The sequence below is a fragment of the Lissotriton vulgaris genome, chromosome 9 (assembly GCF_964263255.1).
Source record: "Lissotriton vulgaris chromosome 9, aLisVul1.2, whole genome shotgun sequence".
NCBI classification, from domain to species: Eukaryota; Metazoa; Chordata; class Amphibia; order Caudata; family Salamandridae; genus Lissotriton; species Lissotriton vulgaris.
In genome coordinates, this window is record NC_141697.1 from 551,604,793 (window position 1) to 552,758,225 (window position 1,153,433).

The 1,153,433-nt window shown below is 44.9% G+C and overlaps 1 protein-coding gene and 1 pseudogene across 1 annotated transcript; one reads left to right on the plus strand and one right to left on the minus strand.

Moving 5' to 3' along the window:
* The first annotated feature begins 336,910 nt into the window (after nt 1–336,910).
* Nucleotides 336,911–894,214, plus strand: LOC147691769 (solute carrier family 22 member 6-A-like). Its single transcript, XM_086938063.1, has 10 exons — nt 336,911–337,649; nt 384,164–384,267; nt 530,066–530,220; nt 565,747–565,915; nt 566,746–566,869; nt 613,175–613,290; nt 765,383–765,597; nt 766,706–766,814; nt 883,386–883,586; nt 892,737–894,214. The coding sequence occupies exons 1-10, from the start codon at nt 337,248–337,250 to the stop codon at nt 892,819–892,821; spliced, it is 1,680 nt and encodes a 559-aa protein (XP_086794189.1). The 5' UTR covers nt 336,911–337,247; the 3' UTR covers nt 892,822–894,214.
* LOC147691770 (uncharacterized) lies at nt 536,160–537,755 on the minus strand (annotated as a pseudogene).
* Nucleotides 894,215–1,153,433: the final 259,219 nt, after the last annotated feature.

Sequence of the window (1,153,433 nt, forward strand, 5' to 3'; positions counted from 1 at the left end):
ACCTTCTGTAAAAGCACAGGGCATTGACTATGCCAATCTCCTTCCTCCTACCAATACGCACACTGATCCTGACCCAGGGTTGTTGTTGACAGCTGCCTGGTATGTGGGAGTTTTCGAGAAGGATCTCCCCGTCCTCTGGTGTTACCCCAAAATGCCTGCTGCAACAACACCTTCATCTTTAAATCCATATTTTTTTGTCAGTTTTATCCTTCTCCTCCTAATCCCAATGTTCATAATATTGGGCCATATTCAAGATAACAGAGGGAGAAGACGTAGACCAAGTACTTTCAGACGCCTGAAAACGAATCATTATTTCAGGAAGAAGATTAGTAACAAATCTATCAACAAACAAACTGAGTCACCCCTCAGTGGACATATCCTGCCCACTATAATCCCAAAATGTGTCCTCAAACCTAGTAAAGAAATCAGAAACACTCTCATCCTTATTCTGTCAACAGGCCGTTAATCTGTCCCAACTTACCTTCTTAGGTGGAATAAGTGTGTGCATGTATGTAATAATACGACCAGGCAAAGCAAGTATGTCAGTACGGGATTCGTCTCCTGGCTTTGTTTCCTGACCCCATCCCTTAATCACATCCCATGTCCCACCCAACTCTGCGACATGATCTTGAGTATGCACGTGCCGTCAAATATCAACCGAAACAAGAAGACTACAAAGCATTTCAATATCAGCAAGAGTCATTACCGTAGAAGTGGCAGCCTCTGTTAATTCATTATAATAGGCAGTGGGATTTCTCCTAGGATCCGGCAGCATACTTTAAGGACCAAAACCTCACTTATTTTCCATGGTGTATAAAGTTAAACCCATTGCTCCTGGAAGTGAGCAGCCACGGCCGGTCTAGTGACCGCTCCGTTTCGATCCGTCAACTCAGGTATTTCTGGATGATAAATTGGATGGACTTCACACATATGGAACTGAGAATTTGTAGTAGGACTCTTATCATACAATCAACCTCTATAAGAGACTATAGTGGCAAGATTTGCGAGCACCTGTCCTGGAGCTAAATCAGCTACATAGACACGATCTTTAATATCAAATAGCACTTGTGGGGCCTCCATTTTGATGTGCATGTGCCAAAGGTGTATTAATGTAGCAGACGTGTTCAAGAACGTGCTGCTGTAGAAAAGGCTCAAATTCACGCACATCTTGCCAAATATCCTCAGTGCTATAAACCACATTACTAGCCCACTTCATAGCCTGTCTTGCTAATACCTTCTTCTCATCCTCACCCACTCTACAGCTCACCAACGGACCCACTTATGCCCTAAATCTCACCCAAACCATGTCTTTAAAGCCTCGTACAGACGTTTCAACATCCAATTATATCGGAGGAAGAATAACCATAGGAGGAGGAGGAGTAATAGAAGTAGTGGGTAGAACTGTAGTCAATTTTTGCACCAGAGGAGAAAAAAACAAAGGACACAGGAGGCAGAACACTAGACGTTCCAGAGATCACAGTTATCAAAGATGGCGAGGATAAAGAAAGAACAGGGGCGCAGTAGCCAGAGTTGTTGAAATAACAGCCGTAGACAAGGGACTACCGGAGCAGATAAAATAGGCTGCTGTAACTGCAAAGGAACAGTGAGTTATATCCTCTGCGGGGCATAAGGAGGCAGAGGTCGAGTGTCTAAGAACTCCTCTACAAAAGTGTAATTTTCCTCTTTGGCCAGATAAGACTTATCAATATGCAACTAAAACCTCCTATCCTCATATTCAATTCCTCTCTCCTGTTTATCTCTATCATATGCTACAGCTTTCTGCGTCAATGTTTGCATTTTCCCTTTCCGTGCCCCTTTCTTCATTTTTAACCCCCTTTGCTTAGCCTCCTCTGCCAAGTTCAAAGAGAATCAAACATCAGCTGTCTACTTCTTCTCTTAAGCAGCTGTTCCTATAAAAACCCAATCTTCTGTTCATCAAAGGTGCCCGTCAAATGCACTGCAACTCGGCATTGTATCTCGTATATTTGTGCCAATGTGCACTAAAAATGATAGGGCCAAGGCCATATTTCACATACATATCAAAATTGGGGCTGCCTTCAATAGGCACCGGCTGAGCTACTTCCAATTGGGCATCTGTGGAACAACAACAACAACACAAATTACAAAATTTGCTAAGACCAGTCATAAAGAAAGAAAGCAAAATCGTTATTTCACCTGGCAAAGTAGTTGCAAACACTTTTTTCCAAAACAGTCCGTAGACTTTATCAGAGTCAAACCAAATGGTACCATATCCACACAGAACCAAAACAAACTCACCTGATATCAGTAGTACAAACAAACCAATTCTCCACTGCCCACTCTTCAGACCAACCAGTCAGATCAAGGGTTTCACCATTTTGGGCTCCAGTCAGGATGGCCACTGGGCGAAGCACCGTCCAGCAGGACAGAAGGAGCAGCTGCGAGTAACAGACACTCTTTGTGCAGGGATCACTGAACCGTCAGTCAGACCCGACAACGTCCTCGACCTCCCCGTCTGCGGAAATGGGATGGATCAATCACCATGAAGGAGTCCCTATTTGGGTGCCAACTGTGGAAGTAGCCTGTTTAGGGTCTATCGGGTCACTAATGACCACCTCTGAGCCTTCGGTGCCAAAATGAAGAGTCAGTCAGACAGTAGAGAATACAAACCAATAACTGTTCATTCATATGCACTCAGAGTGGAGCCCCATCCGTACAGTCGCTAGGAGTGATACACAGGAAACTGAAATCAACAAGCATAGAGATACATTATGTATGTTTCCTAGCCAGGCAAACACACGCCCATAGTGTAATTTTCCAAGAAGATACAGCAGGACAGTGAAATGCAAACAATAAGTTTTCAGTGCTCATTTCTTAGACAAACTAGTATAGTCCAAGGTCTTTCCATTCTGGGCCCACCAGCAGACAAGTGGGAGAGGGCCTATAGTAAGAGAGCTATGCACTGACATAAACAGTGTACTCATTACTGAAACTAAAGTTCCAGAAACAAAACTCAGAGCGAGAGCATTTCTCGGAATTGAAAAAGATCAGTTTCAAAAATGCTAAAATGGCGCTGGAAAAGAAAATGGTGGAGCGAATGCTAACTTACCTAGGGCACTGCACGAGCGCAAACAGGTCCATTCTAACAAACTACAGATGAAGTACATGCTGCAGGAATGTCTACATAAACAAACACAAAGGTCTTTGTCAAGGAAATGCATTCCCATACTGTTGCAGCAAAAGTAACTGGCAACTTTGAGGAATGGGCAGAGTGGAGATGCAAGTGCTCAGGGGACCGTTAATAAACAAACTAAGCCTCATCATCTACTAAATGGTCACTTAAAAACGTGAAATACTGGGGGGCTGATGTGCAAACAAGACAGACCAGACACCTACAGCTGCTCAAGAACTGTATGTGTGTGTGGAAAAGCTGTCCCAGCCTGGGATGACACACACTACGGAGCAGAAGCACATAGAGCCCTATGGGTGTTAAGATCCTATGTAAAAATGTTAAGCATACCTTGTTTTGGCCCTGATGGCTATTGCACATTTATCATGGGCTGGTGCACTAGGGTCAACTGTGGGCCACGGTTTTGGGGGCTTTTGTATACCACACCAATAGACTAACTCATATACACAATCCCTACAAGGCCACTGCAATGTGGTGTTATAACAATGGGGCAACCCTAAAGCCACTGGGCCAGGGCAGATAGTAGTACAATAGGAATATGTCCCAGTGGAGATCAAATGAAACAGATAAATCAGTAAAGCCTTTTAGTCAATAGTACCTAATCGAAGTCAGACACCACCATATATTCTTTCCAACAATGGATATGCTTTAATTGCATCATAGTATTGGCATTAATTCAATTATAAAGTACGTAGCAAATCCGAAGTAGATATATTCTTTAAAGAACAGGTGCACAGAGGAGTGAGGTGATAGGTGTATGGGAAGGATTTTGGAAAAGGACAGCTGTGGGTAATACATCAATACAAAAATTACAAACTATCCTGACATTGTTATTGTCCAATCATTACATGTCAAGTCATAACACAATTACAGATAAACATTCCCTGTCGTATAAGTTTGATAAAAAAACAGGTGTCGACGTTTTGGCCCCTTAACGGAACAGCCAATTTCACACATTGTGGGCGGGGTCTTCATCAGGACAATGGTGAGGGTGTTGGGGGTTGCACCTACGGACAACAGCATAAGATTATACCAGTGGTGTGTACAAATAAAAGAATGTATATGAGAAAAAAGTAATGGGGATTTACCAGAAAGACCAGCTCAATTACTTTGGGCTGTATTTAGGAAAGGCTGGGCTCGTAGGCTCCTGTGGAAAAAGAGAGGAGACACGGACACTAAGATTGCTGTGTACACCCTGCCCAAAGTCCATAAAAACACGGAGAACGCCCCTGGCCAAACTATTGTTTCAGGCTGCGGTTCGTTCCTCGAACCACTATACAAATAAGTGGATTTTCTTCCCAAACCACTGTCAGAAAAGACTGTATCCTACCTCCGTGACACCATGCATGTGATCAATTTGGTCGATTGGAATGCCTTTCGAGCCTGAATCCCAAATTTTGGTCACAATGGACATCGTATCTCTGTATATGAGCATCCCCCAATAACATGTCCTCGAGGTTATGGAAAGAGCCCTGAATAAAAGCCCTCTACCTGCCTTTGTGCCCACCCCATTCATCCTGCCACTGATGGAGATAGCAATGACTCAAAATGTATTTTATTTCTAAGGGGACCACTATGTGAAGACCCTGGGAGTTGCAATGGGGACAAGTTTTGCCCTAGATTTGGCAATTCTCTATATGGATGACTATGAAGACCAGTTCATCTACAATGATTGTAACCCTTACAAACATCAGGTTACCTACTAGAAGCAATATATAGACGACGTGTTCCTGATATGGACCAGAGCCGAATCAGACCTACAGCTGTTCTTTGTTTGGCTGAGCGAATGGTCTGCTGACATTAAGTTTACTATTCATATGGACAGAGGGGGCATTGATTTCCTGGACATATTGATAAAAGCTGCAAACAATTGTCCATACACTACATTATACAGCAAACCAGCAGAGAGGATCACATTACTACGCTACAGTAGCCACCACCCAAGGGGATTACATTATAATTTGCCTTTTGGGCAATTCCTCAGGATCAGGAGGAATTGTACACTGAAGGAAGACTTTTTCTTGGAATCGGACGATCTCATAAAACGGCTGGTGGAACGTGGGTATCCTAAACGGATGGTGAAGCGTATCAGAAAATTTGCGTGGCACAATCAGAGAAAGTCACTCAACACTGAAAGCCCGCTCAAAAGCAACGTTGGACAGGCTGATCTGCGTAACGATGTTCAACACAAGAAGCAACGAAATCAGGCACATCATTAACAAGCATTGGCCACTAGTGGCAGACGATCTGCAAATGATACACCCCAATGCATTCCTTCAGAAAGGGTAAAAATATCAAGGATCAGGTGCTTGGGTATTCTTGGAACTTCCTTCTCCACCCACCATTCAATCTTTGTGGCAACTACCTTCGATAGTTGGTCACTACAAATGTGGGAGCGGCAAGGCTTGTTGTTTAACTACCAAAACTAAACAGTTTAACTACAAGGACCGTTCAATCACTCTCAAAACTCATACCAATTGCAACACCCCTAATGTGATCCATGCAGTACTCTACCCCATGTGACAAGATGTATATAGGTCAAACGACGCAGAATGTTAAGACCTGCATACTGCAACACTGCAGCAGGATACGGTGCAAGACACCATGAGCTCCACTTATTGAACATTTTCAAACCTTTGAACACCGTCCTAAATCTCTAAAATGGCTGGTTATTGAGGAAATCAAACTTGGGGTTAGAGGTGGTGACCTGAGCTCCATTCTGAACATCCGTGAATGTAAATGGATCAACTGTTTTAATGCAGTTCATGATGGCTTGAACTAAATGGATGCAACTTATGCCCAATTGTCCACTTTTTTAGGTTTAATAAGCTTTATTGAGACACAAGTTGATACAGTATTACATATGCCTACAAGCATATTAATATAAAGGATAACAAAGAAGCAAAATATAATAGGCAATACATCATAGTAGAAAGCTGTTTACATTTTAAGGATATTATGGGAAAAATTAAAGAAGGGGGGAAAGTAAAAGAAAAGAAGGGGTTGAATTTTTTTTTACAAGTCCTAATTAAGAAGGACTATGATACAATGCTCCATAAACTATAATATATGATAAACAAGTCAAACTGTTGGAATAAATAATAGCCAAAATTAAAGAAGGAGGAAAGAGTAAAGAGGAAAGAATTCAAGCTGGTTGGAAGTTTTCAGAACGATGACGAGAAACATCATTGATTGAAACTTTGTTTAAATATATAGTTAATGGTAACCTAAAAACATCTCTACTAACATGTGTGTTACATTGGGATGCATAAGCAACATCTAACCTATGGTATTGGCAAACAGTATTCCACCATGACATAGTTTAAAGTTTTGATAAACATTTCCAATATAATGCAATTTGTTGAAATGCTAAAGCTAACATGAGATCAAATATCCCTTTTTTACCAGATGGCAGAGTGATGGATTCTGATAAACGTCGAATAAAGAGAAGAAGGTAGGGTATGGGAGTATGGAAATAAAAAATGGTGGATAAACGAGACCAAATTTGTGACCAAAAAGCGACTACATTGGGGCATGAGAAAAGGAGATGAAAAAGGTCTGCCTAGGGGAACTCACAAGACCAGCATTTCTTGTTATCTGAGTGTGTAAATTAGCTATAGAGTTGGGTGTGAGATACAATCTATGGTATAGAAAAAACATATTTTAAGTAGTAGATGCAGATCTAGAGATCCTCAATGACTGAGCCCATTACTTATTCCACACATCAGTAGAACATCGAAAATCTATTTCCAATTCCCAAGCAAGTTCCACATTGATTTTAATACGATCAGAAGACGTCGAGTAGAAAACTGTGTATATTAAGGAAGCTTTGGGACATGCTGCCAACATTTTTAGAAGTGGATCTTGTGTATTTGAAGAGTCATCATTAGGGGGGTAATAGAAGACATTCAAAATTGATTGCATAAGAGTAGAGAATGTATATAAAAATGAACTAGGACATTTGAATGTTTCCTTAGAAATAGGGAGAGAAGAAGGAGAAGTTCCATCAAACAAGTCTTTGACCCAGATAATCCCCCTTGCACTCCAAGAGGACCAATATATAGATCTATTAATAATGGCAATAATACAATTATGCCATAGAGGAGAGTGTATAAAATTATTTCTGGTAATAGTTTTAGGATGAAAGTAAAGCTTTAGCAATGAGCATGTATGTTTAAAAAGAGGAAGGGAAGTAAAGTAATTCTTGGCAGTAAAGGAAAGAACTTCAGTAATCGAGAAGGGAGTGAATAAACAACGTTCAATTTTAACCCACAGGGGTGTAAGTAGAGAAGGTTCCAAGAGGAGCCAATGAGAAGCTTGTTTTAAACAAAAAGCTTTGCGATATAACCGAAAATCTGGAAAGTTTACTCCACCTACAAGTCTCGGGTTCCTTAGGTAAAAGAAAGAGATTCTAGACTTTTTGTTTTTCCACAAAAACTTGGAAAGAAGAAAATCAATTTTTTCAAAAAAGGTAACAGGAATGAGGACTGGAATCATAGAAAAATAGTATCATAGGATTGGAGTAACCATCATCTTGAAACAAACAAGACGACCCCACCAAGAAAGAAAAAGGGGATTCCCAGAAGACAAAAGCTTGGAAATACGATCAAGAGCAACAGTCATTTTTAATTTAACAGAATTTGTAATAGAATTAGAGAACCAAGGGCTAGATGTAGGTAATTTAAATTTACCAATTCGAAAATACCGAATTTTACTGATTCGGTATTTTCGAATCGGTAAATGCTATGTAGATAATTGTTCGGTAATAAATACTGAATCGTTAAGATTCGGTATTTACCGAATCTGTAAAATTGGGAAAAAGTCAAGGGTGGCAGGGTGTCACTTTGACATCCTGTTGCAACCCTGATTAGTGCTTGTGTGCACATGTAGCACACATACATGCCCTAAGGGCATGTATGTCTGTCACATGGCACAGGTGTAAATGCACACATTTGCATTTACATAGGAATTCGTTATTCACCCCCAACTAATAGTTGGTGGTAAATAACGAATCCTTTAAACCCAGAAGCACTGTTTGAAGTGCTTCATACATTTCATTTACCGATATGGCCCCTACATAGGAAAAGTCTATTACCGGTCGGTAACGGCTGATTTCGGCCGTTACCGACCGGTAATAGGCCACCTACATCTGGCCCCAAATACCAAGATATTTGATTTTAGTACTGTTCCAGTGAAAGCCTGTAGACTCAAATTGTTGTTTAAAACAAAATGTATTCATTGGTAAAACTTCGGTTTTATCGGAATTAATTTCATAACCTGAGACTGCGGAGAAATCAGAGATTTCTTGCAGTAATGACGGGATGGAAGAGTCTGAATTAGAAATGAAGAGTAAAATATCATCAGCATAAGCAGATAATGTCAAATGACGATCACCATATGGGAAACCAGAAATAGAGGAGTTGTGGTGAATACAAGAGAGGAAAGGTTCAACAGAAAGAGCAAATAAAAGGGGATATAGTGGACAACCCTGTCTGCCACCACGATGAAGTGGAAAGTATGGGGAAATTTGGCCATTAACAATGGTGGAAGCATAGGGAGTAGGATATAAAAGAGAAATAAAGTTAGCACCAAATCAATGCCAACAAGAGATTTAAATAGGAAGGACCAGTCTACTCTATCAAAGGCTTTTTCTGCGTCAATTGAGATAGCCGCAAGAGGAAAAGGTAAAGTAGAAGCTTTGCTTGAAACATTAAAGAATAAACGAGAATTGTCAGAAGTTAGACTACCATTGATAAATTCACATTGTTCTGGACCTATCAAATGAGGAAGAAGAGATTCAAGACGTAATGCTAACAATTTGGCGAATATCTTATAGTCAACATTTATCAAGGAGATTGGTAGATAATTCTTGCAAATTTCTGGTTGAGGAGCACTGCGAGATCCCACGTTGTGGATGTGTTGCTCAGTAGCGATCCATAAGTGCTGTTGTCAGGATCGCCCCCACTGGTCTCTCTGATACCTTTAGATATGCTAATCCACATGATGTTTCGGGAATGGTAATGGTCCTTTCCAGCCTGCAGCGACATGGTTTTGGGCAAACCAATCCAACCCTTGCCAAGCGCTGGTCCCAACTGGTGCATAGGAATCTTTTACAATGTATTTGCAGGGATCCCAAGATGGCCGCTGATGTTACCAAATCGGTTGCCGGTCTAGTTGTTTGCCAGTAAATCACCGCAGCTGTTGTCGTGCGCTTACTGATGGTAAACTGCGCACTTCAACTGTTCATTTTCACGAAGCGGCTGCTCTTGTTCCTGTGGCGCTTCCGTTTTCGGATTTGTGGCAGTTCGTGAGTAGAAATCCACTCGCATTCATATTCCAGCTTACCGCTTCAGTGGTGAGTTATCCAGTATACTCCTTTTGGTGGATATTTGTATAATTTTTCTTCGTCAAGGAAAGTGACAGTTCATCACAAGCCTACTGGTTTAAGAACTCAATTTCTAGTGACTATATAACTTAGAGATATCCGAAGGCCAGTTCTAAAAAGACTAATTCCAGAAATTATAAAGATACTTACCACCTTTAGAGAAGACTCCTCCATTTCTTCAAACTTCTTGTATTTGATTTATATGGTTCCAGAGTAAAGACTGTGAGACTAAGGTAAAGGTAACCATATTCAGAAAGCCCATAGGTTTTGGTCTACAGTAAAATCGAGTGGATAATAATCAGGTGTCTTATGTTTTGAGTTCAACACAGCATAAAGTGAGACCAAACCAGTACAAGAACTCAGTAGAGAACCACTAGCCACCCTGAAGGTTAAGGTAACATAGATAGAAAAGGTTTAGAGATAACCATAGGAAGAAATAGAGAATGCATATTATTATATGTATGTACATGGTTGCATAATACCTCTTTTGACAGGAAGAAGAAAACTGTAGAAGCAGAATTCCCTTCAGGCAGAAGACGTGGCGTGTTTCTCTCTCTCATTCCACTTCCCCTTTCCCCCCTCCTTGCTGTCAGAATCTATATGATTTTGGTATCAAGGTGTGGGAGTTAGAGGATTAGCATCGGCTCCTGCGGAAACCATCGTTGGAACTCAGGTACTTGACAGATTGAAGTGCCGAGACCAATTTCCGCTTGAGGAGGATGGCTGAAGGAATTGACCTAAAGTCATTAGCCACAGTTTTAGATGGTATTCAAGCGCAATTGAGTGACACCATGTTAGAGAATCAAGTTCTTAAGGAAGAGATAAAGAGGTCAAATCAGGAAACTCAGTTTTTGCGAAAAAGAGTAGATGAATTATCGTCAGCTTCCGTAGTGGGTAATAAGGGAAGTAGACCTCAAACTTTTGCTCCAGCCCCATCAGCGACAGAGTTAACCAGTCAGGTAATCCATGCAATGTCCCCTACCATACCTTTGGCTGCTCCAGAGAGGTTCAATGGGGATCCTCATAAGGCCCAGATTTTTCTTACACAGTGCTCTTTGCATTTTCTTTGTAAACCATTCATATTTAAGGAAGACCAGTCGAAGGTGGCTTTCATGTTCATGTTGTCCTACCTGAGTGGTGATGCGCGGCCTGGTCAATGCCACTAGTAAATAAGGATGATCCAATTCTTTCTAATTTTGATAACTTTAAGAAGGAATTTTTGAGAATTTTTGATCGTCGGTCAGTATCGCAAACCACTGACAAAGAGTTGTTGGATCTCAAACAGCGAAATAGAGATTTGGTCGCCTACCTGGCACAATACAATTAGCTTATTGTGGAGACTAATTGGCCGGAGGACAAGCGAGCCTCCATTTTCAGATGAACTGAAGGACTGTTTGGCTCAAATTCCCAGTAGACCTACGGAGGTTTCAGAGTTGATCGACTTGGTTTTGCAGATTGACCAGCGACAGGGTGAACGTAAAGGAGAAAGACGGAAAGAAGGCAAAACCTTTACCCCTTGTTTTGATCGGAGCAAGTTCGAAGGTTCAAGGACCAAGGAAGTCCAGTCAGAGGAAGAGCCTTTGCAGATTAGTTCAGTTCGCGGACCACTTTCTAAAGAAGAAAGAGAAAGAAGGCGGGCTGGAAAGTTATGTTTATATTGTGGGGATTTGGGTCATTTCTTGAAAGATTGTCAGAAGAAACCCAAGAGTCATATGCTGGTAAAAGACAGGCTCTATCAGTAAAAGGGGATGCCCTGGTGGAAGCGAACGAAGAGTCAACTCCAGAGATACAATCGGCAGCGAACACATTGCAATCGGCAGCTCCCCATTTAATTGTGCTGAGCAAAACTGAGTATGGGGAAAAAGGTCAGGAAGGCATTTCCGTGATGATATATTCCGGAGCTACGGGAAATTTCTGTGATATTGGTTTTGCAAAAGAATTGGGAATTCAATTCATCAAGAAAGAGAGACCTGAACCTGTTTGAGCAATCGAAGTTTGTCCTCGGGACCAATTGCTTATCATACAGAGGAGATTCGTTTATTTGGCCCAGGAAAATATGTGAGTGTTTTGAATTTCAGTCTCATTGACGCTCCTCAATTTCAGTTTATTCTGGGCCTACCATGGTTAACAGAGCACAATCCGAAGATTGACTGGGCAAAGAGAACTATCCAAATGAATTCTGAATATTGTATTAAGAATTGCGAGCATGTGAAGACTGAGGAGGTTACACTGTCCTCATGTTGCTTGCTAGCCAGTTCGGCTTCTTCCATTTGGTCTGTTTCAACTCAAGAAATACCAGTTAAATACACCGACTTTTCAGCTGTTTTTGATGAAGTAGAAGCTAACAAGTTGCCACCTCATCGTGACTATGATTGTAAAATTGAGCTTGAACCAGGAGCTTCATTACCTTGTAGTCGTATCTACGTACTTACTGAATGAGAAAATCAACATTTAAAAGAGTATATCGATCAGTACCTGGCCAACAGGTTTATCAGACCCTCCACATCTCCGGTTTCATCTCCAATATTTTTCATTCCAAAAAAGGATGTTAATTTAAGAACTTGCATCGATTATCGAGCACTGAATGCAGCAACCAAAAAGAACCGGTATCCATTGCCTTAGCTACTAGATCAAGTAAAAGGGGCCAAATATTACACTAAATTAGATCTGCGTGGTGCTTACCATCTGGTCCGTGTCGCAGAAGGAGATGAATGGAAGACTGTATTCCGCACCCGACTGAGGCTTTTCGAATATCAGGTCATGCCTTTTGGACTCTGTAACGCTCCCGCAGCCTTTCAGCATTTCGTGAATGATGTGTTGCGGGAGTGTCTGGATCGCTTTGCGGTCGTTTATATTGACAACATTCTTATTTTCTGCGAGAATCTTCAGGATCATATTGAACATGTTTGTTGGATATTGAGGAAATTATTGGAACACCAATTATTTGTCAAATTGGAGAAGTGTGTGTTCAATGTTCAAAAAGTGGAATTCTTGGGGTTCGTACTCTCTCCTGATGGCATCGCCATGGATGAATCTAAGGTGAAGGCGGTGGAGAATTGGCTGTCCCCTCTCTCGGTGAAACAGGTGCAGAGTTTTATTGGCTTTGCTAATTTTTACCGTCGTTTCATTGAAGGATTTTCGGAGAAGGTTGCCCCTTTGACGAAGTTGTTGAAGAAAGGAGCAAAATATGTTTGGACTGAGGAAGCCGAGAATGCCTTTAAGAATTTAAAGGGAATGTTTATCTCAGCTCCGATACTACAATACCCCAACCCTGCAGACCCTTTTTTTGTGGAAGCCGATGCTTCAAATTCTGCTCTAGGAGGAATCCTTTCTCAACGAGACAAGACAACTGGACAGCTTCATCCCGTGGCCTTTCGCTCTCGCAAGTTGACTCCTGCAGACTTAAATTATTCAATTGCAGACAAGGAACTGTTGGCAGTTAAAGATGTGTTCCGTGAGTGGAGAAATTATCTATTGGGAGCCAGGCATGAGGTAACCGTATATACGGATCATCGAAATCTTCAGTTTTTGAAGTCGGCTCGAACCTTGACGCCAAGACAGTTGCGATGGTCACTTTTCTTTGCTGACTATAATTTCATTCTCACTTATAAGCCTGGCTCTAGCAACGGTAAGGCGGATGCCTTGTTGCGTCTGGATATCAAGGAAGATGCGCCTGTGTTACAGACAGAGTTAATCATTCCCAGAGAAAAGATCATTGGTTTGGTTCAATTTGCGGATCTTGAAGAGCGTCTGCATCGAGAATATGCCTCTCTAAATCTTGCAGAATGGGTACAGCAGAGTGATAACCATGAGATAAAGGAAGGTCGACCATTTGTACAAGGAAAACATTTTGTTCCAACTGAAGAATTACAGACCTTGATTATTCAACATTTTCATGATGAACTGTTGTCTGGTCATAAAGGAACCAAAAAGACTTTGGAATTGATTCAACGAGATTTTTGGTGGCCATCAAGGAAGCTCAGGTGGGACAATATGTGGCCTCTTGCAAACAATGTTTTAAGGGAAAAACTACACGGCAGGCTCCTCAGGGAATATTGATGCCTTTGCCATCTGCCCCATATCCTTGGCACACAGTATCCATGGATTTTATCATAGAACTTCCCTCTAGTCATGGTTATTCGGTCATCTGGGTGGTGGTAGATCATTTCACCAAAATGAGTCATTTTGTGCCTTTGCATTCCCTTCCAAATGCCCCTCAATTAGCTGTACTTTTCACACAACACATTGTGAGAGCGCATGGTATTCCTAGAGTGGTTATATCTGACAGGGAACCCTAATTTGTATCTCGATTTTGGAGATCCTTCTTGAAAAAACTGAACATTGATTCTCGTTTGTCTTCCAGTTTCCATCCGGAGACTGATGGTCAAACGGAACGGGTGAATCAGGAATTGGAGCAGTATTTGCACTTGTTTCTGATGGACCATGAAACCGAGTGGCCAGATATCCTTTGGGCGGCTGAATTCGCATATAACAATGCGGTTCATGCCAGTACCGGATTTTCCCCTTTTTACCTAAATTCAGGTAGGCCTCCAAACACCATGATAGGAAGACAAGACAGTGATGTTCCTGCAGTTGAGGAAGTGATACAAAATTTACAACAAGTGTATAAACAAGCCACAGGTAATCTAGATAAGACCAAGGCTTCCTATAAAAAATATGCTGATAAGAAAAGACGCCTGCGTCCTAGTTATGAACCTGGAGATCAGGTTTGGGTTTCTACACGAAATCTGAGATTAAAGGGGAACAGGAAGTTTCAGCCAAGGTTCATAGGCCCCTTCTCGGTAGAACAAGTCATAAATACAGTCAGTGTGAAATTACAGCTTCCACCTAAATTTAAGATTCATTCAGTTTTCCATGTTTCCTTGTTAAGGAAAAGCCCTCCCAATTTGAGACAGAAAGCCCCACAAGGTCCAGTGCAGATTCAGTCCGAAGAAGAATATGAGGTTAAACAGATCCTAGACTCCAAGATTAGGAAAGATAAGTTGTTTTACCTAGTGGATTGGAAAGGTTTTGGTCCAGAAGAGAGAACATGGGAACCAGTGGACAATATTCATTCGCCCAGATTGCTAAAGGAATTTCATAAAAGACACCCACTGAAACCCAAGAAGGTTGAGGGAGGAGTTTTGGTGGGGGGTACTGTCAGGATCGCCCCCACTGGTCTCTCTGATACCTTTAGATATGCTAATCCACATGATGTTTCGGGAATGGTAATGGTCCTTTCCAGCCTGCAGCGACATGGTTTTGGGCAAACCATTCCAACCCTTGCCAAGCTCTGGTCCCAACTGGTGCATAGGAATCTTTTACGATGTATTTGCAGGGATCCCAAGATGGCCTCTGATGTTACCAAATCGGTTGCCGGTCTAGTTGTTTGCCAGTAAATCACCGCAGCTGTTGTCGCACGCTTACTGATGGTAAACTGCGCACTTCAACTGTTCGTTTTCACGAAGCGGCTGCTCTTGTTCCTGTGGCGCTTCAGTTTTCGGATTTGTGGCAGTTTGTGAGTAGAAATCCACTCGCATTCATATTCCAGCTTACCGCTTCAGTGGTGAGTTATCCAGTATACTCCTTTTGGTGGATATTTGTATAATTTTTCTTCATCAAGGAAAGTGACAGTTCGTCACAAGCCTACTTGTTTAAGAACTCAGGGCCAGATGTAGGTGTCAAAATACCGGTTGGAATCGGGCGAAAATACCGATTTTCGGCCGTTTCCGACCGGTATTTTGACATTGGTATGTAGGGGCACTGAAAACATACAGATTCTGTAAATTTACCGATCGGTAAAATTACCGAATCTGTATTTTCCTATGTAGGTAGCACTTCTAACAGTGCTACAGGGGCTTTAGAATTCGTTATTTACCATGTAATACAATTGCATGGTAAATAACAAATTCTTGTGTACATGCACATCTGTGCATGTACACCTGTGCCATGTGGCACATGTGGCACACAGACATGCCCTAAGGGCATGTATGTTTGCCACATAGCGCACAAGCCAGTTACAGGGGTGCAACAGGGTGTTAAAGTGACACCCTGTCCCCCTTTGCAATTTGGTATTTTTACTGATTCGGTAAATATCGAATCGGTATTTGCTATTGAATCCTATGGGCTTCAAGGCCCATAGGATTCAATAGCAAATACCGATTCGGTATTTTCCGAATCGGTAAATACCGAATCTTACTGATTCGGTATTTTTACCAAATTTTTTACCTACATAGCAATTACCGAATAGTAAATACCGAATCGGTAAAATTCTGTATTTACCATTCTGTAATTTACTATTACCTACATACCTACATCTAAGCCTCAATTTCTAGTGACTATATAACTTAGAGATATCCAAAGGCCAGTTCTAAAAAGGCTAATTCCAGAAATTCCTGAACTGCGTATTATCTTTAAAGACTAAAGTAAAGACTTCTTACTCAAGTGTGAGTCAGCATATTGGAGAAGGTACCAGACAACTATAGAGTTATCTTCAAGCAGGTGTGCATTATATATATATATATATATATATATATATATATATATATATATATATATATATATATATATATATATATATATATATATATATATATATATATATATATATATATATATATATATATATATATATATATATATATATATATATATATATATATATATATAAAGATACTTTAGAAAGAAGACTCCTCCATTTCTTCAAACTTCTTGTATTGGATTTATAAGGTTCAAGAGTAAAGACTGTGAGACTAAGGGTAAGGTAACCAGATTCAGAAAGCCCATAGGTTTTGGTCTACAGTAAAATCGAGTGGAGAATAATCAGGTGTCTTATGTTTTAGGTTCAACACAGCAGTAAGTGAGACCAAACCAGTACAAGAACTCAGTAGAGAACCGCTAGCCACCCTGAAGGATAGGGTAACATAGATAGAAAAGGTTTAGAGATAACCATAGGAAGAAATAGAGAATGCATATTATTATATGTATGTACATGGTTGCATAATACCTCTTTTGACAGGAAGAAGAAAACTGCTGAAGCAGAATCCCCTTCAGGCAGAAGATGTGGCGTGTTTCTCTCTCTCATTCGACTTCCCCTTTCCCCCCTCCTTGCTGTCAGAATCAATATGATTTTGGTATCGAGGTGTGGGAGTTAGAGGATTAGCATCGGCTCCTGCGGAAACCATCGTTGGAACTCAGGTACTTGACAGCTGTTGTCTCTGATATACGGTTCTGCATTGAGGATGTATTGTGCAGTGGCAATTCCAGGGAGTTGCGTGGCTGTGATGCCAGTTTCTGCATTGAGAATGCATCAAGCAGTGGCACATTCATGGAACTGCAAGGCTACGATGCAAAGTCCTGCATTGAGGATGCATTGTGCAGTGACAGTTCTGAAGAGTTGCGGGTTGCTGTTGCAATGTGAAGCTGTGAGTAGATGCATCATGCTGTGTTGGTTTTGCCCAAAAGACCACAGCAGAGCACATTCAGGACGATTTCCAAGGGTCCAGGACTGGGGGCACACCAGGGGTACAAGACGCACAGCAGGTAGAGTCTAAGAGCAGGGTCAAGGTGGAGGCAGCCTTTTCTGTCCCTGAAGCTCTGATCAGCCAACTAACCCTTGGAGTCCCCATGGTAGTCCTCAGTTCATGATGCAGGTTCAGTCCTCCTCAGTGAGTCAGCAGAACAGCAAAGCAGCAGGGCAGCGGGGCAGCAGTCCTTCTTCTGAGTCTTCTACAAGTTCCAGATATGTACTGAAGACAGAGTTGGATCTGAGGGTCCACTATTTATCTTTGAAGCTAGCTTTGAAGTATGAGACGTTTCTAAAGGGTTCCACCCCAGAGGTGTGAAGAATTTCCTTACTCCCTGCCCTGGCCATATCTTGTCTGGGGGCACAAAGTAATAATGTGAAACACTTTGTGAGTGTGCTGAGGCAGAGCCTTTGTGATGTGCATATGTGGTAGATGATAGCTCCACTCTCTATTAAGCCAGAAATGTGCCATCCGGCCAACACCTATTGGCAACCATTCCCCCTTTTATCTCACTGTCTGGGAGCAATAACAAAGATCAGATGCAAGCTAGACCTAGTCATGTGACCCACGATAGAGGTTGCAGGCACCAAATAGTTGGGACAAGAAAATGCAAACTTTCTAAAAGTGGAATTTTCAGATGTGTGACTTCAAATCCAACTTTACTGTAAAAGGTTTTTAAAATACACATCTCTAGATATCAAACTTGACAGTCCTACCTCCTCCAAATTGAAAGTTATTCACTTATTAAATGTAATACAGTATCCCAATTTATCATATAGGAGAGACAGGCCTTGCAGGAGTGAAAAACACATTTAGGAGTTTTTCTCTACCAGGGCATATAAAAGTTAAAAGTGTATGTGCCAACATTTTTAAATACACTGCACCTTGACCTATAGGCTGTTTAGGGGTGACAAATGAAAGTTTAAGCTTGGCAAAAAGTGTATTTGTCCAGTTCAAAATGGCAGTTTAAACTGCACACAAAGGCTGCAATGGCAGACCTGAGGCATGTTTAGAAAGGCTGCTTAAGTGGGTGGCACAACAGGCACTGCAGTCCCACTAGTAGCATTTAATGTACAGACCTTGGGTACACATTGTAAAACTTTACTAAGATCTTCCAGCAAATTAAATGTGCCAATTGGGGATAAGCCCATTTGATTAACTACAAAAACAATCTGGCGGTCAAGAGAAAGAAAGAAAAAGAGAGAAAACTGAGCACAATAACTGGTTAAATACCCCACTACCACTGTGTAGCATCCTAAACCAAAGGAAGCTCATTATAAACGACTAACAACTGAGGCAGAGACTCTATACGAAACAGTCTGATTTCCATCAACTACCAAGAGTGGCCAGTGTCATCATTTGGATAGCATTACTCACTGCCACTTGACCTCTTAAACAAAAAAAGAGATTGTGTGATTCTAGTTTCGTCATAGTCATTGTAACCTCCCAAGAACCACCTAGGAGTGATGACTATTTAAGTCAACACTCTCCACAGTATAGGCACTAGATATCCATAGTGATGGAAAAAGATATATTTGAGTGCAGTGCAAGTGAGTGAAGTATAAAAAGGATATGGTAGGAAAAAACGTTTTATTATAATATTCCTACCAAACCTAATAAATAAGTGCAGATGCGGTGTATAAGAAATTGCCGCTGATCACAAAATGGTTAACTAGTTTCAGCCAAACAGGCTACTTGCCCAGGCTTTCTTCAGGACCTATGCTTTAAAAAGCTACTGCATCCGTGAAAAACATACAATTGTACATAATCATATTACCTCAGTTTAGGCAAAGTGATTTTCACACCTGGAAAAGATAATAACAACACAAACAAAAAACATTGTTGGAAGAAATTGTACCTGTCAGAACATGCTCATCTTACTTGCCCTTTTCTATGCCCAACTCAGTGGCATCATGCATATAACAAGAACAAGTCCACTCACCTGTCCTATACGAGGTCTTGGCCTCACCTCACCCAGTAATGACTCAGGTAAATGAGACCCCGCACTGTAAACAAATGTTGTAGAAAAACTTAAAAATGGGGCGTTTAATTACAAATAGCCATTCTTGGGTGGACTGTTGTCTGAAAGACAGCACACCATTGCAAAAAATTTCATTGCGGAAGAACACATAAGGCTCAAGAACCTAACTGTCCTGTGCAGATTCCTATCAATAAACTATATATATAGAACATCTTTCATCCATTAATTCTGTGCTCATAAAACTGTAATAGGAACTTATAGGCAGATTGGCTCCATCCACAAGATTACAACTCCAACTGTCCCTGTATTAAGAATGATCTCCCAGTTGGCATATACTATTAGCTTAATGGGTTCATGTTCAGTAGGGACCTGGCGACTTGGTAAGTCGGCTGTTAAAGACTGCTGGAGTATTGCTTCACATTCTCAACAAATCTATTTGGAAACACTCTATTGTGACCTATGCTGATATCGTGTATGCCCGCACTGTACTCATTACCAGGAACCCTGCATGCATATTAATGTTTGCCTGCTTAAGCGTGCTTGCAAGACCAAACAGAAAGTCTTTCCCTAATGCGCGGCTACCGCGGGAGGTCTAATAGTGTGCTCCTCTAACGCAACAATCTGCCCGCTAAAACTCACCTCACCTTTCCACAGGTGCCCCAGGCCGTACCCAAGTTCGTGGGAAGTCCCGAGGCACTGTTCATAATACACATTAACATTTAACCGCAGTTGATGGGAAATCAGACTGTTTCGTAAAGAGTTTCAGCCTCAGTCGTTAGTCGCTTTTAATAAGATTCCTTTTGTTTAGGATGCTACACAGTGGTAGTGGGGTATTTAACCAGTTATTGTGCTCAGTTTTCTCTCTTTTTCTTTCTTTCGCTTGACCGTCAGATTGTTTTTGTATTTAATCTTAGTGGAATTTGGGGATTGAATCTGGTTATTGGTCACTAAACGATCCCTTAGACCCGTGTCCCTCTGTGGATGTGTATGTAGTATTTCTGTGCAGCTGACGGCTGCAGGTCTGTTCTTTTAGTTGCCAATGGCCTATACCAATTGGGTAGTCCATTAAGCCTGTATTGCTCCAGTGTGAGCAATTTTTAAGTATTGACTAAACCTTTTTTTTTCATTGGCAGAAGAACACATTTGGTTGGTGTCCTCTCACTATGGCTGAGTTTAGCGGCTTAGCATATGATGATGCCACTTATCAAAGTATCTTAGATAACACACCAAGTATATTAGATAACGTCGCCAGTTCTACAGGTTCGAATGTAGATGATTGGAATTTAGTCACAGTTCTAAAGAAGTCACATTCACGGACAGTGATACACATTGCCATCATGGCAAAGTACCTGTGAGGTAACCGTGCACCTCCAGGCCTGATAGTTACTAATGCCCCGCGCTTGTTCCTACAAGACAAGGCCTTCCTTAAAGATTGGTCGCTGATAGCTTGGCGCTGCACACGCGATTGGTTACTCCTGATTATCTGCACAGCCAAACGTTTGGCTGATGCGATTCTGATAGAAATACAGGTGATGGAAGCTCTGATCAAAACAACCATCTCTAGTATTCTCTTTAAAAAGAATCAGGATGAATCAAATTAGGTGAACAAAGAACTTAAAGACTCTATTTTCCTCTCAAAAATAGAGAAATTTAAAAAGGATTTTGCCAAATTCAAACATGAGGTGGTCTATCCATACACTAGTGACGACTACACCGCTCCCGAGTTTAACACCAGAGGTAAACGTTATGGCTCTACATATTCAGGTAGTAGCTCGGACGACAACTTGAGCGACTGAATTTTCTGGAACCAATAGACAACCATTCAGAGGGAGGGGTAGAAGGGCCACTTGGAGAGGGTATGTGGCACCACCTTTCCAACAATGGTGGCCACCCGCAGCAACAGTTTCAACCACCAACACCATTTCAGCCATATCAACAAGACTATAATAATCAGTCTTTTTTAGGGTGAGGCCAGGGCAGATCTGGAGGCAGGCGAAGAAATCAACAAGCACATGTACATTGGCATCAGTCTCTCTCAAAGCCCCAGAAAATGGGTACTCGCAGCAGAACAAAACTGAACCAGAACCAGCAGCATACAATGAAGAACCCAGACGGGAATTGATTGTCAATCTTAGCTAAAAGATACTGACAATTAAAGAAGAAATGGTCCCCAACAGGGGCTTGGGTTTTGTGATCACGTCAGATGGTGATGATTTCACTGTCCAGCGAGACCTAGCGCATTTCTTCTGGAAGGTTCGCCTTCATCATTTATTTAAAGAGAAAGATCAATCAGAATTTCAGACCGATATTAACAACACTGGGCTCAGAAATCGCTCGACTTTCAATCCCCCGTTGCAGAGTGTACTACCGCAAGTGCTAGCTTTTGAAAGAGCTGTACAAGAGGAGATTAATACTCTGTGTACAAACAAAAAGAGAAACTACAATAGTCTTCCCAAGAAGGAACAAATTGCTCTTCGAGCATTGACTGAAGACCACACTATTACTATCAAGTCCGCGGAAAAAGGCGGTGCGATTGTTATTCTTGACACGGAAGTCTAGCGCTCAGAGTGTCTTCAACAATTGAACGACAGAAGGTGCTATTGCCCCTTAAAAGAAGACCCTACTGAGAGAATGATCAGTTATTACAGAAGTAGTGGAAGAAGCCTACACTGAAGGATGGATAACATCTCAAGAATCTGCATTTCTTCAAATAGCACACCTGTTTGTTCGCATTTTTGAGCAACAACATGTATTGACCAACGATAATCCCTTCCATAAGTCTATTAGACTATGGAAGCGATATATCGATGACATCCTTGTAGTCTTGCGTAAAGATGTCGAGTCTGTCACATAATTTCACACTTGGTTCAACACTCGAAATTCATTCTTAAGGTTAACCCTAGAGGTGAACAGAAATAGGATATATTTTCTCGACTTATCAATCTATGGGACACCAACAGGTCTTGAAAATGAGCTCTTCCGGAAACAGATGGCATGTAATTCTCTTCTACTAGAAGGATAGCCAAACAATTGGCGCTTTTTAAATACAGCAAGGATAAGATACCGATGCCCCTCTTTGCATTCAAACGAGGTCAGAATCTACATGACAGTCTGGTTCGCACACGCCCAAGACAGCAAAACCGAAAGCAGTGGGGACACTATGGGAGCTTCCTCCTGTTTGAGGCCACTTCCCTTGTGGAGCATGCGCTGTTTGCCCACAAACTCAACAGTCTAAAACTATAGACATTGGCACATGGAGACCGGGGACACAAAGCAGCTTTACAAACTGCAATAGTGAGAATTTGGTCTATCTGATCAAATGCCTCTGTGGGTATCCTTATGTTGGTATTGCAACTCGGAAGGTGAGACTTCGGATGCTTGAGCATAAGAGCACCTTCTGTTGCAAAAAACTAACACAAAACTCACTAGGCATTTCACTGAATTCAGTCATGCTCCAGACACCTTTTCATGGACAGTGTTAAAAAAACCTTTTATACCACCTCATGTGAGTGATAAAGCAAAATTCCGTTTTAATAAAGAACAGAAATGGGTGTTCAGACGACAAAGGGATACCAAGGGGCTTAATGATACAATACAGTGGATCTTATTGTGGTAGCCCTAGGTCTCGATATGTCTTGATCATTGGGCACCCTGATCTGATATGATAAATTATATGATATAATAAATGGAATTTGTAGAGCGCATGTTCACCTGCGGTTTCTTGGTGCTGAAGTGGGAGGGCTGAGCGGTGCAAAGCAGGGTGAAACTAGTTGTGAGCCAACGAGAAGAGCCAAGTTTTAAGTGACTTTCTAAAGAGGGTGTAAGAGGGGATAAGGTGGAGTGCAGGGGGAAAAGAATTCCCGATAAGGGGAGCCTGGGTGGAAAATCTCAGGCCTCCATGTTTCTTACATCTGAAGGAGCAGGGAGTAAGAAGATTGGAATCGAAGGAGCGAAGAGCACGTTGAGGAACATATCGGTGTAGAAGAGAGGAAATGAAAGAGGGTCCTTGAGAGGAACGGGCTTGATGGATTAGGCGGCCAAGTTTGAAGAGGCTGGGCTGGGCAACTGGGAGCCAATGAAGGTTCTTAAGGAGAGATTTGGTGTGGCTAAATTTTGGCAGACCGTAGATCAACCTAGCTGCCTGATTCTGAATGAGTTGGAGATGTTGTAGTTGGTATGCTGGTATGCCCACATATAGGGAATTCGCATAATCGATGCGAGATCTAACTAGTCCCAGGGTGACCTGCACAAGGGCTTCTTGGGAGAGAAGTCTGCAGATTTTGCGGATGCGGCACAGATGGTAGAAGCAGACGGATGTTACTGAGTTGATTTGGGCCCTCATCGAAAGTTCATGCAGATGGTGACGCCTAAACTCTTGACAGAGTCAACCGGGGGAGGCCCGAGTGCGGGTGGCCAGAAAGAGGAGTTCCAGGAATTGTCATGGGGGCCTGTGAGAACCAACTCAGTCTTAGCGGGATTGAGTTTGAGCTGATTCCGGTTCATCCAGGAGCTGATGAAGTTCATGACCGAGTGGACATTATGAATGGAGGATGGGGAGGAGTCAATGTTGAAAATAAGCTGCAAGTCATCAGCGTAGTTGAAGATGGTCACAGATTTTTGTTGAAGCTCCTATATGAGGGGACGGATGTAGAGATTCAAAAGAAGTGGAGAAAGTGAGGAGCCCTGTGGGACTCCACAAGCGAGGCACTTTGCTGCTGAGGAAAAAGCTGTGAGGGAAACAGCCTGAACGCGATCTTGGAGAAAGGAGGAAACCCAATTTAGTGGTTGCCCCCGGATGCTGGTGTGCTCGACACGTTTGAGTAAGATGGAGTGGTCAACGGTGTCGAACGCCACCGACAAATCCAGGAGTACCAAAGCCTGAGAGATGTTCTGCTCCGCCCCCTTTCTTAGCTCCTCATGAACAGCCAGGGCGATGGTTTCGGTGGAATGCTGGGGCCTAAACCCAGCTTGGTGGGGGTCAAGAAAGTGGGTGGATTCGATGAAGGTGCTTAGACAATTGAGCACGAAGGCTTCCAGAACTTTACCCAGATACGGCAGAAGGGAAATTGGGCGGAAATTGGAAAGAATACCAGAGTCTGCTCCTGGTTTTTTTTAAGAATGAATGAGACCACAGCTGTTTTAAAGGAGAGGGGAACCACCCCTGAAGAGAGAGAGTTGTTTAAGAGAGAAAGAGGGGGCGTGGGGATGTTAAGGTAAATCTCACGACTGATGTGAGGAGGACAGCTGTCCTGGGGAGAACCAGACTTTCTTCAATAAGTGTGGGGAACTTGATGTAGTGAGCGGAGTTGGGGGGGGGGGGCAGTTATGGGGTGCAGTGAAGTAGCGGCAGAGGGGATGCTGGCTTTAATCGTAGAGATCTTTTCAATGAAATAGCTATTGAGGGAGTCGCAAAGCAATTGTGATGGGGGGATTTAGCGGTGACACGATCAGGTTTGGCCAGTTCATTCACGATGGAAAAGATGTTTTTTGATTTACAGCTAGACTGAGTATTTTCTTGGAGAAGTATGTAGATTTGGCTGCAACGATGGCTGCTTTGTAATCCTGGAAGGCCAGTAAGAACAGAGTTTTTTTGAGGGGGCAGTAATGGAGCCTCCACTTGCGCTCCAATTGGCGCAAAGCGAGCTTCATGTTCCTAAGATTTTCTGTAAACCAAAGTTGGGCATCATGAGGTCTTTTCATTTTGAGGGCCTTCAGAGGGGCAACGTGGTCCCTTGCCTGGGCGAGCCAGGAGGCAAGGGATGCAGCTTCCCCATGAGGTGAGCATAGAGGGTCCGTGAGGTCGGGAAAAGTGGAAAGAGTGGCAGTGAGGCCAGTGCAGAGGGAGGGAATGTCAACCTGTTTACAAGTTCTTACCATGGTGGGAGCATCTGCATGCGTTGTAGTGGCGATCGGCAGGCTGATGGAGAAGGAGACAAAGTAGTGGTCGGACCAGGCACAAGGGGAGACTTGGGGATCAGTAATATCAAGATTGAGACTCCAGACCTGGTCCAAAGTGTGCCCTTTGATGTGGTTGGCCACTTTGATGTGTTCGATGAAATTAAGCCCGGTGAGTAAATCCGTGAAATGTTTGTAGCAGGGGTTCTCAAGTGGGTCATGTGGCCAGTAGTTGAAGTCTCCAAAGAAGAGGAGTTTAGCGTGGGTGACCACAAGCTCTGGGGCCAAGTTACTAATGAACTGGATGAAGTTCGGCGAAGGATTAGGTGGCCGGTAGCAGAGTACACATGTGAGGGGAAAACATTTGGAATGCAATGTGACTGCTAAGATCTCGGCCAGAGAAGTGCTATGAATAGATAGGGATGTGAAGGTGTGCGGGTGAGAGATGATACCGGCAACTCCTCCCCCCGATCTTCCCATCTGGCCGGTTTGCCTGAAGAATATAATATTTATCAGGGAGAGCAGCCAGGATATGTGGCATAGATTCAGACGAGAGCCATGTTTCAGAAAGGAACAGAATGTCAGGTCTGATGGTATCGAGCAGATGAAAAATCTCTATCTGATGCCTGGCCAGCGAGCGGGTGTTTAGGTACCAGACGGAGAGTTCGGTGTGAGTGAGTTTAGGGCGAGTGAGGGGGGTAGGAGCCAGAGGGACAATAGGATATACCAAGGGAGAGGGAGGGGAAGGATCAGCCGGGGGTGCGGGCGGAACAACAGAGGGCGGGGAATAGATCCCAGTGTAGCGTAGCCTGTTACGGAGTGCAGTACTAATGGGCCAATACAATGTTGTATTCTAGCATTCAGGTGTGTTCACAATGGTTATGGAAAGAATACAGTGTAATGCTCTTCAGGTACTTAATGGCCATGAAATAATGAAGCGACTTCCATATATAATTCTGTACTTTAACATCCAGGTGGGCTCATACCGGAAATGGAAATTTTAAACTGTACAAAATGGAATATCGTGTAAGGCTCCACAGTTTACTGTGGGTCTAGTAAATTGAAAAAAATAAGAATTAACAAGAATTGCCTCCATGTATAAGAGCAGAGATGGTGTTTTCACGCTTGAGACCGAAGTACTGCTTTGTGTACAGTTTGAAAACTGCATTATGCAGCAACGGGTTACTGTTGACTTTGCCACAGAGCCTCTTTGGTGTACGCAGTACCTCACGTCTTCCTTTTTATTTCAATAAACTTTTTTATTTCAATAAACTTTTTTTATTTCAATAAACTTTTTTTATTTCAATAAACTTTTTTATTTCAATAGACTTTATTGATTTAAAACAATGAACAGAAAAGATAAAAATCTAATGATGCACTATTTTCAGTAAGTGGTACTAAGGGAATAAGTCTATACACCAGTCGATATAATGGGACAGCTTTGGACCGATATGATTGCCAGATCACACATTGTAATTGAGAGCTTTGAATTTGAAAATGGCAGTAAAATCGCCAACAAGAAAACTACAAATTTGCCATTTGAGGTCATTCTGTAGTTCAATGACCCCGCGTAGTACATATGGCGACATCGCACGGCGTGCTTACGTCATCAATGTAGCAACGTGCCTGCGCAGCTGATGTGGCTACAAGTGTATTACGCACGGCGCCTTGGGACCTCCCACAAACTTGGGTACGGCCCGGGGCACCAACGGAAAGGTGAGGCGAGTTTTTGCGGGCAGATTGTTGGATGGATTAGAGGAGCACACTATTAGACCTCCCGCGGTAGCCGCGCAATAGAGAGAGACTTTCTGTTTGGTCTTGCAAAGCATGCTTAAGTAGGCAAACATAAACATAAACATAAACATGCATGCAGGGTTCCTGGTAATGAGTACAGTGCGGGAATGCACAATGTCAGCATAGCTCACAATAGAGTTGTTGATTAACTTTAGATTAGGTGTTGTTCACTTATTTATTTATTTATTGAATTTAAATGGACAATGCAAGACAGGAGACAAGGGCTAACGGGAGGAAAGGAGTTTTACTGATTACCAAGCCAGGTTTTCAAGTGAGTTCGAAATTTGAGGTACTGCTTTACAAGGCATAAATGAATAGGAAAGGAGTTCCACAGGTAGGGAGCCAAGAAGGCAAAAGAGCGTCCTCCCATTCTGGCTTGTTTGATTCTAGGCACCTGCATTTTTAATTGATTCGAGGATCGAATTAAGCGTGAAGGGCGATAATGTTGCACCAAGGCACTTAGATAGTGGGGAGCAGAGCCCATGTTTATTCTATACATGTAGCAGAGAGCTTTAAATTTGGCGTGATTATCAATTCTCAACCAGTGAAGTTCACGAAGTACGCTAGAGGTGGGAGCCGTTCTAGGAAGTTGACAAAATAGTCTTGCAGCGGGGTTTTGAACAACTTGAAGCTTGCAGGGCACTTCCTTACCAGCACCCATGTAGAGTATGTTGCCGTAATCCAATCTGGATACCACTATGGCCTGGATGACAGTTTTTTGAGTGGCCAAAGGAAGCATCCAGAGGATTTTCCTAAGTCAATTTAAAATGGCGAAGCAAGTTGAAGCAACTTTAATCACTTGCTGCTTCATCGACAGTTGGTCGTCAATTTTGACGCCAAGGTTGCGTGCCGATTGTGATGGGAGGGGAAGATCACCCATCCCCGGAGGCCAATGTTGGGGGTCCTAGAGGGTTTTATTGTTGCCGAAGATGAGGAATTCTGTTTTTCCACCATTAATCTTGAGTTTATTTGCGTGCATCCAGTCGGCTATCTTTATTAACCCTTGTTGGAGAGAGGGTGACTTTGAAGTTGCCGTAGAGGGAAGCGAGAAGATAAGTTGGGTGTGATCAGCATAGGAGTAAATAGTTAAACCTGCTTTCTCTGCTATCGTGGCCAGAGGGCTGATATAGATGTTGAAGAGCAATGGACTTAGAATGGAGCCCTGGGGGACTCCATAAGGAGACACCTGAGTCAGGGAATGAGCAGGAGGGGAAAATACCTGAAAGGTCCTATTAGATAGAAAACTGGACAACCACTTGAGTGCTTTACCGCCAATGCATGGAGAATTTTTAGGAGCGAGGGGTGGAAAACTTTTAAGACAGTTTTAATCATATGGATAACGAATGGCTGAGTTTTATTCCTGCCCATGAAATTAACGGTTTTCAGTCCAATTGGCACTTTATTATTTGGTGCAACTCATATAGGGAGCCTTAGATCTGCTGTTTGATCCCTCCGATTAAAAAATTAAAATCCGAACAGTGAAAGCCAGCCATATTTATTTACATATTCTTCACTGAAAGGATTTTTGTGAAGCCATGTTTGATGTACAACAGAAGGTCATTAAAATAAGGAAAACTATGATTATGTAAGAATGAATCAGATCATTTTTGCATGTTTATTCCATTTTTAGTCCATTGCTTTTTTAATAATCTGTTTTGCTGTTTTATCCGGAATTGTACGTCTTTAGTGAATGTAACAGCCAATATGTTGACTAATAAATATTTTTTTTCTCTTTTTAAATCACAGTAACGAGAATGTATTGAATTGATTTATATTTGACTATAAATTACAATGTGTGAAGTAAAGCTTTATCAAAGTGTTTTATTTCCTGTGTCTTTTATGGTTGTGCTTTTATTATCCAAATAAAAATAGATTGATTATTTGATTGATTTAGCAATGTAAACACTTGATTGAAATATAGAATGTTATCAGGGAACGTGCCAAATATATTGGCCATATCCATGTCTAAGCTTATGCAGCAAAAGCACTTTGATGTACCTCTAAGGCACCATTTGTGCAACCTTTGCGGTGGCAATATAGATCCTTTAAGTGAAGTGATGAGCTCTTAGGCAAGAAGCAGTTATGGTTGTGTAAACCCATTTGTTTACTTAGAGGCTGATTACAATGCCTGTCAGACTAGCTTCCGTGGTCCTGTCAGAGGTGGTCGGAAGCGATCGGTACGACCATCAGATTATGATGCATGCGTAGACAAAGAAGTCCGACTGCGTTACGTTGCTTGTGTATTAACAGAAGCTCAACTGCAGGGATCCTTCATCTTTGCCAGGAAATTCAGACTGTGGTGGCATTGGAAAGGAACAATGAGGCTAGTCAGAGAGTAGACCACCTTACGAACCACCGGCTCAATTTCTAGGGAGGTGCAGAAGGCCAACATTCACCTGTACACAGATCCTCAAGTCTCAAACCTACCCATGTACATAGAATCCTCAGCAAACCGATACTCCACCATGGAAAAGAAGGGGTGTAGTTTGTTCAGTGTGAGTGGAGGTGCATGAGAAACCTGTTTCCAAATAATGACACTGGGGCATCTTGCAAATACACATTTTATGAGAAGCAGGACATGAGGGGGCCTGAAGGAGCAGCTGAAAGAGTGAGTAGTGCGAGTTGTGTATCAGGGCTTGAACTGGCATGGGGCGTGCGGTGCTTAGCAGGTAGTGAGACAAGTCCCATCCGAGTGTCAACTTTTGCCCTCACCTTCAGGGTGAGAAATAAATTAAACACTGCAGCAGATGTAACTGCAAAGAGCTTTGTAATAGTCCATTCACAGTCTCACCATGTCAGAACTGAAGCATTATCATAATCCAATGCAATGAAGCCACAGTTGTTGCTGCAATATCTAATGCAACTAACAACCATTGGCAAATCTAATAGTTCTGGCTTGCTGTAGGTGCAATGTAATTCATTGTATCAGAGACCTGGATGTTTTGCAATGACAGAAGTAGTACCCATTCAGTGGATGAGCACAGATGGCATGCCGTGCACACACGTGGACCTCTCTCTGCACCAGGGCTCTGACCACCAAGGATCGCCTAAACAACTACATGTCAGACTTCAAGCCCGAGATGCCAGACACCAGAACATCAGCAGCATCCAAGCCACCCCCAAGATCACCAAAGGCCCTTTTTCCTGTCAGAACTGCCGCTTCATCTGCATGTTTAGGAAATGAACTAATGCCATGCCCATCAGCCACACCACACCCCTCACACCCAGCAGCAAGGCCGGCACCAACACCTCCGGAGAGGTCAACTACCTGCTGATCAAGGCACTCTCACTTGGAAAACCCACCACGGAAATCTGGGACACCATCACCACCCACACCCCTGATGGCTTCTTCATCACAAAGACCTGACTTAACCGCGTATTAGCACCAGACATTGACACACCCACACCCGCTGAATACAAGACCGTGGACTGAGGCTGCACCAATGGAAACGCCGGCATAATGGCCATAATCTACAAAGAGACCCTCAAATGTGCTACCACCACAGACAACACCAACCCCTTCTTGGAGCACCTCAACTTCCAACTTCAAACAAATGAAAAAAGCACAATTTGGGGCATTCTCATTTACAGGGCACCAGGACCCACCCTCCCTTCTGCAAGGGCATTTCTGACTTCATCAACCCTATTTACATTGATTTGAATCTGTACATCTTCAGAGAAAACCTCAAACTTTTACCTCCAGAATACTGATGACATCAACACGACTGACCTCCTCAAAAGTATGACCAATCTGAGACTCAAGCAACTTGTCACCGATCCCACCCACATTACAAGACACACGCTCAACCCTATTGGTGCAGCCAGCAACAGAGTAAAATACACCCACATTTAAGAACTGACTTGAGCTGATCACCACTGCATCTACTTGTTCATCTCTGAACCCTTCAACACCTCCACCCCCACCGCCAGTGAAACACGGCACGGGCGGTCTAAGGTATCAGAACAATATTGAACCAATGCACTCATCCCCCCCTATCCACCACTACCGAGGACACAGGACCAACAGTGGACAAATTCACAAGCTGGATCACAGCAAGTGGTGACAAAGGCCCTCGAAAAAACCTACCAACTCCAAGAAACGCACATGACACCCCAAATAGTTCACAGAAGAATTAAAAACGGAGAAAAGCAACTGCAGACAGACTGAAAGAAGATGGCTTGACATAAAGAGTCTTGAGGATCGAGTACGCTTCAAAGCCACCCTTAATTGCTACCACCACCTCCGGAAAAACCCCAAGAAGACCACCCTAGTCACCAGCATCAATGACTGCTGCAACAACTGCAAGGAAATTTTCAACAGAGTCAAGAAATTCACCACCCCTTCAGAAACAGAAACCAACATCACACACTCGCAAGATCTCTGAAACTTCCTGGCAGACTTTTTCTACAGCAAAAGTAATCCCATCTATCAAAATTTCATACCCCAACCTCGTGCGGCAGGCAGCATTGACTTCCTCATGCTGACTGATGCCCACCTATACCAGCTCACCTCATGGAACCCCCTCACCTAGAAGATTAGGGTGACCATCACGAGATCAATCCACTCTGGCGCCCCTGCAGACTCCTGCACCTACCATGCTTCCAATGTTGGCAATCAACTCATCAGGAAGAACTCACCAAGGTCCTCAAATCCTCGATCACCACAGCCTACTTCCCCAGAGATGGGAACATGCCGACGTGGAGCCTTTGCTGAAGAAGACATACCTACACCCAGGAGAACTGAAGAACTACAGTCCCATCTCTCTGCTCCCCTTCCCAGCCAAGGCCATAGAGCAGGCAATCTACATCTAGCACACTAGACATCTGGAGAACCATGACCTCATGGACCCCTCCCAAGATCTGGATTCAGAACAAGCCACAGCACTGAGACAACTCGAATTGCAGCCACAGATGACATCCAAATGCTGATAGAACAGAGAGCAACAGTGGCCCTCATCCACCTTGACCTCTCAGCAGTTTTGACAACATATCCCACCATACACTGATCAACAGACTCCACCAGATCAGAATCCAAGAAGCATCCATAAAGTGGATTGCATCATACCTCACAGGAAGAATGCAGAAAATCATCATGCCCCCCTACTCCTCACACCCTAAGAACATTATCTACTCATCCCTCAGCCCAACCCTCTTAAACACATACATGACCAATGGCCAACATCGTCAACAGCCTCGTACTCAACATTATCTCCTAGACCAACAACACCCAAATCATCCTCATTGTTAGTCAGAGTAGCAATCCAAGACTCATCAAAACCAAAGTTCTAAAGATGCATGAAAGTTGTTGCCGACTGGATGAGCAATAACTGTGTGCATTGTGCAGCATACATGGAAACAGCAAAACTCCATTGCTCGTTTATGTGCAGGGAAGGTGTCCCTTCTTGCACATAAACAATCATTAAAAAAATTATGTTTTGCAACTTCTATGTGTGCTGCAAAGCGGGTGTGGCTATGACAATGTCTGGTTCTGATGTGGGGTTCAGCACACATAGAAGTTACAAACCGACATTTAAAGATTGTTTATGTGCAGGAAGGGACACCTTTCTGCACATAAACAATCTTCCCCTGCACTGCAGACACAAGTGTGCCTTCTTTAGCACTAGGCGGCTAAATTTGGCACCAGCACAGGGGGAAATGCAGGGCTGAACTGTATTGTTGTAAATATGGTGCAGCCCTGCGTTTCAGAAGTGGCGTAGTACGGCGTTAAGCCAAGAAGGCTAATGCCATGCTCCATCACTTCCATTGTAAAAATGCCCCTTTGTATTAGTGATGTAAGGTCATATCAGCTGGAAGTGTGTTACTAATTGTTGCACATATGTGTGTCTTCCATCTAGAAGACTCAATGCTAATGGTGAATCCTCCGCTAAGGTAGAGGAGCATCGTCCCACTGCTGCAAAGCAGTCGAAGAAAAAACTAATAAAATGATAATAACTCAAGGTTATTATCATTGCATTTGTTCCTGCTTTTGAGCTTTGCCGGGCAGACTAGTGTTCCCTGCTCTCAGAGCAGGGCAGTATTTGTTTGCCCACTCCTAAGTGCATATGACTGTTTGACCGGCCCTCTCAATTTGTATGATGTCAATGTGCCTTTCATATCTAATACAAAGAATGTTAAAAAAATTAAAAAATGGGGATGAAGCAAACAAAAGAATATACAGTCAGTCACGGTGAATGAAACCATAATCATTGAGCCAAAAGGATTTATAGTCCAATGTACAAAATATACATGTCCTCAGAAAGATTTATGTGACCAGAAATAGTCCACAGCATGAATTGTAGTCACACACTGGATACATTTAGGATCATCGTTTCTTGCTGGTGGCGGGGGTCTTCTATCCTCACTTAGTGGCCCAAATGTACATGTCTGCCTGCTAGTGGTTGGTGGATAAACCGTTGCAGGGACTGAGGTGGCTGCAGGTTTTGCTTCTGGTAACAGGGCCTCCTTTTCTGTGGTTGAGGTTGATCCCATAGGGCCAGATGGAGCTGTCCCACAGAAAGGGGAAGATGGTGAAGGAAAAGCCTCAAACAGATGGATATATATGTCCTGCAGCAACCCAGTCAGGGAGCCTGCATTGGAGTTCAGAATCTGCATCTCTACATTGTGATCCCTCCGTAACTTCATCCTCTCCTGCACCCCGGACTTGACCTGGTAATGAACCTTTTGCATAGGGGTTCATAAAAATCACAGAAAAAGATAAAATGTAGAGTAACCTGCTCCGACAAATTGTCACAGGGGCAGGGATTTAGTGCCCCAGGTTTCATGTAGCCTTTGGGAAAGGCTAATATCCAGGGTACCAGATTCAATCGGAATCCGGTCAACACAAAGCAATGGTATGCTTTAGTGACAAGAAACAAGTATGGCTGTACCTCTGGGTTCAGACTCAGTGTAACAAACCTTCAAACAGTGGGCTTAGCTAGCTCATTACCTTCCCTATGCCCCTGCCTTTTGGCAAGACACTGATGTTTGATGTCTCTAAGGCCACCAGGCCTAGGGGCGTAGGATTAACATACAAGTTGGGGCAGCCTAACCATTTATTTTGCTCCATAATATACTTTAGCCAGGGGATACATATGGCCCCCTCGTGTGCAATGCAGTCCGTGATGACAAGTTGATTTAAAGGGGGGAGGCAAGAGTCTTAGCCAGCGCAACAGCGGGGCAATGGCAATCAGGTCTGAGATATACCCCACACCCAGTTCCTCATGTAGAATGTACGCCAGAAGAGTGGGGGGGAACGACAAGAAGTCTGTGCATGAATTTATTTTCTCACCCCTGGATGTCCCTCACGTCTTTTTACCCCAAACGTCCGACTCAACCGTAGCCAAAGGAGTGCATTTTTCACTGTACACCTTAAGCAAGGAGGGGATTGGCTTAAACCACAGCCTTTTTGCAAAATACAGGGAAGCCCCTGCTGCTCTAGCCAGGATATTCTTTTTGTGTATTCTTTGCGCAGACCACGTCCCTTGCTCACCGAACAGCACCCCCAAATACGGAAAGGTTGACACGTTTGTTAGTTCTGGCCCCTTACACAAAAACCTAATCCTGGCAGCCTTGCGAGAGGCTATCAACATGGTATGGAATTTTAAGAAACTAGTGGCTAGATCAAGTGAATCCATAAAATCTATAAAATCATTTAAGAGTTTTTGAAGAACAACAGCAGTTCTGGCAAACAGGACCGTGCCATCTGCGTACAAGAGGGCGTGGATTATCTTGGATCCAACTCTCTGGCTGTCTTTACAGCTGAATGATAGTATGTCCCCTAACTTATTGATATACATCCTGAGCAGCAGAGGGGTCCGAAATGCACTCCTGCCAAACCCATCTCTCGACTGCCCAGGAGTCTGTCACGCTGCCATCCTCATTAAATCTCACAGCCGCTGTGGTTTTACTATGGGCGGAATGTAAGAAGGCCACTAGTTCTGTGCCCAGGCCCAGATCCTGAAGAGTCAGCCACAGCTTGGATCTATTTACACAGTCAAACCTGAACATCAGGTCCATAAAAGCCATATGTAAAATTACTTTCTTGGCACTTGTATATACCCAACCACCAAGTGCAGGTTGAGACATTGATCAAGCATCCCTTTGCCTTGCCTAAAGCCGTACTGTAGGTCACAGTTAACGTGAAAATGGTCTAGCCACAATGTTAAACGATTGAGTATCACTTTCCCGATGATTTTGGCAGCCAAGTCCAGAAGCGGGATAGGTCAATAACATGCAGGGTCATACTTTGAGCCCTTTTTGAAAATGGGGATAACAATAGCCTTGGCCCAGGAGGGAGGTATACATACAGGCTGCATTGAAAACCTGTGCTAAAATCTTTGCTCAAACCACAGGATCTGAGGGGACTCCATCCGGACCAGGTGCTTTCTCACCAGATGTTAATCTAATAGCTTTGTGAACATTATCTGTGCTAAAATGAAGTAAAATGATAGCTAAGCCGGGGTCCCCGTTTGCCTCAGGTTCTTCTAAATTGTCACCACTATACATGCCTTACAAGTGCTGAACCCAGTGCTCAGCAGATATGGTACAGTCTGTTCTGTAGTATCAGAAAAGAAGGAACTATTGACTACCGCCCAAAACTTTGAGCTATCTCACAGAACACTAACTTGTCCGAGAGCCTCCCAGGCCTGTTCCCTGATAAACATCTTCCTTTGATGGACTACAGACATGTACGACTTCCTACAGCTCCAAAAAAATGGCTGCATCCCTCAGGGCTTGTTTAAGTGCCAGCAATAAATTCCTATGGGCCGTGGTGCAAGTACCATCAAACCACCTCTTGTCCTTGTGGGACTTTAGTCCTGCTCTTGGTAGTTAGACTAGAGACGATCTGCTTAATTAGTTTGTCAAAGGCATCTAGGACAGCTCTATACTGTGTTTTGGTGTCCATATAAACTGAAATCTCAGAGGGACATGCAGCATACAAATTATCCAGGAATCTTTCCGGTATCACCTTCCTTCTCCCACTTCAGCCTACGTGCTTGGCCTATGGTACCAATGTACTCATTTGGGATACTCCTGCCCTCTGGTCCTAGTAGAGCAGATGGGTAACCCATCTCAAGCATAAGGGGATTGTGGTCACTGTGGCTACTCCAGGAACCACTCAGTTTCTCCCCTGCCTAAGCTTGAGGTGCAGAGAGCATTATATAATGATTATTACTGGTGCAACCCCTGCCTGAATAAGTGGGAACCGGCATGTTCACCTCTGTGGGCTCTAAGCAGTGGAGATTGTTAGCTGAGAGGAGCCCATTATGTGAGTGTCTGATGTTGAATGCTGAAAATGTGTGACCAAAGGTGAGAAATCCCCCTGATCCATTGTGACAGAACAATTAAGGTGACATTGATGAGTGTAAAAGTCACCCAGGGTTATTATCTCATAATAGGAGTATTTCCCCTCCTCCTTAATGTTCAAGCAGCTCCTCCAGGGCTACTAAATGTTCTATCTCCAGGCTTCTAGTAAAGGAATTATACAAATTCACGTCTAACAGGGTGGGATGATTCTTAAATGCTAGCTCCACTACTAACAGATGACTTGATTGATATTCTACCAATCTACTTTTATAGGTTAATTCAAGTGAGACCAAGAAAAGAAGACCCCCCCCCTTGCTTTTCCCGCTGTTGAAGAAATTGCACACTTAAAGAAGGAGATAAAACTATCTATTGTGGTGTCCCACGTTTCCTGTAGGGCAATTATATGGTACGATATGAGGAGACTCTGCCATATACTGTCATCTCTTTTTTGGTCCTGCGCTTGTTATGTTCCACAAGAGTATCTTCATACAGGGTGGGCCAGGGGTATCAGATGCAAAAGCTAGCTTAGGTAAGGGGGTAGGCACTGGCTTAGGAGGTAAAACAAATAAAACTGGGATGTTAAAGATCGGAGTCATGGGTTCGACTGACAGACTGCACCCAGAGTCCAGTCCATGTTTTGCTGCTAGCTGCTAGCTGCTGCCGGTGGCCAGTTGAGCTGAGCCGAGCCGAGCGAGGAGCAGCTCCGTTAAACCTCTCCACCATTGTTCCTTGTTTCCTGTAGTCCCGCGGTTTAAGGCAAGCTGCAAGCGGCAGGCGGCAGGCGGCAGGCGGCTCCATCGATTTGTTGTCACAATCGCTCTCGCCACCACGGCGAGAAGAAGAAAATGTAGATTAGCGCGATCTCTCCAAACGGACTACATGTCCCAGAAGGCAAAGCGGCTCTAGAAAGCAGGAAAGAAGGCTGAGCCTATATAAGATCCTCGCCTGTAGCAGGTCGGTGCTTGACAATTGTTATAGTGGTTTAGGTATTGGCGGATGGTGTTGTCCCCGCCGGATGTATACCCTCGAAACCCAGCGCAGACGAAGAGCCTGCGAGGTCAGAGAACATTCAAGCCCACGCCGAGGAAAAGCCTGCGAGGTCAACGGATTCAAGTCGACGCCGAGGAAAAGCCTGCGAGGTCATACACTCAAGTCTATGCCGAGGAAAAGCCTGCGAGGTCAGAGGAGTGAAGAAAACCTCCGACAAGTCGCAAGTATACCAAAAGAAGAACGGGCTCGTTCTTCTTTCCAAGTCTTTTTCTTTCTTTCAAGTATCCCGCGTATTACGCGTTCTGATTTCATTTGTTCCCCAGAAGTTCCCAAGTTCAGTAAGACAGAGTTCTTACTGGAGTTCATTGTTATTGAACCCTTTGACAACCAGTTTGTTCCCAAGAGTTATTGAGAACGAAGAGTCTACAAAGACAAAATACTTTTCTGTATCCGAGGGTAGAAGAGCCTCATTGGGGAATACGCCATTGGAGAAAGTGACGATAACTTTCTCTTCACCTATCCGGTTATCTCGGATTGAGGAACTGCCTGTTTTCGTTTTACGACGAGAGAGAGCTTTATCTCTGGTAAGTGTCATTACTCGGGGCAGGGGAGGGAAGTAACCTTAAAGAGACAAGGCACTCAAACCTGTCCTTTGTCTCTCCACGCTGCAGTACGTCCCTCAACCGAGTTCTCGTGGATCACCGAGACCCAGAAGGCAGCATCCCAAACTCCGGCTCTCCTACACCTTCTCACCTCCCGGCTTTTCGCAATACTCACTCAGAAGGTGATTCACAAATCACCACTGGGTGTTGTGTTTCAACAAGTCGAGGGGACTATCATCCCATCGTTCCTGCTGTCCAGATTCATAAGGTTAGTGGCGCGCGACTGTTCTTGTGCCGCTTACAATCCCGACAGATTGTCAAGCCCAAGAATATTAACCAGCCCGGACGATGGAAGTCGATGCTACTCTCGCTTTCCTGTTGGAAAGTTTTTCAGAACTCCGACAGGAGGTCCTTACCTCTCGTGCCGAGAACCAATCTTTATACCAGGAAGTTACACAGATGCGTAAAGAGTTGTCGGACTTGGCACTTAAGGAACCAGTGGTGAGACCCATACTCAAACCAGCCACGTTACCCCCACCTGCGTCATCCCGGACCGGGGGTTATTTTTTGCCTTTATCTACTCCCGCTGCAACCACGGATACCTTACCGACTGTTCAAATAATCCAGAACAGGGGAAACCTCTTGCTCCACCGGAGAGGTTTTACGGGGATCCTCAAAAGTTCGAGACATTTTTAAATCAGTGCCGGCTTCATTTCTTGTGGAAGCCCGCAGTCTTTCAGGAGGAAGCGGCTAAAACGGCCTTTATGATGTCCTACATGGGAGGGAATGCGTCAAGTTGGACCATACCCTTGTTGGAACGTAACGACCCTGTGTTACATAACTTTCCTAATTTTTGTCTCGAGTTGAGAAAACTATTCGACAGAAAATCTCACATGCTAACCCTTGACCGGTAAATAATGACACTGAGACAGGGTTCACAAGATCTGTTGTCATATATTACCACCTTCAATCGCCTCTTAGTGGAAACAGATTGGCCGGTGGAAAAACGGATTCCCCTCTTTTATCAGGGTTTAAGAGGCGAATTAAAAGATGTGTTAGCCCAAGTGGTGCAACTACCGACAACGGTATCAGAACTTATTGATCTGACCGTCCAGTTAGATCACCGTCTGCTAGAGCGAAAAGGAGAAAGACCCAGAGGAGACAATCGATTCTACTATCCTCTTACCCGACCAAGAACAGGAGGAGAGGAGAAAACCAAGGTATCAGAAGAGTCTGAACCCATGCAGATCGGAGGGATCAGAGGCCCCCTTTCACCCGAAGAAAAGGATAAAAGAAGACGTCTTAAACTTTGTCTTTATTGTGGGAAAGGAGGACATTTTATTAAGGAATGTTGAGCCCGGAATTACATTCCTGGACGCTCTACCCTTCCCCGAGTCCAAGCTACTATGAAGAACGCAGAACCGTCGGAAAACTGAAGATCTCAATTCAGACGGAGGTCTCTGACTTGAGATGCCAGCTTTCCATGATCTCCCCCGTTCTTGCTAACACCCTTCATCCTGCAGTGGCCCACATGAATGTAAGTGTGTCTCTCTGGATTTCCTCTCAAAACAAATTACAGATTGATGCCCTCCTTGACTCTGGGGCCACCGGTAATTACATCGACCAAGATTTTGCGTTACGAATGGGCATCCCTTGCGAAAAGAAGCCTCAACCCGAAACAGTAAAAGCAGTGGACGGCACCATCCTTTCATCAGGTCCGGTGGTTTTTAATACCCTTTCACTATTGATGGAGTTTGGGGAGGACCATCAAGAACATATCCAATTTGACCTGATTGATGCCCCGCAGTTTCGTCTCATCTTGGGTATGCCATGGCTTACACTGCACGATCCTTTTGTGAGTTGGTCATCCCGTACGGTCAATATGACCTCTCCCTATTGTAAAGAACATTGTACGAATCATGAGCTTCTGCCTTCACTCACGGCACCCTCACCTGCCACCTATTTGGCGAATGCATGCACTTTTGGGAAATTCTGTTGTGCCACGGTGCCTCCCGTTGAATACCAGGAGTATAAGGCCTTGTTTGACAAACAACAGGCAGCCCAGTTACCACCCCATCGGGTCTATGACTGTCGTGTTGACCTGGTACTGGGGGCGGATATCCCCTGCAGCAGGGTATATGCTTTGACGGAAAAAGAAACCCAATACTTGAAAACGTATATTGAGGGTAACTTAGCAACCGGGTTTATCAGACACTCAACCTCCCCTGCGTCATCGCCGATGTTTTTTATTGCCAAGAAGGACTGTGATGAGCTAAGACCCTGCATAGATTACCGTGCTATTAACAAGGTAACGATAAAAAAACGCTATCCCCTTCCCCTGATTCCGGTCTTGATGGACCAATTGAAGGGAGCACGATATTTCACAAAGCTCGATCTTCAGGGAGCCTACCACCTTGTGCGAGTGCAAAAAGGGGACGAGTGGAAGACAGCTTTCAGGACCAAATTCGGATTATTCGAATACCGGGTAATGCCCTTTGGTCTCTGCAACGCCCCCGCAGCCTTCCAATTCTTCATGGACGAGGTGCTGAGAGGATGTCTGGAATCATACTGTGTGGTCTACATCGACGATATTTTGATTTATTCAACAACAATGTCCGAGCATATTGTCCATGTAAAGACAGTCTTGCGGAAGCTGCAACAAAATTCGTTGTACGCTAAGTTGGAGAAGTGCCTTTTCCATGTTCAGGAAGTAGCCTTCTTGGGGTACATTATAGACGCCCAAGGGTTCCGGATGGATATGAGCAAAGTTGAGGTGATCCTTAACATGGAAGACTCCACAGAATGTTAAGGCTGTGCAAAGTTTTCTTGGCTTTGCCAACTATTATCGGCGCTTTATTCGGGACTTTTCAAAAACCATCCACCCCATCACATCCCTCCTACGAAAGAACGTACCGTTTGTATAGGGAACAGAAGCAGAACGGTCCTTTCAACTTCTTAAAGACAGGTTCACCCAGGCCCCGATTCTGAGACATCCGGATCCTCAACTGCCGTATATCCTAGAGACTGACGCCTCCCAATACGCCCTCGGAGGAATCTTTTCCCAAAGACATCCCAACACGGGGCAGTTGCACCCAGTGGCCTACTATTCAAGGAAACTTACACCCTGTGAGATAAACTACACCATCACGGATAAAGAACTCCTTGCCATAAAAAGGGCTTGTGAAGAGTGGCGACATTATCTCCTAGGTGCCTCACACACTGTTGAGATCATCACGGATCATCGAAACCTGTTGTTCCTCAAAACGGCTAAAGCTTTGACTCCGAGACAGCTGAGATGGACTTTGGTTTTTTCCGACTATGATTTCATAATCAAATGCAGGCCTGGGTCACGCAATGGAAAAGCGGACGCCTTATCCCGTCTAGGAGAAGAAGAAAAGGTGGAACCAGAGGAACCCCCCTATATCTTCAAGAAGCAGACTGTTCCATAAACTCACTTGCCCTGGTCACGTCCGAGGACTTCCTGGAAGATGTAAAAGTGGCCCTCGCCGATCTTGATATTGCCTCTTGGATACAAGAGGAGCCAGAACACCGGCATATGGAAAACGGCCTAGCATACCATTTCCATGCGTTGTATATACCCCAGATGACGTTGCAACAACAGGTGTTGAAATGGGCGCATGATTCCGTATTAAGCGGACATATGGGCATCTACAAGACCACAGCCAACATGGAACGTTCCTTTTGGTGGAAGGATGTTCGAGCTGATGTAAAAGAATATGTAAAGACCTGTGCGATTTGTGCCCAGGGCAAATCTGTCCATACTAAACCATCAGGCTTACTCCATCCTTTGCCCATTCCACCTAAACCCTGGCATACCTTATCCGTGGATTTTATTGTAGAGATTCCTCCCTGTGTCAATCAGACTGTTATCCTGGTGGTAGTCGACCATCTCACAAAAATGGGTCACTTTATTTCTTTGCCGGGTCTACCTACGTCTGTGGAGTTGGCTAAGGTATTCCTCCAACACATTGTGCGGGCGCATGGATTGCCTAGTGTGTTGATAACTGATCGCGACACGCAATTTACGTCGCATTTTTGGAAGGCTCTCTGTGCCATCTTGCAAATTGATGCAAGATTATCATCTAGCTACCATCCCAGACAGATGGTAAAACTGAACGTCTAAATCAAACACTGGAGCAGTACCTCCGCTGTTTTACCATGCAGAATGCCACGGATTGGACCACACTTTTGTGGTTGGCGGAGTTTGCATATAACAATGCTGTTCATACCACCTTGGGGTGTTCTCCCTTCTTCTGCCTTTACAGTTTCCATCCGAACATGCTTCTGTTCGACTGGCCTGCGGAATCTTTGGTTCCCACCATACATGAACATCATGCTCATTTGAGGGCCATCCTCATCGATGCTCTGAACTGTTTGGAGACGGCACAAGCGGCTCATAAACTGTTTGCTGACCGGAGGAGGTCCGAGGAGCCAGCGTATAAGGTGGGGGACAAGGTGTGGCTTTCCACACGTAACATACATCTGAAAGGGGTAAATAAACTTAAGCCTAAGTTTGTCGGACCGTATGGTATCTGTGAGGTTGTGAATCCTGTGGCCATGAAACTATCCCTGCCTGTTTCTTGGTCTATCCATCCGGTGTTTCATCTGTCCCTCCTCCGGCCCTGTCCATTGAGTATGCGATTGCCGGAGCGTCCCCCAGCTCTGGAGGTGGAAGGCCAGGAGGAATATGAGGTTCAACGGGTTCTGGACTCTCGTATGGTACGTGGCAGGGTCCAGTATCTGGTTGATTGGAAAGGGTACGGGCCCGAAGACAGGACATGGGAGCCTGTGGACCATCTACATTGCCCGGATCTGGTTGCTGAATTTCACAAGCGTTTCCCTGGTAAGCCGGGCCGACCGCCGGGACGGCTGTCCTCGAGAGGGGGTTCTGTCACAATCGCTCTCGCCACCACGGCGAGAAGAAGAAAATGTAGATTAGTGCGATCTCTCCAAACGGACTACATGTCCCGGAAGGCAAAGCGGCTCTGGAAAGCAGGAAAGAAGGCTGAGCCTATATAAGCTCCTCCCCTGTAGCAGGTCGGTGCTTGACAATTGTTATAGTGGTTTAGGTATTGGCGGATGGTGTTGTCCCCGCCGGATGTATACCCACGAAACCCAGCGCAGACGAAAAGCCTGCGAGGTCAGAGAACATTCAAGCCCACGCAGAGGAAAAGCCTGCGAGGTCAACGGATTCAAGTCAACGCTGAGGAAAAGCCTGCGAGGTCATACACTCAAGTCTACGCCGAGGAAAAGCCTGCGAGGTCAGAGGAGTGAAGAAAACCTCCGACAAGTCGCAAGTATACCAAAAGAAGAACGGGCTCGTTCTTCTTTCCAAGTCTTTTTCTTTCTTTCAAGTATCCCGCGTATTACGCGTTCTGATTTCATTTGTTCCCCAGAAGTTCCCAAGTTCAGTAAGACAGAGTTCTTACTGGAGTTCATTGTTATTGAACCATTTGACAACCAGTTTGTTCCCAAGAGTTATTGAGAACCAAGAGTCTACAAAGACAAAATACTTTTCTGTATCCGAGGATAGAAGAGCCTCATTGGGGAATACGCCATTGGAGAAAGTGACGATAACTTTCTCTTCACCTATCTGGTTATCTCGGATTGAGGAACTGCCTGTTTTCGTTTTACGACGAGAGAGAGCTTTATCTCTGGTAAGTGTCATCACTCGAGGCCAGGGGAGGGAAGTGACCTTAAAGAGACAAGGCACTCATACCTGTCCTTTGTCTCTCCACGCTGCAGTACGTCCCTCAACCAAGTTCTCGTGGATCACCCAGACCCAGAAGGCAGCATCCCAAACTCCGGCTCTCCTACACCTTCTCACCTCCCGGCTTTTTGCAATACTCACTCAGAAGGTGATTCACACATCACCACTGGGTGTTGTGTTTCAACAAGTCGCGGGGACTATCATCCCATCGTTCCTGCTGGCCAGATTCATAAGGTTAGTGGCGCGCAACTGTTCTTGTGCCACTTACAATCCCGACATTTGTGCTCTCTGAGCGATACCGCTCCCGCTTCACCGCTCCCGCTTCACCGCCTTCCCGCCTTGATGCGACCGCGACTGAAAACTACAAGAGCTACGAACAGAGCGGCGTGCTGAGAAGAAGAGAGCCTGATGCCCCCTCCCCACTGTCCCTGCCATCACTGCCGGGACATCGTAATAGGAAAGCCAATTCGGCTGAAAGAGGAAAGAGGAAAGAGGGAAGAGGGAGCTGTTAGCACCCTGCGTACCATTGAAATTTGGCAAGAGTATAAGCAGAAGCCAAAGCATTAAGGAAAAGATTCGACCCAGCCACAGGAGCGGGAGTGGCACCGGAATTTGTGAGAGTTACCGTTTCCGACATGAGGGTTGCTATGGTACGGTAACCAGTTCTTTCAACCTCCGATTTCATCTGCCTCCTTTCGTATCCCTCTGGCTGGGAGCTGTAAACTGAAGAAGTTTAGATTGGCTGCTCTCAACAACTTTCATTTAAGCCTGCGTCTTGATCAAACCAAACCAACCACAAGACAAGATAATTGCGGGTAGAAAATGCGCTCTGGCAAAGAAAGATCATTGGGCTCCCCTAAGAAACGAGCCAGAACCCAAAAAAATCAAGCATCCAATTTACAAAAAAGGTCTGTGTAAAAGCGCGAAGAAAGGGGGCAACTCAGTCACTAATCTCTCCTGTTTCTAGGATGTTCGAAAAATCGACAAAAATCCCTCAGAAATTTGAATTCATGAAAGACCCAATAACTGAACTTATGACTATGCCTATGCCTATGCAAACTGAGCAAGATATTGAATCCTTACAGTCCCCACTTAAACCTACAAATGGAACAAAAGCAAGGAATGTGATCCGGGACTCAATCGTCCAAGTTGGAATTAATTCCCCCGTTAAGCTGCAAGACAATCCAGAGGGAATAGACCCTTATATAGGCTTAGGAAATGACCATCTATTCTGTAATCTATTTGCGCAAGAACCAAAAAACTGCCCAGGGGAAACAGTGGAATCCTTAGAGCCCTTTAATCAATCTAACGTCATGCAGGGAGCTTGTCATGAATCTGTTCCGATACTGCCAGAAGCCAATACAGTCGCAAATCTTAACAAACTTTGTACTCCCTTTGATCTATTATTGGCACCTAAACCAGTTATTAAGAATGTATTAAAAGGAGCAAAACTCTTTCATGTACTAGAAAACCACTCTACCGAAGAAAACAACGTGTTGTCAATGCTAAAATGTGATCCGCAGGAATCGTTAGAGCAGGCAAAGAATGGTCACTTACAGAGCCCAGAATGTTCTATCAACGAAATTGGAAGTATGCAACAACAACCAACCGCAAATGGTATTGTATTAGCATTGGCAAATGGATCCGCAAATAAAAACCAATCAAATTTAATAAATGGATCATTATTTACAAAAGAAAACACTCCTTGCCAACAAAGTGGAGTATCTCCAAAGCATGCATCATCAATCATTCACAAAGACTTTTCACGAAACGGTAATGAAGGATCTCGATAATAACAGTTCCTTAAATAATAATGAATTAAATTCTGACTCAAATCCAAAACAATTAGGAAAAATGGATGTCGGAACAATTTGGGACATTCATTATCAAACCTCTGTACTAACCCTGGAAGCTTTAGCCTCTCAGTCACAAAAAATGGACATTCAAATTGATATTCTGGGCCTTATGGCAAATGCAGTTGCAGGAATTGAGAATAAATTAGCCGACCTAAACAACCTAATAATAAAAGTTCAAGAGAAAAAGGCTCCAACCTGCATTGAATGCACATGTGCTCCAATAATAACCAAATTAGAATTAATTCCAGATGTTGTAAGCACAATACTGGATGATGTCAAACATGTTATTTACAAACAGACTGTAGAAGATAGGAAGGAGTTGGGAAGCCAACCTAGGAAAAATTCAATATCAGAAAAGAAACAGTAGCAACCGACCGATCGGTCCATCAAAAATAGTGATAAGTCTAATTTGATTATTCAATCAAAATCAAGTGATGACTCATTATATACCAAGGATAACAATAGACCCAGAGTTTCGTCGAGTATCCAAAAAACCGGAGACGAGGTTACAGTGGGTTTTGATCTAACAAAGACAAAAAAATAAATGAAGGAAAGCAAGAAATAGGGTAAACAAGGAAAATAGGCTATCGATTGATACAGATATAGCTGAAACGAACAAAGGAAGAACTAGAACTCCTGATTCCACAATTAGTAGACCTACAACTACTCCAAACAAAAAAAATGACAAGAAAATACCAGGTAATGGAGGAGAAATTAGGACGCTAGAAACCAAAGTAACAACAACCAATGAGGAAGAGAACACAATGATTATTAACCAAAAAAAGGACGATCAAAAAACTTCAATTAGAGGAGATACTAGGACACCACAAGCTAAAATCTCAAATAACACAGTTGGAGCGATCGCATATTATGATATTTTCGCAAAACCATTCGCTTCTAGATTAAAACAAAGACTGTACGAAGATAAAACAACTAGTGCAATTGTAACCTCTGATCCATTCTCCAGAGTATATGAGGTTAAACATAAACAATTTCAGGAGGATCAAACAACAATAAATAAAATTAATTCAAATTTTCGGAATTGAACTTGATCAAACCCAGAGTATGATTAAAGATAATAAGGTCAATCCCACAAGAGTCTTAGGAACTTTAGTCCCCAAGGAGAATGACGTGCATAGCTACACGAGTCAACTAGACCAAATTCAGAGCGAATGCAAAGAAAACAACCCATCCAATCTATTGAGAACCTGTAAAAAAAATTATGCTTTGCCAGTAGATAACGAAATGGGAAATAAAGGTCTAATGATAAACCGCACCAAACGAGATGAAACGCTGAATGAATTGAATTATATTAAATTACAAGAAAACTTAGTTATTGTAAAAAGAGGGAAGAGCAGGCAGATCACCTGCATGGACAGTAGCAGAATAAGGGAAAATATTGGGATAACAAATACAAATAAAAAAGGACCACACAAATAACCCTCAAACCAGTATATGAATCCAGAGGTCCCCATGATATCCTAAATCGAGGAAATATCCTCCGGCTAATGAAAAACTTACCAACTTTAAGTAATATATCAACAGAAGATATCGAAACAGTAGGCTTCCAACCAAATTCTGAAGGTACATCACCACTAACACTGATAACAGTACCCATAGGCCCAATAGCAGACTCCATATTGAAGGAGCATGGTTGTTTCCATGATTGGGGCATAATAATAAGTCAAGTCTTGCCAAAGGTTTACCCAACACCCCTTTTACATACGGAAAGTAATTTAAAAAAATCTCAGTCCGTTGAATCTAAAGCGGTGTTCTCCATATAAAAAATCCCCAGGGGACAATAAACCTTGAAGTTGAATCTTGTTCAATTCCAATAGAGAAAGCAGACAGAAACGAGGTAAATGTCCTTTGGATTAAGGCATCTCTTTATGGCTCCAAGGACCTCTGACCAAACTTACCGCAAATCCAATCCCAAGAAAATTACGGGGTATCGTCTAAATTGAAGTTATGCTCATTGAATATTAATGGTATCTCTGGTTAGTAGAAAGAAGCTAAAATTCAAAGTTTTTCATCAGAAATCCACATAATATTATTGCAGGAAACATGGGCAATTGACCCATTTTATGGTAAAACATCATACGGGTTACTTTGAACCAGCTGTAAAACATCAGAAATTTGGCCGGCCCTGTGGAGGTTTAGCAATCTTCGTATCAAATGACCTTAAAGCGAAACATGAGCTAGTTCACACAAACAATTGTAACCTTCTCGCATTAAAAATCTATTATAAACCTGGTAAAAATAAACCATATAAAATCTTGACTCTAGTAAACGTATATTTACCTCCGAACAGGTTGATAAAGAATGAGCTGATCAATGCCTTAAATAATCTATTACTGGGGCAGATATTGGATGAGCCTCTAGCTGACTATATTGTTACAGGGGATTTTAACGCCAATTTGTTAATGCCCCTAGTACGGAGTGTATTTGTGCAATCTCAAAATCAACAATGGGCAATCCCTGACCCAATAACGGATCCTAAATACATTAGTCGATCAAATAAAATCGGGGTAAAACTTGTGAATGATATGGGAGCGTTAGGTGTGAGAATATTGAACGGCAGATTTCTTATTGACTCTCCACCGGCTTGCTCATTTCACTCAAAAAATTGTTCTTCACAAATTGATTACACCTTGACGTCTTTATCTCTATATCTCTATTCCTACTCCTTGAACAAAGTGACGGAAAGTGACCACAGCCAGCTAATTATTGATATCAATATATTATGTCCAAAATCCAAATCCTTCCAGACAATGCCTGGTGAAATCTGTACTGTTAATTATACGAAACTAATATGGAAACCTGAAAACAAGGATGAGAGCACGGCTAGGGCAAAAAAGCTGGTGACAGAATTTATGGTCGAAAAAAGCTTAAATCCCATTGAACGATGGGAAAACATTACACACAAAGTAGTCACTGATAATATAACATCCACAATCGCCCATGGAAGGAAAAGTCTATATTGCAAAAAAGGGGAAGGTGCAGTAAATATTATCTTTCTACTATATGCTATAAGGAAACTTAGAAGTCAATAAAAAAGGCTGAGAAGACACCTAATGAGGTCTCTGTTTAACAAAGATATAGCAACCTCATTGACGAATAACAATCGTAAACTAAGGAAAGTGATATGGAAGGAAAAGAATAAAGCAAGACACGACCTATGGTCAAAAATATTTCATGCAAGTTCAATGGCAAATTCAAGGGAGTTCTGGAGACTTATTAATGGCTTATCTAGACCAAAGAATCTGGGAATTGGATCAAGTTTATCTGCAGAAAAATGGGTAATATTTTTACAAACTCATCTCATCCCAAACCAACTGTCTCTGACACAACCTAATGTCGAAAGTTCTGTAACAAAGATTTGCAAAGAAGGAGAGACAGATGTTACTATAACTACCAGCCAAGTGGCAAGACTGATAAAAAAACAAAAAGATGGTGCCCCTGGGCCGAATGGCATTCCCTTTGCTTTATTTAAAGAATCACCCGACTTCTGGTCAGATCATCTTACAGATGTTTTCAATGATGTGGTTGAGAGAGGAGAAATACCGAACTCATGGAAAGGCTCGCTTATAGTTCCAATGTTTAAAAAAGGCAACTTGCAACAGCCAGAAAATTTCTGTCTAATTACCTTGCAGGACTCAGATGCAAAGTGGTTTGCCAGTATTCTTTTAATGAACTTAACAGAGTGGGCAAAAGAAGTGCAGGTAATACCCCCAAACTAAACAGGCTTTGCCAAAAGCCTTGGTACAACAACAAATCTTTTAATTTTAGCAATATTAATTGAAAAGGCAATACGAGCAAAATTACCCTTATATTTGTGTTTTGTAGATTTTAAATCTGCTTTTGACTGTGTTGATCGTGAGCTTCTTTGGGCCAAGCTTGTAAAACAAGAAATTCCAGTCAAGCTATTAAAAATGATTAAACTCTTGCATTCTGATACTTGGGTTAGAGTGAGGATGGGTAATGGCTCAACGGTAACTAAAATAATTCCAACATCGAATGGGCTCAAACAGGGCTGTGTGTTAGCTCCCCTACTTTTTAATTTATTTTTATCCGATCTCACTTCTGACCTAAACGACATCATTGCCCACCCACCAAGGTTGGCTCAAACTCTGATATCAAACTTGCTATATGCGGACGATGTTGTTCTAATGAGCTATACAAAGGTGGGGATGCAACGAGTGATCGATGGGATATCTAAATACTCCAAGGAAAACAGTATGCACATAAATGATGCCAAGACTAAAATTATGTTAATCACCAACATTTTACGATTAAAGCAGCGCATACTTGAATTTTGGAAGGCAAAAAATTGGAACAGGTAAATGATTATAAGTACTTGGGAGTAACTTACAGCGATAATGGCAAGTTCGTATATCACAAACGTGAAATTACAAGGAAAGCAAACTCCATTATCGCTGCATTTAGATCTATCCAGAAATCCATTGGAGATTTGTCTTACCGCCCTTTATTAAAATCAATAGCAGCTAAGCTACTGCCTTCTCTAACATATGGGAGTGAGGTGCTCAACAGGAGTGAAGCAGAGTTTATAAACACCTCGGTAGTAAAAACCTATCGTCATTTATTTTCACTCCCTAAGAATGCCTCACAAGCCCAAGTGAGGTTGGCTTTTGGTCTGAACAACCAATCTTGTGCAAGAAAAGGAAATATATTGAAAGTTTGGAATAGAATAAAAAAGTATTATGACAACGAAATGTCTCGTCTTCTTTGGCAAGAAGTAAGCAATAACCGTTCCTTAACTATTGCCTCCTATTTAAACCTGGCAATTAAGGACTATGGTTTAGCTCCTATTTGGAACAACACGGTCAAGCAGGAGAGTTTCAAGAAGACAGTAAACAAAGTGACTGACTATCTCTCTTTGATAAAGGACAACGATAATTTCATTAAAAGACAGCATGCGTGGTCAATAGTAAATGGTTTTAAGAAAAAGAAGATCCAAACCTATTTGGAAACATCATGGACAAAAAAAAATAAACAAATCTTTATGAATGCTAGGTTCGGTATCTTTCCAGACTCATGTCATTTGGCACCATGGAAAAGAACTGATGAAATTGGGACGTGTACGCTTTGTAAATCTGGTCAAGGAAACATCATACACCTAATGTGCCTCTGCCCGAACCAGGAAGAGGAAAGAAAAGGTGTACTTAAGAAACTATTTAATGAACGAGGTATAAGGACTTGTAGGTCGGCTCTTATGGCAACCTTAGATCCAGAAGACTTAGCAATTAATTCAGCATTTGTGAAATTTCCCATATTGGCCAAAAAAAAGTTGGACGCTTGTGTTTGAATAGTCTGTAACTACTGACAAGATGATTAATGGAATAATTTTAAGGATCAGATTACTGTTTAATTGTTTTATGAGAAGTATTTGAATATATGGACTGTATTTGCATTTTTGATTTGTATAAGTCTCATCTGTTTTGTAAGAATTTAATTAATCAAACAAATTAAAACAAACTGAAACTGAGTCATGGGCCTAAAGCCCTATGGTCCAGCGGTAATTTCACGGTAATTTCTCAATGCAAAACACATTTACCTCGATTTTAACGCTGGAAAGGTACCACTGTGTATCACCTTTAGGAGACTTTACATAAACATGACAAATCAAAATACAATTAACATTTAAGTCAATAAAGAGAGTTGGTGAGTATTTTAAAGGATTTTATTTTCTTAGTTAAAAGTTCAGTTTCTCTGACCCTTTATTCATTAGTCAAATATCAATCAGGTTATAGAATTTGGAAAACAGGAAAAATAGAATTAATACAGAACATAATATAGGTTGCATACAAAGTATTCCATTAAGGAAGGGAATGAGGTATCAAATGTCAGTCAGAATTATTTAAAGAGTTCAGGAAAATATAATTCAAGAGTGAGTTTTGCAACGCTAATCAATAATTATTAATTGGCAAAAATCTCTGATAAAGAGAAATAAATGCATAAGACAAATACCTAGGGGGTCATTAGGATGGCGGACGGACCTGCGTCTGGGCGCCAGCCCGAGGTAGAGGGACCATACTCATGGGCAGCGGCGGTCCCTCCATGCAAATTAGGATGTGACCGCCACCCTGGCGGTCACATCCTGTATCCTTAACATTGCGGCGGGTGCTGCTTCAAGCGGCACCCGCCGCAATGTTAAAAATGAATGCATTGCATTTGCATGCACAAAGCGACAGGGCCCGCGCGGTGCCTGCCGCTTTGTGCATTCAAATGCAGGGGGGTACCATAGGTACCCTCCATGTGCACCTCCACCCCCGCTTCACCCTGGAGGCCCGCAAAGGCCCCCCAGAAGCAAAGGTCCACATGCTTTTCCACGGTGGAAAAACCGCTGCTGAAAAGCATGTCTACACATACTTCCTAATTTGGCTGACAGTGTCTTGCAAACACCACCACCAAATAGCCCTCAAAAACCCGTGGATCAGCGACGGATGGACCTGCAGTCCGCCGCTGGTCCCACCGCAATCCCACCACCATCCTAATCTGGCGGTGGGTGTTTTATGTGGCCACAGCGGTGAATCCGCATCCTCCAGGCTGGGCCGGAGGATGCAGATTCACCGCATCCTAATACGGCCCTTAGTTAGTTAGTCAAACCATACACTTGGAGTTTTAGCATCTACATCTAAATCTGTTCCCATAAGCTGCATTCTCTGCCCTGGTCTGTTCCTCTGAGAGAGGCTGCCCGCCCTTCACAAGACAATAGAGGAATGTGATCTGCCTTGCCAAAAATTGACGTGCAAAGACACTCTGAAAAAATATGAGCAAGAACCCTCATCTCCCTCTATCCTGTCTCTCCTCGGAAGCAATCTCCTCTCAGGCTGCACCTCGACGTTCATGTGCTTAACCCATATAATGTCTGGTCTGATCTTCTTCTTCTCCTCTCCTCCCTATCAGACTAAGGCTCTAAGGCACTAAGGCTCTAGAAGCAAACAAGCCCCCTATGGGGTCATTTTTATACTCTAATTCTTGACTTACTATACTAATAATGTTGCAGTTTTCAGTAGAAACTCGCAATGTGATTGGTTAGCATAGATGACATGAGGGTCTCACCATCCACGTGTAGTGTTGGTGCATGGTTCATTAATACACATTATAAGAAGATCTGTTATGAACTGAATATGCATTGTCTAAATATGCAACAAAGCCACAGCCTCTTAAGACAGGAATAGGGAGTGTAGATTACAAGGAAAAGGAACTGGGAAGAGAGAACACATTCTATCATTATCATTAAAGCTAAAGAGGCCACTAAAATCACGAGTGTTCCTCTACACTGCAAAAGCACATGTTAATTCAGCAGAAGCATTTCAGACCGAAAGCCTTTACTAAGCCTCATTTCATGTCTTTCACTTTGAATGCACCAAAAGTTACACTTTTGAAATGAATTTGTCTAGGCCTCATTTCATATTTCATTTGACATGTGTTTTTCACTTGCACCAAAATCTGCATGTCATTTTAGATGTCTGTAACACAGAAATAAAGCAATGCCTGAATCCAGATGAAATCCGAGCTACATCACCTGCGGCTTTGCCTGGGCTGATGCTAGTCAATCATTTTCATCAAGTTCCTCTGCACTTGACAAATCTAGACCTATATTTCTACTCTGGGAAAATGTAGCTGGTCTGGGAGGGAGCTGTCAGGAATGATTCAAGGAAGGCTGGTCAGAAGGATAGAGGGTGCTGAAGGGCAACAATCCTGATTGATGTTTCAGAGCCACACCTCAGATGGCAGCCAGCAAGCATTGTACAGTATGTTTAAATTTAACTATGACACAGTCCCCCTCCATATTTTTCTGGATCCTACGGACTACCCAGCCCACTCTTCTGGCCATATTAATATCGGGAGATATGTTTCAACCATTAACCACGTTATTGTTACACAAATGAGTAACTTTACTAAAACATATTTCTGTGAAGTGAGAAGAAATGCAAGGCAAGATTATGTTAATAACATCTTAGAAGTTGCTGGTAAGAAACGAGGTGAGGGAAACTTTCTTTAAGGTAAATTAACACTGCACCAAACTTACAGAACCATGGCCACCGCCAGCTTCTTGAGTGCTACTCATTAGCCATGCTTTAAACCAAACGTACAAGAGTTAATAACAACTAAAAATGGGCTTATCTACGGAGTAAGTGGGCTCGGATCTTCACTGATTCTGTCTGCGTACGGCGAGAAAGGGCTGAGGTACACCTCTCCCTAAGTGGGCAGGACCACATCGCAGCTGCCCAATGAGAGCTGAGGTTCATCTTTTCTCGAGTAGGCAGAGATAGGGTGCAAGTGCCCAAGCTATTGATAAAGGCAGAGTTCGAGAGATAGTTATGGAATAGGGACTGTCTTTTATAGTAGGGATAGTAAATATTACAAAACACCTGTCTGTGACTGAATCACCTCAGGTGCACCTTCAACTAAAGGCAGAGCCCACTCCACAATGAAAGGTACCACAGTCTGTTGTAGGAAGGCTCTGAGAGAGCTACGTGTGAAGTCTACAGCCAATGAGCACTTGGGAACTCCACTCAAGTCAAAATAAGCTTCATTCGAAATCGCAAAGTGAATCATAAAAGCTACAAACATACATTCATGGCAACGTTTAAAAACCAGAATACAACTTTAAAACAAAGTACAAAAAGTTATTCTATATAAAAACATGTATATAAAAACAGTCGTCGACTGCATGATAACGCCATTTCTATTTACAGCTGCTTCCTGTAATTAATAACGCCCAGCAGAAATCCTGACATTACTACACATGTATATTAGTTCGGTAGCCTTTGCAGATAAATAAAAGCTGGGTGACATTGTGTAAATTCCAGCTGTAATAACAAAGGATTTTTTTTATTACATCTTTTTATTTAATCCATGATAGATCCAATACATTACAATTCTTTAAGCCAAAAATCGTTCAATGGTTTAAGAAATAGAAAAAAACAGTAAATAAATTTAAAAAGCAATTTTCTATACATATATTCACATTGCGAAAACTAATACATGTGAGCTCCCTAAAGTGCAAGTGCATAGAACCATAAAGATGTATCCCCAACCTAAAATGTTATTCATTCATATAGGACACCACCGGCCCCCAAATCTCCATGCCTAATTTATTTTTCCGACAACCTTTCAATGTATATAAACTATTTTCAATGTTAAACATAGATAAAAATCTAGCCCTCCATAATCCAAAAGTTGGTAAATTCTTCTGGAGCCACTTTGAGGCTATCCATAACCTGGCCATGGTTGTAGCTATAAAAATCAAAAACCGATATTTATAAACCAATTGATCATCTCCCTCTCTCTTCGCTACCCCCAACAATACATGTGCCGCTGACAGTCTGACCGGACCCACCAAGATTTCTGCAAAAAATTTCTCTATATGGCCAAAAAAATTAATTAAGTGACTACATGTAAAAAAGATGTGTACAATATCGGCGTCCTCTGTTCCACAACGAAAACATTTTCCATCATTTGACCCACCCCATTTAGACAGTTTGGCTGTGGTATAATACAAATTAAACACGGTCTTGTAGTGTTGTGCCCGGAGGTTAGCAGATATATTAACAGTCTCCCTGCCAATTCAATGGAGGCTTCTACCCGGGTGCCGAGGCAGCCTAGCCTATTGTCCCATTTTGTATTGTGCATCTCTAGATCACCACCCTTGGTGTCTAACAATAGACTGTATAGTGTGCCTATAAGTGCATTTTTCCTCACAGCTTCAATAACAGGATTCAATTCAATATTCCATTGACGTTTACATAGGTAATCAGGAACTTTCAAATACTAAAAAAATTCTAACCTTGAGAGGTGATATTTCTCAGTTAACATTTCAAAGGACATCTACCCCCATGGCATATAAATCACCAATATATTGAATCCCTTTAGTCCGCCATCTATCTATGATCCTGTCCCAAAATACTGGTGTTGTGGCTGTCAGTAGAGTGTACTGAGATACCCTCTCAAATCTATAAAACTTTTGCACAACTTTCCACACTTTATAGGCGGTATTTACCACCTTAAACCTGGTTTTGTTGTAGTAGCTTGGCTCCAAATGAACAAACAGACGATTCTTATCATCACTGCCCAACAGCATTTGATATATTTATGGGGCTTCAGTAGTGCTGATTGGTTCTGCCCCTGTTAACAATATATTCATGTGGCATAAAATACAAAGTGATTTAGGGTAAAATCTGGCACAGCCCACCCTCATTTCTCCCAAGGGAGGGTCATATAGCGAGTGGCTCTGCGGGGCTTGCCACGAGCCCGCATAAATCTAGCATATGTTGACTGTAGTGCTACGAGTTGGGCACGAGGGACTTCCAATGGTACAGATCTAAAAAAATATCACATTTTAGGCAGTATCATCATTTTGAGAACATTGCCTCGTCCCAAAAGTGAAAGATGTAGACAATCACACCCGCCCAGTTGTTGCCGTACATCATTTAAAATATTACGCCAATTAACCTCCACCAGTGATTTTAAACATGTCCTCAATGTGACCCCCAAATATGTTACCTCACTCAGAACCCACTGGTCGTCAAAAGTAACTATGTTCGCACATAAAATTGTGTCTTTGCCACATTTAGTTTGTACCTGAAGGGGCACCACACTCTAATGCCAATTGCGCTATTTCTGGCATAGCTGTAGTGGGATTTCATTGCAAGACCGGAGGCTAACATTATGCATATAACTTTTAATGCAAATCCAAACAGCCGCATATGTCACAAAGCAATAGTTCCAAATAGAACATTCTTAACAAAACAATTCCAGTAAGCACTAGGCAATCAGCCTCTTTTAAATGCGGCTCCAAGCAGATAAATCCTGTTTTCTTTATCCTCCTTGATTTGATATGATTAGTGTTCTTCTTTGATAATTTGCTAACCGTTGCCTTTATTTATTATTATTAGCCTATCTACTTATAGCCTATGTTTTTATCTTTGATTTTTCATATCTCTAATATAGATATAGATTAACGTGCCTTTTACTCAATCTTTTCCTCATGCCTCTCTTGGAACGTTTTGTTCCCTTCCCCTTGTTTGTTTCGAGTGTCCAACCTCTAATTTATGGAGGTTGGCTCCCTCTTACTGCCTGTGTTTGTCCGATTTCCCTTCTATGTTAATTGCGCATTTTCCTTTGCGCCGAGTATCTCTTTTGGCTTACCTTCTCGGGCTTATTTGTTGTTTGAAGCGTTTTCCGCTGCGATGCGCCTTCCCTTGTCCTGTGTCTCTTTTAGGCTTCCCCCCTCTTTAGCACTCGCGTCTCGAGGGGCCTGCACTGACTCGAGGAGAGACTCGAGGAAAGGCCCTTAGCAACACATGCGCTGCATGTTATTATTGCCTGCTTACTTTACTCAGTCTGCACACTCACAATGAGCATCTCTGGGCAACCGGCTGATCGCGATCAGGGGAACTGTCAGTTTTCCGACGCGATCAGCTGATTTACACGGAGATATCGTTCCAGCGTTACTTTCTTCGCATTTAAACCCAAATTGACCGATTACAAGCCTAAAACGAGCTACAATCCCACCCTCTACCCCCCCCAAAAAAAGAAAGGGGAATTATATTTCAATTGATTTGTATTTATATTATAAAAAAAATAAAAAAATAAAAAACGAGGAGAACAAGAGAAAGAATTACTTATTTATTATTATACCTTTCTTTTCCCATCTTTATCATGTCTGACTCAGATTCAGACCAAGATAATCTTTCTCCTACCAACATTGACAATGAGGCATTTAAATCCCTAATAAATAAAGAAATGAGGTCTTGTATGTTTTCTACACTTTCTAAAGTCATGGCATCTAAGAGATCCTTTTCTCCTGAAGAGGGGGATGAATTTCAACATGGATTTGATAATGATAATGACCTCACTGAAATAAGGGGTAAAAAGACTAAAAAAACTAAACATATTGATTCTACCCCTAAGAGCACTATTTCAGGTCCTAGTACCTCGGGTGTCCCTAGCGGCACAACATCTAAAGGTGTTCCCCGCGGCACAAATTATAAAGGTGTCCTCAGTGGCACAACCTATCCAAGTGCTCAGAGTAATTAATTCATCCGCCATGATGATTTTAACAACTATGACCATGATAATTATAATGACACTGCCTCAGATTTCCCTGACGAATACATCCTTGACTTGGATGAAGATAACCAGGATTTTGAATCCATTGACGATAATTTACCTTCCTCCTCAAAGGATAGCATTCTAGACCCTCTAGGCGAAGAGATGTTTTCACCTCCTAACATTAGACATCCTAGGAGCTCTGATTGGGTTCCTCTGGACCATGTTAGCAAATTTATTGCCAAATGGATCAGGAATCCTCTTGAGAGAGACACTCGCAATCTCTTACGAGCAGAATGCTCAAGACCCTCTATTGAAGGTTAAGTCTGCCAAACACCTAATCTTGATCCCGAGCTGATAAAATATCTCTTCAAGCTCGGTAGGGATCCCAGGAAGGATATGGAGAGATCCCTTAAAATTTGTCAAGACCGAGTTCTTGATATCTTAGGTCCCCTTACTAAAATTATTGATACTGCTGAAGATAGTCATATCAACGGCTCCTCCTTGGACACTGATCTAATCCGTGGATGGAGTCAAAGGGCACTAGTTCTTTTAGGAAACGCAAATGCCGGTCTCAACTCTGAAAGAAGAAGAGTCGTTCTCACTAAAATTAGCCCAAAGTTGAGCGACTTAGCCGATAAAGAACCTTCTCTCAATCCTAAAGGCCTACTTTTTGGCAAAGACCTAATCAAAACATTAGGTAAATATGTGTCCACCTTTACAGCCCTGGATGAAGCACATCAGAATATGAAAAAAGTCTTCAACTTCAACAATAATAACCTTTTTGGTAGGGCCGGAAGAAGGGGCCAATCTTTCGGCCGATTTAATTGTAGGCCCTACGATAGATCCAGAGGCTTTAACACAAGAGGCAGCTACCAATCCTCCTACCAATCCCAATTTTACCCTCCAAGAGGAAGAGGCTTCGGTTCAAGAGGTTCCAGACCAAGAGGAGGATCTAACAACGCCAACCCACAAAGTAAGTGCTTTGATTCCTTTTTCTCCTCCCACAAAAGTGGAAGGCAGACTAAAATTCTTTCTCCAGAACTGGAAACTTATCACGCAAGATCCATGGGTTCTGAACACTGTTACCGGTTTTACAATAGACTTCATAGATACCCCGATTCAGGTTTCTTCCCCAAGAGTAATGTCTCTCTCTCCGGATCAAGAGAAGATTATAGAAGAGGAGATCTCTTCAATGCTCCAGAAAGGCGCAATCATAGAAGTCCCTATGGAATTTCTGAGGTTAATAAGTACTCTCTTTCTCTAGAAAAAAAAGGACAAAGGTTGGAGACCCGTCATAAACCTCAGGGAACTGAACAAGTACCTTGTTTACAGACATTTCAAGATGGGAGGTATCCATCTTCTGAGAGATCTCTTGTTAGAAGGAGACTGGTTGGTCAAACTAGATCTCAAAGACGCCTTATTTTACCATTCCTATAGCCAAGGAAGATCAACCCTTCCTACAATTTATTTGGAAGAACCTACTTTATCAATTCCAAGCTCTCCCCTTCGGTCTCTCATCAGCCCCTTGGTCTTTCGCCAAAATAATGAGAGCACTCGCATCATCTCTAAGAGAGAAGGGTATTTGTATGATTATTTACCTAGACGATATCCTTATTATGTCTCAAGATTATACTCAAATTCTTCAAGATCTCAAAACTGTTATGGATCTTTTAGAAAACCTAGGATTTATAGTAAACAAAGAGAAGTCAATACTGTCCCCCTCAAAGTCCATGGAATTCCTAGGTTTCACTGTAGACACCACCAATTGCCTTCTCCTTCTTCCTCCGAAGAAGATTTCCACAATCAAAAAAGAAAAAAGACATGTCCTCAAACATCAAAATCTTTCCTTAAGAGAACTAGCCAGACTCCTCAGTCTTCTCTCATCCTCCATTGAAGCTATCTTTCCAGGCCCTCTAAATTATCGAGCCCTTCAAAGGATAAAAGGAAAAGCTTTGAGATCAGGTCTCTGGTACGGAGACCGTGTTTCCCTGAACCAAGAATCCATTTCAGAACTAACTTGGTGGTTAGAGAATTTGGATGCTTGGAATGGCAGAGCGATATTTGGTTCAACACCAGATTTTATTTTGGAATCAGATGCGAGCCTTCATGGCTGGGGTGCCTGTCTCCTAGATCAAAATACTGGTGGAATCTGGCCTCAAGAGGAGTCTTCTCACCATATAAACTACCTAGAACTGACTGCAGGCCTTTATGCTCTAATGAGCTTCAAAAACTCTCTTCAAGGCAGATCAGTTATTCTAAAAATGGACAATATGTCCGCTGTTGCCTACATAAACCGCCTGGGTGGAACAAAGTCGGAGGACTTGTCAAATTTAACCAAAAAGTTTGGATCTTTTGTCTGGAACACAAAATATCTCTAAGAGCAGAATACCTTCCAGGGGATTCCAACCTTTCTGCAGATTGGAATTCGAGATTCCTCTTAGATCATTCCGATTGGAAACTCAACACCTTAGTGTTCAGATCCCTCAACTACTTCTGGGGTCCCTTTCAAATAGATCTTTTTATGAGCAGGTTGACTTTTCAACTAGATCCTTATTACAGCTGGATGCCCGACCCGGGCGCTCTAGCAGTCCACACTTTTCTTCAATCATGGGTGGGAGTCAACGCTTATGCCTTCCCTCCCTTTGCCATGATCCAGAGGGTCCTCCAGAAAGTGAGACATCAACTTGCCTCCATTGTCCTGATAACTCCTTTTTGGACTTCCCAAGCCTGGTTCCCGACTACTCTAGAGATGTCTTACGATCTTCCTTTCCTAATTCCTTCTCTCAACAACCTTCTCACCAACGTAGATGGTCAAAGTCACCCTTTTGTTCAAATAGGGAAGTTGAACATTCTTGCTTGGAGAGTGTCAGGAGATCCAATGATCTCGCAAGGCTTTCGTCAACAGCTTCAACTCTCCTTGGGGAATCTTGGGCCCCGGGACCACACTACCGGTATAACAACATTTGGAAAGTTTGGTTACGTTGGTGCTTGGAAAGGGACTTGGATCCCGTGGAAGCACCTATCGTTGATATAGTCAATTTTCTCGGAGAACAATTTGACAGAGGTCTAAGTTATAGATCTATCAATTGCTATAGATCGGCTATTTCTGCTGGTCATTCCTTGGTCAACAGTAAGACGGTAGGTAAAAATCCTATCATTTGTAGAATCCTTAAAAGTATCAGACTTAGAAGACCTCCAAAACCTAGGTATCAATCGTTGTGGTATGTTAAATTAAATCTTGACCTTTTCAGTAGTTGGCCAGATAACTCACTTTTGAACAGAAAAAACCTTTCTATCAAATTGGCTACCCTTACTTGTTTAATCTCATGTCGTAGAGTTTCTCATGTTAGAGCTCTAGATATTTCCTATAGGTCTTATGATATGTTTGGCGTCAAATTTGAACTCCACAGACGGACAAAGACTATGTCTAATTCTATTTTCTATCCTCGTTTTGATATTTGTAAAAAACTATGTGTTGTTGATTGTATGAAACTAAACGTTTTCAGAATGCATGCTCTTCGCCCTTGTGGTGTTAATCAGTTGCTTATTTCCTTTGTTAAACCTCTTAAGGGCACTTCCTCTGCCTCTATTGCAAGATGGGTCAAAATTGTTATGAATTTTGCTGGTGTTGATCTAAATATCTTCAAACCACATTCTATCAGAGGTGCTATGGCCAGGTAAGTCCTTTTGGTCAGGAGGTAAGTTGGATAATATTCTTAAAGCTGCTGATTGGTCGAATTCTAGAACTTTTGCTCATCATTATTGTAAACCAATCACTCATATGTCTGATGTTGTTTTACATGGCTCCCAACATGCATAATGGTAGCCTCCGGTCTTGTAATGAAATTGCGATTCTCCTATTAACATGACTGGAGAATCTGGATTTCATTAAAGACACGGAGGCTAACACTATCCCTCCCAAACTTCCCTGGGTGGTTGATGGTTGATCTTTTGCTTATTGTTTATTTCTTGTAATATGTTTGTAAATGCAATGGTGAACTTCCCTTGACAATAAACATATTTTAATTAATGGAATGTTTTATTTGAATTCTTAAAGTTCCTTGTCAGGATTAATCTTTGTTTATATTTCTGGATTTATTTACGCTTCTTTTCTTTTCAGATAACCTCTCGTGAACTCATGTTCCTGATTCCTTCTCTTCGGATCTTGGAGATTTCGTTTGTCTTTCATCTACCTTGATTTTGTGAAGTCTCATTGTTGAAGTTTTTATTGGGACATTTCCTTTCTCTCCTTTACTCCTTATTTAAAAGAGGCTGATTGCCTAGTGCTTACTGGAATTGTTTTGTTAAGAATATACTATTTCGAACTATTGCTTTGTGACATATGCAGCTGTTTGGAGTTGCATTAAAAGGTATATGCATAATGTTAGCCTCCGTGTCTTTAATGAAATCCGAATTCTCTTGTCATGTTAATAGGAGAATCGCAATTCGGCATTTCCACTGCCACATCGTCTGCATATGCAAACACACGATAGTGCTCTTCCCTCCAAATTACTGACTCCATCCCTGCACTTTGTTCTAACATTTTTAAAACTGGATCTATATACAATGCGAACAGCAAGGGAGAGCAGGAACATCCCTGCCGTGTTCCTCGTATGATAAATACTGGGGTAGATTCAAGGCCCATAATGCAGATTGTAGCTATTGGGTGATGATATAAAACTTGTTTGGCAGTAATAAAGCTTTGTTTGAAAGCTATGTAGCATAGTAGAGCCCATAGCAATTCCCAAGCGACCGGTGGAACGCCTTTTCGGCATCTAATAAAATCACACTGAGTTCCCTCCCCGTGGTACAAGCTATGTCCAACAAAGTTACAACCCTATTAATATGATTAGTTTTCCCCCTCTTGGAAATGAACCCTTGCTGCCGGATTGATACCAGCAGGGTAATTACTTCAGCCAACCAGGTCACTAGATTTTTGGCATAGATTTTACCATCTGCATTTAAAAGCGGTATTAACCAGATTGCTCAGCGGGTTTATCTTTTTTTTTTAAAAACAATAATACTGGCCTCATCCCTTGTTAGGGGGGCAGCTCCTTCCTGGGCCTGTTGAAAGGTGGCAAGCATATCGATTTTTAATACTCCAAAAATGGTTTGTATACTTCTAGTGGAAGTTTATCGGGCCCTGCTGCTTTTACCGAGATCTAAGCTATTGATAGCTCTTTCGAACTCCTCGCTAGTAATAGGGGCCTCTAACACTTCTGCATCTAGCGTATCCAAGTTTTTACCATTTAGATTCTGTAGCAGGGATTCACCAGCCTGTGAGTCATAGCCTTCCCCCGTATATAATGCCTCATTAAAATCGTGAAACACATGCAAAAACCCAGTGTCAGTTTCTATAAGATTGCCCCTGGAGTCTACTATTGCACTGATCCTCTGAGTCGCCTCTTGGATCTCAGCCTCTGCGCCAAACATCGCCCAGTTGCCTTCCCATATTCATAGTTTAATTTCCTACTGATAGAGTGTTTCTTGGCTATCTCTGTACTCCAGTGGAGATTTATTTTGGCCTTAACCCGGGCTACTTCCGTTTGCAGAGCAGTAATTTCCTGACCTGCATGTATACCTTGCATACGTTTTTCTTCTACTACAGTAAGACTAGTTTATAATCCTTGTAGTGCTGCTTGTATTTGTTTTTGTTTATGTAAACCAAAGCTAAGGGTCTCCCCCCTAAAATCCACTTTAAAAGCATCCCATACACACCCAGTCCCTGTGATATTCCGATTTATGAGGAGAAACTGCTCAGCCCATATCTCCATATGAGCCACGTAACTTTCATCTGGTAATAACTTCCTAACAATTTAAAATGATTGTGGTTTAAATCCCGTCCTAAGCATACTAAGGTTTAAAACTAAGGGTCCATGGTCTGAGGAAACCCGTGGGTATACCTGTAGGTTAGCTCCAGACAGCAAGAGCCCCGATAAAAAGAAATATTCAATTCTTACGAACTTCTGATGCGGACAGGAATAAAAGGTATACCCTGGATCCGCCCCTCTCAATGTAGCCCACGTATCCACCAATCCTTGTTCGGCCAGTAAAGACTACAGCGCCTTAAATACCCTTGGTTTCCTCCCTTTATAAGGTTTACTATCATCTTGTAGAGCAGTAGGCTCAAGATGTATATTTAGGTCACCGCACACAATCAGTGGAGTGGGTCATAATGCCAGTTCTACATTTAGCCCTTCAATTATTGGGGCCTCATCAAAATTTGAGCCATATATGGAGCATATCATGTACTTCTGGCTACCAATCTTACATTTCACCTTAGCCCACCTCCCCTGTTTGTCTGCCAATGCTCTACCTGTCCCTTGTACATGATTCGTAGCCAGAATCGCTACACCCCGTTTAGTGGTTGATTGCTCAGTGCAAATTAATACTGTCAGACCTAGTTCCGCCAATAATATTGTTTTGACCCATGAAATATGAGTTTCCTGTCAGCATACCAGGTCAGTCTGGAGTACCTGTAACTCATTCGAGACCTGTTGCCTTTTCATGTAATCATTCAAACCACTTACATTCAGGGAGCAACATCTAATACCTCCAGGTACACCACTATCCCCCATTGGTTTTCCCTGTATCTTTGTACCTATAAACTGTGTGCCTAAAGCCATTAAATTTCCTGTTTCTCTTCACTATTCCATCATGGATTATTTTTATTAGTGCCCCCCTCACGCCCCAGCCCCTCTCCCACCAACTTCCCCCAACCCCTTCTCCTCTCCCATACACGGCTCTAGCCGAAGCCATGTCCCACCTCCACCCAACCCCAAACTAGAGGCTTGGAGACACAGAGTCTCCGAGATGGATCGAGCTTTCCCTGCCCCAGACACCCCTGCCCCACCCAAGGTTTAAACTAAAAAAATATATATATTCCCTGCCCACCACAATGTTACAAACCCATGAGAAAGAAGAAGAAAATATTGCAATACAATCCATGCATATATAGAACAGGGAATTCACATAATATCAAATAATATCCTTCCACCCCCTCTAGTTCCCCCCAGCCTTTATAGGGATTGTAAGTACTCTTTAGCTGCTGATTTCGCTGTAAAGAACTGCACATGTTCATTGTGGGTAATTTTGAGCTTAGCTGGGTTCAGCAAAAAGACTTGTGCCCCCTTGTCCTGAAATGGTGTGATGAGTTGGCGTAATTGCCATCTTTTTTCCACAGTCATAGGGCAGTAATCAGGAACACAAAAACTCTGTCCCCTTCCCGGTTTTCTTTCTATCTGGATGTGCCAAATGGTATACTGCTTCTCTTGCCAGAAAGTTATTGACTGATATCAAAATCGCCCTTAGTCTGGGGGAGGTCTATTGCATTGAACGAATGGGAATCTATGCGCCCTCTGAATCTCCCGACTCCAATCCCATTGGGTTAGCCCAGGAAAGGCTTCAGAGAAAAGTTTGATGATGAACTTTCATGCATTTTGCCCCTCGGCCCCCTCGAGAATGTCCAGCACGCAAAGATTATTGTGCCAGAGGCGGCTTTCCAAATCGGTGATTTTCCAAAAGGTATCATCCTTAACAGAGCGTTGGGCCTCTGTTGTTACCTTCTGCGCCACAAGCTCATCCTCCAGATTTGATATGCGAGTCTTGGCCTCATTGAACCGGTCAGCAAACTCAGAGCAAGATTTCATAATCCTCAGTACTGAGTTCTGGAGTTTTTGACAAGCCCCTTGCATGCGCAGGCTCTCTGTGTGGGTCTCCTCCCTATAGGCCATGATGGTCTGATAGATAACCACAAGGGAGATATCTTCAGGTTTCTCAACAGCTTCAACATTAGGTTGGATCCTGCTGGCCATTTCAGTCTCTGCCATAAACGAATAGTCCCATTGGAAGGAGTCTGTGCGCTCAGCCGAATGATAGCCTGCGCCATGCCCTGCATCCCCCTGCTTACGCACAGTTTTTGGGTAGTCGGTCACTTATGCTTGTCCGGGTCAGAATCATCCCCAGAAGCATCCAAGGGGTCAGACATTAAGTAAAAGGGAGGATCACCAAAATCGTTCTCTTTCCTTAAATCCTGCTCAACCGTTTTCTTTCTAGTTGCCATGTCCCCTTTTCCCAAGGCAGACTCTATGCTACTTTATCTCTTCTGCGCCTTCTTGGCTGACCCTCGAAAAATGCCCCCTGCTGCATCCTTCTCTGATTTTTTCCCACCATTCTGCCCGTCTTTTACTGAGCCTTGGGGATGCCACCAGTAGCCCCATCTTAATTAACCACAGAGTTCAAAGAGTAATATCCCCCTGTAAGTCTTTACCTAAATTTAATGCAGGTTCAATATCAGCATGTATGGCAGGCACATTTTTCTTTATTTTCCCAGTCAAAAACATTGCGGGACAGACTTCTTACCGCCGTCTACATGAGCCGCTTTTTTGCCCTCCGTAATGTCCGGTGTGCCCATACTGTTTCACACTCTGCCGTGACCAGCCTTCGGGGACATTACAGTGCCATTCGCTTCAGCTTCAGCATGCAGTTGAGCATTGAGCCTTCCCTGCGCTGGCACCATCCACTCTCGTCCCGGGCAGCGTGCGCACACCTGGGAGTCCACTGAGCCACTAGCAGAGGCCAGCAAACAGCAAAATGGGGAGCATAGCAGATGCTCCAAAACATAACCGCTCCACCTGTGATTCTCTTTCAGGCCAGCTCCGTACACAGAAGCCCGGTCATCGATGCACCAAAGCGTGGTGAGTGAGGCAGAGGGAGAAAGCTCCGGGAGCTCTAGCTCCCACAACTGTGGTCACGGCTGCCATCCTGCCTCTCAGTAATAACAAAGGTTTGATGAATTCAAAATTTGCAAACATACGTGACAAGAATTTTCAATTCTATTAAGGACAAGGAGGCAAGGATTATGCTTTCTCATTTCTTTATTAGAAATGCTCAGCAGCCAATAAAAAATCTGTAAAAAACTACAGTACCCATGAACACCAGGGTATCACGTGAACAACCATAGAGACCATAGTATAAAAGGTCATGTAGATAGTATCTCATCCTCTTTCTTTGGTGAGGAAAAAACAGTTCAAATCAAAACAGTAAGTTCATAAACGTGGAACATCAGGAAAGAAGTTATCGACTGCAGCAGAAGTCCAAGCTGAGCGTGGATGCGGGCAACTGTAGATCACCGGAACCAGAAGTCCATCGAAAAGGCTAGAGAAGCCAGGTGTAAGAGAAAACCTCTACTTAGAGTCAGAACCTGAAAAGAGACATATAGCCGTAATACACATCCAGTATATATGCTAAAATCAGAAATAGGGGGGGTAGAAAAAACAAGGAATTTCAATAAATAAAATCCATTTGCAAATATCAGAATTTTTTCAATGTAGCAACAAATGCAGAAAACAATAACAACGGGTGGGATAATCCTCGCCTCCTTGTCCTTAATAGAATTGAACATTCTTGTCACGTATGTTCGCAAATTTTGAATTCTATATCAGGACAGGAGGCTCCGATTATGCTTGTTTAAAGCTGATCCACCACTACAGAAGCAATATGATCAATTGGTTTGTAATAAAAGGTTTTGAACACTGTATCAGAAGACCAATCTGCGGCCTTCATAATGTCAATTAAAGTGACACCCATCGAGAATGCTTTAGATGCCATCGCCCCACGTGCCGAATGTGCACCAAAAATTGAAACATTACTGCCAGCCTCTGACATGAGCCATCTAACCCAGCGAGCTAATGTAGCTGGGGTAACAGGGCAAAAAAGTTTCTGCAAAGCAATCAACAATTGTCCTTGCATATCTGAATGTAAGGGAGCAGTACTTACTTCATAATCCTTGACACATTGAACAAAGCAAAGGTTGGGATGATTAGGAAAGGAAGGATAGGTAATCGAAGTAGTATTCGTTTTGGTACACCTGGAAAGAAGAAATGTGACACCTTCAGGTTTAAAACTGCGACCTGCCAGGTCCAAAACACGGACATCAGACAGCCGTTTGCAGGAAACAAGGCATAATAACATAGTCAGTTTGGCTGACAGCTGTTTACGGGATAGCAATGAATTGGGAGGCCAGGGCTCTAAAAATCTCAAAACAATGGAAACATCCCACAAAGAGACGTACTTAGGACATGGAGGTTTCGCCAGACGAATACCCTTAAGTAACTTGGCAATCAGAGGATGTTCACCCGCAGGTTTACCAGCAATATGCAGATGGCCCGCCGAAATGGCGGAACGGAAATTGTTGACAGTCCGATAAGCCAAACCGGAGGAAGCAAGAGAGGCCAAAAATTAATGATCGTGGAGACATACACTGAAGTGGGATCAACCTCCTGTTGAACACACCAGTCACACCATCGCTTCCAGGACCCCCTGTAGCGTTTATGAGTATTGGGTGACCAGGCCTCACTGATAAACTTGGAACATCTCGAGAAAGGCCTGGGACCGTCCAGCGATCCCCGAAATTCACCATGCCAGCAGAAGGAGATTGCTTCAGGGGATGCGGATTGTCGAGAGGATCCAGCAAGAGATTCCACTTCTGGGGAAGAAGGAGCAGCACTGCACAGCAAATCTCCAGGAGGACCGGGAACCACGCTTGAGCCCTCCACAGAGGAGCAATCAGAATCAATTCTGACCGATAACACTTCGTGCAAGCCAAGACCCTGGGAATCACCATGAGCGGGGGAAAGGCCTAGAACAGACCCGACGGCCAAGTCTGCAGAAAGGCATCCGTGGCCAGGGCTTCCAGATCCGCCTTCCAGCTGAAGAACAGAGGGAACTGAGTGTTGAGGTGAGAGGCGAACATGCCGATCTGACACTGGCCCCAGATCCGGAGGAGAGAGCGGGAAACTCGAGGATGAAGCCTCCAATCGCTGAAGTCCCGAAGGTGACGCGAATCCCAGTCCGCAATCTGATTGCTGCAGCCGGGAAGATACTCTGCAATAACAGTGATCTTTTGTTGCAGATAAAAATGCCAAAAATCTTTGGCTATCTCCGCCAATATCTTGGATTTCGTTCCGCCCAACTTGTTGACATAGCGAACTGCCGAAATGTTGTCCTTGTGGAGAAGTATGCAGCAATTGGACCAAAGAGGAGTGAAACAACGGATCGCAAAGGACCCTGCCAGGAGTTCCAGGTAATTGATGTGGAGAGACAACTCTTGGGAAGACCACCGACCCCCCGTCGAGATGGGACCGCACCGGGCTCTCCAACCCAACCTGCTGGCATCGGACTCTATCACTAGTTCCAGAGATGAACCGAACAGGGCTCGTCCATTCCAGGCATCCATGTGGTCCAACCACAATTGCATCTCCCACCTCGCTTTCTCTGAAAGTGGAATTAGAACGGAATAGCGAAGGCTTTGCTGGAGATGACGGATCTTCAAACGCTGAAGTGCTCTGTAATGCAGAGGGCCCGGGAAGATCGCCTGAATGGAGGATGCCAACAGACCTACAACTCGTGCTAACAATCTCAATGATACAGTCTGTCTGGAAATAACCAAAGTCAATTCCGTCTTGATTTACCGAACCTTTTGATTGGGTAAGAGAAGTTGGCACAAAAGTGAATTGACCTGGAAGCTTAGAAATTCTATCACCTGCGTTGGAGTCAAGACTGATTTCTGAATGTTCACCAGAAACCCCAGAGATTGTAAGAGGTTGATAGACCACTCCAAATGAGTCAGGAGTTTGAGAGGACAGTCTGCCATAATCAGAATGTCGTCCAGGTAAATAATCAGGCGAACACCCCGAGCGCGCAAGCATTCCACGACGGGCTTCAGAAGTTTCGTGAAGCACCAAGGTGCTGACGAGAGGCCGAACGGGAGAATCTTGTACTCGTACCAAGTCCCCTGCCAATGGAATTGAAGGAACCAACGATGAGGACCGAAGATTGGAATCGACAAGTACACATCTTTGAGATCGAGACGAACCATCCAGTCCCCCTCTCGAAGAAGATCTCGCAACAGATGGATTCCCTCCATCTTGAAATGCCTGTAAACGACCCCTCCGTTGAATTCCTTCAGATTGAGAACTAGGCAGGACCCGCCCCCTTTCTTCTCGACCAGAAACAACGTGCTGCCTAACCCATTGGGATGACCGACAGTCTGAATTATCGCCCCCTTTTCGAGGAGGGAGTTTATTTCTGCGTAAATGAATACTTGATCTTGAAGGGAAAAACACAGGTTTTCTGATGCTGGGGCTGATAAAACTCTATTCTGTAACCTTGAACAGTTTCCAGCACCCAAGCATCGCTGGAGATTAGACGCCAATTGTGCAGAAAAAATTGTATCCAGCCTCCCAGAACCACATCGCAAGCAGGAATCAGGCTCACCTGAAGTGTTGGAATCCTGGTAGCCACCTTGGTTTCCTCCGAAACGTCCTTTTCTATATTGCCCTCTTCCTTTGCGAGAGGGATAGAAGTTTGACTGGGTATTGTAGTCGGTATCCTGACCACCGCCTCTTTGGGACTGGACCCCCTCTGGGAAGGTTGGTGAGAGCCACGGCTGAACGAGCATCCCTGTGTCGTCAGCACTGGCAAAAACGGGACAAAATGCTCGCCGCAGTGAAGCCTGAGCCTTATCCAGGCCACTGAAGGTAGCCACATACTTAGTGAGTTCCTTTAAGAAGGGCTGGCCAAATAGCAGACCTTGAGCCGCAGGACCAGACTCAGATGAGGAGAGCTCTGCCAATTTTGGATCCAGCTTAAGAAGAATAGAGAGGCGTCTTTCACACGAAATTGCACAGTTGGCATTACCCAACTGGCAAATAGCCCTTTGCGCCCACTAAATAAGTTCATCTGGGTCAACAGGGGCCGAAGACTCTTTGGCCAGAAAACCAAGATCCATCAATTTTGTGATAGGATCAATAAGTCAAGCACCTTGTCCTGACAGGAACGCCAAGATCTGTCTAGACCCTTCTTCGGATCTTTGGCGTACTTCTTGAGATAGGTGACTATCGTGGGATAAACCTCTGAAGTTTCAGCCAAATGGCCTGCGAGATCCGGCCAAAGGCATTCGGACCGAAGTCGAGCCCTGAAATTTTTCTCAAAAGGTTGTCGGATGTGAGTCTGGAAATACTCTGCCACAGCAGGGGAAGCAAGCCAGGAAGTTGAGTGTGGATAAACAATATCCGAAGTATCAAAAGTCAGCACAGGAGGATGTGTGGGAGCATCCACGTAATGTTCTTTACACACCTTCTTTCTAGGGGGAGGATCATCGTGATCAGAGGAAGTAGAAAAATGCGTGTTGTCGGTACCAGTAAGAGGGTTGGCAGACGACGAAGCACCTACGGAGGTCTTAGATTTATCAGAGGCCAGACTCTTGGCCAACTTCTGAAAATCTGATTTGTGAGAATTTACAGGGGATTTAGAGGACTTACGTGAGGCAGGCAACCAGCCCTGCTGTTGTGCATATTGAGTTAAATGGCGTTTTAAAGGATTAATGGCACGCACAAGCGCTTTATTTACGGAGTGTTGCACACCCTGGTCTAAAGCCTCAACTAAATCATGCTCTAAAGAGCCAGAGGCATCCTCTTCATAGTAATAGTCATCTTCCTCATAATATTCTTCCATGGTCACACAACGTGTAACAGTAATGCCCACCAGATGACTCAATGTAATAGTGCCAAAGGCACAATGCAGCGGGAGTGACAAAAAACCCCACAGTTAGCCAGCAGCACAGGCAAAAACCTGCACACTGTAAATATTTAAATGTGGAGGGAGGGCTTGCTGCCAAAACAAAAATATCACTCTAGGCAAAGCCTATGAATTGTTGTACAGCCCAATGCAATTCTGTAGACAAAAGGCGTAATTCGGGGCTAAATTCCACAGGCAGTGGGCAATGGCGTGTAAGAAACGTCCTTCGAATTCCCAGATCCGTGTAAACACGGAAATAAAGCAGGAAAATGGCCACTGCGCATGCGCGGTAATGGCCGCCTCGGAATGAAGTCAGAGGAGCTCGCGCACACAGCGCGCGAGCCCTCAAGCCTCCCACTCCACAGAGGAATAGACGCGGGCACAAAGCGCCCGGTCAAAGGGAGGTGCACACACGCCCTCAGCTGAAGCGCACACAAAACAGCAATGAAAAAAGGGGATATGGCAACTACAACGAGTCGAGAAAGACACACAGCGCGTGAAAGGCGCAAATAGAAGCGTGAGTGAGAGCGCCAAACAGGCATAAACATGTAAGTATCATTGAAATACATAAAGAGCAAGCAGTAGACAATAAGCAAAATGCACTTAACTGGCTGCGGAGCAGCAAAGAAAGAGGATGAGATACTATCTAAATAACCTTTTATACTATGGTCTCTATGGTTGTTCACGTGATACCCTGGTGTTCCTGGGTACTGTAGTTTTACTTTTACTGTTTATTTATTGGCTGCTGAGCATTTCTAATAAAGAAATGAGAAAGCATAATCGGAGCCTCCTGTCCTGACATAGAATTTCTTTCTCAGCCCTGAAAAATGTTTACTGAAAAGCACTGTATGCATCGTGTTGTGTGGTGAGGTATCATCACATGGGAAATTCCCCAGGTCAGGTGACCAGTTGTTAATAGTAGGAAAACTAATTAAACAGGATTTTTTTTTGGTGCACTAGCATTGGTGGAGAATCCATAAGACCCTCCCACTCAGAGTCAGCTCTAAGAAATATGTTCAGCAATGAGATCACTTGTGATGTTGCAGGAACGTGCTAGAATTAGGATAAAACAGCTTACAGTGGTAACAAAAAAAAACACAAAATGTCTGCGATTGCCATTTTTTAATACAGTTTGTTGGTGGATAAATTAAAATGCTGATAGTTAGTCTTCACATGCTTTTTCTGTGCAACCCCAAAAAAACTATGGTGACCTCCGGCCCCAGTTGGGGGGACATATCAACAATCCCCCTTCGTAAACATACAGCGCATTCAAATGAAAGTAGTACGATGACTTCTATGAAATCCCAGTAGCTTACACTGGATTTTCTGAGCTAGTATTCCAAGCCTGTACGACTGCACCTGCAATGGCAAGACTTTACCTAGAATCAGCAGCAAATGGTATCTGCTAGACATGCAAAAGGGCAGCTGCTGTAACAAAAGCTTAGCATTTGCAAAATAGGCAGGGAGTTCGGGCAGAGATGTTGACGCCGTCCAGTTTGCCTGAAGCATGACTCGCTTCCCTTTAACAACACAGACGAGGATGTACCATGTTACAACGCATACCGTTACAACTACCTACCATTACAACGCGACAATTACAACGCATACCATTACAACGCATAGCGCTTTGAGGTGCTGGATAGTGGTAAGTATAATTTACTATTCTAACTCCAGTCCCCGTGGACACTAGGGAAGGTGTTGGATAGTAAATTAAACGTATTCCCTATCCTAGAGCGCCCCCCAGCGCAATGCGTTGTAATGGTATGCGTTGTAAAAGTCACGTTGTAATGGTAGTGCGTTGTAACAAATGCGTTGTAACAGGTGTATACCTACGGACGATAGAGGGGAGCGGAAGGGAGCACACGCCTAAATGTTGCCTCCTCTGTTGTTATGCCTCCTTGAGGTACGGATGTTCTTCAAGGTGTGGAAGGGAGAGGGCAATTTTCAACTTCACCAGCATAAGGAGGGAAGGGAGGGGCGAAGTGCAACACGGACAACACATGAACTGAAAGAGGGACGTGGTGCATGAAGCTAAGAGCACAGGGGCGTAACAAACACCCCCGCAGCCCCCGCAGTACGGGGGGGCCCCACTCTCTTCAGTAAATGAAGGGGGCCCCGGCCCCTCAGCACTTCAGAGAGCTGTGAGAGAGGCTTGCGCTGAAGCAAGCCTCTCTCCCTCTAAAGCAGGTGCAGGCTGTCTGCCGCCTGCTCCGAGCCCCTCGCCCCTTCCCACTGACTGAAGAGAAACAAAGTAACAAGTTGCAATGTTTCTCTTCAGTCAGAGCGAGCAGGCCCGGAAAGAGGATGGTGTGGGTGGGGGCCCGAGCAGGAGGCAGCACAGAGCAATTAGGACACAGAACAAGTCATGAGGTCAGGACTACCTAGTTGTGAGAGGGGAAATGGAGATGATGTTCTTCCAACAGGTTTTGAAGGCACACACCACACTCATGACAAGAGTATGGATGCAAATATGCCCGTTAATCATGAACTGGTTGCCATTTCCTAAGGAAGAATGGGCAGACGGGTAACACGTTGTCCCACACACACTTGCAAGACTATGTTTTGAATTAATGGTTTCAAGATCCTATTTTCTCAATGTTGTCAAATATTGTAGTACTATTTCACAACTCTGGTTGTCATGTAACACCGCACCTTTAGCTGCAGCTCTCCACTGTGAAGTATTTTAAACAATAGCTTGATTCCTTTAGGAAATCTTTGGGTTGGATATTTTCGAGCTTTTTGATGAGGGTGGTGTGGAAAGTTTGTATTCTTTAGTGAATTTGCCTCTGTAACATCAGTCTATTGTTTCTCTGAATTTAAACTGTGAGAAAGGTGGAGTATGTCTTGAGTCGGTATCCCCTTTGGGAGTGGGGGCCCTCAGAGTTAGACTGTCAGCATTCTCCAGGGCAAAGCGCATATGAGAAGGGATGAGGCAACAAAATGGTGCCCTCAGGTAAGTATTCTTGTTAGAACGCACCATGGGGGCGTCCCCAGGGGAATTCGTAAGGGGGGGCCGAGAAGGGTGAAAGGCAGAGGGGAGAAGGGTGCAAGGTAGAGAGGAGAGGAGTGCAAGGCAGAGAGAAGAAGGGTGCAAGGCAGAGGGGATAAGGGTGCAAGGTAGAGAGGAGAGGCGTGCAAGGCAGAGAGGAGAAGGGTGCAAGGCAGAGAGGAGATGGGTTCAAGGTCTTGTGAGAAGGGTGCAAGGGGGAGGGGAGAAGGGTGCAAGGTAGAGAGGAGAAGGGTGCAAGGCGGAGGGGAGAAGGGTGCAAGGTAGAGGGGAGAAGGGTGCAAGGTAGAGAGGAGAAGGGTGCAAGGCAGAAAGGAGATAGGTGCAAGGCAGAGGGGAGAAGGGTGCAAGGTGGAGGGGAGAAGGGTGCAAAGTGGAGGGGAGAAGGGTGCAAGGTGGAGGGGAGAAGGGTGCAAGGCAGAGGGGATAAGGGTGCAAGGTAGAGAGGAGAGGCGTGCAAGGCAGAGAGGAGAAGGGTGCAAGGCAGAGAGGAGATGGGTTCCAGGTCTTGTGAGAAGGGTGCAAGGGTGAGGGGAGAAGGGTGCAAGGTAGAGAGGAGAGGAGTGCAAGGCAGAGAGGAGAAGGGTGCAAGGCAGAGAGGAGATGGGTTCCAGGTCTTGTGAGAAGGGTCCAAGGGGGAGGGGAGAAGGGTGCAAGGTAGAGAGGAGAGGAGAGGAGTGCAAGGCAGAGAGAAGAAGGGTGCAAGGCAGAGGGGCTAAGGGTGCAAGGTAGAGAGGAGAGGCGTGCAAGGCAGAGAGGAGAAGGGTGCAAGGCAGAGAGGAGATGGGTTCCAGGTCTTGTGAGAAGGGTGCAAGGGGGAGGGGAGAAGGGTGCAAGGTAGAGAGGAGATGGGTGCAAGGCGGAGGGGAGAAGGGTGCAAGGTAGGGGGGAGAAGGGTGCAAGGTAGAGAGGAGAAGGGTGCAAGGCAGAAAGGAGATAGGTGCAAGGCGGAGGGGAGAAGGGTGCAAGGTGGAGGGGAGAAGGGTGCAAAGTGGAGGGGAGAAGGGTGCAAGGTGGAGGGGAGAAGGGTGCAAGGCGGAGGAGATAAGGGTGCAAGGTAGAGGGGAGATGAGTGCAAGGCAGAGAGGAGATGGGTTCCAGGTCTTGTGAGAAGGGTGCAAGGGGGAGGGGAGAAGGGTGCAAGGTAGAGACGAGAAGGGTGCAAGGCAGAGAGGAGATGGGTGCAAGGTGGAGGGGAGAAGGGTGCAAGGCGGAGGGGAGAAGTGTGCAAGGCGGAGGAGAGAAGGGTGCAAGGCGGAGGGGAGAAGGGTGAAAGGCGGAGGAGATAAGGGTGCAAGATAGAGAGGAGATGAGTGCAAGGCAGAGAGGAGATGGGTTCCAGGTCTTGTGAGAAGGGTGCAAGGGAGAGGGAAGAAGGGTGCAAGGTAGAGAGGAGAAGGGTGCAAGGCAGAGAGGAGATAAGTGCAAGGCGGATGGGAGAAGGGTCCAAGGCGGAGGGGAGAAGGGGGCAAGGTAGAGAGGAGAAGGGTGCAAGGCAGAGAGAAGAAGGGTGCAAGCAGAGGGGATAAGGGTGCAAGGTAGAGAGGAGAGGCGTGCAAGGCAGAGAGGAGATGGGTTCCAGGTCTTGTGAGAAGGGTGCAAGGGGGAGGGGAGAAGGGTGCAAGGGGGAGGGGAGAAGGGTGCAAGGTAGAGAGCAGAAGGGTGCAAGGCAGAGAGGAGATGGGTGCAAGGCAGAGGGGAGAAGGGTGCAAGGCGGAGGGGAGAAGGGTGCAAGGCGGAGGGGAGAAGGGTGCAGGGTAGAGAGGAGAAAGGTGCAAGGCAGAGAGGAGATGGGTGCAAGGCGGAGGGGAGAAGGGTGCAAGGGGGAGGGGAGATGGGTGCAAGGTAGAGAGGAGAAGGATGCAAGGCAGAGGGGAGAAGGGTGCAAGTCAGAGAGGAGAAGGGTGCAAGGTGGAGGGGAGAAGGGTGCAAGGCAGAGGGGACAAGGGTGCAATGCAGAGGGGAGATGGGTGCAATGTAGTGGGGAGATGGGTGCAAGGCAGAGGGGAGAAGGGTGCAAGGCAGAGAGAAGGGTGCAAAGCGGAGGGGAGAAGGGGAGATGGGTGCAAGGAGGAAGGGAGAAGGGTGCAAGGCAGAGGGTAGAAAGGTGCAAGGCAGAGAGGAGAAGGGTGCAAGGCAGAGGGGAGAACGGTGCAAGGCAGAGGGGAGAACGGTGCAAGGCAGAGGGGAGATGGGTGCAAGGTAGAGAGAAGATGGGTGCAAGGCAGAGGGGAGAAGGGTGTAAGGCAGAGAGGAGAAGGGTTCAAAGCGGAGGGGAGAAGGGTGCAAGGCGGAGGGCAGAAGGGGAGCAGGGTGCAAGGTGGAGGGGAGAAGGAGGCAAGGTGAAGAGGAGAAGAATGCAAGGCAGAGAGGAGATGTGTGCAAGGCGGAGGGGAGAAGGGTGCAAGGGGGAGGGGAGAAGGGTGCAAGGTAGAGAGGAGAAGGGTGCAAGGCAGAGAGGAGAAGGGTGCAAGGAGGAGGGGAGAAGGGTGCAAGGCGGAGGGGAGAAGGGTGCAAGGCAGAGGGGAGAAAGGTGCAAGGTGGAGGGGAGATGAGTGCAAGGCAGAGAGGAGATGGGTTCCAGGTCTTGTGAGAAGGGTGCAAGGGGGAGGGGAGAAGGGTGCAAGGTAGAGAGGAGAAGGGTGCAAGGCAGAGAGGAGAAGGGTGCAAGGCGGAGGGGAGAAGGGTGCAAGGTAGAGGGGAGAAGGGTGCAAGGTAGAGAGGAGAAGGGTGCAAGGCAGAAAGGAGATAGGTGCAAGGCGGAGGGGAGAAGGGTGCAAGGTGGAGGGGAGAAGGGTGCAAAGTGGAGGGGAGAAGGGTGCAAGGTGGAGGGGAGAAGGGTGCAAGGCAGAGGGGATAAGGGTGCAAGGTAGAGAGGAGAGGCGTGCAAGGCAGAGAGGAGAAGGGTGCAAGGCAGAGAGGAGATGGGTTCCAGGTCTTGTGAGAAGGGTGCAAGGGGGAGGGGAGAAGAGTGCAAGGTAGAGAGGAGAGGAGTGCAAGGCAGAGAGGAGAAGGGTGCAAGGCAGAGAGGAGATGGGTTCCAGGTCTTGTGAGAAGGGTGCAAGGGGGAGGGGAGAAGGGTGCAAGGTAGAGAGGAGAGGAGTGCAAGGCAGAGAGAAGAAGGGTGCAAGGCAGAGGGGATAAGGGTGCAAGGTAGAGAGGAGAGGCGTGCAAGGCAGAGAGGAGAAGGGTGCAAGGCAGAGAGGAGATGGGTTCCAGGTCTTGTGAGAAGGGTGCAAGGGGGAGGGGAGAAGGGTGCAAGGTAGAGAGGAGATGGGTGCAAGGCGGAGGGGAGAAGGGTGCAAGGTAGAGGGGAGAAGGGTGCAAGGTAGAGAGGAGAAGGGTGCAAGGCAGAAAGGAGATAGGTGCAAGGCGGAGGGGAGAAGGGTGCAAGGTGGAGGGGAGAAGGGTGCAAAGTGGAGGGGAGAAGGGTGCAAGGTGGAGGGGAGAAGGGTGCAAGGCGGAGGAGATAAGGGTGCAAGGTAGAGAGGAGATGAGTGCAAGGCAGAGAGGTGATGGGTTCCAGGTCTTGTGAGAAGGGTGCAAGGGGGAGGGGAGAAGGGTGCAAGGTAGAGACGAGAAGGGTGCAAGGCAGAGAGGAGATGGGTGCAAGGTGGAGGGGAGAAGGGTGCAAGGCGGAGGGGAGAAGGGTGCAAGGCGGAGGGGAGAAGGGTGCAAGGCGGAGGGGAGAAGGGTGAAAGGCGGAGGAGATAAGGGTGCAAGATAGAGAGGAGATGAGTGCAAGGCAGAGAGGAGATGGGTTCCAGGTCTTGTGAGAAGGGTGCAAGGGAGAGGGAAGAAGGGTGCAAGGTAGAGAGGAGAAGGGTGCAAGGCAGAGAGGAGATAAGTGCAAGGCGGATGGGAGAAGGGTGCAAGGCGGAGGGGAGAAGGGGGCAAGGTAGAGAGGAGAAGGGTGCAAGGCCGAGAGAAGAAGGGTGCAAGCAGAGGGGATAAGGGTGCAAGGTAGAGAGGAGAGGCGTGCAAGGCAGAGAGGAGATGGGTTCCAGGTCTTGTGAGAAGGGTGCAAGGGGGAGGGGAGAAGGGTGCAAGGGGGAGGGGAGAACGGTGCAAGGTAGAGAGCAGAAGGGTGCAAGGCAGAGAGGAGATGGGTGCAAGGCGGAGGGGAGAAGGGTGCAAGGCGGAGGGGAGAAGGGTGCAAGGCGGAGGGGAGAAGGGTGCAAGTTAGAGAGGAGAAAGGTGCAAGGCAGAGAGGAGATGGGTGCAAGGCGGAGGGGAGAAGGGTGCAAGGGGGAGGGGAGATGGGTGCAAGGTAGAGAGGAGAAGGGTGCAAGGCAGAGGGGAGAAGGGTGCAAGGCAGAGAGGAGAAGGGTGCAAGGTGGAGGGGAGAAGGGTGCAAGGCAGAGGGGACAAGGGTGCATTGCAGAGGGGAGATGGGTGCAATGTAGTGGGGAGATGGGTGCAAGGCAGAGGGGAGAAGGGTGCAAGGCAGAGAGAAGGGTGCAAAGCGGAGGGGAGAAGGGGAGAAGGGTGCAAGGAGGAAGGGAGAAGGGTGCAAGGCAGAGGGTAGAAAGGTGCAAGGCAGAGAGGAGAAGGGTGCAAGCCAGAGGGGAGAACGGTGCAAGGCAGAGGGGAGAACGGTGCAAGGCAGAGGGGAGATGGGTGCAAGGTAGAGAGAAGATGGGTGCAAGGCAGAGGGGAGAAGGGTGTAAGGTAGGCGTGGGCGGAAAATCCGTTCCGCTCGCGGATTTTGCGGATTTTCGGGAAATCCGCAATCCGCGAGATTTGCGAATTTCCCGCCAAATCCGCGAGCAGCGGATTTTGCTCGCACTGCTCGCACTGTTCGCGTGAGTTCGCGCCCCGCGAATAAGTGCAAAATTGCAGAAATACGATCTTAGCAAAACTGAAAGTAACTACTTACCAGGTTCAAAAGTTCAGGCTCATCATTAGTAGCCATTTCCTGGAGTGCTTCCTGAGGGGCCCCTCCAGAGTTCAGTTGCCAGTTGAAACTATTATGTGACCCTGCTCTGAACCTCAGAATAGTTACACATATGCCACAAAGGTCCTGAATTACAGCTAAGGGAGACAAGCAGGAGCCAGGCTGGAAGTTAAAATCCATTAATCAGCCCCTAATTCATTATTGTCAGTTGGGGCAGGGCAGGTGTTGTAACTAATTTTGCAACAATGAAAGCACTTAGCAAGTGCAAAAGATCACTAATCAGGGCGCACTAAGGAAGCAGGTGCCAGCTAAAAAAATATTCTGTGACACATGAATCAGCCCCAAATTAATTCAGGTCACTTGAGGCAGGGAAGGTGTGCTTTGCTTTGCCGAAAATAATGTACACTGGACAACCAGAGGGTGTGGTGATGAAACAGAGGGTGGCATGGGTGGGCCAGAGGGTGGCATGAGTAGTCAGAGAGTGGCAGTGGTGACAGAGAGTGGCAGTGATGAAGAAGAGTGTCCCAAACAGGCTGGACACGTAGAAACAACAAGTTCGCGAAACTTGCGACCCGACAGGTAAGTTCGCAATTTGCGAAAGTGTACAAAACCCTCGCGAACTGGCAGAAACACGGGCGAACACAAAAAAAAAAAAAATCCGCAAATTCGCGGGAATTCGCGGATTTTGCGGATTGCGAATCCGCAAATCCGCAAAATTCGCGAACGCGAGATCCGCAAAATTCGCTCATGCTTAGTGTAAGGCAGAGAGGAGAAGGGTTCAAAGCGGAGGGGAGAAGGGTGCAAGGCGAAGGGCAGAAGGGGAGCAGGGTGCCAGGTGGAGGGGAGAAGGAGGCAAGGTAGAGAGGAGAAGGATGCAAGGCAGAGAGGAGATGTGTGCAAGGCGGAGGGGAGAAGGGTGCAAGGGGGAGGGGAGAAGGGTGCAAGGTAGAGAGGAGAAGGGTGCAAGGCAGAGAGGAGAAGGGTGCAAGGAGGAGGGGAGAAGGGTGCAAGACGGAGGGGAGAAGGGTGCAAGGCAGAGGGGAGAAGGGTGCAAGGTGGAGGGGAGATGAGAGCAAGGCAGAGAGGAGATGGGTTCCAGGTCTTGTGAGAAAGATGCAAGGGGGTGGGGAGAAGGGTGCAAGGTAGAGAGGAGAAGGGTGTAAGGCAGAGAGGAGATGGGTGCAAGGCGGAGGGGAGAAGGGTGCAAGGCGTAGGGGAGAAGGGTGCAAGGTGGAGGGGAGAAGGGTGCAAGGTAGAGAGGAGAAGGGTGCAAGGCAGAGAGGAGATGGGTGCAAGGCGGAGGGGAGAAGGGTGCAAGGCAGAGGGGAGAAGGGTGCATGGCAGAGGGGAGAATTGTGCAAGGCAGAGGGGAGAATGGTGCAAGGTAGAATAGGGTTGAAGGCGGACGGGGAGAAGGGTGCAAGGGGAAGGGGGAGAAGGGTGCAAGTCAGAGGGGAGAAGGGTGCAAGGTGGATGGTGATGAAGTTAAAAATGTGCACCCGCCCTCGGAAATATTTCTGCGTACACTCATGGCAGCACACACTACTTTGTGAGAGAGAGTGGAGTGAGATAGAGAGTTGAGAGAGAGTGGAGAGAGATAGAGTGTAGAGAGAGTGGAGAGAGACAGTGGAGAGAGAGGGTAGAGAAAGAGGGTGGAGAGAGACAGTGGAGAGAGAGACAGTGGAGAGAGAGACAGTGGAGAGAGAGTGGAGAGAGAGTGGAGAGAGAGAGTGTAGGGAGACAGTGGAGAGAGAGTGGAGAGAGTGGAGAGGGAGAGAGTAGAGAGAGAGTAGAGAAAGAGACAGTGGAGAGAGAGTGGCGAGAGAGTAGAAAGAGAGTGGAGGGAGAGAGTGTGGAGAGAGTAGAGAGAGACAGTGGAGAGAGAGAGTGGAGGGAGAGAGAGTGAATAGAGAGTGGATAGAGAGTGGAGAGAGAGTGGAGGGAGACAGTGGAGAGAGAGAATAGAGAGTGGAGAGAGAGTGGAGGGAGACAGTGGAGAGAGAGTGGAGAGAGAGAAAGAGGGAGAGTGAGAGAGTGGAGAGAGAATAGAGAGAGAGAAAGTGGAGAGAGAGACAGTGGAGAGAGAGAGAGTAGAGATAGAGTTGACAGAGTTGAGAGAGAGAATGGAGAGAGAGAGAGTGGAGAGAGAGTAGAGACTGACTGACTCAGAGACTGAAGACTGACTGACTGAGAGACTGACTAGCTGAGAAACTGACAGAGAGAGAGAGAGAGAGAGAGAGAGAGAGACTGACTGACTGACTGAGAGAGAGAGAGACTGACTGACTGACAGACTGACAGAAAGAAAGAGAGACTGGCAGACTGACTGACTGACAGACTGACTGACTGAGAGAGACTGACTGACTGAGAGACTGAATGACAGAGAGAGAGAGAGAGAGAGAGAGAGAGACTGACTGACTGAGAGAGAGAGACTGACTCACTGAGAGAGAGAGACTGACTCACTGAGAGAGAGACTGTGATGGAATTGGGGTCACGGTGTGTATGAATCTATGCAATGCCTCTTAAGATTGCTATTGTCTACTAATAAAAATGTATTATCAAAATTTGTTCTTTGCAGTTACATCTGCTTTTGAAATACTGCATTGTTGCATTGTCTAATGTTTTAAAACGGAAATGAAAAGGAGTAGTGGATGCACTTTTGTCAAAACTGAACGATGAGTGGGCCCGATGTTGTATATCATGACAGGAGTCTGCATCAGGAAACCCACCTAGAATTGGGCAAACTTCCCCGGCGTACTGATGGCAGGGACCCTGTAATGAATGAACCACCACCTATGATAGCCTGCTGGCAGACTAAGCCCAACCTTTGACTCCACCATCCAGTGTTACTTATAACGGCTGGATTAGTTACAGTGGTGTAACAATAGCCCCGCATCCCCCGCAGTATGGCTGGTCGCTGGCCTGAGAGCTCTAGACTGGCACGGAGGATGGGAGGGGGGCCCCCTCCATGTAGTTTGCAGGGGGGCCCCCTCAAGTTTCGTTACGCCACTGTAAGAGCAGGGAACATGAGCAGGAAATTTAAAAGAACAAGTAGTGCAGGACAATAAAGTATATGGCACTCTCTGAAGTATTCCATGTAACGACGGCTAAAACAGCAAAAGGAGGGACAAATGTAAGCGATTCACCAATTAGAACAAAGGAATTTGGATTAGGACATGAAGGAACCAATCATACGCCCTAGGTGTGCATCATAACATCTTGCTACAGAGGCTGAGAGAAGTAGGGGTTGGGGGGCAAGCGCTCAATTGGCTGCGTTCCTTTCTAACGGAAAGGACCTTCACGGTCTTTGAGGACAACGTTTCTTCACCCCAAATGCGTCTCCAGTGTGGTGTTCCCCAGGGCTCTTCCCTCAGCCCTACACTATTTAATATCTATATGAGGCCTTTGGCTGAGGTGATTCTGCCCTGGGGAGTACAGCTGGTGACGTATGCAGATGATACGCAATTGATCATCTCACTAGCGTCTCAGAATGCCCCCTATAAAAATCTCTCCTCCTGTCTAACGGATATCCACGCATGGATGGATACATCCTTTCTTAAATTGAACGGTGTGAAAACAGAGGTAATGTTACTGGGACAGAAGCCTCTATCCACCATTGACAACTGGTTGCCACTTTGCCTTGGACAGCCCCCCCCCACCAAAAAGCCAAATTAAGAGCCTGGGGGCTGGCTCGACCCTTCCCTTAATCTTGGAGTACAGGTGCGCAAGGTAGCAGCGATCTGTTATGCCTTACTGAGACAACTGAGGAAAACCATTAAACTCCTCCCGTTCAGTTCCAGGAGAATACTGGTACAATCCCTGATATTATCGCGCCTTGACTACTCCAAAGCACTCTATCTGGGAGCTCCACAAGGCGCTATTAAAATCCTCCAGACGGTCCAAAACTGTGCCGCACGTCTGTTACTGGACATCCCACGACGGACCTCTGCCAGATCTGGTTTGCGCCAGTTACACTGGCTCCCAGTGCAAAGGAGAGTGGAGTTTAAGTCCTTGACCACGGTACATAAAGCCTTCTATAAGACTGGCCCCGTACTAATTCAAGCCATGTTCTCCCCCTATTGCCCTCAACGGACCCTCAGATCTAATAATAAGAATCTGTTAGTGGTCCCTAAAACAAAAAGAACACGTACAGGCGGGAGACGCTTTTCGCTACAGGCAACCAAACTAAGGAATAGTCTCCTGACTCCATTAGAGTGGAACCCAATCATCAAAAATTCAGGAGGCTAGTTAAAACTCACCTGTTTGCCTAACTCTGTGAATGAATGAGCAAAGGGCTCCGGGATGCCTACGGGTAGCTGTGCGCGTAACGAATGTGTAATTCATTCATTTATTCATTCATTCATTGTCCTTACAGTAGATACAGCAGAGTCTTGCAATGCAGCGTATGCGTGCTGACTCTAGGCTCACCCTAAAAAAGGTGGGAGGGGTAAAAAAAAGTGTCTTTCCCATGTTAATTTCCATAGGAGATTTGAACACTACTACAGTCTGAACCGCTGGACGAAATTACACCAAAATTGGCAAAAAGCTTGATTTTGTTCTTTGGTGTAAATATGTTTAGTATTTATTGTGAAATTTACGAGAATAAAGTTAGTGATATCTGTGGCGGTGCCGACTTTGTGTATAATAGCGAGCTTGTGATGGGATAGGCAGAGCTCAGATTGACTGCCAACACTTTGACCAGGAAGTATTGGCAGCCATATTAAGCCTCATCTGAGTCCCCAAAAAAAGTTTCATAAATAAAGGGGAGCAATGCAGGAATACCATGACCTCCAAGAATTGGTCTTGGGCTCCCCCTATGATCCCGCCAAAGCTTAAAAGCATTTTTTAACAAAATCAGTGAATTTGTGATATTTGTGAATGTGCGGTAGAAATTAAAAGAACATGTGTTGGCTCCCAGGCTTTCTATTAAATAGGTCCCGGGGCATACCATAAAAATAGGAGGGGGGATCATGGGGCCCTCCTCCTAGGGCTTATGAAAGGTCATAAACTGCCTCCTCCCAGGGGTAATTCATTCAAATTAAGGGGGGGAAGCCCCAGAGACCACCACCTCCCTGGATCTAAGTACTGCAATGGAGGGGGGTACATGGCCCCCTTGTGGTGCCATGAATAGCCCTGGGGACCACCAGGCCAGCTCCTGCTATGTCCCGGGGTGCCCACTCTGGACATAGCTGTTTGCTGTGGCAGGAACTTTATTCACTCCCACCAAGTCACAGCACACACTCTGCTTTCAGCAAGCAAGATCTGTAAATATGATCCCCCTTGAAAGAAGAGGCCTTGGCCTGCCCTCAGCCCAAGGGGCTGCCACCTCCCTGGGGCATATGTCTGTTTTCCTGCCTGCTGTCAAGTGAGCAAGGAAACAGACACATTGCTTTCACACACAGGCAAGAGCTTTTTCAGCAGCTTGCTGTGTTTGAGAGCAATGCAAGATCCCGCAAGAGGAGGGGAGCCAGAAGGAACTGTGTGAGCCTTCAGGCTCCCCCAGGATCCCATTGCACACTGGGTGCCCTAGGGTATCTCACTAGTGGTCCCCATCCCAGGCTGGCCCCCACCCCAGGCTGATTTTGGCCCCAGGGACACCATCTAACAGGGTCCGGCCATTAAGAGATGGGGAGAGGGTTTGCATGACCCCCCTCCATGGGCCGGATTTGGTCCTAGAGACTCCATCAACCCTGGGCCTGGCCTCCTTCATTGTCCCACCTTGGGCACCCAGTCACTTTCGTTGAGGACCACAGGAGGAGGCTGAAAGCCCTCACATTGCATGCCAGCTCTCCACCACCTGCAGGAGCCAGCCTTACTTTGGGAGACAGGGAGCTGCTGAAAGGCAGTACCCTGTCTGTCAAAGCAATACTTTCATCTGTTTCTCTGCACTCATATTTTTGTGCATAGAAACAGATGAAAACTCAGCTTTATGCAAGCTGGAGCTATTTGACAGCTCCGGCTTGCAGAAGGCGGAGTAATGTTTGTTTTTGCTTGGTGGGAGCTGCCAGTTCCCTCCAAGCAAAACCAAACATGTACCTCCCAAGGGTGGGTACCTCAGGAGGTAGCAGGAGCCTGCCTGGGGAGTGGCGATCCCCTGGGTCATCTGTGGCTCCTCCAGGGGGGCCTTGAGGCCCTCCTGAAGCTTTTGTTTTCACCCGAGGAGGTGGCGGTTCTCTGGCCGGGGATCCACAATGGACCCACTTCATTATTTGATTGTAACCCAGTTGAGGTGGCAGTCCCAGGGGCACGGGTGGGGTGCACTCCATGCAATTTAACGATTGCCTCAGGAAGATGGCAGTCCCTGTGGATGCAGGGGCACGTGGGTCTCTCTGGATTTTTTTACATATGACCCAGGGAGGTGATGTCCCTGGGGCTGAGGGTAGGCCCATTGGGCCCTCCCACATACATAATAAGAAGAGCCAGGGAGATTGGTACTCCTGGGGCTTTAATAAGCCCTAGGAGGGGGCCCCATGAGCCCCCTCCTATTTTTATGATATGCCCCGGGAACTGGATCATCGGGGTGATTTAAAATCAAGTATGGAAGCCCACGCTTGCTTTTTTTTTTACAAAATTGCCATAAATTCATAACTTTTGTGGTTTTGCAGCAATTTTGCTTTAAAAAATGCCTTTTTGGCCTCTAGGACCCCTGGATCAACTTTATCGGGTGTAGGTATTCCTACCCTTCCCCCTTTTCTTTTTTTTAAAATATTTTATTTGTGGGTCTCACCTCTAGCCGAGTCCCAAGATGGCTACTAACACTTCCTGGTTGAAGTGTTGGCAGCCAATCAGAGCTCCGCATTTCCCTGCACAACCTTGTATTTGTTGTGAAATATCCTTGAACACAGAATTACACCAAATAACAAAAAGCACAATCTGCATAACCAAATTTACCTTTCTACCAAATTTGGTGTAATTCTATCCAGCAGTCCGGGCTGTAGTCATGTTGACAGGTCCTATGGGAATTGCAAACACACCATTTTTTCAACCCCATTTTGTCTCAGCCCCCGCTTCATGTATCACCTGAAAACCTTTTGTGTGTAACAAAAATCACTGGGCCATTTATTTTGGAAAATTTCAGGAAGATTTGTTAGACTCTATTAATGTTATATGTAAGTCAAAAATCTCTGTCCGATGGAAACATGGACCTAACTATAACTACTTTTTGTTTTTTATTGTCTTTATTAAGTTTCATAATCATTAGAGAATCAAACCAAGAACAATGAAGGAACAAATGACATTCAAATAATCAATGATACATCATCAAAAATAATACATTACAAAACAAACGATCTCCTGTAAATAAAAACGAACTGAAATTCAAATAAATGATAACTATTTGTAGGGAGGTACAGATCATAAATCCACAAATGAGACTATTCGGAGGAAAATAGGCAAAAGGAAAGAGTGTGGTATATGTTATATGCAGACTTTCAGACATTTAGGTAGAGCACAATATACAGGTCTCACTTCAGGCCTTCTATGTAGGTGTTATATAAACTCCCGACGTTTTTAAGCAGACTTCTAGGGGAAAGTAAGTTACTTTACACTACAGTTTGCGTGTTACAAAACATCACATTCCTGGACCATTGGGCCATTGGGCCAGGGATGGGGGGGGCCCCGCACCCTGTGCATTGCCACCACTCTCTTAACCACCAGGAGGCCCATGTCAATCAGTCGTCTGAGACCTTTTTTGAGCTTCTAAGAGTAACCCAGTGGGGCTAATAGTGGGTCTGGGACCACTGTTTCTCACACAATCTCGCTTAGTTTAGTAAATATCTGTATCCAGAAATTAGCAACCGAAGGACACAACCGTGCCAAATGCAGAAAGCCCGCCCCCTCCCCCTGCATCTTTCACTCTAGTCAGTTTCGCTTAGTCCAAATTTGTGTGGCCAGACGGGAGTGTGGTAATTTCTATTAAGGAATTTTAATTGTATGAGACGGTGTCTGCCATTAAGCGAAATCTGTTTCGTAGCCTCACAACAGTATTTCCATGTGTCGTCATCTAGTGTGAGTTCCAGGTCCAATTGCCATTCCAGTCTAACCTTAACATATTTTTTATGATGCAGCTCTTGTGTTTTGTTGTATATGTGCAAACCCATGTTACTTGGGGAGTCCGTGCGCAACATAGTGGTAAGAGGTATCACTTCTGGTGGTTCCAGTAAATCCTCCCCAAGCAGTTCAACGCGCTTCTGTCTCTAAAATAGTGGAAAAGAGTTAGGGAGGACTATAGGAATGTTTTCTGTCAGCTCTTCCCACTCACGTCCTGTCCCACCTTTAAAGAAGTCTCCAATGGTGTCTATCCCTAAATCGTGCATAGCCCCGAATATTTCAGGTATAGTGAGGGCAGGAAGCCAGGTGCTCCATGCTATGGGCGTAAGGGGGGCGTAGAGGACAGAAACTGCCTGGCGGTTCATTAGGTTCTACCAGATGTGCATAGTGGAATTAAGTGAGTCCAAAATCACTGCACCACGCTTCGTCGGGTGGAACAGTGCCTGCTAAAGGTGTGTGGGGGCCATTGCCACCTTTTCTATGTGGAGATGGGGGGGCAGTAGGTTTAGCCAATAATAAGCATTAGAGCATTGAGATGCTCAGTAGTAGAGATCTAAATCTGGGGCCCCCAACCTTCCCATCGAATACGGGAGACTGAGCACATCCCATTTAGATCTCCGCTGTTTACCTGCCCAAGCTAGTTTAATCTGCAGCGACTTGAGTTGTTTGATGAAGTGTGCTGGTAGGGTAATTGGGATGTTAGTGAATAGGAAAAGGAACCTGGGGAGCACCACCATTTTCATAATTGAGATTCTACCTTCGAGTGAGAGGGGAAGGCGGATCCACCTATTCATGTCCTTTTCCAGTTTGGTTATGGCCTTGCCATAGTTCTCCTGTATTACCACCTCCAAGTTCGTGTGTACGTGGATTCCAAGGTAGCGCACCGAGTCCGCGGACCAAACCAATGGGAAATCCAGCTCTACTGGGAGCATCGCCGGGGTAAGAGGAAAAATTATAGACTTTGCCCAATTTATTTTGAGCCCTGAGAATTCTCCAAATCGTACCACTTCTCGCAGTACTGGGGAAAGATTGGTGGTCAGGTCTCGAATGTATAAAAGCGTATCATCGGCGTAGGCAGAGATATTAAGATTGTATGCAGGGAAACGGATACCCCTATGTCAGTGGTATTCTCACAGAGCACAGGCCAGCGGTTCCGTCACTAGGGCGTAGAGTAGAGAAGACAGTGGGCACCCTTGGCGAGTAGCCCTAGAGATGTCCAGCTGGCAGTGACTATATTGCCCACCCGCACCCTGGTTGTCAGAGCGGTGTATAGGACTTTCACCAGGTATAAAAATGGACTACCTACCGAGCCCCATACGTTCGAGTACCAACAACATGAAATTCCACACTACAGAATCTAAAGCTTTTTCAGCATCAAGGAAGACCGCAGCTACTTTGGTGTTTTTGGTTGGTGTGTTGGATAGCTCCAAAGACCTGCATAGATTGTGCGTTATCTTGCATCCTGGGACAAAACCCGCCTGTTCTGGGCCCACTAGCGTCGATATGAGTGGGGCAGGTTGATTTGCAAGTATTTTAGCAAAGATTTTAGTGTCGACGTTTAAAAGGGACAAAGTCCGATAGGAGGCACAATTGAGGGGAGACTTCCCAGGTTTCAGAATAGCTACCAGGAGAGCCTCAAGCATCGCGGGGGGCATAGATCCACTCTCAGCCAGTTATTCAAAAGTGTCATTAGGTGAGGAGTAAGCTCCTCCTTGAACTCCTTATAGAATGCTACTGTGAGTCCGTCTTGGACCGGGGCGCTGCCGAAGCATATTGATTTCAAGGCCTCATGGATCATCCATGTCTCAAACAGCCTCATCAAATACTCTCTGTGCTCATTAGATAACCAGGGAAACTCGATGTGTTCTAGGTGGGAGAGCATGTCGACGTCTGAGCCATGTGCTTTGGAATGGTATAAGTTGGCATAATATGTTCAAAATTGTTTAGCAATAGTATCAGGGTCACCAGACTTTTCACCAGAATCTAAGGTAAGTTCAACAGTTAGAAGAAGCCCAACGCCCTTTCATGAGGCCTGCCAGCGAAGCACCAGGGCACTCCCTATGCTCTTATGTTCTGGCTATTGCATTTTTGCCCATTAACTTTACCTCTCTGTCGGCTTCTGAGTGGCATTCTTCGAGGGTGACCTACGACCCTGCTCCAGGGCCAGGTCGCTCCTCTGCCGCCTCAGCACCTCCTGTGTGTGCTCTCCCCCACTGCTGCCGCCCTGACTGGGGTTTGAGCCTCCGGTGCCCAGATCAGCCTGCGGTCTGTTTTGCTTTTTCTTAACTGTTGTTGTTGTGACTGCTGCATTTTATAGTGTTAGTATTGTATTCCCCTCGACCCCTCGACCTCTGTTTCTCCCTCGTTGCAACTTGCACCCCTACTCCCTCCCCACCCCCCCTCTCCTGCCTTCTGTGCCCGCTGTTACCGCCGCTTCCCCCGCCGCCACGCCCCCTTGCGGCTCCGCTCCCGCCTCCCAGCTGATCCTCCCTCCCTCCTCGCCTCATATGGCAACCACCGCCCGGACGCGCAGCTGACGCACGCAGCGGGCGCGCTGATGGCATGCCAAAGGCAAGCCCGTCTGCACCCGTCTGCGCCTGTCCGTGCCTGGACAGCGCCCAGCGCCAGGACCCCTGGACCCCGTGCACTCCACAACACCAGACCCCGATACGACGCCAACACCCTCCACGCTCTCAACACTGGCCGAGAGCACCGCTGCTTCCTGGCTGCCCCGAAAGGCACCCACGGGCCCTTCTCCTGCCACTCCTGCAACTTCACCTGAGACAAATCAACCAAGCCTCCAAGGACCTGACCCAACCACCTTCGATGCATACTCCTAAATACCCGCTTCACACACAAACACGCCATCGAGCTCTGGGACTTGCTCGACACCTATGCCCCAGTCGTCGCCTTCCTGACCGAGACCTGGTGGAACGACTCCTCGGCACCTGACATCGCCATAGCCATCCCAGACGGCTACAAGATCTCCTGCAGAGACCGCACCAACAGATTCGGAGGAGGAATAGCCATCGTCCACAAGTCCACACTCCAAGTCCACACCCTCACAGACGGCTCCCTCAACTTCGCCGAACACCTCCACTTCCAGATCCACACTGACCCCAACACCACCCTCAGAGGAACATTCATCTGCAGACCTCCTGGTCCCCGGGCCCTCTTCAGTGTCTCCATTGCCGACCTCGCCAGCACCCACGCACTCGCCTACATGGACTACATACTCCTCGGGGACCTGAACTTCCACCTCGAGAACAACAAAGATGCCAACTCCCCCACCCTGATAGACAACCTCGCCGACCTCGGCCTCAGACAGCTCGTCACCAAACCCACCCACGTCGCCGGCCACACGCTCGACCCCATCTTTTCCACAAGCACCCACGTCGCCTTCAACAACACCACCCTGAACTCCACTGGACCGACCACCGCTGCATCCACTTCACCTTCAAGAAAACAGCCACGTACCACTGCACCCAACAGTTGCCCTGCCGCTGCTGAAGCAAAGTCACCGAAGACCAACTGACTTCCACCCTCTCCCAGAACCCACCCACCGACCCAGATGCTGCCGCCCGTAACCTCAGACAGTGGATCAACGACAGTGCCAACACCCTCGCCCGCTCAAGAAACCCTTCATCAACCACCTCAGCAAAAAAGCTGCCTGGTTCACCGAAGATCTCCAGACCTCCAAACAGACATGCCTAAAGTTGGAGAAGAAATAGCTTCACGACCGCACACCAGACAGCCACGCAGCCAACAAGGACGCCATCCGCAGACATTACCACCTCATTAGAACAGCCAAGAGATCCTCCTTCATTACTCACCTGGATAACAATGCACACAACAGCAAAGAGCTCTTCAACATAGTAAAGGAACTCTCCAACCCAAGCGCCAACACCAACGACATCCCACCTTCTCAAGACCTGTGCAACTCACTGGACACCTTCTTCCATTGCAAGATCGCCGTCATCCACGACAGTTTAACACCCCGTCCGCTCCGACCATGACAGCCCCCACCCCGAACACCACCTGCACCAACCTGCTGACCTCCTGGGTCCACACCAATGACGACAAGACACGCAAGGTCATGAACTCCATCCACTCAGGATCTCCGTCTTTCCCCTGCCCGCACCATGTCTTCAACAAAGCAGATGCAACCATCGCCCCCATCTACGGAGGATCATCAACATCTCCTTCAACTCAGCAACATTCCCGGAAAGCTGGAAGCACGCTGAAATCAACGCCCTCCTCAAGAAGCCCAAGGCGGACGCAAAGGACCTCAAGAACTTTTGGCCCATCTCCCTGCTCCCCTTCCCGGCAAAGGTCATCGAGAAAATCGCCTACATACAGCTGACCCCCCACCTCGAAGACAACAACATCTTAGACCCATCCCAGTCCGGATTCAGATGAAACCACAGCACCGAGACAGCCCTCATCGCTGCCACAGACGACATCAGACGCCAACTTGACAACGGCGAAACCTCAGCCCTCATCCTCCTGGACCTGTCAGCCGCCTTCGACACGGTCTGCCACTGCACACTAAGAAGACACCTTCAAGGAGCCGGAATCCAGGAAAAGGCCCTGGATTGTTCCATGTCCTTCCCCTCCAACAGAACACAGAGAATCCTCCTCCCACCCTTTCAATCCAAAGCCACCGACATCATCTGCGGCGTTCCCCAGGGCTCATCCCTCAGCCCAATGCTGTTCAACGTCTACATGGTCCCCCTCGCACAAGTGGCCCGCCAGCATGACCTGAACATTATCTCCTACGCCGACGACACCCAGTTCATCCTCTCCCTCACCAAGGACACGCACACCACCAAAACCAACCTCCACGAGGGAATGAAGGCCGTCGCCGAGTGGAGAGGGAGCAGCCGCCTAAAACTGAACTCGGACAAAACAGAAGTCCTCATCCTCGGCCCCACCCCCACCGCCTGGGACAACTCCTGGTGACCGACCATACTGGGAACAGCATCCGACACCCACGGATTGGACAGGATCTACAAGTGGATCCAGAGCGAAACCAGAAGAAAGGTGACCCAGGCCCTCGTCAGCAGCAGACTGGACTACGGCAACGCACTCTATGCAGGAATCCCGACCAAACACCTACAACGGCTGCAGTGCATCCAGAACGCCTCCGCCCACCTGATCTTCAACATCCCTCGACGCAGCCACACCACCTCCCCCCTAAGAGACCTACACTGGCTCCCAGTCAACAAGAGGATCACCTTCAACCTCCTCACCCACGCACACAAAGCACTTCACAACACCGGACCAGCCTACCTGAACAACAGACTCAACTTCTACACGCCGCCCCGCCAACTCTGCTCCACCAACCTCGCCCTCGCCGCCGTTCCGCGCATCCAACTAACAACCTCCAGCGGCAGATACTTCTCCTTCTTAGCCCCCAAGACCTGGAAAACCCTCCCCACCCAACTGCAGCAGGCCCAGGACCTGCTCACCTTCAGGAAGCTCCACAAGACATGGCTCTTCGAACAGTAGCAGCACCCTCCCCCCCCCCCCAGCGCCTTGAGACCCTCATGGGTAAGTAGTGCGCTTTACAAATTCACTGATTGATTGATTGATTGATTGATTGATTGACTTAAGTGCATCTTGTGCTTGGGCATCAACTGTGCCCAGTACATCACGCTCTAAATTGTCTGGTTGCCTTTCTAGGTGAGTCAGATGCTCCCTAATAGACCTCAACACCCCGGAGAGCTTAGAGATGGCTATGCCCCGGATACAGACCTTAAAAGTCTCCCAAATGTTGGCAAACTGTGGGACTGAACCAATATTTGTAGTGAAGAAGGTGCCCAAGTAAACAGGGGGGGTTGTTAGGGGATGCTGAAGTGAGCAGCATTGGTGAATGGTCTGAGTATGAGCGTTGGAGCACTAAACGGCCATGAATAGTGTGTATCAGTGTACCAGCCAGGAACCAGTAGTCTATTCTGGTGTGTAGGTAATGTGGGGCAGAGTAATGCGTAAATCCTCCTGCTACACTTGAACAAGATCGCCACACGTCCAACAGCCCTAACTCAGCCAGTGTGGCCATGAAATCTTTGGCTGCAATCGATGGGCGTCTATATGTCCTCCTAAGCGGTCCATATCAGGATTTAGCACGCAATTAAAATCACCTTCCCATATCGGAGAGAGATTTAGTAAGTGGCGGGCTAGGGCCAGTAAGTCTAGATAAAATTCTGACAAGTCGTAGTTGGGGCCATAGAGATTCATTAGAAGGCATTCCATACCTTTCCCTGTGCAATCAGATATAGTGTATTTGCCTTCTGGGTCCGTGTGTAGTTCCATCAGTGAGAGGCGAGCTCTAGGGTTAACCCAGATAAGTACTCCACGGGCATGTGAAGTAAATCCGTTAGCGTGGAATGTGTCACAAATGCGCCCACGAGCAAGTGGAAGGGTGGCTGAACGGAGATGGGTTTCCTGCAACAACGCTATGTCAACGTTACGTCTTGTCAAATATGCCATCACCTTTCTGGTTTTAAGTTGGTCATTAAGACCTCTAATGTTCTATGTCAATAACCGCACCTTATCCTATAGTCTCCGGGAGAAAGGAATTAGATGTCTAATAGGGATATTGAGGCCTCTTGCTAGTAGTGAATATATATCTAGTATTTCTCCGTCCACATCAGATATGTTGCGTTCAGTGTTGTGACTAGTCATGATAATGAAAAACAAATACATACAAACAAAAAGAAAAACCAAACCACATCCCTCCCCACTACCCACGCCATGCAATCCCCAACTGAGCATACCCATTCGCCCCCCACCTCCCTCATCCCCTTAGAAACTAGAAAAGGCAACTGGCCATGAAGTGTATAACACATGTAGCTAGATGTTACGAGAGCACCACTGGTGGCCATTTGGCATTAATCTACGCAATAATAAACAAGTTTAAGTATTCAATCAACCCATGATACTTATGACACTTCTTTTGTGCCAGCCTATGGCGCTAGGGCAATCACAGCCAGGAGGGAATTTCGCACATGCATGCAGGCAGCCAAAGATAACATTATGAAACCAAGTGAAGACTCACTGTAAGGCAAACCATATAAACTGCTATCATGCTTGCGAAAGTTCTAATATGGAGTCTTCTGAGTGATGAAGTCTGTATGGAGGCCGGGAGTGCAAAGGACGCCACTTCACTCAATCTTGTGGCTCAGTTAATTCGGGGTCCCATCATCCGCACACAACAGTGCACATATTAAGAGTTCTTCAGAAGTTCACAGTCATTTCATACCTACTCGTAAGAAGTAAGAAGGGATTAGTTTCTGAAAACCGCATAAACATGACAACTTTGTTTCACAAGAATAAGAAATGTATCTCTAGAGTCGCGGAAACAATAGATAGTTATTTCACTCAGTCAATCGTGCATGTTTCGTTTCACCAGAGGTGCAGAGAAATAGAGAGACGGGCGTTTTCAATAAAAAAAGTATTTATTGAACAATCTTCTTTCTCATGCAGAGGAAATGAACTGCTACAATCGTAATACTGGTTTCAAAGTACAATGCGTACAGTATGAAGAGTATTATAAAATAATACTGTAAAAGTATTATATGGTTTCTAAGCCATAAAAGACATAAAATACATACATTTATAAATAAAGACTAAAAGTACGCAACTGGTGCTTCTAAAATACGCCTACCCCGGTGTACCTTACCTAGGTATAGTACAAGGGAAGAAGTAAGTGAGGTGTTGCTTAGTTTTAGTATTCTTTTGCCAAGAATCTATCCAAGAACTCTCTATGGGTCTAATCAGCACCGTACCTTGGTTTAAAATGAAGGTGGTCTGGTATTGCTCTGTCAGGACTCGATTTCCCAGCAACCCGCAAGGGTAGCCTGGAAACACTGGAGCTGGATTTCTCAGCAGGAGAAAAGACAGCGTCTCTCTCAGTGCGTCAGCTGGAGGGTCGGCTTCGTTCGGCACTTGCTTTAGCGAGATGCGTCGGGCAAGTAGATAGTTGAACTGCTCCAAACTACTGTGTGTTTGCCTGGGCAAGTGTGGGCATATTTATACCTTGAAGGTGCCTAGTTTGACATAAGGTTGGACATAATTACATCATCAAAGACTCATTTCTTTGAAAACTCCATGAGTTCTTGGCTAAATCAATATTCAAGCAAGGGGAAGCCTCTGACTGCTGAAGGCGGGTTTTTCCAAGAAATCATTGTTGATTTTCGGAACTAGTGGAAGTAGCAATGCCGTATTTGGATTGCATAGGCTAAGTCTAAATATGGTTATGATTATGATTTCTTTGCCTATATAAGGATAGGGTGATTTATACCTATTATTGGCATAAATCGAGAAAATTAAACTAGGGTCCTACATTAATATACAACAAGCTATCATGGGTTGTGGCAGAGCCCCAGGTGGAGGACCCAAACCCAGTGACCGGTGGACTCGCTCCACCACAAAGATGTCAGTGAAGGTACCGCGACCCAATGGAGTGATAAGGCGTTTTTCTGTAAAGAGTTCTGCATTACCAATTGATGTCGACTCCGGAATGCCTGTAATGCAAATGTTGCTCCTCCGGGAACGGGCCTCCATGTCCTCCGCCTTGTCCTGCAGCATTGTGAGCGTTGTGAGTGCCTTGGCCAATTTCTTCTGTATGGAGTCCGTTTCCGATTGCGCTTCCTCTACCTCCCTGACTTGGCGCTCTGTCATATCGATTCGATCCGCGTGTTTATCCAGGCGCTCCGACATTCTATCCATGGGGAAGACTAGCATATTGATTTTCCCATCTATCATAAGCAAGCTCTTTTGGACAGCTGCAAATATTTGTTTCACCTCCCACACATAGTCCTCTGGGGGGTCCAGACCATCGTCTGTAGAGCGGTCGGCGCCAGTGTCTCTGGGCTTAGCTTGTTTGGAGTCAAAAGGCAGCTTAGTTTGAGTCTTGTCGACCTCCCCCATGTTATCAGCTCTCTGGGCGCAGTCATACTCAGGTCCGTGAATTACAGGTTATGGCTACTGGAAATGGCCACCGCCCCAGGGCCTGGTAGTGGGCTCTGATGGTGTTCGAGCACCAGGGCCAAGTCGGAGCAGGATGTTCTCATCAGCACCGCCGCCCAGGGACAACCCAGTGCGCAGTTTTGTAAGTCCTGCAATCCAAGGGAGGTCTAGAGGCATCCTTCACCTCTCTCTGCAGAGGGGGTTGGGGGCAGTCCCCGTAGGGAGCAGAAGCAGTGTAATCCGCCGCAATCTTTGTCCCCCGGGTGAGGTGGTGCAGTGGGTATCAACCACACAGCTTGCCCAAGCATCTCCAATATGGGAAACACCTCCGTCTTGGCAGGGTCAGGTAAATGTGCTGATCAGCAATTGTAGGCGCTGACGAAGACAGTGTATGGCGCAGCAGTGATTTGTCCAGCCTGAAATTTAGGCCTTGGGACACCTCAAGAGTTACTGGCGACCTCCCACAGAGTAATCAGCAAAGGAGCCCTCACGCATAGACCCCGCAGGTCCACTGTGTCGTCTTCACTCCTGCCGCAGGCTAAAAAGGTGCCTCACATCCAGGTGAGGGAGTAGATAGTGGGACTAAGGCACAAGGACTGTCACAGATTCTCAGACCGCCCTCGGTTGGTATGCCCCAGGCAGGGATCACAGCTCTCCCGCAGTCCAAAGTTCCAAGTCAAGGCGTGTAGGGATCTTTTTTCCTCATAGGATTGCTAGTGTTGAATGTCAGGATAATTTATGCGTAAGGCCGATGGCGCGCTGAGCTCTTCTCTCACGCGGCCATCTTGTTCTACGGGAAGCGCCACCCCCCCAACTATGACTACTTACTGGCAAGCTTGTGTAAATCCGTTCAGTAGTTTTTCGAAATATTAAGTGAAAAAATAAATTTGTATATTCAGGGACATGAATCCTCCGAGGATCTGACAGTCCCCATGTCCAAATCTGATTGACTACCAGCACTTCAACCAGGAAGTGTTGGATGCCATCTTGGGACTCGACTTAAGCCGAGTCCCACAAAAAAAGCCACAAATATAAGTAAAGACCATGGTGCAGGGGTTCCTCAGATACCCCACCAGAGCTAAAAAACATTTTTTTAAACAAATCTCAGAAAAATCCATACAGGACTGATTTTCCTGAGAATTGAAAAAAATTAAATGTGGTGTCCTTTGCAGTTCTTTTACTTTTTCCCTGGTTGAGGCAGGCCCTGGGGCATTGGGGGGTGAAAAAAAGGAGGTACATGGGGGCCCCCTCCATGGGCTAATGGCAGCCCCGGAGACTACTGACCATGCCTACTGACCATGTCATGAGTGATGTAATATGTGAGGTCTTAAGCAATGCATTTTGGGAGTGTGAGTTATAGTTAGCTAGGGTAACTATAACTGCTAAATTCCTCAGGTTTTGTATGAGTGAATTCTGAGTCTAACTATAATACCCCTGTAACCTTTGCTTTTTCTGTGAATTTCTAAGGTTTTTAAAATTCTATTTCCTAACTATAATGTCTCTGTAAGATTTGTTTTCAAAGTGAATATAGGTATATATATATATATATATATATATATATATATATATATATATATATATATACCTTTTCACTGAAAAAACCATAGGTTTCACACCAGTTATAGTTAGCTGGAAATTTTACTGACATAAAACCATTGAAATGCCCACGTTATAGTTAGTTGGACTCACTATAACTTGCGCGTGTAATGCACTGCTGATGACATCACATATTACATCACTCATGACATGGTCAGTGACATCACTCATGACATCACTGATGACACCATCCAGTGAATGTGTGTCTTTCAGATAAATAAATATGTTTTATATATGTATGTTAAGGTCGATGGAAGAATATTTGTTTAAATTTTTGTCTTAATGGATGTTTTTTTTAAAATAAATGATTGGATAACTGCCTTATTAAGTGTATCTTAGTGAATACATATATTAGCGAGTAATGTGTAAATATTTAAATATATGTATCAGTGTTTCACTTTGTGTATAAGTGGCTGCATGGGTTGGTGAGTAGCTACATGTATAATTGTCTGTTTGATTTGGTGGGGGTGTTACTTAGCACAAAGATGCATTAATGACTGACTCACTGTTTGTATGTGTTTTGAAAACAGCATATGTGTAGGATTGTAAGGGTGAATGAGTGTGTATATGTATGTGTTAATAAGTGAATGACTGTCTCACTAGTGTCTTTATCAGTAACTACATATGTTTTATTGTAGTATATGTGAGTATTGGTGTATATAATTCAGTATATGTGAGAGTGAGAGTTTGAAAGTGTTCTTGTTTTAATAAGTATGTGTTTCTATAAGTGATTGTTTAAGATAGTAAGTATGTGTAAGTTTCCTTAGAAGTAAGGTTGTAGTGTATATATAGCTGTATATGCAAATAAATGGATGTTCAATAGTTTATTTGCATGAGGGAGTATGCGTGTGAGCAACTTTTTGAAGACTGTCAGTGTGTTAACGGATGTATAGGTGTCTCACTACATATGATGAGTGAGTATATGTATCAGTGACTATATAGAAGTGTTGGTGAGCAAGTGTATGTGTATATAAATGGTGGAATTACTGAATTGGTTGTTGTATCTGGTATAGGTATGTCCACTTTTTTATAAATGTTATTTTTTATTTTTCAAAATGTGTTTTAAGACTTACTTTACAGTGAAAGTAGGTCAGTCTCTCTGTCACAAGGATGGTGTCATCAGTGATGTCATGAGTGATGTCACTGACCATGTCATGAGTGATGTAATATGTGATGTCATCAGCAGTGCATTACACGTGCAAGTTATAGTGAGTCCAACTAACTATAATTGGGAATTTCAATGGTTTTATGTCAGTAAAATTTCCAGCTAACTATAACTGGTGTGAAACCTATGGTTTTTTCAGTGAATTTCATAGGTTTTTTAAATGCTAATTCCTTTCTATATCGAGTTTGTAACCTTTTTTTTTTTTTACAATTTGCTGTTTTTTTGTAAGTATTCATTTTTTTTTTTATATATAATTTTTTTCTTTTGCGCTCTGGGTGCGCACTCCGGGAAGCTTTCAGCTAAGCTCTCCGGTAAGCTTTCCGGTAAGCTAACCGGTGAGCTCACCTGAAAGCGCACCCAGAACGCTACTGACGTTCGTGAAAAAAAATATGAATGAAAAGTTAATAATAATGCAAAACATTTCGTACCATACAAATAAAATCAGTTTTTTTTATAAGGAAAATGATTATGCATTTCTGTAAAAGTGTGATGACGTCACTTCGGCGCGCAACGTAAGTGCCCTCGGAAGCGCCTACGTTCGCGCCGCATAAACGCACCCAGAAGCGCCTACGTTCGCGCCACGTTTGCACCCCGGAAGCGCCTACGATCGCGCTGCGTAAACGCACCCGGAAGCGCTCCGGAGCGCGCAGCGTAAACGCGTCAGGTCATGTGACCCTAAAATAACACTTTTCATTGGTTGCTAACAGTTTTTTTTACAAAGAATGAAATCCCCACCCATTTCCTTCACTTCTTCTTACACTTTTGTGACTGAAAGACCTGTTTTTTGCTCCTGGATCTTTCTTGATTTACCATGGCTGCCAGAGAATCCAGCAGTGAGGATGAACCTGATTTCATCAATGAAGAGCCTCCTACCCCAAAGGTGAAGGAACATTTTATTTGGAAATTTTTTAAGATTCCAGCTGACCAGAAGAAGGTGAATGCTCCAAAAGTGGAGTGCAGGATCTGCAAACAGGTCCTGTCACGGGGTGACCCCCCAAAAAAATACTCATTTAGGAACTTCACGATGATCCGGCATGTGGAGAGGAGGCACCCCCAGAATTATGCCCGGGAAAGTGTCAGGGCTCTGGCACAAGAGGTTCCCAGTGATGGGGCCTCTACATCAACCGGAGGAGCAACTTCTTCTGGGAGGGGGCAATCACACCAAAGCATCACTTTTTGTGACACAACATTCCAATAAAAAATGCACCTTATTTATTCATATTTACAAAGTGGCGTTTCTTGGTAAATTCATCACTTTGTAAACCCCTGTGCCACATTATTCCTACGTCAGGTGTAATGTATGCAAAAGGGACGTATTGACCCAAGAAAGGGTCGTAGAGGTGACACAGTGAATAAACTGGAGGCCTCATTTCTGAAAAGTGACGCATCGCTACGTGAAAACAGCGATGCGTCACTTATCTGGGCGCACTCCTTATGACATTCCAGATATGTCATATTTAATTTATGACTAATCATGTCGCAACGAGTTACAGATATGTCAGTATTTCTGACGTATCTGTAAACACAAAAGTAACGCATTGCTGGAGTGCGTCACAAAAGTGACGCAACTCCAGTAATGTGTACTTTCACATGGAAAAAGCACCATGTGAAAGGTCTTGCGTCAGTCTTACACCTGCTGTGAAGCAGGCGCAAGATTTTGACGCAACAGCATCCTAAAAGTGACGCAGTGAAATCTCATAGATTTCACTGCGTCGCTATTATAAAGCTTTTTGCGGGGGAACACCCCCTCTGCATACATTATACCTGACGCAGATATAATGTGGCGCAGGATTTTAAAAAGTGACCCATCTACCTAGATGCGTCACTTTTTAAATATAGCGCAACGAGGCGCATTTTTTTACACCGCTGGTGCGATGCGTCACTTTTCTGTGCGCACTCCTTATGCCATTCCAGATATGTCATATTTAATTTATGACTAATCATGTCGCAACGAGTTACAGATATGTCAGTATTTCTGACGTATCTGTAAACACAAAAGTAACGCATTGCTGGAGTGCGTCACAAAAGTGACGCAACTCCAGTAATGTGTCCTTTCACATGGAAAAAGCACCATGTGAAGGGTCTTGCATCAGTCTTACACCTGCTGTGAAGCAGGCGCAAGATTTTGAAGCAACAGCATCCTAAAAGTGACGCAGTGAAATCTCATAGAATGCACTGCGTCGCTATTATAAAGCTTTTTGTGGGGGAACACCCCCTCTGCATACATTATACCTGACGCAGATATAATGTGGCGCAGGATTTTAAAAAGTGACCCATCTACCTAGATGCGTCACTTTTTAAATGTAGCGCAACGAAGTGCATGTTTTTTACACCGCTGGTGCGATGCGTCACTTTTCTGTGCGCACTCCTTACGACATTCCAGATGTGTCATATTTAATGTATGAGGAATCATGTCGCAACGAGTTACAGATACGTCAGTATTTCTGACGTATCTGTAAACACAAAGGTGACGCATTGCTGGAGTGCGTCACAAAAGTGACGCAACTCCAGTAATGCGTCCTTTCACATGGGGAAAGCACCATGTGAAAGGTCTTGCGTCAGTCTTACACCTGCTGTGAGGCAAGCGCAAAATTTTGACGCAACAGCATCCTAAAAGTGACGCAGTGAAATCTCATAGATTTCACTGCGTCGCTATTACGAAGCTTTTTGCGGAGGAAGGCCCCCCCTGCATACATTATACCTGACGCAGATATAATGTGGCGCAGGGTTTTAAAAAGTGACCTATCTACCTAGATATGTCACTTTTTAAATATAGCGCAACGAGGCGCATTTTTTTACACCACTGGTGCGATGGTGCTTTCCCCTTGTGAAAGGACGCATTACTGGAGTTGCGTCACTTTTGTGACGCACTCCAGCAATGCGTCACTTTTATGTTTACTTTTATGACAGAAATACTGACGTATCTGTAACTCCTTGCGACATGATTCGTCATACACTAAATATGTCACATCTCGAATGTCGTAAGGAGTGCGCACAGAAAAGTGACGCATCGCACCAGCGGTGTAAAAAAATGCACCTCGTTGCGCTATTTTTAAAAAGTGACGCATCTAGGTACATGGGTCACTTTTTAAAACTCTGCGCCACATTATATCTGCGTCAGGTAAAATGTATGCAGAGGGGGCATTCCCCCGCAAAAAGCTTGGTAATAACGACGTACTGAAATCTATGAGATTTCACTGCGTCACTTTTAGGATGCTGTTGCATCAAAATCTTGCGCCTGCCTCGCGTCACTTTTATGTTTACAGATATGTCAGAAATACTGATGTATCTGTAACTCCTTGCAACATGATTCGTCATACATTAAATATGACACATCTGGAATGTCATAAGGAGTGCGCACAGAAAAGTGACGCATCGCACCAGCAGTGTAAAAAAATGCACCTCGTTGCGCTATATTTAAAAAGTGACGCATCTACATAGATGCATCACTTTTTAAATATAGCGTAACAAGGCACATTTTTTTACACTGCTGGTGCGTCACAAAAAGTGACGCACAGGCAGAGCAAAACAGACAGCGCAAGGCCTTCATAAATATGGTCCTGGATTTTCCCCGTGCTTCGCTCCCTGGTGCGCTTCCCGGAGCGCGTACCAGGCGCTTCCCCCACGCAAATCGAAAAAAAAAAAAATGTAATGCCCCGCAGGACCCTATTTTAGCCCCCACATCAAACCTAGGGGGTCAGAGGGGGTCTACTCTGCCCCCTTATGGTCATTTGCCCCTTTTTTTTCAAACCCCTTGTGTCTCGATTTTACCGAGACACAAGATGGCGGCCGCTCCACACTGTTTAGAATGTTTACAGACACCCAGGAGCCAATCAGCTTTCTGCGCGCAAGTCGCGTGTCGCGCCTGGAGCGCTCTCCGGTGCGCGCACCGGAGAGCGCCTATAGATATATATATATTTTTTTAACCTAAATTACTCAAAATCCACTGGAGCACATATCTTGAGACATAGCAAAGGCACATCGGGCTACCAGTCCCTACAATTTTGCCAAGTTTGGTGTAAATCCATTCAGCCGTTCGAGCTAAAAGTGAAATCGACCGCCCTATGAAAATTAACATGGGGAAAACGCGTTTTGGGACCCCCTTTTATCTCGGCCCCTGCTTGACGAATCCCCCCCACACTTTCAGGGAAGGACCGGGGCGCCGCGAGGCCATTTTGAGGAAATTTTGAGGCAGATTCGTCAACCGAAGCCAAAGTTATTCCGAATAGAATTTTGAGAATTAACATTGAAAAAAATCCTAACTATAACTACCTACTGGCGACCGCCAGTAGGTAGTATATATATATATATTACCTACTGGCGTTCGCCAGTAGGTATATATAGTTAGGATAAATTCCCTATGAGACTTTTGAAAATTCTATGTCTAATAACTTTGGCGTTTGTGGATGGAATCGGCTGAAATTTTCAGGAAAATGGCACATTTTGTTTCTGAGCAGCTCCTGAAAATTTGGTGGGGTTTCGTCAAGGGGGGGCTGAGAAAAAAGGGGGGTCCCAAAACGCGTTTTTTGCATTGAGTTTTCCATAGGGCGGTTGGACTCACTTTTAGCTCGAACGGCTGAATGGATTTGCACGAAACTTGGCAAAATTGTAGGGACTGTTAGCCCGATGTGCCTTTGCTAGGTCTCAATATATGTGCTCCAGTAGTTTTTGAGAAATTAACGTTTAAATCAAGATATATATCTGTAACAGCGCTCTGGGCAGCGATCCGGTCCGCTTACTTTTCGCTTATCGGAACTTTGCGCGCAGAAAGCTGATTGGCTCTCCGGTGTCTGTCAACATTCTAAACAGTCCGGAGCGGCCGCCATCTTGTCTCTCGGTAGGATCGAGAGAGAAGAAGAGGTGAAAAACGAAGGGTGAATTTAATGAAAGGGGGCAAGGTATCCCCCTTTTGACCCCCTAGGAATGCTGTTGGGGTTATTAAAGGGACCCGTGGGGAAAAGAAAAAAAAAATGATTTTTCACGGTAGAAGCGCTTCACGGGCCGCGAACTGGGCCGCAAACTGGTAGCGAAACGGGAATTCGCCATTTTGTGCTTCGTAAATTAAATTACTAGTTATAAGTGGGTACGGGAGACGTATCCTAATCCCCTATGTTTCCTGAGGGTGGGTGAGGAGGCTGATATATGTTGATACATCTCTTCCAGCGGCTGTGCGTGAGCTTTTTTTTTTTTTTTGCTGCGTGACAGTCCGGAGCGGCCGCCATCTTGTCTCTCGGTAGGATCGAGAGAGAAGAAAAGGTGAAAAACTAAGGGGGAATTTAATGAAAGGGGGCAAGGTATCCCTCTCTTGACCCCCTAGGAATGTTGTTGGGGTTATTAAAGGGTCCCGTGGGGAAAATAAAAAAAAAATGATTTTTCACGGTAGAAGCGCTTCACGGGCCGCGAACTGGGCCGCAAACTGGTAGCGAAACGGGAATTCGCCATTTTGTGCTTCGTTAATTAAAGTACTAGGTATAAGGGGGTGCGGGAGACATATCCTAATCCCCTATGTTTCCTGAGGGTGGCTGAGGAGGCTGATATATGTTGATATATCTCTTCCAGCGGCTGCTCCATCTTGCCTTTTTTCGAATGCCACAATTTTGTCGTGCACGGCAGCCATTTTAGATGCCAGGCTGGTCCCAGGCTATCACCTACCCCTGCGGATGTAGTTTATGGCCCCAGCTGTAGAGAATTCAGACATGCCAACCCTCCCGATTCAGGCGTGTGAGTACTGATTTCAGTGCTAGTCTCCCGCCTCCCGATTTCTGCAAGCAAAAACCCGGGGGCATATTACTAACAACTAGCGATAATTTTTGTCTATAACTTGTTTAGAGACAAAAATTATCGCCGCACATCGGCGATTTTTATCGCAGATAAACCTTGCTATTATCGCAGAAAAGTCAGCGATATTCATGTATTATCGACCTAATGCTCTTAGCCATGTTATCCACCTCCCATTGGATAACATGGCTAAGAACTGCTCAGGGCAGGTGTTAGATGTTGGAGATATTCGCGCTTAGCGCGAATATCTCCAAAAGTTGGTAATAGAAGGTAGCGATGTTAGGGACTGTTTCCAGTCGCTAACATCTTGGCACGCCACTTTGCATGTCATTAGTGATAAGTATCACTGACATGCAAAGCCGGGCCCAAGATGGTCGCTATCTCCTTTTAGGTGTCACTAACTGGTGTTAGCGACAGCTTGATAATAGGGAAATAATTTTATCTCCGCTTTCATGGTTTTTAAAGCCAAAAAAGCGGAGATAAACCCCCTTGATAATATGCCCCACGATTCCTTGGGGGTTTCAGCTGACAGGGCTTGGTATTGTGTTACATGGTAATTTTTCCATGAAACGTCAGAGGGTCGATGTAGGGGTTCTAGAAGAGGTGATAAACCATTTAAGCCTCATGAACAAGCGCATGGTCTTTTAAAGATTTGTGAAGTACTCGGGGCGGCGGTGTGTGTGTGCCCTCTTTCAGGAGCGGGCGGGGGGGCACTGCCAGCAACTTGCCAGGTCAGGTAGTGTTCAACACGTGCATCACTCTTTCTCTGCCTGCTATTGCGCTCCATGCTTCGGAAAGGTAAGAAAAAGAACGTGCATTTGAGTTTGAAATGTCCGATCCTGCAGCAGCACACTCCCAAAGCCCACACATGACAATAACCCGATTCAAGGCCCCATTCACCCGTTTTTCAAAAAATAGATAACACTCCAACAAATTAAGGTTATAAAACTTTATTAACTTTTAACGATAATGAACAGAACAAAAACTAAAAACATTTAAACATTTATTAACACAAAAAGCAACAATGGTTAGAAGCTGTCTTTTGTGCGAATAGTCCCAAGGCAGCACAACGTGCAGAGTTCTGGACGGCACCCAGGTGATGTCGCCTGGGTGCCGCACTGGTTTAGGGATCCTACAATGCTGCTCCGAAAATTGGCGTGGGGCGTCCCGGGTGGGGCGGGGGGAGGCCTCGTCAGTAGCGGTCTGTTGTGCGAATAGTCCCAAGGCAGCACAACGTGCAGAGTTCTGGACGGCACCCAGGTGATGTCGCCTGGGTGCCGCACTGGTTTAGGGATCCTACAATGCAGCACAGAAAAACAGCGTGGGGCGTCCCGGGTGGTGCGGGGGGAGGCCTCGTCAGTAGCGGTCTGTGTCCAGTGTCACATGGCTGACACAACATGTACGACAGGCACCCAGGTGATGTCCAGTAAACTGCCGCACTGGTTTTGGTATCCTACAATGCTGCTCCGAAAATTGGCGTGCGGCGGCCCGGGGGGGGGGGGGGGGGGGGGAGGCGGCGTGAACGGGTCTCCCCAGGTGGCGGCCATCTAGCTGAGTTGCGCTCGCTCTTGCGGCCACAGCGTCTCGCTCACCATGTTGTGGAGTTGCTCCCACTCTTGCAGTGCAGCGATAGGCGGCTGCCACATGGCTGTCAAAATGGCGGACGGCTCTTCGGTTTTGGGCCTGGTCCACTGAAATGGCCCTGGGACACCTTGGAAGTCGGACGCTTGCCTGCTAGGGCTTGGGCTCCATTCTCGAAAAGCGTCCCCTCAGCCGTGAAGATTGTATAAAAGTCTTGGGGGCCCCCGACTCCCGCAGGCTTCCGGTGGGGAGCGGCTGCCATGATTGCTCGCGGAATGACCACGACGGAGCCACGAGATGGTGGTGCTCTCATGCTGACGCCAGCTTCAGTCTGAATGATCCAGAAACAAGGTGGGGCTTTCATCGTTTGGGAAAAAAAAATGTTCTAAACCAATGAAAAGTGTTATTTTTAGGTCATATGACCAAGCCTTCCATCTTTAGGAAACCAAAAGTAAAATGAACCAATGAAAAGTTTTATAAACAAGTCACATGACCTGTTATGCGACATAGGGCTACAAAAAGCGTAGAAAATCCGTTGGCACGTGAGGCGGCGTCAGTAGCGGACCGATGTGCGAATAGGCCGAAGGCAGCACAACGCGCCGAGATCCGGATGGCACCGAGGTGGTGTCCAGCAAATTGCCGCACTGGTGTGGCCATCCTACAATGCTGCGCCGAAAGACGGCGTGTCCAGCTGAATTGCGGTCACTGTTGCGGTACAGTGACTCGAACGCGCCGAGATCCGGATGGCGCTGAGGTGGTGTCCAGCAAATTGCCGTACTGGTGTGGCCATCCTACAATGCTGCGCCGAAAGACGGCGTGTTCAGCTGAGTTCCGGTTACTCTTCCGGCACAGTGACTCGAACGCGCTGAGATCCGGATGGCACCGAGGTGGTGTCCAGCAAGTGGCTGCACTGGTGTGGCCATCCTACAATGCTGCGCCGGAAGTCGGCGTGGGGTGCCCCGTTGGCTTATGAGGTGATGTCAGTAGTGGACTGATGTGTCAATAGGTCGGAACCAGCACAAGGCGCCAAGATCCGAATGGCAAGTCCTGGATGTTGAGTGCCTCAGTTGAGATTTCTGAGAAGTGCTTGTAGAACTGTCTGAAGCTTATTTGCACCTGCTGCAGCTTCACTAGGTCCGGCGGAACTTGTTGCCTTTTCCCTTGTGCTTCTTTTCCTACAATGCGTTTCTTCTGAAGACACGACCAGGTCCCTGAATGTGTGCAGGGGGACGCTATTGAATGAATGAACGCGCCGAGATCTGGATGGCACCGAGGTGGTGTCCAGCAAATTGCCGCACTGGTGTGGCCATCCTACAATGCTGCGCCGAAAGTCGGCGTGGGGTGCCCCGTTGGTTTATGAGGTGATGTCAGTAGCGGACCGATGTGTGAATAGGTCGGAACCAGCACAAGGCGCCCTGCACTGTTGAGCCTTTTTCAATGTCTGTTTTTTGTTCTTTCCCCTCCATCAAAAACAAAACAAAAATACAAGGCGCCAAGATCCGAATGGCAAGTCCTGGATGTTGAGTGCCTCAGTTGAGAGTTCTGAGCAGTGCTTGTAAGACTGTCTGAAGCTTATTTGCACCTGCTGCAGCTTCACTAGGTCCGGCGGAACTTTTTTCCTTTTCCTTTCTGCTTCTTTTCCTACAATGCGTTTCATCTGAAGACACGACCAGGTCCCTGAATGTGTGCAGGGGGACGCTATTGATTGAATGAAAATGGCGGCTTGACACAAAGCTGACTCAAGCGTTACTGTTGGTGCTATACAGACAAAAATTGGTTTTCAGTTTGTACATTCTTCAGGTTTTTTTTTCCATCCAAGTCTGATTGAGAGTTTGTAGAAAAATGGCTTCAGATTTTCCACATACTACTCTTCAACATTCTTCCTAAATGTAACAATGTGAAACTCACTAGGAGAACGGCTGTTTCTGTTTCCTTTCAAAATGCTGCCACCAATATTTTCTGAATAGAAGACACCATCTTGTAACATAAAGGGCCGAAAGGGGTTCTGGTCTGGCCGATGGTTGGTGGAGACATTTTGACTATATCTTGGACCTGCCCGGCCTCGCCCAAAATGGCGCCGGTATAAATGGGACTCGTAACTCTTTGCCCGCAAATGTATATCTAGAAAATGTTATTGTAAGTGGCCCTGTCGTATTTTAATTACAAAATGTACGTCCACCGATTCCGCAACTGTTAGACACCTTTGTTCTTGTCACCTAATGGCCCGCTCGTTACGTTCTTCTACAGTGTAAATGTCTCCTCATCATATACGATTTGAGTTTGCTCCGTGGCCGGCCCACGTGGTTATAGGCCCGTATTTGTATACTGACATTTTCACAATAAAGGTTTTTAAAACAAAACACGGTAGTAGTATTTTCATTTGTAAAGTTTTTACTTTTAGTGACTGTTTTCGAATCAGTAAAAGGCAAGTGAAATAAAGCAGTCCAATTACATGACGGATAAAAGGTATAATATGTAGGAACGCAGTAAAGATAAATGGTCAAGGGCAGTTGTGTTTTTCATGTCTGCAACATAAAGTGATCGATAAGAATCTGATAATCAGGCGTATCGGCGACTAAGACAGCAGGCCGAATCTCTTTTACTCAACGGCTCCGTCATGGAAGGAAGAAACGCCCTTTTTCTCGAAAAAGGAATATATTTTACTTGCAAGACAGTTGTAAATTTTCCGGGAAAGTACATTAGCCTGGAATATTATAACATATGTTTGAAAAAAAAATATTGTTCGAAAATAATAAAAAGCGTAATTTTTAGGTCATAAGACCAAGCTTTTCATCATTAAATTAACAAAAGTAAAATGAACCAATGAAAAGTTTTATTAACAAGTCACATGACCTGTTATGCTTACGTTACGCGCTGCGCGCCGCGCCTCGGATCACTTCCGGGTGCGCTAACGCGGCGTGTCATAAAACGCATTACGCGACAACGTAGGTCAAGAATATAGTCTAAATGTCTCCACCAACCAGCGTTCAGAACACAACCCCTTTCAGCAGTCCAAAAAGTTCTGTTAAATGACAACAGAGGGGACAGGCAACAAGAACCATCAGTCAAAGAGGGGAGGGCAAGTTCTTCTCTTCCGGGTCATGTTGGGGCGCTACCGGAACTGATCGAATTGGTAGTCTACAGTGTTTCTGGATGTTTCAGACTAAAGCTGGCGTCAGCATGAGACCACTACCATCTCGTAGCTCCGTCGTGGCCATTCCACGAGCAATCATGGCAGCCGCTCCCCACCAGAAGCCTGCGGGAGTCGGAGGCCCCCAAGACTTTTGTAGAATCTTCATGGCTGAGGGGACGCTTTTCGAGAATGGGACCCAAGCCCTAGCAGACAAGCGTCCGAGTTCCAAGGTGTCCCAGGGCCATTTTAGTGGACCAGGCCCAAAACCGAAGAGCCGGCCGCCATTTTGAGAGTCCTGTGGCAGCCGCCTATCGCTGCACCGCAAGAGCGGGCGCATCTCAACTACATGGTGAGCGAGACGCTGTAGTCGCAAGAGCGGGCGGAAAACAGCTGAATGGCGGAAGAGGCACAGTGTAGCAAAAGCGGGCGGAATGGCAACTAAAACGATAAAGGGGCGCCCCACTACAGCTTGTCTTCAGGTCAAACGGATTGTGGGACAAGGTCCAGAATTGAAGAGTCATCAAAAGGCAAAAAGTACCGCCGGACCCCGGGAGCCGGCCGCCTATGTCGGGGGCGATCTCAGGCTACACCAGTGCTATAAGACTTGGGGAGGGTGTCGGAGCCAAGCGTCTTCTCCGAGTCCATGGCCATCACAGCGTCCCTCAGGGGCCTCCGTCAAGCTGTTTAGGAAGGTAACATATCACATTGTTTTCTAATGCAGTCAGGTCCACAAACGACACTCACTTACTTTGAGAATAGTGAAGCTGCAGTAGGTGGAAATAAGCTTCAGACAGTGTTACAAGCGCTGCTCAGAACTCTTAACTATGGCACCCAACATCTAGAACTTATGCTATTTGAGAATGGTAGTGACATCGAAGCATCTCAGGGACCAAAACCATTAACGTACTTTCACGTATGAAAATCTTACTTGGGGAGGGGGCAGGAGCGAAGCGCCCCCTCCCAGTCAGCGCCACCACACCGTATGTTGAAAATCTGAAGCCATCGTTCTACAAAGTCAACCAAACTTGGATTGAAAAATCTAGAAAAATGTACAAACTGAAAACCAGTTTTGGTCTGCATAGCATCAGTAGCAACGCTTGAGTCAGCTTTGTGTCAAGCCGCCATTTTGATTCAACAAAGCACAGGCATTGAAAAAGGCTGAAATTCAGAACTCTAAACTATGGCACCCAACATCCAGGAGCTTGGTATCCAGATCTTGGAGCCTTGTGCTGTTTTCGATCTATTCACACATCGGTCCACTACTGACATCATCTTATAAACCAACGTTATGTAAATAGTTTTTTAATAAAATGTTTTACCCTGTTTCTTTGCTGGTGTGTTGTCTATATTTTTAATATTTGCATAGGGTTTGTCATTATTTTGTGCGGGATGGGTGATGGAGCCGAGCTGTCTTGCAGCCCTCATGGTGTGGAGCTCAGTTCATCTCACTATTTTCGTATTTCTCAAGAAGGGTTGTTCCTAATATTTCTATTTTAGCGAGGTCAAAAAGAGATCCAATTAGTGGCCTACTGATTTTGCTCGATTACTTTTATTTTTTTACACGATTTTTCACTATCTGCAAAGACTAAACAGAGTATTGCGACTTTGTGCTTGTTTGTAAATAGAGAATGATCCAAAGAGAACCAATTCTAAAACAGTAAATGCTTGGACAACAATCAATCAAATGGAGAGACAAGGAGGTACGACGGATTACAACGGAGGGGAGGGGGGGGGCAGCGTTCAAAGCACATCAGCGTGCATAAATACGAAAATGTTTTTATCTATCACGTACTTGACATTTTAAAGCTTTTCATATTTGCTATTAAAAAACCAATGAAATTCACAGAAAAAACCATAGGTTATAGTGGATATATAGTTAGGAATTTGCATTTACAAAACCTTGAAAATTCAATGAAAAAACCATAGGTTATAGGCCATATATAGTTAGGAATTAGCATTTACAAAACCTTATTTTACTCGCATAAAACCATTGAAATTCCATATATAGTTAGCTAACTATAAGCGCTAACTATATATCGCGCACCCGCAATCCACTGCTGATGATGTCACATATTACATCATTCATGACATGGTCAGTGACATCACTGATGACGTCACTGATGACATCTCAAATGACATCACTGATGACAACTCAAATGATATCAATGATGACATCTCAAATGACATCACTGATGACAACTCAAATGACATCACTGATGACATCTCATTTGTCATCACTGATCACATCACTCATGTGATAATACAATGAACCTCTTCAGACTCTAATATAACCTTACATACACTCAGTATAAACAGACACTCACAGACTGTCACTCATCCATGGAGTTACTCACACACCTAGTCAGTCATGCAAAGAATCAATCACACCTCCATTTCCTCAACTATACAGTTATACACATCTTACTTATTCAAACATATAATAACACATATTTACTCTCTTATATAATCCCTGATACAAGCTCACAGTGATCGATACAGCCACTCACACATTCACTGGCTCTTATGTTCAGTTATTTATATATCTCAACTCTCACATGTATTGTGTTTTACATACGTACTTACTTGCACATGTAGCAATGAGAAATCCATTCACTCACCAACACACCCATGCACAGTCAACCACCCATATAGCTGTTTCCACATGCACTCTTGAACTCATACTCCTAGTGAATCAACTGCTTACACATCTATGCACAGAGTCACGCACCTCTCAGCCACCCACACACACACTCAGCCTCCCATTCAAATATTTGGGCAACCAATCAATAACCCATATGGCCACTCTTATAGCTACTGATCAACACATGCAGCAGCTTACACAACATCAAACATACTGATGCACGAATTAAGACAGTTTAGTCACTAACCCATGTACTCAGTGAGACACATTTAATCACTCACTCATACAGTCAGTCATGCACCTACTAAATTCTTCATCCAGACACTTATACATCCACTCATTCTTCAATATGTGAAACATATTTAAACTTTACTGACACATACAATCACTGGATGTTGTGATCAGTGATGTCATCAGTGATGTCACTGACCATGTCATGAATGATGTAATATGTGACATCATCAGCAGTGGATTGCGGGTGCGCGATATATAGTTAGCGCTTATAGTTAGCTAACTATATATGGAATTTCAATGGTTTTATGCGAGTAAAATAAGGTTTTGTAAATGCTAATTCCTAACTATATATGGCCTATAACCTATGGTTTTTTCATTGAATATATATATATATATATATATATATATATATATATATATATATATATATATATATATATATATATATATTCACTGAAAAAACCATAGGTTTCACACCAGTTATAGTTAGGAATTAGCATTTAAAAAACCTATTAAATTCACTAAAAAAACCATAGGTTTCACATCAGTTATAGTTAGCTGGAAATTTTACTGACATAACTTGCGCGTGTAATGCACTGCTGATGACGTCACATATTACATCACTCATGACATGGTCAGTGACATCACTCATGACATCACTGATGACACCATCCAGTGAATGTGTGCCTTTCTGAAAAATAAATATGTTTTATATTTGTATATGTAAAGGTCGATGGAAGAATAAATGTTTAAATAAGTGTGTAAATGGATGTTTTTAAAAAAAAATGATTGGTTAACTGGCTTCTCAAGTGTATCTTAGTGAATACATATATTAACGAGTAATGTTTAAATATTTAAATATATGTATCAGTGTTTCACCTTGTGTATAAATGGCTGCATGGGTTGGTGAGTAGCTACATGTGTGTGTATATTGGTTATTAGATTTTTTTAGTATCAGTATGAGTATCTGTATGGTTTGGTGGGAGTATTACTTAGCACATAGATGCATCAATGACTGACTCACTGTTTGTATGTGTTTTGAAGACGGCATATGTGCAGGACTGTATGGGTGGATGAGTGTGTATATGCGTGTGTTAGTGAGTGAATGACTGTCTCATTAGTGTCTTTATCAGTAACTACATATGTTTTAATCTAGTATATGTGAGTATTGATGTATATGAGTGAGTATATGTGAGAGTGAGAGATTGAAAGAGTTCTTGTTTAAATAAGTATGTGTTTCTATAAGTGATTGTTTAAGAGAGTAAGTATGTGTAGGTTTCCTTAGACGTAAGGTGGTAGTGTGTGTATAGTTGTATATGCAAATAAATGGATGTTCAATAGTTTATTTGCATGTGTGAGTATGTGTGTGAGTAACTTTTGGATGACTGTCGGTGTGTAACAGGATGTATAGGTGTATCACTACATATGATGAGTGTATATATGTATGAGTGACTATATAGAACTGTTGGTGAATGAGTGAATGTGTATATAGATGGTGGAATTATTGAATTGGTTGTTGTAACTGGTATGAGTATCTCCATTAAAAAAAAAAATTAATTTATATTTTTCAATATGTGTTTCATGGGTTACATTACAGTGAAAGGAGGTTTGTCACTGTGTCACAAGGATGATGTCATGAGTGATGTCATGAGTGATGTCACTGACCATGTCATGAGTGATGTAATATGTGACGTCATCAGCAGTGCATTACACGCGCAAGTTATAGTGAGTCCAACTAACTATAACGTGAAATTTCAATGGTTTTATGTCAGTAAAATTTCCAGCTAACTATAACTGATGTGAAACCTATGGTTTTTTTAGTGAATTTAATAGGTTTTTTAAATGCTAATTCCTAACTATAACTGGTGTGAAACCTATGGTTTTTTCAGTGAATTTCATAGGTTTTTTAAATGCTAATTCCTAACTATAACTGGTCTGAAACCTTGGTTTTTTCAGTGAATTTCATAGGTTTTTTTAATGCTAATTCTTAACTATAGGTCTCACTTTATAAGTAAGACTGTTAGCGCTCTAGTTGTTTAGAACACTCTGGTACATTCTGTCATTGGGCTACAGTTGGGCTATATTTAAGCTATATTTTTTTTGTCTCTGGTGGCCATCTTTGGGCTATATTGGGCTACATTGGGCTACATTTGGCCTACATTTTGGCTCTAACATATATATATAGCCCAATGTAGCACAATACATATTTTTTCAAAGTTAATTTTCGTAAAAAACACTTAAGAATAGGGCTACTAGTCCCTACAATTTTTCCCATTTTTTGTTTTTTTTTTGGAGCGCTCCCGGTGCGCGCCCCGGGGAGCGCCCCGAAAAGCGTACTTCTATAAAGCGCCCCGGGGTGCGCTCCGGGGAGCGTCCTGTGAGCGCCAATATCGCGAACGAAAACATGATCGTGACGTATCGCGTAGCCGCGTCCGCGTGATACGCACGGCGTAAGTGCACCCGGAAGTACTCGAGCGAATACGATCGCTCAACGTAAACATCCGACCCGCTTACGCGACGCGACCCGGGGCGCGCCCCTAGGCGCGCCCGGGGGCGGGGGCGGGTCATATGACCTGAAAATAACACTTTTTATTGGTTCATAACAGTTTTTTGGTTTCATAATGATGAAGCCCCTGGTCTTGTGACCTGAAAATAACACTTCTCATTGGTTCAGGACAGGTTTTTTTTCCAAATAATGAAAGACCCCACCTTTTTTCCTTATTCTGACTTCGTCCTTTGACTTAGGAAGACCTGTTTGTACCTCTCTGTACCTTTTTGATCTTTATAATGGCTTCAGTAGCAGCAGCAGCTGATGCATCTGCCCCACCACCACCACCACAACAACCAAGAGGACCAGCTCAAGATTACATTGGTGGTCAACAAGAGGAGGAGGAGGAAGAGGAAGAGGAGGATGGTGGAAGATGGCTGCCTGAACAAAATACCCCATACAAGCCCAAGTCACACATTGTATGGGAGCTTTTTTCACTCCCAGAGGGCAAGAAGAAAGTGAAGGTAACTTGCCTAATCTGTATGGAAGAACTCTCAAGGGGCAACCCAAACAAAAAATATTCCTTTGGTAACAATACCATGATTCGACATATGACCCGTAAGCACCCTAACAACTATTCTCGTGCAGAGCTCAGGGAACTGGCCAGTAACCTCCCCCAGTCTTCAAGGACCACCTCCCAAAGAAACGAACCCACTTCATCGGGACCAGAAACATCAGAGATGATGCCTTGTATTCAGCCACGATTTGCTGATTTTAAAATCACTTGTACTGCATGTGGCAAGCTTATCGCCTTTGGTGAAAAGAGCGTAAAGCTCATCGTCCTTGCAGGTGACAATCACAAGTGCCCCAAAAAAAAGGATTTTTTTTTTTTTTTGCTCCAGTTGAGCCAGTTTCAATTCCCTTTTTTTTTGTTTCTCCCCCTAAAAAAATCCAAAAAATATAAAACTGTTTTGAAAAGCCAAAAAAAGTACAAAATGTTCAAAAAACACAAAAAATATAAAACATCAAAAAGAAGAAAAAAAAGTTCTTTTTAGAACTACCTCCAATTTCTAAAAAAAGGCATAATTTTTTTAAAACTCTGTCATTCTTTTTTCCCCATAGTACGCTCACCGGTCCGCTCCCCGGTGCGCGTACCGGGCGCTCCCCCAGCGCAAAACGAAAAAAAAAAAAATATTTTAAATGCCCCGCGGGGCCCTTTTATAGCCCCCAAATCAAACCTAGGGGGCAGAGGGGGTCTATCCCTGACGCCTTATGGTCATTTCCGCCTTTGTTTTAGCCATCTCTTGTGTCTCGATTTTACCGAGACACAAGATGGCGGCCGCTCCGGACTGTTTCGAAAGTTTACAGACACCCGAGAGCCAATCAGCTTTCCGTGCGCACCTCGCGTGGCGCACCCGGAGCGCTCCCCGGGGCGCGTACCGGGGCACTGCCATAGATATATATATTTTTTTTAACCTAAATTACTCAAAATCTACTAGAGTACATATCTTGAGACATAGCAAAGGCACATCGGGCTACCAGTCCCTACAATTTTGCCAAATTTGGTGGAAATCCATTCAGCCGCTCGGGCTAAAAGTGATATCGACCGCGCTATGGAAATTAACATGGGGAAAATGCATTTTGGGACCCCCCTTTTATCTCGGCCCCCGCTTTACGAATCCCCCCCAAACTTTCAGGGAAGGACCGGAACGCCGCAAGGCCATTGTGAGGCAATTTTCAGTCAGATTCGTCAACCGACGCCAAAGTTATTCTAAATAGAATTTTGAGATTTAACATTGAAAAAAATCCTAACTATAACTACCTACTGGCGACCGCCAGTAGGTAATATATATGTATATATATATATATATATATGTATATATATATATATATGTATATATATAACCTGCTGGCGGTCGCCAGTAGGTAGTTATAGTTAGGATTATTTTCAATAGGGAAATTGCAACATTCTATTGGGAAAATCTTTGGCGCCGGTTGAGGAATCTGCCTGAAAATTTCCTCAAATTTGCCTCGTGGCGCTCCGGTCCTTGCCTGAAAGTTTGGGGGGGATTCGTCAACCGGGGGCCGAGAAAAAAGGTGGGTCCCAAAACGTGTTTTCCCCATGTTAATTTCCATAGGGCGGTCGACCTCACTTTTAGCCCGAACGGCTGAATGGATTTCCACGAAACTTGGCGAAATTGTAGGGACTGGTAGCCCGATGTGCCTTTGCTATGTCTCAAGATATGTGCTCCAGTGGATTTTGAGTAATTTAGGTTCAAAAAAATATATATATCTATAAGCGCGCCACGGTACGCGCACCGGGGAGCGAACCAGCGCGCTACATGAGTTCGCGTGCGGAAAGCTGATTGGCTCTCGGTGTCTGTAAACATTCCAAACAGTCCGGAGCGGCCGCCATCTTGTGTCTCGGTAGGATCGAGACACAAGAGGTGGCAAAAACAAAGGGGGAAATGACCAAAAGGGGGCATAGTAGACCCCCACTGACCCCCTAGGTTTGATGTGGGGGCTATAAAAGGGTCCCGCGGGGCAAAAAAAATATTTTTTTTTTTCGATTTGCGCGGGGGGAGCGCCGGGTACGCGCACCGGGGAGCGTACCGGGGCGCGTACCATGGGGGAAAAAGAATGACAGAGTTTTTTTTTTAAAAATTGCCTTTTTTTATAAATTGGAGGTAGTTCTGAAAAGAACTGGTTTTTTTCTTCTTTTTGTTGTTTTATATTTTTTTACTGTTTTTTTAAACATTTTGTACGTTTTTTGGCTTTTATGAACTATTTTATATGTTTTTTTGTTATTTTTATTGGGAGAAACAAAAAACAAGAAATTGAAAACGGCTCAACTGGAGCAAAAAAAAAAACAGGAAAAAATTATGGATTTTTGGGGCATTTGTGGTTGTCACCAGCACGGTTGATGAGCTTTATGCTTTGCTCACCATAGGTGATGGTTTTCCCACAAAATATACAAGTGATCTTGTATTTCCCAAACTGGGGTTGAATGTTTGGGACCATCTCCCTTGTCTCTGCTCCCGATGGAATGGGTTGCTTTCTTTTTGAGGTGCTGGGTGAAGATTGGGGAGGGTTACTGGCCAGTTCTCTCACCTCTGCCGCAGCATAGTTGTTGGGATGCCTGCCCTGCATGTGGCGAATCATGGTGTTATTGCCAAATGAGTATTTTTTGTTAGGGTTCCCCCTTGAAAGTTCCATGTTACAGGTTAGGCAAGTCACTTTTGGCGCATTCACCTTTTTTTGGCCACTTGGGATGGAAAAAAACTCCCATACAATGTCTGGCTTTGGCCTATATGGGGTATTGTCTTCTAGCAGGAATGTCCTCCTCCCCTCCTCTTCCTCCTCCTCCTCTTCCTCTTCTTCATCTCCACCAGTGTGGTGTTGTGGTGGTCCTCTTGGTGGTGGTGGTGGTGGTGGTGGCTGAGATGCTCCTGCTGCTGCTGCTACTGAAGCCATTTTTCAGTCCAAAAAAGTACAGAGAGGTCTTTCAACAGGTCTTCTTCACTCAAAGTACAAAGTGAGAATGAGGAAAAAAGGTGGGGGCTTTTCATCATTAGGAAAAAAAACTGTCCTGAACCAATGAAAAGTGTTAATTTCAGGTCACATGACCAGGGCTTTCATCATTTGGAAACCAAAACTGTCCTGCACCAATAAAAAGTGTTATTTTTAGGTCACATGACCTGACGCGCTTACGCTACGCGCCCCCGGGCCACCCAGGGGCGCGTCGTGTAAGCGCGTCGGATGCTTACGTTGCGCGATCGTGTGCTCTCAAGTGCTTCCGGGTGCGTTTATGCCCTGCGTATCACGCAGACGCGGCTACGCGATACGTCACGATGATGTTTTCGTTCGCGGCAAAAGCGCTAATGGGACGCTCACCAGTACGAGCCCTGGGGCGCGCCGCAAGACTGCGCTTTCCGGTGCGCTCACCGGGACGCGCACCGAGAGCGCTCCAGGGCAAAAAAAACACAAAAAAAAAAACATGAACAATATACATAAAAAAAATAGTATTACATAAATATACATTATAGGATTCATTATAAACAATATTACATTTCATAGCTATAAAAATTTGCTATTAAAAAACCTTTGAAATTCACTGAAAAAACCAAAGGTTTCACACCAGTTATAGTTAGGAATTAGCATTTAAAAAACCTATGAAATTCACTGAAAAAACCATAGGTTTCACATCAGTTATAGTTAGGAATTAGCGTTTAAAAAACCTTTGAAATTCACTGAAAAAACCATAGGTTTCACACCAGTTATAGTTAGGAATTCGCATTTAAAAAACCTATTAAATTCACTGAAAAAACCATAGGTTTCACACCAGTTATAGTTAGCTGGAAATTTTACTGACATAAAACCATTGAAATTCCCACGTTATAGTTAGCTGGACTCACTATAACTTGCGGGCCTGCAATGCACTGCTGATGACGTCACATATTACATCACTCATGACATGGTCAGTGACATTACTTATGACGTCACTGATGACACCATCCTTGTGACAGAGTGACAGACCTTTCAGGGTAATCTAACCCTTGAAACACATATTCAGAAATAAAAACTAACATTTTAAAAAAAATGGAGATACCCATACCAGTTACAACAACCAATTCAGTAATACCACCATCTATATACACATGCACTCATTCAGCAACAGTTCTATATAGTCACTCATACATATATTCACTCATCATATGTAGTGATACACATATACATCCTGTTACACACCGACAGTCTTCCAAAAGTTACTCACACACATACTCACACATGCAAATAAACTATTGAACATCCATTTATTAGCATATACAACTATACACACACTACCACCTTACTTCTAAGGAAACTTACACATACTTACTCTCTTAAACAATCACTTATAGAAACACATACTTATTTAAACAGGAACTCTTACAATCTCTCACTCTCACATATACTCACTTATATACATCAATACTCACATATACTACATTAAAACATATGTTGTTACTGATGAAGACACCAGTGAAACAGTAATTCACACATTAACACATACATATACACACTCATTCACCCATACAGTCCTGCACATATGCTGTCTTCAAAACACATGCAAACAGTGAGTCAGTCATTGATGCATCTATGTGCTAAGTAATACCCCCACCAAACCATACAAACACTCATACTGATACTAAAAAAATCTAACAGCCCATATACAAACACATGTAGCTACTCACCAACCCATGCAGCCACTTATACACAAAGTGAAACACTGATACATATATTTAAATATTTAAACATTACTCGCTAATATATGTATTCACTAAGATACACTTAATAAGCCAGTTAACCAATCAATTTTTTTTTAAAACATCCACTTAGACACTTATTTAAACATTTATTCTTCCATCGACCTTTACATATACATATATAAAACTTATTCCTTTTTCAGAAAGACACACATTTACTGGATGGTGTCATCAGTGATGTCATGAGTGATGTCACTGTCCATGTCATGAGTGATGTAATATGTGACGTCATCAGCAGTGCATTGCAGGCGCACAAGTTATAGTGAGTCCAACTAACTATAACATGGGAATTTCAATGGTTTTATGTCAGTAAAATTTCCAGCTAACTATAACTGGTGTGAAACCTATGGTTTTTTCAGTGAATATATATATATATATATATATATATATATATATATATATATATATATATATATATATATATATATATATATTACCTACTGGCGGTCGCCAGTAGGTAGTTATAGTTAGGATTTTTTTCAATGTTAAATCTCAAAATTCTATTTGGAATAACTTTGGCACCGGTTGACGAATCTGCCTGAAAATTTCAGGAAAATGGCCTCGTCGAGCTCCGGTCCTTCCCTGAAAGTTTGGCGGGGATACAATAAGCGGGGGCCGAGATAAAAGGGGGGTCCCAAAACGCGTTTTCCCCATGTTAATTTCCATAGGGCGGTCGATTTCACTTTTAGCCCGAACGGCTGAATGGATTTACACCAAACTTGGCAAAATTGTAGGGACTGGTAGCCCGATGTGCCTTTGCTATGTCTCAAGATATGTGCTCCAGTGGATTTTGAGTAATTTAGGTCCAAAAAAATATATATATCTATAGCAGCGCACAGGTGCGCGCACCGGAGTGCGCTCCAGGCGCGACACGCGAGGTGCGCATGGAAAGCTGATTGGCTCTCGGGTGTCTGTAAACATTCCAAACAGTCCAGAGCGGTCGCCATCTTGTGTCTCGGTAAAATCGAGACATAAGAGGTGGCTAAAACAAAGTGGGAACTGACCATAAGGCGTCAGGGATAGACCCCTTTGACCCCCTAGGTTTGATGTGGGGGCTATAAAAGGGCCCCGCGGGGCATTTAAAATATTTTTTTTTTTTTCGTTTTGCGCGGGGGAAGCGCTCGGTGCGCGCACCAGGTAGCGCACCGGGGAGCGTAAAATGAGGGAAAAAGATGACAGAGTTTTAAAAAAATGAAGTTTTCATTTAGAAATTGGAGGTAGTTCTTAAAATAACTTTTTTTTTTCTTCTTTTTGTTGTTTTATATTTTTTTTGTGTTTTTGGAACTTTTTAAACTTTTTTTGGCTTTTCAAAACAGTTTTATATTTTTTTTGTATTTTTTAGGGGGAGAAACAAAAAAAGGGAATTGAAACTGGCTCAACTGGAGCAAAAAAACAAAAAACCCAAAAAATTATTTCTTTTTGGGGCACTTGTGATTATCACCTGCAAGGACGATGAGCTTAATACTTTGTTCCCCATAGGAGATAAGCTTGCCACAAGCAGTGCAAGTAATTTTAAAATCAGCAAATCTTGGCTGAATGCAAGGCATCACCTCAGATGTTTCTGGTTGCGAGGAAGAGGGTTGTTTTCTTTGGGAGGGGGTCCTTGATGACTGGGGGAGGTTACTGGCCAGTTCCCGGAACTCTGCGCGAGAGTAGTTGTTTGGATGCTTTCTTGTCATGTGCCGAATCATGGTATAGTTACCAAAAGAATATTTCTTATTTGGGTTGCCCCGTGAAAGTTCATCATTGCAGATGAGGCAAGTGACTTTGGGCGCATTCACCTTTTTTTGCCCCTCTGGGATTGAAAAAAACTGCCAAATGAAGTGTGGTTTGGGTTTATAAGGTGTGTTTTCTTCAGGCAGCCATCTTCTTCTCCCCTCCTCCTCTTCCTCTTCCTCCTCCTCCTGTTCTTGACCACCAATATAATTTGGAGCTGGTCCTCTTGGTGGTGGTGGTGGTGGTGGTGGCTGAGATGCACCTGCTGCTGCTGCTACTGAAGCCATTTTAAAGTACAAAAAGGTACAGAGAGTTCCAAACAGATCTTCCTCAGTCAAAGGACAAAGTCAGAATAAGGAAAAAAGGTGGGGGCTTTCATCATTTGGAAAACAAAACTGTCCTGAACCAATGAGAAGTGTTATTTTCAGGTCACAAGACCAGGGGCTTCATCATTATGAAACTAAAACTGTTATGAACCAATGAAAAGTGTTATTTTCTGCTCACATGACCCGACGCGCTTACGCTACGCGCACGGGGGCGCGCAGCGTAAGCGCGTCGGAAGTTTACGTTTTGCGATCGTATTCGTTCGAGTACTTCCGGGTGCGCTTACGCCGTGCGTATCACGCGGTCGCGGCTACGCGATACGTCACGATCATGTTTTCGTTTGCGATATTGGCGCTCACGAGACGCTCCCCGGAGCGCGCCCGGGGGCGCTTTTCAGAAATACGCTTTTCGGGGCGCACTCCGGGGCGCGCTCTGGGAGCGCTCCCCCCAAAAATTAAAAAAAAAAAAATGGGATAATTGTAGAGACAGGTAGCCCTATTCTGAAGTGGTTTGTAAAAAAATTAACTTTATAAAAATATGTATTGTGCTACATTGGGCTTAATATATGTTAGAGCCAAAATGTAGCTCAAATGTAGCCCAAAGTAGCCCAATGAAGCCCAAAGATGGCCACCAGAGATCAAAAATTGTAAATGTAGCCCAAAATTCAACTAGATGTAGCACAACTGTAGCCCAATGACAGAATGTACCAGAGTGTTAAAAAGAACAACTAGAGTGCTAACAGTCTTATTTATAAAGTGAAACTTATAGTAAGGAATTAGCATTTAAAAAACCTATGAAATTCACTGAAAAAAACCATAGGTTTCACACCAGTTATAGTTAGGAATTAGCATTTAAAAAACCTATTAAATTCACTGAAAAAAACATAGGTTTCACACCAGTTATAGTTAGCTGGAAATTTTACTGATATAAAACCATTGAAATTCCCACGTTATAGTTAGTCGGACTCACTATAACTTGCGCGTGCAATGCACTGCTGATGACATCACATATTACATCACTCATGACATGGTCAGTGACATCACTCATGACATCACTGATGACACCATCCTTGTGACACAGTGACAGACCTCCTTTCAGTGTAATGTAACCCATGAAACACATATTCAAAAATAGAAACTAATATTTTCAAAAAAGTGGATATACCCATACCAGTTACAACAACCAATTCAGTAATACCACCATCTAATACACATCCACTCATGTGTATGTATATGGGTTATTAGATATTTTTATTAGTATCAGTATAAGTGTCTATATGGTTTGGTGGGGGTATTACTTAGCACATAGATGCATGAGTGACTGACTCTTTGTTTGTATGTGTTTTGAAGACAACATATGTACAGGACTGTATGGGTGGATGAGTGTCTATATGTGTTTGTTAGTGAGTGAATGACTGTCTCACTAGTGTCTTTATCAGTAACTACATATGTTTTAATCTAGTATATATGAATATTGATGTATATAAGTGAGTATATGTGAGAGTAAGAGATTGTAAGAGTTCCTGTTTAAATAAGTATGTGTTTCTATAAGTGATTGTTTAAGAGAATAAATATGTGTAATTTTAAATAGAAGTAAGGTGGAAGTGTGTGTATAACTCTATATTCAAATAAATGGATGTCCAATAGTTTATTTGCACGTGTGAATATGTGTGTGAGTAACTTTTGGATGAATGTCGGTGTGTAACAGGATGTATAGGTGTATCACTTCATATGATGAGTGAGTATATGTATGAGTGACTATATAGAACTGTTGGTGAATGAGTGGATGTGTATATAGATAGTGGAATTACTGAATTGCTTGTTGTAACTGATATAGGTATCTCCATTTTTTTAAAAATTTCAGTTTCTATTTTTGAATATGAGTCTCAAGGGTTACATTATAGTGAAAGGAGGTCTGTCACTATGTCACAAGGATGGTGTCATGAGTGATGTCACTGACCATGTCATGAGTGATGTAATATGTGATGTCATCAGCAGTGCATTGCACGCGCAAGTTATAGTGAGTCCGACTAACTATAACGTGGGAATTTCAATGGTTTTATATCAGTAAAATTTCCAGCTAACTATAACTGGTGTGAAACCTATGTTTTTTTCAGTGAATTTAATAGGTTTTTTAAATGCTAATTCCTAACTATAACTGGTGTGAAACCTATGGTTTTTTTCAGTGAATATATATATATATATATATATATATATATATATATATATATATATATATATATATATATATATATATATATATACATACACATATATATCCCGTCCACCTGTGCCACCACAGAGAGTGTGGGTGGCACTGCCTGCTTCTCCCATGATTGGGAGGGAGGAATGAAGTGAAGAGGAGTTGTTGGACTTGGCCCAATTTGGCAGGTTCATCCCTGAACTTTTTGCCTTAAGCTCTGACTTAGTGGCAGTGATTTTAGGCCTCTGGGCACTTTAGCACTGTGGCCCATTTTAAAGTATGTGCGCTCTCTGAGTGCATGTGGTGAGATTGGCCTGCCCTCCAATAGGAATTCATTGGGAATATGTGTGTCTGTTGTAATTCCTTGTATGAGGGGAGTGCAGGGGCGAGTTTAATATGTATGAACTCATGAGGATAAATGCTGCGTGACTGGTGAAGAAATGCCACTTTCAGAAGTTGGCATTTCTGTGTACTGTGTGTCTGCCTGCCTGATGTGAATTGCATTCTGGCTTGTGATTGACTGGAGCTGAGAGGTGTGGGTGGGTCCAGGAGACAGGGGGAGTCAGCCCAGTGGTGATAGAGAGATCTGCATCTAGATGGGAAGGAGGAGTTGCACCTGGGACCTGAATAGGACTGTGCCTTTCCTCCACAATTCTGGCTCTGCCCCCTGTGGTGCGTCTGATCCCTGAGCCCCCACCTGACAAAGGAGAGAGGAGCTGAGCAAAACAAAGTGCTCCAAATCTCCTCTAACCCAGTCCTAACTGGTATTCCAAAGCCCTGTGCTGTTACACAAAGGAAAAGGGCATATAAATATAGAGGCTGTGACCCCAATGAGGGTGTTCTGTTCCTGATCCTGGTGGAGGGAGGCTTGCTGCTGCTGGGGCCCAGGAGGGACTGCCATGGGGGTTGCCTCTCTACTGGAGGGCCCTGTGTGCTGGCTCCTGGGCCCAGCCCTGCCTCAAAAATTCGCCTGGACTTTTTGCTGTGGAGCTGTGGCTCCTAAACCTGAAGTGCGCTTTTATTTGAATTTCCCCTAGGAAGAAGGGGCGCTTCTTCTTTCCGCTGCAGCGCTGAGCTGAAGCTTGTTGGGAGGGAAGCCCACGTGGGGATCCCCCCCACTATCGATGCTGAGCTTTGCGGTTGCCCACACCGCTTATTTCTTTATTTAAAAGGCAGGTGCCCACCTTGCATTCTTGTGGAGGTTTTTTGCGGGTGCCCACCCCGCTATATCATTATTTTACAGAGCAGGAGCTCCCCCGGGTTTCACCCGCCACGGCCCGAGTGAGTAATGTCCGCCGACACGGAAGCCAGTCAAAGTTTGCCTGCTTCTGGGCGGGGCCGGCAGCAGGACCAGAAGTCATGCCTGTGTCAATGTGGGAATCCCATGAGTCTATGGGAGCCCCAGTGTGCCAAGGGGGAGGGCAGGAGCCTACCCCACCTCCCCGAGTACAGATGACGTGCCTCGGGTCCCAGGAGGGGGCCCAGGTGAAGAACAGTGATGCCGCGACCCCAGGTGGGACTCCCGAAGTAAAGAGGGAGTCCCGCAGGCAGCCACAGCGCGACCGGGAGAGTCGGCCCCAGAAGAGAGGCGAGCCTCCACAAAGCCCCGCTGGCGCAGAGAGCAGCAGAGCTCATCAGGAGGACGGCCTGCAGCCTGGTGAGTGAAGAGGACTGGGGGGAAGAAGGGACCAAGGCACAAGTACCAGTGCTACCCCCTGAGCAGCCCCACATGGCAGAGGGCCCCTCCATTGGGAGCATGTTGGTTTTAAAGTGCCAGTGCGCTCCATTGGGGCAGATGTGTTTAGGAGAGCCTATGTGCTCCACTGTGGGGGCCAATTTTTCTTTAATAGCCCTAGGGAGACCCTGAAGGCCCAGATGTGCCAGGGCCCCTTGCTTCTTTTCCAGATGCCCTGCGAGAGCGCAGGCAGCTGCAATGTTTTGCATAACTATTTGTCCAGAAGGCACAGTGGTGCCAGGCTTCTTTTTAATATTCCTAGCTGCCCAGCAAGTAGTGGGCAGCTGCATCGTTTAGGCCTCAGTGCTTTGTGGGCGCATGTCTTTTTGAAGTTAGGAGTGAGATGCACTCCTTTGCCCCATATCTTCACAGCTGCGCAGCACTTGTGCCACCTGCAACGTTTAGGCCTGCGCAGAGTGCGCACCCTTGACATCCGCTTCATTGGCAGCGTGCCCTGACTTATGAACATAGGGCATTTGAGCCGCTTTTGAGTTGGCCCGGGGGAATGAGATTGATAGGGCGCTAGGCCCTAATGTGATTATGTGGTGTTAGGAAATGTTATTTGTTAGATCTGGGGGTCTCTAGTTGGCAGAAGAAGGTACCAATGTCCAAATAGGGACCCTTGCTTCTAGTCAGGGCAAGGGGATACACACTTTAGATAACCCCTGCTCATACCCTTGGTAGCTTTGCACGAGCAGACAGGCTTATCAAAGGCAATGTGTAAATTATTGATGGAGCAAGGATTCGCACGTAACGCGACTTGCTTGTAATCAGTCCTCTCGACATAACGTTAATATACTAATCAACGTGTTTGTTTTATTAATATCGCATTACACAACATCTGAGGGAAGCTTACATATGTGCTTTTACTAATGATAATCCGCTTGCAAATAATTAAGTATGGGTGAAATGCGCGAATTCGCGATCTGCAAAATCTGCGAATTCGTGCGAATTTGTGGATTTTTTTTGCGAGTTCGCTGGACTTTTTGCGTGTTCGCTGGACGCTTGCAGCGCATCGACCGTGAAGTTACCCATGCAGTCGTACATGGGCGCGGCTATCTAGTTCGCATTGCGTATTTCCGTTTCCGGGCGCTAGTTGCATGCTCGCATTGAGCGCGGGGTGCGATTACGTGTTTGCATGCGTTTTGGCATGCCTGCGGGGGAAATATCACGCAAACTTACCCACACGGTCCTCAATGGGCACAGCCATCTTGTTTTTCAGTCATTGCTATGGTTTTGGGCATGCTTTTTCAATCCTACCCTAATCTTTGCAATCCTTTGTTTCTTTGAACTTTTGTTGGATCTTTTTTACTCATTATCTATCCCTCTCTTTTTCTACATCTATATTTTGTGTTTTTTCTACTTTTGGTTACTTTAAAGCTACTTTTTTTAAATCTTTTCTTTTCTTTACTTTTTCCCTATTCTTTCCTATTTTTTTTTTCAGCTGTCCAGGACCATGGCAAAGGGAGCCGGGAAGTGCAAAGGGAAGGGTCCCGTACCCGGCTCCCTTGCGGGCGATTGAGGGGGAAGGATGTGGTGGCCAGGGAGGTTTTCAGCATGGTGGAGGTGGCCGTACTTATATTTTATGTTCAGCGCCACCTCCCAAAGACCGTGGCAGCAGGGGGCAGGTCCGGTCAAGGGTATGGCCTCCGGGAGCGTCGCTAGCTGTGGGATAAGGTGTGCCGGGGCATGCGTAGGGAGTTGGGGGTCCGGTGCACCTACCAACAAGCGACGCACCCGTGGGCAGACGTCCTTGACCGGGAGCAGGACCTGGTCCACCGGCTAGGTGTGGAGATCCCTGGCCTTGGTGAGTAGCTGTTTAATAACTACTTTGTTTTCTTCTGCTCTGTGTTATATTGCTAATATGTGTTTTTCCCGAAGAGCAAGAATGCTGCCGATTCGATTACATTGCAGGTAAAATAATGTTTAAATAGCTTCTGTGATTGCAGGTGCTCGCCTCCTCAGTGGCGTTGCTACTATGCTTACTTGTTTGCAACTTTGTGCTCATTTGGCCTGAATATGTATGAGTGTTGCACTTTACAGAACTGCGTAATGCTAGAGAGACTAGAGTCTCAAGTCTAGTCCTTCCTTTGAACTCCTGCTACCACTAAGAAGAAGAGATAGTAGTGGATTGATAGGTTGAGTATATTATGACGTGTTATTAGTAGTAGGACATTTTTTAGTGGTCTGCAATCATGTAATGGACTGTGTCTGTCACGTTGTGTGCTGCTGAGTGCTGGCAGTCGCAGTAGAACCTTTTTGTTGTTGGTTTAGTTAGTGATTTACATAACTTTCTAAGTAGACGGTCTGCGAATCCAGCCATACTGTATTAGTATCCTCCTAGTTGACCAGATCAGATAGGTCAATACATGTAGTGCAATTGTTGGTAATTTGTTTCCCCGAGATAATTTTAGATTGTGGTCAAAGAAATCAAATATTTCACAAAAACAATCATCCATGTTTGTGTTTATTTCATGTTCACATTCAGTACCTCCCAGGGGCAAGAAGACTACACCCCAGACTCCTGCGGAAGAAAGTGGGCAGGAACGGTCCTCTGCAGGCTCTTCTGCTGGCCCCAGTAAGTTGTCTGATGAGAATATAATTAAACTTTCCTAACGTTTACAGCTCCTATTCATTCCAAACTGTTTCCTAATTCTATTTTTTACAAAATAGTCTTTGATGTTCTTGTAGACTGTTTCTGCATTCTTATCCTGCCGCTCTACCATCACTCTCTGTGCTACTACTATTTACTATTATTATGAGTCGGTCTGTGTAGGTAGCTAATCTTGCCCAGTCAGCAAATGGTGTTAACCCCTTCCCTGCTGGCCCGTTTCCGCCCCTGTGCGGTAAACAAATGAACAGGGGCGGGCCATGACGAACCCCAGCCGTCATCAGCACACGAGCACTGTAGTGCATGACGGCTGGGGTTCGTCATCAGAATGGAAGGGGTTAAACAAAACTCTGATCCAGCAATAGCTCTAGAGGCACCGAGTGCAGTCCTCTGGGTTGCCCTTGCTGTGTATTCCAGTCTTGTTAATGTTAGTGCTTTGACAATATTCTCTACAACAAAATGTTAATGTCAACCAAGAATAAGCTAGTAGTTGGCTTTTTGATTTGATAGTAGCACATACCATACCGCTAGTGTTTCAGGGACTATTCTGCACATACAGAAGTATGGACAAGAGAAATAGGACATCGTTGATGATAGGTGCAGTTCAACTTTCTACATACCTCAGTCAGAAGTAACTGTGCGGGACTCGGGAGCCCTCACCTTGTTGGAACTTCAAGTCCTTCTGGTGGTGATGAGGAGTAGTTGGTTCTGTCTGTAATTAGAAAAATATTGCACGTTAAAAAGCAAGCATTCATCAGTTGTGCTAAAATGTGTTGCATGTTATGGCTAAGCATATCATTTAACACCCTCCCCAAAACTGTGACTTTTCTTCAGTCTCAATAATTAAAAATTGTATATGAATTAACATTTTCTCTTCCATTACGAGACGAGATAGGGGGTGGTGTATGGCATCTAAAAATATGACATGTTTTTCTAGGCTTCACAACATTGGATTCGGCACTTCCCACCACCAGTGCCGGGGCCAGCAGCGCAGAGGGGTCCACTCCAGGGGCGGATAAGACGGCACCACAAGTGCCACCAGGAGGAGCTGAGGGGGATGGCTCAGCAGCGGCAGATGGTGGTAAGTTATTATACTCCTTACTTATTGACATTTTAGAGTAGGCTTGCAAAGGAGTGTATGATGTATTGTACAGTAGACAATACACTACTACAAGTACACTGTACTGTTAAAAACAATTACTAATTTAGAACTACATTTTTGCCAATCACGGAGAAGACAGTCACCCTTGACTTAGCAATAGCATTAGCGGCAGTAGTTCTCGAGTAAGCAATGGCCCCCTCTATTTGATTTCAACTCAGCTGGGAAACTTTTATCGTGAAGCCAAGTCATATCAGATGAACTTGAGGGATGTGATGAACGAAAAGGGAAAGAACTTAGGGTGAATGGAAGGACAAGCGAGTCGTTACATTTATGACTGTAAAGAATGATACGTGTTTTTGAATGCAGGCAGAGGTGGCTGATAGGAAGGAATCAGATGCATGGCTGCTTGAAGCAAGGATGGTTGGAGGAGAAAGAAAAGATGACTGCCTGTGTGGGTGAATCAGAAAATTCATGTGTGGTGTGCATTGCAATATATCATTTGGGTGAAACTCAAATGCAAGTCAAGACGGTGGTTTACCAAATAAAATGAAAAGGGTGCTATTTGGTTGTTGAGAAAAAGTAAAGTTGGTACAGTTGAGACATTAAGAAGAATGATAGACGTTTACTTTGGAAGCCTGGATGGTATCTTCTTCCTCATAGATAGCAGAGGTGTATGTGTAGAGCAGATGCTCAGTGCATGAATAGTGTTACTTTGTTTGAACAGCATGTCTGGGCCAGAGTAGCAAAGCAGAGGAAATCCAAATACTAGAAGCTGTGATTGTTCAGAAACTCTCCCTTGCCTAAATTAACAGTACAGTAGTTTACTTTGCAAGCACAGCATATATTGTGTATGTATTGTATAGTTGACAATTATATGAAGTCAAGTCCCTTCCTCCGGCAATTATGGTTACCACACTCATTCCCTATGTTCATAATTTTCTTTCTGCTGTGTCAATCATAGGTGGACTATCCCTGTTATTCACACAATCTATCACAACAAAGCACTTAAAGTCATCCATCATATAAGGAAAGAGGTCATGTGATTGGCTGGATACATGATCAGAAATGAATAATCTTCATTTTCCTTTTGTAGTACTGAAGGCCCGGGGGGCAGTGCGAAATATAAATTACATTGAGCAGTAGCCCTTGATGTAACCGAGTATGGCCAGTGCCACCCCTATAGAAAAGTAAGAGCTTCCCTATCCCCACCTGCATGTACTGCTTAAAGTAATGCGAGTCTGCATCATCATGGCTTGTGTCTGTTTTTCTTGGGTTCAAGCTGACTGAGCTGGCATTATGCTGGCTACCACAAGTTCACGTACAAGTAATTTCTTTCGTAAAACTAGAGAAAAAAAAGAAGAATATTGGTGTACTCTCTGACTCTCTGACTATGTATTGAGTCCATAGTGCTGCCTGCTAGTAGAATTCCTGAAACTCCCACTAATGTTACAGGCTTACAAAGACGGTGGAAAGATACATGCCAAAATGTTATACTGTGCTTGCAAATTGCTAGTGTTACTGTGAGACAACTTTCTGTTGAAATATTTTGTGTTATTGTTAAAGAGTATTGGTTACAGTATTTTTCTTTCTATCTTCATATAGATGCTCCAAAAAAGCTCACCCGACAGGAGATGGCTGTCCGGGCCAGGGCCCGGAAGTTGGAGGCCATTTGTGTGGAATATCTCTGGCTGTGGGCTCGGGAACAGGAGGAGGAGGCGGCAACAGCTGCTTCCTTCTCCAGTGCCCCCAGGTCCGCAAGGCAGCAGCCTCCAGCACGGCGCCTTGGTCGGACAGCCTCCCGCCGCAGCCGCTCAGCTGCAACAACACCAGCAGCTGCCCCCCCAGAGCCTGGATGGCACGCCTGCGCCACCTGCGCCGCCTACGCCTCAGAGTGGACTACCTGGAGCGCAAGGTGGAGAAGCAGGAGCAACAGATCCGGGACCTCCGCAAAGAGCGGCGGACCGCCTGTCCACACACCGCCGAAAGTGACTGTGTCCCTTGCCCCTTTTTTTAAAGACTGTTGGGGAGAGGGAATCGGGAGTTGGGGTTTCTTTGGGACTTTTATCAGAACATTTGAATTGGACAATTGTTTGCGTTAGGGAGGCGGGTGGTTTGGGTCTTTGGGACTAGTTTATTTTTTGTTAGGGTAATATATAATTAGGGCTCCCAGTTTTGTGGTATTTATTTTTTTGCCATTTCCGTCTGTATTTATCCATATTTATTTTTGGGGCATTTTTCCTGTATTTATCCACATTTATTTTTGTCATAAGCAAAAGATAACGCTATAGCTAGCATTTTTCCGCATTTATTTAAATTGACAATGCACACATGCGCTTTGATTGTTATTGGTCAACACTACATTCATCTGAAGACTTTGCCATTTGCAGAATGTCCCAAATATGCTTAAAAGTGCTATGGCAAGCCATTTGTCTCAGAGCCTTGCAGTTTCTGTCTTCTGCAGGGTGCTACATCCTCTTCCCCACTGAACCCCATATTGCCCCATGGAGAGAAACTCACACTGCCTTCAGCTACAGCCCATTTGTGCTCCACTTTAAACACCTGGAAGCATTTCAATTCAAATTATGCTCTATACTACAGTAATATGCTGCCTGAAAAAAAGTAACAACATACTGGAAAAAAGCAAACACTCATTGGGAATACAACTTAACGCTTTTACACTAATTATTCAGAAATCAATGAGTGTTTTTGCTTGAAAAGCAAACGACATGAAAAGAAAAGTAGCGCTTCACTGACACACTCCGTAAGGTGGCGCTAATGTGTTGAGTGTAAATAAAACCAATCTGGCCACTTTGTAACCACTCTGTTTTGCTTTATTTAGTTATGTATTTATTGGTTGTATTTTCAGGGTGGAAAACATTTCTGGGGGGGCTAGTTCTTTAACAAACTGGCATGTTTTTTCCCCTGTCTGCTCGGGACACTTGTCTCTTAGTTCCGCTCAGCATACCAGGCTCATTATTGCACACAGGAAAGTTTTGGGAGGGTGTTTATTTTAAAGTTCTTGAAAGTTTGCAGTCCTTATGGAAATTCGAACTCTCACTGGAACTAAATTATTAATCCTGTTCCCGATCTCTTTGCTTCGACTTCTTGCCACCAGTGTCTGGCGGAGATGGTTTTATTTATTTTTATTTATTGTATGCGTTTTTATATAGCGCGGACTTTACCCGAAGGTGTCAGAGTGCTTCACAATAAAACAGTAATGATACATGAGGAGAAAATTACAAGTGAGCATGTTACAAAAGCACACGTTATGTTACATGTGGCAATAGTGACAATGGTTTATGTGTTCCTGCTTTGCAATGATGCTCTGCTAAGACATACATAACGACTGTATCAGCCTCTGTATTGCATTAGGTTGTGTACCAGCTCTCAATGAATAACAAACACCAGAAAAGCGTGGTACCAATTAGCTACAGCACCGAAGCAATTCAAACATTCCAGGTTTTCCCATATATTCTTGTGTGCCGCTAATTGGAAAGCTAACTACGAGTTCCAAAATGCAAAATAGAAAAGAGCTACTCAAGCCTGCCACGGCACAGCTCGACTTGTAATACTGTCTTTTAATAGATTGGAAAAGAAAGGCCTTTTATTTGGATAGCAGAAAAAGGCAGTTCATCTGGTGACCTCTGAACCCGTCTCTCGACTGCTATAAATCAAATTGTGCAGGTACGCCATCAAAGTGTTGTCACCTCATCTCATGCATTTAAACAATTTTTTTGGGTTTAATATTTATCAATTTTTGTTCTCATAATCAAATAAAAGTTGAAGTGGCTGGACAAGAAAAATCAATTACTCCGAAATATATGACAGCAACTTTAATTACATGATGGAAAAGCTGGCTGGCCGTAGTAATGAAAGCAGCACTCAGTCTCCTACTTATTGTCTATCTTTCTCTTTTATAGGTAATCTTTGGTGTCTTTCTGCCTCTTAATTTCCTTTCGATCATTGTGCTCAAAGGCAATCAGCAGAGTGAAGAGGGAGGCAGGGGCTCTGAGAAGGGGCGTAAGAACAACAAAGCCTTATTAACAAGTAATTGGTCCTTCAAAGACCTGTGAAGTACTAGGGTGCACCCGGGAAGCACTCAGCCCGGGCTGACACCTCTTAACCCTCTAAGGAGGGGGAGACACCAGATGGTTGGGGGTGTGATTTTACTGACGTCAATAAAGACCTCACTCAAGTGTTGTTACTGAAGGCTGGTCTGCTGGAGCACGATGTACTAGTATTTTCCTGTTTTTACATATAAATACAGATAAAGGAAAACTTGTTTTCCATCTGTATTTATATGTGAAAATCCGTTTAAACGGAAAACTGGGAGCCCTATATATAATTATTTATTTTACATACTTCAACATAGTGTACGCTTTCATATTATTTTGTGGGGTGGTGGGCGTGGGTTACTGCACATTTGGTTTCTTCAAACTTACAAGCATGAATTATGTAAAACGTCCAAAAATGTTCAAAAGTGCCACTAACAGAGTTACTGAATTCAATTGGCCTACTAGTACTTTACTAGTACCACTGTCAGTCACTCCTCCGAGTCCTAGGCCATTATTCTACCTCCCCAAAATGATTATCTTACCTGTGATTCGTGTTTATGGCGATTACGGTTGCCCATGAAATCCATCCAGGACCGAAATTCCGTTGTTGTGGTGTGAGTAGGAGTCGTACCACACTAGCAGTAGCAGCATATGAAAAACAAAGTAAAACAAATGAGACATTGAGTGGCCTGAGAGGAGTATTAGAAGGAACAGTAAATTTGTAGCCTAAGCAATGCTGAAGATAAGTATGGGAAAAAAAATTGCATGGATGATTATGGCTATAACAAGAACAGTGACACAGCAGCGTAACAAGTCTTCTTGACATGCAGGAGGATGATGTTGACGATGGATCCAATCAATGGTGGGCGTGAAATTCAGAATTTATTTTAAAATACTCATTGTTGTTTTTTAACCAGAATTACAATATCCTAGGATTCATCTAGCTGCCTTAAAATTTGAGGAGGTTGCTTGCACCTTATCCTCCCCAGCAAGTGTGTGGAATTAATGTTGTCATTTAGTCACACCTCAATTAAAAAACACACACCCCGGAAGAAGAGGGTTAGGGTTTGAAAACTGGATGGGAATGGGGTTTGTGGGGAAAGTTTTGTGGAGAGAGGAAAAAAAAACACAGCATGGACAAACAAATGAAGATAAACAAATCTTTGGATACGAAGCTATCCATAAATCTTTTAAGGGACATAAAGGAAGTGCATGCACTACTGCATGCATGAAGTTGTTTGCTAAATGGATAGGTTACTGAAAAGTAAGTAGTACTTTCTACAATAAACTAACTATGAAGAAACAATGTGACTGTACAGGGCTGCAGTAATTATGCAATTTCACTTGCCTATCTGCCCTCAGAGAGAAGAACCACTTAGTACATTAAAATAGTTTAAAAAATAGCAAAGAAAAATGTATACAATGGCTGGAGGGATGAATTGAAGCAGAGAGCAAACAAATGCACAGTCACACTCATAGAAATTTACAGCAATAGCATTACTTAAAAGATAGGTAGAAATAAAGATGGATATTGTAACTGTATGTTGTAGTTGTCCTGTTGAATTTAGGAAGTTGCATGCATCCAGCCATTCCTCTTATTCGCGGTACTCCTCCATTCCATCTGACGCTCCGTCGATCAATGTTGGTGACCAGAAGACGCCTTGTCCACTGCCTGCCTGGCAGATGCGAAATTGCGGACCGCTAATGGTAAGCCTGAGTTCATCGTTTTTCCCATTGTACAGGGTATAAGCCAGCCTGTAATTGTTGATGGAAAAACAGGAAGTGATATTAAAACACCACGGAGAAAAAAATATATGGGACGCTGTGTAGTGCAAAAATAACACTTTCAGTTTCAGAGTCAACAGTATTACATACAAGCATCATTTCAAAAGTGCGTACTCTGAGTCTCCTTTTCAAGGATAGTAAATAGTAAGTATGGGTGAATTTTGCGGATCTTTCCCCTCAAGCTAGGTGCAAACTGCTATTTTAGAACAAAATTAGACCTTCCCAGCAGTGCTCCCACACCCCTAAACCCACTCCCAAAAATCGAGAACACCCCACAGTACCCTCCCAAAAACATGCAATACTGCTACCTGGCATGAGCCCTAACTTAAAATCGTGCCAAAACGCACCCTTAAACTAGGCCCAAAACACCCCTTTTCCACCATGGATTTTCTTCAAACCACTGGCAATCAAAATTAGACCTACCCAGCAGTGCTCCCAGACCCCTCAAGTAACCCCCAAAGTCTAGAACACCCCCAAGCAGCCCCCCAAAAAGATGCAATACTACTAGGCCTAGGTTTCAATCGTGCCAAAACGCTCTCTGCAACTAGGCCCAAACCCCCCTTTTCCACCATGGATTTTCTTCAAACCACTTGCAATCAAAATTAGACCTTCCCAGCAGACCCCTCAACCCACCCCCAAATATCTAGAACACCCCCAAACAGCCCCCCAAAAACATGCAATACTGCTATCCCCAAAACATGGCAAATCGAGCCTTGACAAAAAATTGCTGTTTTCAGCACTACCACTACTTCGATCCTCTTCAAACTGACCAGGACACTTGTAAAAGTGATTCCCAAGAATCTCAACAAGGCAGAACAAAATCGATCCACTGAAAGGTGTACGACTAGTTTTCACCCAAATACACGCGCCCGCAAAACAGCAAAAAAAGGCCAAAATTCAGTCAATTCTGGACCAAAAAACGCCAAACCCCCCTATAACCTTGCCAACATCCTTATGAATGAGCCTGCATTGGGCCCTGAGCCCTAGACTTCGGGAACCCTACCAAATTAAACCCAAAAACCCTAGTAAACCGCACTGAACCCCAAACCCTAGGTATGCTTTGTTTGTCTGTGTCAAAGAGCCTATGTATGCTACCTCAGGTTGCTTCACTCAGTGGTGCCTGCCTTAACCATCTGCATGGCCCTGTCGCAAGCATGGGTCAAAAATCCGTCACGCTCAAGAATTTGCGAATTTTACCGCATCAATACACTTTGGGATCTAACGAGTTTTGTTCCAAATCTGCAACTACGGCAGAACGGTACCTGATCTCGGCGGGACAGGAGTGGTGTTGAAATGATACTACCGGATCAAGAGTTTCCCCACTAAGTTAGACCGGAAAAGGAGTCAAGTATTAGAAAACGGCTGGTTGGAATCACGAGCAGCAGTTCATGATGAATGATTAAAAGGATTAATTTTTGGCTGACCAGGAGGCATACGTTGTGTAGCCTTGCACCTTTGGGGTCATCTTTAACCCTCGGTTGCCCCACTATTGATTGTCCTGATGAAGACTCACATGATCCAGGTTTAACTCACCGGATGACCTTAAGTTGAGTCGAAACATCGACGATACTAACTTTACCTTGGACCCATTTCTGCTATATATGAAAAAGTGCACGCATCTGACATGACTGTCTGTATTTAGTTGATCCAGATATTAGGTGTTATTAACTTTTATGTGGGCCAGGTTGTTTTGTTACGGAAAATTGTAAGACTGTAATTACTGCAAATCAATAGTGAATATTTTGTTTATTTTCTTTGAATTTCCTTTCCTTCTTGATTCACTGCATACATCTTTGATCACTTCCTTTTTTGCATGCTCCTCTGGGCAACCGTTTTACTCTAAAAATATTAAAAACCTTGTGGAATATCAACCCTGTGATAAGAGACAAGGAATTAAACATTGTTTTCTCCCCCTTTTTGATATATTGTTGTTGTAGTGATATTCTTTTTGTTCTGAGTAACTCAGCTACTTTATGGTTTGGAGCGTATTTGTGAGGAACGCTCATGAACATATAAATGTCTCAATATGCACTGATTGAATCAGTTTATTAAGAAATAGGTTCTGGACCATTGTTCATTCTTAATGCAGATGGTCAAGGCAGGCACCACTGAGTGAAGCAACCTGATGTAGCGTACCTAGGCTCTTTGTCAGAGACAGACAAAGGCAATCTAATTGTATGCAGCAAGCCAAATAGACCCAATTTGACATGAACTGCTATCTGGACTCTGCCTGGCATAACAACAACACTACACTGCCTCGACCACTTCAAATCATGACTAGAAAGACATGTAGTTCTGCTGTAGTAGTTGTTGTAGACTGGTTTACCTGTTTGCCACTCACAAATTGGCCATAGTTCTTCCGTAAACCGACGTGATGATCCATCCATCCCAGTGAGTGACTGTAAAGAAAAAATGTATATTATTTAATTAATCATCATGGTATATTGGCAAACAGTAAGTCCAAGGACATTTTGCATATTGGAAAATGCAACGTAGTGGCCCCTGCAGTTGAAGTACAATTTGAATTAAACAAGGTTAAAAAAAGCAGAGTGAACTTGAGTTACATTTAGTGTGTAAAAGATTAAACAATAACAGAAGACATATGATTCATTTCATGCACAACAAACAAACAGCAATTGCTTTAATCAAAACCAGACAGCCATTGCTGTCCACTGCATGCAATCTTCTTATTATTCATTACCTTTTTGTCCGCATCTTTTTCAGAAAGTGAGGGCCCACAGGGCAGCCTCTCCTTTCAATTTCAGAAGTAACTGTAAGCAATCAGCAAGCATGTAGTCTGTAATTCCAGTCCCACTTGAGGGGGCTCGTCTACGAAGACAAAGTTTCTTTATTCTGCCTAATACAGCCATCTGCCTTGAGGGAAATGGATAGGGGAAGTCTGGAGGAGGAGGATAGAGGAGCATGATTGAGTTGTGAACCTCTGAACCTCAGGAATGCAGACTGCGGCACCTTCAAATCAATAAGGAAATAAGATGAAGACAGTGCTGCTGATGGACTTGTTGTGAGTAGGTGATTATTTATTTATTTATTTTTGCAATTTATTGAGCGCACAAATACCCTTAGGTGTCTCGGTGCTATTGAGGAGAGATCCGTGCTGAGCGAAAGGTAGCCTAAGCTTGATCAAAAAGCCAAGTCTTCAAATGCTTACGAAATGTCAACAGTGAAGGGCTCTTTTTTATGTGGAAAGGAAGTGTGTTCCACAGTCTAGAGACCGCGACAATGAAACGCCTGTCTCCCCAATTTACCTTTTTCGTACGGGGGACTGGCAGTAGATGAGCTGAAGAAGAACGTAGAGTTCTAGTTGGCATGTATGTGCATAAGGCTTTTTTCAGGTAATGCGGCCCTATATTATTCATAGCCTTATATGTGATGCACAAGGCCTTGAATTTTGTACGGATGGAAGCCAGTGTAGTTGTCGAACAATAGGGGAGATTGATACAAATCTAGGTGTCCGTGTCAGAATTCTAGCAGCAGCGTTTTGGATTAACTGCATTTTGCTCATGACTCGCTCCTGAGCATTTAGCAATAGTCCGTTGCAGTAGTCCATTTTAGATAGTACTAACGTGCACATAAGGGTCTTGCCTGCATACAGCGGGAGAAACTGCAGGAGTTTCCTGATCATTCGGAGGGTATAGAATGATGACGAGACCACTGCGTTTGCGTGACTCATGAACGACAGCTTCTCATCAAATAAAACCCCTAGATTTCTAACCTTTTTAACTGGAGTTGGGGGAGAACCCAGATCTGTCGGCCACCAAGTGGGAGACCAAGATGGAGTCAACCGGCCGAATTTCAGGACCTCGGTCTTTTCTGAATTCAGCTTTAAACAGTTATGGTCCATCCACATACTGATTGTCATCATTCCATCTTGAAAATTTGCTGCTACTGCTTCTCCGTTGTTATGGAGGGCTAATATCAACTGCGTGTCATCAGCGTACGATGTAATATCAACTGCGTGTCATCAGCGTACGATGTTAACCCCATTCCATAGGACTTAATTACCCTCGCCAAGTCCGAGATGTTAAATAGTGTCGGACTCAGCGAGGAGCCCTGGGGAACACCGCAAGGTAGTGAGAAGTCAGGAGAGTAGAAGTCACCCAGTTTAACAATTTGGGAGCGGTCTGACAGAAAAGAAGCCAGAAGAGATTTGGCTTTGTCTATGATGCCCAGTTTGCCTACACGGTTGATCAAGATGTTGTGATCAACCGTGTCGAAGGCAGCAGATAAGTCCAGCAGGATGAGCACTGCTGCACCTCCCTGGTCCATAATCTCTCTGACTTCATCTGCCGCTTTTATTAATACTGTCTCCGTCCCATGGCCTTTTCTAAAGCCAAATTGTGTGTCATCGAGAAGATTATTCTGGTCGATGTAATTAGTTAATTGGCTGTTCATAATCTTTTCGATTATTTTAGTAGGGAAAGGGAGCGCTGCAATTGGTCAGTAACTTTTCGGCTCAGCCGGGTCCTGGTTGGGTTTTTTTATAAGGGGTTTGATTATGGCCTTCTTCCAGATTGAGGGGTAGTGTCCCGAAGAAAACATATTGTTGCAAATTTCTGTTAGCACAGGTGCTATTAAAGTAGAAACTGACTTAAGTATCTGAGGAGGACATGGGTCTAATGGTGAACCTGATTTAGTTATTGTGATAAGATTTGTTATTTGATTGAGAGATGTTGAACAGAAATGTTCAAGGGTGGTAGCGATAGAGGTGGAATCCTCATTGGAGCTAACAGAATCTCGGTTGACTTGGGCTGAGAAGTTTGAGAAGATGTCATTAACTTTATGCTCTAAAAATGCCGCTAAACTATTGCACACATTTTGGGATGGTTCAGCAGTAGAACAGACTGGTGGGGTGGATAATTTTGAGACTACCTGATAAAGCTGTTTGGTTGAATTTTTGGCTGACTCTATTTGCTCAAGATAGAATCTTTGTTTTTCTACAGCTAGCAATTTTCTGTAAGCAGCCAGTGCTTGTTTATATGATTCTTTAGAATTGTTATCGTAGTTTTTGCGCCACCTCCTTTCTAGGTTTCTGCAACGCTGCCTTTCGAGTCTTCCCAATTCAGAGAACCAAGGGCCGGACGGTTTATTTCGATTGGGCATCATCCTTTTAGGGGGAACTAGTTGAGTAAAGGCATTGTTAAGCCATGTATTGTAGTTTTCAGCAGTCATGTAAGGGTAGGTTGTATTATCTGATTGGGTGGCACTTAAAACTGTTTATAGGTTGGTCACATTCAAGTTCTTCCAATCTCGAAAGTGGACCTGCGAGCGGTGTACAGTATGTGGATTTTTATCCTTTATAGTTTTAATGGTAAATAATACTACAGCATGATCGGTCCACATTAATGGTTCTACTTGTGGTGGCAATATTTGGGTCATTGGAAAATATGCCATCAAGGGAATGGCCTGCTTGATGGGTGGGGACTTTGCTCAATAGATTCAGCCCAGCCGATGACATTAGGACAGAGGTATCCTTATTGGTAGTGTCTTCTAGGTGAAAATTAAAATCACCTAAGATGGTATAATTCGAGTTTGTTGCTACTGGCTCTAACAAGAGATTAAGGGCTGTTAAAAAAGTGGTTCGAGAGGTGGGTGGGCGATAAAGAAATGCACCATTAAAGGATTGTGTCGGGGAAAGCGCAAAGGAAAAGGTTAGTGCTTCAGCGGCTCCGATATTTAGAGGTTCTGTCCTAAGAGTAAAATGTTGTCTATAAATGACAGCTATTCCACCTCCTTTTTTATCTAGGGTCTGTCCTGTCTACTACCAAATATCCTTCAGGAATGGCAGAGCGGAAATCTGGGCCGGACGCTTGATCTGCCCAGGTTTCTGTGACAAAGAGGATGTCTATATTTTTGCTGGTTAGTAGTTCGTAGATGTCATCTTTATGTTTGGATAGGGATCTCGCATTGATAAGTGCGCATAGAATATTGTTCTTTCTTTGAGCTTTGACCGGATTATATGATATATGTTGTGCAATGGACGAAGTAAACTTATAAGCACATGTAGCACATTGTAATGAATTAGGATTAATAAAAGTATCAAGCTCAAAACATGGACATCGTGCATATTTTAAGGTGGTCCCGATGTCCCTTAGCTGATGACGAGTATAGGTTATTACCTTATAATCATGATGGTGTCTATGGGGACATGGGGTAATAGCGCTTCGCGTGAACCCAGCACGGACTGGCGCAGACTGGCACCCCTTTGGCGCCGCTTCGGCGCGATGACGGCGCTCCCGCTGCGCTTCCGTGTAGCTATTTTTAAGGTCTAAGCCCCGCCCCAGCTATGACACTAATTCGGTTCTGGTCCGGGAGCCGGCCCTGAGGCACAATGAAGCTCTACCCTGCCCTCCACACAAACGGCACGGAGCCGCGGTGGAACGGGGCTAGGGGTGCAGAGAAGCCACAACAATGCTAGTTGGCTAAAATTGATTTAAAAAAACAATTATTAAGTCAATTGTAATAATTATTAAAACGGTGCTAATTTACATATACAAAGTCCGATATCCAGCGTATTTTAACTGGGCTTTAATCAGCATGCAGAGGAGGATCCCCTCGCAATCTGCACGGACTCTCCAGCACAACACACAAGGAGCTGCCACCACCTTGCTAGTAGTTCGAGCCCCCAGTCCTACCTCTTCTTAAGGTCTAAGCCCCGCCCCCAGCTATGACGCTAATTCGGTTCTGGACGGGGAGCGGGCCCTGAGGCACAATGAAGCTCTACCCTGCCCTCCACACAAACGGCACGGAGCCGCGGTGGAACGGGGCTAGGGATGCAGAGAAGCCACAACAATGCTAGTTGGCTAAAATTGATTTCAAAAAACAATTATTAAGTCAATTGTAATAATTATTAAAATGGTGCTAATTTACATATACAAAGTCCGATATCCAGCGTATTTTAACTCGGCTTTAATCAGCATGCAGAGGAGGATCCCCTCGCAATCTGCACGAACTCTCCAGCACAACACACAAGGAGCTGCGACCACCTTGCTAATTAGAGATTTGTTGTGGTAAAAGTTGAAAAACAAAGAAAGACACACAGGAATAAAAGTGAATAAGGATGAAAAAATGGAAGTCATTTTCAGGCCTCGGTGTCAGGGAAGTAGAGCTCGTCCTCAAACTCTATGAATTGAGACGGGAGTAGGTCAGCTAACAGAGAAGAACTTCCGTCACCTAAGTCGGTGTCCTCTTCTTCCTGTGTGCATTCACGTATTTTGTAATCTGGTGGTATGAAGTGCTGATTCATCTTGACCAGTGTTAGCCTCTCCACAATTTTGGGCGAGAGGCGGGTCCTTTTTGAAGTTACAATGGCACCAGGAGCACTGAAAACACGTTCAGAAGACTCACTTGCGAGTGGGCAAGACAAATAATTTAGAGCCAGGTAGGTGATCAGTCGCCATAGAGGCCTTTTCCGATAGCAATACAGCAATGGGTTCTGATTAACAAAGACCTCTGTTGGGTCATTCAGATAGGCCTGCACCATCGACTCAAGGTTCTCCAGGGTTGATCCACTTTGCGTACCATCTGTGGCCTTTGCATCACTGGAACGAGCAAACCCTTGATGAGTTAGCCAATCCGCTTCCGACAATATTATGGCTGGGCCTGGTGCAGGTGAGGATGATGTTACGGTTAATGGTGTCGTTAAAGGCTGTGAGGGAAAGTGACTCCCTTTGGCCACAGATTCAGAAATGGAACTTGACGCCAGATGGCCTGCTGATTCAGTAGTACTTCTGCCGGCTCCTTCAATTTTCTGCCGCTCTTTTTTGTACCGAGTGGATGACAGAGCTAGCCAATGTTTGTACTTTGAAACATCTGCTTCATTAAAAGGAATTAATGCTTTGCTGGCCACTGCCTTTTTGTACCGTGGATCCAGAATAGTGGCACAAATGTAATGTTGTTCTGTATGTATTTTTTTAAGCCTTTCATTGTCAAGTAGGCGACTTAATAACCTCTCCGCCAACTGATATGTGTCTTGCTTTTCATCATAATCTCGGAAAGTTGAAGACACCGCCTTCAGTTGGTGCTCTAGCATGCGCAACAATGGGAAGCTTTGCCCAAAGAACTGTCCTCCCTGCTGACTTCACGCGTGAAGACTTCAAAAGGACGAAGCATGTCTGTCAGGCTTGCAACTAGCTTCTATTCCTCCAACTCTAGCCTCATGTCTTTCATAGTAGAACCCAGTTCATAGACATACTCATTGATTACCCCCCACTGCTCAGACAGACGGTCAAGCATGTAAAACGTTGAGTTCCAACGTGTTGCCACCTCCTGGATGAGTCCTTTGAAAGAAAGTCTACGTTTATGTTGCATGCTCCTCAGCCTCTTCCGGGCCTTAAAAGAATGTGTGAAATGTGTGCAGATTCTTTGGCAGGTGGTCGGTAACTTGCTGACTGTGGTTTCTTTTTTGAAGAAATCTTGCACAACAATGTTAATACTGTGCGCCAATCACAGCACAATGAAATAGTCACCTTGCTGCATGGCCTTAACTATATTACTGCCATTATCCGTGGAAACATAACCAATCATGCGATTTCTTGGATGCAGCCATTCATAGACCTTCCTATCAAACTCTTCCAAAAGGTTAGGTGCAGTATGAGATTTCTCCATGGCAAACATGGTTACTGTTGCATGTTTCCGAGTAGCTTGAAAAACTGTGTCTGTGTCAACACCTGCTTCTAACTTGTCTTTAACCCCTGCAAAAGAGACCCAGTGTGCAGTGATGCACATGTAATCAAGGGTTTGGCAACTGGTCCACATGTCTGTTGTCAGGTGTATAGTGTGAACAGCACTCTTCTGAATAACTGCACCAATCACCTCCAGCACATCTTGATGTAGTGCTGGAACAGCAACTCTGGCAAAATAGGACCGGCTAGGAACCTTCCATTTAGGGCAGACTGTTGCCACAAATTCTAATAAACCCACCCCTTACACAAAAAAAGGGAGAAGGTCCAGCGCTAGCATTTTAGCCAGCTTTGCGTTATACAGACGTGCCGTTGGGTGGTTGCGTTCAAATGGCGCCTCCGACCAAAACATCCTTCTAATGGTGGTCTGGACCGTTTTACGTGATAATGATGATGATGATGATGATGCAGACTTCAAACTAGTTAGGCTCATTGATGTACTTTTTCGCATTGGTGTCTCTCCCAGACTCCTAGTGCGCCTCATACATGTTGCAGGGGTAGAGGGTGTGGGCGCTACCACTGCAGTGCTGCTGCAAGGGGTACTGGGTGTACCAGAAAAAATGTCTGTCACTTCTTCACTTCCCCCCTGCACGATCAGCCCCTCGTCATCATCAGATGCAATATGAATGGATACATTTGGGTTTGTTTTTCTATTGTCTTCCTGGATCTTACTTAGGTGCGCCTCCCACTGGATAGTGTGGTGTTTTTTGAGATGACCTCTCTGGCCTCCGGTACCATAGTTGGTACCAAGCTTACCCCGACTAACTGATATTTTACAAATCGAACAAACTACCATGTTTTACGCCTTTTTGCTAACAGTAAAGAAGTCCCAGACTGGGGACTGAAGATGTCTGCTGGTGGTGGAGGTGCTAATTTCAGTTTCAATGCCAGATGAAGTGGAGAATGGGCGTGGCTGAATTCGACTCTGTTGTGCACTTACTGCACCACTACTTGAGGTAACGGAGGTCGAGCTGGATGGATGTCCCTGCCGGCCCTTCTGATGAGAAAATATGTAAGCTGTAGGTCGTGTTGGTGTTGTAGTTAAATGCGTTGGTGGTGGTACCAGTGCCACGCCGCCCACATCCCGCTCAGCAGCCATTCGGGATAGGGTCAAAATGTCTGTCTGCTGCATGCCCACTGGGGCTGAAGTGACGACTGTGATGACTGGGTTGTCGTCAGACTGTTCATCAGCAGCAGAATACACCACTTCTTGTTCGTCGTCATCACCCATAACTGAAAGCCTTGCGGGAACCTTCCTTTCAGGCTTAGCTACCTTTGTCCGCTCATGGCATGCCTCCCCCTCAGACTGCATTGGTGGGTTCCAATCAAGATCAAGATCATCAGAAGGAAGGGTGCTTGAAGAAGAACTTGTAGTAGCCCTCCTTGACCTTTTTCTTGCTGGGGATCTGGAAGACAATGGATCATCCTCAGGAGGAGTGGCTTCCTCGGGTGATACCTCTGCTTGAATCTTGATTTCCTGATGTGCCCCTACTTCTGGAGGAACAAGCATTGTGCGCAGTTGTGTCGCTCCATGAGCCTCTAGTAGCGCCCCTCCATGCGCCTCTCCATGCGCCTGTCCTTGCGCCTCTACTTGCGCCTCTCCTTGCGCCTCTACTTGCGTCTCTACTTGCGCCTCTACTTGCGCCTCTCCTTGCACATGTACTTGCGCCTCTCCTTGCGCATGTACTTGCGCCTCTCCTTGCCCATGTACTTGCGCTTGTACTAGTTGCACCTGTGGTTGTCGTTGCTGCTGTGGTTGTTCAACACTCGTCAGCTGAGTTACACCATGCGTTGATTGGGTGCTACTTTCTTGAGATGACCAACAGCACTGGTCGATGGTGATTGAGCAATGACAGTGGCTGCCTCTGCAGCACTCATGGGCTTGGACCTAACCTTGAGTGGTAGCACTGAGCCTAATGAAGCGGAGGTGCTGCTGCCAGCTTGGTCCCCGACGGACCCCGCTGCTGCAGGCGTTGTTTTTTTTCTCCCGAAAAAAGTGTCTGTGGGCACACCAGTCTCCTTGGTAAGTGGCACCACTTGCTTTTTCTGCTCCTTCTTACTGGCAGTGGCACTGGCAACTTTCTTTGGAGAGAAGCTACGGCCACCTTTCTTTGGGCCCATCTTCTTCAGATGTCAGAACAGCAGGCCGCAGTTGCACGAGTTGCAGAGTTGTCTGTGGCCACACGTGACGTCACGTGACATTGTAGTCCACACACCGCTGCAGGACTTCTTCCTGGCACTGGTGGTTCTCTTGTGCACCTAATCGCAAAGGAAGCCAGAGGAACATCAGTTAAACACCCCAAAAAGTCAAAAACACACAAAAATCACCAAAATCCAATGCCATCCATGTCCTCAAAGATGTTTAAATTTAAAAGGCCCAACACAAAGCCTTGGTCCATGCACCACTCACTACCCCTGGGCATAATGGGTGAAAGCAGGACAGGCTTGGTGCAGGACTATGGCTCAAAGCACACTGCCTGGCTCCAAAATGGCTCCATGTCTCCCAGCCACATGGTCAGGCCCTGCCTGGACCAGGCCTCAAAATGGCCCCCACCCACATGGACAGGCCCCAACAACACCCCCAAAAGTAAAAAAAACACACAAAAATCACCACAATCCAATGCCATCCATGCCCTCAATGATGTTTAAATTCAAGAGGCCCCACACAAAGCCTTGGTCCATGCACCACTCACTACCCCTGAGTATAATGGGTGAAAGCAGGGCAGGCTGGGTGCAGGCCTATGGCTCAAAGCACACTGCCTGGCTTCAAAATGGCCCCTTGTCCCCCAGCCAGATGGCCAGGCCCTGCTGGGACCAGGCCTCTAAATGTCCCCCACCCACATGGCCAGGCCCCAACAACACCCCAAAAAGTCAAAAAGTACACAAAAATCACCACAATCCAATGCTATCCATGCCCTCAATGATGCTTAAAATCCAGAGGCCCAACACAAAGCTTGTTCCATGCACCACTCACTACCCCTGGGCCTACTGGGCCAGTGTGGATTTACATGCACTACGCAATTAAACCAAAATTCCACATATAACAGTGAGCTATTAAATTCAATACAATGACATAATGAGATTTAAGTTCAACAAAACTCACAGAAACAGTTGTATCATGCACCCATGACTAACTCTGGGCCTTGTGGCTACCCACAATATATTTTTAATAAAAGTTGTGGAAAAGTTTAAAAATTGTAGTTGCAGCAACTGCAATGCCCGAAACAAACAACACCAACTTTCGTGTGACATCTCAAATCCAAAAGTGATCCAAAGTCCAAAAAGTCCTCAAATACAAATATCCAGCAGCAGCCACAAAAAGTAATCTTTCCAGCTCCAGATCCAAATGAAAAGTAACCAGGCCATGGACAAAGCACTGGGAGGAGCCTGCTTGACAGGAACAGGAAGTTGGAGACTCTGGGCCTCTTCCTTCCTCGCACCCCCCCAAAAATGGACTCCTTGCACAAAAAAAGTGCAGCCAAATGTCAATCTGAGGAGTTATTCTGATCAAAATCATCATATTCAGAGGGTTTATGCTGCCTGCAGTGCATTTCTTGTGCAGAATTGCAATTTTAGCAAGTTCGGCAATGCGAGCTGTTCAAATCGCCCGCCAGAAGTCAGCTGCGCGCCGCATCTATGTGTGCGCAATTGTTTACTCCCGCGATACGTGATCGAGGGCCCTTATGACGTACTCGCGTTGTCAAACTCTCGCTGTGCAAGATGGTGGGCCGCGATGACTTACTCGTGGTCGAAAAACTCTCGCGCGATCACGCAGCAAGATCCAAAATGGCGCAGCACACACAAAACGGGATGAAAAACAACTTAGCGAACTCAGAATCAAGGTAATTCAACGCCGCACGAGCGATATTGTATTTTTCAAGCGCTACCAAGCAAAAAAATGCGCTGGATTGCGAATTACGGATTTCTTGGCAAATTCGCGAGATTCGCGGACCGTGAAATTGCCAATAATCGGCAAATTCCGCGAACGGAACGGATTTTGCACCCATGCTTACAAATAATATGGCTGCTGCTACGCCGGATTTCTTACTGCGCATGCGTCTGTCACACTCACGTGAAATGACGTATCTATCGCTTGGAGGGAAACTTTTGCTTCCGCGCATTAAAACTAAAATGGCTGCTCTGTGTTACCGCATGCATGAAGCTTGCACTGCTGCTTTTGCTAAGCTGTTCGTTCTGCTTAACACTAACGCAATAGTTAAATATAAAGTAATGGGAATAGAGTGGAGATAAGTGGTATACAGTGCATTCATTTATTCTGTGTTCTCAAATTGTTTCTTTTCGATTCTTACATGTAAAACAATTTGGGCCTGACGCTTACCGCTGAACTCCATCTTGGAGTAAATGCGATTGCGCACGAATCACAAAGTCCATGAAGCACAATGACCTTTGAAACGCTGCCAAAGAGCCAACTTGCTAGAATATGATTGTGGGAACCTTACTTCTTGACCCTATGTAGGAAGTTAAAGTTCTCAAATGGACTAAAATGTAACCAATATTGGAACATTCATTGTCAGGTGGAATAAAATATACTTGGGAAAATAAAATTTGATGGGCGGGAATATTATTATAATATTCATTGGCAAAAGTTTCATTTTCGTATGGTGTAATATCCTCTCCTCATTCTTTGTCCAATCAAAATTGGGGATCCTTACACTTGCAACATTGGGGGGGGTGGTACACTGATCTGGAAAATGGTATAACCAGGGTAAGCTGAGCTAGTTAATTTGTCCGACTTGTCCGAAGAGCTGACCTGTCACTGACCCAATGTACTCAATAGGTATTCAGGAGCAGAAGTGCTGGCGGAGCACTCTGTCAGAAGGTTCGAAACCCATATCGGGGTTTGAAAGCCGAAGTGCTGGCGAAGCACTTTGTTGGAGGAATCAATAACTCTTACCGGGGTCTGGCTGATAGCTGCAGAGAGGGAGTAATACAGGCGTTGCAACTTTAACTGCGGGTGCCCGTCTTAGCCTGTGGTGGTCCTGTTCTCATCCCATTTGGCTTTACCTGTCCTGATTCTGATCTGCACCTGCCTGCCTTTATGGTGACTGCACTTTCGGTGTTCTAACTGACCCGTGGCCGGGGTTAGTTCTTCACACCATTCTAGGTAAATATACTATGTGGGTATGTCACTGTTATGATTCCTTCTCTCTCCCCACCCTTTTGTCAGATGCGTAAAGACTGCTTTTTAAGAAGTCTGCACATTTTTATTCTAATCATTATTTTCCTAATTGAGAATTTACCATTATTCAATGCTTGGATTATGACAATTTAAAAGATTTAGATAAAAAGTTTAAACCTTTCCCGAGTTTGTGGTTACTATATGAGTGCAAATGTTATTTTCCTAATATTCTAACACCCTTGATCACTTAGGACTTTAGGTACCGACTACAAGTATTGGCAAGTCAATGGTATAGGTCCTAAATGAAATTTATGAATCACTGATTATAGGAAAGTGCACAGGTTACCTGGTTAGACCCACTCTACAAGTTTATGTTTTGTTTTATGGGCCCAGGTGAGTATGGTAAACCAAGTCAGGTGACCTGCGCGCTCTATCAGTATTTCGACCAACACTCACAGTAACACAGTGAAAACACCACAAAGAGACTCCACACCAGTTTAGAAAAGTAAAGTATCTTTATCTAAACTACACAAGACCAAAACGACAAAAATCCAACATACACAGTTCAATAATATGATTTCAAAAGAGTTCTAGGATTTGCGTCAAAATAATGCACAGTTGCGTCACTTTTAGCCCAAAGTACCTGTAGATGCGACAAAAGTTCCTAGCGGCAACTGCAGCATCAGAAAACAAGCAATGTGTCACTCCTAAGACCCTGGGGAGGCGATGCGACAACCCCACTGCACGCAGCGGGTGTGTTGCGACGAATCCGGCCTGTATGGGGAGCAGTGCGATACCTTGTATGGATTCCGGGGCGCAGGTTTCTCCTGTAGAAGCATCTCGCAAAGGCATGATGCGACGATCCTTGGTGCGCCGTCGATGGTCGGTGCTGTGGCAATTCGCGGTGCAGCGTTGATCCCCTTCTCTCGCAGCCCCTCAGTGCGTTGACTCTGCAACTATGTTCGCAGCGACGGGATGAGGTCCAAAAACAAGCAGTGCGATGGTTTCTCACCGCAACGACAAGTTCAGCGATGATACTCACAGCAACAGGAACATTCCCGTGCGGGGCGATGTGCTCCACAAGCGAACGATGCGTCAGTTCTTGCAGCGGCAACAGGCGCTGCAACAATCTTCGCGGCAATGGGAATTTTCTCGCACTGTTGACGATGCGATCCGCAAACGAGCGATGCGTGCAAATTGTAGGTCTTCTTCTTTTCTTCTTGTCCAGCTCCCCAAACAGCAGGAAACAACCTCCAGAGGCCCCACAAATGGATCAAGCACCCTTGGCAGGTCAGAACTCACACATCAGAGTTTAGAGAGGAAGTTGGCGGTGAAGTCCTTTTCTTCCTGGGACTTCTTAACAGGAGGCCAGCTCTTCTCAGGCCCTTGGAGATCTCTTCAAGCAAGGGGACTCAGCAACAGCAAAGTCCTTCCCCTCTCCTTGGCAGAAAAGCAACTGCAGGTCAGCCTTACAGCAGGTCAGTCCTTCTTCTTCAGTCTTCCGGCTTTCTCCTTGGCAGAGGTTCCTTCTTGATTTCAGGATGATCTAATTTTCTGAAGTCAGGGTAGCCCTTTTTATACCAATATTCTCTGTGTTCTCTGAGGGCAGAGAGGCCTTGGCCTAGTCCCAACAAGTTGCACTTTGTTTACTTGACTTCTTCCTTCCTATGAGAAAGAGGGGCAGGGTCGTCATCCGCCCAGCAGAAGGTGGAGCCAGCATTGTAGAAGGCAGGCACAGCCCTATTCAGGCCCCAGGTGCTATCCCCTCCCACCACTCAAGATGCAGATAAAGCTATTCGCCTATGGCTGACTCATTCAGCCTCTGGGAGCCACCCCAGTCCCTGTCACTCACAAACCAGACAGTCAATTCACAAACAGGCTAATGTGCATCAAAAGGTTAGACAAGAAAACAGCCACTTTCTAAAGGTGCTGTTTTCAAACACAGGATTTGAAAGCCCTCCTTCCTAAAAGATAGGCTAATAAATTCTCAGTTCAGGGATACTAGACTTTAATTTTCTATCTTGCTCCTATGGGAAGATATGCAGGTAAACATTACACAAAGCATTCCCCATTATAGCCTATGGGCAAGATAGCTTTTCAATAGCGAAAAACGAAATTGGCAGTATTTCACTATCAGGGCATGTCACCTACATTAGTACATGCTCTACCTTTCACATACACTGCACCCTCCCCAGGGAGGTACCTTGGGCCTTCCATAGGGGTCTCAAATGTGCACAGAAAGGGAAGGGTTAGGCCTGGCCAGTGGGGACACTGGTCAGGTCAGCATGGCAGTTAGCAACTGCACACAGGCACTGGGGTGGCAGGCCTGAGACACAATTTTTGGGTACTCATGTGGGTGGCACAATCAGTGCTGCTAGCCCACTAGTAGCATTTAAATCACCAGCCCTGGCACACTCAGTGAACTTAACTATGGACCTACTGGTAAAACAAGTATGCCAATCATGGAGAACCAATCACAGTAGTAATTTATACAGAGAGCATATGCACTTTAGCACTGATCAGTGGTAAAGTGCCCAGAGTCCTATTGCCAACAACCACAGGTCAGGAAAAAGAAGGGAGGAAGAAGCAAAAGTTTGGGGATAACCCTTCCAAAAGGGACATTTCCAACATGATTCATGTAGTATGATTTACGCACCCTGTTTTGTACCTCTAAATCTGGTTTTTATGATTATGAGGTTGTTTTGCATATGATGGTTTATGCTAGTGAGAATATATTCCCCTGAGATTATTCCCTAACGTGAGTTAGGCTTAGGAGGTTAGGGTATAATGCTTTTAGACTTCTGAGAGAATTGCATAATGTGTTTATGCTGGTGAGATTGGCGCAGAATGTAATTCGCACCTAATGTGATACTGTGCATAATGTAATTTATGTTACAGACTGATGCTAAGTACAGTGATTACTGGTTGTACGTTCATGATATGTTTTACTTATGCTAAATTCACTCTGTGATGGTTCTGACAGTGGGCCCTGTAAGGTGTATATAATCCCCTGTAAATGTGACCTAGTGCCAGGTGGCACATGTATATTATGTGTTTACTATTCTAATATGTTATGAGAATACAAAGGCTATTTTTGATATAACCTTGTGTGGAGTTCCTTTTGTAGTGTGCTTGGGATGTTGTTGCTGTGTGCGAGCGCAAATGCTTTACACATTGCCTCCGGCATAAGCCTGACTGCTCGTGCCAAGCTACCAAGGGGGAGAGCAGGGGTTATCTTTTGCGTGTAACTCCCTCGCCCTAACTAGAGTGGTGGTCTCTGCCTGGCTTTGGCGCAATCCTTAGCCAACCAGAGATCCCATTTCTAAAAGCAGTCGGATGGGACGAAGTCTGACTGAGATGGGAAGAAAACAGCAGGATAGGTGAGGAATGGAAAAGCAAAAACCAAGTACAAAAAAGTCCCGAAAACACAGACCGAAATGTAAAATACACACAGGGAAAGTCAGACAGTAACACAATCAAGTAAACAAAAGTTGGGATTGGGAACTTGGAGTTGTGTTGTATTAAATTAAGAGTTGAACAGACAGCCAGAAGGGAGAAACAGGAGCAGGTAAAACAAAATGGCCATGCCCTTGTGCACTGCATGGTGCTTTTTACGCTGATTTTTCATCACGGGACACACTAGTGGTGTGGAATAAGCATAGTGAAACACTGCGAGTTCCGTCCAGGCCTAATTTTAAACCCAACAGAGGTGTGGACCTGATCTGAGTCTGCTTACTGAATTAGAACAAGTTCACAATCCAGATCCAGGGTCCTGAAGAATACAGTGGTACGGCAGCGGGGTTGCTGCACTACTCCCCGGGGTCCTCTCGGCTGCCTTTGACACAGTTGGCCATGACGCTCTGAAACAAAGACTCTATGAAGCTGGCATCGAGGGAACTGCTCTAGACTGGATGGCGTCCTACCTTCAAAACAGAACTAATGTCATCTATACCCCACCTTTCTCGTCCAAACCATACTCCACAAAATCAGGGGTCCCTCAAGGTTCTATCATCTCACCATTGCTTTTCAACATCTACATGAAGTCATTACCGGTACTGATAAATCAATTTCACCTCATGTGCTATACCTATGCGGATGATATGGGTGGGCGGCAAACGTTCCAATCGCGGAACTTGTGAAATTTCAACATTTTTGCATTCCGCGCGGAATGTGAAAATTTCAAAACGTCCGCGATCCGGGGGGCATGATGTATTAATTAAACCTCACCAGAAGCACTTGCAGGAGCCTGAGTAGAAGCTCAAATTCAGTAACGCATTATTCAGCCCCAAAAATCGTGAGCTAGATCGAGGCTGGGCAGGTGTGCTTTCTCCACATATCTACCATCGAAAATTAGCTGCAAGCCTTGATGGAGGTCTTTGCATCCATTAATTTCTCGAGCGCAATCCCCGTGTAGTTCCTGCCACCAGTGTGCTTCGAACCGGTTGAGACTAGGGGGAATTTAGTGATATACGATGCGCCTCTTTGAGTTTATTTTGCCATTGATCATGATTTTTTGCGTATGTGCAGCGAATGCAAACAAAACCCTAAGCAACATTTAAAGTTTGGGGAGAAAATTAAGTCTGGTAGAGATGTAGAAGAGGCTGTCCCCTCTGCAGCCCGTGCCTCGGTTTAAGCAACCCCAGTGCAATCCACTACTCTATATTCAGGTAAGATACCTGTGAAGCATACGTAGCCTCACCCTCGGGTTTTTCATCTGCGCATTCTTAGAACCCCATAGGTGGCGCCGTCAACTGCATCCCCGCTTTTAAGAAGAACGAGGTGACTGAGCTTCCTAATACGTCCTAAGCTACATATCACAAAGCAATAAATCCCCCAACATCTTTAATGGGCCAAGGTGTAAAACTCGAGGGCAGCCTTTGTTTTAAACCTAAGAGTGCTACACAAATGTGGCAATCAATAGCCAGCTATCTCCATGGTGTGAGCACGCTCGAGGAAAAATGCTGATGCCAACACCACTAATAAAGTTAAAGATCCCTTGGAATCATCAGAGGCGAGTTCAAGGGTTGTTCCACATCAAGATCAAACAGTCACATGTGCTTTGCTGGGCATGATGGATGCCCCATTGGAAGCCATTCAAGGTCGGCAAACTGGTGGATGGATCTGAGCCAATATTTACCCTGATGAGTGCAGAGTTCATTCTGTTGTTCATTCTGAATCAAATCCATTCCCAAGTAAACCTGAACCCTTCCTGTGTGCGGATGTGAACAGTGTTAAGACCTGTTTAGAGGTTCTTTGCTTTGCATCCTATCTCCCGACCCCTGTAAGGATGGGAAACATCAAAGGGCCTTCCTATAAACCGGAGATGTTGATTTTAGAAAGGAAGGAACACTTTGTATTAGGTGGATTATGGCAGCTGGAGGGTACTTACTGTGTGTCTTGGATAATATGCAGGGCAGGAATAATTCTGGCACTATGCTCCTGTCAAAAAAATTCAACTTCAACAGGAAGCACTTACAGATATAAGTAAAGCAGGTGCCCGAGTTGAAGCTCAAACTCAGTAACGCATTAACCAGCCCAAAGAAATCGTGAGCTCGGTCGAGGATGGGCAGGTGTACTTTCTCCACATATCTACTGTCGAAAATTAGCCTCAAGCTTTGATGGAGGTCTTTGTATCCATGAGTTTCTCAAGCACAATCCCCGTGTAATTCCTGGGACCAGGAGGCTGCTTTCTCCTCATTTGCTGCTCAGCCTCTGACCCTTTATAAACAAGAGGCATGTGAACTCGCATTGAAGCCCCATCCGTTTGAAAACGCCCCACACACTATAGCGGTTTGGTATGCAACGTCTTTCCGGCATTTCCCCACTATGATGGACAGCTCAATCAAGGGACCTCGGCGCCATTCAGTGTGGTGACAAAGTTACAGACACATGGTCGCTGGAGACAACTCTTCTATCCATTTACGCAGCTGAAAAAAGCACTATACATTTACCCAACAAGGGAGAGGAATTGCACAAAATGGTGGCATCTTCTTTGATAAATATGCAGGCCAGGATTCATCCTAGCACGATGCTCGTCTGCCCCTGATTCCCTAAGAGTGACCCTGCATAGATAGCAACGGCCGCAGCAAAATCTCTGAGAGCACGCGAAATTCCACGTGTTCGCTGAGATTTTGTGCCGTTTCACGGAATTTTGCGGAAGGCTATTCCGCCCACCCCTAGCAGACGACACACAAATACTCCTTCAACTGGAATGCCCCAACGACATTGAAAAATCCACAATTTTCAGTTGTCTCAGAGCTGTGGATCAGTGGATGACTTGGAGCCATCTCAAAATGAACGTTTCAAAAACGGAAATACTCATGTGTGGCGATTGGAAACATTACGACCCGATGAACTGGGATCACAACCTAAAGTATTGAAGGAAATAAGAATCCTTGGAATGACTATGGACTCCAAGCTGTCGATAAATGCCCAAGTGGACAAACTAGCAAGATCAAGCTTCCTAACTATAAATACGCTGCGACAAATTTTCCCTCATTTGGGATTTCCGCACAAGGTCCAAGCTACCATCTCCCTTGTTCTGTCCAAACTCAATCATGACAATAGCCTCTATCACGGATCACCTTTAACAAGCATGAAAAGACTACAACGGATTAAGAACTCGGCTGCCAGACTACCCTTGCGTATCAAGCCGCAAGACCACATCTCACCTGCCTTGAAAGCCCTGCATTGGTGACCGGTTGCCAGAAGATCCACTTGCAAGCTGTTTTTTATCACCCACAAAGCAATACATGGAATGGGACCACTCTTCATCAGGAATAAAATCACCAAACACAATCAACAAAGTAACCTACGCTCTAAAGGGGCATCTCTCCTCAAAATCCAAAGATACAAGTGAAAACTATGGGTGGCACATCCTTCTCTGCTCAAGCAGCCAAACTATGAAACTCTTTACACCCCAACATAAGATCCACTGACAACCACCTTATCTTCAGAAAACTACTCAAGAATTAGCTCTTCCCCACATAAGCACCATAAGCAAACATAAATTTACAGCATATTCCTCTGTATATAAGCATTTATTTTTGCTATAGATATGCACCTATCTTTTTGTTTTGTTAGTATAAACATGTAAAGAATGATGTTGTTGTAAATAAATGAATAAATAAAAATCATCTTTGGTCTACATGCACTTACATCCATTGTGCATCTATGTTCCTTCCATGTACTTGGGTATGTGTGTCTGTTACCTTTCTCCTAAAAAAGAATATTCAATGCACTACCCTATTTCTCATCCTGTACCTCTACCAATGTCTTTAATCAACATATACTTACCTCCTCTATACATCTATATACTTTCAATGTACTTATGGATCTATATATTTATCACTTTCTTCTAATTTAGCATTTCAAATGCACTACCCTATTTCTCAGCCTATACATCTCTCAATATATCCTCTGGCCCAACCTTCTGACTCATCTCAAACTTCTTTCTACTACTCTTTCCAATGCACTATCCTATCTCTCACCGTATACATCTATCAAGGAGGAAGACGGTTCGCGGTTCATGCGGCCCGTCTTTGGAACTCCCTCCCACGAGATCTTCGTCTGGAACCCCACTACCTCCGTTTCAGGAAACGATTAAAAACACATCTTTTCCCCTAGCCCTTATGCTCCTCCCGTTAACTCAGTCCTCAGTCATGTCTCTTAGGTTCCTCAGCGCTGGGATACTTCCGGGTGACTATGCGCTTTATAAAAATAAATAATAATAATAATAATAATAATAATATATCCTCTACATCCACTCTCTTATTTATCCCAAACCCCATACCACTATTATGATCCCCAAAATAACCCTTTCTAGACTCTCTCCTACTCTACCCCTCCTTGCATCATCTGAGACCTCTTTTTACTACACTGATCCCCCAAAGAAACCTTTATAAACTCTTCCCTCTGACTCTTTCCTTCAAAAATCCTTGTTGACATATCTAAAATCCTCCTCCTACTGCTATGATCTAAAAAAATATCTCACTCTTCTGTCCCTCCACCATCCTTTTTAATCAAAAAAACAGACTAACATGTTCACTTCTCAATTTCCATATTTCATTATACCAATTCACCACTAAACCTTTATGGGTTCCAGTGTAGCGTCATACTCACCAATGAAGCACCTCAAAACCTCATCAAGGGGTAGCAAACGCTATATAAATGCAAACTTCTTTCCCTCTTCTATCCCGCAACCTACCCTTCTCAATCCAAATAACTCAATAACATATCCATCACTCAGAGGATGGCTTTCAATAGATCGCAGCGAGGTAGCTGCTCTGCTACTTACAAAACCCTGACCCAGAATCAGGTTGTCTACAAATGATTCTGCATTTTTCCACCACTCAAATTACTTCATACTTCACTATACTAATTTTCAACACTAATCCTTTATGGGTTCCAGAGTAGTGTCCTACGCGCCAGAAAAGCAATGCAACACCCATAAGGGGTAACAGGTGCTACAGGAATGCAACCCCTTTCTTCCCTTTTATCCCTCCGCTACCCTTCTCACTCAAAATAACTGACTAATATCCACCACTCAAATAACTTTCATATTTCACCATACTAGTTCAGCACTAATCCTTTATGGGTTTACGGGGTAGCGTACTTCAACACCCCATCAGGGGTAACAAGCGCTATATAAATACAAACCTTTTTTTTCCTCTTCTATCCTTCTGCTATCTTTCCGAATCCAAATAACTGACTAACCTATCCACCAGTTGAAATGTACTTGCATGTTTCACTATTCTAATTCAACACTAATCCTCTATGGGTCCCGGAGTAGCGTGCTACTCGCCCGAAAAGCGAGTTGACGTCTCGTCAGGGGTAGTAAGCACTCTATAAATGCAATTACATTACAATACAATACAATCAAGTTTAATATCCATTCCTATGGCCGCCATGTCAAAATCAGGCTTAAAAGCTATGGTGCTGAAAGAAGACCTGGCTTTGACAAAATCACCAGTAAAAATTACAGTAATGTATTTAATGGAATCAGATTTATCTATGCCTGTCTTTTTTCCAAGACCGAAAGTGCACTAGAACAGTGACTGTTGGCTCAGAACATAAAGATGAAGTGACTTGGGCAGCTCTCACTCAGGCAAGGTAGAAACGCAGTCCCTCTACCACTTTCAGATTCATCATGTGTGTGTCTTTTGCTTCAAATACAAAAAGGCTCACAAGCTTTGTAAAAGTCAGCTCTTAGCTGCCTTTGTGCAAGCTTGTGCAGGCTTTCAAATAAAGACAAAATCCCATAGTAATGGTTCAACAAATCAAAGTAAATATTATTCAGGAGTTGAAATACACAGGCAAACAACCCAAGGCATCATGCACAGCAACAGAGTTTGCTGTCACCAAAGACCATGTAACTAGCAGTCTGCATAGTAAATCTTTAGCAGCCATCTCCCCTATGACGTTGTAGAGGACAAATATGCAGAAATACCACATTTACAAACACATTTCTTGGTATCTTGAATCAAACAGCAGGGACGTCTTACACTAGTTAGCTATAACAGCTCACCAAGCATGCCACAGTATATTAAACTCATGTCCCAAATAGAACATCTTCAATACTTCCATCACTGTCATTTGTCAGAAGAGCAGGGCAGCATGAAAGTGTGTTAATGTTCATCACTTACCTTTTATCTGATGCAATCAAATCGAAATGTGTGCAAAAATAACCCCAGCTATGTACATTCTGAACATATTGTAGAACTGGACTACCAGAAAGAGAAGTGTGAGTGCTGGAACATGAGACAGGCAGGAAGGTGAGGGAACTATTCAAAAGTTACTTTAATGGACCAATTATAGAAAAAAAGATACCGATAAGAGGAACAGGAGCAACAAAGAATGAAGGGAGAAATAATAATAGAAAAGAACTAGGGACGGAAGAAAATAAAGTCTAATTCTTTATAAGCACCAGAATAAAAAATCTCCATGATTTTTTGCAGAGCTAAAAAATAGTAAACACCGTTAACAACTGTTGTTTATAGTTTTTGAAAACATTAAAAAAACACCAGAAATCACCGCAAATAGAAATGGAAAACAGAAATCCCTAAGCCTTATGGGCCTCATTTATGAAAAGTGACACATCGCTGCGTGAAAACAGCGATGCGTCACTTTTTATTGCGTCCTCCTTGTGACACCAATGATGCGTCACATTTACAGTATGACGCATCATTGCGCAAGGAGTTACAGATACGTCAGTATTTCTGACGAATCTGTATGGCGCAAAAGTGATGCATTGCTGGAGTGTGTCTCAAAAGTGACGCAACTCCAGCAAAGCGTCCTTTCACATGGGGCAAGCCCCATGTGAAAGGGCCTGCGTCAGTCATATGCCTGCTGTGAGGCAGGCGTAAGATATTGACGCATTTGCATCCTAGAAGTGGCGCAGTGAAATCTTATAGATTTCACTGCGTCACTTCTAGGACCCTTTATTGCGTTAATACGCCCCCATTGCATACATTATACCTGGCGCAGGTATAATGTGGCGCAGGGGTCTACAAAGTGGCGCATCAACCTAGATGCGTCACTTTGTAAATATGGCGCAACAAGGCGGATTTTTTACGCCACTGGTGCGTCACAAAAAGTGACGCACCAGCAGCGTAAAAGTGACGCACAGCCTCATAAATGGTGCCCTATATTTTCTAACAAGATTCTGCACCTGGGCATGAAATGCCATAACCCATGTAGGTGGGTCATACGCTACTAATAAAGAACCCTCCAACTTCTTTGTACAAATCTGAAGGGAACAATAAGGGCTGCACTTCAGCACTAGCAATAGTGTTTAAAACTTCGAGGCCACATTTAGTCAAGACTCGGAATAACAGTACGGGGGGGGGCTAAAGCTCTCTTTAATAATCTACCCTACAATCTATCAAGATTGGGGAGAACGCAGTATAGTTGCTAGTAAACCATCCAACACAGTAAGAACTATTTTCAACTCATAAATACCTAAGATGGGTAGTATAGATAATGCTCATATCGGCTATCATCAGCGTCAATGCAGTACTATTCATATCGTCCCTGATGACTCCAAGTTAACAAACTTCTAAAAGTCACTCCTAGATATTTATACAAGATCACAGAGGTCTATTTGTTACTGCTGAAGATTCGAGCCTAGTTCTACAATTTCCCAAAGAACAATGATTACGTTTTGAATATGTTATCTGTTAGTGTACAATAGATGTTCAGGCAGTCGAATGGCATTTTAATCCAACTTTGGTCCTATCAAGACCTACAAGATTATATATAACAACATCCACAGGCAGAGTACCTACTCACATGGGATTTTAAAAGCCCAAGGAACATTATGAAGCAACAAGAGGAAAAGCGTAGGCACCAAATCCCTTCTATAATCCATTACCAAAGGCCATCCAGGAACACAAAATGCCCTGGCTGTTTCACTTGGATCTGGGCACGAGTAAAGTTAGATAATTGGCTAAATACATATAGTAAGTACATGGGCATCTGCAGGGGGGGCAAGGAGGGGTGCTTGCCCCCCTCCCCCAGGAGTGCCCCTCCTTGCCACCCCTGTGCACGCCCATGTACACAAATGCACCCCGGAGGGAGGCCTGGCGCTGGGGCTCGTCCTCAGGCAGGACTTCACGGAGACCCCTCCAGGTGCTGGTGGTTTGGGGTAGGGAGGAGGGGGACGGTAGTCCTCAGCGTTCAAATGGAAGCAGGGGGCTACCAATGACAGAGGCGACAAGTGCAGGCGCCCTGCAAATCACTCATCACCATCACATGAAGGAAGAGGTGACTGCTGTCGGCTGGGAAAAGAACCCAATCAGCTTGTCGACCCAACTTCCAGAAAAAAACCTTCAGACTCCCTGGAAAGGCAGCAGCATTTGCTGTTTACGTGTCTGTCTAAGCAGATTTCGGGGGGAGGGGGGAGGCGGGCGGGGGGTTGCTAACAATTTGGGGGGGGGGCTAGTTCATCCAGCCAAAGCCTTTTGCAGAGTGGAGATGCAGGGGCTCTAAGTAGGGGTGAAAACACAACAAAGCCTGATTACCAAGTAAATGGTTTTTTAAAGACCTGTGTGAAGTGCTGGCTGTGTGTGTATGCCCAGGAAGCTGTCTCAGCCAGGCACACACATTATTATAACATTTACAGCCCTCAGAATGACCAATCAACACTACCAGCTGCCTCGTCATGGGGTGGGAGTGGGAAGATCAGGGGGAAAGGGATGGACAGTGCAGTTGAAGCTTTTCTTTTGTATAGGAATTTGTGCCGGCATCATAGCCCAGGGTTTGCTGTCTGTGCACTTGTACAGATGTGTATTCCATACAAGTGCACAGACATCAAACCCTGGGCTATGACGCCAGCAGGAATTACTTTACAAAGGAAAAGTGTCACCTGCACTGCCATCCCTTTCCCCCTGCTGTCTGTGCACTTGTATGGAATACACATCCACGGTGGTACTCACCAGAAGAATGGTGAACAGTGCCATGGACCTGTCTCTTTTTGCATCCAAGGGCACGGACGAAGAAGCAGAAGAGGCCCAGGCAAGAAGAAATCAGGAGACATTTGACCCACATCTATGTACACAGTGAGACCTTCAGGAGGGGCTGGATGCCAGGACTACAGTGCTGTTGATCAGCCCAACTCCACAGAATAGTATTAGAAGAGCAGGCATCAGTTTCTAAGTAAGTTCCAGTAACTTTAATGCATTCTACAGCATCAGCATTACCTACCATATCTAGGTTACTCTAGGTGAACGTAGTTCTCGACTTACATACATGGAAACGTCAAGGAGGACAGTCCCCTCCAAATATGCAAATGTAGTGTAAGATTGTAGGGGTAGATTTACAAACCCCTTAGGACACTTTTGCTTCACTTTTCCCATGTTAAAAGTAACGCAAGAGTGGCGCAAGGGGCTTGTAAATCTGCCCATAGCATTCAGCTTTTGGGGTGCCAGTGGGGTCATTTTAGGGTTCACAGTGGGTATGGGTTTTGGGGTGGCAGGGATAATTTTAGGGTTCAGGGTGGGTATGGGTTTTGGAGTTCCAGGGGTAATTTTATGGTTCAGGGTGGGTATGGGTCTTGGGGTACCAGAGGAAATGTTCGGGTTCAGGGTGGATATGGGTTTTGGGGTGCCAGGGATCATTTTAGGGTTTCGGGTGGATATGGGTTTTATGGTGATGGGTAGTTTTAGGGTTTAGGGTGAGTATGGGGTTTGGGGAGCCAGGGGGCTAATTTTAGGGATCAGGGTGGGTATGGGTTTTGGGGTGCCAGGGAGGTAGTTTTAGGGTTCAGGGTGGTAATGAGTTTTGGTGTGCCAGGGGTAATTTTAGGGTTCGGGCGGGTATGGGTTTTGGGGGGCCAGGGGTAATTTTAGGGTTCAGAGTGGATATGGGTTTTGGGGTGCCAGGGGTAATTTTAGGGTTCAGGGTGGATATGGGTTTTGGGGTGCCAGGGGGTAATTTTTGGGTTCAGGTAATGTATGGGTTTTAAGGGGCTACGGGGTAATTTTAGGGTTCAGGGTATGTGTGGGTATTGGAGTGGCAGGGGGTAATTTTAGGGATCAGGGTGGGTATGGGTATTGGGGTGCCAAGGGGTGATTTTAGGGTTCCGGGTGGTAATGGGTTTGGCGTGCCAGGATGTAATTTTAGGGTTCAGGATGGGTATGGGTTTTGGTGTGCCAGGGGTAATTTTAGGGTTCATGTTGGGTATGAGTTTTACGATGCCGGTGGTAATTTTAGGGTTCAGCGCTGGTATGGTTAATGGGGTGCCAGGGGGCTAATTTTAGGGATCAGGGTGGGCATGGTTTTTGGGGTGCCAGGGGTCATTTTAGGTTTTTATTTTATTTATTTAGTGCATTTGTAGAGAGCGAACCTGTCACCCAAAGGGCATCCTGGCGCTTTGATCAGGAACCATAACCTTAACAGCTCAGCCTTTTATGGAAATAGGTGGGTTTTTAACGCTTTCCTAAAAGGTAAGTAGTCCTTGTGGCTTCTCAGAGAGAGTGGCAGGGAGTTCCAAAGTTTGGCCGCTGCGACACTAAAGGAGCGGCCACCCATCCTCACTCTGTGAAACCTCGGGAATACAAGAAGATGCGCCGAAGAAGAGCGGAGGGGTCGCGATGCAGAGTACCAAGCAAACATCTTTTGCAGAGGGACGGGGCCTAGTTGGTGAACCGCTTTAAACACAAGGCACGCAGCTTTGTATTGTACCCGCAGATGAACCGGGAGCCAGTGTAGGTCTCTTAAGGCAAGAGTGGAGGAACTGGACCTAGGGCGGGAAAGAGCCAGCTTGGCGGCCATGTTTTGCACCCGCTGTAGCTTACCGGTCAGATTTTTGGGGGCCTCCAAAAGAAGGCCATTGCAGTAGTCGAGGCGACTTAATATGGTCCCACGAACTACTTCCGGCCTTGCCTGAGCGGGGAGAAGGGGCAAGACCTTGCGCAACATGCGCAGCAGCATCATACACGTAGAGGTGGTTTTGTTGACGTGTATGTCAAGCTGTAGGTTAGGGCCAAAAATCACCCCCAGATTACGGGCTGATTCCGACGCCAGTACTGGCTCAAGAAAGGTACTAGGCCAAAAGTTGTCTGGGAGTGCCAGCGGAATCCTGTCGATAGAACAGTGGAGTACCTCCGTCTTGGAGCTATTGAATTGTAGAGACTTAGCTCGTAACCAGTCTGCTGTGGCTGCCATGCAGCGATGAAAAGTATCCAGCGAGACCGCGTTATTCCCTTCCAATGAAAAGACCAGCTGGGTATGATCAGCATAATTAAATGCCGAGATACCAAAGGATTTTATTAGCTGGACTAAGGGGCGGAGGTACAAATTAAAAAGTATAGGGCTGATGGCCGAGCCCTGTGGAACCCCCTGTCCTACACTCCTTGGTTCAGAGGTGAATGGTGGAAGTGAAACCAGCTGTTGCCTGCCGTCAAGATAAGATGTCAGCCAGTCTCTTGCCCCCTCAGTGACCCCGCACTCCTCAAGTCTCCTGACAAGGGTCCGGTGGCAGACCGTGTCGAACGCGGCCGACATGTCCAGAAGCACTAAAAAGGCTGCCCGACCACTGTCGACACGCGAACGAAGATTGTCCAACACGGTCACCAGCGCGGACTCCGTCCCGTGACCGGGGCGGAAGCCAAACTGGTCCTCATCGAACCAGCCGATGTTTTCCAGGAAACCTGAGAGTGAACGAGTCACCCATTTTTCCAGAATCTTGATAGGAAAAGGGAGCAAGGATATGGGCCTATAGTTGGAAAGACAGGCAGGATCCAAAGTGGGTTTTTTAAGCAGAGGTGACACTACTGCTAATTTCCAACATTCTGGCACCGATGACGACTCCAAAGATTGGTGACAGATCGAGAACAAAGGCAGGAAAAGGTCTGCAGCGGGTCAAGCGGGGACTCCGAGGACACCGTTTGTCCCACCCTACAAAATTCCTCGAAAGAGGGAGAAGGAAAAGACCTCAGTTGGGGTCGACTGGGGGGGGGTAACCGGAGCTCCCAAACAGAGGTCAGGGGCCTTGGTTTCAGGGCAGGTATGAGTTTTGGGGGGGCAGGGGTAATTTTAGGGTTCAGGGTTGGTATGGGTTTTGGAGTGCTAGAGGGTAATTTTAGGGTTCAGGGTGGGTATGGGCTTTTGGGGTGCCAGGAGGTAATTTCATGGTTCAGGCTGGGTATGAGTTTTGAAGGGGCAGGGGTAATTTTAGGGTTCAGGGTGGATATGGCTTTTGAATTACCAGGAGGTAATTTTAGGGTTCAGGGTGGGTATGGGTTTTGGGGTGCAAGGGGGGCATTTTGGGGTTCAGGGCAAGTATGGGTTTTAGGGTACCAGGGGGACAATTTTAGGGGTCAGGGCGGGTATGGGTCATGGGTTTTGGAGTGCTGGGGGCTAATTTTAGGGATCAGGGAATGTATGAGTTTTAAGGGGCCAGTGGGGTAATTTTAGGGTTCATGGATGGTGTAATTGTTGTCCAGTTTCACATGCAGAATTCACCACTTTTTTTTCTCAGCTTGGCCTGAGTATTACCCGATCCTGATTGTCTGCCATTTTAGTCCTGCTCCTATTTCATTAACATTAGCAACGCTCCTTCATTTGCCAGGTTAGCCCCCCTTGGAAAAATGTCTGCGGACGCCCTTGAGTAAGCGCTGTGTGATCCCTAATATTTGTAATTTGCTCAATATTAGGTTTTAGGCCCCTGTATCAAATACTGCATGGTAGCAAGGAGGCAACCAGGAAGCTTGACCCTGTCGGCATCATAGACTTCCAGGATAGGTGTCGGGCTCCTCGGTACGCGCTGAATTCAGTGGCGCCTGTTCCCGCATTCGAGCATGGAGAGCAGCGAGTCCCGTCTGCCGTTCCCTGTCAGTGAGCGAGGGCGGTGACTAAGTGGTCTTTCAACACGGGATCCACGCTGGCAACGTGCTTCGCGTTCCAGCACAGATCCCGCCAGGCCTTCCACGGCTTGTTTCCCCTGACTTCCCGGCATCCACTTTGCGGCAGTTTTCTCCTCAGTCTCTCGCTCGCATTGTTGGGCTTCTGATGTGTTGTTCGTCTTCATGAATCTGCTTATGTTCTTCCAGGGCTTGTAGTCACACTGCTCCTTCCTGGATGGTTACATTGTAGCAAGGGAGCTCCTGTTTCTTTAACCCTTTGCTTAAAAATAAGCAAGGGTTTTAAAGAATCATAGTATCTTTGTTTTCTGCTGTATACAGAACTGTCTGTGTGAAAATAGCAAAGGCACTTATCTGATGACCCTGCGCTCTTGACGGGCATTCTTGAGGTTCTCGTAACATCTGGTAAACACCTTTTTGGCTGTAAAAATTGAGAAATAAAAACTCTATTGCAATAATCCAATACCCCACTATAGCGTTCTGCTTATTTTTGGAACCCTGCTCTTCTTGCCTTTTTTGTCCCGTGCTTCCTCCTGACTAGGGAAATTAGTTTTTTGGTTTTTCCCTAATAGCAGGAGCAACGGGTACATCATTGTTTTCTTGACGAAGGGTCCTATCCACTCCTAAGGTGTCCTTAACCTAGGTTTGTATTTTGAAGTTCCTTTCTTGTTTTGAATGCAAACTTCCGCAGTCCTATTACATATAGAATTTTGTCTTTCCTTGTATATACAGTGGGAGTATTTTATTGTCCTTTGGAGTCGCTTCCTTCGCATACACTTGGCATATTCCCTCCAAGGTATCTCATTAGAATTAGGGGAGGGGTAATATATAGCCAGCTCTTTCACCCAAGTGTAGTACTCACCTTGAGTTTTCTCCTTCAGGGTTTAGATGACTACCCCAACGAAGATCCAGTGGATGTCTACCCCTTCTTCCTACCCTTGTTTTGTTTCCCTCCTTCCCCACCTTCCCTATTTTGCTTTGACTAAGTTGGGCAAAGGACGTAGGTGAGGGAAGTTGGGATTTAGCTTCACTTTCATCCATGTCGTCCCTGCAGTGAAAGCAGGGGAGCCTTTACAATCGGTACCAAAGGGCAAACACATGGTTAAAAGTGATTTTCCCTTTTCTAAAAGCCTCTTGTCTTCAGGCATTTAATTATTGTCAGTAGCACACTTCTCAAGGTAACCAGAAATAATATACTTAATAAGACACTGAATATTCGTGGGTCATTTTGTTTTTATACTCCTGCTTATTTACTCAATTGGCTTGGAAAAGGTATTGCTTGAACTTCTGACGTCAATACTGTGTTGGTCGTGCTTTAATATTTAACACTCATTTTGTTTGGAAATGCCTTCTGCTTTAAGTCATAGCTACCGGGGGTTAAGGTCAGGTTTTCTTATTGGAGTTGTGTTTTGACCCAGTATGTTTAGGTTGGTGGTCCCTTATCCAAACCAAATGAGACAAATTCACCTTCTCTCACTCCTTCTTTCCCTGTTCCTCTTTTTTTCGTCTTGGTCTGTTCTCTGCCATCTTCTTCTCTCTCTTCTCGATCTTTGTTCCTTTCCCTTTTTTTAATTCTCTCAAAGTCCCATTTATTTCTCTATAACTCTGTTTAACATGTCTTTCTGTCTTTTTCCTTCTCTCTCGTTCAGTTTCTATATATCCTTCCATGTGTACTCTCTTTTTTCACTCCCATGCGTCACTATGTACACAAGTCACTATTTTACACAAATGTGGACAGCTTTAAGAACCTGGAAGGAAGTGATGTGTCCAATAATAGGCACGATTTGTAATGCTTCACTACCACTTTTAAGCAGAATTATAAAACCATTAGAAATGGTATCATATGATGTTTGCCTCTGTGATCATCTCACAAGAAAGCACATCATATGACAGGGGACTCTGATTATGGAAAACTACTTTGTGACTTCTGACCAACATGACATAACAGAAAATAAATAACATGGCAGACATGGGTGACCTTTGAGCGCTCTAGCTAACCATGTCCTCATTAAAACATTTCGCCGAAAGCAACATCACTCCGAAAGCATGTTGTCATTGATTAACTGGTCAACTGCTAGGAGGCCCTCATTACTGATAACTGTGTAACGTACAGGGACTTTTGCCTAATCATCGTGTTTCTAGGCATTGACCCCTTCACAGGTAAAATCTGCAGACGGCACCCTAAAAGGATAAAGCAGGTCTTTAAAAAGAGACACGTCAAAACATCTCTCTGCTGAGTTTGGGTTTAAGCAGCATAGGATTAGCGAATTACAGGTGAAAATATTAATGATAGCACTATATAATTGTTGTAGACCATGGAAGTCACTGCGAGTTAGAAGAGATACAAAATCACACCCAAGTAACTCTTTTTAATCCTCAAAAGCATTGTACAGGTTTCCTTTGCTAATTGGCTCCTGAGGCGGAAAGCCGGGAGCAGGGACATTTTAAAAATTGTATTGTGTGCATTTACTTAACGTGATTTTAAAACTGCTATCCACCCTCACCTGAATCTTGGCAGCTCAGAACAGCGCCTCGCGCTGCAACGAACTCTTCCCTCAGTCGCCATTCACGAGGGCGAGGCGAGACACGCCCCCTCGGCTGGCCACGCCCCCCCGCCGCGAATACAAATAGCGCGCGCCAGCTCAGGCGCTGCATTGCTAATTGGCTCCTGAGGCGGAAAGCCGGGAGCAGGGACATTTTAAAAATTGTATTGTGTGCATTTACTTAACGTGATTTTAAAACTGCTATCCACCCTCACCTGAATCTTGGCAGCTCAGAACAGCGCCTCGCGCTGCAACGAACTCTTCCCTCAGTCGCCATTCACGAGGGCGAGGCGAGACACGCCCCCTCGGCTGGCCACGCCCCCCCGCCGCGAATACAAATAGCGCGCGCCAGCTCAGGCGCTGCATTGCTAATTGGCTCCTGAGGCGGAAAGCCGGGAGCAGGGACATTTTAAAAATTGTATTGTGTGCATTTACTTAACGTGATTTTAAAACTGCTATCCACCCTCACCTGAATCTTGGCAGCTCAGAACAGCGCCTCGCGCTGCAACGAACTCTTCCCTCAGTCGCCATTCACGAGGGCGAGGCGAGACACGCCCCCTCGGCTGGCCACGCCCCCCCGCCGCGAATACAAATAGCGCGCGCCAGCTCAGGCGCTGCATTGCTAATTGGCTCCTGAGGCGGAAAGCCGGGAGCAGGGACATTTTAAAAATTGTATTGTGTGCATTTACTTAACGTGATTTTAAAACTGCTATCCACCCTCACCTGAATCTTGGCAGCTCAGAACAGCGCCTCGCGCTGCAACGAACTCTTCCCTCAGTCGCCATTCACGAGGGCGAGGCGAGACACGCCCCCTCGGCTGGCCACGCCCCCCCGCCGCGAATACAAATAGCGCGCGCCAGCTCAGGCGCTGCATTGCTAATTGGCTCCTGAGGCGGAAAGCCGGGAGCAGGGACATTTTAAAAATTGTACTGTGTGCATTTACTTAACGTGATTTTAAAACTGCTATCCACCCTCACCTGAATCTTGGCAGCTCAGAACAGCGCCTCGCGCTGCAACGAACTCTTCCCTCAGTCGCCATTCACGAGGGCGAGGCGAGACACGCCCCCTCGGCTGGCCACACCCCCCCCAACCTCCTCGCCCACTGGTATAAAGTATGTGTCTTGGGAGGAAGCGCAGCGGACGAGCGCAGCGGGCGCGACTTTTGCGCGCCGAAGGCGCGCCTAAGGCAAGCCCGTCTGCGCCCGTCCGCGACCGACCGGGACCAGGGGCCATACCCCCTGCCAGCCCCAGCACACCCGAGGTAACCATCATTCGCTATAACCGCACCGACCTACTAGCCCTACGTAAACCTATTGAAACATCAAATTGTATTCTAACCGGCCCAGGTCTATCCTACGGTCCCATCTCATGCCGTTCCTGTCATTGGACCAGCTTGGGTCAATCTCCAACGGATCTTCATATGACCCCCACCAACCCTCAGCATGAACTACAATGTTTATATTTCAATGCTAGATCACTACCCAAGCATGCACTTGACATATGGGATATCCTAACCTCTAAAACGCCAGATCTGGTTTTCGTCACCGAAACGTGGCTATCAGATGCCAGTGCCCCGGATCTAGCTAATGCTCTCCCCCCCAATTATAAAATAATAACACAAAACAGACAAAATAATAAAAAAGGAGGTGGAGTAGCCGTAATCTTTAGGGACCACCTAACTTGCCTAACGGATACAACTAATGCGGAGCCTGAGCATGAGCTATTACCATTTAGAATCCTCGCCGAGAATCATGTCATGCTAGCGGGTGCAGTCATCTATAATCCACCTGGACAACAAACTAACCTCAGTGCGAAACTATTGAACCAAGTACTCCCTTTGTGCCTAAAACACAAACACTACATGATCATCGGAGATTTTAACGTCCACTACGAAAATTCCAATGCCCCTGGAGTCGCTCAGCTTAAATACGACATGGAAATCCTCCAACTGAAACAACTGATCGACAACCCTACTCATACAGCAGGGCACACCCTGGATCTCCTCTTTACAAACATCGAGCGGACCACTCTCAAGGAAATTCTCCCCCTGTCATGGTCTGATCACTTTATGCTTTCATTTCTACTTGAACTTCCTGGCAAACCCGTAAAAATCAAATACTCCCCCCTCACCTCCAACAGAGTCTGGAAACTAATCAAAGACTCCAATTTCCAAAATCATTTTCACGTGACAGATGTCTCCCTTCCAGATAACGAACCTACTGGTAATAACGCCATCCGGCTAGAAACCAGCATCCGCCAAACATTAGACAAAATTGCACCCCTGCGAGACGTCAGAAAAAAAACAACCATCAACGAAAAATGGTACACCCCCTCCCTTAAGAGCCTTAAAAGGGAATGCCAAAAGATGGAACACCAATGGAGACAAGCGAAAAACCCCACAACCAGAGTCAACTACACTGCCAAAAGGAAACAATACATCCTTGCCATCCGAGAGGCAAAAAAGGCATTTTTCGTGCAACGAATCAACGAAAACCACAACTCGGCAAAAGAGTTGTTTAAAATTGTGAAGGAGCTTAGCAATCCATCCTGCACCTCGCAAAACCTTACCCCCTCGACAGAAGCATGCGAACGGATAAGCTGCTTCTTTTCTGAAAAAATCAATAAAATTTACTCAACTTTTACTCTCCCCCAAACCGTCCCTCCTCATGATAATTCTGACGTACGACCACCTACATCCGACAATGACAATGACCGCACAGACCTGGGCAACTCCCCTCGCTTATCCAACTTCCAACCGCTCTCTGAAGAGGAAGTACTAACAGTCCTTAGAGCAATAAAATCTGGCTCCCCCACAGACCCCTGTCCACACTTTGTATTCTCGGAAATTGCACCAACCTTATGCCCAATCATCACCAAACTTTTTAATCAATCCCTCACCTCTGCGTCTTTTCCAGACTGCTGGAAACACGCATCTGTAACCCCCCTCCTGAAAAAAGCTGGAGCCGATATTCTCAACCCAGAGAACTATAGGCCAATTTCACAACTCCCCTACCTCTCCAAAGCATTGGAGAAGATGGTTAACTCACAGTTATCCAAATATCTGGAGGACAACTTGCTTCTGGACCCTACCCAAACCGGCTTCAGATCCAACAATAGCACCGAGGCCACGCTGCTGGCAGTGTCGGACAACGTCAGATGCATCACTGACCAAGGGGGTTCGGTGGCTCTGATACTGTTAGACCTGTCGGCAGCGTTCGACACTGTTTCACACAAATGCCTACTGAACATCCTCCGGTGCAAAGGTATACAAGGCACAGCGTTGCAATGGATCGAATCCTTCCTGTGCAACCGCACCCAGGCAGTGCACATGGGCCAATTCCATTCTGAACCCCGCCCCATCAGTTGCGGAGTCCCACAAGGGGCTTCCCTAAGCCCCACTCTCTTCAATGCCTATGTATCATCTCTGGCCGACATCGGGAGAAAGTGGGGCATCGGCATTTGCTCATATGCCGACGACACGCAGCTGATGGTGACCTTGGATGAAAGATCGGAGAAATCAGAAACAACTAAAAATAAACTCCACAGCTGCCTCTCCGAAATGGCCGACTGGATGCGTAATCACTGTCTTAAGCTCAACGCCGGAAAATCCGAAATTCTACTGTTCGGAGGAGCTAAACTATCATGGAATGACTCTTGGTGGCCACCGGCTCTGGGGACAGCCCCCGCCCCGAAACAACACGCCAGGAATCTGGGTGTCATGATGGATGACGCACTATCCATGAAGGACCACGTACGCACACTTTGGGGTAAGGGATTTGCAATCCTGAAACTCCTCGCTAAAATCTTCAAATGGATCCCACTGGACTGTCGTCGCACAATCACACAGGCCTTGCTAGTTAGCCGCCTGGATTACGGCAATGCTCTATTCGAAGGAATGAACGAGCAGTTGTTCTCTCGCCTCCAGGTCCTGCAAAACCAGGCTGCCAAGCTGGTATGTAACAAAGGCAAAAGGGACTCAGCATCGGCATGCTTAAAACAACTCCACTGGCTGCCGATGCGCCAGCGCGCCACATTCAAACTACTCTGTCATGCGCACAAAACCCTCCATAAAACAGGCCCTACTATCCTGCAAGGGAAAATTGAATTTTACATTCCAAACCGAAACTTAAGATCCACTAATTCAGCCCTAGCAAAACCCAGGCGTATCTACAAAACAAGAACAGGAGGACGAGCCTTCTCGCATTTGGCGGCCAAACGCTGGAATGAACTACCGGCGGATCTGAGACACACCACGAACCTCCTTGTATTCAGGCAAAAACTCAAAACTCATCTCTTCCCCAAATAATAAACCCCCGGTCCAAACCTCAGCAGCCCTTTCTCATTAAGCGCCTTGATATCCCTTGGGATGAATGCTGCGCTCTACAAATACCTCAAATAAAAATAAATAAATAAATGAGCACTTTGTTGTGTTTTTTAGTATCATGGTTCCTGTTCATAAAACATACGCGCGCGAACAAGGCCTAGCAAAAACCATCACAATACAGTGAATGATAACTATCATTAGGAAAGCACGCTTTAATTAACTAAGCCAATGCTTTTAAAAAGTTTCTCCTCAGCATAACTTCAGAGCCTAAGTGGGAAATTCCGTGGAACCTGTACAGTCTGACATTTCTTTAACCCAGTCTCAGCTATTTCTACTTCAAAATGTTCTTACATTTCCCTCAATAGCCAACCCACGTTTCACTCTAATTTTACTCACGGGTTTAAAGAATCTCCCTGCGCCACAACATTTCTGTCTCTTTGTGCACTCTGCCATCTTTTGTTACTCTCTACACGATCTAGCATCCCCCTTACTTGCTGTGCAATCAGCATCTCCTTTCCCTTGCATTTCCAATTACTTCACAATTTGCCAGTCTCTGCGTGCACGCTAGAATTCATTTGAATCTGTAGGCCTTGCAACGTTTCTCTTCTCTAAATGCCCCAAGACTTTCAACAAAACTATAGTTAAGAACACATGGCTACGTTATTGCTAGTGGGAAACGTCCTTTAGGAAGAAGACGGAATCAGGCTATGCCTTCACAGTGCAAGCAATAAAACGAATGCATTTTAGCGTGTATTCGTATAGCCTGCAAGTCGCAAAAGGGGCTGGTGAATAAGTCCCTTGGTTCGTTCTTGATCAGTTATACAAGGAGCACAGAGGTTAGTGTCTTGATTATTAGATGTAACTTCAGGTAATTTGGGCATCATTTAGAGGTCACTAGGGGCACAGCTGGGGCCTCTGGCTTGCCCCTAGTTCTGCTTTTACGACCCGCTGGCCTCAGAAGTGGCAAAAGCAGTAACAAGCACAGAAGCTAAACAGTGTTCTGATGAACACTGTGTAGCTTCTGCAGATTCGACATGGAGATGACACTTAATGGTAAATAAATTCAGAAGTCCAAGATTATAATACAAAATAAAATTAAACAAATTAAAAAATACACCGTTTGAAAACTATTGTCATGGTCCAATACTGTGAATATTTAAAGAAATATGTTTTTGAAGAGCACCATCATCTCTTTGTTCCATATATGTGATAGTTGCTTATAAGCATTATAAATAAAAACAATAAAAAGTATGAAATCAAATATAGTTCATATACAATATATAGTCCCTACCAATTAGCGCTAGTGTGCCTAATTTTTATAGTTTTTTTAAATCTCTTTTTTTGTGCATCTTCCTGTGATTTAGCAATACTTTCTACCTTTGAAGTATAAATTAGGCTTTAGTGATATAAATTATTATGATAGCATCAGCATTAAGGTGGCGTCATTTCCGAGGATTCAGGGACAAAGGTCATATGATGTCACATCCTGTGACGTAATTGAGGTGTGAGGTCACTTCTGCTACCCCTAGCTTTTTAGTGATCGATGTTTATACTGGGTCAGAGGCTTAGATGAAGACGCAGTGAGTTGGAAGATCAAGTGCTGCATAGGAAAATACTGGTGGATTGCAAAACAACTCAATTAATATATTTTCTCTGACAAGCTGTAGCCATAGAACAGGTCATGGAAACCACAAGGCAGAAGCATTTTTTCAATGCTGAGTTTTGTAATGCACAGACCTGCTACCCAACTCAGTGGTACTTACTTTATCTACAACATAAGACAAAAAGCACCAGTCAGTCTTGCAGGGTATCGAAGCTAATGACCTACAGATTGATTTTTGCAACAAATGCACTGCTTTTCTTGTGTTTCTGTAATATTATTGAAAGGTAGCACTAGTTCTGCTATCCAAGGTCTCTGTGGTTTAACGGAATGGTTCATGGCTGCAGGGAAAACAGGGACGAGTGCAAAAGAGTGGGCGAGAGCCATCTTGCATTTGACTAGGAATAATATGGGCCGGGATGCCCGCCACCCCTCCCAACACCAATTCCCCATGGGAGGAGACAGACACAGGTTTGAACTTTTGGAAGGCAGGGGGGAGTTACCCCCCGGCCGTATTTATTAAAATATGAAACAAAATTTAAAACTTTAAATTAAAACGTTTCATGAATCATGTACAATTTTATCTTCCATTTCTTGGCTAACCTTAACAAATCGCTAATACAAAGGTTTCCTAGCCGAGTCTAGCATCCTGAAAATGCATAACATTCTAAAATAAAATTGTACAACATTAAGGGCCAACGGCAAGGTCTTAACCGGTGTCAGATCCCTACTACCAAATTCCCGCCCTCACGGTGTGAGTGGTGCATGCGCAGAGGACTTTACCCTCGTAGCCAACTGTAACTTCCCTTGTCGTAGGGGCCCCCTTTCACTCGACACCATCTTAAGGTCGTCCGAGTTCTCGTGCGAGGTATTCGTAAGAAGGACAGCGTGGACTCCCCCCCTTCCCCACACTCTCTTCCGCCGGAGCGGATATCCGGCCCCCGGGAAATTCGTAGCAGGGGCATATAGCCGTCTCCCCCTGGGAGGGGCCTATGGCCGTCTCCCCCTAGGCGACCCATCCGTAGTGGGTGCCGCCCCCCCGTGGGAGGGGCCAATGGCCGCCTCCCCCCGGGCGCTCCCATCCATACTGGGTGGCTCCCCCCCCTAGGGACCTTGAAATCACTGCTCACCGATCATGACCTTACCGCCCGACCAAAATAAATACGACAGTTGTTTTACCTACTAAAGGAAAGAAAATACGCCTGATCTGTACCAGCTTGACAATTCACCAATTTTAACAATACTACAAAGGGAAAAAGTCCTAAAGCACAAGACAAGTTTTATTATTTAATCCATTCCTCTACGTTTCTACAAAGGAGAAAAAGGCCTACAAGCATTTATTCAATCAAAGGCATACATCCATGATGCAAAAATTGACTGTAACTTTTTATTACATTCGAATAATCGCCAACAATTACTTTACTCCACAAACATTGCAAACAGGGGCTGGTGGGTGGGTCAAAAATTGCAGCTTGTTCCCTAGAGGGCTCACGAGCGATGAGTGGTGCAGCCTTCAGAGCACTGGAACAAGAGGAAGCTTCGTTGGAGTCCCGCTCTATTTATCCATCTACGGGAGGGCGGGGGCCCGCCTCAGGTACGCCCATCCGTGCGCGGACTTCCGGGCGGGTGTTTTAGGACAACCCCTTCTGGGCGGGAAGGGCGTGCTCCGGCTACGCCGCTTTGGGCATACCAGCCGGGACACGCCCCCCGCCCACAATGGTTTCCCGGGGGATCGGGGCACCCATCCATACGTTCGGGGGGACCGAGTGGTCTTCCCTTTCCATATGGGCCGGGATGCCCGCCACCCCTCCCAACACCAATTCCCCATGGGAGGAGACAGACACAGGTTTAAACTTTTGGAAGGCGGGGGGGGAGTTACCCCCCCCCGGCCGTATTTATTAAAATATGAAACTAAATTTAAAACTTTAAATTAAAACGTTTCATGAATCATGTACAATTTTATCTTCCATTACATTTTGATGAAGACAAGTTCTTGGCTAACCTTAACAAATCGCTAATACAAAGGTTTCCTAGCCGAGTCTAGCATCCTGAAAATGCATAACATTCTAAAATAAAATTGTACAACCTAGCATTAAGGGCCAACGGCAAGGTCTTAACCGGTGTCAGATCCCTACTACCAAATTACCGCCCTCACGGTGTGAGTGGCGCATGCGCAGAGGACTTTACCCACGTAGCCAACTGTAACTTCCCTTGTCGTAGGGGCCCCCTTTCACTCGATGCCATCTTAAGGTCATCCGAGTTCTCGTGCGAGGTATCCGTAAGAAGGACAGCGTGGACTCCTCCCCTTTCCCACACTCTCTTCCGCCGGAGCGGATATCCGGCCCCCAGGAAATTCGTAGGAGGGGCATATAGCCATCTCCCCCTGGGAGGGGCCTAGGACCGTCTCCCCCTAGGCGACCCATCCGTAGTGGGTGCCGCCCCCCCTAGGGACCTTGAAATCACTGCTCACCGATCATGACCTTACCGCCACAGGCCGGATAGTTGACCGACTATCCGGCCCCCCCCACACCTCCTAAAGGTCATGTCTCCTCAATGCCCTTAGCCATGCTACGAAGTCTCCTATGAGTAAGTCATTCCCAGCCCCGGACAGGTGCACCCCATCACTCAAATAATAGTGATCACCCCGAATACACCCATGAGGAATGCTTTGTAAATGAGTAGAGCGAAACAGTTTCTCAATCTTGTTGTTGACCCTCTTTACCGAGTGGTTCAACACCGATACAGACAGACCCCCCACCAAACTCTTCTGGGAATCATGTGGGACCAGGCAATTGTACACCCCGGAAGCCTCTTGGCCAACCAACTGACTGCTGATAATGTGTGCTCCACCAACACCCGTCTTCCCAGCCTTACCAAGTCATTGCCTCCCAGATGCACTATGATTATAGATGGTGGTGACCTTTGTCGCCCTAAGAGTTCCTCCACAAAGCTCTGAAACTGGTCAAAACAGAGGCCTCCTTTCCTATGGAAGGACACTCTGAACCCATATTCCTCAGATGCGTGGATCGCGTCACCTGCTTTGAATATGTCCCCGGCAGGCCTCAGGTATGAGTGGCCCACGACCCATACCACTTGATCCCCAGTCGGTGATCCTTTCTCACTGGTCCTCTGGTGTTGGGCCGGTCCCAATTTTCGCCCCGCGTTACAGGCTTGCGAAACTGTAATCCAAACAAAAGACAACAAGCGTGAGTGCATTTCATCAGTCTTTTACAACATGTGCAGTCGCACATACCTCTTGAAACAGTTCGAGGACCAAGGGCCTAACTGTTTCACTTCCTCTGTACCCAGACTCCCGAGCCGTAGCCTCTGTAGCGGCCCCTATTCTGAATGAGTGGGTCCCAAAATCACACGGGTTCAAGCCCGCCGCAGCAATTGTAATTGCCAGCACCCTCCGAAACTGAAATCTTGTCAACGGGGTGCCGTCCTCGTGTCTAAGCAGGGTCCCCCCCCCATGTTGTCAACCTCTGTGCCATGTAGTCCTCCAAATACCTTACTGGACAACTGGGGCTCCCTCGGGCGCGCTGCAGCACCACACTACTCCCGAAAGCCTCCTGGTCTGTCTTTGACCTGGCTATCGAAATCAGCAGAGAATCGCCCCTTAATTGAACGTGATCCCTGCATAGACCTCCCTCAACATCCTTCTTATTCCTTGCTACGAGTTCACTTACCCGCATGGCCCCATGGAATGCCAATGCGAAAGCCGCTCGGAAAAGATTGACCTCGCTGGTCGAGGAGCATGTCTCATCCATTTTCGCTAGTAGCAAGGACAATCTGTCTAACCCAATCGGGTGCCTTTTATCTTGTCTGCGACCCTCCAGGCGCTGCCAACCGCGGAGCGCCTTCCTGACTAAGAAGGAACCCGTCGGGTCCTGTATCCCATGGAGCTGTGCCATGAATGATATGGCAGCCCTATATCTGTTGGCGGTTGCCGCCGATCGGCCTTCCTTATGAAGTGCCACCAAAAACCGGAGGAAGGACTCTTCCCGCCCCCAGCTATGACCCCCTACCGGCCCTAAAAAGGCGCAGTATGAACGAAACGCTCCTTCACAAGCTTTTCTCGTCCTGGGCGCTAAACTGGCTGCCACGAGGTCTTGTATTCCGGGGCACCGATCTGCCATAGTGCTTCGGGGAACGGTGCCGCCACTAGTTCCGCGGTAGGTAGATAACCCCTGAAAGCCTGCATGTGTGAACGAGAGAGTGCATCAGCTGCATTATTCAGTACACCTGGCACATGTCTTGCCCTGAATTGTACATTCAATCTCATGCATCGCAATACAATTTCTTTCAACAGTCTCAAGATCCACTTGCAGCGTGCAGCCTGGTGATTAATGCACTCGACCACTGTCATGTTGTCTGACCAAAACACCACAGATCGGTTTCTAAAGTCTTCCGGCCATGCCATCAGAGCCACCCAAATGGGGAATAGCTCCAAGAATCCAATGTTACCCGTTAGGCCACTTGAGTGCCACCACGCCGGCCATGTTTGCGCCGACCATCGGTTTCCAAAGATCGCGTCAAATCCCACACTCCCCGCCGAGTCGGTTCACAATCCCAGTTCGTCCGATGAGGCTGGGGGTTTGTTCCACACCACTCGACCGTTGAAATCCGCCAGGAATGCTAACCAAATGCGCATGTCCTGGCGAACCTCTGTCGACAGTCTAGTGCGGTGGTTTCCTTCCTTAAGGCCCACCATAGCTTGTGCTATGGAACGTGAGAAAGGGCGAGCCATCGGCATCACTCTTAAGGCAAAATTAAGCTGACCCACTGTCTGTTGCAACTGATGCAGGGTCACCTTATCTTTACGGAGACATTGTACCAAGGAAGCCCTGAACTTGGCCACCTTCTCAATTGGCAGACGGAAACACCCCTCCACTGAGTCCAGCTCAATCCCCAGAAACTCCAGTGAGGTAGATGGCCCCACCGTCTTACCTGGCGCCAATGGGACCCCAAACTCCCACATGAGTGTGCAGAAGTCCTGCAGCGCTTGTGCACATTCCCGAGTGCCCACCGGACCTAGGAAAAGGAAATCATCCAAATAGTGCATCACCTGTCTATGCCCTGTGTCCTCGGTGAACGCCCATTCCAAAAAGGAGCTAAACATTTCAAAATAGGCACATGAAATTGAACAACCCATGGGCATACATTTATCCATGTAATATTTCCCTTGAAACGTGAATCCCAGCAGGCGCTGGTCCTGAGGGTGTACCGGGAGTAACCTGAATGCCGATTCAATGTCTGATTTTGCTAACAATGCACCGGGGCCCAGGCGATTCAACAGAACGACTGCGTCATCGAACGATGCATATCTAACCGAGCACACTTCGGGGTCAATAGCCTCATTTACCGAGGCCCCCTTATGCCGATAGATTGTGGATGAGTCTATACTCCCCTGGGTCTTTCTTCGGAACCACTCCTAGAGGAGAACACACAAATTCCGCAACTGGCGGGCAGACAAATGGCCCACTACCCGCCCCAAGCTGACTTCTTTTGCTATCTTTGTGGCGGCCACCGCCGGGTTGTGCTGTATAGACAGTTGGTTTTTACAAAAGGGCTCCCCCGAAAAGTTCCCGCCGGGATCTTGAAGCCATACAGAAAGCCATTCCTCAAAGTCCCGGCGGACACATGATCTGGGTATCGGTTCAGCCAGGGGGTCAAAGCCAAGATATCAATGTGCGAAGATGTTTGCTTCCAAGGCACCACATCAATCCTGCTTGGATCCCCCCTTTCCTCCCGCACCATTGGTCTTGGATCGACAACTAGCTTCCGGGTGTGAGGAATTCCCACAGCCCGAACAAGCATGCCGGAACCTACACGTTCCTTGAGGCCTGGTACAGGTTCCTTTGTTGAATCCCCAACAAACCCCCCGCTTGCCTCCATTCCCGCCGGACCTGGGATGCGGATCCCCTCCGGCGTTCACCCGAAAGGGCCGTGCCGGCTTCTGATGGAATGTCCCAGAGACGCTCGTGCTTGGTACCGACGTACCCGCCGGTCCCGGCAAGAGCTGAGCATGCCACGACACCGTGTCCAGACAATCCCATGTCAAAGCCTCGTTAAACTCCTTCGCTTTTCTAAAGGTAACATCGTAACCCTTCCATTCATTTCCCCCGTACATTGCATGGAAATTCATGATCCTGTTCTGATGACATGCTAAGTCAGTCAACACTTCTGGTTTACGCTCACCAATAATTGCCGTAAAAATAGAAAAGGCCCTGACCCAGTTCACCATGGTCTCATCGACTCTGAATTCCGCCATCTTGGCTCGCCATACGCTGGGGTGCCACAAATCTTTCTGGGTCTTTGCATATTCTAACTCACGATGGTCAGTCAAAAGTGAAAACATGTTGATGTATTTATCTCCCCATACCATCTCTTTCGTAGCCATGGGAATCTGCTGCGATAAACTTTCCCGCCTTGAAGGTACTGGACCCTCCCCCACCAATGGCAACGCTCTCTTACCGGGTTCAGCCGTCTTCCGAGCCGTGTCCGTTGTCTTCGCCCGACCGTCCGTCGTGACCCCCGTCGCTACCTGCGGGGTAATAGAAGGTACATTCGCCGTCCCGGCATCCCTTGACTGCCGCAACTGCTCAATAATTAATCTGGCTTCTTCAGCCGGGTCGCCCACAGCCACTGATCCCTCTGCTCCTTTCTTTAGCCATGGTAATACTGCCGCTAACTGAAGTGCCAGCTCAGGGGGCATTTGGTCATCCCCAATAGGCGTGATCACTACGGGGATTGGTAAACCCCCATCCGGACCTGGTACCGGACTATCTACCGGCGCGACTGGGTTGTCTGCGCCCGGGCTCGATGGAGTTACTCCTGGGACTGGGACCTCATTGGAACCTGCTCTCCCCTTATTCCCTTACCCTTACCCCCTGGGGCGACATTCGGGAAGGCCGGTCCTATGACTTTTTTAGGCCACCCGGAGGGGCATTCTGGGCCGCCATCTGCTTCTTGATGGCCGCTAAGCCACGACCGAGCTCATCCACTTTACCCATCTTTCGGTCCATCACCGCTACTCGGTTCACCAAGGTGCGTAGCATCCTCTCCATCTCGGAGCTCTTTCCCGCTTTCTTGCCAGACATGACTTCGGTTACTCCATTCGGCTTGATCTGCAAGGGTGACCCGATCATCCACACGCCTGACACTGAAAGAGAAATAACAAAGATTACAAGTTCTCAAAAATTGCAGCTTGTTCCCTAGAGGGCTCACGAGCGACGAGTGGTGCAGCCTTCAGAGCACTGGAACAAGAGGAAGCTCTATTTATCCATCTGCGGGAGGGCGGGGGCCCGCCTCAGGTACGCCCATCCGTGTGCAGACTTCCGGGCGGGTGTTTTAGGACAACCCCTTCTGGGTGGGAAGGGCGTGCTCCGGCTACGCCGCTTTGGGCATACCAGCCGGGACACGCCCCCCGGCCACAATGGTTTCCCGGGGGATCGGGGCACCCATCCATACGTTCGGGGGGACCGAGTGGTCTTCCCTTTCCAGTATTGGGATCACATAAAAGCTCAATGCAGAGTCAAGGGTCTGACTAAACCACACATTGCACCTGCAGATTGTTCCCATTACACAGTCTTCCACCAGCGCCTAGAGAGTATTTAATTGGGGAATACTTCAGTATACACACAGTGGTATATCCCTCATGAACAGGCAGTGTCAACTGGGCCTATTTAACACAATGTTTCAGCAATATAGGCCCACATTTATCAAACTTTGAAATTGCGATTACCAAGTAGTGACAATTAACGAATTGCTACTTAGTAATCGCAAAATCATATGTATGGAGAAAATCACAATAATTTGGCGATTTGTTAAAAATCGCATTCACAAATAGAGATTACATAAATGCGATTCTCAAATAGCGAATCTAACATTTTGATGCAGCATGATGACCTCACAACCAGGAAGTGAGTCATTACCCATGCACTGAGTGAGAGGAGGAATCAGTTTCAGGAGCACAGCACTAGGAAGCCTGTTTGGATTGCTGAACCTGTGCAAGAAAAGCAACTTTGCCTAAAAAAAAACCTGCGAAATAGCCAGCGGTGCTCAAAAGAAAGGTAAACTTTAGCGAGAAAGAGTTGGAAGACCTAATAGAAGAAGTGGTGAAGAGCGACAAGAAATTGTTTGGAAAACTGCCACTCCATGTCCCAGAGTGTGAAAAGAGAAAAGTATGGCTGGGTATCCAAAGCAAAATAAGCGCAGTTGGGTTCACACAGAGGTCCACTGTGGATCTATGTAAGCGATGGTATGATCTGCTGAGCAGGGCAAAGAAAAAAGTTGCTGCAAGGCTTGCAGTGGTGAAGACTGGAGGAGGCCCATCCACACAAACTGCGTCAACTCCCTTATAGGACATTTACTTGCTACACATAAATGCATTATGGGATTAGTAGTCAGAAACTGCAATAGGAAAGGCAAGGAGGAAAATTAAAACAGCATAGGTGCATTCAAGTTTGACAAGGAAGTGAAATGTATACACACACCGTGTGTTGCTAAATAGCTCTTTTTATACAAAACAATGCACTATGTGATATACATTTCAAAATCAAAAACTGAAATAGTACTTTTTAACATCACAGATACACTTACGCAGGTGTCAGACGAAAGCTTATCCCATGACCCATCTGGATACTCAGGCACAGGAAGGAGATGACAACACAGTGGCCCCATTACCCAGAACACCTGCACCCACAAGATGCAGGACCATAGTGGCAGCACTACCTGTGTTTGAAATGGAAGAGAAGAGCCAACCTTATCTTCCCACAACACAGGCTGAGCATAACCCACCCCAAGAACCCAAGTCCACATGCGATGATGAGATATCAGGAGGCGCAGTGCAAGGCACAATGACAAGCTGGTGAAGGCCATGGGTCATCTGTCTGTGGTGGGCTGGAGAATGTAATTTTGAAGCAGCAGCACCTGCAATGCAAACACATGTACATGCACAGCTTGTTTCCATAAAAAAAATATGATTGATATGAAGGACAGCATCAGACAGCTCACTACAGCAGTGGTGGAAGGACAGAGGGAAATAATAGATAACTTCAGTCACCTGACACAAGCCATCAAGGAACAGGGCACACAGGCAAGGCACAGGAGTGCATGGCCACACAAAATTGTGTGATATGGAGCCCATGGAATGCCATTAGGTGTAGAAACCAGTGGCATTCATTTGTCAGGGCTGACGTTCAACTACTATGGCAATGTTATCTAGTTTTATTATTTCTTTGACAGTGCACAGACTTTATATATCTGTGCATTTACACTACCTGAGTTTTGGTTTAAATATTCATAATAGCAATGAAAACATGTAGTGTATTGTCTCATCATTACCCACCTTTAAAATAATTTGGCGTTATTTCTGCACGTCTCTGTCTTCCTTATGCTGCCCTTGAAATGGTTGCTGCTTGTTGATGTTGACCTGGTTCATCGTCTTCTTCAGATTCACTATACGTAAGGTTTAAGGGTATGCCTCTTGAAGTTGCAATGCTGTGCAACATGGCACAAGTGGGCATAACTTTGCAACATGTATCTGGTCTGTACTGCAGTGCACCTCTACTTTTATGTAGGCAGCAGAACCTGCTCTTTAGTGAACCAAAGGCCATCTCTATCATATTGCATGTCGATATGCGTGCTGCATTGTATTGCTGTTCACTTGGTGTAGTCAGATTCAGGGATTGTGTCAGTGTGAATGAGTGCACAGCATATGCGCTGCCACCTACAGGGTAGAAGCAAATATAATACTCACTGCAATGTTTCACCATGACCAGAGTCAGTAAAATAGTGTTACATGCATTTACAGAGCAGGTATCCTTCGCCAATTTCACCCCCAGGGAGACGTGTTTGTATGCCACTGTGTCTGAAGATATAGGAATCATGCATACCACCTGGGAATCTTGCCACTATGTCTGTGATTATATTTTTGGCACTGCATATGACTTGGATATTCAGTGAATGATGTAATTTCCTGTTCCTGTAAACGTACTCATTCACTGAGGGGGGCCATATAGCTACATGCTTCCCATCAATGTACCCAATTACATGGGGAAAATGGGCTAGTTGATAAAAGTCTAATTTAGTTTGCTGCAATTCCTGTGGTATTGTAGGAAATCTTATGTAGTGGTGTATCCTCTGCAACATAGCGTACATGAACAAATTGAAAGAGAGCGATAGTGTACTTTGGGAGAACCCTCCTGGTGCAGCTATTACCCCCTCGGGTGCAGTGAACATAGGACATGCATATGTGTGGATATGGCATGTGTCCAGCGAGTCTGTCCAGCGAGTCTGACGCTGCAGTAGTGGGTCTGGTTCAGCTATCAGATCATAGATCATATCTGAATCCAACCTATATTTATCATAGATCTCTTCCTCTGTCTGCCCCAACAATGCTATGCGCACTCTGAAAATGCTCTCCTGTCTCTTCCTTCTTCTCGGCGTTGCTGCTGCTTGTATCCTCAGCCTCCTTGCCATGACATGCAGCGCGGCCATTGTGAAACATTCTGAGGCCTTCTAGGGCTGTTTAAATAGTTTGAACCTGCTTACCACTTGACTGGGCTTGGTGCTAATTTGCATGTGCTAAATAGCAAATTTGTCTTATTGGCAAATTACGAATGAATCATACATATATTTGCGAATTTCAAATTGCGCATTCGCTAGTACAGATTTGCTCTTTGGTATCCACTCAATAGAGAATCACAAATTTTACAATTTTTGGGGGTAATTCTGTAAGTTCTTTTCATCCATTGCTTCCATCCATATCACATTCGCTAATGGCCGCTTTTACGATTCGTACCCTTTGCGAACGCAAAAAAGCTTGATACATGTGCCCCATTGTTCTGTGGGATATTTGTCCTTGGCCAGGGCATTGTGAGCAGCGTGCCTACAGATTATGAGCTACATTCTAAAATGACTGAGTGTCCCTCTCAAACTTTTCAGGTCCCCAATGTGCTCTTTAAAATGAACAAGCAATGGCAAAGCCAAAAGTTCTGCCATTGACGGTCAGCCTTTTGGATCTGGTAATGCCCATTTTGTTTTGTTATAGTTTTTGTAAAAGTTCATTTTGAGTGAGCTTCTGGGACTTTGCCAATATTAAAGAAAGAAACATTGGCTCAGAGCAAAAATATTTACTTGGTCTCAAAAAGCACATATTGCCATAGTAGTCCCTGGCACCGAAGGAAATTACTTGGTTTGTGAATAGGCTTTTATGAAAGAGCATATTTCTAACATTTACAGGGAAGTTAGTGAATGGCTTAATTAGGCTGTCCAATTCCCCCATTCTATATGCTGCTGAATGACTCAACAGATCAATAGATGAAAAGACCTCCTGAAAACCCCTATATTTTAATTATAATTAAAGTAAAATCAAATGACCTTTGCTAACAACAGACCTAATAAGCACTGACAAAAACAATAGGACTGGCCTGGGCTAACAGCCTTTAAGTGTTGATAATACTTGTTTTGGTGTCGTCATGGCTTTTGTACAACTTTCATGTTGATTGATCTTCCAATTTTTTTTAAAGTTCCCAAAGTGAAATCTTTTTTGTCTCAAAAGGCACACGTTGCTGTAGTAGCGTCTTGCACTAAAAGGAATTACTTTGGTTATGTATGTGTTTATTGTGGATGATCAGAATGCCAATAATCACAGTGAAATTAGCCAATGTCTGAAGGAGGCTGACCACATACCTCATGCTGTATTTTGCAGTGGGTGGGAGAGAAGCTTGAATAACACAATAGCAGAGCAGTGGATGAAGAATGCTGGCTGGAAGCCCATATATAAGTATTATCTCTAATGTTAGTAAAGTCAAAAAAGTTTTGGCAAAAGTCATACCTAAAAATGTGGGACTCTGGGACTTATGTTTTCACAAATTAAGCACTGCTTATTTTAATGCCATTTTGCATCTAATTTCGAAAGAACTGGCATCTTCCTTTAGCAAATAATGGTAGAAATTGAAAACAAGATAGCCCCTTAATTTTTTTTCTTCGTTTTATAAAGCGAAACTTGACACAAAAGTGTTGGGTATCAGAGCACTTTACATGAGCACCAGTCGCGTTGCACAAGGACACATTAATTTTTTTGGATAGGTACGGGGAGATTAAGGAATTTGCCCAGAATCCCAGCCTGCTGAGCATCATTGCCGAGACACGAACCCGGTTCCACTGATGTGAGATAGACCGCACTAGCCACAAGGCTACACCTTCCCCTCTAGAGAGTAGAGCCTCAAAAGACATTAGAAATATACTCCAACTGGAGGATGTGGCAAAGACTCAGGCCATCTGCACTGCCAAAGTGATGAAATAGAAAAATACTGTGAAATATGCATGAGAAATGCTAAGTGTAACTAGAACTGAGCATTAAACCAGCGAAACAGATACATTCTAAATGGAAAGACGGATTGCCACAACTAAAAGCCATGTGGTTCAATCGATTTAAGAGAAGTAATCAGGTATTTCTCTACTTTGTAATGTCTCTGTAAGAGTACCTCCAGGGGGATATCTGAAAAGAATGGCAGATGCGCAGTTTCCTTTGTGCTAGGTATGTTATTACTTGCTTACAAATAATAACATAGCAAAATGTCTTTGTTGTGAATGTATCTAGGACCCTAATTAAATATTCCTGATTCATGCCCTTATGTGGTTATGATAAATCATGTCCTAATGAAGGCGTACAAATCTTACCCATATTCAGCCATAGCCCACGCAGCCCAATTACGGCAAGGCTACTTCCTTAGATTCCTAGAGAGCACAACGAGTTCTTTTGACACACCAAACCTTCAGCAACCTGGGAATTCCCCATGTCTTTGTTTTGATTTGTCATTGAACTCCTGCGAGCACTAAAGGAACAGTCAGTTCTTAGTGACATCTTTTATTGACATCTTATGTCCAACCTTACGTCAAACACAGCACCTTCCAGGTATAAATATAGCAACACTTGGCTTAAGCAACCACACAGTGGTGTGGAGCAGAGCGGCTATCTATTTATCCGAAGCCCAGATGATGCGAGAGCTGAAGGAAGCCGCCCCTCCCCTTTGACACACTGGAGAAGCTGCCTTTTCTCACGCCGAGAAATCCAGCTCCGGTGTTTTCCAGTCACCCTTGCGGGTTACTGGGAGATCGAGTCCTGAGAAACGAGATACAAGACCTCCTTCATTCTATAACCAAGGTACGGAGCTGATTCAAACCTTAAAGAGAATTCTTGATTCAGATTCTTGGCAAAAACCCAACTTAACTTAAAACTGCAACTTACTTACTCTTTCCCACGTATTAGGCTTCGGTCAGGTACACCGGGGTAGGCGTATCTTAGAAGCACCAGTTGAGTTCGTTAGTCAATGTTTTTATGTATGTAAATATTTTATCCGTTTTAAAGTATCATATGGCTAAGAAACCATATCAATGCTTTTACAGTATTATTTTATAATACTCCTTTTACTGTACGCACTTTACTTCATGATAAGTATTGCAATTGTGGCAATTAATTTCTCTTGCATGAGAAAGAAGACTGCTCAATAAAATAACACCTTTTATTGAAAACGTCCGTCTTTCTATTTCTCTGCACCCTGGTGAAATTAAGCATGCAGGATTGACTGAGTGAAATAGCTGTCTATTGTTTTCACACGACTCTGGAGATACACTCCTTATTCTGGGGGAGCAAAGTTGTCATGTTATATGGTTGTCAGAAGCTAATCCCTTCTTGTCTAAATCAGGGAAGTTAACCCCTCCCTATTCATTCAAGAAAGTTTCTAGTGACCTCTGAGCTAGCTGGCAAAACTAATTAAGTCTAACATAGTCAGTAGAGACCTAGATGACCTCAGTGCTACGTCTACACTGCTGTTTATGTGATTCCAATGCGCAGAGCCTATTGGGAATATAGGGACTACACTACATGGCGCCCAGCGTTTGGTAAGGCGATAATCTAACGCAAGATACTAGAGTAACTCAGTTGTGCTTTTCACACAGACCCCTTTCTCCCGTAAAAACTCTAATAGATGTCTAGAGTGGGTGAAAGGTTAATATCCACCGAAACTTAGTAGGATGAGAATCCTATGTATTAGTTTACGGTATAGTCAATGTTGAAGGATACAGTGTTCCAAAATATTGTGCAACTAATCTTTGTTTCCTTGAAACTTGATCTGCAACAAAAGATTTTCTGTCAGTGAAAATGTTAGACAGTGAAGATGAAAGGGAAAGAGTCAGACTAGCAGCTCAACCCTTAGCAGAGGACACAGTCGTCCAAAATGCAGACCCTGATGCAAAACTCATCCCGGTCAATATAAGAAAAACCATAACTATAAAACTTATAGAAAATGGGGTATCACCAAGAGGTGGTACAGTTGTATTTGTGGTAGGGGCACATGAGTATCGGCAGACAGAGGTATTCTATTCCTGGATAACTTTTCCAGCAGCACGTGAGTTCCACTATTAAAAAATAGCGGAATCTCCAGAGGAATACTCTCCTTTCGAGGAAATTGAAATTCCACTAACATACCAAGAGCACCTGCTCCTAATTAATGGCGCCCTAAAACATCAAAATCACATTACCAGGCTCGGTCCACCAGGTAGACCAGGAGCCACGTGGCCGGTTCTAGGCAGCTACACACCACACCCAGACATTGAAACAATGTCAAACGAAGAACTCTTAGTTCAAATAAAAGAATTAACAAACGCATATAGAGATTTAGTTCAAATTACACTTGACAGTACAAACTACCAATTAGAACAACTAATTGAAAATCCTGAAAAAAGCTTTATTAAAAACAATCTCAATTCTCAAAAGAATAAATGGGAGGGTAATAAACAAACTACTCCCAGAGAAAAAAATTTCAGTCCAGAGGAAGGTCTCCCCAACAGAGAAATAAGTCTCCAGGAGGAGGGGACAAGTCTCCCCAAAGGGAGCCCTCTGAAAAAAGATATAACCTTAGAGATAGGGATACATTAAGAAAACCTGTCAGATATCAAGATATTGATACATGTCCCTCTCGATCTTTTCAGACTTCCTAACAGAAATCGGAAAGAAGAGCACGGTCAGAACACAAGGAAGAGCACGTCGAGTCCAAAGACAAAGAACCTGCTCATCAAAGTAAAAAATCACAATTTCCCAGAAAGAAGGTAGCAAGTATTAAAATTAAACATGCCGAGAATCCTGAGGACAAAACTGAAAAATGGAGAGTGGGCCCAGACAATGTTAGACAGCGCAGCAGAAGTGACCATAGCTTGCAAGATCCTGATGAATCTTCTGGATACAGTGGACCCGAATGAATACATTCAGGTGGAAACTGCAGACACGCGAGTTAGCGTGCCCCATAAACTATATGAAATAACATTACATATAGAGGGAGATGAGACTAGGAAAATAAAAGGTCTCTTTTGGGAGACTCTTTCTAAAGGCTATGACATCCTGTTAGCTGAAAAAGACTGGCCACCAGAGTTTGTCAGGGAGTGCCCTCATGGCAAAGAAATGATTATGCCTGCCTTCTCAAATCATGTCCCAATTCATAAAAAATACACATTTGCAAGAAAATGGGCAGTGGCCCAAGCTCCTGCTTTATACAAAAATCATGGAGGATGCAATGAGGATTCTCCTCCCCACAAAATCAAGTTAAAAAATCAACCTACTACACAAAGGCAGAACCCAGTTAAACAAAAAGCTAAAAAGCAAGTCAGGGAGCTCTTAGATCAACTTGAATATCAAGGGGTGATTGAAACATGCACCTCACAAATGAACAATCCTTTGTTTCCTGTCTCCAAGCCAGACGATTCATATCGTCTAGTTTTGGACTGCAGACATTTAAACTCCTGCTGTAAAACTTTTGCAGTCCAAAACTCTCACAGTGCAGCACTAATGAATAACATCGTGCGCAAAAAATATAAAACAACATTAGATATCTCTATTGGATTCTTCTGTCAAAACATTGCACCTGAAAGCAGGAATTTGACCGCTTTCTCAATAATGGGGTCGCAAAAACAATTTTGCCGACTCCCACAGGGATTCAAGAATAGCCCAGGATTATTCTCAGCAAGGGTAACAGAATTGCTACAAATATATGATGATGAGGCATTATCCTATGTCGATGACATCTATCTTACAGACGATGACCTGGAGACTCACTTGAAAAGAGTGAACACCATAATACTTGGGTTCGCATCCGAAGGTTACAAATTCAACTTTAAAAAGTCAAAAATAGCCCATCTAACTGTCCTATTTTTAGGATATGAATTACCAAGTGAAGGCAAAAGCCTAGCAGACAATTTCTTAGAGAAATATGCAGTACTCCAAGCACCTAAAACGCTGAAGAATTTACAATCAATACTAGGTTTCCTGAATTTCGGAAGAACATACATTCTAAATTATGCAGAGAGGGTTAAACCTTTCTACGAATTAATAAAAGCTGATTTTAAACCAAATAATTGGACTCAAAAACACACAGAAATTTTGAGATCATTACAGACAGACATGTTAACTAAAACAAAACTGCAAACACGCGCAAACGAACGCAATCTAGTAATCCGAGTCATCCCAGGAAGATGCGGATTCACATACCTGACCTCTAATGAGGCAGAAAGGGTACCAATAGCTTACAAATCACATTTGTACACACAAGCTGACAAATTCTGACAGTGGTTCAAACTGCTGTAGCAAGAGAAAGAGCCCTAGCCCAAGGCAAGAGGATAACTGTTTTTACAGCAGAATCAGCCATTGAGGCATTGAGAAGCCCACGCAATCTAAATGCTGTGGCATTAGATCCAAAATGGATACAATGGTAAAATTCTCTTGCTGCAGAAGACGTGAAACACTATTTTGATCCGAATATGAAAAAGCTAGAAAATCTGGAATACGAATATGAATATCCTCTGCCGACCGAAATCCTGCCTCTAGAACAATACACCTGTTTAATCTACACAGACAGATTTGCACAACATTTTGTTGTGGAAAACAAATTTACCACAACGCGTGCACGATTGTCAAAGGTCGTTGGCGCTTAGGTAAATTCAGAACAATGGTCACTAGAACAGAATCATTCAGAAACTGTACAGCTCAGCGAGCTGAAATAAGATCCCTAAAGATGGCACTTGAAAATGCTGATCGCGAATGCCCCACACTAATAGTGTGCGATTCACATTACTGCGTCCAATCTTATAATAAGAACATGCAGACTTGGATTCAAAACAGTTACAGATGACACAAGTGCCACAATAAAGCATAAAAAAACTTTCGGAACAAGTAGTTCTTTTGCAGAAAGAACTACAAAAGACTCACGTGATACATACACTGAGTCATCGACGTGATGGCGTTCACGTTGCAGGGAATTCATTGGCTGATTGAGCCACAGCGGCGGCTGGTCAACCGGCTTCCATAGCCACTAAAAAGCGTTCAGAAAAACAAATAGATGGAGAAACCATGCTGGCAGTAAAAGCCTCATTAAAAGGCGACTATGTGGCATTACCTCTCAACTATCCACTCAATAACACATACATAATTGATGCGAACTCCGTTCCGTTTGCTAGAATCCCTGGAGTGGGGGATAGGTAATTCTAAACACGAACCGGAGAATCTTCTTGATACAAGAAGCACACATGGGATTGGGTCTGAGAGGCACCAAGAGATCCTGAAATCTCTGATAGAATTACAATCACAAAACTGGTGGCCGGGAAAGAGCGTAGAAAGTTAAAATTTTGCAATAAATTGTGAGGACTGCAACAGAGATCGCAGTTTTGAATCGGACCAGGCACCAGCCCAGACACCACTATTAGACAGCATCAGGCTATCTATGCGCAGACGTCCGACCGGACAAATGTGGCCCCATAATTATTAAGACTAGATTCACTAAAGATGTGGCCCCAGCGCTCGGCTGATGCCAGAACTGTTATAAAAGATTTGCGAGTCTTTATCGGCACATACGCAATTGGCATGCTACATTCTGATCAGGGTCCTGAGTTTAGCTCTCGAGCTTACAAAGAGGCCATGAACAGCATGGGCATTGCATTGCGGTACTCTCCTCCCTTCCATTCTGAGGGAAATGCGGTTGTGGAATGAAAAAACCGTGACATAAAGCAATCTATAACAGTGAGGGTATTAGGTTCGGGTGATGGGTGGGTCAAACATCTAACAAGTGTCCAACGTAGTCTTAACAATCTGCCAAGAAATTCTCTGAAGGTTTCACTCCATACGAACTATTGTTTGGCACTAGAATGATAATCCAGGACTTAGACTGTCATACTTCAGTGGTAGAAGAAAAAACCTTTGATATCAAAGATCGTCTGGCTGTTTTACAGGACTTGAATGAAACAAGAAAAAGTCTAAGTAACATAAAGTCTAAGCCAACAACCACTGAAGAACCACCTGTCCCAGCAAGACCTGTCTGGTTTCCAAAGATTGGGGATCTGGTCAGAGAAAAGATCACGGTGAAGAAGGAATTTGGGCCTTCTTACAGAAAGCAGTACCTGTCTTAGCTGTCATTGGAACACGATCAGTAGTACTACCGCCACTTGCTGGTAAAAAGGAAAACAGAGTTGTTTCCATCGACCTGGTGAAACCACAATCATGTGGCCAATAATAAGTAGTAGGCCCAGTGGACTCCCAAGAAGTAGCAGAAGACCAAATCTTGCTACAATCCAAGAGGTTCAAACTGAAAGACAAATCACTTTTGATAAACCATCGGTAAATAAAAAAGAACTATGCAACAAAGCCATGGAACTTGTGCCTCTTGAAACCCAAATTGCAACAGTTCAAGAAATACCAGTCTACAACGATGTAGCCTCGGACTATACAAATGTAACAAAAGAAAATGCAAAGATCATTGGAAATCCGGAAGCAATCCCAGCAATTGACAGAACTGCATCTGGCTACTTTATCAACTTTGATGACTTTTCCGATGATCCTAGTGAACATGGAGACAAGCCAGCAAAAAAAAACTTTCAAAATGAAAATTACAGAACTTTTTCATCAACTCAAACAAACATATTTGATTTCCCCTTGGAATGAACAATGGATTGTGTTAGGTGTACTTATCCTTCTACTTTGGTTGATCTTAGTTCTCATTTTGGGTACATTTATCGATGGGAAATATAGTACAATGGACACAGCAAGTCAGAACATCAACTTGGTCCTGAAACCACACAGATCCTCCAGCATAGAGAAAAGAGAACTATCATCAGTGAGCATCACAGCAAAGCCTATACCTGGCGGTATAGCATGGGACAGAACTGACTATGAAATCTATGGCCCGGTAGAGATCTTGAAGTATCCACATCAATTCATGATTTCATTAAGTGACTTTGTAACACCAAGTTCTTTTTCTTATTATTGGGACTTTAAAAACATTATTAATATGATGTCAGATTTAGAAATGTCAGCAAAATTTACAGAACATGATTATTTACAGGGCTCATCGAATTATGAAGAGATGTACTGTTATAACCACTATGGTCATCATTATCTGCATAAGTCTGCGAATCCTAGAAATATTTTTACTTATAATCAGTGGGAACAATGTCCAACTCCGCCAATAGGTAGTTCGAAAGCGTTTTATGAAAAATCCCCATACTTTTCAGGGTTTAATCACACTGATCCAGAAATGTTTTATTTCAAGATGTTAAATAAGACAGGAATGAAAAACATCCTGACAAATACTAAATTGATTTATTCAGAAAAATTTTATGACAAAATGTCAACATTTGGTTTTGAGTTTTGGAAAAACAACATTGAAACAAAAACCATCGAACGAAAGAATGGCAGGTACAAGGTCTAGAAGCATTATTCAGAGCCATCATGATCCCAGAACAAATAATGTTCCTGAATGATACAATTCAGCAAACACCCTGTCTTGGCTTAGCTAAGATAAAAGATTTAAATAACCCGTCTATACCAAAATCTATGCCTGACAGAAACACCACTACAGATGAGGGGTTAGACGTGTCCTATATTTTAAAACAAAACAGAACAAATCCTGATTGGAAAAAATGGTTGATCTGGCCCATAGACATAAATACCTGTCAAAATAGATTCCTGAACAAAATACAGGGGTTCAAACAGAACAGGCCAGACCCTAGATATTCCCAGAGACAACATCCAGGGATAGTTACAACATACAGTGTAGGGAAACTATGCCTTGAATGGCTACAAACATCCACACTGGCTGAAATTAAGCAACACTTGACTTTACTTAAAGACGGTGCTGACTTTCTTAATGGCACCACGCAAACAGCGTAAAAAACGTTTCATAGCGGCCGGTATATACGCTGCGTACAACGAAGCTTTGAAAGTAATTCAAATTGAGACAGCAGAGAAAATACGAGAAATTGATCGTATTAATTTGGAAAAATCCCTTTCTGTTGTGGACAATGGGTTAATGACTCTGTCCTCCAGAATATATTCACTGGACAGTATTGTATCATCTGCTATCGATATAATAGATCAGGACTTACTAATGTTACAACACGGTCAGTCCCAATTACGTTCTATTGTACAGCTAGGCTGGACGTTGCAAAATCTGCGTTCAGGATACGTGCCATGGCGTTTGATAAACGCAACGTCATTATTCTCTATCTTTAACCTTACTGATAAACAAATCAGTTTGGCACAAAAAGGAGCAGACTATACGATTCTGAGCGTTGAAAAACTTAGTGGTAATGATTGTAAAAAATCACTAAGCAGTACACTCCTGTGTCAAGGTATTAACTTGCATGGGGCCTGTGAAGGTTCTTCGAACAACCTTTCATATCATCTTCAGGGCACCCCTACTACACAGATAGAGCCATTTTTCAGACAGCTTTCCAACGGTAGCAACGTTTTAATAAGTGATCCCAGCTGCTGTGGCATGGTGCCAGGAAAAGCCTATCTCGTAACTGTGACGGCCAGGGTCATTTGCTGAATGCAAGTATTGTATCCAAACAGCAATCCAGACATGGAGGAGGCAATATGGCCTTATGTGAATATCTCTTCTATTCGAATTGATACTTTAAACAGAATGAAGTCTATTCTTTTACAGACAACTGTGCCTTTAACCTCGTCCAAAGAGACATATGACCTGCAAGTTGCAGGTCATACATATCCTATTATCGACAAATTGCCCGGTGCATTTCGTAGAAATCTTAAGTCAAATCTTTAACATACCAGATACCAGTGGCATCGCACATGTATTTAAGACAATTTTTTCGGGACTGCTAACACACTTCGAAGCAGTTCTTGGCATCTTCCCGAATTTTGTGCAATCGCTCTTCGGTGGCCTGCCTCTTATTTTGGAACTCGTAGCAGGAATGTATTTTTGTTCCTCCTGCTCCGATATGGCAAGCCAAAACAAAGAAAAACCTCTGGCAACGATGGAAGAAATGATCCTAGCAATACGATATTGAGACCATATCACTAAGGTCCTTGGATTGGTCTGGCTAAGAGATCTGAATACTACCTGGTTTCTTTCATTCAGACCAATTTGGCAAAATTGCTTCTTACCTGTGCTTTGATGTCTGCTATGCGGAGAAGAATGTGTGTTGGACGTTTGTCTTACACTACCATCAGCAGTACCAATGGATATCGACGCTTTCCTTTGTCCTGTAACGACTCATGCAACGTGTTGTCCCCAGCGGCTACCTATTCTGATGACGGCATTCATTGAGACTTCACCATTATGATTAAGTGGCGGTGAGGTACGAGATGAAAGCAGCACCACATAGGTACAACCTTCTGTGAACATTGCTGATCCTGACATCGATGATGGCAATGCATTGCACATATGCACTATTTCCACCATTTTGGAGTTGGCCCAACTTTCACCTACTGTTGTAGACAATTTTTTTACCGGCCTATCAGAAGAAATGTTCTCCCCTAACAACGAGAATAATATTTGAAAAACGAGCTCACAGCGTTCCCTGAACTCTGAATTCCGCCTTCAGTTTTTGATAAACAGAACTCCAAAAAGACAGTGACACTATTTTTTTCTCCCTTCCCGAGAACAAAAGTATTTTCCCCTAAATTTCCAAAATATTTACAATTTTTTGGCACATAGTACTCTGCTTAAAAAAGAACTATTCTTAGGGAATAGAGCTTCTATTTTTAGAGACTCTAGAGACAATATTTTGAATCAGCCTCTAGCATATGTACAATGTTATATAACTTTGTGATGGAATGGTCTCAACTTTTTTTTCTGTGTTCAGAGCCATTTCATAGATGTAATTTTCGCAATTCATTCAGCCAATATTCATATTTACATTTCCTGAATGATAACTCTGCTTGAAAGCGTACAGTATAATACTCATTTCGTGTATCTATACCATTTCAAATGCATTTCATTGTATTTTGGGGTGGGTTGGAAAACACATGCATACCTATATGTTTATATATATTGCTTAGTATTTTAGTAATGATGGACATTATACGTGGAGTGGGTGTTGTGAATGTATCTAGGACCCGAATTAAATATTCCTGATTCATGCCCTAATGCGGTTATGATAAATCATGTACTAATGAAGGCATACGAATCTTACCCATATTCAGCCATAGCCCACGCAGCCCAAATACGGCAAGGCTACTTCCTTAGATTCCTAGAGAGCACAACGAGTTCTTTCGACACACCAAACCTTCAGCAACCTGGGAATTCCCCATGTCTTTGTTTTGATTTGTCATTGAACTCCTGCGAGCACTAAAGGAACAGTCAGTTCTTAGTGACATCTTTTTTTGACGTCTTATGTCCAACCTTACGTCAAACACGGCACCTTCCAGGTATAAATATACCAACACTTGTCTTAAGCAAACACACGGTGGTGTGGAGCACAGCGGCTATCTACGTATCCGAAGCCCAGCTGATGCGAGAGCCGAAGGAAGCCGCCCCTCCCCTTTGACACACTGGAGAAGCTGCCTTTTCTCACGCCGAGAAATCCAGCTCCGGTGTTTTCCAGTCACCCTTGCGGGTTACTGGGAGATCGAGTCCTGAGAAACGAGATGCAAGACCTCCTTCATTCTATAACCAAGGTACGGAGCTGATTCAATCCTTAAAGAGAATTCTTGATTCAGATTCTTGGCAAAAACCCAACTTAACTGAAAACTGCAACTTTCTTACTCTTTCCCATATATTAGTCTTAGGTCAGGTACACCGGGGTAGGCGTATCTTGGAAGCACCAGTTGTGTTCGTTAGTCAATATTTTTATGTATGTAAATATTGTATCCGTTTTAAAGTATCATATGGCTAAGAAACCATCATGGTCAGCGACGGCTACCGCCCCCCTCCCTGTATGCCCACAACAACCCAGAACACAACGAAACGGAACATGATTTGTCTTTGGAAGGCGGGGGGTTGCAAAACACCGGGCCGTATTTATTAAGATACAAAATAATAAAATTGTTAAACAAAATATACAATTTTTATGCAAAATTATTCAGAACATTTAGATACATTTATATCGACAATTGTGATCAGCTAGCCTTAACAAGATTCTAATACAGCGTGTTTCCTAACCGAATCTAACATCCTAATCTGAAAATTTTGCATACTAACATTGATGGCGATATGGCAAGGTCGCTAACCGGTGTCAGGTCTTACAAGCTGCGCCCTTACGCAGGTGCGCATGCGCAGCCGGGCCCGTTAATTATCCGGTCTTCCCCTGTAGCCGAGCCCATTAATTACTCAGTCCACCCTTGCAGCCGAGCCCGTTAATTACTCGGTCCACCCATGCAGCCGAGCCCGTTACTTACTCGGTCCACCCATGCAGCCGAGCCCGTTAATTACTCGGTCCACCCGTGAACTCCATTTAACCAGTGAAGGAGGGCCCTAACTTGCGTTACCAGCTGTCCCTGAAGTTCTAGGAGGGGCCAGTGACCCCTCCTCCCCCTGGGCAGACACCTCCAAAGGATGATGCCGTCCCCTAAGACCTTAAAAGAGCTGCTCACCGGTCATGACCTTACTGCATGACCAATACCCTAATAAATACGACGACCTGTGGAAAAAGGAACTAAAGGACAGCTACACTATCTACAACACATGTATGACATACAATCATCAAGCGACTATGTGAGGGGCCTAAACAACAGAAAACATTTAACAATTACATTTTACATTTCTCCATGACACGAGAAGCAAATACTCAATACATGACATGTATACACAACTCCTGTCTACACAAACAGTCTACTGACATTTCTGTTTCAATTCCACATCCTAAGGGAAAAATAACTTACTTAAGAACAAAACAGGTATACATAATGCACAACACAGCTTTGTTCCAGGGATGGTGGGTGGGGAGCGTCAGGCGACAAGAAGGGCCAACTGAGCGCTCCCCCCTCCTTTTTTCCCAGGGACGCGGGGGAGGGCGGGCCGCCCCCTCCCCTCCCCCCTCGATGCCCACCCCTCTGACCTGGAAGACTGCACCACGCATCCGGATCAGGGATTGGGCGTCGGCCGCCGGTGGTGTGGCGCACACCTCCCGCGTACCATTGGGCGCCGGGAGATCACACCCCCACACCACCGGCAGGCATGGGAAGAGGGGATCGCTGCGCTGCCACGCGGGCAGGGGGGCCAAGGGCCCCCCCTTTTCAATCAATGCTTTTACAGTATTATTTTATGATACTCCTTTTACTGTGCACACTTTACTTCATGATAAGTATTGCAATTGTGCAAATTCATTTCTCTTGCATGGGAAAGAAGACTGCTCAATAAAATAACACCTTTTATTGAAAACGCCCGTCTTTCTATTTCTCTGCACCCTGGTGAAGTTAAGCATGCACAATTGGCTGAGTGAAATAGCTGTCTATTGTTTTCACACAACTCTGGAGATACACTCCTTATTCTGGTGGAGCAAAGTTGTCATGTTATATGGTTGTCAGAAGCTAATCCCTTCTTGTGTAAATCAGGGAAGTTAACCCCTCCCTATTCATTCGAGAAAGTTTCTAGTGACCTCTGAGCTAGCTCGCAAAACTAATTAAGTCTAACATAGTCAGTAGAGACCTAGATGACCTCAGTCCTACGTCTACACTGCTGTTTATGTTATTCCAATGCGCAGAGCCTATTGGGAATATAGGAACTACACTACATCTTATGATAACAGCAATTAAATAAAAAGTATATTTAATCAATAAGGAACAGTGTTGCTGTGTCTAAGTGTTCAATAATTTGCAATGAACAAAATTACAATTTATAGATAATATATATTACAACCAACAGACATACTCATACTCATACTCATACTCATACATACATACATACATTCCTCATCCTTCTGTATATGTAATCAGAAAACAGACTATTTGATCATTTAAAATACAAAATTGAGCCAAATGTTTTAATGTATTAGTGATAGTAGATGGTGTACATTTTAGTGGTCAAAAGAACAAAGTTAAGGAAGGCAATGCCATTCTTAAGTTATACAGGACAATGATATCATTGCCCTGTATAACTTAAGAATATCATGTATCATGATCAAATAGTCTGTTCTCTGATATCATAACTGGAAGTATGAGGAATGTATGTATGTATGTATGTATGTATGAGTATGTCTGTTGGTTGTAATGTACGTTATTTATTATTTACACTTATTTTCATTGTTAAATATTGAACTCTTATGTTTCATATTTACTTGTCCAAGATATTTTGGGAAATTTAGTGAGGGGAAGTTATATAGTATAATTTATTTGGCATGTGCTGGAATGAATGTGGTAAACTATATTCAAATTATATGACACACTTTAAAATAAATAGGACGATTGCTTAAAAAAATGACGATCCATATTCAATGAATATGATCTGCAAATACATGTATTGTGTTTTTATCTAGGAACCTGAATCAATATTGCTATTTTATGCCCTTGTACGGCTATAATCAATAATATCCCTGTAATGGCATAAGAATCAGATCCATATTTAAGTAAATAGCCCTTGCAGTCCAAAGCACGGCAGAAGCTACTTCCTTGGATTCCTAGAAAGCACAACGAGTTCTTTCGACACACCAAACCTCCGGCAACCTGGAAAATCTCCATTTGCTTTTGTTTTGATTTGTCATAGAACTCCTGAGAGCACTGTAAGAATAGCCAGTTCTTAGTGACATCTTTATTGACGTCTTATGTCCAACCTTACGTCAAACCCGGCACCTTTCAGTTATAAATATACCAACGTTGCCTTAAGCAAACACACAGTGGTGTTGGAGCAGAGCAGCTATCTACTTGCCCGAGCGCCCAGCTAATGCGAGAGCCCACGGACGCTGCCCCTCCTCTTTGACGCGCTGAGAAAGACGCTGTCTTTTTCTCCAACCGAGAAAATCCAACTCCGGCGTTTCCAGCCTACCCTTGTGGGTTGCTGGAATAGGGAGTCCTGAGAAAAGAGATACCAGACCTCCCACATTCTATTACCAAGGTACGGAGCTGACTAAACCCTTAAAGAGAATTCTTGACTCAGATGCTTGGCAAAACCAACTTAACTTAAACTGCTACTTACTTACTCCTTCCCATGTATTAGGCTTAGGTCAGGTACACTGGGGTAGACGTATTTAGAAGCACCAGTTGAGTATGTTAGCCAATATATATATGTATGTATATATTTTATCCATTTTAAGTATCTTATGGCTAAGAAACCATATCAATGCTTTTACACTATTATTACATAATACTCCTTTTACTGTACGCACTTTACTTTGCATTAAGTGTTGCAATTGTGGCAATTCATTTCTCTTGCATGAGAAGGAAGACTGCTCAATAAATTATACCTTTTATTGAAAACGCCTGTCTCTCTCTTCTCTGCACTCTGGTGAAACTAAGTACGCACATTGGACTGAGTGAAATAGCTGTCTATTGTTTTCACACAACTCTAGAGATATACTCTTATTCTAAGGGAGCAAAGTTGTCATGTTATTTGGTTGTCGGAAGCTAATCCCTTCTTGTCTATCCAGGGAGGTTAAACTCCTCCTCGTTTATTCGAGAAAGTTTCTAGTGACCTCTGAGCTAGCTGGCAAACCTTAAGTCTAATATAGTCAGTAGAGACCTAAACGACCTCAGTCCTACGTCTACACTGCTGAATATATTATTCCAATGCGCAGAGCCTATTGGGAATATATGAACTACACTACATGGCGCCCAACATTTAATAAGGCGATAAAACTAACGTAAGACGTTAAAGTAACTCAGTCGTGCTTTTTCACACAGACCCTTTTTCCGGTAAATACTCCAATAGACGTCTGGAGTGTGTGAGAGGTTAAAATCCGCAGGAACTTAGTAGGAAGAGATTCCTATGTATAGTTTTTGGTTTAGTCAACGTTGAAGGATACAGTGTTCCAAAATATTGTGCACCTAATCTTTGTTTCCTTGAAACTTGATCTGCAAAAAAAACTGTTCTGCCAGTAAAATGGTGGGCAGTGAAGACGAGAGGGCGGCAGCTAGAATAGCAGCTGGACTTCTAGAGGAGGACACGAGTCTCCTACAGACTGACCCAAATGCTATACTCATTCCGGTCAACATAAGTAAAACTATAACTCTTAAACTTATAGAAAACGGACTGACATCACGAGGTGGTAAAGTCATATTCGTGGTAGAGGCCCATGAATATCGGCAGACAGAGGTATTCTATTCATGGATAAACTTTGCAGCAGCAAACGCTGTAACACACGAATTCCACTATTACAAAATAGAGGAACCTCCGGATGAATACAATCCTTTCGAGGACGTTGAAATCCCACTAAATTACCAAGAGCACCTGCTCTGGTTTAAAGGCGCCCTAAAACATAATAATCACATCACCAGGCTCGGTCCACTAGGTAGACCAGGAGCAACGTGGACGGTTCCAGCCAGCTACACACCACATCCAGACATCGAAAAAATGTCAGACCGGGAACTTTTAGCCCAGCTAAAAGTACTAATCAAAATACATAGACAATTAGTCCAATATGTAATGCGGACTTCAACGGTCCAACCAACTATTAAAATTCCACAGCTGACCCCTCACCAGGGGAACACAAACAAAATTACACCGCAGAACATACAATCATGTCTTGGTAAAACACCCGCAAAACGGGAACAAATTCCATTCTGGCTAGCACAAAAAATAACTCAAATAGAGGCAGTGTTTCCGGATACTACTCCTACTGAGAAACACAGAATTCTGACTGTCTGTCTCCCAATGGGGATCGCACCACATGTGGAAGACTGTGACACTTGGGGCACAGTCTTTGCTTCCATTTACACAAAAACACACAGTGTTCCGTCCATGGCGGTAATACCAGATGTACTAAGACAGATTCAAAATGAATACGGTCCAGAACCTGCTTTAACTCTGGGTATGAAATTACTGAAGGACTTCAACCAGGTCTCGGCTATACTATTAGCCAACATAAAAGGAGAAGCAGCAACTGTGGCGATCCACCAGAAATTGAAAGAAACAGATATAGCAGACCAACAATTGAACTTGCCAGAATCATAAAAAAATCCTATGAAGAACTAGGTAGAGATAGTTTGGGTGGGAAACCAGTAAAACCCCAACTAACTGAAAATCCTGAAAAGATATTTATTAAAAATAATCTAAACACTCCAAAAAAGAACTGGGATGGAAATAAACAATCCACTCCCAAAGAAAAAAGATTCCAGTCCAGAGGAAGGTCTCCTCGGCGGAGAGATAGATCTCCAGATCAAGGACACAAGTCTCCCCATAGGGAGCCCTCTGAGAAAAGATACAACCTTAGAAATAGGGATAATTTGAAAAAACCTGATAGATATCAAGATATTGATGCACGTCCTTCTCGATCTTTTCAGACTTCCTCGCAGAAATCGGAAAGAAGAGGACGGTCAGAACAAGGGGAAGAGCACTTCAAGTCCAAAGACAAGGAGCCTGCTCAAAGTAAAAAATTACAATTTCCAAAAAAGAAGGTAGCGATTATTAAAATAATCAAACATGCCGAGGATACTGAGGACACAGCTGAAAAACGGAGAGTGGGCAAAGACGATGCTAGACAGCGCAGCAGAAGTGACCATAGCTTGCAAGATCCTGATGAATCATCTGGAGACAGTGGACACGAATGAATACATTCAGGTGGAAACTGCAGATACCAGAGTTAGCAAACCTCATAAAATATATGAAATAACATTGCGTATAGAGGGAGATAAGACTAGGAAATTAAGGGGTCTGTTTTGGGATAACCTTTCAAAAGGCTATGACATCCTTCTAGCTGAGAAAGACTGGCCACCAGAGTTTGTCAGGGAGTGCCCTCATGGAGAAGAAATGATTATGCCTGCCTTCTCTAATCATATTCCAATTCATAGAAAATACACATATGCAAGAAAATGGGCAGTAGCTCAAGCACCTACAATATATAAAAATCATGTAGGATGGGATGAGGACTCTCCACCTCACAAAATCCAGTTAAAATGTCAACCAACTGCACAAAGGCAGTACCCAATTAAGCAAGAAGCTAAAAAACAAGTCAGGGAGATCTTAGATCAACTTGAATACCAAGGGGTGATTGAAACATGCACCTCTCAAATGAACAATCCTTTGTTTCCTGTCTCCAAACCAGACGATTCATATAGTCTATTCTTGGACTACAGACACCTTAATTCATGTTGCAAGACATTTGCGGTAAAAAATTCGCACAGTGCGGCACTAATGAATAACATCGTTGCAAAAAATACAAAACAACATTAGACATCTCTAATGGATTCTTTTGTCAAAACATTGCACCTAAAAGCAGGTATTTAAACGCTTTCTCAATAATGGGGTCACAGAAAAAATTTCTGTCGACTCCCACAGGGATTCAAGAATAGCCCAGGATTATTCTCAGCAAGGGTAACAGAGTTACTACAAATATATGATGATGAGGCATTATCTTATGTCGATGACATCTATCTCACAGATGATGACCTGGATACTCACTTGAAAAGAGTGAACACCATAATTCTTGGGTTCGCAGCAGAGGGTTACAAATTCAACTTTAAAAAGTCACGAATTGCCCATCTAACTGTCCTGTTTTTAGGATATGAAATATCAAGTGAAGGCAAAAGCCTAGCAGACAACTTCTTAGAGAAGTGCGCTGTACTCCAAGCACCAAAAATGCTAAAGAACTTACAATCAATACTAGGTTTCCTGAATTTCAGAAGAACTTACATTCTAAATTAGGCAGAGAGGGTTAAACCTCTCTACGAATTAATAAAACCAGATTTTAAACCAATCAATTGGACTCGGAAACACACAGAAATTTTGAGATCATTGCAAACAGACATGTTATCTAAAACAAAATTACAAACTCGCGACAACACACACAACCTTGTAATCCAAATCATCCCAGGAAGATGCGGATTCACGTACCTGATCTCTAATGAGGGAGAAACGGTACCAATAGCTTACAAATCACATTTGTACACACAAGCTGAAAAAACATTCAGTCTTACAGAAAATACTGTAAATGCGGTTCAGACTGCTGTAGCAAAAGAAAGAGCCCAAGCCCAAGGCAAAAGAATAACTGTTTATACAGCAGAATCAGCCTTTGAGGCATTATTCAGCCCAGGTAATCTAAAAACGGTGGCACTAGATCCAAAATGGATACAGTGGGAAAATTCTCTTGCTGCAGAAGACGTGAAATACTATTTTGACCCGAACATGAAAAAACGGAAAGATCTGAAATATGAAGAAGAATATCCTCTGCCAATCGAAATTCTGCCTCTCCAACAGTACTCTTGTATAATCTATACAGACAGATTTGTACAACATTACGATATGGATAATAAATCCTACAATGCAGCGTGCGCGATTGTTAAAGGTCGCTGGCTCTGTGGTAAATTCAGACCAAAAATAACAAAAACTGAATCACTGAGAAACTGTTCAGCTTAGCGAGCTAAAATCAGATCTTTAAAGATGGCGCTTGAAAATGACGATTGTGAATTCCCGACACTAATAGTGTGCGATTCGCATTTTTGTGTAAAATCTTACAATAATGACTTGCAGAACTGGGTTCAAAATGATTACAAAGATGACACAGGTGCCACAATCAAGCATAAAACGCTTTGGGAACAGGTAGTTCTTTTGCAGAAAGAACTACGAAAGACTCACGTGATACATACACTGAGTCATCGACGTGATGGCGTTCACGCTGCAGGGAATTCATTGGCTAATACAGCCACAGCGGAAGCAACTCAACCGGCTTCCGTAGCCACAAAAAAGCGTTCAGAAAGATACATAGTCTTAATAACCTGCCAGAAAATTCTCTAAAAGGTTTCGGCCCGTACGAACAATTGTTCGGAACTAGAATGTATATTCAGGACTTAGATAGTCAAACTTCAGTGGTAGAAAAGAAATGCTTTCATATCAAAGATCGTTTGGCTGTGTTACAGGACTTAAATGAAACAAGAAAAGACCTGAGCAACATAAAGTTAAAACAGCAGCCAATAGCCACTGAAAATAAACCACCTGTCCCAGCAAGGCCTGTCTGGATTCCAAAGATTGGGGATCTGGTCAGAGAGAAGATTGCGGTGAAGAAGGAATTTGGGCCTTCTTACAGAAAAGCAGTACCTGTCTTAGCTATCAGGGGAACAAGATCAGTTGTACTACCGCCCCATGCTGGTAAAAAGGAGAACCGAGTTGTATCCATCGACCTGGTAAAACCACAATCATGTGGCCAATAATAAGTAGTAGGCCCAGTGGACTCCCGAGAAATAGCGGAATACCAAAATTTGCTACAATCCAAGAGGTTCAAACTGAGAGACTAATCACATTTGATAAACCTGCAGTGAATAAAAAAAGGACTATGCAACAATGCCATGCAACTTGTGCCTCTTGAAACCCAAATTGAAACAGTTCGTCAAGAAACACCTGTCTACAACGATGTAGTCTCAGACTATGCTAATGAAAGAAAAAATGAAAAAGCAAAGGAAAATTCTGAAGCAATTCCAACAATTGACAGAACTGCATCTGGCTACTTCATCAATTTCAATAACTTTTCTGAAGATCCAAGCGAACCTGAAGAAACGCCAGCAACAAAAACCTTCAAAGACAAATTAACTGAACTCTTTCATCAACTCAAAGAAACATATCTGATTTCTCCATGGATTGAATTTTGGATTGTGTTAGCTGTACTTTTCCTCCTGCTTTGGCTCATCATGGTACTTTGTTTTGGGAAAATTCATTGAGGGAAAATACAGTACAATGGACACAGCAAGCCAGAACATCAACTTGGTCCTAAAGCCACACCATTCACCTCACATAGAGAAAAGAGAACTATCATCAGTGAATGCCACAGCCATTCCAATACCCGGTGGGGTAGCTTGGGACAAAACGGATTACGAAATCTATGGCCTGGTCGAACTCTTGAAATATTCACATCAGTTCAAGGTTTCTTTAAGTGACTTTGCAAAACCAAGTACATTCTCTGATGATTGGGACTTTGAAAGCATAAATAAGATGATGTTAGATTTAGTAATGTCAGCAAAATTTACAGAACATGATTACTTGCAGGGTTCGTCGAATTATGAACAAATGTATTGCTATAACCACTTTGCACATCACTATTTACACAAATCTGCTCAACCTAGAAATGTTTTAAAGTATAATCAATGGGAACATTATGCAACTCTGCCAAAAGGCAGTTCGAAAACATTCTATGAGAAATTCCCATACTTCTCAGGGTTTAACACAAGTGATGCAGAAACGTTTTATTTTAAACTGTTAAATAAGACAGGGATAATAACAATGTTGACAAATACTAAATTGATTTATTCTGAAACATTTTATGAAAAAATGATTACATTTGGTTTTGATTTCTGGAAAAATAACATTGAAACGAAAACCATCTGGGGTACAAAAAATTGGCAAGTCCAAGGTTTAGAAGCATTATTTAGAGCCTGCATGATCCCAGAACAATTATTCTTGAATGACACCATTAAACAGACTACTTGTCTTGGCCTAGCTAAGATTAAGGACTTAAACAAACCGTCTATTCCAAAGCCATTACCTGATAGTAATACCACTACAGATGTTGAGATAGACGTACACCATATTTTACACCAAAACAGAACACATCCTGATTGGAAAAAATGGTTGATCTGGCCAATTGACACAAATAACTGTCAAGATCGATTCCTGAACAAAATACAGGGGTTCAAAATGACCAGACCAGACCCTAGATACTCCCAGAGACAACATCCAGGGATAGTTACAACATACAGTGTAGGGAAACTATGCCTTGAATGGCTACAAACATCCACACTGGCTGAAATTAAGCAACACTTGACTTTACTTAAAGACGGTGCTGAATTGCGTGATTTCTTAATGGGACCACACAAACAGCGTCAAAAACGTTTCATAGCGGCCGGTATATACGCTGCGTACAACGAAGCTTGGAAAGTAATTCAAATTGAGACAGCAGAGAAAATACGAGAAATTGATCGTATTAATTTGGAAAAATCCCTTTCTGTTGTGGACAATGGGTTAATGACTCTGTCCTCCAGAATATATTCACTGGACAGTATTGTATCATCTGCTATCGATATAATAGATCAGGACTTACTAATGTTACAACACAGTCAGTCCCAATTACGCTCTATTGTACAGCTAGGCTGGACGTTGCAAAATCTGCGTTCACGATACGTGCCATGGCGTTTGATAAACACAACGTCATTATTCTCTATCTTTAACCTTACTGATAAACAAATCAGTTTGGCACAAAAAGGAGCAGACTATACAATTCTGAGCATTGAAAAACTTGAGAGATTACCGTTGACAATGTCAGAAAGACCTGTTATTGAATGGATAATACACGGAATAATCACAATTCCGATAACAACTTTCCAATTTAAAAATTGCCAAGAGTATATACCAGCAGGCCAGTATGAAAGGTTGGGTAAAGGGTACATTAAGTCATCATGGAAATTACCTTACACACACACATGTTATAGTGACAAGAAACAGAATGTATTTCTTAGTGGTAACAATTGTAAACGATCACTAAGCGGTATACTTCTGTGCCAAGGTATTAATTTGCATGGGGCCTGTGAGGGGACTTCAAATAACCTTTCATGCCACCAGCACGGCACACCTGCAACACAGATAGAGCCATTATTTAGACAACTTTCTAACAGGAGTTACGTTCTAATAACGGACCACAGCTGTTGTGGCATGGTGCCAGAGAAAGCCTATCTCGTAAGCGTTAGGTCCAAGGTCACTTGCTGTATGCAAGTATTGTATCCAAACGGTTCTCCAGATATGGAGGCGACGATTTGGCCTTCTTTGAAAATCTCTTCTATACAAATTGATACTTTAAGCAGAATGAAGTCTGTTCTTTTACAGACAACCGTGCCTTTAGCGTCATCAAAAGAAACGTATGATCTTCAAGTTGCAAGGACAACAGCAGAGATACATACACTTTTATCAACTAATTGCCCCGTGCATTTCATAGAAATGCTAAGCCAAATTCTAAATATGTCAGATACCAGTGACATCGCACATGTATTTAAGACAACTTTTTCAGGACTGTTAACACCCTTCGAAGCAGTTCTGGGCATTTTTCCCAATTTTGTCTATTCTGTCTTTGGCGGCCTACCACTACTTTTGGGACTCGTAGCAGGAATTTTATTTTTGATCCTTCTGCTGCGATATGGCAAGCCAAATCCCAGACAAGACTCCAGCAACGATGGAAGAAACGTTCCTAGCTATACGCTATCGGGACCGCATAACTAAAGTCCATGGATTAGCCCGGCTAAGAGATCTGAATATGACCTGGTGTCTTTCATTCAGACCAATCTGGCAAAATTGCATCTTACCTGTGCTTCGATGTATGCTATGCGGAGAAGAATGCGTGTTGGACACCTGTCTTACACTACAATCAGCAGTACCGATGGATGTCGATACTTTGCTAAGTCCTGTAACGGCTCATGCATCGTGTTGTCCCCAGCGGGTACCAATCCTGATGACGGCATTCATTGAGACTTCACCACTACGATTAGGTGACAGTGAAGTAGAAGATGAGAGCAACATCACCCAGGTACGACCTTCTGTGAGCATTGCTGATCCTGACATCAATGATAGCAATCATTCTCACGACTGCACTGTTGCGGCATTTTCAAACTTAGTCGAACTTTCACCTGCAGCTGTAGACTGCTTTTTTGCATATCTGTCTGAAATGATGTTCTCCCCTGAACAGAAAGAATAACTTTTTAAGCAACGAGCACACAGCGTTACCCTGAACTCTGAATTCGGCCTTCAGCTTTGATAAACAAAAGCTACTGAAAACATTTGGAACTATCCCCTGAAAACATAATTATTTTTTTTCAACTTCCAAAATATTTACCTTTTTTCTGGCACATGTACTCTGCTTAAAGTAGAACTATTCTTAAAGAACAGAGTTTCTATATTTAGTAAATCTAGAGAGAACATATGACCTCAGCCTCTAGCACATTTACAGCAACTGTATTTATATGTGATGGATTAGTCTCAACCTCCTTTTCTGTATTAAGAGACATTTCATGTGTAATTTTCGCAAATCGTTCAGCTAATATATATGCATCCTTTTTAACTGAATTATTACACTGCTTGATAAGCGTACAGTTCCAATAATCTTTCGTGTATTTCGCATACACCATTTCAAATGCAAAAAATGTATTTTGGGGTGGGTTGGAATACACATTTTTTTTTTTGTAAAACCGTTTTTATTGCAGAGTCATATCACATATACATCTTACATTTACGAGCGTCTTGCATGGCCATGTGGCATTGCTTGGTTCCCCCCTGGGTAATTCGTTTACACAGCCTGTAAGCCCACAACCCGGGGGTCGGGCGGCATCCTCCACTCAGACTCCCCTGGTAGCAATTCTTGTGCGCCCTCAATAACCCTTGCAAGACTTCCTTCGATCTGCTTTTATATTTTTTTCCTCCCTTCTTCTCCCCCCGAACTCCCCCCTCCCCCCCACCCCCTAAACTACCCAGACATCCCTCCTCCCCCAACTCCCTGTGCCTGCTACTACGACTGGACTCTCTGTTAGTGTGTGTGTTTGAACTCTGTCAGGAGTGATCCGGGATATTCAAAGAAAGTGTTCCTGGTGTGTTTGTGGGTTCATCAATATCTAAGTTGGAATGCCCTTCCTCCTCCCCGAGCGTACTATCCTGCAATGCCTGCACTAGTGCTTCCCATGCCGCTGCCGCTTCCAGCGCTCTATCGTCAGCCTTGCTTCCGGCCAGCTGGTATCTTAAAGTGCTTTCGCTCGTCGCCCATTTAAGGCATTCGTTGAGCCATCTTTTGTGCATAGGCCCCTTTTTGGATTTCCAGTTTCTGGTTATTTCTCTCTTAGCCACTATCAGTCCCATATCGATTAACTTGCTCGTTATCCTATTCTTAGGTGTGTGCGGAAACCAATGCAGCACCCCAACTGCTTTGGTGTATTGTAGTTCCCTGTCCGTTACGTTATTCAAGGTCTCGCCAATCTCCTGCCAATAGTCCCTTAAGTGTGGGCAGTCCCACAACATATGTCCTAAATCCGCCCCTGCAGTGCTACATCTGGGGCAGGCCACATTCTCAATCCCAAAATACTTGCCGAGTTTTCCTGGTGTAAGGTAGGCTCAATCGAGAATGTAAAAATGTATCAATAGGAAGCGTGCGTTCCTTGTACTCTTCCTTGCCCGCCTTATTAATTGCCCCCATGTTGTGTCAGGAATCTCCGTCTGAAGGTCCTGTTCCCATTTGGCCTTCAGCGTTGTCAGTGGTTGTAGAGGTTCTCGCAACATTCTAGAATAAAGGCATGTCACTGCTTTGTATGTACCAGCTGCCATCATGGTGTATTGGCATGCCATGGACGTGGTGTGCTCTAGCAGCCCCTCCCCCCAGTACGCCCGTATAGCCCTGTCCACAGCAACATGCATCAGGTAGCGCCCTCTCTGGAGATCGAAGTGGTCCTGCAAGACCTGGAATGGAAGTAAGGTCCCGTCCTCATACAGATCCCCTATCATTTGCAGCCCCGCGTCTTCCCACTTCAATGCTCAGATGCAGCGTCCCACATTGCCCTTTAGCATATCGGTTGCTGTGTGGTACACATACACTCCTAGATATTTCAGACAAGTAGGCTCCCAGGTGAGTGATGGGCAATCAGCAGGTCGCTCCTCTCCCTGCCTTAAAGGGAATAAACAGGACTTAGACCAGTTTACCTTTAGGCCTGATAGTTTCCCAAATAAATCAAGAAGCCTCTCAGCTCCTTCCAATGCCCCAGTGGCATCTTCCAGGAATAATAAGAGGTCGTCTGCATACAACGGAACTCCTCAGTAGACTAAACCCTTGTAGTAACGTCTGATACGTGCTTCCGCGCAAATGGCTCCATCGCCAAAGCAAATAGCAGAGGGGATAGCGAACACCCTTGCCTAGTACCACGGCATACCTGGTACTGGTGCGATATTAGAGAACCTAACCGGACTCGTGCCGTCGCGGATGTGTACAATACTTTGGTCCAACCGATATAATTATCGCCAAGGCCAAAGTGCCTTATGACCTTATAAAGGTAACCCCATTCCAAACTGTCAAACGCCTTTTCAATATCTACTGATAATACCAAGGGCACTGGCGCCTCAGGCAGCGGGTCACCCACTAGTCGTATCAGTCGGCGTATATTAATGGTAGTATTCCGTGTGGGGATGAAGCCGGATTGGTCGCTGTGAATCAGCTCCATCATGTGGCTCAGCAGTCTATTGGCTAGTATGGTGCTCAGGATTTTATAGTCCGTTGTCAGCATGGACAGCGGACGATAAGAGCCTGGTTTGGTCTCCTCTCTCCCCGGCTTCAATAATGGAATCATCAGCGCTTCCCTCATGGATTGTGGCAGCTGTCCCCTAGATTTAGCCTCATTGTAAACTACCTGAAGCCGCGGAGCTAATTGTGCCAAATATTTGCTGTAAAATTCTATGGGCAAGCCGTCCAAGCCCGGTGTTTTGTTTCGAGCCATCTGCTTCACCGCGCTTCCGATCTCCCCCAGTGTAACATCCTTGCCCAGGTCATCTGACTGTTCCTGGTCTAACTGCGGCAATTGCAACCCCTCTAAGAAGGCGTCGATCTCAGAGTCGCGGCCTTCCAATCCGCTTTCATAAAGCGTTTCGTAGTATGACCTAAACGTGTCTAAGATCTCCGTCTGGGTATTACTTATGTGGCCCCCTTCTCCCTCAATGGCCAAGATCGGGTGGCTTCGCCTAGTTGGGTTAGCCAGCCAAGCAAGCATCGTCCCCGCCTTGTCCCCCTCTGCTTGCGTCCTCATCAGGCAGTTTTTATGGTCGAAGCTTCGGAGCCGCTCCATCTCCACCGCTACTGCTTCCCTTGCCTCACTAACAGTCTCTTGGAGCTCGGGATGATTAGGACGTGCCAACTCAGCGTTCCGCAATGTCTTCTCTGCCTTTTCCAAGTCGTCCAAGAGTGTTTTGCGGGCACCTGCCTATTTCCCAATACAGTGGCCCCTAACAACAACCTTGAAGGCATTTCACTCCTTCCCTCTGGTGGTTGTGGTGCCTTCGTTTACCTCGAAGTATTGTGTGATTCTCTCCCCTAGCGCTTCTACGAACAAAGGGTCATCCAGGGTGTCCTGGCGTAGTTGCCATGTCGGGACCTGCGTGGTCTCAGTCACCCAGTCTAGTGTTAATAGAAGCAGATTATGGTCGGACATCGTGCGAGTTAAGTACTCAGCTTGTGCCACAGTGGAGATCACAAGCGGGGAACATAAGAATGTGTCTAATCGGACATGGAGGTCATGCAGTGCAGAGTAATACGAGTAGTCATGCAGAGTAGGGTTTCGCACTCTCCATGCATCCACCAACTCCCAGCTCTTCTGCCATTCAAGTCTACGCTTCGCTAATCTATGCTCTGGCGACGCTCCCAGCGGCGGGTGAGATCTATCCAGAGTAGTGTCAGCCACTGAGTTGAAGTCTCCTCCCACAAATATAGGGCCTGCCAAATAACTCGCTAGCGCCCCAGAGAGTTTTGTAAAGAAGGCCGATTGGTCAACATTGGGTGCGTACACGCTGCAAAGTACTATATCCCTGCCTCTGAGTTTCCCCTCAATGACCACATATCTGCCCTCTGAGTCTACAATCTGTCTAGTCACCTGGAGTGGAACCCCCGCACGGATCCAAATCAACGCCCCCCTTGCGAATGCAGAGTATGTGGTGTGGAATAGTTGTCCCCTCCATCTTCGCTGTAGCGCAATGCCCTCTTGTTTTGTTAGGTGCGTTTCCTGCAACAGCGCAATCTGAACTCCTCTACGAACTAAATAAGCATGCACTTTGTGTCTTCTAGCCATGGTATGTAATCCCCGCACATTCCAGGTCACACATTTCGTTACTCCAGAGTTAGCCATCGTCCCACAACAATCTGCATTTGATGATATCAGTCGTCTTCCAGGTATTCGCAGTGGCACCTCCCCACCCCAAACCCCATTGCAAAACAAGTTTTTTACCCCCTCCCACAATTTTGGTCGTGAGCCACCTCAACTACTCTCGACTCCCTCTCCCCCAGAACAGGACCCAGCTTCAAAAAAGTAGCTCCCATCCAAACTGTAAACAGCGTCTAATTAAGCCCTCGCTACCACCCAACTAAACCGCAGTCTGCACTACGGTGACCTTATGGGCCAGTGGGGCGCTACTCGACCCCCAAGGGCAGCTACTACAGTCCCATCCCCCGCCCCACAATACCCCAGAATCACTCACATGTACCTCAACTGTTCTGGCACCGGCGGTTGCGTCAGGCACTTCTGGTGTCCCCAGAAGCCATCCATGGGAAGAGTGTTTGGCTCGCTCATTAGGCCTCTATAATCACACCCGAGGTCTGCTGTGTCACCACCAGGCCCTTTGCCCCATCGAGTTCCGATAAATCTGTTTCAGACCCTGTGCGATGATCTTCCGATTCCGATCCTCTGCATGAGCGGGTGCTTGCCGTTCCCGACAGGTCCACCACCGCTTGCAACGCCGCCCTCCTCTCCTCTTCGGTCTGCGATTCTGTCAGTTTCCTTGATCTCTGCCGGCGCTTCCGAATCCTATGCGATTTCCGCACCGGCTGCTGCTGCTCCGCCTCTTCAGCTCGATATTTCGCACTGTCCGTTCCAACTTTGTAAGTGTCCCACCACGCCCAGGCATATGCTGATGTCATAAAGAAGAGCGCCTTACCGTCCACTTCAACTCTAAGTTTAGCCGGGAAAAGAAGTGAGTATTTTATTCCTTCTACTCGTAGTTCACGCTTAAGTGATAGGAAGGAGGCTCGCAGTTTTTGAGTTTCATACGTAAAATCAGGGAACAGTGTCACATTGCTATTATCCACTTGAAATGGGCCTACATCTCTGAACCTTTGCAGCAGCCAGTCCCTGTCTTTATAATGCAGCAGTTTTATCACCACCTGTCGGGGTGGCTGCCCGGCCTGGGAGGCCTAGCTGGGACTCGGTGAGCTCTTTCCAGAGTGAAGAAGGGTGAAAGGTCCTCCGGCGCCACCTCCATTCGCAACCAACGGTCGAGGTATCCACCATATCGTCCCCTTCCATTTTCTCCGGCAGGCCCACCAAGTGCACATTGTTGCATCTACTGCGATTTTCTGCATCTTCCGCCCTCCGTTCCAATGCTTGTATCCGGTCAAGTGCATCCACCAATCGCCCCTCCTTGGATTTATGCTCCGGCAGCATTTCTTGCAGGGTGCCCTCCGCGCTTTTGACTCTGTCCTTCAGTTTGTCATGGTCTGCACAGAGGAGCCCCGGTCCCGACGCCACCTGGGCTATATCTTGTCGCAAAGCATCTTTCGTAGCCGTAATGGCGTCTAGGATACGGGTTTGCAATTGTTGTAGATCCATCTGGCTCTGCGTTGCTCCTTCTGGGACATCTGAGCCGGTCGCACCTTCAACTCGCCCTTTAGGTTTCCCCATCTCGTGCCGTCTCCGAGCCCGCAGCGCCCCTCTGGCAGCGCTCGTAGGTCTCCGGGAGAATCACAAAGTGCCCTCTCGATCCGCACTCTTCTCAGTAGAGGCTCTCTCCTCGCGCTCAACTTTGGGTTCCACTGGTGGCGGGCCTGGCGCTGTTCCGACAGCGCTCCGTGGCCCAGAACTTCCCTGCCGCTGTTGCACGAGAGGGCAGCCAGTTCAGAGGGGTCACTCCCGTCTAGGCTGCGTTACGTTCCTTGCCCGGCAGTATCCGACGCCAACGATCTGTGCCACCGTCCTGTGGTACTGCCCCACTGAACGTCTGCTCCACCGCTCTGTTCTTAATGTAGTGCGTGGCTGTAATCCGCTACTATGCCCTAGTTCACAGTCCCTCGTGGGGTCTTTAGCTCAGATTATTATTGGCTTCCCAGCCCCTTTGCAGCATGGGATGGTGTTATTTATCATTTGTGGCCGGCATTATGACGCTCTGTAGTACTGCCGCATTTAATGCGTTTCCCAGGTCTGCCTGGTCAGAGCGGAGACACGTATGGAGCACTTCGGTAAACTGACACGTCTATGTGTCTCCCACAGTGCCGTGGTCGCTGGTCAGCCGCCCCTTCCTTTGCCGGTGTTACAGCGCTACTCCGGGATCCAGTTGCCGTGCATTGCTGGTCGCATATCCAATCGCCCTTATTCGGCAGAGTCACCGACCCCAGCGCCGCATCAATATCGCTCGCTGCCCTCCACTGCGGTGCCGTCGGGTGTGCTCAGCTCCCTGTCTCCGGGGGTTTGATGATCGGTGCCTCGGTGGGGCACCCGCGATGTCTCCTCTGCTGGCGAGTTCTCAAGGCAACGCCTCCAGCCTGCTCCGGTCACCGGAGGTTGCGCCCGTCACCAGGAGCCGCAGGTCCTTTGTTGCGGAGATTAAGGACGGCCGCCATTTTGGTGATCTTCTTCCGACCGTTCACCAGGCGTGGGATCTGGTGTCACTCGCCGGCGGCAGATTATACCCCAGCTGCTGTCAGGGAGCCCAATTGACGGGGCACCGATGCCCCTCTGCTCATATGTTGCTCCCAAAGAGTGCCGCTGCTCCCCTTCCGAATCTCCCGGCTCATCTCCGAGCCCCGTCCGCCATTTTGGGCTGCGTCAGCACGTCAGCCTCCGATCCCGGTTTCCAGGCTTAGAGCCCTCAGAGCAGCGATCCGCTCCGCTCCCGGGGTTCCCGTGGCCCTCCAATGACTGGTGTTGGTAGGGGTTCACCAGACACAGCGGGTTCCGTGTCGTTATGCAGGATTTTGTTGGGGATCGGGCGCGGAGCTCCGGGCTCACGCAGCCATTCCCTTCGGCGTCCAAGCCACGCCCCCGGGTTGGAATACACATGCACTTTTAAATGTTTACTATTGCTTAGTTTTAGTAATGATGGATATTAGATCGTGGAGTGGGTATCTGTAAAGAAGTTCAAACGTGGATTATAGGTGAAATAAGTATTTATTGTAGAATAGGATCCCATCCACAGGATAAAGAGTCACCAGTAGCAAGGTCCAAGCTCAACTGCCTAGCTAGTCTAAACATCACAACTACAGAATCTGTACAGAGCATTCTAATGCATGTGGCAACCTGGCAACAGGCTGCATAACCAAGATGCTCAAGATGCCACACATCTCCCTCCTTATAACAGATAGAAATAAGCAGAAAACATTATCTTACAAAGTCATTAAAATGAGTAGGCATACGTGTAATCCTTGAAGATTTCCTTGTGATGACAGGACCAGCCATAGCCTGATGAGATGAGGTAGTTGTCGAAGAACCCATCACAGGGCGCTGAGATGAGACACCTGTAGGTGAAGAACTTGATACAGGAGGTTTGGAATTGTCAACAAAATCTTTCTTGATCACCACAACTCTGTTCAAATTCCAAATGCGATGATCAGTTGTTTTGATGGCATTGCCTAAAACCTTGATGACCTGAATGGGCTTCAAAAATGAAGCAGATAACATCTTGTTCTTCTTACATGGATTTCTTATAAGAACCCAATCACCCACATGCACCACCGTGTGTTTTACAGAATGTTTTAAATCATGAATTCTTTTCCTAGCATGTAACTTTTTCTCCTGACCTACCTTCCAATCCCCACTTTCATTAGAAACCTTGAGATGCAAATCATTTACCCAAGGCGGGGAAACCAAAGTATTTGGACATCTACCTCTGAAGAGCTCAAAGGGTGTTTTGCCCGTAGTGGCATGTGGTGATAACCTGTAAAGTTTAACCTTTTCAAAAACATCAGATCTCCAATCTGAACCTGCAGATTTAGACATTCTAATTGTCTCCTTGAGCACACGGTTAAATCTCTCCACGGTGCCATTTGTCTCTGGGTGATAGAGAGAAGATTTTTTATGTTTAATACCATGTTTGGACAAGAATAATTCCATCTCCCTAGAGACAAATTGACTTCCATTGTCCGTCAAAATGATGTTGGGAATGCCTTCCCTAGCAAAAAGTTTTTCCAAAAAAATATAACATGTTTGGACTCTATGCCACGAGTAATAGCAATCTCTGGCCACCTTGAAAAGAAGTCTATTAAAACTAAGACATACCATTCAGACCCCGCTGAGTATATAGGCCCAAGGATATCCAGGCCAACTTCTTCCCAAGGGCTATTCGGAAGTGTTCTGATAATCATGGGCTGAATCTTGGGCTTCGCCACCTTCTCACTCAAAGCACATTCCATGCAGTCCCTAACTTTCCTCTCAATTTCCAAATCCATGTTGGGCCACCAGTACGACATCCTCAAATTCCCTTTAGTCTTTGAAATGCCCATATGTCCACTATGAGCTAATGAAATGAGCTCACTTCTAATAGATATCGGGGGAACCAGTCTAGTACCTCTGACAAGTAGTCCATCATGTTCAGATAACTGATCTTTAACATGCCAAAATGTCTCCAGTAAGTCTCCATCTTTTGGCTTGACCTTCCATCCAACCTTGATCAATTTCAAAATCTCCATAAGAGTCAAATCTTCCTGCGAGGCCTCCAACCATTTACACTTATCAATGACACCCTCATCAACTGAACAAACCATTTCATCCTCACCTTCCAAATCCTCCTCCAGATCTAAATCTTCCTGAGAGACAAGACGAGATAAAGCATCTGCTACCTTATTTTCAACACCTGGTAAATACTTAACCTCAAAATTATAATCTTGTAACCCTACAACCCATCTTGTAATCCTACTGGAAACAGCATCAATCCCTTTTGTTTTTAAGATTTCACATAATGGTTTGTGATCAGTTCTTACTGCAAAAGTGCTTCCCCACAAGAAGTTTTTCAATTTCTTTACGGCCCAATATACAGCTAGCGCTTCACGTTCTACCACAGAATATCTTAGCTCTGGACCCCTCAAGCTTCTTGACAAAAACAAAATAACAACCTCACTCCCTTCACTCTTCTGTGTTAAAACTGCCCCTAATCCTTTCAAACTTGCATCTGTTATCAGAATAGATTTCTTCTCTGGATCAAAACTATTCAATTTGGGGGCATTGTTCAACTTACCCTTCAGGACAATGAATTCTTTTTCACATTCATCACTCCATACAAACTCAGTGCCTTTTTTAAGCAATGATCTCATGCAAACACACAAAGAAGCAAAACCACAAATAAACTTGTTATAGTACTCCGCCATTCCTAGAAAGCTAATCAATTCTTCTTTGTTCTTGGTAGAGGACATTTTCATCATGGTGTTAATCAGACCAGCTTTCGGTGAAATACCATCTCCCGAGATTGTGTGCCCAAGATAATCAATGGAGTTTTTCCTAAATTTACATTTTTCCAATTTAACTGTTAGACCAGACTCACACAAACGTTGTAACACACCAACCAATCTTACATCATGCTCCTCATCATAACTCCCAAAAATCAGAATATCATCTTGGTACACTCTCACGCCTTCCAAATCTTTTAAGACACCTTCCAAAGCTCTTTGAAAAACTGAGGCAGCTGACACTAGCCCAAATGGAAGCCTCACAAAGCGAAAGGTGCCAAAAGGTGTTACAAAAGCGGTCAGATCCTTTGAGTCTTCATCAAGTCTTATCTGATGGTAAGCGGATCTTAAATCAACTGTGCTAAAAACTTTTGCCCCTTTTAACAACATCAACATGTCTGTAATTTTAGGTAAAGGGTAGTGATCTACCACCACGCTCTTATTCAACTCCCTAAGGTCTATGCATAGACGGAGAGAGCCATCCGATTTCTTTGCGGCTACAATCGGAGCGACCCATTGGGTTGCTTCAACTTCCTCTATGATACCCTCCTTGACCAATTTCTCTAATTCTGCTTTAACTTGATCTCTAACAGTAATGGGAACACTACGTACTTTACAACAAACCGGTACAGCATCTTTCTTTAGTTTAATGTGATGATCATAGTTCCTCAAACAACCTAACTTCTCAGTAAAGACAGTTGGGAAATTCTTTTTCAGGTCATCTGAGAAGGGCTCATCACCATCCTGGTTTATATTGACAGAATTAGTGTTAACAAAGGGTAAATCCTTTAAGATGATGGGAGGAGAGGAATTTGGATCTAACATCACACCCAAATCTTTTTGAACAAACAAACACAAAATATTATCCCCTTTTTGTGAGATATAGATTTTTGAGTCAGCAAGCCTCTTTTTGTAATTAATGTTTCCTCTGAAGTATCCTAAAATTTCTATGGGTTTTCTACCATATGCAAGTGGTCTTATATCCGGACGAAACATCTTAATTTTACCTTGTAAATATTTAAGATAAAATTCCTTCGCCACAATGGTGATTTTCGCCCCTGAATCGAACAATACTTTAATAGGATGGCCATTGACTAAAATTTCATCAATAGGACAATTTTTTTGCTGAGGACCGAAAACTACTTGAACTAAAACTTGACCACACTCAACATTCCCATCATAATCATTTTCATCATCAAAATCATAATAAATCTCATTAACCTTGCCTTTGTATTCCTTCCCCTTGCAAACACTAGTAAAATGTCCCTTCCTTTTGCATTTGCCACAGGTAGCTTTCCATCCCGGACATTGTCTATCATTTGCAAAATGTCCCATTTTGCCACATCTAAAACATTTTACTTGTGTAAAATCAAATTTCTTATCTGATTTAGCATAGAGAGGTTTGTTATTAGTCATATCTCTCACACCACCTCTCTGGTTAGCACTTTCTTTAGTAACATTTGGGGTTTTTACAAGATTAACAGTACTATTGGTTTTACTTTCACCATTCTTTTTTATGACATCTACACACTTAATAGAATGTTCAATCCTTTTTGCTATGGTAATCACATCATCTAAATCAGGTTCATCTTTTTGCCATAATTCCTCTCTAACACGCTCAATGCTACAACCTAGCATGAACTGATCCCTTATTCTTTCATCAGAAGAGGCAGCAAACTTACAGGATGACGCCAATTTTCTTAGTGCGGTTATATAATTTTCTATGCTTTCCTCTTCATGTTGTAATCTACGGCCAAAATGATACCTTTCTAAGATAGTAGAGACTTTCGGAAGATAGTGTTTGTCTAACATAGCAATACAAATTTCATATTCATTAAGATTCCTATCTTGTATCTCTGGTAGATGATCAAATACCTCCTGGCCCTCTGTTCCTAAACAGTGTAATAACAAAGCTGTTTTCCTTTCCGCACTTAAGTTGGCCCCACAAACTTTTGCATATCTCTCGAATACTTTACACCACTTTTTCCATTTAATGGGAGGATCTCCAGGAGTTTGTAAGAAGAATGGAGGAGCTGTGACGTTCTGCATTATGTGTACTTGACCAAAATTACCCCAAATAAAAGAAAGTAAAACTTTTCAGAAATAATAACAACAAATTGCTACAGCACTTTTAAAAAAGAACTGAAATAAATTTCCGTTAGGAATACAGTTAGAAGATTGAAAATCAACTTGAGAGTCTTTGTTCCCCTTTTTAAAAAAAAATTACAGTCTCAGTGTCTCATTTCCTTATTTTTTTTAAAAAAAAAAATAATGAAAGGTTCAGTTTAATACCTGTTGTTGCGCGATTTTTCGATGAGGAAAACCATTTGTAATGTTTCAAAATGAGAAAGTTAAAATCGCGATGAATCTGCTGCTGTACAAATTAAACTTATGCCATTTACGATGAATCGGTGGTTCTTAACAAAAGGATGGCTGCTACGTGATGGGAAGCGCGTTGTCATGGGAAACGCTGCTTCGTCATGACGCTCCTTCGTGATGGCGCTCCTTCGTGATGCAGCTGACGTTAGTGGAGCTGCGCTGGAGAGCGTTAATGGAGCCGCGCTGGAACAGAAGAGAGCGAACGCCGTCCTCGAGCAGCGCAGCCCTCGAGCAGCAAACAGCACGGTAAGCTTTTGAAAAAGCGACGTGCGTGTAAAAACACAGAATGTCACTACGCTTCACAGGCAGATCAGAAGGATATACGCACAGATCAGCACATACGCACAGGCAGATGAGGAGCACTGAGGGGTAAATACACACAGCAAACGAGCGCTATGCCGAAAATCGGCAGATTAAAGGTATCAGAATGAGCGCTGCGTGTGTCAGGGGAAAAAAAAATCAAACAGCGCTGTGCACAGTTGAAAGTGCGAGTAGAGAAGCAGTCTTTTAGTTAAAAACTAACAAATAGCGTTGTGTAGACTGTAAAATGACAAAGTAGGTTTGTTAAAAATTGTCAAAAGAAGCGCTTTTTCACACAATCAAAATAAAAGTGCTTTCCATAAAAGGTCTTTCCAGGAAGTTGGTTTAATGGCATGAAGGTTGAAGGTTTCAAGTAGAATTGAAATTAACAGTACCTTTGACAAACTTCAAAATGAGATAACAGAAGATATCTTTGTATCCTTGTTGAGATCCTTTCTTCTTTTCTTCAGAAATCCCGTCCCGTCGCCAATGTAAAGAAGTTCAAACGTGGATTATAGGTGAAATAAGTATTTATTGTAGAATAGGATCCCATCCACAGGATAAAGAGTCACCAGTAGCAAGGTCCAAGCTCAACTGCCTAGCTAGTCTAAACATCACAACTACAGAATCTGTACAGAGCATTCTAATGCATGTGGCAACCTGGCAACAGGCTGCATAACCAAGATGCTCAAGATGCCACAGTATCGTGTTTTTATCTAGGAACCTGATTCAATATTGCTATTTTATGCCCTTGTACGGCTATAATCAATAATATCCCTATAATGGCATAAGAATCAGATCCATATTTAAGTAAATACCCTTGCAGTACAAAGCACGGCAGAAGCTACTTCCTTGGATTCCTAGAAAGCACAATGAGTTCTTTCGACACACCAAACCTCCAGCAACCTGGGAAATACCCATTTGCTTTTGTTTTGATTTGTCATAGAACTCCTGCGAGCACTGTAAGAATGGCCAGTTCTTAGTGACATCTTTATTGATGTCTTATGTCCAACCTTACGTTAAACCCGGCACCTTTCAGGTATAAATATACCAACGTTGCCTTAAGCAAACACACGGTGGTGTTGGAGCAGAGCAGCTATCTACTTGCCCTAGAGCCCAGCTGATGCGAGAGACCACGGACGCTGCCCCTCCTCTTTGACGCGCTGAGAAAGACGCTGTCTTTTTCTCCAGCTGAGAAAATCCAGCTCCGGCGTTTCCAGCCTACCCTTGCGGGTTGCTGGAATGTCGAGTAAGGAGGAAAGAGATACCAGACCTCCCACATTCTATTACCAAGGTACGGAGCTGACTAAACCCTTAAAGAGAATTCTTGAGTCAGATTCTTGGCAAAACCAACTTAACTTAAACTGCTACTTACTTACTCCTTCCCACGTATTAGGTTTAGGTCAGGTACACTGGTGTAGGCATATTTAGAAGCACCAGTTGAGTATGTTAGCCAATGTATATATGTATGTAAATATTTTATCCATTTTAAGTATCTTATGGCTAAGAAACCATATCAATGCTTTTACAGTATTATTTCACAATACTCCTTTTACTGTACGCACTTTACTTTACATTAAGTATTGCAATTGTGGCAATTCATTTCTCTGGTATGAGGAGGAAGACTGCTCAATAAATTATACCTTTTATTGAAAACGCCCGTTTCTCTCTTCTCTGCACTCTGGTGAAACTAAGTACGCAGATTGGACTGAGTGAAATAGCTGTCTATTGTTTTCACACGACTCTAGAGATATACTCTTATTCTGAGGGAGCAAAGTTGTCATGTTATATGGTTGTCGGAAGCTAATCCCTTCTTGTCTATCCAGGGAGGTTAAACTCCTCCTCGTTTATTCGAGAAAGTTTCTAGTGACCTCTGAGCTAGCTGGCAAACCTTAAGTCTAATATAGTCAGTAGAGACCTAGTCGACCTCAGTCCTACGTCTACACTGCTGAATGTATTATTCCAATGCGCAGAGCCTATTGGGAATATAGGAACTACACTACACATGAAAATAATCCACGTTGAAAAAAGCATAATATACATTACTATGATTATGATTGGTGTTGAAATGAATATTACCCAGGTTAAAGAAATATGCCATGCACTAAAAATAATATGGCCAATGCTGATATGAATATAAAGTGGCTTATTACCAGTTCGACTTCACCTGTAACAGAAGTAAAACAATTGGACACATCACAAGGGTAGATTAGTGGCACCAAACACTGTGGCCATGGATGTGTACATGAGGCAGAGGCGATTGCGAATATAGCATGCTACAACGCATGCAATCACATCGCATTCCTTAACAACACATTGGTTACAACGACCGCGTTGTTAGGAGCGCGATACCATTACAACGCAAGTCTTTACATTGACTTGCAGTAGATGGCGCCCTAACATTAGGAATAGTATAATTTACCATTCCAACTCCAGCCTACGCAACTTTAGGGAAGGTGTTGCAATAGTAAATTATACTATTCCTTATGTTAGAGCACCATCTACTGCAAGTCGATGTAATGACTTGGGTAGTAATGGCATTGCGTTGTAAAGGTATCGCGGTCTAATGACTGCGTTGTAAAGGTTGCTTCTCGGCGATTGCACCAGTGAAAGATGCACAAATTTTGCTGGTTGGAAGAGATGCCACCACATACAACAGGGTGTTGCTGCTGTTACTTTTCTGCTAATAAAGGTTTCAGAATCCAAGTGACACTCACCATCCTGTACAGGTGCCCCTCCAACTTTAGGTGATGTACCTCAGCTTCTTTATAAAAGCCTTTCTCAATTACATGAGCTAGGCATGGTTTACCACAAGGTACCATTATGCTGGTGAACACTAACAATTATTATTAGATGGTCATACATACTAAACCAATATCAGAGCCTTTTTACTTTCTTGTTGACCCATACAATGGCTTCTTTGAAATTTGCAGTTATTGTGCATTGGTGCACACATGAATCTTGCAATTCCAGGATATGTACCACTGCTTAACCAAGTTCTTGCATCACATGCCAAAATGTGTGTGCAAGTCATGCATGTACATTGCAAAGAGACGTATAATTTAGCCATGAACCCTGTGCTACAATCAAGAGCATTGTGCCAGGTAAAGCTGCGGGCACTAATGGAGTCTCAGGGGATCTTTTTATTTAACATTGAGAGTTGGGCTATTTAAATTAACAAACTCACTAATGCAATATTAGAGGAAGCTTAGATTACCATTTACTGGAAAGCTGCAGAGATTGTACCTATTTACAAAAAGGGCTATAAGGATCTACCATTGAATTACAGACCCATTAGCATAATAGATGAAACCAAGAAACTATTTGGCAGACAGATTTTGACCGTGGTTGACACATAGATAGATGATGAGATTAAAAACAACAAACTGGTAAACGGAGGGTCCCAGGGAATATTTAATGACCACACAGTTATAGCCTCCTAACCAAAAGCACAAATAAACAACAAAATAACTGTGGGTCAACAGAAGTGTGTCTTTTATGAAGTGTGTCTGGGTGACTAAGTGCGTGTTGATCAAGTTGTTAGAACAGCACACAACAAAGTATCGCACTATGTGGAAAGATATCCATCAGTTAGTCGCCCTTTGCCGCCCTGTCATCATTTGAAACCTTTCCCAAAGCGTGGAAGCTCAGTGGTTGCCACTTCAACAAGGGAAGGATGGTATGCGGTAAAGGGGATGTTGTTTGGTAACTGAGGAGCAGTGCAAAAGAGAGTTTGTGAAAATCAAAAGAGGAAGGAGAAAAGGTGCTCTATACTAAAATTGGATAATGAGCGCTGAGGGACTTTATTCTGGTGCCGTTCATTTCCAAGGTTAAAAAACAAATCAGTGCAAAACAGCCAGTGAGTAACCCTAATAGTCACTGGCTTATCGTAATGGTCGACATGTTTGTGCGGTTTATAGATCGCTAAGTATCCTCCGCTTCATCAGGACCTATGGTATTTGCTACTGCTCAAGGTGCGATAAAAAGAGTATTTGATGCAGATATCTCCGGATCAAACCTGGTGATCCTCCTATAGGGTAAGAGGAACGTGCCACTCCTCGCCTGGCTACAGCTCAGGAAGATAGGGCACCGCTCTGCCCGTCGGTACACTCGGCAGCCGTCTGAAGCAGCACAGACGGCTGCCGAGTGTACCGAAGGGCAGAGAGGTGCACTATCTTCCTGAGCTGTAGCCAGGCGAGGAGTGGCACGTTCCTCTTACCCTATAGGAGGATCACCAGGTTTGATCAGGTGATATCTCTCCCACACAGAGGCACAAACAAGGCAGTAAAAAAACACAGACAAAGGATTTCACTCTCATAAAATGAGAATTTCTCTCTCATAAAAAGAGTGTTCTCAGAATAAGGCATGGGGTTAATTTAGTGGAACACTCTCTAACAAAAATGCTTTCCCAGGTGTCAAATGAACAACATTCGAATGCATATATACATATACATACATACATATATATATATATATATATATATATATATATATATATATATATATATATATATATATATATATATATATATATATGTATATATGTATATATGAAAATTCTATGTCTAATAACTTTGGCGTTTGTGGACGGAATTGGCTGAAATTTTCAGGAAAATGGCACATTTTGTTTCTGACCAGCCCCTGAAAATTTGGGGGGGGGGGGTTCGTCAAGGGGGGCCGAGAAAAAAGGGTGGTCCCAAAACACATTTTTCCCATTCATTTTTCCATAGGGCGGTTGGACTCACTTTTAGCTCGAACGGCTGAATGGATTTACATGAAACTTGGCAAAATTGTAGATATGGTTTGCCCGACGTGCCTTTGCTATGTCTCAATATATGTGCTCCAGTGGATTTTGAGAAATTAACGTTTTCAAAAATATATATATCTGTGACAGCGCTCCGGTTAGCGCCCCGGTTCGCGTACCGGACGCGTCACGGAACTTCGCGAAGCGAAGCTGATTGGCTCTCCGGTGTCTGTCAACATTCTAAACAGTCCGGAGCGGCCGCCTTCTTGTCTCTCGGTAGGATCGAGAGGGAAGATGTAGTGAAAAACGAAGGGGGAAATGAAGGAAAGGGGGCAAGGTAGACCCCTCCTGACCCACTAGGATTGATGAGGGGGATATTAAAGTGCCCCGCGGGGCAAAAAATTAAAAAAATAATAATTTTTTGCGATTTTTCGCTGTAGAGCGCTTCCCGGTACGCGAACCGGGCAGCTCACCGGGCAGCTAACCGGGCAGCTAACCGGCAGCGTAACGGGAGTCTGAGGAGAAGCTGATTGGCTGTAAACATTGTAAACAGTCCGGAGCGGCCGCCATCTTGTCTCTCGGTAGGTTCGAGAGACAAGATGTGGTGAAAAACAAAGGGGGAAATGAAGGAAAGGGGGTTAAGGTAAACCCCTCCTGACCCCCTAGGATTGATGAGGGGGATATTAAAGTCCCCCGCGGGGCAAATAAAACTTGGCAAAATTGTAGATATGGTTTGCCCGACGTGCCTTTGCTATGTCTCAATATATGTGCTCCAGTGGATTTTGAGAAATTAACGTTTAAAAAAATATATATATCTGTGACGGTGCTCTGGTTAGCGCCCCGGTTCGCGTATCAGACGCGTCACGGAACTTTGCGAAGCGAAGCTGATTGGCTCTCCGGTGTCTGTCAACATTCTAAACAGTCCGGAGCGGCCGCCATCTTGTCTCTCAGTAGGATTGAGAGACAAGATGTGGTGAAAAACGAAGGGGGAAATGAAGGAAAGGGGGCAAGGTAGACCCCTCCTGACCCCCTAGGATTGATGAGGGGGATATTAAAGTGCCCCGCGGGGCAAAAAAAAAAAAAAAATGTTTTTGCGATTTGTCGCAGTAGAGGCGCGTCCCGGTACGCGAACCGGGCAGCTCACCGGGCAGCTAACCGGCAGCGTAACGGGAGTCTAAGGAGAAGCTGATTGACTGTAAACATTGTAAACAGTCCGGAGCGGCCGCCATCTTGTCTCTTGGTAGGTTCGAGAGACAAGATGTGGTGAAAAACGAAGGGGGAAATGAAGGAAAGGGGGTTAAGGTAAACCCCTCCTGACCCCCTAGGATTGATGAGGGGGATATTAAAGTCCCCCGCGGGGCAAAAAATAAAAAAAAAATGCAATTTTTCGCGGTAGAGGCGCTTCCCGGTACGCGAACCGGGCAGCTAACCGGCAGCGTAACGGAAGTCCGCCATCTTGTGTTTTTGGAGCGTCCGGTTCGCGTACCGGGTAGCGTCCCGGTAAGCATAACAAGGGGAAAACCAAGAGAAACAGTAAAAAACAAAATTAAGGGAATAGATTTCCAGCAAACTTGGCAAAATTGTAGGGACTGTTTGTTTGATGTGCCTTTGCAAGGCCTCAAGATATGTGCACGTGTGGATTTTGTCTAATTAAGGTTAAAAAAATATATATCTGTAAGCGTGCTCCGGCGCGCTTACATTACGGGTTTTGTTTGCGCTGCAGAGCCGATATGTCACGGTTATGTGACACGTCATGAGGCGTCTCACGTGGCTACGTGATACGTCACGTAATAAAGAATATATTTTACAGCTATAGATATTAGCTTTTAAAAAACCAATAAAATTCACTGAAAAAACCATAGGTTATAGACCATATATAGTTAGGAATTTGCATTTACAAAACCTTGAAAATTCACTGAAAAAACCATAGGTTACAGACCATATATAGTTAGCTGGACATTTTATTGACATAAAACCAATGAAATTCCATATATAGTTAGTTGCACTAACTATATATCGCACACCCGCAATCCACTGCTGATGATGTCACATATTACATCATTCATGACATGGTCAGTGACATCACTGATGACATCACTGATGACATCTCAAATGACATCACTGATGACATCACTGATGACATCTCATTTGACATCAATGATCACACCACTGATGATATACTTCATGTGATAATACAATGCACCTCCTTACACTCTAATATAACCTCTGTTACACCTAGTGTAAAATACAGAGTATCATTTATGAAACCATTGACACACCAATACCAGTTACTACATACGCACTCACTGATTCCTACGTCTACACACACATTCACTCATTCACCCATACAATCACTCATACATACAGTCAATCATTATTACAACAATATCATATGCACTCATACACCTATGCAAACACTCACACACTGCCACGCATCCATGGAGTTACTCACACACCTAGTCAGTCCTGTAAAGAATCAATCCCACTTCCATTTCCTCATCTATACAGTTAAACACAGAACACCTTACTTTTTCACACATATACTAACACCTACTTACTCCCTTATACAATCACTGATACAAGTACACATTGATCTGCACAGAGTCAAACACCTACCAGCCAGCCACACTCACACTCAGTCTTCAATACAAATACTTGGCAAGCCAATCAATAAACCAAATAGCCACTCATATAGCTACTGATCAACACATGCAGCAGCTTGCACAACAACAGACATATTGATGCACACTTTCAGACAGTTTAGTCACTAACCCATACATTCAGTAAGACACATTTATTCACTCACTCAGTCAGTCACGCACCTACTAAATCCTTCATCCAGACACTTATACATCCACTCATTCTTCAATATGTAAAACATATTTAAACTTTACAGAAACACACAGTCACTGGATGATGCCATCAGTGATGTCATCAGTGATGTCATTTGAGATGTCATCAGTGATGTCATCAGTGATGTCACTGACCATGTCATGAATGATGTAATATGTGACATCATCAGCAGTGGATTGTGGGTGCGCGATATATACTTAGTGCAACTAACTATATATGGAATTTCATTGGTTTTATGTTGATAAAATGTCCAGCTAACTATATATGGTCTGTAACCTATGGTTTTTTCAGTGAATTTTCAAGGTTTTGTAAATGCAAATTCCTAACTATATATGAGTTTACCAAATAATGTCGGCCATCTTGTAATGGTGTTGTAAACATAACAATGACGTGACTAATTCATCAAAGTAACATTCATAAGATGAGCTTCACAACCATCAATAATTATACAATCAAAGTTACGTGATTGGTACGGCAAAAGGTCTCGGTCTAGCGGTGAGTCTCGGGGAAGAGTACTCGCGCTAGAAACAGGTGAAACATTCTCATACTTTCAATATACTGTTCATTGACAAGTGTCCAGAAAAGTAAGATAAAACACCTATTGTGATCAGATGTAAACATTCTGATACACCTACTCAGTAATGTTTTCAATCATAAAAAAGGCGTTAGCAACAATAAACGGAAAGTAAGCAGCATAATGAGACACAGTTTACTAGAAAGTGCTAACTGCATACCTCCTATACAATAACTAGAAGGCAAAACTGAAAAATACACTGGCCTCTTAAAGTAAGTAAGAGCAATCAAAATATTCAATATGTCCACGACATAAACAAAGCCCATCTTAATGCAATTTGCTGCAGTAGTCTCTCATCTTTTCTAAGATACGTGCTGGGTACGAAAGATCTGTACTCAGAAATATTATTGACAAGTGTCCATGCGAACAAATGAGGGACAATGTATCTATACATCACAATTGGTGTGTTAAAAACGATGCTCAACCATCAGAAGTGTCTTCATTCATACCCGTACCAAAAAGACATAGTCCTACTTGGAAAAGTGACTTCAGTGATGTCGAACAGGTGCAAACAAAGTGGGGTGACTGACTGTGAATTGGTGCCTAGAAATTGAAATGGTGAAACCGGAACAAGTGCCAGAGACAGAGGTGCCCATTTGAAGAATCCATTCATACTGGGTGACCCTGCCTGTACACCTGTAAATAAAATACATAAAAAAGAAAATATGTTAAAATATATACCAGCACACATGAAAAACATGTATAAAGATGCAAGTAGACCAAATAAAATCACTTAGAAGATCAACAAAAGTTGATAGTTCAACAGATACGATCAATCAATTGCAAGGGGCATAGTCAATACAATCCCCTAGAAGGACTCAAATAGATCCCTACGAGTCCTCCCTGAGGTGTACTTCCAGTTCTTCGTCCCAGTTAAGGCCCCCAGGATGTTTGCTTTGAAAATTGATGATGTGTTTCGATTCATGTTGTCTAAGGGATAGTAATCTATCTCCACCCCTGGGACTAAGATGAACTTGTTTTATGAGCATATAACTGAACAGATTGGCATCAGAGTAGTGTTTCTCCCTGTAGTGACGTGCTACAGGATATTTCGGGTCTTGGTTGGTTATAGCCCTTCGATGTTCCAGTATTCTTTTCTTTGCACTGAACTTGGTACTCCCTATATACCACAGGTGACAGGGGCATTCAATCACGCACACAACATAACTGGTACTACAAGTGAGAAATTGAGTTATTTTTTCCTGACTCCATTGTACACCAACTCATTTTTAAAAACACTATTGCTGCAGGCTTTGCAGTGGCTGCAAGGGTAGAAACCCTGTAGGCCATGTTCAGTAGTGTCTTTGTATTGAGTAACGTCATTTCTAGTTAACAGATCCCTGATATTCAGATTGCGCCTGTAAGTTATGCTCGGTTGTTCCTTGACCACACTACCTATGATGTTATCATGTCTCAAAATGTCCCAGTGTTTGGCTATCACCCTCTTGACACCTTCGGATTTAGCATTGTAAGTGAGTATCAATCTGGTGGTGACATCAGTTTCTTCCAGTACAGGCTCAACATTGTCTAAGGTTACTTTTCTGTCTACCTTTTCAGCTCTAACAATGGCTCGCTTGATGACCCAATTGGGGTAGCCCCTTTCTCTGAACCTTTCTGCAATGATATCTCGTTCCCTTTCAAAAGCCTCCACCGTATTACAATTTCTTTTTGCCCTCACCAGTTCCCCATAAGGTATGCTCCATTTGAGCACCTCTGGATGGCTGCTGAGGGCATGCAATACACTATTGCCTGCTGTATCCTCGCGAAATAGGGAAGTGCAGATACGGTTGTTTTTGATTTCTAGTCTGACATCAAGGTACTCGACAGTGGTGTTGCTAATGGTTCCTGACAGCTTGATGTTGTATCTGTTAATGTTGAGGTTGTCAACAAAGGTTTCAGCCTGATCTTTGCTCCCTCTATAGACAATAAATAGGTTGTCTATATAGCGGAGCCATACCACTACTCTAAGGAAATCTTCCTTTAAGGTAGTACTGCCATGGATTTCCTGCTCCCAGTATCCCATGAACAAATTCGCGAAACTGGGAGCAAAGCAAGAACCCATGGCAGTACCGTTGATCTGCCTGTAGAGGGCGCCATCAAATGAGAAAATATTGTTCTTCAGGCAAAAGTCAATCATGGCCATGATCATGATATTGTGTTCAAAGAACTTGATCGATCTGTTGCGCAAGTAGAGTTCACAAACCTCAAGTCCCTGTTGGTGGTCAATAATGGCGTATAACGAATGAACGTCAAGCACCATAAAGATCCAATCGCTTTCCCACTTCAGAGTGTCAATTTTACTAAGGAAATCTTTGGTGTACCTAAGATAGCTTGGCAGTGTGACCACATAATCTCTACGAAAGTGATCTAAATATTTGGAAATATGCTCACCAACGCTGCCTATGGAGGAAACTATGGGACGCCCTGGCGGTTGTGTTTTATGCTTATGGAGTTTGGGCAACAGATACATTATCGGAAGAATAGGATGGTCTTTTTTAAGATAACAGTATTCTTCCCAGGTGAGTAACCCCTGGTCCTTTCACATAACAAGTTTTTCCCAGATCTCAGTGATGCTATTACTATAGGCAGGTCTCATGATCTGTATATAGAACTTGCCATCACCAAGTTGGCGCATGGCTTCAGCGATATAATCGCTTCTGTTAAGTACCACAATGTTGCCCCCCTTGTCAGCAGGACGTATGACAATGGACGAGTCTTCTTGCAAAGATTTCAAAACATCTCTCTGTTTGGGAGTCAAATTATTGGGTGTATTATTTTTACGGTTATTTTTATCTCCATGTTTCGATCTTAATTTTAATAGATCCTTCACAGCACATTCGTGGAAAGTATCTATATTGTCATGGGGAAGAGTAGGCATGAAAGTGGATCTTGTTTTAAAGTTTGTGTTAGCAGCCGCTCCAACCTCAAAACCAGCTTCTCTGAGTGTGTCAACTGATGTAGTTAGCTCATTACCATTGCCCGCTGACATATCTAATTGGGCAATGGCAAGGAGACTATCTACATCTCCCACATTAAAGTCATTATTGTGAATACTGTCTGAGAGGTCTGTGTTGGGTCCACGCCCAAGTCTTTTTAGTTTGTACCACTTTTTCAATTTGATTTTGCGTACAAATCTGAATAAGTCTATGCGAGTCTCCGTAAAATTATATATACTGGCGATATTATATATCGGCAGTAGGTATATATAGTTAGGATTTTTTTCCTATGGGACTTTTGAAAATTCTATGTCTAATAACTTTGGCGTTTGTGGATGGAATTGGCTGAAATTTTCAGGAAAATGGCACATTTTGTTTCTGAGCAGCCCCTAAAAATTTGGGTTGGTTTCCTCAAGGGGGGGCCGAGAAAAAAAGGGGGGTCCCAAAACGCGTTTTTAACATTGAGTTTTCCATAGGGCCGTTGGCCTCACTTTTAGCTCGAACGGCTGAATGGATTTACACGAAACTTGGCAAAATTGTAGGGACTGTTAGCCCGATGTGCCTTTGCTAGGTCTCAATATATGTGCTCCAGTGGATTTTGAGAAATTAACGTTTTAAAAAACAGATATATCCGTGACAGCGTCCCGGTTAGCGCTCCGGTTTGCGTATTTTTCGCGTAACGGAACTTTACGAAGCGAAGCTGATTGGCTCTCCGGTGTCTGTCAACATTCTAAACAGTCCGGAACGGCCGCCATCTTGTCTCTCGGTAGGATCGAGAGACAAGAGGATGAGAAAAACGAAGGGGGAATTTAATGAAAGGGGGCAAGGTAGACCCCTCTTGACCCCCTAGGAATGATGTTGGGGTTATTAAAGGGTCCCGTGGGGCAAATAAAAAAAATTAGATTTTTCGCAGTAGAAGCGCTTCCCGGTACGCGAACCGGGTCGCAAACCTGTAGCGTAACGGGAATTCGCCATTTTGTGTTTCGTTTCAATTAAATCACAAGATGGAGGAAAAAAAATGTGGGAAATGGGTATAAGGGGGCACGGGAGACGTATCCTGACCCCCTATGTTTTCTGAGGGTGGCTGAGGATGCTCATATATGTTGATACATGTCTTCCAGAGGCTGCGCGTGAGTGGATTTTTTTTTTTTGCTGCGTGACGTCTGTTAACGTTCGATTGGAAGGAAATCAGGAAGTGTTGACCGCCGTTTTGTCACTGCAAGTAAATATATTGTTCATTTCAAAGCATTGGAACATGGAAAAGGGAGAAGGTAGAGATTGTCTTGCTGAGTAGTTTTTCTGAGGGTGTGCAGTTAGGCCCCGGTTGTGCTTATACTCACAGTGGGGTCTTTGAACACTTTAGCAAATGATGATCCAAGCTGAGGCAAAGGAGGGTGTCAGTGGGGGGGGGAGCAATGGTGCAGTTTTCACTTTCATGTCTAAGTGTTAAAATCTGGTTTGCGATGTCAACATATTCGGCGCCACCTTGTCCCCACTCAGGCACGTACGCTCTAGCAAGCAGCAGCCATTTTGAAAGCGCTATGGCCCCTCAGCCCCTCGCCGGTCCCCAGCGCGTCTCCCTGGCGCTACGAACACCCCCCCTCTCTGACCTCCCCCGTTCTCTCTGTGGAAAATTAATCCGTATTGATAAACATTGTCTGCGCCATCTTGCCTTTTTTCCAATTCCAAACTTTTTCCGTGCACGGCAGCCATTTTAGATGCCTTGACCATACCCACTCTCTGCACGCCGTCGATCCTCAGCACGGCTCCCCACCCTCGCAAGCATCTCCCCCACGCACTGGTCACCCCCGCTCTCTCTCTCATGCATGGGCCATAAACCTCCCCCCATCTGCGCTGCTCTTCCCTGAGAATCACACCCCATGCCTGCCCTTTCACCCTATTCACTACCGCACCCTCTGACACTCCTCTTCCTCTGTGTCCGATTGTCCAGGCCGGTCCCAGGCTATCACCTAGCCCTGCGGATGTAGTTTATGGTCCCAACTGTAAAGAATCACCTCTCTTCAAAGGAGTTACAGTAGATCAAGGCCCCCACTCCATGAGATCCGTCACACCACACGCGTTCCTACTATCTGATAACGATCCTGTATTGTGATTGGGGAGGGGATTCTCACTGTAAGGGTGTGTGGGACCGAGCCTGAAGGGATGCCTTTCTGTACATCTGAGATGCATTCCCTTGTGTTTCAGCAATGGTAGTCTGTTCATTACATAGATCGCCCGAGGGCGGTAGTACAGACCGCGCGTAGGAAAGGGTCAAAAGCCAGGGGTATAGGAGTATGTAACAAGCGAGCCATTTAATTGAAAAAACTAAACGTGACAAACGGTTGCAGGATCAGTGAAGGTTGATTTTTTAATTGAAAGTATAACAGGATCAGTTACAATAAAATCGTCCATACGCACACCATGGGCGAGTATCATGGGTAACATTACTTCGAAGCTTTATTCATACAATAAACAATAATGAAAAATCGACATCAATAGGGTTGTCCGTATTCCCAGTCAGTACCCTTTCCAGCCCCGCCATGTGCACAAAGACCGCATACATCCCCCATAACGTCAAGGCTAAGTAAATAGAACGTCATAAGGAGTTGCAAGTCGCTCCCATACTGCTGCCATTTTGGTCGAGGCCAGGCAGGTCCAGAGTATAGTTCAATGTCTCCAATAAGTAGCGGCAGGACCAGAATCCCTTTCGGCAGTTCTGGCTTTGTCATTACGAGCACTAGAAAACAAGACATTCTGGGCAATACCACCCTTGACGCAGCCCTTTATTCTACAAGATAGTGTCTTTCAAAAGCCAGGGGTATAGGAGTATATAACAAGCGAGCCATTTAATTGAAAAAACTAAACGTGACAAACGGTTGCAGGATCAGTGAAGGTTGATTTTTTAATTGAAAGTATAATAGGATCAGTTACAATAAAATCGTCTATACGCACACCATGGGCGAGTATCATGGGTAACATTATTTCGAAGCTTTATTAATACAAAAATCAATAATGAAAAATCGACATCAATAGGGTTGTCCGTATTCCCAGTCAGTACCCTTCCCCGCCCGCCGTGTGCACAAAGACCGCATACATCCCCCATAACATCAAGGCTAAGTAACTAGAACGTCATGAGGAGTTGTAAGTAGCTCCCATACTGGCGCCATTTTGGTTGAGGCCAGGCAGGTCCAGAGTATAGTTCAATGTCTCAAACAAGTAGCGGCAGGACCAGAATCCCTTTCGGCAGTTCTGGCTTCGTCATTACAAGCACTAGAAAACAAGACATTCTGGGCAATACCACCCTTGACGCAGCTCTTTATGCTACAAGATGGTGTCTTCCATTCAGAAAATATTGTTGGTAGCATTTTGAAAGGAAAGATAAACGGACGTTCTCCTAGTGAGTCTCACATTGTTACATTTATGAAGAATGTTGAAGAGTAGTATGTTGAAAATCTGAAGCCATTGTTCTACAAGCTCTCAACCAGCCTTGGATGGAAAAATCCTGAAGAATGTACAAACTGAAAATCAGTTTTTGTCTGCATAGCATCAGCAGCAACACTTGAGTCAGCTTTGTGTGAAGCCGCCATCTTGATTCAATCAATACCGTCCCCCTGCACACATTCAGGGACCTGATCGTGTCTTGAGGTCAAACGGATTGTGGGACAAGGTGCAGAAAGGAAGAGGAAAAAAGTTCCGTCGGACCCCGGGAGCCGGCCGCCTATGTCGGGGGCGATCTTACGCCACACCAGGGCAACAAGACTTGGGGAGGGGACAGGAGCCAAGCGCACCCTCCCAGTCCGCGCCACCACACCGTATGTTGAAAATCTGAAGCCATCGTTCTACAAACTCTCAACCAGCCTTGCATGGAAAAATCCTAAAGAATGTACAAACTGAAAACCAGTTTTTGTCTGCATAGCATCAGCAGCAACACTTGAGTTGGCTTTGTGTGAAGCCGCCATCTTGATTCAATCAATACCGTCCCCTTGCACACATTCAGGGACCTAGTCGTGTCTTCAGGTCAAACGGATTGTGGGACAAGATGCAGAAAGGAAGAGGAAAAAAGTTCTGCCGGACCCCGGGAGCCGGCCGCCTATGTCGGGGGCGATCTTAGGCCACACCAGGGCAACAAGACTTGGGGAGGGGGCAGGAGCCAAGCGCCCCCCTCCCAGTCCGCACCACCACACCGCCCCTCGGGGGCCTCCGTCATGTGGTTCAGGGAGGCACCGCAGGCAGCGGTTCTTCAGATCAGTGGCTCTCACCGGCAAGGCTCCCCTCCGTCAGCAGCAATCGTTGGCGCTGTGGTTGCGGCCGGAGGCCCCGCCTAGTCAACGCCCCGGCCTCTCCATGTCGTAGGCCGCAAGAGTGGGCGCAATTCAGTTGGCCGAGCGAGACTTGGGGAGGGGGCAGGAACAAATCGCCCCCTCCCAGTCCGCGCCACCACACCGCTCCTCGGGGGCCTCCGTCAAGCTCTTCAGGGAAGCACCGCAGGCAGCGGTTCTTCAGATCAGTGTCTCTCACCGGCAAGGCTCCCCTCCGTCAGCAGCAATCGTTGGTGCTGGGGTTGCGGCCGGAGGCCCCGCCTAGTCAACGCCCCGGCCTCTCCATGTCGTAGGCCGCAAGAGTGGGCGCAACTCAGCTGTCCGGGCAAGACTTGGGGAAGGGGCAGGAGCCAAGTGCACCCTCCCAGTCCGCGCCACCACACCGCCCCTCGGGGGCCTCCGTCAAGCGGCTCAGGGAGGCACCGCAGGCAGCGGTTCTTCAGATCACAACAGAGTCTCATGCTCAATCGATTGAGCTGGCCGAATCAGGCAACAAGAAGGTGTGGGGGGGCACCTCTTGCTCAACCACTACCTGAGGAGGTGGTACTCTCTTCCTAGGAGGTGGTGGTGGTGGTGGGGATGCACCAGCTGAAGCTACAACACTTGCTATTGCTAAGTGATGACAAAAGGTCTTCCTCTCACAAAGATGAAAGTCAGAGTGTGGAAACAAGGAGGGGTTTTCATCATTTGGGACAAATAATAGTTCTAAACCAATGAAAAGTGTTATTTTTAGGTCACATGACCTAGCCTTACATCATTAGGAACCCAAAAGTGAAATGAACAAATGAAAAGTTTTATTAACAAGTCACATGACCTGTTATGCTTACGTTACGCGCTCCGCGCCGCGCCTCGGATCGCTTCCGGGAAGCTGCGCTTCGCGCCTCGTGCACCGGAGCACTTCCGGGTGCGCTAACGCGGCGCGTCATATGACGCATTACGCAACAACGCGATACGTCATTGGGGCTCCACCGGAACTGATCTAATTGGTAGTCTACAGTGTTTCTGGATGTTTCAGACTGAAGCTGGCGTCAGCATGAGAGCACCCCGTGGCTACGTCGTGGCCATTCCTCGAGCAATCATGGCAGTCGCTCCCCACCGGAAGTCTGCAGGAGTCGGGGGCCCCGGTAACTTTTGTAGAATCTTCAAGGCTGAGGGGACGCTTTTGGGCATGGGGCCCATGCCCTAGCAGTCAAGCGTCCGAGTTCCAGGGTTGCCCAGAGCCATCCTTGCAGGCCAGGCCCAAGTCTGTGGAGCCGACCGCCATTTCCTGAGCTCCGTGGCAGCCTCCTGTCGCTGTACCGCAAGAGTGGGTGTAATTCAGCCGGATGGCGGGTGAGACAATGTAATAGCACGAGCAGGCGTGATTCAGCTGGCCGAGCAAGGCACTGTGCTGCAGGAGCGGGCGCAACTCAGCTTGTCGAGTGAAGTGCTGGGGTGTAGCTGAGAAACCTCCACCAGGGGAGGTGGGGGAGGCTCGTTCGCGCCGCCTCTCCCTTCTAGTGCACCCCACGCCGTCTCCTGGCGCAGGTATATGTGATGGTTGGACCAGGGCACCGAAGGGCGCGTCTTCAGGTCAAACGGATTGTGGGACAAGGTCCAGAATGGAAGAAGCATCAAAAGGCAACAAGTTCCGCCTGACCCCGGGAGCCGGCCGCCTATGTCGCGGGCGATCTTAGGCCACAGCAGGGCAACAAGACTTGGGGAGGGGGCAGGAGCCAAGCGCCCCCTCCCAGTCCGCGCCACCACACCGCCCCTCGGGGGCCTCCGTCAAGCGGCTCAGGGAGGCACCGCAGGCAGCTGTTCTTCAGATCAGTTGCTCTCACCGGCAAGGCTCCCCTCCGTCAGCAGCGATCGTTGGCGCTGTGGTTGCGGCCGGAGGCCCCGCCTAGTCAACGCCCCGGCCTCTCCATCTCGTAGGCCGCAGAGTAGTCGGGGAGAAATCCCGGGAACGGCGGCATGCATTTGGATCGATGTTGCAGCAGGCTGCCATGTAAATAGTTATTTAATAAAACGTTTTACCCTGTTACTTTGCTGGTGTGTTGTATATATTTATAATATTTGCATAGGGTTAGTCGCTCCCCACCGGAAGTCTGCGGGAGTCGGGGGCCCCGGTGACTTTTGTAGAATCTTCAAGGCTGAGGGGACGCTTTTGGGAATGGGGCCCATGCCCTAGCAGTCAAGCGTCCGAGTTCCAGGGTTGCCCAGAGCCATCCTTGCAGGCCAGGCCCAAGTCTGTGGAGCCGACCGCCATTTCCTGAGCTCCGTGGCAGCCTCCTGTCGCTGTACCGCAAGAGTGGGTGTAATTCAGCCGGATGGCGGGTGAGACGATGTAATAGCAAGAGCAGGCGTGATTCAGCTGGCCGAGCAAGGCACTGTGCTGCAGGAGCGGGCGCAACTCAGCTTGTCGAGTGAAGTGCTGGGGTGTAGCTGAGAAACCTCCACCTGGGGAGGTGGGGGAGGCTCGTTCGCGCCGCCTCTCCCTTCTAGTGCACCCCACGCCGTCTCCTGGCGCAGGTATATGTGATGGTTGGACCAGGGCACCGCAGGGCGCATCTTCAGGTCAAACGGATTGTGGGACAAGGTCCAGAATGGAAGAAGCATCAAAAGGCAACAAGTTCCGCCTGACCCTGGGAGCCGGCCGCCTATGTCGCGGGCGATCTTAGGCCACAGCAGGGCAACAAGACTTGGGGAGGGGGCAGGAGCCAAGCGCCCCCTCCCAGTCCGCGCCACCACACCGCCCCTCGGGGGCCTCCGTCAAGCGGCTCAGGGAGGCACCGCAGGCAGCTGTTCTTCAGATCAGTTGCTCTCACCGGCAAGGCTCCCCTCCGTCAGCAGCGATCGTTGGCGCTGTGGTTGCGGCCGGAGGCCCCGCCTAGTCAACGCCCCGGCCTCTCCATCTCGTAGGCCGCAGAGTAGTCGGGGAGAAATCCCGGGAACAGCGGCATACATTTGGATCGATGTTGCAGCAGGCTGCCATGTAAATAGTTATTTAATAAAACGTTTTACCCTGTTACTTTGCTGGTGTGTTGTATATATTTATAATATTTGCATAGGGTTTGTCGTTATTTTGGGCAGGGTGGACGGCGGAGCCGAGCTGTCTTGCAGCCATCATGGTGTCGAGCTCAGTTCCTCTCAGTAGTTTCGTATTTCTCATGAGGGGTTGTTCCTAATGTTTCTACTTTAGCGAGGTCAAAAAGAGATCCCATTAGTGGCCTACTGATTTTGCTTGATTCCTTTTTTTTTTTTTAACGATTTTTCACTATTTGCAAAGACTAAACTGAGTATTGCGACTCTGTGCTTGTTTGTAAATAGAGAATGAACCAAAGAGAACCAATTCTAAAACAGTAAATGCTTGGATAACAATCAATCAAATGGACAGGGAAGCAGGCACGACGCATTACAACGGGGGCAAAGGCCTGCGTTCCCTACCCTTCACTATCTGCAAAGAGAGAATACTCCTAAAAGAAAAGGGGGTGGCAGTGTTCAAAGCACATCAGCGTGAATAAACACAAAAATGTTTTTACCTACCACGTACTTCACATTTTAAAGCATTTGATATTTGCTATTAAAAAACCATTGAAATTCACTGAAAAAACATTATAGACCATATATAGTTAGGAATTAGCATTTACAAAACCATTGAAATTCACTGAAAAAACCATAGGTTATAGACCATATATAGTTAGGAATTAGCATTTACAAAACCTTGAAAATTCACTGAAAAAACCACGGGTTATAGACCATATATAGTTAGGAATTAGCATTTACAAAACCTTATTTTACTCACACAAAACCATTGAAATTTCATATATAGTTAGTTGCACTAACTATATATCGCGCACCCGCAATCCACTGCTGATGATGTCACATATTACATCATTCATGACATGGTCAGTGACATCACTGATGACATCACTGATGACATCTCAAATGACATCACTGATGACATCTCAAATGACATCACTGATGACATCTCAAATGACATCACTGATGACATCACTGATGACATCACAAATGACATGTGGAGAAGCGTGGCTCAGTGGTTAGAGGCGGCAGACCCGGAAGCTGAGATCGGCCGTGGACCAGGGTTCGATTCCCCGCCTCGGCAGGTCTCGGGCTCAAAATTCCACGGAGTCGACAATTCTCGCTCCGGTGCCTACTCGACTCACGGGGTCACACTCTGTGACTCTGGGCAATAGCTTGCTTAATCTCCACTACGGCCCCTCGCGGCGGGATGCCTGGCTTTCACCTTGTGGATACCCGGCCGGGGTATCTCACAGGGGAATACCAGGACGGGTTCCCTAAGCAAGCGCCTTGAGACCCCTGGGTTAAAGTGTTGTGCTATATAAATCGAAACACATTTATATTTACATCACTGATGACATCTCATTTGATATCAATGGTCACATCACTGATGATATCATTCATGTGACAATACAATGCATCTCATCACACTTTAATATAACCTCTGCTACATCCAGTGTAAAATACAGAATATAATTTTTTAAACCATTGACACACCAATACTAGTTACTACATATGCACTCACTGATTCCTATGTCTACACACACATTCACTCATTCACCCATACAATCATTCATACATACAATCACTCATCTTTACAACACTATCATATGCACTCATACACCTATACAGACACTCACACTCTGCCACTCATCCATGGAGTTACTCACACACCTAGTCAGTCCTGTAAAGAATCAATCACACTTTCATTTTCTAATCAATACAGTTAAACATAGAGTACCTTACATTTTCAAACATATACTAACACATACTTACTCTCTTATACAATCATTGATACAAGAACACATTGATCTGCACAGAGTCACACATCTCCCAGCCAGCCACACACACTTAAGTCTCCCTTACAAATACTTGGACAATCAATCAATAACCCATATAGTTACTCATATAGCTACTGATCAACACATGCAGCAGTTTACAGAACAACAGACATAATGATGCACAAATTAAGACAGTTTAGTCACTAACCCATGCACTCAGTGAGACACATTTAATCACTCACTCACTCATACAGTCAGTAATGCACCTACTAAATCCTTCATCCAGACACTTATACATCCACTCATTCTTCAATATGAAAAACATATTTAAACTTTACAGAAACAGACAGTCACTGGATGATGTCATCAGTGATGTCATCAGTGATGTCACTGACCATGTCATGAATGATGTAATATGTGACATCATCAGCAGTGGATTGCGGGTGCGCGATATATAGTTAGTGCAACTAACTATATATGAAATTTCAATGGTTTTGTGTGAGTAAAATAAGGTTTTGTAAATGCTAATTCCTAACTATATATGGTCTATAACCCATGGTTTTTTCAGTGAATTTTCAAGGTTTTGTAAATGCTAATTCCTAACTATATATGGTCTATAACCTATGGTTTTTTCAGTGAATTTCAATGGTTTTGTAAATGCTAATTCCTAACTATATATGGTCTATAACCTATGGTTTTTTCAGTGAATTTCAATGGTTTTGTAAATATATATATATATATATATATATATATATATATATATATATATATATATATATATATATATATATATATATGTGTGTGTATATATATATATATATATATATATATATATATATATAATATATATATATATATATATATATATATATATATATATATATATATATAACCTACCGGCAGTCGCCAGTAGGTAGTTATAGTTAGGATTTTTAGGATTTTTTTCAATGCACAATCTCAAAATTCTATTGTGAATAACTTTGGCGTCGGTTGACGAATCTGCCTGAAAATTTTCTCAAATTTGCCTCGCGGAGCTCCAGTCCTTCCCTCAAAGTTTGGGGGGGATTCTTCAAGCGGGGACCAAGATAAAAGGGGGGTCCCAAAACGTGTTTTCCCCATGTTAATTTCTATAGGGCGGTCGAACTCACTTTTAGCCCGAACGGCTGAATGGATTTTCACCAAACTTGGCAAAATTGTAGGGACTGGTAGCCCGATGTGCCTTTGCTATGTCTCAAGATATGTGCTCCAGTGGTTTTTACGAAAATTAACTTTGAAAAAAATATATATTGGGCTACATTGGGCTATATATATGTTAGAGCCCAAATGTAGCCCAATGTAGCCCAGTGTAGCCCAATGTAGCCCAAATATCAGCCAGATGTAGCCCAACTATAGCCCAATGACAGAATGTCCCAGAGTGTTCTAATGTATATATGTTTGACCGATAAAACTTCTAAATAATTATAGTCTTTTCTCTGTTTCCTTTAATCTAACCTGTGATTTTGTAGGGGTGAGAACTATTAGTCCGCCTTCAGTGTTTTGTATTTAAATTTCCCATATGGCTTTGCAAACATATCATGTGATCAAGGCAGTGGATACTGCCGAAACGCGTAATGGCGGACATGCTGAGCAACAACAAGCTTAAATAAATTCACTTGTTTGGCACCATGAAAGGGTTCCTCTTTCGTCTTTCCAGTTTGGTGAAACGTGGCGGGACTGGGATTGCTTGGCGATATTTTCTCCTATTACTTGTACCAGAAGGCTTTCGTTGGTGCGAGAGGAAACCCCTCCCCCTTGAGAGGCTCGGCGGCAGGAAGCGGAGAGCTCTATTCACGGAGCTACCCATTGCAAGACTTCGGCGTGAAGTTAACCGCCAGGAGCCCCCGGAGGGAATCGCTGCCTTTCGTTTCGGAGGAGCGGGCGGCGTATGCGGTAGTCCCAGGAGGTAGGAGTTACGAGATTGTCTGGCGGGGAGTGTGCCGGAACTGTAGTCACGACTTAGCAAGACGCAATCTTGCATACTGTGGGCACGAGTTCGGAACAGAGTGAAGTGCTTATTGCATTGCTACAACACAGCCAGTCCGCAGATGTGTTGCGGAGTAGAGAAGAGGCGGCCGGCCTCGTATTTGTACAACCCCCGGCTGGGGGAGCTGACACAACACAGCAAACAACCATTGGCAATACTAACCCGACAGTGAGAGACTTATATAGGAAATTGGAAAAACTCAAACTCAAGGAGCAATCGAAGTGGTGGGAGAACAAATCCCTAAATATGTATTTGCAGGAGGGGAGGGTACCTAGAGGACTACGCATTAGTCTTGCTCCAAGTTATGAAACACCTGACCCAGATATGCTCACGGAGTGGGCTGAGGCAAATCTGGCATCGTCAGCTAAATTGATGACCATCTTGGTGAAGTACGCTGAGTCGGACCGATGTAAGCGTCAAGCCCAAATTGAAGAATTAGAGGAACAATTAAGCGGTATGGGTGCGAGTGAGGCTATTGATAAAATGCGAGCTGAAATGACATTCAGGTTAAATAAAGAGGAAGACATTATAAAAAAACGTAAGGCATTTAAATTCGAGCGGGACCGCTTGGATTACTTGCATGGTTAAATCTTTACTTACGCAAAGCGATATGAGAACGTTCAAGCTAGAGCCAGGAAAACACGCATCATTCCACCTGGCAGCACCCCTACTATTCCATCCTCGTCAGATGCTAGCTCAGTAGGAAGTGAATCCGAAAATGAGGGAGCTAAAAGCATGCCGTTGGGGTTTACCGCACTGTCCCTTGCTCAAGAAGTGAGCTGTATGTGCCAGGACCGTCGGGACACACTGAGACCCAGGGCACAAACTAGCGGTCAAAACACCAAAGGGCCAATTGGAAACGAGGCGAAAGGAGAAAATGCTGTGCCAGGAAAATCAAACAACAGCCAAAAGCCTATGAAGGGTCGCTGTAACAAAAAGGCAGCGAAAACACAGGCGGCAGTCCCCACACAGTAATGAATCTCACATCGCTAGTCCTCTCTGATAAAGAACAAGGGATCCTCAGTTTGGGTTTGACGTATTGCCCTCCCTGCAATTTTAACTATGCTGATGTAAGGATGGATGCCTTTCGCTTTGTTAGGAAGCTTAAGCTTAAGAAATATTTTAGGATTCAACCTACTAAGAAGAAAAAGCTTGGGGAAAATGCAAGTAGCCCATTTGTCCTTGAAGCTGGAGACCGGTCGGACTTTGATGACATATGGGCTCTACAGGAGGAGACACACCCTTCAACATCAGTCCCTTTAGTTAGATCAAGAGTAGATCAAGCGGCTTGTGTCACTCCATTCAAACCAAAATCTGCATTCCTCCCAATTATGTCTCACGATAAAATTGACGTTTATCAGGATCTGGTCACAAAAAACTTAAAGAAATTGTACATCACAACCAACAAGAGACATATGGTGATTAGCAATTCAAATCGGAGCTACAACATCTTAATAAAGAAGCTAGAATCTAATAACGACATTGTGATCCGCCAAGCGGATTCAGGTGGCAATGTTGTTTTGTGGCCCAGACAAATGTATATACAGGAAGCAGAAGCACAGCTTCACGACCAGTCCTGCTATAGAAAAAGCAACTTGGGAGCGATAAAATTAGCATAGCAAGATCAAAATGCTAAACTTGTCGCATGGAAAAGTAGCAATTTGATTTCTAAAGAAGAATTTGGGCTTCTTAAAAAAGACTTTCCAGTTATCCCCTAATTTTATTTGCTTCCCAAAATACATAAGCGTTTGGAAAATCCCCCCAGAAGACCTATAATTTCGGCGATTAATAGCTCCACTGAAAATATGTCAACGTACATTGACTACTTTCTTCAGGACAGTGTAAAGAGCTTGGGTTCTTATGTACAGGACTCTTCTGATTTTGTAAGGAAACGAAGTAATTTTGCATGGAACTCAAATTTTGTACTCATGACATTGGATGTTGTATCACTGTATACATCAATACGCCACAGTGATGGCATTATAGCTGTTAACTATTACCTGAACAGACGTGCAATCAATTTTTCTGCACATAACTCCATGCTGATTGCTATGATTAAAATCTGTTTAGAACAATTTTTTTTTTTGTTCAACAATCAGGTATACCAAAAAAACAGAGGGGTAACTATGGGGGCCTGTTTTTCTCCCAGCCTAGCGTGCTTGCACATGGGCTGGTGGGAGGAACAGGTCCTCATGGTACAGCATCAGGCCATTATGGAGAGCTATATCCTGTTGTACTTGAGGTACATAGATGACCTCTTTCTTATAAGGCAGGGTACAATACAAGAGGCCACAAATTTGTGGATCAGCTCAATAGACAACAATTTAAATCTGAAATTCACGTCCACAATGAGTACATTAAATGTATGTCTCTTGGATATGGAGGTATATATTGAATCAGGAGTACTAGCAACTAGGCTTTACAGAAAACCGACTGCGGGTTACACCGTCCTGCATGCGGCCAGCCAGCACCCCCATCACTTGATACAGAGCATCCCCTTTGGGGAGATGCTTCGCATCAAGAGAATTTGCAGTAATGAAATTGAGTGTTCCAGGGCCCAGGAGGCTAGTAAATTGCGCTTTCTGGCGTGTGGATACTCAGAGGTGGTTGTGCTCAAGGCGATGGCGCGCTCTAACACAATCTCGAGAGCATTAGCCTTAGCTCCCAAAATTAAGACAATAACATCTCAGCAAGACTCCTCCAGACTTATTGTTACCTATAATCAACAACATAAGGAGATCCGGAAAATGTTCAGTCGCAATTGGAACCTGATAACAGGGGATCCTGTTATCGGTGGTCTGGTAGGCAGAAGACCGGAATTTTCCTTTAGAAAATCTACCTCTATGTCTGACCGACTTGTAAAAAATCACTTAGAACAGCCCATCTCAAAGACATTTATGGCATTGAGAAAGGGCTTCATCAAATGTTCAAGTTGTAAAGCCTGCAGAAATGGTTGTAGAAAACACAATATTCTACACCATTCAAAGATGAACCTGTGCAAATCACAAAACAGCTCTCCTGCAAAACTGAGTTTGCAGTCTATGTGCTGCAGTGTCCTTGTGACCTCCGATATGTAGGAAGCACCCGACTACCGGTTCACAAGAGGATACTGCAGCACATAAGAGCTATTACTAACAAGGACCAATCCTATCCTGTGGCACGCCATTTTCAAAGCACCCATGAGAGCGACCCCAAATACCTCTCTTATTATGCTATTGACTGCATTTTGCCTCTCAAAAGAGGTGGCAATAGAGATGCACTTTTGAGGGTCCTGGAAACTCCCTACATTCTGGAAGTAGACAGCCGTACTCCCGGGGGGCTGAATGCTAGCGAGGATCTGTATACCTGTTTGTAAATCATTAACAAAATTCTCTCTAACATCTGGTAGCATTTTACCCTAGGTAACAGATCGATTTATATTTATTTTTAGTCTGGATAGCCACATATGATTCTTGAACAGTCTGTTTACTTTCAATTGCCATAGTTTTAGCTGGTTTGGAACATCAGTCAGATGGTCAATTTGGTAGGGAGGGGCTCCTCCCTACATTTTGAGAAAGAGTAGGTTTTTAAAAAAAAAATTTGAAATGACATTCGTAATTGATTATTTCACCTATTGCACTTTGCACTTTATTAATTCATTTTGCACTTAGCTGTGACAATTGCTCCCTGCCATGATATGGGATGAAATATCACTTTGCTGATGTTTACAGAGGTTATTGTTTACATTCGCACAGAACACTTTAATGCAGTTTCCTACTTGGGATTCATTTTGCACAGGTTTTTTTTAATTAGGAAACTTGGTCTCCTGTGTAATGACATTATACATTGTTTTTAGGACAATTTTATATATTTATATATTTATTTGTTTATTTACATATGTATTTATCCTAAATTGCGTGATGTTGCACATTTGTATTAGATTAGATACTATGTGTGGTAGGTAACTCAAATCCACTTTGGGTTATATGTTTGACCGATAAGACTTCTAAATATTTATAGTCTTTTCTCTGTTTCCTTTATTCTAACCTGTGATTGTGTAGGGGTGAGAACTATTAGTCCGCCCTCAGTGTTTTGTATTTAAATTTCCCATATGGCTTTGCAAACATATCATGTGATCAAGGCAGTGGATACTGCCGAAACGCGTAATGGCGGACATGCTGAGCAACAACAAGCTTAAATAAATTCACTTGTTTGGCACCAAGACATATATATATATATAACCTACTGGCGGTCGCCAGTAGGTAGTTATAGTTAGGATTATTTTCAATGCAAAATCTCAACATTCTATTGTGAATAACTTTGGCGTCGGTTGAGGAATCTGCCTGAACATTCCCTCAAATTTGCCTCGCGGAGCTTCGGTCCTTCCCTGACAGTTTGGGGGGAATTCGTCAAGCGGGGGCCGAGATAAAAGGGGGGTCCCAAAACGTGTTTTCCCCATGTTAATTTCCATAGGGCGGTCAAACTCACTTTTAGCCAGAACGGCTGAATGGATTGGCACCAAACTTGGAAAAATTGTAGGGACTGGTAGCCCGATGTGCCTTTGCTATGTCTCAAGATATGTGCTCCAGTGGTTTTTACGAAAATTAACTTTGAAAAAAATATATATTGGGCTGTATTGGGCTATATATATGTTAGAGCCCAAATGTAGCCCAATGTAGCCCAATGTAGCCCAAAGATGGCCACCAGAGACAAAAAAAAACAAATGTAGCCCAAATATCAGCCAGATTTAGCCCAACTATAGCCCAATGACAGAATGTCCCAGAGTGTTCTAAAGAACAACTAGAGCGCTAACAGTCTTACTTATGACAAAAGTATGGCACACCTGAATTCATCTTGATTGGAATAAAGTGTTAACACTTAAAACATTTAATTTGCAAAGGAACAACATGAGGGGGTTCATTTTGCCATAGAAATTATGCTTAGTGCTGAAGAAAGAAAAATTAGGGCACATTTTGAGTGACTTCTCAAATCCTCTTATATTTCATTAAAAAAAATTCTGATATGCAGTCTCCCAAGATGGCCACCAGAGAAGAAAGAGCCCAAATGTAGCCCAAATATCAGCCAGATGTAGCCCATCTATAGCCCAATGACAGAATGTCCCAGAGTGTTCTAAAGAACAACTAGAACGCTAACAGTCTTACTTATGACAAAAGTATGGCACACCTGAAGTCATCTTGATTGGAATAAAGTGGTAACACTTAATACATTTGAAAAGGAACAAAATGAGGGGTTTCATTTTGCCATAGAAATATTACATATATATATATATATATATATATATATATATATATATATATATATATATATTCACTGAAAAAAACATATAGTTAGGAATTAGCATTTAAAAAAACCTATTAAATTCACTGAAAAAACCATAGGTTTCACACCAGTTATAGTTAGTTGGAAATTTTACTCGCATAAAACCATTGAAATTCCCCTGTTATAGTTAGTCGGACTCACTATAACTTGCTCGTGCAATGCACTGCTGATGACGTCACATATTACATCACTCATGACATGGTCAGTGACATCACTCATGACATCACTGATGACATCTCAAATGACATCACTGATGACAACATCCTTGTGACAAAGTGGCAGACCTCCTATCAGCATAAAATAACCTTTGACACACACATTCAAAAATAGAAACTAACATTTTCTTAAAAAAGGAGAAACCAATACCAATTACAACAACTTATTAGGTAATTCCAACATCTACATACACATCCACTCATTCACCAACAGTTCTATATAGTCACTCATGCATGTACAACAGGGGTGCCCGCTTTCCCCCCTACTATTCGCGTCGTATTTGGAACCGTTAGCGCAACGTATAAGACAGTACAGCCTCATTGAAGGTGTCCCGTTCGGCAGCGACACACATAAAGTTAGTCTATACGCGGACAACATCCTACTCTCCCTGATGAAGCCGATGCAATCCCTTTGAGCGCTCTTTGTGGAGCTTCATACCTTTGCACTGGCCTCGGGCTTCAAGGTCAACGTGGGAAAGTCAGAGGCCCTGAACATATCCTCGTCACCAGACGTACTAGCGGAAGCCAAGGCTGAATTCGACTTACAATGGTCTGACTCTCCCATCCCCTACCTGGGGGTCCTGTTGGCGCCGACTGTGCGAGCCACGGCCTACGCCAATTACACGAGGCTCAGCTCGCGTCTCAACGAGGAACTTAGGAGATGGAAACACCTCACACTCTCCTGGTTGGGCCGCATTGCGGCTACCAAAATGACCTTGCTGTAGCAGATTCTCTATGTCTTCCAAACTCTTCCCCTGCGCCCACCGGCGGGATGGCTTCAAAAGATGCAGTCAGACTTAGCTCGTTATATCTGGAATGGCCGCCGCCCGCGCTTTAAACACTCGATTGCTACACTCCCTCCTGCACATGGCGGAGTGGGAAAACCTGACCTCACTCTATACTTTCAGGCCGCCCAGCTGCGCACGCTCGTTGAATGGCACCAACTGGAGTCTAGTAAACACTTGCTCTTTCAGTACCAGGCGGTGGCAGGTCGGCAGCTTCAGGCTGTCCCGTTCTTACCGCGCCGCCATAGGCCACCCGATCTCTATGCGTCGCGGATCACGAGCACGGTCCTGATAGCATGGGACAATACAGCAGTACGCCGGGTCTCACTTCATTTCCTGGTTGGGCCGCATTGCGGCTACCAAAATGACCTTGCTGTAGCAGATTCTCTATGTCTTCCAAACTCTTCCCCTGCGCCCACCGGCGGGATGGCTTCAAAATATGCAGTCAGACTTAGCTCGCTATATCTGGAATGGCCACCGCCCGCGCTTTAAACACTCGATTGCTACACTCCCTCCTGCACATGGCGGAGTGGGAAAACCTGACCTCACTCTATACTTTCAGGCCGCCCAGCTGCGCACGCTCGTTGAATGGCACCAACTGGAGTCTAGTAAACACTTGCTCTTTCAGTACCAGGCGGTGGCAGGTCGGCAGCTTCAGGCTGTCCCGTTCTTACCGCGCCGCCATAGGCCACCCAATCTCTATGCGTCGCGGATCACGAGCACGGTCCTGATAGCATGGGACAATACAGCAGTACAGCGGGGTCTCACTTCATTTCCCTCCCCGATGACACCAATTTTCGGCAATCCAGACTTTACCCCTGGCCTCGACCCTCAAGCATTCGTGGTTTGAAGGACGACGCCCTGCAGAGACGTGGGACACATCTTTGACCTTAACCGTATCCTCCCCTTCCAGAAGGTGAAGGAGGATTATGGCATACCGGAGGCGGACCGCTTGCCCTACCTGCGAGTCCCTCACTGGGTCCTACACCCGTCAAGAAACCCGGCGCACAGCGACCCCTCACGCCGTATGAAAAATGGCTGTTGACGCGTACTTCCGACAAAAAGCTGCTCTCTGACCTGTATCAACACCTACTTCTCACCAACATCCACTCATACAATGCAGGGAGGGCCAGGTGGGAGAGAGATCTGGGGAGAGAGCTTACACGCAAGGAGTGGGAAGGCATATACCACAGGGCCAGACACTCAGCTTACCACATGGGCCTTGCTGAAACACTGACCAAAGTGGTCACTTATTGGTATCATACACCTGAACACCTACACCGCTGGGACCCTCGAGTTAGCGATCGTTGCTGGAGAGAGTGTGGGGAGCTCGGCACACTAGAACACTTACTGTGGAGCTGTGAACGTTTACAACCTTACTGGACCTCAATCCTAGACTTAATAGACATGCACCTAGACACACAACTTCCCCAATTCCCTGCCTATGTGCTGCTTGGCCTCCCTAACTCGTTGATGTACCCCCTGAAGTCCATGAGGGGGAGACCTATAGCGATTGCACTGGGGGCAGCGATACAGAATATTGTGGTACACTGGAGGGACACTCAACCCCCTCTGCAACTTGCGTGGCTACATAGGCTCTGGATGGTACTAGGTATGGAGAAATTATCGTTGGCAAGAGTGGAGAAAGTTGCAGAGTTTGCAGAACTCTGGCGGCCGTTCTTGACCCTACTCACAGAGGAGTTCAGGGAGCTGAGCTGCCCACGCTACCTGCGACTGTTGCGCCTCGCAGATACCCCACTCGCGGATCCTAAAAAACAGTCACATAGGTCGAAAGCCCGGAGGTGAGATACCTCCCAGGAAACCCTTTAATGTGATGTCAGTCTCCTGCTGTTTTCTTACTCGATGGACAAGGAGGGGGTTGGTGCGGGTGGTGCTGGGAGGGGGACTTGTTGGGGTTGTTTTTCTCCTGTTTTATGACGTAATGCAACCAAAGATGGCCCCTGAACCTTTACAACGCGGCCGGCCCAGTTGGGTTGTAGGCAGTTTGCTGTGTATAACGCAAAATGAATGGAGCTCATTACAGTCCTGTCTACATGCCTGTATTATCATTGGTGGGCCCTTGCCACTTCAAACACGAGCCGCTGTACTTCTTGCGATGCCTTTTCTCTTAATAAAAAGATTTAATACTAAAAAGAAGTGCTAGTGTAAATAAGCTGTGATAAAGTGCAAATTTGTGCAAAGTGCAAAGTATCTAATAACTTGGAAATATAAATGGCTGTTTCACCTCATAATACCAAGTTTAAAATTTATATCCATATAATTGGGAAAACATTGGGAGAAAACACGTTCAGAACCACTATAATGATGATCCACATGTTATAATCCATAGGGAATACCTATACGAAATACGGATAAATGAGATTTAACCATCACATGACAGCATAATTGAATATATATATATATTACCTACTGTCGCCAGTAGGTAGTTATAGTTAGGACCTAGTTTCCATAAGAAATCCGCAACATTCTATTGGGAATAACTTTGGTGCCAGTGGACGAATCTTTGCGAATTTCTCAAAGAAGATGGCCCGCTCTGCTCCGCTCCTTCCCTGAAAGTTTGGGGGGGATTCGTCAAATGGGGGCTGAGATAAAAGGGGGGTCCCAAAACGTGTTTTCCCCATGTTATTTTCCATAGGACGATTAGACACGGCTACAGCCCGAACGGCTGAATGGAATTATAAGAAATTTGGCAAAAAGGTAGAGTCCAGTTCGCAGATTACGCTTTTCTTTAAATGGTGTAAATCCCTCCAGTAGTTGCTGAGAAAATTAAAGTTGAAATCAATCATATATCTATATGTGGGCACCCATGCGCGCACCCCTGTGCGCGAGCGGAATTCTGATTTGCTGTTTGACGTCTGTCAACATTCAATTCGGAGGAAATCAGGAAGTGTTGTACGCCCTTTTGTCTGTGCGAGTCAACATATTGTAGAGAACAAAGGGGCAGAACGTGGAAAGGGGGCAGGGTGGAGACTCTCTGCCCCCATAGGTTTTCAGGGGGTCCAATAAGGACCCCCAAGGCCAAAAAAAACATTTTTTTTCTAAAGAGTTGCGAGGTGCGCGCACCCTGTCGCGCACCTCGATTTACAAGAGTGTGAAAAACTATAGTGGAGATCGTTGAAAGGGGACAAGGTAGAGACTCCCTGACCCCCTTGGATTTCTAAGGGGGTCCCTGAAGGACTTCAAAGGGCAAAAAATATATTTTCAGTCTTTCTGTCACTATCAGTACTCTTTCTTCACCCTCACTCACCTTGTCCAACTACCTCTTTCTCTCTCTGTCCCTTACTTCTCTTTCCTATCTTCCTCTATTACTACCTTTGTCTTGTTCTATCCCTCAGTATCTTCTCACTCCCCCTTACTCTCTTTCCATGACATCATCCCTCAGTCACCTTCACTCACTCAACTTATTTCACTTCCTCACTCTCTTTTGCTCACTTCCCTTCGTTTATTACCTCCCTCACTCTCCTTTCCTCCATCCATCTCTAACAGCCAGATTTATCATTGTAAAATCGGCTCGCAAAGGGCCAGATTCTGAGAATTTGGCTCTTTGCTAGCGCAATTTTTGCATTTGGGATTCATCATCCCAAATGCAAAAATCGCAAATTGCGAAATCGCTAAATTGTGAGGAATTGCATTTAAGGAATCTCTATTTGAGATTCCTTAAATGCAATTCATGAACCATTTTTGAATTGCAAAATCGCTATTTTTGGCCGCTATTTACCGAGAAGTCTGTCTTCGTGGTAAATAGCGAAAACTTTGAAAAATGCACTTTAGTGCATTTTTCAAAGTTGTATGTTACACACACACGTGTCCTTTGGACATGTGTGTGCGCAACATCAGTCTACATTTTACATTTCAGGGGTGCTACAGGGTGTCCTTTGGACACCCCTGGCACCCTTGAAATCGCATCCTTATTTGCGATTAGCAAATTGCTAATCGCAAATAAGGAATGACTCCCCATTCATTCCATGTTCTTATGCCCCAGAAATGGCGGTCCTCTTTATGGCCCTGTATGAGGAGCGCTTCGTGTACCAAAACAACCCTTACCAACAGCAAATACCAACATGGTATCGGTACATTGACGATATCTGGTGTCAGTGGAAGGGTTCGGAAGAAATGCTCATCCGCTTCCACGAGTGGTGTAATACCCGACATCCGGATATAAAATTCACTTTAACCTACAGTCCAATGCGTTTAACATTTCTGGACGTAGAAGTTTTCCCACAAGAACAAAAACTGACCACCACGGTATTTCGTAAAACAACTGACAAAAACAAAATACTCCACTACAAAAGTTACCACCCTCGAAGTCTAACAGCTAATCTCCCCTATAGCCAAATGTTACGGATTAGGAGGAATTGTTATAGAAGGAAAGACTTTCTGGCACATTCTGAGATCTTATTTAACCAGCTGAGAGCAAGGAGCTACCCGAACAAAATGTTGAAACATTCTATCAAACGAGCATGGTTCACACGGAGAGAAGAATTACTAAAGAAAAAAGAAAAAGAACCCTTAGCAAGACTAGTGTGTGTGACAACATACGGGCCACACACGAACAAATTTAAAGTCATAATTCTTAAAAACTGGCACTTTTTAATTTCCAATCTCGAAGTCCCAATGGAAAAACCCTTATTTGCTCTCAAGAAAAATAAAAGCATAGGCCAACAAATTGTTTGAGCAGACCTAGGTATCATTCAAGCCAAAACAGAGTTACGCACACTTTGGAAGATGAAACCAGTTGTAGGTCACCACAAATGTGGAACTTGTGTTTCTTGTATCAATACAATTGAAGGGGCCAGGTTTGAATTCAATTCCACGAAATGGTCCCATAAAGAATTCACTAATTGCAAAAGCCGCAATGTAGTTTATGCAATTATCTGCCCTTGCCCAAAACTATACATTGGGAAAACCAACCAGCAGATAAATCAAAGGCTGGCACAACATAAGTCTAGAATTAAACAGAAAGTGCTGACCGCCCCAATGGTCCAGCATTTTTTAGAGAAGAATCACACAGAGAAAGATTTCAAGTGGACAATATTGTCAAGTATCAAAACTCCACCCTGTGGGGGCGACTTAGATACCATGCTGTTAAGAAAAGAAGCATATTTAATACTGAAGTTCAACTGCGTGTTGGAGGGAATAATTGAAATGTCTGAACTACAAAGAACTATCCACTAAACCCACTGCACTGACCCCCGGCATCATTAAAATATTCAAGAAATCCACACCCAACATCGAGCCCGCAATGCCCTTACCTGAAAACAATTGAAATAAATAGATTTTTCGCTGCACTAATACTCACACAACTGTAACCCACTTTTCCCAAAAACTTTTACATGAAAAAATGTAAAATAATCGGTAGGTGTTAAGAATTATTGGATTCACTACAACTCCCATAATCCTAAGCAAACATGTGACCCGGCAGCATACTTCCGGTAACTCGCGAACGTCATTACAAGAACATTAGCCTTCAGAATGCTAGTGTAAGAGACTGAAGCAGAAAGATGGAGCCGTAGATGCTTAAAAGAATGATGAAAAACTAAAGGTGAGAGCAAAAACCTGTATCAAAGCACCAATAGAAAAGCCCAAGAAAACAATCAGCGTATAAGTTACAACCTGTTTGTTTAAATATTACAGATATATAAACGCTCGCGGAACTACTGCCGAGACGTACCCGTGCAGCAAGCACGACAACCATGGAATCGAAGAAAATCTTCACACTGAGTGCAAGTAAGCCCCAAGCCATATTCTACTTGCCAATAATGCTTACAACTCGAGAAACAATAATCTAAAATCCACATTTAACGATCTTTCACAGATATTAGAACAAGCACCCATGAAGTGAATGAGCTATTTAGGAAACAGCGTGCGGAAACACGATTACACAACTTCCCCATCAGTAAGTGCATTGCTTGATATTAATATGTCTAACTCTAATAGAAGTTCCACTAAAACAATGAGACAACTGACAGTCCCCTTGTCTCTTCCCCCCATGCAGAACTAAGGGTTCCACACAGAAAAAAAAAGTACAGCCGAAAGAGTCGCTTTGGAATTGTTTAAGGTAACCTTACCGCTGCAGAGCGGAACTTAAAATGATTAATAAAAACAGGAGAAGACACTAAATAGATTATTTTTATTTATTGGTAGGTACCCAGTATTGCCCTGAAGAAAAACCCGAAAACACATAACGGTTTGGAAACGCGTCTGCATTTTTATGGAATTAATCCCATATACTCACCAAAGGAAAATAACTTAGCACTGGCAATCTTGATTAGACATGGTCGAATTAGGATAACAACAAGCATAGTGTGGGAATGGTCCTACAAACTTGAAAACGAACTACAGATAGGACTATTTATGTCTAAAAATCCTGGTGTACCAATGTAATCTTGCCAATGATTTATAATTTGTCTGATGTATGTCTCAGTATCAAATGTCTACAATTTATTGTTCATGATTTGATTTTGTTTTGAAATTTGCATTTTGGTGTTTTGAAATTTGACATGCTTAAATGATGTAACTCTTCAAAAGTAAAAAGGAAGTAGTTATATGAGCAATTACATAAGTGCCTCAGAATTAATTAATCGAGGTGCGCAGTCTGCTACGGAATAAAAAGCAACTTACTAAATAGTAGCAGTTTCAGAATGTAAAATCTACAGTCTCTGAGAGCAAAAAAAAACAGAAGAGAGGAAAAGTAGGAGCCAGAGGTCACTGTTACACCACAGGTAAAAAGTCACCAAGGCAGTTATGTAATTAACACCCCTTGAGAGCAAACAATGTCGTTTATGAGATCTAACTGGTACGAGGTGGCTAGTACTTCCTGCAGTCAACAGACTATTGCCAGAGAGGGCAATTAAGAATCTAAGGGATACATGATCTGAAGGTGATATCAGCTCAAGACTATCCAGAAAACGAGAAAACCATAAGACGAGAAATGTGCTGATAACGTACCAGACCAACTTACAAAAAAGAAAAAAGCCAACAAGGTCTAATATAAATGCATCATTGCTAGAGAAACATTGGGGCGCGCTGGAGTTGGCAGAGGGAAAGGTATTCATAAACCGTGAAAAATAAGCAGTAGAAAAGCATAAACATTCTGCAGGCGGCAGAATAATTGTAGCATAACTCACTCTAATCAAAATCATCCGGTTAAGGGGACATCCCTGAGCGGGATGCGTGGAATATTCTATGCGGTGTGATTGACTGTGCAGCATCTGGGTTGACAGCATTCAAATAAACCCAGGGCTAGAAGGCAAGGACCGGTGACTGCCAGTTGCAGTAAAATGTTAGGTTCACGGTGACGACCCGATCGGCTCAGTTCAGGTGTTGTAGGAGTGGCAAGAGTCTAGTGGCCACAGTATTAGGAAATGTAAAAGTGCAATCACTGCAGTGGAGATTATTAATGTATGCTGAGGAACAATGGCCCACATGCATCAAGGGTTTTTGCATTCTCAAACAGTGCGAATCGCAAAATTCGGCCGTTTGCGAATGCAAATCCCGTTTTTGGGATGCATGAAGCATTTTGCTATTTTCGCAATTTAAGAAATCGCAATTTTTTTGCAATTTCTCAAATTGCGATTGCATTTAAGAAATCAGAATTTTGCGATTTCTTAAATGCAATGCATGATTACTTTGAAATTGTGAATTCGCAATTTTGAAGGGGTAAATTAGCATGAAGTTGAACTTCATGCTAATTTACCGAAAACTTCCAAACATGCACTATTTGCATATTTGAAAGTTTGAATTGGACACACACATGTCCTTGGGTCATGTGTGTGTGTAAATTGCACTTAAAGTTAAATTTCAGGGGTGCAGGGAGGGGTTCTTTGGACCCCCCCTGCACCCTTGAAATTGCATTCACATTTTGCGATTCGCAAAATGAAATTCGCAAAATGTGAATGCCTTCCCATTCATTCCTATGGGCCTTTTGGGCCATAGAAATCAATGGGAAGGGTTTTCCTTAATTGCGATTCGCAAATTGTGAATCGCAATTAAGGAAAAATACAGAATCGCAAAACAATTTGCGAGTTTTTGATGCATAGCATTTTGCGATTTCTTAATTGCGATTCCTTAATTTTCGCAATTAAGAAATCGCAAAATGTTACAATGATGCATCTAGGCCATAATGAGTGATTACATATACTGAACATCGAAAAAATAGTCAAAAAGTCTGCCACTGATGAAACAAATGTGTTTCAGGAGGCATACAAGGATGACAAATTCTACTATAGAGAAGAATAACAGTGAACTATAAGTAAAAGCTGGAAAATAGGAAAAGGGAAACCTAATATGAGAAGATGCATGACACCAAGTGCCGTGTATAAGTAGTAATTATAGAGAGCTACCAAAGGTATCTAGGCGGGCAAGAGGGCAACGTGTGCCAGGGATGTTACTCATGTATAATGTAACAAAGGTCAAATTCATGTATTGAAGTCACAGGAGATGGTATTAGCGGATGAGGGTAAACGAAGATGAGGATGGATTTTTGTATAATGTCTAAGGGTGGGCAGAGCAGGCATAGTGCCTCTACGCGAAGTTCCACGAAGTTGGAAAACAACTCTGTAGAACTTTTCTCCGCTCTGCTTCACACCCTCTTAAATTAATAATAATGTTTAAAACAAGGCACTTACTTGCTGTGGATGTCTCCTCCTCGACATGGCTGTTTTCCTTCCTCACCGTCCTTCTTCTTAGATCATTCCTAAATTGTGCGTCTTGCGATTGTGCATGCACACACGCAAGACTTACAACCATGCATACATTGTTTTTCTCAGAGTGCAACACAACAATAATGCGCTGATTACAACTCTCCTTGCACAGGGAGTGCTTAAACACTAAAAGGTTCACAATGGTTCATCACATGTTCCAGTATACGATGTTCTATCCTCTACTGAGTGAAACAATAGTACGTAGCGTCGCCAAGATTTACAGGTTCAGCAGTGTAAGGCTACTGAGAGCCTCAGTGAAATGCATTAATGTTCAGTGGGAACTCTGACTCTGACATGGCGACAACAAGATGCTGTGCCGGGAGATACTTTTGTTGAAGTCTTCTCTGGCTTTCTTTCAGGACTTGACAAGGGAGGTACATGCTGATGACGAGGACAAGATGTTTTGCAGCCAATGGAAGCAAGAGAGCTGTGGTGTTGCCATGGAAATAAGACGCTAAAGCTGGGCTGAAGATTGTCGCAGGAGACAAACCGGACCGGAGTTCAGATAAGCCAGATACTGACGAGGCCAAGAGCATGAGGCTGGTTTGGGTGCTCTAAATAGACCGGTTGCAAGCGTCAACCCATGGGGTGTGTGGCTTCTCATCTGTCGACCATTTTGAAATATGCAGCCATTTGTGTTGACACGTGTAACCCACGAGGTTGCATCGGTCATAAGAATTACAAATGTCTTGGCTACTATTTACTTCTTTTTACACAATACAATAAATTTAATGCATTATGGTTAATCATTATTTCTACTACTGCCACCAGAGATTGCTTATAATAAATTTACAAGTAAACAGCACATAACATAAACAATAGTTCTACATAATCAGTGAGGGGTGCCACCTTTATGAGTGCAGACATGAATGTATAGTAGGTCCTAGCGGCAGGGTCATGACAGGAGCCCCCCTCCTGGAGCCAATAATATTCCTCGGGGCTGCCATTCCCCAGGGACGGCTCACTATCTCCTGGGGCACCCACCCTCTAGAGATAGAATTTTGCTTTTGCTTGGTGGGAGCTTTGACAGCTCCCACCAAGCAAAACAAGCAAATTACATACACACAAGGTCACTGGAGACATTTCCTCATGGTCCATTACGCAGCTCCAGTATAGAATATACATTAGTTATTACACAAAAAGGAAGCACTCACTAATTAAGCAGTAGAAAGGACTCAAGTTGGGTAGATATTTTGGGTAAAACTGTAGAATCTTGTTGGATAAAGGGGCAGGTATTTTTCCGTTATGAGCCAGTCATCCACACAGCTACTGACACACACATAAGACACTCAGATACCTACTTAAACACCCATTCAACCACTCTCAAATATAAACAAAAACCCACACAGCCACTCACACATGCAGTTACACACTCATACATTCACTCACACACCTATAAGAACCACTTACATACCTACTCACAGACTAATATAGCCACTCACACAGCCATTCACACACCCAAAAAGCCACTGACACATTTATTCACAGACCCATACACCACTCACACACCAACTCACAGGTCCATCATACACTCACACAACTATTCACTTATGTATACAGCCACCCACACACCCCCTCAACGGCCCATTCACTACTAACACACCCACTCACACACTCATAAAACCACCCACACACTCACTCACACACCTATACACCCAATAACACACACTCACTCACTGACCTATACCACCATTCACAAACTCTGTCTAAAAGGTTACTGGTTACAGTTAGGAAAGACATTTAAAAAAACTTAGAATAGCTCTAAAAAACCAAAGGTTACAAGGAAGTTACATTTAGGAAATAACATTAAAGACACGTAGCAATTCACTGATAAAACTAAGGCTACAGTGATAATATAGTTAGTCTCAGATTTCACTTGTACAAAACCAGTGAAATTCAGCAGTTATAGTTACCTGAGCTAACTCTAACTATCGCACCCTGCAATGCATTGCTTATGACCTCACATATTACATCACTTATGACATGGTCAGTGACATCACTGATGACATCACTGATAACATCTCAAATCATCATCCACAGAGCCACTCACACACACACATACAACCACTCATATATCCACTAACACACCCACATGAACACTTACACTCCCACGCACAGATCCATACAGTTACTCACACACCCATAAAATCACTCAAACACTGACTTACAGAACCATAAATCTACTCACACCTGCTCACATACCCACTCACACACCCATATCATCTCACAGATCCATACAACCCCTCACACAATAACTTACATACACACGCACAAACCCATTTGAACACTCACATACCCACTTATAGACCCACACAGCTACTCACATATTCACACAACCACTCACACACCCACAAAACCACCCAAGACCAACTCATAGACCCATACAAGCACTCATACACCCACATGCATACCCAAACAGCACACCCACTCACTTATCCAAACTACGCAGTCCCCCTCACACAACCCAAAAGCTACTCACATACCCACACAGCTACCCAGACACCTATTAACAAACCAATAAAATCACTCAAATACCCACTGGCACACCTGTATGACCACTCACAAACCCACACAACTACTCACACATCTACTCACACACTTGTACAACCACTCACACACATCCTGAAACACCATCACAAACCAATTTATGGACACATACAGCCACTCACATTTCCACTGCAGACCTATACAGCCATGTACACACCCACTGGCAAATACATACAACTACTCTCACACCAACTTACACTCTCTCATACCCATTTACACAACCACTCACACACCCACTCACAAGCCCTATACACCCATCCAATTACTCACACCCCTACTCAAACACCCATACAACTACTCACATACCCACATTATTAGATCCATACAACCACTCACAAACCGACTTATATACTCACAAAATCACTCACTGACCCATACAAGCACTCACACACCCACTTGCAGACCTAAACAATCATTCACACACCCACACAACCACTCAAACTCCCATACAACCACTCACACACCCATACAACCACTCACACACCCATACAACCACTCACACACTCACTCCCACACCCTCTCAGTTACTCAAACGCCTATACAGCCTCTCATACACCCATACAAGCACTCATCAACCCCTTTATAGGCCCATACCGCCATTCACATATCCACTGACAGCTGCTTGCACATCCACTGGCAGATCCTTACACCCACTCAGATGCCCATACAGCCACTCAGATACCCACTTACACACATATACAGGCAGTCATAAAGTCACTCATCTGACATATGTTAGAAACAGCATGGACCATGATGCAAAGCAGCTAAATTTTCTGGGATGTGATTTAGTGTCTGGCCACACCATCTTCCCCACCCAAAAAGATTTCCATGACCTCCTCTTCCATTTACCTCACATTTCCAATGTCCCTTTTTGTAGACATTGCATTCCAGCCCATAGATTGCACTTCACCCGGCCTGATCCAGAGAGTATGGCTTGAGCCAGAGATTCCGGACTGTCTGCGGACATAAAATGCGACTCATAAATGACTTCTGAGAAAACCAAAAGTTGTAAACTTAGACTTTTTTCTCAGATTGCCTTTGTGAATCGGTCTCAAAGTGTTTGAGATGTACTAGTGCACACTGTGCCTGATGAATCTGCCTGCTACTTTGACTTTGGATGTAACATCTCTTTGTGAAGTTTAGTTATAAAGTTTTATAAAGCACAAACATGATCCCGAGTAAGCATGGGCGAATTTTGCAGATCTCGCGTTCGCGAATTTTGCGGATTTTCGAACTCGCAATCCGCAAAATCCGCGAATTTGCGGATTTTTTTTTTTGTGTTCGCCCGTGTTTCTGCCAGTTCGCGAGGGTTTTTACAATTTCGCAATTTGCGAACTTACCTGTTGGGTCGCAAGTTTTGCGAACTTGTTGTTTCTACGTGTCCAGCCTGTTTGGGACACTCTTCTTCATCACTGCCACTCTCTGTCACCACTGCCACTCTCTGACTACTCATGCCACCCTCTGGCCCACCCATGCCACCCTCTGTTTCATCACCACACCCTCTGGTTGTCCAGTGTACATTATTTTCGGCAAAGCAAAGCACACCTTCCCTGCCTCAAGTGACCTGAATTAATTTGGGGCTGATTAATGTGTCACAGAATATTTTTTTAGCTGGCACCTGCTTCCTTAGTGCGCCCTGATTAGTGATCTTTTGCACTTGCTAAGTGCTTTCATTGTTGCAAAATTAGTTACAACACCTGCCCTGCCCCAACTGACAATAATGAATTAGGGGCTGATTAATGGATTTTAACTTCCAGCCTGGCTCCTGCTTGTCTCCCTTAGCTGTAATTCAGGACCTTTGTGGCATATGTGTAACTATTCTGAGGTTCAGAGCAGGGTCACATAATAGTTGCAACTGGCAACTGAACTCTGGAGGGGCCCCTCAGGAAGCACTACAGGAAATGGCTACTAATGATGGCCTGAACTTTTGAACCTGGCAAGTAGTTTCAGTTTTGCTAAGATCGTATTTCTGCAATTTAGCACTTATTCGCGGGGCGCGAAATTGTACTGGGAAGCCGCGAACTCACGCGAACAGTGCGAGCAGTGCGAGCAAAATCCGCTGCTCGCGGATTTGCGGATTTTGCGGGAGATTCACGAATCTCGCGGATTGCGGATTTCCCGAAAATCCGCAAAATCCGCGAGCGGAACGGATTTTCCGCCCATACCTAATCCCGAGGGATATCAGAGTGCTTTACAATTGCGGGGAAAGGAAGGTAACAGTTGCAGAACAAGTGTCAAATAGGAATACAGACAGAAACACATATCAAAATAGAACTCAAAGGAAAAGAACGATTACAAGTACACGGGGTCAGCAAACCCCCTCCGGATAGTTCTAGCTTTTGCGCTAGATAACTGGGGGTTTTGATATGGAGGGCTTTGTATGATAGGCAAGCACTCTTTAGCTGTATTCTTGCTTCGTAGGGCAGCCAATTTAGGGATTTCAAGACTGTGTAGATGTGCGCATTTCTTTTGGTACTCGTAACCAGTCTGGCCGTCGCATTCAATGAGGCCCTTAATGGGGTCAAGGTATATTTGGGGAGACCACCGAGCGTAGAACTGAAATAGTCTAGTCTTGGCAAAACAAAAACTGAAAGCTTAATTTTCAACAGATAACTGAAATGTGAGATATGCTGTAGATATGCCATAAACCATGGTATTTTGTGCTTTAAAAAGGAAAAGTGATTGTTTTTACTTTTATTGACTTAGTCATGCATGCACAGGCTCTTGTTGGAAGCAGTACATATGCTACAATACTCATTTAGCAGGTGTAATAGATGTTTCTAAACCATGTATGGTCACTCTGACCCGCTGATAGACCAACAGATGGAGTTATACATTCGCTAATTTTACTTAGAAAATAGTTATATATCTAATAGTCGGCAAATAAGTGATTCACATGGCTGTATACATTTGCAGTTCTCAATACAGACAGTGAGATATTCATTGACATATCTATGTACAAATTGAACTCGCTATTGAGGATTCAAAACAGAGATTCACATGCTGGTACATTTGCTTACACATCGAATGAGAGTTGTACCTTGCCCCTAGGGAGAGTGCGATGCGTTTTAAAGGTAACATATGTATTCTAAAGATTGAGTGAGCTAAATGTACTCCTTGAGACCCATGTGCCATTGTACATTTACTCTGCCACCCAGGGTTCAATCTCACAATCCTAAGTAGAAAAGCAGACAGACAGTAAAAAACCCAACAAGTTACTAAGTGAAGCATGCAAACATTATCCCTGACAGACAGAGAGAGCTCATATGGATCTTGGCTATTGGAGGCAAATAACACATAGACAAATATCCCAATCCTCCTTAATATACCCATAAGCAAAAGAAGCAATTGATGGACGGAATGCTGGACAAAAGAAATGGATTTAGGCCCAGATCTCTGTACTGGGGTGAATGTATGACATTGTTCTGCATTCTGTCCATCAATTGTTCTTTTTGCATTTGTCACCCCGAATGGGACGGGTATGCCCAGATGCGGGCCCCGTGCTCTCCATGCCACTGGAGTCGAACTATCCTGGCTGAAGAGGGGTGAAACCCCTAAACCGGTCCTAAGATGCTTATTTCCAGTCCGGGGAGGACCGGCCCTGGCAGTTCGGGCTGGACTGCTCCCATTGGGTGCAGGTTCAAGACTGATTTGCATATGACTGGGTCCAAGTTGTAATGGCACGGCAGGGTGAAATCTATGAACCAGAAAAATTCCAAAGGGATAAGCCTAATCAGTGAGTACAAGCAGTCAAGTAGATGAATATCCACCATCATAATGAAAAATTGCAATATCCTCATGATGGATCAATTAATGAACAATCTGGTAGGGAAACGACCAAACATAACTTTCAAGTGTTCAAGATCACTGAAGGACTAACGAGTACAAAGCCATTTAAACACAGCTAGAGAAACAAATTGGTTCTAAACAATGCAAGGATTTAGAAAATGTAAGGGATGTACAAATAGTTAAACAGGGAAACAATATGAATTTCCATTCCAAAAACACAAAATATAAGTAAAAATACAATTAAATTCTATGCTGTATATGTAATTGAGATATGTGAGTAAAAAAAGTGCTTGGGGTAAAGGAGAGAATATTGCAATGAAAAACAATGACTCTCTCTATCCAGTGTTTAGGTATTTTGCAACTCAAATTTAGTATAATGCTGATTTACTTACATTTTGTGGTATAGAGGCAGTACATTATAACAGTAGGGAAGGAAACAGAACTGTACAGTTAAGGCACCTAATCAAGATATAGAATATCAATAGAAACAAAACATGCAAAACTATGAAACAGTGAATAAGTAATTAGTTTCCTCAAAACATGAAGGTGAGCGAACACAGAGGATGAAACGAGGAGTTACCACTATGGATAACAGTAAATGTTCAGAAAGACAATGTGAGGAAGAGAAGAAGAGGATACAGAGAAAAAAACACAAAATGAATGGAGGGACACTGAATTGTACTGTATACACAAAATAAAATAAAGTCCTTTCATAAATTTAGCGAAGGCACGAGGAAGAGTTATCTTAGGGTGAGAGAGATAACTATAACCAGTGAATTTCTCTGGGGTTTTTTCAGTTTAAAAGGTTTTCACCCAAATATAACATTACTTTATCAAGGCATAGTGAGGCGGAAACGTGTGGGTTGGATCTTTTGGCAGATCTTCTGAAATAAATTACGCATTTTTCCAACAAAGTGACTTTTGAGTTAGAGTTAGAGTTAGTTTACACTCCGGAGCGAGTGTCTTCCGATAGTTGACGACAATTGGAAGAGTATTTCTGTAGAAATTGGTTACCTCACCCTAACACGCACCACTGCCGAAAGGGTCCCAGCTGTGAGGACTGGTGAGGATGTTATATATATATATAACTGTCTGGTTTTGGAGTGACCGGGACTGGGTATGTGCATTCACTATAGATAGCTACTGGTGGGTTGAGGTGTGTCCTGCCTTTCCTGGATGAGTCAGGGTCGGGCTGAATAGACCTGGACTGCGTTTAGAGTAGGGGGAGGAGATTTCCTTTCACCTAAATGGGCCTGGTCTTCCTTACACAATGCTGTCTCAACCTCCTGCCGAGTAGCTGGACCAGAGAGGACAGAGCTGGTTTTGACTAAGCACAGGGCTTCCTTGCCAACAGAAAACAAAGAAAATAGCTGTATAAATATTGGGGACCAGACTCCAGAACATTAGATTACATCTGAACTCAAGAGGACCCTCTGACAAGGAGAAGAGCTGGGAAAGCTGAAGGAGAAGTACTTCCCCTATGCAATGTGCTGTCTGAGGTTGGCCTATATTAGCTGTTTCTGCCAAGGAGAGGAACTGTGTGTGTATCCTGCCTGAAAAGTATCTCCAAGTGCTTGAAGTAGAGCTTGTTCCCTGTTCAAGAAGTCTCAGGAACAGCAAAAACCTCACCATCCCTCTGACCACCTCTAGAACCACTGGTTTCAGTTGCCACAGAGGAGAAGAGCAGCCAACCTTATCACTAAGTCCGTCACTGATTCCACGCCCTGAAGGCACTACAGAAAGCACTGAGCCACTTCTCATCACAACCATGGTCTCACTGACGCTGTTGGATGACTGTCTCTGAGCTGCTGCTTGCACAACTCAGAGACACGCACTCCGCACCGCCTCGCTTCATTCTGCCGCCTGGATCTCACAAACTACGGCGCTGCCCGCAGAAACATCGACCGGCTCTGTTTCCTGCACGATGACCTGCCTGGACTGCATAGAGCACCACCTAACTCCGAATTGCAGCCTTGGTCTCACCGACACCACTGGACGATCGCCACCGAGCCTCTGCCTGCACCTCGCCTTGAGGGCACCACACACTGCACCATTTCACTTCACAATGCATCCATGATGGTTGCCCTGACCGTCTCGTACCAATGTGAATGGACGCAACAAAAAGATACTGATTACGTGCCTGTCGATGCTACAGTTGACCCGTAAAGATGTGGTCGGCTGGAACTGTCAGAATCTGTCATTTTCCCCTGACGCAGCTACTGACGTGGAGGAACTGTGTTTTTTTAGATATTTCTGCAATTTGAAAGTTATCTTGCAAACTGCATATTTTTCAGCACTGTTTTTTGGATTTTTGTTGTTTTTGGTCTTGTTTGGTTTAGATAAAGATTTTCTATTTTTCTAAACTGGAATGGTGTCCATGTGTAGTGTTTTCACTCTGTTACTGTATGCAAAAAGGCAAAAGCATCATAACACTTGCCTTACCGGACAGCAGCAGCCAGGCACCCATGATAGAGAGACAATCCAAGAAGAATGCAGATGCACCTCCCAATTTGGCAATACAGTATAATTTGGCTTTTAAGAATAATTTTATAGAACTCTGTGTGTTGTTCACTTCACACCTACATAATTTGTATTTACTATTTTTCAAACCTAAGTAATTTTGATATATGATAATATAACTTGGGTCTCTCTGGGGATGACAGACTGTTGGGTTTGAATTCCATTAAGGTAACTGTGTCCTAGTCATTCCTTTGTTTCCTTTTCCTCCCACAACAGATTGATAATGGTTGGTCGCTCATTGCCCAAATGAATAGGTTTTTTCTGTAGTGTTTGTCTTTGTCGCACCTTTTCCAAAACCCCTTTCCCATCCATTCATCAAACCCCTAACCCTCCTCCCCTAGCTGTGTAATTTACACCATTATTTGATCACACACTTGGTGGGACGGATGTGGAGACTGCAGCATCAACTTATTGCGGGATCTTCAGTTCTACTTCTATTGCCAAAACAATAGCCCACCAAGGTGAACTCCAGCTGTAGGATTTTAGTCGGAAGGATTATTCATCGCAGGCAACTAAATTGAAATAAAATCTGAGTTAGTCAGATATATATTATTATATCATAGCTTTACAAAATTATAATTAATTGAGACCAGACTACATCACAACACAGAATACTTTAGAGTGAAACTATAACAAGCCATACTAAATAATTCAGAGCAATGGAAAGCTAGTATTTTCAATTAAAACAAAAGTCTCAAAGCCCGAAGTAGACATGTTTATTGGTTAAGTGGTTATGTAACACAACATACAATACCTAGATGATTTTACGCGTTTGATAGGTTTGTGGCCACAATGATTATATATAATCCCAGGGTGATAAAATCCCAAATTCTGGATTTAATGTATTGTATACAGCAAGTTGAATGCTATATTATCTGCATTATTTTTATGCAAATGAAAGCAAAGACAGCCGACACGTGTTTTGACCAAAGGACAGTCGGCCAGGGATTTTTCAGGGTTGATTCAATTTGAACACACATACATTGTAATGAGGGATGGTGTGTGCAAAAAGGATAGACACAAGGTCATATATGGTCAGGTGTCAGGTTGAGGCCCAGAGAGGAAGTGGTATTGTGTGGGCAAGAACAGGAAGATGTAAGGAGAAAGAAAAAAGTAGAAAAGAAAGGGGTATAGGAAACGCAGGGGTGTATGATTTAGGTAAGTGTGTTACAAGTGGGAGTGAAAGATGATGTAGTGTGAATATGAGTACCGAATAAGTTCCCAGCAAAAAAGGGTGGCTAAAGAGACATGCTTCAGGGATAACAGATTAGATACAGGTCCGAGTAAAGATATCAAGGGGAGAAATACATAAGTCAAAGAATTAATGATCATAAATAACAACATCCATAGAATTGAAGATATACATTAGTATAGGGCAGGATAGTCAGGATATTGTCACATTAATGATATTATAAATACATATTTGTATTGGAGCAGGGGTATTGTACATTCACATTGAAATAATATAATATTAATAATCCACATTTGTAAAGCGCACAATCACCCTTAAGGGTCCCTAGGCGCTGGGGGCTGTAGGGAAGATTAGGAAAGCTATTGCCCAGAGTCACATGGTGCTAGGCTAATCTGCCGCTGGTGCCTGGGATCCAACCGTGATCCTTAGATTCCAGAGTCAGTCGCCCTAGCTGCGGCGCCTCTTCATACATTTAAAGAGAAATGAGCAACATATGACAACTTTCCTGAGTGTATCAATACAAGCATACTTATTGAGTCGGTGGGACATTAAAAAAAAAGTCGTAGAATACATGCTAAAGACAAATAGGGTGCCACTTGTCAAAATGTAACAGTTTCAGAATGTAAAATCTACAGTGTGTGAGAGCAAAAAAAGACAGAAGAGAGGAAAAGTAAGAGCCAGAGGTCACTGTTACACCACAGGTAAAAAGTCACCAAGACAGTTATATAGTTAACACCCCTTGAGAGAAAACAATGTCTTATATGAGATCTAACTGGTACGAGGTAGCTAGTACTTCCTGCAGTCAACAGACTATTGGCAGAGAGGGCGATTAACAATCTAAGGGACACATGAGCTGAAGGTGATATCGGTTCACGAACGCTAGCAAAGTGAGTGTGCGATATCCAGGAAGCGCGAAACCGATAAGACGAGAAATGTGATGATAACGTACCAGACCAACTTACAAAAAAGAGAAAAGCCAAATAGGTCTAATATAAATGCATCATAGATAGAAAAACATTGGGGCGCGCTGGAGGTGGCAGAGTGAAAGGTATTCATAAACCGTGAAAAATAAGCAGTAGATAAGCATAAACATTCTGCAGGCGGCAGAATTATTGTAACCTAACTCACTGTAATCAAAATCATCCGGTTAGGGGACATCCCTGAGCAGGATGCATGGAATATTCTATGCGGTCTGATTGAGTGTGCAGCATCTGGGTTTTATTTTTATTTTAAATATTTTTATTTGCATCAAGGGGAACAAAAAGAAAAAAACATAATAAACAATATTTGTCTACATACAGTTTAGCAAGAACGATAAATTAACATTTGCAGTACAAAAAAAATACATAAATCATAAGCAAAGTAGAGGTCACCCAGAAAAAAGAAGGAAGAAAAATATACTGTTATTGAGACATGATTAACCCCCAGATTCTGTCAACTTTTCGTTTAGCCTGCAAGCCCCGTGTAGCAGCAAGAGCAAACTCCATATTATATGTTTCCTTAACAAGGCTCCACCACTCCATAACCGTTGGTGTTTTTTTTTTTTAATCCAAGCCCTAGCAATAACGAGCCTTGCACAAGTAACTAAAATATTCAACTAATCACAAAATACTCTAGTACCCCCGAATATACCCACCAACACATCCATTGATGAAAATGTAATAGGATGAGCAAGTCTATCAGAAACCACCTTAGTTATTCCATCCCATAATTCACTAACATGGGGGCAAGAAAAAAACATGTGAACAATATCAGCACCACTTGGATCACATTTTGGGCATTTCGTACGCTCGCTGAAATTAGTATTTGTTACCTATTTAAGAATTCTCTCGGGGGTATACAGTTGACATACAATTTTAAACAAGCTGTAATTTAAGACTGGAAGATTGAACTGACACATTTAGGCTTTTAAGAGATAAAGTAATCAAATCTGATGGTACATTCATCGCCAGTTTTCTACTCCATTTCTCGGTTAATTTTGTGATGTCATTAGTATTGAAGCCAGAAAAGATCTTATACCCAATACGAATCATGGCTTTATCTACTTCTCTATGAATGCAATTCCAGACCTCAGAATCTAATACTGTAGTAAGCTCTAATTTCCTCACTAGATAATCTTTGATCTGATAGCATTTAAACCGAGCCACTTCCGGTAAATTGTAGCACATCTTCAGTCGTTCATATGCCATGAATCCCTTGTGATCATATAAATCACCCAAAAATTTAATACGGGAATCTAACAGTAAGCGACAAGCTGAGTCATGAAAAATTGCAGGTAGACCCGGATTACCCCACAAAGGTGTTTTATAATGTAAAAGAGAAACCTTACTCTTAACCAAAATGGAGCGCCAAATATTAACTGTATCTCGTACCGTCTTGAATTTTACCCGTTTAAAGTAATTAGGGTCGTTTAGCCTATAAAGGACCATATTAGCATCCTGTCCTAGTAGAAATCTATGGAAATACAATACCTAGTGTGCTAGTAGTCTGTGTGTAGGGAGAGACTATTTTGTCCTGGAGGCAGTGGCCTCTCCTTCGAAGAAAGGGCATGCAAAAGGGGGAATTGCATGCCTCTTGTCCAATAGATTAAAGTGGAACTTCACCCATTATGTTGATCCAAGCAACCTCTTTCAGGCGGTGACTCTGTTGTTTAACCAATATGGGAAATGCTAACTCTCTGGTAATAATAAACACTTATATTCCTCCCGATGAATGTTTTAATATCTTATTGAAGCAAGTCTTTTCATACATTAAACAGATTAAAGAGTTAGAACCTCCCCCCTATATATTGTTAGTAGGTGATTTTAATTGTAAAGTCTCTAATTCTAGCTTAGAGCTATTTAGAAACAAATCTAAAGAAGCAGCCTTTCTTATTCCTCAATCCCTCTTCCCCAATAAGATTAAAACTAATAAGAGAGGGAAGCTGTTGCTGGAAGAACTCTCAGCAACGGAAGGGCTAATAGTGAACAGTAGGCTTCCCTCCGATGTCCCCGCAAAATATACCCATAGATCCTCTCAAAGTGAATCCATTCTGGACTATGTAATCACCGACTATAGTATTTCCTCCCTAGTGAAGGATCTGGTGGTCACTCAGACATTATTTAGCGACCACAATATGATTACTATAAGCCTCTCATTACAACCTCCTAATTCCGATCCATGGTCCTTTAACAGTGATGTAGTAAACTTTCATAAGGACTCTGGAAGATGCTTTTGAAATTTTAAAGCCAAGAAGGGCCTGGAGTGTATTCCAGGTAAAACAGTACTAGAGTTGAGTGATTGGCAGGGTTCCGAAGTAATTCACTTTGAGAATTTTATGAAGGAGGTTATCTCTGTTGCCAAAAGGTCTAGCTCCTTAGTAAAAAAGATTTATGTTTCTAATTCGATTACCCTCTTAAATAAGGAAATAAATAAATTAGTGCGGGAGCAATGTTTGCATAGATTTATTTTAATAAATAATAAAATATCCCTGTTAAAAAGAAGGAGAAGTAGGATCAGGATGAAACTTAAAAAAGAAAAAGAAGACTCACTTTGGATAAGTCTACGGGAGGCCGCAGTTCATGGTAAAATTAGACAATTCTGGTCACTCATTGGTGAGGGTTGTGGGGCAAGAGTTAGCCCCCTTCCCATTCCCATTGCTGAATCATCATGGGTCAATTTTATCTCTGACCTATACGCCGGGAATGGTGTAAGGGTAGAACGTAAGGGGACTACTAAAGAAGATGAGCTTCCCATTGATTCCCCATCGGAGAAAACCATTGAAATGGCCATTAAGGACATGCGTTCCTCGGGAGCAATGGTCCCTGATGAACTTCCTATATCGGTATTAAAGCAGGACCCTGTTTCTTGGAGCAAGATCCTCTTTCCATTATTTAGATATTGCTTCATTAGTAAAATTGGTCCCTCTTCTTGGAAGGGGAGCATATTGGTTCCAATATTCAAGAAGGGCGAGAGGGATAAGCCAATGAATTATCGCCAGATAGCCCTCCTGGATGCCATTGGAAAAGTCTTTTCTAAATGTCTCCTATCACTAATTACTAATTGGGTTGATGAGAATCAGATATTACCCCTTGAACAAACTGGTTTCCGTAAGGGGCATGGTACATTGGATAACCTCACAGCCCTTCAGGTTATTTCGGACAAATGCATAAGAGTCCGGGGGGGAGGAGTGTATGCGGCCTTTATTGATTTCTCCACAGCATTCGATAAAGTTGACCGTCCCTTGCTGTGGAGAAAGCTATCTGTTTTGGGTATGCCTTCTCTCCTATTACATTTAGTGCGATCTTTACACACGGACACTTGGTGCCGAGTGTTACAAGGTGGAGAAAGGGGTTTATCGCGGGTCATTACCTCCATTAATGGATTAAAACAGGGTTGCCTTCTGGCCCCAATACCTTTCTCCCTGTATATTGCCGATCTTCCAGCTACGCTCTCAGCTTGTGTTGGCATAGCCCCGGTAGTGGGGGGATCTTCTATTTCCTGCTTGCTATATGCAGACAAAATCCTTATCCTAGATTTACCTCCTAAGGGTCTGGCCAATCGTCTGCAGGCTTTACATCTTTTTGCAGGAACCCACCACATGAGGATAAATGCCACAAAAAGCAAAATGATGTGTCTTACAGGGAAGAAAAAATCTAAATCAGAGAATTATGGTTGGTCAGTCGGTGGTCAGAAATTGGAGGTGGTTAAGACATATACCTTTCTAGGAAAAATAATTTCTGCTAAACAGAGTGAGAAGCCTCACATCGATAATAATTCCTGTAAAGCCCTATCCCAAGGCAAAAGTCTGAGCGCCCTTTACTCCGCCACAGGGAGAAGACATTTTGCTTGTCTACTGGAGGTTTTTAGGGCAAAAATCCCATCAACCCTCCTGTATGGAATGGAATTGGTTGATTTAAAGCATTGGGGTTTTTTACAGACGGTAGAAGGAAAATTGTTGAGGTCCATAACTTCTCTCAATCCCGCCTGTTCTGTGCCTTCCTGTAGACTTGAATTCGGTCTCCGCAGTAGTTGGGCGCAGGGCCTGTCAGCTCTTGTTCGATGGGTTGCTAGCCTGGCTAGTGGAGAAATGGGGTCTTTGAGATACCTTCTTAAGGGGGGATTGTTGGGTAGTTTAAAGGAGTACTCCCAAAATGTTAAGAACTTTAGAAAGGCTGTGGCATTTCTTGAATTGGATGAGAATACCCTTTTTACCATCTCTCCTACCCAGCTAAAATCCCTTTTGAAACAGGCTTCATGGGATCTTTGCTTCACGTTGGACAAGAAGTCCATGCAAGAAAAAAGGGGAGGTGATCTCCTTGTTAATACATACTCAATGAAGCTTGCTCAACCCTATGTCGCCTGGAATTTACCACATGGTGTTCGGAGATTTTGGTTCCTCCTAAGGCAGGACTTGCTGCCCCTAAATATCCTCCTGGTAAAATGGTATGGATCCTCTCCCGTATGCAACTTCTGCAATATGTCTGCTCAGGATCTCTCTCATGTATTGTTTGTATGTCCTGCATTGCGTCCACTTCGGTTGAATGGTTAAGACCAATATGCTTGCAATTGGGTATTCTGAATGTGAATTCTTTTTTACAGGCTTTGTACTCTCCTCTAAATGAAATGTTTTGCTTCAACATTTTTAACTTTTTTAAAGGTTTTTTAGCCATTTATTGATCAAATGTAGAGATATGTGTCGCTGACTATTTTGTTTAATGGAAAATGTTGTAGTTGTCAATTTCACTTAGAGAAATGTGTATGTGCATTCGTGTATTTTGTTTTATGTGGACCTCTTTGGAGTGCCAAACTCATAATAAAATACATTGATAAATTGAATGGAAATACAAGCATTTATCGGGGATCAGTAGGCTCCGAAAACGAGTCAAAAAGGCCGACCAATAATAAAGTTTAAAATCCGGGAGAGCAAGTCCTCCTTGATTAAAAGGAAGTTTAAGTGAGGAGACAGCCAGCCGGGCTTTCCTATATCCCCATATAAAACTACTTATAATTCCCTCTAATCTGAGTTAATAAGAATTGTTTACCAGTAAGGGAATTGCTCGAAATAGATATAAGTACTTTGGTAATATTTTCATCTGGACCAGATATATTCGGCCAATATTACTAAGTGGCAATTTATGTCATTTCTTAAATTGCATAGCAGTCTCTTTTAATAATGATTCATAGTTTAATGCCACAATTAAATCAATATCCGAGGATATTTTAACCCCCAAATAAGTTGCTACACAGCAAATTCCTAGAACCGGGGCTGGCGGTTGATGGTTCATTATGATTTGAGTTTTAGTGGTGTTGAGTCGATAGCCTGAGACTGAGCCATATTTTCCTGCTTCTACTATAATACCCTTCAAGGCTTGAGGCACATTGGAAGAAAAAACTGCAACATCATCTGCATACACAGTGATATCAAGTGCATTTGAACCGTTAAGAAAAGGACATATTAAAGCCTGACGTTGAAGTGCAATTAAAAAAGGTTCCATACCCAAAGCAAATAGCAGGGGTGACAAAGGACACCCCTGCCTTGTCCCTCTCCTAATTGGGAAAATAGAAGAGCATTTTCCCATATAGCATACCTTGCGCATAGGATTATCATACAGCGATTGGATCAATCTCAAGAGTTGGTCTTTAATGCCAAATGCCTGCAATACAGCCCATAAAAAGCCCCACCCCACTCGGTCAAATACCTTCTCTGCATCTAATAAAATCATACCGAGTGGGGTAGACTGGGTCCGAGCAGCATCAAAAGCAGAAATAGAAATATTAATATGTGCTGTAGTGTCTCGTTTTGGGATAAATCCATGTTGCTGGGAGGAAACAAGCTGAGACATTACTGGCGCCAGCCTAGAAGCCAATATTTTTGCAAAAATGTTTGCATCTCTATTAATGAGCGAAATTGGTCTATACGAGCCTCTCTCTTGAGGTGTTTTACCCTTTTAAAAAAAAAAATAATTTGGGTTAGGTTCCAAGACTTTGGTGCTTGCTCCCCATTACCAATAGCATGGATCACATCAATTAATAGTGGTATCAATTCCTCCAAACAGCATTTAAATAATTCCAAAGGAATAGAATCCTCACCTACAGCTTTGCCCGTTGCTAAGGAATTGATAGCAGGTCTAATTTCTGTCGCTGTAATATCTGCCGCCAGTTGATCAGATTGTTGAGGCTCCAGACTTTTAACCTTGTTTATCTCTATATAATTTTTAATATTTTCATCCAAAACTACAGTTTCTGGTGTATAGAGATTTTGATAAAACGATGCAAACTGTTGCAAAATTGATTTGGGATCTAAGAATAATTGATTGTTATACCCTTTAATTTCTTTAACAATATTCTGAGATCGATCTTCAGCCACTTTATAAGCTAAAACTTTACCAATCCTATCGCCATTTTCATATTGGTCAAGTTGATATTTCTTTAATTTACTAATACTCTTAGCCCTAAAAAGATATTTTAATGCAGCTTTAAGTTCAATTAATTTAAAGCTTAGTACATCTAAATTCTTTACCCCAATTGCTTAAGCTTCAGATATTTGATGTTCAATATCGAGTATTTCTGCAAGCATTTTCTCATTTTGACATTGACGCTCTTTATTTTGCCGCCGTATAAACTGTAGTGTGAATCTGCGTATGCTTGCTTTGCTAGCATCCCAAACTATCAGAGATTGAGTAGAATGTATATTTATATCGATAAATTCCTTTATATTTTCTTTACGTTGGTTCACAAACTCAAGATCAGTAAATAAATATCTTGGAAATGAGAAAAGGCGAGGAGAAGACTCCACAGTTGTAACCTCAAAGGTTAAAGAAATCGGGTTATGGTCCGAAGTTACCCTTGGACATATAGCCATAGAGCTAGTTCCAAGAATAAGATCTGAAATCCAAACCATATCTATGCGAGACCATAGTTTATGTGCTGCAGAATATTATGTATAGCCAGCCAAATAGGGGTATAAGCATCTCCAAGCATCTTTAAGAAGGTGAATTGCTGCCAGATCTAGAATTGCAGCCCTAGTTTTCCTCATTCTCTTTTCTAGTGGTGTCTAGATTATAATTCATAATGCAATTAAAGTCACCCAACACAATGTATTCCCCATCCCATGCAAGCAATTCCATATTAATCTGGTCAATAATTATTGGCTCATCTTGGTTTGACGCATAGACCTCACATATTGTATATTTGCGACCTTCCAATATTATCTGTACAATTGCCCATCTGCCCGCCTTATCAGTTAATGTCTTAAGTATTTCAACCTTTAGATATTTATGTTTTAGGATCGCCGCCCGCCGAATTGAAGCATTAAATTCAGTGCAAACCATAATGTCATATCCCAGTTGTTTGAGCAATTTTTTATCCTTATATGCTATATGGGTTTCAGTGATGACCACAATTTGAGGATTGTACATCTTAAGTTCCTCATATACAAGACGCCTCTTAGTCCTGTTATTTAAGCCCGCTACATTCCATACTGTAAAGCCTCTACAGTAAATCAAATCAGCCTTGTAATTCCTCACATTTATATAGATTTTTCGCCCCTGATGCATTTTTTACCCCAAAAGATATCTCACTCTTCCCCACCCCACATACTATCCCTCCCCCACCCTACCCAATAGCTACCTGCAGGTCCCCCCTTTAGACCGGCTGCCGCTATAATGGCAGCCAACGAGCGGAATCAGCCGCTTGGAGGATCTGGGCATTCAAATAAAATTATCAAATACACAAGACCGTGCTTAGCAATCACTATTATTTTATGTTTCATACTGCCACCTGGCCCAAAAATCAAACTAGAAATAGAAATATATATATAGCAATAAATCCTTGAATAAACACCCAACATTTTTCACCCCAATTTTTCACGCTTATATTCTGTGCACAATCTCTTGTTAAAGCAGTATTGGAGGAAACAAAACAAGGGAGAGATTGAAGTGTTTAAAACAAAACATTAATCAATGTCTGTTTTTTTTCCAGTCTCCAAGTAGCCAAGGCTAATTCCACCTCATTCTCTTCCAAAAAATAGTAAGAGCAACCATTTTTAATTACTTTCAGCTTAGCTGGCTCTTGTAAGAAAGCTTGGCCACCCAGTTCCTTAATCGGGTCAATAAATTGTTTCAATTTCCAGCGTCGTTCCAAAGAAAGTTTACTCAAACCAGATCTAACAAAAAAGGTAACTAGATCAGTGGTAACTGGAGTATTTGGTCGCGCTTTTATTGAAATAGCTTGGCAGAGCAGATAGTTACCTATATATATCAGGATTGGGCGGGGATATTTACCACCCTTATTTCTTTGAAATAATGGGAGCCGATGGGCACTTTGTATCTGCGAATCCCAATCTGATAAATCAGGAAAAGCTTTTTGGAATAATTGAACAATAAATGCCCTAGGGTCAGCTCCTTTGGCCCCGTCCGCAATACCAAATATGCGTAAATTCTGTCTGCGTTGCCTATTTTCTAAGTCTTCAAGTTTAACTTGCATTTGAGATAGCTGAGCGACATGTTTATTCACAGCTATTTCAGAGCGAAGTGACTTTTCCTCGGTTAGAACCACTCTTTGCTGTAGTTCTTCCATATCCTTGGAGACAGCAGCAAGTTTACACGACATTTCTTGCAAAGAAGATTTAGTCTTACTACTATCTTCCCACATCTGCTGATAATGAATCTTGGCTTCTTGTTTTTGTTCATTTAGTAATAGTAGTATCGTCTGAAATGATGCAGACACCTCCCCTTGAAGGGTCCAATCCACCGGGAAGAAAGAAGAGTGCTCTAGCCCATCTGAAGCAATTTCTTTTGTTAGCCCTGCACTCAAAGCCATCTCGATACCTGCCTCTACTAAATTTTCTATATTCCCTGCACTCTGTAAGGCAGTGGTAGTAATAGAAGAGAGTGTAGGGGAGTTTTCCACAGATGCTGTTGGTGCAAGAATTATCGCCGGCTGAAGAGTTGATAAGAAGAAGAGGAGGTTTCCAAGGAAACTTCCATAACAGGACCCGGTAGATCTTGTCCGTCCATTGAAACCAAAGTAATTTCTGGATTCTGAGTTACAATAAGTACTTCAGCTACCTGCTTGTTAGACCCCAGTGAGCCAAGTATGTCCATCACATCATTAAGTAGGGCTATTTCCTGAGAGTCTCATAGCCATTGATTTAACGCCTCCTTTAGCTTGTACCCATTGTCTGATAGGGCTATTTTCTGCTATCGCCTTCATAGTACTAGACTTAGGTTTATTTATAACCTTCTTAGCCTTATTCTTAGTTTTGCTTTTGAGCTTCTTGATACTGATAGCTTTATCTTTGTCTTTAATTGACACTGATGGTGTATTGTTACCCAAATCATGAAGGTCACAGTACTCCTCATCCGTCTCAGCACCATCAGCATTCTCCAGCCCCTCAGCCCCTAGCGTTCCCACTTCAACTAGGACCTCGTCTGAAGTGATAGAAAAAGTTTGAGTAGATGGTGTATTTTCCACAGAGTGTATCTCAGATTGAATTGGGGTTATACTGATATTTATTGCAGGAGATGCAACTTGAGTAATCGAGGCAAGAGAGCGTGTAATTGATCCAGTTTGAGGGTTAATAGCAGTTTCATTCAAAGGGACACAGCCTTTTAGTGTATTCTCAGCATTAGCATTAGCATTAATCACTTTAGCTCCCGTAGCAACATTGATACTCTGACTCTCCCCTTTATCTACAATGTTGCTCCCTATCTTAGGCAACACTGAATTAGCTTCCATAGTTTGTAACAAAGTATCGTCAGATGCTGAGTTAGTCTTAGAGCCCCCCACTCTCTCCCCCAGTTTCTCTTGCCTACCCGTAAGTTGCTTGTTTGTATCCGTAACCGGCTCAGATGTATCAGTTTGAGAGCCCAATAGAGCTGACATGCTGGCAGCATTTCCCACAGGAACCGGGTCAATAGAAATGGTAGTCATCGTCATCGTCGGCGCTTGCTTCGCAGCTGTAGTTGTTGTCCGGGTGCTTCGCGCTTGAGGCTTCGGCACCATTCCGACGTAGTCTGCTGCAACCGTTGATGAGAAAGAGTGCCGATAGACCTTCAGGCCAAACCAGCTAACCACCGACCAGCCCCTCGAAGCCTCAGAGGCCAGACGCGGCAATCGAACGAAACGGAGCAAGCTCCGCACTCGGCTCTCAATCAGCCGAAACTGCAGCATCCGCCTGAACTCTGGCCCTGCACCAAGCCGCACGGATCCGAAATGTGCTCTCCTGCACCAAGCCGCAACCAAGAGTCAGCAGCGTGCCAGCAGTATCAGGTAATCAATCTTTTCTTCTCCCGCTATTGCAAATACTTCACCAGGCAGAAATCCGAGTAATTCCCGCTTTCATTAGCAGAAAGGTGCAATATCACGGCCAAACCCAGGAGAAAGCACGGTCTAACATGCTCACAGCCCGGACCTCAGCCAGCGTTCCTCCGCACTGGTGGTGTCAGTCCGCCATCTTGGACTCCTCGTGTGCAGCATCTGGGTTGACAGAATTTAAATAAAAGCAGAGCTAGTTGGCAAGGACCTGTTGCCATACAATGACAGGTTCACGGTGACGACCCGATCGGCTCCGTTCAGCTGTTGTAGGAGTGGCAGGAGTCAAGTGGCCACAGTAATAGGAAATGTAAAAGTGCAATCACTGTAGTGGAGCTTATTAAGGTATGCCGAGGGACATAATGAGTGATTACATATACTGAACATCAAAAGAATAGTCAAAAAGTCCGGCACAGATTAAACAAATATATTTCGGGAGGCATACAAGGATGACAAATTCTACTATAGAGAAGAATAACAGTGAACTATAAATAAAAGCTGGAAAATTAGAAAAGGGAAACCTAATTTTAGAAGATGCATGACGCCAAGTGCGGTGTATAAGTAGTAATTACACAGAGCTACCAAACGTATCTAGGCGGGCAAGAGGGCAACGCTTGCCAGGGATGTTACTCATGTGTAACGAAACAAAGGTCAAAGGGCAAATTCATGTATTGAAGTCACAGGAGATGGCATTAGCGGATGAGGGTAAACGAAGATGAGGATGGATTTATGTATAATGTCTAAGGGTGGGCAGAGCAGGCATAGTACCTCTATGCGAAGTGCCACGAAGTTGGAAAAGAACTCTGTAGAACTTTTCTCCGCTCCACTTCACACCCTCCCAAATTAATATTAATGTTTAAAACAAGGCACTTACCTGCTGTGTCTGCCTCCAATTCGCCATGGCTGCTCTCCTTCCTCACCGTTCTTCTTAGATAACCCCTACTTTGTACATCTTGCGGGTGCGCATGCACACATGCAAGATTAACAACCATGCATACAGTGTTTTTCCCAGAGTGCAACACAACATTAATGCACAGATTACAACTCTCCTTGCACAGGGAGTGCTTAAACACCAAAAGGTTCACAATGGTTCATCACATGTTCCAGTATATGATGTTCTATCCACTACTGAGTGAAACAATAGTACGTAGCTTCGCCAAGATTTAAAGGTTCAGCAGTGTAAGGCTACTGAGAGAGCCTCAGTGAAATGCAGTAATGTTCAGTGGGACCTTCCCCAAACGCTCCAGCAACCATCTTACTATGGTGTATGTGAGGTGCTAAAGATGCATGTCCGAAAGTCCAGTGTGCCGTAGCCTGGAGAGCAACACTGCCCCAGATGCGCTGACTCTGACACGGCGACAATGAGATACTGTGACGGGAAACACTTTTGTTGAAGTCTGCTCTGGCTTTATTTCAGGGCTTGGCGAGGGAGGTACATGCTGATGACGAGGACAAGATGTACTGCAGGCAATGGAAGCAAGAGAGCTGTGGTGTTGCCATGGAAATAAGACGCTAAAGCTGGGATAAAAATTGTCGCAGGAGACAAACCGAAGCGGAGTTCAGATACGCCAGATACTGACGAGGCCAAGAGCATGAGGCAGGTTGGGGTGCTTTAAATAGAACGGTTGCAAGCGTCAACCCATGGGGTGTGTGGCTTCTCATCTCTCGACCATTTCGAAATGTGCAGCCATTTGTTTTGACATGTGTAACCCACGTGGTTGCAACGGTCATAAGAATTACCAGTGTCTTGGCTTACTATTTACTACTTTTTACACAGTACAAATAAATGTAATGCAGCACGTAATACTTGCATTATGGTTAATCATTATTCCTACCACTGTCACCAGAGAATTGTTTATGATAAATGTAATTGTAAACAGAACATAACATAAACAATTGTACTACATAATCAGGGAGAGGTGCCACCTTTATGAGTGTAGACATGAATGTGTAGTAGCTCCTAGAAGTAGGGTCATGACAGTAGCCCCCCCTCCTGGAGCCAATATTTTTCCTGGGGGCTGCCATTCCCCAGGCCCGGCTCACTATCTCCTGAGGCACCCATCCCCTGGTGATAGCAGTTTGCTTTGCTTTGTGGGAGTATCAAAAGAATTGGGTTTTAAGTTTACGGGATTTGTTGGCGATCAAGCACTATAGACGCAATAATAAGTATTCACTGATAACAACAGTTGTGGCGCTAGCAGGGAGGGGAAACCCTAAGAACCCCTCAATTTTGTGTGAAGCAAGTCACACAAACACAAGTACAACACAAAGTCCTGCGCACTCAATACAAATATAAACAACAATGTGTAAGGTGAGCGAAAAGACACAGAAATACGTCCCACGCCGGTTCTTGGAGTTAGTGTTCTCCCTTTAATAGGTCATCAATTACGACATAAATTACACAGCCAGCCGACACGTGTTTCGTTGTAGACGAAACAGATTTCTACAACTCTTGAGGGCTCAATGGCTGAATCCACAGTCGGAAAGTCCCAATTCCGGTGATAATTCCAACCCGTAAGAGTAACCCAGTTTAATTCCAAAGAAAGATAAAAGAATGAAGCCAACAGTCTCAAGTTCAACTAAATATCAGGTTGCGTGTTTATCTAGGTTCCTGATCGATACTGCGGCCTTATGCCCCTATTCGGCTATATATCCGTTTATTCCCTATATTGGCATAACCGTTCAAGTGCGATATTCAGAAAGTCATCTCTGGCCTCACACGAACAGAGCCACATTCCAGCATAGTTCTCTGCTACTTCCTTTGCAACCAATTAGTGCAATGACAGAGCAGAAGTCACTATCTGATATTCCTAGATTAACACTCCGAGTTCTTCAACAAGATAAAAACTCAGCAAACCTGGAAATCCCCGCTTGCTGTGTTTTGATTAGTAATGGAACTCTAATGAGCAACTGATAACTATCACTTCCTAGTGACATCTTTAATTGATGTCTTATGTCCAGCAAACTTGCGACAAACCTGGCACCTGTCAGGTATAAATATTACCAACGTTGCCTTAAGCAATGAGCTGTCGTGCTGTTGTATGCTGCCGTGCACCCTGTTGTGCATCCCATTGCTGCTGCAGGCAGTACGCTGCTGCTGCTGTCCCTTGGTGGTGAAGCTACTGATACCGTTATCGCTGCTAAAGCGCGAACGATGGTGCAGTACGCTTAGGAGCTGAACAGCCGTCCCTCTGCGAAGAAGCCCAGCAGATTCCAGCTGCCGCGGACGCTGTCCCCCCTCCTCCTCCCGACGCGCTGAAGAAGAGCCGCTGCCTTTCTCCTGCAGAGAAATCCAGCTCCAGCGTTTCCGGTCTGCCCTCGCGGGTGACTGGGATATCGAGTGCCCCCTGAAGGAAATACCAGACTTCCATCATTCTATTCAGAGGTATGGTGTTGTCTAAACCCTTAGATGAGAATTCTTGAATCAAACCTTGGCAAAACCAACTTAACTTAAAGCTACTTACTTACTCCCTTCCACGTGTTAGGCTTAGGTCAGACACACCGGGGTAGGCTTAGTTAGAAGCACCAGTTGAGTATTTTAGCCTAATGTATATCTGACTGTATATATGTTTTATTACTTTTAAACCATTGTATGGCTAAGAAACCATATCAATGCTTTTACAGTATTATTTCGCAATCCTTATCTTACTGTACGTACTTTTTATAATAACAAGTCTTGCAATTGTGGCAATACATTTCTCTTGTACGAGAAGAAAGGCTGTTCAATAAATGTTAACCCTTTATTGACAAACGCCCGTCTCTCTGTTCTCTACATCTCGTGAAAGTAAACTGCACTAAACTGACTGAGTGAAATACCTGTCTATTGTTTCACACGACCCTAGAGATTGACTCTTGATCTGAGGAGCAAAGTTGTCATGTTGCACAGTTGTTGGAAAGCTGAATCCCTTCTTGTCTGTGCCAGGGAAGCTGATCACTTCCCATGCAGAGAAGAAAGTTTCCAGTGACCTCTGAGCTAGTTGGTAACACACCCAATTAAGTTTAGCATAGTCAGTGGAGGCCTGGAATATACGCAGTTCCACGTCGATACTACTGTTTATGTTATTCCAATGCGCAGGGCCTAGTGGGAAACTAGGAACTACACTACATGGCGCCCAACGTTTGGTAAGGCGATAAACTAACGCAAGACGTTAGAGTAACTCAGTCGTGCATATTTCACACAGACCCCTTTCTCCCGTAAATACTCCAATAGACGTCTGGAGTGGGTGAAAGGTTAAAATCCGCACGACCTTAGTAGGAAGAGATTCCTATGTAAAGCTCTGGTTCATTCAATGTTGAAGGATACAGTGTTCCAAAATATTGTGCACCTAATATTTGTCTCCTTGGAGACCTACTCTGCAAACATTGCATTTTTAACAATGCCAGGAGAAAATAACGGAACCACTGGGGCCGCAGTAAATGCAACTCAGCAGGATTCCGACGATATGGTACCGGGTGCAGTAATCATCCCGGCACATTTAAGAAGATCTATAACATTAAAACTTATAGATAACGGACTGACACCTCAAGGTGGTACAGTAATTTTCGTGATAGAGGCTCACGAATATCGGCAGACAGAGGTATTCTATTCATGGATAAATTTTCCAGCGGTAAACGCTATAACAAAAGAGTTTCACTATTACAAAATAGAGAAACCCCCGTAAGAGTACGCTCCGTTCGAGGAGATTGAAATTCCACTTAAATTTCAAGAGCACCTGCTCTGGTTTAATGGCGCCCTAAAACATAATGATCACATTACCAGGCTCGGTCCACTAGGTAGACCAGGAGCAACGTGGCCGGTTCTAGCCAGCTACACACCACATCCGGACATTGTAAAAATGTCTAAAGAAGAGCTGTTAGTACAGCTAAAAACATTAATAAAAATACATAGGCAATTAGTCCAATATGTAATGCGGACTGCAACAGTCCAACCAGCTGTTAATGTACCACAGCTGACCCCTCATCAGGGGAACACTAATAAAATTACACCACAGAACATACAGTCATGTCTTGGTAAAACACCCATAAAACGGGAACAAATTCCTTTCTGGTTAGCACAGAAAATCACTGAAATAGAGGCAGTGTTTCCTGATACTACCCCTATTGAGAAACACAGAATCTTGACTATCTGCCTTCCTATGGGAATCGCACCACACGTGGAGGACTGCAACACTTGGGGTACAGTCTTTGCTTCCATTTACACAAAAACACACGGTGTTCCGTCTATGGCGGTAATACCAGAAGTGCTAAAACAGATTCAAAATGAATACGGTCCAGAGCCCGCTTTAAATCTAGGTATGAAATTACTGAAAGACTTCAAGCAGGTCTCGGCTATATTATTAGCCAATATAAGAGGAGAAGCAGCATCTGTGGCGATTCGCCAGAAGTTGAAGGAAACAGTTATAGAAGATCCTGTTGAGCTTGCAAAAATCATAGAAAAATGCTATGAAGAATTAGGTAGAGACAGCTTGGGTGGGAAACCAGTAAAGCCCCAACTGCTCGAAAATCCTGAAAAATTATTTATTAAAAATAATTTAAACACTCCTAAAAAGAGCTGGGATGGAAATAAACAATCCACTCCCAAGGAAAACGTTTTCCAGTCCAGAGGAAGGTCTCCTCGACGGAGGGAAAGAACTCCGACTCGAGAACGCCAGTCTCCCCAGAGGGAGCCCTCTGAGAAAAGATATAACCTTAGAAATAGGGATAATCTGAAAAAACCTGATAGATATCAAAGTATCGATACACGTCCCTCTCGATCTTTTCCACAGAATTCGGAAAGAAGAGGACGGTCAGACCCAGGAGAGCACACCAAGTCCAAAGACAAGGAACCTGCTCAAAATAAGAAATCTCAATTTCAGAAAAAGAAGGTAGCCAGTATTAGAGTAATCAACCATCCCGAGAATACTGAGGACACAGTTGAAAAACGGGGAGTGGGCATTGACAATGTTGGACAGTGCAGCAGTAATCAGTATAGCGCGCAAGATCTTGATGAGTCATCTGGAGACAGTGGACACGAATGAATACATTCAGGTTGAAACTGCCGATACCAGACTTAGCGAGCCCCATAAAATATACGAAATAACATTGCATATAGAGGGTGATAAGACTAGGAAAATAAGGGGACTATTTTGGGATAAGCTCTCAAAAGGCTATGATATTCTGTTAGCTGAAAAAGATTGGCCCCCGGAGTTTGTCAGGGAGTGCCCTCGTGGCGAAGAAGTGATTATGCCTGCCTTCTCGAATCACATTCCGATTCACAAAAAATATACATATGCAAGGAAATGGGCAGTGGCCCAGGCACCTGCATTATATAAAAATCATGTAGGATGGGATGAGGACTCAACTCCTCACAAAATCCAATTAAAAAATTAACCAACTGCCCAACGGCAGTATCCCATTAAGCAAGAAGCTAAAAAACAAGTCAGGGAGATCTTAGATCAACTTGAATACCAGGGGGTGATTGAAACATGCACCTCTCAAATGAACAATCCATTGTTTCCTGTCTCCAAACCAGACAATTCATATCGTCTAGTTTTGGACTACAGACACCTTAATACATGTTGCAAAACTTTTGCAGTACAAAACTCGCATAGTGCAGCCCTAATGAATAACATAGTTAGGAAAAAATATAAAACGACATTAGACATATCTAATGGCTTCTTTTGTCAAAACATTGCACCAGAAAGCAGATATTTGACCGCTTTCTCTGCATTTGGGTCGCAGAAAAATTCTGTCGACTCCCACAGGGGTTCAAGAACAGCCCAGGACTATTCTCAGCTAGGGTAACAGAGTTACTACAAATATATGATGATGAGGCATTTTCTTACGTAGATGATATCTATCTCACAGACGACGACTTGGATACTCACTTGAAAAGAGTGAACACCATTATACTTGGGTTCGCAGCAGAGGGTTACAAATTCAACCTTAAAAAGTCCCGAATTGCCCATCTGACAGTACTATTTTTAGGGTACGAATTATCAAGTGAAGGGAAAAGCCTAGCGGACAACTTCTTAGAGAAGTGCGCTGTACTCCAAGCTCCAAAAACGCTGAAGAATTTACAATCCATACTAGGTTTTCTGAATTTCGGGAGAAAATACATTCTAAATTACGCAGAGAGGGTTAAACCTCTCTACGAACTAATTAAACCTGATTTTAAACAAATCAATTGGACTCAAAAACACACAGAAATTTTGAGATCACTGCAAACAGACATGTTAGCAAAAACAAAATTAGATACACGTGACAACACACGTGATCTTGTAATCCGAGTCATCCCAGGAAGATGCGGATTCACGTACCTGACCTCTAATGAGGGAGAAAAGGTACCAATAGCTTACAAATCACATTTGTACACAAAGGCTGAAATAAAATTCAGTTCAACGGAGAAAATTCTAACTGCGGTTCAGACTGCTGTAGCGAAAGAAAGGCCCCTAGCACAAGGTAAACGAATAATAATCGTAACACCTATACCGGTTTTAGAAGCGGTAACTAAAGCAAGCATTCCTAATGCTAAAGCTTTGCATCCGAGATGGATCCAGTGGGTTAATTCTCTTGCTGCAACAGACGTAGTTTACGAATTTGATCCTAATTTAAAAACACAGGAATTTTTACAATATGAATATGAATGTCCTCTGCCAATTGAAATCCTGCCTCTCGAAGATTACGGAAGTATTATATATACTGACGGATCAGCACAACCCCCAGTTGGGGGTAAGCAAGCTTACAGTGCTGCGTGCGCGATTGTTAAAGGTCGCTGGCACAAAGGTAAATTTAGACCAATGGTCACCAAAACACAATCTCTAGGAGATTGCTCGGCTCAACGAGCTGAATTAGTAGCATTTAAGATGGCGCTAGAAAATACCGATCGCGAATTCCCCACACTAATAGTATGCGATTCTTTTTATTGCGTACAATCTTATAATGAATACTTGCAGAATTGGGTGGAAAACGGTTTCAAAGATGCAAAAGGTGGCACAATAAAGCATAAAATGCTTTGGGAACAGGTAGTTCTTTTGCAAAAAGAACTACTAAAGACTCACGTGATACACACTCTGAGTCATCAACGTGATGGCGTTCACGTTGCAGGGAATTCATTGGCTGATGAAGCCGCGAAAGCAGCTGTGCAAACGGCTTCCGTAGCTGCGATAACTCGGTCACAAACAAAAATAGACAGCGATATTCTACAAGCTGTCAGTGCGTCAGTAAAAAATGATAAGAAAACACTCCCAAAAGGCTTTCCTGAAAAGTACTTGTACTTAACAGATACGAATAATGTTCCTTTTGCTCGAATCCCTGGAGTGGGGGATAGAGTAATTCCAAACAGGGAACACAGGTTAGGACTAATCAAAGCGGCACACGAAGGGCTTGCATCTGCACACGCTGGCGTTTCCGCAACAATATCACTATTAAAACAGAGATATTGGTGGCCTCGCTTGGGAATACAAACTAAAACGTATGTATTAGAATGCGACATATGCCAAAGGATAAAAGTATCAACAGTAAAACGACCAGCGCAGACACCCCTTCTTATCTCGGATAAACCATTTGCATGTGTTTACCTGGACCACTGTGGTCCCCTACAAAGGGACGGCAACTATAGATATATCATGGTAGCAGTGGATTCCTGTACGAGGTTCATATGGATGTGGCCCCAGCGCTCGGCTGACGCTAGAACGGTTATAAAAGATTTGCGAGTCTTTATCGGCACATACGCAATTACCACGTTCCATTCTGACCAGGGTCCTGCCTTTAGCTCTCGAGCTTATAGGGAGGCCATGGCCAGCATGGGAATTGGGTTGCGGTATTCTTGTCCGTCGCACCCCGAAGGGAACAGTGTGGTAGAAAGAAAAAACCGGGACATAAAGCAATCTATAACAGCGAAGGTATTAGGTTCAGGCGCTGGGTGGGTCAAACATTTAATAAGTGTCCAGACTAGTCTTAACAACATGCCAAGAAATTCTCTAAAAGGTTTCAGCCCATACGAACTATTGTTCAGAATTAGAATGCGTATTCAGGACCTCGATAGTCAGATGTCAGTGGTACAAGAAAAAACAACAAACTTTGACATCAAAGATCGTTTGGCTGTTTTACAGGAACTGAATGAAACAAGAAAATCCTTAAGCAACATAAAGATAAAGCAACAGCCAAGTACCACTGATGAGGCGCCACCAGCAACAGCCCCAGCAAGGCCTGTCTGGATTCCAAAGATTGGGGATCTGGTCAGAGAAAAGATCGCTGTTAAGAAGGAATTTGGGCCTTCTTACAGAAAAGCAGTACCTGTCTTGGCAGTCACCGGAACAAGATCAGTTGTGCTACCGCCTCTTGCTGGTAAAAAGGAGAACAGAGTCGTGTCCATCGACCTGGTAAAACCACAAGCATGTGGCCTATAATCAACAGTAGGCCCAGTGGACTCCCAAGAAACAACAGAATACCCAAACTTGCAACAATCCAAGAGGTTCAAACTGAAAGACTAATCACATTTGATCAGCCTGCAGTGCACAGAGAAGGACTATGCAATAATGCCATGGAACTCGTGCCTCTTGAGACACAGATTGAAACAGTTTGTCAAGAAACAACACCAGTCTACACTGATGTGGCATCAGAAAATGCTACCGAAAGACAGATTGAAAGAACAATCCCATCAATTGACAGAACTGCCTCTGGTTATTTCATCAACTTCGACAACTTCTCTGAAGATCAAAACGACCCCGAAGTGATGCCAGAAACAAAAAAGTATTCTAAAGAAAATACAACAGGACTCCTTCAACAAATAAAAGAACTATATCTGGATTCACCGTTGATTGAGCATTGGATTATTTCAGGGGTATTCATACTCCTACTATGCCTAATTTTAGTTTTAATTTTAGGAAAGTTTATTACAATTGAATGGACACAGCAAGTCAGAACATCAACCTAGTCCTGAAACCTAAGCATGGGCGAATTTTGCGAATCTCGCGTTCACGAATTTTGCGGATTTGCGAACTCGCAATCCGCAAAATCCGCGAATTCCCGCGAATTTGCGGATTTTTTTTTTTTTGTGTTCGCGCGTGTTTCTGCCAGTTCGCGAGGGTTTTTACAATTTCGCAATTTGCGAACTTACCTGTCGGGTCGCAAGTTTTGCGAACTTGTTGTTTCTACGTGTCCAGCCTGTTTGGGACACTCTTCTTCATCACTGCCACTCTCTGTCACCACTGCCACTCTCTGACTACTCATGCCACCCTCTTGCCCACCCATGCCACCCTCTGTTTCATCACCACACCCTCTGGTTGTCCAGTGTACATTATTTTCGGCAAAGCAAAGAACACCTTCCCTGCCTCAAGTGACCTGAATTAATTTGGGGCTGATTAATGTGTCACAGAATATTTTTTTAGCTGGCACCTGCTTCCTTAGTGCTTCCTGATTAGTGATCTTTTGCACTTGCTAAGTGCTTTCATTGTTGCAAAATTAGTTACAACACCTGCCCTGCCCCAACTGACAATAATGAATTAGGGGCTGATTAATGGATTTTAACTTCCAGCCTGGCTCCTGCTTGTCTCCCTTAGCTGTAATTCAGGACCTTTGTGGCATATGTGTAACTATTCTGAGGTTCAGAGCAGGGTCACATAATAGTTGCAACTGGCAACTGAACTCTGGAGGGGCCCCTCAGGAAGCACTACAGGAAATGGCTACTAATGATGAGCCTGAACTTTTGAACCTGGTAAGTAGTTTCAGTTTTGCTAAGATCGTATTTCTGCAATTTAGCACTTACTCGCGGGGTGCGAAGTTGTACTGGCAAGCCGCGAACTCACGCGAACAGTGAGAGCAAGCCATAAAATCCGCTGCTCGCGGATTTGCGGATTTTGCGGGAGATTCGCGGATCTCGCGGATTGCGAATTTACCGAAAATCCGCAAAATCCGCAAGCGAAACGGATTTTCCGCCCATGCTTACTGAAACCACACAGATCATCCCACGTGAAGAAAAGAGAACTGTCAACAGTAAATGTCACAGCAATTCCAATACCTGGTGGGGTAGTATGGGAGAAAACAGACTATGAGATATATGGTCCGGTCGAAATCCTGAAGTATCGTCATCAACTAAAGGTTTCATTAAGTGACTTTGTAACACCTAGTACATTCTCTGATGATTGGGACTTTAGCAGTATTAATGACATGATGTCTGATTTAGTAATGTCAGCTAGATTCACAGATCATGATTATTTACAAGGTTCATCTAGTTATGAGCAGTTATTCTGTTACACACACTATGGTGATCACTACTTGCATAAATCTGCACAGCCTAGAAATGTTTTTATGTATAATCAATGGGAACATTGTGCTACACCACCTAAAAGCAGTTCTAAAGCATTTTTGGAGAAATTCAAATACTTCTCAGGGTTTAACACCAGTAATGCAAAAACGTTTTATTACAAACTGTTAGATAAAACAGGAATGAAAACAATGCTGACAAATTCTAAATTGATATATTCAGAAGCATTTTATGACAAAATGATGACATTTGGTTTTGATTATTGGAAAACTAATATTGAAACGAAAACAATTTGGGGTACAAAAGATTGGCAGGTACAGGGCATTGAAGCACTATTTAGGACCTGCATGATACCAGAACAAATGTTGTTTTTAAATGACACAATACACCAAACATCCTGTCTTGGCCTAGCTAAGATCAAAGACCTTAAAACACAGTCTATACCAAAGCCAATACCAGAAAATATAACTGCAGATATTGAGTTAGACGTGTCACAAATTTTACATTTGAACAGAACACATCCTTATTGGAAAAAGTGGTTAATCTGGCCTACAGACACAAACAGCTGTCAAGATAGATTCCTGAATAAAACACAGGGGTTGAAAATGACCAGATTAGACTTGAGATATTCCCAGAGACAACATCCAGGGATAATAACAACATACAGTGTAGGGAAACTCTGCCTTGAATGGCTAACAACATCCACACTGGCTGAAATTAAGCAACACTTGTCTTTACTAAAAGATGGTGCTGATTTGCGCGATTTCATTCTTGGACCACGCAAACAGCGTCAAAAGCGTTTCATAGCGACCAGTATCTATGCTGCTTACAATGAGGCTTGGAAAGTCAAACAAATTGAAACAGCTGAGAAAATACGAGAAATTGATCGTATTAATTTGGAGAAATCACTTTCTGTGGTAGACAATTGGTTAATGACTCTGTCTTCCAGAATATATTCGTTGGGCAATATTGTATCCTCTGCCTTTGATGTGATAGACAGAGAGAGACTTGCTAATGTTACAACATGGCCAGTCTCAATTACGCTCTATTATAGAATTAGGCTGGACGCTGCAAAATCTTCGTTCGGGCTATGTGCCTTGGCGTTTAATCAACACAACGTCATTATTTTCCATTTTTAACCTTACTGATAAACAGATCAGTTTGGCACAGAAAGGAGCAGACTATACAATCCTGAGCATCGGGATTATCACAATTCCGATAACAACTTTCCGATTTAAAAAATGCCTTGAGTACATACCTGCTGGCCAGTATGAACAATTGGGTAAAGGATATGTAAAATCTGAATACAAAATTACCATACACACATTCTTGCTACAGTGACAGCTACAAAAATGTATTTCTTAGTGGTGAGAACTGTAAACATTCACTAAGCGGTATACTTTTGTGTCAAGGTATTAATTTACACGGAGCATGTGATGGAAATTCAAACAACCTTTCATGCCACCAGCTAGTCACACCTGCAACTCAGATAGAGCCCTTCTTTACGGGAGTTACATTCTTAGAACGGATCACAGATGTTGTGGCCTTGTGCCAGGGAAAAGTTATCTAGTAAGAGTAACATCCATGGTCAAATGCTGTATGCAAGCATTGTTCCCGAGTGGGCCTGCAGACACAGTGACTCCCATCTGGCCTCGTCTGAATCTCTATTCTATACGAATTGATACATTAAGCAAAATGAAATCTGTACTTTTACAGACAACAGTGCCTATAACATCATCAAAAGAGACGTATGATCTTCTAGTTGCAAGGACAGCTACTGAAGTTCATGAACTTTTATCAACAAATTGCCCCGTGCATTTCGTAGAAATGTTGAGCCAACTCCTTAACATGTCTAGTGCAACAAGCATCCCAGGCATATTTAAGACAGTCTTTACGGGACTGCTAACACCTTTTCAAGCAATTCTGGGAATCGTTCCTAATTTTGTCCACTCTGTTTTTGGCGGAATACCATTATTTTTGGGACTTGTAGCAGGGATTTTATTTTTGACCCTCCTGCTTCGTTATGGCAAACCGAAAATCAGACATAGCTCCCATGGGAATGGAAGAGACAATCCTAGCGATGCGCTACCGGGACAGGATAACTAACGTCCTTGGATTGGCCAGGCTGAGAGATCTAAACATGACCTGGTTCCTTTCGTTCAGACCTATATGGCAAAATTGCATCTTACCTGTGCTACGGTGTATGCTTTGCGGTGATGAATGCGTGTTGGACATCTGTCTTTCACTTCCATCAGCAGTACCAATGGACGTCGATACTTTGCTCAGTCCAATAACGGCTCACGCATTGTGTTGTCCCCAGCGGCTACCAATCCTGATGACGGCATTCGTGGAGACTCCTGTGCTACAACCAAGTGGTAACAGTGGAGCGAGTGACAAAAGCAACATCATCCAGGTACAACGATCTGAGAGCATTGCTGCTCCTGACTATGATGACAGCAATCATTCTCACGCCTGCCAAGTTACAACGCTATCTAATTTGGTTGAATTGTCACCTGAATTTGTAGACCAATTCTTTGAGAGCCTGTCTGATACGATGTTCTCACCCGTACAGAAACAATAACTTTGGAGAAGCTTTCCGAAACACAGCGTTCCCATGAACTCTGAATTCGGCCTTCAGTTTTGATCAACAAAAACTGCCAAAAGCTTTGGAACTCTATTTTTCCCCGTTCAAGCAATAATTCTTTTGAATTGGACATTTTTAATATTCACCTTTTTTTGGCACGAACAATTCTTTGCTTAACGTAAAAACTATTCTTAGAGAACAGAAGCTTCAAACTTCTATTTCTAAAATCACATCTAGAGACATAACAACATTACATCAGCCTCTAGCACGTTATTACAATGCATTTATATGTGATGATTTATCTCGTCCTTCTTCTGTCAGAGATACTTCATGTGTAATTCTTTCTGCATAATCGTTCATTGATTTCATATGCAATAATTTTTGAATGATTTCTATGCTTCTAAAACGTACAGTACCTAAATTTCACGTATTACAATATACGCCTATTTCGAATGCATTTATGTATTTTGGGGTGGGCAATGTTACACATTCATCTAATTGCTCTAGTTTTAGTAATTTGATGGACATGAAAACGTGGAGTGGGTGTTGCGTGTTTATCTAGGTTCCTGATCGATACTGCGACCTTATGCCCCTATTCGGCTATAAATCCGTTTATTCCCTATATTGGCATAACCGTTCAAGTGCGATATTCAGAAAGTCATCTCTGGCCTCACACGAACAGAGCCACATTTCAGCATAGTTCTCTGCCACTTCCTTTGCAACCAATTAGTGCAATGACAGAGCAGAAGTCACTATCTGATATTCCTAGATTAACACTCCGAGTTCTTCAACAAGATAAAAACTCAGCAAACCTGGAAATCCCCGCTTGCTGTGTTTTGATTAGTAATGGAACTCTAATGAGCAACTGATAACTAGCACTTCCTAGTGACATCTTTAATTGACGTCTTATGTCCAGCAAACTTGCGTCAAACCCGGCACCTGTCAGGTATAAATATTACCAACGTTGCCTTAAGCAATGAGCTGTCGTGCTGTTGTATGCTGCCGTGCACCCTGTTGTGCATCCCATTGCTGCTGCAGGCAGTACGCTGCTGCTGCTGTCCCTTGGTGGTGAAGCTACTGATACCGTTATCGCTGCTAAAGCGCGAACGATGGTGCAGTACGCTTAGGAGCTGAACAGCCGTCCCTCTGCGAAGAAGCCCAGCAGATTCCAGCTGCCGCGGACGCTGTCCCCCCTCCTCCTCCTGACGCGCTGAAGAAGAGCCGCTGCCTTTCTCCTGCAGAGAAATCCAGCTCCAGCGTTTCCGGTCTGCCCTCGCGGGTGACTGGGATATCGAGTGCCCCCTGAAGGAAATACCAGACTTCCATCATTCTATTCAGAGGTATGGTGTTGACTAAACCCTTAGATGAGAATTCTTGAAGCAAACCTTGGCAAAACCAACTTAACTTAAAGCTACTTACTTACTTCCCTTCCACGTGTTAGGCTTAGGTCAGGCACACCGGGGTAGGCTTAGTTAGAAGCACCAGTTGAGTATTTTAGCCTAATGTATATCTGACTGTATATATGTTTTATTACTTTTAAACCATTGTATGGCTAAGAAACCATATCAATGCTTTTACAGTATTATTTCGCAATCCTTATCTTACTGTAAGTACTTTTTATAATAACAAGTCTTGCAATTGTGGCAATACATTTCTCTTGTACGAGAAGAAAGACTGTTCAATAAATGTTAACCCTTTATTGACAAACGCCCGTCTCTCTGTTCTCTACATCTCGTGAAAGTAAACTGCACTAAACTGACTGAGTGAAATACCTGTCTATTGTTTCACATGACCCTAGAGATTGACTCTTGATCTGAGGAGCAAAGTTGTCATGTTGCACGGTTGTTGGAAAGCTGAATCCCTTCTTGTCTGTGCCAGGGAAGCTGATCACTTCCCATGCAGAGAAGAAAGTTTCCAGTGACCTCTGAGCTAGTTGGTAACACACCCAATTAAGTTTAGCATAGTCAGTGGAGGCCTGGAATATACGCAGTTCCACGTCGATACTACTGTTTATGTTATTCCAATGCTCAGGGCCTAGTGGGAAACTAGGAACTACACTACAGTTATATTCAAACATGGAAACGCCAGATAATATGAACCTTCAAAAGGCGACAGAAACCTGCCTTAAGAATTGCCCACGCTTTTCTGGTTCGAGGATGCCAGAGAAGCGTGGGCGATTCTGCCGATCAATTATTATCACACGTACCTGTGTTGATTCCGGACACCATACAAATGTTACCCTTTTGACTCCTTAAGCGAGGTTTCTGCCGCTCGCTGCCGTTCAGTGGTGAACACTGTTTTCTGACCGTAAGAGGAGCAACCATTAAGGAGCCTGAGAGGATCTTGGCCAGGCATTTGTTACTGGGGAGAGATTGACTTTGTGTTTCGCTGTCCTGAGGGTGCAGGACTGCGAGATCCAGAGGGCTGAGCGCAAAGACCTGCAGGCGCACCTGCGACTCTTCCCGCCCCTCTCCTCCTCTGCAGCTTATAACGGCTCGCGGCCCCCGCTTTGCGGGAGCCGCTCGCAGCCGTTTGGTGGTGAACACTGTTTTCTGACCGTAAGAGGAGCAACCCTTGAGGAGCCTGAGAGGATCTTGGCCAGGCATTTATTACTAGGGAGAGATTGACTTTGTGTTTTGCTGTCCTAAGGGTGCGGGACTGCGAGTTCCAGCGGGCTGAGCGCAAAGACCAGCAGGCACACCAGTGACTCTTCCCGCCCCCCTCCTCCCCTGCCGCCGTCTGCTAACCAATGCGCATGCGCGGGCAGCCGCGCATGCGCATTGGTTAGCAGACGGCAGCGTGAACGAGCAGATTTATTTTGATGTGCCCATTTAATGAAATTAGGGATGTAGGGGAGGGGGGCATTTGGTGCGTAGTAGTTTCTCGCCCACTTTGCATAGCTTCGCGTAGCCCCACTATGCACACTACGCCCAGGGTTAATAGTTACCTGAGCTAACTTTAACTAACGCACCCTGCAATGCATTACTTATGACCCCACATATTACATCACTTATGACATGGTCAGTGACATCATTGATGACATCTCAAATGATCATCCATAGAGCCACTCACACACACACACATACAACCACTCGCACATCCACTAACACACCCACATGACCACTTACACTCCCACGCACAGATCCATAAAATTACTCACACACCCAGTCACAGACACATACAACCACTCAAAGACTGGCGTACAGACCCATAAATCTACTTACATCTGCTCACATTCCCACTCACACACCCACTCACAGATCCGTACAACCCCTCACACAATAACTTACATACACACGCTGTTAGACCTGGCACCATTGGCGTGAGTCTCCCTTCCATTTTCTCTGTTGCCTCATGTGTTTTTGCTGATGTAGCTTATCAGAGCACTGTGCCACTGCCAATCAGTGCCACCTTGCAAGTGCTCCCTATGTGTAAAATTACTATGTGATTGGATTCCATGTTTTGCTTATTTGGTTTACTGTCAGTCCCTAGTACAGTGCACCAGGAGTCTCCAGGGCTTGTAAATACAAATGCCGCCTGTGGGCCTGCAGCACTGGTTGTGCCACCCACAGAAGCGGCCTGGTAAAACGTGTCTAAGGTCTGCCATTGCAGAACGTGCATGCAGTCTGGTACTGTCATGCTGACTGGGCAAGTGCACCCACTTGCCAGTCCCTAAACCTTCCCTTAACTTCATATTAGTCACCTCTATGGAAGGGCCAAGGGCAGGGTGCATTGTAAGCATAAGGTAGGACAAGCCCTGATGTGTGTGCATGTCCTAATAGTGAATTACAGCCATTTTCATTTTTAACTATTGTAAGGCTACCTGTTCTCCATAGGCCAGAATGGGCTGCTGGAATTATTACACCCTATAATCCTAATAGACTCAGAGAACATGGTTGAAATTCAAGTTTAGTATGCCGGAACTCAGAATAATAAAATACATCTTATAGTAAAGTTTACTTAAATATCCTGTGTTTTCAAATACTACTTTTAGAAAGTTATTATTTGCTTCCGTAACTATTTCAGCCCGCCTCTGCTAGGATGTGTATCTGCTGCCTGGTTTCTGTGTGTGACAGGGCTGGGGAATTCCAGGAGACAGGCTGGAGCTGCCAGGTGGTGAATAGAGAGATTACACCTAGATAGGTGGGAGGAGTGCCACATGACTTTGAATAGGGCTGTGTTCTGCCACCACAATGCTGGCTCCACCTCCTGTGGAGCGTCTGATGTCTCTGCCCTGCATACTGAAAGAAGAAGCCTGAGTCTCCAAAACAAAGTGCTCCAAAACTGGGTGAAACTAGGCTCAGGCCCCCTGGCCTGCAAGAAAAAAAGAAATGTAGTATAAATATAGGAACCCTGCTCCTAAGAAATTAGATCCTGTTTGAGCCAAGAAGAACCTCTGCCGGACGAGAAGGACCTGGAAAAGCTGGAGGAGGAGTACTGTCTCTGACCTGGGAGACTGGCCTGCAGTGTGTGCCTTGCTGTGAGAGAAGGGGAAAAGATTGAAGGAACTTTTGTCTACTTGTGCATTTCTCAACAGTCTCCAAGGGCTTGTGTGTGAGCTTGCTCCCTGAACGGAGTCCCAGGACTATTGGACTTCTCCTGCCTTAAAGCCGAGCCACTGGAAGTTGCCGATCTCCCCCTGCTGCTGGAGCCGCCAGCCAAGTGTGCCCCGTACCCCTGGACAGCCGTGAAGCCTTACTTGTGACCGCCTGCACCGTGCGAGCCCGCTCTGCCTACGAGCCGCACTCCCACCATCCCGAAGGGCCGTCCACACCCGCTTCACCTTCCCCCGAGAACCGCACTGCTCGCTGCGTCTCAGCTGTGGGAATCCCTGTAGCTGAAGCGCATCGCAAGGAGAGTTCGGCCCGTACGCACGAAGCGTACCGGCCCCCTTGCACCACACCTCAGAGAACTAACAGCAGTCCTGGACTGAAGAGGACGAATTGTACGCCGAAGCGTACCAGCCCCTGGACATCACACTGCTGAGGGAAAGGAAAGGTATTCCTGCTCGAAGGCACGACACGGACGAACGCAGCACACGCCGAAGGCTCTATGCCTAGGACCACCCGCCTCACCCCCGAGGCAGCCCTCTCGTACGTTTCGGACCGAGACGCCTGCACAAGCCAGACACGTATCGGGGGGGAAGGGCGCCAGATTACTCCTAGGATGCCTCGCCTACACATGCCTCATCCGTGTCCACAACTCCACACTTCAAAAAGGTACTGTACCGACTCGCACCCCCAGTGGTGTACGCCTCGAACCAGAGAGTCAGCAACGTCGTTGTAGGCGTTAAGACTCTGTCCCAACACAGTATGAGTTCCACAGGGTGCATGAAGGGCACCAAAGCCTAGCAATATGCATTTTAAGAACTCTTGAATCCTGAAAAGTTTTGTGGCCTATTTTTAAACGCTATTGGGTCTTGTGTTAAGCCTTATATAAAAATACCTATTTTTTTATACAAAGCTAGACTGGTGTCCATTTGTGATGTGGCAAGTAATTACTGTATGTGGTCATAAATGCTTAACCCTTAACGCTCTGAAGCTTAACCTTGTCTGCTCGCGTCACGCCGCCTAGAGGGTGAGCAGGGGTTATTTTTAAGAGTAAGTCCCTTGCCCTGACTAGAGGAGAGGGTCCCTGCTTGTCACAAGTACTCACCTGTGCCAACCAGAGACCCCCAATTCTAACACATGCACACACCCATTTACACACTCACATACCCACTTATAGACCCACACAGCTACTCACATATACACACAACCACTCACACACCCACAAAACCACCCAAAACCAACTCATAGACCCATACAAGCACCCAAACACCCACTTACATACCCAAACAACAGCAAACCCACTCACTTATCCAAACAATGACTCAATCCCCCTCACACAATCCAAAAGCTACTCACATACCCACACAGCTACCCAGACACTTACTCACGCACCCATAAAATCACTCAAATACCCACTGGCACACCCATATGACCACTTACATACCCACACAACTACTCACACACTTATACAACCACTCACACACACCCAGAAACACCACCACAAACCAATTTATGGACCCATACAGCCACTCACATTTCCACTGCAGACCTACACAGCCATGCACACACCCACAGGCAAATACATACAACTACTCTCACACCAACTTACACTCTCTCATACCCATTTACACAACCACTCACACACCCACTCACAAGCCCCATAGACCCATCCAATTACTCACACCCCTACTCAAACACCCATACAACTACTCACATACCCAAATTAATAGATCCATACAACCACTCACAAACCCACTTATATACCCACAAAGCCACTCACTGGCCAACAAAAGCACTCACACACCCACTTGCAGACCAAAACAATCACTCACACACCGACCCAACCACTCAAACTCCCATACAACCATTCACACACCCATACAACCACTCACACACTCACTCCCACACCCTCTCAGATATTCACACACCCATACATCCTCTCATAAACCCCTTTATAGGTCCATTCCGCCATTTACATATCCACTGACAGCCACTTGCACAAATGTGTAAACGTGTTGTATTTGTATAGCGCGAACAGTAACCCGCAAGCATTCCCGCGCTTGTACTCCTACCACAAGGGAACCCCTCCTGGCTTTTCCTTGTGAGGTGTCCACTTCTGGGCATCCCATGGTGAAACCTGGCATCCCTTGTGTATCGGGGGCCGTTGTGGAGACTAAGCAAGCTATTGCCCAATCAATCAATCAATCAATCAATCAATCAATCAAAGCATTTATATAGTGCACTACTCACCCGGAGGGTCTTAAGGTGCTAGGGGAGGGGGATCCGCTACTGCTCGAACAGCCAGGTCTTGAGCTGCTTCCTGAAGGCGAGGTGGTCATGGGTCAGGCGGAGGTGGGTCGGGAGGGAGTTCCATGTCTTGGCCGCGAGGCAGGAAAAGGACCGTCCCCCTGTGGTGGTTCTTCGGATTCGGGGGACGGCGGCGAGGGCGTGGCCGGTCGATCGAAGCTGGCGTTTGGGAGAGTAGAAGTTGAGGCGGCTGTTGAGGTATCCTGGTCCTTGGTTGTGTAGGGCTTTGTGAGCGTGGGTGAGGAGACGGAAGGTGATTCTCTTGTTGACCGGGAGCCAGTGCAGGTCTCTCAGGTGTTCGGAGATGTGGCTGCGACGGGGGATGTCCAGGATGAGTCGTGCAGAGGTATTCTGGATCCGCTGAAGTCTCTTCTGGAGTTTGGCGGTGGTTCCTGCGTAGAGGGAGTTGCCGTAGTCCAGACAGCTGGTGATGAGGGCCTGGGTGACCGTCTTCCTGGTCTCGGTGGGGATCCATCGGAAGATCTTACGTAGCATGCGCAGGATGTTGAAACACGACGAGGAGACGGTGTTGACCCAGAGTTGCAGCGTGGGGCCCATGCTTAGATTTGGCACTGAGGCGAGAATATCCGGGAATCGAACCCTGGTCCCTGGCCAGCGCTCTGCATCAAGGTCTGCAGCTCTAACCATTGAGCCACACTTCTCCACACCCACTGGCAGATCCATACACCCAATCAGATGCCCATACAGCCACTCAGACACCCACTTACACTTTTATACAGACAGTCATAAAGTCACTCATATGACATATGTTAGAAACAGCATGTACCATGATGTAAAGCAGCAAACTTTTCTGGGTTGTGATGTAATGTCTGGCCACACCATTTTCCCCACCCAAACTAATTTTCTTGACCTCCTCTAGCTATAATCTCACATTCCTAATGTTTCTTTTTGTAGAAAATTGCATTCCAGCCCATAGATTGCACTTACTTCATCCGGCCCGAGCCAGTGAGTATGGCTTGAGCCAGAGATTCCGGACTGTCTGCGGACGTAAAGATGCGATTGATAAATGACCTCTGAGAAAACCAAAAGTTGTAAACTTAGACTTTTGTCTCAGATTGACTTTGTGATTCAGTCTCAAAGTGTTTGAGAATACCTCAGATTTACTAGTGCACACTGTGCCTGGGGAATCTGCCAGCTACTTTGACTTTGGATGTAACATCTCTTTGTGAAGTTTAGGTATAAAGTTTTATAAAGCGCGAACATGATCCTGAGGGATATCAGAGTGCTTTACAATTGTGGGGAAAGGAAGGTAACAGTTGCAGAACAAGTGTCAAATACGAATACAGACAGAAAACACATATCAAAATAGAACTCACAGGAAAAGAACAATTACAAGTACACAGGGTCAGCAAAATAATAAGGAAATAACTGGTACTTATCGAGATGGAATAGAATCCATCTCAGGGTTTAGAGGTGTAAGTCCAATGCATTAGAGCAGACGATGCAACAACCTATTAAGGTAAGAACTTATTCATAAGGAATCTTTTTACTTCCAATTTAAAGGTAACCTTGAAGGAGATTCTATGTATTTCCTGTGTGAGAGAGTTCCAGATCTTCGGAGCTGAGCCAGAGAAAGCTTGGTGGCATGTTCTATTCTTGCGAAAGATCTAAGGTTTCAGGATGAGAGAGTTGGCACTCCTAGCAGGTCTACTCCCCTACTCCCTCCGGATAGTTCTAGCTTTTGCGCTAGATAACTGGGGGGTGTTAAATGGAGGGCTTTGTGCGATAGGCAAGCAATCTTTATCTGTATTCGTGCTTCGTAGGGCAGCCAATTTAGGGATTTCAAGACAGGGTAGATGTGCGCATTTCTTATGGTACTCGTAACCAGTCTGGCCGTCCCGTTCATGAGGCCCTTAATGGGGCCGGGGTATATTTGGGGAGACCACAAAGCGTAGAACTGAAATAGCCAAGTCTTGGCAAAACAAGCTCTGAAAGCTTAATTTTCAAAGATAACTGAAATGTGAGATATGCGGTAGATATGCCATAAACCATGGTGTTTTATTGCTTTAAAAAGTAAAAGTGATTGTTTTGACTTTTATTGACTTAGTCATGCATGGACAGGCTCTTGTTGGAAGCAGTAAGTATGCTACAGTACCCATTAAGCAGGTGTAATAGATGTTTCTAAACCATATATGGTCACTCTGACCCGCTGGTAGACCAACAAATGGAGTTATACATTCACTAACATTACTTAGAAACTAGATATATATCTAATAGTCGGCAAGGCAGTTCTACAGATGGCTGTATACCTTTGCAGTTCCCAATGCAGACAGTGAGATATTCATTGACATATCTATGTACAAATTGAACTCGATATTGAGGATTCAAAACAGAGATTTACGTACTGGCACATTTACTTACACATCTAATGATAGTTGTACCTTGCCCCTAGGGAGGGTGCTATGCATTTTAAAGGAAACATATGTATTCTAAAGATTGAGTGAGCTAAATGCACTCCTTGAGACCAATGTGCCATTGTACATTTACTCTGCTACCCAGAGTTCACTCTCACAGACCTAAGTAGAAAAGCAGACAGACAGTAAAAAACCCAGTGAGTTACTAAGTGAAGCATGTAACCATTCTGCCAGATAGACAGAGAGAGCTCATATGAATCTCGGCTAATGGAGGCAAATGCACACATAGACAAATATCCTAATGCTCCTTAATACACTCATATGCAAAAGAACAATTGATGGATGGAATGCTGGACAAAAAAACGATGAATTTAGGCCCAGATCGCTGTACTGGGATGAATGTATGACATTGTTCTGCATTCTGTCCATCAACTGTTCTTTTTCTATTTGTCACCCCGAGTGGGACGGGTATGCCCAGACGTGGGCCCCGTGCTCTCCATGCCACTGGAGTCAAGTTATCCTGGCGGAAGGGGGGTGAAACCCCAAAACCAGTCCTAGGATGCTTGGTTCCAGTCCAGGGAGGACCTGGCCTGGCAGTTCAGGCTGGACTGTTCCCATTGGGCACAGGGTCAAGACTGATTTGCATATGGCAGGGTCCAAACTGGAATGGCACGGTGAGCAAAAAAATAATGGATATGGCCCAGATCTCTGTACTCGGGTGAATGTATGACATTGTTCTGCATTCTGTTCATCAATTGTTCTTTTTGCATTTGTCACCCCGGGTGGGACGGGTATGACCAGACGTGGGTCCCGTGCTCTCCAAGCCACTGTAGTCGAGCTATCCTGGCAGAAAACCGGTCCTAGGTTGCTTGTTTCCAGTACAGGGAGGACCTGGCCTGGCAGGGGGGATTGACTGTTCCCATTGGGTGGAGGGTCAAGACTGATTTACATATGGCTGGGTCCAAACTTTAATGGCATGGTGAGCGGAAAAATGATGGATGCAGAGAAGTAATGGTTGGATTATGTCTTGTGCCTGCCATACCTGTGTCCATGCATTTAGTTTTACTGCTATGCCAACCTTCACATTTAATAGTCCGATAGGACGTATAAACTGCTCTTGTACCATACGAATTAACCACTAAGGTAGCCTGTAGCTAGGTTATAAGGCAGGGGGCTATGTGCTTAAAAGGTAACATGTAGTCTGAAGTTTCAATGAGCTTAATGCACATTTACAGGCCCATATGCTGAATTATACATCCACTCTGTCAATCAGACTTTAATTTGACATACCTATGTAGAAAACCAGATGGACACAAACATCCATACAGACTGTGAAAGAAGCATCCAAACATTCTCTCACACAGACAAGCAGAACTCATATGTACCTAGTGCTAATGGAGGCAGTTTCACACACACTCAAATAAGTCAATATTCAGTAATACACAAAGGAGGCAATCTATGTTGCCCTTATAGAGACATTTACAGAAACATACATACCACAAAGAAAGTCAGTCAGTTACTAACAAACCTATATACATTTGAAATCACAGCCCCACATAGGGGCTGAGATACTCATTCAGATATCTATTGAACAACTTAAAGTTTCAAGTCTATCAAGCAGAGAAGTAGTGCTTGGATTATGCCTCGGGCCTGCTATACTTAAGCCTGTCATGCAGTTTTACTGCTGGGCCAAGCATCACCTTTAATAGTCCTACAAAGGGCATCAACTGCTCTTCTACGGTTATGGTTCATATAGGTACCCTAATATAGTCCCGGGTAACATCATACCCCTTCACCTACATTACCTCCCCTCCACTATAATGAGCCTTTTAGGATTGAACCTTTACCTAGTTCTAGTCCTGGGTGCAGAAGGAGGGTTTCTCCTAAACAATAGAGTCGTATAACTATATCAATAGACTTACATAGTATTAATGAATATTCATAAGGGTTCTTTGAAACCAGGCTGGGGCTACCCCACCTTCTTTCCCATATCTATGTACACGTTCATCCCATACTTCATCCGCAAATCCAACAATGGCTAATACAAGCAACAAGGGACAAAGGAGCCCTAGATACTTTCTGTATAACTATAGCACCTCTTGCTAGTGTTAGAGGGAACCAAGACTTCCAAGCCGACACAGTGACCAGAGGCGCTGAGGCTCCTGCATGCAGACGCTCCAGCTGACAGTGGTCTGAACATCCCTCGTGGGGTGTCCAACTCGAGACCGAGAAGGGGTTCTACAGTCTCACACTTCAGGTAATGGGGTTCGACTAAATCCTAGCGGGATTCTTGGCTTTACACCTACTCACATGCTAAGTACACTTAGGTACATCTAGATAGGCATGGTAGGAGTACCCACACTTTTATCATGCATTTTATATTCATGAATTTATTCATGCTTTTTGCAAGATGGTAGAACTGTACTATCCTTTTATATTCACTGTACTACTAATCATATGTCTCTGCTACAGTCTAATGGTATTACAACTCATATATTTTACAAGACAATAACAACTGTTCAATAAACCCTTATTGAAATGCCCAGACTGTTCATCCTGTGTATCTCTGAGATAAACTAAAATGAGCACGAGTGACTGAGGGAAAAGTAGGACGTTGTTTCCACTATCTTGAGGGATCAGGGTTGTCATGTTCCAGGTTGCCAGAAACTAATCTCTCCCCGATAGGAGGAGACACTAGTGGCACTGTGAGCTAGCTAAATGCAAATAGGCTAACATTTCTAGGTGGGGGTATATGGAAATAGTCTGCCACCAATCCCGCAGTTTATATCATCCAAACACACAGGTCCTGCATGGGTAGTACACGAACTACACAACATGGCACCACCAACGTTGGCTAGGCACTTACTTAACAGTTGAATCTGAGTAGTTGTGCTAATTCTCACATACCCCTACTCACAAAACACCAGAGATGTCTGGAGTGGGTGGACGCAAACTATGCCACAGCTGAGTGGGTGAAATATCCCATTTATTGGCTGCTGGTTAATCAAGCTTGAAGGACATAAGAGTTCCTAAATTGTGCATAACACCTTATCTTAGTTCCCTTGAACAAAATTCTTCATTTCAAAATGATTGAGGGCAAAAATAAAACAATATTGGAGCGACGCCTCTCAGAAAAGATGAAGAATTGGATGGAATTCTCATTCCACCTACATTCAGACGCACTTTCACCCTAAAACTACTAGACCATGGTTTATCAGCAAGGGATGGCTTAGTAGCCTTTGCTATTGAGGCACACACATCAACAAAACAGAAGTATTCTATTCATGGGTTACATTTCCAGAAGCAGATGCTAGAACACACACATTTCACTCTTACACAGAGGGAGATGCACCAGCGGAATATGGCCCTTGCGAGTACATAGAAGTTCTAATCACGTACCAGGGAAATTTTTACTGATTTAAAGGTGCCCTACCCCACTTAAGACACACAGTAAGATTAGGCCCGCAGTGAGGAGGAGACGGGGCAACATGGCCAATGTTAGCGGCCTACACACCTCATCCTTCCTGACATTGAATCAATGCCACAATCTGACTTACTCATACAACACAAAGATTTTATTAGAATCTACAGAAACCTGACACAATTCATCATGCTGACTTTCACAGTCCAACCAACAACAGTTGCAACAAATGGAACTCAATCTCATGGTACAACAACTGAATTAACTCCACAAACATTACACGTGGTAATGGGCAAAATGCCCATGAAACGTGAACAAATACCATTCTGGGTAGCTCAGAAAATAACTCAGCTCGAGGTGGTATTCCCAAATACTACCACATTTGAAAAACACAGAATGTTAACAATCTGTTTGCCCATGGGGATAACACCACAATTAGAGGATTGCACCTCTTGGAGAACAGTCTTTGCTTATATCCCACACCGTTAGAGGAGGGTCCTAGGGAATATTTAAAGACCTTGCATGGAAACAGCCCCCAAATTCCAACTATACTACACAAAAATGTCCATGGGTCTAGAGCAAAACAACAAGTCTACCTCAATGATACATCAATCAAAGACCTAAAAAATGTGTATGTATGAAAAACAATTCCTAAGGGTTCAGAGGAACTGCTCTACTAAAGAAGGATTTAAAGAGAATGCCACTTCACTTCCATTACAATTGCGTGCAAGGAAGTATCCAAAACAGCTGGTACGCCGGTCTTTAAAGAGTGCAGTGAATAAAAACCGGGAAGCTCTTTTGGACCCTCTGACGCCAAAGGAAGATCTGCCAAGGCTCACTTGTCTCAATACATTCAGTACAATGTCGAATGACATTCAGAAGATCGTTAGGAAACACTGGTCCATATTGAATACGGGTTAAGACTACATACCGACCCCCTTTTTTTCATATAAAAGAGGTCCATATTTGAGGGATCAGTTGGTACACACAAGACCTAAAAGCAAGATGTTGCACTCAGTAGGCACCATTTGGTATATCAAAATGTTACTGTGCACACCAGAGTTTTCCTTATTTAATCAAACCTGCTCCTTCTTAACATTGCTATGCATGGAGCTCGAGTACGTGATATGCCCTGGTTCACGCTTAGAATGACAACTGAAGAGTATAGGACCGTGTTTGCGTCCCTTGCACGAGCGCACAGCGATTTCTTTAATTTCATACTGATTTCAAATTTCAAAAAATGAATTCATCCACGTACTCAAAAGTATTGTGATGACTTCATTTATTCTCAGATGGTTAGTCCCACGTGCGACTAACCATCTGAGAATAAAGTCATCACAATACTTTTGAGTACATGGATTAATTAATTTTTTTTAATTTGAAATCAGTATGAAAAGAATGAAATCGCTGTGCGCTCGTGGAAGGAACGCAAACACGGTCATATACTCTTCTGTTACCATATGGGAAATGCCTGCAGCACAAGGCCATCATCCATGTGGCACATGCCCAGCATGCCCTCAGACACAAAAATCATTGACGATTGACATTGGTACTAGTCGCCCTTGGCAACAAAAGAAGTTCACTAACTGTAACAGCGACGGAATGATATATATGAACACTTCTCCATTTAAGTTGAAATATGTGGGCATGACGACCCAGAAAGTACATTTGAGAATCTCAGAACATAACAGCACCGTGAGATGTAGAAAACAAGCAACAAGAATGACAAGCCACTTTTTAGCGGCCAATCATGGCCCAACTGAATCCAATGGACAGTATTAGAACAACCCTTCGTCTCGGGCCATGTCACTGACATTTCAAAATCTTTGTTGATTAAGGAGCAGAAATGGGTTTTCAAACTGAGATGTGACAAAATTGGTCTGAACGATGAAATTCCTTGGGTGGCACTGTAGTGATTGACTGTAGCAACTATCCACACGTCTGATGAATTATGATACATGAACATCAGAACAAGATGACCATAATGTCCCTCTGATGACAAGGGCTTGGTCTTGTTATAACAAGAGTTGCTAATAAAACCCACCTTCCAAAATCTAGACATCGTTGTTGATAAAGTTGTGTAGAAAAGCCTGCTTTCGAAAACCTAGTTATCCTTGTTGAGGTATGGACTGAGAGACATCAAAATTTGGCCATGTAGTATTAGAGAACTTACATTTGGCCTGATCCTATCTCCAAGGAATGTAAGATTCTTGACAAGGCTGCCTAAAATAACGGGCGATCACGGGACCACGAATACCTGACAGCAGGACTATTCCTCTCGTTCTGGCCCAAATAGACATGGAGGAGACAATAAATGACTCCCCATAGACTTGATAAAATATCTTTAAAAATATGTCAATCGGGGGGGGCAGGGCTTCCAGACCTTCGTCTCTTCTATAAGGCAGCTCAATTGCGCATCCTGGTTGAATGGGCACAGATGGAGTCGGAAAAACACTGGCTCCATATGGACCGCAGCGTAGCGGGCAGAACAATCTGGGATCTGATATGGCGCGCTAAGAAAGACAGGCCCCTCAATGCGTACATCAGCACCCCAACACGCACTACCCTAAAAGTGTGGGACACTGTGGCTGAAAGGGAGGGCTGGATGTCCTTCCCATCGCCGCTCACCCCGATCCATTTCACCTCTTCCTTTCCTCCGGCACTCCGAGAGGGGCCTTTCGATGCCTGGAGGACAGGGGGCTGTCTCGCACTCACGCATCTGTTCCACAACTACAACCCACTTACCTTTCGACAACTGCAAGAGGGATTATGGGGTGGGGGACAGGGAGCGGTATCACCATGCACAACTCCTTCACTGGGCCCTGAGTCCGCAGGTTAGGGATGGTGCCACCAGACCTCTTACCTCACTCGAGTTATTCCTGCTCAAGGCCAAGTCCATGAAGGGGGCAATCTCAGCATTGTATAAGCTCCTACTCTCTACCGAGACTGCACCACGGCCACGCTATATGTCGTGGTGGGAGGGTTTGGCGCAGCAGGACATTGGGGAGGAGGATTGGAAGCACCTATGGGCAGATATCTTTCGCTTTAATCGCTCCACGAAACTGAGGGAGGCACACATAAAGGTAATGGCAGACTGGTACCTGTACCCGACTAGACTGGCTAAGATCTTCCCAGGGACATCTGATAGGTGTTGGAGGGGGTGCCGACTACTGGGCGACTTCCAACACATATGGTGGGACTGCCCCTCCATTAGGCCGTTCTAGGAGGAGATCCTTGCTCAGGTAAAATCCATTTTAGGGTATCCGGTCCCCACCACGATGACAGAAGCACTTCTGGGCCTTCGGGACCCCCTGTTAGAGCACCAAACCAGGGCAGATAAAAGGATTATGTGGTTATGCTTGGGGGCTGCTAAGCTAGCCATTGCAAAAGCCTGGAAACAGAAGGAGGCACCAGCGATGTCACTGTGGCACTCCTGCCTGTGGCAACTGCTCAGCCTGGAACGCATGTCCGACATTTCCCCTGAGGACTTCAAGAACTTCGAGTATCGCTGGGGCCCACTGGTTTCGTTCCTCTCTAAGGGCCTCCCATCTGCGGTATGCCCCTCTACAATCAGGGCCTTACACTTGTTCCAGTTTTAGAAACAGTACACAGGCCTCGAGGGATGACGCGACACTGTGGGGCACTTTCACCACTGGGGGGCTGGTAGAGGGCGTTTGGGGGAGGGGGGGATGGTTGTTGTGGGTTCTGGAGTTCATGTGCTGCGGGTAAAATGTCCACCTTTAGCGGTCCTGGCGCTCTGGCAACGCGAGAAGGGCAAAGGCTCTCACTGGTATGGCTGGAGCGTTGTGGTTGGGAGGGCCTGTCCTACACAGGAGCATTGTGATGCGTCATGGCACTGGGGGACTCTTCCTTCTGGACTTTGCTGAGACTCGACCCTGGCAGCCCGAGCGATGACTGTTATAGACTTACTGTGCATGGACCAGGGGTGTCTTGAATCGTGGTTAATTATCGACCCCTTAACCTGGCTAAGCTTTGAATGCAATGCTCCTTGTCTTATGGGCCCCTGCGTGGGCATGTTGGCGGTTTGTGCCCTGCATATTTTTTTTAATGTGGACAACAATAAAATCTGTTTACAAAAAAAAAATGTCAATCACAACGATATGACATTTTTAATAAGTCCTTCAACAGTGCCATAAAATGAACACTGACTCAATATCCCTCTGTTTGATAATCAGAATCATCTATAAAAGCGAGTTGTTTTGGTGTTTTGACATAATCTGTAGGTTTTCACAATATCCGATATATGAAAACGGGTCCGTTTTCTAATAACTTTGGAAGCAAACAGGGTTTATGAACTACATTACCCAGAGTTCTTTTGATCACGCCATGCGATCACGTGCTGAGTGTTGGGCGAGAGAGAGAGTTGTTTGGCAATAAAACATGGTGGGTAAACGTTTGCGATACCTCCCAGAGATGGGTTGGAAGACCGCCAGGAGTACCGACGGGCAGGTGAGGGCTACACGCCACTGCTTTGTACTTTTTGCTTTGTTTTTGCATAAGTTCAAGGCGGGTATGCCCAATTTCTACTATCTGTATTTCAAAGCTCTTGAGGACTCATTTGATAGCGTAATGTTTGTTGAGTGCAAGCGCCCTTCTAGTAACATATGAAAGGGTCTCTTAAGACAACAGCCAGCATGTCTTCTTGTAGTGAGAGTGTCCTAGAAGGAAAGAGCGGCGTTGGTGCTATGCCTTTTGGCGCCGTAACCTTTTATGTAGTATGTGGAATGAGGAACAGAGTAGGATTTCTACACTGTAGTGGTCATAGCGAATAATGATAACAAGTTTGCGATGACTGTAAAGGATGATCTTTGTAACATTTGGCAAAGTGTTTTTACATCCAAACAGATATAGATACATCGGAGAAAACAGGGCTTTCTTAACTATGGTTCTGCGTGTGTTTTCTCTGATTTTTTATAGAGCGGTGCTTCGTCTCCGTGAGCCGCAGCCAGGTGAGATGAGGTTCAATCCTCCTGCTGACTAGGTAAGCTGGGAGAAACAATACATCACTGAATATAGTTATACATGATGTTAAGACTCATAAGTGCCAAAATAGATGACTATCAAGCCATATCAGGATGCTGAAAGTTATGGACACCTGATAGTTTCTACCTTATAGATATGAAACCATTAAGTCTGAATAATGGTATTTTGTTTTTTGTTACAGTGGCCAATCAGCCCACATGCAGAGGATTTTAATGTATACCTAGGATTCCAGGTGACATGGTTGTTTTATTTTATATACACTTTTCATTTCTTTATTATTTGTTGTGCACATTGCAGTAGCAATTCATTTGAGGTCCTGAGGAAGGCAGAGGATATATTTTTTCCTCATTTATTGCTGAAACATGACGACCCCATAATCATTCTGGCAGCTATTTGTTGAAAACTGCCCTTTTTTGCACTGTTTTTAGTCTTGGGCACTGAGCGATACTAATAAACATAATGTTTCCCTCATTTACCCAATTTTAATTCACCTTTGACAGTGGAGTTCTGGGAGGTGTTCGGTGAGGTACACAGACAAAATATCGAGTTTTAAATTTCGATATACAATTATATCGAAGTTTAAATATCGATGGGACAAAATATCGAAGGTAAGTAATATCGACAGTCTTAATATCGATATTAGTATGATATCAGTAATATCGAAGTTTTAAATATCGATGTAAATAATATCAAAATAAATAACTTTGATGTTACTAATATCAATTTTTAAATACATTTAGTGTATATTATATTGTATTTATTATGTTTTATTATTTATTTTTAATATAATTTAATTAAATATTGTCTATTACTACTGTAGCGGGTTGTGGGTTTATAGGGGAATAGGGTGGGAAGTAATTTAATTATGTTAAATTAATTATTAATAAGTAGGAATTATTAATTAATTAATTGAGAATTAATTTTTAATTAGTTTTAATTAATTGATTAATTGATAAATATGTTCTGTAGCGGGTTATGGGTTTATAGGGGAATAGGGTGGGAAGTAATTTAATAATAATTAATTAATTAATATATGTTTGTAAATATTTTAATTAATAATTAATTGGTAATTAATTTATATTAATTAGTTAATTAATTAATATATTTTTTTACATATTTTTAATTATTAATTAGTTGGTAATTAATTAATATTAATTAGTTAATTACATTAATTAGAGTAATTTTTTTATATATAATTTTTTGTTATTCTTAATTAATTAATTGGGAAAAATAATATTAATTATTACATTAAATTAATTACAGCTAATGTGCTAATATATTTACTTTATTGTTATTGTTAATTAATAATGAATTGGTAATTAAATAATATTAATTCATTTTGGGTAAAGGAGTATTTTTAGGGTTCAGGGTCAGTTTTCAGTTTTTGGGTAAAGGGGTATTTTTAGTGTTCAGGGTCAGTTTTCAGTTCTTGGGTAAAGGGGTATTTTTAGGGTTTAGGGTCAGTTTTCAGTTTTTGGGTAAAGGGGTATTTTTAGGGTTCAGGGTCAGTTTTCAGTTTTTGGGTAAAGGGGTATTTTTAGGGTTCTGGGTCAGTTTTCAGTTCTTGGGTAAAGGGGTATTTTTAGGGTTCAGGGTCAGTTTTCAGTTTTTGGGTAAAGGGGTATTTTTAGGGTTCAGGGTCAGTTTTCAGTTTTTGGGTAAAGGGGTATTTTTAGGGTTCAGGGTCAGTTTTCAGTTCTTGGGTAAAGGGGTATTTTTAGGGTTCAGGGTCAGTTTTCAGTTTTTGGGTAAGGGGGTATTTTTAGGGTTCAGGGTCAGTTTTCAGTTTTTAGGTAAAGGGGTATTTTTAGGGTTCAGGGTCAGTTTTGGGTTTTTGGGGTACAGGGATATTTCTAGGGTTCAGGGTCAGTTTTGGGTTTTTGGGGTACAGGGATATTTTTAGGGTTCAGGGTCAGTTTTGGGGTTTTGGGGTACAGGCGTACAGGGTAAAAATATATTTTTTTACATTAAATCAATTAAATGAAATTAAAAAAAAGAAAATTACATTAAATTATTAAGTGTTTTATTTATTTTAAATGTATATGTATTAGTTTTAATTTTGTTTTAATATTTTTATTTAATATTTGTAAAATTATATGTATTTTAAAATTATTTTTACATTATTATTAATTCATTTAAAAAAACAATATTTTTAGTTTCGATATTTTTGTACTACGATATTATTTTTTCGATATTTTTGTGCTTACCTTTATGAAGATATGACTCCGATATTTTTGATGTCGATATTTTTGTGCCGATATTTTTGTATTTTGATATTCTGTCTGTCGATATTATGTCAGACATTTGTTCGGTGATATGGCTGTGGTGGGGAATGTTGTGGACCAGTCTGGCTGCAGCATTTTGGACATTCAGTAGTTTCCTGAGGAGTTTCTGGGTGATGCCGGCGTAGAGTGTGTTGCCGTACTCGAGATTACTGCTGATGAGTGCATGGGTGACTGTTTTTTTGGGATTCGGTTGGGATCCATCTGAATATCTTTCAAAGCAGGTGAAGCATGTGGAAGCATGATGAGGAGACGGCATTGATCTGTCGGTTTCTGTTGAGCGAGGAATCCAGTATGATGCCAAGGTTTCGTACATGGTCCGTGGGAGTGGGTGGGGTTCCCAATGCGGAAGGCCACCAGGAGTCATCTCAAACTAAGGGAGCGGATCCCAGGACGAGGACTTCGATCTTGTCCGAGTTAATTTTGAGGCAATTGTTTTTCATCCAGGTGGCAACGGCCTTTATCCTGCTTTGGAAATTGTTTCTGGCGGTTGTGGGTTTGTTGGTGAGAGAGGATCAGTTGGGTGTCATCGGAGTAAGAGACGATGTTGAGTCCCTAGTTCCAACGGTGGCCGCAAGAGGAATGTTGGGGGACTACGGAGCTTATCTCCTTGGGTTCAGATAGGAACAGAAGTAGTCTGACTCACTTTGTTCAACCGGTGGGGAAGGAGTGGATTCAGTCTAGGGCTTAGTGGAGACAGGTAGTTAGGGTGCGGTGGGAGTCGGTGTTGAGCTAAGAGGTCCAGAAGGATGAGGGCTGCAGTTTTGGCCTGGTTGAGGAGGGAGCAGATGTTGTCAGTGGCTGCAAGAAGTGCAGTCTCTGTGCTGTGGTTGCTTCTGAAGCTGTATTGGGAGATGTCCAAGATGTGGTTTGCTTTGGTGAAATCAGAGAGTTGGGCATTGATGGCCTTCTCGATTGCCTTGGCTGGGAAGGGGAGCATGGAGATGAGTTTGAAGTTCTTGAGGTCTGTCTGGCCCATGGATAGTTTCTTTAGCAGAGGGTTTATCTTGATGTGTTTTCAGTCATCTGGGAAGGTGGCGATCTTGATGGAGCAGTTGATAGAGCAGCAGAGCTTGGGGTGATGGCGGTGGCTACTCTACAAAAGATGTGGTGCTGGCATGGGTCCGAGGGGCTCTGGAGTGGATGCTCTTCATGGTCTTGAGAGTGTTCGTCTGTGGTGAGCAGGGTCCAGTTGAGCAGGATCTGTTGGAGTGTGGCATGGTCGGTTGTGGTGGTATCAGAGATGGTGGGAGGGCCTTGGGTGTCTAAGCTGTCCTAGATCTGCCTGATCTTGAGGTAGAAGAAGGTGCCAAGTTTGTCACAGAGGTCTCAATAGGGTGGAACATCCATGGTCTCGTTGTTGGGCAAGGCAAACTCCTTAACAGTGGTGAATAGTTCTTGACTGGTTAGTCCAGGAGCAGAGAAGTAACTCTCTACCAATAAACAACTAGGGATTAGGGGGTAAAATCAGTAAAGGCAGATGAAAGCAGGGAGAAAGGCTGAAAGAAAAACAGAAGAAAGGAGACAGAGGGCAGTCAAGCAGCAGGGCAGTGATGCTCTACCACTAGACAACCAGGGTAGAGGTTCAGGCAGGTACTTGCGGGTGAAGGATTGCCTAAATCCACTGACCCTAGGGTCAGTAGATCAGTATCAGGGAGATCGGGGGCAGCAGCTACAGGCAGAGCAACAAAGGGAGCAATACACTAAAGGTCTGTGGACTGCCCTTAAGAAGTCTATATGCTCCTCATTTAAGCCATTACCCTGTTTATGAGAAACTGTTAATCTTTCCAAAGCTGAAGATTACTAACAGTGTATGGATGCTCCAAAAATGAAAGTACACAAGTAGAATCCAGAAGGATCACAGAAGAGAAAACTGGGAAATGATGGAGTTAAAAAACATCCATGGAACTCCACTCTGCCCCAGTCCCACCTACAATTTATAAAAAGCTAAAAAAGCACTTAGCTGCTCACTGGTGGTGTCTGCGGGCCATCTTCTATTTCACCGTGGTGTCTCTTCTCCTTGCCGCCATCCGCCTTATCACTGCCGCTTGGAAACCCTAAATTTGATGTCTTGCGTGAAAATATAGGGGTTTGCAGCTGCAGCAACGAGGAGGTGGAGAGACACCACGGCGAAGTGGAAGACCGCGATGTGGAGGATAATCCGCAGACACCACCAGAAATCAGCTAAGTGAGTTTTTTGTCTTTTTTTTGGTGCAGGGGCCGAGAAGCGTACTCCACTCCGCCACGGAGTCATAGTTTTGTATCACGTCCACGTTCCCTGGGGAGTGCGGAGTTGGTAAAACTCAGCAAACTCCACTGGCGGAGCAGAGTATCCCGCCCGGGCTTACAAAAAAGAGATAATAAAATCTGTTCTGCACTTTATAATTTGCTCCAACATTTACTGCGCGACAGAAGTGTAATAGTTTCTGTTTCAGGTATCCGAGATCTTATAGATATACGTACCAAATCAGTGGTGTTTTCTCTAAATATTCAGCAAGACAAACAAGAATTTATAATGGTAATACTAGAAGTGTTAGAGCAAGAAAAAGTAAATATTAATGAGTTATTTGGATTGAGGTACAAATGGAATCATGACCTTGAAGATTGTGGATCCACTGTCACCAGTGTAATTAATTCTGAATGATTCCTCTACTTGGAGTTACCAGATACTAAAAACATGACTTTCTCTATCTCTTCCTTTTTCTCTCTCTCACTTTCTCTGTCTCTTCCTCTCTGCCCGATTCTTTCTCTTTCTCTCTGTCTTCCTCTCTGTCTCACTCTTTCTCTCTCTCTCTTCCTCTCTCTCACACTGCTTCTTCCTTTCTCTCTCTCTTAATTGTATCTCACTGTTTCTCTCTTTCTTCCTCTCTCTCTCTAACACTTTCTCTCTTTCTCTGTCTTCTGCTCTCTCTCTCTCTCTCTCTCTCTCACTCTTTCTTTTTTTCTTTCTCTTTCTGGGCAGTGGTAGTGGATGGGGTACAGCAGCCTGGGTACGCAGAGGTGGGCAGATACCTCTGGGCGGAGGGAGTCGAAGGGGTGCAGCAGCCTGGGTGCGCAGGAGCAAAACAGAGAATTAGACGTTTGCAGTTCTATGTACTCTGCAATTACTGATTCTATACTATGTTTCAGATGACTAAACTTGAGGGCTGAACTATGTCCCGGCACATGGTTGGAGACACGCTAGTGGCAGAAAGGTGAGCTGTGAGGATTTTCTTCAGTGTCAACACTCACTCGCCCTCTCCATTTCTTCCTTTCTGTCACTCAAACTCTTTCACTCTCTCTGTCTCACTCTCTATCTCTTCCTTTCTCTCTCAAACTCTTTCTCCCTCATTCTTTCTCTTTCTCTGTCTCACTCTTTCAATATCTCTCTTCCTCTCTCTCACACTGTTTCTCTCTTTCTCTCTCTCTTCCTTGTATCTCACTTTCTCTCTTTCTCTCTTCCTTGCTCTCTTAGTCTTCCTCTCACTCTCATTCTTTCTTTCTTTCTTTCTTTCTTTCTTTCTTTCTTTCTTTCTTTCTTTCTTTCTTCTTTTCTCTATCTCTTCCTCTCTCCCACTCTTTCTTTGATGTACGCCTGGCCCACAATCTTGTTTTGCTTTTTGTCTTGCAGGGTCCACGGATGACACGCCATGGCTGTACATAATTTTATTTGTTGTTGTTTTGTTTAAATAAAATGTTTTATATGTAAATCCATAAATGATTGTGATTCTTATTTGTCCAACCTCACATGCATATTCCTAATTATAATTGTGTGACATCAGCCAATTTGTTACGTTCCATATTTCCTAAGGTTGCTGTCACATTTGTTTGTGCGGCGGATGAGGGGGGAATGGCGGACAAGGGGCTGTTGGCGGGGGATGTCAGAGCGATGTTGGGTGTCCGAGCTGCATGATCGTTGGCTCCATTGCATCTGTTGTCGTTTAGGTGGGGCTCTGGGCTGGGTTCCTTTTCATGTTGCAAGTTGAAGTCCGACTTTACACCAGCTAAGAGCAGGTGTAAACTTCCTGCTACTAACGCACTATCACCTGTTTTGTACTGTCTTCGCCGATCTTGCTGGTGGTTGAGAAACTTGCGAAGTGATCACTGGTTTTTGCGCCGGAACGCCTACTCCACATCTCATTAGCAATATTTGTCGGGGTCATCCGTGGCTTATTAAATGTAATAAAGTACAGTGGGGTGAATATATGACATTGTTCTGCATTCTGTCCATCAACTGTTGTTTTTGCATTTGTCACTCCGAGTGTGGAATGGTATACTCAGACTTGAGTCCCGTGCTCTCCATGCCACTGGAATCAATCTATCCTGGCTGATGAGGGCTGGGAGACCTACAAGGCATGAGTCTGATATTTGAAAGCAAATGGGGCAAATATACCATTACACATTTAATACAGTGTTAATCATAATACATGAACCAAACACAAATAAATTCTTCTGTCCTACAATATTTTAAATAGTGCTGAAACATACTCTATTTCAATCCTAATTGCTATATATTTTCTAGGTCCTACAGGGGTCAGAGTACTGGTCAAAAACTCTATGTCTGTGCTTATCTAATCAAGCCCAAACATTACAAACATATGTGTATTGATTCATTTTAGGTTACTCTTGGCCTTAATGTAAAACTGCCAATGCATTTCAACCTTAAAACAGGGACCAAAATAAAAGTTTTAGGTGAAGGTCTTCATCGTGGCTAAGAAGAGTTCATGTAAGACGCTGCAAGGTTCCGGATGTTGCCGTCTTAATGGAGCAATAAAGGCATGAGCCATGTGGTGTGGTCAACCCACCTTCATCAAATGAATATATTCTTTGCACTTTGAGTAGCCTCAAGGGTCGTGATGTCTTGATGCTGGTGGGAATGTCTTCATTTTGTTAGTCCCGATGTATCCTCTGGGGCGTGGAGTGGCTCAGTGTTCAGCTGGTTCCCATGGCCACTTCTTCTAAATAATGGTGCAGTCTTCTGTAATCCCAGCAGTGCGAGCAGTGTGCAAATCAATTTAATATTATTAATATTTATTTTATTGTCCATTGTGGTCGCATGTCGAAATCCCCCCCCCCTCCTCCCCTCCCCCCCACCCCGGCCCCACCACCCCACCGGTTTTACCTGCATGGATCGCAGCTGGTTGGGGAGTCGAAATGTATGGCTGGATTCTAGGGCGATGTAGCATTTGAGCAAACGTACGCCCTGATCTTTCGTACTCTCCATACCTCCTCCCTAATGAGTTTTTACCCCAGGAAGCCTTTTTCTCGGTCTGCTGCTTTGTGATATTCTGTCATTCATGCAGCCAGCTGCTGTAGGTACGACGGCTGAGGGTGTGGTGCTTGATCTAGTTCTAATAACTGTTTCTCTAATTGAGATAGCGTGCATTGCAGGTCTGTCAGTATACCAGTATGTTTGGATATGCAGATCCCGCTTATGTAGACCTTGAAGGCTTGAGAGACGTGAGTCCCGTGCTCTCCATGCCACTGGAATCAAGCTAAACTGGCTGATGAGGGCTGAAAGCCTGAAACTGGTCCTCGGATGCTTGTTTCCAGTCCAGGGAGGACCTTGCTTGGCAGTTCGGGCTGGACTGTTCCCATGAGGCACAGGGTCAAGACTGATTTGCAAATGGCTAGCTTCAAACTTGAAAGGCATGGTGAGCACAAAAACAATGGATTTAGGCACAGATCTCTGTACTAGGGTGAATGTATGACATTGTTCTTCATTCTGTCCATCAACTGTTGTTTTTGCATTTGTCACCCAGAGTGGGACGGTTATGCTCAGACTTGAGTCCCGTGCTCTCCATGCCATTGGAATCAAGCTATCCTGGCTGATGAGGGTTGAAAGCCCGAAATCGGTCCTAGGTTGCTTGTTTCCAGTCCAGGGAGGACCTGGCTTGGCAGTTCGGACTGGACTGTTCCCATGGGGCACAGGGTCAAGACTGATTTGCATCATATGGCTAGGTTCAAATTGGAATGGCATGGTGAGCAAAAAAACGATGGATTTAGGCCCAGATCTCTATACTGGGGTGAATGTATGACATTGTTCTGCATTCTGTCCATCAACTGTTGTTTTTGCATTTGTCACCCAAAGTGGGACGGTTATGCTCAGACTTGAGTCCCGTGATCTCCATGACATTGGAATCAAGCTATCCTGGCTGATGAGGGTTGAAAGCCCGAAATCGGTCCTAGGTTGCTTGTTTCCAGTCCAGGGAGGACCTCGCTTGGCAGTTCGGACTGGACTGTTCCCATGGGGCACAGGGTCAAGACTGATTTGCAAATGGCTAGCTTCAAACTTGAAAGGCATGGTGAGCACAAAAACAATGGATTTAGGCACAGATCTCTGTACTGGGGTGAATGTATGACATTGTTCTTCATTCTGTCCATCAACTGTTGTTTTTGCATTTGTCACCCAGAGTGGAACGGTTATGCTCAGGCTTGAGTCCCGTGCTCTCCATGCCATTGGAATCAAGCTATCCTGGCTGATGAGGGTTGAAAGCCCGAAATCGGTCCTAGGTTGCTTGTTTCCAGTCCAGGGAGGACCTGGCTTGGCAGTTCGGACTGGACTGTTCCCATGGGGCACAGGGTCAAGACTGATTTGCATCATATGGCTAGGTTCAAATTGGAATGGCATGGTGAGCAAAAAAACGATGGATTTAGGCCCGGATCTCTATACTGGGGTGAATGTATGACATTGTTCTGCATTCTGTCCTTCAACTGTTGTTTTTGCATTTATCACCCCAAGTGGGACATGTATGCTCAAATGTGAGTCCCATGCTCTCCATGCCACTGTAATCAAGTTATCCTGGCTGATGAGAGCTGAAATGCCGAAACCGGTCCTAGGATGCTTACACCTGGATCTAGGTTTTATGTCAGGTGTGTTTGCCGTGCTATCTTGTTCGGGTCGAGCAAAATGTTCGAATCACTCCCAATGCACACATGTGTTACCTCTATGTGGTCAATTTGGGTTAAAAGGTCCAGGTAAAATTCGGAATTGTCAGTGTTTGGTGCGCATACATTAACTAACAATATGAGGTTTCCTAGTATGTACCCCGTTAGTAGCAGGTAACACCCCTCTGTGTCCACTCGCACAGCCTTCAGGCAGAACAGAATGTGTTTCTGAATCAACATAGAGACTCCCCTTGTGCATCGGCTAAAGCTCGTTAAGTAGGATTAGATCCCCAGCCCATGGCAAAAGTAGGCAGTGTGCTCTGTGATAAATCTGTCTCCTGTATAAAGGCGATATCTACTTGGTGTCGCTATAAATAGTAAATGACCTCTTTGCCTTTACGTTTGTTATGTAGCCCCCGTATATTCCAGGATGCTAACATGACGTTGGTAAAAGGGCAAAACCCTGTCCTTATTACTCAATCTTGTAATAAAAAGTTAGAGAGCAATCCTGTACTTGCTGCTATACAGCATTAGTAATTTTATTGGAAAGAAGTATTTGTGGTACCTTTTGAACGTTTCCTACCATACCCTCACCCTCCCATCTCTGTACCACGCCAAGGGGAAAAACCCAAGCTTTACTTTAATCAAACCTGATAGCTTCCCAGAATGTGTAACAATTTAGTGTGAATACATTTGCGAGGTGGTGATACCATGCCGGGTAACCCAAGACTGCATAGTATGCTATATGATAGTCTGCATGTCATGCATAATATGTTTTGAAGTCAGTTGCTCAGTGCAATAGGCCTCTCCCTAGTGACCTGAAGCAGTCTTACTAGCGTCTTTGCTATGGGCCAGGTGTAGCTTAGCTGGAGGAAAAAGGGTCCGTGCTGGCCCAAGCTGAAATCTGGTGGCGATCTTGCAGGGGAGAGGTGTGGCGACGCGGCTAGGGCGACTGACTCCGGAATCTGGAGATCACAGTTCGATCCCTGGCATCGGCGGCAGATTAGCCCAGCACCATTTGACTGTGGGCAATAGCTTGCTTAATCTTCCCGACAGCCCCCAGCGCCTAGAGACCCTTACGGGTGATTGTGCGCTTTACAAATGTGAATTATTATTATTATATGACTTGCATCTTTGGCCTTAGACAGAGTCGAACAAAAGTCTTGCTGGTGTGTCAAAGTTCCGCAATCTGCCGCTCACATCTACTCTCATGAATGCAGGGTACAGCATCCCATATTTCAGACCGAGGTTCCATAACATAACATACACAGCATACTTTGGCGGGCATCCTAGACCATTAATGAGGAGTCTGGGTAAAGGGACACCGACGAGCCCTGCCAGCTTAGGGGGCCTTTTTCCCTCACCAAATGCAACACTGTACGTATCCCTATCCCGGAGGTTGCGCAGACAGGCAATTATCGAGCAGGGTGGAAACTCAGGGTCTGCGTTAGGCCCCAGAGTATGGTGAACTCTTTCCACTAAAAATGCAAGAAAGAAGGACTCACAGCCAAACAGATCAGTGAATAGTTGTTCGACAAATCCATCAAGGCGCCCAGTGTTGGTGAACTCCGGTATTCTTAGTATGCAAGCATTTTTACGTCTACTTCTAGCTTCAAGGTCTTCATTCTTCATGGCCACTGTTTTAGGAGCTTTTCCATGCATTCCAGTCTTTTTGTTATTTGAGATGCTCCATCTTCCATGTCAGAGATCCTTCCTACCGCTGTGTCGAGCCGTCCCACATGTTCATCTAGGCGCATCTCCATCGTATCCAAGCATTTATCCAGTGCATCAAACCGGGTGTCCAGGGCCTTGAATCCTACCCTAAGCTCCAGCATGATTGTGCACTGATCCTGGATGCAGAGGCGTGTTCGTTTCTTGTGCACCTTCACCCTCCGCCATATCTGGGCCAGTCGTTTCCCCAGTACCTTTGTTCTTGTCAACGTTTAATATGCATTGCTTCGGGTCGCAATGGACCATGACGCTTCTATCAAACAGGGCAACATGCATGGCCCGCCGCAGGTGCAGAGTGAGCGACAGAGGGAGTGTCTTCCGCGAGTCTCACCTGCAGACCAGCGCTAGTGATGCCCTAGTAAAGCAAGGCCAAGGGGCATCTCGTTGCATGCCCATGGGTGCTCTTGGACAGGATTGTTGTGGCTAACGCTTTCCCTGATCTCCTTCCTCTACTTCCTGAACCAACCTGGCGATAGGAACCAGCAGTCCAGGTGAGGTGAGCCAGCAGAGAGCTCAAGGCCCAGCGCTTCAGTTACAGCCCTCGGGCAGCTGCAGGCCGCTCTTATTGCTTCTGTGTGGGTGGGAGGTTTGCTGTGTCCACCCAGTCCGGCCTCAGATTCAGCGGAGCCAAAGGCAGGAAAGCAACCTGAAGGAGGCACCGCAGGCGGCCCTGCGCATCCCGGCTGCTGGCCCCCAGGCTCACCTGTGAACCCTGTCACCATGGGGCCTCCAGGGGCAAAGTGGGAACAGCCTTACCTTATTCCTGTGGCGGTGGGGCAGGCTACCTTCGGCACCTCCAAAGGCTGCGTTCACCACGTTAGCCACATGCACCAGACCTTGCCGGACCGTTCTCCGGGGTCGGACTGCTGCATTTCCAGCGTCTCTCCTCCACACTGTTCTGGCAGCCAGTTAGTGTACGGTGGGGCGGTGCAACCTCTTGCGGTCTGCAATCACCATACGCCTCGGGGTGAAAACGTCCCTCAAGTGCAGCTGCACACCTCACCACGAGGTCCTAGCTGCCGGCAGATTTTTCAATTCCTGCTGTATTTCTGTTCACTGCTGCACCTTCCGCGGCTTAGAAATAAAATTGTGAATGACTTGCATGAGTGTTTATCGAGGGGAATTTTGCAGGGCTCCAAGACTATGCAGCCATTTTGGTCAGGAGCTTGGCCATGCCCCCCTTATCAGAGTCTTACTTTGATGGTCTAAACTTCTTAAGAAGCCATGGAGATATTTTTCAAGTTGCATATATTAAAAACGTTTCTTCTACAAATTCTGAAAATCACTGCACCAAGGGAAGTAAGAGTCTTCATTGTGAACTCTGTTTTAGTGTCTCAATAATTAACAGGCCCAAAAACTGGTATTTTTTTCTACTCTGATGAAATTACACACCTTCTCGCTTGGAAATTGTATTTAAAATGTTAGTACTTGCCTTTCTGCACCAGAGTTCTTTGTAACAAATGGTCAAATATACAATCTGTCAGCGGTAAGTGTCCAGCTTGCAGAGGGTCCTCGGAGTCCTTGTCACAGGTTTTATTCTTCTCGCCAGCATATGGTTACCAGAGAACCAAATGGATACTGCCCCTGTGCAGGGTTTTTGGATACTAGGAGGCATCTGGAGGATTTTGGAATCCTCAGCTCTAGGTTGGTGTTATATTCCTTTGCAAGATATCTCATGTCTGCCTGGATTTGGCGTTCTAAAAGTATCCAAGATAGTGAATAGGAAATGTCACAAATGTTGTATCTCTATGGGGCACATGCATCAATGAAAATTTCATATGCAAAGGGTGCGAATCGCAAAATTTGGCCGTTTGCGAATGCAATTTCATTATTTGGGATGCATCACAATTTTTGTATTGTTCGCAATTTAAGAAATCACAAAATTGCGATTTCTTAAATTGCGATTGCGTTTAAGGAATCTCAAATTGAGATTCCTTAAATGCAATGCATGAAGCTTTAAAAAATAGCGAATTCGCACTTAGGGGGAGCATATTACCATGAGGTTGCATTTTTCAAAGTTTCATGTTGTGCACACACATGCCCTTAGGGCATGTTGTGCACACACATGCCCTTAGGGCATGTGTGTGCACAACATATGTGTACAGATTGATTTCAGGGGTGCAACAGGGTGTCCTTTGGACACCCCTGCACCCTTGAAATCGCATTCTCAATTTGCGATTCGCAAATTGCTAATCGCAAATTGAGAATGGCTTACCATTCATTCCTATGGGCCTCTAGGCCCATAGGAATGAAAGGGGAGCTATTCCTTAATTGCGATTCGCAATTAAGGAATATTAAGAAATCGCAATTTATTTAGCAATTTCTTGATGCATAGCCATTTGCGATTCCTTATTAGAGATTCCTTATTTTTCGCTAATAAGGAATCGCAAATGGCCATTTTGATGCATGTGGGCCTATGTGGCAGTGCTGGGATGACGTGCCATTTTTAGCCTATCGGACGTGTTTGTAAAAAAGCACTTGTGCACATCATCTTTAATGCATTACAGTTTTGACTTTTCATGAATGCATTTTAATTCATGTTTTTATAAACATTTTAGGACATGATGTATTTTATGCTAAATGGCTTTTCAATTGTATGGTCTAGTAAAACATTACCTTCACAATAGGAAATAGCTCATGCATCAATTAATTAGCCAGCACCTTTGGACCATCCCGAATGACGTTCTATGGTGATTTTAATTTGTGGTCGGTTTTATGTATTTTTTTATGTATTGTCACATTTGTCCCTGGAAAGTGAGATCCCACATTTATGATTATTTTGTTTTAACATGTATGGTGTTACTTTTTGTAAATGATTCGGGTTGTATGGTTTACAAATTGAGTTTTGTTGATTTTATGGTTGTACTTTTATGAACTTTTGACCGAAATAAAGTTCTTATGGTGATGATGATTAGTTTCAGTGATTTCTCAGGAGAAAGTAATGGAATGTGGTGATATTAACTATAGGAGACATGCTGCCTCAAAGTCCTGGAGGAAATTTCGGGGTATGAGCTTGATGTATCTGAGTAAGACAATGTAACTACACCCCTCAAAGATAAAGAATGTGATGTTCTCCTTCTTCATTCATGTGTAGAAGGTACTACTGGTTCACTGGAGGGCTGCTGTTCAGGTATAATAATAACAGCTAGTAGAATGACAGCTTTTGAAGTAGTATCAACTTTTGCTGGTGTTTAATCAGATATTATAATTAGCACCCTAATGTCCGAGAATGGACCTAGAAGCTGTAAAGGAAGTTTGTACCAGACTCTCCACAGGGGTTACAATGACTGTCTGATGGCCATGTACTGGAGATTATGATGATGAAGCAGAGAAGAGCCTATCCTTCTGGCTGTTGCAGATTTCCTCTTCGATTTTGAAAAATTGTGTGTCCAAGTCAAGTTCCCAGACTGGATGTCGTGATGTTTTTGAATGTCTCAATGTGAAGTGATGTTAATGGGCCATGTCTAAATGTTGATGGGGTCCTTAGCGCATTCATAACAGCAATATCATGGTCTGCTTCAAGATTGATGTGGAGTATGAGGTTGATCTGATCCTCAACATCAAGCCTGTTGGGAGCTCAATGGTCTTTGATGTCAGCATGAGCTGTAAAACAGTGGAACTCTCCAGGAACTGCCAGAATAGGGCATAGTTAGAAATGGAACGGCTGCTGGATTCCTAAAAGAACTGTGTCTCTTATAAACCCTGGTAGACAGACTGAAGAGTATCTAACTGCATTGTAATTCATGTCAGCTATGTTTTTCCGTATAGCTCAGGGGCAGCAGGTTAAGAATATGTTGTTGTCAAAAATTAAATATTAGTTGGGGAGAATGTGAGTCCTTCCCTAGTAACAGTCTAACATCCTGTCAGGTCCAACATACAAGTTCAAAAAATAAACCTGGGGTCAACCACTGGTACCTATAGCTCAGAGCAGACAGGCTTAACGTAAGGAAAAGTGTAAGTATTTAGCATAACCTTATGGAGGCAAAAGCTCCTCTAAGGCACCATAGACACCTTATCCCAATTAAGCTCTAGGATCCACTCTAACAATGGGGATCTTGTCCAATTATAATACAGACTGCAATGCTCAACAATTAACAAGGAGTCAACTTCTTACAGTGGGCTCTTCAGGTTCTCACCAGTTCATGCTGCAGGGACAAGATCCACTGAGTTGTCTTGCATTAACATCAACTGTCCATATTCCTCTGCATTAAATATAGTGTTGAAACCAGGTGCTATGCATCTGCAATCTCTGTGCGGAAACAGGTGCAGCCCCCTTCCTCAGCTTCAACACCCAGGCCAGGATGTGCCTCCTCTCACACACACTAAAGTCCACTAGTCTGATAGATTTAGAGGAAACCTTGAGCATATTTTCAGATGTTGCATCTCTATCCCAAGCACCAACCGCCCAGCCGCCTCCTCACAAAATGTCTGCCCACCTGTCTGTTGCCTCAGCTCCCAGAGCAGTATACTAGGACTGACCACTTGACGAGCAGCAAGACGCCCTCTGCACCTCTGCTCTGTAGAGGAAGGGGTGATGGAGACCATTTCAGAGCCTCTTGGCTGACTTGACACCAGAACACAGATAACTCCTCGGGTTCAGAGGCTACCTTGTTTGTAATTGGGCCTCTGAGGCTACATTTTCATAACCAGCAGCGATATGTGGGCCACCCTTGACCAGCAGCCCATGCACTAAATGCTCCAGCTCAGAAAGGGCTCTACTAATACAACAGATACACAGTAAGGCCCAGCCTTAAGTCAATAAAAGTAGCTGGAAAATAAAGAAAAAACATGCTATTTATGCCATGAGTGCACAGTGAACTCTGCTTTATACAACTATCTTTGTCGGCCCTTAGCAAACGTCCTCTATTTCTAATGTTTATGACATTCAGTGAACATAATGTGATGCACAAGCATGAGACTGCAATTACACACAAATTACTATGAATTAGGAGTTTTTAGATAACAAAACAGGTCTTTACAAATAGGGAGTAAAAAAGGATATACTAAAACACTGAAGTTCCTTACACTTTCCAGCACTGAGATATGACCATAAATGATGGTGCTAGGACAGATATACAAAGTTCTTTTCTATGAGGAAGGGAACCACCATAATGTGCAAGAAATGATTTACCCTGGGGGGGGCGGGGCTGGATGCCACAGAAGACGACCATAGCTTCGTAGATCTCTGTGCGGCTTCTGCACTTGGGGGTGGAGTTACGAGGTCCTGGCTTCATTTACTCGTCTTTGAAGGAGGCAGGGGGTGGTTTCTACAAAAGAGCTCAGGGGCACTGCCCCTCTGAAATTCCTACAGATTTTCATAAAAACATATTAAACAGATCGATTTTTTAGATATACGATCATATCTCTAAATAAATTGATGTATTTAAGTCTGGGCTGGGCTGTCTGTTTCAGGTTGCCTGCCCTGCCTCTCTTTGAAGCAGGAGACCAGAGCCAGGCAGTAAATTAACTTTCGGAACTGTGAACTGTGATGCAGGAAACAGGGATTTATGTTTTAAAGCCCTTTGTTGACATTGTGGTCTATGGCTGTATGCACTCTATAGGCAAGTGATCCAATCAGCATCATAAGGAATCACAAATGGCAAGTGATCCAATCAGCATCACAGTTTTAGGCGTTATTTCAGACGTCCATTATTCAATAGCATAGATCCCACCCTTTCATCATACGTGAGATTGGATCCAAGCACGTCTGATCTGATGCCTTGTTATAGGTAATGTCAAGTGTTTGCAAGTAAATGTTGTGTTATGTATATTGTGCAGAGACCCCTCAACATGCTTACCTCCCCCACTGTGACACCCCAGACTCTCGCTGCAGATTTCTGGCTCCATTAGAAGTGAAGCTGCTGTATTTGTTTCCCCGCAAAATGGATCCAAATAATGAGCAGGGTTCTTGTTCCCTTGCGAAGTTGATCCAAATATCCAGGTCAAGCAAGGTGAGACATATCTGTTTACAGTGGACAGTTCTCTGATGTATGACATTAAAACTGGCTGTGTCTTCATACCCCTAAGCTAATACTGATGCCAAAAACATGGATTGACTTGCATACAATGAATGTTAAAAAGGGTAAGGGAATGTATTTCAGCTATGTAGTTCCTCTCTTATTTCACATGCTTTACTTAATATTGCACCCCCCAAGAGTTATCTATTTTATAGTTTTGTTGTTTATCTGTATTTTCTTCTGTGCCTACTTTGAGGTTTCAGCTTTATATTGGGCTTTGTTTAAGTGTGCAGTTACTAAAGCTGTAGCCAAACAAAGTCAGTGTGTCAGTGGTTCGGCCTCTCTGCATAGCACACAGAACAAATGTTTTATATTGCATTTGTAACTGAAATTCTGTGAATATGTGTTTGAAGGGAGTACAATGAAGTCAAAATATTTGCATGGCAAAAGTAAGAGAAAATAAAGTGCTTACATTTGAGGGAATGCAGTTCATGCTTGGAGGTGGTGAAGTGACAGAGATGTGAGGATGTGCATTCAGGGAAAAGTGAAAAGAGGATGCTGAAGAGGAAAGAGAGATGGTTGAAGATGTGCAGACAAACAACATATGCAGAAAAAAAGAAGATAGATATCTAACATAAAGCAAACATAACTGAAGGCCAAAACTCATTGCAGAGGCCTCAATGCTATTTAATTCACAGACTCAAGATTTTAAATTTAAAACATTATCAAAGTTAATCATGTATAACATATTGTTGTTACTCGTTTATCTTAAACAGCTAACACCTATTGACAAAGCCAATCGTACTGACAGGCATGAGGTGTATGTCAGTTGTTGTGTAATTTTTTTAACCACAATTACTTATCAGAGAGAAACCAAAATACCGGTCAGGTGGCACACTATGGGAATCACAGAAATGTATTTGACATGTTCCTTTATAGAGAGCCCCCACTTTTTTCATCCCACTTAAACACCTGCCTGTACCTCTATCTAAATGACTGTTTGCAGCCAGCAGCTGTGGGTGGTTCTCGAAGTCGGGTTAGAACATATTTTTCCAAAGTTAATGCTGCTTGCAGTGAAAGACACCAGGCAAGCATACATTTTAAAGGGCTAAAGTTGTTGTGCTGTAAAATTTGCACATTGGAGTAACTGTTTAACACATTAATGCAGGAAGATATGGAGCAGTTTTTAATGTTTTTAATATTACAAAACTATACATTCCCACCGCTTTATAAGCCTTTCTTTATCACTACATTCAATTTGCTTTAAAATGCACCATTTGCCAATCTTTTTTTCATTTTTTTCATAGGAGAGGGGCTCACCCCTGACTCCAGGTTTGTCCAATGAGCTTGTTCACACTGCTCGCTGTATAAAAGTCATGCCCAACGTTTACACCCCCTACCACTTTCAAATGTCACCAGCCGCCACTGGAAGGAGTCTTGGCATTTCAAAACACTGTGGCGTTCGGAATGTGCCACCGTTTGGCTTTTTCCAGTCACAGAGCTGCAATTGTGAATAAAACATCCAACACTTCCTCAGTCAAAAGTCTAAAAAAAGACCTTGACCCTCCCCCAAAAGTACCTTTGCATCTGGCACTGCATAATGTCACGGAGGAGCTATGAGCACTAAAACCAAATATGATGGATACCAGTGCTTCATTGCAACATGTTGAGGAGAATTGGTATGTGCATGAACAAAGAGTTAGCACCTTAGAAGATTTCCCTCCTTCTAATCCACAAATCTTTCCATATGTAGTACAACTTAAAAACTTATTTAGAAACAAATCGCCCTTACAAAGAATGCAATTCACATATCACATATTGTCAAAGATAATAAACCTAAATAAAGCTATTAATCGCACATGGGAAAGTGAAAGATCCCAGTTATGGGTTACTGATGGATTTTGCTCAAGGGGGACACAAAATGCAGTCTCTGGACTCAATGTAAAAAAGGAAGGAACCCACACTTCGATATGTTTCACACCATTCAATTTTGGATGAAAAGATAAACAAAACTTAATATGTTTATCAAGGCGATTATTTCCGCCGTTTTATTCATCAATTTTTTGAAAAAAACTTTTTTGGGTACTGTTCATGTACAGAGAAATACCACTGCCATTTACGTACTGGCCAACAAAGTCGTAATGCCTAATCTCTACAACACAAAGCATGAATTCACAAGCATAAACAATATGAAAGCATATAACTGGTGAGAATAATTTGCAACAAAGTGATAATATTTCAAAAAGGAGGGAAAGATGTCAAAATATTTTTACAGTAACATCAATATATGCATTTAAGCAAACATATATTTCATCACAAAAGCAATATTTGCCCAAACAGCAGCCTTTCAATGAATCTGCATGAAAACAAGTGACCTCTCGGAAAAAATGTTTTTAGGCTATAGATTCCTAAGTATTCTATCCGTAGTTCCAAACTTAGGACGTAATCCTGTTCGCCTACGCGTTTCGAGTTTGAAGGGTTTCTTCACAAACTCTCTTCAGGGCCAAATGAATTCTTTCCCCTGTTCCTTAAACCTAATAGTGAAAACACAAACAATTGTGGACACTCATTATAGGTTGCTCGCCTTGACCTACTCTTACCTTCTCATATGTACAATTTTTAAAAAAATGAAACATACCTCAGGGGACTTGAGGTAAGTTCAGTTCATCCAAAATGCCAAAAAGAATTTGTCGAGTCTGTGCGCTTTCTAAAAAAACGAGATTTTGTGTCAGGTGCTGCTCTGTTTAAGAATGTTTACCAGCTCAAAGTGAACAAAGGCCAATTATTTCATACCTGGATGTGTAATCGGGAGGGAATCAGGTGATCGCTGAAATTATTTCTGGATTAAGGGTTTCTGGTGTTGTACCACTCGTGTTTCACATACAGTTACTGCAAATAAAATAATTGGATTACTTGCTGGTAGGTGCTGGGTTTGGTGTATACTACGGGTGTTGTATGCTTGAACACCCCGTCACTTACTGGGAATGTGACCGCCTTTCTAAGTTGTGAAGATGGGCAGTTAACCGTCGCTTCCAAATCGTCTTGATTCCTGGAAGGTCCCGGAGTGGGCCGGTTCCCCTTTCAATCTTTCATAAGAATCCGTGAGTGAATCTAAAGGAAAAAAAAGGAAAAAAACGAGCGCCAATTGTTTAAAGACGCGCTCGTTAGCTGCGGCCTGTGGGTTGCGCGACTTGTTGGTAGCCGGGCGCTTGCATCAGATTGGATCAATGTGTCTAAAACCAGCGCGCGCGTTATTTGCTTTGGTGCTTTGCCGGTTTGTTTATTTAAGAACAGTGCGGCAGCGTTTTTAAGATTTAAAAAGCGGGGAGCTATAGTTATCTAGTTAATGGGTAACTCGCAGCCTGATTCCCTCGTTTTGCAGTCTAGTAACAGCACGTACCTACTGGTGTGTCAGCGTGTTCCACTTCCTCATTCCATCACATGGAGTGAATGGCATTCAGTTCCATCAGTCTCTCTGAGAGGCTCACTGTTATATGACCAATCACTGATGGGATGTTTTGGAAACCAACACCGGTGCATTGTGGGACATGGAGTCCAAATGGCTGTAAGTCAATTTCAAAGCCTTGAAATCTCACTAATTGAATTGAGGCCCGTGTTGATCGTATCAAAGCGGAGTATCAGATACGCCTCTTTGCGCAAAAGGGCCTGCTCTACATTAGGCGATCTATGTTGTGGATCCATTCCAGCCAGGACTGTCCATTTGAAATCTGTTTCTCTGTGGTTGGCAGCCAGAAAATGCTCCACCATTGGGGCATTCTGCACTTTTTTCTTTAGTCTCGAACGATGCTGTGTTATCCTGACATTTACCTGTTGACATGTCTTGCCTATGTACAATCTATTGCACGCGCACAGGATTCCATAGATGACATTTTTACTCTTACAGTTTGTATGCAAACTGTGTCTCCATTTGATGCCATTATGGCAAAATTCATCTCCCTCTACAACATTATTGCAGGCCACACAAGTGACACATTTATGGTGGCCTGTAATGGGTTTGAGGTTCCATTTGGTTATAAGATCACTCTTTGGTTTCTGTATGTAGCTGTCAGCTCTAATGATCTGTTGACCGACGCTCGGATTTTTCCTCATTGCAAAAATCGGCTTTTGCAAAGGGAATTCCATTCCCTCCAGCAAGTGCCAATTGCGCAGAATGATTTGGCGAAATTTGTTAGTGTGAACCCCATAGGTAGTCACACAAACCAGTTTCTCCAATTCCTTTTTGTTTTTTATTTTCAGCAAATCTTCTCTGGGAGTGAAGCGTGCTCTTTTCTTGGAGTGCTTCAGGAGTTTCTGGGGATAGCCCCTTTTGTTTAATTCTTGACAGAAGATGTCTGCGTGTGCATTGAACTCTTCGAGTTCAGAGCAATTGCGCCTGATTCTTAATAGTTGGCCATAAGGGAGGTTCTGTTTTAAACACTGCGGATGGGCACTCTTATAGTGTAAGATTGTGTTTTTGTCTATTGCCTTCTTAAACAGAGTGGTGGTAAACTTATTTCCCTGGGTGCAGACTGCCACATCAAGAAATGTCATTTTTTGATTACTGAAGTTGATAGAAAATTTGATGTCAGGGTGTCTCTGGACTCAAGACACTGCTATTTAGAGCTGACATTTTTAACCGAAAGAACAGTAAACGTGACATTGCTTATCTGTCAGAGGCAAGCTCAGAACGTATAGCTTATCTCCATGAAGAGCCTGATAGTCCTGCATTGCTAATATTTTTCAGTTTCAGACTGCTTTTCTTCTCTCCTCTCTCAGGCAGTACACCTCCAATCGCCCTAATGGAGTAAAGCAGTAGGGTATAACCGCTTCTATGTGGCCTCTGCTTAGTCCCAGCTTTGGAGGTGGGATAAGGCTGGGACAGCAACTCTAGTGTCCTATTATAGCCTTATAGCCGCTGCCGAGGGCTATAACGATGGAGAGGGCATTCAACAACTGGTATAGCCGAGGCAGAAGGCCTTTAAGGCTATTAGAATAATCCACCTACCAAGAGTAGAATGTTCTAAATTAAAAAGGGAGAAACATGAAGACAAATATTAGAATGTTGAAGCTCGAGGCTTATACCAGCCATTCTAAGCCTGGAGCTACCCCACTGTCTTCAATGGTATTTGCACAAGGCTTCAGGGAGGTGCATTTTGAAAGTGACGGGCTAGGTACTACAAGCAGGGTTAGCTTGATATTCAGCAGATGTGGCGGCAGAGGTGATCAGGCAATCAAACCAGAAGAAAGTTGTTTATTTTGAAGCCACGTTCTGGGTTGACATGATAAAAATGCAGGTTCCCTATCCTTTGTAAGGCGGACTTCAGGGCTTGTGAGATGGAATCTTCATCAGGGGTGTCACATTCACGAAGGCCAAAAGGCGGAGAAATTCCATTGTGTCTTACAGCATCCTTGTCCTCCCTCTACACAGTACATGGGAACAGTTTCACTTTGAAAAATAGATAGCACCCCCCTCAGGGTGTTGATATCCATTTTTTGTTTCCACAACTATAGTAGTAAAATATGAATTAACTCGATTGGGATTCGGAAAGAGCAGGGGACACCTAGTTTACTCCTTTTCCTACAGAATCGTAACAGTTGGAATATGTACACTATGAGTCTGAAAGCCATTTCTGCTTTCCTACTCGCAATGTACTCTTACCATATTGCAATATGCCTTTTTGCTGTCACAAAGCTTGTGATTTTGTACATCGCAGGCTTTGCAACCACATAAGAGGCATGAAAGAAGCAGACCTCTATGTCAGATTGTTTTAACACCTTCCCTGCGGTGCAGATTTACCGCCAGTGCTGGGCCCCAATGTAAATGGGTGTGGTCATGACGGAACGGTTCCGTCATGAGCACAGCCCAACCGATGCTCATGATGGAACCGTTCCGTCATGAGCATCGAAGGGGTTAAGCCATGCAAGTCCACTTTGCATGGCTCTGAGTGGCTTCAAAAATCTGGAGTAACGCACCGCAGCGCAAATTACTACGTTGCCTTACTCTGCCCTGGGTATTCCTTGCATGGGCATTGTGTGGGTGTTCCCATGCAGCTCCCATAGATTTTAATGCTTCCCCAGATTTACAAAAACTTGTAAACCTAGGGATGCACCAAAATCTTACATCTTCCAAGGGGAGGCGTAAAGAGGAGAAATATCTCTACATCTCCTCGTTTTCTTCTGTTTCTATGTGTGCTGCATTCCGTAATGCACATAGAAAGAGGAATACACCTCCCAGGATTGCTTTTGTGCAGGAAGGTGCCCCTTCAAGCATTAAAAGGATCCTGCATGCAGCATAGAGACCCTTGAACGTGGTGCAAGGGTGCCTGCATTGGTGCTAAACTGCCAAAAGGGTGCCAGCTCAAGGAAAAGGACAGGAATGCACCGTATTGACTTAAATAGGGCGCATTCCTGCCCTCTCCCTGTCTCGCAGCGCAGCAAGGTGACTTGCTGCGCTGCACTGTGTCACAAGCTCATAAATGGCCCCATAAAGCTCCAACCGTGAGCGCAACTACCCACTGAGCTCGTCAATTACTTTTTTATTCTCCATTGTTCTTTTCAGGTGCGCAAAAAGCACGAACACAGTTTGACATTTCCGCCAAGTGAACCAACTAGTGAGGAAAGATGAATTCCCATGCGGTAAGAAGGTAAAGGGAAACCACTGTAGGCTAGAGGGCAGTGTGCTGCACTCAAGGGTGGATGTGCTGTGGGATCCTGAACCCATCCAACCCTAGGAGCAGCCCTGATACATGCATTGCTGCTGCAGGGATATACCCCCAGATTCATCAAAGTCATGTTTTGCGAGTCCTTAACTCCATGGCTGCTAAGGCAATTTCCCTCCTGTGCTGGAAATTGCAATTTGCATTGTTTCATGACGAGCTGGGCTCGTCATCAGCGTGCGAGGAGGCTACACCATGACGAGCCCAGCTCGTCATGAGCGTGGAAGGGGTTAATAGCAAATTTTAAGGAATCGCTGTTAAAGACTCGCAAAACGGGGTGCATATAGAAATCCCAATATTTTTAGCGATTTCTACTGCTTCCTTATTTGCGATTCGATAAATGCTAATCGCAAATAAGGAATGGCTTTCCCATTCATTCCTATAGGCCTAAAGGCCCATAGGAATGAATGGGGAGTTATTCCTTATTTGCGATTCGCAATTAGCGAATCGCAAATAAGGAAGCAATTACAAGGGTGCCAGGGTGTCCAAAGGACACCCTGTTGCACCCCTGAAATGGTAATGTACACTGGTGTTGCGCACACACATGTCCCAAGGACTTGTGTGTGTGTGTAACATACAACTTAGGAAAATGCACTAAAGTGCATTTTTCTTAGTTTTTGCTATTTACCACGTAGTTAGACTTCGCGGTAAATAGCGGCCACAGATTGCGAATTCGCAATTTTGAAATGATTCATGCATTGCATTTAAGGAATCTCAAATTGAGATTCCTTAAATGCAAATAATCGCAATGTAGCGATTTCTAAAATTGCGATTTTTGAATTTGGGATGGTGCATCCCAAATGAAAAAATACCGCTCGCAAAGGGCCAGATTCTCAGAATCTGGCCCTTTGCGAGCGGTTTTTGGTTTGATGAATCTGGCTGATAGACTTTATGAGTACTATGCCAGCCCCTAGATTATTGGGGCTTTTCATAGGTTATTCTGCAGATCCTTAGCATCTTAGCCAATACATTTGGAAAAGTCAGTCAAAAAGTGGCCTGTTTTTTAAACAACTTTTATGAGCAGAGGACTCTTCCAAACCCTCCTGCTTTCGAGGTCATTCGCTCAGTTCACTATGGGGCTGCTGTGCAATATGATCAGAGCTGCTTTTGCATCACAGTCCAGCCTTGATGGATGACAGTCACTTGACTAAGTATAACTCTCTGAACCTTCAATGTTCTTTCACTTGTTTCAGTTAGGTGTGTGTGTGCGAGCGTGTGTGGGTGTGTGTGTGTGTGTGTGTGAGCGTGTGTGTGATGGAACGAAAAAGGAAGGAAGATAACTGTCAAGGTCCAACTTACTTGTCAATCAGAATTCGACCTCTGAGCATCTCCATTATATCAAGGTTCGTAGTGGTCTATAGGCAATCAGGCAGTGCCAGATGGCTGATTTGGCAGATCAGAGTGCAGGCCACTTTTTTGGCTGTTTTTGGACATGTTTAATGTCTGGTGGGTCGCCTTTTAATGTTGATTTCCAAAATATTACCACAAACATTGCCTGAAGCAAACACATATGTATACAATCCATCAGTACAGCTCTTTTTTCAAAGTTCCAAACTGCCTCGATTTGCAAATATGGGCCACCGTTTTAGCAATTTGATTGGCTATTGGAGGGCCGTTTTATTTTGGTGCCCAAGCTTATTTTATTTCCTAGCCCGACTCTGAGGTTGTCACATCAAAGGTGCTGCGCGTGTTGAACTTGCTTTACGGTGGCAATCGTAAATCCCTTTAAACCCATTGCCTGGTAACGGTACTTGCAAAATCCCTCTGCTAACACAGCCAAGGCACACTTTTATCTTGTGCACGCACTTTACCCCATATGAACGAAATACCCTCTGTTACTTGTTCCTTCTGTCGCAGTTAATCCTACTTAATAAAAGTAAAACTTTAACTTGGCAAGGCAGCGAAATCTTATATAATCTAGGAAAGAATCATTCCGACAACCTGCCGCAACTTGGGAGTGGAAACCGCTGCCTCCCTCTTTCTCAACCGAACATCTCTCCAGTCCGGAGAGTAAGCGCGGGCCATTCCTCCCTAGAAGGCCCAGACACGAGCACCGCTGGCTTGGTCCGCGCTGGGCATCGGAAGGCAGAAGCAGGGCACATTCCAGCCATTCCAAGCCAACTCGGGGAGCAAGGTTGAATCAACGGACCAGCCTGTCTGGAACTAGGAGCAACTCTAGCCTTCAACAGACTTGAGACAAGTACCGCCTGCTAGTAATAAAGACACTCCTGGTTTCTGTATATCTGTACTTCTGTATATTAATGGCATACATAAGTATTCTGTTATCCCCTACAAGTTGATTTGGGAGGAGCATCATTTCCCAAACCTACCTCAGATTAAACTAGCTTGCTGTGTTCCTGCGTGGGCCACCATGTCGTTTGGAGATATCCTAGACCAGGTCGGCGGCATGGGCCGCTTTCAGTATATTCAGGTTACTTTGCTAGCCATCCCGATCCTGATGATGGCCAGCCACAACCTGCTCCAGAACTTCACGGCCGCCTTCCCAGAATATCACTGCCAGATCCATGCCACAGAAAACGACACCACCTGGGCCAACGTGACAGAGAAGTTGGGCTCTACAGAGGCCCTGAGAGCTTTCATCCCATTGGATGAGAATCAGAGACCTGAGAAGTGTCTCCGGTTCACCAAAGCCCAGTGGAGGTTTGTGAACCCCAACATCACACGTGACAACACTACAAGAGCAGACATGGAGCCCTGCTTGGATGGATGGATTTATGACCGGAGTGAATTTGCTTCCACAATCATCACGGAGGTAAGAGATCAAAGCAATTGCACTCCTGAGACAACAGCATGTAAGGAGTTTGCACATGAACTCTGTTTTGAAGATTTTTTCTACTTATGTTATCTTTTGCCCACACCAGGGCAAAAGTAACAGCACATTGCTTTCAAGAGGAGCCCTCATCTTTCTTCTAGGTACAATAATGTATTCATATTCAAGCCCCCCCCCCTACCTTGATATTTACATAAGGCCCCCTGGCCAATAGGAGCACTGGGCTGCTGTTTACTAAACTCAGCACTCACAATTAAAAGATGTTAAATAGGCTGCCATTTATTTCAAGGTTAATTAGCGTTACAGAAAGAAAGTTACTAGAGAGTCCTGGGCTTAACTTCAGAAACACCTTCATTTTTAAAGACATCTTGCAGCTTTAAAATATGACAGTGTCTTCAAAATTCAAAACGTGCATTTAATTAAAATGCAAAACCTTTCACCTTAATTTGATTGATTATATATCAGTACATTGAGAAGTAAAAGTGATCATTTTCAAACATGAACTGAGAAACATTCATTCTTCCCCCTACCCTGACAACAATTCGAATTGTGAACTAACGAGGCAAGTCAGTTGTTATGTGCACTCTTTGGGTGGCTTTGGTTCCTATTATACAGGAACAACATTAGGGTTTTTTAACACAGGAGCAAGTTTTGTACAGAGCACACACGGAAATAATGTATTTCAAGGTCCTTTTGTATGTGATTATGAAGATAAAGTAGGGAAAGTGAAATTAAACAATTGCCTAGGATCACAGAATTTGGTAAAGCGTGGAAGCCGGGATTAATGCCAGGTTTTCTGGTTTCACATTGTTCAATTCAGACACTAGGGGCCTGATTAGGTCGCCCAATACCGGTCGGTAACGGCCGAAATAATAGAATTTCGTCTGTTACCGACCGGTATTCGACTACTGAGATGTAGGTGGCCTAAATTCCAAATTCGGTAATTTACCGATTCGGTATTTTAAGAAATCGGTAAATTACCAATTCCTTAAAATACAGAATCAGTAAATTACCGAATTTGCAATGTAGGGAGCACTCAAATCAGTGCTTTTCCCATTTTAGGATTCGTTATTTACCACCAACTATAAGTTAGTGGTAAATAACGAATACCTTTGAAAATGCAAATCTGTGCATTTTCAACTGTGCCATGTTACAGACATACATGCCCTTAGGGCATGTATGTGTGCCACATCTGCACACAAGCACGATTCAGGGGTGCAACAGGGTGTCAAAGTGCCACCCTGGCACCCTTGATTGTTTCACCCATTTTACCAAATCGGTATTTACCGATTCGGTAATTGCCATTCATTCCTACGGGCCTGGTAATTGCCATTCATTCCTATGGGCCTCCAGGCCCATAGGAATGAATGGCAATTACCGAATCGGTAAATACCGATTCGGTAAATACCAAATCTTACCGATTCAGTAATGTTTACCAATTATTTTGCTACATAGCATTTACCGATTCTAAAATATCGAATCGGTAAAATTCGGTATTTTAGAATCGGTAAATGTACTTTACCTACATCTGGCCCTAGATGTATATTGCTCCCTTTGCATACACCCACCTTACCTTCAAACTTCCCAACCCCCTCGCCTTCCCACTACCCTGTTGGCATCAATGGCCCCAAGGACACATCACAGACCAAACTTTTTTGTGCCTGGGGAAATGTTTGCAAGTACCCAAACAATAACCAGTAGTTGCTGAATCCCACTAAGTCAATTGCTACTTCTTGGGTCAATGAAGAACCCTTTGACTTTTAATGAAGTTTGTACACGTTGGCAGGGAGTGAAGTCGTCATTGCTAGCAACCTCGATATGTCATAATCTAGCGTCTAAAGATGCTTTAGCCAACATTGTGGGACAAAGGAAATTATGTTCTGTTCCTTGCTTTATCTCTGTCCCCTATGACTGCACGGGATGTTGGCAGAAAAAAGGTGAAATTACAGATTGCACGTTTGTGTGCATACAGTCGTGCATCATTTACGAATTTTCTAGATTACTGCGGCCTACTTTGAACTGACATTTGTACATTCACCTTTGCACAAAATCGACGATTTTACGATTGATTAGTGTAGGAACTGCATTTTGTAAACTCACCCGATCCCACTGTTCGCGCAAATTTGTACAGGCAGCAGTACCATTAAAGTGTTTTTGTGTTGTTGCCCATGTGAATCAATGCAATTATTCTAAACCCTCTGGTGTTGGTACTATCATAATATAAAACATTAAATGGCTAAACAAATGGACAATAAATACATGAATGATAATAACAGAGATACATTTGAGTCTTGTTTTGAATGTGTGAATGTGCATTCTCTGTGATTAACTTACTTCACCAAAAGCATCAGTCTGACGTATGCTTCTGAAGACAACATATTTCATGAGTTGTACCTTCCCTCAGTTGTCACAGGCCCCTATTTTTGCTACGGGACAATTAATGCCAAAATTGCAACCATTTTGACATGAAAGAACCACGTGACATGAGAAGGCTAAAGATCTGGGGTAGCCAAGCTCTAAAATGCAACACCACAGACGTCCACGTGACAGAAACAACGCAAAGATCAGGCTGTTGCTATGATATGTATTTAAAACGCGTTTTCCAGATTTCTATCCATCTCAGTGGTTTGCTAAAAGTTTTACAAAGTGTGACAAATTAATGTTGTAATTGCAAGAAAGCAAATGCTGCAAAATGCATGGCAGTTCAACAATGTTCTGCCTCACCACATTTTCAGTAGGACAGAGTTTCTGTCCTCAGTCATGAGGACATTGTAAATGCAGAAGCATGTTCAAACATATCTACATTTCTCTGGTGTCATAGGAAACACATTTGGACCGTAAACCGCCTGGGATAAAATAAATGAATTATACCAGCCCACATTCTAATATTACACTAAATGAGCGACCTTGCCCTTACCAGAGGTGTTCAGGATGTTCCTCTTTCCACATGAATACCTTTAGAAAACAAGCATTGCAAGGTTAGTGGCTGTTGTCTTGTTGACCTACTGGGTTTGCCAATGGTTTCTGCCAATGTTCTGCCAATGCTCTGCAGCATCTGTCAAAAAAGAAACAAAGTGCGATGATATATGTACCCTCATATCTCTCCCTCATGCGCGCACCGGTGGAATGACACAGGCGCATTTTTTTTTTTTACAATTTTCCAAACCAGGATAGCAAACACCACATGAATTAGAAAATATAAAAATACATTTTTTTCGTGGAAAAGGGTGTTTTTTGTATTTCAGTGTGATCTGGCAGCAAATGGCAGTTGCCAAGTCTAACAATAAAACAATATATTTAATGGACTGCGAGGATGGGGGATCAATGGAGGAGCAGGTGAGAAGCAACCGGAATTGGACGGGGGCAAAGAGCAACATAAATGTGAAAAACACCACACCATGGAGCAGCCTGACAGTAAATAGCAAAAAGAACATGTGATGAAAAGAATGTTGAACAATGTCAAACATTAACCCCAGTACAGAGATCTGAGCCTGCATCAATCGTTGTTTTGCTCCCCAATCCATTCCAGCTTAAATGCATCCATATGCAATTCAGTTTTGACACTGTTCCCCATGGGAACAGTCTGGCCGAAGTGCCAGGCCAGGTTTTCCCTGGACTGGAAAACAAACATCCTAGGTGTGGTTTCTCAGGGTTTCAGCCCTCATCAGCCAGGCTGGCTTGACTCCAGCGGCATAGAGTGCACATGACCCATATCTGGGAACCTGTCCCCCTAGAGGTGACAAATGCAAAAAGAACGTGTCATGGTCAGAATGTTGAACAATATCAAACATTCACCCCAGTACAAACATCTGAGCCTAAATCCATTGTTTGTTTGCTCCCCATGCCATTCCAGTTTACACCCAGCCATATGTAAATCAGTCTTTACCCTATGCCTCATGGGAACAGTCCAGCCCGAACTGCCAGGCCAGGTCCTCCCTGGACTGAAAACAAGCATCCAAGGAACGGTTTTGAGGTTTTATCCCTCATCAGCAGACTTGCTTGACTCAATTGGCATAGAGAGCACGGGACCAACGTCTGCACATACCCCTCCCTCTCGGAGTGACAAAAATAACAAAAGAACATGCGAGGGACAGAATGATGAACAATGTAAAACATTCACCCAAGTATAGAGATCTGGGCTAAAATCCATCATTTTTTTGCTCCCCTTGCCCTTCCAGTTTAAACCCAGCCATATGCAAGTCAGTCTTGATCCTTTTCTCCATAGGAACAGTCCGGCCCGAACTGCCAGGACATAATTTCCCTGGACTGGAAAACGAGTATCCTAGGACCAGTTTCGGGGTTTCACCCCTCATCAGCCAGGTTAGCTTGACTCCAGTGGCTTGGAGAGCAGCTGTCAGACCTGCAAAAAAACAAAAACATTTGCCTTGACTGTGAGGAGTAGGCGAGCAACCTTTTTTTTTTAAAAACACATTTTATTGGAGTTTATATTGACTATTGACTTACAATATACTACAATTATCACATCATCCATTCTCATTAAACATGTCCCCAATTTAATGCTAATTCCCCCTTAAGCCCTCCCTAGTAGGGGAGCAACCTAAGAGAGAATAGGGAGGATGAAGGAGAAGCAATGGAGGTATTTGAGGGAAAAGCAGCGCATGAGATAGAGCAAGAACACACAATCACATTAATTTAGCATTTAATGAAAAATAAAATAGTAGTTAATAAAATGTAAGCAGTGAAATTATACAACTCAGTCAATCAAAAGTATGTTATGTTGTGGCATGTTATGTTAAGTCAATGTGTAGAGCACAACATATCACCTATAAGGGTGCACAGGGGCTGGAGCAGGAGTGTAGGCCGAGTAGAGCTCCTAGAAAACAGCCAGGTCTTCAGTTTTTTGCAGAAGTCGAGAAGAGAGAGGGAGGTCTGGATGTGTTGGGCAAGGCTATTCCAGGTCTTGGAGGCAATGTAGAATAGGATTGGCCTTCTCTTTTGCTTTTGTCAATGAAAGGGATGCATGTGAGTGAGAGAGGTTGAGTATAGTTGTCTGATGGATGATAGATGTAAAGGCAGTGGTTGAAATAGGCAGGTTCAGCTATTTCAAGGGCTTTGTAGACGTGGATGAGTATCCTGAATGTGCAGCTTTTGCAGTGTAGTTCTCTGAGGTGGGAAGTGATGTGTGTGGGATCTCTAGAATGAGTCTGGTGGCAGCGTTTTGTAGGGCCTGGAGTCTTTTGGTGAGTTGGTTAGAGATACCGACATAGAGTGCATTGCTGTAGTCCAATCTGCTGGTCATGAGAGCCTGGGTGACTGTGCATCTCATGTTGGCTCTTGAAGATCTTGCATAGCATTCTTAGTAGGAGGAAGCAGAAAGGGGTAACTGTGTTCACCTGTTAGGTCATCATATGTGTTTTGTCCAGGATGAATCAGAGTTTTCTGGTGTGGTCTGTAGAGTTGGGCGTGGGTCACAATTTGCCTGGCCACCAAGAGGAGTCCCATGGAGAGCTCTTGTACCCAAAGTTCAGGACTTCTGTTTTCTCCATGTGAGTTTTAGGCAGCTCTCTTTCATCCAGTTTGCCATATTGGTCATGCAAGTTGAGAAGCTGGTCCTAGTGGTGTTGTTATCATCTGTGAGGGAAAGAATGAGCTGCGTATCATCAGCAATCGAGACAATGTTGAATCTATGAGCACTTATGACCAGGATGAGAGGCATATGTATATGTTAAAACGGGTTGAGCTGAGGAAAGATCCTTCTGGGACTCCACAGACAAGGTTTTTGGGTTCAGCAGTGTAAGGTGGGGACTCTGACTTGCAGGGTTCTAATGGAGAGGAAGGAGGTGGTCTGTCTCTGGGCAGCTTCCTGTATCCCAGGGTTGTGGACTCATAAGATGATGGTGCTGTGGGATATGGTATCAAAAGCTGTGGAGAGGTTGAGGAGGATGAGAGCTGCAGTAGGTGAGTTTGTTGCAGGGGTACTGTGATGGGGTGATGGTGGTGATGGCTGCTGAGTTGTTGGAGAATTCTCTAATGATGAATTTGAAGATTTCTATGCAGTTATTGGAGCTGGTTCCCACTCCTGGCTGCTCTGATCTTGGCGTGGTATCTTTTAGGTGTGGATTTGTTGGTGTTCCTTTCGTTGGCATCTCAGCAGCTTCTCCAACTTCTCTCCAGCTGTTTGCAGAAATATTTAAAGTCTCTCAGGTCTTTTGTGCACCTGTAGACTTGAGTGTTGGTTCTTGTTTGTCTGGCTTCCTTCAAGAGGGTGGGGGGTAGTGTGTTAGAGCAGCCTGTGATCAAGTTGCTGAAAATCCTTATGTTGTTCTGCCAGTTACCAGTGAGGTCAGGTTGATTTAATCTGAAGGTGTGAGTCAAATTCACTTCCGCTTCTTGCTCCACTAGCAGCTGAAGTTGCTGTCTGGCCTTGGTGTTATGGAGTAGGGTGCATTGTTGTGGAAGTGTAAAGTGGAGTTGTCCGTCCAGGTGAGCGGGGTGAGGTGGCTATAGGTAACTTTTTGAACAGCTGTGAAGGTAGGGTCGAGGGTGTATCCTGCGTTGTGTGTCAGGCCTTAGATGGTAATGAGGCTATGCTCCAAACGAGGGATGCACACAAGAAGAGAAAGGCAACCCATCAAATAAGAAGCAAGCAAATGACAACTAAGCCAATGAATGGTAGGCAATGGGCGGTCTCTAATTCAACTGTAAGTGGTATAGTCCATAGTAGGTCGTTCACAAACAACATAGGTAAGAGCTGTCTTTAGGGAAGACCTTAAAAATGGCACCAAATAATGTATTTAAGGCATAATATTTCATATACATTGGCCTAAAACACTGTAGGGTCATACCACATAAAGTGGGCACTGAAAGTGCTAATTCAAGGACTTGCCTCTGCCAATGTTTTGATCTGAAAGTTGTCTTGAATTAGTAGAGGAGCTTCAGCAGCATTTTACCACAATAGACAGGGATATATGGTTGTCTGGCACCAGAACTTTAAAAGAATATAATTGTTTGGGCTGTAGATGTAACAGTATTTGTTGACATCTTTAAAGTAATTACAGAGCACAGCAGAACACATCATATTAAAACACAAAGCAGAATTGCACCTCAACAAACACAAAGCAGTACACAACACAACAAAATAACCATAGCAAAATGCAACATGACAAATATGTACAAGAATTTTTCTTACACATTAGATTTTGAAAGTTCTAGTTTTCTGGAACCCTATAAATTATTACTGTTTTTCTGGATAGGAAACTATACTATCACTTCAGTGTGGCTACATTTACTCATTAAATTATAGATTGTTGTGCCCTGTTTGCAATGCTACTGTTGAATAACTGGCCCATGGTTTATATATGATAAATCACGAAGAAGATGGTTCAAGCCGATTTGTAAGAATCTGGGCACACGTTGCTGTATGGCTCTTAGAATTCTGAGATCTGACCCTTGCCCATTATATTCTAGCTCTATTACCACATTTTTGGTCTATATGTGGAAAATCAAAACAAGGGCTGATAATTCTGAGAATTGATTGGGGTGTGGGTTGATTGTTTGCCAACCCTATTATACAAGACTTATCGGGAACCAGTTACCTACCCTGTATAAATATAGAGGCATATTATCAAGAAATTGCAATATATATCGCAAAGCGCGCTCAGCGCTGTTTTACTTATTGCCGGCTATCGCTGGATTCCATCGCGCGATATCATCAACTCTTATCTCCCAGGCGATAAAAAATCCAGCGATAGTGGCAAAATGTGTGAATATCACTGTAAATCCAGCGATTAAACCTCAGCGAAAGGGAAATCTTTGATAATACACCATGGTGGACTTAGCTTGACAATTCACCTCCCATTGACGAGATGGCTAAATCAGATTTTTTTGAGGGGTTAAAATCTGGCGAAAACTGTGGTTAGCAAGACTTTTTTCATCGCTACGAGGTTGCGGAGCCGCGTTGTAAATACTGCAATGTTACCAACTTTCTCATGTTGTTTCAGGATGGCACGCCTACTTTGCATCTCATTAGCGATGTATATTGCTAAGATGCGTAGCGTTAGAAATTCGGCTGCTAACATGCGCTAATGCATGCTACCGCCGCCTTGTTAAAAGGCCGATGAAAACATCCCCGCTGTAGCGGCAAAAAGTGCCACTAAATCAGCGATACTGCCCTTGATAATATGCTCCATAGTATTGTATTGTGTGCCTCCTTCAGGATTTTGATTTTTTAGGATGTTTTTGAATGAGTTTAATTGCATGTCTATCATGTTTATGAATTGCCTCTTTCTTGCATCTATCATGTAATTTTAATATTTTATTATTTTAACATGACTGTTTTATTGTAGCATTGTATCTGCTTTTCTGGCGCTGGTTGCCGGAAAAAAAGTTTATTGATTGATTTATTGTAACACATTACCACCACCACAACTCTGTTTTCATAATTATCCGGTAATAAATAGATGTGTGTTCCAGGCACTGCCTTAGTTACCACCAACTATAATCAACAACATCTAGCAAAAATGTTTCGATCTGGCCCATAACCTTTAACAAAGGATCCGAAATAGAACTTGTAAAATGTTCCAGATCGTTTCCATAACTTCACAGTCTGTCATAGTGCCCAGTATTTTTCAAAAGAGTCTATTGATGTACGAGAATAGGTGGAAATGGCATGGCTAGTAGTACAAAACACATCCGAAGCACATTTGCCAAGTGTGCCCCACAAAAAAATGTCTACAAGAAAATCTAACGTTAACCGAGTGTTAAATATTGCGTCACGACTAAATGCCCACCACTGATCATGTGCCAGTTAATAACCCAAACAAATACATGCACCAGAATCTAAAATACCACCAGGCGAGATGCCATCATGTGAGTGCCGCTATCTACTGCCTGAGTACTCCCTCTATATATGTGAATATTGATCAAATAAGATGTAGACATTTATACTGTAGTACTACTCTAGTATTGTAATGTGTTGCCTGTAATGTTATGCTAATTTGTCAGCCGGTCTGGGATGCCTCTCGAATATGCCACAGCACTGCTCAATATGCCAGCCAGACAAGGGTGACTACTGGGGCACAAATAGGTCAGGGCGGCCCACTGTGTGAGTGAGCTGCTTACCAGGGCACAGATTGTTCCACGGTGTCAATGAGCTCTTCACGGCGCCAGGGCCGCAGCTCGATGTGCTAGGAACGGTCATGTTACTTATTACCTCTAGAATAAGGACACTACAGGCTCAGTTCCAAAGCAGTAGACGTCCATTAAATTACATTTATCGCCATGATGTCAGAGACTACACTGTCCTGCAACACAAAGCAAAATTGTTCAGTCATACAAAGTACATATTGATGTACCAGTTTTTACACAATTCCGCAGTAAAAATGAAAGCACTATGGACAAGCCAGCATCCACACTGCCCCCAGTATGTTAAGCAACACTGCCTAGTCAGTTTGGAAAATACACACAGTATGGAGGGCTCGTGGAACCAGGGGTGGATGGATGGATGGATGGGTGGGTGGATGGATGGATGGATGAATGGATGGATGGATGGATGGATGGATGGATGGATGGATGGATGGATGGATGGATGGATGGATGAATGAATGGATGGATGGATGGATAATGTTTCAAATCAGTGCTGGGAACCTACAAAAGGATTATAATTACTGCTCCAAGGACTACATGTCCCAACATGCTTTGCAATATCAACACGAACCATGCGAGGCCCACGAGGGGCCAACAACCAATAATAAAAAACAGGCCTGATAATTTGCATATGTAATGGGAAGTCCGCAGCACCACTTGACTGCTTTAATGCCTCTGAAGAAATGGTGTGAGCCGTGGAAACGCATCAGGCATCAAGAAATTTTAGTGGGAAGACCACGACGAGCTGATAATTAAGAAGGCGAACTGTGTGTGCTGCCCTAAAGCTCACGTGCATTTGGTTTATATATATATATATATATATATATATATATATATGCGCCGAATGTCTCCACACACGCTACTTCCTATCCCCAGGATCGGCGAAGCACGAAGAGAAAAACGGACCACAGGATCTGACATCAGGTTAATTGTTTAGTGTGCAGGTGAGGCAACAAACAGCATGACGCGTTTCGGGCCCGTGGGCCCTTGGTCACATGTAAAGATATATATATGTGTGTGTGTGTGTTTGAATTATCCTTCTCACATTTAGCACAGCAATACTATAACAGAGCCTTGCCTTATAATTCGGCTTGGAATAAGTTACGACTGAAATTGTGCTGGTCTCTTCTAGCACCTCTCACAGAATGGAGGAGTGAGCATCGGAGGTGGCAGCAGATTGACTTCTTCTCTGGCAGTGCATGCAGTGCTGTTGAAGCTGCTGTGGCTAAAGTAGTAACCTCAAGGCTATAATCTGCCTGTTTAACTTTAAAACCAGCCGCTAGAGGGCGTCCCTCTGGTGTTCCAGCTGCACAACCCATCCTTGCACGTGGGAGCATCTGTGGAGAAAAAAAAAGGCATTTCTTGGTGGGTCCAGTGCAGTGCCAGCAAACGATAGTGCTGAGGTCTGTGGATTGCACACAAGCTGATTCAGCTACGTCAACCTGCATGACATGCAACACTATCTATCCAAGTCATATTTGTTTACCTTTTGGAGGCACTGGCCTGTTGATAGTTATACGATTTCCTTGTGGACCAGTCATCCTTCGATACCAGGATTAACATTTTATTTCCAAGTCTGGACACTTGTGGCCTAGTTTACAAGAAACTGATGCATCGCTGGGTTGAAAGTGGATGTAGAATGTACATATGTAGTTTGGTGTTTCCCTAGGGGCGATTTGACTTTTACTGAATCATAAAATAACACAATGGCACACTTGAACAACAAAACAGAAAAAAACACAACACAATAAAACAAAAGCTTGACACCAGAATCACAATATAATATTACACTAATGTAGGAAAGCGGATTATTACCTGGGCTGCATGGTGGTGCACTACAACTAATAATGTCATTATTTCTGGGGAAACAGCCATAACATTGCATGTGTTACATCGCAAGCTTTTACAACGCGGTTGTTACAATGACCGCGTTGTCACAACGCGAGCCGTTACATCGCAAGTTGTTTTAACGACTTGCTGTAGGGGACTCACTGGTGTTAGTTTTACAGTCCAACACCTTCCCTGCTGTTGCACAAACTGGAGTAGGAGTAGTAAATTATACTATTCCTAAACCCAGCCCGCCCCCTACAGAAAGTCTTGCGATGTAATAGTTTGCATTGTAACAACGCCATCGTTGTAACGACTGCCTTGTAAAGGCATGCAATGTAATACATGTGATGCAAAGCTATATATTCCTGTTCCTGTTGCATTTAGTAAATTTTTCAGTAACTTAAAACTGAGCTCAACAACTGGTAGTTGTGAAACAGAGCAGAAAGGCTTAACTTGAGAAAATAGGTAAAGCATTAAGAAGTACCAAAACACAAAAAAGCAAAAAACACAACATGATAAAAATCACACTCCAATTTGCAAAAATAGAGACTATATTAATTGCAAAATGACACCAAAATGACAAATGTCCAATGCTGGGGAACCAGAGATTTTAATATTTAAACTTTTCAATAAAAATAGCACTAAAAATTACAAAGTGCCAACTGGGGGCAACTAGTCGCCCCTATCCGAGATACAGTCAAAAGTTAAGGGCAATTGCGATGGATTGCCAGTAGAATACAGGCACCTGGTTCATTTTGGTGGACAGTTTGCCTTCTGACCCTGAGAAATTTGATAAGAAATAATTGTCGTCAACAAGTCATAGGCAAGGGAAGCTGCAAGCTGGATCTGAAGCAGGGTTCCACAATGACAGGTTGCTGAAGGACGGGGTCCTGGTGTGTCATTGATGAAGACTGGAAAGCTCTGAGTGAGTCCAAAGTGTGCGCGCCGGAAGACCTCAATGCCAATCGGATGCTGCTCAGTGTTGGTCCCGGTGAAGCCCTCAATGTTCAAAATTAGAACGGTCTAATCTCCTCCAGTGGGACATGCTGCCAAGTTGAAGGTTTCGCCTTGTCATTTGATGGGTGCGGCTTTGAAGGCACCCCTGGTCTTCGTTGGTTGTCCAGGCAGAAAGCTGGCAAAATATGTTTAAGTTCCACTTCTTGCAGTTTGAGGACGGGCGAGTACACTATAACAGCCGTCAATAGTCCAAGACATTGGGAGACACCACATGGGGGTTAGGAATACAGAAACCACCAGCAGGGTCAAGGGCAGGTCCAGTACAAACTGGTCAGCAGGGCTCTTCCAGGAAAAACTCACTCTGAAATCCTTTTCTTTGTCGTGGGTACAAATGGAAGCAGCCCTTGTGGTTATCACATGTCTCAACAGCAGGTGCAGTCCTTCTTCTGTCTCTCAACAGTCCATGGGCCTTCTAAAGAGGGTTCCCAGGCATTCCATATTTGTGCCTGTCACTACCCTATAGGTGGAGGCGACTCCTGGCCCTGCCTTAACCGAGAGGGCAGAGCTCATGTGTCCACACTAGAGGTGTGGTCAAGGAAATGAGCAACCACAACTTTGTGGTCACTCAAAATGGGTTCCTGGGTGCAGCTCCTCTCCCACCAGGATCGGAGCTTGGCTGACTACTAAGACAAAAGGGAGGCAGCCTCCAGCCTGGGATACATCTAGCAGTAACAGGGCATGCATGCATTGAAGAAGTTAATTGTGTTCCTAGGCACAGGGCAGAGGATCATCTTGTCAGAGGAGCAAGACAGCTCTCTACACCCAAAGCCCCTGTCTCAGCTCTGGAAGCCACTTCACACTACGTCAAGGAGCTATTGGGCTACTGGGGGACAGTTGGAAGCTCATGCCAAAGGACATCAAGAAAATGTAGGAGATGTTTTTTTTGCAGTTATTTAAACCATAAATTCAACCTCAAGTTATTGGGGAACTTTACATGTGCGCTAGTTACATTACACAAGGGCACGTTCATTTTTTTAGACACATAGAGATTAAGCAATTTGCCTTGAATCACAGAATGATGAGTCAATGCTGAGACTAAAACCTAGCTTTCATGTTTCAAACTCTGTAGCTCTGGCAGTAACGCCACATCCTCAGGTTAAAGAAGATTTTTTTAAAGTACCTTTGGCAAAACATTTGCTACAAATACAACTTTACCAATGATTTGGATTTGTAATAAATATTTTAAAAAGCCAAGAATTAACTTTTTTGATCTGGTCCCTAGGTGGAGGTTATTTAGGTTTAATATTAACTAACAATGTTATTCATTGGAACAGCTAAACCTGATACAGTGAAAATAGCAATTGGGGCCTTGTAAGGACATGTTGTAGATTAACTTTACACATCTTGCTTTTAAATGCCATGCACCTTATCTTACATGGGCACTAAGGCCCACTAAAGGGTAACATATTAATATTTAAAAGGAGAGTTTAGGCTTGTCAAAAAAGGTTAATTTGACAAGTCGAATTTTCAATTTAAATCTGCACAAGGGTGCTGGTGTAAACCCTGCGGTCACACTTTGAATTGCCACTTCAATGGTGGAACAATATGTGCTGCAGTCCACTAGTGACATTTAACTTACAGGTTCCCCAGTGGATAGGGCAGGTCAAGGGGCATCTGCACAACGCATTAACCTTTTTTACACACAGGAGCATCGCCTTGTGTGTGAATCCACCGGGCACTGTTGAAGCCTGAGGACCATCTGAATTGAGTAGTTCCAGGTTGTAAAAAGGTAATTGAGACTAACTTAGACTGCCTTTATGCACGCTGCCCACACTAGATGTAGATAACATATTTCTAAGTCCTGAAGAATCGCTAGTTGAATTAACAGGTTAGCGAGAAACATGTTGACCAAGACACTCTAACAAGGACAACACAAGTCATTATCCTCGGGCAATCGCTTTGTACACTGTTTTTAACTAGGATAGGAGACCCCAAAATAAAGTTTATCCTTCTAGGTACTCCCAATCTTATTTTAATCACTTCATCACATCTATACAGTTCTGGCCCCACACCCGCACTTCACCAAACGGCAGTTGGATAGAAGATCTCCTTGAAAGTGCCCCTCTTTGAGGTGAGCCCGTTGGGTATTGTACCGCCGACACAATGAGGAGCAGCCCAAATGATGAAGCATTACACCTGAAAGGGTGTGTGAGGGCATTAAGATCCAACATATGGATCCCCAACTATATCCTTCTTGGATATAGTGGGACCAAGTCACCTGTGACTCCAGCAGCTGTGACTTCAGCAGCTAATTGATACTGAGGAACAGCACAGCCCCCTTTTTGCTTGTTTATGTCAGAGAGGGACACAACAACCATATACAACAAGACTATGCTGAGTGTAAGTCACCTATATAAATGCGTTTTTTTTAAATTGATTAACACAAGTGCATGGTGTCCCAAGTGAACATAGAACCTACAAACACATAGGTGACAATTGTGACATACAAATAGGTTTCAAATATTTACAAAGCGACCAAAAACAGGGATATTCAATAATTGGTAGCAGCCTTCTAGTCCAATGGTAGTGGCTGACAAATGGTTTGCTTTTGAATTTTGCCGACACTGTTTTGACCCCTTCGTCATAGGGGGTCTCTTGAGGACCAAACATAAAGGGACACCTGAAAGATGATAATCAATAGATAAGTAAAAGGCCAAGGGAGAGAGCACAGCAAGGTGGCTGTGTGGGCTGGTAGCGGTACTTGGGTTAAAAAATTCACTGTCAAGGTATGGGGTGTGCACCACAGGGACATGTAAATAAAGAAGAGGTACTCACACAGGGCCCAGCCGGGCACTTGTTTGGGAAGGACAAATTAAAGTGAGCTACATTCTGGTCCTGCGAGGAGCAGTGATATCGTTTTGATACTATAAAAGACTTACCCCAGTGAGGGGAGAGCTGACAGTGTATTGGCATACTCATGGTTAAATCACAGTATCCTTTGAGTAAGAACAGGGAAATCCGTGTTGATTAGAGGTAACTCTAGGATAAAAACAGTTCAACATCTACGTGGCCCCCCTCGCACAAGTGGCCCGCCATCACAACCTCAACATCATCTCCTACGCCGACGACACCCAGCTCATCCTCTCTCTTACCCAGGACCCACACACCGCCAAAACCAACCTTCACGAGGGAATGAAGGCCGTCGCTGACTGGATTAGGAGCAGCCGTCTGAAGCTGAACTCAGACAAGATGGAAGTCCTCATCCTCGGACCACCCCCTCAGCCTGGGATGACTCCTGGTGGCCCACCACACTGGGAACAACACCAACACCCACTGACCATGCACGCAACCTAGGATTCATCCTGGACTCCTCCCTCTCCATGTCTAAGCAGGTCAACATCATCTCCTCCTCCTGCTACAACACCCTCCGCATGCTCCGCAGGATCTACAAGTGGATCCCGACCGAAACAAGAAGAACGGTGATACAGGCCCTCGTCAGCACAAGACTGGACTACGGCAACGCACTCTACGCAGGAATCCCAGTCAAACATCTATGACGACTACAACGCATCCAAAACGCCTCCGCCCGACTGATCATCAACGTCCCAGCCGCAGCCACATTGCCCCCCACCTGAGAGACTTACACTGGCTCCCCGTCGACAAGAGGATCACCTTCAAGCTCCTCACCCATGCACACAAAGCACTCCACAATGCCGGACCAGCCTACCTGAACAGCAGACTCAGCTTCTACACCCCCACCCACCAGCTCCGCTCCGCCAGCCTCGCCCTCGCTGCTGCCCCCTGCATCCAACGAACGACCTCCGGTGGCAGATCCTTCTCCTACCTCACCGCCAAGACCTGGAACACCCTCCCTACCCACATACGGCAGACCCAAGACCTACTCGCCTTCAGAAGACTCCTCAAGACCTGGCTGTTCGAGCAGTAACAGAACCCCCCCTCCCCATAGCGCTTCGAGACCCTCACAGGTAAGTAGCGCGCCTTTACAAGTACTCTGATTGATTGATTGATTGATTTGGATATACAATTGAGCAGCCAGAAAAAAATACAAGGAAAAACAGCTGATTGTTTAGATAGCTTGTGCTGGTTTACCCGATCTTTGTGAATAATAGCATGCGTGAGGCCGCCATAGTCGACCTCGCATCTGATCTTCAGTAAGAGGATTGAAAGCGAGAAGCACCGTAGTCTGTCTCAGCTGGAAATCACATGGCATGTGTAGCCGCGGTGTACTTATGGTGAGAATACACACCCTAGTGGCCACAAGTTCTCTTATGAGGCAGACATGGCTTCCTGATCATGGACCCCGGCACAGGATTGTGTTCATTTACTCATTTACTCATATACTCACAAGATGCAAAACACGTTCATAAAGAATGTGGATTACTCAACGCAAATTGTACAATATGGCTGTGAAAAAAAAGACTTACATTCAGCAGTGGCTTGTTGTATATGGTTGTTGTGTGTGTCCCTCTCTGACATCTCTTTTCCCATGTGTGTTGCCATTGTGCTATAGAATACTAATTATTATTTACATTGTCCACAGGAACCACTGTTCCTTGCTACACTTTCATAAAGTTGGCATTTTCTTGTCCTAAACATTTGGTGCCTGCAGCCTGTTCCTGATTCAAAAGACTAAGGGGCAGATGTATCATTCTTTCACACAACTCAGTAAGCCACCTTGCTGCACTGCAAGAAAGGGCAGGAATGCACCATATTTACCTTCATACAGCATAGTCCTGCCCTCTCCTTGGGCTGGCACACTTTTGGCTGCGTAGCGCCAACGCAGGCACCAGTGCTCCATAGGGATAGGGTGACTGCGTTGTAGGCAGGGTTGTTTTTATGAAGGGAAGGACTCTTTCTTGAATAATAACAATCCTGAGATGTTCTTCTTTTTATGAGTGCTGCAAAATGCAGCACACGTAGAAAGAGAGAAAAAAACTAGGAAAATTAAGATATGTCTCCATATCACGCCTCTCCTGGGGAGGCCCAGCATTTTTAAGCATTCCCATCTCTACTACTAATGGTACAATCCATGGGTGGATGCGTGGGAACACCCACGCTCCACCCATGGAATGCCTTCTTGCTGCAGAGTAAGGCAAGGCAGCGATTTGCACTGTCTTGTGTTGCCCTGCTACCTGGGGAAGAAGGACTGAACCTGCACCTTGGACCCAGGGCAAAGAGAGAGACTCCAAGGGCTAGTTGGCTGGCCTCCTGTTCTGAGCTACAGGGACGTAAGAAGCTCAAACACCACTTAACACTGCACCTGGACTCTACGTGCTGTGAGTCCTAAACCATTAAAATTGCATAATACTGGCTCTACTAATTGGATTTGTATTGTTATGATTTCAAATAATTTATCAAAGTTTATTTAATTTTTCTAAATTGGTGTGGAATCTTTCTTCTGTTGTGTTTTCACGTTATTACTGTTTCTGTGCTGGATAAATCAGTTACAAATTCCTTCTAAGTTACGCCTGACTGCTTTTTTGCCAAACTACCAGATGGTTAAACACAGGTTAAATTAGTTACTTTTTGTGGTTCACTCTGGCAAGCATTGTGGCTGTGGCTTTAGTAGGGTTTGGCCCTCCTCAACCAACAATACAATCCCTCACAGTCCGAAAGTAGACGTCTGACCCCTAGGAGCTTGTGCAGTTGTGCCAATGGTATGCAACTGGAGCTAGATCTTCCCTGAGCAGGAACTTTCCGCATAAACAATCAGCTTCACTGAGCCATTTTTCACTCGCTAACTGACATTGCAGAGCCCATCACAGATATAGCATGTGGCATTGGCCAACTGTAGGGAGGAGGAGCCAAGACGGCGGCCAAAATGGCCGCATAGACGCCCAGCTCCGCCGCTCGCCCTCGCCTCCAGTAACATCCTGCCCATGATCCTGCACCCCAGCCGTGGTCCCGTGAAGCGGAACTGCGGTGGAGCCCGACTGCGTGACTTCGGTCAACGCACCGCCCCGGACGACCGAGAATCGTCGTCCTGAAGTTTCTGGCCTTCGCTCTGGTGTGAGCCAGGACCTTGGGTTGCGTCACAGCCGCCTCGCAATGGATAAACAACGGCCTCGATCGGCCATGATGGTCCGGTGGCCCGAGTGGGAAACCAAAACTACTTTTTGCCGCAGCCCTTGAACGAGTCGCGGCACCGGACCACTGATCTCCACAACACATGTTTCCGGCCGGTACCTGTGGCTTTGGGAAGGGTACTCCGTGAGGCAGAATTGTTTGCCCGGACCGGATTTTGGCCGAAATGCCGTGAGTGGCGTGTGACGCTGTGTTTACGTGAGGGCTTGAGTGTGACTCTTTGCAACTCCTTCACAAACAGCGCATTGTTTGTTGGAGCCGGACCGCCGCTGAGACGGATTTTCTTTGTTCTGTGAGATCCGAGGTCCTGGTACACTGGCAGAGAGGAAATGGCGCTTACGGTTAAAGATCTTTGGCTGGCTCTTCATGACTTGCGCATTGACCTGCAGGGAATGTGGATAGATGTGCATACCTCGCAGTTAACTGCCTCTCTTGCTATGGAACATTTGGGCGCAGCTGTATGCACTGAGGAATGTGAGCCCGATTTGTCCCTGGTTGTTGCAGCTGAGGACTCCCAGGCGTGTGTGATGCTGGAAGATGGGACCAGGGAGCATAACGATCGAGACTGTGCCTTTGTTACTCTTCTTGCTCTCCTACCGGCTGATCTGTTTCCTGACTGCCATCGCCCTGCCTTACCGCGGAGGATTGTTACATCCCGGAGGAACGCTCCTGAGTTGTCACTATGGTCTTTGTTATGGACCTGTGTGGCCCCTTCTGATACTGTCGATTTATTACTACTACCTGCGCACGCTTTGGGAGGATTGCTGATTTTTTCTCAGACTGGTCAGGGCTGACCACTGCCTGTGTACGACACTTCTTGTGTGACCTCGGTGCCGAAGCGGAACATTGTTTGCACTGGAGACCTTGGGTGGCTGGGATGACCGTACATTAATGCCCAGGTTATTTCTTAGTGGGCTTACGCTTTTTGGAGGTGGGGGGTGTGCATGGGGCTGGAGCTACGGCCCTCCTCCGTTATTTCCCTCTTTTGGGGTCTTCTTGGGGCGACAGGCATGCCTATGGGGGGGGGGGGGGGGCCGTGGCCTTCCGCTGGTATGCAGGGTGGGGGTTTGGGGGATGGGATGTGTTTTATGTTCTTCTGTGTCTCTATGGCCCTCTTTCTTTTCTTTTCCTTATCACGTCTCTTTTCTGTCTCTATATATCTTTTTACTTCATTGGGGATCAGGGTTCAGTACCGTTGGGGAGTTTTATGCAATGTGTCTTCATGCGACTTAGCTGTGGCTCTTAGCCTCCTGAGAGTGGGACACTGTGATTCGATAAGTGATTATTGTTCGTTATGCTTCCCAATTTGTGCTCCTTCATTGATGACTACTCTCCTGTTCTGAGATTTGCTCATTTTTTGATTTTGTGAAATTGCAAGCTACAAGATCCTCATACCTTACTGGAAAATGGAATCCTCCCATCTCCTGGAACATTGTGGACACGTCGACTCATTGATCCTTCCCATAGGCCTCCGTTGCCCTTACAGTATGGTCACCCCTTGCTGTGAGAGGCTCTATATCCTTTATGTCGATGCTCGGTGATTATTGGCCTGTGCCTGCTATTTCCTGTAATGCTATATTTGAGGTTTCCAATAAAAAAATTCAAAAAAAAAAAAAAAAAGTTCCTTGTATATTTAGCAGTTTTGGAGCAACAATAAAAGTGTCAAGATAAAGCCAGTTATTAATGTACCTGCTGGAGAGAGATGAGAGTTTTGTCCAGGGGCAACTTTAACTTATCTAATGTAGCACCAAGGGTTAACATGCCAACTGCAAAGAACGTGTACCATGCATATAAAAAAAACAGTATTTTATGTGCATAGGTCAGTGGGTTACTGCTTTTGTCACAGAGATTCTTTCCTTACTGTTCATAAGTGACAATCGTAATCTAGCACATTGACTTATAAACTGTCATCAAAGAGCTGCTTGCAAACAGCATGGTACAATTTAGTAACTTATGGTTTTTCCCAGTCTTTCATTATCCTGATGCTTCTAAAAATGTTCATTAGGGTAGAAATACATTGTCATTGTTAAAGTCATTGCTAACAAATGTGTTATGTTTTGAATCCTGAGTTTGTGCTTCTCTAGACCAAGCACTCTTTAAAAATGCCCACCAACATGAATGACATGTGAATCCTACACTTTGTGGGTCCCTTTGCCTTATGCAATATTTTCTATACACTGATTCACATGCATGATTCATTGTCTCTATATGTGTGTGGGATCACTGAAATAATATCGAGCCCATTAATATCGACTTGCAAAAATATTGATGAGAAAATATCGAGGGACAAAATATCGAGTTTCTATCTTTATACAGGTAAGTACAAAAATATCGACTCTAAAATATCGACTGTAAATAATATAGACTGTCAAAATATCGTTTTTTTTATATGTCTTTAAATTAAGTTAAAACTAATATAATAATAAATATATTTTATATAAACTTAGTTAAAATGATTAAATAAATGTAATATTAATAAATAATTAATGTAAATTACAAAAAAATATAACATAAATAATAAATATATATATTTATATATATATATATATAAATACATATTATTAACTAAACATGTATAATATTTTTACCGTAGCATAGCAAAATGGTTAAAATTAATTGTAACAACTATAGTGAATTCAACAGTAGAAAAACGCTGGATAGCGTAGGGGTAAAAATTACTATTCCCACTCCAGTGGGTGCAACAGTAGAGAAAACGTTGGATAGCGTAGGGGGGGAAATTACTATTCCCACTCCAGTGGGTACAACAGTAGGGAAAGCGCTAGATAGCGTAGGGGTAAAAATTACTATTCCCACTCCAGTGGGTGCAACAGTAGGGAAAGCGTTGGATAGCGTAGGGGTTAAAATTACTATTCCCACTCCAGTGGGTGCAACAGTAGAGAAAGCGCTGGATAGCGTAGGGGTAAAAATTACTATTCCCACTCCAGTGAGTGTAACAGTAGGGAAAGCGCTGGATAGCGTAGAGGTAAAAATTACTATTCCCACTCCAAAGAGTGCAACAGTAGGGAAAACATTGGATAGCGGAGGGGTTAAAATTACTATTCCCACTCCAGTGAGTGTAACAGTAGGGAAAGCGCTGGATAGCGTAGAGGTAAAAATTACTATTCCCACTCCAAAGAGTACAACAGTAGGGAAAACATTGGATAGCGGAGGGATTAAAATTACTATTCCCACTCCAGTGGGTGCAACAGTAGGGAAAGCATTGGATAGCGTAGGGGTAAAAATTACTATTCCCACTCCAGTGGGTGCAACAGTAGGGAAAGCGTTGGATAGCGTAGGGGTTAAAATTACTATTCCCACTCCAGTGAGTGTAACAGTAGGGAAAGCGTTGGATAGCGTAGGGGTTAAAATTACTATTCCCACTCCAGTGGGTGCAACAGTAGAGAAAGCGCTGGATAGCGTAGGGGCAAAAATTACTATTCCCACTCCAGTGAGTGTAACAGTAGGGAAAGCGCTGGATAGCGTAGAGGTAAAAATTACTATTCCCTCTCCAAAGAGTGCAACAGTAGGGAAAACATTGGATAGCGGAGGGGTTAAAATTACTATTCCCACTCCAATGAGTGTAACAGTAGGGAAAGCGCTGGATAGCGTAGAGGTAAAAATTACTATTCCCACTCCAAAGAGTGCAACAGTAGGAAAACATTGGATAGCGGAGGGATTAAAATTACTATTCCCACTCCAGTGGGTGCAACAGTAGGGAAAGCGTTGGATAGCGTAGGGGTAAAAATTACTATTCCCATTCCAGTGGGTGCAACAGTAGGGAAAGCGTTGGATAGCGTAGGGGTTAAAATTACTATTAATTAGCAATTAACTATTTTAATTAATTTACATAATTAATTAATTATTATTAAATTACTTCCCACCCTATCCCCCTATAAACTCACAACCCACTACAGAAAATAATTTACTAAATATTAATTATTTATCAATGAAATATTTATAATTAATTACCAATTATATTTTAATTAATTACCAATTAATAAATATTTAACAATTATTATTAATTAACATAATTAATTAATTATTATTAAATTACTTCCCACCCTATCCCCCTATAAACCAACAACCCGCTACAGAAAATAATTTACTAAATATTAATTATTTATCAATTAAATATTTATAATTAATTACCAATTATATTTAAATGAATTACCTATTAATAATGAATTAACAATTATTATTAATTTACATAATTGTTAATTATAATAAAATTACTTCCCACCCTATTCCCCTATAAACCCACAACCTGCTACAGTAAATAATTTACTAAAAATGAATTATTAATTATTTATTATTTTTAACCAATTATATTTTAATTATTTACCAATTAATAATTAATTAACAATTATTATTATTAATCATAATTAATTAATTATGATTAAATTCGTTTCCACCCTTTTCCCCTATAAACCCACAACCCGCTACAGATTTATATTATACAATTATTAAAAATTATTAATAACTACCTTATTTTCGATTTTTTTTGTCTATATTCTATCTAGTCGATATTATGTCTAGTCTATATTTTTGATTCGATATTTTGGCGATTAATATCGATATTACTCAATATTTTTGTAGTCTATATTATGTCTGGTCGATATTTTGGCTAGTCTATATATTTTACTCGATATTTTGTCCAAACGATATTTTGGAATCGATATTATGTCTGTTTACCATGTGTGTGATGTAAAGTGCTCTGACTTGCTACAATGGCATGAGAGATGCTATAAAATAAATGAAATACATGTTACAGAAGGGCTATGGAGAAATGAGAGGCACTGTTGGAGGGTGATAATAAGGGAATCATTGAAGAATCCTAAAGAAGATTGTCATATCCTGGTGCATAGTAAGGTCTTCATTTACTATCCTTTATAAGCTAATACAATTCAATATATAATGATAGATGAGTTGTAAACTGCATCACTGTTTCCTAAATTTTTTTGGGGGAGAACCGCCCAAAGCCCCCATCTGTAGTGGTTAGGCTCACTCACTGCTCTTGGTGTGCATCGTATGGGTACTGTTCTGAAAACATTTGCCAGGGGTGCTTTGGGTTTGGCAGGAGCAGGAGCCTCATACTGCGGAATAAAACCAACCATTTTAAAGTTAGTCACGGGGATGCAGCATCAACCTTCCCATTAAAATTTTAAGTTTTTTGCAAACTCTTTCAATATAAAATACTAAGGGGGATATTTACAACAGAAGTGGTGGGTGTGTTGTTAGCCTTCTTGGTTTAACAACACAATCTGCCACTGCAGAACCGCAGAGCTGCACCATGTTTACAAGACTATGGTGCAGTCCTGTGTTTTCACCTGCGCTGGGGCTACATTTAGCAGTGTAGCGCCAACGCAGGCACTATCGCACCATAGTGCAAGGGTGTCTGCGTAAAGGGGAAGATTGTTTATGTACAGGAAAGTCCCCCTTCCTGCGCATACAAAATCTTGAAATGCTGTTTTGTCACTTCTTTGTGTGCTGCTTAATGCAGCACACATGGAAGTTACAAAATGTCATTTTTTTTAAAGATTATGTGCAGGAAGGGTCACCTTCCTGAACATAAATAATCCAAGGAGTTTTGCTTTTTCCATGTGTGCTACACAAGGCAGCACACATGGAAAAGCAAAATGGAGGTGAAATAAAGCCTTTCTCCTGGTTTTGTCAAGGTAAAACCAGGTTTTCCCTGGTCTTAATTTTTGTTCTGCCTCCTTTTTACACTGCCCTTGTATATAGTGGGCTGTGTCAAAATCAATGGGTGCTGCAGTGGAACCCCCTCAGCAACACCCACTGCCCACCCCTTTCACACTAAGCATTGCGTGATAGGGGGCCTTATTTACAAGGCAGCATTGAGCCACGCTAAGTGGCTTAACTCTGCCTTGTAAATAAGGCAAAGCCCCTATGGCCACAGGGACATCACAAAAAGTGACGTTCCCATTGCTATAAGGCTTCTTAATATGCCCCTAAAATCCTTAGTAATTCAAGTATTTGTTTTGTGTGCACATGTGTGTTTATTCTTTTTCGAATTGCTGTTTTAATGTTTGAAATTGAAACCCTACAAATTGCTTGGGGGTCCCCGGCTTCCAGTAGTGACTCAATGGGGTTCCTCAGGAGTCAAAAGTTTGGAACCACTGAACTACACTGTCTACAGATTAGAAATAGAGAACCTTGCTACGGGGGACAAGTTCAGAACATGTTTACCTCTGGAAAAACTCTAAAGCTGGGTGAAGTTAGCTACACTGCAGATTTTGTACCAGTCTTACTTACATTTGCAGAAGCCCCTGCTATTTCAGTTCTCAAGGAGAGTTAAAGCCAGTCCTGATGACATCATTGCAAGATAAACAATTCTGTTTCCATACCCAGAGAATAGGGAGTTCTCAAGACAGATTAGAGTGTCTCCTCCATGTCTAATAGTAGGGGTGGGCATACAACTCTGTTCTGCCCACGAAATAGGTGGAAATTTGCCCCTACCGCCTTCCGCGATCTAGGCGGAGAAATAAGGCAAATTTTCTCACACTCAGGTGGAACGGCGAAGGCCTCTCGCCTGCAGTATTAACACCATGGCTGCTTGACATAATCTTCTGCTGTGCTGGACCATAATGGAAATGGGTGTCGTCATGACGAGCTCAGCTCGTCATGAACACACGAGCATCATGCCCCATGACGAGCTGAGCTCGTCATGAGCACGGAAGGGGTTATTTAAAACTTTCCAAAACATGATAATACCCATTTAAATCACCTTACTTTATCGGGGGCGTCCCCGGGATTACCTCTGTCTCCATCGCGACTTCTTCTGGGAAACTGCGAATGCGTGGGCGCAGTTTCCCAGAAGTTGTTATTTGTAATGTTTTGGACAGTTTTATTACGGGTGGGCGGGAGGTGAGCGGGAGGCGGGCGGCGCGTAACAGACCTATGCGGAGAGTGCGGAGATTGGTTCCGTCTCCCCGCCTCTCCACGTAGACCCCTACGCGACTTACGCCCACCCTTATCTAATAGTTCGGCTTTACAACTACAAATCCATAGCTAAAAGTAGCCCAATGTCTAACATTGTGAGATGTGTGGCTGCACTCTAGCTGCAAAAAAAATAAACACAGAGAGAATTCAAGAGTCTACCTCTTCCTTGCTGGAGTGTGGCACAGTTTCATTAACACAGCGAACATTTGAACATTTTCAATTGTGCAAGGCTTATTAAGGTTGATGAATCTTATCGTACTATGCATAGGCCAACCTCTTGTTTATCCGCAATGAACTTAAGCTGCTCAATGTTGCTTTATTACAGTTTGAGCTGGAGCTTTAGATAGCACAATGCCTCACTGCATGGTGCAGGATGTGACATCTTTAGAGGTGACCAGGCCCGCAAATTCATAGGGTAGAGTCATAAGAGCCAAGGCATGAATCAAACCATTGAAATATTTGGCATGTAAACCATGAAAATTAGGACACTGACTCTTTAAAATAAAAAAAAGGTTAGTTCATCACTATAACACAATAGATTAGATCACTAGTGTGACGTTAATTGAAAATAATAGTTCCTAAGCATAAAGTTAAACACCTTAGCGAATATCTTTATGCCATGACAATCTTGTCATGAGTCAACCAACAAAGTATTGTTTTGTCATGTACCCTATGTATGTGCCAAATGTTCTTATCTGTGAAACAACATTATTGCCTAATAAACCAGAAAGGAGACACATTTGATATTTTCTGAACTATATTTCTTTATAATGCTCTCAAATTGGTCACAGAGGGAAAGTGCGGCACTGTAAAGTATTGGAATGTCCTCCATGGTGAACTAGCTGCCCTTGCCCAGCTCTCAGTTCTCTGTAGGTGTGCCCCTGCCCACTCCTTTCTGACCTCCATGGTCCTTTGTGCGTCCCCCTGACTATGACACCGGATCTTCATATTTAGCTTGCTAACCCTCCCTCCCTCCTGTCTGCCCTCTGTTGTCCATTTGTGTGTCTCTGACCTTTCCCGCATACTCTCTGTAGTTATCTTGCTGCCCCTTCCTGTGCCTGCTTCCCCTCCATGGTTAGCATGCTGCCACTACCACCCCTCTCACTGCCCTAGATAATCGATGTGTGCGATCCAGCCCCTCCCATCTTCCCTCCATTGTCCGTTATGCTGCCAATGCCCTTCCACATTTACCCTGACTATTCGGTTGGCCTGCTACTCCTGCCACCCCCCTTCTACCTGATAATGCCGTCCTGCTCTTTGAGGTCAGCTCCCTTCCCCTGACCCCTGCCACCTGCCGTCCATTCTCTATCTGTGTGCCTCTAACCCCTCCTGCCAGCCTTTCCTTGGTAAGCTTGCTGCCCTTGCCGGGGCCAGCCTGCTCTCGATGGTTGCCTTACTGCCCCCCCTCACCTGCCCTCTGTTTGCCATCTATATGCCAAATGCCAGCCCTTCACGTTAACTAGCTTCCCCTGCTGGTCTGCTCTCCGTAGTCACCTCGCTGCCCCTGACCTATCCCCTGCACTCCATTTTCTGTGTGCATGCCCCTACTCTCTCCCTCCGGTCCTTTGTAGGTCCATTGTAGTGGCATTGCCCACCCGGCCTGCCCTCTGTGGTCAGCTTGCTGCCCCTGCCCCTGCACTCTGTTCTCTCTGGCTGCTCCTCCCTGCTCTTTGTGGTCAGCTTGCTGCCCCTACCTAATCCAACCTTCCGGCGGTGGTCAGCTTGCTCCCCCGTCCCTGCCCTCTTCCCTTGCTCTCCATTCTACTTTAGTGGAGGGAAATCATCAGCCCCCCTGAAGGGACTCTCTCTTACTGTGCGATCTCTTCCCAAACACGTGGCTGAAATTTGGGAGCTATTGGATGACACCAATCCGGACATATGTCTATTTACGGAAATTTGGCTAAATAATGAGGCTACTCCCACGATAGCAATGGCATTTCCGGCAAACTATTCTGTTGTGCGTTTAGACAAAGTAGGTAAGAGAGGTGGAGGTCTGGCTATTGCAATACGCCCTCCATACCACCCTGCGATCTTGTACACAGTCTCTACCCCCAATCTAGAGCTAATGATTTTCAGAGTGCAGCAAGCAAATAGTACTGAATTGACATCGGCGCTAGTCTACCATCCTCCGAGAGGTAATAAAAGAGAATTCTGCATATCTCTTTTAGAAAGGTTGGCCCCTTTCATACTGCAGGCAACTACATTTTTATTAGTAGGGCAGTTTAACCATCATTTGAAGGCTGTTACAAACAATGAATTGGCAAGTTTGCATGCAGCCATGGAATTTTGGAGATTTTCTCCAGAGTGACCAGCCCAATCAACCAGGCAGGCCATGTATTGGATACTATCTTTTCTAAAATGTCACACGTAAGAGTAGACCCCCCATTAGAGGTAGATTGGACAGACCACTTAGCACTATGTTTCTATTGGACTCTGCTGAAGTCATCTGTGCATCTGCAACCTTGCACAGAATTACGTAGAGCCTGGAAAGAGGTAACAGCGTTCAGTAGGCTCTATATCCTTCCTGAAATGCTGAGCAAGAGCGTCTGTAAATTGGCCTTAGAGTTATTTGAGGCCTCGATCACAGATGCTCTTGATGTGATGGCAGTGGCACCTGTGAAGATGGTAAGAATGCAGGCCAGAGTAGCCCCTGCCCCAAGGTACACAGTCACACTAAAAAAGAGAAGGCCTTATGTAGATCACTAGAAAGAAGATGGAGAAATTCCAAATCTGTAGCAGATGAACTTCGTTGTCGTGAAACCCATAGAACTTATCTAAACAGCTGCAATGTAGCCAGGAGAGCTCATTTAGGCAACTGGATTATGGAGGCCAAAGACTCATCATGGGAGCTTTTTACAATTCTAAGAGAGTTTACAAGCCTGTGGACCAATAACCCGCTCCCGCCAGCAACGCAGGAGTTCTGTGATCATCTAGATTCCCATTTTACCAATAGGATTGACACCATATATTGCTCCTTTGGGGCAGTAGAGGATTCAAATGAGAGTCGGACTCTTAAGGCAATCGCCGAGCCGAGCCTAGAAGAATTTCCCATCATCACGGGAGAACAGGTGGGTACCTTATTGGCCAAGGCTAAATCAGGATCGATTTTAGACTCTTTACCACCAAGGGCCATGAGTGAGCTTGTCCCCATCCTGGCAGATACTCTGGCAGACATATGCAACATCTCCCTAACTACAGCCACTTTTCTACGTAACTGGAAAGTAGCACATATTAAACCTCTGTTGAAAAAAGCACTAGCAGACCTGACGGATGCACAAAATTATAGACCCCTCTCTCTTCTCCTGTGCTGGTCCAAAATCATGGAAACAATAATAAATCAACACCTCTCAAACTACTTAGAACAGATTAAAAATCTAAACCACTCTCAGTCAAGCTTTCGGGCATCTTATAGCACGGATGCTGCCTTGTTTGAAGTTACGGATACGCTAAGGATGTGGCTCGACCGGGATGCTCCAGTCATGCTAGTGCTGCTGGACCTGTCGGCAGCTTTCAACACCATCTCCCACCACATTCTGTTAAGCAGGCTGCGAGAGATTGGTGTCGGAGGCTTAGTCTTTAAATGGATTCAGAGTTATCTCTCTGATACAACCCAATCTTTTCAGCTCGATGCCTATGTGTCATCTACAGCTGCAGTGGACATGCGGGTACCGCAGGGCTCTATATTCAGTCCTACGTTATTCAATTTATATGTTGCCCCCTTGGTCTCAATCATCAGAAACTTTGGGTTTGAAACCATATCCTACGCTGATGGTATGCAGCTGATTGTACAGAAGGATCCTGCCTAAACGAAAGCTAAGCTTTTAAGGTGCATGATCAACATAGCAGACTGGATGAAGAGGAACTTTTTACAACTAAAGTCCTCAAAAACAGAGATTTTCCTGTTTGGCAAGGCTGTTGACCTGTGGTCCTCCGACTAGTGGCCATCAGAATTGGGAGAGGCTCCCTCCCTGAGAAGTTGGACGAAGAATCTTGGGATAAAGATTGATAATCAGCTTTTGATGGAAGAGCAGCTGAAGACGCTTGCAGGCTCCTGCTTCGGAACCATGCGATGTTGAGAAAGATCTTCCCATGGATCCCGCTCAGCGCCAGGAAGACTCTTATTCAGGTGCTATTAATTAGTCGCCTTGACTACTGTAATTCCTTGCTGGTAGGAATTAGGGAGGACCTATTATCCAAACTACAGGTCGTGCAAAATACAGCTGCCCGCCTTGCCCTTGATAAACCAGCCCAAACCCCTTCTTTGCCTCTCCTACGCCAATTACATTGGCTTCCAGTCAAGAAACGGGCCACCTTTAAGATGGTGTGCCTGGTCTTTAGGTCCTTTCATGGATTGGGACCGGCGTGCCTGACTAATAAACTTAAATGGTATCATCCTGCACGTCAGCTCAGATCCAGTAATCGTAAGCTGCTGTGCTGCTATAGAATTAGGAAGGTAAAAATGGGAGGTCGTGCCTTCTCCTATTTGGCACCTAAACTCTCGAACGACCTCCCTGAACAAGTTCGGGAATGCCCAAATCTGTTCCAATTAAAAAAATTGCTGAAAACCTGGCTCTTTTAATTCGCTCCTCACAGACTGCCTGTTTTTGTCAGGCGCCGAGACATCCCCTTGGGGATGTGTGCGATATAAATGACCAAAATAAATAAACTAAACAGCTGTGATTCCATTGAGACGGTTACAGTTATGCCACACAATTGTCATAAATAAAAAACTGTTGCTCTCTACTTCTTAATTAGAGCACTGTGGTGTCAATTGATTTACTGCTGCTGTTGTTTAAAGTACAATATTTCAGTCTGTGTGTAGAATCTTTCACTAACATGGATTATAAATACATTAGAGAACTCATAGAAAATTAGTCCTCATATTAGCTTACTATAGCATTAACCATAAATTCCCTGACAAAATAAACCCCCTCATTTTGTTCATTTATAAACAAAAATGTTACAAGTTTTACATCTTTGTTTCCATTGAGTTAGGGGCAGGTGTACCACAATTTTGTCATGAATATAAATATAAGCGCTCTATTTGTTTATTAGACCAATGCGGAAGGCTGCAAAACACTGGGGAATCAACTGAAAGGCTGCTGTTTCTGTTGGAAGAGTGTTTTACTCTGAATATCAAAGTCACATGGGTGTGGAAGATAGTGTGAATTTATAGAGAATGTGCTCTCTTTTTATCCCTCTCCTAGAGCACCGTCCAATACCTCTATGAGAAAATCATGAGACAACACTGTTTTCTCTAAAACTTGGCTAGTCAAATCTCTGTAGAGAATTAGCATTTTCACCACAGTTACGAAAATTTATATTAGCGACTAAAATCTGCTACCACCCCTTTATGTGCCCATTCTTGTGACCCTCAAAACCCGCTATTACCTACCATGCATTTCATTGGGGACCATGACCAGAGTCCTGTAATAGCTGCTACTATACGTTGTCCATGTGCAGCCAGTCAATCAAGGGAGGTCCCTTTGGGATGCCCCCAAAATACCCCTAGGCTTCAGGGAATGTTCAATCTGTCCCCTTTTATATTTTGTAATTCATTTTCAGGATGCCATTTTTCCTGAATCACTTTCTAAAATTGCTTAGGAGAATTAACATCAGAAATCAATGTTTTGGGACCTCACCCTTTTTGCTTGAATCCCACTTGAAGGATCACCCTAGAAAACATTCCAGGAATTCGCTTATGTGGATTATTATAATATTTTTTTTAAAGTTTCATGAAGATTATTAAAGATTCATCAAACAGAGCAAAAGGCATTAGCCGAACAAGAAACGCTCTTCTATGAAAACTCCGACCTATCTATAACTACAAAAGTGAGACCAAAACTGTGTAGTATATGCATCAGTGTTTTATGCTACTATCACTGCTTTTCCTGGACTTAAGAACAACAGCTGTCACCCAACAGATCAATTATAACATTTTGATAACAAATGTTCCTTTTCCAAGGCCGGTAGTCCAGTTTTCAAAATATGCAGTATGGTTTATAAGTATATTGCCACCTGTTCTGCAGATGAACTTCGATAACTCTTTAATTAGTTGTGATGTTTTAAGTAACCCTGGGCGAAGCACTACGCTATGCTCACGTAGTTTGCGAAGTTTGCGCAACTTCGCACTACGCGAACTGCATGTAGCACAGTGCAAACACGCTTGCTCGCGGTCCTCAACGTCAAGTTGGCGGCCGCGAGCAAGCAAAATGACATCCTCGCGAGACATTTTCCTTGTTCGCGATCAGCAAGCATGGAAAATAAACCTCGCGGCGAGATTCTCAACGTGGGGAGATCAGGTTTCTCATTGTGAGTGGTTGCGCATGCTCGCAACCGCTCATGATGAGAAACTACCAGTCCGTGTTGAGAAAGCTGCAGCTCGAGTAAAAATCCACAACTTTTTCTCCATGCTGGATGTGTAGATGGTTCAAAGGTGGAAATTGGTTGGATGCATGTGTCAGGAGACGAGTGTGTCTCTCTCAAGAAAAACAAAAGAGTTATTTTGACAACAGGAAAAGAGTCAAGGAATTTAGGTTGCTTGCTGGTGATAGGAGTGACCTCTGACCTGCCTTTGTTCAGGAGCTCGCTCCCCCACTACCGCAGCACCACCTAGCTGTGCGAGTGTCCTTGACCCCTGCCCTCGCTGCTGTTTCCGTGATCGAGGCCCTCCTCCACCCTAAGGCATCCGCCTGCACCTCATCCCTGGTGTCTAGTGGGCTTCTGGTAAGCGTTGCTAGACTTGTGCATTGTGCCTTATTGTGACTGTTTTTTTGTGCATTGTTTTATTGTGCCTTGATTTATTGTGCCGTTTTTCATTTGTTTCCTTTGTGCCTTTCTGGTTTTCTGCCTGTTTTTGCCCCTTGTGCGCTCCCCTTTGCCGGCTCTCTCTGAGCCGCTTCCCTGCCTCTGCCTCCCTGCGGCCCTGCCCCCCTCGCACCCCCATTCGACCCTCCCTCCGGCCTCCCAGCTGCTCCTCCCTCCCACCACCCTTCTAAATGGCGGTCGCTGCGCGTCGAGGGTGAGTGACCTCTGATCTCCCTTTAGTCAGGAGCTCGCTCCCCCACAACCACAGCACCACCTAGCTGTGCCTGTGTCCTTGACCCCAGCCCACACTGCTGTTCGCGTGTTTGAGGCCCTCCTCCACCAGCAGGCATCCGCCTGCGCCTCATCCCTGGTGTCTAGTGGGCTTCTGGTAAGCGTCGCTAGACTTATGCATTGTGCCTTATTGTAACTGTTTTATTGTGCCTTGTTTTATTGTGCCTTGATTTATTGTGCCGTTTTTTATTCGTTTCCTTTGTGCCTTTCTGGTTTTCTGCCTGTTTTTGCCCCTTGTGCACTCCCCTTTGCCGGCTCTCTCTGAGCCTCTTCCCCGCCGCTGCATCCCTGCGGCCCGCCACCTCGTGCCCCCATTCACCGCTCCCTCCCACCTCCCAGCTGCTCCTACTTCCCTCCTCCCTTCCTAATGGCGGTCGTGCGCAGCTGGCATGCTGGCGGCGCTCCAGAGGCAAGCCCGTCTGCGCCCGTCCGCGCCTGGACCCTGCGCCAACCCCCTGGCCCGCATGGCCTCCGCACCTCCACACACCGCTACACGGCCGACCAGCTCAACGCCCTCAATCCCGGCCACATCACAGCATGCTTCCAGTCCTCACTGAGGAACAAAAACGGACACGTCTCCTGCCGCGCCTGCAACTTCAACTGCGACAGACCGAGGAAACCTGTAAAGACCGGAACAAAACACCTCCACTGCATACTCCTCAACACCCGCTCCGCAGGCAAAAACGCCGTCGAGGTCTGGGACCTGCTCGACACCACCGCCCCAGACATAGCCTTCCTGACCGAAACCTGGTGCAATGACTCCTCGGTACCCGACATCGCAATATCCATTCCGGGCGGCTACAAGATCATCCGAAAGGATCGCACCAACGGAATCGGAGGAGGAATAACCATCGCCCACGAATCCATCCTCAAAGTCTACACCCACATGGATGACACCCTCAAGACCGCCAAACACCTACACTTCCGTATCCACACCGACCCCAACACCACTTCCAGAGGAATACTCAATCAATCAATCAATCAACAATCAACAAGATTTGTAAAGCGTGCTACTCACCCTTAAGGGTCTCGAGGCGCTGAGGGGGAGGGATCGCTACTGCCCGAACAGCCAGGTCTTGAGTTGTTTCCTGAAGGAGAGATTGTCCAGGGTCAGCCGAAGGTGAGTGGGGAGGGAGTTCCATGTCTTGGCCGCCAGGTAGGAGAAGGATCTTCCTCCGATGGTGGATTTGCGAATGCGTGGGACGGAGGCGAGGGCGAGGCTGGCAGAACGGAGCTGGCTGGTGGGTGTGTAGAATGTGAGGTGGCTGTTGAGGTAATTCGGGCCCGTGTTGTGGAGGGCTTTGTTTGTGTGGGTGAGGAGTCTCAACATGATCCTCTTGTTGACGGGGAGCCAGTGCAGGTCTTTCAGGTGGGCGGAGATGTAGTTGTGGCGAGGGATGTCCAGGATGAGTCGTGCTGAGGCGTTCTGAATGCGCTGCAGTCTTTTCTGGAGTTTGGCTGTGGTTCCAGCGTAGAGTGTGTACCCGTAGTCCAGGCAGCTGGTGACGAGGGCCTGGGTGACTGACTTCCTGGTTTCGGTGGGAATCCATCGGAATTTCTTTCGGAGCATGCGCAGGGTGTTGAAAGAGGATGATGAGACGGCGTTGACTTGCTTGGTCATTGTGAGGGAGGAGTCCAGGATGAAGCCCAGGTTGCGTGCGTGGTCCGTTGGCTTGGGGGCGGTGCCCAGGGCAAGGGGCCACCAGGAGTCGTCCCAGTGGGAGGGGGATGGTCCCAGGATGAGGACTTCCGTCTTGTCTGAGTTCAGTTTCAGATGGCTGGTCTTCATCCATTCTGCAACGTCTTTCATTCCTTCCTGGAGGTTAGCTCTGGCGGTGGCGGGGTTGTTGGTGAGGGAGAGGATCAGCTGGGTGTCGTCGGCGTAGGAGATGATGTTGAGGTTGTGTTGGCGAGCGATGGCTGCGAGAGGGCTCATGTAGACATTGAAGAGGGTGGGGCTGAGTGAGGATCCTTGCGGAACGCCGTAGATGACTTCAGAGGTCGCGGATCGGAAAGGGGGAGGCGGACTCTCTGGGTTCTACCGGTGAGGAACGAGATGATCCATTCCAGGGCCGCTCCTTGGATTCCGGAATTGCTGAGGCGCTGTATCAGGGTGCGGTGGCATACGGTGTCGAAGGCTGCCGAGAGGTCTAGGAGGATGAGGGCACCATTTTCCCCGTTGTCAAGCAGGGACCTGATGTCGTCGGTGGCTGCAAAGAGGGCGATCTCGGTGCTGTGGTTTGCTCGGAAACTGGACTGTGAGTGGTCAAGGGATCCGTCGGTCTCGAGGAAGGCGGAGAGTTGTCTTTGACTTTGGCTGGAAAGGGGAGGAGCGAGATGGGGCGGAAGTTCTTGAGGTCTGTGGGGTCCGTGGTGGTTTTCTTCAGGAGGGTGCTCAGCTCGGCATGTTTTCAGCTCTCCGGGAAGGTGGCGGATGTGAAGGAGCTGTTGATGATGTCCCGGAGCTGGGGTGCGATGATGGAGTCAGCTTTGTTGAAGATGTGATGTGGGCAGGGGTCGGTAGGGGACCCGGAGTGGATGGTGTTCATCAGGTGGGTGGTGTCTTCGGTGCTGACAGGGGTCCAGGTGCAGAGGGTGTTGGTGGGAGGCTCTGGTTCGGTGGTTGGGTGCATGGTCTGTGCGTCGAAGCTGATGTGTCTGTCGGCAATCTTGCGATGGAAGTACAAGGCGAGTAAGTCGCAGAGTTCTTGCGCGGGCGTGATGTCGTTGTTGCAGGCACTGGGGTTGGAGAGCTCTTCGACGATGTTGAAGAGTTCCTTGTTGTTGTGGGTGTTGTTGTCTAGTTGTTCTTTGTAAGTTGTCTTCTTGGTGGTGCGGATCAGTTGGTGGGGTTTGCGGGTGGCGTTCTTGAAGGCTGTCATGTTCTCTGCTATCTGGTCATGGCGCCAGGCTTTCTCGAGGATGCGGCAGGTTTTCTTGCAGATTCTTAGGTCGTTGGTAAACCAGGAGGCTTTCCTGTTGCCGGGTCTGTTGGGGGGATTCTTCATTGGTGCAATTTCATTGGCGCAGTTGGTGAGCAACTGTGTGAGGTTTCGGGCTGCTTGGTTGGGGTCCGTCGAGTTGGTGGGCGGGTTTTGGCTGAGGGCGTTGGTGAGCTGGTCGGCGGTGATCTTGCTCCAGCTTCTGCGAGGAACCTGTTGCGGGTGGCGGTGGGTCGTGGTTCTCCTGCAGTTGAAGTGGACGCAGCTGTGATCTGATCTGTCCAGTGTAGTCCGGTGGAGTGGCTGAAGGAGATGTGCTTGCTGGAGGAGAAGATGGGATCAAGCGTGTGTCTAGCGTAGTGGGTGGGGGTGATCACCAGTTGCTTGAGTCTGAGGTTGGCGAGGTTATCCAGCAGGGCGGCAGTGTTGCAGTCCTTGTTGTTCTTCAGGGGGAAGTTGAGGTCCCCAAGGAGGATGTAGTCTGTGGAGATGAGGGTGTGCGGTCTGACGAAGTCTGCGATGGCTTCGCTGAAAAGTGTGCGTGGTCCCGGGGGTCTGTAGATGAGGGTGCCTCTGAGGGAGGTCTTGGGGTCGGTGTGAATCTGGAAATGAAGGTGCTCGGCGGCGGTCAGGGGGTATACACCTGTTACAACGCAACTTTTACAACTACCTACTATTACAACGCAACTTTTACAACGCATACCATTACAACGCATTGCGCTGGGGGGTGCTCTAGGACAGGGAATAAGTATAATTTACTATCCAACACCTTCCCTAGTGTCCACTTGGACTGGAGTTAGAATAGTAAATTATACTTACCACTATCCAGCACCTCAAAGCGCTATGCGTTGTAATGGTATGCGTTGTAATGGTCGCGTTGTAATAGTAGGTAGTTGTAATGGTATGCGTTGTAACATGGTACATCCCGGTCAGGGTGTCGTTGGAGTTGGTCGTGATGCGGATGGTGTTTTTGTGGACGATGGCGATGCCTGCTCCGGTTTGGTGCTGTGATCTCCTCCAGTATGTTCCAACTGCGTAAAATCCGCAAAATAGCCCATCTACTACCACATGCGGCATTGGTCCAGGTTGTGATCTCCTTGGTACTATTCTGCCTTGACTTCTCGCGCTCCCTATACTATGGACTCCCTCAGTCATTGTTTCGTCGTCTCCAAATTGTACAAAACCAGGCTGCCAGACTTATCCATAAAATTCCAAAGTGGGAATCAGCGAAACCACTATTGCACAAACTACACTGGTTGCCAGTCGAGCAAAGGGCGGCCTTCAAGATTGGCTGCCTGACTTTTAAGGCTCTTCACTGCACTACTCCTGATTTCCTCAAAACATTATGCAGCACCGTCTGGTGCGCAACCTCCGTTTGGCTCATCTTCACCTGTTGGTCGCCCCCACAGTAAAACTTAAAAAGTTTGGCGGCCGCATGTTTGCTTACCTGCCCCCTAAACTATGGAACCCTTTTCCCCTGTCAGTCAAGTCAAGTTGCTCCCTGTTGAACTTTAGGAAACTTCTGAAAACTCGGCTTTTCACCTTAACTGGTTAGTCTGCCCCCCGCAATCTCCGCACTCTTTCCTTCAGTGCCAGGAATCCTATGGTGTCAGTGCGCTCTATAAATTTCACTTAAGATAACATAAGATAACAGCACTCCAGGCACACGGCTGTAGCGAGGCAGCAGCGGAGGGGTCAGGGGTCCTGGCACTCACGGGGGGAGCCGCGTGGTGTGTGGAGTGACCGGCCCTGCAAGCAGGGACAAAGGTCACAGCTCACCACCGTGCGGCGACCTCCATAAATGGCCAAGTGGGAGGGAGGAGCAGCTGGGAGGCGGGAGCGGGGTGTCCAATGGGCGGGATACAAAAGAGAAAAGTGGGCGGGCCGCAGGGGAGCAGCGGCGGGGAGCGGGGAGACCCCCTGGACCACGAGCACCATTCAGCGAATCCATCGCCCACCTCGCCAGCACCCACGCACTCATCTCAACGGACTACATCCTCCTCGGGGACCTAAATTTATACCTAGAGAACAACAGCGACACCAACTCCACAACTCTGATTGACAACCTCACCAACCTAGGCCTCAGACAGCTCGTCAACACACTCACCCACATTGCCGGCCACACGCTTGATACCATCTTCTCCTCAAGCGCCCACGTCACCTTCAACCACACCACCGAACTCCACTGGACCAACCACCACTTTATCCACTTCACTTTCAAGAAACATACCGAGCACCACTGCACCCAACAACCACCACGCCGATGCTGGAGCAAAGATCAGCTTACCAACACCCTCGCCCAGAACTCACCCTCCGACCCCACCAACCCAGACACCGCCGCCCACATCCTCAGACTGTGGATCAACGATTGTGCCAACACCCTCGCGCCACTCAAGAAACCCACCGACAACCAAGCCAGAAAAAAAGCCACCTGTTTCACCGACGAGCTCCATACCTCCAAGCGGGACTGCCGGAAACTAAAAAAGAAATGGCTCCTCGAACGCACACCTGACAGCCTCACAGCCCACAAGGACGCCACCCGCAGGCATCACCAACTCATCAGACAAGCCAAACGATCCCACTTCAAAGACCGCCTGGACAACAATGCACAAGAGAGCAAAGAGCTCTTCAGCATTGTGAAAGAACTCTCCAACCCCATCGCCAACGTCAACGACATCCCACCATCCCAAGTGCTCTGCGACACGCTGTCCACCTTTTTCCATCGGAAAATCAACGACATAGACAACAGCTTCAATGCCACTCCTATGCCAGACCCCACCCCCGAAAGCTCCACCTGTGCAAACCGCCTGACCTCCTGGACCAACGTCAACGACACAGAGACACGCAAAAACAATTAACTCCATCCACTCAGGATCTCCGTCAGACCCTAGTCCCCACCACGTATACAACAAAGCCGACTCTACCATCGCCCCCCAACTACGGAAGGTCATCAACATCTCCTTTGAAACAGCGACATTCCCAGAAAGTTGGAAGCAAGCCGAAAACCGCGCCCTCCTCAGGAAGCCCAAAGCAGACTCAAACGACCTCAAGAATTTCCGACCGATCTCCCTACTCCCCTTCCCAGCGAAGGTCATTGAAAAAATCGTCAATGCACAACTAACTCGCCACCTCGAAGACAACGACATCCTGGACCCCTCCCAGTCTGGCTTCATACAAAACCACAGCATTGAGACCGCCCTTCTCACCGCCACAGACGACATCAGATGCCAAATGGACAATGACGAAACATCAGCCCTCATCCTCCTGGACCTATCTGCCGCCTTTGACACAGTCTGCCACCGCACCCTGAAAACACGCCTCCACGAAACCGGAATTCAAGGAAAAGCCCTCGACTGGATCATCTCATTCCTCTACGGCAGAACCCAGAGAGTCCGCCTCCCCCACTTCCGTTCCAAAGCCATCAACATCATCTGCGGCGTCCCCCAAGGCTCATCCCTCAGCCCAACGCTGTTCAACATCTACATGGCTCCCCTCGCACAAGTGGCCCAACAACACAACCTCAACATTCTCTCTTACACTGACAACACCCAGCTCATCCTCTCCCTCACCAAGGACCCGCGCACCGCCAAAAACAAACCTCCACAAGGGAATGAAATTCATCGCCGAATGGATGAGAAGCAGCCGTCTGAAACTGAACTCGGACAAGACGGAGGTCCTCATCCTTGGACCCACCCCCTCCACCTGGGACGACTCCTGGTGGCCTACCTAACTAGGAACCCCACCGACACCGACCGACCATGCACACAACCTGGACTTCGTCCTCGACTCCTCCCTCGCCATGTCTCAACAGGTCAACGCAGTTTCTGCCTCCTGCTCCAACACACTTTGCATTCTCCGTAGGATCTACAAATGGATCCTGACAGAAACAAGAAGAACGGTGACACAGGCCCTCGTCAGCAGCAGGCTAGACTACGGCAACGCACTCTACACAGGCATCCCAGCAAAAGACCTACGATGCCTCCAACGCATCCAAAACGCCTCTGCCAGGCTGATCCTCAACGTACCAAGCCGCAGCCACATCTCCCACCACCTGAGAAACCTTCACTGGCTCCCCGTGGACTAGAGGATCACTTTCAAGCTTCTTACCCATGCTCATAAGGCACTCCACGACACCGGACCAGCCTACCTGAACAATAGACTCAGCTTCTACACCCCCACCCATCAGCTCCGCTCCGCAAACCTCAACCTCGCCGTCATTCCCCGCATCCAACGAAAGACCTCTGGCGGCAGATCCTTCTAATACCTCACCGCCAAGACCTGGAACACCCTCCCTACCATCCTGCGACAGACCCAAGACCTACTCACCTTCAGAAGACTCCTCAAGTCCTGGCTCTTCGATCAGTAACAGCAGCACCCCCCCGGCCCCCCAGCGCCTTGAAACCCTCACGGGTACGTAGAGCGCTTTATAAATTCTATGATTGATTGACTGATTGATTGATAGTGTGTGTGTTAAAAAACCTGTTCATTATTAATGAGAAATTCCTTCCAGCTGACTATTCAAGCCACTTGGACAGATAGCCGTGGCAGATATGTTGGAATCTCTGGGTTGTGGGAGGGAAGAACGGTGACCTTATTGTCTGTATATGTTCCACCAGCCCTCCAGACTGAAACCTTCCACGATCTGGCTAGAATTTTCCTATCCCTGCCCCTTGGAATATTGATTGTGGGGGGTGATTTTAATGCTGTGATGAATGGTGAAGTGGACAGATTCCCTCCCCGAATTTTGCCGTCATCTAGCCGATGGTTGATAGATTTTGTGGAGACCACTGGTTTGATAGATGGGTGGAGGCTGTAAAAACCTGTTAAACACATATTACACTCACTCCTCTGCCGCTCATGGTTCCCTTTCTAGAAATGACTATTTACTGGTGCCAGTGTCACAGATAGCCGGAATCCGAGATTTGCGACACCTGGGCAGAGGGATTTTGAATCACGCGCCAGTCTGGTTACGCATAGACGTGGGACGTAGGGATGTCAGTAGAGTTGTCCCCATAAGCGCAGGGCACTTAAAAGATCCCACTATTGAGAAGGAGGTCAGTCGGGCCACAGATAGCTACTTCCACAATAATGTGGGTACAGTGGAGTCAAAGAATACACTTTGGGAGGCATATAAAACAGTGATTCGAGGAGAGGCACTACCACTGATCTCCGGAAAAAAGAAAAAAGGCTGCGCAGAATTGGATAGAGTAGAGGCGATGTTGGCGACACTGGAAGTGGAGGAGTCGAAGACTAAGACACCAGAGGGCGGACACCGACTGAAACTCCTCTGGGATGAGTATAAGAGCTTGGCAAGGGAGAGGGCTGAGGCGCAGTGTGCAGACACCCAGAGTAGGATTTATGAGCATGGTGATAAGGCTGGGAAGTTGATTGCGTGGCTAGAGAGAGGGGAGAGGGCGACGCGTCTGGTGCCGGAGTTGCACTCGATAGACTTAGGTAAAATTACAGATCCGCAGGAAATAGTGGTGGAGTTCTCGTCCTACTATAGACCAGTTTACACATCAGCAAATACATACACAGAGACTGAGAATGCAGACATGTTGCGGGATATCCGTATGCCGTCCTTATCAGAGGAGGACCGGCAATTTTTAGATTCTCCCCTCACTAAGGACGAGGTGGCACAGGCGATCAGGGGGGAGAAGTCCGGGAGGGCCACTGGCCCAAACTGGATCCCCGGAGATCTCTATAAACCGAATGCCAATAAACTGGCTCCTTTTCTGCGAGAGATGTTCCTTGAAAGCAGGGAAGAAGGTCGACTTCCTTCTGACCAGCGTATTGCCAACACAGTGGTCATTCATAAAGAGTGGGAATGTTCCTCCTACCAACTAAGATAACTGCTTGATGCAGAGCCCAAAATACTGGCAAAATTGTTGGCTACCAGACTGGTTAAGGTCATTACGACCCTGATAAACCCGGACCAATCGGGATTCATGCCCTGCCGTAACACGGCGCTAAACATACAGAGACTGCACGGGATTTTGGCTAGTGCATCAAACATACATGAGCCAGCTGTTCTTTTGTCGTTAGACGCCACAATTGCCTTTGATAGGGTCGAGTGGCCTTACTTGTTTGCTGCTTTGAGTAAAATGGGCTTTGGTCCGGAATTCATTGGGTGGGTCCACCTCTTGTATTCATGCCCCCTTGCTAGACTTGTGGTGAATAATCACAGATCTGCGGATTTGCCTTTGGGACGTGGCACGAGGCAGGAATGCCCTCTCTCCCCGTTATTGTTTGCACTGTCGCTTGAGCCACTGGCGACGTGGGTGCGATGGGACCGGTCGGTCAGAGGATTAAGATGGACGCCAGACTGGGAGGACAAAATATCGTTATACGCAGATGATATCCTGCTATACCTTACCACTCCCTGGGCATCACTGATTAATTTCTTAGACATCCTTGCCATATTCGGTAGATATTCGGGCTTTGCCATCAACTGGATGAAATCGGTCCTCTTTGTCCTTAGCGATGACCCGCCCGGCGTCCCCAGTTCCTGTCGCCTCCGGGTAAGCTGAGATACGACAATAATCTGGGGCCCCCATTGGCTCGACTCCGCTGAGATGTGGAAAGATGGAGGGAGTTGCCGCTCTCCCTACTGGGACGTGCCACTCTGTTAAAAATGATGGCACTCCCCCGCTTCTTGTACGCGCTTCAGAATACTGTGGATCCGATGCCTCCCTCTTATTTCAAGGATATAGAGTCACTTCAGAGGCCCTTCCTCTGGGAGGGAAGACCACGTATCGCATTTTCCAAACTCACATTGACCTGGTATGATGGGGGAATTGGCTTGCCTGATCTCCGTAAATATTACTGGGCCTCCCAACTGGCCTCGATTAATCATGCGAATTATGGATCACCCCTTGACCCTGGATATGCAATGGACTGGGGCCAGATTCCTGGACATGACTATATGAGAGCCCTCTACTCCAAACCAGGTAAAATCTCCCTCATTGGACCGACTGCACACGCGGTTCGGATGTGGCACGTGGCCAACCGACATCTCAAGTGGGATGGGAAGATCACACAGGCCACTCCTTTGTGGATCTCTGAGGACTTAGGTAACTTGTGGAGAACAAAGGGCTTTGACCGGTGGGACCTCATCGGGATTTCAGGGGTCAAAGATGTGTGGGGGAGAGATGGGATCCTTACATTTGAGGCCCTGCAAAACAGCTATCAGCGAAGTGAGAGCGAGAGATATAGGTACCTTCAGTTGAGGCATGCCCTATTGACAAACATTCCTCTGGGCACTACGCCTTTTGAGGCTTCCCCACTGGAAGATCGAGAACTAGACGGTCACCTCCCCACTAAAATCATATCACTGATTTACAGAAAACTGATTAATCACATGTAGGATCGGCTAGCAGTACTTAGAGAGCAATGGTGTGCAGACGGCTTAGTTATTGATGATGAGGATTGGAGAGAGGCTGTGTCTTCCCCTAAAATAGTAGCTATCCATATGAGGTTGCGACTTGTGCAATTGAAGATCCTACACAGATCCTATGTGACGGGCCTAGATTGGTACAAATGTGCTTGGCTGAACATGGGAGGTGTAGGAAAGGATGTGGAGAGACTGGAACGTTTATGCATGTACTGTGGCATTGTTCAAGATACAGCTCTATTGGGCCAAGATCCACGAAAAGTTCCGGGAGGTACTGGGGGTGGAGGGGCAGATGGAGACTCGACGTTGTATTTTGAATGTCTGGGAGCCCTCGTACCTCACAACACATGGGAAACAATGGGTGACACTGGCATGTATGATCGCCAAACGCAACATCGTGCAACTATGAGGTGCTGCTCAGGCGCCTCAACTTGGTAAATGGATGGAAGAGCTTGACTGGAATATGTTCAGGGAAAGGTCGGTGTATGTGGCTAGGGGTCGCCCTAAGAAGTGGGGAAAATCTGGGGTGCCTGGAATTGTTATAGAGGTAACATTTGTGTCCCTTCAACTGTGCAAATTGATGCTGTAGCACTGGAGTCTCCATGATCGTCAAGAAAATTCCTTATACACATTGTGACGGTTGGTAATGTATAAGTGATTATTGCAATGGATATGTATGGTCACCTGATGCTTGTTTTCTAACCTTTGTTTGACAAAAAAAAGATTTTAAAAAAAAACTGTTCATGTGTGGAAAGGTGGACCCAAATTTGGTCTTCCTTTCACTATTACTCAGGTGAACGGAAATTCAGTTAAATTGGAGAATGGACAGTGGTGGAATAAGTGTTTCTTGGTAAAGTCATTAATTGCTGATGTTTTATTTGGTGGGCCAGATTCTTGTGAGCATAGTAAGTCAACTCAAGTTGTTGTGAAGCGTAGTTCTAGGTCTAGGAACATTCCTGCATGTTATAGAACTTAGTTTGTTTTTGTTTTGAATTTTCCTTCCACAGGATCTTGTTCTCCATTGACTGTTAGTAGTAATTTATGTTAACTTTTCTTTTTACAGGTTTTGAACTTGTATGCTTTACTTATGTATTTATTCATTCCGTATTACGATTTTTCTTTTGCACGTATCTCTTGTAGGTTACTTCATGCTTATTGTGTTTTCTTCTTTTCATCTTTCTTCTTCACTCTTCCTTAGCTCTTGTTTTTTTCTCTTCTTTTGCATTTTGGGGAAGACCCATGTAGTGTCTCATGCTTTTAGTGGGCTTGTGCAGTCCTGGTTTACAACCATTGTCGGTGTAGAACTTTGCCTGTGTTTGAGTTCTGCACCTATCGTTTAGGCAAGAAACAGTTTGCCAGGAGGCTGCGCTCCTACCACTCTACCTGATGGCCCAGATTAAATAATCTAAATTCTTCTGCAACTTGCCTCCTGTCGTCGGATCACCACAAATTGTCCTGACTTGTTGTAGATGTAATGTTACTTGTTGTATCATATATCTGGATGCAATGACAGAAACAGCAAAATACAAGTCGGTTGGCACAATAAGCTAACCACAGATTTTTAGCTTACGTGTTTCTAAGCCACGCCCTAAATAAATTGGGCACACACCTTTGAGAGACCCCCCAGTTTGTTCATCCCACTTAAAGCCCTGGGAGTGGTCATTAGCAAATTTTTTAAACAAGAATCTAAGCATACAATGAAAGGATACACTTCATCCAATCAGGAGACCAAAATGCTCCTGGTTGGGACAAACACTTTAAGTCTGTTTTTGAAAACCTTAGATCTTGTCAACGCACAGCTAAATCTGTCCATAGTGGATACCTACATTTGATAGTGAAATAGTGGAAATGTGTAAAAAATTGTGGCATCGCAAAAGATCCTAGAAATATGTTTCAGTGAATTTAATCTTCACTGCTACCATCTGCTGTGCTATGCTTTGTTACAAGTGCCCTAGTAATCCTGAATGGAGGCGCAACAGAGGTTACTTGCAGGATCAGAATCACAAGATTCCCATTAAAAGTGCAAGTCACGAACATACGGGAGCCATTGTGAAAGCACCTCCTCCTCCTTCTTACACGTTATTCGCCCAAAACATGTAATCAGGAGTATTTCTATGCCCCAGAATTACTGATGCCAATTCCATTCGTAACTCTATATGGACAGAGTATCAGGCGGTTTTACGGCCCACTTGTAATGGGCCCGCCATGGTTTTATCGCACATCACTTTGTTTTCTTGCACTTGTTTTACCTTTTCTCCACACTAATGCATGACAACAAATAATAGTTTTCAAGCCACTGGTGGGCAACTTATGGCTTCCGTATTCCTCCATACCATTTAACAGCTAAATCACATCCTTAGTACACAGTCTTGGATACCTTGGTCTCAGATTGGACTCAGATTTTGATGGTGCCTAAATTTAGCTCAAGGTTGATGCCTCTATTAAGCATTTTATTGACTTCTTCAATTGACTTAACACTATTAAAACATCGATCAGAGGATGCGGGTTAAAGTTCTACAACCAACTGCCTGCAGCCTTACTATTAGCGCCCAGACATCTCCTCACCCTGTAGCACACTAAGCTTCCCCTCTTTAACCACTCTCCTACCCTGGTTAACTATACCAAAATCCAGAGGAGGCATCAAGACACTGGCTCTATCATCCATTAGCAAGGCAGATCCAACACCAAAGCAGACAGCTTTCACCTCTTGCAGAATCCTAAATACAAACAGCTTCCACTGAGCAGTGGTGTGCACCCTAAGAGGCTCCCAAAGTAGGCACTGCTTCAACCCCCATGTGGAGCTCTTCAACTGACTAGATATCGAAATGGCCAAAACGAGTCTGTACCACAGCCTCAAAAACAGAAATTTCTACACTGCTCTCCTTCCAAATGATACTTTGGAATTCCAACAAAGCATGAACAAACATGATAGTTCTTTGTCTAGCCTGCAAATACTTTGCAAGCACTGTATTGCTCTCAAATGCACCAGTACACCAATCCTACATATGTGTTGCTGATATGAGTTGTTACTAGGGCTGGGCGTGGTTTGCGAAGTAGTACAACGCGAAGCTACGCAAAGTGCACTTCGCACTGCGCGAGCTACGCATAGCACTACGCGAAATGCGTAGTACCCTGTTTGCACTGTGCAAGATGCCGTTTTCAAGGATTGCACAGTGCGGACAAGAATCCGGCACTGTGCAATCATTGAAAATGGCATCTTGCATAGTGCGAGATATAGTTTTCTACCTCTCAAGTAGATTTTTACCTGATCAGCAGCTTTCTCAACGCGAACTGGTAGTTTCTCATTGCGAGCAGTCGCGAGCATACGCGACCTCTCACAATGAGAAACCTGACCTCCCTGTGTTGAGAATCTCTCCGGGAGGTTTATTTTAAACGCTCGCGATCGGCAACTCGATGTTGCAGATCGCGAACGAGGAAAAAGTCTCGCCGGGATGTAATTTTGCTTGCTCGAAGTCACCAACTTGAAGTTGAGGACTGCGAGCAAGCAAAAAATAACTGCTGCACTACGCTATGCAACGCTACGTGTATTTGCACTGTGCTACCTGCAGTTCGCGTACTGCGAAGTAGCGCAAACTTCGCTAACTACGCGAGCGTAGCATAGTGCTTTGCCCAGGTTTAGTTGTTACATGCGAAATTGCTAACATGTCAAAGCTGCTATTATTGAACCAGTTTACTGTTATTTTCCACAAATACTGGTCTATTTTCTGGTCATATTTCAACGTCCTTGTAGTTGGATATGTGCCTGGAACTACCAGGCTACTTACAGTGCTATTGGGGGCAAAAGCAGGGGTGTTCAGCCAAAATCGTGACTTCTAGCCCTTTCTTAATAGGGCCCCAAGAGGGTATACACATTTCAACCTGGCATTAAGACAATAACATACATACCAAGATGCTAAGGGTTTCCCAAAAAAGCTAAATAAACTACAAGAAAGTAAACAAAGGTAAACATCTAGTAACCACTTGGCACAGCTTTAGATGACTGTCTCAAAACCAGGAAGCAAAATCCCTTGGTGTCTGTGCTGCTTGATCATGTCCCTGTATGCTGATGTTGACTCTCTTAACCACTCTGCTCTCTCTTCCCACAGTGGAACTTGGTATGTGATTCCCGCCGGATGCAACAGATGGCACAATCGATATATATGGCGGGAGTGCTGTTGGGAGCAGTGGTGTTTGGAGGATTGTCAGACAAGTAAATTTCATTTCACTACAATGCATAAAAAAATCTAAGTAATTGTCCTTTCATTGTTTGATCGTAGCCAGAAAGGCTCTTCACCACACTGTCATAATCAAGTGTCAACTGATATAGGCAACTATCAGTTAAAATAGAAACTAGTCTTGTGTTTCCGCCACAGTGCATTACTCATTCTTGTAAGAGCAATTATGAAGTACTACTTTGAGTGGAATGAAAAAGGAGGCAGGAGGATCATTAAAAGGGGTGTGGCCAGGGTAACCAGGAATTATTTACAAGAGGTGGGTCCTATACAATTATGGGTGTGGCAAAAACATGAACATTAGGATCCTGTCCCCATTTCGCATGCCACAACTCAAAACAAAAGGAACAAATGGTGGATGGAATGGTGAACCAGTCGCAAATATCTTGGTTTTATCCATCATGGTTTTGCTCTCCACGCCACCCCAGTTTGGACTCAGCCATATGCAAATCAGACTCAACCCTTTTCTACATGGTGACAGTCCAGCCCGAACTGCCAAGACAGTTCCTCACTGGTCCGGAAACACGCACCCTGGGACCGGTTTCAGGGCATAACCCATCATAAGCCCGAACTGCCAAGACGCTGGCCTGGCAGTTCGGGTTGGACTGTTCCAATGGAGAACAGGATCAATACTGATTTGCATATGGCTGGGTCTAAACTGGAATGGCGTGGCCTACACAAATGATGGATTTAACCCAGATCTGTGAATGGGGGTGAATGTTTGGTTAATTCAGCATTCCGTCCATCATTTGTTCTTTTAGTATTTGTCACCCTAAGTGGAAAGGGTATGCTCAGACGTGGGTCCTGTGCTTGATACACAACCAGATTTAAGTGAGTCTGGCTGGTGAGGGGTATCACACTGAAACTGGTCTCAGGATGCTTGTTTCTGGTCCACGGATTACCTGGCTATGTATTTCGGGCTGGACTGTTCCCATGGAGAACAGTGTCAAGTCTGATTTGCATATGGCTGGGTCTAAACTGGAATGGCGTGGCATGCAAAACACTATGCATTTAACCCAGGTCCTAAAAATATCCAGCAAGTCTTGTGAAAACAAAAACTGGATAGACCACTTAACGCCTATCTGAGTATACCAACCAGGACCACCCTCACAATATGCGATGCGGTAAACCATTTGGAGGGATGAGTGATGTTTCCCTGGCCTTACATCCCTATACACTATAACTCAGCCTTCTCACCTGCACTTCAGCCTTGCCTTTTCGCCTTTGGCGGGGGGCTGTCTTATTGTATCACGGCTGGGAAATCCTCTCCTTTGAAAACTTTCAAAGAGACTTTTCCTTACCAGATATTGAGCTATATCAATACACCCAGCTAAAACATTGGGTACTACAGCTTGAAATGTGGTTAGCAACTACCAGAGACCCCTCTCCCATTGAATAGTTTGTTAGAGATTCCGATAGGCCAAAGGGAGGTATCTCCTTTCTATACTCGCTACTACTTGCCACTATCTGTGTGACTAGACCCCTTCACATCGATTTTTGGGAGTGTACCCTGGGACTACATCTCATAGAGGTGTAGTGGCATAAGGATCTGGAGAGATATACGCCGGTTTAATCATTCCGTAGATATTGGGGAGGCATGCTACAAAGTGCAGTTTGATTGATATCTCTACCCTACAGAGCTGAAGAAGATTTGCCTTACTACATCAGACTTGTGCTGAAGGGGTTGTGGGCTCATTGGAGACTTTAAACATATCCAGTGGGCTTGTCCTATGATTCAACCCTTCCGGGGCAAAATATTAGCCCCAATAAAAGATATTTTGTGATATACAATACACCTGAGTTCACCCTTCTGGTATTACACACCAAACCCTCAGAGGCCATTCTATCCTATGGCTATGTTTGGGGGATGCCAAGAGAGCTCTGGCGGCCTCTTTGAAGAAACCTGGGGTCCCTCAAATGTCCCATTGGTATTCACAACGCAGGCAAGCTATAACCATGGAATGGATGGCTGACATTCTCTAGAGAATTATAAGAACTTTGAGTTCACCTGGGGCCCCCTAGTAAAGTACCTCTCCATGGCCCTTCCACTCTGTGCCTGCCGTGCACATACTAGAGCACTGAATCATTTCCAGTTCTAGCCCGGGGGTGAGCAGTGAGAACCTTCCAGTGATGTGACTCTCGGTTCTTGCTCTTAATCCTGCTATCATGAACCTACATTCTTCACATGTCATTCAATTTATCTATGCCTTAGCTCATGTTAGTTAGTTTTTTGGGTTGAAAAAGGGGGGGGAGGGGTAGAACAGGAATTTTATTGATTTAGAGTTACCACTGTGCATTAATAGTAAAGGTATAGTGAATTAGATTGCATGTTCTTCTGTGGCCATGGTCTTTCTGAAACACTCTATTTCATTAGCACTCTTTTTGCATCAAGGTAATCGCCACCAACTAAGCCATTGTCATTGCACTGATGTAGGCTTCATAAAAATCAATAAAGAAAATATGAGAAAAAAAATGTCCTGCAGTCGGCTTACTAAAAAGCTACAGAATAGCCTTTCAGGGCCAGGAACACTGGCAGAATTTGAACAATCCCATCATGGAGAAGAGTTGTTTAGACTCATCTATAGAGTTTTGCTTTTCTGGTACCTGATGATTTCCTTTGACCCATCTGGAAATTGATAACCTCATTCCTGCAGTTCAGCAAAGTCCTTCAAACCTACCTCTTCACAATCTTCGTAACATCCTACACTATATCCTATCCCTCTCCCAACAGTCCAAATGCTATATTACTGATCCGCTTTGTATTTTGGCACCTTTTGCCCTCTATTCACATTGTGAACCTAACAGCTTGCCACTGTATCCTGAAATGTTGACCACATAGCTCTTGCTTCATGCAATGCTTCACTGCTGTACCAGTTTCATCTATTAATACCTGCAATAAAATAATGGAAACTTTTTTCTCAACTTTATCACAGGCTTTAGGTTACTTTCACTATTATTGTCCCCTTTTTAGGTCCTGCCTACAAACAGCTTTATCTATGTGTTGAGGAAGACATATTGTCTCTAATACATTAAAATATATAATCTTGCCGGCTTCAAGTTAACCCTATGCTCTTGATTCAATGCCTACTGTTGTCTGTCTCACGTCCCTGCTTCTTATTCCGTGGATTTCTTCCCTATTCATTCTTTGTCCCTCCTCTGGTGCATTTCTTCTAAGTTTTCTAATTGGATGAACTGTGTCCTTCCCCCCTTGCATTTAAGAAACTATGTTCTTTTCTAGCACTCCATGGGAGTACTTGCATTTTCGTTTCCTCTTTCTCTTGTTTTGCTTTGCCCCTCTAATACTTTCCACTCCCTATGTTGGTACCAATACCCCAACAGCTATTTAATTCCTTTTCCTTCTTTTCTTAGTACAAAATATTTACACTCTCACTCCTCTGCTGTTCCTCCACATTCCTCCGGTCAAACCACTCTCCTTAATCCTCATCTGCTCCTGTGCTGCTACCCCACTTCTGTCTGTCACATATTGTTTTCATACATATTTCATATATATATTTTGTGAAAAAAACGAAGGTTATCGGGACGTTATAGTTAGGCTAACATTTCAGTCATACAAAACCAGAGAAATTATAACTCACGCCCGCAATGCACTGCTTATGACCTCACATATTATATCACTCATGACATGGTCAGTGACATCACTCATGACATCACTCACGACATCTCAAATGACATCACTGATGACATCATCGAGTGACTGTGAGTGATTTAATTTTTTTAATGAGTTTTAAATATTTATAAAAATATGTATTTATGAATCAGTGGCTATATGAGTGTTATGTTATGTTAGGAGTATTTGTATAGCGCGTGGCTACCCGAGGGCATCCCAGCGTTAGGAGAGGCACCAGAAAGATCACAGCAGCTTAGTAGGTGGGGTTTCAAAAGAACCATGTTTTCAAAAGTTTACGGAAGGACAGGAGGTTGGGTTCTCAACGTAGATGGAGGGAGAGAACGTTCCACAGCTTGGCTGCAGTATAATGGAAAGACCGGCCACCACTTCTCATTCTTTTAATTTTAGGGACAGAGGCTAAATAGAGGTTGGTTGATTGGAAGTACTGTTAGGACGATAGGGGGAGATGATGAAGTGGATGATGGGAGGGCCTTTCTTTCAGAAGGACTTCATAAGGACTTGAATTTTATTCTTTCCATAATCAGGAGCCAGTGCAAGGTCTTCAGGGCAGGTCTGCAGAGTGGCTATTGGGAATCTTAAGGAGCATACGTGCAGCGCAGTTCTGAATAACTTACAATTTGTTTGTGGTGGACCCTGGGGCTCCTAGATACAGAGTATTTCCATAGTCAAGGCGGGAGAGCATCAAGGCCTGGACTATGAGTCTCCTTGCTGAGGAGGGAAGGAGCGGTAGGACTTTGCTGAGCATCTGTAGAATGCCATAGCAGGAAGCTGCCAGTTTCGTCGCCTGATGATCAAATGTGAGTGACTGATCTAACCATATCACCAGACTTTTGATCTGGTTTTTGGGTGTGGGCAGGGAGCCAAGACAGCTTGGCCATGCTGATCCAATGTCAAAAATGGATAAATTACCCAGAAGCATCAACTCCATCTTGTCTCCATTCAATGTAAGAAAGGAGGAATCCATCCATTTAGCAACTCTTTCCAGGCAGGGGCCTAGGCAGGGTGAGGTGTGTTCAGGGTGATTTAAGGCCACCACTAATAGGGTGTCATCAGCGTAGGTGACAATTTCAATCCTGAAAGGGAAGACATTCTGTGCGAGTGGGCTCATATAAACATTAAACAGCGTTGGGCTCAGGGACGAGCCCTAAGGGAGGCCGCAGCTAAGTGGGATACATTTTTTAATTTTGTCTGCTTTAAAGACTTAGAAGGTCCTATCCTCAAAGAAGAACTGCAGTCAAGTGATGACACCTCCCGATAATCCAACATTCCTCAGCCTGTGGATCAAGATGGCATAGTTGACAGTGTTGAAGGTGGCACTGAGGTCCCATAGGATGATAGCTGTCGATCCGCCTTGGTTGATAATCTTTTTGGACTTTTTTTACCACTGCCAATAAAGCAGTTTTGGTCCCATGTTGGGGGTGGAATCCAATTGAATATAATGTGAGATTTGAGGAAGGTAGAAATAACTGAATTTACATGCTTTTCTAGCATTTTACTGATCCCAGGGAGAAGGGAGATGGGGCAGTAGCTTCCAAGAATGTCAGGATTAAGGCAGGGATTCTTCAATAGCGCCCTCACGATGGCATGTTTCCACAGTGGTGATACTAGTCCTATCTAGATAGAGGAGTTAATCAACTTCAATACCACCAGGAAGACTACTTCCCCCCCCCAGCCTGTCAGAAATCATTCAGTCAGTTCCCTATACAACACAGGACATTTCCGCTCCAAGAAGACATCCAGGGTTGTGGTGAAACCTAGGATGGTGAGTTTCTGGGTAAATGTGAATTAGTTTGGGAATTCAAGATGGTCGCGCTATGGCCGTGGTGACATATCGGCGACGTTCTAGTCTCCAGTAATCTTGAAGAGCGAGAGCGCAGAGAACTGCGCACTTCAAAATAGACTTTACCATGAGTGGCCGTCATTCAAGGCGCTCACAGGAATTTCGAGTTTCAGTGTTTTCTGTGAGAATATTTCATAGTCCCATTCCCGAATATCTTAGTTCAGAGTCGAATGTGGATGTAAAGCATTGTGAACCAAGACTGTGAAAGGTTCTCATCTTTCGACGTTCCAGTGAAGAAAAGACCGTCGGAAGCAGGTTGCGCTTTGACAGCGATTCTAGCAAAGAGTCTGAGGAGTTCTTGCTTGAGAAAGACTTTCTGGACTTTTCCTGAGGAGAATTATCCTCAACTTGGCAGTTCCGTCTCTTCGGAGTTATACAAGGCTGCGAACATCGGTGACAGCAAGCCGGTATCCACCGGAGGACAAAGTAAGACTTTTCCAATCTTCTTGGAAGACATTCTAGTTTCCCCCAGAGCTCCCCCATTGCGCTGCCCCTTTTCTTCCCTTCCTCTTTCTCCTTCCCGGTTCCTTTTTGCGCGTAATTTCCAAGTGTTCCAGACTGTCTCCATGAACTGCATGACCAATTACAAGTACCTGTGAACAGACTCCCACTTTGAAAGCAACGTATCATTGAAGAAGGTAGGTGAGGGAATACTGTGTTTAGTGTCAGGGAACATTTCCTCAATTCAGTCACTAACTGGGTGTTCTCCTTTTTTCAGTATTGTCCACTCCTTCATGGTAACCACTCGCAACCACATACAGAGAGGGGCAAGGCTCTAAAGACAACTGGTAGGATAAATTGGATTTGAGTATTATATGTCCTGGAAGCGTAGTTGGAGTTTCTGCATTGTCTTTCTCTCTTTCCTCTGTGCATTAGGAACCCAAGTGCAGTCCTGACAACCAGTAGAACATAGAAGGACTAGTGGGTGCCAGTTGTCGTTGGAGTGTCTCTCTTTTCTGTCCACTTCCCCTTTCCCTGTCTCTGGTGCCGTTGCTCTTGAAGCGGTATGTGTAAAGAGGGTCCCCGTAAGGAGTAGTGTTATGTGCACCATACACTCTAAACAAAAGTAAGTATTATTTTACAGACAATAATCAAAACTTCTGAGAAAAAGTATTGAAGTTTATTCGTCAATACCCATCGTGAAACACTTATCAGTACATACATAAAACATTGTTAGAGGCCCCAAAGGGGGGGAGGAGAGGAGGGTTGTGAGGGGAGAAAGGTGCTCAAAGCAAGATGAGGTCAAAAAGAATTAAAGATAAATCACAATGAACGCAATCAAAATTGATGAATACATGAATCAAAATCAATTTGATACCATTGCCTAAGAAACTTATGGCTTTCAATCTAAATGAGATACACAAGAGACCTTCAACGGTCACGCAGTCTATTAGAAATATTGAAGGGACAAGTGCCGGAGGTCTATGTTGGAAGGAGAAGCCGTCGACGTTTCGACCCCTGGCCGTAGGCTAAGTTAGGTCCTTAAACGGGGTCTTCATCAGGACAAGGAAGGGTAGGGTTGAAGGGGCAGTCTTATCTGTCAAATTAAAAGTAAAATTGATCAATTTATTATTCTGAGACTATCGACCATTTGGACAGAGTAATTAGCAACAATTAATTTACCATGGACTTAGGGCTCAATAGGCCTCTAAGTATTGGGGAATTTTTAGTTTGACCAGCCATAAGTCTGGTTCACAAACAAGTGCTATAAATACACAACTACACAGAGGAGGCGCTAACGAATTAAATCTAAAAAGAACGAGAGTTAAAGAACTCACTTCATTTGTCTACCAATCAGCCGATTGGTGAATTTATACTACGCCCACACGGGGCATTTCGAAGAGCAGGCAGTGTTCTTAAGCTGCAATCAAAAAGATGGTAAGGGGTAAATACATATTACATATGAGATGCCTAAAGGATGCCTATTCCGACATACACACTTACTTAAAAATAGAATGAAGTCAGCCTTGGTGTAACCGTAGGTCTGTGCCTAGGGGGCTTGCTTCTTAGTCAAGTATAGAAGGCGCAAGTTGTAGCTGGGGAGGGAGAATTAATCCAGAATGTTAAGAGCTACATCATCGCAATGAAAGTTTTTTGAGGATTTGCGCAAAACAGAACGCCTATTTTACATACCACTAAGGTAATCTGTCGCTCCCACGACATCAAAAGTTCATCCTGGGTCCAAATAGATCAATCTGCACAATTGGAACCTGTACGCAAAAATGCAATACTGTTCATTAGAACCCGCTGTTGATAGTAAAGCATTTCTCATTGGAATTAAAAATAAAACAAACCCAAACTTACACGCGATGGTGCTCGTCTGTTTGAGATCGTCTCTAGTCGCTTAAATTACTGCCGTGATAGGCTTCAATTGTTTTTCAAAATATTTCGCGGGAAAAATCAATCCTGAGAGAAAACAAATAATCGGGTTTCAAGATTATGCCCGTATTTTTACAAACTCAATTGAAGTATGGTCAGGCGACTACTAAAAGTTGGAAGGACGTTTGTTACCTGAGCCGGCGATTATTGCCGCAGTCTACGTGCATCAAGGTGAACCTGCGAGTCCGCTATGCGAGGTTAGAGGCGGAGTCAACAGGTAGAGAGGCTCGGTAAACATAGAAAAGTTGCTCAGAGCCTTGCGCAATCGTGAATTGTAGTTTTTGATAACTTCGAGAGCTGTGGTTTATTGGAGGAAAGACTTCTACGCGGAGTGGAGGCGAAAGTCTAAGTGGCAGACATAAATTCCTAACTGAGTTTAAAATACTCCCGACGTTGTTTATAAACAGTTATGAAGATCTTTTTCATCTGAAGCCCCAACATGAGGAAATCGAAGTTACTCGCGCACCTCTTCATCACAAGGGTGTAAGCGAGTGAAACCACGCACAAAAAGTTGTGAGACATTCTGATGTTTACACAGAAAGAACATTTCTTATGGCAGATAAGCTCATATGGGCATAAGTTTCAACAGAGGTAAAACATTATATTATTCATTGAGGGCACAACATGAATTGGACGCGCACCTCTCCAACATGAGGGTGTAGGCGTGCAAGCTTTCATACACATGCAGACATTAAGGCTCTATTAAATGACAGGTAATGTTGTGAGACATTCTGATGTTTACACAGAAAGAACATTTCTTATGGCAGATAAGCTCATATGGGCATAAGTTTCAACAGAGGTAAAACATTATATTATTCATTGAGGGCACAACATGAATTGGACGCGCACCTCTCCAACATGAGGGTGTAGGCGTGCAAGCTTTCATACACATGCAGACATTAAGGCTCTATTAAATGACAGGTAATGTGCAACATTTTCATGATGACTTAAAGCACTATGTCGTGTACTACTGCCACACTGATTACACGGGCGACTGTATGTGTCAGCTAATAGGTTACCCAAGTGCTGCTAATTGTGCCAGGCTACTATCATGTTCGTTCAGACCATTTTTGATAGAATCCAGGAGGGACATCCATTTAGATTCCCTTGTGTTGAGGGCTACCTGAAGGTTACCTCCTCTGGTGCCCAAAGATACTTTTTCGACCACCCACCATTTAAGGTCGGGTACCAAATGTCCTTCCTTCTGCCAATGGTCTACTAACGGGGCACCCAATACCTTGCATCGCAACCTACTGCAGTGGGATGAGATGCGAGCTTTTATTTTTTGCTGGGTTTGCCCTACATATATGTGTTCACATGGGCATTTAATGATGTAGATCACGCTACATGAATTACAGTTCGTATGATGTCTCAATGTGTAAGTCCGTCCACCATGGGTGAATGACTTGATCTGAACAGTAGTGTCGCATGCAGTACAATTTCCGCATCGAAAGTGCCCTATCAGCGGGGGTATGTTCCATAGTGTTGTAATCGTAGGAGGCCTCTCTGGTTCTAGATAGGAATGGACCACCATGTCACGAATGCTTTTTGCCCTCTTGAAAGAATGGAGAGGAAGATTTTTTTGACTTATTTCCTCTGCCACCAGATGCCAGTTCTTATTGATGACTTGTTTGACCTCATTGCTCCTAGTAGAAAAAGTGGTGACACAAATCAAACGTTCACTCTCCGTTTGGGTGGAGGGTGCGGGATTTAATAGACTTTCTCGTGGATTGTACCAGGCTCTTTTTCTAGCACGTCTGACCATTCTGGTAGGGTATCCCCTTGCAATGAGACGGTTGTTAAGGATTTCTGATTCCTGTATGTAGTTCAATCTAGTGGAGCAATTCCTCCTGATTCTTAGGAATTGTCCCACCGGTAAGTTGTCTTTGAGACCTCTCGGGTGGTGACTCCCATACTGTAACAGGGAGTTACGCTCAGTCGGTTTTCTATAGAGCGTCGTCAGACGACGCTCTATAGAAAACCGACTGAGCGTAACTCCCTGTTACAGTATGGGAGTCACCACCCGAGAGGTCTCAAAGACAACTTACCGGTGGGACAATTCCTAAGAATCAGGAGGAATTGCTCCACTAGATTGAACTACATACAGGAATCAGAAATCCTTAACAACCGTCTCATTGCAAGGGGATACCCTACCAGAATGGTCAGACGTGCTAGAAAAAGAGCCTGGTACAATCCACGAGAAAGTCTATTAAATCCCGCACCCTCCACCCAAACGGAGAGTGAACGTCTGATTTGTGTCACCACTTTTTCTACTAGGAGCAATGAGGTCAAACAAGTCATCAATAAGAACTGGCATCTGGTGGCAGAGGAAATAAGTCAAAAAAATCTTCCTCTCCATTCTTTCAAGAGGGCAAAAAGCATTCGTGACATGGTGGTCCATTCCTATCTAGAACCAGAGAGGCCTCCTACGATTACAACACTATGGAACATACCCCCGCTGATAGGGCACTTTCGATGCGGAAATTGTACTGCATGCGACACTACTGTTCAGATCAAGTCATTCACCCATGGTGGACGGACTTACACATTGAGACATCATACGAACTGTAATTCATGTAGCGTGATCTACATCATTAAATGCCCATGTGAACACATATATGTAGGGCAAACCCAGCAAAAAATAAAAGCTCGCATCTCATCCCACTGCAGTAGGTTGCGATGCAAGGTATTGGGTGCCCCGTTAGTAGACCATTGGCAGAAGGAAGGACATTTGGTACCCGACCTTAAATGGTGGGTGGTCGAAAAAGTATCTTTGGGCACCAGAGGAGGTAACCTTCAGGTAGCCCTCAACACAAGGGAATCTAAATGGATGTCCCTCCTGGATTCTATCAAAAATGGTCTGAACGAACATGATAGTAGCCTGGCACAATTAGCAGCACTTGGGTAACCTATTAGCTGACACATACAGTCGCCCGTGTAATCAGTGTGGCAGTAGTACACGACATAGTGCTTTAAGTCATCATGAAAATGTTGCACATTACCTGTCATTTAATAGAGCCTTAATGTCTGCATGTGTATGAAAGCTTGCACGCCTACACCCTCATGTTGGAGAGGTGCGCGTCCAATTCATGTTGTGCCCTCAATGAATAATATAATGTTTTACCTCTGTTGAAACTTATGCCCATATGAGCTTATCTGCCATAAGAAATGTTCTTTCTGTGTAAACATCAGAATGTCTCACAACATTACCTGTCATTTAATAGAGCCTTAATGTCTGCATGTGTATGAAAGCTTGCACGCCTACACCCTCATGTTGGAGAGGTGCGCGTCCAATTCATGTTGTGCCCTCAATGAATAATATAATGTTTTACCTCTGTTGAAACTTATGCCCATATGAGCTTATCTGCCATAAGAAATGTTCTTTCTGTGTAAACATCAGAATGTCTCACAACTTTTTGTGCGTGGTTTCACTCGCTTACACCCTTGTGATGAAGAGGTGCGCGAGTAACTTCGATTTCCTCATGTTGGGGCTTCAGATGAAAAAGATCTTCATAACTGTTTATAAACAACGTCGGGAGTATTTTAAACTCAGTTAGGAATTTATGTCTGCCACTTAGACTTTCGCCTCCACTCCGCGTAGAAGTCTTTCCTCCAATAAACCACAGCTCTCGAAGTTATCAAAAACTACAATTCACGATTGCGCAAGGCTCTGAGCAACTTTTCTATGTTTACCGAGCCTCTCTACCTGTTGACTCCGCCTCTAACCTCGCATAGCGGACTCGCAGGTTCACCTTGATGCACGTAGACTGCGGCAATAATCGCCGGCTCAGGTAACAAACGTCCTTCCAACTTTTAGTAGTCGCCTGACCATACTTCAATTGAGTTTGTAAAAATACGGGCATAATCTTGAAACCCGATTATTTGTTTTCTCTCAGGATTGATTTTTCCCGCGAAATATTTTGAAAAACAATTGAAGCCTATCACGGCAGTAATTTAAGCGACTAGAGACGATCTCAAACAGACGAGCACCATCGCGTGTAAGTTTGGGTTTGTTTTATTTTTAATTCCAATGAGAAATGCTTTACTATCAACAGCGGGTTCTAATGGACAGTATTGCATTTTTGCGTACAGGTTCCAATTGTGCAGATTGATCTATTTGGACCCAGGATGAACTTTTGATGTCGTGGGAGCGACAGATTACCTTAGTGGTATGTAAAATAGGCGTTCTGTTTTGCGCAAATCCTCAAAAAACTTTCATTGCGATGATGTAGCTCTTAACATTCTGGATTAATTCTCCCTCCCCAGCTACAACTTGCGCCTTCTATACTTGACTAAGAAGCAAGCCCCCTAGGCACAGACCTACGGTTACACCAAGGCTGACTTCATTCTATTTTTAAGTAAGTGTGTATGTCGGAATAGGCATCCTTTAGGCATCTCATATGTAATATGTATTTACCCCTTACCATCTTTTTTATTGCAGCTTAAGAACACTGCCTGCTCTTCGAAATGCCCCGTGTGGGCGTAGTATAAATTCACCAATCGGCTGATTGGTAGACAAATGAAGTGAGTTCTTTAACTCTCGTTCTTTTTAGATTTAATTCGTTAGCGCCTCCTCTGTGTAGTTGTGTATTTATAGCACTTGTTTGTGAACCAGACTTATGGCTGGTCAAACTAAAAATTCCCCAATACTTAGAGGCCTATTGAGCCCTAAGTCCATGGTAAATTAATTGTTGCTAATTACTCTGTCCAAATGGTCGATAGTCTCAGAATAATAAATTGATCAATTTTACTTTTAATTTGACAGATAAGACTGCCCCTTCAACCCTACCCTTCCTTGTCCTGATGAAGACCCCGTTTAAGGACCTAACTTAGCCTACGGCCAGGGGTCGAAACGTCGACGGCTTCTCCTTCCAACATAGACCTCCGGCACTTGTCCCTTCAATATTTCTAATAGACTGCGTGACCGTTGAAGGTCTCTTGTGTATCTCATTTAGATTGAAAGCCATAAGTTTCTTAGGCAATGGTATCAAATTGATTTTGATTCATGTATTCATCAATTTTGATTGCGTTCATTGTGATTTATCTTTAATTCTTTTTGACCTCATCTTGCTTTGAGCACCTTTCTCCCCTCACAACCCTCCTCTCCTCCCCCCCTTTGGGGCCTCTAACAATGTTTTATGTATGTACTGATAAGTGTTTCACGATGGGTATTGACGAATAAACTTCAATACTTTTTCTCAGAAGTTTTGATTATTGTCTGTAAAATAATACTTACTTTTGTTTAGAGTGTATGGTGCACATAACACTACTCCTTACGGGGACCCTCTTTACACATACCACATAACGCCCAGGTCCCCGTGACTGCTTGGGTTCAACCCCCCTTACATGTAACGTTGCTCTTGAAGCGGCGTCACTGGGGATAGGGCATTGGGAGCCAGCATCAGTTCTGCCTCTGCGAAGAATCTGGGACCTGACACAGCCTTACTTAGAAATTGAGGGGATGCCTGGTCACTGGGAGAGCCAGATTTTGCCAAGGCAGAGATGTTTACTAGAGTGTCCATATCCATCAAGGGAATTTCCTTGAGCGAGTGCTCACTGGTACGGGGTCTTCCATAAATGGCAGATTATCAGGGGAGGCAGGGGGGGAAGAATTGTAGATATTCTGAATTTAATTAGAAAAGAACATCGCACCGTGCAGGAGAACTCTCATGGGGGCATCCATGGCCAGCAGTTTTAAAAGATGCTTCACAATTTTGAAGCTTTCGTGGGGGGAATTTGATACTGAATTCTTCGGAGGGGAAGCGACCTTTGACCCTACCAGGTAGGTCACTCCCCCTCCGCACAGTACCGCCTGTGTCTTCCTGCCCCAGCTGCCGCTGCTGAGGAAGTTCGAGGCCCTCCACCACCCGCAGACTACCACCTGCACCTCATCCCTATTGGCCAGTGGTAGGCCGTTGGTAGGTTTGTTCATCCTTCGCTTTATTGCTTCTATTGTAGTCCCTGTATTTTCATTGTTGTGTCTGTGACTGCTGTTGTCTCTCTTCCCCCGCTGCCTGTACATGGCCCGTGCCCCTTTTTCTTCCCTCTGTTCCCCTCGCTGTCCCTGTGCTCTCTCTGCCCGGTCTTTCCTTCTGTACCCCTCACTGCACCTGTGTCCCTGCCTGGTTTTCCCTTCAATTCCCCTCACTGCCCCGTGCCTCTCTGCCCATTCTGCCTTCTGTTCCAGGCTGCCCCTGTATTTCTTTTCTGTATTTTGCCTCTGTGCCACTCATTTTCTGGTATTTCTGTGCCCTTTTTGCCTTCTGTGCCACTCGTTTTTCCCCTTTTCGTTTTTGTTCCCCTTTTACCATCACTCATTTTTTGAGCCCGTCTGCCTTCTGTGCCAATCATTTTTCCCTCGTTTTTGTGCCTCTTTTGCCTTCTGTTCCACTCGTTTTTTGTGTCCTTCTGCCCTCTGTTCCACTCATTTTTTGCACCCTTCTGCCCTCTGTGTCACATGTTGTTCCCTTGTATTTGTGCCCCTTTTGCCTTCTGTTCCACTTATTTTTTGTGCCCTTCTGCCCTCTGTCCCACTCATTTTTCCCTTCTTTTTGTGCCCCTTTTGCCTTTGGTTCCACTTGTTTTTTGTGCCCGTCTGCCCTCTGCTCCACTTGTTTTTTGTGCCCGTCTGCCTTCTGTGCCACTCGTTTTTATCTCGTTTTTGTGCCTCTTTTGCCTTCTGTTCCACTCATTTTTTGTGCTCTTCTGCCCTCTGTGCCACTCGTTTCCCCCTTGTTTTTGTGCCCCTTTTGCCTTCTGTTCCACTTGTTTTTGTGCCCTTCTGCCCTCTGTGCCAGTCCTTTTTCCCTTGTTTTTGTGCCCCTTTTGCCTTCTGTTCCACTCATTTTTTGTGCCCTTCTTCCCTCTGTTCCACTCGTTTTTTGTGCCCTTCTGCCTTCTGTGCCACTCGTTTTTCCCTCATTTTTTGTGCCCTTCTGCTTTCTGTTCCACTAGTTTTTGTGCCCTTCTGCACTCTGTTTCACTTGTTTTGCCTTGTTTGTTGTGCCCTTTTGCCTTCTGTTCCCTTGATCCTCCCTCACCGCCCCACCACTGCGTCCCTTGCGGCCCCACCCCCCTGACCGCCCAGTCGCCTTCCAGCTGCTCCTACATCCCACCTCCCCATATATGCCGGCCACTGCGCAGCTGCGCCGCTGGCGTGCCGAAGGTGCGCCTAAGGCAAGCCCATCTGCGCCCGTCCGCGCCTGGACCTGCCTAGCGCCAGAACCCCTGACCCCAGCACCCGCCACGACGACCGCTGCCACTACGACGCCAGCACTCTGCATGCTCTCAACTCCGGACAGAGCCACACCTGCTTTAAGGCCGCCCCTAAATGCACACACCGCCCCTTCACCTGCCGGAACTGCAGCTACACCAGCCTCAGAGCCGAGGAACCCCCTGCCAAGAATGACCCCAACCACCTCCAATGCATACTACTGAACACCCGCTCCACACGCAAGCATTCCGTCAAGCTCTGGGACCTGCTCGACACAACATCCCTGGACGTCACCTTCCTGACAGACACCTGGTTTAACGACTCCTCCACACCCAACATCGCTACAGCCATCCCAGACAGCTACAAGATCACCTCCAGAGACCGCACCAATGGAGTCGGAGTCGGAATCGCCATTGTCCACAAGAACAGCACCAGGGTCTCGACTAGCACCGATGACACGCTCAGCACCGCTGAACACATGCATTTCCAGATCCACACAGACTCTAACTCCACCCTCAGAGGCACCCTCGTCTACCGATCCCCAGTTCAGCGACTCCATCGCCGACTTGATCAGCATGCATGTCCTGACCTCCACCGACTGCATCCTCCTCGGAGACCTGAACTTTCACCTTGGAAACAACAACGACAACAACTCCACAACCCTGATCAATAACCTCGCCAACCTCGGACTGAATCGTCTTTTCACAACGCCCATCCACTCCGCCGGCCACCCGCTCGACCCCGTCTTCTCCTCAAGCCTGCACGTCTTGGTCAGCCAAACCACCGAACTCCTCTGGACCCACCACCGCTGCATCCACTTCGCCTTCCAGAAACCCACCACACACCACCGCACCCAACAGATCCCCCGCCGCGGCTGGAGCAAAATCACCGAAGACCAATTACCCGCAAACCTCGCTCCCAGCCCACCCACCGAACTCTCCAATACCGACGACGGTGCCCACAGCCTCAAACGCTGGATCGAGGACTGCGCCAACACCTTCGCCCCGCTGAAGAAACTCCCCCCACAGAGACCCCAGGAAGAGGGCCAGCTGGTTCACCCCAGAACTCCTAGCCTCCAAGCAAACCTGCCAGAAACTAGAGAAGAAATGGCACAGTGAACAAACTCCGGGCAGCCACGCAGCACACAAGGACGCCATCTGCAACCACCACCACCTCATCAGGGCAGCCAAGAGGACCTCCTTAAAAGACTGCCTCGACAACAACGCACACAATAGCACGGAGCTCTTCAACATCGTGAAGGAACTCTCCAACTCCAGCTCCAACCCCAACGACATTCCGCCGTCACAAGTACTGTTTGACTCCCTCGCCAGCTTCTTCCACCGCAGGATAGCAGACATCCCTGACAGCTTCAACACCCAGACAGCCCCAACAGACAGCAACACAACAGACCCTCTGCACACCATCTACCACAACCCCCTGCTAGCCTGTGCCAGCTTGAGCATCGATGAAACCATCAAGACCATGCGCACAATCCACTCTGGCTCTCCATGAGACCCATTCCCACACCACGTCTTCAACAGAGCAAGCAACTCCATCACACCCCACCTGTGCAACGTCATCAATCTCTCCCTCGAGACCGTGACCTTCCCAGATATCTGGAAACACGCCGAGATCAATGCCCTACTCAAAAAACCTAAGGCAGACCCAGGAGACCTCAAGAACGTCTGGCCCATTTATCTTCTCCTCTTCCCGGCCAAGGTCATCGAGAAAACCATCAACAGACAGCTAACCCGATACCTCAAAGAAAACAGAATCCTGGACCCTTCCCAGTCAGTGTTCCGCAGCAACCATAGCACTGAGACTGCCCTCATCGCCGTCACCGACGACATCAGGACCCTGCTGGACAACAGCAAGACCGCAGCACTCATCCTCCTGGACCTCTCTGCCGCCTTTGACACCGTCTGCCACCACACACTACGCACACGCCTCCACGCCGCAGGGATCTGAGACAAGGCTCTGGATTGGACCCCCTCCTTCATCTCCGGCAGAACCCAGAGCGTCCACCTCCCCCCATTCCATTCCAAAGCCTCCGAGATCATCTGCGGTGTACCCCAGGGATCCTCCCGCAACCCGACGCTGTTCAACATTTACATGGCCCCTCGCGCACACTTAGCCCGACAGCATGACCTCAACATAATCTCCTATGCCAACGACACTCAGCTGATCCACTCCCTTACCAAGGACCCCATCACCGCCAAAGCTAACCTCCACAAAGGAATGAAGGCCGTCGCTGACTGGGACGACTCCTGGTGGCCGACGGCACTGGGGGCAGCCCGACACCCACCGACCACACACGCAACCTGGGAATCAATGACCAAGCAAGTCAACGCCATCTCTTCCTCCTGCTTCAACACCCTCCGCATGCTCCACAAGATCTGCAGATGGATCCAGACAGATACAAGAAAGACAGTCACCCAGGCCCTCGTCAGCCGCAGACTCAACTACGGAAACACCCTCTACGCTGGAGCCCTGACCAAGCTCATCAAACGACTGCAACGCATCCAAAACGCCGCTGTACGGCTGATCCTCGACGTACCGCCACACCCACATCAACCCCACCTGAGAAACCTGCACTGGCTACCCGTCAACAAGAGGATATCCTTCAAGCTCCTCACCCACGCGCACAAGGCACTTCACAAGACCGGCCCAGCCTACCTCAACAGATGGCTCTCCTTCTACATCCCCAACTGCCAGCTACACTCTGCCGTATATACTAGGGGGTCCCAGTGAACCATTATTCGTTTCTTCAAATTAGTCAACAAAAACAATCAAAAAAAATCATCAAATTATCACTTAGAGCACACTGGTATTTAATCACAATGAGCTAGCTTCACTGTACATTGAAGGCAATATTAATAACAATATCTTAGCAAAAGGGCCCCAGGGAGAGCAAGGAGATAGTGATGTGATAAAGTGAGGGAGTATTTGGGATGTGCAGCGTGAATAAAATACAGTCACAATATATATTGGTAATTTACAATACAGAAATCATTGGCTTCAGAGCCCTAACGAATAATGGTTCACTGGGACCCCCTAGTATATACCACATAGCACCCAGGTCCCTAGTGACTCGTTGGGTAAAACCCCCCTTATACTTACCTAGCTACACTCTGCCGACCTCTCACTCATCACCATCCCGCGCATCCGAAGAACAACCACCGGTGGGAGATCCTTCTCCCACCTCGCCGCCAAGACACGGAACACCCTCCCACTGAGCCTACAACAGACCCAAGACCTGCTGAAATTAAATGAAATGAAAAGATTCTCATAATGCGCGACTTTGCCCGAAGGCGTCAAGGCGCCTAACAAAAGAATATATAGACACATAAAGAGTATCTACGGGTACGCCTTTGCGAACAACCAGGTTTTTAATGCTTTATGAAAAGCGGGGACAGAAGCCTGCGATTTGATGTCACAAGGAAGAGCATTCCATAGCTTAGGGGCAACTAAAGAGAAAGCCCTCCCGCCCCATCGACTCTTTCGAAAACGGGGGACCACCAGCAGGTTCTTAGAGGAGGAACGTAACGATCTGCTTGAAGCATAAGGCCGCAACAGTTTCCTGACCCCACCGGAACCCTTTCCAGATAGGGCACTGTGGGTTAGGCAGAGAGTCTTGAAAGTGATCCTAGCCTCAATCGGGAGCCAGTGTAAAGTTTTCCTGGCTGCCGTTGATGAGGCCAATCCGGGGGCGTCAAGGACGAATTTGGCTGCCGCATTTTGAGCAGTCTGAAGACGTTGGATTAAGCTCTTGTTCATGCCGATGTAAAGGGCGTTACAATAATCAAGACGCGAAGCGACAAGTGCTACTACCACCTGCTTCCGTGCCTGGCGGGACAAGTAATGTTTTATTTTGCGGAGAATTTGAATGATTCCCCGACAGGTGGCAACTGTTCTATTTACCTGCAGGGTCATGGAAAGAGAAGGTTCAATCATTACCCCTAGGTTCCGTGCTGATCCAGAGGGAGGGGGACTGGGCCCCAACTCAGGCGGCCACCATTCAGGTGACCAGATGTTAATGTTGGAGCCAAACACCAAGATCTCAGTCTTTTCCCCGTTCAACTTTAGCAAATTGTAAATCATCCACTGGGACACTGCCTGCATGCAGTTCCTAAAGTTGAGCGGGGACGGGTCCCCAAGATGGGAGAGGGACACCAAGATCTGTGTGTCGTCCGCGTAGGAGACTACCTCCATCCCGTAAGATCTAATTAACCTGGCAAGCGGCGTCATGTAGATGTTAAACAGGGTCGGACTTAATGCCGACCCCTGAGGGACGTCACATTGCACAGGAAGGGATGGAGATAGGAACTCTCCCAGCTTGACCCTCTGAACCCTCTGGTCTAAGAAGGAGGACAGCAGACTCAAAGCCGCCCCTTCCACCCCTATCTCCCTCAGCCGAGATGTTAAGACTGAGGGGGATAGGGTATTGAAGGCTGCTGTGAGATCCAAAAGGACCAGGACGGTGGAATGTCCCTGGTCTACCTCCATACGGATGTTGTTCAGTACGACCGTGAGGGCTGACTCGGTGCTATGGTATCTCCTAAAGCCATGCTGGGATTGGTCTAGGAGACCAGCGGAGTCGAGAAAGGCCGCCAGATGTTGGTTCAGATGCGTCTCCAGCATCTTTGCCAGCGCAGGAAGCCAGGAAATAGGGCGGTAATTCTTGAACACCTCGGGATCTAGAGTGGACTTTTTTAAAAGGGGCTTGACCAACGCACTCTTCCATTGAGATGGAAAATGCCCTCTCTCATAGCCCTATTCATGATATCCAACAGGGGAGGAAGGAGGGGGTCTCTGCACTCCTTCAGAACTTTGAGGGGGCAAGGGTCAAGTGGAGATCCAGACCTAGTCTTGTTTAAGAGCAGGTCGAGTTCCTGATGGGACAACGGCGGAAACTCTGATAGAGTTTTTAGAGTTTTGGAAGAGATCTCTTCCGTAACAGGAAAGGAAGGGACAGGCAAAGAGGAAGAGTAACGGTTCTTTGTGATTCAAGATCCCTATATATGTCCGCGATCTTGGAATGAAAGAATCCTGCGATCTGTTCGCAGAATTCCTGGGTACTTACTACAGGGTCTTGCGTCTTTAGCGTACAGAGTCCACAATTTTAAAGAGATCCCTGGGAGAGGAAAGAGCCGTTGTAAGGTTGGCAAAGTGCTCTTGCTTAGCTCTGATTATCTCAAGCTTATAGTCCTTTAGGAGCTGTTTATGTTTTTCCCTCTCATCAAGGTTCCACCTCGTCCGCCATAGCCTTTCTTGCTTCCTACATTTTTGTCTCATAAGCCTGAGAGGTTCTGAGAACCAAGGTGAGGAAGGTTTCTTTCTTGCAGAATAGCAAGAGGAGAGAGGAGCCAGTACATCAACTGCTGTACTAATAGCTTTAGAGAATTCTGAAGCAGCTGAGTTGATGTCATCAAAAAGGGCTGTATTAAAGTTTTCCATGAGAGGGGCTAGAGAGGTACTAGTAAGATTCTTCAAATTCCTCCTAAGAATAGTATGAGTGGAAATGGCCTTCTTAGTAGGGACAGGAGCAATCAAAAGTTCAAGAGGGACATCGAAGTGGTCAGACCAGGACAATGGAATGGGAACATCTGTTTGAAGCCTCACATCATTGGAGAAGACTGCATCCAAAATGTGACCGGCTTGATGGGTGGGATGTTTAACCAATTGTACAAGATCACATGCAGATAGTGCGTCCAAAAGGTTTGAGGAGACTTTCGAGTCCATGTTATCTAGGCGAAAAATAAAATCACCAAGAACTGTCAGATTAGGGGCTCCGAAATATGGTTCTAACAAATTGAGTGGAGACTGACTAAATTCTGTCCTAGATCCAGGCGGTCTATAGACCAGTATGCCCACAAAAGGCTCGGCGTCAGGGGATTTTATAAGAAAGTGTAGGGCTTGAAAAAGGTCGGAGGGCCTGGAAAGTTGAGTGGTGTGACATTTATGAGAAATTTTATGCAAAATTCCAAGGCCTCCTCCTCGGCGCCCCACTCTATCCAATCTGGCCACAGAATATCCGTCTGGGATGGCCTCGATCAAATAAGGTCCCGAGTTCTCAGTGGCCCAAGTTTCAGTGAGAAACACCCATGTGGGCTTTCTAGCAGTGATAAAATCGCAAAAAGCAAGATTATTTTTCACTAGGGCTCTAGTGTTAATTAGGAAGCCCGAATCCTTCTGGATAGGCGGCCTAGGGGAGATAGCAGACAAAGAGGGGGGCCTATGAAGACAAGGTGCTGAAGACATACCGCATGTGCTACGACAAGAACAATACAAAGCTTCTTGTAGAGAATCCGGCAGGCAAGTAAAATGGCAAGGACACCATGCCGGTCGCAACCGAGCGAAGTCCTGATAGGTGTATAAAGGCAAATACCGGGGAGGCATAACTAAAGCCCTCGGGACCAGAGTCTCCCGCCTTTAGCCCGGTCTTAGCGCGGATGGGCGCAGACGGGCTGGACTCTGGCATGACTCCGGCGTCACTACGGCGAAACGCTGCACGTTAAACGCTGCGCGTACAATGGCTGCTTTATGCATGCTGATCTTTAGGAGGATACTCAAGACCTGGCTGTTCGATCAGTAGAGACCCCGCAGCGCCTTGAGACCATATCGGGTATGTAGTGCGCTTTACAAATGAACAATTGATTGATTGATTGATTGATTGATTGATTGATTGATTGAATTCTTTCCTCATAGTAGGATGCCTGTGTAGCTTTCACTTTGGATTGATAAATTGTTTATGGAGTCCCTATATTTCTGTTTACTTATTACATCATGGTCTCTTCTGCATTTCCTCTCAAGTCTCTTATACAGTGCCTGTATGGATGATTCAGTCGATGCATGATTAACTGCATAAGTGAGTGATTAGGTCTCTCAGTGAATGTATGGGTGAGTGACTAGGTTTTCAGAATGTCAGTCTGTCAGATGGTGTCTAAGTGGCTGTTTGGGTTGGTGAGCGGCTACCTAAGTGGCTGTATGGGTGAATTATTGCGTGTCTGAGTACCTGTATGGGTGTATGAGTGTCTGTGTGGCTGGGTGAGAAAGTGTGTGACTGCCTGCATTGATGAGTGAATGGTTGAGTCAGTGGTTGTATGGGTTATTGAATGTGTAAGTGAGGGGCTGTATAGATGACTGAGGGTGTATATGTGTATGTTGGTGAGTGAAGTAATGTGTTAGTGGTATATGGGTGAGTAACTGGATATGTGAAAGGCAGTATAGGTGAGTGTTGGAGTATATGTGTGACTGTATGTGTGAGTGACGTATTGTGATAGTGGCTATATGGGTGAATGTGTGCTTGTGTCAGTAAGTAAGTGAGTGAGGAGTATGTGTTAGTATCTGTGTGAATTAGTGAGTGAGTGTGTATAACTGTAAAGATGTGTAAATGGCTGTGTGATTGACTCTCTAGGTGAGTGAGTAGATGTGTGAGTAGCTCTATGAGTGACTGACAATGTATGAGTGGCTGTATGGGTGTATGAGTGGATGTGTGTGTAGACCTACAAATTAGAGAGTGGGTGTGTATTAGTCCCGGTATGGGTGTGTCAATGGTTTTGAGAATTGTAGTGTGGAAGTTGGAGTGGGTGTATGAAAGGTTATTTGGGGGTGTGAGTGGGTGCATCAGAGATTCTGTGTTTGATGCCATCAGTGATATCATCAGTGATGTCATTTGAGATGTCATCAGTGATGTCACTGACCATGTCTTTAGTTATGTAATATGTGAGGTCATAAGCAGCTCATTACGGTTGTGCGAGTTATTGTAAACTCAGCTAACTAAAACTGCTGAATTTCTCTGGTTTTGTACAAGTGAAATGTCAGCCTAACTATAATAATGTCCCTGTAACTTTGGGCTTTTTCACTGAATTTCTAAGGTGTTTTTAATTCTATTTCCTAACGTTAAAGGTCCCGGTAACGTTTGTTTTTTCCAGTGACTTTCTAAGGTTTGCAAATGCGAATTCCTAACTATAACGTCCCTTTTACCTTTGTTTTTTTCAGTAAATTTCTAAGGTTTTTCAAATTCTATTTCCCAACTATAACGTCCATGTAACCTATGATTTTGTAATTGAATTGTGAAGATTTTTAAATTGTATTTTCTCTCTAAAATGGCTCTAAAAGGGGTATTTATTTATATCTTTTATTTTCTTCAGTGGATTATTACGTGTTATTTTTTTTCCCTTTACATTCTTTTGTATTTGTGACGATGTCAACAGGGTGTTTCTAAGTAACCTGAAACTCTGCATCCGGTCTTATGTGTAGCAACCATATGCACACACAAGCAACACTACTGCTCTTGTTAGAGCCACCCTAGAACCCAAAATATTGTGAGTATTTTTCTAAAGGGTTTTTTTTCTTTAGCTTTCTGGAATCTTCGTGAGGACATCACAATACCCACAGACACATCAGAAAACAGAATACATAAGCAGACATTCAATGACCACCAGCACATCCAAAAATAATATGTAAAAGAATCCATTCTGAATATTACCTTACACATATTAGTATATACGTACTTCTTTAAAAACATATTTAAAGTCATATTTTTGTACTAAGTTTCTTTAAAATTCATCTTAAAGACCGATTTTCCGTTTTTTAGGTACGTGACGTTGCAATGACGTAGTTAAACGTGACGATCGTGCCTTTTCCATAAAGTCTAAAACACATACTACAGCATTTTACACACTAAGGGTGTCTTACAGTATTCTCTAAAATCATATTTTTCTAAAGAGTTTCTATAAAAATACTCTTTAAATCCTGTTTTATCTTTTTGTGGATACTCCAAAGACTGCAATGACGTCAGTATTCCCGATCTCCACTGACACGTCGCGAAAACACAAAACAAAAGCAGATATTCTATAACCACCAATACATCCAACAATAATACATAAGAAAAATCCATTGTGAACATTGCACTACACATATTATATACATACTTCTTTCAAAGCAAGTTTAAACTATATTTTTGAACTTAGATTCTTTAAAACCATCTATCAGACCTATTTTACGTGTTCTCAGTTATTTAATATGTCGCAATGTCACCATTAACCACACCGGTCATGCCTTTTCCATAAAGTGAAAACACATATATGTATATGTTGAACTTGGCCCTTTTGGCAGGTTCACCCCTAAACCTTTTGCATTTTAATGTGACCTGACACTAGTATTTTTGGCTTCTGCGCACTAGCACAGTTTTCACGTGGTGGTGCATTCCCGACGGCTGGACCGCCGCCAAATATACCTGCTCAAGGGTTTGTCACACACGCAGGAATCACTCGAACATCAGTGAAGTTTCAACCCCAAAACCTTTATTAAATGGTATGGACAGCATGCAGCATGTCGGAAGGTTGAAGCAGTCACTTTGTGCACCGTACGCGTTTCGAGTGGTCTCTTCCTCAGCAGCATAGACGAAATGGCGTGTGCTCCCACGGCTGCAAATTATATTATACCATGCCCCTCTATGGGCTGCCCGGATGGGACTGTGTGCAATGCAGTCTGGGAGTTTGAGTCCAACAATCCTATATGTGTGTGTGACTAACCCTTGAGTAGGTATATTTGGCGGAGGTACAGCCGTCGGGAATGCCCCACCACGTGAAAACTGTGGGCCAAGAGGGAAGTAATCCACTCACCTCACTTTGGAGCATCAGTGCTGGATAAGGACGGAGGCACAAGCGGGGGCGTATACAGAACCTTAGAGGTCGAGCAGCTAAGAAAGTGTATCCATATAGAATTGATGGACTCGAACTCCCAGACTGCATTGCACACAGTCCCCTCCGGGCAGCCCATTGAGGGGCGTGGAATAATATAATTTGCAGCCACGGGAGCACACGCCATTTCTTCAATGCCGCTGAGGAAGAGAACACTCAAAGCACGTACGGCGCACAAAGTGACTGTTTTAACCTTCCGACATGCTGCATGCCATTCATACCATTTATTAAAGGTTTTTGGGTTGAACCTTCACTGATGTTCGAGTGATTCCTGCGTATGTGACAAACCCTTGAGCAGGTATATTTGGCGGCGATCCAGCCGTTGGGAATGCACCACCACGTGAAAACTGTGGGCCAAGCGGAAAGTAATCCACTCACCTCACTTTGGAGCATCAGTGCTGGATAAGGACGGAGGCACATGCGGGGGCGCATACAGAACCTTACAGGTCGAGCAGCTAAGAAAGTGTATCCATATAGGATTGATGGACTCGAACTCCCAGACTGCATTGCACACAGTCCCATCCAGGCAGCCCATTAACGGGCGTGGTATAATATAATTTGCAGCCGTGGGAGCACACGCCATTTCGTCTATGCCGCTGAGGAAGAGAACACTCGAATGCGTACAGCGCACAAAGTGACTGCTTCAACCTTCCGACATGCTGCCTGCCGTTCATACCATTTATTAAAGGTTTTTGGGTTGAACCTTCACTGATGTTTGAGTGATTCCTGCATGTGTGACAAACCCTTGAGCAGGTATATATATATATATATATATATATATATATATATATATATATATATATATATATATATATATATATATATATATATATAACTTCAGCAAAATAAAGATCACTGGGCACTGTGGTAGGTGTGTACATTTTCCTTTTATTTTTCTCATGATGCAGCCAGTTCCATGGTCCCTTAGAGTAAAGTGGACTTTATCCCCAACCAGTAGTGCACCACAAGCCGTATTTGCAGATTGGTGGCGAAAGGGGGCATGGCCTCCAAAGACCTCTAAGCAATCGCACTGTGTGGGACTTATTGGAGATAATAGGATGGGTAGTTAGCCCCCAAAGACATTCTTGGGGGCCAACTACCCCTCCTATTACCTTCAGTAAGTCCCACAGAGCAGGATTGCTGAGACCTGAGAGGAGTACACACACACTTTTTCCACTACTCTGCAAAGCCACCTCCTGGCCCACTACTAGTTAGGGGATAAAGTTCCCTTGGCTATTGAGGGTCCTTGAGGGCCAGCTACCTCTCCTATTACCTCCAGAAAACCCCACATAGTGGGTTTGCTGAGAGGGTTTTGTGGTCACGGCCCCTTTCTCCACTATTCTTCAAATGATCCTCCTGGGGCATTACTAGTTGGGGGATTAAATCCCCTTTCTTCTTGAGGGTCCTTGGGGGCCAACTAACCCTCCTATTACCTCCAACAAGATCTACATAGCTGGATTGCTGAGAGGTCATCAGAAGCCACACACCCCTTCTCCACCATTATGCAAACATGCCTTCTGGCATACTGCCACATGGGAGATGAAGTCCACTTTAGTCCTGAGGCTCTCAGGATGCAAGGGGACCTCATCTCTAGGCTGGGTGCCCTGGTCCCAACCCAGAGCACCCACTGCCAATGTTGGGGAAAGCTGGGGGAGCCTGAAGGTCTCTTGGCTCCGCCGGCACCCCGCCTCCTGCCGGAGCCAGCAGTGCTTTGGTACCCAGGGAGCTGAAAACACAGCTCACTGGATCCCAAAGGAATGTCTGTTTCCTTGCTCGCTTCCCAGTGAGCAGGGAAACAGACATGCTCTGCTTTCAGCAAGCGAGAGCATTTTTGTTCTTGCTTGTTGAAAGCAAAGAGTCTGCTTTGGCATGGTAGGAGCAATCTGCCATGCCATAGCAAACTGCAATGTTCTGGGGTGGGCATCCGGGACATTTTTGGAGCTGCCCTTGGGGGTGGCGGTCCATAGGGCCATCTAGGGCTCCAGGGTAAGGGCCACGTGGCCCCCTCCTTTGTTAAATAAGCCTAGGGAAGGTGGTGGTCCGGGGGATAGGGGTCCATAATGGACTGTCTTCATTATTTTATTTGTGCCCAGGGAGTTGGCAGTCGAGGGGCTCCGTAAGGAGGCCAGTGCCCCGCATTCATTGTTATTTATTTTAGCCCCAGGGAGGTGGTGGTCCCCAAATAAAAAAAAAAAATGAATGCATATGCCTTGGGGAGGTCGTGGTTCCCGGGGCAGTGGGTGGGACGAGCAGGCCTCCCGCATGTGCATAGAACAATGGCAGTCCTGGCTCCCCTGCATAAAATTAAGTTAACGCCCCGGGGAGGTGGCAGTCCATGGAGCAGCAGGCGGGGCCACAGGGCATCCCCACATTATTTTTATACTACATTTGTGTCCGGGAAGGTGGCAGTTCCCGGGGCTTTGGGAGAGCCACAATGCTCCCTGCATATATTATTGTTACTGCCCCAGGGAGTTGGCTGTCCCTGGGCCTAGCAGGAGGGCTCTGTGAGCCTCTCCTATATTCATTATATACCACCGGGACCTGGTCCATCCAGGGGTTATTTAAAAGCAAGTGTGGGAGTCCGCGCTTGCTTTTTTATAAAAGAAATTGCTGGGAATATCATGATTTTATGTCAATTTGTTTGTAATTTTAAATGCTATTATGCCATGATGTGGGACCCCAACACCATGGCTTGGGGGTCAGGGTTTTCCTACTTTGTCCCCTTTTCTTTATTTTCCCTTTTCTTTTGAGACTCGGTGAAGCCGAGTCCCAAGATGGCTGCCAACACTTCCTAGTTGAAGTGTTTGGCAGCCAATCAAAGTTGTGCATTTCCATGCACAAGCTTGTCATTTTTCACGAAGGCTTTTCGACCATAGATATCACTACATTTTCAACTTTAATTTCTGAAATCAAATAACTAAAAGCCATTCAAGTTTTTTCAAGTTTAATTTCATTTGCATAGTTAATTAAAACCGTTGGAATACAAAAAAATATAGGGCCCGATGTAGGTAGCCCTTTACCGATCGGAATCGGTCGAAAATACCGATTTTCGGACGTTTCCGATCGGTAAAGGGCTATCGAGATGTAGGGGCACATTTTCCATAATTTTACCGAATCGTTATCATTACCGAATCGGTAAATTTACCGATTCGGTAATATTTACCGATTCGGTAATGATAACGATTCGGTAAAATTACCGAAAATGCAATGTAGGTAGCCAATGTTCCATCAGCACATGGCTTACAGAATCGGTATTTTACCATGGAATACAAATCCATGGTAAAATACCGATTCCTGTGTACATGCACATCTGCGCATGTACACATGTGCCATGTGACAGACAGACGTGCCCTTAGGGCATGTCTGTGTGCCACATTGCACACATGCCTGTTTTGGGGGTGCTGGAGGGTGTCAAAGTGACACCCCCTGCACCCTTGTGAATTCTTTAATTACCGATTCGGTAAATACCGAATCGGTAATGCCTAATCATTCCTAAGGGCTTCAAAGCCCATAGGAATGAATGGGCATTACCGATTCGGTATTTACCGAATCGGTAATTAAAGAATTGTTAAGGATTCGGTTACGAATTCAGATGTTGGGACCTACATCCCATTTACCGATTTTGAAATACCGAATCGGTAAAATTCGGTATTTCAAAATCGGTAAATGGGATTTACCTACATCGGGCCCATATTCATTTAAAAACTATCACGTACATAAATAAAACTCTTGTATCTAAAAAATCGTGCTAAAAAATACTTGCTGATTTTGTGCAGATATGATAGTATACATAACTTGTCAGTTTTCCCAAATTATATGCTCGAAGTGTCCTCAGACCCATTGCACTTTTGCATGTGCTATTTCTGGCTAGGTTCCTATTGTCGGTATTGCTGGCATTTTGCTGATGCACAGTCTCAGATATTTCACTGTTCTGCAGTTCAATTGTGGATCGCTAGGTGCAAAACATGCCAGCAGAGCTTGCCTCCTGGTGCGAATCCCTCTTTGATTGAAAGGTTGTTTCAGAATTTTTTTTGTGCTGTTGTAAGTTCTCTACAGGAGCATAATAGGTGCAGCATGTCTTCCTGAGCCGATCCACATAGGCGGCATGCAGAGCCATCTTTAATCCGAAGCCAGGGAGGGAGATACTGGGCGCAGGGGAGCAGTCCAAGTCTATATTTCATAAAAGCAATTTTATGTTTTTGTCATATCCCAAGTTGACGTAGGCTTGGGCGCCCGGCTTCGTGTATGTATTTAGGGTCGTGTATGTATTCAGAGTCATCCAACCGTGGGCTCTCTTTGAGAGTACATCCTTGTCCTCCAGCCATGAGAGGATTTTCACTGTCATCCACACTAAGTTTTTGAAAGTAGTGGTGGTTGTCGGTGTTTCCCAAATTTGGTTTAGCCCCAAATTATGTAGACTGCAATTGTAACTCCTTCCACATCTGTTCGTTTAGCGCACCCCATTCGGCTCTTCGCACTTTGTCCCAAGTAATGATGAAGGCCCCTTGTCTAGCAAGTGATTGTTTCAGAACGCCAAATTCAAGTCTGATTTGTGCAGGTGAAGTGTATTTCGGCAGCCCAAAGATGACCCTATATGCTGTTGTTACTGTGGCATCAAGTGTTTTCGCGTGTTTGCCTTTCTGTGCCTCGCTACCGTCGGTGATTGTTGGCAGAAGTTTTGCCCGAACCACCTCGACGAGCGGCAGGATCGATGGGCCAGTTAATTTAGAGTTTAATGTTTTTAGGGAGATTGCTAGTACTAGACCTTTGTGCCTTATGCTGTTCTTCTGTGCCACAAAGCGGCCGCCTGTATCCAGCTTCACACCTAGATAGTTGTATTCTGTTGTGTCCTCTATTCTGGTCTCTCCCTAGATCAAGGCAAAGCAGTTTGATGCCTTTTTTCCCTGGCTGTCATTGTTCTCGTTTTGCTAAAGTTAATCATCAGATCATTAGCTTGGGAGAAGTCCCGCATTGTGTTTAAGAGATGTTGTAGCCCTACTTTTGTTTTACTGATCAGGACTATGTCATCTGCGTAGAGGAGACAGGGTTATGAGATATCTCCTAATTTCGGGGCATGTGAATTGCAGCTGGTTAGCAGCGGGACTAAATCGGCAATATACAGATTAAAAAGGATAGGTGCTAAAACACAGCCTGTTTCAACCCTTTTTCCATAGGTATGCGGCTCGACAGATGCGTTTCATTTCCCAGCTTCACCTGTAGCCACGTTTTCGTATGCAGATTCATTATTAATTTGAGTAAGGTCTGTGTAGTCTGATGCGGTTAATGTTATCAAAGGCGGCTTTGTAATCAATGAAGCATAGATGTAAAGACGTCCGTGTAGCCTCAGGCTTATCCATGAGCATAGCCATGCTTAGTATGTTAGTCATTGTCCCGAACAAATTTGTGAAGCCAGTCTGTTGTATGGTAATTACGGATTTTTCTTCTGCCCATGCCTGGAGATTCTCCAATAACAAGCCAGCAAAAAATTTAGCTTCGTTGTCTAATAGTGCCACTAATCTGTAATGTTGTGGTTCCGACTTCTCACCAGATTTATGGATTGGGTAGATGATTGAACCTCTCCATGAACTAGGTAGGATGTTCAACGTTCTAATTTCTCCAAAGAGTGGTCCAGAGCTTCTGCCCAGAAGTTTGCCTCCTGTTTATATAGTACTGGTGGTAATCCATTTGGGCCAGGAGCGCCTTCCCTTCTCCTTTTCCTATCTGCCGTTTGATGGCTCCTACATAGTTTGGAGGTCCTCAGTTGGTAGGTCTGACCGTGAGTTCCCAGAGTCGACGAGGTAGTTTTTGATCCAGGACTTAGGTGTCGTTTGGCACTCTGCTTCATTTTGGTGTACTTTACCCTGCTCTCTGCGGTCGATGCCTTGGTGGAAATGGAACCTGAGGTAATTTGCCCAGACTTCCTCTGAGATGTTGGAAGAGATACCATCGTGGTTGTTATGAATAAATCGATTTATAGTCCTCCAAAATCTGGAGCTGTTGTTGTATTTGACGTCGGCATGTAATTTGGCCCAGAGATCTTCCTCCATAGCTCTGTTCACATCCCTTTTCAGTTTTTTGAGGACTGCCCTTTGATTCTGTAATGCTTTCAGTTGTGTTTTGTCGTTGGGTCTTTCCCCAAGGTGTCTCGGAAGTTGATAGATCCTTTTTTTGCATGCTTGATTTCTTGTTTTGCAATGTATGAAATGGGCTTCGTGCCACTAAATCTTTGCTGGTTTGGTGGTTTGACCTTAGTTGCGTATGATTCCATCACTGATAGGAAATTTTTCCATTTCTCAACTTCGCCATCTCCGACTCACGCAGCAAAATGTTATCTTGTGGTTTCCAGCATCTCGCTGCCTGTGGCTAATTTGAATTTAATTTGTCTTAGGTTGGTAGTGGCGGTTAGTTCGAATGTTGAGGTGACTGCTCTCAGTGCTATTTCTTGGGGCCAATGATCGCTGTCACCTTTATTGCCCAGCTGAAAAGATGCAATTTGCTGGAAAAGGCCTAGGGAAACAAAGGTGTAGTCCAGAATTGAGCTTGTTTTTTTGGAGCTGTATGTGGTTACAGGAGGATTATCTTCTGGCAATCTGCCATTTAGAGCCCTCAGGTTGAGATGTTCCAAGCCCTCCAAGATAGTTTGTCCGATCTTGGTTTGTTTGCACGTTTCGGGTTTTCCTTGCAGCGGGATATTCCAATTTGCGTTATACAAAAGCACCTCTTCACCCGACGAGGAGCCCATTAGGTAATGGTTTAAGTCCCCGGTTAAAATGAGATCAGTTGTAGGTCCCTCTCTTAAACATGTTTCCACGAAATTGCACATTTCCTTTATTAGTTTAGTTTTGAATTTCGGTTGAATATACACGTTTATTATCATGATGCTGGTGTCCCTTTGTTTGTCGATGTTGACGAGAAGGATGCAATAACTGCTAGTGATGATTGCGTTGTAGGGCCGAAGATGCGAACAGTACGAGCAATTGTGTTTGCCACATATGTGACCAGTCCTCCTTGCAGATGGCCATATTTTGCCCCCCCTGATGGCATTTGTATGGAAGCGCAAGAATCCTTGCAGATGGGGAGGATCTAATACCCATGTTTCTTGTAATACCACAATGTCGAAGGCCCTGACATAGGTGACAAAGTCCAAATCAGCTACTTTGTTGGCGAGGCCATTTACATTCCAAGAACAGATCCGTACTGTCTCCTTTTTTTCTGTGTATAGCGGGCAAGGATCGCGTCAATCTTTTGTGTTGTTAATGGTTCCTGCGATCCATCGTGTATCTTTTTCCAAAGCTTGCGTGTAAAGGGGTGGTTACAGCCCCTTAATTTTTCTGCTTGATGCCTCATATCCGTATTACAGTGACCTGTGGCGCCTCTCAGCACGGATGTATGACGTTACAACGCATACATTTACAACGACCTACCATTACAACGGAACTTTTACAACGCAAAAACTTTTACAACGCATGTATTTACAACGCATTTTTTTACAACGCAGGTACCTTTACAACGCATACCATTACAACGTAAGTATTGGTAAGTATATAATAATTTTATAATCGTAAATTAATTGAAAAAAATATAATTTAATGTAATTTAATTTAATTTAATTTCATTTAATTAATTTCATTTAAATTTATTTTAATTTATTTTTACCCTGTACCCCAAAAACCCAAAACTGAGCCTGAACCCCAAAAATACCCCTTTACCCAAAAACTAAAAACTGACCCTGAACCCTAAAAATACCCCTTTACCCAAAAACTAAAAACTGACCCTGAACCCCAAAAATACCCCTTTACCCAAAAACTAAAAACTGACCCTGAACCCTAAAAATACCCCTTTACTCAAAAACTAAAAACTGACCCGGAACCCTAAAAATACCCCTTTACCCAAAAACTAAAAACTGACCCTGAACCCTAAAAATACCCCTTTACCCAAAAACTAAAAACTGACCCTGAACCCCAAAAATACCCCTTTACCCAAAAACTAAAAACTGACCCTGAACCCCAAAAATACCCCTTTACCCAAAAACTAAAAACTGACCCTGAACCCATAAAAATACCCCTTTACTCAAAAACTAAAACCTGACCCTGAACCCTAAAAATACCCCTTTACCCCAAACATATAACATTTAAAATATAATTATATACTTACCAATACTTACGTTGTAATGGTATGCGTTGTAAAGGTACCAGCGTTATAAAAAAATGCGTTGTAAATACATGCGTTGTAAAAGTTTTTGCGTTGTAAAAGTTCTGTTGTAATGGTAGGTCGTTGTAAAAGTTGCGTTGTAAGGGTTGTACACCCTCAGCACTGATGTGGTTGTGTAACAACATCTACCTTTCTGCCAAATTTGGTGGAATTCCATCCAGCGGTATAGGCTGCAGGTGTGGCTTCACGTTCCTAAGGGAATTAACATTACAATTACACCCTTATTTCGTACCCCTATTTCTCATTCCCTACTGCACACATCAACCCAAAACTTTCAATAGGACACAGTACCTATCTTTTTGGAACATTTTTTGCAGACTAGTTAAACAAAGCCGAAGTTATAGGCAAGTAAAAAAATGCTATAGGATATATATATATATATATATATATATATCTCGCATGGGGAAATCGGCTGTCCAGGAGCAACAGAATTACAACAAAGAGGATATGTACAGTGTAACTCTACACCAGCCCACTTGGGTTTTAATTTTTGCTTTAATTGACTGTGTTTATGATGAACTCACTTGAGACTACCATTTGTGCACTACAAGACCCAAAAGGCCGCTTTCTGCGCCCACGCCCACGGAGGCAGGTTCTTTTAAATCTCGTGCACTTCGCATCATCATGTCTCTCAGATGCCATTGAAGAAGGGACAGGAATCCCGAAACCGGTTTGGCTGCCTATTGCCTACCTGCATCCCATGTTTGCTGTTGCTTCCCAGAGAAATGGAAGCAAAAAATTCCGATTATGTGGTTTTCTTCCATCGGAGCTAAAACTCTTGGTTGTGATATATCAAAGAGGAAAGAATATGTACCATCCTCTTCTGCAAAACAACAGCATGCAACAGCATTTTATCAGCGAACAGCGCACACCCTAGAGCCCCAAAATGGAGCATTCCGTAGCAAGAATTCCTGCGAGCTCGCAGCAACTGCTCCGAGGATGATGAGTACGAAAGGCAAATTGAACTAATGTATGACAGATTTCGAAGAAGAGGATATACCATAATTGTTCTGGATGATGCATGCAGAAGGGCTACTAAATAAAAAAGAGACAATCTTTTGCTTACTAAAAAAAATTATTACACCTACAGACTCAACTGCAGAAACAAGCAGATTCATTATCGACTTTAATAGTTCAAACAAACTCATCAAATAAGCAATCACCAAACATTGGAATGTTTTAAAGAAAGACCATGAACTGAAACAGCATAATCCAGAACATGTAAACATTACATACATGTAAACATTACATACAGATAAGTTAAAGAATTTGCTAACCCAGAGTTATTTTTCCAACAAAAGCTCACACATAAGGGTTTTGTAAAATGCCCTAAATGCAAAGCATGCAACTATGGCTGCAACAAGGTGAATGTAACAACTTTACAGGGTATCGAGAAATCCATCAAAGAAAGGATAACCTATGAAATCACCCATGTAGTCTATCTTCTAGAATGCGGCTGTGGCAAACGATATGTGGGCAGTACTGTCAATAAATTATAATTACGCATTCTTCAACACCTGAGGGCTGTAATTAACAAGGATTTCAAATATGTAGTGGCCAAAAATATTTGGAAAGAACATGAAGGTATTGTGGAAATAATTTATTTTACTCTGGTATTCAGCACATCCCAATGAAGATCAGGGGAGGAGACCGAGAACTGGCATTGAGGTGTGCTGAATCTAGATGAATTCAGCTGCGTCCCGTGGAGGGAGTTGCGGGGGGTGAAAGGCGGGGCAGGGGAGGGGCTGGGTGGGGGATGCTAAAATCCAGAGTATGGATAATTGGAGGTAAGTAAACAATTTAATTAATCAAAATGAAATTAGAAGCGCGGGCTGCATCGCATTTTACGATGCAGTGCGCACTACGAAATCCGTTTTTATTAATTACCTCCTCTTTGCTCTTCGGAGAAGGTGCCTCACATATCACTTTAACATTTGTATGTTTGGGGGTGACGCCTTGATCACTAATCTCTTGTCCCAAGTAGGTAACTGACGACATTCCGAAACGGCACTTTCCCCGTTCAGCTGTGAGCCCATTCCTGTCCAATACTTGTAACACTACCGCCAGCTTCCTGTCGTGGTCTGCTTGATCTTTGCCCATCACCAAGATGTCATCCTGGAAGTATTGTACTCAATCTACTTCTTTGAACAGTTTGTGCATTAATTTTCAGAATACAGCCGCTGCTGACGCCAGACCAAACTGCATTCTGTGGAACTGGTAGCATCCAAAGGCGTTATGAAGGATGTTAGCTTGCGGCTCGTGTGATGTAGTGCAATCTGATGTTAGGCCGAGGAGAGATCAATTGTGGAAAACCATTTTATCCCCTTTGTTTCGCCAGCATTTCTTCTAACCTTGGTAGTGGGAACTTCTCCACTATTATGTTTTTGTTAAGCTCTCCCAGGTCCACGCACAAACGGACTTTGCCATTGGGTTTCATCGCCACTATCAGCGGAGCCAGCCACTCAGAACTATTTATCGGCTCGATGATGTTGTTGTCTTCCAATCTCTGTAGTTTCTGTTGCACTGTCTCTCTGATTGCTAGCGGCACATTTCTAACCATGTGGGACACTGGTTTGGCACCCTCTTTGAGTTCGATTCTGTGTGTGAACTTTGTTAGTTTCCCTATCTTGCCTCCAAACACTGTGGGGAATTTTTCCTTCACTCCGGTGATATCCGGCTGTTGTTCAGTGCTGGTCATTAAGACCTGGGTGGCGCCTCCTGGATTCAGTTGTATTCCTAAGTCGCCTTGGTCCATCCATCCCAAAACTGAAGGGTCTTTCTCAGCTACATATAGTTTGCATTTCGCACTCCGGTCTTTGAACTCGAATTTCAGAACTCAGTACCCGACCATTGGTATGGGTTCACCAGTAAATGTGACACGGCATATATCTGGAGGTTCCAAGTGTGATCCCAGGCAATGTTTAAAGTTTCCATTCCACACACTTCTTTGTATTATTGTGTACTGGGATCCTGAGTCTGCCACTATCTTGATCAGTACACCTCCCACTACTAGGTCGCTTTGCGGTTTATTGGAGCGCTTGCCATCTATTCCCAGTATGCATTCCTCTATACATAACACATTGTCTTCTTCTTCATCTTCTACTCTTGCTTCTTGTGCCACATACTTGACGCTCGGTTTCTTCGCCTTGCGGCAACATACTTTTTCAAAGTGCCCAACGATTCCGCAGAACATGCACTTGGCACGAAAGGCTGGGCAACGTTTGTGGTATGCTGCGTGGGATGGGCTGCCACACCTGTAGCATGCATTCAGGCCTTCCTTGTTGGATTTCTTTGTCTGCGTTGGTCGGGGTGTCCATTTGGTTTGCAAATTTTCTTCAGCCGCTGTTGTTTTACCTCTTTCTGGTGGATCCGCTTCCGTGACTCTGTTAACCATGGGCCTCGCAATCGCTTCTCTCTTCGCTGCTTCTGCACACCTTTTTGATAGCTCCTCCTTCTTTACCATGGCTATGACTTACTTCAAAGTAGCGTCTCCATTCACCCACAGTTTGTCTTGGATCACCGTGTTTGTAGTATGCATGACTATTTGGTCTTTTATAAATTCATCGTGCAGGACGCCGAATTTACACATGATCGCTAACTTCTTTAACGACGACGTGCACACCACAGGTCTGTAGTGACTGTTCAGGTCTTCTATCGCATGTCGGAACACGTCGTCGTCTACTGCCTGTCGTGGTGTGGGGACTAGATTCTGGAAGACCCTGATGCCTTCTGGGCCCAAGTTGTGGAGTAGAATCCTCTTCCACCTCTTGCTGGGAAATGCTTCCCCACTCTCATCTTCTAGATCTTCTAGGTATTTCATAGAATACTCTCTCCAATCCTCTCATTTCATCATGGGGTCACCCGTTTTGGGTAGGAATGGGATCGGCGTTGTGAGTGAGGATGCTTGCGCACACATTTCTGCACATCTTGCAGGTGTTGCTTCTCCCCCATGGGACTGCCCAGTGCACTTTGGCTGCTCTGATGTGCTATGTCTAGCTGAGGCTCCTTCTCGCCCCCTTCGCTGTGCTGCGTGTGTTCCATCAGGGCCTCTACCAGATAGGCTGGGTGCTTCTAGCCCGGTATTGTCACCTCTGCCAAGAGGTTTGCCTACTATGCTCTTCCCCTTATTGCCTTGTGGATTTGCTACTCACATCGGCTCCAATTGTCTTCCTCCGCATGCTTCCCTATTTGCAGTTGTGCGTGTGCCCTCCATGCATTGGGCTCTGTCTCTTCCCTCTCTGTGATGTTGGCGTGTCCCTCTTTCAGGCTGTCTCTGTCCCACTGGTCCGTCTGCTTTATGCAGAGGTCAGCCTTCCAGCCACTGCACTGTCCGCTGCCGGGCTCCCCTGTGGTGTGGTCTGCTGCATGCTGTTGCCCCTCGAGGTCTCTCTGGTGATGTTCTCAAGTGGGTTCTCCCTGGTGGGCTTCCGGAGGTCTTGTGCTCCACTCTGTTTTATTTACTGTTTTATTTTTTTTGTGGTCAGTCCCAGTCTCGTCGCCACTGTAGAGATCCTGAGTTTCCCCCCAATAAAGCTATGTACGCCGGTAGCAGGTATCACCTTTAACTTTTATTTAATAATGGGGAGCGCCGGGAATACGTCCGATCAACTTTCGGACTCGGCGCTCTGTCACCTAAGATGGCCGCTACGCTCTACGTCATTACGCGTTATCGTAATGACTAGAGCGCAACACTACTGTGTGAATCACAGAACTGTGTACAGAGGCTTCGAAGGTATATAGTTTGTGAAGTGGTTTGGGGACCCGGGGAAACCCTAGACTGCAGCAGGATATTGGCATTAACAGCACCAGCAAACAGTCCAGCATCCAGCGTGCCCACTATGGCGTGAGAATACCCCCCGCATCACTTACCTGAAAAGCCTACAGCATTCTGGGACTAGTAGTTCGCTACACATTCGTGAGCTACTAACAGTGAGCAGACACACCTGTGTTGGGGGCGGAGCTGCCGTTGTCCAATCACAACTAAATGGGACTTTTAAATAATTGGGACTGAGATGCTTCCTGAAATACCGCATGGCACTAAGGAAGGCAGTCAGGCCGAAATGCATTTCCCTTTAATAAAGTGGTCTCCCGGTATTCCCCTGCGTGGCCTCTGCTCTGTCCGAGAGGAAAGAGTTCTGTGTGATGTTTTTCGCGTTTGCCAGAAAACGCGCTACAGAGGCCCCACGTTACAAGTTGGCCCCAACTGTTTCTGGCTGCTGCCTCGGCAGCTGTGTGGCGTTTTTCAAGGGATTGATAAGTTGTTGGCCCACCTCTGCGCATCGGATGGAGAGAAGGCGGTTGTGAGTTGACTCCACTTCGCACTGGGTGGGATGCATGGCCATACCTGCCCCCTCCAGATGGATTCCGGGGAATGGAGAATGATGTGGTTTGGGGACCCGGGGAAACCCTAGATTGGAGCAGGATATTGGCATTAACAGCACCAGCAAACAGTCCAGCATGCAGCGTGATCACTATGACGTTAGAATACCCCCCTGCATCACTTACCTGAAAAGCCTACAGCACTCTGGGACTAGTAGTTCACTACACATTCGTGAGCTACTAACAGTGAGCAGACACACCTGTGTTGGGTGTCCAATCACAACGAAATGGGACTTTTAAATAATTGGGACTGAGATGCTTCCTGAAATACTGCTTGGCACTGAGGAAGGCAGTCAGGCCGAAATGCATTTTCCTTTAATAAAGTGGTCTCCCGGTATTCCCCTGCGTGGCCTCTGCTCTGTCCGAGAGGAAAGAGTTCTGTGTGATGTTTTTCGCGTTTGCCAGAAAACGCGCTACAGAGGCCCCCACGTTACAAGTTGGCCCCAACTGTTTCTGGCTGCTGCCTCGGCAACTGTGTGGCGTTTTTCAAGGGATTGATAAGTTGTTGGCCCACCTCTGCGCATCGGATGGAGAGAAGGCGGTTGTGAGTTGACTCCACTTTGCACTGGGTGGGATGCATGGCCATACCTGCCCCCGCCAGATGGATTCCGGGGAATGGAGAATGATGTGGTTTGGGGACCCGGGGAAACCCTATATTGCAGCAGGATATTGGCATTAACAGCACCAGCAAACAGTCCAGCATGCAGCGTGACCACTATGACGTTAGAATACCCCCCTGCATCACTTACCTGAAAAGCCTACAGCACTCTGGGACTAGTAGTTCACTACACATTCGTGAGCTACTAACAGTGAGCAGACACACCTGTGTTGGGTGTACAATCACAATGAAATGGGACTTTTAAATAATTGGGACTGAGATGCTTCCTGAAATACTGCTTGACACTGAGGAAGGCTGTCACGCTGAACTGCATTTGCCTTTAATAAAGTGGTCTCCCGGTATTCCCCTGCGTGTCCGCTGCTCTGTCCGAGAGGAAGGAGTTCTGTGTGATATTTATATATATATATATCACAGACTTGTTGCTCCTTCTGGAACTGTGGGACCCGTGAGAACTGGCGCATTTGCTAATTCAAAAGTTCAGTAAGCGCGCTCTCAGGATGTAGCACAAACAAACCCAGGAAACTGTTTAATCACACAATGCGTTTTGGCTACCCAGCAGCTTTGGTCCCATGTGATCACACCACCACTTGGGTGTACTTAAAAATGCATGATGAACATAAATTAGGGACAAAAGAGAATCTAACATGTCAGCCATACTGGAATGGTGAACTTCTTGGTCAGAGAAAAGTGTAAGAGCCATAACGTGGTGCAAATATAATCTTCATAAGGATCATGTCAAAAGAAATCCAAACATAATTGCTGCATATGTACACACAATAACATATTAGCACCATAGTTCTATAATGCATGTGGCATCCAAACATAGCTTGAGGTCATACACTTGAAGGCAGTACTGGCATGGTGCCAAAATCTGGACCAAATACCACTCTACCAATGGCAGGCCAATAGGTGTGAAGGCATAAGAAGTGGAGAAGTGTGGCTCAGGGGTGGAGAAGTGTGGCTCAGGGGTTAGAGGCGGCAGACCTGGAGCTTGAGTTCGGCCCGGGACCAGGGTTCAATTACCCGCCTCGGCGGGTCTTGGGCTCAAAAATTCCACGGACTCGTTAATTCTCGCTCTGGTGCCTTCTCGACTCACGGGTTCACACTCTGCGACTCTGGGCAATAGCTTGCTTAATCTCCACAACGGCCCCTCGCGGTGGGATGCCTGGCTTTCACCTTGTGGATACCCTTCCAGGGTATCTCACAGGGGAATACCAGGACGGGTTCCCTAAGCAAGCGCTGAGATGCCCCAGGGTAAGTCGTGCGCTATATAAGTCTCATTCATTTCATTTCATCATCATTTCATAATGCCTCTACATAACCCTGTAGCTGGATCACACCCCACCAGTTTCGAGTCAGTCCAGGCCAGAATGACTACTGCCTGACAAAAAATACTACTCAAAATACCTGCACCATTATTTTGGGCCAGGGGCCCAGGCTTAATCTGAGTAAGGTATGCATAGTGCAAAAAAATCCACAAATGCGGATCAAAAATCAAGCATGATATATCTTATCTGGATCACTGAAATAATATCTACTACCAAAATATCGAGTTCCCAAAATATCGATGACAAAATATCGAGGGACATAATATCGACTTTCTATCTTCACTAAGGTAAGTACAAAAATATCGACTTTAAAATATCGAGTGTTAAAAATATAGACTGTCAAAATATCGATTTTTCATGTCTTTAAAATAAGTTAAAACTATTATAATATTACATATATTTAATATAAACATTGTTAAAATTATTAAATAAATGTAACATTATTACATAATTAATGTAAATTTAAAAATTAATAATAATAATACATATATATATAAATACTTGTTATTAATAAAACATATAGAATATATTGACCGTGGCATAGTAAAAGGTTTAAATTTAATGTAACCACTCCAGTGGGTGCTACATTACAGAGATCGTTGGATAGCGTAGGGCTAAAAATTACTATTCCCACTCCAGTGGGTGCTACAGTAGAGCAAGCGTACGCCTGTACCCCAAAAACCCAAAACTGACCCTGAACCCTAAAAATATCCCTGTACCCCAAAAACCCAAAACTGACCCGGAACCCTAAAAATACCCCTTTACCAAAAAACCCAAAACTGACCCTGAACCCTAAAAATACCCCTTTACCCAAAAACACAAAACTGACCCTGAACCCTAAAAATACCCCTTTACCCAAAAACTGAAAACTGACCCTGAACCCTAAAAATACCCCTTTACCCAAAAACTGAAAACTGTCCCTGAACCCTAAAAATACCCCTTTACCCAAAAACTGAAAACTGACCCTGTACCCTAAAAATACCCCTTTACCCAAAAACTGAAAACTGACCCTGAACCCTAAAAATACCCCTTTACCCAAGAACTGAAAACTGACCCTGCCTGAACCCTAAATATACCCCTTTACCCAAAAACTGAAAACTGACCCTGAACCCTATAAACACACAACCCGCTACAGAAAATAAATTAAAAAAATTAATTATTTATCAATTATTTATTTTAAATTAATTACCAATTATATTTTAATTATTTACCAATTATTATTTAATTCACAATTAGATTAAATTTACATAATGAATTAATTATAATTAAATTACTTCCCACCCTATTCCCCTATAAACACACAACCCGCTACAGAAAATAAATTACTAACAATTAATTATTTATCAATTAATCATTTTTAATTAATTAACTATTATGTTTTAATTAATTACCAATTATTATTTAAGTAACAATTACATTAAATTGACATAATTAATTATTTATAATTAAATTACTTCCCACCCTATTCCCCTATAAACCCACAACCCGCTACAGATTTATATTACTCAAATATTATTAAATATTAATAACTTACCTTATTTTCGATATTTTTGTTGTCTATATTTTTTCAGTCTATATTATGTCTAGTCTATATTTTTGATTCGATATTTTGGCCATTCTAGTCGATATTAGTCGATATTTTTGTTGTCTATATTTTGTCTAGTCTATATTTTGTCCGGCCTATATTTTGGACTCGATAATATGTCTGTTTACCATCTTATCTATGATGACATCCCGGAAGTGACGACAGAGAAAAGGGTAGGGAACCCGTACTTGTGAGTGACTTGGTGGTGGGTCCCTTCTTTTCTTCCTGTAAAGAAGAAACACAAAAGTAAAATATCAGCATCAAGAAAATGAAACCTAAAAACAAATTAAGAATGTCATAGCACGCGATATGAACAGTTTGGTTTCCCATGCATATGAAGGAATAGTAGAAGTAGACGCAAAAGGTATCATTCCTCCTTAAGGTAAACAGCAAGTTCCTGATTCAACCCACCCCGGATTCTGGTCTGGATGTCAATGATGTACTTTGACTCCCTCTTCCTGTGCTTAAGAACTCTATCTCCACCCCTAAGATAATTTGTGATCTGTTCGATGGCCCCATATTTATCCATGGGGAGGCATCCTTCTCGGCCAGGCTGCTGAGTTTACATAAATGCCCCCATGGATAAATATGGGGCCAAGAGGTCACTGAAAATCGGATCTTGTGGCGCACTGGAGGAGAATGAAAGAGAGCTGGCAGTTTCATTCCAGTCCACTTGGATTTTATCTTTAAAGAAAAAGACACTGTCTCGAACTGCACCCACTTGGGGAAAACGTTTTTGCATTCATTAAACTACAGGTTCCAGCATGCTGAAATACAGACCCACCTGTGAATGTGATGTGGGTAATCACATGGACTAAATACAGCATCCAGGTAATGGCGCCTGTGCGAACTTGTCAGGCAGAAGCAGTGCCATCCTCTTATGAAGGAGCCTTCCCGGCTCTGAAACGCGTAAGAAACTTTGCTTTGGGAATGCATTTGCCGGTTCTGAAAACAAAAGCCTTTTTTTGAAAGCACTTCACTGCGAGGGCATTCTTGCTTCAGGGCAACTTTGGGATTTATATATATATATATATATATATATATATATATATATATATATATATATATATATATATCGCACCACTCCTCCTAAAGAAGAAGAAGAAACCACAGCGGGGAATTTTGGAGGCCTTTATTTTGTGGGGTAGAACCAAGGCAAATGCATTTCGGCTTATCTCGTCAGCCTTCTTCAGTGCTGGAGGTATTTACAGGCAGCTGGCGTCTATTGCGGATTTAAATATCACGCCTTAACCTGTAGCTGGTAGTTAGCCCCGCCTCCCAGGTGAGTATGTGTCTGCGGCTTGTTGTAATCGGCCTGCAAATCCCAGAATGCAATATTCAGGCTTCGGATGTTGTCGCTAGGGAGGATTGGCTCCACACATAACAAACCCTCATTGATAGTTCTGAGCCCCTGAAAGTCAAGGTCTCCTTGGGTCCCCAAGACCACATCATTCCCAATCCAACGGGATCCTTTACGGCGGGGGGCTCGGCAGGACTCCCCCTAGCCCGACGTGCAGCTCAATGGCAGCAACTCCGCCACAACTTTCTCCCACGACCAGGGGGGACCTCGGAAATCCAGTACCCTGGAAACAACAACAATCCGCCAAAACGGTGAGCCAGCAGTTCCGTGACCAACTTGTGATGTGGGAGTCTCTTGAGCGTGATACTAGCAATCACACAAAAATATCGCACCGCTCCTCCCAAAGAAGGCTTCAATAAATTGCACTGAATTTAAAAACCTTTTGTGGTGGTCCGTTCCTGGTGAAGGAGTTCAATCCAGGATTTGGTTTCCATATGGCTTAGGTACACCTCCAGCAAGCGCGCCATTGCCTGCCCGCCAGGGAACCCTTTTTGTTTTACCGCGGAAGCAAATAACGGCCCACAGGTGGCGCCAAAGACTGTCTTTGGCATGGACCTCGGTAAGCCTCGAAAATGGGCTAACCTGGGGCACAACGGACTTTACATTTTCAAATTAAAGCGGAAAACAATTTTTAAATATCACCCAATGAAGGGTAAAAAGAAAGGAAACAGTAGTGAACCACAAGCACCATAAGGCACTGCAAACTCACTGTGGGCGTTCCACCAGGGGGCGAACATTTGAAACAGAGTGCATTTCCTGTTGGTTCACTATCACTTAAGCAGATGTCAACTGGGCACCTTTGAAAGAGTTCGAAGCAGAACGAAACATGTCAGGACTGCCGACTGCTTCACTAAATACAGAATGTAAGCTTCATTGTGGTGTGCGGCTAATCTTCCCCTGTAAGGAGGATGTCTGGGAAATATATATATATATATATATATTCCCCAGACATCCTCCTGACAAATGGTTTTTTCAGTGAATTTCAAAGGTTTTTTAAATGTTAATTTCATATTTTAATGTTTATAAAACCTATATTTAAAAAAAATATATTTTGGAACTCTAATATACTTCTTTTTTTTAACTTTAAAAATTATGTAATGTTTTATATCTTCCCCAAAAAATATGTATATCATACCGGTAGTGTACCAAGCTCCATCACCACGCAAATCCAACTGCCATATTGCTTAACTCATAAATGATGCGCGTTTCGTATTCAACGGATTCAAGGCACCGTGTCCCGCGTTACATCATATACGTATGAGGCCGTGCCAGCTGCTAGTTTGGTATGCAACGGTTACGCAGTACCAATCCGCGCATTACATCATGTACGTATGGGGTCGCACCCACTGTGCATTGCATATGTGACAAGTGAACGCTGCCAGGCCCCATGTTAGGTCGTAGACGTATGTTGCCACGCCAGGTACGCCATTTCCTCATTTAAAAAAGAAAAATGTAAATAACTTTACATGTAATAGTATATGTATATAACTTTAAACTGTATATGAGAGCAAGCGATAATCTAAAATATTTTAAACATTTATATATTTTTAACTGTAATAAATTTGTGTTATAGTAAATATATTGTCTCAAAATCGTGTCGGGTGCGGACTCCTTGTGCGCTGAGTGCGCAATTGCCATGGGACCTTAAAAAAAGCATTTAATTAGTTCATAACATTTCCCAGTGTAGCAGTTGCAAAACGTCACACATTTTAGTCATTCTCTCTACAGCATTTGATGAGACACATTTCTTCTGCTTAGAGAGTTTTTTTTAAAGTTTTTGCTATATACACATATCTTACACTACACACAACATACAACCACCATCTTCATCAATATTCATCGTCTGTAAAGTAACCTTCCACCTGTGAGAGTCATACACCTAAAAGTTACATAACCAAAGTTTTCCCCACTGGCAGAGGTAACATGGTTGCATACGCTGTCCACAGCACAATGTAATGTAGTACGGCTCAGGGGCAGTATCATGCATAGATAATGAACACACTGACACAGATAGATAGTGGAAATGGGTACGAGCATGTGCGCTTGACACCTTTTTATTACTAGAGTCACATATCCAGTGAAGTCTGTGGTGGATGCATGTGGAGTGTGTGTAAGCCAACCCTCAGGGAATGGTTGCTGCTATCATCCATACAGACATTCAATAATGAAAGAATCAAAACCTGCTCTCCTGTACCTCCAATTATTGGATTCTGCGCTGGCCATGTTTAGCGTGGCCAATTACCTTGTTGCTGCGGTTAGGATCAGGAGGAAAAGACTTAAAAATGCAAATATTAGTGCTTTGTGAAGAAGATTGAAATGGATGTTGTTCACATTTTAAATGTCTATTTTATCGAGTACTTACTCTTTTTATGATGTATTTTTATAATGTATATTAATTAATTATTGCTGTCGTTTCCTCATATCATGTATTTTTTATGTATATGTAAATACTACTGATTGATGCTTTTTGTATTTGCTTATGAATTTGTATTGCCCTTCCTGTGATGTGATTGTAGAATGCTTTTATGATTTTTAACTAAATCGAATAAAGTGGTTTTGACTTGACTTGACTTGTTCTACAGTAAGATAGGGACAGTAGATGTGAAATAAGACAGAAAAATATCCTATCGTAAAAGAACTACAACTTGTGGTATACTGAGACACAATCAATAGATCTGAAATAATACACAAAATTTTTTTTTCAGAAAGGGTCCAACAGTTCTAGTGTACTCAGATAACCACATCAAAAGCTTTCAGCATGTGCACAGCGGTGATGATGCGTGCTACGGGAGTGCCGTACTAGGAGTTATATCTGTTGCCATCAACACAGCATTATCTGCAATAGCGACTTGATCTGAATTGTGAACACTGGTGTCTGCAGTGTAGGACAGAAAGAGCGATCAGCAAGAGCCCACAGCTACATAAAGTGGACTTGAGCTGCCCAGTTTGTCATACAGAAACCAAGAAAAAGCGTGTGTGTAGCCTGCGATGATGGGTATGGGTGATGCAGACACAGAGTACTGCAGCAATTTCTTATCCTATAGGACTACCTCATCTGCAATACTGACTCAATCTGTATTGTGAGCACTGCTGTCAGCAGTGTTAATTGAAGGCAGTACTCACACAAACATCCATGAATATTTTTATTCACTTCCTCTTCAAAAAATACAACAACATAAATTACAAAAAACTCTGCAATAAATAAATCAAAACAATTCGAATTGCGATTTGTGCTGTCCACAGTGTAGACTATTCAGTGATCCATTAGACTTGCAAGATAAATTTGGTCATTGTAGTAAACCTAAACGTCATCTAAAAACATTTCTTCAACCAAGTATACCAAAAGGATATTGTGTATATTTCAATAGACGTTCTAGTTACTTGACTACTGGATTCTGTAATTAAACAATCCAAAATCGATCTAAATTGTGAGCCCTGCTGACCGCAGTGTAGGACAAAGCCACTATTCATTAACCCCTCATAGCCATGTACTGTTGAATTCAAAAGCATGGAGATGGTTGCACCAGATCAGAGGGGGTACACAGAAATAATCACAGACTTGAACTTCTGACATCCTCAATCATAGAATCAAGACCCTGTTTCCCTGTTCGGACCTGCTGTACTGCAGTGTACTCCACCGACTGGTTTCAACCAAGCACAATAATCATGTGCAACATTTAGCTACGCAAGCACAGTGGCTGATGTACCTCAATGGATGGAGTTCTATGAAAACCAAGCAACAAGTAATATCGGACACCTTCCATTGTGGGATCAAGACCCCGTTCCATTGTTGTGACCTAGAGTGGGTTGCACCTTGTCGAAGGGAGTACCTTCATCTCCACTCTCAGATGAAGTTCTAACATCGTCCAAGACACTGTTCCACTGTTGAGACCTAGAGATTTTGCATCTGATCAGCGGTTGTACACAGAAATAATGACAGACTTTAACTTCTGACATTCTCAATCATAGAATCAAGACCCCGTTTCACTGTTAAGACCTGCTGTACCACGGTGTACTCCATCCACTGGTGTCAACAAAGCACAATAATCATGTGCAACAGTTAGCTACGGCAGCTGAGAGTCTGATGCACCTCAACAGAGAGAGTTTTATGAACACAAAGCAACAGGTAATATCAGATATCTTCCATTGTGGGATCAAGACACCGTTCCACTGTTGGGACTTAGAGTTGGTTGCACCTAGTCGAAGGTGGTAAACAGAAATAATCACAGACTTTAACTTCTGACATCCTCAATCTTAGAATCAAGACCCTGTTTCAATGTTCGGACCTACTGTACCGCGGTGTAGTCCATCGACTACACTCAACTAAGCCCAATAATCATGTACAGCAGTTAGCTATGGAAGCACAGAGTGTCATGCACCTCAACAGAGGGAGTTCTATGAAAACCAAGCAACATGTAATTCGGACATCTTCCATTGTGGGATCAAGACACCGTTCCACTGTTGGGACCACCTAGTCGGAGGTCGTACACAGAAATAATCACAGACTTTAACTTCTGACATCCTCAATCATAAGATCAAGCCCCCATTTCAGTATTCGGACATGCTGTACCACGGTTTATTCCACCGACTACAGTCAATCAAGCCCAATAATCCTGTACAGCAGTTAGCTACGTAAGCACAGACTGTGATGCACCTCAACAGAGGAAGTTCTGTGAAAAGCAAGCAGTAGGTAATATCAGACATCATCCATTGTGGGATCAAGACACCGTTCCACTGTTGGGACCTAGAGTAGGTTGCACCTGGTCAAAGGGAGTACCTTCATCTTCACTCTCAAATGCAGTTCTAACATCGTCCATTGTGGGATCAAGACACCGTTCCACTGTTGGGACCTACAGTTCTTTGCACCTGGTCAGAGGGGGGTACACAGAAATGATTACTGACTTTACCTTCCGACATCCTCAACCATAAAATCAAGACCCCGTTTCACTGTTCAGACCTTGTGTACCGCGCTGTAGTCCAGCAACTACAGTCAATCAAGCCCAATAATCATGTGCAGCAGTTACCTACGGAAGCACAAAGTCTGATGCACCTCAATGGAGGGAGTTCTATGAAAAGCAAGCAGCAGGTAATTTCGGACATCGTCCATTATGGGACCAAGACTCCGTTCCACTATTGGAACCTAGAGTTGATTGCACCCGGTCAAAGGGAGTACCTTTATCTCCACTCTCAGATTTAGTTCTAACATCGTCTATTGTGGGATCAAGACGCCATTCTACTGTTGGGACCTGAAGTTGATTGCACCTGGTCAGAGGGGTACACAGAAATTATCACAGACTTTAACTTCTGACATCCTCAATCATAGAATCCGTATTTCAATTTCAACTTCATGCATAGCAATCACTGCTTCATTTTTCGGTATTGGTTGTCCAAGAGGATATTCACTATTTACATTTGATGCATCTCTCTTTTTTCTGATTTTGTTATGTACGATGTAACTTAACTTGCAACAGCAATTGAGTTATCTGCAACCTACTGAATGTCCATGTTCACATTCCACATTTTTAAAATGACTGGATTGTAATCATTGATATACTTTGACACTTCTGTTCTTTTTAAGTTGTAGGTATTCTTTGGAGATTTTCGAATTATTGTGTACCTTACAGAAGAAAAAAACAAATGTACTCTTCCTTTACAAATGACTGCACGGGGAAAACCAAACCGACATTTGGTGTAAAATTCTCTTTTAGACTTGTAGTTTCTTCTTCAATACTTTCCACAACGGTGACTTTGGAAACGAAAAACTTGCTGTCTCAAGCTTCTATCTCCTTCTTCTCTTGCAATCTCACATGTTACATACTGTTCAATGAAAGAACAATACTGTTTCATCAGAATCATTTCCAAATTTAAGTGCATCCTTAGTAGTATATGTATATGAAGTGCACCTCTCCAAAAGAAATCGGTAACTTCTCCAAGAGGTGCATTCCTTATTGCACATAAAAGACATCATAGCTTGAAACCTATCATTAAAATATCTGCACTCATTTACAGGATCCAAGGAGCACAGTTCACCAGGAGTCTTTATTCCAAAAAATGTTATATTGGAATTCGCTTCTCTAAAAACCTCAAGCAAATCTTCACATGCATACTCTGCACAGCTAAGTGTGCCAAACAATGTTGGTGTACCTAAGCTCCATAACATACACTTGAGTTCTCCATGACGATGATACCAATACTCATTTGTTCCACGTTGACATGCCATCAAACTGATTAACTGTGCTTCTAAATTTTCATCTGTTTCTTGAACTTTCTCCACAAATTCTTTCACAGAAAGAAGAGTTTGATGAACTCCAGCTTTAAGTATGTGATTCACTGCATATGACAGCGAAGACATATCACTTGCAAACAAAAGGTGAAATATGTATGGAATGCACTGTCAAAATCTAGGATCTTCAGAATATAATTTTATTGACCAATATTCTGAAGCTACAATCTATACAGGTCGATCATCATACCGTCCACCTTCTCCAGTAGGAAACAGCTGTGGAAAACAATGACCTTCCAAGCTTTTCTCTCATACACTCATTGGAGTTCCCTGTGTTTTTTTCATTTCAAATAAGTCAATGCTGCTTCCTATTACTTCTTTTGAATGCAAAGGACTTATTGTGTAATGTTCATAAATCTCCTCAGTCCTTGACTAATCCACTTTCTCTATTTGACCACTTGAAATTTCAGATTCACAGCACTCTCTCTGCAACCCACCGCAGACAACTTTATAGATAGTATTTAAAAAAATTGTAATATATGTATATAGGATGATATTATCAACGGCACACACAAAAATTACCATTATTTGCCTAACAATTTTATCTACAACTTCACAAACATAACACTACACCCAGGGCTTTAATTGTGGGGGTGTAGGGGGGGCTCTCTGTGGGGGTCTGAGCACCAGCACTTTTTGGGGCCTTGAATCAGGTCTTTATCAGGCTCTATTTCCGGGCCTCGCAAAGGTAGTCAGTTTTTTTTTATTGCACTGCAGTGAGACTGTAAGAGCATGCACATTGCTCGCTTGCTTAATCTCCACAACACCCAAACAGCGCTGGGATGCCTGGCTTCACCTTGGGGGTGCCCAGGAGTGGACATTTCACAGGGAAAAGCCCAGTAGGGTTCCACAGCGGTATGCGTTCAGTGCCAGGAAACCGCGATTGGGGGATAAGTGTGCTTTACAAGTACAAATTCAGTTCATTTACTGAGAAGTGCAGACATTATGCCAGGTGAGTCGCATTGTAGGAGAAGGGAAATCCTTTAAAGGGAGCCATTTTCTCTCAGGATTTCCCTTCTCTTTTTGCAATGCAAGAGCAACATTATCGTAGGGTGATTAGCAGACAGATCACCAGGCACGCAACGCCCATTGCCCTGGACTCTCTGAGAAAGCTTCCCGGGCGCACACACAGAGCCGCACCCGAGTACTTCACAAATCTTCAAAAGACAATTTTTTTGTAAATGAGACTCTGTTCTTTTTCACCCCTTTTTACAGCCCATACATCCCCAATCTGCTTATTGCTGAAAGAATTAGGCTCCCCCGAAATTTCGCTCTGGTTGCGCCTCTGCAAACGACCACAAGCAGGCAACTCCAGCCCGACTCTACTCTAACCTTACATACTGTCTCGTTTTAGTGCTACAAAAACACACGCTTTGCCTGACTCACTTAGTTCTCACACACCCTCTTCAATATGAAAATAAAAGCTTTGCAATTCCTTTTATATTCCTATCCTGTGATTCACATGGAAATATAGAACTGCAGGTTTTCACTACCCCAAATTAGCTCTCTGGCATACTCTCTCAAATGTAAGAAGTACAGATATTCATTATGGTGCACAGACAAAATATCGACTCCAAAATATCGAATGAACAAAATATCGAGTTAAAAATATCGATAATAATAAAATATCGATAACAAAAATATCGTTGGTCAAAATATCGATTAAAATAATTAAAAAAAAATATTGAGTACAAAAATATCGACAAAATATATATAAATAGTCAAAGTAAAAAATTTCAATAATATGTAGAAAAAAGGTTAAAAAAATAAAAAAAAATGTATTAATAGTAATATAAATTGTAGTTAATGTTTAGGAGCGGGATGTTGGGTTAATAGGGGATAAGGGTGGGGAGTAATTTAATAATAATTAATTAATTAATATATGTTTGTAAATATTTTTAATTAATAATTAATTGGTAATTAATTAATATTAATTAGTTAATTAATTAATATAATTTTTGACATATTTATAATTAGTAATTAATTGGTAATTAAATAATATTAATTAGTTAATTACATTAATTAGAGTAATTTATTTATATATATAATTTTTTGTTATTGTTAATTAATTATTTGGGGAAAATAATATTAATTATTACATTAAATTAATTACCGCTAATGTGCTAATATATTTACTTTATTGTTATTGTTAATTAATAATTAATTGGTAATTAAATAATATTAATTAATTTTGGGTAAAGGAGTATTTTTAGGGTTCAAGGTCAGTTTTCAGTTTTTGGGTGAAGGGGTATTTTTAGAGTTCAGGGTCAGTTTTCAGTTTTTGGGTAAAGTGGTATTTTTAGGGTTCAGGGTCAGTTTTCAGTTTTTGGGTAAAGGGGTATTTTTAGGGTTCAGGGTCAGTTTTCAGTTTTTGGGTAAAGGGGTATTTTTAGGGTTCAGGGTCAGTTTTCAGTTTTTGGGTAAAGGGGTAATTTTAGGGTTCAGGGTCAGTTTTCAGTTTTTGGGTAAAGGGGTATTTTTAGGGTTCAGGGTCAGTTTTCAGTTTTTGGGTAAAGGGGTATTTTTAGGCTTCAGGGTCAGTTTTGGGTTTTTGGGTAAAAGGGGTATTTTTAGGGTTCAGGGTCAGTTTCGAGTATCTTATTTAATTATAGTATGTTACTATATATATATGTTTTAACAAATAAGATTGTAAAAATTTTTTTTATTATTTTCATTTATTATTTAATTATTATAAGTTAATGTAAGTATTTTTAAGTATATTTTAGTAATTAAATTTTAATATTAATTTAATTTAACACTGTTTTTAATAAAGTCGATATTTTTTACAACTATATTATTGTAAACAATATTTTGTACTCAATATTTTTGTACTTACCTGTTTGTAGATACAAAGTCAATATTTTGACAGTCGATATTTTGTCCACGATATTTTTGCAAGTCGATATTTTGTCCCTCGATATTATTTCAGTGATCCATTCATTATCTTTGAGTCACTGCCACTTTAAAGCAGTGTTCCTATATACAACTGGACAAAACGTTATGTTTATAAATTAACGTCTAACACTAAAAAGCTCCTTTACATTTATTTCGCTAGATGAACCTTTGTTTAAAAGACCACCAGAGAAGGGTGGTGAACTATGCTCCACAAAGAGCAACTCAAAGCTTTGTTGTTCTTTATATGAAACATCTGCCTGTCAATGCTTATCGTTAGCCTTTTTGACCCCTTAAGAGGCTGGGTGGATGAGTTTAACGCGCCGTATTTAGGATCCGGCGGAGGCTGCACGGAAATAAGAATGTATAGTTGAATAAGGAGCGAATGGATGCATGGCCAGATGGATGAATGGATATGTAAATGGATGGATGTATCAATGTATGGATGGACGGATAAATGAACGCATGTACCAGTACTTAGGATAGCGGGTGGGCTGATAGATGCTTAGGATTGGTTTTGGAACAGATGTATCTATGGATATATAGGCGTATGGCTGCATGGATGGCAGAGTGCTTACCATAGGCGGGTGAGTCCATAGATGCTTAAGATAAGTGCAGAAACAGATGTATGTATATAAGTAGGAATGTATGCATCAATTAAACTATGGCTGGATAGCGCAGTGCTTAGGATGGATGGATGCTGGGCTTTAATTTGGCCGGGTCTGAGGACCGACACTTATATTTAGGGAGACACCAAACCGGTCTCTATCAGGCTCTATTTTCAGCCCTAACAAAGATAATCCATTTTTTTATGACACAGCAGTGAGAGCATGCACATCGATGTACGCATGCTCATTTGGCTCACTACTGCGAACTAGAGACATCATGCTAAGTAAGCCACGTTGTAGAAGGAAGGGAAATCATTTAAAGAATGTTTTTTCCGAACATTGGATAATTGGAGGGGATTTTCTAAAGCACACAATTCTACTTATCTTGATTTAGGCAACACCCCTACTTGCATACCCCACACCCCTTTAAGAGGTTTGCCCCCCCTTTTAAAGCACCCCCACTTTTTTCCCACTTATAACCCTGACTACACCATAGTAACAAAGAAATAGTCTAAGCTTCCATTGAAATCTACAATGGCACCAAGATTCATAATTTGCCATCAGCGCTGGTAGCCTTCTGCTACAGTGCAAGAGTGTCTATTAGCACCAAGATTTGTTATCCACAGAAATGTTGTGTAATTTGTGTAGCTGTCTGCTGGAACACTCATCACCAAAAGGTATGAAAACATAGGAATGTGCCAGAAAAACATATACCATTCCATAAAGCGAGTCATAAATGGGTACACTGCCACTACACCACCCTCTTCCCCATCCTTCCTTAACCTTACCAAATCAAAGAAAGAGCCCCAGCAAACCTAGTAGAGCCACTATAGCAATACAGGAACTTAATTTCAACAACTGTCTGCCGGAACTCTCATCAGCAAAGCGTATTAAAACATGCACATTTGAAGGGTAAAACCGACACCATGCCACAGGGCGCCTAGTGGTACTACCTCACATTTAGTAGCTGGACATCTGCACGTTACTAAATTCTGTGTTTTAATGACCAACATACCCACGTCCCCCATACCCACCCCTGCACTTGCTTAACCGTACGAAATCAAACAGAAACCCCCACAATTCCTAGTAGCACCACTATACTCATAAACAGGGTTAATTGTAACAGGTGTGTGCAGGAACACTTATCAACAAAAAGCATTCAAACATGCAAATTGGCAGGTAAAACATAAACCATCCCATAAAACAGTTTATAAACGGGCCCAGTGGCTCTAGATTACCTGTACAACCTACACATGTCCAGGTTACAAATATCTGTGTTATAATCAGAAACATACCAACCCCCCACCCCATGCCCTTGCTTAACTGTGCGAAATCAAACAACGAGCCCGAGCACGCCCGTTAGCGCCACTATAGCCATACATAGACTTAATGTGAACAGGTGTCTGCTGGAATGCTCATCAGCAAAAGCTATTGAAACCTGCAATTTTGCAACTAAACATACACCATACAATGACACGGTTTATAAATAGTCGCAGTAACACTACACCACCTCCACACCCGCCCTTGCTTAACTTTACACAATAAAAGAAAGAGCCCCAGCAAACGTAGAAGCGCCTCTATAGCCATACAGAGGCCTAATTTCAACAGATGTCTCCCGAAACGCTCATCACCAAAACGTATTAGAACATGCAAATTTGCAGGTAAAACACATACCATAGGGCGCTTTATAAGTGCTCACCCTGGTACTACATCACCTTTAGTAGCTCGACATCTGCATGTTACTAAATTCTGTGTTTTAATCACCAACATACCCACCTCCTCCACACCCACCCTTGCTTAACCGTACGAAATCAAACAAAAACCCACCCATTACTAGTAGCGCCACTATACCCATACACAGGGTTAATTTTATCAGGTGTCTGCGGGAACACTTATCAGCAAAAAGTATTCAAACATACAAATTGGTGGATAAAACATAAACCATCCCAAGGCATAGTTTATAAATGGGCCCAGTGGAACTACATTACCTTTACTTGCTACACATGTCCACGTTACAAATGTCAGTGTTATAATCAGCAACATACTCACCTCCCCCAACCCCGCCGATGCCCTTGCTTAACCCTACGAAATCAAACAAAGAGCCCCAGCACTCCAGTTACCGCCACTAAAGCCATATATAGACTTAATGTCAACAGGTGTCTGTCGGAACGCTCATCAGCAAAAGCTATTAAAACCTGAAATTTTGCAACTAAAACATATACCATACCATAAGACGGTTTATAAATAGTCGCAGTACCACTACCCCACCTCCACACCCGCCCTTCCTTAACTTTACGCAATAAAAGAAAGAGCCCCAGCAAAAGTAGAAGCGCCACTATAGCCAAACAGAGGCTTAATATCAACAGATGTCTCCCGAAACGCTCATCAGCAAAACATATTAAAACATGAAAATGTGCGGGTAAAACATATACCATGCCATAGGAAGCTTTACAAGTGCTTCCAGTGGTACTACATCACCTTTAGTAGCTCAACATCTGCACGTTACTAAATTCTGTGTTTTAATCTCCAACATACCCATCTCCCCACACCCACCCCGCCCTTGTTTATTTAACCGTACGAAATCAACCAGAAACCCCCACCATTCCCAGTAGCGCCACTCTACCCATATACAACGTTAATTTTAAAAGGTGTCTGCCAGAACTGAACCCTTATCGGCAAAAAGTAATCAAACATACAAATTGGCGGGTAAAACATAAACCATTCCCATAGCACAGGTTATAAATGGGCCCAGTGGAACTGCACCACCTTTACTAGCTAGACATCTATATGTTACTAAAGTCGTTAAAACACTCTGTATAGTGTATAGCAGGGGATGGGGAGAGTGTCTCAAAGGGGATAGTAAAGCTGAGCAACGGTAAAACCCAGACCACTTCAACACCTACGTATAGCTACCACAGGGACACAGCCTAACAAATAGTATCACTTATAAGCACATGTACAGCCTGATTCATGAAGTGAAATTGCGCCCGCAATCGCTGCGAAAACGCAAATGCGGGCGCAATTTCCGTAATCGGCATTCAACAACAAAATAGCGAATTCGCTAGCACATATTTGCGAATTCGCTAATATAATCGCAGAATCCCTGCCGCTGAGCATTAGCGAATCGGAAATAGCGACACACCACGGAATCTGCGAAAATAATAGCGAATTCGCAATAGAAAATCGCAATCGGCATTCAAGAAAAATCGCAATTAGCGAAAAACCCAAAAATCGCTATTTGCACGGCGCAAAATAAGGACAACTCAAAGCAGGTGGTAACCATGAAAGGCAATGTAAAAATTTTTCAAAAAACCGTTGTCCTATCACCAACAGGGCCAGGCCTGACCAATCACACATAAGGACATTCAGCAGCAGCATTAGGCTTTCCACAATGCCTGGGATGTACATGGTGGTGAGGCGGCGAAGGCTACAGCGAGCAGCACGGAGGAGACGCATGAGGCAGGCAAGGATTTACCGGCTGCGGGTCACCTTGCTGGGCCAAACCAGAGAACAGATTTATGCTAAATACAGGCTGAATGGGGAAATGATCACCTGGCTGATACAAGAACTCGACCCCATCATGCAGCACCCAACAAGGCGAAACAATTCTGTGCCCACACATGTGCAGGTATTGTGCAGCCTGCACCTCCTGGCCTCCGGCAGTTTCCAGGGCATAGTAGCCGCTGCTGGGGGGATATCCCAGCCCACCATGTCACGCTGCCTCCACACTTTTGTTGACGCCATGCTCAGCCAGCTCCACCGGTACATCACATTTCCCACGAGCCAATAGGAATTGGACCTCACTAAACTACAATTTTATAATGTTGCCCATTTTCCCCATGTCCTCGGCTGCATAGACTGTACCCACGTCGCCATCTGCCCACCAGCTGGCACGGAGTATATGTACCGCAACAGAAAGTGCTACCACTCCCTCAACATACAGATGGTCTGCAATGCCAAGAGCATCATCACTGACATTGTGGCCCAGTACCCAGGGAGTACCCATGACTCCTTCATCTTCAGGCACAGCGGACTCCACACACGACTGATCAGGGGAGAGTTTGGGGAAGGACACCTACTTGATAAGTACACTTTGTCGACAATGTCACATTGCTATGAAGTAACTGCGCTGCACAGGCAATCAACATCTGCTCCTCTCATTCAGGTGACAGTGGCTACGCCCTACGGGAATACCTCCTGACCCCTTACCTCAACCCTGCCACACCTCAGCAACGGCGCTACAATGTTGCGCACATCCGGACAAGGAACTGTATTGAAAGGACATTTGGCCTGCTCAAGAGCAGGTTCCGTATACTGCACAAGACAGGTGGGGCCATGTATTACAGTCCTGCAGCGTGCTGCCGCATTGTGGCTGTTTGTGCAATGCTTCATAACATTGCAACCAAGCGCCGGATACCAGTTGACATCTCAGGCAGTGAATCTGAGGGGGACGACCGGCCACCAGCACATGCGCACCATGCACGCGGGGAGAACCCAGCTGAAGGCCACAGACGTCGCAACCACATCACAGATAACAATTTCTAGCCCACCCCCTTCCCCCACCCCACATATCACAATTGCATGCTAAATGTAATGATAACACAAGGCGAATGTATGCTTCAAAATAAATGTATTTGTTTGATTCACAACAGAAAAGGGTCATGGAAAGAACTATTTACAAAAAAAATACAGTATTCCAGCATACTGCATGTTATTGTGCATGGCAGGCTTATCTTCAGCCTGCGCCTGTGTCCCTGACACACAATGTCATTGGTGCTTCCTGCGCACATTTCCCAGGCGCCTTTGAGGCTCCTCATCCTCATCCTGGGCAGATGGACCAGGCGTAGCCCTGGTGCTGCGCCTAGGTGGGGGGGCCTGCGTGGCAGAGTTGCTGCTCACGCTGGAGGCAGCCTCACTCCCATCATCTCCCCCTACGACGGCCGGTAGCCCAGGTTGGAGCAGTGGGACCACGGCGGTGGTCAAGTGCTCCAGCACTCGGGTAATCTCCTCGCAGCACTGGACCAGCTGGTGCTGCTGGGTCATAGAGCGCCGGGACAGCTGGGTGGTGGCATTTGCTGCCACATAATTGGAGCGACTATAGGTCGCCATCTGGCTCAGCAGCTGGTGGTGGCGCCTGCGTGCAACACTGCGCTGCTTCCCCAGCGCAGCAGTATTGGCCTCCATTGCCGCCGTCATGCGCTCAATGGCTGCCGTCATGCGGTCCACCCGCTGGCCGACTCCCGCAACATTGCGGCCGATCTTCTGCAGCTGGAGCTGGATGGCTCCTTGCTGCTGGGACTGCCTCTGGTGCAGACGGAGCATTCGCCGCTCCACGCTCATGCAAGCATGGAGATGCCCTTTGCCCCTCCTGCTGTTCTGCCGCTGTGTTGCGGATGTGACTGGCCCAGATCTTGGAGGACGAGCTGCAGGTGTTGTAGCAGCTGGCGTCGCAGGTGCGGCAGGCACTGGAGGCACATTGGTGGTGGGCCTGGCCTTGGCAGGCGGTGGTCCTGCAGATTTTGCTGCAGGTAAGGTGGTGGGCCTGGCTGCTGGTGTTGGCGCAGCGGCAGGGGATGGTGGCTGGGTGGCGGGTAGGGATACCTCCTCCTGGGCCTCCTCGACGATCACCAGCCTCTCACTGTGACTGTCAGACGTGCAGATGTTACATGCATGCTGGGTGACATTCCCTGGATGGCTGTGGATTTGTGCGCTTAGGAACCTTTCAGGCCGCATTGTGGTACTACTACATTGTGGACATACTACCTCTCCCACAATTCCTCAGGGCATTTCCTGATGCACAACATAGGCATGATTAAGGGCCAATGAGTGAGCCTATTTGGGCAGGGACGGTCATAGGGGACAGGGTCGCAGTCGCATGTCACTTACCTTGGGTGTTGTGGGTTGGGCGGGAGGAGTCCAGGGTGGTCACGCCAACACACGCCTCCCTCTCCAGGGTGTCCTCTACCTGGTCCTCCAGGGGGGTGTTGGGTGGGACAGTCGGTCCACCACCTCCGGTGCCTGATGACTCTCCGAGACGCGCAGCCACCCTCTCCTTGGCATGCCCTCGGAGGCCGTACCAGCGCTTCTTGATCTCTTCCACCGACCTTGCCGCAACGCCAACAGAGTTCACGCTGGAGGCAATCCCCACCCAGATCCTCCTCTTCTCCTGTTCGGGGACCCTCCTTGAGTTGGCACCAAACAGCTGGGCGTGTTGGGCCACCACCCCTTCTATGAGGTTCTCCAACTCCGACTCGGAGAATTTCAGCTTGCGCTTTTGGCTAGCGCTGTTGCTGGGGCCGGGCAGTGGTTCTTCAGACATGGCGGGCGCAATTTCTGCCGGGTCGGGAGTCGCTATCGGCGGTTTGGCGGCAGCTTTCCGTCGTGTAGAGTCGGATGATTGCGTCACTGTGGTGTTTGGGGGTGGGATTTGGCTGCTTCCTGGTTGTGATGTCATCACGGTGCTCGGAATGCGACACGCAATCCCGATCGCACGGGATTGCGAGTCGCAATCCCGTGCGATCGGGATTGCGTGTCGCAATCCCGATCGCTGGTGGCCGGAAATAGCGATTTTTCTGCGTTTTTTGTAGGTCGCTAACGGCTTTTGCGCCCGCGTGCGAGTCGCTATTTTTTCCCTGAAAAATACATGAATGCCGTTTTGCGTTTTCTCAATAGCGAGTCGCTATTATTCGCTATTAGGGACACGCAAAACGGCATGTACATGAATCAGCCTGGTAGTTCTCTAATGTCAACAAAGTCATACAGAAAATATACCTCACATTTTCATTTCTTTTTTATCTCTCACACATTTGTAAAATATCTACTCTAAAGAAGCACTCCCCAAACACTTCTATTCCATAAGAACAGACACTCATTAATAAGTTTACTACCATATATTTTAGTATATCTACCTTTTTATTTTTTACTAGTCAGAAACTACGAAAACTATTAACTATACCCAAATGCAAACCAAAAACCATGTTCATATTATATCACAACTTATCATCAAATGATTCAAACTACGTACATATAAAAGGAACGTATCACTTTCACTATCTCCATATCCTCTCCATATAATCTCCAAACACTCTAGACAGCCTCACAGTACAACAACCTACCTCAACTTACATTAGAATCTACCTCTCAGTGTCACAAATGAGAGCAGAACCTGCTCACATAACATTTCTGGGTTTCATTTTATCGCTTTTAACTTAATAACACATACATCTCCTACCACCACCCCCACCCCACTATTTTCACAAAAAGTATAATTTGCAAACGTGCAACATTTCGTTCGTCTCGCCCGAATACATTACAAGCCCAAATTAAGGCTGTACCTCATTTTCTAAACCACACATTCCTTTAAAGATGACAAACTACACTTCTTCTTTGTAAAAAATTCCTAAACATATATAAAGTACTTATTTAACAACAGGTCAAACTTTATGCATATTTATAACCAATATCAAACACCACACTTTACTAACACTATATTATTTTTAAATAAAAAATACTTTCAAACTTAAAAACATCACCTCAAATCCTTAATCAGTACTACAGAACACAAAACCCACCTTGTTCATTTCTAACTCACCTTTGTAGTTGGTATGCAGATTTCAAATGTCACACACGTATACAATTCTTTCTTTGTCACATAGTACACGTAAAGCACCTATTTCATCAAGAACGGAACCAGTAACGGCACAATTTCTCTGTAACTCCTCACATAAATACATGTAAAGAACAAATCAGAATACTTCTTTCCTTCAACGACATTCCAAAACTTATCTCCATTGATTAATTTGGAATTTTCCATACGAAAAGCTACTTAATATTCCGCCCCACATACAGGTCACTAGTACAACCTATTTTATCACCACACTTTCTGGAACATTCTACGACACCTACAGGTTAAAAGTTCATCATTTTTTTAACCTAACGATATCGTTTTGCAACATTTTATTGAATATTTAACGGCACATGCAGGTTAAAAGTTCACAATAGGGGTCAGTAGTTCATCAGCTTTAACTTACGCCCCCAGCGTCATCAGATCCATAGGAGTCAGTGCTTTTCACTTTAGAAATACCGAATTCCTTTGATACATGCAAATTTACCTTCGCACTCCGTATAAAACACCCCCTAAGCACCGTACACAAGTTACACTGTTCAAAACAAATGTTCCTCTGAGTAGGTAAAACTACATGCTGACACTACTTGGACAGATGCGGCACAGCGGAAAGAGCACATGACTTCATAGCATATGACACATAAATTGGGTCACGCTTTCATCCCCGAGTCCGGCAGAACCTCACCTTAGCAGCATGAGACTCTAGACAGTACAATAGTTGCAGTGACTCTTCGCCGTTTACCCAATCGCACAGCTTGAAGCCAAAATCATTCACAAATTTTTGCGTAGTTCCAATATATTTTTATTCTTCGCTTTTAACAATTCATCCTGGTTTAACTTGCTTTTCTGACAATATGACTGTCCAAAATTACCCATTGCTTCACATGAGGTGATTGTGCCCATCCAGATCTCGTACCACTTCACGTAGTGACATTAAATTCATGTATCACAGCAGAAATTGATAATCCTAATGCATTTCGGGACCTCATTATTGGCCCTTCTTCAGGGGAAGCTGTTCAGATTTAAAAATGACATAAAACCTATATTAGTCTAACATTATACGAAAATGTAATGTTTTTTAACCAATGCACAATCTAAGAAAATCTAATCCAAGCTCTCACGCAGTGACCACCCCCACTCCATCCTCGATATAAAACCTGCCAATATACTAGCGTTGTTTAGTAAACAATCAACCTTTCCTCGTGTTGCCTGTATAACCCAAATGCTAAACAAATAAACTTTGCAGAATAGATTAAAATCCTGTGCACTAACCTAACAAAATCACACTACCAAAGATAATGTGCCCCATTCACCTGCTGAAATATCTGTACCATTTTCATCCGATCTGCGCCCTTCTCTCTTCGTAGCTGCCATTTCAATTAGGTGCTGAGAGCTATCGCGCTTCACTGAAAGCTCTATTTAAACTGTTTTTTCTGGCGCCAAAACCCTCAGTCTCAGATGTTAACTATCTTCTAATTAGAAACTACAAGCCCATTTGCCCTCATGTACCGTTCCCAACTCATCCTCCATTCCCTTTACTGACTTCAAATACCATAAGCCCCCGTGACGGAACAAACCTAATTGATAAAACTGTAACAAACAAAATATGCTCCCCTCAACTTGATTGTATGTGAAAAACTATCCGATGCCAATTGAACATTGATTAGTATATTACACAGAAACTACGGAATATGCACTTTAAAGTCCAATATTTAGACATTGATAAAGGAAAACTGTCCGTAAATCTTTTCTGTTTCATCATGAATAGAGACAGTCATTATCGTAGAGATGTTGAATGAAAAATGTGTTTTTGTCGATGCTCATGCGGGTGCAAAATGCCAGTTGGGCGTAAATTCATTCAATATTAATGCATATATGGATGGCATATGCACACCTTGTTTTACTAATTTCGTTCATTTTTGAAGTTTCTCTTGTTTTTCCATGTTGATCCACTGTGCGTGCTGACTGGGACTGTGCCTGCGCTTGGCACATTAAAGATAAAGACAATTGTTGCAGCGACTCTTCGCCGTTTACCCAATTGCACAGCTTGAAAGCAAAATCATTCACAATTTTTTGCGTAGTTCCAATATATTTTTATTCTTCGCTTTCAACAACTCATCCTGGTTTAACTTGCTTTTTTGACAATATGACTGTCCGAAATTACCCATTGCTTCACATGAGGTGATTGTGCCCATCCAGATCTCGTACCACTTCACGTAGGGAGATTAAATTCATGTATCACAGCAGAAATTCACAATCCCAATGCATTTCGGGCCCTCATTATTGGCCCTTCTTCAGGGAAAGCTGTTCAGATTTAAAAATGACATAAAATCTGGATGTATGGATGTAATAATAAAATATATTTGTATTACGTATGTGAGAGGCCTTGCACCAAATGCCAAGGCAGTGTTATAGGATTCTCACTAAGTCTTCTGTGTCAGCAAGGTTGGTGTTTCTGCAAAACCAATCTAAGCATCACAAATGCAAAATGTGTGTCAAAGGTTAATGTGCCAAAGAGAGGGCACCTTTAGTAAGAAGGATTTGTGTAAATGCAAGAATTATACTAATTGCTACAGGGCCTAACTCGGGCACATGACACCCACTCTTCCTACATACAACGTCGGTGAAAGCTATTAAAAGCGAGAGAATCACCCGTTAGTCTAAACAAAGTTGCTAACAACTGAACATTGTAAAATTGCTTCAAATCATATTTAAAAATAAGCACTTATGCTATTTGGAGGCCCAAAGCACAAAGAAAGCCAAACATATATATATATAAAAATATAAAAGCACTAAAAACAAAGACAATTTGAAAACAAATTTGGAAGTAAAACAGGCCGAATAAAAAGTTTCCACCACATGGGAAGTCAAATTTTTACATGTTCCACGTGGTAGACAAAACATAGCTGTTCCCAGTGTCCACAAATGATGTTCCCAGAGGCAAATCTCGGAGCAAATCAATAGAGTAAATATGTTCCTATCCAGCCCCCACAGCAGCCGCTGAGGGAGGAAAAACAGCTACTTGATGTTCCATTGAAACTGAGCTCAGATCCAAACCACTAGGTGTGGAGGCAACCCAGGGAAGCTCATAAAATGTGGCAAGAAGCAGAAGTATTCTCAGGGGACAGCTGTACAGATGGGCCTTCAGCAGATCCACCAGAATGTGTATTTTCCAAGGTTTATCTAACTGCGATCCCAAGCACAGGTCTAGGACACACTCGTGAGTGCACAAGAGGCAGCGAAACACAGGCTGTAAACAATTAAGCCATACAGGTTGGAAAGACAGAAACCAATGCTCATCCAGTTCTTGAAGCAGAGGTATGCCAACGAAATGCAATATGCATTCCCAGCACAACAGGATGTGAGGCAGTGTCAGCTACAGTTGTTCCCGAACTGGGACATCGATTGAAGAGAAAAAAGAATAAAACCAGCATCCCTGCAACTAGGATCAGGACCAGCAGAAGACTCCCAAAGATGCTTCCCAAGACGGAGTGGATGAAGGATGGAAAAATTCCTTCTGGAAGGTGCTGACCAACCCAGAAGCTATGCTCTTGAAAACCCCTACAATTCCAGTTGTATAAGACATATAAAAAATATGATGGACCAGCTCCCCAAAATGTAGTGGGAAGTTAGTACGGAGAAGCGACTGTATCTCCGAAGAGGAACATGCCACCTAAAGATCAAACGTCTCCTTGGCTGAAGTTAATGCCACATTTTTACGAAACAATAAGGCTTTCAGTTTGCTCAGGAATTCAAAGTGCATGGTGGTAAGATTAATTGAAGGCCACAGCGCGTCCTCCCTAACTACACAGGTAGGAGGAAACAGGCCTTGTGTGAGACATGGTTCAATAGAAGATGTGGTCACCACATTGGCATCCCCTGGCTTCATTCCACAGCAACCCTGATTGTTCAAAATCAGGTAACTCCCATTCGAGGACAGTCTAAAAGTTGGACATACCACGGCTGTCGGGGAATCTTTTAAGTAACACGAGAAGTGTGGCTCAGGGGTTAGAGGCGGCAGACCCGGAAGCTGAGATCGGTTCTGGACCAGGGTTCAATTCCCCGCCTAGGTGGATCTTGGGCTCAAAAATTCCATGGACTCAATAATTCTTGTTCCGGTGCCTACTCGACTCACGGGTTCACACTCTGCAACTCTGGGCAATAGCTTGCTTAATCTCCACTACGGCCCCTCGCGGCGGGATGCCTGGCTTTCACCTTGTGGAAACCCTGCTGGGGTTATCTCACAGGGGAATACCAGGATGGGTTCCCAAGGCAAGCGCCATGATGCCTTCGGGTGATACGTGCGCTATATAAATCGCAATACATTTACATACATTTACGAAAGATTCACCACAGATTCATTGCATGCCCTGTGCAACAAATTGTCCTTGCACATGAGGGACCTACTTAAAGTAATCTTGCAGTCCAACCGCTGAGAAAAACTTCAGTGTCCTTATTCCTACACCAGAAAGTGAAATATTGTTCCAATTGTTCTTGCTTGAACCCTTCACCTAATGCTTCATACATGCTCATTTTATGGTGTTGTAGACAGTACTGAAAGTGAAAAGTGGAGATCGGCAGTGTAATGTACTCATGGATTATACTATCAGAGAATGCTACCTCTGCAACAGTAAAAGATAATCTGTATAGCTTTTCAATGTGTAACACTGTGTATTTAGCATCCTTCCGTGCCTTAGTTATTTGTTGTTCTGAAAGATGGTAAGGTGAAAGGTTTGTGACGTTAACGTGTCACCATGGCATGTGGCCAGAACATAATATTTGCAATGCCCATCTCAACAATAGAATCGACCTAAGTAAGGACTGCTCATGCTGTAATGCAGATAAGTCTTGCTGAAGCAAATCTATTGTCGATGAAACAATGTTACCCAGGAAATAAATTCCCAAATGATAATGTAGTCATGCCGTTGTACATGATCGCAAGGGATTGTTCTAAATTAACCCTGTCACTCTCACATAGCCTTACTGCAGCTTCTTGTCTGCGATATTTTCCATATCTTGCTATAGACAGCGTGAAGGAAGCTTTTTTCACATGGTTTACATGGACACACTTAAAAAGTCTCAAAAAAGCAGGTCATCAAATAAAAGGGATAAGTACTGCTTTATCTAGGACAATGTGAAGGATTTTAGCCAATCAATGCAGAACGTCCCAACCCTATAAGTAGTCACCACACCTGAATTTTCACTCAGCACATATAATGTCAGGCCTATATGCTATATATCCTTGATGTTTCCTAGGAATCTGTCTTGACATTTGTCAATGTCTAATAGCCTTAGTAACAATCACTTCCAATTGGGATTTGATGAGTTATGTCAGCTTTTACGCAGCATAGTATCAATAGTGTGTTCATTGTTTGGTGTTATTTGCTACCAGTTGTCGAATCGTGTATTAGTGGGATCCCGTGGTGTGTACACACCGGAGTTCCCACTCTTACACGCTTCAACAACTGGTAGCAATCCATCACTTTTGCAGCTTCATCAGCCAATGAATATCCCTGCAACGTGCACACCAACACGTTGATGACTCAATGTTTGGATAACATGACATAACAAACATGAGCACTTGATTCTATCAAAAGAGAGAAAAAGACAAAAGAGGCTGACTATATAAAGGGTGTCCCTTTAAAGGACAGTTTCCCTCACCCACCAGAGGTGGCATGCTTCATTTATTTTTTTACTTATTTAGTTTTCTATAGCACGAACCAGACCCAAGAGAAGGGTAACAGAGCACTTTACAAAGTGAGCATGAAAACACACCAATCGAAATAAACGCAAATCAAGTAACACGTACATAAAAATAAATGCGAAATAAGTGACAAGTACATAATACGGTAAGCTGGGAGATTGCCGAAATAGAGAACAACAATACAATAGGGAGTCAAATCGTGATTGAAGAAGCGTTATCTTTGAGATGAGGTTTGATGCTGGCTTGGTAAGAGTGGGGAGTTTATGGTAGGAATTTGCTCATCAGAAATGATTTAGCTTCCTTTTTGAAGAGGTATGTTGAGGTGATTTTTCTGATGATTGGCGGAAGCGAGTTCCAGATTCTCAGTTGGAGGTTTTGGTCTTTATGAACCTTGCGGGTTTCAGGAGTAGGTTATCAGTGCTCCTGGAATGTCTGTTTCCTCCAGATAAAGTAAGTTTTTGGGCTAGGAACTGCAGGGTATTGTGGTGTAACGCCTTATGGGTAATACATGCAATCTTTAAGTGAATATGGGCTTCATAAGGGAGCCAGTTGAGTGCCTTCAGGTGTGGCGAAATGTGATCGAATTTCCTTGATCCAGGGATGAGTCTAGCTGCTGCGTTGAGACAGGCTTTTAACAGTGCGGTAGAGGTTTTTGGAAGGCCAGCGAGGGTGGAACAGCCATACTCCAGCCTTGAGATGACTAAGGCCTGAACTGCCGTTTTGAGGTCAGGGATTTCGATAATAGGCTTCATTTTTCTTACATAGTTGAGGTGAAAGCAGGCATTTTTTGCCATCAAGTGGATGTGAGCTTGCATGTTAAGATTTTTATCCAGAGTGACCCCAAGTGATAGTGTGGAGTCCACCAACGTTTGAGTGCAATTCAAGGCAGTGATCAATTTGGTCCATTCCTTAATTTCTTGTGAATATTTTTTTGGGGGGAATTTAAGAGAAATTCCTTTTTTTGTGCATTTAACTTGAGGAAGTTGGTCGTTAGCCAGTGTACGTTTTTTTCCAGAGCTAGATTCATTAGCTTTATCTCTTCAATGGAGGTGATTTTGACGTAAAGTTGTGTGTCGTCTGCGTACATGTGGTATGAGATGCTTGCCTGCTGTAGTAGTTCCGTGAGTGGTTCAACATATAAATTGAATATAGTGGGAGACAAGGTGGAGCCTTGTGGAACTCCTAGTAGGTTAGGCGAGGATGGGGAAAGAATCTTGTTGGTCAAGAATGATTGTGTTCTATTTTCCACAAAGGATTTGAACCATAGAAGTACTTTGCCAGAGAAGTCCATCCTGTCTTCTAGTCTTCTTAGTAGTTTGTCGTGGTTGACCGTATCTAAGGCTGAAAAGAGGTCAAGCAAGATTATTAAACATGTTTTATTGCGGTCAAGAGATGAGAGGGCATTGTCTACTATATGTAGGATGGCTGTTTCAGTGCTATGGCCAGGTCTGAAGCCAGATTGGTGTATGTTCAGTAAGTTGAAATTTGTGATGTGAGAGTTCAGTTGCTGTTGAACACATTTTTCCAGGACCTTGGCAAGCATAGGGATGTTGATTATTGGTCGGAAGTTGTTGGGGTCGGAGTTGCTAGCTGTCGGTTATTTTAGGATAGGAGTAACTTGACCAAATTTTAGGCAGTCAGGGATGTGACCTTGTGAGAGCGAGGCATTTATGATTTTGGTCCATAGAGGTGCTATGCTACGATAGACGTGGGGTAAGCAGGGACAGGGTTGTTGAAGTGGTTGTTGAGTTTAGTAGTTGTCAGAATTTTGATGATATCATCGACATCATAAGATTTGAAATTGGACCAGTTAGAGTTGTTTTTGGGTAGAGATCGCTTGTTTAGTACCAAGTTGTTAGTATGATTGATCATAGGGGTGGGTAGGTTGGTCGCAGCCATTTTGAGTTCAAGTTGGAGGGAATTTGTTTTTGCCGTGAAGAATGAGGAAAATTCATCACTACTTAACTGTAAGGTTGATGTTAAGAGTGAAGTTTTGGCTAGTTTGTTCGATTGTTGCTTCAGAATTTCGAAGAGCTTTTTAGGCCTATTTTTAGCATTATCTAGTTCTGATTTGAAGAAGTCTTTTTTTGATCTTAGAATATTTTTATTGTAAGATGTTCTTGCTTTTGGAAGTAGTTTCAACTGGGGGGAGGGGTGAAGCCTCCATTTCCATTCCGTTGATCTGAGTTTGCATCTCTCCTCGTTCAAGGTTTCACTAAACCATGGGTTTTTATCCTTGTGAGGTATTTTTTTTAGTTTTGGCGGTGCGGCTTGGTCGAAGATTTTGGTCATCGTGGAGTTATAATGATCCGTGAGGGCAATGACATCACCTACGTTGTTGGAGGGATAAGAGCCTGCTCACATTGTGAGGCTAGCTTGATCCAGTTGATATTCTTAGTGTCTCTTATCCATTGTTTAGGTTTAATTTGTTGAGGGAGGATTTTCTTGTTCCAAGAGGGGATTTGGAATGTGATAATGTGATGGTCTGACCAGTCACAGGGGGTAATCGAGATCGATTCGATAGTATTTGGTTTGGAGATGAGCCAGTCTAGTGTGGCACCTTTTAAGTGAGATAGCTTGAACCATGGAGTGGTCGGCAAGGAAGGTTTTAAGGGCATTGACCTGCTTTTCCAGTTTGTTCTCTCAGTGGAGATTGAAGTCGCCCAGGAAGATGTCATTCGAGTGGGGGGACGAGTTCGCCGTGATGATTTCCATAAGTTGTTCCATGAAATTTATGTTTTGCCCAGGAGGATGGTAAAATATATGTAATTTGAGGGGGTGGTTACTGGGTGAGTTCACAGAGATCCTGAGGTATTCACAGAAGTCTAGGGGTTCAGCGTGAGATTTTGAGACGGTGAGGCTAGAGCAATGAATGCAGGCTAAGCCTCCACCTATTTTGTGAGGTCTGTCTAGTCTAATGATGTTGAAGTCAGGGGGACCAGAAGGTCAAGGCATGGAGAGGATGATTCCTTGAGCCATTTTTCTGTGAGGATAATTATGTCCATGTTCGAGTTAAGGATGAGGTCAGCAATGTCAAAGGCGTGTTTAGGGGCTGAGCGGCAATTTATTAGGAGACAGGAAAACTAGTTTGTGGGATTCTTTGGACTAGGCTCCTGGTTATCTCGGATAGGGGTTATAAAGTGAAGATTATTCCGATTTATTCCTCTCTGTATAGGCTGTGAGGTGCTGCTAGGGTTGATGGAAATAGGGTGGATAGCGAATTCTTCTCTATCTGGGATATGGTCGGGAGGAAATTCATATAGTTGTAACAGAGAATGCAGTTCCTGGTCCGTAATAGAGTTAGTAATGTCTCTATCTTCAAGTCTGGGTGAGGGGGGTGGGTTATGATCTTCAGTGAAGGAGGGGGTGGGGGGTTAGTGAGGCCCCGAGAAGAAGAGAATGTATTGAGGGTGTGTGTTTATAATGTGACAAAGTATTTGTCAAAAAGTTCTAGGTCCTTATTAGCTGCTTGAATGAGGACGGTGCCATTTTTGTAGGATGTTATATTCAGAGGCTCTGATGTTCTGCGTGGGAATCGTGGGAATCTTGGTTCCGTAGGGGATATTTTTATGTTCTTGGATGGATAGTAACTGGTGAAAGGCCGATAGCCATTTGGCAATCTTTCTAGTGAAAAATAAGAGGTTATTGATTAGGATTCCTTTTTTGGCGTTGTAGGAGTGATCCAGGATTAGGGTATCCGGGTTTTTTCTGAGGAGGTTGTGTTTGAAGGTTTCAGTGGCATTTTTTGATAGCTTAGGGGGGTATTGAATAGAGTAGGCGCTATTGCCTTCAGGTATCATACAAGGGTCTGTCATAATGAGAGATACCTTTGGCCGTAAGGAGCGCCACCACCATGAAGCCTAGTCATGGTGCGGGATACAACCCCCTTGCTGTGAGGGAGAAGCTTAGGGATGTTTTTTTGTATGCGAAAGGCAGCAGCGTCACTAGGGGGGTGCGGGGGGTGCAGACCGCACAAGGTGACACCATCACATGGGGTGACACCAATCAGGTTACGCTGTGTAACACAGCTCTGCAGCCTTGCCTCTGCTCTGCTTAATAATCAGGAGGAACCCGACTGCTGCTGTTCAGAAAAATTGACTTTTTACTGAATGTTCGTTCATGTTTTTGTGTCGATGCTCCTGCACGCACACATGGTATAATCATAATAACTATGCATTATATAAAGCATACACCGCACTCGGACTTCCAAGGGCTGCCAATAACATGTAATTACCAAAGCCACCTGTACTTTTATTTGCCCACAGAAGGATGAAAGGCTGAGAGTCAGCCCTGCCAGGACTCCACACTGTGACTCGCAAACTACACAGTTGAGTCTCATTACTGGTTCCTCTGGGCTCTGGCGAGGTTCTGTACCTGGCTGGAAAATCCTTCCAGAACCGGTATTGTCTCAGCAAGAAAAGCTGCGACACATGCCCGCCCGCCGAAAGTATTGTTTTATCGACACACCCACTTCCTCGCTGAAGCGCGGAAGAGGGCTGAGGGGAAGGCTGCCTCCTGCTGAGGTGAGGGCGGGCGCAGGCTTCGAGGCCTGCTCCTCCGGTGGGGTGATAGCACCTTTCTGGGTCCATATAGCTTGAGGAGCTCCCAGCAGGGCCGCAGATGTAGGGGTGAGGAAGCAGAGGCCTAAGCGTGCGAGGGAGCAGTCTATCGGGGACTACATTGGAGGTTTAATGCGCTTCATACAGCGCTAGGGACCATGCCTCGTGTTTTGGTGCTGCCCGTGCATAGAGGAGCACCACAGCAAGGCGGATCCTGGAGTTTGCTGCCCCTTGTCGGATATGATCCTCCCTAAGGGTCTCCTGAAGATGTCCCTCAGGCTGCCCGGGACTGAGATTTCCACCTCAAGGTCGACGCCGCGAAGATGTGTAAGTTGTAACGTTTCGTGATCTGCTTGAACTCGTTTGTAAATGGCATTCCTGGACTAGCAAATGGCCACAGACTACATCCTACGCAGGTTTAGACTGAGGTCAGTTCGCAAGTGGGTGATTTTGTAGCTCAGTGGCCCGGTCTGCCTGCTGCAAGGTTCTTTGTGAAAGCTCAGAGTTGAAATCCCACCCACCAGTGCCGGCTCGGCCTTTCATCAGGTTGGATAAAACGAGCCCCACTGGGTCATAGTAACAGACTACTATTTCCAAAGGCACATTTTCGTTTGTTTGCAAGGGATTAGGGTTCTCCCCTCCAGCAGGTACAGAGAGGCCCTCTTGAAATTACTAATGCTTTAATTTTTCATCCATAAGTAGTAGTGCCCTCAGCGTCAGTAAATCCATGTTGCGGAATAACCCTCGCACCCCGTTCCAAGTTGATGAGTCAAAATAGGAAATAGGAAATCTAAGTTAATGCACTGATATCCAAGCGTCATTTCTGAAACATGGTCTTTTTTGTGGGGGCTGTTCTGCCAAATGTCACCTGTTTTAAGTACGTCCCTGGAGTCATCCACAGTAACAACGCGTGCAATGATGCCAGATTCAACATTGCTGCATGTTAAGTGATACTAATTTTGTCGCATCTCCTCTTTCCGCCAAAATCAGTATTATGAAGCTGCTTGTAGTGCAGACCAGAACGCGCAAAAGGACAGAGGTTTCTTTCTTGATATCTGCAAAGCCAGTCCGCCCACCAGCAAATATCTTTCTGCGAGTCCTGCAGAAACGATATTCTTCGCATTCTTGTTAAGTTTTAAAAGGAGGGCAAGGGCCATCTTTGCGTGACTTCAAAAAAGCAAACATTTGGTAATATTGAAGAGTGATGTATGTATATTCTAGCAGATGTGTTTGGTGTTTAGCTTTCAGGGCGAGCCAGGTTGTTCTTGATGCAACTCTCGCAGACTTGAAGCACATTTTATTGCTATGTGAAACTAGAAAAGGGTTAAGAGCAATATTTTTTCAAACACTTTTGAAACTGACATCGTCATCGTTTATGTTTCTTGTTTATCTATTTTCTACTTATTAACTAATCTGTAAAGCACTCTGATACCCTTTAGGGTCAAGTTCGCGCTATATAAAACTTTATAAATAAAATAAAAAATAAAGCCAAAGGAATAGGGCACCCATTCCCTGGCTTGGTATAGTAAAATATGTAATTGGGGTGTAGTGAGCTCCCCAGTCCCCCGATCCCCGGTGTCACTACACCTGATGCACTATCAGTCGCTACGGACTAACAGTTTGGATTGCAATAGCCTAGTGATGTACTGTCCCAAAGAACAAAGTGCGCTCATCAGGATCTAGGCCATGTGACCCTTAGCCTCCATCCCTTGTGTGCGTCTTTCTGCCCCTAGTCAGGGGCGTAGATTCCAGATTCCATTGGTGCAGCAGGTGCAGTGACACCGGAGCCCAGAGGCCTGAGGAACCAACTGAACCCCAAATATCACTGTATTTCACAGTTCAGTCAGCGGCCAGAGGGCCAATCGCCTTCCTTGCCCTAGGGCCCAGGCCATACTGGCTTCCACTGTCCCTCGTCTGTGCTGCCATGTCTTGACAACATAGGTTCCCAAGGGTTTGTGTATGTAGTGTGATATGATAAAGGATGCGCAGTATTCAGACATAGTTTAGCTCAGAGAAAAACAATGCAATGGAGAGTCAACATGGCTTCATTTCCAATTCTAGAGAAGACCTTGAAGTCTGTATCGAAGTGTTTCCTAAAGGCCAGTGTGCTAAAATTAGATAATAATATAGGTGCAACAGGAAAACTGGCGTACAAAGTCTCAGGTAGAAAGCCTAGGGCTACTGCTGTTGTTGCACTGGTCTACAAGAGTCAAATGGAGAAAATAACCAGTCAACACTTTCACTAGTGCCTATAAGCAGGGCCACTGGAATTGTGCAATCCCATGACTGCTGGGAGTTGCCTCACTTGCTGGCTAAATCACCATATATATATTGCACAATTCCCCACCCCTCGCTCTCTCTTTGCCCTCCGTGATGTGTGTGTTTTTTTCTGCACGCAAATACACTTAGAGAGGGCACCCATTCTCTTGCAGTTTTTGCAGCACGCCGTGCGATTAGACTATTAGCAGTATGATTAGAAAAGAAACAGTTTTAGATGGATATTGGTTTCCACAAACAGCGGTTGCCAAGTGTGTGTTACGCCCACAGGAAGAGCTGCGCTTTGAAACTTGGGACTTTTTTGCAATGGCTATTTACTGTTTTTTTTGTTGCTTTCCTTGGGGCACTATGGGCCCTAGTGCAAGCAGGAGGAAATGTGACCACCACCTCCATGTGCAAGAGAAAAAATAGTGACAATTGATGTGAGATTGGGCACTTTACACCCCAGAGCCCCGGTGCCACTGCACCCGCTGTACTAAGAACAGCTACATACCTACTTGCTTTGTCAGTCTCGAGGTACTCTATTAGGAGCTTTCTCAATATTTTAACGTGGCAGTTAGTTTCGCCCAGAGTGTGCAGTGTTGTCAAGCCAGACTGTGTCATCATATTGTCAAGTGTGTTGCTGCCGTGTTGTTCAGTGCAGTGTCTTTCAGTCTAGTCTCGCGCCTGCCTTTGCAGTGTGGTGCTGTTTGACTAGTGCCAAATAACATGGGATGCAGTCTAGTGTTATGGTTTTTTGAGGGTTCTTGAGGCCTTCTGTGGTCCGTATTACTTAGTTTTGTACCACACTGTTTAGTCTGGTGCCATATTGACCAGTGTTGCGCCATCGGGGTATGCAGAATGGTGCAATTTTGTCTAGTGTAGTGTCATGTTGCTAAGCTGGTGTCATATCATCCATTGCTGGGCCTTGCGTTTTGTGTGATGACGTTTTGTCTATTGTGGTGTCCTTCTCTCTAGTGTGATGCTGTGATGTTCATTGTAATGTCATGTTAACCAAAGTTGTGCCATGTTGTTTAATATGGTGCCATCACATTTTCCACTGAGGCTTCATACTTTCTAGTGTAATGTCCATGTTGTGTTGTGCATTGTAGCTCCATGTTTTAAGTTGTCTAAAGCAATGCTATAATGTGGATCTCTGGCGTTGAATTTGGTGGTATGCTGCCATGTTGTCTAGTGATGTGTTGTCCTGTGGTCCCGTTATTTGCCAACTGTGTCCACTGGCGGACTCGGAGCGGAGGAGGTCCATGCGGTAAGTCGTGAGGGGGTGACACCATGAGTTACCCGCACCGGGTGACACCAACCCTAGTGACGCCACTGGAGAAAGGGGTTATTACTAAAACCAATGCGAGCTAACAAAGTGTAGGGAGGGGTGCAGTGTTAGTGGTGAAGTGGATTAACTAACTACAAGGTTTACCACATACCTTTTACTCTGGCTACCTTGTGCTAGGATTAAAAACAGAAGGTACGACAGGAGACATTAGATCCAATCCTACTTAGCTTAGACTGACAAGTTTCAGCAAGTGACCTAGAGAGTGTTGTGGCTTTCTTCAGGGTCTTAAGTGAGCTACTGCTGTGAAAGTGATGTCTAAAATACATGAATACATTGTTTATAACAAGGCAAATAAGCCGGTATACTGAATTTGATACAGAACCAGTGACCTAAGGGTAGCAAGATGGTGGATTCACTGATGATACTTTCACGTTGATGGTCGTAATTCGCAGTTTAGTCTCCGCTTTTTAATTGCAATTTTAACTTACATTTTGGTGAGGCTATAGGATCGAACATAGGATGCTTTTCCTACATTGCTCTATTATCATACATGTAACACTGTATTTTTGCACCATACGCACTTGCACCTTTATGTAATCCTATAGGGGTCGCAATCTTTGAGCACTCTTTTGCTACTTCAGTCTCCGCATCTTACTTGCAAATGTAATTATCTATATTAAGCTGGTGCTTCTTGATCTCTTAGTTATCTTTGTTTCTATAATGAACTACTGCAAAGTTTGCATTATAGAACTCTTTGTACTGTATACATTGCTCTTTGATGGTCGTAATGATGAATAAAGTTTCTGACTGAGAGGATTCACCGGTAAGGGGACAAAAAACAACATTCAGAGCACTTTATGGATTGGTAACAGCTTAAGACAAGCCAGTCAATTTGTCACTTTCAGAAATCACAATATCTGTCAAGAATTTTTGTTTCATGAATATGTGATGAAAAGTCAAGGGAATCCCAGCAATACCCACCAAATTGCCACTCACAACTGGTGTTGCGCAGTTTCTAATAGCTCATAAGACACCATGAGACAATCTCTAAAAATAGGAAGCACTTACCTGTAGAAATCTAGCAGAGTGCCCCAGCTGTCCTTAGCATAAGTGCCTAAGGTGCATACGCGACTCCAACCTGTTTGATAAAGGTTGCGATGTTAATGTCATTTCTAGACTCAGAGGTTTGTGGCAACAAGCTTGATAAAAAGCAGAGACAAAGTCAACTCAATGTGTACTAAGAAAATCTCAGATGAAAGAAGGCAACCCTCCCTTTGTATTTGTGTTATCCCAAGTAAAGAGAGTATGTCTAAGTGTGTCTATTGCCAAAAAATGCAAGTATACTACAATTATTATGATAATCACTATGTGCCCTCCTTCCCAAAGCGGTGCGGCTAACATACTTACAAAGCACCCCGTAGAGGCGCGAGTATATTGCTAGGTCAGGAGGCTATATAAACTGCGGTTCTAGTCTGATTACAAAAGATATAGTTGTGGTGTACTGCCTGCAGGTGCAGACATTAAATAGCATATATTACATGCTGTGAAGTGCATATGCTAATACCACAGCAGAACACATGGGACCCATCTGAAAAAGAGGGCGGGGTAAAGGGTTTTAATTGGCAAAATAGGAAAGTTTCAGTATGTACGTAATAGTATACACTCGGTATACAACTGAATCTGCAATGTGATCCAGTTTCTTGTGCCGCTAAACTCATGATGTTCCCATGAGTCAGGACGAAGGGATTTAACTCCCGCCATGAATAGAATCATAAACAGTTCAATTGTAATGATCATTGCCGGGACACTCCACTATGTGAATTTACAAAAAATGTACAAAAAACTGGAGTGGGAATGGCTCGCTGGGATTAGTAAGGATTACAGTTTACGTTGAGGCGACCAATCATGGATGTAGCTTGGGTAATAGTGCCAGGGACTGCCGGAGGACCCCCACCCTTCAGTTAACCAGCATAACATTATTAACAGGACGTGAGAGGGCTTTCTTTGGAAGGCGGGGGATCTTTCGACCCCCCGGACATATTTACTAAAACATACAAAATAAATAAAAAATTGAAATAAACAATATTTACACAATTACGCAGAAAATGTTACAATTGATATATACAAGTATTCAGATGGCTAACCTTAACATACTTCCAGTACAAGGAATTTCCTATCCAAAAATTAACATATCAATCACATTATACATTATTTATTTTCTGCGTACCTATTTAGGCCTACGGCAAGGTCAATAACTGGTGTCAGATCCTTATCACTAACCACGCCCTCCAGAAGGACTGCGCATGCGCAGGAGGGCCCTTTGTTACCCCCGAAAGCCCGAGTTGACCACGCCCTCCCGTAGAGGTGCATGTGCGCCGGAAGGCCCGTTTACCGTGGGTGCACTTCCCCTCTCCGGTTACCCCCGAACGCCCTATTTAACCACGCCCTCCCGTAGAGGTGCGCGTGCGCAGGAGGGCCCTTTTACCGTGGGGGCACATCCCCTCCCCTGTTACCCCCATGTACCCTATTAAACCACGCCTTTTCTGTCGAAGTGCGCATGCGCAGAGGGCCGCTTACCGTGAGGGTACTTTGGTCCCCCGGTTACCCCGTACGCTCCATTAACTCTATAAAAAGGGGGCCCTTGCATCTCTGCGCCGTTTACTTGCATCATTGTGCATGTGCGGGGTGGCCAAAGAGCCTACAGAAAGCGTGACTGTCTCCCCCGCACCCATGTACCCAACAAGCTGTACCTGCCCTTGAGTTCTATGAGAGACCACTTGTCTCTCCCTTTGGACGACCCCATTCGAGAATGCCGCCGCCCCCTAAAGACCTTAAATTAACTGCTCACCAATCATGACCTTAGCGCCTGACCAAGGCATAGCAATAAATACGACAATTGATGACCTGCAAACGAGAGAAAGTTCTATGGAACAAAACATATTAAGCAGACACCTTTGTCATATATAAACACTTGCAGGTATAGCAATAAATCCAACGATTGATGACCTGCAAACGGGAAAAAGTTCTAAGGAACAAAACGTATTAAGCAGACACTTTTGTCATACATAAACACTTGCAACAAATTGTCAAACCTTCATAACACCCAATAACAATCATATGCTTTAGGGGATGGTGGGTGGGAACATTCATTACAGCCTCCTGGAGGCGGGAAAAGGCAAGCCGTGGTGCGCAGGAGTCAAAGAGGTCGACTCCCGCACTGCACGGCCTTTTTAACCCCCCCCCAGCAGGCCTGGCCGGATCTAACCGGCCTAGCCTTTGTTCCCTTGGTGACCCGGAAGTAACTCAATCCCTTCCGGGTCACCAAGGGACCCGGGGGGAGTGGGGGCCGGTGCGCCCCGCCATAAGTGCGGCAGGGCCGATCGGCCCGCCTTTCCATATGGCCAGGGACTGCAGGAGGACCCCCACCCTTCAGTTAACCAGCATAACATTATTAACAGGACGTGAGAGGGCTTTCTTTGGAAGGCGGGGGATCTGGGTATAACTGAAGACCTGGAGCTGAGGCAGGATGGCTGCCGACAGTCCGTAGGGGGTAGCTGCACCCAGCCACTCTCCTGCAACTACGGCTGCTTTATATCAAATACATACTGGTATGGCTCAGTATTGATTCTGTATCGCTAATCTTATCGATTACTGAGATGTTGGAGGACAACCTGGATGGCTTATATACCTTGGAATATACATCTGCTTGGTTGGTTGTGGCAGAGGAGGCAGAGACACTGACATGGAATAGCTGGAAGCTAGAGCGGAGCATATCAAGCACATCAAGCACATCAAACGCACCGAGAGGCATTTGGCAGACTGTGCTGTCTTAAGCACTGTCTAAAGCGCTATCAGACGTCAAGGAGAGGTTATCATCGTGCCAAGCGATTTGGACTTTCAAACGTGTCATGGCCCCTAAGGTGCTGAAGATTATCAAGAATAAACAAATGGATTCTATCAATGTGAAGTGACAAAAAATATAATATTAATTTCTGTGAATTGTGGGAAGATTCACTCTCTCTTAAGGTGGTAAAGATGAGAGCACAATGTGCTTGTTAAAATACCCCTCACACACTAAAAAAATCCAATAGTGTCATGCTTCATCATTGGGGTCTTCCCGTCCCTCTACGGGGCGGGGCGTGCTACGACCTGGCGAACTACGCGGGAGCACTGATAATGTGACAAGGCTATGTGATGGTGCAAGGTGAGGTGTGTCAGTGAAGTGTAGGGACCTAATAATGTGTGGGAAAAACAAAAAGTTAAAAATCCTCTGGCTAGTGGAAAAAAACAATTTATTCACTTCCCTAGCTGGGGACGTTAAGAAGGGGGTTTTGGGGTAGAGCAAATAGCCACTACCTGGTCTACATGTTTCGTAAGCAGTCCCCTACTGCTTACTCATCAGGACCTTCTAGTGGCCCCTACTAAAAAATAGCTCAGTTGCTAAATATAGTAAGCCTGTCGTCCTAAAAACTAACAGTAAAAATAAACTGATAGTTTTATGCTTCAGGGCATGAGCTGGCCCAGGGAAGCTAAGATTCTCAAAAATAACCTAAATAGGTCTCTGTAAGGAAAAGAGGAGGAAACAAAAAGGACAAATCTTTACCAATTGTCATTCAATTCGAGACACAACGTATATGTAGCGCCACAATGCCCACGGGTCATTCAAGTTATGCCCAACTCATAAAGGTTATAATTAAAGCTTTATGGACAGAGTGATGATGCAATCTGCCATCCCCTGTGAGTCCGTTTGCTTAACGAACATATTTTGCCCCACATAATTGAGGGCGGATTCATATTATCACACACATTCATTCATAACTCGATGCCCACATAGGCTCACACACAAGGTTAAAAAGAGGAATTCGTTTTTCAATTAGTCACCCGGCAAAATTATCTACCATGCTGATATCATGACCAATGTTCGTTTAAAAACCATGACACACACACAAGATGTCATTACGGAAATTCATACATACTGCTGAGGCGGAATGAATGTGCCTCATGAGCTGGCAGTCGATAGGTGTTTCAATGCGGTAATCTGTAAGGAAAAAGAGCCGCGCCCATAGTGTCAGAGCATGCATCCTTACTGCAATGTTGCCGTTTTTTAAGACCAGGGTTTAACGACGTCTGGTAGCGTCTTTTACTTACAGTAGCCGTGCAAGGTTAATACCTTACTTCTATCCGTCCTGCCGCTCTGGAGAGTGCTCGCGTTAGAAGCCCAGTGCTGCTTATGACTTCCCTGAGCGCCGGACACGTGTGGAAAGACTAGAACGCTCACCTAAGATGGCCGCCCCTGGTGGAACGCGGGGGGTGCAAATTAGGTAGTCTCTTCACTATGTCTATTCCGTTTTGTATCTGCAGTGGCATTATTAAATAATTCACAATTTTTTACAATCTTAAGCCCGAAGGTCGCGCTTCATGTTAAAAAAAGTACACCCATAATCTTTGATGGAACGAGGGTGATTGTGAGTGCGATGGTTATCTGATTCATCAGTCCTTCAGGGTGGATACAAAATGATAGTTGGTCCCATGTTGGCACTGCTGTAAGACGATAAAGTGGTTATAGTAGTCTACAGCTGGGCCCACGGAATGTCATCGTTGAGCCCATATTTGTTTGACTGGACACGGAAAACCCATCTTTGTTCCTTCTCCAGTAGATATTTCTCGTGGTCGATCTCCTCAATCACTGTCCACATTATATCTTCAGGTTTATGCCCGCTTTCAAGAAAGTGGTTGGTCAGTTTCGTGCTTGACTTCTTGCACTTGATAGTGCTCTTATGTTCGCCTATTCTTATTTTCACCGCCCTGCTCGTCATGCCGATGTACTCGAGATTGCAGGGGCAGGTGATCATATAGACGACATTTGAACTGTTACAGTTACTGAAGCTTCTCTGCTCCCATGTAGTTCCATTCTTGAAAGTCAGTTTCTTACTTTTCTTGGTGAGACAGCATACCTTGCATCCACCGCAGGGGTAGTGTCCTTGTGCCAAGCTGGACTTGCCAGAGATCTTGGCCTCTTTTGGTCTGGTATGTACCAGGATGTCTCTGACACTTTGAGCCCTTTTGTGAGAGAACATGGGTTTTGGAATATCGAGGTCACCACTGTTCAGAATTTTCCAATTCTTATTGATTATTTTGGTGACTTGATCAGAATTTGTGTTATATGTTGTGATACATATTGGTCTCTGTATGTCCGCCTTCTTTACTTTGTCCTCGAGTAGGCTCTCCCTACAATTGTTCCTGGCTCTTTTGTACGCTTGACTGATGATCCTTTGTGGATAGTTCCTTTTTTGTAACTTTATCCTTAGGTCGTCGGATTGAGATTTGAAGTTGTCAATTTCGGTGCAGTTCCTGCGGAGGCGCAGGAACTGCCCATAGGGAAGATTGTCCCTCAGATGTCTTGGGTGGAAACTTTGATACATTAAGAGGCAGTTCTTTGAGGTGCTCTTAAAATGTGTGGTAGTCATGAGTCTGCCATTCTTTGGGAAAATATTCAAGTCCAGGAATACCAAGTTGGTGTTAGAGGTGACACTGGTGAATTTGAGGAACTCGTCCTGATAATTCAACCACGTGAGGAACTGCTGGGCAGTTCTCTCATCTCCATCCCAGATGATGAGGATGTCGTCAATATACCTCTTCCAAGTTAAGATCTTCGGTCGGAAGGGATTGGAGGCATTCAGGATTCTTGTCTCCTCAAGATGGTGGACATAGAGACCAGCTATACTGGGAGCAAATGTGCTTCCCATGCTGGTCCCATGCTTTTGAAGATATAGGGTGCCATTGTGTTCAAAAAAGTTGTCTTTTAGTGCTAAAGAACAACACTCCATCACCACGTTCCGTGGGGTGTGGTACTCCCAGTCATCTGTGAAGAGAACATCTTCTATGATTGCCAGCGTTTCATTGTGGGGCAAGCTGGTATATAGACTTTCTACATCACAGCTGATTAACAGTTGTGAGTTAGGATCAAAAGACACTTCCTCAAGTAGATTCAGCACATCCTTGGTATCTCTCAGGTACGTTGATGTTTTTTGTACCATGGGTCTTAGAAATGCGTCCGCAAATCTAGAGACTGGTTCAAGGACCGACCCGATCCCCGATACGATAGGTCTTCCTGGGGGATTCACCAGATCCTTGTGGATCTTCGGTAGGATATATAGATAGGGGGTTCTTGGATTCTTTTGACATAAAAACTCCCCTTCTTTGTTGGTAATCCAATTATGGGACAGTGCTTCTTCAACCATGGTTTTGATTTTAGTAGCTATTCTCTCCGTGGGATTAGTTTGTAGGATCTCGTAGTTCCTTTCATCTTGGAGTAGCCTGGCGCATTCTCTGTCATATTGTTCTTTTTTCAACAGAACAGTCGCCCCGCCCTTGTCCGCTGGTTTTATGATCACTTCTTTTTTATTACTCAGTTCACGAAGTGCTTGTCGTTCATCTTTTGAAACATTCTGAAAGATTCTTTTCTGCGTGGGGTCAAGGGATTCAAGATCCTTCATGACCGCCTTTTCGAAAGTCAGAAGTTCGATGGGAAGAGTATTGTTCATGGGAGTGAAGGTGGATCGTGGCCTTAACCCTGTGTCACCCTGTTCATAGTTGTCTTGTTTGTCTTTGAAAAAGACCTGTAATTTGATTCTTCTTATGAATTCCTGGACTTCTTTGCACAAGTGGAACTTGTCCATGTTGGCTGTAGGAACATATCCTAGACCTTTTTCTAGAACACTTTGCTGTGAGGCCGATAGTTCTGAGCCTGTCAAGTTTACAACTAAATTCATTTCCGGTTCCTCGATGCCCCTGTCATACTCCTGGTTGACACTCTCGGGGTTTCTTCCTCTTCGGTTTCCCAGTGTACGGAGTTGCCTCTCCGGTTCCTCCCTTTGTTTTGTCCTCGGCGTGACCCTAAAAAAGGAGCCGGATTTTCAAAGTACCCATAGTCTTGTTGGTATCCCCATGGTGGAAAGGGGGCATTAGGGTGTTGGAAAGGCGGTGGGCCATATTGTTGGGGAGGATACATCATTTGTTGGGGGTAGCTGTTCCATCCCCGCATGCCACGTTGATTGGGTCGTCGAAAGTTCCTTCGTGTGCCCTGGTACCTTGGGCTTTTGTTGCCACTTGAATTGGAGCTACTTGATCCTGCTTCTGAGGAATCATCATTAGAAACATTATCACCCGATGGTTTATAGTTATCTTTAATATAGCGACTGATCTGAAAGTGGAAATACAGGCCATCGAAGTACGTCTCAAAAGCTACGAATCCCCAGCAAATCTAAAAAAATATCTGGAAGAGCTGAATAAAACATTGAATGATTTTGAAATAAACCTCAAAGACAGCAAATATGAGAAACTTAAAAAAGACACCAGCAGGTGGAGTAAGGAGAAGATCTACCCCTATATTAAAGATAACTATAAACCATCGGGTGATAATGTTTCTAATGATGATTCCTCAGAAGCAGGATCAAGTAGCTCCAATTCAAGTGGCAACAAAAGCCCAAGGTACCAGGGCACACGAAGGAACTTTCGACGACCCAATCAACGTGGCATGCGGGGATGGAACAGCTACCCCCAACAAATGATGTATCCTCCCCAACAATATGGCCCACCGCCTTTCCAACACCCTAATGCCCCCTTTCCACCATGGGGATACCAACAAGACTATGGGTACTTTGAAAATCCGGCTCCTTTTTTAGGGTCACGCCGAGGACAAAACAAAGGGAGGAACCGGAGAGGCAACTCCGTACACTGGGAAACCGAAGAGGAAGAAACCCCGAGAGTGTCAACCAGGAGTATGACAGGGGCATCGAGGAACCGGAAATGAATTTAGTTGTAAACTTGACAGGCTCAGAACTATCGGCCTCACAGCAAAGTGTTCTAGAAAAAGGTCTAGGATATGTTCCTACAGCCAACATGGACAAGTTCCACTTGTGCAAAGAAGTCCAGGAATTCATAAGAAGAATCAAATTACAGGTCTTTTTCAAAGACAAACAAGACAACTATGAACAGGGTGACACAGGGTTAAGGCCACGATCCACCTTCACTCCCATGAACAATACTCTTCCCATCGAACTTCTGACTTTCGAAAAGGCGGTCATGAAGGATCTTGAATCCCTTGACCCCACGCAGAAAAGAATCTTTCAGAATGTTTCAAAAGATGAACGACAAGCACTTCGTGAACTGAGTAATAAAAAAGAAGTGATCATAAAACCAGCGGACAAGGGCGGGGCGACTGTTCTGTTGAAAAAAGAACAATATGACAGAGAATGCGCCAGGCTACTCCAAGATGAAAGGAACTACGAGATCCTACAAACTAATCCCACGGAGAGAATAGCTACTAAAATCAAAACCATGGTTGAAGAAGCACTGTCCCATAATTGGATTACCAACAAAGAAGGGGAGTTTTTATGTCAAAAGAATCCAAGAACCCCCCATCTATATATCCTACCGAAGATCCACAAGGATCTGGTGAATCCCCCAGGAAGACCTATCGTATCGGGGATCGGGTCGGTCCTTGAACCAGTCTCTAGATTTGCGGACGCATTTCTAAGACCCATGGTACAAAAAACATCAACGTACCTGAGAGATACCAAGGATGTGCTGAATCTACTTGAGGAAGTGTCTTTTGATCCTAACTCACAACTGTTAATCAGCTGTGATGTAGAAAGTCTATATACCAGCTTGCCCCACAATGAAACGCTGGCAATCATAGAAGATGTTCTCTTCACAGATGACTGGGAGTACCACACCCCACGGAACGTGGTGATGGAGTGTTGTTCTTTAGCACTAAAAGACAACTTTTTTGAACACAATGGCACCCTATATCTTCAAAAGCATGGGACCAGCATGGGAAGCACATTTGCTCCCAGTATAGCTGGTCTCTATGTCCACCATCTTGAGGAGACAAGAATCCTGAATGCCTCCAATCCCTTCCGACCGAAGATCTTAACTTGGAAGAGGTATATTGACGACATCCTCATCATCTGGGATGGAGATGAGAGAACTGCCCAGCAGTTCCTCACGTGGTTGAATTATCAGGACGAGTTCCTCAAATTCACCAGTGTCACCTCTAACACCAGCTTGGTATTCCTGGACTTGAATATTTTCCCAAAGAATGGCAGACTCATGACTACCACACATTTTAAGAGCACCTCAAAGAACTGCCTCTTAATGTATCAAAGTTTCCACCCAAGACATCTGAGGGACAATCTTCCCTATGGGCAGTTCCTGCGCCTCCGCAGGAACTGCACCGAAATTGACAACTTCAAATCTCAATCCGACGACCTAAGGATAAAGTTACAAAAAAGGAACTATCCACAAAGGATCATCAGTCAAGCGTACAAAAGAGCCAGGAACAATTGTAGGGAGAGCCTACTCGAGGACAAAGTAAAGAAGGCGGACATACAGAGACCAATATGTATCACAACATATAACACGGATTCTGATCAAGTCACCAAAATAATCAATAAGAATTGAAAAATTCTGAACAGTGGTGACCTCGTTATTCCAAAACCCATGTTCTCTCACAAAAGGGCTCAAAGTGTCAGAGACATCCTGGTACATACCAGACCAAAAGAGGCCAAGATCTCTGGCAAGTCCAGCTTGGCACAAGGACACTACCCCTGCGGTGGATGCAAGGTATGCTGTCTCACCAAGAAAAGTAAGAAACTGACTTTCAAGAATGGAACTACATGGGAGCAGAGAAGCTTCAGTGACTGTAACAGTTCAAATGTCGTCTATATGATCACCTGCCCCTGCAATCTCGAGTACATCGGCATGACGAGCAGGGCGGTGAAAATAAGAATAGGCGAACATAAGAGCACTATCAAGTGCAAGAAGTCAAGCACGAAACTGACCAACCACTTTCTTGAAAGCGGGCATAAACCTGAAGATATAATGTGGACAGTGATTGAGCAGATCGACCACGAGAAATATCTACTGGAGAAGGAACAAAGATGGGTTTTCCGTGTCCAGTCAAACAAATATGGGCTCAACGATGACATTCCGTGGGCCCAGCTGTAGACTACTATAACCACTTTATCGTCTTACAGCAGTGCCAACATGGGACCAACTATCATTTTGTATCCACCCTGAAGGACTGATGAATCTGATAACCATCGCACTCACAATCACCCTCGTTCCATCAAAGATTATGGGTGTACTTTTTTTAACATGAAGCGCGACCTTCGGGCTTAAGATTGTAAATAATTGTGAATTATTTAATAATGCCACTGCAGATACAAAACGGAATAGACATAGTGAAGAGACTACCTAATTTGCACCCCCCGCGTTCCACCAGGGGCGGCCATCTTAGGTGAGCGTTCTAGTCTTTCCACACGTGTCCGGCGCTCAGGGAAGTCATAAGCAGCACTGGGCTTCTAACGCGAGCACTCTCCAGAGCGGCAGGACGGATAGAAGTAAGGTATTAACCTTGCGCGGCTACTGTAAGTAAAAGACGCTACCAGACGTCGTTAAACCCTGGTCTTAAAAAACGGCAACATTGCAGTAAGGATGCATGCTCTGACACTATGGGCGCGGCTCTTTTTCCTTACAGATTACCGCATTGAAACACCTATCGACTGCCAGCTCATGAGGCACATTCATTCCGCCTCAGCAGTATGTATGAATTTCCGTAATGACATCTTGTGTGTGTGTGTCATGGTTTTTAAACGAACATTGGTCATGATATCAGCATGGCAGATAATTTTGCCGGGTGACAAATTGAAAAACGAATTCCTCTTTTTAACCTTGTGTGTGAGCCTATGTGGGCATCGAGTTATGAATGAATGTGTGTGATAATATGAATCCGCCCTCAATTATGTGGGGCAAAATATGTTCGTTAAGCAAACGGACTCACAGGGGATGGCAGATTGCATCATCACTCTGTCCATAAAGCTTTAATTATAACCTTTATGAGTTGGGCATAACTTGAATGACCCGTGGGCATTGTGGCGCTACATATACGTCGTGTCTCGAATTGAATGACAATTGGTAAAGATTTGTCCTTTTTGTTTCCTCCTCTTTTCCTTACAGAGACCTATTTAGGTTCTTTTTGAGAATCTTAGCTTCCCTGGGCCAGCTCATGCCCTGAAGCATAAAACTATCAGTTTATTTTTACTGTTAGTTTTTAGGACGACAGGCTTACTATATTTAGCAACTGAGCTATTTTTTTGTAGGGGCCACTAGAAGGTCCTGATGAGTAAGCAGTAGGGGACTGCTTACAAAACATGTAGACCAGGTAGTGGCTATTTGCTCTACCCCAAAACCCCCTTCTTAACGTCCCCAGCTAGGGAAGTGAATAAATTGTTTTTTTCCACTAGCCAGAGGATTTTTAACTTTTTGTTTTTCCCACACATTATTAGGTCCCTACACTTCACTGACACACCTCACCTTGCACCATCACATAGCCTTGTCACATTATCAGTGCTCCCGCGTAGTTCGCCAGGTCGTAGCACGCCCCGCCCCGTAGAGGGACGGGAAGACCCCAATGATGAAGCATGACACTATTGGATTTTTTTAGTGTGTGAGGGGTATTTTAACAAGCACATTGTGCTCTCATCTTTACCACCTTAAGAGAGAGTGAATCTTCCCACAATTCACAGAAATTAATATTATATTTTTTGTCACTTCACATTGATAGAATCCATTTGTTTATGCATATCTAATTGGAGGGTGATTCTATCAGTACCTCTTTACTTCCTCTTGTGTTTTGGGATTATCAAGAATACCCAGAGGCAAGAAGAGTTGGAGACACTTAGCGACCCCGACACACCAGCAGCGAAGCTGAGAACAAAGGCACAGCAAAGGGCACAGACTCGGAGAGAAGCAGCTAAAAAACGCGAAGAGGAGCGTCTGTTGGCTAGTCAGAAGAGGAGAGAAGAGCGACGCAAGGACTTACCTGCACTGGACCTCGCCACGGAAGCAATTCTGCGTCAGCCTCTGATCTTTGAGTCATTCCAGGCACGGGGGTCGTCACCTTCTTCATTATCGTCGACGGCGGCAGCAAGAGGTCTGCAGAGTGCTAAAATGGAGTCAGCTGTATCGAGCGGTGAGATAGGAGCGGAAGCGGGTTTAGCGCAGAGGGTGCAAGGATGCAGCTCTGCCATAGCAGATGGCGTAGGGGCTGGCCCACTGTCCCAGCAATTGTTGGAAGCCGGAGCAACAGCGGCGATTACTGAGCCTGCAAGACGTGCAACAGCGGCGGAGTCGGAAGCGGAGCTAGAATACGCAAGGGATATACTGAGTGAAACAAGCGAAACAGCCCAAGAGTCTGGAGCTGCGGCCACAGAGGCAGAAGATATGGCTGTGCGTCCTATTCTGACGGAGGTTACAGAGCGCCTGCTTCAAGAGGCTTTAGTAGGCGGAGAGCCTTGTGGGGGCGGGGTTAAACGTATGAAGGCGAAGAATGTGGATGCGAGCCCTCGTGAGGGAGAAGGAGGAGGAGTTGGAGGCACAGGCACAGGCACAGCGAGAAGTGCAACACCAGGTACTGGGGGAGAGGGGCAACAGCGCGTACATAGCGCATATAGTGCTTGCAACGGGATGGAACCAAAAAGGAGCGATGTCGATATTACTATAGTGGATGCCAGTGGCAGCGAAAGAAATGTAGAAAAAATGGATATACAAACAGCAACGAGTAAGGATATTCATGAGATAGGCACGCTCCCTAAAGTAACGGTCATGGAAACGAATGTGAGCCTGGGAGTGGGCACTCTACAGGGGGAAAAGTTATCCTTAAATACGGGGCATGATCAGTGGAGTCTGCAACACGATCTCATAAAGGAGATAGAAATATCCACGCAAATAGGAGCTTTGGCTGATGGTTTATGTAAAAATCTAAAAGAATCTATAATGGTGCCCGAAGCTGCAAAAGGTGGAGATGCATGCGCAGTTGCTGAGACTACCATCAGTTTCGAAGAAGGACTGAACAGTGTCAATACAGTTAACCCACAAGCCACAATAGTAGCTGCAGAATCTAGAACTAAGAAAGCACCATTACCCAATCAAGGAGCAATCCCTAAGAATAAGGATAAGGACAGAAGCAAGAGTGAAATTAAACCTGTATCCTTTTCCAAAAGCCCACTGTACAGCGAGGATAGTGATTATAATGAGTTGTTGGAGGAGGAGGAGGAGGAGGAGGAGGAGGAGGATGAGGAGGGAGAGGGGTCGGATTCACCACTCACTTCTTCTGTAGAGCTGGAGAATTCTTCACTGAGTGATTCCCAAGAGTCTGAGGCTGATTCCCTACGCTCAGAGAAGACGAAAGAAGAAAGTAACCTGAAACCTAAAATCAAAGGTAAAACTCATAAGGCAAGGGGAAAATTTCGAGGAAGATCTCGAGTAAGCAATAGTAAGAGCAAGAGTAAGAGCAAGAGCAAGAGAGGAACGATGCCGCAAAAAGAAATAGCTAACATGCCGGAGGGGGCAGAAGTTGACCCGTACAAGGATAAATTCGACCTTTTACTCGCTACAATGAAACAAATACAAGGAGAAGCCCGGTTGGAAAGCCAAAGAGCCAAGGGGGCTAATAAAAAATACAGAAATTTCTCCACAAATTACAGGACATGTACTCTGAAGTAACAGGCAGACTGACAGAGGTAGAACAGAGAACTGGCAAAATAGAGGATGAGATGGTAGAGATCCAGGAATTTAGGCAGACCCAGGGAAAAACTGAATCTGACATACTATGGAAGCTGGAAGATTTTGAAAATCGCCAGAGGAGAAATAACATAAGACTGCTAGGAGTGGAAGAAGGCAAAGAAGGGGGAGATACAAGAGCCTTTGTCGTAGATTTGCTAAAAGGTGCGTTCCCAGAGATGGGTGTATGGGATTGGGATAAGGAAGTGCAACGAGCGCACCGTTTCCCCCTCGTACAGAAAAAAGGCAATGCGGGCGCAAGATCGAGGGCAATTCTTGTCTATGTGGGAAACTACTTGCTAAGGGAGGAAGTGATAATGAAAGCTAAACCTACGAAGAAACGCACATATAAAGATATCACTTTCTTTGCCCGTCCAGACTTCTGTCATACAACAGTGGAGAGAAGATGGCGGATGCGGCAACTTATAGTACCATTTCAGAACTTAGGTTGCGAAGTCTACTTGTTGTTTCCTTCCCGCCTCAAAGTAGGCTTTAATGGGCAGTTCAGAATCTTCTTTTCTGAAATCGTTGCACAAGAATACTTGACTTATCTTCGAGAAGAGAGAATACATAGGGACCGAAATGGACAATTGGATCATACAGAGAGTCTAAAACAAGTAGCTTTTATCACAAAGAGATAACTGAGCCTTTTTTCATCTTTTTTGAGTAAACGGGATTATATTTTCAAAATGATGTAACATGGGGAGTGGCTGGGGGAAACTCCCCTGGGAAGGCGCGGCTGTCACATATAGGTCAGGATTGTCCTATTTGCCAGTAAGGGAAAGGGGGGGGAGGGAGGGGAAAGAGAAGGGGGTGCGGGGTGGGAAGTACAGGGGGAACAGGGCACGGCACGACAAATAATGGAGAGATGGAGCTTAAAAAAGACATCTTCTAGTCAAAGGGAACAGGTGGGGTTGAGAAAAAGTAAAGGACGCAATGCAAGGAACAACGTTAACCTAGTGATAATGAAATCTTGGATTACTAAATGGATAGTTTACAGAAGAGAGTGTAGGAGGGAAAGGAGATTTGAGACTGAGGATGACGGGGGTTAGAGTTGTAACTTGGAATGTTTGTGGGCTAAACGATCCCCAAAAGAGAGCAAAAATAGCATTAATGCTGAAACAAATGAATCTGGACTTTGCATACATTCAGGAAACTCATATTATGATAGCACAAGCTTACGTCCTGTCTCAGTTAGGATTTCATGTGCTAGTGCACTCAAGCCAAGGGGTTAAAAAAAGAGGGGTAGCTATTCTAGCTAGGAATAATAATATCCTAACCAGAAAGAAAGCACAAGATAAATGGGGAAGATGGGCTATGGTTGAGTGTTTTATTGATGGAGAGTGGATAACATTGGTAAATGTATATGGCTCAACAGAGGACGACCCTGATATCTTCCAATTTTTAGATGTTGAGTTAGCAACATGGGCACCAAAAATTATACTGGGAGGCGACTTCAATATTAATGGAGCAGATGGATTAGGGCTGGGTTATTTTGGAAAGTATAACGGCAGGAAAAAAAAAGTTAACCAGGCACTACATAGTCTGGTGTTAAATAATGCTCTCTCAGATGTGTGGGGGAAAAAGAGAATGGATAATAAAGGTTTTACATATTATTCTGCTCCGCATCGAACATGTGCAAGATTAGATTATTTTTTTATTTCAAGTACTAATATCTCTAATTCAAAGATTGAAAGGCTGCCACGGATCCTTAGTGATCACAACCCTCTAGTACTTACTATAACAACAAAAACAAGTACTAGACAACATACAAACTGGACCTTTGAAAGAGAGTTATTGAAAGATGAAAAGTATGTAGAACACATGAATAAATGGATTATTGATTTTTTTACCTTTAACAGAGATACAGCAGAAATGGGAGTGGTTTGGGACACCTTTAAAGCTGGAATACGAGGGGAAACAAAGAGTTATAATTCTTATAAAAGGAAACGAATCCAGCTGAGGAACTCAGAACTAGCTCTGAAGGTTCTGAAGGCAGAGGAAAATTTAGAAAATAGCGTGTTGTCGGGGCGGGATTTGGAAAAGGCTTGGTTAGAGCTAGTGAAAGCTAAAGGTGAGGCAGAGGGTGAAATTGCTAGTAAAGCAGCGAAAATTTATAATACTAAAAGAGAGAAGTGTTATGAGTTAAGCAAGTCAGTAGGCAGGATATTGGCTACTCGAACAAGGCAACAAGAAGCCGCAGGTATAGTGAGAGAAATCAGGGATACATCCGGCACGGTTCATTCAGAGTCGAACAAAATAAGAGAAGTTTTTAGGATATTTTACGAGAAGCTATACGACATTGAACTACAGGGTCGTGATTCTCAAAAAAATAAGGAAGAAATGATGGAGTATCTTCGAGAGATTCCTATAGACCTAATCGAGGAAGAGGAAGCAGATGGGTTAGAGGGAGAGCTGCAGTTAGAAGAAATTAAGGAGGCAATATGGAATCTACCTTCTGGCAAAGCAGCAGGCCCTGACCAAATTCCTATAGAATTTTACAAAGTATTTTGGGATTGTTTGAGAGAAGAAATGATAAAGGTGATGCAAGGGGCACAGCTGGACAAAACATCACCTAAGTCATGGGGGGGGCGCTGAGGTGGTCGTAATATTAAAAAAAGGGAAAAATCCGGAAGAGCCAGGTTCGTATAGGCCTATAACTTTACTCAATGCGGACGTAAAAGTCTTTTCTAAAGCATTGGCATCAAGGCTGGTAAAAGTTATAGATAAAATTGTCAGTAGTTGCCAACATGGTTTTATACCAGGGAGAGGAACCACCCATCATATACGGAAAGCAATAACGTTACTTGATGTATCGTCAGTCACAGGAGACCCGATTGCAGTGATGTTACTTGATGCAGAAAAAGCATTCGATCGGGTCTCCTGGGGCTACCTCTGGTATGCTTTAGCTAGAACAGGCATTAAACAAGGCTTTATTAAAGCCTTACAAACTCTCTACTTAGAACCGGTAGCGACTCTACGAGTGAATGGCGGAAACACTGGTCAATTTCATATAAAAAGAGGGACTAGACAGGGGTGCCCTTGCTCACCTTTATTGTTTGCTATATATATGGACCCACTTATACGTAGAATAGAGGCATCTGAGATGATAACTCCGGTAACAACAGTCATTGGGCAGTGTAAAATCTTAGCTTACGCAGATGACATTGCTGTAATCTCTCCAAATCCATCTGAAACCATAGAACATCTTGAACTTGAGGCGCTGAAATTTGGAAAGATCTCGGGATATAAACTAAACACATCAAAAACACAGATAATAAAAAATTCATATACCCCATGTTTAGACAATCGAGTGGTGCAAGAAGGCATGTATCTAGGGGTTATCATAATGTCAGATTTGGATATCTTAGTAGAGAGGAATATTAACCCTTTAATCAAGAAAGTGGAGAAAGACCTGGATAGATGGGATAAGCTGCACCTGTCAATAGTGGGAAGGTCTAATATAGTAAAAATGATCATTCTTCCAAAATTTTTATATTTATTTAGAGCAATACCGCTATTTTTTGATGGTAAAATATTTAAAAAACTTGAGAGTATACTAAATAGATTCATTTGGGCAAAGGGGAAAACGAGAAGGGCCCTCAGATTTATGATATTGCCGAGAGAAAGGGGAGGCTGGGGAGTTCCAGATTTAAAATCTTATTATTGGGCGGCGGCTTTACAGAATATGACTGGTTTAATGGGAGGGGAAGGATCAGAGGAGTGGAGCAAATCTGGATCATTGGCAATCTATGGACTAACTCTGGGAATGGAAGCGAAGGATGTTCTCCTGAAATTCACAGAGGCTAGTTATTATAAGAGGACAAAGTTTAAGACGATAATAGCAGCATATGAAATTTGGAAAAGTTTTGCTAAAAAAATTGGCGTAGGAAAATATAATTCATATACAAGACTCTTACACAACCCAACCCTCCCACAAGATATCTTCTCGGGACCTATAATCGCAGAGTGGGAAAACAGGGGAATTAGAACTATTGGGGATATAAAGGGGGACCAGGGTGTTCTCCAATTTAAAGATTTACAAGATAGATTCAACCTAGAAACTAGGCAATTCTTTAAATATCTCCAAATTAGGAGCTTCCTCCTAAATAAAAAAGGTGGCGTTCTGGGATTTAGGCGTAACGCAATTATGGAGATTATTCAAGGGGGGCAAGATTGCACAATCAAAAGATTATATGCTGAACTGATTAAAGTAAAACAAGATGATCACCAAAAATGGAGCGAAAAATGGAAGGACAATCTTAAAATCAGCTCTGAAAGTTTTGGTATCTCCTTAGAAAAGGGTAATTCATTGCTATGTTCAGCACCATTACAGGCTCAACATTACAAAACACTTTATCATTTGTATTATACACCCGCTAAAATAGCACAATGGGGAGGTTCAGTGGGCATTACGTGCTATAGGTGTGGAAGTTTGGATGCTGATTTACAACATGTATTTGCTCTATGCCCCCATCTAGATTTATTAAAAAAAGAAATCAAATGTTTTATAAACAAAATTCTAGGAACCGAAATTGTATTAACCCCTGGAACCATTTTACTAGGAGTCAATGTCGAGGATGTACGGCCTTTTTGTGGGAGGGAATTTTTGTTTGTTGCAATGTCTGTTATGAGATTATGTATAGCCTCTGCATGGATAGACCCTGTACCACCTACTTTTCACAAATGGTTGGCTAAGTTATTAATAACATACAAAGTGGAGAAAGAGATATATGCAAGGAAGGGAAAAAGGGGAAGGAAGCTAGGTAAGATAATATGGGATCCCATAACACGATGGAATGATGAATAACTATATAAAATGGAGGCTTGTCTAAAGATTAGGAAACGATAACTCGGTGCAACTATATTATGGATGTCACATAATATGGAAGAATACTTTGCCTCAATTTATTCTATTTTTGTGTTCTAAACTGTTTGTTGTGATATCTACCTCGCCTGTTGATGGCTTATTGATTGTTTTTACTTTCTTTTTTGAATGCTTGGCATTTACTTTTTCCTTCGCTCTTTCTGTATTAATGATGCCGTGCCTTGTATATAACTGCAAAATACTTTAATAAAAAAATATCAAAAAAAAAAAAAAAAAGGAAGGCGGGGGATCTTTCGACCCCCCGGCCAAATTTATTAAAACATACAAAATAAATCAAAATTGAAATAAACAATATTTACACACTTACGCAGAAAATGTTACAATTGATATATACAAGTATTCAGATGGCTAACCTTAACATACTTCTAGTACAAGGTATTTCCTATCCAAAAACTAACATATCAATCACATTATACATTATTTATTTTTTGCGTACCTATTTGGGCCTACAGCAAGGTCAATAACTGGTGTCAGATCCTTATCACTAACCACGCCCTCCAGAAGGAGTGCACATTTGCTGGAGGGCCCTTTGTTACCCCTGAACGCCCGAGTTGACCATGCCCGAGTTGACCACGCCCTCCCGTAGAGGTGCGTGTGCGCAGGAGGGCCCGTTTACCGTGGGGGCACTTCACCTCCCTGGTTACCCCTGAACGCCCTATTTAACCACGCCCTCCCGTAGAGGTGTGCGTGCACAGGAGGGCCCGTTCACCGTGGGGGCACATACCCTCCCCGGTTACCCCCAAACGCCCTATTTAACCACGCCCTCCCGTAGAGGTGCGCGTTCGCAGGAGGGCCCGTTTACCGTGGGGGCACATCCCCTCCCCGGTTACCCCCGTATGCCTTATTAAACCACGCCCTTCTGTCGAAATGCGCATGCGCAGAGGGCCCGCTTACCGTGAGGGTACTTTGGTCCCCCGGTTACCCCGTACGCTCCATTAACTCCATTAAAAGGGGGCCCTTGCATCTATGCGCCGTTTACTTGCGTCATTGTGCACATGCTGGGTGGCGAAAGAGCCTAGAGAAAGCGTGACTGTCTCCCCCGCACCCATGTACCCAACAGGCTGCACCTGCCCCTGGAATTCTATGAGAGACCACTTGTCTCTCCCTTTGGGTGACCCCATTCGAGAATGGCGCCGCCCCCCTAAGGACCTTAAATTAACTGCTCACCAATCATGACCTTACCGACACAGGCCAGCGTAGTTAACCGACTATCTGGCCTCCCCCTACCCTCCTACACTGAAAGGTCATGCCCTAACCTTAAATCCTCACACCTAGCCCTCCTATGTCTAACCCCACTACCGGACCCTCCAACCTGTTGCAAGATCATATCTTCTCCCTATACTCCCTTTCGTGGGCAAGAAATTCTCTGTAGTGGTTTCAACCCCAGACATGTACACACGGATGCCGTCTGTCAAGAACAGGACTCCCCACAGGTGCACCCCTGCGCTACTGTCTACAATTAGCAAGCCTCACTACTGTTGTTACTAGGTATTTGCTTCCATTGAGCACAAAATGGCCCCGCAGACTTGTTTCCCCACGTCGGGAGATCTGGAATGTCCGCACCAGGGTGTACCCTGAGTACGGACATGTTGACCCACCTTCTACCCAGGCGTCCTCAAAATGTGTGCTAATTATGCTAGGGCTGACTGAATATCCGTGCATCTGAAAAGGGGTATTCATCATTGCACTTTTCCCCCATTACTATGGAGATCCTAAAATGTGCTGTGTCTACTAAATTGGCAACTGGGAGCTCGGGCCCCCGTAAAGGCAGAGTCCAGCTTCCTGACAAGGGGTCCTAAGGTGTTGCTTAGGCCTATTACTCCCGAGTTTGGCCTGGCAGGATAGGCCCACCCCTGTGCACCGCCACCTGACTAATGTTGTCCCTACACATCTGTGACCTAAGCATTTCCTACAACGATCATGGTTGCCCCGCGAGCACAGGTGCTGTCACTGTAGAATTACAGCTTCCTGATAAGGAACATACTGCCATCATATGTGAAGTAACATCCCACAACATTACAGCGGCCAGCCAAATTAAGGGTTAACACCCATAAACAATCGCCCTGTGTTGGCACCTCCTGAGTCCTTGATCGATCGCCCCCACACATGAAGTCGTTGCTTGCCATTCCTGTACCGGACATTCGCGTCCCTTTGGCTGTCCATCTGTCGTGGTTGTTGCGATGTGGAGCACTTCCCAGAAATCAGCCGTGGATGCGGCCATACATAAATCGAAAAGACAAAAACAAGCGATTAGTGTTTCTGGCTTCCTGACGAAGCTGCAGCACACATGCTTTTATTACATTGCCATCACACGCTACCTTGCTAAGATTAGCACCCGACGCGGTCCCATAAAGCCTGCAACTGCAAGTGTTTAGCCCCGCATCAGTCTGTGTCATATGCAAGTGCACCCCTGGTTTAAAATAGTTCAGAAATATAGTGCTGCATAATATACCATAAAAGCAAAGCAAACGACTTCGGGTAATTCTGAAGTTTAAGTGGAAAGCAGCTCCTGTATAGAGCACTCTCAGCATCAGTATCCCACTGCGTTTTGGAACTCCCCCTAATATTACATGAGACAAGAATCTTTTACCCACTACTGCTTTCCCCAATTGAATACTTTACTAGGCCCACCAGGGTATTACTTGCCTTCAGATTGACTGTTTGAGTCCCTTGTTTGTGGTAAAGGGGGGGGGGGACAGAGGTCAAATGTGGATCATAAGCAAATTGAATACGTAGTCTAGCCAAGGATACACCGCTCAAAGGCGTGGCACTAAAATACCTCCACATGTATCCCCTTATGTATTTTACTCTGTTAAAATAGTGCATGTTGGGGCAAGTAGCATGTGACACATAGTACCTCCCTGAGGCTTTCATGTTGGGTCTGACAAAAACTGGGTCTAGCCTAGGTGCGGCACACTTGAAGTCTTTCTGTCGTTTCCCCCCAGCTACATATTACAAATATCATACCTATCCTCAGGACTCTTGGCTTTGTCAATGGCTGACTAAGATAAATCAGCAGCAACCATGACTTGCATATAATATTGCAAAGCCTACACCTGAAGCCCTGGGGGCACCACGACAATATTGCTGCTACTAGTACCGTACCTATAAGTCCTGACTATTGGTTTTGTCTGTGGCTGTTTGCTGCCTATCATAAGTGAGCAGCAACCATGGGTCTTTTTTAAAATGCTGACAAACGACAAACATATTAAACCCTGGGGACACCCCAACAATATTGCTGCTACAAGTATCATACCAAAAAAGTCCTGATAATTGGCTTTGTCAATGGCTGATTGCAGTATTGAAAAAAGGGGTATCAAACTGACGCCCAGGGTACCCCACGATAATATTGCCACTCTTAAGTCTTCGAAAATACAAGCTGTAACAATGGAACCAGTTACCTAGTTTTAGTAAATTGCGCAGCAAGATAATTATTCCCCTATTAATTTGAACTGTGCCTAGATTAGTGTGCCACATATTTCATAGCTTTACTTCTATCCTTACATCAAGCTATATATCCCTAGTATCACACTTATCCGGCATAATTATTGGCTTTGTCACTGGCTGTTTTTATGCAGACGATAAATTAAGCAGCAACCGTGGATTGTATATAATCCTGAAAAAGGCTACCACTCTTATGCCCAGGGCCCGTCCCTTTCCAAACAAGAGATTGCGTACTGCCCCAAACACTAGAAAACAAAACGGTACAACAGAAGCACCAGCTTTTGGTAACTGTAAACAATTTGTCAGTGCTGGCTACTTTCAAGAAGTGTCCTCCGAAAGAAGAGGATACATAATACATCTGCAAACAAGCATTGGAAATGCAATAGGTCTCGCATTAGGAAAGTTTGAGCAATTGGTATTGTAAATGACACTTTTTTTTATTTATGTGTTGGTTTTGAAAATAGCAAAAGTAATAGCTTTGTCAGTTACAATGTCAATAGTTGTAACTTTCGCAAATGTGACACCTATAGCATTTGTAATGCAATGTGTGTTGTCTTTAATGCACTGCCCTGGGTGCAATGCAAGTTCACGGCTGCCCTGGGGGGCAGCGCATTCATTCTAATACACTGCACTTTCCTTGTTTGCACAGGTCGCACCTTTTGAAAGGTGCACTGTGGCGCAAACAAGAAAAGTGTACCGTATTTGTAAAACGTCCCCGGGACTGCAAACGTACTGTCATGAAAACAAATCTAGTGCACAGGAAGCTGAAAAACTGGTTGTGCTACAAATTTACCAGAAATGAATAAACTAAGTCAGCAAGTAAAGTAATGAAAAGAAACAGGAGCCCTGTAAAGCTGGAAATATGGCGTTGACTTCCATAACCCGGACGGATGTAGCAAAGACACTCACTAACGCAAAGTACGGAAGCGAAGTTCCTACCGCAACACAAAACCTACAGAAGGCATGTGTGAAATCTTAACACCCTTGAGAAGGTAGGGAGGGTGACCACTCTACGTCCTTCGATTCATGTACCGCTGTTGCTTACAGGTAGCACTCAGTTGTTGTGGTGCCACTGCCACGTGTAAAGAGCCCATCAGGGAAAAGGATTGGGAGAGCTAGTCAAACGGAGATCCCCACCCCTTACTTCCCCTTCGAAATCTCCTCTTGTCCCACCACACACATGTTCACCGACTTGCCATACAAACACAGCCATCGAAACTCATTTAGTCAAACCATCCACTTATTTGGCCCTAAAGGATGCCATATTGGAATAACCAAATAATTGAAGGTTAAAGGTAAGAGATGCTTAATTGTGAGCCACTTCTCACAGAACATCTAACACATAACATCACGAATCTGACCCTTTGCTTAAACACTGTACGAAAACTTTATTTTACAGCTTTAGTGGAAAGAGTATCACTGTAGGCTCAGTTTTGATTTTCCCATGGCGCCTGCAGTACCGCACCCTGTACTGGGGAGACAACTCTTAAGTACGTAAATGGACTTAAAGGGGGAAGTTGCAGACAAATAATAGCCGAAGTAAAACAGAGGAACCTGCGTCTCTCTGAAATAAAGAAGTCCACACTCTTACCGAAGGCGAGACACCGCCAAACACAGTAGCGATCTTCAGCACGTACCCCCAGAGGAATGAAACGTAAAGAAACTCTAACTTACCCCTTTAGATTTACCTACAGCTGAGAACAGAGATTTAAAAAAAAGCAATTACAGAACAGCCGTCGAACCAGAGTTAACAAAACAAATAGAGGGTTGAGGAGAAATGCGACACGGCGGGCAGGGGAGGGGGCGGAGCGGGGAGAGGTGCGACACGGCAGGCAGGGGAGGAGAGTAGGAGGAGGAGGGGGGAGGAGAGTAGGAGGAGGAGGGGGGAGGAGAGTAGGGGAGGCACGGCCTAGCGGCCGTGCAATCAAGAAGTGAGGGGGCGGAGCTGGGGGAGGCTGTGACACAGAGAGTAGGCAAGGCAGGCGGCTGGGGGCATGTGCACGCGCTTTTAAGCTCAATGCGCATGCGCATTGAGCTTAAATTTCTCGTGCACTGCAAGGAATCGCCACGATTCCTTGCAAGTTGGTTCAAGAGTGGATAAGCCCCCACAGTCTCGCAAGCTCGATGCGCATGCGCATTGACAGGCGAGACCTAAAAAGGGGGATGTGATTACAAAACTCCTTCCAACATTGTGACAATGACCACTAGATGGCAGCACAGGCAGCTAGATCCAGTCCCCTGCATACTAAAAGGATCCCCCACAACATGCTACCGATGGCTATGGTATGCCTTCAGCAAATTATCTCCAACTGCGCTGGGCTTCAGATTAGATTTATGAGGCACTGTATAAAGGCTGTTGTAAAAAGGAAAGCCTATCACGCTGGTATTTCCTCCCCACTCAATTGCATGCCTTTATGGCCTCCTTATCATCAACACGGAAGCAACTTCTCGTGATGTTTAGCTCTCAGTGCATCGCATTACATGCATTGCATAGGTCTTGCCAGTCTAAATAAACATTGTGTACATGTCGCATATATCGCATCACTTGTAGTTTTACATAAACTGCGCTTAAGAACGTTACCAGATTGAATAGCACAGCAGTTGCCAATTTGCAAAATGATGTTTTCTATGCGACCGCTTCTGGCTTACGAAGTGCCCTTTCCCGGCCCCCTTTGACTGGAGTCCTAATCCAATGCTCACACATAATTATGCACAACAACAAATAGAGCAACGAAATCACTGTAATTACACAAACAGTCATATGCAAACTAAGACAGACACCCCAGTGCTACCCTTTAAGATACAACTAATAAGGTTTATTTTCACTGGTCAGTGCGTCACAGTTTTTCCGGGCAGGGCACAGCCCTCTCTAGGGCACTGCTTTCTCTTTGCTCTGGACACTGGGGCCCTGCGCGGAGAAGGGAGGGTGAGGGGGGGGGGTCGTGTTGTTATAGCAGCAATCAGCATAAGGAACACAGGACACCAGATGAGGTTGGTCACTCTCTTTATTACTATTGGTGGTGCGAGCGTGTCACAGCACGTCTGTCCTCTTCGTCCTCCTCCGTCGCCTGTCCACTTCCTGTCCCTACAGGATGTGGTGTCCAGTGACCTGTTCACTGCCCTATGACCTGCAGGGTCCTAGTGCCCTACGTCTGTTGTCACCCTACAGTCATGGCTGCTACATCTCCCCCTTTGTCACAAACAAAAGTTCTTTGTCACATGCACGAAGTCTTGGTACATCATAGAGGTAGTGATGGAGAGAGAGAGTGAGAGAGAGATAGAGGGAGAGAGAGCGATAGAGAGAGAAGAGAGAGAGAGAGAGAGAGAGAGAGAGAGAGAGAGAGAGAGAGAGAGAGAGAGAGAGATTTTCTCTACATTTCTTCAATTAGTCTTTTTGGCTTTCTGCACATTCTGCTTGGTCTTGTCTCTCTGTTTTCCACGTTCGGTGATGTTGCCACTGGTTCTTCCTCTTCTACTTTGAGCTCCTTGAAGTGGGAACTGTTTCTTGTTATTCGTTGATGGTCGGATGCTGCCGTCACCATTGAACCTTTTATGTTGGTCACTACTAGCGGATCCTTTGAGAATGGACTGTCCGACTTCCGTTGTTGTCTCTGTCTCACCACCACCAGGTCTCCTTCATTTAGCTGATGTTCTGATGCGTTTTGCTTCTTGTCAGCATATTCCTTCATTTTCCTCTTGGCGTCATGATCTCTTTCCACTATGTCACCTTGATCAGTGCTTGCCTTTGTAACTATTTGAGGCAGTCTTGTTTTGCTTGATCGTCCCAACACCAGTTCTGCTGCACATCGACCTGTGGAGCTGTGAGGGGTGTTTCTGTAGTCTCTCAGCACTTGACATAGTGCTTGCACAATCGATATTTGTGTCAATTTTGCGCGCTGGATGGCTTTCTTTATAGTTCCCATAAATCATTCTGCCATTCCGTTGGCTTGTGGCCACAGGGGTGTTATCTTCTGATGCTTAATCCCTAAATATTCCATGAATCGACGGAATTCTTCTCCAGAAAACGGAGGGCCATTGTCTGTTTTTAATGTTTGTGGGGAACGCCAAGCAGCAAATATGTCGTCTAACGCTGGTAATGTGGCATTTGCTGATGTCGACAATACTTCTCTCACAATTGGGAAACTTGAAAACTCATCAATGACCACTAACAGGTATTTTCCAGTCTCTAGTGGTCCGTAAAAGTCTGCTGCCAGCTCAGTCCATACTGCCGGTGGTAGTTCTGACATTTGCAACGGTGTTGGCTTGGAGGGTGGTCCCGTTACTTGACAGACATGACAGTGTGCTACTTCTTCTTCTACCATGTTGTCCAGTCCTGGGAACCACACTTTCTCTCTCAACATCTTTTTTGTCGCTATAATGCCTCGCTGTGATTCGTGAGCTAGTTCAATTGTTCTTTTTCTTAGTCGGTACGGTATCACAATTCTTGACCCTCTCATCAGAATTCCGTTCTCAGTTTCAGACAGTTCTTCACTTATCTTTTTGAAAGCCAGCAGTTCTTCTTTTATGACCCCTTCTCCTGCCGGGCTGTCATTGTTAACGTGTCTCCATCTCTGTTGCCGCACTACGTTCCCGATTGCCTGCATTGTCGGGTCTCTTTTGGTTTCTCGCTCTAGTTCTGCAATTGTTATTGATGCCGGAGTGTTCTGTTTTAAGATGAAATTTAGGTACTCTTCTGCCATGGTGGTGCCATTTTCTCAATGGGGAAGTGGGTGTTGTGACATGTAATCGGCTGGGTGGTGGTCTTTTCCAGGCTTGTGGACAATCTTGAAGTTGTAGTCCATCAGTCTGATCCCCCATCGTTCAATTCTTGGTGGTATTTTGGCGTTCGGATTTCCATAGATGGTGACTAATGCTTGGTGGTCCATTACGATCGTGAATGGCTTCCCATAGATGAACATGTGGTAGTGCTCACATGCCCATACTACCGCCAGACTCTCTTTCTCTGGTTGAGAGTATGCTCTCTCAATGTCCGACAGGCTCTTGCTTCCATAGGCTACGATCCGTCGTGGCGAGTCCTTTCCATGTTTATGCTGTGCCAGTATTGCGCCAAGACCTACTGGGCTGGGCTCTACTGTCAATTCAGTGCATAAGTTCGGGTCAAAGTATGCCAGGTGATCTACTGCCGTGACTGACGCCCTTTTCTCTTCAAATGCCTTACTGCATTCTGTGGTCCATTCGAATGTTTGGCCCTGCTTCGTGAGTTCTCGCAGTGGGGTGCTCACAGTTGCCAAATCCTTGATGTATCACACATAATAGCTGGCAAGGCCGAGGAATGAGCGTACATCAGCTACATCTTTTGGTTCTTTTGCCTTCTCGAGGGTGTCCACTTTACTGCGATCTGGTCTCATTCCTTTCTTCGAGAAGATGTGTCCGAAGAATACCAGTTCTTCTCTTCCCAATTCACATTTCTTTGGATTTACTGTTAGGCCCACTTCCTCGAGCTGCGAGCATACTTTCCTCAGTGTTTTGTCATGTTCTTCATCCGATTTTCCAAATACCAGGATGTCGTCACTGTAGTTCAAACTGTTTTTGATTGGTCTAATGATCTGTCTGATCGTTTCCTGGATAATCTCAGCTGCTGATGATATTCCAAAACTTAACCGCTTGTAGCAAAACAGACCTAGGTGTGTTGAGAGGGTTGTTATGTATTTGGACTGTTGGTCCAGTTCCAGTTGGTAATACCCCTTACATAGGTCTAGCTTGGAAAATCTTCTCATATCCGTCAGGCAGCTAATCATGTCATCTAGATGTGGTCCTGGATGTCATTCTTGTTCAATGGCTGTGTTGGGGATTCTCATGTCCACACATATTCTGATTTGTGCAGTGTCCTATTTTGGTACAGCAACTATTGGGGACACCCATGGCGTTGGCCCTTCAGCTGGTTCGATGATGTCTTGTTCAAACAGTGCTTTTATTTCCTCTTCTACCTGCGGTTGTAGATGGATGGGTACCCTTCGGTGGTGCTGGGCGACAGGTCTGACTGATTCGTTGTTATGCAGTGTGATCTGTCGTCCTTTCTGCTTTCTGAGTCCTTTCGTTAACTTCGGGTACTCTTGTAAGATGCTCCCTTTGTCCGATATGTGATATGTCATCTGTAACAGGCCCATGACTTTCGCTGTGACATTGCTTAGTAAGCATGGTGCGGGAATGTCTCCTCGTAGCACATGAATTTCTTCAGTGATGGTCTTGCCTTTGTGCATCATGGTGTCCGTGAACTTTCCCATATTTGTTACTGGATTTTGTGCACCCCAGGTAAATACTCGTACACTTGATGGTTGCAGGTGTGGTTTCCTCTTCATTTTTTTGTATTCAGTGGCGCACATAATGTTGCACGTGGCCCCACTGTCTAGCACAAATTCTGTTTGGTGTGGCCCTACATCTATGGTCACCCAGTCTGTCTTCTTTATTGACTGCTTATCCACCAGCCTGATGTGTTCTTCTTCATGCCCTTCATCTGTGGACATGAGGTATAGGCGCTCCACCTTCACTGTTGTTTCTTCTTCTTCATCTCCCGACTCCAGCGACGAGCTCCTGGTGGTCGCTTCCATGTGTCGCACATGTCTGTTTGTTGTTGTTCTCGGTCTCCCTGGCCTTCCCCGTTCATTCTTGAAGTGCATTCCTTGGCACATGGTGGCAAAATGGTTGCTTCTGTTGCACTTTCGGCATATTTGACCAAATGCTGGGCATGCTCCTTGATGTGGAAACTGGGACCCTTGTTTTCTTGTCGCCTGTTCCTTCGACCCTTTCTTCCAATTTCCAGTTCTACTCATGTCTGTCATTCTGTGGACTAGCTCCTCTCTTCGGTCCATCTGTCTTGCATGCGCCATTGCCCTTGCTTCTGCTCTCGCTAGATCTAGAATTCTTTCTAGAGTGGTTGGCTCCTTTAGTATTCTCGTGCGAAAGTCTGTGTCACGACAGCCTTCTATCAGTCTTAGGCGGATGGCCTGCTCATTGTCGTATTTTTCAAATTCGCAATGCGCTACTAGTTTCCTTAACCTTGTTGCAAAATCGTCCATCGATTCCTCTGGCTGCTGAAAAGCTATGTTGAAGCTATATCTTTCAAAGTCGATGTTTCTTTGGGGATCAAATTTATTTGTTAGACATTTTATTAGTCCTTTATATGTGCTTGTCTCGCTCTTTGGGAGTGTTATCAGAAGGTCATCCACTTCATCCCCCACCAGATTCAGGAATAGTCCTAGTTTCTTTTCTTCTACTACATCTGTTGCTTCCATGTATCGCTCTAACTTCACAATCCACTTCTCCCATCTTATTCCCACTTGTGGCTCTGATACACTGAATGGCATTGGTCTGCGATACTGTGCGCTTTGTTTTGTTTCGGGCATCTATGCTTCCTTTTATTTTGTTGCCTCTTTCCTTCTTTTATTTCTGTGATGTTTTTATAGTGCTCTTGTCACTTTCTCCTTTTATGTTTCACTTTGTTATCTGTTGTTCCTTGATGTGGGGATCCTTCTATGTCCCTTTCCTTGTTCTCTTATATATTTCACTTTATTTCTCGTTTTTTTTTCGTTTAGCCTGCCCCTAAGATGGCTGCCCTGTATTTTTCACAGTTTTTTCTTTGTGTCCCACACAAAATGGCTGCTCGTGTTCACGCGAGACTTCGCGATCGAAGTCTCGTGTTGCCTGTCTTTAAAATTGCCGCCGCGTTTTTCCTGTGTCCTGATTGGCTTTCCTCGTTTGTCCTCAAGATGGCCGCCGATATTTGCCTTTCTCGCGAGACCTCGCGCTTTGATTTCCGAGCGCGAGGACCTCGCGCTTCTCGTTTCAGGCGCTAGCGCTTTTCTCTGCACTTTGCTTACCGCGCTTCGATGTGTTTCGTTGGACGCTGTCAGGGTGGGCTCCCGTGTAGCTCCTAGCATCTTTGGTGCTGCCACTGTTGTTATTCCTTTCGGACACACGGCGGGATCCTCACGCTTGTGGTTTCGTCACCACCCTCGTCGCCAAATGTCATGTTGTTATTGCAGCAATCAGCATAAGGAACACAGGACGCCAGATGAGGTTGGTCACTCTCTTTATTACTATTGGTGGTGCGAGCGTGTCACAGCACGTCTGTCCTCTTTTTCGTCCTCCGTCGTCTGTCCACTTCCTGTCCCTACAGGATGTGGTGTCCAGTGACCTGGTCACTGCCCTATGACCCACAGGGTCCTAGTGCCCTACGTCTGTTGTCACCCTACAGTCATGGCTGCTACAGGGGGGGGTAGCGTTAACCCTTAAAACCCCTGTCTGTTCTCATAATCAAAGTAATTTACCACACACAGCGTGGAGCGCACCAAGCATTGCACATAAAATGAAATCCCTACTTCATGTTACAAACATATTAAACTGCAAGTGCAGGTCTGCTCTGCCCCGTCATCCTTAAGGTCACGTTTACATCGCCATAATCTAGAGTGCCAGCTGCTGCCAAGAACCTGTGGGCCTCTTATGTCCCTTATTAGTGCTGCAGCACACAGTACACAGCACACAACCTGCTCAGACGCACTGCCGCGCATCACCTCGAAACGTACGGGCTAAAGCGTCCGCCAATGCACAAAAGGGGGGCTCCCGGTGAGGGAGAGCGGCCGGTCAAATCTAGCATTCGAGCGCCTCGCACAACTGCTATGTGGGGTTAGAGCACCACAAGACTTCACTGCCATGTTCGGGCATGTGACTCCCGCTACCCCGTCTGTACCACCCTTGATCGGCAATGGCCCCAGCCGTCCCCCTAAGAGCGCTCTAATATAATGACTGGACACTAAGGCGGCGAACATCAGCTATTTATGAATCTTTGAAATATATGTAAGTTTCCATTTTTCCCTTCCACGCACAGCATCAAGGATTTTGCAAATTAACAGTGCACTCGGATGGCAGCGAGGGCACTCCCCACACACACGACTGCCAGCGGTTTCAATCTGAGAACCAAAGAACAGCAACATGTGCAGCGTGCAGAATGGAACCCCGGGAATTCATTTACGAGGTGTGAGAAAAATTGATAGAGATGAAATTGAAAAGGGGGATGCAGGTGTCGGTGCATCTGTGAAAGAACATTCCTGCGAGTCTCAGAGGAGCCTTATCGGCTTCATTCAAAACTGTGATTACCGAGGATGCACCATAACCCCCGCACAGGGCCCACTCCAGAAACAGACGTTACCAAAATCACAGCCAACACGAGTTGAAGTTTTTGTGGTCGTTGTTGGCCGCAGTTTTTATAATCATTGTATACCAACACATTTTGTCCCCTGGGCATCCCTTTTATGGCCAGGGTCATAAATCATTATCATGGCATATCATCAATCATGCGTCCTAAATCATCTGCATGTCATAATCCATTTAGTGTTATAATAACTTGGACGTCATAAATGATTAGCGTTGCCTGTCATAAATCATTTGTCATAAATCATACTGTTGGTCATAAATCATTCTATCGGTCATAAATCATTATCTGTTATCACTTATTTGCATATCACAGGGTCATAAATTCATTTGTGTGATGGACCGCCATAACTTGGAGGCGTATCTCCTTTCTCTGCACTTTTATGATCCAACTTGTTCTGTTTGGTTTCTATGCTCCTTTGCGTGTGGGGGGTAGCCTCTCCCCAGAGTTAGGCCCCAACTCTCTACCTTGCTAGTCTATTTTTGTGCCCTGCCGTCCGGCCGGGTCTGGGCTGCGAGCGCCATCTCTGTCTGCTACCCCCTTTTGTCCGGCCTACTCACCCTGCCGTTCGGCATCCCAGTGTGAGTGGCCATCCTTCTACACACCACCCTGTCGGTGTGCCTCCATAACCATCTGCTGTACCTCTCTTATCCGCCACTCCGCCAGGGAGGCTTTACGTCTTCCAGCGGCTCCCCCCTTCATGTGACGCTCTTATTTTGGCCTCTGTTGCTCTTTATATGCCGCCTGCTGTCAATGGCGTGCTCAGCTCCATCCTTGTTATTATATATTTGTACGCTGGTTCGCCGTTCGGCTTAATTCGCTTCGTCTCAGCTCTCCATGGGCCATACATGGAAATAAAATTGGGAGACAGTCAGCTGCAGCATATGGTGGCCTGATACAGCACCCAACCTCAAATAACCTTGCTTATCACAATTGCACCTTTGAAATACACCTTTTTAATGTGAGGTACGGTGAATAAATGGGTTCAACCCTCTTATTAATTCTCCCCTCCCGAGTAGCTCTGAAACAAGGCTGTAGGAACCCTTGAAAGGTGCATGGCAAGAGAAGCACCTCCGTTGCCCCATTTTTTAGACATATCCTCGCAAGAAACAAATGTGTGTGTTTTTTTTTTAAGAAGCCCGCTTAAGAATTGGACAGACTGTATAAATTACCTGAATCAGAGAGTTAATAAACCCCTCGCTACCTGTATATGCCAAGTAGGTCAGCTATCTCATTTCTACAGGTAAGAACCATCTTGTGTTTTGACCGCCGCAGTGATAACGTCCTCGTTATGCAAATAGTGGGCCAATACTAAAGATGTTTTTTTTTGGGGGGCGGGGGTGTAGAATATTTCTGAGTAGGTTTAACCTAACTTTTATTCTCCACTTTACACTCTCCGTGAAAGTGCTTCACAATTATGCAAAGAAGTAAATTTATTGATAACCACGCCCCTGTTTCCTTTGCCTATTTGTAACTGTCTCAGGAAATGTGTGCCACGAAATTACTGCTAAATTGTGCTAGTGGCAGGTGTCAGCGCAGCACGTAGACTGGTGTTTTCCACGTCTCACCTGCCTGAATGCATGTGTAATTGAATAAGAATAATTGAATAACTGAACACAAAGCACTGGTCCTAAATGGTGCTAAATGGAAGAAAGAATGCTGTACTCTTGTAGTCTCAAAGTGCTCAACATGCAGCCCTGGACTCAGATCCCAGCTTCCCCACTTGAAGAAATTGTCTGATCTAAGGCCCATTGTTTACTTCACAGTGTATCGTTTTCCATAACTGTTCAGCCTGAGAACCAAGACAACTAGGCCTTTGGTAAAATGTAAAGTATGCTGGTGTAATTGTGAGATTTTTGCGTTTGCCTGTTATATGAAATTCCTGAATAACACCACTATGCTGCTTTGCGTAAATGTGTGCCATTCAAACTATCATTTTACGCAAAAGCCCCCATTCGTGGTAAGAATGTGAGCAGCTGATGTGCTTTTGTTAAATGCATCGTCACGCCAACAATTGCTCTGAAATTTCCCCTAATTGCATGAAAGAAAATTGCACGAGATTTGCACAACCTCATTGGGAACATAATCTGTTCTCTAAAAACGTCAAATATATGGCTAGCATAGAATGACCTTGCTTCACGTTTAATAACTATACAGGATGTTTAAAAGATAAAACAGAAAGTTGGCACCTTGTAAGTTAACTTGTGACAATATATTCAAGGCATACCGGTATTCTTGAATGTTTCATGTTTAGAAAAATTATCTATTTCAATAAATACCACGCAAATCAGTAATGTATTTGTAAGCCTTTGCTTAGTACACTAGGAAAATTCGGAAAATAAATGTTTTCATTGTAAATGTATCATATTTGTTATTGCATTTGTTAGCTGATATGCATCTTTGGTGGTTTGTTTTCTGGGGCGGTTCCTACCTAATGGTAGAGTCACCCCACTTTTAAAAGTCAGTCGGCAAACGTAAAACGATCAACAAGATGCTCATTTTATTTTAGCGGAATTACTAACCCTCTGTCGGTGTAGGGCCGGTCCCGACCATGGCAGGGGGGGAGTGATGGGCATTGTAAAGTGCGCATGTTGGTTTGGCCGGGGTTCCGGTTGTTCATATTCATTCGCCTAACATATGTATTTTAAACGCGTGTTCACCTTGGTGCTGAATAACAGATGTTTCTTGTTACTCAACTCGTACTCATTTTCCCGACCCCAGTTGAATGGAAGGCTGAGTGGATCCGCCGGGATTTGATCCTGTGACCATGAGGTCTAACACAGGCCCCGGCAATGAATGCACTAGTCCACTGAGCCACCGGACGCTGCCTCCTCAATGGGACGCCTGGAAACAGAGGGCAAGGAAAGTATTTCGATACTGCACCCACCGCGTGGTCTCCAGCTGTTTTTTACGGCCGCTGGACTCAAAGGATCTTTGAAATGCTATAATTTACAGTTAGCGTTTAGACTCCTTATCTCTCCTGAGGGGTAAGGGGGGGTAGTGGGGGCCGTTCTAGGCGCCCATCACACTTCCTCGTACAAAACTACTCCCTTCCGATCTTGAAATGCTGGCCCTTTTATTATCATCTTCTGGCACTATGGCCGGTGTCTGCCGGACTTCTGTTTCTCCCCAAACAAACTCTTCCACATAGTATATAATGAGGACAAATGCGCGTGTCTGCCTATAAACCTACCTTCCACTGCAAACGTTTGCAAGTCTCTGTCCCTCATCATAGGGGATGACCACATTTCAAACACCAGGACATTTCCTAAACCTGGAAAGGCTACAAATGTACATCACCCAGGAGCACAGTATGACTTCAGCTGCTTCAGTTTTTCGATCGCCTGCAGTGCATTTTTTTTTTTTTTGCTGCACATCTGGATGCAGGGCTTTCTTTTGGGGGATGCCTTTGAAGGGTCACTATTTTTTGGGCTTACCAAATGTCATAAAAAGTTTACTCGAAATAATGATGGTGATTTCCTCCTCAAGTGGGTGGCCGTTGTACTCAATGTGTAACTTACCCAGGAGGGTAGCGAAGGAACTCGGGAACAGAGATATCCCCCTAGCTTACTATGTTGGAATTTGCTATTGCTTGGAAGGTGAAATATAGCCGGTCAAACTGTAGGGCAGAATACTGCACACGCCGGTCAGGCAAATACTGCAAAAGCCACAATGTGCAAATTTAAGCCACACTTGCAACACAAACGGGCCTGGCTGTGTACTGTGTTTTTTAATTGCCTCAAAGCGCGGGGTGACCAGGTCCACGGGTGCATTTGGCAGTAAAATGAACGACCCGGTCAGGCTCTCCGATACCTACAGCCACCTGGTACCACTATTAGTGCCGCCTTTTTCACGCCCAACCTAACTGATTATCTTCACGAGGCTGAAGTTAGCTTCTTATTCGGCCAGCTTCTTATTCGCAGGCTGAAGTTAGCTTCTTATTCAGCTAGCATCTTATTCGCTGATTGAAGCTAGCATCTCATTCAGTCAGCATCTTATTCAGCCAGCATTTTATTTGCAGGCAACATTTTATATAAAATGCAATCATAAATAATTCAATTAACTCCATTTTATAGGACTCTGCATTGCCATACAGTGAATATGTTGTTTTTGAAATACAAAGCATAACACTATGACATCTATTAGTATTAAGTCTGACACTAGCAACCTTTCCACCAAAACATGGGACAACTTTGGCACGATCACAATTTAAGCAATGGACCACTCCTTTACAGAACCTGTTTGTAACTTGTCTGATCTGATCATAATTTGTGGCACCATATGGGTTGCCTTGACCTCAAGCCATCCCGGGCAGTTATATTCTAATAAGTAATCCTACTTTCCCTATAAGAAATTCACATTCGATCACAATCATTTTAAAAATAATCCATCCTCCTACAAGCTCCATAATGACTTACATTGAGCCAAGCAATGTTAACACCTGTGCCCACTGTGCCACCCTCAAGCCAATGCATTCATAAGGAGTTATTGATGAATAATTAACCTACATTTCTCCCATCAAGATCAACTTGGCTCACTAATTTTCATATTGATCCTAACAAAGGAAGTCCCCCTCTATTCTTCTGATATTTAAATTGCCTGAGCCAAGCTAAATTTGTCACCACAGGTGGCACCAAACTGGTTGCCCTCACCTCAATGCATTCCTATACAGTTGCATGCAAATAAGTAATTGTGGTTGTCTTATAGGAAAAACACATTGGCTCACAAATATGTATTTTGTTATTCAAACATACCACATCTGCCTACAAGCTCCATATGTATTTAGACTGAGCCATGCCACGGTTCCACTTGTGCCCACTGTGCCACTTTCCAGGCAATGCTTTTCTAGGGAGTTTTAAACGAATAAGTAACCATCCTTTCTCCCATGAAGATCAACTTGGCTCACTAATTTTCATATTGATCCTAACAAAGGAAGGCCCCCTCTATACTTCTGATATGTAAATTGCCTGAGCCAAGCTAAATTTGTCTCCACAGGTGGCACCAAACTGGTTGCCCTCACCTCGATGCATTCCTATATAATTGCATACAAATAAGTAATTATGGTTGTCTTAAAGGAAATACACATTGGCTCACAAATATGTGTTTTGTTTTTCAAACATACCACATCCCCATCCAATCTTCATAAGGATTTAGCCTGAGCCAAGCAACGGTCCCACTTGTGCCCACTTTGCCACTTTCAAGCCAATGCGTTCCTATGGAGGTTTATTCGAATAAGTAACCATCCTTTCTCCCATGAAGATCAACTTGGCTCATTAATTTTCATATTGATCCTAATAAAGGAAGGCCCCCTCCATACTTCTGATATTTAAATTGCCTGAGCCAAGCTTAATTTGTCACCACAGGTGGCATCAAACTGGTTGCCCTCACCTCAATGCATTCCTATACAGTTGCATGCAAATAAGTAATTGTGGTTGTCTTATTCGTTTATAACTCCATAGGAAAGCATAGGCTCGATAGTGGCATAGTGGGCACAAGTGAAACAGTGGCTTGGCTCAGGCTAAATTCTTATGGAGCTTGTAGGGGGATGTGGTATTTTTGAAAAACAAAATACATATTTTGAGCCAATGTGTTTTTCCCATAAGAGAACCACAATTACTTATTTGCATGCAACTGTATAGGAATGCATTGAGGTGAGGGCAACCAGTTTTGTGCCACCTGTGGTGACAAATGTAGCTTGGCTCATGCAATTTACATATCAGAAGAATAGAGGGGGCCTTCCTTTGTTAGGATCAATATGAAAATTAGTGAGCCAAGTTGATCTTCATGGGAGAAAGGATGGTTACCTATTCGTTTATAACTCCATAGAAAAGCATTGGATTGAAAGTGGCACAGTAGGCACAAGTGGAACCGTGGCATGGCTCAGGCTAAATGCATATGGGGCTTGTAGGGGGATGTGGTATGTTTGAAAAACAAAATACATATTTGTGAGCCAATGTGTTTTTCCTATAAGACAACCACAATTACTTATTTGCATGCAACTGTATAGGAATGCATTGAGGTGAGGGCAACCAGTTTGGTGCCACCTGTGGTGACAAATTTAGCTTGGCTCAGGCAATTTACATATCAGAAGAATAGAGGGGGCCTTCCTTTGTTAGGATCAATATGAAAATTAGCGAGCCAAGTTGATCTTCTTGAGAGAAAGGATGGTTACTTATTCGTTTATAACTCCACAGGAAAGCATTGGCTAGAAAGTGGCACAGTGGGCACGAGTGGAACAGTGGCATGGCTCAGGCTAAATCCTTATGGAGCTTGTAGGGGGATGTGGTAGGTTTGAAAAACAAAATACATATTTGTGAGCCAATGTGTTTTTCCTATAAAACAACCATAATTACTTATTTGCATGCAACTGTATAGGAATGCATTGAGGTGAGGGCAACCAGTTTGGTGCCACCTGTGGTGACAAATTTAGCTTGGCTCAGGCAATTTACATATCAGAAGTATAGAGGGGGCCTTCCTTTATTAGGATCAATATGAAAATTGATGAGCCAAGTTTCTCTTCATGGGAGAAAGGATAGTTACTTATTCTTTTGTAACTCGATAGGAAAGCATAGGCTCGATAGTGGCACAGTGGGCACAAGTGGAACCGTGGCATGGCTCAGTCTGAATGCATATGGGGCTTGTACGGGGATGTGGTATGTTTGAAAAACAAAATACATATTTGTAAGCCAATGTGTTTTTCCTATAAGACAACCACAATTACTTATTTGCATGCAACTGTATAGGATTCCATTGAGGTGAGGGCAACCAGTTTGGTGCCACATGTGGTGACAAATTTAGCTTGGCTCAGGCAATTTACATGTCAGAAATATAGAGGGGGACTTCCTTTGTTAGGATAAATATGAAAATTAGTGAGCCAAGTTGATCTTGATGGGAGAAATGTAGGTTAATTATTCATCAATAACTCCATATGAATGCATTCGCTTGAGGGTGGCACAGTGGGCACAGGTGTTAATATTGCTTGGCTCAGTGTTAGTCCTTCTGGAGTTTGAGGATGGATTGTTTTTAAAATGATTGTGATCAAATGTGAATTTCTTATAGGGAAAGTAGGATTACTTATTAGAATATAACTGCCGGGAGGGTTTGAGGTCAAGGCAACCCATATGGTGCCACAAATTATGATCAGATCAGGCAAGTTACAAACAGGTTCTGTAAAGGAGTGGTCCATTGCTTAAATTGTGATGGCGGCAAAGTTGTCCCATGTTTTGGTGGAAAGGTTGCTAGTGTCAGACTTAATACTAATAGATGTCATAGTGTTATGCTTTGTATTTCAAAAACAACATATTCACTGTATGGCAATGCAGAGTCCCATAAAATGGAGTTAATTGAATTATTTACGATTGCATTTTATATAAAATGTTGCCTGCAAATAAAATGCTGGCTGAATAAGATGCTGACTGAATGAGATGCTAGCTTCAATCAGCGAATAAGATGCTAGCCGAATAAGAAGCTAACTTCAGCCTGCGAATAAGAAGCTGGCCGAATAAGAAGCTAACTTTGTCCTTTCTTGCGGCTGTCTTCTACTTTCTCTTTCCCTCTGTCTCTCTTTCCATATATTTCCTTCCTCCAAGTGTTCATTCTCTTTCTCTTCCCCCTCTTCCAATCCTTTCCTCTCTCTCTGCACGCTCGCTCTATTTCTCCCTCTTCAGTTTCTCGTGTCGCTCTCTCACCCCTCGAGCATACTCCCCTCACCCCTTAATTAGTACTCAGGTGGCACCAAATCTACTTGTACAAAAGACACAGCACTCTTGTTACATAAACTGAAAACCCAGCACTCTCTCACCACTGACTGAATACTGCACGGTGCCGTTGCTACGCCGATTAGTTTGTCTTCGCTATACCTTGGCTGGGTACGAGCCAGACCCCCACACCCACCTCCCGTTGAAAACTGATTACCTTTCCTCCTAAGAACGAATATTTACCCAACTTTCAGTCAGTACTGAACATTTTCTGTGCGCTTCCTGCCTGAACAGAATCCTGAGCGCTACTTTGACCTGCCGTGGGGTGATGGGCTGCGCCTGCCTTGGACAAATACTAGAATGCACAGCACTTTTACCTCTTGATTATTATACAGAGGAACAAAAGGGGTTTGCTGAAGTGCCACATATTGGCTGGATTTTACATTTGGGCAAAATGGTGCAAAACGAACAAGCGCTTTGCTCTCAGCTTACATAATTATATTGAGGCAAACCGGTATTTTGTCAGACACAATGTTTGTTGCACCTCTCTCCCTCCTGTTCTCACCTCTCCCTGCATCTCTTGTATCCCGCATTTCCTACCGTCTCATTGCTGCCCTCCTCCCTGTTTCTGTGCCAGGGTGTCCTTCTCCCACCTCCTCTCTCCCTACAAATCTCCTTCATACCCTCCTGCATCTCTGTGCTCCCCCTCACACCGGCCTCTGGGCAGGCCCCCTGCCTTCTCTCGCTCTCTCCAGGCTCTCTTCTCTTCGTATATCTCGACCCTTGAGGTTTACTCCTCTGTGTGACCATCTACCCCCTAAAACCCCCTTGCCCCACCCTCCTTCTTCCTTCGACCACTACTGCCCCTGTTTTCATTCTCACGCCCCGTCCCTGATCTCGTCTCATAACGAGTTCTCCTTTCCACTTCCTGCATCCTCATGTGTCTCTCTCTCTTAATCACTCTCTCTAAATCTCTCTCTAGCTAAATCTCACACTCTCTCTCTCTCTCTAATCTCTCTCTCTCTCTCTCTCTCTCTCTCTCTCTCTCTCTCTCTCTCTCTCTCTCCCTTTCTCTAAATCTCTCTCTATCTCACTCTGGTCGGTTGACATGCTAGCTGTCTATTTGGCAGTAGGACGTAGCTGATACTCAACAGTTTCTATGTAAACAAGCATTCGCATAGCCAATAGGTCTTGCTTTTGGGACCTTATAAGCATTTAGGCAGCACAATATCCTTGGTGCAACAACATCAACCGTTGCATGGCTAAACACTTATAAGGTCCCCAAGGCAAGACCTATTGGCTATGCCAATGCCTGTTTTAAACTGGGTGCTGTAGGTGACTAATTGGGTTTATCCAAGACTGTCCACCTCAGATCCTCGGCATTGTGGTTCTTCTCCAAGAAGTGTTGTGTACATTTGGTTGCTTGATTTTTGCATGTGATGGTGCTTTTGTGTTCCAGTATTCGGATTTTAACTTTATGCGTCATCATGCCCACATACCTTAGACTGCAAGGGCAAGTAATCAGATATATGAGTTTCTCGCTGTTACAGTTTGAAAGCTGTTTTAGTACCCAAGGCTTGCCTGTACCCATGTCATTGGTCTTAGTGACAGAAGTCTGTTTGCATACCCCACATGAGCCACACAGATTGTACTACACTTGATTAGTTTATACAGTATTTCAGCCAACGAGCTCACAACAAAGGTAACAAATGACCATATTTGTCCTAGGACAGAAGGCCTTCTCTCCAGCAGTTATTGAATGTCCGCCATCGAGGAGGAAGCATAGTATTTGGGAGACCCCAACACATTGCTGCACATATTGGCCTCCATTTAGTTGCAAAGTCCAATGGCATGGCAACCCTTGTTCCATGGCCAGGATCGTCCATAGCCTGTGATACCACTGTAACAATGATGGGTATCCCTTTTTTCAAATGAAAGGCTATTGTTAGCATAGCTGCTCCCAAGCACAGAAAAACCATAAAGCATTCAGATGTAGACATCCCTTCCAAAGTGGGCGCTTCAAATCAACTTGTAGAATATCCGGCATGAAAGGCAGTGGGTGTCCCTGGACCTCTGCTAGCAAAGCTGCTACTCTTCCGAAAAGGGGTGTACCAGATGACAAGCCCACTAAATGTGCAGAGCATCGCCATCAGCTCTACAGCCCCTCCAACAGTTATGGTTGGAATTTGGAAACATTCTGTGCACATGGGAAGGGGTATAATGTCACAGATTTGGAGGACAATTAGATATCCCTGCCCATCATTTCCAACGGTTTTGGTGATACCTGAAGATTTAGGACTCATTCACAATCTTTATTATGGAGATGTCTCTGGGGAGTCTCTCGAGCAAGCCCTGCAACATCTAGGAGTCTCCCGAAAAGCACAACCAAGCTCACCAGCAAACCATTAAAGTATGGACCACCAATTACCCAAATGAGAGGCGTAACAATCCGACCATCTTCAGACCACCTCCAGACGGTTGGAAGCACTCTCCAGAAACATCCAATGAGGTCTGCACCAGAAAATGCTGTTTAGATGAAGGGCCTGAACACATGGAGCCAGTGTGGGATGCCCCAAGAGTAGGAGACCATGGTTCTCAGCACAGGCTGCCAGGCACCGCTCAGCACTGCTTCAGGCACTGCCATGCTCTGTGGCAGTCATGCCCTATGGCAGACACTGCTTTTCTCCACCGAGGCAGTTCTCAGTGCCTACCACCTCAGTGCATTGCTGCTGCGGAACATCCGACCAGAACGAAGGTGGGCCTCTCCACATCTAACCTTTCGTTGACTGAGCACAGCATCTAGGGCATAATTGAAGGCTATGTCCCGACTCACATAGTGGGACACTAGCGGAGAACGGTACCAGCTCAGCTGGTCATCCTCCTGATCTGACCTAGTGGAAGGTATACAATGGGCATTGTATGGACAATCACGAAAGGGGCTTGTGTGTGCCATGCCCCCACCATCTCTGAAAAAGGGCGTGTTCCTGCAGAACTGTCTGCTTATCGCTCACGCAAAATCCACAATGACAAATCATGACAGTGACTGCACTACTTTGGGTCATCTTTGTTTGGGATGCAGAAACATGGGTCGAACTGGGTGGGTGGTAATTCGCACATCCAACAGAAGCCTGGTATAAGCGGCAAGCTCCCCGTTGCCAGCAGAGCCAGTTCACGATGGCGACGGCACTGGTAGGAGTCGGATCGCGTCCTGGCGAGCTATGGTATCATGATACTGCCAATTAGTAATTGAAATGGGCACCGTGGAAGGACGAACTGACAATACAAAATGTTCCCACATATGCAACAAAAATGTTAGATTGTATTAAGGACATGGAGGAGAGGATTATGCTTCTCAATGTTTACTACTCATTTTACAGAAGCCAATGAAAAACCACTAAAACATCAAAACACTACAAATCCCATGAGGCTTTGAGCCACGCCTCCTTCAATCACCAATCAGAACAGTCCAATGTCTACAAAACAGCGAGGCACCATCTTTCTGCCTCTTTCTTTGCAACAAGCAGTCTTTTCCTTAGTGCATGTCAAAACAGGATACAGTTCCCGCTCTCAACGGAGAGTAACTGCAAATAACTGGTCTCGGAAGAGACAACTTTATCCATAAACAGTGCAGAGTCTGTAGCCAGAAGATATTCCATATTCAGCTTTGTTCAGAATCCGTTCCTGGAATCAGAAATAAATTTGAAACCCATAAAAGTATTGAACTTTGACAGTCAAGGGAGGGAAGAATAACCTTGTCAAAATACATCATATGACTTCATGATAGTTGAGATACAACTCTTACCTGTCCCAATGGGTGGGATAATCTTCCCCTCCGTGTTCCCAATAGAATCTAAAATTCTTGTTGCATATGCTGGAAAATTCTATATTCTATGGCAGGACCAGAGGCTCAGATTATGCTGGTTCAAAGCTGACCAACAGCCACAGAAGAAGCATGTACAATCGATTTGTAATAGAAATCTTAAACATTGAATCAGATGACCAATCTGATGCCTTAAGAATATCCTTTAGTCTGGATCCCAAAAGAAAGGCCTTGGACACCATAGCGCCTCTAGCAGAATGACCACCATACACAGATACGTCTATATAAGCTTCAGCCATAACCCATCGAACCCAACGAGCTAAAGTAGCCGTCTATACCGGGCAGAAAGTTTTCTGAATTGAGAAAAACAAAGGCCCTGAGGGTTCTGTTCTGGGAGATAAAGTACGTTCTTCGTAGCTTTTTAAACATTCAACCAAACATAGTTTATCATTGTGAGGGAAAGCAAGATAATCAACAGAACGTATCATCATTTTAGTTCTTCTAGATATAATGAACGACACACCATGTGGAGAAAATAACCTACCTGCTATATCAAGTGCATGTACACAGACACTCATCGACAAGAAATAAGACATAACAACATGGTAAGTTTAGATGAAAGTTGCTTTAGTGATAAATCTTTACTCTCTGGCCAAGATTCCAATAGTGATAAAACATTTTACACATCCCATAAAGTGTTGTATCTGGGCCTAGGTGGACGAGCGACCCTTATCCCTTTCGATAACTTACATAGCACCGGGTGGACCCCAACCGGTTTCCATCTATGTGATCATGTCCAGCAGACAAAGCAGATCTAAAGTTGTTTACTGACCTATAGCATAGTCCTGATTCCGCACATTCTGACAGAAAGTTTAGGACTTCTTTCAAGTCAGATCATACGGGATCCACCTTCCGTTGAAGGCATCAACCCACCCAGCGTTTCCATGCAGCAGAATATCGCTTACGGGTGGAAGGGCCAAGCCTGTTGTATAAACTCGACAGCCGCCACATGAAAGGCCTTCAATTCGTTTGTGTCTCCTGAGAGCGTCCAAACCATGAGTGTCAGCTGGTCCTGTAAGATCAGAGGATGAGGAGATCCAACTGGGTCCAGGAGTTATTGCTGAAATACAGGAAGTTGAATAGGTAGATCTACTGACAACTCCAAGAGAGTCGGAAACCACGATTGTGTCTTCCACAGAGGTGTGACTAACACTAATGATGCTGATTGACGACGGACCTGGGCCGCCACTCTCGGGATCAGTGTGAAGGGAGGGAAAGTGTAGTTCCTCCGCAGGCTCCAGGGATAAAGGAAAAGCATCCATTCCGATCACCATTGGACCGGTCTCCAGCTGTAGAAATGGGGAAGTTGGGAATTCAGACAAGAGGCAATCAGGTCCATCCAACATGGGCCTCGAATAGTCATAATCTCTTGAAACAAAGCCGGATGGAGTTTCCAGTCAATGAAGTCTGTCAGGAATCTGGAATTCCCGGCCGCCACTATGTTGTCTGTGCCGGGGATGTTTCCGCCAGTACTGTGATCTTCTGAGCTAGGCAGAAGTGCCACAACTCTTGAGCAATGTTGGCTAACAGACAAGATCTCGTACCTCCTAGGCAATTTATGTATATCACCGCTGTCACATTGTCCATCCAGAGGAGGATGCAACAATTGCTCTTTTTTAGGTAGATCGACTTGATGGCAAACAAGCCTGCCAACAGCTCCAGACATTTGATGCGTAATTTCAGTTCTTCTGCTGACCAGCAGCCGCCAATAACTAAGTCTCTGCATCTTGCCTCCCAACCCAAGCGACTGGCTTCTAATTCAACACCAACATCGGGAGACGCTCCGGAAATGGCCTTGCCATTCCAGTCTTCCATATGTGTTAACCACCATAGAAATTCCTCCTGTGTTTCGGATCACAGAGCAATCATGTGATTGTAGCATAACATTTGTTGAAGATAGTGAATCTTGAGGCCTTGCAGCGCTCTGTAGTGGAGAGGAGCGGGAAATATTGCTGGATGCCAGAAGGCCAACAATCCTCACTAGGGACCTCAAAGAAACCATCTGTTTTAGCAATGTCGATTTGATTTCCCTCTTGATGGATTTGATTTTGGATGGATGGAGGAGCAATTGAGCTATTACTGAGTTGATCTGAAATCCCAGAAAGTCCACTTGTTGAGAGGGAATCTTTATGGACTTTTTGGGATTTATTACAAAACCCAAATTCTGTAGAAGAGACACGGTCCACTGAAGATATGTGATCAGTTGAGTCTAATCTTGTGCCAACAGAAGCATGGCCTCTAAGTAGATGATCATGTGAACTTCCATCTCTTGCCGGTGAGTCACCACCGGTTTCAATAACTTGGTGAATACCAAAGGAGCTGAGGAAAGGCAGAACGGGAGGGATTGGTATCAAAACAACTGTCCTTTCCATTGAAATTGGAGATATCGTTGATGCGGGTAAAAATTGAAATTGTCAGATAGGCATCTTTTAGGTCTAATCGGACCATCCAATCATTTTCTAACAACAGATCCCTTAATAGATGGATACCTTCCATCTTAAAATGTCAGTAAATCACACAAGGGTTGAACTCTCTGAGATTTAATACTAATCTCTGGACTCCTCCCTTCCTCTGTACCAAGAAGACATTACTGCAAAAACCCTCCGGCATGAGGGTTCCTGCAGCAATAGCCTGCTTTGTCAAACGTTCTAGCAGTTCGGAGGCTATAAAAGTCTTTTCTTGTAAGGAAAAATGGAGAGGGGGTGGGCCTGCTGGAAAGGAAGACACACCAATTCTATTTGATATCCCTGAACACTATTCAGGATCCATGCATCTGAAGTACTCTTTGCCCTATTTTGTAAAAGAAATGCATCAATCTGCCCCCCAAGGGAATTGAAGAGAGAAAGAGAGGAATTGTTACCTGAGGATTTGGCGTAATTTGTTTCTGGAAGCCTCGATTGTTCCCACTGTTGTAAAGTTCATAGAAACCACGTGATCTAGTGGGATAGAATCCGGCCTGGTCCAGCTCCTGAGTATATCCTCTTTGTCTGGGAGCAAAGCTACGTTGAGGACCTTGTTGGTTGCAATGGCCGGTCAAACGTCCTCTGTCACGACTGCCCCTACCAGAGAGGGGATGTAACACCCTTTTGAGGAAGGACTGAAATTTGTCCAGGGCTGTGAAGGTATTTACAAATTTGGCAATGTCTTTGGCAAAACGCTCACCAAAGAGTTGACCTTCAGCTAATAGGCCCCGCGGAGGCCAATTCCGCCAGTTGCAGATCAATCATCAATGGAACTGATTTACGTCTCTCGGAGGAAAGGGTACAGTTCACATTGCCGAGGAGGCAAATTGCTTTCTGAGTCTATCCAGCTAGGACATCCGGGTGAATAGCTGCCCCCGTTTCGTGAGCCCGAAGGTCCAATTCCAGTATCTTTGCCAGTGAGCCAGAGACATCAAAGAGATTATCTCGTCAGGCTCTAAGAGTTCTATCTGTGCCTTTCTGGGGGTCTTTTTGGTATTTTTTGAGAAATGTTTGCATAGAGGTATCTATTTCTGGAGTAAGTGCTGTTTTCTTTGGGTGATCAGAACGGGGGCATTCTGATCTGTGTCAGGACCTGAATTCTTTATCAGAGCTTTTACGAAGATTGTTCTGGATATATTCTGCCACCACAGGGGACCATGCAGAGAATTAAGGGTGGATTATACTAGAAGGGCCAATGGTGAAGGGAGATGGATTAAATGGGGACAAAGAATGTTTGCCTTTCTTAGTGCATTTGCGAGGGCACGACTCCTGGAAGAGTCCGCATCAGTGTCTCTGTAGGTGTGAGGGGGGTTGGAGGGGAAAGGCGATGGGACCAGTGGATCCACATTGTAATCATGATCTTTGTTTTTTGTGTAACCTTGGAGTAAATCTTAACTTGGGGCCAAGAAGGGGCCTGAGGTTCAAAGGGGGAGAGGGGGGGGGGGGGGGGGGAGGGGAGAGGGCACTACCTACCAATTGGTCAAAGCATTGAGATATATGCAGGAGGGCCGAGGACAGAGCCTTATCCAATTAGTTATCTAACGTTTTAACAATGAAGGTCTCCATATTATCATCATAGTAATAGTCTTCATCTTCTGAAGGACCAAATACAGCTAGCTCCTGTTCATAGACTACACTGTCCAACATATTTAAGGAATATGAATATTCTTAGCAAAATTCCACAGTGGGAAGCTAATTATACAACCCTGACCATCTTTGGAAGCAGGGTGTCAGAAGGGAGCAAAAAGCTAGAGCAGTTAGGCCAACAGGTACCAAAACACTATGACTGCAGGACTTATGGGGAGCGGAAAGTCCCTGTTGCCTAAGATCACCATGAAGAGTTTCCAATAATGGAAGCTATATATAGCAATAATATGTTAAATAGGCTCTTGACTATGGAGAAACAACTGCCCAGAAAATAATATCAAGCGAAGGCCAGGTACTGGCACACCACTGCCAGGCTGTAATCCCTCCGTTGTGCAAGCCCGGTGAAAAGCGTCAACCAGCGTTTGTCGAGAGTCTGCTCCAAGTGCACTAATGCGTACAGGCTCCTGGGAGGATACGCGCTATCACCCTAATAGGGCTCTCTAGAGGTAGCGCGAGGAGCGTGCACCGCGGCGGCACGGTGGCACGGTGTCTCGGGCAGTAGAAGGCAACAAGCCTAATTATGAGCAGGAACACAGGGGCGAAACTTCGCACCACGCGTTGAAAAGATCGGGGAGGAAAGTTTCCTTTGAACGAAAAAGGGAGAATTGCATGTCGCAGCCACAGTATCTTTACAATATCATCATTAAAACATAATTTTGAGTAATAACTCCATAAGCACATATAACCAGCAAGAACACGTTTCTAAAATAACAAGGCAATTATCTTGACTGCAGAGCAGCAAAGAAAGAGGCAGTAAGATGGTGCCTCTCTATTTTGTAGTCATGGGACTGTTCTGATTGGTGATTGAAGGATGTGTGGTTTAAAGCCTCATGGGATTTGTAGTGTTTTAATATTTTACTGTTTTTTTTATTGGCTGCTGTAAAATGAGTAGGAAAGATTGAGAAGCATAATCTGAGCCTCCGGTTCTGCCATAGAATCGCCTATTAAAGTGCGACAGACTCACTGAGTCTCGCACACTGTCTCCGTAGTAGCCATTGGGCACTCATAGTGAGTGACTCCCAGTGACGTTAGACACTGTGTGGTGTTGGGTGTGCACAGCCTCAAGCCTGCCTGTAGCAGAGCACACTACGCCCTGCCACTGCAACTTTCAGTATTCAGACAACACAGTACAGCAGCTTTCAGCTTGACAGCTGAGTGGTGCTATAATGCGTGATTTTGCATTTCAGTGCAGTGATGCAGGCCACCACGCTGAAAGGCATTACTCTAACGCCTAGTGCTTGGCAGTGTTTCAGGGACTCGGACTCACATGTAGAGCATCAGGGCAGAACTAAATTGCCACTTAATCATTACCTGTGCAGATCTTCCATCACAGGAACTGGCCAACCATCACCGGCAAGAGGCCACGGGTACATCAGGGCAAACTCAGAAAGAAGAGGCAAAGTCCTGAGCTGAGACAAACAGCATCCAGCAAGTCTGCCATATTGGCAACGACACCACACATTGCTTATTTATGACCATTCTAAAATTGTGCTGAAGATATTAATCGGTATAGCAAGGATTAGGTGTTGCTGCTTCCAGGACACTCCAAGGTAACTCTCGCTAGGCATGCCATTAGGCTGAGGCCCTGCATAACACACAGTACAGGTAAGTGTGCTACTTTGTGCAGCACATGAATTATGTTTATTTAATAATGTTTTTTAACACAATACCATTTAATATTATTAGAGCTTGGTGGTTTGTATATGAGATGGGCAAAATAGGATGCAGGGTCTCGAGGCTTTTTGGCCCACCGCCTTCTCGTACTGGGGACATTTTGCTATGCAGTCAATATTTCATGTTAAATCTGAACAGTTGGCCAGTTATTCTCTCACATAAATGCATTTACGCGTTACATTACACAATACAAATATATAAATTCACTGTCTTTACCTTGATTTTTTGACAAATTTTAGCAAAGAAGGCATACAGCTTTTGAGACATTTATATGGCTAATACACAGCAGGTCTCTGGACGCCCACACAGTATGAGACACCAAGGGCCTCATTTATGAGGCTGTGCGTCACTTTTACGCCGCCGGTGTGTCACTTTTTGTGACGCACCAGCAGCGAAAAAATGTGCCTTGTTGCACCAAATTTACAAAGTGACGCATCTAGGTAGATGTGTCACTTTGTAAACCCCTGCGCTACATTATACCTGCGCCAGGCATAATGTATGTAGGGGGGGCGTTCTGATGCAAGAAAAGGTCATAGAAGTGATGCAGTGAAATCTATAAGATTTCACTGCGCCACTTCTAGGACGCAAATGCGTCAATCTCTTACGCCTGCCTCACAGCAGGCGTAAGACTGACACAGTACCTTTCACATGGGGCTTGCCCCATTTGAAAGGACACATTGCTGGAGTTGTGTCACTTTTGTGACACACTCCAGCAATGCGTCACTTTTGCGCCATACAGATACGTCAGAAATACTGACGTATCTGTAACTCCTTGCGCAAGATGCGTCATACTGTTAATATGACGCATCATTGGTGTCGAAAGGAGGGCACAATGAAAAGTGACGCATCGCTGTTTTCATGCAGCAATGCATCACATTTCGTAAATGAGGCCCCAAATTTGGAGCATATTGGGCATGTTGTGTGATGGATCTGCCGAAGGATAGGAAGCACATATGCACTTTGACAGGTTGTCCAAATTTTACACAGGGGCTACTATTACAGTCTATAATGAGTTTGCTCTCATATAACAACCTGCATACGTTTTTCTAAGTTCCGTCAAAGCCTAGTTGGAATCTTTATATATAGTGAGCTACGTTACTTGACATTTTACACACTGATCTTGGGTCTATTTTGCTACAGTGCATTGTTGCATGGCCTACAAATTTGGGATATGAAATACCTTGGCCTTAAGACATGACAAGCGGATTGCACTTTTGATACTAATATTGCACCAAGGTTAAACCTTCAACACTGTTACAGTTTCTTTAAAGACAAAAATATGCTACACACATATTTGTCTTACTATATCCTTAGCACATTATGATCCTTATACCAATTAAGTACAGTTGAGTTGAACACTGGTGATGAAGAGATACTGAAGAACTCTTCTTTAAGAAACTAGAAGACTCCAACACAATGTTTTCATGATCGTGGCTCTGGTGATGAACATTAAGGTGGGGTCAAATTCTTCTGAGACAACAAGCTGAGGAAAAGGGTCTAGCTGAAGATGTGGACTCAATAAAAAATCAATGTCTTCAATTCACTTGAGGTAATTCAACACCATGGTTGGCCCAATAAACTGATCAAGAACAGGGCATTTGTAGAAATATAAATAGCATAACATTTGACTGTGGATTCATCTCAAAATATCATTTAAACACATACAGATTTATAAACCATCTGGAAATGATGATCAAAAATTATAGCATTTTAAATCCACCAACCAAATAGTTGAGTTATTAAATGTATTCACTTTATATAATGCAGTGTAGCTGAAAATGTGAGTGCGCTGAACAGTGATCACATGGTTCAACAAAATTCGAGTTTATGTCTTTTCAGAAATTCGATGGAGTTTTGACCTCTATAGTTAGTAGGAGGAATGATTCTACTTTGCCTCAATCTGGGGTATGCCATCTTTTATTGGTCATCACAAATGTGGAGACTATGTGGCCAGTAAATTCATCTCCATTACCAATGTGTTCTATTGCCAAAATAAGACATGATCTCCAGTTTTTTCAATAACTGCAACTATAAAAATATTCTGTACTGCATTAGGGGCTCATGCTACCTGCTGTATATTGGACAGGCATCACTGAAAGTCAAAGCACGCAGAAGCCAACATGGGGTAGGATTACATGTAGAGTTCAGAATACTCCCTTGTAGAACATTAAACCTCTTCAATCGCAGTGAAACTATATCCATTGGCAAGTGATTGACACTATAAAAAAAACTAAATAGGGAGGTGTTGGACTTGGCCCTCTCTGCAAGGTCACCCCCAAACTTTTTGCCTTCACTCCTCCAGTATTCCGAACCTGTTTTTCTTGGCTTTTAGGACTCTATACACTTTACCCCTGCTAACCAGTACAAAACTGCTTGTGCTCTCTCCTGGTAAAATTATCTTACACCAATTGGCACAATTAACCCCTTTGCCGCGTCCGCGATTTCGTGGCAATACGGCACTTCCGCAAAATGGGCGGGGCCACGTCGGCCGCTGGCTGATGGCAGCACTAGCGAGGTAGTGCTGCAGTCAGCCGTCGGCAGCACGCAAATGGTTAATTTACTTAAATATCCCTTGTAAAGTGGTACTACATGTACCTAGGGCTTGTAATATAAATGCTACTAGTGGGACTGCAATAAGTATTGTCCCACTCAGTTAAGTAGCCTTTTAAAACATATTTCAAGCCTCCCATTGCAGCCTGAGTGCAGTTTTAAACTGCCAATTTAACGTGGCAAAATAAACCTTTTGCCTGGCATAAACATTTATTTTTAATACCTATCGCTCAGCCCTAGGGTGGACCCTAAACAGCCCATAGGGCAGGGTGCATTGTATTTAAAAAGTTGGGTGTGTACTTTTAAGATTTACTTGTCCTAGTAGTGAAAAACTCTTACATGAGTGTTTTCAATACTGAAAGCCCTACCTCTTCTATAGGATACCATTGGGTTACCTTATCACATTTAATAAGTGGGAATGTTTTTTTGGGAACAGGTACAAATATCATGTTTGATCGCTAATGAGCTATAATTTAAACCTTCTTTAATGGTAAAGCTGTTTAAGTTACAATTCTGAAAATGCCACTTTTAGAAAGTTAGCATTTGTTTTCTCTAATCATTAGGCACCTGCATCCTGTACTCTGGGTCACATGACTAGATGTAGTTGGCAGCTGACCTTTGTGTATTCCTCCCAGACAGTATCACAAAGGAGGACTAGACGTTTGTAGGATGCGCAATCCTGACCTGATGGGAGGAGCAGAACTGTCACCTACAACACTTGCACATTAAATAAGCTGCCTTAGCACACACACAAAGAACTTCACACTGGCCTTTTGTGACCCCAGGCACCCTGGAACTCGGGCAGCTGAAAAAAGGAAATTCCAAAATCAGATGTGGGTGAAAGTCTAGAAGCTTCCCCCACTTTAAAACTGCCCCCTGATACAAGTATTGGACTCTCAGACCAAATATTTAGTACACTCCTGGACCTACGGAAGACTACAGAAGCACTGCCTTAAAATACGAAGGTCTGCCCTGCTGCTTCAGGTCTGCCTTTTTTTTCAGAAGACTGTCCTGCTGCTTGAGGTCTGTATTGTTCCTCAGAGGACTGCCCTGCTGCTTGAGGCATGCCTTGTGCCTCAGAGGACTGCCTGGCTGCTACCAGAGGACTACTCTGCTACTTGAGGCCTACCATGTTCTTCAGAGGACTACCCTGCTGCTTAAGGCCTGCGCTGTACCACAGAACTCTGCCCTGCTGCTTGAGGCCTTCCTTGCTGCTTTAGGAAGTTAGGACCATCTCCTTGAACATAGGCCAACCACAGTGACTCTAAGGGCCAGTAGGTGGCCTCCAATTCTGAGCTACATGGTCACAACAAGTTCCAGATGCATTCCTGAAACTGTCCAGTTGGCCTGTTGTAACAGACCCAGCCTGGACCTCCAACTGAACCTGACTGGGCCTGCAACTGGACTTACCAGAGCCCAGTTGGCCTTTGCTAGAGTGAGTGTCTGAGCCCCAGTTTATACAATTTTACAATTATGCATTTTTACATATGTACCCTTGCGGGTGAATAGTGCGCTATACAAGTATCAATTTACCTATCGTATAAATCCTTTTTAGGTCTCGGCCTGATCCAGCTCATGCGCTGGTCTCGGCCGAGACATTTTGATGCTCTGAGAAATGCTACTTTGCGGCGATCAGCTTGCTAGAAGGTGCACAAGAGCGCACACGTGCATGCGCATTATAGCAAGCTGATCGCCGGCAACTAGCTTATCGTAATTGCACTGTCAGACCTCTCGGCACTGTCTTGCTCGCCCCGTGCGCTGCCGGTGTTCGCTACTCCTGATGTGATCGCCGCTGGGGTTGCCCACCAGTGCGCTGCTACAGCAGATATTTCCCCGTTCTCGCCAGGGCTTGCCGTGTTGCACTGTGGGCATCCAGATACCCCCTGCGACTTTAGGAGGTGTGTGTGACAGAGCCCCGCTGCTCCCTTTTAATTTCTTGCTAGCTGCAGCTACCACCTACCAGCGCATTTAGAGAGCTCCGCTGCCTCTGCTCTCATCCCGCCAGTCCCCCTGCACCCCATCCCCACTCCCCTCCTGTTTTGCGCCCGCACCATTATCCTGCACCTTTCCCCTGTTTCACGGCAGCCCTAGTGTTTCTCTCTCGTTGCTCCTACACTGCTTGTGTTTTACTCTACGGGTGCATGTACCCCCCAGTAGGTCCCCTGCTGCTGAGGCGCCTGTGGCGCCCTTGTTGACATTGACCCTTACAAAGAAAATATTTTAACAGTTTGAAAAAACGTACTGTGTGTTGAATTCCCAAAGACATATAACAATGTTCTGAGTTATGATGCAGCTAGGTGTCAACAATGTATTGTAATTTCACGTCTCCAAACTTTCAAAATAGTGCCACCGTAGCATACTTCCTATGTTCCGGCAGTTGACTACACCTCTCAGTGCCCTACTGTGCGCACCACTCCCGAGCTCATTTGCAGCGTTTCCCTTCCTCAGACGCTAATGTCCTGGCTGGAGATGCCTCTTCCAGTACCATTTGTGATTGTTCAAAGCGGCAACCCTTGTGTAGTTTACAGTGGCACGCATGGTATTGCAGGCTTTACACGGCAGCTCACCTCCTGCAATTCAACCTAAATGTGTAGGCATCATGGCAATATGCGGCACAGCGGAGGCACGGGCAAAACTGAATTATTTGCCATTCCGTACTAGTCATATGAGATAACAAACAAGAATACGGACGGAGCGCTGAGCTTAACAGACACTCACCCGAGCACTCGTGGGCCCCCTAGTGTCTGCCCAGGGCATTGCGGTTTGGACAGAGAGCCAGGCAGATGCACTGAAATATTTTGCCACCAGTGCGAGCTCGCCCCCGTTTTCAGCAATGTCACATCTGCCGCTGCCGAGGGGAAAGCTCCATGTCTGCGGCTCAGCATCTGATCCACAGTTTAAGGCAGGCAGTGAGCTTTGCCCTTAAGGAGCATCAAAAGAGTGATTACCTCATTTAGCAAGGAGAATGCTAGTTTAAAGTAATGACCCAGTGTTGCTTGCATACTTCTGTTTCACTTAGTGTGCATGCAGTGCCTTAGACTTTTTTACTGGGCCGGGCGGGCCCGTATATGCCCTGTCTCTTCTCTGCCTCTCTCCATGTTCCAGTCTCTGGCGCTCCCATTGTCTTTCATTTATGGGCTTGGCGCAGACAGCCACAACAAAAGCAAATGTAGACACATTTCAAGCAGTTGAACAGCATTCACAAGCAACAAACAACTTCACGTCGGACAAACCAACGCACGCTGGGTTTAGTACCATGAAAAACGAGAGGAATGTCCACATATCAAAACTAGGGGCTATTTATATTTCATGTTAAATTTAGCTGCATATGTTCTGTTTTTTTTTTACACAACCCTGTGCTGCTTTCTTTCCCTGGTGTCTCGCTGCCTCCACCGTGAGCGTCTCCACTGCCTACTGCTGCTCTTTCCCTCCTGCCCCCACCAAACCTCAGCTCCATTCCATCCACTCCCTTTGTTTATATTTGCAGTTTTATATGGTTGGAATGTGACCCGAGTGATTTTACATGAGCACCAATGATATAACACAAGGTCAGATTCGTTCTGTTTACCTATGGGGATGTTAATAAATTTGCTTTACATATGCTTAATTGTCCATACACCTACATGTACCAGTACTTATGCACAACGGAACTATGGAATAAAAACTTGCCATATCAATCTTTCAAACAAGTGGTAAACAAAATTTCTAAAACCCATTCATCGCTTCTGGATAAAAACCTTTTTAGACAAAGATCGCATGCCTGGATGGTGATGAACCACTATAAGTCCCTTGCACCGGCGGCATACTTGAACGAAACATTTTCATTCAACTTAAAAAAGCAACTTATGACATTACGCTTTGGATCCTTACCATCCTTGGCCGACCAACCCTCTTGGCTGTACACAAGCCCTATATCATGTCGGCTGTGCAATAATCAAAAAGAAGATTTCATCCATGTAATCTGCACTTGTAAAAAACTGAAGGCGGAACGAGTAATCCTTCTAAAAACATGCTTCAATGAAAGAGGTATTCAATCCTGTAGAGCTGCAATAATGGCGTGCCTAAACCCCTCAGATCCTTCATTGAATGACAGGCTGATTAAATTTCTTAAAGCATTCACAAAGTTGTGCTAAAAGGGTCGGAAGCACAAAAAACGGTGAACTAATTTAATGCACTGAACCTTTTCTAACACTGATCTTGTTTGTTTTTAGAATCCTCCGAAGATATAAAATGACAGTATGTTTGAGTCTTTCCTTTTAACCTTTTGTTACAATATTGTTCTTATTTGCTTTTGCTACCTGTTCTAAATTGTTATGGTTTTAATTAACTAAACAATAAATATTACTTACTTACTCTACAGTACTTAATTTGTAAGTGCCAGGTCCTTTGCCAGGAGTCCTCCACAGCTTGCACCACCTATGGCCACTGCCAGCGCTGCCAATGACAGTACCTAGACAACTAATAACCAGCACACTGCTACAAGTGTGACTATTCACACTATTCCAGGCCCCTATAGCTATAAAAATGGTGTGGGAGGCAGGCATTATAGCGCCCTCACTCTATCGCCCTCACCTATCTATCTATCTATCTATCTATCTATCTATCTATCTATCTATCTATCTATCTATCTATCTATCTATCTCCCTCACTCTATCACCCTCACTCTATCTATCTATCACCCTCCCTCTATCTATCGCCTTCCCTCTATCTATCGCCCTCCCTCTCTCTATCTATCGCCCTCCCTCTATCTATCTATCGCCCTCACTCTATCTATCCATCACACTCACTCTATCTATCACATCACCACAGCATCACTCAGCACCACCACAGCATCACGCAGGGACACCACAACATCACTATGCACTACCACAGCATCACTGAATGCCACAGCATCACTTGTCGCCACCACAACATCACTCAGCGCAACCACAGCATCAATCTGTGCAACCATTCAACAACAACTGGTGCAAATATGTTCGCTCAATGTTTCAAGCGTTATTACAAATGTCACAAAATGATGTTAATATTTCACTTCTGTTGTTGGATTTTCGTCACAATAAAATACACTGAACATAATGTTCACAAAAGTTATTTAAAAAAGTTTAAGCTATTGCCATTACAAATGACAATAATTTTTATTAAAAAAACTAAAAGCCATTGTTATTTGTAATATCAATACATCTAAGTCATGTATATACAACACATATTGCATTGCAAATGCTATAGGTGTCACATTTGCAAAAGTTAAAACTATTGGCATTGTAAATGACAAAGCTATTAATTTCGCTATTTTCAAAACCAACACATCAATAAAAAAATTGCCATTTACAATACCAATAGCTCAAACTTTCCTAATGCGAGACATATTGCATTGCAAATGCTTGTTGGTATTATTTTCACACACTTCAACCCCGCCTGCGGCAACTCCTGCAGAAACTATTAGGATTTTTCAAAAATTATTGTCCACCTTTGGAGCATACATCAAGTTTCAGCTATTACAAGATAATTTCAGTGCTTATTGACTCTACTATCGGTCTCACTAGGATTATGTAATTGTACATCAATGTTGCTCTGAATCATGATATATAACTGTTTATTGTGCAACCAGAAATCATGAAGGGGCTATTACATGAAATGTTCTGCCACTATTCCAAAATAAGAATTTTCAATCCTTTGGGGCAGATTTATGTTAACTGGCGCATCCCCAGGGATGTGCCAGTTAACGTGCGCCACAGTGCGCCACAGCTCCGCCAGCCATGGTGCGCCGCATTTATAATGCGGCGCACCATGGTGCAAAAACGGCACAGATGCGTGACGCATCTGTGCCGGAAATGTGGCGCATTGCTGGAGTTGCGTCGCATTTGTTTTCTCTAATCATTAGGCACCTGCATCCTGTACTCTGGGTCACATGACTAGATGTAGTTGGCAGCTGACCTTTGTGTATTCCTCCCAGACAGTATCACAAAGGAGGACTAGACGTTGGTAGGATGCGCAATCCTGACCTGATGGGAGGAGCAGAACTGTCACCTACAACACTTGCACATTAAATAAGCTGCCTTAGCACACACACAAAGAACTTCACACTGGCCTTTTGTGACCCCAGGCACCCTGGAACTCGGGCAGCTGAAAAAAGGAAATTCCAGAATCAGATGTGGGTGAAAGTCTAGAAGCTTCCCCCACTTTAAAACTGCCCCCTGATACAAGTATTGGACTCTCAGACCAAATATTTAGTACACTCCTGGACCTACGGAAGACTACAGAAGCACTGCCTTAAAATACGAAGGTCTGCCCTGCTGCTTCAGGTCTGCCTTTTTTTTCAGAAGACTGTCCTGCTGCTTGAGGTCTGTATTGTTCCTCAGAGGACTGCCCTGCTGCTTGAGGCATGCCTTGTGCCTCAGAGGACTGCCTGGCTGCTACCAGAGGACTACTCTGCTACTTGAGGCCTACCATGTTCTTCAGAGGACTACCCTGCTGCGTAAGGCCTGCGCTGTACCACAGAACTCTGCCCTGCTGCTTGAGGCCTTCCTTGCTGCTTTAGGAAGTTAGGACCATCTCCTTGAACATAGGCCAACCACAGTGACTCTAAGGGCCAGTAGGTGGCCTCCAATTCTGAGCTACATGGTCACAACAAGTTCCAGATGCATTCCTGAAACTGTCCAGTTGGCCTGTTGTAACAGACCCAGCCTGGACCTCCAACTGAACCTGACTGGGCCTGCAACTGGACTTACCAGAGCCCAGTTGGCCTTTGCTAGAGTGAGTGTCTGAGCCCCAGTTTATACAATTTTACAATTATGCATTTTTACATATGTACCCTTGCGGGTGAATAGTGCGCTATACAAGTATCAATTTACCTATCGTATAAATCCTTTTTAGGTCTCGGCCTGATCCAGCTCATGCGCTGGTCTCGGCCGAGACATTTTGATGCTCTGAGAAATGCTACTTTGCGGCGATCAGCTTGCTAGAAGGTGCACAAGAGCGCACACGTGCATGCGCATTATAGCAAGCTGATCGCCGGCAACTAGCTTATCGTAAGTGCACTGTCAGACATCTCGGCACTGTCTTGCTCGCCCCGTGCGCTGCCGGTGTTCGCTACTCCTGATGTGATCGCCGCTGGGGTTGCCCACCAGTGCGCTGCTACAGCAGATATTTCCCCGTTCTCGCCAGGGCTTGCCGTGTTGCACTGTGGGCATCCAGATACCCCCTGCGACTTTAGGAGGTGTGTGTGACAGAGCCCCGCTGCTCCCTTTTAATTTCTTGCTAGCTGCAGCTACCACCTACCAGCGCATTTAGAGAGCTCCGCTGCCTCTGCTCTCATCCCGCCAGTCCCCCTGCACCCCATCCCCACTCCCCTCCTGTTTTGCGCCCGCACCATTATCCTGCACCTTTCCCCTGTTTCACGGCAGCCCTAGTGTTTCTCTCTCTCGTTGCTCCTACACTGCTTGTGTTTTACTCTACGGGTGCATGTACCCCCCAGTAGGTCCCCTGCTGCTGAGGCGCCTGTGACGCCCTTGTTGACATTGACCCTTACAAAGAAAATATTTTAACAGTTTGAAAAAACGTACTGTGTGTTGAATTCCCAAAGACATATAACAATGTTCTGAGTTATGATGCAGCTAGGCGTCAACAATGTATTGTAATTTCACGTCTCCAAACTTTCAAAATAGTGCCACCGTAGCATACTTCCTATGTTCCGGCAGTTGACTACACCTCTCAGTGCCCTACTGTGCGCACCACTCCCGAGCTCATTTGCAGCGTTTCCCTTCCTCAGACGCTAATGTCCTGGCTGGAGATGCCTCTTCCAGTACCATTTGTGATTGTTCAAAGTGGCAACCCTTGTGTAGTTTACAGTGGCACGCATGGTATTGCAGGCTTTACACGGCAGCTCACCTCCTGCAATTCAACCTAAATGTGTAGGCATCATGGCAATATGCGGCACAGCGGAGGCACGGGCAAAACTGAATTATTTGCCATTCCGTACTAGTCATATGAGATAACAAACAAGAATACGGACGGAGCGCTGAGCTTAACAGACACTCACCCGAGCACTCGTGGGCCCCCTAGTGTCTGCCCAGGGCATTGCGGTTTGGACAGAGAGCCAGGCAGATGCACTGAAATATTTTGCCACCAGTGCGAGCTCGCCCCCGTTTTCAGCAATGTCACATCTGCCGCTGCCGAGGGGAAAGCTCCATGTCTGCGGCTCAGCATCTGATCCACAGTTTAAGGAAGGCAGTGAGCTTTGCCCTTAAGGAGCATCAAAAGAGTGATTACCTCATTTAGCAAGGAGAATGCTAATTTAAAGTAATGACCCAGTGTTGCTTGCATACTTCTGTTTCACTTAGTGTGCATGCAGTGCCTTAGACTTTTTTACTGGGCCGGGCGGGCCCGTATATGCCCTGTCTCTTCTCTGCCTCTCTCCATGTTCCAGTCTCTGGCGCTCCCATTGTCTTTCATTTATGGGCTTGGCGCAGACAGCCACAACAAAAGCAAATGTAGACACATTTCAAGCAGTTGAACAGCATTCACAAGCAACAAACAACTTCACGTCGGACAAACCAACGCACGCTGGGTTTAGTACCATGAAAAACGAGAGGAATGTCCACATATCAAAACTAGGGGCTATTTATATTTCATGTTAAATTTAGCTGCATATGTTCTGTTTTTTTTTTTACACAACCCTGTGCTGCTTTCTTTCCCTGGTGTCTCGCTGCCTCCACCGTGAGCGTCTCCACTGCCTACAGCTGCTCTTTCCCTCCTGCCCCCACCAAACCTCAGCTCCATTCCATCCACTCCCTTTGTTTATATTTGCAGTTTTATATGGTTGGAATGTGACCCGAGTGATTTTACATGAGCACCAATGATATAACACAAGGTCACATTCGTTCTGTTTACCTATGGGGATGTTAATAAATTTGCTTTACATATGCTTAATTGTCCATACACCTACATGTACCAGTACTTATGCACAACGGAACTATGGAATAAAAACTTGCCATATCAATCTTTCAAACAAGTGGTAAACAAAATTTCTAAAACCCATTCATCGCTTCTGGATAAAAACCTTTTTAGACAAAGATCGCATGCCTGGATGGTGATGAACCACTATAAGTCCCTTGCACCGGCGGCATACTTGAACGAAACATTTTCATTCAACTTAAAAAAGCAACTTATGACATTACGCTTTGGATCCTTACCATCCTTGGCCGACCAACCCTCTTGGCTGTACACAAGCCCTATATCATGTCGGCTGTGCAATAATCAAAAAGAAGATTTCATCCATGTAATCTGCACTTGTAAAAAACTGAAGGCGGAACGAGTAATCCTTCTAAAAACATGCTTCAATGAAAGAGGTATTCGATCCTGTAGAGCTGCAATAATGGCGTGCCTAAACCCCTCAGATCCTTCATTGAATGACAGGCTGATTAAATTTCTTAAAGCATTCACAAAGTTGTGCTAAAAGGGTCGGAAGCACAAAAAACGGTGAACTAATTTAATGCACTGAACCTTTTCTAACACTGATCTTGTTTGTTTTTAGAATCCTCCGAAGATATAAAATGACAGTATGTTTGAGTCTTTCCTTTTAACCTTTTGTTACAATATTGTTCTTATTTGCTTTTGCTACCTGTTCTAAATTGTTATGGTTTTAATTAACTAAACAATAAATATTACTTACTTACTCTACAGTACTTAATTTGTAAGTGCCAGGTCCTTTGCCAGGAGTCCTCCACAGCTTGCACCACCTATGGCCACTGCCAGCGCTGCCAATGACAGTACCTAGACAACTAATAACCAGCACACTACTACAAGTGTGACTATTCACACTATTCCAGGCCCCTATAGCTATAAAAATGGTGTGGGAGGCAGGCATTATATCGCCCTCACTCTATCGCCCTCACCTATCTATCTATCTATCTATCTCCCTCACTCTATCACCCTCACTCTATCTATCTATCACCCTCCCTCTATCTATCGCCTTCCCTCTATCTATCGCCCTCCCTCTCTCTATCTATCGCCCTCCCTCTATCTATCTATCGCCCTCACTCTATCTATCCATCACACTCACTCTATCTATCACATCACCACAGCATCACTCAGCACCACCACAGCATCACGCAGGGACACCACAACATCACTATGCACTACCACAGCATCACTGAATGCCACAGCATCACTTGTCGCCACCACAACATCACTCAGCGCAACCACAGCATCAATCTGTGCAACCATTCAACAACAACTGGTGCAAATATGTTCGCTCAATGTTTCAAGCGTTATTACAAATGTCACAAAATGATGTTAATATTTCACTTCTGTTGTTGGATTTTCGTCACAATAAAATACACTGAACATAATGTTCACAAAAGTTATTTAAAAAAGTTTAAGCTATTGCCATTACAAATGACAATAATTTTTATTAAAAAAATTAAAAGCCATTGTTATTTGTAATATCAATACATCTAAGTCATGTATATACAACACATATTGCATTGCAAATGCTATAGGTGTCACATTTGCAAAAGTTAAAACTATTGGCATTGTAAATGACAAAGCTATTAATTTCGCTATTTTCAAAACCAACACATCAATAAAAAAATTGCCATTTACAATACCAATAGCTCAAACTTTCCTAATGCGAGACATATTGCATTGCAAATGCTTGTTGGTATTATTTTCACACACTTCAACCCCGCCTGCGGCAACTCCTGCAGAAACTATTAGGATTTTTCAAAAATTATTGTCCACCTTTGGAGCATACATCAAGTTTCAGCTATTACAAGATAATTTCAGTGCTTATTGACTCTACTATCGGTCTCACTAGGATTATGTAATTGTACATCAATGTTGCTCTGAATCATGATATATAACTGTTTATTGTGCAACCAGAAATCATGAAGGGGCTATTACATGAAATGTTCTGCCACTATTCCAAAATAAGAATTTTCAATCCTTTGGGGCAGATTTATGTTAACTGGCGCATCCCCAGGGATGTGCCAGTTAACGTGCGCCACAGTGCGCCACAGCTACGCCAGCCATGGTGCGCCGCATTTATAATGCGGCGCACCATGGTGCAAAAACGGCACAGATGCGTGACGCATCTGTGCCGGAAATGTGGCGCATTGCTGGAGTTGCGTCGCAAGCGCGACGCAGCTCCAGCAAGGCTCGGGGGTGCCCCATTTTAACAATGCTGCGTCAAGACCTACGCCTGCTTCAAGCAGGCGCAGGCTTTTGACGCAGCATTGGCTTAAAAGTGACTGAGTGAAATCTCATAGATTTCACTCAGCCACTTTTGCGAGGCGCACCTGCCCCGGAACGCCCACCCTGCGCCGGAACGCCCACAAGCGGCGCAGGGCTTTACAACGTGACGCATCTGCCTAGATGCGTCACGTTGTAAACCGTTCGTAGGGATGCGCCATGTTTACGCCGCCTTGCGTGACGCAACAGCGGCGTAAACGTGGCGCAAGGGCCTCATAAATCTGCCCCTTTGTTTTTAACATGATGTATAATTATTTATTGCACAGGTAAGTCATGTCGGAGGTATTAAACAGTAGTAACTGCCCCCACTGTTGCTATTATATTGATTGAAATTATTTTACACAACATAAATTGGAACAAACCTAATGTTGTTTTTTTTTTATTTTAAACCGTTTGGTATTCTGTGAATCAGACCGGGTAGAGTTATTCCTTTAATTTTGGACACTTACACTGCACAGCCAGTACACGCCATAACTTTTTCGTACTACTTGACACAGTCTGGCAGACCCATACTGCTGCTATCTATGCATTCAAATGTGGCTGGTTAACAAAAAGTTAACACAGGCTCAGTTGCGCACAACTCTAGTGAATTCTATTGATCACACCTTTTTTGAACGTTTCAGCACATATTTTTATTCATATGTTTTTTGCTATTCAGTCAAACTTTTTCAACACAACATTCTGTATTTATACATTAACACATGAATTTCCATTTGCTAAACAAAAACAAACAGATATATACATTGAAAAAACATTAAATTTTCTTGTATGCATCGTAGTCCGCCCAATGCATTTCGGGACAAAAACAGGGTCCCTTCGTCAGGGGCAATGCTGCAAAATAACATATACAGGCACATCAGTCTCTATATATATATTATACATGGTTCATTACATTTCTAAGTATTTCCACCACCAAAGAAAAACACAAAAAATGAGAACACACCCATAGTGCATTAACTAACAAATACACCTTAACCCTAAAGAGCATATGTAGACTACTCACATACACACACAAGTAACTGTATTTCTTGTGAGCTTCGTTTCTTCTGGGTCCAAAAACAACTACAAAAGCAATGTAGACACAAATCAAGCTACCGCCAAATAAACTACGAGTAAAGACTCTGACCACAGTCAATTCAAACGTTCTTTAAATGCATACCTGCATATACTTCAGTTATACGCGCGCCGCTCACCAAACAATCCGCAAGGTAATCTTCCAACACTCGGAGTCTCCCTGCATTACCAGCACCATAAAGTTTTTTGAATTCGATGCGACTGATGGTTTAAAGTTCCGCGTGTTGTCGAGTCGGTGGTGCATCATGATATGGAACGTGTCTCTCATTTTGCTTGTATATAGATCTTTTCGGGTATTTAACCTAATAGTTTAACATCTTGATTGCAACCAGTCATCGGTATTTTCGCTCGAAGCTGGTAGTGAGCTTAGGTTGGTAAATACGTTGGTTTTAGAGTCCGGTCGCCGTGACAACGCGTGACGTAGATGATAAAGATTGGTATCTTGTATCTGATTGGTGGAGAATATCTTCGGTTTAACCAATAGGGAGGAAGGTTAGAGCAATTTAATCAGGAAATGGTGCTGGTAATGCAAACGCGGGAGACTCCGAGTGTTGGAAGATTACCTTGCGGATTGTTTGGTGAGCGGCGTACTCTAATATAAATGGTAAGGATCTTTAGAGCGCGATGCATTTAGTTTTGGTTGAAGATATATGCGGAAACAAACAGCATATTTAGTGTTCTATCCTTTTGTGTTGCAGACAGGTATCGAATAAGGATCACGTTCTAAATGAGAAAGGGTTTTCGGCACGCGTATAACTGAAGTATATGCAGGTATGCATTTAAAGAACGTTTGAATTGACTGTGGTCAGAGTCTTTACTCGTAGTTTATTTGGCGGTAGCTTGATTTGTGTCTACATTGCTTTTGTAGTTGTTTTTGGACCCAGAAGAAACGAAGCTCACAAGAAATACAGTTACTTGTGTGTGTATGTGAGTAGTCTACATATGCTCTTTAGGGTTAAGGTGTATTTGTTGGTTAATGCACTATGGGTGTGTTCTCATTTTTTGTGTTTTTCTTTGGTGGTGGAAATACTAAGAAATGTAATGAACCATGTGTAATATATACATAGAGACTGATGTGCCTGTATATGTTATTTTGCAGCATTGCCCCTGACGAAGGGACCCTGTTTTTGTCCCGAAATGCATTGGGCGGACTACGATGCATACAAGAAAATTTAATGTTTTTTCAATGTATATATCTGTTTGTTTTTGTTTAGCAAATGGAAATTCATGTGTTAATGTATAAATACAGAATGTTGTGTTGAAAAAGTTTGACTGAATAGCAAAAAACATATGAATAAAAATATGTGCTGAAACGTTCAAAAAAGGTGTGATCAATAGAATTCACTAGAGTTGTGCGCAACTGAGCCTGTGTTAACTTTTTGTTAACCAGCCACATTTGCATGTTACTTTGTAGAGTATTTGGGTATACTCAATCAGTTGCAGCACACAGATCATAACATCAGGTTCAGATTTAGTTAAAACTCTGAATTAAATAGGAGTGCTCGGTGCACAACTGTTCATTGCTATCTATGCATTGCCACATGATCTCGCAATGTGTCACAAATGATTATGTCACTCCCCCTTTGTACATGGTCCCTGACACTGCTATTTTGGGAGTCTGCGCAACCTTGGTGAAGTCAGCTTCTTGTAAGTTATTCCAGTTTTTACATTTATTGGAACACTCATATATATCCTTCAAACTATTTTTTGAGTTCCTGATTGAGTAGAAATCTTTGCAACCTAGCAACATATTGGATTCTGGCCACGATAGTTAGACTCCATACTCGGATCTTGTAGATTTCACTCATCTTGTAGATTTCACTCAGGCACTTTTCTGAGGCTTTCCTACGACAGAATGCTCCCCCTGCGCCGGAATGCCCTCATGAAACCTGATGCAGGTTTCATGTGGCACAGGGCTTTACAACGAGACGCACCACCCTAGATGGGCCACGTTGTAAATAGGGTGCAATGTGGCGCATGGTTTACACCGCTGCTGCAGAAGTGACGCAATGGCGGCACAAATGAGGCGCAAGGGGCTTTGTAAATCTGCCCCTGAGTTTTTACATAATTGCATGTGCCACAAGGCTGTATAAGAATCGAGGGATGCACCAGTAAAGATGTGTGACGCAAGTTTACAATTGCGCCACCACAAATGTGCAACATTTATAATGTGGCACATCATGGAGCAAGGATAAACAGATGCGTGTCGCATCTGCCGGCGTAAGGTTGGCGCAGTGCTGGAGTTGTGTCGCGGGTGCAGAGCTCCCGGGAACAATGTGCAGGTTTAGGGCAGGGTACTACTAAGACCACATATTCTGGACCTCCAAGTTGGCAAAGGATAAACAGTGGCCACAAGGTGCTAGTAATTCAGTCCCTCCGCCATGTCCCTGAGTGGTCCAAATCATTTTTTGAACTGGATACTAATTGTATCTACATATAGTTCGAAACAAGCACAGACAAAGCTAACAGGCCTGACTTGCATTTTGAGTAAAAACTAAAAGTCAGACACATTTCCTTTGCAATTGCTTGTTAGTAGCGACCCTGTATCAGGATCTGTTGGATACACTTAACAGTAGCAGAAGCGCGCTCTAAAACTGCTGCATAAGCTAATGGGTGCACTGAAAGACGGCAGTGGCCATGCTGGAGGTCGGATGGCCTGATCTCATGAAGTACTTACGAAGTGTTGCAAGATTACGCATTTTGTTGAGGATCTTGGAACACTTCAGCCATCCTCAAGTCAGGCCATCTCAATATGACTCAATATAAACAAACACATGCCAGTGGGGCAGCCATTTTGAATTCAGGCTAATATTTAAGTGCTGGCTAAAGGGTGAGAAAAATGGTTGTAAAAGTCAAGAAAACTGAAAACAATTGTTTGATGTATAAAATGCATGTGTGAAATACATTTCTGACTGATGAAAAGTGTGATGAATGAGTGTACTTTCGACAAGTAAAATAGTGTTTCATACACTAGAACAGAAGCACTGGAAGATGAAGAATACATCCTAATATCAAGCAGCAAGATGTTGAAACTAAAATACTCTTCTGTACTGAGCAAACATGAAAAACAATGTGTCAAACGAATGGCTAAGGTGCTGATGCAAGCAAACCAAGAATTTAAAGGAGACCAAAGCCCAGCCCTGCTTCATTGATTTCAATAGGCCTGCCAATGGCTTTGCCAGACCTAAATATGATGGTGAATTGTATGTCAAGAGGCTACATATCTTTCCAATCCTTTACTTGTGACCTGCTTTTGTTACAGTACCTGTTAAGTATTCACAAAAACGTAGCCATTTGTGAGCATTATGTCAAACTACAAACCCCCTACAGCGCTGCATTGGTTAAGATCTAAGCCTCACAAACGTAGGGTGATAACAGATATTGTATAGTGTTTAGGTACAGACACTTATTTCATTACTGTACAATGTCTAACATGAGCTTTAACTCCTAGTTAGTATCCACATGAAATTGCTGTTCTCTTAAAGATATCACAGGCTCATTCCATTTTTATTGTGTTTATGGTGTATCGTGTGTTGTGTTGTGAGTTGTGCTTTCCATTAGTTTGATTACTATTTGTGCTGTAAATATGCCGTGTCCTTATGAAATAATATTAAAGCACAATTTAATAACAGTATGACACTGTTCCTAGCTTTGCCATTGCCCTGTGAGTTAAGCCTTGCAGTGGTCAGCTGCACTCACCCAGAAAGTCAAGGTGGCTTAGGTGAGGCCAATTTCTGCTTTGGACGTGGACCCGGATTTACAAAAGGCTTGCTTTGCCCTTGCGTCACTTAAGACCAGGGGCATATTATCAAGGGGGTTTATCTCCGCTTCTTTGGCTTTAAAAGCCAAGAAAGCGGAGATAAAATTATCTCCCTATTACCTAGCTGTTGCTAACACCAGTTAGCGACAGCTAGTAGGAGATAGCGACCATCTTGGGCCCCACTTTGCATGTCAGTGATATTTATCACTAATGACATGCAAAGTGGGCGTGCCAAGATGTTAGCGACTGGAAACAGTCGCTAACATCGCTATCTCCTATTACCAACTTTTGGAGATATTCGCGCTAAGCGCGAATATCTCCAAAAGCTAACACCTGCCCTGAGCAGTTCTTAGCCATGTTATCCAATGGGAGGTGTATAACATGGCTAAGAGCATTAGCTCGGTAATGCATGAATATCGCTGACTTTTCAGCGATATACATGCATTGCGGCCGATTTTTATCGCATTTTCGATAAACCTTGGTAATACCAAGATTTATTTGCGATAAAAATCGCCGCAGCTCAGCGGTAAATTTTTGTCTCTAACCAAGCAATAGCGATTATTATCGCTATTGCTTGGTAATATGCCCCCAGATTTACTAAGCCACGCAAAGCCACCTTGTAAGGCTCTGTGTGGCTTAATAAATCTTGAGTGACGCCACGCAGCTTAAATCACTGCCTTGCGTTACTCTGCGTTGGAAAAGGTGCTCCATGGGTGGAGTATGGCTGTTCTCATGCATCCACCTAGACACAAAAAATCCCCTTGACCAAATTACAACATACTGACACATATATCATGAGAAGAACAACTAAATATAAAAAAAACATCCGTTTTATTAAATATAGGATATAGTTCGAATGTCAAAATTAAAAACACAGTAAAAATTAACAATATCATAAAACGGTTCACTAAAATAGTGCAAGAAAAATGCAATTCAAATACATACACCATAGATTATGACCTGCATAATCATATAAAAGGACAGAAACATGTCAGACATTAAAATTGTGCAATACAGTTTGTACATTCTATATTCTAATTACACCCTTAGTACAACACAATACTGAATCTGTGCTTATACTAACCTTATGGAGTCTTGAGTTGTACACGAAAAATGTGTGGCTTAATAAATCTTGAGTAGAGCAACGCAGCTTAAATCACTGCCTTGCGTTACTCTGCGTTGGAAAAGATGCTCCTTGGGTGGAGTATGGCTGTTCTCATGCATCCACCCGGGGGCTTTGGCAAATTCCCATATATACTGAGAATAGTAAACCTGTGAATGAGCCAACATTCTAGGCCATCGCGACAGAGGTGTAATCAAGAGAAATATGTTTATTTCTCCTTGTTATTTCCTCTTTCTACATTCTGCAGCACACATAGAGGAAAATGCCTCTGGAGATTGTTTTTCTGCAGGAAGGCGTCCCTTTTATTCACAAATACAGGGACCCTTGCAACATGGCACAAGTGTACATGAACTGGCACGAAGCAGCACTCAGCGCACCAGTGCACAGAGAGAGCAGGAAGACGCCATATCTTAGTCGGTATGGAGCATTCCTGCTCTCCATTTGAAGCAGTGCAGCGTTGCGCCAAATGGTGGTAAATCTGGGAGATTGGTATCTTGAGCGATGGCTGGTAGGGTCCCTGAACTTTCTCTCTTTGAATAAGTGCAGTGACCCTTGCAAATGCCAGCTCTAGAGTACTCAACCTGATAGAGCCACAACAACATTGCGTGAGATTTAACCCGTTTAGCGCGTCAAACATTCCGCCCCAGTGCGGACGTTCGATCGCGCTAACGGGATTCGGACGTCCAACGGTCGTGCGCAGCACCAGCGAGGTAGTGCACGCAACGACTGTTGGACGTTCGCAGCACGGAAAGGGTTAATACATGATCATGTGTCATATTTATGTTTTGCCTTGCTGAAACTGTGCCCTTGTAAAAAAAGGTTCAGAGTATACCACTCAGATATCTACTTATGTGGGTCACTGAGGCAGTGTAAGACTCGCACATAGGGGCAGATTTATGTTGCAAATCAGCAGAGATGCGCCAGGAAAGATATGGCACGCAAGTTTATCCTTGCGCCACCCATGATGCGCCGCATTTACAATGCGGCGCACCATGGTGCAGGAATAAACAGATGCGTGTTGCATCTAGGGCGTGAAGTTGGCGCAGTGCTGAAGTTGTGTTGCGTGCGGCACGCAACTCCAGCACTTGTCCAACTTTGCCCTATCTTTAACGTGGTGCGTCAAGCCTTCCGCCTGCTACAAGCAGGCGCAGGGTTTTGACGCATCAGCGTTGGAAAGTGACGCAGGGAAATCTTGTAGATTTCACTGAGTCACTTTTCAGGGGCGTTCGTGCAACGGAACTCCCCCCTGCGTGGAAACGCCCACATGAAACCTGACGCAGGTTTCATGTGGCGGAGGGACTTACACCGTGACGTATCTCCATAGATGCGTCACGATGTAAGTAGGTCGTAACATGGCGCAGGGTTTATGCTGCCGCAGCGTCACAGAAGTGATGCAACGGCGGCGCAAAAGTACCGCAAGTCCGACATAAATCTGCCTCTAAGTGTTCCCAGGTCCTTGGTGACAAGAATAGAGGCCCCATGTTTCTTTAGGTATGATGATAAAATATGGCCCTGAAGTACATGTTGCACTTCCTAGACATGTAACTCAGTCCTTTGCTGATCAATGCCAATATAGACAGAGACACCGGGAAGGGCATTTATTGCACGTGTAGGGAAAGCAAGGCCATATAATTTACCTCAATGCAAATGTATAGTGGAATTGCACATTTCCAGTTTTTGTATAGCACTTAATGCTTGCTTGTTGCTTCTTATTTTAACAATTGTGGTACACCTAGATAAAAAGAATTCTCATGCCCACTCAATGTTGTAAAGCAGAGAAGCTGGGATGAGAATACAGGGTTTCTAGGTCCATGTTCAACAAAGTAGCCTATAGACCACATCTCCACCTACAGAGAGGCAATAACTGAATGTGGTGCACTGGACGATTATAGAAGGTCGCTGCAGAAGTTGATAATCACGCAAGCACCCATATCTAAACCAGAAGAGCACTGATTGTACCTATAAATACGGCATGATCTCAGACATGCCTAGCATGCTCCACAGTCCACAAACCCTGATTTCTGTGTGTGTTCCTTGCCTCAACAGATATGGGCGGCGTGCTCTTCTCATCTGGTCCTACTTGCAAATGGCGGTGGCCGGGTCAGCTGCTGCTTTCTCACCAAATTACATCTCCTATTGCATCTTCCGCTTTTTAACCGGATTGGCATTGTCTGGGATAGTTCTGAACTGCGTAAGTCTGAGTAAGTAACAGTGATGTGCTGGAGTAAAATGAATTAAAGGTAAGGAGCTAAACGGGAGAGGTTTGTACCCACCAACATCTTCCACATTAGGATTCCATTGATTTAACGTCGTCGGTAACACACATTTTGTTAAATCGTAGGTTTATAGTCACAAGTACAATATGATTGATAATGTAACTGTGGTAGAAGAGGACAAATGTAAAACAAATGTACCACTTTTGTATACATTCTGGGGATATTGAGGGATTTCCTTTGGGATGTGGGATGGAGGAATGTTTTCTTGGTTAGTCAACAGCTGCTCTATGTGGTTAAAGAGAAGAATTTTCCATATTCTTTGTGAAGAAACATTGGAATACTTTTTAGAAAATTGTCTGCATTACACAGGGCTCCAGTTAGACTGATGTAAGGTGAATTACGGCTTGTGTGGCCTGCCCTATCCAATTCTGAACTGGGTCACTGTGTTAACAGTCTAATCCCCCAAGGTGGCTCTCACCCCATTGGCAAAAGTGTTTTAGACAAAAGAAAACAGGTGACGTTGTGTCCACCAAGCCAGGTCTGGTGGCGCAGTGGAATAGTGCATCCACTGTAGGGCCCTGTGTTGACCTCATGGTCACAGGTTTTAATCCCAGCGGGTCCACTCAGGCTTTCATCCGTCTGAGGTCGATAAAATGAGTACCATTGAGTTGGGTAACAATATACATCTGTTATTCAGCGCCTTGAGACCTTCGGGTGATACGTGCGCTTTACAAAATGTACATGTTATCTTATGGTGGACCTATTCGTACAGACAGACCCTCAAAGGAGGGATCTGTGAGTTGGGAGAAAAAATTATATTTATGTCCCATAAGAGCTTCTTCCCTAGAGCACGGTATACATTTGTGCAATTTTCTGTAGAGGCTGCACATTTTTCATAGTGAAACCAGACAGGAAATGTACCAGTGGGAATGGCGTTATAATGGCGCCCCCTAAACTGAGCAGCGCTTCCTACACCATGTACACCTATGGATGCATTGTCAAAAAAACCTTTCACGATAATTAAGATGTAAGTGGCTCCACCACTCAAAAAAATCATATTTTTCCCACTTTTATTAGAAGTGGGGAAATCTAGAGGTTGGCAGTTAGGAAATATTATGTTTTTGCCGAACTTCACAATACTTACAGTTCACCTCTGATTGAGGCCCTAGTTTGACTCCATTCACTGTGGAATTTCCTGTCTGGTACTGGCCACATCAAGCTGATCTCAGGTGGAAAGCTGCTAGCAATCTCTAGTGGTACAGTGTGTGCTCGTTGAGGTGGATCTCTGTCAGCTCAAACCTACCTCAGAGCTGCCCACTCCTTTGTTCCAGATGTGCTTTATTCAGTTGTTCCAGCCAAGAGGTCTCCACAGAGCAAAAACTAACAGTGTGTAAAAACCTACAGGTCCACTCTTGTTCAAGGAGGCTGAACCCCATAACCTCATCATACAGTTCATGCCATCATTAACCGCACTACGGTAAATATTGTCACGCCCCAAGTGCTCCCCTACAAGACAGACAGTGTTTTCTTTACAATTTCCTGAATGCATGGTGCAGATTATCATGTGTGCTGTTTTCCCAGTGTATAACAAAACACGTTGTGCCTATTAACGCTCTGAATTCCAGCACAAAGATATAGTTTGCTTGATATGATCGTATCCTTTGCAACTGCACTCCAAAGTGATTGGTTTCTTTACTCTAATAAATTAAGCGGGCTTCCAAGATTATCAAAGGAAATGCTGTTGATGCAAGCAGAAGAGAGTGAACCAGAGGTACATACTTGAAGGTGGCAGTGCTACGTATAAGGGGCCTTATTTATGAAGGCCTTGCGCCGCCGGTGCCTCACTTTTAACATGGGAAAAAGTGACGCACCGGTGGCGCAAGGCCTTCATAAATAAGGCCCCAGGTGCCTTACTTGTGCATGCTAAAGTGCAAGGAAATGGAACGACTTCACGATCCGCAGTTAATGTGAACCTAGGTACAAATTAGAAGTTATGAGTTCCAATTTTAAAAGTTGGAAGCTATGTTATGGTGTGTTGTGTTGTGTTATGTTAATTTTTACACCACACTGATCCCGATCTCCCAGCTTCCTGCTGCTGAACAGAGAAATATAAGGGTGAAATAGAAGTGAAGCAGTTGGACAGAGATCTTAGCTGTAAAGGGGGGTATTTACAAGTGGGTTTGCCTGTCTGAATCAAAACACCTACAGGATGCTCTGGACTGTTGATAAAGAGGAGGTTCTAAGAAGAGCAAGAAGCTACAACTCAGTGGCTAGCATGATAGTGGGGGGCGTGGGGACAACGGGGCATCAGGCCTCAACATTTTCCAGCACTCCTTCAGCGATGGTGCACTGCGTATGCCCCCCTGCTGACTCCACTGCAATATATTTAAATGTAATCCCTACCAGCACCGAATTCTTGCACGCAATCTCCTGCAGCACAGGTAGTTTCGGGTGAAATCTCACACAGATAGATAGTGCATCTCTGCCTGACCCTAACATGGCGACTAAAAGACATCGAACTCGCTACTAAGTTAACCGCCAGTACTGGGGCTTTTAAGCCTTTGACGCCTTGCAATTAATTAATTAATATTGCTTGAGTATTCCCACAGACTGACCTGAATTATGTTGAGGTCAGACGGCTTCCTTCAGACAAAACGTTCTGTTTGCCAGTATCTTCCCTTCTGAAATTCACTGCAATAGAAATAAGACTTCATTCTGCCAGTAAACAGCGGCCAGCTTGAATTCAAAATTTGCGAACATACGTGACAAGAATTTTCAATTCTATTAAGGACACGGAGGCGAGGATTATGCTTTCTCATTTCTTTATTAGAAATGCTCAGCAGCCAATTAGAAAACAGTAAGAAAAAACAATACTACAATACCCATGAATAATTAGGGTATCACATGACAAACCATGGAGTAACTACTATAAAATGCCCTACAGAGAATACCATATCCTCTTTCTTTGGCGACTTAAAACAGTTCAAATGAAAAAATGGACAGTCCAACATGAAGATCCTGGAAGAAGGAAAAAACCAGCGGCAAACAGTAGTCCACTGCGATGAAAGGTCGGATGCTTGCATTCGTAGAGAAAACCGGAATCTGTAGATGACCGTCAGGCAGGTCAAACCGGGCTGGACAGAAGACTTCATTTAGGATCAGAACCTGAAAACAGACATAGAATCGTAATACACACTTCCTCCATTTAAGAAATATATCGTCAAAAAAGGGGGGGAAAGCAGGTAACAGAAAGAAACAAAGCACAATATGCAGTCTGCAATAAGTATTAACAATGTGAACACATGCGAAATGCAGAAATATGGGTGGGATAATCCTTGCTTCCGTGTCCTTAATAGAATTGAAAATTCTTGTCACGTATGTTCGCAAATTTTGAATTCTATCTCAGGACCGGAGGCTCCAATTATGCTTGTTTAAAGCTGATCCACCACAACAGAAGCAATATTTGTAATTGGCTTATAATAAAAAGTTTTGAACATAGAATCAGATGACCAATTAGCGGCCCTCATAATGTTAATTAAAGTCACCCCCCATAGAAAAAGCTTTGGAGGCCATAGACCCACGTGCAGAATGTGCACCAAATTTGGAAACATCAATACCAGCCTCTCTCATGAGCCATCTCACCCAACTGGCCAACGCAGCTGGGGTCACAGGACAAAAAGGTTTCTGCAGAGCAATCAACGATTGACCCTGCAAATCTTGACGAAAAGGAGCAGTACTCACCTCACAATCCTTAACACATTGAACTACACAAAGCTTCGGATTATTGGGAAAAGATGGATAGGTAACCGAAGACGTATTACACTTAGTGCGTCTGGAGATAACAAAAGTAACACCTTCAGGTGAGAAACTACGACCTGCAAGGTCCAGAGCACGAACATCAGAAATACGTTTGCATGAAACAAGGCACAATGACATAGTCAGTTTTGCTGAAAGTAGCTTGCGGGATAAAGAAGAATTGGACGGCCAAGCCTCCAAGAATCGCAATACAATGGAAACATCCCATAAGCCAACATACTTTGGACAAGGCGGTTTTACCAGCCGAATACCTTTAAGCAACTTAGAAATTAAAGGATGTTCTCCAGCAGGTTTGCCATCAATAGTGATATGACCTGCAGAGATGGCAGAACGGAAATTATTAACCGTCCTATAAGCAAGACCTGATGAGGTGATAGAAGCCAGAAAATTCATGATCAGAGAGACATCCGCTGAAGCGGGATCCACTTCCCATTGAGCACACCAACCACACCATCGTTTCCAAGCCGCTGCATAATGTTTGTGTGTGTTGGGAGACCAAGCCTCGCTGATAAATCTGGTAGCATCTCGCGAAAGGCCAGGGATTTGCCAGCGATCCCCTAAACCCGTCATGGAACTAGGAGAAGATGACCTGACTCGATCAGGGGATGCGGATTGTTGAGAGGGTCCAGCAAGAGATTCTACCGCTGGGGAAGAAGGAGCGGCACTGCACAACTCATTTCCAGAAGAACTGGGAACCAAGCTTGAGCCCTCCACAGAGGAGTGATCAGAATCAGCTCCGACTGATAATGCTTTGTGCAAGCCAAGACCCTGGGAATCATAATAAATGAGGGAAAGGCGTAACACAGGAGAGACGGACAGGATTGCAGAAATGCGTCCATGGCCAGGGCCTCCGGATCCGGACGCCAGCTGAAAAACAGGGGAAGCTGAGTGTTGAGACGAGATGCAAACAGATCGATCAGGCACTGACCCCAAACTCGGGAGAGAGAGCAGAACACTCGAGGATAAAGCCTCCAATCTCTGAAATCCTGAAGGTGGCGAGAGTTCCAGTCTGCAATCAGATTGTTGCAACCTGGGAGATACTCTGCAATAACTGTGATCTTCCTCTGAAGACAAAAGTGCCAAAAATCCTTGGCGATTTCCGCCAAGATCTTGGACTTCGTTCCCCCCAACTTGTTGACATTCCGAACCACTGAAACATTGTCCATGCGGAGGAGTATGCAACAGTTGGTCCTGCGCGGAGATAGACAACGGATCACAAAAGATCCCGCCAGAAGTTCCAAGCAATTTATATGGAGAGACAATTCCTCCTGAGACCACCGGCCTCCCGTCCACATTTGACTGCAATGGGCTCCCCATCCCCACAGGCTGGCGTCGGACTCTATGACCACCTCCGGGGTCGCTCTGAACAGGGCTCGTCCATTCCAAGACTCCATGTGCTCCAACCACCATAGCATCTCCCACCTCGCTTCCTCTGAAAGAGGAACCAGATCTGAGCAGCGAAGGCCTTTCTGGAGATGACGGATTTTTAAACGTTGAAGTGCCCGGTAATGAAGAGTACCCAGGAAAATTGCCTGAATCGAGGAAGGAACAGACCGACAATCCGAGCTATAGACCGCAACGATACACTCTGTTTGGATAAAACTAAACACAACTCCCTCTTGATGGATCTGATCTTCTGATTGGGCAAGAGGAGTTAGCAAGAGAGGTAATTGACTTGGAAACCCAGAAATTCTATCGATTGAGAGGGGAGGGAAAACAGATTACCGAGGGTTCACTAGAAAACCCAGAGATTGTAAAAGAGTGATGGACCATCCCAAGTGGGTCATCAACAGTTGAGGGCAATGCGCTATGATGAGAATGTCGTCCAGATAGATGATTAGACGAACACCCCTGGCTCGCAGAGACTATACAACAGGCCTCAGAAGTTTTGTGAAGCACCAAGGTGCCAACGAGAGGCCGAACAGGAGAACTTTGTACTCGAACCAACTCCCCTGCCACTGAAACTGCAGGAACCGATGATGAGGACCATAAATGAGAATCGACAAATACGCTTCCTTCTGATCGAGCCGGACCATCCAGTCCCCTTCCCAAAGAATATCTCTCAGAAGATGGATGCCTTCCATCTTGAAGTGGCGATAGTCCACCCCTCAGTTGAAATCCCTGAGATTGAGAACTAACCGGGACCCGCCCCCTTTTTTCTGGACCAGAAAAACGTTGCTTGCGAAACCCTGAGGATGGCGAGAAGTCCGAAGAATGGCCCCTTTTTGCAGAAGAGAATCGATTTCTGCTGAAATGAACTCTTGATCTTGAAGGATAAAAACCAGGGGCGTAGGAGGATGGGATTGATGCTGGGAACTGTAGAGCTCTATCTTGTAACCCAGGACAGTCTCTAATACCCATTCATTGCTGGAGATCAGATGCCAATTTGGAAGAAAAAATGTAATCCTGCCCCCTAAGATAACCTCCGAAGCAGGGATCAATCTCACCTGAAGTCGAGGAATCGTGATGTCCTCCTTGGTTACCACCGTAGCGTCCTTTTTTGAACTGACCTCTCCCTTTGCGAGAGGGATAGAAGGAAGACCTGTCATTGTTGTAACCGGAATCCTGACCTCCTCCTTGCTGGGACTGATATCCACGTTGGGAATTCTGGTTAGACCCACGGCTGAACGATCGTCTCCTATATCGTCCGCCCTTCCAAAAGCCAGGCGAAATGCCCTCCGAAGAGACGATTGAGCCTTATCCAGCCCACTTAAGGTAGCTACAAATTTGGTTAACTCCTTCAGGAATGGCTGACCAAACAACAAGCCCTGAGCTAACGGGCCTGATTCAGACGAGGACAATTCAGCCAATTTGGGATCCAATTTTAGTAGAATGGAGCGACGACGCTCACAGGACATTGCAAAATTGGCATTCCCTAGCTGACAAATAGCCCTCTGGGACCATTCAATCAACTCATCCGGATCCACAACAGAGGACGATTCCTTGGCCCGAAAACCCAAATCTAAAATCTTCGTAAGAGGGCCCAGCAAATCCAATAACTTATCTTGACAGGAGCACCATGCTCTGTCAATACCCTTTTTCAGGTCCTTAGCATATTTTTAAAGATATGTCACCATTGTAGGGTCTACCTCCGGCGTGTTAGCCAACTTGTCTGCCAAGTCAGGACGCGGACATTCCGACCGAAGGTGGGCCCTTACATCCTTTTCAAAGGGCTGGCGAATATGCGCCTGAACATACTCTGTCACTTCTGGGGACGGAAGCCAAGAGGAGGAGTTGGGGTGACCAATATCAGTAGGCTCGAATGTGAGAAGCTGAGGATGCGATGGCGCATCATCAAAATGTTCCTTACGAGCTTTCTTAGAAGGCGGAGCACCATCTCGATCCGAAGATGAGGTAGAGGACGTGTCATCATCATCCGTCTGATGAACTTGAGAGGCCAAAGCCTCCTTGGAGTATTTAACGCCAGAACGCTCACTGGATAATACCTTAGCCAGTTTAAGAAAGTCAGACTTATGAGGATTGTGGGGAGACTTTGAAGAAGAAGCACGCCCTGAAGCTGAAGGCAACTAGCTTTGTTGCAAGGCATAATTAGACAGATTGCGCTTCAAGGGCTAAATTGCGCGAACTAGTGCTTTATTTACAGAATGTTGAACGCCCTGGTCCAAAGCCTCAACTAAATCCTGATCCATGGAACCAGAAGCATCCTCATCATAATAGTCATCTTCCTCATAATACTCTTCCATAATTACACCAAGTGTAAAATTAATGCCCACAAGAGGAAGGAATAATGGAATGCCGAAGGCAAAAATCTGGGGCAGTGGCTATGAACCCCTAAAGCAAGCCAATAATAAACAGGTGTGAACCTGACATGAACAAATAAAGTAAAAAGTGGAGGGAGGGCTTGCCGCAAACTGCCACTCTAGGCAAAGCCTATGCCAATTATACAACCCAAAAGAATAATTTTGTGCAATTTGGGCGTAAATGGGGACGAAAAAGCAGGCTTGTGGGCAAAAAGCTCGAAATTGCGTTGCTTCGACGCTAAACTCCGTGTGGAAACGGAGATAAACAAACAAAATGGCCACCGTGCATGCGTGGAATAGCCACCTGCCGAAAACAGAAAGAAAGGACTACGCAATGCAAGCGCGTAGCCTCTCACTGTCCCCCAAACTCCCACTCCACAGAGACACAGGCGCGGGCGCAAAGCGCCCAAACAGGGGAGGCGAGCGCACGCTCCCCGCAACGAGCCGAAAACGAGGAGCGCCGAGGATGCGCAAAAAAGGTGAAAAACACCCCGCAGGTCTCCGTCGTGTTCAGCACGAGCACAGCTGCTAAACAACTACCAAGAGACAGCGCGAAAAGAGCGCAAATACAGGCAGCAAACACAATGAGTCACTATGTAAATTCGGGCTGTACAATATATCAAACTAGCAGAAACAAGTACAATGCAAGAAAGGGTCAAAAGCACTTAACTGGCTGCGGAGCAGCAAAGAAAGAGGATATGGTATTCTCTGTAGGGCATTTTATAGTAGTTACTCTATGGTTTGTCATGTGATACCCTAAGTATTTATGGGTATTGTAGTATTGTTTTTTCTTACTGTTTTCTAATTGGCTGCTGAGCATTTCTATTAAATAAATGAGAAAGCATAATCGGAGCCTCCGGTCCTGACATAGAATTAGATTTGATCTCATCCTCTGAACATTTACAAACTACAGGAACCATACGGACATGTTTGTCCTTTAATCATCAGTCCCTCTGACCCAACATAACCACCCCAGCCAAATTCCAAATATATGTACAATCCCTTCTGATCAACCTACAGATGACATTGAGATTTTGTCCCTCTAACTCCAAGAACATAGTGTGCTTCACAAGGATGCCGAGCACAGAGCACTGCACCCTTCTTCACCCTCCTATCTAAGAGAGAAACTGAAAATCTCTGGAGCAAATAGGAGGTCCAGAAATGCCTAATGTCTGGTCCTGAAACCCCCACCTTCAGTCAAGAATGGTACACAACGAGCCAGTCGTTCTCTTTTAGATTCTGGAACTACTTACCGCCCTAACCTTCACCTGACAACCTGCATAGCCACCTTCAAAAAGGACTCTTCCTGTTTCATAGACAACTGGGTTAATCACCGTTGACCATACCCAAGTGGGATATGCCAATTATTAACTCCTCAAAGTAAATGGACATACGGATCTGCTAATCTGCTTCACATAACACTCAGAATACTTGAAAAGAACTTTAAAGAATATGCATCCGTAAACTCTCTCCTGTGTTAAACATTCAAAATGATACTGGGACTGCATGAGGAGATGCTCTTAAAGGATGATGAGCTGTATCACTAGTCTTCTACAGGCCTCCCCTGTGAAGTGTTTTTTAGATACGTGATTGTTCATACTGACTGCTGAGACATGGTTAGATAAGTCCTTGCTGGCCTAAGATTTCTCCAAAATAAATGCAGGTTTGATCTGCTTTATTACATCAAAAGCCTTCTTTGTTGTCTCTTAGGGCTCAGTGCACTTTACCACCGCTAACCAGTGCTAAAGTGCATGCGCTCTTTCCTTTAAACATGGTAAAACTGGCAAATGTAATTTACTTGTTAGTCTCTAAAAATGTGGCTCTACATGTATCCAGGGACTGTAAATTAAATGCTGCTAGTTGGCCTGCAACACTTATTGTGCCACCCACGTAAGTAGCCTATTTAAACATGTGTCAAGGCCAGGCCCTGTTATTGCAGTCTGCCTGTGCAGTTGTAAAACTGCCATTTTGACCTGGCAATTGGAACCTTTTGCCAGGCCTAAAAATATTCCCTTTTACTACATATGTCACCAGGATGTCACCACTAGCGCCAGCCCTAGTAGTGGTTGCAAACTGTTGCGCTTGCTCGCTACACACCATGTGGGGGCTGGTCTCACTTTTACTTTGTTCCCTCTGATTCACTACTTGTGTCTATTTTTGGTGCTCTCTGAAAGAATGTCTATGGGTACATATGACTGGGTGGGTAACCTGGTGCTCTTTAAGGTCATCATCTACTTTTTACTGTGCTTTGAAAGTTGATATAATTGAATATGTAATGAGAAATGTGCTGTAAAATTCACCATTTTGGTCTGTCTTTTTCCAAAATTTTCGTGGGGGGAGAACCCCCCAAACTCCCCTAGTAGCGGTTCGGGCTCGCTATGCTCGCTCGCTACGTGCCAGGCGGGGGCTGGTTTGGCTAAATTTGCCAGGGCTGCTTCAGTTCCCCTGACCATAACATTCAACTGGGGCATAAATGTTTACAAAATCATTCCCCCTTTTTCACACCAACTCACTCTCACCCCATGTTCCTTTAAACCCAATTTCTTCCCATGTTGACGCAAACTTGCTTGCCTCTCCACCCAACTGACGAAGGAGTGTCCCGCAATCCCTACAGTCAAACCCTCAGCTGCCAGCCCATGAATGGAACCTATGATGAAACAATAGCACAATTAGTCATTATATGCTGTGCTTCCCCCTGCTTCTAACATACCTCTTGTAACACTCTGGCGACCATCTCCCCAATTGCTTTATCCTGTCCTTGTCCCGCTCCAATCTACCACCCTCAGTGGCAGACCCTATTCAAAATGAATGTTTTGGTACTCCTTCGCCGGCAAGACTAATCTGCCAAGTTCTGTGCAGCACCACCAGCAACTGAAAAGCTGTCACTTTGGAGCCATCTTTGTGCCAAAAGACCTCCCCATTTCCCCCGGCTCCACCATTCCTTGCACAATATACTGGGCAAATCTGGTTGCCGGGGGTATGCTCCCAACAGCACCACACAATCCTTCCCCCTTTGATCTGTCTTAGAGTTACTGCTATATATGTCCAAACCTGCCCTATTCACATCCATTTTACACCAGAGCACCCCCACCTTCTGTCTCACTAATTTGGATGCTCAAAAAAGCCTAAACAACATGCAACACATTAAGAAAGAAAACAATAGATATTCCGCTATGACATGTCACACCTTTGGCAAAGTATCCAAATAACTGACCACCTCATTGGCTTTCTCTTCCTCCAAACCACTGCTTTGTTTCCTTCTAACAATAGCGTCCCTAACTCACCTGCCAGTGGGTGCGTAACCTCACAACAACCAGCCTACAAATGCCACACCTGAAATCTTTTCAGAAATCGCCACCCTGGGTCATCCACGTTTAATCATTGTCATACCCTAATGAAATGAACCATGATCTTTCTTCTCATCCACTCTTCTTCTCTATAGTTTCTCCTCTTTACCCCAACACCAAAATCTCTTGCTAATCCTACCTGTATGCCCTCGTTGTCAACTGAGCCAGTGACCCTGCTGCATCCTCAGCTGCCGATCCGCTGAAATTCCTTTGGCATCTGTGTCTTGCCCTTGTCTGCTACCAAAGCTAGACCACTGAACCGTGACCACTGGGAATGAGACAACGCGTCTGCTATGTCGTTATTGATTCCAGTTACTTGGCATGCTTTGAAGACAATGTTCCATCTCAGACATGCCAACACAAACAACAACTTCAAGACTTGCACATTACTGGCCAACTGTTTGTTCACAATATGCACTGCTGCCATGTTATCCACATGGAATGACACTCTTGTGGTAGTGAATTCAGCACTCCGAATGGTATTGCAACTACCAATGGAAAAAACTCCAAGAATGTAATGCTCCTCCCTCCATGTTGCCACTCCTCCGGTCACCACTCTGCACACCATTGTCCCTACCAGTAGAGTCCAACCGCCATACCTCCTGCTGCATTAAAGTAAATTTGAACATTCCACTCCAGTTCCTCCCCAGTCCTAACAAAGATATACCATTGAACTTCTCCATGAAACTCCTGCCAATTCTCAAGTCCTCCTCCACCATACCATGTGGTGAGGCAGAGTCAGGCAGAACAAAGCCAGGACCAGGCACCTGCAAAACGTCCTTGCTGCCCGCACCAAGTGACATGCAAAGTTCAAATGCCACAACAACACTTGCATCTCACACTGTGAATTTGTTATTTTCCAACATCATGTCAATGAACTCAATCATAGCCCTTTTATTCTCTATGGAAAATGTGCCTCCATTTTCTGTGCATCAATTTCAGTCCCCAAAAATGTAACTGTAATTGAACCTACTGTCTTCTTGTGCGTCAATTGAACCCCTATCACCCATGAGCTCCTGCAAAATGTTCAGCATCCTTTGGCAATCCGCAGAGCCATTTTGTCCCACAAAGAAGTTGTCTAGGTACTGTATCATTGTCAAACAATCTGTCACAAAGGTGAACAGCCCTTGTAAAAAATAACAGATTTTTCAAAAAAGGGAGCATGAAATGGAACAACGTATGGGCAAGGCTTTGTCAACATACCAACTACCCTCAAACTGGATCCCCAAGAACTCAAAATCCACGGGATGGGCCAACGGCAGGCGAAATGATGACTTTATGTCACTCTTTGCTATGCACCCCCTCCTGGCCACCTTGTTGACCAGGTCAATGGACACATCCACCAAGGAGTAGGACACTGCTGCCAAATCATGTGATATGAAACGTTCACTGACTGTCCTTCCTGCCATGACAAATGCTGTATAAGGCAAAACTGCTCTTTCTCTTTGCTTGGGACCACCAGATCGGTGACATGATCAGTTTGTCCAATGGCCAATCCCTAAATGGGCCTGCCATCCTTGCTCCTGCGCCTCTTTATCCAACTTCTCCTTCACGACATGGAGATATTCCTTTGCTGATTTTAGATTCTCCACCCACTTTCGATGTCGCAATCCCTGGTAGCCCACACAAAAGCTTCTGTAAATACATCTAGTAGCGACTGGCTGTCATGTTTCTCCCCATACCATTGTCACCATTGAGCCAAGCGGTATACCTTAGCTGGCGTAAGAGCCTTTTCCCATTGCTCCCTTCGGGCCTCTTCTCCCACCCCTTGGCTGCTTCCACTGTACCTCTGAAAACCGCTGTGTACCCCTGACCTGTCCCCCGCACTGGGTAAGCCGATCCCTTCCAATACATTGCAAGCATTCAGGTCAAAATTTACAATATTCTCTTTTGCAGAACCCCCTGTTGAAGGCCCAGCACATACCTCTGACTGACCTCTACCCACAGATCTATCTCTCCTTGGGTGGAGCGTCCATAAATGAGCCAAGATATCAGTGGCAAGCTGGTTTCCGTGAATAGTGTTGGGGCTTGTTGTGCTGGTCCCATCATGTGTAACCATAGGTCACTGTCTAGTTCCCCCAACTTTCCTTCTGCATCTTCAGCCAACTTTGCTTAAAATTCTTCATAATAGCGCACCCAAGCACACCAGCCAAAATTAATGAAAGCTTTTCTGATAACGTCCATATATTTGAACAAAGCTACACAACTCTCACAGTAAACACTGGCATATATAAGAAAAGCAGACGTCCAGTTTTCAATAGTAAAAGGCACCCTTGACCACTTTGCCAATTTGCATTCCTCCTTTGATCCTTTCTTAGCCTTTACTTCTCTATGCAGCAGTTTAAAGACCTCCATGTATTCCCCATTCCAAATTCTCACTTTTGTTGAAGCTATCAAGTGCGTCCCCAATGGTTTTGATATTCTCATATAAGGCAGCTTCTTTATCCTGAGCTCTTTGCTTTTCTTTTTATCATCATCTCTTTCTCTTCCTGTCCTACCTTGTCATTGTCTCCCTGTTTGTCTTTGTCTTGACTGTCCTTCCCCAGTTGATCCTGATCACTTTTCTCCATGTTAGATGTAGGCTGCCCTTCCGTCTTTTTTCCATGGTCTCCTTATTGTCATCTGCCCCCACATCTCAGTCCACCCCATACATCCCTAGCTGTAGTTGAAGCCCACCCCCAAGTACTTCCCGCACCCTGTATTCACATCCCTAGACACCCTGATGGGCCGCACCACCTCTGTGACCTGCTTACTTGGCTTCAGGATTGGCACCTGCACCAAAGCTTGCTGTTCCACCTGCCTGCCATGCTCCACAATCTCCTTCTGTGTGGCCTTCGGTGCTTTCATCTCTCGTTGTCATGCAAAAAACGAACTGAGAAATGTTTAAACCTGCACCTGCCCCATGTCTTTCTCACTATCTCTTCCTCCATCCACCAATTTACTTTCTTCAACCTCCTGTTACTCATAATCTGAAACCAAGCTCTAATCACCCACTTTCACAATAGCGTGTCAGCCACTCGTACTCTGCATTTTGCCATTCAAGTAAGGTAAGTCCCACCACTCCTGCAGCGGTCACTGTTCCATCATCTACTTGAAAACCACACCGGATCTTCCCCCACTGCTGATGAGAAGGCCACTTAGATCTTCCCATTAACGTCATGCTGCTGTTGTCCCTTGCTGTCATCAGGCCAGCCACACTAGACCATACCCTCACTTCCTCCCGTGGTGGTGGAGCCACACTAGATGCTGCCGGATCTATTGTCAACCTGTAACCTACAATAAAATGATCAGCAAGGCCCAGTGTGCTGGAAGCGGCCCCCCCCCTTCATCCTGGTCCAGCTCTCCTCCCAGCCACTACGCTAATCCACCTATCGTCCTTCCATTTATTGTTCTTACCTGCTGCCACGCAGGAGGCTGCAACCACCTGCTTCACTCGTCCTCATCCTTCCCACTACCCCATCACCCCCCAGACTGTCCCTTTGATCACTCATGTTGTCTGCACCCCATCCCACTGAACCATTCATGTCCAAACCCCTGTGGAAATGTGCCTCCTCTTGGCCACCACTGTACCCCTGCCTCTCCTGGTGTACATTTATAATGGTTAGACCCTCAGGTCTCTGGGGGAAAACGATCCCTCAAATATATCAGCCCCCTGCTATGCTCCCTCACCTCCCCTTCGGGCTCTGCCTCGTCACTCCAGTCCAAAATGGCTTGGACTAATGCAGGTGCGCCCCCTGGCATCGCTGAAGCTCCTGACTGAGGCATAGCCCCTGCCCCCCTGCCACGTGCTTTTTGTCCTGAGCTGAAAAAAGGCAGCCTTGTCTACCCCTCACCTCAAATGTCACCCACAATGCCTTAGCCCCACCCAACCCCTAATGCCTGGCATATCCTCAGGAACCTCCACCCTGCGCTCCAATGCCCAAGTTGCCTTCCAGCTGATGAGCACTGCACCTACCGAAGTGTCCTTAGCTACCTCCCCTCTCCCTGGATTTAGGATCCCCTGCTGCCCCATAAGCCACCGCTTTAGGGAAGTGGGTTATTGAGAGGGCTAAGTATGCACCTACCACTAGTAATAAGATCACAAACATGGTATAGGGTCCAGTAAAGGTCCTTGCTCAACCCTTGGTTGCTGACAATGAGCAGTCAGGCCTAACGTAGGAGACAGGAGTCCAAAGCATTTAAAAACACCAGTATATCAAATAAGTATGACACAGCACACAATAAAAATCCCACACCAATTTATAAAAACAGGAAATATTTTAGACACCAAAATGGCAAAAATGTAATGTAGTGAACTGGAGAAATGAATATTTAAAGATTAAACACTTTATAGTGCTTAAAAACATATAGCACCACTCTGGGACAGTTTGTCGCCCTTGACTGGGACAAATTAAAAGTTTCAGGCCAACCGCGATGGGCACCTTGTTGGATACACTAATTGGAATGCCCCAGTCAAAAATGTACCTTTACACTTAGAAACTTTTCTGGAGCTTCTTCTTCCATCGGCACTCCACTTTCCACAGCAGGCTGGATTCGTCGGCTTAACTTTCCATGAGACGCAGGTCAAATATCCGGAGCCGGAAACTGAAATCCTGGCTGGGTCGTGGTGGAAGGTAGTTGTGTTGACTTTGGGGGTCTGGTAGGGTACCTTATCGAGCTTTTTCTAAAAGTTCTTCAAAGTTCTCCAAACTTCAGGAGGTGATACCTGAAGGTCTCCTCATAGGTTCAAAGTGTTACAATCACCAAATAAAAGGTCTGGCATCTCCTAGATGGTCTCTTGGATGTCTGGACCACAATTCCCACAATGCACCTGACCAAATCCTTAAAAGTCCACTTTTGGTGGAGATGATGCAGGTGGGCTCTGTTAACCTGTAGCTTGCAGGGAGTCCACTTCTTAATCCTTCTTGAAGCAAGGCACTGTCCCCAGGCTGTGGTATCAGATTGTGCTGCGAGAACGCTCATTAAGAGAGCAGGCCTTTAGGTGCAAATCCAGATTCCAGATTCCAGCAGGGCAGTCCTTCTTTTCCTTGTAGTTTCAGGCAGCAGATCTGAGAGACTATGCAGCTCTCAGATATTTATTCAGTGTTCTCTGGTGACAAGCAGCGGGGCACCTCTGTCCAATGAGATGATGGGTGCCACCCAAAAACATGACAACTTCCTTTAAAGTGTGGCATCTCCTTGTCCCACAAAGCACTGCACTTCCAAAATCCAACATGGATGAATTTTCTCCAGAGGAGTAAGAGCTAGATAAACCGACCCAAAGTGTGGCTCATTGCCTCATTTCCATTAGCTCTCCTCCCCTTGAACTCCGCTCTTTCCTGTCCTAAATGTATCCTCTGGCTGGGGCACAGGATGTGGGGGTAGGTATGCCTGGCAGTCCATACTGATCTGCTCTCTCTTTGAGCTTAGTTTGATTTACCCAGCCCCTTTTCAGAACCCATCCTCTTCAGCTTCAGAGATCTCTCCGTCAGATAGCCTCTGCTCTGGCCAGGCCACTTATCACCTAATTAAAGCAGCCTGGCTAAGCCTGTTAAGGCTGACCAGTTAGCAGAGACCACTAGAAAGCTAAATTTTGCCTTACAGAATAGTAATTTCCTTGACTTCTCTTCTGTACTAGTTATATTAACTTCAACAGTGGCAAGTTGTTGCATTTATCAACACCAATCTTTTAAGTCCTTGAGTTATATTTTTTACTCCTTTCCTAGCATAATTTATAACTAAATAAAATTTTGTAATGTTAGCCTATGGAGCTAAGTATCTGCAATGGGGAAAAATGAAATTGACAGTTTTTCCCTTACCTGGGCATATGAAACATCTTCTATAAGGCCCCTGGTTATACTTACATGAACCCCCACCCCTGGGACACCCAGAGGAGACCCTGTTGGTAAAGGATATCTATACTAATATAATAAAGAGAGAGCCCAAACCTTTGAGGTGGGTAATCTCAGGAACCACAGCACCAATCACAACACCCAATACAGCGTTGGAAAGGGCAGTTGCAGCAGAAGGACATAGGCATACAGACGCCCACCATATACATATAAAAGGTAAAAGAACCGTGCCAGCAAAGTAGTCCCATGTGGGCGTGCCTGCGTTGTTCTGTGGGCGTGTGCTGGGGGCGTGACAAACGCTGGGGGCGTGTGGTACGTTCCGCCCTTCATGCCATGTCTCATATTTTGTGCTAATCCCACCCTGCTCCCTTTAAATACCCCTGCACCCCATAATCATAACCCACCCTTACTCCTTAAAATACCCCAACACCCTTAAACACCAACCCATCTTAACCCTATAAATATACCCATGTACCCTAAAACCCAAACCTAGTCCTGAACCCTATAAATACCCGTGTACCTCATAACCCAAACCTGCTCCTGAACCCTAAAAATACCCCTGTACCCCAAAACCCAAACCTAGCCCTGAACCCTACAAATAATACTGTACCCCAAAACCCAAACCTACCCCTGAACCATAAAATACCCCTGTACCCCAAAACCCAAACCTAGTCCTGAACCCTTAAAATACCCCTGTACCCCAAAACCTAAACCTACCCCTTATCCCTAAAAATATCCCTGTACCCCAAAACCCAAACCTAGCCCTGAACCCTAAAATTAACCCTGTACCCCAAAACCCAAACCTACCCCTGAACCCTAAAAATACCCCTGTACCCCAAAACCCAAACCTACCCCTGAACCCTAAAAATACCCCTATACCCCAAAACCCAAACCTAGCCCTGAACCCTAAAAATACCCCTGTACCCCAAAACCCATACCTATCCCTAAACCCTAAAACTACCCCTGTACCCCATAACCCAAAACTATATCTGAACCCTTAAAATACCCAAACACCCCAAAACATATACCTCAGTACCCCAAAACATATACCCCTATACCCATAGTTACCTTATCCAAACATTTTAAAAAAACATGCTTTTACCATTCATGCATTTACAAAGAATTTCGTTGTAAATTTATGAGTGGTAAAAGCATATAAAATGTAATGCCATGCGTTATAATGGCATTGCGGAGTCATGGTACTTTCGTAATGAAAGTATGTGGAGTGATGGTATGCGGAAAGAAAGTTGTGGAATAATGGGTGTTTACCCTTCCCCGGTAAGTAAATTGGTGGCACGGCGGCCCACATCTCCAGCAACATACTCATATTTTTTCACCACCCATTTGAAAAATGCACAGGTCTCTCTCATTGATGGCCAGCACCGACATACACTTTTAGACACACCTCCCGCCACAAGTTCTAGAATTGCGAACTTTAGAGCTGGGGAGTTACGTTCGAATCTCGGCATCAACTCAACATCCTGTGATTCCAGGCAAATCGCGTTGTCTCCCCGTGCCTACCACAAATGAATGTGTTCTTCTGTAATGTAAATTGTGCTCATGCTATGTTGTCGAGTTTGCGCTATATAATATTGCAAGGAAAAATAAAGTAGGGAAACTCGAGTTCACACACTACTGAACGCGCACTCTTAAGTGCATCAGCCGTGCACTGTGAATCGGAGTGTTTCCCAGGCCTGTCACAGATAAGAAATGCTATCAAAACAAAATCCTACAAAACAATATACTACTGGCCGGCAGCAAATCATACCCGGACAACGTCGGGACGGGCTGCTAGTATACATATAAGATAAATTACTACTTTTCAAGTGCCCAAACAACCAAATTCGAGATTGCGCACAATTAACTTTTAAAGACAGTCTGCAAGGCCAGTCTGCAAGGCCAGGCTGCCTTTAAAATGGCAGCAGACCCTCAGCAGTGCACACACGCAAGTGCAGAAAATCTGGTGTCCTCTAAACTTCCCTGCCCTATTACATATTAGGGACATTTGATAGTTTGAACTTCCAGCCCTATTATTTACTAGGGACTTAGAAGCTCTGTCAATACCAATAGTGGGAATTTACTTTTAAAGACAGGGCGCAAGGCAGGGCGGCCTTTAAAAGGACAGCAGGCACACAGCAGCACCTACATGCAAGTGCAGAAAATCTGTTGGGCCTCTAAACCTCCATGTCCCATTGTATACTAGGGACTTATATGTAGAATGCAACCCCTTGCCCTATTATTTACAGGGAACTTATAGGTTCTGTCATTGTCAATTGTAAGTTTACCCTATTACAGGTACTTTTTTACACATAACACTGGCCCTGGGCCAGGCTAGCAGAGCCCAGGGTACAGTCAGTTAACATCAGTATCATTCTGCAAAAAATGGGGGTGAAAGGGGAAAAAGGATGGTTTTCTAACAGTCAACCATTGGGATGCTGACTCGTCAGCCTGCTGAAGGGCTGTATTATCCCCTGCACTGCTCCTATCCCCACACACTCACCGATCCGTGATATTTTTTGTGCAGGGAGACAAGCAGTCAAGCACTGTCAAGTCCTCTAAGGCCTTTTGTGCTGCCATACCTCTCCTGCATATGCAAGGCCAGCCCCCACCCTGACTGCCAACAAATCTTTTTGCCAAGCTGCTTTCAGCAGCATAAGCACTCCCTAAAGTATAAAGGGGCTCAATAAAGAGGTAATTGTGGACACATTTTCTCAGCCCTACATTGTGGATATGACGACAACGTTGTCTGGCCAATGTATTCCTTGACGAATGATATAGAGTCAGCTCATCTTCAGATCCATCCACATCCTGAATCACAAGAAATTACATAATTTGTGCCACTAAAGGGAGCGTTCAAATTCTTAGGAATCCTGTTTGGCTAGTATTAGCTACCTTAGTTTTTCAGAGGAGGAGTTTGGTGCCAGGTGAAAAGGGATATTTAAAGAACATAATCTATGAGTACCTTAAGTATTGTTGAGAATGTGGGTCAAGAGAATGACCCTGAATGGGGATGAATGTGTTTTTGGAAAAGAGGAGATATTGTACTTAAGACACAGTGTCCAGTGAAGGGGTGAAGCCGAAGAGTGAATTAGTGGAGTTTGCATTTGCAATTTAAAGATGCTAGAATCCAAGAAGGAGATTGTCTCTTTTCCTGGGATGGTGGAATTTTACAGTGGGTTAATCTTTATTCTGGCCGATAAAACCAAAGGTCTTAGTGGTTTATGTAGAAGTGGTGTGACATTTCTCTGAAGTGATGCATGCAGTGCGGAATTTGAACTTGTAAAATCTGAACTTTAAGGTGATTCTGATTTGAAGACATTGGTCCTGTGAGGGAGACAATCATGTTGACCGAGGCTAGTAGGAAGGGGCTTGGAGCTGTTTTGCTCCAAGTTGTGGATAGAGTGGAAAAGAACAATGCTTGTAGTACCAGGTACTGAAATGGATTAAAATGAACTGTGCTATAAAGATGTTTAGAAATATATTAGGGGCTAGTATTTTCACTGTGGGAGATCAAATCGCAAGCCTTTGTAGGAAAATGTTCTCAGAACATGTTTTGACATGGTGTCAGCTAGAGTAAGGACATGGGTCATGCAGTTGAAAGAGTATACTTTCCATGTCTAATACATTCCCAGTATCCAGGCTTATTGAAGTGGATTGTGAAGGTGATGAGTACCCAGATAACAATGTCTGGATGAAAGAAAGTGTTTGTGTTGGTACTGGTGGCACTGTCTCTGAGAAAGAGTAGAAGAATGACATTGAAGGAGAAAAGAATCACAAATTGTGATCCCAGTACATCGGGGAAGACTGGCCTGATCGGCAGCTGATTTAAGAATACATATCTGCACAGGAGGGCTTGAATTTAGGGGAATTAGGTTAATGGCACTGAGAGGTCTTAGGGATGATGCCTTGATGCTGGCATCAATTGACATCAAGAACTCTCAAAGGGAGTTCTGGACAACCTCAAAGCCTTTGGGTGGCTATAATTAGAGGGCAGCCATCTCCAGAATACATTACAATATCCTGTAGGAATCTTCCCTGGGCATCCCTCATAACACAAACCCCCATAAAGACCCAGTTTGGTCAGGAGACTTGCCCATAGCAGACCCAATTTATCACTGAAAACGGGCAAGACCAAAACCACCCAATCAGAATATGTCAACTGCATCTCTTGTGGCAAGCGTCTCATCAAGCTGCTAAACGAGCACTTCTAACTGTGGTGAAATTGCAATCCCAAAAGGTTGCACTAATAATTAACTAATTAGAAAGAAACTCTTAGATCAAATCTCAGTTTGATTGCCGTGAAATTTCTAGAATGACGTTTTGATAGATGTTACGGACAAACCAGTTTGAAGGAAATTAGCGCACTGCACTCCCTGGAGCACGACATCTAGCCTTTAGGGAGAAGGTAAACAGAAGGCTTATAGGTCACAGGGCTCAACTAACCAGGATTCGTGCAAGAAAATCACCACAAATTACAGGAGAAATCGGAACCAATAAATATAACACACCTTGTCCTTCAAATTAGCGATATTCAAAGTGAAGGTTCTAAAGATGGAAGGATCAGACCGTGACTTTAATTACACTGTGAGTAGTTACTTATACAACTGACAAACCCCACTATTTTGAAATCTATGGGTAGTGGTACCAGACCACCAGCCAGAAGTTAGTCATTGTTTTTTGAGGGATGAAACTGCCTCAAACTCAGAGAATTGAAGCCATGAATTTCTTGTCCCCTATCCCTCACACATGTGAAACACCTACTGACTAAAAAGTTTGGGGCAGATTTACAATTACTGGTGCATCACTGCATATCGGCAGGGATGCACCAGTAATTGTGCGCCGCAGCTCCGCCACCCTTGATGCGCCGCGTTTACAATGCGGCGCACCATGGGCCAAAAACGGCACAGATGCATCTGTGCCGTAAAAGCGGCGCATTGCTGGAGTTGCGTCGCAAGCGCGACACAGCTCCAGCAATGATCAGGGGGGCCCATTGTGCACAATGCTGCGTCAATCTTTATGCTTGCTTCAAGCAGGCGCAGGGTTTTGACGCAGCATGGGCCCAAAAGTGACTGAGTGAAATCTTGTAGATTTCACTCAGCCACTTTTGGGAGGCGTTCCTGCGCGGGAACGCCTCCCCCTGCGATGGTACACCTCTTCTGGCACAGGGCTTTACAACATGACGCATCTGAGAGATGCGTCATGTTGTAAATACCCCGCACCATGGTGCATCTTTTGCGCCGCCGCTGCGTCACAAAAGTGACGCAACAATGGCGTAAAAGCGGCGCAAGGGGCTTGTAAATCTGCCCCTTGCTGCTTAGGAGTTTAGTCAGGCAGGATAAAATCAGAGTCCAGACTTCCGATCGGTGAGGTCTTATGCTGTCCACATGCAATGTGGTCAAATCATGATGCGCAAGACTATCAAACATGGGCTAAAACAACCTTAGACGAGGATTATAAAAAAAGGCCCAAAGGAACTACTCTTTTGTAGCTTCTTGCCGGGCTATTGTCTACCTGTTCTAAACATTTACCCACTAACACTGGCGTTCAGAGAGTGATGACAACATCGTCTCCAGTGAACAGCTTAAGTGCAGAACCTCCACAAGCAACATATGCATCGTCTTATGTCCCTCACATTGATGCCCTTGGCATATGTCACAGACAAAGCACTGTTGTATCTTTTTTTTCTAAGAGTTGGGCATAGCACACCTGTGAGGACAGCAGCAAACAGAGTAGCTTGGAGTATAACCAATAGATCATTACTTTTTGAATCTGGAAAAACTTCTTTCCCATCTCTGAGCCCCCGCCACTAAGTTTGAATTTCTAAATCGGTGGTGTTTGTACCTGTAAAGTAAATTGCAAATAATATTAAGAAGCACTAGAGGTATTGATGTATTATTATTAATTTTTTTTTAAGTTTGATTTATTGAAGAATGCGGGAAAGGGGAGGGGATAGAGAAGAGTTACAATAAGCAGGTGGAGGAAGTAATCATTCGAAAATAAAAAATTCCATAAAAGCAAGCATTACAAGCATGAAAATATGAACATATCATAAAAAATAGAATGCAATAAGCAAAATACAATATATAAAAAACACAATAATAGTAGTAATCAAATATGTGAAGAAATAAACAAAAAGTAAGGGAATCACGGGGGCTTACGAACTTCAACTGTATCCGGAGCAGGAGAGGGATGAACAGGAGCTGATGAGGAGAGATAAGTTACCAAAGGGAGCCAAAGCAGGTCACGCTTAATAGCTAGGGAAATGGGAGATACATAATTGGTGTCTAAACGATGATTAAAACAAATTGCATTCCACCAGGATTAATCCAATTAGAAGTGATAACATGCAAAGCTATGGCAAGGAAAAGGTCAAGTAAAGGGTAATGACTGGAGGAATAAGGGAGATCCGACGAGAGGGAACCAAGGAAAACTAGTGAGAGCGAGAAGGGGACCTGAAATTGAAAAATCTTTTGAATTTGCTTCCAGACCGATTGCCAGAACTGGGAGATAGGTGGCCAGTCGAACAACATGTGTTTGAGATCAGCAGAGGGGCATGGACAGGACCAACAGGAAGAGGGAGTGTCTGTTGAAAAACGGGATAAGGCAAGTGGGGTAAAAAAAATTCTGTGATAAATGAAAAATAAAGTCTGGGTAGCGTTAGCAGCTCTGGAGGTCTTATGAAGTTTAGTCCAAATTTTATCCCAAAAAAGGACCGGCCAGGTCTGAGAAAAATCCCGCTCCCATGCAAGTTTAGTACGAGATTTTAATCTATCATTGGTAAGACGGAAAGAATTATATAAAATGGATGCAGAGGGAGAAGTTTCCAATAGGAGGGAAGTGTTTCCGTGATCTACAGGAGTCTCGTTGGAAGATGGAAGATTTTGAAGATATGAGAGCAAGACTGGGTAAAGGGTGTTGTATTGTGATCGGGCAGAAGCGGGCAAAGAAAAAAGAGATTGAAGATTCTGAAATGAGAGAGGTATATCCTGAGTTAATAATTGAGAAATCCAGGATAGTCCTCGAGAATGCCAAGATTTCCAATATATGGTGCGATTATTGATTTTGAGAAGGGAATTATTCCAAATCGGTTGGTCGTGAAGAGAGAGAAGAGACGGATAGGAAGAATTTAAGTAGGGAAAAAGAAGTTTACGAGAGTGGGAAAGAATAGGAGAGCCGAGACGGGTTAAGGAAGATGTAAAAGATGAGAATTCACGGAAGGTAAAAGGGGAAATGAAGGAAGATTCCATGTTTAGCCAAACAGGGGGGTGATGTGGTAAATTAGATGAAAACCAGCGAGACAATTGTTTCAGGGAAAAAGCACGGTGATATTGTTTGAAATCGGGAAAGCGTACTCCAGATTGAGATTTGTCTTTACGCAAAGAAGCGAGAGCTATTCGAGGTCGTTTACCGTTCCACAGGAACTTCAGTAACAAAGAACCAATCTTCTTAAAGAAAGAGTGGGGAATGTGTAAAGGAAGCATAGAAATAGTATAAAGAAGCAGGGGAGAAAGCATCATCTTTATAGAGTTGAGTCTACCCCACCAGGATAAAAAGAGCGGATGCCAACGAGTGATAGCTGTATCCATTTTTTTATGTACATAATCAAAATTTAGTTTGAGAGTATCGGATAGCAAGGCAGCAAACCACACCCCTAGGTATTTGATTTTGGATGGTTGCCATGAAAAACCTGTAGAAGAAAAAAGATGTTTCTGACAGAGAGGGTTTAAAGGTAGAATTTCACACTTGTCAGCGTTCAAGCGATACTCGGAAACTGCAGAAAAAGAAGAAACTTGTTGAAGAAAAGAAGGAATGGAAGTGGCAGGGTCGGAGCAATAGAAAAGAATATCATCGGCATAAACCGAAAGTTTGACTTGTTGGGAACCAAAATGAAAACCGGAAATAGTGTCAGCTAAACAAATTTTAGTAAGGAAGGGTTCTAAGGCTAGAATAAAAAGTAAGGGAGACAGTGGGCAACCTTGCCTAACTCCTCTATGGAGAGAAAAGTAATCCGAGAACATTCCATTAACAAAAATAGAAGCTTGGGGGTTAGAGTAAAGTAGAGATATAGTAGAAATAAATTTAGGAGGAATACCAATCCAACGTAAAGCCTGAAACATAAAGACCCACCCAATCCGATCGAAAGCCTTCTCTGCATCTACGGAGATAGCTGCGAAGGGAAGAGTGAGAGAAGAAGATTTGCCAAGTATGTTAAAAAAAACTCGGGAATTATCTGATGATAGACGCCCCTTGACAAAACCAGATTGTTCTGGTCCGATGATATCCAGTAAAAGAGGGTCCATACGTAAGGCTAAACTTTTTGCTAGAATTTTGTAATCAGTGTTGACCAAAGATATTGGTCTATAATTTTTGCATAGGGAGTGATCCTTATCTTCTTTTGGAATTAAACATATTAAGGCTTGTTGAAAGGAGCCGCTAGAGGAACCGGTGTCAGAAAAAGATTGAAACAAAAATAGGAGTTTAGGAATAAGAAGAGAAGCAAAATGGCTATAGAATTCAATTGTAAAACCATCCGGGCCTGGAGATTTGCCATGGCGAAGTTTAGAAACAGCATGGGAGATTTCAGAAAGAGAAATGTCTTGTTCCAAAGTGTGAAAATCAACATGAGAGAGCGGGGGAGAAGGGATAGAATGAAAATAAGCAAGAAGATCAGTTGTAGGAGTCTGTTCTGGAGTATAAAGCGTGTCATAGAATTTAGCAAATTCTGCAAGAATTTCCTTATCTTTAAAAGTGGATTCACCAGAAGAGGTTTCAGTAGATTGGATTTTTGTGCGTTCTTTACGAATCTTTAAGTAGTTAGCCAAGAGCTTCCCCTTTTTATTTTTACCTCCATAGTATCTAGAATTACATTTAAGTAGAGTATTAGAAGCGGCATCTGTTGTAAATTTATTAAAAGAGATTTTTGCATCTATAAGAGCCTTAAGGGATGAATCAGATTTAGAGAGGTAATAAGCATGTTCTTAAGCCTTGATATCAGCTAATATTTTCTCCGATTTGTCAGTTTGTAATTTTTTCCGCCGTGACACAAAATTAATAATAAAACCCCTAGAGGCTGCTTTAAATGAATCCCAGACCATAACAAAGGGAGAATCAGGGGTTTGATTTAAAAGAAAAAAATCCTTGGCAAAAGCAGTAAATTCAGTAACAAAAGTGGGGTCTAAAAGTAAAGCATTGTTAAAACGCCATCTGCCAGATTGTGGAGAGAATGGGAGTAGATCTAGATCTACAAAAACTGGGGCATGGTCTGAAAGTAAAATGGAGCCAATCTGGACAATAATAAAATAATAAAGGTGAGATACTGGAAGGGGAGTTACGACCTACGTATCTCAATATGTGTTCATAGTGTATTGCACTATGAACACATATTGAGATACGTAGGTCGGAACTCCCCTTCCAGTATCTCACCTTTATTATTTTATTATTATTTTATTATTGTCCAGTTACTTTTCAATAAAATTCATTTTCTACAAAGTTAAACCAGGACAATTTTTAACACGTTTTTTTGCACCCACATCCCACATCCTGCTCCACTGTAATACAGGTGTCGAAGCACACCCTGGTGACGCTAGGCCACCAGGGTGGACCCCGATGATGAAGCATGTCACCACTAGGTGGTGAGTGAGGGGTTTTTAGAAAAGGAATAAATATTCCGATTTGGAAAACCTTCAGCCCACACATCGGGAGATACTCCTTCATTTGTTTTACAAATATCTGAGTCCAGGGGAACAGGAATATTCCTCGTCCATTACAAGCGGACACAATCCCTTACTCTCTCTTGTGTTTTCTCGGTAATCCTTCACAAGACAGCTCGTGTATGGCAGCAAGAGTTATCGTGCAGCTGTTATCCTCAATGGTCACCGGAGCTCATTCTGGTGGCCTGCCTCTTTCCCTTCATGTCAACATTTTATGACTCCTTTGCTTCGGAGAAAACACATCAGACATTAGTTCCAGCTATCATGATGGGGAATACTTTTCCTCTAGTCCATGGTTCTGGAGCAAGATCCTTAGGTCCACAAAGGGAGAGAGAGCACAGGCCCTCTGTCTTCACTATGACTGTCAATGGAGTGGATTGTCACTTATGAAATTGGAGTAGGACATATTTTTTTGTTGTTGTCCTAATTTTGTGCACTCAATAGTCTAAAAGGAAGAGAACCAGGGGGATACTATTCCTACCTCCAACCGGTGAAAAAGGTCATGTAGTAAAACCCCAATCTTCCTATTCCTTCAGGGCCAACCCGGAGAAAAGGGCTAGAAAAACCAGTCCTCAACCTGGGAGCCCGGGTGTTATTGCCAGATTGCTTAATCATCTGACTTCTGAACCAGTTTTAATGGAATTAAAACACCAGTGTAAAAATATCAAAACAAAAAATGTTGATCTCAGATGTCCCAGAAGTCCAGTTTCCTAATACCCTTCCTATTGAGTCCAACCACTCCCTCGTTAAGGGAGGGTGTTGCAATACCCACTTATACAAATTTTACACCTTGCTAACAGTATCAGCACAAACAATAGATTCCTCCATTTGCTGCCCAGAATTACCCTTGTCTCTTCCTCTAACACAACCCCAAACATAATTAAACTCATGCTTACCTCCAGGCTCATGCCCAATGCTATTAAAAGGGCTTCACTTACATCGTGCCAATACACCTGGAGGCTCGAGCAATGACAGAACATATGGAGGTTGTCCGCTTCTTTTTCTCCACACTTAGGACAACACTTGACCAACTGCTTATTCATCCTTGTTAGCCTTTTTGGTGACCAATAGGCCCTGTGTAGTGTCAATAAATGATTTCTCCTGAGTGAAGCAGCACAAACAACATACCACAGAGTAGACATAGATACTTTCCAAGCACTTTGTATGTCCCCCGACAGAAGATGCTTCCCCCAGATCTTAATAGGAAGAGTGAAATCCTCTTCTCCAGCTAGTACAAACACCCAGTACCAGTCTGATACCTAGCTTTTTTGGTGGAAAACTTCTTAAAAACTTCTCTTCCAATATACTACTACCCACTGCTTCCTTCGCCAATGATTTTGCCCAACAGGCCAACTGATAGTATTTAAATCTGGAGATACCCCTTTTCGTCATTAGTGATAACTGCTCCCAGTCTATCAGAGTCTTCCCGTCGAATAACTGGTCCCATCTCGTTATTCCAGTGTCTACTAATATGCCTGAAAGGCTATCCTTCAAACACTCAGGAGTCCCTGGAGATGCCCATATTGGGGCACAATTACTGTAATAAGGAATTCCTACAACTCTTCTGATCTGACACCAAAGTTTACATGCTGATAGGGGTATCTTGAATTTTACTTTTTTGAAAAACTTCGGATGGACAAATTTATATAAAAAGTGGTCTCCTTCTAACTGAGTCATCGCCTGTAAATACAGCGGATACTTTGGATATTTTTGAAGTAGAATTCTAAATGCTTTAAACTGAAATGCTCTACAATATTGGGACACATCTAGGCTAGCGATTCCTCCCTGTTATTTCCCCCTACAGAGTTTTATCCATGCAATTCTGGTTGATTTAGAAGCCCAAATAATACTAGACAGTGTACCCTGCAGTTTGTCAAACCAAACTTTCTTAAACTCCAAAGGGATTGAGTCAAACAGAAAAGTGAATTTTGGTAGTATCGCCATCTTCAAGAGACTCGATCGTCCCCAAAAAGAGAGTGGAAGCCCTGCCCAAGGTTTTATTAACTTTTTGGACTCATTTGCTACCCTCTCAAAATTCACCCGTGCAGTGTCTTCCAAACTCTTTGTCACCGTAATACCCAAATACCTAATTGATTCCTTCACCAGAGGATTGTTACTCTGCAAGTCCCACTTCATCACGTCAGTTTTTTGCCAGTTTATATGGTACCCGGAAACCTCCCTGAATTTGTCTCAAAGGGGCGAAATTTATTGGAGTGAAAATGACAAATCCCTTGTAAATATCATCAGATCATCTGCGTATTAAGCTACCCTCTTCTCCCAGTCCCTAAACTCAAATGGCAAAATCCGTTGACTGGCCCTGATTTTGATAGCCATGGGTTCAATCTAAATATTGAAAAGAAGAGAGGAGAGAGGGCAGCCCGCCTTGTACCGCTTGAGATGAATATTTTTTGGGTGAGGTTCCCGTTTACCAGTATCCTAGCAGATGGGCTTCTATAGATCATCTTCAAAGCCCTACCAAAAGCCTCTCCCAACCCATATGACTCTGCGACTCTATGCAGGAAGGGCCAGTTTACCCCATCAAAAGCCTTTGGTGCGTCAAAGGTAATTATTGAAAGAGGGAGCCCTCCTTGAGTTGCTATGTCTATTGCCCCTAATAACTCTTGTGTCAGCTCGTGAATATGGCTACCTTTATTAAACCCTTTCTGGTCTTGATGTATCAGATTGCCCACTACCCCTCCCAGTCTCCCAGGCAGAATCTGCGTAAAGATCTTATAGTCGCTATTCAGCAATGAGATAGGTCTATAGGATTTACATCACTTCGGGTCCTTCCCTGCTTTTAACCCCTTCAATGCTCATGACGGAACGGTTCCGTCATGAGCGTCGGTTGACCTGTGCTCATGACGGAACCGTTCCGTCATGGTTCCATAAGCCCAATGGAACGTTCAGCACAGCGCACAAATTTGTGCTGCGCTGATGAGGTTAACAAGAGGTAGCTAGTAGCCTCCTTCCAGGACTCTGGGATAGCAGACCCTCCGAGGAAAACAAAGTTAAATAGCTTTGTTAGAAAAGGGGCAATCTCATCTTTAAGGGACAGATAAATTCTCATTTGGGAGGGCATTGGGACCTGCCGCCTTCCCCTTCTTCGGTCTCGCTATTGCCCCTACTACCTCTTCAATCATTATTTCAGCGTTCAATAACCCCCTTTGCTCATCTGACAAGTAAGGCAATTTCAAATCATTCAAATATCCCCTAACCTGCTCCTCCGTAGCTCCCACATCATCTGTATAGAGGGTTTGAAAAAAATCTATGGAAGCACTGTCTATCTCTTTGTCCCCACAACTGGGTGAGCTCTGCCCCTCTATCTTAATGGCTGATGTCCTGTTTTGGTTCTGATCCATTTTTAATTTCCAAGCCAGGAGCTTACTGCATCCTTTCCCAAATTCATGGTGCGCGTACTTGCTCGCCTCCCACTTTCTCCTGTCTATTCCCTCCAAAATAAAAGGTAATTCTTCATTCCTTTCTCCTATTTCCAACTCCATAGAGCTCACATCCTGTGTATCCTGTGTTCGTTCTCCCACTCACCTTTTCTTACAGCTGTTTCAATCTATTTTCTATAGAGCTTATTTTGCCCTTTCTGACCTTATTTTTATATGCAGCAATCCCAACCAGCCTCCCCCTAATGACAGCTTTGTAAGATTCCCAGGTAACTAGAGGTGACGTGTCCGTGCCATTTGTACAAAAATAATCTACAGTTTTGTCCTTCAACTTTGATCTCACTTGTGAGTCTGACAATAGAGTTCTATCCAGAGTCCACCTTGAGGGTGGGGATTTTTTGCCCACCTTCAGGCTCAGGCAAACGGATGAATGATCCAACAAATGGGCATGTAAATGTTCCACTGTTCTAACCTTCCTGCCTTACCCTCTCTCAACTAGGAAATAGTCGATCCTAGAGGTATGACCATGTCTCCTATTCTGGAAAGTAAATCATTGTTCCCCCACCCCTTTCTTCCTCCGTACATCCAACAACCCAAAATTCTGCATACTACGTTTCAAGTATGCTCTCATTTTGGGTAGGTTTGGTTTTAGGGGCGTTTTTACATTTGGCCACCTGTCCGTCTTGGGGTTAAGTAATAAATTGAAATTGCCCCCCCTAAATAATGGGGGCAGAGAACTCAAATAATTTATTATACAGAGATTGTAAAGGTAAGGGGTCATCCAAATTAGGGCCGTAAAAGCCTGCAATAACATAAGAATTTCCCAGAATCTTAACTTTTACCACCACCCATCTCCCCTTAGGATACGAGTGGGTCTCCAGTATTACTGCCTTGGCTGCCTTCTTAAAAAGAATAGTGAACCCCTTAACACAACAACTCTGGTTCATACACACTGAGGTGTCCACCCATTTTAGCTTCTTTATAACCTCCTCCCATTCCGATTTTAACAGATGCGTCTCCTGAAGAATAATGATCTCGATCTCTACCATTCTCAGATATTCCAACATTTTCTGCCTCCTTCTCCTGACCCTCAACGGAGAACATGGCAGTCGGCTAATGGGTCTGGTCAATTAGCGACCAGTTTTTATGTGTGAGCTGGGCTCTTTAATAATAGATTGGTTTGCAAAATTCAGATTCAGACTGTGTCGCACTTCAACCTACTTAATTAATATTAATTAAGTAGGTTTCAAATTGTGACTCAATTTTATTGTCCACAATCATAGGGATATGGGACGTCAAGGCTCAACAAACCTCCATGTCTGTAATAGTTTAAAAAAATTTTTTTTTTCAAAAGCAGCTTATTTTGTTTTAAGGAAACAAAACTGTTTTAAGAAAAAATAATAGCTTTTTAAAAGAGGTTCTCTCAGAGTTTGTCATTGGCCATGGACACTGCATAGAACCCTAGAATTTTTGTTTTCACAATTGCCGAAAGGGGAAAAGATCCAAAGGTTCCTGCTCTTGTGTCTGTGCCCATTGTTGATCTAGCATGTAGGCCAAGGGCCCACAACTTTACAGACACTACCAAACGACATGTCCATGTGCTTTGACTTACCTGCTCATGATGTTGAGTATGACCTGATCACACAGTGAATGTGCTAGAGCGAGACAACACGTACCAAATGGGAGTGTGATAACACGTACTGCTCCGGTGATCAGTTCTGGTGAAGCCATCAAGCATTTTAGTGCAGCATAGCATCGCGTCTACTTCCTCTAGGTCCCTCCTCCTCATCTCAGTCATCACGATTGAGGTTTTACCTTTCAAGCCTCCTAAATCAAAAAAACGGAAATGCTAACTAACCCCATCCACCTTAGCTGGGAGCTATAAGACCTAACATTCCATGAGCACTTCTGTTTTTTGTTCCCTGTCAATGATACATGCATGCCAATAAGCCTAATTCATGTCGGAGGCTTCCAATTTGTCCCTTGTTTCGAGGGCATATGTTGGAGGCTTGTGCTGATCAGGTGAGGGGAGGGTTGCTTGTCGTTCCTACCTCTTACTGCTGCTAATGGATGTAATTTTGTTCAGTGTCTTTACTGGGAAGCACAGTTCATTATGGTGGTACAGGCTGTTTGTGGACTGATTCATGATGGTGCTCAGCACATGCGAATTACTGTCTCAGTTTGGTTTTGGGTGAGTGGTCTAGTTGTTTCATGTACATCGCGTACCCGGAAGCGGGGTAGAACTCATGAATGATGCACATTATCCAAGCTTTTCATTTTAAAAAGGAAAACTATGCAGGTAAATGGAGTTGTGTGTTGTAATTTTCATTTGAGATTCAAGCCTGAGACAGTGAGTTGTTTGCAGCTTTCTGAAATTGTTGTCTCTCTTTTGCTGCACTTTGGGGAAACATTCATCAAAGTAAAGGCACTCTTCCTCGTCTTCCTCCTCCTCTTTGCCTAGAGCTTACAGGTCTCATTCTCCTTCATCTAAGAGACCTAACAGGGAGGATTAGAAGAAGAGAACATAAAGAGGCTAATTTTCTGAAATGTTGGCTTCTTTGTGGTACAAAAAAGGACAAGGAAAAGGACCTAGCAGAGTCTGCTGTATATTCAGATGTTTCTGATGATTCAGATGACTCTGCGTTGACTGTACTAGACTAAAACTTGAAAGTATATCCTAAGAGACATGTTACCATAAGTGATAAATTATGTTAAGGAAAATATGGGGTTTCCTTTGGATGAAGTATCTAGTACATATAAAGAGGCAGTTTTGAGGCAATTCAAGAAACTAGCGTGTGTTTGGATGCCCATTCATGATCATGTAATGGAATTGATCTTTATGAATTGAAAGATACAGATAGGATTAATTTTCAGGAATTAACGGCACAGATATCCCTTGGATGAAATGGAAGATGCTCTACCAGTCTCAATACATCCGATTCAGAAGTCACAAGTCTTGTTTGCAGATCCTCCATTGCAGAAGAGAATATCCTAAAAAATCCTAGAAAAAAAAGGTAAATGGAGTTCCCAAAAAAGGTATATTCAGGAGCACAATTGGCCTTAAGAGAAGGGATTTATAGTGCATGGATTTCCCAATCTATAATAAAAGACTTTAAAACTCTTTTTAAAGCTGTTCAAGAAAACGATGATGGGTCAGTATAGCAGGAGGAAATTGAGAACCAGGTGTAGCTACTTTCAGGCATCTCCTTTGATTTTATGAGAGGCTCCTCATTCCTCATTGTTTGATCTTTCCTAGACTTTAAGTTGTGATGGCCAATACTCCTGAGCCTTTGGAAATATTAGAGTAAACATATTATTAGCTGATTCTGACAGTAAACCAGTGCCTGATTGGAGGACAGCTCCCTCTTGTTTTCAGCAGCATTTGTATGTTTAAGGTGAGTTTGTGGAAGCAGTGAATAGAATGGAAAAATACTGAATATACAAGTATAACAGTGGAGAGTCACAGATTTCTTTACTCCACTGCAACATTAACATGAGTCGATTGATGTGTTCTCAGCGCGATTTAAAAAATCCCTTATTCCAGGTGTGAGTTTAACAAGACACTGGATAATTACTTAAGGGATCAGATTGTAGTTAAGTCTTTAATGGAACAACAGCATCCAAAAATTGAACATTCACTTCTTTTACTCTTTTTAAATGACCATATCTCTGTTTGTTTCTAGTTTGCGTTTCCTTCACTCTTCGGCATACATCATTCACGACAGGAATCCTATAACAAACACTTCTCCTCCAAGACCCCATTTTGCAATAACTTGTTGGACGAGTGCCAATAACACGAAAGGAGCCACTCTTATGGTGCAATGAGGAATGTTATGATAACTCCACAATGTGTCGGAGCCCACATCAGTGACATTTGAACCAGATGGTAGTCCCAATTGAATGGTTTCCTTTAACATGCAATCACCCTCTACACTGTTCCATTCCCTTGAAGTATGTACAAGGACACACAACAATGATTAATGCCAGAAGAAGACAAAAAGGTCTCCATGGACTGTGACTTTTTCTGTCACTAAAAATGTCAAGACTGCTTCCCTCTGAAATAGTTATTTGAACAAACAAATGACAACACTGGTGTTGTATTCTCTCATAAAACGTACATTCAACCCACTTGGAATGGTACTTAACTATAATTAGACCATACCTCTCATTTTCTCTCAATTTATCAACCAGAGACGAGGAGGTATTTAAAGTGAGTAAATATTTATTATCCTCCCCTCATTATATACACCCATCCATAAATAACTCCACATTTGTGTCCATACCAGTTCGCCAATGGTTCATGAGGAGCTTTCTGTCAAACCAACTTGCCCAATGTGTGCAAATTTTCTCCACTAGGGAAATCAGCAAATTACCTCTAAAACAGATCCTCCTTTAATGGTTAGTTCACGTCTGACCTTGGCATACAACTTCACTTCTCTCTCCAAACTATTTTCCCTGAGACAAACTGGAGCAATCAATTTCTTTAGCAACATTTGACACGGACATCAGAGCCCCATCTATCAACCCTACTACGCAGCTCATGTCTTTCATAGCATGATTTTCTGAAACTATTTCCAAGCTAATACATCAGGAGCTGGGTACTTCATCCCCCGCTTTGAAATTCTCTGGTAATCCCTTGATTTCACCAGAGGTCATCTCATGGTATGCCTCAATAAAACATACCTGGGTTGCCAACGCCTTGCACCACGTAAATGTAAATGTAAATGTAGTTGAGCTTATATAGCGCACAGCTACCCGCAGTGGGTGTCCCGGCGCTTGCTTAGGGAACCCGTCCTGATATTCCCCTGTGTGATAGCCCCAGCGGGTATCCACAAGGTGAAAGTCAGGCATCCCGCCGCGAGGGGCCGTTGTGGAGATTAAGCAAGCTATTGCCCAGAGTCGCAGAGTGTGAACCCGTGAGTCGAGAAGGCACCGGAGGAAGAATTATCGAGTCCGTGGAATTTTTAGCCCAAGACCCGCCGAGGCGGGGAATTGAACCCTGGTCCAGGACCGATCTCAGCTTCCGGGTCTGCCGCCTCTAACCCCTGAGCCACACTTCTCCTAGTCAGCTACAGCACTACATCCAGGGGGCATCTGCAATAACATAACTATAATGTGCACTTACTACTGCCAAGTACCCTCAAACCCATGTTAGCTAATGTTGATAGAAGGTGTTCAACTGCCAATTCATCCTCAAGCTGTACTGGAAAAGGAAAAAGAAAACAAACAGACTGAGAAGTGTTTGAAGCTGGAGGGGATGAGGAGGAGGGCTTAGGTATTAAAACAAAAGAAAGTCTAATTTGAGCAGTTTGCTAAGTCTGTCATTGTGTGAGGTTTACCACTGAAAGGTGTTTATTGATTCCGTTTTATTATGCCTTCTCAATTTTATTTTTGTATCTCATATACCTTTCATTGATTGAGTGTATTACATTCTGTATTCTATGCTATGTTTTGGTTTTAAAAAACTTGAACTTAAAAAAAGGTAAGTACTGTGAGGAGCAAGTCAGGTGAGATGGTAATGAAGCACTTCAAGGCAAAAAGGTCATACCATTTGGGAAACGTTTTGACCAATTTAGTGTCTGAGATGCCTAATTAAAGGGGATTTGCTAATTTAGCCTTCATCGTTTTCTTTTCTTGGGTGACTACCTCAGCTCTGGAATGGATCCCCACTAATGTCCGCACCATCACCGGAACCATGAACGGGTACTGCTACTCTGTTGGACAGCTGATCCTCGTGGCTGTGGCCTATGTAATCAGAGACTGGCGCTGGCTGCAACTTGCTGTCTCACTGCCTTTTTTTATATTCTTCCTCTACTCCTGGTACGTTTCCATGGCTTTAACTACAAAAACAATAGTTTATTACTCTCCAGCTCGTATATTGCCCCTTAAGCATTGCTATTGCATCACAGTCAGTAGATCTGTCCTTAAGTGTCTCAAAGTTATTATATTTGGCAGTGGGATAATCACCTGTCACATGAAAGGCATGTCTGTCATTGAACAATCTCACTGTCACACAATATAGCCTTATAGCCCGCCGTAGAGGGCTATACCGGCTATTAAAGGCCCTCTCCAGCGTTAAAGGCCCCGAGCTGAAGGCGAGGGCCTTTAACAAGGGAGAGGGACTTTAATAGCGGTATAGCCCATCTACGAAGGGCTATAAGGCTATTAGAACATTCTGTCACTAGAGGGCAGAATGTTGTAACAAAAAAAACAAAGCCTTTTGGGAGCTGAGGGGATTGGAATCCCCTCAGGTTCCCTGAAGCCTTTCTTCACAGCCAGAGCTGTGAACAAAGAAGCATTGGAATGTTGGAGCTCCAGGCTTATACCAGCCATTATAAGCCCAGAGCACTCCATTGTTTTCAATGGAGCTCCCAACATTCCAATGTTCTAATAGGTATTTCTGACTTTGGGGTACTCACCCTGTCACACAGTCAACACATCTACAACTGGGTTGCTCTCCCTGCCATATGGTGAATAATATATCTTAAATTCAATCATTCTCACTGTATTAACATAAGTAACTCTCATGCTGGAGTACCATCACACCAAGAATATATCAAAAACTGAGGTCCTCTGATAATCAGTCAGAAGGTGAAACTAATGTATGGCTTGGATACTCTTTGAGATGCTGTTTGCTTGTGCTATTGCAGGTGGTTTGCAGAGTCAGCCCGCTGGCAGATTCTTGCAGGAAAACAAGAAGCCGCTGTCCAGGCACTGAAGCGAGTGGCAAAAATAAATGGCAAAAAGGAAGAAGCAGAAAAGATTACATTGGAGGTATGGAGGGGCAAGAGGTATAGGCAACAATATGATGTTCCTCCTGTTTCAAAATGAGCAATTTATTTCAAACTACAGTTCAGCTCCATCATCTATACCTCAATTTGTTTTATGAATCTGAGAAGCTGGTGGTCTCTGAATACAGCGAAGAAGCCAGGCTTTTCAAGGATCTCAAATAGTACATGTTGAAGCCTGTTCTTCAAATACTTTGAATAAAATGAGATAGCTTTTAAAGGCAGATGAGCATCCCTATTTAAACAGCCAAGACAGCTGGTTTCTAGTGTAGCGCTATAGTCAAGTCCTATTGCACCTGGCATTTGTGATAGCTGTATGAGTGTTTTTCAATCAGTTGTGCCCATCTATCTTCTATAAATAGTTTGTCATTCTTCTTTCTTCCTCTTACATTCCCTTTCCTCCATTTCCTACATTTTTCTATCATTCTTCCCTATTTATTGCATCTTCTACATCTCCTTTTCTCTCTTTCCTCAACTCCATTCATGTCCCATGTTCCTGTACTCTCTCTTCTTTCCTCCACTTTTTCATTCTCTAGACATTTAATTGAGGCAAGTGGTGTATAATATTGTGTGGTTGTGGGATCTCACTGTGTTGCACACTCATGATACCAACTTGAGTTCCGTCAGGCTTGTTTTATATACCTTAGCTCATCCCTGGATGGCTGTGGCTTCGAGCAGTCAGGCTTAAACAAAGGAACAAGTGTAAAACATTTAGAAGTACCAAACATATGAAATAAGAAATTCACACAACACAAAATAAATCTGACAACAATTTATAGAAATAGATATTATTTTTATAACTTTTAGGCACCTAAATGAACAAAATGACTGGCAGGCTCCAACAATATAGATTTTTAAGTAGATCGAAAACACTGTAAACTTTTAAAGCATTGTGGGCCTCATTTAGGAAAACTGTTGCAAAGCTGTATGAAAACAGTGATGCATCAGCTTTAACTGTGGCCTCTTGCAACACAATGGATGTGCAATGTTTAATGTACAACACTCCATGTCGCAAGGAGCAGATTCATCAGTATTTCTGACGTGTCTGTAGGCGCAGTAATGACGCATTACTGGAGTGTGTTGCAAAAGGGACACAACTACAGCAATATGTCATTACACATGGGCAAGTCCCATGTTAAATGTGCCTGCAGCAGTCTTAGGCCTGCTGTGAGGCAGGTGCAAGATTTTGACAAAGTGGCATCCTATAAGTAGCGCAGTGAAATCTGATAGATTTCACTGCGCCACTTCTACGAGGCTTTCTACGGGGGAAACCCAACCCCTGCAGATATTCTACCTGACGCACATTGAATGTAGCGCAAGGCTTCACAAAGTGATGCATCTGCTTAGATGCATCACTTTGTAGATAGGGCACAACATGGTCCATTTTTTAACCGCTAGTTCATCAAAAAAAGTGACCCAAGTGTGGCGCAAAAATGTTGTAAGGCCTCATAAATAAGGCTGTGTTTGCTTACTCCGGACCACTTTGGGTGACCAACTCCATCAGGAGGGAAGGGCAAGATGGTCAGAGAGGAGTTATAGGACTGTTACCTTGTCGCCAAAGCCGTCCGCAGTCCAGTTCCAGGTTCTATGGATGAACTGCTATAGACTTTTAACAAGAGTAGTCCTGATGTAGGGGATACAGGATACTGAAGATGTTTAGGATGCATTGTGGTCGACATGGGTCTTCCTGAAGCTACTCCTTGATCGTCAGTGGAAGGTGGGGTGAATTTGGCCACAAGGGATGATGTCTGTCTAAGTCCTCTTTGGTCTGGCAAAAGTCCACTTGGCACTGAACTACTGATCTCCAGTCACAGCAAAGCCAGTGGTTCCCTTTAATAAAGGCTAGTGTCCGTCTTGTGCTGTAAAATTGCACTCAAACAACTCTCTCAGGTCTGGCAGACTTGAGTGCAACTTTTAAAAGATGGGACTGTGTGTCGGTGGTTAGTGGTCATCAGGCGAATGTGGCTTCCAACTAGCCAGGACGGGCTTCTTTAGCTTTTGTGACCTTGATACTGTAACAGGAAGTCAGCCAACTAACTTTTCTGGTACACCGCTTTTGCCCAAGGCTCAGGACTGATTTTTTCACAAGGCAGGTACCATAGACACAGTCTTCCCTTAGCTAGCTCAAGGATCTGCAGGTGCAGTCCAGTGCTTGGTGCAGGCATTCTTGCCAAGTCCAGGGAACAGGAGGAAAGTCTTTCTTTGGTCCTTTTTCGACTCCAGGTGTGGTCTGAGGTTAGTGTTTCATGGATGCAACATTAATACCCAGAAAGAGCCCTTGGGGGATTAGGTAGTTACTAGCCAATGGGCTGCTAGGACCCTCCCAACCTGATGACGACTTCCTGCAATGTGTGGCACCTACCTATCTCAGTGTGCACTATTCTTCCCACTCCAAAGACGGTAGACCCCTCTCTTGGTGTATGGAGCTTGAGCCCACCCTAGCGGTGTGGCTACCTGGGGTTACATGCCCGCGAAAAAACTTGTTTGGCAACTGGTTTCCCCTCTCTGTCCCAGACGCCAACCAGTCTACCTCAGGAAAGAGCAGCCCCTTTTGTATGTGTCCACCATTTTCCCTTCAAAGGCGACTTCCCCTTTATAGCTCACTTTTTCGGCTCACAACCAGTGTAGCTTCCTGCCAGCGAGAGATGATACTGCTGCCAATGGCAGGCCTCTATTGTTCCCGCTCCTGGGAGTCATGCACACTTATCCTCAGGAGGGCATAAGGCTGTCTTCTTTCCAGCATCTGTAATTGACCACTGGATAACTTGGGCAACACATCTGCAACTTTCTAAAAGTTGCATTCCTTAACAAATTGCAATACATTCAACTTGGGCATCAAGTCACTTTAAATGTAACAAATATTTTTATACCTTGACGTAGCAACTTTAGGGGTCCCATTCAGAAGTTAACACAGCTGGATTATCATCATGTAACCCCATACTCGTCAATGGGGATACAAACGTTTCTGCAGTAAAAATGACAATTTGGGGGTTTTACTGTTAGGACTTATAAAAAATGCATGTCATACTTTTTTATTATACTGCACCATGTCTTAGGACTTGATAGGCATGCTGTAGAGAGGACATATATATTAAAAAGGGAGGTTTGGGCTTTGCCATTAGTTTGAATGTCAGAGTTGAAATAGCAGTTTAAAACTGCTGAGCCCATCTGCAGTTGCAGGCTGGAATGCATGTTTTCACATTGTCACATCCAGGGTACCACAATAAGTGCTGGGAGACTTTAACTTACAGGCCTTGGGTACCACCGGTACCATATACTAGGTACTTATAAGTAAGCTAAGTTATACCAATTGGGTAAGTCTCAATCAAACATCTGTTTAGGCACCTATACACATGTGCAGGGATGGGCACTACTCCATCCTTGGTCTATTGTAGAGAGAAGTGGCTTCCCTCTGAGCCATCTATTGCATTGCGGCAGCACCCATTGCTGCCACTTTTCTTCCATCTTCGGGCACAGGTCTCCACAGCTCAGGGTAAAATGAGAAGACATAACAGGTCCCTAGAGCTCGTCTCCTAATGCACCCTTTTTCATTACATCACAGGATGGGGTGGAATTAACAAAACTGAAGAACCGTACCAAACCAGTGACAAGATTGGGAAGTGTAAAATGGGGTGAAAAAGCAAGTGTGAATGGGTGCTTGAAGTGTAGCAAATGTGAGTGAAATTTTGTGATGTAGGATGAATATTTGTTGGTGATGTGAGGATGATGAATATATGTAAAAGGTTTTAATGAGATACATTGTGTTATTTGAAATTACTTTTGTCTATGGTTTAAAATAAAATTTTGATTAACTCAGATAGAATTTGATTTTCTGTGGTGACATTGTTGCTTTCAAGTTCCGGTTTTGAATAGTGAACAACCGATCAGTATTGGCATTTGTTTGTTTATTGAAGATTGGGAAGTGGGCATGATTAGAAAAGGAATTAATGTAGTCCTCCCTTCCTGTTCATTACACTTAATTTCCATTTCAAAGTAACACACATGCCTATTAACGGGGAATTTATATGAGCTGTAAGTTGCCAGATTGGGCTATTTCCAGCACAAAAGGAAGAGATTTGTCCCATTTGTGTGGGGAAAAAACACCCCTGGCGAGTTGTGTAAATTGGGCACCATTTGCCCCTGTGTGCACAATATTTGGAGATTCTGCAGTGCCGTCAGATGCTCTGCAGTTTCCAGGCAGGATCCATAGGCTCTGTGCAGCCCACTGTTTTAAAACAGGGACGCCAATCATTCATAGCGCTACCTATGACGGCCCTGCTTTATGTTTCTGGCCTACCCCCAGACTGAATGGACCAATGATGCTGTTGCTACAAGGGACAGGCATGTCATCATTTTTATTTATTTTGAATCACCATTGCATTGCACGGTGTGCAGTGCTGCAGACTTTGAGGGTGAAGGAGTAGAGGAGAGTCATGAGAAGGACTGGTTGGCTGCTTCTGTTGCACATGTGAGAACCCCTGTGTGACCAGCAGTTTTAGTAACAGTACGATAAGATGTATTATCTGTCATAAAGAACCTTCTTTTGTGTGCTCAAAAAACATGAAATGTAGTCTATCTTTTGTGAAGTGCTTGCTCTTATGGCTTTGTGTTATGTAAGACTGCCAAGGTCAAATATTGCCCCTTGAAACGATATTACAGTAGATCAGATTTTACTGGTTATCTGCTCTCTAATCTCATCCTCCTAAAGCAATTTGTTAAGGTTTGATGCTGAGAAGAGATACCCATCTTGTGGCCATATTCCATAATATGAAACTGTAAAATCTGGAATCAATCCCACATGGAAATCAAATCATCAAAATGCTAGGGGTAGCGTAAGTCACATCACATGTCATTGGTCTACCCAGATGACGTCACAGGACGTGATGTCATGTAAACTTTTGCGTGAACTAACAAAGGGTTTGGCTTATCTGCAGTAAGGCCAAGCCTTAGAATTATGAAACTACAACCAGATGCCAGTACTGCAAACTATTTCTCTCACAACTTTGTACTGAAGAGCAGAGTTAAACTAGTTCTTCAGAAAACCGTTCATTTGAATCAATCCATTTATTTCAAGTAATAAATCAACACCACATGGTTTTATATAAACATCACAGTTTTCTTTCTATCAAAAAATCTCACATTGAATATACAGGAGAGAGAAAGAAATGGGGGGGAAATAAAAGTACCCTACCTAAAAAAGTTTATATTTTCTTGAGTAACACATTCTTGCACTCATTCGTTCGTTTGTCCGCATTCACACTCATATATACAATTTTTAAGCATCATGGATGTAGTGTTTGGGAAAGGAAAAAGAAAAAGAAAGAAAGGGGAGAAAATCTCAACAAGTCGGTAGCTCGATTCTGCAAGCTAATATTAGACAAATAATATCAATAGAATCATATTAACAAAAAACATTTACAATTTAAATTAATATCCACACCCACTCCCGGCGGGAGCAATGATCTCTTACCTCAGCTAATTCTCATATATGTGATAGCTTCCATAGTGACATTCATTCCCTAGAAAATAATCTAAGAGAATAAAATAAACAGCATAAGAATCTTATCTTAATGTCCGCACTGTCACAATGCTCTCTGCTGGGTCGCAATGGAGGTTTCAGTTGTCCCATGGGTTAGGCTTGGGCAAAGCCTGTAACAACAAATAAAATGTCTTTTTTACGATTTATTCCTATTGCTGTCGTGGCATCAGGGCATATCCGGTTTTGATTTGCATACCTTGGAAGTCGCTCTTCATCAAGCGTTGTGCCGAACATCTCGTTGATTGTTGGAGTTAATCTGCAAAAGTGAGCAGAAAGCGGGGGTTCAATTGAAAGTGTGCAATGATCGGCGGGAAGTTTACACAAGCTAAATGTAATCTCAGGCAAGTTGGAAGTTATAGTCTAATCTGTGCTTCCTAAGCGGTATTTAAAGCAAAACCGATGTGGTGGCGAAAGCTTGTGACACGCTCTAAGTTTGCTTCGTGACCTTTGGAAGACGCCATTATTACGATTACTCAGCCTCCCTCGCTGCTAATGTTACCAGTGTGTATGCGTGATTTACCTCAATCGCAGTTCCTTTTCACATCTCTCTCAGGCTGGCATTTTCTCAACCCGTCTGTGTTCTCGATTGCGGTAGATCTCGTTCTATTATGCCGCAAGACGTTTCTTTGGGCTTCTGGGGCTTGTAGTTTTGCTGAGGACAATCGTGAGTATTTTTTGGGCGTTGTCAATAAAGTTCTTCACAGTTTGTCCTGAAGATATTCAGCTACATACATTCCTATTGACACTTTCCAAAGTACACTGAACCTTTCAACTGACTTATGCCTTCTTGGCAAGATTGCTAATTGGATTGATTTCTTTTATAATACTTTCAAACAGATTAGGTTTGGTATACGGTATGGCTGGTTCTGATTTATCTTAAAGTGCTGTGTATTTCAGTGCAGTAATTAAAACGTTGTTTAATGATGAAGGATGCAACTTGGGCAGTTCTTATGCTTGCATCCTGGGCGCTGTTCGTAACTCCATGTTTCTCAGTTCACATTCGCATTATAGATGATTGTTGAGACAACTTGAGTGATTTGTGCGGACAAATATTAGAGATTGAAGATCTCTGATAATTCATTTAGTCCTTCTGTGGCTGTGTTAAATTTGATGATTAGCATTGCTTCTTGTTTCGATAGCTTGGCCTCCAGGTCACCTCCTCTAGCATCTTGTTCTACTTTGGAAATTACGGTCCATTGTAGTTGTTGTTCTGTGTGAGAATTTGTATACCAATGATTTACAAGTGGGGCAGTTTGTACATTTCTCCTGATTCTGGATTTATGTTGGGATATCCGATGACGTATCTCCTGCGATGTTTTCCCGATGTATATTTTTTCACAGGGGCATTGAATTGCATAGATGACCTATTTGGATTTACCATTTGTAAAGCTTTTGTGTTTCCAGAACACCCCTTTGTGACTGAACAGATCTCCTTCTATTGTAGAATTACAACACACTCAAGTATCACATTTATGGTGTCCTTTCACAGGGGGTAAATTGACAAAATCCCGCATTGTTGGAATTCGTTCCTTTGGCATTGCTGCTCGGACAATCTGGTTTGCTATACTTTTGTCCTTCTTAAAGGCAAACAGAGGAATTTCCTTCAATTTTTCATCTAGCCCTTGGACTAGATGCCAGTTGTTTCTAATCTGTTTTTTAAGCCAATTCGATGTTGGACAATAAGTGGACACACAAACTATCCGATCTAGTAGTTTTTTTTGGCTTGATTGTAATAATGCATCCAGAAGGGTCCACCAAGCTCTTTTTATTGCTCTTTTTAACAATTTTTGGGGGTATCCCCTTGCTAGTAAGTTATCTTTCAACTTACTTGCATGAAAGAAGAATCCATCCTTGTAGGCGCAATTGCGCCTGATTCGCAAAAATTGACCCACTGGTAGGTTGTCTTTCAAACTGCGCGGGTGGTTGCTGGAGTAGTGAAGGGACTTATTTTTGTCAGACTTTTTCTTGTAGAGGGTGGTTTTTAGTCTGCCTTCAGAAGGATAAATTTCAACGTCAAGGAATGGCAATTTTTGGCGTGATGGTTTAAACTGAATTTGATGTCCTCTGTTTGATTATTCAGCCATTCGTGAAATTTAAGTAGCTGATCCTCGGGACCTTTCCATGTCAGAAAAATATCATCAGTTGGTAGTTTCTCTTGCCCCTGGGGGACCTTCCCTGAAAAGTGCTCTTCAATCAGCCCATGTCCCTAACAGGAGCTTACAATCTTCTAATGTAGGTCTCCTGAGGCTGCTGTGTGTTCACATGGGGTGGCAAATCAGTCTCCTATCTGTCCCCCAAATTATGGAATTCTGTGCCAAGGGAATCTAGAACGGAACCTAATGAGACTAAGTTTAGAAAAAGTATCAAAACATGTCTTTATCCTCATCGATTTGTTCATATAAATTTTAAACCCAGAGGCCTGCGCAAAGTTATGCAGTTCAATAAAAAGGGCTCGTAGTGCTTGGACAGGGTCGGTGAGAGAAAGTAGAATGTCGTCTGCGTAGAGGCTGAACTTGTGTGTGCCTCTGTCAAATTTGATCCCGGTGATAAGGGGATGGTGTCTGACTCTCAATGCAAGTGGCTCCATATACAGCGCGAACAGGAGGGGAGAGAGGGGGCATCCCTATCGAGTGCCCCTGCTGATGGGGAATCGGGAGGATGTTTGGCCATTAGCCCAGGCTGTGACTTGGGGCGAACAATAGCAGTTAAGGATGCAAGTGTGCATCTTTTCTCAGAAGCCTAATCTCTGTAGGACTTGCTGTAGATAGGGCCAATGGACCCTGTCAAAGACCTTCTCTGCATCAATGGCCAATAGCATGCATTCCCCTTGCGTGCTGGAAGCTTTTTCAATAAGGTATAGCACTCTCTTCCTGTTGTTACTGGTTTGCCTTTGGGGTATGAAGCCCGCTTGGTCCGGCTCCACCAGTTGGGGCATATAGGGGCCTAGGCGTGTCTCAAGGATGCTCGTATATAATTTAATGTCGACGTTTAAGAGGGAGATCGGCCTATATGCGCTGCAAAGAGTTGAGTCTTTCCCGGGCTTCAGGATAACTACAATCGATGCATCCAGCATTTCCTCAGGAATGGCTCCATCGTGGGCAAATGTGTTAAAGAGGTCCCGCAGCAAGGGGGCAACTTGATTGCAAAAAGTTTTATAAAAGGCCACCGAGTAACCATCTGGGGCCGACGATTTACCAATGCGGGGTTAAGGGCTGCGCGGATTCTAGATATTCGAAGCTGCAGAGTGTGTCAAGGGAGTCGCCAGAATAAAGTTTGGCATAGAAGTCCCGAAAAGCTTCCGCAATGGCTACACATCTTGGCCACGCCCCCTGCCCAACCTTTTTAACACCCTCTGGCTTCATGCCTGCCTTGAACGCGGCTGTGGCAGCCCCTATTCTGAAGGAGTTGCTGGCGTGTTTTTTATCTTGCTCGGCAAGGTCTGCTCACGTTAAGCTAGAGCTCATCAAGCGTTCCATCTGGTACTTAGTCAAGGGGCATTGCTCAGCATAAATCAATAGATAGCCGGGGGCGTTGGGGCAAAGCACCAAGTACTCCTTGGCCTTGGCGACAGGGCAGTATCTGTGGTCCCCAAGCGGCCTTAGCACCACATCGACCTGCCGCCCTGCCTGATCCGTTTTGGACCTCCTTAGGTGGATGGGCAGGGTGTCAACAAGGACGACATCCTGGATGCTTAAGGCATCACCCGACCTGTCCGTCTTGGACTTCGCCACCAATTCACTGATACGAAACATGCCAAAGAATGCCAGGCAGAAGGCTGCCGCAAAACGTGGAGCCTCAAAATGTGAGTAGGTGACACTTTCTATCACTTCCAGCATGCCCTTGAGAGTGTCAAAATCGATGGGGACCCTGTTGTTTGGGACCATGGGCTCCTCTCTGGCCCAACGCTTGAGAGCTGCCCTGATGATGAAGGACTTGGTTGGGTCGTGCCCCCCCATCAGTTTGGCGTTGTGGAGCACTGCCTCCAAGTGGCCACAAACACAGGAATGGCTGCTCCCCTGTTCCTTAGCCCATACTACAAATGTCTGCACTCTGCCCTCAACAGGTAGCGAGGAAAGTCCCAGGGTTTGTGACACTTTCTTGAAGGTGGCCAGGTGTGCCCTATGTCGTTTCCTGGTACCTTGGTCCAGCGAGCATTCTCCCAGTGCTCTCAGTCATTGTTCACTGCAAGATTCTCCAGAGGTGTGCTGGGTAGGGGGTCATCTCTGCTCTCGCTTGCGGCCAGGCCTCCTGGAAATGGAGCCACTAAAAACGAGAAAGAGCATCATCTGACACATTCTTGGCCCCCTCAGTATGCCTCGCCCTGAATTCAATATTGCAGCGCAGGCATGCCCTAACTAACTCCCTGAGCAAGCAGAGCACCAACAGGCACTTGGCTGTCTGCCCATTGACGGCCTGCACTACCGCCATGTTATCAGACCAGAATCGGACCTTTCTGTCCGATAGCATCTCAGGACAAAGATGTAATGCAATGACAATTGGGAACAACTCCAGGACAGTGATGTTTGCTGTGATGTTACGCCTGCGCAAGGCATTGGGCCACTCCGGGGCACACCATTCGGCACCCAAAATTGTCCCAAAGCCCTCTCTACCTGATGCGTCAGTGAAGAGGCAGAGCTCAGGAATGTCTGCTTACGGTGCGCTCGAAATCACCGTCCCTTTAAACTGCTCAAGGAACTCGCACCACATAACAAGGTCTTTCTTCAAGCCTTTTGCCAGCCAGACCAGGTGGTGTTTTTTCATGACCTTTGCTGTTGCCCTAGCTAACCTTCTGGCTGCGATCACCTTAGCTGCAAAGTTGAGCTTTCCCAAGAGGCGTTGGATGGCATCCAGGGGGGCTTTGTCCTTCCCTAGCAATGCCTGAATGTCCTGACGCAGCGTCTGTACCTTGTCAGCAGGGAGTCTGGACGCGCCCTTAATCGTGTCCAGTTCAATGCCTAAAAAAGTCAGAACTTGCGCTAGACCCTCAGTCTTATCAGGAGCTAATGGAACCCCTAGATGCATGGCCATGTCTTGAAACCTTCAAGCCTCTGCTGCACTCCAGCGTACCAGCACCCCCGATAAACAGAAAGTCGTCGAGGTAGTGACTTACACCCTCCACGTTAAACGTGTTTGAGAGCACCGACTGCAGGAAAGAGCTGAAAGCCTCAAAGTAGGCACAAGACACAGTGCACCCCACGGGCATGCAAATGTGAAATAAGAATTCACCCTCCCACTTGAAACCCAGGAGATGCTGGCTATCTGGGTGGACTGGCAGCAGGTGGAATGCAGACTCAATGTCTGCCTTTGCCAACCATGCTCCCTTGGCCCGCCCCCCTTTGACCATATCCACTGCTGTGTCCAGGGGGCAGTAAGAAACCGAGCAGGTCCCCTCCTCTAACCAATAATTTACTGAGTTGCCTTCTGGGTAGGACAGGTGCTGAATCATCCTAAAGACCCCTGGCTATTTCTTGGGTACCAACCCAAGTGGGGAGATAACAAAGTTCTTAAGTGGGGGCTGCTAGAAGGGTTCAGCCACCCTCACTAGGGCCGCTTCCTTGGTAATCTTCCCCAATACCACTTGGGGTAGCTCCCTAGCTCATTTGAGGTTCTCAGCGTCCCTGCAAACTAGGGGGCCCCTGTAAGGTATTTTGAATCCTTCCACGAACCCCTCAGCTAGGAGCAGTCTGTCCATGGGGTTCGGATACTATCGAATCAGGGGGAGGAGGTTGGAGATGATAATGGGGGCGGACTTTTGCCATGGGCATCGTGAATGGCCCGCCCCGGGAGGGTAAGCCGCGGCTGTCAATGCTGGGTGGAATTGGGGGTGACTGGGGGGTTTTAGGGGTCTGAACAGTATGACTGGTCTATTTATCTTGTCATCCAGGCAGCGTTGAGGGACCTTCTAGCTTGTTATTACAGGAGGTGGCTGGATTTGTGGACCCACATTTGCTGCAGGTATGGGAGAACCTGCAGGTTTTACCCCAGAAGCAGGACCCAGCTTTGTACAACCTGCAGGTCCCATTGTAAACTGTCCTTGTTCCCTGCTTCTAACCCTTCCTCTCCTGCTTCCGACCCATTTTTGTTGGTGCTTATCTTGTCCTTCCCTTCAGCCGTGCGCTTCCCCATATGCTGCACGCAGAGCCTCACCGCCATTTGGCCCCCCTCAAGTTCTGGACACATGGCCATCTTTTTTCTGAATTCACAATCATAGTGGTACCATCCCATCCCCCCGTTTGTCTCTGCCTCATTGGTTATAATGCTGGCATACTGAAACAACCCAGGCCCCTGTTCAGGGTATTTTTCTATTACCACTGCGGCCAGGATGGCGAAAGCTTGCCCCCATGTTGCAATATGTTTCTCCGGCCAGGCTTAGAACTGCACCTTCTTGTCCTATTCCTTACCCCCCTCAGCCCCATGCATGAGCAGGGTAAATATGTCGATAAACTCTCACCTCCAAATCCCCTCCTTGGCTGTGAAAGGCACCTTCCACACCAAGGAACACCGTCCCAAAGCCATAGGTGCCAATGTGATGAGTGGCTTGGATGCCACGGCTGCTTTGGGCAATTCCGCAGAACGTGTGAGAGTGCTGACTATTTGTGGTGCAATGAGTGAAATACCAGCCTGGGGTGTAATAGGGGGTGGGGACACTTACTGGAGATGGAGTAGCCACCACCACCTGCTGCTGCCCCCCCAGCTCTTGGGGCCACCAATTGACACTTCGCCACCCTGGGGGAGAGCTGCCGTTCTAACCCCACCCAGAATCTGCTTGGGCCCCTGGTTCCCTGCGTTGGTGGCTCCCTTGGGAGCTTCCTGCCTGCTTGAAGTGCTGATGTCCCCTCCTCAGATCTGTGTAATCGAAGCGGCCCCAAGCGCACCACCAGCAGGAGCTGCCGCAGCCCCTCCATCCCCAGTGTTAACACTGCTGCCTTTGGCGAGGGTGCTGTCCCCAGCAAAGCCTGATCTTATTTCTGCCATGAAGCTCCTCAAAGTGTCTTTGAGCTTACCCAAGCCCTTTAATGTTGTGTAGCCACCTGGGAGTGTGCTGCTGGCCAGGGGTGTTGCTGGTCCTGGTGCCGGGGATGGGGAAACGAACAAAGGTGTGGCAGCAATACGGGGCTTGGCCATGGCCTGACTCTTAGTTGGCAGCGGGTCTGCCCTGAAGTCCTTGACTGTAGGCCTGCACGTCCTCTTGGACCTTGTGGGGCCTGCTTCTTCACTGGGCTCCTGCTCTGTGGTCGGGCTGCACCGGCGAATCTGGAATCATCTGGATTATTGGCCTTCAGGAGATCCGTGGCCCAAGCCAATCCCTTAGACTTAGACATCTCGATGAAGGCTGCAATCTGGGCGTCTTGGGAGGTGCCTGGCTGCGTTTCCTCCACTTGGGACCTCTGTGAGAATAGAGGGGGAGATCCCTGACTATCCATCCTGCCTCCTGCATTTGGCGACTCAATCTGAAAGAAAATCAAAATTGTAAGCCCCTACGACCTGGCAATGTTGCCAGGCATGCCTTACTTCTGTCCAGGTGCACTACCGCTGCATCCTACCCCTAACTCTGTACGTACTTTGGGGCTATGAAGCTTAAGCTGGCGATGCTCTGAGGGTGCTTTGATGAATTCTGCATGTGGAGATGAAGAGAGAGGGTTAAGTAGCTCTCCCCATACCTCCCCTTGTACCCTGCAATCAGGGCCCATGCACCCAACCGGGCTCCAAGGAGTGGGCAAAACATGCCCCATATGTTCTGAGCACTCCCCCTGCCAAATGTTCTACCACTCTTCAAAAAGGGACAGGACTGCTCCCTCTCCCTGCCAGTTTGGCTTAGCTTACGCTGCGGCTTGTGCCTCCAGGTCACACCTCCGCACCCATACCTGTTGAGGGATCGTGGCCCGAGGCCCTCCGTCGATAACTGTGCTGAACGTCCAATCCTGGCCTGCTTGTGGAAACAAAACAAAAACAAGGAACGTTCTGGTTCACTACTGTCCTTCCAACACTGTTCGCTGGACAGTGCCAACTCCCTGGCATTGGGGGCTGGAGATTCCCATCCCCTCCACTCCTTCCCATTGTGGCTTCGCTCGCCAGAGGGCCACCTAGTATTTGTGCACCCGTTCTTTACTACCTTTAAATACACGTCTCCTGCTGTGCGTGCCTGCGCTTATACCTTAATGACACAAGGGGGAGGGGTTATCAGCTGAAAAACAAAGACAGCACGGGGTGAGCATGGCAAAGCGTGCCACAATACAATGCCAGGAGCCCTGTGGTGCTCAAGTTCCAAGGCCCTGCCAGCGTTCTGGGCATGGAGAAGCCCCAACCTTGGGCTTCTCATCCCGCACTAGTGGCTGCAATGGTGCCTCTCGCACCCTTTCTTCTCAAATCACTGACCCCCTTGAATTAAAGAAACCCTCCTAAGGGGGCTCGAGCTCTGTTTGCAGCTCTGTGCTTTCCTGAAACACAAAAGTCAGCACAATTCACAGCGTTATATGACCCATTTGCAGACGTCTGTTCATATCTAAATTTTATCTGTCATCTGTATTTTGGCGCGTTATGTCACCAATGTCACACCTAAAGATATTGCTGTAGGAGAAGCTGACACTTCAACCGCTATGTCTGTAATAATAACATTATTTGTTGTGGTAAATGAGCAGCAAACTGAACTGGATTCATGACATAGTGCACTTACTTTAGCAATGCTGTGACTGTTTAACACCCTTTTCCAATTAATGTTAAAGTGGTACTTCGTTTGTCACGTATACGATATAGACATTTTTCATCAGTGAAAATGCATTGCCCTGCGTAATGCAACCCGCAGCGGTGACAGGGACACCAAGCATGTTTACATGTGTAGTGCAACCTGCTCTCAAGGAACACTACCGTACCGTCGGGTCCAGTTTGCGCTATAGAAAACTGAGCACATTGAGGAAAATTAACAGTAAGTAAACCCTCCCCGTGCCTCCCACCACAAATTGGTCCTTCCTTTGCTTTCCCCTTCAGTAGGATGGCAGTGTCTCGGAGATCCCAGAATGGGACCTGATAGCGCCATGTAAAGGATTTAAACCACAACGTACCATGCACGTTGAATTCGCACTCGCCCACCCCCCTAGCACAGCAGAATGCGGATGCTCTCCCTAGCGCCATGTAAAAAATGTAAACCACAACAAACCATGCACACTGAAAGCGGCAGGATCCCAACCCCCCTGCACAGACGAACGCTGGATACTCGCCCTAGTCAGCCACCGCCCCAAAGGCCGAATACGTGCCCACGCCATGGCGTGTCGCGTGCTGCATCAGAGCCGCGGCGCTCCAGCTGATAGCTGTGTACGGTGCAGGGGAGCTCCGGGTTAAGAGAGGACCCTGCCCACTGCACGCAAAAGAGATCGGCCAACAGCCTCACACACCACAACACCGGAAAAGCTTTACGGGTGGCGGCGTGCTCCATCAACTAGGAGAAGCTTGGGGGGGCAGAGGGGGCTGGGAGCGATGGACGTTGCAACAATGGAGGGTGTGCAATGCAATATCAAGCTAATAGTGGGCTCCCCAGCCAGGGACAGAAACCAGACACAGGCGTTAGCCATGGCCCGTGTGTGCCAGGACAGCCGATACTGGAGCGATGTAGCAGGAAGCGGCACAAACCCCTGCCTTGGAAGCAAGGGAAACACCTGTGCGACTGGGACAGGTCGAGGCTACATGCCACTGGGCCAAGTGCCATCCCACTGTGCTTCCAGTATGCACTGAAAAGAAGGGCGGGGGGGACCCCACGGTTAAGCCCCTATACGCCCCTCTTCAACCTGTCAGTCTTGGGGGGATTAGCCCGCTTTCTCCTGCAACGTGCCACTCCCCTTGATCACCATTCCGGCTCTAACCTATTTTCCTCAACAAGGCAAGGTGTGCTAAGTGGGCACCCCCTAGTGGGCACCCGCTGGCACCCTGTAAAACAAACATGGAGCCTGCCGCCTCTAAACGCTCATAACCACACTGGAGTGCGGGGGTCATACCGAAGCCCAAGGTGTTGGAGGAAACCCCGGGCATTGAAACTCGGGGCAGGCCTGAACCGGTCACCCCCAGCTTACCGCACCCTCCCCCTCCCCCCCCACACAGCCCATGCTGCAGCCAGCACGACCTCACAGGCCTCCGCTAGGCCCAGACAATACACAAACGCATCCCTACGAACTCAACAAGCTCGACCGCAGCAGGCAGTGCTTAAAGTAAGAGAGGTGGAGGGGACAACCTCACAACACCACTCTGGACCAGCACAATACGATCCCACGTAGCCGACCCTCTGCACAGGAAATACCACTATGACGGAGTGTCGGGTGCGCGAAAGAGGACGACAAGTCTGCGTCTTGTCTTCTCCTGTCAGATTCATTCTGACAGTGGTGGGTTTTTGGATACCGAGGCAGTTGCCTCATTACTCCATATTCATTTAGAATTTTTTAGTCGCTGTTTAGGTTGCCTTATTGATGTGTGACCCTTTGTCACAGTTGAGGTTGTATCACATGGCCAGCTCAGTGATGGGCCGCGGGTAGTGGTCAGTTGAGTTTGCAAAATTGTCAGCATGTTTCCTCAGAGAGTATCGTCTTTGTCTATCAAGTACCTTCGGATAGTTTTGATTTTCAGGTGCCTGCCGCGGCGATTATGCCATCTGACAGTGAGAGGGTTTTGTTTGTCTGCTGCGGCGATTATGCCATCTAGCAGTGATCGGTTTTGGTTGCTTGCCGAGGCGATTATGCCATCAGGGCAGCAGTGAGGTTTTGCATATCTGCTGGCGTTTGCCTTCAGGCAGTGATGAGTTTTTGGATGCTGCGTTGCCGTTTCAGTTTCGCAAGGTTAGCGCTTCAACGGGACGCGGATAGCTGTCAAATGGGTTTGTAGAGATATCTGCAAGTTTCCGGATCAGTGGGTTTTCTTTTTGATCCAGTCCTTTGTAGAATGTCCTGTTGAGTTTGAGGAGATGGTCGTCCAACATCTCGATGCCTAGGTCTCTGTGGAGGTCCGCTGTTCGGGTGAACATGGGAGCACCTGCTGCAATCCGTAAGGCCTTGCTCTGTAGTATTTGTAGGTCCTTCCGAAGCTGTGGGCGGCAGCCACTCCAAACTGGTGAAGCGTATGTCATAGTTGGTTGAATTATTGCGGTGATTACTCGCACCTTGCTCTGAATGGGCATCAACTTAGTCTTCAGGAGTGGGTATAATGCAGCCAGTTTGGATGCTGCTTTCTGGCAGGTCTTCTCTATGTGGTTTCTCCAGCTGAGTTTAGAGTCCAGAGTCACCCCCAGGTAGGAGCTGCTGTTTTCCCATTTGACCTCATCCCCATTGGAGGACGACAAGATGGAGGGGGAGGCCTATATACCCCTCTCCCTGTCCTCGCCCCCAGGAAGTGACGCCCGCCTAGCGCACCACGCCAAAGCTGGGGGACTCCTCCCTGAGTCCCTGCCCCTCAGGGGGTGTGGGGGTGCTCCGATGATACTAGAGGGCTGGCCTCTTTAGTGGCCCCCCATGGGGGCCTCATACAGCCCCCATTTCACCTTTGCATATTCATGCTCCCCCCCCCCCCACATCAGAGCCCTCTCTCCTAGAAAACGCGGCTTGTTAATTTGAAGTTCGAGTCTGTTCAGTGATAGATTTTAATATTATAAGGGGATACAGGGCAAGGATCAGAGATCTAAAGCTGCCACAGGTTTGCTCCAGATATCCCCTCCTCCACACACATCTGCTGCCCAGCTACTACCAGTGAACTAAGTTACATACTGTTAATTACCTCCCTCATAAATCAGCTTTCTGGAAGATAAATAGAACGTGAGAGCTATGAGGCAGAATAACCATTCCAGCCAGATCTGTATTCTGCATAGACTCAATGAAAGGCATATCAATGTAACCAAATTTCAACAGTCCGAATTTTTCATGGGCTGTTGTTCAGTACTCTTGCAGTTGCACAAAGAATGTTATAGTGCTGTTGACTTCAAACGAGACACTTGTCTTTTTGTCTGAGTGTTAAAAAGCCTTGTTTTTATTGCAGCTCTTTCTCTTCGCTCCCCTCCTCGCAGTTATTTGAAGCTGTAATATTGTATTGACTATTAATTAATGATGGTGCTGTTGTGTTTAAGTTGATTTATAGATATGGGTATTTAGTTATTTTGTCTGCCAACATGTTGCACTTTATCATCTTCAGAGGGTTTGAGACAGTGTAAGCAGACAGAATCGCTTGAGAACTGTGCACCCTCTCAGCCTCAGCACAGCACCACCTTCACATCAGTGCACCACAACCAATGCAGCCCCACCTCAGGATAAGGGCAGCCCCATCTCAGCAGCAACTTAGCACCAATGCAGCCCCACATCAACATTCGACATTCCGGCCTTTCTCCAATTGTTAACCTCGACTTGTCCCTCACTCGATCTGGACATAGAGAAATCAGAAGTAGTCTTCTCCGACTGGCTACTTCAGGCAGCTGAAGTTCACGCCCCCTGCGTTAACTTTTTCCGCTCTCGCCCCAACGATGCTCACAGGTGGTTTACACCTCACCTAAAAGCCCTTAAACTTAAAACTCGTCAAATGGAGCGCAAATGGCGCGCAGCCTACTTAGAGCATGACAGAGCCAACTTCCGTAAGGCCCGCAGGGAATACCAAAATCTCATCCTCAAATGCAAAACTGACTATTTCTCGGATAAAATTCTCAAGGCCCAAAATAAGTCAAAAGAGTTGTTCAACATCGTGGAAAATCTCAGCTCTAGCGACAGAACTTCCCTTCCTATGGTTCCTACCCAAGAGCTCTGCAACACACTCAACTCTTTTTTCTATGATAAAATTTGCATGATCAAGCAAAGCATTTCCACTACTCAGTCCCCTTTATTGTTTGCTGACACCTGTTACAACCCTGCCACTCTAGACTCTTTCCCCCTCATAGACGATATCAAGCTACTCAAATTATTAACCAAAGTTAAAACTGGCTCTCCTGATGACATTTGCCCCCCTCACATCTTGAAAGAGGTGGGCACCAATCTCCCTGAGTGCTTACTTTCTTTACTGAATGGGTCACTTGTACAGGGCAAAGTTCCACGCAAACTGAAAAAAGCTCTTCTCGTTCCCCTCATAAAAAAGGCAGGAGCCAACCCGCTAGATCCCATCAATTACAGACCTATATCGCTGTTGCCATACTGTGCCAAGCTGCTGGAGTCACATGTGTGCGAAACTATCTCCAGCTTCTTGGAAAAGTCTGAATACCTGGCACCGAATCAAGCAGGGTTCCGCCCTTGCCACTCCACCGAGGCGGTCATCCTCTCGGTGTTAAACACTCTGAGGCGGAATGCAGATGCAGGAATCCATCAGGCGCTTGTGCTACTGGACCTCTCTGCTGCGTTCGACACGGTCGACCACACCATCTTGGTCGACCGTGTCGAGCAGGCAGGTCTCAGGGGCCCCGCATTTAGCTGGATCCGCTCTTTCATCTCGGACCGCACACAATCGGTTAGACTCGGCTCCTTCTCCGCTCCCATTATACCTACCACCTGCGGGGTACCACAAGGTTCCTCGTTATCTCCCCTTCTTTTTAATGTTTACTTACGCCCTCTTTTGCACTCCTTGCGTCATGCTAATGTAACCATCTTCAATTATGCGGATGATTTGCAGCTCATCTTCCCTCTTAACAACATTGACTCAGTGGACGTATTCCAAAGAACTATGTCCCACATATTGAGTTGGATGAGCTGCAATCATCTGAAGCTCAACCCGGGCAAGACCGAGCTGGTCCTGCCCGGACAGAGCCCACTAAGCTGGAACCCTAACTTCTGGCCCACTAACATGGGAGCCCCCCCCACTAAATCTTCCGTGGTTAAAAGCCTAGGCATTTTTATCAGCGAGGATCTCTCGCTAAAAAGACAGGTTGGAGCGGTGGTATCTTCCAGCATTTTTCAACTGAAGAAAATAAGAAAAATTGCTCGCTTTTTCTCTTCAGCAGCCCTTACACAGATTGTCCTCTCCTTGGTTCTGTCCAGGCTGGATTTCTCTAACAGTCTTTACCTCGGCCTCCAAATTGGTGAGCTTAAACGCCTCCAGCTTGTTCAGAACCAAGCTGCCAGGCTACTGCTGAATATATCCAGGAGGCAATCCATCAGACCTGGCCTTAAGCAACTACACTGGTTGCCAGTTGAGCAACGTGTGGCCTTTAAGGCTGGGTGTATTCTGTTCCGTTCTCTGAACGACTCTGGCCCTTCTTTTATCAGAGATCTTTTAAAAAAATATTGCCCCTCCCGTCACCTTCGATCCACCTACAAATCACTTTTGATTGTTCCTCCATTCAAAAGGAAACGCCTCGGAGGCAGCTGCTTCGACCATCAAGCTGCTGTACTCTGGAATTCTCTTCCTCTCCATATAAAGCAGAATGATAACATCCTCAGCTTTAGGCAATCTCTGAAGACCTGGTTGTTTTCTCAAGCTTACTACTGATAGCACTGCTTATCCTTTGACTGCCTTGTTTGGCTCCTTCTACAGCGCCATGAAGCCTCCGGGCGTACGAGCGCTTAACAAATCCCAACTAACATTAACATTAACATTAACATCAGCACAGCACCACCTCAGCATCGGTGCAGCATCACATCAGCACAGCAGCAATACAGCATCACTCAACACCACCTGAGCACCAGCTCAGCACTACTTATGCACCAGCACAACACAACCACCTCAGCATGACTCAGCACCACTTCAGCATCACTTCATCACTTAGCAACAGCACATCGCCACTTTAGCACCACAGCAGCATCAGCACAGCACCACATCAGCATCAGTACAGCACTATCACAGCACCACTACAACACCACCTCAGCATTACTCAGCCCCAGCAAAGCACAGCTTCAGCACCAGTACAGCACCACCTCAGCACCAGAAAACCACCACCTCAGCCCCAGTGCAACACCATCTCACTACCAGTGGAGCACTACCTCAGCATCAGTACTGCATTACCACCTTAGCATCAGAGCAGCACCACCACAGCATCACTCCCTGTCATCACAGCATCACTCAGCACCACCTCATCTCGATCAGTATCACTAAACACCACCACAGCACCACCTCAGTTTTAGCACAGCACCTCCTCATCAATGCACCACCACCAGTGCAGCACCAACTCAGCATCAATGCAGCACCAGCACAGCCCCACCTCAACTTCAGCACAGCACCATCTCAGCATCAGCACAGCACCACCTCCACATCAGTGCACCAACACCAGCGCAGACCCAGCTTAGCAGCAATTCAGCACTGCCACAGCCCAATTGTAGTATCAGCACAGCATCACTGCAGCACAGCACCAACTCATTGTCACTCTGCACTAGATCAGCACTCCCTGAGCACCAGCGCAGTACCACCACCTTAGTACTACTCAGAACCACTCAGCATCACTCAGCAGCTCCCCAGTATCACTCATCATCACCTGAGCATCACCTACAGACCAGCAAACCACCACCTCAACATCACCTCAGTCTGCCTCAGAATATGGCATCCGTTGAATCTCCCCTAGTGTCCGTCCACTGCTTGTGTTGTAATTCAGGTACTATTTCCCAAACTCCACTCTACAGTTGTTGAGGTCCTCCCATAACAAAAAAACCTATAACAAACAAGTGTTGGAACATCAGGAAGACGTTGCAAGCATTGCAAGGACAGGAAAACTAGAAGACATTGTATATGTTAATTCATTTTTAGGTCTCGCATAGCGTTGCAGCGCGACGGGCTGCTCGCTTTTTGAGGCATGCAGTATACACCATAGCTGGGAGAAGCTCCGTCCACATCCCATCCATAATTTTCATTGGCTTCAATCATAAATTCAGCATTGTGATTGGTGTTTTGCTTCTTAGTCCCGCCTCCTGATGGTCATGTCATCAGCTTTGTTCTTCCGAGGCTATCAGCCCCTTTACTTTAAAAAACATTTTGTTCCCCTGCTTCTCCCCGTTCTCTCCTGCAGCCCGTAATTTTTTTACCACAACAACACCCCCCCACACCTTTCCTTTCGTGCATTCTTTATTGACCGCAATTCTTTTTAAAATGCAATAGGGCTCACATAAATACAAGTTCTATTGTTTGTTTTATGATTGGTGGCTGAATTTGAACTCTTTGTCTTGGATGCGCGTGATGCCTTACATCGTACGCATGTGTGACAAAACAGTGGCGTTTTTCCAATTCACTGTCACTGTGGGAGGCAGAGACAGCACAAGCAGCGAAGCGGCGGCCGGCCTTGCCAGTCACCGGTTGGAGCTCCTTGTTTGTGTTTGAAACTATTTTTTGTTGCTCACCTGGTCGCAGTCGTGGTGGAATCTCCTTTTAAATCAAAGGCTGATTGTCCACTAGATTCTGTCCATGGAGAGGGACAGTGTAAAGGAGAAGGGGCGCAGAGGTGGTGTCACAACACTTCTCAGTTTTAAAGGGTCTTCCTCCATCTCAGTGTCTTGTCGGCAGCAGGAGGTGACATCTTCCAGAGACATACTCTCCTGTCATGTAGCAAAGCTCACCGGTAATTGTGAGAGGGTGCCGTGGCTCTGGCAGGAGGCACTTAGGCTGTGTACTTTGCTGTGGAATCTACCTGCTGCGTTTTAGGAGCTTTGACGATGTTTATGGACAGGAGGCCCACTAACTTCCCATGCACCTCTTAGGAGTTCTTTACTACATGCACTATTAGGCAGTATAAGTTTGGCACCTTATCTCTCACCAGCTCAGAACTTGTAAACCATCCACGTACCACTCAAACGGGCGCACTCCCGCAAACAAGCACAAGCATTGGCAAAATTGATTGTGACATTTTACGCACTGTGGTGCACAGGGCGAGGCACATGTTTTAGTATTTAATCCCGTCTTGTCTCAGAGGTAAGTACATATTTATGCGCACATTTATTCTTTTTGCTCAGTACTCATGCTTGTAGTAGCCACTCAACCTTAAACACAAACCTGCAGAAAAGGTGACCAAGCCTGTACATCCCTCCTTGGTTAGGAGTCTATATTTGGTTTCACATAGAGCTGAGAAAGGGTTAACTTATCTTTACAAACCTGACAAGTGAAATTGAAATATAGCAAAACCACGCCCCCACATTTACCCAGATGACCCATCTCTTAGAGTCAATCAGAGAGTCCTGTGCATTTTCTTTTACTGATTTGTAATCAAAAGCAAGCATGGCAGTCTGTCTTTCCCTTGTGTTGCTTATTACGTTAAGTTGGATGAAAAATAACTTGGGGAAGTCTATAGAGCAGTGGTCTTCAAACTTTTTAATGACCCCCCCCCCGAAGAAAAATAATTGGACATTCCTCAGATTTTTTCACAATTATTTTATTACAATGACAATGTTTAAAAATGTTTAGACTTATTTGAACATTACAGTGAAGTTCAGTTACCATTTTGAAAATGCATTTTAAAACATGATTGCTAAACATACTATTCTGGTCAGGCAGGCCTTACTCATTTTTTTAAGTATCCATGATGTGATTAATAGAAATGGGGGTGGGGGTTTTGAAGAATATTTGGAGTCCCTTCCCTTTTGACACCTTCTCCCAACCAGGATAAAAATGACAAAAGATGTTACTTTGGCATGTTACAGAGCAACTGTCTAACCCTCATTTTTTTCTGCTTAAAACAAATCACTGTTATCTGCATAATGCTTTCTTTAGCCAGAGCCTTGCGCCTCTCCCACACCCCCGGAACAATTGAGGCCCCCTTAGCGGGGCCCGCCCCCTAGTTTGAAGACCCCTGCTCTAGAAGGAGCATGGCCAAAGAAGTGTGCCCAGAAAATCTACCAATGGGCATGAACAATTCAATTAAGGGAGGAGCTTTAAATAAGTACACTAAAATCCTATGCTTCACACAGCTACAGCAGTTAGCTTTGCCAATGCTTGTTAGCTGTATAAGATACATAAACAATGATTTTGTTGTGAAGGATTAGAATTGGAATTGTTTAAATTCTGAAAATACAAGCCCCAGTCTTAAAAATATACTAAGCTGTATGGAAACTGGTGTGACCTACAGAGTGTTTCAACCTCTCAAGTTGTCCACTTTGTTAAACAGTCTTTCACTCTGCTACGCTTAGGCCCTTTTTCTTCTCACATTTTTCACAACTAGCACTTGTTGGACATTGGCTTTGCGTGCTATGCTGAGAGGCCTAGCACTGGATGTACATGGAGTTGGAACACTTTTATGAGCCACTTATAGGCAGTGCGAGAAACTCACAGTAGCATGTCTAGCTCAGCTGAAACTCTGCTTTACTGACATCTTGCTTGCTCGGCAGTTCAATGAAATCCAGTAATGCAAAAGAAAAGCATAGACAAGCTGACTCTCATGCTTAGGAGATTCTGCCTGCCTCGTCACAGAGGATTACAATTGAGTGTGTACAGTTAATGATGCAACCTGCTTCCCAAGGTGATCCAGAAAGTAATGGCAGATTAGATTCTGTTAGTGATTCCCTTTTCGGCCGGGAAAAATTTATGCCCTTTTCTGTTTCAATTGTCAGTTGCACACATGCCATTTGCGGCATCCTCTGGAACCGTTACCTCTGTTAGCACTGAACCCCGACAGACCATCTTTGAAGAGACTTCATCTGACGATTTGAAGCTTAAGAGGTTGCAGCTTCATGCTTTAAGTGTTTGGAGGATGTGGCTGTTGCAATTTAAGATTCCAGGCACATGGTAATCTTAAAGGTTTCTGCTAGCCATTGGAGATCATTCTCTATATGCTATTTCTTCTCACCTAAGAATTATGACCCGATAAAGATTCTTAAATTCATAATAGATGGTCTTGCAAACAAAACTGCATAGCCAATGGGCAGCCATGAGAGCCTTTAGTAAACCAGAAGCTGAGAAATTAGATCATTGGATTTCCACGCTATTCAGAGTGTATTTTATTAAGCGCCCAGTGATTGATTGTCCTCTTCCTACTTAGAAACTTCCAGAACTTTCAATTGGCTCCTTTTGAGTGAATAAAATCAGTGGAACTCCAGTTTCTTTCTTGTAAGGTTCTTTCCTGGTGGCTTTCCTTACAGACAAGGTTACCCTGAAACCAAAGCGTTCCTTTCTGCCTAAGGTTTCAATGGACTTTTATGTATCTCAAGACCTATTTCTTCCAGTTTATTCTCCTAACCCATCCACACCTGAGAGAGTGAACTTAAATACTCTTGATTTGCAGAGAGCATTATCAGTTCATGTTACAAGGACATCATTTTGGCTCATTTGGTTTGTCTTGCCACGGGTTGCAAGCTTCTTTAGCAATGCTTGGTAGATGGTTGAAACAAATTGTTATCCTTGCATTTAAAATCTCTGACATGGCATTGCCAGGCCCAGTTCAAGAAAGGTTTTCAAGAGGCATGGAGGGTTTTTGGGCTATGGTAAAGTGAGCTTCGGTAAAAGATATTTGCAAGACAGTTCATTTTTAGGTCGGGCATTCGAGACCTGTTGTATATACTTCATTAGAATGTTGGAATGTTGGGAGCTCCATTGAAGACAATGGAGTTTTCCCTGCTTCTACGGGCCGGTAAAGGCCTGCAGAGCAACATTCCAATGTTTTACAAAGGCCTCTTGGAGATTGAGGGGATTTAAATCCCCTCGAGCTTCGAGAGGCCTTTGTTTAATTTGTTGGAACATTCTGCCCTCTAGTGGCAGAATGTTCTAATAGCCTTATAGCTCTTCTTCGCAGGGCTTTTCTGGCTATTAATGTCCTGTTCCCTTGTTAAAGTCCCTCCCCTTTGGCTCGGGGCTTTAATGCAGGAGTATAGTATATACTTATATGTGTATGTACCTTGTGGGCTCTGGAGATCAGTCTGTTTCCACATTTGGACTTGTTTTTCTATTCAACTGCCTCTAACTGTCTTGATAGAAAACAACCAGAAGAGGTTGGTAAAATACCAGAATTTCTTTCTGCTGAGGAACTTTCTTTTTAAAAAAATTCTGGCAACTGCCTCTATTTAACTTTCTTGATTGAAAAAGGCCAGCAGAGGTCAGTAAAATACTAGAATCACTGGAATTCCCTATATTCCAGTCCATAGAATTTGTCTTCCACAAGCACCAGTATACAATAATATTTTTTTCAAATCTTGTGTTTTCAGTGATATGACCTACGAAGGCCCCGATTTTATATTAAAAACAGAGCTTTGGACTACACCTTTTTCTGCTGAAAGGCAATATTTCTCTCTATGTGTTCCCATACCTGGCGTGTCACACAGTTTGGTGCTTACTTTCCATCCATGTTAAAGAAAGGTAGATGTTTCAGCACCCAGGCTAATGTACGGCAAAGCTAATTACATATAAGGTCCCAAAGGTGAGACTGTTTGCATTGCAAATGCTTGTTCAATAGGGTCGTTCATTTGGACATAATGTCTACTTGGTTATATATAAGATTAAAAAAATGCTTTTTAACTCTTTATTATAACTTTTCAACATGCTGCACAGCAGCTACACTGCGCTACAACATAGCTTAAATACATAGGCAAAGCCATTAGCTCTGTCTGAACACTTATGAGGGACCAAAGGTGAGACCTATTGGCTATGCCAATGCTTGTTAGCTTATTTGACCAGGTGCGAGCTATGTCCACATTCGTATCAACCATATATTATAAAAACGAAGCATATCGTTTTTTTATACTCATACTGCTTGGCCCTCAACCCAAAATGTGCATCAGTGGAATATTTTCAACATGTATGTCAGTGTTGTTAACCATCAGTAAGAATCTCTGTTCTCCAAATACTTAAACACAGATCTATTGGCAAAGCAAATTTGGCATGGATATATATTCAAAGTGCTCAGAGCCCCACCCTTAAACAACTGGCCCAAGCTAGTAAGGGTATATCTTGCCCGGATACTGCCACATCTGTCATAAAATATATGGCGTGTGATATCTTATGACCAAGCGGCATATATCAATGAATTTTAGAAACTTTAAATATCTTGCGCCAAGCCAACCCCATATGTACTCCAGTGTTAACTGCTTGGAGAGCTGGTGCCATCAGTTACTCTGTTCAAAATACAATTACAATCTCTAAACAGCATGTAAGGCTCATCCCAGTTGCATTCTACTGCTAATGAGTTGATCATTTTTTAATCATTTCTGCTGGAGCCATATACCGAACTTATAATAAAATTATCTAAATTATATTTTATTCGAGCAATCGAACATTGCCATCGGGTGTCCGCTATTGTAAGAGCTACTTGTATGACCCTATAACTCACTTAGATTGCAACTACTGTTAAAGCACTGGTTTGTTCTGTACATAGAGGTATTTTCATCGTAGGCTGTATCAGCTTACTGTAATATTATTGTTCTAAACATTTTATACTTTCTGAGTTATTTCCCGAAACCCTGGTGCTCCCCCCGAGCCTCCCTTCCATAGGACGCCCTTCTGAGTTAAGTTATACCCTACCCCTTGCCGATCAGCAGTGAAAGGTTTGCTCCCTTCTTGCTGGATATGCTGTTATGCATACAACAGGTACAACGCTCCTAAAGGTCAGAGAGATCACTGTGTCGTTAAATGCTGCACATCAATTAGAATTTTTACAAGTGGACTAATGTATCTCATCTGGTGCCATCTTTCATTGATTGCATAAATGCCTGTGCCTCCTCGACCCCGTGCATTATTTTAAATTCTCCTTTCCTTAAGACTCCCAGATTGGTTTGCTGGGCGATTTGTGCCTGTCCGTCAAGGGTTGTCACCTCTACACATATGTCAGGAAATTCTAAAAGAGAATCCAGAAATTGATTTGAATACCTGTTTGCTTCCTGACTTAGCCATACATCCAATCATTCACGTTCAATTACAAAATAAGTAATGTTTGTGGCTCTGGACTCAATTTGGCTTTAAGATATATAGCATGAGTGACATACTAACTAAACAGGGCACATTTCTGAGTGGTAAATGTTTTTAACAAATCACTCAGTGCCTGACCCAGGTATTTTTGGCCTTCAAAATCTTCAGAAAGACCCACAAATCTTAAGCTGGCTTTTCCTGAGCAAATCTTTGCTCTTTTGTTTCAATTACATTTAAGCATTTTCATGCCCAAATTTACAAGTGCAATCTAATCCAATGCAAAAGAATTTGTAAAGCGCGCTGCAGCTTCCGAAGAAGCGTCCCGACGTTAGTCGAATGAGTGTGAAACGAACAAGAACGAACAGAACCCAAATACAGAAAAAACACGCATCACAAGAAGTCTTCAATCGGTTATGAAGAACAGTGTCAGGAGGAGCAAAACGCAGGGCAGTCGGCAGGGAGTTCCAGAGTCTGGCAATCAGAGCTGAGAAGGAACGGCCACCTCTTCTTGCCTTGCAAAACATGGGAACGCGCAGGAGCGTTAGAGCATTGGATTGCAGTGATCTGTCCCGGTGATAGGCTGGCAGGCTTCTTCTTAAATAGTAAGGGTCTTTTTGTTCAAAGGCTCTTCAGACAAAGATTAATGCCTTGAATTTAATGCGGTTGGCAATGGTTTGCCAAAGTGGCCTGCATAAGGAGTCTCACACAGATTAAAGAACTGGGATCTTTAAAATGAGATGTGCTGCTGCATTTGGAATGATCTGCAAATGGTGTAGCAAGTAAGTCAGTGGACCTAGGTACAAGCTATTTGTTTGTTTAACTTGTAAATAACTAAGGCAACGATGAGGGTCTTACGATTATCCTTAGGAACCAGATGGAGCATCTTCCTGAGAGATTGTCAAGTAAGAAAGCACATAGCCGAAACAGCTCTGACCTGCGGTTCGAAAAACATATTAGAGCAGAGGTCTTCAAACTTTTGGATGCCGAGACCCCCTGTCAACATTTTGAGGCGTAAGGACCCCCCCTGACAAAAAATTCTAATCCTGTAGGCAGGGCTACTAGAATTATGAGGCAATTGAGGACCGAATTACGCGACAAGCTTGACTAAATTGTGTGGGAAGAAAATGTAAGTGGTGTTATGTGATGACGCGTATTTTGAGATAGCATTGCTTTATTATTTTGTCATTTTTTACACACAGTAACACTGAGGAAAGATTTCACCCCATCACTACCTGTTTATAACCAAAATATAGCAATTAACATCAGAAAGATTTCTAGTCAACCTTTGAGAAGGGCCTTAAACTCCGCAGGAATATGTGCTGCCACTTTAGAAGCTCACCTGGCCCTGGCCAGGAGAGGCAGGCGTCCCTTAAAAACCTGGCGGTTTTGTGCAGAGTTAAGCAGTTTACCCATGCAGCTTTCCTCTCACCCCCTCCCTTCCATCCATCTCTTCTCTCCTAACCCTGGATCCTTCTCTCACTTTGCAGGCCATTTTCTTTCACCCCTTTTTACAACATCTGAACTCTCCCCATTCAACCTCTCACTTTAATAATGCACCTCATCTCTCGATAGCACCTTTCTGAGAAACATTTCATTTTTTTATAGCGCTACTCATAGTTTATTCAAACTCAGTTCTGTGATCTGCATGGTGCGCGTTCTTTGTAGCAGGCACATTAACCCTCTGCACACTGTGTGGGTGACAAGAGTGCCCGTGTGAGTGCACGGTGAGCGATGCAACAGTGCGAGAGTAGGGTAAGAGGAGTGACTGCAGGGTGAGTGAGGTGGCGTATGAATTTATGAATTTGGGTGCGGGTGAAAGTTCAGAATGGGACGAATGAATGTATGATTACTGATGGGCTTGTTTGAGTGACTTGCTTATTGAGCAGTGAGGGGGTCAGGTGAGTGAAGTGTCACATGAGTGCAGGATGAGTAGTGTACTTGTGTGACTGCAGGGTGAGGTATAGGGTGAACAGCGCAAGTGCATTGTGAGTGCAGAGTGATCACTGTGAGTGCAGGGTGAGCGGGTGAATGGTGTGAGTGCATGGAGATCAATGTGAGTGCAGAGAGATCACTGTGAGTGCAGGTTGAGCTGGTCAATTCTGTGAGTGCATGGGGATCAATATGAGGGCATTGTGATTACTGTGAGTGCAGGGTGAATGGTGTGAGTGCAGGGTGATCAGTGTGAGTGCACGGTGAGCGGGAAAGTGAAGGGCGAGAATGAGGAGCGAGTTGTCTGAATGCAGGGTGCATTTCCATACACTTGAAGTAATTCAGCGTGTTCTTGACGGCGGCGTAACATTTAAGATCTAAGTTAAACTATTGCGGCATTAATCGGGGATCAAGGGTGGAGGAAATAAATAATGTGCTGATCCTGCAACAAACTTACAGTCCTATGGTTAGGGTTGCCAGCAGATTATTTTGATGGCACAGTCGGTACAAAAATAAGCAGACACCTAAAGCTGTATTTTAAGCACTTATCTGTGCATACTTCGAACAACACATATAAATGGAAAGCACTTTTAATTGTGTTCTAGGGCTGCCTCAATGATACCTGACTGACAAAGAGAAAAAAGACAGAAAAGTCACATAACTAATGCATAAATACTTTTGTATTTAAAAGTCTATTTAGTGTCAAGAGGAGATCTTTGCAGGCTCTTTAAACAAAACAACAGGCATTTCTCTTTTGGCAAACCCTACTTTATATTCCTTTCCATTAAATACATTTTCACACTACAGCATAAATTGTAAAATACAAATGTAAGGAACAGGCACAGTGGGGGCCCAGGGGGTACGGAAACCAGGAAAAAAGACTAAGCCTCTGTAATCAGTTAACAAAGGCATGTAAATATGCAAATGGTCTTTAAAGACCTGTGAAAAACTCGGGCCTGCTGGAGATGACTCCAGACACTGCCCAGCCAAGCCCCCAGCTCGAGTTACACTGCAGCAGCAGCCAGGCTGAGAGACACCACGAGGGAGGAGGGGGGCTGAACTGAAGCCCTTCGGCCTGGGAAGAAATATGACTGTGAAGGCGCGACCCCCTTTGCATCGCTCCACGGCCCCCCTGGGGGTCGCGCCCCACAGTTTGAAGACCCCTGTATTAGAGTAAATTTTCACAGACAACCTTCAGACAGTCCTTGAATACATCCAAGGCATCCACATCTATCTCCTGAAAGGTAAGCATCAACTGGGTGTCATCGGTATACAAAATCATCTCATACTCCATGCATCAAAAAGACTAGCCAAGGGAGCCAGATAGACATTGAAAAGGGTCAAACTCATAGCATAGCCCTGAGAGAGCCCACAATAAAGTGGTTAGGCGGATGACTTGGACGGGGGAGAAATACCATTTGTGATCTGTCTTTCCGATAGAATTTAAGCCAGGCCTGCCCATGGACACTCACGCTTCACAACCTTTTCAGCAGAATAGAGTGGAAGACCATGTCTAAAGACACCGACAGATCTAAAAGGACAAGCATAGCTGCTGCGTTTTGATCAAGATTGCCCTTAATGAATTCAAACACCTCCAAGAGAACTGAAGGGCAGAACTTGTGGAGTTGTACTCCATGGAATTCCACGGAGTAACATAAAAACTCAGCAAAATTCTGCAGAATTCCGCCCAGATCTGCAGCAGCATGAGCTTCATACAAGGAACCAGAAAGTACTGGTTGCATCCCCCACACAAAAAACAGGCACAGAATGAAAATAGCTTGTAGAAACTATGACAAGAATTTACTGGGATCTGGACTGAGGTAACCTCATTTATTAATCAGCACAAAGGAGTCATCAAATGCCCATGCCTGAAAGGGCTTTGGGTTGACCTCATGAGTCACATTGACACCACAAAATGAACGTCACAACCTTTTTGTGTAGGGTTTCACTCATTTTTCCAAACACTCTCCAGTACTACCTCGAGTGACTTAACTCAGAATTTGCTGTGTCAGAAAGAATGGGCACAATTTATAGATAGTTGCAAAAAGCACTGGGCCTCTGTCTTCCCTACATACAGCATTGCAGGGTCAACCACAATAATCTGAGAAGGATAAATGATAATAACTATGGGTCCAATTCACAAAAGTATTCTTAGACAAAATTCCAACTTTATGACTTTGGGTATTTACGAAAGGGATTTAGGAGTAGTAAAGTTAGGATTCCTAACTTTACTACTCCTAAACTGAGACAAACAGCCTGATTCATGAAAACCGGAATCTGCGATTCTCAAATTGCGATTAACTGCGAATCGCAATTCAGAAATCGCAGATCGGTATTCATGAATTATTGCGAGAAAAAAATGCGATTCTCACGCGGCCGCAAAAAGTGTTTGCGTTTATCGAAAATCACAGAATAATCGCTTTTTTTCGGCAACATCCGTGTTGGATTTGCGATATCGCAAATAGCGATATCGCTAATTGCAAGATCGCAAAATGCAAGATCGCAAAATCGCGAGATCGGGAAAACGGGAAGTCGCATTTCGAGCACAGTGGTGACATCACAACCAGGAAGCAGCCAGTTCCCACCCCCATTCACCACAGTAAGGCAGTCCTCGAGGCAGCAACAGAGTCAGCTCCTGCAAGGACACCTGCTAACTTTTAATACCACTTCCAATTCCACTGCAGCTATGGCAGAGGAGGCTGTACCTGGGCCCAGCAACACCGGACGCAAGAGAAAACTGAAGTTCTCCGAACAGGAGTTGGAGCACCTCATCGAAGGGGTGGTGGAGAACCACTCCAAACTGTTTGGGAGAGAGTCAAGGAGGGTGCCCGAGCAGGAGAAGCGCAGGATCTGGGTCGGGATAGCGGCCACTGTGAACTCCGTGGGCGTGGCCGACAGGTCACTTGAAGAACTAAAGAAGAGGTGGTACGACCTCCGAGGTTGTGGCAAGGAGAAGGTTGCCGAGAGGCTGGGAGAGTCCCTGGCCACTGGAGGGGGAGGACCTACAGTCCCTCCAAACACCCCCATGGAGGATCGCGTCGAAGACACGTTGGAGGCGGAGGCATGCATTGGAGTCACCAGATTGGACTCATCCCGCCCACCCAAGAGAGCCAAGGTAAGTGGAATGCGACTGCGACCCCGTCCCCTATGAATGGCCATGACCCTATAGCCTCCCATAATGTTCCAAAGTCATGCCATCGGTACACATTAGGTAATGCCGTAAAGCATTGTGGGACATGTAGTGTGGCCACAATGTACAAGTACCCCAATGCAGCCAGACAGGTTCCTAAGTACGCAATGCCACTGCCAGTCAGGGAATGTCATCCAGCATGCATGTAGCAACTGCACGTGTGACAGATACATGCAACTAATGAACGTCCACTTCCCCTCACAGGTGGCGCAGACAGCAGCGACAGCGACAGGCTGCTCATCGATGAGCAAGCACTGGATGTCGAGGAAGTGCCGTTACCAACACAGCCTCCACCGTCTGGCGCAGCACCAACCCCTGCAGCCAGGCCCACGACATCTGTGCCTTCACCGTCTGGCGCAGAACCAACCCCTGCAGCCAGGCCCACGACATCTGTGCCTCCACCGTCTGGCGCAGCACAAACCCCTGCAGCCAGGCCCACGACATCTGTGCCTCCACCGTCTGGCGCACCATCTACGCCTAGCTCAACTTCACCAGCAGCTTGGCCATCAACATCCGGTCCAGCGACAGCGGTGACACAGCGGCCAACCACTGTGGCCAGCCAGCAGAGCAGGCGTGGCAGGGCTCGCCTGCAAAACAATGCACCCAGCGCCAGGAGGGGGATGGAAGGGCGCCTGCCGAGCATGAGTATCGAGCGTAGAATGCTATGCATTCACCAGCTGCAGGCACGCCGGCAAGGGGCCATACAGCTGCAGCTGTATAACATTGGCCGCAATGTGGCAGGTGTGGGGGAGACGAAGGACCGCATGACGGCAGCCATGGCAGGTGTGGGGGAGGGGATGAACCGCATGACGGCAGCCATGGAGGCCAACACAGCTGCTCTGTTATCCCAGTGCAACACGGCCCGCCGCCGCCACCGGCAGCTACTGACGCAGCTGACGGCTTACACACGATCGAACTACGTGATCGGGAATGCCACGTCGCAGCTATTGCGCAGGTCCCTGGCGCAGCAACAGCAGCAGCTAATTCAATGCTGCGAGGATGTGGCCAGGGTACTAGAGCACCTCACCACTGCCGTTATGGCACTTCATCCTGCTCCACCTGCCATTGTCGGGGGGGAGGATGCCAGCGAGGGCACCTCAAGTGTGAGCAGCCAGTCTGCCTCACAGGTAGGGGTGTTGAGACGCAGCACCAGGCCCACTGCAGGGTCACGTGCGGTGGCTGAGGAGGAGCCGGAGAGGCGCTTGGGTGCTTCGCGCCGGAGGCGTACCTGACTGACATGTACTTTTACAGGCACAGGCTGAAAACTATAAGCCTGCCCTGTGTTTTGGACGCAGCAGTATGGGGCAATACTGTTTGCATAGGAAGGATGGCAACTTGCAATATTATTGTGAATCAAACAATAATATTTATTATAGCATCACACATTGGCGTTCTGTCATTATTTCTATTTGCATGCAATTGTGATTTGTTGGGTGAGGGGAGAGGGTGCACTAGAAACTGTTCATTGTGATGTGGTTGCGGCGTCTGTGGCCTTCAGCTGGGTTCTCCCCGCGTGAATGGCGCACATATGCAGGTAGCCGGTCGTCCCCTTCCGATTCACTGCCAGAGATGTCTACAGGTATCCGGCGCTTGGTAGCAATGTTGTGTAGTATTGCACACACAGCCACAGTGCGGCAGCACACTTCAGGACTGTAGTACATGGCCCCACCTGTCTTGTGAAGTATGCAGAATCTGCTCTTCAGTAGTCCAAAAGTCCTCTCAATGCAATTCCTTGTGCGTATGTGTGATACGTTGTAACGCCGTTGCTGTGGTGTAGCAGGGTTGAGGTATGGGGTGAGGAGGTATTCACGCAGGGCGTAGCCACTGTCACCTGAATGAGAGGAGCAGAGGGTGGATGCCTGTGCAGCGCAGCTACTTCATCGCAGTGTGACATTGTGGGCAAAGTGTACTTACCAAGTAGGTGTCCTTCCCCGAAGTCTCCCCTGGCCAGTCGTGTGTGGAGGCCGCTGTGCCGGAATATGAATGAGTCATGTGTACTCCCCGGGTACTGTGCCACTATGTCCGTGATGTATGTCTTAGCATAGCAGACCATCTGGATGTTGAGGGAGTGGTAGGACTTGCGATTACAATACATGTACTCCGTTGCAGCTGGTGGGCAGATGTGGATGTGGGTACAGTCAATGCATCCTATCACATGTGGGAAATGGGCGACATTGTAGAATTGAAGCTTGGTCTCATCCAATTCCTGTTGTCTTGTTGGAAATTTGATGTGGTGGTGTAGCTGGGTCAGCATTGCGTCAAGGAAACTCCCTAGGCAGCGGGACATGGTGGGCTGGGATATCCCCCCAGCAGCCGCAACTATCCCCTGGAAGCTCCCGGAGGCCAGGAGGTGCAGGCTACACAATACCTGGACATGTGTTGGCACGGCATTGGTCCGCCTTGTTGAGTGCTGCATCAGGGGGTCAAGGTCCTGTATTAGCTTGATGATCATTGCCCCATTCAGGCGGTACTTTGCGTATATTTGCTCTCCGGTTTGGCCCAGCAGGGTGACCCGCTGACGGAATATCCTGGCCTGGATTCTGCGTCTCCTACGTGCTGCTCGCTGTAGCCTTCGCCGCCTGACCACCATGTACATTCCTGGCATTGTAACACTCCTTATGCTGATGCTGCTTCTCCTTAAGTGTGTTTGGTCAGGCCAGCACCAGTTGCTGATTGGCCAACGGTTTTTCAAAAAATGTTTTACTATGGGTTTGATGGTTACCACCTGCTTTGGGTTTTCCTTAAATTGCGCCTCGCAAAATGCGATTTTGTGGTTTTTTGCTAATTGCGATTTTTCATGAATCCCGATTGTGAGGAATTAGCGATTTCGCAAGTTTTTTCGCTGAATCCGTGATTTCTCGCTATTTCCGAATCACAACTGGTCTACTGCCAGGATTCTGCGAATCTTTTAGCGATTTCGCAATTCTTTCGTGGTGAATACTGATTAGGGAAATTGCGCCCGTGATAGCATTTTCGCCGCTATTGCGAGCGCAATTTAGCTTCATGAATCAGGCTGAAAATCCTAAATTTATTACTTTCAGTATTCACAAAAAGCATTTAGGAGTAGTAATTTACCACTTCTAAATGCCTTTTGTAAATACCAAAAGTCATAAAGTTAGGATGTTGTCTCAGTTTAGGAGTAGTAAAGTTAGGAATCCTAACTTTACTACTCCTACATGCATTTTGTGAATACCGAAAGTCGTAAAGTTAGGATTTTGTCTCAGATTACTTTTGTGAATCGGGACCTTTGTGTATCAGTCAAACTGGCCATGAAGCATAACAAGCTTTTAAAACTATCACAGTCTTTCGGACTCCTGGCTGAGCCCAACGTGGACAAGTGTACTCTCCGAGAGCTCATTAAAGCAGCAAATGTCCTTGTCTTCTGCCTGAGACACAGGACGCGGTTGACCCCCAGAAGCAGCGAGAGACATAGAGTATGGGGAAAACAAAGCCCTGATCAGCCTTACAGTCGGGAGCACAAACAGAAGGGGTTCACTTTACTATAAACTAAGATGCAAAAATTTGCACGGTACCTTATCCTTCTTTAACCATTCGCTGTAAATGAGGTCAATATGTCTGGATCATAAACAGTGTATGCCTATTCTAAGAATCCAATGAGGTGGAAAATTATTGTGAAGCCAGCACTGTAGGCATACCTCGGTGGAGATATATCTGCACATGTAAATACAGGCAAAAAGCATAGACGGTGCAATAAAATACAGACTAGCCTTTGTATCCCCCCCCCCACTCTTGAATATCTGCATTTGTAAAGTGTTGTGCTTCTTCAATGCACCTTCTCACCTCCTACTGCCACCTTTTGTGTGATATATGGTGTGTTGATATTAATTGTGCCCTTTACTTTTCATAGATCAATTTCATTTTATTTTTTAAAAGTCTGAAAGCTCTGCGCACAAATTGGCGAATAGAGTCAAGTAATATTGCAAAGCACTGGGAGACCAAAAAAAGTTCACAACCCTGTGGTATCCTGGGCGCTAGGCCCACATACTAGCTAAATGACTGCACAGACACACTGAGTAGGGTACTGTAACCGGCCAAGGCACGTGCGCCCGGACCCCTTTTATTGACAGGGTCACCTGACTCGTGACGTCTGTGGTGGGTGGGTGTCTAGTGTGGGTTACATCAGCATTGAAACACTAGCCTGTATCCAGCCGGATACTACAAACCCTGACAAGTTTATGGCGTTTATGAGTATAGAAAGTCTTTTCAAGTTTTTTCTCTGTCTCAGCAAGTTTCGGTTAGATCTCATCTGTCCATTTTGTCATCTACGTCTTTCAATCTTGTTCATTTATGACTCACTTCTTTCCCTACTCACAGATGACACTGATTAGATGCTTTGATTGAGTTAAGTATCTGGTGTGGAGTTGCTGCTAAACCTGATCGTTTTTCAGAGGGCACTTCAGATATAATATTTGATTCGTTTTTTAATATCTGGATCAAGACGAGATATTTATTTTCTGTCCTTTTTTGGACTGATCACACTCAAAGCTAATATTATCTTCAAAATCAATAACATAGGACCTGATTTAGGGATTGGCAGATGAATCTCTGTCCATTAGGGTGGTGGAGGCATTACTGCTGCAATCCTGATGGATTACCACCTACAAATTTAGCGATAACTACTGGCCCAGTGATCATCTCTGTATATACAAAGGAACTGCAGCCACAGCAGTTTCTTTCAATTTACAAACAGTTTGGTGGATGGCTACGGTCGGTTTTGAAGACCATCCCCCAACTTTTCACATTTTATTATTTTTCAGATACAAACTCATAAAGGAGGAGATTTTTTCTGAAAAACAAAACATATTAGTTGTAGATTCTTTACCTTAGAAATTTCAACAGGTGTCAGTCTTGATCCGGATAATTTTCAACAGCATTAGCCCTGCTTGTCAGTAGGTGGCATCGGTCCGCTCCGTATCCGTGGTCGGGGTCGTGGAGTCGTTGAGAGACCTATATAAATGCAGCCTATGCACACTGATGTCAATTCTTAACACAACTACCACATCAGAAGTACAGAGCCATGAAAGATACTACCACTGGTGTGTCAAAACTAGGGCCTTTTAGAAGAGTCCCTATCCCTAGAAATGAGTTCGCAGATGGGTTTGGTGGGGCGGTAGGAAATCTGCAGCTAATATATGTCTCTAGGGTATACATCATTACAGAAGGTAAGCAAAGTGTTCATCTTATAGAGATTATTAATGATAGATTCCTTTCTTTAGAATAGATACCCCAGCAACACCAACCACGGAGGAGGGTCTGCAAACCAAGATTGCTCCAGCAAGTCCTGGAGGACCGAATGGGCAAAGTACCCATTCCTCCTGAATTTGCTGTCCAGGCAGTGGCGTCTGGAAAACGTCTACATGGATGCCCATGTTGCTGCCTGACAGATAAAGCAGTTGTTGTAGCTGTTGCTCTACTGGAGGGAGCATGCAACCCCACAGGAGGCTCCTTCTTCGCCAATACATTACATATTTTAATGCAGAGGACAACACATTGAGAGAAGGTCAGTTTTTGCGCAGCCTGAACTTTTGGGTGTCCGCATAGCCAATGAAGAGTTGATCATCAACCTGGAAGTCTTTATTATGATCTTGATAAAAAGACAACCCACGTTTTGGGTCCAGACAGTGAAGTTTCCCCTCGTTCTTGGAGGGATGCGAGGGAGGGTAAAAGGAGGGCAGAGTGATGGAGTGTCCCACATGAAAGGCTGTGACCACATTAGGGAGGAACGAAGCCTTTGTTCTTAGCACCCCTTTATCAGGATGGAGAGAAAAAAAAGAGGCTGGGAGACAGAGCCTGAAGCTCTGCGAGCAGAAGTTATGGCAACAAGGAGACATTTTTATGAGTAAGAAACCCGATAGGGCAATTATGAAGAGGCTCAAAGTGAGCACAGATAAGAAAGGTCAAAAACAAATTTAAATCCCATTGGGGCATTATAAAAGGAGATGGGGAAACAAATGAGTAAGGCCCCTAAAGAACCTATTTACAATGAGAGACTTCAACAAGGAAGGCTGATCTGGAAGTCCCAAAAAGACAGAGATAGCTGCAAGATAGCATTTAAGGGTGCCCAATGCAGAGCCCTCATAGGCAAAGAAAGTGGGTACAAGAGAACCTCTGAAAGAGAAGTGGAAAGGGGATCAACAGGCTTTGCTGTGCACCATGCCACAAACGTATTCCATCTACAGGTGTATACCGATTTTGTGGAGGGACGTCTGGCTGCCAAGATGACTTTACAGATGTCCGGTGGCAGGTTGAAAGCGGCCTTCTGCCACAGCTCAATCTCCACGTAAGGAGCTGGAGTCTGGATGAGTTTGGGTGAAGAACATTCCCCTGCTGCGGTGACAAAAGATCCTCCCGAAGGGGCAGTCTGATCGAGGAACGATGGACATGCTCAGAAGGTTGAAAATGGAATACCAGACTCTTCGTGCCCAATCTGAAGCCATAAGAATTACTTAAGCCCGATCATGTTTGATCTTTTTAAGCACTCTGGGCAGAAGTGGTATAAGTGGAAAGGTGTAGAGGGGGATGTAGCTCCACTTGCGACGGAAAGCATCTCCGAGTGAGCACCACCTTGGTAATTCCAACACAGAATATTGCTGACATTGCGTATTCCCTTCAGAGGCAAACAGATGAAACCAAGGCTCTCTCCATCACTGAAAGAGACCTTGCACCACCTCCAGATGGAGACACTATTCATGATCGATCAGGCACTTCGGTGTTCAGTGAACCTGCCAGGTGTTGAACTACCAGGGTAATGCCACTATATATTCCAGCCATGCTCAGAGAGAGTGAGCCTCCTGACAACAGGTCCATGACCCCACCCCGCCCTGTGTTGTTGTAGTACCACATAGTGGTGGTGTTGTCCGTGAACACCTGCCCCACTTTCCCTTTGAGAATGGGTAGGAATGTCTTCAGTGCCTGTCGAATCACCTGGAGCTCCAGAAGGTTGATATGGAGACCAGACTCTGCCGGAAGCCAGTCACCTTGCCCAGGTGGCCGCCCCATCCCAGGAGCGATGCATCTGTCACCACTGTTTGATGTGCTTGGGGAAAGAAGAGAGATTTACCTCTGACCCAATCTTGGTTCATTAGCCACCACTGCAGTTGTTGCCCAGTTCCCTCCAGGATCTGGATGTAGTCAGAAAGATTCCCCATATGCTGCACACACTGGAACTTCAGGTCCCACTGCAAAGCCTGACACAGGAAGCCATGAGACCCAGCAGCCTCAGAGTCATTATCACCGAAATCCGAGGCAGAGCCTGACACATCAGTAGCATAACCTGGATATCCCAGACTTGCTGCTCGGGAGGATAGGCCCAAAACTGCACTGTGTCCAGAACAGCGCAATGAATGAAGCTTCTGAGTCCAGAACAGCCCAATGAATGAGAGGGAGTTAGATGTGACTTTTGCATGCTGATAGTGAACACCAGTGAGTGTAGGAGGTTTACCATAGTCTAGAGGTGGGAGACGACAGCCTGGGGCTAACTCACCTTCAACATCCAGTTGTTGAGATAGGGGGAGACTGGTGCCTCTGATCTGCACAGAGCTGCGACCTCCGCCATCCCCTTCGTGTACACCCGAGGGCCACTGGTATGGCCAAAGTGGATCACTGTAAACATAAAGTGCTCATGAACTGCAAGTAACATCTGTGGGCAGGCTAGACAGGGATATGGAAATACACATCCTGCAAGTCCAACGCTACCATCCAGTCTCCTGGGTCGAGGGCAGAACGGACCTGGGCCAAAGTGAGGATCTTGAACTTCTCCTTTCGGAAGAAGAAGCTGAGGGTTCGGAGGTCTAAGATAGGAGGTAGGCCTTTGTCCTTTTTGGGCACCAGAAAGTAGCAGGAATAACAACCACGGCCAACTTCTGGCACAGGGACCCTCTCTATATCCCTCTTGGCTAAGAGAGATGCACCTTCCTTGCGAAGAAGCACCAAATAATCCTCTGACATTCAGTTGCTGGAGGGTGGCATGGCAGGAGGGGGTCTCAAAGAGGAGAGAGTAGCCCCTTCAGATGATCTGCAACACCCACCTGTTCGACATGGTGGATTGCCAGTAGTGGAGGTGATGGAGAATCCTGCCTCCCACTGTCTGTTGATGGGCCTGAAACATCAGACCACGAAGGCTTGGAGGTGGTGTCAGGGGGGAAAGGGTGGACTGGCCAGCCCGTTGGCTCCCTGAGCCACAAGAACACTTGGTCCCACATCCATGGCCAAGCAGAGGCTGGACAGCTTGCATGACTCAATGGCTGGGCTGGACTGGACAGGACGTGGCTGGATGGCCCTTCCGTAGCCACAAAAGGGACGAAAGGCAGACTGAGGTTGACAAAGGCAGCGGTTAGGCGCAAAGATCTGGCCGTAGCTCTAGAATCCTTGAAACACTCAAGCGCTGAGTCTGCCTTGTTGCCAAAAAGGTGAGTGCCATCAAAGGGCATGTCATTCAAAGTAGATGAGACAATCCCCCGAGAAGCCAGAAATCCTCAACCAGGCGTCTGAGTGCTACAGACGAGGCAACCATTCTTCCCAGTGTATTGGTGGTGTACAGTTCACAATGTATGGTGAATTTAGTTGCATTTCTCCCATCCGCCACTGCCTGGGGGAGAACAGCCAGGGCTTCCTCTGGTCACTGAGGCAGCACCTGAGTAACCATATCCCAGATGCTATGGGAGGCATGTGGTATTCTCCAACTTCAGTATCAAGCTTGCAGAAGAAAACATATCTTCCCAAGATGGTCCAGCTTCTTGGATTCCTATCTAAGGGTGCAGAAAGGGATGTGCCCCTTTAATATGAGACTTGGACAGCCAAGCTGTCAGGGAAGAGATGTTGCCTGAAGAACATTGGGTCACTTGGAGCAGGTTGGTGGCGGCAGGTGATTTTCCAATCCTTATAAACACCTGTGCTGGGCTTGGACCAAATGCCCAGAAGGACATCGATGAGGGCTGCATTGACGGGCAAGAGAGTATCTGAAGATGCAGCTGCAGGCTGAATCACCTCTGTCAGAAGATCAGTCCTGATTGCCATTGAAGGGAGCTCAAGGTGAAGCACCTCAGCCGCCCTTCTCACCACCACAGTGTAGGAAGTTTTCTCCCCTGTAGCCACGGTAGGGGAAGAAAGTAAGCCAGTGTCAGGTGAGGTTTCCAAACAACTCGCCTCAAGCAAGTTCGTTCACCAGTCCATAGATTCTTCAAGCTGGTCAGTTAAAGGTGCCAGCTGCCCCTCCCACTCCTCTCCCCAACCTCTTGGCACAAAATCCAGACCAGGAATGAACACAGGGACAAAAGTCTCTTCCAGCATCGGAATTGACGCTGAACGAAATTGGTCTGTCTCCATGTCCACGTCGGGGATACAAATGGATCAACACTGACCAGGGGCGCAGTCAATGTTGGGAGCATTGTCGCCGGGGCCGACACCGGGGAAGGTTGAGTAAGATCAACCAGAGTTGGTCCGGATACCAGAACAGATCCACGGCAGGCCTCCGGAGTTGGGGCTGATGCCGCCGGCATCGAATGCCTAGGGCCCCCAACCAACCCCACAGGTCCGAAGACACACCTGTGGAGCCAGGGCTGACCAAAAATGAGGTAGAGGGCCTCATAGCACTTTTAAATTTGGGCATTAAAAAAGCGGGAGGCACAGAGTCATCTCAGAAGGAGGCTCCGGGGATGGAGCTTTCAAGTGATGACACTTAGATTACCGAGTCATGTCAGCTGACCAATGGGGTGAAGCTGAACACTGCCTGTGCTTCTTTGACTTCTGCTTGTGCTCACCTGACCTCCCCAATGACTTGGACTGTGACGAGGAGTGTGGGCTCTGCAACCGTTCTTGAGACCTTCCTCTCAAACGAGAACGGGAACGACTTGGAATCAAACGCCAGACCTCAAATAACTTTTCAGGACTGCTCCTACAAAGCCTTTGTATTCATGGCCCAGCACTCGGTGCACAACTTTGGTTTGTGTTCCCGCTCCAGGCACCAGAGGCACACAAGTTGTGGATCCGATACAGAGATCATCCTGTGGCAGGAGTCGCAAGGCTTAAAGTCGTTCCTATGCTGGGACATACTCGACGCCCCAGGAGTCCAAGACTCAAAAAAGAAGTTGACCAAAAGTTGAAAAAATCTAGCTGAAAAAAGGGTTTCTCTCTCCGGATTGGCATGTAGGTTGGTGCAGTAAAAGAAGGAACTGACGTTAGAGCCCATCAGTGGCATGTATATAGGTCCTGCGACATCATCCGGTTGCCTACAATGCCGATGACAGACTTGGAGCTGACCGATGACACATACTGATGTGCAAGGGTATTGCTTTTGAAAATTTTCCCGATCCAAACTGACACCTGGGTGAAATTCTAAGGTAAGAAATCTACAACTAATAGTCTCTGTCAGATCCTCAAGACTAACTATTTCCTGACACAATGGTTAGCTGTTCTAAGAGTGTATAAAAGATATTCAGTTCAACTTCAGGAGCAATGATAAATTGCCCTGATTTTCATTGCCTTAGATTATTTCATTAGACATTCTTGCTGCAAGTGGCAGAGTTGTGGAAAGTAAGGTGTCTGAATGTCCCTCAGCCTTTCTTTTATTTGCTTGCTCTGGTAACTGAAGAAATGAAACATTTCTTAGTGGCTGTTGGACCTGGCCCTCTCTGCAGGGTCACTCCACAAACATTTTGACTGTTTTCCTTCAGCTTTTGCTGAATTCATTCTTTTTAACGTTAGGACTCAAGCACTGGTTGGCAGTGGTAAAGTGCACAAAGTGATTGTGCTCACTCCCCAAAACATGGTCTGATTGGCATGTACCTCACTGGTGTATTTAGTTTACTTGTAAGGGTCCTGTAGAGTGGTATTCCATATACCCAGGGCCTGTAACTTAAATGCCAGAAGTGGGCCTGAAGCACTCATTGTGGCATCCTAAGTAGCCATCAAATTCTTGTCTGAGGCCTGTCATTGCAGCCTGAATGCAGTGTCACACTGCCATGCCGACTTGACATTTAAATTCCTCTTGACAAGCTTTAAACTCCCATTGTATTACATATAAGTCACCCCTAAGTTATGCCCAAGGTAGCCCACAGGACAGGACGCTGTGTAATCAAAATGTAGGACATGTACATGCTCTGGTAGTGAAAATCTTCCAAATTTGTTTTTCACTACTGTGAGGCCAACCACCGCCATAGTACAACATTGAGTACTCCTTATTACATTAAATGTGATGTAATTCCTGGTTGAGAGGAGGTGATATATCATTTTTGATACCTATAGAATTGTTATGATAAAATTTCTTTCATGGTGAAATTGATTTTTTCATTACAATTCTGAAAATGCCACTTTTAGAAAGTTGGCATTTTACTGCCCTTTGTGCCAGTATCTGTTGTGACATGACAGCGTGTAGCTGACAGTTAGGCTTTGTGAATTCCTCCTAGACAATTGCACAATAGTGGGATTTGGTGGGCCTCAATGAGGCATCAACTGGCAGGATGGGCGGCAGAGCAAGCACAGCTCCAATGCAGCTGAATAGGCTGTAGCCTGTCTCCTCACACTAGGATTAACAACTCTGTATTGTCACCGCAGCCTGCTTGGAACCCGGATGGGGGAGGTCAGGGAATTCCATTCACTTAAAACAGCCTTTCTATAAAGTGCTCTCACATTCAAGAAGAAGGGCACCAGGGTATATAAATATGACCTTCAGACCCACTCTTCAGGTCGCTACTGGACCTGTGGAAGGACTCTCAGAAGACTGCCTGCCGCTGTGACCTGCTGCGCACTCTGCTAGACTGCTGCTGCTGTACCAGGAAAGTCTGCTTTGCTATCTGGAGTCTGCTTTGAACACTCAAGGGCCTTCTGAGCCCTGCACCAAGGTCTACCAGAAGTGACCCAAAGAGCTAGTTTGCTGGCCTCCTGTTCAGAGCCACAGGGACACCACATCATAAACCCTCACCTGGACCATGCCTGAGTGACTCATGAACTCCCAAGAGGTCTCCATCCACTCCTGGACCCTTGGCTGTGGTGCTAAAAGTGCCCAGATGACCAATTTTCAAAACTGATGACAGAAATGTTGGCCAAACTGTGCTTTGACAACCAGGTGGAGACTGGGACAAACCTGCTCACCTATCTGCCCGAGGTGCATCGCCGGTCAGATTGATTTCACGGCTTCTCTCGCTACATTCTTTGACGCAGCAGCAAATCAGTCTCAGCTGTCCTTCGCTAAAGGGGTATCCTACCTTGTGGAACTGTCTTCGGCTACAGCCCTCTACTTCGTACCATTAAAGATTTTGGAATTCCATTTAGGTGGCTGAGTTTAAAGGTAAAAATCTTCAGCACTGCTTCGCTTCAAAGCCATCTGACCGATATGCTTCCTCCTCAGACATGCCTGCAGCCTTTCCCTGCTGAACTTCTACCTTTTTAGTGAAATGTTTAAGTTCAAAGGTAAGTGGTGATCGGGCCCAATCTACTTCTGTACCCAAATCATGCACCATCACGGTCAGCTTAACTTTTGACTTTGAACTGGTCTTGCGCAATTAGAGCTATGAGCGTTCAGACTCTAGCTTTCACTCAAAACTTTAAAAACTCATGACTCTAGTTCCACTGATTGGATTTTTGTTGTTTTGGTATCTACTCTATTTTGCTAAATTGGTTTGGGATTTTTCTTGTGTTGTGTTTTCACATTATTACTGTTTGTGTGCTGCATAAATACTTTACACTTTGCCTCTAATTTAAGCCTGACTACTTTTTGAGCTAAGATACCCATGGTAAAGCACAGGTAAATTTGGTGACTTTTGCTGTTTACTCTGCAAGGGCTAGTGGCTGTTGCTTGCCCAGGGCTCACACCCCAGTCAACCAACAACCCAAATTCTCACAGCGGCATAAGGGGCAAAATAGTTCAATGGTTCTTTCCCTGAGGACCCACTTCCAATTGGGTGCCTTATGGATTTAATACATTCCACTTGTGCGTAATCCTGTCTGCAGCCATTTTAACGTGGCAGTTTGTTTTTCTGTTGGCATAGTTTTGAGAGAAAATCATCTTCTCTTAGGGGTACATTTAAAAATGATGTAGATGATTCACTCTCTTTGCATGTCGCTTCTAATTTTTCATTAGGTTAACTGCTTTTCTCCTGGTCTCCGTCACTTGCTTTTTGTAAATTATCACCTAAGCAGGGGGCGTGTGAGCTGGTTGTATTAACTTGTGATTGCAATGGGGAGCTTTGCAGTTATTTTCTCAGTAAGATGACAGGTTGCAAGAATGGCATCATGCATAAGTTAATTATCATGGCATTCTCTTTAAGGTTTTTGTATTTTATCTACATCTGCACAGCCCTATCAGCAACATGGGTTTGGTGTTTGCTTAATCTGCCTACCTCCCTTTTCACTCAAGCAGACCTCCTCCATCCATTTGTCAATTTGATGTTAACCCCACCCATTTTGCAGTTTTTACTCCTCATGTTCCCACCACTTCACTAGTCACTACAACATTCACTACAAAAACGTATACCTATGTGGGAAGGCATCTCTGCCCCCATGGTGGAGATCTTCGAACAGAAAAGAAAGGAGAGAAGGAGGTAGAGATGTCCACCAGTAGGTTTATGAATTGCATTTTGCAGCAAGAAAATAGTACTAATCAAGCACTACTTTACATGGAAGAATTGGCCCCCAATTTTCCAGTTCTGTCTTTTTTTATCATTGACAGACCTATCAGTCAAATAGGTTCAATGAAAACAACCCATGACTGCGATGCACAGAAAAACAATTAGGTTGTCAAATGAAAACACAGAACCTAAAACATTATGTGCTGTTAAAATGGGGCTTAATATGGGCTGGTGCCATTCCTTCATCTCTGTTGTAGAATGGGTGCTCACAGTGATGTATTTTGCTATTTGCCTCCAATTTAGATCATAAGCTGCAGCATGCAGAGGGATGCGACTTCTACCAAAACTACATTCACGGCTACCGATCTAGTCCGCACGCCCACGATCCGCAGAATCACGGTCTGTCTCGCCATGGTTTGGTAAGAATTTAAACTACATCAATCTAGGTAGTTGTGGGGTGGGCAGAAAGAGTGAAGCTGGATAGCCAGACCATCAAGAAGAACCTTTGCACTAGTACCATTGTTGGGACGTAGGAGCTACCCAGGGCAATGTAGAGGGTCTAATATCAATTGCCTGTCTAGAGTTGAGAAATATTGTTTGTGCAGGGGCCATATACTTAGATTCTATTTCTTCCTGGAGTCTCATTAATCTTTGCCTGGTATGGCTTCAGGAGAGGTGAGGAATAAGCTACTTCTCCTGAATTAAGGGAGGAGAGGAAGGAATAGGGAAGATGATGTAGACACAATGAACATTTTTACTTCAGGGTTTCATGCAATATTGGAATGTCACTTGGCTTCTGAAATAACAAGTTGTGGTGTTAAATAAGTTCATAAGCATAAATAAAGGCTGGTGGACACCTATATGGCTACAATTGAAAGATATCTCTTATGAGAGCATAAGCACCAACATTTTAGTGTGAGGTAACTTGTAAAAGAGATGAAAGAATATACATTAATGCGAATATGCCAAAACAACCAAAGATGATGGGCGTCTCGGATGTCTGAGAGCTTCACTGTGCTACCATCCTTGACTGAGGTTATAACTGCTTTTAATGTGAAGATAGGAATGCTGTCAGCCTTCATGAAGGCCTTTCAAGCAAATATATGTGAAAGAAAAGCTCTTTAAAGAGTTATATTGAAGCTGCTGCCCTTCTCGCCCATTTCTGGGTGTGTGGGCAGTTGTTCTATAACACTTCATGCATCCCTCCCTTTTTTTGATGGAGCGTGTCACGTGGGGTTTGTTTTTGTCTAGACCACACTTTGCATGGGAATCTTGCTGTGCAAACTCCTCCCTCATAATGCAGCTTTGCGAACTGAAGGATGGGTATCAGTCTTCCGCGGTGTGGATGGGGCAGTCATTTGAGTTGCTACTTCACTTCATCTTTGGTATAGCTTGCCACTTCCCTCCTTCTGCCTATCTCTAGTCCTGCACCATTCTGTTAAGCATCGACTTCTTGTCTTTGATTGTGTGTTCCTCTGTATTGATTTGGATGACAGTTGTTTCCTTCAGAGAGGGAGGGTCAGCCTCCCTTCTCTGCAAAGTGGTGTGGGAGGGTTATCTCTGTAAGTTCTTGGCCTCTGCACTCAATGTTCTCTGCCCGTCACTGCCTGAAACAATGAGTCAAAGGACACCTGTATAGTTTCTGGAGGCCCTTGGAAGTGTAGATTCGTTCTTGTTGTTGCCTGGCTGAATGTGTGCAGGACTCCCACGTGCGGGTGGTTTACAGGGGACCCTTTTTTGACAGATGGTCTTTCCTCAATAGATCATTATGTTTGCTCCACGATATATGGGTAGAGGAGAATGGCGTCTCTAATGCCGTGCTGTAGCCAGATTTTATACGAGTGGCTTAGTGTGGCAAGTCTCACCTCCAACATCTTTTTATACTTCAGTGCAGCTGTTTGCTTCTCGCATTTCAACCTTCCATCTACCTTCTACAGTTTAATTAAAGTTGAATAGCCATGAGACCATATGGGGCTTGTTTTGCTTTCTTGCCATACAGCACTGATGAACTCTTGACTTGGTTCTATGCTGCATGTCGGGTCGTGTTTTTTGTGGCAGCTGTTGGTTGACCACCTGCTGGTTTTTATAGAGGTGGTGTCTGTTTCTATTCCTGCTATAGCTGGCCTTCTGAAAGTTCAGAGTTTACAGCCTTGATCATAATTCCAATTGGATTTCCTAGGGATGTGTTGCTCATTTGTCTGTTGATTTTGATTCGTTCTTCCTCTTACTGACTCCTCAGAATCTTGCTCTCAGTCATGGTCTCTAGCCCGTGGTGCTCTACTATTTCTGGTGTGACCTTCTGGTTACGACCCTGCAGGACATTGCAGGTTTGTTTTCACAGTCTCCAGAGTAATGCTTCGGCTTGTGGCTCTGTTCACTCTTCCTCCAGCTTGTACAAGACTTGATGACTTCATTCCATCTGGTTATTGGTTGTTATGCAGCTGCTTCTGATTCTTATCTTCGTGTCTCTGTTGCTTCTAGAGCACCATTGTTGTTAGGGGGGTGTAGACGTTTTGGAGTTTCAGCCATCCACTTCCATGTCTTGTATGCTGATTGCCTTGCTAACCTAACCCTCTTTTTCTGCTTTATTGCCAGCCAGGCTGTATTACCTTTCTTAGTTTGTGACTGATTGCTGTCATGTTGGTATGTGATAGAGCCCCTCGCTACGACCATGAACATCGGATCTGACATTGGCAATATGGGATCTTCATACTTGAGTTATTTGGCACAGTACGTGTTTTTTTGGGATTCGTTGCATTGATTTGTTTTTTACCTGGGTCACTTTCTTCCTTTCAGCGTTGTGCTCCAGACAGGCTACTGTTTTTCCTTGTGTCCGCCTCTCTGTGGTTGTGGTCTCTTACCTCCTTTGAGTCTTGTAGTGTAATGGTTTTAACATTGGATTCCCATCTTTTCCTAATCCAAACTCCATTTGTACCTCATTTATTTTGTTCAGTTTTTTGGCATGAACTCCTGCTCTTCATCGGCTCACATTTCTCCCTTTTCACACTGCTGGAGCTGACCTAGGCATACCTGTGGTCCACTCCTTGGTTTTGTGCTTCAGGTCTTCTCTCTGCCTTGGTCAGCAGTTCTAGCTCATCACTGTGTTGTGCTCATCGCTCCTCGTGCTGATGTCATGTACCATTGGGAGGGAGCTTGGTTTTTGGCCTTTGGTCTCAGATTTTGGAGGTTGGGTACTTCTGAAGGTTGGTTATCTGCCATCTTCCAGGATGTGCCTGAGTTAGTGTGCTCTTTTGAAGATCCATTTTCTTGGTGTTGGGGGCCAATACTGTCCCCTTTCTCTGTATGCTCCCTTTCCTCCTTCACTATCTTTCAATACATTTTCACACCGTTCCTGCTTCCTTCTGTTAGTTGTTTCCTTTTTCTTTCCTGTTGGTGGCCTAGCTGGAATAGGACTCGGTCTCTCCAACTATTGTTTGCGGTCCTTTAAATTAGCTTTTTCTGCGTCGGGTGACATATTCTTGGTATGGGTGGTCTAGGTTTCTGCTTCTCTGCCCACTGAAATATTATACTGAACATACCTGTTACTAGTAAACCTTGTGCGTAATGTCCCTAAACAAGCATTGGCAATGCCAGCAGATCGTGCTTTTGATGGTCGTTCAAACATCTATTGGCTTTGCCAAAGCTTGTGCACCTTCAGGCAGCAATATGGTAAAAAAAATAAATTGGGAAAAAATAATTGGCTGATAGCAGTGCATGCATGTATATGCACTGATGGCCATAATAACATGTTGTTTTGCTATATTTGATAACTGCTTATTATTGTCAGATGGCCGGAGACCAATTTGAGATGTTAAAGTAATAATAGAGTATGGGAAAAATGATATTAAAATGGCAGCTCACAGTTGAAGGGCAGTAAGGGAAGAGAGCTGCATGGTAGTAAGGGGGGGGGGGGAGACTCCAGGGCCATAACAAAAAAAGAGAATAGGAAATTTGTAGGCTATACAATAAAAACACCGAAAAATTAAGGAGCTAAAAGGAAAAATTAGCCAAAGTGATGGCACTATAGTGCACAGTATTTTGAAGGCAGAAGTGCACATGGCCACCAGAAAAATGCTATCACGTAGACTTCATGGTAGAAGAACATATATTGTAATTGTATTTATATAAAGCTTACTCTGCCTGTTGAGGTGTTTAAGCGATTTTTGGTAAGTAGCATGCAATTCCAGAACACAAGGTTAGAGGTATTTATTTAGTAGATTAGTATTTTTTTTCTCCTTCTTGAGGATTAGTTGTGGAAATTTCGTTGAGCAATTGCTTGAGATTTCGTACCTTAAGTGTATAGTTTTGAAGGGATAGTTTGGTTTAGGTGGATTATTTAATAAGATAAAAGAGGAATAAAAGAAGGAAGAGTTTGGAAAGGGATTTGGAAGTCCAATCTGGTGGGAGTGGTTTGGGGTGAGTCAGAGAGTCAAGGTAGGAGCATGATTTGAAAGTAATTTAAGATGAGTTAGAGAGTACAACTATGGGCAGAGTAAATGTTTTTTTGGGTTGTTTTTCCTCTGCAGTTGATGGAAAATATCTAAATATATAGATACACACCCACACAAAGATTGTGTACATACTGAGATATGTTATACATTATTTTGCATATGTGTAATATGATAAGTATAAACTTGTTTACTATCTAAAGGCCAATATGTACATGCATGCACACATATTTAAAAACTCGCACATTCCAATGTTATAGTAGATAAATAAAGTTTACCATGACCCCCAATATTTCAATAGTTAAGCACAAATAGATAGATTTCCTATAATCATGTTTGCACATTGTGACAGATAGGTTTTATCATTAGGAAATAAAAGCAAAAGTATACACTGATCAACGTATATGTTATCTATATATCGACCTACTTATATATAGGCTTTCCTGTTTTCAGTTTCTATTTTTGGTAAATTCAGGTGGAGTTTTTTCAGTGTTTTCCAGTGATTTCAATATCTTTAAAAACAGTGGTTATCAATGGTTACATATTTTCGTGCCATTAAGAAACAAAAGAAACTGTGTTTTTCCTGTGCTTATGGAACTTTTTGCTTGTATTATTGCTTGCTTTCATCACTGATAGTGCATGGTATAAAGACAGTGTACATACTGTGTATATGTGGTCCAAATACATTTTTACAAATCAAACTTATTGTAGCACACCATGCAATACTTCTTTAGTGAGTGTTTGGTCATGAGCGCTTGCTCTTTCCTTACCATGTAAACTTTTATCTGTGAAAAGGCCCTCTTCACACGAAAACAGCCAGTACACAAATTAAAGTAATAGTCAGCTCTTGTTTTTATTTGATGCTTTTCTCGGAAGACGGAAAGACGAGGTAGACGCGCGCAGTATCGGGAACTCAGAACATATCCAGTTCATGGGCACGAGAGGAAAAAAAAGCTATACCTCGATGTTAACAGTTTTAACAGAACCAAGAAATAAATTCACCTAGATCTAGACAGTGCAGGAAAGAAACTCAAATAAGAAAATCTGACCAATACATGAAAAGCACTAACACAAGGAGGAACATATCCTGTCGTAGAGAAATGTGAATCAGGAGTCTCTTCGCTGTTTTGAAAAGAAAACAAGTGATGTTCTGAAATCAGGTAGCTCCACCTAATACATCACTACAGGGGATACAGACTAAAATAAAGGATATACCTTCCTAACAAAAAAAAGATACATAAAGTTGATGAACCCCACGTATACAGAAGTCCTGATGAAGGTGTAGACACATCTGTTATGAACACCGAAACGCGTCGACGCACTATAAAATAGAACCCAGCCAGATCCCAAACAGAGAGCAGATATACCTGGATTGTGGTTACTGTGATCTCTACTACCATCTGTATATTTGTATATTATATCTACAAGAGGATACTGGGTCATGCAAAAACAAGAATAGGAAATAAGTTCTACCTAGGGAGGGGAAAGGGTTTGTTCTGTGTAAACTAGTAGTATGTATTAGATGTAATCCTTATGATCATTGTTTGCCTTTTCTTCTGACATTATTGCACTTTTCCGTCTTTTTAAAATTTGCACATGTATATATTCATATGTATTAGAACTGATAAAATTGCATAACAAATTGATTTTATGTTTTGCAGACATAGGTCTGTTTTTAATCCTGGATACAAATATTTTAATAAAAGTATAAAGACTGTAAACGTCATATTTTCGTGTTGGTGTGATAATGTATGAAAAAGGTTGGTTTGACTGACGTGTATGTTTGAAGACAGAAGATACGGAGTAACTAGTATATAGTCCAGGGATTTCCCTTTGGCTTTGCTTTTCTCCTTTCATACAGTTTAGATCTTGAACCCTTTTATCTCTTTGTGGCTGGGCCATTGCAGTGCTCAGTATCTCGGTCTTACAGATTGTTCCCTTCATTCTCTTTAGCTGGTCCAAAGCTCTGGGGCCAGAATGGTGTTAGGCCCATCCAGACAAGACCATGCAACTCATGACTTCACTCCACTGGCTCACTGTTAAATAATTATTATTTTTCAAACTCTCATTTTTGGTACACGAAAACTTAAATGTTATGTTGCATGCTCCCCTCCGATTGTGAGTAACCAGGTACCACCACCCTTGAGGTCTCAAGTCATTAAAATCAATATATCCTTTAAATCTTAAAGGTGAGGATAGAATTGCTAGGTGACTGGGCCATCTCAGTGATGGCAACTTCCCACTGGTGTAAGACCACGTTTCAGAACTTCCCTAAAGCACAAAAGACCTTGCTGTATCTTGTTAAGAGTAGCAAATATTTTGAGCTCCTAGGACCATGATTCCTTCTGGCAATAAGGCTCTTGACAAATATGTAAACACAAATACCTATTCGAGACTCTTATAGGAGTCTTAGAAAACAGTAAATAGAATTACTTCTAAACTAATTTGAATTAATACAATTGATGGCAATAGTATTATGAAAGCAAAGTTAAATCTCAGGGCCTCTGTGAAGTAGAGGTTGAAAATTTGCTGCCAAGGAGGGACTAGGTGCCTACTATCTACTGCCACGTTTCATGTTTCTAGTGGTAATACATTTTCATAGAGGGCTGGGCTGACAGGGATTGATGCATAACTTATTCTAGAAATATTTAGGCTTCACGTTCTTTTATTATTTAATGGATGACGGAGAACAAAATTTGAAGAGCAAGGAATAGTGTGGAAGTAAGACTGATGCTTTGTCTCTCAACTCCATGATATAATATTTAATTATTCTTGCCCATACAACCCTTGCTCTCTTTTGAATGATCATCCCCTGGTAACAATGAAAAGCACCCTGCCCTGCCCATTCCATTATTGGCTTCTTTCAGTGTTGTGCATACTGAATGCCGATGCCATCTTTCAATTATTTGCTGCAATAATAGACATGTAGCACTAGCATTCACAACCTGCATCATTTTGGCACGAACATATTTCACATCAAAGGTATTGAGATAGTTCCTTGTTCACGAAACATTTATCCATTCCTGGAATTTCCGTTTTTGTAAACCACGTTTATTAAGTGTATTATTATGGTGCAGTCACAAGGAGCAAACCAAGTCTGCAGCTTTGATTCCAGTTTTGAGGTACTAATGGTTGTAATACCATTTCCAAACCATAGCAGATCAGTGTTGGCACCCCAGTTCTTCTACAGTGACAAATGTGAATAACGTATTAAAATAGTCTTTTCGCCTCTCTACAATTTCCTAGTGGTAAGACCTAGTGTGAAAAGCGTGTGCAAAAGTGATCAATCAGGGAAAGCTATTTTAATTCATCGTATGAAGTGCACTGTTGGAGATGGCCCTTTTTGCAGGGTTATCCCTAAACTTTTTGCTTCTTCCTGACCTGCTGTTGTTGGTTTTAGGACTCTGGGCACTTAACCACTGCTATTCGGTGCTAAAGTTCAGAGGTTCTCTGTGACATTTGTATTATGGATTGGTGTTGACATGATTGGCATATTTGATTTAGTAGTCAGTTCCTAGTACAGTGCACTGTGTGTACCCAGGGCCTGTAAATCAAATGCTATTAGTGGGCCTGCAGCACTGATTGTGCCACCCACATTAGTAGCTCTGAAAAGGTAAATCAGAAATGCCACTGTAGAGTCGGCGAGCATTTTGTAACTGCCATGTAGACCTGCAAGTGCACCCACTTGCCAGGCACTAATCTTCCCTTTTCTTACATATTAGTCACCCCTAATGTAGACCCAACGTACACCTGTGGGCAGTGTGCGGTATATGGGAAAGGTAGGACATGCCCTGATGTGTGTGGCATTTCCTGATAGTGAAAAACTGCTGATTTCGTTTTTCACCATTACAAGGCTTTCTGGTCCATAGAAAAGCATGGGAGTTAATTTATAACTTCTTATAAATATTACTTCTCATTCATACCAGATAGGAAAATAAAGTTTAGTATGCCTGAGCTCAGAATATTTAAATGTATCTTTAAGTAAAGGTGATTTTTACATTCTGAGTTTGAAATTACCACTTTTAGAAAGTGGGTATTTTCATGCTTAGCCATCCTGTGTGCCTAGGATGTGCATTGACTGTCTTGGTTTAAAGTGACAGGAGCTTGGGATGTGCAGTGGCTACAGAGAGTCTGGATGAGTCAGGGCTGGGCTGAAAAGTCCTGGGCTGCATGCAGAGTAGTAGGAGGTGTTTTCACTAGGGCCTGAATAGGCCAGACCTGTATTTAGAGTGGTGGGAGGAGATTTCTCTTGCACCTCAATAGGCCCTGTCTGCCTTGGACAATGCTATCTCTGCCTCCTGCTGGGAAGTAGGCCCAGAGAGGACTAAACTGGTTTGGACTAAGCACAGACACTCTCTGCTTGAGAGGACAAGGGAATTTGGAGAAAAAATATTGAAGCCCAGACTCCCGAACTTTAAAACTCTTTTGGACCAAGAAGACTGCCAAAAAAGAAGTGCTGGAGAAGCTGTGAGGAGAAACTACCACTTTGCTGAGTGCTTTGCTCTGTTGGCCTGCAGTTGACTGCTACTGTCTTGGGCAGTGAAAGGACTGGACTGAACTTTATGCAGCTTCTTTATTGAGTATCTCCATGGCCCTGAAATTGAGCTTGCCTCCTGTTCTGAAGACTCATGGACTGCAAAGACTGCGCCAACCTCTGGGTACTGCTTCTGGAACCACTGTTTCAGCTGCCATAGAGTAGGGAAACGCATTGACTCCACCACTGGGTCTGTCGCTGGCTCTGTGTCCTGATGGCACCGCAGACCGAACCATCCCCTTCTCGAACTGCAACCCTGGTCTCATTGTCGACGACAACTGAAAACACCACCACCGAGTGGCTGCTTGCACCATGACCTCTGGGCACCGCACTCTTCACCGCCTCACTTCACTTCGCCATCCTGGTCTCAACTACTCCGTCGCTGCTGCTGACTTTAACACCCGTGACCGCATCATGGCTGGGGGCACCGCTCGTAAGTTTCACAATGCACCGCCTTGTCCCACACAGCGGTCTGGGCAACTGACGCCAGCTCCCACTAACAGGCTCTGTCACCGGCAGCGCAACCTGCCAGCACCACATCGAGCACTGCCTCACCCTGCACAGTAAGCCTTGGTCTCACCGATGCCATCTGGACGATCGCCACCTAGCCGCTGCCTGCACTACATCGATAGGACATCACACCGAGCACCGTTTCAATTTTGCAACGCAACTGCATTGGTTGCCATTACCGGCTTGCATCACCGTGTCATCTGCAAAGAGAAAGGTACTGTTACCGAGTCTGTTCAAATTTTCACTGGACCATACCGACGCGGTTTGCTGGAACTGATAGACTCTGTTGTTTTCAGCATCGCAGTAGCCCCGGACGGAGCTACTGACTGGTACAAACTGTTTTTTTTCAATTATTTTTGCAAAGTATATCTTTTTGGGTACGGTATGGTGGATTTTTATCATTTTGGTCTTGTTTTAAGTATATAAAGTATTGGATATATTTCTAAAACTGGTGTTGTGTCCTTTTGTAGTGTTTTCACTTTTTTACTGTTGGTTATGTGAAAATGTTTTACACACTGCCTCTAAGATAAGCCTGACTGCTCGTGCCAAGCTACCAAGTGGGTGAGCAGGGATTATTTTGGGAGTGTAACTCCCTTATCCTGACTAGAAGGTAGGATCCCTTCTTGGACAAAGGTGAAAACCCTTGCCAACTAGAGACCCCCATTTCTAACACGCACAAAATGAAAAGATAGGTGCAGAAATTCACTCAGAAGTATTTTTTCACTTTTGGACCCAGGGCTGGCTTTTGGCATGGCATGGGTGAGCTGGGCCGCGGCACCAGCCTTCAGAGGGGTGAAAAAAACTACAAACTACAACGCCCAGTACCCTTGATGAAATATCAGTGAACTAGTCAAAAGGACAAGGTAGGAGAGTGTGTTGTTTCACTATTTGAGACACCTTCTTTGGACTCTCGGGGAAACAGGGCTCTGAGGCCTCAGCCCCCACCAACCCTGCATGCTGGGAGGTGGAGCCACTACTACAGCGCTGGCTGAGCGCCATAAAACACATTGCATTAGCCCGGGGCAAACGTTGTGGATTCTCAGAATGTTTTGTACTGCTTTGCTCCCTCAAGTGGCCAAGCAGTGCAACAAATGTGAAAAATCAGTGACACTCACTTTAAACTGGGTCTGCTGATTTTCATCCGGTAGGGTACTGTTGGGGACAACCGGGTTACCTGATTTCTGGACGCCTACTTATATATGATAAGGATAAATTATAAATATATACAAATAATAATAATTGATTTTCCTCCAGTATGTAAAAAAGATTTAAGTATATAGACACGTACCTGGCATTAAAATATATAGATATAATGTATGCATAGTTACCATATTATACTTATGTAATTTGTATGTACTATTGGAGACAATCGTACTTTATATACATGCATATGTAAAAGTTGAGGCATTCACATTTTAGCTGGGTATCAAATATAATTTATTTTTGTGTTAAGTGTAATGATAGTTAAACATTTGCGCATACCTTCTTTATAATCATATTTATAACATACAGTCAAATACTTATATGTTATGTGTTTTATTATGTTTGCAATGACCTATATACATGTTACTCAGAAAATCGTAAGGGGCGACCATATTTTCCTAAAAACCTGAGCAGCTAAAATATCAGACATTATGGTTCCTCCGGAGGAGGCAAAACAAACCTTGGCTTCCAAGCAAATATCATTTGATAACAGTACAGATTCTTTCTCTCATGGTTTTAATACAGTAATTCATAAACATGTAATACAGTGATCAGGATGAACTTTGTCATTCTATTGATGGTGCTCCAGTGAACGGTGCAGTGAATTATGGAACAAGTGAAGACAAGTGCACAATACGTGGTAGGAAGTAAATATAAAATAAGGAATAAACATGTTTAAGGGCCTGCACTTAGTTAAGTCCAATAGCCGACTCAATTTTGGAGTCCACTACAAAAGTGGATATTGATGTATGTGTCTACATGTTAAAGTGTCGACACCCTTGGGTGAGGTCATTTCCACTGCACCGCCAAACCCCTGGTCGGGCCGCCCACCAGATTAAGAGTATAACTCGTGTCTGGCAGGTTTTTCTTTTTATGTTCCCACAGAAGTGCCTCTGAAAATGGGCACCTCAATGGGAACGCCAAAAAGAGTTCCTGCGCGGCAGACTGTAAATTCCATGTCATGCAGGACCCGTGGTGCATGCACACAGGGGGGCACATGTTGTGCCCCTATGTGTGCGATACATGGCCTGAATCACAAGGGCTTGATTCCTCTATGCCATGGTTTTCATGGAGGAGGAACCACCATGGAAACCATGGCAGAGAGGACATTCATGATATGCTTATTGGGACCGCCATATTGTGGCCTCAGGACCTCCAGGGAATGATGGTAACCTGGCAGCTGCTGCAGGGCAAAGGAGGTCAGACCGCCCTTTTCGCAATGGGGTGGTGAGAAGACTGCCACCACTGCACCCCGCAAGTCTGTGGTTCGTGAACTGCCAGACTCGTAACCAGGCCCTCTCTGACAACATAAGTCAATTGGTGAGGCTGAAGTAACACCAGCACAGAGCAACACCATGCCATTGCATACAACTGCGGCATGACATGAGGTCTGCTCACAGAGATTTGGCTGGTCTTACTGAAGAGAAATATAAAAATGAAGGAGGCCCCCTTAACTGTCAGTTCCGGGACAGGGGAGAATGGGTCAACAAACAAAGAGGTCCCACAATTGACCCTGATTGGGTAATACGTTCTTATAGGTGCCCAACGTTGTGTCTTTGCAAATACCAATCACACATTGTTGTACTTGAAGCTTAAGGCTCTATAAGTCTATAAGTTGGCAAACACTTAGATATAGACAGTAATTATCTGTAGGTTTTGTCAGGATTTAGAGAAGGACAAGACATTCAGGTTTTAGGAAAATATAACAATGTATATTTATTTCAGAGTAAAAAAGTCATTCGCAGAACACAGGTAAATAAAAACAATTGATACAGTAGCTAGTTTAAAAACATGGTTAAAAACATTTTGTAAAACACTTTTTGATAAACCTGTTGTGTTTATAAATCTAATGTATGAACCATTTGTTTGCTGCTGATATCACTGAATGTTTTTAACCATGTTTTTAAACTAGCTACTGTATCAATTGTTTTTATTTACCTGTGTTCTGCGAATGACTTTTTTACTCTGAAATAAATATACATTGTTATATTTTCCTAAAACCTGAATGTCTTGTCCTTCTCTAAATCCTGACAAAACCTACAGATAATTACTGTCTATATCTAAGTGTTTGCCAACTTATAGACTTATATAGCCTTAAGCTTCAAGTACAACAATGTGAGATTGGTATTTGCAAAGACACAACATTGGGCACCTATAAGAACGTATTACCCAATCAGGGTCAATTGTGGGACCTCTTTGTTTGTTGACCCTTACTGAAGAGAAGCTAGCTGAGGTACCATTAGATGCATGACACATTATGTGCATGAATTCACATACATGGTTGCTGATGCACATGTGGACATGTCGCGATCACCTGATACACATACCTGGGACTTTAAAATGAACAGGTATATGTGCTCCATTGACAAGCAGTTATTCATCTCAACCCTTCACATCTTCAACAGATTCACACCAGATCTTGCTAACCAGCCCTCGCACAAGGTCTGTCCATATGGCAAACAGTGATAAACTACAGAGAACACCAGCAAAAAATAAGGAGCCATACATATCTCTAAAACATGTTCTCTCATCATTTATAAGGGGCGTGGTTGCTAATGACATATTTAGCAAATCTTTGTGACTGTTAAGGTCCCATTACAGTGACTCTTTTCCACCTACATTATTCAACACACATTGATGCCTCTAATAAACCTTAACTTTGATAAGTCCTTAACACCCTCTATACACACTAGAACAAAGACATTTGACAGCTGGAATGACCAAAAGCAACAATGTATATTGTTGGACTTGACCCTTTCTGTAGGGTCAGCCCTATAATTTTTGTATTCTCCCCTCCTGTTTTGTTGAATTCGTTTTTGTTGGCTTTAGGACTCTATCCCAGTAATAGAGCCTTACCAAAGAAATGTGACAGCTGGAATGGCCAAAAACAGCAATCTTTATTGTTGGACTTAAACAGCAATCTTTATTGTTGAACTTGACCTTTTCTGCAGGGTTAGCCCTAAAATTTTTGCATTCTCACCTTCTCATTTGCTGAATTTGTTTTCTGTTGGCTTTAGGACTCTATCCCAGTAATAGAGCCTTAGCAAAGAAATGTGACAGCTGGAATGACCAAAAACAGCAATCTTTATTGTTGAACTTGACCATTTCTGCAGGGTTAGCCCTAAAATATTTTCATTCTCCACTCCTGTTTTTCTGAATTTGTTTTTGTTGGGCCTAGGACTGCACTTTACCACTGCTAACCAGTGCAAAAGTGTTTTGCTCGCATCCTAAAACACGGTGAAATTGGCTTACCTGATTGGCATATTCAATTTACTTTTAAGTCTCTAGTAAAGTGGTATACCCATATACCCAGGCTGATAAATGTAATGCTACTAGTGGGCGTGTAGCACTTTTTTTGCCACCCACTTAAGTAGCTCCATGCAGCATGTCTCAGGTCTACCATTGCAACCTGTATGCAGTTTTAAAATGCCAATTCCACTTCACAAATTAAATCCCTTGCCAGGCCTAAAACTTGTTTTCCAGTACATATGACGCCCCTAAGATAGGCCCTAGATGACCGTAGGGCAGGGTGCATTGCATGCGGGTGCTTTTAAGCATTATATGTCCTAGGAGTGAAAAACGCACAAACTTGTTTTTCACTACTGTGAGGCCTACTTCTGCCCTAAGGTAATATCTGGTTGCATTGTCACATTTAATAAGTGGTAACTTTTGTTTGGTAACATGTGGACCTGTCATGTTTGGTGTATAAGGAATTGTAATTTAAAATCCTCTCTAATTGTAAAGTCGGATTTTGAGACACAATTCTGAAAATGCCACTTTTAGAATATTAGAAAAGGGGGTGGTGATGAATAGAGTGTCTGAATTAAGCAGACCACTCTTACCCAGTCCAAAGATCAGGGCTTGATCCCTCACCGTTATTTATCTCACTGCACCATCCCAGCTCAGAACCTGGCTATATGCAAATCAGTCTGTCCCTGGCCCAGTGCATCATGGGAACAGGGCAGACTAAACTACCAAGCCAATTCTTCACCAGAAAGGAGACAAGCTACCAGGGACCGGTTTCTGGCATTTCAGCCTTCGTCGGCCCGGCTTGCTTGAATCCTGATGGTGCAGTGAGAAAAGGACTCATGTCTGAGTATACCCTGCCACACCTATAGTGGCCAAAAACGATTCAGAAAAGGGGGTGGTGATGAACAGAGTGTCTGAATTAAGCAGATCACTCTTACCCAGTTCAAAGATCAGGGCTTGATCCATCACCATTATTTATCTCACAGCACCATCCCAGCTCAGAACCTGGCTATATGCAAATCAGTCTGTCCCTGGCCCAGTGCATCATGGGAACAGGGCAGACTAAACTACCAAGCCAATTCTTCACCAGAAAGGAGACAAGCTACCAGGGACCGTTTCTGGCATTTCAGCCTTCTTCGGCCCGGCTTGCATATAGCCAAGTTCTGAGCTGGGATGGTGCAGTGAGCATTATATGGGTGGAAGGCTAAAGGAACTTTTGCTTGCTATAATTTAGATGAAGAAAATAAAAAATTGTTTCACACATTTTCTGAAGGTGAAATTTTAATCATTATACAAATATGTATATGTCTCCTAAAAACATAATTGTTTTATAAAACACTAAAAATATACACATTTTATGTTGTGTCCCCACTATATGTCTAATGTTTGGTTGCTTTTGCCAGGTGATATTGTCTTTTAGACAGTGATTTTCACATCCTCTGATCAGAAGATACATTTAGGTGGTAATTCCTCAAGTATAAAGGAATACCACTCAATCCAAACAGCAGTTTAAAATGTACGCAGGTGATTTTATCACCCGTAAAATCTGAGTAGGTTTCCGCTTGTGAATATTTAACATGAAATTTTACTAATCAGTGTTTTCATGTATGACTTATCTGCATTTGGAAAAGACTTCAAAATCTGAGGGCGTGAAGAAATTGACACATACAACCATGAAGTATTTTCACCCGGACGGTATCATAATTTGAGATATAGGGCCAGATGTTTCAAGGCTTTTGCGACTCGCAAACGGCCGAAATTCGCAGAATTTCGGACTTTGCGACTCGTAAACGGCCGTTTTGCGATTTTTGATATGTATCAAAAAATCGCAATTTAAGGAATCGCAATTATTTGCGATTCCTTGTTTTGCCATAGCATTTAAGAAATCGCAAATTTTGCGATTCCTTAAATGATATGTATGACACATTTTTGGTTTGCGAATTTGTGTTAAGAAATCGCAATTTACCACCGACTTGTAGTTGGTGGTAATTTGCGATTTCTTTTAAAAATGCCCTAATGGGCATTTGTAAGGGTGGCATGTGACACTCATACATGGCCATAGGGCATGTATGTGTGCCACATGCACACACATGTAGATTTGAGGGGTGCAGCAGGGTGTCTTTGAGACACCCCTGCACCCTTAAAATAATTCTCAAATTGCGATGAGCAAATTGCGAATTCGCAATTTGAGAATTATTGCACTATCATTCCTATGGGCCTCCTGGCCCATAGGAATGCATTGGATATTATTCTTTATTTGCGAATTCGCAAAATGCGAATTCTCAAATAAAGAATATTAAGGAATTTGCGATTTTGTACATACATACCGTTTTGCGAATTCTAATAGCGATTCGCAAAAAATCGCTATTTAGGATTCGCCAAACGGTATCTTGATACATCTGGCCCTTAGTGTAGTAAATGGTACTGTCTGCACATATTCCATATTCTGGCTGTTAATGCCTCCTCGTTGTGTGAGGAGAAACCAGTGCAGTGTGAACAGATTTCATGCTCTAGAATGCCTCCTTATAGTGTGAGGAGAAAGCACAAATGATCTCCTCTGCAGATGCCCTCTCTAGCATAACTAAAAACAGTACAATGTGCAAACATTCTCTTTACGACATATAGTTTTCTTTTTTTTTGTATTTCTTTTTATTGAGAAAACAAGCAAGGCATATACAAAACATAGGAAAGCAAAGGCTTTACGAGGGTAGAGCATCATATCTTCAAGTGTTACAATAAACAGCATAGTGAGGGGGGGGTGGAGGAGAGGCCACAGAGGAACATCAAAAGTAATCAATAAAAATTAAGGGGTCAGGGGGAAAGTTGAACATCAAGGACAGCGGCAGCTGGTGGCACACATATATCCCCTCTATATCTATTCCAAGGGCCCTAAATCTTGCTCCATTTCCGGTGACGCCCCCGAGCTAAGTACACTGTTTTCTCTTGGAAAATACACCAATCCATGTTTTGTACCCACACGTCAAGCGTAGGAGGCTTCTGGGACCCCCACAACTGTGCAATGTTCCGTTTAGCAATCATGGCCCCTAGAGTTACCTACTGGGTTTGCGCCACATTATGATCTGTAGACTCCCAAACATTCAGGAAACAGCGTCTGGCCTCTGGTAAGAGAGCTACACCCGTGACCTCCTGCATTGCCGCATGTACTCTGCTCCAAAAGTCCGACACTTCCCAACATTCCCAGATGATATGGAGGAATGTCCCCAGTTGACCACAACCCCTCCGACACAGACCTTTCTCAGATAGCCCAATCCGAACCAAACAGGGACCCGTGACGTATACTCTATGCAATATTTTTAGCTGAACCAATCTCAGTCGTGCTGAAATCGCGACCTCCTTCGGAGAGGAGATCGCCGACTGCCAATCCTCGTCATCCAGCTCAAGGCCGTCAGAGGTCCACTGATCCCGCAGCTGCAACAAAAGGTCAGCTCCATGATTAATCAATTTCTTGTACACTAGGGATATAGTGCTGTCAGGCATATGACCATCCAAGATTCGATCCTCTAATGGGGTAGATTCCGGAATCTCTTCCCCTTTCGAGAAAACGGAAATCAGTGCATGTCTAATCTGAGCATAACGAAAGTATTCTATCCCTCCTAATTCATACTCGGTCTGCAAGGCCGCAAATGATTTTACCTGTCCCTTCACCCATATGTCTCCAACCTTGGAGATACCTATAAGATCCCACTTGTCGAACCCTTTAGTGTTCCACAGTTTGCCAAACTGGTCTGAGCCGAAAACTGGGGTAGCAAGAGTTAAACGGTCCTACCACCCTAATGAACTGGTAGCATCACGCCAGACCCGCACAGCAGTCCTGGTCGGTTCGTCAAAGCCTTTATCACCGACTTGGAATACAGGGCTCTATAATAATTGCCACCAGGTATTAACCACCTATCCATTTGCGAAAGCAGGATTCAACACAGGGCCATACATACCGTGGTTAATGGCTGCCAACTGCGACGCCCAATAATATCTCTTAATATCAGGGAGGGCGATGCCCCCATCGTACCATGGGAGCGTTAATTTAGCTAGTGCAATACACGGTCTGCCTTCCCATAATAACTTCCTCTGCAAATCCTCCACCAAACGAAAGTAACTAGCCGGAACAATATCCAGCGTGTTCTGAAGAGCGTACAGAAAACGAGGGAGCGACATCATTTTAAAAAGAGCCGCTCGCCCAAGCATAGATAATGGGATTTTTCGCCAGCCCTCAACATCTCGCCTTAATCGAGTCAAGGGAGGGAGAAGGTTCCTCTCGTATCGAATCATAGGGTCAATGGGAATATAAATTCCAAGGTATTTGAATCCCGCTTGTGCTATTTGGATAGGATAATTACGGGGCAAGATCGGTGTCTCACCGCTGAGAGCGTAAAAATAGGATTTCGCCATTGGTTCTTTACAACTCCTTGTTGATCCTACCGGACCAATCATGGGACCCTTTTATTGATTGCACTTCTTCCAATATGAATTTGAATCACTGCATGTTGTATTCACACCTGCACTGTCTTTTGAGGCTTTCAAATATACTTCACAGTGATGTGTGAAAGTTAAAATATAAAAAATATAGAAAACGAACAAATTAATGATAAAAACTGCATAATATATCCTAAAACATGTTAATACCAAAAAAGAACATGGATTAGGAAACATTATGCACTTATTTGAATTGTTGAGTTGTTATAATAATCAGTTACAAATGGGGATATAATTTGAAAATCACTTATATATGGGAATGAACAGTCTAGCTGCTCTAGAGCTGTAAAAAATTAAGAGGAATCTAGCACTTGTGCACTTTAAGAGGCACTCTAGACGGTGGGACTCTCTCTCTATATATATATATATATATGTGCACACACACACACACACACCCACACACACTCACACACACACATATATACACACAGATCATGTTTTTGTTATTTGGTGCACATCCATTCAGTAGTTGTCGAGAAATTAAAATAATTTCAAATCTATTAACGTGAAGCCTTTGTGAATAATGACAAGCTGGTGCAGAGATCTGCAGGGCTCTGTTTGGCTTCCAACATGTCAACCAGGAAGTGTTGGCAGTCATTTAGGGACTGTGCTTCAGCCAAGTACCCCCAGAAAAGCACAAAAAGTAAAGGGGGCATGCTGCGAATACAGCAACCCTCTAGCCTTGGTCTAGGGGTCCCCAAAGGACCTAACAAGGGCAAAAACCTTTTTTTTAAAATCACAGCACTTTTTGTGAATATTCATGAATATTGCTGTGAGTTAAAAAAAATTAAGAGCAGTCACCCATGTTTGTTATAATTGTAGACCGGGGGAGGGGGCAGGTCTGGGGAATTGAAGAGTTTGTCTTAAAAAATGGAGGGAGGCCCATGGGGCCACCCTTCAAAGACTTAATAAGACCCTTGGAAACACCACCTCTCTGGGGCTACTCTCAAATTATGCTGAGGGGACTGAGCAGACAACCCTGGGGCCCGAGAACTACCCTTAATAAGACCCTTGGGAACACCACCTCCCTGGGGCTACTCTCAAATTAAGCTGAAGGGACAGAGCAGACAACCCGGGGGCACGGGAGCTACCACCTTCCCTTGGCTCTAAATAAAAAAATTATATAGGGGAGCTGCACGGACCTCCCAGGCCCTGGGGTACACCGCCTCCCCTGGGTTAAAATAAGCATAAGAGAGTGGGTCTGCATGAATCCTCAGCCCGGGGACCAGCACCTCACCGGGGTCTATTACTTTTTTTAAAGGAGAGAGAGGCGCGACCCCCTCCTGGCTATTTATGGCTCCAGGGACCACCACCTCCCCAGGACTAGCCCATATAGAACAAAGGAGGGGTGCTGGCGGCCCCCTCGTGGAGCCATATATGGTCCTGGAGATCTCTATCCCCCCAAAGACGGGCTTGTGCTATCTCCCAAGTTGCCCACCGTCAGGAGATTTGCAAAGCAAAAGCGAACACTCGAAGGTCAAAATATTCTTTATTCAGCATTTAAATAACACCATAAAAGCACAGATTAAAAAAAGACAACATTGACAGCTAAAAAATCACCTCATAGGGGACACAGTACTGTTAGTTACTTATATTATTTATGAGACAAACCTACTATCCACTAAGTGCTTGTGCAAATTTAGTTCATATTTAATCAACAAATATGTCTAGTATCTCTTAGTTTAATTGCTGCTCTTAAAAAATTAATCACACAAAAGAGAGTCAGGGGATCTCTGGCCATTTTTAAAAATTCAAGAGCTTCCTTCACGTGTCTGAGATTGGCCTTTTTGAACAAACCAATTAAAAAAACATGTCTGGCATAAGATAAAATGGGCATATCAATACAAAATGAGGGGTATCCTGTGGAGATCGATGATGGCAGCCGCAAGGCCCCTTTGACTCAACTGTGTTGGTGAAACCCACCGGTTCAGCTAAAAGGTGGTGTAAAAAATTGAGTCTAAAACGTGTAAATAAAAACCTATCCTGGGCGTTGTGTATGAGAGCGAGATAAGGCTCCAGACCTCTACAGGACCTTACTATAGCGTGTGCCTGGACAGAGTGTTTGTTTCTTTCCTTTACTTCTGAACTCTGTCTCTGTGTTTGAGAAGCATCTCTTTTACTCTGACCTGGTCCCATTTTATTATGCGGGACGGCGTTAGAAAAAGGTCCTCGCATCCTATACTTTCCAAGCCTCCCTTCACATATTTAAGCCAGGGGATGGACAGTCCCTTTTCCCTGCCCACACAGTCACTTATTAACTGTTTGGTCAGGCAGGCTTCTGGATTAACCCAGATCTTTAACCAGGCGATGAGAGGCCTGCACCCCACCCTGTCCTCTAAGTGCTCACATCCTAATTCTTTTTTTTTTGGAAAACCTTTATTTACCAAAGCAAAGTACACCGCTATTCAGCCGTACATCCCGGAGGCCAGGCAGCATTATAACTCAAGTCGTAAATATGTACAAAAACAAGAGTACAGGAGCAGTCAGGTTTAATTTTATAATGTAAAGAAGTCTAAAATAACGAGAGAAGTCAATAGAGCCAAGAAGGAAAAGATAGGGAGAGAAAAGAAAAAAGAAGAGAAAGGAGAGAGAGAGAGAGAAAAGTCACAAGGCTAAGGAACACAGAGAATGTAAGGCACATATCACGGGGAGAGGCGGGGTTGACACATCATACCCGTACCAGGATGTAAGGTAAGCACGTGGACGGGGAGTAGAAATCAGGATTAGTTTCAGTTTCATCAACTTTTATTCGATTATTAAATTGAATAATCATAAAAAGTACATTTGAAAAGGTTTAACACACAAAGAAAATTTAAAAGTAATAGAGTCACATGAAAAGTTATATCACTGTACAGCGGAGCATTTTGAAATAGTGGAATCAATTTTACAGGTTTATAAAAAAACTGGTTTAACTAGAAATGTTACGGCGTGCTATTATAACTGTTTTAAGAAAAGTCGCTATAAGTTTGGCTTCATAAGGGGATTTTGGAGATTGTAAGTAGGAGAGTGCTGGGTGAGATTGACTGAGTCCACTGGATCGGAGAATGGGGATGATCCATGTTTTCCTTGCTAGTTTGTAGTATTTGCAAAAGAGGACAACATGAATCGTGGATTGTAAGGAGACTCCGTCACAGGGGCATCTCATCAGGTTGCTAGACCAGTTCTGTATTTCCGGGAATGAAACCAAGCGATAGAAAACATCGAAGCGTAGTCTTGTGAGTAAGAACTTTTCGTGGTTTGATAAAAAATATGTCAGGTAGGGCTGGATAACTTTTCCTGGCTGCAATAAACAGATTTTTTCGTTTTGTGGTTTGATAATCTCGGCCTGATTCCGGAGGTCTCTCAGATGGCCCATGGACATTTGCTTAAGTTGTTTCCTTGAAATGTCTTCAACTGACGGTGGTTCAAGAAAATAATGTTCACAGTCCAGATCTTTAAAGAAGTTGTGTACGTAATTAAGCCACGGGATTTTCTGCCATTTTGTCAAGCCTAGACAGTCAGTAATGAGGGAGCGGGTAAGATGACTTTCAGGATTACACCATATGCGATGCCACAATAAGATTGGCTGGCATCGGATGGTATCGATGATGTATTCCATACCAAGCTCCGGTGCGAGGCTAACATCGGGGAACCTTGGGGAAGGGCAAGAATGTATTTGATAAAGGCATTTTCGGTGACCTGAAGCTGGTCAATGCGACCATGTCCCCAGATTCCAGCTCCATAAGTGGCCACACTGTGGCATTTTGCGTAGTATATGGCTAACAATTCGGATGGGGCTGGTTTACCCAATTTCCTCGAAAAAGATGTTAATGCTGAGGTTGCTCGACGGAAATGGAGGTTTCTAGCTTCCACTGCCTTATGCCAGTTCATCTTGTCATCCACTAGGATACCCAGATACGGATAGACCGGGGTTTTTTCTAGACTGTTGTTATTGATAGAAATGGGTTTGGAAACTTTTGTCCTGGGGCCAATATTCATTGTGAATGTTTTCTTGATGTTAATTTTTAGGCCAAGAGAGTCCATGAATGTTGCGTATTTGTTGAGCTGCCGCTGGAGTTAGTTTAGGGTCCGTGCTAGGATTACTGAGTCATCAGCATACAAGAGGGTGGGTATCGGGCGGTGGTTTATCTGAGGCAGGTCCTGGCTCCCCTCCAGCATCGCCTGTTCAAGCCCATTTGTGTAGAGGTTGAACAGGAAGGGAGCCAGTACACAACCCTGTCTTACTCCTCTCGTTATTTGGAAGGGTCGTGACAGTTCGCCGCTGGTACCAAAACGTACTCGACCTTCTGCATTGGTGTAGAGTTCTCTTTAAAAAGTTAGTATCGGGGGATCCACACCAAGGTCGGCTAGTGTTTGCCAGAGCTTCGCATGCTGGACACAGTCAAAAGCCGCGCTTAGGTCTACGTAAACAAGGAAGATGTTACCTCCTTTTGCACGGACATATTTTCCAACCAGGAGGGCAAGGTTGAGGGCCTGTTCCACGGTCCCAAGTCCCTTCTGGAAACCGCATTGCAGGTCGGTTATGATGTTATTCTCCCGGGCCCAAGATTGTAGTCGGTCCAGGAGTAATCGACCTGCAATCTTGCCCATGGAGTCCAGAAGGGAGATAGGCCTGTAGCAAGTGGGATCGTTGCGGTCACCTTTTTTGAAGATAGGTAGTAGTGTTGAGGTTGACCATGAGTTGAAGAGGCCTGTTAAGACTACTGCTGACATGACCCGAGTAATTATTTTTGACCAGTAGTCTACGTCATATAGGAACAGGTCCATTGGAATCCCGTCGGGGCCAGGGGCTTTGCCAGGTTTTGAAGCCTTAATTGCCTTTGTGATTTCGTTAAGGGAGAACCGTAAATTAATGGGGTAGATGTTGTTTTTCTCCAGTTCGGCTTCTTGTGTATGTTTGTTTGGTGTGGCATCTATCGGTGTTCCAAAAATTTTTGAAAAATGGGAAACCCAGTCCTGCTCGGTTATTGCCACGTCAAGGTGATCAGGATCGTTGCTGTTGGCCAAAAAGGGTGATCTTACGGTCTGCCAAAATGCGGTGCTATCTTTCCTTTGAGCACTGTCATGTAGACGTAGCCAGAGGTCTCGTTTGATCTGTTTTTTGCGGTCTTGCCGAGCAGTGTTGCAGTTTTTCCTCAGTTGGTAAACTTCCTTGGAGTCTCTCGGCTGCTTGCGTAGAGCTTCTTTTAGGGATGTAAGAGCCTTCCGGCAGGAGGCATCAAACCATCTCACAGTGGGGAGCTTGGGCTTGTTTTTTGTACTTACAAATAGCTCGTCCCTTACTGCTTCCTGTATTCTTTGGAAGGAGGCAACAATTATTTCAGGTGGTGTCTCCAGGGACATACATTTGGATCGCCAATGGTGTGTTTTTTCGAGGATCCTCTGTATCGTCTCTTCTGGGTCAATCTTTGCCCATTTGATTGAGTACCCATTCAGTTTGTTCATGGTGATCGAGAGAGCTAGACTTTGCGAGGTGTGTCCCTGCTTGTTTCGTGTGGATTACCACGCTGAGCGGATAGTGATCACTTATTGGGTTTGATCCAATCTCATAGTTAGTTAGTTGCCCTTTGAGGGAGTTTGAGGCTATTATGTGGTCAATAGTTGTGGTACAGCCTCGCCCATGGAAAGTTGGTAAATAGTCTTGCTGCGGATCGACTAGTTCGTTGACAAAATCCAGGTCTAGTGAAAAAAGGATTTCGTTTAGTTTATTGCCGCATGGCGAATGAGCAAAGTGAGGTATCGGATTCCCAAGTTCATTTTGGAGCCCACAGTTCCCATTTTTGTGTTTTGGGCACAGTGTAAGATTGAAGTCACCACCCCAAATAGGATAAGTTGGGGTTTTGTTATTGCCATTATGAAGTGAAGTAAGAAATGCAGCTATTTCTTCAAGGTATGAGCAGCATTCCAGAATGCCTGAGTTATTGTAATAGTTGATGAATATGTGATTGTTTCCTTTAGATGCTGTTGGCTGCGTGATTTGTATGATTTGAAAGGTGGGTGACTCCTTTAGTAGTTTCACTTTAAGAGGGAGGGTATTGGCGATATAGGTCGTAAGCCCCCCCTTTGGTCTACCCATGTTTCCTGGTATTGCTTGGGTGAAAAGAGTTTTGTAACCCACCAGATGCAGTGGGGTTGTGCACCAAGTTTCTTGTAGGCACAGAATTTGGTGTTGCTTTGCTGTATCGAGCCACGAAGAGGATGTTATTTTTGTGGTTAGGCCTGCAATGTTCCAGTATGCAATGGAGACACTCAAGTTTGCAGATTCCATCGAGGCATGTAGTGTATTTGGCTGGTTATTAACAACGTTGACTACTGATTGTTGTCATGGTCTGACCCGCGGGGGTCCGACAGGAGCTTTAGAGGCTACGGTTGGTTGGTGACGCAAGCCAGAGGTAGTGTGTTTGTCAGAAGGGGGCTCTGGGAGTGCTAGGTGTTGTGTAGAATTAGCTGGTTGCAGTGTAGTGACAGGTTTTACGTGTCTAGGTTCATCCCTGAATGGTCAGTCGACCATCTCTAGACAGTCAAAACGGTTTTGCATTGGGAGGCCCTGCCAGCCTTCGTAGGTTTGACAGGGTCTTTCTTGCCAGTAGTGCCTCGGCCGTTCTCTCGGCCGTTCTCTCGGCCCATTCCTGACTGCGTGGTCATATATATACTCCGTTTGGTTCCATGGCTCTTGGTTCCATGGTTCTTTGGGGAACTGATGCCAGGACCAAGGGGGGTTATTGCGGTGCTGTCTCACTGGAGGATAAAAAAAGGAGAGATGCCGAGCATCGATCCCCCCCTTCTTTTCCAGCGAGGGCCAGGCGCAGATGTAGTCCACTGCAGAGGGGTCTTTACAAGTTACTACAATACAGTCTCCACGGATTGATTTTGTTGTTTTGCCTACCCAGGCTACCCTACGGACTGTGGTGATCCCTCCAGATAGGTGGGAATCGAGAGGTCTGTTGATGCTTAGCCACTGCATGACCTTGTTTTTAAGTGACCATGCAGTTTCAGGTGTGTCGTCGGTTAATTCTGGTACGCCTGTGAGGACTATCGTATAGGGAGTGGCTTCCGGGGGCAAATGGGCAGGACGCCTTGTCACTGGTGTTTTTTTTGAAGGTGTTCTTGGGAGACGGCTGGGAGGCCTCTGGTTTCAATGGGGGGGATACTGGCTTTTTTTCCGGGTCTACTCTGCTGTTATCTTTATTCATCACTGGGCCCGGGGTTTCTACGATGACAGAGACAGTGTTTTCAAGTTGTTGATTAGATACAGCAGAGGTTTTGTTCCGCTGTGTTTGTGGCGTTTTGGATGGTGGATTTTGATTTATATTGTTTTGTTTATGACTTTTTTGAACTAGGGTTGTTGAATTGGAAGGTTTAACTGCTTTATTTGATTGTGCTTGGCATTGTTTTTTGGATGGCTGCGGTGGATTCCGTTGACCCTTTGTTTCAATGCGCGTGTTGGTGTCGAGGAGGGTGGCAGAAATTATAGTTAGCTGAGCTTCTAAGTTTCTGATGCTAAGTTGGATGGGTTTCAGATATTGAAATAAAAGATCTTTTGTTGTAGTGAGTACTTGCGAAGTGACTTTGCAAGTTCTGCATATGTTGTCGGAAGTCTCGTTTGAAATTGCCAAATGAGGTAGATTGGTTGCAGAAGGGAGTAGTATACTTTGCTGTGTTATGGAGTTCGAATGTGTTGTAACATGCTCTGGACTCGGAGCCGTAGTTGCTGCTTAATCGGCAGTTGGTGGGTTTCGTTTTGGGATAGCTCCTTCCCTTTCTCCTTGTTGGAACAGGTTAGTGTTTGTCTGGGCGTCCTCCAGGGTATGACGAATCGCCAGGTCAGGGGTTGCTTCCAAGTCGTCCAAAGTTATTGAGAGGTCAGACTCGGACTGTGTTACAGACAGGTTTACTATGGATGGTACTGTATTTATGTCTGGTGCTGACAGAGTCACGGGAAGGGAACAGTTTTGAGAGTTGAGGTGTATGGGAGAAGTGGCGTTTGCTATAGCGCCTAGAGAGGAACGTTTAGCTTTCGCGTTCATGAGATCTGGTGACACTCTCTTTTCCATCAGAGCAATACTCTGATTTATTACCTCATGGGTCCGTGAGATGAATAGGTCGATGGGACCCATTATTTGAGCTACCTCCTGTGCATGTTTGGATTTAGTCTTTGTGATACTCCTGGTTTTTGGTGGCATGATGTTAATTTGCTGCTGGTTCAGTGATGAAAGGGAGGTGGCCCGGTCCGGTCTCTATCGGGCACTAACGGGCAACAACGGGCCCGCACTTGGCCTGGGCTTCGCCCGGGCTGTGTCCCGCGCGCGTCCCGCGTTGCGTAAGGCGGTCTTTCTTTTATAGCTGTGAGGTAGACGGGGGGCGTGGCACTGGGAGGGGGCGCGGCTCCCTCGGGAAGAGGACCAGCTGTTGATGTTGCTTGCTGGTCCTCGCAGTCCCGCGGCCGCACCTCTCACCTCCTCTGCTGCCTCGCTCTCGTGCTGCTCCTCGCGTCGGTGGTGTGTCCTGGAAAGCGGCAGGTATGGAATTAGGCTGCTCCTGCAGCGAGTAACAGAGTTCTGGGCACCAGGAAGCTAGAAACCTCTTTGCGAGCGGCTCCTGCGAAGCGGGGGCCGCGAGAGGTTATGGACGCGGCAAGGGGCGTGGCACTGGGAGGGGGCGCTGCTCCCTCGGGAAGAGGACCAGCTGTTGATGTTGCTTGCTGGTCCTCGCAGTCCCGGGGCCGCACCTCTCACCTCCTCTGCGGCCTCGCTCTCGCGCTGCTCCTCGCGTCTTTGGTGTGTCCTGGAAAGCGGCAGGTATGGAATTAGGCTGCTCCTGCAGCGAGTAACAGAGTTCTGGGCACCAGGAAGCTAGAAACCTCTTTGCGAGCGGCTCCCGCGAAGCGGGGGCCGCGAGAGGTTATGGACGCGGCAGGGGGCGTGGCACTCGGAGGGGGCGCGTCTCCCTCGGGAAGAGGACCAGCTGTTGATGTTGCTTGCTGGTCCTCGCAGTCCCGGGGCCGCACCTCTCACCTCCTCTGCGGCCTCGCTCTCGCGCTGCTCCTCGCGTCGGTGGTGTGTCCTGGAAAGCGGCAGGTATGGAATAAGCTGCTCCTGCAGCGAGTAACAGAGTTCTGGGCACCAGGAAGCTAGAAACCTCTTTGCGAGCGGCTCCCGCGAAGCGGGGGCCGCGAGAGGTTATGGACGCGGCAGGGGGCGTGGCACTGGGAGGGGGCGCGTCTCCCTCGGGAAGAGGACCAGCTGTTGATGTTGCTTGCTGGTCCTCGCAGTCCCGGGGCCGCACCTCTCACCTCCTCTGCGGCCTCGCTCTCGCGCTGCTCCTCGCGTCGGTGGTGTGTCCTGGAAAGCGGCAGGTATGGAATTAGGCTGCTCCTGCAGCGAGTAACAGAGTTCTGGGCACCAGGAAGCTAGAAACCTCTTTGCGAGCGGCTCCCGCGAAGCGGGGGCAGCGAGAGGTTATGGACGCGGCAGGGGGCGTGGCACTGGGAGGGGGCGCGGCTCCCTCGGGAAGAGGACCAGCTGTTGATATTGCTTGCTGGTCCTCGCAGTCCCGGGGGCGCACCTCTCACCTCCTCTGCGGCCTCGCTCTCGCGCTGCTCCTCGCGTCGGTGGTGTGTCCTGGAAAGCGGCAGGTATGGAATTAGGCTGCTCCTGCAGCGAGTAACAGAGTTCTGGGCACCAGGAAGCTAGAAACCTCTTTGCGAGCGGCTCCCGCGAAGCGGGGGCCGCGAGAGGTTATGGACGCGGCAGGGGGCGTGGCACTGGGAGGGGGCGCGGCTCCCTCCGGAAGAGGACCAGCTGTTGATGTTGCTTGCTGGTCCTCGCAGTCCCGGGGCCGCACCTCTCACCTCCTCTGCGGCCTCGCTCTCGCGCTGCTCCTCGCGTCGGTGGTGTGTCCTGGAATGCGGCAGGTATGGAATTAGGCTGCTCCTGCAGCGAGTAACAGAGTTCTGGGCACCAGGAAGCTAGAAACCACTTTGCGAGCGGCTCCCGCGAAGCGGGGGCCGCGAGAGGTTATGGACGCGGCAGGGGGCGTGGCACTGGGAGGGGGCGCGGCTCCCTCGGGAAGAGGACCAGCTGTTGATGTTGCTTGCTGGTCCTCGCAGTCCCGGGGCCGCACCTCTCACCTCCTCTGCGGCCTCGCTCTCGCGCTGCTCCTCGCGTCGGTGGTGTGTCCTGGAAAGCGGCAGGTATGGAATTAGGCTGCTCCTGCAGCGAGTAACAGAGTTCTGGGCACCAGGAAGCTAGAAACCTCTTTGCGAGCGGCTCCCGCGAAGTGGGGGCCGCGAGAGGTTATGGACGCGGCAGGGGGCGTGGCACTGGGAGGGGGCACGGCTCCCTCGGGAAGAGGACCAGCTGTTGATGTTGCTTGCTGGTCCTCGCAGTCCCGGGGCCGCACCTCTCACCTCCTCTGCGGCCTCGCTCTCGCGCTGCTCCTCGCGTCGGTGGTGTGTCCTGGAAAGCGGCAGGTATGGAATTAGGGTGCTCCTGCAGCGAGTAACAGAGTTTGGGCACCAGGAAGCTAGAAACCTCTTTGCGAGCGGCTAAATCAGGATTAACCAAGTGGAACCTAGGGAAGGGGGAGCTATGGAGATAGGCGGACCTCAGGCTGAACCGTCTCCGGGGGTGCACAAATGTCTCCCCTATACGAATTCCAGGCACTCCAGACCAACCCCCACATCCTGGGTTTACCCCGGGCCATGTAAACAGTCTTCTCTCGGAGCATGCACCAATCCATATTGGTTTTCCACAGGCCAACAGTGGGAGGGGTCGAAGCACCCCATTTCTGGGCGATGTCTCTTTTAGCTATCATATTGCCCAGGGTGACCCAGCGGGTCTGAGCCACATTGTAATCGGTCGGACCCCACACGTTCAGTAGACAGCGCCGAGCCTCCGCATGCAGGGTCACACCAGTAACTACTCTCATGATCGCATGCACCTGCTCCCTTTATGAGGCAATGACCTGACACTCCCAGAGTATGTGCATAAAGGTGGCTGTTGCGCCACATCCCCTCCTGCAAAGGCCGTCCTGGGAGAGTCCCATGCGAATCAGTCTGGGGCCCGTAATATAAATCCTGTGGAGCACCTTCAACTGGACCAGCCGCAGCCTGGCTGAGATGGCCACCTCCTTAGGAGAGGAGACCGCAGACTGCCATTCTTCATCATCCATCTCAACCCCGTCATTCACCCAGAGGTCTCTCAGTTTCACCAGTAGGTCCATACGTACATTAATCAATTTTTTATAGGTCAGGGAAATGGCGCTATCCGGCATATGGCCGTCCAGCACCCTATCTTCCAGCGGTGACGATTCAGGAACCTTCTCCCCCACGGGCATAGAAGACATGAGTGCGTGCCGTAGCTGTGCATACCTAAAGTATTCCGTAGCTTCCAGTTGGAACTCGGCCTGTAAAGCAGTAAACGACTTGATTTCCCCCCTCGACAGCATGTCAGCGACCTTGGAAATGCCAATGAGGTCCCACCGGTCAAACCCCTTGGAGTGCCACAGATTCCCCAGTAGGTCAGAGTCGTATAGGGGAGTAGCCATGGTGAGCCTACCCTGCCAGCCCAAAGTTTTGGTCACCGCCCTCCACAGGTGCACCGCCGTCTTGGTGGGTCCAGTCAGTTTCCGGTCCAGAGATCTAGAGTACAGCGCCCTATAGTACATCCCGTCATTCATAAGCAAGCGATCCATGGCGTATCCCGGGTTGACTGCCGGTCCGTAAAAACCGTGATTAAGAGCCGTGAGCTGAGACGCCCAGTAGTAGCGACGTATGTCTGGCAAGGCAATGCCCCCATCATACCACGGTATAGTCAATTTAGCAATAGAGATCCGCGGTCTGCCTTCCCACAATAAAGTACGCTGCAGGCTCTCAACCTCTCCAAAGTACTTGGACGGCACTGGGTCTTGCGTGTTCTGGAGCGCGTAAAGAAACCTCGGTAGGGACATCATTTTAAACAAAGCCGCACGGCCCAACAGGGACAGCGGCAATCTCTTCCAACCCTCCACATCTCGCCGTAAACGTGCCAGAGGGGGGAGTAAGTTGTTTGTGTAACGCGTACGGGCATCCATTGAGATGTAGATGCCCAAGTACTTGAATCACTGTTGCGAGATCTGTATGGCACAGCCTCTGGGGAGGCGCGGAGTGTCTCCACACAGCACATAGAGGTAGGACTTGGACCAATTAATGACCAGGCCCGAGTACCCACCAAAAGTACCCAGTACGTCAAACGCCATAATCAAGGACCGACAAGGAGAGGTAAGATAGAGAAGGATGTCGTCTGCATAAAGCGAGACGCAATCCTCAAAGCCCGGCGACCATTTGATACCGGCAATATCGGGATGCGCACGGATCCATGCAGCCAACGGCTCAAGTGCTAAAGCAAAGAGGAGCGGTGACAGCGGACAACCCTGTCTAGTACCTCTACGCAAGGCAAATGAGGTCGACAAACGGCCGTTCACCGTCACGTTGGCCATCGGGGACGAGTAGAGGAGCCGAACCCAACTAATGAAGTCAGGCCCCAACCCAAATTTAGCAAGCACAGCCCAGAGGTAGTTCCACTCGAGCGAGTCGAATGCCATCGTCGCGTCAAGCGAAGCAAGCACAGTCGGTTCTGTGAGCATGTGAGCTCGCGCCATAACCGCATGAAGCCTGCGGAGATTAAGGGCCGTGTTCCGATGTGGGATGAAACCAGATTGGTCCGGGTGAACCAGGTCAGCGATCACACCCACAAGCTGATTGGCTAACAGCTTCGCCAGGATTTTAGGTTCGGCGTTTAACAGGGAAATAGGACGGTATGACCGACATAGGTCTCGAGGCTTCCCCTCTTTGTGAATGACCACGATAGTAGCCAAACGTTGGTCAAGCGGGAGCTCGCCGGCCTCACGGGCTACCAGGAACATATCCCTCAGGAAGCAGCAACAGTGTCCGCTTTAAGCTTGTACAGCTCCACTGGGATACCGTTGGGTCCCGGAGCCTTACCAGAGCGCAGCGACCTTATCGCCAGAGCCACCTCGTCTACCGTAATGCCGCGGTCCATGTCTTCACGCTCAATATCAGACAAGCAAGGGAGCTCGATCTCCTCCAAAAAGGAGGCCGAGTCCAGCTCAGATAGAGCGGAGACAGACGTGTAGACCGTCTCAAAATAGTCGGCAAATGCCCCGGCAATGGCTGTAGGGTCAGTGACGACCAGGCCCTCGTCGCCCAGAATTTCCGGCACAACTCGGGATGCCAGTTCCTTCTTGTCCAACCAGGCAAGTAATTTACCCGCCTTATCGCCGGCGTCATATATCCTACCCTGCTGTTCCCTGCCCATCGCCTTGGCCGCGTCAGTAGCAGTGGCGCCATACTCCGACTGTTTCAGGGCGAGTGCATGGAGCAGGTCCGGAGTCGGTCCCAGGGCCAACTGGGAATTTAGGTCAGCAATATCCGACTCCAGCCGTACCAGGTCCTCGTCCCGTCTTCTGCGCATCTCGGCTATCAAGGAGAAGGCCTCTCCCCTGAGAACAGTCTTGAAAGCCTCCCAAAGAGAGACGGCCGAAGTCACTGACCCCGCATTTTCAGCAAAATACAGTTCAATGGACTTGGCAAGGAGATCACGGGTCTTGGGGTTGCGAAAATACCATGGGTTGATAGGCGCAACCCTAGCCGCCGCCCTTATCCCGAAGTCGAAAGACACCCAGACCGGAGAATGGTCCGAGATGCCCCTAGCCATAAGACGAGCACTAGTAACCGATTGCGCTTGAGCCGCGGGGGTCAAGACATAATCAATACGGGAGAGACTACCATGAGCCCCTGAATGGAAGGTATATTGTCGCTGGGCGGGATGCAAGAGTCGCCAGCAGTCAACCATGCCCATGGTGTTTATGAAATCCGGGAGCCACAACTGTACACTACGAAGATCTCTGGACGGGAAACGATCCAGGTCACCCGAAACTACAGAATGGAAGTCCCCACCCAGTAACAGCAACCCCTCCGGGAGACCCAAAATGGCACCACCAAGGTCCTGGAAGGTGGCTGTCTGCAGCCCCGGGGGAACATAAACCGAAACCAATTCTAGGGTACGCCCCTCCCACCTGCACACCACAGCCACATAGCGGCCTCTCTCATCCACCATAGTAGACTCCACCTCAAGGGGAAGGGACATGCGCACCATGATGCCCACCCCGCGAGACCCCATAGAGAACCCGGAGTGAGCCACCATTTTAAACCCCCGCCTATTCAGAGCTTTACAAGAGTTGCCAACAAGATGAGTTTCCTGTAACAGAACAACATCTGGAGCACAGCGTTTAAGCAGTTGTATAACAACACCACGTTTAATTCAGTCCCCCAACCCATTTACGTTCCAACTCAACACATTCAAAGATTTACCCCCCATCATCAAAGACGTCCCACCCCAGCAACCCCCCCCGGAATGCAGCCGACAAACCGATAGTAGCAAAACAGTAATACCCCAGCCATGAAGAGAACAGAAAGAGAGAAACAAATACAGAACACACGTCCCAACTACCCCCCACCCTGCACCCCTGCATTAGACTAAAAGCCACCCCAACTAGCAGTGTGCCTGTCGCCCCCAAAACTAACCTACAAGAAGCCCCCAGAGGAGAAAGGAGACATCCTATCCCCCCCCGTTACCCTCCAGTCAAGAAGTGCAGAAGTAGTAAAAAAAGGAAGCAATGTTCAAGTCCGGTGCCAATCGCAGCTGCCCCCTCAGATAGAAAGGCGATGGCAAAAAGTTTATTCCTGGGATCCCGGGCCTCCTTCTGCACCTTCCGTCTGGTCCTCCGTCTCGGTCCGACGTTGGGGCAAAGTGTCCAACCAGTCCCCTGCCGCTTCTGGGATATCGAAGAACACAGTCCGGTTGCCATGTTCGATTCTAAGTTTCGCAGGATAAAGCATGGAGTACCGCATCCCCATCTCTCGAAGTCGCCGCTTCACACCAGTAAAACTTTGAACGGCCTGTGTGAAGTCAGGGAAAAAGTTAATATCAGCGTTCTGGAATCGTAGCGGGCCACCGGTCCTCGACGCCTGCAAAATGGCGTCCCGGTCCAGATAGTTAAAGAGTCTTGCGATGATGGGGCGAGGGGATGCACCCGACTTAGGCGGACCACCCGGCAGCCTATGTGCCCGCTCAACTGAAAAGAATTTACTCAATCCGCCTGGTGCCAAGTTCTTAACCACCAATTCTTCCACGAACAAGTCCACTGATCCCTCTTCGGCTCCCTCCGGCACACCTGTAATGCGGACATTCTGCCGCCGGGCCCGTCCCTCAAAATCATCAAGCCGGCGAGCAAGCGCCCCATTAGCCACCTTCAGGCCCCGCACCTCGGTCTGCACATCTGACATGTCGTTAGTCAAGCTGGACGTCTTGATATCGAGCGACTTCACTCTGTCGTTCGTCTTGCCGAGGTCGGCCCTAATGAGATTGAGTTCGATCTTAAGGGTATCCACTTTGCTGGACAGCGCCTCGTGTAGGCTATGCATCTCAGCCTTCACTCCAGCAATGGCTCCCATCACGTCCCGGAGTGTGAATTCAGGATCCTCAGGGGACATATCTCGGTGCGAGTCTTTATTGTGGCCCGCCGTGCTCGGCGAACCCTTTGAGTGGGAAAAACGCTCCGGTATAGTTGATTGGGATTGGGTCGGTTTCCTGCTGACCCTCGGAGGCTTCCCTTTGTCCGGATCCCCTCTGCCCACCATGTTGAGTAATGGGAACAGGATCGTCCAAAGAGGGGGGCAGGCCACCAATAGCCCCCCCAGTCGATGCGAGACACACAGTACAAAGCACCTCCAAGACCACCAGAGGGAGGTTAGAGAGGAGACCGTCCGGGCCAGTTGCTCCAACAAGTGTCAGGTCTGCGCGGGGCACCCCGAGGCAGGCCTCTCCTCGGTCACAACCAGAGCAGACAAAGACGTTGGTAGCGCCCGCTAACTTCACGACGACGTGACTCGGTCCAGGAAGCTCGGATCTCCAATCTGAGAACGGGCGCCGCTTCAGCACCGACTGCGCGGTTGATTCCCACCGTCGTGGGACAGGATAGCTGGCAGGATCAGTGCGGAGGATCGGAGGGTCTTCGGAGCTCCGAGCTTACGCGGCCATCTTGGTTGCCCGCGAAGCTCCTCCAACCACATCCTAATTCTTCAGTTATAATCTGGGCAGGGACATACTGGGGTACTTTAAGGAGCCGTCTAAAGTGTTTCTTTTTCTCCACTTGCAATTTAAGTGCCTCCACCATCCCCCATAGTTCTGCCCCATATGCCACCTTGGCATAGCAAATGGAGTGGTATAGAGTCAGCATCTGCTCAGGAGACCATCGCCCCAATCTGCAACCAAAATTCATGATTGCTCCTGTGCCTGATGCTAGCTTGTTACAATGTTCCTCGATCAGTGATCTAAAATTAAGGCCCTAATCAAATAAAATTCCCAGATAAGAGAAAGTCTGTTCCTTTGCTATATTCTCTGTCCCTATTTTGTAATTAAAATTTTGCCGCAGGTTTTTTGGCCCCACCTCCATGACGTATGATTTAGACAGGCTAGCCGCTAAGTCTAGGCTACTCATAAAATCTATAAACTCGTCTATCAATCGTTGTAACCCGACTGGGGTGCTAGCCAGCAAAACTGTGTCATCTGCATTAAGCAAGACGGCAATTTGCCTGTTTCCTATTCTGGGTGAGTCCACTTTTAGTTTCAGTAAAAACTGTTTAAGACCATTAATGTATATGGAGAACAGGAAGGGGGCCAGAATACACACCTGCCTGACCCCGCTGGTACACCTGAAGGGCTCGGTCGTCTCTTCCTCCAGGTTGTACCTCACTTTGGCAGAGGTATTGTGATTGAGGTCTCTCAAAATCCTAATGAGGCCACCCTCTACCCCTAAGTTGGCCAAAATAGTCCGCAGCTTCTCCCTATTTACACAATCAAAGGCTGGAGCTAGATCCATAAAAGCTAAATATACCTTTTCCTTACTGGCTTCTGTATATTTAGTCACCAATAAGTAAAGATTTAAACACTGGTCGGTTGTGGATCTACTTGCCCGAAAACCATACTGAACATCAGTGAGAATATGGTGTTCCTCTTCCCAACTCATCAGACGGTTCAAAATGGCCCTACCTAGTACTTTGGCTGTTACATCTATCAGAGATATCGGGCGGTAACACTGGAAGAAATCCCTACTCCCTTTTTTAAAAATAGGCACTACTGTGGCCGTTGACCATGAACAGGGTAGCCCTGACAATATAGCAGCATTTATTACTCTAGTTAGGACCGAGCCCCACAATTCCACATTGCTCAAAAAGAGGTCCGGCGGGATCCTGTCAGGGCCTGGGGCCTTGTTTCTTGTCAGGCCCTTAATACCCCCCCACAATTTCCTCTATGGAACACCCTCTTTCAAACCATTTGGGCTCGTTTCCCTTCCTAATGTTCCCCTTCACATGTAGTAGGCTATCTACTAACCGCCCTATCTCTTCAAACGCAACAACAATCATGGATCCGTTAACCTCTGGGTTTAGACATGCCTCTATTTGCTGTTTCCCCTCTCCTAGCAGTGATTTATAGAAGTTTTGCCAATTGATCTTGGACCATTTTAGGCGCCGCCCTCGATCCGTAGCCCTCACCCAGATATCATACACCACCCTCCATGATACCTTTCTAACACATGATCCTGCCACAGTCACTGTTAGTGGGTTATAGTCACTAAAACCACTACACTCGATGGTGAAGCCCAAAATTATCTGTTTCAACAACTTGGAAACAAGTATGAAATCAATAAATGAGCCAATTCCTCCTCCTTTGAAGGTGGGGCTAACCTGCTTTTTGGGTGTAATAGATAACAGATCCATTGTGTGTTCCAGATTATGACTATTCATGGCCTTGCTCAGTTCCCTTCCTTCGGCAGTGTGATCAAAATAGGCTCCCTCTTCTACGTTACAGGATGCCCATGTATTCATGAATGGTATCAGGTTTGAACACAAATGACAGTTAAAATCCCCTGCTATTAAAATCAATGGGGCCATGCCGCCCTTATCCCGCTCTCTCTGTGACCCTAATCTTTCCTCCAGCTCTCCGACTCTGCAGCCTCCAGCGTTATAGAAATTAACTAGGATTAGATTAAGGTCTTTACATTTATACTGTACAGAAATCATACCGTCAGAGTTTCATTTTAGGTCCTTCCAGCTACCATCCATGGTCAGATGCACCCATATAAGTAAGCCACCCTGTAATGGATCTAACTGCTGGGGTACGAAAGGATTTGAACCCAACCAGATTCAACTTGGACGGTTCCACTTCCCACGTTTCCTGTAAACAGATTACCTTGAAACTATTAATATATTCCAACCACTCTGTATTTTGGAATTTGGCGGAAAAACCCACTACGTTCCAAGACATTCATTCAAATGTACTCCCATGACCACTCTTAGGGAGTCCGGCGATTGGGGCTGGCTCAGTCTGTATAACCCTTGGGCTCGCTTGGTGTGCATTACCTTTTGCCAGATTACTCGTATTTGGGTATACCCCATTAAGGGCCTCCTCTACTTGTTTTCTAGTTTTTGGTTCCCTTACCTTGCCTGTTTTCCCTTTGGGTAGTCAATCTATATCGCTAAGAAGTCTACCCTCCCCCAACGGCGTGTAGTTTTTGAGCAACGGGAGCACAAACCTATCCCTCAAACGGGTGGCGTGATTTTCATGTGTGTATGCCCCCTCGTCGGCAATTGCCCAGCCCTTCCGCATCTCACTTTGACTCATTTTCCACCCTCTGTGTGGCCGCTCCCTCCACCCTCTGTTCTCCTCCCGATGCCCTCCCAAGTGCCCATTTTTTTCAGGTTTATAAAAGTGGCTTAAATCATATGCCTCTATATTCGATTGCCTGCATGTTTGGGGTTCCTGGGTGACATGCCTTGCTACTTTGGGTCCTTAAAAGTCACTACAATACAATCCCCCACTATGTTTTTCTGCCTATTTCCAACCCAACTAACTCTTCTTACGAAGAGGATCTTACAATGGGAATCTCGGTGCAAGGGTCTGTTTTGGTTCAACCAGTGAATTGTCTTATTTTTAAGTCGGTGGTATAATTCCTCTCCTTCTGCTTTCAACCCAGGGACACTCGTCAGGACCGCAACATAGGGTGCACAGTCTGGTGGTAAATCTAAATGAGGCTGCAAAATCTTTACAATAATCCTTTCCTTCTCTTCATTGATAATGTCTGTGACCCTGATATTTCTTCCCGATGGATAGTTGTCTCGTCAATATTCCCTAGTTTTTCTGGCGTGCTTTTATTCTGAATGGGCCCTAATGATGATCTTTTTTGAAATACAGGGTCCATCGAAAGCCGGCGTTCCGTTAACACTATTTTGTGTTCCAGGACTGAGGTGGCCCTAATAATGAATTGGTCAAGTGCCCTGCGACCCGCCCTCCCGTGCCAGTACGCAGTGACATATCACGAACAGTACTAATAGCCAACCTTCAGATTGCAACAAGCATTAGCGTTGCCTTTTCTGAGGTCAGTTGCTTTAGAGGGGGGGCCCAGCCCAGCCTCTACCGGTTTCGAACGGGCTCAAACGGGCCCGCCCTTGGCCCGGGCTTGGCCCGGCGCGCGCCTGTGCGTGTTCCGCGGAGCGGGGCCGTGCTCAGTAATGAGGACGCTGGGGGCTGTGGGCGGAAACTGGTGGGCTGTTGCTGCTGCCGTCCGCTGGGTCCAAATGCCCCATGAACAAGAGTCTGCTCCTTCGAGCGGCACCCTGTAACTACAGGCAGGGGCGAGACAGCATGTGGGAATCCATCGTACTGGAAGACGCTAGTGACCACTCCTCTACCAGCAAGCCCAAGCTGTCAAAATGCTCCTCTTGCTGTAAGCAGGGGTTTCATCTCTTTTCTCGCCTGCAGACATGTGGGCAGGGAAAGAGATGAAAGTATTGCATCCGCATGCAGGGACCTGGATTTTAAGCAGCTCCCTGTGTGTGGAGCAATGCTGGCTCCTGGATGACTTGAAGCTCTCCCCACAACCCCCAACATATAACCTGGGTGCTCTGCGTATGGCTAGGGCACATAGGGAGACATATCCAGGCCCTGGGGTCTTTGGGCTAAAATAAGCCTGGAGAGGGGCCACGCGGTCCCCCCTCCTTCTTATAATTGGCCAAGCCTCCCAATTCACCTTTGTAGAATGCATAGGTCTTCCTGCCGTTTGACAGAATGATGGACAGCTTACCAAAAGGCCCCAGCACAATTCCTGGATATTCTGGTGATGAGTTCTTCAAGCCAAGGCTAAACTAAACAAAGATGCACGTACTTGCCATTGCTAAGAGGAAGTACCCTTGTTTGAAGGAGATATACCTCTTTTTAATCTTGTTGAATAATTCATGTTATCGCAGATTTCTGTATAAAGACACTCAAGAAACAATCACTTTGCCAAAATGCACACAAGATCACTGGAGGCATTTCCTTGTGGTCCATTACACAGATGTAGTGTAGAATACGCACTGGACATTTACCCAGCAAGGTAACAGTTGCTAATTAACCAGAAGAAAGTACTCCACTTAAGTAAATATTTAGTGAAAAACGGTTGATTTTCGTAGGATAAAGGGACAGGTGCATTTCTGTTGTGGTCAGTCATTCAACCAGCTACTGATACAGCAACACAGACACAGCGACTCACTCAAACACTCAGGCACTTGTATGCCCACTGATAGACACACTGAGACACTGATATCCCACTCATGCACTCACACAACCAGTCACAGATACACTCACACACCCACTCACAGACCTACTCAAACATATACTCATAGACCCACTCAGACACTCATGCACCCACTTACAAACCCACTCAAGCACCCACGCACCCACTCACAGACCCACTCAGACACTCTCACAGGCACTCACAGACCCATTCAGACACTTATACACCTACTCACAGACCCACTCAGACATGTACACTCATTCCGAGACCCACTCATTCTAGCACCCACTTACAGAACCAATCATACTTTCTCACACCCATTCACAGACCTACGCAGAGATTCATGCACCAACTCACACACCCACTCAGACACTCGCAAACCCAATCACAAACCCATACAGCCACTTACACACCCACTTACAGACCCATAGAGCCACTTACATCCACAAAACTACTCATACATCCATTCAGAGACCCATATATTTAGTCGGTGACCTATACAGCCACTCAAACACACACTCTCAACGGTTACGGGTTACAGTTCGGAAATAAAATATAAAAAACCTTCTAAATTCACCAAAGAAAAACAAAGGTTACAGGGATTTTTTAGTTTGGCTCAGATTTCACTTGAACAAAACGACAAATTCAGCAGTTCTGTTTACCTGAGCTAACTATAATTTATGCCCCCGCAATGCACTCCTTATGTTCTCACCTGGCGTGGAAATTCACTAATACTATCTGTGTAACCTCAGTTACAGAAAAAAGAGATTGTTCTGGTTGTATAGTGAAGTGTGTGTAGATGGATGGATGAGTAATGTATGTATGGTGATAAGTGTGTGGGTATCAGGGTGTTCTTCTTCCTTTTTATATAAAAAACCTTTTTTGTATATTTGATCTGTAAAATATGTATATGATGAGTTAAATTTTAATGTTTATATGACTAAAAAGAATAATGGATTGAAGAGTAAAAATACATAGAAGAAAAGTAATTTTGAGATACATACAAAAACAAAATATCAAATATATTTTGAAAAAACAAGTTTATCTGTGGTGATCTGAAGGAATTTTTTCTAAAGTATATGAACAATGTCATTTGAGAAAGATGTTGAGGCCATGAGGGAATTTATTGTATTATTGTTGTTGCTGTCCTCTCTTTTCCCTGGCCATAAAGTTTAGAAGAGGGGTCCCAAATGTATGCTGTATGATCTCAATTAATACATCACGTATGACAAGTTCAGTGACATCACTGAATATATCATCCACAGAACCACTCACAATCCCTGACAGTCTCTCAGACTCACTCACACACCCAAAGAACCATTCACATACCTATTCACAGATCCATACAACTAGTGACCCATCCACTCACTCATCTATGAAGTCACTCACATACCCACTCACTCACTCACCCATACGACTACTCACACAACCACTCACTCATACAGCTATTCCTTCAACCAGGTACCCATACAATAACTTATACAGCCATGCAATCACCCATTGAGCTGCTCACATTCACACTTAACCAATAATGTCATTGCTCAGACAGTCAGTCACTCTCCCATACAGTATATCAATAGACATATTGACACACCCATACAACTAAAATTTGATTGGCTGCCCACACTTCAACCAGGAAGTGCTGGCAGCCGTCTTGAGACTCGGCTTGAAGCCGGGTCCCACAGGAAAAGTAGAAAATAAAGAAAAGGAGCAGGGTAGGAATACACTGACCCTCAGATATGGTGAAGTGTCCCACAGGGACCCCGCTAGGGTTTAAAAGCATTAAAAAAAAGTGATACCCATCGATTGGCCAAATCCCGGGGGCATGTGGCACCCCGTGCCTCAGGTACCACCACTTCCCAGGGGCAAACAAGTAAGCTGATGCAGGGGGCCCACATGGTCCCCTGCATGCCCAGGGACCACCACCTCCCTAAGGCTCTATGTTTCATTAATTGGGGGCCACGCAAAGCCCATCCAGCCTTGAAGACTACCACCTCTCTGGGTTAATTATCATAGAAATGAAGAGGGGCCCCCTTGACCCCTCACAGCTCCGGGGACGGCACCCTCCCAGGGCTCAAATGATATAATTGAGGGGGTCTGTTGCGTACCCTGGCCCCAGAGACCACCACCTACCAAGGGCTAAATGAAACAAAGAAGGGGGGCCGCAGACAAAATGCTCTTACTTAATTGAAGCAGAGCATAATTGCCTTTGGACAGAGGGAGATGCATGTTCAGCAGCTCCCTCTGTGCAAAAGAAATGTTAGTTCCCACAGTACCTGGAGAGCCAGCAGAGACCGCTGGTGCCTATAGGCTCCCCCCGTGGTCCCCAACAAAGTGTCTTGGTGCCGGCACCCAGACTAGAGGAAAAAAAGGGCAGGCCCGGGGGGATGCCCAGCCCCCTCCCTCCAAATGATAAAAGAAAAAGAAAAGACCAGGCCCGGGGATGGGTCCTTGGGTCTGAAATCTGCACAGGAGGGAGGCCGCTGCCCACCTCCCTTAAAAGAATTAAACAAAAAAAAACTACCAAGTTCCTGGAGGTCATGCCCACTTCACCACCAGCGCACTGCCAGTTGGGGGATTAAGTCCCCTTGGGTCCAGAGGAGCCTTAGGGGCCAACAAGCTATCTTGTTACCTCCAGTAAGTCTCACAGAGCCTGATTGCTGGTAGGACTTAGGAGGCCGCGTCCCCTTTCTTCACCATTCTGTAAACACACCTCCTGGTACACTGTTGATTGGGAGATGAAGTCCTCTTGGTTCCAGTGGGGCCTTGGGGACTAACAAGCCCTCTTGCTACTTCCAGTAAGTCCCACAGCGCATGATTGCTGTAAGGACTTCTGAGGCCGTACCCCCTAGCTTCACCACTCTGCAAATGCTCCTCCTGGTGCACTGCTGCTTGGTGGATGAAGTCCTCTTGGCTGTTGAAGGACCTTGGGGGCAAGAAGCCCTCCTGTTACCTCCAGTAAGTCCCTTTCTGTAGGATTAATGAGAGCTGGTTGGAAGTCCTGCCCCTTTCTCCTCCACTCTGCAAACACAACTACTAGTTGAACAACCATAGAAATTTGTTGGAAAAAAAACAAAGGTTACAGAGACGTTATAGTTAGGAAATTGAATTAAAAAACCTTAGAAATTCACTGAAAAAAACAAACGTCATAGGGACGTTATAGTTAGGCTGAGGATTTGCTTGTTCAAAACCAACAAAATTTAGCAGTTAACCCCTTCACTGCTAGGCCTTTTCCCCTCCTGTGCTGAGCCCTTTTTTGGCAATTTGGGGTAGTGCGCGCTTAGGCCCCTGTAACTTTTTGACCACATAAGGTATCCACGCCAAATTTGCGTCCTTTTCTTCCAACATCATGTGGATTCCAAAGGCGCCCAGGGTTTCTGGATTCCCTTGGAGGGGTCCCAGAAAGTAACCAAAATATAGTGATTTTTTGGGTATTTTCAGAAAAATTGGAAAAACGGGCTGCAAATGAAAGCCTCTGGGTTTTTCCCTAAAAAAGTTATCAAAAAAGGGTTTGTGGGGCTGAAATCTCCATTTTCATAGCTTTTAGGGAATGACAGTCTTTTGTCAGAGAACCGACATTTTTTACACAGTATTGGCATTTTTCTGTGACATAGCCTATTTTTGCTATTTTTAGAGCTTTCCACCTCCTTCCAGTTAATGGTAGAAAAGAGTTTGAAAGCAATAATGGATCCTGAAATGCTGTACATTTTCGAAAAGTACACAAAATTCTGAATTCAGAAAGGGGTCATTTGCCTAAATCCATGAAGGTTTCTTTATAGAAACTAACAGTTAAATATCGAAATAATTGAAAATTTGTTAAAAAAACAGCCTTTTGTCTCAACGTTTTCACCTATAACTTTCTCTTATTTTGAGAGCTCTTGGAAAGCAATATACCGTTACATCCGGTAGACCTTCCTGGTTTTGGTAATTTATAGGACTTGTAGTGTCACCAAGAACCAGACGAATCCAGATCCAAAAACTGAGCAGCAACTTGCAATGGTATTTTTTCATTTACCGGGTATAGAGCACTTTGTTTTGGAAAATGTATACATGGAAAAATCTGTATGAAAGACACCTATGTATTTCTGAATTGGGTACAAATTATAGAGTTCAGAAACAGTATATAATTGCTAATTTTCAAAATTGGGAATACTCATACTAGCATGAGAATTATTGGTCATTTTTCAAAAATATTTTTTTTTAAACACAATGTGTTTCATTGAAAGGGAGAAATGCATGAAAGCTCCATTGGTAATAACAGTTAATTTACAAATCTGAATTACCCCAATTCTCCCGATAAAAACGGTACCTCACTTGTGTGGGTTGGCCTTGTGCCTGCGACAGGAAACGGCGCAAAATGCAACGTGCTCACACCTAAATTTTGCAGTTACAAATTGACCCTTTTTTGGCAAAGTGCCTACCTGTAGTTTTTGCACCCTAGCTCTGCCGGCACCTAGGGAAACCTTGCAAACCTATACATTTTTGAAAAGTAGACACCCAGGAGAAATCAGGATGGGGTGACTCGACTGCCTATCCGCAGGTTTTGTTACCCAGAATCCCTTGCAAAGCTAAGAATTTGACAAAAAAAACACATTTTCCTCACATTTCTGTGGAGGAAAGTTCTGGAATCTGCGTGGATCAACAAAGTTCCACCCACCCAGTGTTTCCCAAGGTCTCCCCAAAGAAATGGTACCTCACTTGCGTGTGTAGGCATAGTGGCTGTGACACGAAACAGCGCAAAACGCAACATGGTCGCACCTCAATTTCCCAGTGAAATCTTGCGCTCTTTGGACAAAGAGACTACCTTTTGTTTTTGAGCCCTAGCTCTGCTAGCACCTAGGGAAACCTTGAAAACCTATACATTTTTTAAAACTAGACACCCAGGGAAATTCAGGATGGGGTGACTCGACTGCCTACCACCAGGTTTTAATACCCAGAATCCCTTGCAAAGCTAAGCTTTTGACAAAAAAAACACATTTTCGTCACATTTCTGTGGGGTAAAGTTCCGGAATCTGCGTGGATCAACAATTTTCCACCCATCCAGCGTTCCCCCAGGTCTCCCAAAAAAAATGATACCTCACTTGCGTTGTTAGGCATAGTGGGTGCGACATGAAACAGCGCAAAACGCAACGTGGTCGCACCTCAATTTCCCTGCGAAATTTTGCACCTTTTGGACAAAGGGACTACCTTTTGTTGTTGCGCCCTAGCTCTGCCAGCACCTAGGGAAACCTAGCAAACCTATCCATTTTTGAAAAGTAGACACCCAGGGGAATTCAGGATGGGCTGACTCGTCTCCCTACCCCCAGGTTTTGTTACCCAGAATCCCTTGCAAACCTAAAAATTTGACAAAAAAACACATTTTCCTCACATTTCTGTGGAGGAAAGTTCTGGAATCTGCGTGGATCAACAAAGTTCCATCCACCCACCCAGCGTTCCCCCAGATCTCCTGAAAAAAATGGTACCTCACTTGCGTGGGTAGGCATAGTGGCTGTGACATGAAACAGCGCAAAACGCAACATGGTCGCACCTCAATTTTCCAGTGAAATTTTGAGCTTTTTGGACAAAAAGACTACCTTTAGTTTTTGCGCCCTAGCTCTGCCAGCATCTAGGGAAACCTAGCAAACCTACACATTTTTGAAAAGAAGACTCCCAGGGAAATTAAGCAAGGGGTGACTCCTCTGCCTACCCCCAGGTTTTGTTACCCAGAATCCCTTGCAAAGGTAAGATTTTGACAAAAAAAACACATTTTCCTGACATTTTTGTGGTGGAAAGTTCTGGAATCTGTGTGGATCAACAAATTTCCACCCATCCAGCGTTCCCCCATGTCTCCCGGAAAAAATGGTACCTGACTTGCGTGGGTATGCTTAGTGGCTGCGACATGAAACAGCGCAACACGCAACATGGTCGCACCTCAATTTTCCAGTGAAATTTTGAGCTTTTTGGACAAAAAGACTACCTTTAGTTTTTGCGCCCTAGCTCTGCCAGCATCTAGGGAAACCTAGCAAACCTACACATTTTTTAAAAGGAGACACCCAGGGGAATTCAGAAAGGGGTGACTCCTCTGCCTACCCCCAAGTTTTGCTACCCAGAATCCCTTGCAAAGGTAAGATTCTGACAAAAAAAACACATTTTCCTGACATTTCTGTGGTGGAAAGTTCTGGAATCTGTGTGGATCAACAAATTTCCACCCATCCAGCGTTCCCCCATGTCTCCCGGAAAAAATGGTACCTCACTTGCGTGGGTATGCTTAGTGGCTGCGACATGAAACAGCGCAAAACGCAATATGGTCGCACCTCAATTTTCCAGTGAAATTTTGAGCTTTTTGGACAAAAAGACTACCTTTAGTTTTTGCGCCCTAGCTCTGCCAGCATCTAGGGAAACCTAGCAAACCTACACATTTTTTAAAAGTAGACACCCAGGGGAATTCAGAAAGGGGTGACTCCTCTGCCTACCCCCAAGTTTTGCTACCCAGAATCCCTTGCAAAGCTAAGATTTTGACAAAAAAACACATTTTCCTGACATTTCTGTGGTGGAAAGTTCTGGAATCTGTGTGGATCAACAAATTTCCACCCACCCAGCGTTCCCCTATGTCTCCCGGAAAAAATGGTACCTCACTTGCGTGGGTAGGCATAGTGGCTGCAACAGGAAACAGCGCAAAACGCAACATGGTTGCACCTCAATTTTCCAGTGAAATTTTGAGCTTTTTGGACAAAAAGACTACCTTTAGTTTTTGCACCCTAGCTCTGCCAGCACTTAGGGAAACCTAGCAAACCTACACATTTTTGAAAAGTAGACACCCAGGGGAAGCCAGGATGGGGTGACTCCTCTGCCTACCCCCAGGTTTTGTTACCCAGAATCCCTTGCAAATCTAAGATTTTGACAAAAAAACACATTTTCCTGACATTTCTGTGGTGGAAAGTTCTGGAATCTGCGTGGATCAACAAATTTCCACCCACCCAGCGTTCCCCCATGTCTCCGGGAAAAAATGGTACCTCACTTGCGTGGGTAGGCATAGTGGCTGCGACATGAAACAGCGCAAAACGCAACATGGTCGCACCTCAATTTTCCATTGAAATTTTGAGCTTTTTGGACAAAAAGACTACCTTTAGTTTTTGCGCCCTGGCTCTGCCAGCACCTAGGGAAACCTAGAAAACCTAGACATTTTTGAAAAGTAGACACCCAGGGGAATTCAAGATGGGGTGACTCCTCTGCATACCCCAGGTTTTGGTACCCATAATCCCTTGCAAAGCTAAGATTTTGACAAAAAACACATTTTCCTGATATTTCTGTGGTGGAAAGTTCTGGAATCTGCGTGGATCAACAAATGTCCACCCACCCAGCGTTCCCCCATGTCTCCTGGAAAAAAAGGTACCTCACTTGCGTGGGTAGGCATAGTGGCTGCTACAGGAAACAGCGCAAAACGCAACATGGTCGCACCTCAATTTTCCAGTGAAATTTTGAGCTTTTTGGACAAAAAGACTACCTTTAGTTTTTGCGCCCTAGCTCTGCCAGCACCTCGGGAAACCTTGCAAACCTATACATTTTTGAAAAGTAGACACCCAGGGGAATTCAGGATAGGGTGACGCGACTGCCTACCACCAGATTTTGTTACCCAGAATCCCTTGCAAAGCTAAGATTTTGACAAAAAAACACATTTTCCTGACATTTCTGTGGTGGAAAGTTCTGGAATCTGCGTGAATCAACAAATTTCTACCCACCCAGCGTTCCCCCATGTCTCCCGGAAACAATGGTACCTCACTTGCGTGGGTAGGCATAGTGGCTGCAACAGGAAACAGCGCAAAACGCAACATGGTCGCACCTCAATTTTCCAGTGAAAGTTTGAGCTTTTTGGACAAAAAGACTACCTTTAGTTTTTGCGCTCTAGCTCTGCCAGCACCTAGGGAAACCTAGCAAACCTATACATTTCTGAAAAGTAGACACCCAGGGGAATTCAGCATGGGGTGACTCCTCTGCCTACCCCCAGGTTTTGTTACCCAGAATCCCTTGCAAAGCTAAGATTTTTACAAAAAAACACATTTTCCTGACATTTCTGTGGTGGAAAGTTCTGGAATCTGCATGGATCAACAAATTTCCACCCACCCAGCGTTCCCCCATGTCTCCCGAAAAAAATGGTACCTCACTTGCGTGGGTAGGCATAGTGGCTGCAACATGAAACGGTTCAAATCGTACGGTGGTGAATTTACAATAACCAATAGCAACATTACCTCTTTTTTGGGGGGGGGACTGAGTTTTTGGACCGGGGCTCGGCGGGCATCTTTGGAAAGTACCAAACCCAAACCGTTCTGAGAACTAGACACCCGGGGGAGTCCAGGGAGGTATGGCATGCGTGGGTCCCCCAATGTTTTCCTACCCAGAAATCCCTGCAAACCATAAATTTAGGTTAAAAAACAGTTTTCCAAACATTTTTGGGTGGGATCTCCGTGTCGGCACAAATGTCCTACCACCCAGCGTTCCCCTTGTTCTCCCAAGCAAAATGATACCTCACTTGTGTGGGTGGGCCCAAGGCCTGTGTCTAAGGCAGGGGGGCTTAATTTGTAAAACTTAAATACTACTTTTTCAAAAGTCATTTTCGGACTGTTCTGCTTTGGGGCACCCACACAAGTGAGGTATCCTTTTACTCGGGAGAACAAGGTGAACGCTGGGTGGTCGGAAATTTTTGCGGACACGGAGATCCCACGCATAAAAGTTTGGAAAAGTGATATTTTTACCTAATTTTAAGGTTTGCAAGGAGTTCTGGGTAGGAAAACATTGGGGGACCTATGCATGCTATACCTCCCTGGACTCCCCCGGGTGTCTAGTCTTCAGAACTGTTTGGGTTTGGTACTTTCCAAAGAATACCACCGAGCCCCGGGCCAAAAACGCAGGTGCCCCCCCCCAAAATCAAGGTTGTTTTGCAATTGGCTATTGTAAATTCACCACCGTACGATTTGAACCGTTTCCTGTTGCAGCCACTATGCCTACCCACGCAAGTGAGGTACCATTTTTATCGGGAGAACTTGGGGAACGCTGGGTGCGTGGAAATTTGTGTGAGCCCAGTGACGCCACGCTTTCCCACACAAATTTTTTTTTTAAAACTGCTTTTTTCAACATAAATTGAGGTTTGCAAGGGATTCTGGGTAAAGGAACGTTGGAGGATCCACGCAAGCCATACCTCCTTGGAAGCCCCCGGGTGTCTACTTTTCAGAAATGTGTGGGTTTGGTAGGTTTCCCTAGATGGCCATCTAGCACGGGGCCAAAAACCCAGGTGACCCCTCTTGCAAAAGCTGGTGGCAGACAGCGCCATTCAAGGGCCCATCGCATTCACACGCCCACATTCCAGACACAGCAAATAAGGAAATTGATGGACTGGGTGGAGTGGCACTCATCTAGCACTGTGTGTAGTGACCATCAGAAAGTAAATACTCACACACCGCCAGCCAAGCGCAAGTCCACCAACACCACCAACCAAGCACTTGTCCACACACACCGCCAGCCAAGCACCTAACCTTGCACACAAACACCAAAGCACCATTCATTCACACCGCCAGCCGAGCACCAATCCTTGCAAACAACCAGCCAAACACCATCCACTCACACCGCCAGACAAGCACCTAACCATGCACTCCGCCAGCCAAGCAAAAATCCACGCACCCCCCAAGCACAACTCCAATCCATGCACTATGCCAGCCAAGCACCAGTTCACACACACCACCAGCCAAGCGCCATCCACTCACACCACCAGCCAAGCACCTAACCATGCACTCCGCCAGCCAAGCAAAAATCCACGCACCCCCCCAACACAACTCCAATCCATGCACTATGCCAGACAAGCACCAGAACACGCACACCACCAGCCAAGCACCATCCACTCACACCACCAGCCAAGCACCTAACCATGCACTCCGTCAGCCAAGCAAAATCCACTCACCCCCCCCAAGCACAACTCCAATCCATGCACTATGCAAGCCAAGCACCAGACTATGCACACCACCAGCCAAACGCCAGTCCACGCACACCGACAATCCATTGACAATGCTGCACACACCACCATCGAAATTTAGACTTTTTTTAAGATATACCACAAATCAAATGAAGAAACCTACAAATCTGCTAACACAAATTCAAAAACTAAATGCTGTGCACTAATGCACACCTTGAAGCAGACTAAAAAATATTACAGAATACAGACCAGACAGTACACTTACAAGCTCAATGAAACTCCCAAAACTTCTTTTGTGTGTGGTACGATTTAAAACAAGCTGGCACACACAATCCAGGTTTTGAAGGACAGTCAGGGCAGTACAAACAAGACTCCCTCCGCACTTCTCTTTGCCAACAGACTCTACATCTTTTAGTGGGATTGTCTTTTGCAGTTGTGGGAGGAATGTATTCTGGAAAGTGGCGATCTTTCAGTCTAGCCACTTCCTCCACCACTCCAAATCTTGGGACACTTGCCTGTTCCACTAGTACAAGGCTGCCTATTATAGTCTCCTGAAATTTAACAAAAGGCATCTTTAACTCAGGACAAGATTTCTGGAACACAACGAAAGCATTAAAGGATGCCAAGTGGAAAAGATGAATAGCCAACTTCTTGTACCAAATGTAAGACTTTCGAAGAGAAGCATAAGGTTCCAACTTCTGATCTACTCTGTCAACACCACCCATGTACTTATTGTACTGTAAAATGCACACAGGTTTACGCACTTCAGCACGCTCACCCCGAACAGGCAGAGCTTCAGTGCTTTCATCATGGATTGTAGTCAGCATGTACACATCTCTCCTGTCTGAAAACTTCACAGCTAGAAGCTTTCCACATCGCAATGCAGTAGACTGTCCCCACACAAGCCTTTTGCAAACAAGTTCTATTGGGAAACCTTTCCGGTTACTGCGCATCGTGCCACAAGCAACAGTGCCCACTTTGGCCAATTCCTTGAACAAACGCACACTAGTGTAGAAGTTATCTACATATAAATGGTGGCCTTTGGTAAATAATCGTCTACCTAGTTCCCACACAATTTTCTCAGTCACTCCAAAAGTGGACGGACAAGCAGAAGTGTTAATGCTGGAATCCATATACAGTTTGATTCCATAGCGTGCCCTCTTACTAGGAATGTTTTGCCTAAAAACCAAGCTGCCCTTGAACAATACCAAAGACTCATCCACAGCTATTTGTTTTCCAGGAGCAAAGATCTCAGAAAAACGATCAACAAAGTGATCAAGGACAGGCCGAATCTTAAAAAGACGGTCACAATCAGGGTGATCGCGTGGCAACGCTAAATCATTATCAACAAAATGCAACATGCGAAGAAGAAGCATATACCGATCACGAGTCATAACTGCTGAAAATAAGGATGTTGCCATCAAGGGACTAGTGGACCAATAAGAAGACATTGATGGCTTCCTTAGCAAGCCCGTCAAAAAAATGTATCCCAAAAACTTCTTGATCTCTTCAACATATGTGGGAGACCAATGGGTAGCTCTAGAATGGGGCTTAAGGCTGGCACTGTGGTCCCTCAAATACTGCTCTGCATACAAATTAGTTTGCTCCACAATCTCTTGCAAAAAACTCGTCGTAAAAAAACAACTGAAAAAATTGAATTAGCAGAAAATTGTCAGTATTCACTCTACACCCTGGAACACCAGTGAAGTCTGACAATTCCGGCTGCACCATGCCAGGGGAAACCCAGACGTCATCACTAACATCGGAAGAAGAAGGAGCCACCCTAGCCTGCAGCCCAGATGCCTCTTGCTGCACTTCATCAACGGGAACACTTGCATCCCCAGCTGCTTCTTGCATCTCAACATCAACAGAAGAACTCGCCTCCCCAGATGCCACTTGCTGCTCAACAACAACAGAAAGACTAGCAGCACCAGATGCCTCATGCTGCTCTACAACAGGAAGACTAGCAGCACCAGATAACCCTTGGTGAACCACAGCAATGTAAAGCCTTTTGGGCGCACCCTTTCCCACACTTGCCTCTTCCCGACGAGAAAAAAAGGGAAACCTTGAGAACCTAGGCTGCCGCTCAGATGGCTCTTGCCTCTTTACCGGCACATCAATGTCCCTCTCTACCACAAGCACTTCATCAGCACTAGAAGAATCATCATCCGATGATGATGATACCATGCGAAGAGAAAACTCACTGCCTGAATCTTCTGCAAATTCCTCATGCTCCGAATCGGAGTCAGTGTCTGGACCATGCTCAGAGGAAGTCTCAAAAAGCAAACTAACAACGTGCTGAGCAGTCATTCTGCGAGCAGCCATTATCCTTACAAAGCAAGAAGACTACACACACAAGTGAACAACAAGCTACACTGTGCAAAGTAAGAAGTAAACAAGGTAGAGTCTTCACACAAAGATCAATACACTTTAAAAACAATTCAAATCTAACCAAATATAAGAACACTCACCAGCACCTACTCTGCTGAAACACAGCAAAAAGAAAGGAAATCCCACTAGAAAAAAAAAGTATAGATTAGACAAAGTACACATCAAGCAGCAATACAAAAAAAAGTTAACAATCAAGAACCACAAAGCCACACAAACAGCAATAACAAGACTTTTCATAAAAACACATTCATCTAGGGAAAGTAGTACAAAAAACATTTACTTACCAAGCACATGCAACTACACAAGCTGCAAAACCAGCAGTAACTGAACCACAACCTACACCAATACAAACTGCAAAAGCCTGGATCAAAAACAAAGAGGAAATAAAAAAATTAATACTACATTTCACAAACAACATAACAAATGAACAAACAACACAAATTTACCCACAAAATCACATCCACACAGATGGGCCATCAAAAAGGGCAAAACGGACAAAAGTACGGGTTGATTTGCCCACCGGGGGGCAGAAAATCTAAGTTAAAAATCCAACCCACCAGGAAGCGACCCTTGCAAAAGGGGTCACTTCCTATAATCTAAAATAAAATCCCTGGTGCTAGTGGGGGCATTTCCACCGCACAAACGCAATGCTGTACGCAACCGTGAGGCTGGAAAGAGACATCAGGAGAGAGGAAAATCACTTGCCTCTCCCCTGATGCCTCTTTGCGGCCCCACAACCCCCAAGACTCTCAAAAATAAAGTAACACCTCCAGGCGCAGGAAGCAAATGGCTTCCCGACCGCCTGGGAATCCCTGAAGATGTTGACGCGTGCTGTGCGCGCTGACGTCATCAGGGATTCTCATGGGGAGGGGGGCAACAGAATTACTGTGGATAACTGTGATGTTGGACAGAGGCACTTGCATCCTTCACTTTCACAAGCTAAATCCAAAAACAGTTCCTATCACCAGGAGCTTCTTTCACCCCATCTGCTGCTCTCATTAGTCTGTGACCATTCATACACATAAGAGGCATGTGAACACGCACAGAAGACCCCCGTTTGGCCCCGCCCACCAACTAGCGGAGTGCACCATCTTTCCTAAATTTACCCACTATGATGGACAGCTCACTCAAGAAACCTGTGCACACATCGGTGCGATGGCATAGTAACACACACGGTCACTGGAGACAAAGCAAGCGCTCGAGTTGCAGCACAAATTCAGGAAAACATTCATCAGCCCAAAAACATGTGTGACCTTCCCACTATGATGGACAGCTCACACAAGGGACCCCTGCGCACATCTGTGTGATTGCATAGTAACGCACACATGGACACTGGAGACAAAGATGGCGCTCGAGTTGCAGCACAAACTCAGGAAAACAATCATCAGCCCAAAAACATTTGTGAATTTCCCACTATGATGGACAGCTCACTCAAGGGACCCCTTCGCACATCGCAGCGATGGCATAGTAATACACACATGGTCACTGGAGACAAAGCATGTGTTCAAATTGCAGCACAAATACAAATAAACATTCATCAGCCCAAAAACACTAGTGAGCTTTGCCTAGGCAGGACAGGTGTGTTATTTAGCCACTTCTGATAAACACATAAGTATAACTAATGAAGCACAGAGGCACTTGCATCCTTCATTAAAATGAGCACTGTAATTGTAATTTAAAAATGACCCCCATCAGCATTTTTTCAACAAAAAACGGCCATTTCCAAACATGAGATGCTCGAAAAGACTTCAAAATTAATGTTCCCCCAAAAAGGGGAGTGACCCTTCCCCAAGGGGCCGCTCCCCGAACAACGAAATTGAACAATAAAAAAAAAAATTAAATACCTTGCATTCCAGTTGCACGATCGCACGATCGTGCAGCAGGAATGCTCTAAAGTGGCATCGAGGGAAAGGAAAAGCCTTTCCTTTCCCTCGATGCAAGTTTCAGCACAATCCCCCCCGCCCCAGCCGCAAAACAAACCTGTTTACCAAACGACGCGCAGGAAGCAAATGGCTTCCCTGCGCGTCAGTAAACAAAAGGAACCTCCGGTGACGTCAGCGCGCCTCGTGCGCTGACTTCATTGATGACGCGGGTGGGGAGGGCGGGGGGAGGCAGGGGAAGGTCTTCCCCTGCCATCCCTGCAGAAACGAACAAAATCGGGCTCGTCATCAGCGTGCGAGCGCCCTACTCCATGACGAGCCCAGCTCGTCATCAGCCCCGAAGGGGTTAAAGTTACCTGAGCTAACTATAACTTGTGCCCCTACAATGCACTGCTTATGATCTCACATATTACCTTACTAATGATATGGTCAGTAACATCACTGATGACACTGATCTCAAATGACATCACTAATGACATCATCCACAGAACCACTTACACACCCACTCATACCCTGATAGAACATCTTGTTCGCCAACTGACACACCCACACAACCACTCACATACCCATTCACAGACCCACACTAGTATTCGTATACCTACTCACTCCTTCATAGAGACAGTTACATACCCACAAACTCATACAGCCACTCATACAACCATTCTCTCACACATACAGCCACTCATAAAACCAGTCACTCATCCATACAGCCACTCACATAGCCACACACTAATTCATACAGCTACTGACAAACCTACTTATTCACCTATACAGCCTATACAGTTACTCACACAGCCACTCACTAACCTATATAGCCTCTCAACACAGCTACTCACTCACCCATGCAAACACACACACATACCCATGCAAACATCCATAAAAGTACTCACAGATCTGCTCACTCACCCATACAGCCATCCAAACGCACTCCAATACGGAGGTATTGCAGCATCACTTTCTGGGTGTGGTTGCTGCAGGGACACATGATGCAAATAAAAACCGAAGAAACAATCTCTGCAGGCTTCAATGGTGTTCATGAGCTGCCCAGGAAGAAGGGGCCACAGTGCCTTGAAATGCGTTGACAAGTCTTAAACAGAGGGAAAATATTGGCGAGATGCATCATATTGCTGGATGGCAGTAGAGAGGTCGAGTTTCTCTTTAAATGCTTGGGGCATTTGTTTTTGAATATCTTACAACACGGCCGGTGCCTGCCGTGGAAGAGGCACCATCTCCGGAAACTAAAGGAGAGGCTGGGAGCGGAACTGTTCAACTCTGACAGCACCTTTCTCCAAATGCGAATGAAACTCGCCAGTGAAGACCCCCCCATCCTACTTAAGGACATTAATGTGCTCAAATCGGTAAACAGACATTGAATTTACTAAAAAATAGTTTTGCCTGTAATGCGGTGCATACATGTCCCAGGAGGTATTGCGGCATCACTTTCTGGGTGTTGTTGCTGCAGGGACACGTGATGCAAATAAAAACCGAAGAAACAATCTCTGCAGGCTTCAATGGTGTTCATGAGCTGCCCAGGAAGAAGGGGCCACAGTGCCTTGAAACGCGTTGGCAAGTCTTAAACAGAGGGAAAATATTGGCGAGATGCATCATATTGCTGGATGGCAGGAGAGAGGTCGAGTTGCTCTTTAAATGCTTGGGGCATTTGTTTTTGCATATATGTATATCTATATAATTGAAAAAACTGAAATTAAAGTGACGCTATAGAGTTACGTGACAATATCAGTTGAGAAGTAACTTGTGTCCCAGCCAAGCACTGCTTATGACCTCACATATTACATCACTCATAACATGTTTAAATGAAATCATTGATGACAACTCAAACTACATCATTGATGACATCAACCTATGAATATGACAGTTTTCAAATACATTTATCATTCTTTAAGGTTTTTAGCGAACTACATATTGATCACATTTCCTAAAGCCTTTGTGCTGCTAATGACTATAAGCTTTTACAACATGCTTGGCCACATAATGGGTCTTGAGTCCCTGTAGGGAGTGAGTTCTCTATAAATAGCTGTGTACTGGTGAACACTGTGGTGCAGCAGAAAGTTGCCAACCTGTTTCTTATTGATTTCCACAAGAGGTTTGTTACCTCTGCTGTGTAGTTGGGGCTTGGCTGAGTATTGGGGTTTAGGTGTCTTGAGTGAGTGAGCTCTCCAATAAGGGCTGTACACAGGATGAACAATGTGCACAGCTGCTACTAGCCCACCTGTGTGGTTGGTTGGTCACAAGAGGTTGAATGCTTGCAGAGAATTTGGTATAAGGTGAAAGTTGAGTGTAGCAGGGGCTTGTTAAACTAATGGGGCTTGTGTGTCTGCAGGGAGTGGGGTCTCTGTGAAGAGCTGTACAAAGGCCGAAAGATGTACATAGTATGGGCTATGCCACCAAGTAGCATGCTTGTGTGTCTGGATGGAGTGGCTCATTGTGAAGAGTTGTACATCGAGTGAAGGCTTTGCATAGTAGTGGCTTGGCCACATAATAGGGTTGGCTCTCTAGAGGGAGAGAGGTCTCCATGGAAAGTTGTGTACACTGTGAAGGCTGTATGTAGTCGGGGTTTGGATATGTAGAGGGAGTGACAGAATATAATATTTTAGATATGAATTTTTATATGCGCTCATGTGTTTATACTTTACATGGTTCTGTGTGATTTATTACTTATTTACTTATTTGAAAGGCTACATTTGTTGGGAGGTGGATGATGTCATCAGTTATGTCATCAATTATGTAATTTGAGATACCATCAGTGAAGTCATCTAGTTGTCATTGAACATGTCTTTCTTGAGCGATGTAATATATGAGGTCATAAGCAGTGCATGGTGAGGGTGCATTTCAATTCATTATAGCTGTTGAATCTCAGAGTTTTTTAGTTTTAAATCTTACTTTTCAACTGTTATTTTCACCTGACCATAACATCATTTTAACCTTTGTTTTCTTTCAGTGAATTTCTGGGGATTTTGTTGTGTAAAGTAAGATATTTTTACCAGACATAACTATATTGTCACTTTAACCTTTGTTTTCTCAGTGAATTCCCAGTTTTTTTATGTTAAGTAACATTCTCCTACCACACAACTATAACATCAATCATCAATTTAACATTTAGTTTTTCAGTGAATTTCCATGTTTTTTTAGCATAAAGGAAGATATTCTTACCAGATCTAACTTTAAAGTCACTTTAACCTTTGTTTTCTTTGGGAAAATTTCATTTTGTTTTTGTTTTATTTTAACAAAAAGTAAGATCCGATACCTTACCTAAGTATAACGTGACATTAAACTTTGATTTTTCATTGAGTTTCTTTTTCTTTAAAGTAGGTATTAAATTATTACCACCTTTAACTATAACGTCACTCTAACTTTTGGTTTAAGTGAATTTCAAGTATTTGTCTTCTCATAAAATACAATACCTGTACCATAGGTGTGGAGCTCTCCCTTAGATCGGTATTTCCTAGGCTATGTAAGCCAATTTTAGTATATCTCAAGAGTGGGCTTTTTGAGCTATGTTAAGAGGTCAGACTTTGTGTAGTAATGGCTCGCCCACCCACTTGATTCTCATTGTCTGGAGGGAGTTGATTTTGGGGCCAATTCCGATCTGGGTCGGAAAGCACTCTGATCGAGCTAGATCTGGGGTGTTTTCCGACCGATCCGGACTCCTGCAGTCCGACCGAGCGAGTACGATGCGACTGTAGGCTGTCGGACTCGGTTCGGTTGGACTCCCATATAAGTCAATGGGAGCAGGTCGTACGATGCTTACATGGGCTCCCATTGACTGAATAGGTACATAGCGGACAAGTGTGCCCCCTACAGTGGGTACGTGTCGGTGCCATCTGCACCGTACATGCCTGTGTTGGGGAGACCCATGGGTCTCCCCCTGTGTCCGAGTCGTAAGGCTGCGGGTAACAGGGGGACCGATGCGGACCCCCGAAGTCCAGCTCCGGGAGCTATTGCGTGCCGGACGCTCCGACTCGAACCGGCTGCCAGAATTGAGCATCGTACTAGCTCGGTCGTGAAATGTCTCCATTGCGCGCCATGGTTTGCTTGTGACTGAGCCGTACGGAGCGGTTTGGACCCGGAAACGATTCGGACGAAGATTTAGCGCTTGTTCGCGTCGTACTTCGACGTCCGGACCCGTGTACGACTCGGACGGAAATTCAGCCTCCGAATCGGATCCGCTAATGCCCAACCCGATCCGGTGCCCTTCCGACCGAGATCGGAATCGGCCCCTTAGTCTCAAGTTATCGGTGGAGGGTGTTCGATTCCTGGCTCCACATTCAGAGGTGATCATGGGCTGTGGGGTTAGACTCAGCCCTATTCTAATGGGATTATGGTCCTATTGGCTCATGGTAATGACTTCAGCTTCCATTAAGTGGTCGGCAAGGTAGGGGGATATAAAAAGTAAATCTATGGTAGAGGAACACCCCCTTCTCCTAAATGTTGGCACAGGGTGATTATTTGCGTGGTTTGCTCCAACAATGTCTATGATATTGGTAAATTTATGCATGCTCAAAAACATGGCCAACTTACAGCCCCTACGACAGGTAGAGCTAGAGTTATAAGAACCTGTTCTGTTTAGCCTATCCATTAATTTCGCATTGAAATCACCCCCAAAAGAATATCAGTGATTTTTGCTGATTCTTGCTGGGAATCGAGATGGGAGATGAAATCAAAGAGCTTAATTAAAAATTCCTATTGGGATAGAGTTAAAATCATTGTTATAAAAATTAACCAAATAAAAAGAGACTCTTCTTTTATGTAATAAAACTTGGAAGTTATGACTGTTAGTAGGCAGAACCTTGATGCTGCCTCCAACAGCAATATTGATCCTAACAAATAAGCCCCCTGAGGGGCGACCAAATTTGGAACTGGGGGTTAAAATATTGTGACAATGACACCGATTAATGTGTAGATTTTGGGTCGCCTAGGTCTCCTAAAACATGACTATGTCCTGATCCTCAATCAGGCATAGCCAGTCCGGGTCACCAAGCCTCTGTTGAAGGCCGGCAACATTCCAGCTCAAAATACTTAAGTATGTATCGGCCTTAGCTTTAAGTGTGGGAGGCTGATCATCTGGAATATCAGTAGTGGGAGGAAGCAAGATCATGCAGATTTTCCAGGGGACAAGGGCGGTATTCCACCGGGGATATTTGTCAATCCTGTGTGTTCAAATCTGACAAGGCCTGGAATCTATTGGATACAGAAGTTACGTTAAACACATGATCTGTGGGCCTAAATCGTGATTTGTAAATATTACCCACATTCTCAAAGGTTGACTGAATGTTTGTTCACAAAAACTTCAAATACAACAAACCAAATGAGGCCTGCGAAAGTTAATCAAAATACATCCCCATCGATGTTTATGGGAGATTGACCAATCCACTCTACTCGGCGGACCATAAGGATCTCGTTCATGCAGGATGGGTGGAACCTTTTGTGGTTAGTTAGCCAATCCACAGTCTTGTTACGGAGATCAGCCCAAGATTCCCTCTGACCCTCTAATAGAACCGGTACACTAGCTAGAACCAATACGTAAGGGCAGGTGGCTGGAGGTAAGTTTAAAAAATCTGCATCGGATCTTGGGCATTTGCTCCTCACGCTGTCTGTTACATCCCGACTTAAGACAGGTAGTGTGGATGGTTTGTTGCCAGAAGCTAAACGTTCAGGCTGACTGCTACATAGGCCTGAGGTTCTTGTAGTAGGCTCCCCATGTAGGTCCTGTGAGTTTCCATGCTCAAGGATAGATTTTGGCGCAAGGGGTACTTTGAGTTTATGGCAGACGGTACGAGGATTGGCAGATGAGAATGCTTCATGCATATTGGAACTTGAGGCTGGCAGATTCAGTCTTGAGTTGTCATCTAGCAGCGTTGAAAAATCCACCCCGCGTTATCAACAGGTTTCGGGCTCTCATTACTACCTAACTATTTAAAGTGTCCATGGCAGTGACCAGATGTTCTACCTTTTCCTGGAGGGGGGTTAGATTCCTATCCAGCAGATCTTTGAAGTGGGCTAGTGCTTTTCCCAATGCTTTTTCCAGAATGCTCTCTATAACAGTGGAAATTACAACATCCCCAATAGTATCTTCTGTTGTTGCTGGTAAAACAGCATTGGTCTGTGTACTAACAGAGTTTGTTGATGTTGTGACATGGCTTGGTGCATGGGTTGCAGGGTTGCCAGATCTAGGGCCTTTTGTGCTTTTGGATTTTTGGGTGGCGACACCGTACTTCCTTTTAACTGGTGGTGCTCTCGCCTTAGTCTCATCACAGGGTTTTGCGACCCGTCCTCTAGTGATTATGCTAGGGCCGTTAGGGGTTTCCGTTGGTGATACATCTGGGCTTGCCAGAGGGGATACTGAAGCAGAGATGGGGGCGTGGAAGGAAAGAGCAATTGGGGGCTGCCAACCGAGTTGGGAATGCCTGGGGAAAAATGACTATGTAATATGCTGGGGTCTAGATAGAGTAGTCTTTCATTCATTTTTATTTTGTGGGTTAAAAGTGATTCAGCTCCCACAATAAATGCATCTAGGGTCCCCACTACTCCTTCGCGCTTGCTCATGACGGCGGTTGTGTATGGGCAGGACCAAGTTCAACACAAATACAGTCTAATAGCTGGAATAGAAATATGCACAACAGTACCTGAGGGTTGGGTGAGATGCTCTTGTGCTGGTGACCGGGTGTCAGATGTCAGAGGGGGGCCCAGCCCAGTCTCTTCCGGGCTCCGATGGGCGTGGATAGACCCGCCCTTGGCCCTGGTGAAGCCCGGGCACGCCCGCGTGCGTCCCATGCTGCAAGAGGCAGCCGCCAACTTTAACGCACCTCCGGGCGCAAAACAGGAACGTTGCTGCCGCTCCGTGTGCCGCTGGGAAAGTTAATTCCTGGCCGTTCCCCTCACGTCAGAGTGTCTTGGGCTTCTTGCACTGCAGGAGCCTACTGCCCACTTTAACGCGCCCCTGGGCGCAAAACAGGATAGCATCTACCTGCCTGTGTGCTGCTGGGACAGGTAGTTTGTTGCCCTCATGGCAGAGTGTCTTGGGCTTCCCGCGCTGCAGGAACCCATTACCAACTTTAACACGCCTCCGGGCGTGAAACAGGAGCATCGCTGCTGCCCCATGTGCTGCTGGTACAGTTAGTTCCTGGCTGTTCCCCTCACGCCAGAGTGTCTCTGGCTTATATATATATATATATATATATATATATATATATATATATATATATATATATATATATATATATATATATATATATATATATATATATATATATATATATATATATATATATATATATATATATATATATATATATATATATATATATATATATATATATATATATATATATATATATATATATATATATATATATATATATATATATATATATATATATATATATATATATATATATATATATATATATATATATATATCACCTACTGGCTATCGCCAGTAGGTATATATAGTTAGGATTAATTCTCAATGGAACTTTTGAAAATTCTATGTCTAATAACTTTGGCGTTTGTGGACGGAATCGGCTGAAATTTTCAGGAAAATGGCACATTTTGTTTTTGAGCAGCCCTTGAAAATTTGGGGGGGTTTTGTCGAGGGGGGGCCGAGAAAAAAGGGGGGTCCCAAAACGCGTTTTTCCCATGTTAATTTCCATAGGGCGGTTGGACTCACTTTTAGCTCGAACGGCTGAATGGATTTGCACGAAACTTGGCAAAATTGTAGGGACTGTTAGCCCGATGTGCCTTTGCTAGGTCTCAATATATGTGCTCCAGTAGTTTTTGAGAAATTAACGTTCAAAACAAGATATATATCTGTAACAGCGCTCCGGGCTGCGCTCCGGTTCGCTTACTTTTCGCGAAACGGAACTTTGCGCGCAGAAAGCTGATTGGCTCTCCGGTGTCTGTCAACATTCTAAACAGTCCGGAGCGGCCGCCATCTTATCTCTCGGTAGGATCGAGAGAGAAGAAGAGGTGAAAAACGAAGGGGGAATTTAATGAAAGGGGGCAAGGTATACCTCTCTTGACCCCCTAGGAATGATGTTGGGGTTATTAAAGGGTCTCGTGGGGAAAATAAAAAAAAAAATATTTTTCACGGTAGAAGCGCTTCCCGGGCCGCGAACTGGGCCGCAAACTGGTAGCGAAATGGGAATTCGCCATTTTGTGTTTCGTTTTAATTAAATTACTAGGTATAAGGGGGTGCGGGAGACGTATCCTGACCCCTTATGTTTTCTGAGGGTGGCTGAGGAGGCTCATATATGTTGATACATGTCTTCCAGCGGCTGTGCGTGAGCTTTTTTTTTTTTTTTGCTGCGTGACGTCTGTTAACGTTCGATTCGATGGAAATCAGGAAGTGTTGACCACCATTTTGTCACTGCGAGTAAATATTTTGTTATAAATGAATCCTTATTGATAAACATTGTCTGCGCCATCTTGCCTTTTTGTCCAATGCCACAATTTTGTCGTGCACGGCAGCCATTTTAGATGCCTTGACCAGACCCACTCTCTGCACGCCGTCGATTCTCAGCACGGCTCCCCACCCTCGCAAGCATCTCCCCCACGCACTGGTCACCCCCGCTCTCTCTCTCATGCATCGGCCATATACTTCCCCCCATCTGCGCTGCTCTTCCCTGAGAATCACACTCTGTGCCCGCCCGACACCTCCCTTTCACCCTATTCACTACCGCACCCTCTGACACTCCTCTTCCTCTGTGTCCGATTGTCCAGGCCGGACCCAGGCTATCACCTAGCCCTGCGGATGTAGTTTATGGCCCCAGCTGTAGAGAATCCAGACATGCCAACCCTCCCGATTGAGGCGTGAGACTACTGATTTCAGTGCTAGTCTTCCGCCTCCCGATTCCTGCAAGGAAAAATCCAGGGGCCTATTACCAACAACTAGCGATAATTTTTGTCTCTAACTTGTTTAGAGACAAAAATTATCGCCGCACATCGGCGAATTTTATCGCAGATAAACCTTGCTATTAGCAAGGTTTATCGCAAATGCGATAAAAAACGGCCGCAATGCATGAATATCGCTGAAAAGTCAGCGATATTCATGCATTATCCAGCAAATGCTCTTAGCCATGTTATCCACCTTCCATTGGATAACATGGCTAAAAACTGCTCAGGGCAGGTGTTAGCTTTTGGAGATATTCGCGCTTAGCGCGAATATCTCCAAAAGTTGGTAATAGGAGATAGCGATGGTTAGGGACTGTTCCCAGTCGCTAACATCTTGGCACGCCCACTTTGCATGTCATTAGTGATAAATATCACTGACATGCAAAGCGGGGCCCAAGATGGTCGCTATCTCCTTTTAGCTGTCACTAACTGGTGTTAGCGACAGCTTGGTAATAGGGAGATAATTTTATCTCCTTTTTTTTGGCTTTTAAAGCCAAAAAAGCGGAAATAAACCCCCTTGATAATATGCCCCACGATTACTCGGGGGTTTCAGCTGACAGGGCTTGGTATTGTGTTACGTGCTAATTCTTCCAGGAAACGTCAGAGGGTCGATGCAGGGGTTCTAGAAGGGGTGATAAACCATTTAAGCCTCATGAACAAGCGCATGGTCTTTTAAAGATTTGTGAAGTACTCGGGGCGGCGGTGTGTGTGTGCCCTCTTTCAGGAGCGGGCGGGGGGGCACTGCCAGCAACTTGCTAGGCCAGGTAGTGTTCAACACGTGCATCACCCTTTCTCTGCCTGCTATTGCGCTCCATGCTTCGGAAAGGTAAGAAAAAGAACGTGCATTTGAGTTTGAAATGTCCGATCCTGTAGCAGTACACTTGCAAAGCCCACACATGACAATAACCCGATTCAAGGCCCCATTCACCCGATTTTTTAAAAATATATAGCACTCCAACAAAGTAGGATTATAAAACTTTATTAACTTTTAAATATAACGAACGCAACAAAAACTGTAAATATATTTAAACATTTTTTTAAATTAACCAGAACTATAACGATAACAACAACAACAACAATAATATAACTTTTATGCCTAAATTACGCAAACATTTAGCTAATCTGCTAAAGGGGGGAGTCGCCATTTCTTTACAATAATCAATAATGAAAAATCAACATCAATAGGGTTGTCCGTATTCCCGATGCAGCACTATAGTGCAACATACACAGCACCTGGGGTGTCAAGAGTGAACAGGTCCTAGCTGCTTAACCAATGACTGACAAATGCTATATTAAACACTTACTATGTATAATACTTGCGTTCACAATAGTTTTACTTTACAAAACAGAACAAAAGATGTCCCCTGTAAGTAAACCCATATTAGCTGTTTCAGTTATTGAACATCCTAAGGTTTTATGACATGGGGAACAGTGGTGATATCCTTGGCGGGTGATGGAACTGGGATTGTTAATGGAAAAACATCTACAAAGAAAACTATTGGTGAATTATACTTCTCCGGAAACTATAACGATAACAACAACAACAACAATAATATAACTTTTATGCCCAAATTACGCAAAGATTTAGCTAATCTGCTAAAGGGGGGAGTAGCCATTTCTTTTGATAATTTATTTATCCATCCGTAGCCTCTCTAATCTCCATTACAATATGTTTCTTGCTGTCGCTAGCTGATGAAAAAACTAAAGTGATAACTTCCTCATCCTTATTTTGTCTTTCTTTGTTCCTTAAGATGTTATCTGTGTCAACCTCTTCCGAGAATGCTGATGCGTTAGGGATTTCCTTGTGTTTCTTAATAGCATTGGTGTCTGCACACTTCTTTGTCAATTCTGTGAACATGATAACTGCTTCATAGACAGACGATATCTTTGTTAAGTCATTAGTGTTAAGTGTGTCTGAAACTACAGTGCCCTTCTGTTTTTCTTTCTTCAGGCTCTACAGAGTTTTGTGTGTTGTTCTTTTGAGCGACAATTATTCCAGAGGTTTCAGGTTCACTTGTTTTGTCTTGCAGTGAGTTAACAGCTTTAGAGACTTCATGTTTATTTGCTATGTCCTTCTGTTCGTCAACTGCTTCAGAGACGTCAGCCTCATTTGTTATGTTTGACTAGATCCTGGACCTGCCCGGCCGCGCCCAAAATGGCGCCGGTGTAAATGGGACTCGTAACTGCTTGTTGTGTACTGGTTGCCCAACCTTGATATCACGAGATACGTATGCAGTTTTGAAGCACATGGCGGAGGCTCGTCTGCTGTAGTGGGGCGCCCCTTATCGTTTCAGTCGCCATTCCGCCCGCTTTTGCTACACTGTGCCTTTTCCGCCATTCAGCTGTTTACCGCCCGCTCTTACGGCTACAGCGTCTCGCTCACCATGTAGTTGAGTTGCTCCCACTCTTGCGGTGCAGCGATAGCCGGCTGCCACAGGACTCTTAAAATGGCGGCCGGCTCTTCGGATTTGGGCCTGGTCCAGTAAAATGGCCCTGGGACACCTTGGAACTCGGACGCTTGTCTGCCAGGGCTTGGGTTCCATTCTCGAAAGCGTCCCCTCAGCCTTGAAGATTGTACAAAAGTCTTGGGGGCCCTCGACTCCCGCAGGCTTCCGGTGGGGAGCGGCTGCCATGATTGCTTGCGGAATGGCCACGACGGAGCTACGAGATGGTGGTGCTCTCATGGTGACCCCAGCTTCAGTCTGAAACATCCAGAAACAAGGTGGGGCTTTCATCGTTTGGGAAAAAAAATGTTTTAATCCAATGAAAAGTGTTATTTTTAGGTCACATGACCTAGTCTTACATCATTAGGAAAACAAAAGTAAAATGAACCAATGAAAAGTTTTATTAACAAGTCACATGACCTGTTATGCTTACGTTACGCGCTGCGCGGCGCGCTCTGGATCGTTTCCGGGAAGCTGCGCCTTGCGCACCGGAGCACTTCCGGGTGCGCTAACGCGGCGCGTCATATGACGCATTACGCGACAACGCAGGTCCAGAATATAGTCAAAATGTCTCCACCAACCAGCGGTCGGAATACAACCGCTTTCAGCAGTCCAAAAAGTTTGGTTAAATCTTAAGAGCGGGAGCAACTCAACTACATGGTGAGCGAGACGCTGTAGTCGCAAGAGCGGGCGGTAAACAGCTGAATGGCGGAAGAGGCACAGAGTACCAAAAACGGGCAGAATGGCAACTAAAACAGTAAAGGGGCGCCCCACTACAGCGTGTCTTCAGGTCAAACGGATTGTGGGACAAGGTCCAGAATGGAAGAGTCATCAAAAGGGAAAAAATTCCGCCGGACCCCGGGAGCCGGCCGCCTATGTCGGGGGCGATCTCAGGCCACATCAGGGCAACACGACTTGGGGAGGGGGCAGGAGCCAAGCGCCCCCTCTCAGTCCGCGCCATCTCACCGCCCCTCGGGGGCCTCCGTCAAGCGGTTTAGGGAGACACCGTATCACATTGTTTTCCAATGCAGTCAGGTCCACAAACGGACCCTACTTACTTTGAATAGTGAAGCTGCAGCAGGTGCAAATAAGGTTTAAACAGTGTTACAAGCGCTGCTTAGAACTCTGAAGTATGGCACTCAACATCCAGGACTTATGCCATTTTTGTAAGGCAGTGACATCGAAGCAACTCAGGGACAAAAAGCATGAACGAACATTCACGTATGAAAATCTTATTTGGGGAAGGGGCAGGATCCAAACGCCCCCTCCCAGTTCGCGCCACTACACCGTATGTGGAAAATCTGAAGCCATCGTTCTACAAACTCTCAACGCTTGCTATCAGTGCATGAGTTTCATGCTCGATCGATTGAGCTAGCCGGATCGGGCAATAAAAAGTATAAAATAGTTATGTAAATAGTTATTTAATAAAATGTTTTACCCTGTTTCTTTGCTGGTGTGTTGTCTATATTTATAATATTTGCATAGGGTTTGTCGTTATTTTGGGCGGGGTGGGTGGCGGAGTCGAGCTGTCTTGCAGCCCTCATGGTGTGGAGCTCAGTTCATTTCACTATTTTCGTATTTCTCATGAAGGGTTGTTCCTAATGTTTGTATGTTACCGAGGTCAAAAAAAGATCGAATTAGTGGTCTACTGATTTTGCTCGTCTACTTTTAGTTTTTTACACGATTTTTCACTATCTGCAAAGACTAAACAGAGTATTGCGACTTTGTGCTTGTTTGTAAATAGAGAATGATCCAAAGAGAACCATTTCTAAAACAGTAAATGCTTGGATAACAATCAATCAAATGGAGAGAAAAGCAGGTACGACGGATTACAACGGGGGTAAAGGTCTGCGTTAACTACCGTTCACTATCTGCAAAGAGAGAGTACTACTAAGAGAAAAGAGGGGAGGGGGGGGGGGCAGCGTTCAAAGCACATCAGCGTGCATAAACACGAAAACGTTTTTACCTATCACGTACTTGACATTTGACAGCTTTTGATATTTGCTATTAAAAAACCATTGAAATTCACAGAAAAAACCATAGGTTATAGTCCATATATAGTTAGGAATTTGCATTTACAAAACCTTGAAAATTCAATGAAAAAACCATTGGTTATAGAACATATATAGTTAGGAATTTGCATTTACAAAACCTTATTTTACTCGCATAAAACCATTGAAATTCCATATATAGTTAGATGCGCTAACTATATATCGCGCACCCGCAATCCACTGCTGATGATGTCACATATTACATCATTCATGACATGGTCAGTGACATCACTGATGACATCACTGATCACAACATCCAGTGACTGTATGTTTCTGTAAAGTTAAAATATGTCTTACATATTGAAGAATGAGTGGATGTATAAATGTCTGGATGAAGGATTTAGTAGGTGCATGACTGATTGTATGAGGGAGTGATTAAATGTGTCTCACTGAGTGCATGGGTTAGTGATTAAACTGTATTAATTTGTGCATCATTATATCTGTTGTTCTGTAAACTGCTGCATGTGTTGATCAGTAGCTATATGAATAACTATATGGGTTATTGATTGGTTGCTCAAGTATTTGTATGGGAGACTGAGTATATGTGTGAGTGGCTGGGAGGTGTGTGACTCTGTGCATAGATGTGTGAGCAGTTGATTCACTAGATGTATGGTTTCAAAAGTGCATGTGGAAACAGCTGTATGGGCGGTTGACTGTGTGCATGAGTGTATTGGTGAGTGAATGGATATCTCAGTGCTACATGTCAAAGTAAGTACATATGTAAAACACAGTACATGTGAGAGTTAACATATATAAATAACTGTGCATTAGAGCCAGTGAATGTGTGAGTGGCTGTATGGATCATTGTGAACTTTTATTAGGGATTATATAAGAGAGTAAATATGTGTTAGAATATGTTTCAATAAGTAAGGTGTGTATAACTGTATAGTTGAGGAATTGGAGGTGTGATTGATTCTTTGCATGACTGTCTAGGTGTATGAGTAACTCCATGGATGAGTGACAATCTGTGAGTGTCTGTTTTCACTGAGTGTATCTAAGGATATATCAGAGTCTGTAGAGGTTCATCGTATTAACACATGAATGATGTCATCTGTGATGTTGTCAGTGATGTCATTTGAGTTGTCATCAGTGATGTCATCAGTGATGTCATTTGAGATGTCATCAGTGATGTCATTTGAGTTGTTATCAGTGATGTCATCAGCGATGTCACTGACCATGTCATGAATGATGTAATATGTGACATCATCAGCAGTGGATTGCGGGTGCGCGATATATAGTTAGCGCATCTAACTATATATGGAATTTCAATGGTTTTATGCGAGTAAAATAAGGTTTTGTAAATGCAAATTCCTAACTATATATGTTCGTCTATAACCAATGGTTTTTTCATTGAATTTTCAAGGTTTTGTAAATGCAAATTCCTAACTATATATGGACTATAACCTATGTTTTTTTCTGTGAATATATATATATATATATATATATATACACACATACATATATATATATATATATGTATGTATGTATGTATATATATATATATATATATATATATATATATATATATATATATATATATATATATATATATATATATATATATATATAAAACCCGTAGGTTTCATGAGTGTTATAGTTAGCTGGACATTTCACTCATACAAAACCATAGAAATTCCTTTGTTATAGTTAGTTGTGCTAACTATAACTCGAGCGCCCGCAATGCACTGCTGATGATGTCACATATTACATCATTCATGACATGGTCAGCGACATCACTGATGACATCGCAAATGACATCACTGATGACATCACTGATGATATCATCCAATGAATGTGGTTTTGTTTGAAATTTAAATATCTATTATATATATACCAATCTGTATTAAAGATTGAGTGGATATATAACTGTCTGGATGGAGGATTTAGTAGCTGTCTGTTTGTTTAAGTGAGTAATTAACGCCTTCGATGCGGCCGCGATTCCCCTGCTGTGCTGTAAACAGCACGAACAGGGGCGGGCCGTGACGAACCCCAGCCGTCATCAGCACACGAGCACCGTAGTGCATGACGGCTGGGGTTCGTCATGAGCATGGAAGGGGTTAAATGTGTTTCACTAAATGTATGGGTTAGTAACCAAACTATATGAATGTGTGTATCACTGTCTCTATTGTTAAATAACCTGCTGCATCAATTGGTCACTAACTACATGAGTGTCTATACTAGTTATTGATTAGTTGACTGAGTATTTGTAAGGGAGACTGAGTGTATCCGTGCTTGGGTGGGGGAGTTGTAACTCTATGCATAGATGTGTGAGTTGTTGATTGTCTAGGCATATGGGTTTAGAAGTGTTTATGGAAACAGTTGTTCATAGACGTAAAAAAGCAGTACATATCAATTTCGCTTAGGATTTAAAAAGTGCAAAATACAAAATACATACAAGGCAGGATACAAATATACCGTAATATGAATATAAATTCTGAGAGAAGATATTTCTTTCAAAGTGCAATGTGCAATGTGCAATATATTAAATATTAATGAAAACAGATTTTACAATAAGCCATCTGTAAACGAGCCAGCCTAGTGTAACCAAGATCCGATCCGTAGAAAGTAAAAAAAAAAAAAAAATAAGGACCCACAGTGACTAGCATTCAAGCACACTCAAATATTTATCATATTTTCTGAATTCCCCTGACCTCAGTGCATTTTTTTTAACCTTCCCCGAATCTTAGATATTTTAGCTTTCAATGCGTTAAAAGTCGGTACTTTGTCGGTTTTCCAAGTTGCAGAATAAGTGATTTCGCTACGAGGGATGCTATAAATAGGGACTCATCATGGGGAGTGGAGGTAGAGGAGCAATCAAGGACCAAAATAGATTTATTGAGTGAGATTTGGGTATCTATTGTATTTCTAAGATATTTTTCAATATCCTTCCAAAATGCCTGTATTTTGGTGCATTCCCATATAATATGTTTCCAATTGCCCTTTTCTTCACAGCGAAAACACTTATCCTCCAATTGAGGATATATATTGTGGAAAAACAAAGGTGTTCTATAAATTAACTATTTAGTGAAGAATTGCATCCGGTTAAAATTAGCACCTCGGAATATGGATTTATTACGTTTATTGACTTTATCCCAGGTGAATCTATTAATCTCAATATCTTCTCTCTTTCTCCACCTGTCTCTCGCCTTACCATATGGAGTGATTAATTTATCTTCATTGACATTTTTTATCCAAGTGCTAATCTTCCTCTGCGTCGGACTGTTTAGTGCTTCACTTATATATATTTTATAAAATAGGTTATCTATATATAACTCTCTCAAAGAGGCGTGGACGCTGATAAAGGACCATTTTAAAATTGTATTTGAATGCTGGATCTCTCTTTCTACTTCCTCCCAGATTTTCCAACTATTCCCTAGGATAAAATCCTATATTTTCTCAAAACCATATGGCTGAGATACCCGCCACCCCCTCTCAACACAATCCCCAAGGATGGGAAACCGGAAACAGTTCTGACGTTTTGGAAGGCGGGAGGGAGTTACCCTCCCGGCCGTATTTATTAAAATATGAAACAAAATCAAAACATTAAAATGACGGTTTCATATCATGTACAATTTCATTTCCACATTACGATGTTTTGGCTAACCTTAACATATTTCTAATACAAAAGGTTCTCCTAGCCGAAACTAACATCCTACCAATACATTTTTTACTTGAAATTGTACATCCTAACGTTAAGGGCCAACGGCAAGGTCGTAACCGGTGTCAGATCCCTAAACCAGAAATACCCCCTCACTTGCGAGGGGCGACCGCACAGAGGGCTGTACCTCATGTGCACATACCAATTTCCCTTGTCTTGACGGGGGCCCCAATTAACTCGACGCCATTTTATGGTCGTCCGAGGACTCGTGTGAGGTGTCTAGAAGGTAGCGTAGACCCCCCTCCCCACCCCACACAACTTACCACATCTGCCGTCGCAGATGTCCTGGCCCCGGGAAATTCCCAGGAGGGGCCCGTAGCCCCTCCTATCCTGGGAGGGGCCTTGACCGCCTTCCCTTTCCTTTCGGCGTCCCATCCTTAGAAGGGACCGCCTCCCCGTTGAAGGGCCAATGGCCACCTCCCCCCGGGCGCTCCCATCCGTAATGGGTGACGCCCCCCCCAAAGGGATCTTCCAATTACTGCTCACCGATCATGACCTTACCGCCCGACCGAAATAAATACGACATTAAACTAGAAATACTAAAACTAAAAGACAACAGATGCTCAAAGTATGATCACTGATCAATACTGGTGCAAATACTTTATTTGATAAAATATACTGTAAGGAATTATCCACTTTATTGCATACTGAAACACTACTTTAATCACAACAACCTGTAAGAAAATAGAGTTAGCACATCAAAACTTTATTTCAAAACCGCTTGCTGTCTCCAGGGGCTGGTGGGTGGGTCAAAAATGGCTCTTCGTTCCGTCTCGAGCTCACGTGCAGCGGGGAGGTGCAGCTTCAGAGCACAGGAACAAGAGGATGCTTCTTCGGCTTGTTGCTCCTTTTATCCTTCTTCGGGCGGGCGTAAACCCGCCTCCGCCCGCCTCCGGGGGCGTGGTTGGCGGCATCAGTGTCTAGGACAACCCACTCTAGGGCGGGAAAAAGCGCGCCCCGGCTACGCCGCTTCGGGCATACCAGCCGAGACTTGCCTCCCGCCCAAGATGGCTTCCCGGGGGATCGGGGTACTCCACCATACGTTCGGGGGGACCGAATGGTTGCCCCTTTCCATATGGCTGAGATACCCGCCACCCCCTCTCAACACAATCCCCAAGGATGGGAAACCGGAAACAGTTCTGAACTTTTGGAAGGCGGGAGGGAGTTACCCTCCCGGCCGTATTTATTAAAATATGAAACAAAATCAAAACATTAAAATGACGGTTTCATATCATGTACAATTTCATTTCCACATTACGATGTTTTGGCTAACCTTAACATATTTCTAATACAAAGGTTCTCCTAGCCGAAACTAACATCCTACCAATACATTTTTAACTTGAAACTGTACATCCTAACGTTAAGGGCTAACGGCAAGGTCGTAACCGGTGTCAGATCCCTAAACCAGAAATACCCCCTCACTTGCGAGGGGCGACCGCACAGAGGGCTGTACCTCATGTGCACATACCAATTTCCCTTGTCTTGACGGTGGCCCCAATTAACTCGATGCCATTTTATGGTCGTCCGAGGACTCGTGTGAGGTGTCTAGAAGGTAGCGTAGACCCCCCTCCCCACCCCACACAACTTACCACATCTGCCGTCGCAGATGTCCTGGCCCCGGGAAATTCCCAGGAGGGGCCCGTAGCCCCTCCTATCCAGGGAGGGGCCTTGACCGCCTTCCCTTTCCTTTCGGCGTCCCATCCTTAGAAGGGACCGCCTCCCCGTTGAGGGGCCAATGGCCACCTCCCCCCGGGCGCTCCCATCCATAATGGGTGACGCCCCCCCCATAGGGATCTTCCAATTACTGCTCACCGATCATGACCTTACCGCCACAGGCCGGATAGTTGACCGGCTATCCGGACCCCCCACAAAAACTCCTACCTAAAGGTCATGCTGTAAACACTTAACCAGGCTACGAGGTCTCCTATGAGTAACGCATTCCCCACCCGGGACAAATGGGCCCCATCCTCTAAATACATACTGTCCCCCTTGATACAACCATGAGGAATAGAATGCAATGCACTTGAACGGAACAGTCTACCCAATTTGTTATTCACTTTCTTCACCGAATGATTTATAGCAGACACCGAATTCGCCCCCGCCACACCTTACGTGGAATCATATGGGACCATGCAATTGTGCACCCTGGAACCCTTCTCGCTAACCAACTTACTGTTGATAGTATCGCCTCGAGAAGAAGTCATCTACCAGTGGTCACTAAATCATTGCCCCCAAGATGCACTATGATTATAGATGGCGGTGACCTTGTCCGCCCTAACAAACCCTCGAAAAAAGATTGAAACTGGTCAATACAGAGCCCGCCCCTTCCGTAGAAGGTCACCCTGTACCCGTATTCCCCAGCTGTGTGAATCATGTCACCTGCTTTGATTACGTCCGCGGCACGCCTCACGTATGAGTGGCCCACGACCCACACCACTTTTTCCGCAGCCGGTGATCTTTGACCGCTGGTTCCCAGGTGTCGGGTCGACTGCACAGTCTGCCCCGCCTCGTAAGCTTGCGAAACTGTAAACCAAACCAAAACAAGAAGCGTGAGTACATGATATCAGCTTCACAACATGTGCAACCGCACATACCTTTTATAACAATTCGAGGACCAACGCCCCAATTGTTTCACTTTTTCCACACTCAGACCCCTGGCTGTAGCCTCTGTAGCAGCCCCTATCCGAAAGGAATGGGTCCCAAACTCGCCGGGGTTCAAGCCCGCGGCCGAAATTGCCATTGCAAGCACCCGCTGGAACTGAAACCTCGTCAGTGGGGTGGCATCAGCGTGTCTCAACAAGGTCCCCCCCCATGATGCCGCCCTCTGCGCTAAAGAATCCTCTACGCAAACAACGGGGCACATGGGAGATCTGGGAATCCAATGTATGACTATGCAGTCCCCGATCGCACCCTGATCAGTTTTGGACCTGAGAAACGAGACACTCATCGTCTCCCCCTTTACCTGAATGTGCTCTCGGCACAGTCCCCCCACCGTATCCTGCTTGTTCTTTGCCACCAGTTCGCTTACTCGCATCGCCCCATGGAATGCTAATGCAAAAGCGGCCCGGAATAACACTGTTTCATACTGGGATGAACATGTCGCAGGGAGTACGGAAAATAACAGGGCCAACCTTTCCAGACCTATCGGGTGCCTTTCATCTACTCTGCGACCCTCAAGGCGTTGCCACCCACGTAGCGCTTTCTGCACAACGAAAGACGCTGTCGGGTCCTGGATCCCATGAGCACTTGCCATAAAGGAAATGGCGGCCCGATGCCTCTGGGCCGTAGCTACTGATTTGCCTGTCTGATGTAAAGACAGCAAAAATTTTACGACATACTCCTCTTGACCCCAAAGCTCCCCCCTAGAAGAACCCAAAAAGGACCAATAGGAACGGAAAGCCCCTTCATATGCCTTCCTTGTCCTGGGTGCTAAACTCTCTCCCACGAGGTTTTGTAGTTCGGGGCACCGAGAGACCAGAGAGCTTCGGGAAAGGGTGCCGCCACCGGGTCCGCTGTGGGCAGAAAACCCCAGAAGGCCTGCATACGGAAATGAGAAAGCGCATCAGCCGCCTGGTTCAGTACCCCCGGTACATGTCTTGCCCTAAAGAGCACGTTCAATTGCATACACAATAACACAATTTCCTTGAGCAATCTCAGAATCCATTTGCAACGTGCTGCCTGACTATTGATACACTCAACCACGGTCATGTTATCGGACCATAACACCACAGAGTGATCCCGAAACCCCTCAGGCCATGTTTTTAGGGCCACCAGAATAGGGAAAAGTTCGAGAAAAGCAATGTTACTCGTCAGCCCACACTCGTGCCACCATGACGGCCACTTTTGAGCCGACCATTGATTACCGAATATGGCGCCAAAACCTATACTCCCCGCCGAATCCGTCCACAGCCCCAGCTCCTCGGAGGACACCGCCGGCTTGTTCCAGACAATCCGACCATTGAAATCCGCCAGGAATGCCAACCAAATGCGCATGTCCTGGCGAATCTCTGCCGAGAGCCTCGTGCGGTGGTGTCCCTCTTTAAGACCGACCATGGCTTGTGCAATCGAGCGGGAAAAGGGGCGGGCCATTGGCATTACTCTAAGGGCAAAATTCAACTGACCCACAGTTTGCTGCAATTGATGCAAGTTCACCTTAGTCTCCCGAATACATGCTTCAAGGGAGGCCCTGAATTTCACCACCTTTTCTTTGGGTAACCGGAAGCAACCTTCTTCAGAATCGAGCTCTATTCCAAGAAACTCGAGCGAAGTTGATGGCCCGACAGTCTTACCTGGCGCCAATGGCACACCAAAATGACTCATCAGACCACAAAATTCCTTTAAAGCCTGTGCACATTCTGGGTCCCCGGCTGCCCCCAGGAACAGAAAATCATCGAGATAATGCATAACATGCTGAAACCCAGTCTTTCTCGTGAATACCCATTGCAGAAAACAACTGAATTTTTCAAAATAAGCACAAGATATGGAGCATCCCATCGGCATACATTTGTCCATGTAATAGCGACCCTGAAACATAAAACCAAGGAGACGCTGATCGTCTGGGTGTACCGGGAGCAACCGGAACGCTGACTCGATGTCTGATTTGGCCATCAGCGCTCCGGGCCCCAGGCGATTCAACATGGCGACGGCCTCATCGAAAGATGCGTACCGCACCGAACACACCCCCGGGTCTATCGCATCATTCACAGAAAGCCTTCGCGGGGCTGACAAGTTATGTATTAATCTAAACTCACCCGGGTCCTTCTTGTGGACCACTCCCAATGGGGAACAAACAAAGTTAACAACTGGTGGTATGTCGAATGGTCCGGCAACCCGCCCCCGAGTCACCTCTTTCTCAATCTTAACCTGTACCACCGCCGTATTTTGCAGGACCGACAATTGGTTCCTACAATGCGTCTTACCCTGAAAATTCCCCACTGGGATGCGGAAACCATACGAAAACCCGTCTCGCAACACCCCAGCGGAGACATGATCCGGGTATTCATTGAGCCAAGGAATCATTGCCATGGTATCAACCGGAGTAGGTAAAGGCGCCCCTCTGACTATTTTAGACCTGTTTGGCGCTTCCCCTACCTCCGTTATCACCCGTTTTGGCTCTGCACATGGTCTCAGGATGCGAGGACTGTCCACACCCCCCACAGTCGTGCCTAAACTTGCATGACCCCTGGGGCCTTGTACATTTTCCCCTATTAAAATTCCAACAGATTCCCTTTCTACCTGCGTTGCCACTCGACTTCGAGTGATGCTCGTTCCCTGCACCCATCCGAAAGGGCGTCCCAGATGAATGGCGGGAAAACTCACCCCGTTACCCCCCGACAATGGTGCCTTTAACATGCCTGAATTCTCCATCTTTTGCCAAGAAATGGAGTCGTAACAATCCCAGGTCAATGCTGGGTCGTGCTCCTTGGCCTTCCGAAAAACATTATCATAGCAAAACCACTGATTGCCCTCATACGATTGAGAATACTCCATAATACGTGACTGATATATAGGCAACTCGGTCAACATCTCAGGCCTTCGTTCCCCCATAATTGAAGTGAACATGCCAAACGCTCTGCCCCAGTTACCTATGTTCTCATCGACCTTAAAGGCGGCCATCTTGGCGCGCCAAACACTCGGATGGAGAAACTCTTTTTGACCCTTCACATGCTCGATCTCGTAGTGATCAGTTAGCAAAGAAAACATGTTTACATACTTATCAGCCCAAATCTTTTCTTTGACTTCAATTGGAATATGCTGAGCCACTTTCTCCTTTCGTGGGGGTACAGACCCCTCCCCCGCAATCGGCAGTAGCCGCTTACCTAAATTAGAAGCTGTAGTCGCTGCCGAACTCGTGCCCGCTGCGGTTTCACCCACCGGAGCCTGTGGGGGAACAGAAGAACATGGTGCCTTCGCAGCCTCTCTAGATTCTCGCAATTGCCTCATTACTGCCCTGGCATCGTCTGCCGTGGTGCCCTCACTATCTTTTCCCAACCACGCTGCCAGCTGTGCAGCCAACTCGGGAGGCATATCCCCCCCGTTCATCGGGGTGACTACGACGGGGATTGGTTGCCCCCCCTTTGGAACCGGGATTGGCTCCTCAGTCGGTGTATCGGGAACCGGGGCCTCTCCCCCAGATGCCCCCCCTTAGACCTCTTGCCTCTCCCGCTGGGGACTACTCCCGGCAATGCTGGTCCGACGACTCGCTTAGGGCCTCCTACACCGTTCATTGCAGCCATCTGCTTCTTCATCTCGGCCATGTCTTTTACGAGCATGCAGAGCATCTGATCGGTACCGACCCGCTTTCCGACCTTCTTGCCCGGCATTCTCCAACAAAGATCTCTGAAAGAACAAAGACAAAATTACAACGCTCAAAAATGGCTCTTCGTTCCGTCTCGAGCTCACGTGCAGCGGGGAGGTGCAGCTTCAGAGCACAGGAACAAGAGGATGCTTCTTCGGCTTGTTGCTCCTTTTATCCTTCTTCGGGCGGGCGTAAACCCGCCTCCGCCCGCCTCCGGGGGCGTGGTTGGCGGCATCAGTGTCTAGGACAACCCACTCTAGGGCGGGAAAAAGCGCGCCCCGGCTACGCCGCTTCGGGCATACCAGCCGAGACTCGCCTCCCGCCCAAGATGGCTTCCCGGGGGGATCGGGGTACTCCACCATACGTTCGGGGGGACCGAATGGTCGCCCCTTTCCATTTTCCTTCCAAAGTCTTAAAATGTTTTTATCTAAAGTACCCCTCTCTCCTATACTTAAATTCATTAAGCTGGTTGAGCTGTTTGTTATATCAGAGTATTTCAGAAGCTGGGTCTTTTGTTTAAGTAGCCATTGTATAGACTTATAACGTGCCTTCTTTGGATATTTGGTCACTCTTACTGGGTCGTTAATCTTAAGTTCAATTAGAATCTTTCTTATAAAAAAATGATCTGCCTCGTGGTCATCTAAAAAGAAAAACCTGAAACTATGATGTGCAAAAGTAGCGTAATAATAGTCTCTAATATTTGGGAGAGACAGTCCACCCTCTGCGCTCGGACAGTTCAAAGTGCTAAGTGCCAACCTCGGAGTCTTATTTGCCCATAAAAAAGAAGAAAACATACCATCCGCTTCCTTAAAAAAAGAAGTCTGAATTGCACAAGGAGCTGCATTAAATAGGAAGTTAAAAAGTGCTAAAATAGACATGCGAATTAAGGCAGCACGACCCATTATTGATAATGGGAGTTGATTCCAGCGAGCTAATTGGTAGCTAATCCTTTTTAATAGTGGCATATAATGGATAGAGATCTTCCAACTTTTCTGTTATATATATATTCCTAAATATCTCTTTGGAAGGCTATTGTATATTTGCCTGAATTCTGTTAATAAAGTGTCTGCAGTGCAATTACATAAAATGATTTCCGTTTTATTTGTATTTATCTTATAGCCTCCCAATTTTTGGAAATTTGATAAGATTTTTAACATTTCCAACTGACTGGTAGGCTTTTAATTTGAAAATAGCACGATATCGTCGGCGTAGAGTTTTATATTCGTCATTACAGATATTGGTACTGTATGGGCCATTTTCCCCCTAATTGCAATAGCCAAAGGTTCGATAAATAGAGCAAATAAAATTGGAGATAGTATGGGTGGAAAATCCGTTTCGCTCGCGGATTTTGCGGATTTTCGGGAAATTCGCAATCCGCGAGATTTGCGAATCTCCCGCAAAATCCGCAAATCCGCGAGCAGCGGATTTTGCTCGCACTGTTCGCACTGTTCGCGTGAGTTCGCGCCCCGCGAATAAGTGCAAAATTGCAGAAATACGATCTTAGCAAAACTGAAACTACTTACCAGGTTCAAAAGTTCAGGCTCATCATTAGTAGCCATTTCCTGTAGTGCTTCCTGAGGGGCCCCTCCAGAGTTCAGTTGCCAGTTGCAACTATTATGTGACCCTGCTCTGAACCTCAGAATAGTTACACATATGCCACAAAGGTCCTGAATTACAGCTAAGGGAGACAAGCAGGAGCCAGGCTGGAAGTTAAAATCCATTAATCAGCCCCTAATTCATTATTGTCAGTTGGGGCAGGGCAGGTGTTGTAACTAATTTTGCAACAATGAAAGCACTTAGCAAGTGCAAAAGATCACTAATCAGGGCGCACTAAGGAAGCAGGTGCCAGCTAAAAAAATATTCTGTGACACATTAATCAGCCCCAAATTAATTCAGGTCACTTGAGGCAGGGAAGGTGTGCTTTGCTTTGCCGAAAATAATGTACACTGGACAACCAGAGGGTGTGGTGATGAAACAGAGGGTGGCATGGGTGGGCCAGAGGGTGGCATGAGTAGTCAGAGAGTGGCAGTGGTGACAGAGAGTGGCAGTGATGAAGAAGAGTGTCCCAAACAGGCTGGACACGTAGAAACAACAAGTTCGCAAAACTTGCGACCCGACAGGTAAGTTCGCAAATTGCGAAATTGTAAAAACCCTCGCGAACTGGCAGAAACACGGGCGAACACACAAAAAAAAAAATCCGCAAATTCGCGGGAATTCGCGGATTTTGCGGATTGCGAGTTCGCAAATCCGCAAAATTCGCGAACGCGAGATTCGCAAAATTCGCCCATGCTTAGATAGAGGGCAGCCTTGCCGAGTGCCTCTGCTTATTTGGCATGTCCCTACGTTTACATTATTAATTATAATCTGTGCCATAGAATGCTCATATAGTTGTTTCAAAAGAGATATAAATTCAATCGGGAAATCAAAACTGTGCAAAATCGCAAAGAGGCAGTCCCATGAAACAAGGTCGAAAGCCTTTTCGGGGTCTAAAAACCAAATCTGTGCTTCCACTTTATTAACAATAAAAAAGTCCAAAGCCTCCAATAAAAATGTTGTATTAGTATGGAGATGTCTCCCTGATATAAAAACCGCACTGATCTGGTTCAATAAGTAGTCCTACCATTTTATTAAGCAGATTCGCCAAGAGTTTGGTAAACATTTTGTAGTCTGTATTTAATAGGCTTATTGGCCTATATGAATTCATATTTTCTTTATCTTTTCCTTTCTTCAAAATACTGACTGCAACTGCAGTGCGGAAGGATTCTGGCAGTGGCCCTCCTTGTAATAGATGATTAGCTAATATTAAAACCTTGTTATGTATGATTCCAGAGAATATTTTAAAAATTGCCCGGGAATGCCATCCTCCCCGGTAGCTTTACCACTGAGCAGGGAGCTTATTACCTCATCCAATTCTACCTTTGTGAACTTCTCAGATAGCAATTTTTTATACCCATTTCCTAATTTGGGAATTTGTAATTCCCCTAAGAAATCGTGAACTGTTTCGCTTGCAACCTGTTCGCTGGTCTGATAGACTCCCTCATAGTGTTTTAAAAACATCTCACCTATAGATGCAGTGATTTTTGCATGCGTTTTTGTAACTGGGTCATAAAGGTGGTCAATTCTATTACGAACTTGATTTTCTTTGGCTTGCTAAGCTAGGAGTCTCCCTGTATATTCGCTCTTTTTATAAAGCTTCTGAGCGTATAGACTGCTAGCTGCATCACCTAGGTTGTAATAGAATTCCCACTTTTTTTTTTTTGCTTCTGATACCTTTTGCCCAGTAACTACGGATCTAATTCTGTAATGCTCTTGGTTTGCATGTATGAGATTCATCTGTAAAGTGACTTTCTCCTCTCTTTTGGCCTTCTGTTTCGGTATTTCTTTGGAGGTAATTATGCCTCTCAGTGTGGCCTTGAATGCATCCCATATCACATTAATTGGAACAGAGCCTCTATTCAAATTGAAAAATGCCTCTATCTCCTCCTCAATGTCTGTGCACCATTGTGGTTCTGCAAGGTTTAATTTGTTAAAATACCTTCTTTTAGGTCCCTCTTTTTCCTGATTTCCTATATTTATTTCCATTTTAAGTAATGCGTGGTCTGAAAATGCGTTTGGGAGGTGTTCATTGGTGATGATTTCAAGACCATGGGATATTAAATAGAAATCCAGCCTAGATGCTGAGTTGTATTTTGCAGAGTGGCAGGAGTATTTGTGTTTAGATTAATTTTGAAAACGCAAACAATCAACAATATCCAGATCTATTTTACAACTTTGTAGGGCAATGGTAAGTGAATATATGTGTCAGTGGTACATCTCCAATAAAGTAGAAAAATAAAAGGCATTGTATATAAGAGTTGGTGTATATAAATAAGTATACATAAGAGTCAGTGATTGTGAAAGTAACTGTATGAATGAGTGTATAATTGTAATAGTGATTTTTTTTGACATAGTAACTATGATTTACTATGTGTATGTATACATCAGGTGTTGTGTGTATAACTGTGCAGGGGAGTAAATGTAAGTGTGATTGATTTTTTTCATGAGTGAGTAGCATCACTGCATAACAGACTAGGATGACTGCTGATGTGTCAATGTCTATATAGGTGTATGAGTACATTTGATAGTGTTACCATTGGTCAGTGACTGCATGTATAAGTGATTCTGTGGGTGAATGGACAGTTGTGTGTGTAGACTTAGGAATCAGTGAGTGCGTATGTAGTAACTGGTATGTGTTTGTCAATGCTTTCAAATATGGTACTCTGTATTTTACAGTGAGTTATCAAAGGTTATACTAGTGTGTGATGAAGTGTATCAGATTGTCACATGGATGATGTCATCAGTGATGTCATCACTGATATCATTTGAGATGTCATAAGTGATGTCACTGATCATGTCATGAATGATGTAATATGTGACTTCATCAGCAGTGCATTGCGGGTGCGCGAGTTACAGTTAGCATAACTAACTATAAAGGAGGAATTTCTATGGTTTTGTATGAGTAAATTGTCCAACTATAACACTCATGAAACCTATGGTTGTATCAGTGAATTTCAAAGGTTTTTAAAATGCTAATTCCCTACTATAACGTCTCTGAAACTTATGTTTTTTTCAGTCAATTTCAAAGGTTTTTTAAATGCTAATTTTTAAGTGCCTATTTTTTTGTACTGAATTTCTACAGTTTTTTAACTGTTTAAATATATCATTTTAATTATTAAACATTATATATTTTTGTGAAAATTGTACACCCAAAAATTAAAAATACATTTAAAACTTTCTTTTTAAAAAAATTGTAAACATTTTATGGGGGAGTTGCGCACCCAAAGCGTACCTACCACAGCGGGTCTGCGTATTCTAGCTGCCATTTTGGAAAAGTCATGAAGGATCTGCGTATGGTAAGCGATGAGTGCGTGTTTTTTATCAGTTACGTCATATATGTACAATGTTACGTGGTGTGCTCGACCGGTATGCGACCGGTCCGCGACTCCTGCTCCCGCGCATTCGCAACACATGCGTTTTACGGTATGTGACGCTTGCGCAGTGGCGGGCCGCACGTGACATCATATATGTGCTGGGGCGCGCTGGGTGCGCGACTCAGGCAACATTTTTTATGTTCTAAAATTATATGTACATGTCTTTAATGTACATATTAGGGCAAACTATTATCTAAGGTATTCATAAAAATAAAAGATTTATACTTGCAATAAACTTATATTATTATTAAATATATTTTTGCGAAGTCGCATTGGGTGCGTGCTTCATAAACGCACGGTGCGCGGATCCCATGTGACCTCAAAAAAAAGATTTGACTGGTTTATAACATTTCCCACTGTGATTATTGAAGGACCCCACCCATTTTAAATATTTTGTTTGGAGCAGTTGATGAGAGACATCTCTTTTGGTGTTTTCAAAAAATTGCATTGGAGAAATGGCATCTGGTTCGCAAGCTACTCATCATTCTTCAGATTAAGATATCTTGGAGGAAGATCCACCCAAGCAGAGGCCTGAATCAGTGGTATGGAAATTTGTCACCTTTCCTGCCGGAGAAAAAAAGTTCAAAGCAACAAAAGTCACATGCCTGCTGTGTGACAGGGTCCTGTCGCGAGGCAGTGACAAGAAATACTCCTGTGAAACAGCGAGTATGTATAAACATCTGCGGACCATTCACCCGAAGAATCTGGCACAAGAAGAAATGAGGCGCGCAGCAAAAAATCCACCACCAGGCATTGCTAGCACCTCCGGAGCGTCCACTTCAGCACCACCAGTAGACATTCGCCCAGGATTTGCTTTTCTGCAGCAGCAATGTACTAAGTGCAAAACCATCATCTTTTATGGTGAACTGTCAGTAGACGCTATTTGTGCAGCTCAACGGAACCACAAATGCAAATTTTTTTTTTTTTGGAATGATGTTGAATTCCGAAAGCTAACTGTTTACTTAGTTTCTTTTTTAGTTCAATTTTTAAAAAAAACACCAAATAAGTACAACATTGTTAAAAAACTACAAAAAAAATAGAAAACAAAAAACAGAAGAAAAAAAACTACCTAATCTGGTTAAAAAAAAGAACCATAATTGCATGGTAAAATGTCTGAAAGTTTGGTTGAATGTATGTGAAGAGCATGATTGACTGAAAAAATGCATTAGTACTGTATGGTGAATTTATAGGGACAGATCTATGAGGAAGTGCTGCAGCCTGACACTGCAAACTCTTTAGCTGCACCGCGCTGCCGCATTTCTGAAGCACAGGGATGTGACATATTTACATGAATATGTCGCAATTCTGTGCTCCCTCTCCACTAGCACACAAACTGCAGCCATGCAGTGACACGGGCACCCTTGCACCATGGTGCAAGGATATCTGGGTCTTGGGGAGATTGTTTTTGTGCAAGAAGGGACTACTTCCTGCACAAAAACAATCACTAAAGGCATTTTCCTCCTTCAAGGTGTGCTGTGGAATGCAGCATGCATTGCTAGAGGAAAAAACGAGAAGAAATGAAAACATTTCTCCTTGTTGTGCCTCGCTACACCACCTATAGGGTGGCGCACCATTCACACCTATCTACAGATTTACACTTTCTCGTAAATCTTGAGATGTGTTATTCCATGGGGGTTGTGTGGGAACAACACCCATGGAACGCCCCTTCAACGCAAAGTGCTGCGTTTTAATGGGTCGTATTTTCAAGGAGAGTAAAAGCCATGCAGGGTGGCTTTTCCACTCCTTATAAATATGGAGGAGTCCCCAGCGCCATCACTAGGTTATAAAAAGGGACATACTGATGGCGCAGGGGGCTTGTAAATCTGCCCCATAAGTGCTTAGGTATTGGCAGAGTGATACAATAAGAACATAGTGCTGGATGGGTGATTAACAAACTACATGCGACTGACAGGAGGTATCCTAGGCTGCATGATTACTACTTCAGTATTTAGTAGAGTGTACCAATAGTATGTATCTGCTTAGAGGTTTGTAGGGATTGTGCACAGAATATTGTACATGTACTTGTGTTGGTACCTAGGTCATTCTATTAGAACATCACTAGTAACTAGAATGATGACAGTGCTGCAAACAGAGTGCTCAGTTAATTTATAAGTGCTTGGGTATTGTCTCAATGCCTGAGTCATTCTGCAAGTGAATAGACAGTGACTATGTTCCTGGAGTGCTAGTAGACAGCAGGATACTTTTATACGAGCTTATGTTTCAGCAGAGTGATTAGATAAGGACATGCTTCTACACAGCAAGAATGATGGCAGTGGATACTCAATAACAGCCAGCACCTCTGTTTTGTTTGTACTTCAGTCAGGTAAATGCAAATGTATTTCAGGCGTGCTCCATGCCTCTACACCGTGCCACCCACAGTGCTGGTAATCATATACAGATTCATCTATATATAAACAGAAATCCAAGAACAATGACAGAGCACAACCAAGATAAGTATATGCTTGACTATATGCAGTCAAGGAAATTATTTAATATACAAAATGAAGGAACATATAGCACTTTGTTCAGCATGTAAATCTTCACCACTTTTGCCTAGTTGTTACAGCATTGGTACAGCCGACACGTGTTTATTCGCAATTTGCAACTTTTTCAAGGCTTCAATGTCTGTATGAAGGCATACACTCTCTCAACTACTCACTCTCTACTACTCACTCTCTACTACTCGCACTCTACTTCTCTCTACTACTCACTCTCCACTATTCACTCTCTACTACTTACTCTCTGCTACTCCCTACTACTCACTCTCTACTACTCTACTACTCTCTACTACTCTCCCTACTACTCACTCTCTACAACTCACTATCTGCTACTCTACTACTCTCTACTACTCTCCTTACTACTCACTTTCTACTACTCACTCTACTACTCTCTACCACTCACTCTCTACTACGCTACTACTCTCTCTCTACTACTCACTCAACTACTCTCTTCTATGCACTCTACTACTCTCTCTCTACTACTTACTCTCTACTACTCACTCTACTACTCTCTACTACTCACTCTACTACTCTCTATTACTCTCTTTCCACTACTCACTCTCAACTACTCACTGTACTACTCTCGCTCTACTACTCACTCTCTACTATACTATACTACTCACTCTCTACTACTCGCTCTCTACTACTCTCTACTACTCACACTCCACTACTCTCTCCGCTACTCGCTCTTTACTACTCCCTATCTACTACTCTCTACTACTCACTCTGTACTACTGTACTACTCTCTACTACTCTCTCTACTATTCACTCTTTACTACTCTCTCTACTTCTCACTCTCTACTACTCTCTCCTACTCACTCTCTACTACACACTCTCTACTACTTTCTCTCTACTACTTGCTCTCTACTACTCTCTACTACTCACTCTCTACTGCTCCACTACTCTCTACTACTCACTCTTTACTACTCACTCTTCACTACTCTACTACTCTCTACTACTCACTCTACTACTCACTCTGCTACTCGTTCTCTACTACTATCTACTACTCTCTCTCTGCTTCTCACTCTCTACTACTCACTCTCTACTACTAATTCTCTTCTACTCTCTCTACTACTCACTCTACTACCCTCTACTACTTACTCTCTACTACTCCCTCTCTACTACTCACTGTCTACTATTCACTCTCAACTACTCACTCTCTAGTACTCACTCTTTACTACTCGCTCTCTACTACCCTCTAATACTCACTCTCCACTATTCACTCTCTACTACTCACTTTCTACTACTCCACTACTCTCTACTACTCTCTCTACTACTCACTCTCTACTACTCTCTCTGTGCTACTCTCTACTACTCTCCTTACTACTCACTCTCTACCACTCACTCTCCTACTCTCTACCACTCACTCTCTACAACTCTACTACTCACTCTCTACTACTCTCTCTCTACTACTCACACTACTACTCTCTTCTATGCACTCTACTACTCTCTACTACTCTCTCTATACTACTCAATCTCTACTACTCACTCTACTACTTTTTACTACTCACTCTACTACTCTATTTCTACTACTCACTTTCTACTAATCACTCTACTACTCTTCCTCTTTTACTCGCTCGCTACTACTCTACTACTCACTCTCTACTACTCGCTCTCTACTACTCTCTACTACTCACTCTCCACTACTCGCTCTCTACTACTCACTATCTACTACGCTCTACTACTCTCTCTACTACTCACTCTCTACTACTCTACTACTCTCTCTACTACTCACTCTTTATTACTCTCTCTACTACTCACTCTCTACTACTCACTCTCTACTACACACTCTCTCCTACTTTCTCTCTACTATTCACTATCTACTACTCTCTTTACTACTCACTCTCTACTACTCTACTACTCTCTCTACTACTCACCCTTTATTACTCTCTCTACTACTCACTCTCTACTACTCTCTACTACTCACTCTCTACTACACACTCTCTACTACTTTCTCTCTACTACTCGCTCTCTACTACTCACTCTACTACTCACTCTCTACTACTCACTCTCTACTTCTCTACTACTCTCTCTCTACTACTCACTCTCTACTACTCAATGTCTACTACTCTCTACTACTCACTCTCTACTACTCGCTCTCTACTGCTCACTCTACTACTCATTCTCTACTACTCTCTACTGCTCACTCTCCACTACTCTCTCCACTACTCACTCACTACTACTCACTATCTACTACTCTCTACTGCTCTCTCTACTACTCACTCTCTACTACTCTCTACTACTCACTCTCTACTACTCTCTACTACTCACTCTCCACTACTCTCTCCACTACTCACTCTCTACTACTCACTATCTACTACTCTCTACTGCTCTCTCTACTACTCACTCTCTACTACTCTACTACTCTCTACTACTCTCTACTGCGCACTCCTTACTACTCTCTACTACTCACTCTCTACTACTCTCTACTAGTCACTCTCTACTTCTTTCTCTCTACTACTCTCTACTACTCACCCTCTACTACTCTCTACGCTCTACTACTCACTCTACTACTCACTCTCTACTACTCTCTACTACTCACTCTCTACTACTCCACTACTCTCTACTACTCACTCTCTACTACTCACTCTCTACTACTCTCTCTCTACTACTCACTCTCTACTACTCACTCTCTACTACTTACTCTCTACTACTCTCTACTATTCACTCTCTACTACTCGCTCTCTACTACTCACTTCACTAGTCCTTCTCTACTACTCTCTACTACTCTCTCTGCTTCTCACTCACTACTACTCACTCTCTACTACTTTCTACAGCTCACTCTCTACTACTCACTCTCTACTACTCACTCTCTACTACTCTACTACTCACTCTCTACTACTTACTCTCTACTACTCTCTACTACTCATTCTACTACTCACTCTCTACTACTCTCTACTACTCTCTACTACTCATGCTCTACTACTCTCTACTACTTACTCTCTACTACTCACTCTCTACTACTCACTCTCTACTACTCTCTCTCCACTCCCCATCGACTCCCTCCAATGCGCACCCAGGCCTCATTGTTCACCTTTTCGTGGACAGGACACCTTTAACATCATGCAGTCCCACTCTGCCACCAAGAAGTCTGACATATGGTGCCGAGTCTTGATATCGGTATTGGAAAGGACATACTTGTGCACCTATCTTCATCGCAGCTTCCTCACCCGCTCAGTCCTTGCGGTACCACCAACTCAGTGACCAAAGAGGCCACACACGTAGTGGTGGGCCCTTGTACTCGGTGGCTCAGGCCTACATGAGGCGTCCGAACCACTAGAACGGGCCATCACAGCGCTTGTGATGGGAGCAACTCTAAAATGGCGTAGAGCATGTGCGCCCCGTCTTTTTTATCGGTAGGGTCACGTGTGTAGTGACGCATGTGCTGGATGGGTGTGGTGTGGGTGTATACCTGCCATGAAGGAGTGTGTGTGTGTGTCGTTCTGACAACTAGAGCTGGAAGTAAGAAATCAGTACAATGGAAATCTGGGCAACGTTGCGTTTTTGGTTTTTCCTGGAAGCGTAAGCGGGTAGGCTGGCCTGACGTATGCCAGTGGTGCGCAAAGCTCTGAACCCTGATTCTGGAGCTATGGGCGTGGTTCCGTCATAAACTATATGAAAAATTAAGTGATTCGGGTGTCCGTCTTGTAGTGCTGACGTCCCCCGGGTCTTAAACGCAAACGTGTCATTATATCTGTAAAGTTCCACAACATGGCCAACATGGAAGGTAAGGGGTATCACTGACTCTATAGTCATTCATAATTGCATGCATAAAAGATGGTGGAGATTACGCATTTCTGTGATTAAGAATGTTTGTTGTACATTCAGTGGAGTGTTGTAGCTGTGGTAATACAGGGCTGTTAAAGGTTTAAGTTGCAGTTTTTGGCACATGAAAGGCAGATAATATATATACGTATGTGGTCATTCAGGTATACTGTTGAACTTGGTGCTGGAAATCAATGTTCGAGGCTCGGAGTTGCGTCCACATCCTGTTATTGTAGAGTAATGACGTAATCAACGCCTGTCTGAAAATGTATTGTAAATATGGTGCTCATGTAAATTGCTGATATAGTTTTGGGTTGATGTTGCCCTTTATAAATATGCTAAAAAAAAAAAAAAGGAGAAATAGCTCACACTTACTCTCAGAGGTAAGATGGTTGTACACGCTATTTATATCACAATAAAATTTGGTAGGTCACAGGAGCAGCATTTTATAAACATAATAAATACACCGACACAAATAGATTGTTGAAATGTGTACAGGCACGTGTGCTCGATTGCATTTTATTACGTTACTGTTGGTAACGAGTGGAATAGTAATCATGATATCATACATAGATATTCAATCGTAAATGGTTTATGACTTCTGCTGTACAAAGGTAGGAGCACTACATGTAAAATAATACACAGAAGGGTTCATGAATTGTGGTGCACTAAGGTGGGGTCGGTTTGTGTGCAACCTGCAATGAGTTGTGGTTCAGGCAGGATGCTCTGCTAACAATGTCTTTTGGCTACTGAATTTTGCCTTAATAAGGCCACTTGGCAATTATTTATGGTGCACTGAGTTAGTGGTACGTCTGGTAGTCAGCGTGTTGCCTACTGGACTGCATAATCTGTAATCACAATTGAAATAAAAGATGAAACGTATGGAATACATTGTCAAAATGTGTATGCTTCAGGGACATTATAGTTTAAGTTGTGACTGTGCTGTCCACAGTGTAGACTGCCATTGAGTGTGCCTTTGCACTTGCAGCATGAATTTTGTTTTATAACTAAACCTAGAACTGATATAAAAGAGGTTTTTGGAGAAAGGCTACTAAAGGGATATTGTATAGGGTTTAATAGACATTTTATTTAGTTTGCTACTGCACTTTGCAAATAATGAATGAAGAGTCAGTTGAATTCTGCCTGAATACGGCCACGTGGCGATGAATTATGGTGCACTGAGTTAGTAGTACCTTTGGGACTGAGCGTGTACGTAACCTGCGATGATGCATGGTCCAGACAGGCCGCACTGGGGGTAATGTTTTTTGACTACTGAATTTTACCTTAATAAAGCCTTGGGCCAATATTTATGGTGTACTGAGTTAGTGGTACGTCTGGTGTTTAGCGTGTGCTCACCCTGCGATAATGCGTGGTCTGAACGGGCTGCAATCAAAGCATTGAATGTTGCATACTGGATTGCATGTACTTTGAGGGGGAAAAAAAACTACCATCGATGGTTATCACTTGTTCTGCAAACTAGGACTACTGATTGTTTCCCATAACAAATTAAGCAATTGCACTTCACGCAGTGCATTCTAACTTTCTGAAAATGGGGACATATGTCTGGTGGCGATGTTGAAGGTGATGCCCCAGAGGTATTTGGTATTGCTGGTGGTGGAGGTACATTTAGGCGTAGTGTTCTACATTGTTTGTGAGCATAGTTGACAGGATGCTGGGATTAAAGGTGCTTGTGCATACTAGCAGTGGCACAGGAGTATTTTTTGTCTCTGCCTTAAATAAGTGAAGGTAAAATTCCCTACTGTCTGTAGTGTAGATAGACTGCTTTTTCACTTATTTAAATGAAATGTAAATACATACAGTATAATTGTCTCTGCATTAAGTAAATCAAGGCTGAATTCCCTACTGTCTATAGTGTAGTTGTAAATCTGTATTCAAGTTGTAAACCCTGCTGTCCGCAGTGTAGATCTTAGGGTGGAGTGCATCATCTGTAATCATGATTGAAGTGGAAAATAGAACATGTATTGAATACATTATTAAAATATGTATGTTTCAGGTATATTTAAAAAGGGGCAGTATGTTTCACTGTGACATAAAACTGTCCACTCTTCTTTGTGATGATTTAGGGTGCACTAAGTTAGTACTATCTTTGGAGCTGAGCTTGTACATATCCAGAGATAATGCTTAGTGCAGGGAGGCTGCCCTGGGAGCAATGTTTTTTGCCTAGTGAATTCTGTCTTAATAAGGCTATGGGGAGATGACTTGTGGTGCAGTGAGTTAGTGGTACCAGAATAACTCAGCGTGTGGCACTCTGCGATGGTTAGTGGTTTGGGGGGGTCACAGTGGTATAATGTGTCTTGTCTACTTGAATGCCTCATGTACAATCGCCATTCTACCTGAATTGTGAGGCCTCACAATGTAGATTGAAGGCAGTAGTTATCACTGACATCAAGAATTTCTTTTTATTGTATCTTTTAACAAAATATGAGGACATAAAGTACAGTTATCTCTACCTTAAAAAAATCAAGGCTAAATTTCGTGCTGTTCGTAGTATAGAGTCAAAGCTGAATTCAAGTTGTGAACCCTGCTGTCAAAAACTGTCGATCGAAGGCAGTACTGAGCACAGATATGGACGAAGGATTTTTATTTCTTATTTTAACAAAAGCTTAACACATACAGTACAATTGTCTCTGCACTAAATAAATCAAGGGTGAATTCCCTACTGTCCGTGGTGTAGATGCAAAGTTGAATTCAAGTTGTGAACCCTGCTGTCCGCAGTGTAGATCAAAGGCACTACGAGACACAAACATCGATGAATGCTGTTTTGTCACAGTTAACATAATCTGAGGACACAGTACAATTGTCTCTGCCTTAAATAAATCAAGAATGAATTTAATATTGTCTGTAGAGCTAAAGCGCCACTGGTACCAAGTTGTGAACCCTGCTTGACGCAGTGTAGATCGAAGGCAGTAGTTGATACAGACATCAAGGAATGCTTTTTTTGTCACTTACTTTAACAAAATCTGAGGACACAGTACAATTGTCTCTGCCTTCAATAAATTGAGAATTAATTCAATGTTGTCTGTAGTGCTGATGCGCTCCTGGTATCAAGTGGTGAACTCTGTTGATTGAAGTGTACATTTAAAAATAGTACTCAGTACAGAATCATTTAACAAAATTGTCGCTGCCTTACATAAATCAAGGCTAACTTCAATGCTGTCTCTAGTGTTGATGCAAAGCTGAATTCAAGTTGTAAACCCTGCTGGTCGCAGTGTAGATCGAAGGCAGTAGTTGATACAGACATCAAGGAATGCTTTTTTTGTCACATACTTTAACAAAATCTGAGGACACAGTACAATTGTCTCTGCCGTCAATAAATCGAGAATTAATTCAATGTTGTCTGTAGTGCTGATGCGCTCCTGGTATCAAGTGGTGAACTCTGTTGATTGCAGTGTAGATTTAAAAGCAGTACTCAGTACAGACATTGATGAATGTTTTTTGTTGCATCATTTAACACATTTTTTTCTGCCTTGCATAAATCAAGGCTAACTTCAATGCGGTCCGTAGTGTGGATGCAAAGCTGAATTAAAGTTGTGAACCCTGCTGTCCGCAGTGTAGAAGGAAGGCTGTAGTTGACATAGACAACAAGGAATGCTTTTTTGTCACATACTTTAATAACATATGAGAACATAGTATAATTGTCTGTAGCTTAAATAAATTGAGACTGAATTCAATGTTGTCTGTAGTGCTTATCCGAAACTGGTATCAAGTTATAAACTCTACTGACCGCACTGTAGATCGAAGGCAGTAGTGACCACAGATATCGACAAAGAATTTTTGTGACTTATTTTAACAAAGTCTGAGGACATGGAGTACAATTGTCTCTGCCTTACATAATTCAAGGCTAACTTCAATGCTGTCCGTAGTGTAGATCCAAAGCAGAATTCAAGTTGTGAACCCTGCTGTCCGCAGTGGAGATTGAAGGCAGTAGTCGATACAGACATAAGTCTGCGGTGCTGTGACGCTGAGTTCGCAATAGGCCTGTATCGAGGAGGCACATTGTCATGGCAACAGCCACGTGGCATGGTGAGGGCCTTCGCTGTGGCAGAGTCTCTCCTCTTTGCAGAAGTGAACCACACCCAAGGCATAGCCTAATTATTTCTAGTCTAACTCTGACGTTGCGTACATTGGATTAGCCCACTCCGCTTTTGCTTCAAAGGGGGCGAACACAGCTACATGACCAAAATTTTCCCCAGTGTCTGAGATAATATGGTTGCGTCCACTATACAATACACTACACGTATCAATGGCATATCTACACACGGAAAGGTTTTTGGTTTGTATAGTGAATTGTGTATTGCATTTCTTGGCGTTTTGTACATTATTGTTGATGCGCGAGTTCTTTCCCTTATACATACTTGGTTGCCACATCTCTGAACATTGAGCTAGAGTGCTGTGAAGTGGATACATTATTTGGGAAGGTTTGTTGTCCGGTTTTGCACTGCATGTGAAGCAGTAGAGGGGGAGGGGTTAGGAGGGGTGGTTGTAGTGTTGGTGGTGCTGGCTATTGTGATTTTGTTTGGTGTCGGTAGTGTATAATTAGAATATCTATCACAAATTACTCTTTAAATATGGGTTTGAGTTGGATGTAATTCACACAGTACATAGTCAACGTCCTTACATTAGTTAAATGTTGTTGTTATTTTGTTAAGTGTAAGTGCAACTATTGCCTGTTTTTTTAGGTAGCATTGCAGATTTGGTTTCTTGTTGAAAATATGGGGGAATGGTCAACATTATAATTAGGAATTGTCATTAAAAAACCTTTGAAATTCACTGAAAAAAACATAGGTTTTAGGCAGGTTATAGTTAGGAATTATCATTTAAAAAACCTTAGAAATTAATTGAAAAAACCATAGGTTTCAGGGGTGTTATACTTAGTTGGACATTTCACTCACACAAAACCATTGAAATTCCTTAGTTATAGTTAGTTGTACTAACTGTAACTCTCGTGCCCGCAATCCATTGGTGATGATGTCACATATTACATCATTCCTGACATGGTCAGTGATATTTTGTCTCTGTTGGCCATCTTGGGAGAATTATTTGTTATGAAGTTTCCTAATTTCCTCATTTACTACAGTCTCCTCGGTAGGAAATACTTTCAGTTTTCAACTTAAGTTCCTTCAAGAAGGCATTCAGATGTGTCACACATTTGCCATAAATTCTGAATTTTAGCACTCTAGTTGCTCATTAGATCACTGTAGTGAAGCTACTGCTCACCAGGGAAGTCTGCTGCTGGTATTGAAAGTACATGTTTCAGTCTGCATGTCAGAATTTTGTTAACGAAATAGAAGAGGATTTGAGAAGTCACTCAAAATATGCCCTAATTTTTCTTTCTGCAGCACTAATCATACTTTCTATGGCAAAATGACTACCTCATTTTGTTCCTTTTTAAATTAAATGTTTTAAGATTTACCACTTTATTCTAATCAAGATGGCTTCAGGTGTCCCATACTTTTGTCATAAGCAACCCTTGACCCTGCTTGCAGGTCAGGCCTCCACCTCTCCGCACAGCTCCGCCTGTATTGTGCATGCCTTGAGCCAGATGCTGCCACGTCGTGAGTTTGCTGCCCCCCCTCCGCTGGTAAATTGTACTGTGCCTTTCTTGCCTTGTTTTTCATTTTTCTCCTAATTGTACTGTGCCTTATTATTTTTTTACCGATCTCTGTTGCCCTGCATTGTTGACATTTTTTAGTGCCCCTGCCTGCCCCCTTTTCCTTCTATCTCTTGCCGTCCTGTTCCCATCCCGTCGCTGCCTCCCTGCGGCCCCATCCCGCTCTCCCATTCGCCACCCTGCTCCCTCATCCCAGCTGCTCCTCCCTCCCACCTCTCCTTATATGGGGGCCGCTGCGCGGTAGAGGGAGCGACCCTTGACCCTGCTTGCAGGTCAGGCCGCCCCTCTCCACACAGCTCCACCTTTGTTGTGCCTACCTTGAGCCAGCTGCTGCCGTATCATGAGTTTGCCGCCTCCCCCTTCGCTGGTAATTTGTACTGTGTCTTTCTTTCCTTGTTTTTCGTTTTTTTCCTAATTGTACTGTGCCTTATTATTTTTTACTGATCTCTGATGCCCTGCATTGTTGACTGTTTTTAGTGCCCCTGCCCCGCCCCTTTTGACTTCTGTCTCTTGCCGTCCCGTTCCCTTCCCGCCACTGCCTCTCTGCGGCCCTGCCCCCGCTCTCCCATTCACCACCCCGCTCCCACCTCCCCTTATATGGCGGCTGCTGCGCGGTAGAGGGAGCGACCCTTGACCATGCTTGCAGGTCAGGCCGCGCCCCTCTCCGCACAGCTCCGCCTGTGTTGTGCCTGCCTTGAGCCAGCTGCTGCCGCGTCGTGAGTTCATAGTCCTCCCCCTCCGCTGGTAAATTGTACTGAGCCTTTCTTTCCTTGTTTTTCGTTTTTCTCCTAATTGTACTGTGCCTTATTATTGTTTACCAATCTTTGTTGCCCTGCATTGTTGACTGTTTTAGCACCCCTGCCTGCCCCCTTTTGCCTTCTGTATCTTGCCTTCCCGTTCCCTTCCCGCCGCTGCCTCTCTGTTCCCGCCCCCCGCTCTCACATTCGCCACCCCGCTCACACCTCCCAGCTGCCCCTCCCTCCCACCTCTTCTTATATGGCGGCCGCACAGCGGACATGCGAAGCAGGCGTTCCTAAGGCAAGCCCATCTGCACCCATCTGCACCTGGACCGCGCTCAGTGCCAGAAGTCCAGGACCCCGAAGACACCCCGATACCCGACTACACTATGACACGAGCACCCTCCGTGCACTCAACGCCGGACGAGGACACACCTGCTACCGGGCCACCCCGAAGCGCACCCAAGGGCCCTTCACCTGCCGGAACTACAGCTTCACCAATATCCAACCCACGAATCCACCAACCAACAAACCCAACCCCCTGAGGTGCATCCTCCTCAAAACCCGCTCCGCCCACGAACACGCCGTGGAAATCTGGGACCTTCTCGACTCAACCGCCCCAGACGTCGCCTTCCTAACGGAGACCTGGCTGACCCCAGCCTCAGCAACTGACATCGCTATAGCCATCCCGTAAGGCTACAAGATTGCCCGCAGAGGCTGCACCAACAGAACAGGAGGTGGAATTGCCATCGTCCACTAGAACACCCTCAGCGTCTCGAACAGCACCGACGGCACCCTCAGCACCGCTGAACTTCTGCACTTCCAGATTCACACTGACCCCAACACCACCCTCAGAGGAACCCTCCTCTTCAGACCCCTGGACCCAGACCACAGTTAAGCGACTCCATCACCGACCTCATCAGCACCCACGCCCTCGCTTCCACAGACTACATCCTCCTCGGGGACCTGAACTTCCACCTCCAGCACAACAACAACGTCAAATCCACCACCCTGATTGACAATCTCGACAACCTCAGACTCAGACAGCTTGTGACAACACCCACCCATGCCGCCGGCCACATGATTGACCCCATCTTTTCCGCTAGCCCTCACGGCTCCTTCAACCACACCACCGAACCCCATTGGACCGACTACCGCTGCGTCCACTTTACCTTCAGGAAGCCCACCACACATCGCCGCACACAACAGATGCCTGTTTGCTGCTGGGGAAAAGTCACTGAAGAGCAGCTAGCTACCGCCCAAGCCCGGAGCCAACCAGCCGACCCCACCGAACCTGACACCGCCACCCTCAACCTCCGACAGTAGATCAACGACTGCGCCAACACCCTCGCCGCGCTCAAGACACCCTCCAACAGCCACACCAGCAAGAAAGCCACCTGGTTCACTGAAGACCTCCAGGCCTCCAAGCATACTTGCCGGAAACTGGAGCAGAATTGGCTCAGCGAACGATCAGCAGACAGCCACATGGGCCTCAAAAACACCACTCGCAGACACCATCAACTCATCAGACCCGCCAAGAGGACTGCATTCAAGGACCGCCTGGATAACAATGCACACAACAGCAAAGAGCTCTTCAACATTGTGAAGGAACTCTCCAACCCCAGCTCCAACAACAACGACATCCCTCCCTCGCAGGACCTGTGCGACTCACTGGCCACCTTCTTCCACCACAAGATCACAGACATCCAAGACAGCTTCAACACCACGACCACCCCGCCAACCTCCGAGACCCCCACTGCCGTGATCACCTGCCGGCTGACCGCATGGTCCAATGTGAACGACGATGACACCATCAAAATCATGAACTCTGTCCACTCCGGAACTCCGTCAGACCCTTGCCCTCACCATGTCTTCAACAAAGCCAGCACAATCATAGCACCCCACCTCCGGAAAGTCATCAACACCTCCTTTAAGACAGCACCTTCCCTGAGAGCTGGAAGCACGCCGAGATCAACGCCTTACTCAAGAACCCCAAGGCGGACACCAAAGACCTCAAGAACTTCCGTCCCATCTCCCTGTTCCTGTTCCCGGCGAAGGTCACAGAGAAAATCCTCAACAAGCAACTAACCTGCTACCTCGAGGGCAACAACATCCTGGACCCATCCCAGTCTGGTTTTCGTAGCAACCACAGTACCGAAACCGCCCTCATCACCGCCACCGACGACATTAGGACCCTGATCAACAATGGAGAAATCACAGCCCTCATACCCCTGGACCTGTCAGCCGCCTTCGACACGGTCTTCCATCAGACACTACGAACACGCCTACACCAAGCCGGGATCTAAGAGAAGGCCCTGGACTGGACTGCATCCTTCCTCTCTGGCAGAACACAGAGCGTCCGCCTCCCCCCCCTTAAGCTCCACTGCCACCGAGATCATCTGCGGCGTACCCCAGGCTCCTCCCTCAGCCCAACACTGTTCAACATATACATGGCACCCCTCGCTGACGTGGCCTGCCAGCACAACCTCAACATCATCTCCTATGCCGACGACACCCAGCTGATCATCTCCCTCACCAAAGACACTCACATCGCCAAAACTAACCTCCACGAAGGAATGAAGGCCGTTGCTGAATGGATGAGGAACAGTCGATTGAATCTAACTCGGACAAGACGGAGGTCCTCATCCTCGGCTCCTGCCCCTCAGCATGGGACGACTCCTGGTGGCCAACATTGCTGGGAACAGCCCAGACACCCACTGACCACCCACGCAACCTGGGGGTCGTCCTCGACTCCACCCTCTCCATGACCACACAGGTCAACGCCGTCTCCTCATCCTGCTTCAACACCCTACGAATGCTCCGCAGAATCTTCAAGTGGATCCCCACCGAAAGAGAAGAACAGTAACACAGGCCCTCGTCTCCAGTAGGCTGGTCTACGGAAATGCCCTCTATGCAGGAACGTCGAACAAACTCCTGAAATGACTGCAACGCATCCAGAACGCCTCGGCACTACTGATCCTCGACATCCCCCGCCACAGCCACATCACAACCCACCTGAGAGACGTACACTGGCTCCCCGTCAACGAGAGGATAACCTTCAAGCTCCTCATCCACGCACACAAGGCCCTCCACAACACCGGCCCAGCGTACCTCAACAAACGACTCAGCTTCAACGCCCCTACCCGCAAGCTCCACACCGGCGACCTTGCCCTCGCCACAGTGCCACGCATCTGAAGAACAATCACCGGCTGTAGATCCTTCTCCCACCTCGCCATTAAGACCTGAAACACCCTCCCCACCAATCTACGGCAGACCCAAGACCTCCTTGCCTTCAGACAACTTCTCAAGACCTGGCTCTTCGATCAGTAGCATAACCCCCCACCAGTGCCTTGAGACCCTTACGGGTATGTAGCGCGCTTAACAAATGTCCTGATTGATTGATTGATAAGTAAGACCGTTAACGCTCTAATTGTTCTTTAAAACACTCTGGGAAACTGCAGTAGAACACAAAGGAATCAACTGACAGTATCTGCCCTTGTTGGATGTACATGTTTTACTGAGAATGTTAGACTTCATTCTCACATGACTGAGAAAGATAATGTGGATTTAGCGAAAATATGCTCTCTGTTTAGCTTATAGATCACCTTCCAAACCTCTGGGGCAAAAGCATGAGAAAATAGTTTTCTCTCAAACATGATTCATGATATCCCAGCAGAAGGCTTTTTCACATGGTAAAATCAGCTTAGGACACACCACAATTTCTAAAATGAGTATGGTACCATCAACAAATGATTTATAATGTGACTAAAGTCTTAAAACCTTCTATTAACTGCAATGCTTTTTAATGAGGTGCTATCATGTATATTGGTCCCAAGAAGTGCTGACAGCCAATCAGATCTCACGATGAGATGTGTGGTTAGGCTCCGCCCAGATATATATGCATTTTTTTAACGGGTGGGCCGAATTTGCGTAATTGCGTTACGCAAATCTCTGCGAAACGGTAAAAAATCTCTGCGAACCAGCAGAAATTCCGCGAACAAGCGGAATTGCTTGTTCGCAATGATTTTTTCCTGTCCGCAATCGCTGTTTGCGTGCTCATGGGGAAATATCTCGCGAATACACACTTTGAGAACACGAACAAGCAAAAAATTACGCCAAGTTGCGGAACGCAGAATTTTGGGCAATTTTGCATTCTCCGCGGAACGCTAAATTACCTAAATTACCCAAATTCAGCGAACGGAAGGGAATTTACCGCTCTGGCCTAATTCTTTTCCTTTAATATCTTAAAAAACTACTAAACAGATTTACATAATTTAACAAAAAGACACGAGTCTGAGCCAAGGACTACCTCTTTGCCAAATTCGGTGTAATTCCGTTCAGCAGTTCGGGCTGTAGCTGCGATTAAATGTTCCTATGGTAAATTGCATGGGGAAAACACGTTTTGGGACCCCCCTTTTTTCTAGGCCCCCACTTTATGAATCACCCCAAGACTTTCAGGATAGGAGCGGACCGGAGCGCGCCCCCAGTTTAGAAAATTTCACGAAGATTCGTCAACTGGCGCCACAGTTATTCCAAATAGAATGTCGTGGATTTCCTATGGAAAATAGGTCCTAACTATAACTACCTACTGGCGACTGCCAGTAGGTAATATATATACATATATTTTTTATTTTTTTTTCCTTTCTTCGATCCCGCTTGTATCGCGTAGGATTCCCTCAGCCAATGGAAGGTCCCTGCAGGAACTAATGTGGGTGTTACTTCCAACTGCAGACTGTCAGAGGAGTCATGTGAGAAAGCTGAAACTGCAAAAGTATAGAACTTACAATAAATGTGATTTTTTGGTGATTTTTATCACATACACGTCTTGTCTGGGCTACTAAATGGAGCTTCATTTTTGTTGAAAAGCTGGCCCATTTCAACTTTCACCATCCTGTGAGAATCTCGAGGGACTCGCTGGAGCACTGTTATTTTTAAATAGCTGCATTTACAATGAAGGAGTCTTTTGCAATTATATTTTACTCTAGAGGTTTTCTAAGTGACACACATAACAAAGATACCTTCATTGTTTTTAAATAAATACTTTACTTTTCAACTTTCACATTTCTGTATATCTCTTAACAGTCTTGTATGAGTCCCATGGGAGTGATGTCAGATATGAAAAAGACATCGGATTGGTTGCAGTTATTGTTTTGGTTCACACTCAGGAAGTACCCACTCTCTGAATTTTAGTTGAGGAGCACCCCTGGTGTAGAAAACATCTAGCAAAGACTGTGTGCTTTTATATGGGAAATTTGTCTTTTGGATGATACAAATGGCATCTAGTGAGGAGCAGGATGTTTTAGAGGAGGAGGAAGCTTCTGACTGGCTTATTGTAAAGGAACCATTTGTGTGACTATTTTTTATACTGCCTGAAGAATTGAAAAAAAGTGTCTACCCTCTAAATGACATGTAATATATGTCACAAAATGCTTTCTCATGACTTTGAGAGATAATACCTGTTTGGAATAATAGGCATGTGGCAACAGAGGCGCCCCATGCACCTAGTGCAAGCTGCATGTGCAGTGCAGAGCACCAGCAATAAGTCCAAGAACAGCCATAAACATCGTCACAAAAGGGGATGATGGACGGAGCGTTTGAGCAAATCAAACACTCACCCCCAGTCAACTGATCTGGGTTTAATCCATCACCATTCTTTAGCTCACTCCGCCACCCCAGTTCAGACATGGCCATATGCAAATCAGTCTGACCCTGTGCCTCATGGGAACAGTCCAGCCGAACTGCCAAAGCCATGTTTTTCCTGTACCGGAAGCAAGCATCCTGGGACTGGTTTCTGGCATTTCAGCCGTCATGAGCCAGGCTAGCTGGAATCCAGTGGCAAAGTGAGCAAGGGACTCACGTCTGAGCATACCCTGCCAACTTAGGGCGAACAAACCGATACAAAAGGGGATGATGGACGGAGCGTTTGAGCAAATGAAACACTCAACCCCAGTCAACTCATCTGGGTTTGATCCATCACCATTCTTTAGCTCACTCCGTCACCCCAGTTCAGACATGGCCATATGTAAATCAGTCTGACCCTGTGCCTCATGGGAACAGTCCAGCCCGATCTGCCAAAGGCATGTCTTCCCTGGACTGGAAACAAGCATCCTGGGACTAGTTTCTGGCATTTCAGCCGTCATCAGCCAGGCTACATCATCAGCAAGGCTTTCAAGTGGTCTAGATTCCCACATGGGGATAAGGATCCAGCTAATGAACACAAAATGTTGTCCTGCAGCAAATGCTTCCAGATGCTTCTTGATGGAGAAAAGAGTCCCACCGTTTGGGATCGTCTAGCAGAGGAGCATGAGTGCCCCAATAAGCAATTATTTGTCATCCCTAGTTATGATGCCTTGCTGTTTAAAAAAATAAAAAACAAAAATAAAGCAATAAAAACAGAAAAAAACGTTGCCTTATCAGAATTGCATGTACTGAATAAAAAGTAGAAATGCTATGTTTTTTGTCATATCTACATCTTTATATTACTATATCATAATAGTCTGTTAAAGCAGTGTATTTTCACTTATAAAAGGTAAGGCTATTGTTATATAGAACTCAGACACTTGTAACAATAGATTTCTTTTACATTTATATAAAAATTGGATTAGGTTTACATAGATTGTTTAAAGCAGACAGAATTACATATTTACTATTTAGCCTTAATGCCTGGTCTAGAACACTATACTGCACATTAGAAGTGTCCTCCAGCACTGTAGGCCCTTATGTTTGGCAAGGACCTATAACACTATAGTGGGCCTCTAATGGCCAGTAAAGTGCAGTACCGATGTCTTCCTAGGGCGACAGGCATTCATAGTAGAGTTTAGCAAGGGACTAGCCTCCTCAGTCAAACAACTTATTAAGGTGTAATGAGGATCTGGCCTCTCCTGTTAGACCACTTCCCAGTGTGACAGGCATGCACAGAACGAGGTGGCAAGGACTAACCTCTACACTCAATAATCAATCAATCATAGCATTTGTAAAGCACACTACTTACCCGTGAGGGTCTCAAGGTGCTGAGGGGTGGGGGATGCTGCTGCTGCTCGAAGAGCCAGGTCTTGAGGAGTCTCCTGAAGGTCAGCAGGTCGTGGGTCTGCCGTAGGTGGATGGGAAGGGTGTTCTAGGTCTTGGCTGTGAGGTGGGAGAACGATCTGCCACCGGAGGTCGCTCTTCGGATGCAGGGGACTATGGCCAGGGCGAGGTTGGCGGAGCAGAGCTGGTGGGTGTGGGTGTAGAAGCTGAGTCGGTGTTGAGGTACGATGGTCTGGTGTTGTGGAGTGCCTTGTGTGTGTAGGTGAGGAGCTTGAATGTTATCTTCTTGTTGACGGGAAGCAAGTGCAAGTCTCTAAGGTGGGGTGTGATGAGGCTGTGGCGGGGATGTCAATGATCAAGCGTGCAGAGGCGTTCTGGATACGTTGGAGCCGTTTCAGGAGTTTTTCCAAGGCTCCTGCATAGAGGGTGTTTCTGTAGTCCAGCCTGCTTCTGACGAGGGCCTGGGTGACCGTTCTTCTTGTTTTGTTGGGGATACACCTGTAGATCATGCAGAGGATGTTGAAGCAGGAAGAAGAGACAGCGTTAACCTACTTGGTCATGGAGAGGGTGGAGTAGAGGATGACCCCTAGGTTGCGTGCATGGTCGGTGGGTGTTGGAGCAGTTCCCAGTGCAGTCGGTCACCAGGAGTCCTTCGAGGCCGAAGGGGTGGAACCGAGGAGGAGGACCTCCATCTTGTCCGAATTCAGCTTCAGTTGGCTGTTCCTCATCCATTCGGCGACAGCCTTCATTCCTTCGCGGAGGTTGGTTTTGGCGGTGTGGGGGTCCTTGGTGAGGGAGAGGATCAGCTGGGTGTCATCAGCGTAGGAGATGATGTTAAGGTCATGCAATCGGGTGATGTGGGTGAGTGGTGCCATGTAGATGTTGAACAGCGTTGGGCTGAGGGATGAGCCCTGGGGTACGCCGCAGATGACCTTGGTGGCTTCGGAGAGGAAGGATTAGGCAGACGCTCTGAAACCCCATTTTAAAAAAAGTTAGGATCGGGATGCCTGCAAATGTTTGGCTCCGATAACCCATGCCCATCCCAAGTATTTGGCAAAGCCTACGACTACCGCCTCTGAAGTGGTGGTATGTAGCGCCCACAAAGCCTCAGCACTCCCTCGAACTTTAAGGTGGCGGCAAATGGGCCTAATCCATTTGTTTCTTGGTGCGTGATAGGCAGGGCATGCAAATAAAAAATGACCAGCACTCTCCTTGTGGAGAGTACACCACGGGCATGAATCAGTTAAAAGGAGGGACCACTTCTTGGTAAAAGACCTTAAAGGCAGAGACCCAACTCGAAACTGGTGGTACTGCTTTTTATCAAGTGACTTGGTAATAACGTCCCAATAATGCCCATAAGAGGGATCCAGTTTGTGAGACAGGAATCTACCTGTTAAGCTAGTAGCATCTGAACTAATAACAGACTCTTGTCGAACAAAGGCCCAAGATAGTGCTTTGAAATCTTGCTTGGAGGGAAAGATAGTGGAACCTGGGGAGGCCCACAGCTGGTTACAACCCATGTCTTCCAAAATTAGTTTAACTTCGCGCAGCCAGGGTATGCTGCTGGACCCCCAAATTGATCTTACTTCCTCTAATTCCCTGGCAAAGAGGCTTAAATCTGAGGACGTCCAAATGCATGTTCACAGAGCTACTAGCCGATATCGAGCTATCTCATTAATAGCTTTGCAACCCAGGTCCAAACAGAGTGGTTTGGTCGGAGTGGATTGGGGAAGTCCTACCAGTTTGCGCATTAATTTGTTTTGAACTTTTACCAGAGTCGATAGGTCCATAGATCAGCCCTGTACAAATTGCAGAGCTGACCTTAGTATCATAAATCCTAAGAGCGGGTTTAACCCTTTTTGTCAGAGACCTTTTTTGCTCCTGCAGGAGACAACCAGTAAGGCGTGCAAATCTTAGGTGAAGTGTGTCAACCTGTGGTTTCCAGCTAAGGCGGTGATCCAAGGTTACCCCTAGATAGGTCATGACCTCTACTTGTTCAAGACTTTCTCGATTCATGCTCACTGAACTTTTAATGGGGCGGCCTTTGGTTAAAACCATAAATTTGGTTTTGCTCACATTAATTTTCATGTCGTTAACTTTGCAAAACTCGTAAAATCTGAAGTTTGTAGGCCACTACGGGTCTTTGAGAGGAGCAGGGTGTCATCAGCGAAGATGAGCATGGGGAATTAAGTCCCACTCAGTGAAGGAGCATCAGTGGGGGTGTCAGCAAAGAACTTCAACACCTGGTCAATAAACAGCAAAAAGAGCGTGGGTGCCAATACAAAGCCCTGACGGACGCCTCGGGTTACGGGGAAGCAATCCGTCACCTGCCCTTGGCCTCCCCACCTCACCCTGGCAAAGTTGCCCTCGTGTAATCTTACTACCAGGTCGAGCAATTCTGGCGGCAGCCCCAGGTTTTTCAGGACAGCCCATAGTTTAGCCCTTGGCACAAGATCGAATGCCGACTTTAGATATACAAATGCGGCATAGATGGATCCACCTCCCAACAGCACCACCTTCCAGTAAATCAGGGTAAATCTGAAAACCTGGTTGATGGTGCTGGTGCCTGATCTAAAGCCGGCCTGTGGGCAAGAAAGAATATTTTCCATTTCCATCCAACCCTGGACTCTCGCAAGGACCATCCTGGCAGCGATTTTTTGTAGGGAATCGATTAGGCTTATGGGGCGATAATTGCCCGGGACCGAACGATTCCCTTTTTTAAAGATGGGAAGAATTTCCGCCCCCTTCCAGGACACTGGGATCCGTGCCCCCTTAGCAATGACATTGGCTACCGAAGTTATGTACGGAACCCAGAGTTGCGGATTAGTTTTAAATAAATCAGCCGGGATGGAATACATCCCCGGCGCTTTCCCACACTGAACCAAACGAAGTGCAGACTCAGTTTCTAAAGAGGTAAAAGTTAGCACTTCGTTATGAGTGGGTTGGGAAGTTTCCCACTTAACTTGGCCATTACGAGATTCCAAATCAGGATCCAAGAACTGACTAGAATAGAATTCCACCCATGCTTGCACAGACACATGATTAACAGGGATTTATGAATCGGGGTTCCTACCCCACTTCACTATTTCCCAAAATTTATCCTGGTTGGGGGAGCTACAAGCCTCTAATAGGTCAGACCAATGGCGTTCATCCCACTCTTTTTTCGCCTCCCACTGTACTTTTTTGTACCTCAAACATGCCTCTTTTATATCGCTTGTGATCCTGGATTTAACTGCTTTAATTAATTCGCTATGCGCCACTCTGCAGGTTTTATTGTACCATTTTTCCTGACAACCATGTGCCTTCACCTTTCCTTGAGTTAATGGAAGGGTTAAAAGGACCTTAAGTTTGTTAAAACACTGTTCATGAAGGTCACAGATCTGGTCAGTGGCAGCCGTGGTGGAGGATAATTTCAAGATGTCGCTCAGAGTCGACGAAACTACCGCTGTTATACCGTCTAAGAGGGAGGGATCCTCCACAAACCTAGACCAGTTAAGCCTTCTTCTATCATTAGTCAAGATGGCATCACCCGTTAGATATGCAGTGGATATAGACCAGCCGGGGACACTTGGGAGTCTGAAGTAAGCATGGGTGAATTTTGCGAATTCGCTATCCGCGAATTTGCGGATTTGCGAATTCGCGATCCGCAAAATTTGCGAATTTCTGTTTTTTTGCGTGTTCGCGGAGTTTTTTGCGTGTTCACAGGTTTTTTGCATGTTTCCGGGGATTTTTGCGTCTTCGCGAGCCGCTTGCATAGCGAAGTTACCCATGCAGTCCTTTATGGGAGAGGCAGAGAGAGATAGATAGATAGATAGATAGATAGATAGATAGATAGATAGATAGATAGATAGATAGATAGAAAGAGAGAGAAAGAGAGGGAAAGAGAGAGGGAGAGAGAGAATGAGAGAAAGAAAGAGAGGCCGGATCTCTGAAGGGCCAGATTCCTGAGTTGCCCCTACAGAACATACAGCTTTTTTTTTTTAGCAAAATGCACATGAACATTGTGCTGTAAAGGTCTCTTTTAGTTTAACCCCTCTTGACAACTCAAAATGGGTGTATTTGCCATCCTCTCCCTTCTTCCTGTTTTTTATATCTGTAAGTGCTTCCTGATGAGGTTTAATTCCTTGGACAGGTGCCTCGTTGCCTACTTGTAACTATTCTCTGACCCTGCTTCAAGGGTCAGAGCAGGGTCAGAGAATAGTTGCAAGTAGGCAACAAGGCGCCAGGAAGCAATTAGCAGCAGGTGTCCAAGTTGAAGTTAATTTATTTGTAACCTTTTGTAAAAGGTTCGCAGACCCCAGTCCAAACACAACCCCGCCTAATGTAAGAATGCCTCTGTGCCCCTTTTGATTTTATTCAGGGACAGCATCGGGATATTCCACACAATATCATCCTCCAACCCCAGGTCCTCCCCCGCACTGAGCAAAGGTTCAAAAGTGCAGTTAAGGTCCCCTGCTAAGAGGAGGAACTTATCTCTCCCAATCCCTTCGAGGTAATAAGCTAATACATTTAATGTAGCTGGGCAACGCCCTTGGGGGCGGCCTCGGGCATAGACGTTAATAACTACAACCTCTTGACAATTTTCCTAACATAATATAATTCCCAAGAGATCCAGGTTATCCACCTCAATTTCCACTGGTCTATAGACAATAGACTGTTTGACCCAGATAACAAGGCCCCCTGAGGCTCTACCTTTTTGACCCTTCACTGCTGGTTTGAAAAAATTTAAAAACCCAACCCTGTGGATGGGATCAGGAGCCCAACTCTCTTGAAACAATAAAATATCAAAGGTGTCAATAAAGTCTAGCAATCCTCTGAACCCATGCGCCCCTTTAGCCCCACTATATTCCATTAAGCTAGTTTGAGCGACACAGCCTGACTGGGGATGCGGTGACATTCTGAACACATTGAACCACACCTGAAATATCCCTCTTGTTGGATTGAGGATCCTCCTCCAGATTAACATCATTATTATAAATGGGGGATGTCCCCTTCTCAAAATCCTGTGTACCTCGCCCCATACTCGGTGCCGTGTTACAGACTTCGTCAGCCCCACCAACATAAATGCTGGAGACACTCCCACTCCCAACCACAGGGTAAAGTCAGTCGATACCCTCCATGCCAGAAAGGGATTCGAAGCAATTAAACAATGTGGGATAGTACGGGGTAGAGGGTATTCTATCTGCTAGGAATCCTCTGATGGGTCTTCTTGGAAACATATGGTCGGGGGGGAACTCAAAAGATCGTTTGGGATAAAAATACCCAATACCCAATGTCTGCACATCACCCAGCCTACCAAACCTTGCTTCCCTGCATATAAAATCCACTACCCAAGGGATCTTAAAAGATATAATGATACAATCCCCTTCTAAGTCCTTGGTAGAGTGGCCCACCCCGTCAACTCTTCTCACATTCAAGATATCTGTGGAAGAGGGGGGGCGGGAGGGGACGATGTTTGTTTACCAAAATACAACTTTATTTTTGAGATCCCAATAGTGTTCAGTTTGGCCCTCCCTGATGGGTGCGACACCTGTTAGGACAATCGTGTATGGGGTGGCTTCAGCTGGTAGATCTGTGCGGGGGGAACCCCGTTTATTGACCTTCGCAGAGTGAATGGAGGAGTTGGTAACTCTACTCCCCAAAACTCCATTACTTGTTTTGGGTTGTATGGATGTGTTGGAGTCACCCCTCACTTGAGCTTGAGCTGCCGTAACCACAGGGGGCTTAGGGATACTCGGCTGACGCATGAGGTTAGATTTGGAGCTAGCCTTCTTTGGGACCTGTGAAGTCGTGGCAAATGTGGATATGTTGTCAATATTTACAATTCTTCCCCCTACCCCGTCCCTGCAGGTTTATTTAGGGCAGGCCTGATGGGTGCTGGCTTAGCAGATACTATGGAGGACAATTCACCTGTAGCCACTGTCCCTGTGATTTAAGATTACTAGAGGGGATAGGATTCACTAGGACACTTTGAGGATTAACTAGTTTTTTTAAAAGCCCAGTATTGGTGTTAACAAGATTCTCGAGAGCATCCAATTTTGAGGTCATCACTCTAGCTCTTTCCAGAACGGGCAGTAGAAGTGTTTTAAATAAAGCTTCTATTTTACCCAGCAAGCCATCATCACTATTAAAACACGTAGGACAGGGATCTGAAGACCCAAAAGGGATGATAGGAGGACGCAGGGAATCATTTAAACCCAAGACAGGGAATGGATTAGATGTTACTTTAGGAGTAATGGTTGGCTGGGGTAGGCCATTTGTTTTTGGGATCTTGGTGACACCTCCCCTCTGGCGTCCCTTACATCTTTTCCTCTTGCGCGAAGAGTTTCTCGTAGGGTCCTCATCGAAGGATAAATCCGGCAAAGATTGACTAGCCAGAAGCACACTATCCTTTGTCCCACTACCGTGTGAATTACCAGGGTTTGTATCAATATCGGAGGAGATCAGGTACAAGCCCTCCCCCCCCCCCCCCCCCCCCGCCTCACAGTGCACGTCCACCGGCGCTATGACCAAATGATGACTAGCACTCCGTGCTGGAGCCTCGGGACTGGGTATTGTAGCAAGTAAACCTAACGAAGAACGTTTCCCACTAACTAGATCAATTGAGAGCCTTTTTTCGACCATAGCTATCTCTTTTTCCAATATGCCTGTTGCCCTAGAGATAAAGGCGTCCAAGGGCCCAGAAACTACCCCCTTAGACGTCTGCAACTGAACAGTTCATAACTTTCCAGAGCATTTAGGCATGATTAGTTAGACCAGTGGCAGAGTGATACGATACAACAGATCCAGGGGGGTGGCCCAACCCAACCTCGCCCGGCCACGGACGTCCTCAGACGGTCCCGCCCTTGTCCCGGGCTTCTCCCGGGACGCTCCCACGCGCTCCCGCGCAGCAGAGATTATGGCCTGTAAAATATAGGGGGAGGTGACAGGAGGTGGGCGGGGCAAGCAGGGAGAGCGGCCCAGGTGTTACTGGTCAGGTTGTATGGGGCTCCTGGGAGATGGAGTCCCTGGACACACCGCTCGCAGCCCTGCTGCAACAGCCACACACCCCAAAGCAGTACACGATGTCCCAGCCCCTCCTCCTCAGTCCCAGCTCACGAGAGGAGCCGCAAAGCGGGACCCGCGAAGCGGGTGCGGCGAGATGTGGGTTTTCAAGGGCAGCACCCCGGCAGCAGCAACAAACCAGTCCTCAATCGACCAGCAGGTAGGCAAAATCGAAGTCCCAGGGAGGGCTTGGAACCGTGGAGTTTTGATGCCGTAGATGGGGGCGGGGCAAGCAGGGAGAGCGGCACAGGTGTTACGGGTCAGGCTGTCAGGGGCTCCTGGGAGATGAAATCCCTGGACACACCGCTCTCAGCCCTGCTGCAACAGCCACACACCCCAAAGCAGTACACAATGTCCCAGCCCCTTCTCCTCAGTCCCAGCTCACGAGAAGAGTCGCAAAGCGGGACCAGCGAAGCGGGTCCGGCGAGATGTGGGTTTTCAAGGGCAGCACCCAGGCAGCAGCAACAAACCAGTCCTCAATCGACCAGCAGGTAGGCAAAATCAGAGTCCCAGGGAGGGCTTGGAAGCGTGGAGTTTTGATGCCGTAGATGGGGGGGCGGGGCAAGCAGGGAGAGTGGCCCAGGTGTTACGGGTCAGGCTGTCAGGGGCTCCTGGGAGATGGAGTCCCTGGACACACCACTTGCAGCCCTGCTGCAACAGCCACACACCCCAAAGCAGTACACGATGTCCCAGCCCCTCCTCCTCAGTCCCATCTCCTCAGGAGAGGAGCCGCGAAGGTCCGGCGAGATGTGGGTTTTCAAGGGCAGCACCCAGGCAGCAGCAACAAACCAGTCCTCAATCGACCAGCAGGTAGGCAAAATCAGACGACTCACACTGACTTTGTGTCCCAGGGTGACATCTGTGTGTAATAGGGTGTGGTAAGGCATTGGCCTCTCCAGTCAGAGTGCTTCCCATAGCAAAAGGCGTGCATAGTAGAGTTTGGTGAGGGACTAATCGCTCTAATCAGACCACATCCCAAAGCAATGACTGTTCATAGAAGTGTGCGGTGACAGACTGGCTCCTCCTATCAGACTACTTTATAGGGTAATGGCTGTTCACAGTAGTGTGTGGCGAGGGAATGGTCTCTCTGGTCAGACTACTTCCCAGGGTGAAAGGTGTGCATAGTAGAGTGTGGTAAAGGACTGACCTCTCTAGTCGGATGGCTTTCCAGGGTGACAGGCGTGCACTGTAGGGTGTGGCAAGGGACTGGCTTCTCTAGTCAGATCACTTCCAAGGCCAACAGTCAGGCATAGTATGTTGTTATAAGTGACTGGCTTCTCCAGACAGACCACTTCTCAGACAAAGGGTATGCACTGTAGGGTGCGGCTAGGGACTGGCATCTCCGGTCATATCCATTTGCAGGTTGTGTGTAGTAGGGTTTGGCAAGAGCCTGGCCTCACCAATCAAGACAGCTTCCCAGGTTGACGGGTATACATAGTAAGGTGCCGCAAGGTACTGGTCTGTCTGGTCAGTACACTTCCTAAAGTGATGGCTGTGGGTAATAGGGTGTGGCGAGGGACTGGTTGGCTGGTCAGGAATGCTTCCCAGGAAAATGGTATGCATAGGAGCATAGGAGGGTGTGGTGAGGGACTGACCTCTACAGTCAGACCTCTGCCCAGGGCAACAACTGTGCATAGCCGGATGTGGCAATGCACTGGCCTCTTCTGTCAGGCCGCTTTCTAGGGTGATGTGTGAGCATGGTAGGGTACAGCAAGGGGCGGGTCTCTCTGGTCAGACTGCTTCTCAGGGTGATGGGCTCACATTATAGGGTGTCGTAAGGGACTGGCTACTCTGTTCAAACCGCTTCCCAGGGCAGCAGGCATGCACAGTATGGTGTGATGAGGGTCTGGCTTCTCTGGTCAGACAGCTTCCCAGGGAGATGGCCATGCATAGTAGGGTGTGACGAAGGACTGGCCTCTCTGGTCCGACGGCTTCCCAGCACAATGGGCATGTAGAGTGGGATGTGGTAAGGGGCTGGTGTCTCTGATGGCAAATGACTTTTATGATTTACTATTCAAACACCTTCCCTACCGTTACACACACTGGAGTTGGAATGCTAAATCATACTATTCTTAAGTCCAGCACCTCTAGCGCAAGTAATAACTGCAATGTAACCTACTGCGATCTAAATGATCGCTTTGTAACGTCACATATTTGTCTCTGATCAGCCTGCTTCACAAGTTAATGTGTGTGCATAGTAGAGTGTGGCAAGAGACTGGCCTCTCCGATTAGACAGCTTACAAGGTCAGCGGGTGTGCGTTGTAGGGTGCTGTGAGGTATTGACCACATTGGGGGTGATGCGAGGGGCTGGCCTTGCTGGTCAGACCACTTCACAGTGTGACAGACATGCATAGCAGGGTGTGGCAATGGACTAGCCTCTTTTGTCAGAAGACTTACCAGGTCAATGGGTGTAGATAGCAAAGTATGGCAAGGCACTGTCCTCTCTGGCCATACCATTTTCCAAGATGACAGGTGTTCATAGTAGGGTGCGGCAAGAAACTAGTCTCTCTGGTCAGACAGCTTCCCAGGCTAAGGGGTGTGCATAGTAGGGTGTCTTGAGGGACTGGTCTCCTCATCCAGACCGCTTCCCAGGGTCACAATTGTGAGTTGTATGGTGTGACAAAGCACTGATCTCACCGGTCGAACTATTTCTCAGGATGATAGGCATGTATAGTAAGGTGTGGCAAGAGGCCGGTCTCCGGTCAGACCGCTCCCCAGGTGCGTATGTGCCGTGGATGAAAGCAAAGGAGACAGTTCCTCGCCGTTGCTTTAAAGTGGGTATTGGTATGTAGTTTCCCGTCTTTTGGGAAGAAGTTAAGATCCAGGAACACCAATGTTTCTCTTGACACTGTATGAGTGAACTTTAAGAAATGGTTCTGCTGGTTTAACCAAAACCATAAACTCAGATTCAGATTCTTGGTCCCCATGCCATATCACAAGCACATCATCGATGTACCTTCCCCATGTGTGTATGTGATGTCTGTATGGGTTGTCAGTATGTAGGATTTTTGTGCTCTCCATGTGGTGGACATACAGGCCCGCCAGGCTCGGCGCGAAAGTGCTGCCCATACTGGTGCCATGGCGTTGGAGGTAGAGGGTCCCTTCATACTCAAAAAAGTTTCTCCTTAATGCAAGTGTGATGCACTTCATTACCACACCTCTCGGTGTTTGGTATTTCCAGTCGGTACTGTATAAAACCTCTTCTATGATAGCCAAGGTTTCATCGTGAGGGAGGCTCGTGTAGAGGCTCTCCACGTCCAGGCTAAGAAGTAGTTGATTTTCTGGGTCAAAAGTCAGTTCTTGTAAAAGCTGGAGGACTGATTTTGTGTCCTTCAGGTATGTGTTCGTCCCCTGCCCTAAAGGGCGCAAGAAGGCATCAGAAAATGTTGACAGGGGCTCAAGGATGGAGCCTATCCCCGAGACGATGGGTCTGCCTGGTGGATTTACCAGTCTCTTGGGAATTTTCGACATGCAGTAGAAGTACGGTGTTTTTGGTGTCTTCTGGGCTAGAAATTCAGCTTCTTCCTTTGACAACCAACTGCAACAGCAAAAATGTCATTTATATGATAACCTGCCCTTGCAATTTGGAGTATATTGGCATGACAAAAAGACCAGTGAAAACACGAATCGGGGAACATAAGAGCAATATCCGTTGTAAGAAGACGACAACAAAAATGGCCACACATTTCATTGAGAATGGACATTGTGTGAATGACATCAGGGGGACAGTAGTTGAACAACTCCCATCTGAACAAGGACTCTTTGAGAAAGAGCAGAGATAGGTTTTTATACTGGGGACTAACACCACAGGTCTAAATGGCAATATCCCCTGGGGTCAGTTAACTTAGATGATGCCCTGATGAATGTCCTCTTAAACGCGGCGTAAATACAATTCATGTAAACAGAGTGTCTCATGAAGATTTCCAGACTTTCCCCACATGAGCATCTACCAGATGAACCATAATATGCCCGGGGGTCTGCATCTTTCATTCATCCTTAGAATATATATCCACTCATCCTGATAATATGTATTCTCTGCCCCTTGGCAAAAGAAAACAAGCAAACAATGAAATGCAGTATTATGAACAAAGTGGGCGTTTTTTCCAACGAAACGCCATGCACATTGTGTCCGTTAGGAGGAAAAACATCATTTGTATTGCCATAACTAACCATCATGAGGTATGAGACAAGCGCAGGATAGCGCATGCGCATAACAGGTAACAAAGACACCCATAACAGCGCATGCGCAGCAGGACAAAACACACCGCATGGACGCATGCGCGAAGGAAAGACGCGAGAAAACAATGACCTCGAGCAAGGAACCGACAATGACCATATATGGCCATAAGGAAACCACAATCATGCAATTAACTAACTAAAACCGACAATGACCATATATGGCCATAAGGAAACCACAATCATGCAATTAACTAACTAAAACCGACAATGACCATATATGGCCATAAGGAAACCTTAGTCATGCAATTAACTAATTAACTCCAACCCAGGAAAAGGTGTAAAACCCCGGTTTCAAAATTCCTTCTGGCATTATCACCGGAGCCACGTAGGGATCGATCGGGAGGTATTTCCTCGTAGAAATCGTGAGTAGAAAGGTCTGATGATTGTGAGCACTGCCACCATTACATGAATGTAAGTTAAACCAAGACCTGAATATGCCTTTCTTTCTCAAACAGGTGTTAGTTAGCACACCAGATCCTTACGTTTTGGCTCATGAGGTTTATCTACAACTCCAAAACAGTATGTTGTAAATATGTGATGGCATGAAATTGACATTTTTCCTCCTCACTTTACAGGGATATAACACAAACTTTGTCCTTTCCCTCTTTACCAACAATAGTGTTACGACCAGGAAATGGTTTGAAAACATCTGATCAAAAATTCCTCATTAAGTGTGTGTGCTCTATGTTGTGTGTCAGTGAGTCTAGTGTGTTTTTTGTAAAATATTTTTATCCCACTATAAACACTGTAATACAGCTATAGTATGTCACCTGTAACCACTGGACATTTTACCTATGGATATGGAGAGAGAGACCACCAGAAAAAAAAATGTTGTCTTCTTTCCTTTACAGGTTGATCAATAGACAACGTATTTTTTTGCTAGGTACATTACTTTTACCTGCACTGTAATTTTACCTCACTTTTATTAGAACATTCTGGTATTAGTTAGAGAAACGTGAGTAAGGTGGGGATTTGTGCACCCCGTCCAGAAGAAGGTGCTTCTGGCACCAAAACCTGTCGACGCACACAAAAAGGAGGTAACACAATGTCAGACTAGTGACCTCCCACCCTCATTTTTAACAGCACCAGCCCGGGGGCTTATTAAATAATTTTTAGTCACCCCACGAGCCAGGTTCTTTTTAACTATCACTATTTCCCAAACCCCACAATACACTCACATTTTTCAAAATACCCCCTCCAAAAGATTGAGATTCAATTGAAAACCTACATAAAACCTACTGAACTAAAGAAAAGACTTGAGGAATTGAACCAAGAAATGTCGGATTTCGAAGCAACACTTAAACAGAGTAAGTTCAAAAATCTAGGGAAAGATAAAGACCGCTTCACTCCAGAAACTGCGTACCCCTATACGAAGGATGACTACGTCTCCCGGAACGTCAACAGCGATGTTGACAGTGAAGGTTCAGATAGTGGATCGTCGGGATCAAGTACCGGCAGTAACCCCAAACACAGGGGCACACAAAGGTCAAGAGGCCAAAATTACCCAAGACAAAGAGGATGGAGGGGTTACCAACCACAACCTTTCTACTCACAGTACGGGGGCCTGCTCCGTTTCCACCTTTTGCCTATGGCCCTCCACCTAACCAAATGTACCAACAGTGGGGTAATGAATATGACAATGGTTTCTTTCAGAACCAGTCTTTTTTAGCCTCACGCCCAGGACCACGCAGAGGCAGAAACAGAAAGGAAACAACGTGTCTTGGCAGGACCCGGACCAAACGGATCCGAGAATGAATACCAGAAGTATGATGGGGGCCCTACCAGAGAACCTATCAACCAGCCAGAGGGGGACTTAGTAATAAACATTACCCCGTATGAACTAACTGATATCCAAAGGAGGGTCTTGAACAAAGGATTAGGCTTCGTTCCCACCAACAAGCTAGACCTATTCAAATTACACACTGAAGTACATGAATTTATACGGAAAATAAAACTACAGGTTTTCTTTGAAGGTAAAGAAAAACCCATGGAAACCGACACAGGACTAAGGCCGAAATCGTCCTTTGTCCCACCAGACAATACACTACCTATAGAAGTCCTGGCTTATGAAAATGCGGTGATGACTGAGTTACAAGCCCTGAACAAGGATAATCGCCAGGTCTTCCAAAATACCAACCGGTATGAACATGAAGCCATTCGTGACCTGACTAACAACCAAGACATAACAATCAAGCCAGCGGACAAAGGGGGAGCTGTGGTAATCCAGACAACAACAGCCTATGAAAAGGAATGCCTCAGGCTACTGCCGGATCAACGGAATTATACCATCCTAAACGAAGACCCAACAGAATCCATTAGAATTACCATTGGAGCCAGGGTGGAGGAAGCCCTGGCTCATAATTTGTTGTCAAAGAAAGAAGCTGAATTTCTAGCCCAGAAGACACCAAAAACACCGTACTTCCACTGCATCCCGAAAATTCCCAAGAGACTGTAAAATCCACCAGGCAGACCCATCGTCTCGGCAATAGGCTCCATCCTTGAGCCCCTGTCAACATTTTCTGATGCCTTCTTGCGCCCCTTAGTCCAGGGGACGAACACATACCTGAAGGACACAAAATCAGTCATCCAGCTTTTACAAGAACTGACTTTTGATCCAGAAAATAAACTACTTCTTAGCCTGGACGTGGAGAGCCTCTACACAAGCCTCCCTCATGATGAAACCTTGGCTATCATAGAAGAGGTTTTATACAGTACCGTCTGGAAATACCAAACACCGAGAGGTGTGGTAATGGAGTGCATCACACTTGCATTAAGGAGAAACGTTTTTGAGTATGAAGGGACCCTCTACCTCCAACGCCATGGCAGCAGTATGGGCAGCACTTTCGCACCGAGCCTGGCGGGCCTGTATGTCCACCACATTGAGAGCACAAAAATCCTACATACCGACAACCCATACAGACATCACATACACACATGGAGAAGGTACATCGATGATGTGCTTGTGATTTGGCATGGGGACCAAGAATCTGTATCTGAGTTTATGGTTTGGTTAAACCAGCAGAACCATTTCTTAAAGTTCACTCATACAGTGTCAAGAGAAACATTGGTGTTCCTGGATCTTAACATCTTCCCAAAAGACGGGAAACTACATACCAATACCCACTTTAAACCAACGGCGAGGAACTGTCTCCTTCGCTATGACAGCTTTCATTCACAGCACTTACGCACCAATTTGCCGTATGGTCAGTTCCTACGCCTGAGACGTAATTGCACACAAATCCAGGACTACAAGGCACAAGCAAAGGATTTAAAAATCAAATTGCAGAGAAGACAGTACCCAGAGAAGGTCATCAACAACGCGATGAAAAGGGCAAGAAATAACCATCGGGAGGCACTACTGCAAAACAAACCCCAGAGCAATCAGGCATCAGCCAGACCCATCTGCGTGACTACCTACAGCCCCCAAACCAATGAGGTTTCCAAACTTCTGAATAAACATTGGCGCATCCTGACAAGTGGCAAACTAAACATTGAGAAACCCTTATTTGCCCACAAACGAGGCAAAAATCTCAAGGACATGCTAGTGCACACACTCCCAAAACTGCAACAAATGCCACAACTCCATCCACAAGGACTGGGAGGCCACTACCCATGTGGTAAATGTGCGAGGTGTCACCTGACTCAGAAAAGTAAGAATCTAAATTTTTCTAACGGAATGAGGTGGGAACAACGGAAACTAACCAACTGCAACAGCAAAAATGTCATTTATATGATAACCTGCCCTTGCAATTTGGAGTATATTGGCATGACAAAAAGACCAGTGAAAACACGAATCGGGGAACATAAGAGCAATATCCGTTGTAAGAAGACAACGACAAAAATGGCCACACATTTCATTGAGAATGGACATTGTGTGAATGACATCAGGTGGACAGTAGTTGAACAACTCCCATCTGAACAAGGACTCTTTGAGAAAGAGCAGAGATGGGTTTTTAGACTGGGGACTAACACTACAGGTCTAAATGACAATATCCCCTGGGGTCAGGTAACTTAGATGATGCCCTGATGAATGTCCTCTTCAACGCGGCGTGAATACAATTCATGTAAACAGAGTGTCTCATGAAGATTTCCAGACTTTCCCCACATGAGCATCTACCAGACAAACAATAATATGCCCGGGGGTCTGCATCTTTCATTCATCCTTAGAATATATATCCACTCATCCTGGTAATATGTTTTCTCTGCCCCTTGGCAAAAGAAAACAAGCAAACAATGAAACGCAGTATTATGAACAAAGTGGGCGTTTTTTCCAACGAAACGCCATGCACATTGTGTCTGTTAGGAGGAAAAACATCATTCATATTGCCATAACTAACCATCATGAGATATGAGACAAGCGCAGGATAGTGCATGCGCATAACGGGTAACAAAGACACCCATAACAGCGCATGCGCAGCAGGACAAAACACACCGCATGGACGCATGCGCGAAGGAAAGACGCAAGAAAACAATGACCGCGAGCAAGGAACCGACAATGGCCATATATGGCCATAAGGAAACCACAATCATGTAATTAACTAACTAAAACCAACAATGACCATATGTGGCCATAAGGAAACCACAATCATGCAATTAACTAACTAAAACCGACAATGACCATATATGGCCATAAGGAAACCTTAGTCATGCAATTAACTAATTAACTCCAACCCGGGAAAAGGTATAAAACCCCGGTTTCAAAATTCCTTCTGAAATTATCACCGGAGCCACGTAGGGATCGATCGGGAGGTATTTCCTCGTAGAAATCGTGAGTAGAAAGGTCTGATGATTGTGAGCGCTGCCACCACTACATGAATGTAAGTTAAACCAAGACATGAACATGCCTTTCTTTCTCAAACAGGTGCTAGTTAGCACACCAGATACTGACGTTTGGGCTCATGAGGTTTATCTACAACTCCAAAACTGTATGTTGTAAATATGTAATGGCTTGAAATTGACATTTTTCCTCCTCACTTTACAGGGATATAACACAAACTTTGTCCTTTCCCTCTTTACCAACAATAGTGTTACGACCAGGAAATGATTTGAAAACATCTGATCAAACATTTCCTCATTAAGTGTGTGTGCTCTATGTTGTGTGTCAGTGAGTCTAGTGTGTTTTTTGTAAAATATTTTTATCCCACTATAAGCACTGTAATACAGCTATAGTATGTCACCTGTAACCACTGGACATTTTACCTATGGATATGGAGAGAGAGACCACCAGAAAAAAAAATGTTGTCTTCTTTCCTTTACAGGTTGATCAATAGACAACGTCTTTTTTTGCTAGGTACATTACTTACCTGCACTGTAATTTTTCCTCACTTTTATTAGAACATTCTGGTATTAGTTAGAGAAACGTGAGTAAGGTGGGGATTTTTGCACCCCGTCCTGAAGAAGGTGCTTCTGGCACCGAAACATGTCGACGCACACAAAAAGGAGGTAACGCACATTGTCAGCATAGTGACCTCCCACCCTCATTTTTAACAGCACCAGCCCGTGGGCTTATTAAATAATTTTTAGTCACCCCACGACCCAGGTTCTTTTTAACTATCACTATTTCCCAAACCCCACAATACACTCACATGTATTCAAAATACCCCCTCACCAACACCACACATAGTCTAACAAGTGCTCCCACGTCTCCATAGGCCGCAGCACGCCGTACCCCGTAGAGGGGTACGATGACCCCGATGATGAAGCATGACACCAAGGGGCCTGTTGGTGTGTGAGGGGACCTAAAAACATAAAGATGTTCCCCACTGTGGAGGAGTTACCCTTAATCTCAAGGAGTGGATTCTAACTGTTTATTTAAATATGCCCAGGGAGAATGAATCCATTCTGATTTCTGTCTCTCCCACCTCTGATTGTTTATCATAGCAGGGTGTAGCAAGAGACTGGCCTCTCCATTCAGAACAATTCCCAGAGGTAACAGATGTTTGCAATAGGGTGTGGCAAGGGACTGGCCTCTCCAGTCAGATTGTTTCCTAGGACAACTGTGTGCACATAGAACATATATTTGTGTATGTTACAGAAATGTTTTTAATGCTTCTTTATTTTTTTCCTAAAAAAAAACTAAAGTCTGGTAGGACAGCTTGAGCTATGTTAAAGGACGTACCAAAAACACTTGGGGGATATTTACAAGCCCATTTCACCACAGGAATGTCACTTTTTGCAACGTTCCTGTGGTGGTAGGGGCTTTGCCTTATTTACAAGGCAGTGTTAAGCCATTTAACATGGTTTAACGCCGCCTTGGAAATAAGGCCCCCTTTCACGCTAGAATTAGTTTGAAAGGGGTAGGCAATGGGTGTTGCAGTAGGCGTTTCGCTGCAAAACCCATTGATTTTTACACTGCCTCCATTTACAAGGGTGGCGTAAATAGGAGGCAGCGCTAAAATTAAGACCAGGGACAACCTGGTCTTAACATGGCAAAACAAGGAGAAATGCTTATTTCTAATTGGTTTTGCCGTTTCTATGTGTGCTGCATTGTGCAGCACACATTGAAACAGCAAATTGCCTTGAATGATTGTTTATGTGCAGTAAGGTGTCCCTTCCTACTAATAAACAATCATTAAAAAAATGACGATTTGCAACTTTTATTTGCGCTACACAATAGAGCACACATAAGAGTTGCTAATTGGCGTTCTGGATTATGTGCCAGAAGGGGTACCTTCTTGCACATAACAATAATTCCCTCAACGCAGACACCCTTGCACTACGGTGCAAGGGTGCCTGCGTTGGGGCCAGACAGCTGACTGAAGTGCCAGCGCAGGGAGAAACGCTGGAGTGTGCTGCATTATTGTAAATACGGCGCAGACCTGCATTTCAAAAGTGACCGAGCCCGGCGTTAGCAATTTTGTAGATAGCTCGCGCTCCGCCACTTTCTTGTAAACATGTCCCTTTGTTACAAGCATTTTAGGTTGAACACAAGAGTACATGTAAAGAATAATATATATAGCTGTAAATAGTTCAATCATTTCAATAATATGTCAAATTTAACATATGAACATACCTGCTTTGAAATCCTAAAGTCGACATAGTGAATGACATATGAAGTAAAAGTTTACTTCTTTTCTACATTAGAACGTTTGAACTGCTGCATGAGAGTTATGATTATGTCATTGTTTAGTGCCTAAATTTGATCCAGGTGAAGGGCTTGGTCTTCTGCTCAAAATTCATAATTTAGTTTTTTTCCATACTGATAGTTAAATCGTTAGCCACACAATACATACTAAAAATGTCAAGTTTCCTTTTCAAACCTACCTGTGTCAAATTAACAATTGACAACCCATCTGCATATAGGAGACACAGTACCTGCCTTCCCCCCACTTCTGGGGAGAAGGCATGGTCCTCCCTCATACTAGTTGGAAGATCCATAAGATATAAGGAAAATAAAGTTGGTGCCAACATGCACCTTTGTCTAAGTCCATCTCTATTGGGATCCTAGAAACCCATTCATATACAATTCCACCACTGCACAATTTTCCCTATGGAGTTCTTTTAGGATAACAAGGTAACAACTAGGATTTCCCATATCCCGGAATTTCACCCAGAAGGGTTTTTGTTTGACTAATTCATAGACGGAGGAAAAGTGTACAAAACAACAGAAAAGGTTACCTGTGGTTTCTATGGCTTTCCGAGCCATTGCCCACAGTCTGAAGTAGAATGACTCTCTTTAAATCCTCCTGTTCAGTTGGGACAAGGTCATTTTGAGTTAGCGAGCCCTTCATGTACAGAAAAATAGCTTTAGGATACAGTTTGAATTTATTACTGCGCCGTTCCAGTTGTATAGAAAGGCTCTGGTTTTGGCTGATGCAATGAAAGTGCTCTTGAAGAAGCTTGCACACCAGTGAGAGTTAGTCTTTTATAGTAAATGCGGGTACATTATTTGGGGCAGCTACCGGGGTCAAATTGGGGGTAGATATCATCCTTTTCATAAAATGTTCCTCCGAATGCCTTATCTAGAACTTATTGGCGTGAACCCAAGCACCTCTACATGGGTTATAATACAACTTATATGTATTGGTTAGATTGACTACCAAATCTTCCTCTGGGTCCATGCAACTGATTACTCAAATTTCTTTCTTACACCTTGTCTGTACTAATTTCTGGATTTTTTCATGTCTTTTGCAGATAACATTCATAATATTTTATCTCAATGTGTTCTATAATAAACATTTTTCTTTTCCTTTATCAATACTGTATATTCCATTTTGGTCTAGCGTAAGATTTCTTCCACCTCTGGGTAATTAAAGACTCCCTTTTTCTGTCTTAATTTGCGTATGTTCTTTTAAAGAACCTGCTACTGCGAATCGTATCAGGGCCTACTTTGTACAGCTGGAGGCTCTATTCGCTGAATAATTACATTGCACTTCTTAACTAGCGGTGTCAAACAGTTTACCATCTTTGTTAGGATTTGAATGTACTACATCAGAACATCCTCATAATTTAGCAGTCTATTAGTGGATACCTCGGTGGCTTGATACTGGGTCAATACTCCAACATAGGGGCCGATTAGGATGGTGGTGAATCCACATCCTCCGGGCCGGCGGAAGCCACCGCCGGCCTGGAGGATGCGGATTCACCGCCTTGGACTGCAACAACACCACCAGCCACATTAGGATGGCTGTGGGATCAGCGGCGGATGGCAAGACCGTGGTGATCCGCGGTGTGTGTACCCATATATGGTGGCGGTGTCTGCAAGACACTGCCAGCCATATTAGGTTGCAGGCGGAAACATGCTTTTCAATGGCGGCTTTTCCGCGTTGGAAAAGCATGTGGTCTTTTGTGTTTGGGGGCCCGTTGCGGGCCCCCAGGGTGTTGGCGGTGGGGGATGCACATGGGGGTACCTATGGTACCCCCCTGCATTTACATGCACAAAGCGGCAGGCACCGCGCGTTGCCTGCCGCTTTGTGCATGTAAATGCAAAGCATGCCTTTTTAGCCTTGCAGCGGGTGCTGCTTTAAGACTCGCAGAAAGAAAAAAAGGAAAGGAAGAAACAGGCTTCTAACTGACGCAAGATCTCGTACTGAAATGCAATTAAATCCATCTTTAGCAGTAACCACCCATTACAAAAATGCCATAGACTTGGAACAACTTCGACTCTTACCCCTGCAAGAGGATCTAGAGAGTCCTCCAGCATCGCCCACTGTCGTCGTCCCCAACAGCTGTGACAAAACCACCTGGTGACGTCACCCAGAAACGTCGACCTAGCAAAAGCAAGCAGAGGCTTTCCCAAGCACAAACTGCCCAACCTGCACACAACATTCACCTAACAAAGTCTGAACACACTCCAGCAATAGAAATCCAGGACAATGCCAAGACTAGTAACACAGAGCCACCCCAGCAACTACTACGAGGTTCAACTAACAACACAAGAGAACAAGGAAGAGTTAGCGATAAAAGTGTACAACCAACCTGCCTAGTCATTGGCAGCCCAAGCCGTTCCTCCCAGTCCGGTAATGTTGGCCATGAGGGACCACCAACAAAGCCAACAACAGTGCATTACCAGGACAGTCCGACCATCATCCCCTTCACTGCAGAATACACGTCGCAAGGCAGGGACAACATACTGAACAGGGGAAACATACTAAGACTTTTGCATTCGATTACAAGCCTAGGGAACATCAGCTCCTCCGACCTTCTCCAAATAGAGTTTCCGTTATGCAACGATTCACAGCGCTCAGAAACAACTAAAGCAACCTTCACCTCCACCGAGATAGCCAAGAACATTTTGGAGGAAGAAGCAACATTCAAACAATGGGGGATTAATCTGAGATTCGAAAAGCAACCTCCCTATCCAAAATTTATTTACCCCCTACCAGGTCACCGGCGTGTAAAAATACCAACTCAGTATTAAAAGGAGCAAGGAGTACCTCTCCAAGACTGCACTCCCAAGACACAAAAACATTCTTCTCTGGACAAGACCCAAGGTGCGGTGGTCACACTTCGCCGGTCACCCTCCCGACCAGGAAGTTGATCCAACGCACCATCAACACAGTCAACCATACAAATTGGCAAAGGGGTAAGAACTTCGATCATCCCTAAGAACAGCCCAGGCAAATCAGCGCATGCACTCGGAACATCAATGGCATAGCTAGCAAAAGCAACGACCCTGAGTTTTTACAATATTTAAACTCATTTGACCTGCTACTGCTCCAAGAAACCTGGGATGAAAAGGCATTTGAGCTGCAAGGGTTTACATCTTGTTGTCTTCCAGCAAACAAAAACTCCATCTTCGGTCGCAGATCAGGGGGTCTAATGATTTTTGCCTAAATAGCAACAATAGGCGATATTACAACAATAGAAACTCAAATAGCTCCTCCAAACGCAATACAGGTGGCAAAGATCTCACTCCGGTTACATAACCAGCCTCAAGATGCAATAATAATCAATACTTACATCCACCCTAAACAGAAACGACAAGCTGCCAACAAACTGATAAAAGCCTTGGTAAAAATAATGGATAAAGATGATTCTGATTAAATCATCCTGGCAGGGGATTTTAACATGCTTCTCACCAGTTCGAATCCAGATGATGACCTTAACCAAGAACTTAGCGTTGTATGGGGAGTGCCAACACAGGGCTCCGCAAAAATTAACAAAACTACTAATTGCTCTAAAAATCTACTTCAACAACTAGAACATCATAATTTAAGAGCCTTGAATGGGCGCTACGCCAAAGACGATCAACCGGTCGCAACTTTTCATTCCGACAAGCAATCCTCCCACCTGGACTACACATTTACATCTCTACATATGCTTGGCAGGGTAACGGCGTTCAAAATAGGGACCAGTGACCTTAACGACCACCTGCCCCAAGACGCCACAAAAAAAGTCAGTTCAATAACCGATGGGCACCCATAAAGGGGCTCTTTAGCGTAGATCTTTTGTTTCTGCCCTATGGTGCCGTGGGTGTGAGGGCCCCAGGTGTAGGGGTGTGTAGATGTATGTGGGTGGTTAAAAAAGGTTGGGTAGTCCAAAGGGGAACTTTAATAGAGTGGTAACCCACCTTATTAAAAACAGACAGAGTGGATGCTCTCTGGCCCAAGGGTCCAGGGAAGCAAATCTCTACTCTATGTCAGTGGTCGACATGTTTCATGTGGAGTGTTCAAAGCGATACGGTGCATTTCTTCAGGACCAATCTACGAAGTCCCACCAAGGCTATTGGAACCTAGAAAAGAAGGGATGACATAAATGTAGAAAGAGTGAATGTGGTCAGACAAGTCATCACAGACCAGCTCACAGTGTGTGGTTCATCTTTCAAGGATACGATGCTATAGGTATTATGCTCTAAACCTTAACTGTAAAGTGGAAAAGTTAAAAGGTATAAAAACCCAATGACTGGTGGGCAAAACACAAATGAAACCTGGTGTAAGTAACAAGAGAAGGCAAGTAAATAACAAGAATGGCAAGTAATATCTCACCCGACTCATGAAAAGCACTTGCCTCAATCGTCACCCCGGCGTATGTTACCAGCTGGCATAAGATTCACAGCGCTGTGGTTAGTTCTCTGAACTCCAATGTATGGGAAGAGCTGCTTCGACAACATAAATCCTCAGCTAGAGGTTATCTATTTGATTCACTTCAAGTCCTGGGTCTGTCCGACCTTTGGGGCACCCAAACAGTGTCTTTCAAAAAAGTTGCGAACAAATCAGCACAAATCATCTCTTCTATTGAGGACAAGGAGGCATTAACAAAAAGAGCGCATGGTTGGATCACACTCAGTGACTATCGAAGAATGCAGCCACAAGCATAACTCAACATAGGAATGAATCAAAAAACAAAAGAAAAGTTTTTAAAATTATGCCTTGGAGTAATTCCGGTAATCCCACATTTACCACCCTGGATAAGAAAAAATCTCTTGCAGCAGTGCCGCCTGTGTAAAGCTGACAAGGAAGACATCGTCCATGTGATGTGTATTTGTCCTAAACTAAAGTACTTGAGGTGCAATGTATGACGACCCTCGTTCAAATTACACGGAGGCCGGTACATGCAGGCAGGCTGTTAAACTGTGCTTTAACCCCACTAAAACAAAATTAATCTGTTGGGTCGTAAAGTTTTTTGATTTTGTAGAAAAAAGGCACAAGAGCGCCTGATGACCGTCAAAACATTTTATGGACAATTATGAACTGATATTAATTAAACTTGTAAAACTGAGGAAACCGCGCACAATGAACTTTTAACAACTTTTAGCAATGTTTTAGTGTTTTGTAAAGGTTTAATTAATCATGTACAAATAAACAAAATGACTTATTAACATGGGTCCATGGGCATTCAGCCGTCTGTCTTTAGGATGCCTTAAACAGTGTGGGACAATGGAGCCCCCCAATCTGGATGAAAGCAAGCAAGAGTCAGCGCGAAGAGCCTGGGCAACAAACTGATAAAGTGCACCTCCAAGATGCTGGGTAACAGCCTAGTTATTATCACTCATTAACGCATTCTTTAATCAGTGCATGGAATTTCAGGTTTCACTGCAGAAGTTTGATGTCTTCAGTCAACCATGTAAATGTACTTACCCCACTTAAGTACTTCCATATTTTCTGCCATCTACCTGTACTTTGATCGGTTGGGCTAGTGGGTTACTGCACCTGCCAGACATAAATTGGCTCAGTTTACTAAACTGAGTAGCTCCCAGTTGGTAATAGCAACTGCTGTAAATTACAGTAACACTATTATTAGCATGTTTATTATTTAATTTCCACTTCCAGGTTAACCCCTTCCAGGCTCATGACGAGCTGGGCTCGTCATGGTGTAGCCTCCTCGCACGCTGATGACAAGCCCAGCTCGTCATGGAGCATGGGTTTTTTAAAATCTCAGCACAGGAGGAGAATTCAATTAGTAAATCGTAGACTCGGAAGTCACGTTATTGGATTCATTGTTTCATTGTTTGCTGCTTATTTTAGCAACATGCTTTAATTGCTACTGTTTTGAAATCCGTTAGATGACAACTTTCGAAGATGCTATAATCATTACTATGATTGTTTCAACAGCATTTTTTGTTCTAGTGCCTTTGTTCTGATCACCACTATCGCTAGCGTCGAGATCACCATTATAAGCAGTAGTGCCAGTGCTGCCATTGGTATTATTGTTGCAAATAATGAACGCAGCTCATTTTATCAGTGTTATTATTGTTGGGGCTCCCTATAATGCCTGTTCCGTTTTGCTGATGTTATCGTGACTGCTTCCAGTAGTGCATGACCCTTGTTTTACTGTTTTTCTCGTGACTGCTCCTAATGGTGCCCACCCCTAATTTCCTGGTGTTATCGTGACTGCTCCCAATACTTCCAGACCCTTGTTTTAATGGTGTTCTCATGACTGCTTCTAATAGTTCCATACCCTTGTATTACTAGTGTTCTAGTGACTGCTTCCAGAAGTGCCAGACCCTTGTTTTTCTGGTCAGGCCTGGGTGCTCATGTGTGACACTTTCATGCTTTCTGGCCTGGGTGCTTATGTGTGACATTTCCATGCTTTCTGCCCTGAGGGCTTATGTGTGACTTTTCCACAGCTTATGGCAAAGGAACCTCCTTTCAAAACCTAACTTGAAGAAGGCTCCTTGCTGAAATTAATATCGGGTATTACATCTGACTTTCAGCAGTACCAGTTGAGGATGTGGTTGGAGCCAATAGAGTAAGTGGGTGGAGCTAATGGCGGGAGCTTTGAAAAGTGGGTGTGGGCTCTGACAAACATTTGAGCACCTGGATTTCATATTTTACAAATTATGCACTGGATTGGAGTTGAGTCATCAGGGATAGATTGGAGTGTGGTATATTGGAATAGGGTGAATCTCAGTAGATTGGGGTTGAGTGAAGAGAAATATATTGGGCTAGATTGGATTGGAGTGGGGTAGTTTGAGGAAGAGTGGAGTGGAGTGAATTGGGGTACATTGGATTTGAACGGAGTAGGTAAGTGGAATTGGGTAGAGTGGGGTGGGGTAGATTGGAATGGTATAGGGTAGACTGGAGGGAGTGGTGTAGATTGGAATGGTGTGGAGTAGATTGGGAAGAGGTGGGGTGGACTGAAGTGGGTAGAATGGAGTAGATTGGAGTAGAATAGCATGGAATGGAGTAGATTTGGGTAGATTGAAGTGGGGTAGATTGGTTTGGAGGTCTGCGGTAAATAGAATTGGGGTAGATTCAGGATGAGTGGATTAGATTGGGGTGGAGTGGGGTAGATTGGAGGGTTGTGGGTGGAGTGGGATGGGGTAGATTGGAATGAAGTAGGGTGGATTGAAATGGAGTGGGGTAGATTGGATTGAGATAGATAACAGTGGATAGTTTGGTGTGGGTAGATTGGGGTAGAGTGGAGTAGGGTAGATTGTGTGCAGTTGGTTAGAGTGGAGTTGGTTAGGGTGGTGGAGTAGATTGGGATGGGATGGGGTAGATTGGAGTTGTGTAGATTTTAGTGGTGTATATTGTAGTAGAGTAGATTGGAGTGGGGTAGATTGGAGTGGCAAAAGTTTGGGGGGGGATAGGTTGGATTGGGTGGATCAGGGTGGAGGTGGTTAGATTGGACTACAGTGAGGTAGATTTGAGTAGGATGTGGTAGATTTAAGTGGTGGGGTTGGGTAGATTAGGACGAGTGGAATGGAGTTGATTGGGTGGATTAGACCAGGGTAGATTGGAATGGAGAGGGTATACTAGAGTGGGCTAGAGTGGGTAGAGTAGATTGTGGTGAGGTGGAGTGGGGTGAAGTAGGGTACATTGGGATAGATTGCTATTGTGCCTTGTTGCTCACATGAATATACACAACAAAGCACCAGTATGATCTATTAGAGTACATCAAGGTAAATATAAAGAATGGTGTGACTCAGACATTATACTCAAATTTCAGTGTAGTTGGGACTGAAAATTGGATGCATGAACAACAAAATTCTAGTTGAGAACAAATATTTTAGTTCAACTCATTCTACATTTGGTGCGCCTTGCTCTTCACTAATGAGTTGAAAATTACAGTGCCCAAAAACCCTCACGATCTGTGCAGTGAACGTGGACTTTTCCGAGGTTTTTGACTGAGTGGATCCTCCAAAATTGTGGAACAAATTGTTGAGGACTGCAATACCGAAAATAAATGTTACTTTCTTAAAATAATAGCTCTTCACTATTGGTATTCTCAATTCTGAATTCATTAAAGGTAACATCTTCGCCCATGTGCGATATCCCAGAACTTCGAGTTTGTCTTTTTTCTACCAATTAGTCAAAATATGGGCAACATGTGCATCTAGCTGAAATACCCCTCTGGGCAGTGTAATTTGAGCAAAAAAAGAAAACAGGTACACATTGAAGATATTGAAGAGATAGGCATGTCTTATCTGTTTATGTGCGGTCTCATTAACTTAATACTAAAATAACTTTTTGTGAACTCCCAAACAAATGTAAACTTACAGAATTTTTTTTCAGTTTACCTTTGTGAATCAGGCACATAATGAATAAAATCCTGCTCCTTTACCGCCTTCACTGCGGCAGCAATTCCGCCGCGGTGCGGGCGTTCTAAAGGGTGAGCGGGGCTGCGACGGCCAACGGTTGTTCAAAGCACCAGGGAGGGAGTGCTCCCGTCGGCCATTGGTCAATGGGAGCACGGAAGGGGTTAAGAATAAAAGGAAAACTGGAATATCCCATGATGCACACCCTTAGGCAGCTTGTTTTCTGGAGCAAAGTAAAGATATAGATGTACAGACACCAGTTCAGAGTTTTTGACCCTAAAAGTAAGGAAGTTGATGGTGATCTTCCGTATAACTGGAGTAACAGGAATTTGCAAGCCGGCCACATAGGTCAGGGCCATAGTGGTTCCAGTAGGAGGATAAGTAACCCTGCAGCGTGGTCCCACTGCTCATGAGGGTTTTCCAATCGGTGGGAGCTTGAAGTATCAGCGCTTTTACTGGCATTGCCCCAGCGCTAACAATCACAAGCCCATTGAGACCTCCTCCTTGGTTGACACCGGAGGTGGCTCCCACCGATTGGAAAACCCTTCACAAGCAGCAGGACCACGCTGCAGGGTTACTTATCCTCCTACTGGAGCCACTACGGCCGGTTATGCTAATCCCCGTTACTCCAGGTATACGGCAATACATTCAGGCATGTACACTATTGCCATGATGATGATCCCAATATTACCCTAGGAGATTGAAACGTCGTCGCCCAATAAGTACACTCTATACACTTGCTCATTCAAGCATCCTTATGTGTACTGGTGTCTTTAAATCATATATGTTTGCTTTACTTTCATTGCAATTACAAATGGAAACTTCCTGCCTGAGCCTTTCTTTGTTTGTTTTTTATGTCACTATTTATTTTCTGTACCACACTTTGGTTTGTTGTTTATTTTTTCCTGTTTGCCCGAGGTGGTTGGTAGGATACAGGCTTGTGTCCCACCACATTTCAGTTGTTGAATTTTTTGTATTTGAGTAGATTAAATTATTCTAATTGTCCGGCTGGACAATAACGAATATAGCACTGATTCCTGGCCTATATTCATCTTTAAATGTTTATTAGCTTTGTCATGGGACCATTGTAACCGAATCTATCTATTATGATATAACATATGTTGCTTTTGGTTTCAGTAAATGTTGTTATGGGGATTTTGTATGACCCGCCCTTGTTGACAATTTGTGTATAATTTTCATGTTGATTTTGTTGTCTTTCCATTTTTCTCTAATTATGTGGTTTTAATCTTTGACTTTTGCATAACTAACTTTATAGCCCATAAATAGAGTGCAGATGTAGAAAAGTGCCTGTTTTCGATGGCCAGCCCGACCCGCTTTTTTGCTCCAATGCTAATGACTCTGATACTGCACTAGAGCCTGCTTCCCAGGTCCCAGTTCCAGTGCTCTCTCCCTAAAACTGTTATGTATAAATGGGCAATCTCAATGGACAAGGAATCGACCCTCCTTATAAGTCTCTCATATATGGTTCTAGTGGTACCAAGGTATTGGGCAATAAAGTGATACCTCTGGCTTGCACCACTGTTTGTGCCACCCTGAGTGACGCAAATAAACTACTAACAGCAGGCCAGCCATTGCAGACTACAGGAGCAGTGCAAACTGCTCAAACTCAACCTGGCTCTCACCATGTGTGGCAAAGTCAATGCACTATCTTTAATATGTATGAGTCACCCCTAATGAAGGCATCCTAAAGCCCAGGAGGTAGAGTGCATTACGTTAAAGGTATGGACATTTAAGTACAAGGGTATATGACCCTATAGTGTCCTTAAACATTAAGGGACACTACCAGTGATAGGTGGTTGATAGGATAGCATGGGCTGGAATGAGGGCAAACCTGAGGTTGTCAGCTCATTATAGTATTGCCTAAATAGGTAATGTTTATTTTTTAACAATGGGCCTTTTCAGCCTGCCCCTGACATGAATATCATGCCAGTAGCAATGTGTCATGCACCCAGGTGGCTACTTTAGTGGTTTCCCCCCGTTTCCTATGCCCTGGCTGACAGCCCTAGCTTGCTGCTGCCAAGACAGGATTCTTATCTCCTGTCAGGCAGATTGAACACTCCCAGGAGTCAGGAACAAAGGCTTGGGCAGGTAGGAGGCCATTCCTCATCCCTCCCAGGCTGGCTAGTGAAGTGGAACATCAAGCCGGTGAGCTTCAAAGGCTACACTGCCAATAATATGCATCCATGCTGCCTCCTCCGAAGGAACAGCCATCCCTCTGCCCCCAGGCACATGTTCATTCAAGCAGGTGGGAAATTAGATAATCAGGAGGCGTACCCCTCCAGAAGGATATCCAAACCTCCATAGAGGGCTACCTGGTCTGTTCAGCCAAGGAAGACTTCTGCAATTTTCAAGGGTGGTAGAAATAGTGGTTTCTGAGTAGAAAAGTTGACCTACACTCCTGTATGTAGTCACTTCAGGGGCGGTTTCGCTACTGAGGCTAGTAGTCCATTGCCGACTTGTACCCAAACCCCTAAATCAAGGATATAAGGGCTACCCCTGACACCAGAACCTCAGTACTGAACATCCTGCATCGAACAGGACATGGAAGGGACTCGTGGTGGTGACAACAGGACTTGCACAAAAGCAAAAGAGGGATACTCTGTCCCTGTGGCAACACTCCTGGAAATTCCTAATCAAGACTTGCTTAGGCTATCTCTCAGTTCTCCCAGGCAGCGAGACCCCTGTGGAAGCCTGAAGCACCCTCAGACTCCCCTGGACTAGTGGCACTAGTCCCTGCAAACTGCAGCTAAAACAGCGCTCCGGCTCCAAAAAATTGCTGACCATCAGGCCCACAAGGGATCGCCCAAATCTAAGTGGTCTAGTGCATTAAGGGAACTGTAATCCTGCCTTCCACAAAGTTACAGACAGCTACCCCGTTCGCATGGACCACCGCACATTGCCGTAACTTTCTGCTCCACTTTCGGCTGCCAAGGCTTGTTGGTCACCAGTCTGGCAACCAACCTCTGCTTTTGATGCTACACCTAGAGGGGAATCTATCCGACATTCACCCAACATCAGCAGTGGCCCAGGCATGCTTTTGCACCTTTTTCCCTCACAGGATAATTTTAGCAGTAAAAGCAGCTCTCCGGCAGCTCCCGCTCCGCACCAGAGACAGCCAGGACATCTCTGTATCGGGCCTCCACAGGCGAGGTAAAATTGTACTGACTGTCGTGGTTTGATTCTGTGACCTGCAACACCTTTAACCTACAAGAGTTCCACGCAACTTGATCTAAAAGTGACCAATTGTCATTAGTGGGGTTTCCCATTGACTGCAATTATCTATTTTCCCTGTAATATTTTGCACTGATTTTATTTTGCTTAAAAAATGTATAACTCTGCCAATATGTATGCTATTGCATTAATTTTGTTGCCTAGGTTAAGATAACAATCTGCTTTATTTTTATAAATTGATGTCAGATTTCTTTCGAGTTGTGTCAATTACTTATCATGTATGTTGGTACTCTGAAATGCTTTATATATGTTTCTCTAATAAAGCCTGACTGCTCTTTGCCACACTACTAGGACTGATCTATGGATTTATTAGTGTGAATCCAGAAAACATGTTTGGGATAGTTTTGAATGGTCAAGCCTAACCAACATTACCACATACTACTCCACCTTCTGACAAAGAGGATCATACCTCAAAACATGTGTTGGCTGTTGTGTGAAGCTCTGATAAAGACTGATTTTACTAAAGTTTGGATCTAAATATCAGTGATTTGTTATAATAAAAAAACATTTAAGGCGTGTGGAAATTACTTACAAATTGATGCACCTCCAAATAGGTTGATACATGTTTTATGGGAACTCAGGCAGCGGGGTATCGTCTTGGAGGTATTTGCACCAGGCCTGTGATTATTTACCCCATTCTTCCTGTTTGGTATAATATCAAACATGTACTACATTTACTCAGGGCACAAGTACTAAAAAAAAGAAGTGGGGGGACTAACCAAGAAGCAGTCTGCAAGTGGCAGCGCAGTGCATGACATTGTGTGTGGAATCACAGAAAGTGACATCACAACCTCACAAGAAGTGACATCAGCACTCAAGACCTCACAAATATGTTTAGTAGATCGAATATGAAAACATTTGAGAGCATTCTAAGATTTAACAAATGAAAGCTGAATAGTGCTTAAGTCTGAGGCTTGAGTTCCCTGTCTGAAGAAACCGCCAAAATATGGATGAGTTTGGTGGCTGATTATCTACAGTCGGCAAGCCATTAAGTTCTACAGGGTAGGCATACAACATTTGGTATCAAGAGAAAAGCACAATTTTTATGCATTGCATGGACAATGCTAGAATCTGTAACTGTGAATATCAGCACTGTAAGAAGTATTAGCCTGTCAAACATACCATCATTACATACAGTGACACAAAGCATTTCGTGTTCTGAGCATGGAAAATGATATTCCCTAAGAAAGATGCAGTTATGTTTAACAAATTTTTATTAGCATTTTAGAATAAATACAAGACATATGTCATGAAATGTGAGACAAGATAATATCAAAAAGAAGTACTAAAACATATGCAATGAGTAATAAAATGAAGAATGAAATGATCCGAGAAAGAAGACAGAAAAGAGAGAAATAGGAGAAAGAGAAGAGAGGATAGAGGAAAGAACAAAAGGAAAGAAAGGGGCAAGAGAAGGGAAGGGAAGAGAGAAGGGGGAAAAGGGAAAGAGAAGTGGGAAAACTGAGAATCAATCAAGAAGAGATTCGGAGGAAAGATAAGTGGTAAAGGGAAGCCAAAGGAGATCAGATTTGATCTTCAAGGGGACAGAATAGGATGAAGCGATAGTGATCCTATGTTCATCACAAACAAAGTTCCACCAAGTGTGAGTAGAAATTTTGGAATTATCTTTCCAACATGACAAAGAAAGATGCAGTTATAACTGGATATTCTGCACACATAATAATTCAGACAACGGAGACTGTGAGAATTTAAATTGTTGGTTGAATGAAGTAGGTGGGAGTCCTTCTCACGCAACAGCCATAATCCTTTTAGGGGGAACTGCAAATTCACTAAATCAACCTGTGCATAACCCTCTGGTCGCTTGGCATAAAAAGCTTTCATGCTTTACCTAGAGGCAATGTGTAAAGTATTTATGCAGCACAAAAACAGTAATAAAGTAAAAGCATACGCAAGGAACATCGCACACCAATTTCAAAAAATAGAATAAGATTTAATAAATAAAATTACACCAAAACAACCAACATCCAATCAGTAGAACTAGAGGTAGGCAATTTTGAGTATGTCACCTAAAAGCACAATGCACCATTTGTGGTTCTCTGGTCTTGTGAGCCTGGGTGAAAGTAACAAGTTCACGATGACCACAAAGGAGTGGGGTTCATACAAAGACCAGATTAGTCCAGCTGAAAAAGTTACCTTCTAAAGTCCAGTGCTGATGTGGATAATATTTAACCAACTAATGACCAAAACAGAACTCGAAGGAATCAAGAACGGGATTAACTATTTAATAGTTTTTTTATTTTTAACAAAATTTAGGACAAGCAAAAATTCTCAATTTTTTCATATACAAAAGGACATATTTACAAAAGGACACAGGAAACTAAGGGATAAGTTTGGAGTTCATCAGTCATACATGTTTCATACATATCACATACATTCAAAACTCAATCATACCACTCAGGGACAGGGGAGGTGTGGGGTACAAATGGCAATAAAATTCTGTACACTAAGATATACTACAAAATAAACTCAGCAATAGGCCACTGTCTGCGGACACTATTTACAGAAAGAATGATGGAAAACAGTCACTCTCTACTGTACAATCCTGAAATAGTCTACAAACAAAACTTTTTAACAGTAGAACCCGGTATTGTACTAGCGACCAAGAAAAAACCAATGAACTCTTGCTGCTCTCGCAGACACCGTGTGGCAGGGGCCTACGCGTTTCGAATCCCGTTGACTTCCCTGGGATTCTCTTCAGGGCCTTATGTAGTATCTGAATGAGGAATAAATGAAACAAAAATACAAAAATTACAAACAGGAACATGTTTTTTAAGTAATCAAAAGACCAACCATCAGTGAACCCAACCCAGTGAAGTTCCGTATCTCTGATTTCTTACCGGTGGAGGCGAAGCCGAATAAGAATGGTAACGTGGGGGCACAATACAATTGTCTTTATATCTATAAATGCTACTACCTATGGTCTGCGAGACGCATGCGCCAGAGATTAGTACCTTCCACAACGCCAGTTGACCGGCGGCTGCCGGCAAACTTTATGAGTAAGTCTAAACTCCTCCTGCTCTTTATCCTCTGTTGTTAGTACTTGAAATTTTTTTTAAAAACCCGGCTTGTTTCATTACAGGTCGGATTAAAAATAAGTTTTCATGAGCGTGCCGATTCAATGTCTGCTGGAAGCGACAATAGAGATATCAGGCGGTAAGCGTACTTGCTTATTAAGTTCCAGTTTATGGGTAACTGAAGTGCCTGCATTTTATACCACTTTTTCATTTACTTTTCCAGGCATAGGCAAAAATAAAACTTCGGATTCGAGACTATATTCTACCTTGGTCAATGTTAGCGGTAAGCGGAGTGATGTGACGATCACATTATAGAAATACTTAGCCGCTTGTTTGATTCTTTCAAACCAATTTACTTTGTTACCGCTTCATGTCCTTTAGATCGTTAAAAGCCCTTCACTTGTGAGGAATAGATAAATCTCTCTACGGTCCCCCGCCTGACCGGCTAAGGTAACAACGGTTTAACAACTGCTTCACTTTAAATACGGCATTCAATGTACTATTATAATCGTCGTTTTCTTTACCTTATAGAACGACTGGATATATTATCAGACTCCGGTTTGAAGCTTGAAAAACCAAAGGCTACCTTGTGCCGTTGGTAAGCATGACTTTGATTATAGACTAATCTCTGGGTTACGAATAGAAGCCGAATCTAAAGAATATCATTTTCTCCAACAGAAAGATTCCGAGTTCTGCTCTGGTTTTCAGCTCGAGTCTCCATTTTCCCCAGTTCGTAGGACGAAGGCCTACATAGCAAGGACACCAGGCAAGTAGGCCCCCAGAAAATGTTCAAACCCCTCCTTTCCATTACATTCTAGGAGGTTAAACTAAATATATGCCTTTGCATTTATAGATATAAAGACAATTGTATTGTGCCCCCACGTTACCATTCTTATTCGGCTTCGTCTCCACCGGTAAGAAATCAGAGATACGGAACTTCACTGGGTTGGGTTCACTGATGGTTGGTCTTTTGATTACTTAAAAAACATGTTCCTGTTTGTAATTTTTGTATTTTTGTTTCATTTATTCCTCATTCAGATACTACATAAGGCCCTGAAGAGAATCCCAGGGAAGTCAACGGGATTCGAAACGCGTAGGCCCCTGCCACACGGTGTCTGCGAGAGCAACAAGAGTTCATTGGTTTTTTCTTGGTCGCTAGTACAATACCGGGTTCTACTGTTAAAAAGTTTTGTTTGTAGACTATTTCAGGATTGTACAGTAGAGAGTGACTGTTTTCCATCATTCTTTCTGTAAATAGTGTCCGCAGACAGTGGCCTATTGCTGAGTTTATTTTGTAGTATATCTTAGTATACAGAATTTTATTGCCATTTGTACCCCACACCTCCCCTGTCCCTGAGTGGTATGATTGAGTTTTGAATGTATGTGATATGTATGAAACATGTATGACTGATGAACTCCAAACTTATCCCTTAGTTTCCTGTGTCCTTTTGTAAATATGTCCTTTTGTATATGAAAAAATTGAGAATTTTTGCTTGTCCTAAATTTTGTTAAAAATAAAAAAACTATTAAATAGTTAATCCCGTTCTTGATTCCTTCGAGTTGTGTTTTGGTCATTAGTTGGTTAAATATTATCCACATCAGCACTGGCATCTTTTTTTGTTCATTGATATTCTGGCTCAGCCTTGCTGATTAGAGCCCACCCGTAGTTGTTTTCCACCTTCTAAAGTCCAGCACAAGAGTTCCATTTGAGGTGGAGGTCCGAGGAACAGCAGAGCATCATAGATGGTCATCTCTTTAGAGTGAAGAGCAGGCTGTGGATTTCGGACGGTTACCGATGTACCATGAAGATCTGTTGGAGGTCACAGACGATTGCTGGAGATTCATGTTGGTGGTCACTGCACACTGTTGATGCTGTAGCTTGAAGTGCAGATCTCATGTTGCTGGTGGGCTCAATAGAGCAAAGAGTTGCGTTCACTGAAGCTTTGTGTTGGCAGTTGTCTCAGGCGGCAAGATCTTGTTGTGAATGGGCTGTCATGAAGAGCCTAAAACTGTAGGAGTTGTCTTTTAAGAGTCAGAGGAGTGCACTCCGATGCCAGCCAAGTGTCCAGGACCTAGAGAGGCACCTCTTGGGGATCAGGGACTCACTCTTGCAGATGCCAGCAGGGCTCAAACAGTTCCAGTTGCAGGTCCAATCAGCAGGGGCAACCTTTTGTCCAAAGATAAGTATTTATTTTGCAATAGTATCTGGTGATTTCTGGCTGGGGTACTAGTACTTACCAAGAGCTGGAATGAAGACCTGGATAGAACTGACTCCTCTCCACCTGCAATCCCCATCTGGCTTCTTTCCTCCTCTTTCTGCCCATGTGCAGAGTGTGCTCCAGTGCCAATGGAATGTAAGGGTCAGGGTGACTAAGGGAGGTGCATGGGGTGAAGGAACAAGAATACCACATTCTGGCTTTTTAATTAGCGTGCATCAATAGCGGGGTGACCCACTGAAAGCTCCAACTAGTCTTGAGCAGGTGGCTGGTTCTGGCTCTTGAGGTCTTCTTGTTTACAAGTTCATGTTTAAAAAACATCACTTTTAATCAATGCAGTGATATAATCTGATATACTAAGGTGAAACGCTTCCCCTGCTAAATACACTTCATTGAATGTTGAAGACACCATAAGATATTCAAACATGATGTTTGTTGCATGATTTACTTGCCAAACCTTTCCAGGGCTTGGCTCATGCACAGGCCCTTGCAGCCATGCCAGACTGTTTGCTCGACTCTGGCTTGGCTTTACCTGTTAATTTGTTGGCTTACCTATGTCTACGGGAAACACAAGTTGAAGGGGTCACCAGGGGCAGAATCATGGGTAACAGTCAGACAGTCAACTTTACATCTTTTAAAAAAAACACTGCCACAAAGAAATTGGCAACAAGGAGAAATGTGACAGTAAAACTGTTCTGGTTTAACTGGTTGCAAAGGCCAAATTTGAAAATATCTTATGGGGTTAAAGCATCAGCTGCAGAGATCTTTGTGTGCCCGAGTAAAAGTCAAGGAATAATACAAATGGTAACATAACTATGGTGATTAATGCATGTGCTGGAGATATCTGTGATTTGTCTGGTCACAGTTTTGGTTCAAAGTAGCATAAATGGCTAATATGCCTCCTGCAAAGCACATCATGCAACATGTAAATTACACATTTTTATTTTATGTAGAAGGGTGAGTGGGTTACTGATTTTAACACAGAGATCCTTTTGTTAATTGCAGTTCACAAATATATAATCCTTTTAATCTAGCACAGTGAGGACAATGTATGACTCCTATACATTGGAACCCGCATTCAGGTCCACTGGAATTATGTGATGCTACACTTCCTGTATCTTCCTCATAATTATGAATTTGCCTCATTTGCCACATAATCCATTGTTTTCTGCAAAATCTGCAGAATCCAACAACAATATTTGTTTCTAGCTCAAACTGAAAGCACAGTAGCATAAAGCGACACAGTGGAAGGCCATTTACAAAGGTTGACTGATCACCTTTCTGTTACTTATTTCTGTGTTTGGGTGTCAAAGTGGTACTAATGAAATGAAACCTTTCTCCAGATAATGTCAACATGTGTATACATTCCAAAATAATGAGGTAACACTAGCACTAGATGTATTGCATTATGCTGCATAATTTGCCTTTTCTTGCCACATAATTTAGTCAACCCTGCTGCACACTTTGGACTTTCCCTGCCACATAATTTGAGTGGCCCTGTCATAATTTTCTCCTGAAACACATCCTGTACATTGAATTATACACTTGCATGATTTATTGTAAATGTAAAATGTGTGCATGTGATGTAAAGTACTTTCACACCCTACACCAGAAATACTACTATAAAATAATTCAATGTAACAATTTAATTGCCACATTTTTTATTCATGTAAATACTCATAAATATAAATACATCTTAAATTGCAGTGCATTCATATCTGTTTGATGTATGATTGAACAAAATCAACAGCTTGCTTCCTAATCCTAGTTTCTGTTTAGGACTTAAATGAGGCATATAAAGCTTTGTACCTTTGTTTCCCGTGGCTCTGGCATCTAGGTGTTAGGCTCGAGACAGCTCACAGTCAAGATGCTACTCGAACCAATGGAGGGCTTGATAGCCTTTTCAATGAGGCTTTTTTTCTGTGGCCCAGCTGGGGTTGAAAGTAAGAAAGTCCCTCCACTGCCTGCATGTTGCTGCTCGGAAGGGAAAGCAGACAACGGGCAGGCGCTGCTGAATTTGCCCTGGTGACGGAAAATTACACTGGGACATGTTTAGCCTATTATATGGGGCCCAACTTCTAGACGGAGGGACAGAGTCCACCCTGTGAAAATAGTGGGTGGAGGTCATCCACCTGTGTGTACCACCAACTTGTGCCTTCCATTTACTGATGAATTTAGGCTTCAGTGTCATAGTATGCTTATCGGTTTGATTGTAACTCTTTCCGGGTTACAAGGAATTGTACACCTTTTATCTAGCAGGGTGTACAACACTGTTAGAAGAAACACAAGTTTTTGCATGGACTCCGATAATTGTTTCAATATACAGAATGAACAAGTTACTTACATTTGTAAATAGCTTTTCTGGTGGATAAGGTATCTGCCTGTGGATTCCTCACCTTTTGAATTACCCCAATGTGCAGCATTCTACGGAAACTTTTCTCCGTAGCTCTCCCACGTCGATGAGGACATCACAATATATCGGCTCTGCAAGCAACTCCGCATGACGTTATCTGACCCATAAGAGGACTTCGTCGGCGTGCTGACATTAGTTCCACCCATTTTTTCCATGCCTTCAAAGTGAACGGGTGAACCAGCAATATTTCCACAAGTATACATAGTACACAGGACAAAACAGAATAAGGAAATGCCAACATTCAGCAGAATTTCCAAATCAAATCATTCTCATTATTTAAATGAAAAATGTCATAGGAAACATTCATATGAAAGATATATACAATTATATTTTTGGTATGAGATGACAGGCAATGGGGAGGCGGATGGGTTAGTGAGGAATCCACAGGAAGATACTATATCCACTACAAAAAAGTTCCTGAAAGTAGCTAACTTTTTCTTGTTATGGATACATCTGCCTGAGGTTTCCTTACCTTTTCCATAGAGTCCGCAAGTAATCCTTCACTTAATGGTGGGTGCCTGCCTGCCTATACCAAATCTAATTACAACAAGGGGTGGTGAGGGACAGAGTCTCTGAATTAAGCAGAAAGCTCTCACCCAGTCAAGAGATCAGGGCTAGATCCAACACCGTTTTTTAGCTCACTGCACCATCCCAGTTTCAGAACCTGGCTGTATGCAAATTAGTCTGTTCCTGTCCCAGTGCATGATGGGAACAGGGCAAACCAAACTACAAAAGCCAATTCTTACACTGGGAAGGAAACAAGCTCCCGGGGACTGGTTTCTGGCATTACAGCCGTCTTCGGCCCGGTTTGCTTGAATCCTGATGGTGCAATGAGCAAGGGTCTCACATCTGAGAATGCCCTTCCACGCTTAGGGTGGACAAAAATAATTACAACAAGGGGTGGTGAGGGACAGAGTCTCTGAATTAAGCAGAAAGCTCTCACCCAGTCAAGAGATCAGGGCTAGATCCAACACCGTTTTTTAGCTCACTGCACCATCCCAGTTTCAGAACCTGGCTGTATGCAAATTAGTCTGTACCTGTCCCAGTGCATGATGGGAACAGGGCAAACCAAACTACAAAAGCCAATTCTTACACTGGGAAGGAAACAAGCTCCCGGGGACCGGTTTCTGGCATTACAGCCGTCTTCGGCCCGGTTTGCTTGAATCCTGATGGTGCAATGAGCAAGGGTCTCACATCTGAGAATACCCTTCCACGCTTAGGGTGGACAAAAATAATTACAACAAGGGGTGGTGAGGGACAGAGTCTCTGAATTAAGCAGAAAGCTCTCACCCAGTCAAGAGATCAGGGCTAGATCCAACACCGTTTTTTAGCTCACTGCACCATCCCAGTTTCAGAACCTGGCTGTATGCAAATTAGTCTGTTCCTGTCCCAGTGCATGATGGGAACAGGGCAAACCAAACTACAAAAGCCAATTCTTACACTGGGAAGGAAACAAGCTCCCGGGGACCGGTTTCTGGCATTACAGTCGTCTTCGGCCCGGTTTGCTTGAATCCTGATGGTGCAATGAGCAAGGGTCTCACATCTGAGAATACCCTTCCACGCTTAGGGTGGACAAAAATAATTACAACAAGGGGTGGTGAGGGACAGAGTCTCTGAATTAAGCAGAAAGCTCTCACCCAGTCAAGAGATCAGGGCTAGATCCAACACCGTTTTTTAGCTCACTGCACCATCCCAGTTTCAGAACCTGGCTCTATGCAAATTAGTCTGTTCCTGTCCCAGTGCATGATGGGAACAGGGCAAACCAAACTACAAAAGCCAATTCTTACACTGGGAAGGAAACAAGCTCCTGGGGACCGGTTTCTGGCATTACAGCCGTCTTCGGCCCGGTTTGCTTGAATCCTGATGGTGCAATGAGCAAGGGTCTCACATCTGAGAATACCCTTCCACGCTTAGGGTGGACAAAAATAATTACAACAAGGGGTGGTGAGGGACAGAGTCTCTGAATTAAGCAGAAAGCTCTCACCCAGTCAAGAGATCAGGGCTAGATCCAACACCGTTTTTTAGCTCACTGCACCATCCCAGTTTCAGAACCTGGCTGTATGCAAGTTAGTCTGTTCCTGTCCCAGTGCATGATGGGAACAGGGCAAACCAAACTACAAAAGCCAATTCTCACACTGGGAAAGAAACAAGCTCCCGGGGACCGGTTTCTGGCATTACAGCCGTCTTCGGCCCGGTTTGCTTGAATCCTGATGGTGCAATGAGCAAGGGTCTCACATCTGAGAATACCCTTCCACGCTTAGGGTGGACAAAAATAATTACAACAAGGGGTGGTGAGGGACAGAGTCTCTGAATTAAGCAGAAAGCCTATACCAAATCATCCTGTAACACAGAACAAACAAAATGGCTGTCCCTTCTCACTTCCGAATCCAAGCAATAATGCTTTGCAAAAGTGTGGAGGAAGGCAGAAGTTGCTGCTTTGCATGTATCAATCACAGGGACACCTCCAGCCAAAGCAGAAGATGAGTATTTAGCTCTGGTAGAATGAGCAACAATACCTTTAGGTGGCTCCTTCTTAGCCATGACATAGCAAATCTTGATGCACACGTTTATCCACTAGGATAAAATTGATCTGTGGACAGCCTTGCCCTTCAACTTGCTCACATAACAGATGAACAGCTGGTCATCTAGTGTGAACTCTCTTGTTCTAGCCAAGTAGAAGCTCCCTGCCCTCTTGGGGTCCAAACAATTAAATCTCTCCTCCTCCTTAGATGGATGTGTGGAAGGTTAGAAAGTAGGCAAGGTAATCGTCTGCCCCAAGTGGACCGGAGTGACCACCTTAGGCAGAAACGCATCTCTGGTCCTAAGAACTATCTTATCTGCATGTAATGATGTAAAAGGAGGCTTCAAGCTACAAGCCTGAAATTCACTCACCCTTCTAGCAGATGCAATTGCAACTCAAAATTTTGTTCTGAAAATGAGAAACCTTAACTGGCAACTATGCAAGGGTTTAAAAGGTGAACCAATAAGAAACATAAGAACACGATTAAGATCCCACTGAGGCATAATAAATGCAGTGGGAAGAAACCTATTAGTGAATCCCTTATTAAATCTCATAATAGATTTTAAAAGTGAAGGCCAGTCAGGCAAACAAAGACATGCCAACATGGCATACAGGCAACTTTTAACAGTTGTAACCGCGCAACATTGCTGTCCCAAGAATAGTGCAAAACGTAGAACCTCTGAAAAATGGGCTTTCACAGGTTCAATTGACTTCTCTCCATACCGGTTAATGAATATGGCCCACTTGCCAGCATAGACAGTCTTAGTGGAGTGTCTTCTGACTGATAAACTAACGCCCACCATATCAGGAAGGAGAGAAAAAGAACTTAGGTTGCTCCGTTCAAAATCCAGGCATGAAGGTGCAGGATCTGGAGGTGTGGGGTGTAGAACCTACCCCTGTGATTGCAAGAGGAGGTCTGCCCTGAGAGGGAGATGGAGCAGAGAGCACAAAGAGAGGTAAAGAAGGTCTGTGTACCAAACCCTTCTATTCCAATCTGGGGTTATCATGAAGACTTTGGCCCGATCTTGGCGAACCTTCCTATCAACCGGAGGAATCAAGGGTATGGGAGCAATGCATAAAGAAGCTGGGAGCCCCAATCCAAGTTCAATGCACCCCCCAATGCCCCCTGCATTGGATACTGGAGACTGCAGGACAACGGGTAGTGCGCATTCCCATGATTAGCAAACAGGTCCAACCAAGGAAACCCCCACATCTCGAAAATGTGATGTACCACATCCGTATGGAGACGCCGCTCTTTATCTGCTAAGTACTGCCTACTGAGACCGTCTGTACATTCAAAACTCCAGCCAAGTGATTTGCAATGACACAAATCTGATGGTCCTCAGCTCAGAACCAAAGTCGCCCAGCTTCTCCTCAGAGAAGATGCAACCCTACTCCTCCCTGTTAATTGATATACCACATTGCAGTTCTGTTGTCTGTTAAGACCTGAACAGACAGACCACTAAGGGAAGGGAAGAAGGCCTTTAGAGCAAGATGTATCACACCAATTCAAAAAGAGTGATGTGCAACAATCTTTCCTTTGGAGACCAAATACCTTTGACTTCCAGATCCCCCAGAAGAGCTCCCCACTAATCATGAGCGGAAAATCCGTTCCGCTCGCGGATTTCGTGGATTTTCGGTAAATCCGCGATCCGCGGATTTACTGAAAATCCGCAAGATCGCGAGCGGCGGATTTCGGGGGCAAAAGTTCAAGCCTGTTGAACTTTTAACTATTTTAGGATGGCGCCGGCAAGCTGCCAGCGCCATCCTAAAATAGTTACTAAATTAGCTTCATCAGGAAGCACTAATAGATAAAATAAAGCAGGTGCTCGAGCACCTGCTTTATTTTATCTATTAGTGCTTCCTGATGAAGCTAATTTAGTAACTATTTTAGGATGGCGCTGGCAGCTTGCCGGCGCCATCCTAAAATAGTTAGTTAGGATGATGTGTGTTTTGTCGAGGCTGGGTAGGTGTGGGTTCTCCCCATATCTATAGTCGAAAATTAGCTATGATGCTTGATGGAGGCCTTTGCATAATTGACTTTCACTAACTCAATCCCTGTGCAGTTCGAACTGTGACCACGAGCTTCTCTGATCCGTGCCTGTCCTTTTATACACACAAGAGGCATGTGAACTCGCATATAAGCCCCGTCTGTTTGGCCCCTCCCCACACACTAGTGGTGTGTGCACCGTCGTCGCGCCCTTTACCCACTTGATGGACAGCTCACTCGAGGGACCCCAGCGCTCTTTGGTGTGATGGCAAAGTTAATCAGCCCCCCAAAAATGTGTGTTTTGTCGAGGCTGGGTAGGTGTGCGCTCTCCCCATATCTATCGTCGAAAATAACCTATGATGCTTGATGGAGGCCTTTGCATAATTGACTTTCACGAGCTCAATCCCTGTGCAGTTCCTGTGACCACGAGCTTCTCTGATGCGTGCCTGTCCTTTTATGCACACAAGAGGCATGTGAACTCGCATATAAGCCTCGCCCGTTTGGCCCTGCACCTCACACTAGCGATGTGCACCGTTTTCCCGCCCGGCCATTCCCCACACAATCCGCAAATTCGCGGATTTTGCGGATTGCGAATTCACAAAATTCGCAAATTAGCGAAATGCGAATTCGCAAAATTTGCCCATGCCTACTCCCCACCCTAGAGTGGAGGCATCCATTATGACTGTGGCACAGGAGGATAAAACGGCTTCCCTTGAGATAGGTTTCCTGAAAAATCCCACCATTTCAGCGCTGGCAGTGGCACATTGTCTCAGGATATTTGCGCTAACTCCTCAAGATCTCCATTGTGTTGAAACCACTGCCTGGGAAGGCACCACTAAAGAGTCCTCATATGTCAGCGTGCATGGTTGACCTACAGAATGCAGGAAAAAACAGACCTAGCAGTCGCAAGACCTTTAGAACTGGAACAAACGCTCCTTTCTGAAAGAGTGGAATCAAAGCCTGACTCCCTCGTGGAGACGGGAAAGCATGACTCACTGTAGTGTCCATACTGCCCCTATGAACAGGTTGCGCTGCGAGGGCGCCAGGGAGATTTGGGTACGTTTATTAAAACTCCCAAGATAAACAACAGTTAAGTTGTCAGCTACAAATGGTGGAACCCCATCTCTGCAACTTTGCTTTGAGCAGCCATTCATCTAGATACAAGAAGACTGGAATTACAAACCTACTGAGATGTGCAGCCACCACGTCGCCACCTTTGTGAAGAACCGAGGTGGGAAAGTAAGGCTGAACGGAAGGATCCAACTGATAATGCTGAGACTCCACCATCAAACAAAGATATTTCTGAAGCAACTTCAGAATGGGAATGTGAAAATATGTAGCCTATAAATCAATCAATACCATCCAGTCTGCCTATCTCCAGGCAAGGAGAACTTGTGTCAGCGTCAACATTTTAAATATTTCCTGTTTGAGGTAGGAACTCAAAATCCTGAGGTCGAGGTCAGCCATAAACGACCTTCCTTTTTGGTAGTCATGAAGTACCACCAATAACACCCCTGACCCCTTTCCTGCTTGGGGACCAAATCCATTGCACCCTTTTGAAGTAGCGATTGCACCTCCTGATTGAGAAGCAGAAGATGCTCCTTCGAACAAAGGCCTTGTCAGGGAGGAAAAAGAGTGGCAAACTCCTGGAATGGTAGGGCATACCCTTTTTCCACGATGCCTAAATCCCAGAGGTCTGTAGTGAGGCAGAAAATAGACATAAGGTGGCAGAACTAGAGCTACTTTCCTGCAACAGCGGCTGTAGAGGAAGAGGAGGAGACTTGCTGACTGGCAGAAAACCACAGACGGACTCTGCCCCTTCCCTGGTATGTCTTATAAAGAGGATTTGTGCCCTGCTGCTGTTGCTGCTGCTAACTTCATCCCCAGAAGGACAGGTTCCTCGAAAATCTATGAAACCTATGAAATTGTCTATAGTCCCTAGACTGAAGTGCAGAATCAGCCTTGACCTCAGACAAACGAGTTCCATCGAATGGTAAGTCCAGAAAAAGAGTAGCCCTGACATCCAGTGAAAAAAAGACTGAACCCCTCAACCAGGCATGACGTGTAGTAGCCACAGAAAAACTCATAGCTCATGCCAATGAGTCCGCAGTGTCCAGCCCTGATTGTAAAACCTGCAGACAACTGCCTGAGCATCCGAGAATATTTCAGAAAAATGACCCTGAACATTCGGTGGCAACTTTACGACGATCTCCTTGCAGAGTTTAACAAGGCATGAACATAATGCCCCAATAGACAAGTAGTATTAGTAGACTTCCTTTTGGATTCTCTATCTGTGTCTGCATGCATAGTAGGAAAAGAGCCCGCCAACAACTATGAGGAGCAAGAAGCATGAACCACTAGACTCTTAGGCGAAGGGTGAGATGACAAAAACACTGGGTCTGCAGGAGCTGCTGTATATCTTCTGGCCACTGACCTATAAATTGCAGCAGAGTTCATAGGCTTTTGCGAGATCTCCAAGATAGGCTCTGTTAACGCCTCACTGGATAGCAATAATGACTCTGAAGAAGAGGCCGCTGAATGAAGTATCTCTGTAAGGATATTAGGCTTTAATTTGGCAGATGGAACAGGCAAGACCAGTTATTCTGTAGTTTTTCTTATCACTGCACGATAAGACATCACTTCTGGAGGTGGCAAACCCTTAGGCAACATTAACTCCCACTCAGGGGAGGAATCCGATCCACGCGCCTCCTCTAGGCCTTCAGAAACAGGATCTAAATTCACAACCTTCTTCAGCACCTTCATGATCTTCATGATATCTTTCCTCCTCCAACAGCCTCTGAACCTCTCTATGGGCATCTGATTCTCAACGGTGCCAGAGGCAGTGCCGGTAAATTTGGTACTGGCATCATAGGACAATCCAAAGGCAGAGTCCTCTGACCTCCTGGTCAGGGAGCTTTGTTCTCTCCTTGCGCAGCTCTGTCGTTGCGCTGCTGCCCCAAGCACTTCTCTGGTCTCAGGTAGGTGTTCGAAGCCCTCTACCATCCCCAGGTTCCTACCTGCACCTCATTCCTAGTGGTCGAGTGGGAGAGCCTTGCTCTTCCTCTGGTCCACTCTGCCTTTTGTCTGTCTGTTCTGTCCCCTGCCTTTCTGCCCAGTTATGTCTGTCTGTCTATTTGTGCCTTGTGCTTTTGCCTTTTTTGTGCTTGTACTTTGCCTTTTTTCTGTATGTGTCCATTTCTTTTTTGGCTCATATTGTGCCCTCTTTTCTCTCTCCTCATGTTGTTTTCCCGCTGCAGCTCCCCAGTGGTCCCTCCCCCTGCCAGTTTCTGCTCCCGCCTCCCACCTCAAACCCTCGCTCCCTTCCCTCTTCCCTACTTAATGCAGGCCTGGTGCATCGGGCCAAAGGTGTGCCAAAGGCAAGATTGTCTGCACCCGTCCACGACCAGACCCCGGCCATCGCCAGAGACTCTGGTTCCCTGACTTCTCACTGCTACAACTCAGCCACCCTCCAAGCACCCAACCCCTGAAAGAAACATCAACTGCCAGCTGTCGATGCTGAACACCACCCATTGCCACTTCTCCTGCTGCCACTGCAACTTCACCCACCTCCAAACCCCATGGCTACCACCCCCACACTGGACACCGGCATGTCCAAACCCCTGAGCTGCATCCTCCTCAATGTACGCTCCCTGATCAGACATGCAGTAGAAATCTGGGACCCCCTCAATACTCTTTCGCCAGACGACGCCTTTCTCACAGAAACCTGGACCAACACCACCTCCGCCCCCGACATCGCCACCACCATCCCCGATACATGGATCCAGAGGAAGGACCGCCGCAACCACCCAGGAGAAGAATTCACCATCGAACACAAGAACTCCCTCAGGCTCACCACATCCAGCTTGAACGACTCCTCGACCCGACTGAACATCTCCATTTTCAGATCCAGACCAACCCCAGAACGGCTCTACACAGCACCCTCGCCTACAGACCTCCCAGACCGCGAACTACATTCGCCACAACCCATCATCGACCTCATCACCCCACCACGCCATTGCGTTCATGGACTACATGCTGCTCAGAGACCTGAACTTCCACCTCGACAACCTAAACAACCCCAACTCCACCACCCTCCTGGCCAACATCGGACTAAAGCAGCTCGTCATCACCCCCACCCACAAGGCAAGCCACACCCTTGACCCCATCTTTACAGGACTGAACAACATCCACTTCAGCCACTCCGCAACCCCTCTGGACAGACCATCACTGCTTACACTTCTCCTTCTCTAAACCAAACCGCACACAAACCTACACTGCGCCCATGCAGGAATTGGATCAAGGTCACTGAAAAGCACCTCATCTCCACCCTCAGCCATTCATCCCCTCCTGCCATGACCAACAAAACTCTGCAGACCATGAACTCCACAGATTGGAGAAGCTCTCCTCCGCACCGGAACTCCGACAAACAGCGCCCCATGAAAACCGCCTGGTTTACCACTGACCTCAGAGAATCCAGACGCACCTAAAGATGCCTGAAGACGCCTCGAGAAAGTCTGAAGGAACAGAAAACCCTGGAAGCACAGACCAGCTACAAGAACACCATGACAGAATACCACCAACACATCAAATCCACAAAAAGAACTTCATCCAGAATAAGATCCTCGCCACCTCCAGCAACACCGAGGAATACTGGAATTCACCAAACCCCCCAGCGAAGCCTCGGACATCACGCCCTCCCAGGACCTTTGCAACTAACTTAGCTCCTACTTCCATCTCAAGATCAAGTCCCTCTACGACAATTTCAATGAACAGATACCAAACTCCGAAACCGCACCCATCTCCAGCAACAGCAGTCAGCCTACCATCTCTGCCGAACCCCAGTCACTACAGAAGACACCAGGAGGAGTGGCTCATTATACTTGGTACCCCCCTCTGGGGTGTGCCCAGGTTACTCACAGGGGAAGAAGGCTTGTGCCCTCTCGATTTAGGATAAAGAGATGTATCCTCGGATTGTTGAAGGACCAAACCGCAGGAAGTGATGAAATGTCAGCTTGGTTGCCTCATGGGAACTCTTCCCCCTTTGGCTAGAAAGTCCTCCACTCCTACAAATGAGAAGGTGGCATGAAAGTCCCATCCCAGATCCACAGACCTCAGACCACCACGGAATAGAAAGAAGACCGAAGTAGGACTGCTCTGCTTCTCCCTGAACTCAGCAAAGAGAGGTTGCACCAAAAACTGGACTGTACCTGCTGAACCAGAGGACCATAAATAGAGAGGACTAAGGCTATGGTGCCCACTCGTGGAAAAGACCAGACCAGAACAAGTAACTCCAAGAATCAGCTGGCTTACTCCCTGGTTCAACTACCGGGTGACAAAAGCTAAAGAAAGGCTGCACTTGTGAGAGCCCAGCTTCCCTGGATCACCTTCACTGCCACTGGTGGCCAGACTGCCTGTTGGGAGACCAGGTCCTGACCTGCCTGAGGTGTATCCAAGTCTCGGGAACCCTTGCCCATCATCAAAATGGACCTTGGTCCTCCTGCAAGACAGAGACATTCACCTGTGGATGACCACTGAGGACCGCTGTAACTAGATACTACCCCCATTTCTGAATCGTTTTTGGCCACTATAGGTGTGGCAGGGTATACTCAGACATGAGTCCCTTTCTCACTGCACCATCAGGATTCAAGCAAGCCGGGCCGACGACGGCTGAAATGCCAGAAACCGGTCCCCGGTAGCTTGTCTCCTTTCTGGTGAAGAATTGGCTTGGTAGTTTAGTCTGCCCTGTTCCCATGATGCACTGGGCCAGGGACAGACTGTTTTGCATATAGCCAGGTTCTAAACTGGGATGGTGCAGTGAGATAAATAACGGTGATGGATCAAGCCCTGATCTTTGGAATGGGTAAGAGTGGTCTGTTTAATTCAGACACTCTTTCATCACCACCCCCATTTCTGAATCGTAACTAGATACTAGCCAGCTAGTGGAAACTGGACCTCCAATGGACTTCTCTCCAACCTCAGGATGTGATTTTCCACTCTGCCCCAGTGGACACCTGGAGTTCATGAAGTTCTAGGTACACTCATCCCATCTTTTCCAATGCTCCGGCATCTTCAGATTCCTTGGCATCTTCTCAGCATCCTGCATGCTGAGCATCAGATCTTCTTGGCTGGAACCGTAAATCCCCTTCAATCTTTTTTGAGAACTCTAAAACTGCTGGACGCGACAAGTAACTTTTTCCCTATATGTAAATGGCCCCTGTGATTGGCTCCCAATCTGTTGAACCAGTCCAAGAGAGGATTAGTAGTTTTGCCACCTGATGCCAATTACAAACATTTATTAGAACTTAAAATAATTTACTTACCTTTGAAAAAAACATTTCTTTAGTTCCCCTCAATATATTATTGCCATTTTTTTGCCTAATTGAAGCTAAAAAGACACTTTATTTTTATAAATCGATGTTGGATTTTTATTGTGTCAAGTATCTTGTTTACTTGTTGTTTGAGACTTCTAAATTCTTATCACTTGTTTCTTTGACTAAGAATGCTCCATGCCACAGCTAACCAAGAATAAACCGGAAATTTTGTTAAAGAAACCTAACTGGACCCTATACAGATTGTGACATTATAATATAGCGAAGTCTTACAATCACACACCACATACAAATACACTTTCCTGCAGTCTGGATCTTGATTTGGTGACTAGCCTCAAAAACATCTTTATGTACCTAACACAAAGCAAATACTTAAAAAATATTGGTGTGATGGTACTTGACCTTCATACGATATGAGCATTATTGGCAGTGTCCAATAATTGATGGAGGGCTCCTACGTGTACATGTGGTGGAAATGTGAACAAATCAATTTTTGGGAGGAGGTTCAGGCTCTACATTAGAAATATCAGTATCAAACTAAAAAGACCAACAAGTACTCCAACCAAGACTGCCAAACTGCTGTGGTGGTTGAAGTACCGCCCTGGCCAGACCACCTGCCATAGTACAAGACCTTTGTCATTCTGGTGGGGCATTTTCACTGAAAAATGCACTTGTAAACATGAATGGAGAACCTTCTGCAGAAATGTAATCATAGGAGCACTATTACATTGCATTTCATAACTGTGACCACCATGTTTATCAAACATCAAACAAATCTGTGGAGAAAGTCCTGTTTTAAAAGATGAGGCTCTCTAATGCACTGTAGCTGGCAGCCCTGTTGTGGGTGGTCCGCCTGCTACAGGTTTGTTACAGTAGAGCCAATTGAGGCTCCACTGTCATAAACTTCGGTTTACTGCAGATGTTCTGCTTTCACCAAATTCTAAAAGACCCCCTTATAATCCGACAAAGGGTTGTGTGTCAGCCTAAAATCCTGTGATTCCAGGGAAAAGCACTAACTCCGGAGTGGAGAGGCCAGGGATGAGCTACTTACTTTACAACACGTTGCTTATTGTGTTAGAAATCCCACCTTTCGAATTTCCTCTGGATTTAGCAGTGCCTCCACAAAACAGAGGTTTCTGGTCAACACTCTAAGCAGGTAGTTACATGAAATCTTTCTGTGTTATTGAGACATCAAAAGATATTCCATTTGAGAATCTTAGCATAAATTGGAATTTCTCATCAATTAGAAAGCCAGGGATTTCAAAGTCAATCATGGCCTGTAAAGGAATGATATTTGTTTAGATTGTATTTGTAATACTTTTTAGATTGATGTTCAATAACATGACCCCAGGGCTAGAGTGGTCCATTTTGATATTATCTCTCTGACTAAATGTGGATTGTAATTCAATATGTAATACCGCTGTTGTTCTGTATTCTTGCTCTACGTTTCTACATTTATTTTGACCTGTTCACAGCTGGCAGCTTGATATCACTCAATCAATGAAGTATTAATAATTTAGACAAAAAGTAGTACCTTATACTTGCAGGACTACGAAATGGCAAAATTATCTGATCAAGAATTATATAAATTAAAAAAAATTATTATTATTTTGCACCTGAAATATACTAGATTATTTTAGATTTCTAATTCTGCTAGTTCGACTTTTAACGCAATGGCATTACATTTGAAAATTGGTGGTAACTTTTGATTTTCTGCCTTGAGAAATTTTCGATGAATTCAGTTTAAAAAAAAAAGAAATCCAGTAAGGAATAAAAGCCTAGGTTTTCCTGCACTCTTATTTTATTCTTTTGGATGCACCTACCTATATCATAACCAACCCAGTTTCTCTTCTTTTAGTAAACTAAATTGTATTATTTTGAGCAAATAACCAGTGTGGCATAACCACGCAGTTTGATGTGGTAATGATCTTGGAGTTTCACAGTACAAACAGTGCATTTTAAAACATCCCACAATATGCTATCCACTTCCCTAGTATTTTTCATGTTTCCTGGTGCAGCCCCGGGACATATGGATAGCTTTTTCCAGCATGGCACCCCAGTCCATCGCCTTCTTCCAAGGAGCCATTGGGAAAGGGGAAGCCGCCATCCCAAATCTGACAATGTCTCTTTTGACTAGTGCAGCCCAGATCCCCATCAGGGTTCTATCCCCAACTGTGTCACTAATTTCATCTAGGACTCCCAATAATGCGGTGTACGGTGGAAAGGTCTATCGGCCTCCCATTTACTCTATAGTTTGGTGAAGAATGTTTGTCAGTTATAGGAAATATAGGGGCACTTCTATACTAGGTGATAGAGATGAGTTTGTGGCTTTGAGCATCTCCAACATGTTGGAGATACCAGCCCGCTGCCATGCTAGTGCTGCTACGGGGTCAAGTAAGTCATATGTAGAAAGTCAAGTTGAATGAGGCTGAGCCTCGAGGATATGACCTGCACCCTGGTTGGCATGCAGGCGTCTCTCCAGTCTGAGATATAAAGGGACCACCCTCCATTGAGTCAACAAGGCTATGGACATGTAGGGGGAGTTAAGTATGAGGTATTTGCAAATTCGAGCGATCCCCTTTCTTTCAATAGGTCCATAAGGGTTTGGGACTCCAGGGAGCTGTATTCATGAATGGTTTTAAGAGAATCTCGGCATTATCACTCCATTTTCTTAAAGGTCACTCTGACTCTGAAGCCATAGTCATCCTAACACACTGTCATCTCTTACATCCTCATACTCTAGGTTCTCAACAAGTTTTTCCTACTATGGCCTGAGCATGGACCTGCAGGACTTTGGCGACAGCATCTACCTCATACAAGTCGTCTTTGGGGTAGTTGACATCCCTGCCAAGTTCTTTGGTGTTCTGGTTATGAGCTACATTGGTCGAAGAGTGACCCAGGGTGGAACCCTCTGCTTAGCTGGACTTGCTATCCTCGCCAACATCTTTGTGCCTGCAGGTAGGAGAGACCACAAATTCTGGGCACGAACAGAAAGTATTGCAAAAAATGGATGAATGTCAGGGAAACATCTGACGTAAGACCTGAGGAAGGTATGATTTTGTTCTGCCCAACATGGTTGCCCATTTCCAATCTCTGTTCAAGAAGATGGCATATTCCCAAATGACCCTCTCCTGAACCCTTTTCAGGTAGAAATTCTGCTAGTGGTGTTGGTTATTCTCAGTGAGCGAAAAGAGTTTTTGTCAAGAGTGAATGTTGTGCCTTTCAAGAAAATTTAGCAATGCATCCTGTTCAGCCATACAGCAGGCACATTAATTCAGGACCTCTATATTTCTGCAAGAAACATTTACTGAATGTAACCACGAAATGCGTCAGCAAATTATCTCGTTTCCTCATAATACTGCACAGAAGAATGCTGCACTTTTGTAAATCCTAAATTCCATTAGCTAGTTCTTCGGCAGGGGTCCTAGTCTGTTCTTTGCTGCAACTGTAGTGTAGCCTTAGGCAGATCTCTCATAACACATGGGAGAGAGAAGGTGTCCAATTCCTACAACGTGTAAAAATATTACTGGATTTAATTATTTAGCTTTGCACCTGCAAGACGTGAAATACCTATGAACTGGAAGGGGCCCACGCCCCCTAGGTTAGCAAAATGCAAAGTGGAGCTGGTTCGTTGGGCGGGGTGTGAGAATGCAGCATTGTATAGTGATATGAGGTAAATAAGAGGATCATTTGAAAAGGTTCGTGCATGAGATCATTTATTAGATTCCCTTAAAGATTTTGAAAAGAATGATAATTCTGGGGAAGAAAATGGGTAAAAATGTAATTTGCTAAATAAATATGTGTTGTATACATACTGTAATGGGAACTGGACGTAAGGGAGGGGGGTAAGTTGTTTAATATTGTTATGCATGTCTTATAAATGCTAATAAAAATGTGTTTACAAAAAAAGACACATGGGGGAGAGAAGCAGCGGCGACATCAAAAGACAAAATGTGCTTTGGCAGGAGGACGACAATTACTATTAAGTTACAGTTATTCTGTTATCCTGCATGACCACAAGTCTGAATCCTAACTAGAATGAATGACATCTGTCTTTTTTTTCAAGAACTGCAGACTCTGCGCACATCACTGGCTGTAATAGGTAAGGGTTGCCTCGCAGCCGCTTTCAACTGTGCCTACTTGTACACTGGAGAGCTGTACCCCACGGTGATAAGGTAGGTTGGAGCTAAACTGGCAATTTCTTTTCTACCTTTTGATTTTCATCACTCAGCAGTGATCTGTGATAAGGCCCATAGCCTTGCATTTCAGTGCTGCCATGAAATTCTCGCTGTTATTCAACCTTCAGATGTCATTGTTGTGGTATATGGGGAACGTGCACACGGTGAACCTATACTAGAGGCAGTTAGGGTAGGTTCTGCCCCCTTTAGATCTTCCATGTTTAGGGACTCTGGGCTGGATTTCAATTGCAATGGGCATCGGCCAGTGTCTGACCTAGGGTGGTGTGGAGTGCAAAAAAACGATGGATTTAGGCCCAGATCTTTGTACTGGGGTGAATGTAAGACATTGTTCTGCATTCTGTCCATCAACTGTGTTTTTTGCATCGACTTGAGGGAGAACAGACATGATATATATATATATATATATAATATATATACATATATATATATATGCCAAACAAGCTCCCAATTCCACAGTAGAGACGGATTCCAATCAGGACATGGACCACACGGCAAGTTCCAAATTGAAGTGCTTTATTCACCCTTGAGACAGACATGACGTGTTTCGTCCGGTCACCCCGGACTTGATGACATGGCATGCCGTGACCACCACAGTGCATAAATACTGTTCTCCATTAGCTATGGCTCCTCCCCTACTTACAATGGATCTAGAAAACAGACTATTCGAGAATGTATTTTTAGTGCAATACGTGTATATGTAAAAGCGTCTCTACTAACAATTATATGAAAAATTGCAATCTTGAACATAGACACAATTAGTATTGAACAAGGGCTAAAGATATAACGGGCAAGTGCCCATAATAGCAATAATAAGAGAATATACATCTTTTATCAACCCTAAGTTCAATATAATCTTGGGCTAGTGCCCACATATACACATAATATATAATCATCCTGAAACGTCCTATTATACACCTAGTCCAATTCTAAAAAACTAACCATAAGGAGCCATGTAAAAAGAAACAGTTAATTATTCAAATAAATATCTTACATAAAAACCCATAGGGTGCAGTTAAAAAAACTTTTGTTTCTCAAATCAGCGTTAACAGATAATTGGCATATTTCATCAACTTTTTTCATCATATTAAATGACAATATATATTACTGTATATATACATCTGTATAGATCTTCCTGTATCTAATATTGTTAGCATATTAGAATGAAAGTGACTAATGCAAAACCAAAAGAATAAAGAAAACATCTCATAAATGCCACTAAGCTTCATTGTTTGCTATCACCAGCTTGAATGCATCCCGATAGAACATCCCCCATTCATTAAATCTAGGTGTACCTCAGTTCCTAGATGTACATACATGATAGCATTTTAAATTTAAAGTGACAAGTGCAAAAATAAAGAAGTAGAACTAATTCAGCCATCAAAAGTGCCAGTAGGCAAAGTTCACAAAACATATTGCCCATATATGTGCAAATAGCAAAGCGTAAACATTCCACACGAAAGACACCAGATAAAAACCAGTAAAACCAAACTAGTTATATATATAAAATTCTCCATACTCTCTGCACTTCAATGTCGCGCTGGCGAACAGAGACACAGACCCAACGATGTGAGGCTAGATGTTTATTTTTCATAAGAACCTCGAACCTGACGCGCTTCGGGTACCTAGTACCCTTGCTCACAAGTCAAGTGAGAAACTTTATTCGCCACTTTTAAATGTAAAACTGTGTTGTAGTGCTGAAACCACGTGATTATTAAACATAAACAAAACACTGGCAATCTTTTTTGAAAGCACTAGCAAGTCTGTTTTCCAAACATTTTAAACATCTCAAAATTCAGAAACTTGCGGGGCACTATTATGAATACATGAGCCAAAAAATTCCTGCATAAATGCGCAAATGAATATAGCGATGATGAATTCTAAATTTAAGGTCATGATTGTGCTTTATCATTTTAACTTAAATATTTAAGAATTCATAAAAATACTTATAGCCATAAAAGACATTTGCTCAATCATCATCTCCACATAAAACCACTACATATTAAATTCATGAGACATACAATTGATATGTGATAAAAACATGAAAATCATATTGCAGGTAAAAGATGTATGGCTGTGCAAATCACAATAATTCAATGTAAACAATATACGTTTATGGCTCCTGTCTATTTCAAATAACAGAAACAATCTGTATTAGACTTCCAGCTTAAATGCTTGAAGTGAACCCGTTTCAATTCTCAGGCTGAGATGTGCAAAATCGCAAAAGAAAGTGCCATAATAACTGTAAAGTGCTCTAAAGATCTAAATAGATCATCATAAAGTGCCAATGCCAATTATATTCCAATAAATATACAACAGTAAAACCACACAATAATTTGGTAATATTCCTACTTAACAAATATATATAATATATAATATATATATAAAAATACATACACAGAGAGAGAAGGAGGAGAAGAACGTCTTGTTTTAACTTTCTTACTGTATCTATATTCATAGGGTGATGTTTGAATACTGCTTTACATGTACGCACTAGTTGTACATTTGCCAAAGATACTGGGCCAGATGTACGAAGCATTTCACTGGTCGCAAACGTCCCATCGGGCAGTTTGTGTCCGATAAAATGCTTTTTGTCATGTACCAACCCTATTTTACGAGTCCGTAACTTATTATCAACTCGCAAAATTGGGTTTGTGAGTCACTATTAGGAAGGGGCATGTTAGCATCCTTTCCTAATACCAAGGTGCACTGCTATGTGATTTGTGATTGGGAATGCCGTCACAACACATTTGCAGATACCACCAACTTTAAGCCGGTGGTAACTCATTCACAAACGGGAAGAGGTCCCAAAGAGACCACTACCCCTTTGGGAATGTGGGTGTCAATATTTTTTAAGAGCAGGCAGTGGCCCTACACACACTACCGACTCTGACCCAGCAGGCCACCATCCATGTGAGTGCAGGCAATTTCCAATGGGTCTGAAAGCAAAACCTACCTCATGAATATTAACGAGGTTGGTCTATTTGCGACCCACTGGGATTTACAAACTGTGTCTAAGACACATTTGTTCATGGGTGTTTGCGATTTCCAAATTGCAAATTGCAGAAAATCGTAATTAGGAAATCACAAACTGACTTCTTTGTACATCTGGCCAACTATTTCTGTCATATTTAGTTGATTGGTAAAATGTTTGCTTGCAGTGTAACTGACTGTTTTCCCCACACCATTGCGGTCAAATATATATTGAGTCCCAAAACTTACGATTCTGTGCTACTATGCCCAAAGGAGAATGTAACCAAATGCGTTACTGCACAAGGATATTACGAGGAAAAGGCTATACTTTGCCTATGCTATAATGTAATTGTTAAGTTGCAGTACCTCAGTTTGTACCAGACTCAGGAAACCTTGGCAATCTAGGTGGGTGGACTGGACACGACAGATTAGAGGAAAATGTCTGACATCCCTATAGAGGTACTCTATGGGATACAAAACACCAGACAACTGTGGTGAGTTATGGGATAACTTAAAGGTTGGGTTTTTGTTAGAACCTTGCGGTTAACAACACATAAAAAAAGAGCGACCGGAAATGGTTATGGTGGAGGACAGGACACAGCTCACTTGATGACCTCAAACGCATTACACCTCACCTCTGCCAATTTGCATGTTTGCAAACAAACTAAGAAATTCTAGGCACTCATTTTCGACCTGATAGAATCCTTTCTGTCTCTGGTTCTGGCATGCTTGCCTGGGTTTTAATTGGTCCTGAAAATGAAAGGGGGACATCAGTGCTTAATTTGAGCAGGTGCTGTCAGGTGCTCAGCACCGGCACTTCTTTCACAGGGCTGGGGCTACAATTTCTGACCCTGCAGGTGGTGGTCTCAATGTTAATTGTTCAAATTCAAAATAAAAAGAATAACATATATTGCATGGTGACTGGCTGGTAAATGTTCATAGACAGGCCATCATAGGCCTGTCCAGGCAGGCATGATTGTGTATCACCACATTAGTGATGATGTCATCATGCCGATAAGAAATCCAAGAAGTCATCACTATGTCTTGCATTCTATTGCCTGAGTCTGCTGCACCCTGCCACTGCCTGAGCCGAAGCCTTCCATTGGATAATTGTAGCTGGGAGCTGGCTCATGACGGAGTTGAGGCAAGGAAGATGTGAGAGCGCATTTGGAACTTGGGAGTGAGGGCTCTTGAAAAAGAATAAACAAAAGTAAGTGTGGACTTTCCACTTGCCGTGTAGCCAGAGTAGCATATCCTGCAGCCCTGCATTGCTGCTATCCTCAACGTGCTCGAAGCGGCTGTGGCCCAACACAAATTTTGTGTGCCATGGCGTCACCTGTAGAATCTGTGCTCGGCACCCCAGCATGGTAATTGCTGAGCGTGCGTGAGTCCAGTAGGCACCACAGCCATACTTACCAGCATTGGCAGCATTACGGCAGGGGACAATGCCTGTGCTGTAGCAGGCAGGGTCACAGCAAGCTAAGCAGTGGATGCCGAAGCCGTCGCCATCCCTGGACCTACTAATTACAGGCAGCACTAGCAGTGACATCACCTGCTGTGCTCGAGCAGCTACCTGTTGTGCAAATAACCCAGTTAAACTGCACTGATTAATATATGCAAAAAAGCATTTTCTTTTGGTGTACAATTTGTTTTTGCACTCGGTTTAGGTAAAAAGGAAAAGACATGTCATCTTCCTCTTCTTTAGGAAAGACAACAGGAAAACCCAGAGTTCAAAATAGCAGTGATATGTACAGGCTGACGACAGGGGTCACAGACAGCAGCAGTTTTATAGATGAGAGAGAGAGCAGGAGTAAAGAGGAGAAAGAAACAACAGGAGAGGAAAGAGAGGAGACTGAGCTAAGTAGAAGAAAAGGAGAGCAAATCAGATACAAAGAGAAAGCAGCCATGATGTGAAGAAGAGGGCATTAAGAAGAGAGAAGATAGAATGAAAGGATGTAGAGGACAGGACGAAGGAAAAAAAGCAGACAAATGATAAAACGGACACACAGCTAATCACTGCTAGAAGAGTGATAGTAAAGAGCCAAGATCGAGGAGAGAGAGAGCAGAGCATGGATAAAAGTGAAGAGGAAAAAGGGCAGGGCTAGAATGAATAGAGGGCAAATCAGAAATACAGGGAACAACGTAACACACCAGGTGCATGAAAGATGATAGAAAATAATTAGAGAGGTGAGAGGATAGACTCTTAGAGCAAAGACTTAGGGGACAGACAACAGATCAAGGTTAAAAGATAGAGACTGAGGCAGTGAGTGTTGAAAGTGGGGCTCACCGGAGGAAGACGTGAGCGGTGGCCTCCTTGGCAAACTTTTCAGCACCTGCACTTCTTTTTTTACAAATTAAACACTGGTGGACATGTTAATACTGGGTGCGGGTGACACTGATACCAATAAAATATTATAATTTGAACTCAAAAGTGTGCCTCATGAGGGCTGAATGCTTTTTTCAGATATGTGTGTGCCTGGTGCACAAGATAACATGCTCTGCAATAACAAATGTGGACTGGTTATACTGTGTTTATTTCCATATTAATGAAGCGCATGCTCTCCAGGCTTCCTATAAGAACAGAAGCTCATGAACATGGTATGAGGAACCTGTACCAGACAAGCTGGCCAAGATTGAAGAATGGTGTTCCTTGGACAGGTCTATCTTATTATGTGCAGAGTTCTCTGCCCTGACTGCGGAATCTCTCCACTGGTAAATAAAATGCAGTTTTGTGAATACCGAAAAATCATAAACTTGCACAAATGTGCAAGTTTACTGTGGTGAATCGGGCCCTTTGAGTTCTGATGTGGAAGGATGTGGGGTCGATAAATATATGCCACTGGGAGTATAGGGGAATAAGCCATCTAGCCAATCGCATCAGCAGACTCACAGTGTACAAAAAAGTAGTTAGCAAACTGGGTGTTGCCACCTTCATAACTGGGAAGGTGAGAGGGAGGAAGCCCAATACCAGAACAATGCAAAGTGGACATGTGCTGTGCAAAGTACAGTTTAAAGTCTGGAGCAAATAATCCCCTCTACCTATATTGAAGTGCCAGTGAATCTCAAATCACTCTGGTCTGAATCCTGCCAATAACTGTTGTTCATCAATGACCTAAATTTCTCAAAACAACACATATCTCTTTATGAACATAAACAAAAGCATAACAGCTTGGGTAGAACATTTATTTTCACAAAGCAAATGTGACATGTCAAGGAGAGACGTAGTTTAATCCAGTGATCAACAATATCTGATATTCCTGCACACAAAATACCTGAACACTACATCCATAACAAAATGTACCTGGACTCCCAAACAATTTCCATTTTCATGGCAAATCAAGAATACAGCAGCCTATGCCCTGCAGCAATGGGATTCATAGCCTTATTCCCAATAAATCCCACAAAGTATATTACTTCACACAAAAAATGGAGAGAAGGAGAGCTGGATTGCACGCCTAGTGCCAGTGCTTCATTTGAGCCAGTGGTTGTGGGTGGACAACACTGACACTCATTTTTGGGGACCAGCACTTATTTTTCCTTATCAGCCATTAACCTCAAGCAAGAAAGAGAAAACACACAAAGGAGAAAGAAGTAGGAAGAGTTAGACGAAAAAACTGTCACATAGGGAGAAAGCAAGAACCTACACGGGTGACATAAAGCGGAAGGGAGTGTCTGATAGTGGATGGAAGAGCCATGAGGTCGATTCAAGAGTATGCAGCCTTAGTGTTAGGTGTGCCGACATTTAAAAATGCATGTCGCTATCACAGATTAGGCACTGCTTAAAGCGTATGTGTATATGAGGAGAGCAAAATCTGCTTTCCTGTAAAGCAATATCCCTGTGGTATCCCACTGTGCACAAAAAAGGAAATGCTGGCACTTGAGCTAGTATATCTTCTGTCGTCTTACATTGAGGTGATCTTAGGGTAGATTTTTTAGTGGTAGAAGAAAATGGTGGGGAATATTTGACTAATTTCACAAACCGCTTTAATTTGATATTCTTGAGAACACATTTTTCTGATATGATATTTACCTAATTGCTCTTTCACTGGGCTATTCTCTGTTCCATGAAGTCGCCAAGGAGGGGTGGGAACTGGAGCAGTCATGCCTGATTATGCTGTAGGACTCGTGACTCAGGTCCTTTTGTGTTAGGTATATGGGAAGGACTTAAGTTTAACAGACCCCCAGATATGTGCAGATTTCCATTTTAAGGTATTACTTTGGCTTTTAGAATAGATGTAAAGTTTTCTAAACTTTAGTGTCTCTATTTTGGGAACCCTGTTAAGTAAACTTTCTTCTTTCAGGCAGGGCTCTCTCATCTTGTGCGGCATCGTATGTTTTTTTCGATTAGAGGGTGCCACCAATTCAAGGAGCCAAAGGTCCAAACAATACTGCATAATCAAAATTCGATGTTCATGCTGAACATAATCCTGAGTACTTTAACCATGCTTGCTGCCTCAACACTTCTCTACTGCAGATATGGTGAATCCTTCAGGCTGGCTCTGAATTCCCGCTATTGGTTTTGCATTAAAAACAGGATGACCATTGACATCTTATCTCAAAAATCTGTGTTAAGTTTTGTTATGCCTGCTTGGCTTCTTGATCCTGTATCCCTAAGAGACCCTAAGACAGAATTTTTCTACTGGAACAGGGTCAAGACTGATTTGTCTATGGAGTTTAAACTGGGGTGGTGTGGTGAGCAAACAAACAATGGGTTTGAATGCTACCTCAAGCAATTGCCAAAGTTTAGACTTAATGCAAGTATTCCTCTCATCACCTTTTATGTGTTTTCACCTTTTATGTGTTTCACAGAAGGTTTCTAGACATGGTACTCACCATTGGATGACACCTGATTACCATAAGCTTTCTGCTCACTACACCAGTTACACATAGAACATTTTGTTAGATAGTGGTTGAAGCTATAATATTAAACAGATATATGGGGGCGGAGCTTGCCGGCGCTGATGGCGGACGCCTGATCTAGGAGCTTCGCACCATCGCCACTATAATCCTTTATTAATCCTGATCCCACGGTGCCTGAGGGGACAACAAGATGCGAATGCACTGCTGAGGCCCCCCGCTGCCTGGTTCGAGCAACTCCGAAGGCGCAGCGACACACCGAGCCGCTGGCGGCGAGAGCGCTAGCGCCGTCGCCCTGGGCCGCACATCCCCGGCCTGGATTCAGCACGCAGACCGGCGTGCGTGCGGCGGCCCGATTGAACTTCGGCCCGGTGAAGCGGCGGTGGCTGAGTGAGTATGAGGGAGGTCACAGCGGAGCCGGAGAGAATAGAGCAGCACTGGCGCCACCCACGAGACCCTATCTGTGTGCGGAGGGGAGAATGTATGGTCGTTTGTTCGGCGACCCTTAGACCTGGATGCCTGGTGCTTCTACGATCTCCCCCTCCAAAACGGAGCCGCGTGGTACCCCCTCTGCATTTCTGGACTTGGTGCACGCACTCTGAGGCGCCTGGGACATGCCTTGTGGCGGCGTATGACCCTAGTAGCTAGTAAGTTGGACCCCCGGGCCCCTTGTCCCAGACTGCTGCCTGGTGAGCCCATGCTGTATCGTCCTTCCTGTTGCGCAGAGACACGTCCAGGCCGCATTATTCAAATGCAGGCGATGAGAGTGGCCGGCCCTGGCGGTATCCCGGTGGTGAGCCCTGGTACCGTCCTGGAAGAGCTGCGGGGGGGGAGCGCCGGTCCTTCAAATCTACAGCGTGGACGGCCCAAGCGAGGTGGACAGGCTGTGACCCCTGGGCCCGAGCTGGCTTGATAACCCGGAGACGGTGGATGAGGCTGACCACTCAAGGGCTAACCACCTGACAGCATGGCGTGGTATTGTCTAGATGTTGTGGAGGATCTCGATTGGAGCTGCCCTGCGAATTGGCTGCAGCATGGGCAAGGGGGATAAAACCCAAACCAAGCTACCCTTCGAACAACGCCGCACTAGGGCCCCAGAAGTGCAAGTAATGGAGGCCGCTTCCCAGTCTAGAGGGACGGAAGGCTCGTTTTACGCCAACATTAAAGCCCTGTTGGTAACTATGGAGAAGGGCCTTCAGGACAGTCAAGTCAAGTCAAGTCAAAGAATTTATATAGCGCACTACATACCCAGAGGGTTTCAAGGCGCTTAGGGAAGGGAGGAGGATTACTTGTCAAATATCCACGTTTTAAGTTGCTTTCTGAATGCTAGGTGGTTCTGGGTAAGGCGAAGGTAAGTGGGGAGTGAGTTCCATCTTTTAGCCGCAAGGTATGAGAAGGATCTTCCTCCCATAGTGGTCTTGTTGATGCGGGGTACAGTGGCGAGGGCTTGGCTGGAAGAGCGTAGTTGGCGGGAGGGGGTGTAGAAGGACAGTCGAGAGTTGAGGCATTCTGGTCCAATGTCGTAGAGTGATTTGTGTGCGTGGGTCAGCAGTCGGAAAGTGATCCTCTTATCGACGGGCAGCCAGTGGAGGTCTTTCAGGTGGCCAGAGATGTGTTCGTTACGCGGGATGTCTAGTATGATCCTGGCTGAGGCGTTTTGGATTCGTTGGAGTTTCTTCTGGATTTTAGCGGTAGTGCCTGCGTAGAGGGTGTTTCCGTAGTCCAGTCGGCTCGTGACCAGAGCATGGGTGACTGTTTTTCTGGTTTCGGTGGGGATCCAGCGAAATGTTTTTTTGAGCATGCGAAGAATGTTGAAGCAGGATGAGGATACGGCACTGACTTGTCTGTTCATTGAGAGTGAAGAATCCAGGATAACGCCTAGGTTCCGTGCGTGGTCTGTCGGGATGGGAGCTTTTCCAAGGGCTGCTGGCCACCAAGAGTCGTCCCATGCAGAGGGGGATGTACCTAAGATGAGGACTTCTGTTTTATCTGAGTTCAGCTTCAGACGGCTGTGTTTCATCCATTCGGCAACTTCTTTCATTCCTTCGTGTAGGTTGGTTTTGGCGGTGCTGGGGTCATTGGTGAGAGAAACGATCAGTTGAGTGTCATCTGCGTAGGAGATGATGTTGAGATTGTGTTGGCGAGCGATGGCCGCAAGGGGGCTCATGTATACGTTGAAGAGGGTGGGACTGAGTGAGGATCCTTGTGGTACACCACAGATGACTTCAGTGGCCTCGGACTTGAATGGTGGAAGGCGGACTCTCTGGGTTCTTCCGGTGAGGAACGAGGTGATCCATTCCAATGCTTTTCCTTGGATTCCGATGTTTCTGAGGCGTTGTAAAAGGGTGCTGTGGCAGACTGTGTCGAAGGCTGCAGAGAGGTCGAGGAGGATGAGGGCGACTGTGTCTCCATTGTCCAGAAGAGTTCGAATGTCGTCTGTTGCTGCGATGAGGGCGGTCTCCGTGCTGTGTTTTGCTCGGAAGCCAGATTGTGAGGAGTCGAGGGATTTGTTGGCTTCGAGGAAAGCGGCAAGTTGGTTGTTGACAGCTTTCTCGATGACTTTGGCCGGGAAAGGAAGGAGCGATATGGGGCGGTAATTTTTGAGTTCGTTGGGGTCCCCTGTGGGTTTTTTCAGAAGGGCGGTGAGTTCAGCGTGTTTCCAGCTCTCCGGGAAGGTGGCGGAGTTGAAGGAGCAGTTGATGACGTCTCGGAGGTGCGGTGCTATGACGGAGTCAGCTTTGTTGAAGATGTGGTGAGGACATGGGTCTGTGGGGGATCCTGAGTGGATGGAGTTCATCAGACAGATGGTGTCCTCAGTGGAGATTGGATTCCATTCGTTGAGGGTGTTCAAGGGGGGAGAATGTCCAGCATATGGTTGGGTGGGTTGGTCTCCGGGTTGGTTGTCGAAGCTGTTGTGGATGTCTGCGATTTTGTTGTGGAAGAATAAAGCCAGGGAGTCGCAGAGGGCTTGAGAGGGGGTGAGGTCGTTGGAGTTGGCCGAGGGGTTGGTGAATTCCTTGACGATGTTGAAAAGTTCCTTGCTGTTGTGGGCGTTGTTGTCTAGTCGATCCTTGAATGCTGTTTTCTTGGCTTTTCGGATTAGTTGGTGGAGTGTGCGGGTGGCGTTTTTGAAGGCGTCCTTGGTGCTAGTGGTTGGGTCTTTTTTCCAGGCCTTCTCAAGGGAGCGACAGAGTTTCTTGGACTTCTTAAGATCAGCATAACCTCCCTGGGCTCCAAAATAGATGCGCTCTCCTATCGTATGGATCGCATGTCTGAAAGGGTGGATAAACATGCGGAGCGTCTGGATATGGCGGAAAGGCGCATAACGGAAGTGGAAGTAGCGCAAATGGAGCAGGACAAAGTCCGCAAACAACATGACAGAATACCGCAGGTCATTCAGGACAAGTCGGAGGACTTGGAGGCCCGCTCCCGGCGATCGAACATACGTATTACGGGAGTGTCGGAGACTACCCAAACTGGGAAGATGGAGCTGTTCGTCGAGAAACTGCTGAACTCGCTTCTGGGGGCTGACGCTTTCTCGACGATGTTTATAGTAGAGACAGCGCACCGCACGCTGGGCCCGCGTCCGAAGCCGGGGGCTCCCCCGAGGCCGATCATCGCCAAGCTACTGAATTATAGAGACAGAGACACGGCCCTGCAGACAGCACGGGAAAAAAAGACGCTGCAATTCGAGGGATCCAACATCTCCTTATACCGGGATTTTACTGCGAAGGTGCAAGAAGAATGACGGCAATTCGCTCCTTACAACTCCGAGATCTCGGGCTGGATTACGCCATACTGTATCCGGCGAAATTGTGAATCAATTGGCAGGGCCACTCACACATCTTCATGGACCCAAAGGATCTCCATAAAGCGTTGAAAGTATGGACAAAAGAACGTGGGGGCAGCCCTAGGAGCCAGAATGACAACGAGGAACGTTGCAGCCAGCTGGATAAACAGGACTAAGTCCTTACGCTCGATTTGGGGGTTTTACTCTGCGCGGAGACCTGACTGCTCGTCGGGCGACCTGTTTCAGACTAGGAGCATGGCACTACCGCACGAAACATCTGCGCACCTGAGTGCACAGCGTCCGAGACGCTAAGGGTGAGACCATGGGAGTCCGGAGGACCTGATCTATTGGTGAGACTGTTTTGATTTACCTGTTGCCGCCACAGTTAAGCTATTTGCACTTGATAAGCTACTATGTGCAAATTACAGGCTAGCACAGATTGCCCGCTGGACTTGATTTGGGGCAATCCGGGCGTGGAGTGCACTGACTTTAAGATATGTTATTGCAATCACACAATACCCTGACGGTTAGAGTTGGGATGGTTAACCTTGGCGTTGGTGGCAGAGGAGATGCTTGTGCAGGAACCAGTCGATGTTAGGACTGATACGCCTGGCAACCTTGGCCCCTGCGCTGTGTGCACTGTTGGTCCCCCATTGGGAATTTCGGAGTTTCTTGGGGGAGTACTGGGAGGGTGACATTTACATGCTAGGCCACGTTTGGGATGGTCTGCTGTGGGAGGGGGAAGGGGGGTTCTGGGGGGAGTGAGTGGCCGAGCTGGGGTTGGTCAATGGAGGGTAGGGGGTGGGGAGTTCAAGGGGAGGGGGAATCCTTGCTCAGCTAGGAAAAACAGGCAGAGCACATTGCAACGACAGTCAGAGCTGTCATGTTTGGTAGGAGTTTGCTACGGGACTGTTGGGGAAATGTTTAATCTGACTTTGCACTTCGTGACCATAGCTTGTACTGATAGAAACTTGCTGTTTACTAGCCCAACCATACGGCGTAATCACTGACACCACCACAGATGAGGGGACAACCCATACGCCTAGACTTAAAGCTATCACGTGGAGCATACGTGGCCTGAATAACCACCGCAAAGTCAGGAAGGTCCTCAGCTATTTGCAGCACCAACACATAGATGTGGCCCTACTTCAGGAGACTCACCTCCCTACGCACAGCCACATGCTTAGATGCAGAGGATTGGAGGGTAACATTTCAGCAGCAGGGTTTACTTCCAGCTCTAGAGGGATTTTGACATGGGTAAATCCGAAGTCCAAATTACAGCTACAAACACTGGAAATAGATCCCGATGGTAGATTCGCTATATCTAGATATTACGGCCCTGCTGTGGACTTTACAGTCGTCAATACATATGGCCCCAACTTTGATTCGCCTGAATTCTACAAGACTCTAGCTGCCAAGGTCAAGCGATTCGATCAAAGGAACTTATTGTTATGGGGGAGGAGATTTCAACCTCACTATGAACCCGACCCTAGACAGATCAACTGGTCCTCCTCGCAGGCCTGCAGCTGCTGCCCTGGAGCTGCAGAGTGCAATGACTTGCCTGGGCTTGCAGGATGTGTGACGGACGCGAAATCCACACCAGGGAGGATACACGCACTATTCCGCATACCACAGCATCCATACTAGGATAGATTACTAGCTAGCTTCCACCTCCAACTTGGGTTGCATAAGAGACTGCAGGGTTCTGCCCAGAACATTGTCTGATCACTCACCAGTACTGCTGCTGGAACTACGCATTCCAGGTAAATCCATACCGCCATTTACATGGCGGTTCCCACCCAACTCTCTACTGGACCCAGTCTTTAAGGGAGAGCTGGCTGAGGTCATAGACATATTCTTCGAGCAAAACATAGGCTCGGTTGAGAGCTTCCAGGTAGTCTGGGAGACCTTCAAGGTCTATATCCGAGGAGTCACGATATCTAAGCACTCGGGCATTCTCAAGGCTATCCAGCGGAAGTTGGCGGACCTTGAGGAACAATTACAGGGACTGGAGCGCAGACAGTGTGGTTTAGCAGATGACGCTGTGAGTGCAGAAATCAAGACCCTGCTAGCGGAGTATCATGACGAAGCGGACAGAGAAGTCAGACACATAAGCAAATATTCCACAGCTAGGATATATGGTGAGGAGGAGTGGCCGAGCGCGGTGCTGGCTAACCTCATGAAGGGAGCACGACGGCGCCAACTAGTCACAGTGGTGAACAATGCCTCGAGAGAACCGACTACAGATGATATAGAAATAGCTGAGGTCTTTAAAGGGTACTACTCTGACTTGTACTCATCGAAAAACGGCGATATGGAAGAGGAAATTAATGACTATCTGGGACACATAGAAATCCCTACATTGCCCAACTCTGACAGGGAATTCCTCATGCATCCTATAGAAAAGGATGAGATTCTAGAGGTGCTCCGGGAGCCAACGGACATACTGTGGGCTTTAACAAAACTTTTAAGGACCAGCTGCTCCCACACTTATCAACCCTTTTCGACGACATATGTGTGGAGGGAAGTATGCCACATTCCATGAGGGAGGCACTTTTGGTCACCATATTGAAGCCGGGAAAGCTGCATGACGAGTGTAGCTCGTATAGACCCCTGTCATTACTAAATGTTGATACCAAAATATTTGCTACGGTCCTAGCCAATCGGTTGGCCCTACTTGCTAGTAGTCTAGTGGCCCCGGACCAGTGAGGATTTGTCCCTGGCAGGAATCTAGTCTACAATATACGCACTGTCCTGGGAGTGATCCAACATGTTAGAACAGACAGGAAGGCGCTGGCTGTATTCCTAGATATGGAGAAAGCCTTTGACTCCGTGGAGTGGCCCTTCTGCGTGCATTACTGCAACGTATGGGTCTGGGGCAGCCATTCCTGCAAATGCTGGGGGCACTGTACCACGAGCCGAGGTCTCGGCCCCGCATGGGAGACCTGGTCACGGACTCCTTCTCCATTAGCAGAGGAACTAGGCAGGGATGCCCCCTCTCGCCTCTTCTATACGCCCTGGTGGCGGAACTGCTGGCATGCGCCCTACGAGAATATCACGGTAACAAGGGAATAGGATTCCCGGGCTACAGGATCATAGTGTCGATGTACGCAGATGACACCCTGTTGTATATTCGCGATCCTGATAACAACTTATCATCAGTGCTCAGGGAGGTGGTCTGCTTTGGAGCGCTCTCAGGCTTGAGGGTCAACTGGACCAAGTCGCTCGCATTTCCACTCACGCCGATCACGCAGCCAACGCTGATGGAATGCCCCCTCCGATGGACCACTGATACGGTCTGATATCTAGGGATACAGCTGCACACGGATGCGGAAATCCTCTTTAGAGCCAACTATGGCACAGCAGTCAGCAAACTAGAAGATGACGTGATCAACTGGAGCAAACTCCCCCTGTCCTTAATGGGACGCATATCAATTATGAAAATGGTTGTGCTTCCCAGATTTTTGTTCTTGTTCATGACCCTACCAATGGTGCTCCCCAAATCGTTTTTTGCACGACTGCAGCAGCAGTTGACAAAGCTAGCTTGGGCGGGCGGGCAGCCCCGTGTCCGATGGACGACGCTCACCATGCCGTACTTGATGGGCGGGCTTGGAGCCCCGGACATGGAGGCATACTACAGAGCAGCCCAGGCGTCCCATCTGCACACATGGCTACATGGGGACCGAAACATACCTCATGTACGCATGGAGACTATCTTTGCACAACCGGACACACTCCAGCATACAATTTTCAGGCCGCTGGACCGCAAAACGGGCGTACTAGACTCTTTAACTGCCACTAACCATGCATGGCACAGCCTCTTACAGATGCAAAATGGAGCGTTGCTGTATTCACCTGTGATGCCGGTCGACTGGGCAAGATGGTTGCCCCCGATTCCGGAAAAGGGAGTAGTTGATGCCCTGCACAAGCTTAATATACACACAGCGGGGATCTGTTCGCTGAAGGTATGGCAAAAACATGGGAGCAGGCACTGGGGACCAGCTAGGCGCCCCCACTACTGACACGATTTCAATACCATAGAGTGCGCAGTGCACTGGGAGACCTACTGGGTGGGGACATGGCGGAACCACCGGAGGTCCCCGAGCTTACACATGTAATTAAAAGTACATCGCCAAGGAAGCTGCTGTCCAGTTTATACAAGCTTACACAGATGAGCACTCGATACCCATACACTAAGGCCCGATTATCGTGGCAGACTGACTTGGACACTGTGCTGGACGATGACATGTGGCAATGCTCCTGCACTATTGCTAAGAAAGTGTCGCTCAATGGCCGTCACCGGCTGATCCACTTCAAATTCGTAAACCGAGTGTATTACACCCCCGCTCGACTCTGCAGATTTGGTCTGCGGGACTCTGCCTGCTGCGAGAGATGTAGCGCCCCAGATGCGGACTTTTTACATCTCGCCTGGCAGTGCCCTGGAATTTGGGATTTCTGGGAAAAGATATTTGCTGATATAAGTGCGCTGACGGAGGTCGAAATTACGCCAGATCCCTTGGTAGCTCTGTTGGGATACACTAAAAAACTACAGAGGGTGGTTAGGCGACTGGTAGACATGGGGCTGCTGGTGGCCCGCAGAGTGCTGGCCTGTTGCTGGATGAGAGGCCCGCTGCCCACCCTAAAGCGATGGGCGCATGATATGCTCTACTGCTGTACTCAATCAGAAATCTACTGCGAGCTGCAATCCCCCACTAGTAGGCCGAAAAAACTTCTGGGGCTTGTACCACACATACTTAGCGAACAAAGAAGGCACTGAAGGGTCCACACAATTATTGAACATGGGGTGATGTGAGGAGGAGAGTGGCTGGGGTAGGACACAAGAGCTACCTTGGCGTAGTGGTCGCCAATCTAGCAGAGAGTCTTTTAATGGTGCTGCGACTGATTGATGTAGTGAAGCGCCGCCTGCCCTGTTCCGGGTTGTTGGCTAAATGACTGTGTATATCACTTTCATGACGATGCAAAGAGAATGTGTAAGCAGAGGTCTAACGCAATGTCCGAATGGGGGCAGGGGGGACTTTGAGAGGAATTGTGATTCTATCTTCATGTATTTAATTAAATGCAATAAAGAAATAAAAATATATATATATATATTAAAACAGATATAATCTAGGGCTACTCACCAAAAAACACTAATATAGAGAAAGACAGCAGCTATCCTTAAATTAAGCTTTATCCCTTATACTGGTGTACCATACAGTTGCACACTTCTTAGTATAGTTAAACACAGGGGCTTGCATACCTGCTGAGCCATTATTGTCCTTCAATTAGATTTGGTGTATGACTTATGCCTCAGACTCTTTTCCCATTAGTATGATATAAACTGAGTTTTATCATGGTTTCTTTATATTTATAAAGACATTGCTTTGTGAGGTTTGTTATACACATGCATAGATGGTGTGTATGTGCTTGTGTGTAGCTATGAGTCTAGTTATGTTTTTATACTTACACTTACACAGTTCACACACTATTTTCACACCGCCAATTTCATTTGCACTATCACACTGCCTTATTCAGAAGGTCCTCTGAAGGATGCAAAGACTGTTTACACGTTTTTGTATTCAACCAAATGCCTTAAACTACCCCATGATGCAGCTGCAGGCTACAAAGGACTGTTCTATGCTGCGAAGCACTGAGTAAAAGGCAATGGAGCCAAAAGTCGACTGACTTTAATGTCTGACAACGCTAGGGCTGTGCTTCTATCAGAGTCATTAAATGAAAAGTATTGCAGGATTTGGGTATGTTCCGAAAAATTGGCAGTACATAAAATAGAGGTTTCTGTGATCAATTTCTTAATGCTTGAGGTATATTTAGGCTGTCCTGTTTTCAGTTTCTATTTTTGGTAAATTCTGGTGGGGTTTTTTCAGTGTTTTCAATATCTTAAAAAACAGTTGTTATCAGTGGTTACACACTTTCACGCCACTAAAAACAACCGAAAAAGTGTTTTTCCGGTGTTTATGGAACGTTTTGCTTTTATCATTGCTTGCTTTCTGCACTGAAAGAACATGGTATATAGACAGTGTACGTATAGTGTATATGGCGTCCAAAGAGATTTTTGCAAATGAATCTTATTGCAGTACACCATACAATACTTCTTCAGTGAGTCTTTGGTCATGTGCGCTCGTGCTTTCCTTCCCATGTAAACTTCTGTGAAAAGGCCCTCTCAGTATTCATAGCCCCTTGGGCTGAGAACCGTCAGCTAAGGGACACAGTTGGGATGACTCTTTCTTTGATGCCACATAAAGCACGAAATGATAAATATTTGTGTTTTAGTTCCTGGGCATAAGAAAACCGTGCACCAGAATGGACTAAAAAGTCAATAGCATCCTTCATTAACTCTGAAGATTGTAAAGATGCTTTCAGCATACCATCTAACAAGTGACAAGGATCTCCTACAGGGAGTCACTTCAGCTCGAGTATCAATTTTGACAGGTAATCAGTCACACACATTTTTTATATACGTAGCTGAATCACTACAAATACAAACAATATCACTCCAATCTTTGTTGAACTTGGAAAGAACCTTTTTTGCAGAGCATAACAAGTGACACTGCGTTCCATGCTTTCCAAAAGTCTAGTGTCACGTTTTCACCACAATCCCAGATGCTTGGTAATATATTTACTTGTCGCTATACCTTGCCTTTAATGTTTAAAGCCTGAGGTGTTGGGAATTCACCTACTATCAATACTGACCCGCTAGAAACTACGGTCTGATGTATTAAGGGTTTTTACCCATTCTCTGTGGGTAAATGTGATGACACATATTAGGAAAGATTTTTATGAAACTAGCCATTTTACCTATTAGTGAAGAATCAAATGCAGCCAAAATATCAAATGTGAGTTTAATATGTCCTGATTCTCTACAGTTTATAAAATAATTAAACTAAACCTAAAACGTGAAACTAAACCCTGCATCTTTAGACCAAAGGCCATAAAACTGAAAAAAGTAAAAGGAAGAAGAAACAATATTTTAGTGGCATCCCTAAAGAGAACAAAACTCAAGCAGAATAATGTTAGCCAGTCTTTCTTACTGCTTACTGCTAGCTTGTATAACAAAGTTACATTTTATTGACCCCTTCAGTAAGAACAAAATGACTCTTTCACTTTCTTTTTCCTTTTTTTGAATGGCATTTAGTTTGTGGTTGTGCAGGTGTTTTTTCAGTGTTCATATGTTTTCACCGGTGAGGGCTATTTTTCTTTCAGTGGGGTTTTATCAGTTAATATAGGTTTAAACCTAAAACCCCACAGCCTAGGTATATTCTTTGCATCCACTTTTGCTAGCATGTTTATTATCATTGCTAGCACTATTATTCATTTTTCATACTTTTTGTTAATGAATTGTAAGGACTTTAACTACACCACAGTTTTATTTTACGGCTTCTCAGGATCAAGCGGAGGCTAGCACCAAACAAATGAACCTGTTAGGTTATATGTCAGGTCTAGAGCAGGCTTCATACTGAACATTTATGTGGCAAGTTACTGTGGGTAGCAGTGAGACCCTGTATCTTTTGGCATACCTGGGCTAATTCCCAACAGCACTGTGGTTGCACTAACTAGACTGGTATTTGTGGTCTCCTGAGTGGAATGTCTCCCCAGCATTAGCATCTGGAGCTTTGGCATTATTATGTCAAGGATCCACATGCAAAATCGTGTTTCAAAAAGGATCCACATGCAAAATTGTGTTTCGAAAACGTCATCAGTTGGAGTTCGCTGTGAACAACCAGCAATTTGCTGTTGCATAACTGGAAATAAATCTACTTAAATCCTTACCTTGTGTCTGTCTTCCTGGTTCACAACAGACTTACTTACTGGTGACGAGCGTTTGACGAACTGCTGACATGGACGACACATCCTGGATGAAGAGACAAATCTTCAAAGCAGGAGTGGGTCACGGTTGGATGTCCTTAGTGTGCAGAGGTGTTCGTTTGTGATGCAGCACACAGTGACGTTTGTTCATGCTCTTTAACCCTTTCGATGCTGATGATGAGCTCAGCTCGTCATCACCCACGGGTGTCGTGTGCTGATGACGAGCTGAGCTCGTCATGGTGCCACTAAAATGGCATTTTCCAGCACAGGGGGGGGAAAACGCCCAGCAGCCATGTGGTTAAAAGCTAAAGAGATTGGGCCCGATTCACAAAGCTTAAATGAGAGGAAAGTCTAATTTTACGACTTTCGGTATTCACAAAGGGCATTTACTACTCGTAAATGCTTTTTGTGAATACCAACAGTCGTAAAGTTAGACTATGGTCTCAGTTTACCTTTGTGAATCAGGCCCAAAGTGCGGATAAAAATTATATTTGTAGCCGAGACGTGTACCATGACATGATGCTGTGAAACGCATAGCTTGAAATGCATCATCAGCCTGAACTCCCCGCACACATAGTGAAGTCAAAGATGTTCAAAGGTTAAATCCATCACTTTGACGCTTGGTGGTCATTTTGAAATACGAAAAAGCACAATTAATCAAAGGGTTAGCACTCTAGCTCATTGGTCTCCGACTGTTTCAAGAAAGTTTCTGGTGTCGCCTAGAGGTGAACACTGTTCCTCACACAAATATCGCTCAGTATAGAGAAGCAAACAGTTGTTCTTCAACTGTACCAGGGACAGTCTGAAAGGTACCAAGTATGTGTCAATTCACTAATATACACAGCAACAAATCTGGTATTTGCAACTGTATTGTTTTCTACACCTGAGGTAAAACTGCATGGGGAAAACACATTTTGAAGTGCCTTTTCACGCTGGTGCGCACAGCATCGTAGAGATGTAATCTTGAATTGTTTTTATTTTTCTCTTTTTCTTTCTTCTCTCTACTCTAATACTATTTCCATCTAAATTTGGCTGTGGAATGTCTCCAACTTCTTTCGATCAACCAAGAGGCTTATTGTTGTTATCAGTATCAAAGGGGATAGTGGTAATAAGTATTCCTGCATTATAGGTGTGTTTTCTTGACAACATTACTATTATTTTTAGGTATTCCAATATCTAAATCTTTTTTTTTAATCATCTTTATTGCGACTATATTTATCTAAATCATTTATTTGCTCATTTATTTGCTCAGTATGCAGGCTGTGAACCCTCCACCTCCTTTGCAACAAACACCAGGTGAAACACCTGTACCTGGAAACAATGGTATGATGCCTTAGAAACATATTTGGGTGCTCTTGGGGCATTACGCCTTCGCCCAGAACTGAAGTAGTATTTGCTATTGCATTATTTTGGGTTTGAGGGTAGAGCCAGTTTGAAGCATCTCCATGATTTGAGGATTAAGGAATAGAAAAGGGAGGTGGATACATTTCAGGAGACTGTTACGAAACTACAAGAAATATTTGATATACAACTAAGCATGGTAGTAGTCAGATATCAATTCTTTAAGAGAGTCCAGAATTCTACAGAAGACATGGATAAATACATCACTGCACTAAGAAGACAATTGGCTGATTGTCAATTCAAAAATTGTGCAGATTAGTTGGCGAGGGATCAATTCATTGGACATTGTTGTCCATGGGGAACCCATTGCTAGAACTTACCATCAAAACTGCCAGAAGTATTGAGTTATAACAAAGTTCTGCGAAGGAACTGGACGGCAAGAGTGCTGAACCAGTTGCAGTTGTCAAATCTGATATAAGTAAGGTTACTAGAGAAGTCAAACAAGGTGAAAGGCCTGTGTTTTTGTGGAAATTATATGCATGCAAAGGGGAGAAGGATAATGTCCTGCTAAAAATGTTGTGCGTAGAAAATTTAACAATGCCTAACAATATGCGTAGAAAGTTTTTAATTCCACTTTTAAAGGAAAACGACTTTATGCAGGTCAGACCTGCACTATTACATTTGCAGATGCTAGATGACCACTGGGAGACTTTTAATATTGTGACCTTTTTTGTGGCTGCTGTGAGGCTGTGCAGGGCGGAGAACAACACAGGAACTCTTCCTGGTTCCAGATCCTGACCCCACAGGTTGTATCTATCTAACCCCGCAGCCCACAATGGGCTCCTTTTTAAGTTTATGAGCACTTCCTTTGGTCCTGATGAATTGCCTTGATGGCATGAAACATGTCGACCAGATCAGATAAATATAGTCACCGATTTTTTTTCCGTTTTATCGAGATCATCATTCTTCATGCTTAAAAGAATAATATATAGGGTTCCAATTCTAGTGTTTGTTCTAAATATTACATCCATAATTTCATAATTATGCAGCAGATTAGTGATTCCTTAGCTTTTAGTGTAGCAAATATCTGTGCAAACTTCAGAAAATCCCCATTCGGTAGTTTATATTTAGTTTTTACATCTAGAAAAGTTTTATCATAGTCAGTTATTGGAAAATCACCTATTGTCTTAATTCCTAACTTGGCCCATTGTTTTAAAAAGGCATCTGAATCCTGTCCTTGAATAATATTAGAATGAAAAAGTGGTGTATAACGATTAATTTTCTCAACTTGACTATATTTAGAAATTTTACTCCAAATTTTCCTAACATCAATCATAATTTCACCTTTAAAATCTTTATAATTTCTTGTCTCAGTTTTTCGCAATAACAAGCCTTTTGCCTCCCGACCGACTATAAGTCCATATATTGACGGTATTTCAACACGGCCCTCTGAATTCTCTTCGCTATATGCTTTAAACAAAGGTGTAAACTGTTTTAGTTGTGTTCCCCAATAATATAATACCATATTAGGTATAGCAAGGCCACCTTTATCAATAGGAAGAGACAATAGTTCAATAGATCTCCTAATTTTCCCATTCTGCCACACAAACTTAGATATAAGTGAGTAAATCAATATTAAAGTCTCCTTTTTAATGGCTAGTGGTATTGCTCTAAATAAATAGAGACATCTGGGTAGCGTATTCATTTTAACATAATTTACTCTCCCTATAATGGATAGATGAAGGCTATTGACCCTTTCAAAATCATTCTTGATTTTTTTCAGTAATGGATCGAAATTAATTTGTGAGATTAGCTTAGTGTTTGCACAGAGTTCAATGCCCAGGTAGGTAGTTTTTTCAACTCTTCGTGGATCCATACAAACTGTATCGGGTGTATTTATTATAATCGTCTTTCCTTTGTTGAGAGAGTACCCAGAATAAGTCCCAAATTCAGAAGTAGTTACCTCTATTTCATGAATAGCTTCTGTTGGATCGGGTGTGACGATCGCAATGTCGTCAGCATATGCCAGTACTTTCGTTTCAAACTGATGACTGACAACCGGTTTAATATTAGTGCTCTCTTATAGTTTCAAGATAAGAGGGTTGATATATAGAGCAAATAGCAGAGGCGAGCACGGACAGCCTTGCCTAGTACCTCTTGTTATATTAATGTATTCAGAAAATAGTCCGGCCGCGAGAACTTTGGCTTTGGGGCGGTGATACATTGATTTTATTGAGTTAATAAATTTGGGGCCAAAATTATTGCTTATCATAACTTCCCATAGAAATTTCCAGGTGACACGATCAAAAGCTTTCACAGCATCCAGTAGAATCATTGACATACGCTCCCCCCTGGCTGTCATGGCGTCAAATAAGGCAGTTGCCCTACGGATGTGACGGTGCACAGACAAAATATCGACTCCAAAATATCGACTGGACATAATATCGAGTTTTAAATATAGACTGGACAAAATATCGACTGGACATAATATCGACTACAAAAATATCGTTTTTCAGGTAAGTGAAGTAATATCGACTGTATAAAATATAGATCATTAATGAGGACAAGGGGAACCCATTTAATCACTCGGGACCATGGGTGGCAAGTATTTATCAAAACAATAAAAGGTCCTGAGCAAACAAGAATAAGGAAAAATTGATATATATAGAACACAATGGAACTCTATATAGTCTCAAAATTCCATGACCAGCCGGCCACGGAATATTTATTGATTCAAGTTTTGGATTATCAAAGTTACAGCAATTAACCCAAGCAATAAGGGTTAAGTAGGGGCACAGTCCTGTGCCATCCAAAAAAGGGGGGAGGGCAAGAGGGTAAGGGTAAGTGGGGAAAGTTATCAGGCAAACAAAGTGAGCTGACAGGTCACTGGCATTTAGTATACATTTAGCAGTGTATCCTGAAGTCATTCATACACAGAATAGTATTTAAGTGAGTACATGTATGAATTACTTTAAGGTCGACGTTTCGATCCCTAGCTCAGATAAAACGGGATCATCATCAGGACAAGAAATTAATATTGCCTGGACATAATTATTAATAACACCTGTTTTGAAAGGAAAAATGGAAAAGGAAGAAAAACAAAGGTACACATAGTCATTGTTTGTATGGTCAGCGCTCACTGTGTAACAGTAGACATTTCATTCGGAAACGCAGTGGTCAGTGTTGCCATAAGGCGTGTCTTTTCTGTGCTGAATCTCAGGAATTCATGCAATTTCTGGGATCTGTCATACGTGATGGAGGTGTTAGTGATGGGACACACTGGGGTTGTGAGTCAAGGTGATAAGGGAATTTAAGTGAACCGTGAGTGGGTGAGGTTTGTGTTGGTAGAAAAAGGGGGGGGGGGGTTTTGGGGGGACTATCAGGGCGCATACTGATTGTGGGCCGCTGGCACCTACCGAGTTGGTGAGCCGGGAGGGTATTGGCTTCAATTCAGATGGCCCTCTTGGCGGGGGTGCGCAAGCCAACGTGATTCTGCAGAGAATAATTGGAATTACTACCCGCCTGTGAACTTGGAGGCAAAAGGGAACTTGATATTAAATGAGCCCGGGTACCTTAATAGGTTCACTGTACTTCAAAACGAGGTTGGGTTGAAGTTTTGTCGAAGCGCTGGTTAAGGATTAATGGCACGCCCCAATCTGGAATTAAAAAGTAGTGTCATTTTTCTAGGGACACGCACATTTGGGGTGTTGGTTGAACTTGATGTTAAATGAGCCCGGGTACCTTAATAGGTTCACTGTACATCAAAACGAGGTTGGGTTGAAGTTTTGTCGAAGCGCTGGTTAAGGATTAATGGCACGCCCCAATCTGGAATTAAAAAGTAGTGTCATTTTTTAGGGACACGCACATTTGGGGTGTTGGTTGGAGTGTGGAGGTGGGTTACCTTCAGGGTTTGTTATTAAGGTTCCAAGTCTTGGGAATACTTAATTTATGAGCGTCTATGCCTCTTCAGTTGTTTGCTGTTAAGCAAATCAGAAAAAACGAGGATTAAATTAATTAATATTTACTATTCACATCAAGGAATATAGAATACGATTCATTTACCAAGGTTTTGGCACTCGAAACTTGAAACTGAAGAGGCATAGACGCTCATAAATTAAGTATTCCCAAGACTTGGAACCTTAATAACAAACCCTGAAGGTAACCCACCTCCACACTCCAACCAACACCCCAAATGTGCGTGTCCCTAAAAAATGACACTACTTTTTAATTCCAGATTGGGGCGTGCCATTAATCCTTAACCAGCGCTTCGACAAAACTTCAACCCAACCTCGTTTTGATGTACAGTGAACCTATTAAGGTACCCGGGCTCATTTAACATCAAGTTCAACCAACACCCCAAATGTGCGTGTCCCTAGAAAAATGACACTACTTTTTAATTCCAGATTGGGGCGTGCCATTAATCCTTAACCAGCGCTTCGACAAAACTTCAACCCAACCTCGTTTTGAAGTACAGTGAACCTATTAAGGTACCCGGGCTCATTTAACATCAAGTTCCCTTTTGCCTCCAAGTTCACAGGCGGGTAGTAATTCCAATTATTCTCTGCAGAATCACGTTGGCTTGCGCACCCCCGCCAAGAGGGCCATCTGAATTGAAGCCAATACCCTCCCGGCTCATCAACTCGGTAGGTGCCAGCGGCCCACAATCAGTATGCGCCCTGATAGTCCCCCCAAACCCCCCCCCCCCTTTTTCTACCAACACAAACCTCACCCACTCACGGTTCACTTAAATTCCCTTATCACCTTGACTCACAACCCCAGTGTGTCCCATCACTAACACCTCCATCACGTATGACAGATCCCAGAAATTGCATGAATTCCTGAGATTCAGCACAGAAAAGACACGCCTTATGGCAACACTGACCACTGCGTTTCGGAATGAAATGTCTACTGTTACACAGTGAGCGCTGACCATACAAACAATGACTATGTGTACCTTTGTTTTTCTTCCTTTTCCATTTTTCCTTTCAAAACAGGTGTTATTAATAATTATGTCCAGGCAATATTAATTTCTTGTCCTGATGATGATCCCGTTTTATCTGAGCTAGGGATCGAAACGTCGACCTTAAAGTAATTCATACATGTACTCACTTAAATACTATTCTGTGTATGAATGACTTCAGGATACACTGCTAAATGTATACTAAATGCCAGTGACCTGTCAGCTCACTTTGTTTGCCTGATAACTTTCCCCACTTACCCTTACCCTCTTGCCCTCCCCCCTTTTTTGGATGGCACAGGACTGTGCCCCTACTTAACCCTTATTGCTTGGGTTAATTGCTGTAACTTTGATAATCCAAAACTTGAATCAATAAATATTCCGTGGCCGGCTGGTCATGGAATTTTGAGACTATATAGAGTTCCATTGTGTTCTATATATATATCAATTTTTCCTTATTCTTGTTTGCTCAGGACCTTTTGTTGTTTTGATAAGTATAAAATATAGATAGCAAAAATATCGAATTTTTAATAATATATAATATTTTATAGTGTATTTTCATGTAATAATATGTGTGAAAAGTGTGTATTAATGTTATAAAATATTTTATTAAATGAATTTTGTTTTTTTAATAATTGCGTAATGTAATTCTGTAGCGGGTTGTGGGTTTATAGGGGAATAGGGTGGGAAGTAATTTAATAATAATTAATTAATTAACATATGTTTGTAAATATTTATAATTAATAATTAATTGAAAATTAATTAATAATAATTAGTTAATTAATTAATATAATTTTGTACATATTTTGTATTAGTAATTAATTGGTAATTAATTAATTGTAATTAGTTAATTACATTAATTAGAGTACATTTTAATATATATAATTTTGTGTTATTGTTAAGTAATTAATTGGGAAAAAATAATATTAATTATTAAAATAATTACAGCTAATGTGCTAATATATTTACTTTATTGTTATTGTTAATTAATAATTATTTGGTAATTAAATAATATTGATAAATTTTGGGTAAAGGAGTATTTTTAGGGTTCAGGGTCAGTTTTCAGTTTTTGGGTAAAGGGGCATTTTTAGGGTTCAGGGTCAGTTTTTAGTTTTTGGGTAAAGGGGCATTTTTAGGGTTCAGGGTCAGTTTTCAGTTTTTGGGTAAAGGGGTATTTTTAGGGTTCAGGGTCAGTTTGGGGTTTTTGGGTAAAGGGGTATATTTTAGGGTTCAGGGTCAACAAATAAGATTGTAAAAAATTATTTTTATTATTTTCATTTATTATTTAATTATTATAATTTAATGTAAGTATTTTTAAGTATATTTTAGTAATTAAAATTTAATATTAATTTAATTTAACACTGTTTTTAATAAAGTCGATATTTTTTACATCTATATTATTGTTAACGATATTTTGTACTCAATATTTTTGTACTTACCTGTTTGTAGATACAAACTCGATATTTTGTCCACGATATTTTGGCAAGTCGATATTTTGTCCCTCGATATTATTTCAGTGATCCGGATGTGATCAGTGGTTCCCTTGCCAGGGATGAAACCATGTTGCCATGGGGAAGCGAGCTGTTCAATGATCCCACTGAGCCTGAGTGCTAAGATTTTTGCATATAATTTGGAGTCCGAATTGATAAGGGATATAGGACGATATGACGTGAGAAGTTCTGGGGATTTTCCCTTTTTTGGAAAGACGATTATATTAGCTTCCTCCCAAGAAATTGGAGGTACACCATTAAATTGTATTCCAAGAAACAAATCATGTAGAATCGGTAGTAACTGATGGCTAAGTATCTTAAATAGCTCAATCGGTATCTTATCTGGACCTGCTGCTTTGCCAGAAGCTAATAATGATAATGCGGTCCTAACTTCTGCAATTGTTATTTCTTTTTCAAGATCCTCCCTTGTATCATTGTCCAATGTTTTCGTAGCCTCGGAGTTACTAAGAAAATTGTTTATGAAAACTTTTGTTTCTATCTCAGACCTCTTAGTATCCTCTGTATATAGCTTCTGATAATACCTCTGAAACTGGGAATTAATTTCAGCTGCATGAGTGAAGGTCTGCCCGTTTTCTGTTATAGTAACTATGTCCCTTCTTGTAATTTTCTGACGCGTACTAAGTGCCAATTGTCTGCCCACTTTCTCTCCGCTTTCATAGACTTGCTTCCTGTGTGATTGATATGTCTCAGCAGCTTTCTGACTTAGTTTAGAGTTTAGTTCTGATTTTAGTATAGCTACCTGCATCATCACCTGACTTGCATCTTGTCTTTGCCTGATTTTACTGATATGTTCTTCTTCGGCTTTAGCTAGCGCAGCTATTTTTACTACAAATTCTTGTTTTTCCCCGTTATTATTATTATTATTATTCTGAGTTTTATATAGCGCCTGGTTACCAGAAAGGCATCCCAGCGCTCCTAATTTTAGATTAGTACTTAATAGTTTCCCCTCTTAGAGCGGCTTTATAAGTATCCCAAACAATATTTCTTGAAGCACTAAATCGATTCATGCTAAAAAATTCCTCAGTCCAGGCTTTAATAAAATCAATATATTCTTGGTTACATAGTAATTTCCTATCAAAGGACCATGTTGTTTTTTGAATATAATTAGTATTATAATCAATTGATAATAATAGGGGATTATGGTCTGATAGTGTTTTTGGCAGTTTCTTTATGTGTGAAGAGGATGTTAAATCTTTAGATGTAAAAATGTAATCTATTCGTACATATTTTTGATGGGGGTGTGAGTAATACGTTTAGCCAGGATCTGTTGGGCTATTCTGCATCCAGATATCAGTTAGCCCAAGGCTACAAATTAAATTGCTAATAGCCCGATAAACCTTTGGTTTCCGGCCAATATATTTTAATCTAGTTACATACGGTGACAAGGATGGTATTAAAGAAATGTTAAGATCGCCTCAAAAAATTAGTGGACCTTGCCAAATGGCTAATTCTGCTTCTAATTTTTCAAAAATTATAGGATCATCCTGATTAGATCCATAGACAGTGCAGATCGTAATTCCACTAGCTAATTTAGCAATTGCCCATCTTCCATATGAATCTGATGCACAGCGTATTCCTTGTCCATGACAACTCTTAACCAATATTGCAACCCCCTTATGTTTGTCGTTTGTGATGAAGCTACTATCAGATTATATCCCCTCAGTCTTAATAGCGATCTTTTGCTCCATGGAATATGGGTTTCCTGTAGGCATAAAATGTCTACCGGGTATAGCTTTAATAATTCTTCAAGTCGCACTCGTTTATCTCTAGTCAGTAAGCCTCCTATATTCCAGGTTTGTATATTAAGTTTACCCATTATTCATATGGTAGTTTTGTTGATTAATGTTACTCAAGTCATATTCCCTGTACATACCCTGCTTTATATTTTCCAAAATTAACTCTGTTCCTACTACTATGCCTGATTTTTTCCCATTTTCTCCTTTTCCTTCCCCCCTCCCTCTTCGTCGTCCCTCCCTCTTGCCCACCCCTGCTCCACTCCCTCCCTTCTTGCTGAGGCTTCCAGACTCACCCAGAGTCTGTGTGATGAGGTTGCTGCACTTCTACTGAGCTACCTTAACAAATTTTTTTTTTTTTAAAGAAAAGTGTCATAAAAGAGCAAAAAAAAAGAAAAAAGACAAAGGATTCTACAAAGGATTCTGTATCACATTCAAGTGTATCATATTATATCTCAAAACTATATACAGTCTATACCATACAAACCTGAATTATACCTCCATTTCTTTATTACTGTCTCAAAAAGAAAGAGCACACTTAATTCACCCGTCAAGAGGATAAAGAAGAGGACATATCTCACTATAGGTTATTAGAATATTATGACCCAGGTGATTTAAATTCTATCTACGATATTTCATCTACGTATGCTTTTGCCTTTATTTCTGACTGAAAAAACTTTGTCTGACCACGGTGGACAATTTTAAGAGTAGCAGGGTTGTTCAGATAGGCCAGAGCACCTTTCTCTTGAAAAGATTTAATTAACATTTGTAACCTCCATCGTCTTTCGACGGTTGCGTGGCAAAAATCAGGTCTCGAAAAGAAAGAAAAACCATTACAGGCTATCTTCCGGTCTGGTCTCGCCTTCTCTGCTACCACCTGTCTTAGTAGAAAATTACCAAAGTACACTAGAACAGCTCTTGGATATAACCCTGGTTTGGGTGGAGGATTAAAAGGGAAACGATGTACCCTTTGAATTTCAGCTTCCCAGTTCCAACTCTGTAGTTCAGGCGTAGCTTCACTGAAAAGTTTAATAATGAAGGCTCGTATATTCTCTCCCTCAACTTTCTCTGGTATTCCCAGGATGCGAAGATTATTACGGCGTTGCCTATTTTCGAAAGCATCAAGCTTCCATTTGATGTCCATCAGTTCTGTTTCCTGTAGTTTAATTTTCTCACAATTTTCAGAAGAGTCCTTCTCTGCTGCCATTACCCTTTGTTCCATCTCAGTTACACGCTCCCCAATCCGTGTGCAAGTTTTAGACAGTTTCTTTACCACCCCCTGCATCTTACGTAAGGCTATACGAGATCTTTTGCTGTCCTGGGCAGTCTCTTCTCTGTGAGCTGCTATAGCCTGGAGGATGGTCTCCACTGCAGAGGGAATTACCTCTGAATCACCTGGCATGTCTGAGGAAGTAGCCTGATTATATTCAAGTTGACCTGTTGTTATTTTCTTTGATACAGTTCTTGTATTACCTTTCGGCTTAGTTTTCACAGTATTAGACATCTGCCTCCCCTCGTCATAGCTGTCTTCTGAGGAATATATATGTGTTTCTGATTCATCTTCATCCTCAGATGATTCAAAGCTCTCAGACCAATCTCCTAAATTGTCAGCTCCAACCTCTTCAGTGTCATCGGAAAAAGAATAGAACTCAGTGAAGTCTTTTTCCCCCTCTTGCAGCTGTCCCGGTTGTGCAGGCAATTGTAGAGTGATACTTGGAAGCAAATCATTGGCATCTTTATTTGCTACAGTTTGCTTAGAAATTACACGTTGGGGTGCCTCGGATACACTTGGTATCCCCTCCGTAGTAGTAGTTGTCTTGTCTAATCCTGGAGTTGTTGCCATTACGCTAGGCTCGATCTGGTTATTGTTTATTGTGGGAAAAGACTCTTCAGGCACAGGATTAGTCTGTTCATTTAGCACCCCTAGAATATTGCCCCCGGGACCCTAAAAAGACATTGCCCGGTCTACCTCAGCTTGCTTTTCCTCATTCAACACTATTACTTTAGGTCCATGAATTAAATTGTTTTTGGAGACCTCATCAATTATAATGTTATTCATATTGGGAGTTTCCACATTCAAAACATCAGTAATTGCTATGTTTTCGGTGTTTTCAGGGTTAATAAGAGAGTTGGATGTTCCCTCCTCTGGGTCAGAAATAGCATTTTGTTGCCCCTCAGTTGGAAGATTCTGATCCCCATTCATTACTGGAATAGATACAGTCTCGGTCTCAAGCTCAGTCTCTAATTGTGAATTGTTCTGATTTGGGGTCTTTCTAAGCATTAGCTCAAGCACAGTCCTCCCTCCTGCACTGCTTATTCTTCTACGAGTCGCTAAGATTTCCTGCCTTGAAGACCCCAGGGGAGAACCAGTTGCAGCTACTTGCTTTTTAGCTTTTGCTGTTTTTACCTGTAGCTGGTCTTCATCGTCCATCAGTCCTTCTCGTTGCTGTCTCTCTGCTTCCTTCCGCAGCACCATTGCCGCTTTCGCAATCCTGGCTCTGGTGGCTGCAGCTGAGGCGCTTTTTGGCGGCATCACTATGTCCTTCTCCCTCGGAGCCTCTCTCCGCAAAAGCTTCTCTAAGCGCCAAACTGAGCCGTGCACAGTGGAGCTGACATTTTGCCGCGCTAATTCCTGTAGCTGACACGGCTTCCGTAGAGCTACTGACTGTGTGTACACTGTTTCCCTGGAGACGACGCGTAAAGGAGCCGGGTTCCACCAGAGAGTAAGTGTATCTAGTATATCCAAGTGTTTGAAGGCTTTTAGTGCGTTATAACAGTATCGCATTATCGTGCTGCTGCAGGAACTTGCAACTGTATCTTACCCCCAGTTTAGGCGTGTCGATTACAATTCTGTGTAAAAAAAAAAAATAAAAGCGGCGCTTTCATTGAATGACTTTTCCCATGGCGCCCGGGGTTTTTCAGCTGTCGGCGTGCCAGAATATCGGCGTCTCTTCTCAGTTTAACTCGGTCAAGCAATCAGGGTTTTTTCCAAAACTCTCCTCTCTTCAAGCCTTCTTTCTCGAGCTGTGTAAACATTTCTTAGGGCATACCATAAAATTTACGAGTTTCTCCGTGTAGAATCCATCGCAGGAGCGATCCAAATAATCACATCCTCGGAGCTCAGTAGAGTGCTCCAATCAGCATAGCGTCTAGGCCGCCATCTTGCCTCTCCCCCCAAAGTTTTAGATGTCAAGGTGGGAAACATGGTTTGTGTGTTGAAACCAGTACATGTGGCCAAAGTTGGGAGCACGTTTGGGTTTCCTGTCAAAGTGTTGGATGTGAAAGGAGGTAGTGTGAAAGTGCAAGGGGTTATTAAATGGAATGGGAAAATGCGGTGAGAGGGAAAGAAATTGAGAAGGAAATGGCCAGGAATAGCAAAAATAGTGATGATTCTTTTCCAAGTTTGAAACCTCAGGGTAAGGAGCAAGAATCGAGTCTCAGGCACAGTGGCAGAGTGAGAAATGTATCATTGCATTTCCGAGAGTGAAGTATTTGCTTATGTTCTTATTGTTTAATAATGTGTTTTAGGAATGATGGATGTTCTTATGTATCTACTGCTTTTTTATTCCTAGATTACATATTGTTTCAATGGTCGGTTTTTTATTTTTTTTTTGGGTTTCTTTGCATATGTTGGTATTATGTATCTCTTCATTGTCAGTTCTATTATGTATATCCATAATATGGAAATTACATCATTTTTTTATGTATTTATTTGATTATTTCTCTTCATTGTTATTGTGTTGTATAGGAAAGAGCAATGAGTGTCCTGAGTGGAATGTCTTCCAGGCATTAGTTCGTGGAGCTTTGCCATTATTATGTTGTAGTTCCATGTGCAGTGCTGTGTCTCGAGAACATGGTCAGTTGGAGTTCACTGCGTGCCACCAGCAGTTTGCTGAAGCATAACTGGAAATAAATCTACCTAAATACTTAGATTGTGTCTGTCTTCATAGATGACAGCAGTATTGTCTCAAACATTTATAGCCCACTTCATTTGAGCATCCAGAAAACACTTACCGGGTGTTGGGACTAAAAAATCCCTCAAATTTTGCGGGTTGTGTGCCTCTGCTCTGGAAGCCCCAAATTCAATAATTTCTGGATCCCTGGTGCTGACTTTTGCTGGCAAGGCAGAACACAGATCATGTGTGTGCCATCACATAGGTTGGTCTCACAGATTGTGGTCTTTTTGGACCAGGAGATTTGCCCCAAGTACTACCCTCATAGTGGTGAAAGACTGCTTCATTTGTCACGCGTTAAGTAGCACCAGTGTACTTGCAACAGCATACCATGTAGGGATCAATAGAAATTAACATTGATTTTTTTACCTGCATCACTGGAGTGAGACCACTCATGTAAAGTGCCACCGATGTATGCTTAACACAGCCTTGGCTTACATCAGATTAGTATGTAGTGCTGTGCAGTGCATGTGTGTAACATGCGTATGCTGAGTGTATGTGTGCCAGTGAACGGTACAATACTTGGAAAATGTAGTGTTGTGGAGTGCGTGCGTGTTATATGCATATGCTAGGTGCTTTGGGTTGAAGAATACTCATTTTACTTTTTAGCACCTGGTGAATCATGTACTCGCAAGGCTGGAGAATTGCAGTTAGGTCTACCTACATGAAATTGTAGTGTTCAGCAATTCATGGCAAGACCACCCAAGACACCAAGAGCAGGTATTGGCTGGGGTACAGGAGGCAAAGCTGTAGTCAACATTGGGCATGAGGTGAGGAATGGAAGATTTGCCTATAGGATACCAAGATTCAGTCTGTGATGGAGTGATAAATGCTTACTACCCAGACTAAGGTGAGGGCCTTTTTAGGACTCAATGGGTATTAAAGTACCTTTGAGGTGAACTATAGACGTTTTGTTGCATCGTTGACTGCTTTGGTCTCCAAGAAGCAGCCTAGGGAAGTGATATGGACTGAGGAGTGTCAGAAAGCATTTAAGGTCCTGAAGAAGGCACTATGCACTGCACCTGTACTGAAAACCCCTGAATACAATTGGCCTTTCAATGTACAGACAGAAGTCTCTGACAAGAACTTTGGAGCTACGTTACCTCAACAGGATGACAAAGTTAGAGCGTCCGGTAGCCTATATTAGTAGGAGGTATCTACCCTGGAGAACAGAACTGGGTGGTTATTGAGAAGGAGTGCTTTGCCATAGTGTGGGCCTTGTTTAAATGTTGCCCTTACTTGTTTTGTATGATGTCTGACGTGCAACAATCATAAGCCACTGAAATGATTAATGGCTATGGAGGAAGGGGATCCCATATGGATGAGATGGTATATTTCTGCAAGTGCTAGACTTTGTAGAGGAGCACAGAAGCAAATTCAGCCATGGGACTGCTGATTGATTTTCCCGCCGGTTTTACTGATTTGGCCACCCATCCTCCCTAGGTTAGGAGTCAGTTAGAGGTGTTCTGACCCGGAAGGATGCCTGTTGGGAAAGAAAAGTTCCTTGCATGGTGATGGACGTGTACCACTGCCCTGAGTTGTCCAGGGAGGACCCGGCTTGGCAGTTTGGGCTGGACTTTTCCCATGAGGAACAGGGTCAAGACTGATTTGCATATAGCTAGGTGCAAACTGAGGTGGCGTAGTGAGCAAAAGAATTATGGATTTAACCCAGATCTGTTGACTTGGGGTGAATATTTGATTTATTCAGCATTCCATCCATCATTTGTTGCCACAGCACTTTTCATCCTAAGTGGGATGGGTATGCCCAGACATGGATTCCTTGCTCGCTGTGCCACTGGATTCAAGCTAGCCTGGCTGGTGAGGGGTGTTACACTGAAACCGGTCCTAGGATGCTTGTTTCTGGTCCAGGAAGTGCTCGGCTTGGCAGTTCAGGCTAGAATGTTCCCATGAGGAACAGGGTCAAAACTGAATTTCATATGGCTGGGTCGTAACTGGGTTGGTGTAGTGAGAAAAATAACAATGAATTTAGCTCTGATCTGTTGACTGTGGGTGAATGTTCGATTAATTCTGCATTCTGTCCATTATTTGTTGTTGCAGCACTAATTTATATGTTGGAGTAGATAGAATTCTGTTGCAACAGTGACTATGTCTCCACCAACATAGTGGTCTGCCCACCCAATTTAAATGCGGGAGGACCATACGCTTAGTCAGAACAAACAGTGGTCCGAGACCTATTATTTTAAACACGAAAAATCACAATTTAATAAATCGGAAGGCGTATGTTATTTTAACCGCCCAGATCAATTAATGAAGAAAAATAGAGAATAGGCAACAGCAACAAACTCAAAATGTATAAACAATATTTTAATCTATTGTCGGGATTTGAAACGGAAACACAATATACAATATTTCAATCTATTGTCAGATTTTTGAAGCGAAAGCACAATTCACAGTATTATGTACTTTTTTATGCATTGTCCCGTATTAAGAACGTGCAGTAAAGCAAAAAAGGGGTGTCAAAAGAAAGTGAGCGTGATAAAGTGAACGGAAAGGAATCACACAGATTTAAGAAAATATATTTCAAGCAATTCAAAAGAAACACCAGCCAAAGAAGGCCGGAACCATATATCCTGGCCACTTCAATTAGTCAGCATAATTTCCCTAATTTTTACTAGGCAACAGATGTCAAAAAATGTCTGCACTATATCTACAAGGGTGATACAGTTAGTGGTCCAGGTTAATTAATGAAATGTCGACGTTTCGACTCGACTAGCGGCCATGCGGTCGTTTTATTCCTGGGCCATGCGAGTCTTCTTCAGGACAGGTGGGACGGGACAATAGGGATCTCATTGGTGACCCTGTGAAGAATATAAAAACCCATTAGGGTTTGGGCTGTTGCCTAGTTGCTTAAAAACAAGGGCAGAATTCCAAGGATGCTTACCCTTCTAGGAGATAATGGTCGTGATTCCCACTCCACATAGACTCAGTCCTTACGTTTCCAGGGAAGTTATCCAAGTGGTCTGGAAAATCAAAGTGGAGCCCATTTGTAAAACCATATACTGACCTAGTTTACACATCAGGCGGGAGATATTATTATTAAATAAATTACCTCTATGCTCTTGTTAGGTTTCCTATCCGATGGGTAATCATGTGGCACTACATGTCTTAATTTCCGGTCCCAATCCTAGGTATTGGGTAGTATCAAAATCAGGCACCTCCTCGTGAATTAATCAATTGGCCTGCAACAAATAGAACCAAGTGGTGAAGGGAGCATCCGAAATTATGGCGGTACGCAGACAATCATGGATACAAAGGGAATCCATTACCTGAAAGATTGTGTTGTCTTGAATAGAGGGGTCGCTTGATCGATGTAGGCAAAGTCGGGCCTCTGAAAAGAGAACCCCGTGTTAATTCACCACGTTTGAACAAGAACTGAGCTGAGTAATTATGGCACGTGGGAAACGATCACACGGACATGCTTACCGAAATTAGGTCCGAGGTCGTTAGAGGAGACACGCGTCTGTCAGGAACCTCGACTGGAATGCTCGGCGAGTAAGCCGGAGCGTTGCTAGGCAACCCTGTTTTGTGTGGTCCGTTTGCCTCACTAGTAACGGAAAGCAAGGACGGACTCTCCCGTTTCTTGCATAGGGTCCGTGTATTGTTAGTCACAACCAAGTTAGATGGACATAGAAAATTATGTCAAGCATCGCGAAGCGCATAAAGGCATTTATCCGTACTTGGGTTTGAATATAGTGACGTTTAGGCACATTATTGAGAGGCAGTTGTAAATTACGCATTGGCCTGAAGATTAATGCATAATAGGCATAATCCACTGCTGGCTTCGTAATTACCCAGTTGGATGTGTCTGACCCACCAAAAACCACATTACATCCATGATTTAATCTGCATTGGTGGAAAAATGAGGCGGCCATTTTGGGTTGGGACGCCGGATGGCCAGGTCCAATGCCCAACATTGTTTACATAGTATATCATGATTTAAAACCAACCTTATTTACATAGACAATACTAATGTAGCAATGTGCTTGATTAGATAATGTTACATCATTTTTACAACATAGGATAGACAAACGAACAGTAACTCAGTGTCTCATGTATCCAGATGGTGTTGCATAATATTTACAAAATAGGACAGACAAACAAAACAACAATTCAGTATTTCTTATAGTCAATTATTCACAATGATAGGTGGACCAACCTCAGAGAATTGCAACCTGTCTGTTGATCTCCTCTAACTCGTTGAGCCCCTTATGTGCCGTGTTTAGAAGGTATATCCACCGACACTCTCTTCTGCTTAGAATGCTCTGTAGTTCACCTCCTCGTGGATTTACATGTACCTTTTCCACGACCCACCATCTGATACTGTCAGGTGGGTGTTGGAATGTCGTGAAATGTTGTACCAGTGGAGCTCCCACTGTTTTACATCGTATCCGACTGACATGTTGGAGAATCCTGCACTTGACTCGCTGTATGGTCTGTCCCACATACATGAACCCACAGGGGCACAGGATCGCATAAATTACCCCTGTGGTATTACAGTTGCTATGTGCTTGCAGTGTGTGTGTCTGATCATTATGCGAAAAGGTCGTGCATTCGATGGTGAGGGGGCAAGCTTTACAATTTCCGCATTTTAAATGTCCCAGTACTGGTGGTAATCCCCAAAGTGTAGTTTGAGATGGGGCTGATGTCATAGGGAGGAGTGATTTAATTAGGTGGTCCCTGATACTCTTCCCTTTTCTGAAGGCATGTAAGGGTGTTGGAAGTCCTCCTACCTCATCTTGCACTAAATGCCAATGTCGGTTTATGACTTTCTTGATTTGGTTGCTTTTGGTATTAAACGTAGTGACACAGACTAACCTTTCTTCCCTGTTGTCCTTGTCCTGTACCACGAGCAATTGATCCCTGTGGTTATGCCAGGCTCGTTTACGTGCTTTTTTAAGTAAGCGTAAGGGGTAACCTCTCTCGCTTAGTCTGGCTATCAGGAGCGATGACTCGTCAAAGAAATCCTCCTTCTTGGTGCAATTCCTGCGGAGCCTCAGGAATTGCCCAAATGGGAGGTTATCCCTGAGGTTCCGAGGGTGGTGGCTCGAATACCTAAGCAGCGTGTTGCGCTCACTGCTCTTCCTATACAAAGTAGTGTACAGAAGTCCCTGTTCAGACCTTATTTGTATGTCCAAAAAGTTAATCATATGGTTATCACACTCCAAAGTGAACTGAATGTCGGACATTTGTTGGTTGAGCCAATTATGAAATTCAGTTAGCGATGATTTATTCCCATTCCAGATAAGAAGGACATCATCGATGTACCTAGCCCAAAGCTGGATGTGATCCCTATATGGGTTTTGTTGGCTCAACACAAACAAATGTTCGTATTCGTTCATAAAGATGATGGCTAGGTTCGGTGCAAAGCTCGCCCCCATAGCCACACCCTTAGTCTGTACATAGAAATGACCTTGAAAGATGAAGAAATTTTGTGTCATTGCTATAGTTAAAAGTTTGAGGATAAACTCAGTCGGAACCCTATGTGGAGCTGGTCTCCGATTCAGAACCGCTTCAATGCAATCTAATGCAGCCTGCTGTGGAATATTAGTGTACAAGGCAGTGATGTCCATTGTGGCAAGTAAATTGTTTTTCGGATCATATTGAAGCCCATCTACCAGGTTTATAGTTGCCGTAGTATCGCGTAGATATGTAGGGGTAGCAATTGCAATGGGTTTCAGGAATATATCGATATATTTACACAGTGGTTCTAAAACAGAGCCACACCCTGAAATAATTGGTCTCCCCGGTGGATCATTTAGACGTTTGTGTACCTTGGGGAGCGTGTAAATCGTTGGCATGCGTGGATATTTATTGTTGAGAAAGTCAAATTCCTGTTTTGTGATGTAACCTTTCTGTAATTCCTGGCTGGTTACGGTACCCACTGTTTGACAGATTATCCTGGTCGGGTCCCTTTTTATGAGTTTGTAGTTACCTGTAACCTGCAATTGGGATAATATCTCACTTTTGTATTTGTCAACGTTTTGAATGACATTTGCCCCCCCCTTGTCAGCCGGCTTCACTACAATGTTGGTATTGGCTTTCAAACTGTACAGGGCAGACTTTTCCTGTTTGGTCATATTATAAGGTACATATTGTCTGGTTTTCAATATCTGTTCCACATCCCGTATGACCACCTGTTCATAGGCTAGGATCTTGTTATCAACCATATGTGAAGGCAGATTAAATTTGGATGGGGGTCTCAATCCACTCGCCGAGAAACTTGGGTTATGGAGGACATTTTGGAAGTAGTGTTTTAAACGGACCTTCCTAAAAAATTGCTGTAATTCAATCTTTAGATTGAAATCGTTAGGCATGGCTGTCGGGACAAAAGAGAGTCCTTTGGAGAGCACACTTTGTTCATCTTGAGTCAAGATATGGTCAGACAAATTAATGACCGGGTTTTCTGGTCTATCAACTACCACCTGTAGTGCTGCCGTCTTGTCTGGATCTCGCCATGGGAGTCCGACTGGAATGGTTTCTTGCCCCTGCCTGTGCCTCGGTTCCATGTCACACCCCGTGTTCCCCTGGGTCGTCCCCAGGGACGGCCTCTGCCTCGGGGTCCCCACCATTGTTCCTCGCCTAAAAAAGGTTGTTGATCTTGAAAATTCTGAGCCGAAGAGTTGGACCCTGCACTGGTACCAGGGCGGTCTGGTTCGTTGTCAGAGCCACTGCTGGCTGATGAGCCCGAGAAGGTATTATATTTCCCACGTGCCATAATTACTCAGCTCAGTTCTTGTTCAAACGCGGTGAATTAACACGGGGTTCTCTTTTCAGAGGCCCGACTTTGCCTACATCGATCAAGCGACCCCTCTATTCAAGACAACACAATCTTTCAGGTAATGGATTCCCTTTGTATCCATGATTGTCTGCATACCGCCATAATTTCGGATGCTCCCTTCACCACTTGGTTCTATTTGTTGCAGGCCAATTGATTAATTCACGAGGAGGTGCCTGATTTTGATACTACCCAATACCTAGGATTGGGACCGGAAATTAAGACATGTAGTGCCACATGATAACCCATCGGATAGGAAACCTAACAAGAGCATAGAGGTAATTTATTTAATAATAATATCTCCCGCCTGATGTGTAAACTAGGTCAGTATATGGTTTTACAAATGGGCTCCACTTTGATTTTCCAGACCACTTGGATAACTTCCCTGGAAACGTAAGGACTGAGTCTATGTGGAGTGGGAATCACGACCATTATCTCCTAGAAGGGTAAGCATCCTTGGAATTCTGCCCTTGTTTTTAAGCAACTAGGCAACAGCCCAAACCCTAATGGGTTTTTTATTCTTCACAGGGTCACCAATGAGATCCCTATTGTCCCGTCCCACCTGTCCTGAAGAAGACTCGCATGGCCCAGGAATAAAACGACCGCATGGCCGCTAGTCGAGTCGAAACGTCGACATTTCATTAACTAACCTGGACCACTAACTGTATCACCCTTGTAGATATAGTGCAGACATTTTTTGACATCTGTTGCCTAGTAAAAATTAGGGAAATTATGCTGACTAATTGAAGTGGCCAGGATATATGGTTCCGGCCTTCTTTGGCTGGTGTTTCTTTTGAATTGCTTGAAATATATTTTCTTAAATCTGTGTGATTCCTTTCCGTTCACTTTATCACGCTCACTTTCTTTTGACACCCCTTTTTTGCTTTACTGCACGTTCTTAATACGGGACAATGCATAAAAAAGTACATAATACTGTGAATTGTGCTTTCGCTTCAAAAATCTGACAATAGATTGAAATATTGTATATTGTGTTTCCGTTTCAAATCCCGACAATAGATTAAAATATTGTTTATACATTTTGAGTTTGTTGCTGTTGCCTATTCTCTATTTTTCTTCATTAATTGATCTGGGCGGTTAAAATAACATACGCCTTCCGGTTTATTAAATTGTGATTTTTCGTGTTTAAAATAATAGGTCTCGGACCACTGTTTGTTTATACTAATTTGTTACCCAGGTCCAGTACCGTTTGGGTCACCCCATTTCTTTAATGGCATACGCTTAGTCAGGGCATACTACTCTATCTCTTCCATGATTAAACTAAGGGTGGGTTGAGCTTGTGGAGTTGTGCTCCATGGAATTCTGCGGATTTGTACTCCACGGAATTCTGTGAAGTTGCTGTAAAACTCAGCCGAATCCCATGGAGTTAAGCAAGCAGGCAGAGTACTTGAATGCCTGCCATGATGCACTCTGTTGTAGGGATCCCGCAAGGCTTTTAGTCAGAGAAGCAACTGGGTGCACAGCCTGTATGAGCGCACTAGAAATTGAAATGCTAATTGTCAGGTGGTGCAGATGGGCGAGTGGAGAGTCCTTGGAACCACTCCAAATTCAGAAGACTGGGCTACCAATTGTAGAAATGACGGGGTTGCCAAATGCATTCAAGCAACAGTAGAGCAAATGTTATGTAACATACAACGTTCAGTACAAAAAACAAAGTGACTGAAGATTTTCGGAAACTCCAGTGGAAGATTAGTCCGTTGGCGTCCTTTAATATGTCAAACAACCAGCCGACACGTGTTTCATCGCTATTGCGAATCCTCAGGGCTAAATGGCTGTGTCACAATCAGAAGGTCGCACAGCTGGTGATAATTCTGACCCAGCCGGGCCCGTGACCGTCGATGTACAAGATGAAGAGACAACAGGGTACTGGTCTCCGCACAGTGTGAGGAGGTATGTAAGCAGAAAACGTCCGGAGATTGAAGAGTAGTCTGGATGGTGATGTACAGTAATAACAAAAAGTATCGGTCTCAAAGGGTTTTTGTGTTGTAATATCCCATCCTGGAGTCGGGTACAACTTCAGTTATAACGCGAGGACGCCTGAGTCTCAGTTTCTCCAAGATCGTCGTGTAGCGCGTCCTCTCACCGGGCCGTGTCCCTGTTTGGACCTTCATTGAGAGAAAGAGGCAGCAGTGGTAACCCCAGGAGCATTGAATCCCCCCTCCCCACCTGTGGGGACGACCCAAGGAAACTTGCAGACATCGGAGTAGTGTTGAGGACACCTGGATGATGTCCCTGCAGGACCTCATGTGAGAAACTCATTAATACCCTATTACTGCCCCTGCAGGGCTGTGTGTGCGACACTCACTCGATACAGCCACTGCAGACGCCGGGCCTGCAAGGGTTGGGGCATACACAGAGACCGGCACCAGCAGATCTGAAATACCGAAGTTAGACTGATTGATGGGCTGAAAAGCACTGGGGGAATATACCTGGTATATAGCGCTTCTGAGCCGATATACTTTTCACTTTAATTGGAGTCACAGTTGAACTCCTGAGATTCTGACAATGCGACGTTCAGGTTAAGTCCCACTAGTATAGTGAGTAGGCAATAACCACTATTGCTAGTGAGAGGGGAGTAGGAATCTGGAACCTATCTGTTGAAACACTGGAGCCTTGACCTCAGTGTACTGTGTGTATTGTTAATGAATTACGTTCTTTTTTCATAAATGCAAGTATTTGACTGGCCAATAATTTATTCCTGCTTTTGAACATATTTTGATTTGTGAGTCTATGCTCACCCCCCAGTGTCTTCTTCCCTCCTGAGAAGCCTTGAACTGCTCGACCTGCACTTCCACTGACAGTGAAGTGCTGATGGGTACTTGGCACCGTTGCTCAGGATCCATATTGGGTTGCGCCCTGGGATATCAGCTCCCATGGTTGGGCCCAGTAGCTTCTGCTTGCCCTGTGGCCCTCTGGTGGTGGGGTAGGTTAACCTGTCTCAGAGCCCGGTTCAAAAGTATGTCTTCCCTGCAGCAGTCAATGTGGGGACAGCCACTGGGTTTCCTAAAGCCTGAGGCTGCCCTACTGGAAACCTTTGATAGGTAGCCTGTCCTCAATGGGGCTGCCAACTCCACTGTGCTGGAAGGCCCATTCTGTATATTATGGACCCTCCTATGCTTTTTTTTCTTCCCTGGGTCTGCAATTGCAGAGTGGGACCCGGCAAAAAAAATCAATGTTCTCTGCTCTGTATGCCCCGGAGAAACGTCTTGGTCATAGGGCCATTAATTTTCTCGTATTTTTTGGAAATTAAAACTCACTGTAGTATTTGCAAATGCGGGCTATGTTTCTGAAATAAAACATAAAAACTGACCTGCCACCATCACATGCCAGTTAGTACGCAGTACATATTTGCCCAAAGTGCTCCTGTCACGTTGGTAGGAGCACATTTGTCTATAAGTCCCTACCAAAACGGTGGCATCTTTAATGTTGGAAGCAGCCATGCAAATGAATTACTTTAGCCAAATCATCAGGCTAGTAGAGTGCCTATTGATCTATAAATGATCGAAACATTCTCATCCTGAATGTTGAGCCCAAATTTCACAGTACTCTGCATCAAACACATAAAAATGTGTCATCTAGAAGGGGGCAATTAAGTCCCTTTTGTCCAAGGAGTCGGGTTCATTTTCAATGTGATTAGGACTCTCATGACCCATTCTCATGCCATTTCGCATGCCTTTTCTTCATGATCTGAAAACAACCAATTAACACTCTCTTCAGCAGAGCATCGGTTACATTTTACATCTCACTGTGAGAAAACTCTATTAGGTAAAAATGATTACTTCTGTACCAGTTCAAAGTCCGAGTTATTAAGCTGGATGGTAGATTTTCTGTCCCTAAAATCTTTGCAATCCATGGCGGTCATAGAATCACATTGTATTGTAGTGCAACATTTATATAGTGCATACTTCCCCTATGTGGGGCTCCAAACCACTTGCCTATATGAGCAGCATGCTACACCGTGTAGGGTGTGTGGTTGAAACAATGTTGTATTTGTTTCTTTCCTATGTGGGAAGTGTTTTCATGTCATACCTGATGACTACTGAGGTGCAGTTATCATGTTGTGGGATCAGGGCTTAGCAATGTGTTGGATGATGTAGTGTGAGAGACAGTCATGCAGTTTTATGGTTATAAATATGCTAGCATCTTTCTACAGCTCTGCAGGTTCCTTTATGGTATTTGAAGTGATATATTCTGCTTATCTGGTTATTGCACTGGGTTGTCCAAACTGAGATTGTGTGTACAGCTATGGTCCTGAGCTGGCATGGATGGAAGGAGAGAGAAGTGGAGAGATCTGTTAGGATGGGCCTTTTTATTTACTATCCCATGTCTGATAGTCTTTGTTAGATGTAATGAGGCGTTCAAATTGTATAGATATTTGGGACCTGTAGTGGTGAACTATAATAAAGTCCTCCAAATTGAAGGGATCCATCTCCCATTTCTGGACAGTTACTCCATGGCTGTTTATTTGGTAATGGCTGATGTTTTGGCTGTATATGGCTGGTGATGGACAACCCTCATAACAGATGGCGCTATGGGAACCAAAAGCACCTTGAATAGGATGTGAAGATGGAGAAATGACAGTGTAGGGATTGAAACCTCAGATAATTGCCCTGATGAAGTCCCTTTCAGGGAAAAACATGTTAGTTGGATCTATTAAGATGTTTGGGACTGAATAAAGGACCTGTATTTAAATTTCAGTGTTCTCTGATTCTTTTATAAAAGAAAAGGAAAAGAAGACCTTGTTTACAAAGACTGAAAATAAGAGTGATTACAGCTACAAAAAAATTGAGGGATGTGTATAACAAAAGGAGGATATGTTGTTGCCCTCCTTTCTTGGAAAACCTCATTACATATGTTTTATGTGAATTTTAGAGGTGTAAAGTTATAATTTGTTGCTCACCGCTGCATATTATGGTTTTTGTGTTATTGTGATCCATAACTGATGCAGCAGTAATTTCATGCTAATTTCTCAATGCAAAACCTCATCTATCTCTATTTTACCGCTGAAAAGGTGTTGGGCCCTTGACACCATGTATTACCTTCAGGAGACTTTACATGAACATACCCAGTCAAAATTGCAATTATTATTTAAGACAATGAAGAGAGTTGTTGAGTATTTTAAAGGGTTTTATTTTTTTAGTCAGTTCAGTTCAGTTCTTAAACTTTATTTGATTATTTCATAAAAACAATCATAAAAGCATTCCGAAAAAATGACACATAAAAGTATTAGAAAATAAAAGGATTATGATACAAAAATGGTACAACTCAGGTAGGGGCAAATCATGAACTTAGCAACAACAGGGTTAGAAGGGCACAATATTTAAAAAAAACTTTTTCTAACAGATACTGATTTTAAAATAAAGGTTGCGGTGAAAAAACAAATATCTGGGGTGGCAAGTGCAAAAAGAAATCTCATGGCTTTAACAGTTGAGAATATAGAGTACTTCTTGAACAATGGTTTAAGGTAACAAATACGCAGATGCTTATACAATGGGCATATTAGCATAAAGTGCAGCGTGCTTTGTTTAGTAATTCCATCACACGGACAAGGAGTAGGAGAATAGATTTTCATCCTCGGGAATGCCACCAGGTTATGTACAATACCTAGTCTCAGCCTTGTAAGTACGTACTGGTGAGACTGTCTGGTGATAACTTTCTAATACATAGGCATACTGTACCCTTCCTCTTTCTTGGAATAATAATAAACATGTGTTGAATAATGGCTACATTGTTCTTTACGCCTGTTATAATTATGTCCCAGAAAGACTCTTTTAACCTCCTGCTTCAATAAATCAATGGCACATGAGGGGTCACCGTGGAGGTCCAAGTCAAAGAGTTCCTTAAAGGATGTTAAAACATAATTTAACCACAGGATCTGGCGGGCATTGTACAGGCGTAAACAGTCTTGAATAATTTGCCTGGTAAAACCGGTTTCATCTTTGGACTAAATAGACCTCCAAGCCAAAAGGGGTCTCAATCCTGTTAGGTCGGTTAAGTAATCCAACCCTAACTCTTTGTGGATCAGTTCGGTAGGTGCCGAAGAAGGGAGACAAAGGAGTCTTTTGAGAAATATATTTTCAGCAATTTGCAAATCCCTTTGGGTCCAGTGTCCCCAAACCCCTGAGCCAATAAGGGCACTTCTTAATTTCTTCCCCTGTATAAAATCATTAAAATGGTTCATAGGTTTCTGTAGGCCTATGGGAGTTCTTGAGAGTAAAACTGTGTCATCTGCATAAAGCAGTACCGGGATTGGTTGTCCCTCAACTTGTGGAGCGTCAGCTAGGACATTCTTCAGGTCGGACTCCATAGAGTTTATAAAAAGGGAGAAGAGTAGCGGGGCCAAGACGCAACCCTGCCTAATGCCAGATTTAACCCTAATCTTCCTCGTGCATTCCCCCTCATGTCCATAGCAGATCTGGGCAGATAACTTGCTATAAAGTCTAGCCAGGAAGTGGATTATCGCAGCCGGTGCTCCCATTTCGAGTAGGGTTGACCATAACAAAGTATGATTGACCAGATAGAAGGCACTAGAGAGGTCTGCAAAACAAAGGAACAAAGAACCCTGTTTAGCTTTGGTGTATTTTCCTATTAAAAGATCTAAATTAATACACTGCTCAATAGTGCCAAGGCCCTTCCTAAAACCGTATTGGGAGACAGCAAGGATGTTATTAACTACAGCCCATTCCTCCAGACATAGCAATAGGACCCTGCTCATGATTTTTAAGGAGGAATCCAGGAGGGAGATAGGGCGGTAGTTCTTGGCCTCTCCTCTATCTCCCTTCTTATAAATTGGCTGGATTACAGATTCACTCCAGGTAGAAGGAGTAGTATCGTGACGGCGGCATTAAACACCTGAGTCAAAAAGGGGCTCCTCAGGGCCAGATCAGATTTATATAGGTCGACCGGTACGCCGTCCGGTCCTGGGGCCTTCCCCCCTTTGCTGTTTTGAATGGCTTTGTCTACTTCTTGGAGTGTAATCCCCAGGGGTTGAATAGGTCTGGTAGTATTAGCACAAGGACTATCCTGGGCCTCACTGGCTGGATCAAAAATTCCTGTAAAGTATTGGACCCAGCTTTCTTCACTAACCTGGGCAGTTAAAACTGGAAATGCATCCTTCTGAAGGAAGGGGCTGTTGACAATACTCCAGAATAACTTGCTGTCCCGCAGTTCTGCCGCCTTTGATAGGTCCTCCCAGGCTAGTTCCTGTTTCCTACGGTGCAACTCATGTTTATAAGTAGCCCTGAGGAGTTTTACAGCATCCCTATCTCTAGGGTGATTGGACAGTGCCCTCTTGAGATCTTGTAGCGAGGACGTACAGGCTCTGTCAAAACAACCTAGCGTGGCCCGTTTGGTTATACCCTTAGAAATTGTGAGGGACTTTTTAATTATATCGCCCAGTGTCTCGAAATCAGCAATAATGCAACTTGGGGCAGCATCAGCTTCAAGACAACGAAGTAACACTTCAGAGCCTGCTCCCACAATTTTCCGTAACAGTTTATCGGAATTGTCCCCACACCATTTAATCCGAATGCCATTTTGCCTACAAGGGGCAATCTCATCAACAATCCTACCATTAAAACGGGTGCTAGGACCCCAGATGAGAATTAACATAGTAATGGCATTGTGGTTACTGATTCCAAAATCCATGATGATAGGGACCGTACAGAAAGGGGCAATATGTGCCGATATCAACAGGTGGTCAATAACGGAGGCTGAATTCCTCCCAATGAAAGTCGGGGCAATATTACCCTCTTTATCCAAAGCGGGTTGGTGGATAACCAGGTCAAAATTTAACAGAAGGGTGTTAAGGGAGTCACCATAAGAAGGATGGGTAAAATGGGCCCGATTCTCTCCATTATCACCGTCAAACCCACATATGGTATTATATGAAAAGGGACAGGTTTGAATGTTAAAATTACCCCCAAAATGATGTCACATGGCTTATGGATGTCTCTATAAATTTTATTTACAGCTGACTCGAGATCGTCTACAACAAGGGTACTCAAGGGGTCGAACGTATTATTATAATGATTGATTAACAAAATATCCCGACCCCCTCTATATTCCAACCTGAGTATTTGTGAGTGTAGACCTACGGTGGAGGGAAAACTCACACGTACTGGGAGGTGCACAGACAGTAAAATTACCAACCCACCTTTTGCCCTACCCATGGAGCATTCTTGCGCTAAACAGTTGTATGACACAAAGCCGTCAAAGTGGATATTTGTCGTAACCCAGGTCTCCTGTAAGCAGAGGATGTCAAACCCGGAGATGGATTCCCTCCAGCCCACGCATGACATCCTCTCACGCCAACCGGCAATATTCCAGCTTGTGATCTTAAAGCCTGGGGGACAAGGTACCGGGACAGGCTCCAACAACGTGTGGTTATTTAGGGGTACTGGAGTAGTTAGCGTCTCCTCTGACATATCCAAAACGATTAGTGGATGGTAGGTATCCGCTATGTCAACTTGCACAGAGGGCTCAAAGGGCAACATTTTAGATGTATGGGTGGTTAGCAAGCATTCATCTGGGCACACTACATTAATCACAACTTCTCCATCCAGTAAACCATTAACCATCCCAGGTGGAAAAGACCTGGAATCCATTATAGTGCTGACACGAGGCAAATAATGTTTATCCAACTTCAATAAACATACCTCATACTCATCCAAACCTCTTTGTTCTTGAACAGAATGTTCAGGTAAATTTTCCAACACCTCCTGACCTTCGCCTCCTAAACAATGGGTTAAGAGAGAATACTTTCTTTCTGCACTTAGATTAGTGCCACAAACACGTGCATAATGCGCAAAAATTTTCTTCCATTTACTCCACTTTACTTTAGGTTCTCCTGGATCAGGAAGAAAAAACGGTGGAGTAGTAACATTTTGCATTCTAAAATATAGTTGGGAAAACTTATACTTAATACAAAATGTAACTTATTCTTCAACCAAATTAAGTTGCTAACTAAGTTAGATTTTCAATAAAATATTGTCACTTTTTTTTTATAAATATATTGTCACTTTCTTCTTGTACTTATTGAAACTTTTAAATGAATTCCTTCTCAAAACAAAATTAATCAAATATCAACTTCCTACAAAGGTGCAAATGCACTTGCTTGAAGTCTTCAGAAAAGAATGAACACTTCACTGAACAATGTTTCAAATACGAAGCCTTTCCACTTCCACACGAGAAGATTTAAATTCAATAAATGTTTCCCTTTACACTTTGTTTATAAACATGGGCAGAAGAACACTCCTCTTTGTTTAAAATTGCGAGCGATTTCCTTTCAGGTAGAAGAACACGCCACTGCGTTCCAGCACTCCGATGATCAGGTTACTTCCGTGTTCCAGACGAGAATGCCGCTCTCATCCTCAAATCTCGCGAATGCTCTTGTTCGCCAAAACCGCTATACGCATTCTAATGCGTCATCATTGCACAGCGAGTCTTGAAAGGGAGAAGACTCTTCTAGCTCCACAATTTTCAAGAGATCACCAACGGCTCAATCGAAACTGTCATTTAAAGCAAGCACAACTCTTGGTGAGTCACAGCACAATTGTACTTGATGTATTTCGATTTAATTTTCTTTTAACTACCGAGTCCGTTTTTTAGAAAAATATATTTCTTCTCTGGTAAATAAATTAAATAAAATAACAGCAGCTGGAGAAGTACCCTCTTCTCTTTAAAGAGACTGCCTCTGGAGAAGAATTCTTATTAGACAGTAGTTAATGCCGCTTTTAATTAACAAAACACCTTCCCAATTTTAAACTGCCGCTCGGGAAATTAATTTCTCTCCCTTTCAACACACTGCCGCTGGGGAAGATACGCAGATTATTTCTCACTCTGCCATTGTTAAAGATGCATTCATCCAGATTAAACTTTTAAATACTTTCAAACTTTTAAGTTATAAAAGTCACAATTCCTCCTTTTCTTTCCAAAATGTCAAACTTAGCTTGATGTTGAGGTGCCCTCTTCCTTCGCCTTTTTCACCATCCCACCCTCGTCGCCAATGAAAAGTTCAGTAAAACATAGACATACAGGATTATGGTATGTCAAAGAGGTTTATTCAAATGCACCCCATCCATCAGCTACTGGCAAGCAACTGAACTTCAGGGAACACAAACAGGCATGACATTCTAGGTTCCAAAGAACCTTAAAGCAACAGGGTGAGGAAGACGCTACAGGGGGCTTCAGCTAAGACTACCATATAGCGGTTTGCTTCCGGTGGAAGGTCTGGCAAACGTAGTCTAGGGGCACTAGGTGCTTTAGAAGGGGAGCCTTGTGTGCCATCAACCGTTAGACCATGTGTATAAGAATTACATGGTTGCGGTCCAGATGAGTGTTGCAGGGGTACATTATTACCCTTGATGGAATCTTGGTGGGCTACAGGGGGACCTGTGGGAGGACAAGTTGATTGTTGGGCCTCTTTAACTAGTAGAGGACAAGAAATGGAAGGGGTAGTCAGTAGGGTACTCGGGCTACAAGTTTTATTGGAGTTGGCTAAAATAGTAGCTGTGGCTTTCTCTATGATAGACAATCTGAGTTCTATCCTTTCCATTTTGGCCTCTCGGGGGACTAGAATCGATTTGAAAAGGGAACCAAGACTTTCAATAGAGACCTCGCTACTAGACAGGGTTTGGGTTGGATTCGTAGGATCGGGGGTGGGGTCATGGTGTAACTTTGCTGTTTTCGATTTTCTACCAGCTTTCTTGTTATATGACCTTTTGCGTTTAGAAGTAGCCCCTTCCTTAACCCCCTGAAACATTGTATTATTGGCAGTATCGTCGGGTACAGAAGCAACAGATACATTGTTTATATCAAGGACTAGATTAATTTCAGGTAAAATTTCGTTAACCAAAATATCCAGTTCCGCTGAAGCTTGATTATCAGCTTCAGAAAGGGGTGCTTGATCAACCACAACCGAGGTAAAAATATCGACAGGTCTTTCGGGTGTTTTGGCATTAGCTATTGTCCCCAGGGAAGATCTCTTGATAGCCAACAGTTCTTTGGACAAGCGTTTCTCAAGAATATTAATTTCAGTATCTATAATGGTGTTCGCTCTGATGAGGAATTTTTCTATACCTCCAGCTGCAGATCCTCTAACGAGCCAGGACTTACTCCTCGTTTCACGACCAGCCATAAGAGCCCAGAAAAGTTTGCAGGTGGTTGAAAGAGATGTAAAAGGGGGGGCCCGGTCCGGTCACTACCGGTCACGAACGGGCACAAACGGGCCCGCCATTGGCCCAGGCTTAGCCCGTGCGCGGTCCCGCGTCTCGGGAAGAAGATGAAATTATAAGGAGGCAGGCGGGGGCGTGTCAAATGCGGGAAGAGGCAGCAGGTGTGTAGCAAGTGGCCTGCTGGGCCTCGCAGTCCCACAGATTCCGCAGAGTCAGAGAAATCAGCCCCGATGTCCGGTGAACGGCACCCGCGAAGTTTAGGTTTTCTCTGACCCTTTATTTATTAGTAAAGTGTCAATCAGGTTATAGAATTTGGAAAATAGGAAAAATAGCATTAATACAGAACATATTACAGTCTGCATATAAGCATCACATGTAGAAAAGAAAATGTGGCGCAAAATATCAGTCAAAACTCTTAAAGAGTTTCTAAGTAAAACAGTGGGTTTGCAAGGCTAATAGTTGGCAAAAATCTCCCATAAAGAGAAATAAATGCATAAGACAAATAAATCTTTTCAAAACTAATTAATTAGTCAAAGCAGAAACTTAAAGTTTTAGCATCTAATTCTAAAAAACGTTTCTATTTGTTGCTGCTCTCTGCATCTCTGCCACTCTGAGCTACACAAAGAGTGAGAAAGCCTGCCCTTCACTGACCACAGAGCAATGTGATCTGGCTTGCCAAAAATATGACGTACAAGGACTTCCCTAGAAAATATGAGTAAACGAACCCCCCTCCTGACTCTCCTTGGAAGCAATCTCACCCTAGGCCGCAACCGTGACTATCACGTACCTAACCCATATGAATGTCTGGGTCTAATCTGCTGCCTTTCCTCTCTCCTCCCTCTCTAACAGAGGCCCCCTGGCTTAAAGAGAAAAAAGCCTAATGAGCCTAAAAGCCAACCACGCCTCCAAAGAGGTTATTATTTATACTCTAATTCTTGGCAGACTACACAACATGTTGCATTTTCAGAAAAGCTTGTACCTGATTGGTTAGCCACGATGGCAAGAGGTTTCATCATCCTGATCTCATTCTAAATTCTAGAGCATACCAGTTTTAACAAAATAAGCGCAAATGATTAAATACATTTATATGTTTTGCAACATTTACTAGGAAAAAGGTTTCTACCTTTTTCCCTTCCTTCCTGTCATATCCTAGGCAGGATTGATACTTTAACTAACACTGGTACATTGGCACATTCACAAGAATGTACAGTTCACAGTGGCCGTGACTCCTTCGTGTCTGGAGGCAAGCTGGTACAATCTGCGCATGATCTCTTCTTTTAATGCAAGTCACAGCCTTGCTGGATTCACATGTGACAATGTTTTCTTAGGTTCAAAAAAGCAAAACAAACACAAAAGAGTATTAACTTTATGTAAATTACCCCATTATGTTTCTCAACTCCATACTAATATCCTTCATAAAAGATTTCCTAGCAAAGCTATTAGTTTAAAGCAGATTTTTCTATTATGTGTGCACAACATGCAAAAACAAATAATGTGGCACATAGCATTATTATGCATTAGTGTTCATCTCAAAAGTGCACACAGTTAATAATGTTTTAGCTAGCTTTTCATGCAAAAAAGCGTTTAGCCCCATGTGTAGTGTTTGGTGCATTATTAATTAACACACATTATAAAACTGAAATTGTTATCTAAATATGCTATAAAACCAAAGTCTTTTAAGTCAGGGACAGGGGGGTAGAATAGAAGGAAAAGAGCTGGGAAAAGAGAACACATTCTATGGTTATTCTTCACTACTAAAAAGACCACTTAAATCACAAATTTTCTCTACACTGCAAAAACACATGTTATTTCAGCAAAAGCATTTCAGACTGACTAGGCCTCATTTCATGTCTCATGTGCCATGTGTTTTAACTTGCACCAAAATGTGCGTGTCAATTTAAATGCAGTCTGTCTGAAGCACAAAAATAAAGCAATGCCTGACTGCAGATGAAATCTGCTCCATCACTTTGACAATCCTTTGCATGTATATTTTCTGTAGGAAGGGAGGAGTGTAATGGTTAGACATACTGTGAATGCTTTAACCACTTTTATTGTATGAGGTATGTGATGAGTGATGAAATGTAGTGTACATGAGATTGGTTAGGGAGAGAGATTCTTCCATCAGAATGCAAGTGGAGTGCTCTGTAGGAGTTGAGTAGATGTAAGAAGAGCACTAGTTCAATCTGTTAATAGCCATGTTTACATCATTGCTGAAGTTCAATGTCCACATGCTGTATTATTAGGTATATAGAAGTACAGTTAATTGACTCAGTAAGTTCCTAAAATAAACAGGCACACCCCACAGGAGCTATGATGTTATCCGTAGTTCAATGTATATCCAGCTCACTGACAGACTCACTGTTACAACGTCCAGTAACAACTTCCCATGTCAACACACATTGACACCAACATCAATAATTGCACTATGCAGGAACACATTTATCCTAACTATTCTCACTCATCAACAATAAGGGCATGATACACAGGTACACTATATCGTAAATTATTCAAGTATTTGATCTGCACACACTATGAAAGTAATACAAACATCACAAAATAATACTGAGCGGAGTGGTAGAGTATCATCAAATGCTAAATTAAAATGTTTTCCCTTTGTGTAGAGTTATAGCAACCTACAACAACAAGGAAAGACATGTTTACCCTATAAACATAAACAAGTGCTGAGAGCACTACTCACTGTGCTCAAACCAAACAGAAAATGTGATGCAACAGTAATTGCTAGCATCAACCATGAAAGATAAAATGTTAGTCCGAAGACTTCATAGCAACACACTTTGGCAAGGCCCTCTATGGGCTGAAATTCCAATCCGCCAACACCCCTTCCCCCTGGATATCATCCTCTTATGTTTAAAGAATAATTCTTAGGCCTGTAGTTTCAAGGTTGCTTCACACCATGAGGGTTCCCTCTAACTGGCTATTGCCTTCAAATGTAAAGTTTAAACTCTGAAAGCTAGTCTGATAAAATCCTGTATTACTCTAACTGGCTATATATTGTTTTTGAATCGCCCTCGACCCGCCCCCCCCCCTCTCCAGGTTCCAAGAAGTAGTCCCCCCCCACAGTTTTGAGTTCAGGTTTTAATTTGTGAGTTTGATGCAGACATACTCCTCACACGTAAGGCATGCAGCGTAAGGGGACATGTAGACGAATATGGGGATGACCGAAACTCCTCCTTCTGCTGCCACGCGGTTCATGGTACTTGATAGAGTGCGTCACTCTCTTGTGTATAATCCATTCCCGCACCCGCGGCTCCACGAGCGAACACGCACTCTTCCACCGGACAGAGTGACACCCACTGTGTAACAGTTATGATGTATTTGTGGACATTATGAAAACCTTTCTTTATGTGTAATAACCAACACGTGTTTGCAACGCTGCCCCCACGGGGGACATTGTAATCACAAACCCTTAATAAAAAGATATAAACAAAAAAATATATTGTTTTTGAATGCCACCCAATTTCTACAGATGTATGTGTTTTTCAATTTTGGTAGGAATATGCCACCTATATCTCGTTATATCATTCTACAATTTGCTCACAGTATGTTACTACTGTATTTAATGCCTATTTATCCACATTATTCAAATGCCCATATGAACATTGTAACCTGTTTTAAGTATATATTGTTTGTTTATCCCTACTTTTGATTAGTTTTATTTTATTTAAAATTATCTAATATTTCACTTGTGACTCCTAAACTTTGCCTTATGCAAAGTGCTCCTGTAATCCTTTGGGTCTAGTTTGCACTACAGAAAATGGTTAATAAACAAATAAATAAATCAACAAAAATATGTATATTATATGAAAGACCCTATCTTGCCTCTGCACAAAATCAATACATAAGGTATGATCAAACGGCGCTAAACTGCACAAAAGTTTGGAATCCATCAACAAATTGGGCTTCTCATATGTGGACTACAAAAAGAAATCCAGAAAAAAATACCTTCAAATTTGTATAACTTGCACACTTCCATTCACAGTGCATTCAGCTCGGTAGCCACACTACAATAACTACTACTCATCACTCTACCTTGCACCTTGTATTCACAAAAGATTTGATTTAAAATGTCATCACTGTTCTTATAAATACTATTGATTTACATGATATAAGAGAGATAATAAACAAATATATACGTACTGAATGGAGAAGGTGTGAGTTATAGTTAATGTAATGTGGCTATTGAGTGAAATCCACTGTGTACGGGGGTGTGATAGTTATAATAATTTGAAGGTGCCACATAAATTATTAATCAAAGGTTTAAGTATAGGTTTAGAAATGCAAATCTTTGTGTAACTGTAACTTTTGTTTGTAGGTAAAAAAAAAATTGTATATTAATTGAAAGGTGCTGCATAAATTATAATGTTAAGGTACAACTTAAGAATTTCTAATGTTTGTGTATTTTAAGTATTCTTTTCTAGAAAGAGTAAAGTTTTCCTAAATATAACAAAGGGTTAACAGTTGCTTTTTTCATTGAATTTCAAAGTTTTGTTTTATTTCTAATAAAAACAAAATTGAAATCAAGTGGAGTGCCATTAAGTGGAGTGTGGTACACTAGAGTGGAAGAGAGTGTTGTGTAGTGTACTGTCGTAGAGTATTGTGTTAAGGAGTGGAGTAGAGTAGAGTAGGTAGTGTACAGTGAAGTAGGGCAAAGTGGAGTGGGGTACAGGGGAGTGATGTAAAATAGAGTGGAGTAGAGTAGAATGGAGTGGTGTAGAGTGGAGTGGAGTAGAGCGAGTGGTAGAGTATCATCGAGTAGAGCAGAGTGAGTGGAGTAGAGTGGTTTAGCGTACAGTGGAGAAAATTGTTAAATAGTGTAGTGGCATGCTGTATAGTACAGCGGAATGGAGTGCACCAGAGTGGACTGGTAGTGTAGAATTGAGTACATTGTTATAAATTGGAGTGGTATCTTATACAGTACAGTGAACTGGTGTGTTGTAGAGTGTTCAAAAGTATTATAGAGCGGAGTAGAGTGTTGTACATTTGGGTATAGAGGTGTAGAGTGGCATACAGTGTTTTATAGTGGCACAGAGTTTGATAGTCTTGTAAGGTGGAGTTGCGTAGAGTGGAGTACAGTGTGGTTTAGAGGGGTGCTGTAGAGATTGAGTGTTATACAGTATGGTTGAGTTGGATAAAGTGTTGTGCAGTGGAGAAGAGTGTAGTGTAGTCCAGTGGAGTGGTGCATCATAGAGTGGAGTAGGAGGTTCTACAGTACAGTGGTGTGAAATAGAGTACAGTGGAGTGGTGTAGTATACAGTGGATTAAAGAGGTGTAGAGTGGTGTGTAGTACAATGTACTGGACTGCTGTGTTGTAGCATTGAAAAGTGTTGAAGTGTGAAGTAGAGTGGAATAAAGTGTTGTACAGTGGAGAAGCATGGCATACAGTATGGTAGAGTGGAGTGGGATCGACTGTCGTAGAGTTGAGTGACATAGAGTAGCATACAGAGAAGTGCCGTAGAGTGCTGTAGTGGAGTACAGTGAAGTAGTGACTAATAGAATAGCGTATATTAACTTGGGGGAAACGGCATAGAGGGAGTTGTGTAAAGTGTCATAGAGTGGAGTAGAGTGTTGTACAGTAGCATTGAGAGAAGTATATTGCTGTACAGGATAGTGCTATACAGTGGGGTATAGTGTGATACAGTGGAGGGCCAAAGCCTGTTGTTGAGTGGAGCATAATGTTGTTGGGTGGAGCCTAGTGTAGTGCCATGGACTGGTGTTGGGTAGACTAGAATGACATACAATAGAGCAGTGTACAGTAAAGTGCCATAGAGTTGAGTGAGATATAGTTCGATAGCGAACAGTGGAGTGGCATGGAGTGGAATAGCATGGAGTGGAGAGGGGTACAGTGGAGTTACATATGGTGGAATAGCGTAGGGGACAGTGTCAGAGTGGCGTGGTGCGCAACATTATGTCTTTGACTGCAGTGGTGTAGAGTGTAGTGGAGTACAGGGGAAAAGCATACAGTGGAGTACTGTAGAATTGAGTGGGGTAGAGTGGAGTGCATACAGTGGAATAGTGAACACTATAGTAGCATACACTAAAATAACGTACAGTAAAGTAGAACAGAGTGGAGTGGTGTACAGTGGAGCAGTAGCATCGAAATAACGTATCATAGAGTAGCATGGAGTGGCGTAAGGTACAATGAGGTATAGTGGAGTAGTATACAATGACATAGCATTTAGTGTGTTTGCATACAGTGGAATAGTTTATAATGGAGTGGCACAGAGTCAAATAGGGTAGAGTTGAGTGGTGTAGAGTGTAGTTGCCTTCAGTCGACTAGCATATAGTGGAGCAGCTTAGAGTGCAGAACAGTGCAGTACGTAGAGTTAAATAGCATAGAGTGGAGAGTTGTAGAATGGAGTGGCATACAGTTGAGTCGTGTAGAGTAGAAATGCGTACAGTGGAGTGAAAAAGAGTGGAGTAGTATGAAGTGTAGGATGCTAGAGTGTACTAGTGTACAGTGGAGTCGTGTAAAGGGCAGTGCCGTAGAGTGGAGAGGCATGCAGTGGAGTGAGGTACAGTGTAGTGGCATGCAGTACAATAGCATAGAGTGGAGTGGCATAGAGTGGAGTGACATATAGTTAAGTGTCCTACAGTGGAGGGTCAAAGAGTTTAATAGCTTAATGTGAAGTGGCGAGAGTAGAGTTGCATACAGTGGAGTAGCATAGAGCGCAGTGGCATACACTGGAGTGGCACAGAGGAGTGGCATTGAGTGGAGTGCATAGAGTGGAGTGGGGTAAAGAAGAGCAGAGGGTAGTGGTGTACAGTGGAGTGGCATATAGAAGAACGGAATTGAGTGGAAAGCTGTTCAATAGAGTTGGATACAGTGGAATAGTTTAGGATGGATTACGGTACAGTGCAGTTCCATAGACTAAAGTGTTGTACAGTCGAGCAGCATACAGTTGAATAGCCTGCAGTGTATTGGTGTACTGTGCAGTGGCATACAGTGTAGTGCGTTAGAGTGGTGTTCAGTGGAATAGCGTGGAGTGGAGTGGCATGGAGTGAAGTGGTGTACAGCAAAGTGTTCTGTAGTTTATTGAAGTAGAGTGGAGTGAAGCACAGTATAGTGGCTAACAGAGGACTAGAGTAAAGTGGAGTGGCATACACTGGACTGGCATAGAGTAGAATAGTGTACTCTGAAGTGGGGTAGAGTGGAGACTTTGAGAACCCATTCTTATTACTCATTCATTGCAAGCTCTGGAAGATTAATCTAAGTATCAAGATAGATGAACGTCATATCCATCACTGAAACCCAAACTTTTTTTTAGACAAAATGTACACCCAAAGGTTCACACAGTGCCTGCAGGGACAAAGAGATGGCAATTAGGCAGATATGAATCTGCTATACAAATTGATTATTATGCCCTGATCTATATAATGTCATTCCACGCATTTACATCAATCCAAACTGATAATTTAAAGAGAAAAGAGAAGCAAATCACCTCTCATTTTTTTTATATAATAGCATGAATATCTTTTATATTACATATAGCAGAACTATATCTCAGCATGGGTAAACACATAAGCAACACACTTACGTATACTCTGTATACACACATGGATAAACAGAACTGAAAAGACAGCCCCAAAGTACCGTATTAATATAATATCAAAAGAGATATTGTACCCTCAATGAAACACCTAGGGTGACCAGCATTAAGATAATGCTGCCGGCAAAAGTATCTTAACAGGCTAGTCCTACCTAAGGAAGACCTACTTGAAAAAGAACCCTTGCCAGCAGTAAGCTCTTACGACTACACTTGGTCTAGAAGGGCAGGATGAATATAGTAATGCAATCTCCTGGAAAATACTCAAAAAGTGAACCTAGCTGGAATATTTGTCCACTTGGCATATGAGCCAAAATCCAATCTGACGGTAAGGCAGACAAGGCCTGAATATACAAATTATTTTCTGTAAGAACACACAAAGTACCAGATCAGACGTTCACACTGTGATCCCTAAAAGGGCTGTAAGGTACAGAAACTAGCAAATGCTTATATGGCTGAGATACCCGCCACCCCCTCTCAACACAATCCCCAAAAGGAAGGGAAACCGGAAACTGTTCTTAAAGTTTTTGGATGTGGGATGGAGTGACCATCCCGGCCGTATTTATTAAAACAAAAGATTAAAACATTAAACGTTTTCATGTTATGTACAATTTCATTATCACATTACGATGTTTGGCTAACCTTAACATAATCTCTAATACAGAGGTTCTCCTAGCCGAACTAGCATCCTACAAAACATTCTCTAAGAATACTGAAATTGTACATCCTAACGTTTAAGGGCCAACGGCAAGGTCATAACCGGTGTCAAGATCCCTAACCAGACTTACCCCTCCCACTTAGGAGGGGCGATGGCACAGGGGCTTACCACAAGTGCAACTACTAACAATTTCCCTTGACTTGACGGGGGCACTTAAGACTCGACGCCATTTAAAGGTCGTTCGAACACTTGTGTGTGGTATCTAGAAGGTATCGTTGACCTCTCCCCACCCCACACAACTTACCGCATCTGCCGTCGCAGATGACACTAGCCCCGGGAAATTCCCCAGGAGGGGGCTGTAACCCCTCCTACAAAGGAAGGGGCCTTGACCGCCTTTCCTTTACTTCCGGCGACCCGCCCTTAGACGGGACCGCCTCCCCACTGAGGGGCCAATGGCCACCTCTCCCGAGCGCTCCCATCCGTGTTGGGTGACGCCCACTCATAGGGATCTACCAATTAGTGCTCACCGATCATGACCTTACCGCCTACCAAAAAATAAATACGACAGTTCTTCAACCTATGAAAACATTGGTCGCTACGACCGAAGGAACATGCTAAAAATGCAACATCACATCAAATCACTTTAATCATAACAACCTAAACGATATTCACCATCTTTATTAACTACAAACTGCTACTGTTATAGCCTGTAAACGAAACGGAAAAACAAACTTATCAATTCACTTTATTGCACAACAACTTTGCTGTCCTCAGGGGCTGGTGGGTGGGTCAAAATTGGCTCTTCGTTCCGTCCCGAGCTCACGTGTAGCGAGGAGGTGCAGCTTCGGAGCACAAGAACAAGAGGACGTCTTCTGGTCTTGCGCCTTCTTTTATCCGTCTTCAGGGCGGGCGAAAACCCGCCCCTGCCCGCCCCGGGGGCGTGGCTGGCTGCGTCGGTGTCTAGGCCAGCCCACTCTAGGGCGGGAAAAGGCGCGCCCCGGCTACGCCGCTTCGGGCATACCAGCCGAGACGCGCCTCCCGCCCAAAAATGGCTTCCCGGGGGGATCGAGGCACTCATCCATACGTTCGGGGGGACCGAGTGGTCGCCCCTTTCCATATGGCTGAGATACCCGCCACCCCCTCTCAACACAATCCCCAAAAGGAAGGGAAACCGGAAACTGTTCTTAAAGTTTTTGGATGTGGGATGGAGTGACCATCCCGGCCGTATTTATTAAAACAAAAGATTAAAACATTAAACGTTTTCATGTTATGTACAATTTCATTATCACATTACGATGTTTGGCTAACCTTAACATAATCTCTAATACAGAGGTTCTCCTAGCCGAACTAGCATCCTACAAAACATTCTCTAAGAATACTGAAATTGTACATCCTAACGTTTAAGGGCCAACGGCAAGGTCATAACCGGTGTCAAGATCCCTAACCAGACTTACCCCTCCCACTTAGGAGGGGCGATGGCACAGGGGCTTACCACAAGTGCAACTACTAACAATTTCCCTTGACTTGACGGGGGCACTTAAGACTCGACGCCATTTAAAGGTCGTTCGAACACTTGTGTGTGGTATCTAGAAGGTATCGTTGACCTCTCCCCACCCCACACAACTTACCGCATCTGCCGTCGCAGATGACACTAGCCCCGGGAAATTCCCCAGGAGGGGGCTGTAACCCCTCCTACAAAGGAAGGGGCCTTGACCGCCTTTCCTTTACTTCCGGCGACCCGCCCTTAGACGGGACCGCCTCCCCACTGAGGGGCCAATGGCCACCTCTCCCGAGCGCTCCCATCCGTGTTGGGTGACGCCCACTCATAGGGATCTACCAATTAGTGCTCACCGATCATGACCTTACCGCCACAGGTCCGGATAGTTGACCGGCTATCCGGACCCCCCACAAAACTCCTACCTAAAGGTCATGTTCCAAAGATTTTAACCAGGCTAGGAAGTCTCCTATGAGTAACTCATTCCCCGCCCTCGACAAATGCACACCATCCCCCAGATACATACTGTCATCATTAATACAATTATGCGAGATCGAATGCAATGCCTTGGAACGGAACAACCTACTCACTTTGTTATTCAATTTTCTAACCGAATGATTCAAAGCAGGGATCGAGATAGCCCCCCGCCACACTTTTCGTGGGATCATATGAGACCATGCGATTAGGCACCCCGGAACTCTCCTCGCTAACCAACTTACCGTGGAAAGCATAGCCTCCAGGAGAAGTCGTCTACCGGTGGTGACCAAATCATTGCCCCCCAAATGCACTATGACTATGGACGGCGGTGACCTCATCCGCTCTAACAAGCCCTCAAAAAATTCCTGAAACTGGTCAATACAGAGACCGCCCCTTCCGTAGAAGGACACTCTGTACCCGTATTCCTCAGGTACGTGAACCATGTCACCTGCTTTGAATACGTCTGCAGCCCGTCTCACGTATGAGTGGCCCACGACCCAAACCTCCTTCCTCACAGCCGGTGACGTGCGACCGCTGACCTGGTGTTGGGTCGACTGCTCAGTCTGCCCTGCCGCGTAGGCTTGCGCAACTGAAAACAAACAAAAACAAGAGGCGTGAGTACATGATTACAGTTTCACAACATGTGCAATCGCACGTACCTCTTATAACAATTGGAGGACCAGCGCCCCACACGTTTCACTTGTTCTACATTAAGACCTCTGGCTGTAGCTTCAGTGGCAGCCCCTATACGAAAGGAGTGGGTCCCAAATTCGCCCGGGTCCAAGCCCGCTGCAGCAATGGCCATTGCAAGCACCCGTTGAAACTGAAACCTCGTCAGCGGGGTGGCGTCTGCATGCCTCAACAATGTCCCTCCCCATGATGCCACCCTTCGTGCTAGGTAATCTTCTAAGCACTGTACCGGACACATGGATGAGTCGAGGTTCCTGCGGATGATCGTGCAGTCCCCTCTCCCATCTTGGTCAGTCTTGGACCTGAGAAAGGAGACAATCATCGCATCACCCCTGATCTGGACATGCTCCCTGCACAAGCCCCCCGTCACGTCCCGTTTGTTCCTTGCAACCAGCTCACTAACTCTCATAGCCCCGTGAAATGCCAGCGTAAATGCAGTCCGGAACAAACAGGTCTCGAACGGGGACGAGCATGTGTTCGGGAGCGTGACCAGTAACTGGGACAACCTGTCTAGACCTATCGGTCGTCGTACATCTACTCTGCGACCCTCTAGACGTTGCCACCCACGTAGCGCTTTTTGTACCGTGAAAGACGCTGTTGGGTCCAGGATGCCATGGGCCCTGGCAACAAAGGAAATGGCGGCACGATGCCTTTGGGCCGTAGCCACCGATTTCCCAGCCCTACGTAAGGACATCAGAAAAAGTACTACCAACTCCTCCTGACCCCAAAGTCCTCCTCTCTCTGCCCCCAAAAAGGCTAAATAGGCCTGGAACGCCCCTTCATATGCCTTCCTTGTCCTGGGTGCTAGACTCTCTCCCACGAGGTGACGAAGTTCGGGGCACCGAGAGACCAGAGAGCTTCGGGGAAGGGTGCCGGCTCCGGGTCCGCTGAAGGAAGGAAACCCGAGAAAGCCTGCATGTGAAAACGAGACAGTGCATCAGCAGCCTGATTCATCACCCCTGGGACATGTTTTGCTCTGAATACTACGTTCAGTTGCATACACAGTAAGACAATTTCTTTGAGGAGCCTCAAAATCAACTTACAACGGGCTGCCTGACTATTGATGCATTCTACCACGGTCATATTGTCGGACCAGAACACAACAGAATGATCTCTGAACCCTTCTGGCCAGGTTCTCAGGGCCACCAGAATGGGAAATAGTTCGAGGAAAGCGATGTTACTTGTCAGCCCCTTCTCGTGCCACCATAGGGGCCACTTTTGTGCCGACCATTTTGTGCCGAAGATGGCGCCAAAACCTACGCTTCCTGCTGAGTCTGTCCATAGCCCAAGCTCTTCAGAGGAGACGGCTGGCTTGTTCCAGACGACCCGGCCATTGAAGTCCGCCAAGAATGCTAACCAAATCCGCATGTCCTGGCGGACCTCGGCCGATAACCTTGTGCGATGATGACCCTCCTTTAAGCCAACCATCGCTTGGGCAATTGAGCGGGAAAAGGGGCGAGCCATTGGTATCACCCTCAAGGCAAAGTTCAACTTTCCCACTAACTGTTGCAACTGATGCAGTGTAACTTTGGATGCCTTTAAACATACTTGGAGGGCTGCCCTGAATTTCGACACTTTGCTAGCTGGTAAACGGAAGCACCCCTCCCTTGAGTCCAACTCGATCCCCAAAAACTCGAGGCAAGTCGTGGGACCCATAGTTTTACCTGGTGCCAATGGCACGCCAAGATGATCCATTAACACACAGAATTCAGCTAAGGCCCGGGCACATTCGGAAGTACCGGCGGGGCCAAGGAACAGAAAATCGTCAAGGTAGTGCATTACATTTCGGAAACCCGTTTTCTTAGTGAACACCCATTGCAGGAAAGTACTGAATTGCTCAAAGTAAGCACATGATATAGAGCATCCCATTGGCATACACCTATCCATGTAAAATGACCCCTGGAACCCGAATCCCAGAAGACGCTGATCGTCTGGGTGTACCGGAAGCAACCGGAACGCTGACTCGATATCAGATTTCGCCATCAACGTCCCGTGCCCCAGGCGATTCAAGATGGCTACCGCCTCATCAAAAGATGCGTATCGCACCGAACAAACTTCTGGCTCAATTGCGTCGTTCACCGAAAGACCATATGGAGAAGATAGATTATGAATCAAACGAAACTCACCCGGGTCCTTCTTGGGGACCACCCCTAACGGAGAACAAACGAAATCCGGTACCGGGGGCTCACTAAACGGGCCGGCGACCCGTCCCCGGCTAACCTCTTTCTGAATTTTTTCTTGCACTACAGATGCATGTTGTAAAACGGAAAGTTGATTTTTGCACATCCCTACACCCTGAAAGTCCCCTACCGGGATGCGGAAACCATGTGTAAAACCGTTCCGCAGCACCCCGGCAGAAGTGCGATCCGGGTATTCGCTGAGCCAGGGAATCATTGCCAAGGTATCAATCGGGGTTGGTAAAGGCGCCCCTCGGCCTAGCTTAGACCTGTTTGGCGCCTCCCTTACCCCCATTCTCACTCGTTCTGGCTCTGCACGATGACTCAGGATGGGACGACCCACACGTACTACACTCATGTTTGAATTTACACGATCCCGGAGGCCTGGTACACTTCCCCTTGTTAAAATTAAAACAGAAACCCTTTCTCCCTGTATTGCCTGCGGGCCTCGACTGGTCGTCGGTGCTCGTACTTGGTCGAAAGGGCGTCCCCACATTTTGGCGGGAGTAATCAACAACAGTGCTCCCGACCAATGGCATTCTTAACATTCCCGATTCTTTCATCTTATCCCATGTTAAAGAATCGTAACAATCCCAAGTCAAACCCTTGTTATGTTCCTTTTCTTTCCTGAACAAATTGTCATAACAAAACCAATGGTTACCTTGATACGCTGTCGAGTAACCCATAATTCGTGATTGATAAACGGGAAACTCAGGAAGCAACTCGGGCCTACGTTCCCCCAAAATTGATGTGAAAATACCCCATGCATTGCCCCAGTTGCCAATGTTCTCATTTACCTTAAAGGCGGCCATCTTTGCGCGCCAAACACTCGGATGCATTAAGTCCTTCTGACTTTTTACATGTTCCACATCATAATGATCAACAAGCAGGGAAAAAATATTCACGTACTCCCCCGCCCAGATCTTTTCCTTTATAGCTAAAGGCACATGTTGTCCTAATCTCTCTCTACGAGAGGGTGCTGACTCGTCCCTTGCAATCGGCAATGGCCGCTTACCTGCACCGGACGCAGCTTCTGCCGCTTGCGGCTTGTCTATCCCCGCCAACGGCGTAGCCACTCTAGCTGCCTCTTTCTTCTCACGAAGCCCTTTTATCAGCGCCTGTGCTTCGGCAGCCGTGGCGCCATCACTACTATCCCCCAACCATGCTGCTAGCTGTGCTGCCAGCTCGGGGGGCATGTCTTCCTTGGATGTCGGGGTGACGACAACGGGGATTGGATTCCCCTCCATCGGTACTGGGGTCGGCGCCTCGAGCGGGGCAGAGGGAACCGGGACGGCCCCACCGGCTGGAACCTTTCTCGGCCTCTTAGGTCTCCCTCCAGCCGGCGGGGTGCCCGAACCCTCCTCCCCATCTCGCTCCGCCAACCGTTTCTTTATGTCGGACACTTCTTTGCAAAGGGCCCGCACCATCTGATCGGTCGTCATTCTTTTTGCGCCTTTCTTGGGCATCTCTCCGAGGAAGTATCTAGAAGACAAAGAAAAAGATCAAAACGCTCAAAATTGGCTCTTCGTTCCGTCCCGAGCTCACGTGTAGCGAGGAGGTGCAGCTTCGGAGCACAAGAACAAGAGGACGTCTTCTGGTCTTGCGCCTTCTTTTATCCGTCTTCAGGGCGGGCGAAAACCCGCCCCTGCCCGCCCCGGGGGCGTGGCTGGCTGCGTCGGTGTCTAGGCCAGCCCACTCTAGGGCGGGAAAAGGCGCGCCCCGGCTACGCCGCTTCGGGCATACCAGCCGAGACGCGCCTCCCGCCCAAAAATGGCTTCCCGGGGGGATCGAGGCACTCATCCATACGTTCGGGGGGACCGAGTGGTCGCCCCTTTCCAATAGAGAAAGAGATATGTTCCCATAGAGACAGGGAGCATCCAACCTCCTGACAGAAAATGTATGCCTGTCAATAGTACCAATGCCAAAGAATATGGAAAAATCCATAGTGTTCTTAAAGTAAAGAAGGGTCAAAAAGCGAACCTTCTCCTCACATAAAACAGAAATCTTTTCAACCAATGAAGACATGGCCTTAGACAGCCCTAAGGTAACACAGCAGCTCAGACAACCTTAGAAGCAGAGCTCACAGGTCAGCCATGTTCCAAAATTGTATATAAGAATAAATATCACCTCCAAAAATGGATGTAACCAAGACTGAAGAATACTGAAGAATACACTTCCATGGAAAACATTCCTGTGTATAAGTAAGCAACATATCACATTATAAAGATAGCATGAGCCCTTCACCGGGAAGCATGCCTAAAATTTAGCCAATGCAAAAGCTATCCGTGCACCACTTGAATTCAATGGAAAGTTAACTCCGCTAAAGTAGGGGAAAAGCCTGCATCGGACAAACCAGAGGACACAATTACCCTGAACTGGAAAATCAGAATATTCACAAAAAACAAGTATACACTCTACATAAAAGGTCTCATAATTGGCACAAGTAATATGGCTCTATGAGAAATACAGTAAGTAAACAGCAATTCATACCAGAATACCAAACTGCTTCAAAAGAAGCATGCTAAAAGGTAAACTTCCTAAACGGCTGGCACATCACCTGCAATGACCTCTTGAGCACGAAACCTATTTTCAGAGGAAAAAAGAAAATGGAAAAACTGTTAAAGACAATATTGAAAGACATCACCTGCAATGACCTCTTGAGCATGAAAGCTATTTTCAGAGGAAAAAAGAAAATGGAAAAACTGTTAAAGACAATATTTAAAGAATAACTTCAGCTCCTTGCAGGGATACCAATATTGTGCAACCAAAAGGTGGACATGTCAATGCCCAAACAAGGCTAGCCCCTTACAAATAATAATGATCCTGCATTACCTATACCAGAAAGAGTGATTAAGACTCTATTTCACTCCACCTATTATGGAAGCGCCGTTATGTCAAGTTGGCCTGAGCACCAAAAAGATGGGTGCCATCAAAGGGCATATCGGCCAAAGCAGCTTGGACTGCCTCTGAAAACCCCTAGGTTCTGAATCATGCAGAAAGTCATAGTGCCACACAGGATGCCATGGTCTGATCTACTGAATCAGTAGTATCCATGCCACATGTCATTATCAGCTTAGCTGCTTGTTGACCATCTTTAATAGCTGTTTAACTTCTGGACTGAGGTCACCTGGACGGGATGGCACCATAGTCAGCAAAGAGTGCCACAAAGCATGTGAAAAATGTCCAAGAACACAAGACGTGTTCGTAAACCTCAAAGCAGGACCTGGTGAGGAATGCGCATGCGCAGGCTCCCGCGCATGCTCAGTTTCCAGATGAAGCCTCGATGGGCAAGGATGCGGCGGCAATAAGGTAAGTTTTATTTAAGTTTAATTTTAGGCTTTTAAATATAATTTAATAAGGCGGGCGGGAGGCGGACGGTTAGTAACAGGAATATGCGGAGAGGCACTGACATTGGTTCAATCTCCGTGCCTCTCTGCGAAAGTCCCTTACGCGACTTCCGCCCACCCCTACTCTGTACACAGTTTGTGCTTTTTAAATTTTGGTTTAAATCCATTCAGTGTTTTTTAGGAAATTAAGGTTATAAAAAATACATAAATATTTGGATGACTGTGTCCACAAAAGGCTCTGGAACTCTCAAAGGAGCGTCAATTTATAAATGGAGCATTCTTATTGGCCCAGGGAGCTTTTTTATCTTGGGCCATGTCGCTCCTGAGGAACTCATTTGTTGCTAGCAACACTATACAAATGTCGCTAGCAGCCATTACAGGACTCTGGGACTTAGTCCCCTCTCCTGAAGTGTTAGATGAAAATATAAATAAGAGGGTAGGGATACCCTTTCCCCGGGTGCCTATGGGGGTGACCCAGAGGGACCGTGATCTATCCTGTACACATTCCTGAGCCAGGGATCCCACCCTGTGGCTGAAATGATAAGAGAAGGAGAGGCTGCAAAGCACACAGCCCCCCTTCCTGGCCCTTATATGCCCCCAGGAGCCCACCCTCAAGGCTGGCTCATATGTTGTGTCCCTAGGAGCCCACTCCAGGACCCAGCTGTTTCCCTGCCCACACGTCTTGGGCAGGGAAACCTGCATTTGTTCCAACTGGCTGGAGCATTTTTGAATCTCCCAAAATGCAAGAACAACCACAAAGTCTGCGCCCAGCCGGCGGCAGCTTTCCTTCCAGCTGAAACGAGCATTTTCAGACTTATGATCTGTTTCTCTGCCCCTAAAATCATTGATGCTGTTGGAGAGGTCATCAGTGATGCCATAAAGGATGTCATAGAACATGTCATGAGTGGAGGCCATGGCCAGTCGCAAATGAAGTGAGGTGTAGTTTATGGGAGCTCCCGGGGGGCACTCACATCTGACCCCATCCTGCACTAATATTGCACTCCCTTGGTTGCAGACCCCGCAGCAGCACAGGGGAGAGCTGAGGTAATCCACATGGTTTTCTGGGATGTCTGGGGGGCACTCTCCTGGACAATGGAGCAAATTCTGCCTGGTGACAAGGGAGGCATGAGGCCAGATGGCAGTTCATTTTCTGGGTCTCCCACCTACATGAAGGCCCACATCGAAATTCCAGCAGTGCGATGTGGGGCTCCTGACCCCTACTCAAACTGGGGAAGCCTGCTACGGATGTGGCAGCATTCAAGCCACTGTCAATGCTGATTGTTGCGATGAAATGTATAGTGGGAACCTGGCACAGCGAATACTGCCCACAAGACCTGGGTGATCCATGATGACCAGTCAGGATTTATCCCCGACTGCTGCATGGTTCTTAATGTTTGTCATTTGTTGGCAATCTTGCGAGATAACTAAGGGTGGGCGTAGTTCGCGAAGTAGCGCTACGCGAAGCTACGCGAAGTGCACTTCGCACTACGCGAACTTCACGTAGCACTACGCGAGCTGCGTAGTAGCTTGTTTGCACTGTGCAAGATGTGTTTTCAATGATTGCACAGTGCGGACAAGCATCCGGCACTGTGCAATCATTGAAAACAGCATCTTGCACAGTGCGAGCTGCAGTTTTCTGCTGCTCGAGTAGATTATTACTCGAGCTGCAGCTTTCTCAACGCGAACTGGTTGTTTCTCATTGAGAGCGGTCGCGAGCATGCGCAACCATTCAAAATGAGAAACCTTACCTCCCCGCGTTGAGAATTTCGCCGGGATGTCATTTTGCTTGCTCGGGGTTGCGAACATGACGTTCAGGACCGCGAACAAGCAAAAAATGAGCGCTGCACTACGCTACGCTGCACTACACGTGTTCGCACTGTGCTACGTGCAGCTTGCGTAGTGCGAAGTTGCGCAAACTTCGCAAACTCCGCGAGCGTAGAGTAGTGCATTGCCCAGGGTTAGAGATAACCCAATATAACAGGAATGAAAAGCTTTCATGTTTCTGGATATCAAAAAGGCTTTTGATAGTCTACGATTGGGCATCCTGCAGCCTGGTATGATTTGGAAGGGCCTAGGCCATCACTTTGTTGACTGGAGCTCTGCTCTATGTGAACCTGGTGGTGAGGATCTTCAAAAGCTGCACTATATTAGAGCAGTGCAGTGTGGAGCAATGCCCCAACAGGCATGTGCGATATTCCCCCCTCTTCACCCATTCAGTGGAACCCTTAGCGTGTAGGGTTCTCAGCTGGGTGTTATATGCTGCATACAGATTTGTGGTGTTTCCCTCCTCATTTCATTTTATGCAGATGATATGGTACTCTACCTGCATGACCTGTGCTCTGAGCCATCGTTTTCCCATGAATTTGGGGAAGCCTCAGGCTGGTCATGATGAGTCAGTTCACACGCAGTAGTGTGTGGGCTGGTTTCTGGGGCAGGTTGTGCCTGAGATATTCAGGCTTCTGGACCACCCTGACATGGTACAGCTGTGGACCCTTTGGCTTCAGCTATGTTGGGACCCTGTACAGGGCGTCATGACCTCTTGGTACTCAGAGTTTGTTAGCTGTGGATGGTCAGACAGGTATGGTTACAGGCTATGCACATTCCAGACCTCCTGCCTTGGGTCCTAGTCACACAGTTAGGTGATGTGGGGAAGGACGCCTTCAGGATTACGAGGCATTGGAATTGGGCACGGAGTGTTGTGGTTAAGTATGGGCGGAAAATCAGTTCCGCTCGCGGATTTTGCGTATTTTCGGTAAATTCGCTATCCGCGAGATTCGCGAATTTCCCACAAAATCCGCAAATCCGCGAGCAGCGGATTTTATGGCTTGCTCGCACTGTTCGCGTGAGTTTGCGGCTTCCCAGTTTAACTTCGCGCCCCGCGAACAAGCGCTAAATTGCAGAAATACGATCTTAGCAAAACTGAAACTACTTACCAGGTTCAAAAGTTCAAGCTCATCATAAGTAGCCATTTCCTGTAGTGCTTCCTGAGGGGCCCTTCCAGAGTTCAGTTGCCTACTTGCAACTATTATGTGACCCTGTTCTGACCCTCAGAATAGTTACACATATGCCACAAAGGTCCTGAATTACAGCTAAGGGAGACAAGCAGGAGCAAGGCTGGAAGTTCAAATCCAGTGACACATTAATCAGCCCCAAATTCATTATTGTCAGTTGGGGCAGGGCAGGTGTTGTAACTAATTTTGCAACAATGAAAGCACTTAGCAAGTGCAAAAGATCACTAATCAGGAAGCACTAAGGAAGCAGGTGCCAGCTAAAAAAATATTCTGTGACACATTAATCAGCCCCAAATTAATTCAGGTCACTTGAGGCAGGGAAGGTGTGCTTTGCTTTGCCACAATAATGTACACTGGACAACCAGAGGGTGCAGTGATGAAACAGAGGGTGGCATGGGTGGGCCAGAGGGTGGCATGAGTAGTCAGAGAGTGACAGTGGTGACAGAGGGTGGCAGTGATGAAGAAGAGTGTCCCAAACATGCTGGACACGTAGAAACAACAAGTTCGCAAAACTTGCGACCCGACAGGTAAGTTCGCGTTCGCGAAATTGTACAAAACCCTCGCAAACTGGCAGAAACCCGCACGAACACAAAAAAAAATCTGTAAATTCGCGAGAATTCGCGGATTTTGCGGATTGCGAGTTCACAAATCCGCAAAATTTGCGAACGCGAGATTCGCAAAAATTCGCCCATGCTTAGTTGTGGTTGTATGAGAACTTGTGTACAGACTTTGGCCTAACGGCAGTGATGTTTCTACTTAATGGCACCCTGTCTGTGGAGGTACATATGATTTGGACTTCGCAACAATGAATTCCTTTGTGCTGACACTGATACATGCTGGCTGTTTTTAGGGCTGTACAGCGTGCTGTGTGAGGACCTATACTCTCCCCTTACATCATTGCGCAAATGCTGGGACAATGACCCGGCCTCCCCTCTGACAGACGGGGACTGTACTAAAATGTGGGAGGTTGCGCCCCAAATCTCAAAAAAATGCCAGGTTCAGGCTCATAGATTTTTATGTATTGCATCGGGCACACCTTATCCCTCTAAAACTCAGCATCTATTTCCCACTGACCCCCCTAGAATGTCTGCGCTGCCATGATGCTAATGGCCATATCCTCCTTATGCTTTGGGGCTGCACCTTGCTTGGCCTGCTCTTGGTCTGAGTTGGTTTGTCTATTGGCAGAGATTACGAATCGGTCAGTGACCCCCTCACCCAGGCTCTATCAATATGTTGGGCTACATGGGAAGGAGTGGCATTACTTTGGGGGGTGCATCAGTGCAGGAGGTCCATAACATGTGCTCAAGCATGCAACATGATAATTGTTGATATACCGGGACTGAGTCTGAAAGTGAAGAGGATGGCGCTCACTAGAAAGCTCACTAAGGAACGGACCTGACTCATTGCGATGAGGCCCTTATTAAGGAATCTTAGATGGCATGATTTTGCTCTATCACCCCATCTACTTGCCTTGCTTTGTAGGGTACCCAGGGGAGACCAGATGACATATAATCCAGAGGGAGGATTGGCTTGACCAAGTCCTGATCAACTGACTCACTTCGCGGAAGGGGAAATGGGGAGGAAACACCACAGTGGGGAGGGAAGGGAGGGGATTTCAGTCTGTCTGGCTGAATAGGATGTTTGATGGCACCGTGTGAAACCTTACCTGGTGTCTCTGGGTCGACAGACATGCAAGCTGTACTGCCTGAGAGCAATTACTATGCATATTGGTGTGTCATATACCCATAATCACTGGTTTTGATATTTTCAGTATTATGCTGGGTATAACTAAGCTTTTTGACTACAATGACACTTGCACTGTTGTTGTTTCATGTTTCATTGTTGATGTAATATGTGATTTTATAAGCAGTTCATGGCAGGGGCACAAGTTCTAGTTAGCTCTGGGAACTCTAACCTTTTTAACTAAAAAAAAAACAGAGTTTTACCAGTTAATGTTGTTACTGGCATATTCACCTACCGATACTTTAACCTTTGTTTTTTCAGTGAAAAAAAGAACAAAAATTCAAAATATATATATATTTGTTAGCTTGTTTATATATATATATATATATATATATATATATAATACATATATAAAATTTAGTAGGTATGTATTGTTAGGACCTAGTTTGCCAGTATCTTTGGCGCCTTTTGCTGAATCTTCGCAAATTTTTCAAAACTAATGAAACGCTCCGGTCAGCTCCTATCTTAAAAGTTTCGGGGTGATTCACCTAGCGGGGGCCGAGAAAGAAGGAGGTCCCAAAACTCATTTTTTCCATGTTAATTTCCTTTGGAACTTTTGTTGCGGGTACAGCCTGAACTGCTGAACGGAATTTCACCAAATTTGGCAGAGAGGTAGCTCTTGGTCCAAAGTGCACTCTTTGCTTTAAATGGTGTAAATCCGTTCAGTAGTTCCTGCGAAAATAAAAAATATCAATAGCTGATGACCAAGGAGGATTTGCGAACCCTCCCGATCACAAGCTTCATTCTGATTGGCTGCCAACACTCCGAACCAGGAAGTATTGGCAGCCGTCTTGTCACACAAGAAAACAGTAAAAGAAAGATAAAAAACGCCTGCTCAGGGTGTTCCACGGGGACCTCCAGGCCCAAAAAGAGCATTGCAAAAAAATTACAAATCATCAGAATTCATGCTGGGTGCCCAAATTCTGCCAATATTTTTCTTTTTAAACAAAACGTGTGTTTCTGTGCTTTGTTTTTCTTGAGCCCCCGGGTGAGCCAAGTCTCAGGGCAATCCAAATTTATGTAGCTGGAGCCCGCGGGTGCCTTTGTTGCCCAAGGGAGTGCCACCTCCCTGGGGCTTTGCTCATAATGTGGGGGGGTCTTGCGACCCCCGCAGCCCCAGGGACTGCCATCTCCCCAGGGCATTTCTTATTATGGGTGGGGGGCCTTGTGGGCCCCTCAAGCCCCAGGGACTGCCACCTCCCGGGGCACTTATATTTGAAATACAGGGATCAGTTGCGGACCACCACCTACCCGGGGCTATCTTGACGTTGGAGTCCTCTATGGCCCTGGGGACTGCCACCTCCCAGGGCCGGCTCCGGCAATGTCCCGGAGTGCCCATCCCCGGGACATTACTGTTTGCAATGAAAGGGCAAGAGTACGGCTCCAGCCCTGTCATTGCAAACTATGCTTTGCTTCATGGAAGTGAGATCAGAAATCCTGCTCTCACTTCCATGAAGCAAAGCAGATTGCTTTTGCACAAGGGTAGCTGAATGTTAGCAACTCCCATTTTCCAAAATCAATGCTGGCTTCCGCAGGAGGCGGGGAGCTGGCAGGGACAGCGGGGGCAATGGCACTCCCCACAAGGTGAAAAATGTGATGATTTTTTTAATTTTTACCGTTTTCTAAAGGGTGCTAGGCTCTCTCTTATGCATGGAAAGATGGGAGCACAATGTGCTTGTTAAAATACCCCTCACACACTAAAAAACCGTTAGTGTCATGCTTCATCATAGGGGTCTTCCCGCCCCTATAACGGGACGGGGCGTGCTACGACCAGACGAAATACGCGGGAGCACTAAGATGTGACAGAGGCTATGTGTAGGTGCATGGGTATCAGTGAAAGTGTAGGGACCTGACACTAGTGAGTGTGCAAAACAAATTTATTAGCTTCTCTAGCTGGGAACATTAAGAAGGGGTTGTGTGGTAGAGCATTAGCAGGTAGTAGCATAGACAGGTAGTAGCTAATGCTCTACCACACAACCCCTTCTTAATGTTCCCAGCTAGAGAAGCTAATAAATTTGTTTTTTTCTACTAAGCCAGGGAATTTTTAACTTTTCACTTTTTTTCACTTTTTGCACACTCACTAGTGTCAGGTCCCTACACTTTCACTGATATCCATGCACCTACACATAGCCTCTGTCACATCTTAGTGCTCCCGCGTATTTCGTCTGGTCGTAGCACGCCCCGTCCCGTTATAGGGGCGGGAAGACCCCTATGATGAAGCATGACACTAACGGTTTTTTAGTGTGTGAGGGGTATTTTAACAAGCACATTGTGCTCCCATCTTTCCATGCATAAGAGAGAGCCTAGCACCCTTTAGAAAACGGTAAAAATTAAAAAAATCATCACATTTTTCACTTTTTTGATAGAATCTCTGTGGTTAAAAAAAGTCTTACTGTGGAGGGTGATTCTATCAGTACCTCTACGCTTCTCTTTCTTGGTTTGGACTCCCCACAAGGTCCCAACATAAGGCCAAGCTCCGGGGGATGGGGTCCCTGGGGCCATAATTGGCCTCAGAAGGGAGAGCCATGTGGCCCCCCATTCTAAAAACATTAAGGCTGGCCAGGGCCCTGGAGAAAGGGGTACCCCAGGGCCATATTTGGCTCTGGAGGGAGGCCACGCGGCCCCCTCCAAAATAAATAAATAAAGATGGTCTGTCCAGGCCCCGGGGGATGGGGCCCCCTGACTAATAGTGGCTCAGGGAAGGGGGGCCACGCATCCCCCTCCTGTAAAATATATATAGTCAAATATGTATATTTTTTAAATAGAGGAAAAGCCCCGGGGATGGGGTTCCCCGGGGCCAAAAATGGCCGCAGGAGGGGGGCCGCGCAGCCTCCTTCCTGTTTTTCTTTAATGTGTTAAAAATAAATGGGTCAGGCCCTGGGCGATGGAGTACCCAGAGCCCAAAAAATATTAAGAGAAGGGGGCGACACAGCCCACCTTATAACAAAAAAAAGAGAAAAGCCCACATCTCACCGGAGGCCCGCCCCCTCCCTGCACCACTCTGCAAACGCACCTCCTGGCCGATTCTAACTTGGGGGATAAAGTCCCCTTGAATCTTGAGGGTCCCTGGGGGCCAACTAGCCCACCAGGTACCTCCAGTAAGGCCGACACAGTGGGATTACTAAGAGGTGGTCTGAGGCCATGCCCATATTTTACACCACTCTGCAAACGCGCCTCTTGGTGCACTGTTAGGGGGGGAAATGAGGTACTCGTGGTTCCTGAGGACCTCAGGACTAAAGTGGACTTGACTCCCCGAGCGGCAGTGCATCAGGTGGTGCATTTACAGAGTGGTGTAAAAAGGGGGCCTGGCCTCAGACCACTCTCAGCAATCCTGCTGTGTGGGGCGTACTGGAAGTAACAGGATGGCTAGTTGGCCCCCAGGGACCCTCAGGAGGCAAGGGAATTTCATCTCCCAAACAAGAGCGCGCCAGGAGGTGCGTTTGCAGAGTGGTGGAGAAAAGGGGCATGACCTGTGTCCACCTCTCAACAATCCTACTATGTGGGGCTTACTGGAGGTTGAAGGTAGGCTAGTTGGCCCCTAAGGACCCTCACAAGCGAAGGGGCATCACCATCCCCCAACCAAGAGCGTGCCAGGAGGCGCATTTGCGTCAAGGGCAAAGAGTACATGGTCTGCTATGAGAACTTAGCACTCCTGTTGTTTGGGACTTACAGGAGATAATTGGAGGGGTAATTATCCCCACAAAATGTCCTTGGGGGCCGACTACCTCTCCTGTTACATCCAGTAAGACGCACACAGTGGAATTGCTAAGAGGTCTTCGGAGGCCATGCCCCCGTTTCTCCACCACTCTGCAAACACGTCTCCTGGCACACTACGGGTTGGGGGATAAGGTCCACTTTACTCCTGAGGGACTTTGGGGGCCACAAATCCCTCCTGGTACCTCCTATAAGTCCTATACAGCAAAGTTTCTGAACGCTGGTGTCAGGAATACTAGGGCGGCTTGCGGTCTAGGGCCCGCCCCACGGCATCAGCCATGCTCGAGGTTTTTGTGTGGGAAGATTCACAGTTTTCCCTCCAGGGGGCGCTGGTGGTTCGTTTGCACAACCTACAGAAACATATGTGGATGTATATACTGATGTGTGATGTAAATGTACTTGAAACATGCTCTTCATACCCCTTAGTCCGCCTAATGCGTGAGATTTGACTGTCTCACGCGAAATGAGTGAGGTTTGGCGACCTCACGCGAGATGCGTGAGGTTTGGCAAGCGGTATTGAAAACCTCACGCGAAATGCGTGAGAAACGGCAAGCGGTCGCGTTTAACATCGGGCGTAGCCACGTTAACGTGCGCGACCACGCCCAGGCCTCTTTGCTCACTATTCTTAGGATCTTGAGGGTGTAGCAGCGTCTTCCAGTAGCTCTGAGTGGAGTTCAGAGTTTTGGAAGCATTTTCTTGGACTTTGCTTCAGGAAGTGGTTGGCAATCCTGCTGAAGGTCCTTTGGGAAGGCGCAACCTGCTGTGGAGGTATTTGGGAATCCTTTGCAGTACCAGTAAGTTGGATCTCTGAGGCATAGGTTTCTTCGGCCACGCCCTGTGTATCAGTAGAGTAGGTCATACTCTACAGGTAGGACATTTTAAGCTATTTTCTGGGCCAACATTTAAAGCACATTATAGTAAACTTGTTTAAATGTGTTTTTGAGTCTTTTTGTCTGCGCAAAATACACATTCTTTGTTCCCTGTGAAATAATTCTCTGAGAGCTTAGGCTCTATCTAGTTGGGTCTTTTTCTTATGGTTTCTTTGGTCGCAATCCATAACAGTCGCAGTACGAATTGATATTACAAAAGAAAGAATTATTTTGTTAAAGAAAGAATTTTCAAGTGAAGGTTTTGAACTTGAGATTATTTATGTAAAAACTGCATCAGAGATTATCCATGTAAAAGTTTATGTTTTACTAGGCGAAGAGACATTTTTGACTGTCATTGTAAAGTGGTTATTTACAAGAAAGGTGTCATTCCGTCAGTGTTGAATCTGAGACCCAAATGTGTTTTCTTTTGATGCTTAATTTAAAGGAATGATTTCATATATGTTGATTTGGAGTTAAACCCAGGTTAAAGACGAAAGGTCTTTTATTGAGGGGTGACATTTTAGTTCTTTAAGTTGTTGCAGAGTTCTTAGAAAATCAGTATAGACTTGCAACACTAACTTTTCCTTTTCAGATCTCCTTCCCTGCTGTTCCCTACCCAACACCCCTGACTAACTTTTCCTTTTCAGATCTCCTTCCCTGCTGTTCCTTTCCCAACACCCTTTTCCCCCCGCTTGATCACTTCAATATTCTGTGTATTTACTACAATCAGAATTGGAGGTATCGAGAGGTGGGCCCCTATATCAACTCGACAGATCCTGAGGAAGACCTCGTCTGACAGCTGGTCAGAGACCCATCCCCCTTTCTGCAGCACTCTGCAAATGCAACTACTACGTAATAGTTATAAATTAGCATTTAAAAAACCTTAGAAATTCGCTAAAAAAACATAGGTTTCAGGAATGTTATAGTTATAAATTAGCATTTAAAAAACATAGAAATACACAGAAAAAAACACAGGTTTCAGGGATTTTGTATTTAGTTGGACATTTTACTCGTACAAAACCAGATAAATTCGGCCGTTGTAGTTAGTTCAGCTAACTATAACTTGTGCACCCGCAATGCACTGCCCATGACTTTACATATTACATCACTCATGACATGGTCAGTGACATCACTGATGACATCCTTCATGTGATAATCTGACGCACCTCCTTACAGCCTAATATAACCTTTCATTATCATACCCCCACTCTAAAATACGACTGCCATTCTTGAAACCATAGACACACCAATACCAGTTACTACATATCCACTCACTGATTCCTAGATCTATACACACATCCACTCCCTCATGCAGTCACTCCTACATGCAGTCACTCATCAATATAGCCACTATCATATGCCCACATACACCAATACAGACACTGACACACCACCTCTCACCCACAGAGTTACTCACACAGCTAGTCCGCCATGCAGAGATTCAATCACACTCCCATTTACTCATCTACACAGTTATACAGACACCACCTAACTTATGTATACAGATACTAACACATGCTAACTCTCTTATACAATCACTGACAAAAGCACACACTCATCCATACAGCCACTCTCACAATCACTCACTCTCACAAATATTCATTTATATACTCCAACACTCACATGCCTTTCACATGTGTAGTTACGTACACGTGTGCCACTGAGACATCCATTCACTCACCAACACAGCCATAAACACACTCACCCACCCATACAGTCCCTCACAGATGCACTCTTGAACGCAAACACCCAGTGAATTACCCACTCACACATTCATGCAGGGAGTCACACACACGCCCACACAGACACTGAGGCACCTATTTAGGTACTCAGACAACCAATCAAAAACTCATATAGACACTCATGTAGCTACTCACCAACCCAAGCAGCCACTTACACACCAACTGACAGACTGATGCAGACATTCATAAAGATTAGTTAGTCACCCATGTATTAGTAAGACATGTTTAATCACTCACTTATACAGTCAGTCATACACCTATTAAATCATCCATTCAGACATGCATACACCCACTCATTCTTCAATACACCTTGGCATATATATATAAAACAAATTTAAACTTGTTAGAAACACTCAGTCACTGGATGATGTCATCAGTGATATAATTTGAGATGTTATGAGTGATATCATGAGTGATGTCACTGACCAAGTCATGAGTGATATATTAAGTAACCCTGGGCGTAGTTTGCGAAGTAGCGTTATGTGTAGCTACGCGAAGTGCTGGCGTTTTCTGCCGCTCGAGTAGATTTTTACTCGAGCAGCAGCTTTCTCAACGAGGACTGGTAGTTTCTAATCGCGACCAGTCGTGAGCATACCCGACCACTCGCAATGAGAAACCTGACCTCCCCGTGTTGAGAATCTCTCCGAGAGGTTTATTTTCCATGCTCGTGATCAGCAACTTGATGTTGCTGATCGCGAACAAGGAAAAAGTCTCGCCGGGATGTCATTTTGCTTGCTCGCGGTGGCCAACTTGACGTTGAGGACCGAGAACAAGCAAAAAATTATTGCTGTGCTACGCGTGTTTGCACTGTGCTATGTGCAATTCGCATAGTGCGAAGTAGCGCAAACTTCGCAAACTGCGCGAGCATAGCGTAGTTGTCCACCCAGGCCTAATAATAATCGAGGTCATCAGCAGTGCATTGCGGTGGCGCGAGTTATAGTTAGCTCAACTAACTATAATGGACAAATTTCTCTAGTTTTGTACGAGTGAAATCTCCAACTAATTATAACGTCCCTGAAACCTGTGTTTTTTTCAGTGAATATATACATATATATCAAGCTAACAGGGTTGCTGTTGCAGCACGCACAGTTTAGCCGGTCCCTCTTTCAGAGACCGGCTCATCTCTGTTACATTTTTTCTTCCAAAAATAGTAAGAGGCATTCCCTAAATTTCAAACATCTAGGCATTTATTTCACAGACAGCCCCGTCTCAGCCCACCACTGATGCCTTTCGACTACACTTCTTGCTGACGATATGTGAGCCCATTGTCAACTGCAATTTATATACACAGAAGCTCAATCCTGGCAGTTAGTCGCAGTGATTCCATTTCACCAAACATATAATTTAATAGATTGGTACAAAAATTAATTAAAGATAGCAAACATATGGAATGACATAATTCAACTCATAGTTCGACCCTATAGAGTACCCTAGTGGTACTCTATAGTATTAGCAATAATACTCCAATTGTAATTTCTTTCCATGTGCCACACATATTCACTTCCACATTCCCATAAAATTCACTTACTGTGTTTCGAATGTGACCATCCATGTATGATTAATTGCAGTTTGTTTTGGCTAATGGTAGAAATGGTGCCAATGTGATGTGCTGTGCTGCTAAGAATGTTCAGCATTTCTCAAGTATTTTTTCCATATTGTTGCAGGGTTGCAGCACCTGGAGGGGATGTAATGTCACGTGTGGTGGGCTTATGTGTATTAATAATTAGTCTGTCCTATAGTGGATGCACTGGTTTAATCTAACCCATTTGTGGTTCATCTTGGCTGTATATTGATTAGCCTCATGTGCTCAGTGCCTGATTAGTCACATCTCAAGGTGTTAGGTATCGTTATATGTGTACTCCTAACTAATGAAATGATCAACTTAGGTGTGCTCAGCCATGACATATATATATGCGGTTCAATGGCCTGGTGAACCCTCATTTTCGATGGTTCTGGTCATTCTACAAGCAAATTAATTTTGGTACTTTCAAGTGGAAACATTACGACAGGGCAAGACAACAAAGAAAAACAAGCATTATGTCATTCATTTCCTGTGAGTTCTATTTTAATATGTGTTTCTGTCTGTATTCCTATTTGACACTTGTTATGCAAGTGTTACCTTCCTTTCCCCACAATTGTAAAGCGCTCTGATATCCCTCGGGATCATGTTCGCGCTATATAAAACTTTATAAAGAATATAAATAAATAATTCATTGGCATCCAGCAAGCCCGCTTCATACCATTGTCTCAGTTTCTTGTTGAGTTCCATGGTCAGATCATTCATGGGATTGGTTGATAGTTTATGATAGCTTGCATTATCATTTAATTGATGATATGCTTCCTCCATGTATTAAAGTTTATCCTGGAGTACTATATTTCCCACCTTGCCAGCAGGTTTTATTTCCTTTTTTTAATTTTTTTTATTTTAAATTTTATTGCAAGCAAAGACAGATACAAAATTCATAATGCAAAGAAATAGATAAATATGGCCGAAAACAAAATAGACAAGATAAGTTACAATTCATCATGTACTCATATCTAAGAAAAACAAAAAGGAAAGGTCTGTTTTGTTAATATAATAAAGAGGTTGCTAGTTTCGCATTTCTTCCTGTATCCTTTAATAAATTTCCCCCCCATTAGTCTTTTAATACGACCTTTCACAGCATAGATTGCCTGTTCTATGTTATATTTCGCTAGAAGCCGAGCCCTCCAGATGTGAAATTGTAACGGTTCTGAACTAGTCCATTCCTGAGTAATACAGGCACGATATATCCCGTACTCAGCATTATATGGTTCTCTATGATTTATATTATACCCCTGAAAAAGTTTTCAAATGGGGAGCATCTACAGGTACTGCATGTAAGAGATGCTCGTTAGAAGCTGCGGATGCAACACACATGTTTTTTCTCTGCCCGAGGCTCACATCAGTATTAAACCAGATACAGATCTTTATGTCTTTAATTTTTAAATACAACATTAGTCTTACAGCTGAGATTGTTATGCTAGGTACCTCCTCTATCAACATTCCTGAAGATCAAAAGAAACTCTTATCTATCAGCAGGTTTTATTTCCAAGGTAATATTGCCCATCAGTCATTTTAGGGCCTTTTGGGTTAGATTTTCTTTCCTGTCATTAGGTTTTATGTTCTCCAATTTTTCCTTCTCTATCATTCCTCGATCGTGGAATGAGTCTATTTTGTTTTCTAGGGTTATGGAGGGACTAAATATGGATGTTGCTTTGAAGTCAGTGTTTATGTGGCTATCCAGTACAATCCGTAGGCATTCCAGTACTTGTGTTTCAGTTAGACCTTCAACCTCCACATTGTGCAGGAGCACATAGCCAGTTTTAATGTCTGATTTCTGCTCAATTGTTATATTTGTTTGTTGTCCTGACGATTATGGGGTTTGTTTATGTTTGATATCTATTTTGGAAAAGTACTTGGATAAGTTGACCTTTCGCACAAACTTATATACATCAATTTTCATTTCAGCATAATAAAAATGTATTTCAGGGCAGAATGTAAACCTTTTGTTAAGTACTCTTTCCTTATCTGCATCTAGTTGGTAACTGGATAGACTTATTACCAAATTGTTATCTTCTTTCATTTCCTATGCAAGTACTGAGTTTTCTGCTGGTTCCCGAAGTTGGTCACTTCTTTTTTCTGTATCCCCCTCTTGTCTTCCTCTGTCTGTTTGCCCGGATTGTTGTCCTCTTCCTTGTCCCCATCACCATCCTCTTCCTTTTGTTTTGGGTGCCCATTTGGTCCATGTATAACACTTTCATCTCATCTAGAAAAGTATTTTTTCTTTGTGCCGTTGAGATTTCCTCTCCTTCACTAAGATCTGTATCAGATCCACTCATTGTTGCACCTGGAGAATCATTCATTTATATTTGTCCGGTCTGAGAAGATCAAAACTTTTTGTGAAGGTTAGAATGCCTCCATTATTGTAATCTTGTTTCATCCCTTATGAACTTCCTCCTTTTGCATTCTTCAACTTCTGTCTCATATTTGTCCAGCCTTGTCTCCATGTTTTTCCTCATTGTATTACCCTCCACTTCCTGCTTTAGAGGCTTAATCTGTGTTTCCATCTCTTTGACTAGTTTGTGTATTTCCTTCATATCCTTTTTGGCATATTCTGTTATAACGAGCATCATATTTTGAGAGCATTACATGCGAATGACTTCCTATTCCACCAATATCTCTGGATTAGTATATGCGTGATTGGGTAGGGTTAAAATCCTTAGTCCTCTATCAACTCTTCCCACCTCCACGTATTTGTCTAATGTAAATATCTCCCAGCACTTTGTTATTTCCTTTTTGAGAAAACTCTCAAGTTGATCAAAGCATTGCTTCAGTGAGCACTTACTTTCCTCTATCACTGGGTTTTCACCTTTTGCTTTTGTATGATGTTTTTCCCTTTTAGTGAAAAGTAACTCTGATTTCTGCACATATTTGGATGCCATGGCTTCCACACTTCACAAGTTTTCAAATAGTGTTGCCAACTGTGATTACTGATGTTGTTCTTGCAATTTCTCACTGCCAGCACTCAGAGTAAGGAACCAGCATTAGTTTGTTCTATATCATTATACAGGTTTTAGCCACAAAAACCCTGGTTCTATCACACAGTCCACTGCCCACCTGCGTTGGAACTGCTGCAACTCTGACCCTGTTTGCTGCGCAATCACACTCCTTACCTGAGGAAGACTCCTGTCTGGGAGCTGTCCTCCTGCCCCACTAATCTGGCGCTATTCCTCACTCACCGTGAGGCTTTTTGCACTGCAGACACAGCGTGTTTATCTGGTGCCTCTGTTTTTCAGACACGTTCTCGTCTTCTGTCAATGGCACTAGAAATGCAAATCTTCTGTTTCAAAAACATTGCTTTCAACAGTTATCCTCGCATTGCATCGTGGCATCCATCTAGTCAATGTCGGCTGCTGCTGCATATATCTAACAAGCTAACAAGGGGGTCTCATGCAGCATGCGCAATACAGTCAGTGCCTCTGTGCCTCTGTCAGAGACTGACTTGTCTCCTTTATGTATTTTCTCCCATAAATAGCAGGAGGCACTACAGGAATTCCAAACATCTAGGCCTTTATTTCACAAACAGACAGCATCTCAGCCCACCACTAAAGCGTTCAGACTGCAAGACTTGCTCACTGCATGCAACTCCATTGTCAATTGCAATTTACATACACATAAGCCTAATCTGGCCATTAAGTGGCATTGTGGGATATGTAGTGTGTCACAATGATTCACTTTCACCCCAAACTTAAGATTAAATAGGTTGGAACAAAAATATATTAATTGAATAAAGAATTGACAACAGACTCACATACCATGAGCAAGACTTGTAGTTTAAGCGCATCGGTGGTGGGCTAAGACACAGCTGTTTGCTCATTAAATAAAGGCCAAGATGTTTGTAATTTCTACAGTGCCTCTTGTTATTTTTGGAAGAAATGTATATAATCGTGAACAAGGGAGCTTGACTCCCCAAACGCGTTGATGTGAAACTTGTCATCTACTAAAAACTGAATACGTTTTTCCTATCTTGGAGTGACGGATGATTTCCTATATATATATATATATATATATTCCAACCTTTCGTCCACGAGTAAGAAAGAACGATGTCCAAGCCTCAGTTGTATGCAAAATGGAGTTTAATTCACATCCCACTCGACGCGTTTCGGGAAAGCCTTCCCTTTGTCACGAGTACATTGGTCAATTACATCCATACTTTTAAAGAAAAATCACATGACTTAATTGCATGATAAACATAGCCAACAGACTACCGACATATCCTATGTTTGGAGCTATGCATTGCGCCTTCTATTCTCAATTTTATGCTAAAGTGTGCTTGTGACATATAAATTCAATTAAAGGCTTTGATCTTATATTAATGATCTGAAACAAGTGATTTAGATAGCCTGTGTCACGTAAAACAATGCGCTTGAGATACTTGCTGTTAAGCATTGCATGGAATTACATCTTAGCGCTGTTCAGTTTTAAATAAAATCATATTCAAACTAATATCAACTGAGGCGAAAGTTACACATGAAACAAATCAAGGTAAAATTATTAAAAATTATAACATGCCCAAAATGACACGGCAATTGGTCCGCCTCGAACCCCTGGTCGGGCATATGCTTCTGCTTGCAAAGCAAACGCGCTATGAGTAGAGCTATCATTGGTCTCCGCTCGCTGTCATAATAATGTACATAACAGATGCATTTGTGCTCACTCATGCAGTATTTTGTATTGAATGCTTATATCTTTAAAGCAAACGCGATTCCGCCCCAGTGGGCCTGCATGTCTGTCACCTTAACATTAAGTTCATGCTAGGATCTATTATTAAAAATTATAACATGCCCAAAATGACACGGCAATTGGTCCGCCTCGAACCCCTGGTCGGGCATATGCTTCTGCTTGCAAAGCAAACGCGCTATGAGTAGAGCTATCATTGGTCTCCGCTCGCTGTCATAATAATGTACATAACAGATGCATTTGTGCTCACTCATGCAGTATTTTGTATTGAATGCTTATATCTCTTAAAGCAAACGCGATTCCGCCCCAGTGGGCCTGCATGTCTGTCACCTTAACATTAAGTTCATGCTAGGATCTTGACTCTTTCGTGAGGTTCATCATTTAACGTGATTTAGCAATTCATTTTGAGAATCTTGAAGCACACTAGCACACAAAAGGACCGGCGCCTTCTCAAACTCTCCCACATTGTCAGGTACCTGTGGCAAAATAATAATAAAACAGTGTTACCAAATTTTCAAAATAATGTCACATCTTTCACACTTTCATACACTTTAAAATTTCCAAGGAATTGAGGGCAGTTTTCACAGAGTATTGTACACACTCACTATAAATCTCATCCCAGGTGCACACCTAAGCCTTCATCGCAGTTATGCCCTTGCGGTTGCATAAGTTGGTATTTAATTATGAACCTTGACTCAAGACGTCTGAGTTCCTGTAGGCGATTCCCGCCTCTTTCTCTTATTGGCACTTGGTCTAGTGCCACATAGGAGAGAAGGCTGTTGTTGCTATTATGGTGGGACATAAAGTGCCTAGCCATTGGGTACTGCTTATCCTGATTTTTGATCGCCCTTAAGTGTTGTAAGATTCTTTCTTTGACGGGTTTGATCGTGCTACCTACGTAGTATTTTTTGCACGGGCATTTCAGTGCGTACACCACGTGGTCTGTATGGCAGTTCAAATGTTTGTTGATTTTGAACGGCTCACATGTTCCAGACAACTTCACTTCCTTTGTGTTGTTGCTGAATTTGCAGGCTTTGCATTTTCCGCATACATAGAATCCTACAACAGGGTTCGATCTCTTTTTAGTCATGATAAGTGTTTGACAGACTTTGTCTCTTAGGCATGCAGGTTTCCTATACGTGATTTGAGGAAAATCTTTAATGCTACAGGAGATGTCCTTATCAGTTTTAAGGGTGCCCCAAAATTTATTGAGTGCCCCTCTTACTTTCTGTGTTTGAGAGTGATAATCGGTAATGAATCTCACTCCGTCCTTTTCATCATTACCTTGGGTTTTAGAGGATTTGGTGTTGTCTCTCTCTTGCACCTTAAGTATTGCTTCCTTGATGCATTTTTTGCTGTACCCTCTTTGCTTAAATCTGGTGCACATTATGTCTCTTTCAGTCTCATAATCTGCTTGCCTGGTACAATTTCTCTTGGCTCTCAAAAGTTCGCCATAGGGTATTGAGGTGACCAGATTACGGGGATGGCAGCTCTGTGCATGCAGGAGACTGTTGCCTGCAGTCTCCTTTCTGTACAGAGTTGTCATAAGTTTCTTTTCATCAATGCTGACCTTCAGGTCAAGGAAGTCAACTGTTCTTTCACTAATGTGGCTAGTGAAAGTCAGATTGAGTTCATTAACATTCAGGGTTGCCACAAATTCCTCTGCCTGCTCCTTGGTACCATCCCAGATAACAAAAATGTCATCTATGTACCGGAGCCACGTGCGCACTCCGGTACTGAATGGATTCAGTTTGCTCACAATGAGTTCCTCCCACCATCCCAGGTAGATTCCAGCAAAGCTCGGGGCAAAGCAAGTGCCCATAGATGTACCAAGCAACTGGTGGTAGATGGTACCATTGAACAAGAAATAGTTCTGGGTGAGGCATATGTGGATCATCTCTAGAATCATCTCGGTGTGGAACAGATAAGATAAGGATCTTGTATTGAGAAAGTGTCTGCATGCCTTGATTCCTAGTTCATGGGGAATGTTAGTATATAAGCTGTTTACGTCTAAGGTCATGAGTAAACAGCTTGGGGCTACTTCAACATCAGATATTTTCTTAAGGAAATCACCTGAGTCTTTTAGATAGGAAGGTAGCCCTTGGACTATTGGTTGCAGAAAGTGATCAACATATCTTGAAGTATTTTCAAGGTTGCTTCCCCTTGAGGACACAATGGGTCTGCCTGGGGGATTCGTAGGATTTTTGTGTAGTTTAGGGAGTAGGTACAGGGCTGGGATTTTAGGGAATTTACAGTTGAGGAAATTAAACTCCTCCTTCTCTATTAATCCCTGATTGTGCCATTCACCCAGTTTCACACAGTACGCTTGGTTCTTACTCTCATACACTTTCTTACTGCTCACCTCATACTTGGTTGTATCACTTAACTGTTTCATACCTTCTTGAATGTACATTTCTCTAGACATAATAACAATATTTCCCCCTTTGTCAGATTTCTTAATGACAATGTTGTGATCATTACTCAAACTCTCAATGGCTAGTCTGTGATTTATGCTAAGATTACTCCTCCCTCGCATGTTGTTACCAGCAAGTTTCTTAAATTCCATGATTACACCCTTTTCAAAGACATCAATAGCTTCATTATTGATCATAGGCAGAAAGATGGATTTGGGTTTGAATCCACTCTTACTACTGAGGTCTAGCCTCACATTCTCATTAATAAGATTAAGAGTTGGGTTTTCAATCGTGTTGGGGTTTCCTGCAAGATCTACATACATACATACATACATACATACATACATATATATATATGGGCCTCCAGCTCAGCATGCCTTTCTGCTTCACAAATCATAAAACGCCTGACCCGTTTCAGGGAACCATCCCCTTCCTCATGGGCTGCTATTTGATACTTCACCATTGCATTTCTGACCTTTTACTAAAACAAGCCTCCCAGTGGGCCTGTGCTGAGTGCACCGTCGAACAAGGCTTGCTGGGACTTGTGGTCCAATATAATGCAAATTGAATATCCCCTTTCAGTAAGGTCGAGTGTTCAAACATAAGTAATGCATTGTCCTTAAATACCTTTATAAGGCTGTGCTATGGTCAAGAACGCTGTATTAAATGTAGAGTCCTGTGCTTCAAAAGTCCCAAACTGTTTGAAACTCAGAGACTTGTTCTGCTGACTAAACCATCCTTGTATCAGCAGGCAATGGTGCCCTCTCCACAGTCGGGCCGCCGTGTAGCAATGTGATTCAACAAAATGCCCGAAGCATTTAAGAGGCACTCAACTGTCCTCTGCCCTCTGGGTTTCCAGCTTAGCATGCCTTTCGGCTTCACAAATCATAAAACACTCAACCTTACTGAAAGGGGATATTCAATTTGCATCATATTGGACCACAAGTCCCAGCAAACCTTGTTCGATGGTGCACTCAGCAAACGCCCACTCGGTAGCTTGTTTTAATAAAAGGTTAGAAATGCAAATGGTGCAGTATCGAGTGTCTTTCATAGCAGCCCATAAGGGGGTGGTTCCTTGAAACGCATCAGGTATTTATTGATTTGTGAAGCGGAAAGGCATGCAGAGCTGGAAGCCACATTTTCATCTCATTAGGAAGCTTACATAATTTTGCAAATTATCAGTACACATGTATCAATAAACATTATAACTAAATATGTGTAGCAGCCATCTTATAACGTGCAATCCAACATACCGTGTTGACAATTCATTCATATGATCAACCTCATAAGCATGTTAGAAAGGTACACTTAACATACATAAAATCGCCAACATTCATGTTTGTATACACTATCACGTACGAGTCACTATCACCTTCTTTTACTCATGAATGGCTGCAATTCAGTAATATCACAGCACAAATCCATTGTTAACAATCCCCTACAATATCTCTTCCTCATATTTGACAAATTGTATAATGAATTTCACAATCAATTTATAACCACAATGGGTAAATTATCAATATTCAAGATTTAGTTTACATCAATTCATATTATCCTTAATTGGATACAGCATACAATTCTGACCAAGTTTGCCTTTATCTGCCTGTGATCTTGAAACATTGAATCCTTGATAAGATTCAGATATTCTTGTCAAAAGGAATGTGTCATGGTTCCACCTGTATAAATACAAAAAGCACAAAGAAAAGAAATACTAAAATTAAAATCTAAATATATGGTGCATAAGAATAAGAAGTGAATTTAAAACAACAGTATCAGAAGCTACACAGCTAATATGTCATTAGTTGTACATACAACAAACAGTTCTCAAATGGATAACATCCCTTTACAATACATCATTCTCCTAAAGCAGGCTAAGTCTTCATCAGAATTCAAACCTTTTGGCATTTTTGTGTCAAGATCAAGTATATTCACAATTGTCTCAGTTTGCGTATTCTGTCTCCCCCTCTTATCATCTGGGAAACACAATGGATTACATAAAAATGAAGCAGATTTCGATTGCTTTTATGTAACTCTTCGAAACATCGCACCGGATATTGTTAATCCTTATTCTGAACAGCATGAGGTTTGCTGTTCAGAGTAGTTGAGCGTGAGATGCCTGATTGGTGTTGAGGGTGTGGCTCTTCCCCTGGCCACTCAGGTTCTTGGTTCAGTTCTGCAGACCCTTGCGAAGGGGTTTTGTTTACCGCAGCTGTAGCATGTTTCCCCATGGGTGGGCTAATTGCCAATGGGGCGTTCTTTTTGCACTTACAGCAGCGTGTGTCTGGTGTGCATTCATGTGGTTTTGTTCTGCCGTCCCTCGGACATGTCCTAACGGCATCAACTTACACGGTCTTGATCATTGGTGGTTTGTTGAACCTTGAGCTGCCGTGGCCAGAGTTTTTTGCTACATCCATTTCAGAGGCACATACTGTGACCTGGCGAGAATTAAGATTTCTCTGATACCTGTTTGACAAAGGATGAGGGCTTGGATGATGACTTCCCTGCATTCTTCTGTTAGTTTCAACCGTACTTTTTTGGATTGCTCACCAGCTGTGCAGATGCTGGCTAGCTACTGCAGGCAGGTGTGGAAGTTGTCAATGGGCTCTCCTTTGCATTGACATGCTTGCTGTTCCTTAGAGTACTCAAATTCTAGGTGAGTTAGGGGTCAAAATGGATGTTCAGGGCTGACTGCCATATCAATGTCGTTTTCCTTGCCCGTCCATAGGAGGTGGCCAAATAGCTTGTAGATTTCCTCTCCCTCATAGTGTAGCTGCAACATACCTGTGCCATCAGTCTCTTTGATAGCTAGGTAGTTGTTGAGATGCTTTTCACCTCTGCACCACTGTGGCAAAGTCTGCAAGGTTGCTAAATGGTTGTATCGTGTTGAACGGGCTCTGTGGGTTGGCTTTGGCACTGATGGGCTTGCGCATGGCCTTGTGCTGCGTTGGCATTGCCATATTCACAAAAAAAGAGCGACCCATATGTCCTTGCAAACTGGGTATTGCTAATAAGCAGAAACAGTGTTCACTCCTTTTCAAAATTAATTAGTTGTTTGCAAGAATTAATATACCCTGCTTGATTTAAACAAAACAAGAAGATACAGAATGCTTGACTTAGGTCACCCAGAGTTTTTTACTGAGCCAAACACAATGAGCAGTTGGACAAGAAAAATGTTAAAAGCAAAAGGCTTGAACTTACTGGAAACTCAGACTATCGTAAGAAATAACAAAGCCCACAGTATTGTATAATCAAGCGATCTTAATTACTTATAGTATGCATCCCTATCTTATACATGTTTGTGGTTCATACAATAGGTTCCTATTGACAAGATTTAGACCTGGGATATTACATAGAATAACCAGTTTCCCAAACATGAACCACTGGACAAAAGTCATGCAATTGTGCCCCTTGTGATGATCGCTCAGAGCAAACGACATTCCATATGGTTTTACTCTGCAAATATTATAATGCTCAAAGAAAAAGATAGGTTATACTTCTTTAAAAAAAGTTTGGTATGAGATAATGTCGCCCAGTTTTTCTAGGGCTACAGTTTTACGAAAATGAATACGTAACTTGAATGTTATCAATGTTTTTAAAAAGTGTAGTCAAATGTAGAAAATCTATTTTAATGTGTCAGTTTTAATATTACAACAAAGTAAGCACGTAAAAGGCGGGTTAAGGAAAATCGACCTCAAATGTTAAAATGAAATGTGATTTAATATACTGTTATGTTTTTATGATTTTTTCTTATAGAAATCGAATAAAGCTTTGTTTGATTTGATTTGATACAGAATGAAACCCTAAATCCTTAAGACCCACAGAACAGAAATTACATAGTTCTCACTTCAGTCGAAGTGAATGTAATTTCATTTGCCTAACCGTTTTTGAGATACAAAAGAGCATAAAAATATTTTGTATTTGTGTATTTACATTATATGCATTTTCACATTTGAAAGTTTGAAAGTGATTTGAAGTGAAGTGACCATAACCAAACCAGTGAAATAAATGTGGTGCTATTGGAGACCTGAGACTGCATTTTATGGTCATTTAAAAGAGGAGCCAGTTGGAGATATAGTACAATCAATTCTTCAAAAACAACTCTATCACTTGTTGGGGCTCTCTCTTTTCAATAGTCAATGACATTTCAACCCTCTCGTGGTACGGGGTCTCTTCAGGACGGAAATTCTGGGGACGAGCAACACTATGAGGGTGCCCGAATGCAGAACTCCTTCTTAATTAATTTCGGGGTACTTCTCAATGATGATCTGGATATTTAGTGCCCTTAACACAAAAGTCACAGCCTGGCTTCTGGTGTTGTTCACAGTAAGTAGGTTACCGTAGGTCCAATTCATAGATTTGAGTGGTATCCAAGAATTGAGGATAGTGCTTCAATAACCAATTGAGGCAAGGTAGCAGTAACCAGTGTATTGAGTGGTGACCTTCAGGGAGCCAGTTCTTAGTTGTGAGTACCAGCCAACAATTAAGGCAATGATGCTTCTTTAATCACTTGGATGCACAGGCACAGTAATTCAATTATTCTGCTGTGACCCTCAAAGAAACTGATACACCCGACGGCAAGGCGCTGTAACTGGCATTAGCGTGCAGCTTGTCTGACAGTGCTGTGTCTAGGTCTTATGGCTGAGCGGTGATCTGCATTTGTCTTTGAGCCAACCCCAAGTGTGTAAGGCTCTCAGGTAGGCTGGACGCACTGTGCCTGAAAGTAATGAGCAACTGGTGGAGGTTGCAGTCATGAGGAGTAGTTTTATCTTCGTGCTCTTTGGGCCAACTTTCCTGCAGTTGGTTTGTGGTGATTCTTTCCTTAAGCTGCACAAAGAGAATGAGAAGACTCTGACTCCCCTTCTCCGTCAGTGCTGCGTGGGTGCTGCTATAACCAGGGTGTATAGCGCTCAGCCCTCGTGCTGGGTCCTGCTGCTGAGTACAGCATAGTGTTCTGCCCATTGTCTGCCTCACGCAGTGCGTGGTAGCAGAACGGGTCCTTGGGAGGGAGGAAAGGGGGGCAAGCAACACTGTCACCCATTTTTTGTGTGTAAACGGCCGCTTTATTGAAACAGGTGCACATCACACTTTATTAAACTGCCAATTTAGCCTTACAAAACTGACACCTCTCTAAACATCGAATAACCTCACCACCTTTACATTTCCTCCCCCACCCCTACGATCCCCGCATGATAAAAACCTGCCAACCTGCAACATCCAAACATAAATTGCAATACATTAAATCTTTCACCATCTTCCTACCTGCCACTAACTGTTACCCTCCTAAGACCTACAAACCTATTTGCCTTCCTGCAACTGTAACAAACGCCCTCTAATGTAACCTTAACATTTCCCCACTCCCGCTCACCAATTCCCCCCAACTTTCGATAACTGCCAAACTCCAGCCAACCTTGGCCAACATTAACAACAACTCCGCCAGCACCTGTTCCAAGTGACAACATAACACATTTTCCCTCCTGTGCACCTGTCTCAAAACAGCCCTAGTAAAAAAAACCTTTTGGAAAAAAAAACAAAGCCAAAAGATCTGAGCCTTGCTTGGGTGGGTGGGCAAAAACTGTCACCTGTCCTATTCTCCCAGCCACCGGGTTACCAAACCTAAAATGGTGGCTGGGACAGCGCAGAATCCCCATATAAATGCTTGCTTGGGTTTTTATTTAAATTTGGGTTGCCTTTGGGCTATTCCCAAGGCAGCCTAAAGCAGCAAAATGGCTGCCTATGCTCGCCCCCCTCCCCCTCCCAAATCTGCCCGGTGGGCAGACCTCGCGTTGCTCGGCTGCCCCCCAAACCCCCCTTGGGAGGGAGGAAAGGGGGGCAAGCAACACTGACACCCATTTTTTGTCTGTAAACGGCCGCTTTATTGAAACAGGTGAACATCACACTTTATTAAACTGCCAATTTAGCCTTACAAAACTAACACCTCTCTAAAAATCGAATTACCTCACCACATTTACATTTCCTCTCCCACCCCTACGATCCCTACATGATAAAAACCCGCCACCCTGCAACATCCAAACATAAATTGCAATACATTAAGGGCCCGATGTAGGTAAACGCGATTTTCCGATTTCAAAATACCGAGGCGGGCCGAATCGGTATTCTGAAATCGGAAAACGAGATGTAGGAAAAAAATACCGAATGAAAACCGATTCGGTCGGCATCGGTAATGAGATTCGGTACGTTCCGATTCAGCTCGGTCCGAATCGGAAATTACCGAATCGGCCAACAACGAATCGGAAAACACCGAATCGGCTACCACCGAATCGGATATTTCCGATTCGGCGAATACCGATTCGGTAAAAGCCGAATCGGTAAAAACCGAATCGGCAATCATAGACCCATGGCGAAAAAGCCCATAGGAATGCATTGCATGAACCGATTCGGCTTTTACCGAATCGGATAATACCGAATCGGATTTTACCGAATCGGATATTACCGAATCGGTAAAAGCCGACTCGGCAATAGGCGATTCAGCCAATGAGGTGGCTCCCCCTCCCCCACCCAAACAGGGAGTGGCAACCCTGGCAGGTGCAGCCAATTAAGAAGTTTCTAGAAGTTTCTGGAAAGCCTGACTGAGCCCAACACACAGTTAGCAGCAGTGGGAGAAGGAGGTTGCAAACTGAGCAGGAGAAAATGGCAGATCAGGCAGGAAGCCAGAAGTCCTCCCAAAAGAGGAAGCCCAAGTTCACCACCACCGAACTTCAGGTGCTGGTTGAGGAGGTGGTGAGGGTGCACCGCCAGCTCTTTGGCAAGCTGTCCCTCAACGTGCCAGACAGCACCAAGAGGAGATTGTGGGCCGACATCGCCCAGAAGGTCAATGCTGCTGGTGTCACCCCCAGGTCCATTGAGGAACTCAAGAAAAGGTTTTACGACCTCCGCAGCCTCACGAAGAGGAAGCTTGCTGACCTTCAAAGGCAGGCTGATCTCACCGGAGGAGGCAAGAACCCGGCGCCACCCCTCACCGAGCTGGAGGAAATTGTCTCCAGCACCATCGAGAGGGAGAGCATCGTAGGGATCGGGACCCTGGACAGCACTGCGAGAGCCACAGCTACAGGTAAGAAGCATGCGCATCATGACACACCCTACCAGACACCTCCCCATTAGACACAATGCATAGGCAAACACCAGCACTGTACTGTCACCAACATACAAGAGACAAGCATCATGGTACATGTAGTCAGCAGAAGTTAGCCAAATATGTCAGTGCAGAATCACAAGACAGGAAACAGTGTGACACGGTGTAAGGAGATGCAAGGACATGTGGAATGCCATAATTGTACTGACTGTAATACATCGGCACTCAGTTTACAAATGCTTCTTTGTACCTAGGGGCACCATCAGGCGGCAACACTGTGACAGCAGAGGGAGCATCAACGTCAGGCACTGCAGTCGCAGGGCCGAGCACCAGCCAGGCTGCCCAGGAGGAGGAGGATGAGGATGAGGAAGGAGACACCCCAGGGCTTGGAATGGAGGGAGTCCTGGTGATTGATTACCAAGCAGTGCACTCCCCAGTACTGGCCAGCACACCCCCCTTGCAATTTTCACCTGAAAACTCCCCTACAAGGCAGACCATTCCGCCGACACCAGCACCTGCCACAACCGTGGCCTTGCCACCCGTCCTACCTGTCCTGGGAGCAGGGGCTCCGGGACCGGCCAGCACCACACCCCCACCAGTGGCACCCCTGCCCACTCAGCAGGCCGGAGGCAGCAGTGCCAGACGCCGTGCCACCACCACCACCACTGCTGCACCACCACGGGAGGGCAGTGTGTTCCTGGGCCTGGAGGGCCAGATGGTCAAAATCCAGCGCCAACAGGCCAGATCCACCATGGCCTGCCAACGCCAGCTCCTGCAGCACAACCTGCAGATGGGGGAGTTGGTGAAGGGTTTCCAGGCTGTTGTGGACAGCAACAAGGAGGTGGCAGCAGGGTTGGGCAGGCTGACCACTGCCATCACCCACTCCTCTGCCAGGCAGGAGGAGCATGAGGTTGCGCGCAGGAGGGATGCCCGGGTGCTCAACCGGGCCATGGCCCGCCTTGCAGCGGCGACCGCACAGCTGTGCCATCGCAGCTCAAATCAGGAATCGGTGCTCAGTCAGCATACAGCTGAGCTGACTAGGGGGATGGCCAGGATCACCACGGCCATGGAGGCCATGTTAATATCAAACGCCGCCTCCAATCCTGCCCTGGACCTGGGTGATGCTGGAGACAGCAGCAGCCGCAGCAGCCCGGCCAGCGCTGCATCAGAGCCAAGGAGGAGCACCAGGCGATCCGCTGATGCTGCTGGCCATTCGGAGGGGGCCGAGGGACACCCCAGTGGGTCTGGAAAGCGGGCCAAAAAATAGGCTGGCAAGGGGGGATGAGCAAACCAGAACCCTGGACTTTATTTGAGTTAACAATCTCCATTATTTGATGCACATCAGTGCTGTAACTGTGGTGCATCATTATTAAAACTTTTTTTTTCCAAGCAACATTTAGCTGTCTTTGCATCTGTACTCAGTCAGAAATAGTTCTCAGTGATCTCCTCACGTCTGTATCTGCCATCACTTGGCGTACACACCCCAGCTGGCTGTGTCAGTGGCACAGCTTCGTCGTCGTCATAGTCCTCGTAGTCAGAAAACTCCACCTCAGTGCCCTTCTTGACCGCAAGGTTGTGTAACATTGCACATACAGCTATGATCTTGCAGCAGGTGATGGGGGTATACTGCCTTGCACCTCCACTCTTGTGCAGGCATCTGAATCTACTTTTCCAGATGCCAAAGGTCCGTTCAACAACATTCCTGGTGCGTATGTGGGCCCGGTTATACCTCCTTTGGCTGGGTGTGGAGGGGTTGAGGTAGGGGGTGAGTATGAATGAGCGGAGGGCATATGCACTGTCGCCTGGAAGAGAAAGGGGTCACATTAGACACATGCATACATGTATTACACCTACCTACTATGTGTTATGGGGGTCTGATGATGTGGCTCACCTAGGAGGTATCCTTCTCCAAAATCGCCAGCCATCAGCCGTGCATATATGCCGCTCTGTTGGAATATATAGGAGTCATGGGTACTTCCTGGAAATTTTGCTACCAGGTCTGTGATGCTGCACTTGGCATTGCAGATCACCTGCACGTTGATGGTGTGTGTAGATTTCCGATTGCGGTATATGTATTCGGTGTCCGCTGGTGGGCAAATCGGAATGTGCGTGCCATCTATGCACCCGATGATTTGGGGAAATTGTGCCATCTGGTAGAAGTCTGCTTTGGTTTGTAGCAGTTCTGCGTGGGTTGCAGGGAAAGAGATGTATTGGTCCATCCTGTCTATCATGGCGTCAAGGAATATGTGGAAGAACCTTGACAGGCTGCTCTGGCTCACCCCTCCTGCTGCTGCTGCTCCACTTTGATAGCTACCAGACGCTACCAGGTGTAGGCTGCATAGCACCTGGACGTGCGCAGGGATGGCGTGTGCCCTTGGGGTGTGGTGGTCCAAGTATGGCTTAAGGTCCCTGATGAGCTCAAGTATGGTGTCAGAGTCCAGCCTGTATCTCTGTAGGATCTCAGCCTCAGTGAGCATGAACAGGGTTATCCTCTGTCTGTAGACCTGTTCATTTCTTAGCCATTCCCTCTGTCCTTCCTGCTGTAGCCGTAGCCGCCTCGCAATGACATAGAAAGCTGCCATCCTGCAAGTTGCAATGCATTTTGGGACTGTTTATATGGGTTGGAGTTGGTTACCACCTGATTGCAATTCATGGTAAATACCGAGTGAATTCTACCGATTTTGAGCCGATTTCGGTGTTTCTGTGCCTCCCTACATCTCCCCAACTGTCGGAATCGGGGAATTTCCCGATCGGAGATTCATACGAATCGGCATGTTTTCCGATTCGGATCATGTCCGAATCGGTATTTTTTCCGATTCGGTACATGGACCGAATCGGTGATTTTCCGATTCGGTGTCACTAACGATTCGGTTCTTGGACCGAATCGGTGATTTTCCGATTCGGTGTCACTAACGATTCGGTACATGGACCGAATCGGTGATTTTCCGATTCGGTGTCACTAACGATTCGGTTCTTGGACCGAATCGGTGATTTTCCGATTCGGTGTCACTAACGAATCGGTACAAGGACCGATTCGGTCCTTGTAACCGATTCGGTGTTTTTCCGATTCGTTACATATCCGATTTTCGGTATGTACGTATCGGAATCTTTCCCATTCGGTACTCATTCCGAATCGGTTTTCTATCCGATTCGTTCTGTTGTTGGTTCCCTACATCTCGATGGCTGTTTACCGATCGGTAAGGGCCAAAAATCGGTATTTTCGGCCGATACCGATCGGTAAAGCCCTACCTACATCGGGCCCTAAATCTTTCACCATCTTCCGACCTACCACTAACTGTTACCCTCCTAAGATCTCCAAACCTATTTGCCTTCCTGCAACTGTAACAAACGCCCTCTAATGTAACCCTTAACATTTCCCCACTCCCGCTCACCAATTCCCCCAACTTCCAATAACTGCCAAACTCCAGCCAACCTTGGCCAACTTTAACAACAACTCCGCCACCCAGGAAAAGGCAGATGGTGGGTGATCACTGATTACACCGCCTCCACCTTTTCCTGCCCCCCCACCCCGTGCCAGACACTGCCCCGTGTGCGCCAACCCCCACCTACTCCAGACACACTCCAAACAAACCCGACAACACCTCTCTCAACTCCAAAAGGTAAAGGTCCATTCCTAAATAGGAGAGATGCACCCCATTGCCCCTAAACAATTCCGGTGCGTCGTACTTCAACTCCCGGTGCCAAACCCTTGCAAATCCCAAATGCCTGCAGAAACGCACCATTTCAACATTGATTTTGCGCCTGGCCTTGTCCACCGCCTGGGGTTTTAACGCCCCTCTCCACACCCACCGCGGAACAAACTCGGTCCACACGACCATACAACCTGCCCATTTCCACCGTAACTCCTCCAAATCCTTCTTCATGGCCCGCATGAGAACCAAACCCATTTCCTGGACCATGTCATTCTCTCCCACTTGAAGTACCAGCACATCCGGGCACCTGCCCCCCACCACCATTCCCATTCAAAATCCCCACCAGCTCCCTCCAACGCATCCCCAACCTCCCGGACCAACGCACTTTAAAAACCTCTGGACCTAAATTCTCCCTAAAATAGCTATCCTGCGCCTGAAGTTGTGCTCTCCTGACAAACGAGTGACCCACTATCCATACAGCCATGTCGCTTGCGAGAGGGCCAGCCACCGAACCTGGAATGGGAAAACAGAGTCACACATGGGCCACCACAAAACCGCTTCAGCATTGTTCCTCGCTGCGCACATAGCGTTTGTAGCAATCGGACGCCCAATGCCCCAAATGCATGATGTCCTTCCTCCCCCACCCTCGCCTATGTGCTTCAGACGCTGTGCCAATGCGGAACGAGTGCGTCCAGAACTTCTTGCCATCTACCCCCAACCACCCCAGCGCTTTCCGGAGTACCACCAGCAATTGGGACCCCTTTGCCCCTACCCCACACGCATGCCGAAAAACCAAACCGTCCCCCTCGCCCATTGCCCACCAGCGCCACCCCCAGCAGAAAGGGCACACTCACTCCCCGTCACTGCCACCCAAGTGGACCCACCTCCCCACGCCCCTCTGATCCGGTTTCGAATTCCGCAGCCACAACTGCACCTCCCCTGCCCCAAATTCTACCTCCGACCACAAAAAACCACCACCCCCCCGGCCGCCCAGCAACTCTGAAACCCGAAAGGCTCCCGCAAATATCCAAATCATTAGCGTGCCAAACAGGCAGGCCTCCCTCTCGTGCCGGCAAACATCCGACAGCACACCCACAACCCTCCCTAGCAACACCCGTGATACTGGGAGCCGCCCCTGCCCCACGCCTCCACACTCGTGGGCTTACCCCTCCAACATCCTGGCCCCAAGCTCTCCAGCTGACGGCGCGTAAACCCACAACAATTTCCCCATGAATGCCACGCCCGCCAATTTGCCCGATATAGTGACCCACGTGAGGCCCTTGTCTATCAAAGACAGAATGAATTGGACCATGTCCTCAGTTTTTTCCCGTCCTGGGGCCCCCACCGCACCCCGGACACCACAAACTCCCCCCATGCAGACACATTCGTGGAGTGCGTTGATTCCGCCAAGGACCCTAGAACCTGCTGCAACATCCGGTGTTGCCGAATTCCCACATCTTCTGGGGCTTGGCAGTTGGTTCAGAGTCCGCCTCCTTGACTAACCCACGGAATCTCTCCCACTGAGATAAAGCATCCGCAATGTCATTATTGATCCCCGGGACGTGCACCGCGCGGAAGGCAATATCATGCCGCAGGCAACCCAGCACAAACACCTGCAACAGTTTCAACACCTGCTCATCTCTTGCTGACTGGCAGTTCACCACCACCATGTAATCCACGTGAAAAGTCACCCCCCTGTGAGCCAGCACTGCCCCCCACAACTCAATCACCACCACCAGGGGGAACAGTTCCAAGAACGCGATGCTCCTGCCGCCCTCTGCCCACTCAGACGGACACTTCTCCGCGCACCACCGCCCCTGCCAGTACAGACCAAAACCGTTGCTGCCCGCCGCGTCTGAAAAGATCTGCACCTCCCAAACCATGTCGTCCCCCCTCTGCATTGGGACGCCGTTGAAGTGCTCCAGAAAAAACTGCCACATCCGCAAGTCCTCACGCACGCCTGCGGACAAGCTCTTCCCAATCTCCTGCAGAAAGTTTGCCCCACCGCACCACTCTGCAAGCAAATTTCAAGTGCCCCAAAAGCACCTGAATCTCCAAAACTGCCACCTTGTGCTTGCCACCATGGCCACCAGCAAGCTCACCATTTGTTTCTTTTTTTCCACTCATAGACGTGCCTCCATGGCCCCTGAATCCAGCTCAATCCCCAGGAAAGACAGCACCGTGCCTGGTCCCACTGTCTTCTCCAGTGCCAACGGGACATCCAAATGGTCCATCAGCTCCTGAAACCTGTCCAGTGCCACCTGGCAGTCCGTGGAGCCTGGTGCCCCGACTGGAAAAAAGTCATCCAGGTAGTGAGTAACCCCCTGGTGACCCGTCCGTTCCATGAAAAACCACTGCAGGAACGTACTGAAGCACTCAAAAAGTGCGCAGGACATCAAGCAGCCCATCGGCAATGCCTTGTCCACGTACCAGCGGACGCAAAACTGGACTCCCAGGAGGCCCCAGTCATCTGGGTGAACGGGCAAAAGCCGGAAAGCCGATTTGATGTCACACTAGGCCATCTGTGCCGTGGCCCCCTCCGCCACCACCAATGCCATGGCTGCGTCGACCGACGAGTATGACACCGTCGCCTCCCGCTCATCGATGTAATCGTTAACTGAACCCCCGGCTGGCCACGACAAATGCTGAATGAGCCGAAACTGTCCCACCTCCTTCTTTGGCACCACTTCGATAGGGGACACAATCAAGTCCTCCAAAGGCCAATTGTCAAAAGGCCCCGCCATCCGACCCGCACAGACTTCCTTGTCCAACTTCTCTTGCACCACCTCCGGATGCTCCCTGGCGGACCTCAAGTTGTCCGTCCACCGCCTCCTCCGTGGCCCCTCGTAGCCCAGCCGAAACCCGTCTCGAAACCCGACCCGCAAATGCTTGGCGGCCCCCCCTTCCGGGTAGTCCTGTAGGGCCGCGCACAGCCGATCCATCTTAATTGGAGTATGAGCCCTTGGGCCCAGACCCCTTTCCACCTCTAGAGCCGCCCGGCTGCTGCCCTGCCCCGGAATGTGCTCCCCCAGTTTGACCATGCATGGAACCCTGGGGCGGTCCCGCCGGACCCCAGCACCGCAGGACCGGATGTCCGTACTTCCCGCAGCCCGAACACTCATGTTTGAAACGACAGTGTTCCCTAGAGCAGGCCCCCTTGTTAAAGTCCCAGCATGGGCCCACAACTCCCGCCTGTGATTTAGCCCCTGCCCCCACCCCTCCCCGGGTGGGTCGGCTCTGAAAGGGCTGATAAATTATGGGTAGCCCACTGGCCGTAAAAATAGTCTTCCCCGACCCAGCCAAGCCCATCGTGTGCTGCCAAAGGTCGCAGTCCAACTCGCCTCACTTGGCCTCCGGGCCCCAAGCCATCCGAGCCCAGAATTCCTCATCATACTGGGCCCAAGCGTAACCGCCTCCCCTGATTTGGGCCTTCCGAATCACGTCCATCAACAAGGACACCGACCGCTCCGGGAATTTTTCACAATACATGCTTGCCTAAATTAAAAATGTCGCCATCCAATTCTCGATTGTGAGGGGGCCTTTAGGCCGCTTCTGGAGATCATGCTCCTCCTCCCTCCTTTGCCCCTACCTCCCGATGCAACAATTTGAGCAACTCTACGTACTCGCCCTTCCATATCCGCTCCTTAGTTGCCAGCATCAGATGTGCCCCCAAAGGTTTCGTAACACCCATGTATGGAAGCCCCTTAATTTTCAATTCCTTACTGTCCGGCTTCACCGCCCCGTCCACAGCTGCCGTCCTGCTCCCCCCTTCAGCACCACTTGGACCTGCCCCAGTCCCAGACGCTGCGCTACCCGCCGCTGCGCTGCTCCCAGGCCCTTTCCCCCCATCCACCGGGTCAGGGCCCACCCCTTTATCAACTACGTACCTGCCCTTCCTCAAGCACCCCCCCCTTGTTTCCCTCATCCCCCCCAACTCCTACCAACACCATATGCGCCCCTCGATTACCTGGGGTCAATGACGACACCCGTCGCTCCTCGGTTCACCGATTCACCGAGGTCGCCGCTGCCGCCGAAAATGTCCGGGCCGCCCACCAGCGTTGGCCCTGTGACACCTGGAAAACACCAACATCATTAGCGGACCCCCCTCTGCCCTCATGCACGCTCCACCGATCCCGTGCCCTGTCCACATCAATAAAAACTTGAGACTCGCTACTCCTCTTCCTGCTTTGTCCCCCAAGCCGCTACGGCCCTGTGGGTGGTGGGGTCAGTGAGCCTGTACCGAGCCTTCCTGTGCTAACCGCGCCATGATCCCTTGCTGACAATGGGCCCGCCGTGGGAGGCCTGACCCTCCCTTCTCCTTGGCGCTGGGTGGTCGCCCCAAACGCTGCCAAGTCCGGAACCCCTCGCTGGTCCACCTCCTGGAAAAGAAAAGGCAGGTCCGGTGTGCTGGGTCCCTCAAACTGCGCTGCGCCAAACCCTGCGCCATCCTCACGCAACCCCTCCCCACGCAGACCATCCCCCCCAACCACCCCGCTCCTGGCCTCCACCGTCACTCCCACTCTCTTCCTCCCCACTCCACATCAAACCTCCCTCGCCCGCCCCCCCATCCTCCACCAACTCCTCCCCAGTCTGTCCCCACGCCCGGAAGGCCCCGCTCCCTCCTCTGCCCAAACCCCCCCTACCTCCCCAGAGCCTGGCACCCCCCTCCCACCTCCATGCCACCCCCTCCCACCTCCACCTCTACCTCACTCTCTCTGGAGTCCAACAGCAACGGGGACAAATGACCCTCCCCCAACTGTGTCTCCTCCACCTGCACTATCCCATCCCCCACCCCCTCCTCAACCTGCCCCCCCCAGGATCCCCCACCTGGTCCCCCAACCCACCCATCCACCTGTGCCCCCCCAGTCTACCCCTGACTCACCTTCCCCACCCCCCAACACCCCGCCGCCCTCTGACCCCCACTGCCACCTTCGCTCTGCCAGGAGGGGAGGGGCTCTCCCTCCTCCGCCTCCTACTGCCTGCTCCATCTTCCCCAGTAACCCCCCCTTGATCACCCCCCGTCCCCACCCACCCCCGGGAACCCAACTCCACTGCCTGGGCGGCCGGCCTGCAGGGACACGCTCGTGTGTATTGGCCTCTCAGGCACCCCCTTGCCCCTCCTGCCTGCCAACCCGCTCGGGCCCCCGCTCACATCAGCAGAGGCCCGAGCTGCACGCGTCTGTGTCCTGCGACCCGCCCGGCTCCCTCGCTCTGCCCCGCCTTTCAGAGCCGGGCAGGCCTCATTCTGCCTCACATCCGAGCATGGCTGGGAGCCGCCGGCAGCGCTCCCAGCCCGCTCCACTACCGCCCGCATGGTCCGATCCCCGGATCCCCCGCCACAAGAGCCCGGTGAGTCACCAGCGGGGGGCCATTGGCAGTTCCCCCCCCGCCAGCCACCCCGGCCGCCTATACTCAACTTTTGCCCCGACAGCAGGGCCGCTCCCCCACTCACCGCAGGCCCCTGCCCCCTTACCTGGCTGTGCACCGCCTTACGAGGCGGCGAGCAGGCCAACACTGCCGCTGCGACCCCCGCGGACACGCGCCTCACCGGGCGCGCCTGGTGTCCCACCAAGAGGTCCATACGCCCCGCCTCGCTCAGCAGGCGGATGGCCTCAAGCACCCGAAAATCCTTGTGGGCCATTACAGAAACTTCGCACTACACCACAGCCACGAAATAAAAACTGTCACCTGTCCTACGCTCCCAGCCACGGGTTACCAAATCTAAAATGGTGGCTGGGACAGCGCGGAATCCCCATATAAATGCTTGCTTGGGCTATTTATTTAAATTTGGGCTGCCTTTGGGCTATTCCCAAGGCAGCCCAAAGCAGCAAAATGGCTGCCTATGCTCGCCCCCCCCACCCCGTCCCAAATCTGCCCGGTGGGCAGACCTCGTGTTGCTCGGCTGCCCCCTAAACCCTCCTTGGCCGTGTGGCCCATCTGCAGGGGCCTTCTGCACGTGCAGCGAGCCGTGCATTTCTGCGTGATGCGGGCTCACAGTGAAGTCGACTCCAGTTGGGGCTGCTGGAGCCAGAGGAGAAGGAGCGTGTGGCAATCGGGATTCTCGGCGCTAGTGCAGTCAGTCGGGCTGGTGCATATGGGCCTAGCAGGTAACACTGAAATGACGGATCCTCACACTGGCAGTAAGTACCAGCATGGGTTCAGCAATGAGAAGTCTTGCTCTCCTTTATTTATACCCCTGGCAAGTCTGGCCATGGGGTACACCCTTGGCATGTCTTCACTCTGAGACGTGGAAATGCAATTCGTATGAAAACTAGGGACTAAGGTAGGAAGTACATAGGCTATTTTTACTGACATATGGGCAGTTTCACAAGAAATGACTTTATGCTGTCTTTTGTTCACTCATGCAAGAACTCGGACACTGCTTTAAGTGGATGAAAAAGAGAGGAGGGTCTAAAAGGCCTGAAAGCATCTTTGAAAAAACATCCAAAAGAAGCATGTCCTGTGTAACTAAGATCACAGCTCATACATTTCAAATATAAACATTTGCATGACAAATTTCTAAATATAGACTTATTGGAGAAAGAATAGCTAAAATAAGCATGCAGCAAGATATTTAACATTTTATATTGCACCAATTTCCTGAACTATTAACAATTAAACAATTGGCAGAAATATTTTAAAGTAAGAGGCACATTATCTGCGTGTTATTGCTACTCTTGCACAGAAAGAAGTTCAAAAGGGTTAATTTGGATGCTGAACTGTTACAAAGTTAAATGTACATTGTAAAATAAGTACATCCAATAATCGTAGGTATACTTACGTTGGTTTATTAGTCATAGTTGGTTGAAAGGAAGGCCCCACCGGGAGCCGCATCCAGCTGCTCAGCCCAACTCACTCAAACTGACACACACATTCAAACCATGCATACACGAACATTCTAATGACATCACACACACAGGCTGAGCAGCAGAGAAGGAGAAGACCAGAATATAACACATCTCCCTCTTTTAAAACAAAACAAAGAAAAGAAAAGAAAGCAAGAGAAAATAACTACAGTATGCCCTGATGACGACAAGGTCAGGATTTCAAATACGTAGTCAACACAAATAAATGAATGACTACAAATAAAAATTATGAAATAGCAATATAGCGTAATATAGGAATTCTTGAACAAAACATGAAAAGAAGCATAATATCACCTCGCATAAAACCAATGCCAAAGACATCACATAACAATTCAATCTGACAAATAAGACCTCACATAACCACCACCCCCAACACAAACCAAAACCCTAAATATCACAAATTATGCCAGTTGGCCAGACTGTCACAAAAAGCAATAAACAGGGAACCAAACTAGATGGCGTTCCAATAGAATAACAAAGACAGGACGCAGCAGTTCTAAGCTAAGTAACACACCGCACAAAACAGTCTACAATAGAACAAAACAAGGTAGAACAAACGGCATTGGATATACCCAAAACACATATCAAAGGGGTACATAACTTCCCAACACGCTACCCGAAACACACTTAAAACATGAAAAACTGAACATCACAATACAAATGAGCAAAGGTACAGTATGGCTCAGAACCATAGATAGAAAATTAAATATCAAATTCGAATATTTTCAATACTTCTAAAATAAAGCACAATAAAAATGAGCCCAAATCCTCAAAGTAAACACATGAACTCCTCTAAACATAGAGCACAGTAAAAGTGGTTCATGACAAAACGGCTCTTCACAGAAAATGAACAACAGCACACGGTGCATAACTGCTAGTGCATGGGGTACATGACACCCCAACGTAATGTACCCAAATTACAACACTCCAAAAACTGGAAAACTAATCTTCAGAAAATTCAGACTAGAATTGAACACATCAAAATATTTTGAGCACTAAAAGTGGTTCAATACAATAGAAGAAAAATGTAACCCCTGCACAACTCCTCACAGTAAAAATGTGAACTCCTCTATTAGAATAGAGCACTAAGAAAAAGTGGTTCATCAAAGCATACAGCAAAATAAATCTCAACACCTACCAATAGTAGTTCCAAAACATATAGTAGAATCACACGCTCCTACTAAGAATCCCTAGAAATAAATTAAATTGAGCATCCCAACTCAAATAGCGCACTTCTATGGCTTAACCAAATAAAACAAATACTACAAAGAATGAACTCCTCAATAATTTGAGCACATATGTGGTTCATTACCATGAAAGAAAAATCTAGCACTTCCACGACTCTGCATAGTAAAACATGACCATTAAAAATCATAACTTAAAGAAATCAAATGAGCACCTGAACAAAGGTTTCATTACAAAAGTAGCTCAATTCAGTAAACGTAAATTAATCCATTAAAATGACAGTAAAGGAGCACTTGACCAAAAATCTCAGCACATAAACAGTTTCACGCAGTAAAAGTAAACTAAATTAGTCTCTCTGTACACATGTAAACTACCGTAAACATATCATCACAAATACACATGTGATTAGCAAATAATTCAAAATAAGAAACCAAAACAATAAAAGTAGTCACCGTTGCCACGATAAACAGCTCCACTTCTCCAGCAAGGCAGGTTATTGACATTAAAATAATTGAATCCATAGTGTCTAAATCGCATGGATAATACTTTCATGTAGTGTTGCTATGATGAAAAATAGACACTAGATGGCAGAGATGGAACAGAATTAAAAATACAGTACGTAATGTTGGAAGTTTCAGAAGAAAACAACTCCGGTGAGCGATCTGTGGCAGTCTCAAAATCCATCTCGGTCAAAATGTCAATTAAAACAGTACCTTTCTCATGAAGAACACTTTGAAAATCCACTCGATGTAACTGAGGAGACAGGAGCACAATGAAAGAAAGACTTTTGCAGACAGTCATGCGTAATCTTGATGCTCTTTGACCCTGCCATGACAGTTGTTGCCAATGATGCACGTACATGCACATAAACACTGCGTGAACTTGACCCTTCATGACGCTGACGCGCGTCCATAGATGACGACGCGTTCTACAGAATCACCAATACTGTGGCAGTATTCTGTTGCGTCATCATTCAGCATTCAGCCGGCCAAGAAACAGATCTTCAGCTGAGGAAAAATGACCGTTGGAAATTACGGTAGGCAAAGCACAGTACATTACAAATGGCAATGGATTTCCAGGCATACCAGCCACACAATGTCACATACGCCTCCACGCTGAAACTCCTCCTTCTTTATGTCAAAGTCCGACAATCCAGATAATTAAATCTGCTATTTTAAAACACAATAAGGCCCACAAAGTCCAATGCTTGAAAGATACCTTTATGGATGTTTTCAGTAGGCTGTCAGATGTAACATGACAACGGTGGGGCATCAAAAGCGTTGTTTAGCTTTTCTTACAGTTAATTTGCAATCATGTTTGTAGTTCCATGATTCAAGTTTCAAATGTAGTTCCTGCACACGTAGTTCTTTCTCCCTCGTCGCCATTGTTACAAAGTTAAATGTCATTGTAAAATAAGTAAATCCAATAATCGTAGGTATACTTAAGTTAAATTATTAGTCATAGTTGGTAGAAAGGAAGGCCCCACCGGGAGCAGCATCCAGCTGCTCAGTCCAACTCACTCAAACTGACCACACATTCAAACGATGCATACACGAACATTCTAATGACATCACACACACAGGCTGAGCAGCAGAGAAGGAGAAGACCAGAATATAACATGAACTTACATGAAATAGTATCTTGGGTCCAATTAAAACCAACTCTAGACAACAGGATCCATCATATTGATTTGTCGCCGTGTCATAAAAGGGACATGTGCTGGTGTTGTAATGAATCTCCGGAATGTAACAATCAGCACTTTGTTTTATACTTCTTTAGCCAGTGAAAGATGAAATCAGAGTGACTTTTTTCAAATTCTTTTTATTAACAATATGAATGTGTACTTTACATTTTGCTGCGATAGAATCACGTTTCAAGCATTTATATACGTACACATATCCATATCAAGTGACATAGCATCATTCAACAGTTTTGTTTTGATTTTACCATACAGTCCAACCTTATATAACCTAAACTCCCCCCACCCTCAACCTTCCACTCCCAGCACTCAGTTAGGTACATTTGAAAATACATATTACATGGCTACAACTGGCACAATGGCAGCACATGTTTTAATGCATCACGGAACACATGAGGACGGTATACCTTTTGTGAATTTTATTAGGTTCTGCCTGTGCACTCAGGTCTGCCGGGACTGCCGAGGTGCTTATCAGTATTAGCCCTCTAGGGTCGCCTTGGTACTTCTCCTATCTCACAGCCTCTACGCATCAGATAGCTCAGAGCCCGATTCCGGGGACCCATCAGCCTCAAAAGCCCCAAGGATAGTATTCCATTCCAGGGAGGACAAGTTCTTCCTTAGGCCTCTACGCTCCTCGTGCTGTAGCGCTTCACCCTCTGCTTTTCCCCATCGTAGTACCTCCACCCTCCACACATCTGGGTTTGGGGGTCTAGCTGGCTTCCATCGCATGGTAATTGTGTGTTTTGCTAATAGCAAGGCTAGGTCTGTGAATCGGGTGGTGACACTTTTTTTATGCTCTGTAGGTCCAAGCCCGAGTACGGAGTAAACCAGAGTGGCATACGGCTTGGACAGTGCCAATTTAAGTAGGGTGTCATGCAACGTGGTCCAGTAATACCCCAGTTTCGGGCAGTCCCATAACATGTGTATCAGGCGTGCACTCGCCATACTGCAACGTGGGCAACTATCAAGTGTGTTAGGGAACATTAAGTGTAAACGGTGTGGCGATAGGTAAGCCCTGTGTAAAATCATGAGTTGTATGAATTTAAATTTAGGGTTCCTTGAGACTTTTTGGGGGAATTTGAGTATACGTTCCCACTCCTTATCTCTGAACGGCCTACCCACATCATCCTCCCATTTAGTTCTCAAGGGTTGCAATGAGATCACCCTCCCGGTTCTTATTCCGTTTGCAATCCATTTCGTCAGATGGCTGCCCGTTCCCATGAGGTATTGCATCGTCAATAGGGGGTTTGTGGGGGGTTCCGTACCTGCAGGCGCCCATGTCCTGGCTATGTACCCTCGTACTCGAGCATGTAAGAGGAATGTGCCCCCTGGCGCTCGATGGGTCTCCCCAAAGTCCTCAAACGACATACCCTGGCCATCTGCGAACAGGTCTCCTATCTGTGTAACCCCCACTTCCTGCCACGCAGTAAGTGTTTGGTTCGAGAGCAATTCCATGCCTAGTGGGACACCCAGAAGTGGTATCGTGGGGGCATACGAGAACGTTGGGGATGTGTATTTCACTGCCCTCTTCTAGGGATCTCCGACCCTGGTAGCAACAGGGTGTGGATGGACCCTTTTGACCAGTCCGCTTCTGACCTGCTAAGTTCGTGTAGGTTACGACCCGCCAGACAGTAGGCCAGCCACTGTAACTGGCAGGCATACTTATATGCTCGAAAATCCGGTACACCCATTCCGCCTGTCGCAGTAGTCAGCTGCAGTTTGGACAGACTAATGTGTCTCCTTCCCGACCCCCAGACCAGTTCCGTTAGTGTTGTGTTCAATTTCTGGAAGACAACGGCTGGGATCACAAACGGTAGTCCCGTGAAGTAGTAAATCAATTGCGGCAGGACTACCATTTTAGATATGGCTATCCTGCCTGCCACTGACAGTGGTAGTGCAGTCCAGAATTTTACTTGTGATTTCAGTGTTGCAATGGCCCTGCCTAGATTGCCTTGGATCATGTCCTCTGCTTCTCTATATATTTGTATCCCTAGATACCGGAAGGTGGACTCTGCTATTTGGAGGGTGTGTGGTGTGAACAGCAGTGGGGTATTTGCTCCTGTGTCACTGAAGTGGAACCCATAGGATTTAGGTACACTGATAGTAAGGCCTGAAAGTGTACGGAATTCTTCAAAAATACTAGGGATAGGATCCAGGTCACCTCTTAAATCCTGCAGGTACAGAATAATATCGTCTGCGTAGGCTGAGACCACATGTATCGTACCTGCCCTTTGTATGCCCCGGTGGTGAGCAAAAGTGCGAAGTTTGCAAAGTAATGGCTCAAGGGCCAGTATAAAAAGGAGCGGGGAGAGTGGGCATCCCTGCCTGGTTCCTTTCTCTATGGTCAGTGGTTCAGAGATGCACTTGTTCGTACGCACCCGAGCCGTTGGTTGGGTGTATAACAATTTGACCCATGCCACGTATGCGGGTGGTATAACGAAATGGATGAGCGTCGCAAACATGAAGTCCCATCTGAGGGAGTCAAAGGCTTGTTTTAAATCTAGGGAGATACACCCTTCTGTCCTCACTAGTGGTTGGTCGCACAGCATTAGTTGGCTCAGGCGCCTTAGGTTCAGGGCTGTGCTTCTGCCTGGTACAAAACCGCACTGGTCAGTGTGTATAAGTTGTGGGATGTGCTGAGGTAGTCTCGTCGCTAAGATCTTACTTAATATTTTATAGTCCGTATTCAGTAAGGATAGGGGTCTATAATTGGCCAGGTGCATGCCGTCCCTGCCTGGTTTCAGTAGTGAGACAATTAAAGCCTGTAGGGATGTCTGCGGCAGAGTGTGGGTATGTAATGCTTCCTGGTATAGAATGTGAAGGCGCGGGGCAAGTAGATCTATATAGTTCACGTAGAACTCGGCCGGGAGGCCGTCCGTTCCTGGGGTTTTGTTCAGCGGGAGTGAGCGGATAGCCTGTCGAACTTCTGCAATCGTAAGAGGTCGTGCCAGTTCCTCCCCCTGTCTGTCCTCTAGGCGTGGTAAATCGAGTCCTGACATAAACTCTTTGAATGCTGTGTCTGAGAGGGGTTGGTGTGGGCCATATAGTGTCTCATAGTAATCCCTGAAGGCGGTGTTAATGTTTTTTTTTGTCGTGGCTTGAGACCCCCCATGGTCGGTGACCTCCAGTATGGGCATGTACCCTGGGACATCTTTCACTATACGCGCCAGCAGTGGGCCTGATCTATCCACCTGTGTGTGCTGTTTACATGTGTATTCTCTGTAATCAAGCACGCGCAGTTCCTCCAGTAGTATAGCATGTTGTACATTCGCCTCTTGCAGTGGTGTGAACGGCAAGTTCTTGCCTGCAGCATCATTTTCCAACATAGCCAGGCGCCCCTCCACCTCCCTGAGTTTCTCCAACACATTCCGTCTCATACCTACTCGCGATCCCATTGCTTCCCCTGTAATCGCCACCTTAAAGGCATCCCATTCGATCTGACGAGAGCTAGCAGTATTCGTATTCACTGTGAAGTAATGTGTAATTGCCTCTGCAATGGATGTTTTGAACACAGTATCTTCAAGTAGTTCCGTGTCGAGTCGCTATGTTGGTATAGGCGACGGGGCCCTACCCCACTGTATTGTGACTTCTACTGGGTTGTGATCTGATAGAGTTTTCCCCATATGTTCTGCTATTAGAAATGCATCCAGCAATGGTTTGGCACAGAAAAACCGGTCTATCCTGGTATGTAGTTTATGGCGCGGGGAGTAAAAAGTGTATTCCCTGTCCATTACATGTTTACTACGCCACGCGTCAGCTAATTCCCAGCCCTCCGCCCATCGTGTTAGTGCGTCTGCCTGTCGCCGGCTTTCAGTGGCCTGTGGGGGTGGGTGCGATCTATCTAATGGTAGACCTAGAACCGCGTTAAAATCCCCACCTATCACCCAGGGATATTCTACCCATTCCGCTAGTACACCATTAATGCTCAACAAGAAATCGGATTGACCTGAATTCGGTGCATACACACTGCCTATAACAATGGGGAGGCCATCTAGTATACCACGTACAAACACATATCTACCTTCTGTGTCAGTTCTTTTTTCTACCAATTTAAAGGGCACCGAGTTCCTGAACCACACAGCCGCCCCCCTAGAAAATGCTGAGTAGGAGGTGGCAAACAATTGTCCTTTCCATTTCTTTTGAAGTTTTACACCCTCCGCACTGTTCAAATGTGTTTCTTGGAGGCAGGCCACCATCACCCTTCTTTTGTTGAGTTGTGCCAAGAGTCTATGCCTCTTTTGTATGGACCCCATACCCCTCACATTCCAGGTGCACAGTTTGTAGTTATTAAGGGTCCCCATCAGTGTCCACGGAGGATATGGTCAACAAGCCTCGTGCCAGTAAGGCCATGTGTAGGTTAAGAATAAAGTTGAGTGCCCCCTGAACTTGCAACCCCTGAACATCAAGGTCCCCGAGTAACAACCCCCGAGGTCCGAACGGTACTGCCCAACGTGGGCGAAAGTTATACCAAGACATGTCTATTCGTTGGGGGGTGGAGACCCACTCGCACTCGCTATGGCCTGTCGATGGAATCACAGCGTGCCCCAAGCCAGTGTGTGTCCCATGCCCTCCAACCCATCACCGTCCATACATATGTTTCATACATTACCGACCAGCTCTACGGTGGATGTCCTCAGAATTCTTCAGCTGCTTGTGCCGTGATTTTGGGGAACAGCTGCAGGCTGTCCGCGGAACCAGATACTTCCGTCTGTGTGCCTGATTTGCTGCATGTGTCGGAGTTGTCTCTTGCATTGTGGGCAGCTATCGCCGCCGTCGTCAGTTGGACCCCACCCGTCGATTTCCCAGAGCGGTCCATTTTCGACTTCCCAGTCACCGCCGGTGCATTTGCGTGGCTTCCTCCTGAGCCGTTTCACCTCCGCTCCTCAGGGCGCGTAGGTCCGTCTCCAGTGTCTTCTTCGAATGGTTACTGGGAGTTCGTGGGTGTCAGAGTCACCTCCATCCATTCCGCCGCCTCCTCGGGGGAGTCGAAGAAGTATGATTTGTTCTCATACAAAACTTTAAGATGGGCAGGGAATGCCAAGGCGTACTTTAAGTTCCTGTCTCGCAACTTGTGTTTCACACCCATAAACGTCGCTCTGGCTCTTTGCACCGCTGGGGTGAAGTCAGGGTACACTGAAATGGTTTTGTTTTCATACCGTATCGATGCCTTCTCTCTTGCCACTCTTAGGACCGCATCCCTATCCCTATAATTCAGCAGGCGTGCTATCAGTGGTCTCGGCGGCGCTCCTGGTTTTGGAGGTCTTGACGGCATTCTGTGCGCCCTTTCAACACTGTACAGCGGGGTCAGGTCCTGCGGGCCCATAATTGTCTTTAGCCAGTCCTCGACAAATTGCATTGGGTTCCTCCACTCACTTCTTTCCGGAATTCCCAAAATGCGCACATTATTGCGGCGAGCCCGCCCTTCTGCGTCGTCCATTTTGTCCCATATCAGTTTAATCTGCTTCTCCATATTCACTAACTTGGTCGAGTGGTCCGTTTGTTGAGGTATGAGATCAACAAGTGTGAGTTTGTGCTCTGTTACCTTTTCAGCTAGTTTGTTATGGTCCGCTCGAAGGAGCGACAAACCTGTTGCCATGTTGTCCATGCGGAGTTCCAGTGCTTCCCGGAAGGCCTTTATTTCAGCTAGGATGAGCTCTAGCTTCGCGTCTTGCGTGCATTTTCCTGTCGGTGGTATAATTTTCACGTTGGAGGAAGCCAGCGGGTCCTCCGAGCCAGTGGCCTGGGTGTCAGCGTTCCGCCCTGCTCTTGTACTTTGGTCCTGTGTTTACCTATAGCTCTCGTCTGCAGGGTGGCGGTGGTATAGTCCCGCTTGACCCTATCAATCTAGTGCGCTCCTTGCGTCGACACTGCTCACTTGGCGCCACACCAAGCAGCACTGTGGGCAGCGAAATGGGGTTGTCCAGTAGGGTCGGAGGCGCATCCAGGTGAGGTCCCTGGACCCTGAAGTGACTCAGCCCAGGGCCGAGGTTTGCACGCCTTCAACACGCCTGAAGCAGCGGCGTCAACCGAGTGTATGGCAGCGCCGCGTCCAATGCTCCAATGGGTCGCAAATACTGCCAGAGAAATATCGCCACTGATGTTTCCCAGAGGGGCTCCTCCGTTAGTTAACCGGTGGCGCTCTTGCAGTCCTGCCACCATGCGCCGCTAGTACCGTGGCAGATCCGCGTGTCTCGAGGCCGTGTGGTGCCCAAGTGGTCAGCACCGGTGCAGTCTCGTTCCAACTACAGATGCCCAATAGCTCTTACCCTGGCAGGGGCGCAGCTCCGTGTCGGCGACAATCATCAAATTGGAGCCGGGTGCCGTGCTCCAGTGAATGTGAAGGGCGCCTCCCGGGTACAGTGCCAGGACCCAGCTCCTTAGTGTGCGTGGATTTACTCTTCTATTGGGATAGCCAGTCACTATGCGCCTTGCTGTCGACGGTCACCCAGTAGCGTTATATCGGTTCGGGTCTTCTGGCGTCAGAAGTACAGGCGCCGCGTGTAATCAACCCCGCCAGGTCTCGGGTGGCTGCTGGTGCACGGGCGTGGGGTTGTCCTCGCTTCTGCGGCCCATCCGGCAAATATGCTTCAAGGCAGTGCTCCTTTCCGCCAACACCCGCACAACGCAGTTTTCGCCGTCTCCCTCCGGTAATTCAGGCCGCGGCTTCACCTCGCGCACCCAGGCCGCACCAGTGCCGAAAGGCTCCCTCACTCACGGTTCATCGTCGGAACTTGCAGCTAGTCTGTGACGGTCGGCTACCTCCACGTCGTTATCGGCGAACTGCAATGGGTCGGTTAGGGCCCCGGGGTCCCAGGATATTCAGCAATTGTTGCGGGCATGGGACGCAGCTAACGCGCTACACGTCCGCCATGCTCAGCTCGTGGCTATGCCCCCTGAAATCAGAGTGACTTAATGTAGCCCTGGTTCAATATGTTGTGTTTTATTTTTTTGTGCTTTGCAGGCTTCGGTCCGTCTGACCCTTTCCCACTTAAAGCACTCAGCGCCATCGTCATTCTTTAGCCAAGAGGCCTGAGGTGCTCACAGTTGATTCACTAGAGTGAATATTAATTTTCAGTACACTGGGTCCCACACGCTGCACCTATAAAAAGGCTTTTTGAAAATGAAGTAAAGTAAAGCAGCAAGACTTAAGAGGTATTATGCTGATCACAACAGCAGAAAATAATTATGCAGGCTTTTGCTTATTTTTAGGTTGCGCCTGCACAGAGCTTGCGCTGTCTTGCAATATCTTTTGCATCTTGAAAATTTTGAAAGGGCCTTAAACCCCAACCATTGCTTACCATTGCCTGGCTCCCACGTGGCTCATACATCACCCTTGTTTCCTTTCTTACTATTGGTCAGAACCTTCTCTTTGCCTCCGTCTTCCTCCTGGGCTTTCAGTCATAGAGTCTTCCTCTTGCCATGGAGCCTGGACCAAGTACTGCTTCCAATGGCCAGTATCCTTCCACTGGCTGCCCTCTTGCAGAGATACTTTTGTTTTTCATTTTATACTAGTACTCAATGGAAGTGCATGTGTTTGCAACCACTCTCTGACACTTCCACCCCATCCCATCCTTGTTGCTTGCCCTGCCTATCCCACTCCCTCCAGCTTTGTTGTTTCTTTAATGTCCCTTCTACCCCCTCCTGCTTTGTCATTACTTCCCTTGTCCCTCTGTAGTGCCTGACAACTAACCCCGAAGTCCTCTAGCCACCCTCTTTGCATGATTCTATGCTACACACATGCTTACATTTCTGATTTATCTGCAGTTCAAGTATAGAGAAGCATGTCAAGGTCTTTTGGGGCAAGGGACCTGACAATATGGCCGCTTCTGGCACAACATCCTCTATTGACGCCAGGCTGTGGATCCTGCAACTGCCAACATATACACAACATGCTGTCCCCCTCTGGTGTTACTCCCTAACAGAAAATACAAATAAGGAATGTGCTTCTCAAATGCATGGAACTTTCTGTTGAAGGCGAAAGAAGATCTCTGAGCGTGCTCTACCCCATCTCCCTCAGCTCCAAATCCAAGCTCATCACGTGACAGTGTTTCCTGCAGGCAGCCTGAAGGACATTCTATTTGAATTTTTAAACCACCGACATAACAATCTTAAATGAATACAAAGGGAAATAAAAAAAGAAGTTATTGCATTGCATGTGTGGAACTTTATACAATTCCTAGGGCTCACAATCCTGTAAAAATAAAAGTTTCTCTAACATTCTTAAGGAAATGCAATAGTCACCAAAAACAAAGTAGTTAATGATTAATCTCATAACATTTAAGGTTTTTTTCTGCAACCTTGCATGATTTCAATGAAGTTCCGGATCTAGCAAAGTTCTCTAGGTGTGGTCCTTGCTGGATTCCAAGCTTACCACATGTTTACATTCTTGCTGACCGATTTGCACTTCGCTGTAAATGGAGTTACCAGAGTTGAAAGTTGAAAATTGAATCAACTTGTATCCATAAGCATTATTTGGAGACTGTTTCTGTGTTATGCCTCTATCTCAGTCTGCACAATGTTGTCTCACACACCTTAAGCCAACCCATCATACATGGCCGCTGCAGGAGGCAGATGGGCTCTGGACTGTTGTATACATAGGCAGGGGAGTTAAAAGCCTGTTTATATGCCGTGACATGCATATTGTATATGTTGTGACATGCACTCTGACAGTGGGTCCCTCTACACAGAGGCCACTCGGTAGAGTTGGCAACAAGCATTGGCAAAACCAATAGATTTCACCTATGCAAAATCTATTAGCTTTGGCAATATTTTTTTTTCATTTTGCACAGACAAAGAAAGCACTATGACGTGGCAGTATTGACAAAGCCAATAGATTATGCAAATTCAAAACCTATTGGTTGTGCCAATGCTTGTTTATTGAGGGATTACAGGTAAAACTATACAGACACACCATCTGGCGACTGCAGCTCTTCTCTCAGAACTGTGTTCTTTATATCCCATTTCAGGCAAACTGGGATGGGCTTCACTAGCACCGTTGCCCGTGTGGGCGGCATTGTGGCTCCTCTTGTGCAGATGACCAGTGATTACTTCCGGTTCCTGCCTTTGATGATCTATGGGGGTGCTGCTTTTCTTTCTGGGATTGGAGCTTACTTCCTGCCGGAAACACTAAACCTTCCGCTGCCAGACACAATAGAAGACATGGAGAGGTATGTAGGATGGTGATGTTTGCTTTCTCTTTGAGTTAAACTGTGCAACATATGCTGAGTCCTGATTTTAGTTTTTTTTGCATTTTCCTTTTATTTACACTGGCCATTACAAGAACACTGAAAACATCATAAACCATTTAATATATATTCAGATAAAAAAAAATAATAATTGATAGTGTAACACTCGTTTACATGGAGCTAAACTGCAAAACAAAGGCCTTAACCTTAACTCAGAGGAAACAGTAGTTTATATCTGAGTAATAAATGGAGAGACAAATGGAAGATTGCTAAACAAACCACTAATACCGAAGACAAGAAATGCATCACTTACAAATCACAGAAACGTTCATAGTTATAGAAACATAGGTATCTCACGCATACATATAAATATACAGAGTAGAACATAAGCTGTTCACTGACTAGAGAGGCGTACACTTACATTGAGATGGAGGGGATCATGCTGACCTTGAAACACAATCACCGAGAGAAACATGAGAACCTCTCACAAATTAAAACACAACTACATGCATAACAAAAGAGATGAGTTTACATTGTCCTATATGAGTATGACAGTAAGAGAGAGATACACCAATATTCACTATTCTAAGACAGTCTTTTATATATGTGGAGATGTGTGGCTCACTGGTTAGAAGCCGCAGACCCTGAAGCAGAGATCAGGTCCGGGACCAGCGTTCAATTCCCGCCTCAGCAGGTCTTGGGCTCAATGTCTGCAGACTCGATAATTCTTGCCTCGGCGCCTACTCTAATCATGGGTCCCACCTGCAACTCTAATCTCCAAAATGGCCCCAACAGCGCTGGGATGCCTGGCTTCACCTTGGGGGTGCCCAGGAGGGGCATCTCACAGGGAGACAGGAAGGGTTCCACAGCGGTATACAGCGCAGGGACGCCCCTTTGCTGGGGCAGCTGTGCGCTTTACAAGTATACCACATTTACATTTACATATAAACTATGTTGAATAAGCATTTTTCACACAGCTGGGCTTACCATTTGAGAAAGCCTGACCACCAGAAATAGGAAGCAAAATATTTAGGCAGATTTGGAAGACCTATTCAGAATATCACCTTATAAAACCCTCTTCCCATAAGATCCAGGTTTATATTTAGATGGTTGCTAGTTAGCCAGTCGCAGGGTAGATTGTGACTAATTTATGCTATTTACTTGGACTCTGGTAAACAGTAGAAAATATTTATTATTTAGCCAGTGGCCATGCCATGAAAAGAGCAGAAAAACTTCACTATTTAGCCTGAGGATAGGTAAATAGCAGACATTCTGAATTGTTTGTCCGTCAGCTGTCAAAAACAAGTACATAATGATGAGTACTTTTGTGGGCACAAACCCTGTGATTTTGCGATATGCGACCATTGTTACTAAAGCTGGATTAGATGCAAGCATTTATAGGTAATCCTGTGCAATTTCTTTATTACGCCGGAGTAATCGAAGTAATTTTGGTAACTCTAAATTGCTCTTGTGATGCAAAATTATAAAAAAATTAGGTAATCCCCCCCCCCCGCACACTTAGGTCTTCCACTCAGAACAAGTTTAGGACCCCACGCATCAATAGAGCCAAAATGGGAGGACGTTCGTTTTCCCTGCTGGCTCCCTCCTTATGGAACTCCTTACCCCAATTTTTACGCTCTGAATTATGCTTTCTGACATTCCGTAAAGGAATTAAAACCTGGCTGTTTAATACTTAATCCTCTGGTTTGACGTTCCTCCCACCCCCTATACCGTTCAGTTTGCCTTAGCGCCGGGAAACCTCCGGGTAGCTGCGCGCTTAACAAATGTAATTATAAATAAATAAATAAAAAATCCCAACTGCACGTGAAATTAAAAGTAATTTCACCGCAGATGCGCTGGAACAACAAACTTAATTAACAAGTATGAGTGGCTACTGACTAGTGCTATTCCTGTTCTGTTGCTGTCAAAATGCATCCTAGGGTCTAAATGCTGGGTTATGCAGCTGAAGTAAACCCAATTAATTTTGAGGCAATTTCAAAACTACACTACAGCAAATTACTCCCATCCGTACATATAGATCTAAAGGTACCAAATCTTTTAATGTTTCTAAGTTATTTTGACAGACATGGCATAGAATGCAATATGATTACACCATTAGCCAACACGCATCGACTTGGGGGGCCCTTTATGAAGCTATCTCATGACGCATAAGACGCCTTTAGGTATTAGTTGCGCTCTACAAATAAATACGTAAATAAATGACTAACACATGATCCTAATCCTTTTAGTTTTACCTGCATAGGTTGCTAGTAATATATTTTTTTAGGAACTTTACAAAAATAGTTGAAGCCATTTCTCCTCCACAGCTATGTGCTCGCTCTTGCTCACAAAGCCATGGGAATGTTCCAGGCCCAGAAACACAATCATGAAAAGGCTCCATGCTATTACATCAGATCGGTTGTGAAGTAACCATTGAATTATGGAGTTAATATTTCTGGTGCAGTTCAATTACATAAATCAGACTAAAACACCTGAAAACAATGACTTGTAAAAGCAAAGGCCAGAGCTGGAAATGTTGTATCCCAGTGACATACTGCCATCTGATATTTAAGGTGAAATTATCAAAATAGAAGCAATTGTAAAAGTCCCCTTATGAAGTCACTAACAGAGAATAATTGGGAGACGTCATTCCAATCTCATGATGAGAGGATGAAAAACTAGGGCCCTGATTTAGAGTTTGGGGTCATGAAGTTAATTCTGTCTGGACTGTGGACAAATCTCTACATTGAAGGAACTGTCTATGAAGGAAAAGTTTGACAAACATGATGACTAGCCAGCAAAATGCTAGGAGTTTTCTCCCAGGATCTTGAGGTAAATTGTTTTTTCCCCTTGTGCCTTACATGGAGGTTTTTACCCCAAATATGGTGGACTGTGTAAAGTCAGCCCTCCAACGAACCCATCTCTGTTGGACCACCAAAGGAAGTATTCCATCACGAAACCATGAGAAAAGGAATGGGACTATAATTAATTGAAGTGAATGTCAATAAAATATGAATGAATATTACACGTAAATACGAGAAAGAAATATAGGCATAAAAGAAACAGAGGAAAATAAACTCAGAGTTTTTGTAATCATTGACTATTATTTCTTACAATATTAGTAATAGACTCTGAATAAACAAAGGCATTTTGTTACGTCCATTCTTGTGGCCTGCAGATTTATCATTTCAAAGTTTCCCTATTATACTCACTTTCCAGACAAAAGATGGTAATCCACTAATGCATTGTCAGCAGTTATTTGGGGTGATTCTCTTTCAAATGTCAATTTCTGGCTGTAGCTCATACATAGGCTGTGTGCTAAGTGATCGTTCTCACAGTAGTAGCAAACATGCTGGTTCCAAGCAGAGGTATCTAGGCAGTTCTTTCTGATAAATATGTATCTAAAACAAACACACAATAAAGGGTGAGATATCAACCCCTTGCTGTCATCAGCCTTCCTGAAGAGTCAAAAGACACAGATTAAAGGGAAGCCCTGCATAGACATGTTGTCTCCTTTAAGAAGAGAAATCTCTGAGCTGCCCCTTATTCCTAACATCTGCCCTACATCGTTACTCAAATAGAAGCAATGCTAATAAGGCCTCACAGAATTTCTGTTATAAGCATTTTATCCATCTTCCCTCATGTCAATGTCTGAGTCGCTATCCACCAGCCACTTGGGTGCAGTCAAGGCTCTTCCACTGTCTATGGAAGCTGTATGTCCTCTCCATCACATCATGGACCAGTGGGATCCATGTACTTAGACTTTCACCGTCCACACAGTCTACACACTTGCTACATATCCATTGCACATACACACACATGGACTACTTGACTGGTTTAACACTCATTTCCCCACTGCTGGCCGTCCAAACACTTCCACTACATATGTATCTCCACCACTCTTCATCTGGCCCCTAGAGTTTCACAGACCACTGGTCTGGTACTGGATTTATCACTGCTGGTCTTTATTCCCAGTGATATCACAGCTGGCGATCAGATCTCTTTGTTACTTATAATCCCTCCTTAAGGCATCTGAAATGATCTATCTGGAAACTCCCTCACCACCTCTTCTGCTCATCTGAGCCTTCTTATGACCCTGAGCTCCCCTTTACTGATTTCCATAGCCCTTTAACCCCTTTTGTTAGCTGTTAGCCATTTTTGCTGCCTTCAGCCAATTGTTTCTCAAACCCTTTCTGCTATTATTAACAGACCAAAGTCCTTTTCACTCATCTAACTTTAGACCCCTCTGACAAGTTCCAGTCTTGTGCCAGAACAACCAGGTTAGGTAGATAAGAATCCAGCCAACCAGCTGGATCAGGGTGAGGATCACTTGTACCAGTGTCTTCTAGGTATGTACACAGGTCCTGGTTCTCCCTATTAGGTTCTCTTGGGCTGGGTTTGTTTATTTTGGTCCTGTCCTATTGGTCCTTGTGGCTTAGGTCGTCCCAGTTCCCCTGACCTTCATCAGCCTGTTCCTTATACCCTATTAACTGATCCTCCTCCTCTACTTGATACGTCTTGTCCAGGCCACTTTGGTTGTGACCCCTATGGTCCTCCTAGCCCTGTTACGGGCACTGCTAATTCTGATCCTTCTAGTCCAACTAAATCCTCCTCATCTCAGGGGCTGTAAGTTAGGAGAGTTCAAGCCTACTTTACAGAGCCCGATGTATTGACCATTGGATGGAATATCCCTAATTGGAGGGATTTCCCTAAGGTTGAAACAAGCTAATAATTGCTTGAAATGTCAGCTTACCGCCCCATGATGCTAACAGTAGTTTACATCAGGTCTAAAGATTTTGAAAGGTATCTGACACAGCAGCAACTGCTAGGTCCTGTCTTCTGTCACTCATCATTACTTTCCAAAGAAAACTAGATGGAGAAACTGCATTTCTTCTTTTCATGCGTACCACAATAAGATAAGGGTTTCACAAGAACTCTGAAGAAATTGCAGTCTATTGATATTCATTGGGGGGAGTACAGGAATGGGCATAGTCACCAGAGCCTGACGCTGTAAAGTATGCATGCTCTTAAAAGTCACCAGTCTCAGATGATGCCCATCTGTAGAATGCTGCCCCTCCAGCCTAAACAAGGGTCTAACATGGGGGCCATATTTACAAGGCCATGAAAGCCACACAGGGTGGCTTTACTTCGCCTTGTAAATCAGTAGCGGCTGGGGTCGGGAAAAAGTGGTAAGCAGCGCTGTGGGCAGTAACAAAACGAACACAAACAAATTTAGCTGCCGCTCGCCGCTCTTCTGCTCACTGCCCTTTTGCTTCTCTGGTCACAAGCTGAGGCTCCCCTATGGCCAAATCCAGAAGCTGCTCTCAGGGTGGTTATACCTATGAGAGCAGCGTCGAGATTGGGCAGAGAGGGCTGATTGTGCTCTCCACTGGGGCCTGGATGCCTGTGCCAGGTGTTTTCCACCCAGCAACGCAGCTGGGTTGGAGAGACGTCAGTGCGCATGTCAGTTTGGCTGTCCTATGACAGCTGGCCAAACCAATATTCCCCGCCTGCCTCCTCCCTGATGCTGTCATCATCATGGCCATAATCCAAGGCTTGGCGCCCACCATGAACAAAAATAAAATTATAATAAAACTGTTTTTTTATCAGTTTCTTTTTTGTTTTCCTCTGTGGACAGGGGGAGACGCTCCTCCACAATAGCGAAGGAGCCGCTGCTATTATAAATATGCCTATGGAAAACGTTTAAAAAAAATATATATATAACTTAATTATAGAAAAGACACCACTAATTGTCCTCTCCTAACCTAATCATGCTCATAAAGAAATAAATCTCAATTTAGTCAAGAACACTTGTATTCCTATATAGACTAGTGCTACATTAATCACTCTTAGAAGAAATATCAAAGCTGTTTATTATTTCTTTAAGCTTATTTTTTTCTTTTTAAGTAACACTCATTTTTGCCAAAACACATATATATACAAACACAAATATATATAATTTGTACAATACAAACAAACAACATATTCAAAAAGTAACCAATTTGCTGGTCTAAACAGCCCACAGCTATTTCCATAGAAGGATGTTGACTTATAATTATGTCACAACATTCCCTATATCCCGTCATCAACAAAAAGGAAGAGCTTCAGTGTGTCAATTCCTTTTTCCCTCCAAATTAAATTGAGCTCCTTATTCATATAATGTCATATATTGTATCTCAATTTTCTTATGTTGATGCCTTTATATATACAGTCGACGTGTTTCAGCCTTTTTCTTAATTCAGGCCTCTTCTGGACTTTGGGGCAATTCAACCAATTAATTCCTATAGGTTAAGATATAAATTGACTTTTAGTCATCAATTATATTACCATGCGAACACACACCACTCAAAAAAGAGGAAAAATTCTTAAAAAACAATTCAGTACAATCTGATTTCCTCGAGGTAATTGGCAGTATGTACACATTAAGTCTAACACCCAAAGTGACCAGGATTTATTAAACAAAGAGAGGTCCAAAAATATGTTAATTAAAAGTCACTAAACACCATTATAGCCCTCATCACCCAAATAGCTGACTTCAATTATCGTGTAAGTGAAAATACTCTGGGAGGAAATAACCTATTACCCGCTTCTACGGGGTCACTGTTCCTTTTTCTCAAGGGGCAGATACAGCGTTGCCTACAACAAACAAAACGTTCAAATAAGTCTAGCCCCCATGATTGCAAACGGGATAAATGTAACGCTAAATTAAATATCGGGAAAAACGTGCTCACCATGAATAAAATACTCTTTCTATGTATCATGGGACCAAATCACTAACTGCTCCTGCAACCACGGAACGCCGAATCTAGAAAGGCTTCCGGGTTAGAAATAAACGGCGGACTCAGTCGAGTCTCCACCCACCATTACGCTGACTTTCCCCTAGATAATTGAAGTCAGCTATTGGGATATTTAGACAATATATATTTGTATATACAGGATATGGATACATGATGGGTCGAAGTTAATTTCCCCCTCAAATGCTTCGTGAGCTGTAAAGAGTCCTCAATGTTTGGATTGCTTTACAAGAGATTTTGACCTAAGGTGCGTGGTCAGTATATAACAGGGCTTTTGATGAGGAACCGGTCACGTTTGGGCGATGAGGGCTATAATGGTGTTTAGTGACTTTTAATTAATATATTTTTGGACCTCTCTTTGTTTAATAAATCCTGGTCACTTTGGGTGTTAGACTTAATCTGTAATTACTGCCAATTACCTCGAGGGAATCAGATTGTACTGAATTGTTTTTTAAGAATTTTTCCTCTTTTTTGAATGGTGTGTGTTCGCATGGTAATATAATTGATGACTAAAAGTCAATTTATATCTTAACCTATAGGAATTAATTGGTTGAATTGCCCCAAAGTCCTGAAGAGGCCTGAATTAAGAAAAAGGTTGAAACGCGTCGACTGTATATATAAAGGCATCAACATAAGAAAATTGAGATACAATATATGACATTATATGAATAAGGAGCTCAATTTAATTTGGAGGGAAAAATGAATTGACCCTTTGAAGCTCTTCCTTTTTGTTGATGAGGGGATATAGGGAATGTTGTGACATAATTATAAGTCAACATCCTTCTATGGAAATAGCTGTGGGCTGTTTAGACCAGCAAATTGGTTACTTTTTTAATATGTTGTTTGTTTGTATTGTATAAATTATATATATTTGTGTTTGTATATATATGTGTTTTGGCAAAAATAAGTGTTACTTAAAAAGAAAAAAATAAGCTTAAAGAAATAATAAACAGCTTTGATATTTCTTCTAAGAGTGATTAATGTAGCACTAGTCTATATAGGAATACAAGTGCTCTTGACTAAATTGAGATTTATATCTTTATGAGCATGATTAGGTTAGGAGAGGACAATTAGTGGTGTCTTTTATATAATTAAGTTATATATATATATATATATATATATATATATATATATATATATATATATATATATATATATATATTAAACGTTTTACATAGGCATTGTTTTCGTTTAACTTGCTTTATTCCCAGATGCCTTTGGGTTGTTCGCGTCCCCCTGTCTATAAATAGAGCTATTATAAATATGGGCAGGCACACTGCACCTCCAGAGCATCATATAAGTGACTCGGCTGCATTAATGGGCTGCAGGGGTGTTGTAAAGATTCCCCTGAATCTCATTCATGGTACAATGTATTGTAATATTATCAGATATGGTGAGCTTAGGGTTATGGAAACTGACACGTTTTCTGAATAATTAGATCACAGCTATCCTCAGAGGTGAAGACATGGACACAGCTAAGGCAACAAAGGGTCATTCCACTGACCATCAAGACACACATTTTGATTACAAAAGCAGAAAAACAGTATGCATGCAAGCACAAAATAGTTCACTATCATTTAGCAAATAGGACACATAAAACATTGCGAAATCGATATTTAGAAACCCCTCTCTTATTGGTTAATGCACAATTAACACTGATATCCCTACTCAGAACAAGGGAACAGAGGCTTTCCTCACAAACCCATTCTTTAAACGTGTTGGCCCCTTTATGGTTCCTTACTTTTTATGCTAGGTTTATGCAAGGTTTATGCTCTAAGAAGTTAGAACAAATACCATAAACTAAAATATCAATCCACAATCAAAACTTTTTACCAAATAAAGGGAATATCACGTTTAATACTAATGTAATTTTTATGATGTTGAGTAATGTCACATTGGACTTCATATCTCTAGATGATGATTAAAAATTGCCTACTAGGAATTCACACTTCTGAAAATTGAACCATCCTAGCCAAGTCCTCTATATGCCCAGACATGAAAGCTCTATTTAAGCCATTTGTTCAGTAATGTTGTGGATCACTGCTACCTGTCCGCAGAGAGCATCCATACTTACATACACCCATATTTTATGAGAAAACAGAGAAGACAAGCATGAATAAATTAGCTTAGGGCAAATTAGGATGTCTGAAATGCAACACATTATCTGTGCCCATTTAATATTCATGATATTTCAGTTCCTCTAAGCTAAGGTTGTTTATTACATCACATGTATGTGCATTAGATTTCAAGTCATCTTGAAATCATTTGATTTTATTTGCATTTGATTTCATTTGGATCTTTTGCCTTCTTCTCATTTCCATCATTTTTAAACACACAGTAAAACCAAAGTGATTGATGAGGAACAAAAAGAAACAATACTTCTGAAGAGCACAGGCATGGAGAAGACAAACCCAGCCGGATAACCAGAATGAAAAAAGAGATTCTTCAAATGAGGAGGATTCATTAAGAAGGGGATAGGCCTCAGAGGGGTTGCCTGCAACAGTTCAATGCCAGCGAATTGTGATGATGTCCAATATATTTACAATCCACACGATGTCTTCATGGAAATTCGCTCTGTTTTAAAATGGCTGGCCTCTGATTCCTGAATTCAAGTGTATGCAAAAGAACCAGATTTACATGTGTAATCAGTCAGATATAATGTTTTTGAGTTGACAATACTCTAGACACAGAATAGGGCTGATGTGTCTACAGAATAGTATTCAGAGGCAATTTTTAATTCCCCACTATATGTATTCACTTTCACCATCAGTCACTCAAAAGTTCCCCTACCATATTTTGTCAACATATTACTGCACAATGTGTGCTACTTTCTCACTTCTTTCAATCAACCTACAGATGACCCTGAATTTTGCTGTGTTTTCTGAATCTGGATACATTGTTAACTGTGTAATCTTAATTATATAAAGCCTTTCTGCCCACTCATAAGCCTATACCTCCAGTTAGGAAAGTAATTGAGGTGATCCCTCCAAGAGGGAATTATCTATCTGGAAGCGAAAATAGAGGGACATGGTATAGGTTTTCACATACTTATGATACCGTACAAGTTATGTGACAGAAGGGCACCCAACAAACTTATTTGACAACAACTATTAAAAGCCCCTCTTCAATTTCTCCATACCTATTTAGGTGCTGAAATATCCAACCCACTTTATTATAAATGTCCTTGCATCTAAGCTACAGATGTAAAGTAATAAATCCATTTTCTAAGCTTGCATTTTACCTGTTCCATTCTATTTAAATTATAACTGCTTGTTGTGGCAGGATTCCTTGTTGATTATCATTGAGTGTAACAAATATGCATGTGTGTTTAGGCATTTCAGCAAAGAAATTCTTTTTGTAAAGCATGTGTTACAAATGTGTTTGGATTTCTTAGTAACGTCATAAATAACAAGACTGCAGCTTGAGATGTCTATCTGATATCAGTCAGACCAGCTCAGTGAAAAATGTTCCTTTACTCACAATTACCAGACTATGATTCTGTTTCTCTAATGATCTGTGCTTTTCTAGAATGACTGGCAGTGTTCATTCTAATTTTCTATTGGATCATAATGCAATTCCTGGGGTGATGGCTGATGTAAGAGGAACAGCTGTTTCTGGGGCCAAAGGGAATCTGCCTAAAACTTTCAGAATTCATCACCGCTTGTGTGAGCATAAGGTTTTTTTTAGGGATAAAGTGTATTAAGTTATTATACAAATACAATAAGATAAAATACAGGCATGCACACGAAGCAGATAATTAAAATCGAAAGTTATAAAAAAAAACTACATTTCTAGAAAATATTTGTAAGATCAGGAAATTAGAAAGAGAGCAAAAGAAAACGTATATTAATGTGTTACTCTATCTCTCTGTCGAGAATAAAAGAGCAACCACATAACATTAATAGAATCAAAGAGCAAAAAAAATTGGCAAGCATATTTAACAATTAATAATAATGATATTCAAAAAATCATAGAGGTTTAGGCACTTCTTCAATTCAAGTATCATGTAAACGTGTATTGCTTGCAGAAAAATCTAGAAAATGTATTACAGATAACCAAAGAAGGCCTATTTTGATGGCAATGGTAACAGGGTGGACATATGCTTTGTCAAGCCTAAGAGTATAACAGGGTCCATACCACCATGCCTGAAAAGTTATGGCAGGAGAATCCTTCCATTCCTTGTTATTCTGTTCGAATGCAGCTGCAAGTAGTAAACCAATTATGTGAATATCGTCATAGTGAGATGACCAATCAAGAGGGGAGAGTTGGATCAATCTTATGTAGTGTAGAAGCAGTAATAAATAGTCTGTTAAAGATAAAAAAAAATAGAGTTTTAATGACATTAGCTGCTCTAGATGATTTCCTCATTTTAGTCCCAATTGTATTCCATAGGGGAATTGAAAAAGAGGTTTGTAGGTCAGGTTCCCATTGGAGTTCCACCTCTATTTTATCTCAGTCATTAGGTAAAGAAGTTAGATTCTTATATATTTGGAATGCAGTTGGGGAATTTTAGAAATTTAGCTTACACTAGGTTCTTGAGAAGAAGCTGTATGCTTATGTAGGAGTTGATTATAGGAAAATTGAACCAAAGAGATTAAAGATATGATTTTAGTTTGATATGAAGATGGAAAGGAGAAGCGTGATTCAGTTAATGTGAAAGGAATACAAACATCATTGTGAAAGAGTTGACAAATCCATTTAAGTCCTTTTGCATGCCAAGCTCTCCAAACGAGAGTTTTGTTGTTTATTTTAATATATTTATCAAACCAAATTGATGACTGTAGAAATTGTTCTTTAAGTTTTGATGAGAAATAAGAATAGTTTCTAGAATTTTAAATCTATTTCTGTATATTTTGAGGGATGATAGAGATTTTGTGCAAAAGATAGAAATTCTTTAAAAGAAAAGGGTGGAAAAAAGTATTTTTGAGGTCAACACATGAGGGAGAACTTAGAAAATCATTATCAAGAAAAGAAGGTATTTGTTTAAGAAAGAAAGCACATGTTGTGCCCCCCCACACATCCAGACACCATGTGACAGGCACCACATTTTGCACATCCATGCAACGTGTGCCAGGCACCAAGTGCTTCTTTTCAATGCAGCTTGTGCTGCAGTCCTTTTTCTGGGCCACAGCACCAGCCGCAGTGGAAGAAGGCACTTGTCCGCCAGCCAGCCCAGCGGGCAGATCGACATGCAGATGGCAGTCCAATCATCCTATTACAGTTGGTTTCCTGACCAACCTGATAGCTGGTGGCAGTACGACTGCCTGACTTCATGAATAGGACAATAGTGTCTTTGATGGAAGCTTTAAACCATAGACCAAGATATTGAATTTTATTCGGATTCCACTTAAAGGAAAAATTGAAATCTGCATTGAAAAATGTGAATGATTTAGAGGAAGAATTATACACTTATCCACATTTTATTAGGAACCTGAAATGGATGCAAACTTTTCCACCTCTGTTAGAAAAGCTGGTAAATAAGGCTGTGGTTGTGAGATAAAAAGTAAAATATCATCAGCATAGAAGGGCTTTAGGGCAAGAATGACCAAAAGAGAAGAAAGAGGACAGCCTTGTCAAACAGCCCAGTAAAAGGTAAATAATAAAGAGATGAGGTCATTGGCTAAGGTGGAGGCTTCAGAAGAAGAACATAACAAGGAAATATAATTAGTAAATGTTGTACCAAAGCCGAACCAGAAAACAGTAGAATGAATAAAAGGCCAACTTAAAAGCTTTTTCGGCATCCAAAGTAATAGCTGCTAAATAATGTTTGCATGAGTTGGATTTGCTTAGGACATTTAAAAATAATCTAGTGTTGTCTGAAATATACCTTTAATACAACCACATTGTTCTTTTCCAATCAATTGAATTAAAAGGATATCCAGACTAAGGGCAAGGATGTTTGCAAATATTTTATAATCTAAATTAATAAGGGAAATTGGTTTCTAGTTTTTACATAATGTTGGGTCTTTGCTTTCCTTGGAGCGAAGACAAATTAAAGCTTCTTGAAATGAGCCCCCAGAATCATCAAAAGATATAAAATAAAGAAGCAATTGATGTCATTTAGGAATATGAAGTTTGGAAAATTTGACTAAAGCTCCATAGTGAAACCGCCAGGTTAGATAGAAGATAAGTATTTAAAGATATATTCTTGATTGGTTTGAAATTCTGGAGTGTATAGGGTCTGAAAGAAATTATTAAATTGCAAAAGGATATCTTCATTCTATAGACAGTACAATTAGTAGAGGTCAAGAGAAAGATGATTTTGGTATGCTCTTTTTAAGTTACAAAGTAGTTAGAGAGAAGTTTCCCAGCCTTATTTCGACATCCATAATATTTGACACTGGACTTAAGTAAATATAATTTACAAACAAAAAGTAAATTGGGGGTTGGGAAGAGTGTACAGGAGAAAATATATTCTTCAATGTTGGATTACATAATCTCCACTCTTTGACGAGGTATCTTTGTTGTTTAGTTGATGGAAATTGGGAATGTATATGTGAGGGAAAACATCTAGATTTAGTATGCTGATCCATAATGGGTATAAATACCATATAACAATTTCTAACTACTAATAAATAGTCATCAGTCTAAGACATCACTTTAGACAATATCTCAGGCCAGAGAGATTTGTCTGGAGTAGTGGATGGATAAAGTATAAAAATAGTCATAGGTATTTTATTAACATACAGGGAGACAAAAACCTACCTATCCATAGTATAAGAATCCTGAGAATTACATACCCAGCATTTATGAGTATAAAAGCCACACCATTATGTTTCCCTGTAGCGAGAGAAGCAAACACATGGCCGAACCATTGTCTTATATGTTAAGAAGGTAGAATAGAAAAGAGGTAAAGAAAAGGAGATAATAATGCAATAAACTAGAGAAGATAATAGAAAGATATAGCAATATAAAAAGAAGGAAAACTTGAATAATAAAAATAGAGAGTAGAGAATAAAGATTTAACACACAAAAAGCGATAACAAAAGGAACATGCCAACACAACAAACAAAAAGTTGAGAGTGGTGGAACCAATGAAAAGGGATGACAACTTAAACTCGCACGATCAGCAAACGAAAGAAGATGAAAGCACATGAAACACTATAATGAGGAAATCTCAATGAGACATGGGGTATACCTAAAAGAAAAGGCACACACATATGAATTATAGAACAAATAGGCCAATATGTAGGAAACCATTAATTATCAGTTTTTATACTTAAATATATTTTAAGATAAAATCAATAGGGCTACTGAAACCAGAAATTAAGCATTAGTTAGTTTAGATGTGTTCATGTCCTCTCCTCTGCAGGAAACAAAACAATTCTGCAATAGAGAGGTATCCTCATAAATTGTAGTCTTTTATTACAAGTTACTTTAAATAAACATGGATGGAATAAACCAAATCTTGCCTTGAGAGAGCAAAGAGATGGTCTCATTTCCAGAAAGGTTTTCCTTCTGTTTGATGTGCCCTTGGCAAAGTCCTGCACACAAAATAGGGTGGAACCAGACCATGAAATGTGACCCTTGGCTAAAGCTGCTTTGATGACTTTAAGAAAATCCAGATATTCCAAAGAATAAAGAATTACTCATCTAGGTTTCCTTGAGGATGAGGCTGACCAGGGAGAATCTTTGAATATTTAACAAAGGAGAAGGTGGCAAAACCAAAAGCTTGGGGAGAAAAGTTGGAAAGAAAGCTGTGTGATCTGGAGAATATGCAATGTTACATCGCATGTGATACAGCGCATGCCATTACAACGCAAGTTGTTACATTCCATACATTACAATGCAAGTTGTTTGAACAACTTGATATGTATTGGGCACTGAATGTTGGAAAAGTATAATTTACTATTCCAACTACAGTCTGTACAACCGTAGGGAAGGTGTTGGATTTTAAATCCTACACCTTCTGCCCCTACCGCACGTCGTTGTAAAGACTTGCGTTGTAATGGTTTGCGAGGTAACAACACAGTTGTTGCAATGACCATGTTGTAATGGTATGCGATGTATCGCATGTGATGTAAAGGATGTCTCCCGATCAGGACAATCCAATCATACAGCAAGATGATAGATGTGCAAATTGTTCCTCTTATTTCCAAATCTTTGGTGTGCTTCCTTAAGGATAAGATTTCAGACTATAATGATTTTACTGTTTGTGCTGTATTCTCATGTATCGTAACCCTGTGTTCTATCTGAGGGACCCGATCATTCACATGTAACCATTTTTATCCAAATTTTTTAGTTTTTTATTGGTGTCCTCCATGTAAGGTTTAAGCTCTTAAATTTCTTCCAATCATAATTCCATTGAAATTGCATGATTGGATTTTGTGGGAGAATGAAGACTCTTTTTTTTACTTGTTTATTGGTTGAAACATTAGATGTTGTTGGAAGATATTTTAGTGTTGGAGGTGGGGTGAGTGTCATATTTTTAAGGGGAATTCTGGCAAACTTTCCCAGTATCTTCCATGTTTTCCAGAACAAAAGAAGATTAGTAATGATGGATTTATTCAAGCTCAAATGCAAATTCCTTGCCCTGCCCATATTTTAGACATGGGGGCAAATAAGGGTCAGTAGTTCTTGAAGGCAGACACGGAAGGAATGTCAAATGATGACAAATTCTCTGTTTGCAATTTTGTAAATAAATATTAACTCCACAAAGCATTAAAGCATCAAGCTTAGAGCAGTGAGAATATCATAAGCTGCGCATTATGATGAGAGGAGAGATAAAATAGCAAGAGCAATTTTCTGCTCAGTGCAACCATCGCCTAATAGTAGAAATACCTGTAAAAAGGCATTTGAAATGGAACGGAGGAGGAGCAAAAGGGTAAAGCTGCTAGCCAGACTTACTGTAAGTTTGAAAGCTCTCACACCGGAATACAGAAACCAGCATGAAAACAGACTTTTATGGAGAGTGCCAGCATTATGAGGAGAAGGTCTGTAAGCAACAAAATGGGGGGCATGACTTACTGCTTGCCGCTCCTGCCGCACGTTTCCAAAATATGTGGAGTAGAAGGCAGGAAACAAGCTGGTGACCGTAACTAGTGGAGCCACAGAAGTTCTGACATCAAAATATGATGGGCCTGCATGGAAGCAGCTGGTTTGACAAGAACACAGTTTGATTCTCCACTGCATCGTCATGGAGCTCCAGTGAAGGCGGCCCGTCTCGGTCAGAACCGAGTCATGCCTCCCTGTGAGCGTGAGGTTGATGATGCCTCAACACGAAGAAGAGTAAGATTTAAGATCAGGACGTTTCTTTGTCTGGGTTCAGACTGGATTTAAATCTTTAACCACAGATGGATGTGTGACAGCGAAGTCTATTGCTGCTGACACCCGACTGAGCTTTAAGAGGCTCAACAAGTCAGTCAAAACTCATCTGTGGGCTTCAGTGCAAGCAGGGGTTATGAGACTGCAACCAAGGTGGCTGAGACGTTTACAAATAATGTTCTGGGATCTAAACTACTCTGGTTAATGAAAACAGACACCAAGTACATGCCTTTCATCACCTCTCGACTCTAATGGCAGTGAGGCAAGGAAATCAAAGCTTCTCAGAGAGGTATTGTGGGAGTATAAGCTGAGAACTTAACTAACACATAGGAGAGCTCATTGGTAAGTCTCCAGCTTAGTGTTTTAGCTTTATGAAAAAGGAGAAGTGATTTATTACACTTAACCAAAACATAAATCAGTCTCTGACTGGTTACTCCTTCACAACGGTGACGGATATCCCATCCGGCAAAATATAAATTCCAATAATACTATGGGATTGACATTTCTGCGGATGGGAGTAACCCATCCGGTGAAATATTAATCACAAATAATGTATTCAACTGTGCACACGGTTCTATCAAGGTGCTATAGGTAAGGCAATAGGTGAAACAACCATTACAACGCAGTCATTATAACACAATACATTTACAACACAGTCATTACAATGCAACTGCCTTTACATCACATGCCATTATAATGCAGGTCACTACAAATCATGCCATTACAATGCATGTCACTTCAACCCATGCCATTACAATGCATTATAAGGTAAGTAATGGGAAATACCCCTACACTACTCTTACCCTACTGTTGCACTCACTGGAGTCATATTAGTAATTCTTACCCCTACACTATCCAACACTTTCCCTACTGTTGCACTCACTGGAGTGGGAATAGTAATTTTTACCCCTAAACTATCCAACACTTACCCTACTGTAGCACTTACTGTAGTGGGAATAGTCATTTTTACCCCTACAATATCCAACACTTACTCTACTGTTGCCCTAAAAATGTTATGCATTGTAATGGTATGCGTTGTAATGGAATGTATTGTAATGGAATGCGTTGAAAATGTAATTTCTAAAAATGCGTTGTGATGGCATGCGTTGTAAAATTATGTGTTGTAATGGATGTTGCAATGTAAAACCACGTTGTAAAGGCATGAGTTGTAAATGGTTGCGTTGTAACGTGTCCTATTCAGGCAATAGTGATCTATGTAGGGAGATGCAGGAGCATGATCACAGTGGGTAGTGCGAGCAGGTCACTATGACTATGACACGCAGATCATTCACTTAATCGTTCCCCTTTTCATAATGGTTAGAACTTAGGCCCACAGTTTCAGTTCTAAGTCACACCTGTCTGTTGTCTTTAGCTCCGGTTTTAGGTTTTACTGTCACTGGTGTAGCAGGATCCCAAAGCAACATCCTCACTATGTGTGCTGAATGTATGGTACCCCACTTTCTCAGAACTGCAGGTGGAGTTGCAGATTTCAAGGGTATTCAGCAGGGCAGCTGCAATCTCTGGTAATGCAATACCATCCAAAACACAAAACCACCACACAAATGATGATGAGAGCCCATCCACATGTTAGTGGTAAGTCAGTTTTTGCTCACTCTAGCTTGCTGTGTTACTAAATTTATTTTCCGATTCAGGTACTGAAATTAACTAGACCTGTCTAATTCTACACAGAGGTTTATGATCTTTCTTGCTTAGAGAACGCCTACCCCAGTGGGTTATGATAAAGGTGGCATAGGTCACACTTCTCAGAAACATGCCCGGAAGAAGATTGCAGGAAGCGGTTGCGCTTGACCTTGTCAGCGCAGAGCACCAAATTTGCAGGGGGAAGCAGTGGGGGACCCGCATTCAGCACTTGGATCATTTCATGCCATGCCCTTCCGGGTCAAGGTGACCATGGGCAGTAGTTATGCTTAGGATTATTGATGCAACAAGTCAATAGTCGTGCTTGGGATTCTTGATGCACCGAGCCAGGCTCAAACATGGGACACAGGGAGGTACACTCCAGGACTCAGGTTAGTGGGAGACCATAAGTCTACCCCTACACTTCCTTAGCCTTTGTTTTTAATTTCTGCCTGGGGCCCAACAATAAGCTTACTACTTTGGGACCCGAAGGACAGCATTTTAAACCTCACACAGCACATCAGCACAGCACACTCACGCTCCAAAAACCCGCTCCGCAGTAGCCTGGCGTCAAAGCACACCTTAGGTGCATTTGGTGCCTCGGGTGGGGCCCGATGATGAAGCATGCCACCAACTAGGCTGTGGGTGAGGGCCTTCCTATCATACCAAATGGTTTCCCATACTATACACATAGTACGCAAAACACTACCTTAATAGCTAGTTCTTGTTGTTTACTCATTTAACCCCAGGGGAAACAAACTAGCTGTTCTAGTTTTCTAGTTCCTCTCTCTCTTTTGATTTAAAAACTTGGATTGAATGGCCATCTGAGATTATTTGGGCTCCTTGCAAAGAGAGGGAAAAGTGGTTGAACATTAAGTGGAGCTGTGTGCTATGACATCTGAGAGCATTAACATTTGCTAAATAGGGGATAGACGAATGAGGCAAGGAGAGGGCCCCTGTGACAATTGGTTGGATGGGGGTAGAGAATAATTATGGCATGCAAAATTGCCAGCAGTGCATGGATTTGCGAAGTCTGCAGATAGTTTGGAATGCTTGCAAAGTACTTTGTCCTCCTTATATTAGGGACATGATCCACAGAAGGAAGGTCAAGCTATGTGTATGCATTTCATGTATATTTGATTTAAAGAAGTGTGGTCTGTGTGTGCTGAGAGGGGCAATGCGGAGTGGTAAGTGGATATGGCAGGCCAAGCAATGTGCATCCAACCAGTCAATTGAGGCTGAACAGTGGCAAAAGCACCTGGTTACTGTGAGAATGTAAATGGTGGGCCAAGAAAAATTGTGTTTATGTTCATTCAAAGGTTCGAAAAATGGGTAGGTACACTTCTAAAGGTGGAATACTAGTGGGGAAGTTATGAGGGGCTATGAGAAGGGGTTATCGAGAGGTCAAAAAAGAGGTCACAAACGTTGTCACAGGCACAGATGTGTGGGAGATCAGAAATCCCTGTTAGTGTTTAATGGACCACCATGACCATTTTTTGTGCAGCTTGGTTCCCTCTGTATTCATTTCTCCAGTGTCTATCTTTCTTTCAGATGATTAGTGCAAGCTTCCCTACGTTTCTCTTGCCATCATATTGCCTGACATTTCTGGCCTAAGAATACTACCAAAGGGTGTGCTACTTATATTCTAAGGAAGAGCCTCACTAATTGTGCATATTTATGCACTAAACATGGCAACTTATTCAACCTGCAAATGATCATATCGCATTTGGAAGCTTTAAATGGTGTAAGTGTTTAAATTTTGGGGAAATAGTCTTCTGTGCTTCTTCTCCCATCTGAGAACACTGGAGATGCTGCTCCTCTTGTACATATCTCTCAAAGAGACAGATTGCATACTCACTCAATCGCTCTGCAAACATCTAGATTTAACCCTTTCATCTTACTCTTTTCCTGCCTGCCAAATGTCCCCCCTTCACCACAAACTCAGGCTAATCATTCCTCATTCTTCACTCACTCACTTATTGTAGTCCTCCACGCCATGGGCCTGGCAAGAACCAACATGAACAAGAAGTATGTTAGCAAGCAGATTTAAAGCCTCCCTCTGCCTTATGGTCATACTGCTTCCCTCTATTAGTGCTACTTGGCAACTGCAGCATAATAGTGGGATTGAGAAGAAGGCACTGCTATGCCAATAATTTCCTCCCATGCTTACTTTGGTCTAAGACGGGCAGAGGTTCCCACCTTGATCTGGCCTCTAACATATGATCTTTAGCAGAGTTCTAAAACTGCCAACCTGTCCAAGGCTAAGACTTTTACCACTTGAAGGTCACACATCGGAGCACCACCCGAATGTTTTTCGTTTGAACTGTTTATTAGTGGTTTTTCATGAAACATTTACATTCAGTAAGTTAAGATTGACTCAGTTCATGGGTGTTCTTGAATCGTTGTACATTATCAGCATCCGTTAATGCTAGCATTTACTAATCAGTTATTCTTCCCCTTGATACATGCTCTGAATGGTGTATGCAACGCATAGACTGTATAGATATTATACATAAAGGAGTCCTATATGTAAGGTATACCACAATAATCGCTATAATATTTCCGCACTCCACACAGACACCCTCCAGCACCCTTGTGAATTGTAGAGCCACGAGTTTCCATATTAAACAGTAGTAAATGACTTATCATCATGTAGTCCGGATCAGACAATGTAGTCCAAGGTTAACAACAAAAGGGTAACCAACATAAGGAAAGAGGGGAAGGTTCATTGTTGCTCCAGGAGGTTTTGAGTCGCTATATAATGAATACTATTATTGCCTTAGTTTTCTAGTGTGCCTCTCCTTTTGCAATGTATTGTACACCTTCGGGATCAATATGACTATAGGGTCCCTGGAATATGGGTGTGCTCCGATTTATTCGCAAATTACATTTTGCCACTATTATGAGTATCCTCTTCAGAACTCAATGCCTATTGCAGGACCATCAATTTTGCATCCCAATTGGATGAGATAGGGAATTTAAGCAAGCCCAAAGTGTCCTTCCTGTGTAGAGATACTCCTTCCGCCCCACCACAGTTGAGTATTGAGTAGGAGCAGGACTGTAGAGATGGGGGTTTGCCAGATTTTCAGCGTCTTGGGATGAGATGCTTGACTATCACTAGGCTACCACTAGGCCAAGGTGCTGGTTCTATGTTTCTTCTCTCTTGTGAACCTGTCCAGTACACAGACCTCCCATGAGTTTTAGAGAACTCTATCAGTGCACTTGGACTGGTACCGTGTCAGCCCCACCCAGTAGCAGCACAGTGCGGGGCACAACCATTGCATATGTAGGATATCAGCACCACAAAGACTGCATTGGGGACAACACGCATCTTGTCTAAGAAGATAATGATTAAGTCTGTCTGGTGTGAGATATGCCCTGTGCAATAAGTAATACTGGATCAATCGGAAGCTTGTGTGGCGAAGGGTGAATGTGGGACTTCCAAGTATTGTGTCCCATTCCTTGGGTGTGCATGGGTGGGCCAAATCTGTTTCCCAGTGGGTCTACAGGGGTGCCAAGTCTACTACCACCTGTGTACGGAGTGCTTCAGGGAACCATCTAGTAAGATTTCTCCCTTCTCCCAAGACATCTACATATTGCATTATGAGATGTGTTTGTAACTCTTATGCAATGTCTGCCTAGTGTCATTGCAATGTGTTTATCCAGGATGCGTGATTATGTGGTAAATATTTTACCGTATACTATTTTTCCATATAATTTCAGACAGGTTACAAAAGAATAGCTCAATCAAATGAGAGGCAGAGTCCGGGGTGTCTGAGTCTTAAGGGCTTTAATCATAAATGACTAAATGACTCGAGTCAATGGAGATCTAGTTCATCAATACAAGGGTTCGGGTATGCAATGATGGCAGGAAAAGATGTCAACGATTTATTCACAGTACATGACATATATAGTAAAATGACACAATAGCATTGAATACAGGAGGCGTGACAAGTGAAATGTATATGATAAGAACACATGTGCGTAGCAAAAAGGCGTGAACATGGGTGTGCACAGAGGCATGAACTAGAAACGTCACAGTAAAGTGTCATAAGTGGGTGGATACTTAGAAAATTCTTGCAGAGTCAGCTGAAACCTATGGCCTGGATGCGCGCGCAGCTAATATGACGTGTGATTGACGTACATCTGGAGGAAGCTAAGAGTCTGACTTTTAACACTAGTAGAAGAGACATAAGTCTGGCATGTCAAATCGACCTGTCCCTAAACATATCTGATATCATGTGTTTGGAGGATGTTTAATCTAGAGTAAAAGGTCTCTTGGGCAGAGGCTATTCTATACTGAATGTATGCGTGTCTAGGTGCAAATTCTCGGAGCCAGGGGCCTACCATGGTAACGGGAGCAATGAATTTCATGAGGGAGGACAGAAAGGCTTGGCCCTTGCTCTGCAGTCGGGGATATTTTTTCGTATTTCATTAGACAGGAATGTGTTTTCGAGGAGCTGAGCTGGCTATGCTGATAACTTGAAGGCAACATACTGTTTTTGGCAGGCAGACCAGGCCGAGCCGGGCACCGCTCGGTTGGCAGGAAGTAAGGCAGAGGTCAGGGATGCGTCTCCATGCTGCAGCTTTCAGAGGCAGAGGCAGAAGTGGCTTGAAGACAGAAATCAGGGCCTAGCTCGGCAGAGCCAGGAAAACGTGAAAGTGCACCACATAAAGACGGTGGCACGGCCTATTTAGGAACAGAATTATCGATCCATTCATGGTGGATCTGATAGAGGACATGTTAACGTTGGACGCAAATGTATTTGCGTCTTCAGATTCAGTTGTGGAGGGAAATTACATGTACTTGAAACTCGTACATGGAGCCGTTGGGGTCTACGTTAGGGGACACAATTGACCATAAAAATTCCAATTACCTGATTCCCTCCTTGTCCCCTACGGACCCTTCATGATATGTTGATGTTCATGAGACCATCAATCTGTTCATATAACAGCATTTGCTCTTCTTTCTGTTTTCGGGAATGGGAACGTGCACTTGAATGGGGAACACATGCTGTGGCGCACAAGCCGCAAATCGCTGGCCCACATTGTAAACATAGACAACAACTGAATACTATGGCCAATATGATTCCGAGGAATGACAGTAGCTTCCATCCCCAGGCTGTTATTACACTCCAGAGTCAACCGGACCAAGTCCATGAGCCTGGATTCTGATGTATCAGATGGGCAATTTCGTGAAGTCGGGTAATGGCTTTATAGACTGATGGCGCATTATTTGGAATAAATATGCAGCAACTGGATCCGATGACTCCACAAGCCCCGCCCCTATCGGCCAGGATGACGTCAAGGACAAGGCGGTTCTGAAGAACAACAAGTCTCATAGCAGATTGCTCCTCTGTTAAGTTGCCCAAAGCTGAAGTAGTCTCGTTCACTACGGCTTCTAACGTTCTAGTTAATTTGCATATCAATTTACTATTCTGGACAGGACCTACAAAGAAAAAGAATCCTTTATTGAAATCTGTATATTGTTCCCATGTAGTTTCAGTCTGACCAACTATTGGGATGTCTCTCTTGTGTCTAACAATATTAACCATTATAAAAATGGGGTAACCCAAAGCGGTTGTTGGACCTGGGTGATCAATATTATTAGCAAAAACAATGGCCCAACCCGAGATAGATTGTTAGCTCAATGAATCATGTGCTCACAGTTGATCATTTCTCATGACTAGATGAGTATTAGAATTAATCTCCTCTTGTAGATTTAATCAAAAGTATTCGTTCAACTAAAAAGCAACCACCTGGAAAAACCTGATTTATTCAAAAAAGGAGTTTTAATAAATTACTCCAGCACAGCGAGAAAATCCATATATACATTTGTACATTATTCAAAAACAAACGGTAAAAGGAAGAGCAACGTGCTTCTACAAGGATGCCAGAAAAAAGAAAGAAAAAAGTGGTTTGGAGAGAAAGGGTGTAAGCCTCAACAGAAAAGTGACATAGGGTTTTGGTAAGTTGAAAAAACAATGCTGCAAAAATTCAGCAAATTATGCAATAAGGCCACTGATTGCTTGTTTCATTTTAAGCATTTATACAGTCTCAACTGGCATGTATAATGTTTGAAAAGACAGTGGTCCTATTTTTTGGAAAAGAGCGTCGACGTTTCGACCCGTCTTGGGGTACAGGGGTGACTGGGAACCTCGACCTGCGGGTCTTCCTCAGGACGTGTATGACACAACCTTCGTACCGTGGTTAAAAAGCTGTGAACCTACAATAAATTAAGGCAATGTTCAGGGGGTTGCATGGAGATGTGATTATAAAGAGAGGCACACTAACCTCAATTATTTTCTTACCCAAATTTCTTTTTAATGGGATGATCACGGTCCTCCTACATCTGGATGGACGTTAAAAGTATTTGGCCACAGTCCTACTCCTACAATTAATAAGGGGTAGTCGATATGTTAAGTATCAATTCTTGATCTACATGGGTATCAGTGAAGTTTGGTTTCTCTAACACAAAAGTGTAAAGGCTTACCAATTTAGTGGTCGTTGGCGTTCCACACAATTAATCAAGTGGTGACACCAGAGGTAATGAATACAGCTCACATACAGGGCATCGTCCGTTACCGCAAGGAAACACATAGTGGGTGTGTTTACCGCGATGTCATTCTATGGTTTGGATTAATTTGCAAAGAGAAAAAAGGATGTTCCATACCTTTCAGTGTTCTTGTACGGACATCACTGTGAGGTGTTGATAAAAGAAGCTCAGTCCTGGCGCCAAAAATACTGCAAGGGCATACAGGAATGAGTGTTACCTAAATAATGTTTTCAAGGTTACGATGCAACGTGTTATTAGTAACGGGTAAACCCGAGGTCTATTGTTTACCTTGTCGTATCCTTGGTTGGGCGACCCTCACTGGGATGTGTTCGCATATGTGGGCGCTATCCAAACCGGCAACTTGCGGCGCTGAATGAAAAACATAAATAAAGTCACCTCAAGGTCGGCAGGGTCGTGCTGAAGCCTAAGGGGATCTAATTTAGAATTTGAAGGGGGTCTGGGGGCAAGAGGTGGTTTCTTACCGGGTTGTTTGTCTGCTACCGGCGACTCGTCAAGTCCGAACCACTCGTAACGCGGTGACGTCACTCGGACATATTAAGCGTTCGAAAGTGGATTGACACAGAAGAAAGACTCGCTCGAGTTCTCGGCTGGCCCATAACAATGGAGTTGGATGGACCAATACACAAGGAGTTGATCGCAGAACAATTGAAGGAACATGGATACTGTCAGATCACATGCTGAATAAATCATCTATTGTTTAATACTGCTACTTGTTTGCTAATCTCTTCATATTCGTTTAACCCCCGCTTTATAGTATCAAATAGATGTATAAAGCGGCACTCACGAAGGCTCAATACATGGCTGAAGTCTCCTCCTCTGGGATTTGGTGTTACCTTTTCAAGGACACACCATTTTAGACTGTCTGGTGCATGTTCAAATTTTGTGAAATGCTCCACAAGTGGGGCCCCCTGGGTTTTACATTTAATGCGGCTTACGTGTTGTAATATACAACACTTTACCCTTTGTGTAGTTTGTCCAATGTACAAAAACCCTCATGGGCATGTGATCGCATAAATGACTCCACTGGAGTTACAATTACTATGTTCTTTCAACACGTGTGTGTGATTGTTGTGTTTAAAACTTTTGATTTCTTGGGTTAGGGGGCATGCTTTACAATTTCCACATTTCACATGGCCTTTTACTGGTGGAATCCCCCATAGGACAGTTTGACTTGGTGGATTGATACTGGGTAGTAGAGCTTTCACAACATAGTCTCTTATATTTTTCGCCTTCTTAAAAGCATGTAGCGGCAAAGGGGCATTCCCTAATCTCATCAGCAATCATATGCCAGTGTTGGTTAATTATTTTTTTGATCTTATTACTTTTTGTAGAATAGGTGGTAACACACACTATTCGGTCCTCTTTTTGTCTTTGGTTATCTCTCACTTCCAAAAGATGTTCTCTGTGATTATACCAGGCACGTTTACGTGCCTGTTTTAAAAGCCTGATTGGATAACCTCTGTCTATCAGCCGGGCTAGAAGGCCTGCTGATTCATTGAAGAAGTCCTCCTTTCTAGTGCAGTTCCTACGCAACCTCAGGAATTGTCCGAATGGGAGGTTGTCCCTGAGGTTGCGGGGATAGTGACTACTGTACCGAAGTAAGGTATTCCGTTCGCTGCTCTTACGGTATATGCCGGTGTATAACACACCCTGATAGATTATGGACAGCTTTGCCCCCAATCTGGACATAATCTTCATGGACGCATTCGAACAGGCAAATGTCCTCAATGAGATTAACCCCTATTTCAACCACATAGGGCTGTGGCGTCGTTATATAGATGACGTTTTAATCATATGGAATGGCAACACAGAGGAACTAACTTCCTTCCATGAGTGGCTTAACACATGTTCCACAGATATCCAATTCACTTTAGAATTTGATGAGTCTAAAATCAATTTTCTGGACATTACAATCAATGCGGATCAGGGTGTGTTATACACCGGCCTATACCGTAAGAGCAGCGAACGGAATACCTTACTTCGGTACAGTAGTCACCATCCCCGCAACCTCAGGGACAACCTCCCATTCGGACAATTCCTGAGGTTGCGTAGGAACTGCACTCGAAAGGAGGACTTCTTCAATGAATCAGCAGGCCTTCTAGCCCGGCTGATAGACAGAGGTTATCCAATCAGGCTTTTAAAACAGGCACGTAAACGTGCCTGGTATAATCACAGAGAACATCTTTTGGAAGTGAGAGATAACCAAAGACAAAAAGAGGACCGAATAGTGTGTGTTACCACCTATTCTACAAAAAGTAATAAGATCAAAAAAATAATTAACCAACACTGGCATATGATTGCTGATGAGATTGAGAATGCCCCTTTGCCGCTACATGCTTTTAAGAAGGCGAACAATATAAGAGACTATGTTGTGAAAGCTCTACTACCCAGTATCAATCCACCAAGTCAAACTGTCCTATGGGGGATTCCACCAGTAAAAGGCCATGTGAAATGTGGAAATTGTAAAGCATGCCCCCTAACCCAAGAAATCAAAAGTTTTAAACACAACAATCACACACACGTGTTGAAAGAACATAGTAATTGTAACTCCAGTGGAGTCATTTATGCGATCACATGCCCATGCGGGTTTTTGTACATTGGACAAACTACACAAAGGGTAAAGTGTCGTATATTACAACACGTAAGCCGCATTAAATGTAAAACCCAGGGGGCCCCACTTGTGGAGCATTTCACAAAATTTGAACATGCACCGGACAGTCTAAAATGGTGTGTCCTTGAAAAGGTAACACCAAATCCCAGAGGAGGAGACTTCAGCCATGTATTGAGCCTTCGTGAGTGCCGCTTTATACATCTATTTGATACTATAAAGCGGGGGTTAAACGAATATGAAGAGATTAGCAAACAAGTAGCAGTATTAAACAATAGATGATTTATTCAGCATGTGATCTGACAGTATCCATGTTCCTTCAATTGTTCTGCGATCAACTCCTTGTGTATTGGTCCATCCAACTCCATTGTTATGGGCCAGCCGAGAACTCGAGCGAGTCTTTCTTCTGTGTCAATCCACTTTCGAACGCTTAATACGTCCGAGTGACGTCACCGCGTTACGAGTGGTTCGGACTTGACGAGTCGCCGGTAGCAGACAAACAACCCGGTAAGAAACCACCTCTTGCCCCCAGACCCTCTTCAAATTCTAAATTAGATCCCCTTAGGCTTCAGCACGACCCTGCCGACCTTGAGGTGACTTTATTTATGTTTTTCATTCAGCGCCGCAAGTTGCCGGTTTGGATAGCGCCCACATATGCGAACACATCCCAGTGAGGGTCGCCCAACCAAGGATACGACAAGGTAAACAATAGACCTCGGGTTTACCCGTTACTAATAACACGTTGCATCGTAACCTTGAAAACATTATTTAGGTAACACTCATTCCTGTATACCCTTGCAGTATTTTTGGCGCCAGGACTGAGCTTCTTTTATCAACACCTCACAGTGATGTCCGTACAAGAACACTGAAAGGTATGGAACATCCTTTTTTCTCTTTGCAAATTAATCCAAACCATAGAATGACATCGCGGTAAACACACCCACTATGTGTTTCCTTGCAGTAACGGACGATGCCCTGTATGTGAGCTGTATTCATTACCTCTGGTGTCACCACTTGATTAATTGTGTGGAACGCCAATGACCACTAAATTGGTAAGCCTTTACACTTTTGTGTTAGAGAAACCAAACTTCACTGATACCCATGTAGATCAAGAATTGATACTTAACATATCGACTACCCCTTATTAATTGTAGGAGTGGGACTGTGGCCAAATACTTTTAACGTCCATCCAGATGTAGGAGGACCGTGATCATCCCATTAAAAAGAAATTTGGGTAAGAAAATAATTGAGGTTAGTGTGCCTCTCTTTATAATCACATCTCCATGCAACCCCCTGAACATTGCCTTAATTTATTATAGGTTCACAGCTTTTTAACCACGGTACGAAGGTTGTGTCATACACGTCCCGAGGAAGACCCGCAGGTCGAGGTTCCCAGTCACCCCTGTACCCCAAGACGGGTCGAAACGTCGACGCTCTTTTCCAAAAAATAGGACCACTGTCTTTTCAAACATTATACATGCCAGTTGAGACTGTATAAATGCTTAAAATGAAACAAGCAATCAGTGGCCTTATTGCATAATTTGCTGAATTTTTGCAGCATTGTTTTTTCAACTTACCAAAACCCTATGTCACTTTTCTGTTGAGGCTTACACCCTTTCTCTCCAAACCACTTTTTTCTTTCTTTTTTCTGGCACCCTTGTAGAAGCACGTTGCTCTTCCTTTTACCGTTTGTTTTTGAATAATGTACAAATGTATATATGGATTTTCTCGCTGTGCTGGAGTAATTTATTAAAACTCCTTTTTTGAATAAATCAGGTTTTTCCAGGTGGTTGCTTTTTAGTTGAACGAATACTTTTGATTAAATCTACAAGAGGAGATTAATTCTAATACTCATCTAGTCATGAGAAATGATCAACTGTGAGCACATGATTCATTGAGCTAACAATCTATCTCGGGTTGGGCCATTGTTTTTGCTAATAATATCTAACAATATTAAGGCGGGAATTCCTGTGATAGTCAGATGGGGCTAGAAATACTGGTGGCAATAAGAAGGCAATGAAACAGGTACCATCCCAGTCTGGAGATAAACGGACATAAGCTGTCTGACCACATATAAAATAGGAATGTCGGGAAGCTTTGAATGTAGACTTGCCTTGATCACTGAATTCTACCACAGTAGTACAGTCACTGTGACCTAGATGTACTGAACCATTTTTTCTGACACATAACACATCTTTCACTGGTAGAACTGATATGGATGGCAAGTCTGGACTGGTTTCTGACTGAACATTTAGAATCATGAGGTTAAGTGTAAAATTGCCTAATCCATACACTTCGTTTTCTAGATCTGTCCCTGTCATTTGTGGAAGACCTTCTTCGTTCGGGAAACATGCTTTGTTCATGACTGTGTTCAGATTTCCCCATATCCAATTGCCTTGGGAAACCTTAGAGTCAGTGTCTATAGAAGATATTAAACTAAACCAGGCACCACAGGAACCATTATGTGTAAACGGGTAAGGAAAGAGAGGCAGAGCTCCCTTGTAGTTCTGGTAGGGAGGGTGTCGGCCACATATCCAACAATTAGTGGCATTGTTGATCTGGTGAGAATGGTGTAACATACGAATGAATGTATTGCTGCGCAGCGCAAGTCGATAAGACAATTCGTGTGGGGGTAGAGCACTAAACGTGTGTTCTGCAGTGATAGTAGAAAAATGTGCAAGAGGAAAATACATATAAAGCATCCAACTTAAAGCAATAATCGTAAGACTCAGAAAAAACATAATAAGTAATGTACAGACGCATCTGCTCCGGAGACTTTTACAGTATTTTCGTTTCTTGGTCTCCTGTCTATCTCTCTCTCTATTTGGGTCTAACTTGTACATTGTCAGAACTGCCTAACCGCTTCACCCAGGAGGGGACTTAAACAATTAAACTGTCTGACTTACTAGACCTCAACTTTTGCCTGTACTCCTCTTGGGGAGTTTTCTCTAGAAGCGGAGTTTGGTATCAGTCACTAGTACGTGGGAGTTCTGGGATTCGGGTTTTGGCGGAAGTCCATGAAAGCGCTTGACGTGACTGGAATGCACCCACCCCTTACGCCCCTCAATTTTCACTGCAGTCCTTGTTGTTAATAGAACAATCTTCGGCTCCTTCCAGCGGGGCTCCAACGGGCTTGATCTGTCAAAGTTGCGTACGACGACTACATCGCCTGGAACCAGTTCATGGGGTTTCACCCCGGTGTTGTCTGGGAAGGCTGCCGCGACCTGTGAACGACATGATTGTAGTGCAGACATCAAGGAAGCAAGGTAATCTGTCAACATAGTACTATCAACATCAGTAATCTTTCGCGGCAGAGGCGTCCCCCACATATTAGGAGGTCTACCGAAGACCACCTCATACGGGGATAGCCCTGTCCTAGAGTGGGCTACCATTCTCATATAAAAAAGAGCAACGGGCAATGCTACAATCCAATCTACTCCCTTCTCTTTACACACCTTTGCAAGGCGAGTTTTCAGAATCTGAATGTGCCGCTCCACGAGACCTGCTGCCTCAGGATGCCGGACACAGTGAAACTTCCACTGGTACCCCAATAGAAGCGAGACCTGCTTCATGAGTTCGGATGAGAATGGCTGACCGTTATCTGAATACACGACACGGGGCAAACCATATCGAGGGAAAAACTCACGAACCAACTGCCTGGCAGTGGTCGGGGCAGTGTAATCTGGGACGGGATATGCTTCTGTCCATCGGGATAGAGCACATACGACTACGAGGACATACTTAAATCCTCGGCATCTGTCCATCTGGATATAATCCATCTGGAGGACTTCAAAAGGATAGTCGGGAGGATGAAATCCACCTTGCTCTACGGGAATCCCTTTTCCTGGATTGAACTGACAACAGATCATGCAGGTACGCACTTTCTGTTTCGCTGCTGCTCGTAGATGCTTGTTGAACCAAAGATTCTGTACACTGTCTAACATGGCTTTTTCTCCTAAATGTGCTGGACTATGTGCTGTGTTAATGATAACTTGAACCATAGAGTCGGGGAGAAACCATGTGGTCTTTCCCCTCGTCATCCATCCTTGATCTGTCTGGACCCCTCCTTGTTCAGCCCATTTCTTTATTTCATCGTTCTCCTTCTTCTAGTAGTTCTTTTTCTTTGCCTTTTTCAGAATCCTCTCTACTTTTTTCTGCCTTTCTGAGTGCTTTCTCTGTCCGTCTATGTGATTCTTTCCGCCATAATTCAATGGCATCTTTCTGTGACTGTCTGGCTTTCTTTTTCCACAACGCTTCTTCTACTCTCATGATGCACTCGGCATCCCATGTCCCTGTAACGGGCCATCTCTGATTCTCTGCTAAGTCTTTCGTGTATTCCACCCACAAGTCGAGAAATAATATGGCATCTAGGCCGTGCTTGTGGTACATAAAATATCCGGGAGTGTCCCTGGGTGGGATGGGAACAGCTTCTTCAAGTATCCCTTTCCTAGTTCCTATCTTTCGTAATTTCGAGAATAAAGGCATGACTACCTTGATCTAGACACTATACACAATAAACCCAGTAAAAATGCGAACAATCACTCATACCACGACAATAAAACACATTGAAACATTATGAAACGAACAACAATAACTTGATACCTCGATATTAGATGCACTGCTAAACAGTACAGATACACTGCTAAAACAGTGCAGACCGGGTCTGCGTACCCAAACCCGTCTTGACCGGACACAAATCAATGCACCCGTCTAGATGCGTCCCCAGCAACGGTACTCACCGGGAAGCACGGAACGGAAGGCCTCGGAAACTCGACTGGACTGGACTGACGTCACTGCTTCTGCTGCGCACTACGCATGCGCCTCGACACTACAGGTGGGTCTCTCGATACCTCGGACACTGCTCTCTCAGCTGGGCTCTGGTCGGGATCCTCCGCACTCCTCACCGCCTCGTCTGGATGTCGGCCGCAGTCTCCGTCACCTCCGTAGGCCTGAGGGAGATACAGGAAATCCTGCAGATGCGCATGGGGTCCGTCACAGCTGTAGTCGGGGGCAAAGCCTGCGACGCATCACCGGCGCGTGGGGTGGGGGAGGGGTTCCTGTTCGGGCGCCAAATTATGTGGTAAATATTTTACCGTATACTATTTTTCCATATAATTTCAGACAGGTTACAAAAGAATAGCTCAATCAAATGAGAGGCAGAGTCCGGGGTGTCTGAGTCTTAAGGGCTTTAATCATAAATGACTAAATGACTCGAGTCAATGGAGATCTAGTCCATCAATACAAGGGTTCGGGTATGCAATGATGGCAGGAAAAGATGTCAACGATTTATTCACAGTACATGACATATATAGTAAAATGACACAATAGCATTGAATACAGGAGGCGTGACAAGTGAAATGTATATGATAAGAACACATGTGCGTAGCAAAAAGGCGTGAACATGGGTGTGCACAGAGGCGTGAACTAGAAACGTCACAGTAAAGTGTCATAAGTGGGTGGATACTTAGAAAATTCTTGCAGAGTCAGCTGAAACCTATGGCCTGGATGCGCGCGCAGCTAATATGACGTGTGATTGACGTACATCTGGAGGAAGCTAAGAGTCTGACTTTTAACACTAGTAGAAGAGACATAAGTCTGGCATGTCAAATCGACCTGTCCCTAAACATATCTGATATCATGTGTTTGGAGGATGTTTAATCTAGAGTAAAAGGTCTCTTGGGCAGAGGCTATTCTATACTGAATGTATGCGTGTCTAGGTGCAAATACTCGGAGCCAGGGGCCTACCATGGTAACGGGAGCAATGAATTTCATGAGGGAGGACAGAAAGGCTTGGCCCTTGCTCTGCAGTCGGGGATATGTTTTCGTATTTCATTAGACAGGAATGTGTTTTGGAGGAGCTGAGCTGGCTATGCTGATAACTTGAAGGCAACATACTGTTTTTGGCAGGCAGACCAGGCCGAGCCGGGCACCGCTCGGTTGGCAGGAAGTAAGGCAGAGGTCAGGGATGCGTCTCCATGCTGCAGCTTTCAGAGGCAGAGGCAGAAGTGGCTTGAAGACAGAAATCAGGGCCTAGCTCGGCAGAGCCAGGAAAACGTGAAAGTGCACCACATAAAGACGGTGGCACGGCCTATTTAGGAACGGAATTATCGATCCATTCATGGTGGATCTGATAGAGGACATGTTAACGTTGGACGCAAATGTATTTGCGTCTTCAGATTCAGTTGTGGAGGGAAATTACATGTACTTGAAACTCGTACATGGAGCCGTTGGGGTCTACGTTAGGGGACACAATTGACCATAAAAATTCCAATTACCTCAACTAATGAAAAGGCCCGGAGATATTCCGTCTTCCTCCACTAAGGAATAGTATGTCATAAGCATACATACGCGGTGGAGGTCGCCTTTAGTGTAAATACCCAGCTCCTGCCAGGTCATGATTTCGGCCTGCATTGTCTTCCTGCTACCCTTAGCATTCCCAGTAATGGAAGGGCTGGTGCATATGGTATGATGTGCTTGCTAAGAAACAGACAGCGACAGAAGGCCCGATGTGCCACCTGTACTAGTACCAGAAGCTACTTGGGTGGTCTGACGCATGGGTGGAAAAGCTAAAGTATTTCGTAAAGGGTGTATGGAGGACCATTCTCTGCCGTGTCTGCCAGGTGTAATTCCGCTACCCATCTGCCCACCCACTATATCTGGGACTCTAAATAATAGTGCTCTAGTTTGGGTACCGATAGTCCACCCTGAGCCGAGGGTTAATATAATTTCGCTAGCTCCACTCTACAGCACGATGTTTCCATATTAGATCACGGTGCATACGTTCTAGTGGATGAAAAGAGGATGGAGGTAGATAGAGTGGTTAGTTGGCAAAGTGATACAGTAGATGCGGGAGCACCACCATTTTGATAAGTGCCACTCTACCTGCAACTGAAAGATTACGCATTTTCCCAAATGCTATCTGTGACGTCAAGGAGGTGAGCGCTCTGGTAAGCTTGCCATCTATCATATCTAGATTGGTATCCTAGATCTGAATTCCTAAGTATTGGAACATGATCGTCTGCCAAGTGACTGAGTTATTGAAGATAGTGAGGGCTGGATCTGGTGTATCGAAGGCAAATAGAAACAAACATGATTTCCCCCAATTAATACACAACCTGGAAAGGTTGGCGAAGATATAAACAATGGTGGGTATGTCGTCTGGGGCCAAACCAATATCCTTAATATATAATAAGATTTCATCTGCATGCAGGTGTTTAGGTCTGCTCCCAATGGAATACCCCAATGGCTCACAGAAGCACGTATAGCCATCCCTAATGGTTCAATATCCAATGAAATATAAGTGGAGATGGGGCAGCCTTATTTGGTGCCCCTGCGCACTCTAATGAGAGTCGAAATTACGTTCCCAGTCCAAACCTGAAGGCTTGGTTCGTCATATAAAAGTTTAACCAGTTGGAGAAAGTACGGGCCAATCCCATATCTCGGCAATACCTTGAAAAGGAATGACCACTCAACGTTGTCAAGAGCTTTTTCCAAGTCAAGTACTAAGCAAGCCAATCTCGGCCAAGCATGATGACCGCATCTCATTACGCAAAATAGCCTATGTAAATTAAGACAGGTGTTGCGTTCCAGAACAAAACCCATTCTGATCCCAGTGTATGAGTTGGGGGTGTCAATAAAGTCAATCTCCCCGCTTGTACTGCAGCCACTATCTTATAATCTGCATTTAGTAGTACCAGTGGATGATATGATCCTAGTTGTGTGGGATCTCGGTCAAGTGACCAGTGTAGCTTCATTGAGGGGGTTGTGTAAATGTATGGATTGTAGTGCCTCTTTATACACCCAGTGTAGTTGTGGGGCTAAGATGTCTGCGTATGCTTTGCAGATTTCAGATGGTAAGCCATCCGGGCCCGGTGCTTTCCCGGGATCTAAAGTGTGCATCACGCCTTGTATCTCTGAAAGTGTGAGGGGGGGTTCTAATTCCATACGCTGATCTGGAGTGAGCATGAGGAAAGTAAGATTGTCTAGAAAAGAGCTTATGTCCAAGTCTGACGCTTCTAGCCTCAATTGATATAATTTCATGAAATAGAGGACCATCTCTCCATGTATTTCATGCTGCGTGTATCACATCGCGCTGTCACAAGCTGACAGTGCAGTGTTGGGTCCAGCCGGCTGTTCCTACCTGATCAGTCAGGCAAGAAGAGCACCTGAAGGATTGGCTGTCATGTAAGTTCTTGCTGAGTGTGCCATAGGAGTCAAGCATCTCAATCGTTCGGTCAGTGCTGCTTGAGTTTTATGAGCATCTGTTAGTGTCAGGGCACAGGAATACTTGGCAGCATAGTGTGTCTCAACTGTTATTAGGGGAAGCTTCATGTCCATATTCAATAGGTCTGCCTCCACTTGCTTCCTCATACCACTCTCCAACCCCAGACAGTGCCCCGCAGTGTAACCTTTAAAGAATCCCATTCCACCAAGGTCAACATAGCTGTGCCTGTGTTATGTGCACAATAATCTGTCATGGCTGTATTAAGGGAATCCCGGAAGGGGTCGTCTTCCAGCATGTGAATGATGGGTGGGGACCGAGGGAACACTTGTCTCCCATGCAATTATTATATATTGTGGATTGCGATCGAAGTGGGTGCGTCCTAAATAATCACTTTCCACAAAAGAGGGAAGCAAGTTGGATGTGCCTAATATTCTATCTAACCAGACAAGAAATGCATGGGGTGGTGAGTAAAAGGAATACATTTGCGACATAGTGTTGCAGTGTCTCCATACGTCTATAAGTCCCCATTGCTGTGCCCAATCACTTAGTGTGGATGCATTATTGGAATCAGCTGTGCAGTGAAGAGGGAGAAAGATCTATCCAAGCCAGTTTCCAAGACACTTGCATTTCTTGTTGGAGAGCAATTTGGGCAATATGCCTTTTAAGGTAGTAGTATTCTGAATTGCGTCGGGAGGGTGTGTGTAAGGCCAGTGCATTTCAAGTGAAGAATTATTGGTTTGTCATGATACAACTACGTAAAGAATTGCAACACTCTCTGGGTCAGGGCATTTATGTGAATACCTAGGTAAACCATAGCAAAAACCCGCAAGGCACACCTATAGCGTAACCTATATAACCTGGTCTGAAACCTAAGTACCAACTTGCTGATGCAGCAGTACCAAAAGAGCAGTCCCTACATACCCTAACTATTACTCGAACTTTGTATGGGCAACTAAACCCCCAAGAAGTATGAGAGAACGTGGAGCCTCGCGAAGTACTCACGGGTAACAGTACATCTTTGAGTCAAAATCGGAGGAAGGCAGCCCCCCAGTTCACCCCCGTTCAAAGGCCATTGTGGCACATAACTGCTCCCAACTTAATTTACACCACTCAGTATAGCAACAGCATATCAGATCTATCATACATGCGGAGGAAAAAGTGGAGTGACAAAGGAGGGCAGATATTATATAGTAGCAGATTGCACATCAAATAATAGCATTGGATATCTGTGGTGTAATGTCTGGTAGGATTAGCAAGTTGGAGTCTGACGGGCAAATCAGCGATGATTCCTCATCTCCGGATGATCGGGCGGATGCTATGTCCTTCTCAAAGCCTTTGGAAGTGTTCACTATGCGTTCTGCCTCGTGAACTGCCTGCTGCTATTCTCTAATGATTTGTTCCATATCCAGAACTGCAGTGAGTTTGGGTGAACATCTTCTGCTCTGCTGCGGCGTGGCCCAGGGGCCCCCTTCGTGGTGTTCCAGTCTCCACCTCTGACACCTGGGCGAGGACCTGAGAACTGTCTGGTGGTTTCTAATCAGTCCTGTGCATACAGCAGCGCATCAAAGACTCTTGCCTTGCTGCCAGACACCACACTGTGCAGCGCAGGGAACAGCAGGGAGTATTGAATGTCCAGCTACCAGAGTTTCTGATTCACTTACAAGAAGGAGCCATGTTGGCAACGTACCCCCAGGGTGTAGTCCAGAAAGAACATCACTCAGGCATTCTCTAGGTGTATCTCCTAAAATGCCGCATTTATTGTAATATAGCGTCCCTGTCTCAAAAATGTAGTACCTTGAAAATGAATGGGCGGGGTCCTGATCCAGGTGTCAGCCTCCTGGAAGGGACGTGGTGTGCTCCCTAAGTCTTGAAGTATGAAGACAGGGAGGAAGCAGGTATTAGCTCCTTAACCCATCTCTCCACAAAGGACACTGCATCTTGCCCCTCTGCCCCTCCGGTATTCCAATTAGGCAGACATTATGGCACCTTGAGCAGCCCTCCACATCTTCCACCCTTTCTCCCAGATGTTGAGTTTTGGCCTCGCAATCTCTATGTTGTTTTTCCACCATCTCCGCTACATGTTTTAGTGGTCCGACAGCTTTCTGTGTGAAGTAGTGTGAGGTCCGCTGCTACTCTATCAATTTTAGATTCCATCAAGACATGGGATTGCTCTATATCAATCAGTATAGCATCCAGTCTATCCCCAGGAAGAGGGGGCAGATCTTGGGAGTCCAGCTGTTCTGATTCCATTAGGGATGAGGAGTGTGAGGAGGTTCTAGATTAACCTCCTTGTGTACGTCCTATTCCAGTGAATACTGGTGTGGGCTAGCTGCAATGAGAGGTGTCTCTTCGTCTCCAGTTGACTGACCAAATTAACCAGCGAGTGACCCTGAGGAGAATAGAAGGATGGCGTGCTCCAGCCTGTTGTGCTACAACGTCATAGTGTGCCCCAAGGAGTGTGTCCATCGTGCCCTAGAAACCTTGAGTTACCTCTAGGGCAATCTGTCCAGTTATGAGTGATATTCCGAGGCGTCCCCTGGCACTACCCTAGAAGCGAGGAACCAAGGAATCAGCAGGGAAAGGAGAGCTGCCTCAGATAGAGGCTGTCTTTCTTCAATGCAGTTTGATATGTGCCCCTAATAGATAGAAGCACCAATGCCTCTTCTCACAAAGCCTCGATTTACCAGAGAGAGGCTGCCTTGTTCACTGGATCAGTGTATTTGCATTGTGTACTCATCTTTGGGGAGGTCATGGTGGTGGTGTATACTGTCCTGAGGTGATTTGTTAGTTCCTGGGGTGGTTTGTGTTCCAATGCAGTTTATTTTAGGGTGGTTAGTGCCCTATGGTGGTGAGTTTGTGGGGTGGTGAGTACCCCAGTGCTTGTTATTTTTTTGGGGTGGATAGTGCCCTACGGTGGTGAGTTTCTGGGTGGTCAGTGCCCCGGTGCTGTTTATTCTAGAGTGGTGAGTGCCCTATGGTGGTGAGTTTGTGGGGTGGTGAGTACCCCAGTGCTTGTTATTCTTTTATTTGTGTGGATAGTGCCCTACGGTGGTGAGTTTCTGCGATGGTAAGTACCCCTGTGCTAGTTCTTTTTAGGGTGGATAGTGCTCTAGGGTGCTGAGTTTGTTGGGTGGTGAGTGCCCAGTGCTGTCTATTTTAGGGTGGTGAGTGTGTGGAGTGGTGAGTGCCCCAGTGTTGTTTATTTAGGGTGGTGACTGTCCTACGTTGGTGAGTTTGGTTAGTTTGTGGGTTGATATTATGTGGTAGTTATGGGGTGGTGTGTGCCCCAGTTTTGTTTCACCGCTCGGTGTTTTTGGTGTGGTGTTTTTTTCCCCTAAGGAAGGGGGATGGGGTTAATCTCTATTAGTGTATTTATTGGGGGATGGGGTAAATCCCTATCAGTGTATTAATTTTTTGTATTTGGTTAATTCCATATTATCATGCATTTATTGGTGGAATAATTCATTTTTTTCTGATGTTGTATATTTTCTGATGTTTTCAATATATCTGCATTATTTCTATTTTATGCATGTACATTGTGGATTGCTCCCATCCCTTCTTACGTAGTGTTTTAATGATGTTTCAGTTTATGTGCATCATTTTGCTTTTAGTTTCCCTAAGGAAGGGGAATGTGTTATAATTTACTTGTCTCTTCTCTACTGCTCAGTGAGTGCTGGTTTACTTGATGATGTTTGGTATGTTGGATGTGTGTGATGTCAAGGGATGCTTGGGTCTGGAGATGTGTAGAGTGGCAGTTGGTGGATGCAGGCTGAGCAGCAGGGAGGCTGCTCCTGTGTGGGTTTTTTGTCATCTTTACTTATTTACTTGAAACCTAACTTGGAACTAAGCTTCATTAAATCCAGAGTGTTATATATACCTGGCTCAAGGACTTCTTTAATTACAACAGTCTTACTCCCAGTCCTGTTAGGTCAGCATGGTGAGCAGGAGGGGGAAGGCATCGGACGCCCCTTCAGAGTTCCCCACCACTAGGCCCCAGCTTTGGCCTCCTCCAGCAAGTGTTAGTCCCAGCTCCTCCAGGGGCCCACAGAGTCACTTTCCATAGTCAGGGCTCAGACAGTGTCCTAGTACACACTACCGCTGCGCCTCACCTCAGCCCCACATCCCATGGCAATTATGTGGTGTGCCGTTTGGGCCTCTCGTCCGCAGTTCCGAACTCTACTACCCGGCCGGTCCTGGTCCTCCATCTATATCTGCATTGATCTGGGTGCTGATTTTCAGTTTTTCTGACACCGATATATTACAGTGAGAACAGGCAAGCCGCGCTCATGCCATGTGTCACAGGATGCCGCTTCGTGGTGCGATAATTGGCCGGATAAGAGGGATAAGTATCGGAGCGGAGCTAAAAGACGTCTGCTATCTTGCCCCCTCCAGCCACGCCCCCTATGGGGGCACCACCCACATTTAGCAGGGTGTCAAATTACCTGCAGTCATCTTCTATACAGAACCTGGGTGTTCGTGGGATTGATTGCTACTGACTGGGGGGGCCTCATTTATGAAAAGTGATGCATCGCTGCGTGAAAACAGCCCTGCATCACTTTTCATTGCGGCCTCCTTGCGACACCAATGATGCGTCACATTTACAGTATGACGCATCAATGCGCAAGGAGTTGCAGATATGTCAGTATTTCTGACGTAGCTGTATGGCGCAAAAGTGGCGCATTGCAGGAGTGTGACACAAAAGTGATGCAGCTCTAGCAATGTGTACTTTCGCATGAGGCAAGCCCCATGTGAAAGGGCCTGTGTCAGTCTTATGCCTGCTATGAGGCAGGCGTAAGAAATTGACGCATTTGCGTCCTAGAAGTGGAGCAGTGAAATCTTATAGATTTCACTGAGTCACTTCTATGACCCTTTCTTGCGTTAGAACGCCCCCCTGCATACATTATACCTGGTGCAGGTATAATGTAGCACAGGGGTTTACAAAGTGATGCATCTACCTTGTAGTGTAGTTCCTATATTCCCAATAGCCTCTGCGCATTGGAATAACATAAACGGCAGTTTAGACGTAGGACTGAGGTCGACTAGGTCTCTACTGAATATGTTAGACTTAATTAGGTATGCCAGCTAGCTCAGAGGTCACTAGAAACTTTCTCGAATGAACAGGGAGGAGTTAACTTCCCTGATTAGACAAGAAGGGATTAGTTTCTGACATCCGCATTAACATGACAACTTTGCTCCCTCCAGAATAAGGAGTATATCTCCAGAGTCGTGTGAAAACAATAGATAGCTATTTCACAGTCAATCGTGCATACTTAGTTTCACCAGAGTGCAGAGAAATAGAGAGATGGGCGTTTTTAATAAAAGATGTTATTTATTGAGCAGTCTTCTTTCTCATGCAAGAGAAGTGAATTGCCACAATTGCAATACTTACCATAAAGTAAAGTGCGTACAGTAAAAGGAGTATTATGAAATAAAACTGTAAAATCATTAATATGGTTTCTGAGCCATATGATACTTAAAACAGATAAAGTAGATACAATTACATACAATGATAAAAGTTGACTAAACGTACTCCACTGGTGCTTCTAAAATACGCCTACCCCAGTGTACCTAACCTAAGCCTAGTACGTGGGAAGGAGTAAGGGAGTTGCAGTTTAAGTTAAGATAGTTTTGCCAAGAATCTGAATCAAGAATTCTCTAAGGGTCTAATCAGCTCCGTACCTTGGTTTTAGAATGAAGGAGGTCTTGTATCTCGTTCTCAGGACTCAATCTCCCAGTAACCCGCAAGGGTGACTGGAAACACTGGAGCTGGATTTTCTCAGCAGGAGAAAAGACAGCGTCTTTCTCAGTGCGTCAAATGGGAAGGACGGCTTCCTTCGGCACACCCATCACCTGGGCTTTGGGTAAGTAGATAGCCGCTCTGCTCCAAACCACTGTGTGTTGCTTAAGGCAAATGCTGGTATATTTATACCTAGAAGGTGCTGTGTTTGACGTAAGGTTGGACATAAGACGTCAATAAGAACTGGCACTAAGAACTGGCAGTTCTTTCAGGACTCGCAGGAGTTCTAGGACAAATCAAAACAAAAGCAGGGGGAATTCCCGGGTTGCTGGAGGTTTGGTTTGTTTAAAGAACACGTTGTACTTTCTAGGAGTCTAAGGAAGTATCCTTGCGGTATTTGGACTGCATTGGCTATTACTAAAAATGGATATAATTCTTAAGCCTTTATAAGGATATGATTTGTTATAAACACATAAGGGCATAAATCGGCAATATTTAATAAGGGTCCTAGATACATTCACAACAACCTAGATGCGTCACTTTGTAAATATGGTGCAACAAGGCACATTTTTTCCGCTGCTGGTGCATCACAAAATATGACCCACCGGCGGCGTAAAAGTGACGCACTGCCTCATAAATGAGGCCCTGGTGTTTAAAGCCCCAGGCCAGGCCAGCCATTCCATCTTCCCTCCTGGTGCATTGGTAGTGATGCAGGCCTAATGAAGCAAATGCCTGGCTTTGCCCTTTTCTACCTTTTAAAAAATGCAACATGTCTATCTTCTGATTGCACCTAATAAAGGGAGTTTTACCAGCTCCAAACTTTACCCATCTTCCATGAGTCAGAGCTAATGCTAGGCCTATATGCCTAGCCAACCACATAGGCAGCATCCACTCGATTTCAGAGATCAGCTCACACTAAAATGAATAAGCATTGGTAAATGCATTAGGTTTCGCCGATGTGATTAATAATAAGCTGTTTGTGCAGGCGAAACCTTAAAACAAAGATTTCGGACTTGATATCTGAGTTGACTACCAGTACTCAGTTCAGTACTCAAGCAACAAAAAACCTTAGGAGAAAATGTATGCAGAGCAAGTTTCTATATTTAATTAAAAAACTAATGAGTAAATGACAGTGTTATTCAGTTACTCCAATATGGGGGGAGAGTAACTGAAATTGTCAAACGGGTTTGTGCAGGCACAGTAATATAACTGCCCAAAACAAAGTCATGAAATGGAATTCAAGCATTTAAGCACAGATAATATTTAAAGTGTGATTAAATGAACACATCCTCTGTGCCATCGCGATTAAAAGATCAGGATTATAACACAGCTGTTTCAATGCATTTAGCCTAGGAAAGTAAACCAAAAAAGGGCCACATTACAGTGAATGGACACAATATAGCTTAAAAGGGGGCTCCTATCAGTCCTGTTTCCGAATTACTAAATAGAAGAGATTTAACAAGCACAGCTTAAGCTCTGTGCAGGCGAAACCTAACAAGCATTGGCCATGCCAATTGTTTTTTCCATATTAGTGTATTATGAAAATATGTTCTCGTTGCAGTGCAGTGTTCGAAAATCATTCCAATGACCCATGCGTGGCTCAGACAGGGCGGGAGGGGAACCCTTGCCCACTTGTAGTTGCCTTGTTATCTGACTCCAGCCTCAGAGAGGGCGAGGGCGAAGCACCAAGACAATTTAGCAGTAGGCACCTTTGGGGTACCTGTCCCTGGCAGCAGAGCGCTTCCTGCAGAGGTCAAATTCAGCATCAGGAACAATGTTGGTCTTTTTACTACCTAGGGCATGGGACAACTGCCTTACTAACCAACTCCACACAATTAACAGGTAGCCGTCCTAGTGATCATCACCAACTGGGATTATGTGACAATTTGTTCACCAAAATTCTATTTTAGCAATACTTGAGATTATGTAGCGCTTACTACCCCTGACAAAGCGCTTTGCGCTAGGCAGCATGATATTTTTGAAACCAAGTATTAAAGTGATGCAGCTTTTATTTTATTTATTGCTTTACGCAATGTTTGCACGTTTTCTAAGCAAAGCTTTTGTCTGAATACTTTAAAAAACAATGCCCCTCAAGTGCTGAGGTGTCTCGCTTGCCCGAGTGAGACCACTGACAGAGGCAGTCCTGGGAGTCTGTGCAGGGCACGACTCCCCCGCCCCCCGCAGACCGTTCTCGAAGTCTCGCTAATGATGCTTAAGCGTTAGTGGTGCGAAATGATTACAATTCCAAGAATGCACTGTGATGACCTCGGAGTCAAGAGGAGCAAACTTTATGTAACTCTTCTGTGGGTTAACAGAGAGGGCCATGAAATATTGTTTTCAACCGGGCTAACAGTGTTTCAAGGGTGCTGGAAAATACAGTCTGACAAAGCCAAGACTGACCGGAAATAGACACATTTCGCACAATCCATTTTCCAGGACAGCCCCGGGTCCAGAGGTGCTGCTTACCCCTCCATGGCTGCTGTGCCCAGGGCTGAGAGCGGCGGGGTGTCAAGGTCAGTTACATGAAGGCAACAATCTAAGTGCTCACCTGTAGCGCTCACAGTTGTTTCGAGGTATAGGTCACCTTATTTCGTTTGAAACGGGCACGCTCTTCCTTTATGGGGGACAACCCACGAAAACAACTAGTGCGCCTATCAAAATGGCATCTCTAGTTGTACAATCGGGGTAAAGTGCAGTGAAATACTGTACAGATTCAATTCCCAACTCCCACTGGTCCCCGCAATGACAACACTCTCCTTCAGTTAAAAACATAGACTAACACAGAATGAATGGCTTAAAACTTTTTTAAATGTCCTCGTCAACTGACTAATAGTCAGCCTGTGAAACACGGTCCAAAAGTTGTAATTTGTTTAGCTAATATCTGTAAATTGTAACACAGATATTGCTTGTTTTAACTTGTATTAGTATTTTGACTGTCTTATAAGTATGCAGAATGAAAGTCAACTGGTTTCCATCTGTAGTTATCCACCAAAACAGAAAATGGGATGCCTTATTCATAATAACCCTGTGTCTCATTAGGAGCGTCATCGGAACAGGATGTACAGGGATGGCAAGTTTTCCGATTGCCTATGTGTGACATTGATATAGCTGCAGATATTTTATGCGTGACATTTCAGTATCATGCGTGTCACATTCTAAGTGACACAGAACAGCTAGCTGAATGTTTTTACTGTAAAGTTCCAGAAAAAGCATTAAAGTGGTTTCAGCGCAGGTACTGTGAGTGTGATGCTGGAAGAAGGATGACTGCTTTAGTATTTCCATAATCATAATGACTTCGGTGCTTTAGATGTGTATCGATTCTGCAGCTAGACAAAAGCAAACATCTCAATAACACCATCTGCAAAGAGACCTGCAAAGAAAATTGCTTTTGTGACACCAATGCCAGAGCTGGACTTCTGGAATACCAAACTCAATAATGCCATGGATACCAATAGACATGATTTAGATGGGAGGGTCCCGATTGTTGTCTCCCGCCTGAAGGAGCCTCTGCTTTAATAGAAGTCATTGGGAAAAATACATTACCCCCCCACCCCCCACCCCATGTCTTGTTTTGAAATCTACCACTTTCCTGTTCTAAAATGTTTGCATGTGTGTGATACGCTCTGTGACGTACCCATAAATATGGTACAAAAGGGGGTGGTGATGGACGGAGCATCTGAACCAATCAAACACTCACACCCAGTCAACAGATCTGGGTTTAATCAATCACAGTTCTTTAGCCCACTCTGCCACCCCAGTTCAGACATGGCCAAATGCAAATCAGTCTGACCCTTTGCCTCATGGGAACAATCCAGCCCGAACTGCCAAGCCATGCCTTCCCTGGACCGGAAACAAGCTTCCTAGGACCTGTTTCTGGCATTACAGCTTTCTTCAGCTAGGCTTGCTTGAATCCAGTGGCAAAGTGAGCAAGGGACTCACGTCCGAGCATACCCTGCCAACTTATGGCGAACAAAGCGGTACAAAAGGGGGTAGTGATGGACGGAGCATCTGAACCAATCAAACACTCACGCCCAGTCAACAGATCTGGGTTTAACCAATCACCGTTCCTTAGCCCACTCTGCCACCCCAGTTCAGACATGGCCATATGCAAATCAGTCTGATTGTGTGCCTCATGGAAACAGTCCAGCCCGAACTGCCAAGACATGCCTTCCCTGGACCGTTGATGGATTAAACCCAGATCTGTTGACTAAGTGTGAGTGTTTGATTGGTTCAGATGGTCCGTCCATCACCACCCCCTTTTGTACCCATAAATACAGCCTGACACCATATGGTAATTGCTGCTCCCCACTTACACTTTATAACACATTTCCCTTATGGAACCAAAAGACTCCCTTTCTCCAGCTGTTAGTAACACTGTCAGGGAAGACATTTCTATTGACGTGCACTGTAGGAGAGTAGGGTCTGCTATCCTATGGTCACCCCAATTTTTGCTTTTTGCTTCAGTGGTTTTCGACTTACTGAGGCTGTGGGCCTGCTAATCAGACCCCCAGCCTGCTGCTCTCTCCCTAAATTCACATACATGTACTATAGGTACATAACCCAATTGGAAATGGACTCCTTGTCAGCCCCTGTACCACGCACTATAGGTGCCAGGGCATAGGTGCCACCAAGGCCTACCAGGGGCTGCAGCATAGCTTTTGTCACCCCTGGCTGGTTCTTAAATTGAATCAACTGGCTGATCACTCAGCTGGGGCAAGTTGGTGTAATCACCCCTTGCTTAGATATAGTATACCTATATCTAAACCTATATCTGGACACATATAAACCTGTGAGCCACTCCTATGGAAGGCCTTATCAATCCTGGAGGCAGAGTGCGTGGTTTAATGTGAGATGGTGCTCTAGCATGAGCTGAGCCTGTCTGCAGCTGTCGGGAACAACTCCCTAAGCTGTTCCGGGATAATGCCATAACATATACTCTTAAGTGCATTATAATCCTCGCGGTTATATAGCAACTTTAGTTTGGCTTTATCAAAACATGTTGTGTAAGGTGTCATACGATTTGGAATACTATCACCTCGACAGTCCTGTCGACGGGGATAGCATTCCACCCTTCTAGAGGGAGAAGACATGTTACTTTACTGACACGCTGTTGATTTTTAAAAGAGCCTCAGATCCACAAAATGGATGCTTCTGCCACAGACACGAGTCTGACCTCCTGCTGCTGACCAAAACTCAGCAGAGGAGGCCGGGACAAGGCTTTCCTGTCGCAGGGAGGTGTTACACCACCCCAGACAGGAGATAGTGGATTGTAGCAGGGAGGTTTGAAAGAAACCAGACACTGCCTGGGGAGCACAAGGCTTCCTCTTGCATAATCCGGCCAAACCGGTTCTGGGGCACACCAGCCCCAGTCCCAGCGCGGCCTGGATCAAAGGGAAAGGGGTGTATCCATCCCCTTCCTGGGTCCCACCCATAGGAGGGGACCTAGCAGGTAATCCAGCCCCCTAGATTCGTATAAGAATGGGAGCAGTGCCAACGCACTCAGATTATCCTGATAAAACATTGGAAACAAAACTCTGGATCCTTCGACATCCTACTCGACGTAGAAGACTGAAGAATCTCCCTTGTGGTCAAGGAGTGACCACCCTGTGCAAACAGGCACCATCCAGAACCTCGACGTCTGCTTTGTTGCAGTTCCCGCCGGAACTCTAGCGACAGAGATCAATGAGATTAAGCTTGCCTGCCTTCTAACAGCCCGATCCACAGTCCCTGCAGAGCTGAGACCCGTGGACGCAACCAGAAGCGTGGGGCATGCCATCTTGAAAAGAACACGAGACGCTGACTGTGCAGCCCACGAGTGACCCTCGAAGCTGTACAACGGGGTTTGAGAAGCCCCAGCCCTGAGCCACTTTTGCACCGAAGCTCACCCCTCTACACTCGACGAGTGCTGCGTGGGGCTCTTCTGCTTTCTTTGGCTCAACGCGTTGGCCCGGTCACTTGCCCGCTGGCTTGTGGCCCCTGTGGCGACGAAACTGAAATCCAACTTGTGATTCTGGTTGCTTCAGACTTGCACCCGCTCCTCTGAAAAGGAGCACCCTCTCTGACCCTTCTAGTCCGAGTGAAAAGCAATATTCTAGTCCTGCGTGGATCAATCAATCAATCAATCATCGCATTTATATAGCACACTACTTACCCAGAGGGTCTCAAGGCACTGGGGGAGGGGGATCTGCTACTGCTCGAACAACCAGGTCTTGAGTTGCTTCCTGAAGGCGAGGTGGTCCTGGGTCAGGCGGAGGTGGGTGGGGAGGGAGTTCCATGTCTTGGCGGCGAGGTAGGAGAAGGACCGTCCCCCTGTGGTGGCTCTACGGATACGGGGGATGGCGGCGAGGGCGTGGCTGGTCGATCGAAGCTGGCGTTTGGGAGCGTAGAAGGTGAGGCGGCTGTTGAGGTATCCTGGGCCTTGGCTCTTGCCAAGTGTTGTTTGCTCCAATCTTGAAGCCAACAGCGCCGATGGTGAGACCCTTTGTGGGACAGCTTTTCACTTGCTCCTGGATGTCGCAGATGCCCCAGAGCCCACGTGGCAGCGGAGAGAAGCTCCTCAACAACCACCTGATTGCGCCCGACATTGCCTGGTTCTGTCCTGGTTCCACCCTGGTCACTGCTGAGTGACCCAGACTCTGTCCCCTCTGCTTTCAGGTACTTTACGACTCTGATCCACCCTTGGATCACACCGGACACTTCTCCTTCACATCGCCTGCAGCATCTTCAGCTTCAAGCACCAACAACCTGCGTGACGAAACCCGATGCCACTTCGAGCCTATGCACCCGCTTCCTGTGGGTGAGGTAACTCAGCAACACCGGTGTTCCCACACTGGTACACACCTCTAGGGTCTGTGTCTAAAGTTTTATCCTTCTAGGTTGAGCGGAAGAATCCTTAAACTCTAACTGCGTAACTTTTACGCACCATTGACTTTGCATTGGTGCATGCGTGTGCTTTAAGCGCTGCACCCGAATCCCGCAGGCTTTTCCCGACTTCAGCATTGCTTGTCCCGACTGCTCCCAGCAATTCCCTAGGCCCTAGGCCTAACCACTGTTCAATGGGTATCTCTTATACCACTTTATTAATGTATGGTTTGAGTGGCCACCCGCCCTCATCCATAATTGTGCAACTTTCATATGTTATACTGTGCTTTTGTTTTAACGATTGTGCCCCTTTACTCATAAAGAGTACTGGGGATTAATTTAGTAATAAACACATATATTTTTATAATATATACTTTTGTGGTGTCCTTTCATTTGATATTACAGGATTGTGATTGGTAAAACAGCTCGCTTAACACGACCTCTTGAGTTTAGCCTTTAAGGCTGCTTAGTCCATGCTACCACTAGGATAGCTTGTCTAATAAGGTTGACTTACAACCAGACACCATAAGGGATTGTTTGGACTGATACAAGGTGGTTCCAGAATTGGAAACATCATATATCAGGCCAACTTCTCACATTGGTGTGCAGTGGTGTGGATTTGAGCTTGCTGTTGTTTTACCATTGCAATCTTTTTATCAAATTGAAAGATCACATTAAGTACCTCAGGTACATATAAACAAAAGCTTAGCATATTTAAGTTCTACTGAACTTAGTAGTTGTAGATTAAAGGGATTAGCACACCCTGACTACAACTCACTAGCAAGGTACAGTAGGAAAACACTTAGTGTAGGTAAGTGCACCACTTGCACCTCACTAGCAGTCATGTCTGGCACAGGGGGAGCTTCAAGCTCTGCCCCTGTGACAGTTGACCTTACCAAGGCAACTTCCAGCTATGACAAACTTAGCCATAAAGACTTGAGTACCTTATGCATTGCAAGAGGGCTAAAAAGGGGTCACAACCCCACCATTCATTCCCCGATAGCCATCCTGGAAAAGGATGACTTAGATAAGGAGAGTGCAGTTCCCTTAGAAACAGGAGATGGAGTGAACACCCCTGAGAATGAGAATACTCCAGAGGTGGAAGAAGAAGAGAAAGAGGAGGAGGAAGGCTCAGAAGTAGATGAGCCTGATCAGGATCAGAGGGGTAACCAGGTCATAGTTGCCAGGCTTAACCAGGCCAACTTAGACCTACATGGGAATGCAGAGGGCCAGCACCTCCCCAGATCCTATAATATAGTTCCTTCAGGCAAAAGAAGGGTGAGATCTCCCTCAAGGGACTCTCATATTTCTAGTGTCTCCAGGGAATCTCAAAGAGGAATGACTTCCCCCCAGAGGAAAGAGCATAGGGCCAGGATGAGGGCTGTCCAACTCCAGATAGAGAGGGAACAGATAGCCTTGGCTCAAGCTAAACTTGCTTTAGCAAGAGAACAGAAGTTATGTGGCTTAGATGCCACTGGTGGCAGCAATATTCCTATAGAGAAAGACAGGGGCTATGACAATAGAAACCTGACAAAAATTGTGCCCCCCCACAAGGAAGGGGATATCATCCACAAATGGATGACTGCTCTTGAGAGAGCCTGCATGGTACAGCAGGTTCCTCAGGATCAGTGGGCTGCAATTATATGGTTCTCCTTTTCTGAGAAAGGGAGGGATAGGCTCCTCACAGTTAGACCTGAGGATGCCAAAGACTACTCTCTCCTGAAGAGTGCTCTTATTGAAGGGTTTGGCCTAACCACTGGCAACACAGGTTGCTGTTCAGAGACACCCAAAAAGCACAGACTCAGGACTGGACTGATTTTGTTGATTGTGCCACCAAGGCTCTGGAGGGTTGGCTGCAGGGAAGTAAAGTCTCAGACTATACAATCTTATAATGAGAGAGCAGATCCTTAATAACTGTCAGAACCAGCTGTTGCATCAATACCTTATTGACTCTGATCTGACCTCTCCCCAAGAATTGGGAAAGAAGGCAGACAAATGGGTCAGAACAAGGATTAAGCAGAAACCCCAGAACCATGGTGGTGACCAGAAGAAAATAGACCAGAAGGGTGGGGATAAGAAAAATAAAGAAAAAGACCAGAAGTCTGCTTCAGGCCCACACAATTCTAATAAGGAGTGTGGTTCCCAAAATGGTAACATAAAGAAGAATGATGGCCCAAAGAAACCTTGGTGTAATACCTGCAAATCAGTTTCACACTGGGGCAGTGAATGCACCAAGAACAATCCAGTTCCTACCACTGGAGCTCCTAAAGCACCTGCACGGCCTAGTACAGTCAGCAGTGGTAGTGCACAACCTAAGGGGATAGTAGGGTTAACCCTGGGTACTGAGATGGAATCTGGCCTAGTCAGAGTTCCTACTCAGGCAGTTCTGCTTTATGATGTGGACTTATCTTTGACCACTACTGTGAGTCCCAGTAACCTGGGCAAGTAAAGGCAGACGCCTTTGATAAATGAGAAACTGGCTCAGGCCTACAGGGACACATGTGCCAGTGTCCCTATGGTGACACCTGACTTTGTGGACCCTGGTCAGATTGTACTAGGTGAGAATTACCTAGTGACCAATGCAAGCAACACCACTACTACACATAGTGTGGCTGTTGTGAACTTCTCCTGGGGAGGGGTAAATGGCCAAAAGAAATTTGTGGTAAGTGCAGACCTCCCAGTAGACTGTCTGTTAGGCAATGATCTTGAAAGCTCAGTTTGGTCAGAAGAGGAGTACAGGACTCATGCAGAAATGCTAGGGATTTCAGCACATGTCCTTGCAGTGACAAGGATTCAGGCTAAGAAGTGCCTTCCTGAACCAGTGGTGGATCTTTGAACAATAGACCAACCACAACCCAAGAGAAAGAGCAAGAGGGTTAAGGCTGTGCCTTCCCACTTGCCCCAGGTTGAGGATCAGACTTCACAGGAAGCTGATTCTGCAGTCCAAGAGGAGACTGTCTCTGAGGAACTTGAGCCTGACCAGGTTGAGTTTCTGGGGACAGGGGGACCCTTAAGGGCAGACCTGGGGCAGGCCCAATTAGATTGCCCTTCTCTTGAACCCCTCAGACAGCAAGCTGCTGCTGAGGCTGCAGGGAATGCTCAAGGTACCCATAAAGTATATTGGGATGATGGGCTCCTTTACTCAGAGGCTAGAGACCCCAAGCCTGGTGCTACCAGGAGGTTGGTTATACCTTTGAAGTTTAGGGGCTTCCTTCTTACCTTGGCCCATGATATTCCCCTTGCAGGACACTTAGGCCAGAACAAGACTTGGGACAGGCTTGTCCCTCATTTTCACTGGCCTCATATGTCAGAAAATGTCAAGGAGTTTTGTCGCTCCTGTGTCACTTGCCAAGCCAGTGGTAAGTCATGTGGCACAACAAAGGCCACCCTGATACCACTACCTGTGGTGGGGGTACCCTTTGAAAGAGTTGGAATAGACATTGTGGGTCCCATGGATTCTCAAACAGCATCTGGGCACAGATTTATACTGGTGGTAGTGGATCATGCCACCAGGTATCCAGAGGCAATTCCCCTGAGGACCACAACAGCACCTGTTGTGGCAAAGGCCCTTCTTGCAGTTTTCCCAAGAGTGGGTTTTCCAAAGGAGGTTCTTTCAGACAGAGGTACCAACTTCATGCCTGGATACTTAAAAGCAATGTGGAAGGAGTGTGGAGTAAACTACAAGTTTACCACACCCTATCACCCACAGTGCAATGGGTTTGTGGAGAGATTCAACAAGGCCCTCAAGGGAATGATAAAAGGATTACCAGAGAAGCTTAGGCGGAAATGGGACACCCTTTTACCCTGCTTGCTCTTTGCCTACAGAGAGGTCCCACAGAAGGGGGTTGGCTACAGCCCTTTTGAACTTTTGTTTGGCCACCCTGTGAGGGGTCCACTATGTTTGGTGAAGGAAGGATGGAAGTTACCTCTCAAAAAGCCTAAGCTAGATGTTGTGGACTATGTACTTGGTCTCCGCTCCAGGATGGCTGAGTATATCGAGAGAGCATCCAAAAACCTGGAGGCCAGTCAAGAATTACAGAAAGCTTGGCATGACCAAAAGGCTGTTCTGGTGGAGTACAAACCAGGGCAGATGGTGTGGGTGTTGGAGCCAGTGGCCCCAGCAGCACTTCAGGACGTATGGACTGGACCCTACCCAATTGTTGAAAAGAAGGGAGAAGTCACCTATGTGGTTGACTTTGGAACCCCTAGGAGCCCCCCCAGGGTGCTCCATGTAAATCGTTTGAAAGCATTTGTTGACAGGGAGGACATGAGTCTCCTCATGGCCACAGATGGGAATCAGGAGGAAGAGAGTGACCCTCTCCCAGACCTGCTTTCCCAGAACCCTGATGATGGTTCAGTTGATGGAGTAGCCTTGGCAGGCAGCCTCACTGAGCAGCAACAGGTGGACTGCAGACAGGTGTTGCAGGCCCACAGACATATGTTTTCACTCACACCCAGTCAAACTAACTGGTGCACCAATGAGGTGGACACTGGTGACAGTCTGCCTGTGAAGAATAACATCTACAGGCAACCTGACCATGTCAGGGATTGTATAAAGGCTGAGGTGCAAAAGATGTTGGAGCTTGGAGTGATTGAGCCATCAGAGAGCCCATGGGCCAGCCCAGTGGTCCTTGTGCCAAAACCTCATACCAAAGATGGAAAGAGAGAAATGAGGTTTTGTGTGGACTACAGAGGTCTCAATTCTGTCACTAGGACAGATGCTCATCCCATTCCAAGAGCAGATGAACTCATTGATAAATTGGCTTTTGCCAAGTTTCTGAGCACATTTGATTTGACAGCTGGCTACTGGCAGATCAGGTTAGCTGAAGAGTCAAAAGCCAAGACAGCATTCTCTACCCCTAGTGGACATTATCAGTTTGTGGTAATGCCCTTTGGTTTGAAGAATGCACCTGCCACCTTCCAAAGGTTGGTGAATCAAGTCCTTGCTGGGTTGATTAACTTTTGTGCAGCATATCTAGATGATATTGCTGTCTTTAGCTCCACCTGGGAGGATCACCTGATCCACCTGAAGAAGGTTCTGGAGGCCCTGCAAAAGGCAGGCCTGAATATCAAGGCTACTAAGTGCCAGATAGGGCAGAGCAAGGTTGTGTACCTGGGCCACCTAGTAAGTGGGGGTCAGGTTCAACCATTGGAGAGCAAAATCCAGACCATACAGGAAGTCAGAGCCTTCTTGGGCCTGACTGGGTATTACAGAAAGTTTGTGAAGAACTGTGGGTCCATTTTGACACCATTAAATGACTTGACATCCACGAAGATGCCAAAAAAGGTTCAGTGGACAGTTAGCTGTCAAAAGGCATTTGATGACCTGAAGAAGGCCATGTGCTCTGCACCTATCCTGAAGAGTCCTGACTACTCCAAACAGTTCATTGTACAGACAGATGCTTCTGAGTTGGGGGTGGGAGCTGTGCTTTCACAACTGAATACAGATGGTCATGACCAGCCCATTGCTTTTATTAGCAGAAGGCTGACCCCCAGGGAGAAACGTTGGTCAGCTATTGAGAGGGAGGCCTTTGCTGTAGTTTAGGCCCTGAAGAAGTTGAGGTCATACTTGTTTGGAACTCACTTCCTAATTCAGACAGACCATAAGCCCCTCTTGTGGCTAAATCAGATGAAGGGTGAAAACCCCAAACTACTCAGGAGGTCCATTTCCCTACAGCGAATGGACTTTACAGTGGAGCACCGCCCAGGGACGGACCATGGTAATGCAGATGGTCTCTCCAGGTACTTCCACTTAGAACATGAAGACTTATCTGGTCAAGGTTAAGTTTAATGTCCCTGCGTTTGGGGGGGGGGGGTTGTGTAGGAGAGTAGGGTCTGCTATCCTACGGTCACCCCAATTTTTGCTTTTTGCTTCACTGGTTTTCGACTTACTGAGGCTGTGGGCCTGCTAATCAGTCCCCCAGCCTGCTGTTCTCTCCCTAAATTCACATACATGTACTATAGGTACAATACCCAATTGGAAATGGACTCCTTGTCAGCCCCTGTACCATGCACTATAGGTGCTCAGGGCATAGGTGCCACCAAGGCCTACCGGGGGCTGCAGCATAGCTTTTGCCACCCCTGGCTGGTTCTTAAATTGACACAACTGGCTGATCACTCAGCTGGGGCAAGTTGATGTAATCACCCCTTGCTTAGATATGGTATACCTATATCTAAACCTATATCTGGACACATATAAACCTGTGAGCCACTCCTATGGAAGGCCTTATCAATCCTGGAGGCAGAGTGCGTGGTTTAATGTGAGATGGTGCTCTAGCATGAGCTGAGCCTGTCTGCAGCTGTCGGGAACAACTCCCTAAGCTGTTCCGGGATAATGCCATACCATATTCTCTTAAGTGCATTATAATCCTCGCGGTTATATAGCAACTTTGGTTTGGCTTTATCAAAACATGTTGTGTAAGGTGTCATACGATTTGGAATACTATCCTCTCGACAGTCCTGTCGACGGGGATAGCATTCCACCCTTCTAGAGGGAGAAGACATGTTACTTTACTGAAACCCTGTTGATTTTTAAAAGAGCCTCAGATCCACAAAATGGATGCTTCTGCCACAGACACGAGTCTGACCTCCTGCTGCTGACCGAAACTCAGCAGAGGAGGCCGGGACAAAGGCTTTCCTGTCGCAGGGAGGTGTTACAGCACCCCAGACAGGAGATAGTGGATTGTAGCAGGGAGGTTTGAAAGAAACCAGACACTGCCTGGGGAGCACAAGGCTTCCCCTTGCATAATCCGTCCAAACCGGTTCTGGGGCACACCAGCCCCAGTCCCATCGCGGCCTGGATCAAAGGGAAAGGGGTGTATCCACCCCCTTCCTGGGTCCCACCCATAGGAGGGGACCTAGCAGGTAATCCAGCCCCCTAGATTGGTATAAGAATGGGAGCAGTGCCAACGCACTCAGATTATCCTGATGAAACATTGGAAATGAAACTCTGGACCCTTAGACATCCAACTCGACGTAGAAGACTGAAGAATCTCCCTTGTGGTCAAGGAGTGACCACCCTGTGCAAACAGGCACCATCCATCACCTTGACGTCTGCTTTGTTGCAGTTCCCACCGGAACTCGAGCGACAGAGATCAACGAGATCAAGCTTGCCTGCCTTCTAACAGCCCGATCCACAGTCCCTGCAGAGCTGAGACCCGTGGAGGCGACCGGAAGTGTGGGGCACGCCATCTTGAAAAGACCACAAGACGCTGACCGTGCAGTCCACGAGTGACCCTTGAAGCTGTACAACGGGGTTTGAGAAGCCCTAGCCCTGAGCCACTTTTGCACCGAAGCTCACCCTTCTACACTCAACGAGTGCTGCGTGGGGCCCTTCTGCTTTCTTTGGCTCAATGCGTTGGCCCGGTCACTTGCCCGCTGGCTTGTGGCCCCTGTGCCGACGAAACTTGAAATCGGACTTGTGATTCTGATTGCTCCAGACTTGCACCCGCTTCTCTGAAAAGGAGCACCCGCTCTGACCCTCCTGGTCCGAGTGAGAAGCAAATCTTTCAGTCCTGTGTGGATTGCTCTTGCCAAGCGTTGTTTGCTCCAATCCTGAAGCCGACAGCACCGATGGTGAGAGCCTTTGTGGGACAGCTCGTGACCCGCTCCTGGACGTCGCAGATGCCCCAGAGCGCACGTGGCAGCAGAGAGAAGCTCCTCGACAACGACCTGATTGCGCCCAACATTGCCTGGTTCCATCCTGGTTCCACCCTGGTCACGGCTGAGTGACCCAGACTCTGTCCCCTCTGCTTTCAGGTACTTTACAACTCTGATCCACCCTTGGATCACACCGGACACTTCTCCTTCACATCGCCTGCAGCATCTTCAGTTTCAAGCACCAACAACCTGCGTGACGAAACCCGACGCCACTTCGACCCTATGCACCCGCTTCCTGTGGGTGAGGTAACTCAGCAACGCCGGTGTTCCCACACTGGTACACACCTCTAGGGTCTGTGTCTAAAGTTTTATCCTTCTAGGTTGAGCGAAAGTATCCTTAAACTCTTACTGTGTAACTTTTATGCACCATTGACTTTGCATTGGTGCATGCGTGTGCTTTAAGCGCTGCACCCGAATCCCGCGGGCTTTTCCCGACTTCGGCATTGCTTGTCCCGACTGTTCCCAGCTATTCCCTAGGCCCTAGGCCTAACCACTGTTCGATTGGTATCTCTTATACCACTTTCTTATTATATGGTTTGAGTGGCCACCCGCCCTCATCCATAATTGTGCAACTTTCATATGTTATACTTTGCTTTTGTTTTAACGCTTGTGCCCCTTTGCTCATAAAGAGTACTCGGGCTTAATTTAGTAATAAACACATATATTTTTATAATATATACTTGTGTGGTGTCCTTTCATTTGATATTACAGGATTGTGATTGGTAAAACAGCTCGCTTAACACGACCTCCTGAGTTTAGCCTTTAAGGCTGCTTAGTCCATGCTACCACTAGGATAGCTTGTCTAATAAGGTTGACTTACAACCAGACACCATAAGGGATTGTTTGGACTGATACAAGGTGGTTCCAGAATTGGAATCATCATATATCAGGCCAACTTCTCACATGCACATACTAATATACTGCATGAACTTCTCCAGGGGAATTCAAGAGATCAATAGGGAACTACTTATGTTGTCCAGATAGGAAATTGAGCTGCTACCTGTGGGAATGTCTTACAAATCGAATGCTGATGTTCTGTTTGTGGCCCAATAGTGCAAAGGACTAGACTTTCTTATCTCATGTTACTCTTGCACCAGATGCACACACGTATGAACACACGTGCAAGCCCACTCCAACTGCTCAGCCTGACTACAGGCTTCTCTAAAGAGCGGGATTGTAATTAGCAAAACAGACACATTATCATGCCGACATTGCAAAGCAGGGCGGGAAGTAAACTCACTGTAAATCTTAAACTAGTAAACGTTACTCGTGTCCACGTCCTCCGAGCTCACTTACTTCTCAAGATGGATATTTTTTTGTCCGATATTTGAATTGCCGCTTTTGGGCCCAGTGAAATCAAGAGGTGAAAAGGCAAGTTTACCAAGCATTTGCAATGCAATAGGTCTCGCATTAGGAAAGTGTGAGCTATTGGTATTGTAAATGACAATTTTTTTTAATATGTGTTTGCTTTGAAAATATATAAATTAATAGTATTGTTATTCACAAAGCCAATAACTTACACTTTCCTAATGCGGGTACTATTGGCTATGGTAAATGCTTGTTGGTAGCAAGCAAGGACAGTGCTGTTGTGGTGCTGAGTGATGCTGTTGTGAAGCTGAGTGATGCTGTTGTGGTGCTGAGTGATGATATGGTTGGGCTGAGTGATGTGGTGGTGTATTAGAGTGATGTGGTGGTGTCCCAGAGTGATGTAGTGGTGTCCCAGAGTGATGAGTTGGTGTTCCTGAGTGATGCGGTGGTGTTCCATAGTGATGTGGTGGTGTCCCAGAGTGATGTGTTGGTGTTCCTGAGTGATGTGGTGGTGCCCCTGAGTGATGTGGTGGTGTCCCAGAGTTATGTGGTGGTGTCCTTGAGTGATGTGGTGGTGCCCCTGAGTGATGTGGTGGTGTCCCCGAGTGATGTGGCGGTGTCCCAGAGTGATGTGGTTGTGCCCCTGAGTGAGTGATGTGGTGGTGTCCCAGAGTGATGTGGTGGTGTCCCAGAGTGATGTGGTGGTGTCCCGGAGTGATGTGGTGGTGTTCCTGAGTGAATTGGTGGTGTCCCAGAGTGATGTGGTGGTGTCCCAGAGTGATGTGGTGGTGTCCCTGAGTGATGTGGTGGTGTCCCCGAGTGATGTGGTGGTGTCCCTGAGTGATGTGGTGGTGTCCCCGAGTGATGTGGTGGTGTCCCAGAGTGATGTGGTGGTGGTACAGATTGATGTGGTGGTGTCCCTGAGTGATGTGGTGGTGTCCCAGAGTGATGTGGTGGTGTCCCAGAGTGATGTGGTGGTGTACCTGAGTGATGTGGTGGTGTTCCTGGGTGATGTGGAGGTGTTCCTGAGTGATGTGGTGGTGTCCATGAGTGATGTGGTGGTGTCCCTGAGTGATGTGGTGGTGCCCCTGAGTGATGCCCCTGAGTGATGTGGTGGTGCCCCTGAGTGATGTGGTGGTGTCCCTGTCCGTGAGTGATGTGGTAGTGTCCCAGAGTGATGTGGTGGTGTTCCAGAGTGATGTGGTGGTGTCCCTGAGTGATGTGGTGGTGTTGTGAGGTGTGCAGCAGTGTGAGGCGTGCAGCAGTGTGAGGGGTGCAGCAGTGTGAGGCGTGCAGCAGTGTGAGGCGTGCAGCAGTGTGTGGCATGCAGCAGTGGGTGGCGTGCAGCAGTGTGAGTAATGCAGCAGTGTGCGGCGTGCAGCAGTGTGAGGCGTGCAGCAGTGTGAGTTGTGCAGTAGTGTGCAGCATGCAGCAGTGTGAGTAATCCAGCAGTGTTATGTTATGTTATAGGTTGTTTTGTAGCGCGCTCTGCTACTGGGGAGTATCCTGGCGCGTTGCGGAGTTGACCAAACATAACACAGAGAGAACAGCCTAGACCTGACAAATAAACAGATGGGTCTTGAGATCCTTTTTAAACTTGGATAGACACTGGGCGGTACGCAAATGAAGAGGGAGAGCATTCCAAGCCTTCGCAGTTACCACAGAAATAGATTGGCCACCCAGCCTAGCCCGCTTATAGCGGGGAAGAGTCCGTTTGGCCAGCGAGGCTGACCTGAGACAGCGAGAAGGAGTGTAGAAAGAGAAGCGCTTCCTCAGGTAGCCGGGGCCTAGCTCGTGGACAGCTCTAAATGACAGCACGAGAGATTTGAACATAATTCTCTGAGCTACAGGGAGCCAGTGGAGTGCGCGCATGTGTGACCAAGCCCTCTGCCATTTCGGAATGCTAAACAAAAGGCGGACCGCGGCGTTCTGGACAACCTGCAGTCGTTTGACCAGATACGCCGGGATACCACAAAACAATGCATTAGCATAGTCCAATCTGGACAAGATGAGGGCACGCGCAACGTTTCCCTAGCTTCTCTGGGCAGCAGAGGGAAGAATTTTCTTAAAGACCTTAGCGTAGCAAAACAGGTCCTTGACAGCTTCTTGATATGGTCCTCAAATCTGAGGTCTTCTCCGAACCAAATTCCGAGGTTCTTAGACGGGCCTCCCATCACCTTGGGACTAGGAAAATCCGGGGGCCACAACTCATTCTTAAAGTTGGAGGGGAAGGACCCATAGAAGAGGACCTCTGACTTATCCTCGTTGCATTTAAGCTGGGCCATCGCCAGCCAATGAAACACAGAGGAAAGGCAGAGGTGAACAGCCGTTGTATCCAGCTGGTCATCCGGCCAGGTAAAGAGCAGCTGGGTGTCATCAGCGTATCCGATGACCTTAGCCCCAAGCTGTTCGGCCAGGTATATCACAGGGGTGATGTAGGCGTTAAACATCAACAGGCTCAAAGTGGAGCCCTGAGGGACCCCCATGCAGAGTGTGAGGTGTGCAGCAGTGTGAGGTGTGCAGCAGTGTGAGTCATGCAGCAGTGTGCCGTGCAGCAGTGTGCAGCATGCAGCAGTGTGAGTAATGCAGCAGGGTGAGGCGTGCAGCAGTGTGAGGCGTGCAGCAGTGTGACGCGTGCAGCAGTGTGCAGCATGCAGCAGTGTGAGGCATGCAGCAGTGTGTGGCGTGCAGCAGTGTGTGGCGTGCAGCAGTGTGTGGAGTGCAGCAGTATTAGGCATGCAGCAATGTGAGGCATGCCTCAGTGTGTGGCGTGCAGCAGTGTGTGGTGTGCAGCAGTGTGAGGCGTGCAGCAGTGTGAGGCGTGCAGCATGTGAGGTGTGCAGCAATGTGAGGCATGCAGCAGTGTGTGGCGTGCAGCAGTGTGTGGCGTGCAGCGTGCAGAGGTGGGCAGCAGTGTGCAGCGTGCAGCAGTGTGTGGTGTGCAGCAGTGTGTGGCGTGCAGCAGTGTGTGGCGTGCAGCAGTGTGAGGCGTGCAGCAATGTGAGGCGTGCAGCAGTGTGTGGCGTGCAGCAGTGTGTGGCGTGCAGCAGTGTGAGGCGTGCAGCAGTGTGAGGAGTGCAGCAATGTGAGGTGTGCAGCAATGTGAGGCGTGCAGCAATGTGTGGCGTGCAGCAGTGTGTGGCATGCAGCAGTGTGAGGCGTGCAGCAGTGTGAGGCGTGCAGCAGTGTGAGGCGTGCAGCAGTGTGTGGCGTGCAGCTGTGTGAGGGGTGCAGCAGTGTGGGGCGTGCAGCAGTGTATGGTGTGATCTGTGTGTGAGGGAGTGAGTGTGTGTGGTCTGTGTGAAAGGGGGGCAGTGTGAGTGGTCTGCTGAAGAGGGGTGTAAGCATGTAAAGACAGCCAGAGGCAAGACTCAATGAGAATGCTGTTTGTGGAGAAAGTGTTTTTGTTTTGCATACAAAATATAAGAAGGAAAGGATTGGTGGAGGTAGATACGGTGGAGGTAGATACGAGTGGGAGGTAAAAACAGGGCTTTGGTAAAGGAAAAGTGCAGCATATGACAGAGAGAAAGAAAGAGGATAAAAGGACAGCGTGAATCAAGAGGACGAGAGATAGGAAGAGAAAGGGTGAGAGGATGAAATATGTTAGAAACAGGAGAAGAAATGGGTACATAAAATGAAGAAAATGTAGGGTGATAATTAAAAAAGAGGAAGCTACGTGCAATGAAGCGGGAAAAGACATACTGAAAAGGAAGAAAAACATGGGGATGGGTAAATAAAATAACAAGGTCTCGTCATTGCTGTGGCGGGGCAAGGGATCGCATTCCTTTGAAGTCAGCAATTACACAGTTTATTGACCTCCACGGGCCAGGTATGTGGCTGCTGCACAGTGGCGGCTGGGGGGGCCTAGACACGGTGTGGGAGGAGGGGGCTGGAGACGCGAGACACTGCCAGACCAACGCGAGAGCAGGGAAAGACACTGTATAGGGAGAGAAGTGAGGCAAGATTATAGAAAAGACAGGAGAGAAAGAAAGAGAAAGATAGGCGGAGCAGTAGCGCATTCCTTTGAAGTCTGATGTGGTGGGTGGGGGAGAGGCAGCCTTTAAAGTCTGATGCGAGGCACAGACAAATGGTGGTGTGTCACGTGGCTAGTTCGTGCATGCGCCTGTCTCACATGAACTGTGTCTAATCAGCAGTTTTGGTAGAGTTTTCGTACTGCTTACTAGAATACTCGACAAACATGCATTGCTAAAGCAATGCTTTAGGTCGAGACCTAAAAATGGTCCCTTTCACAACGCTGCTTCCACCCTGAACAAACAGAGTCATTTGCAAGTGCAAAACCTACTTTGATATTAACCAATAACTGAAATTGCACTTTTAAATGGATTGCTCACACCAGCTGTTCCGCGGCCCTCTCCACATCAGCTCAGGTACTGTGAGTGTGATTGCGGAAATAAACTCACTATAAATCTTAAACTAGTAAATGCTACTGGTGTCCACGTCCTCCGAGCTCACTTTTTTCACGTTCCAGTTTTAACAAGAAAAGCACACCAGAGTGGATGCCTGCTTGTGCCCCGGGGGTACCATAGACTACGTGCTTGTACAGGAGCACTGTAGTCGGTTCCTGCCAGTGCCCCCGGGGCACTGTACAACATAGCAATGGCTAAGACATGCACTGCACTGGGAATGGAAATCCAGAGATAGGATTGCGTGGCGTCGCCCTCCTTCCCGCGTGCATTGCGCATGTGCTATAGAGTCAGGCAAAAAAAAGCAGTCAGCAGCAGGACATCAAAAAAGAGTGCAATCAGCCAACCAATCCCACAACAAACAAGCATTTCTTAATGCAATAGGACTCATATTTACGTGAGTCCTATTGCATAGGAAACAGGAGGGTGGGGGTCCAGGAAGACACGAACGGGAGTGAAGGGGGGTGAGGGGGGGGCACTGGGGGGGGCTGAAAAGTCACGGACTGCAGGAGGGGGTGGGGGGAACACAGGGTAAAAATAGTTTTGGAGTAAAGGGGCCAATAGCCAGGGCAGGATATCGATGACAAGATGGCAGTCAGGCGGAGGGACTAAGAAGTTGAAAACAAATCACAAGGCAGCATTTATGAGTCAACCCAATCAAAAATATTGCCGGATAGTTGGCGGAGCTTCTCCCCACAAAAAGTAGAGAAAATGGCGCCTCAATTACCTCCCAACAGACAAAACGAGCTATAGAACAGCAAATAAAAACTACAAAGCAGACATCCATCTAGCTCAGGCTAAATACTTTGAACATAAGATCGAGAAGGCAGCGTCCAAACCTAAGGAGACCTACCGGATAGCCAAATCCCTCCTGCAACTTCCTGAGGCCCCAAAGGATCATAACAACACTCAGACCCATTGTGAGGAAATAGCTGAGTTCTTTCATCAGAAGATAGAAATCATCAATTCTTCTTTTCCCCATCCCGTCACTTCGCCCACAGACTCTGCCAACATAGGCTGCATGACAGATCCTCCTAATGTTCTCAATAGCTTCCCTCCATTAGACCTTATTAACCTAGAAAAACTCATGGGACAGGTTAAATCTGGGTCACCCATCGATCCTGCTCCCCCCAGTGCTCTCACCCAGATAACCCATCAGATCTCGCCTATCATCCAAGACCTGCTCAACTCCTCCCTCCATACTGGTATTGTCCCACCTCTATGGAAAAGAGCAATGGTCAAAGCTCTACTAAAAAAACCCAGTCTTGATCAATCTAACCCCGCTAACTATCGACCCATCTCCCTCCTGCCATCGCTCAGTAAACTTCTCGAGAAGCATGTCAACTCCGTTCTTACTGACTTCCTGGAAGCCAATAACATACTGGACCTTTCCCAGACCGGCTTCAGGCCCCGTCATGGAACGGAGACTGCACTGATTGCAGTGACGGAGGAGGCAAGGAGGATCCTGGACGATGGCGGGTCCACGGCCATCGTCCTACTCGACCTAAGTGCCGCCTTCGACACTGTTAATCACAATACCCTACTCCATCGCCTCGATAAAATAGGAGTGTCAGGCACAGCACTAAATTGGATGAGGTCCTTTCTCACAGACAGATCCTTCCAAGTGTTTGAGAAGGATTTCCTCTCTTCCAGTAAACCCCTCAATTGTGGAGTGCCTCAGGGCTACTCCCTGAGCCCTACCCTTTTTAATGTCTACCTATGTCCCCTAGCTGATGTCGTCCGCCCCTTCGGTGTGAAGATTGTCACCTATGCGGATGACACGCAGCTAGTGGTAGCACTTGACCCCCCCCTTAACTCACACCACAGCTTACACAAATGCCTGGAAGCTGTCGCCGCTTGGATGTCTGGCTCCTATTTAAAACTTAACGGGGACAAAACAGAGGTAATGCTCCTTGGAAATAACATCACGAAATCCATTGACCTCATCTGGACCCTCTGTTTAGGAAGTCCCCCACAACCCAAGGAGCAAATCAAGAGCCTAGGCATCTGGCTCGACCAAACTCTCACCTTTAACCATCAAGCTACCAAGCTCGCTGCCACCTGTTTCGGGCTGATGAGACTACTTCGTAAGATCCTCCCACTCCTTCCGTTCCACTCAAGACGGATTATGGTTCAAGGACTAATCCTCTCCTGCCTGGACTGTGGAAACGCCCTATATCTCGGGGCCCCACAGTCTACACTTAACAAACTCCAGGTTATTCAAAACTGCGCATCAAGAATTCTCCTGGATATTCCTCACCGAACCTCAGTCAGAGCCAGATTGAGGGACCTCCACTGGCTCCTGGTGAGATCCAGAATCAAATTCAAGAGCATGTGCATTGCACACCGCTCTTACTGGGGAACAGGCCCCTCCATTAATTCCCCTCTGGTGAAAGCCTATCAGCCTTCCCGCCCCCTCAGATACGCAACCTTCCACCTCGCCTCAGTACCATGCATTAGAAAGGCCAGATGTGGAGGCCGCTCGCTTTCTTACAACCTAGCCAAGATTTGGAATTCTCTGCCCCTCCCAATTAGATCAGAACCCAATCTATTTACCTTCCGCAAACTCCTCAAAACTTGGCTTTTCAGCAAAACTTCAGTTTAAATCTTCACTCAGCTCCTCTCATTTCCCTCCGGCTCAACTCAATCTTTTTTGCAGCGCTGGGACGCTCCTGGGTAGCCAACGCGCTATACAAATCCTCATTCCATTCCATTCCAATAGTGTATACTGCATGTCTCGCAAAGTGACAGCGCCTTGCGCTACAACGTTAAGCGAAACCTAAAAAAGGAATGAGAGTAGTGGGGTAAAGTCGAAGTGGGATAGTGGGAGAATGGCAGTAACTTACTATAAGATCACATATTACTATAAACAGATGAGAGTTCAGTTGCAGTTCATGTTACATCTCCTCCTCTCATCCACTCATCTTTCGGGTCTCTTCTATGGAACAGGTACACTCATCTTCTTTTGACACAAATAGTATGGGTCTCAGATAGTCATTTTTGAGTGTGCAACTTTGTTATATTAGTCTGAACTATATGAGGATTTTTATGATCAGGACATCTTTTCCAACAAATGAGACTACGTCGCTAACCTTATTATAAAGCAAATGGTATGATAGCTGACAATTGACTGTAGAAATCGAAACATCTACAGTAACGAGGGAACATTATTTGCATGACTTCATTCTATGGAAATATATCAAGGATTTTAAAATTCAGTTTATATGCTGCATTTTTTGTGTGATTACTCTTCATAATTCTACTAAACAATAAATTCCACACAAGTCTTCACACCATCTTTGTATAAGTAGGAAGATTTTGCAGTTATGCAAAACATTTATTTAATGAAACATGATCATTAGAAAATCAAGAATGAAACATTTTATGCGTGATTCAGCACATTTTAGTCAAACTACATGCTGAGCAATGCTACTTTAAACCGTTCTAAGGCTTACTACCTCTATCTACTACATGTGTACACATTTTTAACAGCATTTTGTTCATTTACGTCTGCACGTTGATATTTCGCATTTATTTTAACTATATTATTCTGCTGCTTGCCAAAAATGCTTTACCGCAGTTTATTAACTCCTCTCCACTCTCATTACTCTTCCACATCTTGCCCAACTATTTCCTAATTTGTTTTGGATGTCTCACTGCCTCTTCTTGGTTTTCAAGTATATATTCATTGCTTGTCTTATTGTTACGTTTGTGGGATTTCTTTATAATTGAGACTTCTGTCGCCGCTGTATGTTAAAATATAAAACACAGTAATACCTTTGTGGAAGAGTGGTGCTAATGAACAAAGTAAACGAAAATAAATATTAAATGTGCTGGTTTAATGGTGGTTCATCAACAAGGAGAAAGGGCAACACTTACACAAGGAGACATCTCCAGTCACAGATCTGGGTTGAATCTATCATCATTCTTTAGCTCACTTCCCTACCCCAGTTCACACCCAGCCATATGCAAATTCGTCTCGACGCTGTTATGCATGAAAACAGTCCAGGCTGAACTGACAAGCCAGGTCTTCCCTGGACCGGCAGCAAGCATCCTGGGATCGGTTTTGGCGTAAAAACCCACATTTGCCAGTCTACCTCTAATCCAGGGGCAAAGTAAACAAGGGACTCAAGTCTGGGGTACCCTGCCAAGTGAGGGCGAACAAAGCAAACACAAGGAGATGATAGACGGTAGCGCTGAAACTTTTTTCAGACACTCATCCCCAGTCACAGATCTGGGTTGAATCCATCATCATGCTCATTTCACCACCCCAGTTCAGACCCAACCATATATAAATCAGTCTTGAACCTGTTCCTCATGGTAACAGTCCAGCCCGGACTACCAAATCAAATTTTCCCTCAAGAGGAAACAAGCATCCTGGGACTGGTTTCGGGGTAATAGCCCTTATCAGCTAGGCTAGTTTGAATTCAGTGGCAAATTGAGCCAGGGACCCATGTCTGGGCACACCCTGCCAACTAAGAGTGAAGAAAGAAACAGAAGGAGATGATGGACGGAGCGCTGAAACTTTTCAGACACTCACCTCCAGTCACAGATCTGGGTTGAATCCATCATTGTCGTTTAGCTCACTTCTCCACCCCAGTTCAGACCCAGCCACATGCACATCAGTCTCAACCCTGTTCCTCATGGGAACAGTCAAGTCTGGACTGTGTAGCAGGTCATCCCTCGACCGGAAACAAGCATCCTGGTACTGGTTTCAGGATAACACCCCTCATCAGCCAGGTTAGCTTGAATCCAGTGGCAAATTGAGCCAGGGACCCATGTCTGAGCATACCCTGCCAACTTATGGTGAATAAAGAAACAGAAGGAGATGATGGACAGAGCGCTGAAACTTTTCAGACACTCACCCCGGTCACAGATCTGGGTTGAATTAATCATCGTTCTTTAGCTCACTTCAACACATCAGTTCCAACCCAGCCATATGCAAATCATCCTTGACCCTGTTCCTCTTGTGAACAGTCTAGCCCAAACTGCTAAGCCTGGTCTTCCCTGGACCGGAAGACAGCATCCTGGGACCTGTTTTGAGGTAACACCCCTCATCATCCAGGGTAGCTTGAATCTAGTGGCAAACTGAGCAAGGAACTCACGTCTTGACATACCCTCCCAACTTAGGGCAAACAAAGCAAGCGCAAGATGATGGATGGAGCGCTGGAACTTTTCAGACACTCACCCCCAGTCACAGATCTGGGTTGAATCTATCACCAGTCTTCAGCTCACTTCGACGCCCCAGTTCAGACCCAGCCATATGCAAATCAGTCTTGACCCTGTTCCTCATGTGAACAGTCAAGCCTGGACTGCCAAGCCAGGTCATCCCTCGACTGGACTGGTTTCAGGGTTCCACTCCTCATCAGCCATGTTAGCTTGAGTCCAGTGACAAAGGGAGCAAGGTACTCAGGTCTGGCATACCCTTCCAAGTAAGGGTGAACAAATCAAACACAAGGAGGTGATGGATGGAGCGCTGAAACTTTTCAGACACCCATCCCAGTCACAGATCTGGGTTGAATCCATCATCATTCTTTAGCTCACTTCGCCACCCCACTTCAGACCCAGCTATATGCAAAGTAGTCTTGACCCTGTTTTACATGGCAACTGTCTAGCCCAAACTCCAAGCCAGGTCTTCCGTGGACCAGAAACTAGCATCCTGGGATGGGTTTCGGGGGTAACACCACTCATCAGGCAGCCTAGCTAGGATGCTGTGGCAAACTGAGCAAGGGGGCCACGTCTGAGCATAACATGCCACCTTAGAGCGAACACAGAAACAGAAGGAGATGATGGACAGAGCACTGAAACTTTTCAGACACTCACCCCTAGTCACCAATCTGGGTTGAATCCATCATCACTCTTTAGCTCACCTCGACAGCCAGTTCAGACCCAGCCATATGCAAATCAGTCTTGCCCCTGTTTCTCATGCGAACAGTCTAGCCGAACTGCGAGGCCAGGGCTTCCCTGAACTGGAAACCAGCATCCTGGGACCTGTTTTGATGTTTGATGGCCGCAGCAGTGAAGCTGGCATCAGTCTCAAAGGGGATTCCACTGCAAAACCCCACAGGGTTCCAAACAGGATATGGTAGTAGAGTCCAGGGAGGTTGGCAGCAACCAGAGTTTAGAAAGTGCTTCTAGTGCTATAGGCCGGGGCATACTCACGGACCTCTACTTAAACCTGCCATGGAAACGCGCAACGGTGACGCGCAGCGGTTGCGCCGTATTCGCGCCGGAGTCGAGCCAGAGTCATGCCCGTCTGCGCCCGTCAGCGCTAAGGAAGCGCTAGGAGCCAGGGACTCTGCCCCTCAGATCATAGGAGGTCAGTATTCCAGGGAGGAGCTGCTGACTATTAGACAGCTGTCCCCGTATTGTGCCTTTGGGCCTTGTGACCCGCTGTGTGTTCCTCTCAGTTGCTCATGTGGCAATTTCTCACTTAAGACCCCAACCCCTATTTCAGCTCTTACTGAGCTCACCACTGCTGAATCACCACATATAGGGCCTGTGACCCCCCGAGAACTTATTATCTTGCATCTTAATGTGAGATTGATGGTTAAAAATCACTCTGCGATCCATGATCTCATTATGGAGGAGGCCCCAGACGTTTTCCTTATGACTGAAACGTGGCTACAGGAGGAGGCCACAGCAGTAGTGAATCTGGCACTTCCGCAGGGGTATTCCATCTATACCCATAATCATAACTCTAGGGGTGGGGGCATTGCTATGGTAGTTAAGTCTTGTTATCCTTGTGTCTGGAAGGTATTGAATTCGGATGGCTGCGAGAGTGCACATTTTAATGTCACGGTCAGCCACCATTTTTTATCGTCCGCCTGGCAATGATAATGCCTTCAGGAAAGCTCTTCCTGAAACGGCTAGCTTCCTTGCAATGGGTTCTGCCAATTCTAGTATTGGAGATCTTAATCTCCATTTTGATTGCCACCATACTCCATTGATTAGCAGCACTATTACAGATCTAGAGGCACTGCAGCTAAGTCAGCTGGTTACTCACCCTACACACGTGGGTGGACATATATTGGATCCCCTATTCTCGAATTTGTCGGGAGCTAAGGTTCCGCAGCCAAGCCCAGTTGCCTGGTCTGACCACTTTCTAGTGAAATTGTATCTTACGACCAGAGACCTCCCTTTTAAACTGTTAGATAGAGTTGTTTTTAAACGTCCCTGGAAAAAACTAAAGCTTGAAGACTTCCACCGCCTACTTGTGGAAAATCCGCTTGGTCCCCTTAACGAGGTGGAATCCAGCTATGATCTTTTCTGTGCTTGGATTAGCCGGGCTCTGGATGCTTTCATCCCCGCCATGTGGAGCAAATATCGCTCCTTAGAACCAAATCCATGGTACGATAGTACCTTGTTGCCACTAAAAAAAGCATGCAAACAAGCGGAATGGGACTGGCGGAAAACTTACGAAGCTGGGAAAAAGACTGCATACCTCACTAAAGTCAAAAGTTATCATAGAGCCATATGCAGGGCCCGTGCGGCCTACTATTCTAAAGAGTTTAAAAACAACTCTAACTCGTCGAAATTGATCTTCAAAGTCCTTAAAGACCTGACCGCGAAAAGAGCTCCTACAGCTGAAATTTGTTCAGAGTCTCATTTCCCTAGCTCTATCCCTTCGAGCGAGGCTCTGCGATCCAACCCCTCCATGAATGTGGTTCTTTCGACTCTCCCTTGCCTGTCGGAGGAGGTGTTTAATAGGTTGGCTACTAAATTAAAATCTGGGTCTCCTGCTGACCCTCTCAGACCGGCGCAGTTTAGGGAACCATCTACTCTCTGTCTCCCTCCTGTGCGCCATCTTATTAACCTGTCCTTTTCCTCAGGTACTGTTCCAACTAAATGGAAACAGGCTTTTGTCACCCGATCCTAAAGAAACCCACGTTGGACCCCCTCAAACTGGAGAATTATCGACCAATCTCCTTGCTCCCATGGGTTTGCGAAGGTTGCAGAGGCCCATGTCAATGGTATTCTGTCTGAACATCTACAGAGGGCTAAAATTCTGGATCCCTCCCAGAATGGCTTATGTGCTGGCCACAGCACAGAGACAGCTTTACTCTCGATGACGGAACATCTGCGGTCCGTGCTTGATTCCGGTCAGACTGCGGCACTGGTGTTACTTGACCTCAGTGCTGCGTTTGATATGGTTTCACACTCGATTCTGCTGCAACGTCTGGAAGAGGCTGGTGTCTCTGGCATAGCATTGGACTGGGTTCGGTCTTTTTTAGCCGATCGCTCATTCAGGGTTGCAACCCCACCCTTTGAGTCTAAATCCTATCCGCTCGAACTGGGAGTGCCTCAGGGATCGGCACTGAGCCCCACATTGTTTAATCTTTATGTGCAGCCGCTGGCTGTGGTCGCCAAGCATTGGGACATGACTATGGTCTCCTATGCTGACGACACGCAGCTGGCGGTGACACTGAGTGGGAGGTCCGACCTTGATGCCCCTAGGTTCCGGGACGGTCTCTTAGCAGTAGCGGGCTGGATGACAGGTAACTGTGTTCAGCTCAATGCTAAGAAGACGGAGGTCCTGATCATGGGCAAACAGAGCAACCTTTGGGGTGAAGAGTGGTGGCCTCCAGAACTAGGTGCCACTCCAACTCCAGTTTCGGAGGTTAAAAACTTAGGTGTCTGGCTAGACTCTGCCCTCAGTTTTTGCAGCCACACAAAAAAGTGGCAGCTACTTGTTTCGGGATTTTGCGAGGGCTTAGGCCCATCCTGAAATTTTTCGACGCCCCTACCAGGCAGCTGATTATGCAGGCTACTATTTTATCACGGCTTGACTACGCCATTTCGCTCCTGTTAGGGGCCAATCAGGCGGAAGTCGCCCGGATGCAGCATGTTCAAAATGCTGCTGCCAGAGCCCTGGTGTGTCTACCGAAGTTCTGTTCCGTGAAAGAAACTATCCGGACGCTGCACTAGCTGCCCATGGCGCAATGGATTGACTTTAAGACCTTATGTCTGTCTTTTAAGATCCTTAAATTGTCCTTCCCCCAGATCCTTGAGAACCTTCTCATTCCCTATGTTCCTTCTCGTTCCCTGAGATCTTTGGGTCAAAACCTGGCTGTGGTCCCGTGGTTCAAGCTCTGCCGAGCCGGAGGACGATCCTTCCGTGTTTTAGCTGCTAAATTATGGAACTCACTTCCATCCCAAATTCGTGCACTGGATGAGTTGCTTGATTTCAGGAGGGCTAATAAAACCCATCTGTTCCCTTCTTTACTTTAGCATTCTGCTCTCCTGCTCTCTGATTCTCTGATGTCTTTTGTGTTATGTCTTTTGCCTGTCCAAAGCTGGGGCAGCTGTGCGCTATAAAAGTGCTGATAACATAACATAACATCTGGTAGAGAGATGGTGGTTAAATTAATGGCGGGACACACATTAGATGGTTTGTTCACTAACAACCCTCTCATCTCTGTACTAGATATCCTGCCCCTTACGTGGACTGATCACAGGGCCATTATCTTCGGTATATACACTCGACCGGTTAATCTTCCCCCCTCCAGGCCGCCCAGTAGGGTAGGAATCCGTGCCTGGAAGAATGCTGATATCCCTCAGATGGCAGATATCTTAACACTATCCTCCCCTATAAGAGGACCCAATCCTGTCCCCTCAGCCTCCGATTTCCACGATTGGATCAGGAACGCTGCTGATCAGGTAGCCCCGGAGAAGTCTATTCGACCCAACAGAAGATCCCCGTCGGCTGTGTGGTACACTGAGGAGCTTAGGCTCCACCGACAACATTGTGGGAACTTAGAAAGGCGCTGGAGGAAATCCTATTGCCCCATAGCTAAGCAATCCTACAAAGATGCTTTGACAATATATAAAAAGGCTATCACTGCTTGAAAAATGACCTTTTTCTCGACCCAAGTAGATAATGCCAGGAACTCTGCTAGAGAACTGTTCTCGGTGGTTACCTCTCTGTCCACTCCTTCCTCGGGTCTTGGAGTTGAACCTTCCCAGCCTTTCTGTAATGCGCTGTCCACCTTTTTCATTACTAAAGTGGCAGATATCTATGCATCTTTTGCTGGGGATGTATGGACAAGATCTACTGTCAGCAGTAAAGAAGTACCTGTCACGGACCATGATCCCTTCTCTTCGTTCGTCTCCACCACACAAGACCAAATTAGCAGACTCATTTCCATCATCAAGTCTGGCTCCCCCTTGGACCCCTGCCCCCCCTCAGTGATGGCCAATTTAAGTGAAGTGATTTCTCGCCCACTTATGGAAATCTGTAACACCGCATTTCAAACTGGCTGCTATCCTGCCCCGTGGAAGAAGGCAGTGATTAAGCCTCTTTTGAAAAAGCCCTCCCTGGATCCCACTGCGCTGGCCAGTTACAGACCCGTTGCGTGTCTCCCCTTTCCTGCCAAAATATGCAAAGCACTGATGAATAAACAACTCTCAGAGTTCGTCGATACTCACCAACTTTTAGACGAAACGCAGTTTGGTTTCAGGAAAGGGCATGGAACCGAGACCGCTCTAATAAAGGCCTCAGATGAGATCAGAGCCATTATGGACCAGGGAGGTGCAGCCATCCTGATTCTTTTGGACCTGTCCGCAGCATTTGACACGGTCGACCATGCTATTTTGGTCGACCGTGTCACAGCTCTGGGGATAAACAGCACGGCCAGAGATCTCATTTCATCTTTTCTGGCCGACCGTACCCAGACAGTCAAGTTGGGTAAGTTCTACTCTCCCGTCTCTGCACTACCTTGTGGAGTTCCACAGGGCTCCTCGCTAAGTCCCACGTTATTTAACATCTACGTAACGGACTTAGCGAGGGTAATAAAGGCCCACGGGGTCCGATTGACATCTTATGCAGACGACACCCAACTGGTGCTGGCGATTCACAAGGACGGTCCAGTGGTGGCAGACAATTTCCAGGAGGCCATGCTCGCTGTCAGTACTTGGATGTCCTCCAATTGCTTGAGGCTAAACTCGGACAAAACCGAGGTTATGACCTTTGGCAATCTCTCCCCAGAATGGTCCTCCATTTGGTGGCCCAACCAGCTGGGCTCTCCACCTGTCCCAGTGGAAAAGGCGAGAAACCTGGGAGTTATTTTCGACAGCAAGTTGACATTCAACCTTCACGTCAACAAGGTTGTGTCCTCTGCCTTCTTTACTTTAAAGAAAATTAAGAAATTGCTGCCTTACCTCCCCATCTCAGCTGGGAAGACCCTAGTTACCACCTTGGTGTTTTCCAAAATTGATTACGGAAATGCCCTATTTCTCAACTCTCAGAAACTCGTTCTGTCTAAGCTACAGTCTATACAGAACGCGGCTGCTAGAATTCTCTTAGACATTCCTCGCCGCCAGCCTACTACTCTCGCCATTCGCCAGCTTCACTGGCTTAGAGTAGAGAGCCAAATTAAATTCAAGGCCCTCTGCATTGCCTATAAGGCAGTGCATGGCGTCGGACCCAAGTTTCTGATCGATGCATTTCAGTTGTACACCCCTAAAAGGCTGCTGAGATCTGCCAACATCTGCCTCCTACCGGTACCCCGCACAAGAACAGCAACTTGGGGAGACAGACGTTTTCTGGTTGCTACGCCAAAGCTCTGGAATCTTCTGCCACTCACTATCAAAAACGCCCCCAACTTGATGAGCTTCCGTAGGCTCTTGAAGACATGGTTGTTTAATCAGTGAATGTTGTTGTTTCGGTCCCGCTAGCCTACATATGCGCCGAGACACCTTCGGGTAATTGTATGCGCAATAAAAAATTCCATAAATAAATAAATAAATAAATGTTACAAGCAGCAACAGCAGCAGAGACCAATGAACCAGGGCCAGCCACCACAAAACCCAATGAATGTTCCTTCTCAGCATCAACCACATGGGAATCAAAATGCACCCTACGCCCAGTCGGAGGGAGGCATGCTGGTCACTGCACTATCCCAACAGGGACACAGCCAATGGGCAAGCATGTGGTAAAAGCAGCCACAGACAGGAAATCCAAAGCAACAGGGGCTGGGGCCGCAACACCCTCAGGGAGGTGTGACACTGTGGGATGGTAGCGTCTTCACTCAAACACAGAACCGAACTTTGCAGTAAAGGTTTAAATCCCCCAGCACAAGTAGGAATTACTCATACACCTCAAAACCCAGTTGGTAATGTCTGACAGCGACTCACCCTCTTCCCCCAACTACCACCAGATCAAAAAAGACAAAAGGACAACAATGGGAGTTCAACATTTGGCTGAGACTTGTATCAACAGGGGACTTGCACCATGTCCGTCATCAGGGGTGGTCTCAAGGGGTCCCACTCTGCTGCTGCTCCCCCAGGGTGGGGGTGGCTGGCCACGCCCCAGGTGCTGGCAAGTCTGACGAGGGGGAATGGCCAAGAACTGTTTAAATAGAGCCACCCAGGTCCGCATCCAAAGTCAAAAGGGATGCCTTCCGATGATCGAGTCAAAAAGGTCCACATTCTAAGGCACCATGTCTGGGGCTAATGTTTCCTTTATGGCATGTTGTCCCAACAGCTTCTCCAAAAGCTAGAAGCTTCCACACCAATTGAGGCCCCCTTTCAGTTCTAAAATGAATCTGTTCTCAGTCGCGGGAACCAGGATTCCTGTGCGCCTGGGACAGTAAAACTCCAAAAGACTCCACAGCACATACACAAGGAGCAAATAAGTTTGAGGCCTCAGTATGATGTTGTTGAGCCCAAGCCTCCGGTTGGAGTACGTTCACCAGGGTGACCTGGCATCCGATATTTATGGAGATAGTCCAGGTTTTTCATCTTCACCTGGCAGACCTTTGGCAGTTTTTTGCTTAAAAGACTTGGGGTTTACGTTTTTGTTGTTACAATGCAAATAGCTTAGCAAGCTGTTTTCTATGTTCTGTGAACTGTCCCATTCTTTGATTTCTGAAGTCCGACTACCTTGCCACACCCTTCACAAATATAACAAGAGATGCACCAGTTCATTAGGCAGCACACAACCGTAAAGACTTTAGCCAAAAGCTAGGGACAGCGGGCCCACTAGGATCACTGATATAATATCGAAAGACAAAATTTCGACCTACAAAAATATCGAGTCAAAAATATAGAATGCCAGAATATCGACTGCCTATCTACAAACAGGTAATACAAAAATATCTACTCCAAAATATCGATTGTAAAAAATATAGACTGTCAAAATATCGAATTTTTTAAATGTCTTAAAATTAAATAAACAGTAATATAATAATAAATATAATTAATTTAATCACACTTAAAATAATTAAATAAATCTAAAATTAATAAATAATTAATGTAACTTTAAAATACCCACAAAAAAAATTAATACATATATATATATATATATATATATATATATATATATATATATATATATATATATATATATATATATATATATATATATATATATATATATATATATATATATATATATATATGTTCACACGATCCAAAAAAAAAAAAATATATATATATATATATATATATATATATATATATATATATATATATATATATATATATATATATATATATATATATATATATATATATATATATATATATATATATATATATTACCTACTGTGGCGGTCACCAGTTGGTAGGTATAGTTAGGATTTTTTTCAATGTTAAATCTCAAAATTCTATTTGGAATAACTTTGGCGCCGGTTGACGAATCTGCCTGACAATTTCCTCAAAATGGCCTCGCGGAGTACCGGTCCTTCCCTGAAAGTTTGGGGGGGATTCGTCAAGCGGGGGCTGAGATAAAAGGGGGGTCCCAAAACGCATTTTCCCCATGTTAATTTCCACAGGGCGGTCGATTTCACTTTTAGCCCGAACGGCTGAATGGATTTCCACCAAACTTGGCAAAATTGTAGGGAGTGGTAGCCCGATGTGCCTTTGCTATGTCTCAAGATATCTGCTCCAGTGGATTTTGAGTAATTTAGGTTAAAAAAAATATATATATCTAGAGCCACGCCCCGGTGCGCGCACCGGGCGCGCCACGCGACTTGCGCACGGAAAGCTGATTGGCTCCCGGTTGTCTGTAAACATTCGAAACAGTCCGGAGCAGCCGCCATCTTGTCTGTCGGTAAAATCGAGTCACAAGAGGTGGCAAAAACAAAGGGGGGAATTGACCATAAGGGGGCAGGGTAGACCCCCCCCTGACTCCCTAGGTTTGATATGGGGCCATTAAAGGGCCCGCGGGGTCTTAACATTTTTTTTTTTTTCGATTTTCGCGGGGGGAGCGCCCGGTACGCGCACCAGGGAGCGCACCGGGGAGCGTACTATGGGGAAAAAAGAATCACTTTCTCTGTCACTCCCTATGTCTTACCCTTATTCACTTATATACACCCTCTTTCACTCCTCTTTACTTACACTCACTGCTATTTTCTTTCCCTCCGTCACTACTGTTTTTTTCTCTGGTTCCGTCACTATCTGTCATTCCCCATACTTTAGTCTCCTTCCTTTTACTTTCATCACCCATTCACATTTTCCCAGAACCTCTGCTTTAGTCTTCTTCCTCTTTCTTCTCTTCTTTTGCTCCCTTATTCATTTTCTTTTTCTCAGTTATTTCCTCTTACACCTTTTCTCTGTTTTACTATCTATTACACAGTCCCTCTGTGTTCCTCCCTCTAGCTCTCTTTCTCTTAACACCACTCTCTCTGTCCCCATTCCTCATGCTCACTCCTTCATTATTTATTTATTTTTATTTTTTTTTGGTGCGCTGACGGGACGCGCAACAGTACGCGCACCGGGGCGTTCACCGGGAGCGCACCAGAGTCAAATATGAAAAAAAACAACTATATTTAAACAAAAATATTATCATAATATACAATATAGGGTTCATTTTTAGAAAAACATACCTTTCTCAGCTAAAGACATTTGCGAAAAAATAACCTTAGAAATTCACTAAAAAGTACATAGGTATGAAGCCCTATAAAAAGTTAAAAATTAGCAGTTAAAAAACCTATGAAATTCACAGAAAAAACCAAAGGTTTCACACCAGTTATAGTTAGGAATTAGCATTAAAAAAACCTATGAAATTCACTGAAAAAAACAGAGGTTTCACACCAGTTATAGTTGGGAATTAGCATTTAAAAACCCTAAGAAATTCACTGAAAAAACCATAGGTTTGACACCAGTTATAGTTAGCTGGAAATTTTACTGACATAAAGCCAATGAAATTCCACGTTATAGTTAGTTGGACTCACTATAAAACTGTTGGTGAATGTGTGAATGTGTACATAGATGGTGGAATTACTAAATTGGTTGTTGTAACTGGTATGGGTATATCCACTTTTCTGAAAATGTTAGTTTCTATTTTTGAATATGTGTTTCAAGGGTTACTTTACAGTGAAAGGAGGTCTGTCACTCTGTCACAAGGATGGTGTCATCAGTGATGTCATGAGTGATGTCACTGACCATGTCATGAGTGATGTAATATGTGATGTCATCAGCAGTGCATTACACGCGCAAGTTATAGTGAGTCCAACTAACTATAACGTGGAATTTCATTGGTTTTATGTCAGTAAAATTTCCAGCTAACTATAACTGGTGTCAAACCTATGGATTTTTCAGTGAATTTCTTAGGTTTTTTTAATGCTAATTCCTAACTATAACTGGTGTGAAACCTCTGGATTTTTCAGTGAATATATATATATATATATATATATATATATATATATATATATATATATATATATATATATATATTGCACAAACTCTTCCTCCATAACAAAAGAAGCAGGAGCCTCGAGGGGTCAGGTAAGGCGGGTTTATTCAGCAAAAAGGGCAACTTGGTGGCGGCAAATGCATTTCGGCAAAAACGCCTTTCTCAATACCCTACACCAAAGTCCTTCATGAGTCTAATGTCCGCTGCCTCTTAAGTACATCTAGGCGTGGACCGCTCCTCCCCCTGCTACTTGTCGAGCCCACCTGCAGCAGTCCAATAACATCCAAGGACTACAGCTCCCAGCAAGCCATATGTTTAGAGCAAGTCGGGCTGGTGAAGTGGGGAAGATGTGGAGTATAGTCTCCACCGCGGCCACAGGGCAGACGGAGACCGGGCTTGTATTGTCCCAATGCCGAGCAATCCGTCCTCCTGTCCCCTCGTAACACCACAGCCCCACGCACAGATTTCCATCCACAGGGGTCAAGGGTGCACTGCACAATGTCCACACGAGGCAGGTGCCTCACTGCTAACAGTCCCTTGTGCGCGAAGCGAGAACTGGGCTGTCCTTACCAGGAAAATGAAGGCTCCGAGGAGCGTGTGCCAGCAATTGCCCAGTTCCTCGATTGTGGCGGAGCTCCAGAACTGTGCCGCCGGCAGGCCCAGGAAACTATTGCACAAACTCTTCCTCCATAACAAAAGAAGCAGGAGCCTCGAGGGGTCAGGTAAGGCGGGTTTATTCAGCAAAAAGGGCAACTTGGTGGCGGCAAATGCATTTCGGCAAAAACGCCTTTCTCAATACCCTACACCAAAGTCCTTCATGAGTCTAATGTCCGCTGCCTCTTAAGTACATCTAGGCGTGGACCGCTCCTCCCCCTGCTACTTGTCGAGCCCACCTGCAGCAGTCCAATAACATCCAAGGACTACAGCTCCCAGCAAGCCATATGTTTAGAGCAAGTCGGGCTGGTGAAGTGGGGAAGATGTGGAGTATAGTCTCCACCGCGGCCACAGGGCAGACGGAGACCGGGCTTGTATTGTCCCAATGCCGAGCAATCCGTCCTCCTGTCCCCTCGTAACACCACAGCCCCACGCACAGATTTCCATCCACAGGGGTCAAGGGTGCACTGCACAATGTCCACACGAGGCAGGTGCCTCACTGCTAACAGTCCCATATTATTAACAAAACATATACAATATTTTTACCGTAGGACAGCGAGAGGTTTAAATTTAATATAACAACTCCAGTGAGCGCAACAGTAGGAAAAACATTGGATAGCGTAGAGATAAACATTACTATTCCCACTCCAGAGAGTGCAACAGTAGGGAAAGCGTTGGATAGTGTAGGGGTAAAAATTACTATTCCCGCTCCAGAGAGTGCAACAGTAGGGAAAGCGTTGGATAGTGGGAGGGTAAAAATTACTATTCCCACTCGAGAGAGCGCAACAGTAGGGAAAACGTTGGATAGCGTAGGGGTAAAAATTACTATTCCCACTCCAGAGAGTGCAACAGTAGGGAAAGCGTTGGATAGTGGGAGGGTAAAAATTACTATTCCCACTCCAGTGAATGCAACAGTAGAGAAAGCATTGGATAGCGTAGGGGTAAAAATTACTATTCCCACTCCAGTGAGTGCAACAGTAGGGAAAGCATTAGATAGCGTAGAGGTCAAAATTACTATTAACAGTAGGGAAAACGTTGGATAGCGTAGGGGTAAAAATTACTATTCCCACTCCAGTGAGTGCAACAGTAGGAAAAACGTTGGATAGCGTGGCGGTTAAAATTACTATTCTAACTCCAGAGAGTGCAACAGTAGGGAAAGCGTTGGATAGTGGGAGAGTAATAACTACTATTCCCATTCCGGAGAGCACAACGGTAGGGAAAGCGTTGGATAGCGTAGGGGAAAGAAATTACTATTCCCACTCCAGAGAGTGCAACAGTAGGGAAAGCGTTGGATAGTGTGAGGGTAAAAATTACTATTCCCACTCCAGTGAGTGCAACAGTAGAGAAAGCATTGGATAGCGTAGGGGTAAACATTATTATTCCGACTCCAGTGAATGCAACAGTAGGGAAAGCATTGGATAGCATAGGGGTAAAAATTACTATTCCCACTCCAGTGAGTGCAACAGTAGGGAAAAAGTTGGATAGTGTAGGGGTGAAAAATAACTACTCCCACTCCAGTGAGTGCAAAAGTAGAGAAAGCGTTGGATAGCGTAGGGGTAAAAATTACTATTCCCACTCCAGTGAGTGCAACAGTAGGGAAAGCATTGGATAGGAAGGGGTAAAAATTACTATTCCCACTCCAGTGAGTGCAACAGTAGGGAAAACGTTGGATAGCATAGGGGTAAAAATTACTATTACAACTCCAGAGAGTGCAACAGTAGGGAAAGCGTTGGATAGTGGGAGGGTAAAAATTACTATTCACACTCCAAAGAGTGCAACTGTAGGGAAAGCGTTGGATAGTGGGAGGGTAAAAATTACTATTCCCACTCCAGTGAGTGCAACAGTAGAGAAAGCATTGGATAGCGTAGGGGTAAAAATTACTATTCCCACTCCAGTGAGTGCAACAGTAGGGAAAGCATTGGATAGGAAGGGGTAAAAATTACTATTCCCACTCCAGTGAGTGCAACAGTAGGGAAAGCGTTGGATAACGTAGGGGTAGGTAAAAATTACTATTTCCACTCCATTGAGGGCAACAGTAAGGAAAACGTTGGATAGCGTAGGGGTGAAAATTACTATTACAACTCCAGAGAGTGCAACAGTAGGGAAAGCGTTGGATAGTGGGAGGGTAAAAATTACTATTCACACTCCAAAGAGTGCAACTGTAGGGAAAGCGTTGGATAGTGGGAGGGTAAAAATTACTATTCCCACTCCAGTGAGTGCAACAGTAGAGAAAGCATTGGATAGCGTAGGGGTAAAAATTACTATTCCCACTCCAGTGAGTGCAACAGTAGGGAAAGCATTGGATAGGAAGGGGTAAAAATTACTATTCCCACTCCAGTGAGTGCAACAGTAGGGAAAACGTTGGATAGCATAGGGGTAAAAATTACTATTACAACTCCAGAGAGTGCAACAGTAGGGAAAGCGTTGGATAGTGGGAGGGTAAAAATTACTATTCACACTCCAAAGAGTGCAACTGTAGGGAAAGCGTTGGATAGTGGGAGGGTAAAAATTACTATTCCCACTCCAGTGAGTGCAACAGTAGAGAAAGCATTGGATAGCGTAGGGGTAAAAATTACTATTCCCACTCCAGTGAGTGCAACAGTAGGGAAAGCATTGGATAGGAAGGGGTAAAAATTACTATTCCCACTCCAGTGAGTGCAACAGTAGGGAAAACGTTGGATAGCATAGGGGTAAAAATTACAATTCTTTTCCAGAGAGTGCAACAGTAGGGAAAACATTTGATAGCGTACGGGTAAAAATTACTATTCCCACTCCAGTGAGTGCAACAGTAGGGAAAGCGTTGGATAACGTAGGGGTAGGTAAAAATTACTATTTCCACTCCATTGAGGGCAACAGTAAGGAAAACGTTGGATAGCGTAGGGGTGAAAATTACTATTACAACTCCAGAGAGTGCAACAGTAGGGAAAGCGTTGGATAGTGGGAGGGTAAAAATTACTATTCACACTCCAAAGAGTGCAACAGTAGGGAAATCGTTGGATAGTGGGAGGGTAAAAATTACTATTCGCACTCCAGAGAGTGCAACAGTAGAGAAAGCGTTGGATAGCGTAGGGGTAAAAATTACTATTCCCACTCCAGTGAGTGCAACAGTAGGGAAAGCGTTGGATAACGTAGAGGTAAAAATTACTATTTCCACTCCATTGAGTGCAACAGTAGGGAAAACGTTGGATAGCGTAGGGGTGAAAATTACTATTACAACTCCAGAGAGTGCAACAGTAGGGAAAACGTTGGATAGTGGGAGGGTAAAAATTACTATTCACACTCCAGAGAGTGCAACTGTAGGGAAAGCGTTGGATAGTGGGAGGGTAACAATTACTATTCCCACTCCAGTGAGTGCAACAGTAGAGAAAGCGTTGGATAGCGTAGGGGTAAAAATTACTATTCCCACTCCAGTGAGTGCAACAGTAGGGAAAGTGTTGGATAGGAAGGGGTAAAAATTACTATTCCCACTCCAGTGAGTGCAACAGTAGGGAAAACGTTGGATAGCTAGAGGTAAAAATTACTATTCCCTTTCCAGAGAGTGCAACAGTAGGGAAAACATTTGATAGCGTACGGGTAAAAATTACTATTCCCACTCCAGTGAGTGCAACAGTAGGGAAAACGTTGGATAGCGTAGGGGTGAAAATTACTATTCCAACTCCAAAGAGTGCAACAGTAGGGAAAGCGTTGGATAGTGGGAGGGTAAAAATTACTATTCACACTCCAGAGAGTGCAACAGTAGGGAAATCGTTGGATAGTGGGAGGGTAAAAATTACTATTCCCACTCCAGAGAGTGCAACAGTAGGGAAAGCGTTGGATAGTGTAGGGGAAAAAATTACTATTCCCACTCCAGTGAGTGCAACAGTAGGGAAAGTAAATACTTCATATATATTTGAAAATAAATTAAATATTAATACCAAATACAAATTAATTAAAATTAATTCCCAATTTAAGATATTAAAATAATTATTCAATTTAAAACAATACAATAATTTAATTACTAAAACATATTTACCTATTAATACAAAATATTTACAAATAACAATACATTATTAAAACATTAAAAATAATTAACTATTAATTCAAATAAATAACCAATTTATATATTAATAAATTTAATTAATTACAATTAAATGACTTCCCACCCAATTCCCCTATAAACCCACAACCCACTACACACATTAAACACATAAAATTAACATAATTATCAATTAATCATTTAACATAAATTAATTGTAAATTAAAACTAAATAATTACCAATTACAAATTAAATTAGAATTAAATCTAAATAGATACCAATACAAACAAATATATTAAATTATTTAAAATTAAATTACCTCCCACCCTATTCCCCTATAAACCCACATCCCGCTCCAGAAAATCAATAAATAACATTCACATAATTAGAAATTAATAAAAATTAATTACCAATTATATTATAAGTAATTGCCAATTAATAATTAATTAACAATTAATTGCACATAAATACCAATAAATTAAAATATTTAATTAATTATAATTAAATTACTTCCCACCCTATTCCCCTATAAACCCACAACCCTCTCCTGAAAATAAATAAATAAAATTCACATCATTATCTATTAATCAATGAATAAAAATTAATTACCAATTATATTTGAATTAATTGCCAATTAATAATTAATTAACAATGATTTGTACATAAATACCAATAAATTAAAATATTTAATTAATTATAATTAAATTACTTCCCACCCTATTCCCCTATAAACCCACAACCCGCTCCAGAATTATATTACGCAAAAATTAAATAACATAAATTGACTTAGTTACTTACCTAAAATTCAATATTTTTGTTGTCTATATTCTGTCCCTCGATATTTTTTTTGTCTATATTCTGTCCCTCGATATTTTTACTGTCTATATTCTGTCCCTCGATATTTCTGTGGTTTATATTCTGTCCATTCGATATTCTGTCCATTCTATATTTTTGATTTGATATTATTGTCCTTCACTTCGATATTTTTGTAGTCTATATTTTGTCTTATCGATATTCTGTCTACTCGATATTTGCAACTCGATATTTCACTACCTCAATATTTTTGCACTCGATATTATGTCTGTATACCGGCCCACTAGTATGCTCAGAGTTAGAAGGGGGTGCCTGGGAACGGGGATCCTAAATCTCCACTTGGCTCACCTCTACATTAACCATATGGAACAGCACTCCAACTTTGAAGGCTCCATGCAGAGAAAACAGGTGGCCCCACTCCGTACATCACAAGGCGGCATGGATAGGAGAAAATGGTGCCACAGAATGGGCTGCAACCCCCACGCCCGTATGAGTAGTGAAGTAATAGATCATGTGAGATTTAGGGAAACTAACAAGACAAAAGAAAACCACCCCTAGCTAGCACAAAAGAAGATTCCATATACATAGGCGGGCTCAAGAGCAGCCAAAGCCCGGTACCTGGAAGACGTGGCAGAGGGTCAGGCCATGGTATGCACAATGTGCCAGGAATAGTGAGGTGCACATGCACCAAAACATGCTCAAGGCATGAAGCAGAGATTAGCAACTCCAGCTGCAATACAGCCTCTCATCTCAGATGTTTACCTCACCTATATCGATTCTAAGTTACACAGGGCATACCAAATGCAACAGAGGGGAGCTTCAAAAGATGTAACCCCATGCAAGAAAATAACTATTGAAAGGGAAGGTACAGCAACCACCATCAGACTATGACTCAAAAATACAATTCTATCCATCCCTATGTTCATGGGACCACCCCACAAACATATTTAGCATCCAATCTAAGCATCCAATTAGGATTTAAGGCAGAGCAGGGAGCTTAATGGCTTATAAAAAGATTTGAACCTTCTAAATAACTAATAATCACCCTTACTCTCTGAAAGTACTAAACTATGCCCAACAGGGGGTCCCCTTCTGGTGTCCCACTAGATTACCACTAGTGAAGTGGAAATCCTACCCCTAGGGTAAAAATACAGGGATTCTGAAAAATATTAATTAAAGAGCATATGCAATGTTTTTAAGTTAACAACCAACAAAGTTCTTTCAAAACCAGATAACAGAGAAGACAACAAAGTGCACCAATGTGGCGTGCCTTCAACTTTCACTAAGCAAGAAAGAGAAAAAGGACAGTTTCTGCACTTACTCCAATGGAAGGAGGGAAACTCCACAGCCTGCTTAACACCCAAGTGGGTGCACCAGTCCTTTGCCATGGAAAGGCTCGACCACACAATGACATAAACTTAGCAAATTCTTTCAAATTGGTCAGAAGAAACACTTTTTGGGAAAGGTAAAGTGCCTTATTCACCCTTACTTATGTAGGATAAGGGCTACGGTCTCGCCCAATGAGTTATAACCTTACAGGGTAGTTGTAAACTTGACCCGATACGACACATACCCAACAGCGTTATAGCGCTTCACTGAGTCCAATGATATTATCCAAACTGAGCTGGACAGGATGCGTAGAACGACCACCATAGGAGAGGAGACTGTTTGACCTCAAGACTTTCCAGAGAAGAGATTCTTGGTGGTAGCAAAACCCTCAATGCACAAACACGTCCACTTCTGCATCCATCTGTGGACCGAGGATGACCCTTAGCATATCTGTGGTGGTCTTCTTTAACAACATGGACTTTCTGTTTAGGGTCATCCAGACTTGGGGATAAATAGGGAAATGAGTTGCACGGGGAAGGGTTCAGGGAAAGTATGGCTAACCCATGTTAGAAAATTTGGGACACCGAGTTGGATGGATACACTTGACTAGAAGTGAAAGATCAACCCATTAATTGTACGGAAATGTACCCTGTTTTCCTTATGTTTCAGAGGAAAAGGAACACTTCCCATGGGCACGTAGGCCAATTGCAGCATGATATTGCACATTCTAGATGTACAATGGGGCACCTCCAAGCTTATTGATTTCTATTGGCAGTGTTGCACACCTACACCCAACTGGTTCCAAGTTGGAGGGGACTATGCTCCCTGGTGACTGAACACCCCAACCATGTTCATTCCTGGAGAAGGACTAACAGAGTTGAACCAGCACCAGCTAAAGAAAAAGATAATCTTTCTGTGCCAAAATTGCAAAAAGAGAGCAGTGGGCTATTTTGGCTGGGATCATTTCAAGGACATCCCAGTGGACTGTTCAAAGAGGAACAGATGGGGGCAGGGGGTCTATACCCTTCTTCACCTTACAGACCAAAGCAAATGCCCGCTGTTTGCTGATAACTAGTTAGGAAATGCTCAAGACGATGAACAGCACTGATCTTGGCCGCTATTTGGTCAAGGAAGAAATGCGAGCCATCCGCATCTTGGTAATTCAGCATCAGTACCTGCTGGTTAACCCCTTTAATCCTGCCCCCCTCCCTCCCAAGCTGAGCTGATCTTTGGCTATTTTGGTAGTTGGCGCTTAGGCCCCTGTAACCTTTGGACCACATAAGGTATCCAAGTCAAATCTGTGTCCTTTTTTTCAACAACCTGAGGATTCTGAGGGTATATAGGGTTTGTGGATTTGCCTGGAGGGGACCCAGTAATTTTGCCAAAATACAGCTAAAGTTTGCCAAAATACAGCTAAATTTTGGGTTTTGGGTGAAAAGCTGGAAAAAAGTGCTGAAGAAGAAAGCGTCTGTTTTTTCCCTGCAAATGGTATCAATAAAGTGTTTGTAGTGATAAAATCACAATTTCCCCAGCTTTCAGGAACAGGCAGACTTTTATTAGAAAACCAACATTTTTTTACACAGTTTTGTCATTTTAGTGGGACATAGCTTATCCTATTTTTTAATTTTTTTGTGCTTTCAACCTCCTTTCAGTTAGTGCTATAAATTGATGTAAAACTAATAATGGATCCCATAAAGCTATAGATTTGTGTAGATCCTTCAAGGTTTCCATATACAAAGTAACAGTTCAAATTAAAACATTTTGAAAAGGAGTTGAAAAGAACAACCATTTGTGTCTGCATATTCATCAGTAACTTCTTCCAAGTATAGCAGATTTTTACAAGCAATATACCATTATGTCCACTGGAGGCCTATTGTTGCAGGGGTATAAAGGACTTGTAGTTTCACCTAGAACCTAAAGTGCCCAGAGCCAATGACTGAGCTGCGCTTTGCAATGTTTTTTTTTGTTTACCTGGTATACAGCAATTCACTTGGTAAAATATAAAGAGTGCAAGATAGGTATCAAGGAAAACTATGTATTTCTGAAATGGGAACAACATATGGAGTTTAGAAGCAGTGGTTATTTGCACAACAATGTATATGTGGGTACCTTTACCAGCAAGTGAAATTGAGGGCATTTTTGAAAATGAATTATTTTTTTACACACTGTCTTACATTTGAAAGGGATAAATGCATATAAAGTCAATTGGGAATAACATTTGTTCTCCTATTTTGTATTACCCTAGATCTCCCAATAAAAATGGTACCTCACTTGTGTGGGTAGGCATGGTGACAGTGACAGGACACAGCCCAAAACGCATCGTGGACACATCACATTTTTCCTGCGAAAACTGACCTTTTTTTGCAAATTGTCTAGATGTGGCTTTTGAACCGTATCTCAGCCGGCACCTAGGTATACCTAGCAGACCTATACATTTGTGAAAACTAGACACCAAAGGTAATTCAGGATGGGGTGACTTGTGTGGCAGGCACAAGGTTCTGTTACCAAGATTCCCTTGCAAACCTCAAACTTCGCCAAGAAAACACATTTTCCCCACATTTCTGTGATGGAAAGTTCTGAAATCTGTGGAGAACCACAAACTTACAGCCACCTAGTATTTCCCAAAGTTTAGTAGGCATAGTTCCCGTGACAGGAATCGGGTCAAAATGCAAAGTGTACACACCACATTTTTACAGTGAAAACTGGCCCATTTTTTGTAAAGTGCCTAGCTGTGGATTTTGAACCCCAGCTCGGCAAGCACCTAGGGAAACCTAGCAAACCCAGAAATGTTTTAAAAGTAGATAACCAGGGGAATCCAGGATTAGGTAACTTGTGTGACTCTCACCAGATTATGTTACCCAGAATCCCTTGCAAACCTCAAACCATTTAAAAAAAAACATTTACCTCACATTCCTGTGATGAAAAGTTCAAGAATCTGTGTGGATCCACAAACTTCTATGGCCCCTGCATTCCCAAAGTCTCCCAATAAAAATGGTACCTCACTTGTTTAGGTAGGTCTAGTGCCCATGACAGGAAACAACCCACAACGCAACGAGGACACATCACCTTTTTCTAGGGAAAACTGACCTTTTTTTTTAAAACTGTCTAACTGTGGATTTTGAGCCCTATCTCAGCCAGCAACAAGGTAAACCTAGCAAACCTATACATTTTTGAAAACTAGACACCAAACAAAATCCAGAATGGGGGGACTTGTATGGCTTTCACCAGGTTCTGTTACCCCAAATCCCTTACAAACCTCAAACATTCACAAAAAAAAATCCTCACATTTCTACAATGGAAAGTTCTGGAATCTGCGTGGATCCACAAACTTCTACCCACTCTGTATTCCCCCAAGTCTCCCAATAAAAATGGTACCTCACTTGTGTGGGTAGGCTTGGTGCCCATGATAGGACACGCCCACAACGCAACGTGGACACATCAAATTTTTCCAATGAAAACTGTCCTTTTTTTTGCAACTTGTCCAGCTGTGGATTTTGAACCATAGCTCAGCCAGCATCTAAGGAAACCTTGCAAACCTATACATTTTTCTAAACTAGACACCCAAGGGAATGTAGGATGGGGTGATTTGTGTGGCTCTCACTAGGTTCTGTTACTGAGAATCCCTTGCAACCCTCAAACTTTCTAAATGAAAAAACACATTTTCCTCACATTTCTGTGGTGTAAAGTTCTGAAATCTACGTGGATCCACAAACTTCCACCCACCCTGCATTTCTTAAAGTCTCCCAGTAAAAATATAGCTCACTTTGTGGGTAGGCCTAGCGCCCGTGACAGAAAATAGTCCACAACGCAACGTGGACACATCAAATTTTTCCAATGAAAACTATCCTTTTCTTTGCAACTTGTCCAGCTGTGGATTATGAACCATAGCTCAGCCAGCATCTAAGGAAACCTTGCAAACCTATACATTTTTCTAAACTAGACACCCAAGGGAATGTAGGATGGGGTGATTTGTGTGGCTCTCACTAGGTTCTGTTACTGAGAATCCCTTGCAACCCTCAAACTTTCTAAATGAAAAACCACATTTTCCTCACATTTCTGTGGTGTAAAGTTCTGAAATCTATGTGGATCCACAAACTTCCACCCACCCTGCATTTCTTAAAGTCTCCCAGTAAAAATATAGCTCACTTTGTGGGTAGGCCTAGCGCCCGTGACAGAAAATAGTCCACAACGCAACGTGGACACATTACATTTTTTCCAGTGAAAACTGACCTTTTTTTTTTGCAAATTGTCTAGCTGTGGATTTTGAACCATAGCTCAGTCAGCATCTAAGGAAACCTAGCAAACCTATAAATATTTTAAAACTAGACACCCAAGGAAATCTAGGATGGGGTGACTTGTGTGGCTCTCACTAGGTTCTGTTACTGAGAATCCCTTGCAAACTTCAAACTTTCTAAATTAAAAAACACATTTTCCTCACATTTCTGTGACGGAAAGTTCTGAAATCTGCGTGGATGCACAAACTTCCACCCACCCTGCATTTCCCAAATCTCCCAGTAAAAATATAGCTCACTTGTGTGGGTAGGCATAGTACCCGTGACAGGACACAGCCCAAAATGCAACGTGGACACGTCATATTTTTCCAGCAAAAACTGACCTTTTATTGCAAATTGTCTAGCTGTGGATTTTGAACCGTATCTCAGCCGGCACCTAGGGAAACCTAGCAAACCTATACCTTTGTGAAAACTAGACACCAAAGGTAATTCAGGATGGGGTGACTTGTGTGGCTTTCACAAGGTTCTGTTACCAAGAATCCCTTGAAAACCTCAATCTATCTAAAAGAAAACACATTTTCCTCACATTTCTGTGATGGACAGTTCTGACATACGTGGGGAGCCACAAACTTCTACCCACCTAGCATTTCTCAAAGTCTAGAAGGCATAGTGCCGGTGACAGGAACAGGGTCAAAAAGCAAAGTGGACACACCACATTTTTACTGTGAAAACTGGCCCTTTTTTTGCAAAGTGCCTAGCTGTGGATTTTGAACCCTAGCTCTGCAAGCACCTAGGGAAACCTAGCAAACCCAGACATTTTTTAAAAGTAGATAACCAGGGGAATCTAGGATTGGGTGACTTGTGTGGCTCTCACCAGATTCTGTTACCCAGAATCCCTTGCAAACCTCAAACCTTCTAAAAAAACATTTACCTCACATTCCTGTGATGAAAAGTTCAAGAATCTGTGTACAAACTTCCATGCCCCCTGCATTCTGGAAGTCTCCTGATAAAAATGGCACCTCACTTGTGTGGGTAGGTCTAGTGCCCATGACAGGCAACAACCCACAACGCAACGTGGACACATGACCTTTTTCCAGGGTAAACTGACCTTTTTTTTGGAAAATTGTCAAGCTGTGGATTTTGATCCCTATCTCAGTGGCACCTAGGTAAATCTAGCAAACCTATACATTTTTAAAAAACTATTCACCAAATGGGAATCAAGAATGGGGCGACGTATGGCTTTCACCAGGTTCTGTTACCCCAAATCCCCTAAAAACCTCAAACTTTCTAAAAAAAAAATCCTCACAATTCTACGATGGAAAGTTCTTGAATCTGTGTGGATCCACAAACTTCCACAGACTCCGTATTCCCCCAAGTCTCCCAATAAAAATGGTACCTCACTGTGTGGGTAGGCTTAGTGCCCATGATAGGACACAGCCCACAACGCAACGTGGACACATCACATTTTTCCAATGAAAACTGTCCTTTTTTTTGCAAAATGTCCAGCTATGGATTTTGAACCGTAGCTCAGCCAGCACCTAAGGAAACCTAGCAACCCTATACATTTATTTAAACTAGACACCCAAGGGAATCTAGGACGGGGTGACTTGTGTGGCTTTCACTAGGTTCTGTTACTGAGAATCCCTTGCAAACCTCAAACTTTCTAAAAGAAAAAAACACATTTTCCTCACATTTCTGTGATGGAAAGTTCTGAAATCTGCGTGGATCCGAAAACTTCCACCGCATTTCCCAAAGTCCCCCAGTAAAAATATAGCTCACTTTGTGGGTAGGCCGAGTGCCCGTGACAGAAAATAGCTCACAACGCAACGTGGACACATGACATTTTTCCAGTGAAAACGGACCTTTTTTTTTGCAAATTGTCTAGCTGTGGATGTTGAACCATAGCTCAGCCGGCTGGGAAGCCAGTAAACTTATATATTTTTGATAACTAGACACCCATGGGAATCCAGGATGGGGTGACGTGTGTGGCTCTCACCGGGTTCTGTTACCCAGACTCCCTTGCAAACCTCAAACTATCTAAAAGAAAACACATTTTCCTCACATTTCTGTGACAGAAAGTCTGCAATCTGCGTGGATCCATAAAATTCCACCCACCCTGCATTTTCCAAAGTCCCCTGATAAAAATGGTACCTCGCTTGTGTGGGTGGGTGAAGTGTCTGTGACAGGCAATGGCCCAAAACTCATTGTGGAGACATCAACATTACCTCTCACAAAACAACCTGGTTTTGCAAGGGGGACACCTGGGGTTTTTGCCCCTGGGCTCGGCGGCCATCTAGGGAAACCTACCAAACACACACATTCCTTCAAACTAGACCCACGTGAAGTCCAGGGAGGTATGGCTTGCATGCCCCCCCCCCAACGTTCTAACCATTATCCCCTGCAAACCTCAAATTTAGCTGACAAAATTGCATATTCCACATATTTCTGTGTGGGATCACCATGCCGGCACAAATGTCCTACCGCACTGCATTCCACTCAGTCTCATGATTAAAAGGATACCTAAAAAAGTTTTTCAAAATGTTGAATGAGTTAAGCAAACAATAAAAAACTGGTATTTGGAAAAGGCATGTTTAGGGTGTCCTTTCCAAATACCGAATCCTTATGGTATGTATAAATTTTAAATGATGAAAATCTGGTCACAAAACTGTCATATTTTACAACCAGCCTTTCACACAAGGCAAGGGGTCTCTGGGGGACCGCTTCCCCTTTGTGAATGTTGACACAATCATCTTTTTAGTGCAACTTTTTTTTTATAAACGCATCTCGTTCTCTTCTTGGGAAAACAGGCTGCATTGAATAAACACATTGTTTTATTTAAAAGCGATCACAGATATGAAGATCTGCTGACCCAGCAGGCCCCCATCCCTGTGATTGTGGCCAAACTTAGGGCCCCATTAGGATGGCAGGCGGGCTTTGCCCGCCTCCTATCCTATCGGAAATAGGGACCGCCCGCCCTAATGATGGTGGCGTCAAAGACCAAAGGTTTATTACTGCAGGGACACAGAAGTCACAGAAACTACACACGGGCAGTATCCAGGAGCCTGTTCGATTTGTACAAGAAGGGTTGCTCCTTATATACGAAATATTAGACTTCAGGCGAATTCTTCACAATGTTAGTACATTCCCAAACCTTCGTGTCCTAAACAATAAATATTTGGCGTTGCACAGGAATCGTTGATAATATCTGATGTCAAACATTACGGAGAGGGGTTCCCACTATTCCATCACAATCCCATGTCAAAATTTCATTCAAGAGCCGGACCGCCTCATCGTAAATTTTGTTACCTCCCCCTACTAAAGGCCCAGAAGGAAAGGAGCAGAGCCAGGTGCAGAAGATAGAAAAGCAGGATAAGAGATGTTTGTGGGTCGTAAATGGGCAAGGCTACCAGCTTCGGCCGCCTAATCATGATCAGGCCAACGAACACGAGAACCAGTATAGCAGGACTGGCCTCAGGCAGAGGTGGCAGCCTTTGTTGAGTCATGCAGCCACGGCATGTTCTGTTCTAAGGTGCACGTGTCACTAGAGAGGTGAATCGCCGGCTAAGCCTACGTGTCCTTAATCGAAATGAAGTAATCAGAGGTCATTGCGTGTCCATTGTCTATGTGAGGGCAAGAAACACAAAATGGCTGCCATGATCTAAGATGGATGCCATGGGTAGATCGGAAATGTGTTTGTAACAGGAGTACTCTTGCTCGTAGCATAGCGAAAACACCAGGATATGCTAAATGGACCATTTGCGGTTCGCTGATACCAAAATTATGTATTTACGACAATGTTGAAAACACGGGTTCAAATCGTCACGGAACCTCAGTTCCATTCTGAAGCTCTTGAAAGCCAAATAAATCTTCATACACAGATGTACCTTCTATAAAAAGAATTACACGAACAAGTTGCTCTACAGTGGCATTGTCTGCTAATATGGCAACAAATCTGTCATTTTTTGCGCCTTCCACCACTCTATTTCTCATAAGAATGTTGCAAGCAGAGATAATATCATTCTGAATCTTTCAACTTGTGTAGGTTGCATTGGTAGAAAGTGTTGCCAGATGCTTTGCCAAAACGTCATCACCAGCTAGAAGTTGTAGATGAAGAGGAGCACGGAAATTGCCACCATTCTCTTCAGGTGCCTTTGATGTAATGAGTTGTCCACTGCCTCAGAGTCCCCGATGTGCTATACCTTGTTTTGCACAATGTAGAATTGGTTGCACTATTGGCAAAAGTAGTTTTCTGTTTTCCGAAATCGTTTTCTGCCGGTTGCTCTTGATCATAGTTGTAACAGGAACAGACTTCCCTTTGAAATCAGGTGAGAAGTTAGCTGCTGCTGTCACACTCTCTTTGTGATACATGGAGGAAGCATGGGAATATAAAATCACTTAGAGTTTCAGCCCTACACAAAAAAGAAAAACACACAAAAACACACACATTTCTCCACAGCTTGATGAGAACCTCCTCCAACTTCTTTACAGACAAAGAGTGCACACATCTCACAAAAGTCTTGAGACATCTGTTTCCTCTCATATCTAAGCTGTATTAACCTTTGACTGTTCAAACATGGACTAGTAGCTGTGGACGAGCCATTGGTTCTATGTGCAACAGACCCAGAATCAAGCAATGCTACATGTTCTTCTGGAGTATAGCCGGTGAACACTGTGGTGCACATTCTGCCCGCCATCGTGTTGTACAAAGGGTCTGCCTGCCATAAGGGCTGGGGTCCCGTGGGTGCGCTTAGGATGCGCCCACCACAGTGGCGGGCGCATCCTGCATTCCTAACATTGTAGCGGGTGGTGCACTCAGCACCACCCGCCACAATGCCAGGAAGGCATGAAATGAAATGAAATGAAAATGTGTTTTATAGAGCGCAGATAGCTGCCCAGAGGCGTCCAAGCGCTATGACTGAAAAAGTGTACGGACAGAGGGACATGAATAGAAAAGGGAACAAGTCTATTTATTAAACAAAAAAGTTTTCAGGTGCTTCCTAAAGGAGGTGAGATCTGGGTTGGACCTTAGATGCAGGGGTACACTGTTCCATAGCCTGGCAGCATTCAGGGAGAAAGAGCGGCCTCCCGATCTTGACCGTTTGACCTTTGGTACGACAGCAAGAAACGCATTAGTGGACCGTAGCTGTCTGCTGGGGAGGTAAGGAGTGATTAAAGGGCGACTTATCGCTGGGCCAGTTTCCCAGAAAGACTGATGGGCAACACAGTACCCCCACTGAAAGGCATTTCAAAACCCACATTCTAATAGGGCTGGCGGTGTCTGAAAGACACTGCCACCATATAGAATCCTTTTCCACCCGGTTGACAGGCGGAAAAGCGGCAGATGGTCTTTCCGTCCGCCGCGGACCTCCCAGCCATTGTAATATGGCGGGGGTCATTTCTGCACGGATGGCGGGCGGATCGCCCCCGCCAGGCCGGCGGTGACTACCGCTTGTCCGGCGGAGGTTATCCGCCGAGCTATCCTAACGGGGCCCTTTGTGTCTTTGCCTAGAGTCGGGCATCCTGCTGTGTGGATACAGATATCTAGTGAAATGTACAAAAAAACTGCTAAAAATCCCACCGATTCTATCTTACGCCATGGAATATACACAAATTAAAATATGGCAATTGGTAAAAGTAAAGGAATCTTCTTTGGAATCTGTTAAAAGTATCCCAATCAGTCCCCTTACAAGCCTTATGCCTCGAGATCTCTCTAACGAGCACATTTGCTCGAGTTGTCTCCAATATCATAAGGTGGGCCTTTAATCTCTTTCATGCGGTTCCTCGCTCATTAGGATATATATTAAAAGTGGAGACTTTTAGAGATGACGCGTTTTGGTACACCTTCAATAGGAACCTTATAAAAAAGCCCTTGAGGTGTCACAATGCACTTCTGCACTTCTGCAGGCCTGGTCTTCAGGGCATCTGAAGCTCTTTTTAGAAAATATGTTGCAGAGAATGAGCTACGAAATGTACAAAGAATATTGTATCCAACTAAAGCATTATTTTGGGGGGATAACATAGTATAAAAATCCTTCAAACTCTATCTACAGTTACAGTTAGAGCACAGTGTAAGGCGCTGTATCTTTTTTCTGCGATTAGGTATTCTCCCTTTAAAAGCTTATTCCGCCAGATGGGATGCTTCAAATAATTCTTTAGGCAAATGTAATTTGTGCAACGGCGGATCACTAGATAACTATTACACATTATAAATTTGTCCTAATCCGATATTGGTAGAGGCTGGGAGTCGATTCATAAAACCAATCAGTTTAAGACACAACATTATTTTAGCTCAAGATCTAATCGCGGTGTGTAAGACTCCCCCAATGAATTTGTTTGCTATAACTTGTTTACGTTTAAAAAAAAAAAAAAAAAAATTCAAAGTTTTCCCCCCATTTTACAATATTTTCCAATTCAGCACAATAAAAAGAGTTCAATACAAAAAATCATATTCACACTAGTATTTTCCACATACTAACAACACATTTGATGTAAATCATATCATTAACATAGCTTTCTTTCTATCTGCTCCTTTCTTCTCCTACTCCGATCATGGGTATCCTTCCTTGTTTCTGGTTATTTTTCCACAGATCTAATGGTTGCCAAATTCTTTCACCCAATGCTCTTGCCCTCCTACCCTTCCTTTGATAGATAGCTTTCTCCAAATTATACGTAGAGATCAACCTTGCTATCCACATTTGGAATGTGGGGGTAACCCTGTCGAGCCATGCTCTTGCAATTCCAATTCGTACACCGCTGCTACCATAAACAAAAATTCTATATGGTGGTCCTCTGTTCCTCCAGAGACTCCTAAGATTATTATATCATCCGTCAGTTTACTTTTAATTCCCAGTGAGATCTCCAAAAAATTCTCAATTGCCCCTTTTAGTGTATGTAATTGCGGACATTGGGCGAACATATGAACAATGTCCGCCCTACTTGAGTCACAACGTGGGCAGGTAATTCCTGTGACCCAGCCCCACTGTGCAATTCTATCTGGCGTGTGATATAGGGAATAGATTCTTTTATAATGTTGCGATTGTAATGTCGCCGAGCATAGGACTGTATGCCCTAAATCCAAAGATGTCTGTAGATCCTCCAAGGATGCGCCCACCTTTTCAACCCATTTGGTAGCGAATTTATCTCTGTCATCAATTTTTAATACATACAATTCTTCATACAGCTGTCGAATTGTGCATCGATTCATCCTCTCAAAATAATTCATAATTCTATTATTCCGCCTCTTTTATTTGCGAGATAGCTTCTTATCTGTAAATATTTAAAGAAATTGTTTCCCATTATCCCATATTTTATTTTTAAGTCCTGAAATTGTCTAAATGTCCCCTCCGTGTCCAATAGATCCCCTATCTTCTTAATCCCCTTATTATCCCAATCCTTCATAATTGCGTCCCTGATTATATCATGTAAATGTATTGCGACTTATATAGTGCACGTATCACCCGAAGGCATCAAGGCGCTTGCCTTGGGAACCCGTCCTGGCTTTTTCCCTGTGAGATAACCCCTACTGGGCTTCCCCAAGGTGAAAGCCAGGCATCCCGCAGCGGGTGGGCCGCTGTAGTGGAGATTAACAAGCTATTGCCCAGAGTTGCAGCGTGGGACCCCATGATTAGAGTAGGCACCGAGGCGAGAATTATCGAGTCCGTGGACATTATTGGGCTCAGGACCCTGCCGCGTCGGGAATTGAACCCTGGTCCCGGGCCAGACCTCTGCATCAGGGTCTGCTGCTCTAATCAGTGAGCCACACTCCTCCACTATCATCTGGCAGTGAATGATTATTATACACACGCGTATAGTAGTTATATCTGCCAATGCCAAGCTTTTTCGCCACCACCTTCCAAACATTGTATGCTGCTCGTAAAGTCTTGAACTTAGTATGTTTAAAATAATTATAATCGATTGTTTTCAGCAGGTCGTTTACGGCTTCCTCCTCAACTAGTGCTCTATATACATTCGTGTGGCCAAATCTGTCATCTTGATTCTCGCTTCCCCCGCCACCTAATAACCCCTGTGTGTACTGCAGAACCGCTGCCCAATAATAAAGTCTAAAATCCGGGGCCCCCCAGCCCCCCTTCGCCCTTGGAAGTACCATGTGTCGATACACTCTTCTAGTCTTCCCTTGAGCCCAGATTACTCTATTAAGTATTAATTCCAGTTTCCTGAACCATGATTGATCAAAGAACAATGGGATTGCTCTAAAAAGGTACAAGAATTTTGGAAAAGTGATCATCTTAATGACGTTTATCCTCCCCATTAATGTTAAATGTAAGTTGTGTATCCTTTCGGTATTTCTTTTTACTTTATCTAGTAGTGGGTTCATATTAAGTCTTACTAGATTATCTAAATTGGTGGTCACTTTTACCCCTAGTTATGTGGCTTCGGAGACAACTCTACTATCTTGGTGTATTGTATATTTATTCTGCACAATCTGGGTTTTGCCTTTGTTAATCGAGTATCCTGCAATATTCCCAAAGTTCAAGGCCTCCTGCTCTATTTCAGCTATCGCTCTCGCTGGTTTTGGTGTTATGATAGCCACATCGTCTGCATATGCAAATAACTTATATTCTCTCCCATGCAGAATAACCGGGCAGATGTTAATATTGCTTATTAGCTTTCTTAATAATGGATCCAGATATAAAGCAAACAGCAAGGGCGAGGCAGGACAGCCCTGCCTTGTTCCAGGTCTGATCTGGACTGCCTTTGTGTAGTTTCTATTTATTCTCACCCTTGCTGTTGGATTTTCGTAAAGAGCCTGAATTGCCTTGATGTAGCCCTCACCTATCCCAAACCACTTCATAGCCCTCCACAGGTAGTCCCATGAGACCCTGTCGAAGGCCTTCTCAGCATCGAGAAATATGGCTGCGACAGGGTCTCGCGAGACCTCCGCGGCATCCAAGATAGTAATCATTTGGCTAGTGTGCTGAGTCGTGCCTTTCCCAGGGATAAAGCCATGTTGTGAAGTGACAACTAGCCCCTCAATAATCTTACTTAATCTTTGAGCTAGTGATTTTGAAAAGATTTTTGTATCTGCATTTAAAAGAGTAATTGGTCTATAGGACCCGGGCTCTAATGCTGGCTTATCTTTCTTTAGAATCACTATAATGTCTGCACCTACCCATGAATGTGGTATCGATGTGCCTAGCTGAGCCTGTCTGAAAATCTCTAGCATGTCTCCCCCCAATAAGTCACAAAAAGTTTTGCAAAATTCAGCCGGTATTTGATCTTGTCCTGTGGCTTTTCCCGCTGGTAATTTATTTACAGCCTCCCTTACTTCTTGTAGTGTTAATGGAAGGTCTAATTCCTCTCTAGCCTCTATGTCTAATGTGTCATGCTGTATCCCTACCAGGTACTCTGTGATCTCCTCATCCATATTGCTTACGTTTGATCCATATAGTTTATCATAAAAGGTTCTAAAAACCTCCTGTATCTCTTCTGGTGTATTAACCACATTTCCTAGGCTATCTTTAATTTCCTTTATATCCCCTGCTGATAGGTTTTGTCGAGTGCGTATTGCAAGGAGGTGTCCGACTCTTTCGTTGAATTCGTAGCATTTTTTGCCAAAAAAATCCCTGCTGCTTTCTGTGCCAAGCTTCTCCCTGCCTCTGCTTTATTCACTTCTATTTCCATTAGTATTCCCTCTAATGATTCTCGCTTATATATAGCCATAATTATTCTCTCTTCTAGAACCCTCAGTTCCCTCAGCCTGTCCTCCATTTTGATCTTCTCTTTCTTAGCTCTTTGTAGTGTATAACTCAATGTTTCCCCCCCTAATGCCGGCCTTAAATGCGTCCCAGGTCATATTAGTTGAGGCTGTATTCCTATTAACCTCCCAGAATTTGGGTATCCATTCCTGCATGTGTCTTATGTATCCAGGCTCCCTCAATAGACCTCTCTCGAATGTCCATGTGTTATTTTTGCCCGTGCTCCTAATGGCCAGTGGTAGATTTAACACTAGTGGATTATGGTCCGAAACCACCCTGGGGAGCCTCTCTAAATTAGCTTCCTTTATTATTGATCTTGAAATCAAAAAATAGTCTAACCTAGCTACCATCTTGTGGGGAGCTGAATAAAATGTACTCCCTGTCCCTATTGGGTTCTTTTCCGCCCATGCGTCTACTAGAGCATTATGTAGCGCCATGTTATGTATGGCCTTCCATGTTTTTTTTCTTCCGTCCAACATATCCGCCTCTCTCCAACAAGCTCGCCCCATCCAAACCATTAATGTTAAAATCTCCACAGCATATTATAGGTTCAGGCCATAATGCGAGTTCTACATCTAGTACTTCGAAGATTTCTGGTTCATCATCATTAGAGGCATAAATTGATACCATTGTGTAGCACCCAGCATGTGATTCCACCTCCACAATTACCCATCTTCCCTCTTGATCCTCTTTCTTCCTTTTAAGATTAACAGTCCCCTTTTTAGCTAATATTGCCACCCCTTTTGTTCTAGTCTCTTGTCTTGTATAGGCAAGAATGTCAAACCCCATTTGTTCCAACAGATATTTTTCCTTTCCTGAGATATGTGTCTCCTGTAGGCACATTATCTCTAATCTGAGCATTCTTAACATGGCAGCGACTTTCTGTCTTTTTTCTCCATTATTCAAGCCACATACATTTATAGAAATAATCCTTAAGGCCATTTACATTTTCCTAGATTTTCCCATCTCGAATACCGTGCTATTACCAATCTACCCATGGAATCTCTTGATGACACGACCTTTCTGTTACTTCCCTTTTTCTCTTTTTGTGCTATTTTCCTCCAGATTCCAGCCTCCCCCTTTCCCCCCTCTATACCGCCTCCCTCCCCTTTCCCCCCTCCTCCCCCAGTTCTCCCACCCCCCCCTTTCACAGGCAAATAGGTCACACATGACATATATGTGACTGCTGTGTGATGTAAAGTCGCCTCCCTCTCCCTCCTCCTCTCCTGATATTCTCCTTCCCTCCTTTTCTGTTGCCCTGACACCCTGTGCTACTTCTCTGTCCTACCATTAATGTACATCTACCCAACTAAACAGTTATCTATTTCCTCTACCCTTGTTTTTCTCGGCAAGTTCTGCTAAGTATTCTCCGGCCTTTACTTCGGAGAAAAACATCCTCGTATAACTGCCTATAATTGTCTTCAACTTTGCAGGAAACATTAAATAGGCCTCTGCCCCTTGTTGCTGAAAAGGTGTTATCAGTTGCCTGAGTCGCCACCGTCTCTCTACCGTAACGTGGCAGAAATCGGGCGGGCGAAGAAAGTTACTCCCTGTACTGTTTTTTCAGCGTCTGGTCTGGCTTTTTCAATTATTTCTTGTCTTGCCAAATAGTTACCACAAAAAACTAGCATAGCTCTGGGCAAGTTATCCTGTCTACCATCTTTCTTCTTTTTGTTTAGCAGTGGGAACCTATCCGCCCGTTGTACTTCTAGCTCCCATTGCCATTGTACCTCAGGAAAGGCCTCTTTCAACAACTTAATAACAAAACCTCTTGGGTCCTGCCCCTCCACCCCTTCTTCGAGTCCAAGAAGTCGGTTTTCAAAATCTTCAATTTTCCACTGCAAATCTTCTGCTATTTTAGTCTGTTCCATTTTGAATGACTGCCAGTCTGTGATCTCATCATCGATTCTGCTCGTCCGTTCCTCTACATGAGCAACTCTCTCTTCCACCTCCTCGTATTTCTTGTTCATTTTCCTTATTGATGCTTGAATTTTCTTAGTATCATGTCTGGCTCTCCTACTCTCTGTTCTTGCTTCAGCCTGCATTTGTTTTAAAGTGTTAAACAACATATCCATCGTAGCGTGTTGTGAGGCTCCGGGTTCCCCTCCTCATGTTGCTCCAGCTTCCCCTTGTAAGGTCTCCTGATAAACACTTGGAGTTGCTGAGTAATCCCATAAAAGTTTTTTATTCATCTTATCTGGTCGGTTTCCTCTTTTTCTTTGTATTTCTGTCTTCACTCTCCTCTGTGTCTGAGCTAATTTCAGTTGTAATTTGTAATTTAACCTTCCTCATTGCTAGAAGTAGTGTCTGACCCTCCATTTACAGAGAAAAATGTATCACCCTCTCGTTCTCTCAGAGATTCAATGCTTGCCAGGCTCCCCCACTTTGCACAGTTAAGCTGACTCATATTGTTAGTCATTTCCTCTTCAACCTGCAGAAGTGTATCCAACATCAGGGCATTATTAACGTTTCTTACCCCTTCTGCATCAGATTCAGGCCCCTGGCTCCCCTGTTTGTTCGAGTTGCCACTCACCTCTTCCAGCATTCCTGTTTTTGCTACCCCCGCTGAAGCCGCGCTGTCCGTAGCTGGATTTTGGGAATCGTGCCTGTTCCCTGCAGCTTGCTCATGTTACCTGCTGTAGACACTGCTTTCTCTTTATCTTTATCCATCTTTTCCAACTTTTCCTTCTTTCCTCGCTGTGACATTACGCTCAGGCTATTGCAGAGCACTTTCCAGTGGCTTCGCGTAGTTTTAATTACTAAGTTCTTATTCTGAGACTCTTTTCTGCACTCTTTGACCCACCGATCTGCGTCTCAGTTATCCACCATAGCAACGTCATAAACAATGCTGATATCTCCTCAGGGCAGCATCCACGTCCTCCAAGTCGGGAGAGGGAGTATGTGCGACTGACCACTACACCGCACTAGCGGCCATCTTGCCTCCAACTTGTTTAAGTTTTTATAGAGTTGCTTAAAGCTATTTTAAAAAAATGTGCACAAATCTAGTAGTTTTAACTATTGCATGTTGTTCATGGGGACCACTAACTATTTTAACCTGTTTTGTCTTATAATGAGTTTTCTAAAATTGCTTTAAAAAATATAATCTAACATCATTTTTTTTTTAACCCTTTTTATTCACCAAAAGAAATACAGTTCTGGGAACATTACATATAGGGCGTACATTGGCCACAGATACCACATTGCAGGACTAATACAAAGAAATCATTACTGGTACAGTAAGTCACTGGCTACAACATGCACTGATTATGTTACACTGTACTCAGGGCATCAATGGAGTCCGTATAAGGGGACTCACACAAATTTCCACGGTATTCATTCCAGTTGGACCACACCGCTATCCATTTCCTGGGATACCCCGGGCTACGTACACTGTCTTTTCTTGGAGCATAAGCCAGTCCATGTCCTTCTTCCATGAGCCGAGTGATGGAGGTGTCACTGCCACCCACAGCCTTGTTATATTTCTCTTGGCGATTGCCAGCCCCAACGTCACCCACAGTCTACCTTTTGCTGAGAGATCTGTGGGTTCCCATATGTTCAGCAGACACCTTTTCACCTCCATACGCAGTTCAACTCCCCAAACCTCCTGCATACAGTTGTGAACCCTCTTCCAATAAGTCTGAAGCAGTGGGCATTCCCATAGTATGTGGAAGAAAGTGCCCGTCTCCCCACATCCCCTCCCACAGAGTCCCTCTTCGCTGCGGCCCATCAACATTAACCTAGTGCCGGATATATATACTCGGTGGAGAATTTTTAACTGAACAAGTCTCAGCTTAGCCGAAATCGCAATTTCTTTGGGGGAAGCTAATGCCTCTCTCCATTCCTCATCGTCAATTTCGAGACCATCTGCCTCCCACTTCTCACGAAGGGCCACTAAGGGGCCTGGAGAGTAGGCATGGGCGGAAAATCCGTTCCGCTCGCGGATTTTGCGGATTTTCGGGAAATCCGCAATCCGCGAGATTTGCGAATTTCCTGCAAAATCCGCAAATCCGCGAGCAGCGGATTTTGCTCGCACTGCTCGCACTGTTCGCGTGAGTTCGCGCCCCGCGAATAAGTGCGAAATTGCAGAAATACGATCTAAGCAAAACTGAAAGTAACTACTTACCAGGTTCAAAAGTTCAGGCACATCATTAGTAGCCATTTCCTGTAGTGCTTCCTGAGGGGCCCCTCCAGAGTTCAGTTGCCAGTTGAAACTATTATGTGACCCTGCTCTGAACCTCAGAATAGTTACACATATGCCACAAAGGTCATGAATTACAGCTAAGGGAGACAAGCAGGAGCCAGGCTGGAAGTTAAAATCTATTAATCAGCCCCTAATTCATTATTGTCAGTTGGGGCAGGGCAGGTGTTGTAACTAATTTTGCAACAATGAAAGCACTTAGCAAGTGCAAAAGATCACTAATCAGGGCGCACTAAGGAAGCAGGTGCCAGCTAAAAAAATATTCTGTGACACATTAATCAGCCCCAAATTAATTCAGGTCACTTGAGGCAGGGAAGGTGTGCTTTGCTTTGCCGAAAATAATGTACACTGGACAACCAGAGGGTGTGGTGATGAAACAGAGGGTGGCATGGGTGGGCCAGAGGGTGGCATGAGTAGTCAGAGAGTGGCAGTGGTGACAGAGAGTGGCAGTGATGAAGAAGAGTGTCCCAAACAGGTTGGACACGTAGAAACAACAAGTTCGCAAAACTTGCGACCCGACAGGTAAGTTTGCAAATTGCGAAATTGTAAAAACCCTCGCGAACTGGCAGAAACACGGGCGAACACAAAAAAAAAAAAAATCCGCAAATTCGCGGGAATTCGCGGATTTTGCGGATTGCGAGTTCGCAAATCCGCAAATTCGCGGATTGCCAATCCGCAAAATCCGCTCATGCTTACTGGAGAGTGGTTTATGAGCTTTTTATAAGTGAGGGAGATCGCCTTCTCTTCGAGGGGGAAGAGTCTGGAAGCTGTGTCCCTGGTGAGATGTTTGCCTGGAGAGTGTCTGACCTGCAGATACCTAAAGTATTCCGAGCGAGCTAAGTCATAGGTACTTTGGAGCGAAGCAATTGTTACCACCCCATCAGGACCCCACAGATCTTTAATGTGAGAGATTCCTGTCAGGTCCCATTTATGAAACCCCCTAGTGCGACTCAGTGTGCCCAGCCTCTCAGACGCCCACAATGGGGTAGACAGTGTCAGTTTGTCTGCCCAGCCCAATTTCCTGTTAACGATGTGCCAGAGTTGAACAGAGTGTTTTGTCGGGCCTGTAAGGGGGTATCTGCTTGGCCTGGAATACAGCGCAGCTTCAAAGTTCCCCCCCAGTAGGAGCCACCGATCCATCCCATAGCCCAGTTCATTCCCGTCACAGTAGGTGCCTTGATTTATGGCGGAGAGGTGGGCCGCCCAATAATATTTCCGAATGTCCAGCAGCGCTATACCCCCTTCGTACCACCCCAGTGTAAGCTTCTGCAGGGAAATTCAGAGTTTTCCGACCCACAGGAGATCCCATTGAGTGGCTTCTATGTCTGCAAAGTATCTCTGGGGAACTAAATCGGGATAGTTCTGGAGGGCATAGAGAAACCGCGGCAGAGCCATCATTTTAAAAAGCGCTGCTCGCCCTAGTAGGGACAGCGGCAATGTCTTCCAATTAGCTGCATCTCTCTTTAACCATCATAGAGGTGGCATTAAGTTTCTCTAATATCTAAGGGTGGTGTCTTTAGAAATATGAATTCCCAGGTACGTAAATCTCTCTGTCGCTATCTTGATTGGGTAATTTTGCGGGATAGGCGGGGGTTCTCCGTGAAGGACGTAGAGGAGTGTCTTACCCCAGTTGATACTATACACTGAGTTCCTCCAGAAGCTAGTAAAGATGTCTAGCGCCACTATCAGGGACTTACATTCTTCCCTAGATACAATAAAATGTCATCAGCGTACAGCGAGATCCTGTCCTCCCAGCCGTCCGCCCATCTCAGCCCCCTCAAGGAGAGATCTTGTCTCACCCAGGCTGCAAGTGGCTCTAATGAAAGGGCAAAAAGCAAGGGCGAAAGGGGGCATCCTTGTCGCATTCCCCTTCCCAGAGTGAAGACCTCCGATTTCTTATTGTTCACTACCACTTGGGCTAAGGGTTTAGCGTAAAGGAGGGGCCGAAACCAAATTTTGAAGGACCACCATCATATACGGCCACGCTAGCGTGTCAAATGCCATTGCTGTGCCTAACGATACCACCACCGCATCCTCCTGCAGCTCATGACAGCGCCCCAGCACTCCATGTAAACGGCATAGGTTAAGTGGCGTGTTGCGGCGGGGCATAAAGCAAGATTGGTCCGGGTGAACTATAGTATGGAGTACCGGCTTGAGCCTATTAGCGAGTACTTTGGCCAGGATTTTGGGCTCAGCGTTGAGAAGGGATATCGGTATGTAGGAAGGACTTAATTCTCTCGGCTTGCCCTCCTTCGGAATGGCCACAATTGTGGCTAGACGTTGGTCCCTAGGCAGCATACCTCGCTCTATGCATGCCCCGAACATGCACTTAAGGTGCTGGCTCAGAATGTTAGGCTTTAGCTTGTAAAGCTCAATTGGAAGACCATTGGGCCCAAGAGCTTTGCCAGGCCGCAGGTCTTGTATGGCCTTGGTCAACTCTTCCGCAGTTAATGACGCCTCTAAACTGTCCCGCTCCTCCTCTGAAAGGGCGGGCAATCTTATGTCCGCAAGTAGGTCTAATGAGTCTGCCTCCGTGCACTCTGACCCTTTACTGTACACCTTCTCTAAGTGGCTCGCAAACTCTCGTACAATCTACCGGGGCTCTGTAAGAACAGCCCCTGAGTCAGTTCTAAGCTCAGCTACTACCCTTTGCACGAGCTTCTTTTTGTCTAGCCAGGAAATTAATTTGCCGGCTTTGTCCCCTTGATCATATAGCCAGCCTTCTCTATCCCTCGCTACAGTCTTCGCAGCATCAGTAGCCAAAGCTTTATATTCTGCTGCTTTAAGTTGCATCCGATGCAAGGTACCTGGGGTCCTGCTCCTCTGCGTCCTTTCCTCCAAAACGAGAAGGTCACTTTCCAGTGTGACCATCTGTACCTCATGCTCCTTCCGCTGTCCAGCAATCGCAGAGGGCTTCGCCCCTCAGAACTGTTTTAAACGCTTCCCAAAGGACTGTCGGTGATTCTACAGTTCCATCATTCTCTTGAAAATACTGGTCAATATAGGAGAATAGGGCCTGCTATCCTATGGTCACCCCAAATCTTTGCTTTTTTCTTCACTGGTTTATGACTTAATGTGGCTGTTGGCCTGCTAATCAGACCCACAGCCTGCTGTTCTCTCTCTAAATTAAAGCCAATGCACTCTAGGTGCATTACGAATTGGAACTGGTTCACCTTATAGGCCCCTGTAACAGTGTACTCCAGGTACCCAGGGCATAGGTGTATCCAAGGCCTACCAGGGGCTGCAGCATGTATTGTGCCACCCCTGGCCTCCATATTTGACACAACTGGCTGATCACTCAGCTGGGGTAAGTTGGTGTAATCACCTCTTACTTAGATATAGTATACCTATATCTAACCCTAACTGGACACATGTTAACCTATAAGCCACTCCTATGGAAGGCCTCAGCAATCTTGGAGGCAGAGTGCTTGGTTTTATGTGAGATGGTGCTCTAGCATGAGATGAGCCTGTCTGCAGCTGTCGGGAACAACTCCCTTAGCTGTTCCGGGATATTGCCATACCATATACTCTTAAGTGCATTATAATCCTTGCGGTTATATGCTAACTTTGGTTTGGCTTTATCAAAACATGTCGAGTAAGGTGTCATACGATTTGGAATACTATCCCCTCAACAGTTCTGTCGACGGGGATAGCATTCCACCCTTCTAGAGGGACACGGCATGTACATAACCTGAACCCTGGTTAAAGTTAACCCGAGCCTCAGCATCACAAAATGGATGCTGCCACAACAGACACAAGTCTGACCTCCTGCTGCTGGGAGTCCATTCAGCGAGGGAGGCTTGGACAAAGGGTTTCCTGCCTTGGGAGGTGCGAGCACCACCCCAGACAGGAGTTTGTGTATTGGGTAGGACAGGGCTGAATAGAATCAGACATGCCTGGGGCACACAAGGTGTCCTCGTGCATAAGCCAGTCCAAACCGGTGCTGGGGCTTTCCAGACCCAGTCCTGGCAGAGAGCTGGACAAAGGAAAGGGGGTGTAACTGCCCCCCTTCCTGGTCCCACCCAGAGGAGGGACCTAGCAGGTGATCCACCCCTCAGATTGGGAATAAGAGTGGGAACAGTGCCATAGCACCTCAGATCATCCTGAAATCAACTTGAAACAAAGAAGAAGACTGGACTTCGACATTCTGCTGCACAGAAGACTGAAGAGTATCTCCCTTGTGGCCTAGGAGTGGCCACCCTGTGAACACAGGCACCATCCAGCAACTCGATGTCTGCTTTGCCGCCGCCTCCTGCCGGAGCCGGAGCCCAGAGCCCAATGAGACCCAGACTCCCAGACATCTCAGAGCCCGATCCACAGTCCCTGCAAAGAGGAGACCCGTGGAGGCACCGAGAGACGTGGGACTGGCCATCTCGAAAGACCCCCGAGAAGCTGACTGCACAGCACCCGAGGAACCCTCGATGCTGTATTTGTGGTTTGAGAAGCCCCAGGACCGAGCAGCATTTGCACCGAAGATCAGCCCCCCAGCATCTCCACGATCTGCGTGGGGCCCTTTTGCACTTTGCCACTTGACGCGCCATCCCGGCCACTTGCCACGTGGCTAGCGGCCATCTTGGTGACGAAATCCGACATCAACACTGCGGGTCTGGTTGCTACAGACTTGCCCTCGCTCCTGTAAAAAGGAGCACCCGCTCTGACCTCACTGGTCTGATTGATAAGCTTTCTTCACTTCCTGCATGGCTTGCATTAGCCAAGGCCTGTTTGCTCCAATCAAGTTGCCAACAACGACATCAGCTAGCGCCTTTGTGGGACCGCTCGTGATCGACTCCTGGACATCCTGGAACTCTTCGTGTCCACGTGGCTGCAGAGACAAGCTACACCTCATCGCCTGTTTGCACCCGACATCGCCTGGTTCCACGGTAGTCACTGGCTAGTGACTTTGAACATTGTCCCCTCTGCTTTCAGGTCTTCACCACTTCAGATCTACCCTTGGATCCACCAGAACTCTCCTCGACGACACGCCTGCAGCATCTTCATCTTGAAGCACCATTAACCTGCGTGACGAAACCCGACACTACTTCGCACCTGTGCACCCGCTTCCTGTGGGTGAGGTAACTCAGCAACGCCGGTGTTCCTACACTGGTATACACCTCTAGTGTCTAGGTCCTAAGTTTTATCCTTATAGGTCACTCGGAAGGTTCCTTAAACACTAACTTTGTAACTTTTACGCACCATTGACATTGCATTGGTGTATGCGTGCACTTTAAGCGCTAAACCCGAGTCCGCGGGCCTTTCCCAACTTCTTCACTGTTAGTCCCGAACAGCTCCAGCGATTCCCAAGGCCCTAGGCCTACTTCCTTTCAGCTAGGTGGTTCTTATATCACTATTTTAGTATATGGTTTAGGTGGCCCCTAGGGCTCATCCATATTGTGCAACTTTTGTGTATTTAAGCTGTGTTTTGTTTTAACGCATTTGCTTCTGTGCTCATAAAGAGTATAGGGGATTTGTTGTAAATAAATATATATATATTTTCAATATATATCTGTGTGGTGTTCTTTCATTTGGTATTCAAGGGGCTTGTGTATGGTAAAACAGCTTGCTTCACATGCCTTTACAGAGTTTAGCCTAAGACTGCTTTGTCCACGCTACTAGGATAGCTGGTCTATAAGGTTGACTTACAACCAATCATCATAAGGGTTGCTTGGCATGGTACAAGGTGATCACTAGAACTAGTGAGCATCATATACCAGGCCAACTTCTCACATTGGTGAGCAGCAGTTGGGATTTGAGCTTGCTGTTGTTTTGCCATTACAATCTTTGAGAGTATCATTTGAAAGATCATACATGTACCTGCTAGGTACACATAAAACAAGACTAGTATACTTAAGTTCTACTGAACTTAGTTGTTGTAGAGGATAGGGAGTAGCACACCCTGACTACAACTACTAGATAGGTTTAGTAGGTAAACACCAGTGTAGGTAGATTGCAACATATCCACCCACACTAGAGCAATGTCTAGAGCAGAGGGGTCCACTGGACTTACTCCTGTTGAGAGTGACCCTCCAAGGGCACCATCCAAATTTGCTATGCTTAATTTTAAGGAATTGAGGCAGCTTTGTGCCTCAAGAGTTCTCAAGACGGGTCCAACCCCTACTACAGACCACCTTAGAGAGCTTTTAGACCAGTCTGAAGCTCTAAAGACCTCTAAAGCAGACCCCACAGGGAATGCTGATGGAGGCTCTCCCACTGAAGATGATAATACTGACACCCCTGTCCCTGTAGTCCAGATAGATGAGGATGACCAAGTCACTGGAGATACTCAGCCTGATGAGGAGGAGGAAGAAGAGGAGACAGAAGGAGGGAGCAGTGATTCTGATGATGGTAGACTTAGTCAGGTGCCAGCCAGCAGGCTCAGCCAGGCTAACTTAAGAGTTCTTGGGACTGAGCTAAGGATGACCTTACCCAGACCCCCAAGTGGACTTAACCAGGAGCAAAGGAGGAGAAGGAATCACTCAGGTGAATCCAATACCTCCCTAGCTTCTAGAGGTTCTCCTGGTCACTCCAGAAGGGGGATAACTAGCCCTAAGAGAAGGGAACATGTGGCCAAAATGAGAGAGGCTGAGCTTAGGATCCAGAAGCAAGAATTAGAAGTTGCCCTGGCCCAAGAGAAACTTGCTAGAGCAAGACAGCCTAGAGAGAGTGGGTTAGTACCCACTGGTGGCAGCATTATCCCTAAGGATAAAGACAGGTCCTATGATAGTAGAAACCTGAGTAAGATTGTGCCCCCCTACAAAGCTGGGGATGATATCCACAAATGGATTACTGCACTTGAGAGAGCCTGCAGAGTACAGCAGATCCCTCAGGAGCAGTGGGCAGCAATCTTGTGGCTCTCCTTTGAAGGTAGAGGCCGAGACAGACTCCTCACAGTTAGTGATGGGGATTCTAGAAACTACCTGGTCCTGAAGAGTGCTCTGATTGATGGGTTAGGCTTAACCACTGAACAGTACAGGTTAATGTTCAGAGAGACCCAGAAGAAGCAGACTCAGGACTGGTCTGAATTTGTTGAAAGCTAAAGACCAGAAGTCTTCAACAGGACCCCAAACTAATACTGAGGGTGGGTCCCAAACTTCCAAGAAGAAGAACAAAGAAGGTCAAAGAAAACCCTGGTGTAGTACGTGTAAAAACACCTCTCACTGGACAAGTGAGTGTAAAAAGGGTGGAGCCCCCTGCACTGCAGCCCCTAAGGCACCTGCACCCACTAGTACAGCTAGCAGTGCTGGTCCACAAACTAAGGGGGTAGTGGGTATCACCTTGGGAACTGAGGGAGATTCTGGCCTAGTCAGAACCCCTACACAGGCTGTTCTGATTTATGATAGGGACATATATTTGACCCCTACTATAAGTACCAGTAATCTGGGCAAGTACAGACAGACACCTTTGATTAATGAAAAAGTGGCTCAAGCATACAGGGACACATGTGCCAGTGTCACTATGGTGACACCTAGCTTTGTGGACCCTGGACAATACATACCAGGTGATAATTACCTGGTGACCAATGCCAGCAATGTCACTACTACACATAGTGTGGCAATTGTTAATTTCTCCTGGGGAGGGGTAACTGGCCTACAAAGAGTTGTGGTTAGTGCTGATCTCCCAGTTGAATGTTTGTTGGGCAATGACATGGAGAGCTCTCTATGGTCTGAAGTTGAGTACAGGACTCATGCAGAGATATTAGGGATATCATCACATGTCCTTGCTGTGACCAGGTCACAGGCCAAAAAGTGCCTCTCTGAACCTCAGGTCTTGGATCCTGGAACAATGGACCAATCACCTTCCAAGAAGAAGAACAGGAGGGTAAAGGCTGTGCCTTCCCACCTGCCTACAAGTGAGGATCAGCCTTCCCAGGAAGATGATCTTGAGACCCCTGAAGGAACTGTCCCTGAAGAACTTGAACCTGATCAAATTGAGTTTCTGGGGACAGGGTGACCTTCTAGGGCAGACGTGGGGCAGGCTCAGTTAACCTGTCCTTCCCTTGAACCCCTCAGACAGCAGGCTGCTGCTGAGGCTGCTGGGAATGCTCAAGGTACCCATAAAGTATATTGGGATGATGGGCTCCTTTATTCAGAGGGTAGAGACCCCAAGCCTGGTACAACCAGGAGGTTGGTTATACCTCTGCAATTTAGGGGCTTCCTTCTTACCTTGGCCCATGATATTCCCTTAGCAGGACACCCAGGCCAGAATAAGACTTGGGACAGGCTTGCCCCTCACTTTCACTGGCCTCACATGTCTGAAGACACCAAGGAGGTTTGTCGCTCCTGTGTAACCTGCCAAGCCAGTGGTAAAGCAGGTGGCACAACAAAGGCCCCCCTGATACCACTACCTGTGGTGGGGGTTCCCTTTGAAAGAGTGGGGATTGATATTGTAGGTCCAATGGATCCCCCTACATCATCTGGGCACAGATTCATACTGGTGGTGGTGGACCATGTCACCAGGTACCCAGAGGCAATTCCCCTTAGGACCACAACAGCTCCTGTTGTGGCCAGGGCCATACTTGGAGTTTTCTCCAGAGTGGGGTTTCCTAAGGAGGTAGTATCTGATAGAGATGCCTACTTCATGTCAGGATAGGTAACAGCTATGTGGAAGGAATGTGGTGTCAACTACAAGTTCACCACTCCTTATCATCCACAGTGTAATGGGCTTGTTGAAAGATTTAACAAGACCATAAAGGGTATGATCAAAGGATTACCAGAAAAGCTCAGGCGGAGATGGGACATCCTTCTACCTTGCCTTCTGTTTGCTTACAGAGAGGTCCCACAAAAGGGGGTTGGCTTCAGCCCCTTTGAATTGTTGTTTGGGCACCCTGTAAGAGGACCACTATGTCTGGTGAAGGAAGGATGGGAGTTACCTCTCAAAAAGCCTAAACAAGACATAGTGGACTATGTACTTGGTCTCCGCTCCAGGATGGCTGAGTATATGGAGAATGCATCCAAAAACCTTGAGGCTAGCCAAGAATTGCAGAAAGCTTGGCATGACCAAAAGGCTGTCTTGACTGAGTATCAGCCTGAACAGAAGGTATGGGTGTTGGAGCCAGTGGCCCGAGCAGCACTCCGAGACAAATGGTCTGGACCCCATACAATTGTTGAGAAAAAGGGAGAGGTTACCTACTTGGTGGACCTAGGAACTCCCAGGAGCCCCCACAGGGTGCTTCATGTCAACAGACTGAAGGCATATGTTGAAAGGGCAGACATGGGCTTGCTCATGGCTACAGATGAGGGGCAGGAGGAAGAGAGTGACCCTCTCCCAGACCTGTTAACTCAGAAGATGGCTCAGTTGATGGTGTGGCCTTAGATGGCAGCCTCACTGAACATCAGAAGCATGACTGTAGACAAGTTTTGCAGTCATACAGACATATGTTCTCAATGACACCCAGTCAGACTAACTGGTGTACCCATGTGGTGGACACTGGTGACAGTCTTCCTGTGAAAAGCAAGATTTACAGGCAACCTGACCATGTCAGGGACTGTATAAAGACTGAGGTGCAAAAGATGCTGGAATTAGGTGTTATTGAGCCTTCAGAGAGCCCCTGGGCTAGCCCAGTGGTTCTGGTCCCCAAACCTCACACCAAAGATGGCAAGAGAGAGATGAGGTTCTGTGTGGATTACAGAGGACTCAATGCTGTCACTAGGACAGATGCACACCCTATTCCAAGGGCAGATGAGCTCATTGACAAGTTGGCTTCTGCCAAATATTTGAGTACATTTGATTTGACAGCTGGCTATTGGCAAATCAGATTATCTGAGGACTCCAAAGCCAAGACAGCATTTTCTACCCCAGGAGGACATTACCAATTTGTGGTGATGCCCTTTGGTTTGAAAAATGCACCTGCCACCTTCCAAAGGTCGGTGAATCAAGTCCTTACTGGGTTGGATGACTTTTGCGCAGCATATCTGGATGATATTGCTGTCTTCAGCTCCACCTGGGAGGATCATCTGGTTCACCTGAAGGAAGTGCTAGAGGCTCTGCAAAAGGCAGGCCTCACTATCAAGGCCACAAAGTGCCATATAGGGCAGAGTAAGGTTGTGTACTTGGGCCACCTTGTAGGTGGAGGCCAAGTTCAGCCACTGGAGAGTAAGATCCAGACCATAAAGGACTGGTCCCCTCCAACTACCCAGACTCAGGTCAGAGCTTTCTTGGGCCTGACTGGGTACTACAGGAAGTTCGTTAAGAACTATGGGTCCATTGTGACTCCTCTTAAGGATCTGACATCCAAGAAGATGCCCAAAAAGGTTCAGTGGACAGTAAACTGTCAAAAGGCATTTGATGACCTGAAGAAGGCCATGTGCTCTGCACCTATCCTGAAGAGTCCTGACTACTCAAGAGAGTTCATTGTCCAAACAGATGCTTCTGAGTTGGGAGTGGGAGCTGTGCTTTCAAACTTAATGTAGATGGTCAAGACCAGCCCATTGCTTTTATTAGCAGAAGGCTGACCCCCAGGGAGAAACGTTGGTCAGCTATTGAGAGGGGGGCCTTTGCTGTGGTGTGGACCCTGAAGAAGTTGAGACCATACTCCTTTGGCACTCACTTCAAGATTCAGACCGACCATAAGCCCCTCTTATGGCTTAATCAGATGAAGGGTGAAAACCCAAAATTACTCAGGTGGTCCATTTCCCTACAGGGGATGGACTTTACAGTGGAGCACCGCCCAGGGACTGACCATGGAAACGCAGATGATCTCTCCAGGTACTTCCACTTAGAACATGAAGACACATCTGGTCGAGGTTAGTATAATGTCCCTGAGTTTGGGGGGGGTTGTGTAGGAGAGTAGGATCTGCTATCCTATGGTCACCCCAAATTTTTGCTTTTTGTTTCACTGGTTTATAACTTAATGTGGCTGTAGGCCTGCTAATCAGACCCACAGCCTGCTGTTCTCTCTCTAAATTAATGCCAATGCGCTCTAGGTGCATTACGAATTCGAACTGGTTCACCTTATAGGCCCCTGTAACAGTGTACTCCAGGTACCCAGGGCATAGGTGTATCCAAGGCCTACCAGGGGCTGCAGCATGTATTGTGCCACCCCTGGCCTGGCCTCCATATTTGACACAACTGGCTGATCACTCAGCTGGGGTAAGTTGGTGTAATCACCTCTTACTTAGATATAGTATACCTATATCTAACCCTAACTTGACACATGTTAACCTATAAGCCACTCCTGTGGAAGGCCTCAGCAATCCTGGAGGCAGAGTGCTTGGTTTTATGTGAGATGGTGCTCTAGCATGAGCTGAGCCTGTCTGCAGCTGTCGGGAACAACTCCCTTAGCTGTTCCGGGATATTGCCATACCATATACTCTTAAGTGCATTATAATCCTTGCGGTTATATGCTAACTTTGGTTTGGCATTATCAAAACATGTCGAGTAAGGTGTCATGAGATTTTGAATACTATCCCCTCGACAGTTCTGTCGACGGGGATAGCATTCCACCCTTCTAGAGGGACACGACATGTACATAACCTGAACCCCGGTTAAAGTTAACCCGAGCCTCAGCATCACAAAATGGATGCTGCCACAACAGACACAAGTCTGACCTCCTGCTGCTGGGAGTCCATTCAGCGAGGGAGGCTTGGACAAAGGGTTTCCTGCCTTGGGAGGTGCGAGCACCACCCCAGACAGGAGTTTGTGTATTGGGTAGGACAGGGCTGAATAGAATCAGACATGCCTGGGGCACACAAGGTGTCCTCGTGCATAAGCCAGTCCAAACCGGTGCTGGGGCTTTCCAGACCCAGTCCTGGCAGAGAGCTGGACAAAGGAAAGGGGGTGTAACCGCCCCCCTTCCTGGTCCCACCCAGAGGAGGGACCTAGCAGGTGATCCACCCCTCAGATTGGGAATAAGAGTGGGAGCAGTGCCATAGCACCTCAGTTCATCCTGAAATCAACTTGAAACAAAGAAGAAGACTGGACTTCGACATTCTGCTGCACAGAAGACTGAAGAGTATCTCCCTTGTGGCCTAGGAGTGGCCACCCTGTGAACACAGGCACCATCCAGCAACTCGATGTCTGCTTTGCCGCCGCCTCCTGCCGGAGCCCGAGCCCAGAGCCCAATGAGACCCAGACTCCCAGACATCTCAGAGCCCGATCCACAGTCCCTGCAAAGAGGAGACCCGTGGAGGCACCGAGAGACGTGGGACTGGCCATCTCGAAAGACCCCCGAGAAGCTGACTGCACAGCACCCGAGGAACCCTCGACGCTGTATTTGTGGTTTGGAAGCCCCAGGACCGAGCAGCATTTGCACCGAAGATCAGCCCCCCAGCATCTCCACGATCTGCGTGGGGCCCTTTTGCACTTTGCCACTTGACGCGCCATCCCGGCCACTTGCCACGTGGCTAGCGGCCATCTTGGTGACGAAATCCGACATCAACACTGCGGGTCTGGTTGCTACAGACTTGCCCTCGCTCCTGTAAAAAGGAGCACCCGCTCTGACCTCACTGGTCTGATTGATAAGCTTTCTTCACTTCCTGCATTGCTTGCATTAGCCAAGGCCTGTTTGCTCCAATCAAGTTGCCGACAACGACATCAGCTAGAGCCTTTGTGGGACCGCTCGTGATCGACTCCTGGACATCCTGGATCTCTTCGTGTCCACGTGGCTGCAGAGACAAGCTACACCTCATCGCCTGTTTGCACCCGACATCGCCTGGTTCCACGGTCGTCACTGGCTAGTGACTTTGAACATTGTCCCCTCTGCTTTCAGGTCTTCACCACTTCAGATCTACCCTTGGATCCACCAGAACTCTCCTCGATGACCCGCCTGCAGCATCTTCATCTTCAAGCACCATTAACCTGCGTGACGAAACCCGACACTATTTCGCACCTGTGCACCCGCTTCCTGTGGGTGAGGTAACTCAGCAACGCCGGTGTTCCTACACTCATATACACCTCTAGTGTCTAGGTCCTAAGTTTTATCCTTATAGGTCACTCGGAAGGTTCCTTAAACACTAACTTTGTAACTTTTACGCACCATTGACATTGCATTGGTGTATGCGTGCACTTTAAGCGCTGCACCCGAGTCCGCGGGCCTTTCCCAACTTCTTCACTGTTAGTCCCGAACAGCTCCAGCGATTCCCAAGGCCCTAGGCCTACTTCCTTTCAGCTAGGTGGTTCTTATATCACTATTTTGGTATATGGTTTAGGTGGCCCCTAGGGCTCATCCATATTGGGCAACTTTTGTGTATTTAAGCTGTGTTTTGTTTTAACGCATTTGCTTCTGTGCTCATAAAGAGTATAGGGGATTTGTAGTAAATAAATATATATATATATATTCAATATATATCTGTGTGGTGTTCTTTCATTTGGTATTCAAGGGGCTTGTGTATGGTAAAACAGCTTGCTTCACATGCCTTTACAGAGTTTAGCCTAAGACTGCTTTGTCCACGCTACTAGGATAGCTGGTCTATAAGGTTGACTTACAACCAATCATCATAAGGGTTGCTTGGCATGGTACAAGGTGATCACTAGAACTAGTGAGCATCATATACCAGGCCAACTTCTCACATTGGTGAGCAGCAGTTGGGATTTGAGCTTGCTGTTGTTTTGCCATTACAATCTTTGAGAGTATCATTTGAAAGATCATACATGTACCTGCTAGCTACACATAAAACAAGACTAGTATACTTAAGTTCTACTGAACTTAGTTGTTGTAGAGGATAGGGAGTAGCACACCCTGACTACAACTACTAGATAGGTTTAGTAGGTAAACACCAGTGTAGGTAGATTGCAACATATCCACCCACACTAGAGCAATGTCTGGAGCAGAGGGGTCCACTGGACTTACTCCTGTTGAGAGTGACCCTCCAAGGGCACCATCCAAATTTGCTATGCTTAATTTTAAGGAAGTGAGGCAGCTTTGTGCCTCAAGAGTTCTCAAGACGGGTCCAACCCCTACTTCAGACCACCTTAGAGAGCTTTTAGACCAGTCTGAAGCTCTAAAGACCTCTAAAGCAGACCCCACAGGGAATGCTGATGGAGGCTCTCCCACTGAAGATGATAATACTGACACCCCTGTCCCTGTAGTCCAGATAGATGAGGATGACCAAGTCACTGGAGATACTCAGCCCTGATGAGGAGGAGGAAGAAGAGGAGACAGAAGGAGGGAGCAGTGATTCTGATGATGGTAGACTTAGTCAGGTGCCAGCCAGCAGGCTCAGCCAGGCTAACTTAAGAGTTCTTGGGACTGAGCTAAGGATGACCTTACCCAGACCCCCAAGTGGACTTAACCAGGAGCAAAGGAGGAGAAGGAATAACTCAGGTGAATCCAATACCTCCCTAGCTTCTAGAGGTTCTCCTGGTCACTCCAGAAGGGGGATGACTAGCCCTAAGAGAAGGGAACATGTGGCCAAAATGAGAGAGGCTGAGCTTAGGATCCAGAAGCAAGAATTAGAAGTTGCCCTGGCCCAAGAGAAACTTGCTAGAGCAAGACAGCCTAGAGAGAGTGGGTTAGTACCCACTGGTGGCAGCATTATCCCTAAGGATAAAGACAGGTCCTATGATAGTAGAAACCTGAGTAAGATTGTGCCCCCCTAGAAGCTGGGGATGATATCCACAAATGGATTACTGCACTTGAGAGAGCCTGCAGAGTACAGCAGATCTCTCAGGAGCAGTGGGCAGCAATCTTGTGGCTCTCCTTTGAAGGTAGAGGCCGAGACAGACTCCTCACAGTTAGTGATGGGGATTCTAGAAACTACCTGGTCCTGAAGAGTGCTCTGATTGATGGGTTAGGCTTAACCACTGAACAGTACAGGTTAATGTTCAGAGAGACCCAGAAGAAGCAGACTCAGGACTGGTCTGAATTTGTTGAAAGCTAAAGACCAGAAGTCTTCAACAGGACCCCAAACTAATACTGAGGGTGGGTCCCAAACTTCCAAGAAGAAGAAGAAAGAAGGTCAAAGAAAACCCTGGTGTAGTACCTGTAAAAACACCTCTCACTGGACAAGTGAGTGTAAAAAGGGTGGAGCCCCCTGCACTGCAGCCCCTAAGGCACCTGCACCCACTAGTACAGCTAGCAGTGCTGGTCCTCAAACTAAGGGGGTAGTGGGTATCACCTTGGGAACTGAGGGAGATTCTGGCCTAGTCAGAACCCCTACACAGGCTGTTCTGATTTATGATGGGGACATATATTTGACCCCTACTATAAGTACCAGTAATCTGGGCAAGTACAGACAGACACCTTTGATTAATGAAAAAGTGGCTCAAGCATACAGGGACACATGTGCCAGTGTCACTATGGTGACACCTAGCTTTGTGGACCCTGGACAATACATACCAGGTGATCATTACCTGGTGACCAATGCCAGCAATGTCACTACTACACATAGTGTGGCAATTGTTAATTTCTCCTGGGGAGGGGTAACTGGCCTACAAAGAGTTGTGGTTAGTGCTGATCTCCCAGTTGAATGTTTGTTGGGCAATGACATGGAGAGCTCTCTATGGTCTGAAGTTGAGTACAGGACTCATGCAGAGATATTAGGGATATCATCACATGTCCTTGCTGTGACCAGGTCACAGGCCAAAAAGTGCCTCTCTGAACCTCAGGTCTTGGATCCTGGAACAATGGACCAAGCACCTTCCAAGAAGAAGAACAGGAGGGTAAAGGCTGTGCCTTCCCACCTGCCTACAAGTGAGGATCAGCCTTCCCAGGAAGATGATCTTGAGACCCCTTAAGGAACTGTCCCTGAAGAACTTGAACCTGATCAAATTGAGTTTCTGGGGACAGGGTGACCTTCTAGGGCAGACGTGGGGCAGGCTCAGTTAACCTGTCCTTCCCTTGAACCCCTCAGACAGCAGGCTGCTGCTGAGGCTGCTGGGAATGCTCAAGGTACCCATAAAGTATATTGGGATGATGGGCTCCTTTATTCAGAGGGTAGAGACCCCAAGCCTGGTACAACCAGGAGGTTGGTTATACCTCTGCAATTTAGGGGCTTCCTTCTTACCTTGGCCCATGATATTCCCTTAGCAGGACACCCAGGCCAGAATAAGACTTGGGACAGGCTTGTCCCTCACTTTCACTGGCCTCACATGTCTGAAGACACCAAGGAGGTTTGTCGCTCCTGTGTAACCTGCCAAGCCAGTGGTAAAGCAGGTGGCACAACAAAGGCCCCCCTGATACCACTACCTGTGGTGGGGGTTCCCTTTGAAAGAGTGGGGATTGATATTGTAGGTCCAATGGATCCCCCTACATCATCTGGGCACAGATTCATACTGGTGGTGGTGGACCATGTCACCAGGTACCCAGAGGCAATTCCCCTTAGGACCACAACAGCTCCTGTTGTGGCCAGGGCCCTACTTGGAGTTTTCTCCAGAGTGGGGTTTCCTAAGGAGGTAGTATCTGATAGAGATGCCTACTTCATGTCAGGATAGGTAACAGCTATGTGGAAGGAATGAGGTGTCAACTACAAGTTCACCACTCCTTATCATCCACAGTGTAATGGGCTTGTTGAAAGATTTAACAAGACCATAAAGGGTATGATCAAAGGATTACCATAAAAGCTCAGGCGGAGATGGGACATCCTTCTACCTTGCCTTCTGTTTGCTTACAGAGAGGTCCCACAAAAGGGGGTTGGCTTCAGCCCCTTTGAATTGTTGTTTGGGCACCCTGTAAGAGGACCCCTATGTCTGGTGAAGGAAGGATGGGAGTTACCTCTCAAAAAGCCTAAACAAGACATAGTGGACTATGTACTTGGTCTCCGCTCCAGGATGGCTGAGTATATGGAGAATGCATCCAAAAACCTTGAGGCTAGCCAAGAATTGCAGAAAGCTTGGCATGACCAAAAGGCTGTCTTGACTGAGTATCAGCCTGGACAGAAGGTATGGGTGTTGGAGCCAGTGGCCCCAGCAGCACTCCAAGACAAATGGTCTGGACCCCATACAATTGTTGAGAAAAAGGGAGAGGTTACCTACTTGGTGGACCTAGGAACTCCCAGGAGCCCCCACAGGGTGCTTCATGTCAACAGACTGAAGGCATATGTTGAAAGGGCAGACATGGGCTTGCTCATGGCTACAGATGAGGTGCAGGAGGAAGAGAGTGACCCTCTCCCAGACCTGTTAACTCAGAAGATGGCTCAGTTGATGGTGTGGCCTTAGATGGCAGCCTCACTGAACATCAGAAGCATGACTGTAGACAAGTTTTGCAGTCATACAGACATATGTTCTCAATGACACCCAGTCAGACTAACTGGTGTACCCATGTGGTGGACACTGGTGACAGTCTTCCTGTGAAAAGCAAGATTTACAGGCAACCTGACCATGTCAGGGACTGTATAAAGACTGAGGTGCAAAAGATGCTGGAATTAGGTGTTATTGAGCCTTCAGAGAGCCCCTGGGCTAGCCCAGTGGTTCTGGTCCCCAAACCTCACACCAAAGATGGCAAGAGAGAGATGAGGTTCTGTCTGTGTGGATTACAGAGGACTCAATGCTGTCACTAGGACAGATGCACACCCTATTCCAAGGGCAGATGAGCTCATTGACAAGTTGGCTTCTGCCAAATATTTGAGCACATTTGATTTGACAGCTGGCTATTGGCAAATCAGATTATCTGAGGACTCCAAAGCCAAGACAGCATTTTCTACCCCAGGAGGACATTACCAATTTGTGGTGATGCCCTTTGGTTTGAAAAATGCACCTGCCACCTTCCAAAGGTTGGTGAATCAAGTCCTTACTGGGTTGGATGACTTTTGCGCAGCATATCTGGTGATATTGCTGTCTTCAGCTCCACCTGGGAGGATCACCTGGTTCACCTGAAGGAAGTGCTAGAGGCTCTGCAAAAGGCAGGCCTCACTATCAAGGCCACAAAGTGCCATATAGAGCAGAGTAAGGTTGTGTACTTGGGCCACCTTGTAGGTGGAGGCCAAGTTCAGCCACTGGAGAGTAAGATCCAGACCATAAAGGACTGGTCCCCTCCAACTACCCAGACTCAGGTCAGAGCTGTCTTGGGCCTGACTGGGTACTACAGGAAGTTTGTTAAGAACTATGGGTCCATTGTGACTCCTCTTAAGGATCTGACATCCAAGAAGATGCCCAAAAAGGTTCAGTGGACAGTAAACTGTCAAAAGGCATTTGATGACCTGAAGAAGGCCATGTGCTCTGCACCTATCCTGAAGAGTCCTGACTACTCAAGAGAGTTCATTGTCCAAACAGATGCTTCTGAGTTGGGAGTGGGAGCTGTGCTTTCACAACTTAATGTAGATGGTCAAGACCAGCCCATTGCTTTTATTAGCAGAAGGCTGACCCCCAGGGAGAAACGTTGGCCAGCTATTGAGAGGGAGGCCTTTGCTGTGGTGTGGACCCTGAAGAAGTTGAGACCATACTTGTTTGGCACTCACTTCAAGATTCAGACCGACCATAAGCCCCTCTTATGGCTTAATCAGATGAAGGGTGAAAACCCAAAATTACTCAGGTGGTCCATTTCCCTACAGGGGATGGACTTTACAGTGGAGCACCGCCCAGGGACTGACCATGGCAACGCAGATGATCTCTCCAGGTACTTCCACTTAGAACATGAAGACACATCTGGTCGAGGTTAGTATAATGTCCCTGAGTTTGGGGGGGGGTTGTGTAGGAGAGTAGGATCTGCTATCCTATGGTCACCCCAAATTTTTGCTTTTTGTTTCACTGGTTTATAACTTAATGTGGCTGTAGGCCTGCTAATCAGACCCACAGCCTGCTGTTCTCTCTCTAAATTAATGCCAATGCGCTCTAGGTGCATTACGAATTGGAACTGGTTCACCTTATAGGCCCCTGTAACAGTGTACTCCAGGTACCCAGGGCATAGGTGTATCCAAGGCCTACCAGGGGCTGCAGCATGTATTGTGCCACCCCTGGCCTGGCCTCCATATTTGACACAACTGGCTGATCACTCAGCTGGGGTAAGTTGGTGTAATCACCTCTTACTTAGATATAGTATACCTATATCTAACCCTAACTTTACACATGTTAACCTATAAGCCACTCCTGTGGAAGGCCTCAGCAATCCTGGAGGCAGAGTGCTTGGCTTTATGTGAGATGGTGCTCTAGCATGAGCTGAGCCTGTCTGCAGCTGTCGGGAACAACTCCCTTAGCTGTTCCGGGATATTGCCATACCATATACTCTTAAGTGCATTATAATCCTTGCGGTTATATGCTAACTTTGGTTTGGCATTATCAAAACATGTCGAGTAAGGTGTCATAAGATTTTGAATACTATCCCCTCGACAGTTCTGTCGACGGGGATAGCATTCCACCCTTCTAGAGGGACACGACATGTACATAACCTGAACCCCGGTTAAAGTTAACCCGAGCCTCAGCATCACAAAATGGATGCTGCCACAACAGACACAAGTCTGACCTCCTGCTGCCGGGAGTCCATCCAGCGAGGGAGGCTTGGACAAAGGGTTTCCTGCCTTGGGAGGTGCAAGCACCACCCCAGACAGGATTTTGTGTATTGGGAAGAACAGGGCTGAATAGAATCAGACATGCCTGGGGCACACAAGGTGTCCTCGTGCATAAGCCAGTCCAAACCGGTGCTGGGGCTTTCCAGCCCCAGTCCTGGCACGGAGCTGGACAAAGGAAAGGGGGAGTAACTGCCCCCCTTCCTGGTCCCACCCAGAGGAGGGACCTAGCAGGTGATCCACCCCTCAGATTGGGAATAAGAGTGGGAGCAGTGCCATAGCACCTCAGATCATCCTGAAATCAACTTGAAACAAAGAAGAAGACAGGACTTCGACATTCTGCTGCACAGAAGACTGAAGAGTATCTCCTTTGCGGCCTAGGAGTGGCCCCCTGTGAACACAGGCACCATCCAGCAACTCGACGTCTGCTTTGCCGCCGCCTCCTGCCGGAGCCCGAGCCCAGAGCCCAATGAGACCCAGACTCCCAGACATCTCAGAGCCCGATCCATAGTCCCTGCAAAGAAGAGACCCGTGGAGGCACCGAGAGACGTGGGACCGGCCATCTCGAAAGACCCTGAGAAGCTGACTGCGCAGCACCCAAGGCACCCTCGACGCTGTGCTTTGGGGTTTGAGAAGCCCCACAAGCTAGCAGCATTTGCACCGAAGATCAGTCCCCCAGCATCTCCACGATCTGCGTGGGGCCCTTTTGCACTTTGCCACTCGACGCATCATCCCGGCCGCTTTCCACGTGGCTAGCGGCCATCTTGGCGACGAAATCTGACATCAACACTGCGGGTCTGGTAGCTCCAGACTTGCCCTCGCTCTTGTAAAAAGGAGCACCCGCTCTGACCTTGCTGGTCCGAGTGATAAGCTTTCTTCACTTCCTGCGTGGCTTGCATTAGCCAAGGCCTGTTTGCTCCAATCAAGTTGCCGACACCGCCATCAGCTAGAACCTTTGTGGGACAGCTCGTGATCGACTCCTGGACGTCCTTGACCTCTTTGTGTCCACGTGGCTGCAGAGACAAGCTACACCTCATCGCCTGTTTGCACCCGACATCGCCTGGTTCCATCCTGGTTCCACAGTAGTCACTGGCTAGTGACTTTGAACATTGTCCCCTCTGCTTTCAGGTCTTCACCACTTCAGATCCACCCTTGGATCTACCGGAACTCTCCTCAACGAACCGCCTGCAGCATCTTCATCTTCAGGCACCATCGACCTGCGTTACGAAACCCGACACTACTTCGCACCTGTGCACCCGCTTCCTGTGGGTGAGGTAACTCAGCAACGGCAGTGTTCCTACACTGGTATACACCTCTAGTGTCTAGGTCTTAAGTTTTATCCTTATAGGTCACTTGGAAGGTTCCTAAAACACTAACTTTGTAACTTTTACGCTCCATTGACATTGCATTGGTGCCTTTCCCGACTTCTTCACTGTTAGTCCCGAACAGCTCCAGCAATTCCCAAGGCCCTAGGCCTACTTCCTTTCAGCTAGGTGGTTCTTATACCACTATTTTAGTATATGGTTTAGGCGGCCCCTAGGGCTCATCCATATTGTGCAACTTTTGTGTATTTAAGCTGTGTTTTGTTTTAACGCATTTGCTTCTGTGCTCATAAAGAGTATAGGGGATTTGTAATAAATAAATATATATATATTTTCAATATATATATGTGTGTTGTTCTTTCATTTGGTATTCAAGGGGATTGTGTATGGTAAAACAGCTTGCTTCACATGCCTTTACAGAGTTTAGCCTAAGACTGCTTTGTCCATGCTACTAGGAAAGCTGGTCTATAAGGTTGACTTACATCCAATCATCATAAGGGTTGCTTGGCATGGTACAAGGTGATCACTAGAACTAGTGAGCATCATATACCAGGCCAACTTTTCACAGTCAATTAATAGGCTCAGTTTCTTTTTGGTATCCTCATTCCGAAGGTGCCAAGCATTGATTGGCTCTACACAGCCCTCTCTACGATCTCCTACTGTAAGATGAACCCACACAGGGGAGTGATCCGAGATCCCTCTTACTAGGTGTGAGACCTCTCGGAATGTGATGTCTTGTTGCATTGGCGCTAAAATGTAGTCTAACCTCGAGAAAGTGTGGTGTGGCCTAGAGAAGAAAGTGTACTGCTGCAAGTCTGGATGTCGGAGGCGCCAAGGGTCCAGTAGCCCAAACGCCTCAAAGAGATTAGAGAGCCACCTATGACCCGCCACTATATTTCGGGGCGGATATCTGTCAAGTTCCCCGGACACCACTGCATTAAAGTCCCCACCCATTAGGTATATTGTATTTGTTGACCTTAGTTGAGGTTTGAATCAAATTAAATTAGTATTGATTATTCCCCAAAAAATACAAAAGTCCTCAGGTAAATTACTCCATCATTACAAACAAAAATTGGGGGAAATATAGAATACTGTAATTTTCTCCGATAAAGCAACACAAAAAAGCCAAGAAATACAAGTTAAACATCCAGTACCTCTCGAAATGGCCCAAAGCTATCATTAACATGCCACACACTTTTCAGATATCTAAAACAAACAGCAGGAATGCATTATAATATTAAAATGTCCAATGCAAATTAGCCCCAAACAATCGCCCAAACCCATCTGGCAATATAATTAGAAGATTAGTTTCCAATGTTCGACACAAAGACTTCTGCCCTTTGGCATTCAATATATGCATGTCAATGACTAAAGAAGGAACTGGCTTCAAAAATACTTACCAGAGTTACTAAATGTTTTTGCACCACAACGGCGCAGAAATGTGCCATTTTTACAAAAATATGACACATTTCTGCTGTATCTCTCAACTGGCACCCTGAGTGCTGCGTAGTGCCAATGTAGACACCATGGTGCAACTGTGCCTGCGTTATGAGCAGGATTATTTGGGGGAAGAAAGGGAAATCTGAATGCAGCACACATGGAAAAGAAAATAACAAGACTAAATAAAGATATTTCAACTCATTATGCCTATATCTGGGAGTTCCACCACTTTTACACAATCCCAGGTTTCTATGGATGAATGTGTAGGAACGACTTCTCAACACGAGGTAACTCAAAGCAGCGCTATGCATTCCCTCGCGTTACTTTAGATTTACTAAACCACGCAAAGCCATACAAGGTGGCTTTGTGTGGTTTAGTAAATTCCAGTTAAGTGGGTAAAATGCTGGCAGTTTAAAAGGAAATTGAAGTGGATGGATGGATGGATCTCAGGGTGAACGGATACCAGAGTTTATGGAAATCTGAGAGGATGGATAGGTTGGTGAAAGGAAGGTAGAGTTAATAGACATCTGAGAGGATAGCTAAATGTGTGAGGGAAAGTAAATGGAAATCAAAATAATGGATGAATGGATTGAAGGCTGAACGTTATCAGAGCAAATGGAAATCTGAAAGGATGGGTGGGTGGGTGAAAGGATGGCAGAGTAAATGGAAATATTAGAGGATGGGTGGATGATTTGCATAGTAAATGGAAATCTGAGAGCATGAATGGATGGAAAAAAGGATCAATTGATGAATGGAACACTATTGTTGAATGGGTAAGTCGAATTATGGATGTATGGGTGGATGGATGATGTATGCAAGCACAGGTAATGGATGTGAGAAAGGGTGGGTAGATGAAATGGCCAATGAATTGGATGTAATGGTGAAAGATTGAATGATGGATTAAAGAACGAATGGATGACAGAATGTAAAGGTGAAATAGTTGATATCCACAGTATGGGTGGGTAGAAGTTTGCATGGAAGAGAAAAGGGAGCTGTTCTAGGGAGGTTCAAGCTTGCTTTCTTCTTATGCTTGGTGCCATCAGAGCTTTTGTTCCAAGTAGGGGCATTTTCATTTTCTGGCTACACCCTGTGGGGCACCCATAGCAATATACTGACACAGGCATAGTAGATGTAGTTTGAGATGTAGCATGGCATAACTGCAGCATGGCATAACTGGCACAATACTGAAATCCATGCCAAAATGCTGACACTGGCAAAGCAGAGGTATTTCTTGGCATATTCTTCACCTCTGGAATAATGATTGTGCTGATCAACCGGAGAGAATTCTTGGCATAAAGCACACCTGTGAGAAAATGCTTGTGATAGCACATTAGAGTTAGTTCTTTGCATATAGTAGATTAAGATATATCATTTTTGGATAGAAGCAACTATGACAACACTAGCCCTGATATACCAGGTGTGCTGGCATCCTGTTTTGGGCGCCAACGGTTCTGTGGCTTGCTGTATGCTAGTATAGTGTCTGTAAACTGCAATGAAATCAAGCTGCCAGTTGGCAGAAAAGTGGTGCCAGGCATGTGTCCAGACTAAATTTGTTCTGTTACTTTCTACCTCAGACTAATTATTAATTTGGCCCTGAGTCATAGAACCACTGACAAGAGCCACTGGCTCATTTCAAGTTCAGCCTCTTGGGATCTTTCGCCACAGTGAGGTAAACTTTCAGATGAGGGTTTAGGCCTAGTTGGTAGAGCTACCAACTCATAAACCTGGGAACCAGGCCCAAAACCCAGTTGTGGCTTTGCATCCTTGGAATCCAGGGAAAATCACTTAACGTCCTTTGAAAATTAAATTTACAACTACTCTGAATTTGTTGTGAAGCTCTTTTATGACCTTGGAGCAAGCTGATGCTATGAAAAACTTCGAAAAAAGTGGCATGCTGTTACATCATACACCAAGATTTAAAAACAAAGCTTTAATATTTAATGTGAGAAAGATGCCCTTCTAGTGGCTGAATAGCACAGGATGAAACTAGAAAACTTTAGATCAATCACAATTTCCCTGCTTCACAAAACTGTGTAGTCCTAGGCAAATCATTCATTTCACAGTTTTTCCACTGTATCATATATGAGAGCACTTGATCTAATCCACAGCATTAATTCAACACCCTGGTGAATTATGGAAATGCTTGGGTACATTCCCTTCATTTGTACTAAAGCAGTGATAGTGGAGCAATTTTCAGAGTGGAAGGAGGCTGACTTCCGTGTTACATCACTAAAGTCATAGCAACTGTGAAAAACTTGAGCTTCATGCTAAGAGAACAAGTGTAGCAAATGAGCTAAACTCCTTCAGCAGAAGAGTAGTAAGGATTTGTTACGTTGCCAGTGATGCATTTTGCAGCACACTACTGCACATATATTACCAATGTATGGTGTGGTAGCATACTGTTGTTTATGTACATCACATTATTTATTGAAATGGCCACTACGTTTGAAGAGTGTGAAAATCAGGTTTCACAATATTTATCAGTTGTGCATTACCAAGTGCCTTGATGTGGTTTTGATCAAATTAAAATCTTTGTTTTCATCATACTTCATAATTATAAAAATGCACTTTATTTTTCCTTTCCTGACTGCTCACATATTATGCACAGTTCATTTACATTTATTTAAATGTTGCTGTGCGCTACAAAAATCATCACATTCTACAGGCTTAACTTTTGGATTTCCTGTACCCCGGCAAGATTGTGACATAGTTCACTTTGAAAAATCCTCCCACTTTAGTTACAGTGTCTTAGAAATGAGGGTTGGCAGAGGTATGCGCCTTGACCAAGTAGGGACCCTTCTTTTTAATCAGAGGGATGCACTTCTAAAATACCCACTGATCACCCCCTTGGTAGCTTGGCATGGGCAGTCAAGCTTAATTCAGAGGCAATGTGTAAAGCATTTGCGCATAACACACGGTAATACTGTGAAAACATTGCAAATAGACACCACACTGGTTTTAGAAAAATAGCCAATATTTTTCTGTGCAAAACAAGACCAAAATGATAAGAATCCACCATATAGTTATTCAAAATACCAATAAATCAAAAATAGACTTTAAAAACAGTTCCTTGAAGTCAATAGCTCCGTCTGGGGCTATCATGGCATCATGAACAAACAGCTCAACAGTTCTGGCTGACTGTGGTGTCACGGGCCAGCTACAGTGTTGGAAAGACCCGCAAACAGTACCTTTAGAAATGCGGAGACCTTTCGATGAGATCAGAGAAGCCAGCATCAGTTCCGAAGGTCAGTGCAGTTGTTATAGAGCCCTGGAAGTTGCACGCATTGCAGACAAGCTCTTTAGTGTTGAAGTCGTGAGCGCCGGCGTTGGTGCTGCAGGGCAAAGAGCAGCAGTGTGGAGTGCAGTACCCTCAGGTCATGGTGCAGGCAGAGGCTCAGTGATGGAGTCCAGTGGCATCTGTGAGACCAGTAACGCATGTGATATAATGCCTGTTTGCCCCTGTATATTAGTGCAAAAGATATAAGGTGAGCCCAGAGCGCTGTGGTAGTAGCTACCACTGGTAAGAGAGAGCACGGGCCTGTCACAGAAGCGGACCAGCCAGGTCTAGGCGTGGTTTGCGGTTGGCCCTGTGAGCTTCCGCTCTGGGTCCATCCACCTTACCTCTAAAGACCAAGGGGCCGATTACGATGGCGGGCGTTCTACCACCGCCAGGCCGGTGTGGCTTTCCGCCAGCCTGGCGGGTGTAGTTTTGCCAACCATGGGAGCGAATCTCCGACCGCCACATTACGATGGGCAGACATAGCTCAATTTCCGTCTGCCATGTAAAATCCAGTATCGCCAGTAGTTTAGAACCACGACGAGGGTGGACGTAGCCAATAGCGAGAGACCGCCAGGCGGAATGACGTGACACCACCGTACCAATTACAATGCGTCAAATAGGTAATCGGACCGCAACGGAGAAACCGCCCATCGAAACACGGCAGAAGCAACACAGTGGAGCAAAACGGGAATCCCAGAGTGCTCCGCGCGGTCGCTACCACTATGGATCTGGCCCTACAGGCCCTACCGCTGCTGTTCCTGATCCGCCATCAACAAAGACGCCGCCACCGTGCACAACGCCACAGGTACGTCAATGACACACATCCGCACACAACACCAACACACAACACCTGACCTGCAAATGTCTTCCTGTCCACTCCAGACATCCTGGTGGGCACAGGACCAAATTCACCAGTGTCATTGCAAGGCTCCCCTAGTTGTGAACACACTGCTAACAACAGGTACCATCCATTAACAAAGTAAGCACCGCCATCTTCCTGTCACATTACCGCTGCGGTGAGGACACGGGAAAACATCCACACAATCCAGTAGGCATGGCCAGCGCCACAGGCAGTGTCAGTGAGGGTGAAAGGATTGAGTGGGACCTGGGTCCAAAGTAAATATTATGCCCCATTGGTATTAGTGGTCATTATCTGATACAATCACAGGAACTACCATCACAACCCTGCACCGCATACACATGTGTGCCGATTTGACAATCAGGGAAAGTGATGTCTGGCAACCAGGCCATAGGTGTAATGTGGCAAACTAACACCTGTATTGACTTGCCACACTGGTGTCCCTGGTGTCAGCCCCCTCCCTGATAGTGGCAAGGTGAGTGTCAGGGACCAAAGCCCACCAGCATACAGGTGCCCCTGGTGTCAGCCCCCCTCCCTGATTGTGGCAAGGTGAGTGTCATGGAGCAAAGCCCACCAGAATACAGGTGCCACACATGTGCTCATGGTGTCAGCCTCCTCCCTGATAGTGGCAAGGTAAGTGTCAGGGACCAAAGCCCACCCGCATACAGGTGCCCCTGGTGTCTGCCCCCCTGCCTGATAAGGGCAAGGTGAGTGTCAGGGACCAAAGCCCACCAGCATACAGGTGCCACACATGTGCCCATGGTTTCAGCCCCCCTCCCTGATAGTGGCAAAGTGAGTGTCAGGGACCAAAGCCCACCAGCATACAGGTGCCACACATGTACCCATGATGTCAGCCCCCCTCCCTGATAGTGGCAAGGTGAGTGTCAGAGACCAAAGCCCACCAGCATACAGGTACCTCTGGTGTCAGCCCCCCTCCCTGATTGTGGCAAGGTGAGTGTCAGGGACCAAAGCCCACCAGCATACAGGTACCTCTAGTGTCAGCCCCCCTCCCTGATTGTGGCAAGGTGAGTGTCAGGGACCAAAGAAAGAAGCATTCAGGTGCCACGCATGTGCCCATAGTGTCATCTCCCTCCCTGATAGTGGCAAGGTGAGTGTCAGGGACCAAAGCCCACCAGCATACAGGTACCCCTGGTGTCAGCCCCCCTCCCTGATACTGGCAAGGTGAGTGTCAGCCCAATGACCAAAGCCCACCAGCATACAGGTGCCACACATGTGCCCCTGGTGTCAGCCCCTCTCCGTGATAGTGGCAAGGTGAGTGTCAGGGACCAAAGCCCACCAGCATACAGGTGCCACACATGTGCCCATGGTGTCAGCACCACTCCCTGATAGAGGCAAGGTGAGTGTCAGGGACCAAAGCCCACCAGCATACAGGTGCCACACAGGTAATCGTTATTGAATCACATGACAGGCAGAGTCAACCGTAGTTGTCAATGCACCACTCAATGCATGTGCATATTAAGTCGAAATTGTGTGGATCAGACACACAGCAGTAAGCAAAAGCACATACTGACATGTGACCATCACAAATACATGAATGCCAATTGAGGTGCCTGATGTTGCAGCAAACTTAGTGGATACAAAACACTGACAGCACTGCATGCCCAGTAAGCAGTCTGGCAACAAAAAAACAAAACACAATCACACGTCTCTGATTGCTCCAGCATGTGGATACACAATAAAAGTCATCAAACTACACACATCACAACAAACACTGCCAGTGCAATTGTAGCTTTTCAAACACACATACAGCAGTGACCACAGCCACTGCAGAACAAATAAGCAAAACACAGATGCATACAACTTCACCAGAGCAATGAGCTTTAGAAAGACATGCACTGCACATGTGCAACCATGCCTGCAAGCAGGTACCTAACAATGACACCCTTATGCATGTTAAAGTGTTGTGAGTGGCACATAGGACCAGAACACCCAGCAGCTACTCACAGCAACACTTCACACCATGAAGTGCTGGTGAGGGTCACACATTGTGAAGGCATGGGGTGGAACACATGCGACTGAAGTAGTGTACAAATCAGGATTGCACAGACGATGATTGTACATCCCAAAACACACCAATCAGTCATGCACAAAGTGCACACACCATACCTGAGACACAGGGGATGCCATGAATACACACAGCAAACACTGCATCAGCAAAGGAAACCAGACAATTCACAGCTAGGCAGCTTAAAAATCCACCAAAATGTCAGTCTGGCTGAGTAGGACAGCACAAGTTGCTCACGATTACACGACACATGTGCCTCAACCCCAATACACATCTCACATTTGGAAGTTACACACTCTGCACACAATCAACTGACAGCAAAATCAGGAATGTGTCCACAGGGAGTGCAAGGACACACTGCACAACATCAAAATCATACATCTGCAAATAATTAGAGGCACTAGTCAGACTAAATAAACAAACAGGCAATGCATACCAGGTTCAGACATGTATCAAATTTGCATGTTAAGTACTAAATACACATCAACAACACTGACAAGGACAGGTCAAGAACACAGTCTGACTACTCAAGTGTGCACACATAAAAATATACCCAATGTGAGTATGCAGACAAACCTACACAAGATAACAACACACCCACTACTGTTCACACATCCAGAGCCATCACATAGATAACACCAATCATGGTCACCCCGAATATTACACAGTGTGTTCAATACATTTTGGTCGTGGCATAGCCTCCTAACATCACATGTGTTCAATCGAAGGAATCTCAGGGTGATATGATGAGTTTAAGAGTACATCAACACAAACAAGCATAATTGCACTCCCAAGCCACATAGTTGATCCTAACTAAAGTGAGTGTTACGTCAGTCAAACTTTTACAAACTTAACCTATGAAATATCAATGTGGAAGTGCCATGCAGAGCATGTTGCACATTGAGCCATACACACCCATAAAACTGTTTAGTAGAGCAAGTGCGCCAATGAAGTGTACAACAGGAGTAACACTTTTTATTGCAAAATAACAGGAAAGCCATCATATTGCCAACTAAGGAAATTACATTGTCCAGTCCATAGTTCAAACAATGCACATATGTGCATGAGAAAGTACACAGTGAATCTGCCACACAGTGCACTAACATGTGGATCCAAATGCTACGGTGATACCAGAGCTCAGTCCAGGCGAAGCTGTGGGAGATTTGGGAATGTGGGGAGCATTTGGCATCAGAACTGCCTGCCTTCTGGACTTTGAGGTTGCAGAGTGTCCAGCCCAGTGGTAGGACCTGACCTAGGTGACTGAGGACCAGCAGAGGCAGAGGCAGTAATGGCTGTGCCATGCGGAGGGCTGAATGTCCGGGTGGCATGGTGGCACGTGGAGGCGTGCATAAGCTGCCGTGAGACCGTGTGGGTGAGGGAGAATGTGGAGGGCTGACTCTACACTTCTTCGGGATGCAATATTTCAGAATTGTCTTGGGTTGACTGGGAAGTGATGTGGGCACAACAGATACACCCTCTGACAAAACTATCACAGGTGCAGCTGTGTCTCCCTGTGGGGATTTGACGGATTTGATTTTGGCCTTGGTGTTGGCCTGACTTTTGCTCCCCATCCCCTGTAGTCCTGTTGCTCCACGCACATTGCTCTCCTGACTACGCTTCACAGGGGTGTTGGTGGGAGTGGAGGTTTGTGGTGAGGGTGTCTTAGGGACCTGTTGTTGCTTTGCCTTCCATGGCACCTGCACTACAGCAGCAATGGCAACTGACTTTGTGTATTTAGCAGCAGTTTTCTGGATTGGAGGGTCCTGTGTTGGGTGCGATGTCTTGGAACGTGAGCTAGAGGCCTGCTTCTTTGCCTGATGCCCCAGAGTCTCATCTGAAGGGCTTGTTTATTTGACTCCCTCTCTGCCTGTTTCCAGTTTAGGGGCTGGTGTTTGTGGTCTGCCACGCTTGGGGTGGTGCTGTCATGGGCTGCGTCTCACCAACTTGGGGCCTGAGGGCTCTGTGTGTCTACACTCTCCACAGGTGTTGCCACTGGCAGGGTGCTTGTGAAGGTACAGGAGATGGACTTTTTTAAGGCCGGGACAGCTGAATGGCAGCAGTCACGGTTGAGGACAAACCCTGGAGAGTCCTGTGTAGGCCACCCACATCCGAATGAATATCCTCCATGACTGCCAGAACTTGTCCCAACTTCTTGTCCTGATCCTGGTATTCATTCAGTAGAGCTGTCTGCCCCACACACAACTGCTGCAAGAGGTCTACCGCCTCAACACTGAGGGCAGCAGGGGACACTGGGGCAGGGGCAGCAGTGCCCTGGGTGAATGTGACTCTACCCTTGACAGCCCTGCGTGGACGGAATGCACTAGTGGTGGTAAGCGGGATGGTGGGCACTGGCCGATGTGTTATGGATGTAGATTCTGCATTGTCACTCCCTGTGACCACCATTGCTGCGGACTCCTCACTGGAGCCATCGGATGTAGATGTTGGACTCTCTGGTGAAGTACTATAAAAATAAATCAAGGAGCTATACCCACCAATAGCCCCAATACCAATTACCAAATAACCAGTCAGTGGCAGTGAAGAAAGTTCAATCGTTTAATATGCAAAATACTCTATAGAGGAGCCTCTCCAACTCTCACCATCAGGTGCGCGGAAAATACTGCTGGCTTACAGTCAAAACTGCACATATATACTTTCAACACCGTACATGAAGTCAACATAAATGGAAAAACACCACTTGGCCCTGGGGCCTCGAGGAAGGACCATATATGGCACACATGATTAGTTCAAAGCTCTGCTTAGTTATTATTGGGGAGGTCAGGAGGGGCAACTCCCTTTCGTCCCGGTGCCTGGGAGTGCAGGCACGGCGCCTTCAGGAATACGCTTATCACACCCAAAGCCAGATACGACCTTGAGTCCCAGAGACAGAGAAAGAATAGTGTGCATTCATCTGCATTCAGTCACTCAACTAAATTAGGGCCTGCCAACTTTTGGAGCATAACACGTGATTGTTGCTTGTTTTTAATGCAGGCAGGGAGAAGATGGCGTTTGTATGGTTCTCGGCCTACTCGATATTAACAGTACCCACAGACAGCGTATACCCTCAATGACTAGCTATAACAGATATAGGTGGGGCGTTATGCATATATAACACAAAGAGTATATAGATACATCATGCTAATACAATATATAGATATGGCTAACACTACTAATATAGGGGAATTGGACTTTTATCCCTCACTGGGCGCGATTCCTCATGGACACTCCTGTCCCCCTCCGAGGTGCTAGACACCTCTGTGTCTGTGACCTCATGTGACTCATGCATGCCAGACGCTTTAGCACTGGTGTCCATCTCATTGCCTCCTGTGTACTCAGTAGATTCTGAAATGAACCGAGACATAGGTTCAGTACGGTGCAGAGACACAAAGAACATTTGCATGCACAACACCAAAGTACATATTGACAACACCATGTTGCACGACACCCTGTGCAGTGTGCATTTGGAACAACAATGGAAGGTACAGGGCCTGATACAAAAATGCATTGTTCACAGCAAGGTCCCATGTGATGTCCACACAGGCAAACATCTGGGCCGTGCTCCCTATGAACCCAACTTGGACATCCCTGTAGGCAAACCCACATGCCTGTATGTTATGAAGGCATACAACACAGCCTGCTGCCCCTGTCACATATGCAGTCACTGTAAGGAGACAACACTAATACTTGGAATTGCATCTTACATTCTACCAGAGCCAATAATGCATCTCAAATAGTGCAAGTAATCACAAAAACCGTTGCAAGTTGTTGACAGAAGTGTAGGTCACTCCATTTCAAAGTGCTGCAAGGGACAGATCGTGAAATGCACACTTACATGTTGCACACTGCTGCAGACTGCCTGCTGATGTTGTTAACGCCCCTAATGCACAACATGTCATTATTGACCATGTCATGACGCAACATCAAGTGCCATTGTACCTTAAACATGTGGATTCACATCTATGGAAGTAACAAGACACCTGTACTCCAAACATAGGCCACTGAGTAGTAATCTACTCAGACTTGACACATCAAATACAACATAAGTGGCTGGCACATGCCATTCACGCAGTCAGTCAGTCACACACAAAGTCAGCCTTCTCAGAATACTCACCACATATATCCTACTGATGGTCCCTCAGACGTCCATACAGTTCTGGCTGTGTCACAGCCAAGATGCGGGACATAATTGGAGTCAGGGTCCATCGCGCCAGCCTGCCTGTGTGATGTGCCATCCCCCACGTCATCTCTCCCACGGTCTTGCTGAAACGGGAGATGTCGTCCCACCTCTTATGGCAGTGTGTGTGCCGTCTGTTGGATACACCGAGGGCCCGCACCTTCCGTGCAATGTCCTTCCATGCGGCCTTACGTTAGTTGACCTTCAACTGCAGGCATGGGAGACTAGAAAAGGAAGTATCAGACACCCTGTGTGCATTCACAACGTGTGTGAGTACATGAGAACGGAAATGCATGTGACACTAAAAATCTACATCCACATCAGAGGAAATACAGCATTACACATTGTAAATTTGCATGCCATCACTACATACATAGGTATGTATGATGCAGGACACAGGACATGCCCATCACCTACCCAGGCACAATGGCAGCACTGAAAAGCTATGTGTAGTAGGCATTAATCGGTGACACAGTCTGTGAGTGAGCAACACATGTAACACAGTGCAAGAGATGTGTTGTACCTGAATGACTGTGCGAACCACTCCCCCACACCCAAATGGCCTTAGCATGGTGATGCCTCACTGCCTCATGTGTGATGCATACCTTAACATATTCATAGTCATCATGCCCTCATCACAAAGTCAATACCTGTATTGTGCCATACTCAATTATATGATGGCTCAATGGGTAACATGTGAGTAGAATAGCAAATTACAGAACTGGGTAGCAGTCATGCATGGGACTGTGGAACATGCTTCACACCTACACCTCATACCCTATAGCATTTCACAAGACACATCATCCATTGGCCCAATACAGTCTACATATGTACATCCACTAGTGAGTTTGTCTGGTGTGAGTGGGCAATTACATCACATGGTACAGTCAGAGTGACTCCTGACTTGGACTGTATGCAAGCAAGATTCCTCTGTGTGCCAGCTTTGTAAAATGCAAGGCACTCCCTACCCTCTGCCCCGTCAGCTATGTTGCCTAATGAGGCTACAAACATCATTTACATTACAATGCATTACATGGCAGTGTGACCTGGAATCACAATAGCTATTTCACAACAACATATTCATTGCTGCAGTGCACAAATGACGGCATAGGTATCCAAATTACCTCCTCAGCACATGTGTCCCAGTGCAATTCATACGCTCCATGTATGGTGCATGCAATTTTAAATAAATGGATGCTTGCATATGAACTTGCACTCACAAGGACAGACTAGTGCACAGGAACATCAAGGTGACATCCTGAGCTGTATCACACTTGTATTCAGTCAAACTTACCAGTACACCTGGCGCACCATAAAGCAAGCCATACTGTCCAAGGACCTCGTCCACCAGAACGTCAAGCTCCTACGCGGTGAAGGGACTGGCCCTGACTTTCTCCATCCAGGTATCTGGGAAACAAGCAGTTGCTGTGGAGTAATGGCAGTCAGCAGTGTCTGAAGGCATGTGAGATCTATTGGGCTATCACAGACATTTATAGGCCACTGGGGTTGTTACAGTGATAGCCAGCTACTGTAATTGCGCTGGGTGGTTGGCATCTTTCAAGTATGTCCAATGAGCAGACCCATGGATGCGGACCACGCCTACCGCGGTTTTCAAATGTTGCATCACACCACTGCGATTGCCGCTGCCATTGGCTGCAATGGCATTGGAGGTGTCACACCGAGGAGGCCAAGCAGTCGCTACCGCTATGTTGCATCTTACAAGTATGTCCAATGAGCTGACCCGCGGATGCGGAGCACGCCTACCACGGTTTTCAAATGTTGCATCACACCACCGCAATCGCAGCTGCCCTTGGTTGCAATGGCATTGGTGGTGTCACACCGCAGAGGCCAGGCGGTTGCTACCGCTATGTTGCATCCTACAAGTATGTCCAATGAGCTGACCTGCGTATGCGGAGCACGCCTACTGCAATTTTCAAATGTTGCATGACACCACCGCGATCGTTGCATTGACGGTGTCACACCGCAGAGGCCAGGCGGTCGCTACGCAGAGGCCAGGCGGTCCGCAGGGGGGTCAAGGGGGGCACTTGCCCCCCTTCTGGATCACCAGTGCGTCCGGTGTGGTCCCAGTCAGGCCTGGCCCTAGTCCATGATGCTAATGAAATGGTGCCATTGTTCCAGGTGGCTGCCCCCTCCATTGGGTGGAAAGGGTGCAAGGGGGTGGTCGAGAAGGGTGCAAGGCAGAGGGCAGAAGGGTGCAAGGTATAGAGGAGAAGGGTGCAAGGTAGAGAGGAGAAGGGTGCAAGGTAGAGAGTAGAAGGGTACAAGGGTACAAGGGTACAAGGTGGAGAGGAGAAGGGTGCAAGGTAGAGAGGAGAAGGGTGCAAGGTAGAGAGGATAAGGGTGCAAGGTAGAGAGGAGAAGGGTGCAAGGTAGAGAGGAGAAGGGTGCAAGGTAGAGAGGAGAAGGGTGCAAGGGGGATGGGATGAAGTTAAAAATGTGCCCCCCTGGAAACATTTCAGCAGCTACCCATGGTAGCATCTTACAAGTATGTCTAATGAGCTGACCCGCGGAGGCGGTGCACGCCTGCCGCACATATTGACACTGTGTGCACTAGCAATGTGAGTCAGCGACTTTATTCCTGGTCAAGATGGCAGCACAGTGTCTTCTTGCACTTGTATCTCAATATGAATGCCTATGTAACAGACAACTGACTGATATCTACACATGGCATGTGTGTGCGCAAAGTGAAAGGCCTTGACTGCACTTACTACTGTCAGCCATAAAATGTGTGTGCATGTACATCTCTTGCCTCTGTCATATGGTACAATATTTACCATGTAATCACTGTGTGAGAGGGACATTCAGTCCACACACATGATTGCATGGACAAATACTGCTGGCATTTGGATGTGCACACATATATGAATGATGTAGTACATGTGGTCTGCTTACACACTCTGTTTACATTGTGATGAACAATGGAGGTCTGTGCAAGTTGATCAGCAAGGTGTGGCAGGCAACACAGCGACAAGTTCGCCAGCAGTGTAGCTGGATCATACATCTGCTGTGTCACCCACTTGTAGGGCTTGGAAAAACAAGATGCACTAGTGTGCCACTCACAACTTGTGTTCAATTTGTAACTGCACTGGAGTTGTGGATTCATAGACGGTTGAAGCGCCTTAATTGTATATGCCGCATAAGTCAATATGTGATATGTTTAACACATGTCATAGCGTTATCAGGTTAACATTATTCCTCTTCCTTGTCATGTAGGCACCGACCAAATGTGCACCGTCTTTTCACAGTCCTGCCAGACATGGAGGATGTGGACGTCATCAGGAAGTTCTGTCTTGATCGCATAACACTGTAAGAGCTGTATGCACAATTGGAGCCCCATCTGACATCTCAACTGACATATCCAACTACCCTGTCCCCAACAGTGAAGCTGATGGCAGCACTGCATTTTTTTGCTATGGGCACTTTCCAATACATGGTTGGCATTGCTGGTGGTATGGCGCAATGTACATTCAGCATGGTACTGGGGGAGGTTGTGTCAGCAATGATGCTGTACAAGGACCATTACATTACATTCCCAAGTAGACAAGATTTGGCAGCTGTGAAGGCTCGTTTTTATGCCCTTGGCTGCATTCCTCATGTAGTGGGGTCCATTGACTGTATAAACATCATATTTGTATGGGTTGCACACCTCTACTTACTATAACTATCCTATATAGTTCCACCGGGAGCCCATCAGGGCCTACAGCTTTACCTTTGACCATCTTCGAGATTTGAACCCTCACATCTCCTTCCCTAATCTCAGTGCTGAGAAAAGATCTTTCTACCTCAGATAATTCAGGAAGCTGCACCTTACTCAGCCAGTTTTCCGCCTGCTGTCTACTCTGGGATAAATCAGTTCTATATAGGGATTGCATATAGGGTTTGGCTTCTTCTCTAATGAGGTCATCATCGTGCGTGGTTTCCCCCGTACTAGCCCGGCAGAGGCCATCGATCTGGTTCCTGGTTTTATCAGCTCGAGCTTTCCACGCCAGAAGGCGGCCACATTTCTCCCCATACGAGAAATGTTGGAGCTTACTCACGTCACATCTGTCTTTTAAAACTTTATCAAGTACTGCTTGATACTATGCCCGCAGGGTGTCTAATTCCTTTTGTAGAATGGGTCTGGTCTCTGACTGATCTATTGACGCTCTCTAGAGCTCCTGTTCCTTTAATTTAAGTTTCAGGAGGCGTTCTTCCCTCTTCTCCCTCGTCAGTTTACTCTTCCTTATCATCAGGGTACTCAACAGGCCTCTAGTAGAGGCTTTGAATGTTTCCCAAACTATCTGCTTGCTAGTTGACCCATTGTTGAACCTGAAGAACTCCTCCAAGTGGGTTACTAGATCTTGCCAGACCCCCTCTTCCAGTAAAAGTGTTCTATCTAAAGTCCACCTCCTCTGCTGTACCTTTTGTTTAAATTGAATTACCGTCTTGACGACTGAATGATCAGATAGGATAGCCGGGATATAGGATATGGAGCCTACTGCTGAAAAGAGAGTTTTATCTAATAAAAAGAAATCGATTCTTGAATGATGACCATATCTTCTGCTATAGAAAGAATAGTCCCTTTTCCCTGTATTTTTGAGTCTCCAAATATCTATTAGGTTAAAGTCCCGCATGATGTTTTTTAGCTCCAATCTGGATTTTTGGGGAGGGGTGAATCTTACTCTAGAGCAGTGTTCTTCAATCTGTGGGGCGGGCCCCCCTGGGGGGGCGCAATGCCATCCCAGGGGGGGCGCGACGCCATCCTAAACTCTTATCATTGTTTCCCATCTCTCAAGTCGTTTTCTTTCCGGTATTTCTTTACCCACTGACGTTCCACCAATGAGGCTGCAGCAGCATAGATGGCAGAAAGTGCCACGAAATTTGCTTTCAAGTAACTGCTGCATACACCAACTTGTTTCTTCATTCCTGCTGTTTGTTTTGTGGTTTTACCGCAGCGCAGTGTAATATATATTGTACACACTTTCTGTATTAGTTATTGTTTAAGCTTGCCTTATCTTCACGAGCTCTCATGTGTGTTCATTCTGTTATTGGCATGTGCGCAATAGTTGTTATACGCGCATGCTGTGTAATTATTATTTAAACAAGCAAGTGTTGAAAAAGCATTCTCGTGCTTCCAACCTCCTCCTTGAAGTATGAACGGTCTCAACTAAAAGATTCCGTTTGGACTTCAAGGTGGAATGACGCACTCCAGTGGTGACTTCATTATACTTAAATAAATCATCAAATTATCTTCAAACCTGCTTAGTTGGATCTTTTTTATTTTGTCAAGAAGCACTTCATTTCACGCAGTGAAGTAGTTTGCTGGTCTCTTGACGCCTTGGAAGATCCGCAACAGGTAAGTGGAGTGGGCTTTTGTAATGGAATTGCACCTTAATATACTGCTGGGCCATTTAGTGCTGCCCAGTTTTCGATGGTGTGTGAGTGAGAAAGTGAAGGAATGGGTGGATGTCAGAGTGGTTTAGTGAAAGGATGAATGAAAGGGTGAATGGATGGATAATGAGAGAAAGGATGGATGGGTGAGTGGAAGGATGGATGGATGAGAGAAAAGCTAAATAGATGTATGTATGGGTGGAAGGATGAGTGAAATGGATGGATTGATAAGTGAAAGGGTGGATGGACGAATGAAAGGGTGGACGTAAGGATGGATGAGCGAGTGAAAGGGATGGTAGATGAGTGAAGGAGTGAAAGGGTGGATGGATGAGAGAGGGTGGATGAGTGATAGGGTCAATGGATGGATTCATTAATGGATGAGTAGATGGTTGGGTGGGTGGATGGAAGGCTGGATGATGCCTAAGAGAAAGAGGGATGGAGAGAGAAAGGGAGGAAGGATGACTAAAAGGGTGAATGGGTGGAAGGGTGAGTGACTGGATGGATGGATGAGTAAGTGAAAGAAAGGCTGGATGGGTGAAAGGTTAAAATGGCTGGATGGATGGATGAGTATACAGATGGATAGGGTGAAAGGGTGGATGGAGGGATGGATGAGTGAAACGATGGATTGAAGGATATATGATGGATAGGTTTGCAAATGGTTGAATATGTGTGGCCATGGATGGGCACACAGATGGAAGGACATGGTGAAATGAATGAATGGTGAAAGACTGAATGATGGATGAAAGAATGATTACACCTTGTAGCCCCATTATCTTCAGAAAATTGACTTTCACATTTATGAGTCATTATCTTTATATAATATGTGTGTGATGTAAAGCACTCCAACACCCTGCCGTACATACTTGGGATGAGTAGCACTATAAAAGAAATCAAATACACATGAGGGACGGTCTATCCGAAGATGAGGGGCACCATTGGAGGGTGGTAGCAAGGCGGACTGGCCTCACCGAGCATCAGGGATTTCTCTGAGAGGCTGGAAAGGTGAGGGCGGGTTTGTTACTCGGGTCTGACACTGGAAAGTTCCTTGTATATCCAGCATTCTTTAGGCAACAATGAAAGCGGCATCAAATATTCAGTTGTGGTTCACCAGGGTCTGGTGACTAATGTACCTGCTGGAAGATTGAGTTTTGAGCTGTGTAATAAGCCTCTGTCATTTAACCTCACCCACTCACAAACCTGCAGTTAGCCTATCACACTTACTGAGTTGGACATTATTTGCATGATATGGCCCGGGATATGAAGGTGGCAGTCGGTTATGTTGTGTACGAGATATCAGAAATGTGTGTCAGGTGGCGGGGGGGGCCCAACATTTAAAAAAAATAAGCTGGGGGGGCTCAGCCTACAAAAGTTTGAAGACCTCTGCTCTAGAGGTACGGTCTAGGTCTTCATCAAAAATCAGATTAAAATCACCCCCCCAATATTACGGGTCCATCGGTTTCTACAAGACTAGTTTTAAGTTTTGGGAGGGCCCTTGTAGCATCCTAATTAGGACCATAGTACACTGCATATATGAGGGGAGTCTGTCCAGATATTAAGGAAGCCACCAACCATTTCCCAGAGTGGTCTGTCTCAAATTTCGTAAGCCTGATCACGGCATTTGCTCTGATTAATATGTCTACACCTCTCATGCTGCCGCTTTGTTCTGAGCAGAGAGCATCCTGAATCCACCTCCATTTTTTAAATACGGAATTTTTCACGAATAATCTAACAATATAACCTTTTACACTTTACTTTTGGCTATGAACACATTACAAGATGGCCGCCATGAGGGTGAGAGTTACCAGTCCTATTTCTATATTGATTCAGAAAAGGGGGTGGTGATGAACAGAGTGTCTGAATTAAGCAGACCACTCTTACCCAGTCCAAAGATCAGGGCTTGATCCATCACCGTTTTTTAGCTCACTGCACCATCCCAGCTCAGAACTTGGCTATATGCAAATTAGTCTGACCCTGGCCCAGTGCATCATGGGAACAGGGCAGGCCAAACTACCAAGCCAATTCTTATACTGGGAAGGAAACAAGCTACCGGGGACCGGTTTCTGGCATTTCAGCCGTCTTCGGCCCGGCTTGCTTGAATCCTGATGGTGCAATGAGCAAGGGACTCACATCTGAGTATACCCTTCCACGCTTATGGTGGACAAAAATGATTCAGAAAAGGGGGTGGTGATGAACAGAGTGTCTGAATTAAGCAGACCACTCTTACCCAGTCCAAAGATCAGGGCTTGATCCATCACCGTTTTTTAGCTCACTGCACCATCCCAGCTCAGAACTTGGCTATATGCAAATTAGTCTGACCCTGGCCCAGTGCATCATGGGAACAGGGCAGGCCAAACTACCAAGCCAATTCTTATACTGGGAAGGAAACAAGCTACCGGGGACCGGTTTCAGGCATTTCAGCCGTCTTCGGCCCGGCTTGCTTGAATCCTGATGGTGCATTGAGCAAGGGACTCACATCTGAGTATACCCTTCCACGCTTATGGTGGACAAAAATGATTCAGAAAAGGGGGTGGTGATGAACAGAGTGTCTGAATTAAGCAGACCACTCTTACCCAGTCCAAAGATCAGGGCTTGATCCATCACCGTTTTTTAGCTCACTGCACCATCCCAGCTCAGAACTTGGCTATATGCAAATTAGTCTGACCCTGGCCCAGTGCATCATGGGAACAGGGCAGGCCAAACTACCAAGCCAATTCTTATACTGGGAAGGAAACAAGCTACCGGGGACCGGTTTCTGGCATTTCAGCCGTCTTCGGCCCGGCTTGCTTGAATCCTGATGGTGCAATGAGCAAGGGACTCACATCTGAGTATACCCTTCCACGCTTATGGTGGACAAAAATGATTCAGAAAAGGGGGTGGTGATGAACAGAGTGTCTGAATTAAGCAGACCACTCTTACCCAGTCCAAAGATCAGGGCTTGATCCATCACCGTTTTTTAGCTCACTGCACCATCCCAGCTCAGAACTTGGCTATATGCAAATTAGTCTGACCCTGGCCCAGTGCATCATGGGAACAGGGCAGGCCAAACTACCAAGCCAATTCTTATATTGGGAAGGAAACAAGCTACCGGGGACCGGTTTCTGGCATTTCAGCCGTCTTCGGCCCGGCTTGCTTGAATCCTGATGGTGCAATGAGCAAGGGACTCACATCTGAGTATACCCTTCCACGCTTATGGTGGACAAAAATGATTCAGAAAAGGGGGTGGTGATGAACAGAGTGTCTGAATTAAGCAGACCACTCTTACCCATTCCAAAGATCAGGGCTTGATCCATCACCGTTTTTTAGCTCACTGCACCATCCCAGCTCAGAACTTGGCTATATGCAAATTAGTCTGACCCTGGCCCTGGGCCAGGGACAGACTGATTTGCATATAGCCAGGTTCTGAGCTGGGATGGTGCAGTGAGATAAATAACGGTGATGGATCAAGCCCTGATCTTTGGACTGGGTAAGAGTGGTCTGCTTAATTCAGACACTCTGTTCATCACCACCCCCTTTTCTGAATCGATTTTGGCCACTATAGGTGTGGCAGGGTATACTCAGACATGAGTCCCTTTCTCACTGCACCATCAGGATTCAAGCAAGCCGGCCCGAAGACGGCTGAAATGCCAGAAACCGGTCCTCGGTAGCTTGTCTCCTTTCTGGTGAAGAATTGGCTTGGTAGTTTAGTCTGCCCTGTTCCCATAATGCACTGGGCCAGGGACAGACTGATTTGCATATAGCCAGGTTCTGAGCTGGGATGGTGCAGTGAGATAAATAACGGTGATGGATCAAGCCCTGATCTTTGGACTGGGTAAGAGTGGTCTGCTTAATTCAGACACTCTGTTCATCACCACCCCCTTTTCTGAATCTATTTCTATATTGAGCATCACTCATAACACCATAGCGTTTAGCGTTGCACAGAGGCAGGAGATCAGAGCACGGTTATCATGCAAGACGCAAGTTCTTTGATATTCTATTCACGTAAGTGAAATCACTAATTTCTTTTGGGACAACCAGCAGCAAAGGTTCGCGCCCATTATCTTTTTACCTTACGCATTTAGAATCACTTTGCTAACAGTTCGTGTTACCCTCACCAATGAAGCTTATTAACAACTTGTCTTTGTTTCCTCTTTATAACTCAATGTCACAAACATCTTTTTTTAAATGAATACTTGGTATCCTCACTATCCCTTTCAAATTAGGTTGTTCGTCTTAATTTTACCATTTTTAAATCGGTTGTTCATCAATTATGTTGGGATACATCGTGGTCCATTAGGAACAGGTTTTTGGTGATTTCTTTTTTTCACTGGAGAACACTCGATAAATTTCAATAAGAACACCAGATCTTTATTAAGCTTGGATCACTATTTATGAATTGTTGATATATGAAATGTGTAATTTTGGTTTTCCATATCCTCATGTATGATATATTTGATTTTCAGAATCCAGTCCCTGATGAAGGCTGTTCATGAGCCGAAATGCATTGGATGATTGTTTGGGATTGCATATTGGACTATTTTGTGTGAAAAATTCGCAAATTACCATGAATTAAGGTTAAATACCAAATGGTTGAATAAAACATTTTGAAATACTCAACTTCTATGAACTTGAACAGGATATTCATTTTGAGTCTTGAAATTTTACAACCCGGCAAAGGGACTTTTGCTGTGACTAGGGGACGTCACCCTATTGTGGGGCACGCTACTGACTCATATTCTTAAGCACTTAATGGAGAGTACACCCTAGAGCACACGACAATTGATTATGCTTTATAAACATTGAATGCTAGTGGGATCATATCAGAGATGGAATATTAAAGCATGTTCAATTGTCATTTTCAGTTTTCCCTGACGAAGGGCCCTAGAGGCCCGAAATGCATTGGATGTTAATAAACTGCTACTGATGAATCTGGCTCTAGTCGTGTTCTTGAAGAGAGGCTCGGATGGCCCAGCAGGAGCATTAGAAACCTGGAAAATGGCGGTTCCTTGCATGCGGCTTAGAATGATTACAAGCAAAAATGTGGATTAAGAATCAAGTGTAAAATGCGTTGAAAAAAACTTTGGAGTCAATAATATGGCGAAAGAAATGTTTGCAAATGCAATTCAAGAGGCTGTGCCAATGGATAGGGGCAGAAAGTTGTCCCAAAATCGTTGTTGTTTAGTCCATTGACTGTACACACATTGGCCTTGTACCACCACGAGCAGGTGAGCAGGTGTATAGGAAGGAACAGGAAGCACTACCATTTCATAAATGTGCAGGTGGTGTGCCAAGCTGATTTGATCATCAGCCATGTGTGTGCGAGATTTGCCGGCTCTGCCCATGACTCCTACATCCTGCGGAGCAGCGTGTTACCAAGTTTGATGGCAGAACTGCATCCAGAGCGTGCATGACTTGTAGGTGAGTAGACTGAGTCAAGTAGTGTGCTGGGTGTGACATGTTGTTCTCTGACACTGTTTGTATCAGTAACTTTATCTGTATATGCCACACCTAGGTGACTCAGCGTATCCCAACCTGCCTTGGCTGCTGTGCCCAATAAGGAATCCAGGAACCCCGGGTGAAGTCAACTACAACGAGGCACATGGTAGGACACGCTGTGTGATTGAGCGTACATTCGGCCTGCTGAAGTCCCGATTCCGGTGCTTGGACAAAAGTGGAGGTGCACTGTTGCATTTTCCACAGAAGATGTTCCGTATAGTAGTGGCATGCTGCATGCTCCACAACCTTGCAGTGCGCAAAGCCATTCCACTCATCCTGGTTGAGGAGGAGGAGCAGCAGATACCCCCTCCTGCAAACCCACACACTTCCAGTGATGAGGATAGTGGTGAGGAGGAAGGTGTAGACCAGCGTCAACAGCTAATTGCCAACTTCTTCCCTTAAATGTAAGTGACTTGGTACTACAGGGAGATCATGTGTTTGCTTGGATGTCAGTGTGAAGGCATTGATGTTCTTGACTGCTGGCTGTTGTTGCGTGTGAGATGATGGCTGATGTGTGTTGCACACGGTATTTGTCTCCAGGTACTTCATGAGCATGTTGAGATTATTGTGAATTGTTATGTGTGCTTGTCTAAGTACCATTGATGACTATTGATGTGTTTCAGCTGCAATGGCATTACATGAGTACTGAATGTAATTCTCTACTGTCTTTCAAGGTTCTTTCACACTGTCAAGGCCTCTTCACATTCACTGCTGGTATTACGTGGACACTGATTTGTCATTGTACCTACGTAACGAAACATGGCGCTGGCACAGACATAGGTATGTGATGGGTGTTTATTGAAAGAGAAAATTTGTGCAAGTGAAGTGAATATGTACACAATTGTGAGGAGTATATACATTGTTTGTCTGTCATGGTAGATAAGATGAATGTAGTAGTGTGCACAAAGCTGGAGTCACACAGTCCAGCAGACTCAGGCCTTCAACTTGGCAATGTGGCCGAACAGAGTCTACAGAGTCCATGCAAGGGGGAATATCAAGGTGACATCATAGCTGGCTCTGTGTGTGGCGTTGGTATGGTGGCCAGCCACTAGCTCCTCCCCTGAGGATTCTCAGACGGCCCCTGGTGCATTTGGCAGGAGCTGCACTTGCTCCAGGGTCAGTGGTGTCTGAGGACTCCCTCTCCTCCTGCACAGCCCTCTCTGTGTCTATGGCTGATTCGCTGATCTGCCTGGCAGGCATGCCGCTGGAGGGGAGTTGATCTGCACTTATGCCTGGGAGCCTGTCCCTCAGTATACCCACCAGCTGTCCAACAATGTCGACCAGTTGGCCCATCCGTGTGTCCATGGACTGCTGCAGCATGCGGCTCTCATGCATGTCCTCTGCAAGCTGGCACATTACTCCATGATTCTCCTGGTAGGAACCAAGGACTCTTGCAATGGTGGCCAGGGATTGAGGGTCACTGTCCTCCCATGTCTCTGCAGCATGTCTCCTCCCACCTGCCCTCCTGTCATGTCGCTGTGGCATTGTCCCACGACGCACTGGCACACTCTCCCTGCCATGATGTGAATGCGTGGTGGTGTTGTTAAGCATTGTAGCAGGGCGATTGTTACGGCCAGTAGTGGTGATGGGGTTGTTGTAGGCCACACAGGTTGTGGTGGCAGGTCCCAGGCCAGTTGTTGTTGCTGTGGTAGAAAGGATGTTGGTGGATGCCACACAGGTTGTGGTGGCAGGTCCCAGGCCAGTTGTTGTTGCCGTGGTGGTGGTGACGGTAAGGGCTTGAACCATGTTATTCCGTGGCACAGCAGAGGGGCCAGCTTCAGATTTCAGGTGGGAGAATGAGTGAATCTGCGCCTGAGTGCTCACGTTGTGATGGTGGAGACTGGCTCTGCGTGTTGTCATCATCCTGTGGAGTTTTTTGTCTTTCTCCTGTTGGATAGAGGTCATATGGACATTGAGTTGCACGGCACAAGGTTGATGTTCCACTGATATTTGTGACATTTGATGCAACAGATGATTGACAATGGCATGGCTTTGCATATCTGCAAGAAGACAGTGCACCATGACATGAGTTTGAGGTACATACCTTACTACTCCATGGTGTCTGTCATGAATTTTGACTTGGTGCACTGTACACACCGTGTGACAACACAGACATGTTGTCATGTACATGATTTGCATTGCTGTTGTGTGCATGTGGCAACATGCATTTGGAAAAGCTGGACATGCTGCACATGGTTACTACCTACCTGTAAGTTTCACTATAGCAATGTGAGAAGTTGCCCATGCTTGGTGGTGTGGGGAGTGCTAGGTCCTGCTCAGCTGTGGGACAAGGGGGCTGGTGGGATTGGTAGTGCAGGCCTCCCAACACAAGATAGCCCTCCCAGGCAATATGGCTACCTACCTGTTTGGTGAAGGTGAACTATGCAATAGCTACCAGGTGCTTCTGGGTGGGGTGGGGTGCTACATTCTGCTTAGGGGTGGGACAGGGGGCATGGTGGGAGTAGTAGTGCAGGCTTCCCTCCACCCAAATAGCCCTCCCAGGCAAGATGGCTACCTACCTGTTTGGTGAATGTGAACTGTGCAATGGCTTCCAGGTGCTTCTGGGTGGGCTGGGGTGCTACATTCTGCTTAGGGGTGGGACAGGGGGCATGGTGGGAGTAGTAGTGCAGGCCTCCCTTCACCCAAACAGCCCTCCCAGGCAAGATGGCTACCTACCTGTACGTTTGATGAGGGTGATGTAATGGATTCCTGGTGCTCCTGGGTGGGGTGGGTGCTACATCCTGCTTATGTGTGGGACAGGGTGCGTGGTGGGAGTAGTAGTGCAGGCCTCCCTACACTCAAATAACCCTCCCAGGCAAGATGGCTACCTACCTGTAAGTTTGATGAGAGTGATGCAATGGCTTCCAGGTGCTCCTGGGTGGGGTGGGGAGCTACATCCTGCTTAGAGGTGGGGCAGGGGGAATGATGGGAGTAGTAGTGCAGGCCTCCCTCCACCCAAACAGCCCTCCCAGGCAAGATGGCTACCTACCTGGAAGTTTGATGAGGGTGATGCAATGGCTTCCTGGTGCTCCTGGGTGGGGTGGGGGGCTACATCCTGCTTATGTGTGGGACAGGGGGCGTGGTGGGAGTAGTAGTGCAGGCCTCCCTCCACCCAAACAGCCCTCCCAGGCAAGATGGCTTCCTACCTGTTTGGTGAAGGTGAACTGTGCAATGGTTTCCAGGTGCTTCTGGGTGGGGTGCTACATTCTGCTTAGGGGTGGGACAGGGGGCATGGTGGGAGCAGTAGTGCAGGCCTCCCTCCACCCAAAAATCCCTCCCAGGCAAGATTGCTACCTACCTGTAAGTTTTATGAGGGTGATGCAATGGCTTCCAGCTGCTCCTAGGTGGGGTGGGGTGCTACATCCTGCTTAGGGGTGGGACAGGGGGCATGGTGGGAGTAGTAGTGCAGGCCTCACTCCACCCAAACAGCCCTCCCAGGCAAGATGGCTACCTACCTGTTTGGTGAAGGTGAACTGTGCAATGGTTTCCAGGTGCTTCTGGGTGGGGTGCTACATTCTGCTTAGGGGTGGGACAGGGGGCATGGTGGGAGCAGTAGTGCAGGCCTCCCTCCACCCAAAAATCCCTCCAAGGCAAGATTGCTACCTACCTGTAAGTTTGATGAGGGTGATGCAATGGCTTCCAGGTGCTCCTGGATGGGGTGGAGTGCTACATTCTGCTTAGGGGTGAGACAGGGGGCATGGTGGGAGTAGTAGTGCAGGCCTCCCTCCACCCAAACAGCCCTCCCAGGCAAGATGGCTACCTACATGTTTGGTGAAGATGGACAAATGCAATGGCTGCCACATGCTTATGGGGTAGTGCTACATCCGACTCAGCTGTGGTACAAGGGGGCCTGGTGGGAGTTGTAGTGTAGGCTGCTTGTACATGTGCCACCACTAAAAGACTGCTAGATATATTTGTGCTGCATGAGAGGGAGTTGACTTGGGATCTGTGGGACCTGTTTGGGGGGAGTGTTATGGACATGATGAGATTTGGTCCTGGGAACAGTTGGTTTACAGAAGTGTGGAAAAGTGTGGCTCAAATGGTTAGAGCGGCAGACCCTGAGGCAGAGGTCTGGTCCGGGACCTTGGTTCAAACCCACCTCGGCGGGTCTTGGGCTCAATTTCCACGGACCTGATAATTCTCGCCTCGGTGCCTATTCTAATCATGGGTCCCACTCTGCAACTCTGGGCAATAGCTTGCTTAATCTCTACAATAGCCCCAACAGCGCTGGGCTGCCTGGCTTCACCTTGGGGGTGCCCAGGAGTGGACATTCCACAGGGAAAAAAACAGGAAGGGTTCCTAAGCGGTATACGGACTGCGCCGGGACTCCTCCGTTGGAGGTAGCTGTGCGCTTTACAAATGGCATTCACATTTACATTTACATTTACAGTTGTGCAAGATACTACATTGCAGGGTTATGGCAGTATTGTGTTGGTACTTGCCACACTCGAATCCACCCTCAATTCCAGTGCAACTCTCAGGATGCAGTATACCCAGCACCTTCTCCTCCCATGGGTTGAATGTTCTTGGTGGGATGGGAGGTCCACTGCCAGTACGGTTGGCCAGGTCACAGTTATTGCTGTTTTTCTCCTTGACCTTGCTCTTGAGGTCAGTCCACCTCTTCCTGATGTCCTTCCTGTTGTGTGGAACTTGCCCTACAGCATTGACTCTGTCCACTATTTTTTGCAACTTTTTACTTTGCCTGGCTGCTGGGGTCTGTTATACCTTGCTTCCTAAGGTGTATGGCTCCACCATGACTGACAACTCACCATCAGTGAATTTGGGCATTTTATGTGCCATGGTGTGTGATGTGCTGAGTGGTTGTGAGTGCAGTTGTGGGTGGGGGAGATGATGATGTGTGGGGTGTGGGTGTGTTTGGGATTGTGTGATGTGTTGAGGTCTGTCTTTTGTTTGTGTGATGAGGTAGGGCCCTTCGCTTCTAGAGTTTTGATGGGGAATGTGGATTAGGCAGGGCCTGCTTTTATGCTCAGCTAGGTGGGTGTGTTTTCAGGTATATATTCATGTCAGGTGTGTTGTCGGTGTTGAGCTGGGATTTGTAGTTCATGTGTTCCAGGGGCATCTGTCAATGGGATGTGTTACTTGTTTCTGTTGGCTGAGCCAGTTGCACTTCCACCATAGTGGGTTTTGTGCTGTAGTCTCCTTGGACCGTCATTACTATTTCCGAAGTACTGCCGTGGTCGGACCGCGATGGTCCAATCTCCGTGGCTCACATTCATCATTGTTGGCATTCGGGTGGTCAGTAACACACGGTAGTTACGCAGGCACCGCGGTGCCATCATAATTGCACTGGCGGAAATTCCGCTGCTGTATCGGCAGTTTGTGGGCTTGCCGCGGTGAATAGGACCGCACTGGATGGTGTTTCGACTTTTCCGCAAGTGCACGGTGGTGTTTGATGGATTCCGACCGCGGCAGGTGTATTTTTCCCACGGTGCATCATAATGGGACCGGCGGTGCCGCCGTGAACTATAGGGGCGGTATTTTCACACTGCCATGGAGGTATAGACGGTGTTCCACCCGCCATCGTAATCGGCCCCCAAGAGAGGTCTTATCCCTTAGCTCCCCTGGCCCCCAGTCAATAAGGCAGCTGGGAGATTGAGGCTAAGGAGAACCAGCTGGAGAGTGGTTCCAAAGAGAGGAGAGGTGGACAAGGGTAATGCGTGTAGGGACATTAAAGCGCAAAGTAGAAGAACTTGAGTTCGAACCTGAACCCTAACTGAGTTGAGCTTTAAATTGGCAAATGCTATTTGACTAATGCACGGAGCCTGGGAATTTAAGAGATAAAAACTCTGCTTAACAAGCCTGTCCACGCCCTCTCTGTGAATCACTGACAAAATATCGACTACCACAATATCGAGGTACAAAAATATTGTGATAAAAATATCGAAGTCAAGCATATCGACATCCTTTCTACATCATGGTAAGTACAAAATTATTTGGAAAAAAAATATTGATGTAAAAAATATTGTTAAAAATATCGTTTTTTAAAGTAAATAATACATATATTTAAAAGAAAAAGTTATAAATATTTAAAAATGTTTAAAAATCATAACATACATATAATGTTAAAAAAACTAAACATATACATGTAAAATATAATATATACTTACTTAATAATATTCATAAATTATTATTTCATAAATTTATACATTCATTAAAAACATTTTATAAATTATAAATACATAAATACATATATACGCATACAAAAATAATATTAATAAAAGTATCAAAAATGTATATAACAAATTAAAAATTACAATATTTTACTCTTTTCAAAATAAATAATACACAACATTAACTAAAACAATACAGAAAAATATTGGATAGCCATAGAGAATAAAATAACTATTCCCACTCCAGTGAGTGCAACAGTAGGGAAAGTGTTGGATAGCGTAGGGGTAAAAATTACTTTTCCCACTCCAGAGATTGCAACAGTAGGGAAAGTGTTGGATAGCGTAGGGGTAAAAATTAATATTCCCATTCCAGAGAGTGCAATAGTAGGGAAAGTGTTGGATAGCGTAGACGTTGAAATTACTATTCCAACTCCAGAAAGTGCAACAGTAGGGAAAGTGTTGGATAGCATAGGGGTAGAAATTACTATTCCCACTCCAGAGAGTGCAACAGTAGGGAAAGTGTTGGAAAGCAAAAGGGTTAAAATTACTATTCCTACTCCAGTGAGTGCAACAGTAGGGAAAGTGTTGGATAGTATAGGGGTAAAAATTACTATTCCCACTCCATAGAGTGCAACAGTAGGGAAAGTGTTGGATAGCGAAAGGGTTAAAATTACTATTCCCACTCCAGTGAGTGCAACAGTAGGGAAAGTGTTGGATGCATAGGGGTAAAAATTAATATTCCCCCTTCAGAGAGTGCAACATTAGGGAAAGTGTTGGATAGCGTAGGGGTAAAAATTACATACTTTTTAATTAAATGTGTTTTTGAATAAATAATGAATTAATACTAAATAAACAATCATTTAATTATAAATACCAATATATTAAAATTAATAATTACTTGAATAACATTAGATTACTTCCCACCCTATTCCCCTATAAACCCACAACCCACTCCGCATAAAAATTAACACAATTAATATAATTATCAATTAATACAAATATTACAAACTAATTCTCAATTAAAAATTAATTAGCAATAAAATAATTATCAATACCAATGCATAAAGAAGAAGAATTACTTAATTATAATAAATTACGTCCCACCCTATTCCCCTATAAGCACACAACCCACTCCTAAACTAAATTAACACATTAATATATTTATCAATGAATCAATTAATAAAAATTATTTACCAATTAAAAAGTAATAAACAAAATCAATTACCAATTATTAATTAATTATCAATACATTAATTATCAATACTAACAAATGAGACGTATTAATTAATGTATTATAATTAATTTACTTCCCACCCTTTCCACCTATAAACCCACAACCCCCTCCAATAAAAAATTAACACAATTAATATAATTATCAATTAATCAAAATAAATTACCAATCAAGAATTAATTAACAAAAATTAATTATCAATACCATTAAATAACAATTAATAATTACTTAGTTACAATTAAATTACTTCCCTCCCTAGTCCCCTATAAACCTACAACCCGCTACGGTACTAAAACACAAAATGTACTTTACCAAAAATGTGTAACTTCTAAACATTTAATACGTATATTTACAAAAAATGTGGAACACATACATATAAATACATACTAAAATACATAACACTAACATAAACATTGATATTATTAACAACAATATTTTTGATAACTAAATTACTAACTATGATATTAACAAAAAGAATATTTCTTACCTTCTGGTCGATATTCTGGTCACTGATATTCTTGATGTCGATATTCTGTCCCTACGATATTTAAAACTCAATATTTCTGTAGGCCGGAAAAAAACCTCAATATTGTCTGTGCACCCCTCTCTGTCCATCATTTCATTCTTGCTCCCCTTCTTTCCCTTCATATAGCTGTGCAGTCTGGTTGGTTGGATGGTCTAGTGGAATAGTAGAACAACTGCCATTAAGATCAGTCCTCCAACATATATTATTTCTATTTCTATTTACTTCTATTTACAGAGCATAGCAGAGCAGTGTGTACTCTGTTAAAGAATCTTCACTACTAAATGTAATTTCCATTGGTTGAATAATCAAAATTCAGCTTTTTCTGCAGGAGCAGAAGCTGACAGATTTAGGTTGGTGTGGCTTGCCCCAGCGGTGGACATGTTATCCTTCTCTTGTTCTTGCTCTTAGTTCCTATCTCTGACTTGCAGGACTAGGAGGCGACCATCTGCTAGAGTTGAACAGTAATCATCAAGAAGAGCTAAAGAGTTGAGTGGGAGCCCAAGAATTCAATCCCATAGACCAATTTCTCCTTGTCCCGGGTAATAGAATACTATTGCCTGGTTGAAATTGGATTATTGTTATACTATTCTAGGTGGAAATTAAAGAAAGAGCACAGAACTAGTGAAAGAGGACAGCCAAGGATGGAGACTTGACTGCCAAAAAACTGCGATCAGGAAAATTGGTTTCATAAGAGCTTGCAATAAAACCAAAGCCAACCCTCTAAGTAACATGTCGATACAGATAAATACTCTAAACGATTTTAACACCATTTCCACCTTCTTCTCTAAAATAGAGACAGGGTTAAATAAAGGGGCTGCTCAGGAAAATAAGGCTAAATCACTCCCCGACAGGTCAGCCAGAAATGAAAAAAATCTTGAGCCAAATCTTAACGTTTATCCTCCTGGAAGGAGAGCAACCCAGTCCGTGGCTGAATCAAGCCCTTCCTCCAGAGAAGAAGGCCTTCCACTGGAAGACTTTACTCTTCCAGATTTCATCTGAATCTTGTCCCAAAGGACCCTCAGACATCTAAACCTCTTCTTTAGGCAGTAATGTAATTTACAATCCTATTAGGAATACACCTGTGGGAGACAGCCAGGCTAGTCACACGCTCTCAGCAACTCTCTCTCTTTAGAATTTCCTTTAATTTTTGAAAATGAGTTGGGTATGAATAGGTTTTTCCTATTGGGCTGTTTCACTATTATTCCTGGCCTCCAAATGTTTCAGAGCAGTGACCTTGCCTTGGTTCAAGTCCTGAAACATGGCAACTATGGGGAGGCTAGATTGACCTTCTGCTCTAAGGTTATTTCCAATTTAATAGTCTTAAATAGCAATAAATTGTGATGCCACTTTATCGATGTTCTTGTTCCCCAAAAGGAGAGGGCTTTTAAAAAAGTTATACATAACGGCCAGGTCATCTCCCATTCAGATCTCTCTCCACGAAAAGTCCCTTACTTACAGAGAGAAAGTACAATGAAGGTCTCACTCGGAAAAGGTAGAAGGATAGTTTCCCTGCTTGTTGAGAGAGAGAATAATCAAATATTGACTACAGATGAGGAAAATAAGAAATGGAGTTGGGTGGCGGGGGCACTTAATACAAATAACTTTTTATGGCTAAGGTATAGTAATAATTCCTAGTAAGGGTCTTGTCATGTCCTTTAGGCTACTCCAGTAATGTTTACCTCTTTTTACATACATAGTCTTATCCACACAACAATAACGGTTCTGAAACAGGGGACCTTTTACCTAGTAGCTTGCTCCTGTCTCTTCCTCACCAGGCTCTAAATATTGTATCCTAATCCCTGTACCTGACGTACATAAACATGTCCTTAGGCATGGCATAATTACTAGGCCTGGGTAGTAAATTACGTTCCGCTTACGGAATTTGCAGAATTTACGTAATTTCGCATTGCTCGGAGATCGCGAAATTGCACAAAATTCTGCTTTCGCAAAATGTTTGCTTGTTCGCGTTCTCAGAGTGCATGTTCGCGAGATATTCCTCCCCCCGAGCATGCAAACAGCGATTGCGAACAGTAAAAAAGCATAGCGAACAAGCAATTCCGCGTGTTTGCAGAATTTCTGCTTGTTGGCGGAGATATTTTACCGTTTCGCAGAGATTAGCGTACATGATTACGCAAATTCCTTACACCCCTAATAATTACTCTGTATAAGGGTCACCACTTTTTTTCATTCTTGGCCAACAGCCATTTGTGCATAATCACATTTGGTTGGAGAAACATTATGATTGTTTTCAAAACTGTTATGACTGTTTTCAAAACATATTGATTCTAGAAGAAACCCTGGAATGACTACTCTAGTATATAAGACCCTTATTCCCCCCTGCAAATCAGAGGAGAATTACTTCCACGCTGACACAGGGTCCTGCATGTTGAATCTTTTTCATGCAGCGGTCTGACATTGCGGGCGCATCCTCGAGGCAGAGATTGGGTCCTTCATTCTCAACCATCAGGTGAGGGGGATGGTTCTTCCCTAGGGGGAATCGTAGGGGATTCTTAAATAGATACATACATATATATCTGCACAAGACTAACGCTGGACCAATAAATACTTATTGAAAGATCCTGATTGCCCTCTTGTGTACTTTCTGAGAGTAAGTAAGCACGAGTGACAGAGCGAAAAGTACTGTACTGGTTTCCACGATCCCTGAGGAATAAGGTTTGTCACGTTCAACGGTTGCCAGAAACTACCTACACCATTGTAGGATACAGTGGGGTGGTAGTGGTACTGTAAAGCTAGCTGGTCTAACAGCTGACATTCCCTGTGGGGTGTCTGGAAGCGGTTTGAAAACCAAGCCCTCGAATTAGGTCATATAAAATATGCAGGTCCTGGGGATACCTAGGAACTACATGACATGGCACCGCCAATGTTGGTTTGGTTCTTATATTAATAGTTAAAATTGTAGTAGTTCAATCGTGCTGTTTCAGAAAGCCCTTCTCACACTTTTCAGCTATTTCCGAAGTGGGCAGTTGAGTTACTTGAACACTTGTGTAGGGTGAACAACATAATTGTGAAATTTGCCAATTTGGGCTACAAGTTTAATTTCAAGAAATCACAAATTGCCCATTTCAATGTCCTATTTTTGGGATATGAGCTATCAAGTGAAGGCAAGAGCCTGGCAGCCCACTTTTTAGAAAAGTGTGCACTGCTCCAACCTCCAAAGAATCTAAAGGCTTTGCAATCCATTTTATGATTTCTAAATTTTGGCAGAACATACATTCTGGATAACACAGAAAAAGTAAAATTCTACAAACTTGGTGATCCGGGTAGTTCCGAGTTTATCAGGATATATATACATCACTTTCCAATAAGGTGATACAGTCCCAATTGCATACACATCACATTTATACACAAATGCTAAAATGCGATTTTCAGCCACAGAAAAAATAGACAGCAGTACACCTTCTGTAGTGAGTGAGAGAGCACTAGCACAGGGGAAACACATTATCATTGCAACCCCGGTACTTTAGAAGCTGTTACCAAAGCGAGCATTTCAAATGTGAACACACCGCATTCCACAATCAATATATTGGGCTAGTTCTCTCACTGCAACAGATGTAGATTACAAACACAATCCTACAATAAAAGCACACGCGTTACTGCAGTACGAACAAGCATACCCTCCCATGAATGAAATTATACCTCTAGAAAAATATGAATACATTATTTATATTGATGCATCTGCTCAACCGGCCATTGGAAGTAAACAGAAGTATAGCGCAGCATGTGCTAAAGTGAAGGTTTCTATGCGGGACGGTAAATTTCATCCCAGCAATATGACTGCACAATCTCTAGGAGATTGTACAGCGCAGCTGGCAGAACTAAAAGCCCTGATACTGGCACTACAGTGTAGGGATCGGGAATTCCCCACAGTAATAGTGTGCGATTAATTTTACTATGTGCATTCCTACAATGAATATCTTCATTACTGGGGCTAGAATGGGTTTAGGGATTCCAATGGTTGCACAATTAAGCATAAATTGTTATGGGAACAAGTGGCGAAGCTGAAAGCATGCCTGCCACAGGCTCAAGTTATTCACACCTTGAGTCAACATTGTCTTGGCGTACACATTGAAGGGAATTCACAGCTGATGAAGCCGCCAAGGTGACAGTGCGAACTGCTTCTGTTGCTGCAATCACTTGTCCTAGCACAAGGATAGACAGAGACATATTGATAGCTGTAAACGCCTCGAAGAACTGTTTTGCCACACCGAAGGGCTTTAAACTCAATTATTCCTATAGATTAAATGTGCATAACACACTGTATGCTTAAATTCCAGGAGTGGGGGATATACCAAACATGGATCGCAGATTAGGTTTAATACTAGCTGCACACAAATGTCTGGGCTCAGCATACGCAGGAGTCACTGCTACAATTTCACTACTGAAGTGGTGATTCTGGTGGCCACGTTTTTTTAAACAAACAAAGGCTTATGTCTTGAGGTGTGACATCTGCCAGCAGATAAAAGGTTCCACCGTAGCACAGCCACAACAAACACCATTACTCATTTCAGACAGACCACTTGCATGTGTCTATTTGGGTCTCTGCGGCCCCTTAAATTCCGATGGGGCTTACAAGTACATCTTAGTGGCAGTTGAATCATGCTCTAGATTTCTATGGGGTTGACCTCAGCGCTTGGCTGACACTTTTATATGGTTCTTAGGTTATTATATGGCGCCTGGGGACATTGCCAACATTGATAAGTTAGCATGAGCTTCGCTGCAATGATGCTGCTTTTGCGCATGTTAGTACATGATGACTTTGTTTTTGCAAGAATCTTTTTATGCCTTTCACATAAGAACGGGCTGCTTTTGCATTCTCTGCCTTTCCTGGATTTTAGTCTGAACACAATGTGCAAGGTCAATCAACAATGCCCCTTGTTATTCTGCTCTGGTCAGTCCATAGCACCTAGACATAACATGCTGCACAGAGCTGCAGTACTGAAGACTCGTGCTTTGATATTACGTTGTTGCATGTTGTTTTAATAAACTTGGAGAAAGCCGTTCCGAGGAGAAGAGCTCCGCTGTTCCTGTGATGTAAACCTTACATCCAGGGTTTAAGGTATGGGGTCTGCTGTCAAAGCCCAAAGATTGTCCTTTATATAAAATAAACTTCATCTAGTCAAGGGGAGGGTGGTTAGGACTAAGGACCTTATTTTCCCAGTCTTTATTTAAAATTGCTTCTCCCTTTGTATTCTATGGAATTGTAACAATGCTAACTGTGCTGAGTTTATGCATTTTCCTGCTAGTAGTGGTTCGTATACTGTATTGTTGAGCACAATAGTTAAAATAAAAATGTTGAACTATTTCAGTGACTGCATATTCTCATTGTGGACAAGTACGAGGGAGTGAGCTAAAGAGTAAGCCTTGCTCCCGCGATTCCTGAGAGAGTCTGGAGTGTTGTGTTCTGGGTTGTCAAATCCTTTGAAGCTCCATGATATTTGGAGGTGGACGAATGAGACACAATAGCTAGTCGGTTTGGGATTTTGGGTACTAATGGGAGGGTGGTACACCCCTATTCTCTGAGGTCCTTTTTCCTGCGCATAGTTCTGTGTATGTGCAGAATCCCTGCAACAATGCTCGAACTGTTACAAAGGATTTGCAAGTCTTTATCGGGACATACGCAATTGGCACATTACATTTGGACTGTGGCCCTGCGTTTAGCTCTCTGGCTTACGAGGAAGCTATGGAAAGTATGGGCATGGCCTTTCAGTACTCCTCCCCTACCATTCCATGGGAAATTCGGTGGTGGAAAGGTAAAACTGGGACCTAAATCAATCATTAATAGCAAGGGTATTAGGTGCGGGCGGTACTTGGGTCAATCACCTATAGGGGGTCCAGAGGGCACTAAACATCATGCCAAGAAGTTCCTTGGCAGGACGTACCCCCTATGAGATCCTGTTTGGGACAATAATGTGGGTACCTGACCTCGATTGTGCCAGCACAGTGGCGGATGTAAAACTATTTGAATTGAATGATCATTTGGCTGTTTTACAGGAACCCAATGAATTCCAGGCATTACAAAGCAACTTCCAAGCAAAATGCACCGCCACTGAGGAAATGGAACCGGTTCTGACAAGATCTGCCTGGATCCCGAAGGTTAAGGACCAGGTCAGAGAAAAGATTGTGGACAAGAAGGAGTTTGGGCCATCTTACAGAACATATGTACCTGTCCTGGTGGTTCAAGGAGGAAGAACAATGCTTCTTCCGCCTCTTGCCGGCAAAAAAGAAAAAAGATTTGTCTCCATTGATCTGATCAAACCACACTATGTGGCTGATTCTCAACAGCAGGCCAAGTGGAATCCTGAGCAGTCGCAGATGTCCTCTCGCTACTATACAGGAGGTTCAGATGGAAAGACTGATAACGTTTCAAGACTCCTCCTTGCAAGATGCAGAAGTATCAAATAACATAGTATGAATTACACCTGCTGAAGATGAAAAACCCAAATACAAATGAAACACAAATTTCAATACAGCCCAATAATTACATCTACATCAATGTGCCTTCACAAGAAGCAACTGCCAGTTCTACAAACACTGCTGAGCTACTAAAGGCGGACCGAACTGCGTCCGGCTACTTCATCAACTTCAATGACTTTTGTTCAGATTCAAGTGAACCTGAAGAATCGCCACTTATTTCCAAAAAAGAAAAATTTTACCAATTATATCTCCGGCTGAAAAAGACTTACTTGATGTACCCTTGGTTGCATCTTTGGTTTGCATTAGGGATCTTGTTCCTGTTAATTTAGATTGGTATAGTAACTGTCTTTTTCCTACTATTGAACGTATATTACCTCCCACAACGCTCTGTCCACCTGGTTTTGAAACCTCATACATCATCACACCTTAAAAAGAGCGACCTGTCCCTACTGAACATTTCAGCAATTCTAATACCGGATTGCATCGGTTGGGATAGGGTTTGATATGTTGTATTCGGTCCTTCTGAACATTTGAAAATTCCGGACGTATTTAAAATTTCATTGAACGATTTCACTACCCAGAGTACACTTTCTAATTATTGGGACATTGAGACTGTAAATAGTATGCTCTCAGTTTTAGAACAATCTGCTGCATTTCCTCACAGGGAATTGCATGAAGATACACCTGACTTTGACAGTATGTATTGTTACCAACATTTATGGTTATCACTGTTTGAATAGAGCAAGTGTCCCACGCACTGTTAACACTTACCATCAATGGGAACATTGCCCAATACCATCAAATGGTAGTTCGGCCACATTTGCAAAGAAATTTGCATACTTTTCAGGGTTCAATACACCAGACCCAATGTCATATTACTATAAGCTAGTACAGATGAATGCAACTGCAAAGAAAATGATGCTGACAAACACCAACCTCATATATTCAGCACCTTTTATCTCCCAACTGTCTATACAAGGTTTTGCCTAATGGAGGGACAAGATAGACACAAAATCAATCTGGGGAAGGAAAGATTGGCAAGTTCAATGAACAGAGGCTTTATTTAGAGCTTGTACTGTAGTTTCTATATTCCCAATAGGCTCTGCGCATTGGAATAATATATCCTATAGATTTGACGGTATGCAACGCTTAAAACGCGCGCGTTACCACGACCTACCATTACAACGCGGTCGTAACAACGAAAGTTGTTACCACGCTTTGCGCTGGGGGGCACTCAAGGATAGGAAATGATTTAATTTATTATCCCAACACCTTCCCTACTATCCACGGGGACTGGTGTTGGAATAGTAAATTAAATTATTTAATTTTGCGCCCCGCCCAGCGCAATGGGTGGTAACAACTTTCGTTGTTACGACCGCGTTGTAATGGTAGGTCGTGGTAAACGTATGCGTTCTAACGTCATACATCCGATTTGACGTAGGACTTAAGTCAATAGGTCTCTATCGAATATACTAAACTCATTTGTGTGTGTGCCAGCTAGCACAGAGGTCACTAGAAACTTTCTCGAGTACACAAGAAGGGATTAGTTTCTGACAACCGCATAAACTTTTTTTTCCAAGAATAAGAATACATCTCTCAGAGTTGCGGAATAGATAACTATTTTACTCAGTCAATCGTGCATGCTTCGTTTCTACAGAGCTGCAGAGAAATAGAGAGACAGGCGTTTACAATAAAAGGTTTATTGAACAGTCGTCTTTCTCATGCAGGAGAGGTGAGCTACTACAATCGTAAGCCAGAATGCAAAGTATAATGCGTACAGCGAGAATAGTATTATGAAAATAATACTGTTGGAGCATTGTATGGTTTCTAAGCCATATAAAAATACATACATAAATACGCAGGCTAAAATACTCACCTGGTGCTTCTAAAATACGCCTACCCCAATGTACCTAACCTAGGTCTAGTACGTGGGAAGAGGTAAGTATGGTCTTTTGTTTAGGTTTAGTTTTGCCAAGAATCTACCAAAGGTTTCTCTAGGTTCTTATCAGCTCCATACCTTGTTAGAATGAAGGAGGTCTGGTATCTCTTTCTCGGGACTCGATTTCCCAACACACCCACAAGGGTAGTCAGAAGCACTGGAGCTGGATTTCTCAGCAGAGGAGGGCAGCTTCCTGATCAGTGCGTCAACTGGAGAGTCGGCTTCCTTCAGCACTTGCTGTAGCGAGCAGGTCGGCAAGCAGGTCGTCAAACTGCTCTGAACCACCGTATCTTGCTATAGCAAGTGAAGGTATATTTATACCTTGAAGGTGTTTAGGAATGCCATGTTTGACGCAAAGTCAGGCATATGAACTTCATGAATGAACCCCATGGGAAAAGTTGTTCATTGTAAAACCAACTGAGTTCTTGAAGAAATCAATATTCAAGCAAGGGGAAGTCCCTTACGGCTTAAGCTGGTTTTCCTGGAAATCATTGTGATTTGGTGAATGGATGGAAGTAGCCATGCCTGTATTTGGGTAGCATGGGCTATGCCTAAATAAGGGCTTGATTTATATGCCTATATAAGGGCAACATGGATTGTACCTATATACGGGCATGAATCTGGAAAATTCAATTGGAACCTAAAACACCACACAACACCGACTCCACTTTCTTATGTACGACTTCTACTAAATTCTAAACACGTTAAACATATCTAAACATGATGTGTAAAAACCACCCTAAAATACAAAAAAATGCATTGATACTGGTTGTACAGGAAAAGAGCATTTGTGCTGTATGCACTTAAAGCAATGTTTCATTCAAAGCATATAGTTTGACATTTGAAAATGCTATCCAAATGAATCATGAAAATACATTAATTAAATGGCTCGTAAATACAGAAGAAAAAAGGCGGAAACCATCTCATATCAGATTACATAAAACTGTTTGTGTTTGTGGACAAGGTCAAATATTGTCTCTGGAAGTTTTTCAAAGAATTGTAGTTCTCAATGAATAGATCTACTTTAAGCAGATTACTTCGTGCCAAAAAGGAAAAAATACAAATTTGGAAAACAAAAATTTATCATAGGAAAAAGAGTTCCAAAGTTAGAACTTTGTTTTGTAAAAATGAAGGTCGAATTCAGAGTCTCTCAGAACACTGTGTGCCAAATCAAACGTCAGTGTTATTGGTGGGAGAAAACATCAAATCTTCTAAGTTTGTAAAGAATTAGTCTACCATTGTAGGTGAGAGTTGGATTACCTCGTTAAGAAGATCAACCGCACATAGATGTGAAGCATCGCTGTTAACATTGGTCGCATTAGCAATGTTCGAATCAGATGGTACCTGTGCGCATGCCGCTTCGCCTACCTTACCATCAGCATTTTGCGTCTGTGAAATCTCAATGAAAGCCGTCATCAGAATTGGTTGCCGCTGGGAACAACACAGTGCTGAGCCGTCACTGGTCCAAGCAAACTATCAACATCCGTTGTCGTGACTGATGGGAGTGTCAATTATGTGTCTAGAACGCATTCTTCTCCGCATAGCAAGCCGAGCAGAACATGTAGGATGCAATCTGGCCAAATTGATCTGAATGATAGAAACCATGTGGTATTCAATTCTCTTAGACGAGGTAGTCCCAAAATGTGGACGATACGCTCACGACACTTCATTGGCAGTAGAATTGTCTCCACGGTGAACTGGGGGTCGCCTGTGGATTGGCTTGCCATATCAAAGCAGTAGGAGCAAAAATAGTATCCCTGCAGCGAGTCCCAAAATGAGAGGCAATCCGCCAAACACAGAGTGCATGAAGTTTGAAAATATTACTAGGACTGCTTCAAAGGGTGCTAACTGTCCTGAAAAAATTGTCTTAAATACATGGACAATACCACTCGTATCAGACATGTTTAAGATATGACTTAACATTTCTGAGAAATGTATAGGGCAATTTGTGGTTAAAAGGGCATGTATCTCTGCAGAAGTCATTGTGACTTGCAGATCATAGGTCTCTTTGGCCGAGGTCAGTGGCATAGTTTTCTGTAAAAGACTGGCTTTCATTCTGCATAAAGTATTAATTTGTATAGAAGAGATGTTCAGTGAAGGCCATAACGGCGACTCCCGGTCTGTCTTGGTTTTTGGAAACAATACTTGCATACAGCAAGTGACCCTGGCTGACACAGTTACTAGATAGGGTAAACCTGGCAACATGCCACAGCAGCTGTGATCGTTCAACATGAGGTAACTTCCATTAGAAAGCTGTCCAAAAACTGGATCAATCACCGCAGCTGGTGAACCTTGCAGGTGGCAGGATAAGTTGTTAGAGGAACCATCGCAGGCCTGTGATAATTAATACCCTGACAAAGGGGAGAACCGCTTAGTGCGTTTTCACAATTATTACCACTAAGAAACACTTCTTTCCCCCCACTCCAACATCTGTGCGTAGATGGTAATTCCCAGGATGTCTTAATGTATTCTTTACCCAACCTTTCATATATGCCTGCTGGTATATGTTTTTAGCAATACTGAAAATGGAAAATTGTAACAGGCAGAGTAATTGTTCAGTGTATAATCCATTATGAGGCGGGTGTTTCAGCGACAGTTAATGGTAATCTTTCCAGTTTTTCAATGCTCAGCACAGTATAGTCTGCTCCCCTCTGTGCCAGTTTGATCTGTTTATCAGTGAGATTGAATTCTGAAAACAGTGACGTAGTATTGATTAAACGCCAAGACACAGCCTGAACGAAGGTTTTGTAACGTCCAGCCTAATAGCATGATAGAACGTAATTGTGACTGACCATGTTGCAACATGACCAAGTCCTGTTCCATGATGTCTATGGCAGAAGATACTATGCTGTCCAAAGAATATATCCTGGACAAAAGAGTTGTTAACCCATTGTCAACTACAGAGAGAGATTTCTCTAAGTTAATACGATACATTTCTAGCATTCGTTCTGCAGTCGCTGCTTGAATAATCTTCCAAGCTTCATTTTACATAGCATAAATACCGGTGTATATAAAACATTTATGACACGGTTTTCTCGGTCCTAGCATGAATTCCCTAAGATCAGCGCCATTTTTAAGTAAAGATAAGTGTTGTTTTACATCCTTAAGTGTAGATCTATGTAACCATTCAAGGCACAGTTTCCCTACACTGTATGTTGTTACTATTTCTGAACATATCTTGGATCTGGCCTAGTGAATCTGAACTCCCGTGTTTTATTCAGGAATCTATCTTGACAGTTGTTTGTGTCTGTGTGCCAGATTAACAATTTTTTTCAATCTGGATCTGTTCTTTTGTGATGCAAAATAGTATGTACGTCGACCTCCCCCTCTAAAGTGTTACTGCTATCAGGTGTAGGTGTAGGTATGGATGGATGGTTTAAATCTTTTATTTTGGCTAACCCAAGACAAGATGTCTGTTGGACAGTGTCATTCAAAAACATAATTTGCTCTGGGATGATGCAGGCTCTAAACAAAGATTCTATCTCCTGCACTTGCCAGTCTTTTGTGCCCCAGACAGTTTTTGTCTCAATGTTGTCTTTCCAAAAGTCAAAACCTAATGTAGACAGCTGAGCATAAAAGGCTGCAGAATAAATGTGCTTGGTATTTTTCAACATACTTTTCGTTCCTGTCTTATTAGCATTTTTAAAGTAAAACGATTCTCGATTTGAAATATTAAAACATTCTAAAGTATGGAAATTTGCCATAAAATGTTTTTGAGCTACCCTTTGGTGGCGTCGGACAATGTTCCCATTGGTTATACATCAATACATGTCTAGGGTTTGTAGATTTGTGCAAGAAATGATGACCATAGAGATTATAACAATACATTTGTTCATAATCTGATGAACCTTCTAAGTATGTATGATTTGTAAAACCAGCAGACTTTTCTAAGTCTGACATCATATTATTAACAGTCTTGAAGTCCCAATCATCAGAAAAGGTACTAGATGTAACAAAGTCATTCAAGGAAATCTTGACCTGGTGTGGAATCTTCCGCAGCTCAGCTCTGCCGGGCCAAACATTTCATAATCAGTTCTGTCCCAAGCTATACCAGCAGGTATAGGAATGGCTGTGAAGTTCACTGATGACAAGTCTCTTTGTTCACGATGAGATGATTTGTGTGGCTTGAGTAGTAAGTTGATGTTCTTACTTGCTGTGTCCTTTTTAACATATCTTACATATGTCAGCATTCCCAAAATTATTACCAGAGTCAACCAGAGTCAACCAAAGAAGAAGAAAAAGCACGCCCAACACAAGTTCAATCCGTGGTGAAAGCAGATAATTCTTTACCAGATGATGAAAAAGTTCTGTTGCTTGTTCTTTCAAAGTTCTTTTTACTGGCGTTGTTTCAGGTTCGCTGGGATTCTCGGAAAACGTATCAAAGTTAATGAAATAGCCAGAGGCAGTTCTGTTTCGTCTCCTGGATCAGGCGTACTGCATGACCAGGCATATCTAAGCCTACGGGAACAATTTCCCTCTACAAATCAATGGTCCCACATAAAGACCCCCTTTCTCTCCATATTGTCGATCTCATTGTACGATTAGCAGGGCTACTTTGATGTCCCCGTCTTTAGACACTGTTGAATTTATCTTGCCAAGGAGATTGAATACTTATTTCCATACGGCGAATATATACCAATAAGAGTGACACCACTGTGACGGGTATCTTTCCCATTTTGCCGTCCAACTGTGACTCTTCAGTATCTACTTAAGACCCTCCGCTCTGGATCGATTATATTCACTGACGAACCAGCGAAAATTGATTGATACTTTTAAGTACCGTACAGAACGGCGTCTTACCTATTTTAAGCCCTGATGAAGTTCTCAGATGGAGAACGAAACACGTTGGTTGGACTGTAAAGAATTTGTTTTGAACATGAAATAAAGGAACGTTATTAAATCTACTCGGTGATCCTTGGACTTCTTTTCTTCGTGCACGCCCATACAATAGCAGTTCTGACAATTGTAGGGATTGCATCAGGATTTGTTGAAATCGCTGGAACCACTTGATCACTTGCTACATTTGTATAGTCAGATGATATTTCATTGTAGTTTCGGTTAAACAATCAGGATATTTTCAAGGGTGCTCGTTTTTCTCATTATGTACTATTGTTTCGTTTCATTGCATCATGCTCTTAAATAATTGTTGTGCCAAGTCACACGCACTTTTTTTTTTAAGCACACCCCTTTCCGATCCCGCAGGTTTTCCTTTTCATTTGGCTAATTTCATTTCACCATGTTACGTCCTTGTGCGACATATCTATTAGATGACTTTCACTATGTCATTTTAAAATTTGCTGCCTCCATGGAACGTCCTTGCTCGTTATTATCCCTTGTCACACATTCACGCGCTCTTATAGGATTTGGCTCTGCATGTGCATCCGCGATTTTCAACTAATTCCGCAGTGGTTTTTGTGTATTTTGTGAATAGGGACTCACAGACACCTTCAAGGTTTTCTTCATACCACTATTAGTTCGAAGTTCATCCACTGGCACCATCACATGTTGATATTTCCACTGGTAGATATACTTGCACAGCCCCCACCGATAATCCACTCCGTACTCACGGCAACCTGATCACTATCTGGTACACACCCAATACTACACTGCATGAAGTTTTGCTTATGCAACTCACCACTGTATGTCGCACACAGCACCTATATAATGACTAGAGATATTTCTCTTGATTTTTATTTTTGCATATTATTTTCTCATTACTCTTATAATTTGGACTGCTGCCACATGTCCGTTTTCCTATTATAATATGTCTTACAGCCCTGATGAGTCACAGGTTTTACCCTGTTGATGAAACACGTGTCGGCTGGCGTTTGTAAAACAAGAAAAAGAATTAAAGACCAATACTTAACACTACAGACTATCTTCAATTCATCAACAACGTCCACGTTTCTCTTTGTCTAGAACTACCGTATCACCAGTACTGTTTTTATCACACGTGTGCACAGTACCTGCTGTTTATTTTGTTCAAGTGTCCGGGCATCTCCATGCCTGTTCACCTTTGAGAGGCTTTAGGGTTTCCCTCTATACTGTCAGCACCATCCAAACCTTTCCTAATCTGTCCATCATCACCACTATTGCTTGCACTGTTTGAGCGCCTCATACTGTACAACTGAAACCTCCAGATGAACTCCTAAGTTCCATAGCTTTGTTGCTTAGTTCCTCATTTCGCACTGCAGATTCTTCAAAGGTGATGAGTCTCTCAGTTTGAACCTCTTGGATAGTAGCCAGATTTGGACATCTGCTACATCTTTGGAGTCCACTTGGCCTACTACTTATGATCGGCCACATAATGTGGATTGACCAGGTCGATTGACACAAACCTGTTCTCCTTCATTCGAGCAAGGGGCGGCAGTAATACTGTTCTTGATCCGTGGATTTCTAGGACAGGTACTGGTTGTCTGTAAGAAAACCCAAATTCCTTCTTCTCCGTGATCTCTTCTCTGACTAGATCCCCAATCTTTGGAATCCAGACAGGCCTTGCTGGGACGGTTGGTTTCTCTTCAGTGGTCGTTGGCTTTCAGGAACACGTTACTTTGTTTAGTTCTTTTTTCCTTTAAGTCCTGCAAAACAGCCAAACGATCTCTGATATCAAAGGGTTTTTGTTCTACCACTGTAGTCTAACAATCGAGGTCTGATACTATCATTCTGGTCCCAAAAAGGATAACATATGGAGTGATACCCCCTTGAGAACTTCTTGGCAGATTATTAAGACTATGTTGGACACATATTAGATGTTTGACCCACCCGTCACCCGAGCCTAATACCCTAGCTGTTATAGATTGCTTTATGTCCCGGTTTTTTCACTTCACTCCCAAATTTTCCTCACAATGGAATGGACTAGAATACCGCAATGCAACGCTCAAATTGGCCATGGCCTCCTTGTAAGCTTGAGAACTAAACGCAGGACCCTGGTCAAAATGTAGCGGGCCAACTGCGCATGGGCCGGATGAAGACTCGCAAATTTTTTATAACAGTTTGAGAGTCAGCCGAGCGCTGAGGCCACATCCAAATGAATCTTGAACACAAATCCACTGTGACCATGATATATTTATAGTTGCCATCCATCTGTAAGGGACCGCAGTGGTCCAGGTAAACACAAGCTAATGGTTTATCTGAAATTAACAGGGGCATCTGCTCAGGACGTTTCACAGTAGAGACTTTCATCCTTTGGCAGATTTCACATTCCAAAACATATTTTCTGGTCTGTTTCCTCATGCGCGGCCACCAGTATCTCTGTTTTAATAATGACACTGTGACGAAAAAACCTGCGTGTGCAGAGGCAAGCCCTTCATGTGCTGGTAAAATTAGTCCTAATCTATGTTCCATGTTTGGAATTACCCCATCCCCCACTCCAGAGATTCGAGCAAATTGAACATTACTTGCATCAGTTATGTATGAGTATTGGAGTGGAAACCCTTTTGGTAAAGTTTTACTACTGTCTTTGCCTGAAGCATTTAAAGCTAGCATTATTTTGCTGTCTATTTTTGTTTTTGGACGAGTGATTGCAGCTACGGAAGCCATTTGCACAGCTGCCTTCGAGGCTTCATCAGCCAATGAATTCCCTGCAACGGGAACACCATCACGTTGATGACTCAGTGTATGTATCACGTGTTTTGTAGTTCTTGTCGTAACTGAACTACTTGTTCCCAAAGCAACTTATGCTTGATTGTGCCTCCTTTTGCATTTTTGAAACCGCTTTGAATCCAGTTCGGCAAGTATTCATTGTAAGATTGAACACAGTAATACGAATCGCACACTGTGATTGTGAGGAATTCGCAATCAGTATTCTCAAGTGCCATCTTAAATGCTTGTAGGTTAGCTCGCTGAGCTGTACAATCTCCTACAGATTGTGTTTTAGTGATCATTGGCCGGAATTTGCCATCGCGCCAACGACCTTTAGCGATCGCGCATGCCGCTGTATAAGCTTGTTTAACCCCCCCGTAGCAGGCTGTGCTGATCCGTCAGTATAAATTATACATTCATATTTTTCTAGTGGCAGAATTTCAGTAGGCAGAGGACATTCTTGTTCATTTTGTAGAAATTCCTGTGTTATTAGATATGGATCAAAAAAGTATTCAACGTCTGTTGCATCAAGAGCTCTATCCATTTCGAATGTAAATCTTTAGCATTTGGAATGCTCGCTTTTGTCTCTGCCTCTAAGACAGATACAGGTGTAATGACCATGATGTGTTTACCCTGTGCGAGGGCTCTCTCTTTTGCTACTGCAGTTTGAACCGCTGTCAGAATTTTTTCTGTGGAAGTGAATTCCAAGTGTGTACAAGTGTGACTTGTAAGCTATTGGTACTTTTTCTCCTTCGTTAAAGGTTATGTACGTGAATCCGCATCGTCCTGGAATGATTCGGATCACTACGTTGCGTGTGTTTAGGCGTTTTTGCAAATGTTTTTTCGCTAACATGTCTGTTTGCAATGAACGCAAAATTTCTGTATGTTTCTGTGTTCAATTAACTGTTTTAAAATCAGGTTTGATTAATTCGTAGAGAGGTTTAACCCTTTCTGCGTAGTTTAGAATTTAAGTTCTTCCGAAGTTCAGGAAATCTAGAATTGACTGTAAGTTTTTCAGCGTTTTTGGAGGTTGGAGCAGCGTACACTTTTCTAAAAAGTTGGCTGCAAGGCTTTTGCCTTCACTTGATAACTTGTATCCTAGAAATTGGACGTTGAGATGGGCAATTCTTGATTTTTTTAAATTGAATTTGTACCCTTCAGAGGCGAAGCCCAGTATAATGGTATTCACCCTGTTTAAGTGCCTATCCAAGTCATCGTCTGTTAGATAGATGCCATCCACATATGATAATGCTTCATCATCATAGGTAGGTTTGTAGTAACTCTGTTACTCTTGCTGAGAATAACCCAGGACTATTCTTGAATCCCTGTGGGAGACGCAGAAGTGACGCTGTTTCCCCATAATTGAGAAAGCTGTAAAGTACCTACTTTCTGTTGCAATGTTTTGACAGAAGAAACTGTTAGAAATATCTAATGTGGTTTTATATTTTTTACGCACAATGTTATTCATTAGTACTGCACTGTGTGCATTTTGTACTGTAAATGTTTTACAACAAGAATTTAGAATCCAATACTAGACGATATGTTTTCACTGGTTTGGAGACAGGAAACAAAGGATTGTTCATTGACAAGGTGCATGTTTCAATCACCCCTTGGTATTCAAGTTGATCTAATATCTCCCTGACCTGTTTTGTACCTTCTTGATTAACTGGATACTGCCTTTGTGCAGTTGGTTGAGTTTTTTAACTGGATTTTATGGTGAAGGGAATCCTCATCCCATCCTACATGATTTTTATATAATGCAGGAGCCTGGGCTACTGCCCATTTCCTGGCATAGGTATATTTTAAATGAATTTGAATGTGGTTGGAGAAAGCTGGTATTATGATATCTTTGTATATATCAACCTTTTGACTTATACTCCAAGTTATACTTGACATTACTTTTTAACATTTCGCTCTTTGGTGTCCCATTTTTCAAACACTGAAACGAGTCCGCTTGTTACGTGTACATAGCTTATTTTCAAATTTTTATTGTTCCAACTGTGTCTATCCAGACCTTCCATAAGAACAAGACTGAAGCTTAGGTTCATTCCAGGCAGCATTTATTCAATAAAAAATGACCCAATGCATTTCGGGCACAACGCCCTTCTTCGGGGGTCGCTGTAAAAAATCATGAAAAAACGTCATTACCAACTGCATTTTACAAAAGCATCCACGATTGTCATCTCCATACCCTGTGTATTCATACTCCGTTATATGCTTTCAACGATTAAATCACATCCCTACATGTTCAACATGTTCCGAATTACAAAGAGTTGCCTTTAATTGTTTTCTACGTCTCTGTTTTCCTCCGTTCAGCTCATATTCTATGCGCATGTTTTCCCTTTATGATTGTCAAACAAACAGCCTCCGAATATAAACCTTTTCTCCTTGTCTGGTCTACATCCTCTATATCGCTCTAGCAGTATACAAACAGTGTATTACCCTTCACTCTAATCTCGCCTCACCCATTTTCCAAATCCTTTCTCTGCCCTCCTTCCTCCTCACTACGGCCTTATCTTCCATATTTACATTTTCAATCTGCCCATTCACGGTGCTAATTCACTTCATAACTCCATCTTACACAATCTTAGATTCCCCCTCATTACATTGCTTGGGACGTGACCACGCCCCACATGTGTGTAACTAGTAACTTAGTGCCATGGGGCATGGCGCTATTAGCAATCTGCACGCAAACTTGGAACATGTTGAAAAGATAAGATTAAGAGTGACTAAGAATGAAAAAGAAGGTGTGCTTCCTGTCTCCGTCACAGACATTTTCGTAACTATTGCCCAAATATCAGGAATGCACCCGCCGACAAGAATAGAAGAGAATAATGAAAATGGAACGAGTCCTCACGTTCGGAACAACTACATGGTTCATGACAGATGGTGTGATAAAAAGATAACATGGACAATTTTGTGAGAAAATGATTGCGCAATTGGATGCTCTTTAATACTCATGCCCAGCTAATTAAAGTGTTACGTTAGTGACTGTATTCTCAGGGAATGGGCTACATCAACTTGTGAAATGGTTAACAGACTGAATTATGGGATATGGAGTTTTGCAAAGGGGAGGGAACAGGTGAAAAGAATTGCGAAACTGGGCGAGTCTGGTTGCTTTTGAACTAGTGAACCAATGGGGTGTTTCAAGGGGATCGGTTATAAAGTGAAAGGGATTGTGGGGCGCACTTTGGATTTGGTTGAAGAAACAGTGAGGGTGGAGGAATTTTAACGACGCACGGCAGGTATGCAAATGAGTCTAATGGAAATGTTTCACGGACTAGTGTAATGAGGGGGAATCTAAGACTGTGTAAGATGGAGTTATGAAGTGAATTAGCACCGTGAATGGGCAGATTGAAAATGTAAATATGGAAGATAAGGCCGTAGTGAGGAGGAAGGAGGGCAGAGAAAGGAGTTGGAAAATGGGTGAGGCGAGATTAGAGTGAAGGGTAATACACTGTTTGTATACTGCTAGAGCGATATAGAGGATGTAGACCAGACAAGGAGAAAAGGTTTATATTCGGAGGCTGTTTGTTTGACAATCATGAAGGGAAAACATGCGCATAGAATATGAGCTGAACGGAGGAAAACAGAGACGTAGAAAACAATTAAAGGCAACTCTTTGTAATTCGGAACATGTTGAACATGTCGGGATGTGATTTAATCCTTGAAAGCATATAACGGAGTATGAATACACAGGGTATGGAGATGACAATTGTGGATGCTTTTGTAAAATGCAGTTGGTAATGACGTTTTTTCATGATTTTTTACAGCGACCCCCGAAGAAGGGCGTTGTGCCCGAAATGCATTGGGTCATTTTTTATTGAATAAATGCTGCCTGGAATGAACCTAAGCTTCAGTCTTGTTCTTATGGAAGGTCTGGATAGACACAGTTGGAACAATAAAAATTTGAAAATAAGCTATGTACACGTAACAAGCGGACTCGTTTCAGTGTTTGAAAAATGGGACACCAAAGAGTGAAATGTTAAAAAGTAATGTCAAGTATAACTTGGAGTATAAGTCAAAAGGTTGATATATACATATACAGGCATCAACAGGCACGACGTGCTGTGCATTTGCTTGGGACGTGACCACGCCCCACATGTGTGTAACTAGTAACTTAGTGCCATGGGGCATGGCGCTATTAGCAATCTGCACGCAAACTTGGAACATGTTGAAAAGATAAGATTAAGAGTGACTAAGAATGAAAAAGAAGGTGTGCTTCCTGTCTCCGTCACAGACATAATGATATCTTTGCCATCTAGGCACTCCCTGACAAATTGTGGTGGCCAGTCTTGTTCAGCGAGAAGAATGTCATAACCCTTAGAGAGTCGCTCCCAAAAGAGTGCTTTCATTTTTCTTGGTATGTCTCCCTCCATCCAGAGTGTTATTTCATATAAACTACGTGGACAACTATCCCTGGTATTTGCAGTTTCAACTTGAATGTATCCATTCAAGTCCACTGTCTCCAGATGATCCTTCAAGTTCTTGCGAGCTATGGTGACTTCTGCTGCGCTGTCCAACATTTTCTGAGCCCATTCCCCGTTCTTGAGTTGTGTCCTCAAAATCCTCGGCATGTCTGATTTTTAGACCTGCTACCTTCTTTTTGGTGAATTTAGGTTTCTTGTTTGTCTGAACGTGTTGATCATCTTTGGACTTCACACCTTCTTCCTTGTTTTCTGACCATCCTCTTCTTTTGGATTTCTGTGACGAAGGCTGAAATGTATGAGAGCAACGTGTATCAGTATCTTGATATCTATCAGGTTTTCTCAAATTATCCCTATTCCTGAGGCTATACCTCCTTTCAGAGGGCTCCTTCTGAGGAGACCTACAAAGGGATTGAGAACGCTTCTCTTTAGAAGTTTGTTTGGTGTTCTCCCACTTCTTTTTAGGAAGAATAGGAGTGTTTTTATTAAACACCTTTTCAGGACTTTCTGACAGTTGGAGTTTAAGTGGTTTCCCACCCAAGCTGTCTCTGCCTAATTCTTCATAGAATTTTTCAATTATTTTGGCCTGTTCTTGTGGTTGCTCAGTTAAATCAAATTCCCTTAACATTTAGCGGATCGCCACGGATGCTGCTTCACCTTTAATATTAGCTAATATTATTGTTGAGACCTGTTTGAAATCTTTCAGTAATTTCATACCTAAATTTAAAGCAGGCTCTGCCCCGTATTCATTTTGAATCTGTTTCAGGACGTCTGGTAATACCGTCATAGACGGAACACTATGGCGTCGATTCCGATCCGGTAAAAAAAATCCCCCGTACGCATCGTATTCGTAGCCGAATCCATACGATTCGTAAAAAACCATCCGACCTGTGTAGTACGATCCTCTGGCGCATATTCCCGTGCGAATATCAGTCATCCGTACGAACAACAGTCGAAGCCCCCGTACGACTCTGCGTCGGAAATGTAACCGTACGATTTGTAAACCTGCCGTACAACCACACAAGTACGATCCACTTGGGGAACCCTGTACGCGATTCATACGGGCCTAATTAGTCGCGCATGAAGATGGATTCGTACGGGATCCCATGCCTCACAGCAAGCGTAATCAATACATACCACACGAGTACCCCTTGCGCAAGCCTACGTGAACGCGACCCCCCCCAACGGCCCGTACTGGATCGCACACCCAAGTACCGCACGCACACCCCCCCAACAAGCGTACGCGAGCCCCCGACCCGCCAACGGCCCGTACAACTCGCACGCACGCACAAGTACCGCACGCACACACCCCCAACAAGCGTACCCGAGCACCCGACCCGCCAACAGCCCGTACAACTCGCACGCACGCACAAGTACCGCACGCACCCCCACCAACAAGCGTACCCGAGCACCCCCCCCCGCCAACGGCCCGTACAACTCGCAGGCGCGCCCAAGTACCACACGCACACCCCCCTAACAAGCGTACCCGAGCACCCGACCCGCCAACTGCCCGTACAACTCGCACGCACGCACAAGTACCGCACGCACCCCGCCCAACAAGCGTACCCAAGCACCCCCCCCAACGGCCCGTACAACTCGCACGCACGCCCAAGTACCGCACGCACACCCCCCCAACAAGCGTACCCGAGCCCCCCCCGCCAACGGCCCGTACAACTCGATCGCACGCCCAAGTACCGCATGCACACCCCCCCAACAAGCGTACCCGAGCCCCCCCACCCGCCAACGGCCCGTACAACTCGATCGCACGGCCAAGTACCGCACGCACCCCCCCCCAACAAGCGTACCCGAGCACCCGACCCGCCAACGGCCCGTACAACTCAATCGCAAAGCCAAGTACCGCACGCACACCCCCCCAACAAGCATACCCGAGCACCCGACCCGCCAACGGCCCGTACAACTCGATCGCACGCCCAAGTACCGCACGCACACCCCCCCAACAAGCATACCCGAGCACCCGACCCGCCAACGGCCCGTACAACTCGCACGCACGCACAAGTACCGCACGCACCCCCCCAACAAGCGTACCCGAGCATCCCCAACGGCCCATACAACTCGCACGCACGCCCAAGTACCGCACGCACCCCCCCCAACAAGCGTACCGAGCCCCCCCCGCCAACGGCCCGTACAACTCGATCGCACGCCCAAGTACCGCACGCACCCCCCCCCCCAACAAGCGTACCCGAGCCCCCCCACCCGCCAACGGCCCGTACAACTCGATCGCACGGCCAAGTACCACACGCACCCCCCCCAACAAGCGTACCCGAGCACCCGACCCGCCAACGGCCCGTACAACTCGATCACAAAGCCAAGTACCGCACGCACACCCCCCCAACAAGCGTACCCGAGCCCCCGACCCACCAACGGCCCGTACAACTCGATCGCACGCCCAAGTACCGCACGCACACACCCCCAACAAGCGTACCCGAGCACCCGACCCGCCAACGGCCCGTACAACTCGCACGCACGCGCAAGTACCGCACGCACCCCCCCCAACACGCGTACCCGAGCACCCCCCCCAATGGCCCGTACAACTCGCACGCACGCCCAAGTACCGCACGCACACCCCCCCAACAAGCGTACCCGAGCCCCCCCGCCAACGGCCCGTACAACTCGATCGCACGCCCAAGTACCGCACGCACCCCCCCAACAAGCGTACCCGAGCACCCGACCCGCCAACGGCCCATACAACTCGATCGCACGCCCAAGTACCGCACGCACACCCCCCCAACAAGCGTACCCGAGCCCCCCCCACCCGCCAACGGCCCATACAACTCGATCGCACGGCCAAGTACCGCACGCACCCCCCCCCCAACAAGCGTACCCGAGCACCCGACCCGCCAACGGCCCGTACAACTCGATCGCAAAGCCAAGTACCGCACGCACAGCCCCCCAACAAGCGTACCCGAGCCCCCGACCCACCAACGGCCCGTACAACTCGATCGCACGCCCAAGTACCGCACGCACACCCCCCCAACAAGCGTACCCGAGCCCCCCGACCCGCCAACGGCACGTACAACTCGATCGCACGCCCAAGTACCGCACGCACACAACGCCAAAACCCAAAACACCACAACAACACCAAACATGTCTCCTGTGTACACACCATTGAGTAAGAATGAACTGGTCACAGCTAAACAGAGGTCAACACTGACACCCACCCCTTATATGACACACCCAACCAATTCAAAATAAGCCACACCCACATCTTCACCTATAAAAGGCTCCACACATACAACCCATCATCCTTTGCAACATACCCATTATAGCAAAGAAACTGAGAGCACAACAACAATTACAGCCACATACCTTCACACATACACCCTATCACATCTACACCCACACCACCCCCTTCACAATCACAACCACACACCCTCATCCATACACACCATCACCACCTCAATCACATACACACCACACCATGGGCACACCCAAGAATCCAAAGTTCACCAACCCGGAGATGGAGATCCTTACCGATGAAATCATCAGAGTCGAGCCACAGCTGTTTGGCACATTGGTCAGACAGACCAGCATGGCAGAAAAAACTCGCCTGTGGGAGAGGATCATAGACCGGGTAAATGCTGTTGCACCCATCAGGCGCACAAGGGCGGATTGCCAGAACAGGTGGTACGATCTGCGGAGGATGGTCAGGAGGAAGATGGACCAGGAGTACGCCGCTGCACACCACACTGGAGGTGGTGGTCCCCGCAGACCTCCTGTATACCATCCCTGGGAGCAGAAAGTCATGGAGCTGCTGGCACCGGTGGGAGTACACGGAATAGCAGGAGCCGTTGAGCCTGGTGAGTGTACAAGAAAAACATGTGACAGGGGTGGACTTACAACAGTGCCCAGCAGCATGGGGTGGGTGGCCATTAGTCCCAGCTTGACTAAACAACATGGGGATTGATGCAAGGGGGAGGCACTAAGGGTGGAAGGTGGAGGGTAGGAGGCTACTCCCATCCCATATGTCCCAGGGACACACCCAAGCACCATGCCCAATGTACAGGGATAGGAAATATCACACTACATAGTATACTACAGTTGCCAAACAATTTCATGTGGTGGACACACCTCGCGCAATAAACAGACCACGCAGTGTCAGCGTAAAAGGTCATTTCATTAGACCAGAACTGCAAATCTGAACATAACAGTAACAGCAACATAATAATAACAACAAACCCCCACTCACACTGCCACCTCATTCGTTTCACTCGTCCCGCTTCATCACCAAGCCCTAGAGCCACCAACCACGCTTTATTCTTGCCCCCCAATCACTCGTCATCCAGCCCCACTCCTTGCGTCGTGCCATTCACGCTTCTATCCGCCCTACGAACTCCCCACTCCCAAGGGATGGGTGTGCCCGCTCTTGCCCCCCTTGTCCCTTAAAATCCTGACAACCAGTGAACCCCCTGTAGGGTGGTTCACTTTCCCCCCCCTCCTCAAGGCTGCCCATCCACCACACACACACCATTCACTCCCTGCGACACCAGATAGCCTCATTCCACAACTTGCTCAACACATCTCTCATCCCCATCATGTAGTACGCATTGCCCAGCTGGGGCAAGTGCACCCCGTCATCCCTGAAAACTAACCGCTCCTCCAGTCGTATCCCGCCATGTGCAATAACCTCAATGTCCTTGTCCGCACAGTAGAGTCTCACAGCCCTATTGAGCTTCCTCCGATCCTTCTCTATGGCTCCATGCTTCACAGCCCCTCTCCACACTTTTCTGGGGACCAACTCCGTCCAGGCAATGCAGGTCCCCGCAAGCCTCTATTTCAAAACCTCCTGGTCCCGCTGCATGAGTTGTAACAATGGCAATGCAGACAGTTGCACCACGTCGTTCTTCCCCAGAAGAATGATCAACAAATCCGGCCATCCCCTCTGTGGGACCACTTTTTGCAAGCCCGGGCAGTAGTGCCACCCATCGCATTCCACTTCTGCCCCACCATTGTACCTCGTGCAAGTGTCCTTTCAGTCCCAGGTTACGGCCGTAAACCTGCTGCTCCGCATATTTGGATGCCCAATGCACGAAGGAGTGGCCAACAATCCAAGTCACTGTCCTACTGCCCGGTCCACCCACGCAACCTACGAAGAAAAAGATGTCAGAACAAGAAAAACAGTCCAAAACAACCAGCATCCTTCCTGGGACCATCCTACTTCCTCACATACCTCTCACAACAGCGCAACTTCCATCGCCCAATCCTCCTAATCCTACCCCTGGACCAACCCAACCTTGCCGCCGCAGTTGCAGCCCCAATCCGGAAAAAGTGGGTCCCAAATCCAGCCTCATCCATGCCCAAACGCCTCAAGGCCTTACGCAACACGGCCAACAACTGGCCCGCCGTCACTCTTGCGCCAGATGCATGACAAAAATTCTCCCCACAACGCACCCCCCCTGTCCCCTGGAAAGTTCGCCATTCCAACACTGGGCAAACCGCCACGCCAGACTCTTTCAACCACACCCACTTGCCTCTGCCCAATTGATCCGTCTTGGAGCATCGCAGCCAAATACCCATGCGCCCCTCATCCACACGAACCTCCTCAAACAACCTCCCAGCACCACTTCTCGTACCCAAAAGCTCAGACATCCGGAAAGCCCCGAAAAACATCCACACCATGCACAAGCGGAAAAGACCCACCTCACCCAGGTCACAACTGCATTCCAGCAACACCCCCACCAGCCTGACCAACAACTCAAACGTCACCGCCTCTCTCAGCCTACCCCCACCCACCCCACTTTCCCTGCCCCAACCCTGCAACATTCTGGCCAGAATCACATCCTTAGTTGGGTCAAAGCCCAGGAACAAAACACAGTAGAACTATATCCCTGCCAACTTTCCAGATATCGTAGCCGCAGTCAAACCCCGATCCATGCAAGCCAACACGTAACTCCTTAGCCCCTGTACCACAGTTGACTCCCCACTCACTACCCCATCCACCGTCCAGCCCATGAAAGTGCTAAATTCAGTCCATGCTAAACGATAAGTCCTCCTTGTGGTCGCAGCCAGTGATCCTTCCACCAGCCCAATCATCCTCACTCCCCCAAGGCCCAGATGCCGGCCGGCAGCTCGGTCTTGCACGTATCCGCTCCCGGTGCCAGGTGTCGAAAACGCTGCCACTGCGAACGAGACAAAGCATCCGCAATGTCATTATTTGCCCCAGGGACATGCTTAGCCCGAAACACCACATTCAACTGCAGACACACCAACATGAACCTCCACAACTGTTGCAGCACCCTCAGGTCCCTTGCCCTCTGATGATTCACCAGCCCCACCACCGTCATATTGTCGACGTGGAAGAGCACTGACCTATTTCGAAATTCCTCCCCCCACACCGCCAGTGCCACCAGCAAAGGGAAGAATTCCAAGAAGGCAATGCTCCTGCCCTGTTTGATCCAGGAGGCCGGCCAGCTCTTGGGGTTTGTCTATTCCTTACAGACAGTGACACAAAGGGGACTAGATGTAGTCAGGATGGTGAGGCAACAGCTGGGACCAGCCGTCTTCTCGGGCAGATCTCAAAATCTCGGCCCAACTGCGCTCCCTGGGACCCTGGTAGGCCACCCTAAAGCCCTCAGTGAAACCCCAGAAGAGCCGCGCCGCAGCCTCCTGATCCGGGTAGCACGAGAGCCACGGGGCCATCGCCTCCACCCTAACCGGTGTAGGCGCCCTTCGGTCCAGGTTGGCCCCGCCCCCTGGTGTTCCCCCATTGCTCCGAGGGGGTGGCGAGTGTGAGGCACAGCATAAGGGCATGCTTCCCGCAGCTATTTTAGCACTTGTGCTTGAATTTACAGGGATACCTGGAACAATACCCCCTATTGTAACTCCAACAGGCCCCCGTGGAATAACCCCCCTGCTTGGACTGCTGCCCCAAGACAATGGTGCTGGGCAATGTTCCACCCCCCGCCCCGCCCTGTGCGGGACGCGGCGGAAAAGACCGACACACCAACGGTAGGCCGCTGGCCGTGTGAGTGGACGCCGTGGAGTGCGACAACGCCATCCACTGCATCCAAAGCTCCTGATCCACCTCCCCCAACACATCTCGGCATTCGCGCTAACCCTTGCTCTAAACTCCTCATCATAGCTTAACCAAGCAAAACCTCCAAACTGCATCTGTGCCTTGCGAATGATATGCATGTACTCTAAAAGTGCAATCGCCCTATCCAAATACCTCTGGCAATAAACACTGGCATAGATCAAGAAAGCTGACGTCCAAATCTCCATCGTCACCGGCACCCTAGGGCACCTCGTCAGCTCCCACTCCTCCTCTTTAGACCCCTCCATAGCCTGTACCTCCCTATGGAGCAACTTTAAGACATCGACAAACTCATGTTTCCAGATCTGCTCCTTGAGTTTCTCCGAGAGATGCGACCCCAGAGGCATCGCCAGCCCCATATATGGGAGCTTCTCAGGCACCTTCACTCCCTTCTCATCCTTACCATCCCCTTTGTCCGTCTGCACCCCCAAAGTCACCGACTTACCATCCACCTCCTTACCATCCCCGGGTGGATTGCCCGATGGCCTCACCGCCTCCCGCACTGAACCGTCCCCCACACCCACCGACCTGCAAGTCCTCTTCCAACCTTCCCCCCCGCGGGGCCTCCTCCCAAGCTGGCCACCAGGCACCCTCACCTGTGAGTGCCGAGGTCCGCTCCCGGGGCCGTCCTCTGGACTCCGTCACCTGGACTGCCGCCAATCCGGCCTTTGTCTTTGTTGCCGTTTTGACCTGTAACACACCAAGGTTGCCGTTGGCCGCTGCGCCGCCTACGCCTTCCAAGTCATCCCACACCTCCCCGTCTTCCAGCTCATTACTCTTGGCACCATAATCCAACTCAAGCACCGGTTCCAGATCCACAACCACATTGTCCACCTCCTTCAGCGCACGTTTCACACCTTTCTGCACACCTCCCCGCCCACACACTCCAGATCCGCCACGCGTTGCAGGTGCCCGAGCCCTCGGTGGAGGGACAGCTGCTGCGGACTGCCCTACTGCTTCTGTCTTGCGTCTTGGAGCCGTCTTGCGCCCCGCCAGGCACCCCAGGGCTCTGCCGACAGCTGCCGGCTTGGATCCCCGCACACCCCTCAGGTCGCTCAAACCTGAGCGGGCCCCAGCACCATCGGGCCTCAAAGCCGTCCTGGCCGTCCATACACCTGCCATACCCCCCCTGGGGGGGGTGGACCTGCACTGCCTTCCTGGCTCTGACCCTCCTAGACTCCTCCTCCCTCTCCGCTTCCCTTTCCTCCTCAGAGGTCGGGGTGGGAGGGCCCTCAACCTCATGGCCCCACACAGCCCCCACCCTGGCCCGTGTCTCCTCGGCCCACCTGACCTCCAGAATCTGCTCCAAGATCCTCTCTCCCTGGGCCCTGTCCTCCCAGGAAGCGGCACCCCAGATCCGAGGGGGAGGGTGCGGGCAGTAGCCAAAAAAATCTGCCCCCTGGGGGAAGAAACCCACCTGCGGAAAACCAGGAACCCAACCAGGCCCGGCAATGGGAACCAGAGTGGGGGTCCCACTCCGGCCCCCCAGGTCCCCCACCGCCCCCTGCCTCGCCATGGCTGGCGTGCCAGCCCTAGAGCCGGTGGACAGGTGAATGTTGGCCTCCCTTCCTCCCCTGCGACTAAATACCCACCCCCGGACTCCTCCCCTTCCCCTACCTGGCCTATCCCCTGCGCTAAAGACCCCGGGGGAAGACTAGTCTGCGACTCTGCTTCCCCCGGGGCCCGGCATTCCAGAGAAGCAACATTTTGTGGCACAGTAAGGCAGTGCAGCGAGCAAGCACGCACAAACAACCTGGCTCCACCCCTGTCTCCCTCTCTCTCCCACTACCACTGTCGCCCACTCCCTCTGTTGCCCTCTCCCTCGGTCGCCCCCTCCCCCTGTCGCCCCCTCCCCCTGTCGCCCCCTCCCCCTGTTGCACTCCCTCCCTCCCTCAGTCTGCCTCCATCCCTTTGTCTACCTGCCTCAGTCACCTCACCTCAGCCCCCTGGGCACGTAGACAGTTGCACCCAAACACTGCACAGGCATTCAAAACACCGTAGACATGAATGTCCAGGGACAGCAGTCATCTACTAATAGCCTGCAACACACCCACCATTTGCAGTGGACAATGTACTGTGTCAGGACACACATTTGGGAATGGTCTGTAGTACACAATGGGCACAGGTGTAGGCACCACAAGTCTCTCATGTGATCACTGCAAACACAAACACCAGGACAAGGTCACACATCCTGTGCATGAACCCAAAATCACAAATATGCCAGCATGCCACATCAGGGGGCAGCCAAATTATTAACAATGAAGGCTTGCTAATCACACGCAAACTACTGACATGGTCTGTCATACACACCCCTTACAGAAACTCATCACCTGGGGACAAGCATAGGAGTGCAACAATGTCACAATTGTCATGTATCACAACTAAACACTCACTCATATGAATATGCATACAAGTAAGATATGCACATTGAAGAAGCTCCAGTCCATTGTGCCTTCCAAACAATGCACTTGCCCCATCTCATGACTGATGTGGATGCACGTAAGTAACAACATGGACATGGGTATTGACAAGGTGATGCGTCTCAGAGAAGTGACACGTTCAATAGCAATGATCGATAAGTCTGTGTACAGGTCCAGGGGTGTTGGCATTGTGTGGCCATCATGGAACAGCAAAATACATCCAATATAGTTGATGTCATGCTAATTGATGATGCCCTGTCTCTTACATCAACATGCTGCATCTAAACTCTGTGCATGCTTGACGCAGGCATAAGGATTTTCACCATATCCTGGATGTTGCGTCAACCTGAGCAATGCTTAACATGTGTTGTGCCGGCAATACAAGACACAGCAATGGCTGTGTCAGTCATTGACAAGAGATTGGAAGAATGAAAAATACCCCTGAGTACATGTCAATTTACTACCACTACATGCACAACTGAACAATGACAACAATGTAAAGCATGTGGAACAGTGATGCAGATAATGGATAAATAAACAATATGTCACTTGATAGTGCCTTAACAGTGTCTCTCTCTCCCACACACAGGGCAACGTGTGGAGCCAAACCCACCCCAGGGGGGAGAAGGATCCCAGTCCCAGGCTCAGCCGGACACAGACCCCACCGACAGCCAGGCCACTCAACGCACTGTGGATGACCCCAACCAACCTGGCACCTCTGGATCCCAAATACCTGCAGCAACTGTACCAGAAACTTCTCTGCCAACCACCGGAACCATTCCCAACACATCACAGCAGACAGGTCAGAGCCTTGCACATGATCCATCAGAGGGCCTGTCTGAAGATTAGGGACACCCTTTGTCGGGCGCCCCTGAGGTGGCTGACAACCTCCACTCTGCCAGCACTCGGGGGGCCCGTCGACCAGATGTGCCCACAAGTGCAAGCGGGGCACATGTGGGTCAGGGTGGTGGCAGAGGTGCAAGGCGGAGGCGGGAATCTGGACAGGCAGCTGCAGGGACCGGTATGCCTGAACTCACTAACATCCTGGAGGCATACCGGCGGGACACCAGGGAGGTAGGCCAGCTTGCGGAGGTCCTCAACCAGGTGAAAGAACAGCAGGCAGAGCAAATAGCCAGGCAACAACAACATTATGGACGGGTGGAGGAAAGTCTGGCTCAGCTCTTGACGGTGCATCGGGAAATGAGCCACTCGCTACGTCAGATAGCTGCCAACATGCAGCACCCTCCCTGTGTCACAAGGCCATCAACATCACGGCAAAGTGTGACACCAGCCGCAAGGAGGGGGGAGGCGGAGGAGGAGGAACTCTCTGACGTAGCTTCCCATGCATCGTCCAGGCCTGCACCTGAGGGCCCCCCAAGGAAGGTTGGTCGTCCACGGCTAAGACGTTGAGGGGCAGTGGCCCATGCACGACTCCCAGGACACAGGACCTGGCATATTGCCCCTGGGTGCAACAGTATCCCCTATGCGACTCTCCCACATGGACTTGCTGGTCACAGTCTACCCGATGATGCCAAGCACTGTGGCCTGGACTCTGATGAGAGTAACTGTAAGGCAACTCATCTCCCCACCACTGAACTTTGGATTCAACCCCTTTATGTACAGCACCTATTCACGTTTCCAGCACAAGATCACCAAATAAATACACTGAACCACATACGCATTTGTTGATTTATCTTTGAACCACAGCATTAAATGTTATGTGTGTGCAAATGTATACAATGCAAGGGTATGCAACAAACATCAGCAATCCACACACTTGTATCAGATTCCGTGTGAGGACACACATCGGTCAGAAATCACTAACAACTACATGCATGGATGGCAAGACACAACTGTGTGGGATAGTAAATGCTGGAGGGGGGTTTGGATGCCAAACTGCTATCACAGCCAGGCCCAGGAGAGTCACATTGAGGTGTACAGATCATTGTGACAAAACTAGTTGTCCACGTAGGGAGTACCTACAATTGTGTCCTAGGGTTATGTGAACTATCATCAACATGATGCAGTACTGTGGATGTAATGAATGGCGCAAAGGACAAGGGTGGCAGGACAGACTGTGGGCAATGAGCTGTTGCTCTCTACACAAGCACACCTGAGTTGGTGACCTATCCCTATGTAGCTACAAGTACTAGACTCCTGTTATGGGAGCAACGCATACAGAACAACTACCCACGTCTGACACATACCTACACCAGACTGGGTAAATCACACCACACCCAAGAGATGTGGTCATGGTGTGTGTCCCCTGTGGCAACTTGACTGACTGTGACAGCTATGTCGAAGTGGTGTGACCAGGTTGTGTACTGCCACGTGACTGTTAGCAAGATGATTTTTCCTGCTGTGGTGTTGACAAGGTAACAATGTACAATATTGTGCCTATGGAAGGTGTGTGTGTGCTGTGCACGGCACATGACCTGGTGGTACGTAGACCCAATGTAATGTGAATCTTCATAGTTGTGCCAGTATGTGCTGCACACACAGACACATAAGCTGCAGTGGCTGAGTCTGAAGCATTGTGATACCAGGAGGGTGATTGTCTGGTGTTGTCTGTGTGTAGGGTGGCAGGAGCATGCTCTACAAAAGGATGGAAGGAGGGTCATCCTGTGGGTGTCTGTGTACCTGGATCGTGTGTGCTGCATCGTGCCTGTGCATGCAGCAGCAATGAGTGAAGACATGACGGCAGGAGGGCTGTGACAACTTGCCGAATGGGCACATACCGCAAGGGCATTTGCAAGCCACAGAGTTAAATGTGAATGTGAAGGCAGGAGTGTCTGACTCACTCGGGGTCAATGCAAATAAAATGGCACAGTAATGACCAAAGATCGCAGTCACTGTATCAGGGCCCTTACATACATGCGGGGCACAGGACACACAGCGTCAGCAGGTGTAGACTACAACTAGGGTGTGTAAAGCTGAACAGCTGCTACAAAGCCATCGACCTTACACAAAATATAGTATTACAGCCTTCCCATACACCAAGCATGTGCCCGCTGGACACGTCAACACAACAAGCATAAGCATACTACATGCCAAATACTACACATGCACATTAGAAGGACATGTCCGTTGACATGAAGGCGGCAGAATCTTAAATATGAACACACGTCATGCACAACATGAGTTAATTACATTGTGAGACCATGGAGCACTGTCAAACATACATGTGCATTGGCAAGGACTCAAATTGACACTATTAATGATGTCACCTGTAATGCAGCAGTAATATTGGGTAGAAGCCTGTCAAGGACTGGCCGTACCTTTCTTCATCAGAGTGGTGTGATGCTCAAAGGGTTCCACCTCCAAATAGCCCCTTGGTCTGAGTACAAATGACAAACACAAAAGGGTGATCAGGCGACGGAAGGAGAGGATGGGAACTGCTGGGAGGGAGACCTGAAACAGAGGCAAATAACCATTAGGAGTACATTCCATTGTCACTGCTAATACAAAGACCTCATGTGATACACTGTACCAGTCACACCTGTGAAGTAAAATGACTGGGGACAACATTACATTAGTCATCATGCTATCACATCAGATCCAATCCAATGACACGGACACATAAAACCTAGGACAGTCTGTGATCCATCAGAGTATTGTGAAACGCTCACAAGTGAGCAACCATGCAATGTGACCTATGTTGGTAGAAATACATTCACTGGCTCAGATGCGGTGGAACTCACAAACAAATGAAAACAGTTGGCAATGCTACTTACGCAGACTGTAATATCTGTTATTGACCATGTGTACCCATAAGGGCCATGTAGGCAATATTAACTTCACCCACAACAGCTGTAAGAATCACATATGATGAGGAAGCTAATGACCTACATGCAATGAAGGCTGTTGGACTTGGCCCGTCTGGCAGGTCCGCCCCTGAAGTTTTTATGGTATATGTAACCTGGGGATGGTGATTCCCCCTCTGAGTGCGTGTAAAGAGAGAGCGACCTACCCTTCCATAGGAATACATGGGGAATGGATGAGTCCTTGGTAGTTCCCGATGCGTAGGGTGTGCAGGGTCAAGTCTGGTATGTATGAACTCGTGAGATTGAGTGCTGTGCAACGGTATATGTGGCATGAGTGTGTCTATTGTTGAAGTCCCTATTTTAGAAGTTGGCATATTTGTGAAATGTGTGCCTGGCGTATGATTGGCTGAGGCTGGCTGGTGAGCCTGGCTCCCAGGATCTGGGAGGGTCTGCCCCGGTGGTGAATGGAGTGTTTACCGTGCTGATGTGAGGGGAGGAGTGAGCCTGGGTCTGCTTGTGGATTGACTGTCTGGTTTGAGTGTCATGAATGAGGCTGGGTTTTCCCCAGACAATGCTGGCTCCACCCCCTGGGGTGCGGCTGATGTTCCTAGCCTGGCCAGTGTAAAGAATCCCCCCATAACCAGTTACAACTGATTCTCTCCATGCCTGCCCCTTCAGACCAGGAATGTGTGTATGAAAAGGGTGCTGTGACACTCTGGACTTGTTCTTGTTCTTAACTTGAATCTACCAGGGGCTGCCGCTGCTTGGGCTCAGGGTTGGCTTGCCTCCCTGGGCCCTGCCCTACTCCTGGACTACTGATGACCTTTCTCCCTTCTAGGGGCTGCTGAGCTCCACCTGAGGTCCTGGACTCTGTTTGGACTGCTGCTCTTCCTCCAGCATTTACTTCTGACCCCCAGCGCTTGGGGAGCGCTGTTCTTCCTACTTAGCGCCTGGAAGCGCTGCTTTCTGCCCTCGAGTGCCTGCAGCTCTTCATGGAGTTTACCCGCGCTGGGAGTGCTCTACCTCCCCTGCAGAGCGCCGTAATCCTGTCCTTGCGCCTGGGGGTACTATTTCCTCCAGCCGGTGCCACCCGGCCTTTTGCCCTGTTCTTTGGGGTGTTCTATTCCCCCAGCGAGTGCCTACCTCACTAACTGCCCTTCTCCCTCGAGGGAACCTAGCCCTCGCCAGTTTCCCCGAGGTCACCACCACTGGCCCGGGTTCCTTCGTGTTGTCTGTCCCGGGCCGTGCTGGGATTGGCCGCTGACCCGGGTCTAGCTGCTGACGTCTCCCTGGGCCGCGCTGGGATTGGACGGCGGCCCCAGGAGCATAGGAGGCGGAAAGGAGAGAGCGAGCGAATGCAGGGAGCCGCGGGAGCCTACTCCGCGCCCCTGCTTTCCCCCCAGGAGACTGCCGCTTCCCCCCCGGGGCCCCAGGAGCAAGAGGGAGCCCCGGAGAGCGAGGAGAGACCAGCGCGTCTGCCAGCCGACCGGTGAGTGCTGCAGGAGGGGAGGCGGGGCGTCGGGGCGCATTGCCGGTGCCCGCCCCTCCCCTCCAGCGCGAGCCCACATGCGCTTAGAGGCCCGCAGGGCCCCCAGTGACACCGGGTCCCCCGAGGGGGGCCCAGCCTGCCCACAGTTCCTTTCCCGAGCCCCGAGAGGGACTCCCCCGCTCATCATGAGCCCCGAGAGGCTCCACCATTGCCCCCCTGTTCCCTCGAGCCGGCGAGGCTCCACCCGGCATCTTTGCTCTGGAGCCCTGGAGGCTCCCTCATGGAGTCATCCTCCCCCGAGCCTGCAAGGCTACATCAAAGCCCCTCAGCGGCCCAGCACTTCGTGGCCCGCTGCCACGTTTACGTTTGCCCCGGGCCCCTTGCAGCCCACTCTGAACATCGAGACTCTAAGACGCCCTTGCCCCAGGAAGGCCATCTGGCCTATGGGGTGCTACTGACTAATATCAAAGTGATGCTGAGAATTATTCTGTGTTGCCCTGCTGATGGGGGCCTCTGTTGTGTTATGTACCTTGTCCCTTCCCTCCTGAATACCCGATGTCCCATGTATGTGATCCCTGGTCAGAGTGAGTTCTACTGCTAGTTCTAGGAAGCTCCCAGTGGATATGTGTTCTAATGCCAGTTCTATCATGTGCATACCCCTGGCAGGGGCCCCTTGGCCCTGCCCTCTACCTTCTTCCGTGTAACCCCGGCCTGTGCCTCGGGCCCCTTGTACAATGTGTGTTCCTATGTGTCCTTCTTAATACAAAGACTATTTTCATATATACTTGGTGTGGAGTCCTTTTGTGGGAGGCCCTGGATGTTGTTGTTGGTGGGTGCGTGCGCAAATGCTTCACACATGTCCTCCGAGATAGGCCTGACTGCCCACACCGCGTTACCTAGAGGGTGAGCAGGGGTCGACTTTACATAGGAGTGGCAGTCTCTGACTGGCTGTGGCGCAAGCCCTGGCCGGCCGGGGGTCCCATTTCCTACAAAGCCACTCTGTGGCCAGTCTTTAGATCTATCAACATAGCATTACTAAGCTAAACATGAGATGCTGTTAGAAGAAATATCAACTGGAAGTCAAGTTGAACCAAACCACAATATGATACCCTACCATTGCACATGAATGCTGCACGGAACTCGAGAATCATGTGCATGACCGCACTCCACTGGTGCAACACAATAATTAAGATATGCATCATCCCAACATTGTCATGTCTCAAGCAAATTATACATGTCATCATGTGATTCAAATCAGAAGTGCTACTCACTGTGAAGGCTGGTGGAGCTGTATTTTCAACCTGCACGGAGGTAACGACATGACAGTGACATGAAATAGTGCAACAAGGGGCAATGCATCCATGTCCACAGATTCACAGGACATTTCTCAGGACATGTGGAACATACAGTGGGCAACACCTACACATGGTGGAATGGCAACCAAACTGGACTGTCCCACAAGGTGGAGGCAAGGATCCAGTCACATTCAAATGCACACAGTGATGCTGCAATCCCCCACAGAGTCCGTGTTTGAGAGCTCTGACACAATGTCAAACCATGGTATGTGCAATGTTGCAGTGGCAATGTCTACACACATTGATGCATCCACCAGAGTATACAACTACAACAGATGACTGTCAGATGGGGTGACTATCCTGTAATGGGAGTGGGCATACATGTAATAAGTAACATATTGTTGTAGCATGTATTCATGGTCGCACTACATGCACATGAACATGTACCACACGTTTCTACACATACCAACGCTAAACAGCCTCGTATGAGTCCTAACCCAAAATGACTTCTCCACATGTCCATGCATGCTCCGTTGATTAGGTTGACGTTGCAATCATCTTCAGCAATAGCAGGGTGACCACAATGACCCAAACGGACAACAGGCAGGGTGAGATGTGGATGAGAGTGGCACACAAGGGGTCAAATTCTGTACAATGTCATGCAGATAATGTCCTTTACAATATCCAGTTGTTGTAGTACACCTGTACATTCAAAGTATACACATAGCACGTATGTGTGTTGCATTACATCTGCACCTGTGTGACACAGCACTACAGACATCCAAGTGACATTGCATACAGTCTGCTGCATACACATCATGCTACCCATGCAACTCTCTCATACATATAACCAGCTATGACTCACCATTATGAGAAGAAGTTGCGGATGAGGTGACTCCGGATATCATCTTCTACCTCCTCATCACTGGTATCCTGGGCAAGGCCTTCATCCTCTACGGGCGGATGTTCCAGCTCATCAGGGTCAAGGTAGAGCGGCACAGCCTTCTCCACTGCCATGTTGTGAAGCATGCAGCACACAGTGAAGATGTCACACACCTTGCGTGGGCTGTATTGGAGGGCTCCGCCTGTCCTGTCCAGGCACCTGAACCGGCTCTTCAGGACTCCAAATGTCCGCTCTATCACCCGCCTGGTCTTCCCATGAGCATTGTTGTACGGCTGGTCTGCAGCTGTCCTGGGGTTGCGTAGTGGAGTCATGAGCCACGGCATGTTTGGATATCCAGCGTCTCCTGCAAATCCACATCATGGAAATGAGTGTGTAATATGATTCAGATGAAGAAGGTGTGACATACTGACATACATAGCTGACAAGTATACTCACCAACAAGACATGCCCGGTGGTTGTGCAGCTGCAGCATTATCTGTGGCACCCTGCTACGCCTCATGATGAAAGCATCGTGGCACGATCCTGGAAAACGTGCAGATACATGTGAGATAATCATGTTGGCAAGACACACCACCAGGGCATTTATTGAGTGGTAGTGTTTCCTGTTGCGATACGCCTGCTCCTGAGCCTGTGGTGGCACCAAACTAACATGTGTACCATCAATTGCACCAATAACATGTGGCATGCGTCCCAGGGCATAGAATTCCCCCTTGACATCTGTCAACTGTTCTGGAGTGGGGAATGTGATGAATTCATCAAGGTGGAGCAACATTGCAGCCAAAACATCTGTCAATACACGGCTGAACATGGTCTGAGACATCCCTCCCACATCAGCTATGGTCAATTGGAACGTACCTGTGGCAAAGAAATGGAGGGCTGCCATCACCTTTACCTTGGGTGTCAGCGCCGTTGGATACCTGTGTCGTGGTTGCAGGTGAGCCTCCAGTCTGTCCGTCAGGTCCTTGATCATCTGTCTGGTGAAGCGATAACGACGGATGCAATTGCGTTCCCTCATGGCTTCCAAGTCAGGTAACGGCCGTTCCAGAGGGGGTGCCCTGCAAAACACATATGTTAGGAAATGTGTTCAACTGTCTGACTAAGACAATAACAATGTACATGGCACAAGCAACACTGCTTCAACAAATCTAGACAAGTGTGAGTGTGGTGTGGGAGACACACTGTTGTTACATGTTCAAACTCCAAGCCACTCCTCCGTGAACAGTACAAGACCTGTGGTCTGTGGAATGGATATGACATGCATACAAAATATCTGATGGAAAGGTCTTATTGAGCATGACAATGTATCATGTCAGTGACACACGGCATGTGAATGTCAGTAGGAGGTTGTCTGCACATCCAGACAGCTTACAGCAATACACACACCACATGTGGCATCATTTGCACAGTTCTGACATAGTCATGTTGCGGTGTGATATTTCCCTAACTATTACCTGAACATCATCATACTGCATTAATGTTTGATTAGTCACAAATGGTCTGTGATGCCATCACACATATGAGCGCTTCATTAACACAAGAGGCATGGTGTGCGTACATTAGAAACCCTGTAATCACGGCAAGGACACAATGTGGATGCTCCAACAGAAGATGTACTGAAATTTATGAACTGGTTACTTACCTTTCGTAACAAAATATCATAATGGAACATTAGTAAGTAGCATGTTCCTGACTTTGAATACATACCAATCTTCAGACAATTTTGCCTCCCTGGATGCCATCTATGTGAGTCGGGGATATTGAGCCATCACTGGATGAAATACGGTGTTGCTGACTGGCATCCTACAAGTGCTTGACCAAGTATTGCCCGTACCTACAACGCACACTCTGCCAGCAGTTACACAACCATGTCCCACAGACAGTGTGGGAAGCAGACAAAGAGGCATGTGATGTTGTAAGACCTCAGTCCCAGAATCAGGGAGGATGATGACATCTGTCCGTACTGCTCAGACCTCTTGGATACCCTCTACAGCAGAGATAGGGGGAATGTGGTCTGTGATTTGGCGGGCAGGATGCCCATGCTCTCTGGGGTGGGGTGGGAGGACAGGGCACATGGCCGGTCCAGGGAGGGGTGTGGTCGTCTGACAACGTGCCTATCTACAGCCAAACATGCAGCGTGCCTGTACATGCAGAACAATATAGATACAGTACATTCCTCAGGATAGGCCTGCAGACGCTCAGCGGAGCGTGACTGCACTTGAAGGACCTCAGTGAGGAGGTTGGTCCTCACCGCGGCAACGGGGAAATGATTGGGCAAGGCTATGGCCGCACACATAAACATTACACTGTACGTTGGCCGGTCATCCATTAACAGGTTTGGAGTAGAGACATCACCAGTGTCTGGCTAGGTGTCCAGACCACTTGAATGCCCCAGTCCACCTGTCCTGTCACCTTGGGACCGACACTCATGTGTCAGTGGGTCTTCACGACCCTCCCAACACTCTTTGACACACATTTCATGATAATCAGGCCTGTCATGAGCTGTGGCCGGCTCATAGGAGTTGAACCCCCCCTGCAGCATTAATGGCGGTATGCTGCCGCACAGTTCCCACGCCAGTGCCGTACAGGGTGTGGTATTGGGGACACCACCCCCCGAGAACGCCGCAAAGGCTGGCACCTGGGGGACAGTTGCCAGTGAGGTTGTGAGGTGAACCAGCGAGGACCAGGATCAACATTCAGATCCTTTCGGTCACAGCGGGGCTGGCACGAATGCGCCGCCTGCATCAGGGACAAAGTGAGTGATGGCGTCACGGGCAAATCACCAGACGCGCAAGTGCCCCCAGACGGGTCCGCTGGGCCAGAATCCACCGCGTTGGCCTTTGTTGGTGTGAGGGACATCATGGACATGAGGACCACAGGTCGTGGTGCAGGCTACAACGGCTGCAAATTTGACAGAGCTGGGTGGGCGGTGTCACCCGAATCCCATGCAGCATTGCACGTGCATTGTGTAGATTTTGAAGTGTGATGACATCTCTTTCACATACATGGGTTACCTGACGACTTGGCCCTGGAGGACTGATGTCAAATCCAGGGGCAATGATGTCTCAACACCCACGCCCAGGCACTCCTCCTACGTCCAGACCATGAGCCATTGTGCTGCAGGGCCAACTGCTGGAATCTGAGCGGCATGTGTGACCAATCACACCTGCATTCATATGTCTGGTCCCAGCAGTCGGAGCAGCTCTACTTGTCTTGCTTGACGTGAACACTGTGGAGACACCGACGGTGAGGGTCAGTCACCAACATGAGAGGGTTGCAATCCTCACAGGCTTTGAAATGGACATCCCTATTGGCACCGTCCTGAGTCAGACAATCCAAGTGAAATGGTCAGAAGTGATCGTACTATGATCTTGTTTCAAAAGTGAGTTAGGTTACACTTATACGGGACCAGCGCAGGTGTTGTAAATACAGAGGACCTGACGTGAGCACGCTGAGGTCACGTATGAGTACCCAGACAACGTCATCACGGCACACACAACGCCAACAACACACGGTGGGCTGCAGGACATGCCTACCGACACACAAGTGTACTACTGAGCGGAAATTGGCATGTCCAGGATGACAGGTGGGGATATTCTAAGGTGAGTAAGATGATACTGTCCTGAACATTTCATATGCAAACAGCTGGCACAATATCACATATGGCACACACATGACGTGGTGACTCTGGGTCATGCTGTGCATCTATTACACCTCTGTCACAGTGGGCATGTTGCTGTCATCATGTGCCAGTTCCCTGTACTGATTGGTGTGGCAGTCCAGTGTTCATGTGCATCGCAATGTGTTGTAGACGTTACGCCGGTGCAAAGTGTTGTATGCATGTGATGCACATGTGCTGAGGGAGTAATGACAAGTCTTGCCAGCTCTTCACACATCAACTGAGGCACTAGGTCACAGTCCCTGTGCTTCTTCAATGTCTGACACACTTGGGGCATGCTGATGTGAGGATGCCATGCTGATGTATGCATCCACATTGTCAACATGAGGGTAGAGTACATCCCTACTATGTGATTTCCTGGAGTCACTCTCCCAATGGTGACATGAAGGAGGTCAGGAACGCAGCCTACACAAACGTTCACATGAGCATGTCTGACACACTGTACATACGCCTCGTTTCCCTATAGCTTTTCAGCCCTACGCGAGCAAGGCGTACCCCAATGGTACGTGCGTGTGTACGCCTTGTTTCCCTATAGCTTTTCAGCCCTACGCGAGCAAAGCGTACCCCAATGGTACGTGCGTGTGTACGCCTCGTTTCCCTATAGCTTTTCAGCCCTACACGAGCAAGGCGTACCCCAATGGTACGTGCGTGTGTACGCCTTGTTTCCCTATAGCTTTTCAGCCCTACGCGAGCAAAGCGTACCCCAATGGTACGTGCGTGTGTAGGCCTCGTTTCCGCGAGCAAAGCGTACCCCAATGGTACGTGCGTGTGTACGCCTCGTTTCCCTATAGCTTTTCAGCCCTACGTGAGCAAGGCGTACCCCAATGGTACGTGCGTGTGTACGCCTCGTTTCCCTATAGCTTTTCAGCCCTACGCGAGCAAGGCGTACCCCAATGGTACGTGCGTGTGTACGCCTCGTTTCCCTATAGCTTTTCAGCCCTACGCGAGCAAAGCGTACCCCAATAGTACGTGCGTGTGTACGCCTCGTTTCCGCGAGCAAAGCGTACCCCAATGGTACGTGCGTGTGTACGCCTCGTTTCCCTATAGCTTTTCAGCCCTACGCGAGCAAGGCGTACCCCAATGGTACGTGCGTGTGTACGCCTCGTTTCCCTATAGCTTTTCAGCCCTACGCGAGCAAGGCGTACCCCAATGGTACGTGCGTGTGTACGCCTCGTTTCCCTATAGCTTTTCAGCCCTACGCGAGCAAAGCGTACCCCAATGGTACATGCGTGTGTACGCCTCGTTTCCGCGAGCAAAGCGTACCCCAATGGTACGTGCGTGTGTATGCCTCGTTTCCCTATAGCTTTTCAGCCCTACGCGAGCAAAGCGTACCCCAATGGTGCGTGGGTGTGTACGCCTTGAATGGGTTGCATCAGCAAGGGCAATGTCACCTTACTTGTGTGGGTATTTGATTAAATACATAGGGGACATCTAGGGGAACAGTGGACAGATCAAAATGCAACCAGGTTGTCATGGATACTGAATTTTTTGAGCCTCCTACAGGTGTTAGAGAAAATTCAGTTGGGCAAAAGTATACAATGTTGCAAAAGTTGTTGTTCAGCTCAGGCTCAGTTTTCAAACCATGCATATGTGTGTCATGTCCTTATGTGTGAAGTGATTGGATGGAACGTAGGATGCTAATTATGGTGGCCTATCAGACACTACTCCTTGGACTCACAGCCCCTCTGCAGCACAGATATAAGGCAGCATGTGGCTGTGGTAGGGCACTTGCCTGCACAACATTGGTGTGGTAACCACAGCTGCTGTCTCTGAATCCTCTGGACCCTGATTGGCTTAGCATGGAGAGGGCACCTGCATTCACTGATGGTGAGAACAAGGCGCTGCTGGATGCCCTCCTGCCTAACTACAGCAAGCTGTATGGGAGACCAGAGGATCAGGTGAGTGATGTGTGCAATACCTTGGAGTGTGCACCTGTTTTGTGTGTGACATTATAGCCACTGTGTATGTATAGTGTCTACATGCAATGTTGTTGGGAGTGAGTGGCAGGGGGTACAGTGTTGTTACTAGAGGCTTATTTGTTGCAGTGGGGTGTGTGACAGCGTGTCATGTGCTGCAGTGCACCCAGACGTAGCATACATTGCTCAGTGAGTGCCATGCTGGGAGAGTGTTTAGCACCCATCATGTCATCTGTAGCCTTTCAATGGCATGTCATGCAGTGGTGTTTGCTCACACGCCACATACTCGGGCCCAACAGTGCTAATGTGTTTATCTTACAATGTCCTGTTATCATCAAGTTTTTTGTGCACGTATGTGTGTGTTTGGAACATGGACCAGGTGTACTGATGCTGTTTTACTTTACATTTGTGACAGGTATCTGCCTATGAGAAGGGTGAAATCTGGCTGGACATCGCCAGGGCTGTCAGGAGCGAGGGGGGGCCTCGCAGGAGGCTCCGGAACATCAAAAAGAGGCAGGACATCTGGTGCTGGAGCCGCCGCATTGCCAGAGTACAGCTAAAGCTGGAAGCTCCACGCCGGCATGGCGGCACCCGCCACCTCACCCCCAACATGCTCCGGGTCCTGGAAGTGGTGTTCCCAGACCTCCATAGGCAGTTGCAGGAGGGACAGCAGCAAGTAGTGGGTAGGTTTATGTCTGTTTGTTGTGATGTGTGTCACATGCTCCCTGCAGTGCTCAAAGGCATGGTTACACTCCCATAGTTTGAGTGTTGTGGTCAGACAGGCACTCCATGCATTGGCCTCAGAATGTCCCCGTTTCTGCAGCTGCTTCTTTACATGCCTTGCCCTAATCCACTTTTGACCTGCGCTTTGGATGATGTTTGTTTTTCACATGTACTCCTATGGTGCAATGTCTATGTATGCATCTTCCTTTGCACATCATCATGTTGGAGGGGGGGTCTGTGACACCCGTTGGAACCTTACATGTGGCACCACATGTGCACTGTGTCGGCTGTTCTACATATTTAGGCACTGATCTTGAGTCTAAACATGTGTCTTCTGCACGAGTCAGCCTCAGTGGCCTTTGTCCATGGTACTCTTTAAAGTAGTCATGTGTTGGCTACAGGTGCACAATGTACAAGTGCAATATTTTGGGCTCGCATACTCACACTGGGCAGTGCGTGTGTGCATAGTTGCCACATAAGTCAAATGTTCTTTGAAATTACTATTGATGGTCAGTCACACAATGAGGCTTGGGGTGTCAACAGCTGTGATGCCAGTGTGAGGTGATGTTACACTTGGTTCAGGTCCCAGGATGGCATAACATGTCACTTCAGGAAGGACTTTTCCCATGTGGCACAAGGTGTAAGGAAATTCAACATGTGCAGGTCTGGGTTTGGGTGGCTGGGTGTCTAAATGAGCTGTGATGCTTCATCAGCTATCCTGTTGTCAGGCAGTCAATCATCATTTTGTCGCTCATGATAGATTTTTCCATTCACTGTTGCTTGTATCCTACTATACATTATGCGTAGTGTTTCTCGCAATTGGCCACAACTAGACTTATCATTGTGCAGTGTTCAGTCTCCTGTGACTCATGATGCATGCCATGTTCTGAAATGAAGCCTAATGAATTGTAGCTGACATGTCTGATGTGTACAGGTGACTGATATGTTATTATTCTTCTCCTTGCCCACAGCATCATCATCTGAATCTGGAGGGGACACAGACGCGGACCACGAAGAGGGACACACCGACAGTGCCACCTGCTTTGAGGAGTCGGAGGGAGGCAGTGGCATGGAGGGTGATGAGAGTCTGCTGGCCGGACGACATGTGACTGTCACATCTTACCATGCCGACAACTCCGAGTCAGACTCTCAGGAGCAGGGGGAATATGCAGCAATGGTCTCTCCATCATCTTTGGCTGGCGTCCCCTCCTCCTGTACCATCTCCACCCTCCCAGTCATTAGTGTCCCTAGGGTCCGTGCTAGCAGCCGTGTCTCCTTTGTTCCCGGCACCGCAGCCCCTGCCCCTGTGTCCCCTGCTGCCCTCAGTGCTGAGACTGTGGACCTACTCCGACAGATTGCAGTAGGTCAGACATCCATACTGACTGTCCTCCATGGACATACACAACTGATTACACAGTTGGTGTCGTTCATGGAGGGCATGTCGTCAGCCATGTCTGATCTACGTCGGAGTGTGGCTGCCATAGAGTCAACACTGACGGCAGCAATTTACTCCCAGCAGCCTCTGTCTCCCCCCCATCCATCAGACCCATCCACCTCTGCCTCTCCCATATCTACACAACATACACGCAGACGCCACAGGTCACACACACCCAGCACACCCACACGTCAGAAAAAGCTCAAAGCTCCACGCACGCAATCTCAAGGGGATGTAGGCACACCCACAGGGAGAGGGGACACAACGCACACACGCATCCACACACCCAGGAGTACAGACTCACAGCCCTCTACCTCCACCCCCAATGTGTCCCCAGGTTCAGGTGGTAGTTTTTCCACACTGGCTGAGGTGTGCAGCCAGGTTTACGTAGCTACTTTTGTCGCTGCACCAGCCAGTGTGGATGAATCCACTACACCTGCACCCACTCCGCCTGTCCTTCCCTCTCCTGTCCATGCGGTGCCGGAGGATTCCACAGATGATGCCCCCATAGTTACCACTGCGGATTAAATGCCATGTGCAGGCAAGTTAGTGTGTGATCACACCCATGGAGGCACATATTGTTGCTCGGACTTTTTTGGACTGGCCATTGGCCTTTAATGAGCAAGGACTCTTATTTGCTTTTCTTTTTTTGAGCAGCTGAATAAAGCATTTATGTTAATTTTCTGAAGTAGAGTTTGTGTGATAATGTCTGTGACTGCTATGTGCCTGGGAGCTGATGTGATGTTCAAATGTAGGTATGTTAACATGTGTCAATCTCCTGATGGTAATGATGTTCACAATGGTATGTTGTTATGTAACAGCTGGGCACTGGTGGGCACTGTTGGGGGGGGGGGGGGGTGTTAGGCACACACTCTGATGCTGGGCACTGGGGGGCACTGGTGGGGGGGTGTTAGGCACACACTCTGATGCTGGGCACTGGGGGGCACTGGTGGGAGTGTTAGCCACACACACACTCTGATGCTGTGCACTGGGGGGCACTGGTGGGGCGTTAGCCACACACACACTCTGATGCTGGGCACTGGTGGGCACTGGTGGGCACTGGTGGGCACTGGTGGGGGTGTTAGCCACACACACACTCTGATGCTGGGCACTGGTGGGCACTGGTGAGGGTGTTAGCCACACACACACTCTGATGCTGGGCTCTGGGGTGCACTGGTGGGGGTGTTAGCCACACACACACTCTGATGCTGGGCACTGGTGGGCACTGGTGGGGGTGTTAGCCACACACACACTCTGATGCTGGGCACTGGAGGGCACTGGTGGGGGTGTTAGCCACACACACACTCTGATGCTGGGCACTGGTGGGCACTGGTGGGGGTGTTAGCCACACACACACTCTGATGCTGGGCACTGGTGGGCACTGGTGAGGGTGTTAGCCACACACACACTCTGATGCTGGGCTCTGGGGTGCACTGGTGGGGGTGTTAGCCACACACACACTCTGATGCTGGGCACTGGTGGGCACTGGTGGGGGTGTTAGCCACACACACACTCTGATGCTGGGCACTGGTGGGCACTGGTGGAGGTGTTAGACACACACACACTCTGATGCTGGGCACTGGTGGGCACTGGTGGGCACTGGTGGGCACTGGTGGGGGTGTTAGCCACACACACACTCTGATGCTGGGCACTGGTGGGCACTGGTGGGGGTGTTAGCCACACACACACTCTGATGCTGGGCACTGGTGGGCACTGGTGGGGGTGTTAGCCACACACACACTCTGATGCTGGGCACTGGTGGGCACTGGTGAGGGTGTTAGCCACACACACACTCTGATGCTGGGCTCTGGGGTGCACTGGTGGGGGTGTTAGCCACACACACACTCTGATGCTGGGCACTGGTGGGCACTGGTGGGGGTGTTAGCCACACACACACTCTGATGCTGGGCACTGGTGGGCACTGGTGGGGGTGTTAGCCACACACACACTCTGATGCTGGGCACTGGTGGGCACTGGTGGGGGTGTTAGCCACACACTGATGCTGGGCTCTGGTGGGCACTGGTGGGCACTGGTGGGCACTGGTGGTGGTGTTAGCCACACACACACTCTGATGCTGGGCTCTGGTGGGCACTGGTGGGGGGGTGTTAGGCACACACTCTGATGCTGGGCACTGGGGGGGTGTTATGCTCACCACTTACACTTACAATCACATTGCAGGCGTATGTGCCACACGTCAATTGCACTGGTGTACGCCCTGGTCGATGACTTAGGTACGGCCGGTCTCCGTATTGCACTGGTGTAGTGCGGTGACCTTCCGTACTCCCTGGTCGATGACGTAGGTACGGCCGGTCTCCGTATTGCACTGGTGTAGTGCGGTGATCTGCCGTACCCCGTGGTCGATGACGTAGGTGCGGCGTATTGCGCTGGTGTAGTGCGGTGACGTACCGTACCCCCTGGTCGATGACGTAGGTACGGCCGGTCTCCGTATTGCACTGGTGTAATGCGGTGACCTGCCGTACCCCGTGGTCGATTACGTAGGTGCGGCGTATTGCGCTGGTGTGGTGCGGTGACGTACCGTACCCCCTGGTTGATGACGTAGGTACGGCCGGTCTCCGTATTGCACTGGTGTAGTGCGGTGACCTGCCGTACCCCGTGGTCGATGATGTAGGTGCGGCGTATTGCGCTGGTGTAGTGCGGTGACGTACCGTACCTCCTGGTCGATGACGTAGGTACGGCCGGTCTCCGTATTGCACTGGTGTAGTGCGGTGACCTGCCGTACCCCGTGGTCGATGACGTAGGTGCGGCGTATTGCGCTGGTGTAGTGCGGTGACGTACCGTACCCCCTGGTCGATGACGTAGGTACGGCCGGTCTCCGTATTGCACTGGTGTAGTGCGGTGACCTGCCGTACCCCGTGGTCGATGACGTAGGAGCGGCGTATTGCGCTTGTGTAGTGCGGTGACGTACCGTACCCCCTGGTCGATGACGTAGGTACGGCCGGTCTCCGTATTGCACTGGTGTAGTGCGGGAGTGTGTGGCGCAACATGGGCAGACATTATAATCGTGTAATGGAGATGTGCGCGTGTAGCAAGACGTACAGGTATGTAGAACCTCGTTGTACTCACCTTCTGCGCCGTCGTCGGTTTCTCAGTACGAGGTGGTGGGCGTACAGGATAGGGATTACACGGACGATGGCGTCCATGTTCTGCTTGTCGCGTACCGGGGTGCGGGTCGTGCCGAAGTCTGCTTTTACGGTAGTTTTGAGCTGTCGTAGAAAAAGAGCCGTACGGAGTGTGTAGAACACGGATCGTACTTTGTGGTTCGGGAGACGCCGTTTATGTACGTACGGACGTAGCGTCGCGCGTCAGCCGACTGCGATTCGTACAGACTTTCGATTCGTACTGCGTTTTTTACGAGACGTACGGAGTGACGCATTAAGTTGTGATCGTACTTGCACATTCGTACGGGGACGCCTTCTGGTTCGATTCGTACGGGGAAAAACGCTCCGTACGACGATTCGGAGTGCATTTTACCGGATCGGAATCGAGCCCTATGTGTTTTAGTGTAAATTGCAGCAAAGACTGTACCCCAAGAGTATCAGTCCTCCAGATGTGGTGCAATCCCCATTGGTGTTTCTCATGAGGGGTAGTATTTGGAAATACTGCCTGGATTTGAGTAATTTTTGAGCTATCCAGAATGGAATTTGTCCCCGTTTTGTGGGTAATTTACCAACGACTGAGTGCAAAGTCTGTGGTGTAATTTTATTTGTGTTTCCCTGGTGGGGGGATGCTGTGTAATCATTACTGCTGGTTGGACTGTAGTGTAGTGTAGATCCTATATTCCCAATAGGCTCTGCGCATTGGAATAATATATTCAGCAGTGTAGACGTAGGACTGAGGTCGACTAGGTCTCTACTGACTATATTAGAGGTTTGCCAGCTAGCTCAGAGGTCACTAGAAACTTTCTCGAATAAACGAGGAGGAGTTTAACCTCCCTGGATAGACAAGAAGGGATTAGCTTCTGACAACCATATAACATGACAACTTTTCTCCCTCAGAATAAGAGTGTATCTCTAGAGTCGTGTGAAAACAATAGACAGCTATTTCACTCAGTCAATCGTGCGTACTTAGTTTCACCAGAGTGCAGAGAAAAGAGAGACGGGCGTTTTCAATAAAAGGTGTAATTTATTGAGCAGTCTTCTTTCTCATGCAGCAGAAATGAATTGCCATAATTGCAATACTTAATGTAGAGTAAAGTGCGTACAGTAAAAGGAGTTTTATGAAATAATACTGTAAAAGCATTGATATGGTTTCTTAGCCATAAGATACTTTAAAATGGATAAAATATATACATACATATATACATTGACTAACCTACTCAACTGGTGCTTCTAAATACGCCTACCCCGGTGTACCTGACCTAAGCCTAATACTTGGGAAGGAGTAAGTAAGTAGCAGTTTAAGTTAAGTTGGTTTTGCCAAGAATCTGACTCAAGAATTCTCTTTAAGGGTTTAGTCAGCTCCGTACCTGGGTAATAGGACGCAGGAGGTCTGGTATCTCTCTTTCAGGACTCGATATCCCAGCAGCCCGCGAAGGCGGCTGAGAACACCGGAGCTGGATTTTTCGGCAGGAGAAAAGACAGCGTCTCTCTCAGTGCGTCAAAAGAGAGGGGCAGCGTCCGTGGGCTCTCGCATCAGCTGGGCTCTCGGGCAATTAAATAGCTGCTCGGCTCCAAAACCACCACCGTATGTTTGCTTAAGGCAACGTTGGTATATTTATACCTAAAAGGTGCCGGGTTTGACGTAAGGTTGGACATAAGACGTCAATAAAGATGTAACTAAGAACTGGCTGTTCTTACAGTGCTTCACAGGAGTTCTAGGACGAAATCAAAACAAAAGCAAATGGGGATTTCCCAGGTTGCTGTAGGTTTGGTTGTGTTTAGAGAACTCGTTGTGCTTTCTAGGAGTCCAGGGAAGTAGCCTTGCTTAATGTGACTGCATGGGCTACAACTAAATATGGATATGATTCCTATGCCATTATAGGGATATTATTGATTATAACCGTACAAGGGCATAAAATAGAAATATCGATTTAGTTTCCTAGATAAAAACACAATACCCACTCCACGATCTAATGTCCATCATTACTAAAACTAAGCAATAGTAAACATTTAAAGGTGCCTGTGTATTCCAACCCACCCCAAAATACATTTTTTGCATTCGAAATGGTGAATGCGAATTACACGAAAATGATTATTCATACTGTACGCTTTTCAAGCAGTGTAATCATTCAGTTAAACATGCTTATATATATTAGCTGGACGATTTGCGAAAATTACACATGAAATGTCTCTTAATACAGAAAAGAAGGTCAAGACCATTCCATCACATATGAATACAGTTGCTGTAAATGTGCTAGAGGCTGAGGTAATATATTGTCTCTAGAGTTCCTAAAAATAGAAGCTCTGTTCTTTAAGAATAGTTCTACTTTAAGCAGAGTACATGTGCCAGAAAAAGGTAAATATTTTGGAAGTTTGAAAAAAAAAATGTCGTTTTCAGGGGAGAAAATATTTCCAAATGTTTTCAGTAGCTTTTGTTTATCAAAGCTGAAGGCCGAATTCAGAGTTCAGGGGAACGCTGTGTGCTCGTTGCTTAAAAAGTTATTCTTTCTGTTCAGGGGAGAACATCATTTCAGACAGACTCGCAAAAAATTTGTCTACGACATCAGGTGAAAGTTCGACCAAGTTTGAAAATGCCGCAACAGTGCAGTCCTGAGAATGATTGCTATCATCGATGTCAGAATCAGCAATGCTCACAGAAGGTCGTACCTGGGTGATGCTGCTCTCATCTCGTACTTCACTGCCACCTAATTGTAGTGGTGAAGTCTCAACGAATGCCGTCATCAGAATGGGTAGCCGCTGGGGACAACATAATGCATGAGCCGTTACAGGACTTAGCAAAGTATCTGTATCCAATGGTACTGCTGATGGTAGTGTAAGACAGACGTCCAACACGCATTCTACTCCGCATAGCATACATTGAAGCACAGGTAGGATGCAATTTTGCCAGATTGGTCTGAATGAAAGAAACCAGGTCATATTCAGATCTCTTAGCCGGGCTAATCCAAGGACTTTAGTTATGCGGTTCCGATAGCGGATAGCTAGGATTGTTTCTTCCATCGTTGCTGGAGACTCGGCTTGCCATATCAGAGCAGAAGGATCAAAAATAAAATTCCTGCTACGAGTCCCAAAAGTAGTGGTAGGCTGCCAAAGACAGAATGGACAAAATTGGGAAAAATGCCCAGAACTGTTTTGAAGGGTGTTAACAGTCCCAAAAAAATGTCTTAAATATATGTGGGATACCACTGGTATCAGACATATTTAGGATTTGGCTTAGCATTTCTATTAAATGCACGGGGCAATTTGTTGATAAAAGGGTATGTATCTCTGCCGTTGTCCTTGCAACCAGAAGTATTTGTCAACATTGTTTTTATCCCTGTCTTACTTAACAGTTTAAAATAAAACATTTCTGCATCACTTGTGTTAAACCCTGAGAATTATAGGAATTTCTCATAAAATGTTTTCGAACTGCTTTTAGGTGGAGTTGCACAATGTTCCCATTGATTATACTTAAAAACATTTCTAGGTTGAGCAGATTTATGTAAATAGTGATGTGCAAAGTGATTGTAACAGTACATTTGTTCATATTTCAACGAACCCTGTAAGTAATCATGTTCTGTAAATTTTGCTGACATTACTAAATCTGACATCATATTATTTATGCTTTCAAAGTCCCAATCATCAGAGAATGTACTTGGTTTTACAAAGTCACTTAATGAAACCTTGAACTGATGTGGATATTTCAAGAGTTCAACCGGGCCATAGATTTCGTAATCCGTTTTGTCCCAAGCTACCCCACCGGGTATTGGAATGGCTGTGACATTCACTGATGATAGTTCTCTTTTCTCGATGTGAGATGACTTGTGTGGCTTTAGGACCAAGTTGATGTTTTGACTTGCTCTGTCCATTGTACTGTATTTTCCCTCAATGAATTTTCCCAAACAATGTACCATGATGAGCCAAAGCAGGAGGAAAAGTACACCTAACACAATCCAAAATTCAATCCATGGAGAAATCAGATAGGTTTCTATGAGTTGATGAAAGAGTTTAGTTAATTTGTCTTTGAAAGTTTTTGTTGTTGGCGTTTCTTCAGGTTCGCTTGGATCTTCAGAAAAGTTATTGAAATTGATGAAGTAGCCAGATGCAGTTCTGTCAATTGTTGGAATTGCTTCCGAATTTTCCTTTGCTTTTTCATTTTTTCTTTCATTAGTATAGTCTGAGGCTACATCGTTGTAGACAGGTGTTTCTTGAGGAACTGTTGCAATTTGGGTTTCAAGAGGCACAAGTTCCATGGCATTGTTGGGTAGTCCTTTTTTATTCACTGCAGGTTTATCAAATGTTATTAGTCTCTCAGTTTGAACCTCTTGGATTGTGGCAAATTTTCGAATTCTGCTATTTCTTGGGAGTCCACTGGGCCTACTACTTATTATTGGCCACATGATTGTGGTTTTACCAGGTCGATGGATACAATTCGGTTTTCCTTTTCACCAGCAAGGGGCGGTAGTACAACTGATCTTGTTCCGCTGACAGCTAAGACAGGTACTGCTTTTCTGTAAGAAGGCCCAAATTCCTTCTTCATCGCGATCTTCTCTCTGACCAGATCCCCTATCTTTGGAATCCAGACAGGCCTTGCTGGGACAGGTGGTTTATCTTCAGTGACTGTTGGCTGCTGTTTTAACTTTATGTTGCTCAGGGCTTTTCTTGTTTCATTTAAGTCCTGTAAAACAGCCAAACGATCTTTGATATCAAAGCATTTTTTTCTACCACTGAAGTCTGACTATCTAAGTCCTGAATATGCATTCTAGTACCGAACAATAGTTCGTACGGACTGAAACCTTTTAGAGAATTTCTTGGCAGATTATTAAGTCTACGTTGGACACTTGTTAAATGTTGGAGTCACCCATCACCGGAACCTAATACCCTCGCCGTTATAGATTGCTTTATGTACCGTTTTTTTCTTTCCACAATCCCATTTCCCTCAGGATAGAAGGGACAAGAGTACCGCAATGCAATGCTCATGCTGGTCATGGCCTCCTTATAAGCTCGAGAGCTAAAAGCAGGACCCTGGTCAGAATGTAGCATGCCAATTGCGTATGTGCCGATAAAGACTCGCAAATCTTTTATAACAGTTCTGGCGTCAGCCGAGCGCTGGTGTCTGTATTTTTAAGTGAATCTAGTCCTAAAAAGAAATTAATGGGACGCTGGATTTTACGTATAGATAGCCTTTATGCTAACTACAAGAAGGGCCATGGCAATACTCCGGTCGGTTCGCTACTGCGATCTCTGTTGCAGTTTGGACAGCTCTTTGCAAATTTGTAATGTTGCAGGCTCATCCCCGGCCACCAGTATTCTGATTGTAATTCTTTCAGAGATTCCTTGATCTCTTGGTGCCTTAGACCCAATCCCATGTTTGCGTCCGTGTAGTGACCGGGTTTTTTGGTTCTATTTCTAAATGATGGTGACTTTAGCTTGCTACCATCCTAGATCCCTATTCTTAGCTTGTTTTGGTCCTTTTCAGGCCTCTTTTCAGACCTAGAAGCATAAACTAGAGGATAGCCGCTTTATATGATGATAGATCCCTTATTTCTGACTCTAATCCATCTATTGCCTATTGGCTTTGACATAATTATGTGTCCTTTCATCATTCTACCTATAGTAGAGGGTGGATCCTGTAGTTCTGACTTTATATTACCTATTGGTAGGGTTTGTGTATAGAGCTAAGTGTCTATTTAATCCTTTTTGGGCCTACAAGACCCAGAACCAGAGAGACTCCATTTTGCTTTCTGCCTCTGCAGACTGAGATGCATGTAGGTCAAGTGTGATGTTTTAGTTATGAGGTGTTGTTCACTTGGAGAGAACCGGCCTGGGCCGGCCCTTATCAGTAGACTGTATTTTTCTTTGTGTCGAAGACACCACAAAATGCCGGCCGGATGGGTGTGTGTCCTTGGCGCGGAGTGGTGCAGGGATCTGATGGGCGGCATGCTGCTGACTGGAACTTTCCACTAGGGGAGAGCATTCCATATTAGCGAAGTGCAGAGAGGCAGAGTGGTCAGATGGTGTTTGGAGCTGAAGAGAGAAGTCAGATGGTGTTTGGAGCTGAAAAGAGCAGTCAGATGGTGTTTGGAGCTGAACGGAGCAATCAGATGGTGTTTGGAGCTGAAGAGAGCTGTCAGATGGTCTTTGGAGCTGAAGAGAGCGGTCAGATGAATCTTGGAATGGTAGAAGTCAGATGATTTTTGGAGCTGAAGAAAGCAGTCAGAAGCAGTTGTGGGCAGAAGCAGTTACTTGTCAGAAGGAGTTGTGATCAGTTGGAGCAGGCAGTTAACAGCTGGAGTTTGGAGTGATACCATTTGGAAGAGACTGAAGTTATATTGTGGATTAGTCTGTGGGAGCAGCTGGAGTGAGTTGGACATTGGAGCTGGATCAATCAGACAGAGTGAAGAAGCTAGTGGAGCGAACGGTTATCAGAGCGGCAGAAACTAGTTGGAAGGTGAAGACAGTTCATGGGAGAGAAGAATCCAGTGCAGAGTGATCGGCGCAGATGTGTGTCCAAGAGTGCAGGGGAGAATCCGAGATAAGCCAAGGCACAGAAGAGAGAGAGACCCAGATGACAGCTAGAACAAGACTTCATAATAATCAGGTGATATCTGTCCTGTTATATAAGTGCCCATATATATATATATATATATATATATATATATATATATATATATATATATATATATATATATATATATATATATATATACATTAATCTTTTCCTTTGTTTCCTAAGCTATATTCCCTACTGTATTGTTACACTGATAAATCCCTTTTATTTCAGCTGTGTGCAGTCTGTTATAATCAATTTCCCTTTTTAGCTATCTACAGTTCCTGTCAGCTATATGTGGATGTGTTAGTAATCTGAGCTTTCTTGTTAATAAAGAGACCCTGCAGATCTGTGTATGTGTCTATTTCCCTTTACTCTTCAGGCTATATCTAGATTGCTAGTTATTGTGTTATTATAATTTGCTATTGCGTAATAAAGGGACCCCAGTTCTTAATAAACAGCTGTGCAAGTGTTGTTTCATGATTAAAGTTAACCTTTCTTCTAGTCAGATGCTGTTATGTGGACGGATTCGTTTCCCGTCCGGGTAAGTGGTAACTGAGCAAGGGAGGAGGGAGCGCCTAAATCAGAGAATAACCTTTGCATATTGTGATTTGGCCATTCTTGTGTGAGAGGATTGAACTGTTTATCTACCACTTAAAATATGATATTACATCCCCAGAAGATATTAGATATATAGAGAAACTTCCCAACAGAGAGAGAGAGAGAGCTGAAGGTATTCATAGGACAGAGAGTGGTATTAGTGAGAGCATTGATTGTGATCAATGTGTATACCCACATGATTGTGGCTTGTGAGAGCACCGGAAGGATACGGTATGTAGTGAGATTGCTGCTAGAGAGAGTGGCATTAATGAGAGAATTGATTGTGGTCAATGTGTATACCCACCGGATTGTGGCTTGCGTGAGCACTGATTGAGGTCAGCGTGTAATGGTAAATGATCAGAACTGCCCCCTTCACTATGAGGAGGAGGGTAGCATAGTCTGGGCCTGAGTTGCCGCGAGACTATAAGGTATGAGTGTGGTGTGGAATATGGAATTCCTTAGTAAATAGTGAGTATTCCTAGTAATCCTATAGATTTAGTGGTGTTTTTGATGATATCAGCTTGTATATTGCTAATTCCCCGTCCTCAGGTAGGTACCCAGGTACCGTGGTAAGTAGGTCCTGAGGAGGGAGGTGGTTACATTTCGGCTGGGTTGGTGGTGTCTTGGTGAGCTGATTCCATCTGGTCCGAAAATCCGGTTGTTACATCTGGCGTCTACGAACAGTTCGAATAGGTTGCGGGGGAGTGCCCTGATTGCCAGTTACATCTGGCGTCACAAATCCGTTTCGAATAAAGTGCATGGCATGCATATGGACTTGAAATGCTTAAAATTTGACATCTGGGAACAGTCTGTGAATTGCATGGTGAGGAGTGGTCCCTGACCTATGGGCTTGAACTGGTGGAGTGTAGGGAGATTGCAGTACATCATGGCATCTGACTTATGCAGTGTTGAAGAAATGCTTTTCATCTTGGTGTTTGAACTGACAGGCTTGAAGGGTAACAGTACGTGAGGGAGCCAATTACATCTTGGTGATGAGGCAGTTGTAAATATGTGTATGAAAAAGGCTTGTTAATTGCCTATTAAATGGCTTGCTGCATTTGCTTGTGCTGTGAAATGTCAAATGTATTCAGTGTAATATGGCTTGTTGAGTTCCTTGTGAATAGTGCCTTGTAAATATGGCTTGTAAATAGCATGTTATCATTACGTTAGGCAGGAGAGAGCTGGATCTCTTTCAAGTGATTAGAGAAAATGTTTAGAAAATGTGCACAAGTGTTATGTGAAAACTTGGAGAGATAAGTTCTTGGATTCCCCATGTGTCTGCAGCCATCGGGGAACAATTGTGTTTGAGCTGCCAAAGGGTTTATATCTTGAATTGAGACCGCAGTGTTTGTTTCAATATGCTGTTTAATATGCATGGTTACAAGAGCTGACACTAAAAGTCAGTGAATGTTTGGATTAAGGGTGATTTATTTGGCTTTTTAATTAGTTGCCACATTTCTATTTCTTATGCTGAGTGTTAGGTGGAGTTTTTTCTTGCCCTTAGTACGTCTTGTTTAAGTTCTTTCCTTTTGATGTTAGTGTTCATAGTCTAAGGTGGACATTGGTGACAGGATAAATTGTTCTATTTTGATTAATGGTGACTATGACACACTACCATCTTAGTGTAGTGCTATGTGTTTCCTTATATTAGTTTACTTTGCAATTAGTTGCAGGGTTCACCTATGTACTTTGACAGGTAGCTGGTGGAAAGGTAATATCTTGCATGGGATATAGCAGTGTTCATTAAACATACTGTTTGATATGCGTCCACGAGTCTGTGTGGATTTGCCTTTGAATACATGATTAAATGTGTCTGATTCAGAGGTCAGAGTGTTATAAATCAACCAGTCAGACTGCGAGGGGGTGTTTTAATTGAGCATTAGGAGAGAGTTTTCAGCTGAGAATGGACGGTGCAGAGAGATAAGCAAACCAGTGTTTTAGATTAGTGATCACCGGTTGTGGAAATAAAACAGACTGTAGAATGTGCTTGAAAAAAGTGAAATGCAACCGTGTGCTTTTAAAAAATGCTCTGTAGTGTATTTTGCAAATATAGAAAATATAACTGATTATTTCCCTACAGCAAGCTGAACCTTTTGTTTAAAATTCAAATGCAAATGATTCTGTATTTTTGCGCTGATATGAAGCAGAACAGCGTGAGAGAGAAAAATGTGATAAAAATGTTCCCACTCAGATGGGAAAAAAGGGCTATCTGCAAAAATAAATCTGACTCTTTTAATCATTAGAACAGAAAAGCTTGTGCACATTTATGAATTCCTGGTTATGCTGTGCAAATTTACATGTATAACTTTTTTTTCCCCTTGTTTGAATTGATGGTGTCCCAAATGTTATTATAAAAAGTGTCATGTGATTTTTTAATGTTGCTAAACTTTTTGCCTTTTAGCTGCTAACAATGATTAGAGTATTTAGTTTGTTACTAAATGTTTTGTCCTTTAAATGTTAATAATGTTAGAGTGCTTAGCCTGTTAAGTTTGTTTTTCATAAGGCTGTAGACGACAGTATGAGGTTTTATTTAAGAATTAGAAGCTTCACAGGCAAGCTAGGTTTTGACCTTGGAGAGATTAGACTGCATTCTACAAAGCCTTTTCTCTTTTCCGTGGCTTTTTGTAAGGGAGGGGTGACTTATGAGAGCAGAGACACCCAGTTTGTTATTCTTGGCTATGATTCAGTTCTTTCCGCGGAGAAATGTTTATATAAGGGGGGGTCAAGTCACTCTTCCTCACAGTTAGCCCAGACAGCTTCCCAGGTTAAAGATTTGGGATGCTTGCAGACGAATAGTCTTCCCCTCAGTAATGTAAACAGAAAAATTGGCAGGAGCTTCGCTCCTGCAATGAGATCAGCATTTGGCAGCGATTCAATTTTAGATCGCAGGAGAGCAGCCCGTCTCTTTGTTTGTTATGGTTGAAACTGAGCCAGCCCTGGGTCGCAGACATCTCTGAAGGGAGGGGTATGCTAGCAAGGAGTGAGAAAGTAGTGAAGTTAGCTGCCCAGCCCTTCCGATTTTGCCCAAACAAATTTAGAGAATATGGTGTAGGTAGAATGTTTACATCATTCCTTGAATGATAAAGTTTCTTACTGAAATGAAAAGCAAATGGGGTGCTTTTGAATGGAAAATTAGTTTTTGCAAGATTGATGATGCTTGTTTTTCGTTTCAGATGACTGATATGTGGGGGCCCTGTATGAGTGATGTATTTTCTTATTTTTGAGCTATGTGTTTTTCTTATTTTCGGAGTGAGTGCCCCTTCCCCCAAAAAAACCCAAGCCTGGACCCAGACTGGACAGCTGACGGTGGCTGGAGCTGATGATTGACGACCAGACTCGAGGGCGTGCTTTCTGGCTGAAGGAATACAGATGAAGATGGAGGGTCGTGGCCTACACGAATGAACTGTTTTTTTAAGAAGAAACCAACGATGGATTCCTATAGAAGAGAACTTTTCACTCAAATATATTGATTGAACTTTTAGAATTAGTATTAGAATCTACAGTTGGCTGCCTCAGCAGTCAGGTTAAAACTCTATAACATATCTGGATTTCCTAAAAACATTTTTTTTTGACCAAGCCAATAGTTCTATTTTAAAAAAAAATTTATTCATTGAGTTTTTGCAAGCGATGATATAAAAAAAACATTTTTTATTCGGTTATGATAATGTTTCCCACAAAAGGAGTCTGCAATGTAATACCTTGGCCTGCATTCTTGAGTCTTTCATTTTTCCCATGTTTCTATTTCAGATGGACATTCCACTTTTGTTATTACCACATACAGGCCCCAATGCTAATTTTCTTTTTCGGTCCAGTTCATGGTTTTGATTTTCCAGTTTAAAAGATGCAGTGCCACATTAATGGTTAGGCCTTTGGTTCAATGATTCATTTTGATATATGTAAATGATACTGTTTGAAAGTCATAGGGTGCAGTGTATAATTAGTGAGCTGCTTTAGTAATCTAATGCCCTGTGATACATGATGTTTTGATTTTAGTATGCTATGCTATTCTAAAAACAGTCTTGCCAATGAAGGGAAAGCAGTGTTCTGAATGATGATGCACACATGTGTTCCACAGATTGATACAGAGGGATTAGGTGCAAACTGTTTCCTGAGTTAGATGACTTATGACCTTTGCCTATTGCTCTTGCCATGGTCTCCTATCACTCAGTTTTCCAAGTTTAAGTTTATGATTTAGCTATTCTGGTTGTAGGGATTTCTGGACAGATGATTTATGTCTGCCTTATCTTGTAGAAGAGTATATGCACCACATTTAGATAACTTTCTTTGATTTTCTTGCTTGATGTGCATAGTGCTACACCAGCTATTTTGTAGAGATGGGGTTGTTCTTGTTTCCCTATTATTACACTTCCACTTTGATCCATGAACTCTTGATTAGAACAGTGGGATTAGTTCCAAGTTATCGTGGGAGGTGTGTCTTTAAGTAAGGTTATGTCCTAGATCTATTAGTAATGGTTGCCCAGACTTTGAGGACCCTTTGTAATGTTTATTTGTCAGATTTTACCAAATCCTTTCTTAAGTTTACCGAAGTAGTTAGGCCTCATTTAGGCCCTTTGTTGTTTTTATTTGACAGACATTTCCCCACATCAATAGATTTCATGAGTTATCACTAGAAGTTGAGGCACATTTAGTTCAAGGGTGCTTTGGTTAGTTTCTGTTGTTATCAGATCAATCTTAGTTATATTTCAACATTTAGGTCTAGGGTGCTTTGATTTGTTTTCAATTGGCTGTCTGATTTACATTCCCTACATCAAGTATTAGGTGGTATTTCCTTAGTTGTCATTCATTTTAGGGATTCTTTTTGTTTTTGATTTTGTTGATAGATTATGTTGATGTTTGTTTTTTGTTGTTGTTTACGGATGTTAGCAATTTAAAGTCAAGGGTGCAATGTAGTGACCGGGTTTTTTGGTTCTACTTCTGAGTGATGCTGACTTTAGCTTTCTACCATCCTAGATCCCTATTCTTAGCTTGTTTTGGTCCTTTTCAGGCCTCTTTTCAGACCTAGAAGCATAAACTAGAGGATAGCCGCTTTATATGATGATAGATCCCTTATTTCTTACTCGAATCCATCTATTGCCTTTTGGCTTTGACATAATTAAATTATGTGTCTTTTCATCATTCTACCTATAGTAGAGGGTGGATCCTGTAGTTCTGACTTTATATTACCTATTGGTAAGGGTTTGTGTATAGAGCTAAGTGTCTATTTCATCCTTTTCGGGCCTACAAGGCCCAGAACCAGAGAGACTCCATTTTGCTTTCTGCCTCTGCAGACTGAGATGCATGTAGGTCAAGTGTGATGTTTTAGTTATGAGGTGTTGTTCACTTGGAGAGGACCGGCCTGGGCCGGCCCTTATCAGTAGACTGTATTTTTCTTTGTGTCGAAGACACCACAAAAGGCCGGCCGGCTGGGTGTGTGTCCTTGGCGCGGAGTGGTGCAGGGATCTGATGGGCGGCAGGCTGCTGACTGGAACTTTCCACTAGGGGAGAGCATTCCATATTAGCGAAGTGCAGAGAGGCAGAGTGGTCAGATGGTGTTTGGAGCTGAAGAGAGCAGTCAGATGGTGTTTGGAGCTGAAGAGAGCAGTCAGATGGTCTTTGGAGCTGAAGAGAGTGGTCAGATGAATCTTGGAATGGTAGAAGTCAGATGATTTTTGGAGCTGAAGAAAGCAGTCAGAAGCAGTTGTGGGCAGAAGCAGTTACTTGTCAGAAGGAGTTGTGATCAGTTGGAGCAGGCAGTTAACAGCTGGAGTTTGGAGTGATACCTTTTGGAAGAGACTGAAATTATATCGTGGATTAGTCTGTGGGAGTAGCTGGAGTGAGTTGGACATTGGAGCTGGAACAATCAGATCTAATGCCACCGTTTTTAGATTAACTGGGCTTAATAACGCCTCAAGGGCTGATTCTGCTGTATAAACAGTTATTCTTTTGCCTTGGGCTTGGGCTCTTTCTTTTGCTACAGCAGTTTGAACCACATCTACAATATTTTCTGTAAGACTGAATGTTTTTTCAGCTTGTGTGTACAAATGTGATTTGTAAGCTATTGGTACCTTTTCTCCCTCATTAGAGGTCGGGTACGTGAATCCGCATCTTCCTGGGATGACTCGGATTACAAGGTTGCGTGTGTTGTCGCGAGTTTGTAATTTTCTTTTAGCTAACATGTCTGTTTGCAATGATCTCAAAATTTCTGTGTGTTTCTGAGTCCAATTGATTGGTTTAAAATCAGGTTTTATTAATTCATAGAGAGGTTTAACCCTATCTGCATAATTTAGAATGTAAGTTCTTCCGAAATCCGGGAAACCTAGTATTGATTGTAAGTTCTTCAGCGTTTTTGGTGCTTGGAGTACAGAGCACTTCTCTAAGAAGTTGTCTGCTCGGCTTTTGCCTTCACTTGATAATTCATATCCTAAAAACAGGACAGTTAGTTGGGCAATTCGTGACTTTTTAAAGTTGAATTTGTAACCCTCTGCTGCGAACCCAAGTATTATGGTGTTCACTCTTTTCAAGTGAGTATCCAGGTCATCATCTGTGAGATAGATGTCATCGACATAAGATAATGCCTCATCATCATATATTTGTAGTAACTCTGTTACCCTTGCTGAGAATAATCCTGGGCTATTCTTGAATCCCTGTGGGAGTCGACAGAAATTTTCTGTGACCCCATTATTGAGAAAGCGGTTAAATACCTGCTTTCAGGTGCAATGTTTTGACAAAAGAATCCATTGGAGATGTCTAATGGAAAGGGGAGACCACTCGGTCCACCCGAACGTATGGATGGGTGCCCCGATCCCCTGGGAAACCATTGTGGGCAGGGGGCGTGTTCCGGCTGGTATGCCCAAAGCGGCGTAGCCGGGGCACGCCCCCACCGCCCAGAAGAGGTTGGCCTAGACACCCGCCCGGAAGTCCGTGCACGGATGGGCGTACCTGGGGCGGGCCCCCGCCCTCTCGCAGATGGATAAATAGAGCAGGAATCCAACAAAGCTTCCTCTTGTTCCTGTGCTCTGAAGGCTGCACCACTCGTCGCTCGTGAGCCCTCAAGGGAACAAGCTGCCCTTTTTTGAGAATTTGTAATCCTTGTCTTTATCTTTCAGTATCAGGCGTGTGGAAGATCGAGTCACCTTGCGAGTCAAGTCGGACGGAGTGATCGAAGTCATGTCTGGCAAGAAATCCGGAAAGAGCGCCGAGATGGAAAGAATGCTGCGCACATTGGTGAACCAAGTGGCGGTGATGGACCGAAAGTTGGGTAAAGTTGACCAGCTCGGTCGTGGCTTAGCGGCCGTCAGGAAGCAGATGGAGGCTCAGGATGCTCCCTCGGGGCGGCCTAAAAGGGTCATAGGACCGGCCTTGCCAAACGTCGCCCCGGGGGATAAGGGTAAGAAAAAGAAGGGGAGGGCAGGTCCTAGTGAGGTCCCAGTCCCAGTAGTAACTCCACCGAGTCCCGGCGCGGACATTCCCGTCGCGCCAGCGGCCGGCCCGGTACCAGGACCGGATGGGGGTTTACCAATTCCCGTGGTGATCACGCCACTGGGGGATGACCAGATGCCCCCAGAATTAGCACTTCAGTTAGCAGCGGTATTACCATGGCTGAAGAAGCGAGCAGGGGGATCAGCGGCTGCGGGAGACCCGGCTGAAGAAGCCAGATTAATTATTGAGCAGTTGCGGCAGTCAAGGGATGCCGGGACAGCGAATGTACCTTCTATTTCCCCGTAGATGGCGACGGGGTCACGGCTGACGGTCGGGTGAAGACAACGGACACAGTTGGGAGTTCGGCTGAAGCCGGTAAGAGAGCGTTGCCATTGGTGGGGGAGGGCCCAGTACCCTCAAGGCGGGAAAGTTTGTCGCAACATATTCCCAAGGTTACAAAAGACATGTTGTGGGGAGACAAGTATATTAACATGTTTTTGCTTTTGACTGACCATCGTGAGTTAGAATACGCAAAGACCCAGAAAGATCTATGGCACCCCAGCGTATGGCGGGCCAAGATGACGGAATTCAGGGTCGATGAGACCATGGTAAACTGGGTCAGGGCCTTTTCTATTTTCACGGCAATTATCGGGGAGCGTAAACCAGAAGTGTTGACTGACTTAGCAGGTTATCAGAACAGGATCATGAATTTCCATGCGATGTATGGGGGAAATGAATGGAAGGGTTACGATGTTGCCTTTAGGAAAGCAAAGGAGTTTAATCAGGCCTTGACATGGGATTGTTTGGATACAGTGTCATGGCATGCTCAGCTCTTGCCGGGACCGGCGGGTACTTCAGTGCCAAGCACGAGTGGCTCTGGGGCATTCCATCAGAAGCCGTCACAGCCCTTTCGGGCAAGCGCCGGGGGGGATTCCCAGCCCAGGTCGGGCGGGAATGGAGGCAAGCGAGGGGTTTGTTGGGGATTTAACAAAGGAACCTGTACCAGGCCTCAGGGAACGTGTAGGTTTCGGCACGCATGTACGGGCTGTGGGAATTCCTCACACCCGGAAACCAGTTGCCGATCTAAAGCCAATAGCGCGGGAGGAAAGGGGGGATCCAAGCAGGATTGATGCGGTGCCTCGGAAGCAAACATCTTCGCCCGTTTATATCTTGGCTTTGACCCCTTGGCTAAACCGATACCCTGATCATGCGTCCGCCGGGACTTTGAGGGATGGCTTTTTATATGGCTTCAGGATCCCGGTGGGCAATTTTCGGGGGAGCCCTTCCTGTAAAAACCAGCAGTCTATTCAGCACAACCCCGCGGTGGCGGCCAGAAAGATAGCGAAAGAAGTTAGCTTGGGACGAGTGGCAGGTCCATTTGGCGGCCCACCAGTTGCGGAATTTGTGTGTTCTCCGTTAGGAGTGGTTCCGAAGAAAGACCCGGGTGAATATAGACTTATCCACAATCTATCGGCCCCTAGGGGGGCCTCGGTAAATGAAGCTATTGACCCCGAGGTATGTTCAGTGAGGTATGCATCGTTCGATGACGCAGTCGTATTGTTGAATCGCCTGGGCCCCGGTGCATTGTTGGCTAAATCAGACATTGAATCTTCATTCAGGTTACTCCCGGTACACCCTCAAGACCAGCGCCTTCTGGGATTCACGTTTCAGGGGAAATTCTACATGGATAAATGCATGCCCATGGGTTGTTCGATTTCATGTGCCTATTTTGAAATGTTTAGCTCCTTTTTGGAATGGGTGTTCACCGAGGCCACAGGGCATAGACAGGTGATGCACTATTTGGATGATTTCCTCTTCCTGGGCCCAGCGGGCTCTCAGGACTGTGCGCAGGCGTTGCAGGACTTCTGCACGCTCATGCTGGGTTTTGGGGTCCCATTGGCGCCAGGTAAGATGGTGGGGCCATCTACCTCACTCGAGTTTCTGGGTATTGAACTAGACTCGGAGGAGGGGTGTTTCCGTCTGCCGGTGGCGAAGGTGGCCAAGTTTAGGGCTTCCTTAGTACAATGTCTCCGAAAAGAAAAGGTGACCCTACACCAGTTGCAGCAGACAGTGGGTCAGCTTAATTTTGCCTTAAGAGTGATACCGATGGCTCGCCCTTTCTCGCGTTCCATAGCACAGGCTATGGTGGGCCTTAAAGAAGGACACCACCGCACTAGACTGTCGGCAGAGGTTCGCCAGGACATGCTCATTTGGTTGGCATTTCTGGCGGATTTCAACGGTCGAGTGGTGTGGAACAAACCCCCAGCCTCGTCGGACGAACTAGGATTGTGGACCGACTCGGCGGGGAGCGTCGGGTTTGGCACAATCTTTGGATCCGCTGGTCGGCACAAACATGCCCGGCGTGGTGGCACACAAGCGGCCTAACAGGTAACATTGGTTTCTTGGAGCTATTCCCCATCTGGGTTGCTCTGATGGCATGGCCAGAAGACTTTAAGGACCGCTCAGTAGTGTTTTGGTCAGATAACATGACAGTGGTTGAGTGCATTAATCACCAGGCGGCACGCTGCAAATGGATCTTACGACTGTTGAAAGAAATTGTATTGCGATGCATGAGATTGAATGTACAGTTCAGGGAAAGGCATGTTCCGGGTGTACTGAATAATGCAGCTGATGAACTCTCTCGTTTAAACATGCAGGCTTTCAGGGGCTACCTACCCACAGCGGAACTAGTGGCGGCACCTTTGCCCGAAGCACTATGGCAGATCGGTGCCCCGGACTACAAGACCTTGTGGCAGCCAGTTTAGCGCCCAGGACGAGGAAATCCTATGAAGGGGCGTTCCGTTCATACTGCGCCTTTCTGGGGCCGGTAGGGGAGCATAGATGGGGGCAGGAAGAGTCCTTCCTCCAATTTATGGTGGCACTTCACAAGGAAGGCCGGTCGGCGGCGACCGCCAGCAGGTATAGGGCCGCCATATCATTTATGGCACAGCTCCACGGGAAACGGGACCCGACAAATTCCTTCTTAGTCAGAAAGGCTCTCCGCAGCTGGCAGCGCCTGGAGGGTCGCAGGCAGGATAACAGGCACCCGATTGGGTTGGATAGATTGTCCACATTATTAGCGAAACTGGATGAGACATGCTCCTCGCCTAGTGAGGTACTACTGTTCCAAACAGCTTTCGCATTGGCATTCTATGGGGCCATGCGGGTAAGTGAACTGGTGGCAGGGAATAAGAAGGATGTGGAGGGAGGTCTACGCAGGGATCGCGTCCAAGTAAGGAGCGATTCTATGCTGATCTCGATAGCCAGGTCAAAAACAGACCAGGAGGCGTTGGGGAGTAGTGTGGTGTGGCAGCGCGCTCGGGGGAACCCCTGTTGTCCAGTAGGGCATGTGGAAGCCTACATGAGACAGAGGGTGACGACATGGGGGGGGCCTGCTTAGACACGAGGACGGCACCCCATTGACAAGATTTCAATTTCGGAGGGTGCTGGCAATTACGATTGCAGCGGCGGGCTTGAACCCATGTGATTTTGGGACCCACTCATTCAGAATAGGAGCCGCTACAGAAGCTACGGCTCAGGGTCTACAGACAGAGGAGGTGAAACAGTTAGGCCGTTGGTCCTCGAATTGTTTCAAGAGGTATGTGCGCCTGCACATGTTGTAAAAGACTGATGAAATGCACTCACGCTTGTTGTCTTTTGTTTGGATTACAGTTTCGCAACCCTGTTACGTGGGGCGGAAATTGGGATCGGCCCAACATCAGCTGACCATCGGGAAGGGATCACCGAATGGAGATCAAGTGGTCTGGGTCGTGGGCCACTCATACGTGAGGCATGCCGGGGACATATTCAAAGCAGGTGACGCGATCCACGCATCTGAGGAATATGGGTTCAGAGGGAGGCCTCTGTATTGACCAATTGCAAAATTTTGTGGAGGAACTTTTAGGGCGGCACAGGTCACCGCCATCTGTAATCATAGTGCATGTGGGAGGCAATGACTTGGTGAGACTGGGAAGACGGGGGTTAGTTGAGCACATATTGTCTGCAGTTAGCTGGTTGGCCAAGAGGCTCCCTGGGTGTATGATCGCCTGGTCCCACATGATTCCCAGGAGAATATGGCAGGGGGGTTTGTCGATGTCAGCGTTGAATCACTTGGTAAAGAGGGTCAACAACAAGATTGAGAAACTGTTTCGCTCCGCTCATCTACAAAGCATTCCCCATAGGTGTATAAGGGGGGATCACTATTATCTGAATGATGGGGTGCATCTGTCCAGGGCTGGGAATGAATTACTCATAGGAGACTTCGTAGCCTGGCTAGTGGGTTTGAGGAGACATGACCTTTAGGAGGTGTGGGGGGGCCGGATAGTCGGTCAACTATCCAGGCTGTGGAGGTAAGGTCATGATCGGTGAGCAGTGATTTCAAGGTCCCTAGGGGGGGCGCCACCCATTATGGATGGGAGCGCCCGGAGGGAGGCGGCCATTGGCCCCTCCCACGGGGGGCGGCACCCACTACGGATGGGTCACCGAGGGGGAGACGGCCATAGGCCCCTCCCAGGGGGAGATGGCTATATGCCCCTCCCACGAATTTCCAGGGGGCCGGATATCCGCTCCGGCGGAAGAGAGTGTGGGGAAGGGGGGAGTCCACGCTGTCCTTCTTACGGATACCTCGCACGGGAACTCGGACGACCCTAAGATGGCGTCGAGTGAAAGGGGGCCCCCACGACAAGGGAAGTTACAGTTGGCTGCGAGGGTAAAGTCCTCTGCGCATGCGCCACTCACACCGTGAGGGCGGGAAGTTGGTGATAGGGATCTGACACCGGTTAAGACCTTGCCGTTGGCCCTTAATGCTAGGTTGTACAAATTCTAGAATGTAATGCATTTTTCAGGATGCTAGACTCGGCTAGGAAACCTTTGTATTAGAGATGTGTTAAGGTTAGCCCAAAAACCTGTCTACATCAAAATGTAATTGAAGTTGAATTTGTACATGATTCATGAAACGTTTATTTAAAGTTTTACATTTTGTTTCATATTTTAATAAATACGGCCGGGGGGGTCGTGAGGCCCCCCCGCCTTCCAAAAGTTTAAACCTGTGTCTGTCTCCTCCCATAGGGTATTGGTGTTGAGAGGGGTGGCGGGCATCCCGGCCCATATGTTGTTTTGTATTTTTTGCAAACGATGTTATTCATCAGTGCTGCACTGTGTGAGTTTTGTACTGCAACTGTCTTGCAACATGAGTTAAGGTGTCTGTAGTCCAAGACTAGACGATATGAATCGTCTGGCTTGGAGACAGGAAACAAAGGATTGTTCATTTGAGAGGTGCATGTTTCGATCACCCCTTGGTATTCAAGTTGATCTAAGATCTCCCTGACTTGTTTTTTAGCTTCTTGCTTAATTGGGTACCGCCTTTGTGTAGTGGGTTGACATTTTAACTGGATTTTGTGAGGAGGGGAGTCCTCATCCCATCTTACATGATTTTTATAGAATGCAGGAGCTTGGGCTACTGCCCATTTTCTTGCATATGTGTATTTTCTATGAATTAGAATATGATTTGAGAAGGCAGGCATAATCATTTCTTCGCCATGAGGGCACTCCCTGACAAACTCTGGTGGCCAGTCTTTCTCAGCTAATGTATGTATGTATGTATGTATGTATAAACCATTTTATAGCGCGCTCCGTTACTTGAGAGTATCCTGACGCGAAGGGAAGAGACAGGGAACAGAGCAACAAGAAAGGCAGCTTAAGTTAAACTCTTAAATAAATGCGTTTTGAGATTTTTCTTAAATAGGGTCACAGTTTGTGTGGAGCGCAGATGAAGAGGGAGAGCGTTCCAGGCCCTAGCCACAAACACGGAAATAGATTGGCCGCCAAGCCTGGCTCGCTTGAAACGGGGAAGGGACAGTTTAAACAAAGTGGATGATCTGAGGGTACGTGTAGGGGCATAGCAAATGAATCTCTTTCTCAGATACACGGGGCCTTGATCATGAATAGCTCTGAACGCGAGCACCAGAGATTTGAACAGGATGCGCTGCGCAACCGGGAGCCAATGAAGTGTGCGCATCTCAGCGTGTACGCTCTTCCATCTAGGGATGTTAAATATCAGACGGACAGCCGCATACTGAATGATTTGCAGGCGTTTCACCAGGTAGGCCGGAATGCCACTGAACAGAGCATTCGCGTAATCCAGCCTTGCCAGTATAAGCGCCCGGGCGACAGTCTCCTTAGCCTCTTTAGGGAGCAGAGGGAAAAATTTGCGGAGCATTTTCAGCGTGGCAAAGCAAGTGCCTGTCAGCTTCTTTATATGATCCTCAAATCTAAGGTCCTCTGCAAACCAGATACCAAGGTTTTTTGCCGGTCTCCCCATCTCTTTTGGGCTAGGAATGTTGGGGGGCCACAGTGTGTTCTTAAACAAGGGAGGGAAAGAACCATAAAAAAGCACCTCCGATTTGTCCTCATTGCATTTCAGCTGGGCCTGGGTTAGCCAGCGAAATACAGAGGACAAACACCGATGTACTGCCGACGAATCCAACTTATCGTCTGGCCAGGTAAACAGCAGTTGGGTATCATCTGCATACCCAATAATCTTAGCCCCAAACTGTTCCGCTAGATAAACCAGGGGGGTGATGTAAACATTGAACAGTAAGGGACTAAGAGTGGATCCCTGAGGGACCCCCGTAAGAAGTGGTTTGGGCTCAGATGCGTGCGGAGGCATCCAAACCTGCTGAGACCTGTCGGAAAGGAACGAAGACAGCCAAGCCAGCACCACTCCCCCGATACCAATAGCAGACAGCCTGGCGAGGAGGAGCTCATAGGGGACGGTGTCGAACGCGGCAGAGAGGTCCAAGAAAATTAGGACCGCTCTGCCGCCTCCGTCCAAACAGTCCCGAATCGCCTCGGTCATCTCCACCAGCGCTGTCTCAGTGCTATAGGTAGCTCTAAAGCCCGATTGGGCAGGGTGAAGGGCATTGGAGGATTCAACAAAGTTCTCCAATTGTTGAAGAACCACCTTCTCACAGATTTTCGTGAGTGCTGGCAAAAGGGATATGGGACGGTAGTTCCCAGGTACCGTCGCGTCCAGTCCCGGTTAATAGGATGTCATAGCCTTTTGAAATGTTATCCCAAAACAGACCCTTACTTTCCTAGTCTTATCTCCCTCTATACGCAATGTTATTTCGTATATTTTATGAGGTTTGCTAACTCTGGTATCTGCAGTTTCCACCTCAATGTATTCATTCGTGTCCACTGTCTCCAGATGATTCATCGGGATCTTGCGAGCTATTGTCACTTCTGCTGCACTGTCTAGCATTGTCTGGGCCCACTCTCTGTTTTTCAGCTGTGTCCTCAGTATCCTCGGCATGTTTGATTATTTTAATACTGGCTTCCTTCTTTCTTGGAAATTGTAATTTTTTACTTTGAGCAGGTTCCTTGTCTTTGGACTTGACGTGCTCTTCCCTGTGTTCTGACCATCCTCTTCTTTCCGATTTCTGCGAGAAAGTCTGAAAAGATCGCGAGGGACGTGTATCAATATCTTGATATCTATAAGGCTTTTTCAAATTATCCCTATTTCTAAGATTGTATCTTTTCTCAGAGGGCTCCCTCTGGGGAGACTTATGTCCTTGGTCCGGAGATCTTTCTCTCTGCCGAGGAGACCTTCCTCTGGACTGGAATCTTTTTTCTTTGGGAGTGGATTGTTTATTTCCACCCCAGCTCTTTTTTGGAGTGTTTAGATTATTTTTAATAAATATCTTTTCAGGATTTTCAGTTAGTTGGGGTTTTATCGGTTTCCCACCCAAACTATCTCTACCTAGTTCTTTATAGGATTTTTCTATGATTTTGGCAAGTTCAATTGGTTGGTCTGCTATATCTGTTTCTTTCAATTTCTGGCGGATCACCTCAGATGCTGCTTCTCCTTTTATGTTGGCTAATAATATAGCTGAGACCTGCTGGAAGTCTTTCAGTAATTTCATACCGAGAGTTAAAGCAGGTTCTGGAACGTATTCATTTTGAATCTGTCTTAGTACATCTGGTATTACCACCATGGACGGAACACCATGTGTTTTTGTGTAAATGGAAGCAAAGACTGTGCCCCAAGTGTCACAATCCTCCACATGTGGTGCGATCCCCATTGGAAGGCAGATAGTCAGAATTCTGTGTTTCTCACTAGGGGTAGTATCGGGAAATACTGCCTCTATTTGAGTTATCTTTTGTGCTAGACAGAATGGAATTTGTTCCCGTTTTGCGGGTGTTTTACCAAGACATGATTGTATGTTCTGTGGTGTAATTTAGTTTGTGTTTCCCTGATGAGGGGTCAGCTGTGGAATGTTAATAGCTGGTTGGACTGTTGAAGTCCGCATTACATATTGGACTAATTGTCTATGTATTTTAATTAGTACTTTTAGCTGGGCTAAAAGTTCCCGGTCTGACATTTTTTCGATGTCTGGATGTGGTGTGCAGCTGCCTAGAACTGGCCACATTGCTCCTGGTCTACCTAGTGGACCGAGCCTGGTGATGTGATTATTATGTTTTAGGGCGCCTTTAAACCATAGCAGGTGCGCTTGGTATTTTAATGGGATTTCAACCTCCTCGAAAGGAGTGTATTCGTCCGGAGGTTCCGGTATTTTGTAATACTGGAATTCGTGTGTTACAGCGTTTGCTGCTGGAAAGTTTATCCATGAATAGAATACCTCTGACTGCCAATATTCATGGGCCTCTACTACGAATATAACTGTACCACATCGTGATGTCAGTCCGTTTTCTATAAGTTTAAGAGTTATAGTTTTTCTTATGTTGACCAGAATGAGTATAGCATTCGGGGCATTCTGTAGGAGACTCGTGTCCTCCTCTAGGAGTCGAGCTGCTCTTCTAGCTGCCTCCCTCTCGTCTTCACTTTCCCCCATTTTACTGGCAGAAAGGTTTTTGTTGCAGATCAAGTTTCAAGGAAACAAAGATTAGGTGCACAATATTTTGGAACACTGTATCCTTTAACGTTGACTAAACCAAAAACTATACATAGGAATCTCTTCCTACTAAGTTCCGGCGGATTTTAACCTCTTACCCACTCCAGACGTCTTTTGGAGTATTTACGGGAAAAAGGGTCTGTGTGAAAAAGCACGACTGAGTTACTCTAACGTCTTGCTTTAAATTTATCGCCTTACCAAACGTTGGGCGCCATGTAGTGTAGTTCCTATATTCCCAATAGGCTCTGCGCATTGGAATAATATATTCAGCAGTGTAGACGTAGGACTGAGGTCGACTAGGTCTCTACTGACTATATTAGACTTAAGGTTTGCCAGCTAGCTCAGAGGTCACTAGAAACTTTCTCGAATAAACGAGGAGGAGTTTAACCTCCCTGGATAGACAAGAAGGGATTAGCTTCTGACAACTATATAACATGACCACTTTGCTCCCTCAGAATAAGAGTGTATCTCTAGAGTCGTGTGAAAACAATAGACAGCTATTTCACTCAGTCAATCGTGCGTACTTAGTTTCACCAGAGTGCAGAGAAAAGAGAGACGGGCTTTTTCAATAAAAGGTGTAATTTATTGAGCAGTCTTCTTTCTCATGCAAGAGAAATGAATTGCCATAATTGCAATACTTAATGTAAAGTAAAGTGCGTACAGTAAAAGGAGTATTATGAAATAATACTGTAAAAGCATTGATATGGTTTCTTAGCCATAAGATACTTTAAAATGGATAAAATATATACATACATATATACATTGACTAACGTACTCAACTGGTGCTTCTAAATACACCTACCCCGGTGTACCTGACCTAAGCCTAATACGTGGGAAGGAGTAAGTAAGTAGCAGTTTAAGTTAAGTTGGTTTTGCCAAGAATCTGACTCAAGAATTCTCTTTAAGGGTTTAGTCAGCTCCGTACCTGGGTAATTGGATGCAGGAGGTCTGGTATCTCTCTTTCAGGACTCGATATCCCAGCAGCCTGCGAAGGCGGCTGAGAACACCGGAGCTGGATTTCTCGGCAGGAGAAAAGACAGCGTCTCTCTCAGTGCGTCAAAAGGGAGGGGCAGCGTCCGTGGGCTCTCGCATCAGCTGGGCTCTCGGGCAAGTAGATAGCTGCTCGGCTCCAAAACCACTACTGTGTGTTTGCTTAAGGCAATGTTGGTATATTTATACCTAAAAGGTGCCTGGTTTGGCGTAAGGTTGGACATAAGACGTCAATAAAGATGTCACTAAGAACTGGCCGTTCTTACAGTGCTTCACAGGAGTTCTAGGACGAAATCAAAACAAAAGAAAATGGGGATTTCCCAGGTTGCTGGAGGTTTGGTTTGTTTAGAGAACTTGTTGTGCTTTCTAGGAGTCCGGGGAAGTAGCCTTGCTTAATGTGACTGCATGGGCTACAACTAAATATGGATATGATTCCTATGCCATTATAGGGATATTATTTTTTATAACCGTACAAGGGCATAAAATAGAAATATCGATTTAGGTTCCTAGCTAAAAACACAATAGTAGGAGTCCGCATGACATATTGAACCAATTGTCTGTAGATTTTGATTAGCTCTTTTAGTAGAGCTCGTACTTCCACATCTGTTATTTCTTCAATGCCAGGATGTGGTGTATAGCTGTCTAAGACTGGCCATTTGGCTCCTGGTCTACCTAGTGGATCGAGCCTGGTAATGTGATTGATATGTTTTAGGGTGCCTTTAAACCAGAGCGCATGCTCTTGGTATGTTAGTCGAAGGTCAATATCTTCGAAAGGAATATATTTCATTGGTGGACCATCTTCTTTGTAGAAGTGAAACACTGGGGTTCTTGGATCTGCTTCAGGGAAGATTATCCATGAATAGAATACCTCTGTCTGGAGATATTCATGTGCCTCTATCACAAAAACTACCCTACCACCTCTTGCTGATAGGCCATTTCCTATGAGTTTTATAGTGATGGTTTTTCCAAAATTTTCAGGAATGCATATAGTATCCTCGTCGGTCTCTTGGAGATCTGTAAAGTTTAAAGTTTGTATGGTGTTGTCGCCTGTAACTCCATCAGCCTCGGTAATATTATCGAGGGACATTTTGTTGACTGAAAGTTTGCAGAGCAAGTTTCAAGGAAACAAAGATAAGGTGGACAATATTTTGGAACACTGTATCCTTCAACGTTGACCAAACCAAAAAGCTAAAACATAGGATTTTCATCCTACTCAGCTATGGCGGATATATTATCCTTTTACACACTCCAGATGTCTATTGGAGTATTTACGGAAAAAGGGGTCTCTGAGAAAAGCACAACTGAGTTACTTTAGTATCTAGCGTTAAATTAGTGCCTTACCAAACGTTGGGCGCCATGTAGTGTAGTTCCTATATTCCCAATAGGCTCTGCGCATTGGAATAATATATTGTAGATTTGACGTAGGACTTAATTCAATAGGTCTCTATCGAATATACTAAAGTTAATTGTGTGTGCGCCAGCTAACTCAGGGGTCACTAGAAACTTACTTGAGTACATAAGAAGGGATTAGTTTCTGACAACCGCATAAAAATGACAACTTTCTTTTCCCAAGAATATATCTCTCAGAGTCGCGGAAACAATAAATAACTATTTTACTCAGTCAATAGTGCATGCTTTCTTTCTACAGAGTTGCAGAGAAATAGAGAGACGGGCGTTTTCAATCAAAAAAGGGTTTATTGAACAGTCTTCTTTCTCATGCAAGAGAGGTGAACTGCTGCAATTGTTAGACAGAATGCAAAGTATAATGCCTACAGCGAGAATAGTATTATGAAAATAATACTGTAAGAGCATTGTATTGTTTTTAAGCCATATAAAAATACATACATAAATACACAGGCTAAAATACTCAACTGGTGCTTCTAAAATACGCCTACCCCAATGTACATAACCTAGGTCTAGTACGTGGGAAGAGGTAAGTATGTTATTTTGCTTAGGTTAAGTTTTGCCAAGAATCTACCAAAGGTTTCTCTAGGTTCTTATAGGCTCCATACCTTGTTAGAATGAAGGAGGTCTGGTATCTCTTTCTCGGGATTCGATTTCCCAACACCCCCGCAAGGGGCGTCAGAAACACTGGGGCTGGATTTCTCAGCAGAGGAGGGCAGCTTCCTGATCAGTGCGTCAACTGGAGAGTCGACTTCCTTCGGCTCTTGCTGTACCGAGCTGCGTCCGGCAAGTAGGTTGTCGAACTGCTCCGAACCACTGTATCTTGCTATAGCAAGTGAAGGTATATTTATACCTTGATGGTGTTTAGGAATGCCATGTTTGACTAAAAAAAGGAATATGAACTTCATGAATGATCCCCTGGGTAATAGTTGTTCATTGTAAAACCAACTGAGTTCTTGGAGAAATCAATATTCAAACAAGGGGAAGTCCCTAACGGCTTAAGCTGGTTTTCCTAGAAATCGTTGTGATTTGGTGAACGGATGTAAGTAGCCATGCCTGTATTTGGATAGCACGGGTTATGCCTAAATTAGGGCTTGATTTCTATGCCTATATAAGGGCAACGTGGATTGTACCTATTTAAGGGAATGAATCTGGAAAATTCAATCGGAGCCTAAAACGCCATACAATACCCACTCCACTTTCTTATGTACGACTTCTACTAAATTCTAAAACCGTTAAACATATCTAAACATGATGTGTAAAAACCACCCTAAAATACAAAAAATGCATTGATACTGGTTGTACACGAAAAGAGCATTTGTGCTGTACGCATTTAAAGCAATGTTTCATTCGATTCGATTCGATTCAAATAACTTTATTTCGATTCCACAAGGAAATCATAAAAGTATACATCAATTTAAAAACAAAACAATTAATCTACCATAAAATCACAATACATGTTTGCAGGATTCTGAAACAAAACCATAGTACATCTTAAAACTAGTTACCATGAACATTCAATATCTATTTCTGATCATCAGAACTGATCTAATAAAATTCAGTTCAGCATTACAGGTAGTTGCAGTTGACAGAGATAACAAAAATTCATAAGCTTCTTTGTAATAACACGTTCCAAGAGATAATAATAATGGTCTGATAAAGGTGTTTCTTGGGACCTTATACAAAGTACAGAAGAGAAAAAGGTGGAGAGTATTTTGCGAAACCTTATTATTACAAGGGCAACAAGGTAACTTCTCCCACCAACCCCCCTGCTTTGGAAAAGCAAAGAGGAAGTGTAAAGTGCCAAGGCGAAATCTTGTAAGATAAAAACGCCATTGCGTGTTCATAATATATGACAGATAAAAGGGTTGAACTAGCCTTCTCCGTACACGTGATACATAATCATTTGTCTTTAAAGAACCCAGATTTTTAATAATTTCCTTAGCATCCTTACTAAGCATGTCTGGATTTATAAACATATTTCCCAACCCTATCTTATAGAAGATCTCCCTGACATATCGTAGCCATGGGATTTCCCTGGAATGCTCGAGATTAAGGCAATCTTGAAGGATATCTTTGGTTAATTTCGGTTCATCAGATTGCCAAACTTTAGACCATAATATTAAAGGTGCAACGTGAATAATATCGCTTACAAACTCAATTCCAACCTCTCCGTGGCAGAATATGTTAGATGTGCCCGATGGGACAGATAGTAAGCGTTTTAGAAACTTATTCTCCATAATCTGTATTTTTTCACAATTTTGTGACCCCCAAACACCAGCACCATAGGTCAGAGCAGAAACACATTTAGCTTTATATAAAGATGTTATTTCAGCTATACGTCGTTGTCCTAATTTACTAGCAAAGCGAAAGAGAGCTTCAGTTGACTGTGTAACCTTTTGAACCCGGGCTGACAACAAAGGTTCCCAGTTCAGTTTTTATTAAAAAGGTTTCCCAGATAATTGAAGTTATCAACTTTCTCTATATTGGAATTCCTCACCATGTATTTGCGAATTTTTACATTTTTCAAGCCGCAAGTCATGGCAAAAGATTTAGTAAAGTTGACCCCTAGATCTAATTTACCCATAAACATATCAAAAGCATTCAGACAAATCTGCATGCTATTGGGAGTAAAGGCCATTAGGACAGTGTCATCTGCATATGACAACATTGGAATTCTTTTACCGTTTATCTTCGGAAAATAAGCACCAGTTTCTAATAGAAAGCCCTCTAGACCATTCGTATAAACCAAAAATAGAAAAGGGGCTAAAATACATCCCTGTCGGACGCCTTCGGTGGATAATATAGGTCTTGTTTTCTCTCCTCCAGGGCCATATCTAATTCTGACCATTGTGGCAGTGTGCAACCTGCGGAGCAAAGTAACCAAAGGCTCCTCGAACCCCATAGAGTCCATCATACGCCACAATTTATCCCTCCATACCGTATCAAATGCACTGGACAAGTCCATAAATGCCAAGTGAATAGAACTATTCTTTGCACCCATGTACTTGCCCATAATCGGTGCTAGATTCAAGCACTGCTCAGTAGTTCCTTTCCCCCTCCTAAAACCACATTGGGATTCTACAATAACCCCCGCCGACTCTGCCCACGATTCCAGACGCGCCAATATTACCCTACCCATTAACTTGCATGATGCGTCAATTAATGATATTGGTCTATAGCAATGTGGGTCAGACTTGTCACCCTTTTTGAAAATAGGCACCAAAACTGCCTCTTTCCAGGAGGTCGGAATGGGCCCCAGCACTAATGCCTTAAAAACATTCAGAAGTAATGGGGACCAGACCTCCAGATTATGTTTAAAAAGGTCTAAGGGTACTGCATCAGGGCCAGGGGCCTTTAGAGCCGCCCCCTTAGACAAAGCCAGCTCCACCTCCGAGAGCGTTAATGAGTCACTAAGTATCTTTGCTGATTCCATGTTAACATTACAATATTCATCCTCTCCCGTGGTAGCAGTCTGTAGTTTCTCCTTGGGATTGAAGATTTTACTATAATGAGCTACCCAGGAATCTTCAAGTATATGCACTCGAATGGTATTTTCTTCCCCTGTTTTTAAAAAAGGCCTATTTATTATTTCCCAAAAAAGTCTATTATCCCTTAGATCAACCGCTTTATCCAGGTCTTCCCATGCTTTGGTCCTCAAATCATTTTTCCTCTTTCTAATTGCCTCCCTGTATCTTTTCCTAGCCAATATAACCATGTCTCTATCTCGTGGGTCATGGCGTAATGCCTTAGTTAAGTTTGTTTGAGCTGAAGAACATTCAGCATCAAACCATTTACGCCCTCGATGTTGATTCCTCCCCCCTATCTTTACAAGATTTATATTTTGAAATTCTTAATTATGTGGTCTGGATCAGAATTAGGTGATAGACAAATTTCTATCTGAATCGCGTTTTCCTTAAAAATATCCATTTCCAATTGCCTGACAGGTACTTTGTTCCACTTTAGAGTGACACCCTGATTCTGACTGTATACTATAGGTTGTTCCGGACACAGTTTTCTTTCAAGAACCATGTTAAAACTCAGAATTAGGGGATTATGGTAACTGGCTGGGTTCGCCTCAATTTTAAAGTCCTTCAAGAAATGGAAAAAACTCCTAGATACCATTGCAAAATCGATTGTACTCGTTCTGCCCCCTGTGCCTTGACAGGTAGGTATATTCACAGTACCTGAAAAGCTGGGCATATCCAGGATACATAAATCATTGTTCATGACAATACTGTTTAGAGCCTCCCCTTGTTTGGTATGAGTAAAATGGGCCATAGGTTGGTCATTTAGATCCATCAGACCACACGCCCTGGACCCACTGGACTTACATAACTCGCGATTAAAATCGCCTAACCATATAATGGAAAGAGGGAAGACCCTATTTGTCACCTTAGCAATCTCTTCCTGTAGGTTATCAATAATTACGGTTTCATGGGGATCAAATATATTATAGTACCAATTAATAAGAAGAACAGTTTCAGGAAACAGATCCTTAATGATAAGTAATTGGTACCAAGGTGATTCCACCACTCTGTAAACATATCTTAGATTATGCTTTACAGTGATTGCTGTCATAAGCCCACCCTTAGCTCGTCCTGATTGCGATGGTATTGCAGGAACATTAAACATTTGAAAACCATCCAGGCTCTGGTCCACAGTGCTCCATGTCTCCTGTAAGCAGACTATGTCAAAAGAATCTACGTATTCTACCCAAACCGGATCCTCCAATCTTTGCCCAAGACCCGCAATATTCCAGGAAATTATACAGAAATAGCTCACCTCCTCCCGATTACCCTCTTTTACCAGTTGTGTTTTAGTTATAGAATGAGCTGGCTCACACCCCTCTACAATATTTCTTGTACCATTAGTTCCCACATCAACAACCTCATGAGTATTTATATCATTATTTCCCACATCAACATCATCCTGAGCATTTATAACTCTAAGAGTACATATGCTATCCCCACACCATCAATCTAAATTTGAGTTTACATTTGATTTGTACAAAAGTCCCATACTCCCTTGAACAGTATCATTCCCATCATTACCATAGTTTACAGGATCATTGTTTTCTTCAAAGTGGGTTTGAAAATTTTTACTAGCCCAAGAATTCTCTGCACAATTTATATTATCATTGGTTGTTATTTTAATTTCACTGCAGAGAGTAAAATGGTGATGGGACGACACCATCCTAGGCATAGCATCCTCAACCGAAGAAGAAAAGGTAGACTTATTGTTCCAGGGTGATATGTTTTGTTGTGAAATTGGATTCAGTCAGTCATTTAAGTTCATTAAGGGTCAGCGGATGGAACATATTTGATAATGGAATGTTCCAAAAGTCCTTCGGATTTGTAGGGTGGTAATGATTTGACCTAGGGTACATATTAGGGTGATTTACCAAAGGGAAAAAGTTAACATTTCTATTAGGGTAGGTAGAGTTAGGTTTATTTCTAAGTTGTTTCTGATGGTAAGGGAAGTCCAAACCATATCTATACCGGGGTTTATTTGAAGAAAACATCATGTTTTCCGGATAGAAGTATGTCAAATTCTGTGCTGACACTCCTCCATCATTACTACCCACAAACCAATCGCTTATATAGGATACCACCCTATGGTCCCTAAAATTGACTATGATCAAATCACCCTCTATATCCTTGGGACGAATGCCGACCCATTGACACCTTCTAACTGAGACAATGTCTCCATTCAAATGTACAGGTAGTGGCCTATTCAGACGCAACCAATGAATCACTTTGTTTTTTAAACTAATATTCGATTCCACAGTTCCCTCCGGGACAGCAGGAACGCCTGTTAAAATAATGACAAAATCAAAAGACTCCGGCGGCAGATCTACTGTATCTTTATAATGTAATTTACCTCTGTTAGGATGTTTTGTTTGGGAAGAAGGTATTTTATTGATTTGAACAGGCTTCGAAACCACAGAAGGAATCTTTTCTTTACTTGTGATTTTCGAGGCTGTAGTCACAGGTATGCCTGATGCAGTAGTGGGGTTTTTATTAGCAGGTACAGTATTTGGTTTCTTAGGGGGATTATGTTGTCTAATTTGATTATTTGAGGTTTTGTTTTCAGTAACGGTAACTGGGGTTATTAAAGTTGGGTTCTCTGGGGGCTTAGGCTGTTGAAGAAGGCAATCTAGTTTTTTATCCAGCCTTTTAAGCCTTTCGACAAGAGGAAGAATAAGAGCCTTTAAGAGTTTTTCAACAGCATCCAGAAGCCCATCATTAGGAATAATTTTATGTCCCATATCTACATTCCTTTGTATTACTTCTGTCTCCTCTGTAAGCTTTCCCCCCACGTCCTCTGAAGGGTTTCTTTGGGGGCTGTTGTTACCTGTGGCGGCTTCCACGGGTTGGCAGACCCACTTTTATTTTTTCCTCCCTTCTTCCATCTCTTCCTAGCTGGGGAAGATACACCACCTTTAGACTTTTGGTCATCATGTGCACTAGTTGTTGTAATAGTAGGCTGAGAAGCAAGCAACGTGATGACCTCAGTCTGTATCTTCAGGGGGGGAGGTAAGGCATTACTATTAGAGTGGGGAACAGGCTCCAAGGGGAGAGGGTTATTAAGATCTATAAGGTTATTTGATATTACCATGGACAAGTCACTTGGACCTTCCACCGCCATATCCAGAACCCCCAGCGATGGCGGGCTTTCCTGAAAAATTAAAGGTATACTATCTGTGTTAAATAACTCCGCATCCATCTCAGCCTGTTCTGAGGTGCACACAGGAGACTTCGCTTTGCTAGTGGGAGGAATCTGCCTCTTAAGATTCTCAATTGAGAGGCGTCGTTCGGCCCTCCTTTCTGCTAGAGCTAACTCTCGGTCAATTTCCTTAGTTGCTTTAGCAAAATATTTATCAAGGGGGCCGAGTATAGAGATACTCACACGATCAGGGAGGGAATTAGGAGTCGAACTGGACATTTTTAGGATAAGTATATGATAAATGTTTTATAATAAATGTCAGTGTTTAGGCAACATTAACCAATAAGGGTAACAAACAAACAACCTCGTATATTAATAACAAATAAACCTAAAAATAAATGAGGGTATCAACCCAATGTTAAATCATGATAACAAGGCCACACCCAATGGTAAACTTATCAGAGGGGGGGCCCAGCCCGGCCTCCTCTGGCCCCTGACGGCCACAGACGGTTACGCCCTTGTCACGGACTTCTCCCGGGACGCTCCTGCGCCGCGGGGGGAGACCTTCTCCTAAATACGTGTACCAATAGAGTGCAAGCGGGGCGTGGTGGACAGGGAGAGTGGCCAGGTAACGTGAGGCGCGGGGTTGCCGAGGCTTCTGGTCCTTGAAATCCGGCCCCACTCGCTCGCAGCCCTGGCCAACACACGCTTTGCAGAGATACACAGTTCAGGCTTTCCAGGTGGTGAGGAAACGCAGCGGGACCCGCGAAGCGGGTACCGCAAGTTGTGGCGAAAAGATAAGGGTCTATGAGCGCCCTTGGTAGCAGCAGTTCGAATCAGCAGTGTGTCCCAGGGTGTTTCCTCCTCCCCAGCCTTTTAAATGTGCACGCGGGGCGTGGTGGACAGGGAGAGCGGCCAGGTAACGTGAGGCGCGGGTTGCCGAGGCTTCTGGTCCTTGAAGTCCGGCCCTACTCGCTCGCAGCCCTGGCCAACACTCGCTTTGCAGAGATACACAGTTCAGGCTTTCCAGGTGGTGAGGAAATGCAGCGGGACCCGCGAAGCGGGTACCGCAAGTTGTGGCGAAAAGATAAGGGTCTATGAGCGCCCTCGGTAGCAGCAGTTCGAATCAGCTAGGTGTCCCCCAATTGTTTCATTCAAAGCATATAGTTTGACATTTGAAAATGCTATCCGAATGAATCATGAAAATATATTAATGAAATGGCTCGTAAATACAGAAGAAAAAAGGCCGAAACCATCTCATGTCAGATTATATAAAACTGTTTGAGTTTGTGGACAAGGTCAAATATCGTCTCTGGAAGTTTTTCAAAGAATTCTAGTTATCAATGAATGGTTCTACTTTAAGCAGATTACTTTTTTGCCAAATAGGAAAAAATACAAATTTGGAAAACAAAAATTTATCATAGGAAAAAGAGTTCCAAAGTTAGAACTTTGTTTTGTAAAAATGAAGGTCGAATTAAGAGACTCTCAGAACACTGTGTGCCAAATCAAACGTCAGTGTTATTGGTTGTAGAAAACATCAAATCTTGTAAGTTTGTAAAGAATTAGTCTACCATTTTTGGAGAGAGTTGGATTACCTCGTTAAGAAGATCAACCACACATAGATGTGAAGCATCGCTGTCAGCATTGGTCGTGTTAGTAATGTTCGAATCAGATGGTACCTGTGCGCATGCCGCTTCTCGTATTTGTCAACATACTTTTCATTCCTGTCTTATTAACATATTTAAAGTAAAACGATTCTGGATGGGAAATATTAAAACTTGAAAAGTATGGAAATTTGCCATAAAATGTTTTTGAGCTACCCTTTGGTGGCGTCGGACAATGTTCCCATTGGTTATACATAAATACATTTCTAGGGTTTGCAGATTTGTGCAAGAAATTATGACCATAGTTATTATAACAATACATTTGTTCATAATCTGATGAACCTTCTAAGTATTTATGATTTGTAAAAACAGCAGACTTTTCTAAGTCTGACATCATATTATTAACAGTCCCGAAGTCCCAATCATCAGAAAAGGTACTAGATGAAACAAAGTCATTCAAGGAAATCTTGAACTGGTGTGGAATTTTCAACAGCTCAGCTCTGCCGGGCCAAAAATGTCATAATCAGTTCTGTCCCAAGCTATACCAGCAGGTATAGGAATGGCTGTGATGTTCACTGATGACAAGTCTCTTTGTTCACGATGAGATGATTTGTGTGGCTTGAGTAGTAAGTTAATGTTCTTACTTGCTGTGAACTTTTTAACATATCTTACATTTATCAGCATTCCTAAAGTTATTACAAAAAGTCAACCGAAGTAGAAGAAAAAGCACACCCAACACAATCCAAAGATCAATCCATGATGAAACCAGATAAGTCTTTTCCAGATGCTGAAAAAGTTCTGTTGCTTGTTCTTTCAAAGTTCTTTTTACTGGCGTTGTTTCAGGTTCGCTGGGATTCTCGGAAAAAGTATCAAAGTTAATGAAATAGCCAGAGGCAGTTCTGTTTCGTCTCCTGGACCAGGCGTACTACATGACCAGGCATATCTAAGCCTACGGGAACATTTTCCCTCTACAATCCAACGGTCCCGCATAAGGACCCCCTTTCTCTCCATATTGTCGATCCCATTGAACGATAAGCAGGGCTACTTTGATGTCCCCGTCTTTCTACACTTTTGAATGTATCTTGCCAAGGAGATCGTATATTCATTTACATACAGTGAATATATACCGATAAGAGTGACACCACTGTGACGGGTATCTTTCCCATTTTGGGGTCTAACTGTTACTCTTCAGTATCTACTTAAGACCCTCCGTTCGGGATCGATTATATTCACTAACGAACCAGCGAAAATTGATTGATACTTTTAAGTACTGTACAGAACGGCGTCTTACCTATTTTAAGCCCTGATGAAGTTCTCAGATGGAGCACGAAACGCGTTGGTTGGACTGTAAAGAATTTGTTTTGAACATGAAATAAAGGAACTTTATTAAATCTACTCCTTGGACTTCTTTTCTTCGCACATGCCCATACAATCGCAGTTCTGTCAATTGTAGGGATTGCATCAGGATTCGTTGAAATCGCTGGAACCACTTGATCACTTGTTACATTTGTATAGTCAGATGCTATTTCATTGTAGACAGGCGTTTCTTGACGTACTGTTATTTGGGTTTCAAGAGAAACAAAGTTCCATAGCTTTGTTGCTTAGTTCTTCATTTCGCACTGCAGATTTTTCAAAGGTGATGAGTCTCTCAGTTTGAACCTCTTGGATAGTAGCCAGATTTGGACATCTGCTACATCTTTTTAGTCCACTTGGCCTACTGCTTATGATCGGCCACATGATGTGGTTTGACCAGGTCGATTGTCACAAAGCAGGAAGGGGCGGCAGTAAAACTGTTCTTGATCCGTGGATTGCTAGGACAGGTACTGGTTGTCTGTAAGAAGGCCCAAATTCCTTCTTGTCCGCGATCTCTTCTCTGACTAAATCCCCAATCTTTGGAATACAGACAGGCCTTGCTGGGACGGTCGGTTTCTCTTCAGTGGTCGTTGGCTTCAGGAACACATTACTTTGTTTCGTTCTTTTTTCATTTAAGTCCTGCAAAACAGCCAAACGATCTCTGATATCAAAAGTTTTTTGTTCTACCACTGAAGTCTGACAATCGAGGTCCGATACTATTGTTCTGGTCCCAAAAGGATTACATATGGAGTGATACCCCCTTAAGAATTTCTTGGCAGATTATTAAGAATACGGTGGACACTTATTAGATGTTTGACCCACCCGTCACCTGAGCCTAATACCCTAGCTGTTATAGATTGCTTTATGTCCTGGTTTTTTCACTCCACTACCAAATTTTCCTCAGTATGGAATCGACTAAAGTACAGCAATGCAATGTTCAAATTGGCCATGGCCTCATTGTAAGCTCGAGAACTAAACGCAGGACCGTGGTCAAAATGCAGCGGGCCGACTGCGTATGTGCCGATGAAGACTCGCACAATTTTTGCAACAGTTCAAGAGTCAGCCGAGCGCTGAGGCCACATTCAATTGAATCTTGAACACAAATCCACTGTGACCATGATATATTTATAGTTGCCATCCCTCTGTAAGGGACCGCAGTGGTCCAGGTAAACACAAGCTAATGGTTTATCTGAAATTAACAGGGGCATCTGCGCAGGACGTTTCACAGTAGAGACTTTCATCTTTTGGCAGATTTCACATTCTAAAACATAGTTTCTGGTCTGTTTCCTCATGCGCGGCCACCAGTAACTCTGTTTTAATAATGACACTGTGGCAAAAAAATCTGCTTGTGCAGAGGCAAGCCCCTCATGTGCTGCTAAGATTAGTCTTAATCTATGTTCCATGTTTGGAATTACCCTATCCCCCACAACAGAGATTCGAGCAAACTGAACATTATTTGCATCAGTTATGTATGAGTATTTGAGTGGAAACCCTTTTGGCAAAGTTTTACTACTGTCTTTGCCTGAAGCATTGACAGCTAGCATTATTTCACTGTCTATTTTTGTTTTTGAACGAGTGATTGAAGCTACGGAAGCCATTTGCACAGCTGCCTTCGCGCCTTCATCAGCCAATTAATTCCCTGCAATGGAACACCATCACGTTGATGACTCAGTGTATGTATCACGTGTTTTGTAGTTCTTGTCGTAACTGAACTACTTGTTCCCAAAGCAACTTATGCTTGATTTTGCCTCCTTTTGCATCTTTGAAACCGTTTTGAATCCAGTTCTGCAAGTATTGATTGTAAGATTGAACACAGTAATACGAATCGCACACTATGAGCGTGGGGAACTCGCGATCAGTATTCTCAAGCGCCATCTTAAATGCTTGTAGTTCAGCTCGCTGAGCTGCACAATCTCCTAGAGATTGTGTTTTAGTGACCATTGGTCGCAATTTACCATCGCTCCAACGACCTTTAACGATCGCACATGCAGCACTATAAGCTTGTTTACCCCCCCGTAGCCGGCTGTGCTGATCCGTCAGTATAAATTATACATTCATATTTTTCTAGAAGCAGAATTTCAGTAGGCAGAGGACATTCTTGTTCGTATTGTAGAAATTCCTGTGTTTTTAGATATGGATCAAAAAATATTCAACGTCTGTTGCATCAAGAGAATTAACCCATTGTATCCATCTCAAATGTAAAGCTTTAGCATTTGAAATGCTCGCTTTTGTCACTGCCTCTAAGGCAGGTACAGGTGTAAAGACCAAGATGCGTTTACCCTGTGCGAGGGCTCTCTCTTTTGCTACTGCAGTTTGAACCGCTGTCTGAATTTTTTCTGTGGAAGTGAATTCCAAGTGTGTACAAGTGTGATTTGTAAGCTATTGGTACTTTTTCTCCTTCGTTAAAGGTTAAGTACGTGAATCCGCATCGTCCTGGAATGATTCGTATCACTAAATTGCGTGTGTTAAGGCGTGTTTGCAAATGTTTTGTCGCTAACCTGTCTGTTTGCAATGAACGCAAAATTTCTGTATGTTTTTGTGTCCAATTGACTGTTTTAAAATCAGGTTTGATTAATTCGTAGAGAGGTTTAACCCTTTCTGCGTAGTTTAGAATGTAAGTTCTTCCGAAGTTCAGGGAATCTAGAATTGACTGTAAGTTTTTCAGCGCTTTTGGAGGTTGGAGCAGCGCACACTTTTCTAAAAAGTTGGCTGCCAGGCTTTTGCCTTCACTTGATAACTTGTATCCTAGAAACAGGACGTTGAGATGGGCAATTCTTGATTTTTTTAAATTGAATTTGTACCCTTCAGAGGCGAAGCCCAGTATAATGGTATTCACCCTGTTTAAGTGCCTATGCAAGTCATCGTCTGTTAGATAGATGTCATCCACATATGATAATGCTTCATCATCATAGGTAGGTTTGTAGTAACTCTGTTACTCTTGCTGAGAATAACCCAGGACTATTCTTGAATCCCTGTGGGAGACGCAGAAGTGACGCTGTATCCGGTCAAGTACCTACTTTCTGGTACAATGTTTCGACAGAAGAAACTGCTCAAAATATCTAATGTGGTTTTATATTTTTTACGTACAATGTTATTCATTAGTACTGCACTGTGTGCATTTTGTACTGTAAATGTTTTGCAATAAGAATTTAAAATCCAATACTAGACGATATGCTTTCACTGGTTTGGAGACAGGAAACAAAGGATTGTTCATTGATGAGGTGCATGTTTCAATCACCCCTTGGTATTCAAGTTGATCTAATATATCCCTGACCTGTTTTGTAGCTTCTTCCTTAACTGGATACTGCCTTTGTGCAGTTGGTTGAGTTTTTTTAACTAGATTTTATGGTGAGGGGAATCCTCATCCCATCCTACATGATTTTTATAAAATGCAGGAGCCTGGGCTACTGCCCATTTCTGGCATAGGTATATTTTAAATGAAATTGAATGTGGTAAGAGAAAGCTGGTATAATGATGTCTTTGCCATCTGGGCACTCCCTGACAAATTGTTGTGGCCTGTCTTGTTGAGCGAAAAGAATGTCATAACCCTTAGAGACTGTGAAACAGTGAAGGTTTTGGATCCAACGTCTGCCCAGCCTGGATCTCAACAACAGGGAAAACAGAACAGGTTGACTGGACAGGAAAAATTAAACAAAACAAATTTCCGCCACGTAGTCAATATGTACCACGTGAACACCGGGCAAGAATCCCAAAGCAAATTTATTTTCTTTTTTGACTCAAGTTATTAAAGATTCAAGGACACGTAGACAAACAAAACAACTGTTACGACAGTGAATTCATGATAACAATATCTACAAATATACAAATTTTACAAATATACAACACTTACAAAGATGAATCAAGCAACACAATTGAGCAAGACACACCAAAAACAATACAAAATTCAGTGAACAATATAGATTGTGATAATATACAGTGCAAAAACTTTAGAATTTAAAGCAAATATGTGACCAGTCCATCGGACTAAGGGACCATGGGACAGGCGGAGGAGATGGAATAAAAAGCCTGCCTGTCAACCAAGCCTGTGGTTAAATGTTTATAACGGGTTGCTCAACTAGGATCCAAAATAATTGGTAGAGTTCTATCCTAGGGGCACCCTTGATATTTGCCACAGGGTGGAAGTGTCGACGCGTTTCGAACCAGCGTTATTACAGGTTCTCTTCAGGACAGGGACTGGGGGTCGTGATTCTGCACAATGGCATAGAATAGCCGTGGTGTCGGTAAATCTCAACCGGACAAAATTTCTGTACTTCACCCAGGGATTAGGCTGAAGGTGTAGTGCCCGCAAGGCGGCGCACGGTCGAGGTGGAAGACCGCTCACATGTTCAAGCGTCTATGTTTTATAACTGAAGTAACGTCCACGCCAGCAAGCGGTTAGTTGCTTGTGCTGGAACCTGTTACAGAAAAAGCGTGAGCTTAGATTAGAGACAGGCTCGAGCCAAAAGAGTGCACTCACTTTTCTTGGTATGTCCCCCTCCATCCGGAGTGTTTTTTCATATAAACTATGTGGACAACTAACCCTGGTATCTGCAGTTTCAACTTGAATGTATCCATTCAAGTCCTCTGTCTCCAGATGATCCTTCAAGTTCTTGCGAGCTATGGTGACTTCTGCTGCGCTGTCCAACATTGTCTGAACCTATTCCCCGTTCTTGAGTTGTGTCCTCAAAATCCTCGGCATGTCTGATTTTAGACCTGCTACCTTCTTTTTGGTGAATTGAGGTTTCTTGTTTGTCTGAACGTGTTGATCGTCTTTGAACATTCATACGTTCTTCCTTGTTTTCTGACCGTCCTCTTCTTTTGGATTTCTGTGGCAAAGGCTGAAAGGTACGAGAAGAACGTGTATCAGTCTCTTGATATCTATCAGGTTTTCTCAAATGATCCCTATTCCTGAGGTTATACCTCCTTTCAGAGGGCTCCTTTTGAGGAGACCTACAAAGGGATTGAGAACGCTTCTCTTTAGAAGTTTGTTTGGTGTTCTCCCACTTCTTTTTAGGAAGAATAGGAGTGTTTTTATTAAACACCTTTTCAGGACTTGCTGACAGTTGGGGTTTAAGTGGTTTCCCACCCAAGCTGTCTCTGCCTAATTCTTTATAGGAGTTTTCAATTATTTTGGCCAGTTCTTGTGGTTGCTCAGTTACATCAAATTCCCTTACCATTTGGCGGATCGCCACAGATTCTGCTTCACCTTTAATATTAGCTAATATTATTGTCGAGACCTGTTTGAAATCTTTCAGTAATTTCATACCTAAATTTAAAGCAGGCTCTGCCCCGTATTCATTCAGTTTCGGGACGTCTGGTATTACCGCCATAGACGGAACACCATGTGTTTTAGTGTAAATTGCAACAAAGACTGTACCCCAAGTGTCTCACTCCTCCAGATGTGGTGCAATCCCCATTGGTAACCAGATTGTTAAAATTCTGTGTTTCTCATGAGGGGTAGTATTTGGAAATACTGCCTTGATTTGAGTAATTTTTGAGCTATCCAGAATGGAATTTGTTCCCATTTTGTGGGTAATTTACTGACGACTGAGTGCAAAGTCTGTGGTGTAATTTTATTTGTGTTTCCCTGGTGAAGGGGGGGAGTATGCTGTGAAATCAATATTGCTGGTTGGACTGTAATAGTCCGCAAGACATATTGAACCAATTGTCTGTAGATTTTGATTAGCTCTTTTAGTTGAGCTCGTAGTTCCACATCTGTCATTTCTTCAATGCCAGGATGTGGTGTATAGCTGGCAAAGACCGGCCATGTTGCTCCTGGTCTACCTAGTGGACCGAGCCTGGTCATGTGATTTATGTGTTTTAGGGTGCCTTTAAACCAGAGCGCATGCTCTTGGTATGTTAGTCGAAGGTCAATATCTTTGAAAGGAATATATTTCATTAGTCAATCATCTTCTTTGTAGAAGTCCATCTTTAATGACTTTTAGGAAACTGCTAAAAACATGGCTTTTTACTCAATAATAAATTAGAACCCCTCCTGAGCTTTGGATCCAGCAGCGCCGAGACACCTGAGGGTATTTGCGCGCTATATAAGTTGTATAAATAAATAAATAAAATAAATAGAAGTGAAACACTGGTGTTCTTGGATCTTCTTCAGGGAAGATTATCCATGAATAGAATACCTCTGTCTGGAGATATTCATGTGCCTCTATCACAAAAACTACCCTACCACCTCTTGCTGATAGGCCGTTTCATATGAGTTTTATAGTGATGGCTTTTCCTAAATTTTCAGGAATGCATATAGTATCCTCGTCGGTCTCTTGGAGATCTGTAAAGTTTAAAGCATGAATGGTGTTGTCGCCTGTAACTCCATCAGCCTCGGTAATATTATTGAGGGACATTTTGTTGACTGAAAAATTGCAGAGCAAGTTTCAAGGAAAGAAAGATAAGTTGCACAATATTTTGGAACACTGTATCCTTTAACGTTGAACAAACCAAAAAGCTAATACATAGGATTTTCGTCCTACTCAGCTATGGCGGATATTTTATCCTTTTACCCACTCCAGACGTCTATTGGAGTATTTACGGAAAAAGGGGTCTCTGAGAAAAGCACGACTGAATTACTTTAGTATCTAGAGGTAAATTAGTGCCTTACCAAACGTTAGACGCCATGTAGTGTAGTTCCTATATTCCCAATAGGCTCTGTGCATTGGAATAATATATTATAGATTTGACGTAGGACTGAAGTCAATAGGTCTTTATCGAATATACTAAACTTAATTGTGTGTGTGCCAGCTAACTCAGAGGTCACGAGAAACTTTCTTGAGTACACAAAAAAAGGATTAGTTTCTGACAACCCCATAAACATGACAACTTTGTTTCCCAAGAATAAAAATATATCTCTCAGAGTCGCGGAAACAATAGAGAACTATTTTACTCAGTCAATAGTGCATGCTTTCTTTCTACAGAGTTGCAGAGAAATAGAGAGACGGGCATTTTCAATCAAAGGTTTATTAAACAGTCTCCTTTCTCATACAAGAGAGGTGAACTGCTACAATTGTTAGACAGAATGCAAAGTATAATGCGTACAGCGAGAATAGTATTAAGAAAATAATACTGTAAGAGCATTGTATGGTTTCTAAGTCATATAAAAATACATACATAAATACACAGGCTAAAATACTCAACTGGTGCTTCTAAAATATGCCTACCCCAATGTACCTAACCTAGGTCTAGTACGTGGGAAGAGGTAAGTATGGTATTTTGCTTAGGTTTAGTTTTGCCAAGAATCTACCAAAGGTTTCTCTAGGTTCTTATCAACTCCATACCTTGTTAGAATGAAGGAGGTCTGGTATCTCTTTCTCGGGACTCGATTTCCCAACAGCCCGCAAGGGGAGTCAGAAACACTGGAGCTGGATTTCTCAGCAGAGGAGGGCAGCTTCTTGATCAGTGCGTCAACTGGAGAGTCAGCTTCCTTCGGCACTTGCTGTAGCGAGCTGCGTCGGGCAAGTAGGTTGTCGAACTGCTCCGAACCACAGTGTCTTGCTATAGCAGGTGAAGGTATATTTATACCTTGAAGGTGTTTAGGAATGCCATGTTTGATGTAAAGTCAGGCATATGAACATCATGAATGAACCCCTGGGGAATAGTTGTTCATTGTGACACTTGGTTAAATCCAAGAAATTGTTGTGATGTTTGGTGAATGGATGGAAGTAGCCATGCCTGTATTTGGTTAGCATAGGCTATGCCTAAATAAGGGCTTGATTTCTATGCCTATACAAGGGCAACGTGGATTGTACCTATATAAGGGCATGAATCGGGAAAATTCAATCTGAACTTAAAACGCCACACAACAAGCTTGCCTCCCTCCTGGATTACATTTTTGAACTGTCTCAAACCCAATGGCCTAAATGATCGTAATGATTTTATGTGCTATCTGTAATACCTTTCCTTCACCTCTTGACTCTCATACATTTCCCATCATCTATAATTTCGAGTTGAATTTTCCTCATTCCAGCTCATACATCACCTCTAGTTTTCTTTTTCCACCTTGACAGTTGTTACTTTGTTTTTTGATTTAAACACTTGTATTTGTATTTTCATTTTCTACCTGGTATTGTTTACAATTTCTTGATTTTGATATGAATGAATGGGGATTTGTAGCGCCCAACTTAGCCCAAGGGCATCAAGGCGCTTAAAAACAGATATGAGCACATCAGGTCCCAAAACACCGGGTCCATGGTTAAGAATAAGCCTCTCGGAAAAGCCAGGTTCTCAGATCCCTTCGGAAGAGTGCAGGAGATGGTTGTCCTAACAAATGAGAGGGGAGGGAGTTCCAGAGCCTAGGAACCAGTGTGGAAAAGACCCTGCCTTCCCATTTTGCCTTGGCAAATCTAAGGACTGCAAGAAGATTTTTGGTGGAAGACCGAAGGGCTCTGCTGGGTAGGTAGGGAACTAAGAGAGACCTAATGCCCTCTGGGCCGGAACCATAGATAACCCCATGGGCAAGGCAAAGAAGCTTGAAAGAGATCCTGGACTGAACGGGCAGCCAGTGAAGATCTTTCCTGGCCAGGGAGACTGAGGAGAGCCTAGAAAGATTAAGGACCAGCCTTGCCGTGGCGTTCTGGACCATCTGCAAATGGTAAACAAGGCTCTTTTTCATGCCTGCATACAGTGCATTACAATATTCGAGTCTTGAGGAGACCAGAGCAACCGTGGCTTGCTTCCTTGCCTCAAGAGAGAGATAAGATCCAATCTTTTTGAGGGTCCTGATGATACCGCAGCAGGTGGACACTGTCCTAATGACCCGATGGTCAAAGGAAAATGCGGTGTAAATCAGGACCCCCAGGTTCCTGGCAAACTGGGAAGGGAGAGGACAGTCCCCAAGGCAATTCGGCCACCAGTCTTTAGACCAGATATCCTGGCCACCCCCGAAGATCAGGACCTCGGTCTTTTCTCCATTCAGTTTTAGGATGGTTTGAACCATCCAGCGGGAAAACGGCCTCCATGCACAATCTAAAGTTGAGGGCAGAGTCATTCACCGACTGTGTTAGGGAGACCATGATTTGTGTGTCGTCGGCATACAACAACACCTCAAACCCATATGATCTCACCACCCTGGCAAGTGGGGCCACATAGATATTGAAGAGAGTGGGACTTAAAGAAGATCCCTGGGGGACCCCACACTGCACAGGGATGGAAGGGGACAGATAATCTCCCAATTTCATCCTCTGCTCCCTTTGATGGAGAAAAGAGCCTAGAAGACTGAGGGTGAGGCCACCAACACCTATCTCCCTAATCCTGGTAACCAGGACAGAGGGTGACAGAGTGTTGAAGGCAGCCGTCAGGTCGAGTAGGACCAAAAGAGTTATAATGCCCCTATCGACCTTCGAGCGGATGTTATTGGCCACTACAGTAAGGGCGGATTCCGTGCTGTGGGTTCGTCGGAAGCCATGCTGCGAACTGTCAAGCAAGTTCGAGTCATCAAGAAAGGTGGTAAGATGATGATTGAGATGGACTTCCAATATTTTTGCAGGGGCCGGTTGCAGAGAAATAGGTCGGAAATTTTTCAAGACTCCGGGGTCCAAAGAAGTTTTCTTCAAGAGTGGCTTAACAACTGCCAGTTTCCAGGAGAGGGGAAAAACACCCTCAGTGATGGCAAGGTTACGCACCTCCAGAAGGGGAGGCAGAATCACTTCCCTGCAAGACTTCAAGATTTTCAACCAACAGGGGTCCAACGGGGAACCAGATTTTATATTATCGAGGATACGGTTTGTCTCCTCTAGGGAGAGAGGAGGAAAAGAAAGAAAGCCAGATCTGGGTTGAACAAACTCATGCGCTATAGTGGCCGGTGGAGGGGGAGGAAAAGAGTCTAATTCCCGGTTAAGGAGTTCCAATGAACTGTAAATATCAGCAATTTTGGCGTGGAAAAAAGAAGAGATTTTATAACATAACTCCTGAGATTCAACAATGGTATCCACCCTCTGAGGAACAGAGAGGGAGTCAATGATCTTAAAGAGATCCCTAGAGGAGTTCAAAGAGGTGGTCAGATTAAGAAAATAGGCCTTTTTTCCTAAATAATGGCTAATTTATATTCCTTTAGGAGAGATTTATGTCGTTGTTTGTTTTCAGTGGAGTTCAGTTGGGCACGCCAAGCCCTCTCCTGTTTTCTACAACCCTGTCTCAGTCGTCAGAGTCTATCAGAGAACCAGGGTGCAGAAGGGCTCTTCCTAGCATAATAGTGTTGCTTAGCAGGGGCTAGGATATCTACAGCCTCAGTGATAGAGTTAAAGAGATCTGCTGCAGCTAAGTTGGTGTCCCTATTAGCAGAGGGGCTGATGCTATTCATGAACGGCGCAAGTGCTTCATTGTCAATGTCCCTAAGGTTCCTTCTGAGTTCCCATTTCTTGGAGTTCAAACAAGAAGGAGCATTGTGCTGGATTTTAAGCTCAAAAGGCACTGTCAGATGGTCTGACCAAGCCAAAGAAATAGGGGTACCAATCTTTATCCTGGGATCACTAGAGAAAACACCGTCCAATGTATGACCAGCTAAGTGTGTCGGGCTATCTACGAGTTGGGTCAAGCCACAAGCACGCAGAGTTTCGATCAAAGACCGAGTGTCACTAGAGGTTAAGTCCTCTAAGTGAAAATTGAAATCCCCCAAGAGAGTGAGATTAGATCTATCAATGAGGGGTTCCAAAAGCCTCATCAGGTCTTGACTACAGGAAGATCAGGATCTAGGGCCAGGGGGTCTATAAAATAAAATGCCAGAGAATGATGCAGTAGGAGTAGAATTGATGGAAAAATACATGGCCTCAAAAGAATCAGCCGGGGGAAAGAGTTGTTAAAATCTGCAGGTGAAGGAACCTTTGTGGAGTATACCCACCCCGCCTCCTCTTCGTCCAGTTCTATCCAATCTGGTCAAGGCATACCCTGTTGGAATTGCCTCTACAAGGTCGGGACGGAAGAGTCCGTGATCCACATTTCAGTAATAAATACCCAGGAGGGCTTCCTAAGTGACACAAAGTCCCTAAAGGCAATGTTATTTTTAATCAGTGATCTTGCATTGATAAGAAAGCCTAGTTCCATCTTTGAAGGGGCGGATTTAGGCGCCCCAGTATCCGGGGATATCGTCCTGGCAATCCCTTTACTACAATGGGCAAGATGACAAATACCACAATGTAGATAGGGAAGGGCGTCAGGGAGTACAGTGTGCTGACAGAATCTCCTAGGAGGTTTAAGTGACAAAAGAGTATGGGTAGAGTAAAGATTGCTACTTGAGGTATAAGAAACCGGGGACCAGCCCGCCTGAACGACTTCGGCGTGCGCCCGCTGCGCATGTCCGCGGGGCTCAGAGAAAGCCATAGAGTTCTAAATAGGGTTGGGCTTGAGTGTGGCGCCCCACGTGACCCGCAAAGGCCAATGAGGGCAGAGACAGCAACTGTATGCCGGCGCCCTCCACAGCAATCGGGAAAACTCGTGGTGGACCAGGGCGCTGGAAGAAGAGCGTACGACAGGTAAGAGCTTGTACAGGAGAGCAAACAAACACAGTTTTTAAAAGTGCACAGCAAGGATTTAAAAGCAAAATTAGCTGTGATGCATCGTAGTCATGCTCTCCGCGAGTGAGACAATCAAGCGCTATTCCAGCCACAGAGCTCTAAATAGGGTTGGGGGGCGTGGCTTGGACGCCGATCGGGATGGCGGCGTGAGCTCGCAGCTCTGCGCGGAATCCCGCTAATTCTCCTGTTTTCGGGACCCTAGGCGACCCGAAGACGACGCTCCTGCCCTCTGAAGTGTAAGGGGACAGCTGGGCACGATCGGAGAGTCGCTGGGGGACTGCTGGCCCCGAGAAGATCGAGTGAGGAGGCGGCCGAGGTGTTGCCGAGGGTGCGAAGAAAATGGCGGCGAGGAGGTCGGGCGGCCCCGAACTTCAGCCCTGAGCCAAGTTGTCGCCGATTGGCAAGAGATCCTGCACTCGGCTGATCGAGGCACTAGGATCGGCGGTGCTGTGTCCTGAGACCAGGGGACGCTGACCTGATTCGCCCAGGAGCTTGGGGACCTTCGTTGGCCACCGCCCTAAGACTCATCCTTCCCCCCTCAGGCTTCGGAGGGGGGCGACGGAACGGAGCTTGTCTAACTGGTCATTGCTCCTGAGAGCGTCGGTGGGGACATTGCACTGCCCGGTGCCCGGAGACTGGCACGGAACCACGGGCGCCAACGCTAAACGGGCGCCTGGACCTGTGACGCAGCGCCCTGGCATGGCGGCGATTGGAGGGCCGATGCCCGGGAGTCGCGCTGAGGGGGACTCGGCGACATCAACTCGGCTGGGCGAGAGTCCCTCCCCGGAGCTTGACCGAGAACAGCGGCTGAACCGGCGTTTGGATGCCATACTTGATGCGATCGCCTCAACTAAGGAAGCATTGCACCATGACATTGCCCAAGTGGCCACGGGCCTGGGGCTGCTACGCGCGGATCACGCGAAGCTGGCGGACAGGATCAAGGACCATGACCAACTGTTGCTGGACCTGAAGCCATCGGTGGTGACCGCGGAGCACAGGATCACGGACATTTTGGCCCGATTGGACTCACTGGAGCGGAGGGCGGAGGATGCCGAAGGCCGCAATAGACGGAACAACGTGCGGGTCGTAGGCCTGCCGGAACGGATTGAGGGGGAGGATGCGGTGGCCTATATGGAGAACTGGTTCCGCACTGTGGTAGCGCCGGAGGGGCTTACTCCTTTTTTCACCCTGGAGCGAGCTCACCGAGTGCCTGCTCGCCCGCCGGGGCTTGGCCGCCCCCCCCGACCGATGGTGGTGCGGCTCCTCCACTACAAGGACCGGGATCTCCTCATCCAGCGGGCCAGGATGTCGGGCCCGTATGAGGTGGAGAACAGTAAGGTTACGATCTTCCCGGACTACACTCAAGCGGTCCAGAAGAACAGGGCATCGTTCCTCGCGGTGAAGAAGGAGCTCAGGGAGGAAGGCATCCAGTACTCCTTGCTCTACCCGGCTAAGCTGCGGATCATAATGGATGGCTCTACGCACTTTTTTCAGACTCCGGATGAAGTTTGGCAATGGCTGGAGTCATATAGAGCGGGGACGGACAGATCGCATAAAAGTAGGCGAGACCAACCCAAGCAGCCCCGGGTGAGGCAGTCACAACGCATCAGATCCCGCAACAGGCGCCAGCGGGAGAAACGGGAGGCTCAAATGGCTGCGGAGAAGAGGGATGCGCTCGCAGCGACGGCGGCCATTACAGGGTCGCAACAGAACAGTGAACGGGCAGAAACGGACTCGGGAGGGGAAGGCAGCAGGACGGGAGAGGAACTCTCAGAGGCGGAAAGCTCGAAGGGGCCGATAGTGACCCCACAGACATCGGATGGTATTTTCTGCGGCTGAGATAGAATTGGGCCTAGATCGAGACTTCATGGTAGGGTGGTATCCTGTTGATGGAGGGCGGGTTGCCGGGAGGGGGAGCTGTGTGCTTCGGAGGGGATGAAGGCGCGGGGCGCGGGCTCCGCTTGCTGGGGTCGGCGGTGACTCACCCCCCTTGGGCCCTTAAGGCCGACTGTGGTGGAGACCACAGGGTAAGAGTGCGAGAAGTTGGTTCAAGGTTTGGATGGGGGCGGCCATTGGGTTCGTGTGCTCTGTCCTGGGGAGTGGGGTTTGGGAAGTTTTTCAGTTTTGGGAATGTTCCGGGGGGGGCAACTGCATTGGGGGGGCTATGAACCCTCGTTATTTGAATCGGACTGTACGAAGTTGGAATGGGGACATTACCTAATTTGAAGTGCCTGACGTGGAATGTCCGGGGGCTACGGACTATGGTGAAACGTCACAAAGTACATGCATATCTAGTACGCAGGGGGGTTCAGATTGCTATGCTCCAGGAGACTCATCTCACCAAAAAAGAATGCGCTGCCTTGCAGAAAAGATGGCGGGGCCAGGTGTTTGGCACCACTTACTCAGCGTATGCCAGGGGGGTGTTGATCTGGGTGAGGGCGGGGATACCCTTTCAAGTGCTGAATCAAGTAGTGGATCCGGATGGCCGGTTTGTGGCGGTGGAGGGGAGGTTATATGGACGGGATGTGGTTTTCTGCTGTGTATATGCACCGAACACTGAACAAGCTTGATACTTTGATAGCCTCTCGGGGTCCTTGGCCTCTTTCCTGGCGGGCCCGATAGTGTTAGGGGGGGACTTCAATTCGATCACGGATGTAGCTCTGGATAGGTCCCATCCCCCCCTGGTGGACTCCCCGGTGCGCAGGCTGGCCGCGCACAGGAAGGATTGGCAGGAACGATGGGGGTTGCTGGATGTCTGGAGGGAGCGGCACAGGGGAGCCAGGGATTATTCCTTTTATTCTGCTCTCCATGATCTGCATGTCAGGATTGATTCGGTGCTCTGCGGTGGATCCCTGGCTCCATTGCTTTCCCATGCGGAGTACCTGACTAGGACTATCTCCGATCATAACCCCCTATTGGTACACATTCAGTGGCAGAGAGAGCGCTCAGTGATACCAACATGGCGGCTTCGGCCGGAGACGCTTGAGGATTCTGTGTTCAGCGATGCGGTTCGGCAAGGCATTGATAGCTATTTCGGAGTGAATGAGGGCACGGCCACGAGTAGGTCCACTGAATGGGATGCAATGAAAGTGGTGGTGAGAGGGGTGTGTTTGGGTAGGTTCTCGAATGCTCGCACGACTGTGTTGAACGACCTAATGAAAGCGGAAGAAACTTTGAGGGACTTGGAGCGCCGCAGGCCGGCTAGGCCAGATTTACAGGCCCAGTTATTGGAAGCGAAGGAAGTGGTTGCCACCGAGACGGAACGTTTAAGGTGTTATGACTACAGGCAGTATATCATCAGGGCACATGCAGAAAGGGACAAGGTGGGTACCCTCTTGGCCAGACTAGCTAACCCGGAACTTAGGGGCTGCCCGATCCTCAGCATTAATAATGCGCAGGGAGAAATGGTGTACTCCCAGGCAGCGGTATTGGAACGTTTTAGGGGGTATTATGAGGAATTATACCAGAGTCAGCTGGGAGTGGGGGTTCAGGACATTGCGGAATACCTGGAGGAGAGGCAGCTTCCGGTCCTGGACGAGGAGGACGCGAAGGAGCTGGGTAGCCCGATCACGCTCACGGAAATACGGGTGGCCATCAAACATATGGCCCGCAACAAGACGCCCGGGGTGGACGGACTGCCGATTGAATTTTATCAACAGTATGTGGACAGCTTGGCTCCCAGGCTGCTGGTGGTGTATACGGAAGCTTTCGAGGCGGGGGCGTTGCCAGGGTCCATGCGGGAGGCCTTGATTGTACCGCTCCTAAAGCCTGGCCGGGATGCCGCGGATGTGAGGTCTTATCGCCCGCTATCCATGCTGACGGTAGATTATAAGATCCTGAGCCGTATCCTAGCCACCAGGCTGGCCCCACGTATGACGGGCCTGGTACACAAGGACCAGGCCGGGTTTATACCCACGAGGAGCACGGCGCTGAATATCCGCCGCCTGGTGGGAATAATGGACGCCATCTTGGACGGGGAGGGAGCTCCGGCGGTCCTGTCAGTGGACATCGAGAAGGCCTTTGATAGTTTGGAATGGTCTTTCCTGGATGGAGTGTTAGAGAGGTTTGGCATGGGCGAGGGGTTCCGCAGGTGGACGAGGGTCTTATATACCTCGGCAACGGCGAGAGTGCGTTTGGGCGGCCTAGTGTCTGCGGCGTACCCGGTGGGCAGGGGCACACGACAGGGATGTTCTCTCTCCCCCCTATTGTTTGCTCTGGCGATGGAACCCTTGGCGGTCCATGCGAGGTCAGGTGACAGGTACGCGGGGATAGTTAGCGGCGGGCAGTGGCATTATATATCGCTATATGCGGATGACTTGCTCCTGTACCTAGCTGACACCTCGGGGGCATTGGTCGGAGCGATGGATCTGTTGTCTGAGTTCGGCCGGCTGTCGGACCTTAAGGTCAATTGGGCAAAGACTTGTGTGTTCCCGCTGCAAGCGGGATCGCCAGTCCCTGGCAGCGATTTGGGTGTGGTATGGGAGCCCTCTTGCATCACCTATTTGGGTGTTCGCATCTACCACGCGACTGCGGACCTATTGGAGGGCAACATTGGTCACTGTGTCCGGGCACTGCGGGGCAGCTTGTCTTTCTGGTCGACCCTCCCGCTGACGGTTCTGGGTAGGATTGCACTGTTGAAAATGGTGGCTCTCCCCCGCTTCCTCTATTATTTCCGAACGCTGCCTGTCTGGATTCCCCAGGGGGTCTTTAGAGACCTGCGGTCAATGATTATTGGCTTCCTATGGGGGCATGGCCGCCGTAGAGTGGCCCTGAGCACGCTACTTCGCCCCAAGCTAGAAGGGGGCATGGCTGTGCCCGACTTCGAGCTGTATTATCTTGCGGCGCAGTTGCAGGTCCTTACACAGAACGTAGCTAGGGTGTTTCGGGGTCCAGAGGAGGACCGGGATCGGGGGATACAACGCCACGTGCTGTCCTACATCATCATGCAACAGAGGCTCGAGTTACGGGCCCTCACCATGGAAGAGCGGACGCTCCGGCTGTGCTGGCAGAGGAGCCTTCGGAGAGCGAGGGCATCGCGGCCTTATGCACCGGAGATCCCGATCGGAATGCTGACGGCTTTGCCGCACGGGGGAGATTGGTCCCCGTTGCTGGATTGGGAAGAGGCGGGACTGCAGGTAGTGGGCGACTTATACATAGACGGGGCTTTGGCGCCGTTCGAAGTGCTCCGGGACCAGTTCGGGCTGCCCGATGGGGGTTTCCTACTACACGCGGCAGTGGTGGCTGCCATACAGAAGCACTGGACAGGGGGGCTCATGGAACCCTCAACGACTATGGCGTGCCAATATGTGGTGATGGCGGCAGGTACGTTCAAAGCTGTGACGTGCCTCCATAATAGGATGCTGAATGAGGGACTGGAACCACTCCAAGGGCTCAAGGCTAAATGGGAGGTGAGCGTAGGCCGACCCATACCGGATACGGCATGGGGCCACATCCTGCGGCGCACGTGGAAGGGCACGAGAAATGCGCGCTTTCAGCAGGTACATTTCTATGTGCTTCATAGGGCTTATTTAACTCCTGAGAAATTACAGCGGTACTTTCAGGTGCCGGATGCTCGATGCCCACAGTGTTCGTCTCTGGGAGCGGACATGGACCATCTGTTTTGGGGGTGCTCACACCTGGGGACCTATTGGGCGGAGGTAGGGGAACTCCTGAATGAAGTGACTGATAGGAAGGTGGAATTCGATATGGCGGCGTGCCTGCTGCTCTGGTTCCCGCATACTAAACACACCAAGGTGACAAGCAAATTCATAGACCTGGGTCTGATTTTGGCGCAGAGGGAAATATCGTGGCATTGGAAGTCCAGGGGGGGACCCTCACTGCGTAGATGGAAGAATGAACTGCTGCGGTGGTCTGACTGCGAGAGTGTGCTCCGGATGAAGCAGGCTGTCAAGATGGGGAATGAGAAGGCATTGGATGCGGCGCGTGCATGGGAGTTAGTGGTACAAGCTTTGCGTGATTCTTTGGTAGAGGATGAGGATGGTGAGAACTAAGCCGATGGACACCGCGGGGCGAACACAGAAGTATTGTACCACGCACTGTAGTGGATCCATCCAATTCGACAGGACGAGGCACACACCTTAGCAGTTGCCAGGGATGGGGGGGCTTTGGGGGGGCTGGTTAACGGGAGGTTGGGGTGGGCCGGAAGCCATTAGATGGTAGCTCGTTAGGGCACCTTGGACCTACTAGGACGGTGGGTACTGTGTGGAGTGTGGAATGGCTGGGGAGAGCGGCCAGGCGTGACAACCCATAGCGCCTAGGGCAGGTCCCGACAAGGGCGGTACCACTGATTATCACTGGGATGGCTGACGGGAGTGATGTTGTGGGTGGGGGGGTAAAAGCAGATACGCAAAACGATATTTCAACCATGGTCCCTATGGGACGTGCACCGTGATGTTTTCCTATTGAATGAAGTAATATGCCGCCCGGCCTCCGGGATGCGGGCTGAATGGCTGTGTACGATTGGGATTTCTTATTGGACGGGGGGATATCACGAGTGAACTGGCTGATTAATTGTATCCTGTGGTTTATAATTCTGCAATAAAAATATATTTAAAAAAAAAAAAAAAGAGCTCTAAATAGGGTTGGGCTTGAGTGTGGCGCCCCACGTGACCCACAAAGGCCAATGAGGGCAGAGACAGCAACTGTATGCCGGCGCCCTCCACAGCAATCGGGAAAACCCGTGGTGGACCAGGGCGCTGGCAGAAGAGCGTATGACAGGTAAGAGCTTGTACAGGAGCGCAAACAAACACAGTTTTTAAAAGTGCACAGCAAGGATTTAAAAGCAAAATTAGCTGCGAGGCATCGTAGTCATGCTCTCGGCGAGTGAGACAATCAAGATATCACTATACTTTAGTGTACCCAAAATTGGACGTTTCACATTATGTTTTACATGTCTTAGACGCTCGCCAAAATGGCGACCCGTTATCATCTCTGTTCACTTCCTTTGGTGATTTTTAAGTATTTTATAAATTTTTTATAAACAAGTACATTAGCATTTCTGTTACGAGGTTCCAGCCAAACATAGTTTGTGTTGCAGTAATTAAAGGGTACTGAAGCCAAACTGGTCTACAATACTAGCAAACAGGCTTATCATTCCCTCTGTCGAGTTGCGCTAGCTAATTATGTCTCCGCATCTATTTTACAGGCAAAAGACTTTGTTCAAAATGGTCAAGGACTTATCCGGTTCGACACCTATACAACCTTCTCCTACACTTGACTCTACTCAATGCGAAGATCTTGCGCAATTCTTTGTAAATAAAGTAGAGATGATTTATTATTCATTGGCCAGTCCTCCCCCTGTGTCCCGGATCCCTACCATTACACCCGTTGATTCCCCTGATCTTGATAATTGTGCAGATTTGGCAATGGTACCATCTCTTGAATCCTTGTACAATCATATGCAGGTCTCTTTATTGTTTGGTGTTAGTTAAGACGCTATAATTATTTTTAACTATATGGAATCCCCAACATATTAGTTAACAATCAGTTGTGTCACTCTGCAACTTTGCATGTTGTCAGACTAGTTTATCAAGCTACAACAAATTTCATGTTTTTTTCAGGTACTGCCCCCGACGAAGGGCCGTGCGGCCCGAAATGCATTGGGCACGATAACTTTTGGCCATAAATTGTAAGATGAAAACCATCTTTGATGTGACAAAAATATCTCATTCTAATGAATAAATTACATGAGAATGTAAATTGTAATTACTGATTATGTTTTGACAATACAATTGGATATAATCAAAATCACAGCTTGTGTCGCTTTAATTTTTTTGAAAAACGTTTTATAATGTGTACAATTTAACCCAAAAGGGCAAGAGTTACAGTGCGCAGAGGTCAGGCTGTTCAGCTTGATTCTTTCATGTTATTTCTTTTTTCACCCTGCTTCCTCTGTCAGCGCCGGGAAACCCTTTGAGGTAGCTGCACGCTGTTATATAAATTTAAACAAACAAATAAATAAATAAATATACATGTTTAGATAAACCCCTCTACATAGACTTGCTAAGAAATTAGGCAAAGGATCATAGAAAGAGAGAGAATAGGAAAGAAAGGGTGGAGAAAGGATACAAGAAGGGTTCTATAACAGTGAACCTAGTCTGAGTTTGTAGCCTTGTGTCAAAACCGACATCCCCCTAGGGAGCCCGACTGACCTCATGGGGGTTTGTAGGAGTGTAGATACGTGTCGAGTGACTTCCACATCCCCCTGGTAGCTGGTCTCCAGGGTGAGTTTTGAGGGCAATGCTATCTGTACCTCTGAGGTTCGTCACCCAGTTGGCCCAGCCTTTGTATGAGGTCTTAGCTGTGTCCTTCCGGTTGGACAGGACCAGTTTCCTTGCAGCGGTCAACAGGAGGTCTAGCAGATCCCTGTCATGCATTGAATCAAGTCATGTGGCTATAAATGCGGTGGTGAGGGAAGAGAATTCAGGAGTTGGTGTGCACCCCAAAGCCTTTTTTACTAAATTAAATATTTTCTCCCAGAAAGTTTTGAGCTTTTGGTAGTAGAAGATAAGATGTGCTAGATACCCCTTCTCCTTGCCACAGTTCCAGCATAGATCGTTTTCCCTGAGGCCTAGCGAGGCTAACCGAGCGGGGGTCCAGAAAGCCTTGTGGAGTAGCCAAAATATTGTTCATGATAGTACCGGGGAGATTTTATTACGTGAGGGAGAGGTCCAAAACAAAGTCAGCTCTTTGTGTGAGATATTGCCTTGTTTTACCCAGTAGTTAGGTGACTTATTGTTATGTTTGGTGGAATTTGGGCATAGAAGTTTGCAGAGGTGCGATACCTGATGACCTAGTCTGTTGATTTCCATCATAAACTGTATAATTGACGGGTTGGTTGGTGATAGCTTGGCTTTGGTTAGGGCTGTTTTGATTTTTAGGAAGTTGTAGAACTCAATATCCGGTAGTTTATGTTTATCTTTCAATATGGCAAACGTGATGGGGTGGCCCTCTTCCTCTAGTTGGGCTGGGTAGGAGATGCCCTTCTCCATCCATGTGTCAAGGGTTAGGCATTTCCCCTTGTATTTGATCTTGCTGTTGACCTAAAGAGACTCCAGTTTCGATTTCTTTACACAGTTCTCCATTTTGAGTAGGACATTTTTTGTGTTTTTGTGTTTTTGAAGATTGGGCTGGAGGCGTGAGTGTGTTTGTTAGCTGTTAGCAGCACCAGCGGGTTGAGGTTGTTTAGTATGGCTCTCTCGACTAGTAGCCATACCAGCATGTACCCTTGAGGGGGTGACATCCAGCAGGCCCCTTGTTTTGCTGGGAATGCGGTTTGGAAGGTTCTAAAGTCTGCTAGATTTAACCCTCCCAATTTTTTATCCAGCCTTAGTTTTTTTATATTTATTCGTGCCTTTTTTCCACGCCATAGGAATTTAGTAATCAGGTTATCCACTTTGCGGTGGAAGTCATCTGTAAGTAGTAGTGGTAGCATACTCAACAGGTAATTGATCATTGGGGTGATCATCATCTTGATCGTTTCTATTTTGCCCCACCAGGTTATAAATTTGGGGGACCAGGAATCCAAGAGTTTCTTTATTTTTTCTATCAATAGCTTCTCATTTTGGTCTAGTGTGGTCATGAGGTCATTACCAAAGTAGATACCTAGATATTTGATGAACCCTGTTTTCCAGGCCAGGTCCGAACTCCCCAGGGTGTCCCTAGTGCTATGGATGTTGAGGGGTTTGCATTCTGATTTGTCCCGGTTGAGCTAATATCCTGAGTGCCCTGAGTATATCTCCATGGTTTCTATCAGGGCCTCAATAGAGGTCTTAGGTTACTCTGTCACAATAAGAATGTCATTTGCGTAAGCGGGCAGTTTTATTTCCACGTCATTAATATTGACCCCCTTTATTTTTGTGTTAGCCTTGATGTCGCTGATCAGGGGCTCCAATGCTAGCAGAAAGAGTGAGGGACACAGTGGGCAACCCTGTCTAGTGCTGCGTTGTAGTGTGAGTGGTTCGGAGAGTGATCCATTAATGACAATGTGTGCTCTTGGGTCCCTGTACAGTGCCATCACCTTCCGTATGTAGCCTTCCCCTAGTTTGAATGAATGCATGCATTGCTCCACGAAGGTCCATGAAACTCTGTCGAAGGCCTTCTCGGCATCAAGGGTGATAGCCACAGCTGGCTTTGCTAGTTTAGCGGTATGTTCTAGTATGTGGCAGAGGAGTCTGGTATTGTCATTAGACATACGGGTCTTTAGGAAACCTACTTGTGAGTTGCTTATTAGATAGGGTAGGACAGGGATTAGTCTTGTAACCAGGATTTTTGCTTATATTTTGCAGTCCACATTAATTAAGGATATGGCCCTGTAATTCCTGGGTAGCAGCTGAACCTTTCCTTCCTTTGGGATGACAATTAAGTATGGGTGGAAAATTTGTTCCGCTCGCAGATTTTGCACATTTTTGGCAATTTCGCAAATCGTGCAAAATTGCCCAACAATCCACAATTCGCGAGTTGGCGGATTTTTTAAAATTGTTCGCGCTTCAAAAATACAATCTCGCGTGCGGGGCATTGACTTACTATGATTCTGCGTTTGCTGATGTGTTTTCCTCCCTGTTCGCATGCGCTGCGAGATTTTGGTAGCTAGCCGAGTGACGCCGTGATCGCGAACACGTCATTGCGACCCGAAACAGGAAATTGTGAATGCGAACATGTCATTGTGACCTGAAATAGGAAATTGTGAACGCGAACACGTCATTGCGACCTGAAACAGGAAAGGCATCGCGAGCAGGCTGGTTAAGTGGAAACAAGTTCGCAACCGTTGCGACTGCATGCGCAAGTTCTCGTTCCCTAACTGGCAAAAAAATGTTGCAAACTCGCCAGAAAAAAATTCACAAGCTCGTGGAATTTGGCGGATTTTTGAAAATCGCGATTACGTATTTGTGCGAATTCGTGCCGCCCATGCTTAATGACAATTATGTTGGCCTCAGACATGGATTGTGATAGCAAACCAATTCTCCACACAGTGGTTGAACATCCTTTTCATGGTGGGTTTCAGGTGCTCAAGAAAGGACTTGTAAAAGGTGGCTGTGTACTCGTCCGGGCCTGGGGCTTTGTTGTCCTTCATAGACTAGACCTCCATTTCGATCTCTGCCGTACTGATTTCTTGTCCTAATCTCTGTGCTTCTACATTGGTTAGCTGTGGGAGGCTGAGTCTGTTAAGGTATTTTGTGCACGCCTTCAGGTCTAAGGTCTGGTCGTTTTCATAGAGTTCCTGATAAAACTCTTGAAAGGTTTTTAAGATGTCTTTGTGTCTTGTATGGGTTTTGTTGTGTGAGTCTGTGATGGATGAGATGGTAAATCGGTTATGTTTGTGTTTTAGGTAGGAGGCTAGGAGTTTCCCCGCTCTATTAGCCTCACCAAGGTTAATGGCCCTGTATTTGTTGATCCACAGTCCGGCACTCTCACTCAGGATTTTGTTATATTCATACTTCTTTCTGGTTCTTTCTGGTTATACATAGAGTAGATTAGCCAGCCAGGTTTGCATTCCCGGGGGGGGTTTTATCGAGCCACGCCCTAGCTATGGTTAATCTGTAAACTGCCATTGCTACAAACAAAAATTCCTGTGGTGCTGCTTCCTCCCTGCACCAACCCCTAAGAGAATCCAAGGAGGAGTGAGCACAATTTGAAATCCCAGTGTCCTATTCAAATAGGCCTCTATGTCCCTGACTAGTGTGTGCAGTTGAGGGCAGGTGGCAAATATGTGGACACTATCTGCTTCTAGGGAATTGCATCTGGGACACGTAATACCCGTAGTACCGCCCCATTTTGCAATCCTGGCTGGAGTATAGTACAATGAGAATAAGGTTTTATAATGGTGGGATTGTAGAGGAGATGAACACAGAGCTGTTCGACCTAATTCTAGGGATTCCTGAAAACAAACCTGTTCCCCACCCAGTTTCTCCACCCATTTATTACTGTGTTTTTCCAAGTCATCCTTCTTCTCTTTTACCAAACTTGCATAAAAAGATCGTATCGTACAATCCCCAGACAGCTTTATTTTCTCAAGAATCTCATTCCTGCTGAACCCAGCGGTCCCACCCTGCTTGTTGCCTAAAAAGCTCCTGATCTGAAGATATTTAAAAAAACCTCTATTATCCAGACCATACTTGTTCCTCATATCACTGAACTGCATCATCCCATCCACATTGATAATATCACCAATTTGTATGATCCCCCTTTCCGCCCAGTCTGCCATTGTTGTGTCCGAGAATACAGTAGGAGGGAATTACCTATTTTTATACATCCTAACATATCTATTGTACCTCCCTAATCTTGACTTTTTCAGAAAAGCATTCCAAATGTTTACAGCGGCAGCTATTGTTTTAAACCTTGTTCTTTTGAAGTATCCAAAATTGATACTATTTAACAAGCAATTTCCCGCTTCTGCCCTGAGGACTGTTGAATACACCTCCATAGAAAAACTGTCAACTCTTCGGTCAAGGTTCACACCTCTAATTAGCCCCTGCATGTATTGTAAGGAGGCAGCCATATAATACAACCTAAAATCTGGTGCTCCCCACCAACCTTTCTCTCTCGGAAGGGAAATGAACCTATAGGCCCTTCATGTCCTTCCTTGCGCCCATATAAATCTATTCATAATCACCTCTAGTGCATTAAACTATCTTGTTTCAAATAATAACGGAATGGATCTAAAAAGGAAAAGAAACTTAGGCAGTATCAGCATCTTAATTACATTAGTACAACCCATAATTGACAAATGTAGGTTATTCAGCCTATTTAGGTCTGCTTTCCTAGTGTCATTAAGGGAGTCATATTATTTCCTACCACGTCCTCTAGATTTGCTGAGATCGTGATTCCCAGGTATACTGCTGAGCCGGCCACCCTGTCATCATTGCAACCTACATACCTATTTTTTACAATCTGTATTTCGAGCTACTCAAGCTATATCCAGATACCAAACCGAATTTTTGGGCTTCCAGTTCCACCTCCCTAATAGCCCCTGCCAGATTGGGTGTCAAAATGGCCACATCGTCAGCGTACGCCAAAGTTTTTATCGAGCAGCCATTCATCAGCATCGCTGGTATCTCTGGATTTTGTTCTAGTCGGCGGAAAAAAGGATCTAAATAAAGCTCAAATAACAAGGAAGATGAGGGACAGCCCTGCCTAGTCCCCCTATTGATCTTAACCCATGCAGAGTTCCCCCTGTTAACCCTGATCTTAGCTTTTGGGTCTTTATATAGGGTTTGTGTAGCCTTTATGAATACCTCCCCTATACCACTCCATCTCAGGACAGCCCATAGATACCCCCAGGAGACCCTATCAAATGCTTTCTCTGCATCTAAAAACAGTGCTGCCATAGGGTCTCCCAGGGTACCTGCTGCGTCGAACATTGTAATTACTTGCCTGACATGATGCGTTGTGCCTTTTCTGGGATGAACCTATGCTGGGAGGGAGTAACCAGGCTCTCAATTACTCTTGATAGACTTTTAACCAGTATTTTAGAGTACATTTTTACGTCGGCATTCATTAATGTGATAGGTCATTACGAGCCTGGAGCCGTTGGTGGTTTACCTTTTTTTGCTATCACTATGATGTCAGCAGCTCCCCAGGATTCTGGTATCCAATCCCCCTTCTGAGCCATTAACATAATATTAAACATATCTGCTGCTAATATCGTTTGAAATACTTAAAAAATTTCCACCGGGATCTGGTCTGGACCCGCTGCCTTCCCCGAGGGTAAGCTACCAAGAGCCATAACAAATTCTTCCATTTGAAATGTGGCTTCTAGTTCCACCTTGTCCTCCATCTCAATCTCAGGAGGGAGGACATCCCTCAGATACCCCTCTACCTCCTCCATACCCCCAGCATTATCAGTGGAATAAAGATCTATATAAAACTGCCTAAATACTTCCCTCACCTGACCAGCCTCTGAAAAAGAGTTACCCTGTGCATCTACAATCTCCTTGACATCAGATTTTGCTGCCCTCTGCCTACTCCGAACCGCTAAGATATGTCCCACCCTCTCACTAAATTCGTATTCCTTCTCCCTTTGAGACAGATATTTTTCCGCTGCTTTTTTGGCTATCCCTTCAAGGGCTTCTGCTCTAGTTGCGGTGATCCTAAGCAATAGCTGGTCGAGCGGGGAGTTCTGAGTTATAGCTACTGCTAAATCTGCTTCCAATTTTAAAAGATTTTGTCGTAGTTCTTCTAATCTTAATTTCTCCTTCTTTTGATTGGATAACACAAAGCTCAATGTCTCCCCCCTCGCCCCCGCTTTGAATGAATCCCATACTACCCCCGGTGGTGCTGTTCCTCTATTTGTATCTCAAAAATCCTTTATCCATCCGACCATATAGTCCCGATATGCCTGATCTTGTAGTAGTGCACGTTCAAAGGTCCAGGAGAAATCCCTCCTTAGAACCCGGCCCAGATTAAGTGTCACTACTAGCGGACTGTGGTCTGAAATCACTTGTGGGTGTCTTTCGATTTTTGAGCCAGTAATCAAATTATTTGAGATAAAAAAATAGTCCAATCGAACCAATACCTTGTGAGGAGCTGAATAAAATGTACTACCATCTGAGTGCGGGTGCAGCTTCATCCAGGGGTCTTTCGGGGAATTATGTAACGCCATATCTGAGAGTGCTCTATACACCTTCTTTTCCTCCCTGTATAGTGTCCCCCAGGTTGAACAAATGAGCTACTGAGATCATGCAAATTGAGATCTCCGCAGCAGACGATTGGTTCGGGCCACTGTGCTAGCTCAACATCCAGGTACTGAAAAACATCTGAGTCATCCTCTGTTGACCCATATATCGTAACCAGCGTGATAGTATCTCCCTTAAAAACCAATTCCAATATTACCCACCTCCCCCACTGATCTTCCTTCTTTCATTTCACTATTGCATCCCCGCTCCTCCCTAATACTGCCACCCCTCTGGTCTTAGGGCCCGATGTAGGTAAATCTGATTTACCGACTCTAGAATACCGAATTTTACCGATTCGGTATTCTAGATTCGGTAAATCAGATGTAGGTAAAAAATCGGTAATTTTTAACGAATCTGTATGATTTGGTAATTACCAAATCGGTATTTACCGATTCGGTAATTGCCATTGATTCCTATGGGCCTTGAGGCCCATAGGAATCAATGTCAATTACCGAATCAGTAAATACCGATTTGGTAAAATTACCGATTTTGCAAGGGGGACAGGGTGTTACTTTGACACCCTGTTGCACCCCTGATTCAAGCTTGTGTGCCATGTGACAAACATGCAGGGCATGTCTGTGTGCCACATGGCACAGGTGTACATGCACAGATGTGCATGTACACAGGTATTCGTTATTTACCCCCAAATACTATTTGGTGGTAAATAACGAATCGGTAAGGGCCTGTGGCAGTGTTTAAAGTACCACCTACATCTGTATTTACCGATTCGGTAAATTTACCGATTTGGTATTTTACAGAATCGGTAAATTTACTGAATCGGTAAATATACAGATTTTGTAATTATAAGGCCCCCCCTACATGTCAAACAGCAAATACCGGTCGGTAAAGGCCGAAATCGGCCGTTACGACCAGTATTTGCCGTCCTACATCTGGCCCTTAGTCCCTTGCTTGGAGTTCGCTAGTAGTGAGAAACCCAATTGCTCCAAGAGATAACCTTTAACACCCTCTATGTGGGTCTCCCGCAGGCATACCAGATCAAGACGCAATGTTTTAAGGAGTGCAGCTACTCTGAGTCTCTTGTTTACTTCGTTGAGTCCACAGACATTTATCAAGGTGATTCTACACGCCATACGGAGACACCCCTTGTCCTACCAATGAAACTACTGAATCACTAAGAAAAATCTGCGTCTGCTGATTCCATACACTCCTTTTCATGTACTGTAAACATTCTAATACATTGTAATTTTCATATTGTATACATTCTAATACAATCTTTTCATTAGTGTGATGTGCCAAAAAAGAAACAAAACTTTGTGCCCCTTTTTCACCCCCCTTCCACCCTATGCCTCCCTTCACCCCCCTCCCCCTGCTCCCCCCTACCCCCTCCCCCTCCCTCTTACAGGCAAATAGGTCAAGGGACCTATGTGTGCCCGCCTTGAATTGTGCCAATCGCATCCCTCCCCACTTCTCCTTTAGATGTACTGTGCAACTCCATCTTCTTGTATCTGATCTCAGTAGAGTACATTATGTACAAACACCTGGGCCCTTCCCCTTTAACCACCTTTTTCCTTCCTCGTCTCTTCCAAAAATTGCTGGGCTTTGATCTCTGAAGAGAACATCCAGGTTTTTCCCCTTACAACTACCTTGAGCCTAGCAGTGAAGAGGAGATATGCTTCCGAGCCCAAAGCCTGAAATGGAGCAATCATCTATCTGAACTTCCATCTCCTCTCTACGGTGACGTGACAGAAGTCAGGCCTAGCCAAGAAAGTGATGCCTTCGAATGACCTCCTGCTTTCTGGCCTTGCCTTGCCAATTATCTCCTCTCTCAGTAAGAAGTTCCTGATATTAACCAGGATTGCCCTGGGAGGTTCCCCGGTCCCTCACCTCCTACTCCCACTGTGCCTCTGGCTTTCCTCATCGTAAAAGGGAATCTATGTGCTCTCTGTACCTCCCTTTCCCACCGCCACTGGGACTCTGGAAAGGCTCCCTTTAACAAATTAACAACAAACTGTCTGACGTCTTGCCCTTCGGCCCCTTCTTCCACACCCAAGAGTCTAACATTGTTCCGTCTCTGCCTATGTTCAAAGTCCTCGATTTTCCAGTTCATGTCCTCTGCCAGTTTCTCTTGCTCTGTCTTGAATGCCTGCCAGTTTCCCACATCGTCCTCCAATTTGCCTGTACGCTCTTCTACTTCTGTTACTCTCACCTCCACTTCCTTATACAATTTGTTTATTTTCCTCAACGAGCCCTGAATCTTCTTTGAGGCCTGCCTTGCTCTACGACTTTCTGTTCTTGCCTCTGCTTTCATTTCCTTCTGAGTGCCAAATAGTACTTCAAAAGAGTTTTGCTTGGGTAAGGTGTCAGAAATAGGCCCCCCACTACTACCATTATCCTGATAGACCTGGGATGTGGCCGAGTAGTCCCATAGTAATCGTCTATCATGATGGGGGGAGACCCTGAAGTGCGCCTACTTGATTTTGAAGACCTTTTCTTTTGCGTGGACTCTTTGCCAGAGGTGCTAGACCCTGAGTCTGTATCCTCCTCATCTATACCTTCTTCCAGACTACCTTCAGATGATATAATTGACTCTGAGTCCTCATTCACTGAGAAGAAGCACTCCCCTTCGATTGAGCCCCCGTCTAGCTTTTCTGTAGAGTGCTTTTTCTTATTGCTCCTCCCCTGCATGCCCTTGTCAGCCAGGCTTTCCATGCTGCCCCAAGTATTTATTATTCGGCTTTGGGCACTTTTTCCTTCATTCATTTCAGCCTCTACTAACATCAGAGCCCCCAGCATATCAGCATTCCCAAGGGGAGTACCCGAGCTCCTCTCCATGTCTCTGCCTACTGTCGTTTTCACCAGCATTAGCGCTGCGCCTGCTGACTCTGCCGCGCGGGTCTCTGTTGACTCTGCAGCTTCTGCACTCTGATTCACTTGCAGCGGTGCTCCTTCCTTCGCCGCTGCGATAGCGTCTGCACTCGCCCCTGTCATCCCTGCCGTCTCTGCGTTCTGACTTGGTTGCCTAGCAACAGGGTTCTCTACGGCGTCGGCTCCTCCCGCAGCGTCCACGCGGACGCTCTTTCCTGACTCCAGCGTCTCTAGTGATTCCTTGGGCTGCCCGGGCCCCTCGTGAAAAAACCTCCGTCAAGGTAGGCTGCTGCATCCCTGTATCTTTACTTTTACTCACATCACCTTCTTTCGGTGTTAGATCCGCCGTATTGGATTTCACTGAAGTTGTACGGCTGTCAAACGCATTCTTTGGGGGCACAGCAGTTTTTCCGCGTAACTCTGTCTTCCTCTTTGCTGGTATAGTAGGCACCTTGCGGATTGCTCCAGGGGTTTTCCCCACACCTGCCTACCCAGTCGCTGCTCCTTTTGTCAGTGAGTCCGCCACCTCTCTCGGCTTGTCCTGCCGCCACGGCGGTCGGGGGGGGCATCTCGATCACCAGATTCTCTTCGCCCCTTATCACTCTCAGCAGCCTGAAGACACTCGACCTTATCCAGTCCCAGGTCGAGCTGTTCACTCGAAACTGTTTCTTAATTCGGCAGTACTCTTTCACTCCACCTTGCCACCATACCTCGTAGGCCATCGGGGGAAGCACAGCATTCTATCCTGTTAAGTCCATGTTAAGCAGGAGAGGAAAGTGATGCGACTGCTCAGCTCAACTCTTCAGCGGCCATCTTGCCTCGACTTAGCCTTGTTTCCAACCAAATCGGAAACCTTTCCAAAATAAGCAATGACAATGGTTCGATTTCCCAAATCGGTTCAGAATCTGAACTGAACGGCATTCGGAAAGTCCAAGTCGTTCGGAGCCAGATTGTGTGTGTCTACGGGCAGCAATTCTGAACGACTCGGAAGCTTTTCGACCGAGGGATTACAATGACAGATTAGGACAGCCCTTCTTAATTGGCAGTCGGAACCTGACTTTGAGGGCCTGTAGCAGGCCCCCTTCACTCAGGGCCTTCCGGATGGGTCCCATAGGAGTACCCAAGGGACCCCCATTTCCCACCATGCACAGTGTGGCAGGCACCAAGGGGTGCCCGCCACAGGGTGCACGATTTTCCCCAGCCACCCATTTCTTCAATGGGAGCCTGTGAATCCGTTCGGAATACAGGCTCCCATTGAAGTCAATGTGATTCCGACCTGATTGTATCCGGAAGCATCCGGATGCATTGCAATTGGTTGGTCAGACTCCCGGATCCGATTTGGTCAGAAACCATTCGAGACCAATTTGGTCAGAATGCTTTCCAACCGACATTGTAACTAATCCCAACATTTCTTCTGTTACGACCATTATCGATTACTTAATTGTTTCAGCAGATATTTTCAATAAGCTCTCTTAAATGGAAGTACTGGAAAATTCTTATAGTGAGAATATGGTGATCTCCTGTAAATATGAGATGACCCCATCTGAAGTAGGCTCATGGATTTTTAAGGGTAAATCTGTAAGGTTTAAAAAACAAATAGCAGAATATATTGGAATATCAAAGCTGCCTCAAAACTAAAAGAGACACTAACAATTTTGATAGGAGATCAGCAGCACACAGTATTAGGAGATCAACAATTTCCTCAGCCAGATACACTGGTATCTTATGTTCACAGTATAAGCACCCTGGTTACCACATGTAAAATGAATCCTTTACCAATCAAGCAGAGTCCGCATTCTAATCTGCTACTACATATGAATAGGCACATAAATAAATTAGTGAGTGCCCAATTCCTGAACTTCTCCATTGAACGAAGTAAATTAATTAACCTGCTAAGGAGGAAAAGACTCAGGAAAAAAACACTCCCTAAGGCAAGGAAAGGAAGACTACTAGTGGGTCCAGTTAAAAGAGGTGGCTTAAGAAAACGATGACAAAAGATATTGGGAAATAATCTCAGATTGATGTGGCACTAAGGTAAAATCACTACCAATTCCTATACAAAAGAAGACTGGAAACTCTATCTCGCCGAACTTTATACTGCAAATTCAAATCAGTCTCGGTCTTCCAGTATTTTAACTAACTATCCTAATATCTTTCAATCCAGCAATGCCCCTACAAGAAGCAAGGTTTTAGGACTCATTAAAAGAATGAGAGCTTCAGGAGCGATGGGTCCTGATGAAATTCCTGTGACAATAATCAAAAAAGAGCTTCTGCTGTGGGCTATATGTCTTACTCAACTTTTTCATTACTGCTAACTGCAAGGGAAGACTCCCCCCTTCCTGGTCTGGTAGTGTTTTAATTCCACTAGTTAAAAAGGGTCTAAGACACCTTCAAGGTAACTACCGGCAAATAGCTCTTCTAGATGCAGTAGGGAAAATATTTGCACATAGTATTTTGCACAATCTCACTGAGTGGGTGGTGGAGGAGAAAATTCTCTCCATAGAACAAGCAGGAGTTAGGAAAGAACATTCCACCATGGATAATATTTGTATGATGAAATTAATAGAGGAGAAGTATACTTTATCTTGTGTGTCTAAAGTGCATGTGGCATTTCTCGATTTTTCAACGGCTTTTGATAAGGTAGACCGGCCAATAATTTGGAAAAAACAGCAAAAAATGGGAGTGCCTGCACCCCCCTGCTATCGCTAATTATTGCCCTGCACTCCCACACGTGGTGCCGGGTGCTATTAGGGGGAGATCTGGGCCTATCGGCTGTAATACCCACTTATCTCTTTGTATGTAGCAGATGTACCTGAATGCTTCTCTGCAATAGAAGGAGATGCCCCGAAGATAGGCGGACATCATTTTTTATGTTTCATGTATGCAGATGATATTGCAATTATGGATTTAAATCCCATTGGGCTGAATAAGAAGTTAACATCACTGCAGAAATATACGATGGCACAGTATTTGTAGATAAACGTCTCAAAAAGCAAAGTCTTTATTTTGAAATGTAGAAGGAGCTGAAACTTTTGTAACTTCAGATGAAGAATTGGCTCCGAAAACTTCGAGACAGTAGATTCTTATCTCTATTTGAGGAAATGAATAGCGGGTAATACAAAGAATAAGCCCCACATTAACAAAACTCCTGTAAAGCTGCTTTACATGCAAACGGTCTACATATATTTTATAGCGTAATGGGTCGAAGACACTTCGTACACTTGTTATCTGGTTTTAAAGCAAAAATCCCCCAACACTATTATATGCTATTGAAAGCCTTCCAGTAGAAGATTGGGTTTCCTGGATAAGATAGAAGGCCAAATTTTAATACACAGGTTCAGACACCCGCTATTAGATTGGTATTTGGTCTGGTAAGCTCATTTGTTCAAGGCTTAGCCAGAGTAATTGGGTGGGGATACCAGTTGAAGAATACTTATTTGTACACCATAAGGGGTTTCCTATGTCAAAAAATCTTTGGAGAAAAAGCAGATAAATACTCCTCCCATGACTAAACTATGGCGTTGAATTCTTTTGTCACACAGGAGGAGTCTGTGATCTCCCTCCTGCTCTTGTAATTGAAATCTTTTTTAAAACGCACTAGCTGTATTGTTAGTTTTCAGAGAGATGTCAATTATTGTAGATTAAAGGAAAGATTTGAGATAATAGCCACGTCAAGTACCCCAAGAGTGGCTCAGAAATATTTATCCTGGAATTTAGACCATGGTATCGGCCGTTGGCTATCTCTATTTCGCAGGAATCTTTTACCACTCAATGATTTAACAGCAAATTGGTCCCCTGCAATGAAAATAGGGAAATCCTGTAATATGTGTAACTTGGGTATTCAGAACCTTAATCTCACTCTGCTTGTTTGGCCAGCCTTGTTACCATATCGTCTTCTGTGGCTTCGGCTGATATTTATACAGCATAACATCAAAAGCATAGCATCAGCTCACAAGTTTTTCTTCTATCCAAAGAAAGAAATAGCATGTACAAAACTATTAAATTTTTTAAGTTGTTTTTGAACTTATTTTAGTCCTTACGGAACTGCCACTCGAGAGCAAAGAGTTCATTTCTGTAGGACCTTCCTTCAGTAGTGTATAGTATATCTTAGTGCTCATGGATAGAAAGGAGGCCCACTATAGGAGTTATTGAACCCAAACTTAACTACTGTTACATCTTGGGACCTATGGCAACTCTCATGATCAGTAACTTAA

Coding starts and splice junctions, on each gene's coding strand:
- LOC147691769 (XM_086938063.1), top strand. CDS start 337,248: ATGTCGTTTGGAGATATCCTAGACCAGGTCGGCGGCATGGGCCGCTTT. Junction 566,870..613,174: donor CAGAAAAGATTACATTGGAG/GTATGGAGGGGC, acceptor CCTCCAATTTAG/ATCATAAGCTGCAGCATGCA. Junction 883,587..892,736: donor ACAATAGAAGACATGGAGAG/GTATGTAGGATG, acceptor TTAAACACACAG/TAAAACCAAAGTGATTGATG.